Raw genomic sequence first — 1,153,433 nt, 5'->3', positions numbered from 1 at the left:
GTGGAGGAGATTCAATAGAGAACCCGGGAGAACAAAGAGGGCAGAGTTAGGGGAGAAAGCAACAATGAAACAGAAGAGGACAGGAAGCGTAACCTAATGCGAGAAGAAAGGATGTGTTACTTTTAGCACTATTGAGAATATAATTATCGTTTGGTATTTCGAGCTCAAAGGTTACTAAAACTCAAATTATTCCCATTGCGATTTCCAAGATATGTTTCTAACAACCTGTTTTTTTTTAGAATAATAAATAAGACTGCAGTTCACTTGGGAATCTTGATTTTCTTGGAAGCCAGTCGAGTGGCTAGAAAGAGACAAAAAAATGGTAGGAAAAGAGTAGTGGGGAAGATGTGTTGTGGTTGCCTGCTGTCCATATGGCGTCGCTGGTCTTTCCTGTGGAGCTTTGTGACAGCGACTTGTTAATTTATGTTAGGAGGAGTGCCCGAGTGGATTCCTTTGAAGTGTTTGAAGTCTGATGCTGGCTGCAAGCAAACCAGCATGAGTGCGGAGAGAGGCTCAGAGGCTGCAAATGGCGTGCGATGTGCACGAGCCCGCACACATGCACTGTAGGCAATCCGCCTTTGGGAGCATTTCTGAGAGCCCCTACTTAATATCTCGGCCAAAGCATTGCTAAAGCAATGCCTTAGACGAGACCTAAAGAGGAGCAACATTTGTGGAGCACAGAGGCAGATGCAACTCAAAATGCAGACGTGGACCTGGTCTGAGTACTCGTTTTTTATACTCTTTTATTATTTTGTGGTAGTAGTCCATGTCAAAGCATTTCAATTTATCATTCTAGACATATAACACTTAATAATTTCTTACATTTGAGTTCATATCCGTAATGTACATAACAAATCAATGTGTCTATATATATCCTTCCTAGGTCTTATAATCCACGTCCCAGTTCCTGAGGGACGCTCGGTAATGCAGCTCACAGATGGACATGCCCACAATGTCTTCTCCAGGGCCTCCAAACCATTTCAAACTTGTGGGGGCAGGCACGACTCTCATGCATGGATTTGTCTGCACCCATGCACCAATCCATATCCTCCGTCCACTTTCCAACTGCGGCAAATAGGGCACCCAGCACAGCTGTGCAATGGTTTGTCATGACACCATAAGCCCCATATTACTAAACAACATTAAGTACCTACCAAAAGTGTGATCGCCTCACAGTCCCAGGATACCGAGTCTGTTAGAAGAGGCAATTACATCCCAGTCCCTTCATAGATATGTTTGATAACCTCCCCCACCAAAGCTCCTAATTCTAGGACAGTCCCAAATGGGGTGTATGAACGATCCAGGTAGCTTACATCCCGAAGACAATCCTCAGTGGAAGCCCACCAAATTCCTAGCAAAATACACCCTGTGGATAATATATATCTGCACCATTCGAGACTTGGACTTGCTAGTGACCTTACTAGGACCGTGAAGGCTTCACTCTATCTCCATCCATTATTTCCCCAATTTTTTGCTCTCATTGTATCTGGCACCGACCCCCCAGGATATAGCGGCATGGATTAGCAAATTTAGCGGCACAAAAATCGAAATTTAGCGGCACAAATATGGAAATTTAGCGGCAATTTTGCGGTATTTTTTGTTTTGGCCATTTTACCTACAACAAACACAGATAGCTTAGCTTTTTTTGTTATTTAACAAAATGAAGCTATGTATATTTGGTTTATTTACAATGCAGACACTTTGTTTCCCTCGAAAAGCAAAAGACTGCCCGTCAGCAGCCCAGGGCAGCAAAACAGTGTTACACGCGTCCCGCGTTGCGTGGGGCAAGGCGGCGCTTTGTAGCGCGGTGTCAGCGCCTCCCCAATGCAGCAGCTGTGCCCAAAACCTTCAACCATTCTCTATCTAGTTTGCAGGTGTGTGACACGCTTAGTACATACAATAGATCATCCTGCAAAGCAAGTGCTGTAGGCTCGACCTAAAAATGAGGCCAGCACAAGACCTATGTCAGAGAAAGAGGTGGAATGGGAGGGGTTTGAAAAGGCAGCACACACAGTGGACGGCACCAGAGTCGGACTGTGGAACAATAAGCAGCACTGGCAAAAATACTCAAACCAGTCCGCTCCTTTTTCTCCTCTTGCAATCTCTTTCTATCTTCCCATCCATCATCTCCCTCTTTCTCGCTCTTCCTCCACTACAATTGCTTTACAAGGGCTTTAAATGGGCAGGTACTGTCCTGAGTACCTGCACTTCTTTAATTTGAAAGGGACCGTATCTGCACTTCTCAGCACTGCTGCATTACACTTAATGGAAGAGTACCAACACTTCTCAGGAGCAAGCCGGTACACTGTAGAGTGAGTACCAGCACTTCTATATTTCCATTGAAAGCACTGTCTACCTCCCACTCTCTTACTCTTGAAGCCTCTCCTTTCCTGTTGCAATTAACCTTGGGAGTTGGGGCAGTGGCAGAGGCACCAGGAGCTGCCCAGGACTTTCAAACCAGTCTCCAAGAGCTCTAGCCCACCGGGGAACTACCCAGTGAGATACAATGGTTATTACAACCCCCAGGAAGGGAATGGGAATGTAGAGTGGGCTGAGTTACAAACAGCGATTGTGAAACAGTTTACAGCCACAACGTGTTTTATTATAATCATTAACTAACCCACTGCAAGGAGTGAAACAAGAACAAAGTGGGGCAGAAGCGGCATTAAACCTCTGTGAGAAGGCTGTCCATGTATTAATGAAGAGGTCTTGGACCATTATGGCGTCAAAATTACTCTGAATACATCAAGACAAGACACCTGCCCCCATTACCCTACTTACAAACAGTACCAGGAGTATCAGAAGAGCCGTAGCTGCTAGTCGACACCCACATACCTTTTCTGAACAATAGAAGTAGTTTTCTTTAAAGAGACAGCAGCTGCTGTTCTTGTCTCTGCATCCCGGCAGCTATGTTGTACTCAAATAGACAGACGAGTTTGATCGAGAACTTGATGTACCTTCTCTGCATCCCGTAGCAAGGAAAAGTGTTTATAGTCTGAAGTCCATGGATTGAAGTTCTTCTCTAACTAATAACATTTTGTTCCGGTTTATATACTCTGTCTAAACATTGTTAAACAGTTTCAAAATAAACAATCAATAATAAAGCCCCTGCAACCTTTCATCTACTTATATTCTGTGAAACATTGCTTACTGTTTAAAAACAATAACTGAGAAATCAAGATGTCACTTTCTATGAAACCTCGTTTGTTATCCAATAACTTGAAAAGTAAACCAAACTATGCAAAAATAACCATTTCTATATTTGAGCAAGAGAACAAGTATTTTAGCCACATTAATAATTGTGAATTTATATTTGAGGCATACACATAAATAAATGAACAAATACAATTAAAAAAGGAGGGAAATTAAATCTCCAAACATATTAACATTAGATCATTGTCACATGCACAATATAGCACAGAGCTCAGAGTTGTTTTCTGGAGCATTTGGAACATCTTTGTTGTCAAATGGTGGAGTTCCTTACCACCTGCTGGTAAGAAAGAGAATAAATACAGAATCCATACTTGTTCCCCATCGGGACCAGATTGAGATAGAATACTATTGCCTCCTGTCTCGAACAAGCTTAAAAGTGTCCTGACCAGAGCTTTATGAATCTGTGCATTACTCACAGTTTCACTAACTTGCAAGTGCTCCTGTCAGCAGCTTGTTTCACATCTTAGCATCAACCTCTTCACTCAACTCTCTCACTCAAAGGGGCCTATTATAATGTCGGTCGGAGTTTCATCCGACCGACACCGTGGTGGAAACCGGACCAACCGACCTCAGGTCAGCCGTCCTGACTGCCTAATTATGATGTGACCGCACATGGTGGGGTCGCATTCTCACATTTACCTATGGGAGAACGTGTTTTGGCCATAAACTGGCAGTAGTGCATGCTCCCATAGGGAAAAGTGAGGTTGTGTTAATCCCTGTACCCCGAGGCAGGCACCTTATAGTTTAAGGTGCCTGCCAAGTGGTGCAGGGATTAACAGGGGGGTACCAGAGGTGCGCCTCTGCCCCCAACCAGAGTCCGCAAGGTAAAGGGGGCCCTGCTATGGCCTCTCAAACACGCTTTCCGACACGGTTTTAATGTTGGAAAGGTTTGCATAGAAACCCTTCCGGAAACCGTGCATCATAATCCGGATAGCAAAAACCACCATCCATTTGGGTTACGGGCCAGTTCCAACTGGCCAAGGGGCTCCTTGAGCCCGCCGGAAGCCAGCCAGAATGGCCAGACAGTTTCATTTCCGACTGCCTGAATCATAATCAGGTAAAGCTAGGGGGTTTACCCAAGAATAGTCACTGGGACCTGGGTTACAATGCTATTGAGAGGGAAGGGGTCCCAGCAAGGAAACATACATATTAACAAAAAAATTAATTAGAGATGATACACATAGTGAGTCTACGATGTTTTAATCACAAAGTAGAAAAAGCAGGGATATAGTATCCAACATTATTAATTTTATAAAGGTTGAACAGTGCCCCTGGGGAATACGGGAGGAGTGATATGGTGAGGATAGTGAAGGTGGGAATAGTGACAGTAAAAGCAAGCAACAGTCTCAAATAATTATCAGTAAATTGTATTATAAGGACAATGATAAATCCAGATAGTCCGTTTAAACAAACACATGCCCCATGAATTGCATAATTGACATAGTCTCAAATGTGGGGCTGGGGTGTAATGGAGGGTTGTCGACGTTTCGACCCACTGGATAGCAGGAATTACTAGAAACCTTGCAGCGGGGTCTTCATCAGGACTGGTGGGGGGGCTAGTAACCTCAATTAATCGGTGCTCGTCTGTGGAGTGGATTCCGCTGTCAATGAATCGTCTAGATGCGAGTGGCTGGAGCGGAATAGTGGCCCGGGAACGCTGGGCAGAAATTCATCAAACGAAGTATCCGGGGAAGGGGAATTAGGAGCGGTCGTTCCCAGATAGCAAGGCGCTGTATGATCATTCCAGAGTCGCCCGCAGTAAAGTAAACGCTACGGTGTGTAGGTCAAACTGGCGTGATCCCAGCCGAATTCGTGCTGGCTACACTGCTTCCTAGTAATTCACCAGTGACTATGGTCACTGGTGAATTACTAGGAAGCAGTGTAGCCAGAAGTAATTCACCAGTGACTATGGTCACTGGTGAAATACTAGGAAGCAGTGTAGCCAGCACAAATTCGGCTGGGATCACGCCGGTTAGACCTACACACCGTAACGTTTACTTTACTGCGGGCAACTCTGGAATGATCATACAGCGCCTTGTGATCTGGGAACGACCGCTCCTAATTCCCCTTCCCCGGATACTTTGTTTGATGAATTTCTGCCCAGCGTTCCCGGGCCACTATTCCGCTCCAGCCACTCGCATCTAGACGATTCATTGACAGCGGAATCCACTCCACAGACGAGCACCGATTAATTGAGGTTGCTAGCCCCCCCACCAGTCCTGATGAAGACCCCGCCGCAAGGTTTCTAGTAATTCCTGCTATCCAGTGGGTCGAAACGTCGACAACCCTCCATTACACCCCAGCCCCACGTTTGAGACTATGTCAATTATGCAATACATGGGGCATGTGTTTGTTTAAATGGACTATCTGGATTTATCATTGTCCTCATAATACAATTTACTGATAATTATTTGAGACTGTTGCATGCTTTTACTGTCACTATCCCCACCTTCACTATCCTCATCACCATATCACTCCTCCCGTATTCCCCAGGGGCACTGTTCAACCGTTATAAAATGAATAATGTTGGATACTATATCCCTGCTTTTTCTACTTTGTGATTAAAACATCGTAGACTCACTATGTGTATCATCTCTAATTAATTTTTTTGTTAATATGTATGTTTCCTTGCTGGGACCCCTTCCCTCTCAATTGAATCATAATCAGCCAATCAGAATTGAAACTGACGATGCCTCTTACCTAAGGTCGGTGGCTTTACAACCATGGGCGTAGGAAGTGTGGGGGAGGAAGTGAACATTCCACCAGATTCTGAAGTGGGGGGACACAGGGGACATGAGTGGGGGGGAAGAGAAGACAAAATTATTTCTAGTTTCTCTTCTTTGATTCACAGGGCCTTTAGCGCGTAAAAGCGCTACCTTTAATGGCACTGCAGGCAGAGCCAGCCTTTGCTAAGATAGAGCACTGGGTGTGGGCAGAGAGAAATCTGTTGCCCTTGCTGATGGTAGTGAATTGAAGGAGGCAGCAGGGGGTTCCTTTTGTGTCCACTGTTCAGTACCTAGATGAGCTTCGACTGGCGCCTGAACACAAACATCCCGGAAGTCCCCCAGCTCACCCAAATCAAATTTAGCTTAGCTGCCCAGGCAGATGATGGGTTTGATGATGTGTGCTAGCAGGGGTTAGAGGGTGAAGGGACGTTAAGGAAAGGAGCTAAAGGGGTGTGAAAAATATCACCTGCCCTATGATAATGATGTACTAAAACCACTTTAACCCCTTCCGTGCTCCCGTCGGCCGTTGGCCAACTGGAACACTACCTCGCTCCCCGCCCACTCTTTAGAACTCCCGCACCACGGCGGAAAACCGCTGCAGTTAAGAAGTTACATTTCAAATCATACAGAAACGAACAGTCAGAGACAAGGATAAAGCTGGCGCAAGAGGAGAAGGGGGTTGCTGTTCGCATAACCATAATGCACACAGTTCCACGCTCCCCTCAGAAAATTGGTGCCCAGCACCTGGGCCCAGCTCGCCAACACTAAAGGCCGGCTCGAATGCATATGATCTGTGTTACATCCTGGCTTTGATGTTATTCATGCAATCTCTTGCTCTGCCAGTGGAATGTTCATCCAATGATGTGTTACAAAATGTTGGGAGCCAGAGATGTCAGTTGAGAAGGGCTGAGCAGCATAACGGCTATTTACAATTGGTTATTTACAATTTTTGGCGACGATCTTCAAAAGAACCTACATCTTTCACCTCTTCAAGCTTCAATCCACTTCAACTCCAGACTTAACAGTAACTGAAGCTAAGTTTCTACCTTCAACTGGCAACTTTGACCCCACCAGTGACCTCCCACCGGTCGCCCTCAACGCAAAAGTGCCAGTTCCAGTCTACGCAGCACAGTCTGTTCATCTTAAAGAGCTGTTCATCTTCTAAAGGCTGTCTACTCTCCAGACTGAATCTCTATGTTTCAGACAAAGCCTACTTCTAGTGGTGCTAAGCCTTCTGTGAGGGTAAGCCTACGCCTGCATACTGTCTGGTGAAGAAGTGTGTCTGGTCAGGTGTGTGCCAGTTCCCACTGCTGGTGAAGTCTCTGCATGCTGTTCCTACTGCATTTCAAAATTTTCTTCAAGCTACAGTGGCAGAAGCATGTGAACTTATTTTATTGCATGGTCGAGGTTAGCGTTAGGAAAATGCTGTGATCAACGTCTGTTTATTTGGTCCCAGATGCATCGAGAGACTTCTTTGGACTCAGAAATGTTCTTCAAAGACACTGTCTAAATTCACTTATATATGCCTCTTTCTACACCTGACCCAGTTGGTGTTACAAGTAGCACCGTTTAATGATGTGCAAGATGGTATTACACTGTCAAGTTTTTAATGTGAGCTGATTTTGTGTCTTTGGTTGTTGGACTACTTTGAGACACCCTACCTTTCGGGCCTCCCAACCGTCTTGTTACTGTTTGAATCTCACAGCGCGAGAAGTCAATAGCACACGCAATCCTACCTGCTCTTCTCTCCTGCGATGCTCCTGAGGGATCCTTTGTGATGCGCTTCGCTTCGTGGGATTATCCATGATGCGTATTTCTTTCCTGGTATGTCTTTGGACCTCCTGCGTGCCGTGAACCATCCGGCAAATAACGAAAGAAATGCCAGTACTGATGATATTTATTCAATTATCACACTCAACATCCACACCAAGAAAACTAATTCAAAATGGGGTATTGCTCATTACTCGCAATTTTTTATTTTTTGAAATTTAACAGTTATTACAAAATATATCTATTTTATAAAAAGAGAAGCATATAAGAAATAAGGACACATCAAAAAACCACATTCAATGGAAACTTCATACATTCTAGAGCTTCAATCATATCACAATCAACTCAGCATTCACCACATTCATATCTCAATCAGTCATATCACATACTACCACTATAATAAAACAAAGAATATACTGGATCTGCACGAATTATACAATCATTTAGTACAATTTAAAGAAGTTACATTCCTGCCTGTTGATGAATTTAGAATCATTCATTAGAACTTAATACAGTAAAAGGTAATGTACATAGGATGGTGAGGAGCCTAGGAGTAATAATGCCTCCTAGATACTCAAGCAGACCAGTAGGAAAATGACCTACGCGTTTCAAATCCCCTATTATTCGTCAGGGATTCTCATCAGGGCCTCAGACACTATAAAGATAAGAAGAAAAAAGACATAACAGAGATTGTTTTAATAAAATGGTGAAAGAAAAAGTTTTGAATTGCACATCAGCAGTCTAACAGTATAGGCATGCACCTAGCAGAAACAATCATTATGTATAAGCCATTCTAAAGCCAGATGGTTTGAGGCGTAGGAACATGGGGGTGGCAACTTCTCTTACAGGTGAGATTTGAAACACGTGCAAGTGATACTAACTACCCAATAGCATGAATGAGCGGTCTAAAGAAGTCAAAGCAGGGGGGCTTCTCTAGAGTGAAATAACCTAAAAATCAGAAACAACTGTGTAAAGCTCCAGCGGGAGTAATTTTGGACAAGAAGCAGAGAACAAAGCTCTTTGCTTACCAATAAAGGGTTCTGCAAAATGAATGAAATACGCCGATGTCAAGAATTATTCTCTAGAGTGAACACAAGGACACTCGGACGTGGCGAAGGCCAAAGTTGTCCGGTAAAGGATGTTTTTACCTGGGGAAATTAATCCAGCGAAGTTACTCTGAAGTCTGTTAGTGAGTAGCCGAACGCTACTTTTTCGCGCAGGCGCGTTGCAGAACCCAGCGCGGTAGTGAAGGGGCAGCGTCAGCACGTCCCCGTATAGTCGGCGTGTACTGAAAGAATAAAAATTAATAAGAAAACCATCAGGAGGTTTCAGGACGTATTGAATAACGTGCACCCAAGGTGGCTACAGTAAGACAAGAGACGGAGTTGTCCAGTAACGGACGATTTACCTGGAGGAGTCAATCCCACACCATCTCTCCAGGATCTATCGGCGTATAACAGAGCGCTATTCTCTCGCGCAGGTGCGTTGTAGAAACCAGCGCAGGCCACCTTTATAAGGGGGAGTGTGCTGGTGTAGCCAATAGGAGGCGTTGACGTGTTTGCAAGGGGGCGGAGAATGAGTGAAGCGGATTGCAGCACAATAATTGATAGTGCTGCAGAGTAAAAAACGGGCAAGTTTGTATACTAACATGGAATGTAACCCTACATGTGCGTCCAAATAATAATAGAGACACACCGCGGGGAACTATTAGAGTGGCCACAGAGTCAATAGTTCCTAAAAAAGGTTCCTAAAACAAGGTGGAGGATGGCATTTAGATACACATTAGTCAAAGTTTGAAAATTTCTGATAGCTCATTCAAACCTGACACCGCGGTGTCAAATTTGACAATAACATTGCCTCCCGTTTGGATAGTTTGAGGCTTAAATCACCACCCCGTGGATCTTTTTCTATCCTTGAGATGACCGTCCATTTGAATTCATTAAGACCATGCTGCATCCTAATCCAGTGGTTTACCAAAGGAGCATTCTCTACGCTTCTTGAACCATCCGGGGCAACGACAGAAGCGTACCGCCATCTTAAGGTTCGTGGTTCAACACTGTGATTTTTTTGGTGCTCTCCTCGCAACCTACCATTTGCCAACCACGTTTTTTCGTGGGATTTCTTGAAAGTTCTTCACATCGTTCGGCGACGTCTTCGGTTTTCCTGGTGTCTTCATTTCGACGACATTAATGTTTTGGAGATTTTTTTTTTTGTTGCTACATCTCTATTTGTCTTTCTACAGTACAAAGGCATGGGTGCCATTTGTTACTCGATATTCATTATCCCTCCTGACTCGCCGCAACTTGGATTTTCTGTGTTTTGGTCCTGCTCCATCACTTCAGTCTTCAAAATACATTTACCCCACGTAAGGTGTTAATGATGGGTATTTCTATCTGTTTTTTTTTTCATTTTACTTGCCTGTTCCTACTACGGCGACAGGCACAACAATGACATTTTGTATTGATAAAATTTCACGGTGTAAATTACTGTTTATGCTCTACCATGCAGTCATGCAAAGGTTTTTAGTTGACGCCAGGTACATGTTACTTATTTTCGCTCATTTATGTATGCCAAGCGAGTTAGTTCAGTTTGCAATTTGTGTATAATGAACTTGGTTATGGTGAAGTACCTTATACGCTTATTTTTTCGTCCCTTGTTTCTTAGGTACGAAGTTGGGTTTTAGTCTCTTCTTCCTTGTTCACATTGTTACATTGTTAACCTTAAAAAATTGTGGGTGATGGGTTTTATTCCATTCATTTTGTGCACAACTCTAGTCTGCCTGCCTTCGGGGAGTTATGCAAGGGTTTCTGTCCCTTTTGCATTTATATGTGGGTTATCTGGGTTTCACTCCCACCTCTATGATGCACAACATGTTCCCTCTATGCGAGGTGTGTCTTGGGTAACAGTCCCATCTTCTACTAGTACACAACACTGACCTCTTCATGAGGTGTCTCATATGGGTTACATTCCCATCTCTACGGTGCACAACATGTTTGCCTCTTCATGTGGTGTCTCACATGGGTTACATTCCCATCTCTATGGTGCACAACATGTTTGCCTCTACATGAGGTATCTTACACGGGTTACATTCCCATCTCTACGGTGCACAACATGTTTGCCTCTACTTGAGGTTTCTCATTTGGACAAAGCTTTATTTCGGTATAAAATATCATAAAAAGCACATCACATATAAAAAGTACATGTCCTTTCAACAGTGAAAAGAGTTTAGGGCTAACAATCAATTATACAATACAATAATTAAAAGGGATATTAAACCATAAATCAGCTTTGAAGAGTTTTTCTGTACAACAGATATCATTAGACTACATTAGTTAAAAAGATAAAAAAAGTCTAAAACCAGTGACATCTTTACCGTGGAATATCGATACAGAATCATCATAAGGCTTTTGATCTTATCAGCCAGGCCCAGCTTAGGTATTTAGCCACCCCACAGGCTAGCGTAGTGTTTGGCTCCGTTTGAATTGTACTAAGGGCAGTTGAATGGTTCCTTGTACCTAGCAAACGACAGACAGGTCTTAACCATTTTTCCCTCGGTATGGAGTAAGCTTTGCATACAAAGAACAAGTGTGGAATGGTTTCAACTATCCCAGTGCAAAATGGGCAAGCGGCAGGGGTTTGGTTAGGAGGTTTCCACTTATGAGTACGCTCGTGGACCGGAAGAGTTCCCAAGGTATCTCACATGGGTTACGTTCCCATTTAGTGCACAACAGTTTTAGTTTTACCCTACTTAGGGCGTTCGTTTAACAGTGCATCCGTTGACCACCTCTTTATTACAATATTACCCTCACAGGGTATTTGCTCTAAATACCAATTGGTTATTTTCTCAAATTTAATGTGCTTTGTTTACAGCTTTCAATTGGTATTCAACGTCATCATTTATTATATTAAGATTTTAATTTATGGGAAGTATGAGTGATTAATTTTATTTGTCTCACTATTTCCTGTTACAGCCCAGTTTTCCTTTTGATATCTCTTATTGTTGTCATCTGTGAATTCTGGATCCTATTCTTCTTTGTTCTTCTCTGTTTTTCTCTTACTGTGGTGTTCTTTTGTTCATTGGAGGTTTTCTTCTCCTACTATTTGCTAGTGTCTGGTATTACTGGTCTCTTTTTATACATGCCTGGCCAGCAAGTATATTTTGGGGTAGTCATTGGTGTTTTCTCTTTTAGTTTCTGTTGTTGTGGTAGAAGGGAGGATGGCATTCTCACCTTTTGTCTTTCTTCTCTGTTGTCTTCCCTTTTATTTTCGCATCTTCTTTTGATTCCTCTTTTCACTCATGGTTTGCAATGTATCTGATTTACTCTTTGTCTTTCTTCTATCTTGGTTTTCTCTCTCCTCTTTCTTTATTGTTTTTATATGGAAGGCAAGGGTATATGTTATATCCTGGCTTTGATGTTATTTATGCAATCTCTTGCTCTGCCAGTGGAATGTTCATCCAATGATGCGTTACATAATGTTGGGATCCAGAGATGGCAGTTGAGAAGGGCTGAGCAGCATACTGGCTGCTCCTGGTGGGGTCTTGTATTGGATTTAACTGGTTGACTTATAACTATCTACAAATAAACGTCTATAGATCCTCTACATGTCTGGACTCAGTTACTACAACCTGTGACTTGCCTCCTGTTACCTGTGACCAATCTGATAGTGACAGAGGCCATCCGCCCCCTACACTTTCGGTGCACTGCAACTCTCCAGGAATTGTTTATAATCTCAGCCACAGCTGCCTGCAGTCTGCATTTCTGAGAACAAAGGGAGAGAGGTCCTTTGTTGATTGCTGTCTGATACTGCCCCTCCTCAGCCCTACCCTACCTGCCGTCTTGAAGATCCAGCCTTGAAGGTAGCAGTAAGATTAGAAGAAGTAAAGTGAGGAGATTTGGGAAAATACAGCATTTGCCTAGGTGCATCACCACTCTTGCAGCAAGCATTCTTAAAACACACACACATGCATTCATGTACACACACACACACACACACACACAGGCACACACCCACGCGCATGGTTGTCACTGCCCACCTATCAAAATGTTGTGTCTCCTACGCCCCTGTTTACGAACGACATCGTAATCGGCCCCACAGTCTCACTAGTACAAAAAATAACTACCTTGAGAACATACGGCCACTTGCATCATTGCACCCGTTTGCGATTCCTCAATTGCAAAAATTAAGGAATCGCAATTTAGAAATCGCTAACTGCAATGCATGAAAAATTCGCTTTTTTTTTGCGATTCGGTATTTTTCCTGAATTGCGATTCACAATTTGCAAATCGCAATTAAGGAAAACCCTTCCCATTGATTCTATGGGCCAAAAGTCCCATAGGAATGAATGGGAAGGCATTCACATTTTGCGAATTTCAAATTGCGATTAGTAAAATGTGTATGCAATTTCAAGGGTGCAGGGGGGGTCCAAAGAACCCCTCCCAGCACCCTTGAAATGTAACTTCAAATGCAATTTACACACACATGCCCCAAGGGCATGTGTGTGTGTTAATTAAAACTTTCAAAAATGCAATTTGTGCATATTTGAACGTTTTCGGTAAATTAGCATGAAGTTCACCTTCATGCTATTTTACCACTTCCAAATTGCGAATTCGCAATAAAAAAATGATCATGCATTGCATTTAAGAAATCTGAAATTGCGATTTCTTAAATGCAATTGCAATTTTAGAAATCGCAACATGGTTGTGATTCCTAAAATTGAGAAATGCATCATGCATTTCAAATTAGTCAATTGCTTTCGCAAACGGACGAAAATTGCGATTCGCACTTGACTTTGATGCATGTGGGTGTTAATTCCTGGAGCCCATCCAGTCAAAGGTGGATGCTTACATATTTACCACTCTTGTGCATTGAAAATAAAGCTTACTTAGCTGAATAAAATGTAATTGTGTGGCAAATCCTCCACACTGTAATTAATATTTTTTATAAAGCTTGGCAATATTCAAAAAGATACTTTAACAAGACATGCTATTGCTGTACTGTAATTGCAATCTCTGTTTACAATTGTGGACAGATTAGTGTGGTTGAAGACTTCAGCCATCTTGAAAATGTACAAAGTGCATAGGGTTGGCCTGGGAATCTGGGAACCTTTGCTCCATTAGTTAGTGGTCATTCTCACCCACAATCTTGTGTTAGGCAGAAATTTGGCATCTCCAGGCACTCACTTCAGAACACTCCTGGACCTTTCGAAGATTTGACTGAACCTGCTGTCTGAGACTTGAGAAGAGCCTAGATGACTGGACCTGCTCTTGCTCCAATATCCGGGACTAAGAAGTGGACTCGAAGGGTAATGCTGACCTCCTGTTAACTAGAAACAACTAGGGCTGGCTCTGATCAGTAAGGCTGAGCCTGGTAAACAAAACAACAGAAGAGAAATGCCAATACTGATACTGTAATTCATATACCAATGTGACATCCAAATAAAGATTGGAATCATCAAGTCTTAAGGTTTTGCACACATTACTCTAAGGCTCATCTCCTTCTTGCTTGTTGTTCAACATATACATGCATACATTGGCAGAGCTGTAAAATGAGTCCTAATTTACCCTATAAATGCTGATGACACTCAAATGCATTTTCAGCTTGTTAACAGGCCTGTGAATTAGGCAAACATCTCAACCTGATCGGTCCATAATTCATATGGATGAAAGATGTTTCCTGGCCACAAAGCAGAGGCACCAATCCTCACAATGGAGCTCTTGAATCGTCCTCTCTGCCCTTCGAGTTACCCATCAGTCATAATTAACTCTGATCTCTGATTCAGTCTCCTCGCAAACACAGTGTTCTCTGGTACAAACTTGTAGCTCTTCGTCCACCATAGTATTCTTCCTGTCTGGAAAACTGATCACTGGTAGGAGCTGACAAGAACACTTGTGGTGCCCTGCCTTGACTATTGCTTACACTGGGCTCCCCAAAAGCTCTTCTACTCAGTGGCGTAATTCAAAATCACAGGGCTCCCTTGCAATGTGATTAGGGGCTCCTAAGTCTCCCATATCTCACAGATATTCTTTTACCTTGGGCTGAATGGGGACTCCTTGAAGAGTTGGTGCCGCCTTGAGGGCTCGGATCCCCCTGTGCCTGCTCCTACTTGCTTGAAGTGCTTCAGAACGAAGTGGCCAGAATGTGGCTCAACTTATGGTTGTGCCACCACATAACACCAAGCTCCTCTCTTGTTCAAAGTATTTTTTGGAAACAAAGTTTTATTAGTATTTTTCCATGATATACAATACAAACACTATTATGCTTTAAACATGTGAGATGACACCCTCAGCCTTAGCATTTGTAACTTGTACAATAAAATTGGCGTGTCTCAGAAAATGGCATTATTAGCATCCCACCACCCGAACAATCTGTGGAGAAAGCGCTCCTTCAATGCAAAATACATGCATATCAGTGTCCGGGCAATCACGACTACCTAGCCGGGCATGTAGTACTCGTCACATAGTGTCACAGTCTGCAATAATAAAACCTAACAATCCCAACTAAAATTTCCCTCCCCCTCTGTACAGTCCTTTATTCACATTCAAATAACATCTTTTAGGGGGATCGTCCACACAAAGCCCAGCTGACAGTTTCACATTTTGAAACCAACATCAATATAGAAGCGACGCTTCACATTATTCAACCTCAGCCAGTGAGATATTATCACGTGGCTATTAGTAACATGTGCAATTCGGGTCCTTGGGATCTGCAGGCATTATTGCGAGTTGCTACGAGATTCCACAATTTCCACCTCCTGCATTTTGAGGCAATCTAACATTGTATCCCACTGCAGTGCTATTGGGGTTTTTCGTAACCCTCTGGCCTCCTCTCGCCTTAGGGCTGCACTTTCTGCACTACCCCACTTGATCACCTGGCTATGCCACATATGTATGGGGGGTGGTTTACTGGACTTCCACCGCATAGTGATGGCTCGTATTGCTAGGATTAATAACAAGTTTGCAAATCTGTATTGTAACTTATGTTTCGAGGGGGACTTATGGAGGCCCAGGATACATTCCTCCATAGTGTTGTCTACTTCCTTCTGTATGGCTGCAGAAATGAGCCATCTGACGGAGTCCCAGTATCTCCCTACGTGAGGGCAGGACCACAGCATGTGTGCCAGCTCAGCGCCACCTGCGTAGCATCTAGGGCAGTGGTGTTGTGTTTGTGGAAACATTTTGTCCAGTCTATGAGGGGTAAGGATGCCCTGTGAAGCTCCATGGTTTGGATAAATTTAAATTTGGCGTTTCTGGTAAGCTTTCTAGGGTGTTCTATCATTTTCCCCCACTCCTTCTCTTCTATGGCCCGCCCGATGTCTCCCGATCATGCATCCTGTAACTGGGTGAGGGCTATTCCCGCATGTGCACGGATCCCCACGTACAGCCATTTCACTAAGTGTCTGCCTTGTCCCATGTAATATAGCATCTTGACTAATTCATGTGTATCGGGTTCTTGACGGTGGGGGGCCCAATGTGTTTTTACATATTGCGACACAGCCGTATGCAGAATGTATAGATGATCCGGCACTCTAGTGCTCCTGACAAAGTTATCCTAATCTAACAATTGCCCCTCCTGGAACAGGGCCGATACCGTGCTAACTCCTGCTTCGGTCCAGGGGGCAATAGCCCGGTGCATAATGCGCCCCGGCGTCAATGGTATGCCCACCAGGGGGATGTTACCTGCATAGGCAGGGTGCGTGTTCGTGTAATGAAGTGCTGCTTTCCAGCACTGCAGTGCTATACGCAACAATGTAGGGAGCACTTGTGGGAGTTTACAGCCTGGTAGTAATAGTGTGTGTAAGGCTCCTGATGCCAGGTCACGCTCAATGTACCCTATTTCTGAAGATTACGTCCGGCCGTCCAGAAGGATAGCCACTGAGACTGACAGGCATACTAGTAGGCTCTAAGGTCTGGGACCCCGAGTCCCCCTTTGTCCGTACTGAGTTGGAGCTTTTTGAGACTAATCCTCTGCCTGCCAGACCCCCAGATGAGATTGACGAGCATGGTATTTAAGAGTCTAAAAGTACGCTGCGGGAACAGTACTGGCAAATTCGTAAAGTAGTAAACTAGCCTCGGGAAGACTACAATTTATTTAATAGCCACCCTACTTATGACCTACAGCAGCAACGTAATGCAAAAGGCAATACTAGCTCGAGAGCTTGAATTGCCCTGTGTAGGTTGCCGTCCAGCAGATCGGTGGGAGTACGGTAGATATGTATGCCCAAGTATTTAAATGTATGTGGCGCAACTTGTATCTCAATTTGCCTGAAAGGAACAGTCATCTGCAGTGCCTGTTCCCGGAAGAAAAAGGCGTGAGAATTAGTCGGATTAATGACAAGACCCGATATATTTTCAAAGAGAGTAAATATCTCCACCAGAGGTGTTTAATCGGACCCAAGGTCTTTGAGATAGAGGATAATGAAATCCGCCTATGACGAAAAAAGGTGTATGGTGGGCCCGATCGGAATACCCATCTCTCGTGCGTCCGTTCGCAATTTAATAGCCAGGGGCTCCAATGCCAATATAAAATATAAACAGGAGTGGTGATAGTGGGCACCCTTGCCTCGTCCCTCGGAATATCGGGTATGCAGCCGAGATATGTCCTCCAGTACGGACGCAAGCCATGGGGGCTTGGTATAACAGTCAGAGCCATTTAAGATAATCCTCCGGTAGCCCAAATGTACCCAGTGCCTTAAACAAGTATTCCCAGTTTAGTGTGTCAAACGCTTGGCGGAGGTCCAGCAACATGCAGCCAGTGTGAGTGTAGTGTGGTGGGGCAGCCAACAACAGGTAATGCAATCTCCTGGTGTTCAAAGACGTGCTATGGGCCGGCAAAAAACCTGTTTGATCTATCATCTATGTGTATTAATTTATGCAGGAAGGCTAGGAGCCTATTTGCCAGAATATTACTAAGGATTTTATATTCCGTTGTCAGTAACAACAATGGACGGTAGCCTGCCATGTCGGTGGGGTCCCTAACCGGTTTCGGGAGTGTGACCGTCAACGCTTGTGCTGTAGTGAGTGGCAATTCGCCTTTCTCCAATGCCGTGTTGTACAGGAGTTCCAAGTGGGGTAGGAGGGAATCCGCGAAAGTGTCGTAAAATTCTGCTGGCAACCCGTCCAGGCCAGGGGTTTTATTGCAGGGTAGCCCTTTGATCGCCAGTTTTATCTCCACTTTGGTGATCAGGACTCAAAGTTCCTTTAAGGCAGCTGGAGGTGGTTGTGGGCATGTCAGGGTGTGTAAGAAGTCATCAATTTGTGTTCTCCTACTATCTGTAGGCTTGCTATAAAGCGTGGCATAGTAACGGTAAAAGGCTGTGTTGATGGCATTTTTTGTATGTGCTGTACCACCCTCCAAGGTAGTGACCTCCCTAATCACGGTGGCCGGGGGGGTCATCCTTCAATATTTTCACCAACAGCACCCTGATTTGTCCGCTTCCGTATGTGTTCTCTGTGTGTATCACTGGTAATCTATAGTTCAAAGGGATTCTAACAGTTCTGCATGTTGTATGCAGACTTCTTGAAGGAGCCCCTGCTTCCCCCTATCTCGCTCTGCCTCCTGTTATAGGCGATCCATCTTGTGTTCAGTGTCATTGAGGGATTTATTAACCTCCTGCCTAGCCCCTACAGTCATGCTGCTGGCCCTTCTGAGTATTACCGCCTTAAAGGCATCCCATTCAATTAAACCACTAGAAGCTGTATTGCTATTTTCAGTAAAGTAATGGGAAATGGTGTTGGCCATAGCGGCACGGAACACTGTGTCCTCTGACAATTGTGGCCATAATCTCCAGGTTGGCACTGGGTAGGGTACTCTGCCCCATGTGATTGTTAGCTCCAGTGGATTGTGATCCGAAAAGGTTTTTGAAAGGTATGTAGTGCGTGTTACCTGCATTGCCATGTTGTTAGAGTAGTAAATTCTATCTATTCTGGTATGCAACATGTGAACCGGGGAGTAAAACGAGTATTCTCTGTGCGTCGGGTGTCGCATCCTCCACACATCACACTGGGCCCAACCAGTAGCCCAGCCACAAAGTGCCTTCGCCTGCTTAATTACTCCCGCACCGTTCAGGGAGGGTTGGGACCTATCTAAGGAAATGTCCATAATCGTGTTGCAGTCCCCTCCTATAATCCAGGGGCGTGCTTCCCTTCCTGCCAGTGCTAGGTTGGTAAAGAAACTTTCTTGGTCAGTATTTGGTGCATACATGCTACCCAGCACTACCATTTGGCCATCCAGGGATCCGCGTACAAATATATAGCGCCCTTGCTTGTCTATTCGGTGTTCCAGTGGCGTGAAGGGCAACCCGTGCCGAATCCAAATAGTGACTCCCCGTGCATACTCCGTGTAGCTAGAGGTGAAAACCTGTCCCCTCCATTTGTTCCGGAGCTTTACCGCCTCCTGATTCAGCATGTTGGATTCTTGCAAATATACTATTTGCGCCGTCCTCCTTAGTAATTGGGCATGTATCCTATGGCTTTTCTGTATGGAGCCCAGTCCACTAACGTTCCACGTTACAATGTTAAACTGACTAACTGTATGCATTGATAGATTTGATTGGTCCTGCAGTCAGACCAAGACGCATACCTTCGGAGTCTGATTTGTTCAGATCTTCTTTGGAAGAGGATGAGTCTTCTACAAGCGCAGGCTGTCGAAATGTAGCAGCCACCAGTAGTTGTAAGAAAGTGTCTCTTTATATACTGGACCGAAGTAAGGTACAGTGTGTATAGAGTCCCCAATCTCCAGAGGCATAACAGAGGTTAAAGTCAGATCTGACCTTACTCTCTAAAGTAGTAGCTTGGTCGAGCAGTAAGGCAGTATCAGAGGACAGTGTAAAGCATTTGTTGTACACACTCAGTTAGCTAAAGGTTTCACACACTCAAGAACTGAACTCTAGACCAATTGTTTTTATATCAAAATATATAGTTGTTTTATTTTAGAGCCACAGGTATCAAAATACACTTTTCTCAATATGAGTGACTTCAGGTAGTTACTTTGCAGAAAGTAAGCACAATAGTTACAGTGGTTGCATTAGGCAACACAATTCTAAACACAATTTAACATTGAGCTCAATGAGTTTTTCTACATAAAGGCAGTTGATTACTTTAAGGATTACTTTTCTAACCACAGGACTGGATCCTGGATTCAGTCCCCGGACCTAAGCTGTAAACAGTTAAGTAAAAGCGTTTTGGTTACAGTTGTGATTTTTAAAGAATATAAATGTATTTTCAAAGTTGACTCGGAAACTTTTCAGTGAAAAACTAGCAATGTTATCCTATGGAAGGAAATTCAAGTCACAGGTAAAGTAGGTTCTCGTTACTTTTGTAATCCAGTACTGGGCTCCTAGGTTCAGCACAGGGACCTCTACCTAAGACAGGTAAGTAATTACGTTTTAGTATTTAGTACGATTTTTAAAGAATATTTGCAGTTTGCAAAAATCACCACTTAGAAGAAATTTCACAGAATAACAGTCAATGGTTTCCTAAGGAAGAAAATGCCGGTTACTGGTAAGTATAGTTAAGATTACTTTTGCGTTTCAGGACTGGGATAAAAGGTTCAGTACTGGCTTCTCTCCTGATCACAGGTGGGTATTTTGGAATTCGTTATTCAACTGATTTTAGATGAATATTTAAAAGTTTCAAAACTCCACGCTTAGAAGAAATTTCAGAGAAAACCAGTCAATGTTAGCCTATGGAAGGAAAGTGAGTTATCGGCTTTCAGGTAAGTACTGAACTGGTGGAGTTAAGGTTCTGGGCATAGACTCCGGGCTGACAGGTGGCCAGAGATGCCAATTGGTTTTAGTTAGTTTCAACACAGTTTTAGGGAAGGAACACAGGCCGTGGGCGCCTGGTTGGCAGGAGCCCAGGACACACTCAGTCAAAGCACATCAGCAGTTCAGAAAAAAGTGGGGGCATACTATTGCAAGAAAGATGGCACTTTCTCACAGTAGTGCCTTCTCCTTGCCCTGTTGTTGTTGCTGCAACGTTGGATTGGGTCGTGAGAGCGCGAGACCCGTCGTGAGAGCTCCAAATTGTTGTTCAATGGCTCTCCTCGAATCCCTGACCTCCTGCAGAATAAGGTCTAGTTTGTCCACAGGCTCCGTCTCAGCTGTAGGCGGGATGCAGCTGGGCAACTGCGATACTCCACTAAGGTCCACATGCGCCATTGCAGGGTCGTGCTGGGCCCAGTGTCCTGCTGCTTCTCTCTATTTCAACCCATCACCATCGGGCAGACCGTGGGAGGCCACCAGTGCGTCCCCTCCTCGTGTAGCTGGAGCAGGCAGAGAGTCGGGCGTATTACAGCTCAGCAAAGTTGGTCTCACAACCCCCGGGGCCTACTCCATATGCAGGTCACAGCTAGTGCCTGGGACAACCTTGGTCCCGACGTTCCCCAGAACAGGACTCCGCAGAAACCCCACAGAAACCCCAGCATACTACTGCAGCGCAGCATGTGCAGGAGTAGGTGCCCCACCAGGGCGGTGATCAGGGCCATCCAGGAATCAATGCACACAAGTGTCCACTGCCCCACGTAGATCTGCGGGGGGCCCTGTTGCCGAGGACACAAGCTCTCCATAAATGGGGCCTTCAACACACCGATTCCTCCCTTCCAGCAGGGGCAGCCAGTTAGTCTACAGTGTCATCACTCTCCAGGTATTCCACAGTTCAATTGCTGGGCACTCAGGAGGGCAGGCACTCTATCCAGGGGGGTCCCACCACCAGCAAACCTGTCTCTCCACCTAGGGGGGCCGCCACAGTCCAGCACTATCGGAGCAGCTCTCCCTCTCTGTGCGCCCGACTTAGGCCGCAATTCATCCCTTGGACTTGCGTAGATCAGCCCCGGGGATTACTCACAATGCGCAGCTGCCGCCAGCAGTCACAGCCGGTCCGGTATGCCGCAGAGTGCAGGATTGACAAGGGAGCACTTCGCCCCCATCCAGACACCTTCCGCTAGCCCTCCGCTGCAGAGCAGCCACCGCCAGGGGCCGGCCTTGATCTTTACCGCCAGCGGGCGGGTTGCCGACAGTAGACCTGTGACAGCTCCTCACGCAGCTCAAAAGGCCCCGGGCATCATCGAGTCCCGATGCCAGGCAGTAGGCGGGCCAAGAGCCGGTCCGACTATCACCCCCACTCCGCTGGCCTTAGGGTGCACCGAAAAGGGCACTTTGGTGTAGCGCGGATTGGATATATACAGGATGTAGGAGCCCGGGTCCGGAGCTCCGCTAAAATGCAGCCACCATGTTCGGCTGTCGGCCACGCCCCCCCTTCTCTTGTTCTCAGTAGATGTAAGAATGATGTTCAGAGTCGTTTGCACCATGCACAAGAATTAAAAATTTGCAAACATTCGTGACAAGAATTTTCAATTGTATTAAGGACACGGAGGCGAGGATTATGCTTTCTCTATTTCTTTACTGACAAACAGCAGCCAATAGGAATACAGTAAAGAAAAGAAGAACTACAACACCCATGAATACCTGGACAACCATAGAGACTACATTACTATATAAGGAACCATAGAGGGTATTACTTCCTCTTTCTTTGTCCATAAACAGTCAAGAACAAAAGCAAAGTCTTAAGGAAAAACGCCAGAATCCATAAAGGAGAGCACCGCAGAACAGCCATCTGCAGGCGGGAACTTCCATCAGGCACCAAAGACCAGGAAACTGGAGAAGCAGGAGCCAATGTCGTAAGGATCTGAAGATAGTAGATCGATGAAGGAACGAACAGAATAAAGAACTAATTTCTGATCTGAGCCTGAAAGAAAAAACATAGTCGTAATACACAACCCTAATACCATGGAAAAACCAAAGCAATAAGGGAGGGTAACAATGCAATAAACATCATATAGAGATTGCAACAACTATAAATAGCAAATCGTACTTGAGAAATGCAGAGAAATAAACAATATGGGTGGGATAATCCTTAATAGAATTGAAAATTCTTGTCACGAATGTTTGTAAATTTTTAATTCTATGGCAGGACAGGAGGCTCTGATTATGCTTGTTCAAAGCTGATCCACCACTACAGAAGCAATATCAACAATAGGCTTGAAATAAAACTCCTTGAACACTGAGTCAGAAGACCAATCAGCGGACTTCATGATGTCATGTAGACTCACACCCACAGAATATGCCTTAGAAGCCATGCCCCCCCGAGCAGAATGCGCTCCAAAAATGGAAACATCAATGCCAGCCTCGGACATGAGCCAACGCGCCAACGTGGCATGGCGTCACAGGTTTAAAAGGCTTCTGCAAAGCAATCAACAACTGACCAGATAAGTTCTGTCGAAAAGGAGCAGTACTCACCTCATAATCCTTGATGCACTGGACAACACACAATTGCGGGTGTTGAGGAAAAGCAGGATAAGTGACGGAAGACAGATTACATTTAGTGCGTCTAGAAATGGAAAAAGTGACTCCGTCCGGAGAGAACGTCCGACCAGCAAGGTCCAAGGCCCGCACATCCGAAACGCGCTTGCAAGACACCAAACACAATAACATGGTCAACTTTTCCGAAAGCTGTTTACGCGACAACAAGAAATTGTGAGGCCAAGACTCCAGAAAACGCAAGACAATGGAAACATCCCATAGAGCAACATATTTCGGGCAAGGCGGATTTACCAGCTGAATGCCCCGAAGCAGTTTAGAAGCCAAGGAATGTTCCCCCACAGGTTTCCCATCAACCGAGTCATGACCCGCAGAGATTGCAGAACGGAAGGAATTGACCGTCCTATAAGCAGAATCAGAAGACGCTAAGGAAGCTAAGAAATTCACCACTAAAGCAACATCCGCTGTAGCGGGATCCAGTTCCCATTCCGAGCACCAACTACACCATCATCTCCAAGCCTAAGCATAACGTTTGTGTGTGTTGGGGGCCCAAGCTTCACCGTTAAATCGTGCAACGTCGCCAGATAAGCCTGGGATTTTCCAGCGTTCCCCGAAATCCGCCATGCCACTAATCGGAGCTGACCCGAGTGAATCAAGGGGTGTGGATTGAGCAGAGGATCCAGCAACAAGTTCCACTTCTGGGGAAGAAGGAGCGGCGTCGAACAACTCATCTCCAGAAGATCCGGGAACCAAGCCTGAGCCCTCCAAAGAGGAGCTATCAGAATGAGTTCCGACTGGAAGTGATTTGTCCGAGCCAAGACCCTGGGAATCATTGTGAACGGGGGAAACGCATAACAGAGATGTTGAGGCCACACCTGAAGGAATGCATCCGTGGCCAGAGCCTCTGGATCCGGACGCCAACTGTAAAACTGGGGCAATTGGGCGTTGAGGCGAGAACCGAACAGATCTATCCGACACTGACCCCAAATCCGAGAGAGGCTCCGAAACACCCTGGGGTGGAGCCTCCAATCGCTTAAATCCATCAGATGCCGAGAGTTCCAATCGGCAATCTGATTCTCGCGACCCGGGAGATACTCTGCAATTAGAGTGATCTTTCACCGAAGACAGAAATGCCAAAAATCCTTCTCAATTTCTGCCAACAGTCTCGACCTCGTCCCCCCGAGTTTGTTGACATATCGGACCGCAGATATGTTGTCCATGCGGAGGAGTATGCAACAATTGGTCGCTTGAGGTGTGAGGCAACGGATCGCGAAGGAGCCCGCAAGGAGCCCCTAGCAATTGATGATCAACTCCTCCAGGGACCAACGGCCGCCCGTCGTCACTGAGCCGCAGCGGGCTCCCCAACCCCGAAGACTGGCATCCGATTCCAACACCACATCTGGGGAAGAACCGAACAGGGCTTTCCCGTTCTAGGAATCCCTATGATCTAGCCACCAGACCATCTCTGACTTCGCCTCCTCTGACAGAGGGACTAGGTCGGAGTAGCGAAGACCCTTTTGAAGGTGTCTGATCTTCAGACGCGGAAGCGCTCGATAGTGTAAGGGACCCAGAAAGATCTCCTGAATGGAAGACGCCAACAGTCCGACAATCCGAGCTACCGTCCTCAACGTTACATTCTGTCTGGACAAAAGTAATCTCAATTCCCTCTTGATGGACCTGATCTTCTGAGACGGCAAGAGAAGTTGGCAAGAGACCGAATCCACTAGAAATCCTAGGAATTCCAGAGACTGAGAGGGGCGCAAGACAGACTTCAGATGATTCACTAGAAACCTGAGAGACTCCAACAGGTCTATTGTCCAATTTAAATGAGTCTGTAACAGGACTGGACATTGAGCCATAAGGAGAATGTCGTCGAGATACACAATCAGACGAACTCCGCGCGCTCTCAAAGACTCCATCACCGGTCTCAGAAGTTTTGTGAAGCACCAAGGTGCTGATGATAGACCGAACGGGAGGACCGCTTACTCAAACCAACTCCCCAGCCATTGAAATTAAAGGAAACAAGGATGCGGTTTGAAGATGGGGGCCGACAAGTAAGCGTCCTTCAGATCCAGGCGTACCATCCAGTCGCGAAGAAGATCCCTGAGCAGATGGATGCCCTCCATCTTGAAGTGGCGATACACTACCCCGTTGTTGAATTCCCTGAGATTGAGAACTAAGCGCGAGCATCCCCCCCTCTTCTCCACCAGGAAGACATTGCTGACGAACCCTTGAGGATGGAGGGAAGTCGGAACTATTGCTCCTTTGACCAGAAGCGACTCTATTTCCTCGGATATGACCTCCTGATCGAGTTGGGAAAAATCAAGGGTTGAAGGAATTCGACCCTGACGTGGAGGATTGTAAAACTCTATCCTGTAACCTTGAACAGTCTGTAGCACCCATGCATCGCTGGAGATTAGATGCCAATTCTGAAGAAAAAATTGCACCCTCCCCCCTAGGACAACATCTGTGTAAGGAATCAAGCTCAAGAGTTGGCGAAGTCCTGACGTCCTCCCTGGTTTCCGCCATAGCGTCCTTTGCCGGCTTGGCCACGACCTTTACGGGAGGGGTAGAAACTTGATTTTGAACCTGAATAGGAGGAATTTTGACCTCCTCCCTTTTGGGACTGATTGCCACGTTGTTGGCTAGATCCACGGCTGAACGAACGTCCCCTGGAACGCCTTCCAAAAACCGGGCGGAACGCCCGTCGGAGAGATGGCTGTGCCTTATCCAGGCCACTGAATGTTGCGACAAATTTGGTCAACTCCTTAAGAAAGGGTTGACCGAAAAGCAGACCCTGAGCAAGCGGCCCAGACTCAGACGAAGCTAACTCCGTCAGCCTGGGGTCCATCTTCAAAAGGATGGAACATCGAGGCTCAGTGGAAAAACCACAATTTGCGTTTCCCAACTGGCAGATAGCACGCTGGGCCCATCCAATCAACTCGTCCGGGTCGATGAAAGCAGCCGACCCCTTAGCCTGGAAACTCAAATCTAGAATCTTCCTGAGGGGTCCAAGGAGGTCTAACAACTTATCCTGGCAAATGCGCCAAGACCTATCTATACCCTTCCTGGGATCTTTAGTGTACTTTTTAAGATAGGTAAGGATTGTAGGATCCACCTCCGGAGTGTCCGACAGCTTGTCCGCCAAAGTCAGGGCGTGGACACTCCGAGCGAAGACGTGTACGCACCTCCTGATTGAAAGGCTCTTGAATGTGGGCCTGAACATACTCTGCGACCTCAGGTGAAGGAAGCCAGGACTTGGAGTTAGGATGGACTATGTCCGAAGGCTCAAAGGTAAGTACCTGAGGCTGAGAAGGGGCGTCAACAAAATGTTCCTTTTTAGACCTTTTAGCAGGGGGAGGGACAGACGGACTTGAAGACGATGATGAAGACGATGAATCATCAGTGTCAGTGGGAGTATGTGCAACTTTGGACGCCTTCTTCGCAGCACTGGACGATGACAGGGTTTTAGCCAGCTTAGCAAAATAAGATTTATGTGGATTTTTTGGGGACTTTGAAGAGTGTTTAGAAGGAACCCAACCCTGTTGCGTCGCATAGTCCGACCAATGACGCTTTAATGGTGCAATGGCGCGGACCAGCGCCTTATTCACGGAGTGCTGAACTTCTTGATCAAGTGCATCCACCAAATCATGTTTAAATGAATCTTCAGGTTCTTCCCCATAATAATAGTCCTCCTCATCACAATAGCCAGCCATGATTGAACAAAGTGGCAAAGTAGAAATCTGTAAATGCCCACAGAGGAAGAACACTAAGGTCAGACAGGTATGTTGACCAAGACAGGGGGAGTGACGACCCCAAAGCAAGCCTGACAGGCAGAGGTACACCCTACCTCAAAGCATTCAAGTGTGGAGGGAAAAAGGCTTGCTAGCTGGTGGCCACTCTAGGCAATGCCTCTAACAATTATTCAGCCCCAACCTGTAATAAGTAAGGAAAGGGCGTAAGTTGGGGACTCCCTGGCAGGCTGTGGGCTTAGGCTGACAAAAACGCTGCCTCTCGTGTGTAATTATCCGTGAGGAACACGGAACGTCAATAGAGGGCTTCTGCACATGCGCAGAAGCCCGCCTGCAGATTCAGGAAATGGAGCGACGCGCGACAACAGCGCACGTCCTCCTGAGTCCCCGCTCCCACTCCACAGTGTACGTGGGCACAAAGCGCCCGCGATAGAAGAGAGGCGACACACGCTCTCAGGGCAAAAATCGGCAACCAGAGCAGCCGCAATAACGGAAACGGGACAGAGACCGCGCCGGCACCTAAAGAGAGCAAAACGCTGAAAACGCTGAAAGGTAAGCGCCACTAAGGCGCGGCCGTAATTAACATGCAATGCCAAGCAATTTGAACAAGTTAAGCACAATATAAGCATACAGCACAACAATGCAGGTAAATAGGGAAAAAAGGACTTAACTGGCTGCGAAGCAGCAAAGAAAGAGGAAGTAATACCCTCTATGGTTCCTTATATAGTAATGTAGTCTCTATGGTTGCCCAGGTATTCATGGGTGTTGTAGTTCTTCTTTTCTTTACTGTATTCCTATTGGCTGCTGTTTGTCAGTAAAGAAATAGAGAAAGCATAATCAGAGCCTCCTGTCCTGCCATAGAATTGCGGAGGCAAAAACCCCGGACATTAACTGGATATGGCCATCTAATGCGTGCCTAACAGAAACTTTAATTCTTCTAAGTCAAACTTAATATTGCAAAGACTTTTCAAGCACTGGCTGTTGAGCCCTGACTATGAAACTCATTAAAACTATACCTCAAAGTGGAGCCAAACTTCCTCCATTTCAGGGAAGGCTTAAAAACAAACTGCACTCTTCCAGTGTGCCTTCGACTAAACAGCCAACCCTAAGAGCAGCACTTAAAGAAAATAAGAAAGGGACCCTTCCTTCATCAATAAGATTTAACCCAACTCATATCCTGCATTTCTTACTCTGTATTCTATCTAGCACTCTCAAGTAATCAGAAGAAAACACATCATACTCCATAAAAGCGAGAAAAATAAATATTCTGATCGTCTTCCACTTGTGTTAAATTAGACTCATTAAGGAATGACAAAAACAACAGTCAAAGGTAAGTTTGTCCAGTGTGGCAATAAACATATCTATGCTGTTAACAGCCAGCACTTCTCAACCAAAGAGAGATCCTCCTATACCATTCTATTCCATTATTTTAAGCTTGCCTGTGCCTTTTGAGTAAGGACGAATGTTGCCCTGGGCATTTAACAGTTGTCACGATCATCAAGTCAAGAATCTCTGTACATCACTGTTTTGCTGCCAAGATGATAGAGTAGTTTCAGTCAGAGGCACATTCAGAAGGGATTTCCAAAGTGAAATAGAAAAAAGGTAAAAAAAAGATAAAGACTGAGAGCCTCATTTACAATATTTTGCCACATGACAGCGCAGCATCCTTGCTGCTGCGCTGCTGGGTGTCAGAATAAAAGCACAAAAATGTGCCTTATCTACAAGGTATGGCGCATTCCTGATCTTCTCCCATGCTCCAGTGCACCAGCAGCAGCTGTGCGCAAGCAGAGGCACGCTTGCGTCATGTTGCAAGGGTGCCTGCGCTGCAGGGATGATTGTTTTCTTGCAGGAAAAGACAACTTCCTGCACAAAAACAATAACTAAAGGCATTTTCCTCTTTCTGTGAGTGCCGCAGAATGCAGCACGCATAGAAAGAGGAAAAAATAAGGAGATATAAAAATATTTCTCCTCGTTGCGCAACATTAAGCCTTCCCTGTGGAGGCGTAGGATTCTTACACATTCCTATGTTTCCAAAATGTAAATCTGGGAATGTATTGAGTTCCAGAGATGTTGCATGGGAAAACATACAGCAACAACCATAGAATGCACATTTCATGCAGAGTTATGCGTGAAAGGGAAACATTACAAGACCATGAAAAGTCATGCAGGGTGGCTTTACATGGCCATGTAAATATGGGAAAGCCCATAGCGCTGTCAGGGAGTCAAAAAAAAGTGATGCACCAGCGGCACAATGGGCTTGTAATTAAGCCCAGAGGTGCTTATTTATGATCCCCTTGTGCCACCAGTGTGTCACTTTCTCTGACACATGTGCAACGTTACATACGTGCCACACTGTGGCATGATTGCAAATTAACGCATTTAAGCAGATGCATCACTTTGTAAACCCATGCGCTACATTATACCTGCGTCAGGAATAATGTATGCAGGGTGGGCGTTCCCCCCCCCCAAAAAAGGCTCATAGACGGGTTTCAGTGAAATCTATGACATTTCACTGTGACCCTTCTAGGACTCCACTGTGTCAAATCCTTAAGCCTGCCTCACAGCAAGCATAAGACTGACGCAGGCCCAAAGGACACATTGCTGGAAATGCGTCTGTTTTCAGACACACCCCAGCAATGCACCACTTTTGCGCCTATAGATACGTCAGGAATACTGATGTATCTGTAAATCCTTGCGAGATGGAGCGCAGTACAGTAAATACGGCGCATCCATGGTGTCGCAAGGAGGGCGCCCTGAAAAATGTTGCATCCTCGTTTTCACACAGCGATGCAAAACTTTTCCTAAATGAGGCCCTTAGTTTCGTCAAAACTACCGTTTAACAGAAGAAGAAAAAAGAAAGTCTCTATATCAACCTCTTATTAACATAATAATCCTGCTTATTTCCAGTTTTATACTTATACATGACACTTATATGAATTCCTTTCCTTAGACGTTTGTAAAGTCGCTGCTGACGCTTTATGGGTTTCTGGAGCATCACTATTCGAAGGGTAAACACCGTGCGTTGTGTCTAAAACGGGCACGCTAAAGTAAACAAACAATAAGCCGTGGCTTCTGGGGGCCAATCCCGTTCATGCAGCTCTCAGAGCTGTCTGCTGAGATAACTTTGATTTTCTGGTGTCCCCTCCCATGTCTGGAGCCAGAATCCACAAAGGAGTTTGGGATCAAACGGAAAAGACGTCTCTTGTTTACGTGCGCTGGAAGGACAATCCGGTCTTCATAAGTTCGGTCTGCTCTCTCAGCCCACAAGGTTTGCTTGCTCACCCTACGAGCGATACATGCCGACATTAGTCTTAAACAACCCACAGGGAGCTACATCTGGCTGCTCACCAAGTCAGCTCTTGAAATGCTTTTCTTTGATATAAAGAATCCAGGCTGTTCTAAAAGTGCAGAAATAAGACACTTATTCGATATCAGTCTCTGGAGTTTATAGCATAATACTTTTTTTTAATTTCATCTTTGCGATGTTGTTTTTAATGAGGCTAGTGTATTAATGTATTGTGTTGTGGATAGCGCTTACATGCTCTCTGGGCTCTTCAGAGAGCTTGCTCATAAATGAATATCTGAAGTAGTTAATATTGCATGAGAATGTGAATGCTAAACATACCAATGCATGTGGATGGCGGAGTTCAATTTCTCATAGGCATCTTAGGAAGGGGAGGGAGGGTGGGTTTTGCGCCTAGTTTGGGGGTATCGAGGTGTTTATATAATAGTTGTAATGGCAGTTAGAGTTCCAATATGGAGGGAGGTGAGCTTCTTCAGTTGCTTCTGTTTTGGGTTGAATTCTGCATTCCATCTGCAGACATGGTATGTTTAGAATGTTTAGTTGATTCCTCCTACTGTTGCTTTCGTTTGCTAGGGTATGTGTCTGACAGTGGGCACTCCTCTGTACATGATAGCTAGAGAGGAGTTGCTGAGGAGGTCATGCCACAGACATTCTCTTTGTCTCTGACACAAAGCGATGAAGGGAATATATATCTGTTGGACCTCTCTGTTGCCCTCAACACTGTAGATCACAGCAGTAGCATCTATGGAGGGGCGTGGGCAAAACGGTGGGTGCACATATGTCACGGGTTTCACCCGGGAAGGTTCTATTCCGGAACGGGTATTCATAGGAGGCTCTATGGACCGTATTATTTTTTCTTCAGTTTTATTTGGGATACAAAATATACTTGGTAACACTTGTTTTTAGCTTGAAGTGGAGCCCTGGTTTAGGAGGTATCCCTATCTTCACCGAGAGTCCGGAGATACACGGACCACGGATCTCCATCGTTGTTCCTCAAAGTGAAAAACAAAACAGACCAAAAAAAACTCTGGACAGTATGAGGGACCAAAGCACTTCTCAGATTTAGGGTTGGGATTGTGAGGGAGTATCACCATTTGCCACCACCTTGTGCAGCCAAACTTAGGTTTCAGGTAGAGAGACAGTGTCCTCCCTTTATGATGTTCCCTTCCCCGTCCAGTGCCCTGAGAGCCCCCGTAGCTGGAATCATACCTTGTCCAGCCATGCTCCTCCTGGAGAATGGCAGGGTGACGTGTCGTCTCGTTGCCCCCCTGGCGTCTCCTTATCCTCCTGGACATTGGCTTGGGCTTCTTCTTCCTCAGACGTCCTGGGTCTCGTCCACAGGATCGGTGTGGGTCCCGTTTTCTCACGTCCTCCTGTATTGACGGTCGCTTCCTCCCTCCGAAGCGCAGTCTCCTCCTCCTTGATTACGCTGCTTCTTCTTAATAGGGCCGCATGAGAAGACGTCATCCGGTACGTTCGACGAGGCTCCTCCCCGAGGACGCTTAGTGAAGACTTAAAGGGACACTCCGTAGCCTGTATGTGGAGTAACAGTACTTCAGTCTCATTGCGTATCGGGGAGTAAGGCACCATCTCTCCCAGTCCATCCTCAGCCACCCGACACAGTACGAATAAAAAAAATAAAAAAAACGTACCTCAACCCAGACGATACAACGTCCTCCTCGCTCTGGACCTCTTCTAATGAGATCGCACTGCTGGTCCCAGCAAACTCCCTTGATCAATCCTGTCACTGCTCACATGCTGTTAACCAGCATGAGAGCAGCGCCCTCAGGGCCGGTCCTAGCCATGGGCGGTATGGGCAGCTGCCCAGGGCCTTGCGCTCAGAGGGTCCCGCCACGGTGCCGGCCCCGCAGTTGCGGGAATGAATGGGAAAAGTCAAGTGCTGCGCACAGCACTCTTGCGCTCGCGCAGGGCCGCAGGCAGTAAGAGGCATGGAAGAAGGGAACTAGTCCATCACTGTCTGCGCACATACCGTGACGCACGCACTCTACCACCTAGCTTAGTGGTGGTGGGGTGCCTTAGTGGTGGTGACGTGCGCAGTACGCGGGCGACCGGCCTTGCTAATTCATGATGCGGGTGATAGACAGTGGGTCCCAGGGCCGTCAATCTGGTAGCGCGTGAAAGCGCTCCCAATGACGGTCCTGGATATGATTTTATGGCCAGCCCCCGCTCTGCAGTGTGAGTGTGACGCAGCATGTTAACCAGAATGAGAGCAGCGCCCTCAGGGCCGGTCCTAGCCATGGGCGGTATGGGCAGCTGCCCAGGGTCTTGCGCTCAGAGGGTCCCGCCACGGCGCCGGCCCCGCAGTTGCGGGAATGAATGGGAAAAGTCAAGTGCTGCGCACAGCACTCTTGCGCTCGCGCAGGGCCGCAGGCAGTAAGAGGCAGGGAAGAAGGGAACTAGTCCATCACTGTCTGCGCACGCACCGTGACGCACGCACTCTACCACCTAGCTTAGTGGTGGTGGGGTGCCTTAGTGGTGGTGACGTGCGCAGTACGCGGGCGACCGGCCTTGCTAATTCATGATGCGGGTGATAGACAGTGGGTCCCAGGGCCGTCAATCTGGTAGCGCGTGAAAGCGCTCCCAATGACGGTCCTGGACATGATTTTATGGCCAGCCCCCGCTCTGCAGTGTGAGTGTGACGCAGCATGCACGCCATACGTGAGGAGCAGGGTGGAGTCACTACTCGGATCGAGCCGCGTGGGCAGGAGTTGGTTCGGGCCTCCTCGTTGGGTCGTTGTGACTGAGTACGTTAAGGTAAGAGACCTGCTCCGTTCCTGCTAGTATATATTATAATAAATACATCCAATATAAAATATGTATTACATCTGTATGTGTGTGTCTGTGTGTCCTCTGGAGAGTTGAGCTGTACGTCACTCATACACCCCCTTACTTGGTTCTCCCGCAGTTTTCAAAAGTTAACAAAACTAAGGGACTGTTTGTAATTATTCATTTAGCTATCTCACTATGCAGATGTGCCTATTAGGGTGGCTTCTTCCTTAATGATGTGCCCCATCACTGGTAGATATCTCTGTCTATGCAACGCTTGAGCTGATTACAGTTAGGCACTAGAGGTGTGCCTATCACTGTGGTTTCCTTTGGTTCGCTGACAAAGAGAATGAATATCGTAAGCTGCTGTGTTCAAAATGAAAATCATTCCAAAGCGTCAAAATGCCAGAATGACATTGAGTAAGCGGCGTCTGTTTCTTTAGAAGTTGGGGCTTGTTTCTGAGGCGTAGTGCGTTAGTTTCTTGAGCTGATAGAAGTCACCTTTTAGACAGGAGTAGTGTGTGTGAGTCGGGCTTTTTCACGGTGAAGAGGCGATTGTACAAGGAGTGTGTGAGTTTATGTGCATGGAGAACACGTGCCTCACAAAGTAAGTAAAAATCCAGCCACTAGGCAGGCCAAAACCAAAAATCACAGTGCGAGGCGGGTGCTCAGCAAATAACCACAAAAAATAAAACTTTTTGTGGTCAACGTTTCAACTGCAGCACGGGGTGAAACCTGATGAATAATACAGTTGCGATACTTACCATAGAGCGCGTTTTTGATACTGTCAATTATCATGTAAAAATTATAGTTTCTCTCTTTGAATAAATCTTCTGAAGTCACAGAGGTTTCCTTAATTTTTTTAATTTTAAGTAAGACCTTCAGGGACCATTACAGCCACCACCTACAAGCTGTTCCGTCTGTCTTTCAATTTCAAAACATCACATTCTTTATGGCCTTGAAATGGTGATTCACTAAACAGACTAAATGAAATTAAATAATATGAAATTGAGACTTATAGAGCGTACTAATACCCTGAGGTGTCTAGGCGCTGGACTCGGAGCAAATAGGTAACCATCTAAATTGGTAAGCAGTGAAGAAAGGAAGCTACTGATTGAAAATCCAAGTGTTAAGGCTTTTCTGAATGCTAACAGATTTGTTATCCATTCAGGTGAAAGTGGAAGGGAGTTCGAGAGTCGTGATGTTCTGCCTACAAAGTTTCTTACACCCCATTGAGACTTTTTAAATTCAGGGACTACCAGATTGTGTGCCGCAGCCGAGCGGAGTGATCTTGGCGGGAAATTGGGGGCATGTCCAACTAATCATTCATGGAGCCGGCACTCATGGATATTTGCTCACCTGTTTTCCATCCCCTCTACTTTTTGTCCATGTTACTGATATCCACATTAGTTTGCTTCAGTGATGCCAAATAACTAAGATCTAAAGTCCTGAGAAGTGACTTTCTGTGATGTCACTTCTTGCGACGCAATATGCAATTAGAGGGGCCTCACATCTTCCCTTTCGCCCGGGGCCTCAGAAGGCCTAGGGCCGTCTCTGATCGCCCTGATTGCAGGGAGTGGCCTCTCTCTGTGCTCCTGAGGGAACTGGAGGCCTGCACTTGCTCTCACCTGGAGGCCTGCACTTGCTCTCAACCCAGCTGTCTTAAGACAGCTTGGTTGAGAGGTTTAAAATGCACATGCTTGGCTGGCCATAGCAAGACGGACAGCCAAAGAGACATGCACATTTTAAACAGTGCACAGGCAGCCCTCTGCCCACCATTCCTCCCTGCTGCCACTCAGCAGGCCCCGCACCTTCCTGACACTCAGTTCAGGATGGGATGATAAAAAATGAAATGGTAATAAATTATCAATTTATTTTTCATCTCTAGGACTTTGGAGGTCATTTAAGTGGGTTGGCGCTCCTCCACTTCAATTGAGGAGCCACTCCTGGATCACAATATCTTATTACGTTGACTCCAAAAATAGGCCAGAGTCAGGCTCAACATGCTGACCTAATTTGAACCCTTTTTGAACAACATTATGAAAAAAGTCACAATTGGGCTTTTCTTACCTTATTTTATTACTATATCTGAGGTGTGCAGTGAAGCCTCCTCTTTACCCCCATCATCTCCTTCTATTGAGTAGGATTTCTGATATGACGGCCATAGGACAGTCTGATGCCTACAAACAAAGGTGACGGTCTCCCTAAGTAAGAAAGACTGCTGGTGTAGTGTCCAGGGAAGATCATGACCTGGACAGAAGACTCTTAGCTCAAACTCTATTCAGAGCAGAAGTGGTTCTACCCCTCTCCTTTGGGGCATGTGTGGCAAGTAGGCATGCCACCTGCCTGTGAGAGGCCAATGATCTTGAAGTAGAATGTAACTCATCTTGGGTTCTGGCTATAGGGCTTAAACATGATCTTGCTTCCGTAGTTGATCGAAGATCCCTTGCTTCAGGCATTGCCGGCTCCCGTGACATGTGATCCAGGTTAGAGTAAGAGGGTATGAGAGGGAGGGGGTAATTCATGACTTTTTGTATAGACGTATTCATTACAGCCTTATTTTTCTTTTAAAAAAGATATACAAGTTGTAATGTGTCTAAACTGCCTCTACTGTTACCTTTAAAGTAGCCCTCAATGATATTGAAAGAGTTTTGGGCATATGCAAGTTGTATAATTGCACAATATACCTTGAAGATATATAAAAAAAAGCCTTTGAATATGTATTGCAGGAAATATCTGCTCACTAAGGTAGAAGGGACACCTTTGCATAAAAAGAGACCCCACTATAGTAATGACAGGAGGAAAGCTATTGCAAATTGCTTAAAGTGCCAGGCTGGCACTAAATCAGCAGAATGGCTTGTTGGCTTTAGACTATAAAGCAAAAGTGTAACTGTAAATGTGGTAGTCCAAAGAAGTTTGATGATTACTACAGAAGGAAGAGCAGGGACAGGTAATTAGTGACCACAACTAACCTCTGTTTTATTGCAAGGAAATTGGAAACAGAAAAGGAGCTCGTTCAGTCGCAAAGTGATTGTGCAGGAGTGAGCTCTGGTAAGCAATGAGATGGATGTACTATGAAGTCCACTGGCTTAAAGAGCAGCAAGGTTTGACTAGCTACAGAATAAATGATTTTGGATCAATAGTTTTCATCCTCTTGTCGACTCCCAGTGTTACACTGTTTATCGAATATTTGTATGCTTATCTTCCAGGTGCCTCTTTTTCCTATTTAGATTCTGCTTTCATGTGCAAATGTTTCAAATATTTCGAGGCGAAGTTACTCCCACCATGGAGCAGGATGTCATTTCTTGCTAGAGTAATTATGAGAGGCATGTTCAGACTTAAGCAAGCCAAAACGTCAAAATAAAGCTCAAAGAGGAGCACGCGGGCTGTAACAGGAGCGAAACGCGTGTCCGTGAGCTGAAGAGTTCCTTGCTGTTGTGGGTGTTGTTTTCCAGTCGTTCTTTGAATGTTGTCCTTTTGGTGGTGCGGATCAGCTGGTGGTGTTTGCGGGTGGCGTTCTTGAGGGCAGTCATGTTTTCTGTGGTCTGGTCGTGGCGCCAGGCTTTCTCGAGGGTGCGGCAGTTCTTCTTGGAGTTTTTGAGTTCGTCGGTGAACCAAGAGGCTTTCTTGCTGTCGGGTCTGCTGGCAGGGTTCTTCAGTGGTGCGAGGTCATCTGCGCAGTCGGTGAGCCACTGTGTGAAGATGTGGGCTGCTTCGTTGGGGTCCGTTGTGCTGGTGGGAGGTTTCTGGCTGAGGGAGGTGGTGAGCTGGTCGGCGGTGATCTTGCTCCAGCTCCTGCGGGGAACTTCTTGCGGGTGGTGGTGGGTTGTGGTTCTCCTGCAAATCAATACAGGGGGATCAGATTACTAGGTCGTTCGGAGCCTCAGGACCAACCGACCTCCTGTCGGCTGTTCCGAACACTGTTCAGTCGAATACTCCCATTTCTCTATTGGAGCTTACGTTACAGCTGTAAATCAGCCGTAATACAGGCTCCCATAATGAAATGAGTGTGTGTGTAAAACTCAGCACCCTATGGCAGGCACACCATGGTGCCTGCCACACAGCACAAAGATTTACAAGGGGGCACCCTCAGTACCCCCTCGGCCACCAACCGTAGGCCACGGAGACGAGTGGGCCATGCTAGGGGGCCCCAAAGTCGCTTTCAACTGCGTTTGGAAAGCTTCCGACTAGCAGTCGGAGGCTTTCTGACCGACTTCAAAATGGCCCAGCGGAATCAACATAAGGCTCAATCAAATGCAGCAAAGTGAAAGACATGATGTCAATTCTGAAGGCAGAAAATATTCTAAAGTCTAAATCAAGAGACAGACTAATGTGGGTCCGCTCTTTGAGTTGGGGGCAAGCCAGACTCAGGCTCACCTCCAAAAGCAGTCCCTTATATAATGAAATTCACAGTGAAATCTCAATGTCAGCATGAGGTGATCATGTTGTTGCACGAAATTGACAAATCAAAATACAAACTGTAATGGAGCATCATTTAACCCCATCCAACCACCCCGCCTAAATGAATATTAAACCACTCCAATTGAAATAATGTCATCAGATATGCCAGTTAAAATCTGGCTACATCCAAAACAGTGTCAGTCTCATACTATGAATAGGCCACTGTAACAAAGGCAGGAAGAGCCTTGAAACGTAGCAAAGGCTTCCACCAAAGTTCTTCGAGAACAGCATGTCAACACAACGCATGACGCTGATGCACATTGTGTTAAATGCGACGAGAAGAAACATGAAAATACACATCATGGCGCCCTTAGAATTAAAAATGGAGATTAGGCCTAATTCAAGCCTAGCTCTGTGAAGCCAGAGGGAAGTGCAGTGTCTGCAGCGAGCAGCGTTTTTGCTTTAGGGAAAAGGAAATTCCTAACACTAGGCAAATTTAAGAACTCAAAATCTCCTCTAACACAATTATTGGACGAGATGAAATATAACATGTCCTGCAATTATTTTTCATCACTGACAGTAATTGAGTCGCCTATGAAACACATTTTGAATTTCTGGTTCATTTATTTCTGAGCCTACTGTCCAAGCTCGCGCTCTTTGAGAACGTTATCGTTGTAGCGGCAAGAAGCCGCAAGTTGGTGTGTCGCACTTTAAAAGTTAATTTACCACAGCAAGACACAACATAACATTTGAGGAGTAAAAAATTAAGGAGTAAAAACGATTTCAGTACTAATATAACTGTTCCTAAACAGTAAAAAGACATTCTAAAAAGACACATTTCGGACGAGAACACCTCCTACGAGAAGGAAGATTCCTGTGTTTTCCTGCCCATACTCCCTGAGAGTGAGTCAGCGTCGTGGCGACAGTGATCACATATTTCGGTCCGTTCCCATGACCCCGGGTATAAATATACCTGTCGCTCTTGCAGCACTTCCTGTTTTGTCTACTACCCATGCTGACAGGCTCCTGCTGAAAAGGGCACGCTTGTTTCCTTGCCATATTTTCTTTGACATGTTTGCACTTGTCTTGTGCTACTTCTGTATTTTTCCTGATCGGTGTAAACCTAGCCCACAGGCGGTGGAAATGTGTTTCATTAATTCCTGGGTTTGGCAGCCACACAGAACCCTCCCGATGTGTCAGTGTCAGCTGGGGTGCCCCGCATACATTGCTTGCACCTCCTTGCTCGGGGTACCAACAGGTAAACAGGCAAGTCAGAAGAGGACAGTTTAGGCAGGGAGAGGGCGAGTCGACTTGGTGCGACTCCAAGTTTGTTGATATTTACTAAATCAATGATGATGCATCTAGTAGAGGGCCTGTGCCAGAGTGAACACCTGCCCCCTCTCATTCTTTATGGGGTACCCCCAAATGACTGTTTCGTTAATTTTTGATCACGATTAGTAACATCCATCAAACCGGTCCCTTCACAACAGTGCCCGGAGCGCGAGTGGTTTCAATACCGTGCAGCGCCTCCAGCTGGCTTCAAGGTGTGTATATTGTTCACCGTTATGAGACGCTTCGTAAATAATTTCAAATTTTAGACCCCCGCAAGTCGGTGTGATTTTTTTTTAATCAACCCATGGTTGTGCAAACTTCTGCCGAAGCAATTGAGATGTTCATAATCAGGGGCTTAGCTTCCGCTGGTGCAGCAGGTGCAGTGCACCAGGGCCCAGAGGCTTGAGAGGCTCACCAGATCCTGATTAGTGCTGTATTTTACCATTCAGACAGCAGCCGGTGGGTCCATTGCCTTCCTTGCACTGGGACCCCAGACTCATGATAGAGCTGTCGCAGCAGATAAGTTAAGTGAACTATAACTATAAAAAACATATTTAGTTAAATCTCTGATGCCAGAGCTTGGCAAATGGTCATAGGTGATACACTGGTATCTCGCCAATAACTATTGTGAAAGCAACTCCCACTGCGGCCCTCCCACCTACACCTGAATCAACACGCATTCGGAATGCACCCCAGCTGCAAAAACTTTAAATACAGCATACAGTACTTTTGTGTAGCGACAGTCAGCAAAGATTACATCCTACATTTGTGTTATGTTATGAACGTACAGGTTCATATCAATGCAAATGACTCAAATGTTAACTGATATTGTAAATTGGCAAAACTTGGGGGTACATTCAGTCCCTCGCCCACTGGAATCAGGGAAAGCTGCCGATGAGAAGCATATATGAAACATTATTTTAATTCAAGAAGAAGTGAGAACATATTCCATTGGAACAAAACAAGTAGGCAAAAACCATCTGTCTTTCTATGCCCCGGCCTTTTAACTAGAGTGCTATCGCCAGAGAACCTACAACTTTATGGAAAGACTTTCAGCTACTGTTTGAAACCACTGGACATACCTCGGCCAGCACCTCCATAATGGTTTATGCCGGTTGGTCAATTGCAGGAGACTTACCTCCAGGCAAATCAGTCTACCCTGAGCAGAAAAATAGAGTATATCTCATGCGCTTGAGACAACCATACTCTCCCAAAGAACTGGACCTCACTGGGTCTTGCCAGAGAGGGCGGCTTGTGCCTCTAGACCTACATTGCAAGGGGACCTTGTCTGCACAACCCCCCTCCACATATGCAGACTGAAAATAGAACAAAAGTTCAGAAAAGAAAAGAGAACAAATAATGTTGTAATGCCAAATTCTCTCATGAACATGAAAGGGATGCACATGCAAGCTATAAATATATACTACATGAAGCTTGCAATATATGTTCAAAACTAGTTTCTAATTTGGATATTACAGTGACATCACTAATCCCCTGTAATAATCAAATTACGTATTGTCGCGTACTCTACTGCAATAAGGTATTACAATTGAGCTGTGATGTCACACTGCCTGCACTCAAAGCCAGCAGACAGTGTAAAGGCAGGTTACAGCTCGGATTTACAACTGCTGCTCAAGCAATGAGAGGGAGAACAGGCTTTTCAGCTCCTCTAAATTTGGTTTAAAAGAAGTGAACAATCATTAGCAGAAAAAAGATATTTATGTTCCTATGAATATTTTTTCACAGCTAGAGCTCGCTGCATGAAAGCATGTGTCTCTGAATGCTACCAGACATCTTCATAAATTAAACTGCTTATGGTATGTTTTTGCGACAAATCACTAGCTGCATAAACACATACTTTTTCAGCTCTAAGAGACCAAGACTTGGGCGAACAATTGCTTTGTAATTATAGGTGATGTGATATTCGGGTGTTTAATTTTGACTTGGAACACTGAACATCAGACCCAGAATATCAACATACAAGAATATTGTGAACAGAATATCAAGGGACAACATTTTGAAAGGTAAGTGTGCATGGGGAATATAGGTTTACTATTCACAACTCTGCTTCTATGTACCATATATATATATATATATATATATATATATATATATATATATATATATATATATTGATTGCACATGGTAACTCACTCGAGACGCACACAATTTTGCACAAGGTTACCAGCCTTTATTTAAGGTATGGACAAGCGTCAACAGCAGGCTGGATAGGCAGCTTTCCGAAACGCCGACACGTTTCGAGTTTCCTCTTTTTCACAGGCTGTTGGAAAGTTCGTGCAGCGGTGGGCAGCTCCCTTAATATGTACAAAGTCCCGCCCCAATGGGCTAAATGAAGACTCGTGGGAGTTGTAGTCCCGGTTATTCCATTCAAAATGTAGGCGCACTTATTACTGCCAGATGAAGCCCAATGTGGGCCCCCACATGTTTCGGTGTCCTAAATCCTTTGTGCAAAGCTCCACAGCATGAACGGTGCATCCCCTTCACATGGCGCCCTTGGGATCCTGGGCTGGTGCTATCTCAGCGGATTAGCCTCCGCTTTTAATGTTGATTGCACATGGTAACTCACTCGAGACGCACACAATTTTGCACAAGGTTACCAGCCTTTATTTAAGGTATGGACAAGCGTCAACAGCAGGCTGGATAGGCAGCTTTCCGAAACGCCGACACGTTTCGAGTTTCCTCTTTTTCACAGGCTGTTGGAAAGTTTGTGCAGCGGTGGGCAGCTCCCTTAATATGTACAAAGTCCCGCCCCAATGGGCTAAATGAAGACTCGTGGGAGTTGTAGTCCCGGTTATTCCATTCAAAATGTAGGCGCACTTATTACTGCCAGATGAAGCCCAACATGGGCCCCCACATGTTTCGGTGTCCTAAATCCTTTGTGCAAAGCTCCACAGCATGAACGGTGCATCCCCTTCACATGGCGCCCTTGGGATCCTGGGCTGGTGCTATCTCAGCGGATTAGCCTCCACTTTTAATGTTGATTGCACATGGTAACTCACTCGAGACGCACACAATTTTGCACAAGGTTACCAGCCTTTATTTAAGGTATGGACAAGCGTCAACAGCAGGCTGGATAGGCAGCTTTCCGAAACGCCGACGCGTTTCGAGTTTCCTCTTTTTCACAGGCTGTCGGAAAGTTCGTGCAGCGGTGGGCAGCTCCCTTAATATGTACAAAGTCCCGCCCCAGTGGGCTAAATGAAGACTAGTGGGAGTTGTAGTCCAGGTTATTCCATTCAAAATGTAGGTGCACTTATTACTGCCAGATGAAGCCCAACGTGGGCCCCCACATGTTTCGGTGTCCTAAATCCTTCGTGCAAAGCTCCACAGCATGAACGGTGCATCCCCTTCACGTGGCGCCCTTGGGATCCTGGGCTGGTGCTATCTCAGCGGATGAGCCTCCGCTTTTAATGTTGATTGCACATGGTAAGTCACTCGAGACGCACACAATTTTGCACAAGGTTAACAGCCTTTATTTAAGGTATGGACAAGCGTCAACAGCAGGCTCGATAGGCAGCTTTCCGAAACGCCGACGCGTCTCGAGTGAGTGCTTCATCTTGCAGTAATAAGTGCGCCTACATTTTGAATGGAATAACCGGGACTACAACTCCCACAAGTCTTCATTTAGCCCATTGGGGCGGGACTGCGTACATATTAAGGGAGCTGCCTACCGCTGCACGAACTTTCCGACAGCCTGTGAAAAAGAGGAAACTCAAAACGCGTCGGCGTTTCGGAAAGCTGCCTATCCAGCCTGCTGTTGACGCTTGTCCATACCTTAAATAAAGGCTGGTAACCTTGTGCAAAATTGTGTGCGTCTCGAGTGAGTTACCATGTGCAATCAATATATATATATACTTCATTTATTGGCTACAGTGTTTAAGTTATCTTCTGCAAAAGTAATCAAATACAATTTTGCACACTTTCTTTCGTAATAGTGTCGTGTAGTTCCTAGGAATCCCCCTGGACCTACGAGTTCTAGATGACCTAAACTGAGGGCTTGGTGTCCATACCGCTTTCAGACACCCCCACAGGATATGTCAGCCGTTAGACCAGCTAGCTCTACAGTGCCACTACCACCCCCCTGTATTCTACAGTGGTGTAGGTAGTTTTTGGCAGCCACTGAACATGACAACCCTGATTCTGCAGGGTTCAAAGAAAACAGTACAGTATGTTTCGCTCAGACACTCGTGCTTGCTTCATCTCAGAAAATACACAGAATGGCGATTAGGATGTTTCAATAAGTATTTACTGGTCCAGCAATAGTCTTGTGTAAAACATATGTGCTGTGACAATCAGAAGACAGAAGCATACAAAAGAGATTGATCATACCAATATAGTAAATAGTAGATACATTTCTACCATAGTGTTAATAAGATGAACATAAGCAGTTCATATAAAAACAGTAGCACTTGCATATTCCTAAAATGCACGCCCTAAGTAATTTGTCTAAATGTACCTAGCCTAGATCTGTATGTGTAGCATGTATATGCGTATATGTATGTAGCCAAGAAACCCCTAGGGATGAACCAGCCACCTCATCTGATGGTTGAGAATGAAAGACCCTGTCTCAGTCTTGTGGATGACACCCCGCAAGGGATGTCAGACCGCTGCATGTCGAAGATTCAGCATGCAGGAACCCGTCTCAGCTTAGAAGGAATTCTTGTTTAATTTGTAGGGGGGAGTGAGGATCTTTTATACTAAAGTGGTCACCAGGGCCGGACTGGGAACTGAAAGCAGCCCTGGCAAATTTTGTCAGACCAGCCCCCATCCGGCACGTAGCTATCCAGCCCCCGTCCGGCGCGTAGCGAGCGAGCGCAGCGAGCGAGCCCGACTATTACTAAATTTTTGGAAAACGACAGACCAAAATGGTGAATTTTACAGCACATTTTCATCACATATTCAAATTGGGTGATCAAATTACAAGGGGAATAGTTGACAGGCACTCCAGAAAAGTAGGGAGTTTCCCTTTGCTCTTGAAGCCAGGGAAAGTGCGATCATACTAATAATAGGCTAGTATAAATTGAGACCGAAGTAGCTGTGGGATTGTGCCTTATCAAATGTTTTTGACAAGGGTATTGGGGAAAGTGGTGGCGAAATTCGGAAAGGCCACAGTGAACAGAGCCTGTATTCCAAATATCTACCAATTTGAACATTCAGGAGGAGAATCAGCAGACAACCTGGGCACAGTCACCTCTCCTAATAAACTATAGGTGGCAGGTAAAGCCACCATGAGAGGTGTTGTGTAAGGGTACATCTGGCACCAAGAGAGCGACAGATTATACCACATTACCACCCACAAAATTCAAATATTACAGCTGAAACCTCAGTGTCAAGAGGGCGAAACAGAAAACCTTCACTGCTGGCTAGAACTTGCAAGAATCTCCCTGCGCCAAATCGCTAATAACTAGGCCCAGCAGTGTTAGAGATCCTCAAAAAATAAGGTATATGAAAACAGAGACAAGACTGGCAAACTATTATACAGACTGGTCACAAGGCATCAGACCTTCAGATTTATCCCTGCGATCTGAGACTTTGCGGGCGACACCACTAGTCACTCCACCGAAATAGTAGCAGTCCTTTTCTACTACTACTGTAACCTTTTTGCATACCACCCAAGGCCATCCTGTGAACACCACCAACCCTTGCTCTCAATGATCCCACTCCCTGTACTCTCCATAGAATCTAGATTTGACCTAGATGCACCCCTCGCTGTTGAAGACATAGAGCACACAGTCCTCTGGATGAACACAGTAAGACACCTGACCCAGTGGCTTCCTAATGGAGAATTACCATAGATTCCGTGATATCCTCTCCCTTCATTTACTTGCCCTTTATTAAGAAGCGTTCGTGACTGGAGCCTTACTGGTGGACCTGGATTTGGCCACAATTGCCGTCATCCCTAAGTCGCCACCATTGCGCGGCATGTCGCTCCATTTCCGTAATAAACACTGAGCTCAAAATCTTTGCAAAAAGGCTTAAATACATTCTGCCCGATCTTGTCCACCCGGATCAATGCAGCTTTATGCCTGGCCCTAGAATCTGCTACTGTCTTCAGCGGTGCATATAGCGCTGGCCGGACTACAGAAATGTCAAGACCCGTGTGCCCTTCTTCTAGTTGACTTTGAGAAGGAGTTTCATTGAATAGACTGCAGCTTTTTGGGTGGGGTTCTCGAACGCATGGGCTTAGGCCCATGTTTTCGTAGGTATGCTAAACTACTCTATTTCCAACCCTTGAACGGGTGCAAATAAATGGTGTGTTGTGGGCCTCTTTTCCTATTCGTTGTGGTACCTGACAAGGATGCCCGCTCTCCCCACTCCTTTTGGTGCAAGCCATCATCCCTGACCAGACTGGTAGGCTGTGATGCTCAAAATCACGACTGCCAATGGAAGGGTGGGGATGAGGACAGAATCGTGCTATACACAGATGGCGTCCAGACCCCACTGCCTTTCCCTCTTATAACTCTACAAGAAGGCCTCTCGCCTCAAAGTGAACAAAAGTAAATCCCTGCTGATCCCCACTCAGGGGAACAGCAAGATCTTGAATGGCATTCCTCGATTCCTATTAGGTGCATTATCTTCCAATACCTGGGCCTCGCTACAGGCCTTATATGGAGCCTCAACCTTATTCCCCTCCGGGCAAAAACGAAAAGAATTCTCCAGGAAAGGGCACTCCAGCTGCTAAACATACTTGGCTGAGTAGTCCTTATTAAAATGATGATACTCCTGCGATTCCTATATGTACTCCAAAACTTCCCACTGATGATACCCAGAACATGCTTTAAAAAAACCTAAAGTTTGGGATCCACTCCTTTCTCGGTGCAGGCCAACAGCCTCGCATTGGTATGGATAAATGTCGCCTCTCAGTGCACAATGGGGGTGATGGGTATGGCCGACATACAACTCTTTATCAACAATTTATAGAGAACCCCATTTTATAAAAGGCACAAGGGATAGGATTCAGCTAAACCAATACAAAAGTTTTTCTTGTTAAAATCTAGATTTTTGCTATGTGGATGCTTATCAACATAAGAAGAACAGAACTTCAAAGTAAAAAAATAACCAATAATTCTCCCAAAATACACATAAAATACTAGTGACAAATATAGTTCATCATGCATTGGACCAAATACATTATCAAAAATATGTGGTCCAAAAATAACTTAGAAAACAACTGTATACAATAAAAACACAAAAAAAGTTATTGTGTAGACGCAGTGTTTCAGTGGAACCTTGAGCTTTATCCCACATTCTTCAGAACAAATAAATGCATTAAAACAAGGAGAAAACATAAAATATATTTCGTCATAGAAACAGTTGTGAAACGGATTATCTGTACCCATACAGATGGACATACAATGTTGTTCTTACTAAAATTATTTTATACAAATTAGTGCGGTCCTGTCCAGTCCCCACTAGAAGCCCCATTCCCATCTAAGACAGCCATCCCCACCCCGTGTGTTCAAATACCAGCTCACACCATTCTAGCCCCATATGTATCGAGTATTATCACAGGGTTGCAACATGGCTGTGATTTTTTACCTGCCTGACCAGTACTTGAATACCCTGGTTGGCACACAAATAAAGGAAACTCACGTAAAGCTCCTCTAAATGCATACTTAAAACTAAAACACTCTGATGAGCGTTAATGGAGTTTTAGAATGGACTGGGGTTGTTAAGGCTAATTCCAACGTGTGTTAATGGGGCTAGAATGGACCATATATAGTCAGGCTAGTGCTTCTCATTGCAGAAAGGTTGGTAATGTCTGTATTTAGCACTTTATATGGACTTTGTTATTTCATTCTACTGGCGAGAAATGGTCACACAAATTGTCGGTTGTAGAATGCCTCTCATAGGTACACTGAAACCACGGAAATGTCACACATAAGCAACCTGAAAGCTTGTCAGCTATGTGTCCATGTCCAGTATTTGTAAAGCGCGAACCATTACTCGAAGGTGTCGAGGCGCTGGGGGCCGTTGGGAAGATTAAGCGACTGCTATTGCCCAGAGTCACATGGTGCGGGGCAGATCCCGACCGGAGCCGGGGATCGAACCGTGAACCCTAGCATCCAGTCGCCGTGGCGGCTGCACCACACCTCCTGTAAATGTTAATGCGCACCTTTAAGTTGCAACAGACAATAAATAGTCAAGTACATCATCACACAACTCTAACAAGTACCACACATCAGGAATTAGACAAATTGCATTTTGATGTTGGTGTCGGCATCACTGCATGAAAATGTATTGCCACGCATAGAGAGCACTCTGACATGCTTTGGGGCTAATGTGTCGCTCAGAAAAACAAAACTGGAGCACAGCGCTAAATCTATTCACACCGACTCGTTGTTATGGTGACGTGGATCAGCACAGTAGGATACATTATTTTACATTTCCCACAAAAACAAACTGTGCTCCCTCTGAGGCCCCAGCCAATTCCCCCTCTGACACGCACGTCTAGCTGCTTCCCATCTAGCACGGTCAGGCGGCTAAGTTGTGAGTTATGGAAGTTGGGGTCTTTTGCTGGCGTGGGCGGCATCTTGGCGAAAGGAACACATGAGCAGATTTCCACCCCAAGAAACCTCTGACATGCATGGGGAGCCTGTAAACACTGGAAGCGGGTTGGCTGGCAGCAGAGGTGCTAAAATATTTAAATAATGTATTTCAACAAGTCACATCACAATTTGAAATTGCGATGTGACTATCTCACATAGGAATTATTCAAATAATTAGTTTCCCTGCTGCCGACTGAGGAGCTCTGGTCGAGGAGCTGCCTGTGACTCATATCTGTCCAAATTATATTCAGACACTTGGGTCATCCTTAAACTGCCATTTGCTGCTGCAGTCCGTAGCCCCCCTCCCCATTCTAACCGAAGAGCTTCAGTCCCAACACTTCCCAGCTCATGAAAAAGCAAGCTGGTGGAGTACTCGTTCTTTTCCAGCCCTAAATGCACTGGCAGCAATCAGGTAATTCAAACACTGCTTTTCCACCCTATAGTGACTCTGCCATTATGAAAGTCTTTTAATGTCCAACCGGACATTTACCTTGCTGGTTTTCGGGCCTCTGGTCTTGGAGCGTTAGGTTTTCTACTGTGTTTGCCGTCTTGAAGCCTGCTGTTGGTGGGGTCACGGGACGGGGTGGCACTGGCACTATGGCAGACACAGAGGGGTGGGGGGGGGGGGGGGGTAGGCGGCGGCGCTACCCAGCCACTGCCAGTAACCACTGTAGGAATACAATTATGCAGGGGCCGGAAATGGAATTCTGCGCGCTGCGCACAGGCACCTCCTCCTCCTCGCTCCGTTTTTTTTTAGGTTGCACATACTTCCTGTACTGCTACAGTGCACACACCGGTCAATCAGGCTTTCTTGGCGGCGGCGCTACAGTACTAATTCGGTGGGCGGCAGTCCTGCATCGTAACTGACTTGGAAGTCTGACTGAGAGTCATGATTGATGTCATGATGTGGCTTCTTCTAAGTGAGTAGTGACGTGACGCTGCTGGGGGCCGATTTTCAGTCCGACCGTCACAGGCTGTGACGGGCGGACTGAAAATCGGCCCCCAGCACAAAAACCGGCCCCCCCCTTTTTGAAAACCGGCCCCCACCCCCTCCAGCCGACCGGGGGATTGCCCGGTGCCCGGCATTGCCAGTCCGGGCCTGGTGGTCACTCCAGGGTTTTTTATAGAATCAATCAGCTAGATTCATCAAAGAATAATGGGCTCGCAAAGGGCCAGAATCTGAGAATCTGGCCCTTTGCGAGCGCAATTTCTGCATTTGGGATTCATCATCCCAAATGCAGAAATCGCTAACTGCGAAATCGCTAAATTGCGAGGAATTGCATTTAAGGAATCTCTATTTGAGATTCCTTAAATGCAATTCATTAACCATTTTAAAATTGTGAATTTGCTATTTTTGGCCTCTATTTACCGCAAAGTCAGACTTCGTGGTAAATTGCGAAAACTTAGAAAAATGGACTTTAGTGCATTTTTCTAAGTTGGATGTTACACACACATGTCCTTTGGACATGTGTGTGCGCAACATCAGTCTACATTGACATGTCAGGGGTGCTACAGGGTGTCCTTTGGACACCTCTGGCACCCTTGAAATCGCATCCTTATTTGCGATTAGCAAATTGCTAATCGCAAATAAGGAATAACTCCCCATTCATTCCTATGGGCTAAAAGCCCATAGGAAAGTACAAGTTAGTGACTTATGTTTTTTTCTCAGTCTTTCAGTATCCTGATGCTTCTAAAAAGGTTTATTTGGGTGGAAATACATTTTTATTGTTAAAGTCAATGCTAACCACTGGGTTATGTTCTGGATCCTGAGTTTGTGCTTCTCCAGACCAGCACTCCATTAGTTTGTGCTTCTCCAGACAAGCCTCCTTGGCTTAACAACACACTCCACTACTTCAGAAACGCTAAAAGCCCATAGGAATGAATGGGGAGTTATTCCTTATTTGCGATTAGCAATTTGCTAATCGCAAATAAGGAAGCTGTAGGAATCGCAATTTATTTTGCGATTCCTACATGAAGTCCTTAATAGCGATTCCTTAATAATCGCTATTAAGGACTCGCAAAACGGAACAATGATGAATCTGGCTGAATATGTTTTTAAAACAATCATAAATGTTTTGAAAACAATCACCAATGCTTTTCTGAAGAAATGTGATCATGCACAGCTGGCTGTTGGTCAAGAATGAAAAAAAAGTGGTGACCCTTGTACAGGATAATTCTGCTGTGCCTGGGGACATGTTTATGTATGTCAGGTACAGGGATTATGATAGAATACTTAGAGCCTGCTGGCGAAGAGACAGGAGCAAGCTACTAGGTAAAAGGTCACCTGTTTTAGAATCGTTATTGTCGCGTGGATGGGACAAATGCATGTAATCGGGGTATACATGACAGGACTAGCCTAAAGGACAGGACAATAGATTCCTCGTGATATTAATGAAAACAAAGTTCTCGTTTAGCATTTTCAAATCTGTTACATTGCTTTAAGTCTATGCTGTATAGAACAGAAGCAACATGTGAATGCTAGTTGAACTGACCAATGGATGAAGAGGACTGAACAAAGCCCCTCTATGCATGTATATATTTATGTATTTTTAATTTACGATGTATTTGATTACAGAAGGTTGGATACCAGCTAAAGCTGTCCCCATGCCAGAATTAAAAACTTCACCATGTGAGAGTCCCTATTGCTCCACTGGTCCATTGTTTGTGAAATCTTTTGATTTCTGCTTCCGCAGTGGAACGAAGGTGAAATGTGCTGTCAGTGTGGTTTCACTCTCTCCCCGCCCCGTGTTTTCTGGTCTTGAAAGTTTGATGAGATTTCCCATCATGGCCGGCCTTGTTTGAAGATCCATAAAGAGGCCATGTACTTCCGTGGACCAGTATTCTTGGCACGGCCCGTTCCTGTGAAGTTTTTGTTCTCGCAGATCAAAGTCATCCTGGGGACTCTCAGCGTTTCGTGATGAGCCGAGCTCTGCCAGTTCCGTCCATCGGCAGGCCAGCAGATTTGAAGGAGGTTTCTAATATTTTATTTGATCCCTTTTAGGGAAGGAAAGAGAGGCACATTGAAGTGGGAGAGGCTTGAGCACGTCATCTTTGATGCAGTCATCGCTTTGTTAGGCAAAAATTTAACTCAAAATATCAAAATTAAAAACCTGGACATAGTACAGGAATGGTAGCTGTGCTTGTGTTGGTTGGTGCTGATTTTATTAAATAGAACGATGCGTGGCACAGAATATTTTCTTCGAGTCTTTGATCATTTTTTTGGAGTCTTTTGTTTGAAAACTTTTATGAATAATGTATTTATCAATGTACGCAATTAACAACTACCTGCTACTTTATAATTACTAGGAATCGCTTTGCGTTCAATTCAGTGACCACTGCTGGTGTCGGTTGTTTCAATTTTTGTCAGTGGAAATGTCTTGAGATTGAGAAACAAGTGCAGCTGTTTTGGTTCCCGTACAGCACTGATGTGGTCTAAGATTTCGAACTGAACAGCTTCTCTGCAATAGAATTTGCATATCGTTGTTCCTTCTCCGGAATAGCATAAGCTGGGGTATATTTACAAGCAGTGACGTAGCAAGGGGGGGAGGTGGTTCACCCCAAGCAGCATACGTTTTGGGGGCGGCAGTCTCCCACCGCTCTTACCTGCACTCTCATGCGGCCCCGCACTTCTATTGGCCAGGGAAGGGTGGCAAAAGAACCGGAGATGGAGATCTCGCAAGCACTCCCGCCGCCACAAGACCCCCGCTCCAGCCGCTGCGGGTGACAAAAGAACCTGAGATCTCGCCAGCACCCCCCGCTCTACACTCCGGCCGTGTAGGGCGGCAAAATCTCGGGCGGTCATAGGGCTACCTACGCCACTGTTTACAAGCCTCTATCGACACCACACATTACTGTTTCCAACGTTGTGGTGGCAATAGGGGTTTCACCTTATTTGCAAAGCAGCATTAAGCCACTTAACACCTCCCTCCACGCTACACTTAGAGTGAAAGGGGATGGCAATGGGTGTTGTGGTGGGCGCTCCACTGCAACACCCATTGATTTTGACGCTGCCCCTAATTTACAAGGGTGGCGTAAATAGGAGGCAGAGCCAAAATTAAGCCCAGGGAAAATCTGGTCTTAAACATGCAAAACAAGGAGAAAATCTTTATTTCTCCTCGTTGTTGCTGTTTCCACGTGTGCTGCATTGTGCAGCACACTTAGAAACAGCAAAACATCATTGATTGTTTATGTGCAGGAAGGTGTCCCTTCCTGCACATAAACAATCATTGAAAAAAATGACGTTTTGCAGCTTTTATGTGTGCCGCATTACCCAGTACACACAAAAGTTACAAAGCACCATTACTGATTGTTTATATGCAGGAAGGGACACCTTCATGCACATAAACAATTATTACCCTGCATCACAAACACCCTTGCACATTCTTTTCCTTGGTGGTGTCCTTCTTGAGGCTGCATTCTTAGGCAACGTGGATCTCAGAACAGTCAGATTCAGCACTGCTTGGACAAGTGGATCCGGGATGGTGTGGTCACTCGCAGGACAGTCTCGGTCAGTGGGCAAGGCCCAGTAAAGACGTCAATCCCTAGCAAATGTGGCTCAGCTCATGTTGTAGTTTTGTCTTTGGACTCAGCAGGTCAGTTCACACTGTGGCTTCTTTGTTGGGACAGTGGCTCAGATCATGCGAACACTTTTCTTCTGGCACAGTGGATCAGGTTACTTCACCAAGGATCTCATCCCCTGCTGGGCTCTGCCAATATTCCGTTGTACTGCACGGTTCTTGCCAGGAACCGCAGGGTGAGAGGCTGCTGCCTGCCAACCTTGGGGCATGCAGAACATTCTATGAAGTCTTCCTCTTCTGGTAGAGAGCACCCTGAAGAGGAAACATTGCACCTTCCTCTACTCACTCGGACAGCTGCTCCCACTGCCAGATTGCCAGGCTCTTCTTTCTCTCAGCAGATCGGCTGCCTTCTAGGAACTTCACGACAGGTAAGCGGCTCTTACAACAAGTGGCAGACGCAAGTGATGTCCCCCTTCCGTCTGCTGTCAGGCACACAAACGCTGGTTGCGCAGCAGTCCCCTAAGTACTCTGTGGAGCACTCCCTTTCTTGGTCATAGAGAATTTGAAAGTAGGTCGAAAAGTGGGTAAGTTGGTCCACCTTTTATGCAGTAAAAGCATGCAGGAGATGTGGATTCACTATCTGCACATTCACACCCAGTATGAGATGGTTCTCCTTTCAAGTGTTCTTTCCAGGCTGCTCTTAAGAGGCACCCGGTGTATTAAACTATGTTTTTCATAGCCGGGTTGCTGCCAAACTAGAGCACCCACAATACTGGCACAATGAGGTGTGAGATTTCTGCAGCTGGTTGTCATCAGCAAGACTGAAGAGTCTGATCATGAAAAGATTGAAGTCTGGGCTTCACCCAAGAGGCCCCATTCACCTTGCACTACAAAGTGTGTAGTAGCCCCTTCTTCCTCAACATCTGTCAAACCGCAGGGGCGGCTCCTCCATGTGGGCGGAAGAGCGTCGCCCCACTGCTTTCTCGCAGTGCAAGAAGCAGAAACATATAATGGTATTATAAATATTATTTTATGTTTCTACTTCTCGCACAGCGAGAAAGCAGAAGGGTTTGGTTGGGGGCAGGCGGGTGGGCGGTCCTGCTCTAGGGCGGGGAGGAGTGGCTTGCCCACTCTCAGAGCACTGACTGTTTGGCCAGCCCCAGGGCCGACCAAACCAGTCATACACACTCTGCCTTTTCTCCATGTAGGCTGCAAAAGTAAGATAACTTTTTTTGTTAAACTAAACCTCCCTGACCCCCCTCCCCCACCCCTCCAGGTCACAGGACTGGGCCAGGACCTCACTCATGTCAAGGGACAGCCATAGATTCTAGATTAGTGTGAGGCTAGGGCCAAAATAAAAAATCAAGATATCAAATACACAAAGACTGCCACTATGGTTGGGGGAACACAACAGTGTACTAAGCAGGTTACAATTCTTTCCCAACAGGGTCAAAGGAGTTAATCATTTTTAGGTTGAGCCTGGGCAGCGCATGCGCTGTTCTGCGAGGCATGCTGTAATCTGGACTGTAGCTTAAAGCACCTCCCATCTTTTCCATTTGTTCCTCTTCGTGCCCTTCATAAATGCATGCTTTTGGTTGGTCAGCATGCTTAATTAGTCCATCCTTTTTGTGTTTCAAACTCTCCCAGGAGACTCCCCCTGTTACATGTGGTCTTAAACGTTTTTTATATAGGTTCCATTGTGCGCACAATTTTTTTTCTTGTTTACATCACCTTGTGTATCAGCACAGCTTCTGGTTCAACGACGCTGTGCTTCATGTTTTGGTCAACATTTACATTACAGGCTTAATTATTGTTTTACTTTGGAGGCTGTGTGCCTTTTAAAGACGTGCCCACTTTCATTTTTACCATCACATCTTATTTACTGCTCGTGGCTTCCTGCTTGCCCTGTGCCGTCACTCCTGGTACTCTGCCCGCACCACCCCTCTAAGATTGCTGCTTGTATTTTAAGTGATATGCCAAAAATCACAGGTTGTTGAGCCGACACCAAGACTTGAACTCCAGAGTTGGCTCTGACTGCACGCCCTTCACAGCATGTTTGATGCTGTTTCATTGCTGGTTTTTATATGTTGCTAGATGGAGTCAGTTATAAGCTTGATTGCTGTTCCAGTCACATCGTGTGCCATCTCTCCACACCCCCTCACCGCTTTCATTTTCACCATCGAGTATTGTTTCCTGTTCACCCTGTGCCAACTCTCCTTACCCCTTAACCCTGCATCCACCACCCCTTCAAGATTGCCGGTTGTACTTGATGTGATTTGCCCAAAATCACAGGACACCACTTTCATTTCCACCATTGTGTCTTGTTTCCTGCTTGTGGCAGCTCGCTCGCCCAGTGCAATCTCTCCCTACCCCTTCACCCCTTCACCCCACCCCAACCACCCCTCCAAGATCGCTGTTTGTATTTTAAGTGATTTGCCTAAAAACACAGGACACTGCTTGCTCATCTGCAACTTGGCACCCTGAAAGCTCAAGGGCCTCACAATATGCTGCATCACTAAATCCGTATAAGGTCCTAAAGGTGAGACCTTTTTGCAATGCACATGCGTGTTTTATATCTGTTCATTTTCTTTGTAGTTCTGGACTCTTTTATATAATGTTCAGTTTCCGGTGTCAACATGTTTCAAGCGGTGCACAGACATAATATTGAGTCCAAAATATTGATTGGACATAATATCGAGTTTATAATATAGACTGGACAAAATATCGACAGGACAGAATATAGATATCAAAAATATCGTTTTTAAGGTAAGTGAAGTAATATCGACTGTTAAAAATATAGATAGTTAAAATATCGAAGTATATAATATAGATAGTTTAAAATATCGAATTTTTAATAATATATAATTTTTGATAGTGTATTTTTATGTTATAATATGTGTGAAAAGTGTGTATTTATGTTATAAATATTTTTATTTAATGAAATTTGTTTTTATAATTATTGCGTAATTTAATTCTGTAGAGGGTTGTGGGTTTATAGGGGAATAGGGTGGGAAGCAATTTAATTATAATTAATTAAATATGTAAATGTATTTATTGATAGTAATTTGTAATTAATTGTTAATTAATTTATATGTGTTAATTAATTTAATTGTAATTGGAAAATAATTATTATTAATTGATTAATTGGTAATTGTGTAAATGTTACAAATTTAATTCTGTAGCGGGTTGTGGGTTTATAGGGGAATAGGGTGGGAAGTAATTTAATTATAATTAATTAAATATGTAAATGTATTTATTGATAGTAATTAGTAATTAATTGTTAATTAATTAATATGTGTTAATTAATTTAATTATAAATGTAAAATAATTTTTATTAATTGAGTAATTGGTAATTATGTAAATTTTACTAATTTAATTTCTGTAGCGGGTTGTGGGTTTATAGGGGAATAGGGTGGAAAGTAATTTATTAAAAATTAATTAAATAATTACATTAATTAAAATGTATTTATTTGGAAATAATTGTAAATTAATTTTTAATTATTAAATAATTAATTGTTAATGTTTAATTAATTTGTATTTATAGGTGATTAATTGAAATAATTATTGTTAATTAGTAATTTTTAAATATTAATTATTATATACACCATTTATTTTTAATTAATTATTAATAGATATTCATTTTAATATTTTTGAATAATATATGAAATATTTACTTTCCCTAATGTTGTATTCTCTGGAGTGGGAATAGTAATTTTAACCCCTACGCTATCCAACGCTTTCCCTACTGTTGCATCCACTGGAGTGGGAATAGTAATTTTTACCTCTACGCTATCCAACGCTTTCCCTACTGTTGCACTCTTTGGAGTGGGAATAGTAATTGTAACCCCTACGCTATCCAACACTTTCCCTACTGTTGCACTCACTGGAGTGGGAATATTAATTTTAACCTCTACGCTAATCAACGCTTTCCCTACTGTTTCACCCATTGGAGTGGGAATAGTAATTTTAACCTCTACGCTATCTAACACTTTCCCTACTGTTGCACCCACTGGAGTAGGAATAGTAATTTTAACCCCTACGCTATCCAACGCTTTCCCTACTGTTGCACCCACTGGAGTGGGAATAGTAATTTTAACCCCTACGCTATCCAACGCTTTCCCTATTGTTGCACCCACTGGAGTGGGAATAGTAATTTTAACCCCTACGCTATCCAACACTTTCCCTACTGTTGCACCAACTGGAGTGGGAATAGTAATTTTAACCCCTACGCTATCCAACGCCTTCCCTACTGTTGCATTCTTTGGAGTGGGAATAGTAATTTTAACCCCTACGCTATCCAACGCTTTCCCTATTGTTGCACCTACTGGAGTGGGAATAGTAATTTTTACCCCTACGCTATCCAACCCTTTCCCTACTGCTGCACTCACTGGAGTGGGAATAGTAATTTTAACCCCTACGCTATCCAACGCTTTCACTACTGTTGCACTCTTTGGAGAGGGAATAGTAATTTTTACCCCTACGCTATTCAACGCTTTCCCTACTGTTGCACCCACTGAAGTGGGAATAGTAATTTTTACCCCTATGCTATCCAACGCTTACCCTATGCTTGCACTCTTTGGAGTGGGAATAGTAATTTTTACATTTTTGTTATTGTAAGTTAATAATATTGGCTATTATTTAATTATATTTTGTTACTATATATATATGTTTTAAGAAATATGAATTAAAAATTTTTTTTTACTTTCATTAATTATTTAATTATTATAAGTTAATGTAAGTATTTTTAAGTATATTTTAGTAATTAATTTTTAATATTAATTTAATTTAACATTGTTTTTAGTAAAGTCGATATTTTTTAGAACTATATTTTTGTAAACGATATTTTTAACTCAATATTTTTGTACTTACCTGTTTGTAGATAGAAACTCGATATTTTCTCAGTCTATATTTTGTCAACGATATTCTTGATAGTCGATATTCTGTCTCTCGATATTATTTCAGTGATCCGTTTCAAGCCTTTACTTTTTATACCACCATGACAAGAAAAAGTCATATAACAAGACGGAAGTGTTAGGAATTACCTTCTTTATCTATTTATGTCGGTGTTTCTTACTTATTCTTCGTTTTTACTGCATTCTGTTGGAGCACTGCAATTGCTGCAAAATAAGTGCAGATAATGTATTTCAGAAGTGTGATGGACAAATACTGGTATGCTACAATTCTAGGACCGAATTTACGGAAAGGTGGTTCATCTCATTCTCACCAAAATCTTGACTTGTGAATTACTTCCATAAGAAAGTGCCTCTAAAAAGGGGATCCATTCATGGAGGGGTCCGGCTGGCTACTATTGTTACTACAGGGGTTTAGAAGGCAGAAGACCCACATATGGGGCGAGGTGCACGATTTACTGTACACAAAATACTGTGCAATTTGCAACCAGTATTATTGCGACCAGTAAATAATCTTCCAAACCGACTTATGTACAAATATGTTGGATCAGAAAATATGTATTCTGAGTGGGTCTCAATCCAACCTACCTCATTAGTATTCATATTGTAGGTCTCAAATTAAGACCCACTCCAATTGGAGGCTATCATAAGGATGAGGGCCTGCTGGGGACCATAGAGCCTATATCTGTGATTACTTTTCAATAAAGTAAACCTTTTAAATGCAGTTTGTTTTCCATAAAGAAAATGAGGATTCATTTAAAAACAAAAGTTTACTTTTTTAAATGTTTGCTTGATAGCTGGCAGTGGTCCTGTGAACCAATGTCGACTCCACAACAACATTTTTTTAAACATTCACAGAAGGGAAGGCTTCCCACTCAAGGGTTCCTTTCCCTTTTGCGAATAGATTAGCTCCCCAACTTGGGGGTTGGTTACTCTTTATGGTTTACCACTGCTATTTCAATCTTAAACCGCTGATACATATGCATAGGAATCGCTATATGGAAGGAATGCCTACAGCAAGCCGTTTCCAAGTAGCAATTCTTTATCCATTTCTAAACCCATTTTAGCAACTAGAAAAAGGTTTCCGTCTGTTATGTGTGTAAGCCCTGGCAACACCCATGTGAAGACATGTTGATTGTAAGTGGTCTAGTGTATCAAAAGGTTTTAATGTTTATGAGCACAAAAATATCCTTTTTGTTTTCACATTTATGATATATGGAGATATTAATAGATCATGACACAAACTGCTAATCGGGTCACGTATAAAAAAGGTTAGTGATGCTTGTGAAGCATATTCACACATGTGGTAAACTCATCAAGGCAACCATGCTATATGCGTGGGGGCCCCAAAGAGCATGGATGACTTGCTCTTGCTTGTGCAACACTTTCTAGGGTTTCACCAGTGGAGGTTAATACCTAGCTTCCACTTTATGGCAGTATGCATTGGAGATGTCAACGATGTAAAAACATTTTGATCAAGAATACATGTAAGCATCTGTAGGCACCTTGGAAGTCCGGGCAGGACCCTGCTGACTATTGTAAAGTGTGGTAGTTGACATTAGAATGGGGTGAAATACCCCACATGGTGAGGTCTGCTCAAGACATCTCATAGACAATGTGGTATTAAATATGTCTTGTATCTGATAATGCTGCAATGCGTAATTGTGTTTGTTTTGTGTGTTTTTGATGGAAAATGCTAATAAAACAAGTTTTAAAAAAATATGTTGGCACTATGGGCCTGATTTAGAGTACAGGGAACTGGTTACTTTGTCACAAACGTGACGGATATCCCTTCCACCATACTACTGTGCCATAAGATATAATGCAATGCAATATGGCGGATGGGATATCCGTCTCATTTGCGATGGAGAATCCCATCCGCCGTATTCTAAATAAGGCCCCATATCCTTTGTGACAGGGAACACTGATGCCAGAGTTTTCCAATATCAGTTTCACTTGGAGCATGGACAGCAGCATTATTAACTAAGTGTGGTGTACTTTCAGGTTAGAAGCTTTTTCATGTTATAGGATTATGTCGTTCTTCTAACTCATTTAGCCTATTTGTGATTGTGTCAAAGGTGTGAATCTTTCCAGCTTCATTATGTGGGAGTCAGATTTCAATGCTCCTGCCTCTTGTTTCCTGGGTGATACTGACCAAGACAGTTGATTTAAAGCAGGGGTATTATAAGGTGTACAACGCAAAATCTAAAATGTCAGACAACGTTAAGGAGGCAGACTAGTCAGTGCGGTCTCTTTCCTAAAAAGTTAAAAAGCGATTTTCTCTACCCATGATTGCATCATCTTTTCTTATTTTTTTAAATTCTTTAACTGTCTTTGCATGTGGTTGTTACAGTTTAAAATTGCAGTTTTAACCTGCCCGTGATTGCATAATTTATCATCTGCTGTGTGCTTAAACTTGTGGTTTTTCCTTGCTCCTGACTGCTCCCATTTAACCTGTTGAATTGTGGGATTTGCAGTCCAAACTTCTGCAGTTTCTTTCCCTCTCATTCGCCGTAACTATCAGTTTTCCCTCCAATTTTCTCCCTTGCTCTGTTCTAAGACCTGTATGTTAAGCAGTCCACCCCAGCTCCCATTTTGTGTTAGCATTAGCAAGTGAGTGAAACCAGCCCCCCATTTATCCCCCATGCAACAGGGATATACTACATCACGTAGAAGAGAGAGTGCTCTGAGACAGCAGTAATCTGCTGTGAGCTGTTTAAGCTGTACTTAATAGGGACAGTGCACCTCGTTTTTTGGCTAGGAGAGTGAGTAAAGCTTTATACAAACAGTATTGTTAGAGGACAGTTTGTTAGGCCCTTACCTGCAGAAGTCCAAAGTGTGGATTGAGCCTGTCTGTCTCCTATGTGATTCTGAATAGAGGAGCAGCTTCCAACTCCCATGTGTGCACTGATTGGTGATTGCATCTGGTGTTTGTATTGGATTAGGGTTAGTGTTCTACTTGGTTAGGTACTTGAGGGTTCTGATTAGTTTCTGGGTCTGTGACTCAGTCAATGTAGTGTTGGGACTAAAGCTAGGGTTAGGATTTCAATTGGAAGTAGGGACTAGGGCTTCCTTTATGATTGGTTGCTGGGACTAGGGTTAGGACTAGGGCTAGGGTTATGCTTTCTATTGGAAGTAGCGATAAGGGCTTCTTCTGTGATTGGTTGCTGGATTAGGTGTGGGTCTAAGACTAGGGTTGGGCTTTTTATTGGAAGTAGGGACTAGGGCTTCCTGTGTCATTGGTTGCTGGGATTAGGGTTGGGACTACTGCTAGGGCCTCTATTGGACATTGAGATTAGGGTTTTTGAACTTGATTGAGTGCTTGGACTGGGGCTCAGATTGGCTGTAAGGTCCTGGCCTCCTATTGGTCCTGGATTGTAGGGCTGGTGTTGTGATTGCATAGTGTTAGGGCTAGGGTTCCCATTGGCTGAAGGGGTCACCTGACACCAGCACAACAAGATCTTCCAAGCACATCACCTCATAATACTTACCATCCTAAAATACAAACATACACCCACCTTGCAAACCACACAAAGGAACAAACTCCAATGCCAATCTTTCTCTCTTCCACCACACCTAACACAGATACAGCAATACAGCAACTCTCTTCCAAATGCCTCTCATCCATTGGACACTTTAGAACCTTACTACATGACCCACCTGCTGCACCACCACCCCTGACTCATACACCTTCCGCCTTAAACACACGCAAACAATATAAGCAACATGCCACACCTCCCAACTTCGCTTCCCCATGTCTACTGCACTACAATGTTACACTACGACAACAACACAGCACACCAACTCACTCTTAAACACCATCTCCACCACCTACACATGCAGACCCTTAAAATACCTTCTTAGCATACTGGATGAGGAACATGATACAGAGCAGCTACACAATTGCTATCCTAATGCAGCTAATACATGAGCTAAAAACACACCTGCTACAAATACTGATCAGTCTTCTACTAAACAAAGTCTCACTATCACCAAAGCCCATTCTCTAAACTGTCTGCTGATAAATGCTCGATCCCTCTCTAGAAACAAACATCTCATCTGCAACCTTCTCACTGATGCAAAACCAGACATACTATTCATAACTGAATCATGGTTGGGAGATGATATGGCTGCAGTCCTGCATGAAGCTGTTCCTCTAGGCTATCAAATGATCACCCAAAATCATATAGGCAAAAAAGGAGATGGTCTAGCTGTTGGGTTCAGGCAAACATTACATATCACTAAAGTTGACAACATCACCATAAAGAATTGTGAGGCTCTTTTCACCAGTCCTTCAATCCTACACCGACTTTCTCCTGTACTCTTTACAGACCTCCACCTAGCAAGGCGACATTGCCAGACGTACTTCTAGACACTGTTTCAAACCTGATAACAATACACTCCAACCTATGCGTTCGGGGTAACCTCAACATTTGGTTTGACAAACCCAATATGACCCACCCAAAAACAATATTCACTGGCCTAGACACACTGAACCTGCATCAGAATGTACACAACATCAAACACATCACTGGACATATCCTAGATGTCATTTTCGCTAATACTGAACTAGTTACCTTTCAAACTATAACTCCAGTCACATGTTCATACCATCACTTGCCTGCTTTCCAACATAAAACCACACTAAGTGACTCACCTAAAACTACCTTACAGCCTTCCACCTATCTGCCGTGGAACAAACTCAGTTTGGAACACTTAGAAACACAACTTACATCCAGTACAAATCTGGAAACAATCAAATCTGTTCAAAAACTATATAAGGGGCTACAGGAAGCTTTTGACATCCTGATACCACTCAAAACCACACAACCGAACAAAGAAAAAAAGCGCCTTGGAGAAACATAGAGATAAAAGACATAAAATAACAAATTAGAAAGCTGCAAAGTACCTGGCTCAAGACAAACACCAAACAAGACAAACTTCACCTACAGAAAATTAACAGATTATACAAGTCAGCTATCAAAAAAGCTAAGAAAAGGTACTATTCAGACAGAATTCAAAATGCTAAATGTGCAAATAAAGAATTCTATAAAATACTCAATAAATTTCGCAAACCAAATTGCCTAGAAGGAACTCATCCTGTTACTCAAGATTTCACAGATAAACTGGCAAATCATTACATGGACAAAGCAGACACATTGGACTCATACTTAAAACAGAGATAAAGTACCAGCACTTACCCTTGTACAAAAAAACAATCTAAGATAATCTAACCCAGCCTCTCTGTTCCTTCCAATACATCTTACATGATGGATTTATGGACCTGGTCAAAGCAAGCAGGCCTGCCGGCAGCCCTTCTTAGACAGACAATTATTTTAACAACCTCTGCTGCCACTCCAGTAGGAAGAATCATCAAAGATTCCGTACCTACTGGAATATTTCCAGAAGAACTCAAAAAGGCACACATATGCCCTTTACTGAAGAAAACAAACTTGGACCCGTTGAACCCTGACGACTACAGACCCATTACAAATGGGCCTTTCCTGGGCAAACTGAAAGGGCAGCGTTCGCCCAGATGTCACAGTTCATTGAAGAGAATGACATACTTTCAGACTTCCAAACAGGATTCCGTCGGGAAGAGGCACTGAATCTGCCCTCCTTGCCATCTGGGATGAACTGAAGAATACAGTAGACCGCAATAGGGTTGCTGCACTACTCCTCTTGTACCTCTCGGCTGCCTTTGACATGGTTGACCATGACATCGTGAAACAAAGACTCTATGAAGCCGGAATAGAGGGGACTGCTCTAGACTGGATTGCGATCTACCTTCGAAACAGAACTAATGTTATCCATACCCCACTTTTCTCATCCAAACCATACTCCACAAAAGCAGGGGTCCCTCAAAGCTCTATCATCTCACCCATGCTTTTCAACATCTACATGAAGTCATTACCGGTACTGATCAATCAATTTCACCTCACGTGCTGTAAAAGTGCAGATGACACGCAAATACTCCTTCAACTGGAATGCCCCAAAGACATTAAAAACTCCCCAATTTTCAGTTGTCTCAGAGCCGTGGATCAGCGGATGACTTAGAGCCATCTCAAATTGAATGCTTCCAAAATGGAAATACTCATGTGTGGTGATTAGAAACATTATGGCCCTAATGCTGCTTGGCCTGATGAACTGGGATCACCGCCTAAAATATCGAAGGAAGTAAGAAACCTCAGAATGGCCATGGACTCCAAGCTATCGGAGAATGCACAAGTGGACAAACTAGCAAGATCAAGCTTTGTTACTATAAAAAAGCTGCGACATATTTTCCCTCATTTGGGATTTACACACAGAGTCCAAGCGACCATCTCCCTTGTTGTGTCCAAACTCGATTACGCCAATAGCCTCTACCACCGATCAGCTTTAACGACCATGAAAAGACTACAACGGATTCAGAACTCAGCTGCCAGGCTACTCTTGCATATCAAACCGCAAGACCACATCTCACCTGCCTTGAAAGCCCTGCATTGGTTACCGGTTGTCAGAAGATCCACGTTCAAGCAGCTTTGTATCACCCAAAAAGCGATACATGGAATGAGACCGCTCTTCATCAGGAATAAAATCACCAAACACATTCAACAAAGGAAACTCCGTTCTAAAGTGGCACCTCGCCTCAGAATCCCAAGATACAAGAAAAAAACATGGGTGGCACACCCTTCTCTGTTCAAGCAGCCAAACTATGGAACTCTTTACCCCCCAACATAAGATCCACGGACAGCCACCATATCTTCAGAAAACTACTCAAGAATTGGTTCTTCCCCACATAAGTAACATAAGCAAACAGAAATTTACAGCATATCCCTCTGTATGGAAGCAAATATTTTCACTATAGAAATGTACCTATCTTTGTGTATTGCTTTGTATAAACATGTAGAATAATTATGTCGTTGAAAAAAGAAAATAAGTACAATAACACTTGAAAACCAGAGTTTATCTGGTGCATCCTTGGTCTACATGTACTTGCTTCCATTGTGCATCTATGTACCTTCCATGTACTTGGATCTGTGTGTTTGTTACTTTTCTCCCGAAAAAGCATATCCAATGCACTACCCAATTTCTCATCCTGTACCTCTATCAATATCTTTAATCTACATATGTGTACCTCCTTTATGCTTCTATATACTTTCAATGTACTTATGGATCTATATATTTATCACGTTCTTCTAATTTAGCATTTCCAATGCACTACCATATTTCTCATTCTATACTTCTTTCAATATATCTTCTAACCCAACGTTCTGACTCATCTCAAACTTCTTTCTTTCTAATACTCTTTCCAATGCACTACCCTATTTCTTACCCTATACATCTATCAATATATCCTCTACATCCACTCTCTCATTTATCCCAAACCCCATACCGCTACTATGATCACCAAAATAACCCTTTCTAGACTCTCCCCTACTCTGCCCCTCCTTGCATCATCTGACACCTCTTTTACTACACCAATCTCCAAAATAAACCTTTCTAAAGTCTTCCCTCTGACTCTTCCCTCCACAACCGCTTTTTACTCATCCAAAAGCCGCCTTCTACTGCTATGACCTAAAAAAATATATATCTAAAACAAATTAAAAGAAATATCTAAATCCTTCACTCTTCTATCCCTCCACTATCCTTTGCAAACAAAATAACATGTTCACTTCTCAAATTTCAGATTCCACATACTAATTCACCACTAATCCTTTATGGGTTCCAAAGTACCGTGCTCCTCGCCAATAAAGAGCCTCAACACCCCATCAGGGTTACAAGCGCTATATAAATGCAAACCCTTTTCCCTTTTCTACCCCTCCCCAACCCTTCTCAATCCAAATAACTGACTAACATATCCACCACTCAAATTACTTTCATATTTCACTATACTAATTCAACTCTAATCCTTATGGGTTTCAGAGTAGCGTGCTACTCGCCAAAAAAGCACTTCAAAACCCCATCAGGGGTAGCTATGTGCTATATAAATACAAACCTCTTTCCCTCTTCTATCCTGCAACCTACCTAACTAACTAATTAATACGCAGGGCATCACAACCACAAAGGTTCAATCGTGATCTACGATAGCTTAACTGCTAGGTCAACTTAGAAGATACCTTCGACAGGGAAAACCAGACCTATACCTCCGAAACCGTAGACCGGGAATAACCTCACAGCCTGGACTCTCCACTGACCTTACTATATAAGAATTATACCTTAGTAGGGAACTATTCAGAACAGATAGACAAAGAAGTCGGAAGACCTACAACGATAAGCTGACATGGATGGAAGATACCGAAGCATGACCAGACCCAATGCAAGGAGTATTGAATACCCAACTACCCTATCCAAAAATGCTGCAAAAAAACTCAAACATAGCACCTTAAGGAAAAATCCGGACACCTTATTCGTTGACCCTTATTTTGATAGAACTAAGGGAGCTATGATAAATGATCTGATATTCTACACTGACAAAACTGCTAAATGGCGTGATGCCTTGACAAAAACGTTATTCACGAAAGATATAAAAAACATACCACATGGCACTAAAATAACGATTTCACTAACTAAAAGAAGCAATACTGAACTTTACATCACGCTATATAAAACGGGAATAGTTCTGATACAAGCAGCTAACAAAGAACTTGAGAAATTTAAGGTAACTTTCAAAACCCTGAAGGAATCCATTGAAGGTACAAGCCATCAACAACCCCTGACCCCATCAGCTGTCACTCCCGACCCCAACGACCCTATCACCAGTAACTCGAACCAATCTGGCGACCAGGACAATCTAACCGCCAATCCTAGAGTTGTCACTGGATTTGAAAGTGCATCACCAGAGATTATGATAGAAGGGATCACGAAGTCTACTAACATTGGAAACAGAGGAAACAGAGTGAAGAATCTGGCCCAAAACGAAGAGCGGATGTTGCCAGCTCAAATCGCCCCCACGCCTGAAGCGACTACCTCAGCTCCAAGGAAAACTCCTGATGAAGATAACAACGACCTTCCTCAACAACCTGGGAATGTGAGTCTTGAATATCACAGTTCCATACCCATATATTCACCCCCTACACCACTCAACTTGGGGAATAATGAGCCCAACTGTAATAGAGCCAGCAATGCCAACGAAATGAAGGACAACAAAGAAAGATCTGTGGTAAGGAGAACAAACCAATCATGGAGAAAAACAAAAAATAGAACACAGGCAAGCAGAACTAATGCAAAAAAGATAACTTCACGAATTCAGAATGAAGTTAAGGAGCTCCAGAAACTAGTAGGGAAATTGGTACAAGCCTCGTCGAAATTCTCACAGACAATTGAAAAAATATGGGAGACGACGCTAGGAACCCACACCAAAGTTTCACACATCCAGAATGTTGTACTCAGGCTTAACAGACCTAACAGAACCGATCCGTTATCAAAAGAAGAAGTCTTGGTCTTACTCAGATCTTATGAACAACCAGTCCATGAAAGAGAGGAGAGCATCAAAATAGTACCCATTGACTCCAATAGACCGTCCAGAAAGAATGACAGGAAAGCTATCCACAACAACCTACGACACATCCAGGTGACGGCAACGGAATCTGACCATGGCAACGTCCCGAACTCACACGAACCCCTGAAATGCCTGTTATTAAACTGTCGTTCGGCAAAGAAACATGCATCTGACATAGCTGCTCTCATCATTAACAAGCAAATCGACCTGGCCTTCCTCACTGAAACTTGGCTCAGTGAATCATCTTCACCTAATTTAGATCTCCTAGTTCCTCCTCAATATAACATTGTCAGATTAGACAGACCCAAGAAAGTGGGAGGAGGTATAGCTTGCATCCACAGGTCTGAGATCGAGGTCAGCCAATTCCAATCTGACCCCCTAGAGTCTTGTGAATACCTTGGTCTCAACATAAAAGCAGCAAACAACCAAAGATGCAACATGCATGCGTTCTACCACCCTCCTGGAGATAACGCAAAGTTCTCAGAGCAACTCATGGAGATCATAACAACTAACTCTAATCCTGATGCCCACAATATATTCCTTGGTGACTTTAACCTCCACTGGGAGGACGACAATGACAAACTAGTTAACTCACTGAAAGACTTCCTCACCGAGCTAAACCTTACACAAGCTTGCACATATCCCACTCACTCACAAGGAGGGACCTTAGACTGGATCATTTCAAAGAATAAAGAGGCTTCAATTCTCGCTACTGACCCGTGTGATTGGTCCGACCATCACGCCATAACCTTTGCGATAACCACATTGAAAAAGGGCAGGACCATACAACCCCGCAAGGCCAAAAAACTGGTCCGAGACACAAAAGAGGCCAATATGGAACTATTGGTGGAAAGATGTGAGGAAGTCTTGAAGGCACCAAACAACAGACTGAATGTCAGCGAGTTAACGGAGCACTACTTAACTTCAATAGGAAATATCGTCAATGACACCATGCCTCAGACACTGAAAAGAGTATCCGAGAAACCTAAAAATCCTTGGTTCAATGAGTCACTAAATGAGGACAGGCGTAAATTGAGAATGGCCGAAAGGAAATGGAGGCAACATCCCTCCTCTCCCGAGCTCATAGCCCTCAGGAATACCAGAAGCCAGTATAACAAGAAGATAATTAAATCCAAAAAAGATTTTATAAAAGCTGAACTTGACAATGCCTCAAACAGACCCCGGAAACTCTTTGAGATCCTAAAACAACAATCGAACAAGCTAGCTAAAACAGTTCACGAGAATCCAAAAACTCCCTTAAGTTGTGAGGAATTCTCTACATTTTTCATGGAAAAAACGAAAATGCTTGAAGTGGAACTCACAACGGCCGCAATCAACATCTCGACCCCTACCTCACCTACAGAAGAGGCCAATGAGCCAGCAGAGAGTCCCCAAACAAAAAATAAGGCAAAATGGGACACATTCGAACTGTATGACCAAGATAAGATCACCAAAACGCTAATGGGAATCAGACCGAACAACCACTATCAGGACCCTCTACCGGCAAAGTGCGTTAGAGTAATTAGCCATACCCTAGTCCCGATCTGGACTGACATAATAAATGCCTCACTTACCCAAGGGACCCTGCCCGACTGCCTAAAAACAGGCCAGGTTGTGCCCATCATCAAAAAACCGACAGCGGATGCAACTGACCCGAACAACTATCGACCAGTGACCAACATACCTTTATTGGCCAAAACTATTGAGAAATGCGTACAAGTCCAACTGAGTCAACACATTGCTAAGTTCTCACTACTAGACGATTGCCAATCTGGATTTAGAGCTGGGCATAGTACTGAAACTGCGATCCTGCACATTGTGGATGACGCCCTACAAGCCCTAGACAGAAATCAAGCATGCCTACTGATTCTCCTAGACCTGTCATCTGCATTTGACACGGTAAATCATGAAATGTTGATGACCAGGCTACAAGAAAGGATGGGCTTGTCGGGAAATGTACTGAATTGGTTTAGATCTTTCCTGCAAAATAGGACCCAACGTTTCCTGGTCAATCAAGCGACCTCTTCCCCTTGTCCTACTGCCGTCGGGGTCCCACAAGGTTCAACACTATCCCCAGATCTATTCAACCTATATGTTGAACCTCTTACGGAGATCCTTCGGGGATCACAGATACCCTATCACATGTATGCAGATGACACGCAAATATACATAAAGATCGCCTCCCGAGATGACATTGACCTAATGAACAAGACACTAAAGAGAGCTCTACAGTGGTTAACTACGAACCATTTGAAACTAAATGCCCATAAAACTGAATTCCTGTTAATCTCACCGACAAAGAACCGTCCCGAGGTACAGGAACTGACGAAACTGGTGACAGCACTGAACTGCACCCCGACCCTAGTTAAGTCGGCTAAATCACTTGGAATTACCTTGGATGAGAACCTTGACATGAAAGACCACATAAACTCAATGGCCAAGGGTGCCCGCTTCCATCTGAACTATCTAAGAAAATTGAAACCATACATCTCAAAGACGGACCTAAAACTAGCTGTACAATCCCTAGTTATCTCAAGGATTGAATACGGTTGCACTACGTTAGCGGGTCTACCGAAATCATCCATAGCACCGCTAAAAGCCTGTCTCAATGCAGCGGCAAGACTGATCACGGGATCGAGGAAATTCGACCACATATCCCCTCACCTGAAGACGCTAAACTGGCTACCCTATGAAGCCAGAATTCAAATGAAGATTGCTTGTATTACCCACAGAGCAGTTCACTACAACATGCCGAGATACCTCGCCAAGAAAATTAAGCTATCAGGAAGCAACAGACTAACGAGAAGCGCTAAAGAACTGCTACTGAGGCCAGCCTTCTTCCGTAAGAAAAAGACCTACAACCGAGCGTTCTCAGGAGCCGCCCCCAGAGTCTGGAATTCACTACCTCCCAACATCAGGAAGATTAAAAACTTGGTATCATTCAAACGCGAACTGAAGAACTACATGATGAGCAAATACCTCTCTTAGGGAAGAATAATGGTTACTGATGAGAATATCTTCACCAAAGAGAGACAGCCTCGACTGGAACTTCCTGAAGATCAACTATCTGCTATCAGATTGATTCCATGTTATACATTGGACACACACGTTACTACTAACTTAAATCACAGGGATCTGATATCCATAACTCTCAGACAATACGATGTACCCTCTACCTCACTTTGTTTTATTGCCTAGGATCCCGGATACATGGCAATACTTTTTACTCCTTAATGCTATTTACACATGATATTTGCACTGCTATGCTATACAACCCTACCTCACTCACCCCCTAATACTAATTGGATAGGCCGAATAACTCTTACTTATAATCCCCCTTATAGCTGATCGCCTTAGACCTTATACCCATGTATATCTGTTGTTACTATTGCCTCCATAATTGTCTGTAACCTATCCTTACATGTGAAGCGCTCTGATACCCACGGGTCTTGTCCGCGCTATACAAAACTCTATAAATAAATAAATAAATACCTTTCGCTATCTAAATAATTGAGTAACATATCCACCACTCAAATTACTTCATATTTTACTGTACTAATTTTCAACACTAATCCTTTGTGGGTTCCGGAGTAGCTTGCTACTCGCCAGAAAAGCGCTTCAACACCCCATCAAGGGTAAAAGGTGCTATATGAATGCAACATTTCTTTCCCTTCTATCCTTCCGCTGTCCTTGTCACTCCAAATAACTGACTAATATCCATCACTCAAATTGTTTTAATATTTCACAATACTAATTCTCCACTAATCCTTTATGGGTTTTAGAAGTAGAGTGCTACTTGCCAAAAAAGTGCTTCAACCCCCCATCAGGTGTAACACACGCTATATAAAAACCTTTTTTCCTCTTCTATCCTCCCGCTATCCTTCGAATCCAAATAACTGACTAACCTATCCACTACTTAAATTACTTTCATGTTTCACTATACTAATTCAACACTAATCCTTTATGAGTCCTGTAGTAGCGTGCTACTCAGCGAAAAAGCGCTTCAACGCCTCGTCAGGGGTAGAAAGCGCTATATAAATGCAATTACAATACAATACAATACAACTTTAACCACCACCCCAGCCATACACTCTTAACAAACACCATCATAACTTCATACACGCAGTACTGTATTACACACTCTAGTAGATTACTAATTGCATCACTCATGATTACATATCAATGACATCACATTTTAAATCATACAGATGTATGACACAACATAAAATACTCTACATGTTTTATCAAACACTCCCCATAAGGCACATTTAATAATATAAGTGGTAACAAAAGCATGACCATGACCATAACAACACACCTGCTTACTACGTTCACAATTGGAAACTGTTTTGAGAAATAACAATATGTCCCAACAAAAGTTTTTAAAAATTGTGGCATTTCTGTCTTAATTCAGTTTGTCACTCCACCTACTATCCCAGGCAATCATTCAAGATCTTACACATTCAGCGATGTGTATATGTATGTACATGAATATATATATGTATGTATATATTCCACCAAATTTCACTGGGGACTTTGGTGGTAATATATATATATGCACGTAAATTCGCTACTCAAACTGAGACAACCGCCCCAGCCCAGAACTTCAATGACGAAAGAACAGGCCCATTAGTAAGTGCTCAATAAAGGTGTTTTATTTTCTCCAGCAAGCCAGCCGCCGCCATTACGCATTTCACTTTCCACAAAGCTTGATCACATGGTAAGTTGCTAAGAGCCAATGCCGATATTTAAAGTGCAAATGCGCAGGCAATTTTCAAATTGGTACAAACAACATAGAAAAAATACTTTGTGCACATGTTGTACATTAGAATATATGTTTGTAATACAATGTTCAGTACACAAACGACCAAAATATAAAATACATAAATAAGTATTTAAATATTTTAAAAATCCTGATATGCATCTCTGTATAAATACGGTTGAGACAATGAGTAAGGGTAATGAAATCAATTACCTACTTAATTCATATAAATTTTTAGTCTCACAAATAACCTCACATCTACGAATGTGCAGTGAACAATGGAAAAAATTGAGCCCAAGTGGGCTACGACCAATAGGAATTTGCTCTTTTTTAGTTTTTTTGTGTTACCGGCAGGTAAAGAAGTGCAAAAATTAATCGTACAAAAAGTGCTAGTGCAAGTGCTAACTTAAAAATAAAAACTGTTTTTCAGATATGGAGCTGATGGTAGTACCCCCAGATACACCTCTGGGGTTGCCCTCTTTAATTCATAGCTCAATTAATCAACATGTGAGGTGAAGCGGACACCTACATAATAGGAAAAGAATTCATCATATACAAAAAATTGCATTATTGGAAGTGCAAACAAGCTATAGAAAATCCCACTTTCTTAAGTTCAGAGACTTCTTTGAATGGTATTAGCTATTATGGCTGTTGGTTCAAAACATTCCTGACTAAGGTTTACCAAGATTATTAGTATACATTGTGTTTCTATGGAACCTTCAGGAACCCCCTAATGAGATGTAATATAGACGGGCTCTAAAATATAGTAAACCAACAAACGATTCACAAACAAGTATAGAGATCCTCCGTCGCATTCAGCCCGTGAGGTTGTTTGCTGTCTAACTCTAAGATGTACCTGGTTTCGAGAAGACGAAGCCTCGCATCTCGATCCCCACCCCTCTTTATTGGCCAGATTGAATCAATTGCAAAGTATGACAGATGCGTGGGATTAGAACTATGCTCACTTTCAAAGTGCCTTGCCACCGGGTAGGCTTGGTCTTTGTTGTTTATGGCTCTAATGTGCTGGAGCACACGCTTGTGGACCGGCAGGCGGGTACTACCCACATACCTGAGTCCACAAGTGCACTCCAGCACTTAGACCGCATAGTCTATTTTGCAATTCAGGCGTTTGGTAATTTCTCTTGGTGTTTGTGAGAATGGGACAACGTATTTGGTCTTGTTGACCCCATGTTTACACGCCTTACATTGTGTACATTTCTTAAAGCCTCTGCCTAAAGCCTTCCAAGTAGTCGAGATTTGGGGTTCCAAGGTATTCTTGACCAAAGATTTGGCCATCGATGTTGATTTTCTGAATGTGAGGAGTGGTTTGTCCATCACTTTGTTGCCGATAATAGGATCCCCCAATATGAGGTTCCAATTGTGATTGAATATTTTTCTAATGGCTGAGTGTTGTCTGCTCTATGTTACAATTATGCGGGGTTTTATCACATCCCCAGCCGGGGTTGTGTGAACATCCTTGTTTTTAGGAATAAGTGCAGTGTCACGGGATATAAGCTGCGTTCTTTTCTGGGCAGCCTCAATCGTGGCCTTGGAATATCCTCTAGCAAGGAATCTGCATTTGCTCGCATCCTGGGCAATTTTGCATTCTTCATCACTGCTGCAAATCCGCCTGATACGCAACATCTCCCCGTAGGGAATGCTCCATATATATATATATATATATATATATATTCACTTAAAAAAACATAGGTTTCAGCCACGTTATAGTTAGGAATTAGCATTTTAAAAACCTTGCAAATTCACTGAAAAAACCATAGGTTTCACACATTTTATAGTTAGCTGGACATTTCACTCATACAAAACCATTGAAATTCCCCCGTTATAGTTAGTTCTGCTAACTATAACTCGCGCGCCCGCAATGCACTGCTGTCACACCGAAAATTTAGAATGGCGAGGAGTATGAAGGCTGAGCGTTGTTTGTAGGAGAGTTACAACTGAAGGACAGATCTGGGAATAAGTAACCACGAAATGCGACTTAAAGCGCTGTGTCAGTACGGGAGAATATAGGCCGCCTTCCATTGTTGTACATTTGAAGTTACTTGGAAGTTTTTTTGAAGAATATACCAGATACATTACAGAGTCTTAGAACTCTTTGTGGCTGTTGCCAGAAAGTATAAAAAACGACCCTTAAAACAGACCGTCCCTAGTCATTTTAGGACATTTGACCACGACGGATCATTATTAGCCCTTGTCCTGATGAGGCCCGTATTCATTGGGCTGTAACGCGTCGACACCTCTGAGAAGACACCATTAAAATTGTTTACGTCATATAAATAGATAAATAAGGAGTTCTTTAAAACTAGATAGGTTTAAATAATATATACCACCTAGGCTCCTTTGTTGTGGTAGATCTTGATTCATAGGAATGCTTGTTTGTAATTAAGTAAAGCATCCTCTTTGTTAAACATTTTTGGGCTATAACACAAAAAAGTTCTGAAGATTGATGTCAGCGTGTTAATGTATATATTGTGAATATATGTATATATATCTTCTTTGTGATGGCTTTAAATGTGATGTGTATATATATATATGTGTTAGTTTTTGAATATATATATATGATTCGTTGAGAAACAAAAAATAATGAATTCTATGATAAAATAGAACAACATACAATAAAATGAATAATAAATAGGTATAAGTGAGATATTTAGTATTTTGCTTTTTTTCTTTTTCTTTTAGTTTGGGCTTGGATGAACACAAAGTTGAGATCAGGTTTGGTTGTGATTTAATTCATGTAGGAAGGGATAATGTATTCTTTCTCGTTCCTTGAAAATAGCTGGATGTTTATTATTTCCTATGCATCGCTTTTGCTTGTGTAATATGTTATTTACCCAGATGCTATAGGGTTAGTTTGGGTTGTCCCGATGTATAAATACTAGTTGTTCTTTAGAACACTCTGGAACATTCTGTCATTGGGCTATACTTGGGCCACATCTGGGTGATATTTGTGCTACATTTGGGCTCTTTTGTCTCTGGTGGCCATATTGAGTGACTTATTTGTTATGAAGTTTCCAAATTTCCTCTTTTACTACAGTCTCCTCAGTAGGAAATACTTTCAGTTGTTTTAATTTAGTTCCATCAAGAAGGCACTCAGATGTGTCACACATTTGCCATAAATTCTGAATGTTAGCACTCTAGTTGCTCATTAGATCACTGTAGTAAAGCTACTGCTCACCTGGGAAGTCTGCTGCTGGTATTCAAGGTGCATGTTTCAGTCTGCATGTTAGACTTTTTTAATGAAATAGAAGAGGATTCTAGAAGTCAATATGTGCCCTAATGTTTGTTTCTGCAGCACTAATCATAATTTCTATGGCAAAATGAAGCCCCTCATTTTGTTCCTTTGCAAATTAAATGTTTTAAGTGTTACCACTTTATTCCAATCAAGATGGCTTCAGGTGTTCCATACTTTTGTCATACGTAAGACTGTTTATGCTCTAGTTGTTCTTTAGAACACTCTGGGACATTCTGTCATTGGGCTATACTTGGGCTACATCTGGGTGATATTTGTGCTACATTTGGGCTCTTATGTCTCTGGTTGCCATCTTGGGAGTCTTATTTGTTATGAAGTTTCCAAATCTCCTCATTTACTACAGTCTCCTCAGTAGGAGATATTTTCAGTTTTTTTACTTTGGTTCCATCAAGAATGCATTCAGATGTGTCACACATTTGCCATAAATTCTGAATGTTAGCACTCTAGTTGCTCATTAGATCACTGTAGTAAAGCTACTGCTCACCAGGGAAGTCTGCTGCTGGTATTGAAAGTACATGTTTCAGTCTGCATGTCAGAATTTCTTTTAATGAAATAGAAGAGGGTTTGAGAAGTCGCTCAAAATGTGCCATCAGTTTTCTTTCTGCAGCACTAATCATACTTTCTATGGCAAAAAGAACCCCCTCATTTTGTTTCTTTTTAAATTAAATGTTTTAAGAGTTACCACTTTATTCCAATCAAGATGGATTCAGGTGTGCTATACTTTTGTCCCAAGTAAGGCTGTCAGCACTCTAGATGCTCTTTAGAACACTCTGGGAAGCTGCAGTAGAACACAAAGGAATCAACTGACAGTCTCTGCCCTTGTTGGATGTACATGTTTTACTGAGAATGTCAGACTTCATTCTCACATGACTGAGCAAGTTAATGTGAATTTACAGAAAATATGCTCTCAGTTTAGATTATAGATCACCTTCCAAACATGATTCATTATATCCCAGCAGAAGGCTTTTTTACATTGTAAAATCACCTTATAACACACCACAATTCCTAAAATGAGTATGTTACCATCAACAAATGATTTATAATGTAACTAAAGTCTTAAAACCTCCTATTAACTGCAATGCTTTTTAATGAGATGCTATCATGCATATTGGTCCCAAGATGGCTGCCAACACTTCTTGGATGAAGTGCTGACAGCCAATCAGATCTCACGATGAGATGTGTGGTTAGGCTCCACCCAGATATATATATATTTTTTTCCTTTAATATCTAAAAAACTACTGAACAGATTTACACCATTTAACAAGAAGGCACAAGTCTGAACCAAGGACTACCTCTTTGCCAAGTTTGGTGTAATTCCATTCAGCAGTTCGGGCTGTAGCTGCAACTAAAGGTTCCTATGGGAAATTGCATGGGTAAAACACGTTTTGGGACCCCCTTTTTTCTCAACCCTCGCTTGACGAATCACCCCAAACTTTCAGGATAGGAGCGGATCGGAGCACCCCACGAGTTTTGAAAAGTTTGCGAAGGTTCGTCAACCGGCGTCAAAGTTATTGCAAATAGAATGTTGCGGATTTCCTATGGAAAATAGGACTTGCTGTGTCCTTGCAATAATGTTCAAAATAAAACCCCGGTGGGTAGTTGTGCACAGGCTCAAGTCTCCACTTTCACTTAATCTCCAACAAACAGGCTCCTGACCCTTTAGAAATGGCGTCGGATGGCGCCTCTCAAGGAGCGTCAGAAACCAGCTCTGGGGCTCTCTCCGTGGCTAAGGCAAACCGCCTTCTACCAACCACCAAAGATTATCTACTGTAGAGAGACCCCAAGTCAATTAAGTCTATTGCCACAATCGTTTGTTGGAGCGCACAATGAGGAAAGACGCCTTGCATCACAGGAATATTGTCCGCACTGCTGACTCGTTTAATGTAAAAACACTTCTTCTTGGGCAACGGAATTTAAATGCACAGTCTAGCAGTATTTTGGCACCTTTTTTCAAATTCTTCACTCCACCTCAGTGGGTGTGGCCACCCTGTGGCTTGATGGTAGGGGTAGTGGCGGTTCCTACAACAGTGAGCTGCTGTGTCCTTGCAATAATGTTCAAAATAAAACCCCAGTGGGTAGAAGTGCACAGGCTCAAGTCTCCACTGGCACTAAATCTCCCAAAAACTGGCTCCTGAACCTTCAGAAACGGAGTCGGATAGCGCCACTCAAGGAGCGCCGGAAACCAGCACCGGGGCTCTCTCCGCGGCTCAGGCAAGCCACCATCTATCAACCACCAAAGAGTGCCTGCTGTAGAGAGACCCCACGCCAGGTAAGTCTATTGCCACAATAGTTTTGGAACGCACAATGAGGAAAGACGCCTTGCATCGCAGGAATATTGTCTGCACTGCTGACACGTTTAGTATAAAACACTTCTTCTTGGGCAACGGAATTTAAATGTACAGCACAGCAGTATTTTGGCACTTTTTTCAAATTCTTTCACTCCGCCTCAGTGGGCGTGGCCACCTTGTGGCCTGATGGTAATGGTAGTGCTGGTTCCTACTATAGTGAGTTGCAATAATGTTCAAAATAAAACCCTAGTGGGTAGTGGTGCACAGGCTTAAGTCTCCACTGGCACTCAATCACCAACAAACAGGCTCCTGACGCTTCAGAAATGGCGTCGGATGGTGCCGCTCAAGGAACGCCGGAAACCAGCGTGGGGGCTCACTCCGCGGCTCAGGCAAGCCGACTTCTATCAACCACCAAAGAGTGCCTACTGTAGAGAGACCCCATGCCAGGTACGTTTATTGCCACAATCGTTCGTTGGAGCGCACATTGAGGAAAGACGCCTTGCATCACAGGAATATTGTCTGCACTGCTGAATTGAATTGAGAAAGGCTAACGCCTTAAACTGGTGCACAGTAAAGTTATTGTGCAGTCCTCTGGTGTGCCGTATCTTGTTTTTTTGTCGATCAAGGGAAATTCACAGGGATCCCTTCATATTGTGAGCGGCTGCTGCTGCCACTGTCTGGCACCGACGCCGAAGGCAGGGAACCACTAAGTGCAGCGTTGGTGAAATCGTCATATATATTAAATGGGTTCCGGGTTTAGGTTAATTTAGGCAGTAAATAGCGTATTTGTATAGGCCATAAATCACTGATCCCTGGCTAGAGTGTAGACGTAAAGGGCAATAATGAAGATAGAGTTCAAATGTCTGCGTATACTTAGAAAGTTATTATTTCAAAGTAGTAGGATTGAAGTGCATTATAAAATAATTAAAGCCAAAAGAAAAAAAAATGGAAAAAAATCCAATCAAGAATAAAGTGAGTTTCTTACAAGTCTTGGAGATTCCAGTCCAGAAGTTCTTCAGCGGCTTGAGATGGGTAATGTTCCAAGAGGCTATTATTGCCATCGTCTGAGAAAAGCGAAGAGATCCAATTCATATCCTCGAAGGGACAGTAATGTTCCTCGAATGTTGGAGCGGCAATTTGAATTGGCAGGCAATCTGCGATGTTGTGAAAGTTCGCACGTTGCAGGAGATATTTCGCGGCTGCGTAGGAATCCTATTCTGCTGCGATTCCTTTTTGCATTGCATTCGCCATTTCTCCACTGCCAGAAGAATCACGTTCATGGTTTTCAAGATAATGCAGTACCTGCTGGATATCGGGAGCGATTGTTGGGATATTGGCAAGGTATACATCCATTCGCCAGTCAAATGGGCAAGTTTTGCAATCAAACAATTGTTGTAAGCATATTGCATAAGTGTAGATAAATGTTAAGTTGTAGCCAGCTCCGATAATAGATAGAGGCAGGTAGTCGAAAAGTTTTTTCATTTTTTTACAGTATTGAAGTAGCTTGGAGTAGAGGCGTATTCTGTCGGACATAGTTGTTACCACAGAGCGTGTAGGCATTTCTAGAAGTAGAATTAGTAGTTGGATGGCCGCAAAGAGAGCGAGAATTATGGGCACTGTTCCTGTTATTCCAATCAATAAATCAATCATCTCATTTGTAAAGCACGCTACATACCAGTGAGGGTCTCAAGGCGCTGGGGGGGAGGGGGAGGGAGGGGGCTGCTCCTGATCGAAAAGCCAGGTCTTGAAAAGTCTTCTGAAGGCCAGCAGGTCCTGGGTCTGTCGTAGGCTGGTAGGGAGAGTGTTCCTGGTCTTGGCGGCGAGGTAGGAGAAGGATCTGCCGCTGGCGGTGGTTTTCCGGACGCGCAGAACCGTGGCGAGGGCGAGGTTGGCAGAGCGGAGGCTGCGGGTGGGGGTGTAGAAGTTGAGTCGGTGTTGAGGTATGCTGGTCCGGCGTTGTGTAGGGCTTTGTGTGCGTGGATGAGGAGTTTGAAGGTGATCCTGTTGTTGACGGGGAGCCAATGCAGGTCTCTTAGGTGGGGTGTGATGTGGCTGCATCAGGGGACGTCGAGGATCAGTCGTGCCGATGCGTTATGGATGCACTGCAGCCATCTCAGGAGCTTGGTTGTTGTTCCTGCGTAGAGGGTGTTCCCGTAGTCCATCCTGTTGGTGACGAGGGCCTGGGTGACGGTTTTTCTCGTGTCGGAGGGGATCCATTTAAAGAGCCTACGGAGCATTCGGAGGGTGTTGAAGCAGGAAGCGGAGACAGCATTGACCTGCTTGGTCATGGAGAGGGCGGAGTCGAGGATGACCCCCAGGTTGTGTGCTTGGTCGGTGGGTTCTGGGGCTGTTTCTAACAATGTTGGCCACCAGGACTCGTCCCAGGCTGAGGGGGTGGGGCCGAGGATGAGGACCTCCGTCTTGTCTGAATTCAGCTTCAGCCTGCTGTTCTTCATCCATTCCAGAGGTGAACAAATGAATGTAGTCTGGTATTAAAAGAAGAACAGTTTGAAAGCCTGTTAGAAGGCTGTAGGAGACCGTGTTAAAAAAGTGTGCCAGACCTTGAGTGTGACATGTGTTGAAAATTGTGTAACAATTCACAGAGTGTAATTGATGGTTCTTATTTAAAAGGGAGTGTATTGTACTTGAAGTTCGTGGTATCTGCAGTGGATACATTTATTTTGCAGAAGTGAGGGAGACTTCTGTTCTGAACAAAAGCGCTTTTAGCTGGTTTGTTTCTTGAAATATGTTTTCAAACTAGGAATTGAAGGCCAAGTTGAAGTTTGGGAGTTAGTTTGTGTGGATGGGAATAGACATTGCCCCAGGAAGTTACTGTGTTTGAAACAGTAAGGACATGCGTTGTGCCAGCTCACATTCCGTAGGAGTGCATGTTATTGAGAAGCAGATAACTGCCGTTAGAAAGCTGTGTGAATGTTGGTCTGATTGTGGGAGTTGGCGTCCTTTTATGAAAGGACGCAAGATTGGGGGCTGTGAGCTTAGAAGCGCCGTGTAGTTGGACATTCTTGGATAGTAATGAATGACTGCCATTGTGGTCTCACTTTTCACCTGTGAGAAAAACTTCTGTATGCTCTTTAAGACAGTGATATGTAAATGGGAGAAACCACTGCTCGTGAATAAACTCGCTACTTTATATAATCACATACACCATGACAAACAACATGTATACCTAGCAGACACAAAGACACGACGTACTGTGGGAACCGTGGCTAGCCACGTACACAAACCAAACATGGCATGGCACCTCTGACACCCAATGCAGAATGCGGGGAGAGATAGGAGCAAAGTATGTGCGAAGGAGGTAAGTAATTATCGATTATAAAAGTATATAATGCAAAGTCTTGAGGGAATGTGCCAGACAGAGTTGAGTATGCAGAGCACAGACATGTACATGTCAACATACAATGATGTTCTATTGAGTGAAGTGGACAGTGGACGCTACCATGATAGTACAGTCAGTAGGGAAGATTACGGAATGGTAGCACGTACGTGCCTCCCCCCCCCCTCCGCTTAATGTTTAGGGTAGTGGGCTGGCTCGGCGTACGCAAGGCTAGCGTAGGGGTTTGAAGAAGAGGCACGTTTCTCTGGGTGTGGTTCTCTTCCGGATTGGCGAACGTATCTGCCAGATCTGCATAGCTTACACCGCCACGGGGCTGACGCCCTGGGCGAAGATGGCTGCGTGAATGATGCTTTCAGCGTGCTGGTATCTAGAAAGCGTAATGGCCGCTGAAACGCATATATGCTCCACAGTTCACCTTTTGACACAGCGGTATGTGAAAGAGGGCCCACCACGTGCCGGCGGAAGCTCCTGGGCCGAGGTCTGCGAGCTCAGAAGGCTCCTGAGATTCACGCTGGGTATCGCGACACAGGTGCACAGCACCATGGAGTGCTCTGTGTACTACTAACACAGTAGTCAGACAGGTACCAACAGTGGAAGAGTGTTTTTGATACCATAGTGGGCGATGGTAGAACGGTATCTAAGAGTGGAGATGAAGGTACTCCCTTCGACCAGGTGCAACCAACTCTAGGTCCCAACAGTGAAACGGTGTCTTGATCCCACAATAGACGATGTCTGATATTATCTGTTGCTTGGTTTTCACAGAACTCCTTCCGTTGAGGTGCATCAGACTCTGTGATTCCGTAGTTAACTGTTGCATATGATTATTGGGCTTGGTTGACGGCAGTCGCTGGACTACACCGCGGTACAGCAGGTCCGAACAGCGAAACGGGGTCTTAATTATATGAATGAGGATATCAGAAGTTAAAGTCTGTGATGATTTGTGTGTATCCCCTCCGATCAGGTGCAACCAATTCTAGGTTCCAACAGTGGAACTGTGTCTTGATTCCACCATGGACAATGTTAGAACTGTATCTGAGAGTGGAGATAAAGGTACTCCCTTGGACCAGGTGCAACCAACTCTAGGTCCCAATAGTGGAACGATGTCTTTATCCCCCAATGGACGTTGTCCAATATTATCTGCAGCTTGGTCTTGATACGACTCCCTCCGTTGAGGTGCATCACAGTCTGTGCTTCCGTGGCTAACTGCTGTACAGGATTATTGGGCTTTGTTGACTGTAGTCGGTGGACTACAGCACGGTACATCAGGTCCGAACAATGAAACAGGGTCTTGATTCTATGATTGAGGATGTCAGAAGTTGAAGTCTGTGATGATTTCGGTGTACCCCCTCCAATCAGGTGCAATCAGCTCTAGGTCCCAACAGTGGAACAGTGTATTGATCCCACAGTGGACGATGTTAGAACTGCATCTGAGAGTGGAGATGGAGGTACTCCCTTTGACCAGCTGCAACCAACTCTGGGTCCCAACAGTGGAATGGTGTCTTGATCTAACAATGGATGATGTTAGAACTGCATCTGAGAGTGGAGATGAAGGGGTTGTATGTTTCAACAACGAGTTCCCGAAGCACGACTTCCCTATCAACGAGGTCACAACCACAACCTTGTCTAAACCACAATTTTTTTTACCACGCATTCCTTTACCACGATTTTTCGTGGTAATGGAATGCGTTGTAAAAAAAGGCTTTTCAACTAGTACCCCGATCTTCCACCCCTTAAAAACGAATCACCCGTACCTAAAATACGATCTCAACTCCCTTAATTCTAATTCCCCTCTCCCTTTTAATAATCACAAAACCCCCACCTCCTGAATTCTATCTCAACCCCCATAAATCTAATTCCCCTCTCCCTTTAAATAATCACGAATGCCCCCACCTCCTAAATACGTTCTCAACCCCTATAAAACAAACTCTCCTCTTCCTGTAAATAATCACGAAAAACCCCCACTACCATAAATAAATACTAAATACTAATCCCAAACCCCTTTAAACTAACCCCTAATCCCTTCCCCATAAAAATTAACCCCTCTTACCTGTTTCTCCGTGACTGCGACGCTCCTCCTAACTCCGCCCTGTCCGAACACTAGACTAACTCTGTCTTAACCACGCACATGCATGGTTAAGACAGAGTCGTTGTTCGGGCCAGTCGTTGTTCTGCTTTCGTGACTCCGGAACTCGTTGTTCCGGAGTCGTTGTTCAGGATGTTTCCCGATGAAGGTACTCCCTTTGACCAGGTGCAACCAACTCTAGGTTCCAACAGTAGAACGGTGTCTTGATTCCACAATGGAAGATGATTTTGCTTGGTTGTTACAGAACTCCTTCCGTTGAGGTGCATTAGACTCTGCACTTCTGTAGTTAACTGCTGCACATGATTATTAGGCATGGTTTACTGCAGTTGCTGGAGTACACAGCGGTACAGCAGGTCCGAACAGTGAAATGAGGTTTTAATTCTATGATTGAGGATGTCAGAAGTTAAAGTGTGTGATGATTCTTGTGTACACCCTCTGATGAGGCGCAACCAACTCTAGGTACCAACAGTAGAATGGTGTCTTGATCCCTCAATGGACGATGTTAGAACTGGATCTGAGAGTGGAGATGAAGGTACTCCCTTCGACTAGGTGTAAGAAACTCTAGGTCCCAACAGTGGAACGGTGTGTTGATCACACAATGGACGATGTGCGATATTACCTGTTGCTGGTTTTTCACTGAACTCCCTCTGTTGAGGTGCATCAGACTCTGTGCTTCTGTAGTTAGCTCCTGTACATGGTTATTGGGCTTAGTTGACTGCTACCGCTGGAATACACTGCAGTACAGCAGGTCCAAACAGTGAAACAGGGTCTTAATTCTATGATTGAGGATGTCAGAAGTTAAAGTTAGGGATGATTTCTGTGTACCCCCTCCGATGAGGTGCAAGCAACTCTAGGTCCCAACAGTGGAACGGTGTCTTGATACCACAATGAACGATGTTAGAACTGTATCTGAGAGTAGAGATGGAGGTACTCCCTTCGACCAGATGCAACCAACTCTAGGTCCCAACAGTGGAACGGTGTGTTGATTCCACAATGGACGATGTTAGAATTGCTTTTGAGAGTGGAGATGAAGGTACTCTCTTCGATCAGGTGCAACCAACTTCTAGGTCCCAACAGTGGAACGGTGTCTTGATTCCACAATGGACGATGTCTAATATTACCTGCTGCTTGCTTTTCTCAGAAGTTTGTGTGTTGAGGTGCATCACACTCTGTGCTTCCATAGCTAACTGCTGCACATGATTATTAGGCTTGGTTGACACTAGTCGGTGGTGTATACTGTGGTACAGCAGGTGCGAACAGTGAAATGGGGTCTTGATTGTATGATTGAGGATGTCATAAGTTAAAGTCTGTGATGATTTCTGTGTACCCCCTCTGATCAGGTGCAACCAACTCCGTGCTTTCAAATCCAACGGTATGCGGCTGTGAGGTGCTAATGACCACTGCATCTGGTCTAGACTGCGGTACGCAGGGTTCACAATTTAGATTGAGTGGTGATTGTTTTATTACAGAATCCAGTAGTCAAGTAATTAGAACGTCTATTGAAACATACACAGTATTGTTTTATTAGAACATTGGAATGTTGGGAGCTCCATTAAAAACAATGGAATAGCTTTGTGCTTATAATGGCTTGTATAAGCCTGGATCTCCAACAGTGCAAAGTTTTTTTGTTCACAGCTCTGGCTTTGAACAAACGCTTCAGGGAGCCTGAAGGGATTCCAATCCCCTTGCGCTCCCTTAAGGCTTTGCTTTATTTGTTAGAACATTCTACCCTCTAGTGGCAGAATGTTCAAATAGCCTTATAGCCCTTCGTAGCTGGGCAATACTGGCTATTAAAGCCCATCTCCCTTGTTAAATGCCCTCGCCTTCAGCTTTGGCCTTTAATACTGGGGAGGGCCTTTAATAGCCAGTATAGCCTGCTATGGCGGGCTATAAGGCTATAGTATACTTGCTTGAAGTCGTTTTTTTAGATGAGTTATAGGTTAAGTAAAATGACCAAATTCATCTTGCAAGTCAAAAGGAACAGTGAATAGTGTAGACTGTGGACAGATGAAATCCCAACTCGAATTGTTTTGATTTATTTATTGTAGAGTTTTATTTAATTTATGTAGTTGTATTTTGTAAAGAGGGAGAGAGAAAAAGTATTGATGGTTGTGTGTGTGAGTATTGCCTTTAATTAACAATGCAGACAGTAGTGTTCACAATTCAGATCGAATCGCTATTGTAGATGATGCAGTCCTGTAAGAGAAGAGATTGCTGTAGTGCGCTCTGTCTGAACCACTTATACGCATCATTGTAGGCTCCGCACACGTTTTCTTTGCTTCGTGTATTGCAAACTGTCGAGGTCAAGTCAATGCCACGTGACTGCGGGCCCTTGCTGAACGCTCTCTATGGCCTATACTTCAGACTTCAGTGTTCACATTTGACATTGAGTCGGTATTGTAGATGATGCAGTCCTGTAGGAAAAGACATTGCTCCAGTGCGCTCTGTCTGCACCACTCATATGCATCATTGCAGGCTCTGCACACGTGTTTTTTTGCTTCACGTATTGCAAACTGTAGAGCTCAAGTGAATGCCACGTGGCTGTGGGCTCGTGCTGGCTGCTGTCTCTGGCCTACACTGCAGACAGCAGTGTTAACAATTGAGATTGAGTCGCTATTGTAGATGAGGTGGTCCTGTAGGAAAAGACATTGCATAATCAATTTGAGGGGAGAGAGAGAGAAATCGGATCCTTTCAGTCTCCGTTCAGTTATTTATAATCAATTTGGGGAAAGGATCACTTGTCCTGCATGAACCAAGGTCTGCAGGTAGGTAGGTAAGACATTGCTCCAGTGAGTCGCTATTGCAGATGATGCAGTGTTGATGGCAACAGATATTGCTCCTAATACGGCCTGTCTACTGCACGCATTATCGCTGGCTGTGCACATGCCGAATGCTTTTGATGTGGCTATGTGAGCACACTACAACTGTTGAAGAGTTTATGATATAATCTTTTTGTGTATTATTTCAGATCTATTGATTGTGTGTCAGTATACCACAAGTTATGGTTCTTTTCCGATAGAATTATTTCTGTATTATTTCACATCTACTGTCCCTACCTTACTGCAGCATAAATTATTGATTCTTTTAATAATGAATTTCTGTGTGTGATCCAATGATTACTGTTGTAGTTGATGCTAGCAGCAACCATTCCCTGAAGACTGGTCTACACTCACCCTACACGCATCCAGCAAAGACGTCACTGGATATGTCACCCTGGTAATAAAAAGTAGTCGCGCGCATGTGCCCGTACCCTCTTCCACTATCTATCTGTGTCCGTGTGTTCATTATCTATGCATGGTACTGTCTCTGGGCCGTACTATATTATGTTGTGCTGTGGACAACATGTGCAACCATGTTACCTCTGGTCAGGGGCGGTGGGTGACATTTGAAAGTGGTGGGGCGCAAAGTGATTTGCATACAGCAACGTAGCGAGCGTGTGCAGCGAGCTAGCCCGAACCCCTTAAGGGGGGTTTGGGGGGATAACCTCCCCCAAGAAAATTTTGAAAAAAAAGAAGAAAAATCTCAGCTCTAAGAGTAGAAGAAGTTGCACAGCAGTTGGGAGACAGCCTTTACAAAGCCCACTATCCCACTCGTTTTTTGTACCTTTCTGCCCCCTGTTCCACTCATTTTTGTGCCCTTCTGCCCTCTGTCCCACTCGTTTTTGTGCCTTTCTGCCCTCTGTCCCACTTGTTTTTTGTGCCTTTCTTCCCATAAGGGGGGTTCGGAAAATTTTGAAAAAAGAGAAGAAAAAACGTGCATTTTCAAGCAAATTTGAGAAAGCAGGAAGGTTAATAAAGCAATTGTGAAAGTGCAGTTATTACATTACAAACACACGCCCACACACAGAGACAGGCTTTCACATACAGACTCACACACACACCCACCCATCAATCCACACACACATTCACACAGACACCCCCCACACACACACACGCTCAAACACACATATCTAGATAGATTCCACTCTCCACAGTCACTACATGAGGTGCCAGCTCGCTACCACACATGCCTATTCTTTCGAAAAGGCAAATAAAGGATCTAGCATACACACACAGACACACACACTCACACACATACACACACACAGACACACACACTCATGCAGATTGTGTTCCTGCAGGAAGCTTGCTGTCAGGCTGTTTGAGGCCTAAGTACTTGCAGCCAGTTTTTACAGTCTGTCTTTGTTTACATCTTAGATGAACCCCAAAAGTGAGCACATTCCACCAGCAAAACCGCAAAACCATAAATATTGTAGCAAGGCCAACTCTGAAGCACTGTAGTCTTACAGGCTAAGGGAAAGATGGAAGCAGCGGGGCCCACAAAAATATGGTGGCACTGTGGCAGCCATTGTGTGCTCTTTAGTCACATTAAATTGAAGATGACCTGATTTTACTGCTTTGGCATCGGTTCTGTTTTTCTAACAACTTTCAACCTATTAACTTTTAATAAGCAGACTCTTTCACTCACACCCAAAGCACCACCTATTCATAGCACATTCACTGCACAGTGTGTACAGGTGACGTTTATCAATAATCTGAGCAGCCCAATAAAACAGGAGGAGCGTGAGCATTGCTCTCACTTACAAGCTGAGTATAGCATCCTCTGGCCCAACACAGTTGAAAGCTATAAAGAACGCTTGTGTTTGAAAGAAATGTGCAGCCCCTTTGCACACCAGGTGAGTCCTGATCCAGCTAAACTTGGCATATAAATGACCCAAGAGAAGCACACTTCCTGTTGGAAGAGAGCATGAACCCACTCATCCAAAATGATGGGGGCTCCCTGCAGTGTGTCATGAGGGGCCTCGAGTCTCCCAAATCTGGCTTTTGGCCAGGGCTGGAGTGTACGAGTGCAGTTGTGTACCTACAGTGGGTTCAGGGGCCTGCTCTACCCCCCTGCACTCCTGCACTCTTTCTGGAAGTCCGCACAAGTTTATCCGACACAGTAACCAGAGTACAAAACTGTGAAAGCAGCGACAAGCCCCCTAGCAATGAGCAAATAAGGCAAACCACGCCCCAATTTGCATGACCTAAATATTTTCTACATATATTGCTTCGAATGAGGCACGCATAACAGAAACCAAAACTCTCATTAGCAGTTGCACAGCCTTCTCCTGAAAGGAACAAAAAATAACTTTGAAAAAGATACAACGAATATAAAGTCTCAGATGCTGACCTAGTCATTTGTGAAACCTCACTCAGAGAGGCCAAACATGAGAAGGAGGCTGTAAACATCAGAAACCAGAAAGCTGAGCAGGCCTGTGTACAACATGGACACAATACAAGACAAGATGACAACTAATGATGAGGCATTTTGGAATTGGGGAGGAAGTTGTACATGTTATTAGGCACCAAGAATCAAACTAAATTCAAAAGCCAATACACCAGAGTGGCCATGGGCACAAACAGGTTATATACCATTGCGATTTACATTTTCCACTGTTCTTTCGAAAAGGCAAATAAAGGATCTAGCATACACACACAGAACTGCCTGATTCCAGTCCAGCCACATGTGGCCTCATGCAGATATCGTGCTCGGTCCCCTTGACCTTGTGATAAACAATGAGTCACTGTCCGCTCCAGGAGGCTCATGAACCTATGACGGGGAGTAACCAGCAATAGCAGCCCACTACTAACTGTATCTGCAGAGTATCTGTCTTTGAGGGATCCCATCAGCCCTGTAGCCATTAGGCACCTCCCTGGTAGGCCATGTGTAGGCAGCGGGCTCACCTCCAGTTCCATTCAGGCTGAAAACACGACGGTAATCGGGGCCTCACTCAGGCAGGTCACACCCCGTAACGGCCCTCTCAAAAACTGGGGACAGATTCGGTCCGAACTACAGTTTGTTTTTTAGACATTACTGTGCAAGCAAATAGTCATCACCGGGACCATAAAAAGTAAGCAGAAACACAGAATACAGACATTAATACAATGTGCCGCACCTTCTGTGGACTCAGGTTCACAACAGAAGAAACGCAGGGAAGCCCAGAAAAACACAAATCAATCAGGCCAGCTTAGTTCATTTTTGAGACAGGAGAAAATACAAACATATCCTCTTTACCAACATGCATACAGACTGATGTATTGCGAAAGGGTAACACCAGCCACATAAAAGCATTTAAAAACATCATCAAAAAGGTGCATAATATGTTTGTTGAATGCCTTGGTTCTTTGGTTTTCCAATTGGGGTCTCCATAGTGAGTGGCCCAGTAGCAGTGTTCCGCTGGGTCCTCGCAAAAAAAGAATAATAATAGTAATTAAGTCAGGGAAAGGGAAGTCAGCAAGGAAATCATGTGCTTCCATGGAGTGCTGAAAGGGAGTGAAAAAATAGTCCCCTCAGAGCAGTGAAAGGATACAAATCAACCTAAACATTATTAAAGAAGCTATGCTGCAGTGGGGAGACAACATCAAGAACATGGAAGAAAGCAATTAAGAAGGAGCAGGGAACTGAGACAGAGAAGAAAGCCATTCAATCATACACTAGGTTCTGGCTTACTGTATGTATTTTGTATTGGAGACAATGGATCATTGACAACACACAGCTAAAGCTGTTTGTACGCGAGGCCTAAGAATTGAAGATGTGAATTTAAAATAGCAAAGCTTTAATGTGTATATCAATGAAAGGTTAACTCTAGCAAATCGTATACCGTTTAGGAGAACACACATTACAAACAAAAATCAGGCAGCACCTAACAGCAATTTTACTAACCACAGCAGGACCCTAAATGTAAATAAGACGACTGATGCATAAGGGATGCTAGTTATTGTCTGAAGCTTCAGGGAATGCTACAGCATATTCTCCAGAATGCCTTGGCAAAATGAGTGGAATTAACCTTTAATCAATTATAATGATTAATGGCTTAATGCATATGGTTTTAAGCAGATATTTAGCATTTACACTGAAAAGAAAATATGTGCAGTGTTTTATTGCTAAAGTAATTTACAATGCACGAAAGTGGTGCAAATATATCCGTACGCAGTGAAGCATTTTATAAATGTACCCCATCACTGCAAAGCGTTCCTACATAAAAAAAATCTGTGCTGTTACTTGGTGGAAGTTTTATTTTTGAACTGGCCGGAGATGCATAGTCAATACAAAAGAAATGCGCAGGACAGTTTACAATCATCCAGCAAAAAGTAAAGTAAGAACAGAAATTCAAATTTGACATTTTCAGTGTTTTTACATTTCTTCCCTTCGGAATGTCTGTCTCATTGGTAGTCTTCTTTGATGGAATAAAGGAACTGTCATGGTGATTGGAGTGATAATGTGGAACCTGGTAGTCGAGTTTATTTTATGTGAGAAGCAGACAAAAGAAAACAAACAGGGAGAACCTGGCTGGTGACCTACTGACAGAAGCATTATGGGAGTTGAAGTCTATTTGCTTCAAGAGAATACATTGTACTGTACTTCTAGTTTACAGTGGTGAGTAAAAAGGAAGCCAGTGATTATAGATGGGGATTACCACCATCTGGCGATGCAGCAACAGGCGACCATGGGGAGTTGTCAATAACGTAGAAGGCCCAGTTACACTAGGCAGGGCACATGGGTGGTGTGAGGAGATCACTCCATCCCAATTAGTGCCTGTATTTTTTTGTACAGTAAATCTAGGGAATGTGCTCCCCTACAAAATGACACAGCCGGCTGCATACGTTTTTTCCTGTTTCTTAGCCCTGGTCCCCAACTTCAGGGATGTTACAATTTGTGAAGCCAACCGAGTCTAAAGGCAAGATCTATTGGCTTTTCCACTGATTGGTTTCTGGTGTGAGGTTTGGAGTTCAGCGGGTCCAAACAACTCCCCACTTAAAGTTGTATGCAGGATTTTTTCCATTCTCTGTGTTGCAGTGAGTCAATACGTGTGGAGGTGCATTGCAGGACCCATTTATTTCTGTAGTTTAAATGTCTTTGAAAGAGTCTCACAAGATAAACTTTACATGCCACACACCAATGACCCGTGCCCTCCAGGGTGAGGATGACATGTCAGTGGTCATGTTACAGGTAGCTGCTTAGAAATTACTTTCAATGAGAAAGCAGAAAAGGTCAGAGATTCAAATCACAGTAACCTAGTGCACTATGTCAGTGTGTTCACCACTGTTACTTGTCTGTAAAGTGCAGATCGCCTGATTCATCAAAAGGTTTAACATACCTGCTTGAGACACGTGTGATTGGAGGTTCTGTTTGAGGCTGAGGAGCGCTGACCAAGTACAGGTTTTTTGTGCATGCATCATTATCTGACCTTTAGGAGGACTCTTTTAAAAAAAAAATATTGCTTTCTACCATCTATTCGCACCGCCATCCCATCGGCTTTGTAATTGTTCATTTCCGCTTTTTATTTGCACTGTCACCCCATCTGCTTTGTAATTGTTAATTTCCGCCTTCTATTTGCACCGTGACCCCATCTGCGGCGTGCAAGAACACATAGCTTTATGTATGGGCGCCGTGCTTTGTTTCAGCACTGCACCCGATTTTCTGTTAAACCCCGTCTGTTTGTATCCTCTCAGGAAGTCAGTGTTTCTTGCCCTTGTCTGTTGGGGCACCAGGGCACTGTGGTGATGTGTGCACTAACACATCTCCACTGCTTTGTATACATATTAGGGTGGGTGCGTGTGCTGAAGGGCAGACACCCCCCGCCCCCTTCCACATGTTAAACCAGGAATGAAACATATTATGTGGACCAAATTTAATTGCTTCTTTCAGGGCCAACTACACCTTTATTACACCACGAATGTAGGTCACAGTCACACAATACCTTGACCGAAATTACTCCCGTACGCGTTAAATAAAGGACTGCATGGATGCACCGGCCACCAGACACAACAGTGCTCTGTCACACGGGAGGGGCCCAAGTCTCTAGCAAGCAGAAATCGCAGAGCTACATCATGCTTTACCCTCAGGGTTTTGTTTTTCTCTCTCGCAGATTCATATAGCGCAAACTCGACCCGAAGGTATTGGAGCGCTTTTGAGCACCAGTTACAGGGACACATTCATTTTCACAATGTTTGAAATAGCAGTCGCTAAAACACAACTTCGCCTAAAATTGTGCACCGTGACACAGTCAAACCACTCACGGTTCACAGGGAAGGAGTCCTTCATGCACACGGTCCACACGAGGCGAGAATGGTGGCGAGTAGATGATCTGACGTAAGCTCTGCATGCCGCAAAATGGCCAATTACTGCATGACTACATGAAGTCACACTCAGTGATTGGCCATTATGCAGTGTGTGTGTCACCACCCACGCGCGGCATCCAATAATGGATTGCCCTGCCCTGCTGCGCGGTGACTGGCCAATCCTGGCACTACAAGCAGCGCCAGGATTGACTGACTGCTCGCCCTGTGTCCCCTCTGTAAAGCCGGGGGCTGCGGCCAGGTTAAACGAGCACCCCCCCCTGGTCACTCTCTATGGGGGACCTTTCATGCGCATGCTCGGGCTAGTTTCTGCCCCAAGCATCACTTGCGCGCTAGATACCTTGGCTGGCCTGGCTGTCTGCTGCTGCAGCTGAGTGATTGCGTCATGTGGACTGTCACTCAAGCTGCCCAGCAGTCCAGACCAGCCCCCCTGCGCAGCGCTCTCCCAGATTACTCGGGTGCTTCCCGGATTACGGGCGGCGCACGCACGACTTTCACTAAATGTTTCATCAGTCAGTGTGTGTTCTTGCAGCAGCCGAGCAGCGTCGTCCATGGGCTTGTGGGGCTACGGCCCTACTCCCCAATGGACGCACCGCGGCTGCCTCTGGTATTGGAGAAAATGTTGATAATGTAACTTTTAGGTGTATGGCTATCACAGGTGGAAGGCTACTTTACAGAGCATGAATATTGATGAAAATGATGGTTGCATGTTGTGCTTAGTGTAAGATATGTGTATATTGCAAAACGTTTAGAACAAAGCTCTCTAAGCAGAAGGGGTGTGTCTCATGAAATGTAGTACAGATACTAACTGAAATGGGGGGCGTTTTTTTGAACAGTTACAATGGGAAATGTTATAAACTAATGAAATGCTTTTTTCTATGGTCACAAGGCAATCGTGCAGCCAGTGCGCAATGAGATCGCACCCAATGTGATTTTGAGAAAATATATTTACTATAATATAAGTTTATTACAGTTAGAAATAAATAACTGCTTAAAATATGTTTAATTATCGCTTGCTCTCATATACAATTTAAAGTTATTTAGATATCATTTTGAGACAAAAGAAAATGAGGGAATGGCATATGCCGCGTGACATCGTACGTCTATGACGTAACACAGGACGTGGTAGCGTGCATTCGTTGCATTCGTAACATGCTGCGGGTGCCAACCCCTACACACATGATGTAATGCGCCGCCTGGTAGTGCGTACTGATCGCATACCACAGTAGCAGCTGGCGCGACCTCCTATGTACATGTTGTTATGCGGGACGCAGTGTCACAAACCCCTCGGATACGAAATGCACATCCTTTAAATGCAGTGGATAGTATTTGCGTGCTAATCGAGGTTGGTAGACTACCGGTACGAGACTGTAGTTTTCTAAAAAAAAAAAACAAAGTTTGATATACATATTTTTGGGGGAAGATATAAAACATTACATAATTTTTAAAGTTAAAAAAAGGATAATAGGGTTGCAAAATATTTAAAAACAATTCGAAAAAATATAGGTTTTATAAATATTAAAATATAAAATTAACATTTAAAAAAACCTTAGAAATTTACTGAAAAAAACATAGGTTTTACAGATGTTATGGTTAAGAATTGGCATTTAAAAAACCTTAAATATTCACGAAAAACCATAGGTTTCATGGACGTTATAGTTAGTTGGACATTTGACTCATATAAAACACGAGAAATTCGCCAGTTATAGTTAGTTGGACGAACTATAACTCGCAAGCCCGCAATGCACTGCTGATGATGTCACATATTACATCACTCATGACATGGCCAGTGACATCACTGATGACATCATTGATGACATTTCAAATGACATCACTGATTACATCATCCACGTGATAATTTGATGCACATACTTATGCTCTAATATAAACTTTGATATGCCCACTCTAAAAAACAGACTACTATTTTTGAAACATACACACAAGAATGCCAGATACTACATTCCACCAACTATTTCCTAGGCCTATACACACATCCAGTGTCTTATACATACATCAATACAGAACTATAATATGTACTGACACACCTATACATATAGTCACACTCTACCACTCATCCATAGAGTTAGTCACACACCTAGTCAGTCATACAAAGAATGAATTACATACTCATTTACTCATGAATACAGTCATATACACCAACTGAGATATTTATACACATACCACATCACTTATTTATGCAGTACATAAGACAGTGTCTTATACAATCACTGATACAAACAGACCGTGATTTAGAACCCCACTCTTCAAATAGGTTACTCTCATGTATACTCATTTATATACTCCAACTCTGACATATACTGCCTTAAAACATATGTAGTTACTTACACATATTCCACTGAGACATTCAGTCATTCACCAACACACCCATACACACACTAAGTCACCCTTACAGCCCTTTACAGATGCACTTTTGAATCCATACAAATAGTAAATCACCCAGTCAGACATCTATGCACAGAGTCACACCCACCCCCACCCACCCATACAGATACTCGGACAACAAATCAATAACCTATATAGACACTCATGTAGCTGCTCACCAACCCATGCAGCCACTTACACACCAACTGAGAGACTAATACAGACTTTCACACAGTTTAGTCACTAACCCATGCATTCAGTAAGACATGTACAATCACTCACTTATACAGTCAGTCATGCACCTACTAAATAATCCATTCAGGCATTTGTAAATCCACTCATTCTTCAATACACCTTGGCATAGATATATATAACAAATGTTTAAACTTTATAGAAACACACATTCACTGGATGATGGCATCAGTGATGTCATTTGAGATGTCATCAGTGATGTCATCAGTGATGTCACTGACCAAGTCATGAGTGATGTAATATGTGACCTCATCAGCAGTGCATTGTGGGCGCGCGAGTTATAGTTAGCTTAACTAACTATAACTGGTGAAATTCTCTGGTTTTATATGAGTCAAATGTCCAACTAACTATAACGTCCCTGAAACCTATGTTTTTTTCAGTGAATTTCTAAGGTTTTTTAAATGCTAATTCCTAACTATAACGTCTGTAATAACCTATGGTTTTTTCAGTGAATATATTATATACATAAAGTCCCTCCACCAGGAACATAACAGGAACAGTCTTGTGGGTTCAATGTTCATTTTATTTGCACTGGGCATGACACGTTTAGGCATCAAGCCTTTCTCAAATGCCGCTTGTGAAACAATTCATTTACGTGCAGGTGGTTAAATACACTGATCGACTCCCTTGCAGTGGAAAAACTAAAAAAGGACCTTGTCATCACTGAGATGTAAAAACGGTACGATGACTGTAATATACTTGGATCAATGACAGGCTATGATGGCGGCGATTCAAGCTGGAAGGATGATTGTGTAACGGTGGTCCTTTCTTTCGTCATGCCCAGTGCAAATAAAATGAACATTGAGCCCAAAAGAGTGCTCCAGCATGTTCCTGGTGGAGGGACTTTGATGTATAATAAATAGGTGCAGGCCACATGCACTCTGGAGGCACCCATCAACAAAGAGTTTGGCAGGTGTGGTGACACTTTGTTGGAGTATTATATTTTAAATCTGCCAGAACCGCCGCAGCCGTGAAAATTAAATATGTACCTGCTCACAGCAAGTTGGATGCCAATACTGCACGGTGATTCTTTTACATTTGACAAGACAATGAACTAAACATTCATCTTGAGAAGACTACTATTTCAGTCTAGAGTTGATCATCCAAAATTTCTTTAATTTTTTGAATATTTCTTTTATACAGCAAATCTCAATTTTTTATTGGTAGAATGTTATACACAAATATTTACATAGGGAACCCCTATCTTTGAACTTATAATGATTATCTGCATGAAAGTGTTGAAAAAACAATAAAGACTTATGTGAGATAGAAAACATTTTTATTCACCAAATATCGAGCCATCAATCATTCTATGTGACATTCATACTCAGACTTTGCAACATGCAAACAAAAATAAGAAAAAATGGAAAAAGTAAGAATTAAATATTTGTGTGCCTCACCTAAATGATGTCGTTATAATTTTTTTACAAGGCGAGGGACTAAATTCTATTTAGTTTTTTTTTTAAAAAGAGAGATTTAATCAGTAACATAGGCCATCATGTTTTTTCTAACAAACTCTGTCACAATAATTGATTGGCCTATCCAAATCAAAGGGTTGACGCGTTTCAAATCCGCTGAATCATGGGGATTATCCTCAGGACCATATGACATTGTTTCTGAAAAACAAAAGGATATAACCATTCTTAGTAACTAGACCTAATAAACAACCTTCAACTGCTGTTTAGATTTGTACACAACACTCAGATTTTTACCTCAAAAGATTATTTTTCTTTCATGTCATGTTCTGTGAAGATCAATAGAGAGAAATGGCATTAGTCTCTTGGGACTCGAGAAATCACCTGAATACACTAGACTTCATGTCATGTCTAAAAATGATGGTTACTTGTTTGTAATATGTCCGTTCGGTGAAAACCGAAGTGGTCTCTTTTTGTTTTCTTTTTTGCAAAAGTGAGTCTACGTTGAGGCTGTAGGTTGGAACAAAAATGTGTGGGTCACAATACTTTGCTATGATCTGTCAGGTTTGAAACATAAAGCAGCTAATATATACAAAGTTACCTTTGTCGTCTCTTGTCCTCAATTCCTCTTTTTTATTAGCCCAAAGTCGTTCTTGTTTCGACCTGTGTGTGAGATATTTATTTAGTGGTCGCGGTTGGTTCTGAGCACAGCTCCAGATTTACTTTCAGTCTCAAAAACGTAACCGCAGTTAGCTCTGATCAACTATGTGGGCGCAGCTAGGGACTACTTTTAGTTAAAAAGGCGTTGGCGTACGAAGCTATTTACGTGGGCTAAACCAGTGAGTATCTAATACTCGTCCCTAACACCTCACTATTTGTAGTTTCATACCTGGATGTCTCGAAGGGGTTTCCAAAATCGGCGTCTCGGCTTAGATGTCCGATGCCTCTGTTTTTCTTTTTCTTCCGCAACGTGTTCCACCTTTTCCGGGGATAATTCTAATCTAAAAGAAAGCTTATTATTTAAGCTGAGCATGACTGTGTAAATCAAAACATTTGTGTTTATTCAAGGATCATGGGAAACGTAGTTTAACGGAGGCTCATGGGAGACGTAGTATCGACGGATGAATCTTTTAATGTTTGTGAACGTTCATCTCAAGTGTCATTCACAAAGGAAAAGTCTCTCTAAATAATTCTGTGCCGCCTAATGATGTCCTGACTAAATGTTATCGTAATCTCTGTGTGTGACCATATTATCGATGTCCTATGGCTTCTAAAACTCTTGTGTCCAAGCTGCAGTGGATGTTATTGGGAATAAAAAGCGTTGTTAAGCAAAATGTGTCCATGTCTGATGAAGAATTGTGTCTTTAAAGTTCATTGTGAGACCAAATATTCAGCCAGAGGAGACATTATATATTAGTGCGAGTCCATGACCTTTTTTGTTTGATAACTAAGTGACTTATCATTACAGGAAAAATAGTATTTTGGCTCAGTAAATCGCGACTTATATGCATCAATAGTACTTAAAAAATGATATGTAAGCACATGTCTTCTGCCTATCAGGCACTGCATTTATAGGTTAATCTGTATCTCTTTGTCATGTTCTCTCTCTCCTTACAGATGGTACAGTTCTGACATTTCATTCAGCCCGTTGACTGCTGTATTATATTTCAGAACTAATAGTGCCTCTCTTTTGGTTAATTTAACCTCCAGGTCACCTCCTCTAGGGTATGGCTCTATTTTGGAGATTACCGTCCATTTTATATCATTCTCTGTGTGTGTGCTTTCATTCCAATGTTGGACCAAGGGCGCTGTCAAGACATTTTTGCGGATCCTAGATTTATGCTGGGTAATCCGATGTCTAATTTCCGGATAAGTCTTCCCGATGTAAAGTTTTTTACAATGGCATAGAATGCCATAGACTACATATTTTGATTTACAATTTGCAAATTTTTCGTGTTTCCAAGAAACTCCATTATGCTGAAACAGATCGCCCTCGATGGTTAGTGAGCAGCAGATGCATGTCCCCCATTTTTGATGTCCCATAATTGGTGGCAAGTTGACATATTCTCTCAAAGATACGTTTTTTGTTTTAGGAAAAGCCGCTCTCACTATTTGGTTTGAAATGCTTTTGTCTTTTTTGAAAGCCAATAAAGGGCCTTCTGAAAGCTGGGTGTCCAGATCTTTAACTGAATGCCAATTTTGATGGATTCGTTTTTTTAGCCAATTTGATGTAGAGCAGAATGTAGAAACGCATACTATGCGATTTTGAGTCTTTTTTTCTCTTTTCGAGAGCAAAGATTTGCGTGGTGTCCACCACGCTCTCTTCATGGCATGTTTTAAAAGTTTGGAAGGATAGCCTCTTAGTAGTAGTCTCTCTTTGAGGGCATTGGCGTGGTCCAAATATTCATCTTTAAATGAACAATTTCTCCGTATTCTTAAGAATTGTCCCAACTGTAGGTTTTCTTTTAGGCTCCGCGGGTGGTTACTCGTGTAATGCAGAGCTTTGTTCCTGTCTGATTTCTTTTTGAAAAGTATAGTGGCCAGCTTTCCTTCTGCACAGTATACTTCTACATCCTCGTCGCCAGTGTTGAAAAGATGACACTCCGAAGCAATATAAGGTAAATGTGGACTTTATTCTGTCACCCAAATCTCCAGACTGCCTGGAAGATCTCAACGTTCTGAAGCAGACTCCAGTGGAACACACCAACAGGTAGCGGTCCAGAGGGGGGGGGGGGAATGTACCACTATAAAATACATAACAGCATAAGCAGATTGTAACACAAATCTTATGTTTAGAATGTTGTAGTCTGAACTTGATATCTTTAGTGCGGTGGTTGAGCCACTCGTGGAATAAAATTAGTTGTTCTTCTTCTCCTGTTCATGTAAAGAAGACGTTGTCTATATAACGGATCCATCCGCCGATCCACTGTTTGAATGGGTTATTCTCATATACAAATTTGTCTTCAAATTTACTCATAAATAGCACAGCTAATTCACGGGCAAAGGGCAGCCCATCGCGACTCCCTTTATTTGGTAAAAAAAAGTCATCTTTGAATTTGAAGTAATTCTTTTTCAGAGCCATCTTGGCTAGTTCTAGAATGAACTCAGTTGGAATTTTGACTGGCCTTTCTCTGGTATTGAGAAACAGTTGTAGAACTTCCAAAGCTTCATCCTGTGGGATCTGCGTATATAATGAGACCACGTCCATACTTACTAAGAGATCTTCATTTTCTGCAAATGGTAAATCGCTTAATTTATTAATGAAGTGAGTCGTATTTTGTAAAAAAGATTTCACCTCGATCATAAAAGGTTTCAGGAAGAAATCAACGAATTTAGATATTGGTTCGAATAATGATTCGCAACCTGAGACTATTGGTCTCCGAGGGGGTTGTTTTTCATCTTTATGTACTTTGGGAAGTACATAAAACATAGGTGTTCTCGCATGTTTATTTTGCAAATTTTGGAACTCTCTTTTGCCTAGAACGCCTTGTTAAAAGCCCTTATTGAGTATCGAGAATAATTCTTTTTTAAGATCCAAAGTAGGGTCTTTTTCAATTTTCTTGTAGCACTCATTGTCTGATGGTTGTCTGTTTGCTTCTGCTATGTATTGTGTTGTTCCCCAAATGATAATTGAACCAACTTTATCGGCTTGTTTTATTATCATATTGTCGTCCATTTTTAAAGCATGTAAAGCTTCTTTCTGTGCTTTCGATAAATTGGGTTTTGAGAAGCCAGATTTCTTCTTTTCTTGGGAAGCGATTGCAGACAAAACAGTTTTTTCAAAAGTTTTTCACCTCTTTAGGAACTTTATTGGCTTGCGGGCAGAAGTTTGATTTCTTATTTAATCCCGTTGTTACAGTACTTTTTTGTGATGTTTGATCTGAGAAAAAGGTGGTAAGTCGAACTTTTCTACAAAACTCCATAAACTCCGATTTCATTCTAACAAAGTCAGTGGGTTTTGTTGGAACGAATGATAGACCTTTTTCTAACACACTAATTTCTGCTTCTGTCAAAACTTTGTCTGATAGTTTGTATATTGGAGACTTTTCTAATTTTTGTAGTTGTTTCTCCTGGTTGACATTTCCCATGGTTGTTCTACGAACCGTGTTTTCGCTCGTGGTTTTTGCTGGCCTCATCCTAAAAAAGGCTGCTATTGTTGAGGCGCTCCTTGTTGGTAATTTTGTTGATAGTTTTGTTGATAATTTGGTTGGAACGCTCCTCACTTTCCAAAGTTTGGTCTATAGTTTGTACTAACTGTTTCGCTCCCACTTGATGATGATGTCTCAGAGAAAGTAATAAAATTATTACGTGACCGTCCCTGATTGTCTGGGAGGAAGCGGCGTGCCTCCGGTCTGGAATAAAAGTCTTGTTGAAGGTAGGGATATGCCTTTTCTAATGAAAAATTACCTTTGTCCTTTTCAAAATTATTTTCTTTCTGATTGATTGTGTCGTCTTTAAATTCGTTGATGTCTTTTTCGACTTTGTCCAGAAGTGCCTTTGAGTCAGTGATTAGTTGATTTGATTTTATTTCTGCTTCCAAAGCTTCTATTTCATCCAATTGTGATTTTGACAATCTATGTGCTGTTTCCACAGTTAGCACCATAAGGTCCTTGCTACATTTAGTTTCTATAAAACACTACCCGTTCTTGTAAACTGGATCTTCAGTGAAGATCACTGGTATATTCCTGATGATTAGCCACTAGGGATGGTACCGGCCATCAGATGTTGGATCAGGAAATGACCATGGAGGTCAGTGCGAATTTGCTTCTTTTTCAGGCAAATAAATTTTTCTGATTCGTTATTCCCTTTGGCAGAACTACTGAGTGCTGCCGAGCTAAATAAAGGAGGGTTGCTCCATAATTTTTTTATATGGTGTTCGCTGAATGCGAATGTCTCTTGTTCTGTCATATTATGTCAGGTCAAGCTTCTGTCTTCTGTCTTTCACACGCATGCACTCTGAACTAGCTAACACTTATCTCTAAAACTTAAATAGAACCCTAATACACACCAAATGCAAAGTAAGTCATATACCGCCTAGCAAGCGATTGAAAACAATAAAGAAAGATGGAAAAATCGAGACAGCAATGTGAAATTATTTGCACAATCTTAAGACACTGAAGTGTGTCTATTACAAAGTACCTCGCGAGCATGCGCCCGCTATGAAGACCAAGGAACAACAAGGGTTTGGCTGGAGCGCAGTAAGGCCTCGCCACTCGAATAAACAACAAAGCAAAATGCCAATACTGCACAGTGATTCTTTTACATTTGACAAGACAGTGAACTAAACATTCATCTTGAGAAGACAACTATTTCAGTCTAGAGTTGATCATCCAAAATTTCTTTAATTTCTTGAAAATTTCTTTTATACAGCAAATTTCAATTTTTTTTTAAAGATTTTTTATCGGAAGAATGTTATACATAACTATTTACATAGGGAACCCCTATCTTTGTACTTATAATGATTATCTACATGAAAGTGTTGGAAAAACAATAAAGACTTATGTGGGATAGAAAAATGTTTCATTCACCAAATATCGAGCCATCAATCATTCTATATGACATTCATACTCAGACTTTGCAACATGCAAACAAAAATAAGAAAAAATGGAAAAAGTAAGAATGAAATATGTGTGTGCCTCACCTAAATTATGTCGGTATAATTTTTTTACAAGGCGAGGGACTAAATTCTATTCAGTTTTTTTTTTTTAAACGAGCGATTTAATCAGTAACATAGGCCATCATGTTTTTTCTAACAAACTCTGTCAATTATGCTAATTACAATAATTGATTGGCCTATCCAAAACAAAGGGTCGACACGCTTCAAATCCCCTGAATCATGGGGATTATCCTCAGGACCATATGACATTGTTTCTGAAAAACAAAAGGATATAACCATTCTTACTAACTAGACCTAATGAACAACCTTCAACTGATGTTTAGACTTGTACACAACACCCAGATTTTTACCTCAAAAGATTCTTTTTCTTTCATGTCCTGTTCTGTGAAGATCAATAGAGAGAAATGGCATTAGTCTCTTGGGACTCGAGAAATCACCTGAATTCGCTAGACTTCATGTCATGTTTAAAAATGATGCTTACTCGTTTGTCCATTCGGTGAAAACCGAAGTGGTCTCTTTTTGTTTTCTTTTTTGCAAAAGTGAGTCTACGTTGAGGCTGTAGTTGGGACAAAAATGTGTGGGTCGCAATACTTTGCTATGATCTGCTAGGTTTGGAAAATAAAGCAGCTAAAGTATACGAAGTTACCTTTGTCGTCTCTTGTCCTCAATTCTTCTTTTTTATTAGCCCAAAGTCGTTCTTGTTTCGACCTGTGTGTGAGATATTTAATTAGTGGTCGCAGTTGGTTCTGAGCACAGCTCCAGATTTACTTTCAGTCTCAAAAACTTAACCGCAGTTAGCGCTGATCGACTATGCGGGCGCAGCTAGGGACTACTTTTAGTTTAAAAAGGCGTTGGCGTACAACGCTATTTACGTGGGGCTAAACCAGTGAGTATCTAATACTTTTCTCTAACACCTCGCTATTTGTAGTTTCATACCTGGATGTCTCGAAGGGGTTTCCAAAATTGGCGTGTCGGCTTAGATGTCCGATGCCTCTGTGTTTCTTTCTTTTCCACAACGTCTATTATGACGTATGTGAGTCTTCGAGCATCTCGGGAAACGTAGTTCAACGGACACACGAGTCCGTGTGAAAATGTATTATGAACGGCAGGGCACTACTCATTGAAGAATGTGTTCCACCTTTTCCGGGGATAATTCTAATCTAAAAGAAAGCTTATTATTTAAGCTGAGCATGACTGTGTAAATCAAAACATTTGTGTATATTCAAGGATCATGGGAAACGTAGTTTAACGGAGGCTCTTGGGAGACGTAGTATCGACGAATGAATCTTTTAATGTTTGTGAACGTTCATCTCAAGTGTCATTCACAAAGTAAAAGTCTCTCTAAATAATTCTGTGCCGCCTAATGATGTCCTGACTAAACTTTATCGTAATCTCTGTGTGTGACCATATTATCGATGTCCTATGGCTTCTAAAACTCTTGTGTCCAAGCTGCAGTGGATGTTCTTGGGAATAAAAAGCGTTGTTAAGCAAAATGTATCCGTGTCTGAGAAGAATTGTGTCTTTAAAGTTCATTGTGAGACCAAATATTCAGCCGGAGGAGACATAATATATTAGTGCGAGTCCATGACCTTTTTTGTTTGATAACGTAGGGCCAGATGTATCAAGAATCCGTTTTGCGAATCCTAAATAGCGATTTTTTGCGAATCGTTATTTAGAATTCGCAAAACGAAATGTATGTACAAAATTGCTATTTTTTAGCGATTCCTTATTATTCTTTATTTGCGAATTCGCATTTTGCGAATTCGCAAATAAAGAATAATTTCCAATGCATTCCTATAGGCCTCCTCTGGGCCAGGAGGCCTATAGGAATGATAGTGCAAGAATTCTTGCACTATCTAGTTAGTACGAATGGTTATATCTTTTTGTTTTTCCGAAACAACGTCATATGGTCCTGAGGATAATCCCCATGATTCAGGGGATTTGAAACAGGTCGACCCTTTGTTTTGGATAGGCCAATCAATTATTGTAATTAGCATAATTGGCAGAGTTTGTTAGAAAAAACATGATGGCCTATGTTACTGATTAAATCTCTCGTTTTAAAAAAAAAACTGAATAGAATTTAGTCACTCGCCTTGTAAAAAAATTATAACGACATCATTTAGGTGAGGCACACACATATTTCTTTCTTACTTTTTCCATTTTTTCTTATTTTTGTTTGCATGTTGCAAAGTCTGAGTATGAATGTCACATAGAATGATTGATGGCTCGATATTTGGTGAATGAAACATTTTTCTATCCCACATAAGTCTTTATTGTTTTTCCCAAACCTTCATGTAGATAATCATTATAAGTACAAAGATAGGGGTTCCCTATGTAAATAGTTGTGTATAACGTTCTACCGATAAAAAATCTTTTTTTTAAAATTGAAATTTGCTGTATAAAAGAAATATTCAAAAAAATAAAGACATTCTGGATGATCAAAGCTAGACTAAAATAGTAGTCTTCTCAAGATGAATATTTAGTTCATTGTCTTATCAAATGTAAAAGAATCACTGTGCAGTATTGGCATTTTGCTTTGTTGTTTATTTGAGTGGCGTGGCCTTACTGCGCTCAAGCCAAACCCTTGTTGTTCCTTGGACAGCAAGTTGGGGCATGACCACATGACAAGGTGGAGATCACGGAGACTGAGCACCTTCAGGTACAAAACGTTGATTGGGCAGTATGTGGCAGATGAATAGGTTATCGTGCAATGCTAATGCTTCCCAGAAAAAGGAACAGTGGAATGATATGCTATCAGCGCATGATTTAACAACAGTGAGGAATGTTTTCCTGGGATCGCTGGGATGTAAAAACGGTACGATATCTGTAATGTACTTGGATCAATGACATGCTATGATGGCGGCGAATCAATCTGGTAGGACGATTTTGTAATGGTGGTTCTTTCTTTCTTTCCACTGCAGGGGAGCCAATCAGGGTATTTAACCACCTGCACGTAAATTAATTGTTTCACAAGGGGCATTTGAAAAAGGCTTGATGCCTTGTTTTTGTTTGATTGAAAAGCATCCGATTTTGGTGAACTTGCAATTTCACTTTTGGTTCAATTCGTCAGACTATGGGGTATATTCACAACAACGTGTAATAACTACTGCAAGAGTAGCGAAAAGCAATTTTCAACATTGCAGTCTAACCCAGTGTCAACGTGGAATTCACAATAAGGCAGTAGCATGTGTTAGTTTACCTAATCCACGTACAATGTCTGCGATACAACCACCTTGATGGAGACAAAAGCACAAACCACAACACAGGATGGGCCAAAGCGCGATGAGTAAACCAGCGATAAGCAGCGCCAGGCCTGCAACACATACCTGGCAGGCGGGAAAAATCACCATAAAAGTAGAAAAACCACCCAAACACAAACTGACCAACACCCGAGCACCATGGAGGCAGCCGGAGCAGGCGCAGAGGATGAGCACAACCCCACAATCACCCCGGATGACCATCTCGGGATCTCTGGGACAGGGAAGGGCAAGGACAAGAGGAAGAGGAAGACGAAGTTTAGTCCGCAGGCGAACAGGATTACAGTCACGAAGGTGATGGAACACCATCAACAACTGTTCGTCACCTCCAATGTGTCATTGGGCACCAAAAAATGGAAAATGGCGGGACATTGTGGTCAAGGTGAGTGCTGTCGGGGAGCACAATGGACGAGGTCAAGAGGCGATGGAATGACATCAAGCGGCAGACCAAGGAGAAACTTTCCACTAACCAGAAGGCAGCAACGCAGACTGGAGGTGGGGGCTCATCGCCACAGCTCGTCCTGGATGACATGGAGGAGCTGGTGTCGACAGTCATCAGTGTGGAGATTGTGGCAAAGTCGGGGGATCGGACACTGCTCCACAGGACACAACACAACCGCAACAGGGTGAGTGACCATCAGGTACTGGGGGGACGGGTGGAGATGGGCAGTATGGCAGACATGCACAATCAAGCAGAGCACAGTGCACACCTACAAAGACTCTGGGTTCTTTCCCAGGTCTACAGACTGTCACAATGTACGATGCTAGGCTGTCTGAATGTCACCTGTACCATGTGGCTACATACATGTGGACACATTGTAATACAACATCTCCCCTTCACACCGCAGGGGCATCGTCAACACCTCCTGCAGAGCAGTCCCAGCCACTCTTCACTGATGACGAGGAGGACAACACCAGCATCGACACCCAAGCCATCCAAGACATCATTGACATCATCTGCCACTCACCTCCAGAATCAGGGCAGGCCAGCTACATCGAGGAGACCCGACCTACTACCCAAAGCACCCAGCAGGAGGCACCCACAGCCCCGGCACTCCTCCAAGACCCCCAGGAACAACACATGGCCTTTCAACGCTGTGTGCTGGAGTGCCAGAGGGAGACCGCAGATCAGGTGCGGTTGGGCTTCGGCAACATGGCAACCAAACTTGACGCCAACCTTGGATGTGTAGTCCCACTCCATGGTTTCCAACGAGCCCTGACTGACATCGCTGGAGTCATGACGCGGAGAGAACACATATCCGCTCAGAGTGGCTCCAGTGATACCAGCCGTGAGCTGGCACACATGCGGCGGAGGCTCATGGAGGACATGGTGTGGATGGAGGCGGAAAGAATGGCAGCCAAGGCTGCACAACAGCGGAATGTAGCTGGGATCTACCATGCCCTGCAGATCCTCATCATGGCATTGCTGCCACAAGGCGTGGTGATGTTGAATGCTGCTGCCCCCACACATCCACATCTCCGCCCCCTGGTGTGTCCATGCCTCCGTGTGCGGCAGGCCTAACCACTCAGGCACCTGATGTTACAGTGCCACCCAATGCGGCCGACAATCCACCTCCGGCACCTGAGGTGTCATTGGCACACAGTGCGGCCGACAATTCACCTCCGGCACCTGAGGTGTCATTGGCACACAGTGCGGCCGACAATCCACCTCCACCACCTGAGGTGTCATTGGCACACAGTGCCGCAGCCGGTACAGCAACACCCCCAGGTGGGGCAGGGCACAAATTCGGGGACAAGGACGTGGATGGGATTGTGATCAGAAGGGCTCAGTAGCATTCATTTCCACCACCTGACATGTTCCTGGTTGGTCCCGCATATTGCCTCATGACCTTCCACTGACCCCCGATTCACTCAAATGCACTCACCTTGGACAGAAACATGGACTGCCACATCCTGTTTGAAGACCAATGACACGGCGACCAGACTATGGACTGCACCCCTCCTCTTCCGCAGTACTTGTCTTTCATGGATGGACCCTGGCTCGCCCTCCACGGGCTAGTAAAAGAAAGTTATAGCTAGAAAATGTTCTAAACAATTTCTATCCCAAAGAATACCCTTCTGTGTCTAAGATATAGACATATGTATGACAAGCGCCCTAGAAAAACATGATAAGCATAAAACACTTATATTGATCAGTTTATTTATTTATTTTTTTAGCATTATTTTTATCTCCTGAATTATATAACGTTCATACTTGAATACATTAAACATTGATTCAATTGTGTATTTGAGAATCAAATTGATTATCACATTTGAATGAATTAATTAACAATCATAAGTATATACAAATCCATGTGATAGACGAAAATGTTGACTCAGGCAGTGCGGCAGATGTCTACTACTAATGTAGACGGGCCTAATGGTGTGGTATATTCGGCAGTGCCCCTTACCACTCCAGATGCGGAACTGCACTGGATCTTCAATAAACATCCAGTGACGCACAGCTGTGTCATGGCTTTCATCATTCATGTATGTATGTGTGGATGAATGTAGGGACAGTGATTCCCCTTGCGACAATGAAGCTCATCCTATGGGATGCCAGTCTGAGGGTGCTACATAGCGATGTGTGCACAGACCCCGTGGACACCACAACAGGGACACGCGCACCAGCCACTTTCTTGTCCAGAGATGGACTGAACCACGCCCAGTGCCCACGAGTCATTTTTGCAAGCCTTGTGCTGTTCCGGCATACGGCAGGCCAGACCACTCCGCTCACGCTCGGGGGGGGGGGGGGATCATTGCTACCCGTCGCAGGCGTACTCGCTGGTGTTTTGCAGGTCGCTGGTCTAGTTGTCAGCATGTCACAGCCACTCCCTGAGGGCAGGCTTGCATGCACACCACACCCACCCGGCACAAGTGTCACAGGCCATGAGACCCCGCAAAAATTAGGGGAAGAAGACGTCACATACCCCTCTGTGGGTGGTGACAGGATGACGGAACCAAGGCCTTGAGGCTGGCACGGGCCTACCACCACGTGGCGCTGACTGGGGTTGAACAGGGTTTGTTGCACATGCTGCATTGAGGCCTGCATGGGCCTACCACCCCAACATGTGGCGCCGACTGGGGTTGAACAGGGTTAGTGGCACACGCTGCATTGTGGCCGGCACAGGTACCCTGCCACCGGACGTTAACTTAGGGTGCACTGAGTCATTGACACATTGAGCTGCTTAGTGGGTGTGCAGCCTGCGATAATGGCCCGTCCCGGCGGTCTGGACTGCTCAAGATTAGTGTGCCTGGACCGCAGTGTGGGCGGTGTGGGCCAAGCCAGCGGGCTGCGCCGGCCTACCGCCACGTGGCCTTGCTTTCAGGATCACAGAGTTAGTGGCACCCATTGGGCTGAGCGGCTGTGCAGGCTGCGATGTTGCCGGGTGCCCTGGTATGTCCCATCCCATGGTGTAATCAAGACCCAGCACCAAACGGGGACCTGGTGGCCTGCGCAGTGTGGCTGCATGGTGTGGAGGGTGCCATGTCCGCGGGCCCCGGGCTTGTGGCTTGCTGCGGCACGTGGTGGGACCTGCAGTCTACACGCCGGTGGATGAAGGTGAGCAGTGAGGCCCGTGTGTGCATGGGCGGGCATGCGCCGATGGGCAGCGGGAGGGGCTGGGATGTCCCTGCCTGGGTGTGCATGGGCGGGCGGGTGATGTTATCTTGTGCAAATGTGTGTACTGTGCCAGTCATGTCTCTGGACTCTATTTCAGATGACGGCTCGGTCTCAGATGTCTGACCTGGTGTACTGTTATATGTACTGGCAAGTGGTTGGAGACACACCGGTGGCAGCCAGTGAGCAGTGTATCTTGGGTGCCTAGGGTCAGCTCTCTCTCTCTCCCCCTCTCCTCTCTCTCTCTCCCTCTCTCTCCCTCTCTTCTTCTCTCTCTCTCTCTCTCCCCCCCTCTCTTCTCTCTCTCTCTCTCTCTCTCTCTCTCTCTCCCTCTCTTCTTCTCTCTCTCTCTCCCCCTCTCTTCTTCTCTTTCCTACTTTCTTCTTCTTCGTCATCTCTCTCTCTCTCTCTCTCTCTCTCCCTCTCTTCTTCTCTCTCTCTCCCTCTCTTCTTCTCTCTCCCTCTCTTCTTCTCTCTCTCTCTCTCTCTCTCTCCCCCTCTCTTCTCTCTCTCTCTCTCCCCCTCTCTTCTTCTCTCTCTCTCTCCCCCTCTCTTCTTCTCTTTCCTCCTTTCTTCTTCTTCTTCTCTCTCTCTCTCTCTCTCTTCCTCTCTTCTTCTCTCTCTCTCCCTCTCTTCTTCTCTCTCCCTCTCTTCTTCTCTCTCTCTCTCTCTCTCTCCCCTCTCTTCTTCTTCTCTCTCTCTCCTTCTCTCTCTCTCTCTCTGTCCTTTGATGTGCGCAGGACACACCTTCTCATCATGTTTTTTGTCTTGCAGGCTGTGACCTACGGATTGTGTCGAGGGGAGCCGCGATGTGTCTTCATTTGGTTTCTGTGTTAATTTCAATAAAGTTTCATTGTTTGCTTCAAAAAGTGAATGTGTGATGCTCATTTCTGTGATGACACATGTATGTCACCAATTGTGATTGTGCGACATCGGGCAGATTATTTCGTACATGTTTCGGTGTAGCTGATGTGGCATGTCTTTGGTCGGGGGTGCCAGGGAGGGGTGGTCCTGGGTGTGGTGTCGGCGGGTGTTGTGGCCCTCTTGGTTGTCTGTGCTGCATGTTCAGTTGCTCTATGGCATCTGTTTGTCTTCAAGTGTAAATGTGGGCTGTGCTCCCTTTGGTGAATGCTGTGGTCTGACTTTACACCAGGTCAGGGCAGGTGTAAATTTCCTGCTGCTAACGCTTCTTATCGCGTGTTTTGTGTTCTTATCGCTGGTCTGGCTGGTCGTTGTGAATTTTTAGGTGTAGTACTGTTGTGGGTTTTGTCATGGGAACGCCTACTCTGCATCTCATTAGTGATAGTTGCGGGGGTCCTCTGTGGCGATGTTTTTTGCGGCTGCTATCGCTGGAAAACTGGTGCTGTGGGCTGTTAGCACCAGCTTGTGAATGGTGGGGTAAATTTATCACGACTTTGGCTGTGATAAAGTGCCGTTAATTCAGCGATAGCTCCTTGTGAATATACCCCTAAATTTTTCAAGCCTGTGTTTTTTTTTAGCAAAAAGTTGGGTATTCACCTAATGCCCCTTCTCATTTCCCAAATCTTGCCTTTGTTGCACAGTATTGTATCCTTTCTGCCATTCATGGCACTGCTTTTATGGCCTTTATTTACATTTATATGTACGGTGTGGCTGTTTGCGTTGTTTCTGATCAACTTTTTCGTGCTAATTGGTCTTCGGCATTTTCTGCCTTGTTTGTTATTTTTAGGTCTCGCCTGTCGATGCGCATGCGCATCGAGCAAGCGAGACTATGGGGGCTTATCGACTCTTTATCCACACTGCAAGGAATCGTGGCGATTCCTTGCAGTGCCCGTGACTTTTAAGCTCAATGCGCATGCGCATTGAGCTTAAAAGCGCATGCACATGGCCCCAGCCGCCTGCCTTGCCTACTCTCCCGCCCCCTCACTTCTTGATTGCACGGCCGCTAGGCCGTGCCTCCCCTACTCTCCTCCTACTCTCCTCCCCTCCCGTCTGTTCCCGCACTCCTCCCCTACTCTCCCGCCCCCTCACTTCTTGATTGCACGGCCGCTAGGCCGTGCCTCCCCTACTCCTCCTCCTACTCTCCTCCCCTCCCGTCTGTTCCCGCACTCCTCCCACACCCCCGCTCCGCCCCCTCACTCTCACAGGATCACAGGAAAACAAAACTACTACTAACCGCGAACAAGAACTCCGACAGGCCTGGAGGTTATGATAAAAGAGGAGTTTATTACAGATGGAATGAGGAAAGTTATTTACGTTGCGTTAAGCACCATGGCAACCTCGCTACGCCACTGACGCGCTGCCACTGTCCAGCAATACGCCCAGTCTAATCAAGTCACTGTTTACAAACATATCGGTTACAAAGAAATGTGAGAAAATATTCATCCGGCTATAAGGAATCTCGCTGCCAAAGTGTAAGGCGCTGCATTTTCTTCACAACCAAACTTCAAAAGAACACTGAGACCGTAACCATATTAACAACACCACGTCACAGAGGCGCCCATGACCTAGACAGCCAGCAGCCAGAGAGCAAGGGAGGAGAGTGGGTGGGGCCTGGCCACGCCTCGCTTATTACTTTTTACCCAATTGCCCATTTCGGCCTGACTCCTGCATGGCCGTCTCCACCAAGGCTCGGCTAGCTCAGGACTGTCATGTTCGCGGCGGCGCGTCGCTCTGACGTCAGCTACGAGGTTGACGTGTCGGCGGAGCAGGAACCGGAAAACGCTGGGAGTGAGAGGGTCTGTCATCGGGAGTAGCAGCAGGAGATACCGAGACCCACCGAGACACTTCCACCAGCCATGGCTGTGCGCACTTCCCTAGGTCCCCTTTGCCTGCTGATGACGATCAACCATTTGTCGGCTTTCTACCTACCCGGTTTGGCTCCGGTCAATTTTTGTGAGCCCAATGAGCGGAACGACGAATGCAAGGTGAGGATTTGTGCACTTCCATCGATAGGATTAAACAGATCGTTCTTGAGGCAGGGATCGGCGGCCTATACAAATTATTCGGTCAGTCGTTCCCCCCGAAAGCTGCACGATTGAGAGGGTCACGGGTTGATCCCTACACGTGACCGTTTATAGTTGACAGGTTCGGTCTTAACATAGTTCCCAAATTATAAAGCTCATTTCTCTTCACATATACCTTTTTTGGCTTGGACATCTCTTGGATTTTCAGAAAGGTGCTTTTTTAATCTCCCAATTTGTCATCCGGAGTGTATTGCTCAGTAAGCCTGAGGTTGGTGCTATTTTGAAGAATGACTGCACTTGTATGATTCGTTTAAGACCACCCTAAATGTATGTATGTAGCAGAGGCAACCTCGTTTGATGGGCATCATGTAATAGAAACTCAAAGTAAATTATTAAGTGGATAATCGGTCGTCAGTCTCTCGACAGGATAAAAACACAGATATTTGAGTGTTCATTGTAGTTCCCATTTAGCGTGGAAAACTTTGAAAAAATGGTCCCAAAGATTTTGGCACAAGTGAGAGGATTTCTCTTTCACAGCCTGGATAAACAAGATATAGAACAACTAACCTAAAATTATGAAGCTACAGTGTGTGCAATTTCAATGCATGAGTTAGAGTGGTGACTGTTTAAATCAATCGGTTCAACTACATAATAGGTCTCTATGGATATTTGTCTATGCATGCAGATTACCAGTTCTAGCCTTACGTATGCAGCTAGTAACAGGGATTTGTGCACTAGCTTTCAGTTTTATAAATATAGGAGCAACCTTTTTACAGCCTGTTACAAGTCGGTGCCTATTTGCATACTGTTTCACCGAGAACAGGACTAGTATAAACTCCTTTTAACATAATAAACATATTAATCTCCTCTTGGAAGCAAAACTGTTATGTACAGAGGAGATTCAAGCAATTCCAAGCTCAGTTTTGCAATTATTAAATCTTAATTTTCTGAATATTTCCAGACGTAGCTTGCTAGCATTTGAGTTACAGCTTTTAGAATTGTTTATGGCTTTTTTTATTTGTAATTCTTTAGCATTGGCTACAGGAAACAAAAATGCTAAAGATTTACAAAAAAAACCCATAAACAATTCTAAAAGCACTAACTCTAATGCTGCGAGACCTATTGCATTTCCAATGCTTGTTTAATGCTTGTACCACACACGGTTTAAATAACGCTCAAGTCTTTAACAGACCAAATGCATCCAGAATGTTCCTCAATTTCCCATTTCTGCAAGGGAGTTTGTGTTTGTTCCAAAGCTAGCAATGGTACAATATCTTGTTAATTCAAAATCAGAAACCCCATCACATAAGCGTAGTAAATTCCATAACACCAGTTGCAAATGGTTTGTTCTGAATCCTCTCACTCGCATACGGATTTAAACCTATATTAAATTGTAGTGAAAAACACTGCGTTTAAATCTAGTCCTCTTCGAACTGCTTCTTGGAGTCTAGCGATGGTAGTTGGCATTTTTTTTTTATCTGGCCTATTTTCTCGTGTGTTGCTATTCTCAGCACATACATACTCCAATGTGCAAAAAACCCATAAACTGGTACAAAATTAAGGAGAAACAATTTGTTTAAATTTCAGTTTCTACCAGGACTGCCGTCTATTACCATCAATGAATAAAATAAATAAAAAATAACAACAGCAAAAAAGAAAATTGTAAAATGTGCACTTGAGACCATAATAGTACTGTGTTTAGTACTAACCCAATTAGCATTTATTTCACGCCTCTCTGGCCGTTTTGTTTTCCTTATTTTGCCATTAAATAAACATTTTTTCTGTTTTCACGGGACATAGAGAATGCAGAACAAGGTCAAGACCTGCCATGAATTAAGTGTCAGACAGGGGTCAACCTAGGGTCAACCAGGCAGGTCTTCCTCGCGAGGTCCCAGGCATGGGTCAGTGTGTCTGTAAAGGTGACAAGAAAGAAGCTCGCCGGAGAATGGAAACACGGCCATTTTTAAACGACTCACTGTTCTATGCTGAAGCAATAGACTGACAAACAGCCGGGACTATGTAAAGGGCAGGCCCACCAGCCCCACAAAGGAAAGCACAGGCGAGGGAAGGCGCTGAGGAGGAGCTGTGTTTAGTTCTCTGCTCCATATGGCTCCCAGACACAGCGTGTCCCTCAGGGATGCTGGTTCCAACCTCTCTGGAGCTTTGCAACACCTGAGAACTAAACAGTTTGACTATCTTGTCTGAGTAAGTCTTCCCCTTATGCAGCAGCCTGTTAATTAATGTCTGTAATCAGTTACTGTCTATTGACACACATCTTCAACAGTAAATATAAGCTCATGAGGTTGCATTTAAATGACATTCTTATTTTTAGGGACAGCACACCTTATATTTATTTGTAAGTATTGATAAATACTAGGGCCTGAACTTAGCAAATTGAAGCTATTTACCAACTCAGTGGAAATGCCTGCATGCGGGTCACATTCTACTTCAAACTTTGGTGGTAATGTAGAATAAGAGGGGTGGTGGGGACGCATCTGTGGGAAAACTGTTAGCAACCTCAGCTGGTTGAGTGCCTGCTGCAGAGATCTTTGGGAAATGTGTAATTCAGAGGGTCAAGTCACTGCAGGGCCTTCCGCTCTAGGCGCCACATTTATGAGGTATTAAAGTAGGGCAAGATTTCTTGTTGGGCTACCCTATGCCAGTGTGTAAAGGCAGGAATGAACCGAGGGGCATATTATCAAGGGGGTTTATCTCTGTTTTTTTGGCTTTAAAAGCCAAAAAAGCGGAGATAAAATTATCTCCCTATTACCTAGCTGTCGCTAACACCAGTTAGCGACAGCTAGTAGGAGATAGCGACCATCTTGGGCCCCACTTTGCATGTCAGTGATATTTATCACTAATGACATGCAAAGTGGGCGTGCCAAGATGTTAGCGACTGGAAACAGTCGCTGACATCGCTATCTCCTATTACCAACTTTTGGAGATATTCACGCTTAGCGCGAATATCTCCAAAAGCTAACACCTGCCCTGAGCAGTTCTTATCCATGTTATCCAATGGGAGGTGGATAACATGGCTAAGAGCATTAGCTCGCTAATGCATGAATATCGCTGACTTTCAGCGATATTCATGCATTGCGGCCGATTTTTATCGCATTTGCGATATTATCTGCGATAAAAATCGCCGCAGGTCAGTGGTACATTTTTGTCTCTAACCAAGCAATAGCGATAATTATCGATATTGCTTGGTAATATGCCCCCGTATTTACAAAATATGGTGCATTCTTGTCCTTTCCCCCTGTGCTGGTGCACAATTTGCTGCCTAGTAACAATGCAGGTGCAAGGGTGTCTGTGTCGCATGCAGGATTGTTTTTGTGCAGGAAGGGGCAGGCTGCAGCACACATGGAAAGAGGAAAAAACGAGGAGAAATAAAAGTATTTCTCAACCTTACTCCTGCTCTGGGGATGCATAAGGGTTTGGTGCTGTCCCATGTTTACGTGCTTATGTAAATCTGTGGCGAGTCAAAGTGGATGGGTGCTTCGTTGGAAAGACCTCTGCAACACCCATGGAATGCCTCCCTGGCGCTGACTAAGGCAATGCAGCGGCTTGCGCTGCCTTACAATACTCTATATCTATGAGCTTACGCAAACTGGCTTTGCGTGGCCTCATAGACATGGTTGAGAGGTTTGCACTGCCAGAGCCCCTAGGTCTATATATTAGTGCCTACAAAACCTAAGCCCCCACATATACGTAATGCAATTTACCTGTTCTCTGGGTTTGAAAATTAAAAAGCAGATAGACCTGGCAAGCTCTCTTTTCTTAACGATAATCTACAAAGACATTGCAAATGGTTCCTCTTAGATAACGTAATTATTGCATGGTACAAGAACAGGATACATCGATTCAAAGGAAAACGGTTGTAGGTCAGAGCCATTTTTGCTAAACGTTTCCTTCTAGAATAATCGGTCGATATCGTCCCTCCATGGAAAAAGAAATCTGCGCTAACCTAAGTGTCGGTTGGCTCCGTATATATCCGTCGAGAGAGAAAGGATTCTCACTCCGGAAACAGGAAGCAATAAACCAGAGTTCAGAACCCCCTGCGCCCTCCCGTGCTCGCTGCTGACATCTGGCACGGAGGATAACACGGAGTGAAAAGGAAACAAAACACTGCGGAGGCCATTGTCCTTGCTGCCTTGCAAGAAGAATAGGGACAGCCCAGGGCGATTGTTAACTATACCCACGACTTCCCTGGTATACAAAACCTGACATGGAGTCTCTTGAGCACGGACCAGGAAGGCTGAGTCCAGAGCTCCACTGTCAAGGCACACTTTCAAAATCCAATGAAATAGGACACACCAGTGTAACACTTGTTATACCAGTGAGTAACCCAGTGGGTTGAGTGTCTGCCGCAGAGAAATGTGTTCATCCTGTAGATCACAAGTGCATATATCAGCAGGGCCAATTTAACATTTCAACATTGTAATGTCTCCCAAAGCAGGTTCAGACTCAGCAAGGTCTCTTGATAAAATATTTATTAAGAATATAGATCACTGCTGCTTGCCGCTTCTCACAACGACTAGTAACTATCAATTGTACATTCCAGTCCCCACACTGTATTCTAGTGTGGAATGCATCTATGGAATGACCAAACAACCCCCCCCCCCCCCTCATTGCAGATTCCCTCCCAACCCCAAAGTGAAAGAAAGAGAAAAACGCACAAAATAATTTTAAAGAACCAGAAGAAAAGAAAATAATATTCTAAATGACATCAGATCTAATTATTAGCAATGCTACTACAATCAATGTGGTTTCCTTGAAACTCTTACAGAATTTCTAAGCAAAGTCTCATGTTCTGGATGTGGATTATCCATTTGTATATTTTCTTGCTCACTAACTCTCACTTTTAATCTTTTGAAGAAAGTGTAATTCCTTGTTACTACTCTGCTTTCATCTCTTGCTGTAACTGCTCTTCCATGGCTCAATGAAGTCTTGTTGAAGCAATGAATGTATTTTTTTCTTCTACTTTTGTCTGCAAATGTATTGGAACCCTTTGGTGTATTTGAGCTTCCGGTTTCACTGCTTTATTAATACGCAATGTGATTGTGTGGAAGAGATGTGGCGAAGTGGCCAGTGTGCCTGACTCCAGACCACGGTGTTCACGGTTCGATCGCCGGCAGCATGTCAGCCCAGCACCAAATAACTCTGGGCAATAGCTCGCTTAATCTTCCAGAGGGCCCCCAGCGCTGGGAAACCACTTCGGAGGTAGTTTTGCACTTACAAATTCAAGGTTATTGTCTTGTCTTTCATTCTAATCCTTTAAATAATTCCGGATATTTCTTTAAACTAGAATGATCTGTAGTGAGATTAAAAGTCATTGCTAGTAAACCCTTGACTTAAGCAGTGACATTGCTTAATTGACATGGACCTGGAACTTCACTTTCCAACACATGTACTACTTCTTTGCTTGACATGTCTCCGTATTATACATTTTCTCCACATTTTCCAAGACAGGAAACAGGATGTCTGGCTACTCACTGAAAAACACTAATATTTGAAGGGCTTAAGAACAGCTGTTCCTTCATTTTCTGGTATTCAGTGACACATATAATATTGTATGTTGCCCTCTATCAAGGATAAAGGGACATTCTGAGAACCAACTATTATATCCTATCCTCGTCGCCAATTTGTACCGACTCCCAAAGCAAGTACAGACTCAGCAAGGTCAGCAACTGCTAATTGTACAATCCAAGCACCACATTTTATTCTAGTATGGAACGCATCTATGGAATGACATCACATCATTATAAACATTGGTCTTTAAATGAGTTGAGAATTATCACTTGTTATCTATTTTCTGATGAAAAAATGCACGCAATGTCACAGTAGGGATGTTGTAGCACTGCTTAGAAGTGCTCCTACTCGCTCTGTCATTAAGGAAGTGCAGCTACTCGGTGCTAGACAGCCCATGTCCACTTACAACACTGGCTGAGGGATGCACTGTTACTGAGCACTGCTCTCTTTTGGATAAAATTGGTGGACTTCGTGAAAAAATTAGTAGTGTATGCTGAAAAACAAATTTCCCGTTTGAATAGATGTGACAATGACTATTTTGGGCATTTCAACCAGGAGGGCCACCACTGCTCCTACGGACCAGTTATGAGGAAAAACGGAGAGCCAACACCTTACACCTGTGAATTTCTTTACTGACATTTTCTACAAACAAAAGTTTCTGGTTTGCACATCCTGCTTCGGCAGAGATGAGTTTGGTGAACTTAGTGTCGATCTGAACTCATGGGCTCTTGCGTCGAAAGGTGAAGCAACTGATTTGGCTTTGTCCATAAAACAAATTCCTATTTTTACCCAGTCAGACAGCTTTCGATAAACAATTGAAACAGTCCCTTCTTTTGTTTGCTCTACGTTCTCAAATATTTATGCAATGGGCCATAAAGTGCCTAGAAATGTATCTTGACAGCAGACCCTTTCAATGTGCATTTTAAATTCTTTCCATACTTTGAAAAGAGGATAGGATGCTTGGGATCAGTTGTTGGAGCGGGGAAGACTTGGTCAGCAATAGAAGGATGGGAAGACCCCACCTTCCATCTGTTTCTCACAGCTTTGTCTAATAGGGTTTGAATTCTGCAATCAAATGTATGTGACACTGGTGACCATTCTGAACATAGCGGGTGTTGAATTGGTGAAGGATCAAACAGAGGCTCACCTGAACCATCCAAAATTTCCATCTGACCATGCTGCTCCATATTCCCATCAATACCTTTAAATGGCCTTTTGACTTGTTTCTTGCTTGAGACAAATCAGTTCATAACATTGCTATCATCAGTATCGGTTACACAGTCAAGCGTGATCTTCATAACATCAGAATCATGAGCAGTATGACTCAACTATTATCATGTTGGACCTCCTGATTCCCAGTTTTCCTTCCAACTTGTAAGAGGGCTTCGTAGCCGCCTGGAAGGCTGACTCAGAGCAAGGGTAAATACAGTCTCCCATGTTACTGACAACATCGGAAGTCAAAATAACAGAGTCCTTTTCAGCTTCAAGAGACTGAAGAAACATATTGTCTTAATCTCAATGCTTTAGAAACACATTTTTTATGAAGAGTACCAGGCCCGGTTTTTGGGCAGTGCGTCTGGTGCAGTTGCACCTGGCAATGACGTTGGGGGAGGTGGGGGCGCTACGTTTAGAAATAATTTATGGATTTAAGCACCTGATGCATAGTTCCTTGCCTGACCAGCAGTTTTTGAGGCAACAATACAAAATTTCAAGATAAATGTTTCTGCGGGAGAGAGATCGATTTTGCTTAGTGGCAGTTTTGACTCCTCATAGGCTCACAGACCTGTATTTTATGTGGATAGCTCAGTGGGACACTGCTTTTGTCACAAATCTTCTTTTGTTGCTTGCATTTCATTATTTACGAACCTAATATAGCACAGTGGCCTATGAACTGTCATCAAAGAGCTGCATGCAAACTGCATGGTATAGGCTAGAACTTTATGTTTTTTCCGCTGTCTTACAGTTTCCTAATGTTGCTAAAAAATGGTTTGTTTGGGTAGAAATAAGTTCTTATTAGTAAAGGTAATCCCAGCCACTGTGTTACACGTTAAATCCTGTTTGTGCGTCTCCAGACTAAACACTCTTAACATATACTGCCTACTGGTTGGTACTTTTGATTCCTACCGCTTGTAATCCTCATTGTCATATAACATTTCTTATAGAATGACTTACACATGCATGATTTATTGGCTCTGTATTATGTGTGTGAGTTGTAAAGTGCTCTGACACCCTACACGGTTAGGAGTAGCACTTTAAAACGAATGAAATTCATGTGAGAGAAAAGAAAGGGGCTATGGGGAGATGAGGGGCACTGTTACAGGGTGGTTTCTCTTAAAAGAGAATAACGTTTTTTCAAAGTAGATGTTACCACTATTGAGAATGCTCCAATGCTTAGTAGCAATTCTTTCTATCTTATTAGAGACATTGCTTTATGTACTAACACATGTAAGTTGTGAACTAATGGGTATGTTTGTGTGTTCCAACAGAGGTTCTCTATTGTTGTTCCGAGCTCTCTTGTTGGCCTTTTCAAAGATCTTCATTGGATAATTACGCTCAGTGAGTCTAGAAGTCAATAGTCTGGCTTCTGTTTCAATTCTCGCTCAAATCAGAGCAATTGTTTTTGACGACTCCATGCACATACTAGAAATATTGATGGAGTTTCATTATGAATCTTGCATGACCTTGCTAATTATATACACCACTAACAGACATATTTGGCTACTACACATATGATGATTCCCGATTTAAAACTAGTTGCCACAAATGGTAGGGTAGGGCACTGATTTGAGACTATATTGCCCACAACTCCGTATAACATATTTTATGTCTAATCTTGCCTCATTCGCCATTTTTCAGTTCAATTTTTCATTGACAAATAATAACTAAAAGCAATACAATACGAATACACAAGGCTATCAAAAATACAACTATATAAATATATATTTTAAGGTGTTTGCCCCTCTTCTGCTGTTCATTTTTTCACACGCCCTGGGACTATTGTTGGCTGACCTCTACGGAGGGTGTTAGGTTAGTAGGACAAAAATGAAAGTTAAAAATAAAATAAAAATAATGACACTTACCTTCCTGGCGCAACATTCTCCTCGTTTGGGTCTTGTCCAGGCAGGCAGACAGGCTCCAACACAGGACCCAGGAAGCAGCAGTAACCAATCCTAGCGCTGCTTCCACGCAGCATTAAAGAAGCAGCAGCATTGAAGATAGCGGCCTCTTTTGGCGGCCTGAGGACACTGAAGCCCTATGTCACCAGACAGCTGGGTTAGAGAGGTTTAACATTCGCATGTCTGGCTGGCCATCCAAGACGGCCTGCCAAAGAGACATGCGCATTTTAAACTTAAAGTGGCCTCCCTAACACTGCTTTCAGGCAGCAGCAGAACACCCTACCCCCCCCCCCCCCCCCCCCCTCTCCTGAGTCTCGGCTCGGGATTTGGATAATATAAAATCGTAATAAATAAACGTTATTACCATTTTATTTTTCCAGCTCTGGGGGCAATTTAGTTAGTGGGGGATGCTCCTCTGCCTTAACGGAGGGAGGCGCCGCCCCTGTCTGGGACTACATGCCCCATAGGGCTAAGCACTCCAATAATATGATGCGATGATGCATTACATCGCCTCAAGGACCCCGAAAAAATAAAACACGCTGGTTTGCCAAACTGCTTTACCAGCGGGGAGGCCAGGAGGTCCAAATAGGTGCTAAAGATAACATGATACCCTTGATGATGCAAGTAGTGAGATATAAAATAACTACAAGACAACAAGGAAACCGAAGGTTTGCATATGCTGGTTCTGCTCCTTTCTTTTTTCCACCGTTACCTCATTTATTTTGGCTGACGCAATTCGCACAGTGTGTGAGTACAGGGACATGTCCCTCACACCCACCATGTAGTATATCATCCAGTAATTTCAGGATAGGTGCATTGCTGTGAATTTTTAGACTATTCATCCTCGCAGACTAGTGAATCCAGTTAAGAAGAGAAGATATCTCTGCATGTTGTTGCATGTCATCTCTTTCTCTATGTTTCAGGGATTGACTAAAACTTTCACAGGGTATTGAGTACAGATAATGAGATAACCCAAATTCACATTCTCGTTTGTGTGTCATGCCCATGTTGGCCTGTACTATACTGGTTCCTACCACAAACATGTATATATATTTTCAGCTAGAAATTATATCCATCCCAAATGCATCATATTGCTGATCCAATACAAGTTTGTTACTTTTCTTTTTATACAGGGCCAAAGATGAGCATGTAGTGTGAAAGGGCGACCCATCCCTTTGCATGCTATATGTGTTTGTATGTTATGTGTGTCCTGACTGAATTAAAGTTGCGTTGACAGATAACTCAATGTGACATTACACAGAGACACCCACATTTACTTAGTCCTGATGAAAGCCCTGGACCCTTTGGCGTAATTGTTTTAGGGTTCAAATATGGTGACTTCAAGATAGGTTGTTTGACCATAGTTTCCACAGACACTCCCATTTAATTTTTTAACCATACCAGGAACACCAATTATAAAAGGATACCTAGGTGTTCCCAGGTATTTTTATTTTAGAGACCCTGTCAGGAAATTATTCAAAGTGTTCCCTGGAATATGGTCTAGCCCGTCATGCTTTTTTGGGACCAGGGTGAGGTCTAATGACGAAGCATGACACCAATAGGGTGTGTGAGGATCTAACAGAGAAAACAAAATAGATTGTGTACTAGTGATATTAATCTCTGCCTTCCACTTAGGATAGCTGGCTGTATATTTGATTAAGATAGGAGGGCGTATCCTAGGTTTCCTCATTTCTCCTTTGTAGCACTCGAGTCACCCTTGGGGTCTACGTATTAGCATGGCATGTGTTATTATTGTTTTCACGGTTCCCCTAAAACAACCTTTATGTCGATTGTGTCATAGCAAGGTTCTTCCTGAAAGATTGTCTGCATCTTTTTTTCATCTTCGCAATTTCCTTACAGGCCATCAAAGCATCGCAGCAACGTGTGTGGCTATCATGAAATCATAACATGCTGATAACTAAAACCCTCACATGATTCTTGCTCTAGTGCATTATGCCACAGTGATGCCATTCAGAAGGCTGAGAAGCAAAGCAAACACTGGCATGTGTCAAGTCTGTGACTTGCAGGAGGCTCCCCCAGTCCTTCATCTGTTTTACCATCCGAGTTTATTTAACAAGATGCAACTATAAGTACTCAGAACAGTTCAGGTATCTGAAGAAAGAGGAAAATGGCTCACTTATTTGTTATACTTAATGTCACAGGCCTGAAGATCAGTAGAACTTTAAATAGTTTATGTTTTTAACTAGAATCGTTATCGCCTGGGAAAGATGAAAGAGTGGATCAGAGCTTCCAGCATCCGAATTTGTAATTTACCAGTAGGCTATCACACCAGCATTGCCACAGCCCCACTGGAGGTCCATTGATGTCGAGAATACTATGCAATAATAGATGTTTTACTGTCAATCATGGCAGTAAAATACGTTTTAAAAACCCTTTTATGTAATGCATATATAAGCATAGCATTGTCAGTGTTCTCAGCAAGAGGTTAAGACAGTAGCTAGGAGTAGTCTAGGCAGAGTTCAGCAAAATGTTGGATATGTCTGATTTTTTCATTAGCTTACAGATATCCATGAAACTGTTGGGAATTTCCAGTGACACTCAAGGTCAGTCCATTAGGTGTCATTTCAAGATGCTCATTTCTGTTGACCTTTCCCAAGACCGTAGAGGTATGTATGTATGTATGTGGTAATTATATAGTACAAATCTAGCTAAAAGGAAGCAGAGCGCTATAGATGTGGAAGGTAACAGTACAGTCTCTGGGTGATTGGAAGAGTAGGTAGGTTCTAAGAGAGTAAGTGAGCTGTTACTGCACTATTATGCAGAGTTCTTTAAAGAAAGGTGTTTTCAGCTAAATTGGAGCAAGTATTGGGATGTGGCCCCCCAAGGTCTATTATTTACAGTTCTGCTTTTCTAATAACAAATCCATAATTAAAGTAGCAGAAGGCAAAAATAAAACAATCTTGCAAGATATTTGAGATATCTGCTTGCCCTTCAACTGTAAAGAAATAAACATAGAAACGGGAAGTGCACTTGATTCAAGTGGTTCTTCTGTTCCTCGCTGAACAGTAAGACTCATTCACTAGCAGAAAGTCAATTTCACCAGTATTAGGGCTTGCACAGACATGTGCAAGGCTTACTTAAGAGTGATGAATCCCATGTCGTTATTCGTATGCCCGACAATGTATCGTCCTTCTTCCCTGATAGTTCATGATGGTGCATCACCCCACTGTTGTATTGCTGGTTCTGACTTATTTCACACTAAGTCATCCTCAACGTCTCTGTTCTGTCCGTCTACTGTGAGTAGCCGGGTCTGGTGGCTCAGTGACCTAATGCATCCACTGCAGGGGCCTGTGTTCGCCGCATGGTTACAGGTTCAAATCCCAACGGATCCCCTCAGCTTTTCATCCATCTGAGGTCGATAAAATGAGTACCATTGAGTTGGGTTTCAATAAACATCTGTTATTCAGCGCCAAGAGACCTATGGATGAACTTAGGCTTTACAAATACACTTGTTATGTTATGAGTACTCACACACATTCAACCTGTTCTACCACTCCAAACCTCTTCCCATGGGCAATGTTGTTAAAGCTACCAAGCTCACATGGCCTACTCATGGTAGTGGTGGTGGTGATCTTGAACAGGAGAGGTGTTGTTCTCTGTCTCAACCTCTCTCTATCTGAATAAACGTACTTCAGTGGGCTTAGGTATCAACCGTAAACCCGTTTAGCGAGGGAGAGGCAACAAACATATTGGAAGCAACAGATAACAAACTCAACGTTTTGTTGCTTGATGTTTAACAAAACAAGTATTGATTGATCCCTCTGTTCTCTCTCACATTCCTTCTCCCTTTGCATCCAAAGCGACCTTCTCACTATGATTGCCTGTGTAATGACTCGCCGCTATTGGCAATTCTGCACATAGACTTGACAACGTACACTCTCAAGCATTCTATAGCCGCACAAAGAGAAAAATAATTAGATTAAACATAAGCAAACACCATTGTTGACGTTGCTGAGCTTACTATGAAGAAAATGGTCTGTTGGTCTTCAGTGTATATATCACCTTTAAACCATGTATAAGGGTGTAGTTGTTAGGGTCATCTGTTTGGGTATTGCTGGAGAGCAATGTATTATCACTCTTGGAACTACACAGGTTTTTCCTTTGTGCCTTCTGACCTTTGATGTATATAGTGAGAGTTTTTTTATTCATTTACAGAGGATGAAAGGCATACTATGAATAATATTTAATGGGGCAGAACGGAAGATCACTAGTTATGCAAATAACATTGCTTTGTTTACATCTGAGCGGGTTACTGTAGTTTCAGCTGTAGAAAAAGTACTTGTAGATGTCTTCTGGGATTTGGTTATTTGTTACATTTGGAGAAAAAACAGATATTAGTAAATTAAACAACCTCAGTTTAGGATTCAGGGTACATTGATTCAGTTACATACTTGGGCATGATTATTTCTCCAAAGATCAATTGTATTGTGTTGGACATAGTCCTCTTTGAATGGTCATCCAAGACCTTTAGCCTTCACCCTCCTGTTTTCTTAAACCTTTCTTGATGGCCTTTAGGACTAGGCACATTTACCACTGCTCCAGTGCTAATGTGCTTGTGCTTTTTCCCCTAAATATGGTAAAGTTGCCTTATACCCAATTGGCACATTTAATATACTTGTAAGTCCCTATTAGAGAGGTACCATATGTACTCTGGGCCTGTCAATTAAATGCTGCTAGTGGGCCTAAAGCACTGATTGTGCAACCCACTTAAGTAGTTCTTTTGAACAGGTCTCAGGACTGCTATTGCAGCCTTTGTGTGTATTTCTTAAACTCAAGTTAGGCCTGGAAAAAATAAATCTTCTGCCAGGCCCAAGCCTTCCTTTTTAATACATATAAGTCAATCCTAGGGAAAGCCCTGAAAAGCCCAGAGGGCAGGGTGTTGGATGTATAAAAAGTCGGACACATACTTTTAAGTTTTAAATTTTCTTGAAATAAAAAAACTCCTAAAATTCATATTTAATTACTGCAAGGCCTACCTCTCCCATAGAATATTATTGGGGTTACCTTACTACATTTAATAAGCTGTAACTTCCAATTGGGAGCAGGTCGACAGGTCGAGTGATGTGTCTTAAGAATTGTAAATAAAAACCTTCTTTAATTGTGGTCAGATTTTTAATCACAATTCTGAAAATGCCACTTTTAGAAGAATTACTTTTTTTGTCCCAACCATTTGGCCCAGACACTGAGACAAAGGGAAGCTAACTGTTAGCAGGATGGGTCATTCTGATTTAACGAGGGGAAGGAGCTGTCACCTACCACACTTGCACATCACAAAGGTCCTGCCTGAGCACTCTTATAAAGGGAATTGACATTAGTCTATTGTGACCCAGACACACTGGGGTGAGGACAGGGAGACAAAAAACTCCAAGCACCTCTGGGGGTTGGAATCCTTTGGAAGCTTCTCCCACTTCAAAGTGGGCGCCAGGTATAAATATTGGACCTCAGACACCAACTCTTCAGTCCATTTCTGGACTTGTTGACTCTGCCAGGAAGAAGGACTGCGTACTGCCACTATGCTGGGCTGCTTCTCAGAAGAACTGTTGCCCTGCTGTGCTGACCTGCTGCCTTCTTACCTTGGTGAGAAGGATTGGCCCTGTATTTCTAAACGCTAAGTGGTGCCCCTCTAGTCCTGTACCATTGGATGTGGGCATGAAGGTGATCTCCCAGCCAATCTCTGGACCCAGCAGAACCAATTTATCTCCTGTGCTGTGTGGCCAACCCTGAGAGGAAACAACGCATTGTCTATGCTGTGTGAGCTTTCCCATTGCAAAGACTTTGCATCGCTCTTGCAATCTGCTGTACAACACAGCCCCAACATAGGCCCTCGCAACGCAAGCCTCTCATCGACGACAGTCTCAATGACGACGCAGGACTCCACATCGTAAGCTCTGCAGCTTCTTCAGAACCAGCTGGTGTGCGACGCATCCTCGACACAAGACTTTGTCATCGCAAGCCCCCTCATTGGCGGCCACTTTGACGACAAGTCAGGATCTCACACTGCAGCTCCCCAGAACTGATGCCGCATGACACATTTCTGACAAGGACCCTGCATCGCCTCTGCTGCACTACGCATCCTAGATGAGAGACCCCGCAACTCTTCACAACTAGGATTTAAGTTACCCTTTTAACTGGGTCCCTGTAGCCGACCCACACTCCATTGCGATTGGCAAGAACTCATGACTTTGTCTTAGTCTAGTGCGACCAGATATCCACAGTTGGCACTTTGTGCTTTACAATGCTGTTTTCACTCAAATCTTTAAATTGTATATCTCAGATTCTATTGATTGGATTTTTGACCTTTTTGCCTTAAATTATTTATTAAAGTGTAATCTATTTATTTTTAGTTTGTGTGGGATTTTGTTGTTTTGTGCTTCACTTTATTACTGTTAGAAGTGCTGCATAAATACTTTACACATCACGTCTAAGCTAAGCCTGACTGTTCTGTGCCAAGCTACTAGAGGGTTGAGCACAGGTTAATTTAGGGTTTGCTTGTGACTTCACCCTTACAAGTCACCCTTACAAGGATTGTGGTTTCTGCTTAAGTAGTGTTTATCCCTCCTCAACAAGTAACCCAATTTCTTAAGTATGATTAATCTTAATTATGAACCCCTTTTGCAGGACTCAGCTGGTCATATGCATTAGTGGATTAAACTCAGAATACATTTTATGGGCTGGTGCAATATCATGAAGATGGCCCTTCTTCCAAAATTGTCCATATCTGTTTCGAGTATCCCTTTATTGCTGTCCTCTGGTTACTGTCAAAAGTTAGAAACTACTTGGAGAAGAATTATCTGGCAATATAAAAAGCCACAGAGGGCTGTTAGATTCTCGCAATTTCCTTTAATCCGCAGATGAGCTCTGCCCAATTTGAAGTACTACTATTGGGCTTCATTTGGCAGTATCATCTTGCAGGCAATGCCCTGGATTCAGACTGCTAGGCCGTTGCAAGACTTATGCAGTAGCACCTCCTACAGTGATAATCGTATTGAACTATCCCATTAAGAAAGGATTTAAGGCATTTGAGGTTTCTGTGCATTTCTAGTAAAGATTGCCAGGCATTTAGAGATCTCTCTTATCATCAGGTACACCTTATAATGGTACAACCTTTCTCTTCCTGATGTTTTTAGAGACCGAAACTTCCAGACTTGAAAGATCAGACAGCAAGATCAGACAGCTAAATCTATGTGGGGTTTCGAAGATTTGGAGGATCAATATGGTATTCCTAGCACTGCATTTTATAGGCAATACACTTTTTTTTATTTACCATAAGAACTGCACGCCGGTAGAGAAGGAGCTCCTGCAGAGTTGCTCCAGGGGTAAGGGTTCGCAATCCGCGTAAATCCCCGGCAAACCTCCCCCATCGAGCACTAAAAAATCCAGCGGGGTAATCTGGCTATTTTGTGGGATTACCTTACCTTGACTACTGGAACCCACGGACTTGTGCGGCGAGTCTTGTCCCCTTTCGACCTCTTGAGCTCGAGCCGCGGGGATCGCCTGCTGCTTGCCGGGGGATCCGCTGCTGCCTCGTCTGGTCTTCACCGCCTGGAGCCTGATGCTGACTTTGAAACGGAGCGTCCGCCACCGCCAGCGCTTCTTCGCCCGACGAGTCTCGCCTGCGGAGGCCACCACCGGCCTCCGGTCGCCCTCCTGGCTGAAGTCCCCGAGGTTCCCGTGGACGTCTCGGCAAAAACTTTGAACGGAGCGACCGCCAGCGCTGTTTTCTGCCCGACCAGTCCACCAGCGGAAGTCGGCACAACCTACAGCCGCCGTCCCTGCCGAAGTCCAGAGGTGCCCCGTCGGAAGTCTCGGCACAGGAATCAAGGACGTCTCGGCACGAGGATCAAGGTAAGGGTGGCCCCCTGCACCCCCCTCCTGCTCCCGAAAGACTGTTGCCTCCTGACTGCCTTGCGGCGGCCCGCACAACCCTTCCACCTCTCCCAGCGCTCCCGTGGTCATTACCAGGAAAAGGGATTGAGGTGCAACATTCGGGTCAGCCTGATACTCTCTCTCCCTCACTGCACTGCCACCTGGCCTCAGTGTGCTCTCAGTGCTGTCTATCGGCATCTCCGCTTATCATTCACGTTCTGGGGCAGACGACAAGCTGGTTTTGGTACGAGGCGCACTCACACACTCTGACACTTCGAGTGCGTTTTTGCGCGCTTGACTCTTTTGTGACTATTGGCTTAAAGAAAACAAAGAGGAAAAATAAATGGGTTGATGGCTTCACTCTAACTTTCAGCCAAGTGAAATTGGGGATGAACATCTTCTGCTCGAATTCACCATATTGTTGTTGTTTGTAAGCCCAACTTGAGTCAAAATGGCTGCCCCAAATCAGTGCCCATAGAGAGAGGACTGTGCCCTTTTTATGTCAAACCCCCTCCACAGAAAAAAGCCTGCACAAACCCTAACGGCAGCAACAGCAACAGAAACAGAAAGAGGACTACTTATTCACCTCTCACTGCAACTGAAAGAGGACTACTCTTTCCTCTATCTCTGTGGTGGCCATCTTGCAGTGGCACTAACCCAACCTACAGCTTCAAATGACGACAGGCATCCTTACCTCTCACTACCCACCGCAACAGGAAAGATGACCGCTCTCTACCTTCTCAATCTGAAAGTGGTCTACTCACTCTTATTTAAACCTCGAAACTACTTTTATCACATAACAACTGTTTGATGATGACCCCAATGTCGGATCCTCACTGATCCAGTTCGCTTTGTGCATACCCATCCCTGGCCATCATAGTTGGCCCTGCTTTAACCTCCAAACCTCCCTAAAAATGCCTCAAAAGCCTTAAAACACCTCACCCTGAAAAACCATCCCGAGACACTGATTGCGGACCTACGTTGCTGTGCGGACTTAGGCACTGTTACCAATGACCTGTTTTTTTACTCCAGAAGACTCCCTGCTTGGCATAACACTTTCTCACTATTCCTTAATGTCCACTCATCCAGGATCATTCCCAACGGCACTAAGCTCACAATAGAGCCTTCAACAACTTTTCGAGCTGACCTCACCATCACCCTCTACAAAAGCGGCATTGTACTGACCCAAGCCTCAACTAAAAACCTTGACAAATTCTCAGAGCTTTTCATTACTCTCCGAAACTATGTGCAAGACACAGGGTCGCCGACCAACACCCGGCCAAACCGTACACCTACCCCCTTGCCCAATACAGAACACCCGAACCCCATCATTACGCCTACAATCTTCCCTAACGCTATGGACCTGAGTCTACCCCTCCTCATGAGTCCACCCCCCCACGCTTCCCACTCGGAATCCACGGCTCCCATCACACTGCACCTTAACCCCATCAGGCCGCCTTCAACCGCCCAGAGCGAACCTAACACTGAACCTTTGACCCGCTCCGTCCGTGCTCCCTCCTCGATCTCCAGGACCACTACCTCTACGTCACCAGTGACCTGGGCTACAGCAGGTCAAACCCGCTCCGCTAACACTCAAGCCACTCCCTCTATCACCCCACACACATTCCATCCTAGCCACCAAGCCCCACACCCCTCAACGACTCCTACTGTACCAGTTCAGGCCAACACTTTTAACACTCAAGCCACCTCTCCTACGACTCCCAGTTCAGTCCACCCGGGCCCTCCTACACCCCACTCCGCAGACATCATCTCCTTACACTCCAGAGCTTCCACAATAATTCAGAACCTCCATTCCTCCTTCCTCGAACTTACAAAACACCTCCACCTCGCTGAACTCTCCTTTGCAAAGCTCATGCCCCAGACTGCCTCCCTTCCTATTCCAGAGCTCCCCAAACAACCACTACCGATGACCTCAAGACATCTGCGCCCTCACAAGCACACTAGCTACCTGTCCGAGGAGGATACCCTTGACCTCGCCCTCTCCTACAAGCTCTCCCTCACCTCAACTAATCCACTAGATCTCACCGAAAAGGAAATCCAGGACCTCCTTCTGGACCTTAACACTGCCCCTATTTCTCCCTGTCTACCTGTTGTGAGTGACGTGAGTGCGGCACACCCCATCCACACGGTAGCCATCGACCCACACAGATCAGCCCCCCAGTAATAGAAGAATGCTCAGAAGCAACCTCACGCCAGTGCCCTTGTCCGTCCCGACCCTCGCCACCACTCCTCTCCCTGCCCTGACGGGTCTCTTAATCAACTCTCGCTCGGCAGTGAAGCATGCGGCTGATGTCGCCGGACTCATTCTGAACAACAACACCGACATAGCCATTCTTACAGAATCATGGCTTAATGAATCCTCATCCCCATGCCTCGACCTCTTAATCCCCCCTAAGTTCAACATTGTCAGGCTCGACAGACCACACAACAAAAAAGGAGGCGGAATTGCCTGCATCCATCGCGCTTATCTCCTTGTCACTGAGCTTTCAACGAATACTACTGACTCCTGCGAATATCTAGCCCTCTCAGTCTTCAGTAGCACCATCCACATATGTAACCTACACATCTTTTATCACCCCCCAGGCACAAACGAGCTCTTCACTGACTACCTCATGGAAGTTATTACGGCTAAGAACTCCCCTAACTCCAAGGACATTTTCCTCGGCGACTTCAACCTGCACTGGAATGATCTTAAGGATCCCCATGTCAACGCCATTAAAGACCTCCTGGCCGATCTACCCCTGACCCAAGCTTGCCCTCTCCCAACCCACCTGAAAGGAGCCACTCTTGACTGGATCATCTCCAAGGAAACCACCATCAAGCTCACCTCGATAGAGCCCTGCGACTGGTCTGACCACCATACCATCGCCTTTCTGTTACCTAGCACTCGCAAGACAAGGACACCACCAGGGCCGGACTGGGAACCAAAACCGGCCCTGGCAAAGTGCTCGGCCGGCCCTCCCTCCCCACTCGGGGGGGGGGGGGTTGTGGGTGCCGCCGAGCGCTTTGCTAGGGCCGGTTTTCTGCCGATTTTGTTGCAGGGCCGAGTTTGCAGCTATGCTGCAAAAACGGCCTTGTAACAAAATCGGCCCCCAGGGGCTCAAACTCGGCCCCACCCTTGCGGCGCACCGGGGGATTACCCGGTGCCCACTATGGCCAGTCCGGGCCTGGACACCACAACAGGTACTCCCAAAGCGCTGGGTCAGGGACACCAAAAACCTAGACTTCAACAAGCTTGAGATCCGCTGCAAAACAGACCTACCCCCCCACATAACCTTGGTCAGTGACCTCAATGATCATTACTCGGCTACTATGTCAAGCATCTTGGATGACCTAGCCCCTCTTAAACTAAAAATAACTCAAGTCAGAGATAAAAACCCATGGTTTACTGGTTCCCTCAACGACGAGAGAAGATCCCTCCGACATCATGAAAGAAACTGGAGACAGCACCCCTCAACAGACCACCTAAAACTCCTTCGCCAGGCCACAAATATCTACAACAAGAACATTGTTAACTCAAAAAAAGAATTCTTCAGAGCGGAACTAGGAAACGCTCAAAACAGACCTCGCAAACTCTTTGAGATGGTTAAACTACAATCGAACAAACTGTCCAAAACTGTGAAAGAAAACCCCAAGTCTCTCATCTCCTCTGAGGTTTTCTCCTCATTTTGCAAAAACAAAATCAAAACCTTAGATACTGAACTCAAGGCCGCCTCCTTCCCCCCTCCGGACTTTGTCCCTATGCCTCCTCCTTCCTTGCCGCCACGATCCTTACCAAAGAATTTAGCTCAATGGTCTGAATTTGCATCCTATGACGAAGTCACTGTCGCAAAAATCCTGGCCTCCCTGATCCCAACAACCACTTCAATGACCCGCTCCCCTCAAACTGTCGCGCAACCGTTACCAAATCCATCATTCCTAGCTGGACTGCAATCATTAATGCCTCTCTACGAAAGGGATCAATACCGACCTCGCTGAAAACAGACCAAGTCCTACCCATTCTGAAAAAAACGTCGCTGGACCCAGCCTCCCCAGACAACTTTAGACCAATTTCCAACATTCCGCTCTTGGCGAAAGTGCTGGAAAAGTGTGTACAATTACAGCTAAGTCACCACATCAACAACTACCATCTACTCTACGACTGTCAATCAGGTTTCCGACCCGGGCACAGCACCGAAACCACCATGCTCCACATCGTTGATGATGCTCTTCAAGCCCTTGAATAGACAAAACCTGTCTCCTGATCCTCCTTGATCTATCATCGGCCTTCGACACGGTCAACCATGCGATGCTACTCGAACGCCTTAAACTCAGGATGGGATTAGAAGGCACAGTCCTCGACTGGTTCAGATCCTACCTCCAGAACCGATCTCAGAGATTTCTAGTCAATGGCGAACTGTCCGCTCCCTCCGCGGTCACGGTGGGAGTCCCTCAGGGATCAACATTGTCCCCTACCCTCTTCAATCTCTATCTGGAACCCCTTGCCGAAGTCCTGCGCAATGCAAATATCTCCTTTCATATGTACGCTGATGACACTCATATCTACATAAAAATCTCATCTCTGGCAGAGATCCTCACCCTGAATGAAGCCCTGAAGCTGACCGTCAGATGGCTCTCCTCCAATCAACTAAAACTTAATGCCAAGAAAACTGAGTTCCTTCTAATCTCCCCACTCAAGAACAACCCCGACATCCAGACATGGATTAAAGCCATCACAGCCTTAAACTGTTCCCTGAGCATTGTGAACTCAGCCAAATCTCTGGGAATCACCTTGGATTATAACCTAAATATGCGAGACCACATCAACACAATGGCGAAATCGGCCAGATTCCACCTGAGCTACCTATGGAAATTGAAACCCTTTCTAGAAGCTTCGGACCTCAAACTCGCTGTCCAATCATTAGACATCTCTCGACTGGAACACGGTTGCTCCACCCTCTCTGTCTTACCTAAGATCTCGCTGGCACCCTTAAAAGCCTGCCTCAACGCAGCCGCCATACTACTTACAGGCTCAAAAAAATTCAATCACATCACTCCTCACTTGAAAGCGTTAAACTGGCTCCCCTTCGAGGCGAGGATTCACTTCAAGCTGGCATGCATCACGCACAAGGCCCTTCACTCTACCTTCACTCTAACTCCCCTGCGTATCTTGCTCAGAAGCTTGTGTTATCTGGAGGAAACAGAAACTCAAGATCGACCAAGGCCTTCCTACTCCGGCCTGCATGCTTTAGGAAAAGAACAACCTACAATCGGGCTTTCACTGGAGCTGTACCAAGAATATGGAACTTCCTCCCTCCCTTCCGACATTAGAAAAATCCCTTCCTTTGCTCGATTCAAAAAAGAGGCCAAGGCCTTTCTCATAGGTAAATTCCTTGGCTAATCTCATTCCCTCAGCCACCTGAGAGACTGGTGCTCTATCCTACGTCCTTGTACATCACCTTTCTTGTTCATTGTATTATATTTATCCTGCTGTATAGCCTATCATATCCCCCAGGTACAGTACCCGTCTGCTACCCTGTCCCACCTTCATCCCCCTGATTCTCTGTAAGCTCTCCTATGTACTAAGTTTTTATCGTTTTACCTGTTTTTTGTGTGCTATGACCCTGTGCTACTCTAGTGTATCTGTAAAGCGCTCTGATACCCTCACGGGTCATGTTTGCGCTCTATAAAACCTTAAAATAAATAAATAATAAATAAATAAAGATTGACTCTGTTCCCTGTACTTCGTATCCATATTAGGTGGTATAAGGCTGTGTACAGTATGTTGGAATTAAAAAATACTGGGCAAAGGGCACAGCAGAAGTACATGGTCTGCACCCAGCGGCTATGGCGTATTGCTAAACAAAGCATCTCTAGGTGGGCGAGGAGTGGGTGCAGGGCATGGGTGTTGGTCAAGGAAGACAGAGCTCAGGGTGTGGTCAAAGACCATACTCTGTCCTCCATTGGTGCTAAGCTCAGCTGAAGTTCTTATTCTGTGGGTTTAAGTTCATTAAGCCTAGGTTAAGGGTGTCACTGGATGCCATATCTATGTGGGTGCTGCATATAGCTAGCGGCTGTGTGCAGTCGGGTCAGAGGCTTGAGAACTGGGCATTTAGGGTCGCACTGCATTGCATAGCCATTGCACATAGCTAGATGTGGTATGCAATGAATCTAGAGACAAGAAGGGTTGGTGCAGGCTTTGGCTAGAGGCCTTGAGTGTCCACGGACAGCCTAGTGCAGTGCACAGAAGGACTGGGTGTAGCTGGCCAGCACGAAGGCCAAGGCCTTTCGCTTAGTGGGAGTTGTGCATGGGCTCTATCACTCTCTGTCCTTTATTTCTATTTCCTTCTGTTTGGGTCATCTCTCTCTCTCTCTGTCTCTCTCCCTCTCTCTCTCTCTCTCTCTCTCTCACTCTCTCTAACTCCCTACCTCTCTCACTCTTTCTCTCTTCATTACTCAATGGGGCAAACAGAGGATGTCTCTGTATATAGCAAAGCAAATACAAATCAATGGTAACGAGAGGATATCCTACCATCTCTTTTTTGTTCTCTCACCATCTTCCTCTCTACTTCGTTCCTACTCTTTTCTCTCTTTCCATGCTTCCCACTCTCCCCCATTTCTGTCATTCTCGAAATTTGTTACGGTTTGCAATTAGGGGAAGAGAATATACCAATATCTTTGCTGTATTTAACACAGTTTTCGAGATAAGATCTGAATCAGTATCAAATAACTGAAAAGCAAAATTTTGGGACAGTTAGAAGAAAACTATTGATAATTGCACAGGCTCCGCGTAGTCCTCTAAGTGACCGATAAAGCAGGAGTTTTATTCATAAACAATTCTTAAGTCCCAACTTTATAAGGCCGCATCCTGTGCCTATATCTGGCTCTTCTGCAGCATAAGGCTTTGTACTCAGCTTTTCAAACTTTTTATTTCCTTGGACAGAGGAAAGGAAATAAAATATTACAACTAAAGGTCGTGGAACAGAAGTACAAATATTAAGTCATTCAATCTATAAATAGATCGTCAAAAAGATAGTTAGGTAAAAAAACAATAGAAACTTGATTATTGGAACTGGGAGAAAGGTCGCCAGAACAAAACATAGAAAAAGGGCGAGAGGGTAATTAAAGCGCATTTTGGCTTTCAGAAAGTCACACAGGGAATGGGTCACATAATTATCAGTAGCCTTATGAAACACATTAATACGTGTGAGGGTGACAGTAAAGGGTTTGCAGTTGGTACCTTCCCGTGTGGTGTTTTTTTTTAACAAATACAGTGAACCACAGCAGGGGGACAGGAAGGCATAGTTGAAAAACATTGCAATGCAGAAAGGTCAGATTTGAGAACATAGACCTAGTAGAAGATACATTGTCAGGGTCAAGCTTGGAGACAAAAAGCATTGTAGATACATTGGTAATGGGAGAAAGTGAGTGATTAGATATGAAAAGATGAAGAAAGGAGACGAAAAGAGAGAGACGAAAATACATTTGAAGAAGAAATATTAACCAAACGGGTTTGCAAAGTATTCAAATTACAAACCAATTATATATGAATGTTAGAGGACAGAAGGAAGAGTCAGTAACCCATTAATTACCTCACCCAGTATCACGGGTCCAGGATCAGCAATAGATGAATGATCACCTGACTACCAAGATCAGTTGTTTGTTGCCTTATCACCGAACAAGAATCGTATGGCATTCCTACCTCAACTTATTGTCTACACGACTGACTCACTACATTAAATGGGGAGGAATGACCCTCCACATTCAAGGCCCATCAATGTTGAGCTCTCCGCCAGTGTCTTTCAGACTGGAAACTGACTTTCATGTTTGTGAATTAGTACCCATCCGCCAAACTCCAAATCAGACCCTATATTTTTAAATATACTGATGATCTCTTAACTCGAGTGATATCATCAATGATTATTGATATTTCTGCACAGTGCCTGGAAGTCTTTCTCTGAGGTAACAGCAGCCATTTTGTTACTCAGTTCTCAAATTTCCCCAAAGCATTTTGAATGACACCTGCGTATCTCCTATTGTTCTTGAGACAGTTAGTTTGTGTGTCCTTTTCATGGCGATTTGAAATTCATTTTGTTTTTGTATTTGCTGAATTAGTTGTTGCTTTTATTTTGAGTTAATTCCTTGCCTGTTAATATCAAGCTTTTGTTTTTGTCTGACATCTTACAGGAAGACAGAAGAAACTTTTATATAGTTCCTGCGAACACATTTGGTTCCATAAGGGCTAAAACCAGCTATCTTGACTGTCTCCTCTGGTTCAAGAGGTATTATGGGTCCATTTTGATCAACTATATCAAAAATTACTCTGGCAATTTCAGTATAGCAAAACCTCTAAATCTTTGTTGGGTTCCATTTTTACTTCAACTGTTGAAGATTTATCTATTAATGTCACATCAACAAACAAAGGTCTAGTAAGACTCCTCCATCTCCAGTTAAATAGTCATCTTCTCTCTCTGAAGGTCGTAGTTCAGGAAATTAGATCATTTTGTGCTTTCATGGAGGAACAACACATTGTAATAATAAAATTAGATCATAACTGCTCTGTTCCTGAAAAGAGTATGTTTAATACGGAGCAAAAAATCTACAATTTGAAAGATGAGATTTCTAAGGTGTCAAAAATGGAGAATGAGACTTTAAGTACAATGCATCTTTTGCTTAGGATCTATGTAGCCCTTGCAAATCCCAGGTTACAACTTTTATAGGCAGAGGGGCTTGTTTCACCATTGATTTTATACTTGTATCACAGGATCTGTGTAGCCTTTTTGTGAATTTCATGGTGATGTCAAAGTGTACTAGTGATCATAGATTGTATTACTGAATATCAAGACCAACAATATCGTTATACAAGAATATTGAGTACAGAATATCAAACGAAAAAATATTAAAAGGTGAGGTGCACATATGGATGTTTAGATTCACTATTCCTAACTGCCCATTCGACGTACCTTGAACATATATCAACCACGTAGGTACATATATGTGAAGTTGGGTATAGAAACTCTAGACTTATTTACCTGTCAATATTTTATGTTTTTGTATTATGTCCTGAATTTTTTGTCTCAGCTATATTGTTTTTCGATGTTCCAGGGGCACGCTATGATCATAATGCCCTTATAATGGTTTTACGACCTAATCTACATTTGATACTACACCCCCCGCCCCCGGGTCATTTCACTCGTGTGAACGTATATGAAATTAAAGGACTTCTTCTCAAATGGTCCAAATTAAACCCCCTTCAGGATATTACTAAATTGATTCAAGTTACTAATTCTGAGTGGTGGCAGTGCCTTGATAACCAAAATGATCGCTTAATGATTCGGCAGGTGTTCTAAGGTATTTTCATCAAAACCAATAAGATAACCACTGGGAGGGTGGGGTGCTCTAATGAAAGTACACAGATGGTTTGGTAGTGCATTAGCCTGACTCTTGGGATCCACTAATCACGAGCATTCTCAGGGCCGCTGCTAAAATATCTCCTGTGCATGTGTGATAACACATATACATTAACATCATCATGCTTTTTTTATACCGATGCCTAATAGCCTTAACCATCAGCCTTTTAACGAGCCAATTTGTCTACAAATTAAACAAAATCTCCACTATCCTAATTTACTTTGTCTTGGAAATGAACTTTCAGCACAGAGGTGTAGGATTGTATGAGGTAGTCTAGTGGTTGGGGTGGAGTTAAGAGGGAGGAGCAGGAACGGGAGGAGCCAGGGACAGGAACCGGGCAGTTAGAGTAGGGACAGGGACCCGATAAGAAGTGTAAAATAAAGCTTGTGAATAGCTACCCACGTGTCTATCATTATTAGCAAGCCAGACACGACAACTGGCGACGAGGGTGGGATGGTGGAGCCTGCCACCCACAGAACTCTAAGGAAGGCGTCCTGTCCCCCTGCAGCGTGCAAGAAGATACAGCTGCTGTGACTCGAGTGTCGGAAACGAGCCCAGCGCCCGGATCGAGAGGCCAGTAGTGATCGCACCTGCCCTGTGATCCTTCAGATGTGTAGAGCCCAGCAGAGGAGCACTGGTGAACGCTGAGAGCATTGGAAGCGGAGCACTCGCCAGCGCCAAAGTGACACTCAACCCCGATGTGTGCAAGTTGGCCCGTCGGTGAAGAGGAGAAGTCGGGAGCCCACCCCGATTCTGACTGATAGTGCTGGTGACCAGAATATGCCTTGACTGATAGTGCTGGTGACCAGAATATGCCTGGGGCCCTGCGGAAGCCCCGTGGACGTGCCCAGAAGCAGGAGTGCTGTTCGCGCCGAAAAGAAGGAAGAGCTCACCCCCGATGCGTGAGACATCGCAGGCGCACTGCGAAGTGAGATCGGGAGCTTGCCCTGAGCCCACCGGGAGAGGTGTGGTGACCAGGAGCCTGAGAGGCGCTGCTGAAGTCACCCTGCTGCCTAAGGAGTGGCTGCGAGTGAGTGCTGTGAAGAACGCAGCTAGCGCGATCGCGCGCCAAAAACAAAAAGAATTCAAACCTCACCCCTGAAGCGTGAGTCTTGGAGAAGACGGGGGACGCGACGTCGGGAGCTCACCCTGGTCGTGCCTGTGCCCTTCGCTGTTGTCGTGGAGGCGGCGACGGCCTCTGTGCCCAGGGAGAGGCCCCGGCACCCGGTGAGTGTGGTGAATGGGGCCGAGTGACTGAAACATTGAAGAGAAAGCCAAGTCTCGTGAGAACCGAGACTTCACAGCGGCGGCCATCTTTAGGTCAGGCAGCCACAGACATCCCCTATGTGAGGACTGTGAGCGGCCATTGCTGAGTCAGGCAGGCCAGGTTTGGAAGTAAGCTCTGGCAAAACCAAAAGGAAACAAGCATTGGCGCGCACAACAGCCAAGCATTGGCAAACGTAGCTGAGCAAGCATTGAGGAATGCAGAGGAACAACCTTGGCAAATACACCGGAACTCACATTAGAACATGCAAGACTTGAAATGAAACAAGCAAATGCAAGAATTGCAAATGAAACCAGCACGAGCAAACACAAATAACAAATATAGAAGACGTGAGCACAATCAGGCCCTGGTACAAGCAACAAAAGGTGCCATGAATCGAATTGACTTTAGCGACAAACATAAGCACGTGTTTCAAGTACAAACAAGCCCGAGCAAATGCAAGCCTCGACGTAAACAAGCACAAGCCCACACAAATCTCGAATGACGCTAACGCAAGCAAATACAGATTCTGAACGTAACAAACACGAACAAAGACAAGTACCGAAGTAAACGTCCAGCACCACGCAAAGATAAATAGTCAACAGTAGGAAGAACTAAGAAATCAAATAATACAGAAGCGTGAGCAAACGAACATCAAGGAAGGCTTTCATCCTTGAAACCACTGGATAACCGGGGCCAGGCCGCAAAGAAACGCAAGAACAAGATGTCAATGGCGTCGCATATCATCGTGGAAGAACTCCAAAGTACCTGCAGCTTGCAAGCCACCCTAACGAAAGTAGGAAGTTACTGAGCCACGCATCCCGCATGGAGCAGCTGAGTGGTGGCCATCTCGAAATCAGGAAATCCAACCCTAACTCACTGAAGTCTACAGAGACAGTTGTGCTAAGGGCGGACAGAATACAGTAGTCACCCAGGAGTGGCGAACCTTCCCAACATCGAAGGAGACAACAGGACCTCAGGCGAAGAAGGTCAGCAAATAAGACTGGAGGCAAAGTGAACAACCTTGCGACGGTAGTAGACAAAGCCTTTCCTCCCTCATGGCGGTGGTAAATACAACCCATCGGTCCAGTCCCTGCATTGAAGTACCACCCCCGGTGCAACAGACTGACAGTCGGACTTTGGGTCTCAAATGGAACCGGTGGCTGGAATCACTGGACGATTTTCTTGAGGCAATTGGTGAGCGAAGAGATAGAAAATGTCTGATACTACTCCTCCAGCTGGTCGGTCATGAGGGCCGACGCTTAATCAGAACATTTCCCAAAAGGGAAACAGAGAGCTATGAAAGACTCCAAGTGAAGCTACGTGCCCACTTCCATGCACAAGTAGAAGTGGATCATGCTCGCATTGCTTTCAATACAGCGCAGCAGGAACCAGGAGAACCACTGCAGAGATTCATCACCCGGTTACTAAGTCTGGTACCCTGCTGCTACTTCAATACATTTACAAATGAAGAAGCAGTTCGGCTCCGAATAATCGAAGGCTGTTCAAGCGCAGACACGAAGCGCAAGATTCTTCAGGAGCAGTGGTCGCTAAAGAGAATCATCAGAGGGGCCGAGGCTGGAGTGCGGGTAAAAGCAAAAGACTTATCGAAAGACGTGCACTCGAATGCAAGACACATGGATGTCTGGAAAGAGGCATCCCTTATGTCTAGGGGCAAGGCCCAGGAAACAAACAAAGCTGAAAAGAGGGAGGGTGAATCAGAGCCAAGACGAAACAAGAGACAGAGCGTCATGGAACACTTCAAGTCACCATCACAAAAGACCAGGATGAATCAGGATTGCGAAAGCGGCACTGATACAACCTCATGGAGTTGTTCAACCTCATGGAGTCAGTCAACAGATGATGACGCTGATACAACCTCACGGAGTTACTCAACCTCAAGGAGTCAGTCAACCGATGATGAAAATGATTATGAAGCAGATGAAGTGTCAAGTGGGACAGATCACACCCATGGACAAGATGGCAGATTGCTCAACAAGAAGGCAAGAAAGACGAACTACGGACGACGGGACCTATCCCGTCAACGCCGGAAATCGGCACACGAACAACCCCGGGCATCCTCCCGCTATGCACCAAAGTCTATAGATGAGTCTGAGGAAGCATCAAGCAGTGAGACATATCACCCCAATGGCACGGACGTCAACACACCCAACAAGCGAGAAGAAGAAACCAATCACATGAGGATTGGCAAGCCACTCAGACACCGAAAAGGGAGGGGCATGTGCACTCCAGACAGTTGTGTCAACGAGAAAACGGAGAAGGGACAATTGATGTCCCGTGAAAAGGGTAAAGACCAAATGCTCCGAGATCAAACTAAAGAAGTAAACGTGTGGTTAGCAAAAAATCCCTCCACCGCAACAGCACAGAAGACACATAAAGAGACATACCCAAAGAAATGCTCCGTAGATAGCTCCGACTCCAGGAGCATGTCATCCCGGACTACCAACTCAATAAACTTATCAGTCACGACGCCCTCAAAGGAACGTTCTCAAAGGAAATCGGCAACCGACTCCTCCGAGTCGGAAAACATGTCTGTCCGATCATTCGGGTCAACAAAATCATGGTCCCGACCACGGCCATGGCATCAATCACCCGAACGCACAACAGAACCAAAGGACAACAGGTCACATCAGTCATCGCCACTTCAAGACATGAATAATACACCGTCACCCCTGATGGGGTCAGCGAGGCTGACTCAAAGAACTGACGGAAGGAGAACAAAGAAATGGGACAGTATCTACCAAGTGGAAAAGGATTATCCCGTCACCCCGCAAGGAGGACCGAATGTGGTGACAGAGATGGACTGTCACCGAATGAGAGAGAAACAGACACATGACCGGGTGGTCAAGGGTTTCGCCAGTCTCAAACACGAGTGGGAAGGGAAGAGACAAACAGAGGCAGCAAACGAGTCCAAGAATCAAGACAGGACACCCATTTCAGATAATACACTAACGTCTGGCATGCCTGACGGTGAACAGAAGAACAGTGCTGTTCCCAACCTGACAAGACAAAGAGAAATAACCTTACAGGCGGGAGCTCGGAAGAAGACCAGCACATCGTCCGCTCCCGAAGGAGATCAACCGTCAATAGAACAAGAGTCACCAAGGAAGGCAGACTGCCACTGCCGAGCTGAGCCAGTAGCAGTCACACAACAAGAAAGAACCACGATAACTGCGGAACCGAATAATAAACAGCCCACACGCAATGGATTGCATTCTCAAAAGTGCATTCCCGCAGTTAAGGATGTCTTGGTTAAGACACCGGAAAGATTGATCAAAGTCAGGACCACCAAGGATTCGACACTACTGATGCTTGAAGAACAAGCTGTCCGCCAACCCGTGTGGTGGATTGAAGAATTACGAACACTGTGGAAATTAAGTTCATTTTGTTAAGAAGGGGGGAGATGTAGGATTGTATGAGGTAGTCTAGTGGTTGGGGTGGAGTTAAGAGGGAGGAGCAGGAACAGGAGGAGCCAGGGACAGGAACCGGGGCAGTTAGAGTAGGGACAGGGACCCGATAAGAAGTGTAAAATAAAGCTTGTGAATAGCTACCCACGTGTCTATCATTATTAGCAAGCCAGACACGACAAGAGGTTCATAGTTTCCGATTGAAAATATTACCAATCTTAGGGGGCCATTATGATGGTGGTGAACCCGCCACCTGCAACTTGCCGGTGCTGGGCTCACTGCCATCGTGCGGCCGTTCTCTGCCCGCCAGATAAGGATAGCGGGCGGTGTGCTGGCGTATTGGAAATCACGTCTGCCTTGGGTCCGACACAGAAAATCGTTAGGATTGCCTGTCGGACCCGGCCAGCATACTTAACACCTTCGGTGCTCATAACGAGCTCAGCTCGTCACGATGCACAGTGGCGCTGTGCTCATGATGAGCTGAGCTCGTCATAACCGCCGCGGCGCTCCCACGCGGGGATAATTCCCCTGCTGTGCTGAGCGTTCTACGAAAACGGGCGTGGTCATGACGAGCTCAGCTTGTCATGAGCACAGGGCCACCGTGCTGCATGACGAGCCAAGCTCGTCATGAGCACCGCCGCGCGCGGCCCCCCTCCCTCCGCACTGTGGGGGAATTAGCCTCACGGCAAAGGGGCTAAAATGCCAGATTATGATGCTGCATGAAGGCCAGCATGTGTATGGCCGTTCAACCGCTATTCAAAGGCTGGCAGGGATGCACTTTGGGGTCTGTTTTGGGCCCTCCTTGTGCAGGGGAATGGGAATAGTGCACCTGGGGGGCACCATAGTTCCCTGCACCAGGAGGCAGGCACCATGTGGTGTCTGCCACGTAGTGCAGGGAAATCCACAACATGCATTTTTGCCATTGCGGCGGGTGCTGCAGCCAGCAGTACCCGCCACAATGGTAAAAACGCACAATGCGACTGCCTCAGCAACAGTCGCATTGAAATTGCATTTGCGGGACCGCCGCCATATGGGCGGTCAGTCCCGATTGCCGGCATGATGACGGACGGATCTAAGTCCGTCCGCCATCATAATCACCCCCTTAGTGTTTAATTTTTTTAGACCAATGTTAGGGAGAATAAGCTTTGGTGAAGGATCAATTTCTTAGTGGACAAACAGTAGGGCATTATGTCAAGTCAAGACATACAGTATGAAGTATGCTACATCATTGTTTTTAATCAAAACCAAAAATAACCTTTAGAAAAGAAAAGTCCCAAGCAATATTTATTTTCCCATCTGTGAGGGTCTCCAGCTTATCAACTCTCATACTCTCTCATGACATACACCTTTACTCACAACACCTTATAACTGTTACCCCAACCCGAGTCTCAGATTTTCCATACCTTATTGGATAATGCATACATTCATGCCACCAGCTAGTTGTGAGATGTCGAACATGAACATCAACAATGTTGTTGTGGCTCCATTGACACTAATCGAGACACAATCACACAGTTAATCTCTGTCCAGACCACCTTTATATGCATATAACACGCTCCATGAACTAGTAGCCTTCCTCTATGTCTCTACACACTGTCTAATTGCATTACACAGAGAAAAAAAACTGTATATTACAGCATGGCCAACAGTAATAGCATCTTCCTTTGAAACACTATAGGTACAGCACGAGCAAAAGCAGAGAGGAGAGTGTTGAACTCAAAGAACAGGTACAGATGTGGCATCACATACCGAACTAGTACAAAATGGGCATCAGAGTGCAAGTTTCTTAGCACATACAGGGGGATATTTTTTATTGCCTTATTTACAAGGTGCCGCTAACCGGAGTTAGCAGCACTTTTCGGCAAAATGTGCATTTTAAAGATCTCCACTTCTGTTAGCGAGAGTTAAAGAAAATGAGATACAAGGTGGGCGTTCCTATAAAAAAAAGGCTCTTAACCACACTTTGCTATATTTACAAGGAATTCCTTGTATGGTGCAAAACCTAATAAACTGCTTCTAAGTTCAGTTATAGTCAGTTTTTTAAGATCAGAAAATAGCTGGTTTCAAAATTGGTGCAAACCGTTGGGGCTTAATTTCAGAGGTTTTGGTGCTGGACAGCGTAGCAAAGAATATTGCTGCGCTGCCCTGCACCAAAACAAAAGCTCAGGAATGTGCCCCCCACTAAGACAAGACGCAGTCTTGGGCCTCATTCATGAAAAGTGTTGCATTGATGCAACGAAATAGCGTTGGCACACTTTTCACTGCGCCCTCCATGCGACACCTTGGATGCGCTGTATTTACTGTACGTCGCTCCATGTTGCCAGAATTTACAGATATGTCAGTATTCCCGACATATCTGTTGGCGCTAAAGTCATGCATTGCTGCAATTTTGACACAAGCATGATGAGACTCCAGCAAGGGCAGGCATATCCCTATGGCACTGCGTCATCCTTATGCCCGCCATGAGGCAGGTGTAAGGTTTTGACCCAGTGGCGTCCTAGAATTGTCACAGTGAAAACTCATAGTTTTCACTGCGCCGCTCCGACAAGGCTTTGTTGCATGGGAACGCCCACCCGCATCCATCCTACTTGACGCAGGTATAATGTGGCATACAGGTTCACAAGGTTATGCATATTCCTAGATCCGTCCCTTTGTACAGAGTCTAGTTTGGCATCCAGGGTGTCTGCTGTAACCTTCCCTGGTGGCCAGCAACCTCCAGATGCTCAGTTCACTGACACAGAGGGGCTGCCAGGGCGTCGGCAGAGTTGGAGCTCCATCGGTGGAGTTTACGCGATGCAGTGTTGGCGTCTGTAAGCGTTGGCAGAGTGGTGGTGCTGAGGGAGTTGCCGCAAAGTTCTTAGATGGCCTTGATCCAGCTGCGGCTAGGGGGGTGATGATGGCAGTGGTGTACGGTGGGTGTGGTGAAGGCGTGATGTATACTATGATGGTCGGTCCAGGAGTGTTAGGTGGTGCAGCTGTAGTTGAAGTTCCCACTGGCGGAGAAGAAGAGGTCGAGCGTGTGTCTGGCTATGTGGGTTGGTGAGGTGACTAGCTGCTTGAGTCCGATGTTGGCGAGGTTCGCCAGGAGAGAGATGGTGTTCTGGTCCCGGGGGTTGTTCAGGTGGATGTTGAAGTGTCCAAGTAGGATGTAGTCAGTGGATGGGAGAGCTTGGGTTGCACTGAGGTCGACAATGGCATCGTTGAGTAGGGGTTCATGGGCCAGGAGGGCCAGTAAACGAGGGTGCCGCAGAGGGTGGGGTTGGGATTTGTCTGGATCTGGAAGTCGAGATGTTCCATGGTAGCCGTCAGGTCATTAGAGTGCGTGGTAAGTCAGAGTGTGCTTGTTTAGACAATGGCAATGCCTCCTCATGGTCACTCGTAGTCGTCCATGCAGGTGAATTTGTAGCCGTCGTGGATGTTGATGGCGATTTCTGGTCCGGAGCAGAGGTTAGTCCAAGTTTCAGGGAACAAGGTGATGTTGAAGATCTGGCATAGAGGAAGTCCCAGATTTATTTTGTGTGTTTGTGGAGGGAACGCACATCTTTGAGGAGGATGCAATTGAGCCGGTCAGCTGCGCTGTTGGGCAGCTGGGTGGCAGGAGGCACTGGTGTGCTGATGTGACAGAAGGCGCGTTTGCAGTTTCGGCAGTCGTAGGGTGCAAGGGAATTCGACAGTAATGCTAGATGGCAGGCGGTGTGACGTCCAGGGCTGATCGTGAGGAGGGTGCTGGTGTCGTAGCAGTGGAGTGGCTGAGAGGAAGAGTCCTTAGTGCTGGGCACGGTCCAGGGGTGGAAGGACGCAGAAGGCCTTGCCTTTGGTGCACCAGTGGTACACCCGCTGCACATGGCCGCCATTAAGTAGTGCTGCGGGGGGGACTGGACAGCTGGGAGGTGGAAAACGTGGGAAAGGACACTGGAGGGGAAGGGGAGGCGATGCGGCGGGGTTGTAAATATATATATTTTTTTAATCTTACCTCGAGGCTGGGTCCCGCTTCTTCTGTGCTCCTGCTCTCCTGAGTTTGCTTCCAGGAACAGGAAGCAGGCAGGTAAGCTCCCTCCTCTAAGCCAATCACAACGGTGCAATGCAGCGTTGTGATTGCTCTTGAGCGCCGTGACAAGGCATTCAGCCAAGGGCTGGAGGGGTGGGCATGTTCTCCATGCAGGCTGTAATGCAGCCTGCATTGCGAACAGGGAAGTGTGCATGACTGCTTTGGGTGGCCTGAGAGGGCTGAAAAAACAGTCGCTGTGCACTTGAGTGGGCATACCACTTTGCCCCTGCCCTGCTCCGTGATTAGAGCAGCTCCACCCACCCTACCGCAAAGGAAACATAGCATGAGAATATCAGAAAGTTATCATCATGTTATGATTCCTCTTCTTGCACTGATTGAAAGCAGTGGGGTGACGCTCTTCTGCCAAAGCGGAGGAGCTGCCACTGAGGGTGCGTCACCCACAGACACTAGGCCTGGGCCCGACACAACCTCCGGGACTCCTCCGCTAGGCGTCCCAGATTCTCCTCACCTGGATATTCACACTGTGGTGCAATCCCTTGCACGCTCTCCAAATCTGTGGCTCAGCCAGCAGGAGCCTCAGCCAGGTGGGATTTCACAAGCCGGGTACAGCAGTCGTCACCAAGTCTGCTGAGGAACCTCCTGGTGCAGGTGATTCACCAGGGTCCCCTTATGCGTGAAGTTGCAGTGTTCCCACCACACACGTTCGGCGCAGCTCAGGGGCCTCACCCTCCACAGTGTACGGCCAACGCAACATACCATTGGTAATCCCCTCCGTGCACCCCAGTGTAGTGGTGGCGCATGGTATGCAATCCAGACCTCCCTACGATGGTGTGCAGGACCGGCTCTACCGGTCACAGCTCCAAGGGGCACCAGGCAGCAACGTGTCTCCGTGAGACCTGGCAGACTTCACCACCCGGAAAGGGCGATCGCCGATATCTCAATGTCTACCGCCACGGCACAGCAACTCTACAGCACCACCGCATCCCACTCCGGGCCCCAGACGCAGGCACAGCGAGGCCTCCGGGCCCCATGGGTTGCCCGCTCTTTTAAGGTTTTGGCTCCCATGGTGTTGCAAGGAGGGCGCTATGAAAAGTGATGCATCACAGGTTTTCCCCAGCAATGCGCCTCTTTTCATATATGTAGCCCTGATACTGCTTACTCTTCCCCTGGGACTCTGGGTGGTCATCTTGGCCGTTGGGGGGTTTGGAGAGGTTATTGATCCATGCTGCATTTATCCCTGGCTGCTCCATTCTGCATTCCATTGTTTTTCTTTTCTTTTTTTTCATTAGAGGTGGACTTATTGGCTATTTTTGCCTCTAGAGTGGAAAAAGGTGATGTTCTGCTGACTAACGCAAGTTTTTTGCCAGCAAATTGGCCTTTGGGCAGTTTTCGCCCACTAATGTCAGAATTTGTATCGCCTTCATGCTAGTGTTAGCAGCTGTTTTCACCACAGCTACCTTAAACTATCGCCATGTAGAGATGTACTGTAAATACATCGCTAACATGGCGATGGTTTTCGGCGATAGGCCGCGTTAAGAAAACTGACTCTAACTAACGCTAATGCTAGTTAGCGGCAGTTCTTGTAAATATACCCCACAGTTCTAAGGCAGTACAGGAAGCAGCAGGGTACAATTCACTCATACACACTGAACAGGTACAGTACAGGCAGCAGCAATGTACAATTCCCTCATACACACTGAACGAGTACAGTACAGGCAGCAGCAGTGCTGTCTTCTCACACACAGACAGGTGAGTCAAAACACAGACCGCAGCAGTGCATGCTTCCTCACACACAGAGAACAGGCACAGCATCGACTGCAGCACTGAAAGCTTCCTCACTCAAAGTACAGCCACACTGTCTAACACACCGAGAACAAGCATATTGCGGGTAAAAGCAAGCCATGATTCCTGGAACACACAGAAGAGCTACAGCAGAGATAGGAGGTCTGCAAGCTTTCATCTCAAGTAGAACAGGAAGAACCAGAAAAGAAGTGGTGCAAACTTCTATCACTCACATAGCAGGTAGAGTACAGGCAACAGCAGTTTGAGATTCTCCTGCATACGTACCAGCTGCTCAAGATCAGCAGCAGTGAAAGTGTATCTTCCATAACAGATGCAGCATGGGAAGCTGCAGCGGAAGTTCTTTAGACACACAGCACAGATTTAGCATGGCAGCAGCAGTGCAGTTCTACCACAAGCAAATACATGCAGCTGGGTACCCAAAGACAACCGCAGGGCATTCTTACCAAACACACATGGAAGGCACACCATCCAGAGTGTTGCAGTGTAATCTTCCCTTTCCTCTCACAGGGGCACGGACAATTGGGAACGAAAGCAGGATTATGGCTGATGGCCAAGTGTTTCTACAACTTAGACAGCAATCACGACATCCCAAGCCCAGTAGGGGAGTTTCAGATAGTCACTGAAGTGGCAAGAGGCGGCTTTCCGCTACATCTGGACACAGGGTAAACAAACGCTGCAAGGATGGTGCAACAGGAGTAGGTTACTGGCAGGAGTCCTAGCATGGGAGTCCAGTAGGACAGGTCTGGTTGAAACCTTTGACATCATGGACTGATGCTGCTCACTTCTATGACCTGGCAAAGAGGGAATACAGGTTGCACAGGGCTGAAGGGAACATGTGTGCAGTCAAGCACCAGCCATATGCTCTGCAAAGGAACGAATCCAAGGGGAGGGAGCGGAGGTGGAACTGGAGCAGGTTCTTGACTGCTGGCTATTGGTCATTGTACTTTGGGTGACAGTCACAGCATCAAGAGCCCAGTTAGCAAAATCATAGGGAATCCAATATAACAAAGCACGAAAGAGGCGGCTTACTGTTCGAAGAGGAAACAGCTGGCAAACTGAAGGCAGGGGGTAAGTCCTCCACCAGGGAGGTGCTCTGCAGCAGCAGGCATGCTGTGCTCTCAGTCTGAAGCAGCCTAGCTCATTTCACTCTGCTGCCTGACACCATCAGGTTCTGGTCCCAGGCATGTCAGAAGATTTACAGTGGCCAAGTCATAAGCTTCATTCAAGCCCCACACAGCAAAAGCCCTTGTGTAAGTTAAAAAAATAGTCTAGCTGGAAAGCCATGTTAACTACTTTATCATTAATAAACCCAGCAGGCTTATCTCAAAATCAAGAATTACATTTTGGATCACGAGAGCAGGACACTGAAAAAGGGCAGGGCCTGGGAAACTCTGCACCCTCTGCAGGCCCCTTATGATGGCTCCTCCTGTTATATGTAAATGTAAATGGTAAATGTACATGTATTTATATAGCGCAAATCACCGACCCGGTATCTAAGCGCTTGCTTAGGGAACCCGTCCTGGTATTCCCCTGTGAGATAACCCCGGCAGGGTATCCACAAGGTGAAAGCCAGGCATCCCACCGTGAGGGGCCATTGTGGGGATTAAGCAAACTATTGCCCAGAGTCGCAGAGTATGAACCCGTGAATCGAGTAGGCACCGGAGCAAGAATTGTCGAGTCCATGGACGTTTTAGGACTCAAGACCCCGCCGAGCCGGGAATTGAATGCTGGTCCCGGGCTGACCTCTGCTTCTAGGTCTGCCTCCTCTAACCAGTGAGCCACACTTCTCCACATGCAGTCAGAAGAGTGGGAAGTCCCGGTGGTTTTCCAGGGACAGCACTTTACCATATAAAGAACCATCCATATTCCCAGTGCTTTTACTGCAGCCATTCTCCTCCCTCCATCTTCTTTCAAACCGAAACCAGCAGTTGAGCAATATTTGCCCCTTGTTTCGGTCAGAGAGACCGGTGACATATTAACTAACATTTCATGCAACGCAGAGCAGCAAGAAATGCTCAGCTTTGCCCGAAAGGAAGAGGGCAGAACTGCACCATATTTACAAATATATGGCACAGCTCTGCTCTCTCCTAGCTCGGGCGCACTTGTAGCTGTCTAGCACCAATGCAGGTACCCTTATGCCACACTGCAAGAGTGCCTACGTTGTGATCAGAATCGTTTTTGTCCAGGCAGGAATGCCCATGCTCCACCCATGCAATGCATTCCCAACGCAAGGCAATGCCACGCGCTTCTTCACATTACATATTTCTAGTTCCTTTTACAAAGCCATATGAATCGATACAAATCGGGCTTTGCATGACTTTTTAAATCTCAAAATTGATTTTGCATCAGGTCTGTCCCACGCAAAGCTTAGTAAATCTCGCCCTAATTGCAAATCTGTCTGTGCAAAATTAGTTGCTAGTTATAGGGAAAGTCCATTTCATTCAGGGGGGTTTAACCGTGGAGTCTGTGTACTTTGCCTGGCCTCCCTAAAGATTAAGAAATGTATTTACAAGCCCCTTTGCATTGCTCTTGTGCCACATGACGTGGTGCAAGAGCGACACACATTAAAAATGAAATTTATGAAGCCACCTACGGCCATCTTAGGTGGCCTTGAGCGTCTTCATAAGCTTGAGCAATGCAACACAAATCGCTGCATTGCATTACTCTGGGAGTCGATTCCATGGGAGTTGCGTGGATGTTCCCACGCCGCATCCATTGACACATTCCCAGATTCACCAGAAATGGTAGACCTGGAAATGTGCCAAAACCTGCACCTCCTAACGTGAGGTGTAACAAGGAGAAATATGTTTATTTCACCTTGCTATTTCCTCGTTCCAGGTTTGTGCAGCACACATAGAAAGAGGAAAAAGCCTCAGGGGATTGTTTTTATGCAGGAAGGTGCTCCTTCTGCTCTACAATAATACTCCTTACAACATAGAACCCTTGCATCATGGGTCAAGGGTGCCTGTGTTGACGCTTGGCTTTTAGAACGGCGCCATCGAAGGGAAAAAGAAAGGAATGCACCGTATTAATTAAAATACAGTGCATTCCTGCCCATTCTCTGTCACGCTGTGCAGCGCAGCGAGGAGTCTTGGTGCGCTGCGTGACATACCATAAATATGGCCCTCGTTGTTTGCCTTATTTATGGGTTTCTTGGGGAGATTTCTCATTTTCTTTCCTGACCCAGAGGTGACTGACTACTGGAGCAGTGCAGCAAGAGGATTGTAGTTGAGACAGAGGTCTGGTCACTTAGTCCAGAAGTTCAAAAGTAACTGAAAATCATTTTAACCTTCTTACATTTAGCTAAAGCAATCCTGAACAAAATACACATCCTTTTTGATTTCTAAATGATCAGTTTAAATGTAACTAGTCTTTTTAAAATGGGCCTCTGTGTTGTGTAGAGAGGGTTTGCATTGTTGATATTTTAAGCTAAACTATGATGCTAAGCATGTTCTAAAAGTGTATCTAAATTACTACAACTCGTTTGCATCAGGCATATTTTTCTGATTTACTTGCACTTAACTGCTCTAAAAATTAAACATGCTGACTCATGCTTTCGAACTGAGTACCCATAAACTAACAAAACATTTTTTAAATGCAGTTGTTTGTGTTACCACATACGGTATTTTGTCGAACTGAGGGGCATATTATCAAGGGGGTTTATCTCCGCTTTTTTGGTTTTAAAAGGCAAGAAAGCTGAGATAAAATTATCTCCCTATTACCTAGCTGTCGCTAACACCAGTTAGCGACAGCTAGTAGGAGATAGCGATCATCTTGAGCCCCACTTTGCATGTCAGTGATATTTATCACTAATGACATGCAAAGTGGGCGTGCCAAGATGTTAGCGACTGGAAACAGTCGCTAACATCGCTATCTCCTATTACCAACTTTTGGAGCTATTCGCGCTAAGCTCGAATATCTCCAAAAGCTAACACCTGCCCTGAGCAGTTTTTAGCCATGTTATCCAATGGGAGGTGGATAACATGGCTAAGAGCATTAGCTCGGTAATGCATGAATATCGCTGACTTTTCAGCGATATTCATGCATAGCGGACGATTTTTATCGCATTTGCGATAAACCTTGGTAATACCAAGGTTTATCTGCGATAAAAATCGCCGCAGCTCAGCGGTAAATTTTTGTCTCTAACCAAGCAATAGCGATAATTATCGCTATTGCTTGGTAATATGCCCCCTGAGTACCTGCACGTCTTAAACAGTGCCTGCTTTACCCCCCCTTGGGCACTCCGGTATTACAGAAAGGGCTGCAGATGCTTGTGCGGCACTTTTTGTAATACAGATAGCCCTGGGGCACATATTGCACCAGCGCCACCAGCAGAGGGCGTTCCTTCATATGCATGGGGCCTGACCCCATGCAAATGAGGGAATCCCTTTGCCTCTGAGCCATATCATAGATGGAGGCTCAGAGGCAAAGAAACTGTCAGGGGGCACACTGCTAGCGTGCCCCCGGGACAGTGTGCCCCCTGATAGCAGCCCTCTGGAGAGGAGAAAGGGGTTCTATGGACCCCTCAGTCACTCACTGCACCCGCTTGCAAGGGGATCTCTCTCTCCTCCTAAAAGTGCTGGAGGGTTGCCGCCTGCACAGTGAAACACGGAGCGGCAGCTTCAGTGCTGCTTCGTTCTGCACTTCATTGCGCTGCCCCTAGGACAGCGTGAGATCTCAGCAGCCCTAGGGAAAGCACATTCAATGTAATAGGGCACACTTTCTCTCTTTGGGCCCTGTTGTAAGTTGTGCTGTGGCGCAAGCAGAGAAAGTCTGCCCTATCTATAATAGGGCCCTGGTGCGCACACAGACACAGGATAAACTCAGCATGTAAAGAAGGGGTTAATGCGTGTGTATCTTGTTTTTTTTCCAATTCTGACACTGTTGTGGTGGTGGGTGCAAATTAGTCTTATCTCATACATGCGTCTTATAAGCACTTAATAATGCACTACAGTAATAGGTCTCTGGTATGCACAACTGCATCATTAGAAACTAGAAAAAGTAGTACATGCACCTCGATCATGGCACAGATATTTAAATTGCTTCAAAAAGAGCACAGTTTAAGTTGTTGCACTTAAATTGTGGGTTCTGAATGCAAAGTTTTTTTGCTGGGCCTGCAGATTTTCAGATTTATTGCAGCAGGTTTTAGAAAATGTTGCACTGAATGTTGTTATTAATTTAGATGGTCTCATGCGATAAACGCTCTCTTCAAATACCATAAGGATAATTTGAGTAATTACATCAATGTCCCATCAATCAAAGAAGTAGCAGTAGACTCCCACGAGTGCATATTCACGCGTCGTTGTTCACCATGGAAACAAATCATAGTCACGGTGCTTTTCTAATCATTTTCATGTTTTTGATAAATATAATTTGGCACTTTAGAATTTTACTACTCTTAAAGCTAATTGATGACTTTTACTCCACTGAGTATACATATTGGGATTGGCATTTGTGTAAAACATTTCGGTCACTGACGTGCCCTGTAGCACTAGTTATCGATTGTCAAAATTAGGAGCAAGCTTGTAAGAAATTGGGTTATTAATCTGGGAGGGGGTCAGCCCCTCCCAACATAATAAGCCAAATGTGGTTAAGCCAAAACACAGTTAGAAAATATCAGCAAACCTCTGGTAGTATGGCACAAGCAGCAAACAATCACCCGAAGATGGGTTACATTTAAGCAGAACCAACAATTTGAAGTAATAAAGCGCAATGGAATAAGATTCCCAAAGGAAAATAGAGGAGGTGCAATACATTTTTATTTAATGTGCAAAAAAGACACCCAGATCATCAAAATCAGATAAGGAGGACAGGAGCTATGACTTTACGCCCAAATGCTCCTGGCAAAAGTAAAACACAATTAAAATACACTTTGTGGTTAGGCAGGGCCTAGACTCAATTTCAGGCAGAGCATAGGTCAGGAAAACCAGCTGGTTATTCCCATCGAAATGTTTTGCGTTCTACCTCAGTCTCTGAAATGGAAATCAAAATCTCTTAGCGGTGCAAGATCCATGGCTGTGGGTGACGAGGGCCATGAAGTCTGATATGTTGTTGAGGTCACGCTGAAGCCATTCGTTTTGACGCCAAAAGTGGAATTTTATTTTTTAAAATCAAAAAAGCAATGCTCCCCTCACCATAAGAGTAAGCTCCCTTTGGGAGGGGAGCATTATTTGCATTTTACTGTCCCTCACCCCAGGGCTTGCCTGGCAGTGACAGGCAGTAAAACATGGCTAAATGTCCACCCATCCTGATTTGGGCAGGTGGATACTTAGCCGTTTTTCCCCAACTGCTCTTAATCAGTCGGCCGTCGGAGAGGTTTGACTATGGAAGTGACAGAGTAGGTCAGCACGGATTTAAATCAGGTGGGCGAGCCATCATGTTGGCGGTATGTATACTCTGCCACTATTGCGATGGAATATACATACTGCCAATATTTAAATCGGGCCCTTAGCTGCTCTTTTGGTTCTTAGAATCCTCTTCTGCTGGGTTCAGTCCTCTCTCAGGAGTCCTTTTGCTTTTTGTGTCTCTGAAGCAGGCAAGCAGTAGGCCAACCACTTGACCCTTGGAGAGCATTTAGAGTCCCGGGGCGGCAGCAAGAGCCAGGAGTCCTTCAGTGAGGCCTCTTTTTCGAGTAGGATTCGGGAGTCTTTTTTTTCCCAGCAGGGCCACCTTCTTCAGATGGATCTTCTAATCCACCAATGTTTTAAGGTCGAGGTGGCTGAGGTGAACACTTATCCTGTGCAGTAGCCAATGATTAGAGAAAATATACTTCATTTTGCAGCATGTTCTCTTCACCGTACTGTAAAATTACCCATCAGACCCTGTTTCAAGATAGAAGAACCATTCTGCCACCAGGTAGGCTGTCATATGGTTATTACGTTCCCATAGGTTGTGTTAAGTTAGCATGTGCTTGTTAAAAGTTTAAACGCCATCTTTTCTTTCTGCTTCGGTTTGCACACGACACCTACTTGTTATTACAGCTTTTAACCTAGAAGAAGGATTTGATTTACTTCAGAATAATATATTATTGCACTGATATCAGTCGTGCCTGGAACATTTGGAACAACTGTCTGCACACTGAGAGCTGCACACTCTAACACAAGGTTATTGTAGGCCTGATCCTCGCACTACGTTAGTCATAACACAAATAATGTTTGTGCCAACTTTGGGCTTTACGTGAGTTCAAGATAGAGTTACAGGAAATTCTAAACACACTTGATGCTGGACATGCTGAGAGCTGGTAGCTGTTGATGTGATCTCCTACTACTGAGAATTTGAGGTATGGGTTCGCCCAGCTAAAGCCCAAATGAGACCTTCTTAGATATAATATAATATGCTAATTAGGGTGCGCGAAATATAGGTGATACAGAATTCTATAGATTTTGCATCATAATATGTTATCACAGTTTGCTTATTATGGATTAGTGACTATGCTGCTGACTTTGATTTTTATAATATGTATGTTGGTATTATACAAGATACTGCGTTTGAGAATGTTGCATTGAAAAAATAAACATTTCAAACTTGCACGTGTTCTCATTGCCTCCCAGTTTCGGTTTGGAATGATAATATAACGAAAGAGTGTTCATGTGTTCCACGATACCTGAGGTATTCTAAGTTCATGTTCTGGATTGTCTAAGACATCGGGAAGTATTTACTGCCGATGAGATACTGTAGCTAGCCTGGTAAGGGGATTTCTGAAACATAGGTGAGTTTTGGGTCACCCTGACTCACCCAGGTTCTAGGTCTCTGAGCACAGTTCTGTGAGAGAACGGAAACCCTGCGACATGGCGCCCATACGTTGGTTGGCCCTATAACATGACACTCGAGTAGTATATCATTCAAACCTTAACGCCTACATTCCCGTTTCCGGAAAACGGCAGTGTCGGAAAAACCTACCTATTTTTGAAATAGGTCATTTTCGAGCTTGAATATATCTAAAACGGTTTCTTTGAATTACTACCCAGTTGTGCTACAAAGTATAATTTGTTTTTTCTTTTTCCTGTGCTGACATGGCTCAAGCCGTGGACATCCCGCAGCATAGTCGCATTGCGTTGCGTGACCATTTGCGGATGTATGATGTTCCTTTGGATGGCTTGGCTGTGGTTCTGGTGGTGAGCGCGGAACATGCTTACCCGTACGAACTGTTTTATTCGTGGGTGACATTTCCGGCGGTGGACGCTAATTCTGGTGTGTTCCACACATACACTGCTTCAGATGTACCGGCAGCGTACGCTCCGTACAGAGCACTGGAGGTTCCTATTGACGCTTGGCAGCATGGAGTTTGGTTTGGTGGCGCCCTACCGCACGCTATGACCGCTCCGAGGTTAGGTCCTTTGTCCATTGCGGGCACTAGTTGGCCTGCTTTGGGTGGATTTACTCCTCACCCTAGACGTAACGCTTGTAACGTGGGCGAACTGCGGCAGCTTCATGATGTCGCGGTGGGAGTGATTAGAGCGCTTGTTCATTACATTGGACGTAATGTTCAGGAAGCGGCCCCTAGAGGCGCACAGCTTCGAGCAGAACATGCTGGTCTGAAAATCAACCCGGTCATGGTTAATTCTGTGATGGGTAAAAAGCCCCTGGAAAAGGACGATTTTCCGTTCTGGCTTGCTGAGAAATTCGGCCAGCTGGAAGCTGTGTTTCCTAATACGAGTCCGGGTGATAAGCACCGGATTCTTACACTGAGTTTACCGAAGGATCTGGCTCCTGACCTTGCTGACTGTGAAACCTGGGGAAAAACTTTTGCAGCGGTCTATTCGAGGTGCTATGGCTCCCCGTCTGTGACCAACCTTGGTGGGGTCCTTAAACGTGTTCAGGATGAACATGGACCGGAGGCGGCTGTTGAATTGGGCATGCGCCTGTGTGGCTCCTTTGAAGTGGTTTGCGGTGTGATCCTTGCGAATGTGAAGGGTGATGCAGTGAACTTTCAAGTTGCTAACGCATTAGCGTTGGTTCCCGAGCCCGACCGGCCCCGACAGTTAGCAAAGATTATTGTGCATGCTTACGCAATGGTGGGCCCCAATGCAAAGGGGGTTAAAACTTTTTCTGAAAAGGAAAAGAAACAGCCCCAGAGTCAGACATCGGAAACTAGTGGTCAACAAAAGTCCAAGAAACAAAATTGGCCTAAAAAACAGAATCAGGGTAAGCAACAACAACAACAAACACAGGTTTCAACTCCTGCGTCTCCATTGCCTGCGCAGTCGGATCGTGTTTATGATTTGCGCGACCGCGCGATGATTAAATCGCCTGAGAGGTTTCAGGCTTCTGAACAACGCTCTCCTCGTTCCTTTCAGGACTCATCGGCTCCGTCAACCGGTGGTGGAGGGGGCGGCAGGGGCCGGGGTGGCCAGCAAGGACGTGGTCAGCCCCGCCCGCGTTCCAGTGGAGATCAGCAGGAAGGCTCTACGCCCAAGAGACCTCAGTTTGCCACGAAGAAAGTCGCTGCCCTGACCGCGCATCGTTATGCCCCAGATAGTGAGAACGCGGCTTCGGAATCTGACGTGGGCTCTGACCTTGCTGGACAGCGCTGCAGAGATTACCATAGTGAGAGAGGCCCTCCGTCCACTGTTGAAGGTGACAGCGACTGAAACTTTTGTTGTGATTGAAACTGCAGATACGCATGTTGCTCCCCCTGAAAGACTTTTTGAAATTGTCCTGTTAATTGAAGGTGACATGCAGCGAACTGTAAAAGGGGTGTTTTGGGAAAATCTCTCGTCTACGTATGACATTTTGCTTTCGGAGGCTGACTGGCCCCCACCTTTTGTTCTCGCAGCTCCGCGAGGGGAGGAGGTAATCCTGCCCAGCTTCGCGCACACGGTGCCGAGGGTGGAGGCGCTGCATTTTGCAGAAGAGTGGGCTCTGGCGCTTGCGCCGGCTGTGTACCGCAATCAGTGTGGCTGGGATAAATTGTCACCAAGCCATGAGATTCCTTTACGGTCACAGCCACAGCCTCAACCCCAATATCCCATACGGCGTGAAGCGAAAGCTTCAGTCGCAGCTATCCTTGAACAATTGGAATATCAAGGTGTAATTGAAATGTGTGTGTCACCGATGAATAACCCACTTTTTACTGTGAACAAACCGGACGGATCATATCGTTTGGTTTTGGATTATAGGCATTTGAACTCGCATTGCCGTAACTGTGCAGTACAGAATACGCACGGCTCTGCGTTAGTGAATAGTCTTGAGCGTAAACGGTTCAAAACCACGCTTGACATTTCCAATGGTTTTTATGCACATAGATTAGATGGTCTAAGTTCCCAATGGACCAGTTTTACGTGCAGCGGTGTGCAAAAAATGTTTAAACGACTCCCAATGGGCTACAAGAACAGTCCGGGAGTTTTTTCCGCGCGCATAGTCTCTCTTTTGGAGAGCTTCGACCCAGTTGCTTGTTCGTATGTGGATGACATTTATCTCACAGACGACGATCTTTGGGAGCATCTGTGTCGAGTAAATAGCATAATTTGTAACTTTGCTGATGTGGGTTACAAGTTTAACTTTGCAAAGTCACACATTGCAGAGTACACAGTGTTGTTTCTAGGTTACGAGCTTAACCATGAAGGGAAGGGTTTAGCACCCCATTTCCTGGAGAAATGTGCACAGTTGTGCTCTCCGACAACACTGAAAAAAATTACAATCTCTTCTGGGTTTTCTGAATTTCGGGAGGACTTACATTCCGGAATATGCCCGGCGTATCAAGCCTTTGTATGCTTTGATACAACCATCTTTTTCCAAATCATGCTGGCTGCCAGAGCATTCAGCAATTCTGCAGTCTTTGCAGGCTGATTTGCTCGCTTCTGAATACTTACAGACTCGTGATAACCAGACCAACCTGGTGATAAGAATTATCCCTGGGGCGGTGGGTTTCACGTACCTGACTTTTAATGAAGGAGATACAGTACCTATTGCTTACAAGTCACACTTGTACACTTCGGCTGAATTGCGTTTTTCCACTGTGGAGAAAGTTTTAACGGCTGTGCAGATGGCAATTCTTAAGGAATGTGCCCTGTCACAGGGAAAGCGCATGTTGGTTGTTACCCCGTGCCCTGCCTTAGAGGCGGTTACGAAAGCCAGTGTACCTAATTCCAAAGATTTGCACCCTCGTGGATTCAATGGGCTGCATCCTTGGCATCCCAGGATGTCACGTTTATTTTTGACGCCACTTTACGGTCGCAGGAGTATTTACAGTATGAATTTGTTCATCCTGCTCCTTTAGCGATGCGGCCGTTGGAGGATTTCCATTGCATCATTTACACTGATGGTTCGGCGCAGGTTGCGCATGGCTCTAAACATGCCTACGTTTCCGCTTGCGCCATTGTGGTCGGTGCCATGGTGAACGATGAGTTCAAGTCCAGTGTCGTGCACACGCAGACGCTTGGAGACTGCACCGCACAATTGGCAGAGCTTCGTGCTCTGATGCTTGCATTGGAGTACGCAGATCCAAGTGTGACGACTTTAATCGTAAGCGATTCTTACTACTGTGTCCAGTCTTACAATGAAAACTTGTTCTTTTGGATTCAGAATGATTTTCGTGATTCCAAAGGTAGCACAATAAAACATAAAACTATCTGGGTCCGAGTGGCGGAACTTAAAGAGAAACTGCCACTCGTGTTTGTGATTCATACTCTCGGTCATCAGCGCGTGGGGGTCCACGCTGTTGGCAACTCGCTTGCTGATGAAGCAGCGAAGTCAGCGGTATCAAAATACTTGGTTGCAGCAGTCACGAGGTCCAAAAGCAAAATCGATGATGACATCTTGGCAGCTGTAGCTGCAACGGAGAAGGGAAGTAAATATCCTGCGGGATTCCCTTCTAAATACACATACCACTTAAGTCCCGATAAGGTTCCTTATGTGAAAATCCCTGAAGTTGGCGAACGTCTAGTTCCCAACTCGGATCGCAGAGCTGCTTTGATTACAGCGGCGCATGAAGGTGTGGCGTCTGCGCATGCGGGCGTCTCGGCCACTGTAACTCAGCTACAACAGAGATTCTGGTGGCGGGGTCTGTACAAACAGACGCGTGAATATGTTCTTCAATGTGACATTTGCCAGCAGATTAAGCCTTCTACTGCTACGCGTCCGCCTCAGACACAGTTGTACATCTCTAATAAACCACTTGGTTGCGTTTATTTGGATCACTGCGGTCCTTTTTCTTCTGATACTGCGTTTAAGTACATCTTAGTAGCAGTTGATTCATGCACACGCTTTGTATGGGTATGGCCGCATCGAAGCGCTGATTCACGAACTGTCATTAAGGATTTGCGTGTCTTTGTGGGAATTTTTGCCTGTGGTACTTTCCATTCGGACCAGGGTCCGGCTTTCGCCTCTAAGGCATATAAGGCTGCTATGGTTTCGTTGGGAGTCCAAGTCAAGTTTTCAAGCCCCTACAGACCCGAGGGTAATAGTGTAGTAGAACGAATGAACCGCGACTTAAAGCAATCTTTGACAGCCCGAGTTATAGGTACTGGTAGAAACTGGCTAGCCCACCTCATAGGCGTGCAGCGTGCGCTTAATAATCTCCCTAGAAGGTCTCTGGGTGGGCGGACCCCATACGAAATGCTCTTTGGTATCAAGATGTATGTACCTGACCTTGATGGGCCGGACTACAAGGCCCAGGCCGGGGCCTTTGACGTAGATGAACATTGCAATGTTTTACAGAATCTACAAAAGACCAGAGACAGTCTTGCTAAGGAACATTTGCCCTCCACATCGGATGATGCGTTGCAGATCCCGGTAGTTGGCTGGCTACCCCAAGTTGGAGAACTGGTTCGAGAGAAGATCGATAACAAGAAAGAGTTTGGTCCCTCATATCGAGCACCAGTCCGAGTCCTTGGAGTGAAGGGCACAAGAACAGTCATTTTACCACCACTTCCAGGTCGTAAGGAAAACAGATTTATTTCTATTGACAATGTCAAGACACACAGGGTGGCCGATTCTTCATAGCATGACACCGGCTGCATCCTGTCCTTCCATGGTGAGGCACTCTGTGCTGGCTATTACATCTGGTGCAGAACAGGAGGTGTCCCTCGAGATGCCTGCCATATCCAGACCTTTATTAAATACTATTCCTGATACTAACATTGATGAGCTAACCTACACTTATCCTGCTGATTTATCGATGCCTGATTTGCAGACCCGTTTGGCAGGCCAGTCCAGATTCTCTTTTGACTCTGTTTCGGAAACATCAAAGAAACCCACAAACATTGCAAGATATGCCACGTTGTTCAAAAAACATTTTTTAATTCCGCCTTGGACATACATTTGGTTGATCCTATTTTCATTCTATCTTTTTATGTCAATTGGTTTTGTGTTTTATTTTTTCCGCCTGATCGATGGTCACTACGTTAAAGAAAGAACAGGAATTCGGTACCTTAATGGAACATTGAACCCTCTCTCCTCTTCACATTCTGCGCTCAGACAGAAACGAAACTTAAAGGCAGTTAACATTACAGCATGGCCTGTCCTTGACGGGATTGTGTGGGATGCGGTTAGGTTTCAGATACATGGGCCTACTGAAGTGATTAATGTTCCAAATGTGCTTAGAGTAAACATGGGAGATGTGATTAAACAAAATGTACGTTCTGATGATTGGGATATTCAGGCCGTAGAAGCATTATTCTCTGATTTAAAGTATTATGCTGCCTTCGATGCTGAGGATCTGTATACTGATTCTATTAATTATGGTGATTTGTTTTGTTTTCAACACTATGGTAATCATTTTTTACATAAGACAAATTCCAGGAGGGTTGCTGTGAATTATACACAATGGGAACATTGCCCTGCTCCATTCAGTGGCAGTTCCAATACATTTCTGAAAAAATATACATATTTTACAGACTTTGATCAGTCTAATCCCGAGTCATTTTATTTTAAAATGACACAAAAGCCCATTTCCAAAGTTAGACTTACCGATACAAAATTGCTGTATTCGAAGTCCTTTTTAGACAGGTTGGCTGTAGATGGCTACGAGTTCTGGAAAGGAACAATTGACCTTAAATCGGTTTGGGGTACCAAAGATTGGCAGGTACAAGGCACTGAGGCTTTGCACCGTGCATGTCTCATCCCGAATCACATGTTGTTTTTAAATTCTACCATTTTCCAGACAACATGCTTTGGATTGGCTACTTCTAAAAAATTAAATACACCGACCATCCCAGATTTAAATGAATATACTGGTTGGGGTAATTTCACTGATTCCTCCATTCAAGAGTTGCAAACTCTTTTACACAATTCATCCTTTGACATTTCCAGTTTGGATTCCAAGGGTTGGCTGGTATGGCAAAAAAGTGCTGATTCTTGCCAGCGCCGTTTTATGGGTTTGGCTGAGGGATTCACAAAACTCAGGCCTGATCCACGTTTTGAGGGAGACTATTCTGTCACGACTTATTCTGTGGGTAAGCTGTGTCAAAATTGGTTACAACATTCTACTTTAGCTGCAGTTAAACTACATTTGTCTCAATTACATGATAATGTGGATTTAAACGATTTTATAAAAGGCCCTGCTAAAGGTAGATCTAAGCGATTCCTGTATGCAATTTACAATGAAATTTGGAAAGTTAACCAGGTTGAGGCTGCTAAATGCCTAAGGGCTATTGATCAAGCTAATTTGGAAAAAGTGCTTGCAGTGGTTGATAACAGCATTAACACGCTTTCTTCCCGAATTTACACTTTAAATAATATTGTGTCTTCTGTTGTCGACATAGTACATGATGAAGTGTCCGTGTTGTATCATGGTCAAAATCAATTGCGTTCTGTGATGCAGTTTGCATGGACACTACAGACTCTTAAGTCTGGTCGAGTGCCATGGACTTTTTTGAACATCTCATCATTATTTGCCCCTTTTAATTTGACTGAAAAACAGCGCATGTTGTCAATGAGAGATGCTACATTTTCTATGTTACATATTGAAAAATTAGAATCCCTGCCATTTTCGGTGGCTGAAGTAACTGCAGCAACATGGCTTATTCATGGTGTTATAACGTTACCTTTTGCTTTGTATAAATTTACAAATTGTATGAAATATATTGCCATTGGGCGATATGAACCATTAGGCAGTGCTTTCCTCCATGAGACATGGTCTTTACCATACACTTACAGATGTCTTAAGGATGGGAATGAAGTGAATCTGAATGGTGAAGAATGTACACAGTCCCCAGACCGCTCACTTATTTGCAGACACATCCAGTTGCATGGTTCTTGCAATCAGGACAAACCGAATTTGGCCTGTGTTTTGAAAGGGACCCCAGTTCCAGCAATAGTTCCCACGTTCACGTTGTTGTCCAACGGTAGTTATTTACTTTTAAATAACGAGTTTTGTTGTGGGTTAGAGGCTGGAATCGGATATGTGGTTACAGTGTCTGAAAGAGTCGTTTGCTGTAAGAATGTATTGTATCCACCCACGCATGGGAATTCAGAAGTTTTAATTTGGCCGAGAATACCAACCTTGAGAGCTGAATTCAATGGTTTAGGCCGTATAAGAGCCCTTTTGTCTCAAAAACAGGTGGCCCTGAGCTCTGCCCGTGAAACTTATGTCCTTCACATAGCAAACACACGCACAGAAGTACAAGCTCTTTTAAGTACTGATTTGCCGTTTCATTTTTGCGAGCTGGTTCATCAGATCTTTAATGCCTCCTCCACATCCAACCTCGCTCATTTTTTTAAAATGGTTAGCAGTGGTCTTGTGACTACATTTGAAAAAGTATTTGGTATAATCCCTGCGTTCTTTCATTCTATATTCGCTAGTCTGTTTGGCGGATTTCCTGTTTTGCTGGCTTTGGCTGCAGGCGTTCTGGTGATATTTTATTTCATAAAACATGGATGCCCATCCTGCGCAAGGAAACGCACAGCACCTACTGATGCAGTTTCGCAACCGGATGCTTGATTATTATGGATCCCTGCCGCTTGCGACTTTAAGCACGGCTTTTGGATTATCTTTCAGATTTTCCTATTTCACCTGTGTCCAGCCTGTGTTTCATTGCCTGAGCTGTGGTTTCGACTGGGCCATTGATTTGTGTCTCTGTTTACCGACTTCTCCTGACGTCGACTTTGATCAGCTGATGTCCCCCGTAGTGGCTCATGAGTTGGTCTGTTCTGGCGAAAGGGTTATGGCTGTGGCAGCGATGCATGGACTAATGGGTCAGTGGGACATATTCGCAGCAGCGCATGACTTTCTGGCACAAAGCGTTCTCGAGAACCCACTGAGTTGTCCTCTGATGATGCTAGAGGATTCAGTACTGGAGGAGCACGTATGTTCTTTCCCATTGCTTAATTGGATGGCTGAACTGTTTTCGGATGATGACAGTGATTTCATGTTGGAAGCTGTTGCTACATATTTTGCATATTCATTCAACGAGGGATGACTTTGAATACTTCCATCTATATGGCACGTGACTTTTTAGTAATTCTGAATGGTGCCAATTTCAATACGAACATTCGAATTTTTTCATATGTTAAAGGCCTGTTTATAATATTTAGGCCTCAAGTTCGACTTTTTATATTTTGTGTGGCCACTATAGGCATTCATACATAGTTTTTGTAATTTTAAATTTTACATGCATTACATACATTTAGCTTGGCTCAATATCATTGAACTCTGCTTTCAAGTCTTGCCTCTCATAGTGTAATGGCTTATATATATATTTGTCTTTTGACCGTCCTCGGACCATTGGGGGGGTGTCATATGGTTATTACGTTCCCATAGGTTGTGTTAAGTTAGCATGTGCTTGTTAAAAGTTTAAACGCCATCTTTTCTTTCTGCTTCGGTTTGCACACGACACCTACTTGTTATTACAGCTTTTAACCTAGAAGAAGGATTTGATTTACTTCAGAATAATATATTATTGCACTGATATCAGTCGTGCCTGGAACATTTGGAACAACTGTCTGCACACTGAGAGCTGCACACTCTAACACAAGGTTATTGTAGGCCTGATCCTCGCACTACGTTAGTCATAACACAAATAATGTTTGTGCCAACTTTGGGCTTTACGTGAGTTCAAGATAGAGTTACAGGAAATTCTAAACACACTTGATGCTGGACATGCTGAGAGCTGGTAGCTGTTGATGTGATCTCCTACTACTGAGAATTTGAGGTATGGGTTCGCCCAGCTAAAGCCCAAATGAGACCTTCTTAGATATAATATAATATGCTAATTAGGGTGCGCGAAATATAGGTGATACAGAATTCTATAGATTTTGCATCATAATATGTTATCACAGTTTGCTTATTATGGATTAGTGACTATGCTGCTGACTTTGATTTTTATAATATGTATGTTGGTATTATACAAGATACTGCGTTTGAGAATGTTGCATTGAAAAAATAAACATTTCAAACTTGCACGTGTTCTCATTGCCTCCCAGTTTCGGTTTGGAATGATAATATAACGAAAGAGTGTTCATGTGTTCCACGATACCTGAGGTATTCTAAGTTCATGTTCTGGATTGTCTAAGACATCGGGAAGTATTTACTGCCGATGAGATACTGTAGCTAGCCTGGTAAGGGGATTTCTGAAACATAGGTGAGTTTTGGGTCACCCTGACTCACCCAGGTTCTAGGTCTCTGAGCACAGTTCTGTGAGAGAACGGAAACCCTGCGACAAGGCCTCTCTTCAGTTCCCTAGCTTTGTTCTCCCAGACGATCCTGTTCACTCCCTGATAGCTAGTCCATGCTATGGGGGCAACTGTTAAAACCACCCTGTCCTACCCAGACTCAGAAGCAAACCAGTCAATTGGAGGAATCTGTATCAATTATTGATTCATTGTATTATTTTGTGCCTTAATAGAGTTAGATTCACTGACTACACTGCCAAGCTCAGGCACATTGGTCAGATTCACTCTAAGTGGTTATCCTGGATTGTTTAAGGGGACACTTATTTGTATATATATATTTTTGTGAGTTATGTTATATGTTTATTTGCGTATTGATTTTTTATATATGTGTGAATAATTGTATTGAGTGGTCTGTTTTCACTGTTGATGAACACCACTGCCATTAAAAAAAATAAGATATATTCATGATGAATAATAGTCTTCCAAGAGAGAGTAATTAAAAGTACTCGACTCAAGTCATATTTGTCGCATTTGTTCCTTTGATACCATTTTGTTTTGTATTTTCACTTCCCAGACTCAGAGGCAGGTCATTTTCTTTTGAGGCAGAATCGTTAATTCTCCCAGCTGTTAGAGCTCTGGAGGTAAGGTGAGTGGCAAGACTGATTTTAAAGCCAATTTTGGCTCAAAAAGACAAAGCTGTTTTTTTTTTGATAATCAATTTTATTAGATTTATAACAACATATAAATTCATTGGTTGCAGATCAATAATCATTGGGATAAGCATGACAATGCACACAGTTAACAGGGAAAGGGGCGGTCCATCGGGGTGTAGCACAGCAGTCCATACGTTAAGTACAATTGTACATGAAATAAAATAAAGGCAGATCATCAGGGTGGTAGCATATTAAACCATATACCCCACACTTTACTTAATTATTCAGAGTACCCTCGGGCTTTGAATAGGGCTTCCTCCTGGATCCCACACCAGTCCACTCCTCTCCTCCAACCTTGTATAGTAGGCGCCTTAGCCTGGGACCAGTGCGCCGCTATGTCTCTCTTGGCCACCGCTGTCCCCAACAGGCGCTTGTCTGCCCTAGAGCCATCCAAGCCGTCTAACACCGCTAACAACATACGCATCGGATCATGGGGAACTTCCCATCCCAGGGCCTGCGTAAGTTCACGCTCCACCCCCCCCAAAACGGCTCAAGAGCCGGACAGCACCATACCATGTGATAAAAATCTGCTGGGGCGGAGGCACATCGTGTACATGCTGGAGGGGATTTAATCCGGGCCTGGATTAGACGTGTTGGGTGAGATATGCCGCGTGTAGGTAATAAAGTTGGACCAGGCGCAACTTGGAGGATGTGGTCAGGGTTTTGGGCACCATAAGGGCATCCCTCCAATACGCCTCTTCTAGGGGGCCCAGCCAACCCTCCCATTGAGCCCTTAGCCGATCTAGGGAAGTGGGACCATTGTTCACCAGGGACCGGTAAATACGGGACACTCCCCCCTCCCTAGATTTCCCATCATCACCTGAGCCTCCAGTGGGCTGTACTCTGGAAGGGAGACAGGGGGTGAGACATGTGTATGAAGGGCGTGTCTGAGTTGTTGGTACTTATAGAGTTGGGAGTGTGGAAGGGCATGGCGCTGCTGCAGGTCCGCAAAGGAGCGGATATGGTCCCCCACCCAGACATCTCCGAGCACTGAAACTCCGATGAGGTCCCACCATCGGAACCCCTGCAGGGACGAGACCTCCTGCATCCAGGACCCGTGCCAAAGTGGCAACTGCCGAGTGAGTTTCCAGTCCCACCTCACGTGGCGTAGGGCCATGCGCCAGGCCAGAAACACCGTCCTGGTGACCGAGGGCATGGCCTGTGGCACTGGGCTACAGAAACGCCTGGATCTGCGTGAAGTCCGACGTGCTGAGTTCCACGCGGTATGCAGGGTCGGACGAGCCGCCCGCATACCAATCGTGGATGACAATGAGTTTCGTGGCTAGGTAGTAGAGGTGGAGATTGGTTACCCCCATACCTCCATCAAAGGGGGGAATACGACAGTGTGCCAGAGATAAACGTGGTCTCCCCCCTCCCCAGAGAGAACCAACTACCCGGGAGGTGGATAGTAATGTTTTGCAGTTTGTAAAGAAAACGGGGGAGGACCATCATTTTGAAGAGTGCACTCCTGCCCAGGGGGTTAAGGGGGAGGGCCTGCCACCTCTTGAGATCCACCTTCATCCAGACGACCAAAGGCCCATTTGAGTTCTGGCAGAAGAGCTACCCAAACGCCAAGATATTTGACCGAGTCTCGAGTCTCTCCTAAGGGGGATGTCCGACTGCCAGTCGAGGCAGTCTCTGGAGGGATGTAGGGGGACCAAAGTTGACTTCGCCAGATTGAGGCGGAGTCCAGAGACCTCCTCAAAAGCGGAAAGAGCCGCCAGCACCTGGGGCCAGAGCTATACGGGTCCGCCAAATATAGCAGAACGTCATCCGCATATAGGGCTATCTTATCAACCCGGCTCGAGTCCCAGGCCCAACCCCGAATAAGTGGGTCCTGTCGGATGAGTGCCGCCAGGGGTTCCATCGCCAGTGCGAATAAGAGTGGTGAGAGCGGATACCCCTGATGCATACCCCTCCGGATCGGGAATGCCTCAGACAGCTGCCCATTAATGAGTACTCGGGCTCTGGGATTGGTGTATAGAACTCTGATCAGATGGCGGAACAAGGGACCGAAAGCCATCCTGCAGATAATCCCAATTCACTGTATTGAAGGCCTTCTCAAAGTCTATGAAAAGCAGTGCCAGTGGGCCAGAGCCAGGTGGAGACGACAAATGCAGTGGCGAGGGCCCCTGGCAGGCATGAACCCGCATTGGTTGGGGTGGACCAGGTCTTGCAGGAGGGGCTGGAATCTTCGAGCCAAGACAGTGGCGAAGATATTGATCTCTGTGTTGATCAGTGAGATCGGGCGGTAATCCGCACACTTCAGGGAGGGTGGTTGCGTCTTCAGAATAACCACTATTGTGGCGACATCAGACTCGGGCGGGAATATCCCTGTCTCCGCCACATGGCGGAAAAGGTCCACCAAATGGGGGGCCAAAATATCCCAAAAGGCTGCATAGTACTCTTGAGGGTACCCATCAGTACTAGGCGTTTTACCGGAGTGTAAGAGCGAGATAGCGTCCTGGATTTGCTCCAGGGTAAAGGGGCGGTCCAGAGCTTCTGCAGCCTCTTGAGATAGACACGGCAGTCGGGTACCAGTCCCATCCAGCAAGTCAGCCAGAGAAGCGCCCGGGGGACGAGGGGTGTAGAGGGTCGCGTAATAAGCAGCAAAGGTTTGTGTGATGGCTAAGGACGTCACTTGGAGGGCCCCGGTGTTCGAGCTGTCGTCAGGAATAATACAGTTGACTTTGGGATAGGACACAAGGTTGTGGAGGAGCTTGCCATTCTTGTCACCCCACCCATTTTATATTTATTTATTTATTTTATCAACTTATATGGCGCAACAGCTACCCAAAAAGGGTTTCCCGGCGCCTAACACACAGCCTGGTAGAAAGTGTAGACAGCATAAGTGATCAGATTACTTGTTAAACAACCAGGTTTTTATCTCCTTTCGAAACCTGAGAGGGTTTTGCTCTTTGCATATTTGAATTGGGAGTGTATTCCAAATGACGGGACCCAGGTAGGCAAAAGATTTGCCTCCCATCCTGGCCAGCTTAAATCTGGGGACACAGAATTTTTCAGCTGCTTTTGATCGTAAATTCCTATTAGGGATGTAGGGGGAAGCTAGTGCCTGCAAATATTTAGGAGCGGTACCTGCTTTGATTTTAAACATGTAGTTTAGTGCTTTAAACTTAATGCGATTCTCCACCCTCAACCAGTGCAGTTCACGCAGGTAAGGGGACACGCTGCTGTTTTTAGGTATGCCACAAAGAAGCCGAGCGGCCGCATTTTGTACAAGCTGCAGTCTTTTTGTGACTGCTTTATTTGCACCTAGATACAGGATGTTCCCGTAGTCAAGCCGAGATGTAATTAAGGCGTTGACCACCGTTTTCTGCATAGGGCTAGGCAGCATCCACAGGATCTTTCTGAGCCATCTCAAGATGGTAAAGCAGATGCTCACTACTTTGTTGACTTGCTGTTTCATGGACAGGGAATTGTCCAGGATTATCCCCAGATTTCTAGCCTGCGGCACTGGTGTCAGGAGATTTCCCATCTGGGCAGGCCAATGTAATGAATTCCAAAGCTCTGGTTGCCTGCCCAGAAGGAGAATCTCCGTCTTATCTCAATTTAATTTCAACTGGTTAGTTGACATCCAGTTAAAAATGGATAGCAGGCCAGCTTTAAGGAGAGATGGAGAAGAAGTTTGGGGTTCAGATAGTGAGAACACAATCTGAGAATCGTCTGCATACGACATGAAGGTTAGACCCGCTTTTTCCACTAGATCCGCTAGGGGTCTAAGATATAAATTGAAAAAAAGCGGGCTAAGGATGGAGCCCTGCGGTACTCCATGAGGGGACTTGAAAGTTTCCGAACATGCCGCTGACGACGATATTTGAAAGGTCCGATGTCTCAGGAATGATCTAATCCATTGGAGTGCGTTTCCACCTATTCCATTTTTTCCAGTAGAGCGATTAGCCTTTTATGCGATACGGTGTCAAAGGCTGCGCTTAAGTCAAGTAAAATAAGCGCAACCGTTTGACCATCATCGAGGAGTTTCCTCATGGTTTCAGAAACACCCAATAGGGCAGTTTCTGTAGAGAAACCCGCTCGGAAACCTGACTGGGTGGAGTGAAGTAAGGCATTTTCCTCTGAAAAAAGCGTCAGTGCTGAATGCACATGTCTTTCCAAGCATTTGGAAAAAGCGGGAAGGAGTGAAATAGGCCTATAATTGGTCAATTTATCCGGATCGGCTGTAGGTTTTTTCAACAGGGGTGTCACTATAGCATGTTTCCATATCTTTGGCACTGTGGAAAGCTCTAAAGATGAATTTAGGGTGTCCGCAAGGATTTTGAGGGCAGGCGTGTCAAGTAGTTTTATTATCTTGATAGGAATGGGATCCTGTGGAGAACCAGATTTTATCGTCTTCATAATTGAGATGAGAGCATCCGTTGTAATAGGGGGCCATTTTTGAAGTGTCTGATTTATGGTCGGAGTGTACTCCCAGTCTTCCTTAGGGGCGGTTGTCGAAGTGTTTTTATCTATCTCGACAATCAAATTGTCAATTTTATCAGAGAAAAATTGAGCTAAATCCTGGCATTTCTTCATGTTTAGGGGTCGCGTTGGAGCAGTAGTTTGAGCCCCTGCGAGGTCTTTAACTGTATTAAACAGCGTTTTTGATTTATTCGCAGCTTCCATTATGGTCGTGGCTACATATGTAGTGCGAGCTTTTCTACAAGCAGTATGGTAGAGATTTCTAGCTATATGATACCTGTTTTTTTTATCAGGATCGAAATCTCTGCGCCAATCTCTCTCAAGTGCCTTGCATTTAGTTTTTTTCTTCCTTAAGAGAGTCAGTAAACCAGGGGGCCGGGGGACGATGTAGGTTCCCCTTTGTCTTAGTCTGGGTTAAACAGGCATCTGCCGCATTGGTAAGCCATAGTTGAGTGGCCATGGCAATGCTTTCCATATTGTGATTTTTATTTGGGGGATGTGAGTTTAGGTTCGCGTTAAGATTGGAGATGTCTAAAGCTTTCCAGTTTTTCCTCAGAGAAGGCAGTGACCTGTTTTGGTCTGTTGAGGTACTGGGTATAGTAAGATAGACTTTAACTAGAAAATGGTCTGACCAGCATACAGGGATATTTTCTATCCAGTTAAGTGAGAGAAGGTTTGACAATATCGGGTCAAGTAGGTGTCCTGCCCTGTGGGTAGGCCCTGAATTAATAAGGTGAATGTTTGTAGCTAAAAGATCATCCAGCAAATTTATGCATGTTGTGTTCAATTTATCTTCTAAATGAAGATTCAAATCTCCGATGATAGAGAAGTTTTTGGATGTTAATATAAAAGGGGTAATATGATTTGCTAGTTCCATAGCCCATTTGGTGCCATTTCCGGGAGGTCGGTACACAAGAATACCGGACAGCGTGAAGTTTGGATTAAGACATAATTTAAAAGATGCAGCCTCACTGTCAGGTATAACTATCGATTCAAATGTGCAAGTAAATTGTTTATTGTAAACAATCGCGATTCCACCTCCGGTTTTAAGGGTTCTGTCCAATCTGGCGATCGCATAGTTGGGAGGAAGGGCCATAGCTATATCGGGCCCTGAACCTTCATGTAGCCAGGTCTCAGTGAGAAACAGGGCGCTAGGTTTGTCGTCCATTAGCAGGTCGAAAATCACAACCTTATGCATAGGTAGGGAACGACAATTTAAACTGTAGAACAGATGGTTTTCGTTAGTAGGGTGTGCTGGCTTCACCTGCTTACTACGTCTAGTTCTACGAGGGGGGTAGGGCTGATATGATGTAATTGTGTAGCTACAACATGGGCAGGAAGCAGTGCCCAGATGAGGGATTTCAAGCAACGTGCAATTGTCATGTTGGCCAGGGCGCAAAGATTTTAATAGGTCAGATGACATAACCTTTGAGGGCCTGGGTAGAGGAGTATAATCACTAGCCCCGTGTCCCGTACTGGCACGGACGGGCACAGACGGGCTCGTCTTTGGCGTGTCTTCGGCGTGCTGAGGGCTCGTCCGCTGCGCTCGTCCGCTGCGCCTCCGAGGAGTGATCATAGTTATGGGAGGAGGAGGGGGCGTGGCTAGTTCAGGGGGCGTGGCCTCGGGTCTCAAGGGTGGTAATGGCGGCTAAGAGAGCGTCCTTCTTACAGCAGCGCTGTGAAGGAAATTGTCATCAGAAGCATTTAAAAAACGAAACACACAGTGTTTGTAAAGTCAACAAGGTGTGGAGTTGTGCAGATTTTTAAAAAGTTTAAGAGCGAAACCCCCGGCTTCCGCCTCAAGGGTAGCTGTGATTCAACACCGGTTTGTGATTCAGCACGGCGTTTTATGCGACTGGGAGGGGGTGTGGCTAGTTCAGGGGGCGTGGCCTCGGGCCTCAAGGGTAGCTGTGATTCAACGGGCAACCGATGAACGGCAAAGCATCTTAGCGGATTCCAACGAGATCCGACGTATCTCCTCGCGTACTGCTGCTAGTTGTCGGGAGGAATCCCCTGGGTCGCTAGTGAGTTGAGCTGCTTCCAGCTGTGCCTCCTCTTCGTGGCAATGGTGGCCCTCGAGGCAACCTCAGTGGGCCCAAGACCCCAGGGCCCCTCCACAGACCTCAACCTTAAGATCCTGGGCCTCCAGGTAAGAAGAAGGGGGGCAGGCACACACATGCGCCACCCGACACAGCAGCCGATCTGCCACTCCCCAAGTTTCAGCGTGCCTCACAGCCTGCAGTCAATAGGTAGAAAAAAAAAGGGGGAACGTACAGTCCGCAGGTTCAAGGTAGGCCTGGGAACCCAACATGCCCCTGGAGTCGGGCACCCCACCTCTCCAGTATCCAGGTGGTAAAGAGGGTGGCTCACTTCACTGCAGGGCCTGCCACCCGCAGCTACCTGCCTCCATTGCAAGAGGAAAGAGTTCAAAATATTGCAGGTCAGCCTCCCTGCCGCCGCTGCGGGTCCCCCAGCACTTCTCTACACCTCGCACCCCAAAATGGCGGAGTGCGCGAACATTCACAGCAGGCCAGAGGGGGGAGGGGTGCCCCTGCCGGGGACCCATACAGGGGTTCAATGGGGCCTACGCAGATAGTGATGCAAGTCTAGGCCCCAGGGCCGGCCCGACCGGCCCGCCAGCACCGAAGCGCACACTCCCGCTTCCCACCTCAACCACAGTCTCGGCGTTTCTCGTCCACACGGCCCGACACGGCCGCCGAAGGGGGCAGGGGAAAGGAGGCCCACACAGCAAACACCCGCCTCCTCACCTCCTCCAGGCCGTAGTGCAGGCAGCCCCCAGCTCCAGGCGTATCTTCAGCCGCTTCGGCAATCACTTCTCCCAGGGCCCGGCATACAGCCAACCCAGCAAGGCGTCAAGGCCTGTCTTCTTGGGCTGGGGGTGCAGATGCGGCGCGGCGAGCGGGAAGCGCCGCACCCGGCACCACCCAGCAGCAACCTCCTCCGGTCCCCTCCACCGCCGGGAGAACTCAGGCCCCACTCCGCTCCCACGAGCTCCACCGATGCAACCACGAGCCACGGGCACCAGGCGGGAGGTCACTCCCCAGGTCCGGACCGCAGCCTGACCCTCCTCCACCGGTACAGGCCACCGCCGCCAGGCGGATCGCAGGTGAGCAGGGCGGGGAGGGAGCAGCCGGGGTGCCCAGCAGAGAGATCAGGCCCTAGGAGCAGGCAGCGCGGGGGCCACCATCATGAAGGAGGAAGGCCACCCAGAGCAGAGGGCCAGTGAAGGCAACGCGGGCACCAGGCAGGCCCCCCCGAGGGGTCAAGGCGATGCAGGCAGGATGTAGGAGTCGTCCCTGAGACTCTGGGACGTTGATGGACGATATTAGTGGGCCGATGCGAGGCGGATGACGGAGGGGGTCCGGAGCACTGTTAGAGTGTGACCGTCATCTTGACGCCTCAAGCCACGCCCCGACAAAGTAGCTTTTATAAAGTTATTTTCAACACCTGTTCTCAAAACGCCTATTTCACCGGTAAATCAGATTTTGAAAATTACGTGGGAAATAACTTTTTAATTATTTCCAAAGCCTTTCCCAGGGTCGAGAGGGAAAATAAATGTTTTATGCACATCTAGGCTTGCTCATGGAAATGACTTGCACAGTACGACTTATGGGGATTCACTTAACACACTCTTGCTTAAATTGGATTTGTTGATATTGTCACCAAGGAAAGATAACGAAGGCAATTCGATACCAACCTTTGTGGGAAGGAACTCCGCTACTATCATAGATTATCTTATAGCCTCTGCAAGCATAAACACCCTGTGTACTGTTCCGGAAGTACTAGATATGGCTCTTAGTGACCACAATTGTCTTATAACGCATCTGCTTATGTGGGGGGAGAAGGCTGTTGTATCCCATGGAACAGTGGTGGACTTAATCCTGCACAGACCAAACGGCCCTAGGATCAAATGGGGGAGACATAATGAGGAACAGCTACTGGTTAAAATTGTGTCTGCATGCCTCCAGGAGGTGGAATGTTGCCTCGAGCCCAATACAGGCCTGGCAGATATATTAACTGGGTTTGATTCAATTAACGTGACCACGAAACAGATCTTGACTAGGAATAAGGTAAAAGGACAAGGGGCTTCTAGAGGGTGGTTTAATAGGGCGTGTACAAAATCCCTGCAAAATCTAAAAAATGCCCTTGCTAGTAAACCTAGGGATAGGGATGCGGTTAGCTCCCTAAGGAGCACTTACAAAATGCACTTGAATTTGAGGAAGCAGGAATTAAGAGAGGAAGCGTGGGACAACATGTCCAAAGCAGTGGAACTTCGAGATACCAAGTTATTTTGGAATACTGTCAATAGCCCTTTCCTTCATGATGAGGTATACCCATTACTCTCTGCCCAAGTAAGTGAGGAAAACTGGGTTTGCCATTTTTCTAGTATATTTAACCCAGGAGGGACACCCACAGAGAGAGACACGGTTGCGGACCCTGGACCCCCTACACCGCTTAACATTACAATCGCTGAGGTGGATAATGCCATCCGGTGTAGCAAGGGAGGGAAGGCACCCGGCCCTGATGGGGTCCCCATCGATCTATACAAAACTGATGCATTATTATGAAGCCCCCTGCTGACTAAGGTCTTTAACACTGTTGCTTTGGTCTCTGCACCACAGTCCTGGGGAGAGTCGATCATTATCCCTATTTATAAAAAGGGAGATAGGAGCGAGGCCAAGAACTATCGCCCTATCTCACTCCTCAACTCCTCCATGAAAATAATGAGTAGGGTGTTATTGATCCGCCTGGAGGAATGGGTTGAAGAGAACGGCATCCTTGCGGACTCCCAGTTTGGCTTCCGCAAGGGGTTAGACACAATAGAACAGTGCATCAACCTAGACCTTATTATAGGCAAGTATACACGTGCAAAACAGGGTTCGCTGTTCCTCTGTTTTGCGGACCTTTCAAGTGCTTTCGACTTGGTTGACCATGGTTTACTATGGACAACCTTACTGAATATGGGGGCCCCATCCGAAATCATCTATTTCTTGGCACGATTGTATGGCAATCTGTCTGCTAAGATTCGTTTTGGGCAAATGGGCGAATGTACTTCAAGCATCCGTGTAGGGTCCAGTATCAGGCAAGGATGTGTTCTTGCCCCCCTGATTTTCTCTCTTTTTATTAATGCTATTGAATCAGAATTGCGTCTAGTTAGTGCCGATGCCCCGTCCGCGGAGGGTATGTCAATCCCGGTTCTGCTCTACGCGGATGACACGGTCCTTTTATCCAGAACCCCTGTTGGGCTGCAGAGACTAATGGATAAGTTCCAGGATTTTATTAAAGGGAGAAAACTCAAGATCAACAATTCAAAAACCTTTATTTTAGCTTGTGGGAAGAAAGTTAAAAAACTAAGACCATTTTCGTTTAAGGATCAATCGATCCAAGTGGTTGAAAATTTCTGCTATCTAGGTATTACTTTTAATAGTGGGGGCATTTGGTCCCATGAGATGACCAATGTCAGGGCAAAGATGGGCAAATGTGCATTTGGTATTTTTAAATTTGCTTCTAAATTGGGCTCAAGGCGAATATTTGATATGTTATACATATATCGCCATAGATGTGTAGCTTTGGCCCTTTATGGGTCAGGGGTATGGGGACACTGTAATCATTATATGCTCCAAGCTGAAGAAAACAAATTCATTAAGAAACTCCTCTGTTTACCACCCTCAGCCTCTACCAGTCTGATCCATCAGGAGGTTGGCCTGGAACATTTAACAGATCTTATTGGCCTTAGACCCCTACTGGTATGGAGGTCTATCTGGCTTAAAGAACAAACCAGTTTTACGAGGAAAATTATTAATGACTGTCTCCGCCTGGACAAGAGTAACTTGATTCCCTGGCTCAATTATATTCTCGCTTCATTTGAAGATGTTTTTAAGTTAAATGTCCGTAAAAATCCCTCCAGTGCATTGGACATCCCAAAAAAAGAGTTAAAGCAAGTGTATATGAGGGCTAAGGCACAAAAGCGTTGTTCTGCTACCAGCCAGTATTCTACACATCGTTTTTTTAATACGTATAACCTGGCTGAACTTGGTTTTGCAGAATATTTAAAAATGGTAACTATACGCTCACACCAATATGTCCTTACTAGACTACGCATGGGGTCTGTTCACTTGCTTGTTGCCCGTCCGCACATCAAGTTCGATACTGTAGCCCCATGTCCGTGTGATGGAACATCAAAGCAGAGCACTGAGCACTTTTTACTGATTTGCCCCTATTACCTACAACTTCGTATTATGTATTTGAAACCACTTTTTAAAAAATATAAGGTATTTTCGGTGAAATCAGCCATGAGCCTCTTATTCGCACTTGTTGAACCTGACGTGTGCTTTTTTTACTGCTGTATATATTTTAAAATCTGTATCTCTTAGGAAAAGTATGTCTTTTGTAACTGAATGTCCATAAAATGTAAGTTTTGTGATGTACTGTTTGCACTTTTATGATTATTTTAAAATGATCGAATAAAGTTTTTGAATTGAATTGAATTGAATTGACTTGCACAGTATACACAGTGAAAATAATATTTGAGTTTTATTTCAATGTGAAGACTCTCTAATACCAATATAAAGTGTGTCCTTTTTGATATATTAGCACCGAGCCCTGTGGGTTTATAAGGCACACTTTAGAGGTGACTTATGTATTTTGAAAAAATTGCCTTTCCTACGTGGCAAATGCACTTTCCCCGGCCATGAGTTGCTGCAGTGCATTTATGCTGTAAACCATGTCAAAGGAGAGTAGTGTTCCTCCAGACATATGCTTTATATATGTGGATGGTGTAACTACACACTGCAGCCAACATATGACATTTAACCTTCAATGCCATAGATGCATCTTACGAACTATTTACAATTGACCTCTAGGGCAGTTAAATGAGCGAAATAGGGGGATTCCAATGCACAACAATCATGGTAAAGTGCACAGAGTATTAAAGCCAGCAAAATCAAACAGGAAATAATAGGGTGAGTACATAATATTATGGCATTCCTCACAAAGCCCTAGCGTCTGTGAATAGTTCGCTTCTCTGATAAGGGTCAAGCAGCTTGCCTGCACAACTGTAGTAATAAATGTTGTGCAAGCCAGAACTTCAATTGTGCGGTAGCCTTGACTGCTTTTAGTGCCAGCCCAGGTAGCACTGCCTGCAAGAGAAGTGTGTTTAAGGTCTTGAGAGGTGCTCCCAACTTGCACTGCAAACTGATACGGATATGTACTATGTAATCACAGATCAGTTAAATAAGTTGTTATCATGCAGCTATTGATAAAAACGTTATTTTAATATCAAAGCTCTAAAAGACAAAATGTTAAGCAAAATAAAAAATCCTACTTCTATTAAAAGCCAAATTATCATAGTTTATGTTGGCAATCACAGGATATATTGTGCTGGTGAAATCTAGCACTCTGACCACTATTGTGTGCATGTTTCCAAACCAATACAGGACTTCCTTTGAGTGGTGAGGTTGATTGGCGGTAGTCGCCCAGGTTCCTTCTCAGAGGCAACAGGATGGGGTTATGTGTTATTTACTGCTCTTCCTTTGAAGAAGTGCAGAGACAGCATTGGGGCATTTACAAAGGCTTAGTGTCAGACCTCTCTATTAGGCCATTGTCCTTTACTAATTAGCCTGACGTTTTCTTACCACCCTACAGGTGGTTTTGCTGCTTTCACCTCCCTGAAGATGCCACACCCAGTGAATGCTGTGGTGAAGTGACACAGGTTGCTTGGCAGAAAACAAACAACTGTCAACCTGAGGTAAGGTCAGCTGCTCTACCCCGGTTTCGCTTTCCATTCAAGTCACCCTTATACCCACTGTTGTTCATGTTGTTGTAAAGCTGCCTTTAACAATGTCATAAATATATGACAAAGTCTCATGAAGAAGTATGCCTCTTGGAAATATGTAAAGGCTAAATATTAAAGTATTGTTATGAGCCTTTCCTGGAACAGCTGTGGTTTAGTTGCATATTTACCAGCTGGTAGAATGCCACAATCTCATGATTAAGGAACAGTAATAAGACAAGCAGTTTTTCATCTGAAGGTAGAACAACACCAAAGGGAATTTCCTATGGACCAAGGGCATCATATGTTAGTTTCAAATAGGTGTATTTTACTAACTATCTTGAAAAAAAAGCTATATATGTAATTGAGCTGAGTAGCATTCTATTCTAGGGATAGTAAATGATTTTCTTTCTGTAATGTATATTTTCTTTGTAGCTAAAACGGAACAAATATATACAGTAAGTCAGCAAGTTAGTTATGAGGGACATTTCCAAATGAATAAACACACCATGGTTATTACTCGACACATGTGTCAGTGAAACCCTGCTTAACCTCTGATAGCTACAGCACAGGCAGCAAGTTCTAGCAATACCAACAATTCTAAAGTTAAGAAAAAAACAATTTGTAAACATAGAGAAAGATTTAGTAGGCAAAAAGACACCAAAGAGCTCACAATCAGACAAGAGGGACCAGAGATATGAATCTTTGAATTTTTAAGACACAAAAGTCAAGAAACATTGAAAATAACAATTTGAGGTTGACCAGGACCTAGGTGAGATTTCAGGCTGACTGTGAAGGAGTGGTCGTCAGGTGCACCATGTTGGTCAATGCATCTGAAGTTTTCACCTTCTGACTTAGTCTGGGAAGTCAGACTCCTCCAGCGGGGCCAGGCTCAAGGCCGAGCTAGCAAGGATCCCTAAAAAATGATATATCAAAGACTCGAGCTGAAGGTGCTGGCTTTGGTGTCTGAAACTCTGAGCAACCATTAACCATCGACATAGACTATTATACTATAAATACTTGAGCTGGGGGCACTCTATTAAGAAAAACAAGCTACAATAGACCTGAACAGATCACATAAGTGTTCTTGAGGCTGTGAGGAGCATGCCGACTTTCTATACATGGTATCGTTGCGTGCACCCATGCAGGATTACTTGAGACACATTTTTTATTGCATATCACAAATGTCCGGCAGATAGCTTGATCCGAGCCCACTGATAGCACTACTCAGCTTTCTTAAATTGATCCCTAGTCCTGATAGGAGATTCATTGGGATGGCCTTGCTTTTCGCTCAATGTAGAGATGCTATGTGCTGGAGAGGCACACAGAACCCAAAGAAACAAGCATTTGCAATGCAATAGGTCTCGCATTTGCGAGAGTTTGAGCTATTGGCATTAAAGCAGAGACTCTAAGTACAAAGTAGGTGTTTGCGCACTGCTTGCAGGTTTTCAAAACACATAAATAAAAAGCATTGTCATTTACAATGCCAATAGCTCAAACTCTTGCAAATGCGAGACCTATTGCATTGTAAATGCTTGTTATTTATGTGTTTTCCTTCCCGACCCTAACAACAATGCCAATAGTCAAGTAATAGGCAATTCAGTTGTTATGTGAACCCCTCTGGATGTCCTGAATTGTTAATATACATAAACAACATTATAGCTTATGTAATCAAACTGTTAAGGTTTTATACAGTGAACTTTCTGCACTCAAGTATTTCAATGTTCTCTTATATGTCTTAATGAAGAAAATAGAGACAATGTGAGATCAAACAATTGTCTTGGATCACAGAATTTGGTTGAGAGAAGCTGGGATTGATTCCAGGTTTTCAGGTTTTGCATTGTGCAATTGTATTTTATTCTAGTTGATTAATCAAGTTACTATCTTTGTACACTTGACTCGACCAGGGTACTGATAGCAAGCAGAGAAGGCTTACCCCTAGGTGAGGTAAAGTGATAGTGACTCAGATGCAGGTTAACACAGTACTGCTAAATGTATGATTCTTATGGTGGAATGAAACCCAGAAAAACATCAATTCATCATTGGAGAGTTTGCCTGCATAAAAAACACGTTTTTTTGTAGCACCGCTTTTTTCATAGCACAGCTTTCTCTTTCACAGCTATTTTACCCCTCCCCCTTTCTGTACACTTTTACTTAAGGAGTCAGTTATACATTTGAAAGTCTGTGCCTGGTTACGGACAGTGACATGCAACAATAACATGTGGGCACATAGCAGAATATTTATCAGGGCTTTGTCATTATTGTGGCCACTGTGCAGGTCACAATTTCTAATTTAAAAAAAAAAAAGTGCTAGTGTATCTATTCCAGCCATTGCTTATATTGGGAGCGATCTCTTGACACCAGAGTTTCACAACCTAAATGGTGATCAGACAAGCTAGTCTTGTGCCCTTGTATTGCCCCTTGTTGGACCCTCAGTCCAGGCAGCTGTACCTGTGACAGGTGGGAACTGTATATATGCGTGTGCTGGTCTTTATATGGCACACACTACTGGGGAAGCAAAGGACATTTAGGTGAAAGAGTAGGAAGGGAATCAGACACCCGAGCAGAGTAACCTGTAAGGGGAGGTGTAGGGAAGGAATGTCTTTGGCCCAAGTGTTTAGGGGCTGTCACCGGAGGTCGCGTAGCCCTGGAAATGGAGTGGTGACATTCATGTAACCCCACGCCTGAATATGTTGCTCCTATTTGGCGCGCCTTACAGAACGGCCACAATAGAACTTAAAACTTAGGTTGCACTTAAGATTTCTAGTCATACAAAAACATTTCTTACCTGTTGACCATGCGCCCAAGAGTGATAGGTTGAGATTTGAAAGGATGAAGCGCAGAGAAACTGCCAGCGCTTCTTGTTTTGCTTCAGCCGCGACCTGTCTGTCTCACACGTGCCACACCAGCGTGATCTATCTTGTATGCAATTATATTTTTGTTAATAAATCATTACTAATTAAAAACGTGCCAATCAGCTGGTCGCCGCAACTTGTCTTGTAGTCTCATCAATATATTCGAGCCACCTAGAAAAGCATAGACAACCCCTACATACTTCTGTGTTCCTCCCACACAGCATGCATTACTCACTTTATGAAAGATTTTTTGAAGGAGGAAATGAATGGTCCTGAACCTGTTTATTCACTCGGAGCTGAAAAGCCATCCACGACCTAAGGGAACCGCTTCCTAAAATGTTCCTCTGATGCATTATTCAGCCAGCACATTACAAAGCAGCTGGGTCTTCAAAGGCCGTATGAAGGCTCGTGGAACTGTCAGGGCACCCTGTGCCTTTTAAAGGCAGACAGAGTTTGTTCGAGCTGGTTCAGTCTCTGAGAGATGCAGGTTCGCTGGGCAGCTCTTTGTCACCAGGAATCTAAGATGCACGCGATAATTATAACGCACAGCAAATGAACAGAGGGGCATATTATCAAGGGGGTTTATCTCCGCTTTTTTGGCTTTAAAGGCCAAGAAAGCGGAGATAAAATTATCTCCCTATTACCAAGCTGTCGCTAACACCAGTTAGTGACAGCTAATAGGAGATAGCGACCATCTTGGGCCCCGCTTTGCATGTCAGTGATATTTATCACTAATGACATGCAAAGTGGGCGTGCCAAGATGTTAGAGACTGAAAACAGTCGCTAACATCGCTATCTCCTATTACCAACTTTTGGAGATATTCACGCTAAGCGGGAATATCTCCAAAAGCTAACACCTGCCCTGAGCAGTTCTTAGCCATGTTATCCAATGGGAGGTGGATAACATGGCTAAGAGCATTTGCTCGATAATGCATGAATATCGCTGACTTTTCAGCGATATTCATGCATTGCGGCCGTTTTTTATCGCATTTGCGATAAACCTTGATAATAGCAAGGTTTATCTGCGATAAAAATCGCCGATGTGCGGCGATAATTTTTGTCTCTAAACAAGTTAGAGACAAAAATTATCGCTAGTTGTTGGTAATATGCCCCAGAGTTTTATCGTCACCACCACTGCAGAGCTTATACTGTCATACCATGCTCACTATTAAAGTAAAAAAAAAACAAGACTGTGTGGCGCTTGGGAACCTGGAAATGGGTTATAAGGGAGGGGAGACAACAGTGATATGCCGCATAAAATTAATTAAAGCAGAACAACATGGGTACTTTAAAGTAAGCATGGGCTGAAAATTCGTTACGCTCGCGGAATTTGCGGATTTTCCGTGATTTCGCGATCTGCGAATCTCGCGAAATTGAGGTAAAATCCGCAAATCAACGGGAACGAATTTTCAGTCAAGTACTTACAGGGTTACAGCAGCAGGTGCAAAAGTTGAAGCTAATTGTTTGTAACCTTTTACAAAAGGGTTACAAAGAAATTAACTTCAACTTGGGCACCTGCTGCTGTAAGCCTGTAAGTGCTTCCTGGCGCCTCGTTGCCTACTTGCAACTATTCTCTGACCCTGCTCTGACCCTTGAAGCAGGGTCAGAGAATAGTTACAAGTAGGCAATGAGGCGCCTGTCACGAAAATTAAGCCTCAACAGGAAGCACTGACAGATATAAAAACAAGCATTTGCAATGCAATAGGTCTCGCATTAGGAAAGTTTGAGCTATTGGTCTTGTAAATGACAATTATTTTTTATTTATATGTTGGTTTTGAAAATAGCTAAATTAATAGCTTTGTCATTTACAATGCCAATAGTTGTAACTTTCGCAAATGTGACACCTATAGCATTTGTAATGCAACATATTTGTATTTACGTGACTTAGATGTATTGATATTACAAATTACAATGGCTTTTAATTTTTATAAATAATTAATACTTAAATAAAAGTGATTTTAATTCATAATGGCAATAGCTTAAACTTTTGTAAATAACGTTTGTGAAGATTATGTTCAGTGTATTTTATTGTGATGAAAATCCAAGAACAGAAGGGAAATATTAACATCTTTTTGTGACATTTGTAATAAAGCTTGAAACATTGAGAGAACATATTTGAAACAGTTGTGTGGAATGGTTGCGCAGATTGATGCTGGGGTGGCGCTGAGTGGTGCTGTGGTGGTGCTGAGTGGCGCTCTGGTGATGCTGAGTGGTGCTGTGGTGGTGCTGAGTGATACTAGGATGGTGCTGAGTGATGCTGGGGTGGTGCTGAGTGGTGCTCTGGTGGTGCTGAGTGATGCTGTGGTGGTGCTGAGTGATGCTGTGGTGGTGCTGAGTGGTGCTGTGGTGGTACTGAGTGATAATGTGGTGGTGCTGAGTGATGCTGTGGTGGTGCTGAGTGATGCTGTAGTGGCGCTGAGTGGTGCGGAGTGGTGCTGTGATGGTGCTGAGTGATGCTGTGGTGGTGCTGAGTGATGCTGTGGTGGTGCTGAGTGGTGCTGTTGTGGTGCTGAGTGATAATGTGGTGGCGCTGAGTGATGCTGTGGTGGCGCTGAGTGATGCTGTGTTGGCGCTGAGTGGTGCTGTGGTGGTGCTGAGTGATAATGTGGTGGTGCTGAGTGATAATGTGGTGGTGCTGAGTGATGCTGGGGTAGCGCTGAGTGGTGATGTGGTGATGCCGAGGGCAGAAAGGCACAAAAACAGTCTAACAAAGGGCAGAAGGGCAGAAAAACAAGGGGAAAATGAGTCTAACTGAGGGCAGAAGGGCACAAAAAAACGAGTCTAAAAGGGGGCAGAAAGGCACAAAAACAAGTCTAACAGAGGGCAGAAGGGCACAAAAACGAGTCTAACAGAAGGCAGAAGGGCAGAAAAGCAAGGGAATAACAGGGGGCACAAGGGCACAAAAACCAGTCTAACAGAGGGCAGAAGGGCAGAAAAACAAGGGAAAAATGAGTCTAACAGGGCAGAAAGGCACAAAAACGAGTCTAACAGGGGGTAGAAGGGCAGAAAACAAGGGAAAAACGAGTCTAACAGAGGGCAGAAGGGCAGAAAAGCAAAGGAAAAACGAGTCTAACAGAGGGCAGAAGGGCACAAAAAACGAGTCTAACAGGGGGCAGAATGAATCCCGCCCTGCGTGTTTGTCCACGAAGATGCCACTGTTTTGTGCAATACCTCTACTCAACTGGAGTACTTTCTACTGTCTAATCAGTAAGTGCTCCCTCGTTGGCTAAATGTATAGGGGCAGATTTACAATAACTGGCACATCCCCAGGGATGCACCAGTTATTGTGTGCCGCAGCTCCGCCACCCATGGTCCGCCGCATTTACAATGCGGTGCACCATGTGGCAAAAACAAGCACGACGCAGCTCCAGCAATGCTCTGGGGGGCCCTATCTCCCCAATGCTGCGTCAAGCCGTGCGCCTGCTTCAAGCAGGGTTTTGACGCAGCATTGGCCTAAAAGTGACTGAGTGAAATCTTGTAGATTTCACTCAGCCACTTTTAGGAGGAGTTCCTGCGCAGGAATGCCCTCCCCTGCTTCGGAACGCCTCCTGATGGCGCAGGGATTTACAACGTGATGCATCTCTGAGATGCGTCACGTTGTTAATACCCAGCACCATTGCGCATCTTTTGTGCTGCCGCTGCGTCACAAAAGTGACGCAACTGCGGCGCAAAAGAGGCGTAAGCGGCTTGTAAATCTGCCCCATAGTGCTTTTACTACACTGTAGCTGCGTAAAGGACCAGAAGATGTGTCTCCAGTGACCATGTGTGCCTGTGCCTGTGTTACAGGCACACATGGTCACTGGAGACACATCTTCTGGCCCTTTACGCAGCTGCAGTATAGTTAAAGCACTATACATTTACCCAATGAGGGAACACTTACTGGATTAGCCAGTAGAAAGTACTCCAGGGCAAATCGTAAAAAAATCTGCGATTTTGCGGGAAAATTTGCGAATTTGTGGATTTTTTTGCGATTTGGCTGGGAAATACGCTTACTTTAAAGGTTTTGGTTAATTAGAGCCAAATGTACTTTACTCCCAGCCCAGAACTTCTCGCCTCTAACTTAATGCGCCGAACGAACTATTGCAGCGCCAACAGTCTCAAACAGTGGATTCACGATAAATAAGATGATGAGGACAGCTATGTTAGGAAGCGGGAGGGGGAAGTGCAACACACCATTGTCTGATCAGATGCAAATGGCGTGTGCGCCCTCGGAAGCCTCGGATTATTTAGGGGGGGGGAGCGAGGAGTGTGTAACTTAACTGTGCCTGCAGCCTAACAAACAAAGCTGCCGACTTTAACCTGGGGAACCGGGTTGTAGTCTCTGCGTGGACTGCTTTAAAAACAACATGTGAATGTTAAAAAATAAATGTAAACTTAGTCATGGGGCACTCCCAGACTGCATTGACATAGGGCAGGAGGCGGAGGGTGGGTCAGAGGGGAGAAGGCGGTGTGAACACATGAAATGAGAATAAACTCTTGGCATTGCTGTGGGGAGAGGGGGAGGAGAAATGCGAGACGCGGCCAGGCGGCCGTGAAGTGTGAAGCAGTGGGCGGGGGGAGGAGAAATGGGAGACACGGCCTGGCGGCCGTGAAGTGTGAAGCAGTGGGCGGGGGAGCCCTTTGAAGTGAAACTCTCCAAGGGAAAAATGCGTGCTTGTGTTCACGTGAACTGTCGGTAATCCTCCCGATGGTTTGAGAACTTATTTTGCACACTAAAATTCGATCCTATCCATTCCTTGTGGAATGGGATAGGCTCGACCTAAAAATGAGGGGCTGCGAGACATGATTTTATTTCCTGAATAATCAGAAATATACACAACATTACAGCAAGTCACCTCTAGGTGCAAGGATATCTGAGATCTCCTCTGAGCCCTCCTACTGCAGGAGCTTGCAGGTGACGCCTGAAAATACTCTTTCACAGGGGCTCAGATCCGAACATTCTCCCAGTGAGACGATTCTGGTGGAACTGGGAAATCTAGAGAGAGTAAGTTTGGCCTGGAACCAAGGACTATTAATAGAACACTGTATGCTGAAGTCCTGATAAAACCATGATATAGGACTAACCTGAGACGATGGATGGGCCAAGCAGATCGCTAGTCCAACAACTGGAATGTTCTTCTTTTATCAAATGTTTCTGTACCCCTCCTGGATGGCAAATACTTGTTAAAAGCTTCTGCCGTCATGAGTCCAAAGGCCAGCCAGGCTGTTGTCCTCTCGAGAGCTGTGTTGTTAACTTTAGCCAATAATGTACTCTGGCCTCTGGGGGTGAGATGATTGGCAAACTAGCTCTAAGCTAGTTTTGCCTCAGGCAGCACTAAGTATATTTTTTATTTTTCCAATAAAGTTATCAGAAATTTGATTTCTCCATTAAATGAGATGTTTAAAATTAAATGGAAATATCTTTGAAGTGTTTCGCTAAAATGTTCCACAGACAAAGCTAGACATATAGGGCCTTACGTTCAAAGCTATTGTGCACTCGCTAAGGCTCTGTTTAGCAAAATGTCCGTGGGACCACAGCTTACTGGTAAAAAAAAAAAAAATTAAACATCTTTTTTTAAACGCATCCCCTTTTCCTTAACGGAAAACTGGATGCATAAAAAAAGATTGCTTTATTTAAAAGCAATCACAGACATGGTTGTATGCTGACCCCAGCCGGCCACCATCCCTGTGATGGCAGCAATTCACAGTGGGTCGCAATTTACAACCTACCTCATGCATATTAATAAGGTAGGTCAAACTGCGACCCTCATGATTTGGAATTTTGCAAACCAGTAAGTTTGAAAATATGTTGGTTCGGAAATAAAACAATGCATTAGGTAAAAGGTGGTGCGCAAATTGCGTCTACTTTTACTAAATGCTTTGTATGAACATAAGGCCCTAAGACTTTTAATTTTACCCAGCCTAACCTACACAGTGAAAAGAGCTTTTGGAGGTCTGATCACGGTGAGGGCCCGCATGTCCCAATATGAAGATTGCCACATTTTGATATTTTAAGCGCTAGGCCAGGCACCTTTTAGGGTGACTTATTAATATGTAAAAATAGGATTTTTTATATGGCAGGAACCTGCTCCTTTCCATAACTCACAGCAGTGTGTTCAACTGCAGCACAGTGGTCCTCCTGGCATCCATATATTTTTTGCTGTATATGTGGAAGAGAAAAATACACACAACAGTCTACGTATGATGTTTAACATTATGCCATTGATACAAAATCTGGGCCATCAATCATAGCCTTACAGGAACGTTAAGTAGACTAATTGGGCGAAAACTATTTTGACAATCCTCCTTCAGGCTCAAAGCCCAAATGCTGTGGTACTAAACTGCAGTGCCACCATGCACAAAGTGCTAGTATCAGCAAAAATATTGTCCAGAAAAAGTAAAAAATCGAAGGAGACCATGCAGAAAAGGAGACTCTGCTGTACAGTACATTTGCACGTTTAAATTGAAACATTCGGGAGTATTTCGTTATTGTTTTCCTAAGAGAACTTCTTAATTTGTCCTAGTCTTCCTGGTCTCACACTCTGATAAACCCTGTGAGTTAAAGATGTTCACCTTGATGATTGTTGTTACACCCTCTTGAGAGGGGTTGTACATTGTTTTGCCAACTGTAATTCTGTACATTTTTCTAACTTTTTGAAGTGTAAGCAGGATGGATGGCAGTTTATGTGCACTTCAGTAACCCTGTATTGGTTATTATGTCAAACCAATGGTAAAGGCTACAGGACGTATCTGTTCACTGGGAAACGTTATGTCAGATTCCTTAGTGCTGATGTATTTAGATTGCAAAGTTATGTCCAAGTAAATAGACCTGCATTCTTATTTTGAAAAGCATGTGTTAAAGGCAATAGGTGCTTTGGAGTGAATTGTTACTACGACAAATCTTGCAGAAAACTGCAGTAGACAATGGTTTTGATGACTACCGTGAACAAACTATGGAGAAGGATTTGCACAATGTTTATCCTTAATAAACTCTATTAGAAGGAATTTTCTTTTCTTTTGACAACTGTCATTTTTTTTGCATATTTGTAATTTTATCATGGCATACCTGATGGATACCTTGTGGGAATGCTTATGACCAGCCCAGTAAGTCTGAGTTAGTAATAGTGGCAAGCCAATGAAAAAGGATATAGGCCTGATTGATTATAAAGAAAGGCTACGATAAAGGCAGTAGGCCTGACATATTGCTTGTGAAAAGCATTAGTTAAAGTTAGTAGGCATTTAAGGGTGGTTTCCTTATTACTCTAAATTAAATCCTACAGGTAGGTATTATGTTACATGAAATTTCAGATTACCTTTGTAGGGAAGGATTCTATTATCCATTACCCCCTCTGAAAGATCTTAGGGGTTGAAAATTTCCAATATAAAAATTCTTGCTAGAATTTCTTTTAAAGGCATGACAGTCTTACTGTCTGCCAGGATATTTTAATAAAAAAAATCATTAAATAATAAATACATTTTTATATATAAATATATATCCATATATATACCTGGAAGGCCTTTGGATCAGCCGCCTTCTTCCATTGGTCAGTTTGAGTGTCCTTTGTACTCTGCTTCCATCCATTACAGTGTTCTGCCTGGGATAATGGGTTAGTCCATATCAGTCATTGTCTCTTTTCCCCTGTCGCAGCCAATGTCGGATTACATGTGCACATCCACCTCGAAATGAATGCTTCAGTGTCAGGGCTGGTTGGCCAGTCCTATAGTTAGTTTTCAGTTTTCTCCATTTCCCATTTCATTTCTTTGCTATTTCTCTTTTTACTTTAATTTTGCTTAAGAGGATACTACAGCTCAGTAGGCAGTCCTAACGGGTTGCTTGCTTACCTCTCATTTCATATGCATTCTACGTGGCCGCTATTTCGAAACCAGGTGACTATTATGGAATGCTGTTGTCCATAAAGTATCAATATTTTATTCCAGGATGGTCAACACATTGGTTCCAAATGTGGCAGCCATACTGGAACTTTAAAACAATGATAGATTATGTTCAATACCTCTGCAAGACGGACACCTTGTGCTATGTTTAGTTTTGTAATTGCAGACATATGGTTGCAGTGTATAGACAGCCTGTTTTGTTCTTTCTACTTGTATTCTTTTCATGTACCTTTCATATGTTGTTAAATGAGTGTATTTTATTATTTTTGTCTCAGAGAGGAACGCAAGAATGAGTCGGTGAATGGATAAACGAATGCATGAGAGCAAAGATGCATGCATGTACGATGACGTATTGAGTGCCTAAACCCATAAATGGTAGAAAAGGCACTTTCATTCATAAGCCAGACCTATTGGTATTGCAAATGTTTGTACAGGGTGGAGGCACTTCAACAACATCATTTATGGCTCAGAACGCTAATATCTGTAGGGTCCCTGCACTATTGTTTGCAGATGACAGCCTACTAATATCCAAATCACCCATGGGGCTACAGAAGACCTTAAAGAGCTTCAATACGTTTTGCTTCAAGAGCGGTTTGGAAATCAACCTCTCTAAGACAAAATATATGGTCCTTATGCCCTGTTCCACAACCAGACCCAGGCTCAAGCTCAAGGGATCCATATTGGAAGGGAGGCACACCTTCGAGTGTCTAGGCTAACTCTTAATGAGAAATTAGACAGGTGACATCACATCGATAGAAGTAGATTAAAACTTGAACAACATACCAGAGGGTTGATAAAGGTGCAGAGCAGGTCAACATTTTATCCAATATCACTGGCACTGCAAATTTACAACCAAAAGGCTAGGGGGGCTGCCCTTTATGGGGTGGCGCTCTGGGAGCCCAAATATGCAATGGCCCTCACTATGGTCGAAAATAGATTTATTTGCCCTGCCAGTACCCCATTACTCCCTTTTAGGTTAGATATGGGCATTATGATAATATCAGAATGGATAGGATTAAGGCCAGTTCTCTACTCGTCAGGACATAGGGCAACCAAGGGCTTATAACATACTGTGAGGGGCTAGATGAAATACTGATGCTTCCAGTCTCTGTCAAAATCCAATGGGTCAGGTATATCAAAGATACATTGGAAAAGCAGGGTATAGGGTCCCTGTGGGAAGACCCATCGACAGCTGGGTCCTTAAGCAGGAATACCATAAAATTGCATTACGCTCAGCACAAATCGGATTCAATGCAGTCTGAAGCCACCTTTGGCCCCCTATCTGATGCTTTCCTAGCGGCGAAAGTCGAGTTTAAGAAGAAAGGGTTCCTTGACAAGATCGAACCACCGGGAGCCAGGAAATTATATCTGCAGTTTTGCTATGGAAATCCTCCTCTGCTCTCCTTTACCTCAGGCTGGGCTCGCCAGCATGAGCAAGGTAGATAGGATTGTCCCGCTTGTGGTGGCAGTAAGGAATCTGTAGAGCATGTCGTATTCTTCTTTCCTGCCTATGTTAAGAGGAGGAAAAAATTGATCCTTCCAGTATTCTGAATACTTGGGGTGAGATAGCATGTATAGGCCCTTTGTATTTTAAGACATGACACAAAACAATGTATTTTCTCTGCTATATCTCATTACCTTTTGGTGATGGAGTGAACCGGGGGTTTGATCCTTAAAGCAAACACGGGGCCCATTACATTGATAGCATCGGGGCTTTTAATGATTCTGTAATTCCACCTCCATGAGAAATCTGTGATGCTGAGGCTCAAGAATATAACTGCCCAAAAATCAGAAGAGAGTGGTCACAATTAATGCCGCACTTGCACTTATGATCAGGGTCTGTTCGAATTCTTGACCGTTCTCATATGCTTTGGCCCTTTATGTACGCACGGACCAAGTTTGCTTTGGCATACCCTTGTGATTTTATACATGGAGCCGGAAAATGTTTTGATAATATAGATAGTGTGATTCTGTTTTATGTTGGTTTTATGCATTTATGGTGTGCCATAGCACGATGTTTAATGTCTTATATGGATGAAATTGTCTTCTGTACTTTTATGGCTTGTAGCCGAAATAAAGTTTCTGGATGATGACTATTGCAAAAGTCAGGTTTGTAGCAGAAGAAGTAGGTCTATGCAAGCATGCAGTTAAAAAGCCTCTTCAAGCCAAAGCTGCAAGAAAGAGAACATAATAAAAATAAAAACAATGATATTCCATCTTCTTTTTAGATGCCATTCTTGTTATTACTGCAATTTGAATTCGACTGAAAAGGCCAAATTATTTTCAGCTGGCAACCTTAAGTCGCATTGTGCTGGTGAAGGCTATCACCCTGTTTGTCCCTCGGGCCCATTTAATCGCACTGGAATACTGAATACAAGTTTCCTGTGAAAGAGCCGACAGGTGAGGCCAGCCCAACCCGCAGCCTGTCAGTCATTCTGGTAAACAAGGTAGATTGGCGCTGCCAACCTGCTCAGTGGCAACAGCCTTGTTAATGCAGTACTGAGCCTAGATATATTTGAACTGTGCATTGGGAGCATTGGGACTCAACGACAAGCATGGTCACAGCACAGTGTTAGAACAATGGAATGTTGGGAGCTCCATTGAAAACAATGGAATGCTCCAGGCTTCCAAAGGCCGGTAGAAGCCCAGAGCATCAACATTCCAATGTTTGTTCACAGCAACAGCTGTGAACAAAGGCCTCGCGAGCCCGATAGCGTTTCAACCCTCTTGGGCTCCATGAGGCCTTTATTTTACAAATTAAAACATTTTGCCCTCTAGGGGCGGAATGTTCTAATAGCCTTAGAGCCCTCCATAGCAGGCTCTACCAGCCTTTAAAGCCCTGCTCACTTTGTTAAAGACCCTCGCCGAACGCTGGAGAGGGCCTTTAATGGCTGGTAGGGCTCGCTCCGACAGGTTCTAAGGCCATGTTAGGCCACTGTCCTTGAGTAAATTATCCTGACTCACTGCCCTGCACATGACTGGTCGCCACACCCAGAGGAGCCTGTGGGCGAAGGAAACCGGTTGCTTGGCAAAACAAATATCTGTCACATGAAATGTGGTCAGACACACAGCTTCGGTTTCGCTTTCTATTCCTATCGGCAGCCCTTATAGCCACTGCGTGTGTGGAGGTTGTAAAGTGTCATAATACATTACAAAGCCTCCTGGTATGGGGAAGTGCGCCTCGTAGAAATATGTACAGGCTAAATATGCAAGTATTATTCGTAAGCCTTTACTGGAACAGCTGTGCCACGTTGATTGTTGACCAATGGATGTACTGTCGGGGCCTATTGTCTCAGGGACTGGTATGTTGTGCAATTATTCAGAAACACGAGGAGGGTTTCAGCTGAAGGTAGACAAACAAGACGGGGGATTTCCTACACAGGGCTCCACTTGGGAGTTTCCAAGGTGCACGAAGGTCCATGCCTTTGCAAAACGCAGCAACATTTCTTTTCAAACACAGTAATATTCTATATCATGGTATAATGTATCATTTTTGTATCAGTATTAAATGACAGATATACAAATGTGTAAAATAATTAACTTGAAAAATTAGCAGCAATTTCCGCATTTGACATGATATGCCCCAAACACTTGTGCTCCCTCTTTTTGCCAGTAAATGTTTGAAGCCCCCTCCCTGGACCCTAGTAGGGGATTTTTCGAGATGTGATTTGTGTTCCTCTTGGAGGACAATCATGTTGCTTGAGTAAGTTCATGTCTCTGACCATCTTCTCCATCCCATGGCTGGACTTCCAAAAATGACTGTTTCATCTTTTTGAACTCACAGAACCTTTAATGGTAGATCAGGTCGAGGACAAAGGACCCACAATCTCAGCTGTTTGACAGAGAAGGGCACCTTCCACTCGTTGAGCGGTTTATGGCTGTGTATGGACCAAAAAATGATACACATGCACCTCTTTCTCAAAATAGTAACTGGTGATGTACAGTGGTTTATAAATTCTTGTATAATGCCTGCAGCCCTCAGGTCGGGACAGGCTACACACTGTAACTCTCCCTGAGAGGGTGTTTTATCTTCAGAATGAAGAGTCACATATGAAAAACAGGGGGCTTATTTATAAGCCCCTTGCTCTGCTGGTGCGGCACCTTTTTTGAGACTCCCGTGGCTCAGGAGCCTGCTCTATATTTACCACTTTTTTGGCTTAATGCTGCCTTGTAAATATTGTTCCCTTTAACACCGTTTTCTGCGTTAAATGGGTGTTGTTGGGGGCGTTCCCAGCAACATCCATGGCTTTTTGACACCGTCCCAGATTTACGAGAAATCGTAACTCTGATGCAGCGCCTAAAACGTACGCCTCCCCAGGGTAAGGGAGGTACAACAAGGAGAAATGTCTTTATTTCTCCTTGTTTTTCCTTTTTCTATGTGTGCTGCATTCTGCATCTTGTGATTGTTTTTGTGCAGGAAGGTTTCCCTTCCTACACAAAAATAATTATCCCGGCAATGCACGCACCATGGTGCAAAGGGTGCAAAGGGGCCTGCATTGGCGCTCGGCAGTCAATTGTACACCAGTGCATATCTGACAGAGTTGGCGCATTCCTGGCCTTTTCTTTTACTGTAGCGCAGGGCAGCAGGAAGTCCTGCAGCGCTGCCCTACGGCAAAAACTCAGAATTGAGGCCCCACATATGATGAGTCTCACCTTTTACGTCTCTTATGTCTTACTCATAGTAGAGTAGACGTATGCTCTTTGGTCTGGTAGCCTTAGCAGGTGTGAGAAGAATGTAATTAATTTATGTTTTGTGCATCTTTAATAATGTGCATTATGCATTTACATGCAAGATTTCACTTATGCAGACAGATTTATAAATTTGCTTTTGAAACGGATTTCCTATGATGTGTATATTCTGATGTATTTTAGTTAGGCCACATTTGTGTGCAAATCACCATTTTAATTAAGATGGAAACTGTCACTCATAGAGTGTTTCGACCCACACACATCCCCACAAGCACCACAGAACGAAGTCAAGCTGTCATGTACGGGAATATTTTTTATATTTGTTATTGAAGTTTATTTTTTAATGTGCTGTGATTTGACAAAGAAATGACACATTTGCTCACAAATTTCTTATGCAAGAATTATGTATAAACATCCCTTGACTTTGGGGGTGAGCCAGACGACATACCTATTCTATTAGGGATGCTGCCTGTTTATTTCAGATTTTGCTACGCCTTGGAGCTTAGAATATTGTCAGATTTTTACATAGTCTGCATAATGTTGCCTTTGACTGCCTTCCTGGCATTGACTCTGTATTTCTTTTTTTGAGTTTTGTAGTAAATCCTTTTTAACTTTTCGTTAATGTAGAACTTAGTTATTGAGTGAGTCCAAATTATTCTAAAATTGGAATGAGTTAATGAAATTGTATTTTATTGGTTCTGATTCTTTGGGAGGTGCCTAAAAGCGGGAACACGTTGCCTTATTAAATTGGAATTTAAAACCAGCTTTGATCCAGTCTAACGTGGGAGATATGACTAAGGTACATTTTGGGGTGTCCTGATTTTGGGGTACAGTGTTTTGCTCCCACAGTTGCATCTGCTGACATTTCTGAAAGAGAGTTGTTGCGTCACAGTTGTGATTTGATGGATTTGTGAGTGAAAAGTCTTATTTAGTAGGAGATGGAGGATTGCTGCTTACGTAAAGCTAGACGGTCAGCAGTCACATTTTCAATGAAACCCTTTACTAACTAGGCGATGTTTTGGGAGCCTCCGAAAGAAGCTTGCCAGGGTTGTAAGCGGTAGATCATTCATCAAACAGGTGTGCTCAGCTTGAATAGTCATCTGTTTTCACTTGTGTAGAGCTACTTTCTGAAAGGGCCTTTCCATGAGCTGCCTGACATATTTTTGCTCTTTTACTGACAGTTTTCAGGTTATTCGATAAACCTCTTTTTTTTTGGATAGGGCAGACCAAACATTGGTGAAAACGATGCACACCAGACTTGGAAGAACCCTCTTCAATATCACAGAAGTTATACCCTTTAGTGCCTTGCAGTATCCCTAGAGCAAGGTAGACCCATGTTGACAAGGGGAAAGTTCTCAAAAACATTAGCAGATCGTTCATGTAAGTGTATTGTTTTGGAACAAAAGGTGAAGAGGCCTCCTGCTGTTATACTTCACCACTGGATTCATTTATGCACAAGGGGGCATCTTAGCTTCCAGCAAATTGGAATATAACCACATCTCTGCAGTATCATTGTCTACTCTCCCATTCCCTCTTGTGTGGAGACTTTGCAGAGGTATTTCTCATGTACCTTTCACATTCTGGGAGGCATGTCACATGAAAAGGTATCAATAGCAACGTGTGTATCACAGCTTCACACCCTTTCTTGCTATTTCAGATGTCACTCTGGAACTTCTGTCGATCAAGGGTTAATTCTGGAACCTCGGAGGGACGTTCACCGCGGCCAGCTTACTCGCTGACTGAAATACTTATACACAACACTCATCAATCCTCTTACTCATTTATTTTGACACCGCATTCAGGATAACATACCCAATATAAGGACCGGCGTCCATCACTAGGACAACGTTAGAGAAGGTTTATATTTTAATTACCAGCCAGAACAGAATTACAACCTGCAGAGAGCCTTTCTATTCTACATGAACTGCCATAATCCCTGAAGAAGTCATGGGGTACAATCCCCGGACGAAACACGTGTTGGCTGGGCAACTATTTGAATAAATGAAGACAATACAATTTCGACCACACTGTGTTGATTTTATGAGTATAATACATGCACCTTTGAATTCTGTGAGGACTGTATATGACTGTCTTATTGAGTTTCGGGCGGAGACCACCACTCCGCCTGCGGACTGTGCTGAGATTTGCCTCCTCCTCATTCATCGGAGAGCGCGGAGAAGGCAAATCTCTGCACATTCTGCAGCGGAGCGGAGTTGGCCAGCCCCCGCTTCCACCCCCCCTATATTAACAAGTAATTCTACATTACTTAAAAGTAAATTAAAACCACTTACCTGTACTGCGGCGTCCCCGGGCTGCCCTCCTCCTCTTCCTCACCGTCTGGGTACACCTTGAGAAAACTGCGCATGCGCGCCAGCTACTGCACATTTTTGGTAAGAATTGCGCGGGCGCACACGTATGTGCAGTTTTCTCAAGGATTACCCAGATGGCGAGGAAGAGGAGTAGGGCAGCCCAGGGACTCCGCAGTACAGATAAGTGGTTTAAATGTACTTTTAAGTAATGTAGAATTACTTGTTAATATAGGGTGGTGGAGGCGGGTCGCGTAGCGGAGTTCCACTGAGTTTATTCGCAACTCCGTGGACCTCTGCGTAGCCCCGCTATGCCCACTACGCCCAGGGTTAGTTTTGAAATTTCAGCGCATGCATAGGCTTGCCATAGGACTTCAGCATGACAACGATGCTTTAGAGTGACAAAATAAATGACATACAGCCTGATTCATCAAGCATAATTGTGCTCGCAAAGGGCCAGATTCTGAGAATCTGGCCCTTTGGAAGTGCAATTTTTGCTTTTGGGATTCATCAATCCAAATGCAAAAGTCTCTATTTAAGAACTCGCAAATTTGCGAGGAATAGCATTTAAGGAATCTCTATTAGAGATTCCTTAAATGCTATTCTTGAAACATTTAAAAATTGCGAATTTGTAATTTTGGGCCGCTATTTACCGCGTGGTCAAACCTCGTGGTAAATAGCGAAAACTTAGAAAAATGCTTTTAAAAGCATTTTTCTAAGTTGCATGTTACACACACACATGTCCTTTGGACATGTGTGTGTGTGTAACATCTGTGTAATTTAACATTTCAGGGGTGTTACAGGGTGTCCTTTGGACACCCCTGCACCCTTGAAATCGCAATCTCATTTGCGATTAGCTAATTGCTAATTGCAAATAAGGAATGACTCCCCATGTATTCCAATGGGCCTTTAGGCCCATAGGAATGAATGGGGAGTTATTCCTTATTTGCGATTAGCAATTAGCTAATCGCAAATAAGGAATCAGTAGGACTCGCAAAAAATATTGCGAATCCTACATGAATCCCGTTTTGCAAGTATGGAATAGCGATTCCTTATGAATCGCTATTTCAGGCTCGCAAAACTTCACATTGATGAATCTGGCCGATAATGAATCTTGTCATACAAAATAATATTAAAGAAGATATTATATGGAAGAAGAGACAAAATCCTGATTGAAGAACTTACAAACGTAGGTTTCTTAACTTTCCATTAAAAACTACAAGGAAATACCATAGCAGTAAACTTCCAGTTTCACATAAACACTTGGTGTGAGCTACAGCATTTTAATTGGTGAAATCTGACGCTTCAGGCGGCTCCATCTAATAAAGGATATGATTCACTGAAACACCGACCTTTTATCACTCCCACGACACAGTACTGATAGCTCTGACACAGATAGCGGTATAAACAGTAATCAGAAATGTATACATCATACATAGATTTTTTTTTACATCAGACGTAGCCTTTTGGACTGTTCATGGCCCAGCTTGTTGAAAGTGTTGAATTGGGAAACATATCACACACCACTACTATTCATGTAATAAATGTATGGAAACACATAATAATCGTACTAGCCAGAAACCAAAATGTATATTAGAACATTGGAATGTTGGGAGCTCCATTGAAAACAATGCTCCTCACCTTCTGCTGTTTTGTGCTCACTTTGCAATTCCTAATCTCTTATACATACCAAAACACCATGCAGTCCCTAAGCATAATGTACTCTCCATATTGACCACCATGTTTTCTGATGGGCTAGTGGAGCACTTGGTATTACAAATGACATGCCACCCTGTTATTCTTAGACCAAGAAAAAAACCAATTAGCAACTGGCTGCTTTCTGTGGCACAGAGGTGTGAGTCTGTGCCCAAGGAAGGAGACAGAAGCTGTTTGAATTTTCTCAATAAAACTAACCTCTCTGGAGCACAGATACACTGGTCTATTTACCAGGAAGGAGCCATTGCTCATTATACTTTTCCTTAGCCTAATCAGGGAGGATTTTCCTTCACAAAAAGTGAAGAAGTCCTTTTCTGCGTTGGCAGTTAGAAGAAATGTCAAGGCTTTTCTTTAAAAATGTGACTACGTCCCTATCTGAAGCGGGACTTAAAAACATTTTCAAACTTTCTGACTTCCATACTTTTCACCCGAACAAATCCACTTGTTTAACGTGACTGGGGCTCCTTTGCTGTCAGCTTCAAATCTTGCCGAGGTCCTGGTCTGCCACTCTCATAGGCTATCATTGGTTCTTTGTGCTTTTTGGCACTATTTCTACTTAAAACATTAAAAAGTCATATTTCTGGTTTCCCTTTTTGGATTTTTATCTTGTTGGTGTCATTTTGTTTATTAAATTGAATTCTATTTTCCTAATTACGTTTGGGATTTTTATTATTTGGTGTTTTGACTTTGCAATTGTTTTGTTACTGCATAAATGAATTGATACTGTATCTGTGGTATGACATGTCAGATATTTGGTGGACTTGTGATCTCATCTGCTGCCTAATTTGCCGAGGGCATTTTTACCTTCTGACTGCACCATTAGACCTTGATACAGGTGAAATATTTGTCAAATTGGAAGAATGTAGTAGTTGAACTGAATTCCCATTGCTTACTGGATGTAGCATTATCATTTGGATCTTAGGGTCTTTATGTTGATTTATGAGGTGAGACGCGGGTTGCAATCACTCTGAATGCACAGCTCCTGCAGTTTTACAGGTGGTGCGGAAACTTGGTAGCATCAAGTTTGGATAATTTTCTCTTTGACTGGAGCCTGGCCCTGAGGTATGTGTTCACTTCATTTGTAATAATACCCAGGGGTCAGGAGGTAGTTGGTGATATTGACAGCGATCATCTCCAGTCCATCTACCCTTGCCCACGGGTCTTCTCAGTGCTACAAAGGATTCCCTTTGCATCCTGACATTGGGATGCCTCTTGCCACCTGTGGGCTCTCTGCTGAACCCTTGCCTTTCCCAAAGAATCCATAGCCAGTGTCAGGGAATCCTGGGCTCCGAGCATATCAAAGATACAAATCCGGTAGCCATCTCGCTGATCTCTGTGAATAAGGCCTTTCGGCTCTTCATAACTGCTCGATAATCATTTGCTGTCTCTCAAAGCAATTTTTGGGAATGCCTTTCTGTCCTCTGAATTTTTGGAAGGCGTCCGAAGTTAGGGTATTGGACATTTCAGGCAGGTCATTTGACCACGTGCCTTCTTCGTCATTTTACAGGGGATATAGACTACGTAGGGATCAGCGTCATGATTTTTTCACTGCAAATGCAGATCTAAGTAATCTGTTGCCCCCAGGCTTATGAAGAAAGGGCAAGTGGGTTGATGTTCAGAGGTCTGTTTAGTTACAGATTTCTATGAAGAAGTCCTCTGGATCTGTTCATTTCCCACATTGGCAAGAGCGGTATGACGGACAATGCAGCGGGTGGGATTGGATTATACCAATGTGAGGAGTCCACAAAATGTAATATTTCGACAGAAATTCGCTAATATTTAAGCGATCCAGGGGTTAGTATTATCCCACCTGATATTGATAATAGTGTCAGACCAATTGGAAGGTGGTATTGGATTTTTAGGAGTTATACTTAAAGATTGTGTCATACTACCATGTCCATAATATGCTTTCATATTATCGCTTCCTTGACTGACACAGATCTTGAATTGATTCACCTCTATTTTCTTAAGCAAACACAGTAAACAGAATGGATTGTAATGCATAAGATTACCCAGTTGCCTGTGGAATGGATGGTGCTCTGTGTTCGGCGTTCCTGGTTCTTTGTGTCATTGCATGGGCTTTGACCTGTCTGTTGGCTGCGGCTCAAAGAAAGATAGGTCACCTCACCAGTATGTGATAACCAGGGGGTGCAACTGGCCAGAGATCGGTTTCACTGACGATTATCTTTAAATGCCCGTTTTCGTTAGAAATGTCATTAGTAAAGTTTGTTTTGGCAGTGGTCTGTAAAGAAAAAAGAAGCAGAATACTCAACGTAGTGTCTTCAACACCTGTTTTGCACATAAAATGTGTATTATTTACCTTTTTTTTAACTACATGAATGCTTGTTTTTCTCTTTGTAAGAACAGGGGCTGCAATTCTTTTCAGTCACCGTTGCTCCTCCTGCATTTTGTGCATGGCAATTTATCTCAGCGGCTAACTTTTTGGGATGACATTCTCCTACGTTTGCAAATATTATGGAACGAGTAAGCATTTCTCACCCATCCCATCAAACAGTAAAAGCGCGGGGAGAGTGCTAAATGAACGAAAACACACTATATACGAATGGCGATGAGAAACTTCTATATAATCTCCACATTACTGCACTTGGACTTAATTTGGCCAACTCGAGGCTGTACGAAGATTTAGGATTGTACGTTAAGGCTCTTGTTTCATCGGGGGTGCAAATCCGCGGTCTGCGGGATGAGCGCTCAAAAGTGTGCAAGAGATCTTCTGTCAGAAATACTTTCAAATGTCCCGCGTCCTGTACTTCCTCTGACCATCTCTCTTCAACTCATTCCGACAATGACGTCATCTTTTCTTCCCTGCCTTTTCCATATACTCCACCAGTGACTGTCACCTTTCACCCTCTGGCATGTATTCGGTCACACCACGACACACCTCATGCATAGGTAATCAGGTCCTTGAATAATTTAACAATCTCGTTAATTATTTCTTTTTCATTTATTTTTAGTCGTAGTAAGCTCGCCCAGATGTTGTCCGGTTTTGGTGGCCTGATATTATGAGGGCATGGATAGCTGTGTTGGTTGAAATTACAACTTCTAGTCATTCAGTCTGACCTCAGAATCTCCATTTGTTTACAAGACAGAGTAGTTTATGAAGGAGCAGTGTATGGTGCCGTAGGGACAGTATCTTGATAAGGGACAGACAGAATGAATTTGATTGGTCTGGAGGTGTGTGATGTACGGTGGTTCCAGGGGATTCTGTGCCGAATCTTCCCTGGATGAATGAGTTTATTGCAATGCTTTAAATGGACCGGTACTATCCGCAACTGAGTCCCCCCACTTTTTATTGTGAGACGGAGAGTACCTGCACTTCTTAAGAGAGACGTAATACTTGTATTTGGAGAGTACCTGCACTTCTCAAAAACAAGAAGGTACTCTTTAGCATCTTCTACCCCTCATATTAGGTTTGCTGAAGTCCTTGCCAGTCGAGTCCAGTGCAGGTAAGCGCGGTCGGGTGGGGTGGAGCTACGGGGAGAGGAAGTGACAGAGGAAAGAATAGGCAGAATAAATAAATAAATAAAACCACTTACCTTTCGCTCACTGCATCGCTCAGTCGGTGATGCAGAGAGCGCAAGGCGTGGTTTTATTTATTTATATATTTTATTTTGCCTATTCCGTCGTCTGTGACTCCCCAACCCCCCGGCCCCGCCCCGCCCTGCCCCACCACACTTAACCGTACCGCCTGCCACTGGCGCTTGCCTACATGGGTAGAATGCTATTCTGTGTAGGGTGTATGGTTGAAAGGCTGTTGGGTTTGTTTTGATTGTATGTCAAAAGTGTTTCCACCTCATGCGTGATGATGACTGAAGTGTGCTGTTGGTTTATGCTGGAGTTATCTTGTAAATTCTCATGTTTTTACCTCTCTGCTGAATTGTAAATGCACCTGAATGCTTCAAAGCTTGGCTGATAGTGAGTTCCAGAGTGTGGAATCTTGAACTGAGAAAGCACTGCCTCTTTTCAGTTTCTTAAAGTAAGGTGGTATGATGATCCGTGGTGCGAGCCTGGAGCGCAGTGTCCTATTTTGTGTGTATAGCTTCAATGTAACTTGTCTGTATCGTGGTCCTTAACCTTGGATGGCAGTGTGGATGATGCGAAGTGCCTTGAACATTGCTGATCTAGTTACGGATAGCCAGTTGAGTGTTTACAGAACTGGAGCCATGTCCTCTCTTTTTGTAATGGCGGAGATGTACGCCTGCAGCAGCATTTTGAATTCGTTAAATTAGTTGTCTGATGAAACTGGAGACGCCAAAGTATATAATATTGGCATAAATCAATCTTGAAGATTACGAGTGTGAGGATAGCTTGCAGATTTTTTGGTCTCCAAGGGACGGGAAGATGTGTTGCTCTGTGTGTTGACTTGGTATCCAGAAGAAGTCTGAATCCACGGTACCCATAGATTTCACACCTCTCTTGATGTGACATCCGCCGTAGTGGGTGCCACGTTTTATAATGTGTCCGTTGTCATGTTCTCTATTTATATAGCTGAAATTGTTATTAAAATTGCAGTAATGTTAAAAGGGTTCAAAGACAACCAGTAACCAAAGACCCCTTTATGTTGCCCGGCGGTGTCGCCTCTATGACCCACCAATATTAATCAATGAAGAAGCAGGCGCTGGAGACTGGAAGGCAGGAAACGAGGATTTTATTCTCTCCGGAGGAGAACACATCAATTCAGACAGCAAGTATCGTCACGAGGTGCTCTAACCACATCTCTGAGGCCTGGCCTCTTATACTAGGGTTTATGACCTTTATTGCACGTAACACATTCTCGCAACACTTTGATATTTGAAAGAACATCCTCGGAATCTCCCCTTCAGGCCCGTTCCCACATACATTTACAGTTGAATTCCCCACCCCGGTCACAACAGGTGATGATTGTCGCGCAGCAGAGCATTCCGCCGGTTCACGGAATGCGTGGAGTTGATCGGATCTCATAGGGTGGGGGCTTTGATCAGCTCGAGGGTCTTTTGATGGGGAGGGGAAGCTTCCTACTGTACGGGGTAATAAACAGTATCCGCAGGGCCAGGTGGCGGCCTGGGAACAAGGAAGACAAACGGGGACACAGGGAAAGGGGGTTTGCATCAAAAGGATCTGAGACCATGAAAGGAATGAAGGGAGGTGTCGCGCTGGGAACAGGATGGGATTCTGTGGCGGAGCTGCGCTGAAGAGGGGTTTATGACCCAAGGCATGAGAGAGCGGGGGTTGTCAGCGTGCGGGGGATGCTTGCGAGGTTAGGAGAGAGAGAGAGAGACGCGCTGGCTATCAGCGAGGGGCAGGGAGGCCATGGTGCTCAAAATGGCTGCCGCTTACGCGCACGAATGGACTCGAAAGGGGCAAGATGGCGCCGATAATGTTGACGTTTGCAGTCTAATCTTTAACAGTCCTCCCTTTTCAACATATCTTAGCCAACTTGCTTACTCAATGTCAATCTTCATCAAATTCCTAACCTCGGCATCATATATTGCTCTCATATGTTAGTTTCCAAAGTCCACAGTCTTAGGGCAAATACAATTTACGCATAATGTACACAGAGGTGGCAGACATTGAATTCCTAAGCATAAACCGCATATTACAACTACAGGAATCAGGATAATGGTGAATAGTCTCCAGCCCCAGTTCTTAACGGTGCTCCAGAACCAACCACCAAGCGACCATTCTTCTTGTTCTTGGTGGACTTCTGAAGAGAGTCTATGAAGATGTTCGATGGCTTTGTACACTGAGGGTGAGTTGTCCGGTATGTACGTACAGCAGCTGGACCCAATAATGCGGCATGCTCCACCACGATCCGCAAGAACCACATCTAGGACAAGGCGGTTCTGGAGGGCCACCAAGCGGACCGCTTGAAGTTCAGCGGTGTTGTTAGCAAGGATACCAGCCGTGATGTTCATTGTTGTCTCAACTGCTTGAGTCAGATGTCGGATGGCACGGCTGTTTGCCATCGGGCCCCAGAGGGGGACAAGTCCCTTCATAGCATCAAGGAACTGCGCTCCTGTTGAGTCGGCTTGTTCAATGTCCTTGGCTCGTTTTTGTCTGTGATGATTTGCTGGTGCCACATAAGTCGGAGGAAGGATGAAGGAAATGAAACAAGTGCCCCCCCAGCCTTTGGGGAGCCAGGTGTAAGCCTTCGTGCCGCAGACGAAATACGTGTTTGGAGATGCCACAAAGGAAGGTGGGTCGGTGGAGTCCAGAGTTCTGGAAAACCGGCAAGCACTGTGGCCTACCAGCTGAGTCCCAAGCCCTTCCATGCACATGTGGCCGGTGACGTTGATGACTGACAGGGCCACAGTCAGAGTGGCAGCCGTTCGTTTTCGCAGGTAGGAGAAGGTGGTTCTGGTTGGATTATTGAACACTTGCATTTCAATTTGTTCTTTAGCAGGGATGTCCAAGTGGATTGCGTTGTTGGTGGTCTGCGGGCAGAAGTGTGTCTTTGTTCTGTTCCGCCAGACCCCGTGGTAGAAATGCGTTACGGTTTTGCTGGAGGTGGCATTGTCCTTAAAGCTTTCTTGCAGAAGCATCAGCCAAGCAAGACAGGAGCCGTGAACTGAGAAAGGTGAAGGGATGAATGGTATCGAGTGTCCAGTGGCGTGGGGTAGCAACCCACAGATCCAACAGTTGGTGGCATTGGTGGCAAGGTTGTGCTGGTGAAGTAGTTGTACGAAAGAGTTATTCCAAAATTCCTTTCGCCTCTCTCTGAGTTGGGGAGAGAGCGAGATCAGATAATGTTCCTTCATGGTGGTAGGCTGAGCAGTGGTCAGGAATGTTTCGTGAGCAGGTGCATTTTCTTCCACAATCCAGAGTGTGGTCATGAGGAGAAAGCAGAAAAGGATTGTGATGAAGAGCGCAATTGTCTTTGAGCTGTGGAGTCTGTCTGCTTTTGGGTTTCTGTGGTGGGTATTTCCTGTTGCCTCCATCATCTTCTTATTTGGCGCTTCCATCATCTTCTTATCTGGCGCTTCCATCATCTTCAAGGTGCTCGGTAGCGGGCAGAACCACAGACTTTGTTTTGCTTCTCTCCGGGTAACCCTTGGTAGTGTTTAGGTCACCGTTCTGAGATTTAACTCAGTCCGTGGTCTACTTAGCCGAAGCTCCCTCCTTTCGACGCAGGAAATACCCTTCTCTCGATGGCACAGTGGGATCAGAGAATTTTGAAAGTTCAAGTGTTTCGGTATCAGGATAGCAGGTTAGTGACGGTCGGTCCTTGTTCAGGAGCTCTTCTTGGTTGTCGATGTTTTCGGTCGAGGTCAGGGTCGAGGAGACCTTCTTACAGTGGTGTGCATGCAGCCAGTTGCGTTTTCCCTCCACTCGAAGTGCTGTTCGGGTGGTGATGAGGACTTGCCAGGGGCCCGTCCACCGGGGTTCCAGACTCTTGGCACGCTGGAAGTTCCGGATCAGGACGAAATCCCCAGGCTGGATGGTGTGTCCGGGACCCCTGGAAGTGTCAGGGATGGCATGCAGCACCTGTTGATGGATAACAGACAGTGTTTTAGTCAACTGGCATAAGTAATCAGACATTAGGACGTCCGGGACGTCATGAATGGAAGTTGGTTTCGGTGCAGACCAGACATTCATAGGCCGGCCGAATACAACCTCGTATGGTGTCAAGTGGTGTTTGGTAGGGGTGGAACGCATTGAGAGAAATGCCAGGGGAAGTGCGTCTGGCCATTTCAGTCCTGTGGTAGCCACTATTTTGGCCAATTTTAGTTTCAGTGTGGCGTTATGCCGTTCAACTAGTCCAGCAGATTGGGGGTGGAAGACTGCGTGGAACTTTTGTTTTACACCCAACCCCTTCAAAATGAGTTGGATAACTTCGGCTACGAAGTGGGGGCCATTGTCGCTCCACAAAATTCGACAAAGGCCGTAACGGGGGAAAAACTCCTTTAACAGTACTTTTGCTGTGGCCATAGCAGTGTTGTCACGGGTTGGGTATGCTTCCACCCATTTGCTAAATGCGCATACCACAACAAGTACATATTTCAGGCCTTGACATCTGTCTAGTTGGATGTAGTCCATCTGCAGGACTTCAAACGGGTGATTTGGGACCCCAAACCCTCCCCGGGGTACTACAGTTCCTTTCCCGGGGTTGTGTTGCAGGCATATCAAGCATTGTTGGACCAGACGCTTGGCGGACTCTGTGATCTTATCATTGTGCCAAACTCTGGAGACAAGTTCAATCATGGGGGCTGATCCTATGTGGGCAGGGGAGTGTGCCATAGTCAGTATGGGAATCAGATACGAGTCAGGTAGCAACCATTTGTTTGTGTCTTTTGTCCGCCAGCAGCCTTCGTCATCTTTCAATCCCACCCGTGTCCATTCAGTCAGTTCGTGTTGTGTGCTAGCCATTTGAATGTCTCTAATAGTGTCCCTAGCATCAGACCATTTTTCTGCTTGTGACCTGGTCACGTACATGCGTGTTGTCGTCCTATTTTCAGCTGTCGTTCGGGCAGTGATGTCGGCTAGTGCATTTCCCTGTCCAATAATGTCTGTCACCTTTTTGTGTGCCTGGCATTTGATGACTGCAAGCTTTTTGGGGAGAAGGACGGCTTCGATCAAGGCGGAGACTAGATCCCCGTGCAAAATGGGGGTGCCGTGTGAGGTCAAGAATCCCCTCTCCCTCCAAAGGAGCCCAAAATGGTGAACCACCCCGAAGGCATACTGGCTGTCGGTGTAAATGTTTGCTGTGGTTCCTGCTGCTAGAATACAGGCTCGTGTCAGGGCAATCAGTTCCGCTGCCTGGGCAGATCGTTGCGTTATGCAGGCTGTCTCGACTACAGTTCGAGCCGTGGTGACTGCATAGGCAGCTGAAGTGGTGCCATCGGGGAGTTTGATGCAAGAACCGTCCACCCACAGCTCTCCATCGGGGTCGGGAAAGGCCGTGTCTCTGAGGTCAACCCTACTTCTGGTCTGTTCGTCTGTGAGGGTCACACAGTCGTGTACGGGGTGCGCATTGGGATCGTTTTCTGGTAAGGGCAGCAGGGTTGCTGGGTTCAGTGTGGTGCATCTCTTCAGAGTGATGTGGGGTGCGAGCAGAGTCAGTTCGTATCCAGTCAGTCGTGCACTCGTCAGGTGTTGCGTTTTGGTTTGGTTTAGGAGGGTGTCAACTGCATGGGGTACCAGTACTGTGAGGGAATTCGAGAGCACGATCCCCTCACTCTGTCGGATAGAGATCGCAGCAGCAGCTACAGCTCGAAGGCAAGCAGGCAGGGCTCTGGCTACAGGATCAAGAGTGGCTGAGAAGTAAGCGCATGGTCGTTGCTTTGAGCCGATGGACTGGGTCAGGACAGATAAAGCGCACCCCTCCCTTTCGTGAGTGTAAAGGGAGAAGGGCTTTGTGTAATCGGGGGTACCCAACACAGGGGCCGAGCAAAGGGCATCTCGTAGTTGCATGAAGGAAGCCTGACACTCAGGGGTCCAAGGGAGTGGGAAAGGGATATCCTTAGCTAGCAGTGAAAGCAGTGGTTTTACTACGAGGCTAAAGTTGGGTAACCACTGTCGGCAGAAGGAAGTGAGGCCTAGTAGGGATCGGACCTGTTTCTGGGTCCTAGGGATGGGGGTGTCGAGAATGGTTTGGATCCGGTCAGGAGTCAGTTTCCTTCCGTCTTTGGACAAAAGGTGGCCTAGGTAAGTGACCTGGGGTTGGCAGAATTGCAACTTCTTCTTAGAGACCTTGTGGCCATTTTCTGCAAGGAAGTGTAGGAGTTGAATGGTGGCTGTGACAGCTAGTGGAGTGGTGTCGGCTGCCAAGAGGATGTCATCGACATATTGCACTAACACCACTCCATCGGGTAACTGGACTTGATCCAGTTGTCTCTTGAGGGCCTGGCTGTAGATGCTAGGGCTTTCTGTGTAGCCCTGGGGTGCTCGGCAGAACCTATATGAGCGGGCTTTTAGGGTGAAACCGAAGAGATATCGGCTGTCTGGGTGGATGGGGATGGAAAAGAATGCGTTTTTGAGGTCAATGACAGTGAAGGTGGTGGCAGTGGAGGGAATCAAAGTCAGGATGGTGGTAATGTCCGAGACCACAGGGTACTGGGGTACCACCACTTTGTTGATCTCTCGAAGGTCAATGATGAAGCGGTATGCTTTCTCATCTCCTTCTCCCTGTTTCTTAATGATGGGCAAGATTGGGCTGTTGCAAACGTTGCTAACCACTTCCTCTACCACTCCTGCGTCTATCAGTGATTGGATGATTTCTACCAATGCCTTCTCGCCCTCGGGCGATATCCGATATTGTGGAAGTTTTGGGAGTGTTGCATCTGGTCGAACAGTAATGTGCACTGGGTCGATCATCATGCGCCCTACATCCGAATCCGTTTTGGCCCACAGATACGGAGGCAGAGTGTCAAGCAGGGAAGTGTCAGCGTCGGTGATGGAAAACATGTGTCTGGGGGGGCAATGCCTAAGCAGAACGGGATTGTCGTAAAGGAAAACTCGGACTCCATCTTGGGAACATCTAATCGTTGCTCGGAAGTGTTTCAATAAGTCGAGTCCCATAATTGCGTCAGGGCTATTGGAGGAAAGCAAAAACGTGGTGTCAGTGGTGTTGTTTTCTAAGTCAAAGAGGATCGGGGCGGACAAAGGGTTAGTGGAGGGCGTTCCATCGAAACCTGTCGATGTTATTAGTGAGCCAGACAAGGGTGCCCTTGGAATCAGTCGTTTAGATAATGCACTACGTGTTGCGCCAGTGTCTACCAGGAATGGTGACTTTGTACCCAAGACCTTAGCAGTGACATAAGGGCCTTGCTGGTCAACATGGAGCTCGACTGGATCCCTCCCTTGCCCTAGGCAGTCCCATGCAAAGTCATGAACATCATCGTAGTCAGATTGCTGGCATTGGTTCTGTCGGGGTCGGTCAAATGTGTTTGGCCTACCTGATCTATCATTAGTTGCGTTGTTTGGGGGCCCTCGCTGTGGTCCCCTATTTCTTGGTTCACTTGCTGTATCCCTAGGATCTCTATTTCTGATGAGTTCCAAAAGGACTGGGCACTGAGATTTCCAGTGGCCCGTTCCTTTACAGAAAGCACACTGGTCCTCTCTAATGTCTGTACGTCCAATGTGGGGAGTCGAAGTACGGTCCTTGGGAGGTGCAGTTTTAGGGACGTTCATCTGATGGTTTCCCCGGTATTGGTCTCGTCCCATAGTCACCCCTTGCAGTTGAGCCATCATCACCCTCTCCTTTAAGTCTTTCTTCTTTCTCTCTGTTGTCCTATCGTTTTCGTTTTTCTGATGTTCATAATATTGGGCCATCTGGAGGATAGCCGTAGGTTTGGAGGCTGCCCAACTACTTTCGCTGGCCTGCAGTTTCTGCGAGACCTCCGGTGATAAACCCTTAACGTAATTCTGGACAAACAGATGGTGTCCGGTTGCAGTGGTCAAGTCCTGGCCGCTGTAATCGGAGAACACCGTTTCAAACCGGGAGAAGTATTCCGATACATCCTCCTGAGGTTTCTGGCGACAGGCCGTTACTATCGACCAGTCCACTTTCTTTTCTGGGATCAGGGTTTTTAATTTCTGTAAGATTTTATCCGGGAGGTCTAAAATGGCTTTCAAAGGCTTTTGTCCGGGTTCTCGTTGTCTGTCTATGCCATCGAGTTGTGACCAGTTATGTCCAAACAGCTCAGAGTGGTCGACTTTCCGGATTTGCTTCCACACATCAGCTGGTAGACATAACCCGAAAAACAAGTCGATGTCAGCCAGGGTCATAATCGTCGATCCTAGGGCTGTACCCAACTCAGTATAGAAGGCAGTGGGGTTTTTACGTAGGTCAGGCAGAGATTTCCGGAAGGTCAGAATCTCTTGCCGGCCCCATGGTTGGTAGACCCAATTGTACACTACCCTTCCCTTTGCATCTTTGTTGTTTGCGTCATCGTGAGTCCCTTCACCTCGTGGAGGAACCCAGTAAGGGGCAGCCTCTCGTATCGGCATCATGGTGTTAGATCGTTCAGTTTGTGGTTCGGTTGCTACGGATGTTGTGGATTCGATTTTCGGCTTTTGTTCAGTGAGGTGGCGGAAAACCTCAAGCGTACGCGTAAGGAGGTCCGTCACATCACTCTCACTCTCATCCCCGATATCAACCTTCCGGTACAGAGTCGTTAGGCTCTGGGGACCTTTTTCTTGATATCGGTCCTCGTATGCGTTTAAGACGTGATAACACAGTTGTACAGTAAAGTGTCGTCTGTGACTCCCTGTATAAGAATTAAACACATCCGTGACGGACTCTTCATCTTCCCTCTTCTCTACCAGTATCTTTGCTATCTTGTCGACCCCTGCTCGCTCATTTTTGCTTAGTCTGTATGTTTTTGCAGGACCAACCCTTCGGGCCTCTGGGTCGCCCAACGTTGTCGTTTGCGTAGCATCTAATACAAGGAGTTCAGCCGGCACAGAGGCCATGGGGGCTGAAGCCGTGGTGCTACTCTCGCTTGTACCTGGGGGTAGTGGGTGCTGTGCTAAGGGTTGGGAAGGGGCATATGGAGGGGGCATGTGGATGATCGGAGGACCTAGCAGCAGATCATCGTTGGTTCGCTGTTTCGAGTGTAATTCAGGGTAGAGCGTGGAGGGTGTTCTAACCAGACACTGGCTTGACGTTTCTATTTCTAGTTTCTGTTTGGTATCCTCTCTTTCTTTTATCTCTTTCTCTAGTTTCTGGGCCGCTAGGTGGGCTGCTTTCCGCAGCTCTTTTCCCAACCTACTCTCAGTTCTCTTTTTATGTTGTTCGGCTTCTTTTCGCCACATGCCGAAGCTGTCAAGCATAGTGGGCGTCGTCTTGCTTTTACCAAGGGCTGTTTCTAGTGTGTTTATTTTATCGTCTTCAAAGGATCCTATCAGTGGCCACTGACTTTCTCGATCCTTTTTCGTATATTTATGCCACAGCTGGCTATAGGCTATAGCGATTAATCCATGCTTCATGAACATGTCCTTATTAGGGGTGCCTTCCAGCGGAGCCGGATGGTTCATCTCTAATAAGCGGTCCGGGCTAAACAGGCTACTAACCAGTGGGGAGAAGACAGGCATGACGGATCACAATGGGGATAATAGTCAGCACTACCTATCTTATCACTGCGTGCAAAGACTAGACAGAATATTTCTATTCTACGTTGTTTGCAGGCAGTGAATACCTCATGAACCAATCTTGAGCAATCAATGTTAGGTCAAAAATAATAAATCAATATGGTCAATGGGGAGAATAAGTAGGCTCGCAAAGGTCCGCGTCACCTACCCTTTCACTATCTGCAAAGAGGGGACCTATTCTTCCCTGTTTGCAGACAGAGAATCTCCAGAAAACAATCTATAACAGTTAATCAATGGGGGAGGGGCAATTGTTCAGTGGGGGAGAAAGATAGGTCCGACGGATGCGTACCTATCCTTCACTGTTTATAAAGGGAGAGCCTGTTGTTTCTCCGTTTGCAGACAGTGAATCTCCAAATAAATTAACAAAAAGTAATACTAGTATTTTCTCATCAATTATCAATCCCTTTCGCAATTCGTCGTGTTTACACGACCTTACCCGGACCGCATGGACAGTTTCTTGTCTTCCGAATCCAGCGCCCGATCGTCCTCTTCTCTTCGTACTCCTTGTGGCACTCCTGATGGTTCCCAGTCAGGACCGCAGATCACTCGAGAGAGGTCTGTTCGGAACCAGTGAAGTTCGGATGATCGGCTGTCAGACGAGGGTCTATCGGACAGGGTACCTTCCGATCGTTGCAGTCGTTCACTCTGTCGTCAGGACCTCTCCCACTGGATCCACGAGTCGCTGATGGGCCCCACGCTTGGGACGCCAATTGTTAAAAGGGTTCAAAGACAACCAGTAACCAAAGACCCCTTTATGTTGCCCGGCGGTGTCGCCTCTATGACCCACCAATAATAATCAATGAAGAAGCAGGCGCTGGAGACTGGAAGGCAGGAAACGAGGATTTTATTCTCTCCGGAGGAGAACACATCAATTCAGACAGCAAGTATCGTCACGAGGTGCTCTAACCACATCTCTGAGGCCTGGCCTCTTATACTAGGGTTTATGACCTTTATTGCACGTAACACATTCTCGCAACACTTTGATATTTGAAAGAACATCCTCGGAATCTCCCCTTCAGGCCCGTTCCCACATACATTTACAGTTGAATTCCCCACCCCGGTCACAACAGGTGATGATTGTCGCGCAGCAGGGCATTCCGCCGGTTCACGGAATGCGTGGAGTTGATCGGATCTCATAGGGTGGGGGCTTTGATCAGCTCGAGGGTCTTTTGATGGGGAGGGGAAGCTTCCTACTGTACGGGGTAATAAACAGTATCCGCAGGGCCAGGTGGCGGCCTGGGAACAAGGAAGACAAACGGGGACACAGGGAAAGGGGGTTTGCATCAAAAGGATCTGAGACCATGAAAGGAATGAAGGGAGGTGTCGCGCTGGGAACAGGATGGGATTCTGTGGCGGAGCTGCGCTGAAGAGGGGTTTATGACCCAAGGCATGAGAGAGCGGGGGTTGTCAGCGTGCGGGGGATGCTTGCGAGGTTAGGAGAGAGAGAGAGAGACGCGCTGGCTATCAGCGAGGGGCAGGGAGGCCATGGTGCTCAAAATGGCTGCCGCTTACGCGCACGAATGGACTCGAAAGGGGCAAGATGGCGCCGATAATGTTGACGTTTGCAGTCTAATCTTTAACAGTAAGATTATTTCATATTAACCTTATATGAGTGATGTGCTTGTAGAGTGCTGAATTATTTCAATGTGCTCTCAAAGTGGATGGTCAAGGAAAATGATACATATTAAAGTACAGCGATGAGCCATGGGATCACACACTTTAGTTAAGTTCAGAAGCTGGGATTTGGGACCAGACTGCGTATTGTGCAGTTCAGAGACTGTAAGGGTACATCCTTCTCTTTTCTGTGCAACACCAATGGTCAGTGCTTTGTGTTCAGTTATTCAACTCCTGTTATTCAATAAGTGTTAGTATATGGATTCAATAAATACACGTAAGACACAGTAGCGGCCCATGGAGGGAGTGCTGCTGGGCCGGGGGGGGGGCAGGGGGGGAGGAGCAGGGTGGGGGTTAGTAAACTACGGAATACGGCAGAACGGAGGTAAGTAAACAAATAAATTAATAAAACAAATTTCGTTGCGCACGCTGCTCCCCTGCACCGTCCGCAGCACTCCCTCCGTGGGCCACCACTGATGATAAGACACCTTAAATTAAACTGACGCCGTACACACACACACACACACGCACGCAGACACGCACACACACACACACACACACACACACACACATACACGTGTTACGATCCTTGTGGGGACTATGTGTGAATACCAGCCTTGTGGGGACTAATCTTTCCCAATGTTTTTACAACACACTAATAACAGAAAAATGTTAAGAAAAAATTCAGGATACAGGATCCTGCTTCAAATTTGACACACACACACATGGTAGTCATATCATTTGAAGGAGAGCTTCTACGTTTGGAGTGTTTTCACTAACACCAGAGCCGTCTTCAGAGGAATGTGACCAGTGCGGCTGCACTGGGCGCTGACCTGTGGAGGGGGCGCTGTGACCTCATAGGGGGCGCTGTGTCCTCATAGGGGGCGCTGTGTTTGGCAATGGCCTATGTTTGGAGAGATGAGGGGCACTTTTCAGCTGGTAGTGAGAGAATCCGAGGAGGCGGTCCTGGCACGGAGGGGCACCAACAGTGATTATTGCACCAGGCGCCACCAGCGCTAAAGCTGGCCCTGACTAACACAGAAGGTCAAACACAGTGACAGAACATGTCTGTCTGAGGTCATGCTGCACCTCCCAAGCGTCTCCATAAAGAGCTTGATTGCCAAACAAACCGCTTTTAGGAGAGCCTCAACATCTAGCTGTTTGCAATTAAATAATAACCAAAACAAAGAAGTCATACAGCCCCCATAGAGATTGTTCCTCGGATCAGGGAACTTCAAGGCGATGTAGGAGACGTGCTGTATGGCTTCACAGAGACTATTCTGTCTGCCACTGTTTAATCTTCACTTTACACTTCAAAATCTGGGGAACATTGTCCCCTGTGACCCCCTCACATCAAACTCTGGCAGTGGGGATAAGCCCCTCACTGTTTCCCACAGTTTCTACACACAGGTGAGCCATCATAGTGATGTGTTGCATCTAAAGGGTTGGCTTTGTTAGCCATTTCAGATAAAGACAAGTCTGATGTTTTAGCCACGTGTCAACAAGAGTAACCTTTGTCATGTTCATTACTATATTTCTGTTTTTCAAAAGTACTGTCTGGCAAGATAAAAAAAACAGATTCCTTTGCAGAACCGAAGCGACTTCTCGTGCTCCTTTGTAGTGTATAACTATTAGAATATTGTATTGCACTTTAGCTATTGCATTTTGTTCTTTGGAAGAACTGCAAATTACACCTCGACACTACTGATTGAATCCACCTCAGAAGATTAAATAGCTTGATTGGCCATTTTGGGAGCTGAACCTCTGGTGTGCAGGTTGCACAGGAATCTCAACAGCACTCCCTGGCTAAATCACGTTTTTATGATATAGTATGGCACTGCTTGCAACACTTTCGAACCTGGGTAACTACGAATTCTCAAGTTTGTTCTGTCGAATCTTGCTCACTACCTTTCAGTCCCTTAGAAAGAGACTGTGTGGACTTTACGAAAAGGCTGCCTAAGACACATTCACTGGCCCACCCACAGACTGTTGGGGGAAATGTCAATTTTTACAAGTCGCCATGTTGGATTGGGATCACAATTAGGCCTGGGTACTCCCCAAAACAAATTGCTCACATTCCCGAACCGTTCATTTTTTGTAGTTTTATATAGTGTGAACTCGACCTCTGGCAGAAAAAGGAGAACAACAGACTAACTTATGCCCCCCTAACCACAAGGGAACAGTGACACAAATAATGTGTGGAGCTCCCTTGCAGGACCTAACCAGTCCCACACCACCCTACCTCTCCAGTTCTCCTCCCTGCCCCAGCCCTCGGCAAAGCGAGTGCTAATGGCTTCCCATTAGAAGCTACTTGAGGCCTCAGTCGCACCTGGAGGGAGCCAGGGGGCAGGGATACCACCTGCTGTGACAGAAGGAGCAGCCCATTGTCATTCTGCCTCTGACAATTCGGTGGCCTGAGGTGGGTCAGGCTCAGTATATATATGCAATGGTTGTAATAACAGCATTTTACATTGTGCACTTGCAGTGGTGACAGGGATGGCCCTGGCTGATTGGACTGCTTCGTCCACCCAAAAAACAGCCTGCCAACTGGCCTTGGCAACAGGCGCATCGGCCTATGTTCGATTGCCCGCCATGCAAATCCGAGCATGCTGCTAGGATTTAAACCTGTAGTTTACAGACTACACACTATAACCGTGGGCCAGCTGGACTGGATTCTAATCTTGGTGCTCTTATTTAGTCTCTGGGGCATTATTACAAAATAATATCAGAGTGCGGTGCTACGTCAAATTTGGCAACGCCGTGCTCCGCCATTTTAAAACTACAGGAATGCGCCATATTCACAAGAATATGGTGCATCCCTGTGTTTCCTCTAGCGCTAGCGCAGAAAGATCTGCCTAGCGCCAGCGAAGGCACCCTGCTGCCATGTTGCAACGGTGTAGGGGCGATTGTTCATGTGTAGGAACAGAACCTTGCTGCACATAAACAATCAATAATGGCGATTTGCTCTTTCTATGTGTGCTGTCCTTGTATCATCATTCTAAGACCAAGTATCCCTTAACATCTGTTTTTGGCTTTGCCTCAGCGTCTAGTGTAAAATGTGTATGTATGGGCTGTGAGCCATTAAACCGAGTCAGTTCCATTTTTAATATTTGTATGTTTTATATTTTTTATATTTTTATCAGAAATTGCATATTCAAAGTGGGAAGAATTTTCTGTCCTGAAGAAGGTGGGGAGCTATTCGGGTCAGACCCACTGAAACGCATCGACGCATTAGTTATAAGGAAACTATCACGGATAATTGATGAATGCCAACATCTGCTTTTTGATTATTGGGCAATGAATTTGTAAAAGCTGTGTTCATATATTGACATGTTCAACTACCGTGGTGTTTTCTGATTTGGAACTATTTGTTTTTGCTGTTTTTTTGTCCCACTTTTTTATATTTTGTTTTTAAACTTTATTGTTCTTTTGTATTATGTGTTTTTAAAAGGTGAAAAGTTGCTAGCTACAATGTTTATAATAAATTGTATGAAACGTTTTATAATTGTGTTTGCAATGATTAGTTTCCTTGGCTCATTGTGTGGTGATGAAATGCTAGTTTAGTATGACCTTAGTTTGGGTAGTGTGGTGCGTGTGATAACACAATCCTAACGGTTCCCAAGGGGATTTCTTCAGACATTTGTCTTTTGGTACCCTACCCCTGTGGTGTTTTGGGTCCTTCTCTCTTTTTTCTGAAGACCCTATCGCCACAGGAACATCCTAAAATGTGACTTTCCCGTGGCGATAGGGGCTTGTACATATACCCTAAAGAGTTGCTCTTCATAGAAGGAAATACATTGCTGAGAAGAGTGTGCTGGTGGAATAAGGCTACATCAACCCCCTCCCCCTATCCCCTTTCCCTCTCCCCACTCCTCTCCCCTCTCCCCCCTCGCCTCGGTCCATCCCAGGAGGATAAACAGCCACCTTTGGCTCGAGATGGAGCAAAGGTCACACTCAATGTGATCAAGTAAAGAAGCTAGTATGAGAACTCAGGCATTCGTGTTCCAATTACAACAATATAACTATAATGCGAGTGTTGATGGAAACTGTAATGCTGCATTAAAAATGCCAAAAGAAGACAGTGCTTCAAATCTAATGTGTGAGCCTTGCTCGTTTTCACTTGCTAACGCGATTCAACTTGACTGGAAAGAGAGATGTCAAACCACAAGGGTTTTGTCTCTGGTAGACATTTCACAGTTGAAACTATACTGGATACATTTTGGCTTGTAATTGAGCTAGGGCAGGTGGCCAAAACACTTTGCCAAAATGATTAGAAACCAGACTTTCTAGTTTCAGTGTCAACAACTTAACCACATAACTTTGTCTTTATAGGGAGATGGTCTTAATATGTCACTTTCTGTGATGTTCTGATTGGCAAATTTCTTTTGACATCACATCATGTGGTGTTCTCGCCTATCCGGTTTCCGTCTAAAGATTTTGTAATATGCTCCTCTCCCTCACTTGTAAAATTGTAATACACCTTCGGCATGCAGTGTACGTCACTCATGAAATGTTCAGTAATAACATCTGAAATGGCATAATTGATAAGAACACTGTGCATGGCAGAGGTGCGAGTTATACAGTAACGCCTTGTTGGCTGAAGGAGGGGTGACAACCTTAACAAAACTCCAGGTGATACAGAACACTGCCGCAAGGATGGTTCTCAACCCCCCCTCAGGTTCCCCATCCCTGCCCTTACTAAGACAGCTGCATTGGCTCCCGGTAAAAAAAAGATTGTTTTTTAAGATCTGTTGTCTTTCCTTCAAAGCACTCAAGGGTCAGGGTCCCCGCTACCTGCAAGATAAACTTTTCAAACAGGTATCTGAATGCAATTTAAGATCGAATGCCTTGGCCCTCTTGAAGGTCCCTCGTATCCGGCTAAGTCGCACAGGTGGCAGAGCCTTCTCTTATATCACTCCCAAATACTGGAATTCGCTTCCAGAGGCCCTTCGTAAATCTACTTCCTATCTGTCTTTTAGGAAACAATTAAAAACTTTTCTATTCTGAATCTGGTCTCTCCTATATAAACTTCTCCGGAACCCTTTCTGGCATCCCCTTGGTAAGCGCTGAGATGCCCCCGGGGGAGTCATGCGCTATACAAGAACGCATAACATAACATAACATAACATAACATAACATAACATAACATAACATAACATAACATAACATAACATAATACATAGTTACTTGAAATAACTATAACTGGTAAATGTCAGTAGTTTGTTAGTTTAAAACTTAATGTTTTAACTGATATTAGTCTATTCATCCTTTAGTTTTTCAGTGAATATATATATATATGTATAGATAAAGATATATATCACTACGTAGCGCAACAAGATTGAGTAAGGTTCCTTAAGAACTAATAGAAGTGTGTGAGGTGTGGCTATCACTGAGTGAAAACGATCGGCAAATTGGCACATCATTTTGAGAAAGGACGTGGGTTAAAATAGAAAGAAATGAGAGCATAAATATGTGTGAAACCATTAATATCATAAATGGAGATGTACATTCACTTGAAAAGTTGTACATGGGAAATACGTGCTGTGCTTGGCGAATGGGTTTACCAAATTAAGAAAATGGATGATGATTTTAGCCCAAACTGTGGTGTGAGGTTGTAGTTCTAGTTCTAATAAAACTGAGAAAGGGCAAGACAATACAATGATGTCCATTGTAATTGTTTGGGATGCCCAGTTGAAGGCGTGTAGCTGAAACACGTGAGCCATTTTATTTTTTTATTTGTTGATTTGCACTTTTGGTGAATATTGGTGTTCACTTAATAAATTGTAATATCCTTGCATCACCAATCTGGTTGCGGATGATACCGTGCTGTGCTATTGTGTCAGCAGTCTACAACAAGGAGAACTCTGTGTGTGTATACTGGCGATCGCCAGTAGGTAGTTATAGTTAGGGCTGAGCTACCATAGGAAATCCGCAACATTCTATTGAGAATAAGTTTGGCGCCGGTGGAGGAATTTGCGTGTAATTTTCCAAAATTTAGGCCAGCTCCGCTCCTCTCCTTCCCTGAAAGTTTCGGAGGGATTCGTGAAGTGGGGGCTGAGAAAAAAAGGGGATCCCAAAACGTGTTTTCCCCATGGTAATTTCCATAGGACGAATTGACAAGGCTACAGCCTGAACCGCTGAACGGAATTACGACAAACTTTGCAAAATTGTAGGGACTGGTATGCAGATGTGCCTTTGCTATATTTGGTGACATTTTCTCCAGTGTTTTTTGAAAATTAACTTCAAAAACACATATACATCTATAGGCGCGCTCCGAGCGCTCACCGGTACGCGTGCCGAGGAGCGCACCGGGCGCGCTACGGGAGTGCACGAGAGGAAAGCTGATTGACAGTCGACATTCTAAACAGTCCGGAGAGTCCGCCATCTTGTGTCTCGGTAGAATTGAGACACAAGAGGTGAAAATAAAAAGGGGGAAATGATTAAAAGGGGGCAGGGTACACACCCCATGACCCCCTAGGTTTTCTGAGGGGGGGCGTAGAAGAACCCTGAAGGGCAAAACATATTTTTTTTTTTGCAATTTTCATGGGGTAAGCGCTGGGTGCGTTCCCATGTACGCTCACCGGTACGCGCACCCTGAGCGCACCATTACACTCACTCCTTTACAATATATAAAAAATCTAGCTCTTTTTGGAGAATTGGAGGTAGTTCTAAAAAGAACTGGTTTTTTTCTTCTTTTTTAGTTTTATTGTTTTTTTTTTACTTTTTCCGAACGTTTTTAATTTTTTGGTTTTTTTTTTTCATAACAAAAAAAAACTAGGGAATGCCAAACTGCTCAACAGGAGCAAAATAAAAGGGGAAAAATTAGGGCTGGGGAGGGCAGCGATGTTCTTCTCTTTTTCGGACAATTAGTCGGATACTCTGTTCTCCATAACAAAGCAGTTCGTCACACTGCTTACACCTAATGGTAATGTTATTAAAAACAGGCTGAATATTTGGTATCAGCTCGGCTGCTCTTCCTCTCCCCGATGATGTTGCTCCTCCGGTGGAAGTCGAGGCGCCATCTCCAGGTGCATTCCGTGCCAGGTCCCTGACACTCTCCCGGGCATAGTTTTGGGGGTGCGTTCTTTGGACATGCCTGATCATTGTGGAGTTCCCAAAGCTGTATTTTTTCCTGGGGTCACAACGAGACAGAATAGTGTTGCAGATCTTAAGTTCCACTTTACCTTCTTCTCCCCTTCTGGAATGTTAAAAAACTTCCAGATGAAGTGCTGCTTCACTTTGGCTGAGGAGGTTCTTCCTGGAGAAAGTTATCAGAGTCATCACTGCTGCTTGGTGGTCTTGCAGCCATTCTTTGCAAATAATTGAAGAGAAGAAAGGAATAGGTCTTGTTCTCTCCAAAGTGAAAGAGGTAGTGAAGGAAATGGGTGGGGTTTTCATTAGTTGTAAAAAAAACTGTTAAGAACCAATGAAAAGAGTTATTTTAAGGTCACATGATTTGACGGTCTTACGCTACACGCTCCGGAGCGCTTCCGCGGCACGTACGTAGGCGCTTCCGGGGGCGCTTACGTGGCGAGCCTGAATGACTTTTTGTTAGATTTACGGAAATGCGTTTAAAGGTGAAATTCGGTTATTAAAAATGAAAATTAGTACTTTTATGAGTATGCCACTGAATGTCTTGCATTATTATTTACTTTAAATACATTTGCACGCGGGAATAGCGGTCTCGCTATGTGTACGGGTGCGTTTACCGGTGCGCGCACCCAGAGTGCTCCGAGGTAAAATGGTAAAAAAAACAAAAAAACATGAAAAATACATTGAAAAATGTATTTTAGAAAAAAAATAATTTTAGAAAAAAATATTATAATTAATAGTTATAAAAAACAACTATTAAAAAAAATTAATAAATCACTTTAAAAATCGTAGGTTACAAACTCGTTATAGTAAGGAATTAGCTTTTAAAAAACCTTTGAAATTCACTGAAAAAAACATAGGTTTAACATTCGTTATAGTTAGGAATTAGCATTTAAAAAACCTTTGAAATTCACTGAAAAAACCATAGGTTTCACACCAGTTGTAGTTAGCTGAACATTTTACTCATACAAAACCATTGAAATTTCCACGTTATAGTTAGTTGGACTCACTATAACCCACTGCTGATGATGTCAAATATTACATCATTCATGACATGGTCAGTGACATCACTGATGACATCACTGATGACATCTCAAATGACATCACTGATGAAATCATCCAGTGAATGTGTGTTTCTGTAAAGTTAAAATATGTTTTACATATTGAAGAATAAAAAAGCAGCGCAGCAGGGAAGGAGGAGAACAGTATTTAACTGTGCAGCTGGACGCTTAGGTAGGGAGTTCATGCGACCACAGTAGCTAACGAAATGAAGTGGCTAAATGAGAGAGAAAGTGCAGCAGAGCAACTATTTAGTGATGCTGATATATTATAGAAGGTGCAACTGCAACGAGGAAGGATGGTGAAATGGTTAATGCCAATGATTATAAAGAACTTTTAAGGGCATTAGAGAAACTGATAAAACTGGAAACGTCTAAATGGTGGGAAAGCAAGTCCCTAACCAGATACTTGGAAGTAGGGCGTGTCCCTAGAGGATTGCACATTCTTATTGCGCTTACATATAAACACCCTAATCCGGATATGCTGCGAAAATGGGCTGCAAACAATGCTGAGTCATCAAAACGCATGTTGGCAATTAAATATGCTGACATTGACTGGCAAGTCCTGATTCAAGAGATTGAAATACTCTCTGACAAATTGAGAAAATTGCCTGAACAGGATACCATCAAAAAACTACAAAAAGAAATGCAGGAGAGAGTTAAAAAATACAAGCAAACCATTTTAGATAGGAAGGCTGTAAAGTTCAGAAGAGATAAGATGGACTACCAGAGGGGCCAAATTTTCACGTTCTCCAAGCCTTTTGCAAACATTTGGCGCCAACAAATGACTGATGGTTTACATTGCAATACTTCACTAACATATGTGGAGTCAGTGTCAGAGTTAAGCTTGGAAGCAGACATGGACAATAAAGACACACACCAAACAACCAGTGTACCCTCTGTTGAGGATGAGTTGCGTTTTTTGCGATGGGACAGGAATACCAATTTAAGACCACTAAGAGGGCAAGCAAGAACCTTCCTGGCAGTAGGAAGAGGAAGAGGAAAAACCAGTGGTCTTGGAGATCAGGCAATAAAGAAAACGAACAACAAAAAGAACAAGTGACTGATAGCAATATCAGTATAATTAATTTGTCAGACTTATCACTAAATGCAGAAGAAACTAATATTTGATCATATGGTCTTTCCTATTGTGTCCCTGAAGATAAGAACTATGCCCAACTTTGAATCGATTGTTTTATATTTACCTGAAAGTTGAGATTGGCAAAATATTTTACAGTTGGCATGGCAACAGAGGGGCGGAACTCTGAGGCCATAGAAAATACCACTGCCCTGCAAGTTCCGGACATTGATTTACTAAGGGACTTGGACAGCTTAGAAAGGGGAGACATGCATGTAGTTGCAGATGATGTATTATTGAGAGAGCAGGGTCTGGGTGTGTATGGGAGATCAAGCACACCTTTCAAACCTGGTCTGTTTTTCTACCTATGGTCCCCAAAGATTCCGTTGATTGCTTTATGGAGCTAATTGTCCCAAGATTTGAAACAATTATATGTAGACCAGCAGGCCCGAAGAACAACATTGGCTAAGGACATGTGATACAAGAATTTGGTAAAGAAACTGCAGTCAAGACCTAATATAGTAGTGAGACAGTCAGACAAGGGTGGAAACATTGTCCTCTGGCCACTTGCTATGTAACAATTAGCAATTTTGCAACTAAAAGACAGAAAGTTTTATTGGAGGGTTGACAAAGATGTGTTATTATCCACCACTGGTAAATTTCGCTTAGAGTTGACTCAATGCAGATCCATAGCTCTCATTTCACAGGCAGAGTTAAAGTTTCTCAAAGTTGATGCGCCAATAACTCCAATACTATATCTCATACCGAAAGTGCACAAAAATGTAAATGTTCCACCTGGTCGTCCGATTATATCGGCAATAGGGAGTTTATTCGAGAACACCTTAAGGTTTTAAGATTTTTTCCTGCAGGACTTTGTAAAAAATCTATCATCATATACTAAGTTCACAGGAGATTTCTTGGAGAAGATTTGCAGCATCAACTGGGAGGAGAGTTTCATCAGGATGACTTTAGATTTCTCCTCCCTGTATACCAGCATTTCACATGCAAATGGTATAAGGGCGGTGCAATACCAGCTGAGCATAAGACCAGTTTCTTTATATCGGCACACAGAAATGTTGGTAGATATGTTGAGTTGGTGTTTGAAAAACAAAATTTTTCTCTTTGGTTAGGACCTATACCAACAGGTCAGGAGGACTGCGATGGGCACCTGCTTTGCCCCCAGCTATGCTAATTTGCATATGGGCTGGTGGGAGGACTGGGTGCTCGCAATGCAGTATGCCAAGGAAATGATGGAAAATGTGGTCCTATGGTCCCGCTATATTGACGATTTGTTGGTCATTTGGCGAGGAGACAATATATCTAGAGAGGCTTTCATCAAGAGGCTCAATCAAAACGAGTTGAATTTACATTTCACATACCATTTAAGTAATGAAATGGCTCAGTTTTTAGACCTCACCGTGTACGTTCACAAAGGTGAGAATAATAAAAAAACTTACCGGAAAGAAACTGCGGGCAGTACAATACTCCATACCCGCAGTTTTCACCCTCCCAAGTTAGTGAACAGCATCCTGTATGCTGAGAATCTGCGTATGAGGAGGAACTACAGTTGTCCAGACCAACTACATCAGGCACAGGAAAGGCTTAACAAGTGCTTTGAACGAAGAGGGTGTAGCAAGACTGTGCTTGGAGCAGCTAGAAGAAAAGCTAACACAAAGCAGAGGGAACAATTGATTTTTGCCTGTGCCTCTAACATAAGGGCGTCTGAAGATGGACTGAACCCAAATTTCGATTTATTACAGGTTACAGCAGGCAACATCGTAATATCAGAGCCATAATGCAGAGGCATTGGCATGTGTTAAGAGGTGATCGTATTTTGAAACAGAAATTAGGGAATGGGCCTCTAATCACTTTTCGCAGAGCCAGATAATTGCGACAGGCAGTGGTAACAAACAGTCCAGGGACTATGCAACAGGCAACTTGGCTGAGTGAGAGCAAGGGATTTAGAAGATGCCAAAAATGTAAGGCTTGCAAATTTGGAGAAAACACAACAGAGGTGCCACTACCTTTCACAGACAGGAAGTGGAAGATTATGAAACCACTGAATTGCAAAAGCCAATTTGTTGTTTATGCCCTCAGATGTAGCTGCCAGAAATTGTATATAGGAAGCAATATTTTACCAGTTCATCAACACATTTTACAGCACATTCGAGCCATTAATAACAGGGACCAATTGTATCGAATGGCCAGGCCCTTTGAGCAATGCAATAACAACAAGGTAGAAGGCTTGGTGTATTTTGTGCTGGACCAGGTACCACAAAGATTGGGAGGGGGTAATAGAGAAAGGTGCCTGAGGCAGCTGGAGTCAAGGTATATCCTACGCTTCAACAGCAAGATCCCCAATGGCCATAACACAGAGGAGGATTTACATGTCCATTTATGAATAGGGCAAGAGAGTAAATGGCTGCTGAACAAAATTGAACTGGTGATAAGTATCGATATATGGTGCACTGCAGAATGAATAGAAAGTAGAAATTGAGTATATGTTCAAATAATGTAATTTATTACACACTTCATTGAGTCTTTATGAATTATCATTCAAGTAGTTTTAAATTTTCACTGCACGTTATAATTTCATTTTTTCACCTTTATTTCCAAAATTTTTTTAAACTGTTTTTATTATTTTCGCTCATAGCATCGGCAAGACAATCAGCATGTATACAATCATAGGTTTCAGTAAGCTGGGATAAATAATGACACAAATCCTCATCGTGCTCCACCACCCACCAGCTGGTCGTTCTACGAGCCGAAAGCGGCCCCTCTAACATAACTCCCTTATCCCTCCCCAAGTTCTTCATCCGAACTACCCTCATCAGATTCCGGCATTGGTTCGCAGATATCCCCCCTATACGTGTTCCATGCTGCCCATAATTTGGTCCATTTCCGGGGGCATCTCCGGTTTATGTACACAGTTCTCTCAGTCATCATAGTGATGTCCATGTCCTTACACCAGGCCGCCAACGACGGCCGTTCAGAAGCCCCCCATTTTTGTGCTATGTTTCGTTTTGTGACCATTAGGCCCAATGTCACCCATGTCTACCTGTGTCGTGCTAGGTCATTGGGCTCCCACACATTCAGAAGGCATCTACTTGGTTTTGGCATCAGTGAGAAACTCATAGTCTGTGATATTGTTCGTAGTACCTTCCGCCAGTAGTCTGTTATCATTGGGCAATCCCATATCGTGTGGAAGAAGGATCCGTCGTCCCCACTACCCCTGAGGCAGTACTGATGTTGTGCCCTGCCTATTTTGTGTAGTGTGCTCCTGGGGAGGTATGTGCGGTGTAAAATCTTAAATTGTACAAGCCTGAGCCGCGCTGTGATATCCACCTCATTGGGTGATGCCAGGCTTCCTGCCATTCCGCTTCATCCATGTCTCCAATATCTGCCGCCCACCTGTCTCTTAGTGTCTTAGTGTGGTCCGGTAGGTTATTAACCAGTTTACGAAAGGTGAAAGATGTGGCGCTCTTTGGCATGTGGTCTGTGAGCAGTCTGTCCTCTAGGGGGGAGGCCTCAGGCACCTCTGTGTCTTGCGGTAGTACTGCTAGGAGTGCGTGGCGTATTTGTATGTAGCGGAAGGTCTCGGTAGGCGCAAGCTCGTACTGTTGTCTGAGCTGGTCAAATGGGATCACCGTCCCCTTGTCCCACAGGTCACCCACTGTGGAGATACCTATGGTGTTCCATTGCTCGAATCCCTTGCTATTCCTCAGTGTCCCTAATTGCTTAGTGTCCCGTAGTGGGGTACGTTTGGTAATGATCCCCCTCCACCCCAACGTGCTTGCGCTGTGTGCCATAGCATGACTTTGTGTTTTGTCGGTCCCTTCAACTTCATAGCTTGTCCTTTATTATATAAGACCACCAGCATATTTCCGGTGCCCAACTGTGCCCTATCCCCCATATTTGCTGGATCCGCCTGGGGGGCGTGTATCCATTGATTGATAATCTTGAGGTGTGCAGCCCAGTAATATAAGTGAACGTTGGGGAGCGCAATGCCTCCGTCATACCATCCTCGGTGCAATTTTGCTTGTGCTATTCACGCCGGTCTGTTGCCCCATAAGAGCGTGGACACCAGCGCTGCTATTTGTTTAAAGTACTTTAATGGTACCGGGAACGGCTTGTTTTCAAGAGCGTACAAAAACCTGGGCAGGGCCATCATTTTGAATAACGCCGCCTTTCCCAACAGCGACAGGGGGAGTGATTCCCAGTGTGCCACATCTCTCTGTAAGCACTCCAAGGGGGGCGCCAGGTTCTTGACAAAAAAGTCAGCTGGGTCCACCGTTATGTGAATCCCTAAGTATTTAACAGTCCTGGGACACCACCAGTGGGCAGCCCAGGGGGAGCCACTGTGCAGGTCCCCTCAGCACGTATAAGACCGATTTGGACCAATTTATAGTATACCCAGAGATTTTCCCAAAGGCATCGCACATCTCAAGAAGTACTGGTATGGAACTTTCAGGGTTCGTAAGGTACACCAGAATGTCGTCAGCATATAGGGAAATTAGATCCTCCCATCCCGCCGCCCATCTAACACCCCGTAGCAAAGGGGCCTCTCTAATCCATGCCGCGAGGGGCTCTAACACCAATGCAAAAAGAAGCGGCGACAGGGGGCATCTCTGACGCATCCCCCTCGCCAGCAGCACAGCGTCTGACAGCTGCCCATTCACCGCCACACGCGCCAGAGGCTCACCATATAGGAGGAGGATCCATGCGCCGAACTTTGGGCCAAAGCCCAAATGTGGTAGTGCTGCAAAAAGGTAGCTCCATTCCACCATGTCGAAGGCCATTCTCGCGTCCAGGGATATGACTACCGACGGTTCTGACAGGGTGTGTGTCCGCGCCAACGAGCCATGCAGTCACCTGAGGTTGAGCGCTGCGTTCCTATTTGGCATAAAGCCTGACTGATCCGAATGAATTAAGTGCAGAAGGTGCGCTAGCAGCCTATTTGCAAGCACCCTGGCCAGAACCTTCACCTCCGCATTGAGCAGCGAGATAGGGCGATAGGAGGTACACTCCAACGGTGGCTTCCCGGGCTTCGGGATAGCCACTATTGTGGCCATTCTCGGGTCCGGCGGCAGTTGACCTCTACCCAGGCTGTCGGTGAACATGTTATGCAAGTGTGGACAGATAGTTTCTGCCATGAGTTTGTACAATTCTATCGGGATCCCGTTGGGTCCCAGTGCTTTACCCCGCTGCAGTGATCTGATAGCAGCATGCAACTCCTCCTGTGTGAGATATGCCTCGAGCTCCAAGGATGCCTCCTGTGTGAGCCTAGGCATTGCTATGTCTTTTATAGAGTCTGCTGCCTCAGCTTCCGACGTGCTCGATGGCGATGTGTATACCTCCCGGAAATGTCCAGCCAGCGTGAGCACTATGCCCGCGGGTTGGAAGTGAGATGGCCCCCTGCAGTCCGCAGTTGCGCTGTAGTCCTGGTGCCTCGCTCTCGCCTATCCAGCCATGCCAACAGCTTCCCTGCTTTATCCCCAACATCGTAAATGTTATGCCTGTTCGCCGTAAGGGCCGACGTCGTCTCCTGCCTGAGATGTTCCCTGTATTGTTGTTGCTTTAGGTGTAAGGTGTATGCAGAGGCAGGTGTAGGGTCAGTCATATGATCAGTGTCAGCTGCATTTAATTCCAGCTCTAAGGCAGTGAGGTCCTTCTGTTTCTCTTGCTTGTGGCCCGTGATGGAGGCTATCGCCTGCCCCCTGAGGACTGCCTTGTAGGCCTCCCATAGAACAGACGGGGAGTCAACAGATGTTATGTTTTCCGCAAAGACATATTTGGTGGCTTTGCAGAGTTCCTTACATATCTGCGGGACTTGCAAATATCCTGGGTAAATAGGGTAGAGCCTCTTGCGGGATTTGTGATGGTAAGAATAGGTTAACACAACAGGTGAATGGTCCGATATACCCCTGTGTCTGATCTCAATGTCATCAACATGGTGTAGACAGGCCTTCGAGGTCATGAAATAATCTATCCTAGACAAACTGTTGTGCGCAGTGGAGTGAAATGTGTATTGTCGCACCGCGGGATGGGTATGCCTCCATACGTCAACTAGCCCCAACGCTTCCATGAAGCTCCGTAAGCGGGAGACACCTGGTGTCAGTGTCCTCACTGGATGCCTGGCTACGCTGGCGTCCATCGTGGCATTAAAATCCCCCCAATAAGAAGGTCACCTTCCGGCAAGGACAACAGAAATTCACTGAGGGCTGGGAGTGCCACTGTTTGGAGTGCAGGGGGAATGTATACTGATATCACATTAATGGGCCTACCTTCCCACTGACCCTGTAGTGCCGCAAACCTCCCTTGATCGTCCTTCCTGGTTTGCAATACTATAAAGGAAGAGTTTTTTCGCAGCAGGATACCGGTTCCTCTGGATCCTGTCGAGAATTCGAAGTGTACCACCATCTTGTACCCCCACCTATCTAACACCCTGCATGCCGCGCCTGTGAAATGCGTTTCTTGCAGGAGTGCTAATGTGGGAGCTTGACGCTTCAGGGCCCGTAGCACCAGCCCTCTTTTAATTTTGTCCACTAACCCATGTACATTCCAAGTAAGCAATGTGAGAGGGGTTACTGGAACTTCAGGGGTCGTGTCTTGGGCATCAGACAGTGGGGTGTTCGTCGCCATTGGTGTGGTAGAGAATGTATATGAGCTGTAACCCAGTCATGCCATGCGGAGATCCGCCAGTCTGAACACACCACGCTATTTTGCCATTGCCGATGTTAACTACAAGGGGTCTCCGAATCCCGCTAAAACCACTACTCTACAGCAACAGCTCAAAATTCGTTGACAGATGGTACGCCATCTTAAATAAATGCTCGCTCGATCTGATATTATTGATTGTGGATGAATTATCAAGGGATTTAGAGGAGCTCAATAAAGACATACAACAATGTAAACAAGAATTATCCGACATGCTATCCAAGGAAGAATGGTCTAAGATATTGGATGACATCACCGTTCAACTGGACAGACACACAAGAGAGATAAACTAGCGTAAGATACGCAAGTATCGGAGGGATACTATAGACTACAAGCTGGGGGAGGTGTACTCCTGGGCTGAGGTCAATGCCAGGAGACGCCAAAACAAACCACCGAGAACCAATGCCAACACGGAAACGGAAACTTCATCTTCTGAAGGAGAAACACACACAGACCTAAGACGTCCGAGCACACAAAAACCTTCCACCAGTACTGAATCCTCCACCCCTTCTGCGGTTCCTTTTTTAGAGGAAGGATCAGGAGAAAGAGACGACCCAGGAGGAGCCAAACAAAAAGAAAAAGAGAAGGAAAGGGAAACGGAAAGGGACGTCAGGAGCACAACACTCAACAAGAGGGTGAAGAAACTGAAGAAGAAACCAACTTAGTGATCAACATTTCATCATATACCCTTTCAGATCAGGAAAAATCGGTACTGCAGAAAGGCACCTCGTTCATTCCCACCAGTCACACAAACGAACTAGAGCTGGAGATCAGTCTATTTAAGTTTATGCGCAATTTGCGTTTGAGGCATTTCTTTGAAAATATTTCACCTCCACAAGACAGTGATCAAACTGACCAACTTAGAGGTTTACGTGGAAAAAGTACCTTCATGGCACCTGTCAGCCATAAATCCTTTGATATTTTTGAAAATTTGGTCAAGAACGACATCAGTGGTTTCAATTATACCAGAAAGAAAAAACACACCAACTTGTCCCATAAGGAATATTCGACATTAAACAACTTGGCAAGAAAAGTGGAAATCACATACCAAACTGCTGATAAGGGGGGTGCTTTAGTCCTCATGGATACAACTTTCTATCGAGAGCAAGTCCAAGAACACCTTTCAGATACGAACACCTACAGTCCTATCCATTTCAACCCAACCAGACAGTACAGTGAAATACTGCTCAACATATTGTCAGCTGCTGAAGACAATGGCATCATCAATCAAAAAACCAAAAGATTTTTGACTCCGAGCAATCCAAAAACGCCCAGCATATATATGCTGCCTAAAGTTCATAAGAGTCTGACACGACCACCTTTCAGACCCATTGTTTCAACCCGTGGTAGCATCCATGAAGGAACGGGAAAACTTATAGACAGATATCTGCAACTATTAATTCAACGATCCCGCACCTATGTCAAGGACACTACAGACTTCTTACATCAGATAGGTGAAATCACATTTGAGGACAATGAAACCATTTGGCTCTGCTCTATAGACATTAAATCACTCTACACCAGCATCCCACATGACCTTGGTATGGAAGCAATTGAAAACATTCTAGTGCATTCTGATTTAAGCAAAGACTTTCAAGTTTTTATCATGCAACTAATGCATTTCACGCTATATCAAAGTTATTTTTCTTGGGAGGATCAATGCTATGTACAGTTGTCCGGTACTTCCATGGGCAACTGTGCGGTACCAGTCTATGCCAACGCATTTATGAAATATTTTGAAGAGAATAATATCTTGAACCAAGCACCTTGGAACATGCATGCCAAGATTTTTCTGAGATACGTCGACGACATTTTTGTATTGTGGCAAGGGGACAAAGAGTCTCTAACCATAGCACTCATGCAACTCAGCAACATCAACGATCGAATTCAATTTACTTTTGAAATGAATCAACAGACGATTACGTTCTTGGATGTCAGTATAACAAGAGTCAGCGATCATCTGAAAACCAACTTATACCGAAAAGCAACGGATAAGAACAATACCCGTCATTACAGTTCCTTTCATCAGAGGTCATTGAAAAATCACCTTCCATTTTCTTAGCTCCTTCGAGTAAAACGAATTGTATCTGACACAACCAAATATGAGGAACAGGCAACAAACATGTTAAAACGTTTTGAACAGAGAGGTTACCCAAAAACCATCTTGACAAACGCCAAAGAACGTTGTGACAAACTGAAACGCCAGGATGTATTAATGACAAAGAGAAAAGACAGCGTCAAGAGAACGGTGGTCGTATCAAAATATTCAGAGGCTTCAAAAGCATACAAAGCTTCTATTTTAAGACACTGGCCAATCATTAGTAAGGAACAAGATTTCAATGACATCTTTCGTGATCAACCGCTATTTGCATACAAAAGAGGCAACAACTTGAAGGAAATCATAAAAAATCCTAAACACATTTCTTCAATCGCTTATAAGGGCAATCAACCTTGTCTTAACTGTAAAAACTGTAACAACCTCATTAAGGGGCCCATCATCAAACACCCAATGAAGGGCACAAACATTAAGTTGAGATTCAATGCAACATGTGACACTGAGAACGTAATTTATATCGTCAAATGCCCTTGTGGATTGGTATACACAGGAAAGACCTCTCGGAAATTGAAACTAAGAATAAATGAACATAAGAGTAACATAAGAACAGAGAACGTCAAATCTAATCTGGCAGTACATTTCAAAGACAATAGACATAACATCAGTCAATTTAGATTCGCTGCTGTGGAAGTTGTGGCCAAGCGAGAAGATCGAGACAATAATAACTTTTTGCTACAACGTGAAAACCATTGGATAAAATATTTACAAACCTTGAAACCCTCTGGTCTTAATGACCGGATGGAATTTACATGTTATTTGTAGAGAACTGTGTCAAGAATTCCATTCCTTGTTTTACATCACTCGTCATGCAATGTTTATGATTAGGAAGTTTCACAATTGCATAGCATGCTGTATTACATAGATTTATATTCATAATGTTATTTGTGTAGTTTTCATCACTCATTGTTTACACGCTCCTCTACTTCGGAAATCTACATTCTATCCGTCTATTGGGCACCTTTCTATGTCTTTATTCAACCCATCTCACTTCCGTATATACGGAACACGCCGGTCACTTTTGTTAGCGAAGAGCGCACGAGGGAGACGCGCGGTTTCATTCTCCTTTACCCGTAAGTCTATGCACCGATGCTTTCAACTTGCCTTTCACCGGTACACTTTTCTCTTTTGACACGAAAACGCACTCGCGGGTTTACTTTGCATGTTGGGACTTAGATGAGCAGTTACTGCTATAGTTACTAGAACGATGTTTTTCACTATGGATCTTTTAAACTCTTGGAGCACATTCACGTTTCTTCTTTTCTACCGTATACATCCACGGGATACCCAGTTAAGACCTTAGGGGTAATGTGCACTTGAGAACTATGTTTATGCATGAAACATTGTGTTGATTTAGCGCTTCTTTTTTCTCTTTTAATTGAACTTACAAGATGCAGTCTGATTATTGACATTACAACATGCATTTAAATGTATAGTTTTTTTCGGTGGATCATACTTAAATTGCTCATTATTGTTTTACAGAATACCCCTGATGAAGGACTTACAGTCCGAAATGCATTGGGACATGAAGCTATAATGCAAAACTATTTTGGATATCAAAATGCAAATATGGAATGTATAAATTCATTCTCTTGAAAAGAAACTCATATGAGAAGAACATGAAATAAATGAAGAAATTTCTCACAATTTTGGTTCAAATTTTATTGGTACTAAAAACATTTGATAAAACGGATCTCGTTTTCTTTAGGTTGTGCTCAGAGAGTTGGCGCTTACCTTAGGCGCCACAGACAGCATTTGAACTACAACAAAGAAATACAAAACCTTAACTACCCAGCCCCATAGTCCATCCCCCCCCTGCCTCCCTGCCCGACGGACTTCGAACTGCCCGCCACCCCAACTTAGCAGAGTGCTTCATCCCAACCCAAAACATGTACTTGCGTGAAGGGGGTAAGAAGTCCAAGGAGAGTGTGACCTCCCCTACCCATCAGGGACTGCATCAGCCTGGTGTCCAGAGTCGGTTCGTCGGCAATTCTATTTACACACAGGTGGTCATCTTCCCGCGGGTCTGTTTCATCCATTGCCGAGGTCGTCTGCTTCCACCCTCTGTTAATTGTCCTCGTCTGATTGATTGTGTTCTTGGCTGCTTGACTCTTTGTTGTCGGTCCGACGGCGTTGTCCTCTATTTCCGCGATAGGGTCCCTCCACCCGCCGTTAGCCCTCAAGCCAATCATGAGCCTCCTCTGGTGTCTCGAAAAACGACGTTTTCCCATCTGCTACTACTCTCAGTTTTGCTGGAAATAACATTGAGTAAGGTACTTCTCTGGCTCTCAATGCTTTTTTAACCTCTAGGAAACTACGACGGCGCAGTGAGACCGCCGCAGTATAGTCCGGGAAGAAGGAGATCGTTGAGTTTTGTAGACAAATCTGCAGGGATATTCTCACAGTTTGTAGGATTATATCTCTATCCCGGAAGTTGAATAAGCGTGCGAGCACTGGTCTGGGGGGCGCCAGGTTTAGGCCTTCCACCTGGCACTCTGTGGGCCGTTCCACGGAAAAAAAGGTTGAGAGTCCTTTTGGTTGCAGCCTGGTCTTTATTAGGTCCTCCACATATAGGGCCAGATGTAGGTAGGCATTTACCGGTCGGTAACGGCCGAATTCGGCCGTTACCGACCGGTAAATGCAATTTGAGATGTAGGGCCCTGTATTTTACAGAATCGGTAAATTTACCGATCGGTACATTTACCGATTCTGTAAAATACTGAATCGGTATTTTTACCGATTCGGTAAAATTGATATGTAGGTGGGACTCTTCTGAGTCCCAAAGGGCTTAACGAATCGGTATTTTACCATGAAATCCAACCTCATGGTAAAATACCGATTCCGGTGTGCATGCACATGTGTGCATGCACACCTATGCCATGTGACAGGCAGACCTGCCCCTAGGGCTTGTATGCCTGCCACATGGCACCCAATCCTGTTTAGAGGGTGCCAGGGGGTGTCAAAGTGACACCCCCTGCACCCTTGTGAAATTCGGTATTTACCGATTCGGTAAATACCGAATCGGTAAAGCCTATTGATTCCTATGGGCTTTGAAGCCCATAGGAATCAATAGGCTTTACCGATTCAGTAAATACCGAATTTTACCGATTCGGTAAAAGGGAACATCTGGATTCCCTACATACCAACCCCTCATATTTACCGAATCTTAATTACCGAATCGGTAAAATTCGGTAATTTTCGGTAATTAAGATTCGGTAAATGTTACTTACCCACATCTGGCCCCTGGATCCATCGCAGGAATGCCTTCACTTTCCGGAATTTCTAGAATACGTACGTTGGTAAAATTGATATGTAGGTGGGACTCTTCTGAGTCCCAAAGGGCTTAACGAATCGGTATTTTACCATGAAATCCAACCTCATGGTAAAATACCGATTCCGGTGTGCATGCACATGTGTGCATGCACACCTATGCCATGTGACAGGCAGACCTGCCCCTAGGGCTTGTATGCCTGCCACATGGCACCCAATCCTGTTTAGAGGGTGCCAGGGGGTGTCAAAGTGACACCCCCTGCACCCTTGTGAAATTCGGTATTTACCGATTCGGTAAATACCGAATCGGTAAAGCCTATTGATTCCTATGGGCTTTGAAGCCCATAGGAATCAATAGGCTTTACCGATTCAGTATTTACCGAATCGGTAAATACCGAATTTTACCGATTCGGTAAAAGGGAACATCTGGATTCCCTACATACCAACCCCTCATATTTACCGAATCTTAATTACAGAATCGGTAAAATTCGGTAATTTTCGGTAATTAAGATTCGGTAAATGTTACTTACCTACATCTGGCCCCTGGATCCATCGCAGGAATGCCTTCACTTTCCGGAATTTCTAGAATACGTACGTTGTTTCTGCGCGAGCGCCCTTCTTGGTCGTCCAGTTTTTCCGCCAATAGTTTATTCTCCGTTTTAAGCCGCAATACAGTTTTCTGCAGCGCAGCCGTGTCTATGACCAAGGTTTTCGTGACCTGTTCAACTTCCGTGACTCTCGTTTTGATTTTTTGAAAGTCTGCCCTTAACAGGAACACATCAGTAGAGATGGAACCCACTGTGGACTGAACGTTTGTAAGAGCCGCCATCATGTGCTCCAGAGTCACTTTTTTGGAAGCATTGTCTCCTGCGGCCTTCCCTGAGGAGTCCTTCCCTTCTGGCAGCGGCGGAGAGTCCTTCCCATAAGCGTATTTATCTAATCTGGCTTGCGTGTTCTGATTCCGTGGGCCTCTGCCTGCCATGGTGATGCTCAGGGTTGTCGGAGGACGTTGCTGTGAGATGCCGCCTGCAGCTGTGGGCTTTTTACAGTCCGTGGCTAACTGGTCAATAAAGGCCCCTCGCTCGATATGGCGTTCTTCCCTCAGGACCCTTGGTATAAACGACTGCGGGGGGGGGAGTGTTGGGAGCCCGTCATATGCCCCGGCCATCGTCTGCGCGGCCCGGGTATCAGCCGCCCTGGGGGTTGTAGCCCGCAGTCAGCCAAGATCTCCCCAGCCAGCAGTTATGGGGTGGGACTTATGGGCCGTTGAGCCCCCTTACACGTGTCGGGGGGTGAGTTGTTTACGCACTCACAGGGGGGGGGCTGGGGGAAGCACCACCCTCCGTTGCTGCCCACCGTGATACTCGCCCTGCCGGTATTCGGGGGGCTCCGAGGCATGCAGAAAATCCAGGCCCCGGCCCTCCTACAGCAAGTAGGCCTCACTGCTTCGATATGACCCTCGTGTCATGGGCCCCTAGTTTACAATCCATGCAGCTGCTCCAATAGTCAGGGGAGGTCGCTATGCCTGGGGGTATTTCTGCGCCACCGCCACAACACTGGCCGTTCTGTCGTCGCCTCACTCAGTCCTGGTGCACAGGAGAGCCCGGAGCTCCCAGGAAATCCAGGCCCTGGCTCCCCCCCGGGGGGTAGGCCTCACCTTTCCGATGCGGTCCCCCGGGCCTCGGATCACTGCGGCGTTATCTGTGCTGCAGCTTCAGCAGCTGCATGAGGCGTGCACCCCTCCACTGTGCCTGGATGCCTATCTGGCGTCTCCACCGCCGCGCAGGCCGTTCCGCTGCCGCCTCACTCTGCCCCTGGTTGTCGCTGAAATCAAGTCCCCGGCTGCCGCTTGGGGAATAGGCCGCCACAGTTCGTCTCCGGCGAACCTCAGCACCCGGTGTCGGATTTTAACCGGAGTTGCTTCTGCAGACGCCGCTCGGTCCCCAGCCTCCGCGAGAGCCTCTGATGCTCGTTGTCGTTCAGGATAAAAGATCGGATTGACCTAGAAGGTCACCTCTCCTCCGGAGCTCTCTCAGTCAGCAGCCATTCTTGCCGGGTGCTAGCCTCGCCCCTTTATTTCCAATTTATAATGAAATGACCTAACTTTGCTGAAATAGTGGCATGGCAATGGGCACTGGCCCGCTATAAGGAGCCTGTTAGAGTGAAAGACTGTGAAAGGCATTAGCCATTGAGATTACATGATACCGTCCGCTCCAAAAAGGATCACCAGAGTAATTGTAGTACTTTATAGCATGCTCTTTGTTATGAGGTAGATGTCATGTCAATATCAAGAATGGAGAATTCGCATGTCACTTTAATTAATAGGGTTTGATATATAATGTGGCTCTAGGAGCATACTGTGGCGTTGGGCATTGGCCCAGGATTAGTTATCTCAATAAGGATTAGGACATTTTAAATGCATTTTTTGTCGTCATATATCAGTCATTACAATATGAAATGATTGTATTGGCTATAATTAATATAGAGAGAATTTAACTAAATCACTTTAATAGTAATGCTCCTTTTGCACATGGCACAAGTTACTTTATCCAATAGTACGGAGAATACATAGGTCACTCTAATACAGAGTGACTTATTTGAGTTCGGATCTTGGGAGCCTAAAGTGGTGTAGGGTACTGGCCCATGATTAGTCCTGGCAATGATGACTAAGGAATTCTTTTAATGCATTTATTTATATATTCAATGTGTTTGAAATAACTGTTGCCATAGATAAAATGTTGGAGTGTTATATGCTTATTTTATTGCATTTTATGTGGAGAATTTAATTTTCGCACATTACAACAATGCTCCTTTTGCATATGGCATAGGTCAATTCACCTTATAGCAGGGAATGCACTTATCACTTTAACTGATTCATTACGAACTGTCACTTTAACGTTGTTGAAACTTTATTTGTCAATAAAAAACACAAGAAAATGGCTACAACCCCAGATTTGACAAAGACCACTTGGTGGTTGAAACGCGTTACCAGGCTTTGTGTGGTCGCAATAAATAACTCCTGAATGCGAGCCGAGCGTGCTGCTGGAGTCTGTTTTTAGGTCTCGCGACCTATCAATGCGCGCAAGCACATTGAGTGGAGCGAGAATTCAAGTGCTTGAAATCCTCGTCAAACCAAGGGCTTCTTGCGCTGCAGTTTTCTTAGAGTTCACGTGAATCACGTGACCAAACAAGCACGCGCATTCACGGCCGCACAGCACATCAAAGGGCTTCGCCCAGCGTGCGCTCTGCGGCTTCTCCTCCCCTAATTGAATCACGGCCGGCCACAGGCCAGCTGTACTTTCAGTTTCCCAGCCGGCCGCTCTTATTTCTCTTCATACCAATTGTCCTCTCTTTTGCCTCCTCTGCCCGTTTTTGTTCTTTTTGCTCCTCTCTCTCCCTTATCCATTCTTTTTGCCTTTTTCTCTCCTGTGGCCTCCCCCATGTCGTTGTGCCTTCGATGTTCTTGTCTCTCTCCTTGGTCTCCTCTAGGGTTTCCCCTGTCGTCCATTCTGCTTTCCCATTTATCCTTTCTCTCAGCTTCCCTTCGTGCGTCCTCTCTTTGCTTCCCGTAGTCCCATCTATCATTTACACACCGTTTCAAGTTTATAAATATACAGATATATACTCAAAATACGTTGATTCGTGTTTTTCCCCGTTCCCCTACGTGGCTTCGAGTTCTGCTCCAGCGAGTCCGTGATTTGTCACATTCATTTCCGAATGATGCAACCGTTTCAACACACGTTTGATCGATTGCCTACACTAAATGAAATTGTTCCAATAATCAAGCATATTAAGCAGACAAAAGGAATGGGTGAAACGCTTCTAAAATTAGGCAGAGTCGGGGAGAATACAACTAGGAATCTTGAAGTAAACAACATGCAATACCTCGAATCCAACACGAAGTGGCAGTGAAGTGTAGAGCACGTGATCTACAACTACAAAAACGCATGCTGTAAACCTGGAAATTCTCGGAGATTTAACCGGTAGACTGCTAAATAGACCCTCATTTAGATATTTTTTCTAAGAAAACATGCTTTGTTATCCTGCTCTATACCTGGTAACCAACTGCGTGCCTGTGCTAAAGCGATTGCTAAAGTGTGACACCCCCCAAATCGGCCATAAAATGGCACTCGTAGACACAAGGCTTATTGTGCATGCCAAAGAGTTAAAGCAACTCCTTTTACGAAACAAGACAAAAGGTGGGAAAGCATATAACTAACTGAACGTTATTGTTGGGAGCCCAGGGCAATTGGAGGCGGACAAAATACTTACCGCAAATCTACCACACCCACCCTAAAGTCATCTTCAAAGCATGTTCAAGTAATCCGTTTTAACCCATCTCACCATAAGAATTTTAAATATTGCCTGCAGGGACAGATCAGTACACTTGTACCAATGATCTTTTATATAACTTTTGCCAGATATCGTTTTACAAATGCACAATTTCAACAGAAAATGGAAAACTTTTTACATATACCCATAATCTGATTTAAGCTATACACCCATCATCTGATTTAGGCTCCAAGTAACAGGTTCACAGAAGGAGGAATACAATTTCAAGTTTAGTGGTCTTACTTAAATAAGCATTGACGTGCATCAAAAAGTATATTCTGTCACCTGCACAGAAAACACAAATATTTAAAATTTCTAACAACTTAAAAGCTCCTTTACTTCTACCCGGATCTGTTTAGCTAAAAATGTTGCCTGAACTATGGAGTGTTCTTCAGACAACAGCTGCTCCAATGTAAGCATGCAAGAGCACATCCAGAAACAGAGTGCCTGTCAGATATTAAAATGCTGTCCCTCCTTAGTACGGATTACTTAGCTCTGATTGTTTTATTTTCAATTTGTGAGCACTATTTTGTTACAGGCTTTGTTAGCTAGTGTTGCAGGCATGACCTCTACCAACCACCACAACTTCCCCGAACACAATGTATTTGTCGGCACGGTACCCAAGGACTTCACGGCATTTTTTTTATTATTATTAGCAGCTACTGTTGTGGCAGATCAGCTCAAAACTTTAGCGAGCGTATTTCCCCGAGCAAAAGTGTCAAAATAGCTACGGACCCCACAGCATTAAATAATCATAGTATTTTGCTACTGTTGCAGGCAGAACAGCTTTTATGGGAAGCGACATGCTAAATAAACAACATTGGTGCATTTTTAAAACGCAAGCAAACAAAAGTCACACTTCCAATAAAAACAAATGGAAACGTATGCTTTGCTGCAAGCTTCCTCTTTATAATTACATTAAGAATGTAGTTCCATATGTGGGTAATAGAGGTATGTTTTTAATTCCATAGGGACACCTAGGAACAGCCTGTGGTACTGCACCCTTTCTAAAATCAATGGTTATTCGTAATATCAATACATCCAAGTCACGTAAATACAACACATATTGCATTACAAATGCTATAGGTGTCACATTTGCGAAAGTTAAAAGTATTGTCTTTGTAAACGACAAAGCTATTAATTTGGCTATTTTCAAAACCAACACATAAATAAAAAATGTGTCATTTACAATACCAATAGCTCAAACTTTCCTAATGCGAGACCTATTGGCAACGCCAGTGCTTGTTATGGGAAGCAGGCCTTTGGAGTGATATATATATATATAACCCCCCCCCGACCAAAATGATGGAGAAAAAAACCTTGTTTTTTGCCACGATCCTGCGGTGCTCCCAGGAGATTGCGTAGAAAAACAATATAGCGTCTACACTTGTTTTTTTTAATAAAATGACCCTTGAGTTGGGTCAGGACCTAGAGGAAAAATATATTTTGTTAATTGGGAAGTGGGGCATGCGTGGGGCCCCTCTCCCTGAGCTGATTTCTGCCCCAGGGACTCCATGCTCTGGGGCCAGTAAACATTTGCAAAAGAGAAGGGGTGCTCGGCCCCATGCCCAAGCTTATTACCGCCCGGGGACTCTACTTGCACACTCCTGGTCAGGGAAGAGAACGTTGCTCCAGCTCAGTGGGAGCAGTTAAAAGGTGCCGTCTCCTGTAGCATTCAGTATGGTTGGGGCCGTGGGGGCCTTGGGCCTCCTCGCATGGTCCTCAACGGTAGCACCGTGAGTTTGGAAAAAGGACTGGCGTTTACCAATGATGCGGACTGTGGCCTAGGGCTCCCTCCACAACCCTCTCAAAAGTTTGAGCTGTGGAGGCCCTGGGTGGACACCGGGGCATCCACTTATGTAAAGAGTTGCTCACTCCTGCATATACCCACTATGGGTGTCTGCTTTGGCCGTGGGAGCCTGGGGGCTCAACCATGGTCCCCACACAAAATGAAAATTGTGAGTGTCCTTGATGGACACCAGAACATCCACAAAAATATATTTTTTAAAGTGAATATTAAATGAGCAGCCGGAGCCCCTCATCTATTATTTACTGCTCCTTGAAGGAGCTCCCTGTAACATCCTGCGAGCCCTGCAAGGGCTGTTTACACTTTTTTTGCAGTTGCAGATTGTTGATGTCCATAGAAAGGGCGGGGCTCCACCAGCCTTTTTATTAATGTAGTGGGGGGAAGCAGGGAGTGAAGAAACCCCCAGCATTTAAAAAATACAGTAAGGAGCAGATGTATCAAAAAACCATTTTGCGAGTCCCAAATAGCGATTTTTAGTGAATCGCTATATTGGAATCGCAAAATGGTATGTAAGAAGATTTCTGCAAAAAAAATGCGATTCCTTAAAAATCGCAGAATAATATGCGATTTTTTTTGCGAAATTCGCAAAATAGCAAAAATCGCTAAATCGGGAACCATGCAATGCAGGAACAGGCTGATGACATCACAACCAGGAAGTTCCAGTGATTGTTTGCACCTGCTACCCAGAGCCACACCCAGTGGCAGTTGTAAGAGTGTGCTGAGGCAGAGCAGAGCTGTTTGGTGAGCAATGGAGTCACAGAAGGCACAGGAGGAGCAGGCATTGGAAAAGAGGAAAAGAAAGCAGAAGTTTTCTGATAAGGAGCAAGAAGTGCTCATAGAAGAAATGGTGTGTAACCATGAGGGCCTGTTTGAGAAGAAAGCCTTGAAAGTACCTGACTCCAGGAAAAGAAAAATCTGGCTGGAGATCCAGGAGAAAGTTAACTCAGAAGGAGTCACCACACGCTCCATTGATGAAATCAAAAAACGCTGGTATGACATGAGGCTCAGATCAAAAGAAAGACTTGCTGAGAGGATCAAAGAGGCAAACAAAACAGGTGGTGGACCTTCTGTTGTGGACAAACCCACTCCCCATGAGGAACTGATTGAATCCACACTGTTACCTGAAAGTGTGAGTGGAGTGGCTACCATTGACAGCTCTGAACCCACAGGAAGTCCACAAGGTAAGAGGACTGCAAATTGCATGCATGTGTGTGTACAAAGAATGTGTGTGTGCACTGCATGTCAGAGGAATATTAGTCCAGTCACACTGTGAAACAAGAACTGAGCAATGCATTATGGGAGTGGTAGTCCTCTTGACATAGTAACACTCTCAATCATAGGCACTCATGTTATTTTCATTAGTAGTACTTTGGTATGCTGCAGCAATGCAGTACAAGTAGTAGTCTGGCATGAATTAATTTATTTTGTCATGAACACAAATTTATATTGTGCACTCTACATCCACAGGACATACAAGTGAGACCAGGACTGATAATGAATTAGAATTTTCACCTCCCCACGTGACGTCAGAAAATGAAGAGCAAGTCACTAATGCCCCTGTGCAACATGTCACCATTCAAAGGAAGCGCCGTCGTGTACCACCACTAGAACCAATGGTACAGGATGACAATTCAGATGTTGAAACTGTCCCCAATGCAACAGTCACAGTGTCCTCCCAAGCCGCACAACAGGAATCCCAAACACCAAGGAGGGCGCGCTCATTCCGTCTGGATGCATCTGCAAATAACACAGGACAAAGTGAAGGAGTCACAGTGTTTGCAGGGCTAGAGCAGAACATGCTTCAGGTTCAACGCCAACAACATAAGGCACTGAGATCCATTAATAGGCAGCTACTGAAGTCTAACAAAAAACAGGAATGCATGGCTGCTTCCATTGACAAACTCTGTGTGACACTTTTAAAAACAGAAAAGGCACGAAACAGGGCTGCACAGGCTACACAGGATAGGATGCACACATACACCAAGGCCATCAACAGGCTATGTGCACTGACCAGCAATTTCACACGCCGCAGCATCAACATGCAGCGTGAATTCTGTGACTGCACACGTGCAGTTGTAAAGAGTGTGGACAAAATGACATTGGTCCTGGAAACCATGCAAACCACGCAATCAGGTGCAAGCGCTCTCCTCTGCTCTGGAGAAAGCGATGACAACTCCAGTAGGAGTACTAACAACCCCACCCCAACCAACATCATGGTGCAACGCAGGAGTGGAAGGCGTTCCATTACCGGGGCAGAGCAAGAGGCCATTCCTCCACAGGAGCAACCTGCTTCCACCCGCCAGCGGAAAAAATGACTTTAAAGTGTTCCATGTACTATGCAGCAGTAATGCATAGAGACAATTGCTACTTTTCCTCTACACTTATGTCCCTTTAAAGTTCACAAACATTAGGAGTAATAAGTCAAACATATAGTACTTGTTACATGTTCAGAATTAAAATTACAATACCAAAGTGATATAGGTGTTCAGTATTTTTTTTTACCTAAAAATAGTTACGTGTTATCTCTGCCCTTCTTTGACGACCAGCCATGGCTCCTACTCCTGCCACTGCCATTCTTGGTGGAGCGTTGTCATCATCATCAGATGTGTCAGAGTCACTCACTTCGATTTCTGTGCCTTTGTGAATAGCCATATTATGCAGCATTGCACATGCTGTCACAATTTTGCAACATGTCACTGGATTGTATTGCAATGCACCTCCACTTTTGTGTATGCACCTGAAACGGCTTTTCAGGATTCCGAATGTACGTTCAATCACCCCAGGTGTAGACCGGTGTGCCCTGTTGTACCATCTTTCACTTGCATTTGCAGGATTCAAGTATGGGGTGAGTATGAAATCACGCACTGCGTAGGCACTATCACCTGTAAGTAATAGAGGAATTAGTAATTGTATGTTCCAGTCCATATTGATGGATGGATGGATGGATGTTTGCATGTGTTTTACTTAACTAGCAGGTATCCGTCTCCAAACTGACCAGCACTGAGACGTCGATGAATTGCGCTATGTCTGAAGATGTAAGAGTCATGTGTACTCCCTGGAAACTTTGCAACTATGTCATTGATGATGTATTTAGCATTGCATATGATCTGGATGTTCAGCAAGTGGTAGCTTTTTCTGTTCCGGAATACATATTCTATGGCTGCAGGTGGAGTGATGGCAATATGGGTTCCGTCTATGCATCCAATGACAAGTGGAAATCTTGCAATTTAATAGAAGTCCAACTTTGTTTCCTGTATGGCTTGCTGTGTATTTGAGAAATATATATGATATTGGAGTCTATTTATCATTGCGCCCAGGAAGCGATGGAAAAAACGTGATAGGGCACTCTATGACACTCCACCAACCTCTGCTATTACAGTTTGAAAGGATCCAGATGCCAAAAGGTGCAGTGAGCACAATACCTGCACATGTGTTGGTATTGATTGTGTTCTGGCTGTTTGGTGTGTCAAAAAAGGTTCCAATTCAGTAATGAGGTCAAGAATGGTGTGAGGATGTAGCCTGTATTTTTCATATATCTCCTCCTGAGTCTGCTGAAACAGAGTAATGCGTAATCTGAATATTCTATCCTGCCTTTGTCTTCTCTGGGCAAGAGCTTGGATGTGCAGCCTCCTGGCAATCAGATACAGCCCCGCCATTTTATAGAGTAAGAAAATGCATTCTGGGAGCTATTTTATATATTTTTTTTTTACCACCTGCTTCTACTTGGTGTTATTAGCGATTTCTTAAAGTGCGATTTTTTGACAATCGCTATTTGCGATTTTTTCTTACATCTGGATGCGATTTCTTGCCTTGCGATTTCTTTTTTGAGATTTTCGCTAAAGTGCGAAAATGCAATATTGGAAATCGCAATTTATTCTGCAAATTTTCACTTCTCGCACATTAAGAATTTGCAAACATGCAAATTCTTATTATGCGATGCGATTTTTTTCATACATCCCAAATACACTTTTGCATGTCGCAAACGCTGCGAAACTGCGATTCGCAGCATTTGCGACATGCAAAACCATTGATACATCTGCCCCTTAGTCTCCTAGGTCATTAAATCCATGACCCAAGGAGAGTGTACCATATTTTGTAAGCATTACTCGCTGGAGCTTTATGCTCTTCAGCTGGAGTGCAGAGCCTCCTTGAGGTTGGTTCAATCGCTGCATTTTGTAACCTGCAGACATGTAGATTACTTTTTTTTAATTAAAACTAATTACAATTTTTTTACTGACAATCACTTTTATTGAACATTGAATTATATGAATTAATGAAATATACATTTCATTATAACTTGTGGTCAGTTTTTGTCAAGGACAATACATGTGCTTTATATATATCTTGATACTCTGACACCTTCGTGAAGCCAATAGGCCCACTTCTTGCATTTTTTTGTATTCTGACTCTTTGACAAAGTCAGTAGCTCTGCCTTACATGAACTAACACCCCTGGTATTCAGAAATGTGCTCCTGTGGGAGTTTGGGCACCGGGCCCTACACCTAACCCGGTGCTTTACACCACCCATGTGCAGGGGGTTGAGCGCACGGCCCTGCCCACAGACAACTCCACGCAGGTGAAATAAAAGTATAGCTGACGGTAATGTCATTGAAGTAGTGGTGGGTAAAAATAATTTACTTGAAGAAATGACTTATTCGCTCAGCATCATGAATGTTTAGTAAAAGCAGTTTCTGTCACGAGGTTGGGCATTGCAAAGCCTTTAATTTATCAAATAGATTGCTTTATGGGATTTCATTCTCTTTGTTGTAGACAAAGTACATAAAATAAGTTGCATGTGAACAAGTTAAGCAACTGATCATAAACTCTTTTTTCTTTGACTTTCAGTATGGCTAGAGTAAATGTTTTATACTTTAATATCTTTCCAACCACTTTGTTAATCAGTATCAGAATATTTGCCTAGTAACAGTACAATAAAAAGCAATGTTTGCTTCAGAATTCATTAAAGTAGGAGGGTAGTTCACTATCTTCCTATTACGTCTTTGGTACAGCATGTGATCAACGTCCGGGAAACAAGTGACACCGACATTTTTGATGCAATATGCTCAAAAGCTCCTTATGTGAAGGCTGCATAAATATCACTTTTGATGACCATTTGCTGTACGCAATGATTTTAAAATAAATGAAATAACCATCAACAATGTAGGAGAGATTATTAATCCTGGATGCTACTGATGCAAAAGAGTACCTTTCCCAATTCAATGTCAGGAATAGGAGCCGGGGGAGAGGGGGGCCATGTAGTGCACTAGGCCCCCCAGTTTCATGGCCAGGGGTGGTTGTTTAATGTGACGTTATACTTTTATATTGCCTGTATATTCTTTTTTAATAACCAGTACTGTGATATGTGAATGTAGGTCTTGGCAGTGTTTATGGTTTTTATTGACTAATTAACTATTTTCAAACTGAACAATGCAATGTCTGTGTTTTGGGAACAAGGATACATATTGTGAAACTCTGCAATAGAATTGCATTCCCCAAACTTATTTATTTATTTACTTATTTATTTATGTATTCATATTTTTATTGAGGTCTTTTTTGAAACTGTGATCTTATTCGGGGTCAGAATAGGGTTCAACTCTGGTCCCATAGCAATGTGACCCCTAGATCAGATCAGATCAGTACAAACAGTCACAGAGAGTCCAATAAGCCCATTCATCAGACACTCAACCTGACACCCCACAGGACAGGCTGTCTAGGTGTGTGTTCTATAATGGCTCTAAAGTGCCCTGGGGCTAGTTTGGTTTGAGAGAGGCCCTCTTATTTTTCATTTGTTTTCTGCACAGAGACATGATAAACCGGGTATAGCCCACCTCCGCTATGCGACTTTAATCATTGGGGCCTTTGCAGCATACAGGTTTTGCTGTTTCTTAGGTATATAACCATACCAGTTTTGCAAGAGGGACAAGTGTTTCATCCATACCCTTACAATTCCTCCAAGAAAAACAACTCCCAACAAAAAATAAAAGCTTTGGGGTGAGGATTTAAATGTTCCTTTTCAAATCCACAGTACAAGTAGATGTTCTCTGTAGGTCTTCAAAGGCTATGGTTACATCCCCCAATACGCTGGTCTGATCAATCTTTCACTTTTTGTGATTATAGTTTTGTAGGGAAACCACCCTTACAACACGTCTGCCGTTACAACACAAGCGTTACAACACATGCATCATTACAATGCATAGACTTTACAACGCATATGCTTTTACCACGCATGCCTTTACAACAAATTTTGTTGTAAAGGTTTGTATGGAAAAGGCATATGTGTAGTAAATAAATATAGGCATATGCAAGGAAACAGCCGTGCTGGCAGTCCACGTCATCATTAGTGGAAACAGAGAAACTCGTCCGCTTCTTCATAACGACGTGCACCCCCCCCCCTTCCTTAGACGAGCTGACTGCACAAACAACAAAGAGAAAGTTGAGGGGGATTGGGCCTGGGGGCTACTATTTTAGGGGCTGGGAGTCAGGGAAAGTCGCGCAGGGATAGTGTTTTAGTGTTTAGTGTAGGGAAAGGGCTGGGGGCTGTGGGGGGTCGCGCACGGGTAGTGCTTTAAGATTTGAGGTAGGGATAGGGCTAGGGCCAGGGGGGATCACACATTTGTAGTGTTTTTGGGCAGGGAAGCGCTATGGGCCAGGGGGTCGTGCAGAGGTATAGTTTTAGGGTTTAGGGTAGGGTAAGGGCTGGGGGCCTGAGGTGGTCACGCAGGGGCAATGTTTTAGGGTCTAGGGTAGGGAATGAGCTGGAAGCAAGGGGGAGTCGCATTGGGGTAGGGTTTTAGGGTTTAGGGCAGGGGAAGGGTATTTTGTTTTAGAAGTGTTGGGGCCAGGGCTAGGGTGCTCCAGGCACCGGGATTAGGGTTTAAGATAGGGGTCAGGGAAACCTTTACTACGCATATGCTTTTATCATGCATGCTTTTACAACACATTTCTTTGTAAAGGCATGTATGGGAAAGGCATATTCGTTGAAAAAATATGTGTGGTAAAGGTTTGCGTTGTATTGGCATTTGCGTTGTAACACATGCGTGGTACAGCAACTTTGAAGCCCTTGGGAGTGAGTACTCGTATCATGTGTCAAAGGCAGGTGCACGGCTGAAGTTTAGAGAAAGGTAGATGTCATGCAAATCAGCTGTGATGCTACCAAGAAGACGGTGATCAATGGGCAGTTAGTTTGAGCTTTTCATTTCTTTTGTGTGAAGGGCTAGACAATTATAGTAGTACGGCTGTGGTAAGATGAGGTACATCTCACATAGACTGCCAGCCACATTAGTCGACGTGTGGTGCAGAAAGATCTTAGGTATCTGATAAACCGACTGTATTGAAAAGGCAGGCTTATTAGTACCGACATACAACTTCAGTAGTTATTGACAATTCTCACAATGGGAGAATATAAAATAGTGAGTGCTGAATCCCCAGAGTATTCTTATGAAGGCCAACTCTAATCTCAAATGTGAAGGGAGAGCATTCCAGAGTGATAAGCACTGGATATGAAAGCATCTGCCCCTTAAATCATTTGCTTTATGGTGACCAGATGACAAGTTGGCTTGGCATGGCCAGCAGAAAGTATTTGGGAGGCTGATAATGCTGGAAGACTTTGGAGGTATGTCCAAATGTGTGTCAATGGAGCCCTCATGAGTGAGGCAAAATGTCATGGATTGTGATCTTTCTTTGATGAGATGTCGATCTATAGTTTGGAAGGCTTGTGTGGTGTGAAATCTGCAATGCCTACCAAATGTCGGTGACCTGAACACCCTTGTGACCTACGTGTCATTTCATGTAAATTGAAATACAAAGAACACATACAAGTTTGATTTTGGAGACTACAAATCCCAGCATTCTGAGCATGAGTCAGTGGCTTAGCACTCTTAGAGACCCATCCTAACCACAAGTTATCCTGGGGTGGCTCCTGCTATAAAAGGGAGCCAAGCCCAGGCTTGTGTGCTCAGTGTTGAGTTTCTCCTGTGCAAGGTGGTCCTTCAGTGCCTGTCCTGAGAAGCATCTCCAGGTAGAACAGAGACTGCAAGTCCAGACATCGCAGATATAGTCTTAGCAGTTGGATATAGTAGGTGAGTATTCCAATCCAGGCTGGCATTCCCACTACCTCTCTTCGGAAACTAGGTAGGAGCATGAAGATGCGTTTCCTTTCACCTCTTCCGAATGAAAAAGCATTGCTGTTTTAAGAAACTCTTTGGTAATTCGAGACTCTATAAAAGAAAAGGCACGGTCTGAGAGGCATAGGATTGAGTCAGCTGCTACCAACAATGTTAAGTCAAGCATCCATAAGAGAGGGAGAACGATTTTGAGAGAAATAACTTTAATTCCAATGGACACATTGAAAGGTTTATTGCTTTAAGAGATAGATAATTGCTTATCATTCTTCAGGTGGAATCTTGAGACTGTCTTATTCAGAGACTAATTGATCTAAGCAAAGGAAGCATTTGCAAGTTGTGACACAAAGGAACTTAGGGCTCCATTCACAAAGGTGTTTACCCTTTTTTGGTGCTCATAATCTATAACTGCGAAGGCTCAGCAGTCAGGGCAGAGAACGCTGCATATGAAAAGGTAGGTCTGTCCAGTTTACTCATGCTTTCTGTGATTCCCTACGTACACATGATGGAAGGATGCTCTTTCAGGTGTTTCGGTTATCCAGGATGGTCTAAGTCTTTAAGATATGGAGGGTGGGTGGAGAGAGGCCAAGGACTCCCATAGAACTGTGGAGCAGATAAAGGAGGACGTTTAGCTGCAGACACGTGTTATTATTATCAATAGAATGAGCCGTATGTCAGGCTGTGAATTTCCTTGCAGTTTATACATCTGCAAAAATGATGGATTCCCTACGACCCTCTCTCTCCTTGTTATCCTGTTCTTGCTCATTATCTGGTAGTTGTCAATCTGGAACCCGCCAGGAAGGGGGTCAAAACCATAGATCTCCATCAGAGCAACGTTTTCCACAATTCTGTTGTGGATATTGGGAACATGTTTGATAATAGACCTGGCATTTGGAGGGCGCCTGCAAATGTGATTCCTGGGCATTGATTTTGTTTGTTTCTTGCTGTACTGTAGTTTTCCTGATTTCTGTTCTGATTTGTTACCTTTGCCTCAAATTGTAAAGCGCTCTGACATCCTTCGGGAACAAGTTTGCGCTATATAAAACTTTATAAATAAAAAAAAATATATAGAGGCACTAGCAGGTTCCATGATGCTAAGAGGGATAGAAGGGGTTGATAGTTTGGTGTTCTGACAGGACACATCCATCTCAAGCAAAGTGATCACTGGCCCCCATGGACTCCTCAGGCCATAGGGGGGTTCCTTCGCCCGCCCCAACATGCACCAGGCGGCGAGCTTGTCGAGACAGCCCAGGAGGGGGTGGGCCCTTCTGCCAATGTGCTGAAAAGCACACTTAGCAGTACCGCATGGTGGGACAGATCCATCTCCAGCAAAAGGGTCATTGGCACCCATGGACACCTCAGGCCATATAGGTCTCCTTCCGCCACCTCAACACGCGCCAGGAGACGTGCTTGCAGAAACATTCCTGTCGTAGCCCGTAGGAGGCTGGCCTGAGCCCACTCCCGACGTTTGTAGATGTTATGTGCTGCTCTTAAAACTTTCTCGATCTTTTTTTGTTCCAGGTTGGCCTTATAACCCTTTTTAGGGTGTGTTTTCGCTGCAGTGAGGTTGTGGCACACCTAAATTGACTGTCCTGGGTGGTGGCCTCTCGCCAATTATCCGTATGCTCTGCCTCTATATATTTGAAATATTTGAAAACACTTCCACCTCGGGTACAATTAAGAGACTGTGGGCAAAAGGAAATTAATGGAAGGGGCCAAAAGTTCGAGCAGAGTAAAAAATCTCTGAAATCAGCCGGTGCCAACTGTGTTCTCTATAGAATTGACAAGATGATAGAGGAATTATTGCGAATAGCAGTAGAATCCCAGTCTAGCATTGATAGGAAGCCACATGTGCAGGCTGTGGAAAGAGCCTCAAAGCTGGAGCAGTCTGTCCTGGGCGTGGAATGCCACTATCGATTTGCAATCCACGGAGGTGATGAAGTAAGGTCTGAGGGGGGAGGTGTGGCGAGGTCAGGGGTGCTGAGGAGAGGGCATCTAAAACTATTGAGAGTCTTTTTTTTTAATTAGTAGCCTTAAGGAGGAAGTTTCAGCTCTCAAACACATGGTACAAGTACTGGATACAAGGGTAGGGGAGGTATTGGAGTTTAGGTGGGCTAATGTCTCCGAGAGTCAGGGGGGGTGGGAGGATTAGGAAGGCTCCTGGTTGCCCAGACCTCAGTTTCCCATCCCGCAATGGTAAATCTTACAACCAGCCCACCCTGCTGAAGTGTGCGCCACCCAACTCCATTCTTCCCGCAGCAATTTTATCTCCTGTGTACAGTGCCAAGACAGGAGCCAGCGCAAGACTCAACAGATGGAGGGAGCAGGACTGTTTTATCCTGGTGAGGGAGTAGAGGCTCAGAAGGAAAAAATAAAGCAACTTTCAATCAAGTTAGTTTGTCCTCCCCTAATGCCCAATGCGTTACGGCCTCGGTCTGGAGGGTAGGGTGATTGGTGGGGTTTACTCCAGATCCCAGCAGCCTGCCAGTCACTATGCTGTCTTTCTCAACCGGGTCCCCTAATTACCTGTGGATTCTAGAAAAGATCTACAGGGCTTTATAAATAAAGTAACTCATTGGTTCCGGGAAGACCGCTACTCTATCATTAGAAGTGACATTAGTAGCATTAAGAGGTTAAACATGGCAGGGCCTATGACAGATTATCTTAAAGTAGCATTCCACAGTAGAACCATGGTGCACGGTCTTATGGCAATAGACGCACGCCACATTTCCGATGCAAATACCAGCATTACAATTAGCTATATGATGCGAAATGATTCGCTTGTTTCTCCATCTACAAATAAGACCTTCTTTACTGACACGCCAGCTCCTACAGGTCACAACTGACTGGGAGATGTAGGTTCCCCTAGAGATTGAAGAAGGAAGCTGCAGGGGTAATAGTAGGGTGTTAGACCTAGACAATGCCCCTACTGGTGTAGGCTCTAGGGGGATCACACAAGTATCAAGTAGCACGGCTATCCCGCTCGCAGCAGGGCTCACTGAAGAATCTTGTCTTGGAATGTAGCAGGGATTAGAAGTAAGCTATCTGAGGGTGACTGGTGTCAGCTCGCAGAGGCTCACGACACATGTCTCTTCCAAGAGACCTGGAACACTGATCGCATTCACAGAAATGGTTCCTCGTGCGTTTGCAAAAATGTAGTTCAAGCAATAAGGGGGGCTCCCTTTGGGGGCCTAGCAATTTGGGGCAAGGTTACTCTCCAATGGGTAATTACCCCTATCCTGACAAATCTTTTAGGTCTAATGGCAGTTAAATTGAAATTTTCGCCAGATGGGACCCTGTCCATATTTAATGTATATAACCGGGTGGTATGTCAGTCAGGCGACACAGGTACAATAATGAAGTTGGAATCCCTTCTAGCTGATCTTCCAAGTGATTTCCATGAAATTGTAGCCGGGGATTTAAATACAACTTGGCCAACTGACTGAGTCCTTCAGTATAAATAGAGGGATCCGGGAAGGGTGCGTATTGGCACCCACCCTTTTTTCGTATACATAAACGGACTGAAGGAGTTTTTGAATAAGGATGGTTGTGACTCCCACAAGGTGAGTGGTAGGAGGGCTCTGGCACTTCTCTTTGCAGACGACACACTGTTGCTTTCCAAGTCTCCCCAGGGTCTTCAACAGATTCCAGATCATTTTATCATGTTTCGTTCTGAGAGGGGGTGGGAACTAAATAGCTCCAAGACAAGGTTTATGGTCTTTGGTTCAGTCACGCAAAGAGGTACGATGAGGAAAATGGGCAGCAACACAATCAACCAGGTACATCACTTTGATTATTTGGGTGTGAGACTCATACAAAACTTAAATTGGGGAATGCAGCTCCATAAACCACTTGCTACACTAACACACTATTCAGCCTCCATATAAAAAATTCACAAGAAACCATTATCTAGGAGTATGGCACCAAGCCCCAGACCTTTACAATATGAAAGCTGTGGGTGTGGCCCTAAATGGTTGCAAGCTTTGGGGTCTGCCAACATCCATTTACTTACTTCAGTAGAGAATAGGTTCCTCAGGTCATTGTCAGGCCTACCGAGAAGAACCTTGTTGATCCCTCTCTGTTTTGACTTAGCCTAAAGGCATATCCCACAGAAAATTGAGTGTAGTGCTTGTTTATTGGCATCCACGGTGAACTGCGACAGAGTTAACCTCCTACCAAGTGGGGCTGAAAAATCTGATGTCCCCAAATTGTGTGTGCAAAATTCCCTGGCTGAATTCTATATGCCCGCTTTTTGAAAAATTGGGGCTCCAAGGCTTTTGAGCTTCTCACGAAGACCAATTACAGTGACTAAGATCAGCCTAAATGAAATCTATTGGGAATTTGTAACTTACCAGATAAATCTCTCTAGCAGAGGATCCTTGGTAAGGGACTTCCTTGATGTCAAACCATTGTACTGCTATGAACAAACTAAAGATGAAATCACCCCTCCTTGGCACGCAAACTGTATATTCAGTTTAGGCATAGGACTCTTCGACCAAGCAATTTTGGGGTAAATGGTCTAGAGATGTTATTGGGATGACCTATGCCCAGTATGCAGAGAGGTTACAGTATCATTGGCGCACATATTGCTCTTTTGCCCTGGGTACTGCCCCAAAGGATTGAGGGGTTAGTTCCCTTGTGTACGAATTTGGTCACTGGCAGTTATTAGGCGACTTTAAGAATCCTCTCTATATCCTAAGCAGATTGATGGTCTTCTCAATATCCAGATTCCTATTGTTTGTCTGACTGACAAAGTTTATCAAAACAGCAGAGGATAGAACAGAGCTCCGGTAAAACCCAGAATAGTGTGTGGCTGGATGAGACAAGCTAGACTGTGCCTGGCACAGTTTCCTATTGCAAATAGGCACATTTTGCAATCTAGCCCTTTGGCTCGAATCAGTCAATGCCAGTAGAGAAATAGGGCCTTCCCCCGTTTGCTTTTTAAATGTTTAAAATGTTTTCAGCTCCAGAAATCCTTCAGCTTTTGTTGTTTTTGTTCTTGCTCTTCATTCTTTATTGTTCTATGGGGCATATTCTCAAGGATTTATCGCTGTATCGCCGATTTAACCGCACTTTATCGCAGCCAAAGTGGTGATAAATGTATCTCCCCATTCACAAGCTGGTGCTAATATCGCCACAGATGACCCCCGCAACTATCGCTAATGAGATGCAGAGTAGGCGTTCCGGTGCAAAAAGCCGCAACAACACCACTCTGCAGCATTCTCAACGATCAGCCAGATCGGCGATAAGATCACAAAACATGTGATAAGGTGCGTTAGCAGCAGGAAATTAACACCTGCTCTGACCTGGTGTAAAGTCAGATGACAGCCTGCACCAGAAAAGGGAGCCCAGCCCAGAGCCACACCTGAAGGGCAACAGATGCCATGGAGCCACTGATCATGCGGGCCGGACATCCAAGAGGGCCACAACACCCAATACCACCACCCCTGGGACCCCACCCCCGGTAAAGACATGTAACATAAACTCCACGTAATCGTGTACAAAAAATTCGACTGATGTCGCACAACACAACAGGTATCATGCATGTGTCGGCACAAAAATGAGCATCACACATTCAGCTTCGAATTACCAATCGAAAATGTATTAAAAAAACCTCAAAAGAACATTAAAGAGGACTCAGGACAATCTGTTGGTCACATCCTGCAATACAAAAATCCAGATGAAAAGGTGTGTCATGCTCCCATCAAAGGACAGAGAGAGAGTGAAGGAGAGAGATACAGAGAGAGAGAGAAAGGGAGAGAGAGAGAGAAAGATGGAAAGAGAGGGAGAGAGGGTGGAAGACGGAAAGAGAGGGAAGGAGAGAGGAAGACGGAAAGAGAGGGAGAGAAAGGAAGACGAAAAGAGAGGGAGGGAGAGAGGAAGATGGAAAGAGAGGGAGGGAGAGGAAGACGGAAAGAGAGGGAGGGAGAGAGGAAGACAGAAAGAGAGGGAGAGACACAAAGAAAAGAAGAGAGGGACAGGGAGAGAAAGTGCCGACACTGCGCACCCAGGCCTCACTGCTCACCTACTGCCACCGGTGTTTCTCCAACCACGTGCCAGTAGGTACTGCAGTTCACCAGGTCCCTCATCTGAAACAGATCTCTCATCTGAAACAAAGCCCAGATACATGAATGGCAAAGTACATACAATTGCACGCGCCATCATCGCCTGTCCGCCCCTGCGCACCCAAGCAGCTGCACCCTAGCCCCCTAGCCCCCCCTCTGCCTCAGCAATGCATTCCCGCCCCTGCGCACCCAGGCAGCTGCACCCGAGCCCCTCCCACCACCCAGCAGTGCATGCCCACCCCTACGCACCCAGGCAGCTGCACCCCAGCCCCTCCCACCGCCCAGCGGTGAATGCCCACCCCTGCGCACCCAGGCAGCTGCATCCCAGCCTCACCTGCCACCAAGCAGTGCATGCCCGCCCCTGCGCACCCAGGCAGCTGAACCCCAGCTGCATGCACCACCCAGTGGTGCATGCTCACCCCTGCGCACCCAGGCAGCTGCACCCCAGCCTCTCCCTCCGCCCAGCGGTATATGCCTACCCCTGCTCACCCAGGCAGCTGCACCCCAGCCCCTCCCGCCCCCCAGCGGTGCATGCCCACCCCTGCGCACCCAGCCCCTCCCGCCGCACAGTAGTGCATGGCCGCCCCTGAGCACCTATGCCTCACTGCTCACCTTCTGCCATCGGCATGTCGCAAAGAGGGCCCACCACGTGCCGGTGCAAGCCCTAAGCCCGGGGCCTGCGAACATGGCACCCTCATCATCACACAGCCCCCAGGTCTCACAATTGATTCTGGGTCTTGATTTCTCTATGGCAGAGTACATGTCAGTGCACACGGCATCATCGCAGGCTGCACACCCGCTCAGCCCTTGAGGTGCCACTAACTCTGTGATCCGCGAAGGCAACGCTACGTGGTGGTAGGCATGCACTACCTGCTGGCTCAGGCCTACACTGTGGTCTAGCAGGGCTCACAATGATCCTCAACAGTCCGGACCGCCAGGATGGGACATCATCGCAGGCTTCACACCCGCTCAGTACTTAAGGTGTATTTACAACAAGGGGTGGTGAGGAACAGAGTCTCTGAATTAAGCAGAAAGCTCTCACCCAGTCAAGAGATCAGGGCTAGATCCAACACCGTTTTTTAGCTCACTGCACCATCCCAGTTTCAGAACCTGGCTGTATGCAAATTAGTCTGTTCCTGTCCCAGTGCATGATGGGAACAGGGCAAACCAAACTACAAAAGCCAATTCTTACACTGGGAAGGAAACAAGCTCCCGGGGACCGGTTTCTGGCATTAAGGTGCACCTACCTCAGTGCACCGAAAGTCACAGTGCCGTGGCGGTGTGCCTGTGCCGGCCGCAGTGAATCCGGTGCCACCAAGTCTGAGCCCCGCAAGTCATGGACCCTCTATGATTGAGTACTGTGGTGCGGACAACATCATGTCAACTCCGGCCCTGGGTAATGTGATGTTGCAGGGCCCTAGTCCGTCATGCCTACATTTCCACCACACTGATACACCCTGATAGAGAGTGGAAATGGCGCTGAGCACGTGCTCTGGCCCTTTTTATTGGCAGGATCACATGTCCTGTGACACATGTGCTGGATGAGTCTGGTGTGGGTGTAAACCGGCCGTGAGGGAGTGGCATGCTGACAACTAGATCTGTGATCTGCAGATCACTACAGAGAAGACCAGGCACATGTAACGTTGCCCCTCCCCCCTCCTGTGAGCGTGAGCAGAGTGGGCTGACCTGGCGTATGCCAGTCCAGCATAAGGGTTTGAACAATGACCTGGGCCTCTGGGCGTGGTTCCGTACTGGGCTGGACAAGGAAGTAACTAATGCGTGTGTCCCTGTTGTAGTGCCGGCGCCACCCGGACTGCATTCAGCAATGTGTCACCTTGTGACCCAAGTCCAATGGCATGAGCAACATGGACGTAAGAGGGAATCACTGACCCTACATTCATCCATACTTCCATACTTGAAAGATCATAGACATGACACATCTGTGTGATTATGAAAGTTGAATGCACATTCAGTGTAGTGTTGCAGCTGTAGCAGTAGAGGGCCATGCAAACCCCACTTTACAATGTTGGTCCGTGGAGGGCCAGGCAGAGTCCTTCAGTAAATGACAAGTCCAACGGAAGAGGAAGAGTTCAGTCCGCAGTCTGATTGCTGTGTCATTGGCGATCAAACAGAATATGGCAGTCCATTTCGAGGGCCAAGTTGAGTGTCGCGGAGTGTATCGGGGGACAGTGGAAGGTGCTGATGCAGAGGGCAGAACCAAGCAGAAACCGGCCATATGGCGGAGATGAATGCTACAGTTTTCTTCTTACCAGTAAGCCAGATTCATCCGCATCTTAGTCCACTTCTGTTTCATGTGCCTCACGTGTGGGTGGTGGTGGCCTGTCTCCAGCACTGTGTGGCAGTGATGCCTCAGGGGCCGGAGGTGGAATGTCTGCCACACTGTGTGGCACTGACACTTCAGGGGGCAGAGATGTGGATGTAGTGGTAGCAGCAGCATTCATCTGCCCCAGGCCCTGGTGCAGCAATGCCATGAGGATGGTCTTTAGGTCATTGAGGAACCCAGCTACCTCTCGCTGGTGTACAGCTGTGGCAGCCACTCTTTCCGCCTGTGTCCGCTCCATGGTCTCCATTAACCTCCGCATGTGTCCCAACTCATGGGTGACATCGCTGGAGTCACTCCGACTGGTCAGTTGTTCTAGTCTCCGAGTCAGGGCTCCAGCGATGTCAGCCATGGTCGGTTGGAGAGCATGGAGTGGACTGTGGGTTTCCGTTAGGAAGTGTGAGTGGTCCCTGATGTGTCTTTTCGTCATCAGAGAGGAAAGGTTCGTGCTGCTCTACAGGAGGTGTTGATTCTCCCTATGCAATGTGAAGGGGAGATGCAGTTTAACAATGTGTTCACATGTATGTTGTCGCATTGTACATGTTTTCATACAGACTGCATGACTGTGTACACTGTGGCTATTTGGGAGGACCTGCCTATTTGATGGGGGACAGTGGACATTTTGACATCATAACGGATGTGTGTTTGTACTTGTATATTATCAACTCAGATTTCCCTGTAATGCCAAATGTCATTGGCCAGTTTCTACACACAAGCGGCACCAGTTGTGTCCTGTGTTCTGTTGTGGATGCGTTGCAGTTTGTACCACATTGTTGTCAATGTTGATATGCTCTGCATGTTATGTGTGTGTGCTGCATTTCGGGAGAGTTGCCCCTGCAGCTCTGATGTTCCTGCCCCTTATTTCTTTCACGTGGTGTGCCTTTGACTTCTGTGCTCATGCAGTGCTGAGATGGTGCATACTTGGGTACATTGGTGGAGTTGAGGGCTGGGGCATGGTCTGTCAGCAGATGTGCTCCACTCAATTGTACATGTGTGCCATTGCGCGCATCTTCCCCCGCCCCCCAAGTCCCTGGTCGTTGCTCACCCTGGTGCTGTTGTGTCCAGTCATGTTGAGCAGTGTCCAGTCTCCCAACTCCTGCCACCGTCTCATCACTGATGACTGCGGACACCATTTCCGCCATATCGTCCAGCTCCTCCTGTGGCGCAGGACTCCCACCTTCAGTCTGCATTGCTGCCTTTCGGTTGTTGGCGAGCTTCAGCTTGGTTTTGTGCTTGACATCATTCCAGCGCCTCCTGACCTCTTCCATTGTCCTGTTCAGCACTCCGACTGCATTCCCCTTGTCCACAATGGACTGCCATAGTCCATTTTTTGTTGCCAATGACACAGTGGAGGTGACGAACAGTTGTTGATGGTGTTCTGCCAGCTCCGTTATCAGGATCCTGGTTTCCTGTGGCCTGAACTGCTTCTTCCTACTCTGCTTATCCATGGCCTTCCATGACCCCGAGGTCCCAGGCTGGTCTTCCGGGGGGCTTGTGGGGTTCTGGTTGTTCTCCGTACTTGCTCCGGTAACATCCATTGTGCTTCGCTGTTGTTTGGCATTTGTTTGTCTGTTTTTTTTCTACTTTTATGGTGATTTTTCCTGCCTGACGTGTGTGAATTGCAGACCTGTCGCTTGTTTTCACTGATTTTTGTGTCGCGATTGGCTGCATCTCGTTGACTTTATCGCGGAAATTTGATGCATTATCGTGAGTCTATCGCTTGGTATTGCCGTGTTGAGAATAGCATGTTAACACGACCTTATATTCCCGCGATGGACTGCGATGGTTAAAGTTGTGTTAAGCTACTTTTGCAATAGTTATCACACGTTCTTGAGAGTATCCCTCTAAATGTGCTCACCCGTCACATTGTATGAATTGCTTATTTGATCTATGATGACATTGTTGGTATGTTGCTGCAAGGTAGGTTTTATTTTTATGTTCTAAGTCATACTTTTATGATCCTGATGATCGAAATAAAGTAGTTAATGAATGATATGCTGGTGATGAAGGATGCCTCCTTGTGTCAAAGTCTTTCAGTCCCAACAGAAATGGTAGCCAAAGCTGGAAATCCTTGATATGCTGGCCGTAGGTTCGGTACTCAGCTGAATGGTAGTGGGAGGACTCTGGAAGGGGCTCATCTAATTTCATCCAGCCTTTACTGCTGAAGGTTCTATGGAGGCCTGCTCTATAATTATGGGGATACAGTGGTTTCATTCGAAGACTGCATGCTGGGCTATGGATTTAGTCAAGCTAGTACTTAAGAGGACATTCAGTGGAGTAGGAGGAAGATTTGTTTCTCAGTTGAGGTTTTGGAGATGGGTTAGGAATATCTACACAAATGTGTGGATGTCTGACTTGAATACATGGAAATCGGTATTGATTGTGCATTTGAGTGGGCATCAAAATATTTCTCTATTAGGGCTAATATTAGGATTGAGAGTTTCCTTCAGAAATTGAGCACTTTTAGTTCCCTCCAAAATGTAAATGAGGTCATTATTAGCCTATTGCCTACTCCTTCGACTAGCGAAAATGCATCCTAGTCCTGATGTGATACTATGACACCTGGCGGCAAGGTTCACTAAGCGTGATGTCAGCAAATGTTTTGGTCATAGGAAAGGTCACGGCTGCACCCCGTGTTCTAAAGTTATTCGCTGTTACTGTAAGTGGCGGGCCTGCCTCCTGCAGCTTGCAATGCGTGATGCAATGAGAGATAAGTGACTCTGTATCTTCTGGGGCATGGGGTTTGTTCTACATCTACTGCATGCATCTGTAGTAAAGGGCCTTAAAGATACTGACACAGGCCATGTCAGCTCATAATTACAAGTGCACAATTTCGGTCATTCCAGTTGTTAAATGGAATTTCCTCCGGGCAGAGGTCGTGAGACACATAGGGGCATATTTACAATAAAGTTGCGAAGCGTGTCACTAAGCCAAGAAGGATAACGACATGCTTCGGCACTTTAGAAATGCAGGACTGCACCATATTTACTAAAAATATGTTCCAGCCCTGCCTTTCTCCTGCGCTGGCGCTAACTTTAGCTGCCTAGCATGCCCCCTTGCACAATAGTGCAAGGGTGCCTATGTTGAGGGGAAGATTGTTTACGTTGCACGTAAACAATCTTTAAATGCCGTTTTGTAACTTCTACGTGAGCCGCATAATGTACGCACATATAAGTTGCAAAACATTTTTTTAAATGATTGTTTATATGCAGGAAGGGGGACATTCCTGCACATAAACAATCATAGGCAATTTGCTGTTTCTATATGTGCTGCACAAAGCAGCAAACATGGAAACAGCAAAAACAAGGTGGTATAAAGCATTTCTCCTCATTTCGCATGTTTAAGAGCAGGTTTTCCCTGCTTCCTCTAATTTACGCTGCCCTTGTAAATAGAAGGCAGCATCAAAATCAATGGCAGTTGCGGTGGAACGTCACTACAACTCCCATTGCCCTCCCCTTTCAAGGTGAATACAGTGTGAAAGGATCCCTTATTTACAAGGCAGAGTTAAGCCACATTAAGTGGCTTAATGCTGCCTTGTAAATAGGGCGAGGCCCCTATTGCCATCACAATGTCAGTGAAAGTGATGTTGTGGTGGTGATAGGGGGTTGTAAGCAGGCCCGGACTGGCCACTGCGGGCACCGGTGCGCCACAAGGGTGGGGGCCGGTTTTGGACCCCTGGGGGCGGGTTTTGTTACAGGGCCGTTTATGCAGCATAGCTGCAAAATCGACCCTGAAACAAAATTGGCCGAAAACCGGGCTAAAAAAAGAGCTCAGACCTTCCCCCCGGGGGCCGGCCGAGCACTTTGCCGGGGCCGGTTTTGGTTCCCAGTCCGGCCCTGCTTGTAAATATGCCCCATAGAGAAAAAAACAACAGAAGTGAGAAAGAAGCGTGAAGCTGAAGATGAAGTAGAGCCTGTCCTCCAGGGAATAGGTGTGGAATAGGCAGACTGAGCCAGTAGAATAACTCCCTCTTATGCAAACACCTTGCCTGGACGGCATAAGCACAGAAGAGCTGCGAAAGTTACATCTGACCCGCGCTGCGCTGTCTCAGAGGGAAGAACAGGTCACATCAGCTGACAGCTCTCACGAGCACCTTGTGAAATGTGTGAGCCCAACACCACCCCATTGAACGTTCACTGCAAGCACAGCACATTAAAAAACCTGCGAGAACAATTCTCCTATTCCTTAGACATTTCATGGAAATAGCTTGCTTCATTTAGAATGTACTCACACCAACAGGATCATTTTCATCACACTGATTAAAGATGTGAGTGCTTTAAAACAGAAACAAAGCTGTCATAAAGCCCCTAATGGCAGTATGGTGCAGTGTGCTGGGACCATCTGCCCTGACTTCCATCCTAAACAAGTTTCATCCTAATTCATGTTCATCCCTTACAACCCGAAGTAGGATTTAGACAGTCAACGAAGTTGTAGTCCCTGACTAAGTCTGTCCGATTGTTAAAGCAGCGGCATGGGTCGGGTGGGCCTATGCTTTTTTAAACTGTGGAGAGCCTGTTCCTCTACTGCGCAGAAGGCGTGCCGGTGGTCTGCAAAATGTGCCTCAGAGAACTTCTTTATGTCTGGGGTTTGACATCTCGGTGTCAAACAGGCCTCTTACTTACAATGTACTTAAAGTGCAGGGGCGTAACCTGGGAACATAATATCAAGAACGGTGTTAAAGAATATTGCCTGTTTAGCGTCAGAAGCTGCGATACTGGGAGTGATAATGGGGCACATGCATCAACTATTTAGGAAGTGCAAACGGTGCGAATCAGTAAATTCGGCCATTTGAGCTTCCTAAATACGTTTTTGGGATGCATGAAACAATTTTTCAAAATTCGCTTTTTTTTGCATTTCCTAAAAATGCGAATGCATTTAAGGAATCGCATTTGTGCGATTCCTTAAATGCAATGCATCAATTTTTTTAAAAATGCAAATTTTGAAATAGGAAGTACAAATTACCACGAGGTTGACCCTCGTGTTAATTTGCGAAATTCTTTAAAAAAGCACAAAAATGCATTTTGGAAAGTGTCATGTTACAGACACATGTCCTTAGGACATGTGTGTGTGAAACATGCACTTTAAAATACATTTCAGGGGTGCAGGGGGGGGGGGTCCTTTTGACCCCCCCTGCACCCTTGCAATGCATCAACAAATTGCGAATTCCAAAAAATAGAAATGCAGAACGGCATTGATTTCTATGGGCCTCTAGGCCCATAGGAATCAATGTAATGCCATTCCTTTAATGCAATTCGCATTTAAGGAATCGCAAATTCCGAAAATTAAGACATCCTAAAAAAATTTAGGATTTCTTGATGCATAGGATTTTGCAATTCCGAAATTGCGATTCCTTAATTTTCGCAATTTAGGAAATGCAAATTCCTACAATGATGCATGTGCCCCAAAATGCCCTTGTGAATTCCCATAGAAGCCCAGGTTCTGGTGTGAACCTGGGCTTCTATGGGAAATCTCTAGGGCATATTATCAATCCAATTATCGCCGCTTTAGCTGCAGTTTTCTGCCGCTAAACCGGCGATAATTTTAACGCCGTTCTTGATAATATGCCCCTTAGTGAGATATCGGAGCAGGTGAATCTCAAATTTCCCATCAAAAAAAGTTGTAGGCTGCAGGGTAGAGGGGTGATGTTACCAAGGTTTGGGATGGAGTGTTTCCATGAGGAACAGGGTCAGTAATGGTTGTCATTATGTGGGCCTCTGTCTAGAGCGGCACAATGGGTGAAAAACAAAGGGTTGGAATGATACCCAATCAATTGCCGCTGATTAGGCTATTTGCCAGCATTTATCCTATCACCTTTTGGGTGTTCAATTGCCTGTAGTATACCTGAAAACTTGAGAAGGGTGCGGCTTTCCAAGCTGTTCATAGAGGGAAAGAGTACCCTGAGGACGTAGCAATAAATATATAATCTAAGGTAAAATCTACGCCAACCCCCTCAGTCCTATTAGGTCGTCCAGTCGTGTGACTCATTCTAGCCCAGAGTGCACTGAAACCCTGGAGGAATTCAAGCTCAAGATTCAGGAGTTGGTACTGGAAGTAGTGAAGGTGCAAATAGCTCAGAGACTCCAATGTAGTTTGAGAGGGATAGGCTGCATGCAGGGAAAGAGAAGAAAGAGGGAGCTGAGTGGCCTCTGTCATTGGACATCCCAGGGAACCCAGCCTGACAGCAATAGAAATGTGACTGAATAAGACAAACGTTTTCTGTGTGAGAACCTAGTACATTACAGGGGAGGTCCTTTCATCAGTTTTCCGCAATTCAAAGTATTATGCTACTTGGTCCTCATGAAGATAGATGTGCTGGGTGGGAATGGAAACCACCTGTTCATTTGTCAGGGGGCAGGGGTTTCCTGAGGATCCTCCAGGGCTGGGTTGGCTATGCAGGTGATGTCCAGGAGAGGGGTGGTAAGTGCACTTGATATACTTTGAGCTCTGGAATGTAACCCCTTTGTCATGTGCACTGAGTTGGTGCTGATGCAAGAGCATAGGCAGCTAATTCAAGATAGCCGCCTCACACAGGGGAACGTTGCACCAGAACCGCAGTGGTGCCACCTCAGAGGACAGAATAATCAGAGCAGAAACAGCACTGCAGAGAGGCAGCCATGGAGATCGGTGAGGCGGAGGTGACAGAATTTGTTAAAGTGAGGAGGGAAGGAGTCAGGAATATGCATGACACTTTTATATGGAAAGTAGGTCCGTGGGAGACAGGGCGACTAAATGTGATCGGAGAGGCAGGGGGCATGTACATCAGTGGGTCATGGAAGGCAATGTAAAGAAAATGGAAATTTAGGGACAGTCCTTGGCAAGAAATATTTTAAACACATCCATTTCTAAAGGACTGCATCTTAGTTATTACACCAGTGTCGTAGCTGATGCATTGAAGTTCCTGTGCGTCATCTAGAACGCGTGAGGGGAGAGCTGGGGGAGACATTGGGAGCAATAGCCAGGAGAGACCAGCCGAGCTTCCTCTGTATTTTAGGCAGTACGTTTGAAACTGTTCAATAGAACTTTGGGAATCCATTGACATTTATAAGACATTTAACTGATTTCGTGTTATGGATCTTTTTACTGGTACATGATTCCCTATAAGTTAAACTGAAGTTTTTCATATTGAGAGCCCAAGCTGTCTAGGGTAGGTTTGTCCCTACCATAGATTAGGTAAGCTATCGACTGTAAACAGGTCACTTTCACAATATTCTTCCTGTTTCTTTCAACTGGCCCTATTCTACAAGGCAGTACTAGTGGAAAATAGTACAACTGTGGCCCTGATTATGAAGTTAGGTGTTATTTATCAAACATGAAAGATAACGATAGCACATACCATGTGCGATAAATAACCTATATCACAAGTTTGTGGGGAATAACTTGCGGATTTTGGCATTTAACGCATCAAAATCCGCATGGTACAGTAAATACCGTACAATTTCCACTGTTAAATTTCAGCAGGTTTAAGCTGTGGAAATGTAATGACAGCTGAGGTATTTAACGCATCCGCTAATTATCAGAAGATTTAAATACAGGCAAACTCATAATTCCGACCCGTGCCTAAACAAGGGACGGGATTTACCAGCCCACTCCTAATTAAGGCCTTGATGGGCATTGCAGGGTAAAGAGAAAACAGTTCTCTTTACAAGTCCTGCATCTCCTTCAATCACCAACAATAAGCATAGTACCATCATGGCGACAACACTCCCCACCCCCAAGCACTTAGCATGCATGCAAATACATACACACCACACAAATTTTGTTATGAGAAAAACTGCTGCAGGTTTATTACATACAAGTTATGTAATATGGTGGGTTATAAAGGGCAGGCAGCCTTCTTGCCACCTGCCCACCTGATGAGCCAAGCAGCACTGGGGTGAACCCCGTCTGTGCTGCCCCTTCTGGTGATCCTCCTCCCAGATCACTTGACACTTCTTACTCATGCCCCTTTCAGGGCGGAGCGTAGCAAGGCAAGCCCCCGGTTGTTCAGACCCACAACCACCAGAAGGACAAACGGGGCGCCGACACGGTTTCCAGGAACCTGCTATGAGGCTCCTGGGTTCTGGCACCCCTATGTGCCGTGCAGAGGTACCCTTCTGTACCCATTTGCTTCCAGATTGCCCTGTATCTCCGCCTGCAACGAAAAAAGTACAAGATTACAACATTCTCACCATGCTTCCTACCACTGACCACACCGGGTAAGCAGTAGGGTGGGTGACGGCGTGTCCCGCGAGGCAGCGGCCGTGCGTGTCCGGTGCGATGACAAAGAGGTCGTCAGTGTGGTGAGGGGGATATATATACCCCTCACCCCACCTCGCGCACCGGACATCACACGGCGCTGCCCGCGCCCAGGCGGGGACTCCCTGAGAGTCCCTGCCCCTTTGGGAAGAAAGGGGGGGTGTAGAATGCCCGATGGCACTAAAGGGCCGCCCTCTTGAGTGGCCTCCTGCGGTGGCCTCGGGCAGCCACATAGTACCATCATGGCGACAACACTCCCCACCCCCAAGTACTTAGCATGCACACAAATAAATACACACCACACAAATTTTGTTATAGGAAAAACTGCTGCAGGTTTATTACATACAACATTATGCAATATGGTGGGTTACCATACGGGTGATCCAAGGGCAGGCAGCCTTCTTGCCGCCTGCCCGCCTGATGAGCCAAGCAGCACTGGGGCGAACCCCGTCTGTGCTGCCCCTTCTGGTGATCCTCCTTCAAGATCACGTGACACTTCTTACTCACGCCCCTTTCAGAGCGGAGAGTAGCAAGGCAAGCCCCTGGTTGTTCCGGCCCACAACCGCCCGAAGGACAAACGGGGCGCCGAGACGGTTTCCAGGAACCTGCCATGAGGCTCCTGGGCTCTGGCTTCGGCTCCCCCATGTGCCGTGCAGAGGTACCCTTCTGTACCCATTTGCTTCCAGATCGCCCTGTAACTCTGTCACATCTCTGGCGGCGGCGACCATCGCCGACAGAGCCCCCCACCAAAACAGCTCCGTTATCCCCGCAACTTCTCGTATACGGGCCGCCTGCCAACATGGGCAGGAGACGCCATCTATATCCCAGTGACCCTTGACGTTAGACCGCCAGCGGCTCATGACGAAGGCCTTTCTGACAAGTGAACTTGTGCCAAGAACTAATTCTCCCATGGGAAAGTTCCATCGCCTAAACTGACTCTGCCCCGTGCCACACGAGCGGGCGGATTCATGCACTATGGTTCACATGGCCCCCTGATTTTGCTGGTCACACCAGGCTGCACCGAGTGTCTTGCCCACCTGTGCCCCACATCTTAAGGGGCAGCAGCCCGCTTGTTAGCTGACCACTCCCACATCCGCCTGCCCACTTAGGCTGTTAGGGTGAAAAGGAATATACTTTAGCATTTGCAGTCATTCTGCTTTCTAAATCATGCCGCACCTGGTTGTCCATAACTATAAGTATGTGACAAGGAGCAAGAGATCGCCAACTCAGCTCCCTCTGTGGAGAATCCCCCTGGGCCTACCGACTAACTCAATGTCAGGATAATACCGTGCCCCCTGCCGGTCATATGGTGCCTACCTTTAAGGACCGACTAAGTCCTGCTTACACCCTCCCTAGCATATTCACGAATAGGGAGTCGGGGCGTCACCTGTCCCCACTGAGCAACCCCAGGGGTGGAATATAGCCTGCCCTGCTGATATAAATTCTTATAGCACGCTGAACGTGCCACATGCTCTATTACATAGTCTTTCGTGCTTGTCACCTTGTAATCCCCATATCTTGGGATGGCAGCATAGGCGACCTTGTACCGTCCGCTTGGTGTTCCGCAATAAACCACAATGGTCATGAGGACCTAACAAGCACCCAATTCCCACCTGGGCGTACCTCAAACTTGAGGATGACTTCCCACAGCTGTAAGGCCATAGAGCTACATCTTACCTCTTCACTGGTTGTTGCCACTTGGCACTTTTCCGGTTGCAGCACTATGTTTAGTGAAACGCGCAAGCCCCCGGGCCCTATGTCGCTGAATAGACAGTATATGTTACCCATTTCCTGAATAACCATACAACACCGCCTGCCTTAATGTGCTACGTTGTAAGCGATTGGGTGCCTCACTTCTCTTCACCCTGCAAGGATATCAACCGCAAGGCCAAAGGCACCCACAGATTAACCTATTTACTGGGTCTTGATCCCAGGCACCCTTCACGATGGTGAAGCAGAACTTCCCACCCAGTCTAGCGTTGCCAACACCCCATATGTGTCCCCTGAATCACCCTCCATCTTCCTGCGCAATAGTCCTGCTGCTGGGGGGGGGGGGGGGGGGGCACTCACTTCGACATCCATCTTATCCTGCCATCCGGTTGCCTGTTCAGTTCAATCTGTGGTGACCGCACCCAGCATTCCCAGGCAGCTTGCTGGCAATGTGATCTGTTGCTGGCATTGATGGTATCTCATGCGTGCGGCTCGTGCCACCGCGATTTTTAAATTAACATGAAACTGGGTATCGGAAATGACTCTGCACAGGTAATAAAAACTCTCACATGTGCGGATGTTGTAAACAACAAGGGGATGAACAGGATGAGTTGGGGGGAGGGGCCTCCCCCTACCAGTCTTTGCTGTAGTTTGAGGTGTAGGCTGGAAATGTTCCTATGGAGCCTCAAGCGTAGAGCGTAAAGAGCAATGGCGCTTAGCGGGGATCCGGAAGGTCCGTCACATGGAGGACCCTTAGTGCCGGAACTATGCCCCTACCGAACCAGTATGTGTGTACTATCAGGTACTTAAAGCTTTCTTCTATCTCAAGCAAGGAATGGCCACCCACAGCACTAAATCGCTCCAGGTTAGCATTGTCTTCCTGGCAAGTTTAGCCAGGCTAACTTATTACTTGATGTCGAGTATGAGTGCAGCACAACACTTGATAGACCTGCTTGCTTCCTTGGTGTAGGTGATGCAGCCGGCGTATACTACGCTAAGGGATCCTGCTCTGAGGACCCATGGCTGCTTACCTTGCCTTCTTATACGCCCAAGGATACTCAGGCAACGCTTTAATTCCGAATTGGCCCTGACTAACCTTGTGTTCTGGTGCCAGATTTGGGAACTGTTCCCATGTTCTGTGAACTACTATGCTGTTGGAATGCTAAATGTAAGGAGGGGATGCTAAACTGCCCAGAACTCAGCGGCCATGACAGCCTGCGCAATCTTGCGGAAACATCGAGAAGCTTGACAACAATCAAACCGCCCACGAAACCCAGGGGCCATGCCACCATTCTTTGGCCTGTAACTCTGCACGGATAATAGAAAACTCCTACACATTCATTAATTGTGACATATTTGGACCTGTCCCTTCAACGTTATGCCAAGCACCTCCAGGTGAGGTCTGGGACACCCAAACTCCTGCTAATGTGTACCATTCTTGGATAGCTTCTTAGGTGAGGTGGTGTTGCCTGGCATATACTATGCTACGCGCCGAGCGCACCTGCCCTGTAACCCCCTGGCTGCTTGTCTGACCTTCCTATATGCCAACGGAAAGCTACGGCAATGCTTCAAATCTGAACTGGTGCGATTGCATGGGGAGTGTAGTGAGCTTTCACCTGCATGAGTCCCCAGCAGACAAGTTGACCCTACCTAACCTTGTGTTCTGTTGCCAGGTTTGTTAAGGTGTTACCCGTGTTCTATTACTATTGCGATGTTGGGGTGCTGAATGCAAGGTGGGATGCTAATATGCCCCAATCTCTGCTGACACCACAGCTTGTTCAAGCTTAGGAGATATTAATCATTTATAGACATTCATTAACTGTGACAGATTGGACTTGTCCCTCAAACTAAAATCAAGCACCTCAAGTTGAGGTCTGGCTCACCCAAGCTTCTGCTGCTCTCTAGCAGGGGGGCCTACCAGTCTGTGGGAACAGGGGGGGACAGCCCATCCAGCTTTGTGCCCTTTCTAGGGTCTGGGAAGGATACGTGTTCCTTACTACGTTATTGCCCTTTGTGTTACCACCGCTTTCTAAAGACCCTGCGCACTTGAGAGGTGCCAACTCCCCACCCGGCTGCTGTGGCTGCAGGGGAGGGTGGCTATGGCTAAACTTAAGCAACCTGCCCATCATTACTTGCAACGAACAGACATCAGCGCAGGCAGATATGGAGCTAAACTAAGGCGCCAATTGGATGATGACACCCTGGCTTGCGAATGTATGTATAATGTGTATCAGACCGAGAGTCCAGATCCTTAGACCAGCATACATCTAGCCCCTTACAAGGTGACCACACCATCACAGCCGAATTTTGCCCTTATGACCCTTACAGCAGGCCCTTACTATTGACTCCAAATGGTTGGTAGTTGCAAAAGGTAAATAAGCAGCAACTTGTGGCTTTGTTGTAAGAATATGGACCGTGCCCTCTGCGAGGGTCCCTAGCCAACACATCGCCCCCTCCCCTGCTAAAACTGGCTGAGTGGGCGCCCGAGCTCACAAGAGAGGCCCTTATGTGAAACCAGGATGCAGCCAAACCTGGCCAGTTTTAACAAACCAGCAGCGCAAAGGAAATGGTGGACTCCCTGGCACAATGACAACAAAAGGGGGGAATGTTGCTCTGTATATATTTGTAGCTGCTGCTGTGCATGAGTACAGTGTTCTGTTCCGTTTCCTAAAGCACTATTACTGTGGGCTGGATCTCGTATATACCCGTAACCCTCGGTGTCACTGTACTTAATGTCTAGGTAAAGGCCTAAGCCACGTATCCCTAACCTGGCACGTGCCATATGGGAACGCAACCCAAGAACTGCCCACACGTGCATCATGCTTAAACCACTGGGAGTCACTGGGCTACAGGTGCTGCTAAATTTAACTGAAGATTAAATAATGTGTATCACATAAGCATTCTATATAAAAGCATTCTAACCGGATGCATGCCTTCTTCTCCGCCAGTGGTAAGTTGAGGATGTGGCATGACTTAAGTCATGGCTGGAGAAGGCTGTGCATTGCCACTCAATGTGCGCCCCGGCCACATCAGGCACGTTTTTGTTTCCCCAGCCGACCAGCGACATTTTCTGCAAAAAGGATAACTAAACTTCACACACTTCTTCATACAATTTTTTCTTACAATGTGTACTCTGTCATTTTAGAATCTCTACTACTTTATTGGCCAGCTTTCTTGTCTACGTTATTGCGTCGCATCAAGATCTACCAACATCTTTGGTGAGAACGGTATCATACATATTTTTAACTTCTGGGCTCGGTCACCTGTGCGTGGGTGTATGTGTGTATCTTTCACATTGGGTGGCCATTCCGTATAGGTCTACCTAAGTGCCACCACACCCCCCTCCTTTCCATCACCCCCCCCCCCTTTTTTTCCTCACTCCCTACCTGGGCTTCACTCTACTGCCCTCCCCTGTCTTCTTCTCACCATTCTATCCATTTGTTTTACCTTAAAAACTTTATATTTGGTTGCATTCTGCTCCGTATATCAATGTGTTTTTCTGAAGTCACCTTGTTGCATCATCTTTGTGTATGCATATTCAGATTTAAGGTAAAATGTTTCTTAAAACATAGGTTTTGATATTATGGCCCTCTCAGGTTTTGCCATCTCGTCTCTTAAAAGCTTGACTCAATGTATTTTAATATTGTTTGTCTTTTTGTCGTAATTTTAATGTGAGTATGTGTTATTAATATTGGTGTATCACTTTTATGTTGTTTTCAGCCCTGACGAAGCTCCCAAGGTTGGGGAGCAAAACGCGTTGGCTGTCTGAAAAAATGAAAAAATAAAGGAAAACATATTTTTTTGATACAACGTGGTCCTGTTTTACTTCACCCTTGGTGCTGCCTCCATTCTTTCTTTAAAGTCTTCATCTGGATTTCCAGTGGGACCAAACCGCAGCAGGTCCTGGAGGTTGTCAGCACAACAAAAACTGAACAATTTGAGGGATGTTGGAAAATAGAGGTGCTGGTGGCTTGATCCGCTGTGGAACTTTCTTTTCTGGATTTAAATTGGATCATATAGCACTCTTTCCGCCCGTGACACTTGTTGATATTATATCATGTCTAGATACAATGATGGACGTGAAGAGATGGCACTTAATCTGTTTGGACCCATCAATCCTACTATAACACCTGCTCCGGAACAACCTGGCAAAAAAAGTCTAAAGAGCCTTTTTTTAAACTAGAGAGATTACGTAAAATGGAGTTAAGTAGATGGTGGGATGGGGTAACCCTGACACAATATCTTGAGAATGGGAAAGTCCCTAGAGGACTTAGGATACTTATTTTCCCTACCTTTGAGGACTTAAGCGAAAATCTACTCAAGGAATGGGAGGGTAATTTAGAGGGAGCATCATCTATTATGATGAAAATCTTGGTCAAGCACTCGTTAGAAAAGGGTGAAAAGTTACAGGCCGAGATTGAACAAGTAGAGAAAGAGATTGGTGAGTTGGGAGAGAAGGATCTAATTGAAAAAAAATTTGCCATTTTGAAGAAAGTAATGGATAATCACCAAATCTACCTTAAGGATAAAAAACTACGTAAAATAAAGAGGGATGACCGTGATTACAGGGACGGTCGAATCTATACTTTTGCTAAAAAAATCGACAATCTCCCAGTGGCTGAGGATAAAAAAAGATCTAGGGAAGACAGGGATGATGGTGAGGATAATCAGTCAGTCAGCAACATCTCTATTTCATCAACCAGCAGTGTTGCCTCTTCCATCACTACACCTGAGGTCCCTTTAGGCGAGGGCGCCTCGTCGTTCCAGAAGGAACTGGCAAAGTTGAGAATGTCAAGCCGCCTCCAACAAAAAAGGGAACAGCCAAAACCAGGAGGGGCGGTAGGAGGTGGAAAGGAAGTAGGAAAAACCGACAAATTTGTAAAAACAAAGAAATAGCTAATACTGCTGATTTGTCAAATGTCATTGATGGTATACAAGATTTGAAAGTTGTGAATTTATCGAATAAAACTCTTGATATTACTGATATGCAAGTTCTGAGTAAAGGATTGAATTTTTGCACGACGCAAATGGGTGATCTTGCTGATGTACATGTTGATCTGTTTAAATTCACTAGGCTTCTGAAACTGAAGGATTTCTTTTCTAATAGAGCTGTGTGCAGTACTGTTCCCACAAACCGGATGAATGAGAGCGAACACACTGTTGCCTCTATCCGTGCTGTTCATTGCCTCATGACCTTAGACGAGGAGGAACAGACTAACATACCAGCCCTAATGACAGAATTAGGTATCGACCAAGAAATCACCGATGACAGTGGTCTTCATCCCAGATCTAAATGTATTCCCACATTTGGTTACCATTCCAATATAGACGCTTTTCACAAAAAGTCACTGAAGACTTATACAAACTTGACACTTCCAATCAGCGATATACTGGAACCAGGTCTAATATAACTGACTCTGAAAGAAAAGCACTTAAAAACCTTAAAGATGACCCCACTATCGTCATACGAGAGGCCGATAAGGGCGGAAGTGTGGTGATCATGAATCGGGTAGACTACTTTGGTGAAATCAAACGGCAACTAGCAGATGGTAAGAACTATAGGGAGATAAAGAGCAACCCGATACCACTCGTAGTGAATGCCATCAATGAGAGACTGTGTGAATGGAAGGATTCATGTCTACTGACGGAGGATGAATTTAGATTTCTACACGTATCTAACCCCTCCTACCCTTGTATATACATCCTCCCTAAAATTCATAAGGGGGGTGAAGGGTTTCCACCTGGTAGACCTATTATCTCGGGGGTGGGTTCACCCACTGAAGGCCTCTCTCACTATGTGGACCTTAAGTTGCAGAAATATGTGTTGAGCCTTCCCTCCTATGTTCAGGACAGTAAGGACGTCCTGATCAAACTCAATGACTTTGAGTGGTCGGATGACCTAAGCTTTGTGACATTAGATGTCACCAGTCTCTACACGTGTATTGACAAAGTGTATGGGAAAACAGCAGTTCAATCTTTTCTAGATAGAGAAGATGCCCAGCTCTATTCTCAGAACGAAATGATCCTGCAGATGATAGACCTCATTCTGCTCAACAACTACTTCCTCTTCGATGATCGCTGGTACCAGCAGACCAGTGGTACCGCGATGGGTTCCAGGTTTGCTCCTTCGTACGCCTGCCTCTTTATGGGGTGGTACGAGAAGGAGCATGCCTGGGCCCGATGTGCCTCCCCCTGGACCAACCACATCGTGTTCTGGGGAGGTACATCGATGATGTGATATGTCTATGGTCTGGGACTGATGAGGAACTTACCAACTATCTTGTGTATCTTAATGACAACCCCTACAATGTGAAGTTCACCATGTCACATAACAGGAGCAGTATCAACTTCTTGGACATCACGTTCTATGTACAGAACGGTCGGGCCCAAAGTAAACTATACCGGAAGGAAACTTCCTGTAATTCTGTACTACACGCTTCCAGTGCACATGCCAGTTCGGTAATTAGAAACATTCCGTTTGGCGAACTCGTTAGAGTTCGTAGAACTTGCAGTGAAGAAGACACATTTAAGGACAATGTAAATGTGACCAAACAGAGATTCTTAAAACGAGGTTATGACCAACAAATTGTGGATAGAGCGGTATGTAGAATTGAGACTGTTGACAGGGAATCTACCTTTGGCCAGTAAAAATGAAAGAGCTAAACTTGACAAGGGAGCCAGCAGAGTGAGATTTGTCACCCAATATACATCCCACAGAGACAAAATCTTCAATATATTCAGGAAGAATTGGCACTTGCTAACTGAAATTGAGGGCTTGAAAAATCATGTAGGTGAAAAACCTTCGATCACCTATAGGAGAGGTACCTCCCTACGAAAAGAACTATGCCCGAGTTATGTGACTACACCTCCCAATAACAAAAATTGGCTAGCTCCTAAACCTTCAGGCTTCTTTATATGTGGAACCTGTAATGTCTGTGAGAGGGGTAGAAATAAGACCATCACCTTCTCATATAACAATGATCGTCAATTCAGGATTACCCACTTCTGTAACTGCAATACCCCTTATACAGTTTATGTCCTAGGATGTCCCTGCGGTCGCATATATGTAGGTAGTAGTATACGACCACTAAAACTAAGAATCCAAGAGCATCGCAGTGCAATCATCAATAGGGACATCAGGCATCCGATAATGGAACACTATAACTTGTAACATGCCCATGACAACACCTTTTTGGTTCCATGCAATTCAACATATTCCACCCAATAAAAGAGGTGGCAACAGGGAGCTTACCTTAAGGAGAGAGGAAGCGAAATGGATATGTCGTCTTCGAGCCATCAATCAGGGACATAATTCCGACAACGAAATGCATTATTTTTTATAATGTATGAGTTAGCCAACTCTCTAGTGACATACCTTTGATCCTATGCCCCCATGATTGTCAACTCTTAAATTCTATACCAACTATCTGTATTGCTTTGCCTTGACCTCGGCTTGGGTATAAATGTGATAATTGCACCCTAATGTAACCCAAAATGGCCCTATGACATCTGTCCTAATGATTTGTGACATGTTATTTTTATCTCCTTTTATGGTGTCTCCTTTGCTGACTTTACCCTTGTGGTTTTACCTGGAAATGTTTGTGTTGACCAACTTGGTCTGTCCGTCAATTGGTCTAGTACTGTGCTTGTTGCAAAACAATATTTATTTGTGATTGGCGTAGATATTATTTTTTCTTGTTACCAATTTGTTGAAGTTCTTTCTATAATTAGTCATCTCCATGATTTCTGGAGCTTGACCTGCTATTGTATATTTTTTTTATTGCATATATGTGTATTTACGTTTTCTTTTCACTCTTTCACCCTTTACCTTTAAATTTATATTACTGGTGATTTGGCTTTCTTGTTGGGTGTCGGTTTTAATTTATATTAATTCTTTTTATTCGTTTGTGATAAGTTGTTTGTTTAATTGTGACCATTTCAATATGGCCGCAACTTTGGTTTGCAATTCCGTTTTCCTCTTACTTATTATTTAGGGCTCCGATTGTATTTCTTTGTTTGCTGTATCTCTATATGGCCGCCCCACTCGGAGGTGCTGTTGTCCTTTCTCCAGCTTCTATCCGGCGCTAGGTCGAGTCAGTTTTTTCTTTCGTTTGGCAACACACATGTGTTTGTAATTAAGTATCATGTGACTGGCGCGCGGGGTTTTTAAAAACACACCCGACCGGATCCAATCTGTTCGACTAAATCCGTCACGTGCCACTGTTGGAAAACGAAACATGGAGGTAAGCGTATACCGCGATAAAACGCCTTAGATCTACTCGGCTTTGTGGAGTTGCTCTTTATTGTTTACATTGCGGGCGGCGGGCTAGATGCGTGCCCGTTTCCTTAACCCTCCGTAGGTCTAGTCAAAACTTATCGTTTGCCTATTGCTGGAATGTCAACTCTTTGTATATATTTATTTTTATAAATCTGTTTCTTCTTTTGTTTCGCATGTTTCCAAGACGGCACTATAATAGGAATGCGCCCGTCTCTGCAAAGGGAACCTTCCTTATTTTGGTATGCATTGTTCTGGGAAAGCATGAGAAAATACGTTATATATAGTTATGCTACACTGGCCGAAATTTGATACCAGACTGCCAGGGATTATATCTTAAGCATGCCCAATTCGTAATGGCAGGCATGAATCTTTCATTAATCTTATTTAATTCACATGCCTGTTGATATATATTGTTTCTTTCTTTAGCATCTGTGATAGCATTTCGCTAAAGGATTGTACACATGGCAATTTGTTCTATATACGGTCCTTCTCCCCGAGTTGAGTGGTCGCTCCCCTGTGTCCCTCGAGGATATTGGTATCGTTGTGCTTCGCATTACTGCATAATCATTTGCTGCCTGCTGCTCGCCTGATCGCCTCCTAGTTGTACTTGCACGTTAATAGATATAATTGCCGATTACAGCCTGTTTGCGCACTGTGCCGCTCTGCATTAATTTCTGCATTGTAGTTTCTGCCTGCTGCCTGCCTGATCGCCGCTCAGCTTTGCCTGAAATTCTGGGTGCCATTTCCCCTGTTTTGACTCTGTTTGCTGCGCGTTTACTGTACTCCCCCCTCCGCCTCCATTTTGTTTGTTGTGGTCGTAGTATCTAGCCCGCCCCGCCTCCCAGCTGAGACGCCCTCCCACTGACTATAACCAGCGCTCCCTTCCTGAAAGGCTCCGTGACTCGCTCCTCTCCCCGAGTTGAGTGGTCGCTCCCCTGTGTCCCTCGAGGATATTGGTATCGTTGTGCTTCGCATTACTGCATAATCATTTGCTGCCTGCTGCTCGCCTGATCGCCTCCTAGTTATACTTGCACGTTAATAGATATAATTGCCGATTACAGCCTGTTTGCGCACTGTGCCGCTCTGCATTCATTTCTGCATTGTAGTTTCTGCCTGCTGCCTGCCTGATCGCCGCTCAGCTTTGCCTGAAATTCTGGGTGCCATTTCCCCTGTTTTGACTCTGTTTGCTGCGCGTTTACTGTACTCCCCCCTCCGCCTCCATTTTGTTTGTTGTGGTCGTAGTATCTAGCCCGCCCCGCCTCCCAGCTGAGACGCCCTCGCCCCTCCCCCCCCACCATCCATATATGACAGTTCTTCCCGCGCGCAGCGTTCACGCGCAGCGACCGCGCCCAATTCGCGCCGAAGGTGCGCCAAAGGTAAGCCCGTCTACGCCCGTCCGCGCCTGGACCGCGCCCAGCGCCAGACCCCCTGCTCCTCGCGCTTCCCAGCCCTCCCGCATTACCTACGATGCCGCCACCCTCCTAGCCCTTAACCCCGGTCGCGCCCCCACCTGCGTCCAAGCCACTCCTGGCCACACCCATGGACCTTTCTCTTGCTACTCCTGCAAATTCATCGGCACCGACAACATCTCCGCTGCGACCACACCACAGATTCCCGACCCCACCCACCTACAATGCATCCTGCTCAACACCCGATCGGTCCACAGGCACGCCATTGACCTATGGAATCTACTAGACACCACCTCTCCGGACGTCGCCTTCCTAACGGAAACATGGATGATTGCTTCCTCCGCCCCAGACATCACCATTGCCATCCCTGAAGACTATAAGATCATTCGCAAGGACCGTACCGGCCACACAGGAGGAGGAATCGCTATAGTCCATAAAAAATCAATCCGCATCTCAACCAGCTCCGACGCCAACCTCGCCAACTCCGAACACCTTCACTTCCAGATCCACATCGACCCCAAGACCACACTCAGAGGCACCCTCCTCTACAGACCACCAGGACCCCGCGCAAAATTCAGCGAAGACATCACGGACTTCATCACTCCACACACACTCCCCTCCAAAGACTACATCCTTCTGGGAGATCTCAACTTTCACCTTGAAAAGATCAACGACCGCAACACCTCCACCCTCTTGGACAACCTCGCCAACCTCGGACTCAAACAACTGGTCACTTCCCCCACCCACATCGCAGGTCACACACTCGACCCCATCTTCACCTCCAGCAATCATGTCTCCTTCAGCCACACTACGGATCTCCTCTGGACTGACCACAGCTGCGTTCACTTCACCTACAACAAACCAAAACCCATCAACCACCTCCAACCAACTCTGCAAAGAAACTGGAACAAAATCACCATCGACCAGATCTCCTCATCGCTCCTTCTAAACACCCCAGCCCACTCTTCTAACCCAGACCAAGCCGCCGCCAACTTCACCCTATGGTTATCCAACACCGCCGACACCTTAGCACCACTGAAAAAACGTCCAAGAAACTCTGCCGCTCCCTTGAAAAGGCCTGGAAAAAAGACCCAACCACTAGCACCAAGGACGCCTTCAAAAACGCCACCCGCACACACCACCAACTAATCCGAAAGGCCAAGAAAACAGCATTCAAGGATCGACTTGACAACAACGCCCACAACAGCAAGGAACTTTTCAACATCGTCAAGGAATTTACCAATCCCTCGGCCAACTCCAACGACATCACCCCCTCTCAAGCCCTCTGCGACTCCCTAGCCTCATTCTTCCACAACAAAATTGCAGACATCCACAACAGCTTCGACAACCGACCCGAAGACCAACCCACCCAACCATCTGCTGGACCTTCACCCCCCTCGAACATCCTTAATGACTGGAACCCAATCTCCACTGAAGACACCATCCGCCTGATGAACTCCATCCACTCAGGATCCCCAACTGACCCATGCCCTCACCACATCTTCAACAAAGCAGACTCCATCATAGCACCGCACCTCCGAGAGGTCATCAACTGCTCCTTCAACTCCGCCACCTTCCCGGAAAGCTGGAAAGACGCTGAACTCACCGCCCTTCTGAAAAAACCCACAGCGGACCCCACCGAACTCAAAAATTACCGCCCCATCTCGCTCCTTCCATTCCCGGCCAAAGTCATCGAGAAAGCTGTCAACAACCAGCTCGCCGCTTTCCTCGAAGCCAACAAATCTCTCGACTCCTCACAATCTGGCTTCCGAGCAAAACACAGCACTGAGACCGCCCTCATCGCAGCAACAGACGACATTCGAACTCTACTGGACAATGGAGACACAGTCGCCCTCATCCTCCTCGACCTCTCTGCAGCCTTCGACACAGTCTGCCACAGCACCCTTTTACAACGCCTCAGAAACATCGGAATACAAGGAAAAGCACTTGAATGGATCACCTCGTTCCTCTCCGGAAGAACCCAGAGAGTCCGCCTTCCACCATTCAAGTCCGAGGCCACTGAAGTCATCTGTGGCGTACCACAAGGATCCTCACTCAGTCCCACCCTCTTCAACGTATACATGAGCCCCCTCGCGGCCATCGCACGCCAACACAACCTCAACATCATCTCATACGCGGATGACACTCAACTGATTCTATCACTCACCAATGACCCTAGCACCGCCAAAACTAACCTACACGAAGGAATGAAAGAAGTAGCCGAATGGATGAAACACAGCCGTTTGAAACTGAACTCAGATAAAACAGAAGTCCTCATCTTAGGTACATCCCCCTCTGCATGGGACGACTCCTAGTGGCCGGAAGCCCTTGGAAAGGCACCCATCCCGACAGACCACGCACGGAACCTAGGCGTTATCCTGGACTCTTCACTCTCAATGAACAGACAAGTCAGCGCCGTATCCTCATCCTGCTTCAACATTCTCCGCATGCTCAAAAAAACATTTCGTTGGATCCCCACCGAAACCAGAAAAACAGTCACCCATTCCCTGGTCACGAGCCGACTGGACTACGGAAACACCCTCTACGCAGGTACTACCGCTAAACTCCAGAAGAAACTCCAACGAATCCAAAACGCCTCAGCCAGGATCATATTAGACATCCCGCGCAACGAACACATCTCTGGCCACTTGAAAGACCTCCACTGGCTACCCGTCAATAAGAGGATCACTTTCCGACTGCTAACCCACGCACACAAATCACTCTACGACATCGGACCAGAATGCCTCAACTCACGACTGTCCTTCTACACCCCCTCCCGCCAACTACGTTCTTCCAACCAAGCCCTCGCCACTATACCTCGCATCAACAAGACCACCATGGGTGGCAGATCCTTCTCATACCTAGCTGCTAAAACATGGAACTCACTCCCCACCTACCTTCGCCTTACCCAGAACCACCTAGCATTCAGAAAGCAACTTAAAACGTGGATATTTGACAAGTAATCCCTCCTCCCCTCCCTAAGCGCCTTGAGACCCTCTGGGTATGTAGTGCGCTATATAAATTCCCTGACTTGACTTGACTTGACTTCCATAACATCATTTTGAGGTTTCTTTGGACTCTTTGTACTCAAAATTACACCTTGTCACTATGTACTTTTTACAGGATAAGCATTTCAGCAGAATCTCTTTGGATTGTTAGTGACTAATGATTTTGTTTGTCTGAAAAAAAAATTCTTAAAAGACAGACACGCACTTTTGATCAACTAATAATTATTGTATGTGGGCGTGATTTATATGCCTGTTGATATTATTATTTTTTTACTTTTTGTTGCAGCACTTGTGGTAGCAGCTTACCAAGGCCTGCACACATGCTCATCACTCTCCATAAAGTCGACAATACTGTTGTGAGTCATTTTGGATCATCTTTTGCATTTGAGATCTGTGACTAATCAGACCCCCTTCTTTACTATGTGCATATAATAGGATTTTCTTTGTGATCAACTGCTTTCTTGTGACTGCTTGTACATAATAGGACCAGTACGCATTTAGTTGGTGACAATCCGGACTGGAGCTATACTCTCTACAAGTTGTGATTTCTTTGACAACTCTCTGAAATCTATTTCTTCTTTAGATGCAATTGAAATATTACCTCCTTGGCTATTGAGGCTATTTACCCAAAGGCCTGTGACGTGTGTCTACATCTTTATCCTGATATCGGTATCTTGATATTGGGTAAGGAATCTGGATACTTATTAGGGTTTGACCTTCACACACTTCTTCATACAATTTTTTCTTACAATGTGTACTCTGTCATTTTAGAATCTCTACTACTTTATTGGCCAGCTTTCTTGTCTTTGTTATTGCGTCGCATCAAGATCTACCAACATCTTTGGTGAGAACGGTATCATACATATTTTTAACTTCTGGGCTCGGTCACCTGTGCGTGGGTGTATGTGTGTATCTTTCACATTGGGTGACCATTCCGTATAGGTCTACCTAAGTGCCACCACACCCCCCTCCTTTCCATCACCCCCCCCCCTTTTTTTCCTCACTCCCTACCTGGGCTTCACTCTACATCCCTCCCCTGTCTTCTTCTCACCATTCTATCCATTTGTTTTACCTTAAACACTTTATATTTGGTTGCATTCTGCTCCGTATATCAATGTGTTTTTCTGAAGTCACCTTGTTGCATCATCTTTGTGTATGCATATTCAGATTTAAGGTAAAATGTTTCTTAAAACATAGGTTTTGATATTATGGCCCTCTCAGGTTTTGCCATCTTGTCTCTTAAAAGCTTGACTCAATGTATTTTAATATTGTTTGTCTTTTTGTCGTAATTTTAATGTGAGTATGTGTTATTAATATTGGTGTATCACTTTTATGTTGTTTTCAGCCCTGACGAAGCTCCCAAGGTTGGGGAGCGAAACGCGTTGGCTGTCTGAAAAAATGAAAAAATAAAGGAAAACATATTTTTTTGATACAACGTGGTCCTGTTTTACTTCACCCTTGGTGCTGCCTCCATTCTTTCTTTAAAGTCTTCATCTGGATTTCCAGTGGGACCAAACCGCAGCAGGTCCTGGAGGTTGTCAGCACAACAAAAACTGAACAATTTGAGGGATGTTGGAAAATAGAGGTGCTGGTGGCTTGATCCGCTGTGGAACTTTCTTTTCTAAACTTTAAAAGCCCCCTTGAGGCAATATTTCTCTTCTCTGTTGCGCGGATGAAAGGGGGTGGCTCAACCCGCGCAAGCAAAATTATAGGCATAGCATGTTGTGTCGCCCGACTGGTATGATGCTGGTACTGCCCTTGCATTCCAGGTATATGACAGAGCAAGAGCAACATACCTGCAACAAGTCAGGGGTCTAGAAGTGCCTTCGTTTGATGACCTCTGCCGGGGTTTTGAAATCTATTGTAACATCATTCACTGCATGGCCCCCTTTAAATACGTTGAGACAGAGTGTAAACTTTGGAGGAGGGAGTGCTGAAAAAAATTGTGACATGCTGTAAATCAGGTTATCTCTTAGGGCCATATGTATCATAGTTCCGTTTCTAAATAGCGATTTTTAAGGAATCGCTATTTAGAAATCGCAAAACGGTATGTATGAAAAAAATCGCATTTTTTTTGCGATTCCTTAGTCTTCCTTATTTGCGAATTCGCAAGTTGCGAATTCGCAAATAAGGAATAACTTCCCCGAATGATTGTGAAATGCATTTCATTTTTCGATTCGCAATTTGCTAATCGCAAAATGAGATTGATTTCAAGGGTGCAGGGGTGTCTCAAGGACACCCTGCTGCACCCCTGAAATCAGCATTTGTGTGCATGTGGCGCACATACATGCCCTATGGGCATGTATGTGCGTCATATGCCACATTAAAAAATGCCAATTTGTGCTTTTTTACAAGAAATCGCAATTTACCACCAATTGAAAGTTGGTGGTAAATTGCAATTTCTTAAGCATAATTCGCTATAGAAAAATGCTTCATACATAGCATTTAAGGAATCGCAAATTTGCGATTCCTTAAATGCCACAGCAAAATAAGGAATCGCAAATGTATGTGATTCCTTATGATGCGATTTTTTCATACTTATCAAAAAATGCAAAACAGCCTTTTGCGATTCGCAAAAGCCGGAATTCGCCGAATTTCGGCCTTTGCTAATCGAAAAAGGCTTGATACATATGGCCCGTACTCTTATCGTCCTGCGTTTTCAGCTCCGCACATTCACACATCTTGGAATGGCGGCCAGTGGTGTTAAATCATTACCAGCCTGCAAGGGAAACAGCATTTTAGTCAACTGTCTCCAGGTCAAAGTCAGTTCATCAAGTGATCACTTTTGCTGCTTCTTGCTTGCATGGACATTTTTAGAAGAAATAAGAAAACACCCGTACCTGACTGAAATGGAAGTAAAAGACCTATCACCGTTTGTTCGGGGTGAGCTTAACTGACTCGTTTACCGTGAGGTGATGGTGACCAATTATATATAATGAGAAGAAGCCCGCTACCGCAGTCACAAGTGGGGGAGCCCAATTTACACGGAGGCTGCTGAGGTGGCAACAGATGGGAAGGTGGGGCAGGTGCAAGGGGCGGCCTGAGGCAGCAGAATGCTCCCACCTCGGGGGAGAAAGACAAAGTGGTGTTTTTAACCCACACATCTGGCTAGTTTGGCTGCAAGAGAGACGTTGAGCATCACATGGCCAATGGGAAGAAGCTAAAAACACGCAGGCACTGAGGCCTGGGTTAAAAAACCACGAGACCACATACACTTGGGATAATAGTCAATGCAATTAATAAAAGGCGTGGTTAAGAACCTGGTTGCAGAGACTTAGGTTAACAGCCTTACGAGTTGTTGAGAAACGTGTTAAGCTCCTGCGTCCCCCAGTCACTGTGTGCAGTGGGAGCACATAGTGGTGTCCTGATTGAAAAAGCTACAATGGACGGTGTTGGTGGATAGCGCGCACGACTTGTAAAGAAACTCTATTTCGGGTAAATCGGCATGTGTGCTATGTTAGAAACTATGCGTGCACAGCATATATGTAAACCTTAGAAAATGGCCTAGTCCCTGGGCGGCGACTAAGACTCTAACATGCACTACAAATTGATGTGTAATACCCAATGTGAAAACAAATTGTTTATTGAAAAATGATACTGTGATACTTTTCACATTACCACATTAATGCTTCATGTATTTTTGCATATATAATGCTTACATCGATAATATGTACAATTACAATAAATGTCAATAGTATAAACTTTGTTTAAAAAAAATAAAATGACAGAACACCAGGTCCCTTCGTGTCCCGAAATGCATTGGGTTCTGTCATTTTGTTTTGCTTAAACAAAGTTTGTACTATTGACATTTTTTGTAATTGTACATATTATCCATGTAAGCATTAGTATGTTTATAAATCCCAGGAACTGCAGAACACTGGTATCAAACGCCCCAAAGAAATAAGCCTTACAGATCATGTGCCCCCACTTGTGTGCGGTGATGCCGATTTGGGAGTGTGGACAGCACTTCAAGTACTGAGGTTCCTGAGAAGATCCCTCACAGTGGTAGAGAGACGGCTAAAAGCAGCCCTTGAAAATGTGTCAATATGGGCCCTGGCTGTGCCGGGTGGGAGTAGAGTGGGTCCATCCATCACCTGGAAGACTGCCAGTGGCAACATTATGGGAAAATTTGAGTCTTCCCTCAGACAGTTTGCCAGGCTGGATGTACTTGTAAAGTGCACTATCACCTGCGAGGGTATCACTTACTCTCCTAGCTGATGACCGCTTCGTCCATCCACCGGTTTCTGGCTATCAGCCATCATCAGCCAGGATAGCTTAACTCCAGTGGTGTGTAGAGCACGGAACTCACGTCTGAGCATACCCGTCCCACTCGGGGTGACAAATGCAAAACCACCAGTTGATGGACAGAATGCAGAACAATGTCATACATTCACCCCAGTACTGATATCTGGGCCTATATCCATTGTTTTTTTGCACTCCACACCACCCCAATTCAGACAAGGCCTTATGCTAATCAGCCTTGACCCTGTGACTCATGGGAACAGTCCAGCCCGAACTGCCAAGCCATGTCTTCCCTGGACCGGAATCAAGTATCCTAGGACAGGTTTCTGGTTATCAGCCGTCATCAGCCAGGATAGCTTGACTCCAATAGTGTGAAGAGCACAGGACTTACGTCTAAGCATACCCTTCCCACTCGGGGTGACAAATGCAAAAACAACAGGACTCAGGGACACCATTACATCACTCAGGGACACCACTACATCACTCAGGGACACCACCACATCCCTCAGGGGCACCATCACATGACTCAGGGGTACCACCACATCACTCAGGGACACCACCACATCACTCAGGGGTACCACCACATCACTCAGGGACACCACCACATCACTCGGGGACACCACCACATCACTTGGGGACACCACCACATCACTCTGGGACACCACCACATCACTCTGGGACACCCACATCACTCGGGGACACCACCACATCACTCTGGGACACCACCACATCACTCCGGGACACCACCATCACTCAGGGGCACCACCTCATCACTCTGGGACACCACCACATCACTCTGGGACACCACCACTTCACTCAGGGGCACCACTTAGGGGCACCACCACATCACTCTGGGACACCACCACAGCACTCCGGGACACCCACATCACTCAGAGGCACCACCTCATCACTCTGGGACACCACCACATCACTCAGGGGCACCACCACATCACTCGGGGACACCACCACATCCCTCGGGGACACCACCACATCACTCTGGGACACCACCACATCACTCTGGGACACCCACATCACTCGGGGACACCACCACATCACTCTGGGACATCACTCCGGGACACCACCATCACTCAGGGGCACCACCTCATCACTCTGGGACACCACCACATCACTCTGGGACACCACCACTTCACTCAGGGGCACCACTTAGGGGCACCACCACATCACTCTGGGACACCTCCACATCACTCCGGGACACCCACATCACTCAGAGGCACCACCTCATCACTCTGGGACACCACCACATCACTCAGGGGCACCACCACATCACTCGGGGACACCACCACATCACTCGGGGACACCACCATATCACTCGGGGACACCACCACATCACTCAGGGGCAACACCACATCACTCAGGGACACCTCCAAATCACTCGGGGACACCACCACATCACTCAGGGGCACCAACTCAGGGACACCACCACATCACTCAGGAACACCACCAGACTCTCAGGGGCAACGCCACATCACTCAGGGATACCACCACATCACTCAGGGACACCCGCACATCACTCAGGGACACCACCACATCACTCAAGGACACCACCACATCACTCAGGAGCACCACCACATCACTCGGGGACACCACCACATCACTCAGGGGCACCACCACATCACTCTGGGGCACCACCACATCACTCGGGGGACACCACCACATCACTCGGGGACACCACCGCATCACTCGGGGACACCACCGCATCACTCAGGGGCACCACCACATCACTCAGGGACACCTCCAAATCACTCGGGGGCACCACCACATCACTCAGGGACACCTCCACATCACTCAGGGCCCCCCCACATCACTCATGGACACCACCACATCACTCAGGGACACCACTACATCACTCAGGAACACCACCACATCACTCAGGGGCACCACCACATCACTCAGGGGTACCACCACATCACTCAGGGACACCACCACATCACTCGGGGACACCACCACATCACTCTGGGACACCCACATCACTCGGGGACACCACCACATCACTCTGGGACACCACCACATCACTCGGGGACACCCACATTACTCAGGGGCACCACCACATCACTCAGGGACACCCACATCACTCAGGGGCACCACCTCATCACTCTGGGACACCACCACATCACTCTGGGACACCGCCACATCACTCTGGGACACCACAACATCACTCTGGGACACCACCACATCCCTCAGGGACACCACCACATCACTCGGGGACACCACCACATCACTTGGGGACGCCACCACATCACTCTTATACGCCACCACATCACTCTTATACACCACCACATCACCCAGCCCAACCACATCATCACTCAGAGACACCACCACATCACTCTTATGCACCACCACATCACTCAGCCCAACCACATCATCAATCAGCACCACAACAGCATCACTCAACACTACAACAGCACTGTTCTTGCTTGCTACCATCAAGCATTGCCATAGCCAATAGGACTCGCATTAGGAAAGTGTAAGCTATTGGCTTTGTGAATAACAATGCTATTAATTTATATATTTTCAAAGCCAACATATAATAAAACAATTGTCCTTTACTATACCAATAGCTCACACTTTCCTAATGCGAGACCTATTGCATTCCAAATGCTTGTTGCATTTGTCACCCCGAGTGGGACGGGTATGCTCAGACGTGGGTCCCGTGCTCTCCACACCACTGGAGTTAAGCTATCCTGGCTGATGATGGCTGATAGCTAGAAACCGGTCCTAGGATGCTTAATTCCGGTCCAGGGAAGATATGGCTTGGCAGTTCGAGCTGGACTGTTCCCATGAGGCAGAGGGTCAAGGCTGATTTGCATATGGCAATGTCTGAACTGGGGTGGTGTGCAGTGCAAAAAAACAATGGATTTAACCCAGGTCTCTGTACTGGGGTGAATGTATGACATTGTTCTGCATTCTGTCCATCAACTGGTGTTTTTGCATTTGTCATCCCGAGTGGGACGGGTATGCTCAGGCGTGAGTCCCGTGCTCTCCACACCACTGGAGTTAAGCTATCCTGGCTGATAGCAGCTGATAGCCAGAATCCGGTCCTAGGATGCTTAATTCCAGTCCAGGGAAGACATGGCTTGGCAGTTTGGGCTGGACTGTTCCCATGAGGCACAGGTTCAAGGCTGATTTGCATATGGCCATGTCTGAACTGGGGTGGTGTGGAGTGCAAAAAACTATGGATTTAGGCCCAGATCTCTGTACTGGGGTGAATGTATGACATTGTTCTGCATTCTGTCCATCAACTGGTGTTCTGCATTTGCCCCGAGTGGGACGAGTATTCTCAGACGTGAGTCCCGTGTTCTCCACACCACTGGAGTTAAGCTATCCTGGCTGATGGCGGCTCATAGCCAGAAACCGGTCCTAGGATGCTTAATTCCGGTCCAGGGAAGATATGGTTTGGCAGTTCAGGCTGGACTGTTCCCATGAGGCACAGGGTCAAGGCTGATTTGCATATGACCATGTCTGAACTGGGGTGGTGTGGAGTGCAAAAAAACGATGGATTTAGGCCCAGATCTCAGTACTGGGGTGAATGTATGACATTGTTCTGCATTCTGTCCGTCAAATGGTGTTTTTGCATTTGTCACCCCAGGTGGGACGGGTATGCTCAGACGTAAGTCCTGTGCTCTCCACACCACTGGAGTTAAGCTATCCTGGCTGATGACGGCTGATAGCCAGAAACCGGTCCTAGGATGCTTAATTCCGGTCCAGGGAAGATATGGCTTGGCAGTTCGAGCTGGACTGTTCCCATGAGGCAGAGGGTCAAGGCTGATTTGCATATGGCCATGTCTGAACTGGGGTGGTGTGGAGTGCAAAAAAACAATGGATTTAACCCAGATCTCTGTACTGGGGTGAATGTATGACATTGTTCTGCATTCTGTCCATCAACTGTTTTTTTTGCATTTGTCATCCCGAGTGGGACGGGTATGCTCAGACGTGAGTCCCGTGCTCTCCACACCACTGGAGTTAAGCTATCCTGGCTGATAGCAGCTGATAGCCAGAATCCGGTCCTAGGATGCTTAATTCCGGTCCAGGGAAGACATGGCTTGGCAGTTCGGGCTGGACTGTTCCCATGAGGCACAGGTTCAAGGCTGATTTTCATATGTTAAAGAAAAGGGGTTTCTTCCCTTGGTGGACAACTAAAGTTACATGCACAAAGGAATTATCTCGGTCAGCTAAACACAAAAATTGGGTTCTGTACACTGTAATACACTCACACAATAGCAGTATAGTTTTGTTATTTATTTAAAAGATTTTTTTCTCTTTCTGTGTGTTGTGCTACTTAAAAACAAATTATTACACACCTTTTAAAAAACAATTTACAATTTCATTAACGTCATTTTGAACACATACTAATAAAAAACACATTAAATCACATTACATCACATTTAATTTACATCAATTAAAAAAGAGAAGACAAAAAATCACATTTGGGGGAGAGACAAACAGACACTTCTTATTGGTCTTTCTATTTTGCACATCTGAAACCTAATATTCTCAAAATCTAAACCTGGACCCGTTATATGTCTTGTTTACAGGATAGATTTGGTTTCTTTGGTTGTGTAGTAGTGGCGTTGACGCGTTTCGATGGCTTTTATTGATACTCTGCCATCTTTTTCAAGACTAAATGATCAGTCTCTCCTGCTTCTAGGCACTGGTTGGTTGCCACTTTTACACATTTTTCCTGTAGATAAACATATTTTTATGAGTATCTTGCGTGAGTGTCATCTTACTCTTATATACATATTTTGGACATCGTTGCTGTCAAAATCAACACATTTGTTTTGTCACAGGTAGCTTTATCTCGCTCCAATTTTGTTCACAATACTATCTGATAACATCATGATCATTTTACTGCGTCTATATGAAGCGCACCAAGGCGTGAACTACACAAGAAAGGGTAGACGGCACGTCCGTGAGCGAAAACGAGGCATGAATCTTGACGCCCGTGTTAAGCATCTCGAGGCACGAACCGCACGCAATGCGGAAGGACAACGTGGGTAGATTTAATGAGGCTCACCCGGTGACAATTAAGGGCAGCCAATAAACAATAGACTTGGATAAATTCAAATAGCAACGGAACTGAGAAAACGGCCTTTGCGATTTGTGAAGTGAGGAGTACGGAAGGCTACCGAGAGTGGGAGACCTTGGACGATCCACTATTAGGTAGGGAAGACCCGGCAATCGAAAGGCTTTAATGCGGTAGGGGAATAGAATAGAACCAAATAATAACATCCGTCTTTCTGCATATTTACACCTACAGAGACACGTGATCTTTACTACAAGAACAAACCACCCCGAGCAAGCTTTTACCCCTGCAAAATCACGGTAAGACGTGTGCCAATGCCCCTTGTAAAGCGAGTGGTAAAACCATTTAGTTAAAATCGAGGCACTAAGCCGCTTTACTCTCTAATTTCAGAAACTGCTATCTAGAAAACAACATTTTGGAACACAAGGAAACCCGTGAAGGGGCCTTCGGACCATGGGTTAATTCAGTTATTATAGACAACAGGGGTCCTAGGGATTTAGGATGTAACAAGAGATGCTAATATAGACCACAATCAGTACTATATTTCTTTATCGCCCAGCCGGGCGTAGAATAATTTATTGAGAATAACATAAAATTACATTGACCAGGAGATGGTCAAAATATGAACAACAAGATAGGGTACAGTCCTGTACCTATCCCGCAAAGTAGGAAAACCAATAGAATCAAGCAAGGTAGAAGAAAGGAAAGAGGTTTTTCAGGCAAGAAAAGATTTTTGGAGCCAAAGGATGGCTTGCGATTTCAATAGATAGTCTCGCAAAATACATCTAACAGTGTCAACAGTAAATTATACACATTAGATCATATGTAACACTGTTCAGAGCGTCGACGTTTCGATCCCTAAGGGCTCTTAATAAAATGGGATCATCATCAGGACAATTTTAATCATAGCCTGAATTACAATGCGAACGCCTGTAAGGAAAAAAGTGGGGGAAAAAATAGAAACATAAAGTAAGGCATCCGCCTGAATCAATAAGAATTTAAAAACAATTCGACAGGGCACAAGTGCTATTTGTAAGGCCATTGCCGTGTTGCTACTCGCGGACACTTGAATAATGTGAAGGTGAGTAGTGATATTCAGGACGTTTAAAACGGGTGAAAAACGACGCAGTGGCATGGTGATAGAACTATATCAGCGAAGGTGGTAGATTCTTCAATGTGCTCAATTCGTGAAGCAGTGGTTCCAAGTGTCGGTTTTTGAGCATGGTTGGGTTCAGTTAACATGCGGTGGCAGTGAAAGTGGGTGAGGGATAAAAGTGGGCAAACTGACTGTCTGTAGGCAGTCATCTAGGCATGGTCAAGAAAAATACCTTCACAAGTCCAAGATCAAGGTCGTGATGGCATGATTGTTGCTTAGTTGGAGAGTATTTCTCTTTCCGGCTCTGGGAGCTGATTGCTGTATGGTAAAAGAACATTACCATGAGAGGGTTGATGACGGCAATAGTGCCGTGATTGAGGGGGAAGGATTGAGGCTTACCTGGCCGCACTTTGGGCAGCCGTGGTGTGGAAGTAGAACACAATGGTTTCTTCCCGTTTTAAGAGTAGGGTTGACTCCTTTGTTTGGATCCGCAGACTCAATACTAAATGACAAGGATTAAAATTACGACAGACCCCTTTAAAGGCAATATGGTGGTGGTTGAGCTGCGTTTTGCAGTGGGCTTACCTGACTTTGCGGTGGAAGTGGCGGCGGGGTGGTGGGAGAAACTCGATGGTCTTCTCCCCCTTCAATGGCAGCGCGAATCCGCTGTGCAGGGGTGCCTCTGGGCTGTTCTATTTAAGGCCGGAAATTGGTAAAGGAAGGACTAGGTACCACTTCCTGTATTGGTGGCCATCTTGGAGTGGCAAGGTCGGGATGACCAGAGTGCAACTTGGTTGTGTTTACAGTGGCCATTTTGGAGGGGCGTGGGTGATAACGAACAATTAGAGTGAGTGAATTGTGCAGTTTTGTGCTCTTTACCGCAAGTAGTGAAGGACGTCTGTGCTCCTCATTCATACACATTAGAATTGGCAGCAGTTTAAGAACACATAGTTTGCGTCTTCACATTTCAAACTCTCAAAGTCTTTTCAATTTGTAGTGATACAGGAAAGTCAATTATGTACATCCATTTGAGCATTCATAGTAAGGATGTCCAGTCCTCTGTTCTATTCAGTCCTTTGCGAATAGAGTCTAGCAATATAATACATTTCAGCTCTTCTTTGTTCAGGAGACTAGTCATGCTCCCACCTCTCTGGGGAAGTTTCAGTGCCTTTAGTACCGTCCAACAGATGTCATCCTCATCATGGTTGGTCTCCAGGAAGTGTTCCACCAGAGGGGCATTTGGCATGCGGCACCTGATGCGGCTCCTATGTTGGCAAATCCGGGTCTTGATTTTTTGAGATGTTTGCCCAACATAATTTTTGTTGCACGGACATTGGATCAAATAAATAACATTGCTAGTGTTACAATTTTTTAAGTGTGTTGCATTTAAAGGTGACATTATCAAATACAAAGCTTTTCCCTTCAATTGTTAAGTCACACACTGTACAATTTCCGCATTTAATGTGTCCGACAATGGGGGACAGACCCCATGCTGACTCAAGAGTGGAAGAGTTGGTAGGACTGGGTAGTGCTGCACGAACCAGATGGTCCTTTAAGTTCTTGCTCTTTTTAAATGCGAACAAGGGACGTTCGATCTCTAGAATTCCAGCGTTGATTACTGGCCAGTGTCTTAGGATCATTTTCCTCAGGTTATTGGAAATGGGGGAGAATGTTGTCACGCAGGCTATCCTGTCCATACTTTTCTTTGGGTTTGGGACAAGGAGTGTTTCACGTGGACGGTACCAAGCTCTTTTAAGGGCGTTTTTGACTATTTTCCTTGGGTAGCCCCTATTCTTTAGTTTGTTGGCCAGGGTAGAGCTTTCTCGAAAGTAATCCTCCTTATGGGAACAATTTCGCCTGATTCGCAAGAATTGGGAAAATGGTAAGGAGTCCCTCAGGGCCCTGGGGTGATTACTAGAGTACTCTAACAGGGTATTTCTCTCCGTGGGCTTCCTATAAAGCTTTGTCAGTAGTTCGCCTTCCTGGTGGAAAATAGTCAAGTTCAGGAAGTTTATGGAATTTTTGTCAGATGTTGAGGTGAATTGGAGTCCCAAACAATTATTATTCATCCAGTGTAAAAAGTGGCGCAGTACATTGACGTCTAATCTCCATATCATGAAGATGTCATCAATGTATCTGCGCCACATGATGATACCGGAGAAGAAAGGATTTGAGGGAACAAGAATTGCCTGTCTTTCTATTTCATCCATAAACAATATGGCCAGGTTTGGGGCAAAAATAGCGCACTTGGAGGTCCCCTTGATTTGTTGGTAAAAGGAACCTTGAAATGTGAAGAAGTTCTTTGCTAAGCAGAGTTCCAATAACTTGCAAATAAAGGATGTTGGAATAGCATGTGGGCGGGGACGGCTGTCTAGAGTTCTCTGTATAACAAGTAAAGCCGCTGTTTGTGGGATATTCGTATACAGAGACTCCACGTCCATGGTGCACAGGGTATCGGTCAGGGGATTGAAGGGATGGTGCTCGATCAGGTTAATCATGGACATGGAGTTGCGTACATAGCAGAGTGTTGGAGGGACAAATTCTTTTATGAAAAAGTCAACAAAGGCCCCTAATGGTTCTAAGACTGAACCACAAGCCGAAACAATTGGACGGCCGGGGGGAGTACTGAGATTTTTGTGAATCTTTGGTAAAGTGTAAATTACCGGGGTTCTTGGACTTTTCACGTTTAAGTAGTTAAACTCTTTTTTAGTCAAGAAGCCTTCAGATACTGCCTCGGTTGTTATTTGCCGTATTAGTTCTTGGATGGGTTTGGTCGGGTTGGATGCGAGCCTGAGGTAGTGGTCTGTGTTGTTAAGTTGTCGTTGGATTTCACTTGTATAAGAGTCAAGCTCCTGTATAACAATTCCACCCCCTTTATCTGCACTTTTGATCACTATTGAATCATTACGTTTTAGAGAGCTAATGGCCTCTTTCTCTTTTAGTGTGATATTATATGGTATGAACTTTCTTTGTTGTTTCATATTTAAGTGGTCCTTAAGTACTAGTTTTTCGAATGTAGTGACCTCTGGTGGAATCATACTAGCCGATGGTAAAAAGGTCAAAGGGGGGCGGAAGGTAGTCTGAGCATTTATTTCAGGGGATGGGTGGATTTGAAAAAATGCTTTTAAGCGTACTCGTCTGAAGAATCTCAAGAGTTCGGTGTGTAGTTCCATAAAGTTAGGTGCCACAGTTGGAACAAAAGTGAGGCCTTTTTTCAAGAGAGAGAGTTCGTCTTGTGCCAGCAAGTGAGTTGACAGATTAAAGATTGGGATGGTGTCTACTGAGGAGGTGGTCCGTGTCCTCCGTTCGCCTGGTGGATTGACCCATCTCTGGGGTTTTTTGACGCGCCCTCGTTGAGGTGGTTCTTGCTGGCCTCTCGGTAAAAAAGTACTCGAGTTCTGATGTGCTCCACCACGTCTCGATGTACTAGATCCTTCACCGGCGTCTGAATTGTCAGACTACTCAGACGAAGTGTCGGAGAAACCTACCAGGTTTTGTCTCCTATTGAATCTGCCCCACAGTCTATTTTGTTGGGGGTTGTTGTAAGCTTTAGTCGTATAGAAGTCCTTTTGCAAGTAAGGATAAGTTGTTTCAATATTATAGGATTTTATGTCCTTTTTCACTTTATTTGATTTTTTATTCTGCTCTATTCTGTAGAATTCTGCAACAGTTTTGTCTACTTGTTCGATGAGTTTTTTGCTGTCAGCGATAGTATCAGGAGCCTCAAGCTGTTTTAGGATTTCGGCAATCTCTGTCTCTAATGATTTTAGGGTTTCAGACGCTGTATCGATGCCTAGTGCCAACCAATGGCGGGAGCAAGTTGTCCCTATGTAGCTATACCCTGATATATATTTTGGGTTGTCCGTAAAGATGCCCGGGATATTTCGCACTTGGAGGCCTAAGGGGATTATGTTAAAAGGACTGTCAGACACCAGTTAGATAGTAGGTCAGGTTTATTACTCAAAACATCACCAACAGCTCTTCAAGGCACATCCAACTGCTCCAGACTCCAAAGCTCCAATGCTCATGGAATGGCAAGCAGTGGAACCAAATGAGGTGGAAGAGAACACGACCATGTCATAACAATGAGGAAGAGAAACAAGCATATGTACATTACAACACATCCCCATTACTATAGAAAGAACAAGGAAAAACAAAAATGAAAGAATAAAACAACTTGTAGTAGCATGAAGAAGGCACCTGAAAAGGAACACAAGAGCAAGACAAATTAGACATAGTCACTGAAACGAGCAGGAGCATGATGAGTTCTCTGTGGAAACCTTCTAGGAGAAACAGCATCATGGACATTGGGAGGGGTACAGGGACTGGAAGGATCCACTAGGGAAGATGAGGGAGAAACTCCAGGGGAAAACTTAAAGTGGGTTCAGGGTTGAGTGGTGATGTGGCTTGTCCCTTCCAAGCAGCCAACGTCGCCAGTGTTAAAAGGACTGTCAGACACCAGTTAGATAGTAGGTCAGGTTTATTACTCAAAACATCACCAACAGCTCTTCAAGGCACATCCAACTGCTCCAGACTCCAAAGCTCCAATGCTCATGGAATGGCAAGCAGTGGAACCAAATGAGGTGGAAGAGAACACGACCATGTCATAACAATGAGGAAGAGAAACAAGCATATGTACATTACAACAGATTACCTCAGCTTTGAGATAGTCAGTTAACATCAACACCATTAACTGTAGGCGGACTTGCTTTTTCCTCAATTTTTCTAGCTGTTCAGGGAGTAAGCATGGACGGAAAATACGTTTCGCTCGCGGATTTTGCGGATTTTCGGTAAATTCGCAATCCGCGAGATTCGCGAATCTCCCGCAAAATCCGCAAATCCGCGAGCAGCGGATTTTATGGCTTGCTCGCACTGTTCGCGTGAGTTCGCGGCTTCCCAGTACAACTTCGCGCCCCGCGAATAAGCGCTAAATTGCAGAAATACGATCTTAGCAAAACTAAAACTACTTACCAGGTTCAAAAGTTCAGGCTCATCATTAGTAGCCATTTCCTGTAGTGCTTCCTGAGGGGCCCCTCCATAGTTCAGTTGCCAGTTGCAACTATTATGTGACCCTGCTCTGAACCTCAGAATAGTTACACATATGCCACAAAGGTCCTGAATTACAGCTAAGGGAGACAAGCAGGAGCCAGGCTGGAAGTTCAAATCCATTAATCAGCCCCTAATTCATTATTGTCAGTTGGGGCAGGGCAGGTGTTGTAACTAATTTTGCAACAATGAAAGCACTTAACAAGTGCAAAAGATCACTAATCAGGAAGCACTAAGGAAGCAGGTGCCAGCTAAAAAAATATTCTGTGACACATTAATCAGCCCCAAATTAATTCAGGTCACTTGAGGCAGGGAAGGTGTGCTTTGCTTTGCCACAATAATGTACACTGACTGGACAACCAGAGGGTGCTGTGATGAAACAGAGGGTGGCATGGGTGGGCCAGAGGGTGGCATGAGTAGTCAGAGAGTGGCAGTGGTGACAGAGAGTGGCAAACACAAAAAAAAAAATCCGCAAATTCGTGAGAATTCGCGGATTTTGCGGATTGCGAGTTTGCAAATCCGCAAAATTCGCGTTTGCGAGATTCGCAAATTAGCCCATGCTTATCAGGGAGTGAGGTATTTACTTGGTTAGAGATATCTGCATTTTCCGAGAGCAGCGAGGGTCCTGAACATAGATGTTTTAAATAGTCGTCTGTGTAGAGTGGAGCCAGATTTGAGACTAACCATGGACGGTACTAAAGGCACTGAAACTTCCCCAGAGAGGTGGGAGCATGACCAGTCTCCTGAACAAAGAAGAGCTGAAATGTATTATATTGCTAGACTCTATTCGCAAAGGACTGAATAGAACAGAGGACTGGACATCCTTACTATGAATGCTCAAATGGATGTACATAATTGACTTTCCTGTATCACTACAAATTGAAAAGACTTTGAGAGTTTGAAATGTGAAGACGCAAACTATGTGTTCTTAAACTGCTGCCAATTCTAATGTGTATGAATGAGGAGCACAGACGGCCTTCACTACTTGCGGTAAAGAGCACAAAACTGCACAATTCACTCACTCTAATTGTTCGTTATCACCCACGCCCCTCCAAAATGGCCACTGTAAACACAACCAAGTTGCACTCTGGTCATCCCGACCTTGCCACTCCAAGATGGCCGCCAATACAGGAAGTGGTACCTAGTCCTTCCTTTACCAATTTCCGGCCTTAAATAGAACAGCCCAGAGGCACCCCTGCACAGCGGATTCGCGCTGCCATTGAAGGGGGAGAAGACCATTGAGTTTCTCCCACCACCCCGCCGCCACTTCCACTGCGAAGTCAGGTAAGCCCACTGCAAAACGCAGCTCAACCACCACCCTATTGCCTTTAAAGGGGTCTGTCGTAATTTTAATCCTTGTCATTTAGTATTGAGTCTGCGGATCCAAACAAAGGAGTCAACCCTACTCTTAAAACGGGAAGAAACCATCGTTTTCTACTTCCACACCACGGCTGCCCAAAGTGCGGCCAGGTAAGCCTCAATCCTTCCCCCTCAATCACGGCACTATTGCCCTCATCAACCCTCTCATGGTAATGTTCTTTTACCATACAGCAATCAGCTCCCAGAGCCGGAAAGAGAAATCCTCTCCAACTAAGCAACAATCATGCCATCACGACCTTGATCTTGGACTTGTGAAGGTATTTTTCTTGACCATGCCTAGATGACTGCCTACAGACAGTCAGTTTGCCCACTTTTATCCCTTACCCACTTTCACTGCCACCGCATGTTAACTGAACCCAACCATGCTCAAAAACCGACACTTGGAACCACTGCTTCACGAATTGAGCACACTGAAGAATCTACCACCTTCGCTGATATAGTTCTATCACCATGCCACTGCGTCGTTTTTCACCCGTTTTAAACGTCCTGAATATCACTACTCACCTTCACATTATTCAAATGTCCGCGAGTAGCAAAACGGCAATGGCCTTACAAATAGCACTTGTGCCCTGTCGAATTGTTTTTAAATTCTTATTGATTCAGGCGGATGCCTTACTTTATGTTTCTATTTTTTCACCCACTTTTTTCCTTACAGGCGTTCGCATTGTAATTCAGGCTATGATTAAAATTGTCCTGATGATGATCCCATTTTATTAAGAGCCCTTAGGGATCGAAACGTCGACGCTCTGAACAGTGTTACATATGATCTAATGTGTATAATTTACTGTTGACACTGTTGGATGTATTTTGCGAGACTATCTATTGAAATCGCAAGCCATCCTTTGGCTCCAAAAATCTTTTCTTGCCTGAAAAACCTCTTTCCTTTCTTCTACCTTGCTTGATTCTTTTGGTTTTCCTACTTTGCGGGATAGGTACAGGACTGTACCCTATCTTGTTGTTCATATTTTGACCTTCTCCTGGTCAATGTAATTTTATGTTATTCTCAATAAATTATTCTACGCCCGGCTGGGCGATAAAGAAATATAGTACTGATTGTGGTCTATATTAGCATCTCTTGTTACATCCTAAATCCCTAGGACCCCTGTTGTCTATAATATCTAGAAAACAACAGCATTTCGGTTAAATCAAAAGGATTAACGACAGATAGTCAAACTCAAAGGAAGAACCGCCAGGGACAGTGCCAGTTACAAAAACAAGTAGGTACCAGTCTCCTTATGCAGGAATCTCGTTATCTAATGCTATAAGAGTGATAAGTGGCACCAAATATCCCTTACACACGAGGATAGCATGTTCTCTTCTTCCATAGGTCATAAGGTGATAAACAGGAAGAGCGGTCCCTAGGAAAAGTACTTTACAATATCCAGGTAAAGTTAATTAGATTGGGCTAATACAATATGTCTTAAAGTAAATGAGACAGATAAAATAGAACACTGAAGGCATTCTTCTCTGTCATAGAAGGAACGTATTAAGAATCAAAAAGATGATGCGAGAGAAACCGTACAGATAAGACTAAGGGTGATGTAACCAGGTAAAAAATATGAGTGAAACTTTTGTAAAAATAACATAGTCAGTTTTCATCAGTTATGATAGTACATATGAATGGGAAAACCATTGCCAGGCAGAAGAACAGGATATAAAGGCCAGGGATAATATATAGCTTTATCCCCAGGTAGTAATGATGTGCGGCATATTACAAAGATGATGGCTGTAACAATTCACAATATAATAATACCAGGATAGGTTGTGATAAGTTATGTTTATATAAACTGCAAAAGCTGTAGAACATGGTTGAAGAGGCAGTCTCCAGAAACGTGTGAATATGACTGTGTGGAGAGGGGTCTTGTAATCAAATTGCAGTAAAATGATCATGATGTTATCAGATAGTATTGTGAACAAAATTGGAGCGAGATACAGCTACCTGTGACAAAACAAATGTGTTGATTTTGACAGCACCGATGTCCAAAATATGTATATAAAAGTAAGATGACAGTCACGCAAGATACTCAAAATAATATGTTTATCTACAAGAATTTTTTTTTAAAGTGGCAACCAACCAGTGCCTAAAAGCAGGAGAGACTGCTCATTTAGTCTTGAAAAAGATGGCAGAGTATCAATATAAGCCATCGAAACGCGTCGACGCCACTACTGCACAACCAAAGAAACCAAATCTATCCTGTAGACAAGACATATAACGGGTCCAGGTTTAGATTTTGAGAATATTAGGTTTCAGATGTGCAAAATAGAAAGACCAATAAGAAGTGTCTGTTTGTCTCTCCCCAAATGTGATTTTTTGTCTTCTCTTTTTTAATTGATGTAAATTAACTGTGATGTAATGTGATTTAATGTGTTTTTTATTAGTATGTGTACAAAATGATGTTAATGAAATTGTAAATTGTTTTTTAAAAGGTGTGTAATAATTTGTTTTTAAGTAGCACAACACACAGAAACAGAAAAAAATCTTTTAAATAAATAACAAAACTATACTGCTATTGTGTGAGTGTATTACAGTGTACAGAACCCAATTTTTGTGTTTAGCTGACCGAGATTATTATTATGTGCATGTAACTTTAGTTGTCCACCAAGGGAAGACCTTTTCTTTACTGTTTAAAGTACCCTATTCCCCTGGTGTGCTAAGGGGTCACTCTCAAAGCATAAAACTAAAATGATTTGCATATGCCCATGTCTGAACTGGAGAGGTGTGGAGTGCAAAAAAACGATGGATTTAGGCCCAGATCTCTGTACTGGGGTGAATGTATGACATTGTTCTGCATTCTGTCCATCAACTGGTGTTTTTGCATTTGTCACCCAGAGTGGGACGGGTATGCTCAGACGTGAGTCCCGTGCTCTCCACACCACTGGAGTTAAGCTATCCTGGCTGATGACGGCTGATAGCCAGGAACCGGTCCTAGGATTCTTAATTCCGGTCCAGGGAAGACATGGCTTGGCAGTACGTGCTGGACTGTTCCCATGAGGCACAGGGTCAAGGCTGATTTCCCTATGGCCATGTCAAAACTGGGGTGGTGAGGAGTGCAAAAAAACGATGGATTTAGGCCCAGATCTTTGTACTGGGGTGAATGAATGTCATTGTTCTGCTTTCTGTGCATCAACTGGTGTTTTCGCTAAATAGCTTGCTGCGCCATGCTGTGTCATGTCTTTGTAAATATGCCCCATAGAAGGAGCACGCCATTAATTATTGTTTTTGTGCAGGAAGGTGTTCCTTCCTGCACACACACAATCATTACTGCAGCGCTAGTATTCTTGCAGCATGCTGCAAAGGTGCCTGCGTTGGCGCCAGGCAGCTTTTTTAGCACCGGCGCACGAATGAGCACATGGTTGCGCCGTATTATTGTTAATAAGGTGCATCCCTGTGTTTTGTAAATGACGCAGCTCAGCACAGCAAAATTGCTTGTGGCACTGCGCTGTGCCATTTTCATGTAAATATGCCCCCAGCGGTCCACAGATGCACCCTGGTCATATCACCCCTTCATAAGAAGTAATACGGACCCATGCATGGCCACTTCATTCCCAGTTCACCCACGCTGCAGAGGGCCACTCCTCCCCATGGGTTAGGGGTTTATGTGCTTGCAAACACTTGGGATAACATAACAGCCCATGTGGTTAATTAAAAAAACAGACAAAGGTAGCTAGTGACAGCTTGACGGACACTGATGCAAAAACAACATCCATGTAATTCCTAAAATCGATTCCAAACGGATTTATCAAATTAGCAGTAACCCCCCCCCCCTCCCCCCCCCCCCCCGTCTTCCACCCACCGATAAACCCTCTCCCTCCTCGCCCTCAGTAAAAGTGATTTGAGTGAGGTCAGGAAGGGTCGGGTGTTTTCGGGCGCCCCCGTTTCACCCCGAGGAATGCTTGAGCTCGAGCAGCGCTGTCCATCACTGTCCTCCCTCTCAGAGTGCTGACACCGGTGAACGCGCCCTGTGCCCGCGTCAGACGCCCTCGTGCTTCCGACAGATAAGGGCGCGGTGCCGGTGGCGCGGTAAATCTCAACAATGGCTTTGATGCGGATTAGACAGGTAATGGCTGGATCGCTTGTCGCCGTTGAACAATCGGGTTAAAATATGCGACATCCTCAAAGTTATCTTCTCCGCGCCAGATGGGGGCCTGGATCTAAACCTGCTGCTATAATAAAATAATTGTGAAAAATCAAGCAGTGAGGGCTAAAGAATGAGAGGGGCGCTCCTGAAAGGTAATGAGGGGATGATGGCGCGCGCACAAAGGGCTGCAGGCCAATATCGACGTTTGCCTTGAGTACCTGGTGAAGAAACACGCGCGACTTCAGTAAAGACCCACGCGGCCGGATCATGAAGGAGCTCCTCATTTGTAAGTCAGTCTTTCTCCTGCAAAAATCCATACACTTACATCCTCAGAACTTACACCTGATTCACAAATGTGAAATCAGTGTCAACGCTGGCAATTTATGAATGCGTCATCTTCTAACTCACACACTATGGCTGGTATACCACTCCATGCCAAAGGACACCATGGCCCGCCCTCATTAGAAGTTACCCCTTATCTTTGCGGGGACATAACGGGCCCGGCAATACCAACATCAGGCGGTATCTCCCAATGAGATAAGGGCATTGCAAGTCATTTCCCCCAGAATGGGGAATAACACGTAAAACCTGGAAAACAGGGTCCCATTTCTGCATGGGGTTCTCTCTTCCTGTGGAAATAACAGGTCCATATCTGCAAACATTACCACCTGCATGAGCAGGGGGTAAATGGTGTGGGGCTTTTTCTTTTGCTCATAGGTGGATGTAAGAGGACAGGTTATTTTTTACTTCATTTGAAGGGAGCTTCTTTCGCTCCCCCTAGTTGAAAGACGAGCGCAGGACGGTGCTGGGCACAACCAAGGAAATTGCAACGTGCAGGAAATTCTGGGCCTGATGTTTCCGGCTCCAGAATTATTGGGTCTGGAGTTTGAGGACCTGGCAATTCCAGGCCCAGAAACACATAGTCAGGGCCAGCTTTAGTGCAGTGAGACTGGTGCGCCACACTGGGTACTGCCCAGGAAGGGGGGGGGGGGGTGGTGCTGTGTTCAGTAATAACTTGATTTAAAAGCAGCTGATGCAGAGTTCCTTGTGTGTCCACGTATCAGGCATCAATAAAAATGTCAAGATAACTCTTGTGATTAATATTCCTGCTAGAGAGAGAGGTCGGAGTTGTGTCTAGTGTCAGTTTTGACTCGCCATAAGGTAGTGCAGAGAGTTAATGTGCCTGCTGCAAAGTATTTAAAGTGGATAGCTGAGTGGATTAGTAAAGCCAGCCTTTAAGAACGCCTTAAAACAGATGAGATTGTGGCGTGAGAGGGGCTATGGAGAGATGATGGGCTCTTTTGCCAGGTGGTAGTGAGGAAATCTGAGGAGGAGGTCATGGGAGGGCCGGGGGAAAGGAGGGGAACTAAAATAGAGTGTTGCACTGTGCACCACCAGAGCTAAAGCCGACCCTGCATGTAATTTCCTGGCGTGGTATTCCCCCCCGAAACCCACATCACCTTCCCACCCCCCCAACTGCTGCGGGCAACCCGTAATGGGGTCCAGTGTGTCCAGTTCCCTTTATAACCAGGTGCATTCTGGGACTTGTTTCTTTGCTTCACTTGAACCAAATGCAGTAACACCGTTGATATTTGCAAAGGAAAGGCAGTGCATGTGTCAGTTCAACTAGAATGCGGAACTGTCTCGAGTTTCGAGACCAAAGTAACAATTACAATCAACAAAAATAAACTCACTCATGCCTGATATTAGCCCGCAAAAAGTATAATCTTATTGAGGAATAAATCATCTCTCAGGGAAAGGAAGTAGGCAGTCCAACGCAGAGATGCATTTGAAAGTTTGCAAAGCCCCTACCGTGAGTTTGTAGTTCCTCAGAAACTTCTCTGTGACCAACTCGCACCCGGACAACAGCCAACAGTTACTACTTATAAAGGCAGGAGTAAATCAGTTTCCTTGATCGCCATATTCGATGGAAGGTGTCTAAGGCAGGGGGTTTCCAAGCATGACAAAATACATTTTCCCCCTTGAAAAAAAGCACTCACGCAACGGTATTTTGGTATAAACAACTATACATTATGTAGAATTATGCTTAAGGAACTGCCTTCGCAAGCTTGTAAAAGGGAATGTCTATACGTGAGGATTTTAGAAGTGGAATTACAAATGCTATACCAATTTATTCGAAAGGGAGCTCTAGAGAAGGCTAAAATCTCTTCAATAACACTTGGTGATTGATAAGAAACAAGAGATATGAGACTCTTCATGGCATGCATGATCATCTAAGCCTGGTCCGTATACTGGCGCAATCCTCAAGGATGCATATTTCTTTGGGGAGCAGCCTACCCACCTGCCTTTATGGTCCTGTTCCATTCGGCTTCTTATGTTTGGTGGTACAGGATGTTATTCAGTGGGTCAGGGGTTGTATGCCACCGGATGTGGGAGTGGCCTGGAGGGAGTTTTTTTGCTTGGGCTATTTGTGGGGAGGAGCTATCTCTCGCCTGTTGAGGACTGTGATGGGGAGGGTTACGACTCAGAGTAATTAATATTACTGGTAAGTAACCAGTCATTTCCCAATACTGGTTGCCACTGGTCCTCTTTGGGTTCCGGAGTGGTGTGCTACTTGTTGGGGGCGCTTCAGCACCTCGTAGGGGGTGGTGGGTGCTATGTGGATGCGGGTCTTTTCCCTCTTCTGTCCCTCCACTGTCCTTCTCGATCCAGGTGGCTGACTGGTATGTCCACCACTCGAGTTGCTTTCGGTTTTGACGTGCTGGTTCGCCGCTGGTCCCTTGTGGGTACCGGGGTGGCGTGCTGCTTATTGAAGGTTGGCTTCAGCACCTCATCAGAGGTGGTGAGTTATGTGTAAATGCAAATGTTTTCCCTATTCTATCCCTCCATTATCCTTCTTCATCCAAATACCTGACTAACATATCCACCACTCAAATTACTTTCATATTTCACTTTATTAATTCACCACTAATCCTTTATGGGTTCCGGAGTAGTGTGCTACTCACCGAAAAAGCAATTGAATACCGCGTCAGGGGTAGTAAGCGCTATATAAATAAAATTACAATACAATACAATATTGCTAGTGGCCAGCCGCCTCTCCTTGTTAATCAGCATTGTGTATCTTGGAGAGAGAAGAAATCAACCTCAAAGCATCTATAATTCAACCATTTACCTCCTTCGGATTAGTGAGGGTTGTCTTTAGCAGCAAATTTATTTTCATGCTGCTTGTGCTAAAATATTACATATAAATCATTCAATTTTCCAACTATATCGTTGAGGTACATGGCGCACACCACTAGATATGTCCACTCTTGAATATATCTGGAAAATATGGCTGCATTGTCGGCTTTCTCTTAATTTTCGTATATATGCTTCATACCCCGTGTTCTTATTGTCAGACTGTTGTTTTTATTTACATTATTGTTAGGATATTTACAACAATTATGTTGAGCCTTATTCCTTTCACCCCTTTCCTTGAAGATCCCCGACAACACCTTTCTTTATCCAGTTGTAGCTATTCCTGTCGTTCAAGGTTAAACTACATTCAAAACCAGATTGTGTTTCCTGACTACCAGATCATTCTGGCTGCCTCAGTATAGCCATTCCGCTTTTCTTTTGTTTTTCCCTTATCTTTTATCTTTTTTAGTTTTCTAAATAACTCTTGCCCCTCTTAGAGGTTTTACAAAACGCAGCTGCCCCATTTACCACTACTTTTAGCTTGGCTGGGTCCTAGAGGAACACAATCCCTCCCAACGTTTGCATATTCTTGAAGCACTTTTTCATCCTTCCGGCTCACATCTAATACCTCCTTTCTGTCGTGTGTTTTTTTTTTTTATTCCTGGTTTGATTTTTTAGTCTGGAGTACAGGATACCTCTACAGTACGGATCCAAGCCCTTGCCTCTCCGTGCATTGTTCACCTTTCTGTCTCCATACACTGCATTATTTCTTCTGTCTTCTTTATATTGTCTTACAAATAATAACAAATAATGTAAGTAGATGTATCGTCTTGCCTTGTTCTACCTTATATTTCTTTGATGTATTCAGCCTTGTAGCTCTTGGATCTACACAAACTCATATTCATTGATCTATTGATTGATTCACTGAGTAAGAAGAAGGTTTTGCAAATACACTGTTACCTTTTGAGGGGATGAGGTTCCTGCAGCTGTGCGCTTAGAGAAGAGATGAAGACTAGAAAAGCGATCCAAACAAAATAAAAGCATTATGCCTTTTCATCATACAACCTTGTATCTTGCATCTCCTTGCATTATGTAACCTTGCATCTCTTTGCATTATTCTGCCACAGATCTCCCTGTCTTATTTAGCCTCATATTTTGTTACGTTGATTGACATTGTGTCTTCTTGACTCACTCTGCCTCATATGTCCATGCATTGCTCAGCCTCACATCTCCAGTTGCGTCCATTTTATATGTTGCCAGGTTTGTCTCTTGGGCTGTCCCTGTTCATGCCTGTCCTTTCATCCAGTGGCTTTAGTCTCTCATGCACAGCCCTAGTACATCAGTGATAACTCACATTACTGGAAGAAAAGACTTGCTGAAGGCAGCACACATAGAAAGAGGAAGTAACGAGGAGGAATAAAGACATTTCACCTGTGAAGGCGTAGCATTTTGGCACATTCCCAGATCTATCAGTAACGGTAAATCTGGGAATGCATCAAAATCCATGGGTGCAGCACGGGAACACTCACGTAATGCCCATGGAATGCCTCCTGGGGCGGAGTAACCTAACACAGCAATTTGTGTTAACCTAGATTTATAAAGCCACTCACGGCTGCGCAAAGTGATCTTGCCTCGCTTTGATAAATTGCATTTTAGGGTTGTGTCGCACATGCAACCCATTGCATGGTGCAAAGGGATGCAACCCATACATAAATATGCCCTCATGTCTCTAGTGCCTACATCTGGAGCTTTACAGTCCAGGAACACAATCACCATCCTCCTTACCCTGGGGTTGCGGGAGGGGGCAGAGACAATGCCTCTGTCTGCCAATCTTATTTCTTTGGGGAAATGCATACATGAGTATTTGTTCACTCCCAAAGTATGTATGAGGGGCTCCAGGGGCCTGCTTGATCAGGGTTATGTCTCTGAATATGACCCTGCTGTCCTTCCTGCCACCCCTCATCTCACCTGAAAGAACACCTGCATGTTGAAGTGGGTGGGATCTATGGGGATCGATGTGCCCATGCTTTTTTAATTTTACAAAAACAGTTCCCATATTTCTTGTTCAGAAAACAACCATCCCTGAATAGTTATTGTGGACTTTGAAGTGCCTTTGTGGTAACTGAGGGGGGAGTGGGCTCTCGTTCTGTGAAGTACGAGGGTGGGACAATCTGTGCAATTGGTTGATCACCAAATGTAAAGGGTGTTTGGGACCCACTCTTGACTTTAATTGATGGAGTCACTTGACGTTTCATGATGACAAATACATTTTTGTTTTAAAGACTACATAAGGGTGTTGAGTCCCGGATAGTGTCCTCATAATTGATACTTGTAAAAGTGCTTGCAATAGGTATAACCCGATTACCTATTACTAAATATATAATTTTAAAGAACGTATTTCATCTTAAACACAAAGCCTAATTATGACCTCGGTCGGCCGTCCCGATTAGGATGCAACCTAACACTGTTGGGCCGCATTCCGCATTCCTACATTTCCCTATGGGAGCATGCCTTACGGACATAAACCTGCCTTAAGACATGCTTCATAGGGAAATGGGAGGTACTGTTAATCCCTCCACCAACGGGAGGCCGCGTACACAAGGGGGCCCTGCTGGGGCCCTCAAACATGCTTACCAACAGGGCTTCCATGTTGGAAACGCCAGCATGGAATCCCTGCCGGAAACTGTGCATTGTAAACCCTTTGGGATTACGGGCCGGGGTTCCGACTGGCCGACGTGCTCCTTGAGCCTGTCAGAAGCCAGCTGCAATGACCGGCTGGTTTTACTTCTGACCGGCTGATACGTAATCAGCCGGCCGGAAGTAAGGGGTACCCTTCATCAGAGTTTATGTGGAAAACACTCCTCCTCTTTGGCCAGGCTGAGACCACTGACTAAGCAATGGTACATCTCTCAGAACATGAGGTGGAAATCATAACTCTGAACCTGTGAACTCTCCAAACAGGCTGGTGTCAGGTCTTTGGATGGTTAACCCTTTGCGGTCAAGGGACCTATTCCAGTTTCAAAACTATAGTGAACAAGGCAATCAAACGGACTTCCTAATTAATAGACTAAACAGTCTTCTAAAAAAAAAAAAACACTTCTGGCCCGTGCTCCAAGGCTATCAGCTGCTGAAACCCCAACCATACCTGCTAGACCACTTTTGCCAGGAGAAAAAGCACTGCCTAACGTTACTCCAGCTGGGGTCATTTCCATCAAAAGACTTGACACCAAAATGGAAATATTCCTGGCAATCCAAGGAGTGCTGATATGTGGAGGAGGGGATGAGACTTTTCTACATTTACTATGCATCTGCCCCTCTCTGGCAGAGACCCGAAGAACGGTCCTCAGGGAAGCCTTTAGGAAAGAACAAATAAGGTCATGTAGAGTAGCCGTCATTCAATGCCTTGGAGGACTATCAATCCAACTGTCTTGAAGAGCCATAAAATTCCTGAAAACCGCAGCAACAGAACTGGAAAAAAAGGAAAAATGAACTTAATAAGTTTTAGTAGTACCCATCCAAAAATGCACTTATGGTAACGTCTGTATGTTTTATACTCATCTGTTTTTATTCCAAAATGTATATTTCATGTATGATGGTTTTCCACCCTTTTATGATTTTTTTATGAAATCAAATAAAAGTATTTATTCATTTCAAGGGACGTGTGCCAGTTTTGGAAAGATGACCCCTTTAAAGTCATTAAAGGGGAACTGTTTTTGAAGAAGGAAAACTGATTCTAAGGAAGCCGAAATGAGGATGAGTTAAGGTGACACACTCTCACTAAGCAGGAGCTAAGGTGACACACTCTCACTGAGCAGGAATTAAGATGGTACGCTCTCACTAAGCAGGAGTTAAGGTAACACACTCTCACTAAGCAGGAGTTAAGGTGGAACGTTATCACTAAGCAGGACTTAAGGTGACACACTCTCAATTAGCAGGAGTTAAAGTGCAACGTTATCACTGAGCAGGACTTAAGGTGACACACTCTCACTTAGCCGGAGTTAAAGTAACACTCTCACTAAGCAGGAGGTAAGGTGGCACATTCACACTAAGCAGGAGTTAAGCTGGCACGCTCTCACTAAGCAGGACTATAGGTGACACACTCTCACTAACAAGTAGTTAAAGTGACACTCTCATTAAGCAGGAGCTAAGGTGACACATTCTTACTAAGCAGGAGTTTAGGTAGTATTCTCTCACTAAGCAGGAGGTAAGGCGGCACGCTCTCACTAAGCAGGAGTTAAGGTGGCACACTCGTACTAAGCAGGAGTTAAGGTGGAACGCTATCACTAAGCAAGACTTAAGGTAGATCGCTCTCACTAACAAGGACTTAAGGTGACACACTCTCACTTTGCAGGAGTTACAGTGACACTCTCACTAAGCAGGAGTTAAGGTGGTACGCTCTCGCTAAGCAGGATTTAGGGTGGAACGCTCTCACTCAGCAGGACTTAAGATGACACACTCACTTAGCAGGAGTTAACGTAGCACACTCTCACTAAGCAGGACTTGAGGTCAGTAGCGGCTCTTGGGGGGAGTGCTGCGGGGCGGTGAGGTGCGGGGGAGGAGCAGGGTGGGGGTAGTAAACTTCAGAATACAGTCCAACAGATGTAAGTAGACAAATAAATAAAACAAATTTTGTTGCACGCTGCATTGTATTTGGCAATGTAGCACGCCTAATGAAATTCATTGTATTTGTTTATTTGTTTACTTTCCTCTGTTCGGCCCTATGCTGTAGTTTACTACCAGTCACCCTGCTTCTCCCCCTCCCCGCCTCACCGCCCGCAGCACTCCCACCACGAGTCGCTACTGCTTAAGGTGACACACTCTCACTAAGCAGGAGTTAAGGTGGAACACTCTCACTAAGCAGGAGTTAAGGTGACACGCTCTCACTACATAGTACTTAAGGTGGCACGCTCTCACTAAGCAGGAGTTAAGGTAGCACACTCTCACTAAGCAGGAGTTAAGGTGGCACGCTCTCACAAAGCAGGAGTTATGGTGGCACGTTCTCACTAAGCAGGAGTTTAGTTGCATGCTCTCACTAAGCAGGACCTAAGGTGGAACGCCCTCACTAAGCAGGACTTAAGGTGAGACACTGTCACTAAGCAGTCGTTAAAGTGACACTCTCACGAAGCAGGAGCTAAGCAGCCACACTCTCACTAAGCAGGAGTTAAAGCGGTATGCTCTCACTAAGCAGGAGGTAAGGCGGCATGCTCTCACTAAACAGGAGTTAAGGTGGCATTGTCTCACAAAGCAGGAATTAAGGTGGCACACTCGTACTAAGCCGGAGTTAAGGTGGAATGCTATCACTAAGCAGGACATAAGGTGACGTACTCTCACTAAGCAGGGCTTAAGGTGGATCGCTCTCACTAAGCAGGACTTAAGGTGACACACTCTCAGCAGGAGTTAAAGTGACACCCTCACTAAGCAGGAGTTAAGGTGGAACGCTCTCACTAAACAGGAGTTAAAGTGGAACGCTATCACTAAGCAGGACTTAAGGTGACACACCCTCACTTAGAAGGAGGTAACGTGACACATTCTCACGAAGCAGGAGTTAATGTAGCATGCTCTCACTAAGCAGGACTTAAGGTGACACACTCTTTTAGAAGAAGTTAACGTGACACACTCTCACTAAGCAGGAGTTACTGTAGCATGCTCTCACTAAGCAGGACTTAAGGTGACACACTCTCACTAAGCAGGACTTAAGGTGACACACTCTCACTTAGCAGGAGTTAAAGTGACACTCTCACTAAGCAGGAGTTATGGTGGCACGTTCTCACTAAGCAGGACATAAGGTGGAATGCTCTCCCTAAGCAGGACTTAAGGTGACACACCCTCACTTAGAAGGAGGTAACGTGACACATTCTCACGAAGCAGGAGTTAATGTAGCATGCTCTCACTAAGCAGGACTTAAGGTGACACACTCTCACTAAGCAGGAGTTAAGGTGGAACACTCTCACTAATTAGCAGTTAAGGTGACACGCTTTCACTGAGCAGAAGTTAAAATGACACACTCTCACTAAGCAGGAGTTAATGTAGCATGCTCTCACTAAGCTGGACTTAAGTTGACACACTCTCATTTAGAAGAAGTTAACGTGACACACTCTCACTAAGCAGGAGTTAATGTAGCATGCTCTCACTAAGCAGGACTTAAGGTGACACACTCTCACTAAGCAGGAGTTAAGGTGGAACACTCTCACTAGCAGGAGTTAAGGTGACACACTCTCACTTAGCAGAAGTTAAAGTGACACACTCTCACTAAGCAGGAGTTAAAGTAGCATGCTCTCACTAAGCAGGGCTTAAGGTGTCACATTCTCACCTAGCAGGAGTTAAAGTGGCACTCTCACTAAGCAGGAGGTAAGGTGGCACATTCACACTAAGCAGGAGTTAAGCTGGCACGCTCTCACTAAGCAGGACTATAGGTGACACACTCTCACTAACAAGTAGTTAAAGTGACACTCTCATTAAGCAGGAGCTAAGGTGACACATTCTTACTAAGCAGGAGTTTAGGTAGTATTCTCTCACTAAGCAGGAGGTAAGGCGGCACGCTCTCACTAAGCAGGAGTTAAGGTGGCACACTCGTACTAAGCAGGAGTTAAGGTGGAACGCTATCACTAAGCAAGACTTAAGGTAGATCGCTCTCACTAACAAGGACTTAAGGTGACACACTCTCACTTTGCAGGAGTTACAGTGACACTCTCACTAAGCAGGAGTTAAGGTGGTACGCTCTCGCTAAGCAGGATTTAGGGTGGAACGCTCTCACTCAGCAGGACTTAAGATGACACACTCACTTAGCAGGAGTTAACGTAGCACACTCTCACTAAGCAGGACTTGAGGTCAGTAGCGGCTCTTGGGGGGAGTGCTGCGGGGCGGTGAGGTGCGGGGGAGGAGCAGGGTGGGGGTAGTAAACTTCAGAATACAGTCCAACAGATGTAAGTAGACAAATAAATAAAACAAATTTTGTTGCACGCTGCATTGTATTTGGCAATGTAGCACGCCTAATGAAATTCATTGTATTTGTTTATTTGTTTACTTTCCTCTGTTCGGCCCTATGCTGTAGTTTACTACCAGTCACCCTGCTTCTCCCCCTCCCCGCCTCACCGCCCGCAGCACTCCCACCACGAGTCGCTACTGCTTAAGGTGACACACTCTCACTAAGCAGGAGTTAAGGTGGAACACTCTCACTAAGCAGGAGTTAAGGTGACACGCTCTCACTACATAGTACTTAAGGTGGCACGCTCTCACTAAGCAGGAGTTAAGGTAGCACACTCTCACTAAGCAGGAGTTAAGGTGGCACGCTCTCACAAAGCAGGAGTTATGGTGGCACGTTCTCACTAAGCAGGAGTTTAGTTGCATGCTCTCACTAAGCAGGACCTAAGGTGGAACGCCCTCACTAAGCAGGGCTTAAGGTGAGACACTGTCACTAAGCAGTCGTTAAAGTGACACTCTCACGAAGCAGGAGCTAAGCAGCCACACTCTCACTAAGCAGGAGTTAAAGCGGTATGCTCTCACTAAGCAGGAGGTAAGGCGGCATGCTCTCACTAAACAGGAGTTAAGGTGGCATTGTCTCACAAAGCAGGAATTAAGGTGGCACACTCGTACTAAGCCGGAGTTAAGGTGGAATGCTATCACTAAGCAGGACATAAGGTGACGTACTCTCACTAAGCAGGGCTTAAGGTGGATCGCTCTCACTAAGCAGGACTTAAGGTGACACACTCTCAGCAGGAGTTAAAGTGACACCCTCACTAAGCAGGAGTTAAGGTGGAACGCTCTCACTAAACAGGAGTTAAAGTGGAACGCTATCACTAAGCAGGACTTAAGGTGACACACCCTCACTTAGAAGGAGGTAACGTGACACATTCTCACGAAGCAGGAGTTAATGTAGCATGCTCTCACTAAGCAGGACTTAAGGTGACACACTCTTTTAGAAGAAGTTAACGTGACACACTCTCACTAAGCAGGAGTTACTGTAGCATGCTCTCACTAAGCAGGACTTAAGGTGACACACTCTCACTAAGCAGGACTTAAGGTGACACACTCTCACTTAGCAGGAGTTAAAGTGACACTCTCACTAAGCAGGAGTTATGGTGGCACGTTCTCACTAAGCAGGACATAAGGTGGAATGCTCTCCCTAAGCAGGACTTAAGGTGACACACCCTCACTTAGAAGGAGGTAACGTGACACATTCTCACGAAGCAGGAGTTAATGTAGCATGCTCTCACTAAGCAGGACTTAAGGTGACACACTCTCACTAAGCAGGAGTTAAGGTGGAACACTCTCACTAATTAGCAGTTAAGGTGACACGCTTTCACTGAGCAGAAGTTAAAATGACACACTCTCACTAAGCAGGAGTTAATGTAGCATGCTCTCACTAAGCTGGACTTAAGTTGACACACTCTCATTTAGAAGAAGTTAACGTGACACACTCTCACTAAGCAGGAGTTAATGTAGCATGCTCTCACTAAGCAGGACTTAAGGTGACACACTCTCACTAAGCAGGAGTTAAGGTGGAACACTCTCACTAGCAGGAGTTAAGGTGGCAGACTCTCACTTAGCAGGAGTTTAAAGTGACACACTCTCGCTAAGCAGAAGTTAAGGTGACACACTCTCACTTAGCAGAAGTTAAAGTGACACACTCTCACTAAGCAGGAGTTAATGTGGCATGCTCTCACTAGGCTGGACTTAAGGTGACAGACGCTCACTAATCAGGAGTTAAAGTGACACACTCTCACTAAGCAGGAGTTAAGGTGACACACTCTCACTTAGCAGAAGTTAAAATGACACACTCTCACTAAGCAGGAGTTAATGTAGCATGCTCTCACTAAGCAGGACTTAAGGTGACACTCTCTTTTAGAAGAAGTTAACGTGACACACTCTCACTAAGCAGGAGTTACTGTAGCATGCTCTCACTAAGCAGGACTTAAGGTGACACACTCTCACTAAGCAGGAGTTAAGGTGGAACACTCTCACTAGCAGGAGTTAAGGTGACACACTCTCACTTAGCAGAAGTTAAAGTGACACACTCTCACTAAGCAGGAGTTAAAGTAGCATGCTCTCACTAAGCAGGGCTTAAGGTGTCACATTCTCACCTAGCAGGAGTTAAAGTGGCACACTCTCCCTAAGCAGGAGTTAAGGTGGCACACTCGTACTAAGCAGGAGTAAGGTGGCATGCTCTCACTAAGCAGGAGTTAATGTGGCACACTCTCACTAAGCAGGAGTTAAGGTGGAACACTTAATCAGGAGTTAAGGTGGCACACTCATACTAAGCAGGAGTTAAGGTGGAACGCTCTCACTGAGCATGAGTTAAAGTGACACACTCTCACTAAGCAGAAGTTAAAGTGGCACACTCTCACTAAGCAGGAGTAAAGGTGGCACGCTCTCACTAAGCAGGACTTAAGGTGACACACTCTCACCTAGCAGGAGTTAAAGTGGCACACTCTCCCTAAGCAGGAGTTAAGGTGGCACACTCGTACTAAGCAGGAGTAAGGTGGCATGCTCTCACTAAGCAGGAGTTAATGTGGCACACTCTCACTAAGCAGGAGTTAAGGTGGAACACTTAATCAGGAGTTAAGGTGGCACACTCATACTAAGCAGGAGTTAAGGTGGAACGCTCTCACTGAGCATGAGTTAAAGTGACACACTCTCACTAAGCAGAAGTTAAAGTGGCACACTCTCACTAAGCAGGAGGTAAGGTGGAATGCTCTCACTAAGCAGGAGTTAAAGTGACACACTCTCACTAAGCAGGAGGTAAGGTGTCACACTGTCACTAAGCAGGAGTTAAAGTGACACACTCTCACTAAGCAGAAGTTAAGGTGGCACACTCTCACTAAGCATGAGGTAAGCTGGCACACTCTCACTAAGCAGGAGGTAACGTGGCACACTCACTAAGCAGGAGGTAAGGTGGCACACTCTCACTAAGCATGAGTTAAGGTGGCACGCTCTCACTAAGCAGGAGTTAAGATTGGCACGCTCTCACTAAGCAGGAGTTAAGATGACACTCTTCAAGTGAGAATGAGTTAAGACATAATCTTGGGCCATGTGAATAGCCTGTGGCAAGTGACAGCTGTGACTCTAACACAGCTCCACGGTTGTCTCCCAAAATTACACCTCAGGTTGTTGGCATTTGCTCCTGCCTCTTATGTGTTTATGTGCAGGATAATGGACAACCTGTACGAGACCATTAACATCTCTCTGCAGTCCTTTTCTGTGTATATCCAGGCTCCTCGAGCATTCTGTTTAAGGTACCCAAATACGGGCTACTTCGAATCGGTAATCTGATGTGGTAGAATTAACTAGGAATGCTCTTCCTGTTTCCTTTGGCTTTGTGAACCTGTGGAAAAAACACAAAACACACTCGGAAAAAGTCTACTGAGAAGAAATGTGTTACTATATCCAGAATAGTAGTCAGGGCCAATGGAAATGTTGTTTACGCTTCTGCCGCTTTCTTATGTAAATATGAATTTTTTGCACTTGTAACGCACAATTTATAGATTTAATAAAACTGTGTTTCTAACTCAAACAGATCAAAGGTTACAATGAAGAGCTTATTCACCGAGGCTACCCAACCCCACCTTGATACAATTTGAGATGAGGGGCAATGACCCTGCAAATGTAGTTCATCCTCCACTGAACATCATATCTGAGGAGACAAGGATGTCCCTCCTGCCAATCTATCTGGAGCTCACTGGAAAGGAATCTGAAAGAAGGACTGAATGTCTTTCGACACACTAACGCTTCGAAGGGGCTTGGGAGCACAAGTCGGCACTACAGAATGCCAATAAACAAATAAAGTCAGAAGTGGTGGAGCAGCACGCCAGACATTCAGTTAACAGATCAGCTTCCATCTGTGTATTAGGTGTATTCAGCCATTGGAGTGGGTCACGATTTTGTAATTATAGCTTACACCTGTGAAATAGATGGACTGGATGAAAGGATTTTGTCTGCAGCAGAAAAAAAACATTAAAACTTAAATCTAATAAAAACATGGTGGAAAGAACATTCCTTCTTTCTCATGAAACTGTTTTGTTTTGCTCTTCAGCAGGGCATTCACACTTAATGAGAATCCCAAATATGGTGTATTGCTTTTTAAAGTCCCGTATACTAGCTACTTATGCACATCATAGTGAGCGAGGTAAATATATTTATTTGTAGATTATTAAATATATTCATAATAACAAACTCTATCTTAATGGAAAGAGGTTCTTGCAGCAATATTAAAGTATGAATAAGGTATAAACCTGAAACTGAAGACCAGTGGCGGCTCCTCCGCTAAGGTGGAGGAGCGTCGCCCCACTGCTTCAACTGCAAACTGAAAATAAAAAAGAAAATGATAATAACATTCATTATTATCAGTTTGTTTTCTGTATTCAGCTTGCAGCTATAGCCAGGTGGGTGGAGCTGGGCTCCTCGCTTCACAGGGGGAGGACTGGTGGCAACACCTAAATTGCGCATGATGGTTTGGCCGGCCGTCTTCGGGTGACCAAAGCATCATGCGCACTTTGCATGTTCTCCACCCAGGCTGTATCACCGCCTGGGTGGAAAACACACCCCACCTGCCTGTCCCTGTCTGAGAGCCGAACCACAGCACTCAGACCAATCACAATGCTGCTGCAAGGCAGCGTTGTGATTGGTCAGGGATTCCGGGAGGCTGTGTGCTTCCTGCCGAGTGCAGACAGGAGGACGGAGGAAGAAAAGGCTTCTGTCAGCAGTCGGCGGTACAGGTAAGTGCTACTTTTTTATTTTATTATTCCCCCTCTCTCTGCCCCCCTTTCTTTTATTTTATTATTCCCCCTCTCTCTGCCCCCCTTTCCTCCCCATCCCATCACTCCTGTTCGGAAAATAGCCGCTACTGCTGAAGATAGGCTTTGGAACATGACAATCAAGTAAACGAGCCGGCCCACTTCTTATCACAATATGTGCTTACTTGAGAGGTTTTCTACTTAGGACAACACTGTGCATGTTTTACACGATTTACTGTACTGCCCCAGATAAAAGGGAAGGTCTTAATAAAATGGCGTTCCGTACTTTTGTGCCAGACTAAATTATTTAGGCAATGCCATGTCTTTGTTTATTAGAGTCCTTCTTCTTTCTTCATGAAAACGAACACAGGTCAGGGTAATGACCAGGTAAAAGAGGACGCAACAGAGCTGGGCTCTGTCCTGAAGGAAACTCTTGCATTTCTTCAGCTCAAAACGGAACCCAAAGAGGCTTATTCAAACTTTCAAACATTTGAATGCAAAAAGTGTGGGACAAACAGAATTCTACAACACATACCAGGTTCCCACAGAGCTGTAGCGCTCATTCACAGGCAGATGTGGTACAAATATATGTAAAAGTGTTCTTAACATCTTTGGCCAAGGGTCTTTGTTGTATCCTGACCAATGCTGACCGATGGAATCTCGTGCCAGAACCTTGTGATGTCCCAGATCCCAGTTTAGGTCAGTTGGCCCAGGCTTTTCTTGAAACAGGCTACTTGCTACTTCTGCTCAATTAAACATCTTTATTTGATATTTTGATATTTGATATTTATTTATTTTTATAAAGCGCAACTATCGCTCCAGAAGGAGCATCCTGGCGCTGACAATCAGAAGGGCCATAGCTAGGTGAGGTCAGGAATCATATGGAATCATATGGCTGCGAGGACTGACGGGTCGGGTTGAAGGAAAATCCAGGTCTTCAGGAGTTTCCTAAAGAGGCTTTCTGAGGGGGCATGCCTAAGGTTAGAGGGAAGGCTGTTCCAAGCCTTGGCCGCCAGAAAAGAAAAGGTTTTTCCACCTTTGGTTTTGAGCTTAAACCTGGGTATGATCACCAGATTGGCTTCTAATGACCTCAGGCAGCGCGAAGGAATGTACTGGGGGAAGCGCTTAGCAAGATAGGAGGGACCGGTGTTCTTAGTGGCCTTGAAGACAGTAACAAGGAGTTTAAAAAGGATCCTTTTATGGAGGGGCAGCCAATGGAGGGTGTTGAGGGCCGCTTTACTTTACACACCTCGTCCTCATCTTTAAGAAGAAACATTATACTGGCGGCGACCGGGGCAAACCATCAAAAAGGCTGGAGGGCTGCCGACGAGAATACATCGTGGCAGATCACGAGGTTCATTACACGCACTCCAAATCAGACGTGTACGAAGAAACGGGTCTCTGTTTAAGAATGGGTCCTGGGGGGGGGGGCCGACCGAAGGGAGGCCTTCCCCGCCCGGGGAAATTTGGGGGCCGGGGGAAAGGGGGGGAAAGGGGGTAGAAATGGCGCCGCCCGGGGACAGCTCCAGGTTTGGTAGCTTTTGGGCTGGGGGGCGGGGCTTGGTGGGGCTTCCTCTGGGCTGGGCGGTGGTTTCCGCCCGGCCCGCGGCAGAGACACCATTTTAAGGTGAGGTGTCTCGGCCGCCGGGCGGGGGGTGGCGTTTGGGACAATTTTTTGGCTAAAACGGCACGGTAGAGAGCCTGCGCAAGAATGGACTTCCTGCATGTGTGTAGCGCAAGGGGACAGTGGGGGCTTGGTTGGAGCCAGAATTTCCCGGCAGGCTGGACACTCGCTGACGAGCACATCGCTGGAGATCTGAAGTGCTCGGGAGAGCAGCATGCGGCTCCAAGCGGCCGAGCGGATGGGCCTGTTCTGCCTGGTGCGGGCGGTCAGGCTCCCACGTGGGACTAGGTGAGTCCCAGCTGCCCCTACCCGAAGGGTCCTACGGCCGCCGGGGTTTCTGTGGGGCAGAGGAGTAAAGACTGATGTGCTTCTGGGGGGTGGTAATGTGTAGTGGTGCACACTGGGATTCACCGTTGAACGATTATTTTGCTCAAGTAGGGGATGTCCACAAGAGTTACTTGGGGGTGTAGGGGGTTGGGGGGGGGGGCGGGAAGAGACGGGGGGAGGGGCGCTACGATACCTGTGACCGCTATTAATTGAATTCCGGCGGTACTTCGTTCAGGGGGAGTTTCTTCGCGTAGGGGTTTGGCTCACGTCTAGAGTATCTTTTATCGTGGCAGGGGGGTGGATTTCAGCCGGATATCGGTCAAATGTTGAGTATGGTTTGCTGGAGTATGCCTGCACCATCGCTCGTGTGCAATACATGCTGGCGGCGTGTGGTACTAATACACCTACAGTGATACAGTGCAGGCGAGTTTATTGCGATCACCCTAAGAGTCGGGGGTTTTTGAGGCAATGTAGGTGCGCAGCCTTGCATGACAGACATATTGGAAATATTAGGGTCGGCCGCTCCCCCCAGGACCCCATTATTGTTCGGATCGCGCTGTCCTTGTGAATCTAACACTGCGGCGAGGCGACCCGGGTTCCCGCCTTAATTAACCTTCTGACGATCCCGATCCTGTTACTTATGAGCTGGCATGGCCCTGGTTGCTGTTACTGCTCGGAGGGTTTTTGCCGCCGAGCCGAGCCCCGGAGGCACGGATTGGGTGCTTGTTACACTGAACGAAGGTGGTGGGGTTTTTTATATAGCTCCCCTAAGCGCCAAAAAATGCTTATATTCACCTCACCCGACATGGAGGTGCGCCGGTCGCGGGCACGCTACCTGTAACCTCTGGTTGTTGTCCTGGTGGCGGAGGTTGCGAGGCCAGCAAAGACGCACGTGTGTCGTTTGCTAAAAGGCACTCTGTGTTGGAAGGGTCGATGGGCCGATGTTACTTTGTGCAGTCGTTGCTGGCCTCCGCTATTTCCGGAAATCTGCTGTTGGGCCGATTGGAGGCATCCAGGCTGATTCTAGGGGCGCCTCGAGAGCCGCTCTGTACGTCCGGCCCCTTTTTCTTTTTGTGCATTTTGGTGCATTTTGGTCGCTTTGCTTGTGTTTCTCTTGATTTAGACAAAGAGAGACTGAAACGAACGAGAAAGTCTTGTGGGTACAGAATGGGTGGGGAATGCCAAGACTGAATAGGGCCGGCAGTCCCCATTCGATACCCTGTTCCTATGTTGCTACGGTATCACTATGTGTTTAGCCTGGAGTTCCCTTGTGGTATTGTCTGCTATGTATACGGCCTCAGTTATTACCGGCGATTTGCTAAAAGGCACACACATGATGTATTTTCCTGTGGCGTCTTCGCCTAATTAAATGCCGCGTAATGCCATTTGCTGGATTGTCAATATTATGCTGATTAGCTTATTTCAAAGGTAGAAAAGCCTGCTTCAGTTGGTCTTTGAATGTTGGGAAAATATGCAAACTGGCAGATTTTCAACAAGTGTAAGCTCCATCTGGGGAAATAGATGAACGTGGACCTGATCTGACAATTGAGGCGGCAGAATAGTGTGCAAAGTATGAAGCAAGCCGTAAAGACCTCCAGTTTATTAACAGCACATATTGTTTTATATTAACATTTCCAAATACCCCACGTCAGGGTAAAATACGTCACTCGGCTCATTACTTGTCCTGTTTATGTGCTACCTGTCATTCACGATTTGCAATTGGGAAACCTGAAGGCAGGAAATACAACGTGATTTTCATTAGCGTGAGCGATGTAATGGCACTGCCAGGACTAATAAATTACTTTATTGAAGTGGGGGGTCCACATGTTTCTGCAGTTGCGAAAGATTGGGTAGGTGGAGAACAGAGCAGGATCACGTGCTTGGCTACCCGGGTATGGCGTTGTACGTAATTTTAAATGCCGCCTTTTCCCCCTGTCGAGGGGCCGGAGCGCTTTTCAGGGGGTGCCTTGCTACTCCGGCACCTTTGAAGGATTTGGTATAGTGAAATGTGAAGGTGATTTGATTGGTGGATAGGTGAGTGACTTTCTTTGGTTTCAAGGGGATTGTGAGAGGCTAGTAGAGGGACAGAAGTTTTTGCGTTTATGTAGCGCACGTACAGTCGGTTAACGCAAGGGCCATCAAAGACCTGATTGTAAGGCAACGCTTGGTGCAGTTGGTGCTACACGCCTTTTCGGTGGGAGCAATACGGAGTTGCACTTTGCGCCTCCGTTCAGGTAATCTACTTAATTCGGGGCCCGGGTTCCTGTTCTTGCATTTTGGGTTAGAATCCCCAGCTATAGAAGGTACACATACTTTCCTTTACGGTTTGTATAGGGCTGATCTTTTCTATGCAAAGGTGCTTTGCGGAGTACCACGCTGATATCTTCTGTAGGACCATTGTATGAGTGTGAAACGAGGGGCGAGCGCATAGAGTTTATGACGGTGACAATTTTCACAGTTGAAGGCCTACAGTGAACATCATAACAAATATCTGCGGTTGCGCTTGTGGATACGGCAGACGGAATTAACGTTTCAATGGGCCGCGGGCATTTCGGTTCACGCGTGGGTGGTACGTTTTTCCCTTTTCTTGGTATGGAACAGGGGCAAGCTCAGGAAATTTATAGGAGTGTCACTTTTCACAGTTGAAGTCCTGGAGTGCACAACCTTACCGAATAATTGCACAGGCGCTTGTGGATACGGCAAACAAACTTGACGTTACATGGGCCGCGGGTACTTCGAGTCGCGCGGGATAGGGGTACGTTCTTTGCAGTGGGCTTTTCCCTGGCGGACAGGCTCTGGGGGTGACGCACTGTGTGGAGGACTTCTTTCTGGGCGCCAGAGAGGAAGCACGGTCCCAGGGCAGTGTGGTCATTCTACGTAGTGAGCTCGACTCCGTGGCCAGGGAGCACGCCCGCCGGGGGCAGGGGGGGTCACAACGCGCAGTGGGGTCTGACGCCGAACGGTGCCGCGGCTAGGTCGGGGGCTGCGGGGTATGGTCGTTGATTGGGGGGGTTGGGGGGCACTGGGCAGGGGTTTCTTCCTGGCGGACGGGCGCAGGTGTGGGACACGCATCCGGAGGGCTTCTCTCTGGTGGGACGGCCGGCTTCGGCGGACTGCCTGCGGGCGCGGAGCGGCTTCTCAGGCCTGGTGTGGACCGGGGGGCCCTGGGCGCCAGAGAGGGGGCACGGCCCCGTTTAGTGCGGCATACCTGTAGGGAGCTCGATTCCGTGGACAGGAAGCACGCCCCCTTGACGTCGACTGAGGGCATGGCCCTATACGGTTAGTGACGGGGGGCATGGCCCTATACACTGGTGACGAAGGGCATGGCCCTATACATGAGTGACGGAGGGCATGGCCCTATACATTGGTGACGGGGGCATGGCCCTATGCTTTGGTGACGAAGGGCATGGCCCTAGACAGTGGGGACGGAGGGCATGGCCCTATACTTTGGTGACGGAGGGCATGGCCCTATACAGTGGGGACGGAGGGCATGGCCCTATACATTGGTGACGGAGGGCATGGCCCTACACATTGGTGACGGAGGGCATGGCCCTGCACATTGGTGACGGAGGGCATGGCCCTATACATTGGTGACGAAGGGCATGGCCCTTTACCTTGGTGACGGAGGGCATGGCCCTATACATTGGTGACGGAGGGCATGGCCCTACACATTGGTGACGGAGGGCATGGCCCTGTACATTGGTGACGGAGGGCATGGCCCTATACATTGGTGACGAAGGGCATGGCCCTTTACCTTGGTGACGAAGGGCATGGCCCTATACATTGGTGACGGAGGGCATGGCCCTATACATTGGTGACGGAGGGCATGGCCCTATACATTGGTGACGGAGGGCATGGCCCTATACGTGGTGACGGAGAATATGACCCTATGCAGTGGGACGGAGGGCATGGCCCTGTGGGGAGGGGGAGGACCTGCCGCGGGTAGGAGGCAGGGACTGGACAGCACGAGGCTTGAGGGGGGTCCGCGACACTCCAGATCGTTAGGGGGTGGTTCTGCCCACGGGGTCATACGGCACGTACCGGTTTAGGGGGGGGGGTGCTAGGGGGGGGTCGAGGACCGTTAGCACGTCCCTCGAGTGGCGGTTCTTTCTAATATATGGGGGAAGAGCACGAGAACTGTTTGGATTATCGGGGGGTAGGTCAAGCACAATAAAGTATTTAGCCAGGTAGAGAGGCAAATTGACGTTATGCCAATTGTTACTGTTGTGGATTGTGGTAAGCAGTTAGGGGAGGGGGTGGGGGTGAGGCAGGAAATTACATATTCATGAGGTGTAGATTGTGCGGCGCAGGCCAAGGATGTTATTGTGTAGAATGCACCTGCTTCCAATAAAGCGGCCTTTATCACACTTACATGGAGCCTCGGGTCGGTGCTTTCTTCCCCCCCCCCCTTTCCCCAATGGGCCCCAATGGGTCCTGGGGGGGGGGGGCCGACCGAAGGGAGGCCTTCCCCGCCCGGGGAAATTTGGGGGCCGGGGGAAAGGGGGGGAAAGGGGGTAGAAATGGCGCCGCCCGGGGACAGCTCCAGGTTTGGTAGCTTTTGGGCTGGGGGGCGGGGCTTGGTGGGGCTTCCTCTGGGCTGGGCGGTGGTTTCCGCCCGGCCCGCGGCAGAGACACCATTTTAAGGTGAGGTGTCTCGGCCGCCGGGCGGGGGGTGGCGTTTGGGACAATTTTTTCCCTCCCACCCTCCCTGGGCATGATTCGGGGGGGGGGGGGGTCCAAGGTCTGGCATCTCTTCTTACGGTGGAGCTCCCTTTGCGGGAGATTTTGGGGGTGACGGGGATTTTGGGCCGTGTTTTGTTGGAGGCTGGTGCATACAGGGGGTTTGGTGGATTGGGTAGGGGGTGTTTTCGCATGTCGCTGGAGCAGGTGTGGGGGTGCTTTCTGTATGTAGGGGCGGTTCTTTCTAATATATGGGGGAAGAGCACGAGAACTGTTTGGATTATCGGGGGGTAGGTCAAGCACAATAAAGTATTTAGCCAGGTAGAGAGGCAAATTGACGTTATGCCAATTGTTACTGTTGTGGATTGTGGTAAGCAGTTAGGGGAGGGGGTGGGGGTGAGGCAGGAAATTACATATTCATGAGGTGTAGATTGTGCGGCGCAGGCCAAGGATGTTATTGTGTAGAATGCACCTGCTTCCAATAAAGCGGCCTTTATCACACTTACATGGAGCCTCGGGTCGGTGCTTTCTTCCCCCCCCCCCTTTCCCCAATGGGCCCCAAAATGAAAAGACGAGAACTTCAAAAACTGATCTACGCTGTGTTTGTGAGGAAAGCCAGCGTTTACAAAACAAGTCTGCATTGTTATTACGTCAAATGGCTAAACTCGGCGCTTAATTTGGAGGCAGCAAGTGTAGGCTGTTGCGAGAGGGAAATCCAGCAATTGGTTCCGGTCATGAGTACCTGCGAACCATTTGTTTTATTCAGTTTAGAAGGTGATTTGATGAGCGCGCGCTGTGAATATATGAGCGCGTGCTGGCTCGAGTGCTTACCGACATCTGAGTGCGTGCGCTGAGACTCGAGCACTCGAACTCCTAGGACATTTGTGTGCGTGCACTGTGACTCGAGCGTTTACCTGCTACTGTTTTGTGCCATTCTCTGAAACCTCACAGTGTGAGTCTGCTCCATTGTTCCACGTGTATACCACTGTCAACATGCGCATACTAAGGGGCAGATTTACAAGCCACTTGCGCCACTTTTGCGTCACTTTTAACATGGGAAAAGTGACGCAAAAGTGGCGCAAGCGGCTTGTAAATCTGTCCCTAAGTGTGCAGTCAGACGATTGGCTCAAGCGTTTCTTGATCTCTTTTTGCTGAACAAGTTCAACCTGAAACAGAAACAAGCCCTAAGGATATCGGAGGCAATTTATGAATAAATGAAAAGCATGTGCTGATGTTTAAAATAGTATTCACAACGTAGCCTACCATCTGTATACATTCTCTACTGGAAATTGATCAATTTTGCGGTGATCTGCACACCAACTTCTATTTAACCAAGCATTATTATATATATATATCTATATATATATAGATATATATATATATATATATATATATATATATATATATATATATATATATATATATATATATATATATATATAATTTTTTTTTTTTTTGCTTGCAGACACCCAACATTGTATTTCTTTAAATAAGCGAACACAATATTGTGATTCACACACCCTGGACAACATACTATACTGTATAAGCATTTACTATGGATTGTTGCACCGTTATCTTTCTTATCTAATCTAGTTGATCCTTTATTAGAATGGAAACAGTGGAAAGATGGTTTTGAAGCATATTTAGAGGCTATAGGAGGAGAAGTCTATACTGATAAATGCAAACTGGCTATACTTAAACATTGTTTAGGTGCACAAGGGAGACATGTTTTAAGTCTTCTGCTTCCTGTTCTCCTTCAGGAAGATGATGATGTTGATATATATATGCTATGGCAATTACACAATTAGATACATTGTATATAAAAAAAGTTAATGAAGTAGTTGCTAGACATATATTTTTAAGTAGAGCCGAATTACCCAATGATTCTGTGGATTCATTCGTCAAGTGTCTAAGAATTCTTGCTGCAAAATGTAAGTATGGAGAGTTTCATGATCAAATGTTGCGTGATCAATTGGTACACAAAATTGGAGCCACAAATTTACAAGAGAAAATACTAGCTGCGAAGGACCTTACTTTAGAGAAAGCTATTGACATTAGTCATAGATTCGAAGATATGAAATTAGGTATGAAAGAATTAGCCGCAAAACCTACTTCTGAAGTTCAAGTTGTAAAGAAAAAGCTGAGTGATGATGAATTAGATGACAAATCATCAGAAGACAGTGGCAAGGAAAAAACAAAGTTTAGTACTCAAAATGCAAAAAGAAACAATTATATTTCTTTCAAATTGTGAATACCTGGTCATTTAGCGAATGACAAATCTTGTTCAGCTATTGGACAGATGTGTAGGTATTGTAAAAATAAAGGCCATTACTCCAGAATGTGTCGGAATAAAAACATTTTTATAAATAAACCTGCTCATATCAAGGAAATATGCCAAGAACCAGATGATTTAGACGAAGAATTTATGCTTTGCATTCATGAAGTAAACGATAAGAAAAAAGATTCTCCATTCTGTGTTGTTAACATTGATGGTATAGATATTGAAGTGATGGCTGACTCTGGAGCTCACCATACTTTAATTGGTGATCAATTTCTAAAGAAATTTCCCAATACACAACTGTTGCCATCTGACATAAAATCGGTTGGTTCTGGTAATAGACCTACTGATGTTTAGGGATATTTTGTTGCAAAAATCAGTTTTAAAGGTACGACCATTTCAGCTAATGTGTATGTAGCTAAAGAAGGATCGTGCTTATTAGGATGGCCACAACAAAGTGATTTTCTCATCACTCTAAATCCCAATCATCCTGAACAGGTACTAGGATCCAGTGATTTGATAGCTCAGGTTGATGAAGATAAAATTACTGAATAGGAGAAATTATTTCCGAATGTCTTCTCATCAAAGCTGGGATTGTTAAAGAATTTTGTTCATAAAATAATTTTAAAACACAATACAATTCCTAAAGTTCATAAAGTTAGGAATGTTCCCTTATCTATGAGACAAGCTCTAAAAGAAGAATTAGACAGATTATGTAAGCAAGACATAATTGAAGAAATTGAATCGTCTGAGTGGTTGTCTCCTGTTGTAGTGGTCCACAAGCCTAATTGAAAAATTAGACTGTGTCTTGATTTAAGAGATTCAAAGCAGTGTGTGGGTGGATCGACACTCATTGCCGAATATAAATTAACTGTTTTCAGCTTTAAATCTTGCCGCTGTATTTTCAACATTGGATCTATCCAATTTTTATCCCCAAATTGCTTTGCATGAGGATAGCAAACCTTACACCTCCTTCATACCTTCTGAAGAGGCTTTTAGGTAAAAGAGGATGCCTTTTGGTTTGATATCAGCCTCTGCGGTATTTCAGAAAGTTATGCATAAACTATTTAAAGATATTAAAAATACTTTATATTTTCAGGATGATTAGTGTTCGGGAACATTAAGCAAGAACATGCAGAGACTTTGTGTAAGGTTCTTAATATTTTGCAAAACTATGGAATGACATTGACCAAAGAAAAATATAAATTTAAAATGAATTCTGTGGACTATTTAGGGCATAATATCAGTTGTAAAGGAATATCACCAAAACAGAATTTGGTAAAGGCAATTGAGGAAGCTCCAGAACCCGGATCTAAAGATCAGCTTAGGTCTTTTATGGGTCTGGCTGAATATTATATCAAGTTTATTCCTTTGTTTTCTGATAAGACCAACCACAAGAGAAACTTAATGAAAAAAATCAACAATTTGTTTGGTGTAAGGAATGTGCCACAGAGTGTACAAACCTTAAAAAGGAATTATCCTCCACTTCTGTTTTAGCAACGTTTGACACACGTTATAGTTATTTCATTGTGACTGCTGCTAGTAACGTTGGTATTGGTGCAGTTTTGATGCAGAATCAGAATGAAAAACTTGTCACCATTGCTTTTGCATCAAGACCACTTAGGGATGCTGAAGTTAAATACTCAACTTTGGAAAAAGAAACACTTGCATGCTGGTAGGGCATAGAAGACTTTCGTAAATATGTATATGATACCCCATTTAAAGTTAGATCAGATCATCGTCCATTTGAGGAAATATAAATTCTGGTCAAGTTGTGTTCCCTAGCGTGTACCCCACCGTCTCCATGTACGAGTTAAAGTGCATGTAACTTCCCTCCTGTACCAGCTATGAAGACGCAAATACATTTGCGTCCAACGTTAACATGTCCTCTTTCAGACCCACCCTGAATGGGTTGAATGGTCCGTTCCTAAGTATGCTATGCCAACGTCTTTTTGTAGTGTACCATACATGTTTTTCAGCTCTAGCTGAGTAGGCCCTGAATTTCTGCCACCGAGCCTCTTTTCTGGCTTCTGACTCCAAGGGCCTCTGCCCAGGCTGCCTCTGTACCCGTGAACTCTGACTTACTTTCAGCGCGGCCCCTCGCGCTCAGCTCAGCCTGCTGCCTGCCAAGATTGACTATAACCTTCGAGTTATCTGTTCCGCTCCCCGAAAATACATTCCTGCCTGCTAGCTTCAGTAAACATCCCCCTCAGCTGCAGAGCCAAAGGGCCGGCCTGTCTCTGTGCAAGTAATTCAAGTAATTCATAGCCTCTGTTACCATGCTCCCATGGAAGGCCCATGCCCCCACGCTTCTCATGCAGACACTTAGGCGCTTATACACGCATCCACAGTTAGTATAGAATAGCTTCTGCCCTAGAGACCTTTCCGTCCAGATAATATGGTTCCTAAACATCAGATATCAGATATGATAGAAGTACAAGTTGATCTGACATGCCAGACTTCTGTCTCTTTCCGTCAGTGTAAATGTCAAGTCCCCTGCACCCTCCGGTTTCACGTCAATCACACGTCATGCAGCTGCGCGCGCATCCAAGCTTCCGATTTCTGCTGACATTGCAACATTTCTGTTAGTGCCGCCCCTTTGTGACACCTACCTGTGACGTTTCTAGCACACACCTCCAGTTCACGCCTTCTGATTACGTACTAGTAACACGTGTATACTGTTATCTTGTCTTCTCTCAGCTGTTACGCCTACTATAACTGTTTCCTATGACATGAATTAAGTATATAAGCTATGTACTGTCAATAAAATGTAGCGCTCTATCCCTTCTGACACCCCTGTGGTGGTCAGAACATGATATCCTGGTCTTGACCATTCCTTTTTAAGGAATAAAACCCCTAAGAACTCTAACACCACGGACTCTGTTTCTTTCTTTCCGATTGAGTTATTATTGATTAAGTACTTACCTGCATAGAAATTAAGAGAGTAAATTAATTATTTACGTCATTTTGGCGCCCGAACAGGGACCCCTCCCCCACCTCACGCGCCAGTTGGTGCGTTGCAAGCTATGTCCCCTGCCATCCGTTAGATGGAAACTACGCGTACCGGCAGGATTTCCTGCATCTCCCTCTGACCCACGGAGGTGACGAAGACTGCGATCAGTACCCAGGCGAGGCGGTGAGGAGTGCGGAGGATCCCGACCAGAGCCTAGCCGAAAGAAGCAAGGTCCGAGGTGTCAAGAGGCCCACCAGGTTTCCGAAGTTTTTCCGAAGTTTTCCGAAGTTTTCCGAAGTGTCGAGTCGAGTCCAGTCGAGTTTTCCGAGGCCTTCTGTTTCCGTGCTTCCCAGTGAGTACCATTGCTGGGACGTATCTAGACGGGTTTGGGTACACAAGTCCGGTCTGCACTGTTTTTAGGCAGTGTATCTGTACTGTTTAGCAGTATATCTAGTATTCTGAATTTCTGAATTTCTGCACTGTTACACCAGTGTATCTGTACTGTTTAGCAGTACATCCAGTATAGGGGGTAGTCATCTATGTCTCAAATGTCTTTTCATGTGATTAATGTCGTGGTATGAATGTGACCGTTTTTAATGTGCATTATTGTGTTTCTTGTATAATTAGCTGTACCCAGTATCAAGTAAACCAAGGATTGAGCATTCAGTACTAAGTAAGCAAAATGCCGTTTTTCAACAAGTTAAAGCAGATAGGAACTAGGAAAGGGATACTAGAGGAAGAAATTCCTATTCCCCCTAGGGACACTCCAGGTAACTTTATGTACCATAAGCATGGCATAGATGCCATATTATATCTCGATTTATGGGCCGACTATACCAAACATCTAGACGAAAGACACAGATGGCCCGTTAACGGAACATGGGATGCCGAGTGCATCATGAAGGTAGAGGAAGCACTATGGAAAAAGAAAGCCAGACAATCTCAGAAAGACGCCATAGAATTTTGGCATAAGGAATCACATAAACGTGTTGAAAGAGCATTACGTAGAGAAGATAGACTTAAAGAATCAGAGAAAGCCCAAGAAAACGAATTAGTTACTGAAGGGATCCGAGTAAAAACAGAACAAATAGACCGTGCACGAAACAATCTCGTAAACGGTATGTATCTCGCGGCCGAGGGTACACCTGAGGCCCTATCAGAAATACCGAAAAACTTACCACCGCCATTAGTTCCAACTAAAGTAATGCATAAGACTACTAAAGATATATTCCTAAATTCTTATCTAGAGGATGTAGCACCGGCTTACACCAATCTGCCTGTTCGTGCCCTGCCTACTGACAGGGACGGGGGTGGCACCCCGCCCCCAGATCATGTTCCGCCGGTACCGCGACAGACCTCCCCCGTTCCGCCAGCCCCGCCACTTCCCGCACCCAAAATTGACCTACCGAAACAACGTTTACCTGATCTAACTAAACGACAAATTCAAGTTCAGATACAGACTCCACAGGGAGATAATGCACAAGCCTCCGCTTCAGGAGGTGCGACCGCGGGTCTTCGGACCCCGCCATTAACACACAGATTCAATCTCAGGGATATGCAGAGTCCTCTCACGTTCAGGTCACCCCGCCTTGACGCATTAAAAGAAAACCTTTCAGTTTGCAGATATGATCCAGTACCCGGAAAAGACGATCTAATGATATTGGCATCACTACGGTTAAGATCTGCTACTGATATCTTGCTATGCTATGTAGGAATGAAGGACCGTCTGGATAGAATATATGAGTTTGTTCAGACAGGGAAAGACCCTGACAGTATTAAGGAGGCCATGGAGAAACAGAAAGTTGACGTTCAAGCACAGATACTACGTTTTTTTATAAATTGCCTAATAAGAGAACGAGATAGGCCTGGAACAGATCAGAGTGAATTAGATGCACTGAACAAGTGGGGTCAAAATATAGCTGAAGGAAAACATGACAAGGGGACTTGCATAGCCAGTATGTGTAGAAAAATAAGAAAAGCAGTGATAGCAGTACACCAAAAAGAGAAAGAAAAAGCTTCCTCCGAGGAGGAAGAAGAACAGGAAGAACCAGTAAAGACTACAGATATTATAGCGTATGTAGGTAAGGGAACTTACCTTAGGAAGGGTATCCGTCCGGAAAACAAGCGAGTTTTTCTCACTGCCTTAACAAATCCGAATTCTTCTGAACATCAGTTTCAGGAGACTGATAAAAGACTACGAGAAAGAATGGGGTACCATGTACTCAATTCTATGGATGAACAAGAACTAGCCTGGTCAGCCATATTATGGGCCGAAAATGCAGACATATATAATGATGATACCTTAGCACAGACGTTTCTGAACCTTTCTCCAGACGAACAGAAATTAGCAGGTGTATACATGATTCAGCACCTCCTCACGAAATACAGAAACCAACATTCTGATCCAGGTCCCTTACACGAAACATTAGAAGCACTACTTATGGATAGATGGAGAGGTTTCAGTACCAAGTTAATACAAATAATTCTAGAACAACGACATAAATATAACACTTTCATAAGCTCTGAATATGTTCCCGCCCCGCCTCCAGAAAGGAAAATGTACCACATGCAATGCGGGAGTGGCATTGAAAGCCAGAACCCTTTACGAGAAGTACACCCAGTTATGGGTGAGGATCATCGTTTGAAACGCGTGTATGTTCACACTCCACTGACTAAGTTAGAACTGTTAGAAATGAAGAAACTAGTCCCGTGTCATGATAAAGACCCTGCAGGTTTTCACAGAGAGCTTAAAGACATGTTACTAATGGGGGATTACACGTATGAGGATATCATGAAAATGTTGAAGGTACTGTTGCCCACGGGCATCTACGAGAAATTAAAAGAAAAAGACTGGGAGGTGGGAGACACAAAGATTGCATGGGCAGAAATAGAAGACAAAGAAAATAAACGTGTCCCAGGGGTAGGCCTTGGGGACAAAACTAAAGCATTACCAGGTTTAATAGTACAGGTTCTGCCAAGATTATTGACAACTAGAAAGGAAGATTGGGACGCGATCTCGTCCTGTAAACAGAAACATGATGAAGATACTAGTGACTTCTATTCAAGATTCGAGAAATGTTTCATTATTAATAGTGGCCTCAAACCAAGTAGCGAGTCATATCCGCATCTTTTTGTATCAAAACTAGTCGAGAATTCCCTACCATTAGTTAAAAACCGAGTGTACAAAGTCGAAAGTACTTGGCAGGCAAATACGCCATCCCAGATGTTACAGATGCTCCAATATCATCAGAACAGAATTAGAGAAGAACAAGATCAGGAACAAAAACGCATGAAAGACACGAAGATGAAAATGTTAGTAGCTCAGACGGTCCCAGCCGACGGTCAGAGAAAGGGTGGGACCCAGACAAGTCACACTACAGCTCCCGTTAAAGGGACATGCAATTACTGTAAGCAGCCAGGTCACTACGTACATGAATGCCCCGTTTTGAAACATAACATAGCAACAGGTAAAACTAAAGAAAGACCGCATCCGCCTAGACAAGATCATAACCAGCATCAGTCTTCACAGAATACACAGAATACACAGCCTATGCATGCTTCTTCACCCCCAGCACAGACAGTAGCGGTATCACAGCCACAGCCCATTGCCGCGTCTCAGCAAGTTTCGCAACAGATGTACCAGTATGCCCAGTCCGCATACCCAGATTACCCCCGATATACATGAAACAGCCTAGAGAGGGAATTTGGCTTGCCCCTTATTGAAATTCCTGTAGATCAAGAGGGTCCTTATGTACACAGTCAAGTATTGGGAAAAGACAGAAAGTTTTTAATTGACACAGGGGCAAGCCGCACCACAATAAGTCATAATGAAGTCCCAGGGGCACCCCTCTCAGGCTCACAGAATGTTTCCCTTGGCTTTTCAGGACAGCCCATTGTAAATGAAGTATCAGAACCAGTCCCCCTGGCTGTGGGTCCATTATCACGTGTTACAGACTTGTTACTTACAAAATCATGTCCAGAAAATCTGTTAGGAATTAAAACATTGAAGGCTCTAGGAGCTATAATCTGCTGTTCCCCGGAGGGAGTTAGACTCTTTCTACGGGATTTCAAGGGACATTATGTTTTGCGAGAATTCGATGTCAGATTGAAAAATGTACCAGATCACTTGTGGGCAAAAGGCCAACTGATGTAGGTTGTATGCATATCACACCATACCGTGTTACACTCAAAACAGGAGTTGTACTACCCCGAATCAGACAATACAAGTTACCACCGATGCTGTAGTGGCTTTACTGGAAATTATTGAAGAGCTTATAGCACAAGGAGTGGTCGTAGAGACCGACTCCAATATCTGTAATTCACCCATTATTCCGATTCTTAAACGTACTGATCCCAATGCACCGCCAGTATATCGGCTGGTGATTGATCTTCGAGAACTGAATAAATGCATTATTCCACAGTACCCTGTGGTTCCCGATATCTCATCCCTATTGACCGCTATTGATTCAGAAGCAACGTTCTTTACTGTAATTGACCTCAAGAACGCCTTCTTCAGCGTGCCTATTGATCCAGAGAGCCAATATCTCTTCGGATTCAGTTTAAATGGACGCAGTTTCAAATTTTCACGCGCACCTCAAGGATTCACAGAAAGCCCCAGCATCTATAGCCAAGCACTGAAGAGACAACTTGACTGTATCACAATGCCAGTTAACACCGCTTTACTGCAATACGTCGATGATCTACTGATCACCGCACGAAGTGAGCCCGAATGTGAACAAGCATCACTGAGTTTTACATTTTCTGGCAGACAAGGGACACAAGGTGTCTCCTTCGAAGCTACAATTCTGTGTTCAGCAAGTTGTGTACTTGGGTCACTTGCTGTCCAAAGTGGGGAGACAGCTCACTCCCGATCGCATTCAGTTAATTGCAAATATGCCACAACCCCAGACACAAAAGGAAGTGCGGGCCTTCATAGGCCTCACCTCGTACTGCAGACAATGGATTCCTCAATATGCATTTCTGGCCAAACCACTCATCCAGTTAACGACACAGGAGGCAGCGACTTCGACTGCCCTTCCTTGGACTCAGGAGCATACACAAGCTTTTGAAGAATTAAAGAAAGCATTATGCCAAGCACCAGTTTTAGCGACACCATGTTACAGCAAACCGTTTACACTTTTTGTTACAGAACGTGATGGTACAGCGTTGTCTGTCCTCACTCAAGATCAAGCAGGTTCACATAAGCCTTGCGCTTATTTCTCAAGTACATTGGATTCAGTAGCCCAGGCACTCCCTGCGTGCTTGAAGTCAGTAGCAGCAACAGCGTTAGCCATCAGACAGAGCGATTCAATTGTTTTAGGCCATCAATTAACAGTACAAGTTCCACACTCTGTAGAGGTTCTGTTAAACAGAACCCAGACTCAGCACCTGACTATAGCACGACTGACAGGTTATGAATTAACGTTATTCCAGCCACACATAGAAATCAGGCGCTGCAGCATTCTGAACCCCGCAACATTGTTACCTACAATTATGACAGATCCAGCCCCGCATGATTGTATAGAAATCATTAATGCAGTAACAAAACCCAGACGAGATTTAACAGATGTCCCACTGACAAATCCAGACCTGACACTTTATGTGGACGGTTCATGCATGAGAACAAGTACAGGAGAATTAGTGGCCGCGTATGCAGTGACCACTGAAACTGAAGTTAAAGAAACACATCGTATTGACACACTGTCCGCTCAAGCGGCAGAGCTTATTGCTCTGACTCGAGCTTGTATTCTAGCCAAGAACAGAAATGTTAACATATACACTGATTCCCGTTATGCGTTCGGAGTCGTACACGACTTCGGCATGTTATGGCAAGAACGAGGTTTCCTGACCTCTCATGGTGCCAAGATACAACACGGTCCCCTCATTCAAGCACTGTTAGAAGCAATACATTTGCCCTCGGGCATATCAGCCATGAAGTGTAAAGCACATACTAAGGTCACAGATTCTGTCTCCCAGGGTAATGACCTGGCAGATCAGACAGCGAAACCTACAGCACTGACTCACACCCAGACAACTGATGTGACAAAGACAATAGTACCGACAAAGTGTATGGCAGTCAAGGATCCCGCTCTAGATGTTATCGATATTCAGACACATGCTACCCCAGATGAAATAAAGAAATGGATTGAACTAGGAGGGATCCAGACAGATCAAGGTTGGATGACGAAGGGAAAATCTACATGGTTTCTCCCTGACTCTATGGTTCAAGTCATAATCAATACAGCACATAGCCCAGCACATCTAGGAGAAAAAGCAATGTTAGACAGTTTGCAGAATCTCTGGAGCAATAAACACTTACGAGCAGCAGCAAAACAGAAAGTGCGTACTTGCATGATCTGTTGTCAGTTCAATCCAGGTAAAAGCGTCCCTGTAGAGCAAGGTGGATTTCATCCTCCCGATCACCCTTTTGAAGTCCTCCAGATGGATTATATCCAGATGAACAGTTGTCGAGGATTCAAGTATGTCCTTGTAGTTGTTTGTGCACTTTCCCGTTGGACCGAAGCATACCCAGTCTCAGACTATACTGCTCCGACCACTGCCCGGCAGTTGGTTCGTGAATTCTTCCCACAATACGGTTTGCCTCGTGTCGTGTACTCAGATAACGGACAACCCTTCTCGTCCGAGCTAATGAAACAAGTTTCTTTACTGCTAGGATATCAGTGGAAATTTCATTGTGTCCGACATCCTGAAGCCGCAGGCCTTGTAGAAAGGCATAACCAGACACTAAAGATACGCCTTGCAAAAATATGTCAGGAGAAAGGGGTCGACTGGATAGTCGCCCTGCCCGTGGCACTATTCTACATGAGAATGGTCGCCCACTCGAGATCAGGGCTATCCCCGTACGAAGTAGTTTTTGGCAGACCACCGAATATGTGGGGGACGCCCATTCCTAAAAAGATCACTGATGTTGATTGTAATATGTTGACAGATTACCTTGCCTCCTTGATGTCTGCACTCCAATCATGTCGTTCACAGGTTGCCGCAGCCTTCCCTGACAACACTGATGTAAAGCCGCACGATGTCCGTCCTGGGGACCTAGTATTGGTGCGAAATTTCGATAGGAAGAGTCCGCTGGAGCCCCGCTGGAAATCACCGAAGACCGTCCTTCTCACCACGAGGACCGCCGTGAAGATCGAAGGGAGAAAGGGGTGGGTCCATACGAGTCATGTGAAAAAATTCCATGAACTGAAACCAGACCGAGACTCGTCCACCCCCACCAAAGACTGTGTTGAGCCAAAAGACTTTACAGTTACCGAACGAGAAAAAACTCCCCAAGAGGAGTACCGGTTGAAACTCCGATCTAGCAAGTCAGACAGTTTAATTGTTTAAGTCCTCCCCTAGGTGAATCGGTTAAATAGTTTCTGACATGTATCCCCTAGATCGAGATAGAGAGAGAGAGAGACAAATTAAGAAAAGTGCATATTGCAAATCACTTCGTAGTCACTGTATAGTGACACTATTAATCATGTTTATTCTGAGTGTTTTAATTATTGTTGCTAGCATCCTTCTACCTATCTACTACCCTATTTTCAGGCGTGAACAATCTGTTTACAATGTCTCTGCTGAACACACTTTTAGTGAGTTACCTCCACATGAACTGTCATACAGACTTGCGCTGCGCAACAACACATTCATTAGTATGTTACACCACTCCCATCAGACTAACAATGCTACAGACTGCTGGATATGTGGCCGACTCCCTCCCTACCAGAATTACAAGGGAGCCCTTCCCCTCTTTCCGTACCCGTTCACTCACAATGGCTCCTGTGGTGCATGGTTTAAAATAATTAATTCCCTAGATCCTGATATTGCTGTTTTCGACGGGGGCTGGGTTTGGGGAAACCTGAACTTGGTCCTGCTCGATGTCTGTTACCCTGACAAAGAGGGACTCCCCACTCGAATAGGAACTGATCTAGAAAATGAAGTGTATGGATTAGGTAACTACACAATTAGCCTTATGATCCTTACTGTTGAATCCGAGGCTGCACCAGTCCTGCCCCATATGCTAGTATTACCAGTCACTGGTGAATTATGTGTCCGAAAGAAAGGTTCAGTACACTTAGGTCATAGTAAATGCACCACTGTGGTCGAATTCAGTGATCATGGTAAATCGTCCTTTAAAGCTATCAGTCATTCCTATTTTGTTTGTGGTCATACCGCATACATACGCCTACCTCCAGATTGGGATGGTACCTGTTACATTGCATTCCTTCTGCCACCTGTTTTCCTAGCTCCCCCTGATTACCATAGAAATACAAATCTAGTAAAGAATAGACCCAGAAGAGATATCCCACTTGTCGACTATACAGAAACGGCATGGGAACAGTACACCGATTTTAATAAAGGATTCTTTTTCTTTTTAGGACCTGTTCAAAATAGTAAACTAATACGCAGATTAACTAGAACACTTGAAGCTGTAGTACATGAAACTGCCTCCGCCTTAGGTAACTTAACAGAGGAGCAATCTGCTATGCGGGTTGTTGTCCTTCAAAATCGTCTTGTTATTGACGTCATCTTGGCAGATAGAGGTGGAGCCTGTAAGGTCATCGGGTCAAGTTGCTGCGTTTTCATCCCACAAAACGCGCCATCTGTATATCAAGCTATTACCCGTCTGCATAAAATTGCAAATCAGATACATCAGAATCCAGGCACCTGGACTTGGTCCGGTTGGTTCTGGACAACGTTAACTGCTTGGGGATGGAAGATCCTATCCTTCCTAGGTTTTGGCCTTGTCATAGTATTCAGCTGCTGCCTGTGCCTACAGTGTGGGCCGGCGATATGTGGACTGTGTGCCACATCGTGCATTGAACATTCCAGTTTTCTCTCAAATAGACAACGGAAGAGAGATGAACAAATTATGTTACAAGAACAAACTGATCAATTCATGATGATCGATATATCATGAAGGGTCCGTAGGGAACAAGGAGGGAATGAGGAAATATAAATTCTGGTCAAGTTGTGTTCCCTAGCGTGTACCCCACCGTCTCCATGTACGAGTTAAAGTGCATGTAACTTCCCTCCTGTACCAGCTATGAAGACGCAAATACATTTGCGTCCAACGTTAACATGTCCTCTTTCAGACCCACCCTGAATGGGTTGAATGGTCCGTTCCTAAGTATGCTATGCCAACGTCTTTTTGTAGTGTACCATACATGTTTTTCAGCTCTAGCTGAGTAGGCCCTGAATTTCTGCCACCGAGCCTCTTTTCTGGCTTCTGACTCCAAGGGCCTCTGCCCAGGCTGCCTCTGTACCCGTGAACTCTGACTTACTTTCAGCGCGGCCCCTCGCGCTCAGCTCAGCCTGCTGCCTGCCAAGATTGACTATAACCTTCGAGTTATCTGTTCCGCTCCCCGAAAATACATTCCTGCCTGCTAGCTTCAGTAAACATCCCCCTCAGCTGCAGAGCCAAAGGGCCGGCCTGTCTCTGTGCAAGTAATTCAAGTAATTCATAGCCTCTGTTACCATGCTCCCATGGAAGGCCCATGCCCCCACGCTTCTCATGCAGACACTTAGGCGCTTATACACGCATCCACAGTTAGTATAGAATAGCTTCTGCCCTAGAGACCTTTCCGTCCAGATAATATGGTTCCTAAACATCAGATATCAGATATGATAGAAGTACAAGTTGATCTGACATGCCAGACTTCTGTCTCTTTCCGTCAGTGTAAATGTCAAGTCCCCTGCACCCTCCGGTTTCACGTCAATCACACGTCATGCAGCTGCGCGCGCATCCAAGCTTCCGATTTCTGCTGACATTGCAACATTTCTGTTAGTGCCGCCCCTTTGTGACACCTACCTGTGACGTTTCTAGCACACACCTCCAGTTCACGCCTTCTGATTACGTACTAGTAACACGTGTATACTGTTATCTTGTCTTCTCTCAGCTGTTACGCCTACTATAACTGTTTCCTATGACATGAATTAAGTATATAAGCTATGTACTGTCAATAAAATGTAGCGCTCTATCCCTTCTGACACCCCTGTGGTGGTCAGAACATGATATCCTGGTCTTGACCATTCCTTTTTAAGGAATAAAACCCCTAAGAACTCTAACACCACGGACTCTGTTTCTTTCTTTCCGATTGAGTTATTATTGATTAAGTACTTACCTGCATAGAAATTAAGAGAATAAATTAATTATTTACGTCACATTGGTGGAGCTATTTACTACCAAAGGTTGTGGAAAAGCAACAACAAGGATGGCCAGATGGCAGTATAAATTGCAAGATTTTCATTTCAGTGTGGAATGCATTCCAGGTGCCAGGAACATTTTAGTAGATTGCCTATCTCGTTTACCAATTAAGGAGGATTGTAAGGAGTTTGTGACTGATGAGGCCATGGAGAGTGTTGTATCCATTTGTGTAGTGTCAAATGGATGCATTAAACAAGTTGAATGGAAGAATGCCTGCAATAATGATGTGGAAATCCAAGAAGTCATCAAATATAACCTTTATTCAATGGCCGATTAAGAAAGATTTGGATAAGGAATTGTTATCCTATTTCTATGTTGCTAATGAATTATCTCTCATAGATGACATGTTATTTCGTGGTGTACAGTTGGTGGTACCTAAAGATTTGGGGTAATAAGTGTTAGACATGGCTCATGTAGGTCACCTTGGCATGTCTAGTATGAAAAACAGATTACGGTCTGAGTTTTGGTGGCCAGCCATTGACAGGTGTATTGAGACTAATGTTAGATCTTGTGTTGAGTGTGCCATCAGTGATAAATCACAAAAGGTTATCAGCTATGTGAAAGCTCCTGTCTCTAGAGCAGAAAAGGTATGGGAGAGAATCTCTCTTGACATTGCCGTTCCAATGTGTTTATCCAAAAGTCAGGTGTATGTTATTGTTCTTATTGATCAGTTATCCCAGTGCCCAGAAATTAAATTGGTCCATCAAGTTGATTCACATACAGTAATTACATTTTTAAATAAAGTATTCGAAATGGAAGGATTTCCAAAATGTTTGGTTACTGATAATGGTGTGCAGTTACGGTCAACTGAGTATGAAAGGTTTATTTGGATAGACATGGCATTAGCCATTTACGAATATTATCCACAAAGTAACGGAATTGTAGAAAGATGGATAGGAGTTCTGAAGGAAGGTATACTATTGGCTTTAGCTAGTGGGAAGAATTGTTATCAAGCACTCAAGGATCTAATGTGGAATTATAGAGTTACTCCTAGAACGGCAGGTGATATATTTCTGTTTGAGAAAATGAGGGGTAGGAAGGCTGTATGTTACTTGAACCAGATGTGGATGATGAAAATGAGAACAAAGTTGATTGTTCCAAACTGTCTGGTGGTTCCAATAGTGATTGTAGATGGTTATAAAATGATAAACAAGTGTCTTCTCAAATGCATAGGAGTTCCATGCTTGAATTTCATGTTGATGAATGGGTCTGTGTGAAGAAGGGAAGATTAATTAAATCTGGAAAAAACTAATTTTCTGTTCCCATGAAAATAGTCAGAGTTGGGCACCAAGTCGTAGAATTGTCTGATGGTAATGTGTGGAGCATGAGCAAAGTGGTTAAAGTGCCTAAGTATTTATGGCCTAATGTAGATACATTTTCTGGACCAAGAGATGTTGTGATTAGACAACGAAACAGTGATGAAAAAAATAAGATATCTGCTTCAAAGTTGAAATCCAAACCTGCTTGGTGTAAAGATTATGTCATGTCATAGTCTATAAATGTAAACTAAGTGTTCTCGTCTCATGTTGAACACACCGTTCCTGATGGTATTACTTAACTCTGACATTGTACATATGTTATTATTTGCATATCATTTCACTTATGCCATTTCATTGTTTCTGGAAATGCTGTTAACTTCTTAATTGTAGCTCATTTGTGTAATCTTTTTATAATTTTGTTTAATTGTAAATGTGTTAACGATAGGGGATGTGTTGTATCCTGACCAATGCTGACCGATGGAATCTCGGGCCAGAACCTAGTGATGGCCCAGGATTTTCTTGAAACAAGCTACTTTCTTCTTCTGTTCAATTAAACATCTTTATTTACTTTATAAACCTTGTCGTCATCCTTAAGAAGAAACATATTACTCTTCAAACTGGGGGGTGGGCCTTCAGGCTGTGGCCAAAAAAGGATTATGCTCTATAATGGGCCATCACTAACATCTTTTGTTATTTATATCCTAGCTGAGAATATGTGCCAGAAGGGAAGGGCCTCCAAATTTTCTTCAAAACCCCTAACCACACACTGTAGATCCTTTTAATAGATACAATTTAATAGAATCATTGTGAAACATTCTGAGGGGGGGGAGCTGAATAATTGTTTTTTTCTATTGGGGGGAGGAGGTGTGGCATTAAAAAGTTTGAAGATCACTGTTTTAGGGGTTCAGTCCACAAATAATAAGATTTAGTGGTGTACACTATGGCTAGGTAGGCAGATTTATAAATGTACTATTGATGTAAACTACAGCTAAGCTGACATTTATAATTTTTTTAAATGTGCTATTGATGTAAATTATGGGGTAAATGGGAAAATGCATAAATGCTATAAATGTGCTTTAATGTGAACTACGGCTAGGTAGGCAGATTTGTAAATGCTATAAATATACTATTGATGTAAATTACGGCTAAGTGGACACATTTAAAAAAATGTGCTATTAATGTAAACTACAGCTAAGTTGGCAAATTTATGAATGCTATAAATCAGCTATTGATATAAATTACGGCTAAGTGGGAACATTTATAAATGCTAAAAATGTACTATTGATGTAAACCACGGCAATGTGGGCGGATTTATAAATGATATAAATGTGCTATTGATCTACACTATGGCTAGGTTGACAGATTTATAAATGCTATAAATGTGCCGTTGATGAAAACTACAGATACTTAGGCAAATCCATAAAATCTAAAAATGTGCAATTGATGTAAACCACAGCTCAGTGGGCAGATTTATAAATGCTATAAATGTGTTATTGATGTAAACTATGGCCAGGTAGGCAAATCGATAAATGCTAAAAATGGGCAATTGATGTAAACAACAGCTAGGTAGGCAGATTTATATATGCCATAAATGTAGAATTGATGTAAACTACAACTAGGTAGGTAGATTTATAAATGCTATAAATGTACAATTGATCCCAACTAAGGCTAAGTCGGCAAATTTATAAATGCAATAAATGTACTGTGGGTGTAAAGTACTGCTAAGTGGGCAGATTTATAACTGTGCTATTGATCTAAACAGCACCTAGGTTGGCAGATTTATAAATGCTATAAATGTGCTATTTATGTAAACTCCTGCTAGGTAGCCAGATGTATAAATGTTATAGATGTACTACTGATTTAAACTATGGCTAGGTAGGCAGATTTCTAAATGCTATAAATGTATTATTGTTGTAAACTATGGCTAAGTGAGCAGATTTATAAATGCTATAAATGTGCAATTAATCTAAACTACAGCTAGGTAGCCCAATTTATAAATGTTATAGATGTACTGTTGATCTAAATTATGGCTAGGTAGGCAGATTTCTAAATGCAATAAATATGCTATTGATCTAAACTATGGCTTAGTGGGAAAATGTACAAATGCTACAAATGTACTGTTGAAGTGCACTACGGCTGAGTGGGTAGATTTATAAATCTGCTTTTGATCTACTACGACAGGTAGGCAGATTCATAAATGCTATAAATGTGCTATTGATGTAAACTTTGGCTAAGTGGAAAAATGTATAAATGGCAAAAATGTGCTTTTGATGTAAACTACGGCTACGTAGGCAGATTTATAAATGCTATAAATGTGCAAATAATGTAAACTATGGCTAAGTGGGCACATTTATGAATGCTATAAATGTGCTATTGATGTAATCTACACAGAGTTGCTGATGCAGCGCGCGCAAGGTAAATAGTTTCATTTATTTAATTACTTACCTTACTCCTGTCTGTCGTATGTCGGACTCCACTAACTCCCCTGCCCCTCCCCCGCCCCTCCTCACTGCCCGCAGCACTCCCTCGGCGAGCCGGCACTCAGTGAGGGGAATGCAACTGCAAATCTGTATAACTTTTCTGTTTCATCTCTCATCTCTTGAGCTGTGCCTCAGGGGCCCATCCTTGAACCCACAATCTTCAACATATATGTTGAATGCAAGTGTGAACTCAGTCAGGAACTTGGCATCTCCCTCCATCAATACACGGATGACATTCAAGTCTTCCGGAAGCTGAATTCCCCTCAATCTAGTGTCAAAATAAAATTCACTCATCAGCACACCCACAACTGTAGGAAGCCAAAGGATCTAAAATATAATGCACTAAAGACTACAGGGCTTATTTCTGCTCCCCTTGCGCCGCCAAGACGTCACTTTTTTGTGACGCACCGGAGGTGCAGTTTGCTGCCCCATATTTACAAGGGCATGTAAATCCACCATGCATGGCTTTATGTGTCCTTGTAAATATGGCCCCTTTTCACGCAGCACTTTGCACGAGAGGGGCATTCCATGGGTGTTGCTGTGGGTGTTCCCACACAACACTCATGGAACCTGACAAATTCCCAGATTTATGAGAAATCTTAAACCTGGGAATGAGTCAGAATGCTACACCTCCACGAGGAGAAATGTTTTAATTTCTCCTTGTTTTCACCCCGTTCTATATGGGTGCTGCATTCTGTAGCACACACATAAAGAGGAAAACACCTCTTGTGATTGTTTTTGTGCAGGAAGGTGTCCAGTCCTTCCCAAAAACAATCTCCCTGCAACGCAGGAATGGTGCATGGGTGTCTGCATCGGCGTATGGCAGCCAATTGGGCGCCAATGCAGGAGGAGCACAGGGATCCATCATATTGTTGTAGATATGATGGATCCCTGTGCTTTTAATGTGACTCAGTGCGGCACAGCAAAATGGCTTGCTGCACCGAGCTGAGTCACTTTCTCGTAAATAAGGCCCTACACTTCTAACCCCTCACACTGAAACATGGTCTTATCTCTGACCTGATCTGGCTTGAATCTCTAAAATCGGGAGATGCCACCCTACACTGGCAATTTCCGCCCATCTTTGAGATTCGCTCTTGACTTCAACTCCAACCTTAACAAGCACTGGTGGAACCAAAAGATCTTGCTTTGTTGACCTACTGCCTTTGCCAGTGCTTTTTGCCGGTGTTGTGCTGTCTGGCAGGTGAGACCAAAAACAAAAGCTGTGTCTAAATCTGCCTGTTTCCACCATCACAAACTCAAGAAATTCAAACATATTCTTTCCTCCCAGGATCTGAAGCAGGCATTGGAAGGTCTTGTAAACTTGCCGGTATCTACCTCCTCACTGGCCTTCCATAAATTATATTATCCCCTTAAAGGACTGCTAATTCTTCAGCCAGATTACTCACCAATACAAAAAAATGGGATCAATTACCCCTGCACTTGTCTACTTTCAGTGGCTCCTATCTGAAGCATGCTGCACCTTGAGAACCGCCTGCCTTGCCTTTGAAGCTCTGAGCCATCACACTACAAAATAACTCACCCAGAAACTTCCCTTTTTTGAAGACTCTCGTTCACTCTGCAGGAACAACCAAAGATCACCGCTCCACTCTCCATTTCAGAAAATAATCCAAACTGTGCGATCCTTTCCCAGCAACACCCAGGGAGTATGGAATGCACTCCCTCTCACTAAAAAACACCTCCTCCTTTTTTAAAACTTCCAATCCCTCCTTAAGGACCTGCTATTTGAGGATCACTTTCCCTGTATAATAAAATCACACCTTCTACTGGAACCCTATGCTTTCCTAGATGCCTACTATGTTTTGTCCATTTATCAAAGCATTCCCCTGCATACCTTACCTTTGGTGGTGCGCGACATCCTTAAGCCTCCTCGACCTCTAGGTACAATGACCTCCCACTACCAGTCTCTTACCATTTTGCACCTTTATTATCACTGCACTGAATCTCTATGTGTTCCTAGAACACTCTGTGGATTTATCATTGAGTTGCATCACTATTGCACAACGCAAGGGGGCACAAGGGCGACGGAACTACTAAGTCTGATTTATCAAGGCATGCAAGGCCACTTTGGCCCTGCTTGGCTTGATAAATCTAAAGAAACGCAAGGCAGCACAAATCACTGGGTTGCGTTGCTCTGTCCCCGGGAGGCGTTCCATGCGTGTTCCCACGCATACACCCATGGATTTTGGCGTATTCCCACATTTACCATTACTGTTGGACCTGGGACTGCATCAAAATACTACGCCTTCCCAGGTGAGGCGTAACGAGGAGCAATATCTTTATTTCTCTTTGTTTTTCCTCTTTCTATATGTGCTGCTTTCTGCTGATTGTTTTTGGGCAGGAAGGTGTTCCTTCCTGAACAAAAACAATCCTGTCTGCAACGCAGGCACCCTTGCACCGCAGCACAAGGCTGCCTGAGATGGCCCTAGGCAGCCGATTGTGCCCCAGCACAAGCAACTGACAGGAATGCGCCGTATGATGTAAAATACAGCGCACCTGCCCTTCTTTTCCTTTCACGCATCTGCCTGTTGTTTTCACACCCACCTATGTACAGCGCTAAATCATGTGAAAGCTGCACTATATAAATAACACATGTAAAAAAAAGTATGGACACCAAAAAAAAAAAAAAACTGCTTTGTGGATGTTGACCACATCTCCATTACACCATTCTTTGTCACAGCTCTGACACTCCTTCTATTAGGCAGCCGCATTTGAAAATTATGTATATGTCGTGTGCTCATGATATACATTTGAGCTGCACACGTAGGGACAGTTTCTGGGTAGCATGACTGTAGGCAGGTGTCACGTGGATTACAACTGTTTTTACATGCTAGTCCCCCATAGCATGGGCGTAGGAGACACTAAATTTCTGGGGGGGACAGGGACAACCTTGTGGACTTTCCAGTGACCCTATACAAATCGCCCATTGTGCGAGACCGTACGCGTGTTAAACGTATACAATCGCATAGTTATGAAGAGAAATATTGAGAAAGGCAGGCAAGTAGTCACAGTTTGCAAGTATGCTTTATTTTTATTTACATTCACAATAAAGGCCAAATGGGAAAAAAATATGTATCTGAATCTTGCATCTTCATGCACCAAGAAAACAAAGGCGGGACAAAAAAAGGAATAATAAACTAAACGCTCTTAGCGACATTCCTACATCTCAAAATGCAATCGGACAAATTAGAAATATTTTTTCTTGCTACAGGAATCTGTTTTAAAATTATGAACTTTATTTTGAAAAGCCAAATCATTTCTTGCGCCGTTCATTGCAGAGGCTAAATTATTTTGCTATTCTATGCAGGTCAACTGAGTCCATCATCGTTTAAAAAAAAAAAAGCTTTTTTTCTGGGGAAACATTTTTTGAGTGCAACTTGCTTCAAACAAATAATAGAAAGCCGCCTATTGGATAACTTGTGTTATTCTCCAATGAAGCGGCCTTGGGGTTCCGGTGACATTTACACCCCTCCACCTGGCCTCGATGCAACTGTAATGTTGATCACACTCGGCAACTCTGGGCATTAGCTTGCCTCATCTTCACTAACGGCCCCACCAGACCGCCGGGGATGCCTGGTCTCACCCTGGAGATACCCATTAAGGGACCATCTCTCAGGGAAGCCAGGAAGGGTTTCGCAGCGGTCGAAGCGCCTTGGGACCCTCCGGGTAAGTAGTGTGCTATATAAATGCCTATACATTACATTATACATTACATTAACCTATGGGATTGGAGGGAGCGGGGAGAGGTTATGCTTGTGCATGTCAGTGTGTGGATAGAGTCTATTAATCTCTTAAATCAATAGACCAAGGGCCATATGTATCAAGCAAATTCGCATTCACAAAGTTTCGGCCTTTGCGAATGCGAATTTGCTAAATGGAATGTATTAAGCATAATGTGGTGCAAAATAAGGAATCGCAAAATTGGCGATTCCTTAAATGCAATATATGATGCAAAAAAAGCATTGCTAATTGTCCCTAAGGAATCGCAAATTACCACCAACTTCAAGTTGGTGGTAATTTGCGAATTTCTTGAAAAATGCCAATTTTCGCATTTTTCAAAGTGCCATGTGATGCACATACATGCCCTTAGGCCATGTATGTGCACCACATGTGCACCCATGCTTATTTTACGGGTGCAACAGGGTGTCATTTGGACACCCCTGCACCCTTGAAATTATTCTCATTTTGCGATTAGCAAATTGCGATTCGCAAATTGAGAATAATTTCACATTCATTCCTATGGGTCTCCTGGCCCATAGAAATGAATGGTAAATAATTCCTTACTTGCGATTAGCAATTTGCTAATCGCAATTAAGGAATTTTAAAAAATCGCAAAAAAAAGCGAATTTCTACATACATACCATTTTGCGATTTCTAAATGACGATTCCTTAAAAATCGCTATTAGGAAATCGCAAAAGGGTATGTTGATACATATGGCCCTATATTATATCTAAATGGCACCAGAAACTATTAATCGAATTTTATTGCACAACATCCACCGCCTGGTGTTCAGTATAGCGACTTCAGAAGGATGAAATGCTGAGTCAGCAGTGATATGTACATCAGCACATATATAACTTAGATGGCAGCAGTAAGTGTTTTGTCGTTTATTTTAAGCCCATAATACATGAGTGCGCACTCAGTTAAACAGCACTGAGATTGTGACATGATGAGAACATCTAAGCCGACACAGCTCCTCTTTTCAGCAGCGCACTGGTTGCATTGCATCATTGTGTTATGTTGTGTAATGTCATTGCTGGACAACTCACTGGAGCCCCCCCATACACCCGCAAAGACCCCATTTCCACCTCTCCCCCCCACCCGCCTGCAACAGTAATGCCGGCCGTGACTGCATATTTTTCTAAACTGCATCCCAAGGTCTGATTTAACAAGGCTAAAGATATCCTGAACTCTGAAGGTATTGTCTGCACTGAATATTTTGAAAGCAGGAATACTTAAACGGGCTCGGAGTGATTATTGTGAAAATAATGGTGCTGCTGAACCGGAGGAGAGAGTTGAGGCGGCCGCTGCGCGCCTACAATATTTCACCAACCCAGGCACGTGACCACAAAGCCTGCACCAGCCTCAGTGCCCCAATGAGAGGTGGCAAGCGGACGGTACTGCAATGTCTGGAATTACCTTACTTTATTATGGTTGTCATTATTACTAGTGATAACTGGTAATTCCCCAATCCCCACCCTTTCCTGCTACCCCTCGTCCCACCCAACCCCATCCCTTGCTAAACGTGTGTTGGAGAGGTGCTTGTAATGTGTGGAATAATTTATTGGCCAGTGATGATTACGGGACTTTTTACGATTATCACAACTTTGTGTTAACTAATAATTTACACTTGTCGGACCACTGATTAATAAAATGCAATCAGGCCTAGAATGAATAATACATATTCAAACAAATGCTATTGACGTTCGTTTCTGCGTGTATAATCATGTATCTGTGTGCATTTATATTTTTCGAAAGGGCTGTCATGGCTGCCCTGAAATTTGGCAGATGGCAAAGGTTTTCGTGAGGTCTATTTGGAATGGGGGGGATCTGATGCAAACAGAGCACTTGCCCCTTTTCTGCTGTTAGCAAAATGATTGTAAGGATATTTACAATCATTGACCCTCTGTGAAATCCAAGGTCACAGCTTTTGACCCGTAGGTTGGGCACAGATGTGTGCAGACGGATAGGTACTTTTGAGCTACAGAAGGGCCCGAGGGAAGCGAGGCAGATATGAATAGAGAGATGTAGAGGATCAAGAGAAGGATCTTTGTAGATCAAAGGGCAAGCAAAGTTTGGAGACAGAATTCAAGAGAATGGAAAGGAGTGTGGGGTAGCTGCGTTCAGAAAGAGAAATCACAAGGAGGTGTGAAGAGAACACAACTGGGCTCTGAGGAGGTGAAAAAAGGACCAGCGTGCTGGTGAGGGATCAGGCTTGTGGTACTTCGAAGAGAGTGCCATAAATCAATAGTGCGCTTTCCCTCCCAAAACTCTGTTTCGCCTACTCTATATGTAAAGGCAGGCCTCGTGGATGCGTACTGAAAAGCATTTCTGTGCATCCTACCAAATTATTGCACTCCGGTTATTACATGAAGATAATTGTGTTTTGACTCAATCCAGCATTAAGCAGCCCGTGGGGAAAAGGAGCAGTTATTTTTGCACGGTAATGTCATCTGCACATTTTGTTATTCCCTTCAGCCATTAGCAGGGCAAGTAAGGTTTGCTTGCTGTGCTTGCTCGCCATAATGCACTCAGTCACAAGTTGTACACCCCACACCCCCACCACTTTCAAATGACACCAGGCGCCCCTGGCAATGCAGTGTAACAGCCCTTGCCCCTACGTCAGTCACTTCAATTGGATGGGTACTCACAGGAGGGACCTCACACTTGGTGGGAGCCTGCTGCTGCTGCAGCCCTTCATCCAGCAACAGACACGGGGCGAGGAGTCTGAGGCCAGCTGAGGTGAGAACCAAAGAATTCAGGACTGCTGCGCCACACAAAGAGTTCAAAAGGGCAGAGTCAGGGGGGGCGAGTGGCCTCTGACGTCACCTGTGACTATGGCTCACAGACAGCTAACTGGAGAGGCGCCAGGTCAAGTGCAGGGCCATTAGGTCACACAATGGCCTGCCAATCTCCCTCTCAGGAGGTAGATGGGAAATTTGTTTGACCTCTCATCCCCCCCACCCTTGTCCCCTGTGTCCCCCCAACTCCAAAATCTGGGGGGGATATGTCCCCCGCGTCCCCCACAGTTCCTACGCCCATGCCCCATAGTAAGCAAAGCTGACCTGCAACAATAGTCCAAAGCTCCTACGATGGTGGCAAATCTAATAAAGTTAGCCCTTATGGGAGGGTTGCTACTTCCGGGTTCTGGGTCTGTGGGGCTTTCAAGGCGGAGAAGTCTAGAAGAGGCTGATTTCTGTTCAGCGCCTCCATGTTTATCCTTGAAAGTCCCTAGCCCGGCTCGGATTACCAGCGTGCAGTCTCACGGGGTCTCCGGATGCACCTTTCCAAACACTTGCAGCTGCAAAACAGAACCTTTCCCCAGCAGGATTGGTTTTACATAGAAAAGGCAATTAACCTGCAATAAATTAAAACTCACTGATATGCACTTAGAGGGGCTCTCCGGTTATCCAGCGGAGAGATTATGTGCAATTACATTAGCCTCGTGATGGCTTGAAGTCAGTCCCGTGAGCAGATCAGCGCACTGTGCCGTGCTGGAGTCCGCAGAGATTTACAGGACTATTTATGAAAGAATGGACGGCCCTAGATGTCAATCCCAGAGTGAAACAAGGTGCCTCGTAAGCGCAGGCATCCATCCTTTAACCATGTCCCACTTACCTGTTTCCCACAGTCGTCCTTGTTGGCAAATAGAGCATAACATGTTAAAGTGTATTCAAATTGCATGACTAAATTCTGCGCAGGCATTGTCAGTGACATGTTTACTAGTCTGTCAGTGGCGGCTGGTGACATTTGAAAGTGGTGGGGCAGAAACTCGGCAGCATACTGCACCGAGAAAATTTTGAAAAAATAGTGAAAAAATGGTGCCACCTTAATACCACTGGTACAGCACCTTTTGCAAATCCACACTTGTAGTTCAGTCCCTTCTGCAGAAACATGCTGCTACGAGCCAACTAACCCCACTTGTATGACTGTCGCCTAATGTGGCCATTTTCAAAACTTGCCAGCGACTGTGAAATCTCCCCACTTGACCAAATTCTGGGATCCTATCCAAAGCATTTTAATACACTGAGCATTATTTTGATTGATTGTTAGATTAAAGTGCACCTTGGATAAATTCAGTTTGGGATGTGCTCTAAATAGAAAAAACACTCTTGCGTATCAATTACTAAACAACAAGGTTGCTCCACTTAGCACAACATTGGCTTGTGTATACTGTACATGAAGAGCTGACATATCTAGGCTCACTCAAAGCATAATGTCAGGGCATGGGGGCCCATGTTTAAAAGCTTAATTTTAATATTTGTTAATGCCGGGAGGACAAACGAATGTAAAACAGAAGCATTCAAAAATAAAAAAAACAATTTGAAATAGTATATTTTTACATGATATTTGCTGTCATTTACATGCTAAAACCTTTGATGGCGAGACTCGTTGTTTTAGCTCTTAGAAGTCAGGCCACACTAATGGCTAGGCTCGACCCCATGAATTGCTGGCTAGCCCAGTTCTAATAGCCCCCAACACACTAATATTGGACTGTTCCAATTTGCCAACATGGGGCTAAATCCCCAAACATTTCATGTTACAGGATACACAGGTGTGTACATCCACCTTTGGCATCTAATAGTTCTGGAGATAGACAGGATCATTCAGACAGTCTTCTGGTTGAGAAGGACTCCTCTAGTAGCTGTGCAAATGGCATCAGACCCGTACTATACACATGAATGCTCGATGGGCCCATCCCAGAATACTAGTATTAGTCTTTAATCCATGAATACCCCTCACCCACTGATGTGCGGCCCACCTCTCCCTTCCATCTCAGCCTCATGTACTGTTTGTACGTTTATATGCATGCCTAGTTATGCGTTTGCCCTCTGTTAAAAAGTAACTGATCACATGTCTTCTGCTGCAGCAACTTTGTTTTTGGAACCCCCAAATGCACATTACAATGAAATCCAACTGATCACAGCTTCAAAAAAACAAGCCTTTATTGCTATCAAAATTATTTCATGTACAATGCTCAAATTATCAAATTATCAAATTGCGGCTGGCAAAATTCTAGTGCTAATATGCGGCATTATACAGATGACTTTCCGAAAGAAAAAAGCAGCCGGTAGTTTGCACGCACGTTGCCTTCAACCTTTACTTAACACTGTCGGCAGAAGACAGGCACATTCATTCTGAGAATCTGACACCTTCGGGTAAAGTTCGCGCTATATAAAATCGAATAAATAAATAAATAAATGTAGGCCTCGCTTTGCTTTGGTGCACTGAGAATGTGTATGTAGCCCGCAGTGTGTTCCACTGACAATGTTCTTCACAGCCCTCAGAGAGCACGACATTCAGTGCACTGATCCTTCGTGCGGCCATCAGACAGTGCACGGCGCAAACGTTTTGAGAGCACGGTGGCCGGGGCCTATTTTCTAGTGTTTTTTTTAATAGTGCTTTGGATACCCACACACATGCTATGCCTGAGGCCTGCTGCACTAAATGGGCCTGCACTGCAGGGCGACAGGTCGGACAGGAGAGAGGTTTCTTTTATGCATCCCCCCTTTTGTTACATTGCACAGCCCAGCAAAGCCCACGCAGCCTCCCTGAAACCCTGAGCGCGTGACAGCAAGTAGTTTATCTGTGTACATTTTGACCATTTGGTATTAAATTGGTCCGCTCTGTTTTACCCGGGCACTCCTCGCCAGTGCTTAGATAGTAATTACGCAGAAAAAGTAATTGAAAAGTTGGGTATTAGCACACACAAAACGGGCGCGCAAACATGTGTGCCTATGACGCCCCCACCCCCTTATTTCCGGCAGCCTGTACATTGGATTCCAAAGACACCCTCAGTGACGGAGGCTGCCATCTGCGCCAAGGTGCTCTGTGCCCGAATGTACACCTAGAGAATGAATCCATGTAAGGATGTCTGAAGGGTAGAGGCCTGGCTGGGTGGTCCTTGACAGGATGTGCAGGTCACAGCTGATGTCAGCAGCGAACACTTAGCCTGCCGCCGTCGTGCAGGACATATAGAACATTGTTTTTTTCACAAATTAGTCCCAGGACTACAAACGTGGGAGAAAAGTGCGAAAAGGGGGGAGACATTGAGACAAGTGCAACTAGAGTGTAAAATGTGAATTCTGGGGTGGTTGTACAGTGTACATACAAGTAGTACTGTAATAAGATAATAATGTTGCACTTACATTAATTTGCCATACGATACGACGAGTGAGTCAGGACAGGAGTCAGTCACCGTCACGCACTTGGATCAACTGGTCTGTCTCAGTGGTCACCTAGTCTGGAGTTCAACGTCGTCTTCTAGAACCTTCCTTCGACTTTCAGTTGCTCACGCGCGGTCACGTCACTGTAGCTTATGGCCAATCACCTCAACTTGGCTTGATATAGCCATATGTGATTGGCCATTACTGAACTAGCAGCAAACACCCAGGCGCGGCACCCCATGATCCTGACCCCTGCTCTACTCAGCCAATCCTGGCGCAGGCTTAACAGCGCCACTGCGCCAGGATTGGACTACGAGCAGGAGAAAAACTGCCCATATTGAAACCGGGGCCCCGGGTCCCTGCCATGTCTCTCAGTGCTACAGGGGGGGGGGGGCGAGGTTTATTCGGTACTACGCATGCGCAGGCCAGTCTCAATTATGAGCACTCCTGGCTGTTACATGCGTAGCTAGTCACCCTGACCCCGCTGCAGGTGCTTACGCTCTGGCTGCCTGCCTGTGTGCGCTGTCAATCACAATCACTCTCTGCCGCAGCCCCGCCCCCCACGGCCCACTTCCATACGCAATGCCCGATTCTGCTCGTCCCGGCCCTGTAGCGCTGTGCGCTCTGATTTATTGTAAACACAAAAGGAACTTTAAATAAAAATACTCATACTGTAAATATGTTGCTGGCACCAGCGGCGGGCGTCCATGGCTAGTGGGGCAACGCCCCAACGCCCCCAATGGACGCACCGCCACTGTAGTCTGTTTTTTCAGACCTATTATAGAAATAATTTGTTTATTTGGTCATTTCCACTGTTTCGCATTGGAAGAAATGCTTCACTATGATTCACAAAGAATCACTGCTCTGGCAACACCTGGAAAAATATTAATTTGTAGGTGTTGTTTACACCGGAATTTATTGCTTGGTAATATGCCCCTTAGTTTGCCTTTGTTTGCCAATATCCATAGTAAATGTCAACAGAGTTTATTTCGCTTAAAAGGGAATTGTGGGGCAGGCTTCTAATAGAACGGGCCTCTTATAGAGAAAGCAACATATGGGATAGATATATCAGATGCGTCCATAAAGGCTAAAACAACTCACTTGTTCAAGCAGGAGGTTAATGGGACCATCAGGACAATGTGGCAAGCACAGGGCACATCCCTGGGGCATGAAACAGAATCTGGAGTATGCAGCCTCAGAAATAACTTCTTAGTTGAGGTGCCCCTCTCCTCCTGCCCTGCCTTCACCGATGCCCAATATGTTTACAGTGAGAGCCAAACTCTTAGAAAGGAGGACGTCACGTGACTGTGTTTCAGGGCCCACAGAAGCCCTACAAGCTGAAATGTCTGCGGCCGAAGTGGATTAGTCTGTAAGGGATAATAAGGTGCTATAAATACTGGGAGCTTAGTGGAGGCAGCCCCAGCTAAAAAAGCTTTATTTAGAGGCAAACATCTACCTAACTAAACATTTCTTAGGTCTGTAATGTTTTTTTACATGAGAGGTACCTTTGCATCTACACTGACGTTTTGAAAAGGCGATGGCCTTTTGTTTGACACCGTTGTATGCATGTTTACATTTGTGAATGCCTTAAAATGGAGGCTGCTGTTTAAAATGGAGGCCTGTCATTTGGCATTGTGCCCCACAATGGCGGTTTTACTCCGCCCTATCTTTAGGGGTGGTGGTCCAGGAATCTGCACTAAAAGGTGAACAGTGAGGATGCAGTCACCACAGAGAAAGGGAGTGCTGTCACTGTCGAGGTAGCAGCTGCTCATTGTAGGCCACTTCATGGCTGATTCTGTTTGGATTAGCAAGAAGCTGTGACAGGTGACTTTACACGCAGCACCATTGGAAAAGCCAAAGTGTGCAATCAGGGCATTGATGAGAACAGTCCTACCATCATAGGATTTCTACAATTAGATGATATATGTATGGTCTTGTCATTTTTTTGATCAAGAGTCCACCAATGAAAGTACCCTCTGCAGTGGTGTTAGGGCAAAATATTGATTAAAAAATATAAAGGAGACAAGAATATTGTGACATGAATATCATGATGTCCAAAATATTGTGGCTAGAAATATTGAAGGTAAGATTATCTTTTTAAGTGTTGTTTTATTATATTGTTGCTAAGAATATAATTTTCGAAATTATCGAAGTATAAAATATAGTTTTTATGGTTGTTTCAATAGATTTTTTTGTAGTATTTACTTGTTTTTGTGTGTTCATTTTTGTATTAATTTTTAGTTTCTAATTTATTTAATGTAATATGTAAATATTTTTATTTAAAAAATAAATCGACCCTTTAACATAAGTGAACCTATAAAAAACTATTCTGATTAATATTTAAAAATAATAATATTTATATATTACATTAAATACATTAGAAACAAAACATTTACCATAGCCACAAACATCCTTCCAGCCAGCATTTCCACAACTCTCCGAATAAAAATGTTACCTCATGTGTATGGGTAGGCCTAATGCAGGTGTCAGGACAGGGGCCAAAACGCAAAATGGATAGATAGCATTTTCCACTCAAAACTGACCCTTTTTTTGCAAAGTGGTAGCTGTGGGTTTTGGGTCCTAGTTTAGCCTGCATCTAGGGAAACCTAGCAAACCTCCACATTTTTGAAAACTAGACAACCAGGGGATCCCTAGGGTGAATAACTTGCACGGCTCTTAATCAGTAATTATACCCAGAGGTCCTTGAAAACATCAAACTTTGGTAAAAACACACATTTTCCTCCTCACATTTCTGTGACAGAAAGTTCTAGAAACTGCTGGTAGCCACAAATTTCCTCCCACTCTGAGTTCCTGCATATCCTCCGATAAGGACAAAACCTCACATGTGTGGGTGGGCCAGGAGACCATGACACAAAAGGCTCTAGAGCACTACATGGAAAGATCAGCGATATAGGTACTTGTGGGACGGAGCGGTTATCTTCACCCCCATCCCTGGAATCCTACCAGGCATAGACATTTTTTAAACTAGACAACAAGAGGATTCCAGGGTGGTATGCCTTGCGTGGAACCCACAATGCCAACCGAACTGCAAACATTGCCTGAAATCATACTTTTTCCGTACATTTGTGTGTTGGAATCACGTGATTCCACAGGAATCCACAAAATTCCTACCACTCAGCGTTACCCCACATATGCCAATAAAAACGTTGCTAAAAGAACAATTGATGAACAGAATGCAGAACAATGTCATACATTCACCCCAGTTCAGAGATCTGGGCCTAAATCAAAAAGGTTGCGACACTTGTGTGGCTGGGCCTAGTGCCCCATGACAAGAAACAGATAAAACCAAGGTCAAGGGCTATCCCATGGAGATGGCTCACATTGGGCAAATTGGGGGGCAACCCTTCTAACTGCCTCTGTTTGGGGGGGGGGGAGACTGGTTTGTACCTTTTGGGGTAGGGTGTGGCCAATGCTAGAGTGCAACTCCTGCACCACTTTGTTTTGCTACAAAGGCAAACCCCCTGGTGTCAGGTGGACTTTCAAACCCCCCAAGGGGTTTGAAAGTCAAACCAATTTAGAAAAACAGAGTACATCTTAATAAATAAAATTATACCAAAACAACAAAAATCTAGATTTGCAGTTTTCAATTTTAGGTAAGTATAGCACCTAAAAGCATTAAGCTCCACCCGCGGTCATCTGGTTGTGCTAGATCTAGGGAAAGTTCCAAGTTGAGGATGACCGTGAGAGCTTGGGCCGGATATAGGGGCCAGGTTAGTCTCACTGAAAAGTTGCCTTCTCAAAGTCTGGCGTGAAGAGTTCCTTTTTCGCGGTGAAGGAGGCAACGAGGAGCAGGGAAAGCATTGCAAATGGTTTTCGCTGTAGCACGAAGATCCAGTCAGGTATCACAGACAGTCACTGCTGAAGCTTCAGGTTGGTGGTTATTGTGGGCTGTCGATGCTATAGCGTGAAGGGCTGTTCTTGCATTTCCTATCATCGCTGGCGGTTGCTGTAGCACGAAGGTTGAGGTCACAGGAGCTTCAAGTTGGTGGCCTTCCGGTGTTAGATTCTCTGAGTGAACAGGCCTGTTTGAAGTTGTGAAGAGCAAAAAACCTCAGGATTTCACCTGTCGTCACAGGAGAAGCTCAGCTGATGTCAGTAAAGGGGCCAGGACCTGTGGAGGCACCTCTTGGGGATCAGTAACTCACTCCAGCAGAGGCAGGTCCAGTTGCAGGTTTGGTGCAGCAGGTCAGCTGGGCAGTTGCAGGGATGCCTCTAGAGTTTGCTGTGTCTCTGTAGCTCAGAAAGGAGGTCCGTCAACTGACCCTTGGAGTCACTCATGTAGCCCTCAAGATGCAAGACAGCCCTCTGGAGGTCAAAACCGTCCTCACTCGGCAGGCAGTGTTCTGGTAACAGCAGGGTAGCCTTCTGGGGACCAAGGCAGGCCTCAAGCAGCAGGGCAGTCCTCTGGAGAACAGGGCTGTCCTTCTACTGTGATATCCACATGCCAGGAGTGTACTGCTGAGTGGCTCTGGTGGTCGAATATTTATACATGGTGCAAGGCTTTGATGTGGGGAAATCCCTACCCCCCACATCCGGTTCTGGAAAGTTCTTCCCTTCTCTTGTCACGGCTCCAAGAATTCTGTGGTGACAAAAGACTAGTGTCAGGTTGCTTTTTGTGTGCTGGAGGCAAAACCCTTGGAAATGTAAGTGAGGATGGGTACAGCTCCGCCTCCAACTTCCCTGACAGGATGGCCCATCCTGTCCATTCCTTATCCCTTTTTTGTCACTGAAAGGAAATCACAAATCCCAACAGCAGAGCCATTCACAGTCATGTGACCCAGAACACTAGCATTAGGCACAAACAGAACAAGAAAATGCCAACATTCTAAAAGTCGTAATACTGGTTTTGGGATTGATGCACAGCTGTGTTATTTAATCAATTTCTTTTATGTTTTATAGGTTAAGGTGCTGCTGTTGGGTGACGCTCTCCGTGCCGTGGCGTCTTTGAATAACACGCTGAATGTTTAGGCAATGGGTCATTGGTTAGATCCCCTCCAGCCACACTAGTATTGGTTCCTCTTAAGTGAAGACTCCAACCATTTCTTGATTCTATGTTTTTATTGATTATTCCTTTGATTTTTTGCGATTATTTTGATCATAATCCTTCTTTCATCATGTTCACATATTCATTTATGGATACATTTTACTTTTAGAGCTCCAATGCATTTCGGGCATTTTTGCCCTTCCTCAGGGAACAAAATCTTTTGAGAATGTAAAATATAGCTATAATCACACTGTGCATTCATAATATACATTTGTCACAAATAATATCAAATGGTAAGGTTTAAACCATGCGAAATATCAGTATAGTGCTCGTGTTGATTAGTGTGCAATGTATTATGACCCGTGCCTGCAATCATGCCGGTGAAATAATAATATTAGGGTAATGCTCTTCCGAATAAGCCGCTGGCTATGAAAGCTTCAAAGGCTGTAAAAAACGACAAGGAATATTCGTTATTCTGACCGCTCGTAATCTTGTTAATAAAACTTTACGTCCCAACGGAGGGTCCATGTTACTAACCTGGGTTCTAGTATTCCCGGTTCATGAAATGTATCCATAAATGAATATGTGAACATGATGAAAGAAGGATTATGATCAAAATAATCGCAAAAAATCAAAGGAATAATCAATAAAAACATAGAATCAAGAAATAGTTGGAGTCTTCACTTAAGAGGAACCTATACTAGTGTGGCTGGAGGGGATCTAACCAATGACCCATTGCCTACACATTCAACATTCTAAAAGTGGCATTTCAGAATTGTGACCTGAAATCTATTTTGCCATTAAAAAGGATTTTAAATTACAATTCAATTGAGTGTAAACATCATATTTCTGTCTGCTTGTAATGAAGCAATATCACTTATTAAATGTGAAAAACGACTTTTGGAATTTTCCACTGCTAGAACATGTCAAATGTAAACCAACATGCCCTACTTTATAAATACAATGCAAAATGCCCTCTGAGCATTTAAGGCATACTTTAGAGGTGAGGTATGTGTATTAAAAAGCAAGGTTCAGGCCTGGCAAAAGTTTTATTTTTAACTTATGAATTTATGATTCCCGGAGCACTCAAATCTGGCAGTGTGTTATGATGTTTTCTTTGAGATATCAGGTGTTCGCGTGCTGGGGAGGTATATTCTTGACCCTGGGTATTCAGCCAATTAATGTTATATCACTTTCCCTCTTTGGGATAGTGCTGACCTACAAAAGCACTGCTGTTTGGGTGCCAAATGGCCTTCCGACACTATACCACTTTTCAATGGTAATCATGGTTATTCACAAAAAACGCTCTTTTTGTGATTTTCTCGAAGAAGCATTCTTTTTTATTTATTTTGAAGTTTCAAACTTCAATTCAGGGAAGTGATAAGCCTATCAACTGGCCCCAGTGAATTTCAGGCCAATCTGGCCCACTGACCAAAAACAAAGCTGAACACTTGCATCAGTTACAGTGAAAATCTTAACTGGTTCTTAAATAAAAAATCAATAATGAACCCTACAAATAAAACCAATGTGTAGCAATTATAATGCCCTTAACCATGATGGTAATAAAATTAACCAAGCTAGCTCAATGAACGTGTGTCATCAGATTTAGTGAAAAATGTGTAAATAATCCATGAGAGCAATGTGGGAATCAGAAGAGTTGAAACATGCATGAACATCTAACTGGTTTAAAAAGTAACATGGTGATTCTTCAATAAACAATCTTTTTCACTTCCCTACCTAATTTTATATTGCACTTTTCACTTTTGCACACAGCACTTCACTAGTTCTAGCACTGCTTTTAGTCACCATACAACTCTCTTTGAGTTTTTTTCCCCCTCATCATAGTACTATGCAGGTGTGATTAGGTCATTAACAACCGACCGGTCCACTGTGAGTACCTCTTGTTTCTGAGGGTGACAGTTCCCAGATGATGAAGGGCGGAATCGGATGGTGACTGATGGGAATTTTTCTCCTGAAGATCTGAGTGGTCCCATTGTTGTTTTTCCATACACCAGTAATTTATGTTGGTTGTTCTTTTGAGGCATACAATAGGTTGATACTTAGTTCATTTTTGACTCCCTGCTACTCTTTTGTTGGTATGGTGCGTGGAACACCCATGCTCCACCCATGGAGTGCCTCCCTGGGGCAGAGTAATGTAACACAACAATTTGCACTGCATTGCATTACTCTAGATTTATCAAGCCATGAAGTTAGACGCAAGGTGGACTAGCGTGTCTTGATAAATCTAACTTAAAAGTTGCATCACTCTTTTGCTCCATTCCATGGTGCAAAGGCGATGCAGCTCTTCAATAAACATGGCCCTTGGTTTGTTCTGTTCCACATACTGGAGCCCTTGCTATTCACGAAAATGACCAATATATACCCTGGAATATTCAGCACATTTGCAGAGCTGATGACTTTTGAAATGGTTGGGTTCTAAATGAACAATTTTACTCCATTTTGTTTCAGACCTATCTAGGGTATAACCCTACTGAACCCTGCTATGAGGAAGGTGGACTTGCTTGCTACACTTCGACCTAGTGAAATAACAAACTAGGTGCATACATTACAGCTTATGTCTGACAAGTTTCTGTATTATTGTGAGACCACCAATATAGTAGTGAGCGATTGGGATAACTTCCAAGGGGCGTCTAAATTGTCAAGGTGACCCTTAGCCATTGAGCTAATGTTATTTTCAGCCTTTAATTATTTTAATGCCCCCTTAATTACGGGCATATGGATGGAAATCTGTGTGTTTGCTGTTCTTTTTAATGTGTGTGATGGGGACTAAATTTACGTGTGTTGAGTAGAACTATATGTAAATTACATTTTGGCATCCTATTTGCTGAAGAGTGTTTCATGATCAGTTTGAAGAGAGTTTTGTTGTAGTGATCTACTAAAGTGTCTATTATATCAGATGATGTGAATTAGAATATTGTGCTAAGTTTATTCCGTTTTTATTTTCATTTTGTGTCTGTGATCAAACTGGCTTTGATACTGTTTGCCTTTTAACTTACTGTTATCTTGATCTTCTTCCTTTTTTATTTATGCCTTCCTCATTCCATCTTTGTTTACATTTTCTGTTCATGTCAGTTGTCTCTTGGTTTCAGAACTGTCAGCATTGGCCAGCTGCCGCTGGGGACTTTTATTCACTAAATCTTATTGTAACGCATCTTGGCTGTTGGATGCCCTCCATTCAATTGTGCAATGCATTTGCAGTCTCATGTCAGTAGGACTGCCTGTAAGTTTTAATCTTCAGCACATGGCATCTTTCCTGGCTTCTGCCTGACTGCAGCACGACCTAGACACCTGCAGAAAGTGGCTGTAACAGAGTTAGCCAAGAGGATCTCAGAAGAGATGCCCAAAGAGATCCCCCTTTTTTGGTGATAGGGTAAAATGTTCCTAGCCCCCCGCAATGTAGCTATAGCGACGGCTCTCTTTAATTAGGGAAAACAAACCGGTATCGCAAATCCCTCCCATTGAAAAAGTTTGATTTCTATTAGGGACCTACCCTATTTCGAACTCCCAAGTTAATACAATCAACAATAGAAAGTTATCATCCTGGGAATCATATCCCAAGCATATTTGAATTATGATCACCATGATAAAGATACATATACTAGCAGGGGCAAATAGTAATAGGGATAAAAGTATGAACATACCAAACATTACATAGCATACATTAATACAAATCCTACCTTGCATAAGTATCAGATCTGATGAGATATGTAAAACCACCTGCATAACTTTTTGTGGCCTGTGTTATAGGCCTCTGGCTTATTGGTAAGAATGTCCTTGGACTGACAGATCCTAGAGAGGTAGACAGTCCTTTCCCTTGTGTGCCTGAATATTGTGGTTGCCTAGTAAGGACAGCACAGCAAGCCTTTTCGAAGTGAGGGTGCTTGGAAACCTGTTGCTGGAGGAGGGCACTTAGTTATCTAGTGCTGTGTTGGTCGCTTAGTAGCCTATTGTTGGGCAGGGTGACATGGAAACCATGATAGCCAAGAGAGTTTGTTCAGGACCCCAGCATAGGGGCCTTTAGAGTGAATATCTCAAGTGATTACTGAGAGAATGCAACTTGTGTTAACCGTTCTGTTACAAAACAACATATTGTCTTGTGATGTGCTCCGCGCATGCTGGTCGTGGGCTTCCACCAAGACAAGCCGCAATATGTGTACATTCATACTTGTTACATTTAAACTGTGTGTTGTTTCGCATGGCCCGTGCTGGCAGGGATCGGTTGGCAAAGATTCCAGCTGACAATGTCAGTTTGCGCTGGGATCTGAGCCGGACGGTCGCTGCCTGCAGTGGGTGAAGTTGTTTAGAAAAAAAGGTCATTCATCTCACTTCTCTCGCCTCCTTCTTGCTACATTTGGCGACAATTGCAGTACTTCGCCCACCGATACACCTGGATTCCACATTGGAGGATTGTGACGTGTTTTACAGCTTCATCGTGTTCGCACACCCGCAGCTTTCCAAGACCGGTGCCTCTTCGGTTTGTGTTTCAGCTTTACCAGAGTGCCCCCAACAGCCCCCACAGCAAATACCGGAGCAACCCAGCAGCCCCTGCAGCAGAGGAGTGCTCCAGTAGCCCATGTGGCAGAGATGAGGCCCAGCGGCCCATGTGGCCAATTTTCTGCAAAAGCTTACTGTTACCAGGCAACTGCTTCCCTGAATGAAGTCCACATCATACTCGGCAGCCATCTTGCATTGGCCTTACTAATGTTTTCAACGCGATTCATGATGCTGATCACACGCTTGGGCGAAAATTACGCTTCACACATTTTCAACGATTGGTGCAGTTCATACTTGACTATATCGTTTGGCCATTGCAGGTACTGTAAAGTTCTGTCTTTATCTTTCCTTATCTCTTTCTTCTATTGGAATTATTCCGGCCTGAGCTTTGATACGACTTGCTTCCGAGCAGTGAGCAGGAGCCACTGAGCCGCTGCGCCGCTGCAGCTGTGCACCCCCTGAGACGTGAGCCCCGAGACGTGAGCCGCCGCGAGCAGAGCGAGGAGTAAAGTGAGGTGCAAGGCTGCGACCTGCGGAGACGCTGAGCCGCGGCAGCTGAGCAGCTGCAGCCCCCTCCCGGGATCGGCGGAGTTACCGAAGGTGCCGAAGCTACCGTGTATTCTTCAACCACCAACCCTAGCGCCAACATTAGCGCTAACTCTAGCGGCGGCGGTGGTCCACGGGGACTGCTCTACTGCCGCGGAAGAGCTAGAGATGCCAGAGACTTCATCACGGAGCTGGTGCAGGCTGGAGCGGGAGCGGGGGAGAAAATCCACGGCTGCAGGTGAGCATAGGCATCAGAGGAGGGGGAGGAAGAAATTGAGTAGCCGCTTTTAGAAATCTACTGACACTCCCTGGTCTCAGCCTTGCCTCAGCCTTGCTTTGCCTCAGCCATACCGCCCCACACCGCCCCAAACTTTCAGCCATAGTCCCACTTAACTCCTGAATGACCTAGTAACCAGTGCCGTAAAAACCGCCTAAAAATCACCTAAAAACCCGCCGAAAAGCACATACAAGAGCTGCTACGCCCGGTTGAACTTTTGCTCAGTACAGGTGGTGCAGAAGGTACAGGTGGTACAGGAGGGAGCAGCATTGCTGAGGAGCAGCGAGCGTGACTGCCATTAGCGGCAGCCGCAAAGTAAGAGCCGGGGGTGGTTCGCTGAGGCAACCTGTCTAGGTCAGGTGTAGCCAGCGACCCCCCGAGAGCTCCGCTCGCGAGGAAGAGAAAAAACAACATTAGCCACTGCTGAAGGGTAGGGCTGGGAAATTACCGGATTACCGGACTGAGAAGGGAGGAGTCACCATTTCCTGGCCTGGCCTGGCCTGGGTACTCCAAGTTGGATTCCTGCCTTTTTGATTCCCTACTTATTCCCTTCTTATTCTTGATACTATACATCTCTGGAATCTGGCCTCAGAAACTGGATCGACCTGTACGGCAGATTTATAACTAGAAATACTGACTCAGCAAAACCCCCCCTGGGCCAGCGGCTCAACTATTCATTTCAGGATCCCGACCCACGTGGCGTCCCTGCCTACTAGACGACCGTGCTTTACTGATGAGATGTATTGAACGGTATATATCCAACACCTCTAATTGCTGCTTAATCTGCGACATTTCATCTCCAATTTACTGCCCCTCATACGTCTCTGTCCTGATGAAGACCCTCTAGGAAGGTTCCACTGTACGCCTGCACCAATTTGGGTCGAAACGTCGAAACTTTTTCCCATCTTCAGCCTTCTTTCCGATTTATCATTTGTGATTTTGTTCTGAGAGGCATGAGTTTGTTAGACTAATTTATGAATTGTGATCTTTAGCCTGTGTTAATCAATTATTAGCAATTTCTTTTGAGGTCATAGTTACCACTGTTTTGTTATTTGTATAGTTCCTTCACCTTCCAACCACTACCTTTCCTTCTCCATTCTATTAGGGGCACTAATTATGATTTAATATTGATGTATTTTATGAATAGTGTTTTATTGAATATCATTGTACATGTTGTGATTAAAAACAATGTTGTGATATCCTTTTTGAATCCATTTGAGATATTATTTAATTTTGGCTCATACCCAGGAGGGCAGATAGGGCGCAACATATAGATACCTCATAAATACAGCCAAGTTGCATATGTGGAAAATTGGTGGACAAATTGACAAACCTACCTGACATACTAAAAGATATCCTATGGGCAGTACAGTCATCGATAAAGTACAACAAAAATATGAGCCCCAACGGGGTCAAGGAGGCTAAAGAGGAAAACGGGCGATCCAATGAATTCAAAGAACTAAGTACAAACGATGACCCAGAACAAGTGGTAAAAGAGGCAAAGGAGGAATGTTTAGATCAGAGAGTTCGCCAAACTGATGTCACACAAAGCACAAGCGATATTTTAAAAAGTACAAAGCTAACAAAAAGACAAAGAAAACGCGCAAGAAACGGTAGGGTCCAGCGCAACGAGAAACCTTCTACAAAGGAATATACTTATCCTATTTTTAATAATCAAACCACAACAAAGAAAGAGAATCGACCGCTGGGAAAAAATCCATCAAACCTTTAAAATCAGGCTCTAGAGCATTCAAACCAATCAGGAGTGGCTAATGGATGTAATTCGCAGAACGAATCCTTGAACTCTCCAATCTTGCTAAAACAAGAACATAAACAAGAAAAAATAAGTCAAGACTTACAAAAACGCAAAAATATACAGCAATCTTGTAAAGACCGGACCCCTGTAAAAGGGGATATAAAGCAACCATGCCAAGTCGAACTTGAAGAACAGCCAGGAACGACACAGCGGGCAGATAAAATCCTAATACCTAAGGACAGAGGAGCAAAAAAAAAAATGGGAGCCCAAAACTCTCCCAGACACGAGGAAAAACAAACTATTGAGAGTTCCAAAGGAGGCATAATCACCTCACAGCAAAAAGAAAAAGAAAAAATAAATAATGAAGAGCTTAGTGCAAGGACCCCCATAAAAATAAGGATAAATGTAAATGGGAGAACATGTAAGCTGCCTCAATAAAAACATCATTTAGAGCCCATACAAGTATCAAAGCATACAAAGAGTGACAAACTTGAAGAAGACAAAATAGAAGGGAACAAGTTGAATACAGTAAGGACCAATGGCCCCATTGCACAACCGAATAGAGCGAATAATGCAGATGGAGGAACAGTACAAAACAATCGAGGGCAAAAAGTAAAAAAAGATATTCCAGCTACTCCATCACAAGGAGAAACCCCCGAAAAACTGTCATTTGTACCAGAATATCGTATGAATGGCGGACAAAATTTCTTGAATCGAGGGAACTTAATGCGGCTCTTCAAAGAAATTCCAGAATTAGAAGAAATATCATCACAAGACCTGCTATCTGTAGAGTTTAAAACCAATGAAAACAACCCAGATGTAGAGGAGTCCTTGATCACCTGGTCCTCAAAGGCCTTAGTAGATAGAATATATGCCATGAGCCTAACTTTTGATGCATGGGGCATTGTGTTGAGATGTCACAAACGGCAAAAATATCCATTTCCCCTTCTAAAAACCACCATAAATCAAAAACAGGAAAATTAAGTTGGGAATAACCAGAAGTCATGAGTGAGTACTAAAGCTTTATTCGATTTTTGTAGAATTAAAAAATCATAAAAGCAACATCAACAGAAAATCGATACATAATGTACATAAATATAACATTACAATTAAGGAAAAGTGGCTGAGGATACAAAAGTCTTTAAGAACACATTAAACTGCATGGAGACCCCTTCCCAGCAAATGGGTATAATCCGCCTTTGACCTTATTGACCGGATATATAGTGTACTTTGGGTAAAAGTCATGTAAGTCCCAGACGGATATGGGGCCGTCTCCTTTTTGGGGCGGGTAGGATCGTAGAAGGGGGACAATGTTCCTATTTCTAAATTTCACTAGGACCAGATCCCCACTAGTGTCTTTGGTTAGAGACTCTAGCCAGCCCACCCTTCTAACACACAGGATTCCACCGTCATGATTGGGTGCGAGTGGTCTGTTTTTGGAAAGCCAGAATATGACCTTGTTTAAAAGTTCCTGACGGCTTTCAAGTTTCCCATGGGAGGGTGCCGGTATTCCTGATAGAACAAGAACAAATGGGGCGGCTTCAGAGGGCAAGTGTATGGATGCTACTCTTTTTGGATCCGCTCTGGCAGCAGTATACTTATCAAACCCAGATATAGGAGCGACTTTGGTTGTAGCAGATTTTTTGGGAAGCTGTGGAGAAGTTTGGGCGTGTTTGCTTAAATTAATAGGCAAGGGAACATTTGTGGCAGTAAATAAGTCAGAACCATTGGGTATTGCCTTCTTGGAGGTGGACGGAGAATTAATTGTAGTATTTGTCTCTTTTGTTATGGGAGTAGCCGAAAGGGCTCTTCCCCCGTTTGATGGATCATTAATATGTGGTGGGGAGTTGGCTAGAATGATTCTCTCGATACCCGTTAATCTATCACCCAGGGCATTGATTTTTTCTACCAGTGGTGATACGATAGAATTAAGCAATAACTCTATCTGAGACAGTAAAAGTACTTGGTCTACATAAGTTCCAGTCTCCGCCGTAGTTAAGGTGGGGTTGGTGACTGTCGATGTAGTACCAGCGCACTGTTTTGGTGTTTTCGGTTGATTCCCGCTTTCAATTGTCTCGTCATGCTTCCTTTTATCATTTGGGCCCTGAAACAAGGCAACACTTTGGGTATTGTCTATTAGAGATGGTGGGAATGAGTCACATGGTTTCCTGATTGGGGTAAAAGTGCTAATGCTTTTTATGGGGGATGGGGATGCCACTAGGGCATACTTAGTGCCGCATAGAGAATCCCCTGGCCTGGGTCGAGTATTAAAGAAGATTTCTTATTGGTCCCCTTGCGTGACATAGTGCAGTGTAGTGATATAATAAAGATAGAGATCTCTATCAGGAAAAAAATACACTGACCAAGAAGTGATATGAATATAGTTCAAACAATGTACTTTCTCTTATCGCGGTACCAAGGGGGTGGCCCGTCCCGTCCTCCTCGGTCCTATGAGGGCCTTAGAGGGCCCGCCCTTTGCCCGGGCTTCGCCCCGGGCTATGTCCAACGCGCGTCCCGCGTCGCGGGAATAGGGGCGAGATTAAATCACTACTGGCGTGGGGGGCGGGAACGCCGACGGAAGAGGCAGCAGCTGGGTAGCAGAGAGCCTGCTGGACCTCGCAGTCCCTCGGCGTCTGAGGCAAACCAGGTCCTTTCCCCTTCACACAGCCCACACAGAGTGACAAGCGCTAGCAAAGTGCAGGAATCCCATGACGACTTTCCCTCGCTGCCGGGAACAGCAACACTCCGTGAGCGGCACCCAGAAGTCATGTCTAAAGAGCGCGTGCTCCGTAACTCCTCAAAAAAAATCGCAAGGAGTGAAGAGATTGGCAAGCTCAGAGGAACAAGATAGTAGGCTGGATAAAAGTACTAATTGGTCCTGGGTTCCTAAGTCCTTAAGCAATAAGTGTTCCTAACATGCATGCAAGGTTAAACGAGGAAAAAAATACCCAGCATCAGATACCACACTGTAATGGGCAGAATACAGGAATAGTTCAAAGAATTAGGGATGAACCCAGTGTGGAGAATTCATATAAAATCTGCATCTGTTCATGGAATGTCCATGGCTTTAATAATATGGGGCAAGACCACGAAACAGCGAAATTTCTGGAACAACACGAATTAATATTACTCCAAGAAACCTGGAATGTGAGCCCAGTTTCAATCCCCGGCGACATAGAACTTCATACCCTAGCTGAAAAGTTCTCACATTTCGGGCACCAAAGAGGAGGTCTAACAACATACGTTACACAAAAGTATGGATGGCAAGTGGAAGAAACAGACACTGGGGTAAATTGGCTGCAAGCAACAAAACTCACAGGGAAAACCCGATTCAAATCTACTTAATCACAATTTATTAGTGCTTAACGTTTACGTTCACCCGGATAAAAATCTGAAGAAGAAAAAAGTCACAACATTAATGACCTTGATCCAAGTGTTACAAAAGACAAGGGAATTGTATTCCTTGATCATCTCTGGTGATTTTAACAGCAATTTAGTAAAGGATAATCATATAATCCAAGAATTTGGAGATTTGGGTCTGACAATCTTGAATGGAAACGTAAACGGGGAAGACCTGTGGCAGTAACTTTTTTAAGTGGCAAAAGGCAATCAACAATAAACTTCACGATAATCAGCAGCAACCTGGTTCCGAAAGAAATCGCATTTGAGGTCGAACAACTTATAGAAAGTGACCATTTCCCATTAATTACAAAAATCAAGATTTCTGTTGACAAAACCCAAAAAATTAACACCTTGATTCAACATACCGAAAAGTTTAACTTACGGAAATTGAAATGGGTGGGAAAGGATCTAAAACCAATAATGGCTACATTTAAAGAACACTTGTATTTAATAAAAACCCAATACAAAGAAGATCCCGTAATAATTTGGGAACATCTATGTGATGTTTTAATGCATAATTTCCCTGTCACTAATTCGAACAAAGGAAGAATGGATACTGGGAAGAAGCCATGGTTCACGCTTAGCCTATGGGAGGTAAAAAGGAAGATCTCACGTGAAGTCCGAAGGCAAGCGATAGTGGCGAAAAAAGGAAAGAAAGTGGATGAGGTGAAACTAAAGGGCCTACGAAAAAATTATAAGAAGATGCTGGGTAAAGCAAAAAAATCATACCAAGAAGGAATTTGGAAAAAACTACTACTTGCCAGCAAAAACCAAAATGGTCTGTCATTTTTGGGGTATCATCAATAAATTGACAAATGGTAATCAACTTAGACAAGAGGCAGGAATTGGAGAAAGCAAGTGGATTCAGCATGTTCAAAATATGTTTATCGGCAGGAAGTATGAACAAAAAAGGCACAGTAAAAAAGAGTGCGAAATATGTGCAAAAAACAGGGAGTTCGCAAAAATAATTTGTGAAACAGAAGAAAATCTGCAGGAAGACATTAACATGACACAACAGGGTAACAAGGTCTCGCCTGAAGAAGACATTTGTAATTATTATGCCACATCGCCAGAACCTAAATATCCGGAAGAAACAACAAAACACACAGTATCAGCTTCAGACACCCTGATAAACATTAAACAGCTGAAGGGAATAATAAAAAAACTAAAAACAGAGGGTGCGGCAGGCCCACATGCTCTTTTCAAATACTCACCTGAGTTTTGGGCAGAATATTTAACACCACTTTTCAATCAGATCTATAGCCAAAATAAAATGCCCAAGTCCTGGAAAGGGAATATCATCCATCCGATTTCTAAGCAGGGCGACCATAATGAGCATGGAAATTACAGGCTGATATCGCTGATCGACGTGGAGGAGAAATTATACGGATCATGCTTGCTGATGCACCTCCAAGATTGGATGGAGGAAACAAACATAATTCCGATGTTTCCCAGCATGGATTCAGGAGGGAACATAGCACCGAGTCTGCCCTCACCATAGTGCTGGACAATATCCGCACGCGCGTAGATGGGGGACAGACCTCCCTCCTGATCCTATTAGACCTTACGGCGGCCTTTGACACCCTTTCTCCATCAGTCTTAACATCTCGCCTGAGGGAGATCGGGGTTCAGGGGGCGGCCCTGAGGCTACTCACCTCTTTCCTCGATCAAAGAGAGCAAAGGGTGATGCTGGGTAAATTTCTATCCCCATCCCTGTCTGTGCAATGTGGGGTCCCCCAGGGGTCGGCGCTAAGTCCGACCCTCTTCAACATCTATGTGACCCCCCTTGCCAGACTAATTAGATCTTTCGGGATGGAGGTAGTCTCATACGCGGATGACACCCAGATCCTCATCTCCCTCTCCCAGTCAGTTACTTCAACTGCCTCCAACTTTAGATCTTGTATGGAGGCAGTCGGTCAATGGATGATCTACAACTTGTTGAAACTGAATGGGGAGAAGACAGAGGTGATGGTGTTCGGAGGAAAGGAGGAGATATGGTCAGCCGATTGGTGGCCAGATTCATTGGGAGCTTGCCCTGTTCCTGCCTCTTCCGCCAAAAACATTGGGGTTGTGATAGATCCCACCCTCAGTATGTGCCAACAGGTTAACAGAACTGTATCTACCTGTTGGGGTATCATTCGCATACTGAGGAAGATTAGGCACTACCTTTCACAGCAGGCAAGGAAACAACTTGCTGTTGCCTTTGTTGGTTCGCGACTGGACTGCTGCAATGCGCTGTATGCGGGACTGAATAAAAGCCTGCTGCAGCGCTTGCAGGTGGTCCAGAATGCAGCGGCCAGGTTTGTCCTTGACCTACCCCGGCGCACTTCGGCTACCTCTGCCAGAAAATTGCTTCACTGGCTTCCCATAGAGGATTGTATACTGTTCAAGACCATGTGTATGATCTACAGAGCCTTAGCAAAAAGCAGCCCCACTGGAATCGGATCCATTCTGTCTCGCTTCAGTCCTGACAGGAACCTTCGTTCCTCTAACAGACTCCTTCTTTCAGTCCCTCGCATTCGGAGAACCAGATGGGGTGGTAGAGCCTTCTCCAATCTGGCACCAAAGTGGTGGAACGCCCTCCCACTGGAACTAAGATCCCTTCCCACCCTTCAGCTTTTTAGAAATGCCTTGAAAACCCATCTCTTTGTGCGGGCATACTTGTAGTTGTGCTCTGCCTTTTTTTTAATCTGTTTTGGTAGGCGCCTTGACACCTTTGGGTTTTAGTCGCGCAATATAAATTGCTTTTCAATTAAATTCAATTAAATTCAAACAGGTTTCAGGCCTAGGAAAGGTACATTAACAAATGTTCAGAATGATTATAGCACGTGAGATTGAGGGCAGTTGTAAGTGGTTGTATGGAAAGACCAATTTCAAGAAAAAATGCAAGATTTTTTCAGGAAACCCTCACTCACCCTAGTGGTGACATGCTTCATCATCGGGTCCACCGGGAGAGATCCAGTGAGGGAGCAGCTAGGTACCGAGAGGACGCAGAGCGTTGCGGGCGGTGTGCCATTTTCACTCCCACCCCCTCCTGAGTTCTATGGGGCGTGGTTCATTTGTTTACAAACTTCTAGGTTCCTCGTAATAGAGGTCAAACCCCATACTTACAAGTTTGTATGATTTTATTTTCATGCACCTTTTCACACATAGTGCTATTTTTAACTTTCACTGCCTTTGGCAGGGTGGGCCTTAGAGTGCCCAGACCTGTCAAGGTGACACTCGCAAACTGGTCCTGAAGAAAGCCCTGTAAAGTCACACATAACACGGGCAGAAACATGTTGACCTCTCTTTAAAAGGGAAACACCAGTATACTTTATTTGGTTAGTTTTCCCCACACATAGAAAGCTTTTAATATGTCAGGTTGACCAACCAATAAATGATTTTTTGGTACAACCTTGGACATTTTTAAATTCACTACTTTTTTCACTCCCTACCCTCACGAAAACCTGCTCCGCAGTCTCCTGGCGTCGCAGCACACCGGGGAGGTATTCGATCTCTCCCGGTGGACCCGATGATGAAGCATGTCACCACTAGGGTGAGTGAGGGTTTCCTGAAAAAATCTTGCATTTTTTCTTGAAATTGGTCTTTCCATACGACCACTTACAACTGGCCTCAATCTCACGTGCTATAATCATTCTGAACGCTTATTCTACGGACACTCTTCCTTTGTTTATTTACTAATTGACTGGGGACCAAGAGTGCCCGAATCCCTTTCTCTCTTTTTGTTGACTGACATTAACAAATGTAACAACGTTGGAGCTCCTAAAGGAAAAAGCAGAAAAAAAGAAATCTAGACTGTTTGCATGCTTTATAGATCTGAAAACAGCTTTCGACAGGGTTAACCGAAACCAATTATGGGAAAAACTAAGATCATGGGGACTGCCTAGGAAATTACTGGAGGCAATAATAGGCTTGTACAGTGACACCTGGGCAAGAGTAAAACTGGGAGATGGTCGCAGCATTACTGCCGAAATCAGCAAGCAACAGGGTTTAAAACAAGGCTGCGTCCTGGCTCCTAGTTTATTTAATCTATACATGGCAGATATTGTCAAACATATGCAGGTAGGGAAAGGACACCCACCGAACCTGACAAATAGTCTGATTCCTTTTTTACAATATGCTGACGATATTGTGGTGCTGAGCTAAACCCCAATAGGGCTTCAAAGAATGATCAACAACCTCGTTATTTATCTAGAGCACGAAAGCTTGGAATTGAACAAGGAGAAGACTAAGGTGGTACGCTTAGTAGACCCCAAAAAATCGAATTTTAAGTGGTACGCAAATGGAACACCAATAAAAGAGGAATCATCTTACAAATATTTAGGTCTAAAATTGGGGCGAGGATTGACCCATAAAGAAAATAAAATAGACCTAAAGGCGAAAACACACTCCTTGATCTATGCCCACAGGTTACTGTAGAAAAAATTGGATTGCCCAAACTACATGCGCCTCCTAAAGGTGATGGAATCAGTGACTTTACCCACTTTGTCATACGCTCTGGTTACCTGGTGTGGCAAAGAGGATGGGTTGTTAAACAACATTCAAACAAAGGTATACAAAGCGGTGTTAAACCTCCCCAAATCAGCCTCACCAGCACAGGTACGACTGGAATTTGGACTGCTGAACCAGAAGTTTCGGGGCATGAGTAGTTTTGTGAAACTGTGCCACAAACTACGTCTGTCAGCACAAGGTTCACTAGACAGCCTGTGTTGGAAAGAAATTGAAAACCAGCTGAATCAAACCAGCTTAAGCGGTTGGGGAGATTATTTGAGCAAATCATTGAGGGAGTTAGAAATCCAATCGACATGGGATACTATTCCAGACAGAGCTAGCTTTGATAAAATAATAAATAATGCTGCCAAATGGAAATCCTTTCTGGAAGATAAAGCAGTAACCTCCAAACGACTACATGGGTGGACAGCGATTAATTCATATTGCTTGACAAAACCCAGCCATATCTAGAAAGCCACTTTAACATGAGGCTAAAGAAAGAGATACATAGAATATCGGCTGGGCCTACACCTCTCAAAGGATTTACAACCCTCTTGGAAAGGCATTTATGCGGATCCTCATTTTCGTCTACGTGGTTACCAAAAAGAATCGCTACCCCACCTGTTCTGCGAATGTCCGGCTCTCATGGACCCAAGGAGACGGCTTTTGGAGGACATTTTTAACAAATCGAATATTCGCACGTGCAGGCAAGCTGTAATTCGATGGCTGGAGGGATCATCACCCATGTTGGCTTGATGGAGGGTTAAATACATGAGAAAAGTACAATCTCTTCTACGACAAGCGGAACTTGGGGAAACAAGTAAAGTAGGAAACAGCACCCTAAATGCTTGACAGATACATTTTAGCAAGGGTGATAAAAATGTCAATAAGGCGTTAGAAAGTAGGACTGAATTGAGACGACCAGTTAAAAAAACTTTTTACCGACCTTCCGCCCATTCACTCAATGTTGTAAGGGTGATATACACCTTAATAAAGGGTTAAAAAGAAGGACAGAATTGAGATGACCAGTTAAAAACTTTTATGGACCATTCATCCCCTTGCTTAATGTTGTATAAAATAAGCCTTCCAAATGAATTCTATGATTTTAAGCACATGGTAATGGGTAAAGTAACAAGACGAAAAGTTTTATGCAATATGTTTTACAAATCGCTTGAAAATTTTAAGGATCATTTTTCTACTGTGTTTGTAATGATTTTAAATAATCAAAAACAATAAAAAAAATGGACTTGACTTTCTTCTATTTCTATTCTTATTCGATCTCTCCTTTCATTCTAGAATCCTGATTGGATTCATTCTCTCTGTCTCCTTTAACAGTGCTAGGCTGCTCTACTGTGGGTCTGTTAATCTCTCTACTTTTAAGACTAATAAAGTCTTATTTACTTTGAAGAGAACTTGACTTCTAGCATTCCTTCCTCTGTACATAATTTGGTACCAGGAGTGGGGTAAGAGATAACGCGTCTCTTCTCACTCGTCTTCATCTTTGTACTTCGAGGATTTCTGCCCAGCCGACGTCTTGAAGCTCCCTATCTGGATCTTCTCTTCAGATGTGTTTCTTTCGGAAAAGTTGGCGATACATTCCTGAGCTTCTGACTAGCTGCCCTGATACTTTCTTTCGTCGGACCCACAGTACAAGATTCTGCTTGCTGACAGTTTCCTTAGAAGCAGGTCTGTTTTGAACCTTTGTGTTACGGCGCTTACAGTTCATTTGTCATTTGCGCATTAATCTTCAGGAATTCGTTGTATCTTCATTTTAACTTAAAAAAGGGTAAAACTGTGAAAACAAGCCAACGCTAACAGCGTAATCAGCGTGAGCCTTTCAAGTGCGTCTTTTTAATGCTTCTTCAGTGCGTGGGATTGCCTTCTTGGTCATGTATCCTAGCGACTCCAGCGCCCTCTACTGTTGTTGACACGTGCATCATTTCTCAGCGCGTTATTTACATTCTGTGCAAGTTCTTTTACTTGTCCTTAAGATTCTACTAGCTTAACAGCTTGATGGACAGCTTGTGTTCTTTTGGAACCTTTCACACATGATTGTTAGAAAAGACTCCATTGTAGAATTGTATTTCTTTCTTTTTAACAAAGGGGATTATTTCCTACATTCTACATTTCTGCCTGACTGTCAACATTCTTCATATTATTTCCACATTCCATCCATTTCATGAATTTCATGAACACTCTTTGTAACATCATAATTTGTCTCTAGTCGCACTACAATTTTTTTTTCTTTTCTTCTTTGGTTTATTATGTCCTCTTCAGAAAGTGCTTTACATCCTCCACCGTTTCTTCAGAAACCAGGCAAACCTGAAATTGTTTGGAAACAATGGATTAACATTTTTGAAAACTACCTCGTTGCTTTCGATGGAGTTGATTATTCATCAGAAAGGAAAAATGCTCTGCTTTACAACCACTTGGGTATAGCTGCACAGAAAAATTTCAATAACTTACCTCCTTTTCCTAGACCTTCTGGTGATGCTGCATGGAACAAATATATTGAAACGAAGGCTTAACTCAAAAAACTATTTTCTGATGAGCCAAATGTAATGTTGGAAAGACATAGCTTCTGCAAAAGAAAACAAGGCAGTGACAAATCTGTTGAAGAGTATATTGCTGCTCTTCGAGTTCTTGCTTCAACTTGCGTATTTGACAACGACACTGATACTTCTATAGGAGATCAATTTGTTTTTAGTTGCTTTTCCAAAAAGATGCAGGAACAACTGTTGACATGCCGCAATCCCTCTCTTTCGGAGGTTATTGACATTGGGAAAAGCATTGAACGCTAAATAATTTCATCTCAAGCCTTAGCTGGACAGGAAGGTCATTCACCTATTTCTTATGTCTCTGAAAATGCTGAATTTGCTTCTATTTCTGCTATCAAAGTTAACAAGGATATCAAACGTACCTTTTGTTTTAGGTGTGGTTCTAAAAATCACATTGCCAATTTTCCTTCATGTCCTGCCTTAGGTAGAAAATGTAGCAAATGTAAAAGGTCAGGACATTTTCAAGAATATTGCAAATCTTGTTGCTCTTTTCAAAATGCTAATCAAAATGTTAGAATACATAATGTTGAATTACAGTCTCCATCACAGTCTTCTTCCAACCCAGTTTCTGCTCACTTTGTTCCTGAGTGCACTAATATGTTTTCTAATATGCTTTTGTCCATTGATGAACCATCTGATTATGAACGACCATTATGTCAAGCTTTCATCAATGACAAATCCTTACAGGTTATGGCTGATTCGGGTACTCCCATTACTGTACTAGCTGATACCACGTTTTTCAGTATTTGGGGTCATTCCATGCCCTTGCAAGCCCCTGATATTTCTCCAAAAGCCTTTGGGGAAAAAGACATTGATCTTCTTGGTTTCTTCATTGGGTCCCTGAAAATTCTTGGTAGATCTACTGAAACTAAGATTTATGTTGCACTCAGAGGCAGAGATTTGGTTGGTTGGAAAGATTTGGCCAGACTAGGTATTATTTTAAAACCTGGCCACAAAAATCCAATTGTTTTAGGAGATCTTCCCATTCTAAATATTGATAATGATTCTTCTCCCATTGATTTACTTAAAAAAGAATTTCCGTCTGTATTTGGTAAAGAAATTGGCACTGTTAAACGTTTTGAACATGTGATCATACTAAAATCTAATGCTACACCAGTTACTCACAAAGTCAGACATGTTCCTATCAGTGTCAGGAATGATTTAAAAGAACAATTAGAGAAACTCATTCAAGATGGTATTATTACTCCCACTGATTCTTCTCAATGGGTATCTTCTATTGTTCTTGCTAAAAAAAGAATGGAGATCTTCGTTTATGTGTGGATCTCAGGTCCCTTAATCGCAACATCATTGTTGACTGTCAACCTCTTCCACATATACAACAAATGCTTGCTAACATTGGTCATGCTAAATATTTTTCTAGCATCGACCTCCGTTCTGCATATCACCATATATCTCTTAATAACGATTCTCAAGAACTTACCACATTCGTTACTCGTTTTGGAGCCTACATATTTTTGAGGTTGCCGTTTGGCTTAGCCTCGGCAGCCTCAGTTTTTCAAAAAGTCATGGATGTCCTTTTTAGAGATATTGGAAATGTTCAAGCATATCGAGATGACATCCTTGTTTTTACTGAGACGAAAGAGGCACATTTGGACACTTTACATAAGGTCTTTTCTATTTTAAATTCAAGAGGTGTTACGGTTCAACCTGAAAAATGTAAATTTTTAGTTGAACAAATTGATTATCTAGGTCATACTATTACACCAGAAGGTATTAAACCTAAATTTTGCAATGTTGAGGCTATTCTTAAAGCTCCGCCTCCTAATGATAAAGATACTCTCAGATCTTTTTTAGGTCTCTGTGAGTACTATGCTAGTTTTATACATGAGTATTCTACTTGTGTCCAACCCTTGAGAACTGTTCTCAAAAAAGGTACTAGCTTTGTTTGGTCCAATGATTCTAATGCTGATTTTGAAAACATCAAAAAGTTAGTGGTCAATGCCCCTGCACTCAGTCCATTTGTTCATGGTCATCATTGTACAGTCACTGTTGATGCTAGTTTAAATGGTCTGGGTGCAGTTTACGGCCAACAAAATTTGGGTAAAGATCGCACAATTTCTTTTGCATCAAGATCCTTGTCTGATGCGGAGCCCAAATACTCAACTATTGAAAGGGAGGCTTTAGCCTGTGTTTGGGCTGTCTCAAAGTTCAAAACTTATCTTCGGGGTAATTATTTTACTTTATACACTGATCATAAACCTCTTGTTGATCTGGCTTAGGTAAAGCTTCTGCTCGCCTTGTACGTATTTTATCAAAATTACAAGAATACAATTTTACTATCAAATATATACAAGGTGGTAAAAAATTTAAGGGCGGGTTGCCTTTCTCTGCTTCCCTTGCCTTCAACTGCTGATGTTATTGATGAATTTGACTATGTTGTGGCTTCTATTGATGCTTCTGCTTCATCTAATGGTGGTATATCTGAAAAAGATTGGCTTGAAGCTACTTCCACAGATCAAGAGTTACAGAAAATTTCAAGTTTAATTGTCAAAGGTTGGGCTCCCATTCGTAATGTTCCTCAAAATTTAAGACCTTATGCTCAAATATCTTCAGAGGTATCCCTGGAAAATGTCATTTGTACTAGGAATGGTTGTGTTATTCCTCCAGTTTCTCTTAGGAATAAACTCATATTGATTGCACACACGGGGCATTTAGGAGTCACTGCTACTTGTAAAAAACTCAGGGAAAATTACTGGTGGCCTTCCTTGAATGCTCAAGTTTCTTCTTTTATTGACTTATGTCCCCAATGTATTGTCTCTGATAAACATTGAAAGACCACACAAAATCCCCTATGTCCAGTTCCTTTACCTGAAGGTCCATGGACAAAAATTGCCTTGGAGTTTGCTGGACCTTTCAATCTCTTACCCACTTCGTCGAATTTTTTATTGGTCTTGATTGATTATTTTTCCAAATGGATATATTTTTCTTTTGTTGAATCAGCCTCGACCAATTCTGTTTTGCATTTCCTTAAAAAAAAATTCTTTTGAAGGTCCTCCAAGAGAACGTGTTACCGACAATGGTACTCATTTTGTGTCAAATGCCATACAAGATTTTTTTTAAATCCATGGACATCAAACATGTTCAAGTAGCTTTATACAGTCCTGCTGCCAATGGACTTGTTGAAAGAGCGAACCGTTTTCTTAAAGAAGGGGTTCAGACTGCTCTATCCTCTGGTTTAGATTTTAACCTTTTTCTTGAAAACAAAGTCAATGCTTATCACAACTCACCTCATTCTGCGACTAATTTAACTCTTTTTGAGTTGTTAAGAGGCAGGAAATGTCGCTCTTTACTTCTTCCTTCTTGGTTAGAGCGTCATTGTTCTAATTCCTCTTAAAGATATGTCGTCAATTCTAATAAAGATGCTATTTTATGGCAATCTGTTGCTTTAGCACAAAGTAAACAAAAATATCATTTTGATAATCGCAAACATGTTCAATCAACCAAAATTAATTCTGGTTCATATGTTCTTATCAAAAAACCCTTTTTTGTCAAAAAAGGAGAATCTTCTTTTTCTTCTTCTTACAAGATTTCTAAAGTTGGACTCAGTTCTTGTTTACTTCATGATGGGAAATGGTGGAACAAAAATAGACTTGTTCCTATTACTGATGAACAAGCTGCAATTTATGTCAAAACTGCTATTACTCATGATTTGGATGATTATGTTTTGTTTGAAGGTTCTTGTTCATTCTCAGACGCTGCATCATCTACTTCGCATAATAATGTTGTCACTTCTAGACCTTCTATGTCACAAGAAAATGTTGTTATCACTACATCTTCTGATAAGATTATCAATTCTTCTTGTATTGTTTCTAATTTACCTTCAAAAAGAATTTGTAGGTTACCTGTGCATTTTAAGGATTTTGTTTATCCTAATTTAATGTACTTTTCATATTTTTTTTAAATGGTATTATTATTGTGTCATGTAGTTTAATATAACTTTGAAATGTTTATTTCTTGTTTCTCTGTAAAAGGGGATGATGTGTAATGTTCTGTCTTTATCTTTCCTTATCTCTTTCTTCTATTTCTATTCTTATTCTATCTCTCCTTTCATTCTAGAATCCTGATTGGATTCATTCTCTCTGGCTCTTTTGACAGCGCTAGGTTGCTCTGCTGTGGGTCCGTTAATCTCTCTACTTTTAAGACTAATAAAGTCTTATTTACTTTGAAAATAACTTGATTTCTGGCATTCCTTCCTCAGTACAGGTACCGTTAATTAATATGTATTTTGTCTTGCTTTACAAGTTCCTACCTTGGAGTATCTTGCTGGTTGTGTCTTTGCAGTTTTTTCTGTTCCCCTATTTTACAATATGGCCACATCTCATCTAATCATTCAGCCTCCTCCCTTCTTGGCTTTACCTAGAAAACCAAACATAAATTGGACACATTGGTTTCACTTATTTGAAAATCACTCGGTAGCCTAGCCACAGACGCAGGCAGTTACCTCCCTGAACGAAAATGTGCACTTTTATATAGTAGTTTAGGCTTAACAGCTCAGAAATGTTTTGACAACTTACAACCTGCAGTGAGACCCCGTGGCCAATCTGGGGATGATCCGTTGGGCATTTACTTAGAAGCTATAGAAGGATTACGCAAACAATTTGCTGAGGACCCAAGCCTCATTTTGGATAGACATAATTTTGTAAAACTCAAGCAACTTCCTGAAGAAGGGATTGAGGAGTATAAAGCTACACTCAGGATTTTAGCGGTCACTTATGAATTCGGTTCCAATGTAGATACATATATTCGTGACCAGTTTATTTTTAATTGCGCTTTCAGGAACGTCTTTTTAGTTGGCGCAACTCCACCCTCAATTAGGTGTTAGTCTTGGCCAAAAGCATAGAAATATCTAAAATGTCCTCAAAAGTTCTAAATCCAGCATCTACTGTCAACTTGGTGTGGAGTGCAACTCCTGAATTTGAAAGTGATACTTTATCCGCAGTTCACAATAGAGGGAAACCTTTTGTTAAGAAAGGAATTACTAAAAAGGCTCAGACATATTATTACCATTGTGGATCCAAGAAACATGTTAGCAACTACGCTGGTTATCCTGCAGTGGGCAAACATTCTATGTTTTGCAAAAAATGTGTAATTGTTGATGCACACAATATTTAGTCTTATCAGTCAGTATGAACTGACTTACATCATTTTAGTGCATCTTGGTGATGCCTACACCATTCATTAAGTACTAATTTAACATTTATTGCCAGATACAAAACTACACAACTAACAAATTAAATAAAAAAAGACTACATTGTGATGAGCAAAATAACGATTAATAAATATTCTCATAGAAAGAAAATATACATTGTTACAATTATGATGAGCAAATTAACAATTATTAAATATACACACAGGAAGAAAATGTACATTGTAACAACTTACAACAGAACCTAACAGCATATAAACTACCACATTCCACTACACAAAGATAAGCTTTTATTTTCTGCAATAATCCTTCAACCACACAGAAGTCTTTACTATTCTTTACGGTCGATCAGCCCCACCTACCCGTGGACTGTTGATCACCCTTTGTTCAAGAGGGTCAGCTAGAATCCCTTGATTTTTACACCTCTTCACATCATTTGCCATATATCTTACACTCATCCCACCAGTCTGGACATGCTCCACCATTCTCCATTCTCCTGTGCGCATTTGCTCAACCTCAGATTTCACTCCAATAAATCTGAAAGATCTGAAAAATTCATGCTCACCTTTAGCATGGAACCATGTTTATTTGATCCACACTTCATTCCCAACAGCCCATGCTCTCTTCATCATACAATGTTTATAATCAAAACTGGCCTTAGATCGCTCTTGATACTCAGCAACTCTTCCTTTTACCTTGTCACCCCACACTCTGTTTTCTAACTCTCCCCCTTTTCACCACTTAAGATTCATCTAGGTGTCGGCGCTTCTGCTCCTCATTACACTGAAAGGGGCAAAACCTGTGATAGCACTAGGCATGATTCTGTGTGCCCACAGTTTTCTGTGGAACACACAACTCATGGTAACACCCCCACACACTGCCTGTTGGCTGCAAGATTGAACCAAATGGTTCATATTCTCCACCAGTCTATTTTCTTGTGAGCACAGCACAGTTCAGAAATGTCTCGCATCCATATCGTTTAAAAACTCGACCATCTGGGCAGAGACTAACTGTGCACCATTGTTGGAGATAGTGCATTCTGGCACACCTTCTCTAACAAATTAATTCTTCAAACATTCAATAACAGTCTGAGCACTGACTTCCTTTACACACTCAACTGAAATCCACTTAGAGATGTATCCACTAATATTATAACAAATCTCTCCACCTGAGATAGTGCATAGAACTGCCCCACAATGTCCACTGCTACCTTGCTCCATGGTTTCTCGAGAACCTCCACTGGTGACAAAGGAACAGTTCTGGTCACTTTACTTTTGTCACAGTACGCACACTCATTGACAACTCTCTCCACCATGTGGTCCACATGTGGCCATCAATAACATTCTCTCACCCAGGCCTTTGTTTTGTTTTGTTCCTCCCCAAGTAAACTTCATGTGTCAAATTTCTTATTTTGCCATGCAACCCCTCAGGAGACACCAATATCTCACCTCTACACTTGAAAACTCTCCACAATCGTCAATTCCTCTCGCACCATACAATAATCCTCAACATCAGGTCTCAAGTGCTTTTTCTCTGGCCATCCCTTCACAACAAATTATTTGATAGAAACTACAGTATCATCCTCCTCAGCTGCCTTGCACCCCTCTGCCTTCGGTACAGCCTGCTCTTGCACCCATGACACCATGACTTCCTCACACTCCCCACTGTCATCCTTCATGGGCAGGTGCGATAAGCAATCTGCAGTTTTGTTACAAGACCCACTCAAATACTCCACATGGAAATTAAAATCCCTTGCTCCCTATATCCATCTATGGATACAAGGTGTGACTCTTTCACTTCCTTTGCAAGTGTACAACATCACTAAAGGTTTATGGTCTAAACTAGCAACAAAAGGTAGACCCCACAAGTAGAACTTGAAATGTGAGATGCCCCATGTACACACTAGAGCCTCCCTCTCCATGACTGAATAATTCTCATTGGACCCCTTCAAGGCTCTAGAGGCAACCGTACCCACTCTTTCTTCCCCATCAAGAACTTGGGACAGTATCGCTCACAGACCCTTTAAACTGGCATCCGTAGTAAAGATTGTATGTTTTCTTAGCAACATCAAAGTGCCCAAGAATGGACAATCCACCAATACTCCTTTTAACAATGTCAAATGCTGCCCTACACTCCTCAGACCATACAAATCTTTCTCCTTTTTCCAGAAGTAGCCTTGTATGATGGACCACACATGCAAAGGTCCAGATAAACGTGTGGTAACACTCTGCCAATTCAAGGAACAAGCGTGCCACATCCTTGTTGGAAGGTTCTCGGGCATCCACTATGGACATAGCCAAATTGGGTTTGGGGCCAATACCATCCCTGGAAATGGTACGCCCAAGATAAGACACAGTTGTTACTCTAAACTTGCATTTTGTCTCTCTTCACAGTTGATCCATAATCAAGTAACCTACGTAGCACCTCACACAATGTCCTCTCTTGTTCCTTCTCATTTTTACCATACACTAGTATGTCATCTTGAAGGATCTTAACTCGATCAATGCCTTCCAAAACTTTAATCTTCACCCTCTGGAAACATGCTACCGCAGATGTGAGCCCAAATGGCATGCAGAGAAACCTGTAAGCCCCAGAGGGGTAACAAAGGAGGTAAAGGGTCAGGATTCTTCACTCAATGGCACTTAATGGTACACTGCTGATAAATCCCTTACACTGAACAAACATACCTCCTTAAAAAGAGATAATTATTGCCCAATATTCTGCAAAGGCTGCCTGTCCACCCAGATGTTTCTGTTGAGGTCCCTTAAATCAACACACATCCTTAAACTTCTTAGGTACCAAAACAACCAGAGCCAGCCATTTAGAGGACTCAATCTCCTCAATTATCTTTAACTCCAACAACTTGATTAAGAATCAAATGTGGCTCTTTCTTCACTTTATGCAACACTGGCTTTGCTCCCTCCTACAACTTAAAATCATGTTTAAATCCTACCAATTTCCCCAACCTTTCCTCAACCACCTCAGGGAATTCCTTCAAAATGTCATCATTATCCTGGGCACCATCTACTAATGTAACTTGCTCACACGCATTGGGATTAACCCAACCCCAACAGACAATCTCCTCTCGTCACCACACTATTCCCCATGTTTTCCTACCTTTGAAATCAATCAGCATGCGAACATATCCCAAAATGTCAATGGTCATTTCGCCGTACCCAACAGGTTTGATATCCGGCTAGATAAGTTCAACACCATCTCTGCCATACACCTTCTCCCAGATTAATTCACCGACAAGAGTATAAGGAGACCCAGAGTCAGCCAACACTGTCAACTGCTTCCCATCCATCATCACCTCGCAATCAGGTAGGTTCACCCTGTCTTTGTCACACGTCACGTCCGTAGAAATAACCTCCTCAGTGATTCTTCCTGGGGCTCATAACCTCAGAAACCACCCCCTCCTCGCGATCTTCCTTCCGCATTTCCTTCCCCCAACATGCAGCATACTCAATCCCCTTGATAATGGCAATAGCTTATTTTAGGTTGGAATTCTTTGATAACAGTCTCTCCTGCACCTTAACATTATTCGCACAACGCACCAGTTGATCACAAATCAATGAATCAGTTAGATCACCAAATTCACACGTTCTAGTTACATTTCTTAAGCATGCAACATAACCCCCAAAGCGATCATCTTTGCCTTGCTGTCATGTAAAAAATGTATGCCAGGTCTGGCTTCTTACTCAGCCATTTTCCAACCTCCAGCTCCTTCCCTCAGCATTCCACATATAACTAAGGGCCAGATGTAGGACGACTATTACCGGTCGGTAACGGACGAAATTAACTAATTTCGTCCGTTACCGACCGGTAATAGGCTTTTGTTATGTAGGGGGCCAATTTACAGATTCGTTATTTACTGAATCTGTAAATGACATGTAGGAAGCATTTTAAAGAGTGCTTCTGTGCGTTAAGGATTCGTTATTTACCACCAACTATTAGTTGGTGATAAATAACGAATACCTCTGCAAATGCAAATCTGTGCATTTACACCTGTGCCATGTGACAGACATACAAGCCCTTAGGGCATGTAGGTGTGCCACATGTGCACACAAGCCCTATTCAGGGGTGCATCAGGGTGTCGAAGTGACTCCCTGCCACCCTTGACTCTTTCCTTATTTTACCGAATCGGTAATTACCGATTTGGTAATTGACATTCATTCCTATGGGCCTCCAGGCCCATAGGAATGAATGGCAATTACCGAATCGGTAAATACCGATTCGGTAAATGCTGAATCTTAACGATTCGGTAATTTTTACCGAATTATTAGCTACATAGGATTTACCGATTCTAAAATACCAAATCGGTAAAATATGGTATTTTAGAATAGGTAAATCCTATTTACCTACATCTAGCCCTAAGTGACATCAAGGCCCACTGTTACATCACTGTAAAGTTCAAAACACAATATAATACAATAAAAACTACTTTCAATTAAAAAACTGTCACGTCTGAAGCCATTTAGCAGCTACTGTTGTAGTATCATCACAGGAAGAAATTAAAATAATAATAAGAATTCTGACATACCCATTTGTTGAATCAAAAGTATATCCTCAGCAAACAAAATTGACCCAACTGATTATCTTATGTTACCTTTATCATTTAAGGGAGAGAGAGAGTAAATTATGTCTTCAGTTTTGGGCCTTCCAACTGCTGATATGGGGTTGGTAAGAAGTCCCTTCCATCATTGAGGGTTGCACGGTTTGAAGACTGGTCAGTGTCTTAACAACTGTGGGGCTTATTTATGAGAGGCTTGTGCCACCAGACCGTCACTTTTTCTAAAGCTCCGGCAGTGCAAACCTTTTAACCATATCTAGGGGGTCATGCAAAGCCACTTTGCATGGCCTCATAGATATGGAGTATGGCAAAGCAGTGCAAGTCGCTGCATTGCCTTACTCTGCGCCTGGGAGGAATCCCATGGGCTTTGCTGTGAGTTTTCCCATGCAAAACCCATGGATTTCAACGCTACCCCAGATTGACTAAATACCATAAACCTATGGCAGCCCGAAACCTTACGCCTCCCCCGAGAAAGTGTAATGAGGAGAAATATTCTTGTTTCTCCTAATTTTTTCCTCTTTCCATGAGTGCTGCATCCTGCAGCACACATGGAAAGAGGAAACGCTTCTCTGGATTGTTTTTGTACAGCAAGGTGCCCCTTTCTGCACAAAAACAATCCTGCATGCAAAGCAGACACCCTTGCACCATGGTGCAATGGTGTCTGAGTTGGCGCTATTGATTTACAAAAGGGGGTGGTGATGAACAGAGTGTCTGAATTGAGCAGACCACTCTTACCCAGTCCAAAGATCAGGGCTTGATCCATCACCGTTATTTATCTCACTGCCCCATCCCAGCTCAGAACCTGGCTATATGCAAATCAGTCTGTCCCTGGCCCAGTGCATCATGGGAACAGGGCAGACTAAACTACCAAGCCAATTCTTTACCAGAAAGGAGACAAGCTACCGGGGACCGGTTTCTGGCATTTCAGCCTCTTCGGCCCGGCTTGCTTGAATCCTGATGGAGCAGTGAGAAAGGGACTCATGTCTGAGTATACCCTGCCACACCTAAAGTGGCCAAAATCGATTTACAAAAGGGGGTGGTGATGAACAGAGTGTCTGAATTGAGCAGACCACTCTTACCCAGTCCAAAGATCAGGGCTTGATCCATCACCGTTATTTATCTCACTGCCCCATCCCAGCTCAGAACCTGGCTATATGCAAATCAGTCTGTCCCTGGCCCAGTGCATCATGGGAACAGGGCAGACTAAACTACCAAGCCAATTCTTTACCAGAAAGGAGACAAGCTACCGGGGACCGGTTTCTGGCATTTCAGCCTCTTCGGCCCGGCTTGCTTGAATCCTGATGGAGCAGTGAGAAAGGGACTCATGTCTGAGTATACCCTGCCACACCTAAAGTGGCCAAAATCGATTTACAAAAGGGGGTGGTGATGAACAGAGTGTCTGAATTGAGCAGACCACTCTTACCCAGTCCAAAGATCAGGGCTTGATCCATCACCGTTATTTATCTCACTGCCCCATCCCAGCTCAGAACCTGGCTATATGCAAATCAGTCTGTCCCTGGCCCAGTGCATCATGGGAACAGGGCAGACTAAACTACCAAGCCAATTCTTTACCAGAAAGGAGACAAGCTACCGGGGACCGGTTTCTGGCATTTCAGCCTCTTCGGCCCGGCTTGCTTGAATCCTGATGGAGCAGTGAGAAAGGGACTCATGTCTGAGTATACCCTGCCACACCTAAAGTGGCCAAAATCGATTTACAAAAGGGGGTGGTGATGAACAGAGTGTCTGAATTGAGCAGACCACTCTTACCCAGTCCAAAGATCAGGGCTTGATCCATCACCGTTATTTATCTCACTGCCCGATCCCAGCTCAGAACCTGGCTATATGCAAATCAGTCTGTCCCTGGCCCAGTGCATCATGGGAACAGGGCAGACTAAACTACCAAGCCAATTCTTTACCAGAAAGGAGACAAGCTACCGGGGACCGGTTTCTGGCATTTCAGCCTCTTCGGCCCGGCTTGCTTGAATCCTGATGGAGCAGTGAGAAAGGGACTCATGTCTGAGTATACCCTGCCACACCTAAAGTGGCCAAAATCGATTTACAAAAGGGGGTGGTGATGAACAGAGTGTCTGAATTGAGCAGACCACTCTTACCCAGTCCAAAGATCAGGGCTTGATCCATCACCGTTATTTATCTCACTGCCCCATCCCAGCTCAGAACCTGGCTATATGCAAATCAGTCTGTCCCTGGCCCAGTGCATCATGGGAACAGGGCAGACTAAACTACCAAGCCAATTCTTTACCAGAAAGGAGAATTGGCGCTAGGCACAAAGGACAAGAATGCACCATATTTCAAAAATACGGAGAATTTCTGCCCTACGCCAATTCCCCATAAATGAGGCCCTGAGTGTATAAAGATATGATAAATATGTTTTCTTTTTATATTATTCAACATTAAATTGTATTTATTTAAAGTTTGAACTATTTTAAATAATGTAATTTCATTTAGTGTTCTTTCCTGTGGGATTTTATTTTAAGTCCCTACCTCTATTATTTTCTATTGGAGAGTGTTGCAGTACAAGTGGTTGGTCATACATAGTGCTGGGCTTACTCCAGCTCTGAGCTAGAGTAGTTTGCTACTGTTTAAGGTCTCATATGGCTTTAGAATTAGAGTTTATGTTCAGCAATGAGCTTACTTTTTGTGGGTTTGTGGGTGGGTACATGTCCACCCCAAACCCTCGTTAGCATTCACTAACCCCTTCCTTAACCCTCCCGAAACCAGTCTCATGTACTAATAAGAAAGTCCCTTTTTTGAGCCACTCCTCCAGTCCCCCCGACATTTACTACTAAGTAGTAACCTTACATGTGTGAGGATCTTACCAGCTAAAAGATAGGAGAGGTGGAGGTGGATCTCTACACTCCTAGCTTTATGAATAGCAGTTTGCAGTACTTTAGTAGTACTAGTTTAATACTACTATGGTAGTACAATAACACAGATTGGGAATAGGCTGCTAATTCTTGAGTTTATCTATGTATAAGATTTTCCTTCAATACAGCATTTTGCTCAGAAGCCTGCATCCAGCACTGATGAATGTCAGGAATGCCGAGTACCAAGGCTGCATAGTCTTGATTCCAACTTAACGAAAGTAAAAGGAGGCCCCCTTCTCTGTCAGTTTTGGGACAGGGGAGATATACAGTAAGTAAAAATTGTCCCACAGATTCACCATTAAATTGGTAAGGAGTGGAGTAATGATACCAAGTAAGTTTTTGGTGTTTTGCAATACCAATCACACAATCGTATAAGATGCAAGGGGCTGAGTCACATAACATAGGCCAACTACTATAATCATTAGACCACCAAGAGTTACAAATTTGAACCACAATAGCACAAATTACATAGTGTCAAAAACAAAAAAATGAAGAACCAAAGAGTAGTTTTTTGGAAAAATATATATATACTTTGTATTTATTCAAAAGTAAACATTTTATCACAGTGATAACCAATCTTTAAAAACATTATACACATAGTACAATAAACATTTCATTAAAAAACATTAAAAATCACATGGAATAGACATGGGTTAAAAGTTCAAAAGAACATGGGTCGACGCGGCGTTTCGGTTACAGGCTAACAATAGACAACCTTCTTCAGGACCAAGTTCTAAAAGGAAACAGAAAATTACTTTTTTTGCATTTCACTTTTTAAACAAAGCATTTTTCCAAAACAACACTATTGGTTGGCTAAGATATTTGGTGATTGTCACTAGGCAAGAATGGGTGGTGGTTAACATTATTGGTATTGCTAAAGCACACAACTCTTTATGAATGGTACCCTTTAGTAAGTTCCAGAATAATTTATCAGGAACTATTTCCTTAATGTGGACATATTAGTAGTGTTATTTGTCCTTGACGTTACCTGTATAGTATTATTGGATTCCAGCTAGATCCTGGAATGCCGTGAGCCGGTACTAGGATCCGGTCAAGAACTGTTATGAGTTCACACCTTTTCAACATACGCTGTAACGTTATCTATGAATAATAATAAAGTTTAGATCAATATCTTGTGTGCGTTGTTTTTACTTTAAGGGTGATAGAATAATATAGCACGTCACTACCTTATGCTTGTATAATGATAGATCTCACTCAGGTAGTAGGAGCCACCGATATTGTACTTCAGAGATGCTGCAAATAAATACACCTATCACTGTATTGTAATCAAAGGAGTGATTGACAAGTGTCAAATCGGTTTTGTCATTAATTGTACTCACCCAGGTTTAAATGACTGGCAATTAAATAAAATCACGAGCTTTTCAATTGGCTTGTGAATCTGGTTTGTCGTTCATACCATGGTGGGGATTATCCTGCCACTGTATAATTCAAAAAACGGAATGTTTGTTAAGAACCTAGCTTTGAATACTAGTGCATTTGAAGTTTTTAACATATGGTCCATATGTCTATTGGTTTGAAATTTACAAACATGCTAAAAAGAATGTGTCCTTTATACAAATAGTCTCGCTGGCAGGATTGATATTAGGCTTAATTTCTGTTGTTGCTATGGTTAATATTTCTCTGCTTTATTTTTAATGGCACATGCTTAATAAAAAAATTTTGTAACATCGATATTGTTATGCCAGAAAAGTTTGGACCTCGCATCAGAGTTGTATTAATACCCCTAATGCGGGTGGAGTGTGATCTATACTGGGGCGCCATGGAGTCACCTATGTTGTCATGCAATGCTTCAGCATGTTATGATTACTCCATGTCAATTATTACTATGGCTCAGGTCAAGAACCTTGCTGGTCGCTTTATGCGAAGGTTTTGCTGGGAATACAGCTTGAAAAAGCGCCCGGGCATCGACATAACCAGCGACTTACACTATGTACCGGAGCTGGGATCGGGTTACAAGTTGATAAAAGCGCAGAAACGCAGGCATGGCGAGTGGATTAGGTATAGCGTCAAGGCATATATATCGGAGTCTAGAATCGCATTCGCTTACCTTGGGCTTTAAATTCGGCCTCCCTGCTCCTACTCCGTCAGCACGTTCACGGGTCTGATAGAAGTGAAAGTATCGGCAGGGCGATGGATTTGCTGTATTTATGGTACAAGACGGCTGATTGAGCGCTTAGTCTGACCCTCCCTTATTGGTTAACTGCATGTCACCTGACCTTCCGTGTAGTGTCTATGGACACTGAGGGCGATTATTATTTATCGCGGTGATATCATTAAAGTATAGATAATATACACCAATAATGTGAAGGATCTTAGTACCTGGAGATATATTAACTCAGCGTTACCTGGAGTTTTCTACGTGGTATAACGCAGTTCTCTACGGACACTGGCTGGGGAATCCCTTGTTATTATTGGTCGATGCTGTATCACCTGACTAGTCGTGTTTGTATACAGACATTTGTCGGTGATGTTGTATCTAATGCAAATCTCGCAATATAATTCACTGAGTGTCAAAGAATAATTTCAAATCGATGAGGGGCGTTTTTATTTATTTAAAGGTAAATTCGATGTTTTATCAGATCGCCCATAATTACAAAGTAGTATGGTGCTATATTAGTTAATTGACATTCTATGTTTGTAAGGACCACTGCTAAATCTAATCTATAGAGAATGAAGTCTCCATGTTAAATATGCATCCAATTATTTGGATGAGTTGACAAATGCGAATTTCATATACACTCAGACTGTAGGTGTATTATTTTGTGCCTGGGTATGTACCATGACTATTTTTGTTATCTAGTATGCATATCTTAGCTTCATACATCGACCTTATTTTTATACCGCTTGGCACATATATATTAGGAGATTGTTAGATACGGTAATACAGCCCAACATTGTATCTCTGAGTAGGTGAGAGTTTGTGATGTTGAACCCTCAGTCTGGCTGTAGGGAATGTTTCCTGCCTGGTTTTGTGTTGGTCGCATGATTCTCCTGTTAGATTATCCTTTCCCAATCTTCTCTGCTATTGAGACCTGTACGGACACTGTTGCATTTAGACATAAAAAACTGCTCTCGTCTTTTTCTCTTCTGAGTCAAGACTGAGGGTTCAACATCACAAACTCTCACCTACTCATAGATACAATGTTGGTCTGTATTACTGTATCTAACACCCCCAAACAATCTCCTAATATATATGTGCCAAGCGGTATAAAAATAAGGTCGATGTATGAAGCTAAGATATGCACACTAGATAACAAAAATAGTCATGGTACATACCCAGGCACAAAATAATACACCTACAGTCTGAGTGTATATGAAATTCGCATTTGTCAACTCATCCAAATAATTGGATGCATATTTAACATGGAGACTTCATTCTCTATAGATTAGATTTAGCAGTGGTCCTTACAAACATAGAATGTCAATTAACTAATATAGCACCATACTACTTTGTAATTATGGGCGATCTGATAAAACATCGAATTTACCTTTAAATAAATAAAAACGCCCCTCATCGATTTGAAATTATTCTTTGACACTCAGTGAATTATATTGCGAGATTTGCATTAGATACAACATCACCGACAAATGTCTGTATACAAACACGACTAGTCAGGTGATACAGCATCGACCAATAATAACAAGGGATTCCCCAGCCAGTGTCCGTAGAGAACTGCGTTATACCACGTAGAAAACTCCAGGTAACGCTGAGTTAATATATCTCCAGGTACTAAGATCCTTCACATTATTGGTGTATATTATCCATACTTTAATGATATCACCGCGATAAATAACAATCGCCCTCAGTGTCCATAGACACTACACGGAAGGTCAGGTGACATGCAGTTAACCAATAAGGGAGGGTGAGACTAAGCGCCCAATCAGCCGTCTTGTACCATAAATACAGCAAATCCATCGCCCTGCCGATACTTTCACTTCTATCAGACCCGTGAACGCGCTGACGGAGTAGTAGCAGGGAGGCCGAATTTAAAGCCCAAGGTAAGCAAATGCGATTCTAGACTCCAATATATATGCCTTGACGCTATACCTAATCCACTCGCCATGCCTGCGTTTCTGCGCTTTTATCAACTTGTAACCCGATCCCAGCTCCGGTACATAGTTTAAGTCGCTGGTTATGTCGATGCCCGGGCGCTTTTTCAAGCTGTATTCCCAGCAAAACCTTCGCATAAAGCGACCAGCAAGGTTCTTGACCTGAGCCATAGTAATAATTGACATGGAGTAATCATAACATGCTGAAGCATTGCATGACAACATAGGTGACTCCATGGCGCCCCAGTATAGATCACTCTCCACCCGCGTTAGGGGTATTAATACAACTCTGATGCGAGGTCCAAACTTTTCTGGCATAACAATATCGATGTTACTAAAAAAATTTATTAAGCATGTGCCATTAAAAATAAAGCAGAGAAATATTAACCATAGCAACAACAGAAATTAAGCCTAATATCAATCCTGCCAGCGAGACTATTTGTATAAAGGACACATTCTTTTTAGCATGTTTGTAAATTTCAAACCAATAGACATATGGACCATATGTTAAAAACTTCAAATGCACTAGTATTCAAAGCTAGGTTCTTAACAAACATTCCGTTTTTTGAATTATACAGTGGCAGGATAATCCCCACCATGGTATGAACGACAAACCAGATTCACAAGCCAATTGAAAAGCTCGTGATTTTATTTAATTGCCAGTCATTTAAACCTGGGTGAGTACAATTAATGACAAAACCGATTTGACACTTGTCAATCACTCCTTTGATTACAATACAGTGATAGGTGTATTTATTTGCAGCATCTCTGAAGTACAATATCGGTGGCTCCTACTACCTGAGTGAGATCTATCATTATACAAGCATAAGGTAGTGACGTGCTATATTATTCTATCACCCTTAAAGTAAAAACAACGCACACAAGATATTGATCTAAACTTTATTATTATTCATAGATAACGTTACAGCGTATGTTGAAAAGGTGTGAACTCATAACAGTTCTTGACCGGATCCTAGTACCGGCTCACGGCATTCCAGGATCTAGCTGGAATCCAATAATACTATACAGGTAACGTCAAGGACAAATAACACTACTAATATGTCCACATTAAGGAAATAGTTCCTGATAAATTATTCTGGAACTTACTAAAGGGTACCATTCATAAAGAGTTGTGTGCTTTAGCAATACCAATAATGTTAACCACCACCCATTCTTGCCTAGTGACAATCACCAAATATCTTAGCCAACCAATAGTGTTGTTTTGGAAAAATGCTTTGTTTAAAAAGTGAAATGCAAAAAAAGTAATTTTCTGTTTCCTTTTAGAACTTGGTCCTGAAGAAGGTTGTCTATTGTTAGCCTGTAACCGAAACGCCGCGTCGACCCATGTTCTTTTGAACTTTTAACCCATGTCTATTCCATGTGATTTTTAATGTTTTTTAATGAAATGTTTATTGTACTATGTGTATAATTTTTTTAAAGATTGGTTATCACTGTGATAAAATGTTTACTTTTGAATAAATACAAAGTATATATATATTTTTCCAAAAAACTACTCTTTGGTTCTTCATTTTTTTGTTTTTGACACTATGTAATTTGTGCTATTGTGGTTCAAATTTGTAACTCTTGGTGGTCTAATGATTATAGTAGTTGGCCTATGTTATGTGACTCAGCCCCTTGCATCTTATACGATTGTGTGATTGGTATTGCAAAACACCAAAAACTTACTTGGTATCATTACTCCACTCCTTACCAATTTAATGGTGAATCTGTGGGACAATTTTTACTTACTGTTGATTCCAACTTATGCATCTTTGTTTCACATATATTTCACTTTTGTAGGATCTTTTGTATCCCTCTTTTCTCTCTTTATCCCTATTTTTCCTTTTTTTTCTCTTCTTCCACATTTTGTGTTTTTCTCTTTTCCTGTGTTAAAGTCTGATGAAGGAAAGTTTGGGGGCAAAAGAGTGCCTCCAAAAATGAGTATATGTGAGCGCCACCTGCAACCACCAGTATCGCATTCACTCTTGATTTACAATTAGTTGTCTATCATCCACTGGGCTCTGAAGAAAAATGCTTAGGATTCATACTAAGGAGCATGTGTACAAGCTCCTATAGCCACCACATATCGCATTGCCTCATTTACAGGGTAGCGTTAAGCCATTTAACATGGCTTAACGTTGCCTTGTAAATAAGGCCACCTTTCACGCTATGCTTAGCGTGAAAGGGGTGGGCAGTGGGTGTTGCAGTGGGCGTTCCACCGCAACACCCATTGATTTTGGTGCTGCCCCTATTTACAAGGGCAGCATAAATAGGAGGCAGGGCCAAAATTAAGACCAGGGAAAACGTGGTCTTAAGTTGGCGAAAAGAGGAAAAATGCATTGTTTCTCCTCGTTTTAGCTAAATGCCTTGGATTGTTTATGTACAGGAAGGTCCCCCTTTGTGTACATAAAAAATCTTTTTAATAAATGACATTTTGTGACTTCCATGTGTGTTGCATTAAGCAGCACACATATAAGTGACAAAATGGCATTTAAACATTGTTTATGTACAGGAAGGGGGATCTTCCTGTACATAAACAATATTTCCCCTGCACGCAGACACCCTTGCACTATGGGTCAAGGGTGCCTGTGTTGGCACTACACTGGTAAGTGTAGCGTCAGTGCAGGGGGAAACGCAAGGCTGCACCATATCGTTGTAAATATGGGGCAGCCTTGCATTTCTGAAGTGGAGGAGTGAGGCGTTAAGCCTTGATGGCTAAGACTCAATCCACCACTTCATTGAACAAATGCCCCTAAATATTAAGCCATCCCTACCATGTAAACTGTTTTTTCAGAGGGCACATTTGCTTTGTTGGAGAACAATAAGCTGTCCAGGCCTCCAGCCAGAACCACTGGAAAACAGAAAATAGATAAAGTCGAGTGAGCCTGTCTGTCATTGCAGGCTGGGGTCGCCTGGTGCTGTCATGATTGACAGGTTAACAGATTGTGGGGAGGCCATTTATATCTCTCAGCAAAACTGCCCGGCCAAAGCTCCTTTTCCTGGTTTCCTGACAACTCCCAGCTGGATTCGGATTTGCACACAGAAGCTTCTGGATCATGGTTCTTTCACAATAAAAGCCCCTGTTGTCCTTAACACCTTGGATAATTCCTAAGTCTTTCAATTAGTGACAGTATCAGTCAGTGGCAGATAGGCAAAGGGACACAATGATAGAATTATCAGTGTCTGGGCACTTCAGGACCAAAACTGTGTTATCAACAGACACTAGATGAGCGGGCTCATGTAGAGATGGGAAAAGTCTGCCAATTCACTCACCAAAAAAATCACAAAAGGCTTTAGTCACAAAAGGCAGAGTAGAAAAGTTGAAATGTTCTCTTGTCCTACGTTTTCCGCCAATAACTAACTTTTATGGGATTCTCATAAAACTTTAGGAGTATTCTTTCAATAGTTGCTATGTTCGGGGATTGCCCAAATGCATACAATGTACACATGTGGGATAACCACCATCTAAAGATTTTCATTTACAGAAATTTCACGCAAAACTGCATTAGCACAGTTAACTTCGTTAATTTCTCAGAGGAGAATATTTTTCTCTGTGCACGTGTTCTTTCCTTACAAACCTATTTCATAGAGTTGTGTCCTCTCACAAGTCACATCCCGAAATAGCATTCAACTTCGGAGGGAGCAAATTGTGTTTAAAGAGGGAAAACGATCTCGTAAGGAGTACTTGAACACCCGCAAACCCATGAGCTTGTGAGCGTTCACGCTTCTATTTCCAGGTAACCGTCCTGGAATGCTCACAATCCTCTTCCTTTTTTACAACTTTGCAAAGGTGGAAACTCCAGCATAGTGGTGGAATTTGTGTATTTGAAAATCCTGTTTGGGAAGGTAAATCTCAGCCAATCTATATTCTATAACTCAAAATTAGGAGGTTGTCTCCTCAAATACATTCATCTAAAAAACGTATGTGCGCAAGGAGCTTTGTGTGTCGCACCCATGATTTCTTGTCTCTTATGATCAGTATTAGAATGACGCCCAATGAGGTTCAGGTGTATGTATCTGTATTCGACAAACCGGGTGAAATTTTGAATCTACTATACATGTTTTGTCCAAAATCTCTTACTTTTTTTTCACTGTCATTTTAGAATCCCTACCATTCCCTCTGGACTCTTTATCTAAATAATACGTCTGATGAACAGGTATGATTGATCGCGTCTCACTGAATGTATATACGACTTTGTGAGACAATGGCCCATGGGCCAGCCGCGGCCCGTGCAGGTAAGAGCGGTGAGGCAGTGGGGCCCGGTGGGAGGGGATTTAGACTGACGATGACGAGGGAAAATGTATTACTTATTTAATTTCCCTTTGTCATCGTCCGTCGAAATACCCCCTCACCGGGCCTCACCGCCCTTACCTGCAGGGACTGCGGCTGCCCATGGCTCCCAGCGTGTTTACAGTGTCTTGATGCATGCAAAGCACTATCGTTGTGGGAGCATGGTGGTGTTTGAGAGTGCTGAGAGGGATCTACAAAAAAGCTCTATTGTTCAAAAAGGGAGGAGCAGTTTGTGTTCGGATGAGGGAGCTGATGTGTTGGAAAACTGACAGATGGAATGGATAAGTGGCAGAAATGTTAAACAGCCCAACACTGAAATAGAATGACTTGCTGCTCCCACCCACTTCACCTCCAGACTCAAAAGAAGTTAATCACTTTAACTACATGAAATTATGACTCATCGTATTATGCAGTTTTTGCTTGTGCTCTGGGATGCGCATTGATTCAGCACACATCTGCCTCAAGTGGCCTGTTGGCTTTGCGTCTGAAGTGCTGAAGCGTTATGGGAAGTAGAATGGCAGCTCTCACTGTGGGAGTATGTCATCTGGGCAGTGTGTGGGTTGAAATGAGATTTGTATTTATACTAGTTCTGAGTTTCATGGCTGGTGTCCTGTTGCGGATCAAGGTGCCATAACAGGTACTTACTACCAGCCAGAAGTTCAGCAGCTGCCAGATTAGCCCCACCCGATGTGGGCTAGAAATGTAGCTATTTTGGTGCCAGGTTCATTAGCCAGACTATGAGCCTAGCCCAAATAATTGATAAAAATACCTACATGGGAGAGGGTGTTTCCTTTTGATGGTTGCAGTGAACTTGACAGTATATGCAAGTAATATGTTTTGTGTGCATGAAACAGGGCTGCATTAATGATGTCGGCTCCCACAGGAATGGTGAGATGTATCAGAAGTGTACGCGACTGCCTTGCAAGATGTTAGAGACATACCTGGGACACCATCTGTTCTATGTGGATGTCTGTAAGTCAGGTATGTCCAGCATGGATCGTCATTGGCCAGATCCATGCCAGATTATCTGAATATTCTCATAGGATATATTCCCAGTCAGTCTGAATGGAATCCATTGACATATCTTTGGTTCTCCCGAAAAAATCTAGCCTAGATCCAGACGTTTGTTGAACACACCTACATTAAATAAACTGAGTCTGCCATCACACTCTCTGGCAGGCAAAAGGCTGCCCAATGGGGTTGTAAATAACCATGTGTGTGATGCCATTGTCTACTCTTTCCTGGTGTGAATTTCCGAAGCAAGACCTTGGCAGCCCTTCGCTGCTCTTCGAATGAATAAAAAGGGGTGACTGTGCCCCTTGGAAAAGTTGGGCTCTGGGTTGAAACAAGCATTGATATGATTAGTACAGGAAGTGCAGAGGCACTGGGCCCAAGACTCTGAGTCGCCCATTACAAATGACATTTGGCCATCATTTACTTCACAACTGGGGTCTGAAGGTTGCCATTTTCATCACTTGTCAAAGGGCCCCTTAAGCCCTTGCTACGTCACTGCTTGTAGAATTTGTAGCTCTTTAGAACCACAGCCTGGTGTTCAAGGTGGGATTCCTTGACATTTAAAGAGAGAGAGAGTTGTAATCATGAGGAGACCCTTTCAGAATGAATACACTTTGCAGATGCATCATAGTGTTCACTCTTTCTCCTACCTTGCTGTCAAGTCCTCAAACCACTTCCCGCTCCACATCCAAACCTCCCCCTCACTTGCCGACTTCCGGAAGGGATTCAAGGCCTGGCTCTTCGACTAAAGACTCTCAGTGCCAGGATACCCCCCTGATGATAAGCTGCGCTTTACAAATACTGATTGATTCTTAAAGACTTAAAGATATACAGCTACATTAACAAACATTTTAAGCTACATTTTTTGTGCAAATCTGACCCAAAATATTGAGGTGGGGTTTGAAATCTAACACAAAGCTCCATTTACGTTGGATAGTAAGCCAAAGTAACACAAAGTGGCGTAATGTGCTGCCTTCTGTTACTTTGAGGCAAGGGGGCATTCAACAGGTGGTGCATGGACTTTCCCATGTAACCACCCACAGGTTTTGATGCAAATCTCGAGGCTGGTGTTTTCCCCACTTTGCATGTGTGCCTGCATTGTACAGCACACAAACATGGTTGGAAATGCCTTAAAGCATAGTTTTAGTACTGGAAGGGGCCCTTTTCAGCACAAAACCCATGCTTCCCACAATACAGACAGCCTTCCGTTATGGTGCAAAGATGTCTGCATTGACGCATAGGAGCCAAAGGGCAGTAGCGCTGAAAGAGAGAGGCGAACACCATCACATCTTGGTAGATATGACTGTTCTGCTCTCTCTCGTGCAATGCAGCAACTTTTTTTTTGTTTGTTGTTGAAGTTTTATACAGCACAAACTCAATCCAAAGGTATTGGAGCGCTTTACATGAGCCCCAGTTCCATTACACAAGGCCACAATCATATTTTTAGGCACGTGTGCATCAAGGGATTTGCCCAAAATCACAGGATGTTGAGCCAACGCCGCGACTAGAACTTGATGTGAGCTGCTGTGGCAAATCCATAATCTGTGGGGCATTGCATGGCTGCTATAAACCTGGGCCATAATCTCTATGCTTGATAGAGGGGTACAGTTAAACAATCCTTTCCTGGGGCAGTAGCGTAACTAAACTTGAGAGGGACCCCTCCCTGCAAGTTCCGAGGAGGGGCCCCCTCTGGACCCGCACGGGAGCTCTCCGGCCAGGGCACTGTGCTGAGGGTCCCCTGGAGCTTGCCCCCAATCACCTTCACTTCCCCTCACCAACCCCCCCACACACACACCTCTACTCGCACCGCAGTCCTGCGGGGGTATTTGTAACGCCACTGTCCTGGGGATAAGTCCTGTATCTCTTTTTTTTAGCCAAAGGGAACGTGAAGCGGATTTCGTTCCATCCCATACTATAAAATGCCATCCTTGCTGCTATGGACAGGTGACTGTGTCGAGGGCTGGTGTCACCGAGTACCTTAAGTCCTGTAGTAGGACGGCCCTGTTGCACAGCAGTGTTGTTTCAGCACTGACATGAGAAGCAGTGCAGTGGAACGCCCAGCTCCTTGGAGAGGGTCTTCCTAGTCAGCCTCTGCCTGCTTGGCTGAATGGCCTCTGTGATCGATTTATTTCTAAAAGTAATAGATCAATGTTAAGCCTTCAGCCGGCTGCACGAGCCGCCCTGGCATCAGCATTCTTCTCAAAAGGTGCGCGCGCGGAGGCGGTTTGTCCCGCCTTTCTTTCCGTAGGCCTCGCGCGCGTCGGCCATTGAGCAGCGCTGCAGCAGAGAGTGGCAGGTTGTTAGCTCAGCCATGCATGCCAGGGGAGGTCAGGGCGAGACAAAGGGCGCAGATGGCGGGGCTGCAGATGTGCCCCGGCGCACAAGCGGACTGCAGCTTGCTGTGTCTGGGCCTCCCCTGACACACATGCACGCATTCTCAGCGAGGTCAGGGCGGGCGCAGACCACAGCATTGTCATGCAGATTCAAAGGTGTTGATCCCCCCACTGAGCACGAGGCTGGTTTCTTTCACACATCCCTCTGTCCTGTGTCAGCCTGCCCTCCATTGTGTCCCCTGGAGGGATTTACCAATGCCTTATGGCACCCAAGTGAACCTCGCACTTATGGCATGCACAGTTCAAGAGCAGGTGTTTAGGAATTTAACGCCCTCTCCCCGCACCTAACGCCCTCTCCCCGCACCCCTCTCAAGAAAAGCGGCCATGAAAAAGTGGCTACTCTCACGCTCAGAAACACAAACCGTCTCAAAAATCCATTCCTGAAAATAATTCAAACTTGTTTTTTTTAATTAACTAAACGAAGTAGCTGACATATAAAAGTGCTGTAAAAGCAAGTCAATATTATGTTATGGGGTATTTCTCTAGTGCAGCATTCGCCAATTTCCTGGTCTTAATACGATTAAAAAAATGTATTCGGTTCAATATCAATGGACCATAAAATGTACAAGCTTAAAATTAGTTTACAATCAACTTGTAATGTAACTGTATTCATATCGTGCTTACTACCCCTGATGAGGCGTCAAAGTGCTTTTCGGCAAGTAGTACGCTACTCCGGAATCCAAAAAGGATTAGTGTTGAATTAGTTTAGGGAAATAGTATTTAATTTGAGGTGTGGACATGTGAGTCTGTTAGTTGGATTGAAAAGAATAATGGAGGGATGGAAGAGGGAAGAGTCTAGAAAGTGTTTTTGGAAGATCATAGTAGTAAGAGGAGATTTGGGATGGATAAAATGGCACGTCATCAACAATTATCATCAAAAGTGTAGTACATATCTCTGCCCACTACATTTCTAAATATATTTCAGTATGAGGGAAACAACCACACTTGATAAAATATTTTTTGAAACAGGATGAAAATATTCATAAAATGCAAATAAGCTATATAATGACTAAGAAACTTAGGCTTTCCTAATTCAGACAGTCCCTCTATAAATAAGAAAGTATTAAAAAAAAGTAACTGGTCCAATGATAAGCAGGAATCCTCCACAATCTCTATGACTAAGTTTTCAATAGCAGACACTCGATTTAAAAAGGCATACATTTATCTCATCAGATCCTTCTAAAATACAATGCAATAAAACATAAAATGCATATGACCTTATGAAAGCTTACAGAACAATACTTGCCCTAATTTGAACTGTGCCCCATATAAATAAGGCAATACAGAAATATAACAGTGTATCAGTCAAAGTACACACAAATTTTAAGGCAGTCTTATGATCCATAATATTATTTGCAACAAAAAAAGGCTTCAATTAATATCCCCGCAGTCCATCATAAAACATGCAAGAACTGATAAAGGTCTCAGTACTTTGCTTTGACGTGCCATCGCATGGAAATGGGATCTTTTCACTGGGTTTCTGTTTCATAACTGGAAAAGAGACTAAAAAGAGACTAAAAAGAGCAATATACCTAGCCGGAGCCTTGTTAAAACAAATCAATGCTGGGGCCGAGAGACCATGGACAAGAGTGGCTGAAAACCTTCCTCAGAGGGGTTTTAGATGTATAGAACAACCATAGGTTTTGTACCTTCGCTAAGCATCCTATTTTCTGCCCTTGTGCCTAAAAGTAAAGTTTTGATTTCATTCTTATGCAGAGGCCCGCACACTGTGTGGTGATGTAATTTACAGACGAGAAATATAGCCGCATACATATTTTATTTATGTGGGCAAGCCAGGGTATGTTAAAAGCATGATCAAGTGCTAAGCAGTCCATGATAATACATCTCGTGATGGACGTTTCAGATTTGGCCCAGAATGACCGCCAGAGCAAAATTGGCTTATGTATAAGTAAATCTTCCAGATAGGTTAGTCCAACCTCTTTGTGGGTGATATATGTTGAGGTAGAGTTGGCGATACTTAGCAACCATTTTATGAAGATGTTCTTTTCGGTCTGCAAAGGGCAGCTCAATGTGTGCCCCCAAATTCCATGGCGTCTGATAATGCTTTGGCTTTGTATACATTACCCATTTCTCTTATAGGCCGACTGCCCAGCTTACTAGAGAATTTAAATACACCCTTGCAAATCCTACTAATTTTTGAACTTGTGTCTTGTAAATGGCTTTCCCATGAACCATTGGTGGCAAATAATATACCCGATAGTTAAAAGTGTCAACCCTGACAATCGGGAAGCCTTTAATGAAATTATTTCTACATTTCTGTTTTTGTTTTCCACAAATCATAATGAACATCTTAGTGGTGTTATTCTTTAGTATCCTCTCTTCCATATAGTCAACAAATGCGTCCATCAGCCTCTGCAGACCGACCGGAGTTCTTCACATCAATACCACGTCGTCGGCATAGAGTAAAGCAAGGACGGAACGACTTGCCATTATTGGCATCATCAACCCAACTAACATAGAGAGAAAATAAAACATGGCTAAAACACAGCCTTGCCTAATTCCTTTCTTGACTCTAAAGGGTTGGGTACACTCCACGTTTCAACAAAAGCGTACCCTTGCAGTCAAATTCTCAATCAGTTTGGCAAGAAAGCTAATAATATTTCCCAGTGCCCCAGTGAGAGTAGTGTATGCCACAGGGTTTTATGAGCCACCAAATCACAGGCACTACTAAGATCAGCAAAACATAAGTACAATGAGCCAGGCTTAGCCTTAGTGTATATCCCAAAAATCTGGTCTAGGTTAACGCAGTATTCTACTGTTCCCAAACCTTTTTTAAAACCATATTGGAACAGTGAGAGGATAGAGTTATCTATGGCCCACTGCTCCAATCTTTGTAAGAGAACCCTGCCCATGAATTAAGCAGAGGAGTCCAAAAGAGAAATTGGGTGATAACATTAAGGGTCACATCTATCGCCTTTCTTAAACACTATATTAGGACCGTCCCGGCTAGGAGGGATCTTAAACTGCGGGCTGTATTGAGCATGCGAATCCGAATAGGTCCCCAAAGTTACCCCATGGCCTTAAAGGCATCGAATGGGACACTATCTGGTTCAGGCACTTTGCCCTCTGCACTATGATCTAGGGCGAGAAGTACCTCCTCCAAGGGCACTTCCAAGGGCCTACCATAAATTGTGATGCCAATCATACATGTATCACCCTCTTGTGTGCAAAAAATATCTGAATAATGTCCAACCCGTGCATAAGAGGGCACATGCAAAATAAGTTCAGAAAATTAATTGTCTCTTAGAAAAGGAGTATTGACTGTTTTCCAAAACAAAGTGGCGTCATTGGTCCCGGCTGCCTGTACCAACTTAGCCCATGCCTCTTCCCTAAGAACCCCTTGCCTGTTTGCTAATGCCAATTTGTAACCCCACCTAAGTCACTTGATGGTAGTTATGTCCTTGGTAGAGCTATGTAAGGCAATCTGCAATCATTTGGCAGCTTGAGAACATGAGTGGTCAAACCAACCTTGTTTCAGTGAGCTCCGGGGTCTAGATCTGTGTGTCAGGAGAACATTAATTGACCCAGCAAAAGCCTCAAATGCCCCTACTAGCCGCTTATTATCCACCTTGTCGCCAAGGCAGTATCAAAACTTTGCTGCATTAATATATTAAAATCAAACAGCCTTTGCAGTAGCATTGAGGGATCACCCTCCATCCACTTAATCTGTACCCCATTGGGCCTAAAGGTTTCTATACTGGTAACTATTATGCTTACCTCCAACCTCTCAACGTGCATTAACAGAGATACAGTCTGATGGTTATGATCACTTACAGCTGTTGTTATTATTCCATAGTCAGTGACAAGGGTCCTTGCTGAATAGGAAACTAATGTATGGTCAATGATATTATTAGCAACTCTACCAAAAAATGTGGACTATTCTCCACTTCATTACCTGTCTCTAATAATATTAGGTCATACTTGGAAATTAAAGAGTTGAGGGCATGTCCATAGGAATTGTATATGAAATGTGAGGCCCCCTCAGCAGCTGATTCAGTAATGCCACACACAGGTTGTGCTAGAAGGGTACATTTCTGGATGTTAAATTCTCCAACCCAGAAACTGAAACAGTTTTGGGAACAGGCTCGCAAAAAAGTATCTAGGTCAGCCTCTAACGTGGTGACAACCGAATTGCGGGTGGAGTCAAAGATATTATTATAAAAATTATTTATAACCAACTATAGCACACTCTTAAAGGACATCAGCAGAAACTGATAATAGGGCAAGGCAGTAAAAGACCTCCTAATTACCTCAGGTAATGTGCCAGAAATAAAAGTTTGGAGACCACCCTTTGGGCGGCCTGCTGATGAAGGTATCGCAAGGGTAAAGATGCTATACAACCCTTCCACAAGGGCAGAGATTCACACTCCATGTTTCCTGAAGGCAAATCATATGGGTCACCGCGATAAGATGCATCCAATCCGGGGCAAGAAATTTGTTTTTAAAGCCGGCTATGTTCCATGAAGTGAATAAACATTTTCCTTTGTAACCTTCTAAAAGTGACAAAGGACACATGATGATTCAACTAGAGTCACAACTAAGGGCCTATGGAACAGCTAACCAGATAGCAGAGAAGGACAACAAGGGGAAAGAGCAGTAGGCCCAGCAGTGGGACTGTAACTAGGGCTTGTAAAGTTGGTTTGATCTCCTACTTCCTCATGATGGAGTGTATCTCCTGAGATGTCATATCAGTCTATCTCGTGTAGATTGCTTAAAGCCTCAAATATGTTATTTGTGCTTGAATCCAGTGGCACAGTGAGCCCGGGACCCACGCCTGGGCATAGCCGTTGCACTTAGGGCAAGGAAGCAAAAGACACACAATTGATGGACGGAATGCATAACAAATCAAAACATTCAACTCCAGTCAAGAGATCTGGGTTAAATCCATCATTCTTTTGCTCACCATACCACCCCAGTTTATACCTGGCCATATGCAAATCAGGCTCGCCCCTGCGACCAATGGGAACAGTCCGGCCCGAACTGCCAGGCCAGGTCCTTCCTGGACTGGAAACAAGCATCCTAGGACTGGTTTTGGGGTTTCATCCTCTTCAGCTAGGATAGCTTGAATCCAGTGGCACAGTGAGCCTGGGACCCACGTCTGGGTATACCCGGCGCACTCGGGTGACAAATGCAAAAAGAACAATTGATGGACAGAATGCAGAACAATGTCATACATTCACCATGGTCTAAACTGGGGTGGCATGGTGAGCAAAAGAATGATGGATTTAACCCAGATATCTTGGCTGGGGGTGAATGTTTTGATTTGTTCTGCATTCCGTCCATCAATAGTGTGTCTTTTGCTTCCTCGCCCTAAATGCGCCAGGTATGCCCAGACGTGGTTCCCGAGTTCACTGTTCCACTGGATTCAAGCTATCAAGCTATGGCTGGGTCCAAACTGGAATGGCATGGTGAGCAAAAAAACGATGCATTCAGTCCCGGATCTCTATACTGGGGTGAATGAATGACATTGTTCTGCATTCTTTCCATCAATTGTTCTTTTTGCATCTGTGTTCGGTAGAGCCTCTGGGGCTGCAGTTATAGTGGTTGATAATTGGTGCTCCACGTGTTTAATTTCTAAATTTAAAGCCTGCATTGCTCGTTTAATATACCCATCCAATGATGCAATGTTTTGGCCAGATTTGGCAGAGGTGTGGGCTCTGTGTTTAGTTATTGTGGACCCACAACCAAAGTGTAATATCACCACGTAGATGTAAGTTCTCAGGCAAACAGTTATTCAATAGTTCTACAATCCCCTATGCATAAGGAGAAACCTACGCCAGTAATTAAAAAAAGGTATCACCAAGCTTATTCAGATGATGAAACATACAAAGTTACTTGAACAGTGTGCCCAGCGGGGTACATGCCACGCTTATATCAGTACCTGCTGGTGTCATAAAGTTGGCACTTTCATGAGCAAATTCTCCTGTAGCCCTAAGATCCAGTATATAAAAAGTGTCCCCCACGTGAGGAAACATAGCCAACAAGTTTTACAAGGGATGATTTAATTGAAGACCCACATAAGTTTCCCTGGATTTCAAGCTGGGGGGGAGGGCGCGTGCGGCCCTGCCTCTTCTGGCTAATGACGGGCGCAAGACGGGGCCTGCCATTGGGACACGCACTGGGGCTGGTAAATGCACCATATAGCGCTATCTTGGATGGGTGGGTGTAATCACATGGACCGCCTCCTGGGGCCCTGTGAATGCTTGAGCATGTAGTTTTGGCACGGCCTCAAATCACATGGTAATCTTGTGCAGTGGGGCTGGTAAATGCGCTAAATAGCGCTATGTTGGACAGGTGGGGTAATCACAGGGACTGTCTCCTGGGACCATTTGAATGCTGGAGCATGAAGTTCTCCCCCTAGCATGGCCTCCAAACACACGGTTCTAGTTCATACAGAGGAGATTCTGCATTGGAGGATTTCCTTCCTCAAACAAATTTTGGTCTGGATTTACAAAGGTTTTGCATCAGGTTTGCGTTCCTTTTTTAATGCAGACCCTACGTAAAATCCGTTAATTGGACAAAATATCGAAAAAATATATAGAATGGACAAAATATCGAATTCAAAATATAGAATGGACATAGTATCGAATGGACATAATATAGTGGTTAATAATATCGAAATGCAGGTAAGTAATATCGATTGTCAAAATATCAAAGTACATAAAATAGGCATTAAAATATATCGAATTTTTTACAATATCGAATTTTTTAAAAGTGTTGTGTATGTTAGTATATGTGTTAAAAGTGTATAATATTTTTGTAATGTATGTTTAATTTTTTTAAAGTAATGAATTTAATGTTATTTAATTTTTGAGTAATTTAAATCCGTAGCGGGTTGTGGATTTATAGGGAAATAGGGTGGGAAGTCATTTACTTATAGAAATGTAATATTCATTTTTAGGAATTATTCAACTATTATTAATATAATTTTATGTTTTAGTTTTGTAGCAGGTTAATTTATAGGGTAATAGGGTGGGAAGTAATTTCATTGTTATTAAGTTAATATTTATTTTTATTTATTTGTATTGATAATTAATTTATTGTTAATTAATTATTAATTGGTAATTATTTTTTTATTAATTGGTAATTGATTTTTATTAATTGATTAATTGATAATCATGTTAATTGTATTAATTTATTATTCGGAGCGGGTTGTGGGTTTATAGGGGAATAGGGTGAGAAGTAATTTAATTGTAATGAAGTAAATATTTATTTTCATTTATTTGTATTTTTAATTCATTGTTCATTAATTATTAATTGGTAATTTATTTTTATTATTGGTAATTCATTTTTATGAATTGATTAATTTATAATTATGTTAATTGTATTAATTTAGTATTCTGAGTGGGCTGTGGGTTTATAGGGTAATATGGTGGGAAGTAATTTAATTGTAACTAAGTAATTATTGAAATTATTTTTGTGTAGTGATAATTAATTTATTGTTAATTAATTATTAATAGTCTTTTTCATTATTTATGACATTTTTGGTATTGAAAACTTAATTGGCTGTTAATTATTAATAACAGGTAATTAATTTGTATTAACTAATATTTATTGGTATTTATAATTAATTCATTATTAACTATTTTGTAATTGTTAACTACTTTTAATTAAGCTTTTTATTGGTATTGATAACTGATTCTTGTATTCAAATATTAAATCCTCACTTTCCCTACTGTTGCACTCACTGGGGTGGGAATAGTAATTTTTACCCCTAAGCTATCCAGCCTTTTACCTACTGTTGCACTCTCTGCAGTGGGAATAGTAATTTTGACCCCTACGCTATCCAAAGCTTTCCCTACTATTGCACTCTCTGGAGTGGGAATAGTAATTGTATTTCCCCTACGCTATCCAACGCTTTCCCTACTGTTGCACTCACGGGAGTGGGAATAGTAATTTGTACCCCTACGCTATCCAACGCTTTCCCTACTGTTGCACTCTCTGGAGTGGGAATAGTAATTTTTACCCCTACGCTATCCAATGCTTTCCCTACTGTTGCACTCTCTGCAGTGAGAATAGTAATTTTTACCCTCCCGCTATCCAACGCTTTCCCTACTGTTGCACTCTCTGGAGTGGGAATAGTAATATTTACCCCTACGCTATCCAACGCTTTCCCTACTATTGCACTCTCTGGAGTGGGAATTCTAATGTTTACCCCTACGCTATCCAACGCTTTCCCTACTGTTGCACTCACTGGAGTGGGAATACTAATTTGTACCCCTACGCTATCCAACGCTTTCCCTACTGTTGCACTCTCTGGAGTGGGAATAGTAATTTTTACCCCTACGCAATCCAACGCTTTCCCTATTGTTGCACTCATTGGAGTGGGAATAGTAATTTGTACCCTTCCGCTATCCAACGCTTTCCCTACTGATGCACTCACTGGATTGGGAATAGTAAATTTTACCCTCTCGCTATCCTACGCTAAAAATATTGAATATTTTTTTATATTAAGTTAATAGATATATGTATTAAAACATAAAAATACATGTTTATTTTTCTAACTTTCATTAATTATTTATAAATGTTAAGGTTAGTTAAATATTTTTAAGTATGTTTTAGTTAATTATATTTATTATTTTATTAATTTTACATGACCTTTAAGACATTAAAAAAATTTGATATTTTAACAAACTACATTATTTACAATGATATTTTGGATTCAATATTTTTGTACTCACCTGTTTATAGATAGAAAATCGATATTTTGGCATTTTAGATTTTATCCACCATATTGTGGCAGGCCGATATTTTGATCCTCGATTCTGTCAGTGATCCGTTAAATCCATTGCTTTACCAATAAAAAAGGTAGCACAAGGCCTTGATTTGCGCTGTGTTGTGGTACTTTGCGCTAGTGAAGTGTTCTGTGGGTAGTACAAACATTTTCCTGTGTCTTCCCTCTTACAAAGGCTTCCAGGCATGGATTTACACCATAATCCAGCGCCTCCTCAAGGTTGGTGCAACGAAGAGAAATATCTTTATTTTTCCTCATTATTTCCAGTGACATGAAGCCTGCCTTTGTATTTCTGTTCAAAATGATGCAATTATATACTGTTAACAGAGTCTGTGGCTCACGGGCCACATGCAATTTGTATTGGGTCAATCGAAATTCACCAAGACTATCTCTGTTCCCACACACACAGATAATTAGAGGCCCATTAGGATGTAAGGCGGATCGCCACCGCCCGCATGGCGGTAGCGATCCGCCCTACATCCTTCCCCGCCCGCCACCCATTTCCCCCGCCATATTAGTATGGCGGGGCACCGCAGCCGATGGTAAGACTGTCCGTCGCTTTTCTGCCCAGTCGACAAGTCGACCAGGTGGAAAAGGGTTTAATATGGTGGCGGTGTCTGCTAGATACCGCCATCCATATTAGCATGGGTGCGGAAACATGCCTTTCCGTGACGGCAACGCATGCGGAAATCTCTTACGGGGGCCCATTGCGGGCCCCCAGGGTATTGGTGGGGTTGCACATGGGGGGTACCTATGGTACCCCCCTGCATTGTCAAGGACATGATGGTAGGCACCTCGCGGTGCCTGTCACCTTGTGCATGACAATGCACGCAGTGCATTCCCAGCATTGTGATGGGCGGTGCTGTGAGCACCGCTCGCCAAAATGCTGGGAATGGAGAATGCACCCGCCACGGTGGCGGTGGCATCCTAATCGCTACTGCGGGACCGCCGCACCACTGGCGGCCGGTCCCAGCACAGCTAGAGTGGTCCGCCCGCCATCCTAATGGGCCCCTTAGTGTCTCCTACAGCCCTGCTAGCCGGGGCACTTTTAGTTTAGTATCCAGACTGATTTTTTTGCCCCAGTCTGACCCTTTTGAAGTATTGTGTGATAGTGTAGTACTTTGCTTTCCTGTGTTGCTGATCAAGGATATGTGTCTCTTTAAAGGGATCACTGACAGAACATCGACAGTCAAAATATCGAGAGGACAAAATATCGAGGTAAAAATCGTGATGAAATAAACACTCGCTTGGAAAAACATCAAGAAACCATCAGCCTGCGCAAACAGTATAAATTGCCCGTGATAAACAGGATTATGAAACTGGGAGAATTTTTACGTTTGCGAGGAAATATGACACCATGAAAAGACAGGCAATGACACCTAAAGCTACACCACCTATAATCAATGAAGGTGGGGAAACAACCGTATCAGAGCCAGAATTGAGTTCTAATGCTAGCAGTTTTGGTTCAGATGATGAACAAATAGCGGGTGGTTCTTCTGTTGTACCAACTCATTATGCGCCATCTGAGGAATTGGGTTTTTTAATCGAGGACAGGTTGAAAACTCTGCGACCGAAAACCCAACAGCAGCGGAACAAAAACGCAAACGCAAAAACCACAAAAGCCACTAGATGAGGAAATGCCGCAGGGAGAGGTTTCGCAAAAAGAGGCAGGGCAAGAAGTGGTAGAATTGATGGAAGCAGACAACGCCTCCGCCATGACCACTGACCGTGAAGCTAGTAACACGGTTACCACGAACATGAATTCCACCACTGACATGGATAACACTGTCATTAACTTATCTGAAGCAGACCTCTCCAAAGCAGAAATTCAACTGGTGTCTTTAGGTCTTTCCTTCTGTCCGAAAAATGGTTACAATTATGTGCAAACTAGGATTGACGTCTTCAAGTTTATTCGTAAGTTGAAGTTAAAAAAACATTTTAAACTTGCTAATGCACAAGAGAAAGCAACCTCTATCAGTAGTTCTTTACATCCTTCTTCTGTGTTTCAAGTGGCAGACATGGGGGCATTGCAAACAGCCCATGAATTGGCGTTAGAGGAGAGTTTCACCAGCATCTGCACTCAAGCAAAATGTGACTGAATGGGGATGAGCATCAATGCACCAAGTGAAACCCCATTTAAACCAAAATCCACATTCATGCCTTTAATGCCAAAAGATGCAATCAACACTTTCAATGATATGATCACGGAGGATCTCAAGGCTTTGCAGGTAAAAACTTCTAGAAAGAACAAAAGCCATAAGTACTTAGAAAAACAATACTTCAACCTAATGAAAAAACTGAGGAGCAATTCCAACCTGATTATAAATAAGGCTGATAAAGGAGGTAATATCGTCATCTGGCCCAAAGACCTTTATATGGATGAAGCTAATCGCCATCTTTCTGACACCACATGTTACAGGAAGGGTAATTTTTGTGAAATCCGTAACCTTAAAGACAGCATTCACAAAGAACTGCACCAATGGAAGAGGGAAGGTCTTTTAACCAAGCAAGAATTGGGGTATTTGAAAATTGACCATCCACTGACCCCTACCTTGTACCTTATACCCAAAATCCACAAACAGGTGTCTCCAGTCCCAGGCCGGCCAATTATTTCGGCCCAAGGGAGCCTTATGGAACCAATGTCAAAATATGTCGATTTCTTTTTGCAGAACTTTGTTGTGAGTCTACCTTCCTACATTAAGGACACAGGGCATTTCTTGTCTAAATTGAGAGAGGTGGAATGGAGAGATGGGTACATTCTGGTGGCCCTTGACATTTGCTCCCTGTACACCAGTATTGAACATACGGATGGTCTTAACGCTGTAAAGTATTATTTAAATCAACGCAACCTCATGTACAAAAATCATAATGACATGCTTGTTTCTATGATCAGGTTATGTTTAATGAACAATTACTTCTTATTTAATAAAGAGATCTACCAGCAGTTAAGAGGGGTTGCCATGGGGGCATGTTTCTCTCCCACCTATGCGTGTCTTCATGTAGGGTGGTGGGAGGAACATGTCCTCAGGCATATCCCGGGTTTCGTCAATAATATCGTCCATTATTGGAGATTTATTGATGACATCTGTATGATTTGGAAGGGAGATGAAAGTTCTGCCACAGACTTTGTTAAGACCATAAACACCAACAGCCTTAACCTCTCATTTACCAGTCAGATCAGCAAAACCAACATCCAATTCTTGGACGTTGATATTTATGTCCAACACAATGCCTTAGCCACCAGACTCCATAGAAAAAACACAGCTGGAAATTCTATCCTGCACGCCTCCAGTGCGCACCCTAAACATCTTATAAAAAGTATCCCCTATGGGGAATATATACGGAGGCGCAGAATTTGCAGTTCTGAGTCAGATCTCAACGTCTGCCAAAATGAGGCCATTCAAAGATTTTTAAAGCGTGGTTATCTTATGGATGATCTTTTGGCAGCTAAAGATAAGGCCAATAGTACCAACCGAGAGGCATTTTTGGGAGAATCCATTGCAAATGTGAGCGTTGAGGCAGAAAGTCCCCCTAAACATGACATCAATACTGTTAGTTTAATCACTACCTTCAACACTGAGGAGAAAAAAATAAGGGGGATTCTTAAAAAACATTGGCCCATACTCCACACTGACATCAATTTGTCACCTTTACTACCTACAGAACCCTCTATCATTTTCAGGAGAGGACCCTCAATGAGAGATTGTTTAGTGAGAATTGGTCCAGAGGTGAATGAGAGTAAGGTGTGGGTTTCCAATAAAAGAGGCTTTCACAAATGTATTTCATGCAGAGCGTGCAGGTTCGGGGTGAACACGGTGGAATTTCAGTCTCCATTTAATCCCATGCCTACACCGATCAGAGAACTGTATACCTGTCGCACAGATCACGCTGTCTATGTATTAGAGTGCTCGTGTAAGCTTAAGTATGTGGGCAGTACTAAGTTACAGGTATTCAATCGCATATTACAGCACCTCAGGGCAATAGTTAACTCTGACACAAATTACCCTGTTGCCCGGCACTTTGAACTTGTACATGCCAAAAACTTGAATCACCTCACCTACTTTGTCATTGACTCCGTCCCCAAGAACATCCGGGGTGGGGATCGTGAGAAAATATTGAGACAACTTGTGAGCAAATACATACACACCAGAATACCAAATGGGCTAAACAGGGGGGAAGATTTACAAGTTTTCTTGTAAACTTGATAACATCACCCTGTCATGCAATTATCTGAGAAGGACCGTATTATATGCCTCCCTTTCCCCTGACCTGTGTAACTCTTTCTTTTGGAGTGTTTCTCCCTTTTCTAAATGCATATCATACCAAGTTTCAGTTCATTTGTATATATATTTTCTGTCTGAGTCTTGTTGAAAAAAATGTTTTCCCTATTGAAACATTAATTGTTGTTACTTAGTCACTATGGCTATAGTGTACTCACAGCATCAGCGGCAGTGCCTTATAAATGTTTTTAACTGTGTTTGGTTGATAGCACTAGCGCAGGTACATTATGATACATGACATCTTTTGTTGTGATTTGAACCAAATCATGACATATATGTACAAACTGCGAGTATTTCATGCACTTTAGGGCACTTGAGCACTGTTTTTCAATAACATCCTATGGGTTTTTTTCATCACTCAAGGACATGATATCAGTAATTCGCACATACGTCATGACTTGTATAATTCCTATTTTAGTATAAATAATTAGTCTATATTTTTTTGCACTCCGTTGTACATACTCCTAAACCCTTACACAGTTCACATTGAGCTCAATTATGCACTTGCACTTTATTTCTCCGATATGCAAATTCGATCGGATTTACAATGTTTATCTAAGATGATATATTTTTATAATATGAATTTACATTGTTTAGAAGGAGCTCATGTGTGTACATATTATAATTTGTTTGATTGAGCTTGTACTCAGTGCATATGTGCAGACAAGTATTTTTTCTATGTCCCTTACCCATGTGACCTGATGTTATTGTTTCTACTTTTATGAGCACAGTATATAAACACCCCCATTGGTCATTTGAAGCCATGTGATCAAGGCCGTGGTTTGACGGCCGAAACGCGTCATGCCGATGGCGAGGGAAGAATAAAGCCACTTTTGAATTAACTTCTGGGTGTTTTGGAGATCTGTACCTGATGGATGTGTGAGGAGTCACATTGCAGGACCTTGTTTCTATATATATATATATATACATATTATTTACAAAACATATACAATATTTTTACCGTAGGATAGCGAAAGGGTTGAATTTACTGTAACAATTCCAGTGAGTGCAACAGTAGGGAAAGCATTGGATAGAGTAGGGGTAAAAAGTACTATTCCCACTCCAGCGAGTGGAACAGTAGGTAAAGCGTAGGGTAGCGTAGGGGTAAACATTACTATTCCCACTCCAGAGAGTGCAACAGTAGGGAAAGCGTTGGATAGCGTAGGGGTAAAAATTACTATTTCTACTCCGAATAGTGCAACAGTAGGGAAAGCGTTGGATAGCGTAGGGATAAAAATTACTATTCCCACTCCAGTTAGTGCAACAATAGGGAAAGCGTTGGATAGCGTAGGGGTTAAAATTACTATTCCAACTACAGTGAGTGCAACAGTAGGGAAAGCGTTGGGTAGCGTAGGGGTTAAAATTAGTATTCCAACTCCAGAGAGTGCAACAGTAGGGAAAAAGTTGGATAGCGTAGGGGTAAAAATGACTATTATCACTCCAGAGAGTGCAACAGTAGGGAAAGCGTTGGATAGCGTAGAGGTAAAAATGACTATTCCCACTCCAGAGAGTGCAAAAGTAGGGAAAGCGTTGGATAGCATAGGGGTAAAAATTACTATTCCCACACCAGCGAGTGCAACAGTAGGGAAAACATTGGATAGCGTAGGGGTAAAAATTACTATTACCACTCAAGAGAGTGCAATAGTAGGGAAAGCGTTGGATAGCGTAGGGGTAAAAATTACTATTCCGATTCCAGTGAGTGCAACAGTAGGGAAAGCGTTGGATAGCTTATGGGTAAAATTACTATTCCAACTACAGTGAGTGCAATAGTAGGCCAAGTAAATACTTCTTATTTAAATATAAATAATATAAATAGTAACACCAATTACAAATTAATTAAAATATTTTACAATTGTGTTAAATATATTAAATAATCAATTTAAAATACTAATAAAAATTATTTAATAATAAAAATTACATACTAATACTAATTATGTACCTATTAATAATAAAACCATTAACAATTTAAAAGTATTTTGAAAAATTAATTCAATACATTTTTTATTCAAAAATGTAATTACTTACAATTAAATTACTTCACAAGCTATTCCCCTAAAAACACACAACCCACTACAGAAATGAATTTAATAAAAGTAACGTAATTATCAATTAATCAATTACAATAAATTACAAAATATATTTTAATTAATTACAAATTAATAATTAATTTATAATTAATTCTAAATAAATACCAATAATTAAATAACATATTTAAATAATTATAATGAAATTACTTCCCACCCTATTCCCCTATAATCAATTAAAATAATAACCAATTATATTTTAATCAATTGCCAATTTTTAATTAATTAATAAATTCTAAATAAATACCAATAACTAAAATAACATATTTAATTTATTATAATTAAATTACTTCCCACCCTATTCCCCTATAAAACCCACAACCCGCTACAAAAACATTTACTCAAAATAATATATTTATCAATTAATCAATTAAAATTAATTACCAATTATATTTTAATTAATTACCAATTAATAATAATTTAACAATAAATTCTAAATAAATACCAATAAATAAAATAACATATGTAATTAATTATAATTAAATTACTTCCCACCCTATTCCCCTATAAACCCACAACCCGCTACAGAATTATATTACACAAAAATTTAATATTAATATTAACTTACCTTAAATTCGATATTTTTGTTGTCTATATTTTGTCTAGTCGATCTTATGTCCATTCTATATTTTTGGTTCGATATTATTGCTATTCTAGTCGATATACATTTTTTCTAGTCTATATTTTTGTAGTCTATATTATGTCTAGTCGATATTATGTCTATTCTATATTTTTTACTCAATATTATATCTAGTCAAAATTAAAAACTCGATATTTTGACTAGTTACCTCTTTAAAGGCAAGGGATTGGAATGTCGTGCTTCCGATATCTGGCAATCCATGTATTATTGGACATGCAACCTAGCTTAAACAAATTTCGAAGGGCAGCAGGCGCCACTGCAAATCTCTACAACCAGTAAAAGCTTACCTTGTTAAAACTCCATTGTCTACTAAATTGGGCCTTGCATGGCAGCTCAAAGTGCCATCTTCATGTTTGGATGGATGCCTGTGAGCAACAATTGTGTCTTGCATAATATAATATAAGCTTGGCCCTGCACTTACATCCCTGGGGTGCATAATATTTCTAAATCAACTCAAGGGGGAGTAACAAACTTGTTAGGATCCCAGAAGAAGTTAAAAGGCTTTAGAATTTTTTCTGAAATTTTACATTTTTCAGTACCGTAATTAATTGTTGATTCTTTTGATTTTATGTGGGAGCACATGAAAGTGTTATAGAGTTAATGCCTTTATTGAGCTTTCCAATTGAAACTCTTTATTTCATAACTTATTGTTACATGAGTTGCTGCTATTCACCTTTACATCTCTGAATGAATAAGCCACCAGTTGGCCAAACCACCAAAAGGTGAGCCAAGGGGTACGGCTGGGAGACTGTTGGCTTGCCTCTGTGTGGGTTGTGCCTGAGGACGCATTAAAGTTTTGGTCAGTCTCTCTTTCAGTCTGCTAGGTGGATTTCATACAATAATACAATGCCATTTCATGATATGTTATGACGAAGTATGCAGGTCTTTTGCTGCACAGACCACCCTGGTGGCCATTTCACCTCCTTCACTGCATTGCAGAGTTACACACTGTGGTAGGTGCTGGTAGTTAAAGAAAAAATTGCATAAGCAGCTAGGTCTTGGGAGTGAGAGCATATCTGCCTTCTCCCCACCCCCCTTTAAAAAGAAAAAGAGAAGGAGAAGGAACCCACCATTTAAAGCAAAAGTGCACTGCTATATGGAGGCGGGCATGGAAAATAGTCACATCCGACTTACAGCCTATTCCCTTTAACCAAATCCAGGGAGCCAGAGCTGCTGTCCTCCTTCCACTTTTATCTCAAAAACCTAAAGAGAGGAAAGAAGAAGAGCATCTCAGATCAAAATATTTAAAAGAGAGGGGAACTGTGAAATTGTGTAGGCTGGGGAAATCAGCACTGAGCAGATACCGGCACAAAGCATGCATCGATGAATAGCCCACGGTGAAATGTCCTATAACCCTATTCTGTGTTACCTTAAGCTTTTCTATTGTATTGCATTGAATTGCATTTATGTAGTGCTTACTACCCCTGATTGGGCATGGGCGGAGAACTCCGTTCCGCCCGCGGAGTGTGCGGAGATTTGCCTACTCCGCGTTTTCCGTGGAACGTGATGTAGGCAAATCTCTGCACACTCCGCAGCGGAGCGGAGTTGGCCAGCCCCCGCCTCAACTCCCCCATTAAAAATGAATTTGAAATTAATTAACCAAAAACCACTTACCTGTACTGCGGCGCCCCCTGGCATTTCTCAAAGAAATGCGCATGGGCGGGTGCGCGCACATGCAACGTTTTCGCAATGATCACCAGAGACGGCGAGGAAGAGTAGGAGAGCAGCCCGGGAATGCCGCAGTACAGGTAAGTGGTTTTTGTTTTAATTCATTTCTAATTCTTTTTTTTTATATTTCCTTTATTTTCAAATATAAAACAAAATAAAACAAAGACGTATCTGGGACATCACATTCAGTTACAATAATAAGCAAACATTTTCATATATCAGGATTTCTGTAAAAAACAGTGGGCGGGGTCATTGAAACATCGACGCGTAGATCGTTCAATAATGGTTGACTGCACAAAATTAAGTTACATTTGATGCGCTACGGTACTCAGTCCCCGCCACCCAACAGAACAGGATAAAGAAAGACGTAGTGCCCCCAGATACGAAAAACCTAAATCAGGATAAATGACAAAAATATTCATGCCACAGCCAAAACTAACTACACTAACACCCATTCCCCCACCCTGCACCCCTGCATATGGCTTTCGTCAAACCCCAACTAGCAGTGTGCCTGTCGCCCCACCTAACTAAATACTAAAAATAGAAAATGGAGGAGGGCACCTTCGTACGTGCCCCTGGTCCCCCCACCCTCCCTCCCGCCAGAACCAAGAATCCCCCAGAGTAAATTCACAAATCTGTTAAGAAGCTAATTCAGTACGCAACAGGGGAAACTGTAAACACCGCCCAACCTCCCGCAAGCATCATGGTAGCAAATCCCACATCCATCAAGACCACGATGTCAAACCCAGTCAATCAGTCTCATCCTTGACCCTTCCGATCGGACGTGCGAACCTCTTCCGGATGAACTGCCGCCTCCACAGAATAGTCAAAATACGAGAAAAGTGCAGCAAAGTTCAAACTGAGATCAAGCAAAGATGTTAAGTCACTGAGAACTCCATCAGGTCCAAAGACTCTCCTCACCGTCATGAACTCCCAACGTTGTTTCCTCCGCCATCATAATGGAACTGGCGGATAGGGGAGAGACGCGGTTTCAAGCCCAAAACAGTTCTCATCAAAAGTCTCCGGAAAGGGAGCACCGATTAGTCCTTCCACAGTCAGCGTTGATAGTAGGCTTGACGATCCATTCGAAGCACCGATCTCGCTCCTATCGGCCATCACACCAGCCGGAGGCTCCGACACCTCTCGTTGCACGGGGCCCGCTTCCTCTATCAAAATGGCCATCGTGGGTATCTCGAGCTGCTTCATTCTTTGTAATGGAGCAGGGTCCGGTCCAATCTGCCCAATTTCAAACGAACGCGCTATCATTTTATGAATAAGGGCTTCCACATTAGTATGAAGAGCTCCAATGGCCGCCAGCACAGTTCGCAACGACGGTTCATTCTCAGTCCGCTCCACTGCTCCTCGCTCGATATCGACCATTTTCACGTCCCCCATAGAGCCCGGTCTCCCCGGGGGAACAGTCAAAAGTGAAACGGACAACAGCAGAGGGGGACTCAATGTTAGCAGCGGCATTAATCTGCGCTTCGCCACTGCAAGCGAAGATCCCAACCCAGTGAACGCCGGGGGGTGGCTAACCGGGCCACCGGGTCAGGGGCCTCTGCCCACAGCCTCAGTCGTGCATCGTCACCCCTTTTTCGATGTTTACCAACTCAGCAGACCGCCATCAAAATCGGGCCAAGAAAACCTCCACAGCAATAGACCGGACCCTGCCACATGCTCACGGCCAATGTTGTTCAACTGGAACCCGACTGGGCCAGTACTAGAGACCCCGGCTTCCAAGCTGGGCTAGGCCGCAAACTTTAACACGATATAACTCTGTCTACCAAACCGGTAGAAATCTCGGGATCGCACCATCGAGCTGTAGTCTGGTTCATACACACGGAGGCCGGGCGTAAAGACAGGATAAATGATAGGATCATCTGGCAGGAGACGGAGGTCGGCAGAGCCGGGAGCCTAAGCAGCCATCTTGTTCGCTCTCTAATTCATTTTTAATAGGGGGGTGGAGGCAGGTGGTGGAGCGGAGTTCCACTGAGTTTGTTCCCAACTAGGTGGACCTACGCGAAGTCCCGCTCTGCCCAGGGTCACCCCTGATGAGATATTAAAGCACTTCATGTTAGGCAGCACGCTACTTCGTAGCCGAAAGTTAGTGTTTAATCCAGTTGCTATAAATGATTGTAGATTTGTATTTAATAAGAGCTAGGTGTAATTTGAGTGAGTTGATGTAAGTGGAAAAAGAGGTGAAGGACTAGTGTTGAGGAGGTTAAATATTGTGAGATAGCAAAGAGAGGGTAAAATGAATGAGACATCCTTAGCTGTGGGACGAGAAGATAGTTTAGAAAATGGTTAGGTAATGGAGGAATGGTTATTCAGAAGGTAGTTTATGTTTTGTAAGAAGGAGTATGGTTGGTTTACTGAAGTTTAGTAGAGAGTAACGCAGCAGGTATATGAAAGAGTAGGGTAAACTCAGAGGCACTGGGGCACGCAGAGGATGGAGTGTGAGGAGTCTGCCATTCAAACAGAAATGCAGGAGACAGAATAATCCGTACCTATAAATCAGGCTATTTTCATGCAGGGATTTTGGAATGGCGAGGTAGGACAGTCTGTTCTTTTTACATAGATATTAAAGATTATTGAAATTGTTTGACTTTGTACTTGTTTTTAATCTGGTGTCCTGAGTTATGTGATGTGTCTGGAAAGTGGTTTGCTAGGTATGTCTTTTGAGATTACAGACAATGAGGTTTGCATTGATTTGTCCAGCGTAAAATGGTATTATCCAATGCTATTACCATGCTACGTGTGGATGTGTAAACCTGCTGTGGTAGACTTTGCCGTGACACACTAGCCTTGTGTGTTAAGGTGTCCAGTGCTGCGCCATGTTAAGCTACACTATGGCGTGGATTGTTGTCTTATTCTGTGTACTTTTCTCTTAGGATTTCATGTTGTGCTACACATGGGTTTTTCAATTCCTTGTTAATCTGTGCTGTGTAGTGCTTTGTTATGGAATGTCATGCTATATTTTTATCCTATTGTATGATTTCCATATTATGCAATGCTACTTAATTGACATAATGCTATGCTACAATAATAGCTGTAAATAACCTATGTTATGCAATGCTGATATTTACGCTATGCTATTTTTAGGTATTTCTTTATCATAGCGTATATTGGCTGACAAGCCATTATGACGTTTGCTATGATATATAAACATCGGCATGGTACAAGCCGGCTTTGGGGGGGATGAAGCCTCCATGTTGTTCACCTGCACCTGCTTGTTGCAGAGGAGCTGTGAGACGCCTCTGCCCCCTCTCACGTGCCCCGCCTTTGTCTGGGCCTAAACCGGGGCCCTTACTGCAGGGTTTAATCATCCGGCTCCAAGCCGCCCTGCACTCGTGCACAAGCCTGGCAGGCTGCCATCTGCCGCTCCCATGCAGGCCCGCCGCTCTCCACACGAGCCCGACTGTCCCTTTAAAGAGCTCTACACACACACACACACGTGAAAACAGCCCACCAGCCCGTCCGCCGTCTACAGCCACCAAAACACAAAATGCAAAAGAGGAAACAAACTCCGAAAAAGAATCGAGAAAACTAAACAGTCCCCCAAGTCAGCTCTCTGTCGGTCTTGAAACCCGAGTCATGGCCGGGCTCGGCTGAAAAGCGCGCGCAGACCGCGTGCAGCCTGCTTCTTTTCCTAGAGACAGACAACCTGTACATATTTTATGAAAGAGCCCTTTGTTCCTTTGACGTGTTGCTGCCACGGGATGCCGCATCTCTGGCCCGAGCAGTCCCCAGGGAAGGCAGGCATCTATTCACCTGGTGCAGACAGGCACACAGGAATAGCAGCTTCTGGGCTGGCATGGCCTCGCGGTGAGCTCACCGAAAAAGGCTCCCCCATGTGAAATAAAAGCCTGTTTAGGGGCTGCTCTGCTATGCTACTGCAGAGCTGTGCCTGACAGCTCATCGAGACATGGGCATTTTTTCTAATGCAGCAAATATGGCATGGCTCGCTCTCCAGTTTGACATTCCAGCTGACCAATTACAAATGGCTTCTGCTGGATCCAACTTCGGAGTATGGGGTTTTCGACACAGGTCTCATTGTGTCTAGTGGGAAAAATAAGGTACATTTCACACATTCATTAAAAAGTCGTAATGTCCCCATCATATGGCAATAACCAGCTGCAACTTGAATTTTCTCCATGGTAGTCCGTTAAGCTGCAACCATTAATAAGTGGCCCACTGGGATTTCCTCACGGAGAACCCTTGTTCTTGAGATGTGGCCCAGCCACCTATGCTAGGTAACCTATGCATGGGCATGTGCAAACCTGAACTGCACCTGGTTGCCATGTTTGGCACTGTGCAAAAAATGCATAAGTATATAATATTAATCGATTAACGGCGGGAGGGGGGCAAAATACAAGGAAGAGAAGATGAGCCCATTGCTTCAGACCATTCAAACAGAAACCTCACAATGATACCATAGTGAATGGCTGCATCCTGCCTTTTATGTGCAGACTTTGCGCTTAGTCTACATATAAGCAACTGCAATCTTTATTAGCGTGAGAGCAGCATCCAAGGAATGGCATCTGGTAAATGCAACCAACTTCCCAGAGCTGATATGACGTGACCACATTGCCAAAGTAGCAAGCGGGCACTTCCCACCTCCATATTACTAAGGGGGATGTCCATGACTCTTGCAAGGCCACCCTGGTGCACTATATGACCTATTCACCAGAGAGTGAATACTGAGTTGTAACCTATTAACTTATAACAGCACCCACCAACACGGGGTCCCCCTAGTGGCCACCAGCTGTCGGCCCACTTTCTCCAGGAGCCAGTGGCTAATTTCGGCCGGTACCACATGAAAATACCTGTTCGAAAGGGGCCAGTTATATTATTCCAAGTCGTAAAGAGCAATAGGTAAGGAATAGCTGCAAAGATTTTAAATTCAACCTGCCTGGGCTCATATTTTGGATGTGGCCCACCATTGGCTCCCCTTGCTCACAGGTGATAATGTAGCATTCAATCTCCTGCACATACACTTACCGCAAGGCTGCTGTCACTGAGACATGCTACATTCTAGCACCAGTGCTTTAAATGGGCCGATTCTGGGCGGTACTAAGTATCACCGTTCTCAGTTTCCTCCCTTTCAGTACCCGCACTTTTCCCTGCAAACGGAAAGTACCGATTGCCATAAAAATGGAACAGAATCAGGTGCAGGGATTGTGGGTAGGGGATTATAGTAAATAGGCTGTCAGAGCTAAGCCTGTCTGTGCTTCCTCTGACAGCTGAATCCGTGTTCTAGACCCCGACTGAGCCTCGCCCGAAATGTACATCAGAAGCTCGTTTTCACAGTGACAGGGCAGCTCACTGATTAGGGCATTGTAGGCTGTGCATCACACGTAGAGCATAAGGACCAACCAACCCCTGCGCTGCTAATCATACTGTATGTATGATGTGGGGTGTGCTGTTCAATGTCATTCAACAGGCAACCTATCCTCATACTGAGTGCTTTAAAAGGGCAGGTACTGTCCAGGACTGAGTACCTGCACTTCTTTAACTTAGAAGGGATATTACCTGCACTTCTTTATCTTGGAAGGGTTAGTACCTGCACTTCTTAGCACTTCTGCAATACATTTAATGGGAGAGTACCCACACTTCTCAGCAGCAAACGCTTACACTAGTTAGTGAGTGCCTGCACTTCTGTTTTTTCATTAAAGCAGTGTCTAGCTCTAACCACTGACTATAACTTTGCTCTGAGGAGAAGATTCAGACATCTGACCCTGCTTACAGTGACTTAAACTACTTCCCCGGCCATGTCACTATTGCCTCACAGGTCTCATGTGAACATTATCGATTTTGAGAAGGCCTAAGAGGAGAATGTAACATACCTTTGGTAATGCCGGTTCTAATGAGTGCCTTATGTACTCTGCAGAATCTTTGTCTTAGCCGCAGGGCCAGGGTGAAATATGACACTTTCATTATGCTGTCAGACTAGCATCACATAGAAGTACTGTCCACCCGCCATTGCCATGCCATGTTTCTAGTGCTTTCAGAGCATCGCAATATCCGGCAGACAGAAATACTGGGTAGAGCGTTATGCAGTTAACCAGACCGTCCTATCAGCAGTGGACCAAAATTGATATTTCACCATAATAATTTCGTATTATTTAGAACATTTTTTTACAGAGTTTGATATAGTGGAAACTTGACCCGAACCGGGTCTCAGAGCTTTTTACATAGCACAGTTGCATTACATTAGGACACATTCATTTTTGTTAGGCATGGGGAGATTAAGTGATTTGTCCTGAATCACAGGATGTTCAGCTGTCATTGCTGAGACTCGAACCCAGTACCCCAGATTCGAGGGGACAGCCCTAGCCGTTTGGCCAGCTCCTCTCCCCAATTATTTATAATACATAGGAGCCAAAATCCTTGTATAAAATCCTACCTCTAACGTCCTTATTACAGTCTCTTGTCACCTGTAATAACTAAATGGCCTCGCTGCTCAAATAAAATATCTTATTACAGTTGAGTTCTGATGTCACAATGCCTGCTGCTAGAGCTAGCAGCCAAGGTGAAAAGCAGTTTACAGAGATCACTACGTCTTTGGTTTAAATAACCAAAAACAAAAACTGTTTTTTCCTTCTTCTGATCTACTTTTTAAATGAACAGTGATCAGTAGAAAGGAGATATTCATGTCAACTTGTTTATTTTTTACATGTTGTGGGTCATTACAGGAAAGACAGATCGTCTATGAAAGTTTCTACACATTCTGAGTGACCCTATTTTAAAATCTGATTTACATTATACAGAATCTAAAATGTTTTTGCAACAAATTACTAACTACTTTTTGGTGTGCTTAACATTACCACGGATGTTGCTTTTTATTTTTCATGCCTTTAACCATACTATCTCTTTTACATGAAAGAGAAAACACCTAGGGGCAGATTTACAAGCCCCTTGCGCCGCTTTTAAGCCGCCGTTGCGTCACTTTTGTGATGCAGCAGCGGCGCAAAAGATGCGCCATGGTGCGGGGTATTTACAACGTGACGCATCTCCCAGATGCGTCACATTGTAAAGCCCTGCGCCAGAAGAGGCGTACCATCGCAGGGGGAGGCGTTCCGGCGCAGACACGCCTCCCAAAAGTGGCTGAGTGAAATCTACAAGATTTCACTGAGTCACTTTTGGGCCCATGATGCGTCAAAACCCTGCGCCTGCTTGAAGCAGTCGTAAGGATTGACGCAGCATTGTGCACATAGGGCCCCCCTGATCATTGCTGGAGCTGCATACCGCTTGCGACGCAACTCCAGCAATGCGCCGCTTTTATGGCACAGATGCGTGACGCATCTGTGCCGTTTTTGCCCCATGGTGTGCCGCATTGTAAATGCGGCACATCAAGGGTGGCATAGCTGCGGCGCACAATTACTGGTGCATCCCTGCCGATATGCAGGGATGCGCCAGTAATTGTAAATCTGTCCCCCTAGGATTTAAACGTTTGTGGGAAGGGTAAAGGGGTCACTGTGTATTATGAGCGATATTTCCTCTGTATTTTAAAAGGATATTTCAAGCTGTGGCATGGCGTGGCTTGGCTGGCCAAGATGGCGGTCGCTCTCTGCTAGAGCTCAGCTTCTATCTCCCTAAATCCACCAGCTGAGCATAGCCAACTTGGCAATCTGGCCCTTAGTATTTTTCTGGAAGGAGGGGGCTCTCAGGCTCAGCTCCAAAAGCAGTCAAAGTGCTTCTCCGGGATCTGTGGGGGCGAACGCGGCCACTGCCTTACCCTGAACCTGCCTCGGGAGGTGTCGGACATCGGACCTGCCTGTTTCCTGGGGGCCACCAGAGAAGTGAGGACAGACCGTAGAGCAGCGGGGCTGCCATACCCAACAGCAACCAGCCCGAGGCAGGGTAAGACAACCACTGAAGGGCCAACAATAGGCAGCAGGTACTGCCAATCCCTGTGGGAATGCAGCATGTTGGTGTCTGTGGAGTGGTGACGTCTCCTCACCTTCTCCCACAGGGATATTGAGGGAGACACAGTGCCAGGGGCCAGCAGGACTCTCCTCCACTCATCGTCTCCTTGGCACCCCAGACTCAATGGCTGGCGAAATCCGTATTTGTAAAGCGCAAACTACTCACCCTTGCGGGCCTCAAGGCGCTGGGGGCCATCGTAAAAATTAAGTGAGCTATTGCCCAGAGTCACATGCTGCTGAGCTGAACTTCCGCCCAAGCTGGGGATCGAACCGTGAACCCTGTGCTCCAAAGTCAGCTGCCCTGGCCGATGCACCACACCACTCCACCTCTCCAGTGACCAAAAGACTGAGGTTAGCTGTGCCGGCAGAGGAGCACAAGGCCGGGACCAGCAGGCCTAGACTATGGCGAACCGTAGGCAACTCCAAGGCAGAAACTAGTGTGTGTTGACCGAAAAGAGGGTGCAGAGGCTGGGAGCAGTGTCTGGAAGTACACCTCTGCGGTGGGTTTGAAACCTTCGGCCCGGTGATTGCAAGTGGTGCGCCCCCCACAAAGGACACTCCAAACTTGCTATAATACGAACTAGGGGGTTCCCACGGTCAGCCCCCCATCCACCAGACAGTCACCTAGTGGTCACTGTTGTTAATAGATAAGGGCAGTTCATACTGGTAAAAGGCTGGCTAGATGGCTCCCGTATTATTTTGGGGAACATCTATGCCCCAAACACCAATCAATGGTCTTCTTGTCTGCTGTTTCCAGCGTTCTAGCACATAGAACCCACGCATCGTGGGTGTTGGGTGAGGATTATAACTGCATACTCAATCTGCACCTTGACCACTCCCACCTACCACTCCCTCGATTCCCCCACATACACAGTTGGAACACTTCATGGGGAGGGTTTGTCAGTGGGTTCTTGCGCATCCTTAGCAGGCCAAGCACCCGAACTCCAGAGTCTATTCATTCTACTCAGCACACCAAGATCTATCTGTGCTCTTAGATCCTATTCTCTGCTCTCTCTCCGTGATAGATGTTGCAGGCAGATTCTTATCTAGATTTTCCTCTTACCAATCTTAAGAATCTTTGGTCGACTGGACTGTCTGGTCTGCTAAGAAGTGCGAAGGGAAGAACAACAGGTTCATCATAACTTTGTAAACGATCAAATAAATCCAACTCAAGAACCACTGACTACAGGGTAAAAATGTAGGGGTTTATTACAAAGCCAAAAATAACTGAACATACAGGCACCTCAGCAAGAGGTTGAGAAAATAAATGGGCACTAATACAAACATAATCCTACGCATGAGTCTCACACGACTTAAGATAATGACTAAAGTTATCTCTAAAAGCATCAGGCAAATGATGACAGTCCCTGCTTGAAGCTTTGACTGCATTCGTTCAAAAGGAAGAAAAGAAAGTTAGTCTGTCCCTACACTAACACTAAAGTGGCATCCCTACTTAGCATCCCTCCCAGGCACGAGAAAACGGTGTCAGCAGTGAAGACTTCCTCAGAAGTACACTAACTTACCATAGGTAAGTAGCTTAAGCTACTGAGCTCGTTCTAAGATGCTCCTTCTATTCTCCTGCCCTCCTTCTCTCCTACTCTGCTCCCGCTAATTCTAAGACTGACTCTCCTCCCTCGGGCACTGTCCCTAATACAAAATCCCTAAAACGTTAAACACGCCCTAAACACACCCCTTCGGCAGGTGTTCAGGCTTGTAATTTTCCAACGAAACTTCAACTTTGTCCAGAAACCGTTGGTGTGTCCTTTGGTCCCAGGCACCTTTTCCGCCAAAAGTATTCTCTTTGCATTCCAATACCTTCCCACATTGCTCGCCTCTACCATCCTAGCTCCTAAAACAAAGAGGTATTCTTCCTAACTAAACGTGTGTCCTTGCACTTACAACAGAAAGCCTGAGAACAAATTGGCCTTGTACACACACAGATCTGCAATTCAAAATTCGACTAACAAAAGAAGCCTTCCCAAAGAAAAATACATTTTCAGGCCGACAGTCTCTCGACAAGCTAAGAACCCACAGTTAGGCCTCTTATTAATGCTTTCATACAGTTAAGCCTTTACACATTTTAAACACATTTCTAAACTACATTATAAACGTTAGATTCAAAGTCATGTTAATGTATTACATTTTACTTGTGAATAAGCAAACCTGCATGTGCAACTTTTAACATGGTGCACGTTTAAATCTAATGCAACATCTTATACGTGAAGCAATAATTTCTACATTACGTAAGGCACTTTCTCGTGTTAACACTACATTAGTTTCCAAACTATATTAATACTCCTAAACATTCTAACATAATTTGATTATTCACTACATTGCTAATGATCACACATTAGTACAGTCCTCTAAATATGTGGGTGCTGACTACCCGTGATTATGACGCAACCCTACAATTTTCAGAATAACATGGCGCTCTATCATAGACTTGGTCCGTCTTTTGGACTACCTTGGGCGCATAACTATAAGTGCGGTTCTGGAAGCATCTTCTATAGGTTGCAGTGGGGAAAATAACCCTGTGGAAAATAGTAAACCTACCCCTGCTTCTTTACTACTTCGCTCACTTACACATTATGCCCCCCCGGTCCTCTTTTCATAACCTGAATGCCCTCCTGGGGAGACAAATGCCACTAAATTATACTGAAAAAAGTTGAAGCTGCCAGTGCCATGGGTGACCTCGAAGCCCCTTCTTTTGAGGCATATTTTTGGGAGGCCCAGCTGTAGTGGATATCACGCTGGCTGGCGGGTGAAACTTAGGAGAGACCTGCCTTGGGACCAGTCCCCTCACACTGGTCACAATCACTGGCTTCCACTCCCCAAGATAATGCCCCTGTCTATATGGATACCTGCGGGTATCAGTGGATTGTAAATGTATTGCCAGGGTTCTCCTCCCTACACATTAAATCCCCTCATATGTCCCAGCATTCCCCTTGCAGGGCCTTCCACATTTCCACTACTCCTACTCCTCTACAGACCTGAGGTGCCGGCACAAGTGTTCTTGGAACGTGGTCAGCGACCTCTTTGCTGACCGTCACCTCCTCACCTTTGACCAACTTTATTTTGATCACGCTATGCAGCCAGGGCAGAATGACTTTGGAAGGGCATTACACATCAAGTAATGAGAGCAAGCCCGGGAGTTAACCCAGCGGGTATCTTGGAATACCTGATTCAAAAACATTCCATTTTCCCCATGGATCCTCACTCAGCCCCACCCTCTTCAATATCTACATGGCCCGCTCACAACCATTGCCAGAAACCATGGGCTTAACATTATTTTCTACGCTGATGACACCCAGCTCATCCTCTCCCTCACCAAGGAACCCAACATCACCAGGCACAACTTCCAAGAAGGGATGAAAGCTGTCACCAACTGGATGAAGGACAGCTGCCTGAAACTCAACTCAGAGAAAACAGATGTCCTCATTCTTGCCTCCACCCCCTCAGCATGGAATGACACCTGGTGGCCTCCCGCTCTCAGAACCCCCCCCCCCCACCCTGACAGACCATGCGCAAAACTCTGCATCATACTGGACTCATGACTCACCATGAACCGCCAGATCAACGCTGTATCCTCGGCCTGCTTCAACACTCTCTGCATACTCTGGAAAACGATCATATCGATCCCCTCCGAATCCAGAAAAACGGTCACACACGCCCTCATCACTAGCAGATTGGACTACGGCAATGCTCTATACGCCAGAATGAACAAAAAACGAATTTGCAAGTTCCAAACCGTCCCGAACGCAGCAGCGACCTGATCCTGCTGCAGCCACATCACCTGACACCTCCGCGACCTCCACTGGCTACCCATAAAAAGAAGAATAACCTTCAAGCTCCTCATGCATGCATACAAGGCCCTCCACAACATCGGACCAGCATACCTAAATAACCGCCTCTCCTTCCACGCACCCTAGAGAAACCTCCAAGCAGCCAACCTCTGTCTGGCCAGTGGCCACCATTAGACGCATCTACAAGACCTGAATGGGTGGAAAGTCCTTCTCCTAACTTGCAACCAGGACCTGTACAACCTCCTCTTCCACCTCCGGCAAAGTCCTACACTGCTACAGTTCAGGAAGGACCTCAAGACTTGGCTTTTCAGATGACCACAACACCCTACGGAGCCACGCCCCCCAACCCCCAGCGCCTTGAGACCCTCAGTGTTGAGTAGCTGCACCATACAAAACCCTGATTGAATGAAAGGTTGATTGATTGCTGTTATGGTCATGTCCAGCCCTCTCCACATATTGGTGTTCAGTACACTATTTCCTGTGGGAAGTCAAGGAACTAACCAAAATTTACTCATCTCCCATGTTCATTGAGCATAGTCGAACGCAGAAAACGCCACAGGTTAAGGACACACTTCGACGGCATGGCCCTCTTACTAGTTAAGAGAACCCTGGCCTTGCACTGGAGGGCAGCATCTCCGCTGCCGGTGGTGGCTTAGCATGCGGCAATGTGTAGGTTGGGGAGAGCCGAAGGGGAGGCAATCCGCTACACACTTCTTTCTATGGCAGGGGTTGATTTCTGTGACCAATTTTGACAGATTACACAGAATGACAATCCAAACCTGTGACCTTGTTTGGGACCCCCGATAACCCTGGCCAGAACTCATAAACCCCTAATCTGGGCATGGCCCGACTCTCTTCGATTCGGCCTCATTTCTCTGCCTCCCTCTCCACCGCACTGTCACTTGATCTTCTGGTCTGCAACATCCCCACACGAACCCAGCCTATAACCATCCCCACAGCATTGGCGAAGCTACGGCTGGAGCTCTGCTCCAGCAAAACATTGATTATGTTTCTCGCCATGGACCCACCCTCCCCCAATAGAGGGGATAACACCCCACTTAAGCAGTCACTCTATTGTTACGCAAACATTTCACAATTGCATATTTATCTCCTTTCATGGCAAAACAACTGCGACTGACTGATCGAGGCCTTGTACGCTTGTTACTGTGTTTTTTGCGGATTGTTTCATGTTAAAGTGCAGCAATAGAATCCCCTCTACCGGGCTATGTCTCTTTGTTTCTGTAAAGTCCCCTCAGAGTTTCTTGACATTATAAAGGTAGTTGGCATTAATCTGTGTTTCTCAATAGGATCACGGAACCCCTAGGTGCAGTGGCGGTGCGTCCATTGGGGGCGTTGCCCCACTAGCCATGGACGACCGCCGCTGGTGCCACAACATGCATAAAACAAAGTTTAAAGTCAAACACATTTTATAAATCCGAGCGCACTGACTCAGCGCTACAGGGCCGGGACGAGCCCGACAGAATCGGGCATTACCTATGGAAGTGGGCCGTGGGGGGCGGGGCTGCGGCAGAGAGTGAGTCCAATGGCTCCAACCCCCACGGAACCCCCTCCCCTCGGCGCAAGAAAATGCCCAATAGAATAAATAGGCAATCATGCTCAGCCCATGGGGCTATTGAAAAAGTCCAGTGCTGAGGAGAAAACCTCAAAGGAAACTCAGGGTTTACACACACAAGTGTGGGCAGTCAAGAGAACAAAACACGTATCAGTCAACTTACATCTTTTCTGATTTTCTTTCAAGAGTCCCTCTTGTATGAAAATGCAGTTTTGTTAGATTTTTGAAAAAATATTTTCTGAAAACGCTGACTAGAAGTAAAGTAAATCTCAGACATAAAACATGTTTGCTTTCATTCACATGCCTCTTTTTCATCTTGTTGCACAATGCTACCTTAACCTGACACCACCACAACCTGGCCTTGCCCATGCTTCATCTAATCTTCACCTGCCGGGCCCTACAATGTTCTCTCCTCCATCTTCTCAACATTGCCCCTCAAATGCCTCCTAAACAAGTTTCTGAGGCAGGTCACTGTGAGGCAAAGAAGTGAAAACAGTAGCACATCCATCCTCCTGTTTTCCCCCATCCTCATTATTCCCCAGCCCCACCCCCACCTTCATCTTTTCAATCACCTCTGAAGTGGGTGCCCATAATCCCAAGCTCTCCCAGTGTCCTATAGTCCAGCCTGTCCCTGAGATTAGTGTTTCATCCTCAGTAAAAGCTGGTTTTACTTTCTACAGCTTCTGTAAGGTAGTGGTGGCTGGTGCGGGAGAAGCCTGTGAGTCTATTATACACCGAAGAACTCTGTTTGTCCCTTGGATGGACGGGACTTCTACCAATCAAAAGTCAACAGTTCGGTGATCCTTGTCTCAGCACTGTTATAGGATGCTCAGCTGTGTTTACATACTAACAGCTCCTCACTTCAACACAACTAGAGCAAGCTCAGCTTGGTCCAGAAATAGACGGTTCGTCACCTCAACCCAAAATCCATCCCTGTTTAGTAACATACCTACTCTTGCTTCTCTATATCCCTTTCAAGGTTTGAGAGGGGCTTGACTCCAAAATGGTTTTGCTCTTGGGGGCCAAGTGTAACAAAGTTTGAAAACCATTGACTTAAAGTGATAGGAAAGGATTGAATTGAACACTGTCATTTCACTGGGAGAGGCGAACACTTCTGAAAAATAGTCGAATTCAAGACTAGGTAGATGGCCAAGGGCTGAGGCAGTCAACGTTCTAACTGTCAAAAGCTTTTTTGAAGATTATTCACCTCAACTATTCCTACTCTTAAACTACTGATGCACCTGTGTGACTATGCACCCTGTACTCACCTACCTCAACTATGCCTACCTTTATGCTATCTCCAAAAGCATTTTAAGCACGCTTAAACAAGTATATGCTCCTTCGTTTTGTGCCTTTATACTATTGGCGCACCTGTTTGACTATGCACCTTGTACCTACACTACCTCAACTTTGACCTACCTCTTGTATTTTGACCTATCTATGTAACTATGCACCTTGTAACCTACCTACCTCAACTATTACATACTATTATTCTATCACCCCCTTGTCCTTGTAAAGTGCTCTGATATCTGCAAAGATCTTGTTCGCGCTATATAAAACTTTCAAATACATAAAATACTGTGAGTGACAGCGCACAGGCAGGCCAGAGAGCGTAAGCAGCTGCAGCGGGGTCGGGGTGACTAGTACTACGCATGCAACAGCCAGGAGTACTCATAATTGAGACTGGCCTGCGCATGCGTAGTACCTATTAGACCTCGCCCCCCCCCCCCTGTAGCACTGAGACACAATGGCAGGGACCCGGGCCCCGGTCTCAATATGGGCAGATTTTCTCCTGCTCGTAGCCCAATCCTGGCGCAGTGGCGCTGTTAAGCCTGCGGCAGGATTGGCTGAGACAGAGCAGGATCATGGTGCCGCGCGTGGGTGATTGCTGCTCTTCAGTATGGCCAATCACATATGGCTATATCAAGCCATGTTGAGGTGATTGGCCATTTCTGAAAGCTGCAGACAGTGACGTGACCGCGCGTGAAGTCGAAGGTTCTAGAACTGAACTGATTTCCAGACAAGAGACCAGTAGTCGTCGTCGATCCAAGCGTGTGACTGACTCCTCCAGTCCTGACTCGTCGTCGTGTAAATGTAAGTAACGAGTCTGTGTTGTTAATGTTAATGCAGTTTTGAGTTTATTCTAATGATCTTTTTTACACCCTCCTCCTGTCCGACCTGTCGCACTGCAGTGCAGGCCCATTTCTCATACCATTTGCTGCCCTGAACTGAAGCTGTGCTGCCCATTTATGCTCAAATGCTCATTTCCTCTTTGGCGATTGATATCTTTGGTGGTGTTCAAGCAAAATATCTTTGTCAGGCGGCAGGCCAGAATTCAGCAGCATTTCAAGTGACTTGACTTCTTCGGTGCAAAAATCTTTGCCATCACTATGTTCCCACTGAAAGAAACATTGCCTCCCATCATTTAATTAGTAACCTTAGAGGAGATAGTGGGCCTATAGTAGGTATATACGACGTTACGTTACCCAAACACTCCACTGCCCTAGTGTCGGATTATTAGCCCACGTCACGTCACACTCATACTTTCATAATTCATATACCGTATATGAATTATGAAAGTATGAGTGTGACGTGACGTGGGCTAATAATCCGACACTAGGGCAGTGGAGTGTTTGGGTAACGTAACGTTGCCTTGGGCCGTGGTCCGTCGTCCGTGGAATAGCAAGTTTGCCATGGTGAGGTGAGGTCACGCTGCTTTGTTTTATGTTTGCTGGCTAAGGCTTCCTTGCTTTTTCAGGATAGTGTGTATTTGTAATTAAATAATCATGCATAGTTGGGAATGTTCGCAATGTGGTGAATCGGGAGGCATGGATAAAAACGGGTTCAGTCCATGGCTGTAGTAACATCATGCCTATATAATGCTGCAATGTAAAACAAAACTTTCCAAGCCACATTCTACAAAGGGCGCGGAGAAGGTAGTTTCAGTGGGTACTTCTGTTCTGGTGAAGTTGACCCACATTGGGCTCTGCCTCTGCAGCTGCTGCTACGTTGCCTCTAAATCCCTCAGCAGTTCAGGATAAGGCTCTGAGCAGGGTAACTCTGAAGCGGAGGGAGAAGGCAGCCGGGCCCTCGGCATCTGGTTGAGGCAGAGTATTCCTCGAGGGAGCTGCCGCATTACTCTCTTGTTTCATACTGGCCTGCTGCTCCATGAGCTGACGTCCGAGTGTGTGTGTGTGTCTGTTGTGGTCCCTGTGGCTAGTGTTCGAGACGAGTGCTGCCTGCACGCACCAGTTATCAGCTTTCGAGTGCTGCACCTTGGCTTGTCGGCGCAGTAGGTAGGGTGCCTGAGAATGAATGTATGAGTGTGGTATGCTTCCTGGCTCAGGTCTTTTGAAGTTCTCTGCATGTGGCATAATCCTGCTTATATGTTGTTGTCAGTGTGTACAAGTGGCTACACGTATGCAGGGCTGGCCCCGTGTCTTTATACAAAGGTTGAGCTGGGGCCGGGCACTGCCTGGCTTCTGACTCTACAGTAGAGCTGTGTGCTCTGGTGTTGTGCTTTGTGCCTGCTGGTTGGAGCTGTATGCTTCTAACCCTATACCTGAAGTACACAGTGCACTTGTGTTCGAGGTATCTATAAATATTGCTGCACTGTGCATGAGTGAAGATGCGCAGTATATTGCCTGCAAATGTATGCAAGGGAGAAGCAACTAAAATGAAATGCCCCCCACTTGGAACCAAATCGCACCACATAAATGAGCGACATATGCATTCCCGACCCTTTTAAGAATGATCCAGTGAATTTGTTCTACCAATTCGTCCTTTCTTCCCTTTGCTTCTTTCCATGTTTATTTCATTCTTTGCATTCTTTCAATCCTTTTTCCGCATTGGAAATCCATATGGCTCTTGGTTATTTTTTCTGTGCTCTTTGGCTTCTTTCTCTTTCTTTAACTATCTTTATATTCTTTGCCATCCTTCGACCCACACCCCACAGCTGTGCCATATCTTCTTCATTGTAGTGTTATTAGCATTGGTTTCTTTGTTTCTTTCAAAGACAAATATTAAGAAGAACTATTTAACCTGTCTACTGGTAACCCCAGCTGAAGGGTGGTTGCCTTGCTAAACCCTTGACTGTATGTAAGGTATTCATTGGCTTTGCAGATTTATCTCGGTTTTCCTAATCCTACACATGCATAATGGGAGCATTACATGCCGTAACCATGCTTATGGTTATACGTTATAAAAGTAAGAAATATCTTTCTGTGCTCTTTTCAATCAAAGTAAAAATGCCCTCATTAAGCGTCCCCTGCATTCTCACACCCAGCATAATATTTCTTTCAGCTTTTTGGTGCATTTTCCCATAGTTTCATCAACATTTTTGCTTGTGCTATTAACCGGCAAGTTAGGCATACAAATAATTGTAGGAACGTTGGAAATCTGACCAAGAGTAATTAATAGTGCTATAGGACTCGAGCTGTGCCTCACTGATGAGACCCAACAAGGTTAAAATCAGTCTTGGTTTGCTTGAGTTCTTGATCAGAGAGGATGTTGCCTGGTAGTTTGGTCTAGACAGTTCCTAATGGAACAGGACCAACGCTAATTTGTACATGGTTGGTTCCTGTTTGTAGTGGCAGAGCGAACAAAATTCATTTTGGGCTGAAATGTGGGACAGATTATTGACATTGGTTGAGATTAATACTAGAATTCCATCCAGCACATTTTTTCTCAGCGAGATGCTCAAAATGTATTTGACAGGTATGTTTAGAAGTAGGTCTTTTAACTCACTGCATCATAAGAATTGAGCTGCTCTTCCCTGATGAAGCCTAAGAATGCTGTAAGTGTCTGGGGTTGCTTGTGTTTCAGTTAATATGGGACAAGGCACAGTCGTTCTGGCTGGAGTATTCATAATTGAGATGGACCAAAGCTGAGTTGTATATGTCTAATCCATATCTGTAGTGACACAGAGGTTTAGATTAACTGAAGCATTTCCTTTCCATAACTTTTTTTTCTCAGTGAGACATCCTTTGTGGGTCTGTGGATAGCTCACTGTGCTATAAGTCTTAAGCTTCACGCCACTGATGAGGCCCAACAATGCTGAAGGCTGTGAGTGTTGACTTTTTAGGGGGTCTGGCCTAACAATTTAGGCTAGACTATTTCTGTTGGAGCAAGACCAAACCTGAAATGCATAAGATCTGATCCTGTCGTGTCGGTAGTGGCACGTTGAACAAAAAAATTATGGACTGAAAAAGGGGCTGAGTAATTTGCCCAAAGAAATTACCAATGACTGAGATTCATTTAAGTATTCCATCCATTACTTTTTTCTCAGTGAGGTGGTGTAAGTGTGATTTAGTATGTCCAATCCTGGTCCCTGTACCTCTCTGCACTATAAGACTCGAGGAGCATCTTAATAATGAGGTCTATCAAGGCAGAAAGCAATTTCACTGCTCCATAGAACTCAAGATGTTCCTCACTGATGTAGCCTAACAAGTCTGAAAGTGGTCTGGGGTTCCTTTTCTTCCTGTTGAGAGTGGATGTGGCGTAGCTATCTTGGTTGGGCTTTTTTCAATTAAGCAGTGCTAACGTTGATTAAGCTCTGCTTAACACACTGACTATAATTGCACAGTGAAAAAAAGCTGAGGCCTTGAATGTGGCCCAGAGTAATTACTAGCACCAGTTTTGAGTGTGCCCAATGGAACAGGTCTAAAGCTGATTTGTATGTGTTTATTCCCTGTCTGTAGTGGTAGTCAGCAGCAAAGGCAGACTGTAATATGGGTGATAGTAATTGCCAGCAGAGATTGATGCAAGCATTCCACAGATAACCTTTTGCTTACTACAGTGAGATGCTCTTAAGTGCCATAGGTATACTGATATTTGTCTGGAAACACATTTGGATTTGCAATATTCGCCTGCAGTGTTAATTGTTATAGTTATTTTTATATGTCAGTAGTAATTGTGTGGTCCATTGTTAGGGCAAGGCCACATCCTATAAACAATGTTTTCGCCCACCGTCTAAAGCATTTGAATTTTCCAGCACTATTACCCGTGGCTTGTAAATAGATTTGGGCAGCCGCTATTCGAATTTGTCAGCCAGTATTTTCATTGGCATAGCCTACAGGGCGCGCCTTTGGGACCTTATAAATGTTTAGCCATGCAACACTTGCTGTTGCACCAAGGATATTGTTAATGTTTTTCCTAGAGAGAGATCAGAGTTTTGTGTAATGAAAGTTTTGAGTCATGGAAAGGTAGAGGATAAGGTTAATGCGCCTGCTGCAAAGAACATGTACCTGATGCAGATCACAAAATGCTGTAAATAGGTCAGTGAGTCACTGCATTTCTCAGTTAAATCATTTTGTCACTTGCAGTTCGTAAGTAAAAATCCTAACATACAACAGTGAACTATTGAAAACTGCAAGGTTCAAATTGTACTGTTATGTCCCCCCCCCCAGTCTTTGTTTGATTACCCTAATGTCTCAAAAATAATTTGTTATCTTTTTATTTCCAGCACCTGGTAAAGCCTGACAACCTGAACCTTTACCTAACTTTTTGGGCAATTTTTGGAGAAAGAACAAGAGGCCCAACCTCCTTGCTGCTCTTTCATCCCGGCTACGACCCAGCAAACAACCGTGTTCAAGGTAAGGAAACTGATGATACTTTTTTGTAGCTTGGAGATAGGGCTATGTTTGTGGTCACTCACTCTACATGGTGGTTGGGGTGGGTGCACATTCTGAACATTGTACCCTGACTGGATGGAATTTAGTAATACTGAGCCTGCCCTTAGCCCTGTGCTTTGGGCAATAACTGTTGTTAAAGGCACTATCTATCCTTGCCTTGTTAAAGGCCCTCAAACTGTGTCTGTTTCAGTGCCACTATGGCACACAGAGGAAGCAGGCAGTCAGGCTGTATTTTTTGTTCCCTATCCTGTTGTCCAAAGGGGAGCGTTATGTAGGAGAGTAGGGTCTGCTTTCCTATGGTCACCCCATTTCTTCGCTTTTTGCTTTACTGGTTTATGACTTAGAAAGGCTGTAGGCCTGCTAATCAGACCCACAGCACAGCTGTTCTCTCTCTAAATTCACACAATGTACTTTAGGTGCATTACCAATTGGGTATTGGGTCACTCTTGTGAGTCCCTGTATAGTGTGCCATAGGTACCTAGGGCATAGGTGCACCCAAGGCCTACCAGGGGCTGGAGCATGTATTATGCCACCCCTGGCTGGCCATTCAAATGAGCTGTTGGAGCTATATCACTTGCTGTCATGCACAAGATATATGTATTTGTACTGAAATTTGATATTATTGCACCAAATCTTATACGTTGTACTTTGACTATTGACAGGCTTCTTTCATATTGGTACGGACAGCATCGGCAAGATGAATACGGTACAACAGTTAATTACACGGTCATTCCATGCACGCCCACTAGAAGATAAACTACAGATAAAGAGGTTAGGACCTCATCGGCCTGACCTTCAACTCCAACAAGTTACCAAGGACAGAGGAAAATGTTACAATCGTACATTCTCAAAAACCTGGTACACAAAAGCTGATTGGCTTACAGGGTGCCCTTCAAAAAACAGACTGTTCTGCTTCCCCTGCTTGCTGTTTAATGGTGACTTTACTTGGACAAAAGAAGGCGTGCTGGAATTGAAGCATCTGTCTGAAAAAATAAAGAAGCATGCACACTCAAAAAAGCATATGGAAAACGTGACGAGACTGGGAATGTTAGGAGACGCACCGATTGAGCAGCACATCAGCGATGCATATCGACAAACAATACAGAAACACAATCAAACAGTTGATAGAAATAGACACATACTATCAAAAATAATTGATTGCATCCGTTTCTGTGGTGCTTTCGAACTGGCATTGCGAGGCCATGATGAATCGGAAGGGTCCACAAATCCTGGAATATTCATGGGTCTTGTAGATTTAGTAGCAAGCATAGACAAGGAAATGGAATCACATTTAGCAAGTGCTACAGTCTTTAAGGGCACCTCTAAAACGTTGCAAAATGAACTCCTGGAGTGTATGCTAGAAATTATGAGAAGCCATATTGTCCAAGAGTTGCAAAACACAGACTTTGTGGCTATTCAGGCTGATGACACCACTGATGTGGCCACACAAACGCAGTCCGTATTAGTCTTTCGGTACCTGGACAAAGGCTATAATGTTGTGGAGCGGTTCTATGGTTTCACTCATTTAAAAAACTCCACTGCAGAAACCATTACTGCTGCTATACTGAATCAACTCAACTTTATTTTTCCAGAGGTGCATCAAAGAAAAAAACTTATTGCACAAAGCTATGATGGTGCGTCCGTAATGAGTGGAAGCCATGGTGGCGTACAGAAAAGAATTAGAGATGTCTACCCGTATGCTCATTATGTGCACTGTCATGCCCACCAACTTAATCTTATCATGCAACAGGCAGTATCGAAGATCTCAGAGACACGAATTTTCTTTCAGGATATAGGAGGCATGGCAGCATTCTTCTCACGTTCCCCAAAAAGAATGGAAGCACTTCAGGAGATTGTAGACAAAAGGGTTCCGAGGGGAGCCTCAACTCATTGGAACTATAACATACGTACAGTCCAACTAATATTTCAATATAGGGAGGACCTTGTGAAATGTTTTCAAGCCATAGAAACCAATGAAACCTTTGATTTCAAAAGTCACAGTGAAGCCCGTGGCTTTGCTAGAACACTAAAAGATAGAGAGTTTCAGTTCTTTCTATTTTTATTTGATAAGATAATGTTAAATGTCGAGAGTTTATACAATCAGTTATAAGGACGAGACATAGATACTGTCTTTGTGAAAAGATGTACCACGGACTTTGTCGCAAGCATAAACAAAGTGAGAGATGAGGTTGACAATTTAGACAGCCAACTGCCAGCCGGTTCAATTTTTTCAAACCACAGGACAAACATCACCACTCTGGTACGAAGGGCAAAAGAGATATGTGACATTGTAATTGTACATGCACAAGAGCGTTTTAGCTTTCACAAAACATTTGGAGAGTGCCGCATTATTGGAAAGTACATACTTTGCAAAATATAATGAATCCTTCCCTGAGCATGCTCTGCATGCGGCTGTGAAAGCTTATCCGATGCTCAACCAAGAGGACCTGAAAAGTGAGTTGACAGTAATGTACTCAATGCCTGTGTACCAGAAGGCCACAAATGCCAGGTCTTTGCTGTCTTTAATTCATGAACTTCATATGGAAAAGACATTTACAGAGACAGTAGCTTTACTAAAAATAGTAATTACCACTCCTATGACCACCTCAGAGGCAGAACGATCTTTTTCCACCTTAAATAGGATTAAGACATTCCTGAGGAACACCATGCTTCAGGAAAGACTCAATGCATTAGCAATGCTCTCTATAGAGAGCGAGCTTGTTCAAAATATTGCTGACTTTAACATTCAAGTAATTGAAAAATTTGCTGCGCTTAAAGACAGACGTGCTGAATTTAGATACAAAAAGTAAATATGTTGAATGGTGATAGTTTGTGACCTGTTTAGTTGGTTCTTTTGTTTGCAGTTTAAATAAAAACAATCTGTGAGGTTCTCTGCATTGTATCTTGAAGTCTGTTATAAAGCTCTGTGGTTATACTGAATAAGCAGCTACCTATGTTATATGACAGCTCTTTAATAATGTAATACCTGCACTTTCCCAATTGCTTTATTAACCTTCCTGCTTCCTCAAATTTTCTTGAAAATGCACCATTTTTCCACTATTTTTTCAAAATTTTCTCGGGGGGAATTCCCCCCCGAACCCTCCTTAGGGGGTTCGGGCTCGCTGGCTACGCTCGCTCGCTACGCTGCAGTATGCTGACGAGTTTCTGCCCCACCACTTTCAAATGTCACCAGCCACCACTGCCTAGGTGACTTGTAATATCCTAAGACTATCAGCCTGATTCATTAAGCGAAAGAGCGCCCGCAATGGCTGCGATAACGCAATTGCGGGTGCAAAAGACGGAATCGGCATTCAAGTACGAAATAGCGAAATCGCTAAAAAATAATTGCGAATGGAATAGCGATTACGCAGTAATAGTCGCAGACTCCGGGAAGTCGAGCATTAGCGATACGGAAATAGCGACCAACCACGGAATCTGCGAAATGATTAGCGAAACGCAATATTGTCGCAATCGGCATTCATGCAAGATATACATTAGCGAAAAAGCGCAAAATCGCACGTTTGCGCGGCGCAATTTAAGGACAGCTCAAAGCAGGTGGTAACCATACAAGCCATGATGAAGGCAAATTTGAAAAACTGTTAGCCAATCACCAACAGGTCCAGGCCTGACCAATCACACATAAGGACATTCAGCAGCAGCATTAGGCGTTCCACAATGCCTGGGATGTACATGGTGGTGAGGCGGCGAAGGCTACAGCGAGCAGCACGGAGGAGACGCATGAGGCAGGCAAGGATTTACCGGCAGCGGGTCACCTTGCTGGGCCAAACCAGAGAACAGATATATGCAAAATACAGGCTGAATGGGGAAATGATCACCTGGCTGATACAAGAACTCGACCCCATCATGCAGCACCCAACAAGGCGAAACAATTCTGTGCCCACACATGTGCAGGTATTGTGCAGCCTGCACCTCCTGGCCTCCGGCAGTTTCCAGGGCATAGTAGCCGCTGCTGGGGGGATATCCCAGCCCACCATGTCACGCTGCCTCCACACTTTTGTTGACGCCATGCTCAGCCAGCTCCACCGGCACATCACATTTCCCACGAGCCAACAGGAATTGGACCTCACTAAACTACAATTTTATAATGTTGCCCATTTTCCCCATGTCCTCGGCTGCATAGACTGTACCCACGTCGCCATCTGCCCACCAGCTGGCACGGAGTATATGTACCGCAACAGAAAGTCCTACCACTCCCTCAACATACAGATGGTCTGCAATGCCAAGAGCATCATCACTGACATTGTGGCCCAGTACCCAGGGAGTACCCATGACTCCTTCATCTTCAGGCACAGCGGACTCCACACACGACTGATCAGGGGAGAGTTTGGGGAAGGACACCTACTTGGTAAGTACACTTTGTCCGACAATGTCACATTGCTATGAAGTAACTGCGCTGCACAGGCAATCAACATCTGCTCCTCTCATTCAGGTGACAGTGGCTACGCCCTACGGGAATACCTCCTGACCCCTTACCTCAACCCTGCCACACCTCAGCAACGGCGCTACAATGTTGCGCACATCCGGACAAGGAACTGTATTGAAAGGAAATTTGGCCTGCTCAAGAGCAGGTTCCGTATACTGCACAAGACAGGTGGGGCCATGTATTACAGTCCTGCAGCGTGCTGCCGCATTGTGGCTGTCTGTGCAATGCTTCATAACATTGCAACCAAGCGCCGGATACCAGTTGACATCTCAGGCAGTGAATCTGAGGGGGACGACCGGCCACCAGCAAATGCACACCATGCACGCGGGGAGAACCCAGCTGAAGGCCACAGACGTCGCAACCACATCACAGCTAACAATTTCTAGCCCACCCCCTTCCCCCACCCCACATATCACAATTGCATGCAAAATGTAATGATAACACAAGGCGAATGTGTGCTGCAAAAGAAATGTATTTGTTTGAATCACAACAGAAAAGGGTCATGGTAAGAACTATTTACAAAAAAATACAGTATTCCAGCATACTGCATGTAAATGTTCATGGCAGGCTTAGCTTCAGCCTGCGCCTGTGTCCCTGACACAATGTCATTGGTGCTTCCTGCGCACATTTCCCAGGCGCCTTTGAGGCTCATCCTCATCCTGGGCAGATAGACCAGGCGTAGCCCTGGTGCTGCGCCTAGGTGGGGGGGCCTGCGTGGCAGAGTTGCTGCTCACGCTGGAGGCAGCCTCACTCGCATCATCTCCCCCTACGATGGCCGGTAGCACAGGTGTGAGCAGTGGGATCACGGCGGTGGTCAAGTGCTCCAGCACCCGGGTAATCTCCTCGCAGCACTGGACCAGCTGGTGCTGCTGGGTCATAGAGCGCCGCGACAGCTGGGTGGCGGCATTTGCTGCCACATAATTGGAGCGACTATAGGTCGACATCTGGCTCAGCAGCTGGTGGTGGCGCCTGCGTGCAACACTGCGCTGCTTCCCCAGCGCAGCAGTATTGGCCTCCATTGCCGCCGTCATGCGCTCAATGGCCGCCGTCATGCGGTCCACCCGCTGGCCGACTCCCGCCACATTGCGGCCGATCTTCTGCAGCTGGAGCTGGATGGCTCCTTGCTGCTGCGACTGCCTCTGGTGTAGACGGAGCATTCGCCGCTCCACGCTCATGCAGGCATGGAGATGCCCTTTGCCCCTCCTGCTGTTCTGCCGCTGTGTAGCGGATGTGGCTGGCCCAGATCGTGGTGGACGAGCTGCAAGTGTTGTAGCAGCTGGTGTCGCAGGTGCGGCAGGCACTGGAGGCACATTGGTGGGGGGCCTGGCCTTGGCAGCCGGTGGGCCTGCAGATGTTGCAGCAGGTAAGGTGGGGGGCCTGGCCTTGGTAACCGGTGGGCCTGCAGATGTTGCAGCAGGTAAGGTGGGGGGCCTGGCTGCTGGTGTTGGCGCAGCGGCAGGGGATGGTGGCTGGGTAGCGGGTAGGGATTCCTCCTCCTGGGCCTCCTCGACGATCACCAGCCTCTCACTGTCACTGCTATCATCCGCACCTGTGAGGGTAAGTGGATACTCATTAGGTGCATGTGACTGTCAGACGTGCAGATGTTACATGCATGCTGGGTGACATTCCCTGGATGGCTGTGGATTTGTGCGCTTAGGAACCTTTCTGGCCGCATTGTGGTACTACTACATTGTGGACATACTACGTCTCCCACAATGCCTCAGGGCATTTCCTGATGCACAACATAGGCATGATTAAGGGCCAATGAGTGAGCCTATTCGGGCAGGGACGGTCATAGGGGACAGGGTCGCAGTCGCATGCCACTTACCTTGGGTGTTTTGGGTGGGGCGGGAGGAGTCCAGAGTGGTCATGCCAACACACGCCTCCCTCTCCAAGGTGTCCTCTACCTGGTCCTCCAGGGGGGTATTGGGTGGGACAGTCGGTCCACCACCTCCAGTGCCTGATGACTCACCGAGGTGCGCCGCCACCCTCTCCTTGGCACGCCCTCGGAGGTCGTACCAGCGCTTTTTAAGCTCCTCCACCGACCTGTCCGCAACGCCAACAGAGTTCACGCTGGAGGCAATCCCCACCCAGATCCTCCGCTTCTCCTGTTCTGGGACCATCCTGGAGTTGGCACCAAAGAGCTGGTCATGTTTGGCCACCACCCCTTCTATGAGGTTCTCCAGCTCCTGCTCGGAGAACTTCAGTTTGCGCTTGCGGCTAGCGCTGTTGCTGGGGCCAGGCAGAGGTTCTTCAGACATGGCGGTCGCTATTTCGGCCGGGTCGGGAGTCGCTAACGGCGGTTTAGCGGCAGCTTTCCGTCGTGTACAGTCGGATGATTGCGTCACTGTGGTGTTTGGGGGTGGGATTTGGCTGCTTCCTGGTTGTGATGTCATCACGGTGCTCGGAATGCGTCTTCCCGTATTTCCGGATCCCGCGAGAATGCGACTCGCAATCCCGATCGCACGGGATTGCGAGTCGCAATCCCGTGCGATCGGGATTGCGAGTCGCTATCCCGTGCGATCGGGATTGCGAGTCGCAATCCCGATCTCTGGTGCCCGGAAATAGCGATTATTCTGCGTTTTTTGTAGGTCGCTAACGGCTTTAGCGCCCGCGTGCGAGTCGCTATTTTTTCCCCGAAAAGTACATGAATGCCGTTTTGCGTTTTCTCAATAGCGAGTCGCTATTATTCGCTATTAGGGACACGCAAAACGGCATGTACATGAATCAGGCTGCTAATGTCATGGGGCACTGTATGCCTTATATTTTTATAATCTGCAATACTTTATCCGCTTTATAGATTCCAACAAACGAAAAGCCTAGAAATTAGTATACCAAACTGCAGTGTATCACAATGTTAGGTAGTTGCTTGCAAATTATAATTTCGTGCTGTTTCAAAACCATCTAATGGGAAAATGATGTAACTGGAAACACGTTGTAGTAATTTATCATGGTAAAAGACCTGTGCAATGGCATTATTTGACCATGATATGCAGATACCTGTTCTTTATATCCTGTATATACAGGCACATTCAGATTAATGAGGGACAGTAGCACCACAACTGTTAAGGTAACATAATGCTTTCCATGAAGAATCCAAATTGTATTTTTGGTTGCAAATGTTGAAAATCATAACTAAATATGACTAAATTTCAGACCACTTCATAGGATGCACATGTGCTGGAACATGAGAAGTTTGGTAACTTTAATAATTTAAAAGATTATTTAAAAGATTATGGAGCATATTATCAAGCGTGGGGTTAAAATTATCGCAGGTTTAGTGGCAGAAAACTGCCGTCTATTTGTCGTGACCGGGGGGAGACTATTTTGTTTTCCGCGCTTATGTCGTGGATGTTTTTTGGTATTTTTGGAGCCTTTAGAGTTTCGGGATTGGTAGGATTTAAGGGTGGACTAGGAGTGCTTTGGGAGAGGTGGACATGAGAGATCAGGAGGTTGCGGTGCGGCACCGTCGTTCCAAGACCAACCAGCGGGGTGAGGGCACTTGGGTGGTGTTGGGACCTGTTGAAAATACGGCGCAGGTGGGCTGAGTGCCATATGATCTGGTCAGAGTTCGTTCCTAGGTGGGTTTAGAGGGGGGCAGAGAGGCCGGCGGCCATAGATAAGACTCGGAGGAAAATTAACAGGGAGATGAAGGTCTTTTGTGAGAAGGAGGGATTGGGTAGGATGGAGCACTCGGAGCTCAGGTATGGGGCAGTGTATTTCTTTCGGGAGGATGGTGTCCACCTGTCCCAGTATGGGATGGAGCTCTATATCCAGGCACTGGATCAGGCTATTGGGGTGCGCAGTTATCCGAAGGTTCAGGCGTCCTGGGGGGGGTCGAAAGTCGTTAGTACGTCTTTCGAGTGGTGGTTCTTTCTAAGTTCTGGGGGAATTTTAGGAGGTCTGGATTGGTTATCGGGGGGGGGTTAAGTACAACAAGTTATTTAGCTAGGTAGAGAGGCAAGTTGAAGTTTGCAAATTGAATTCATGTTTGTTCTTTGGGGGAACCGTTTTAGGGGAGGGGGTGGGGGGGTTGTTAGGAAAATGATATATTTAGCGAGGTTTCGTTTTGTACAGCATAGGCCAAGGGTTTTTTGTACGTGTAAGTTGCATCTGCTTCCAATAAAGCGGCCTTTGACACACCATAAAACGAGTCTGTGGTCGGTGCTGCCCCCCCCCCCCCCCCTCCCCGTTGGGCCCCAAAAGAATACATATTCTTTCAGGAAAAATACAACATTGCAGACAAATGAATTCCAGTAAAATAGCATGGAAGGAATACATATTCATACCTCACAGTCAATTCAAAGTTTTAAATGTGATTTAACTGTATAATTGCTGCTGACTGAAAAACGTCAACAATATCTCTAGGGCACTTAAATACACCAGCTATCATTCTCTTCAAAAAGAATACACAGGACAGTGAGATGCAAATAATACATGAATTATGTTTAGTTGCTATTAAATTTGGGATGTTATTTAAGGGAAAAGAATCCTTATGTGTGCCTTATACGAGTATTTCAAATCAACTGTACTGTTTACTTTATTATCTTTATTCAAAATAATAAAATCGGGTTATAAAAAAGAGTATTTCAAGTCACCAAAGAATTCTGTACCAGTGTAGAAGTGTGATGCCACAGGCGTTGTGTCTTTTAAAGACTTGGATTCCAAGTAAATTTACAGTATACGTTTGGACTTAATGGTGTTGTGTAATGTCATGTTATATGTAGGTGTTTAAACGCACTAGCACCTGTGATGTTATCCACATGCTCCGATTACAAACACCCTGCGGTGGTTCACAAGCCCAGGGTAAAGGCAATAACTGATCCAGCTGTGGCCATGGGAAAACGTAATGAGAAAGCTAAGTGTGGAACATCTCGCTGCCATTATTGTGGACCACACATGTGGTGTTTCTGTCTGCTGCGTCCTGGTGCTTCAATGAAACTCACTATGTTTGTCTGAGGCAGTGGGCACCTGCCCAGTCAGCACCACCCCCCAGATGCCATCCCCGGTCTCTCACCCAGTCCAACATTGTCCCCCCCATCTTCCCACCCAAGATTGAAATTGTTGTCGCAAGCCAATGGTCTGTAGGGGTATACAAACGTTAGTGGACTTTCCCTTTCTCAAACTTCAACACCAAGGACATCTGTTAAAAAGAATTACCATTCCTTGCAGCCCAACATTCCACTCCATGTAATATTGTAATTCAGTCTCCTTCCTGTAACATCAATGTCTTTGCAACATTCTGTTGTGTAAAATCTTTGTACAAGGAATCAGATTATTAAATATTCCTCTAAAAGTAACATTAAATTCTGTCCAACATTCAACTCCATACTATAGCCTCCTCCATGTGATATCATTGTACATGTAACTATTTTACTATGCAATATTTAACTCCATTGAATATTTCTCTCCATGCAGCACTCCACTCCTTGTAATCAATATTCCTCTCTAGGTGTCATTCCATGCTTTCCAATAATCCACTAAATGCACCATTCCATTAAAATCCACACCATGCAGTGTTCCTTTCCATGCAACATTCCTCTCAGTGCAGCATTCCAATCCATGCAATGTTCCACCCTGTGCAATATTTCTCTCCATAAACCCTTCCACCCATCCAACATTGGTACACCATGTGGCACCCAACCCCATGCAACATTCAATCCAGGGGCGTAACAAGCTCCAGGGGGGGCCCTCGGCACTGCACTCTGGCCGGAGAGCTCCTGATTGAGCCCAGAGGAGGCCCCTCTACATACCTTGCAGGGAGGCCCCCTCAGGGCCGGACTGGCCATAAGGGGCACCGGGCAATCTCCCGGTGCGCCGCACGGGTGAGGGCGGTTTTTGTTACAAGGACGTTTTTGCAGCATAGCTGCAAAATCGGCCGGTACCAAAATCGGCCGAAAACCGGCCCGGCAAAGAGCTCGGCGGCACCTCCAACCCCCCCAAATGGGGAGGGGGGGGGGGGCGGTCGAGCACTTTGCCAGGGCCGGTTGTGATTCCCAGTCCGGCCCTGGGCTCCCTCAATTTTCGTTACACCAGTGATTCAACCCCATGTAAAATCCCACTCCAATGAACCTTTCTCTGTAGGTAGCTTTCTACTCAGCTACATTTATTGTTCAACTTCACAATTATGGAGTGGAGTGGAGTATAAATGCAGTATGGAGCGCTAATGTAATTCACCTACCATCCACTGGTCCACTTCATGTATCATTACTCTATGTAACAATTCTCTCCATATAACACTTCATGCTATATAGCAGATAACAAGCAACATTCCACTCCATGAAACATTTGTCCACATAACATTCCTCTGCAGCAGCATTCCATACTGTGCAACATTCGATTTCATGCCATTTCATGGAGTCCTCCCCATGCAGCATTATACTGTGTGTAACATTCTACTCCATGTGGTATTTCACTCCATGGAACAATCCTCCCTATCCAATATTTATCTCCAAAAAACATTTTTTCTACATTTAATTCTGCTCTTGATACAGGAGTCATCTTAATTCAGCATTTCTCTCCATACAACACTAAGCCTTCTGTATAGTCCGTTTTGATGTATTGCTCTCCTTGTGCCATTGCTCTCTATGCAACATTCCACAATGTTCAACATTCCACTCTATGAAATATCCCTCTCCATGTATCCTTCAGCTCTGTGCAAAATATACTCAGTATAATAGTTCACTCCATGGAGTATTCCCCTCCATGAACAGTCTTCTCCATGCAATGTCTCAGTGTATTCAAAAGCTCCATCCATATAACATTCAACAGTATTTACTCCAAGTTACATTCCTCTTTGCCAACGTTCCTCTTAATATAACCTTCCTCTCCAAGGAGCATTCTGCCCCATCCATTATTCTAGTCCTTGTAACATTCAACTCAACATAACAATCACCTCAATGATATACTCTAAGTTTCACGGTCTAATATCCCACATTAGGTTACATTCCTTATCATGCAACATTCAATTTCGTGCATTATTACACTGTGAGCAAAGTTCTGCTCTTTCTAAAATTCCACTGTTTGCAACATTAGATCCTGAGACCTGTTGGATGCAAACACACCTTTGACTGAGCCACTGAAAATTGTCATCAGCTGATACACTTGGCCATCATACATATATAGCCATTAAGAAAGATCAGCAAGGTAATGTTCCTACTGTTGCAGTCTGGGTGTAACTTTAAGGTTACAAGTTCTAATTTTGTTCTAGCTACCTTTGTTTTTTCCCTAATACAGCTGATACAATGGGACCCATGGAGTTGGTGAATGATAGTGCGTATCATTTACAATGTTAGACTGAGAAAGAAAACTACACAACACTCTAAAGAAGTAGACTTTTACAAGCCAAATTTATAGCATTTTAAATGCTTGGAAAGTACATTTGAGGGAATGTTAGTCCTTATAATACTTGGAAATGGGCTCTGTGTTTAGAACTGTAATTCAGAACATATTCATATCCCTTCTTTGTAAAGTTGAAAAACTAAAATATGGTACAAAAATATTTTGTTTGGAAATTCCATGTATTTATAGCCATGTTATTAGATAGGAACACTTTCTTTTTATCTATATGAAAAATTATAGATGGGTAATAGTGAATATTGGCGATGTGTTTCCCCAAGGATTCTGAGATAGACACAAGAGGGAAGCAGGAGTTGCCTGTGAAGTCACCCAGAGCCCCAAGAGGAAAAACATATATTGATTTTATTTACCTTTTAATCCACCCATAATTTTATGTTAAAACTGGTCCCTGAGCTCATCTGCCCCCGCTTTCAGCTGCTACGCGGAGGCAGAAGAGGAATGGGATAGCCATATATAACATGACCTCTCTTCCCTGCCTGAATGTAAACAATATTGCGTCCCGCTATCTATCCCACCACATAATGTGCCTCCCGACTACCCTAGAAGCTTTGCTCTTAGCTCTCCACTGGAGCAGAGATGCGGTGCTACACTGATAAACACTCTGGGCCTCATTTATGAGAAATGACGCATCGCTGCGTGAAAGCAGCGATGCGTCACTTCTCAGTGCGCACTCCTTGCGACATTCCTGATGCGTCATATTTAATGTATGACGCATCATGTCGCAAGGAGTTACAGATACGTCAGTATTTCTGACGTATCTGTAAGCGCAAAAGTGACGCATTGCTGGAGTGTGTCACAAAAGTGACGCAACTCCAGCAATGCGTCCTTTCACATGGGGCAAGCCCATTGTGAAAGGGCCTGCGTCAGTCTTACGCCTGCTGTGAGACAGGCGCAAGATTTTGACCCAACAGTGTCCTAAAAGTGACACAGTGAAATCTCATAGATTTCACTGCGTCACTTCTACGACCCTTTCTTGCGTCAATACACCCCCCTTGCATACATTATACCTGGCACAGGTATAATGTGGCGCAGGGGTTTACAAAGTGAGGCATCTACCTAGATGCGTCACTTTGTAAATATGGCACAACAAGGCGTATTTTTTACACCACTGGTGCGTCACAAAAAGTGACGCACTGATGGCGTAAAAGTGACGCACAGCCTCATAAATGAGGCCCTCTGAGCGCCCAGTCAGAGCAGCGTAGAATTCTTTCAAGGCATAGGAATAGTGGGAAACAACTTTTCTTTCCCACTACTAGTCATTGCAGTGACTAACCACAAATAGAATGTGCTATTCATGCTAGTGGCGCTCAGTGAGAGCCATACACAAAATATGTACATGTTACACTTTTTATCATTGGTAAATGTTCATCATCCCTCCACATAGTCCCAAATCATCATTGCCTATTGTCTTATTTACTGTGATCCACCCTATTCACAGACATAAATAACTTTGATCTACAGAAGAGAATGTTCCTTAGCCAGACCCTCTCTTCGCTGGATACTCTTATTGTTGAAGCCACATTTTGGTTGTAACCAAATATACTCTAAAGCCTGCTTTAGGACCTTCTGTTTGGACATGCAGCTATGATGTAGGGGTGTAAAACGTTCTGCTGTATCTGGCTTAGGGTGTTTATTCGTGAAGGTCTAATTGCCTTGTTTCACTTTCAAATCATTCAAGTCAAAATACGCTTCTCGTGTCTGAGAAGAGATACTTATTTTGTGAACCAGGTGGGGAAGGGGGAGGTACCCATCTTGTACAAATGGACTGGCAGGATCAATATTATGTATCAGGAATTTATTCTGCCACGAATAATTGAGCGTGCGCCTTCTTATTTTATTACTTAAAATGTGTTTGTTCCGAATCTTTATCCCTGCACTGATACCATACTTTCTGATACATTTGTTATCTTTACTATAGAGCCCCCCATAATGACCTCTTTGACTGAACTCCGAAACTCTAATTCAAACCTGTGAACAATACATTACAAATAGATCTATGCATTAGGTTCATTAAACCACTTTGATATCCATCAACACATGTATTCATTCATTTATATTGTACTTATGGCAGGCTTGATTTTTTCAAATATTTTTTTTTGTTTTTTGTGTAAACAAACAAATGAATGCAATTTAAATCAGATATATCTGTACACTCATCATCATATTATGAAAAAGAACCATGTTCTGGAGGAAATCACCCGCTTCCGACTACATTGGATGTTATAGAAATTGAAATTGAAAGAAATGTATTGAGCGCACGGGGACCAAGCGGTTTCTTGGCGCTGAAGGACGGAGGTAAAAGGAGAACTGCTCACTCAGCGAAGGCTTGTAAAAACAACCAGGTTTTCAACAGTTTACGGAACTCCATGGAATAAACCGTAGTTCTAATAATGAACGGTAAGGAGTTCCAAAAAGCAGGGGCCAGATAGGAAAAACACCGGCCACCATGTTTCTTCCTTTTAAAGTGGGGGACATGCAGTAAATTTTTAGTGGAGGAACGAAGATCGCGAGTGGGAATGTAAGGCTTGAGTTTAGTAGACACAAATAAAGGAGCAGATCCAGCTAATGCCTTAAAAATCAGGCAACCCAGCTTAAACAAAGAGCGTTCAGCGAGGGGTAACCAGTGAAGGGATTTAAGAAAGGGAGTGATGTGATGGGATTTAGGAAGTTTAAAAACTAGTCTTGCGGCTTGATTTTGAATAAGTTGAAGACGGCGAAGCTCGTAGGCGGGTATACCGACATACAGAGCATTCACGTAATCAAGCCGCGAGATAACCATAGCTAAAAAATAGGTTTGAGCGCCTCAATGGAAAAGAAATGAGAAACCTTGCGTATAATGCACAAATTAAGAAAACATGAGGACACCACGGCACTGACTTGGTGATGCACAGAGAGGTCACTGCTAACTTTAATGCCTAAACTTTTAACAGTGTGAGAAGGGGAAGGGGGAGAACCAAGGGAAGAGGGCCAGAAGGAGGGAGACCAGGGACTTAGGACACAAGCAGTAAGGACCAGCTCGGTCTTATCTGGATTGAGCTTAAGATTCTGTTCTGGGACACCCCCGCGCCGCACGGCCACCAGCTGCTGCGTGTGCCTTCCCGCCCTGTGCCTCGCCTGCCCCGTCTCCGCCGCGAGACCACGCCCCCTGACACCGAGCCGCGTGGTCTGCACTCGGTTCCTGCCCTGTGACCCTGTAATTGTATTTGCCTTGTTGTTGGTGTCCCTGTATTTGTTATTGCCTTGTAATTTGTCCGTTTAAACTGTAATTGTATTGCTGTTGTTGTGCATATAGTTTCTCTCCTCCTTCGTTTCCCTGGTTGCCTCCCTCGGCCACCCCCGTCTCATCCCTCCCCGCTTCCCGCCACCACCGCTAACCCCGCCCCTTTTCTTTCTGTACCCTCCCCGCTCCCGCCTCCCAGCTGCTCCGCCAACCCGCGCACTTCGCCATATATGGCGACCGTGCGAACGCGCAGTGGTCACGCGCAGCGGGCGCGCCGATTGTGCGCCGAAGGCGCGCCAAAGGTAAGCCCGTCTACGCCCGTCCGCGCCTGGACCGCGCCCAGTGCCAGGACCCCTGGCCCACGAGGACCCCGACCGACCCGCCTGACGTACACCGCCGCCACCCTCATCGCACTCAACACCGACAGAGTCCCGGGATGCTACCGAGCCACCCCACGACGCGTCCACGGACCCTTCAGCTGCAACACCTGCAAGTTCACCTGCATCCGGACCTGCCCGACACCAGCACCTGCCAAGCCGAACACCAGCAGCAACCACCTCAAGTGCATCCTGCTCAACACCCGCTCCGTCCACAGACACGCCATCGAACTCTGGAACCTCCTAGACGACACAGCCCCTGACGTTGCCTTCATCACGGAGACCTGGATGAACGCCTCCTCAGCGCCCGACATCGCCATCCCAGAGGGCTACAAGATCACCCGGAGGGACCGCAACGCCAACCAGGTGGGAGGAGGCATCGCCATCATCCACAGGAACACCATCCGCATCACGACCAGCACCGACAACACCCCACCCTCCGCCGAACACCTGCCTTTCCAGATCCACACCGACCCGAAGACCACCCTCAGAGGCACCCCTGATCTACCGACCTCCGGGACCACGCACTCAATTCAGCGAGGACATCGCCGACTTCGTCAGCCTGCATGCCCTCCCCTCCGCTGACTACATCCTCCTGGGGGACTTCAACTTCCACCTGGAGAACAACAACGACTGCAACACCAGCACCCTGCTCGACAACCTCGCCAACCTTGGACTCAAGCAACTGGTGAGCACCCCCACCCACCTCGCCGGACACACACTCTACGCCATCTTCTCTTCCAGCAAAGACATCGATTTCAGCCACGCCACAGAACTCCACTGGACGGACCACAGATGCATCCACTTCACCTTCAGAAGAACGACGATTCACCACCACCAGCAACAGGTTGCCCGAAGAAGCTGGAACAAGATCACAGCCGACCAGCTCGCCGCTTCCCTGAGCCAGCACCCTCCGGCCAGCTCAGCGAACCCCAGCCAGGCCGCCGACAACCTCACGAAGTGGATCAGCAAATGCGCAGACGAACTCGCCCCTCTGAGGACCCCGCCCAGCAGACCCGGCAGTAAGAAAGCCCCATGGTTCACCGACGAACTCAAGAGCTCCAAGAAGAACTGCCGAGCCCTCGAGAAAGTCTGGAGAAAGAAACCCACACCGGACAACAGGACCACCCTCAAGCTCGCCACCCGGAAACACCACCAACTGATCCGCACCGCCAAGAAAACGGCTTTCAAGAACCGACTGGACAACAACGCACACAACTGCAAGGAACTCTTCAACATCGTGAAAGAGCTCTCCAACCCCAACACCGGAAACAACGACATCACCCCATCGCAAGACCTCTGCAACTCCCTCGCCTCCTACTTCCACAACAAGATCGCGGACATACACAACAGCTTCAGCACCCATCCGGCCCACGCCGCGACCACAGCAACGCCGCCCACCACCACCCTCCTAGCCTGGACCCCGATCAGCACCGAAGACACCGTCCGCATGATGAACTCCGTCCACTCCGGATCTCCGACCGACCCCTGCCCTCACCACGTCTTCAACAAAGCCAACGCTGTCATCGCACCCCACCTGCGGGACATTATCAACACCTCATTCGACACCGCCAACTTCCCCGAGAGCTGGAAGCACGCCGAACTCAGCGCTCTACTCAAGAAACCTACGGCAGACCCCACCGAACTCAAGAACTACCACCCCATCTCTCTACTCCCGTTTCCAGCCAAAGTCATCGAGAAGACCGTCAACAAACAGCTGCCCGCCTTCCTCGAGACGAATGGATCCCTCGACCCATCGCAGTCCGGATTCCGTGCCAACCACAGCACCGAGACCGCCCTCATCGCCGCCACCGACGACATCTGAGCCCTGATGGACAACGGAGAAACAGCGGCCCTCATCCTCCTAGACCTCTCCGCGGCTTTCGACACGGTCTGCCACGGCACCCTAGTGCAGCGCCTCAGCAACGTCGGAATCCAGGAGAAGGCGCTGGAATGGATCGTCTCCTTCCTCGACGGAAGAACACAGAGAGTCCGCCTACCACCGTACAAGTCAGAGGCCACCGAAGTCATCTGCGGCGTCCCGCAAGGATCCTCGCTGAGCCCTACACTCTTCAACGTCTACATGAGTCCCCTCGCGGCCATCGCACGCCAACACAACCTCAACATAATCTCCTACGCCGACGACACCCAGCTGATCCTCTCCCTGACCAACGACCCCGCCGCCGCCAGAGCCAACCTGCACGAAGGGATGAAAGAGGTAGCCGAGTGGATGACGACGAGCAGCCTGAAACTGAACTCAGACAAGACGGAGGTCCTCATCCTGGGCTCCTCGCCCTCCGCCTGGGACGACTCCTGGTGGCCCCCCGCCCTGGGCACCGCACCCAAACCGACGAACCACGCACGCAACCTGGGCTTCATCCTGGACTCCTCCCTCTCCATGACCAGGCAAGTCAACGCCGTCTCCTCGTCGTGCTTCAACATCCTGCGCATGCTTCGGAAGATCTTCTGGTGTATCCCCACGGAGACCAGGAAGACCGTCACCCAGGCCCTCGTCACCAGCCGACTAGACTACGGCAACGCACTATACGCCGGAAGCACCGCCAAGCTCCAGAAGAGACTCCAGCGGATCCAGAACGCCTCAGCCAGACTCATCCTCGACATCCCACGGAACAGCCACATCTCCGGACACCTGAGAGACCTGGACTGGCTCCCGTCAACAAAAGAATCACCTTCCGGCTCCTCACCCGCGCACACAAAGCCCTACACGATCAAGGCCCGAGCTACCTCAACAACCGAATCAACTTCTACGCTCCCAAACGCCACCTCCGATCTGCCAGCCACGCCCTCGCCGCCGTCCCACGCATCCGTAGAGCCACAACAGGAGGAAGGTCCTTCTCCTACCTGGCCGCCAAGACCTGGAACTCCCTCCCGGCCGACCTGCGCCTGACCCAAGACCACCTCTCCTTCAGGAAGAAGCTCAAGACCTGGCTGTTCGAGCAGTGACGGCACCCCCTCTCCCCCCCCCCCCCCCAAGCGCCTTGAGACCCTACGGGTAGGTAGTGCGCTCTATAAATGTCTTTGATTGATTGATTGATTGATTAAGATGGTTCGTGCTCATCTAGTCGCAGATAAAGGTCATGATAGATTGATAATTGAGTATGGAAGAGGGGGAAGAAGAGATATTAAAAATAAGCTGGAGATCGTCAGAGAAAGACATTGTTCATAGTATACTGTCAACCCCCAAGTCGTCATAATATCAATCAGTTTCCAGAAATATCGTCTGCATCTCCATCAAATTGTTGTAGTTACCCATTTCTCAGTGTATCAAATAACTCGAAATGCAAACCCAATCCCTTCCACTTATCCCTTCCCCTCCCTGATGGCGTAACAATGATTTGGAAACAAAGTTTAACGACAAGTCATAGTTATGTCAATAGTAAGTGTGCCCACCACAGTAATCCAGAAAGCCAATCTATGTTGTCAGAGGAAGTGCCATGAGAGCAAGCATTGTATCCGTCCCGTTAAGGAGGGGTAATTCCTCGAGGAGAAGCCCCCAAACCTGGCATGCTCGAGTCTTCGTCAGTGTCAGTATGTGGTACATGCAATAATTGTTCTAGTGCCTCCCAGGCCCACGCCAGCTCTATCGCTGTATCACTTTTAGTGCCGGCTGCCAGTTGCAGTCGTGCGGTACCCTTGCATTCAGCCCATTTAGGAAATTCAGTAGGCCACCTCTGAAAATTAGGGCCCTTCATGGCCTTCCAGTGGGCTTTTATTTCCCTTTTTGCCAGTAAAAGCCCCAGGTCTATAAATGTACTGGTTATCTTATTCTTAGAGGTATGGCGGAACCAATGCAACAAACAGAGGCCAATGGGGGTTCCATGTCCCTGTCTGTAACAGCATGTAGAAGAGCAACCACTTCCTCCCAGAATGTACCAAGTTGAGGACAATTCCACAGCATGTGGCAGAAATCCGCCCATATTACACTGCAGTGCGGGCACAATTGCTGAGGTCACATTAAAATATTTATTAATTTTTTCAGGTGTAAGATATGCCTGATGAAGAATAAAGAAATGTACTAGCTGAAAAAGTGTGTTACGAGTGCTTTTCCATGCGCGTTCCATGAGTCCCGCCCACACCGTCTCAGAAATTTATCGCCAAAGTCCACTTCCCACCAAGCGCTGCGAGGCCTCCGGGTAGTTATGCGCTATATAAGTGTAATTTTTCATTTCATTTCATTTCATTTCACCACCGCCGAAGCGTTACCAGAGTGGTCAGTCGCTCATTTGTCATTCGGCGATATAAACAAGTAACTGCCTTGATGGTGCCAGCAGCTAGGACCTCATATTGACAAACCATGGAGGTGGGCGGTTCCCTGAGTCCAATTTTCCAATGTGCCTGGATGGCCTCTACAAGCGCTAGGTGTAGTAAGTAATCCCTCCGAGCCAGTTCATATCTGTCTTGTAATACCTAATATGGTATCACGGAGCCATCATCATACAGATCTCCTATGGTGACCAACCCTCTTTCTGCCCAGTCCTCCAGCACCGCCCAATTACCCCCATGTGGTAGAGCACCACATACCGCCAGCGGGATTTCAGGGGAATACGGACACACTATCTGTGCTTGCCTATGACTCCTATTCCAGCAGAGCTTAAACGTCCCCATCTCTCGAGTCAGCGAAGAGACTGGGAGTGGCAGTTGCAGAAGCAATTTGGAAAGCATCTGCCTATGTCGTTGAGACCTCTCCCCATCCTCATCACTGCGGAACAATCATGCCACTGCCTGAGCAAGCCACTGTAGTTGTGCTGCCAAGTAATATGATTAAAAATCAGGGACTTCCAGCCCCCCTCTGACCACGGACTCATTAGTGTATTGAGAGCTACTCTCCGTCGTCCCCCAGCCCAAAGAAACCCAACCACCATCAACTGGAGTTGCTTAAAAACGATGCCGGGATCCAAACCTGCAGTGTTCTGAAATAATACAACAGCCTGGGCAGCGCTACCATCTTGAGAATGGCCACTCGCCCAGCTACAGAGACTGGGAGCGTACCCCAAAACTCAATACAACTCTTAAGCGTTACCCTCCAATAGGTCAGTTTGGGTATGAAAAATGCGAGTGCCAAGGTACGTCAGACACTGTCGCTCCCATCGTACCTCCTGCGTATACTCTCGGCCCACAGACTGCATCGCCGCTGGGAACAGACAAGTCTTTGTCCAATTTACCTTCAGACCGGCAACCTTGCCAATGTCTTTCAATAGAACCTTCGTGCCACAAAGGGCACCCTCTACGTCCGCCAAAAATAGAAGAAGATCGTCAGCATATAATGCGATATAATGAATTCACTCTTGTACTCTCAATCCTGAATAATGCAAGCCCGTCCTAGCCCTTGCCCCCAGCGGCTCCAGGGCAAACAACAGAGGAGAAAGGGGACAACCCTGTCTCGTCCCTCGACCCACTGAACAAGTATCCGATATCATCACTCCGGTCTTTACCCTCACTGTAGCCTGTCTATACAACAGAGATGTCCAATCTACAAAACCATCCCCCAAACCAAGTTACCTCATGACTTGGAACAAACACGGCCATTCTAAGCTATCAAAGGCCTTTTCAATATCTATTGCCCATATGGCAGCATATTCTTTGCAGTAGGTGTCTACCTCTAGGATATTAATGAGGCGCCGAACATTCTGAGCCGTATACCGTGTGGGTATAAATCCCGCTTGATCCGTGTGGATTAAGTGGACAATAAAGGGGAGTAGCCGGGGCGCCAGAATTAGACTCAAGATCTTATAATCCGTGGTCAGCATTGAAATTAGGCGATACGGTCCTGTCATGGGGAGGTTTACCCAGTTTTAGCAACGGTATAATTAACGCCTCTCGAGTGATGGCAGGCAAAAGGCTCTCTTTCCTGGCAGTATTATATACTGTCACCAACCTAGGGGCCAACAGGTCAACATACGCGCTATAGAATTCCACCAGTAGAGCATCCACACCAGGGTTTTTATTCCGGGCCATATGCTTGTTATGGCAGACTTGAGCCCACAAACTGGAACAGGACAGGGATAAGAGACAATTAATTTTATGTAGAATTGTCCTGGGATTGAGTATTTTGGATATAACAGCTCCCTACTTCAACCCTCAGTTTCCCTCTAGTGGGCCAGTTTTCTATATGAGAGCACATACTAAGACCAATTCCTGCTGTGATTTATGCTTGAACTCCTTTTTTGTGTGATGGAGTGTTTTAAAAAGAGTACATTAACCAGTCATAACTAGTGAGACTGGTTTTTGTATAAGATCTCCATTGTTAGGTTGTAAAAACAACATAAATAAAAGGCATTGTCATTTACAATGTCAATAGCTCAAATTCTTGTAAATAGTAGACCTACTAAATTGCAAATGCTTCTTTGTTTAGAAACTGCACAGGCCAGTGTCTGCACTCAGTCTAGCCCATTGAGACTCCAAAGTCATGCCATCAATGGGTTGAGGTATTTCTATCTTTAACGGGCAGTTGACTTGTGATGCCATGGCCTCCAAGATCTTTTGCCTTAGTCCCCGACTAGAATATAGTCTTCATGTAGCAGGCAGTTCCGTGCATCAAACTTCATGACCTTCAACCTTAAATCAGGAGGTCATATGGTCTATAGGGTCATGGAATAGCTTTAAACATGCTTATAATATGCTCGTCTTTGCCTTGCCTTAAAGGTTTGAACTTTCTAAGCTCATGTACAGAGGAAATGTAAGATTTCAATTAAGGAATTGGGAATATTTTACTTGCTCGCATCTACAAAAATGTACCTTATTCTTCAGATAGTATTTTTCTCTATCTTTGACCATGCTCCTTTATTGTATGATATCACAATGTTAGTAATTAAGTTGTTGCCTTTTTGTATTCCTCTTTGATGCATGTTTAATATTTATCTTTCAGTCTTGTTACCCAATCTTTTTTTCAACCCTTGAACCTTCTTCTGCTATCCCTGGTTATCATTGTTTGCTTCGTTTGCGGAGTTAAATTGGCTGAAATCCTCAGGTGGCAGTTTTTTTTTGAAAGACTTAAATGTGGCTTCCCATTTTCAGGTCTCTGTTGTTGAAGTCCTGTTGTGTACAATACCAACACTTAGGCCCAGATTCTCAAAAGAATCATGTAACGCAGTGCAGCTGCCATAAATGCTGTGATTTGTTGCATGACGGAGGGAGCAGGAGTGCGCCATATCTACAGAGATATGGATCTCTCCTCCTCTCTCCCTTGCATCAGCGCTGATTTTAGCTACCTTGCGCCAGGTACACACCTTGGCGCTATAGTGCTAGGGTGCATGCCTGAGTAGCATAGGTTCTGACCTGGAAGGGTACCCTTCCAGGTCAAAATACTATGCTTAGACAAACTTAGTATGTATGTAATTTGTATGTGTGCTGCACAGTGAAGCATGCCTGCAAAGTCAAATAAGCAAGGAGAAATGAAAACATTTCTCCTTTTAACGCCTGCTTTCCAGCAGTGTTAATTTTGGGCGCTAAACCCTATCTACTAATATTAGTAGATAAGGTTTTGTGTCAAAAAGCATGGGTGGTTGGATGGGACCGCCCATGTACCAACCATGTAATGCCCCATTGACGTAAAGTAATGCAAAACCTCATTTCGCGCTGCTTTGCATTGCTTTTTTATTCAAACCAACGCAAATACCAATTTGGGTTGGCTTGTTAATCCCCAAACACGTTGAGCATCTAATGTGTGTTAAAAAAGTAACACTAAGCCAACGCTAAACCTTTGTAAATCTTGGTCCTTAAGCAGGATCTTGTGCAGCCCATTGACTATCATTTGTTGGCTTTCTTGTCAAACATGCTTGCTCCTTCTTCATTTTTTTCCTTCCACTTCTGCTGTATAACTTCTATAGAGAATAATGTTTACCATACTTCTGATTGGATCCCTTGTTTACTGTTTGCACAGCTCACAGCAGAGAACTACTATATTCTTTTTCTTTCAGCAGTCTGTGGGGGTGTCTTTGTTATCTTGTTCTTGTCTCCATGTGCTGCTTCTTCCTCACAGCTTCAACACCTCTGCTCTCAATGCTTCTTCCTACTTCTCTTAGCCCGTAAACAAAACAACAGCAGAGGGTCTATTTCTACTGAAATATGATTATATTAGATTGGTTTTGTTTTTATCTCTTTTGTTGTATATGATGCACGAAAGCCTAGGCATAGGCAGACAAAGGCAGCATTTAAACTGGGGAGGGGTGGGCTGCTGCACTCACTCAGCCTGCGATTGAAGCACATGGGTACTTAGCCCCAGCGCTGCTGCACAGCACCAAATGGCAGAGGCATTTATTCCAGTTCCGAGTTGGCCTGTGAAAGAAAACATGTTCTTTTACATTCTGCCACTTCCTTATTCACAGACTGGAAACAAGCATCCTAGGATGGGTTTTGGGGTCTCACCCCTCATCAGCTGGTATAGATTGACTCCGGTGGCATGGTGAGCACGGGACCCATGTCTGGGCATACCTGTCCAACTTAGGGCAATAAATGCAAAAAGATCAAATGTTGGATGGAATGCTGAACAATGTCAACCACTCACCCCAGTACAGAGATCTGGTCAAAATCTATCGTTTTTTGCTCACCACGCCATTCCAATTTGGACTCAGCTATATGCAAATCAGTCTTGACCCTGCTCACCATGGGAACAGTCCAGCCCGAACTGCCAGGCCAGGTCCTCCATGACCGTAAACAAGCATCCTAGGACTGGATTCATAGTATCACCCCTCCTCAGCCATGATAGCTTGACTCTGGTGGCATGGTGAACACGGGACCCACGTCTGGGCATACCCATCCCACTTAGGGTGACAAATGCACCATGGTACCTCTGGTACTAATAAATAATAATACCCACTTGCCAATACCAATGTGTCTGTATCTGTAGTATACTACCATACCCCCATTTTTTATGTTTAGGACACACAGCCCACCTATGCATTTTGTAGTGACTGGCCCTGTTCAATGTAGTCCTAAAAAGCTTCCAAGGGTCACCTGCGCTGCAAGGATGGTAGACAACGAATCCCTGAAGCAATATTTTTAAAAAACACACTTGAATTTGTTGTCCAGAAAGAATTAAGATCTTAAACATACTCATAGGATGCATGATCATATAGTCAACATAGCATATATAAACATACTCAAAGTACTATGAGTAAAATTGCACTCCATCAGCGCAAATTAACATTTTATCATGATGTGAGCGAATGGAATTCAAGCACAAGTTCATAGGAGCCAGGTCAAGTCAAGTCAAGTCAAAGATAGCTTTATTCGATTCCATTTAAAAATCATACAAGCACATAAAAATACATACATACAATAAGATTCAGTGATGAATTAATCAATCAACAAAGCAATCCTCTATGCGGTTCAATTAAATTCAAATTATTGAAGATCTGCATCTGATGATACATTTTAAAAACATGGAGACCTTAGGTATGGACATTTCATCTTGTAATAGTTGAATCTTATAAAAGGCAGGTCTACATTGTCGCAGTCCCCAAACTTTTAACAAGGGTAACAAGTATCTCTTTCTAATGTGCGAGTAAAAATTACAAAATAGGATACAGTGTATGGATGATTGCAAAGAGGAATCATCGCAGGGGCATGGTATTACATTTTTCGACCAGTCATTTATGGCTGGAAAAGTAACCAGCCTAAAGAAAGTACCAGTTCTCAAACGTGCTAACAACATTCTACTATAACTGGACTGATTGGGTGACAAATACATCTGCATACCTGGACCCTGCAATAGATATTGGTGTTGGATGACAGACACCTTCTTCCCCTCTACCTGCCAGCGTTGATCCTCTAAATACTCAAGACAAGCCACCTTCAGTGCTTTTCTGGAGATAGAGGCTACTGTGGATGGATCATTGTAAAGCTCAGGGTGGCCTATGTCTGTTAAAAAAGCCTTTACATATCTAAGCCAATGTATATGTTTTGCCCCGTGATGTTTGACACAGTCCTGTATAATGGCCCTGTTAAACTCGGTAGATGACCACACTTTGTGCCATAACAAAACTGGAGACGCCTTAACTAAATCTGATATATAGGGCAAGGCAAGCTCCTTGTGACATACGTAAGTGGAGGTGGATTTTGGGACGGCTAACAGATATCTCAGAAAAGCATTTTCGCATGTTTGAATTTCTGAGCAATCTGCAACCCCCCAGATACCCGCCCCATATATGGCGGTCGACACGCATTTAGCCTTATATATATCCAGCAGAATGCGTGCCGGCCTGCCCGCCAGTTTATTTGCGAACTGTTTTACAGCTCCAATAGCACGAGAAAAAGCCAATTTCCTTGTAGTTACAGCTGTAGTCCATGTGCCTTTTTTTATTAAAAACGATCCCTAAATATGAAAAGGTATTGGTAAGTCCTATCGTTGACTGTTTTAAGAAAGTGTTACAAGGTACGTTCGTTTTTGGTGAGCAGCTCATGGCAAAGGTTTTCCCAATATTAATCTTTAAACCTCTTGCGCCTGGGAAGGCGGGATTTTTGATCTCCTATCTGATCACTCTAGATCTAAATCCCCAATCAGGTCGACTGAATCTTTGTTGCCTGTCATTGAGTAAAAGCAATCTACTACCAAGTTAATCAAACCAATAATTTGGCACGACTCTGAAGAACCACTCACCACCATTCAGTTTTAAAGATTTTATTATAAAGCCAAAGTTAACTGGATGTACAAACATCTCAATAAAAGATTCATCAGGTATACTGGCACTAAAACAAACATAAATTCTCTGAATGATCTTAAGCGACATAAAAATAATACTAGAACCAGCTCAAGAATCAGCAAATTCACAAGAATGGACACTAGTTGTAACTTAAGTGTCATTTACAGAAAAGAAAAGAATCAGGTTAGACTGTCCCTACACTAGACTAAGTGACATCCCTACTTAACAGAATCTTTAAGTTAAAAAGGTGTCAGCCGTGGTGACTTCCAAAGAAGTTCACTCACTCTTCTTAGTCTTGGTGAAAATCTGTGCATTGCAGTCATGCCCTCTCTGCCTACCCATCTGCTCTCTAAGGGTCCAAAGGCCATCTGATCTGACTCCACCCCAGGGTGCTGTCCCTAATACAAAATCACAAGCATTGTCGAAACGCCCCTCAGAGACGCCCCTCACGTACACATTTCACGTGGTTTCGATTCTGGTTTCTTCCATGCGGCTACTCCTCTGGGCCTCTTCGTTAGCGTTGACCTTGCTTCCCAGGCTTCTTCTCCGCTCGCCGGTACCCCCCATTACATTCTTGGAACCTCCTCCAGGCCTGTGCCTGTCTCCCCGGACAGAGCTCTATTCATCACTCTCTTGATTGGAACCCCCTCACACCTGCAAACAGATACCCATGAATAGGGCCCCAAATTCCAACCTCCAGTTATCTGTTTTGGGCCATAAAACTTCTACCAAGAATGACAATTTATGCTTAACGAGACTCAATTCTAGCTAACACGTGCAGATCAAAGAAGCAACTTTATCTTTCCAGGCCTACTGAATTACTTTGCAAGAGGCCTGCACTCTGTGAACCTTTATTTCTAAAAACTAGAACAATTCTATTTAATACACTCTGGTTATATGAAACACTTCTACAAACATGATTTCTAACGCATGATTAATAATATTCCAAAATAACAATGAAAGTAATAATCTGTTATGTGTGAACTGCAAAGCATGTTTTCGTTTTCATACATTGCCATGAGGCCTGCGTTTCTACGTTTAGCAGCATTACATTTTCTTCTGTAACAGTCACATAACATGGAGTCTTTACAGCACTCTAACATTTCCAAACATTACTATATTAGCTTCACACTCTATAATATGCACTCTACATTGATCAAACATTCATTAATATATGTGCTTCTATGTAATTTTCAACACTTCTACGTGCTTTAACTATTTCATGCATCTAACTAGTAAAAATGGTGCACTTATACATTTTTCTCAGTTTTGCGCTCTCTCAGTTCCCCCCTTTGATGACCTTCAGGGGTCATCACCATCACAACACCATCAGTAAATCGTGTCAAACAGAGCTCGTTGCAAGGTTCCCTCGCTTTATCATTTCTAGAGCCCTCAGACTCCTGTACTGGTTGTCCTGCATTGCAGCTAGTCTCTGTTCCTGTTCTCTCATGGATCTTTGCAACCTATTTGCTCTGTACCATTTGTACAGCCTCACTAATCCCCACAATATGATCACACAGATCACTATTATGATGATAGGTTTTAGAATGTACCATACAAAGCTCTTCCCTAGGTTGGCGAACCAACCCCCAACTTTACCCATTCCATGACCCACTTTTTCCCACACGTTTACTTTGGACAGATCCTCTATTTCTTGGTGTATCTCAGTTATATTTCGTATGTACTTCTCAAGAGGTTTTGAATTGTCTGGAATGTAAGTGCAGCATTCCTGGACCTTCAAAGCCTTACAGACTCCGCCCTCTTTGGCTAACAGAACGTCTAGAGCAAGTCGGTTCTGAAGAACCATTGCCCTTATCGATTGCATCTCTCCTTCTACCAGCATTAAAGATCTAGCAGTACTGGCAGATAATCTGTCTACAACTGTTGCCAATCTTCTGATCTTAACATCATTTAGTATCAATCCCAGAAGAGGGAACATAGCACCGAATACATCTCCAACTACTTCGGCATTGCCTACATTCCTTTTCCCTCAATGATCTCTAAATCCTTAGCATGGTAAATTTTTGGGAAGACAATTGCCAAATAGCATGAACCGTACCAATTGTCTGGTAGCTTCACATAGGCATTTCTTCCACAGACAAAATACACATTAGGAATCACTTGCATTTCCTTTAAGAAATCTTTTGTGTAGTATTCTAATTGGAAGGCATGTTCACAACTGACTTCTCCCACAAAAACATTTTCATAATAGGTTTTACCTCTATGTATACATAACTTCCCTTTCTGTGTTCGATCTAACGCTATTGGACCGTTACTACCCTTCCTCTTGTGTGCCTTCTCCTCCTCGGTCCAATCTGTTTTCCATTGTCCTGACATTTTCAGAATCTTTTGCCTTCTATAACGGTCATCAACTTGCCCTATAAATTTCTTTTCAATTTCTGACACTTTGCAAGTCAGATTATTTCTACGAGCATGTGAGGTATCTAGGGTATTCCAAGGAATGAAGAATTTCGTCAGTCTATCTTCACTCTTGTAATAGTCCCATTTGTTCATGTGCTTGTAGTTCGGAACTTCTGGTAATACTGAATCATAATTTGAAAAATAATATTCAAAGCTATCTCGTCCATAAAATATACTAAGCAGTAAACTACATGTAATCCCATAAGTCAATCGGAGATGATGGTACCTAATACCCTCGTCTACAGAGGCTGGCAACTGCATACACACGTAGCAGTCCTTCGCCTCCATAGCGTCAATATATTCGTACAGTAGTTTGGCATAAGCGTTTGATTTAAAGTTGCCCTGTGACTCGTCCACATGTAACCTACGGGCTTCTGCTGCTAGTAAAGCTTTCTCCTGTATTGCATTGTCCTCCTTTTTACTAGCAATAGTAGGTTTTGATGTTACCACAACCTTTGCTTCTGTGGCTTTCGTCTCGTTCTCATGTCCCACTATATAGGATACAGTGACTACTAAAACTATAAGAAAAATAACCCCTGCTAAAAGTGTACCTATTATACATTTCGCTTTGCGGTTCGAGTTACCGGCCTCCATGTTTCTCAGACAGTGTGGCTCCTTATTCTTCTTTTCAAAGCAAGGTTCTTTCTCTTTATTTTCCTCTACAGTCTCTTTTTGTTCATTCAGTCTTTTGAACCACACATTAGGAAGCTGGCAATCTCTTTTTGCAATCAGTCTTTTGAACCGTAACAACAGACAACCCTAGCCCTTCTCCGTCAACCAAATGGAAAAGTCCCTACATTTTCTCTTCTTCCACTTGGCTCTAGGTTATCTTCTCAATCTTGTGTATTTACAAAGTCTTTAAGTGTCTACAATGGTGCGGGTTCCAGCGGCTCTAATAGCATATTCAAGGATTTCTAGGCGAAGAATGGTCTCCTCGAGTGCTGATACTGATGTACCAAAAGTTGGAAATTCTACTCTGTTTAAAACTAACTCTCTAATTCGACTCAGGTAAGGAGGATTGGGAATAGTGAGAGTTAGTAGCCCTTCTGCTTCAACTCCAGGCACCAACAACGCTACTTCCACCTTGATGATGGGGTCAGTGCTGATCACTGTCACCTCCCTCACCCTCCCGGATTTCTGTGCACACGACATCTGCCGCTAGGTAGGTCCACTCAGGAGTGGCGTATCTTCTGCAGGGTACACGCACTCTCCTTGATCTTCTTGGACCTTCTGCTTCTGAGTTCTGTGCACCTTTGTCGGGATCTGAGTCTTCGGATATGGGAGCAAGAGTTCTCTCTGGAGTCGACTTTGGGCTCGGCCTCCTTCTTCTTTCAGGCCAACTAGTCTCTCCACGCCTTGATCTCCGGCTCCTTGTCCTTACTCTCGACTCTTGATCACTTGCAGCTTGATCAGTGTCTGTTTCGTATTCACAGCTATTTTCTCCCTCCGTGGCAATGTCAGTTTCACTGTCGTCTTGCCTTTCTTCCACTTGGTCTGACACGCTCCCAGCTTCTTCCGACACCCCCGCAGCTTGACTGGTCCCCTCTATGGCTTCTTCGTCCACAGCTGGATTCTCATCCGAGAGAGGAGCTGTTTCTTCCAGGGGTACTGGAACTCTCTGCGTATGGGAGGCGTGAATCCAGTTGGGCAGCCCTCCGACCTTAACAGCAGTATTCGATGTTAGGATAATTTGATAGGGCTCTCGCCAGCGCACGTCTAAACAATTCTTTCTGACGTGTTTCTTCACCACGACCGAGTCCCCAGGGCACAGGTCGTGGCACAGGTCTTGAGATGTCGGGATTTCAGCAGCCTGCACCTGAAGAGACACAGAATGAATGGCGTCAGAGAGTCCCTTGCAATAATCCAGAATCAGATCATCTGTGATATTCAACAAAGCTGCTGTAGGAACTGATGGCAGTCTCATAGCCCTCCCCATTAACACTTCATGAGGGGAGAGACCGGTTCTCCTGTCTGGTGTGCTACGTATGCTCATGAGCACCAGTGGCAGTGCATCGGGCCAACTCAGAGATGTCGATGAGCACACTTTAGCAATTCGGGACTTTATCGTCCCATTGATCTGCTCCACAATTCCTGAAGCCTCTGGTCGGTAACTACAGTGCAGTTTCTGATCGATGTTCAATGCTGAGCAAAGCATCTTCACAATTTCGCTGTTGAAATGTGTTCCCCTATCTGATTCCAAAGAGGCCGGCACCCCGAAGCGCGGTATTAACTCCCTAAGCAATAACTTTGCTACTGTGAGTGTGTTGCACCTGCGTGTATGGTAAGCCTCGACCCATCTGGAAAATATGCAGACAACCACTAGAACGTATCGGAGGCGGTTGCATCTTGGCATTTCAATGAAGTCTAGTTGCATCCGATTGAACGGACCCTCAGACCTCCCTATGTGACTCAACGTGACTGGTGTTCTTTTTCCTACGTTCAGCTGTTGGCAGGTCACACAGCGCTGACACACTGCTTCTGCGGCTACCCTAAACTTGGGGTTATACCATGTCTGTCTAAATACCCGAAGCATAGCATCTCTGCCTAGATGTACCGGGCCATGAATCTGTTCCGCCATTGGACTCACTAACTCATTTGATAACACTGCCCTTCCATCTGCTGAAACCCAAAAATCCATTTCACTCTTTACACAACCTGCGGTTTCCCATGTCTTTTTCTCAAAATCGGTTGCGTTCTCTTGTCTGCATTTTAACTCATCCCAGGTGTCTACAGTTTCCAACATCATTGCTAACTCTGTCCTTTGCTGTGTTCCTCCTACTTCTACTTCTGTAAAAGAGTATCCCTGCTCTGCACAATAGCGTGCAACTTCGTCTGCATACCTATTTCCCTGGGACACAAAATCAGTTCCTTTAGTATGAGCTGAACATTTAACAACGGCAATAGCTGCCGGACCTTGTAATGCTTCTAACAACAATCGTACAAATTCCCCATTTCGAATAGGTGATCCTGATGAAGTCATATAACCTCTTTGAGACCATAATTGCCCATAGTCATGAACTACCCCGAAACCGTATTGGCTATCGGTGTAAATGGTGACTCGAATTTTGCTACCTGCTAAACAGGCACGTGTCAATGCAATGATTTCAGCTACCTGAGCGGAATGTACTCCTTCCAGGCAAGCGGCTTCCACAACTCCAGTAATGGTACAAACAGCATACGCTGCTCTCAACTGACCGATATTGTCTCTTACACACGAGCCATCAACAAAGAAAATTTCATCAGGGTCAGTCAACGGCTCATCTACAATATCTGGTCTTGGTTTGGTGCATAGTTCAGTCACATCAAGGCAATCGTGATCTTCACATTCGTCATCTTCTATATCATTTGGAAGTGGCATCAAAGTGGCAGGATTCAAAACAGAGCATCTCTTAAGGGTCACGTTCTCTGCAGCAAGAATGACTTGCTCGTAGCGCGTGAGCCTGCTATTTGTCAGATGCTGTGTCTTGGTCCTGGTCATTAACAGTTCCACAGAATGAGGTACATACACCACTAACTGGTGTCCCATTACTATATTCTCACACCTCTCAATGCTGACACCCGTTGCAGCAACGGATTTGAGACATCCGGGCAACGCTGCGGCTACTGGGTCTAAAGTAGCCGAGAAATATGCAACTGGTCTACGGGCATTTCCATGGATTTGGACCAACACTGACAAAGCACAACCTTCACTTTCACAGCAGTAAAACAAGAATGGTTTATCGTAGTCCGGCATTCCCAGAGCAGGAGCACGACACAAGTCCTCTCTCAGTTGCAGAAATGCCATCAAACAATCCTTGTCCCATGGCACCGGATCACTCACCTCCTTGTGCGTCAGTCTTTGTAAGGGTTTTGCTTTCAGGGAAAAGTTAGCTATCCACTGTCGGCAATACCCAACCATTCCTAGAAACATCCTGACTTCTCTTTGTGTCGTTGGCGAGTTCATTTTCATGATCGCCTCTATCCTGTCTGGTGACACTTTCCGTTTTCCTTTTTCAATCCTGTGACCCAAGTACTGTACCTCCGTCAAACAGTACTGCAATTTGCTCGGAGACACCTTGTGTCCGTTTTCAGCTAAGTGATTCAACAAGGTGATGGTGTCTATCTTACAAGCTTCCTCTGTTTCTGACGCCACAAGTAGGTCGTCTATGTACTGGACCAGAACCGAGTTCTGTGGCAGTACTAGACTTTCAAGATTTTTCTTCAGCAGCTGGTTAAAAATCAATGGGCTTTCTGTATACCCCTGTGGGATGCGACACCATGTTAATACGCGATTTTCCAGCTTAAAAGCGAAAAGAAATTGGCTCTCCTCGTCTAATGGGATTGAAAAGAAAGCCGGGCAAAGGTCTATCACTGTGAACCACTCAGCTTGGAATGGTATCTGAAACAATATCACTGATGGATTCGGTACCACTGGACAACATGAAACAACTATGTTATTAATCTTTCGGAGGTCCTGCACTATCCTGAATTTCCCACTAGGTTTCTGTAAACCCATAATCGGGGAGTTACATGGACTACCAACGATTTCTTTCAGTATTCCCTGCTTAATCATGGAGTCAATCACGGGCTTTATTCCTGCAATCGTCTCCGGGGTCAATTTGTATTGTGGCGTTCTTGGATATTCAACATTTGGTTTTACCATGATTTTCACTGGTTCCACTCCTTTGATCAGCCCTGTCTCTTCCCCAGTGAAATCCCACACTTCAGATGACACCGTATCTCTTAGGTCCCATGGAAGCTCTTCCACTGTCAAGGTAGGATACAGCTCCACACACACCCTTGAATTCGCAACCTTAAAATCGGCATCATCATCGTTAGTCTGTACCTCCACTCCCTGAGGTGTGCAATATATCGTACAATTTAGCTTGCACAATAAGTCTCTTCCCAACAGACACACTGGGCTGGAGTCGCAGACCACAAACTGGTGTTCATCACTGTATTTCCCTATTTTCACCAATACTGGCTCCGTCAAAGGACTAGTTATTCTTCTATTTGCTACTCCTACCACTTGAATGGTTTCCCCTGGCATTGGCAGGTTCGGAACCACTGCTGATCTTATAGTGGATCGAGTGGCTCCCGTGTCCACCAAGAAGGTCGTAGGACACCCTGCTACTTCAGCCTCTACATATGGTCCCCTTTGGTCCACCTCTAGAGCTGCCCCAAGGGTACAGTCCTCTAGGTTACTCACACGCTGTCCAGTCAACGGATCAACATAATAGCATTCCTCTCCTCCCACGAAAAGTGGCATCTGTCTATAGGTCTTTCCCCCTGTCGCTATCCTGGGTGGTTGAGGGAACTGGGCTCGAGGAGCTGAGGTCCCCCCTTTGACCACCTTTCCCTTGGGTATTATTATCCCTTTCACTATGCTACTCTGTGTTTCCTCTTCCTCTATTTCTAATTCTCCATTTTCAGGGTTATAGGGGCACTCGCGTTTCCAATGTCCCACCTGGTGACACTGGTGACACTTTGTCGTCTTTTTCAAGGTAGCCAGGTCTACTCTAGGTCTCGAATTTTCCTCATTGTCCCTATTCTGATTATTCGACCTCCTTCCCAGGGTCCCTGTTCCCTGTTGTTGTTGTCCACCCTTTCCAACCGACTGCATCTGAACCAACATCAACTTCTCCTTAAGCTTTTTTGCTTTGGAATCAATTTCATCACTACAGTATCTTGCATATCTCAGAATTTCATCCAGCGGTTTATTTTGCCAACAAATCAAATGTTGCTGTATCATTAAGCAAATATCAGGTCTCAATCCCAACACAAACTTAGACACGAACTGTCCTATATCCTTGGGATCCATTCCATCTAGTCCGCTGTATTGTTTGAATGTTTTCAGCAATCTCTCATAATATTCATGGACTGTCTCCTTGGGTTCCTGCCTAGTTCGGTCTATCTTTACCCAATCTATGTCCTGCGGTGGCACCTTGTCTTTCAACCATGTTATCACCCTTTCGTACTTCTCCATGACTCTTTCAGACGGACCATTGGTCTGGGCATCCCTCTCTGGTTCAGATGTGGGTCACTCTACACTAACCTTGCATGCAGTCCATAAGTCCCCCGGGACTACGATGTCAAATAGGGTGTTCAAATCAATCCACAGTACTTTAGAGATTTTCACAAACCTCTCTACCTGCTTATACCACTCCACGGGGTTCTCTCTCAATTTAGGAAAGGAATTGGTAAATGTAGCTAAATCTCCCCTACTCCATGGCACATGCACATAGCTCCCATTCGCTATTTCTCGCAAAGGGAAAGCTTCCATCCTCTGTAGCCCTCCCTCTGGGGACATCCCAATCGTGCTCCGCCTAACGGTTCCTTTCTTGGACCACCTTTCTTCCCACTTATCCATATCCCTCCATGTCCTTATCCCCGTAATCAGTTCTCTGATGTGTGTTTTCAGTCCGATTGTTCTCCTTTCTTCGAGGTCCTGATCTGAATAATGCAACCTATGGTTACCCTGTAATGCCTTTGTTCTCGACAAGTCTACCATGTACTTGTCTGCTAATTCAGATAATTTCTCATGTACTGCTCTCGCCTTTCGGGTAATATCCTTTGCTATAAACAGTACCTCATCTTGCTCGTACATGTCAATCCTCTCCAAAGGCAACGTACCATCTATGATTTCATCCAGAACTAATTTTAAACTGGTTACGTCTAACCTTTTTGCCTTTATCTCAGCCCTCAGTGTCTCATTCTTAAAGAGTCCATTTGTGTCTCTCCCATCCCAGCTCCGAGCCCTACGCCTGGGTTCGGGCGAATTATGGGGAGTCCTCCCGTGTTCCCATCTTTCGAGGTCCCAGGCAGTTCCATCCCCTCTTGGCATGTGATGAAATGATACTCTAGTTCCCACAGTCCCACTTTGCCTGTTCTGTTCAGTCTCCCTGAATGCACGATAGGACCTTCCATTGTCCTCCCTACTTTCACAATTCTCTTGCTGCCTAGTATCACTCAACACATGGTAAGACCCTTCACAACTCCCCATGTTCCCGCGATCCCAGTGTTGTCTATTATCGCCAGGTGCATGGTGAGTGCACTTAAAGTTATCCCGATACTCTTGTGTCCTTCGGTCTCCCTCGCTGTGAATGAGACGAGACACCCTTCCACATTCTGCACTTCTATGCTCTTGATCCTGTCCATTTCCATTAAGGGAATGACATGTAACCCCTCTATTCTCCTGACTTCTGCAGTCGCACTCCTGACCACTTTCACTAGCCCCACAGTGAGACAATGTTCCGTCCCCTCGACTTCCCCATTCAGCTTCCGCTCCTGACCTATTACTCTGATTTCCTACACGAGTGTTCCACTCTCTCAAGTCAGCCCTCAATTCCTTAAAGGACTTCGGTTGTGGTCCCCTTAGATCCATCGGTCCTCTCTGACCCCCTTGATCTATTATGGGATCCCCTGCTTGATTTAACGGAGTGCTCCAATCTCTTGGGCCTGACAACTGCCTTTGAGAATTAATCATGTTGTTCCTATTCTCCATTTCTGCTCTCTCCCTGTCCCACCGTGCCTGTTCCTCTTCTCGTGCTTCTCTGGGTCATAAATCGACACTATAGAACCTATAGTAACAGGTACTTGGAGAGCGTCTGGCAATTGGTAGGACTTAGCATCCTCCATTTCTGGCACCTTTTGTACCACGAACCTTCCGACTACCCTCTGTACTGGACTAGGCTGAGATCTCTCCTCACCTTTGGCGTATTCTCTGTCTGCTATAGGAGGTGGTCTGTCTTCCCTTGTACCAGCCCCGTCCCCTCTTTGGAGCTCGGCACTTTCCATCTCTCTATTGTACGGAGGTGGTCTGTCCATCAATAACCTATTTATCAGACTATCCTCTGTCTCGCTCTCATCATCCTCCACTGGCGGTTTCTTTTCTCCTGTGACTTCTATCACTGGGTACAGTTTGTCTACTTTGATTCTCTGCACTCTCCACTTTTTAGCTTCCTCATCCCATTTGGCATCCAGCACTGCTCTTACCGATCGTCTCACTCTTTCTTGACGCCTGTTCAGGCTCCGGCCGTACGCCGCCCTAAACCACGCATTAAGGGCTTCAAACTGTGTTGGTCTGGGTAGAGGTCTCGTTGCGAGCATTACTGCTTTCAACTGGTTCAATGCTTCTAACCTAAACGTTCCGTATTTCGGGAACGTCAATTCCTCGTTCCCTTCTGTCTCTGTCATCTTACTCCACTCTGAAATCCATAGTATAGTGTGTAGCCCAACATTCGTAGCCATATAATGAGCTGGTGTACCCTCCGGCGGGGTCTCTTCCCCGTCCACCGATTCTCTATTTTCTCTCTTAAAGACCGCTCTCAAGCGCCTAAAGCACTTCATGGTCAAATTCACAATTTTCTACTTCGTTACGTTTATTTACTTCCTGATGACAATCCACCAATCCTAGCGCGGTTCTTGCTAGCTGACCTATCACAGCGCGGCTCTTGACAACCGGCCTATCCCAGCGCGGTCTTACACCAACCGGCCTATCACAGCGCGGCTCTCTCTGACGTCACTCGTCTCCCCTTCGCAGCAGTTCCCCTCCTTTCTCAGCTCGTATCCCGGTCATGCATGCGTCCCATTCATACTCTGAAAAATGATTACTTCCGACCAAGCGATCATTTTTCTTGACTGTACGCCCACAGTCTAACTGTAATTGTCACCTTAACTGACGAAATGTCTTTCCGTAGACGTCCAGACAATCGCCTTAACTGATAGGTTACTTACACACACAGTAACTTCCGACCAGCGTCCGTTACTCATACACACACTCTTGCATTCCCCCTATCACGGTCCTGCGGGCGATCAATGGTACCTCATGACCCCCTTCACAACGGTTGACAATTACTCTGGATGTCCGATACACCCGAACCACTTAAGCTCTCCTCTGAACTTAAGATTTTCACCAGGTTGCGCACGCTCACAACCCTGCCTCAATCACACTACAGGCATTCAACTCCGCATGACATTACAACACAAATACAACACAAAATACCGCAATCTGACAATGCATGACCCTTTATACTCACTCTCGACCGACTCTGCTGCTTTTCTCTCACGCCGTCAGCACCTTCTTCGGCAGGTGATTCTTCTGCAGGTCATCTCTCGATCTCTAGGGGCCTCGGGGTAATCTTAACCTAGTCTAGATCACCTTCCTCAAGAAGGCAACCATCCGATATTGCTACCAACTGGGAAGGCGGGATTTTTGATCTCCTATCTGATCACTCTAGATCTAAATCCCCAATCAGGTCGACTGAATCTTTGTTGCCTGTCATTGAGTAAAAGCAATCTACTACCAAGTTAATCAAACCAATAATTTGGCACGACTCTGAAGAACCACTCACCACCATTCAGTTTTAAAGATTTTATTATAAAGCCAAAGTTAACTGGATGTACAAACATCTCAATAAAAGATTCATCAGGTATACTGGCACTAAAACAAACATATATTCTCTGAATGATCTTAAGCGACAGAAAAATAATACTAGAACCAGCTCAAGAATCAGCAAATTCACAAGAATGGACACTAGTTGTAACTTAAGTGTCATTTACAGAAAAGAAAAGAATCAGGTTAGACTGTCCCTACACTAGACTAAGTGACATCCCTACTTAACAGAATCTTTAAGTTAAAAAGGTGTCAGCCGTGGTGACTTCCAAAGAAGTTCACTCACTCTTCTTAGTCTTGGTGAAAATCTGTGCATTGCAGTCATGCCCTCTCTGCCTACCCATCCGCTCTCTAAGGGTCCTCAGGCCATCTAATCTGACTCCACCCCAGGGTGCTGTCCCTAATACAAAATCACAAGCATTGTCGAAACGCCCCTCAGAGACGCCCCTCACGTACACATTTCACGTGGTTTCGATTCTGGTTTCTTCCATGCGGCTACTCCTCTGGGCCTCTTCGTTAGCGTTGACCTTGCTTCCCAGGCTTCTTCTCCGCTCGCCGGTACCCCCCATTACATTCTTGGAACCTCCTCCAGGCCTGTGCCTGTCTCCCCGGACAGAGCTCTATTCATCACTCTCTTGATTGGAACCCCCTCACACCTGCAAACAGATACCCATGAATAGGGCCCCAAATTCCAACCTCCAGTTATCTGTTTTGGGCCATAAAACTTCTACCAAGAATGACAATTTATGCTTAACGAGACTCAATTCTAACTAACACGTGCAGATCAAAGAAGCAACTTTATCTTTCCAGGCCTACTGAATTACTTTGCAAGAGGCCTGCACTCTGTGAACCTTTCTTTCTAAAAACTAGAACAATTCTATTTAATACACTCTGGTTATATGAAACACTTCTACAAACATGGGGGCATATTACCAAGCAATAGCGATAATTATCGCTATTGCTTGGTTTGCGGGAAAAAAATATCGCCGAGCACCGAGGATCTTTACCGCTGAGATACCTTGATATTATTAAGGTTTATCTCAAAAGCGGTAAAAATCCTGTGAAATGCATGAATATCGCTGACAAATCAGCGATATTCATGCATTATCGTGACAATGCTCTTAGCCATGTTATCCACCTTCCATTGGATAACATGGCTAAGAACTGCTTTTAGCAGGCGTTAGCTTTTGGAGATATTCGCGCTTAGCGCGAATATTTACAAAAGTTGTTAATAGGAGTTAGAGATGTTAGCGACTGTTTTCAGTCTCTAACATCTTGGCACGCCCACTTTGCATGTCATTAGCGATAATTATCGCTGACATGCAAAGTGGGCCCCTAAATGCCCGCTATCGCATACCAGCTGTCGCTAACTGGTGTTAGCGACAGCTTGGTAATAGGGCGGTAAAATTATCGCCGCATTAGCGGGAAAGTCCCGCTAATGCGGCGATAATGCCCTTGTTAATATGCCCCATGATTTCTAACGCATGATTAATAATATTCCAAAATTACAATGAAAGTAATAATCTGTTATGTGTGAACTGCAAAGCATGTTTTCGTTTTCATACATTGCCATGAGGCCTGCGTTTCTACGTTTAGCAGCATTACATTTTCTTCTGTAACAGTCACATAACATGGAGTCTTTACAGCACTCAACATTTCTAAACATTACTATATTAGCTTCACACTCTATAATATGCACTCTACATTGATCAAACATTCATTAATATATGTGCTTCTATGTAATTTTCAACACTTCTACGTGCTTTAACTATTTCATGCATCTAACTAGTAAATATGGTGCACTTATACATTTTTCTCAGTTTTGCGCTCTCTCACGCCCATGTATTCTGCGAAACTGGTCAACGCCTTCTGGAGGCTTACTTGGGTCCTCGCCATTATAACCGCATCATCTGCGTACAAGAGTATTGGTACTGCAACACCTTCAATTCGAGGGTAATCCAAATCTTGGTTGATTAGGAAAGATGCCACACTATTTATGTACAGATTAAATAAAAAGGGTGCCAAGATGCAACCCTGCCGTGCACCTTTCATTATTGGAAATTTAGCTGTGCATTCACCATTTTTACCGAAACGCACCTTTTTCCCCTGCCCCTCTATACAATTCTTTTATAAAATTAAGGATATTAGGGTCGATACCAATGTCTTTTAGAGTATCCCACATCACTTCATGACTCAAGCAGTCAAACGCTGAGCTCAGCTTTTTGGCCACTACATACTTTCCCAAGATCATGGCCAAATTAAGTCCTTGTTCGACAGTGCCTAGGCCAGACGTAAAAGCATACTGAAATTTGAAAAGGGCATTAACTTCTTTGGCCCATATATGTAATCTATTTAGTACGATTCCACCGGCCACTTTCATCAGGGAGTCTAATAGTGATATTGGCCTATAGCACTTAGGATCACTTCGATCTCCCTTTTTAAAAATTGGCACCACAATCGCCTCCTGCTAAGTCGGTGGAAATCCATTTTTATTACAGCTGTTTAACACATTGGTCAGGAGGGGTGCCCAGTAGGAGGTGTTGCCTTATAGGTGTCTATCGGGACTCCATCTGGTCCTGGGGCTTTATTTGAGGAGCTTTCTGCAATAGCTAATTCTACTTCCGCTAAGAAAAAAAGTTATTTCCAGAGGAAATAGTACCTTGGTATAATGCTCCTCAGTTATCTGGTAGCCAAGACGTTCGGAGCTAACTAATTCATCTTTCTTATATAGCTCGGAAAAGTGGTTTGCCCATACAGCCTCCTCTATAGCTATCTCAATTGTATCCGTTTTCCTTTCTGCAAAAAAGGGGGCATTTACAGCCCTCCAGAAGGCAGTGTTGTCTCTCAATGCACACGCCTTATGGAGGGCTTCCCAGGCATCTTCCTTCAATTCTAATGTCCTCTTTTTTACTGCAGCTTTATAAAGTAATCTAGCTGACCTTATATCCAAAATGTTTTTAGGAACTTTTTTAAGAGATGACTTTAAAAGGGCGTGTGCTTTGCTACACTCTGAGTCAAACCAGCCTTCGGTCTTAAGTCTCTCGCCTTCCCTTGACCTATGTGTCAGTTGATTACAAATTTGACCTGTTATATTTAGAAAAGCAGGTACAACCAATGTTGGCTTACATCCTCCGCGAGACAGGTCATAAAGTCATTTAAATGACCTGATATTATAGTATGGAGGAAAGTAGCTGGGTCCACCTTATTCCATTTTATGTAATATCCGTTAGCTCTAGACAGTGCTATCCCATGGCGGTATATATTTTCAGCCACATCTATGTTCTGGGGATTATCTATCCCAAAGCTAAAAGATGAGTTAATCGGAAAGTGATCGCTCATTGCGTTATCCTCGGTTCTGAAACTCAGAACACAGCAATGGTAACTTGTTGTTACTAATGTAAAGTCGATCACTGACCTGTGGCCCCGTCCGTTAAAAGTAGGTTGAAAAGCAACCTGAGGGTTACAAAGCTCATTGGTGAATTCTAAATCCCATTCATAAATCAAATTATTAAATATATTCCCAATCTTAGAGTGCTCAAAGTGGGTACAGGGGTCTCCCTTAAGATCAACAAACCCACATGTGCCAAATTCACTAGGAGGACAAAGGTGACAATTAAAGTCACCCGTCAGAATGACACATGTCTCTGATTGCCCAGAGTCCTGCTGAATATGGGGAATGTTATTTAAATCCATCATGGCCTCATCAACATCATCCTTTGGGATGTTATTATAGAAGTTAATCAAGAGGACCTGTTGTTTTCCTCCCACCTTCAGTAGGAATAGCTGGTAATAGTCTCCTCCTGTACTTAGTGTTTTTACCGCCATATTCAACATATTTGATATAAAAATGAAAAGACCACCTGAGCTCCTGCCCCTACTAGTCTGTTTTGCTGCTGTAAAGAATGCGCGATATCCATTTATGTGTATCTCCTGTTGTTCCCAACATTTCTGTAGACAAATGACATTAAAGTTATCTACAAATGTCAGGAATGTGGGGTCCTTAACTTTACTTGATAGTCCCGCTATATTCCAAGACAGGAGAGTTAAATTCCCCCGTGATTCAGCCTGTATGGGACTACCATTATCCTGCGATTTAAGTTCTAAGGGTTCTCCAGGATCCCCCAACAGGTCACTTAAGTCCGTTGGATGATGGGCCTTACTGTCCGCATCTCCATGGGCAGAAGTAATTCCACTACTATCATTGTGGGCCTTCTCCTTTACTGATGGGCAACCGATCTTGAGGTTATCCACCCCCTCATCCAACCTTTGCTCAAATGATAAGTTAATTGTAGGATGGGCAGCCCTACTCTCAATCGTATTTTGCTTGATCAACCTCCTCCAACACTCATCTAAGCTCCCTGACGTCGTTTCCAGTCAGTCCACCATCTCAAGGCAGCTGTACCTATTAGCGGTGGGAATTCCCTTCCAATTTTCCATATATGGTTGGATCCTATTTGTATATCCTCCACACTCTTGGTGTCCTACGTTGCCCCAATTCCCTCCATATACGTAACCTGGATAATTACTGGGTTGGTAGAAGTATGAGAGCCGTTTAGTTTCTATCCCTGCATCGCTAGTTTGTGTTTACCATGTGCAAATATAGTCAACCATACGTCGATCCTCGAAGTTAACCGGCACACGGTCCCCTTTTAATGACTTCCTGTCATGCCTTACCCATGGAACTCTAGTACCATTAAAATCTTGCTTGACATATGGGGTGGTAGGGGACGATTACTGTTGAGCCAATGGGAAACTTTGTTCTTTAGGGACCAACTTGGTTCCTCTACAAACTCTTCCAATTCAGGTACCCCTGTCATAACTACTACATATGGACTCGCCTCTGGGGGCAAGTTCACAGCAAGTCTGCCCTCTACAGCCCTCCTTCCCCATTGTTTTTTAAGGTGAACAATAGGGGTATTAGATAAATTCTCCTCCCTCCTAGATTGCTGAGTTGCGCCAGGGGGTCTATCGGCTGTTTTCTTCTCCATTACGGGTGCAGGGTTGGAAATTACTTTTTGTGCTGGTGCTAGGGGTTTTTTGGTTGGTAAACCTGCTTGACCAGCATTAGGGGGTTTATTCGCTATCTTTTTTGTCTCGGGGTTCACTGGGTTCTTGGTAAGGTTATGCAATTCATTATGGTGCTTTTCAATGTGCGCTAATCTAGTTTCTAGTGGTGCGAGGAGGGTTTTAAATAATTTCCCCATTTTTGCTAAAAATTGACCATCGGAATCGTCCTTGAATTCCACGTCCGTGCTTCTAAAGCCTCTGCACCACTAGAATACGAAACCACTTTTACAGCTTCTGTTGGTGATAGTTCACTCCCTTTCTTACTAAGCTGTACTTGGCCCATCCCCTGCTTGTTGGGTAAATTACAAAAGCCCTTAGGTTTAGCTGCCTTAGACTTTTTTGCCCCTGGGATAGTCGTGTTGATACTTTTCTTTTTAGGTATTGCACCCTCCCTCCTCTCCCTAGATAAACTGGTACTCATTTCCTCTTGTGAGCAATCCAAAATGAGTACCGGGGTCTTTTCCAAATCTAAATCTGAATTTAACAGTGAGTCTAATAGGGAAAGGAAGGATGACTGATCTCCCCCAGGCGGCATACTATGCATCTCTGAGTGAATCTCTAACAGGTCAATTCTTTTTGCAGGTTCAGGGGAGCGGGCCGCCGCAAGGTGCCCCATTGATGATCTTTTTGCAAATGCTAAGTCTTGGGACACCCTGCATTCCATAAGGGTAATGCCCTGATCAATGACTGAATTTGCCCATATTAAAAAATGATCTAAGGTGCCAGTTAATTTAGCCCCCTCCGCAGCAGTTTTGCTCCTGCTACCACGAGTAGACATACTTGTATGCAAACACAATATGTATACACAATTCAGATATATTAAAATATATGTAAATACATTGGCACACGAGCATGCATACAATTTACTCAACTATAAACAAAAGAGGGGGGGCCCGGTCCGGTCTTACCCGGTCTTTAACGGGCTTAAACAGGCCCGCCCTTGGCCCGGGCTTTGCCCGGCGCACGCCCCCGCGCGCGTCCTGTGTTGCGTATAAGGGGCGTGAATATATTACACCAATGGGAGGGCGGGCTGTGGGAAGAGGCACCAGGTGTGCAGCCACTAAGATTCCTGGTCCTCCCAGTCCCGCAGCCGCCGAGCTGGTCCACGCCTTTGCAAGCCTCAGCACACCTTTCACGGTCAGAGCAGGAGAAAAAGCGTCCGTTCCTTAAAGCACCAAAGTTCCACCTCTACGAGCGGCTCCCGCGGAGCGGGGGCCCGCGAGAAGTTTTAAGCACTGCAGGTAGGCGGGCGGGCGGGCTGCGGGAAGAGGCACCAGGTGTGCAGCCGCTAAGATTCCTGGTCCTCGCAGTCCTGCAGTCGCCGAGCAGGTCCACGCCTGTTCAAGCCTCATTACACCTTCCACGGTCAGAGCAGGGGAAAGAGCGTCCGTTCCTTAAAGCACCAAAGTTCCACCTCTACGAGCAGCACCCGTGGAGTGGGGCCCGCGAGAGGTTTTAGGCACTGCAGGTAGGCAGGCGGGCTGCGGGAAGAGGCACCAGGTGTGCAGCCGCTAAGATTCCTGGTCCTCGCAGTCCCACAGTCGCCGAGCTGGTCCACGCCTGTGCAAGCCTCAGCACACCTTCCACGGTCAGAGCAGGGGAAAGAGCGTCCGTTCCTTAAAGCACCAAAGTTCCACCTCTACGAGCGGAGCCATGAAGACAGTGAAATAATTACAGGGCTAGGAAGAAGATGGAAAGGTTGAAGTCTCAGCTGTATTGTTAAGCCTGTCTGTGGTCCCCACCCACTGTCCCTCCACTTCTCAGCTTCCTCTGTGCCACGGCAGGGCAACACTGCTCAAAAGCAAAGGCAGAAAGAGAGTAGTTAGTATGACATGCCAAATAAAACCATGATAAAGTGATTTAACTAGTTTTATACCTGTTACTTTTCACACTGTGTTTAAGTCCCTGCAGTATTTCCTATGTCATTAAAGCGTTGAGTATTGCGAAGGTAGTCTCCCCATCATGTGCGATGCCTTCGCCTGGTACTGCTTTTGTTTTGATAACATCACATTTCATTCTGGAGTTGCAGTTTTTGTTTCCAGCATATTCAAAGAAGTAATATTGAGAAAAGCAGCTCATCTCATGTCTAGTAGGCAGGTACTCAAACTATTGAAACATCTGTGTATCACCACCACAAAGCAGCATTTATGACTTAAGCAGGCATCATCTTCTCACAAGTAAGAATTTTTTTAAACTTTCTATTGTACATTCATCTAACAAATACTTTTCTAGAACATTTATTGTATGAGCACAAAACAAGAGCTTGGACAATTAATAGGTTTTAATGGCATGGTAGCTTGTAACATTAACCACAGCCTCGGGACACAGTCAACTGTTTAGTTTGATTTGCTTGCTGCTCAAGCAGCCTGGGGTTAGAGACAGCAGCAATGACAATATCTGTAGATGACAGCTCTTTGTGTATCTGGTTGTAGCAGGTAAAATACAACCTAAGCAGAGGAGCAACAGCATATGCATGGTGCTCGGTTTATGATGCTCACAGTGTCACCTCAGAATACTATAGCAGTTTAAAGAGAGCCTGGGCACAGGAGGTTTACTGGACCCTGGAGTATCTGGACACCTCATGTTGCCATGTGAGCTGCCTGGTAGAGCAAGATAATATCCCAGGGAGTGGGACACACCAAGGGTGTGGCTGGTATTTTAAGTCCAATCATCAATTTAGTAAAAATAATGAGAAGGTCTGCAAAAGTCTCATAATTCTTATTCTTTTTCACGCGTAATGTAAGGGTGTGTTACCAACCGGGTTCGGCAGTGCCTCATTTTAATAGACACTTATCAAAAAGGTTTGCACCAGTTGCAGTCTGATTGTGCATTACTGAAAATATATATCTTCTTAGCACTTGTTTTATATTAAACCCAATCTCTGCTCCTTTTGTGGCTGCGTATCTTATACTGTGCATTATACAATTTTATGGTTCAAATCTCTCTAAAAAAGAGCATAGCTGTGCATAGGGAGCAATACGTCACTCCAGAATGAAGCCACATATGTGTCTATAAATGTATATATATATATATATAAAAGTATACAGTGCATTAAACCATAGGAATCAAAGTGATGTGACCAACAAGAGCATACAGGGGGGACCATCAAGGCAAATATATCTGTGAAATAGCCAAGTTTTCACATTCTTGCGAAATGCAGGGTATGAGGTAATACTAGCAATATGTACCGGGAGAGTGTTCCATAACCTAGCGGCTGCCACTGAAAAGACATGCTCACCCAATCTCGCCTTCCTAAAGCGAGGGACAGTCACTTTCCTATGACCACAAATCTCAACTGTCTACTGGGAAGATACCAGTTAAAGACGGTTCTTAGATAATAAGAGTACTGCGGATTAAGGGCCTTAAATACCAGACATATTACAACAAAGATCCCAACAAACCCCCCCCTGCCCACGCTCCACCCACACCCTCCCACTGGAGTACTCCCAGCTAATGCCCTCTACATAGTAAGGCACTTTGCATCACTGGTGGGTTCATCCTGGTCGGCGTTTTAAGTCGGTGTAGGGGTATCGGCATCTGTCAAGCGCAGCAGGCAGAGATATCTAGGGCACGTTAATTCTCTGAATTTTGCGGATAGAAGAGCAATGTATGGGTGCCAGAGTTCCCTATAAGAGTAACTCTGGGCAGTGAGTGTAAGGGTAAGTTTCTCCATTCCCAGGATGAACCATATTCAGTGGAGCCATTCCAGATGCGTCTGGAGTTTAGCAGTGCCCCAGTGTACTAGGATGTTCTGAAGGGCTGCCCCTAATGCAAGATCAATATGTCGCCCTCTGCAGGATTTAAGCAGAAAGGTGAGAGCATTTGGAAGCCCTAGGATTATATATGCAGGGAATCGAGGCAGTTGTGTGTTCAAGTGGGTGTTTATGTCAGTTAGGATCATGTCCCAATACCTTGTATGTTCGGGGTAGTTCCAAAGGAAGTGGAGTAAAGTCCTGGGTGACCCACCGCCTCTCCAGCAGTCAGCACTCTGCCTAGGGTTTCCCCTGTGTACATAATACCATTTTTAAATAATGACTTCTTGTTCAAAGCACATTCAGTTGTAGGCTGGGGCTTTGTAGCACTATAAATACATAAGCCACTCTCCCTCTTGAGCCAACCTGGATTCAATCCATTTTCTCTCTGGTTACACATACAGATATCTGATTCACAGCATCAACCAATGTGGTTTCAGATTGCGTTTACTCACCAACCCTTAAACGCATTGAGGAAGCAGCCCTACTTCCCGAAAGAATGTGCCTGGTGAAGATCACAAGTCCTGTTTTCTTTTTTAACTAGATGTACTTTGCATACTGGGATTTGTATTCCATACCGTAATATAGGAAAAGAGAAAGCTCCCAACATGCAAAGGGCTAAAAAGTCAGGACTCACAATGTTACAAACCACATGGAGCACACACAGGCTGCAGCTGGGAATAACCCCAAGTACAGTCCTGGGTGCTTTCTGACACTCAGAGCCTCCTATGCCACAAATATCACCTCATGAGTAAGGCCTTCTCCCCACCACAACAATAAAAAGCTCGAGGGCTGGGCTGGACTGGCCACTTACCAACTGTGCTAGCCAAATACTGCAGAATGCTGGGTCTGCACTTATCACGCTTGTCCCCACCATACAATTAAGAGCTGAGATCCTGCTGGACTGGTCACTTTGGATAGCCTTTACTGCACCACATTTCATTATAACAGGGTGACTCCAGGACTGGCCACTTACTAACTGGGAAATGCCGCTGCACCGATCAGGCTCCTCCGGGGCTGGGCTGGTCACTTTGCTACACCACTTATCTGTAAAAAGCTAGCTCCTGATCTCCACCAACTCAATGACTCCCTCTGAAATGTTTCATGCAACATGCGTCTTACCTCCTCAACCACTGCCAACAGAATCCTCCGCAACAGGTGCCAACAATACCCCACCCTTATTCAGCATCCCCCGTGCACATACTCATTCAAAACTTCAAGGGTCGTATTTATTAGTAAATCACGCAGCGTAGCAAGTCACCTTGGTAGAGAAAGGGGCAAGAATGCGCTGTACTTAACATTATGTGATGCATTCCCGCCTTTTCCCTCTGCTAGCCTAGGGCACGATATTCTGCCTAGCGCCAATAAAGGCACCCTTGCACCTGTGTTGTAAGCAAGATTGTTTCACAAAACCATTACTTAGAGGCATTCTCCTCAGAATGCAGCCCAAGTAGAATGCACCCAGAATGCAGCACACATAGAAAGAGGAAGTAACAAGGAGAACGTAAGATATTTTTCCCGTTATGCCTCCACTAGGCAGACGTAGCATTTAGATGCCTTCCCAGGCTCACCAGAGTTGGTAGATTTGGGAATGCGCCAAAATCCATTGGTGGATGTGTGGGAACACCCCTGCTCCACCCATGAGACGCCTTGCTGGGCAGAGTAACGCACCCCTGTGATTTGCGCTGCGTTGCATTACTTTGGATTGATCAAGCCATGCAGGGCCAGGCTTCATCCATCTGACTTAGGTTTTGCATTGCCCTTGCGCCCCCTTGCAAGGGAGACACAAAAACTTGATAAACAGGCCCCCAACTCTCTTCTCCACAACTCTGCCATACGCTTGCCCAACTCCTCACACCCTATTTTTTTACACCTTCTTGCACTGCAGTAGCGCAGACAAATCACATTGCTGTCTCTACTGTAAAAGTGCTGGGCCATGTTTTGCAACAACATAATCCACGTGAGGGCCCTGCCAGGTCCTCTGGGTTGTTATTTACAGTACCACAGGGCACTGACAGACAACGTGGTACACTGAAGAGAGAGGCTCGGGCTTCGCTTGATTAATGGCCCTGTCACGCTGTGCGTGAAGTTAACTGTACCGTCGAACCAGTCAGATATCATATGATCGTGAGTCTGAACAAGTTCAAGAGAGGACACCGTGCATGTGTGAGACAGCAGGAGGCTCAGGCAGCTAAGCCGCCACCGGGCTCGATTCAAAATGCAGCTCCTCATTGAGAGCCCTCACAGGTGGCCCTTGGGCGCTAGAAATGCTTGACTAGAGCATTTTAGGGCGGTAATGCAGACACCACATTAAAATGTATTAGTCTTACCCATGATGTGTGGTACTTGGCAGGGAATAGGTGTAAGGTGATAGGTGTAAGACGTGAGTCTGTCTTGTCCTCTCTGTCCGTGGTTTGGGTGGGCAGAAGTGGACCATCTCCAGTAGCGCCCCTCCAGCCAACCAACCCGGGGCACAAAGAAAGCGTCTGACCAAGCACAGATACACAGAGTGGCTGATGCTGCCTGATAGCACGCAAAGTTGAGATGAGAAATGCAACATCTTGGTCTGAAGAGTGTCTATCAGAGAAGGACTGAAGCGGGCAGTTATTGTCCCAGGGCTTCTTGTTGACCGCTGGAGGCGCCGCCGAGAGGGAAGTGGATGGATCGCGAGGATCCGCGCTGGTGTCCCTGACAGGATTCTCTTCGGTTAGGTGAAGCTTCTGGAGAAACGGAGGTGCCTCCTGGGATGAGGCATCGCCTTGAGGTGAGAGAGGGCACTGGGGTACTCCCTGCCCACAGGGCCACCCAGCTGTTGCCCTGGTGGAGGAGCGGTCCGGAATAAAACACGTTGAATTACACCACATTCAGAACTTTGCTTTTGAAATAGAAACTTATTTCATGGCACATCACATTATTCACGACACGGGATTACTTCTTTTGCCTCATTTTTTGCATGAATATGAGTTTTCATGTCGTCTTAATTATGATGTGTGCATATTTTCGATGTTATTGTACCAGTCAAAAACATTAGCTAATAAACAGACAGCAGAGACCTCCGCCCTTCTGTTTTTACTCCCTGTTTCTATAAAAGATTTCACATGCCCTTCAGGAGAGAACTTCTCAACAGAGTTGTGACCGAGTAAATAAAATTCTCCAGACACTTTTGATTTGTTTCATCCACGGACAGCTGTGGGACATCCTCTCGCCGTCTTCTGAGTAAAGATTTTTTTACAGCAAATGAGAAAAAAAAACTGACCCTTGAACAGAGACAAGAGGCTGAGCTGTATAAAATGTGCACCGGCAATGCCACAGCCTTGTACCTCGTGTGAACTCAGACAGGGTCAGAGAGGGTGGTATGAGTTACAAGCAGGCAAATCGCAAACTATGCTGTAACTAAGCTTCACTCCAGTGAGGCTCAAAATACCGCCTGTCACTCAGACCTGTCTCCCAGCTCACCTCCAGTCAGGCTGAAAACAGACAGAGCCCTTCTTCAAACCTTGAGTGCTCTTGGGTGAGTGTGCTGCTTTCGTCAGCATGGAACCGAAGAGGCCTCTTGAGTGGTACGCTCTGATTAATGCTAGTACCCTTTGTGCCTGCAAGCAAGCTCTGGTGCAACCTACTGAATATTCATCACATCTGGTCCATAACCTTGAGCTGTTGTTCTCTTCCGCTCAAAGAAGTAATCAAGGACGCAGCTTGGTCAGTAGGATTGGGGGGTGGGGCTTCAGATTTTCCAACAATCATATAATGCTAAGATACATTTTTCCACAGGCAGGGCGCATGAGAGGGGGTTAACGGGCAGTTGAAAGGGAGGGGAATGTGGATTGGCATGGGTCCTAACTGATCGAAACCACATTATTTGAAAAATAAAAGTTTTTAAAGACTTTCAAAACAGATAGCGTGTGAGCATTTTTTTTGTGTGTATATAAACATTCTTGGCAAAATCCAACAGGAACCTCACCAAACCCGACTGAAAGCAGTGGCGTAGCAAGTGGGGGGGCCATCCACCCCGGGCTGCATCAGTTTTGGGCCGGCACCCCCCACTCATACCTGCAGCCATTGCGGGGCGACAGATGTAGGAATTGCCAGGAACCCCCCTTACATGCAGATGCCAGAGGGCGGCAAAAGCAAGGGCAGCCACAGGCATCCAAAGGTCTAGCTACGCCACTGACTGAATCCACAAGTACCCGACTACTTACTACAAAATACATTTATTAGGGGGATGCACCATCCCAAACACCCCCCGAAGCTATGCTCCTGGGAGTAAAATTCCCTGGTTCCTGAAGGTTTCAGAAGACTCTGCAATACCACATGCAGTGAAGGTAGGTTTCACCACTCAACATCAATAGAGGTAGGCTCCTCTCATATCTGGAATACCTGTAGAGAGTGCAAGCAATCCTGGCCCAGACTGGGAATGACAGCGCGTACTGCCTGCATGCTCTACAAAGATTACAAGATGTCTCTGAGTGGATACTGACAAAGGCACTTCACAGGGAGCATCTATCTCACAATACCCACATTGGTAACTACGTTCCCAGAGACCGCTTAGGACCATGGACCTAACTCACAAGGCCTGAAACAAAACATGACCCCTATCCAAGTATAAAAGTTCAACCCCATGTGTTCTCTGACATTAGTTACACTTTGGCCTATTAACCGTACTTGTTTCATAGGCATTGTGTTTGCAGTAGGGTAATCTCACTACACATTCCCACAACTCTCTCTGCTTTTGATTTAGCAGCAGCATATGCAATTTCATAATAAATTAACATCTTGGCTGTTCACTGAGTAAGGGCATTAAACATCTAAATCGCAGGTCAGCAGCACATATGATACCAAAAACAAAATAAATACCTGGGAAACCAAAGGCCTCAGGCAATAGCACCACACTAGGAGCCAGGAGCCCACCGGGCTGTAAACTAAGACAAGACTAGAGGGCAAGCCGTGTCCATGCAGGAACACAAGCTCTGGAACAACATCCCCATCCATTTCAGAACTACTCATGCAATTTAGAAAATAAATGAAGTTGTGTATCTGCATGAACTCACATAACCCCATTAATGACCGAAACTAACTCCTACTAATTTAATCCACCACAAAGATAATGGAGTAAAAGCATGGAATGGAATTTGGGATCACAAGACTAATCCCAATAACCAACAGTAAACACTGGATTAACCACTACCCTTGGGCTCCGGAGCAGCAGCATGCTGCCCATTATAAAGTGCTTCAACGTCTCATGAGGGGTAGTAAGCGCTATAGAAATTTAATAACAGTTCAGTACAGAACTACTGCTCTAAGGGTAGGAATCTATCACCCCTGAACATTTGGCTTCATTGTGAGCAATCACGAACCGTACATAAGGACGTATGCGCCCTGCACAGTAGTACTCCGGTGACCTCTAGAGGTTTACAGTCTTCTCACCCCAGATTTACCTATGCTGACCGCAACGCACAGAGGTGTCAAGTCGCTCACGACTCCGTCAGAAAAAGATTTAAAAATATTCTTGTTTCGTGATTTTCTGTTAAAATATCAATTAAAGAGAGTAACCACACAGTCTGGGGGGGGGGGGGGCGCAGACAGCGGGGGCAATAGAGAGAGATGCGCATAGTGGCTGGACTAAGGCGGCCCGAGGTTGAGTTTTATGGCCACACACATTTATTTTAATAGCAGATGCCGAGTTAGCAGTTTCTACAGTTTAGGCCCCAGGTGCGAGAATCCAGGACCTGTGATGGGGAGTTTATTGATCTGGGAGTGAGTGAAGGATCACAATATCTATGGTGAATTATATTTTATATAGCTATTTCAGAGCATAACCAATTTTGATCATATGCCTCAAAACGATGATTTAAAAAAAATATTTTTGTCCTCGCTGGAAACTTGAGTAATTTCCTTAGAGCTGGAGTAACGAAGTCAGTGCTCTTCCGGTGCCTGCCAAACTTCCAACGGTAGAATTTTGAATTTTCTGCCGCCTCTGAACACGGCAGGTGCGCAGATGGAACGTCCATCGCCGTAATCCAGTTTCGCTCCCACTGAAGCTCAGGAAATGGATGCCAGATGTTGTTCTTGTAGGTGCGGCTGCATTTTATGAAAGAGCCTGGCCTGGAAGTGGAGGGACCGGATGCCCTGACCGCTCGGCGCTCTCCTTCCTAATGTGCCGCCAAAAAGAAGCGTCGCTCTGTTAGCCTCGTCCTGCTTTCCCAGGTGCGGGCCTTTGAGGCGGGCGCGTGCGCTGATGGATACCTACGTAGGCTGCAGCTGCGAGGGCAGCTCCGTGGGCTGGGCGCTGACCCCACCCAGGGCACTCACCTCGACAGAAGCTGCGCCAACCCAACCTTACCACACTGATGCCATGGTTCCCGCTGAAAGGGGCACCGCCCAAACCCAACATCAGACTCTTTAGAAAGCTGAGACTCTCTGAGCCGGTCATAAGACATATGTAGGCAATAACTACTCACATTTGCCTACATTTTGATACTTCTGACGTGAATGAAAGAGTGGCACAGATAGTAGGGATGACTTTGTAGAGGCCCATTTGCTACTAGGTCATTAATGTCTGCTTATTACCTTCACCGCTTATCTTGCTCCCCGGGTTTTGGTTCAAATGAGCATCAATGTGGGACAGGCTATTATCAGCCATTCATGCGGAATTCAAAGTGCAATTACGCTTAATTCTTTGAGCACAGAGAAATAATTCAGTATTGTTTCGTAACTGCATTTGGATAATGATTACTAACTCTGACAAGCCCTTAAGGCACTCTATGGTAGGTAGCACACCCCTTGGAATATACAGGTTAGAGGGTAATCTGGCTTGTGCTGTGACTGTTACTATTATTTAGAGCCTAATAGCAAACTCTCATGTTTAATGAACTGTTGCTACTCCTCCGATTGTTTGCCATCCACGTTTTCACTGTACCAGAGGGATGGTTCAAATAATTGGTGTGATAGTCAAAAAATGCCCCAGAAGGCAATTGGAGACCAAGTTTCATTGTGTAAAACTCCGTGATCGTTTTTTTGCACACCCTGCCACCTCAGCTTGGACACAGCCATATGCAAATCAGTCTTGAACCTGCTCCAATAGGAACAGTGCAGCCCGAACTGCCAAGCCATGTTCTCCCTGAACTGGAACACAAGCAATCTAAGACTGCTTCAGCCCTAGTTATGGGCTCATCCGTACAGCCTGGTTCCAGTGACACAGGGTGCACAGGATCCACGTCTGGGCATATCCGTCCCACTTAGGGCGACAGAACAAGTATACAAAACAGTGATGGATGGAATGCTTGAATTCATCTTTGAGGGGGGGGGGGTTCGCACTCCGACTCACCCACCAGCAGGTGTGCCCCAGGAGCATCATGGTAGATGCAGTCTCTTGATAGCGTGTGCGCTATTGCGATGAAAGTGTGTCGTAGCAAGGTTGCAGCACCAACTCTGGACACAGGTGTTTCGGAATTCTTGTTCCTCGTCAGCAGAGTGTAGGTTTTTCGGGGGTTAGCTGTGCAGGCTGCCAAGTGTTCTCAGGTATGTACCTCTCTGGCGCGGGTGCGAGATCAGAGCTCGTCAGATCTAGCTCGAGGGAGCCAATCAACTTTGAGGGGGGGGGTTCGCACTCCGACTCACCCACCAGCAGGTGTGCCCCAGGAGTATCATGGTAGATGCAGTTTCTTGATAGCGTGTGCGCTATTGTGATGAAAGTGTGTCGTAGCAAGGTTGCAGCACCAACTCTGGACCCCGGTGTTTCGGAATTCTTGTTCCTCGTCAGCAGAGTGTAGGTTTTTCGGGGGTTAGCTGTGCAGGCTGCCAAGTGTTCTCAGGTATGTACCTCTCTGGCGCGGGTGCGAGATCCGAGCTCGTCAGCTCTAGCTCGAGGGAGCCCATCAACTTTGAGGGGGGGGGGGGGTTTCGCACTCCGACTCACCCACCAGCAGGTGTGCCCCAGGAGCATCATGGTAGATGCAGTCTCTTGATAGCGTGTGCGCTATTGCGATGAAAGTGTGTCGTAGCAAGGTTGCAGCACCAACTCTGGACACCGGTGTTTCGGGAATTCTTGTTCCTCGTCAGCAGAGTGTAGGTTTTTCGGGGGTTAGCTGTGCAGGCTGCCAAGTGTTCTCAGGTATGTACCTCTCTGGTGCGGGTGCGAGATCCAAGCTCGTCAGCTCTAGCTCGAGGGAGCCAATCAACTTTGAGGGGGGGGAGGGGGTCGCACTCCGACTCACCCACCAGCAGGTGTGCCCCAGGAGCATCATGGTAGATGCAGTCTCTTGATAGCGTGTGCGCTATTGCGATGAAAGTGTGTCGTAGCAAGGTTGCAGCACCAACTCTGGACACCGGTGTTTCGGAATTCTTGTTCCTCGTCAGCAGAGTGTAGGTTTTTCGGGGGTTAGCTGTGCAGGCTGCCAAGTGTTCTCAGGTATGTACCTCTCTGGCGCGGGTGCGAGATCCGAGCTCGTCAGCTCTAGCTCGAGGGAGCCAATCAACTTTGAGGGGGGGGGTTTCACACTCCGACTCACCCACCAGCAGGTGTGCCCCAGGAGCATCATGGTAGATGCAGTCTCTTGATAGCGTGTGCGCTATTGCGATGAAAGTGTGTCGTAGCAAGGTTGCAGCACCAACTCTGGACACCGGTGTTTCGGAATTCTTGTTCCTCGTCAGCAGAGTGTAGGTTTTTCGGGGGTTAGCTGTGCAGGCTGGCAAGTGTTCTCAGGTATGTACCTCTCTGGCACGGGTGCGAGATCCGAGCTCGTCAGCTCTAGCTCGAGGGAGCCAATCAACTTTGAGGGGGGGGGGGGTTTCGCACTCCGACTCACCCACCAGCAGGTGTGCCCCAGGAGCATCATGGTAGATGCAGTCTCTTGATAGCGTGTGCGCTATTGCGATGAAAGTGTGTCGTAGCAAGGTTGCAGCACCAACTCTGGACACCGGTGTTTCGGAATTCTTGTTCCTCGTCAGCAGAGTGTAGGTTTTTCGGGGGTTAGCTGTGCAGGCTGCCAAGTGTTCTCAGGTATGTACCTCTCTGGCGCGGGTGCGAGATCCGAGCTCGTCAGCTCTAGCTAGAGGGAGCCAATCAACTTTGAGGGGGGGGGTTTCGCACTCCGACTCACCCACCAGCAGGTGTGCCCCAGGAGCATCATGGTAGATGCAGTCTCTTGATAGCGTGTGTGCTATTGCGATGAACGTGTGTCGTAGCAAGGTTGCAGCACCAACTCTGGACACCGGTGTTTCGGAATTCTTGTTCCTCGTCAGCAGAGTGTAGGTTTTTCGGGGGTTAGCTGTGCAGGCTGCCAAGTGTTCTCAGGTATGTACCTCTCTGGCGCGGGTGCGAGATCCGAGCTCGTCAGCTCTAGCTCGAGGGAGCCAATCAACTTTGAGGGGAGGGGGGGGGGGGGGGGGTTCGCACTCCGACTCACCCACCAGCAGGTGTGCCCCAGGAGCATCATGGTAGATGCAGTCTCTTGATAGCGTGTGCGCTATTGCGATGAAAGTGTGTCGTAGCAAGGTTGCAGCACCAACTCTGGACACCGGTGTTTCGGAATTCTTGTTCCTCGTCAGCAGAGTGTAGGTTTTTCGGGGGTTAGCTGTGCAGGCTGCCAAGTGTTCTCAGGTATGTACCTCTCTGGCGCGGGTGCGAGATCCGAGCTCATCAGCTCTAGCTCGAGGGAGCCAATCAACTTTGAGGGGGGGGGGGTTTCGCACTCCGACTCACCCACCAGCAGGTGTGCCCCAGGAGCTTGAATTCATCTCAGCCACTGGTAATCACTCAGGCTGCATTCCAATCCATTGTTATTTTGCTCCCTATGCCACCTCAGTTTGGCCCAAGCTATTTGCAAATCAGTCTTGACCCTGCTCCAATAGGAACAGTCCAGCACGAACTGCGAAGCCAGGTGCTTCCTGGACTGGAACACAAGCTACCCAGGACCGGTATCGCCCCAGCTATGGACTCATCAGCCGAGAACAGCTTTTTTTCAATGACAGTGTGCACAGGACCCACGTCTGGGTTTTGTATATTTACTGGGCCAATATACACAGCATACACAAACAGGCAGGTGTTTAAAAGTTGTATAGGAACAGTACATTCTCTCTCTCATATAGTGATTAGGGTCCAAATGAATACACCGCTAGCAGAGAGACACCCCAGTGCAATGCAGGAACTCTTTCAAAGATTTAAGGGTTGCTTCCATCGTGTGATGCCAGCAGTGGGCTCACCACATTCTGCCCAGGCTGCTGGTGGCTCTCTGTGCTCTGTGGGCACATCTGTACAGTACACACCACCACAAGGCAGAGAGTGATCCACCCACGTCAGGCTTATTTGTTACGTGCTTTGGTCAGCTTTTGGCATGTTTACCCATAGGTTTGCTACCCTTGCTCGTGAAAGCGAAGGGGATAAACTACCACAGCCTTGGAAGAGGTCCGCGGCCATTTGTACCACTTGAGAAAAAAACCTGTAACTGTTCTGATGGAATTTTCACCAATGCAGCGCTATGCTAAGAACACCAGGGCTAGTGAACAAGTTAAATAAGGAAACACTCCTCACAAACATGTCAAAATGTAGACGACCCCAAGAGGTATTACTGATACATTATTGCCCATTGACTTTAGCTGGAACAGGCCTTATTTCGGAAGGAAATAAGGGAGAAACATAGGAGCACTTTTAGCTTTAAAGCGGTCGCGCCTCTGCTCTGTGGAACAGGGTTTGCATGTAGGTTTTCCTCCTTCCAGCTTTATTCCCGTGGCAGGCTCTTGAGCGCGAGGTAAACAATAACACTGCCTGTTGCCTCCTCGGCGGGGCCGCGTTTGCTGAGCTCAGCACATTTCTCTGATCTCGGGGGTCGGGGCGGGGCCCTCTCGGCTCTTATTTATCAAAGCCTTCTTTGCCCCCAGACACAACACGGGCAAAGACTTTGATAAATCAGAGGCACACTGACTTCATTCACTTGACATTCTACGCTGTCCAAGACCACATGAGAGGGAGAGAAAAAAAACCTGGGTCCCCGCCAAGAAAAATGCACGCTGCGTTCAGAGCAGAAAAGGGAAACCAGCCGGTGGAAATTGTGCAGTGCCAACTTTAGCTGCACCATGCGTGTGTACCGGGGTTATCCCGGGACAAGGAAGCTACAGTGACTCGGAGCAGACCCTGGGCCAGAGCAGGCGTTTAAAAGAAGTGGTGGGAGAAACACTCGGCCTGCTCTCTTGATTTATGGCTCCGGCTAAAACCAATCTGTGTCTCTATGACGGACGGTTTCTCATATGCTAAAGAAATGTACGTTCATGTCCAGGTTCTTTATGGAGTGTCTGCATGCCCCGCCAGGACTTGTTGCCCTGGCTGTCAGGGTGTAGAATGAGAACCTGCTTCCCAGCTGTGCGTTCACATGACCAGAGGCGCCACAGAGACAGAACATTATGTGCTATAGATCTCCCACAAACAAACATTGTGGATTCTTGGTTGTGGACCAGAACAATTCAGGCCCCACCCCTACACGTACAAAAGGCAAACTATGGAGTACTGTATAATGTGGCACATTATTTGCTAGTATTACTTAATTATTTATTTATTTTGTCACATGGTAGTACTGTTTGGGCAAAGATTTCACCTCATTAGTACCAATTTAACAGCCAAATATAGAAATCTGCTACTGAAAGATGACTAGTTATCCTTTGGGATGGGCTTCCACTGCGCGCAATCACATCACCATGGTTTTAGTAACTTTTGTTCTGTTTGAGGTAGAAACACAATTGTTTTCTGTAATCATCTGCATATTACACTGCAGGTGGTGGATTACGTGGCAAATGTGGCAAATCCATAACTATGCGAAAAATGCTGCAGTAGCAGATTCGCATAATTCCAGTGGCCCTGTATAAAATAAAACTAGGGCTTTCAAAGAATACACATAGTAATAGGCTAACCAGACGGTACCTAATGTAATCATTTATTTATACGTCCATTAAAAGGACACTTTGCAAAACCCAGCATCCTTACATTACCTCTAAAAAAGAATACATTTTTGTTATCATGATGCTTCAAGTGACTCCATAAATTAAATCACTTTTGACCCTCTCCTTTAACTCTCATGCAGAGGTACTTCCAGGTCCTCATTAACAAATCTGGAATGATTGTTTTTAAGAAAAAATAAGACAATTGGACATACAAATACCTCAAGATGAGGGTATAGAAATACTTTGGTCTAATACAAAGCCAAACCTACGTGCGAAGTTCAGTCTGTGAACAATACACAGAATAACCAGTTTCAGAATCAAGACGCAGACAATAACTGCGCTGACATCAAGAGTCCTATTCATTGGAAGTTCGTAAGTAAAAAGAATTAGTCTTTCCCACACTATCACTAGCGTGAAAACACTACTTAGCATTTTCCCAGGCAAGTTCAGGAAAAAGTGTCAGTGTGTGAAGGCTTCCTAAGAAGTACACTCACATTCAATGGGTAAAATAGCATAAAGCTACAGAGCTCGTTCTAAGATGCTCCTTCTTCTCCTCCGATCAGATCTCCTCTCTAACACAATACCCGGGACACTGCCCCTAACCCCAACACCAAAATCTTATGACACACCCATCATCACATCACTCAATCGTCACATCCAGCTAGACACCCTCAAGTAGCTAACTTTCCATGCGGCTTCAATCCTCCCAGCCTTTGTCTCGATGGCCTTGATTCCCAGGCCTTCTCCAGTGAGAAACAATACCGTCTCACATTTTCAGCACTCCTTGTTCAAATGTATCCTCTCCTCCTTAAGCCTAACTCCTAAAATAAAAGCATTATTCTAACTAACAAGGATGAATTTCTCCACCTGCGAAAGAAACGTGAGAAAAAAAAGATTAAGTGCTGTGTCTACATACCTAATAGAGTGAGGAGGTGAGGAAATGCATTAAGGAAATTACAGATTTGAAGGGAGATTTGCAGGAGTTGAAAGTTCTGGTGCCTGAGCAGCGATTGGAAATTTATTTACTGTAATAGTCAAGTGGTTTGGAAACTATGGAAGTGGGATATTTTGTTGCATTTTGAAACCTCTTTTAATAATTGCAATTTGTGCAATCTGTCTGTTTCTAATCTTCAAGAGGTACAAGTTCATGAAAACTGAAGTGTAGTTATGTTATGTTAATTTATTTCTTCTATAGCGCTCGGCTACTCCGAGGAGCATCCCGGCGCTTTGATGAAGAATATCGGCAGGCAAAACAAGACATAACAGCTAAAAAGCAGCCAGAAGAGAAGGATCACGTTTATTTAGTAAAAAGACACGTTTTAAGCTTTTTTCTAAAAGCAAGGAGACTGGGAGCCTGTCTGAGAGAAAGTGGTAGTTCATTCCACTCCTTCGGGGCTAGGTAGCGGAAAGATCGACCTCCCATCCTTGCACGCCTGATAGCCGGGACAGTCATTTTGGATAGACAAGATGATCTCAAAGACCTGCTGGGTACATATCGGGAGAGACGTTTCCTTATGTACTTAGGGCCAGATCCTTGTAAAGCTTTGAAGGCAAAAGTCAGGCACTTAAAAAGAATTCTTTTAGCGATCGGTAGCCAGGTAAAGGTAGTAAAGGAGGGGAATACGAAGAAAGAGAGGATGTTGAAGTAGAGGAGAGTCAGTTGAGAATTTATGATGAGATGAAACACTTGGAAAACTGCAGCCGTAAAATGTTGAAAACATCAGGGTTTTGAGCTGGTCTCATCTAAAAAGATTCATATGTTGATTGTGAATGCCAGTATTGCCATCAGAGGGGGGATTGGAGCAGTGTAATTTTGACTCCAACTTTACATGCCATGATTTTGCAATTCTATACACAACTGACATATCCACTGTGTGCTTTAACTTCATCAATATGTGTGAAGAATTCAAACGTATTGATGAAATGTGATCCCTGTAGAGCATAGAGATTTACTTATGTGGGCACTAATGTTTAGTGGAAGCACAAGTTACTACTTGTGTAACAATATATCCGTAAGAGACATTAGTTAGTGATAGATTCCTTACCTTAGAATATCCCCAGGCGTCAGACTGGATCTGGAAAGTTTTTCCTTAGCAGTACCCCTGCGCGTCAGTAGGTGGCGTCCTGCAGCTCCGCATCCGACACTGGAGTCGCCAGTGTGGAGATGACATCACGGAGTGCAGTTAGGCACCATCCATGCGTACTGAGATTCCTTACCTTAGAATATCCCCAGGCGTCAGACTGGATCCGGAATGTTTTTGTTTAGCAGTACCCCTGTGCGTCAGTAGGTGGCGTCCTGCGGCTCCGCGCCCTTCACTGGCGTCTCCAGCGCTCAGATGACATCACGGAGAGTACTTAGGCACCACCCATGTGCGCTGACGTCAGTTCTGTACACGACTTTCCGCGCCAGGAACGCATAGCCATGCAAGATACTGACCATTGGTGCATGAAACTAGGGCCCTGAAAGGGATGACCTTAACCCTAGTAATCAGTCCGCAGAACGGGGAGGATGGGTGGGGCGGTAAGAAATATATCACTAACTAATGTCTCCTACAGATATATTGTTACACAAGTAGTAACTTGTGCATCTGAAAGAGACACTTTAGTGATAGATTTCTTACCTTATTTATTTTGAATAGATACCCCAGCAATACCAACCCCGGAGGTGGGTCTGTGAACAGGGTTACACCAGAAAGTCATGTAGCACAGAACGGCCAAAGAAGCCATCTCTCCAGACCTGACTGTCAAGGCAGTAGTGCTTTGTAAACGTGTGTAGCGAGGCCCACGTAGCTGCCTGACAAATGTCCTGCAAGGGAACTCTGCGTCCAAAGGCAGTAGGGGCTGCAGTTGCCCCGGTCGAATGGACAAGCAGCCCCACAGGAGGCTCCTTCTGGGCCAAGGAGTAACATGCTTTGATGCACAGAACGACCCACCGTGAAATGGTCCATTTGTGCACAGCCCATCCTTTTTTGGAGCCCACGTATGTGGAAAATTAATACAGTTTTGGTGAACATTATCTACGCCATCTTGCCTTTCTCCGATGCCACACTTTCCGTCATGCACATCTGCCATATTTTAGCCGTCACGATCAGAATCACCCTCACGTAAGACCCCCCCACACCGGTCATTCCCACTCTCACATGCCTTGCGCATAGGCAGCAGCCATTTTGAGCATCATGGTCTCCCGGCCCCTCGCTGATAGCCAGCGCATCTCTCTCTCTCTCTCCTAACCTCGCAAACATCCTCCGCACGTTGACAACCCCCGCTCTCTCATGCCTTGGGTCATAAACCCCTCTTCAGCGCAGCTCCGCCACAGAATCCCATCCTGTTCCCAGCACGACACCTCCCTTTATTCCTTTCATGGTCTCAGATCCTTTTGATGCAAACCCCCTTTTCCTGTGTCCCCGTTTGTCTTCCTTATTCCCAGGCCGCCACCTGGCCCTGCGGATACTGTTTATTACCCCGTACAGTAGGAAGCTTCCCCTCCCCATCAAAAGACCCTCGAGCCGATCAAAGCCCCCACCCTATGAGATCCGATCAACCCCATGCATTCCGTGAATCGGCGGAATGCCCTGCTGCGTGACAATCATCACCTGTTGTGACCGGGGTGGGGAATTCAACTGTAAATGTATGTGGGAACGGGCCTGTAGGGGAGATTCCGAGGATGTTCTTTCAAATATCAAAGTGTTGCGAGAATGTGTTACGTGCAATAAAGGTCATAAACCCTAGTATAAGAGGCCAGGCCTCAGAAATGTGGATAGAGCACCTCGTGACGATACTTGCTGTCTGAATTGATGTGTTCTCCTCCGGAGAGAATAAAATCCTCGTTTCCTGCCTTCCAGTCTCCAGCGCCTGCTTCTTCATTGATTAATATTGGTGGGTCATAGAGGCGACACCGCCGGGCAACAGAAAAGGGTCTTTGGTTACTGGTTGTCTTTGAACCCCTTTTTTACAATTGGCGTCCCAAACGTGGGGCCCATCAGCGACTCGTGGATCCAGTGGGAGAGGTCCTGACGACAGAGTGAACGACTGCAACGATCGGAAGGTACCCTGTCCGATAGACCCTCGTCTGACAGCCGATCATCCGAACTTCACTGGTTCCGAACAGACCTCTCCCGAGTGATCTGCGGTCCTGACTGGGAACCATCAGGAGTGCCACGTGGATTACGAAGAGAAGAGGACGATCGGGCGCTGGATTCGGAAGACAAGAAACTGTCCATGCGGTCCGGGTAAGGTCGTGTAAACACGACGAATTGCGAAAGTGATTGATAATTGAAAGTGATTGATAATTGATGAGAAAATACTAGTATTACTTTTTGTTAATTTATTTGGAGATTCGCTGTCTGCAAACGGAGAAACAACAGGCTCTCCCTTTATAAACAGCGAAGGATAGGTACGCATCCGTCGGACCTATCTTTCTCCCCCACTGAACAATTGCCCCTCCCCCATTGATTAACTGTTATAGATTGTTTTCTGGAGATTCTCTGTCTGCAAACAGGGAAGAATAGGTCCCCTCTTTGCAGATAGTGAAAGGGTAGGTGACGCGGACCTTTGCGAGCCTACTTATTCTCCCCATTGACCATATTGATTTTTTATTTTTGACCTAACATTGATTGCTCAAGATTGGGTCATGAGGTATTCACTACCTGCAAACAACGTAGAATAGAAATATTCTGTCTAGTCTTTGCAAGCAGTGATAAGATAGGTAGTGCTGACTATTATCCCATTGTGATCCGTCATGCCTGTCTTCTCCCCACTGGTTAGTAGCCTGTTTAGCCCGGACCGCTTATTAGAGATGAACCATCCGGCTCCGCTGGAAGGCACCCCTAATAAGGACATGTTCATGAAGCATGGATTGATCGCTATAGCCTATAGTGAGCTGTGGCATAATTATACGAAAAGGGATCGAGAAAGTCAGTGGCCACTGAGAGGATCCTTCGATCTTGACAAAATAGAAACGGTAGAAATAGCCCTTCGTAGGAATGAAACAACACCTATTATGCTCGATAGTCTCGGTATGTGGCGCAAAGAAGCCACACGACGAAGGGAAAGCGACGAATTCAGAAAAGGTGAAGGGACACGGCGGACAACCCTCCAAACGTCTAGTAGGCAAAGGGAAGGGCCAGCGATGGCACAGCTCCGAGGAGTAGACATGAAAAGGGAACGGTATAAAGGGATGTGTCGACAGGACAACCCCGGGACGCGACGACCCGAAAGTAATCCCCCGACACTATGCACAGGACGAACAGATTTAAAACAAAACCAATGTGCTTTCTGTAGACGTCTCGGGCACTGGAAAGCCCAATGCCCGACTCTGCAGAGCATAGGTAAGAACGAAGGGTCGACAGAAAGAACAGGCCGACAGAAAGGGAAAAGGCGCGAGATAAAAACCAATCAGACTAGTGCAGACGGAACAGATAGAACCACCCCGTTTGATTATGCTCGATGGCATAGGTTTCGTCAGACCAATTTTAACGACATGTTAGAGTTCTGGGACTGATTGCTCTCTGTTGCTCCCCCCACTCTGAAAAACAAACACAATTACAGGCCAGTGTAAACAACCCCCGTTAGAGAAAGGACTCAAGGAAGCCAAACGTCTATTATATAACTTAGGATTTAATTACGGTAAAGAAAACACACAACCAACGGTAAATAGAATAACTAGTAGAACTCTCTCTAAAACAAACTGTACTAATAGGAGAAATACAAAACATATTATGCTCACTCCGGAAGTCCTCGAAATGTAACAGTTCGATGGTCCCGCCCACCTGAAACACATAGCACGTGTGGGGCGGGGCCTGCCAGCAGCCATGGACCAAAAGAGATCACCGGCGAGAAGGTACCGGAGGCTCCACAAAGCAGGCAATGAAATGGTCTTCCCATACTACCCTTCCAGGGATGGCGTCCCCCGGGCCGCGAGTAGGGAGGGGGCGGATGCAAATGACCCCCTCCCTCGTATCTCCTGGTCCGGCCATCACGAATTCCTCCATCGAACGGATGCAGGGTGGGCGGGGAGGGAGAGGCGACACGGACGAGCCCTCTCCCGCCTCCGCAGGTAGGAGGCCTCCCTGCCCTGGTCCGGCGCCGATGTCCTCCAGCCGGGCGACGGCCATATACCTGCGCTGCACAGAACTTACAATGTCCGACTGGTATATTTGCGCAGCACAGGACATACAATGTCCGATGGGCATACCTGAATAGCACCGGACGTACAATGGTCCCCCAAGAGTCGGAATCAGGGGTGTAGGGTGGTCATCATGTGCACCCCTGATTCGAAGGGACGGCGTAGGATGCGCCGGGAGAGGGAGGCGGCACGGACGAGCCTCCCTCACCTCCCCAGATGAAGGCTCCACTGCTGCACCCTGGCGCCCCGAACCAAAATGTCCTGCTCCAACAGCATGATGTTCTGTCATTTTCGCCACAAGAAGTTTCTTCCACTCCTGAAAGATACGACGGAGGGCGGCTGCCGCAGGGTCTCAAAATGGCGTCTGGGCCCTCGGAAGGCGGGTCTAGGCCTCTGGAGTAACTTTGTCCGAAATTGCAACTCGGGCATTTGCCCACCTGGGCGCAAGCCCCCACCATCGACAAACATCCCCTCGACTTTGAAGATTCTACCAAAGTCCCAAGAGCCCTCAGCCCCTTCAGACTTCCGGTGGGGAACAGCTGCATTGATCACAAATGAAATAACCACGGCACAGCAACAAGATGGCGGTGCTCTCGTGTCTGCATCAGCTTCCGTCTGAACCACCCAGGAACATTATGGGCTAACGAACTCGAGTAAGTTCCGGCTGAACATCAACATGACCCGGTAAGAAAGACTCTACCCCCCTCCCTCTCTTGATTGACGGTCCACACCACCAGCCCCTCTGTTAGCACAGGTTTTTTTGAACTGCCGAAAGGGACCCTGGTCCAACCGCCAAATCGTCGGAGACATTTTTTGCCCCTGATGCTACTTCCGGACTAAACCGGCTTCGCCCAAAAATGGCACCGGTATCAATAGGAACTAACAGATGCCTCGTGGTTTTCCTTAGCCACTGAAACTTGATGTACTAAGATTTATATACGAACCTTTGCGCACTTGATGAAAAAGGGAGGAGGGTTCACTTGACGAACATTTGAAAGGGGTCCCGTAAAAATGTTGATTTCAATGAACGATTTATTTTGATATTTATTTTAACTGGTACATAACGTCGCTTATGATGCACACCCATGGTATACATCTAGGAAATGTGATTACAATGAGCTTGACTGTGTTTCCATTTTTGGACTGAAATGCCCCTGATCCCTCATCACGCAATGAAACGTTTTTAGTTACTTGCAAATAATTAATTAGGCCTTTTTAACATGTTCTTGTTCCGCAAAATGACCCCCCACTGTATGTGCTTCCATCGTCGACATGTCCGACCAGAATATGATTGCGCTCTCACATTTTACGTACTGAACGATTATGCAAATAAAGGTTTTCCAAACTATGAATAGGCATCACATGCTTTTGTAAATGTGGGGATTGGTGGGAGGGCTTTTTCTGTGCACAACCGTTCTGCTCTTTTTTTTATCTGAGAAATGGTTGTTCGACCCTGAATTGATGATCGAATCAAAAGGTATGATACGCTGCCTCCAAAATATGCAACTAAGATGTGTGAACTAACGTATGAAGAAGGACCTCGACTTCTGAGAATGGGTAAAGTAATGCGGTGTGATTGTTAAAATGTTATAAAGGTATGGTGGTCGAAAATACTAAGGGACAGGGTTGACCGAAGAACTGATATGCCTTAGAACATCACAGCTTTGGGAATGATTTAAGGATCCCGATGGCCAGATACATCTACAAAACCGGGTACCTCGCGCTAGGCACCTCTGATTCCTCTTTTTAGCGTTTCCCTACACACGATCCATAATGCCATCCTCGAACCCCCCCATGAACCACCTATCACACTGTCCGCCCCCTCGACTTCAGAAACCAAGACCCTAGGGATTATATCCCGAGGAGATAAGTACGAGTATGCGGTAAGTAAAGGACTTTCGTGCCCGTACATTTGATGTGCTCGAATGTTGTCCCCCTCCCTTTTCCTCCTTTTTTCCCTCTGCAGGTTACATTGGAGTCCCGATTAGGGTATCGTAAGGGATCTGGAGCCGCGTCACGTCCGATGCATGAAAACGGACTAACGCTGCAAGATGACACAAAAAGACGCCCTACCCAATGCGCGACCTTTTTGTACCTGACCTAATGCTCTTCCGTCCCAAAACTGCATGCTTTCTACATCCTAACACAGACCCGAAACGACTAACGTTGGGTAACGCACTGAATAGCCCAAACAATACACGGTCATTCTCCATGTCACACGTGTACTGTTTGGCCTATTGTTACTCTCTCTCTCTCTCTCTCTCTCTCTCTCTCTCTCTCTCTCTCTCTCTCTCTCTCTTTCACCCCTCCACACTTTCCCTCTTCCTAGCGACTGGCACCTAATTGGCGAACCTGGTGCACCTCCTGATTGGCCCCAAATACCACAAGTATTTGCACAAATTCGTCCTAAATAAAACTGTATCGATACCACGTTACTACCTCTCCTTTTCTGCTAAATATGGATGAAATTTAAATTGGCCAAAAGGAAAGGGACAGGTAAGACGACTAAGGTTCCCTAAATTTGACCCACAGTCAGGGAACTATTTGTCAGTGGCTTCTATGATAAAAATGTGTCTGTGGTAATGCGACCTTCCCCATTCCAAATTGTCTCCATACCCCAAGCAGTAAGAAATGATCGAGACACCCCCGTCTTCCCAAAATGCCCCCAGTTTGGTATCAGCTGCCCTGAACGAGAATCTGAAAAACGCCCCTTGCTCCAATTCGCTGTGTTCCTATCGTTTTCCATAAGATCCCACCCGCCCCAAGGATAAGTTTAATAATGATCGCAAGCCCCCCCCCGAGTTTTTGTAGTAACCAGGTTGCGAGAATTTATATAGAAAGTTAGAAAGATGTGTGCAAAGTTAAAATTAGATCGAAAACCGAAAGAACTTGTTGCAGTAAACCTTGTTGAAAATAGGATGTTTTGATGTAATGGAGAGTCGTTTAGCCTATGTTCATCCCTCAGAAGGATGCCTATCAGACTATGGTGAATAGCACGTTGCACTTTTTCGTAAGATACAAAGCCCTGAAGACCGGCCTAGCCTTGCAAGACTCGTACTAGGGAAATGGGTCTCTACCAGAAGAACTGACATCTACTGTAATAGACGAATGCAATGAATGGGTACCAGACCTCATACCACGACAAATGAATGTGATAACCAACAAAACGCCAAAGAATTAGCCACAAAGGGAAGTTGTAGGAAATCCAGCAAACCCATCATCAATTGTTTATACGTTGACTGCAAATCTCAAATGTAGCGGGTGTTTACCCCAGTTGCTTGGTGTTGGGAGAGAAATAGATTTATGTAATTACCTTCTTCTGCAAAATCTCTAAAGACTGTCTTTTCAAACTCATTTAAGGGTACCACTGTCGGAGGAGAAAAGAGACCGGATGTGGGAGCAAGCGGCCTGACTGCGGATCGTGGAACCTCAGCGACGGAGGCCAAGGCGAGAACACAGCAGTAAAGAGTCGCAGGATGAGGCACTGTTTCAGACAAAGCTAAGGAAAGGGCTGACCTGAAGCCCCTGCCCTATGATCGACGTGTGCCAAAAAGTCCCCGCTCTCTGAACCTGGTTATGGACCCGCCTGTCTCAAATTCTCCGCCCCCCTGATCTGTTCCCGACTTGGCCCTGCTCCATCCCCTCCTCCTCCGACCTACCATAAGGACTGTTCACACACACACCTCTCCACCTGAACTTCCAAGTTCCTCCAAATCCTACTGAGCTATCCAGAGAAGGGTATTCCCTGCGTCAAAAGGGAGGGAGCTCCGACTAAGTAGACCACAAACTATGTTAATCTCAGAACGGTGACCTAGAACTCCACCAAGGGTCGCCCCTAAAGAGAAGATGAACGAAGTATGTGGTTCTACCCGCTGCTGAACGCCTCGATGATGATGGAAGCAACAGGAAATACCCACCACAGAGACTCAAGAAACAAACAGACCCCACAACTCAAAGACAATTGCACTTTTCATCACAATCCTTCCTCTGCCTCCTAATAACTATGCTCTGGGTCACGGAAGAAAATGCACCTGCTCCAAAACCGTAACGCATTTCTCCTATGAGGTCTGGCGAAACAAAACAAAATGTACCCCTGCCCGCAGACCTCCAACGGCTCAATCCACGTGAACATTCCTGTTGGCAGAACGAATTGTAATCCGGGTGCTTAACAGTGCCAACAGAAGACGACAAAGACACTGTGAACTCTGATTTTTATTTTTATTATATCTCATTTCTCTCCCAACCACCATTGGACTGACTATGCTCTCGCCGAGTACAAAAAGGACTTACTTATATGATAACTTACCAGTTCCTATTCCAAATGACTATAAGTATCTATGCCTCAAACAACAAGAGAGTGTTAAAACAGACAAAATTTACTCACAAGGTTAGTACTGGATACCACTAGTTTTTTTAAACAAGGCTGTTATTGTCAGTTAGAAAGGATAGAGTGCACGTGTTCAAAGTACTAGCTCAAGGGACCCTCAGGCCCCAGTGAAACACTGGTAGCCAGTTGTCTTCATTGGGTCCCTTTTGTCGCTAGGGAAGTGAAAGTGAGTCTAAAAAGAGTACGCACTACTCCTCAAAATTATTTAATAAGAGGGTAGCTCCAACTCTATTAAAAACAGTGATCGAAAAACATTATTTTTCTGGACTACACCGGGTTGTGCAAGTTTGAACCACAAAGTCCCGTTTGAAAAGTGTAAAGGAAATTAGTATAAAAACACGGTCAACATGTTTCTGCCAACTAAGCCAAATTCGCTCGGCATTCGTCAGGACCAATAAGAAAAGGAAAATCAGCTCACTGTTCTGGGCACCCTAAAATGCACAGATACAGGGAGTCATTTGTTGATACGACCTGTAATTTGTCGGAGCATATTGTAGGAAAGTCTTCCCCAAGTTGCTAGTGGCCCCCTCATTAGAGGAGGTAACGTTCGATCTGTAAGGGTAGATGGGAAAGTGAGAGAAATTACAAATATGCAGTCTGTGCCTTCTAAACCATACATATAAGCTACTACCCTATTACCACTCCGAAAATGTGCACCTAATTATTTATATCAAAGGTGTCTACGTTCAGAAAGAAGGAAAAATGAACCTTCAGAACACCAGGGAGGGCCCATTTATTTTAATAGGTCCACCATTCGGTCTATAGTCAAAGACCCTACTTTGTCTTGACCTGCTTTAGATACCAACGAGAGGTAGCTTTATTGAAAAAACAGTGCTTAGCTAAAACCGGGTGAGATTTCAACTTCGACTAAAAAACACACAAACACACTTTTGCAAAAGGCACCAAGAGCACAGAGTACTCCACAAGAGGTGCGCCGAGGCGTCCACTTACATATTGTTTACTGAAGGAGTGCCCCATGGGCAATGCGGCAGGAGGAATCTTCACGTTTGGGTCACTAGGAAAATAGTTACAAAAACGCAAAATCGCGTGTTAACCCCAAATGGTGTTGATTATCCGTTAAGTTTAGTATCCTAAATGGGTGAGTAGGGAACTTACTTTACACCAAACGGCTTGGGTTAATACTTGTGACCCCCACTTAAGATTCACCCACCAGTACGACTCTAGATCTATCACCTTTCTAGATGTCACTTTAACAAAATCTGGCAACCGGTTAATGAGCAAGACATACTATAAACCAACAAGTAAGAATAATCTGCTCCAATTCTCCAGTTTCCATCCGCGATCTCTACGCGAGAACCTTCCCTTTGGTCAATACCTACGCTTACGTAGAAATTGTAGCAATCTTGCTGACTTTAATCAACAAGCGGATGACCTGACACTAAAATTGGAACAGAGAGGTTATCCTAAGAAAATCCTACAAAAGAGTAGAAAAAGAGCAAGAAATAACAACAGGGAAGCGCTCCTGGAGGACAATACCAAAGAAAATGAATCAGAGGTTCCTTTGACCTGTGTAACTACCTACAGTAATATTTCCAACTCTGTGAGCCGTTGCATAGGCAAACATTGGCAAATCCTCACGAGTAATGGTAGAAGTTGGCAGAAGCCATTATTTTCTTACAAAAAAGAAAGGAGTTTGCAGGATGCCCTAGTACATACCCGTCCAAGAGTCAACCAACCCAAACAGGGTGCCACTATTCTGAATGCCTGGGGTCTACCTTCGGTAAGTGGCCACTTCCCCTGCGGTGGCTGTAGCGTCTGCCACTTAACATCTCCTAAAAAAACACTTCAATTGGAGGAAGGAAAAACCTGGTACCTTAGAAACCACACAAACTGTAACTCATGTAATGTCATCTACATGATTACATGTCCTTGTGGTCTTAGGTATATAGGGATGACCACGCGAAAAATCAAAACAAGAATAGGAGAGCACCGCAGCAACATCCGATGTGGTAGAGCCACCACAAAAATGACCTCCCATTTCCTGGAGCAAGGCCATTGTGCCAATGACGTCAAGTGGGTGGTAATTGAACAGCTGAATAACACTAATGACAATATCCTGTTCGAGAAAGAGCAGCGTTGGATATATCGTCTTTCCACGCATACACGGGGCCTTAATGATGACATCCCCTGGGGTTCGATAAGGCGCAGGTAGAAGGATCACAAGCCGTGACCTTTAGCTTACTGTGTCTGACACTCACTGATCAATTTTTTATACCTCAATTTTTTACACTTCATGGTACTTTTTTGATCTTCCCGAGTCTCTGTGGAAATCTGACAATACTCCACTTACTGACATGACACACACAGTAACCATGTTATATTCGGTTCCACTGACAAAGAAAATAGGAATATGACACATTCATTTGAATTGAAACTATTTATGTGGGTTGTACAGCGTAATTGCGCTGCTTGTCTAGCTGTCTTGAGGTCCCCTTTTTCATGGCTCCATTTATGTGCAATGATCGCTCTATTCGGTGCACAAAAATAAACCGACCCCTTTAAAAATACGTGATCGCGTGGACCACGTGATCGGCGTTCTTAATGTTTATTTAAAATACGAAGCCCTTACCGCGCTGATAGTTTCGGGCGGCGGATGTGGCTGTTTGTAGGTGACCAAGCAGGGAGCCGTTTGGTGTAAAGTAAGTTCCCTACTCACCCATTTAGGATACTAAACTTAACGGATAATCAACACCATTTGGGGTTAACACGCGATTTTGCGTTTTTGTAACTATTTTCCTAGTGACCCAAACGTGAAGATTCCTCCTGCCGCATTGCCCATGGGGCACTCCTTCAGTAAACAATATGTAAGTGGACGCCTCGGCGCACCTCTTGTGGAGTACTCTGTGCTCTTGGTGCCTTTTGCAAAAGTGTGTTTGTGTGTTTTTTAGTCGAAGTTGAAATCTCACCCGGTTTTAGCTAAGCACTGTTTTTTCAATAAAGCTACCTCTCGTTGGTATCTAAAGCAGGTCAAGACAAAGTAGGGTCTTTGACTATAGACCGAATGGTGGACCTATTAAAATAAATGGGCCCTCCCTGGTGTTCTGAAGGTTCATTTTTCCTTCTTTCTGAACGTAGACACCTTTGATATAAATAATTAGGTGCACATTTTCGGAGTGGTAATAGGGTAGTAGCTTATATGTATGGTTTAGAAGGCACAGACTGCATATTTGTAATTTCTCTCACTTTCCCATCTACCCTTACAGATCGAACGTTACCTCCTCTAATGAGGGGGCCACTAGCAACTTGGGGAAGACTTTCCTACAATATGCTCCGACAAATTACAGGTCGTATCAACAAATGACTCCCTGTATCTGTGCATTTTAGGGTGCCCAGAACAGTGAGCTGATTTTCCTTTTCTTATTGGTCCTGACGAATGCCGAGCGAATTTGGCTTAGTTGGCAGAAACATGTTGACCGTGTTTTTATACTAATTTCCTTTACACTTTTCAAACGGGACTTTGTGGTTCAAACTTGCACAACCCGGTGTAGTCCAGAAAAATAATGTTTTTCGATCACTGTTTTTAATAGAGTTGGAGCTACCCTCTTATTAAATAATTTTGAGGAGTAGTGCGTACTCTTTTTAGACTCACTTTCACTTCCCTAGCGACAAAAGGGACCCAATGAAGACAACTGGCTACCAGTGTTTCACTGGGGCCTGAGGGTCCCTTGAGCTAGTACTTTGAACACGTGCACTCTATCCTTTCTAACTGACAATAACAGCCTTGTTTAAAAAAACTAGTGGTATCCAGTACTAACCTTGTGAGTAAATTTTGTCTGTTTTAACACTCTCTTGTTGTTTGAGGTATGAATCTATAGGGGTATGAGAGTGTTTTCTTATGACCCTTACTCTCTTATTGATGTAACTATAAGTATCTATGATCTGTACCCAACGCCCTCGCTACATAATTCTAGTCTGATATTGCATTACGATGACTTTTTCTGCAACCAACTTAACGATGAACCCACCTACTAGACGATGTGATGGTTATAATGTGATGTTTATGTACAGTTCATTTGCCTAAGTCCCCTCTCCCTTATTTATGACCGCTGCAATAGGTATAGATAGGAAATAGGCCAGCAAGATGTCTTGGAAATGTTAAAGGGAGGACTGTGGAAAATTAATACAGTTTTGGTGAACATTATCTACGCCATCTTGCCTTTCTCCGATGCCACACTTTCCGTCATGCACATCTGCCATATTTTAGCCGTCACGATCAGAATCACCCTCACGTAAGACCCCCCCACACCGGTCATTCCCACTCTCACATGCCTTGCGCATAGGCAGCAGCCATTTTGAGCATCATGGTCTCCCGGCCCCTCGCTGATAGCCAGCGCATCTCTCTCTCTCTCTCTCCTAACCTCGCAAACATCCTCCGCACGTTGACAACCCCCGCTCTCTCATGCCTTGGGTCATAAACCCCTCTTCAGCGCAGCTCCGCCACAGAATCCCATCCTGTTCCCAGCACGACACCTCCCTTTATTCCTTTCATGGTCTCAGATCCTTTTGATGCAAACCCCCTTTTCCTGTGTCCCCGTTTGTCTTCCTTATTCCCAGGCCGCCACCTGGCCCTGCGGATACTGTTTATTACCCCGTACAGTAGGAAGCTTCCCCTCCCCATCAAAAGACCCTCGAGCCGATCAAAGCCCCCACCCTATGAGATCCGATCAACCCCATGCATTCCGTGAATCGGCGGAATGCCCTGCTGCGTGACAATCATCACCTGTTGTGACCGGGGTGGGGAATTCAACTGTAAATGTATGTGGGAACGGGCCTGTAGGGGAGATTCCGAGGATGTTCTTTCAAATATCAAAGTGTTGCGAGAATGTGTTACGTGCAATAAAGGTCATAAACCCTAGTATAAGAGGCCAGGCCTCAGAAATGTGGATAGAGCACCTCGTGACGATACTTGCTGTCTGAATTGATGTGTTCTCCTCCGGAGAGAATAAAATCCTCGTTTCCTGCCTTCCAGTCTCCAGCGCCTGCTTCTTCATTTATTAATATTGGTGAGTCATAGAGGCGACACCGCCGGGCAACAGAAAAGGGTCTTTGGTTACTGGTTGTCTTTGAACCCCTTTTTTACACGTAGCCAACAAAGAGTTGATCATCCACCTGGAATTGTTGTATACGCTGCCGATAGAAAGCAAGCGAACGTTTTGGGTCCAGACAGCGGAGCTTCTCTTCTTCCCTGGAAGGATGCGGAGGCGGAACAAAGGTGGGCAAAGTGATGGTCTGCCCGATGTGGAAGGGCGTAACAACCTTTGGCAAGAAAGAAGGACGGGTCCTTAAAACCACTTTGTCCGGATGAACAGAGAGGAAAGGAGGTTTAGAAGAAAGAGCCTGGAGCTCACTCACTCTTCTGGCAAAGGTGATAGCTACCAAGAAAGCCGTCTTTAAGGTGAGAAGACATTAGGGACAGTTATGAAGGGGCTCAAAGGGAGCGCACATCAGGTAAGTCAAGACAAGATTCAAGTCCCACTGAGGCATTATGAAAGGCAGGGGAGGAAATGTGTGTGCAATGCCTTTGAGGAAATGGTTAACCACCCAGGTACTTAAAAAGAGAAGGCTGATCAGGAAGCCTCAGAAAGGCGAAGATGGCAGAAAGATAGCCTTTGATAGTACCCAGAGCAGAGCCCTGCTGGGCCAAAGATAGAAGAAACAGAAGAACCTCAGAAAGAGGGGCTGAAGGGGGTCCACAGCCTTTGCTGTGCACCATGCCACAAATTTGTTCCACCTGCAGGCGTATACCTTTTTAGTGGAGGGACGCCTGGCTGCCAGAATGACATTACAGACTTCAGGAGGAAGGTCGAAAGCGGTCAACTGTCGCCGCTCAATCTACATGCATGGAGGTGGAGGCTGGACAGGTTTGAGTGAAGGCCCGTCCCCTACTGCTGCGACAGTAGATCCTCCAGAAGAGGCAGTCGGATCGGGGGATCGATGCTCATACTGAGTAGCTCGGGATACCATACTCTTTGAGTCCAGTCCGGAGCTACAAGAATAATTTGGGCCCAGTCACGCCTGATCTTCTTCAGCACTCTGGGCAGAAGTGGTATAGGCGGAAAGGCATACAACTGACCGCAACTCCACTCGCGACGAAAAGCGTCGCCGAGCGAGTGCCGCCTTGGAAATCCCAACGCACAGAACTGATGACATTGCGCGTTCCCTTCGGTGGCGAATAGATCTAACCAAGGCTCTCCCCACTGCTGAAAGAGACCTTGCGCCACATCAAAGTTCAGATGCCATTTGTGATTCATCAAGCACCAGCGGCTGAGTTCGTCCTCCCTGGTGTTCAGAGAACCTGCCAGCTGTTGAACCACCAAGGTAATGCCTTGATGTTCCAGCCATGTCCGGAGGCGCCGAGCCTCCTGACATAAGATCCAGGACACCACCCCGCCCTGTTTGTTCCAATACCACATGGCAGTGGTGTTGTCCGTGAACACCTGCACTACACTTCCCCGGACAGAGGGAAGGAATGCCTTCAGTGCAAGTCGGATCGCCCGCAGCTCCAGAAGGTTAATATGGAGCCGGGACTCCACCAGAGACCAGAGGCCTCTGATCTACGACTCTCCCTAGTGGCCTCCCCATCCCAGGAGGGATGCATCCGTCACTACTGTGTTCTCCGGTTGGGGAAGGGAGAGGGATCTGCCATTGACCCAATCGCGATTCGTGAGCCACCACTGCAAGTATCGTGCAGTGCCCTCCGAGATCTAGACATGATCGGACAGATTGCCCTGATGATGTGCCCACTGGAACTTCAGGTCCCACTGCAGAGCCCGCATATGCCATCTAGCATGTTGCACTACCAAGATGTAGGAGGCCATCAGGCCCCAGTAGCCGGAGGGTCATCCTGACTAAAACCTGGGATAGAGGCTGAAAGATCTGAATCATAGCCTGAATATCCCGGACTCGCTGCTCAGGAGGATAAACCCGAAACTGTGTCGAATCCAGAACCGCTCCGATGAAGGGGAGCTTCTGAGAGGGACTCATGTGCGACTTTGGCACGTTGATGGAGAACCCTAGCAAATGCAGGAGGTCAGCCCTATTCTGAAGGTGGGTGACGACTGCCTGGGGCGAACTCGCCTTCAACAACCGTCGTCGCGGTAGGGGAAGACTGATACCCATGGCCTGGGCAGATGAGCTGCAACCACCACCATCACTTTCGTGAACACCCGAGGGACACTGGTAAGGCCGAAGGGGAGCACAGCAAACTGAAAATGCTACTGGCCTACTGTGAACTGCAGGTAACGCCGGAGGGCCGGCAGGACGGGGATGTGAAAATATGCGTACCGCAAGTCCAAAGCCACCATCCAGTCTCTAAGGTCGGGGGCAGCCAAGACCTGAGCCAGAGTTAGGATCTTGAACTTCTCCTTCCGGAGGAAGCGATTTACATCCCGGAGGTCCCAGATAGGACGCAGACCCCCTTTGTCCAGAAAGTAGTGGGAATAACAACCACTCCCTACTTCTGGCCCAGGAACGCACTCAATGGCCCCCTTGGGCAAAAGGGCCGCGACTACCTGTCGGAGAAGAACCAAATGATCCCCCGACATGCGGTGGCACCGAGGTGGCATGGCTGGGGGTGAAGAAACTGAAAGGGAAGGGAGTAACTTAGGCAGATTATCTGCAGCACCCATTTGTCTGATGTAATCTCGCACCAGCGGGGGAGGTGGTAGTGGATCCTGCCACCCACCGGCGTGTGGTGCTCCCTGAAGCTCAGATTGGGGGGCTGGAGGCGAAAGCAGCGGGGTGGAGGTGGACGGACCCGCATGCTTGTTCCCCGACCCGCCCCTATGGAAACCGCAGCCTCACTGGGGCTGGTTCTACACAGGCCTGGTGGAGGGGCATGCCTGTGTGCCTCGACCCTGGCCACGAAAGGAACGAAAACCAGGAGTGGCTGGGTTCTTAGTAGAAATACCCAAGGACTTGGCCGTAGCCTGCGAGTCCTTAAAGGGCTCCAGTACGCTGTCAGCCTTGTCACCAAACAGGTGGGTGCCATCAAAAGGCATGTCCATGATTGAGTTCTGGACATCGGGCGAGGACCCAGTCGAACGCAACCAGGTGTGGCGCCACAACGCCACAGTCGTAGAAATTGCCCTGCCCAATGAGTCGGTGGTGTCCAACCCACACTGAATGGTGTACTTAGCCACATCCTTGCCTTCAGCAATCACCTGAGAAAGGACAGCCTGCACCTCCTCAGGACACTGAGGCAACACCTGAGCAACGGCATCCCACACCGTGTGGGAGTAGCGGCCCAACAAGCAGGCGGTGTTCACCGACCGCAGCCCGAGGCTGGCTGAAGAGAACAACGGCTTCCCAAACTGGTCCAGCCTTTTAGAGTCCTTATCTGGCGGGCCGTGGGAAAGGCACTCTGCAACATCGAGGCCTGAATGACCATGCTCTCAGGCGTAGGGTGAGTGGTCAAGGCGGCGTGGTCACCGGGCGCCGGACGGTGGCGTCTGGTAACGTTTTTATCCACGGGGCCTCCGTGGCTGGCCTCGACCAAGTGCACAAGAGGACCTCAGTAAGGGCGTCATTAAAGGGAAGCAGCGGCTCCGACGAAGTAGACGCTGTCTGGAGCACCTCGGTGAGGAGGTTGGTCTTGAGGGCCACTGTGGGGAGGTCAAGGTTGAGGGCCTCAGCAGCCCGACAGAGCACCATCATGTAGGAGGCACCCTCCTCCATTGTAGGCGGGGGAGAGGCGAACCTCGTGTCAGAGGAGACATCGAGGTCACCTGCATCCTCCAAGTCGTCCACCCAATCTTGTTCGGAGTCACATTGCCGATCAAGGGGGTCCTTGGACCCTGCCAAGTCGTCATCCGCCTCTGGCGTAGAGGGGGCCGGTCGCGGCGGCAGAGCCGTAGAAGGCACATGCAGCATCGGAAACGGCACTGAGAACGGTGCCGGCTGGGGCCGGACTGGCGCTGGTTCCCAATGTGGAAACCAGGTCGGAACAAAATGGTCTGTGAACCGGGGCAAAGGTGGGATAAACGGCACCCAATGTGGCGCCGGGGGTGGAACCGAGGGTGGCGCCGGGGCTGGAGCAGAGGGTGGTGCCGGGGCCCGAAATGCCGCACCTCGTGGCACCGTGGCCAGAGCCAGCGGCGCAGGATCCTGTGGTGCCAGGGCTGGAGCCAGTGGCGCAGCCGCCGGGCCAGCCGGATCTGGACACTGGCCCGAAGGCGCGCCGGAGGGAGCCCGAGGCCTGTAAAGGCGGTTCATAGCAGCAAGGAACTCTTGCATATGTTCGGTAGTCGCAGACGTACCCGGGTATGGCGGGTAGGCTGCGGGACTTCCATGCTCCAGAGGAGCCACAGGGTCGAGGCCCCTGTCCCACTCGTCCGCCTCCGAGGAGCGACGGGGGGACTTCGGAGAACGAACACGCTCCTTCGACTTCTTTTTATGGCGAAGCTTACCAGAATCTGACGGTGAAGACCTGGAGTCCAAGGAGCGATGGCTCTGGTCCCGCGAACGGTCCCAGGAACGGCCCCTAGTCCCGGAACGGGGACGTGACGAATGCTGGACCTCCAGCAACTTCCAGCGCCACTCCTGCAAGGCCTTGGGGGCCATGGCACGACAGTCAGGGCAGTCCTGGGAGTCGTGGTCGGTCTCCAGGCAGTAGAGGCAAACATCGTGGGGGTCCGTTACCAACATATTTTGGCGACAGGCCCCACAAGGCTAAAAGCCGGGCTTCCCTACGTGCACCAGAAGAAAAAGTGGGGAGACAAAAGTCTCAAATTAGCGGTCAAAAACTGACCAAGGTACGTGCTCAATCCGGATCTGCGCTTACTGGCGTGGAAAAAGAAAGAACTGATGTCAGCGCACATGGGTGGCGCCTAAGTACTCTCCGTGACGTCATCTCAGCGCTGACGACGCCAGTGACGGACGCGGAGCCGCAGGATGCCACCTACTGACGCACAGGGGTACTACTTACCAAAAACTTTCCGGATCAAGTCTGACGCCTGGGGATATTCTAAGGTAAGGAATCTATCACCAACGTGTCTCTTTCAGATACATGTAATCATGCATTCTTTATTCACACTTTACACTTATCATCATCAAAAAATCTTTATTTCGGCTAGATTGCCATAAAAGATAACACATAATGGTGATACAAATAAAACAAGCAATTGCGTCCCGGACAATTAATCAGAGCTAAAATATCATTGAAGCATTTAAAAATAGTAAGGGATAGTTAAAAAAGGATGATGTTTTAAATTGTGTAGCTAGTCTGGGTTCAAATAAGCACACAACTGTGTTAAGTCCATTAGGGGATAAAAATAGTTAAGAGAGGAATAGTTACATTGTGATGTTAATAAAATTGTACAGTTAATCTAAAACCCTGCATAGCAAGCGTCTTCTCTTATACCAGAAGGTTTCCAGATATTTTGCTACCGCAAACACAACCATACTAGAAAGGTCAGATTTGAAGACCCTATATGCCTGCAGGCAATGAGTAAAGCCTAGATTTCTGCAGGCAGGAACTAACCACTTCCTTCTCGCCTGCCCATATGTTTGACAAAAAAACAGTATGTGCAGCTCGGTTTCCTGATCATGATTGCACCCAGGGCACTGACTCGGGGGGGGGGGGGTCAGTCCACTTGCTTGTAAAGGCTCGAATTGGCAGACTTCCATACCTCCACTGCAAGTACAGTTTCCTAGTATTGGATGGAAATATAACATCTAGGATTACCTCCAACTTGTAAATGTCCTTAATCCTTAAGAAAGAGTCAGTCACGGTACCAGACTGTGTGCCCTGTCTCTGTGCCACAATTTTGTTTTCTCGGTAAAGTGCGAGTAACTGTTTTCTTGAAATCGTGGCACAGGCAATCGCAGGGGCAAACCATAGATCGGGTAATCCAAGACGCATGAACTCATTTTTTATGTGTTGGAACCAGAGAATGTTCCGTACGATTGGGTAGTTTACGATTTCCTGGAGCTCAGACCTGTAACTTGCCAACTCTGGAGTGGTACAGACTCTACGCCAGAAGGTTAGGGGCCTAACTCCAAGATCTTCATCAAGAGGCCTTAGTCCCAAGTCTAGCCTCATTGCTAAAAGGGGGGTACTAGGGGGGAGAGATAACAGGTTCCTGATGAATTTGTTCTCCGTTACCACTAGCTCGCGGTTACACATGTGGCCCCAAAGTTCACTGCTATACATGACTGCTCCCCTAGCCAGCACTCTATATATTTCTAGCGGGGGTCCAATAGCCTTAATGGTAGATTTTTTTTTTTTTTACAAGGGCGATTACACCTCCCACCATTTGGGCCAATTTGAGTTGCGTTTTAGTTTGGTGATGGCGCCAGGTCATGTACTCATTAAGAGTCACCCCTAGATATTCAAAGGTGCGGACTCTCTCCAGCCTGTTTCCACCAATAGAAGGGTTGGGGCGAGTTTTTGAGGGAGGATTAAAAATAATTTATTTGGTCTTGAGAGCATTAATCTCAAGACCATGGGTTCCACAAAATTCCTCAAAGCCCTTGAGGATATGTTGAATCCCCATAGGTGTTTTAGACAGAAGTAGGGTGTCGTCAGCGAACATAATCGCCGGCACCTTGCTTTCGGCCAATCTGGGGGCGTCACCGTCCTCTACCCTGTTTAAATGAGAGATTACCCCGTTGACATAAAGGCAGAACAGGGTTGGTGGAAGCACACAACCCTGTCTTACCCCCCTGTCAACGGGGAATCTGTGGGATAGAGAACCGTTCCGGCCACATTTAACCTGCGCAAAGTTGTTTGTGTGCAGGCGGAGGAGCGACGGGGAGACTTCGGAGAACGAACACGCTCCTTCGACTTCTTTTTATGGCGAAGCTTACCAGAATCTGACGGTGAAGACCTGGAGTCCGAGGAGCGACGGCTCTGGTCTCGCAAACGGTCCCAGGAACGGCCCCTAGACCCGGAACGGCGACGTGACGAATGCTGGACCTCCAGCAACTTCCGGCGCCACTCCTGCTAGGCCTTGGGGGCCATGGCACGACAGTCACGGCTGTCCTGGGAGTCGTGGTCGAACTCCAGGCAGTAGAGGCAAACATAGTGGGGGTCCGTTACCGACATATTTTGGCGACAGGCCCCACAAGGCTAAAAGCCGGGCTTCCCTACGTGCACCAGGAGAAAAAGTGGGGAGACAAAAGTCTCAAATTAGCGGTCAAAAACTGACCAAGGTACGTGCTCAATCCGGATTTGCGCTTACTGGAGTGGAAAAAGAAAGAACTGACGTCAGCGCACATGGGTGGCGCCTAAGTACTCTCCGTGACGTCATCTCGGCACTGACGACGCCAGTGACGGACGCGGAGCCGCAGGATGCCACCTACTGACGGACAGGGGTACTACTAAGCAAAAACTTTCCGGATCAAGTCTGACGCCTGGGGATATTCTAAGGAAAGGAATCTATCATTAACGTGTCTCTTTCAGATACATGTAATCATGCATTCTTTTTTTTTTTTTTTTTAAATTTTTGTAAACCTTTATTGTGCAGTAAAATTAGACAAATACGGGCCCACAACCTTCAGGCCGGCCGCGATACTCATGAGCACAAAAGCAAACAATACTGACTTCCAGTGGCACCAGGATAGATAGTAACAATCAAATAATAATTCCGTAAGCGTTTACGTGTCACCAGGAGAACAGGAGCAGTGAAGGTTAATTTTAAAAGTTTTTTAAAGTATAAAATATAAACAGTGAAGAATAGAGTTCAAGGAGTACTGAGTCCGCATCATCGCTTCACATCAGGAGTAGGCAACAGCATAGTATAATACCAATCGTGTAGGCTAGCATCTCTGTCAACATGGCAAAGCAATAAGGAAGTAAACTGGCAAGTACGCGCCATGTACCGCTCCACCCACTCCCCACCAACCCTTGCATCGGACCCAGGACAGAAATAGGAAGAGAAAGCGCAGAAAATAGAGAAAATAAGGCCCATAGAAATAAGCTATATAAAATTAAAATACCCCCCCCACCCTGCATCAATGCGGAGGCTACGGCCTACCCCCCCCCCAGCAAGTGCCTGTCGCCCACTAAAGAACCCGAAATATAGAAAAAGAAAAGGAGGAATAGAAAAAGAAGTTCCCTAGAACTGGAGGAGGGCCAAACTCCGAAATCACCCGCACTCCCCGACCAAATCACTCTCCACTCTAGCTACAACATTATAATCAGAGCGTCCACTCATAAGGAAGGATGGAGAGACATCAGTTATCACTGCAGCACGCGTCGAGGAAGCGTCCCATCTCGGTCCCCCACCCGACCCTCAAGCACAGTTCACACGAAGATGGTCAGGTCTAACCCTGGCCAGATTTCAAGCGTTCCCTCAGAAATGGCTCCGAGAAAGGCACCGCCCCAGATGAAACAAAGAGGTAAAATGGCCGCTCTCGCCAAGGAGAATGTCCCTCTGCACAAAATGGACACCTCCAGACACAAACAATGGCATCGACACAGAAGGTGACTGCATCCAGGTTTTCGCAAAACAGCAAACAGCAATTGAAAATCACAAAATCCCCAGCCCGAGCAGTGTAGAAACATAGTTGCATCGCCCCCCACCCCATGAACGAGAATAACGATGCGTCATCCGACAGTGAAAGCTGATGAGGGATAAGAAACATTGTAGCGTCAATAACAGGGGCTGGCGACAGTACTGTAGGAGATACAGTTTCAGGATGTTGCCCCAGCTGACAGTCACGCAGCAACATTATACCCAGTTTAGCGTCAGGAGAGTCTCGGTCGAGATCACAAGAGGGTCCAGCTGGCGAGGCACTCTCCGATCCAAGAATGGCAGCGTCTAGCTTCGCGCTGAGTGCACAGAAACAATCATGCAGGTCTGCCCGGAGATCGGCTAGCGCTGCGAGAATGGTGCCAGGGGTGATTTCAGGCGAGTTAACCAGGAAGTCGGCATTGCGGAGGGCAACGGAGTATTTCGGTCGCCTCTCAAGGTCATGTAGGGCGGCCCCTGCAGGGGACGAGATGGAGCCCTTCCGTAGTATAGTGGAGACGACCGCCATGTTGCGCCCACACTTGGGGGTCTCAACTCGTTTGGATGGACTCTACGACGATAGCAAGGATGTGATCTCACCAAAGTCCAGTGTTCCCCTTTCCCGCGTATAACGGAGCTCACAAGTCTCATCAAGGAGACCCATCACGGCGTGAAGCAAGGGCGAGCTGCAGCGGCCATTTTCGCCCCAGCAAAGAACAAAGCAGCGCAGCTCACCTCAGTGCCGTTCTGGAGGGGGGAAACAATGGAGACCCACAGCCAGTCGAATAGCGTTGCCGCAGAGGGGAGCAATGTAGGCACCGTGACGGGAAAGCAATCACAACGGGGAACAGCAGGCACGCCACCCGTCAGTAGAGTCCAAGGCACTCCGGTCGTCTCCGGCCGTGCACGCCGATCCAGGGCAATGATCCGGGGCTCAGCAACGGCCGTCGGGGGAATACGCCGTTACAACCGGCAATCGGGCAGGTGGGGACTCCGGAGAAACGCCGCCGGCATCAGCGCGCTTCACTCGTCCCTTCTCGGCAAATCTGCTGCAGGATAGATGTCAGGATGGGATAGTTACAGGAACAGGCTCGGGGAGCCGGGCGACTACACGTCCGTCTCCGCCGCCATCTTGGCTCCTCCCCTCTGTAATCATGCATTCTTAATTCACACTTTACACTTATACTTCAAGTTGTATTGCCATTTATTACGAAAGTTATATGTGCACATGAATACTCATGTAATTGAATTCATATTAACTGCTCAACTTAATTTAGCCTGACTGAAGGCTTCAATTGAAATGCATTTTGCTTTGTCAGCATGTTCTCTTTTCTCTGTTTCCTTGCAGGTGCATTATCATGATTCTCATTAGTTAGAAAAATAGTCTCATTGTTTGTATTAGACTGATGATAGTGGGGCCAGGAGGGAAAAACATGGCAATGCACGTGGAGAATTAATTGTCAAAAGAGGCCTTCTATTCATCATGTACCATGACGGAGAAATGTTTGAGGCTGAGAACTACAATCCCAGTTCGATACAATGGGAAACTCAAAGGATATTGCAGAAGCATATGAGCAACTATTTGGTTGGCTACTGGTGGTGTGAAAGGAGATAAGGATGTTTCAGAGTCTAATGTTACTTTCAAATTGGTGTTCTCACAGTTGGAGAGGACGCAGATCACTGTTAGACTATGAGAGGTACAACCGTATCTGCTTGCCTTATTCTTGCGAGTGTGTAGCATTTTGTTAAACACTCCTTTCCTTTTTTTCAATACTTCTACTGAAGTCTGATCAGGGTGACACTGCCTATGCTCCCTAAATAGCAACCCTTGGTAAACATTCCTATATCAGACTTATGCTTAGAAGAGAGAAGGGAAGTTTCTTTATGGAATACCCATTTTCTTTACTCTGCTTCTTTATTGTTGTGGCTATCACATTTCTGTTTCTATTGTGACTTAACTTACTCAGATATTTCAGCATATCTGCTTTATTGTTGTACCCATTGAACTTATTAATGGTTTGCACATATACTGGATTGCTTGATAATCCAAAATAAACCTTTAACAGTATTTGGGGATTCCATGGAGTCACATTGGCTTCACAAGTTGGAAATGTATTGTTGATGTTTACTCCCTTTCAATGCATCATGGCAACCAACAAAGGTTTTTACGACCAATGGGGAAAAATCTTTGATGATCTGACTAAGAGAATATTTTGTAAAGCCGAGCATGTCTTCAGATGCTATGGGTGCTACAGACATGGTCGCAGGGCTTGCAGCCAGGCTACTGTGGTCAGCTTGAGGTCACACCAATTCACTTGTTTTGGCGCAACATTGCAAAGGGATGTCCTTTATGCTGTTGGCTGCCACAGGCAAAAATGTCCAAGAGTGCTTCATGCCACCACCCCTTCCCTGTGATCACACATGCAAGCACACTCACACACCATCACATGAATTAATCTGGTAATTTGTCTAACATACAGTTTTCACGCTTAACTAGGACCGTTAGGGATAATATATTTGGTAAAATAGACTGCCAAATGAGCCAGCTTGAAAGGGCGAGAGTGTAGTTCAGTTTTTTGGTCTCGTGAGGCATGGAGGAATGAAAAAAACACTGGCTGAGATCATCTTGGCGATTTGTGAGAGTGCACAACAGGCTTGTCCAAAACTGGTACTTCAACACCACCAGCACTGCAGCAGGCCAACAAACCATGTGCATGCTATGACACCACCCCTCAACACCAATTGCTGCTAAGCTCTCAGCCTCTGAAGGTGTATTGAGGGTCTTCTATTTGAAAGCAGATCCTTCTTGACCATACCTTTGAAATGCTTTGGACTTGCATCACCAGCCGACACCCATGGACCCTTCAGCTGTCACCGCTGGCGGCACACCTGCAGCACCGCCAAGAACACGGATCCAGCACAACCCGTCCACAAGAACACAACCGAACCGAAGACCCTGCAATGCATCCTCCTCAACGTCCGATCCCTCCACAAACACGCCACAGAAATCTGGGACCTCCTCAACAGCACTACCCCAGATGTAGCATTCTTCACCGAAACCTGGACCAACACCACCTCGGGACCGGACATCGCCATCGCCATCCCCCAAGGATACAAGATCTCCAGGAAGGACCGCCCCACCCACCCAGGAGGAGGAATCGCCATCGTCCACAAATCCAGCCTCCGCCTGAGCACACTCCCTGACGAGTCCACAAAACTGATGGAACACCTTCACTTCAAGATACTAGCCAGCCCCACCGCCGCCCTCCGAGGAACCCTCATCTACCGACCCCCTGGACCCCGCGGACCCTTCGCCAACTCGATCAGGACATTATCTCCCCGCAGGCCATCGCATCCACCAACTACACCCTGCTGGGAGACCTCAACTTCCACCTCGACAATCAACTGGACCCCAACACCACATGCCTCCTGGACAACCTCCACAACATTGGACTCCGCCAGATCGTGACCGAGCCCACGCACTCAGCAGGACACACCCTCGACCCCCTCTTCACTACAGGAAACTCCATCACCTTCAGCCACACCACCGAACTCCCATGGACCGACCATCGTTGCGTCCACTTCACCTTCAGAACGCCCACCATCCACAGACACCAGCACCTGCTTCCACAAAGAAACTGGACCAAAATCACCGATGACCAGCTCACCTCATCACTCAACAACTCCACCCCAACCATTGCGGAAAACGACGACCCCAACACCGCAGCCCGAACCCTGCATAGATGGATCTCGGACAGCACCAACACCATAGCCCCCCTCAAGAAAAACAACAATACCCATGCCAAGAAAGCCAGATGGTTTACCACCGAACTTCGAGAGTCCAGGCGTACATGCCGCCGCCTTGAAAAGACCTGGAGAAACACCAAATTCATAGAAGCCCACAACAACTTCAGAGCCGCCACCAACGCCCACCATCAACTCATCAGAGAAACGAGGAAAAAAGCGATTGAAGACAGAATCTCCACCCACGCACACAACAGCAAGGAACTCTTCAGCATCATCAAGGAGTTCGCCCAACCCACAAGCGAGTCTACCGACATCCCTCCCTCACAAGACCTCTGCGACAAACTCAGCATCTTTTTTCACCACAAAATCAAGAGCATCTACGACAACTTCGACGAAGACAACCAACACACTGAACCCTCACCAACCACCCCCGACACCCGGAAACCAGCGATTGATGACTGGACAGCCCTCACCACCGAAGACACACTGAAGACAATGAAGTCAATCCACTCAGGGGCCCCCAAAGACCCCTGCCCTCACCACATCTTCAACAGAGCCGCCAACACCATCGCACCCATGCTCTGCCACACCATCAACCGCTCCCTGGCGACCGCCTCGTTCCCCGACGACTGGAAACACGCCGAGGTCGACCCCCTCCTGAAGAAACCCTCAGCGGACCCCACCGACATCAAAAACTACAGACCCATCTCCCTGCTCCCGTTCCCAGCGAAAGTCATCGAGAAAGCCATCAACAGCCAACTCGCCACATTCATTGAAGAACACAACATCCTCGACTCCTCCCAATCCGGCTTCAGAAAAAACCACAGTACGGAAACCGCCCTCCTCGCCGCAACAGACGACATCCACACCTTACTGGACAAAGGAGAAACAGTAGCCCTCATCCTCCTCGACCTATCAGCAGCGTTCGACACAGTCTCCCACTGCACCCTAATACGCAGACTCTACGATGCAGGAATCCAGGACAAGGCCCTCGACTGGATCTGCTCCTTCCTCTCTGACAGGACGCAGCGGGTCAGACTCCCCCCTTTCCTCTCGGACCCCACACCTACAACCTGCGGAGTCCCCCAGGGCTCCTCCCTCAGCCCGACGCTCTTCAACGTCTACATGGCTCCACTTGCCCCCATCGTCAGGACCTACGGACTCAACATCGTGTCATACGCAGACGACACCCAGCTCATCCTCTCCCTATCCAATGAGCCCAACACCGCCAGACGCAACTTTCGAGAAGGCATGGAAGCCGTCGCCAAATTGACTGAAAAACAGCTGCCTACAACTAAACACCAACAAAACAGAAGTACTCATCATGGGCCCAAACCCCGACGCCTGGAGCGACACCTGGTGGCCCACCGCCCTCGGAAACCCGCCAACCCCCACAGACCACGCACGCAACCTGGGAATCATCCTGGACTCTGAGCTCAAAATGGACCGCCAGATCAACTCTGTCTCATCTTCCTGCTTCCACACCCTCCGCCTCCTTCATAAGACCTTCAAATGGATCCCCCTCGAACACCGAAAGACAGTCACTCACGCCCTGGTCACCAGCAGACTCAACTACAGCAACGCACTCTACGCCGGAATAAACAAAAACCTCATCCGCAAGCTACAGAACATCCAGAACGCCGCCGCAAGACTGGTCCTCAACCTGCCAAAACACTGCCACATCTCCCAGCACCTGCGCACACTCCACTGGCTCCCCGTCGAGGCGAGAATCACCTTTAAGATGCTCACCCACGCACACAAGGCCCTCCACGGCACCGGACCAGCATACCTGAACAGCCGACTCAAATTCCACGCACCCCAAAGGACCCTACGATCAGCCCAGCTTTCCTACGCCGTGGTCCCTCGCACCAGAAAGACCAGATCGGGAGGCCGCTCCTTCTCCTTCCTCGCGGCCAAAGCATGGAACGCCCTTCCGCTCCACATCAGACAGACAACATCGCTCCCCATCTTCGCAAGAAAGCTCAAAACCTGGCTCTTCGACAGACCCCCTCCTAGATGGAATGGAACCTGCACCCCCCCCCCCCCCCCCTTCCCCCCAACCCACCCCTAGCGCCTTGAGACCCTCACGGGTGAGTAGTTGCGCTTTAACAAACTCCTGATTAATTGATTGAATCGTTTGGAGGTCCACAGCAGGAAATTATCAAAGCAGCGGTACACATTTTATCCATGTAATTATGCATACAATTTATGCATCCATACTCATGTATATATTCAAGTATAACTGTTTATTTAAATAGTTCATAAATATCATGCATCAGGCCACATTCATACTTATGTACATGCTTAAAAAATGTTTGAGGCCACAAAGGAGTCTATATTTAAAGAATACTCCGTGTATTTTTAAAGAATAATATACATTGCATAAAATAATGTATATCTGCCATTCCATGATAAATCAGAAATGGAAGGAATTACAAGACTGCTTGAAGAAGCTAGGCACTGTTATGTTGTTCTTGTTTATGGTTTATGCTAACATGGTACATGTAATTTGTGACTGTATAATGTTTGTATTAGTGCTCTGAAGCAGAGTCCTGACTGTTCAAGTGCTGAATAAAGGCAATAAAGGCAATACATTTTATCCACACACAGAAATTAAGAACACATACCGCCCATATATAATGGGGCCAGTACTCCTGTTTCAATCATAATCTGTCTGCTTCTGAAACAGGATTACAAGTAGGGTGTACCCTTACACTCCTTCCGATTTGCCGCAGGTAAACTTTGTATCAAATAGGGTGGGGCAAAAACCGTAAACCAATTTTGTGTACCCTTTTAAATGAGGGAAAACACACATTTTGTGTGCTATGACCCATTACGAGTTCAGCAAATCTGAATGAAATGTAAATTGTGTAGTCCTAACTACCACATCCTGCGTTAAAGGTCTTTAGTGGGAACACATTTCGCATCTACATTTAATGGTCTATGTAATCATTACATCTATGTCCCTTGTAGTGGTGGCTGCTCTCCATGCCAAAGGGCAGGGAGAAATAAAAAAAAATATGGATTAAATAATGAAAACAAATATAAAATAGTACTTATTTGCTGCTGCAAGCCACCGACTTGCTCCTCTGCTCCTGTCCCGATACCGACGTCCATGGGCAGATGCACCTTGCCTAGGTTCCCAGAAGCCATTTGAGATGCTGCTCTCATGCTAGCAATACTATTACCCAGCATGAGTGAAGTGCTGGGATTGGCTTTTGTGGGCTGGGAGCCTGTGTCTGTTCTCCCTCCAGCTGTGTAACACAGCTCGGGTTGGAAAAATTACAATGCCCACCACGCCTCCTCGCTGAAGCGGAGGATAGCCCAGCCCTAAGACATGGCCGGCACAGTGAAAAATAAAATTATAAGAGAATTGTTTAATCAACATTTTATTTTTTAAGTTTGCCTCTGCTGGCTATCAACAGTGGGGCAACGCTGTTATGTTATGTTATGTTAGTAGTGTTTTATAAAGCGCTCAATCACCGGTTGGTGTCTTGGCGCTGGATCTAGGATATGCCGTAAAATTTGATAGTTCAATTGTAAGCCTGAATATACAGTCAAGTTTTAAGCAATTTTCTGAATTTCAGCAGATCAGTAGTGGACCTGATTTCCAGAGGGATCGAGTTCCATAACTTAGGGGCCAGGGTTGCAAACCTGGCTCCTCCTTGTCGCTTTAACTTGAAGGTAGGGATAGCCAATAGCTGGAGGTGGGCCGAGTGAAGGTTTCGTGGTGGGGAGTATCTTGGGACGAGGCTGTCTATAAATCCAGGACCCTGACCGTGCAGTGACTTGAATACCAGGCAACTAATCTTAAATGCACATCGTTGGGGCATAGGGAGCCAATGCAATTCCCTCAAAAGGGGGGAAACATGATGCCACCTAGGTTGCTGGTAGATCAATCTAGCCGCCTGGATTTGGACTATCTACAACAGTTTCATAGAACCAGCTGGTAATCCAAGGTAGATTGCATTGTAATAGTCTAGGCACAATAAAACCATAGCCATTACAACCTGTACCAGCGCGGCTTGGGTCAACAATCTGCTTATCTTTCTGATTTTACGCAGCTGGTAGGTGCATGAAGATATAAGAGATCCCACATGCATTTTTAAGGACAGGTGATTGGATATTATAACTCCAAGACTCTTGACAGATGAGGAGGGAGTGGGAGGGGGTCCCAGTTCTCCTGGCCTATAATGGGAGACCCAGAATTTTTGGCTGCCACCTGTCAAGATTAATTCAGTCTTTCCTGAGTTTAGTTTTGATTGATTTCTGTCCCTCCAATAACTGATGAACCTCATGGTTGATTGAAAAACCGAGACTGAATGGGGTGAATTATCGATGGTAAAAAGCAGCTGCAGGTCATCAGCATAATTGAAAGTAACCATATTCCTTTCCTTCAGTGACCTGATCAATGGAAGAACATATAAGTTAAATAGAAGTGGAGAGAGCGAAGATCCCTGTGGCACCCGCACGTGGTGCTTTGCTTGGGAGCCATATACTCAGCCAGGCGAACAGCCTGGGAGCGATCCTTCAAAAAGGAACATATCCATCTTAAAGCTTAAAGCTGGCCCCTGGATGCCTGCATCCTTGACACGGTCCACCAGGATACCATGGTCGACCGTGTCAAAAGCAGGGATAAATCTAGCAGCACCAGGGCCTGCAGAATACTCTTATCAGCTTTCTCCCGTAGGGCGTCCATTACTGCCATAATGACTGTCTCCGTGGAATGGGCAGGGCGAAAGCCCACTTGGTGTGGATCAAGAAAGTTAGATTGTTCCAGAAAATTAGACAAACACTTTGCCACATGGGGCAGATATGGAAGCAAGGAAATAGGTCGGTAGTTGGACAGTATCTGGGGGTCAGCTCCCGGTTTGTTCAGAAGAGAGATCACTGTAGCTTCTTTAAAGGACTAGGGTACACAGCCCTGAGATAAAGAATCATTTAGCAGGGCAAGGACAGGGCCAGGTTAGGCAGTAAAAACCTCCTTTAAAACATGTGGGTGGCAACAGTCCACAGGAGAGCCAGAGCTGACTTTAAGCAGAAGGCTGTGCAAGATCTTAACAACGATGGGGAGAAAGCATCCAGGGAGCATGAATTTTTATATGTGGAGGGGAAAACTTCCTGAGTAGGAATGCCAGCCTTAATAAGAGAGATTTTCTCAATAAAAAAATTGTTCAGTTTGTCACATAACGTTTGTGAGGGAGTGGGCTTGCTTAATACTCTGTCTGGATTAGACAGTTCCTCTACGATGTTAAACATTTCTTTAGGTTGATTGGTAGAGGTATGAATTCTACATGAGAAGTGAGCAGGTTTAGCATTTAAAATGCATTTTTTATATTCCCTCTGCCATAACAGACGTGCCGCTGAGCTGGTCCCTCACCCTCATTCCAGACTCACAAAGCCTCTCCATCTTCATGCTCCAAGAGGCTGCATTCCCAGAATCCTCCTGTTTGTTTTTTCTGTCTTCGGGATCAGGGACGGCTCTAGGCTCATGGCGGCCCTGGGCAGGGAGCATAGGTAGGGGGCCCCAGAAGGGGGTCTGGGCGGGGCAGAGCCCCCCGGAGCTCAGGACGGTACCAGCGGGCCAGCTTTGGGTAGGGAAAAAAAAGAAGCCAATCAGGAACCCGGAGGAATGCAGGTGCGGAGGCCAGTGAAGGGGGGGGGGGGGCGGGGGGTCAGGGTGTTTGGAAGTGGAACAGAGCCGGAGGCCGCCACGCAAATATGTATCCATCCTGAGAAGATTATTATATTAAGGATATGTATTGGCATGGTGGTCCCTGGGGTTTGATGGCCCTGTGCAGGTGCACAGCTTGCACATGCTTAAGGCCGCCCCTGTCGGGATGCAGGACATCGAAGTAGCGGAATTACGGGGAGGGAATTCCCTGTCTGGTCAGCTTACAGGTTATCTGTCACTACAATGTGGCAGCAACTCTGGGAGGGACCATTTGATGTACTAAATGGACTTACCATGCAGTGCTGCTGTATTTTAAGTACTGCAATCCGTTTCAGCTTTTTCTTTTGATGGGAGTCACATAAGGATGGAGCATCCAGCTCACGCATGCTCAGTGTGTTGCCCCTGGTCAGCACATGCGAAACACTTCATTTCCAGCATGGGGAAAGAACCCCACCCTTTTTGTCAATATGTAAACATGGGACGTGTTTTGGTAATTGAAATGGTAAGGAGGCTGGAGGATTTGTTTGAGACATTTTGTTTTGAAACATTTTGCTGCACTTTTTGGGCCAGTTAATCATGAGTAAACACGGCATGAGTCGAGGGTAAACGTGGCTAGATGTCTACCTACTATTTTTACAGGGTTGATGCCGTCTACCCTGCCAAGAAGCTGGTCCCCACTGAAATATGCAGAACGTATCCAAATCTAATTTTCAAACACCGTGACACATTCAGCAGCGCATGCACGTTGTCTCCTTTCCGTAACCAGCAACAACGTGCAGGGAGGGGGCTTTTTTATTTTCACCTCCAGCTGGGCCAAATATAAAGGCCAAAGTTAATAGGCAATCAGACCTCCTTTTGTTCCAATATGATCCCGGCGGGCGTGGTCTGTAGCCTCACACTTAGATGCAAATGGAAAGGAGGGGAAAGAAAGGCTTGCAGCTTATCACTTCACAGGTACTTCAGAGCGGCATGCTTTTGACTTTTTTCAGTCCCTCTACATGTAAAAGACATGCACTGTAAGAATGTCAGATGTGTTGGCCTGTCCAAGTATTTACTCAAATAACAATTTAAATACCACTATTTTATTTATTTTATAGCGCTGTTCATACTAATGCAGAGTGTCAGAGCACTTTATGGAATATACACATTATACATTGACAATAAATCATGTAAGTATGTAAATCAACGTACATAATGTGTTACATAAGACAGTGAGGGTTACAAGATGTAGGAGTCACATGTCCTTGATAGCTCACTGTGCTATATTAGAAGCATTACAGTTTATGAACTGCAAGTAACAAAAGGATCTCTATGTTAAAAGACAGTGCTTTAAATGATTAGATAACAACTGGTTCTGAGGACTTACACGTCTTTCATTTGAAGGGAAGAGTACCTGCCACCTCTCAACACTGCTTCAATACATTACAATGGATGAGTACCGGCTCTCTAAGGAGTAAACACGTGCTCTAAATAGAAAGTACCTGCACTTCTATATTTGTATTTAAAACACTGTTAGAAGCAGTAACCCACTTACATATCTAAATAAAATAAAAATCTTTCATCTGCGTGCTACATAATGGACTTCGCAAGACACACATTAGCCTTCTATACTACTTTGTTTCAAATCTGGGACTAGAGAAATCACACGTATCTCCAGCAAAAGTGATAATCTCCAGAATTATTTTACCATTGTTATTATTCCCTGAGATTTACTGGGCAAACGAAGGTCTCTGTAGCAGGTGCCCTACCCCATTAGATATTTTAAAATGCAGACTTTGCAAGCAATTAAGCAAAACAGATCTACTTCCATGTTTCTCCTTGTTGCTGGTATCTTTGTGGCAGAGTTTAAAAATAAATAAATGTTAGTTAAGGCTCAGATCTACTTTTTAGGCGCAACCCTGATACAAAATCTCATTTGTTAAATTTTGTAATGCGCTTAAATGTTCACATGCCTGCTAAACATATGTTTGGGGTCCTAATATCTGATGTTGCTTCATGTGATGTCACTTCCTATGACATCACTTCATGTGATGCTACGTGCGATGTCACACGCCATGGTGCTGTCACGTCAGGAGCCATGTCACTTGCATACTGCCTAACTTGGTTAGTCCCCCCACTTTTATTTTTAGGGCTTATGCCCTGGGTAAACAAGGTCAGAAACAATGACATGTTTCTCTTTCAAGTTCAAGGTCTCCATTTTACTCCCATTCATCTGAAGATTTCTCACCCTCGGCAAAAAAGCAGAGAAGAGGAAAGGAGAAGAAGGATGAAAGATTAAGAAAGACTGTTCTAGAGGCTTCAGTTACATTTAAAGACAATCCTAAGACAGAAGGGGGTAGAAAATCACCAGATGCTGTCCATATCGGACAATTCTTCTGACAATGAGGATTCCTTTAATGCACCAGAGCTTAAGGGAAAGTATATCTCAAAGATAAATGTTACAGGTGGTTCTTGTCCATGTGCGGGAGAACATGGGTCTTATAAAAACCATCCACCTCTTAAGACTCTGAATTACAGAAGTTTCAAAGAATGTTGAATTCGGGACATGCCTATTCATAAGTATCTTTTAGAGGCAAGCAAGAATGAAAAGACCCGAAAAAGATTGCCCTTCTGAGATTTATATTGAAAAAGTATTCTTTGGAAGAGATGAAGTCTATTTTACCTGAAAATATTCCTGCAGACTCAGTAGTGGTTAGCCTGGTTGCAAAGCCCTTTTTGCCAGAGGATAACATTTTAAAAGATCCAGAGGACAAGAAAGTTGATCCTTGCCTCAAGAAAGTCTTTGCACTGTCCAATTTTGTCACAAGAGCTGGAGCGTATGGGGCTTATACAGCACAAGAACAACAAAGAGAGAGCAAGGAAAGACCAGGGGTAAGTATTTTCCCCCAAATACTATAGATAAACAACAAAGAGGACGGACCCGATAAGGAATCCAAATGTAGGGATGACTCAATGTCATGCACAGGAATGAAGGGAAAAAAACAATGGGATTTTAAAGAAGAACTCTCACCCACCAACCTAGTTGGTGGCATATTTAATCACTGGGTTCCCAGCTGTGCTCGACACCTGAGTTACAGCAGAGCAGGTTGATTTTTTTGTGTGAAATGGGTGCTAGAAGTGAGATTTAAAAGTACCTCTTGGATCCTGAATGGCTATTTGTATTCCTGAGGTCCTTGGGCACGGTTAAAACAAAGTGGGGTTATTGGGAAGTTGGTATTGGTCTTCATTATCCCCATTAGATGGTTGACATGTTTCAGCCTCGACAGAGGTACTGAGGTTTCTTCATGACCAAGACAGGTGAAAAGTGGTGAGAAAATAAGTGACCACATGAATTTTTCAAAGAACCAAAGTGGAGTGCCAGTACTGATATAAATGATTTAAATAAACAACTAACCAATCAGAACTTGAAAAAACATTCAAGAACGGGAATTGCTATTTAATAGCTTTTTATTTTAGCATTTTTTGAAAAAAACTCATATTTTTTCATTCATCATACAAAAGAACATATTCAAAAAGGACACATCATACATAAAAGAGGGGGAATTAACTATTCATCGGTCATTCAGTTATTACATACATATCACAAGCATACAAACGCATTCAACCACTCAGACGGAAAGACTACAAAGACATACAATACAATCTATACAATATATATACAATCTAATACTAAAAAAGAAAAAAGAAAAACAAGGCCACAGTCTGCAGAACAGTTTTACAATAGTGTTAGAGAAAAATGATTTCTACTAAGTACATTCCTTTATATTGAATCAAATGATCAAAGAAGTCTTTTTAGAAATGGTATTTCTAGGTAATGTACAACAGCGAGCGGCAAGGGAAAGTTCATTGGATAGCCTGTCGCTCTCGCAGACAAGATGTGGCAAGAGCCTACGTGTTTCGAATCCCACCGAGTCTTTTGGGATTCTCTTCAGGGCCTCATGTAGTATCTAAACAAGGAGAAAATAAAGTGAAACCAGAAAAACAAGTAAGAGACTGAGGTTAAGTAATTAATCAAAGGAGAATAACTGGACTGAACATCAAGGAGCCTGCCACAGGACCCAAACCAACCCCCTGGCATGCGTGTTGCAGGCCAGGGCGGTGGCCTGCAACACGCATGCGTCCAGGTGTAGTGCCGATTAGAACGCCATCGGTCCGACAGTCCGCGTAAGCTACAAGTAAGTGTACTGTTTCCCACCCTCCTCACGTCTTTGCAATTTATTTAACCTGTGACGATAAGTATAATGACAAGTATTGTTCACCCTTTTTTCATTTAGTTGACTGCACGACCGCCTCCATTTCAAAACCCTATACCTTAAACTCTTCTTCCGCACTAGTGGCGGTAAGTCTTGATTGTAGCATTATAAACATAGTTCCAATACTCTTATGTTCTAATTAGCTAATGCCTCCGTATAAATTCACTTTTTAGGTATTTTGAATAATGCTTCCCCCTCGGCCCGTTTCCATTGTCTAGTCGTGTATAAATGCGGTAAGCTGACGAAAACTTTCTTGGGCGCTTTAGCTCGTTTTCACCGACGCCTGTTATTACTATCTAATCGTTGCCTGCTCATATGTATATTCTTTATCCTTGCTATTTTCAGAATAGAAAAGTATTCCAATTCTTGAAATTAACTACACTCCAGACAACTGGAAACGTTCAACATGGGTAAGATATCCATAAGCCGCCCTGTTTATTTATAAGATGTGTTTCTTTCCGTACTCTAGTAACCCACCCCTTCCATTTGTTTAGATGGCAGACTTTGAAATAACTGTTTCACTTTGCCCCGTGCACCGAAACCCGTGGTTGCGCGCCTAGGGTGAGAACCGATTTTGATTTTCCCTTGGTTCTTTGAATAGGTGACAGGTCAATTCCAGTCTAATTAGACTTCTTTATTTCCATAACAGGCACGTGTTCGCACTGCCCCTGCCTTTTGGTTCATCGAATCTTTACGGACACCCCATAAAAAGAGACACTTCCATTCATTACATACGAGGTAAGTAATAAGAGGTACTCTTTCTCCTTCAAACCACCATTTTGACTTGAAATCCATCTTGATTTACACCGCTTTATGCTTTTTAACTTCAGATTCAAGATACCAGCCCTTTTACATTGACTCCGACGCTTCCTTGATTATCTGGCATTCTTACTCATTGGTAAGCTGTTGGGGGTTGGTTTGGGTCCTGTGGCAGGCTCCTTGATGTTCAGTCCAGTTATTCTCTTTTGATTATTTACTTAACCTCAGTCTCTTACTTGTTTTTCTGGTTTCACTTTATTTTCTCCTTGTTTAGATACTACATGAGGCCCTGAAGAGAATCCCAAAAGACTCGGTGGGATTCGAAACGCGTAGGCTCTTGCCACATCTTGTCTGCGAGAGCGACAGGCTATCCAATTAACTTTCCCTTGCCGCTCGCTGTTGTACATTACCTAGAAATACCATTTCTAAAAAGATTTCTTTGATCATTTGATTCAATATAAAGGAATGTACTTAGTAGAAATCATTTTTCTCTAACACTATTGTAAAACTGTTCTGCAGACTGTGGCCTTGTTTTTCTTTTTTCTTTTTTAGTATTAGATTGTATATATATTGTATAGATTGTATTGTATGTCTTTGTAGTCTTTCCCTCTGAGTGGTTGAATGCGTTTGTATGCTTGTGATATGTATGTAATAACTGAATGACCGATGAATAGTTAATTCCCCCTCTTTTATGTATGATGTGTCCTTTTTGAATATGTTCTTTTGTATGATGAATTAAAAAATATGAGTTTTTTCAAAAAATGCTAAAATAAAAAGCTATTAAATAGCAATTCCCGTTCTTGAATGTTTTTTCAAGTTCTGATTGGTTAGTTGTTTATTTAAATCATTTATATCAGTACTGGCACTCCACTTTTGATCTTTGATATTTAGGCTCAGCCTTGCTGATTAGAGCCAACCCCTAGTTGTTTCTTCACATGAATTTTTCAGCACACTCGCTAAGGTGTGCTTTGAGTGCAGTTGTGTAGCTGTACTACGGTTCCCACCATCAGGAAACAAATCTGGAAGAATTAAGCACAACATAAAAGACAAATACATTTAAAGTGGAAATTACTGCAATTGTGCAACCACCACGTCCGATTTGTGAAAAAGTGCTTGCATTTATACTAGTGTGCAGCCTTTGAGTTGGACTATGGATTCTCTAGAAAAACCACTTCACACATGGGCATGCAAATTACACATTAGGTTTGCAAAATCAGGCATAGTGAATAGTGCACGCAAACACGCCTCATAGTGAAGGGAACAAACGTGATGGCGTCTGATCCAAGTGTGCAGGTGAGGCCAAAATACCATTAAACTGCCTGTTGCTAAATGTAAATGCTGTGTAGGTGTAATTGGTCAAATTATAATAACCTAATAAACCTAGATGTGGAGGTAGAGGCGATCAGAGCCTTATCTCATTCAGACATAGTGGCTCAAACCAAAGATGGTTTATGCAAATACAATGGCAGGAAAGAAAGAAAGAAAAGAAGTCTTACAAAAGCTACATCGATTAAGCAGCTAATAATGATCCCAGAGGGGGCGGATTCCTGTAGTCACACACAACAGAGATAGGGAGAAAGTAAGTCCATTGAGTACCAAAGAGCCATAAATGGATCCGAGGTGCCGAATCAGCCTGTCCAGCCCACAGAAAAACTTACTTCAACAAGGAGGTCCGTCTGCCTAGGATACCTACGGCAGTCCTGCACGGGATCCCGACGGTATCTAAGTGTGGTGGCATCCTCGTTTATCAGCAGCTCGGAAGAGGCTTAGGGTGTGGCGACGCAAAGTGCCCCTTCAAATGGCGCTGCTGCATCAGGGACGTGGTACCGTCTTAGACCACTAGAATGTACAGCACAGTCATTAATTTTCGATTTTAAATCACTCTTCAAAGAAATTCAAGATGGCTTGGATTGTTCAGATCTTTAGGAAACAATAGAATGACAAGTGGAATTGTTATCTAATATTTATTTTGTTGTGGTCAGATTAACGGCCCTAGCAATTGAAGATGTGATTGTGGCAAGGCACAACATTTATTTAAAGGATTGAAATACAGATGCAGCACAAATATTAGCTGCTTTGAAAATGCGCCACTTGAGGTGCCTAGATTATTTGGCACAGATTTAAAGGCTAAACGTCATCGTTTATTCAAAGAGTGCAAGCATTCACCATCCTTTAGAAGACAACACTAGAAGGCATCAAATGGATATCTTTTAGGCAATCTTCCAGAAAGCATGACTATGAGCAGCCATCTAAATTTCAGGGAAAATATGTTTCCTTTCCATCCTTCAAGAAACAAAAACAAAATTCAAGACTTAAAATCAATGCTTGTGACTTTGGATTTGGTAAAGAGTGGTCAACAGTTAAGGTTGGCGGTTAGATGAAGCAATTTTTCTCAGAATGGGAAAAGATTACAATGGACAAATGGGTCCTCAGCATAGTAAAAAAAGAGTAACAGTTCACATTCCAGTGTTAAGATCAATATAGGACCATTTGTATGCCTGTTTGCAGGAACCCCCTCAGGAAACAGCCTCTTGTGGAAGGGATAGCATCCTTAATCCAGAAGGGTGCAATTTGTCAAGTTCCTTAAAAGGAAGCTGTCTGGGTGTTTACTCTATCGTCATCTTAGTCAAGAAGGCAACATAAGATGATCATCAGGCGATTGACCTAGAAAGACTGAACTATTTCATCCAGACATTAAGGGGTCGATTCCGATTCAGGAAAAACCACTCCGAATAGCTGTTCGGAGCGTTTTTCCCATACGAATCGTACCCTGCAACGTCCCCCGTACGTACGATGTAGTATGATTCCCTCCCAATGCAGCTCCCCGTACGAATCGTACCAGGAACCGTACGACTCATATTCCCGTATGAATCTCCGCCGGAACAAGCAGCAAGCGACGTTTGTACGTTTCGACGCAGGTTTTCCCGACCCAGCAAGTACGATCCATGTCGGGTATGCACTGTATGACTCTTTTTCTACGGGAGCTGACAACTGCCATAAAAGCAGAGTTTGCCTCAAGACAGGTACGTAACGGCCCTCCCGGGGTACGGTGCGTACACCCCATGATCGCAGGGGTACAGTGCATACCCCTGCGATCATGGGGGTATGCATCGTACCCCATGATCATGGGGTGTACGCACAGTACCCCATGTTCGCTGGGTGTACGGCGCGTACACCCTGCGATCGCAGGGGTACGGGCGTACACCCCATGATCGCGGGGGTACGCACCGAACCCCTGCGATCATGGGGTGTACGCACCGTACGGTGTGTATGTGATTGTGTGCTTTTCCTTACAAATTGTCCTTACCTGACGTGGACCATACGAATCGCGTCCTCATCCCCCGGTCCGGATCGTACTCGTCGGGTCGTACGGCATGTTTACGGATCGTATGGTTCACTGTGCAGATCCGTGTCGTACGGTTTCAGCCTTGCAATTCGTACGGTTCACGACGATTCGGATGGATTGACTGGAAACATATCGTACTACGTAATTCGGACGGACGTGTACGATTCGTACGGCGAGCGCTCCGGATATGATTCGGACGGACGCTTTTTTTCCTGAATCGGAATCGACCCATAAGTGTAAAATGGAGACCCTCCAGAGAATTATTTATTTAATCCCAATGGGGCATTTCATTATTACTCTAGACCTCATAATTGCATATCTACACACTCTGATTGCAAAGAAGGATTTAAAATTATTGAGGTTTGATGTGGGGAGACAACACTGGCAATTCATGGTACACCCATTGGGGATCAAGACAGCCCTACATCTCCAGAGAGTTCCGGTGTGCCTTAACCTGGTCGATGGTCACTCCATGCTCAACCGAACTGGAAACACTTTGGCTTCTACACAAAACAGAGACAGCGATCAGCAATTTGGGACTCCTCCTGAATACTCCCTTCACTCCAAAGATCTTGAGTTAATTGGGGAAAAATTGTATACAGATGTGGGGAAAGTCTTTCCCCTAGATGAAACAATTATTCATCTTCAGGATTATATCAAGGTTCTCCTTACCCAAACAGACATTCCCAACATATTTTGAACAGAGGTCCAGGGGCATATGTCTACATGTGTGTTCACTGTTCAATGAGCACATTTTCATGTTCATCCATTTCTGTGACACCTTCACATATTCTTTTCTCTGAATAGTCACTCCTTGGAAATTTTGATTTTTTTCCCAGTGTAAATCAAAAAGAAATGTATGTGGTGGCTGAATTCAGGCAACCAATCCAAGAGGGTACCAATGCATCCTCATCCACCCTTTATCTCAACAAAAGATGCCAGCAATATAGGTTGGGGGGGACAATATCAATCAGCACTCATGACCGTTCAGATGATGGTTGATTGAAAGGAGGAAATCATCGAACTGGAGGGAACTGACTGCAATTTACAGAGAGCTCAGGAATTTAAAACCTTGATTCATCAGGAAAATATATGAACCAGAGCGGACAACAAAGTCTCAGTATCCTACATAAATCACCTGGGAAGTACCAGATCCACATCCCTCAATCAGGTGGCACCTGCCTCAAATTGCGGGCAGAGGAGAATCTTTTAATTCTCTCAGCAATTCCTACTAGAGACAAAAAACAACAAACAACTGGACTGGGTCAGCAGAAGCTTCTATAATCTATGAATTGGCCATTATCGTGAACAATTTTGATGAGAACCTGCAGGAGATGCCGGACCCATATACCACAACATCTTGCCTTCAAAGAACAATGCCTTGGTGCACAGATTTAGCTCAATATTTCAGGAGAAGGTGGCATGGGGAACAGATGCAGATATAATAAAGAGGCCACGGAGGTTCCTCTATGCTTCGACTCCTTTTTCTGTTCTCCTAAATGCCCAATCCAGGATTCAGCAAGTCATTCTGGTGGTGCCCTTTTGGTCAAAACAGTCAGGTTTTCTTATGCTGAAGTCTTTGGTGATGTACCCTCCTTGTGTTCTTCCTCTCTCTCCTTCTCCACTCCACATATCTTCCCACCCTATTCCTCTAAATCTACATCTCTCGGTTTGAAAGTTGAATGTATTAAGGAAGGGTGGTTCCAGCTATCCAGGTGGTTAGAATCCAATATTCTAAAAGGCTGTTTACTTTGGAAGCCTATACGAAACACTGGACATCATATGAAAAGGGCTGTTCCATGCATTATTTGTTAGCACCATCTTGCCCTTTTTCATCAGCGTTACAATTTGTGATGTAGGAGTTTCAACACAATCTCTCTCTTTCTACTTTAAAATCACAATGGTTTGCTCTTGAGTCATTCAAGAGTTTACTGAACCTCAGAAAGAGATTGATGCCTCAGGGCCAGATGTAGGAGCCCAAATACCGGTCGGTAACGGACGAATTCGGCCGTTACTGACCGGTATTTGGTGATTGGGATCTAGGGGCATCATTTTACAGATTCGGTAAATTTACCGAATCAGTAAATTTACCGATTCTGTAAAATACTGAATCGGTAATTTTACTGAATCGGTAAAACCCAGATGTAGGTGGGACTCTTCTGAGTCCCAAAGGCCTTTCAGATTCGGTATTTTACCACCCAATCCAATTGGGTGGTAAAATACCGAATTCTGGTGTGCATGGACATGTGTGCATGCACACCTATGCCATGTGACAGACATGGGCATGTCTGTGTGCCACATGGCACATATGCCTGTATTTGGGGTGCTAGAGGGTGTCAAAGTGACACCCCCTGCACCCTTGCTGGAATCGGTATTTACCGAATCGGTAAATACCGATTTGGTAATGCCCATTGATTCCTATGGGCTTCAATGCCCATAGGAATCAATGGGCATTACCGAATTGGTATTTACAGAATCGGTAAATACCGAATCTTAACGATTCGGTATTTACAGAATCTGTAATACCTACATCCCCCCCCCTCTATTTTACCACTTCTTAAATACCGAATCGATAAAATTCTGTATTTAAGAAATGGTAAAACAGAATTACCTACATCTAGGACTTAGTGTCTAAAATTTTCAAAATATTCTCTAGCACAAAACCTATTTTGTTTTCCTCTTCTACCTCTTGGGATTTTCCGGCAGTTCTAAAAAAAAATCAGGTCCTCCTTTCGAACCTTTAGACGACGTAGACCTAAAGTTTCTTTCTTATCAGGTAGCTTTTTTGTGACAATTACCTCAGCACATAGGGTTGAGGAGCTTACTACTTTATTATGCGGTCCTCCTTTCTTGAGATGTTTTCATCATGGAGTAATCTTAAAGCTAGATCCTTCCTTTATTCCAAAAGTCATTTCCTCTTTGCATTTATCGCAATACATGAGTCTTCCTTCCTTCCTTTCTCCTCTATCTTCAGACGAAGAATGTGTATTCCATACATTGGCTGCTAAAAGACTCCTTTCTATTTATCTTGACAGGTTACAAGGTTTCAGGAAATCTGATCCTCTGTGACTTATGGTCAATCAGGAAGGAGGCAGAAAGTGGATACAATGACATTAAGCAGATAGAGACTAGCAACAATCTTGCAAGTTAGCCAGATGGCCACTGAGCAGGATCCGATTTAAGGTAGATCCACCAGAAGCTTGGCTACATTGAGGGCTGAATTACAAAGGGTTTTAATTCAGGAAATCTGTAGCGCAGTAACTTGTCTTCGGTCAATACTTTGTGAGACAAAATCGACTGAATAATGAATTTGGTGTTCTTAAATAAGCAATATATTAGAAGTTGATCAATTACTTTCTTTATTTCATGGTAATGGGGTATCATGTTTGATTGTGCATAAAACAAAAGTGCATACAAACTTAGAGGGTAAGCATACTTAAGGTTTCAATTTATATCTTTTCTAGGTCAAATGCTTATTATTAGGTATACCTCAACAGTAATGACTGGGACAAAGGACTGGTGATGACTATGAAAAGGAGGACTAAGAGTCATGAGAATTACTGGTCCATATTGGAGCATGTTCACCTACTGTGTATGATGTGCATCTTTTTAATTTGTAAGTTTAGGCACTAAACAATTAGAAAGAAACAGGAACCAGCCCTAATTGTTTAAAGCAGAAATAATTTAATGGAGGATGCGGAGATCTGTGGGTAAGATGATGCAAGAACCAGCGTGATCAACTATAGAGAGGGTGTCGGGAAGTCAGTTATTTAGTTATGAAAATGCAACAGAGTTAGAAGATGAGGTGAAATGCACACAAGTATAAGTTTTGTGGGAAACAAGGGACCTTTGACAAACCACCAAAAATGGTTTGGTGGTTTGCCAAAGGTCCCTTGTTTCCCACAAGACTAGGCAACAAAAACAACAAGCAGCTGCGGTGAAGGCAGGAAGTGTCGCAATACACTGTTTGGGTTACTTAGATGTGGTTTTTAAGGGACGCAGCTTGCAAGCATGCAAATTGAGGCCACGCCACATGAGGAAGGTGGAGAGAACATCTCTTATGCATCAACACCAGGCTGGGCCTTCTGGAGTGCAAAATTTGGCAGTCTGGATGGCATAGCACACCATAGTGTGTCCTCCTGTGACCACCTGTGGTAGGACGCTTGCCTTCAGGACGAGCTATGCCCGCAGGAGCACTCTGGGTCTTGCTCCCAGTTGTGGACATGGAAGTTCGGGTAGGTAATGAGAGCCTGATGTAAAGGGATAGCTGAGTTTAGAAATGATATTCTTTTTTGACTTACAATGAGTAAACAAAGCCCAGCAAGTTGAAAGGCTTTCCTAGCATGAATGAGCCGGGCTGTCCTTTATTTCCTGCCACCAAAGGCAAATGTCTGAGTGTCACAAGTTAATGGTCTTGCTCTGGGTGTCCACTTGGTGAGTGGATGACAATACCTCTAGAAATGCATTTGTTTTAAATGGTTTGAGGCATTTCGTAGTTTCATTTTTATTAAAAAATGGTTAACCTCAACTGAGATCAGCAATATGAAACAACATATACATACCGCAAATTCCATAAATTCCCCAAATTATACATAGTATTAAAACATCTTCGAGAAACACTTAAAACTGTTAAAGCACACATAGTCATGCTGTGGATAATTATGAATTGATCTAAATTATATTTTAAATATAATGGAATTAAAAAGAGATTTTGTGGCTCTACTAGGGCCGAACAGGAGGACATTACATGCATCAGATCTTGCTTTCCGTCCCAGCATAAAGGACACGGGCAGAGTCCTGCTTTTGTCTATCCATCTACCTGTGTAAGTCTTCAAGGGGAGGATACCTAATCTTAACTGCAGTATAAATCTATGCACACTGTGTTCTAAAGACTGGTAAATGTGGACTGCTTAAAGCTTACGTCCAATAGGAGGAGAAGGAACTGGGAGCACATCTAAGGTCCAGCATACATGCTCCCTAAATATATGTATAGAGATTAGCATGTCTCTACATGGCACATTTTGAAAAAGAACATATTCTCTCTATTGACAATCTTTACACTGTCAACAAACTGTTGTGGCGTTATTATAGTGCTATCACAAGACTGATTTGCATGTGGCTGAGTCCAAACTGGGGTGACGTGGTGAGCTAAATAACGATGGATTAAACCCAGATCTGTGACTGGGCTGAGTATTTTAAAAGTTTCAACACTCCGTCCATTTTTTTATTTTGTGATGTTGCTATGTGCGACCTAAGTGGCTAAGTGTATGCCCAAATGTGGGTCCCTTGCTCTCTGCACCACTGTATTCAAGCTAACCTGGCTGATGAGGGGTGATACCCCGAAATTGGTCCGGATGCTAGTTTCCTTTCCAGGGAGGACCTGGATTGGCACTTTAGGCTGCACTCTTACCATGAGTTGCAGTGTCATGGCTGATTTGCATATGGCTTGGTCTAAACTAGGGTGATGTGGTGAACTAAATAATGATGGATTAAATGCAGATCTGTGACTGGGGGTGAGTGTTTGAAAAGTTTCAACACTCCGTTCATCATTTTATTTTGTGATGTCGTTATATTGGTGATATCCTCATCTTTTGGCAGGTAGATATGGAAAGTTGCCAGAGTGTTACCACATGGATTAATTTTCTTAATCCATACTTATGATTCACCAAGAGCATCTCAAATAAGGAACGTCCCTTCCTTGACCTCTGAATTACTATCAATGATGGCAGACTTTCCACTACTACAAACAAAAAAGCCGCTTATTGTAAAAGCCTCCTACTATATGACAGCCACCACCCTAAGGCCTTGAGGGACAATCTCCCCTATGGCCAGTTTTTAAGGCTTTGTCACAACTGCAGCAACACAACTGGCCGACTAACAAGCCTTGGAATTTACTGATAATCTGTGAAAAAGTGACAATATTAATCAAATACTGTAAACCTAGCATGGGAAAGGAACAATGATTGGACAGCACTTTTGGAATCACAGCCTAGAACACACAATAATAAGATCACATGTGTAACCACTTTCATACCTAATTCTAATGAGGTACAAAAGATCATATGCAAGTGGTGGTCTGTCCTACAAACATGCTCTTTGATATTCCCACACCTCGGTTTGCATTCAGTCGGACCATTATCCTCTGAGATAGGTTAGTAAACATGAGACCACGGAGGTCCCTCAGAATTGATTAGCACCACCTCTTGAACCTTTCCTTCATCACTGTTAATTACCCCTGTGGTTCATATGGGGTTTGTTATTTTACAGATATTGCAAAAGAAATCATGTCAGATTCAACCCACATCTGGACACTCAAAGGCCACACCAACTGCTATACCAAAAATTGTGTGTAGATGATAACATGTCCTTGTGCCAAGAGATACATTGACATGAAGACTAGGCAAGTCACGGACAGAAGCACCGAACATCGGAGCAGTATCCGATGCAAAAAGGCCACCACCAAGATGGATCCCCATTTCTTAGACAAAAACCACACCCCAGATGATGTTAACTGGACTGTCTTAGAAACACATCATAACATGAACAAAAAAAGTAATCTTTCGGAGGGAACAATATTTGATTCTTCGCCTTGGCACACACATCACTGGCCTAAACGATTACATACCCTGGAGCGAATTTGATTATTAATTCATACCACACACAAGATATTCCACACACACCTTTGTGGATTCCTGATCTGAGCTTTATGTTACCCTATTCTTACATACATCTTTCATGGTAACTTTGACACCTTATAATCTTACTGCTATCCCCTTGGACTTTATATCCCTTTTACACATCCTGCACCTACCAGTGGGTTTCAGGTTTAGGGACATTCTTGACTTATCTGATTGATTCCTGTCCTAATCTTTGAAGCACCCATTGCTTGAAGCTCCTTTTATACACCCATACTCATCAGATGCTGGTCACTCCTAGTGGGAGGACCCATTATGACATTTTCCACCTTTGAGGTTATTGTTTCTGTTCTCTATTGAGAAGTGCGCCCCTTTTCACGCATTGGGATGCCTTTAATGTATCCCGCATTTTCCATTATACGGGTCTACCCAAGGTGGAGGACCCGCAGGACCTATCAGTACCCGTGACGTGATTTTATCATCCTGTGTGTTGTTTGTGTGAACACTTATTGTTTAAGGCGCACTCACAACTCTCTTTTTGCATATGCGATCCACTCTAAGATGGTGGATTGCTTGGGTTATTTACTCCTCATGACGTCTGCCGACATAAATGCTCACATGGAGGCTTGCTTAGATCACATTGTCAATTGCCACAATTGTTTTAGGCACACTCCCTACTCCCTTTTTGCATATGCGGTCCACTCTAAGTTGGCGGGTCACTTGGGCCACTTCCTCCTCACGACTTGTGGCTGATGCGTGTGCTCCTTTGGAGGCTTAGTTAGACCACACCCCGTCCTTGACGAGGCATCTTTCTGACACATGTGTTTCTCTGTAGGCCCCCCACACCGGCTTACTTTCACCAAGCCAGTTTTTTGAACCGGTATTTAAACCTTTGCTCCGGCGACCCTATCATCTTCAGAGTTGCAAAGTTGAATAAGTCACCAGAGTTTTCCCATGCAGTACGTGGTGAGTAACTGACTCTGGTTTCCAGCTATAGACCTTTTTGATTGAGGTAAGCCTCGTTACTAATGCTATGATTTGAACCTGTCTCCAACATTAGTTTTATACCGCAGTTTGTGCGGTCCTCTGCCAAGACCTAAGGGGCATGTCTTTTACTCCATGAGGGTAAGAACGGTTGCCATGGCTTTATGTTACTTCATATATTTACTAATGCATAACAACTAGATACTGGTTTTGTGCCACGTGCATTCACACGCGGATTGTTGGATTTGTGAATGGTTTGACACGTGTGTACCACCTCTTTGTGTATTTGTCTCTATTAGTTTGTATGTTTGCTGAAGGCAACAATTCGCTAATGTCCTGATCATAGACAATGCTGCCCGATGTACATATACATCACTAATGGGTGCCACTACTAAGTCACCTACAGTAGTGATGCTGTAGATTAGGTTACTTTTTGGTCCTGATGAATTGCCTAGATCTTGCACAACTTATTACCGGCAAGAAACGTGTTGACCCTCTTTTTTCAATATATTTGAGCTGTGAAGGATCATTACCTCGTACACCGTCGTATACTGTTTTCACTCATGACAAGAGACAACTGCTTAATAAAGAATGTATAGGTTCCCCTTAGTCACTTTAACCCACTCTATTGCCAATCTACACACACACTGCATGCACCTCCATGCATGCTTTGTCACAGTTTTGACATTTTTAAAAGCATCTCCGGCAAAGTGCCGCCTCGAGGAGCCCATTGGTCACTGCATCATCGGGCTAATTGAGGAGCTGCCCGATGATGAAGCATGACACACATCTGGGTGTATGAGGGCTCTTGCTTCTGATTATTCAGATCCCGCTGGCCTGATTGATCAGTTCCAGCCCGCCTGTTTTTTCCATCTCCTCTGTATCTATTATAGGAACTGCATACCTTTTGCTCATACTGTTTAAAGCTTACCATAGCTGGAAAAGTCTTGTACATTTATAAATTGGCGCAATCCATACTGTCCTAGGTGTAACTTCATCTTGGGACAGTATTTTTCAAAATTTGTCTTAATTGCCTGAGAGACTATTCCTGAAGATATTCCAACTTACAATTAAATATTTCAAGCACCAGTTGATGGTTCATCGTAAAGGTATAATACTTTTAAGGTACTACCAAGGTTTCAATTTTTAGAAGGTCTCTCAGAGAACCACTGTAGTTATACTGTCTGCCGAGCAAATTATTTTTGCAAAGGATTGCACAAAAGTAGTTGCTAAATTCAACTCCAGCCTCAAGGCTTACTGGCCACAAAAGGCGCGGAGCAAAGTATCAATTTATAACAATAACATTTACAAATCAAAACTCTATATATTTTTTTTTTTTTTACTTACCAAAACATTTTTGGGGAGACTTAGTACAAAAATGTCAATGCATACATTTCTTCTAAACGTGACCTTGCCCTTGCTACCTCTTGGTGGATAATGAGCCTTTGAAGATAATTTATAGACACCGCCTATGTTTTTCAAATGTGTGGTTGGGACACAAAAGATGACCACCGAATAAGTATATTCAGTTTGAGTTAATGTGCCAATTCATGTGTAAATGTTTGTCTTGTTTATCTGTGTATCATTTCTTTTTGATAAACCTTTTTATTGGATTTTGTAACTTTCATTTAGGGTATACATCTTACAACATCAGTGATCGTGGAAATACAGCATCAACAGAATCATTACATCTGTGTGTAACATAATATCTTTTATAAACTGTATTATAATGCACTCCCGAATGCACAATGATTATGAAAAAACACACACAAGGTTGTGTGCAAAGATATATGGTTATTTGCATTGAAATTTTTTAACTAAGCCTCGATAAAAGAAATGTGGGTGAATTGCAAACAAGTTAGTTTTGCTTTGATTATTGCTCTTCCCGTGTTTTGTGGTCATTGTATTAGTCCAGGAGCAGAAGTTGGCATATGGCTTTTTTCAAAGGCTTACTGAAACAGGGAGTGCAGGGCATTTTGATAATACATGGGCACCTTTTCGCAGTTTTTGCCCGAATGTATCTGCAATCTTTTGAGAAGTGTGATGCAAGTTTGGTCTTAAACTGTGTTATACCTTCTTTTCAGCCTGTGTGGAATGTTGGTGAGAGAGGGCATGATAGAATGTTGGGTGTGTGACAGAGAGTCAGTTGGAGTAGGGCTGAGCAGCAGGGAGGCTGCTCCTGGGGGGGTTCTCCTCTACAGGTCTTCTTTACTTAAATAAATACTTGAAATGTCCACCTTTCAACTTGGAATGGATCCTCTTCCTTTACAACATTTTTGGCGACGATTTAAGAAACAAAATTCTACGCGTGCCACTTCAAAATGAAAAGAAACAAGAAGAAAAATTAACTCAAGGGAAAATTCAAGGTACCTGTTCAAACGGCACTAGTGACCACTCCACTGGTCGCCGTACAAGTAAGTGCCAGTTTTCGACATTACTTTGTTCCCTTCCTATCACCATGGAGTAGGGTCCAATCCCTGCAATGTTGGGACAGTTCCTACCCTTGATGCAGTTTCCCAGAAGTACTTTCCTACCTACTTTTATTTACTACTTGCGTACAGAGGGTCTGCCAGTTCCTTTTTGCCTGCCGCCGCCTGCTCTTGGTGGGGTTCTCCTCTACATGTCTTCTTTACTTAAATAAATACTTGAAATGTCTACCTTACAACTTGGAATGGATCCTCTTCCTATACAACAAACTGCCTTTTCCGCTGTGGTCTAGTGGGACATCCCCTTCACACAATTACACAAAGAGCCACAGCGTGGACAACCACTACCACCGGAAATCTCAAAAATAAAATGGCCACGAGTGTTGACAAGGTGAGAAAAGTCACAACTGCAAGTAACCTGCGATATTCTTATAGGAGCTTATGAAATAACATTCATAGTCCCAATCACATCTCATCATTCACCCAATCAAAATACCACAGCTCAATTACGCCACTACATGCTACATTTTTCCACACCCTTTCCCTCAAAAATCCCTACCATTCATTCCACTTTGGCCACACTGCTCAAAATACCTCTGCCAGTTCTTCTACTATGTAGTTGTTCATGCCATGGCGTGACCCCTGTCTACGGCTTGCTGTGGTCCACCTCTATATATAACCATTGTCCACATCTACACAGTAAAGACTCACTTTAAGTTTCTTATTCCTTTACACTGTATCGCACGTGTGATGTATCCCTGATATCAGCTGTATGTAGCTTTGTTGCACCTCTGGCTCTAACTCTAATCCCAGCATGAGACACACATCCCATTCTTGTCTATGCCACACAATCCCACATTGATGGTCATGAGAATGAGTGCTCTTCTTTTCCCTTTGTCCCCATCAAGGCCCGGCCCTTCCCACCAGACTCCCTTCCTTTTCCCCAAGCCCTTGTAAAACGTTTGCGTTGCTTTCAGGATGCAACATTCTGGCCACAGAACCTACACAGTCAGATGTATGTCGGCGTCCCTAGTGCACTCCAGCCTAGATAGTGTCACATGACCAACTCTCACCCATTTCCCAAACTGCCCTAGAAGAGTTTATCCAATAATTAAGTTGGCCAACCCGCCCTGTGCACAGTGAAACACTGTCAGGACCATAAGTCAGTTTCTATTACTGCTGAAGATCTCACCTCTTCCAATCAATCAATCAATCAATCAGTGACACTTATAAAGCGCGCTACATACCCGTAGGGTCTCAAGGCGCTGGGGGGGGGGGTGCCGCTACTGCTCGAACAGCCAGGTCTTCAGCTTCTTTCTGAAGGAGAGGTGGTCTTGGGTCAGGCGCAGGTCGGACGGGAGGGTGTTCCAGGTCTTGGCGGCCAGGTAGGAGAAGGACCTTCCTCCTGTAGTCGCTCTTCGGATGCGGGGGACGGCGGCGAGGGCGTGGTTGGCTGATCGGAGGTGGCGTCTGGGAGCGTAGAAGTTGACTCGGCTGTTGAGGTAGCTCGGGCCTTGGTCGTGCAGGGCTTTGTGTGCGTGGGTGAGGAGGCGGAAGGTGATTCTCTTGTTGACGGGAAGCCAGTGAAGGTCTCTCAGATGTCCGGAGATGTGGCTGGATCGTGGGATGTCGAGGATGAGTCTGGCTGAGGCGTTTTGGATCCGCTGGAGTCTCTTCTGGAGCTTGGCGGTGGTACCGGCGTAGAGGGCGTTGCCGTAGTCCAGTCGGCTGGTGACGAGGGCCTGGGTGACGGTCTTCCTGGTCTCTGTGGGGATCCACCAGAAGATCTTCCGTAGCATGCGTAGGATGTTGAAGCACGCCGAGGAGACGGTGTTGACTTGCCTGGTCATGGAGAGGGAGGAGTCCAGGATGAAGCCCAGGTTTCGTGCATGGTCTGTCGGTTTGGGTGCGGTGCCCAGGGCGGGGGGCCACCAGGAGTCGTCCCAGGCGGAGGGTGAGGAGCCCAGGATGAGGACCTCCATCTTGTCCGAGTTCAGTTTCAGGCGGCTGGTCGTCATCCACTCGGCTACCTCTTTCATCCCTTCGTGCAGGTTGGCTCTGGCGGTGGTGGGATCGTTGGTCAGGGAGAGGATCAGCTGGGTGTCGTCGGCGTAGGAGATTATGCTGAGGTGGTGTTTGCGTACGATGGCCGCGAGGGGGCTCATGTAGACGTTGAAGAGGGTGGGGCTCAGGGATGATCCTTGGGGGACGCCGCAGATGACTTCGGAGGCCTCTGACTTGTACGGTGGTAGGCGGACTCTCTGTGTTCTTCCGTCGAGGAAGGAGATGATCCATTCCAGCGCCTTGTCCTGGATTCCGATGTTGCTGAGGCGCCGTACTAGGGTGCGGTGGCAGACCGTGTCGAAAGCCGCGGAGAGGTCTAGGAGGATGAGGGCCGCTGTTTCTCCATTGTCCATCAGGGCTCGGATGTCATCGGTGGCGGCGATGAGGGCGGTCTCGGTGCTGTGTTTGGCTCGGAAGCCGGACTGTGAGGGGTCGAGGGATCCGTTTGTCTCGAGGAAGGCGGCCATCTGCTTGTTGACGGTCTTCTCGATGACTTTGGCTGGAAACGGGAGAAGCGAGATGGGGCGGTAATTCTTGAGGTCGGTGGGGTCCGCTGTTGGTTTCTTGAGTAGAGCGCTGAGTTCGGCGTGTTTCCAGCTCTCAGGGAAGATGGCGGTGTCGAAGGAGGTGTTGATGATGTCTTGCAGGTGGGGTGCGATGACAGCGTCGGCCCTGTTGAAGACGTGGTGAGGGCAGGGGTCGGTCGGTGATCCGGAGTGGATGGAGTTCATCGTGCGGATGGTGTCTTCGGTGCTGATCGGGGTCCAGGCGTGGAGGGTGGTGGTGGGGGGGGGTGGTTGGTCGGTCATGGTGTGCGTTGGTTGGTTGTTGAAACTGCTGTGTATGTCCGTGATCTTGTTGTGGAAGTATGAGGCGAGGGAGTTGCAGAGGGAGTTGCGAGGGAGTTCCACTTGGTCTCTCCCTGCTCACTAACCTTTACCCTGCATGTTTCAATACAGCTCTCATCCTGCCATGACTGAAGAAACCCACCACCCCACGAATGGCGCATTCCTCTTTTTGCCCTTTTCGGTAAGAGCTTTGAGCCTGGAGCGTTCAACAGTGTCACATCTCATCACCTGGTGCACAGCTTATCTAACCCACTTCAGATTGGTTTCTAAACTCTGAATTCCACTCAGTTTGCCCTTTGCGCATTTAATTTAATCACATAGGCTCATCATTAGTGCCTCTCATCGATGAACAAGTTATTTACCTTCTGTAACAGCCTTTGAGGTTGATACTCTATCCAACTACAGATTCGTCACCTTTAGAATATCCCCAGTCACCAAACGCGTTCTGGAACACTTAAACTGCATTTTTCCAATGCACCAATAGGTGACACCGTGTGGCTCCATGTTGACTTAATTCAGCCCTACAAGTGACACCACTGCACATCAACGTCAGTTTGTTTCTTGACAGTTCATGCCCTTGGATGCGGAGTACATCAATAATCCGAAGTACTAGTATGGAGATCTTAATTTTGGCACTTTTTAGATAAAAAAAAAGACCATTCCATAACGTGAGAGAGGGCAGCGAGAAATCTGGAGTTAGATAGGATATCCACCAAAAACAGCATTACCAAAGGTAATTAACTTGTTCTTCTGATGGATACTAATTGCAGCTTCCTGTCCTTTTGAACATACACCAAAGCAGTCTCTCCCAAGGTGGTGCGTCTGTGGAATGGCACAGACCTAACATACTGTCAAGTCAGCCCTGGCTGCCAGGATGTCCTGTGGGTAAAGCAGCTGCTGCCTTTAGCAAAAAGGCCGCCCTAGTCCTCAAAACTACATTATCTGAAAAAAAGGTCATGTAAGGTGGGAGCACCAAAAGAGCATGGAGTTCATTCAGGGCACAATCCAAAGTTACCTTGACCAGGGACACAGAGTTCGGAGAACTGTGCATTTGTTCAATGGGTGTGTACATGAGGAAAATAAGAACAAAATTCAGATTCAGGCATTAAAAAGGGATTAGGTGGAAACGTGTCAGACCTTTGAGAAACGTCATTACAACTGCTGATTTTAACAAGGACGGCTGGTATGGCAAATGTAAATAGGCCGACAGGGCTGACTTTTAATGGTGCCCACTTCAAGCCCTTACTTGGTCAGAGATAAAAGAATTAACAAGATATCTAACCGTTTTGCCAGTAACTGGTCCATATTTCGGGTGTGCCAACAAAGCTACAAACTTGTCCCAGTTCCCAGCATAAATAGACTTTGTGGAGGGACTGCAAGTGGCAAGGATAACATTTGCAACTTTGGGAGCACAATCAAACGCAGTCGAATGCCGACACTCAATCTCCATACATGGAGGTGCAGATTGTGCAGGTTCGGGTGAAGGACTCTGCCCTGCTGCTGCTACAGGAGATCCTCCCAAAGCAGTAGCCTGATAAGAGGACAGGTGCTCATGCCCAGACGTTCTAGGCTCTCAAAAATAAGGGGCAACCCAGTAACTCAGGGAACTTTTTCACCAGTGCCATTGCAGACACTAACTATTCTGAAGTGGGGCTAGAGGACTCTGATTTTAGAGTTGCTGTATGAAGTAGCATTTCAGGGCCTTGATCAAGAACTAATAAATGACTGTGGGCCCTTGTTTAAAGGTGAAGAGATTGCAAAATATCTTCTGTTCATGAATATCAAGCACATCACAGTCATGCAGCATTGGCCCTTAGGTATTGTGGAAGCCGAGAGCGTCAAAGGTACTGTATGCTGAACTCAAACTGCATGCGCCTCAGGCATCAGCACTGAGTGGGTACATCTCTTCACTCCTACATGAATATCAAAACATGCCACACATGATCACAGTTTGTACCCCTGCTCAAGTGCGCTTGGAAAGACAGGTAGCTTACATCAACCCGCATCAGTACTCATGGCGTCCCAGCACCCTAAACAATATGCCATGTTAATCCGCAGGAAGAACAACAACAAGTCTGATCAAAGCAGACAACATTGATGTGTTTGAAACCCTGGGTGGTCTCTGTTATAATTTACCTTGTTGGTCCTATTTCCCCCTCCTGTCCTGACCCAGTTGGAATGTTCGCCTTTGAACTGCTACCTGAAGGTTCTACAGCCGGCTGGAACAGGTTATGGTGTATGACGTGAATAAACACCCTTACAACTTCTTCTCAGTGTCATAACTTTATAGCAGTTTCATACATAAAATAAACTCTCGGCAATGCTCGTCGCAGAGATGACCACATCAAAAAGAAAGCGTCCTTTTAAAGAAGATTTTCAGGCCTATGGTCAATTTCTCAACTATGATAACCCCCAATGCATCAGATGCTTTGGGACAATCTCCACAATGTGGTTCAGATGCTGCCCCCTCAGCGACTTGTTATAAAAGATTGATTCTCCTAATAGTTGTGGGATCAGGAGTCCTTGCTCAGAGGAACATTAGCATGTGTTGTGCCTTCTTGATCTATTCCCTCATTTGTTTGAGAATTTTGCCCCTGCTAGACAATATGGACACTAAAGCATTTATGAGTATGGGAAGTAGTAATAATGGAGTACACTTTTAAGTAGGCTTACTTGCCTTTTTGATTCTGATTTCTACCCCGGAGCGTAGGATTCCATATTAGTGAAAGTGAAAAGGGTAAAGTTGTTTTATTTGCATATGAAAATTCTTCTAATATTTCCATTTCAGAGCTCTCGGGGCCAATTCACAAAGGCGGCTTCAATACTATTATACGTAAGTTGCTTAATGAATAGGTCCCTATATGTGCAAGGTTACTCAATTAACCCTATTTCGTCCAAATAATGTTTTTTGCGCTCTTACTTTATTGCTCCCTTGCTAATTTTGGCAAGGGGTGAAGTACTACTGCACGCCCACAACATTTTTGTGATAACCTTCATAGCTGAGATTTCGAGCCTGGCGTGTTTTTTTTTTTGTTTGTTTTTGATTTAAATACAGGTTGGCGCTCAGCCCGCGCACACAATGTCCTGAGAAGGCAGCACGTGTAACTTGACGCCCTGTGCTCTCTCTAGCATCCTCCATCATCTGCGCGCGCCACCTGGTGATCTCTGCCAGAAGAAGAGGCGCATCCGTTACGTCATCAAAGCTTAGAAAAGAAGCTCATGTATGGAGTGACTGGGAAACTAATTTTTATATGCTACTAGCTTCTCCTTTTTTTTAAATTCGAAAATAATTATCCACATTTTCGTGTAGCTCACGACGAAGTGTCGACTGCAGTACGTAGAACTCTAACAGAGACAACAAAGGGGAATATCCTTCTGTTCGTTGGGTTCTCCCCTGGCAAAGAACACCTTTGCATTACATTTTGCCGTGTGATCGGCTCAAAAGAAAGACTCCTAGCAGGCCGGATATAGACAAAAGCGATCTGAAGTGGACTTATAGTTTGCAGTCCTAGCAAACAGTCAGTCAATAAATAAAGCCTTCTATCAGCATTATCTCACAATCGTTAAACCTGCAAGAATTTATTTAAATAATAAAAATTTATTCTCTGCGTCATAAGAATGTGCTTTAGGTTACAGGTTGAACTTTAGTCAACCCTGCCCTCTAGTGGTCAGTTCCATTGTTGTTTTTTTGCAACCTAGTCTCTTACTGAAGAAACCACAGCCCGTGAAATGCAACTGTACATGGTAATAATGCACGTGCAGAAATCATACCTGCCAACTCACAGGGTGTGACAGTGACACACGATATCGGTTCCCATCTCACGGTCACCCGGTAAAGAGCCGCTATCACACTGTGGCAGAGAAAACGAACTGAAAACAACTGTAAATAGTGGTTTTCTCGAGGCTTTAAACTGCCGACATCCATTAAGGGGTGTGCAAGCACCCCAGGACATGCACCAGCCTCGGAAAGTTTGTTTTATTGGGGGGGGGGGCCGAGGGGTGAGGGGTAGGGAGCTTGGGGGCAGGTTGGGATTAAAAAGTGCCTCCTAGACACTTCTTGGCACCAGGCACCGCCCCTTCAAGGCCCCCAACCCTCCCTCACTCTGCGAGATTGTTCTTCAAGTTGGCAGTGCCTGATGGAAAGACAGGCGGTTTGGTGATGGCCGTGTGGCAAGATACGCAGCCGGATGGGGCTTGGGGCCAGAACCTCTGCCCAATTTCACCATGGCCCTCTCAAATACCCCCGAGAAGCCCTCCTGTCCCTCCGGTCGACTCACTGCACACACGATGCTCCCCTTAGTTGTGACCTAAGCCCTTTACACTGCTCTAGATGTGGTTTCTCTCTTTCACCTTCCTCATCTAAACTGAATACTAGCGTTCTTGGTCTTGCACAGGCCTCTCATACCTAGAAAACTTCGACCAAATTCTCGGATTTCACCTTTTTCAGCCTAAACTGCAGATTACTCCCTAGACATCAAAGAGACATCTATGACCTGCTCTCTGTCTCTCAACCAGATGCTATCTTCCTCACAGAGACATGGTTAAGCGATAGCTCTGGTCCGGATATCGCGACTGCACTTCCTCCTAACTATATGTGAAGCCAGTCTTTTTAAACTTTTGCTCTCACCTAACTTCACTCTCTCAGGAACACTAATCTATCACCCCCCGGGACGAGCCAGTGCTTGGGCCGCCTCACTCCCTGATCGCATTGCCTCCCTATTACTTCAAGCCACTAATTTCTTGATTGTGGACGATCTTAATATACATCTTAACGAGACTTCCTGCCCCACTAGCGCCAATCTCATTGCTGACCAGTCTGCTTTGAACGTTACTCTCCACAACTCCGGCCCCACGCATAAAGCAGGAAACTTACTAGATCCTATCTTCTCTAACCTCACCACCGTCTTATGTTAACCTGCCATCCCCATCCTTTGGTCCAATCATTTTTTGGTTGAATTCCAAATTAAAATTGAGCAACATTCAAAGAACCCCTTATACACTCCAGGGTCGAGGAACAGCAGAAACTGGAATGATCTGGACTTAAACAAATGTAACCTTTTTTTTAGAAAACTCCAGGCCGGTAGCCTCCATTACCAATCTGGATGATGATGCGGTCATTCATCAATGGCTATTGACGCATGTCTACCCCCGACCAATAAGAAATATAACCACCACTACCCACCAGCCCCTTGGTTCTCTGAAAAACTCAAACAAGAAAAAACAAAATGCAAAAACTTAGAGAGACGTTGGCGCAAATACTACGATCCTAGAACTAAATCACTATACAAATCAGCCCTAAGCAAATATCATTCACTATGTAATATTGCTCGGGCAGCGCACGCCAATCTAACAGTTTTACGCGCACAAAACTGCCCCAAAATACTTTTCAAAGTTGTCAAGGAACTCTCGGGTGCCACCTGTCAGCCCAAACCCCCATGCCTGGACTCTAAGCAATGCGATGTTTTAGCTGATTTCTTTGTCGACAAAATTGATAATATCTAGGCTGACTTTGATAAACAGACACCTACTCTAATAAACTCACAATCTGATAATTTACCAAAACAACATCTCCCTCAAGAAATCACCCCAGACAACAGCGACACTTGTTTAGATAAATGGATCCTACTCGACACATCCACTTTCCGCGATATTCTTAGCAGTATTAAATCGGCGTCCCCCAAGGATCCACTTCCCCCCTCGGTCCCCCAAACACTGGACCATCCTATACTTAATCTAATCATGGAACTACTTAATACTTCCTTACTTGAAGCTAGGGTCCCTGCAGCTTGGAAGCATGCCATGATTGTGCCCCTGTTGAAAAAAGCTAACTCCGATCCAGAGGTACCATCTAACTTTCGCCCCATCTCATTTCTCCCAGTCTTTTCCAAAATTCCGGAGAAACATATCAATGTCCAGCTCACAAATTTCACGGAGATACAAAATTTCCTTCACACATCCCAGTCCGGTTTCAGGGCAGGCTTCTCGACGGAATCAACTCTGTTGGGTGTCACTGAAAATATCCGTCAACAGGTCGACAAAGGAGAACCCGTGGCACTTATTTTACTGGATCTAAGTGCCGCGTTCGACACTGTTTCCCACACTATCCTCCTTAACACCCTCCATTCCTGTGGTATCACTGGCCTAGCACTCAAGTGGCTATCCAGCTTCTTATCAAACAGGACCTTCAAGTTTATTCCCCCACTGCCAATTCCAAAACTCATGTATCACAGTATGGAGTCCCCCAAGGCTCCATACTGAACCCCTTGCTCTTTAACATATACATTAGCCTTCTGGCTACGATAGCTGAGCAAGCTGGGCTCACTATATACTCCTATGCAGATGACACTCAGCTCATCTTTTCACTTTCTTCTAAAGACACTTCCAATACATCAGTGCTCCAATCTGGACTAATAAACATTGCTGACTGGATGCATGCCAATAAATTAAAACTTAATGGTGGAAAAACTGAACTCTTCCTTTTTGGTAACAATAAAACCCTCTGGGGCCCCCACCATTGGCCGTCGCAGATGGGTTCCCCCCACTCCCATCCCAATCTGCCTGCAATCTTGGTGTCATTATTGATGACCAACTGACAATGAAGCAACAAGTGGTCAAAGTAGCCTCCACCTGCTTTGCCATTCTTAAATGGCTTAGGAAAATTCCCTGGATGCTTCCTTTGTCCACCCAAAAACAGTAATCCAAACCCTCATAACATTCAGATTGGATTATGGTAATGTTCTGTACCTGGGAGCAAGCAAGGAAGTGCTACTCAAGCTACAGGTCATACAGAACTCTGCTGCTAGATTACTCTGCAAACTTCCCAATAAAACCTCTATCTCAGCCTCACTACGTGACCTTCATTGGCTCCGAATTGACAGTTGTGCCAAATTTAAAGCCCTATGCTACATGCATGAAATCCACTCCGGTGTAGCACCCCAGTATCTAAAGGTCTTAGTGCACCATTATCGCCCCGCCTTCTTCGATCCTCCAACCAATACAAATTCCAAGTCCCTAGGATCAGACGAGCCAGAATGGGTGGACGCTCCTTTTCCTATCTAGCTCCCTCACTCTGGAACTCTCTCCCCACTCACTTACGCACTGAACAACACTATCTTAAATTCCGTAAAGACTTAAAAACCTGGCTTTTCAATCAGTAGTTTCCCTACCACTTTGTTTCCTAGCCTTTCATCCTTCTGTGTTCTCTAGCGCAGGGAAACCTCCGGGTAGCTGCGCGCTGTACAAATGTAATAAATAAATAATAATAATAATAATAATAATAATCAGACATTCCTGTCCTTACAGCTAGGAGAAACAACCGCATGGCTAGTTGGGTTGAATAATAATAGCTGGAGAGTCACGCATTTCGAAATGCTGCTGGTGAAGGATAAATTCCTGTTAATAATGCTTTGCCTCCGCCCGTCTAAGTAGGAGGTGGAGTTGGAGGACTGTGGGCGGAGCATCAGGGGCGGAAATAATCAGAGGATTGGGTCAGTGGCCGAAGTCCAAGGTTTGGCTAGAAAGAGCAAAACATACCAATTTAGAGTATGTTTGGCATTTCACTGACCAGTTACAGCTTATAGTGTTATTTAATATGACCAATGCATACACGTTTATTTGAGGTTTAGTATAGGAGTTATTTACATTAAAATGCATCCACAATGTGGGATATGTTTTCAATCACAGAATGTCCCAAATACGCTTATAAGTGGAATCATAAGCCATTAGGATTAAAAACATAACAATGGTTGGATTTACTAATAAGAATGTATTTCTACCCAAACAGGCCCACTTTGGCAATATTAGGATAATGAAAGACTAGAGGGAAAAACATAACTTCCAAACCTTCACCATGCATGCAGCTCTTTGATGGCTGTTCATAGCTCACTGTACTCGATTTATTATGATTCTAAGTTATGAATTGCAAGTAACTAAAGGGTCTCTGTGACAAAAGCAGTATCCCACTGAGTTATGCACATTAAATACAGTTCTGGGAACTGTATGGTACACGTCCTTTGCAGCAGGCATATTAACCCTCTGCGCTACAAAAGATGAGTCCAAACTGCCAATAAACAAAACTCTGAACTCTCTCCAACATGAAGGTAAACCATATCAAAACTGACTCTTATTGTTGCACGAAAACTACTGGGTTTACAAGGAATTCTGTAGTGATTTATGCGTTTTAGAGAGTGAGAAGTGAGTCATTGTGCTGGACAGTCTTGCAGCCACCCGCCCAATGCGAAAACGCCAGCCCAACCTTAGTCCCTGTGCCTATTTGTTTTCACAGTCCTACCCTGGATGGGATCCTCCAAGGGCCCTTGTGGTCAGGTGTCGCCGAAGTACACACCTCGGGCTGCTTTTATATTATATCCTTAAAAAAAGGTAAACAGTATGTTCTAAAAAACCACATCGCTGAACACAGAGATAGCAGCAGTACACATTTTATAGCATAAAATAAGGAAAACAGCTGATGACATTAAACGTTTTCCACAGTTATTATATATAAAAAAAAATGCTAAGGTTTGAGCACAGTCTGCCACAAATTCTACATTGGAGTCCTCTTCCTTTCCTGGTGGTGTTGTCGGTCTGGGTGAGCCCGAAAATAAAGGGCAGATGAGGTCAAGGGAAGGGTCACCAATGATTCCTGATGTGACCATTATATTGGTCACAGTGGGGGCAGTCAGGTAGCGTCCTCACTAAATGAGGTGTATATCACACTGCAGCAGATGAGCCATCATAGGTAGCTGTTTTCATGTGCTGATAGCTCCTACCATGTTGCTGGGCAGGCCACTGCCCCCAGATACAGAGAGTAAGGGTAGGAGGTCCTGGGCACTGCAGTGGCCTTCCTCAACGTGCACCACACAGGGCTAGATAATCATCTAATAATTTTTCAGTTTGAACCTGTCCTGGGACGCAGCAGGCATGGCATGTAATGTAATGTGACTGCTCCTACTCGGACCCACTCAGACCTGCAGAGGCAATTTTCTTTTTGAGCCACTTTTCAAGTATGCTCTAATGAGACGGTTACCTTTTAAATTGCTCCTGACATCAATCTTTGTGGGCGAAAATGCTCATGCTAAATTTTATGATTTTATAATTCACTCTGTGCATTGCTTACTTGCAAACTTTACTCCAGGGTGCAAGGTGAGCCTTCCCTGCCCCGTTCCACCGCGGCTTGCTGTTCCGATTGTGTGGAGGGCGGGTGGCCATCTTGGGTGTAGTCCCGGACCCCGGCCAGGCTAGTGGCAGCGCTCTAGCTGGGGGAGGGAGGTCCACAAATAAATTACACATGCCTTTTCATACGTGCAGCGGACGCGTGCAGCAGGACGCGCCCAGCGGGCGTGCTACTGGCGTGCCAAAGGTAAGCCAAAGGTTAGCCCATCTGCGCCCGTCCGCGCCTTGGGCGGCGCCTAGCGCCGGCCCTGCTGCCCTTCTTTCGTCCCCTTCTGTGGGTGGTCTAAAGGGGTATTCCCAGAGGGAGCTCATGGCTCTTAATCATACTGTTTGCAAAGGCACTCAACCTTGGGCGGTCTCTGACTGCGCCCATAAAATCTGTCCCCTCTGCAACTTTACCCTACCTCCAATTCCAACTACGCCAGTCTCTAGTATTAATACCAAAGATATGATATCGGCCTCATTAATCAACCCTCGCTCTGTGGTAAAACATGCAGCGGACATATTTGAGCGGTTGTCCGAGGGCAGTCTTGACGTTCTGTTCATCACAGAGACGTGGTTTAATAGCTCCTGCGCCCCTGTGGTTGAATTTTCTATTCCAGGGGGCTATAAAATTATGAGAGCTGACCGTGTCGCTGGGAGAGGCGGAGGGGTGGCGGTCGTTTTTAGAGACTCCTGGTCCTTTCTTAGTGAGTCCTCTAGTGAACTGGGAGATGGGGAGTTTCTTCACTTCTCCCTTGTTCTTTTGCCTCATTTCACACTGGGCGGCACACTGATTTATCGCCCTCCAGGTCCTTGTGGTTTTTTCCTTAAGGCATTGGAAGAGGTGATTGTACCCCAGGCTCTGAGGTTCACCAAGTTTCTGCTCCTGGGCGACTTCAACATTCAGGTTGATACGAAGGAGTCACCTGATTCATTAAGCCTGTTAGAATCTCTTAATTTGGCCCAGTTGACCCAGTGGTAAAACTACCTACATACTCGGGTGGCCATCTTTTGGACCCGATTTGTTCTAATTTTGCTCTGACCACTTCCGACCCCCAAATTCTTCCGCGGTCGGACCATAGGCTCATTAGGTTTTCCTGGACTTTAATTAAATCCTCTTCCTCGACCCTGCCTATTACTACCATCAGAAGGTTAATGTGTTAGCCCTGCCCAACGATCTTCAGCAGAGCCGTCCAGTGCTCGGCCCTGGGCTTACAGCTGCTATGCAGCAATATGACACCTGGATTTGTTCGGGGGTACAGGCCTCTGTCCAACAGGGCTTTGGCTCTAACAAGCGCGCCACACCTTCCAAGCCCTGGTTTTCACATGCTCTGAAAGCACTGAAGCTCAAATGTAAAAAGCTGGAGAGATGTTGGAGACATGCTTACTTTCCCTCTGATAAGGGGGCTCTACGTGCCGCTCAGAGGGTTTATTATGACGCCATAAAGACAGCAAAGGGGGAATTCTATGCAAGCAGGATTTCTAGGGCAAATAACAGCAAGGAAATCTCAATTGTAGAAAGTTTTCTTTCCCCCCATGCTGAACAATCTTTGGTTCCTTCTTCCGCCCAATGTTGTGAGGCTCTGTCCTCTTTTTTTAGTGAAAAAATTATGGGGATCCTGGATAGCCTGTGCGCCATTTGCCAGGATCAGAGTAACCAGGATATTTATCCATCTGACCCCTGCCCCCCATTCCCCCTGTTTTAATGCTTTTTCTCCTCCCACTGAGGCAACCACTCTAGCTGTCCTCAAATCTTTGAAAATATGGCTCCCCCACTGACCCCGGCCCGTATCTTAGGGGGTGTGGCGGAGGTGGTCTGCTCCGAGGTCGTAGAGATTATTGGCCTTTCGTTTATGACAGCTACGGTCCCCGACAGCTGGAAACAGGCCAAACTCCTGCCGCTTCTCAAAAAATCAGGACTAAACTCTGATATTCTAGCCAACTACCGCGCCATCTCTTTGTTACCAGCATTGGCTAAAGTCACTGAAAAAATAGCATTTCGCCAGCTCGATGCCTTTGTGGAAGATTCTCATGCACTCCATCCTGCTCAGTCTGGGTTTCGTGCCACCTATAGTACTGAGTCTGCTTTGGTGGAAATCTCTGAGGCTCTAAGGGAGTGCCTGGACGGAGGCGGCAGAGCGGCTCTGATCATGTTAGACCTCTTTTCCTTTTTCGACACAGTGCCCCATCAGCAGCTGATCTCGCGGCTGGCATCCATTGGCATTGCTGGTTCTGCATTAGAATGGCTGACGTCATTCCTGACCAACCGAACTCAGCAGGTGTGGATGCCACCCTTTGTTTCTTCGGCCAAGCTGCTTTCCACCGGGGTACCACAGGGATCTACATTAAGCCCACTGTTGTGTAACATCTATTTAAACCCCCTGATCTTCTTGGCCGAGAAACTTGGGGCAAAAATAATAGCTTATGCCGACGGCACGCAGCTGCTGTTTACCTGGCCTGGCGGGGATCTGGATACCTCTGCGGTCCAGCGATGCCTCTCCTCAGTTTTTTTCCTGGCTTGCTCTGGCCCAGTTAAAAAGTAATGAAAATAAGTCAGAAAAACGTCTATATGGGCAGTTCCCCCCCTAATTTTAGAGAATCTTTATGGCCACCTGATGTCCCCTTCCCGAGTGCGGCTGGCAAATCAGCTAAGAACCTAGGAGTTTGGTTTGGGGAAGACCTCAAATTTGAGGAGCACATTAAAAAGCTCACTTGTGGGTGCTTCTGCACTCTGAAAGCCCTCCATAGGCATTTTCCTCTGCTGCCAAGGACAGCCAAAGAAACAGTGGCAAGGGCTCTTATACTCTCTCGCCTTGACTATGCTAATGCCCTGTTCTCTGGTATGCCTGCCTATCTCACCAATCGTATTCAAGCCATACAAAACACAGCGGCCAGACTTCTTTTTAATATCTCAAGGCAATCTAGTGTCCGTCAACACCTGCTCAGTCTACATTGGCTCCCTGTTAAACAAAGGGTTGTGTTTAAATCTCTCACCCTGGCGCATAGAGCCATTCACGATCAAGGACCTGCTTACCTGAGGACTCGCTTTGCGTGGTATTTGCTGAGTCGCCCATTACGGTCTACCACCCAACACCTGCTGACGGTTCCCCGTTTTAAGCGTTCCTGCCTTGGTGGCCAGTCCATTACTGTTAAGGCAGCCACTGCCTGGAATACTCTCCCTCTGTCGCTTCGCAACATTCCGGATTTTAATCTTTTTAAAAAAGCACTTAAAACTCACCTTTTTAAACTAATTGTAATTTCCAGATATCTCTGCCTCCTCTGCATCTCCATGCGCCAGGATACTCATGAGTAATTGAGCGCGCTATAAAACCTCCAATACAATACAATACTTTATAATAACAAGCACTGGCGTTGCCAATAGGTCTCGCAGTAGGAAAGTTGGAGCTATTGGTTTTGTAAATGACAAAGCCCTTTAAGTTTTTAAAATGAAAACAAAAATAAAAGGCATTGTTATTTTCAATTGTAATAGCTCCAACTTTCCTACTGCGAGACCTATTGGCAACGCCAGTGCTTGTTATATAAGGATCTGCAGATGTATGGCAACTTTAGCTGCGAATTCTAGAGTTCTGCGATTAGGCTGCACTTTTGACGTAGAGCCAAGATTCGCCCAGAGTTAGCACTGCACTCCAAAAGTATTAAATAAACTTATAATGACGTTTTAGGTTTCGTTTTTTCCGTTGCTGCCATAGGCTACTCGGTTAGCCGGTTTTAACAGTTAAGCCAACGGCGGTTTGCATGCTCAGATTTTGAGCTCACGTTTACGTTGTTAAAAACGGAACTGTAAGTTAAAGGGTACAAGGTGCCGTAAGCTAAAACGCAGGCATGACAGAGCTCACCGCCATGCCCGTATCTGCCAATGCTTCGACAGCTCACATACGGTCGAGTCTTCGATATTAAGCACAATGCGAGAACTGGTCGTGTCACATTTTAGAGTAGTTCGATTCTGGAGCACAGTTCTATGAAATAGGGTTAACGTTTTGTAACTGCGTGCAAACATACATTCTCACAATGGGTCACGTTAAAATGTCAACTTTCGAAAGTTACTTTGATGCCATTTAGAAGCACGTTAAGTTCATATATGCACATATCTGGGAGACAGAAGCATTACATTGCTTGACATTCCACTAGAGGGCATAAACATGGTTTCTGTTTTTCAGAGTGCGGGCAGAATCATGGCGAAACGAGCGGGCCTAGTTCCACAGTAGCCCGCCACATTGGCATTTTGCCAGTTTCAACCAGTTTCTTCTAGTACGGCTACTCGGCAACTTAACGTAAACGTGCCTCAGTAAAACAAATCTAAGACATCCATCCAACCACCTTATATGGATTTGTATCTAAAAAAATGTTTAAAGCGGTAACAGAACAAAAAATACAAAACTCTTATTTACAATTACTGGAGTTCAATAACTTTCAACGTTTTACACAGGAGAACACAGAAATGTTTAACTCTTACGCAACACAAAGGTGTGCATACGGCAGAAATACGTATGTCACGTGGGAAATAGGCAATTATAAACACTTAATTCGCAGAGGACAGATAACAAGGGAGGAGGATGGCAACTTTCCAAAAATGTCAATGAGTGGCATTTTATGTCAAAATATTTACAATATGTGACTCGCTCTAACATGCTAACGTATAGGGTGAGCTTAAAAGGCAATGTGCAAGGAAAGTGCTGAAAAAGGTGACGTTGCCGCGTTAGGTACATAAAGCTGTGTAGCAGAATGGAGGGCGGGCAGCAACCCTTGGATGCCACTGTTACCCCTCACCAAGATATAGGAGGCCTCAACATCCCCTAGAATGACATACATTTTCATCCACTCACTGGCCAAAAAGAAGGAGTCTTTTTTACAGCTTAAAGAACAAACACGGTGGTACCATGATGTTGGGGCGCACTTAAGTCATTTCTTCCAATAGGGGTAAATAGCTCTAGGGCTGTCGCTTTAACAATCAAACCCCAGAAATGCATCACGCTTGAAATTATATAAATGAGTTAACGAGTGGGGACTGTGTTTAAATCAAAGAAAGACACACGAAAGAAAGAGAAAAGGAACGACGGAACAGTGGGATAGAAAACATTACCTATGAAAAAGGGAGACACAAAGGAAAATAAAGGAATGTAACGAAAAAGAAGAAAAACTATACGTGAGAAAAAATGAATTGCAGCGGAAAGAGGATAAAAGAGAAAATACAGCGATAAAGGAATAAATAAAGACAAGTACGGGAAATGCAAGCGGCGGGGGGGGGGGGTGGGTGGGGGGGGTTGGGTTCACAAGGGAGAGAACAACACGAGTGGTGGGGGAAAACCACGAGGGAGACAGCAACACAGGAAGAAGTACACGAAGGAGGCAGCATCGAGAGAAGCACACAAGGGAGACATGGGGGAAGCTGGTAATTAGGGGAGGAGAAGCCACACAGCACACGCTGGGAGAAGCCCTTTGATGTGCTGTGCGGCCGTGAAAAAATGCAATTAGGAGGGAGGGAGGGAGGCTGATGCGCGTGCTTGTTTGGTCACGTGATTCATGTGAACCTAAAGAAAACCGCACGAACGAAACCATTGGTTTCACGAGCATTTTGAGGACATGAATTCTCGCTCCGCTCGATGCGCTTGCGCGCATTGATAGGTCGCAAGACCTAAAAAGGTAGGGTAACAAACTATTTAAAATAAAAAAAGTAGGGGCACACCATGCCCTTCTGATTCCGCCCACTTCCATCATTGGGCCCCCTAGAAAACAGTTGACGTTAGTCCCAATCAATAATGTCAATATGGTTCAGAAATCATAAATTGAGAATAAAATACAAGAGGTATTGTGTTAAATCATGAGGGGCCTTTTTTTTTTAAACTTGGAACTTAACAATTTTGTGATTAAATAAAAACTAAATCACCAGAGAGAATATATAAATTCAATGTGGAGGGAGAAAAAACATTGTTGAGAAGTTAGGAGGTAACATAAAAACGTCCCGGGATCAATGCAGCGGGTGTAGTGAAGTTTGGATAAAATCACAAATGCTGCACATGTCACTCCAGACCATATGGTTGTCTCAATCTGAAAGCGCATTAAGTTGCAGCAAAGCAGCAAAAGAAAGCATCCATGCAACACTGAGAAAAACAAAAAATTCCCTGTTCAATGCTGCGGTGTGAACAGCCTCATGGTACTTCTCACCCAACTAATTTTGTGCGTCATGTCAGCTGATTGACACTTCTCAGCCCCAAGGAACTAAATTGTTTTGTTCAGGATCCCGCAGTGGTGGCATCAAGTGTTAAACAGATTGAAAGCTGTGTGTAATTCAAACATATCCTCACTCAATGCGCAGCCAGATGCGCCCAACACATCCAAACGCTAGATTTCATTACAAAATAAGAAATCAGCAATGCTTTATTATCTGTAATTTAATTCACTAGTGTTTTCTTTTTCAATGCTATCTTTTCAAAGTACAACCCACTTCTGTTACATCTTTCATCTTCATGACTTACATATTATTTTTCTCAGGCCCCATTGCGAGAGAGGGGCACAGCACATTCCACTGACCATTTGTATAGTGTGAAGGCCGCTGTATTGAAACAGGTGCGCATTATAACTTATTCCTGGTCAAACCGCCTTACAAAACTAAAGCCTCTCTAAACATCAAATAAACGAAACTAACCAATCTCCTACCCCCACCCTTACCGTCCCACCCACATATGCCACCTGCAAGTATCTCCTTGCTATTGAAGCATATTATAACATTTTCAACCTTAACTTTCCCCTACAGCCTTTGACTGCAAGTATTAACCTCTAAGCAACTAAACCTCCTATCCTAAACCTTTAACATTCCGCCTACCTTTCCCCATGTTTCCCAATAACAATAACACTCAAACCTCTGCAACCTCCTGCAAAACCCTCCAGGTCACTGTCATCCAGAAAAAGGCAGCATGCTGACTTTTTTTGCCCCCACTTTATCTGATTCCTTGTGCCCACTTTTCTACCGACAGATGTTCTGAGTCCATGCCAACACTTCCGTCAACTACAAAAGGTACAATTATTCCATTTCTACCTGCATAAGATGAACACCATCATTCCTGAAAAACTCAATATAGTCAAACTTAATATCCATGTGATGTTGCCAAAACCAATCTCCCTGCATAACCAACACATCTCCCTTTTTACCTTCCTGCGTGCCTTGTACACTGCAGACAGTTTATGCGTCCCCCTTTCTGTCTGCAGGGCATAAACTCTGTCCAAAAGAATAAAGTAACCAGACCACTGATCCTTCATCTGCCTTAGGTCTTGTTTCATAGTTCTCATCAAAACCGCACCTTTCTCAAGATCATTTCCCCGAAAGGCAGAACTAACACACCTGATATCTTCCTCCATCCATCATACCATTCAAACACTGAATCAACTCGAGCCATTTCATGCCACTCTACCCTGTCATGTAACGGGGAACAAACGCTGACGAAATCCCAAATTAGCCCCTCTGAGACACTTGCCACTCCACTCATTTGATGAACGAATGTCCTACTACCCAAATGGCCACTTCATCTCCAGCCACTAACCCTGAAACAAAAACAACAGTAAATATTGCCTCAGAAATCCCTGCCACTCTCCCCTCCACTCCAGCAATATCTCTGAAAGAGTCAGATAACCAGGACCCCAACTGCATGATGTCCTCCCACACCCTGCCACAAATACTAGCTTCAGTCGCAGCGCCAATGCAGAAATAAGGGATTCCATAATCAGCTGAAGAGAACCCCAGTGCCGAAAGCGCTTTGTGCAAAACCGACAAAAGTTTATATGCTGTGGCCTTCGCCCATGACTGGTGCCGGAATACTTCACGGTTGACCGTCCTCTGCGCGCAGTCCACCCATCACCCCACATCACTGGGCATTGGCATTGGCTGGGCGCCGGTAAAGCTTATGTTCCTCCCCTAAGCTCTCTGGTCAGTCTTAGCGATGCGTAGTCATACCACCAACCTGCTAACTCTTCTTGTGACCATTTACCACAGCACTCCTTCACTGCCACTCCAGGCCAGCAACTCCGACATGCGAAAAGCGCTAAAGAACATCCTGGACATCAGGGTCGAAACAAGCAAACCAGCATCATCAGCTCCCCTGGAAACCTAATGCACTTGCTGTACCACCCTACAAAACAACCTCCATGTTAACGGCATCCGCATTCTCCCCACATTACCTTGCTCTCTTGGTCAACCCTCAAGTATATTTGGTCCTAGTTCCCCAGCTGACGTGGCATAGCCCTCAACAATTTTCCCATAAAAGCGATACTGCAAACTTTCCTGCAATTGTTACGTGTGACAGGCCCCTCTCCGTCAATTCCAGAATGAATTGAACCAAGTCCTCTATTCTACACCACCCTGCACCCGGATGCCAGAAATTCTGACCATGCCTAAGCATAAGCTCTCCGCGTCGACTTGGATAGGACCCTACCAGTAGTTGCAACATCCTGTGTTGCATACTGACCACAACTCCGATGGTATGGGAATCCAGCATCTGTCTGCTTCCTTGGCCAGCACACTGAATTTCCCTACTGCGAACGAGACAAAGCATTCTCAGTGTCATTGTCTACACCCGGAACATGAAGCGCCTTCAAACAGAAACCATGCTGCAGGCAGGGGGGCGTGGCTACGAGCCGAACATGGCGGAAGTGTAGTGTTTGAGCTCCATCCATAGCCGGTAATACAAGCTACTTATCCTGCTTCCCAGCAAAGCAACCCACCTGAATCCAACACCCGGAGCTCCAGCAAGTGTACGAGGAGCGGCGACGGCGAACTACCACCCTCCGACGCCGTCTAGAACCTGGATAGACCGCGGTGGTTGCCGGGGCCTGCTGACACGAGGGAAGCCGCGACCTCGATTTGAGCGGAGATCGGCTTACTGCTTGCAGACGGCGGAGCGAGGAGAGGACGCCGGAGGTGAGCGAGAGCACTGGGCTCTCCCGCGCGCCCGAATCCTTGCACCTGTTCCTTCGGTGCGGACCTGTCCCCCTCTGGGAGGCCCCGGGAAGTCCGCCCTGCCCTTCCAGTTCCGACCTCAGCCGGCAACTCACCCGGACCGGTCCAACGCCCGATGCTCCAGCGCGGCGGTGCCCGCATTCGCCTGTGAGCCTGTGTGGTACGTGAGAGCTGCGGTGGCGGAGGCGGGATCCGGGGTGCCCGGGAGACCGCTGCACAACTGGGGACAAACAACGGCCACACTACACGGACCAGCGCCGCGGCGGTGCAGGCGGACGCCATCTTGCCTCCTCTCCGGGGCCTCCAGGATTCCCAGGCCGGCGGCGCTGGGGGCTGCCATCTCCGGAGCTCGGAGACGCGGCCACGGTGCCACGACCCCAGGAGCACTGCACAACGCCTGTGAAATCCCTGCATTTACCTTCCCAGTGGCAGTTCCACGCAGTAACAGTGGTCCACCTGAGTCACGACCCACGAGACAAGCCGCCGCATCCAGGACCGCTTATACCGGGGCAAGTACACGGCGCTTCTGGCCTACCTCTAGCGGACCCCTCCTACCACGCAAAAGACAATACCTGCCGCCCTCACCGAAGACCACACTATAGCTGTATACAGGGTCTTCTATATAGCGCCGTTACACCTGTCAGAGGCGCTACAGCTACCACAGAGCCAGCATCTCTCCTCAAACCACGCGGGATAGAGCTAACGTCGCCTCCTCTCCTATCGCATTGACTGCTACAGGGGCGCCCCGGACCCAGGACATTGTGTGCCGATACACTGTGAGGGCTGTGTAAAGGGTGTGTGCTCGACCCAGCGTCAACCTGCATACTAGATCAATGGGGAGGCACAGGGGCAAGGCCCAGGACCACGGCACGTCGACGGATATGCAGTCCACTGGCTCGGAGGACCCACTAGCCTCCTCCAATATAGACATTGTCCCGCCGACAGGGAAGGGAACACAGGATGCCAAACTGGACCTCATCCTAAATGAAATACGGGGCACAAGAGAGGCGCTAGAATCACGTATGGATAACATGGCGACGGGCCTATCATTACTCCGGGCAGATCACAACAAACTGGCGGAGAGGGTCTCGGAACAAAAACTTGCGCTGAACGATCTAATACCACAGCAAACGGAACACTCCACGAAACTGGAAGGCATGGAAAAACAACTCAAACAGCTGTGGGACAGGGTGGACGATGCAGAAGGACGAGCCCGCCGCAACAACGTCTGCATTTTGGGCATTCCGGAACGCAGCGAGGGGAGGAATCCTACTCAATTTGTGGAAGACTGGCTCAGAAAGATGGTAGGCCCGGAAGATCTGACTGCCCTGTACAGCGTGGAACGAGCACATAGAATGCCTTCAAGACCGCCGCAGCAAGGGGTACCGCCGCGTCCCTTAATCGCGCGCCTCCTTCACTATAAAGACTGCAACACAGTGCTGCGCGTAGCCCGAGAGAAAGCGCCGCTTCGCTACGAAGACATGACTATATCCATATATCCGGACTTCACTCCAACGGTGCAGCGAGCCAGGTCCACCTTCTTGGGAGTGAAACGCAAGTTACGTGAGAGGGAACTGAAATATGCCCTCCTATTCCCCGCCCGCCTCAAGATCCTACATGGCAACTGATCACACTTTTTTGATTCACCAGAGGAAGCAGAGGAGTGGATGGAGGTGACGCTAACGCCACCAGCCTCACAGGACCCATTTGCAGACAATGGAAGCGACGGACGTCGGAACCGAACAGGCCGGCGACGCACTGCCTCCGATACTGGCAGAGCCCCCTCAACACGGTCCTCGCCCAAGGGACAAACCACAAAGAGACGCTCAGAGGACCGAACGACAGTGGCGCAGCTGACAGAGGAGGCGCTCGCCGCTCACGACGCGGACACAGCAAGAGACCTAGCCAGCAATTCCGAAACACACACAGAAGTATCGGGGTCGGCGGACAGCTTACAGCTCAACCCCAAGATCACGGCACAAATGGCTGAGGAATTTTAACATCAGCGCCTTGAACGATGTCCGGGTGGTAATGTATGAACCATATAACTAGCCGCACACAGGTGGGTTGCCTGAGGGATGGGTTTACTAAGGGCTTGCTATGTCACCGCAGGCCAGAACAAATCAGGCCAGAGTAGACTGCACCCCCCATCACATGAACACGGATATGTTTGACGTTTACCCATGTTGGGTATCATGGTTGGGACCCCGAGCCCGTTGGCCTGGGGACCTCAATGTTCGGGGGTTAACTGTTAACATGGCACTCCTCTCATACCGCAAGATGTACTTGGCATGTTCGCCCACGAGCTCGGCATTTCCATATTACACGATCAGTCATGGGGTCACTTCATGTTTACAACTTGTGCACCTGGAATGTGCGGGGCATGGGCTCGATTCACAAGAGACACAGGATACTGGCTCAGCTTAACCGTAGGGGGGTAATGATAGCTTGCCTCCAAGAGACACACTTGAACAGTGCTGTTGGCTCGAAACTGCTGAAGAAATGGAAGGGACAACTTTTTGCTACGTCCTACTCTGCATTCTCCAGGGGAGCCGCTATCTGGCTTCGTAATTCAGTCCCCTTCAAGCCAATAGAGCAGAGAATTGACAATGAGGGTAGATATGTGTTTGTAAGGGGCCTGCTAGATGGTGCCACTGTTGTGCTGGGATGTGTATATGCACCAAATTCGGACCAATCGGATTTTCTGATCAGAATCAATGGAATCTTAGCGGATTGGGCAGATTATCAATGGGTTGTTGGAGGGGATTTCAATGCTGATCCACCCTGACCAGTGCGGGTTTGTACCTGGTAGAAGCACAGCCATGAACCTCCGGAGACTAGCCCAACTGATGCTACGAGACCCGGCAGACATAGGCACTGAGGGCTGCATTTCATTAGATCTGAAACAGGCCTTTGACTTCCTCAGATGGGATTTTATGTTTGCAACGTTTGCAAAATTCGGGATACCCCACGAATATATTGCGTGGGTCAAGCTGCTGTTCACCTGCCCCACGGCACGGGTGCGCACGTCCAAATGCATCTCAGAGCCCTTGGCCATAGCAAAAGGTACCAGACAAGGATACCCACTCTCCCCGCTCCTCTTTATCCTGGCGCTTGAACCGCTGTTCTGTAAACTCCGGACAGAGGCTTCCCACCGTGGCATTCAGAGAGGCGAGAAGACACATATAGTGTCCGCCTATGCTGACGATATCATCCTATACCTCAACGATCTGAGGGGTGACCTAGACCCTATACCTCAACTCTTTGAGGACTACCGGTTGTTATCGGGCCTCACAATCAGCGAATCCAAGTCATATGGGTACTGCTTTACTGCCAATGGCTCATCTACACCGCTGCCTTTCACGCCGCACACCTTTCAAATGGCGGACACAACTTTCCACTGCCTTGGGATCCAAATATATAGGGGTGCTGAGGAAATGATAGACGGCAATCTTGGGAGAGCAATGAGGGCACTCAAATCACAGATACAATTTTGGCTGCCGTTACCTTTATCGGTGGCCGGCAGAGTGGCAGTCTCCAAGATGGTAGTGCTTCCCCACCTTATTTACTATTTCACTAATTTACCATTCCTGATTCCAGCTACAACGTTCAAGGCGCTGGATACCCTACTAACAGAGCTCATATAGGGTTCGGGGCGGAGACGCATAGGACTTGCAAAGTTGCAACTCACCTCTGGGACTGGGGGTATGGGAGCACCAGACTTTCGAGCCTATAATTTCGCCTGCCAGCTGCAGTGGCTGGCCTACTGGCTGGCGGGTCGGAACCTACATGAGATTGACATGACGGAAGAGGACCGCTCAAAGGGGAAAATACATGTCTTACTATTACCCCGTTCGGAATTGCCAAGGGACACCCCACCACTTTTCCGGCTCGCCATGCAATATTGGCGGAAAGCTGTAAAATACACGACCCCGACAACCTCATACGCCCCTACAATTCCACTACTATGCATTCCGCTGGAGTCGGGAATGCTCTCGACCCACAAACTCATGACATGGCACGACGCAGGGGTAATGCACATAGGAGACCTCTTTACGGACGGACAAATGTTGTCCTTTGAGGACTTCAGGACCGAACATAACATCCCGGGGGGATCGTTCCTCCTACATGCTGGTTTACATCACTACGTGACAAGAATGTGGGCGCAAGATGGAGTAGAGCCGACCACAAACCCTTTGCTAACGATGCAGTACCTCATGGGAACGGGAAGTCACCTGACTAAATGGCTTACTGCTGGTATCAGAACAGGGAGGGCGGTCTCATTATCACCCCTCAAGGCTAAATGGGAGGGTGACATAGGAAGGCCACTCAGGGATAAAGAATGGGAGTGTATCCTTCAATTCCCCAAAAAAGTGGCTAGGAACCCAAAGTTCAAATTTATTCAGCTGATGGTCTTACACCGGGCGTATTTAACGCCACACCGTATACACACTATGTTCCCTGACGCTGATGGCACCTGCCCCCGATGCAATGCGGATGATGCATCACTGATACACATGTTATGGGACTGCGCAAAGCTGGGCTATTACTGGACCACTATACACGAATCACTTGCCGGAGCGGGTGCTCCACTACAGACACACACCTTAGAATATGCAATACTGGGCCTGGGACCAGCGACGCGTAAAAGGAGTGTAGCAACACGTTTCACTGACATGGCCATGCTACTTGCAAAACGTGCAATAACTATGAGGTGGAAATCGCCCAAACCGCCTGATCCTGACTTGCCGAAAACGGAAGTTGTACGGTGGGGTAAGGCGGAGGGAGAAGTGCTGCAGCGCGAAGAACGCAGGGGTCTCAGGAGAACGCCGATCTCACTAGACTGGTTTGCCATACTAGGGATATTTGAAACGGGGGGAGATGATGAGTCTACTATCTCGTCACCCTCGTACTGACACATGACTTGACCTCAGTGGGCCTCAACGTACCGCAAGAATGCCTGGTGCACTAGAGCACAGCAATGGGAATACCCACAATGTTATTGTCTATGTCACTGACTGGTTGTATAGAATATCATATTAGAAGAGAGCTGTTTTATGGGCATTGGCCGAGTACCAACTGATATATGCATATTCGATGTATGGGTGCCTAGGGTGGGCTTCAATGGGGTGGCGAGTGGGGTTTTTTCTTGAGGGTTTTGTTCAGTTAAACCGAAACACAACAAAATAGAAAATGTATATTATATTTGATGCTATTGTGCCTAACAGAGCGTACCAATGTTCGATTTATTTGTATGACAACTGTTCCATACTGATGCTCTAATCACTATGCCAATAAACAAATTTTCAAAAAAAAAATCATGCTGCAGGCAGCCCAGCACAAAAACACGCAGAAATGTCAAAACCTGCACATTTGTGGCTGAATGCCTATTCACCACCTGTACAACTGCCATATTTTTCTCCCAGAATAGCACCCTCAGTTGCACTAACTCTGCATTCCACAATGTGACCACCACTACTAAGGTAAAACTTATTAAACTCCCTACAAAAAGCAAGTATTGCGTCAATAGCTATAATCCCGGAAGTTTACAATTTAAGGAAACTCAAATGGAGAGGCACCATAACAAACATGATAATGGAAACAGTGTATATGCAAGTAGAAAATACACCGACTCCGGAACTTCACTTGCTTGCAAAAAATTGGGACAATCTACATACACTTTTGCTAGAAAAATTTCCGGCAAAGCCAACAGCGAAACATGCATATGACGCCCACAAACTGCCATGGTATACCACAAAGCTAAGAGACAAAAAAAAGGAAATTGCAAAAAAATTAAGACATAAGGCCGCAATAAACAGGCAGGGAGTGGTTATAGACAATAGCAAGTTACAGAAAATGCAGAAAGAATATAAAAAAGATTGTGGAAATGCGAAAAGGCTATACACGGGGAAAATATGGGTAGACCTGCTTAGGACAAGTAAACTCCCAAATACCAGTGAATTCTGGGGCCTAATCAACAAATTATCAAAATGACCTGGTGTGCAGCAAAACATAGGAATAAGTGAAACCTCATGGCTGAAACACATAGACACCCTATACAACAACCATACGTTGCATCCTCCGTGCACAGAATCAAGGTAGGAAACAAACAAGGGAAAGGACGTGGGAAATGAAGTAACAACATACGGAAAAGACAAATGGGAAAATGAAACACCAAGCGGGACACCGATGGATCCATCCCCATTGACAACAGTGAAACAAACGAATCTATTGATAAAAAAATTGAAAGCCGAAGGCGCAGCTGGCCCCAATGGGCTACCAAACTCCCTATTTCAACAAGACCCTGACTTCTGGGCTAATTATCTTACCCCACTCTTCAACCAACTCTTTACTGATAAAAAGATACCACGGTCCTGGTATGGTAACATCTTCCACCCAATTTATAAAAACGGGAGCAGATTGAAACCCGGGAACTACAGGCTGATAGCCCTCATCGACGTAGAGGCAAAACTTTTTTCCTCATGTATATTACGCCATCTACAGGAATGGATAAATAAAAACAAAATAGTCCCGAAGTTCCAAACGGGTTTTAGAGAAGGCATGGGATGCACTACAAACCTCACCGTCCTATCTTTGTTAATAGAAAGAGCAGAAAAAAAGAAGGCAGGTCTTCTAGCATGCTATATCGATCTAAAATCTGCGTTCGACAGAGTGCCAGGAGACCGGCTGTGGAAAAAGCTAGAATCTTGGGGGCTCCCTCAGAAACTAATAGACATAATAATCGCCTTATACAGCGAAACATGGGCCAAAGTAAAACTTGGAGATGGGAGAAGGATATCACAACAAACAAATATAAGAAACAGACTTAAACAGGGCTGTGTGCTCTCACCAAGTTTATTTAATGTGTATCTAGCAGACCTAAACAGTTACCTGCTACAGGCAAATGGTCACCCCCCGAAACTGGCAAATGAATCATTCAGTTTCTGCAATATGCAGATGATATTGTGGTTTTAAGTCACACACCGATAGGTCTACAAAGGGTCATAAACAAACTAACAGAGTACTTCGACCTAGTAGGTTTGGGACTCAACAATAAAAAAACAAAGGTCGTGAGACTGGCGGGCCCGAGCAAAGAATCTTTTAGATGGTATGCAAAGAACATTCAAATTGAGCAGACAACCACATATAAATATTTGGGTATCAAACTGTGCAGAAACATGTCCATGGTGGAACAAAAACGAGATATCACAGCTAAAGCACAATCGTTGACCTTCGTCTATAAACTACTCCAAAAGAAAATTCAATGCCCCTCATACAGTCATCTTCTAAAGGTCATGGCAGCCCAACTGTTACCTACCTTGTCTTATGGGTTGGAAATATGGCACGGGAAAGAAATCGACATCCTAAATAAATTACAGATTAGTGTATATAAATCTGTATTTAATCTTTTTAAAGGATCGTCCCCAGCACAAATACGCCTGGAATTTGGATTACAAAATCAAGTCTACCAGAGGAAAGCAATCTTTGCAAAATGGTGTTGGAAACTTAGAGCATCAGAAACAGGATCACTAAACAACCTTTGTTGGCTGGAAATTAAAAAACAATATGAAGAAAAAGAACCAAACACTTGGGGCACTTATTTGGGAACCGCCCTGGAGTCACTAAAAATCGAGGAGGTTTGGAACAGCCAACTGGAACGAACATCGTTCAACAAAGTTTGCAAACTAAATGCAAAGTCACTATCCTTGATAGAAGACAAAAGAATTTAAGCCAAACGCCGTCACGCTTGGTCCGTAATCAACTCACACAAAAGATTAAAACCACAACTTTACCTTGAAGCGCACTTTCGGCTATCGCTAAAAATAAAATTCATGGCATATAGACTGGGTGATCATTGCTCAAAAGATTTAAATCCAACATGGAAAAGCAAACAGCAAGAAAAGACATGCCGCCTTTGTGGGTACCACACAGAAAGTTTGTACCATCTAATGTGCACGTGCGAAACAGTAAAAATCAAAAGAAGATATTTATTGAAATCAATCCTAAACGTTTTAAGAATTCGCACCTGCAGGCAGGCGGTCACTAGCTGGTTGGGCGTGTCATCGAACATCCTCATATGCCGTGGAGTAAAATTCATGACTCTGGTAGAGACTTTACTCTTGAAATGTGAAACAGAATAAACGTGGGCGATCTTTTTAGGATTTGTAAATTTAAAAAAAAATACAAATTTTATCTTGTTTTTATACTGATGGTCATTTTTATACATGTATACTTTAAGGTTGTGACAAACCAAATAAAGTTAATTTTTGAATGAATACTAAGGTAAAGTGTTCCAAAAACACAATGCTGCTGCCCCCTCCCTTTCACCATGCTGGCCATTCTTCCACGCACCAACGACGCTGCTAGTGGAAATCAAGCCCAACTCCTCCAGCCGTATTTGAGAATACATGCACATCCCATTCTAGACCCTCTACCTGGCCAACAGCATTCTATTGAACAAATCCAAAAAGAACCTCCACATCCTGAGATACTCCTAGATACCTGCACATGATCATGTGATAATGATACACCTGAAAGAGCCAAACCTAGCCTGCTACAGAATGTCCTCCCCACCCTTCTACAAGCCCCTTCAATTTCACTCTGGCCAACATGCTCACAAACAATGTCTGCATTGTTTCCTTTTTGTCCTGCAGCAAACTCGCCTCCATTTTTATCGAATCAATTAGATCCCCAAAAAAGACAACACCGAGCTTGGTTCCACTGTTTTCTCAGGCACCAACGGAACACCCAGGTTACGCATGAGCTCCTGGAATCTTACCAGCACTCGGTGGCAGTGAGACCAGGCATGAAAATGAAGTCATCCAGGTAGTGTGTTTCCAGCGTATGGCTGATGTGCCATGTAAAGAAAAGACACTGCAGGAAGGAACCGAAAAACTCTAAAATTGCGCATGATATTGAACAACCCATCTGCAGTGCCTTGTACATATACCACCTCCCTTCAAATTACATGCCCAAGAGTTGAAAATCACTTGTATGTACTGGAAGCAGTCAAGAAGCTGACTTCACATTACACTTTGCCATCTGTGCTCCTTGCCCCGCTGACACGACCAGCGACATGGCCATGTCCACTGAGTAATAGTACACCGATTTCATGTCTTCCGAAATTAAATCATTTACTGACCCACCATCAGGCCATGACAAATGAACCGGAATTGCCATGCTCCTTCTTGGGCACCACTCCAATAGGTGACAATCTATTCTTCCATTTGCCATTTCTCAAAGGGGTCTGCCATTCTCCCCTCTGAAACTTTCTTGTGCAGCCTAGTCTGCACTACATTCTTGAATTCCCTTGCCGATCGCAAATTGTCTGCCCATCTTTTAACCTGTGGCCCTCTTAACCCAATCACAAACTCCATCTGACCCCTTCCTGCAAGACCACTGCCTTCTCTGGCCAATGGTAAAACCCCAGACTGTACTCCAACCGGTCCACTTTAACCGAAGTACGAGCCTTTTCACCAAATCCCTATGCCCCTTCTGTTGCCATAATGCTGTTCCTGCTGGTGTGGTCCATGTACGCTTGTAGATGGCTGCCATGTTCCTGCATTCCTGCTGCCCCAAAACAATGGATGAGTGCATGCCTGCCTGCACACTTGGAGAACTCATGTTAAAACATGCATCACTCTTGTGTACACCAGCCCTTGTTGTAATCCCAACATGACCCCGCTCAGACCCTTTTAAGCGGTTGCCACCCCTCCCCTTGTAGGGCGCCCCGGATGGGCTTATACATGATCGGCAATCTGCTGGCAGTGAAAATAGTCTTCCCAAAAGTAGCTAGGCTTATGGTATTTTGAAACTATATTAAATCTTAGTGTTTAGTTTTGTTCCTTAATGTTCTTGTGCTGTTTTCCTGCAAAGGTTTGCATTTTGTTCTGGTCATATATCTAAAAGATGTACCTTTTGTCACAGATAGCGAGAATACTTCTGAGTACACTACTAAGATTGGTGCAATTCGTGTATTGATAAACTCTCTCCTTATTCCACATAGCTTTCTTCAACTGATCTAGAGTTTTCAGTGTTTGATTTTAATGTGGAACACCTTGTGGCATATGCTTCTTCCGTGGATTACAATTAATCAAATATATAGGGTAATTGTCTCTTGAACGTATAGAATTTTAATGTTCTTATTCTATCTTTTTTCTCCAAATCACAGTAGAAAATATTCAACTGTTAACTACAAAGAATAATTGGAAGCATTCATTTAAAATTAAAAAAGTCACTCTCCAACAAATTTGTTGTTCTGTTTGCAGAAGGTTGGTTTGAGAGTTTTGCATGGTGTCCTAGGAATTCTTCCAGCCTTAAGAAATTGGATACAAATAGAAATCTCTAATCATTGACTAGCCTCTCTTTTTCCCGGTTACTCCAATTGCCCGATACTTATTTCTGATGAACCAACTGCAGTGATTTTCTCCTTCATTTGTTTTATCAGGATGTATGTTTTGAATACTTCATCTCAATTGCATCCCAAAATTCGAGCTGTAGCTTGTGTGATGGGATGAATAGATTTATTCAAATGACATGGTTAAATCCAAACGGCAGTAGTAGCAGCGAAAAGGGAGCTTATCCTGCTCCATCAAGCGCATTTATTCACATAGTATGCAGTAAAAAAAAATACGCAGCTCTTCTCTTTTTATGTCAAGCTTGCTAGGAGTTCTTAGAATATTGTAGGTTGAAAGCATTATGTAATTAGAACACTCAACACATTATCAGATGTTCCTATGTTTGAATTAATTTTAAAATAAACATTTCAGCATTTATAGGGCCTACAATATCTGCTGAGATTGGAGTATTTAACTTTGCAACAAACCTGTTTCTAAAAAACCCAAGAGAACCACACAATCACGAAGGCCAATCCAGAGAATTTAGCCATGGAAATACAAGAACTCTAGCACAAAATGGTAAAACTGCTGGGTTTCATTTGCAAGTATTCACTTAATGGTTTTTTAAACAGATGAGCTTTCCAAAAGGTGCATATATGCCATAAACATAAACCTAAGAGATATTTGCTCTGTTAGGTGCCTGTTTCTGAAGAGTTCCCTGAAATGTGAACAATATCAATTAGTGGAAGCACAGACCTGAAAGTGGAGCTAACTTGTTTAGAGACAAGTTTTTCTTTACTTTCATATAGTAGTCATAGTCATATTTCGCTTTATTCGGTGTCATGACAAAAACAATCCATAAAAGCAGTCACACAAATTATAACATCTCTCGAGTACATTTCATTTCAAACATTAAGAACGTGATCCAATACATTTAAAACCATCACTTCAAGTTCTAAACAATTATCTGCCAGCAAGATGTTCCTATTTGTTGAGTGTGCATTATGGTCCATAATCTAAACTACAGGTCTACGTCTCAGTTAAAATCATACTTTTTCTAACGTAGAATGCGGCCCAAATAAATGAAGACATTCTACAGCAAATTTCAAGGGAGGGCAAAGATTGTAAATACAAATAAGCAGGACAGCATTGTGTGAAGCCTAATTGTTTTATGATAGGTCAAATATACCGCTTCCTTTGTAGTGAATACATTTACATAAAAGAACCAAGTGCATGGTATTTTGGGGCATCCTACTGTCACAAGGACAATTTGACAATTTTGTGGTCCAATCAGTCACAATGGGAAAAGTGCATAGTTGATGGACTAGATCTAATCTTAGGCGTGTAAGGACAAATCTATGGTGCAAATTTAAAACAGCTTTAAGATATGGCTGCATGTTAAAAGTAGTTAAAATCATTTGTTATGTAAAACGGAAGGTTTTGGGAGTTCGGATATCAAATTAAGGTTCTACAAATGTGTCATTGCTCCCCTTTCAACCGTTTTCTGCTGATTGTCGCCAGTGACTCTGGGTTCTCAAAATATTCTAGGTGATCCATGCCACTGAGAAACAGTTGTACATACGCCATCCAGGGAATGGACAAATATGAGGTTAATTTAAGACAATCCGCTATCTGCGATCTGTTAAGGGCTGTATATTCTGATGTCCAAATTTTGTGCCAGAGTAAAATAGATTCAACCTTGATTGTGTTTGTAAGTAGGGGAACGTCAAGCTCATAGTGTAATACATGTACTGGAGTACTTTGTGGAGTTGCCAGTAGGTATCTAAGGAATTCATTTTCTACTGCTTGCAGCTCTGCACATGTCTGGTGTCCCCATATGCCGGCCCCATAAAGTGCTGTACTAGTGCATTTTGCTTTATAGATCTTTATCATCATGTCAGGAGAGTTTGTTCCTAAACATCATGCAAAACATCGCAGGGCCCAGCAGGCCTTAGTAAATAGGCTCCTTCTATTTTCAATGGCCTTCCTCCACAGCCCCCCTTATCAAACAGGACTCCAAGATAAGAGAAGGTCTCCATGAACCTTATTTTAGATCCATTTATAACTACGGATCTGCATTTATTACTGTGTTTTCCACACATCATAATAAATGTCTTGGCTTGGTTGACTGAGTCCCAGATTCTTCTTATAATCCACAAAGTTGTTGATCAATGACTGCAAGGCAAGTGGTGTACGGGCCATAAGGACAGCGCCGTCATGGTGCATGCAGGGGAAAATGTAAGGTTTTATCTCTTTTAGATTAATAGTATGAATTATTTGTGATCGTTTTATACTTACAATTCCTGATGTATTTGAATGTTTTCATAATTTTTTGTACAATATTTGAAGTTGCTTAATAAAAAAAAAAAAGGACGGTGCCGTCAGCGTAGAGGAGGGTCGGGACTGGGCGTGAACCAATTTGCGGAAGATCTTTTACTACTGCCACTAGTTCCTCCCCCACACAGTTTTTATATAAGGAGAACAGGAAGGGGGCCAGGACGCACCCCTGTCTCACCCCTCTCTATACGCTGAAGGTTTCTGTACATTCTCCGTTTGCACCAAATCTAACCTTCGCTCTGTACCCATGTATAGGTCTCGTAAAAAGCAGATAATTGACATTTCCACCCCCATATCTCCCAGTTTTGGCCATAGTTTGTTGTGTATTACGCGATGAAAGGTCGACAAAGGCTAAATACATCTTCCTCTTTTTGATCTTAACATATTTGCCGATAAGCAAGCTTAAATTGAGACTCTGTTCTAATGTTCCAATCCCGGTGCGTAAGCCATATTGTAAGTCTGAAAGTTGCCACGCAGTTCTGCCCACTGTTGTAATCTGTCCAAGATTATCCGTCCCACTACCTTTACTATGGAGTCTATTAAGCAGATTGGCCTGTATCATGCTGGATTTAAGCGATCTCCATTTTTATATATGGGGACAGATGGTAAGAATCACACTTTACAACTAGCTCTTAACACTTGGGTTAACAATGGGGCTCACAGATTGATGTTGTCTTTGTAAAGGTCAATGTGTATGGCATCAGGACCGGGGGCTCTATTTGCTAGGATTGCTGTGGTGACTTCCTCCAAAGAGAAGGGGGGGGGATAGTGGAGGTTTGGGGTAAAACGACCATCTTGTTAATGGTTTGTCCCTGATCTTGTGCATTAGTTGCAGGAGGTGCAGAATAGATATTAGCAAAATTGTTAATCCACTCTTCCTCCAGTATTGCTCCCTCGATCTCGGGCTGCCCCTCTGCACTCCATGGTGAGGAATTAATTATCCTCCAGAAAGATCCATCATCTTTGCTAACAATAGCCGCCTGTAAAGAATCCCCAGCGGACTCCCTTAAATGTTGTTTCCTCACCTTAACTGGCTTTTAGTACTCTGCTCTGCATTGTTGAACCTCGCTCGTTTCTTAGAGGTTTATGCAGGGCCACCTTAAGGCGCTTATGGACTTTACTACATACAGTTTCGAACCAACCCTTGTCCATCTTATTTCTCTTTCCTCTCTTGGCCACTAGGCTCTCTTTTATACCCTGAGTAATGGGTAAGAAGGCTGTGATTTCTTTAGGAGGTGTATTTTCACTTCAACATAGATTAAATTTGCTTTTCCTTTTTGGATATTAACAGATTAAGATCTATTGGATTTATTTGAGACCAGCGCAATGTGCATCCATTATAACGGCTAAGTTTGATCCTCTCTACCAGTGGAATCACTCTAGCCTTTGCTTTTGTAAAAAACGGCACCGGCGATAGTTGCACGCTTAAAGGGTAGTGTGTCGCTTAAAGATATTGAGTGAGTATGGAAATAAAAAATCTACCCCATGCAGTTGTAAGACAATAGAACATGGTCAATAATACTATTATTCATTGTTCCGTTAAAAATCTTCGTATGGTTCACAAAGGTTTTGAGATTTTGTTAGCGAAGGAAAGGTCATGTTTACATATTACTTCGTTTAACTTATTGCTATGTTTGTCACTCCGCATGTGTTGCCCATAGAGACTTTACACAGGCGTTTGTTGAAGTCCCCGCTATAGGGTTGTCACATATTTTTCGTCACCCACCACAATATGCTCTAGGTCATCATTTATCTTTTGTACAACCTCCATTATCCCAGTCATAGTGTTGTTGTTATAGAAATTAATTATAAGTAGGTCAGCATTTCCTTTTGAGTTACATACCAAAAATTGTTAGTATGGGTTATTGATAAAGAAGGTAATATTGGTAAATTGTAACGTGTTGGCTACATAAGTACACAGACCCCCCCTTTCGCTCTCCCATGGTTTGATGGAATTGCTGAGGTAAAATATGACCTATAGCCATTTATATGGGTATTCTCTGTGAGCCATGTCTCCTGGAGACATATAATTGAATATCTATCCACGAACACCAGCCATTCTGTATTTTATCACTTAAACCTGACACATTCCAGAATAGGCATCCAAATGAACTAGTTTCTTGTTGAATGTCTACGTGGGAGGCTCACATTGCTATTTGCCAAAACAGAGTTTGCCTGTGGTTTCAGTATAAGCTTCGCATAGGGAGTTTTAGCGCTAGTGCTCGTATCATCCATCAGTGTTCTCAGTGCCAAATATTTTCTGCCCATTCTCCTGTCCTGTCGCGTATGACCCTACATCAAGTCAGTCTAAACCGTCCAACGACGATAAGCATTGGAACCTGTTAGAGGTTGGAACTGGCAAGTTTGAAGTTTGGTCTCTGCTGGAAACTAGGGAGTGGGTGCGTCAGGTATCCCGCGGGTGGAGGGTAATAAAAATAACCCAAAGGTTCAGTAGTGATGCTACTGCCATAGCTAGCTGGGTTCCATGACCTACTCAAAATGTCATTTACCAACTAGGGGTTTCTAAAGGTCAGGACCACACAATCCCCGCTCTGATATTGGTTTCCTTTCCCTACCCACCTTACTCTTCTGGCCATTTTAAAGTCATAAAACAGGTGCTCAGTAAGCCCTGTACTGCCACTGTCACAAACCATCCCCATTGTTGTATTTCGTGGTTCGTTTATGGCTGCCTGGGCTGTCGCTAATACGGCCACTTCCTCCCCTCCCCCACCCAGTAGGCCGCCTGCTGACAAAGATTCCTCGACATTAGTGATCTGTTTTTCTATGGCTCCCATTGCTCCAGTGATGTACTTTAGTAGGGATGTTTGGGACTTGACTGGAGTGAGCTTTGTGCCTGTAATGATCATGTGATTTATTTTGCCCATGTTAGCCGATGATTGGATCAGGTGCGTTTGTTTATAAAATTTACATGTGTGGGTTTGAGAATAATAGGCCCAATTAATACTGGCACTATAGGTGGGACAGGTCAAACAGTTATCAGTCAAGTCACAATATTGTGCTGAAATCACCCCCCATGCAAAAGTTGATGATAAACCCACAAGTGCCGCGCCCTATCTCCCCTTCCCTTCTTTCACGTGCTGCTTATGAACAGTCTCTCTTGGTCGAATGAGTTCATTAATAACCCAGACCATACAATGATGTTCCAGGGCTCTTTGCTAGAGTACCACAACAGTAGCGCACAGCCCGCCAGAGCTGCAAGGTCAAACATTCTAGAAAAATCACTTACGCCGAGGATAGCGGGACCCGCACAGTCCTGTTTACACGAACAAGTGGGGGGGGGGGGGGGGGGGGGGGGGGTCGGACTTCACGCTGCATGCAATTAATTGGCATAGATAGACATACCTCGACGGGGAGTCCAGTCACTTAAACGGAACAAAAAGGGGGGTTTCCCTGATGCAGCGCTACTCCTGCAATAATTTCTAGAACTTTATTACCTTTCCTTGTAGTACCAAATCATGCATTTATTCATCAGTGGGGCCCATAACACTGTGGATCATTCATGCACCCTTTCTCCCTACTACATGGATCGGTATGAATCAAAGAAGCGGAGTGTTTAAGTCATACTAACTATTTATATTATATACAGCTGCAGTTTTATTTCATTTACCATGGTTTTATATTCAACAAAAATTTATTTAAACACACCACAATTGCCGGCAACGGATCTGCTAGTAAAAAATTAGGCTAAGGATGAACAAGACCAGCTTAATTCTTCATTTATCTAATTTTTATTTAAAGAAGATTCTCCTAGCATAATCAGTTTTATTCACTTTTAATTCATTTATTGCAATTAGTTATAAGGAAAATTAAAGGATTTCAACTCACATTTATTTCATTTCAATTTTTAAGTTTCAGAGAAAAATGAATGCAGTAATTAGACATTTATAAGACATAAGTATTGGAAAAGACAAAATAGTTCCTATATTCTATCTCTCTATTCCCTCAAGCTATTTAACCTCATCTAAAGACTCCGTACTCATTCGAAGAAAGCTTAAAGTTGAAAAGTTTAAAGTTCTTACGCTCCAAGGAAATTCAGCATTCCGGCAGCATGTCAGGATACGCTGATAGAAATCGAAAAGAGAGCTTTTTTCTAAACTTCGGACCTATTCTTTTATACCCTTTTCCACTAGCTGAACTATCCAAATTCTGAAACATTTAGGGTCTCCGACGAATCTAATTGGTTAATCCAAGGGGTGGATGAGCATAACCACATCATCTTATTACTTGACTTCCGCAGAGTCAGCTAAATGAATTCGACCATTGTCCTTAAGGTTACTAATTCCATCGTGTCCTTTAAATTGTAATTTCAAACTATTTTCCCAGGGTTTACAATAGGGATGTCCATTTTATTGGCAGTAAGTCAGGGTTTCAGAGCACATCGTCCTTAACCTGCTCCGTTCAGCAGTCAGCTCACACGCGTCTGCAGCTCCACTCAGCTAGCGCATGCGTGCTTGCTTCATATTAATCTCGGAGTCATGAAAATCGTCCATCTTGGACTAGGCCTTACAGGCCACAACGGGAACTATTATAGAAACCAACATAATTTAAACGTTACTCATTGAATTGTAACCCTTCTGTTTACCTCCGACCCCACTAAGGTATCCTTGTTAGTTATTACCTAGCAAATAACGCCACATTTATGCATAGTTTGCTCACCTGTCTTCATGTTTTTGCCACAAATAGACAAACAGTAAGCACATATATGCCACTTTTGGTTAACTTATAGCTTTTGCATTCATTTCAAACATCACATTATCACTCAGTTAATAGATTATGGTTGCAACACGAGCAATTTAGTATCTCGCCGTGTATTTTGTGTGTGCATTCTTATTCTATGTTGGTTAGTTTTTTCCCAAACCACACGATTAGTTCATATTACTGTTTTGAGAAAGTGACTTCACGAGGGGTATACCAAATGTTGTTTTTCACCTCGCTCCATCAGCCCTGCCTTGCCTCCTCCTGTCACCGAACGGCGCAGGACGGGACCGGACTTGGCCCGGGCCAGCGCCCATCCCGTGCCGCGGGGGGAGAGGCAGAGTTTTATGCGCAGGCTAACTTCTAGCGTCTCCCACTCATTTGCAACTGCGGATCATGGCGTGTCGCACCCCAGGCTTGGTAGTCCCCCACCAGGGTGGTGCGTAAAGTGGCTGGAGCGGGATGCAGGAAACAGTAGGTAGCCACAGACCCTGGGACTAGGTTCACACCAGGGAATACAAAAAGCGTTAATGGCCCTAAATGTCAGCAGGGCCAAAAATCAAGGCAGCAGAAACGAACATATAGTAAATGAAACCATTCTTTGTGTGGAAGATATTATCTCCGAACAAAAAAAAAAGCTGCAAATTAATTGCTCTAATGATGTGTGTTATGTGATTTCAGTTCCCATTTATCTGTTTCACAGGACTTGATAGGAACTCTTCTTTCCATTGTGGAGTCCCCTGCATACCTTCCCTGTGAATGTTCTTCTGATGAGTAAAATGTTTACAGTCAGCATATAATGTGAATGATCTCTGCAGCTGCAAAGAACAATTTAGTTACTATCGGTAATGCTCTTACTGGTGGATACACTTATCTAACTTCAGATTCCTCACCTTAGAATACTCCCTAGGCACCAGACTGTATCAGAAATATTTCTCTCTAGCAATTCTCCAGCGTACCTCTAAGTGGCACTGTGCAGCTTCGGACTGACTTAGTGCTGCCCCAGAAGTGAAGAAGCAGTATCGTAAATAAGCACCACCCCTGCACACTGATGTTGGTTTCTTGCTTGCCTAGGCAGGATGATAGATTACCCAATGTAGAAAGGAGTCACAACTTTGGCAAGAAGACCATCCGAGTTTCCAGCACCAGTTTGTCTGTACAAAAAAATGTGCTGTAGAGCTGAAGCAGTGACAATTCTATAAGGTCTTTCATGAGACGATCTGAATTAATCGCAATAACGAAGATAGCCTTCTGTCAAGAGTTTGAGTTAGCAGCTATGCAGCAGCTTGAATGGAGTGCATGTGAGATTGTTAACCAAATTAAGGTCTTACTGTTGCGTCACAGTTTATGTGATAACATGTATGTCAAGCCTTTCATAAACCTCATCACAACAGGTGATATAAAATAAAGGACGGTTCGTCCGCCAAGCATGAAAAGGCCAAAAGGGCAGATAATTAACCTATAATCATGCCCATTGCAAGGCATTAGTGGGCTTAAGACAAAACATTCCATAAAAGTTCTGACAGCTTGAAATGTACAGAGTCAATCTTGCAGTTACCACACCAAGTCAAAACTTATCCCATCGCCTTCCATAAATAGACTTAATGGAAGGGCAACTGGTGACATCCATCTGGCAGCAGATCAAAAGCAGCCAACAGCTGCCACTTAATCTCCACACAGAGAGGTCGTTTGCATAGATTTTGGTGAAGCACCACCTTTATTGCTGAGACAGGAGGTTTTCCAGTAGGGTCAGCCTGATGCACAAGTTACATTAGTTAGTGATAGATTCCTTACCTTAGAATATCCCCAGGCGTCAGACTGGATCCGGAAAGTTTTGTGTAGCAATACCCCTGCGCGTCGGAAGGCGTCATCTGCGGCTCCGCGTCCGCCGTCGGCGTCGTTAGCGCCGGAATGACATCGTCGGAGTACTTAGACGCCGCCCATGCGCGCTGACGTCAGTTCTGATACACAGCTTTTCCGCTCCAGATACGCAGAGCCATGATAGAACCAACACAGGTGCCATGAAACTAGGACCCTGAAAGGGGATGACCTTAACCCTAGAAATCGGTTCGCAGAACGGGGAAGATGGGTGAGTTGGTAAGGAATCTATCACTAACTAATGTCTCTTACAGATATATCGTTACACAAGTAGTAACTTGTGCATCTGAAAGAGACACGCTAGTGATAGATTTCTTGCCTTAGAATAGATACCCCAGCAATACCAACCCCGGTGGTGGGTCTGCAAACCAATATCACACCAGAAAGTCCTGGAGGACGGAACGGCCAAAGAAGCCATCCCTCCGGACTTGACAGTCCAGGCAGCAGTGTCTTGCGAATGTGTACAGCAATGCCCACGTAGCTGCCTGGCAAATGTCCTGTAAGGGGACTCCCCGGCCTAAGGCAGTTGTTGCCATGGCTCGAGTGGAATGAGCCCGCGATCCAGCAGGGGGCTCCTTTTTGGCCATGGAGTAACATGCCTGGATACACAAGATGATCCACTGCGAAATGGTCCTCTTGTGTACAGCCTTTCCCTTCTTCGCGCCCACATAACCAACAAAGAGTTGGTCATCCACCCGGAACTGGCGTGTGCGATCTAGGTAATAAGAGAGCGCACATTTTGGGTCCAGACGGTGGAGCCTCTCTTCCTCTTTCGAGGGATGCGGAGGCAGAAAGAAGGTGGGCAAGGTAATGGACTGCCCGATGTGTGTGAATGTGAATGTGAATAGGCTTTTATAGAGCGCACTTACACTCCAGGGAGCATCTTGGCGCTAGACATCACTGTCCCGAAAAAAAGAAGGGGGGATGCTGCTTAAGGTTGATCATATTCATAGATCCTGGTCTATGAATAAAGTGTAGGTTAGATTAACGCTAAGCAGAGTGAGTCTTCAGCTTTAAAGATCCATGTTTTAAGCGTTTTACGAAACAGTTTTTCGGAATGGATCAAGCGCATTTGTGGTGGGAGCTTGTTCCAGGCTTTGGCTCCAAGTACTCCAATGGATTTTCCACCTTTTGTGGTTAGTCTGAACTTGGGAACTGCGAGTAGGTTTAGGTTGGATGATCTGAGTGACCGTGAGGGAGTGTATCTTCCAAACCTTTGGGACAGATATGTCGGTCCCGACTGGTGGTAGGCTCTGAACGTGATGAGCAGGATTTTAAATAGCACTCTTTTGTGGATGGGTAACCAGTGCAGGGTTTTGAGTGCTTTTGAGGCAGATGATTTCCTGGGTAGTCTTAGCACCAGGCGGGCGGCGGCGTTTTGAACCATCTGCAGCTTGTGCAGAACAGCTCTGTTTGAGCCTGCATAGATGCTGTTGCAGTAGTCTAAGCGGGATGTGATGAGGGCTACTGCCACAGTCTTTCTGGCTGTTAGGGGAAGGAGGTCGAAGAACCTTCTAAGACCTTTGATGATGTTGAAACAGGACCCTGCCACTGTACCTGCTTGTTGCTTAAAGGATAAGGCTTCATCAAACCTTATCCCAAGGTTGCGGGCCGACGTGATGGTGTTTGGTGGGATTTCGGCATCTTGGGGCCACCAATTGGTGGGGGAAAAAAGGTTGTTTTGGCCAAAAGGGAGGATTTCAGTTTTACCTGAATTACATTTTAGATGGTGCATTCGCATCCATTCAAAGGTTGCCGTCAAACAGTTTCTTAAATTTTCCTCCGCTTTAGAAGAGTTGTTATCCAGTACTAGGATGATCTGGGTGTCGTCAGCGTAAGATATCGTGCTGATGTTAAAGGATGTGATGAGTTCAATCAGGGGGGTCATATAAAGGTTGAACAAAACCGGGCTCAGGCTTGAGCCTTGAGGTACCCCAGTTTTTAAGGTTTTTTCATCCGAGCAGTAGTTTCCTAGCATGGTGACTTGCCTCCTATGGCTTAGGAAGTTTTTCAGCCATTCGAGGGCGGTTCCTGCTAGCCCTGACTCTGTCAGGCGGCCTATCAACACGGGGTGTGAGACCGTGTCAAAGGCCGCCGACAGGTCGAGCAGGATCAGGACGGCCTTTTTCCCTTGGTCCAGTGCCATCTTGAGGGTCTCTACAGTATGTAGGAGGGCTGACTCCGTGGAGTGTTTGGCCCTGAAACCAGCCTGGTTAGGATGAAATAGGTGGTTTTCCTCTAGATGTTTGGTCAACTGTTTATTTACTGCAGCTTCGGTCAGTTTGAACAGTAGTGGAAGCAACGAGATGGGGGCGAAGGTTGGAGAGCGTAGTGGGGTCAGGAAGGGGTTTTTTCTGCAGAGGTTTGACTGCAGCGAGCTTCCATTCAGCCGGAATGGATGCAGTGGCCAAGGAGGAGTTTATGATGGAGTTTATGGCTGGATTTACCGTGTCCACTAGAGTGTGGAGCAGCAATGGGGGGCATGGGTCAAACGGGGAGCCTGATTTACTGGAGAGAATTGCTTGTCGGGATTCGTCGAGACTGATGTAAGTAAAATTTTTCAGCTGGGGTTTGTTGTCGATTGGTCGCGTTGCGTCGTAGGGGGGGGGTCAGGAGGGTCAGGGAAGTCTGTGGTAAGTTTAAGTATTTTCTGTTCGAAATAGTCAGCTATGTCGTTACAGAGAGCCAGCGAGGGTGGTATTTCTTGCCTGAGGATTCTGGGGTTCATGAACTCGTCAACAATTTTAAAGATCTGTTTCTGGTTATTGTTGGACCGATTGATTCTTTGAAGAAAATGGTCTTTTTTGCCGTTTTTTATCATAGAGTGATATAGTTTCCTAGCGATTTTATAGGCAAGAGCTTCCTTTGGATCATAGTTTTGGCGCCATTTCTTTTCGAGAGCTCTGATCTCTGTACGTTTGACTTTTAGCTCGGGGGAGAACCAGGGTGCAGATTTTCTATTCTGTTTTTTTCTTACTTTCTCTGAGTTGGCCGGACCACAGCACTCTGAGATCCAATTGCAAAATATTTTGTAGTCGGATTCTGTGTCTCCAGATAGCGACGGTTTGGATTTCTCTGCGGTGAGCAGGAGATTTGGTGAGCTGGCAAGCTTTTTCCAGTCTTTTTGCATCGGGACTTCGATTTTTTGGTTGGCGGCATTAGACATTTTCTTGTTGGTGGTTAGATAGAAAGGAATTAGCCAGTGGTCAGTCCAGGTTTGGATCAGCGGGTTTTCGACAGTTAGGGTTTTGGTATTGGTGCAAATGCAGTCTAGTATATGGCCTGCTTTGTGCGTTGGCATTTTGGTTAGTATTTCCAGTCCTAGGATATTGGTTAAGTCGTTGAGCCATATGGTATTGTGGAAGGCAGTGACGACCTTGGGCAGAAAGGAAGGTCGTGTACGCAACACCACCTTGTCCGGATGAACAGAGAGGAAAGGTGGAGTAGAAGAAAGAGCCTGGAGCTCACTCACTCTCCTGGCACAGGTGATGGCCACCAGGAAAGCAATCTTCAGGGTAAGAAGACGGAGAGGACAGTTATGGAGCGGCTCAAAGGGAGCCCACATTAGATAAGTGAGTACAAGATTCAAGTCCCACTGGGGCATCACGAAGGGAACAGGAGGGAACACAAGTGTGATGCCCTTCAGAAATCTATTTACAATGGGGGACTTGAATTAGGAAGGCTGATCAGGTAGCCGTAAGAAGGCGGAAAGAGCAGAAAGGTACCCCTTACGAGTGCCCAGACCAGAGCCCTGCTGGGCAAGGGAAAGAAGGAAGAGTAGAACTTCAGAAAGGGGTGCAGAGAGAGGGTCCACAGCCTTTGCTGTGCACCATGCCACAAATCTGTTCCACCTGCAGGCGTATACCGACTTTGTGGAGGGACGCCTGGCTGCCAGAATGATGTCACAGACTTCGGGAGGCAAGTCAAATGGCCTCAACTGCCGCCGCTCAATCTCCAAGCTTGTAGGTGGAGACTGGATAGGACAGTTTCGGGTGCAGGACCGTCCCCTGCTGCTGCGACAGAAGGTCCTCCCGAAGAGGCAGACGAATCGGGGGATCGACTGACATGCTGAGTAGCTTGGGATACCAGTATCTTCGTGCACAGTCCGGAGCCACAAGGATAACCTGGGCCCGGTCGCGCCTGATCTTCAGCACTCTTGGCAGAAGTGGTATAGGCGGAAAGGCGTACAATAGACCGCAACTCCACTCGCGGCGAAAAGCGTCTCCGAGCTAGTGCCGCCTTGGAAATTCCAACGCGCAGAACTGATGACATTGCGGGTTCTCTTCTGTGGCGAATAGATCTAACCAAGGTTCTCCCCATTGCTGAAAGAGGTCTTGCGCCACGTCCGAGTTCAGACGCCATTCGTGATCCATCATGCACCGACGGCTGAGTTTGTCCGCCCTGGCATTCAGAGAGCCTGCCAGGTGTTGAACCACCAGAGTCACGCCCTGATGCTCCAGCCACTGCCAGAGGCGCAGAGCCTCCTGGCATAGGGTCCACGACCCCACCCCGCCTTGTTTGTTGCAGTACCACATGGCGGTGGTGTGGTCCGTGAACACCTGCACTACACTCCCCCGGACAGAAGGGAGGAATGCCTTCAGTGCTAGACGAATCGCCCGCAGCTCCAAAAGGTTGATATGGAGCCGGGACTCCGCCGGAGACCAGAGGCCTCTGATCTCCGCCTCTCCCATGTGGCCTCCCCAGCCCTGGAGGGACGCGTCCGTCACAACCATATGCTCCGGGTGGGGTAGGGAGAGGGATCTGCCACTGACCCAGTCGCGGTCCGTGAGCCACCACTGCAGTTGTCTCGCAGTGCCCTCCGAGATCAAGATATGATCGGACAGGTTGCCCTGATGCTGGGCCCACTGAAACTTCAGGTCCCACTGCAGAGCCCGCATCCGCCACCGGGTGTGATGTACCAGAAGGATGCAGGAGGCCATCAGCCCCAGAAGCCGCAGAAGACTCGGGATAACGGCTGAAAGATGGGAATCAGAGCCTGTATATCCCGAACTCGCTGGTCGGGAGGGTAAACCCGAAACTGCGCTGAGTCGAGAACCGCTCCGATGAAGAGGAGCTTCTGAGAGGGACACAGGTGCGACTTCGGCACATTGATGGAGAACCCCAGCAAATGCAGGAGGTCGGCCATAGTCTGGAGGTGGCTGACGACTGTCAGGGGCGAGCCCGCCTTCAACAACCAGTCGTCTAGGTAGGGGAAGACTGACACCCCTAACCTGCGCAGATGAGCTGCGACCACCGCCATCGCCTTTGTGACCTGTGGGGCGCTGGTAAGATTGAAGGGGAGCACGGTAAACTGAAAGTGCTCTTGGCCTACTGTGAACCGCAGGTAACGCCGGTGGGCCGGCAGGACGGGGATGTGGAAATAAGCATCCTGCAAGTCCAACGCTACCAGCCAGTCTTCTGGGTCCAGGGCAGCTAGGACCTGAGCCAAAGTCAGCATCTTGAACTTCTCCTTCCGGAGGAAGCTGTTGACGTTCCGCAGGTCCAAGATAGGGCGTAGGCCCCCTTTGCCCTTCGTGGGTACCAGAAAGTAGTGGGGGTAACATCCACACCCTACTTCTGGCCCAGGAACGCGCTCGATGGCCCCCTTGGCCAAGAGGGCCGTGACTTCCTCTTGCAGAAGTTGCAAGTGATCCCCCGACACGCATTGGCATGGATGGAGGGGTCAACAAATCACTAAGGGTGGAGGGTCCTAGGGGAGGTTTAACGACCTGATCTGCTATAGCCCCTAATTACACAATTAAACCAACAAAAAATAGCAGTAGGTCAAAGAGCTAACTAAATTATTTATTTATTTATTTCTTTATTAATACAATTTATAAAGTGCATACGTTTGCCCGTGGGCGTCTTGGCGCTAAAATTATATATCTGTAAGGAAAAACATAGTTTGTTCAAAAGCAAAAGTGAAATCTTGCCTAGGGCACCCCCTCAATGTGAAAGAGTTCCCATCAGTAATCGATCAAGACCGCCCTTCATCATCTGCGGACCTTCAAACTCCGAAGGTAAAGTACCCTCAACAGATTGGCAGATGCTATGAACCTAATCTGAAGTGAGTATGTCAGTGATGGATGGTAAAGTATGGGAATGTGTCTCTAAAGAACTGAATAGTGCCAAGTAAAGTGAACGTGAATCAGTGAAAAGTGAAATACATAAAAATTGGGTAGTGACAGGGGAAAAAATTATTATTCTGCACCCCTTCAATCCCAAATCAATAAAAATAGTGCAAATAGTAGTGTAACAAATGACTACCAATGAGTATCTTAGGTCGACATGTTTCTGCAGATACACGGGGCCAGGTGGTCTCCTGCTGCTTCCTCAAGACCATTAGTGCTACTGCTATAAATATAAAACAAAAAAACGGAATAATATCACCTGAAAGTGTGATATGTTTTCCTCTTCCTGACTTCATGATGCATTATTCCACAGGAGAAATCCAGATACATAAAAAAGGAACACAAACAAACAAAGCACATTCAGTATCAACGATCGTGTGCTTGGGAGACCTATTTCCCGAAGTTCACATGGCATTTTCTCTATTTTTCCTTCCGCTAGAGCGGTGCTCCTAGTACCTGAGCTGAAGCCAGGTGAGGTGGGGCTGTTCCCTTCTGCCACAAAGGTGAGTCAGCATGGGATAAATAATCACACTGGGCAGATTCGATTGCCCAAATGTGGCTGGCAAGTATTAGCTAGCGTAAGAATCAGATTAATTGCTCCTAAGATTCAAGCACAAGATTATTGATACTGAATGGCACCGGCGATTGGGGTCCATGACCGACATCAGTCGGTCGCACTTCGAGCAGGGTTTGAACCCAGGCATCCCTACCGGCACCGATAGAGTCGAAGACTCGAAGAAACAGAATGATCAAAAAGATCAAAAAGTTCAGTCAAAAAATGACTAGGGGTAGAGCTTCTCCGGAGCTGCGCTAGCTGGCGTGGAAAAAAGAAGAACTGACGTCAGCGCGCATGGGCGGCGTCTAAGTACTCCGACGACGTCATTCCGGCGCTAACGACGCCGATGACTGAGGCGGAGCCGTGGACGACGCCTACTGACGCGCAGGGGTATTGCTACGCAAAAATTTCCGGATCCAGTCTGACGCGTGGGGATATTCTAAGGTAAGGAATCTATCTCTACACATCAGAGGACATGTGCTCATGTCCAGAAGCTGTGGATACTGCCTTCTCCTGGCCCAATCCGAAGCCACAGCATGACATGTGCCTGATCGTTTCTGATCTTTTTTCAGAAGCCGGGGCAAAAAGAGGCAGAGTTTGGAAGATGTACAGGAGATCTGAGGTCCATTCTAACCAGAATGCATCTCCTAGCGAGTGTTCCTGTGCAAACAACAACATGCAAAACATTTGACACTGTTCTCAACGATGGTAGAAAGATCTAGCCAGGCTTCTCGACAGTTAGAAAATGCACAGAGCCACCTCAGGTACAGGGACTGATACCATACTTCACCCTGTTTGCTACAGTACCAGAGATTAAGGTGTTGACTGTGACAACCTACATGGATCTACCTTTGATGGAGGGTAGCAATGGTTGCAAGACCTAGAGAATAGCTCATAACTCCACAAAGTTAATATGGAGTTGGTCTTCATTTGGAGACCAGAGTTTTCGGATCACCACTTCCCCAGATGACCTGCCCAACCCAGGAGAGGGGTAAAGAAGGTTACTTTTAGTTGGGTTGCAGTTGATTAGCCACCACTGCAGATCGTGTGCAGTCTCCTTCAACATTTGAATGGTATCCAATAGGTGTCCTGGACTTGTTTCAATGAAGAAAAGTCTCTGAACTGTACTGCATTCAGGACTACTCCAATGAAAGGAAACCTCAACAAATTAGGTAGATGCACCTTCAACCTATTTGATCCCTAGCCCGAATGATCTCAGGAGGTTCGCCCTAGTCTGGGGATGACTGTGTAGAGCCTGCCCTTAATAGCCAGTTGTTGAGGTAGTGGAAACTGATAACCATGACCTCTGAAAATGAGGAGCGACCACCCCACTCTCTGTCAAGGACTCCAGAGGGGCACTGGAGAAACTGAAGGGAAGCACAACTATTTGAAAATGCTCAAGGCCTACCTTGACCACAGATAGCTTCTCTGGGACTGCAGGACAGGTTTATGAAAATGCATATCCTGCTGGTCCAAGGAAACCATTTAGATCTTTGCGTCCTGGGCAGAGAGGTCCCAGGCCAGCATAAGCATTTTGAATTTGTGCTTCAGCAGGAAGGCATTCAAAGGTTTAAAGTATAAAACGGGCCGAAGCCCCAATCCTCCTTCGGCACAAGGAATTATCAAGAGTAGCAATTCTCTCCTATTTCTGAGTTCTTAACTGTCTTGATAGCTCCTGTGGAAAGTAAAACTTGCACCTCTTGCAACAGAATATACAAGCATTTCTTGGATTCACTCTGATGGGGGACATTTGGCAAAGCAAAACAAAAGCTAGAGCATAGCCATGCTGACTGAATTGAAGGATTAATCAGTCCACTGATATTATTTTATTTTGCTTGATTAGTTAAAATCTTTGTAAATAACAAAAAAAGATTCCCATTGTACACAAATAAATACAATTAAAAACAATTAAAAGCTGCATAATGTAAAAAAGATCATCAATTACATATTCCTAATTTGTACAATAGGCTGTTTTAAGAGAGATTCTCAGACTCTTGCGTCTCATATAATGCTATCTGCCAATGACTACAACAACTTCTCGGGTCGGATGGCACAGCTTAACCAAGTCCATTGTCCAAGTTAGAGGTTTGGTGATTAAAGTACAACTAAAACAAGATATTGAGTTAATAATGTACTTATGAAGCATATTAGCTTACTTCGGATAACAACAGGGTTTTAAGTCTTTTAGTTACCGTCTCGAAAAATGTTGTTAGCCGACAGTTAAGCCAAACGTCAATGGGATTGAAGCAAAGCTTCACTGCCTGCCTATGGGTTCGGATGTTGTAATACCTAAAAAAAGGGACGCAACAAGGTGCATCTTATGTCCTTTAAGTTGGGGCAGTTGCATATGACGTGAGTGATTTCTTCCTTCCCACTTCTGCATAGACGACAGGTCGGAGTGCCCCCTTTCCTTTCCCACGGTGGAAGATGGGGTTTGATCGCAATTAACCCCAAACGCAACCTTAGAAAGTTTTCCTTCCTGCTTATATTGATTCCGGCACTCGGGTAGGCTTGGGGTTTCAGCCTTACATAGTCACTGAGCACTATTTAGCCGTGTACCTTTTTAGTGAGAATTGCTTAGTCTTCTAAAACAGATAGCATAGATGTTGTTTTTCTCACTGCTTTTTTGAAAGAAAGATGATCCGCTGGAACGGCCCAGAGTTCAGACAGGCCCAGTAACTCAAAAGAGTCAAACAGATAATCCCTGGCTGGGCATTTTTCTTGGTTGCGCAAGGCTTTCCAGAGGTGGGAGTTTAAAGATCCTGCCTCAGCGCTTCAGATTTTATGCCAACTTTTAACGTAGGTGCTCCTCCTTTCCACCGTTTGCCTTTGAATCCCAAATTCTAACAGTCGGACGTAATGGATCATCACCCTGGAAGAAAGTGATAGATTCTGCCTCCCACAGGACCAGACCTTTAAAGTAGATCAGTGAGGGCCTCATTGAAAAGGAGCAAAAACTCAGATGTGGCAGGCCAGGCTGTAATATTTCCATGAGGGCATGAGTCTCCTCAGTTGGTGGTCCAAGTGTTAAATTCAACCCTGTAGTATGGAAAGTATTGAGCTCCCAGGCCTCTTGCGAGTCCACATAAAAATGTCATCATGATAATGAGAAGAAAGATCATCCCCATCATCATCATGTCTGGGTGGTGGTAAACGTAGGTCAGAAACGGAGCCTAAAAGATAGAGGAGCTTCTGATAGCGCATTCGTCCTAGTAGAGGTACTGGATCACAGTCAGCCTGTATGGCGACTGGTTGCACTTTAGTCATTTTATTGTGCAACATTGGGTGGGATTGGCCTGAATTCAATTCGAGCTCAGAAATTGGAATCAGCACTGGCTTCTCCTCCAACGATGGTGGTGTTGGCACCAGAGTAGACAATTGAGGGACTGGTGTAGGTCGTGGACTGGCGTGAATCCCTGTGGGATGGTCCCTGCTGGGAGTCCCCAAGGGGCCATTGTGGAGATTAGGCAAGCTAATGCCCAGAGTTGCCGAGTGGGACCCCTGGTTAGAGTAGGCACCGAGGCGAGAATTATCGAGTCGCTGACCATGGTCCACCACCCTGCCGCGTCGGGAATTGAACCCTGGTCCCGGGCCGACTTCTGCTTCCGGGTCTGCTGCCTCTAACCAGTGAGCCACACCACTCCTCGCTATTTTACTGTTCACAACTTTACTATACCTCACTCCAGCCTACGCCACTCCACTGTACACCATGACACTGTACATTATTACACAGGATTCAACTCCACTATGACACTCTACACCCCTCCCCTCTAAGCTAATCTACTATACGTTATACCACTTATGTCACTCCAAGCGACTCCATCCGACACCACTCCATTGTAGGTACTCCACTCTGTTATTCTACTGTACACACCTCCACTCTATGCTATGCCACTCCACAGTATGACATTCCATTCTATGCGTTTCCACTGTACGCCACTCCATGGCATTCCACTGTATGCAACTGCATTGCTGCTACTCCACTCTGCACTACTCCACTCCACTGTACACTATTCCACTCTACGCTATTTCCCTGTATGCACTTCACTATCTCACTCCACTGTATGCCAGTGCACTCTATGCTACTCCACTGTATGCTATTACATGCTACCACGCTCCATGCCACTTTACCCCACTCCACTGCACACCACTCTATTCCACTTTATGCCTTTCAACTTTACAAAACTCCAGTCTAAGCCAATCCACTCTACACTTTGACTGTAGTCACTATATGCCACTGCACTCTACGCTATTCTACTGCACACTTCTCCAGTCCATGCCACTCTACCCACGTCCCTATACAACTCCACTCTCGCCACACAATTCCACTGTATGCCACTACATTGTACCTCACCCCAAGCTGCTCTACTCTACTCTACCTTACTACACGGTACCACACTCTACACAACTATACACTATTCCACTCTATGCCACACCACTCCACTCTATTCCACTGTAGGCAACTACACTATATGCCACTTATCTCTACGCTATTCGACTCAGACACTCCACTGTACTATACCCCACACCCCTGTAAACCTCTCCACTGAATGCTTCTCCACTGTACCCCATAAAGGTCTATGCTTCTCCAGTGTACCCTACAAAGGTCTATGCTTCTCCACTGTACCCTACAAAGGTCTTTGCCACTCCACTGTGCGCTATTCCACTTTGTGCCTCTTCAGCTTACTTCATTCCACGTCACTCCAATGTACACTATTCCATTGTATAACAACTTCACTATCCCACTGGAGACCACTCCCATGTACGCTATCCACTGTACCTCACTCCACGCTTCTCCACTCTACTCCACTGTATGCTATTACACGCACCACACTCCACTATTTGCTACTTCACTGTATGCTATTCCACTCCCCTATATGCTATTCAGTATACCTTACTCCACTCCACTGTGTGCTATTACACACACCACACTCCACTCTTTTATACTTCACTATATGTTATTACACTCTACGCCACCCCACTGTAAGCTATTTCACTGTACGCAACTACACCATTCAATCCACACTATTCGACTATGGCACTCCACGCTATGCTATTCTCCAAAGTATGCCACTCTATGCTATTCCAACCTCCTCATTCACTGTATGCCTCTCCAGTCCACGCCACTCCAATGCACATTACTCCGCTGTATGCCACTCCAATGTACGTTATTCCGCTGTATGCCACTCCACTGTACTCTCCGATATTAAACTGTATGGAACGCCACTCCAACTAAACTCCATTCAAGTCTACACCACTCCACTCTATGCTATTGCACTGTATGCCAGTCCACTGTACGCCACACCACTATAACCACCTCCACTCCAATGTGCTCCGCTCAACAGGATACTCCACTCAACAGTCTATGTCCCTCCACTGTATAACACTATAATTCACTGTATAGCACTACACTGTACAACATTGTACTCTTATCAATCCCAGTTTACAGCACTCCACTTCATAGCACTTTAAAAAAAACTCTACAGCACTTTACAGAACTCGCTCTACACCGCTCCAGCCCAGCTAATATATTCTACTCTATGAGACAGTACTCCGCTAATGCACTCTAAGCTATTCCATTGCATGCTACTCTATGCCACTGAACCATACGACACTCTACCACTCTACCATGCACAGTGTTCTCACAAAAGATGAGATTTGCCGTGTCATAACTATTATTGCAAACACTATTCGTTTAAATAGTAGAAGTGAAATCATATAAAAGGGTACAAGCAGTGCATGGAGAAGGTGCGAGTTATAGTTAATGTAGTGTGACTACCGAGTTGAATACATTGTATATGGAAGTGTGTGAATTATAATTTGAAGGTGTTGCATAAACGATTAATTAATGGTATAAGTTTATAATTCAAAATTTCTGTATACTTTTTTTGGTTTGTGTTAAATAATAAACTCAATTTAAGGTGGTGCATCATATATAAATTTAAGTTATAACTATAACTTTGTGCATTTAATGTTTGTGTATTTTATCTTTTGTTTATATAGCAAGAGTAAGTAAAGTTCTCTTATAACAAAGGTTTAAAAATTGTAATATATGTAGGTATACATAAACACACATGCTGGTGGTCGCCATTGTGTAGGTCTAGTTTGGTCAGAAGAAATACCTTTGGTGCAATTGGACAAAACTACACGAAACTCAAAAAATAGAAAAAGGTCACCCACCTTAGCTCCTTTCTGGAAAGTTACCCCTCTCCTTTTTTCATTTACATTACTACCTACCACACTTGTTAACCATTATCCGTTCATTATTTGCTCATTTCTCTTTAACTTAGTTATCTCCTTTACATTCTTTCTTTTCTCATCTCCCCTTTTGCTTTCTCTCCTTACTTTCACCAAGAGTACTTAACTTCCTAAAATAATCTCTTCATTCAGTTTAGTTCAGTTCAAAAATCTTTATTCGAAATCCAAGAATTCATAAAAGCACACACACAAATTGACAATGTTATCATAAAATAAAGCCATACAGAACTTAAATCAGTTGGACATCAGACAAAATTACTGGTTATTAGACAGAGAAAAGTCAGGGATTATCCATCATTTTTCGTGCCCGAACTGCCATTCCTCAAAAAAGTGCTAGTGCGACAAATTGTTTCTTCATTGTTCAGGGAAAGCAGCAATTGATAAGATTCCCCCATTGTAATTGGTCTATGTTTTTTAAAAAGAGGAATTAAAAGCCATTTTATGTATTTAAGATAGTATTTACAAATAAAAAGGAAATGCATATCGGTTTGTGCACTCACCCAGTCACAGGGGCACCTTATATTGTCAGCAGTTGGCCGATAGCCCAAGGGAAAGTTTAACAAAAATCTTACAGCCCCAGACCTCAATCGAAACAGGAGACTTCTTTCCCAGTTTAACATAGGCCGCGTGAGGTATAATGATAAAGGGTGTCTGTGTGTTTCCCTGCCCATATAGGTGTGGACTGTGGTTTTCTTAAATTCTTCCCTGGTCCTGTCCATATTGTAAAGTGCGTAGAGTGCTTTCTTCAAATCATTCTTGTGTACAGAATTAGATGTTCCCGGGTCTAAGAAAATGCCGCCTTTGTCAATACTGCACACGCTTTTATAGACCCCTGAAAGCCAGGGAATCTCCATTCCTCTTTCGCACTAAGGCAATCAAATATAATTTCTTGGGTCAGGGTAGCAGAATCGTTCCTCCAAACTGAGTGCCAAAATAACATAGGCCGAGCCCTACTAAAATCACAAATAAAAAGGTAAACTTAGTTCCTTATGGCAGATATATTGGGAAGTGCAAATCGGTGCTCCCAGCAGCTTTCTACAAAACTTCATTCATTAATTTGTGGTTCATCTTGACCTCAGAGGTCCATTGCTGGATATGGGGATGGCTGCAGAGAAATGTTTACTTGTAGAGGTCTATGAGTTCTGAATATACCTAGTTCTAAATTTGAACAATTAAGGAAGCGAAGACAATGAAGTCTTTCTGGTCTTAGAGCCCTCATAATTTATTGCAATGACCAAGCGAACATGAACCCCACTATGACGCTCTGCTCTCTCATATGATTCATAAAAAAGAGTATCTGGATGTAAAATTCAATAATGAAGATCCGCTTTGGATCCAGGGCTGGGAGGACATATTAGGTAGTGCTTCAGGGCTGATTCTTGTGAAAATTAATACTTGCAAGATTGCCATCCTCGACCTGCAACCTATGGGGCATTCCCCAGCCTATATTAAGGGTGTAGGCAAAAAATGTCAGTAAAGAATATCTGTAAGTAAATGTACTTACTCTAACACTTGAACATCGTTGGAAGGGATTGTCTTTTACACCGAAGAAGGGATCTTATAAGGTCTTTTTGAAAGCCAACTGACTCAACAGAGCACCAATGGCTCAAACATGTAGATCATGGTTGTGAGATGAGAAGGATTAGTAGTGCGTCCTGATAACATCTACATTTTTTAACCTTACCCCTAATCCAATTCATATTAAAGTTAAAAGCACTGGTATAGAAGGAAATGTTTATGTTCTGCACAGATCCCACCTTAATTCTACATCCAGATACTCTCCCTCTTGGTGGAGGTGTTACTTACCTGGACTACCCCATGCCTAGGTAGGGGACCCGAAGATGAAGATGTTCCACTATACTAGCGCAGTGGAAATTATATACTCCACTGGCTGGAACTAGTGTGTGAGGGTCTCCAAGACACTCCCAGTGAGACTCTGGAATTTGAATGGTGAGACTTCACTCTCCTTTGATCTACTCTACTACACATTGAGTTGGAGTGAACCCAGGCTGCTTCTACTCCCCCCATTCTGACTATTAAGTATAATCGGTCTTAATCATATAACCAAAGTGACCATGTCCCACCTGGACACTGTGAGACGCCCCAATCAGTCTAAACAGCAAGGGTGATTTGGTAGATCGGTATCACTCCCATCATGCCTGTTGACTCCCAGCTTGTGCCTCAGTTGAGATTTGTGGCTGTTTTGGAACATTGTTGTTGCTGTTGGCATCGGTGCAGTAGGGACTGAAGATACATCTGCTGGTAATGAGTGGCCGCAAATTCCTGAGATTAAATAAAACTGCTGCAGGAGCTTCAAACATTAGGTATCGGTCTACTTCAGGCAGGTGTAACCCCAGGCTCTTCCGGTTTGTCATAATGGAGAAAAAGAATGAGTCTTGTGAGTCAGAAGAGCTCTTGCCTGGACAGTTGGGATGGTGAAGAATGCATTTGCAGATCACTTTCACCCACAACTTCTAACCTGCAGCATGCAATCTTTGTGGGACTGAAAATGCAGATATCACATCAGGTGATCGCCAAATCACATGTAACTACGGATATAGGGATTTTGTATGCGATGTCTGGCGCTGTGCACTTCCAGTCCCAACAGAGGAATTACATGGATGAGTGCATGCGTCATTCTGGGTCCTCTCCTGTGTGCACAACAAGCCCAAATTTAAAGTACACTGTGCCCAGGAGCGCCAGGTATAACAATGCATCAGTTAGATAGAGAAGAAGCTTGAGGCAAATGAATTGTAATGACTTTAGGGGACTTTTACTTGCGGCAGGGCCTTTGCTTGTAGTTGCCTTTGGCCCGATACTGGACATCTTCACCAGCATTATATCCTTAGCCGGGAAAATAATAATCCCCCTATTCTTGCTCCTAGTCAAGTTGCTGCAGTGAAAAGCGAATACTTAGCCTGGAAACTCTCTAAAGATTTTGGTCATGATTATATGCATGCAAATGTAGGCTATGTTCAAGCTAATTTAGAATCCTTTTGTGGGAGGCAATATATTTCTCTAAGTCACAGAAGAGCCCCCTTCCTGCCCTTTTCTCCATCTGAAAGGTTTGCCATTTTTAGGTCTCGCCAAGCGATGCAGTGCATGCGCTGTCGCCTTGGCGAGATCTATTGTTGTGGGTTTAGCTTCAAAGGGGGACAGGAGATGTGCACGTGCCCGGACAGGTGATGTCGATGTGCACGTGTCTCTCACCACGAAAGCTTGTTTTCATTTACTGCTTGCTTACCCTCCTTGCCTACAGCTGCTTGGGACATTGCGATTTATGGGCTGATTTATATAAAGCGAACTGCGATGCTGCACTTTAACTTAAAATGTGGTGGAAGCACCTTTTGTGTGGCCGTTTTATATTTACAAAAAGCGCTCGCCACGACGTCGTGCTTTAAATAATATAATTTGTTTACAATGAAACAACCGGGATTCATATTTAACCAAGGTGGCGCACACCTTTCTTTTGTGCTGTACGGCTCGCCTACATAAACATATAAAACTTTTTTTTCCCAACAGCGTGCCATGCCGACCTTTAACTTTTATAATGGCAAGTTCCCTTCCCGATTTCCTTAATTTGCGAAAACATGAAGCGCTCAGGGGCAGACATCCAGCATAAAGCACTAACTTAAAGTTGCAAACCTGAACACAATGACTGGATTAGCTCAAAAGTGAAGACCGATTTCCAAAAAGCTAAACTTTTAGAATTGAGCCACTTGAAATGAAGCACCCCGCCCTCGCCCGAGTCTAAAGGAGTGACAAAATGGGATTATAGGATTTACGCTACAGGGCAAACAGAGTCCAACCCCACAAAGGGCTTCCGGCCAACGTCGAAGCCTGTGGCTCTTTCCCGCCACCCCCCTTCCCACACACACTCCTGATGGTAGTCCGCGCTGAATCCATACTTTTCGTTGGGCCTGCACATCTTAGCCCAATAGGAGGTGTTTTTTAAGTTTGTTTTCCAAGTCTCCTGCGCTTTCAGACAGGAAAATGAAGGGGCTACACGAGTGGGTCCCCAAAATGGGACTCCCCCAGTATTTTTCTGGCGGGTCGCTTAAACAGGGCGCAGTGAATTAAAGATCGCATGTAGCGCTTTCTGTGTCTAGAGCCCTTCTTGTTGTGTCAAACTCTGGTGCAGGGGTGGATGCGTAGAAAGTGCTATAGAAGCTTGGAATCGCTTCTGTGACGGTTTAGTGCCCAATGCACAAGGTACTTACCTTCGGTAACGATATATCTGTAAGAAACAGTAGTTAGTATTAGATTCCTTACCTTAGAATATCCACAGGCGTCAGACTGGATCCGGAAACTTTTGCGTAGCAGTACCCCTGCGCGTAGGTAGGCGTCGTCTGCGGCTCCGCATCAGTCGTCTGCGTCGGCGCAGGATTGACGTCGCCGGAGTACTTAGACACCGCCCTCGCGCGCTGACGTCAGTTCTTATACACAACTTTTCTGCGCCAGAAACGCAGAGCAATGATAAAAACCAACACTGGTGCCATGAAACTAGGGCCCTGAAAGGGGATGACCTTAACCCTAGATATCGGTTTGCAGAACGGGGAGGATGGGTGGGGTGGTAAGGAATCTAATACCAACTACTGTTTCTTATAGATATATCGTTACCGAAGGTAAGTAACATGTGCATCTGAAAGAAACAGGTTAATATTGGATTCCTTACCTTAGAATAGATACCCCAGCAATACCAACCCCGGTGGTGGGTCTGCGAACCAATAATCACACCAGAAAGTCCTGGAGGACGGAACGGCCAAAGAAGCCATTCCTCCTAACTTGGCTGTCCAGGCAGTAGTGTCTTGTGAACGTGTGCAGCGAGGCCCACGTAGCTGCCTGACAGATGTCCTGCAAGGGGACTCCCCGGCCCAGGGCAGTAGTAGCCGCCGTGGCCCAAGTGGAATGGGCCCTCAGCCCAAAAGGAGGCTCCTTTTTAGCCAAAGAGTAGCATACCTTGATGCACAACACAACCCACCGAGAGATGGTCCGCTTGTGCACCGCCCGACCTTTCTTAGCGCCCACGTAACCAACAAAGAGTTGGTCATCCACCCAGAACTGGCGTGTGCGATCCAAATAGAATGAGAGCGCACGTTTTGGGTCCAGACGGTGGAGCTGCTATTCCTCTTTAGAGGGATACGGAGGCGGAAAGAAGGTGGGCAAGGTGATGGACTACCCGATGTGGAAGGCTGCGACTACTTTGGGCAGGAAAGAGGGTCTTGTTCGCAACACAACCTTGTCCGGATGGACAGAAAGGAAGGGAGGCTTGGATGAAAGAGCCTGGAGCTCACCCACTCTCCTGGCAGAGGTGATGGCAACTAGGAAAGCAGTCTTAAGGGTAAGAAGACGGAGAGGGCAGTTATGAAGTTGCTCGAAGGGAGTGCACATCAGAAAAGTAAGTACAAGGTTCAAGTCCCACTGAGGCATCACGAAAGGAACAGGGGGAAACATATGAGTGATGCCCTTTAAGAATCTGTTAACCGGGTACTTGAACAAAGAAGGCTGATCAGGTAGCCTTGAGAAGGCGGAAAGTGCAGAAAGGTAGCCCTTGATAGTGCCCAGAGCAGACCCTGCCGGGCAAGAGAAAGAAGGAAGAGGAGAACCTGAAAGAGGGGCAGAAAGGGGATCCACAGCCTTTGCTGTGCACCATGCCACAAACTTGTTCCACCTGCAGGCGTATACCGACTTTGTGGAGGGACGCCTGGCTGCCAGAATTACATCACAAACTTCAGGAGGCAATTCAAATGGCCTCAACTGTCACTGCTCAATCTCCAAGCATGGAGGTGGAGACTGGACAGGTTGGGGTGGAGGACCGTCCCCTGCTGCTGCGACAGAAGGTCCTCCTGAAGAGGCAGGCGAATCGGGGGATCGACAGACATACTGAGTAGCTCTTGATACCAGTATCTTCGTGCCCAGTCCGGAGTCACAAGGATAACTTGGGTCCGGTCTCGCCTGATCTTCTTCAGCACTCTGGGCAGAAGTGGTATACACCGTACAACAGACCGCAGCTCCACTCACGACGAAAAGAGTCTCCGAGCGAGTGCCGCCTTGGAAATTCCAACGCTCAGAGCTGATGACATTGCGCGTTCTCTTCTGTGGCGAATAGATCTAACCAAGGCTTTCCCCATTGCTGAAAGAGGCCTTGCGCCACGTCCGAGTTCAGACGCCATTCGTGATCCATCATGCACCGACGGCTGAGTTCGTCCGCCCTGGCGTTCAGGGAACCTACCAGGTGTTGAACCACCAGGGTCACGCCCTGATGTTCCAGCCACTGCCAGAGGCGCAGAGCCTCCTGGCATAGGCAAACCAACCCCACCCTGTTTGTTGCAGTACCACATGGCAGTGGTGTTGTCCGTGAACACCTGCACTACACTCCCCCAGACAGAGGGGAGGAATGCCTTCAGTGCAAGCCGGATCGCCCGCAGCTCCAGAAGGACGTGCTGCTGCGGCTGAGTGGTGATGTGTTTTTAAAACTGCGCATTGTACTTTTACTTTATTCTGACCACAGCTGACGTAGAGCGCTCTTGTTATTTTTAAAATTTGCTCGCATTGCTCCCTTGCCTTTCCTGTGTGTGGCTGTGCCGCTGGACTCCCTGTTCCACCACGAGCGGACTACTAGCTCGATTGATGTGGAGGGAGCCCATTGGCCGCGACACTTGCTAGGGGTTACTCACTTCCGGTTGAAGGAGGTGAGCGGTCTAGCGCTCAGAACTCCTCCCCCTCAAAAGCAGGCTTGAACAGACACGCGCCGGACGTGCTGCTGCTGCGTGGTGATGTGTTTTTAAAACTGCGCATTGTACTTTTACTTTATTCTGACCACAGCTGACTTAGAGCTGTCTTGTTATTTTTAAAATTTGCTCGCATTGCTCCCTTGCCTTTCCTGTGAATAGCTGTGCCACTGGACTCCCCGTTCCACCGCGAGCTGACTACTAGCTCGATTGATGTGGATGGAGCCCATTGGCCGCGATACTTGCTAGGGGTTACTCACTTCTGGTTGAAGGAGGTGAGCAGTCCAGCGCTCCGACCTCCTCCCCCTCCTTATAACCCGGTGCAGTACACGACTCGCAGCGGACATGCGCAGCGGACGTGCGCAGCGGGCGCGCCTAAGGCAAGCCCGTCTGCGCCCGTCCGGACCCAGGAGCCAGTCCCCCCTGCCGGGCGGACCTCCACCTGGGTATATTCGGCAGAGGAACTGCTCTCACTACATTGTATAGTACCCCCTTCAACATCTATGTCGGCTATAGACAATTATGCATGCCTCAGATAAGAACAACACTCCCCTCATCTCCCGACTACTGCCACACCACTTCCCGGGGATTCGGACTTGGATCCCTCACCAATCACTCTTCTCCCAGACAGGTCGGGTGTTAGACGTGACTGTTTATCCATCTGGTATCTTAACACCAGATCGCTGGTTAAACACCAGGTCGAGATATTCTATCTCCTCGACACAGTCAGGCCTGACATACTCCTACTGTCTGAGACTTGGCTCACTGCAGAGTCCCCGCCTGATATCTTGGCAGCCGTCCCTAATGTCTACTATGTTCTTCAGGCTAACCACCCCCAAGGGAAGATTGGAGAGGGGGTGGCTGCCATTATCTCCCACTCCCTTAAATCCAAATCGCTCATTATGCTCCCTATACCCTCCGCCGACTATGTTCTTTTCAAGCTAGAGCTGGAAACCCTCCCCCTTACTTTTGCCCTATTCTACCGTCCCCTGGCCAGGCGCCCAGTTTCTTGCACCACTTTGGTACCATGATAGCTGAATTAGCAATAAATCATGCCAGCATCCTAGTAATTGGGGATTTTAATTTCTGGCCTAATGACCTGCACGAAAGTGCCCTCTCTAGGGAGTTTACTGACCTGCTAGCTGGTCTCAATTTTTCTCAGTTTATTCATGCTCCCACCCATGTCAAGGGACATATCCTGGACCAGGTCTGGACACTGAATCAGGACATCTTTGATGTACTGATCTCCCCATGTGCCTGGTCGGACCACTTTTCCATTTCCTTTTTGGTCCCCAAGTCCTCAACCACGACAGCACGCCCCTGTAACCCCCCACTTAGTCGCAATTGGGGCAGAGTCAACCTTCCTTCACTCTGTCTCTCACTTGCCACTACGACTCCCCCTCTGACTGGGGAGGCTGGTCTTCCCCTGCCCGTCAACGTTCAGGCAGAGAAAATTCATAACTGGCTGGCAGATGCTCGACACGCTTGCCCCACTAAGGAAACTCAGGACTAAACGCCCCCATGACGCTCAGCGTTGGTTCACTGTTGACCTCTCCAACATGAAGCTTGCTCTTCGACAAGCTGAGCGTAAGTGGAAGGCTCATTATTGTCCTGACAAGAAGCTGACCTTCATTGCCGCACTGAAAGAATATAAAGCCGCCATTCTCGTTGCCAAAACAGAATATTTCTCGTAGAAAATTCTCAGCTCCTCTAACAAATCAAGGGAGATTTTCACAATAGTCAACGAGCTAGCTAAACCTGACCGGGTTACAATGTCCCCTCTACTCTCCCAGACTCTTTGTGACTCTCTCAACAACTACTTTTTGATAAGATAGATCTTATCAAAGCAAGTATCCCCAGCCCTGATCCGGGATTTGACACAGGTTGTTCCCCAATTAACCTCGCTTCTCTGTTGAATTTTCCCCCAGTCACTACCGACACTTCCCCCTGCACCTCTGTAGAGTCCGTTCTGGCTCTCCCTCCAACATCTGCCCAGCTCATGTTGCTCGGAAGGTTTTCCTTGACCTTCCCGAGGTTCCCCTCTCTCTGCTCAACAATTCCCTCAGCCAGGGTACGGTTCCCAGTCCCTTTAAATCAGCCATTGTCACACCTATTTTGAAAAAAACAGGGGCGGACCTGGCCACCCTCAGCAACTTATGACCAATATCCCTGCTCACATTTCTGGGGAAACTGCTGGAGGCCCATGTCTCCAGCTGTCTTGGCTCTTTCATTGAGAGTTCCAAGTTTCTGGACCAACGCCAGGCAGGATTCAGACCTCCGCACACTACGGAGGCTGTCATGGTGGCTGTCCATGATGAACTCAGAAAGGGAGCGGATCGGAACATCTCCCAGGCCCTGATGCTCCTTGATTTGTCGGCGGCTTTCGATACCGTTGACCACTCCATTCTTATTCAGCAGATCGAGAACGCCGGCATTAGGGGTAACCCGCTCAGGTGGCTCACCTCATTCCTGAAAGACCGCAAGCAAGCAGTTCGCCTCAGCTCCTTCATGTCCGAGACGAAGGACCTTGCTTGCGGGGTCCCCCAAGGCCCTTCCCTTTCTCCCCTATTATTTAATCTTTACATCCTCCCGCTGATTGCCAAACTCAGAGAGAAACCAGTGCTCATTTTCAATTATGCAGATGACATGCAGCTCATCTTCGATATTGACACCTCCCCCTCCTCAATAGAGAACTTTCAAAGCACTATGTTGTTCATCAGCAGCTGGATGAGTGCGAACCAGCTTAAGCTCAACCCAGACAAGACTGAGCTGGTGCTTACTGGACCCTCGAACAACCCATGGAATCCCAGCTTCTGGCCACTCTCGCTGGGTGGAGCCCCTTGCCCAGCAAGCTCGGTTAAGAGTCTTGGAGTTACCATGAGTAAGGATCTGTCCATGAAACATCAAATTAAATCTGTTATGTCGGCTTGCTTTTTCCATCTGCGCCGCATCAGGAAGATTAGCAGATTCCTTACCCACAATGCCCTGGTTCACATCGTACTGGGCTTAGTAGTGTCCCGCATTGATTATGCGAATTCCCTCTACATCGGGATTCCTCTTTACCAGTCCCACCAACTCCAACTCGCCCAAAACCAGGCTGCCAGATTGATATTTCGGCAGCCGAAGTCTTGCTATGTGAAACCGCTCCTGAAAAGTCTACACTGGCTTTCGGTAGTCAAGCGCAGTCTTTTCAAGGTGGCCTGCACCACCTACCTTGCCCTCACTAATGAAGGCCCCTCCTTCATTGGCGCTCTACTCCATCGATACACCCCCTCCCGAACACTTCGGTCGGCTGGCCTTAATCTCCTTTCCACCTGCACGTTCAAGCGTAAAAGGCTTGGGGGCCTCAGATTTGCCTCACAAGCTTGTGAGGCAAGTGGAACTCCCTCCCGCCTGACGTTCGCCACATTTCCTCCTACCAGGTGTTCAGGAGAGCCCTGAAGACGTGACTGTTTGCACAGGCATTTGATTAAAATCCTCCTGCTTAGCTGGCACTGTCGGACAGTCCCAAAGCGCCAAGAAGCCGCTGGTGAATGTGCGCTGTATAAGGAATATGCTACTTACCAGTATGCATCTGTTCTTGGCATAGAGGGCTGCAGAGTGGTACATTATGAATAGATCGCCATCTGGTGTTGGGCTCGGATGATTGCCTTGTTTTTCTCTTGGAGTCTTTTGTATCTTGGTGACTCCTCCTTTGGTTGCTAGTGCGCATGGGCATCGGCTCCATCCTTAGATTGTTTTGCCATAGTAGGGTTAGATGGAGTAGTATGATAGAATACAGATAGAAATGCCCATGTAAGTGTATCTAAATAAGATATTGTTGGAACAGACACAGGTTTCCGGGGAGGCTGGGAGGGCATGTACCACTCTGCAGCCCTCTATGCCAAGAACAGATGCATACTGGTAAGTAGCATATTCCGTTCGAGGCATATGGGCTGCAGATGGTACATTATGAATAGACTATACAGCAGTTCTCTCCCTAGCGGTGGTCGCCTGTGTCTGTTGCAACAGTCTGAAATAAAGTCTTTAGTACAGCTTGTCCCACTCTAGCTTGTTGTGTTGTGTGCACATCTACACAATAGTGCTTTGTGAAGGTATGCGGTGTAACCCAGGTAGCTGCTTTGCATATGTCATCTAGTGGAATGTTTCCCAAAAATGCCATAGATGCTCCTAGTTTCTCGGATTCGACATGGTGTGAGATCAAGAGTTTCGGTTTCAGTTTCTGTTTCGTTGCCGGGCCCGAAGGCAGGGCGTCGGAAACTTTTTTCTGCGGTTTGACTGGGCTCGAAGGCGGGGTCGTTACCACAAGGGGTCGGTTTTTTGGTAAGGGGATGTCGTCACTCACGGTTTGTTGTACGTCGAGTTCCTCGACATCCGACTCGTCCCCTTCCGACCCCGACTGATCTTCATGATCCTCTTCATCGAGGTGCTGGTCTTCGAACAGCTCCGGGATCGCCTCCGACTGCATTCTGGAAACCTCGTGTCTTCGAGCTCGACGGTTTCTAATCGTCGACTTGGAGGAGAATGCTGCGCAGGCTTCGCAGTCCCTGGATTCATGTTCAGGCGATAGGCAGAGGTTGCACACCTCGTGTAGGTCCTTGTGTGGGAACTTAGCACCACACGTTGGACATTTCTTAAATGGAGTCCTTTCCATGGACTCAGGGCTTGACCACGTCGAGAAAGGCCTCCTGTTCGTCGACATAGATCAAAGTTTTTCTTCGATGTTGGAGTTGAAACGTGTCGGAATGGAAATGAAGTCGCGTTCGATAACAGTACCGTCGAATTGGAAAGGTAATACTCGCCGAAAAGTCACTTCTTTCTGAAGTCGACCTGGAGCGCTTCAATCCTCATCCGAACCCGATGGCGGAAAAAAACAATCTAAGGATGGAGCCGATGCCCATGCGCACTAGCAACCAAAGGAGGAGTCACCAAGATACAAAAGACTCTCCAAGAGAAAAACAATTGCAATCATCCAAGCCCAACACCAGATGGCGATCTATTCATAATGTACCATCTGCAGCCCATATGCCTCGAACATTTCTTTCTTCATTCATTCATTCATTCATTCAAGTTGATGTGGAGCCGGGACTCCACCGGAGACCAGAAGCCTCTGATCTCCGCCTCTCCCATGTGGCCTCCCCAGCCCTGGAGGGAGGCGTCCGTCACAACTACGTGCTCCAGTTTGGGTAGGGAGAGGGATCTGCGGCTGACCCAATCGCGGTCCGCGAGCCACCACTGCAACTGTCTTGCAGTGCCCTCCGAGATCAAGACATGGTCGGACAGGTTGCCCTGATGCTGGGCCAACTGAAACTTCAGGTCCCACTGCAGAGCCCACATCCGCCATCTGGCGTGATGCACCAGAAGGATGGAGTAGTTTCTGTCCTGTAACTCCAGGTCTGTAGTAGGGTTATCTCTGTTATAGTCATAATCTAGTGAATAGTCCCGCTCATGAGCGTGGACCCCGGAGCAATCAAAAATAATCTCTTAAGCGGTCTAAAAATGCAGTCCTGCATAGACACTTAAGAGAGAATTTAAAGACAGATAATGCAGCCTATATCTACAGGCTACACTGTCCAGTACTTCAACTAGACATTCCACCAAAACCACAAACAGCACAGCCTGCCAAGTTTTCCTCATAGAGAAAAACTTCTCCTTTTACCAACAAAGCCTCAGGAATGATAGAGAGGAAGGGGAGGACAGACAAGCCCCATAGGCTGCCATTAAGCGGCTCAAACAGGGATACCGTGCCTTTAAGAAAACTTTCTAGAACTTTCAGTATCCCAGAATGCCCAGCAGGTCCCATTTACTTTCAGTTCTTTTTGAAGGAGTATAACGCTAGACCTGTAGCATTCCGAACAGGAACATCTTTCTCCACCGGGGAGGAGGGCGGGCGCTTAGGACTATAACAGAGATACCCCTACTACAGAACTGGAGTTACAGGACAGAAATTACTCCTTCTGTATTAGGGGATCTCTGTGTATAGTCAATCTAGTGAATAGAATAGCAAGCCCATCCCCACACCAAAGCGGCGGTGGAGAAAAAGAAGTACAACACCACTACTGTGCGAACTGATTTTGCAGCGAAGCCTGCCCAACCTGAGTGTCTGCCCTGGCATCAGTGTCCAGACAGTAATGCTTAGCAAAGGTATGGAGCGACTTCCAAGTGGCCGCCCTGCAGATTTCTGCAATGGGAACATTACGTAACAAAGCAGTCGTGGCAGCTTTGCCCCTGGTGGAATGAGCCTTAGGTTTACCCCATAAGGCCTTATTAGCCTTTTGATAACACAATTGTATACATGACACAATCCACCTTGAAATGTACTGTTTTGAGGTAGCAAGACCTGTCCTGACTGACCCATAATTGATAAACAATCGGTCTGACCTACGAATATGCTTAGTTTTATCCAGATAAAATTTCAACACCCTCCTGACATCCAGGGAATGTAGAAACCTTTCCGCTGGAGAGGAAGGATTCTGAAAAAACGTAGGTAAAGTTATGGTCTGGTTAACATGGAAATCAGAAATAACCTTAGGAAGAAATTTAGGGTGAGTATGCATAACAACCTTAGCAGCATGAAATACAGTATAAGGTTCTTGGCAACACAACGCCTGAATTTCACTCACCCTGCGGGCCGATGTAATGGCCACGAGGAACGCCGCCTTCCAGGACAGGCGCTGCAACGAAGCCTTATGAATAGGTTCAAAAGGTTCCTTCATCAATCTGGACAGCACCACATTCAATTCCCATGAAGGCGAAGGAAGCCGGACAGGAGGAAACTCTTTCTTCAAGCCTTCCAAAAAATCTTTGATCACAGGGATCTGGAAAAAGGAGGTCTGTGAAGGGCATTTCCTGTAGGCAGTCAGCGCAGCGAGATGAACCTTAATGGAATGAAAATTAAGGCCAGACTGCGCCAAATGCAAAAAGGTACGGAAGGATGACTTCTTCTATTCAAGAACCGGGTTTTAGAACCCAGCGGCGCCAGGGGCACACCCAATGTCTTCGGGTTCACCTGTCTTAGAATACAGAGACACGGGATACTTCTCGGTGACGTCAAAGACCAAATTTATTGGCTGCAACCAGGAACAGAGGTATACGAAGCACAACACGGGTGGTTCGTCAGAGACTGCACAATTTTCGTATTGCGAGACATCGTCTTTTATGCCAAAAATGACATTCCTGACTAGCATCAATTATTTACGAACTGTCCAATCACACAGTGACATTTCAAAAGATATCGCATAACGACAAGCCCACTTTCAGTTGTCCAGCCCACCATAAATGACCAGGCAAAATTCAACATTCTTGCTCGGACAGGCCGGACAAAACCCATAATAAAAGGACCTCAACCCAAACCATAAATAGGCCATAAAAGAAGGAACAGAAACAGATGAGAAGCAAGATAGAAGGGCGTGTGCATGTAACATAAACTCAGCAATGTCCTGCTCTTTGATCTCTATCTGACCAGCTGCCTAGCAAGGAACTGGCTCAACAAGGTCAGCTTCGGGCAATGGAGCCAGTTCGTTCAGGTCACACAGAAGTCAGCTAAAGGTGTACGTGTCCCAAAGACTTGTTCGGCCGCAGTCATCGGCCTATGTGAGGGCAACCACAAAATGGCTGCCGCGCACAAAATGGAACCCGAAGGTTCGAGCAAAATCCCTGAATATACAGTGTATCCATCAATCGAACATGACTAAAACACTCGTACATACCGCACTCGTTATTTGCGGTCCACTATTACAAAAATCGTCTTGATACGACGACCTTTATTGAACGGGTTCAGAATCACTGAACCTCAGATCCTCCTTTTGCCCTTACAAAGGCAGTAAACCCAAACTCATGTCAGTCTGAATCCAGGTCTATATTCATCAGATCATCAAGATGTTGCTGTAGCATCATTCTATTACTTAGCAGCTATCTCTGGACAGGTCTCCTCGCACATGAAGTAGCACAAAGGCCACATATAGCAGGAGCACACTGTTCGCAAGGACAGAACAGGAAAAGGATAGCTAAGATTATCCCAATAACCATCAGAATCTTCCATCCCCAGGTGGATAACAATCCCCAAAACCATCCCATTAACGACCAACCTCCTTCGTCCAAATGCACAGACTCGGAGATCTTATGTAGTTTGGAAATGGCTTGGTAGACTGTCGGAGCGTTGTCTGTAATGAAAACGCAGCAGCTCGATTGAATCAATTTGCATACCCCTCCTCTATCTGCAAGTATGACATCTAACTCTGTTCTGAAGAGTCATAAGGCGATCCGACTGGAGCTCAGCAGTCAAGTTACTAAGGGCACCGGCAGTCTCAACTATGGTGGACTCAACCACTCTCGTCAGCTGTTGAATGTTCCTGCTGTTAGCCATAGGTCCCCAAAACGGCAGAAAACCCTTCAAGAAATCTCCTAATTCTTGTCCTGCAGTATCTTCCTTACTGAAGACACCTCTAACAACTCTAGTCTTGTGGTAATCTGCCGCAGCTGTATACGTAGGAGGCAACAAGAACTAAACAAAACAGGTGCCCGAGAAATCAGGGGGTAACCATGTGTACGCTCTATCATAGCAAACAAAATAGGTACCCTTAGCTGCTAAAAACGATGGGGAAGTCTGGGACGCAAAAACATATGTCTCAGTGCAAACACTCTTCCCTAACTGAGCTCTCGGATTCTTACCATTACCTTGCAGACAGTAATGACCCTGATGGGGTACAATCCAAATCGGAGAGGATCTTTTCGCTCGCTGGTTCTCACTCAGACTAACTCCATATCCAGTAATGTTCCATCCAATATAAGCTAGTGTCTCCTCTCTTGGGATAGTCTCATAGGAACTAATTCCTCTAATCATATCGACTATACCCTTGACTAGAGCACTATTCTTTGGACTATCCTTCACAGAACGTAGGGGGTAAACTTCACGAGCATAGATGAACATCGTTCTGTATGCCCACACAGAACCACTATAACTAAATGGCAGGACCAGGTAAGGAATACCTTTATCAGTAGTATGAGGCATAAGACTACACACCCAACAATTAGTCGTGTTCACTACTAGCTGGTGTTGGTGCAGAAGCTGAACAAAGGAGTTATTAAACAATTCCAATCTCCTAATGGACTCCTTTTCAGGCAGAGGGTGAAAAGAATGCGAAGAAACAGTAGGGGGAGGTATAGGTCGTGCAGTGGGTGCAAACGTCACTTGAAAAGAGAATATTATATATCCCATCAAAAACCTAATTAAACTAAACAGCATCAACAAACATAATATTAAAAAACATTTTCTGCTCATCACTGTACATATTTTGCTCTTGAAGCTCATTCTTTCAACAGGTCTCTCCATCCCGAAAAACTTCATCCTCTAACCGTGCTGTTCGCGGCGGTTGAGTCTTCAGTGCTAAGGAATGAGTCTGTCAGTCCAGGGAACACCCTAAGACCAACCAGAACCGTCGACCTTGTGTCTTCGGCTTGCACTCCCAAGTCTTTACACCGCGACCTTACAGCTGAACCAGGATGGCGGTTCGAAAAACAAAAATCAATCAAAACAGATCGGAGGAGAGAACACAAATTCAAAAATAGCAAAGAAAGAATTTCATTTTATTTGTCCCACGACTCTTGGTCGCAAATTATAACAGCCTTTGCCAGGCAATGTCTGATCGCGGAACAAAAGTTCAGGTTCGGAAGTGTCCAAACGATTTGACGGAGGCACAACTTCTTGCAGAAAATCGTCGCTTTCTCGTTCAGAGCTTGTCCCAACTAAACGTGCATCGCTAAAAGGCAGAAAACGAGGCATGGTTTCAGTTTCAGAGTCAGGAATAACATTCTGGACCCACTGGTCGTACGGCAGAGGCAAAGGGGCCCTCATACAATGTACGCCGTGGATCCAGTTCTTTTTACCTCGCACTCGCACTGCTGATCGCGTGGACAGTAGCACCAAGTAGGGTCCAATCCAGCGGGGCTGATCGTTCTTAGTCCGTTGGAAGTTCTTTATCAAAACCCAGGAACCAGGTTCGATAACGTCCTGGATCTTCAGATGCTTGTGGCAGTGTATCATGAACCTGTTGATGCAAAACACGCAATTTAGCCGTCAATTCATAAAGGTAATCAAGCAATACAGGGTGCTCTATTTCACTAAATTTGGTCGGCCGCGGCACTCCCCATATATTTGCTGAGCGACCGAAAACTACTTCATAGGGACTAAGTCCCATTCGTGAATGTACAGTCATTCTTGTTGACAGAAGTGCTAATGGCAAGGCATCGGGCCATTGTAGACCGGAGCTCGCCTGAATCTTGGCCAGTTTTAGCTTAAGGGTGCCATTATAGCATTCTACCAAACCAGCTGATTGGGGGTGATTTAAAGCATGAAATTTCTGGCGGATTCCTAAACCATCACACACTCTTCATCACTTGACCCACAAATTCACTCCCATTGTCACTCCAGACCATTCTCGGCAAACCGAACCTAGGGAAGAATTCCTTAACAAGGGCTTTAGCTGTGGACAAGGCAGTGTTATCTTTCAGGGGATATGCTTCTACCCATCTCGAAAAGGTACAAACAACCACGAGCACATATTTTAAGTTGTTGCACCTCTCCATGTGGATGAAATCTAGCTGCAAAACCTCGAACGGATACGTCCGAGGTGCAAAATGACCAGCTGGAGTTCCCTTACCAGGATTGTACATCAGACAAATCATACCAGGTTCTCTGCACACTTAGGAATTCCAGCATTTTGCCACACTGGAGCCAACAACTTACAAATCCATTTCACACTGATATGAGCCATTCCATGCGCCGTTGTAACCACTGGAAGCACATACGCATCAGGTAACAACCATCGCTGATGCTCTGACAACTCAACCCAACAACCATTCGAATCCAATCTACCCTTACTTTCTCTCCATTCATTCAACTCTTTCTCTGTAGCTTCTGCTTGAATTGACTTCACACTCTCTATCGTAACTTCACACATACTTCTATCTGGAACCCATCTCGCTGGGCCCGCAACATACATTCGACTCATCACATCTCTCGCCGTTTCTTTCGCAACTTCATCTGCAAACGCATTACCACGACCAACGTCTTCAGTAACTTTCTTATGCGCACTGCATTTCACAATCGCAACTTGCAACGGCAAAGTAAGTGACTCAAGAAGTTCATTCACCAACTGACCATGCTGAATCTTAGTTCCATGCGAAGTCAGGAACCCACGCTCTTTCCACAAACGTCCAAAACTATGAGCCACACCAAATGCATACTGGCTGTCAGTGTACACAGTCACTCGTTTCCCTTTCGACAACACACACGCTCTTGTCAATGCAATCAACTCTGCTGCTTGCGCTGAATTATGTGGGATACGTGCAGCTTCAACAATCATATGCAAAGTCGTAACAGCATATGCCGCAGTCGTATCACCATTCGGAAGCTTGAAGCACGAACCATCAACCCATAAAGTACCATCACACTTTGGAAGAGTTGTGTCCCTAAGGTCTATTCTACCTTTCGTTTCCTTCTCTGTCCTAAGAAAGCAATCATGCTGTTCAGAAACATCTGCCTCTACTGAAATCGGCAATAACGTAGCTGGATTCAACGTATTGCATCTCTTTATATGCACATGACTTGCTAAAAGTGTCAACTCGTAACCTGACAACCGAGCACTAGTTAAGTGCTGTGTCTTTGTCCTATTCAACAAGGTATCCACTGCATGTGGAACCATCACAATCAACGTATTATCCATCACCAAGCCAGCAGACTTTCGAATAGAGACAGCCGCTGCTGCTGTAGCTCTCAAACAACTCGGCAACGCTCTAGCTACCGGATCCAAAGTCGACGAGAAATACGTACATGGACGTTGCTTATCACCAAACTGCTGTGTCGAAACGGACAATGCACATCCCTCTCTCTCGTGAACATAGAGTGTAAAAGCCTTACTGTAGTCGGGAGTACCCAACACAGGAGCCGAACACAACGCATCACACAATTCTGAAAAACTCTGACATTCATCAGTCCAAGGAATAGGATTCGGAGTATCCTTAACAGTAAGGGCTAACAAAGGCTTCGTGAGAAGCGACAAATTTGGAATACACGGTCTACAATATGATACCCAAGAAAGCACGCACTTCTCTCTGTGTTGTTGGCACACTCATTTTCGCAATCACTTGAATTCTTTCTGGAGTCAACCTTTTTCCCTCCTTCGATAAGAGGTGACCTAAGTAGGTCACTTCTTGTCGACAATACTGCAACTTCGAAAGAGACACCTTATGATGGAAATCAGACAAATGACGCAACAACGACAAAGAAGCCTCTTTTCAAATCTCTTCATTGTCAGCAGCAACTAACAAGTCATCAACATACTGAATAAGAGCAGCACCATCAGGTTAAACAAACGTATCAAGCTGTATTTTCAAAGCCTGACTATAGATCGATGGACTCACAATAGCCTTGAGGAGCGTGTTTGAACCGTAAACTTCGGCCTCCTAAAGAGAAGCCAAAAATATCCCTACTCTCCTCGGCAATCGGGATACTGAAGAAAGCATTCTTCAAGTCAATCACCGAAAACCACGTAGCAGAAGCTGGAATCAGAGTCAGTAAAGCAGTGATATCTGGCACAACAGGAAATTGCAGAGCTACGATCTTATTCACATCGCGAATATCGATCACAAACATATACACAGGCGGTTGAGAAGAATCAGTACGTTTCAGAACAGGCAAAACCGGACTATTGCACACATTACCTCTTGTTTCTTCAATCACACCTTTCTCAATCAGATCATAGATAATCGCTAGAAGCGCTCTCTCACCATCACTAGAGATCCGATATTGGGGAATACGTGGCAATCTAGCATTCGCTTTCAGCGTCACAACGTATGGCGGGATCTCCAACAGACCCATATCATTAGGACCAGTAGCCCAAAGAGAATCCGGAAGAGAAGACAATTCAGTTGGAAGTCGATCTTTAGATACATACATCGGAGAGACCACTCTCTTACCCAATGTAAGCTGTACTCCTGAAGGAGAGCAATGTAATGTTGCATACAATCTTTTCACAAATCCAATCCCAACAAGTTCTCGCCACAACCTGTCGTTAAAATAAGGTGTGCTTCGAATTCACAAGGTCCAACAGAAAGAGACAAAGGACTAGAAATCGGATTACTAACTGGGGCACCAGAAAAACATACTGAAACATTTGTCAAGCCAGACAAAGGTGTGCCAGGGAGTTTAGAGTGCATAATAGAACTCTTCGCAGCACCAGTATCCAACAGAAAAGGCTCTGACACACCTGATGTAATCACTTCTACATAAGGTCCACTCTGATCTACTGGAACTTAAACAACTCCCTCTCTTTGTCTATGGCTGTCCTAACAATCATTACCATCCATATTCTCACCTTCGGCATAATAGTCGTCCGCATAGTACTGAGCCGTCCTACCAGACACACCATTCTGCTGATCAAAACTATTCATCGAATTCTGTGGAGGCAAGGAACGCGCATTCTGAGGAAACACACCACGTCCTCTACCTCTAGGAGCTTGCTGAATACCTCGACCTCTCACACCAGAAGCACCATTCGTGCACTGTAACAGAACCGGACAACTTCTCTTGAAATGACCCTCTTCTTTACAATATGCACACTGATTAGGGCCTACAGGAAAACGCAGCTGAGAAGACTCGAACCCTTGCGAGTTTCTCTGATACTGCTGAGGTTGCTGATAATCGCGCTGATTATTACGAGGTGGATATGCTTGCTGCAAAAGAAACTTCGTCTTCAACTCTTTAGTCTTCTTGTCAGCTCTATCTTTCTCATCCTTATCCCTATTCTCGTAGTACTGTGCAGTAGCCAATATCTGTGCTGACGAAGCAACAGCCCAAGAACTCTCAGAATCCTTCAACTTAGTGCACAAATCTGGAAGCAAATTATGCACAAATTTATCGACAAACAACCGTTGACCACCTTCCGTACTCATGTCCTGACCACTATGGTCGATAAACGTCTCTTCAAACCTAGTGAAGAAATCGGACACACTTTCGTCTTTCTTCTGCTTACATGACAATTTGTCCCAGTTTACTCGCATAGCAGGCATCAACGTCTTCATGTAGTTAATAATCCTACCAGGGAGTTCTGCAACTAAAGGCTCAGGTTTAGCACCACCAACTTGTCGGCCATCCGTGGCACCAATGTTATTCCATGCATCACCTAACTCTTGCACATGATCCGTATGACGAATCAGTCCCCATAAAGGGTGTGGAACTACATTTCCAAACAACATGTCTATATCGGCTAGATTCATAACACATGAATCTGCAGTCTGTGATAATTCCTTATAGTACCCTGCAGAATTTTTACGTGGATCAGGCAAAGTCTGCTTAAGGGCCAAAACATCAGCTCGCTTCCATGGAACATGTACCCAAACACGCTGAAAATGTGGCAGAATAGGTGGATTAGCAGCTACATCTCCCGCTCTCCAAACTGGGGGAACCTCTCTCATCGGATATTGAAGCACTGTCCCCCTAACAGAAGAATCAGGCTCAAACAACGGCTGAGAAGGAGACTCACTCCTAAACGACAACAAAGTCGCAACTGCTCTTTCAACATCGAGACCCACTATAGTTCCCTTCGCAAACTCGGGCTGTACGTGGAACAACTCAGACGGAGTCCCAAATAACCATCTTCCCATTCTTCACGAAGGAAAGTACACATCTTCTCGAAAACATATCTCTGCTTCGGTGCTCCCCATTGACGGAAGACATCCATAACAGACTCTAAACTATATCTTAAAGAATTTGTCACCCATTTACGCGCTAAATGATCCAATACTTCCAGCTCATCGGAACCAGGCAGCTGGCTACGCAACTGTGTACGCGCCGAACAGGGGTCATACCCAATGACCCAAAGAGAGGAGAAAAGAGACCAGTAACAGTATCAGTCATTCTCTGTCGAATAGAAGGAGAAGTTGACATAAGAACAGGAGACAAAGCAGACTGAGAGCAAACCAACCTAGGAAGTAGCAAGTACAGGAGACAAAGTCGTAGGAGTTGGAGACGGAGCAGGTAGCAAAGTCGGCGGCCCTTGAGAAGGCTGCACCAGAGGAATAGGAGCCAACTGAAGAGAAGCTGGCAGTTGTACAATAGCAGGAAGCAAAGCAACCGGAGGTTGCGCAACTAAAGGTTGCGGAGGTGCTGTAGCACTCTGCACATAAGGGGGTGGCGAACTCAAGAAATGTGACATCAAAGGATCTTTCTCAAGGTCCTTCGTTGCACCTTGCTGTTGAGGTGGCAAAGCTGGATAACACTTATCAATCGCCATTTTACGTTGCCTGTGCAACTGCTCACTCGCTTGTTCTTCTACGTTATCTTTAAACTGTATAGCAGCTTGCATTATCGAAATACCTTTCTCTCTTTTATTTCTCTTCGCTAACTTAATTTCTTTCTGTTTGGCTTCCTTTCACCAGAGGCGGAAAGAGTCAAACATGGCGGCTGGGCTTTCTTCTTGAAAAGTTTAACTTCTAAATTATCTAAAATCTCCGTGTCATAACTACCATATTGGGGCCACTTTAGGACACCACCCTTCCTAGTATATCTAATCCATACGTCATTATACGTGATAGGGCCCATGCCATGTTTTAAATAGAGCTCATAGGTCGGAGTTCCAATCGGAGGCACCGGACACGAGTCCTCCAATCGGGAATCCCTATTACAACTACAACAAAATATCTTTCCAAGTCTGCTAAGACCAGGCATCTTCGCTCACTATTCTAGCTTCAAACTTCAAGGGATTAGCGAATACAATAGCCTCGCGAATACACAAGTCCCTCGGCTTTGGAGCTTGCAAGTCCCAAATCAAAGATCCCAAGGGGATACCCGAAACAAAACTAAGGACTGGGAGACGCTCCACTCATACTTAACTGAAATATTGATGACGTAGCCAGACGACCCGTCTAATGTCTTGCTCTACAAATCGTCAAAAAGGCTCCAAGACAGGGCGACAGTCAGGGCAGCAGTCCTTCGTATCCGTCGGAAAGCGGGGAACCTCGCAGCAAAGACTGTCGGACCACGACGACAATCAGGGGTCGATGAAGTGGCAGGCCTTCCTCCAGAATTTTCACATGAAGCTCCTCACGATCCTCAGGCTTGGACCAGTACCACTGAAGTCGCCCTACGTTGGGCGCCAACTGAAGAACCGGGTTTTAGAACCCAGTGGCGCCTGGGGCACGCCCAATGTCTTCGGGTTCACCTGTCTTAGAATACAGAGACACAGGATACTTCTCGGTGACGTCAAAGACCAAATTTATGGGCTGCAACCAGGAACAGAGGTCTACGAAGCACAACACGGGTGGTTCGTCAGAGACTGCACAATTTTCGTATTGCGAGACATTGTCTTTTATGCCAAAAATCACATTCCCGACTAGCATCAATTATTTACGAACTGTCCAATCACACAGCGACATTTCAAAAGATATCGCATAACAACAAGCCCACTTTCAGTTGTCCAGCCCACCATAAATGACAAGGCGAAATCCACCATTCTTGCTCGGACAGGCCGGACAAAATCCATAATAAAAGGACCTCAACCCAAACCATAAATAGGCCATAAAAGAAGGAACAGAAACAGATGAGAAGCAAGATAGAAGGGTGTGTACATGTACCATAAAGTCAGCAATGTCCTGCTCTTTGATCTCTATCTGACCAGCTGCCTAACAAAGAACTGGCTCAACAAGATCAGCTTCGGTCAATGGAGTCAGTTCGTTCAGGTCACACAGAAGTCAGCTAAAGGTGTACGTGTCCCAAAGACTCGTTGGGCCGCAGTCATCGGCCTATGTGAGGGCAACCACAAAATGGCTGCAGCGCACAAAATGGAACCCGGAGGTTCGAACGAAATCCCTCAATATGCAGTGTATCCATCAATTGAACATGACGAAAACACTCGTACATACCGCACTTGTTATTTGCGGTCCATTGATACCAAAATCGTCTTGATAAGACGACCTTTATTGAACGGGTTCAGAATCACGGAACCTCACCTTACATGTCATCAGATCATAGTTCTTGGACTTTCACCAGATGCAAAATCTCTTCCACTTGTACGCATAAAAAGTCCTAGGGGAAGGTCTCTTGGCTTCCTTCAGTATGTCCATACAATCTGCAGGGAGATTCAAATGGCCATATTGCACTCTCTCAGGAGCCATGCCGCCAAACTCAAAGACGAGAGATTGGGGTGCACCATCTGCCCCCCAAACTTTGTGAGAAGGTCCTGCCAGCACGGCAGCCGGATGCGAGGAAGGAGAGACCGGTGAAGAAGGTCCGTGAACCACCACTGCCTGGGCCATTCCGTGGGAAATCAGGATCATCCGCGCCCTGGACTGGGACAGCTTAATGAGCACCGCAGGAATCAGGGGAATAGGTGGAAACGCACACAGAAAGCTGTTCGACCAGTTGGTTCGTAACGCATTCCCCAGCGTTCCCTGCTGGTAGTACCTGGATGCCAAGTCTCTGCATTTGCTGTTTTCGGCGGTGGCGAACAGATCCATGTCTGGAGTGCCCCACCTGACGAAGATGTCTCCGAGCACCTCGTCGTTTATGACCCATTTGTGGTTTTCCTGGATCAGTCTGCTCAGTGCGTTCGCCTGAATATTCTGCACACCTGGTAAATGAGTAGCCGTTATCGTCAGACCTCTACCAAGAAGCCAGTGCCAGATCGCCTGCGCCTCCTGCGACAAGGTGCGCGATTTCGAGCCCCCCTGCTTGTTGAGGTAATCGTGGTCATATTGTCTGTCTGTACCAGCAGAGAGTTGGTCTGGAAGGACGGATGAAAGGCCTTCAGCGCCAAGTTAACAGCTCCGAGTTCCAGAAAATTGAGGTGATACGTGGACTCCGTCTGGGACCACGTTCCCTGGATCTGTAACTCCCCGGAATGCGCTCCCCAGCCGTGGAGAGAAGCATCCGTCACGATAGTGGGAATGTCCTTGTGGAAGGGAACCCCCTTGAGGAGATTCTCCGCTGAACACCACCACTTCAGAGACTGTAGAGCATGCAGACAGTCGTATCTTGTCGTCCCAGTTTCATCTCCTCTGGTCCCACTGATACTCCAGACACTCCTGCAGCGGTCTCATGTGTAGCCGTGCGTGTGGCGTGAGGAAAGTACAAGAGGCCATCAACCCCAGTAGAGAAGACACCGTCCTCACTGTCGTAGATGGAGCGGTCATAAGAGCCTGAGCCTTCCGAAGGAGTGATAAACGTCTTTCCTCCGAAGGAGACACGCTTGCTGACAGAGTATTGATGGAGGCTCCCAAGTACTGTAGGCATTGGACTGGAGTTGGGACAGACTTGGACATGTTGATGTGCAATCCCAGCTTGTTCAAGAGAACGGACGTCTTCTGGAAGTGCGCTTGAGCTTCCGAGAAGGAGGATGCCTTGATCAACCAATCGTCCAGGTACGGGTAGACAAACACCTTGTCTTTCACAGGTGTGCCGCTACCACTGCCATGCATTTCGAAAAGGTCCTGGGCGAAGACTTCAGCCCGAACATTAACACTGTGTATTGATAGTGATTGGCGCGGACTTGGAATCGCAGGAACTTCTGGTGTTTCTGTGCAATGGGCACATGGAAGTATGCATCCTTTAGGTCTATCGCGCACAGCCAGTCCCCCTTTTGCAGTTGAGGGTAAATCTGGTGCAAAGAAAGCATGCAAAACTTTTCTCTGCGAATCCACTTGTTTGCTTGTCGCAAATCCAGAATAGGCCTGAACTCCTTCTTGCCCTTTTTGCGGACCAGAAAGAACTGCGAGTACAGACCTCTTCCCCTTTGAGACAGAGGGAAGTCTATCTCCCTTTTCCTTAACAGGGTACTGGCCCCCGCCTGGAGCTCGCGCAGCTGAAACAACGAGCAAACCGGTGGAATTGCTGGAGGCGGGCTGGTGAACCGAAGACTGTATACATTGCAAAAAATATTCAGCACCCACTTGTCCCGAGTAATTTTTCCCAACTCTGCCAGAAAATATTGAACGCTTCCCCCCACGGATGATGGGGAAGTAATCGGTCAGGGCCTAGACCAGGCCAGGCCTTTGGTCGCGGCGGCAGATTGCTGACCACCCCTGCCCCTCTGACGTTTCTGAAAGGGCTTCCTCTGGAACTACTGCTGCTGCTGTTACTGTCCAGACTGTTGACCTCGTCCTCTGCCCTGTGCCCCGTACCGTCTCAGGAGCAGGCTGTAGTTCTTTTTCTGGCCCTTTGGCTTCTCCAAGCCCACAGGCGTCAGAGTCTCAGCCTGGGACTTCATGCGGGCCATCTCATCGTCTGCGTGTTTACCGAATTGGGTCTCGCCTGAGAAGGGCAGGTTGGCCACCCTCTGTTGGGCTTCAGGCTTCAGTGACATCAATCTGAGCTAAGCGTGGCGCCTCTGATTAACTCCCTGGCAGTACCCGTGAGCTGCCAGGAGAGATAAGTCTGCAGCTGCGTTCGACACCAGCAATCCCTCATTCAGCATCTCCATGAAATCCTCCTTTTCCTGTGGAAGGAGGTCGGCGAACTGTCGGAGGGGCTCCCACAGCACCCGATCATAGCGCCCCAACAGCGCAGATGCACTGGCAGCCTTCATAAAGGTATCGGCCGTCCCGCACACCTTCCTGCCCGCTGAATACAACCAGCGACTCTCCTTGTCCGGAGGGCACAGTTGAGTACAGGTTGGTGGCGTGTTGCTTCCTTTCCGCCGTCACAATTACGGAATCCGGAGCTGGATCCAATCGGAGGAAAGCCGGGTCCGTATCAGGAGCCTTGTATTTCTTTTGCAGCCTGGAGGGGGCTGCTTTCGCCACCGCCGGAGTGAGGATGAGCTCCATGGCTGGTTCCACTAATCCAGGCACCAAGGGCAACAGAGGCCTAGATAGGTGCTTCTTGTGGAGAGTCTCAAATATTACGGAGGTCGTAGGCGTGGGCACAGTCAGTTGGATACCCAGCTTGCTCGCACCCTCAACAAGATTGACTGAAAGGAGACCACGTCATCCACAGGGGATACCCTCGTCTGCGGTGGTGGCCTGACCAGGGACCTCGGCCGAGGTGCCCACTTAGGCGGCGTAGGGAGGTGCGTCAGTGAGACCGACCTCGGAGCCCGTTGCGGTCCATGTGGAGGAACAGGAGGAGGTGGGGGCGAAGGAGTGCGCGGCGGCTTCTTAGGCAGTGGAGGAGGAGGAGTAGGTGACTTCGGCTTGGGGGGCGAGTACACCACAGAGTACACCGAGCCCGGTGACTCCCTCATCTTCTTTCTTGGCGTAGGCGAGAGGCAGCGCCCCCGGTCGGTGACCGACGTCGCCGTCGTGCCCCGGAGGATCCGGAAGGACTCATGACTCCAGAACGCCTCCTGGAGGATGATCTCTTCTTTTTAGGCGCAGAGTGCCTCTTCTGCGTCGAACGTCGTCTCGACGTCGACGACCTATGCCTTGACGACTGACTTTGCCGCCTCGACGCTGATGATCTGCGCCTTGACGTCGAATGTGACTTCGGTAACCTTCTCGACGCCGATCGGCGAGTCGACGTCGAGGGCGAACGGCGGTGTCGCCTCGACGGCGAGCGCCAACGCCGACTGGAATCCTCACGACGTCAAAGATGCCGACGACGAAGATGATGTCGCCAGCGGTGACCTCGACGGCGGTCTCGTCAGTCCCCTCAACGTCGACATCACCTCGACCCAGAGCCCTGGGGAGACGGGGAGCATATCGCAGTCATGCCTCTCGACGCTGTAGTCGATGCCATCGACGTCGACGGAGAACGGTGACGCTTTTTGGCCTTCTTGACGCTGGGGAGCCCCCCAGAGGCCTCAGCATGGGCAGAGGAAGCAGATCCAGCATGCACAGACCCACCTTGACTCTGCAGCCTTCTTTCCTCCAGTCTGATCTTATTTCTGTCTCTCAGGTTCCTGGTGGAGAAGGTCTGGCAAATCTCACACTTCTCAGGTAAATGAGTAGAAGGGAGGCACAGGATACACACAGGGTGTGGGTCCGACTTGGCCTTCTTCCTGGAGCACTCCGGGCATTTATCAAACAATGCTGGTATTTTTGACAAGCTAAAAAAGAGGGCTCAGAATACTAGAAAAGGAAGAGGGCACCAAAACACGTTGAGTGTAAACACTCACACACTTTAAAAGTGCAAAATTCTTACAATAAACCCAAAAAAGGGAGAGCTCAATGCTCCAGGGTCCTGCAAGCAGGAGCCGGAAACAAGAACTGAAAGTAAATGGGACCTGCTGGGCATTCTGGGATACTGAAAGTTCTAGAAAGTTTTCTTAAAGGCACGGTATCCCTTTTTGAGCTACATAATAGCAGCCTATGGGGCTTGTCTGTCCTCCCCTTCCTCTCTATCATTCCTGAGGCTTTGTTGGTAAAAGGGGAAGTTTTTCTCTATGAGGAAAACTTGGCAGGCTGTGCTGTTTGTGGTTTTGGTGGAATGTCTAGTTGAAGTACTGGACAGTGTAGCCTGTGGATATAGGTTGCATTATCTGTCTTTAAATTCTCTTAAGTGTCTATGCAGGACTGCATTTTTAGACAGCTTAAGAGATTATTTTTGATTGCTCCGGGGTCCATGCGCATGAGCGGGACTATTCACTAGATTATGACTACACACAGACATGCCCTACTACAGAAGCAGGAGGCCATCAGCCCCAGAAGCTGCAGCGTCAACCTGACCGAGAATCAGGAGAACGGCTGAAAGATCAGAATCAGAGCCTGAACATCCCGAACCCGCTGCTCGGGAGGATAAACCCGAAACAGCTCAGAGTCCAGAACCGCTCAGATGAATAGGAGCTTCTGAGAGGGACACAGGTGTGACTTCTGCACATTGATGGAGAACCCCAGCAGGTGCAGGAGTCGGCGGTAGTCTGGAGGTGGCTGATGACTGTCTGGGGCGAGCCCGCCTTCAACAACCAGTCGTCGAGGTAGGGGAAGACTAAAACCCCTAACCTTCGCAGATGAGCTGCGACCACCGCCATCAATTTCGTGAACACCCGTGGGGCGCTGTTAAGGCCGAAGGGGAGCACGGTAAACTGAAAGTGCTCGTGGCCTACTGTGAACCGCAGGTAATGCCGGTGGGCCGGCAGGACGGGGATATGAAAATAAGCGTCCTGCAAGTCCAATGCTACCATCCAGTCTCCTGGGTAGCTAGGACCTGAGCTAGTGTCAGCATCTTGAACTTCTCCTGCCGGAGGAATCCGTTGACGTTCCGAAGGTCCAAGATAAGACATAGGTCCCCTCTGCCCTTCTTGGGTACCAGAAAGTAGTGGGAGTAACAGCCACACCCTACTTCTGGCCCAGGAACACGCTCGATGGCCCCCTTGGCCAAGAGGGCCATAACTTCCTCTCGTAGAAGTGTCAAGTGATCCCCCGACACGCGGTGGTACTGCGGTGGCATGGCTGGAGGGGTCGCCTCGAAGGGGAGGGAGTAGCCCCTTCGGAAGATTTACAGCACCTTCCTGTCCAATGTGACAGTGCGCCAGTGGAAGTGGTGATGGCGAACCCTGCCCCCCACTGGCGTCACATGGGCCTGAAAGCTCGGACTAGGAAGATTTTGAGGTGGATGCTGCTGGGGCAGGTGTGGACTGGCCTCTCCTTTGTCCCCGACCGCCACCACGGCGGTTTCTACGTCCGCCACCGCGCTGGACGGTAGTCTGTGGCACATGGCTGGCAGGACGTGTGGGGGGGCCCCTTCCCTGGCCACGAAAGGTGCAAAAAGCAGCCGTTTGCTGACGCGGGCCGAGAGGCCCAAGGACTTTGCCGTAGCCCGGGAGTCCTTAAAGCGCTCAAGCGCATGGTCTGCCTTGTCGCCAAAGAGGCGACGGCCATCAAACGGCATGTCCATAAGGGTGTTCTGGACATCAGTCGAAAAGTTGGCGGACCTCAACCAGGCGTGGCGACGAATCGCCACCGTCGTCGCCATTGCTCTGCCCAGTGAGTCAGTGGTATCCAGTCCTCACCGGATAGAGTACCGTGCTGAATCTCGACCATCCGCAAGGGCTTGGGTGAGTTTAGTCTGGACCTCTGCCGGACATTGTGGCAGCACGTCCGTGACCGTGTCCCACAGACAGTGGGTGTAACGGCCCAAGAGGCACGCGGTGTTGACTGACCGCAGCCCTAAACTCAGGGAGGAGAATACCTTTTTCCCGTATTGCTCATACCTCTTGGATTCCCGATCGGGGGGAGCAGTCGGGAATGTGGTCTGGGAGTTAGAGGCCTGGATGACCAGGCTCTCGGGGGTGGGGTGGGGTGGGTGGACAGGAAGCAAGGGTCACCCGGAGCCGGGCGGTGGCGTCTGGCCACGTTCCTATCAACAGGCTGACCTGTAGCAGGCTTGGACCAAGTGCCTAGAAGAACGTCAGACAAGGCCTCATTAAACGGCAGCAGAGGCTCGGTCGAGCTTGCCTGCCGTTTAAGGACCTCAGTGAGGTGGTTAGTCCTCATGGCCGCGACGGGGAGCTCCGGGCCCAAGGCCTTGGCCGCCAGCGTCAGTACCACACTATAGGCAGCCCCCTCCTCCGTAGCCACGGTAGGAGGGGAGACAAAACCAGTGTCAGGCGAGGTGTCCAGATCACTGGCCTCCCCTAGCTCACCTGTCCAGTCCTGATAAGACTGGTACTCCTCTGCCAGAGGGTCCTCAGACCCCTCCCAATCCCCCTCGCCACCCATCTCCTGAGACTCATGACCAAAGGATGGGGCCGGGTCATAGAAGTAGAAATCTCCCATCGGCGTCAAGAGCGGCGTCAAGAGCGGCGTCGTTCCGGCGCCGGACCCGAATCGAGGGAGGGATCGGGGACGGCGCCGCCCAGAGGCGGCGCCGGGGGAGACATCCTGGGGGGCGGCGCCGGTGAGGTCGTGAGGTCGACAGGCGACTACCTGGATCCGGACTAAGCATGGGCGGAAAATCCGTTACGCTCACAGATTTTGCAGATTTTCGGTAAATTCGCAATCTGCGAGATCCAAGAATTTCCAGCAAAATCCGCAAATTCCCACGCAGCGGATTTTTTGCTGCGTGCGGTGTAAGTTCGCAATTGCGAACTGGTACAAAACCCTTGCGAACTGGCAGAAATCCTTGCGAACTGGCAGAAATCCTTGCGAACACAAAAAAAGCATTCAGCAGGTTCAAAAGTTCAAACTCATCATTAGTAACCATTCCCTGTAGTGCTTCCTGACAAGGGCCCCTCCAGAGTTCAGTTGCTAGTTGCAACAATTATATGACCCTGCTCTGACCCTCACAGCAGGCTCATAGAATAGCTACAAGCAGGCCACAAAGGTTCTGGAGAAAAAAAATTGCACTGCAACAGAAAGCAAATTACAGATAAGGAAGCAGGTGCCAGACTGGAATTTTAAAACAGTGACACATTAATAAATCAAGCCCAAATTAATTCATGTCAGTTGAAGCAGGCAGGTGTGCTTGCTTTCCCCCCCCATAATCTAAAGTGATGATGAACCAGAGGGTGGCATTGATGCACCAGAGGATGGCATGGGTAAAACAGAGGGTGGCAGGGGTGAAACAGAGGGTTCTGGGAACCTGTGATGATGAACCAGACGTAGAAAAACATAATCGTGACCGTTGCGAGCCGACATGTAAGTTCGCAATTGCGAACTGGTACAAAACCCTCGCGAACTGGCAGAAATCCTTGCGAACTGATAGAAATCCTTGCAAACACAAAAAAAAAAATCCGCAAATTTTTGTGGATTGCGAGTTCGCAAATTCGCAAAATTCGCAAACGCCAGATTCGCAAAATTCGCCCATGCTTAATCCGGACCCGGATCCAGGTCGACTGGCGACGACCTGGATCCGGACGCGGATCCGGCGGGGGCCTGCGGCGCCGAAGTCACCGGCGGCGTTGGGACCGAAGCACCCAACGGTGTTGGGACCGAAGCGCCTAACCCGCTGGGACACCCAGTCGGGGCCCCTGGGCCCAAAGGCACCGCGGAGCGAGACGTTCTGTCCAGGGACCGATGGGTATAAAGCAGGACGCAACACCCACGGCTCCGGCTGAGTTGTCCGAACCCCCGGCCGCATCACGCGAGCGTCGGGGGGGGAAGTCGGAAGAGCGATGATGTCTCTGACTTCTTGTGCTTACCGAAGGACTTCGAGCCCGAAGACGACCGGGACCTTGAGCGGCTCGAGGCCGACTGCCGGAGCTCGAGTCGCTTGCGGGACTGCTTCCGCCTAGCTTTAGACGTCAGGGCCCGACAGTCGGAGCATGCCTTGTCGTCGTGGTCGAGGCCCAGGCAATGAAGACACCGGCGGTGGGGGTCGGTAACCGTCATGAGTCGGTCGGATTCGGCAGAGGGTTGAAACCCAGGCATCCCTACCGGCACCGGAGTCATAAGACTTTGAAAAGGATAAAAAATGATCGAAAAAGTTTAGTCAAAAAATTGACTAAGAGGTACCACTTTTTCCGGATCAGCGCTTGCTGGCGCAGAAAAAAGAACGGACGTCAGCGTGCGAGGGCGGCGTCCAGGTACTCCGGCAACGTCATCCCAGCACCAACGACGCATGCGGAGCCGCAGACAACGCCTACCGACGCGCAGGGGTACTGCTACGCAAAAGTTTCAGGATCCAGTCTGACGCCTGGGATATTCTAAGGTAAGGAATCTAATTCGAACCGGTTTCTTTCAGATATTTACTGCTAATCAGACCCACAGCCTAGCTGTTCTCTCCCTAAATTGACAAGCATGTACCTTAGGTGCATTTACCAATTGGTAACTGGGCCACCTTATCAGTCCCTGTACAGTGTACCATAGGTACCTAGGGCATAGGTGTACCCAGGGCCTACCAGGGGCTGCAGCATGTATTATGCCACCCCTAGCTGGCCATCCAAATCTGACAACTGGCTGCACGACAGCTGGGGCAAGGTGGTGTAATCACCCTTTGCTTTAGATATAGTATTCCTATATCTAACCCTAAAATGGACACATATATTCCTATCAGTCACTCCTATGGCAGGCCTTATCAATCCTGAAGGCAGAGTGCTTGGAATTATGTGAGATGGTGCTCTGGCATGAGCTGAGCCCGTTTGCAGCTTGCGGAACCAAGTCCTAATAGCTGTTCCATGATAACGCTATACCATATACTCTTAAGTGCATTATGAACCTCGCGGTCAAATGCTAACTTTGGTATAGCATTATCAAAACATGTCGAGTAAGGTGTCATACGAATTGGAATACTACCCCCTCGCCAATTCTGGCGACGGGGGTAGCATTCCACCCTTCTAGAGGGACACGACATATATGTAACTGTGAACCCCGGTTAAAGTTAACTCGAGCCTCAGCATCACAAAATGGATGCTGCCACCACAGACACAAGTCTGACCTCCTGCTGCTGGGAGTCCTTCCAGCGAGGGAGGCTTGGACAAAGGGTTTCCTGACTTGGGAGGTGCTCGCACCACCCCAGACAGGATTTTGTGTATTAGGTAGGACAGGGCTGAAAGGAATGAGACATGCCTGGGGCACACAAGGTGTCCCTGTGCATACACCGGTCAAAACCAGTTCTGGGGCACTCCAGCCCCAGAGCTGGCGCAAGACCGGACAAAGGAAAGGGGGTGTAACCACCCGCCTTCCTGGTCCCACCCAGAGGAGGGACGTAGTCGTAGTGCAGCCCCCTTTAGCTGAATAAAGGTAGGAGCTGGTCCCATTCCCCTTTAGATTAATCTTGACAACTTCCACGAAGAAACTCTTGACCTTCGACCTCCTGATTTCCAGAAGACTGAAGAATCTCCCCTATGGTCAGGGAGTGACCATCCTGCTTCGCAGGCACCATCAAGCTCCTGTGCGGTTTGCTGCAAGTCCTTCCATCCCGGAATCCGACGACTCAGCTCCACAAGACCCGGACGTCCAGACTCCTCTGACCTCGACCCACATCCACAGCACAGCTGGGACCCGTGGGTGCGACGAGCAACGTGGAGACGGCCATCTTGAGAAACCTGCACAGCGCTTCCAGCACGACCGCCGAGGGATCCTCGAGTGAGTGCATTGGGGTCTGAGAAGCCCCACACCGACGCAGCTCCTGCACCAAAGACCAGCCCCCCAGCATCCACGAGATCTGCGTGGGGCCCTTTTGCCTGGTTGCTGCTTGTCCGGTTGTCTGGTCACTTGCCGGCTGGCTCGTGACCTCTGAGACGACGACCCGAAGAATCCAACACTGCTGGTCTGGTCCCCCAGACTGGCCCTTGCTTCCTTGTGACAGAGATGCACCCCGGACCCTCCTGGTCCGCACCAGACGCCAGTTTTGTTCCACCGCGTGGCTTGCATTAGCCAAGGCCTGTTGACCAGATCGACGATCCAACACCGCCAACAGCAGCAGACTACGTGGGACAGCTCGTGCCTCCAGCCTGGTCGTGAAGAGCAGCTCCTGGTCCGCGCAGCTACAGAGAGAAGTGACCCTTCCTTCACCTGACTGCGGCGACAGCATCTGGTTCCCTCCTGGTTCCAGCACCGTCACAGGCTAGTGACCGAGACTCTGTCCCCTTCCCTTTCAGGACTCCTTCTTCTAAGTTCCATCCTTGGAACCACCGGACTCCTCCATCTGGCTGCCTGCAACTCCTTGTTTCAGGCATCACCGGGATCAACGCAGCAAACCCGACGCAACTTCAGCCCTATGCACCCGCAGCCTGTGGGTTAGGTAACTAAAGCTTCTAGGTGCTGAAGTCTGTGTTCACTCTCCTAGTGTCCAGGTCCACTGTTGTTTTCCCTCCATCCAGCTGGGTTCATCCGGAATCCGTAACTTTCTAACACTGTAGCATCCATAGACGTTGGTACGCATCCCGCGTGAGAGTTCCCACTCTGCACGTGAGTCCCGTGGGCCTCCTGCTCCTTACTTACCTAGTTTGTAGCGTAGTCCCAGCGATCCTCCAGCCTCTGGATCTCCTTACAGTATTTTATTTCCTCGCATTCCGTTGTTTAGTATATGGTTTGTCGTGCCCCTAAGGCGCACTTGTAAATATTGTGAGAACTCTTATTTCCTTTTGAGTATTGTCATGTGCTTAGCTCTCTGACCTCAAAGAGTTCAGAGGTGTATGTTAGTTAATAAATATCTGTTTATTTTCATAACAACCTGTGCGGTGTCCTTTCACTTGGTATTCAAGGGGTTATATGTGGTAAAACAGCTGGCTTCACATGCCATTCAGAGTTTAGCCTAAAAACTGCTTTTGTCCACGCTACTAGAATAGCTGGTCTATAAGGTTGACTTACAACCAATCACCATAAGGGTTGTTTGGACTGATACAAGGTGATCACTAGAAATAGTGAGCATCATATATCAGGCCAACTTCTCACAGACGGGAGAATGTTAAAGTACACGAAAACCATCACAAAGGGCCCATTTCCAACATAATGCGTTAAAAGGGCAGGGTGGTGCAGTCGGGTTCCTGCTGATCCTCAATGGGATCCCCGGATCGGGCGTCTGGATTCCCGTCCGGTGTAGCATAATAGCTGGATCGGGACTGCACCACCCTGCAGCCGCCCCTTGCTTCAAGTCATCCAGGCTCGCAATATTAAAAATCGCACCTGGCCCTCTGCCACTGTGCACAGGCTGCCCAAACCCGGTCAGGAACGCTACCCAGACGTCCTGCCACGCCGCCCACTTCTTCACGGAAGCCCCCTCAGGCTCCTTCTTCGTAGATTCAGGTATATCACACCACCCACGAGGCTCCACAAGGAGACGCCGTTGTTTCACTACCACTTGGTGAACAGGCTTTTATACAAAACAATCAGGCAATAGTACATTCAGTAGTCCTGAAGATGAACCCAGTTAATTTTTGGAGATAGGGATCGAAACGTCACGTCAACTGTTTTAACAGTACTGCATCTTTCATTTGAGTAATATGTGTTGCAGTCACTGTTGGTTTGTGCTTACACAAGATTGCATTGTATTGCAAGCCACCTCTTGTTCCAATCTGTTTGCCTGTCATTTCCCCCATGTATTGTTTTCTCCTTTTCTCAATTGGTACAGGCTTGTGCCCAGTTTTCGATTTGTGTTGGTTCTCACCTAATCTTCAATCTTCGTTTCATTTTTTAAAATAAATATTCCTCTGTCCGGCTGGACATTGGAGAAAAAGAGACGGTCCTTATCTAAGTCTGTGCTTATTGTTTAAAATTGCATAAAAAAGTTTAGGACCTTTGTCTTTCTAAAAAAATCATTAACTACCCGAGGTCCTCAACTACCTAGATGGGTTCCCTTGTTCCTTATACTGCCCTTGTTATCCAGTGTTTCCTGGCAAAAAGTGTGAGATTTGTATTTCTTTGTCAGTTTCTGACAAGGTGCATCCATCCTTCACAGGACCCCTGCCTGAACTGATATTTATCTGTCTTTAAAACCCCACAACCTGCTCCCTGCAGAAAGTGCTGGCGGTGTTTAATGAGAAGCCAAGGGTCTGGCTGGCCCCAATTATCACCCTGTGATTAGCCAGCATTCCTCCGCAGCACATCAGACAAGGAAAAGAGAATAAATTGCATTTAATTAATGCTTATCGATGACACTGATCGAGGCTGGGTTTAAGGACAGTGAGGGAGGTGACGCCCTCTCCCTAGTGTTTGTTTTTCCCATCTTCGGTGGCTGGGCTGCCGTGATGGGAATGCAACAGAGGTAGGGAAGAGGTGCGGCTCGGTGAGGGAATGGCTGTGCCCCTAATGTTTAATTCATCACCAGAAACTTTAATTTCCAGTGAGCAGTCATGTAACGCAATTAAACAATAATATCAAATGTGGCACAGGTACGGAAGCATATACCAGAGCTTGTTTAATTTGTAGATTTATATAGCGCTGATCATCCCCGTTGAGGGCATCCAGGCGCTGGACACGGGCAAGAGATGAGTAAGTGATTTGCCTAGACTCTCAGGATGTAGCAAGATTCGAACCTGGGTCTCCGGCTCCCGAGTCGGCAGCTCTGGCCGCTGCGCCCCACACTCTTCAGCTCTACCTCTTGAAATAATTTCTTTTTAAAATAAGTTGAGAAAAGTGCCCAATCGTAAATGGTGTGTGTGTCGTTCCCGGCTTTAGAAAAACCACTGCGCATAAAATAGCGATTAAAAAAAAAAAATACAATAGGTCTGGCATTTACGCAAATTTAGGCTATTGGCATTGTAAATGACAAAGCCTTTTTATTCATGTTTTAGAAACATAAATAAAAGGCATTGTCATTTATAACGTCAATAGCTCAAACTCGTGTAAATGCGAGACCTATTGCATTGCAAATGCTTGTTTAGGGTGGTCTTTACCTTCCACAACCAGTACTGCTTCTATCTCTTGCTGGGAATTATTTTTTTACTTCTCAGATTTCTTCTTCTGTTTACACTTTTAGCGTCATACCGGTCTCTTCCGTTGTTTTAGCTGTTGCTGACATAGGCACAGATCTTTAAATCAACATCTGGCTGACCGTCATCAAAGTCAGCTTCAAGTTAAACGATGTGGAGACCGACATTGGAGTCTTTGATGTTGAGCCCAAGAGAGCAGCACCACAGAGTCCTGAAGTCTAGATCTTGAGTGGGAGGAAAAACGTGAGTATCTTCTGCAGTCGGAGGAGTATTAAACTAACAATCAACTCAGGACCGACCTAGGATGAAGAGGCTCACCTGCTTGTTATCTCAGTAACTTTTTCCTGCTGGGGCTTAGGGTCTGGATATTAAGGGGTGCATGAGTGACATTTAGGGGCCGTTTTAGGTGGTTTTCCAGGGGCAATTAAATGTGTGCTCTCACTCAAAGTAAATTATCCTACTGTCTTTTTTCATCCTTAAAGAAACGGGACAGACAAATGTTGCAGCGGTCCGCATTATAACCAGGATATAGGAAATGCACAAACAGAGTCAGGATCCTGTTCTGAAATATTCCTCTTATCACAACCAACAAGGTTTTGAAGAGAACTCTTTTCCTATCATCTACTTTTTCCCTGGTATAAGGGCACTGGAAATTTCCAACTCACTGGAAAACTCCAACAAAAGACTTGATTTTCACTAGGAAAGGAACAGCGCAGATCTCTAGGAGGACTGCAATGCACTAGCGGCTCTGGTAATAACTGTACAGTAAAAGTTTCCCCAGTGAAGAGTAAATGCAAGGCGTAAATGCAAGGCAGGGTGGTATGGGTAAAACAAGCTGAACAGTCTTTAGGAAAGAGCCCTGTTGTGCCTTTGTTTAAAGACAGAATGTTAAGTGTTCATTTTTAAAGGATGCCCTCTGATGTCTGGAATATTCAAATAGTATCTGAAACAATTTAGATCGGAGGAAACAAAAATTAATGATCACTCTTTCACTTTAAAGGAAAATGCTACTTACCAGTATGCATCTGTTCTTGGCATGTAGAGCTTCAGAGTTCTACAAGAAGCATAGATCGCCACCTAGTGTTGGGCCCGGATGTTTGCAGTTTGTTGTTGTCCTGAAAAGTTCTTTGGAAGTTACGAGTTAGGTGACTCCTCCTCTGGACCACATTGGGCATGGGCATCGGCTCCATCCCCAGATAGTTTTTCGCCATTAGGGAAATGATGGAGCTTTGCAAGTACAGGAAGGATGCCCGTGTAATTTGTATCTAATTAAGATAATACTGAAACAGACCAGGGTAGCCGGGGAGGCGGGTGGGAGTGTACAACCCTGCAGCTCTACATGCCAAGAACAGATGCATACTGGTAAGTAGCATTTTCCGTTCGAGGCATATGAGCTGCAGATTGTACAGTGTGCATAGATTATAAAGCAGTACTCCCTCTTAGTGGCGACCACCCCTATCTGTTGCAGTAGTTTGGAATAATGTTTTGAGAACAGCCTGGCCAACATTAGCTTGTTGTTTTGTTTGCACATCTACACAATAGTGTTTTGTGAATGTGTGCGGTGTAGACCATGTAGCTGCTCTGCAGTTGTCATCTAGGGGAATGTTCCCTAAAAATGCCATTGAAGCCCCTATCTTTCTGGTAGAGTGGGCTTTAGGAGGAACAGATAGCGTACGTTTAGCTTTGTGGAAGCAAATCTGTATGCATTTGACAATCCATCTAGCTATCCCAGATTTTGAAATGGGATTACCCTTTTGTGGTGGTGAGAAAGACACAAAAAGCTTCTTTGTCTTAAGAAAGGGTTGTGTTCTTTCTATGTATTATAGCAACGCTCTTTTGACATCTAATGTGTGAAGAGCTCTTTCTGCTACGGACTGTGGTTGCGAGAAGAAAACGTGCAGTTCCACAGATTGATTGGGATGGAATGGAGAAATGACTTTAGGTAGGAATTTTGAATTAGTACGCAGAACAACCTTATTTTGATGCATCTGCAAAAAGGGTTCTTGAATTGTTCGTGCTTGTAGTTCACTAAGCCTGCGCAGAGAAGTAACAGCTACTAGGAATGCAACTTTTTCATGTTAAAAATTGTAATTCACATTTGTGAAGGGCTTCGAAGGGAGGCCCCATTAGCCGTGTGAGAACGTTTAAATTCCATACAGGTGAAGGTGGTACTCTGGGAGGAATTATTCTTTTAAGACCTTCCAAAAAGGCTTTAATGGCAGGCACTCTGAACAGAGATAGATGTTGTCTGTTTTGCTGATATGCTGCTATTGCAGGAAGATGTAGTCTAATAGACGTAAAGGCTAAGTTACATCTTTGAAGATGCAGTAAGTAACCTATGATGTGTTGAATAGCCACATCTAAAGGATTAATATTGTTATGACAATATATTACAAATAGTTTCCACTTGGCTGCATAACATGCCCTAGTGGTAGGGCGTCTAGCTTCTTTAATGACATTCATGCAGTCTGGAGATAGGTTCAAATATCCAAATTCTAGGCCTTCAGGAGCCAGATCGCAAGGTTGAGCTGAGCTGGGACCGGGTGTCTCAGCTCTCCACGATTCGGTGTGGTACCACAGACAGTTGTATCAGTGTGGTGTACCACGGTTGTCTGGCCCACGTTGGAGCAACTAAGATGAGGGTCAGAGAATGCTGCTGTAGTTTACGTACTACTAGTGGCATGAGTGGTAGAGGTGGAAAAGCGTACGCAAATTTGTTTGACCAATTCATCCATATCGCATTGCCTTTGGACAGTGGGTGTGGATATCTGGCGGCGAAGCTTGGGCATTTTGCGTTTTCATGGGTGGCAAATAGGTCTATCTGAGGTTGTCCCCTCATCTGAAAGAATGGCTGAAGAACAGATCTGCTATAGTATTATGTACTCCTGGGACATGTTGGGCTTGAAGGAATATGTTCTGAGGTATGGCCCACCTCCATATATCCTGTGCTAGTTGATAGTTGCAGGGAGTGCGTGCCTCCTTGCTTCTGTATGTAATACATTGCTGTCATGTTGTCTGTGCGGACTAACACAGCTTTGTTTGCTACTTGCTTCTGGAAAGCCTTTAGTGCCAGGAATATTGCTAGTAACTCCAGATGATTGATGTGGAGTAACTTTTGTTGCGGTGTCCACCTGCCTTGCATGGTGTGTTGCAGTAGGTGGGCTCCCCAGCCGGAGAGCGATGCGTCCACAGTCAAGATTATCTGAGGAACTGGCTCTAGGAACGGTCATCCCTTGGAAAGGTTTTTGGTGTTCCACCACTGCAGAGAGCGACGAGTCTGACCGTCTACCAACACTAGGTCTGTCAAGTGACCTTGAGCCTGGTTCCACTGACGTGATAAGCTTTCTTGTAGCGGACGCATTTGAAGTCGTGCATGGGGTACTATGAAGATGCAAGAGGCCATCATCCCTATGAGTTGCATGAACACTCGTGCTGGGAGGGAGTGTTGTAGCTGAAACTTTGTTAGGAGATTTTGCATGCTGGTTATCCTGGCTGGAGTGGGATAAGCTAGCGCTGTTGAGGTGTTTATTGTGGCACTAAGGTATTGTTGTACTTTGGATGGTTGTAGATGGGACTTGGTGTGGTTTATTGTGAACCCCAAAATGTGGAGCAGCTGGATGGTGGCATGAGTGTGTTTTATGCATTGATTGTGTGAGCTGGCTTTTATGAGCCAGTCGAGGTACGGGAAGACATGGATGTGCTGTCTTCGTAGATGCGCTGCCACCACTGCCAAGCACTTGGGGAACACCCTAGGTGCTGTTGCGACTCCGAATGGGAGTACTTTGAATTGGTAGTGCTGCCCGTCTATTACAAACCTGAGATACTTCCTGTGAGCCTTGTGAATGGGAATGTGGAAGTATGCGTCCTTGAGGTCTAGAGTAGCCAGGAAGTCGTCTTGTGATGAGAGGAAGGACTTGCTGGAGTGTGACCATGTGAAAATGGTCTGACTGTATGTATATGTTCAGCGGTCTGAGGTCTAAAATAGGCCTTAGAGAGCCGTCCTTCTTTGGAATTATGAAGTATAGAGAGTAAACCCCCTTGTTTTGCTGGTGCAGAGGAACTAGTTCTATTGCACTTTTTTCTAGCAGAGATACTACGTCCTGCTTTAACAGTGATAGATGTTCTTGTGACATTGGGCGCTGTTTGGGGGGTATGTTTGGGGGGGTAGATGTTAGTTCTAGACAGTAACCTGACTGAATAATTTGATGCACCCACCTGTCTGATGTGATGTTGATCCAGGCAGGCAGGAATTGTTGGAGTCTTTCCCCCCACAGGAGTGAAATGTTGGGGGGTGGGGGAGGGGGGGGGGGGGGGGGGGGGAGGAAAGTCATTGGGTAGGGGTAGAGGCAGAGCGGGAGGTGTTGTTTTTGCCTCTGCCTTTGTTGTTGTTACCCCTGTAACCCACTCTCTGGTAGCCCTTTGTGAATGTGGATTGGCCAGGTGTTTTGTAGGAAGAGAAGGGACTTTCTGCGGAGTAGCCTCTCGTGTTGCCGTTGTATGATGAGCGACAAAAGGAACATCTGGGAGCTTGCTGATGCAAGCTCCCATAGATTTTGGTGTGTCAGTGTCTTTTTTCATTTTTTCTAAAGACACGTCAACATTTGGGCCAAATAAGTGTCTCGTCATATGGTTGATTAAGTATGGAGTTTTGCACCTGAAATACGTAGCCAGGCATGTCTGCGTAGTAGGGTGCTAGTATTGATTGCCCTTGATCCTGGGCACAACAAATGGAGGTATTGGTGATATTTTTCCCTTCTTGTATGAGTTCGCTAGCTCTGTTTTTATATTTATCAGGTAGGTGCTGCATGATGGACTCTAGTTTGTCGTAATGTGCCCTGTCATATCTTGCCAGCAACGCTTGGGTGTTGGCAATGCGCCAGATGTTAGCTGCTTGTACCGCAGTTCTTTTGCCAGAGGCGTCAAGGAGCTTAGATTATTTGTCTGGTGGTGAGGCTTCACCTGTTCGGGAATTAGTACGTTTATGTGCATTGGACACTAATAAAGAATCCAATTGTGCTGGGCCTTTATTATAAACTGAGTCTGCAGGGGGCGCTTTATATTTCTTTTCAATGCGAGGATTGAGGACCCTAGCTCCGACGGGGTCTTTAAAAACCTCTGTTGCGTGCTTGATGACGCCCTTGAGCATTGGTAAAATGGCAGTAGAACTTTGTGTGTTGTCAAAAGTGTCCAATAGGAAGTCTTCCTCTACTGCATCGGTGTGAAAGTCCACCCCATGATATTGTGCAGCCCTTTGGACTAATAGGTTAAAACCTATGGTGTCTTCTGGTGGGGAAGGTCTGGAAGGGTATACATCATCTTGTGGGACGTTAGGCACATCAGGAGTGTTATAATCATCCCATGGATTACGTGACTGAGGGGGACCCTTAGTCTGTGCTGGGTAATATGCCCCCACCTTCATAATCAGAATCTGTGTGTACATCATTGTCTGGATTATGAGCTGGTGTAGGAGAATGATGAGGTGGAGGTGGTGTAGGAGGAGGAACAATATGGGGAGGTGGTGGAGAAGGGACCCTTAAGGGAGAGGTTGCAATGTCTCTTCTTTGCAGGGGGAGGAGGTGCTGGCGCCTCAAGTGGTCTCTTCTTGGAGCTTAGAGTCAATTGTCCAGTTTTAGGATCCTTTACAAGAGTTTTTTGCTGTGGATCCGGTGTAAAAAGTTCCTGTGAGCAGGGCAAATCCTTTGGCGTCTAAATTGTCGGCTCCGTAGATTTTTTAGACACCAAGTCGGTAGCTGGCTTAGGAGTGTGCCCCTTTGAAGTGTCTTTCCCGGGAACCTGTTTTTTCAATTCCCAAGGTTTTTTTTCGGCTCCGATGCATGTGAATCTGGAGCTTTGGTTGATTTTTTACTCGGCTCAGAGTGCAATGTCGGCATCGATTAACTGCTGCCAGTCTTCGGCGCCGTATGCTTGGGTGTCTAAGTAGAAGAGGAAGATGGCTTTTTCTTTGGTGTCGGTACTGGGTCGGCACCGGAAGTAGGCTGGCTCGAGCCCGAGCCGCCTGAAGGCTTGATGGGCTTCTTTGCTGGGCCCGAAGGCGGGGCGTTAGAAGCAGTCTCTCGGTGTGCACCCAAGCCCGAAGGTGAGGGTGTGACCGAAGCCTTTTTACAGGGTGTCGAGGAAGTGGGGGGGGGAAATCGACAGTCTTACTTACGACCCGTTGAGCTGGAGTGACTTCCTCGACGGAGTCTTCGGCATCCGAGGATCCGATGCTCTACTCGGCGTGCTGGTGTTCTGACACGTCGACGCCCTCGTCGAAGATGTCGTCGGGGATCGAAGCGGACTAGCGAGCCATAGTTCTTAGAGGTAGTCTGGCCTGAATGGTCTTCTTGGAGCGGAATGAGGCACACACCGAACAGTCTTTGGCCTCGTGCTCCGGTGAGAGGCAAAGGTTGCACACCGGAGTGGGGAAACTTCAACCCACATTCAGGGCACTTTTTGAATGGTGTCCTTTCCATGAGCCAGAAAGTGAGGCCTAGGTAGGCCCGAAGGCCTTCGTAGACAACCGGAATCGAAGACTTCGAAGTGCTAGAGAATCGCGTCTATGTAGCGCGATCAAAACAATACCGTTGAACTGGGTGAGGATTGCACGCCGAAGGAAATTCGGTTCCAAACCAGAGCGCAGGAAACACATCCGAGCCCGATGGTGGAAAAAAACAATCTGGGGATGGAGCCGATGCCCATGCGCAATGTGGTCCAGAGGAGGAGTCACCTAACTCGTGACTTCCAAAGAACTTTTCCGGACAACAACAAACTACAAACATCCGGCCCAACACTCGGTGGCGATCTATGCACAGTGTACAATCTGCAGCTCATATGCCTCGAACATGTTGTTTCCCCACACAGGCATGTATACACACACTATTTGTTGTAAAAAGTAAAACAGCAATTTGGAAAACATTTTTTGGTGGATTTGTTCATTATAAATGCATTTATAGGTTTATACCAGGGACTGTCGAATAAATAAATGTACAATATATTTTTTTCTTCTAAAAAGGCAAGACAACAAAATCTATCTATTTAAAATACTGTTTATTTGTGATTTAACATTAATTAGCATTACATCTATGAGCAATTTGAGATAACATTTTCCACAGGACACAGAACAGAGTCAGTTGGCTCATTCGTTATGCCAAAGCAAGTAAACAGAGGCATTAGCAAAAGGTGCAAATAGTTCATGGCTGCATTGAAAAAATATTTCTGCACATTGCATCCATTTAGATATAGATATTTATATATACTTTAGAAAAGTTATGAAAAGCATAGTTCACAGGTTAAGTGTTCCTACATATGTTGTAATACAACATACATTATATGTAGTACATTAATAAACACAAAAAAAAACAAGCAACTCAAAGTATCGACTAAGATTAAAACACTGATTCCAGTAAGTAGAGATTGAGACGATTCCATTCTAGGATCCATTCAATCAATCCATTAAACACAATCTGCTAAACTTAGCCCACCTTTTGACAACATGCGACAGTCCATATTTTTTTTTTATTTCTGCATGCCAAACCACTCTTTAATGCTACTGAACATCCCGCAGTTTTTCAGCTTTTACTTGGGTGCACAGATGTTTGGCATTGGTTTTTATCATTGTAGCAGCTACAGATAGGAAAAACCAATCTTATTCCTCCATTTAGTTTTTAGTTTACAATGAGAGTAAAGAATGAGCAACTCAAGTTGGTTTAATGAATAACAGAGTACGTTAGTTCTATTTTTTAAATTCATATACAAGAAAGATGAGCTTCAAAAATAATCATCTGCTGCTGTAACTCAACAGTTGAAATGCTATACCACAGAATTTAAAACAGTATCTTAAACTATACCACATGCTATGCTTTTAAGCACCATGTAGTTCAAAAGCTATGAAAAACAGGAAGGATGAGAACACCTCAAACCCCCTACATATTATCTATATTCACTGTTAGTGATTTGACCAGGAGCAGCATTCACCTTTGAGGTTCATAGAGCAACGAGGAGGCAGGACATATTTTTTGTTTACAAACTAGTTTTACAAATCTGTATATTTGTTCAAATACTTTGCCACTATAACTTTTACTGTGCTATCCACCAAGCAACTTTCTGCTTGGTATGTGCTTAAAACACTTACATGAACAACTGTATGAAGAAAACCAGCCCACATGCCAAAAGGTACTACTTCCAACACAAACAAGTCACAAAACAAGTCTTTTGTGAGTTTCTCATGCTTTTCTTACTGTGCAGATTCCCTTTTGATAATGTCCTCCTTCATTTGGTTATGCTATAGGAATATTAGTCCTCATTTTCTTTAGCAAGACCATTAGAAAGTGCAGTAAAATTAAAAATTGTATCCAGTTAAATATATACTTTTACCTTTAAAATCTGAGCCCAGGAATACCTGAATTATATTTTAACATATTCAGAGCCACGCATCTGTAAATACACTACAGTTAAATGCTTGGTTTACATGCGTATCATATTTTATACTGATTGGTATACAAATATTTAAACATACAAATGGTTTATTTTTGCAATGGTTAAAACCAAATAGTTTCTTATGTCTATAAAACCCCCTTAATGAAAATTAAGGGACTTTCTCCAAACAAACAGAATAAAGCTCAACATTCTATTGAATGAAATGAAGTATTTGGCAAAAAAATCATACTGCGAGTGGAAAAGTTAAACATTGTGTAAATAGTGCTAATAATAAAATATCTCTCATATAGAATTTTGATGTTTTATGTGCCAGTGTACAACTTTGATCATGAATTAAGAGATTTGAAAGGTGGTATGTTAACATGCACCCACTAAAGCAATTGGGTACAAAAATATAATATATATATTTATATATATGGATACAAAAAATGAATAACCACAAATACAAAAAGTATAATTCGGTTACCACAAGGCAGCAGTTTAAAACCTAGAAAGTGTTCCGCAACTCAAACAGTATACATTAGAGGCTTAAAATATGCTGAAGATTTAGAGGTTTGCAAAAATAGACTCAAATAGATTTTGCTATTTTCAAAATCTACCTAAAACTACTGAATGATTAAAACTCACAAAGGCATTGCAGGATGTAGAATGCAAGAGATGAATTAAGTTTCAAATGTATTTTGTAATAACCTTTTCCAGTTGCTGCATTTCCCCTAATGCCGATCTACAATTAATAGTCACCTTAAGTATGCGTGTATTTTTTCCCAAATGTACAATACCAACCAATACTGAGCACTTATACTTCTGCCTTTTCTTTCTTTTTATTCTTTTTCAGAAAAGAAGGCGTGCGGAATTTCTTCTTCTTTTTGGACGGAGATTTGGATGGTGACCCATCTGGCGAAAGAGCTTCTTCAATTTTCTCAGAGGATTTAATTGTTATTTCAACACTCTCAACAGTACTTGTGGTTAGCTGACTAACCCGCTTGGCAAGGTCATCTTCCAAATCATGCATATCATCCTTCCCATTCACTACCACGGCTGGAATTTCCTTGGATATTATATGTGCATTTGTGAAAGACAGTTCATGGTTTTCTTCATAATTATCTGGTAAAAAAACACAAAGGTAGGAATTTGTTAATAACCTGGCTTTCGGCTGTCCATCTTGGTGCAGCACTAATGAAATCCTATACAATAAAGGGCGGTGGAGGGGTGGGGGTGTAAGTGAGTTTTCTCACGGCAAAAATAGGTTCAAAGTAATCAAGAAGAACAATTTACTTACCTTTGATATCACTCTTTTCCTTACCTTGTTCTTCTGATGGAAACTTCCAACTGCAGATTCCTTAGCTCTAGAATGGTGTGAATCAAGTCAGAAAGTCTGTAGAACCGAATGGGAAAAGTGATCTTTCCACCAAAACGGTCTGTCAAGGCAGGAATGCTTTGCGAAAATTGTACTTACACCCAGGGGGGTTGGGCGCACACTTCTTCACACTCCAGGACTCAGTTTGCCACGATGCATCATAATAAATGCATTGCATGATAACACTTTCTTCGGTGTCAGGCTTTAGTTTTTCACCCTTGTTGGTGCAGACAGTGCTGTGTATCTCATTTATTATTATGCATCTGGGCAAACTGAGTGCTGGAGTGTGAGGCAGTGTGCGCCCACCCACCACCTATTTGAAAAGGCTCCCTTGAGCTAACGAGCCAACGAGCTCTGGTTGATGCGCCTGTGCCCAGCGAGTGGTACTGAGACCAGAGAAGACTTTAAGCATCATCTACAGCACCCCCAAAAAAAGTGTTGCTCTCTACTGAAGAAGGACCATTATCCTGAAACACGTGTCTAGAGATACACAGTACTGGCTGCACCCAGAAGGGTGGAAAACTAAAGCCCGACACCGAAAAATGTGTTATCATGAACAGCATTTATTATGATACATCAGGGAAAACTGAGTGCTCGAGTGTGAGGCAGTGTGCGTCCACCCCCCTCCTATTTGAAAAGGCTCCCTTGAGCTAACAAGCTCTGGTTGATGCACCTGCGCCCAGCGAGTGGTACTGAGACCTGAGGAGACTTTGGGAAGCTTCTCCAGCACCCCCCAAAAAAGTGTTGCTCTTTACTGAAGGACAATTATCCTGAAACGCGTGTTTAGAGATGCACAGCACTGGCTACACCCACAAGAGTGAAAAACGAAAGCCTTACACCGAAGAAAGTGTTAACACGCACTGCATTTATTATGATGCATCGGGGCAAACGGATTACTGGAGTGTGAGGAAGTGTGCGCCCACCCCCCTCCTATTGTACTTACACCCATGCGACTTCCTGGTAAAGGTTGGGGATAGGCACCACTTTCACCATCGCCACTGTAGCAGCCTTGGCCATGGTGGAATGAGCTCTGACACTTATTTGGCTGTTTTGTGGCCAGTGCATAACAGATTTTGATGCAAATGACTAGCCACTTAAACAAAGGCCACAGTTTTACCTTTCTTCACTCCAGAAAACCCCACAAAGTTGATCATTCACATTATGGGCCTTGGTGCAATTGCTAAATAAAAACTTGAAGCCTTTTTGGGGCCCAGCTGATGATCTTCTCTTCTTTCGAGAGACAGAAAGGAAAATGCCACTTACCAGTATGCATCTGTTCTTGGCATGTAGGGCTGTAGATCCACACACTAGTGCATAGATCGCCATCTGGTGGTGGGCCCGCATGATTACACTTTGTTGTTGTCTTGGAAGAGTCTTTGTTTGGTAGGTGACTCCTCCTGTACAGCGTAGTGCGCATGGATATCGACTCCATCTTCAGATTGTTTTTCGCCATTGGGAAAATGATGGAGTTGTGCGAGTACAGAAAAAGATGTCCATGTATAGTGCATCTAATTAAGATATTACTGGAACAGATTTAGGTAGCCGGGTGGGCGTATGTGGATCTGCAGCCCTACATGCCAAGAACAGATACATACTGGTAAGTAGCATTTTTCGTTCGAGGCATATGGGCTGCAGATCACACACAAGTGCATTCATTACACAGCAGTTCTCTCCCTTAGCGGCGACCACCAGTATCTGTTGCAGTAGTTTGAAATAGTGTTTAGAGTACACCCTGGCCCACACTAGCTTGTTGTTTTGCTTCACATCTACACTATAATGCTTTGTGAATGTGTGCGGTGTAGACCATGTAGCTGCTTTGCAGATATTATCTAAGGAAATATTTCCTAAAAATGCCATAGATGCCCCTAGTTTACGGGTGGAATGAGCCCTAGGTGGAATGGATAGAGTGCGTTTTGCTTTATGGTAACAAATTTGAATACATTTGACAATCCACCTTGCAATCCCAATTGTTGAAATGGAATTACCTTTATGTGGAGGAGAAAAGTACACAAACAACTGTTTTGTTTTACGAAATGGATTTGTCCTATGAATATAGAAGAGTAGAGCTCTTTTGACATCCAATGTATGGAGAGCTCTTTCAGCAACTGTCTGGGATTGAGAGAAGAATACTGGCAACTCAATAGACTGACTGAGATGGAACCGTGAAATGACTTTTGGAAGGAATTGGTCTTTGGAACCACTTTGTTGTGATGGAGATGTAAAAATGGTTCCTGAATTGTTAATGCCTAGATCTCACCTACTCTTCTGAGTGAGGTGATAGCAATTGAAAAGACAACTTTCCATGAAAGGAACTGTAATTCACACTTCTGCAAGAGTTCAAATGGAGGACCCATAAGTCTAGTGGAACAATGTTTAGATTCCATACAGGGGCTGGTGTTACCCTGGGAGGAATTATTCTTTTGAGTTCTTCCAGGAATGCTTTGATGGCAGGTACTCTGAAAAATGACAGATGCTGTCTGTTTTGGAGGTAAGCTGCTCTAGCAGCAAGATGTAATCTGATTGAGGAGTATGCTAAACTACATCTTTGTAGATGGAGCAGGTAACATATGTTTTGGATTGAAACATCTAGTGGGTTATTGTTATTTGTGCAATACACAAGAAACCTTTTCCACTTGGCTGCATAGCATGCCCTAGTGGTGGACGCCTTGCTTTTTTTTGATAACATTCATGCAATCAGGCAGAAGATTGAGATATCCAAATTCTAAGACCTCAGGAGCCAAATCGCTAGGCTGAGCTGCATGGGGTCGGAATGCATGATCTCTCCATGGTTCTGTGTTAGTAGGTGTGGAGAGTTTTAATTTTTGATGTGGTACTCCAGTAGCGTGGTGTACCGCGGTTGTCTTGCCCACGTTGGTGCAATGAGAATCAATGTGCGGGAATGTTGCTGTAGCTTGTGCACCACTAACGGAATCAGTGGGAGAGGCGGAAAAGCGTACGCAAATCTGTTTGACCAACTCATCCATATCGCATTGCCTTTGGCCATGGGTGTGGATACCTGGCGGCGAAGCTTGGGCATTTGGAGTTGAGGTGTGTGGCGAACAGATCTATGTCTGGTTGGCCCCATTTGTGAAAGAAAGGTACAAGAACTTGAGGATTAAGTTCCCACTCGTGAATCTTTTGTCTTTGACGACTTAACAGATCTGCAACTTTAATGTGAACTCCTGGTGACCCTTGACCCAGTCACTCTACTACCGCACGGCCCCCCGTGTGCCCGGATTCTGCTGCCGCTGCCTGCTTGGCCCTCTTGCTGCTGCCTCTCCTTAGGGCCCCTGCTCTCCAGGCTTGCCCTCGCTCTCCAGGCTTGCCCTCGCTCTCCCCGGCTCCACTTACCCGTTCTTTCCAACCCCCCCTCGGCTCCCAGCCGCTGCTCTCCTGCGGCCCGCCCCTTCTCCTGTTCCCCATTAGCCGCCCGCTCCCGCCTCCCAGCTGCTCCTCCCTCCCACTTCGCCATAAATGGCGGGGACCACGCGTACGCGCAGCAGGCGCGGATTGCATGCCGAAGGCGCTACAAAGGCAAGCCCGTCTACGCCCGTCCGCGCCTGGACCGCGCCCAGCGCCAGAACCCCGCCAGAGCCAGCCAACCCGACTGACCTACGACGCCGCCACCCTCCACGCACTCAACACCGTCCGACATCCAGCCTGCTACCAAGCCACCCCGAAAAGCACCCACGGAGCCTTCACCTGCCACGCCTGCTACTTCACCTGCACCGCGCCAGCCAAAACAGCCGCCAACAACAACCACCTCAAGTGCATCCTGCTCAACACACGCTCCATCCACAGGCACGCCGTCGAACTATGGAACCTCCTGGACAAAACGGCACCAGACGTCGCCTTCTTCACGGAAACCTGGATGAACGCCTCCTCAGCGCCCGACATCGCCATTGCCATCCCGGACGGCTACAAGATCATCCGGAGGGACCGCGTCAACCAGACCGGAGGAGGCATCGCCATCGCCCACAGAAACACTATCCGCATCAGGACCAACATCGACGACACCCTCGCCACCGCAGAGCACCTGCACTTCCAGATTCACACCGACCCCAAGACCACCCTCAGAGGAACCATCATCTACAGACCCCCGGGACCACGCTCACACTTCAGCCAGGCCATCGCAGACTTCATCAGCCCACTCGCCCTCGCCTCCCCTGACTACATCCTCCTAGGAGACCTCAATTTCCACCTGGAGAACGACCAGGACAACACCACCTCCGCCCTACTAGACAACCTCGGATTCAAGCAACTGGTCAACACCCCCACCCATTACGCTGGACCCTGTCTTCTACTCCAGCAACCACATCTCCTTCAGCCACACCACCGAGCTCCACTGGACCGACCACAGCTACATACACTTCAACTTCAGGAAAACATCGACCCACCGCCGACCTCAACAAACCCCCCGAAGATGCTGGAGCAAGATCACCACCGACCAAATCACCACCTCCTTGCGCCTAAACCCTCCCACCAACACCACGGACCCCTACGAAGGAGCCCGCAACCTCACACAGTGGATCACCGACTGCGCCGACACCCTTGCTCCACTGAAAAACCCTCCCAGCAACCTCAACAGCAAGAAAGCCGCGTGGTTCACCAACGATCTCAAAGACTCCAAGAAATCCTGCCGTGACCTCGAGATAGCCCGGTGCCACAACCAGTCAACGGACAACATGACAGCCCTCAAGAACGCCACCCGCATATACCACCAGCTGATCCGCACCACCAAAAGGTCATCCTTCAAAGAACGACTGGACAACAACACCCACAACAGCAAGGAACTCTTCAACGTCATGAAAGAGCTCTCCAACCCCAACGCCAGCAACAACGACGACATCTCACCTTCTCAAGACCTCTGCAACTCTCTGGCCACCTTTTTTCACATTAAGATCGTCGACATACACGACAGCTTCGGCGCTCAGAACACGTACCCCACCACCGAACCTACACCCCCCACCACCACCATGTGCGCCTGGACTCAGGTCAGCACGGAAGATACCACCCACACGATGAACACCATCCACTGGGGCTTCCCAGCCGATCCCTGCCCACACCACATTTTCAACAAAGCCGACTCCATCATCGCACCCAAACTTCGGGACATCATCAACAACTCCTTCATATCTGCCACCTTCCCGGAGAGCTGGAAGCACGCAGAGATCAGCGCCCTCCTGAAGAAACCCACCGCAGACCCCTCAGACCTCATGAACTACCGCCCCATCTCGCTCCTCCCCTTCCCTGCAAAAGTCATTGAGAAAACCGTCAACAAACAGCTGACAGCCTTCCTGGAGACGAACGGCTCCCTCGACCCATCGCAGTCCGGATTCCGAGCGAACCACAGCACCGAGGCCGCCCTCATCCCGGCCACCGACGACATCCGGACCCTGCTGGACAACGGAGAAACAACCGCCCTCATCCCGCTCGACCTTTCGGCTGCGTTCGACACGGTCTCCCACCGCACCCTGACAACCCGCCTCCGCCACGCCGGGATCCAAGGAAAGGCCCTGGAATGGATCACCTCCTTCCTCTCCGACAGAACCCAAAGAGTTCGTCTCCCGCCCTTCCTCGCAGAAGCCACCAAGATCATCTGCGGCGTACCTCAAGGCACCTCGCTCAGCCCCATCCTCTTCAACGTCTACATGAGCCCCCTCGCAGCCATCGCACGCAAGCACAACCTCAACATCATCTCCTACGCCGTCGATCCCCAACTGATCCTCTCCCTCACCAATGACCCCACCTCCGCCAGAGCCAGCTTCCAGGACGGAATGAAAGACATCGCAGACTGGTTGAAGCTCAGCCGCCTGAAACTGAACTCAGACAAGACGGAAGTCCTCATCCTCGGCCCATCCATTTCCACCTGGGACGACTCCTGGTGGCCCCCTGCTCTGGGCCCCCCCACCCAAGCCAACGGACCACGCACGCAACCTGGGCTTCATCCTTGACTCATCCCTCGCGATGGCCAAGCAAGTTAACGCCGTTACCTACCTTCTCCTGCTTCAACACTCTCTGCATGCTCCGTAAGATCTTCCGCTGGATCCCCACTGGAACCAGGAAAACGGTCACCCAGGCCCTCGTCACCAGCCGTCTGGAGTACGGGAACGCCCTCTACGCTGGGACCACCGCCAAACTACAGAAAAGACTCCAACGCATCCAGAACGCCTCAGCACGACTCGTCTTGGACATCCCCTGACACAGCCACATCTCCGCCCACCTGAGGGACCTGCACTGGCTCCTCGTCAGCAAAAGGATCACGTTCAGACTCCTCACCCACGCACACAAGGCTCTCCACGACTTGGGCCCCCAATACCTCAACAACCGCCTCACGTTCTACACGCCAACCCGCCAGCTCCGCTCCGCCAGCCTCGCCCCACGTATTAGCAGAACCACCACCGGAGGAAGATCCTTCACCTACCTGGCGGCCAAGTCCTGGAACACCCTCCCCTCCCACCTACAACTCACCCAGGACCATCTCTCCTTCAGGAAGCAACTCAAGACCTGGCTTTTTGAGCAGTAGCAGCCCCGCCCAGCACCTTGTGACCCTAGCGGGTGAGTAGCGTGCTTTACAAATACTCTTGATTGATTGATTGGTAGATGCTCGGCTAAGAGAAAGCTTTTTTGAGGAATGACCCACCTCCATATGCTCTGAGTCAGCCGGGAGAGCTATAAGGAGTGTGTTCCTCCCCGTTTCTGGATGTAGCACATGGCTGTCATATTGTCTGTGCGGACTAATACAGCCGTCCCTGACAGGTAATGTTGGAATGATTTTAGAGCTAGAAAAATGGCTAGCAACTGCAGAGAGCGGTGTGTCCGGTCGTCCACCACCACAGATCTGTTAATTGTTGTTGAGCTTGGTTCCACTGGCTTGCTAAGCACTATTGTAGGGGGCGCATTTGGAGTCTTGCGTGAGGCACTATGAAGATGCAAGATGCCATCATTCCAATTAATTGCATGAACACTTGAGCTGGCAGTGAGTGTTGTGGTTGAAATTTTTGTATAAGGGCTTGCATACTTTGTATCCCTACTGGATTGGGGGATGCAAGTGCTTTGGAGGTATCTACTGTGGCACCCAGATACTGCTGAGACAGGGCTGGTTGGAGATGTGATTTTGTATGATTTATTGTGAAGCTTAGCTTGTGCAGCAGGTGGATGGTTTGCTGCATGTGCTGCACGCACTGGTGGTATGACTTGGCTTTTATTAGCCAGTCGTCGAGGTACGGGAAGACATGTATGTTGTCCCTTCTCAAGTGTGCTGCTACTACAGCGAGACACTTTGTGAAAACTCGAGGTGCTGTAGTCACCCCGAAAGGAAGCACCTTGAACTGGTAATGTTGACGGTCCAGTACAAACCGAAGGTACTTTCTGTGAGCTTGGTGGATGGGAATGTGGAAGTAGGTGTCCTTGAGATCTAGGGTGGCAAGGAAGTTGCCTTGTTTTAACAGAGGAAGAACCTGCTGTAATGTGACCATATGGAAGTGGTCGGATTGTATGTAAAGATTTAGAGGTCTCCGGTCTAGTATAGGTCTGAGGGAGCCGTCCTTTTTGGAGACAAGAAAATATAGGGAGTAAACTCCTGAGTTTTGACGGTGTACTGGAACTAGTTCTATTGCATTCTTTTGGAGTAGAGATGCAACTTCTTGTTTTAGGAGTGTGAGATGCTCCTGTGACATGGGACGCTGTCTGGGTGGTATTGTTGGAGGAGTGGAAGTGAGCTCCAGGCAATAACCTGACTGAAATATTTGTCTCACCCACATGTCTGTGGTGATGGAGTTCCAGACAGGTAGGAACTGTTGTAATCTCCCCCCGACAGGAGTGGCATGGTCAGGGGGGAGGGAAGTTACTGCTTGGGGGTGGAGGCATTGCGGTTGTTGTTATCTCTGCCTTTACCTTTAGTGTTTCCTCTATATCCTCCTCTGTAAAAACCTCTATTGGGCAAGGATTGGGTGGGTGCCTTTGTGGCATGGTCAGGGGGGAGGGAAGTTACTGCTTGGGGGTGGAGGCATTGCGGTTGTTGTTATCTCTGCCTTTACCTTTAGTGTTTCCTCTATATCCTCCTCTGTAAAAACCTCTATTGGGCAAGGATTGGGTGGGTGCCTTGTAAGAAGAGGAGGCGTGGTCTGTTTGAACATTTTTCGAGGCATCCCTGTAAGAGGAGAGACAAAATTATGCTCTGGGAGTTTGAGTTGGCAAAGCTCCCATGGATTTTGCTGGATCCGTATCTTTTTTCATTTTTTCGAGTGCATTATCAACTGTAAAACCAAAAAGATGTTGCTGGTCAAAGGGTTGATTAAGGATGCTGGTTTGTACCTCTGGTTTGAAACCAGAGATGCCCAACCAGGCATGCCTACGTAACCGTATGACTGTATTTACTGCTCTTGAGGGTGTGACAGCAGTATCTAAAGCACAACGGATTGAGGTATTAGTAATGACCTTACCTTCCTGTATTAAGTCAGAAGCCCTGGTCTTATATTTGTCTGGCAAATGTTGCATAAGGGTTTCAAGCTCATCGTAGTGAGCTCGGTCATATCTTGCTATTAAGGCTTGAGTGTTAGCAATTCTCCAAACGTTGGCTGCTTGCGAGATGGTGCGTTTGCCTGAAGCATCTAAAAGTTTGGACTCCTTATCAGGGGGTGGAGCATCCCCTGTTGTCTGTGAATTAGCTCTTTTCCTGGAGTTTGAGACTACTGCTGAGTCTAAAGGCAACTGGCCTTTGATGTATGCTGGGTCAGTTGGAGCTCCTTTATACTTTTTATCTAATCTGGGATTAATTACCCTGGCTCTGACGGGGTCTTTGAATACCTCTGGTGCATTTTTTACCACTCCCTTAAGCATTGGTAATGTGGTTGTGGTTTTATGTGATGGTAATAGGGTATCTATAAACCAGTCTTCTTCTACTGGATCAGTGTGTAGATCTACCCCATGAAAGGTGGCTGCCCTATAAATGAGTTGCATAAACCCTATAGTCATCTGGAGGAGATGGCCTGTAAGGGTATGCGTCATCTTGTGGCAGATCTGGCGCATTATAATCTTCCCAGGGATCATCTGATGGACCAGGAATGTCGTCTGGGTCATCTATGGGTTGCTCATCTTCTACCCCCCCCTGAATAGTCCTCCTCATCATCATCTGCTGGTGCAGCACTGTGTGTGGTGGATGGTGAATGTGCAGTGGAAATCTCTACATCTGGTAGTTCTAGCAGTGGTTAAGGTATTCTTTTAGGAGAAATTTTAGCATGTTTTAGAGGAACTGGAGGTGTTTTAGGAGGGGCCAGCTTCCTTTTTTCAGGCACTGTAATGATATGTCCAGTCTTTGGATGAATAAGAAGAGTTTTTTTGTTTTGGATCTGGCCGAAAAAGCTCTTCTGATGAAGTATCCTTCTTCGGCACCGACTTGTTTTGTGGTTTAGCGGTGTTTATTACAGTCTTTGGAGCAGATTTTGGTTTTGGTTACGAAGACTTGCGGTCGTAATCCTTCTCGGTGCCGTGTCTTTTGTTCGGATGTTATCGGATACAGAATTTCTGGTTCCGAAGCACATTTGGGGTCAATAACTTTAGCTGCCGAAGTGTGTTTCGGTGCCGAAGTGGACTTTGGGTCGACTTTTTTGGTACCGGAGTTGGCTTCGGTTCGATATTTTTCGGTGCTGAGCTTGTTTTTGGCTCAACTGGTTTCGGTACCGAAGGTTGCCTCAGTGCCAGAGGTAGTTTTGGTTTAAGGACTTTTTGTTTGTCAGGACTGACAGACTGACTCGAGCCCGAGTCGCCTAGAGGCTTTTAGGTATTCTTCGTTGCCGAGCCGGAAGGTGGGGCGTCAAGACGTTTTTGGTCGGCGTGCACCTGGACCCGAAGGTGGAGGTGGAACCGAAGCCTGGCCCGGTATGGGGGTGTGAACAGGGTCAACATCTTGTACTCCCGGCCTGCTGACCAGCTGTAAGAAGATCATCGTCGGATTGTCCTTCGTCTCTGGAAGCTGAATCCTCTGCTTCGGTAGCGACGTCATCCTGCTGCTGTTATTCGGACTCTAGATCGACTGGAGCTTCGTCTATGACGAGATCTGGTGTCGATGAAGAGGACTGCGCCATTACTCTTCGAGCTCGACGATCTCTGATAGTTTTCTTGGACTGGAACGAAGCGCAGGCCTGGCAATCTCGGCTCTCGTGCTCTTGGGACAAGCACAGATTGCACACCTCATGTAGATCAGTGTGGGGACATTTGTGTCCACACCGAGGGCACTTCTTGAAGGGTGTTCTTTCCATGAGACAAGGGCTCAATGGAGCAGTTGGACCCAATGGCCCCGATGAATGCTGGAATCGAGAAAAGCAACGTTTTTTGACGCGAGTAACAAGGAAATCGCGATCGAAGACGATACTGACGGTATGATGAGGAATGGAAGACGAAAGGAGATCGGTAACGGGACCAAACCATAAGCACATCCGAGCCCGATGGCAGAAAAAAACAATCTGAAGATGGAGTCAATGCCCATGCGCACTACAAGAGGAGTCACCCACCAAACAAAGACTCTTCCAAGACAACAACAAAGTGTAATCATCCGGGCCCACCACCAGATGGCGATATATGCACTGGTGTGTGATGTGCAGCCCATATGCCTCGAAGAGAATGGTGACACAGATCGATTCCCAAATACGGAAGGGAGTCAATCTTTTGTAAAAGACTGCCCAAACCCTCAGCAACTATTTGCCCGGAAAGAAGGTGGTGTAGGACGGTTGCATTGAAAGTCTGTGCACTTTATTCATGTGGTAGTGTTTATGGCACCAAACCAGGCAATTAACTTGTCCCAGGACCCAGCATAGATGGATTTCGAGGAAGGGTGCCTAGCAGGAAGAACATCTACCACCACAGGCTTCAACTCAAAAGAAGTCAATAACTACCACTCAATCTCTATGCATGGAGGTGTAAGTCGAGGAGTTCGGGATAAAGGACCCTTTGCTGTTGTTGAGGTAGGAGATCCCCAAGCAGGGCTAACCTATCAGTCTACAAAAGCTCATGTTCAGGAGTTATGGGTACCATTCTCTCCTAGCACAGTTAGGATGACTTTGGCCAAGTGTAAACTTCGGGCTGCAGATGCCACTTGTGAACAGCCAAGTAACATTTGCTCTGACATTCAGGGACCCTCACCAGATGGTTGGGTATTAGAAAGAAGTTCTGGTGCTTAAGCCTCCTCCAGAGATGTAAATCTACTTAGCAGAGGATTTAAGAATCCACTCCACCCTGCTTCTTGCAGTACAACCCTCCTTGTGATGGGTACACTTCGACATCTAAGAACGGCATTCTGTTTCTCGAATAGATTAGGCTGAATTGTATTTCTTGTGTCCGATTATTTAGCCATTCGTGGAAATTTTTCAAATCCTCCTCACTACCCGTCCAGACGAAAAAAAATTCATCAATGTAACGACTCCAGTTGTCAATCAATCCAGCAAAAGGATTGTTTTGGTAGATAACTACAGTTCCCATGAGCACCATCCACTGACTATCGGCAGCAGCAATACCGTCCTTGGACCACTACTGAAAGTATCATTTTTCTAATTTCGTGTATGGGCATCAATTTGAAACACGATTTGTAATCCGTGTTCTTTTGGAAGAAATTACAGTCCCCATGAGCATTACATACCAACTATCGGCAGCGGCACGACCAGTCTTTTACCACCACTGAAAGAATTATTATTTTCTAATTGTTTTCAACCTCTTGTTTTGGCATTAATTTTAAACAAGATCTGCAAACCGTTTTCTGTTTTTCAATATTGTCGAAGTAAATAAGCCACCCGAAACGCACAGTAAAGTACCACTCCCATGATCCTCCATACCAGGAAGGATTCAACATAAACCGTCAATGGCGGCCTGGAGGTATTCTGTATGCCATTGAATGATTACGCCGTCAGAACTGATTAACTCATCACAGTGCTACTCAGAGGTGAGGTGAGGTGAGGTGAGGATCCCCCCCCCCCCCCCCCCCCCCCCCGGGCGCTCGTGCTGTTTTGCGCTATCAGTGCCAAGCTTTTCCTGTTTCTTAAAGATTGTTTCTAAAAGATGCCTCCGCCCTTCCCTCAGGTCTTCCCGAGTGCCTTCATCTACAAGTATGTTTAGATGTGACGACTCTAAAAAATAAGAAAGTCTCCCTGGGCAAACGTTTTTTTGAAAAGCATGGCTGGATGTAGGCAATTCGTCCTTATGCCACTCTTTTCTTTCAGGTCCCTGACATGAATTAGGGAGTCAGAGGTGTATGGATGTTGCCGGCTTGATGTAAGAATTTGTCGCTAATGGGTCATTTATTGTGGCCACTGATCGGTACTGTCTGAAAGTAGTGACTGGAGGGCACGTGTTTCTTTCATTGCAGGGATGAGCGTTGGGTCTAACGGAGCCAGGTTTTCTTCAGTAATGGTAAGCGGCAGATACAAGGAGTTGGAGCACTCAGCATTATTCAGATTAAATAAGAGCCATGGTGATTAATACCTTCGCTGCTCATGACGAGCTCAGCTTGTCATGAGGCACGGTTGAGCTGTGCTTATGACGAGCTGAGCTCGTCATGAACAATGGAGTTCACCAAGGATCAGCACAGGAGTGGAAAACCCCTAGCAGCCAAGGTGTTAAGAATGTTTTTTGTTCTTCTCCACAGCCATTTGGGTCCTGATGAGAATTCCCTACCAAGTAGGACTTCAAAACGCGTAGACCGTTCTTTGTTCAGTCATAAGATCTTCAAATTACATACATAGCTGTAACTTGATGTGATTTGGCAAAATTATTGTCTATGGCTATTGTATACTATTGTATTTAGGATTTAATTGTAAATAGTGTGTGCTGGTTGTGTTTGTTAGTGTGAAGTGGTGTAATGTTTGATATGGTGAGTGACTGAGTATTGAATGATTATGAATATGTACAGTCTAATGTTTTATCAAAAGTGAAAATTGTTTTGTTTGTGTATTGTAGAGGTCTAAAATTTAAATTTGGTGAAATTTAACCAACGAATGTATTCAAAGAAAAAATAAATATATTGATAAATTCAGACAGAACTGGAAGTCTCGCACCCACATTGTGTTTAAATCTAATGTGCCGTAGTTAAAAGAGAAGGATTGATTTTAACAGTACTGGCAATTGTTTCGCTTTCTATTTGGTCAGTGGCTTGGCCTTAATGTTGGGAGCCCACACCCAGTGGTGTTAGTTATTTAGTTATGTGAGCATGCCTTCAGCAGCCAGACACATTTTTTTAGTCATGGAAATTCGGAAACTCGGAATCTCTGCACATGAGTTACTACCATCAATTTATTTCGTAAACACTGATGCGCCGAGTACAGACTCAAAGGGAGCATAGCAATTTGAAAGCAATCCTGTATAACCTTGAACTGCAGGTGATGCCTATTGGGATGCAGGATAGATATATAAAATTGTACTTATTGAACGTCCAAGGAGGAGATGGTCCAGAGCAGATAGGATCAGAGTCAACAAGTATTCTGAATTTGTCAGTCTGCAGGAATCCAAGTCCATAACTGGCCTGAGAGCCGCTGTCCTTTATTGAGGCACACAAGTAGCGTGTCTAACAGTTGGTGCCTTTTTTCAGATCTAGTACTGGTACTATATCACCCTTGAAGATTAAGATGTTCCTTTTACAACAGGATCCTCTGAAATTCGTTCTTGTGCGGGAAGAAGGTGGGGTGAAGAAATAAAAGGAAGGGCATAGCCCCCTTGAACAATTTTTAAGACCTATCTGTCATACGTGATGGATTGGCAACCTGGGAGGAAACAATGAATCCTGCATCCCACCAGTAAAACATGTCATCAAGGGCAAACTAAAGCAGCTTGGAAGCCATAGTAGCGCAGGACGACAAGTTAGAGGACTGCTGCCCCCGATGTCCTTTGTGATGTCTGCCAATGCCACGTCTGATGTCCTGAAAGGGCAGAGTGGTCTGCTACACAACTGGCTGAGAAGACTGCCGTTGTCTGAAAGCTAATTTGTATAATTCTCGAAATCTGTGGAACGGATGAAGGAAATGGTTTCGCTAGAGTCAGTAGCCCCAAGGAGCACGCTGTGGCCCTAATGTCTTTAAACCTTTCCAGCATGAATCCACCTTCTTTAATGGTCAAGAACCCTCGAAGGGCATATTCATCAACGAAGCTTGACAATCGCCGGAAAACCAAGTTGATGTCTCCCAGATGTGCCTTCGAAGCACAGCCCTGGTGGCAACTTCCCTGCCAATTCAGTCTGCAATGCCTAGGTTTGTGGGGATAATATATCTCCTGCACATCATGTATTGAGCAAGGGTGCCTCAAAGGTCTTCCAGTACCACTGGTAAGGACTCACTGGCCATGTACGATAAGGCGTGAGAATATTGACCCAATAGGCGTAGTGCGTTAATGGTGCACAGTGACAAGGTGGCAGAGGAAAAAACCTGCTTTCCAAAAGTATCACTCCATTTGGATTCTCTTTCTGGGGGATTGGTTGGGGAGGAGTTCGGATTAACCTTACTGATCGAGCGTGCAAACAATAAGGCTTTGTGGGGAAGGATGCTTTGTCAAAAAACATGGTTCCCAAGGTGCAGGTCTGTGTTGCTTGGCTACTTGTCAACTAATGGGTAGTCATGAACATGATTTTGACCACATAACCATCAAAGTATCTGTAAGGGGGTCACAGAATGGTAGTATGGACTAGATCACCCGCTGAGGTTGAAGATTCTCAACTCAGAACATTGGTCTTCAGTTCAATAGAGCGCACCTGTAATTCTAGCACCTCAGCTGCCCTTCCAACTACCACAGAAAACTACGGTAGGCACTTTCCACCACTGGTGGCCAATGTGGGGAGTCGAGCTGAATCAGGGGAATATCAAGCCCACTGGCATTTTGTAAGCCCTCACCATCACCATAATCATCATCCTGGGTGCTTACAGTTCTAGGCTTGCTTGCCCCTTTAAATGATTTCCAGACCTCTGCCCATCCCTGCACAAACTCCATCCTACCGATGCCCCTACAATTATCTCATATAAGGGGATCCTTTCCATTCCCAACAGACACTGAGACAATCTGCTCTGATGGTTTGACAAAGAAGGGATTACGATTACTTAGCAGGGAAATGAGGCCAAGACAAAACTTTTGTGCATTGGCATCATCATGTGTAATATCTGGCATTTTGTGTTATGTGTCTTATATGAAACTTCCAAAATTCCACCTGGTCATGTAATGAAAGGCCACTTGCACAAAAATCTTATCACAGAAGCATGCGAACAGCCAATATGCGAGCGGCTGCTGTTCGCTGCACTTATATTTTTTGAGCTAATATTTGTGGGGAGTACGTCCTCATGCCCCACATTAAAATATAGCACGAAATGGAAAATTTCCATTTCACATAATATTTCTGAAATTTCTTAGAATTACACAAATGGCAATTACATGAATTTCACACACCCCTAAGAATCTTTCTTTACTCTAATTTTTTTTTTTTTTAAGTTAGAGGCACTTACATTTCAGTCATGTATTAATCCCTGCTTTACATTCCTCAAGTGCATCTTCTAATTACTCAAATAAAGGGAATATATATTTAAATGTAGTTGTTATTTTTTAATGGCATGCGCTATGTGTTTTTTCTCGGCTATAGGCCTTGGGAGTTTCTTAGTATCTTAAGCATCTACTCCAACTGTTGGGGTTGATTTGCGAACTTTTCAGCTGTCATACACCGGAAAGCCCTCACCAATATTCCCCAGATAGGCAGTATATAGGAAGCTCAGTATTAAGTGCAAGCAAGGGGGGTCCCCAACTAAATCAAAGTCCCCAGCCATCTGGGTTGAACGGGATATTACTCTGGTCTTGGATGAATATTCTTCAACTCTGCGATATATGCCCCATCATCACTCCCTCATACAATCTTAAATTGTGAAGTGTGCGTCTCAGGGATCAGCAGCCTTTTTTCTATGGACAGAACATATCAACTCCATCAGCATAGTGTCTCCTTTTGTTATCTCTTGCTCGGAAAGTTGACTCAACCGGTCATGACCGATTACTGCAAAACTACAAAAAACGAGAAAGGGTGCGAAGAGGTAGTGTCCATGAAGGGCACTGGAGGTGGTTAGGTCCTCCTCCAGATTTGTACAAAACACAGGGATCCACCTTTTAATGGGTGTCTTTGAGGAAAAAAAAGGGTTCTTGCAGGTTTTTATGCGTCTTTCCACGTTGGTTGAAAGGTGGATCCTTGTGTTTTGTACAAATCTTGAGAGGACGTATCCACCTCCAGTGCCCTTCATGGACACTACCTCTTCACTCCCTTTCTTGTTTTTTGTAGCTATTTAGACAGCGTGCAGCTGTGGGAGAATACCAGTATTTCTGGAAAGAGTGGGATATCAGATAATATACCAATAGTCTAGATCATGGACCACCCATATTCTTATAAAAACACATACACCTACAAGGAACATACACAAACAAACACACTCCCAGGGTCTCTACTCTAAGGAACTCAAACTACCAAGCATGGCCGAAGGAACAGGCTTCACCTTCGGTGAGGAAGAAATCGATAGGATACTAGCAGCCATCAACCCCTTTGAGGGACTAAGCAGTACAGATACAGGCCCCAGGAATACAGACTGGGACGAGCTGGCTAACTTAAGGAGGACACAGATCAAGGCAGCCCTCCATGGACTACTAATGAGAGTATCTGAGGGCAAATGCGGCACCACAGGGCCTGATAGTCCGCAACGAGCCGTTCATATTTCAACACAATATTTCAACACAACAAATCATTCAAAAAGGATTGGTCACTTATATCGTGGCACTGTACTCGGGACTGACTGGCCCCGATTATAAAAACAGTAACTAGACTAGCCCAAGAATTAAAGATCGACATCCAAAAATTGGAAGTACAACTAAAGAGCTACCAGTCCACTACTGTCTTGAAGAAACGGCTGGAAGAACTCAACCAACAAATGAGTGAGTTCGAAATCACCTTGAAGCAGAGCAAATACAACAAATTAAACAAGCATTTGCAAAGCAATAGGTCTTGCATTTACGCAAGTTTAAGCTACTGGAATTTCGAATGACACTGCCTTTTATTTATGTTTTAAAAACAAACAAAAATAAAAGGCATTGTTATTTGCAACGTCAATAGCTCAAAATTGCGTAAATGAGAGACCTATTGCATTGCAAATGCTTGTTCTGAATGTTCCAGTGATTTATCAATACATTTCGATCTTTGAATTATACATACACTAGGCTTCAGTGACAAAAAAAAGAGTGTGATGTTATCAGGGTTAAGGGTATGTGGTGTCACTTCCTGAAATTCGGTTTAAAAAAATCCTATGATGTCACTTTCTGCTACCCTTGGCATTTCAGAGAGCCAGCGCCCATGGGCACACGCTCAAATCCATGGATACAGTGCAGTCTCAAGACTTGGGCAATGCTGCATAGTTTCCATGTTGGTGGTGTGCTGCACACTGCAGGGACCCTGGCAGTACTGCACTATTAGCGCCCTGTGCTCCAACCGCTGGCCAGAGGTCTCTGGTCCTGCTGAACTCTCGGGGTCTGTGCAGCACATCCATAGGTGACTGTCATGCGCAGTACAGCTGCACGCACATGGACTAAGTGTGACGTTGTCTCCCTGGCACCGCTGTACCCCACACCTCAACTGGCTTGCCACGTGACCGTCCTCTCGGTTGACAGCGGTGCCAGGGTCTAAGCACAGCTCAATGCAGAACCCTCTCCCTCAGAGTTCACCCCGAAACTTTTTACTTTTTCCTAGCCTGTTTCTGTGACCTGGTGTTGGTGATTTTAGGCCTCTGCACACTTTTTCATGTGGTACAGTGTAAAGTGCTTGAGCTCTCTGTGTATGTGTGGTGAGGGACCTGCCCTCCCATAGGAATGAATGGGGAATATGTATGCCCACGGTAGTTCCTGATGTGTGGGGAGTGCAGGGGCGAGTTTGGTATGAGAGAACTCGTGAGATTGAATGCTGCTTAATGGTATATGCAGCATGATTGTGTCTAGTCCAGAAGTGCCACTTTTAGAAGTTGGCATATTTGTGTAATTTGTGTCTGGCGTGTGATTGGCTGGTGAGCCTGGTCCAGGAGTGCCTGGGCCTGCTTGTGGATTGACTGTCTGGTTTGAGGGTGACAGGAGCTAGAATGCCCCAGGAGGTTGTCTGAGTCAGCCCGTGGATGAAAGGCTGCATCTGCTGCCAGGGAAGTGGGAGGAGATAGCACCTGATAGTGAAGGGCTGTGCCTGCCTGACCACAATGCTGGCTCCACCTCCCGCTGGGCGACTGTCACCTCTGTCCCTGATACTGAAGCGAGTTCCCTATAACCAGTTCTAGCTGGTTCTCACACTGCCTGCACAAAGACTTCAAAGACTTTTCCCTGTATAAGAAGGGGCTGTGTCCCCTTCCAATTTGTTCTTGTTTCTGACTTGAATCCTGCCAGGGGCGTGCTGCTGCTTGGGCCCAGGGGAACCCCTGGGCCCTGCTCAGCCCCTGGACACCTGATGGACTTTCCTGGATGACTGGACTGCTGAAGGACTTCCTGGGACCCTCTGCCTTGCCTGGGGTGATGGGAGACTTTCTTTTGGCCCTGGAAGCCTGGTCCTGTAACGCCCTGCAGCTGCAGGGACCCTCCTTGCTGTGGGGGTCCTTTCTGCGGCGTATTTGGTGATTGCTGGGCTCTCCAGCACCTCGTGGGCGCCTTTCATCCTGATTTCTGGCAGAGCGCTGTGGTTATCCCGTGGGGGAAGCGCTCCTGCCCTTTGGGTGGCCAGAGTGCTTCGTGTGCACTTTATTTTTATTGTTACGGTATTCTCCTGTTTATTGGTCCCCTTTGCGAGTGCCCACCTCGCTTGTAGGTTTTATTGTAATCTCGAGGGTGCCCACTCCTCGGTTTGCCCCTGAGAATCACTGCCAGCCGCCGGGCACGGATTGGGTGCCCGTCCGATGAGAGGAGGAAGCGTGGACTGCCGCGGGGCTCCTGTGTGCTGAGGGAGCCCCGGGAAGAGAAGAGGCCGGCAGAGAGGAGAAAGCGTGGCTGTTGCGGGGCTCCCGTGTGCTGAGGGAGCCCCGGGAAGAGAAGAGGCCGGCAGAGAGGAGGAAGCGTGGCTGTTGCGGGGCTCCCCGTGTGCTGAGGGAGCCCCGGGAAAAGGTGGTGCTGTGTGGGGAGGTCGGGAGGTCACCCCGCCTCCCCGGGTGGCCGAAGGAAAGTGCTGCCGTCCCCCAGCGAGGAGGGGACGAGAAGGAGAGCCCCGCAGAGGAAGCCTGCGAGCCGGTGAGTGGGGCCGGGACTGTTTGGGCAGCAGGGGGCGTCGGGGCACATGTCCGGTGCCCGCTCCCCTCCAGTGTGAAGCACCGGTGGTGGCTCAGGGGCATAGCATCGTGTCAGAGCCTGAGAGGGTCCGGGGGCCACGATGATTTAAGGAGCCTGTGCGCTCCACGATGGTGGTGCAGTTAAGGATGGCCCCGGTTGGCAGCGGGTCGCCCCAACGTTACTGAGAGCCTGAGAGAGGCTCTGGGGGCATGCTTTGTTTAGAGCCCCGTGGCTCCAACGTTGGACACCCTTGTTTAGAGAAGGGCCAGTGAGTTTGTGGCCAGAGCCTGAGAGCTCCAACATTTGGGGCATATGTTTTTAGAGCCTGTGTGGCTCCCACAGCGGGTGCAGTTTGCGCCCAAGGGTCAGTGAGGACCCTGTCGCAGTTTCTCTGATGATTCCCAACTGCCCAGCAATTAGTGGGCAGCTGCGCCGTTTAGGTCTTGGGATTGCCCAGGTGCCCAGCAAGTAGTGGGCACCTGCTACGTTTAGGCTTGTGCTTGGACTGGCGCTGCGTGGCAGCGCGCCCTGACTTTTGGACACAGGGCGTCTGAGCCCCAACAAGGCCAGTTGGCCTAGGGACTGCCACAGGTGGTGGCTTATGTCGTTTTTGCGCAATCGTATGGTTATTGCACCTCTGAATGTGTTTCCTTGCATCATGTGTTATTCCTGCACCTCTGAATGTTTTCAGGCATCATGTGATTTTTGCGCTATTGTATTGTTCTGGCACCTCTGAATGTTTTTAGGCATCATGTGTCTTCCTTTTCCCTGCGCTGCACCTCTGAATGTTTTAGGCATCATGTGTCTTCTTGTGCTGCACCTGTGAATGTATTTTATTGCATCATGTGCTTTGTTCTTAACACCGCTGAATGTGTAGGTTTATGCATCATGTGTTTCCCTTTACTACTCCTCTGAATGTATATGTATGCATCATGGGTAATGTGTTCTTTCCTAGACCCCTAAACGCTGTGTGATACTTAGGTGGTTGTCCTTACACCTCTGAATGTTTTAGGCATCATGTGTTTTCCTTTATAACTCCTCTGAATGTGTTTCATGCATCATGGGTAATGTGTTCTTTTTTATACCCCTAAATGTATTTTATTCTTAGGTGGTTCTTTTCAGTACAGGTGGTCCTAGTGAGGTCCTGGTACCCGTTCCCAGTAGTTCCTGGATGTATTTTATAACTGTTATCTTGTGCTATACTTATTCTATTTCTAAAAGTGTTGATTCTGACAGTGGCCCATGTGGCCCTGTCCTGTAAATAATCCCTTGTTAATATTGCCCGTGCCAGTTGCCACCAGGTATATTGTGTGATACTATCTGATGTGTTTTTACAATACAAAAGTTATTTTATAAATAACCTTGTGTGGAGTTCCTTTTGTGGTGTGCCTAGTATGTTGTTGCTGTTGTGTGCTGGCGCAAATGCTTTACACATTGCCTCCGAGTTTAGCCTTACTGCTTGTGACAAGCTACCAAGGGGGTGAGCAGGGGTTATCTTGGCGTGTGACTTCCTTGCCCTGACTAGAATGGTGGTTTCTGCCTGGCTTTGGCGTCAGCCTTAGCCTACCAGAAATAGCCAGTTCTAACACTGAGGTAACCTCATTCCCCAACCGTGTTGCAACAAGCCTTTTGCAATTTCTACCCTACAGCTCTCCTGCGCTCGGCCCGGAGCACGCCCATTCTCAAAACCCTCATTACAAACAAAGCGGCAGGTCTCGATCCCTGCCACTGACTTCAGAATCGAGGCCATGTGACTCCGAAGGAGCACCAGCAGCGCAGGCGGGGATGGAGGGGGAGAGTGCGCTCACCTAATATGCGCACACTGACCAGCACAGACACGCAGTGACAGAGGGGCGCACTGATTCAGTGACAAGTGCACACGCACCGAGGCAGGCATGTAAAGACGTGAAACTAACTAGGAGGATGGGGGAGGGAGGGAAAGTGAAAGCGTGCCATGCGCGCGCTGTGTTCAAACGCCAGCTCTATGCCTAGCTGTATGCGTGCACATCTCCTGAGAGAAACCGACAACAATAGGTCTCTCCAAGGCGAGCAGCACATGCGCTGCATCGCTAGGCGAGACCTAAAAAGGGCAGTTTGCTTTAGCCATTAAAGAGTGTACCCTTACACATGTGACTACTACGTAGCCAGGAATACCAATAGTGATCTGATACTGGATCCAACAATTCGGGCTCGAGTAGAGGGAGCAACCCCAGGAACTACAGAAGGGGATCCCAATATGAAAGACCTTACAACACAAGACGAAGGGGATGGGACAGCTATCAAGGCCAACACACCTACGCACCATACCCCTTTGGACTGCAACCAATGGGAGGAACATTTCAACACTATGCCCCAACACCACAGGAATTCAATTACTATGGACCACCACCTTTTTTAGGGGCATGCCCGGGACCACCAAGAGGATGAAATCGGAGGGGCAATCAGGTCCACTGGGGAACCGAAGTAGAAGAGACACCACGAGTCTCGATGAGGAGCATGAGGAGAACATCGAACAACCAACCGTCAACCAGCAAGAGGGGCAATTAGTAGTCAATTTGACTAATTACGACATGACAGAGGCACAAACACGGATCCTGGAGAAGGGCCTAGGATTCGTACCTACTAACAGAACTGACAAATTTAAGTTATGTGAGGTAATGAAGGAGTTCATTCGCAGACTAAAGTTATGAGCCTTCTTTGACGGGAAAGGAACAACAGAGAGGGTCATCTCAGACACAGGACTACGACCAAACTCAACCTTCACCCACCCAGATTCAGCCTTGCCAGTGGTACTACTAGCCTTTGAGAAATCTGTAATGGAGGAACTGGGAAAAATGCAGAGACAAGACAATACCACTTTTCAGAACACATCAAGGGATGAGAAAGAAGCGATACAATAGCTGTCCACAAACAGCGACAGTCATTAAACCGGCGGATAAAAGGCGGAGCAATAGTTATTCAGACAAGTAACAACTAGGACTACAAATGCATGAAACTCTTAGAAGACCGCAGGAATTATGAAGTCCTATGGAATGACCCAACAGAGTCCATACGGACTCAAATAGTCGGGATGATCAAGGAGGCCACGGCACATGATTGGGTGTCCAAGAAGGAGGCCGAATTCCTAGTCAAGAAATCCCCAAGAACACCATATTTCTACATCATACCAAAGATCCATAAGAATCTGGAACACCCACCTGGACGTCCGATTGTGTCTGGTATTGGTTCTATCCTAGAACCAATATCTTAATTCACTGACGCATTCCTCCGCCCTTTGGTCCAGAAAACTGGGACCTACCTTAGAGACACAAGGGCTGTCCTACAACTTCTTTGAGATATCAACTTCGATATGGATCAACATCTTGTACTGGGGCTCGATGTGGAGAGTCTATATACAATTCTACCACATGACAAGACTCTGCACATAATTGAAGAAGTCCTATTCACAACACCGTGGGAGTACCACACACACCTCGGAATGTGGTTTTGGAGTGTGCATCCCTGGCCCTCAAAAGGAATTTTTTCCTAAATGAAGGGACCCTGTATTTACAGAAACATGGGACTAGCATGGGGAGCACCTTCGCTCCCAGTGTAGCTGGTCTCTGTGTACACCATCTTGAGACCAACCAGGTACCCAAGATAGTGAACAAACATTGGGGAATTTTGAATTGTGGGAACCTCAATCTACCAAAACCAATGTTTTCACATAAGAGGGGAAGGAATCTGAAAGATATGCTCGTCCACACCAGATCACGCACAGCACCTACTGAGAGCATTATGAACCCTCTCCTACCCCTAGTCTAGGGCCACCACCCATGTGGTAGTTGCAGCACGTATATGTGAGATAACAATCCCAGGCATACAATTAAGGTAAAGGCACACTAGATTGAGGCAAACACACAACTAATTCAATATGAAAAAATAAATTTTTAATATGATAGAGACATAATAAAAATCAATACATTGATCCAAATTGATAAAATAACATTGTGCTAATACATATGTTGTCACAGTAAAAAGTTGTATTATAAGAAGAACAGATGGTTTCCTACCGACGCGTTTCGACATACACACTATGCCTTCATCAGGACTTTTACCATCATATTTCTTTTTAAAATTGTAGGGTAGTTTTAGACTGGTGTAAAGTTAGATATTCAAATTTCAAAATTCCAAAGTTAGCTTTTAGAACATCATTATTTTCAAGTTGATTCTAACTTCACAGGAAACGAAACAGCGATATCTTCAAGTTTAACATTTTGTGGGAGTTTATTCTAAAGTGATGGTCCAAATTCAAACTAGTTATTTTGTCTAAACGTTTCGGGAAACAGCGTAGGGTTGTACTACTTATTCGGCCATTCTCAAAACACGTATGCACGATATATCGATAGTTGCACGTTAGTTCGATGATTTAAAGTGGAAGGATGCTGATTTTTTTATTTCAGTGATTCCAGCCCATACATGCGATACATCGGTAGATGCACAACGGTGCGATGTGTCTTCATACAACCTCTTACGCTTCCGTTTTGGTTATTTGTTTGGAAAACGGAAGCGTAAGAGGTTGTATGAAGACACGTCGCACCTACGCTGTTTCCCGAAACGTTTAGACAAAATAACTAGTTTGAATTTGGACCATCACTTTAGAATAAACTCCCACAAAATTTTAAACTTGAAGATATCGCTGTTTCGTTTCCCGTGAAGTTAGAATCAACTTGAAAATAATGATGTTCTACAAGCTAACTTTGGAATTTTGAAATTTGAATATCTAACTTTACACCAGTCTAAAACTACCCTACAATTTTAAAAAGAAATATGATGGTAAAAGTCCTGATGAAGGCATAGTGTGTATGTCGAAACGCGTCGGCAGGAAACCATCTGTTCTTCTTATAATACAACTTTTTACTGTGACAACATATGTATTAGCACAATGTTATTTTATCAATTTGGATCAATGTATTGATTTTTATTATATGTCTATCATATTAAAAATGTATTTTTTCATATTGAATTAGTTGTGTGTTTGCCTCAATCTAGTGTGCCTTTACCTTAATTGTATGCCTGGGATTGTTATCTCACATATATTGTTTGCCCTGTCCCAGGATATTTATCCATAACAGGGGGTCCTTGTTTTTTGTCAAAAGTAGTTGCAGCGCGTGTCACCTCACCAAGAGGAGCAGATACATCAAATTCAGGAACTGCACGGAGTGGGAACAAAGAAGGTTCACCAACTGCAACAGTGAAGTGTGGCTCAATGGTTAGAGCGGCAGACCTTGATGCAGAGTGCTGGCCAGGGACCAGGGTTCGATTCCCGCCTCGGCGGGATCGGGCTTAAAATTCCTCTGACTGGATATTCTCGCCTCAGTGCTGAATCTAAGCATGGGCCCCACGCTGCAACTCTGGGCAATAGCTTGCTTAGTCTCCACAACGGCCCCCGATACACAAGGGATGCCTGGTTTCACCATGGGATGCCCAGGAGTGGACACCTCACAAGGAAAAGCCAGGAGGGGTTCCCTTGTGGTAGGAGTACAAGCGCCGGGATACTTACGGGTGACTGTTCGCGCTATACAAATACAACACATTTACATTTACAAATACGTGGGGTATATGATCACATGTCATTGCGGTTTGGAATACATCGGTATGACATCCAGACTTGTAATGACCCGCATTGTCGAACATAAAAGCAATGTTCGCTGCAAAAAGACCACCACTAAAATGGCTACATACTACCTGACCACAGCTCATAGCATGGAAGATCTACAATGGACAATCAATGAACAATTGAATAGCGAAAGTGGCCTGTTCAATGGGTGTTCGGCTGAACACCCACATAATCGGTCTCAATGACGACATACCCTGGGGCCAGTTGTCATGAACCCAGTGATGACACTAACTGAACTACCATCTGGGAGGTTTACCAGGGGCTGCTTTATGAGACAACCTACTGAATCTCTGTGCACTTCAGCCCAGTGATTACACCTCCATGATCAACATCACAATGGCACCCGTATGGGCGCTCCACGTGCTGACAGGAACCCTCAAATTGGTCCCAATTAGCTTTGTCATCCCCTACTTTATAACACCTAAAGACTCACCCGAGATTAACCATAATTGCCTCCACCATGTTTTGCCTACCATCCTGGGTTGTAGCATGCCCTGTCCCGCAGTGGGACAAGAAGACCCCTATGATGAAGCATGACACCAAGGGCCCTTTTGGTGTGTGAGGGGTATTTAAGCGAACACTGAGTGCTTTTAACCAACATAGGAAAGACACATAAAAACCTGTGAGAACGCTTTTTTCCTCAAAGACACCGATTAAAAGGTAGATCCTTGTGTTTTGTACAGATAACTGCAAAACTCATCTAGAGCACAAGACTGATCCAGAACTACGTGCCCTAGACAGTGGCTTTGCCAGATTGTCAGTTGTCATTTGGTGATTAATTTCTTGCTTGATGGGAAACAATGGGTAAGAAATTCTCCTTCACGTTCAAACCCCACTGCACCCAGGTAGCTTTCTGTACTGGTATCTGCACCAGCTGAAATGGCCCAAGTGCAGATACTGCATCTCTGGTGCTGATCATCACAACAGACTTGAACCAATGGTCTGGCAGTAATCCACAGATCTTGGCAAGCCCTGGAGTTTGGTTAATAGTTTTATTAAGTCTACATTTAAATAAAGGATGGTAGCAGGACACTATTGATTCACGTGGGATTCGGGTTCAACACCCACAAGGGATGAGACAGTTCTTATTAGCGACAGTCACTCAGTTATCTGGAAATAAATATTTTCATTGAGCACCATACCTTAAACGTAATGTTTGAACTGGTGTTGCAAATTCCATTTTTAAAAACCAACTCCCAAGCACCAGGGGTATTATGAGAATCCTGTCAAAGCACTTAATGCTTAGAAAAAATGGGTTAACTTTAAAGAGTCGAAACCCACAAAAACAATCAAAGTTCAAACTAATAGAATGATGTCAGCTGATCAAGCATTCAGGAGCACCAAAACATGTGATTGGAAATGAGAAATACAGCGCATAGGATTCAACTAGTGTGTCATTTGGCCTGGTAAGTGGATACAGCCCCAGCTCAACTCTAGGATTATTTTCCTTTGAAGTAGATTGGATTCAGCACTGGTATACCAGACATTTTTCATGCTGTTTTGAGGCACATAGGAGTAATGCATGTCTCAAGGTGTTGGACTCACTTCACGTCGCACCATCCTGACATGAGGACACCTGGCTGGGTTCTGATGTGCCACCATTTACCAGATATTTGCAGCCAGAGAAAAAGACTGTTGAAGAAACAGAGAATTCACCAGAACTAACATTACTGAAGGTGCAAACTTTTCTACCAATGAACACTATTTCCTCGGTATATAGACTTCGCTGAAATGTCTGACATTTTGGCTGTATTGAAGTCCAAATGCAGACGTTTACACGGTCATGAAATATGCTGCTCTACATATCACTCAAAGAAAACTCCTGGACTAATATCCGATTTGACAAAATAATGTTAAGCAACTGCATACAGTTTCGATGGTGTGGCCACCTTCAAGATCACAGCAAAGCATAGGCCTTAGAAAAGCAGTAGTTACTGCTCTCACTCTGAAGGAGTGTGCAACAATTCATTCAGGCAGTATTTGCACCTGACAAAATATGGTGTGTTTAATCACTGTAACAACTCCTAAAGATCCTACCTCCCCAGGCAATTAACAGTTGTTTGTCCATCTTCTATTCACCAGCGATATAAATGTAAAGAATCCTTTTTGGGTGCAACATATACAGCCAGTCAATCTTCAAAGGATACTGTGATGGAAGGACAACATCTGTACACTGGTTAAAATTAAAATCTAACAAAAAACTACAAACTTATTGTGTTGTTGCACCAACATATGCTTAAGGTGGTAGAGAAAGTGGCTGGGATCAACTCTAACTGGATGCAACTGAGTATCATCTTGGCACCCTCCTGAACTTACTGACAGCAAGTGGTCATAAGCAAAAATACCAGAACAAGACAGCTGTATTGGAGCTCATGACTTCCAGAACACTAAGGCAGACTCAACCTTACATTCTATTCTTCTGAGGCTTGTAAATTTTGTTCCAACATTTAGTAATATTAACCTCTGCTACATATCGCACATAGAAACTGTAGAAGGGTGTTATTTAGTGCTATACATTTAAAAGTTTAATCAATGCAAAGCGGTGTGTAGGGCAGCTCAGCGAAGACTAGCATTATCAAAGTCCTGGAAAGGATTCAGTGACTGGTTCTTAGCGTATGCTTGATGGAATATGTGGTCTGTTAGCGCTCTGTGAATGTACGAACATAGCAGAAGTCCCATCAATGCCTTAAGAATAAACTATTAGTGCTTGGTGCTGATCAATACAGATTACTGAACTATATGAATTAATGTAAAATGAAGGCATGATGTAAGAATCCACAAACGAAAAGTTCTAAAGGACTAAAGTGACTGATTTTGAGGTCTACGTGTAACCTTGGGACTTAACAAGAGAGCAGAGTGGCTTAAACATATCTTGCAGATACCTTTGTGTAACCTTCTACTCATAAGTACCTAACTTGCTGTCCTCAAGTTCCTAACCTTGGAAAGAAGTTAAACGGGCTATGTGCCTGCTACAAATATTGGCATGTGACCATCAAGGCATAGTTATGTAACCTATCAAGTTAGCTGAAATGATCTTAGAAGGTTTTTTATAAAGATTTGCATGCATTGTACATTTGCTTTATCTGAATGTGTCACTAAATATTTATGTAACAGTTTGTATGCTTGTGCACAAACCACATACAACTAATGTTTGAACTGAATTCTTGCAGGGATAATGGATTATTTTACAGGTAACAAAATCAGTATAATACACACAGATGTTCCGCAGGCTGGTCTGGGGTGTGATAGTGCGACTCACATGCCAAATATTGACTAGCCTCGTGTATAACCAGGTAATACATGCAGCACAAGGATTAACAGTTTGAGGTACCCTGAAGGGTTGAAATTCCCACACTAGGTAGAGAGATTATAGCCTAGGGTTATTAAAATGGTAAAACCTCAGACAATAGCTCAGGATTCTCTCAGAGTGCTGCAGAAAGAGCAAAATCCCTTGAATGAAGTCGATAAATATTTTATCATAGAGTAAAATACATTTTCAATTTGTAGTAAATATTGAAAGGATGAGCTCATTCAGTTTGCGTTCAACAAATCTGTAAATAGGCTACAAGGTTTGTGATTAGGCCTTGTTAACTCACTAGAAAGCTCAAAAGATTTGAATTGTATCACTGGGCTACTTACTGTACCAAGGATCTGTTAAAGCGTTGAACTTTTGAAATCAGTACGTGCATAAAATAACCAAAGTTGAAGAATAAGCAAAACATTCTCTGTATATTATCAAAGTAAAATTCAGAGCATTTTGTATTCCATAAATAATTATTAAAATGAAAAGCTTTTTTACCGCCACCAGTGAAGTATAAAGTAAAAGTGAAAATGCCAGAAATCCAAGTACCTTTTGATTTCTCTGGAATATTTTGGGACGACTGGCTTTCAGATTTTATTACAGAGACAGATAAACCTTCATCTGAGATTAATTCTTGCTCAGCATCTGCAGAACAATGGTACTGTTAGAAGCCAAGCGTACACACACACACTGGAGAAATCATGCAGGAAGATTAGGGGTTTTGCATGTGTAAACAGGTATTGTAACTTTAATATTCAAGTAAATGGCAAAGCGGACGGAAACATACAGTGAACTGAATTGTTAGCAGCTAGGACTTTAACAGGAGCCATGAATACTTTTTAAGAAACATTTCATCCTATACTATGTGCAGAGATCACGTAGGGAGAGTGGCAAATGTGCTATACAAAAAGTTAGTCAGCTCAACATGCAGCATTATTGTGAATTAATAACATTCCAAGCATATTTAGAAAATAAGTCTCCATCAAGAAACACTTGTTTCCACTGCTCCTGAATACACACTTTTACTTTCAAACCAGCCTGTATAACATAAGTTCAACAAAGTACACGAAGTAGTCCCAACTGCACAGGAAAGTTTAGCAGAACTTCAATCTCTTGTTACGATAGGTACTCAAGGATAACCTTTTTCGAAGTAAGGATCCTTCCCAATAAGTTTGTTTTCTTGTAAAGCACACAGATGCCTGTCAATTATGTCTCAGAAAAGGGGGTGGTGATGGACAGAGTATCTGAATTAAACAGAACACTCATACCCAGTCAAGAGATCAGGGCTTGATCCATCACCGTTATTTAGCTCACTGCACCATTTTTCTGGCATTCCAGACACGTGTCTTTGTGGGCAGCACTGGCATCACTACAGCAGATGCCAAATCCCTCATACCAGTAATGAAGCAGACAGCAGCAGATTCCTTAATGTAACTAAGATTCATATTATTTCCCTCAACTTCAAGATGTTAAAACCGAAAGAGGATACAGAATAACTGTGTTAAACAACACTATTATCAATTGCAAAACGTGGCTACTTCAATAGAGAAAGGAACAAACATGTTTTTCCAAGATGCGTCATGGCGGATTCGGCTGAAACACGTTACACAGTTGTAACTACAGTTCTTCAGCTTTGGTACGGGGTGCTTTCCAATGATGTTGGTGTTCTCCTTGATTGTACTTACTGTCGATGTCCCCAAGAACGGTGTGTGGAGTTTACTTCCACTTTGAGACTCAATTCCTGCATAATGACTCAGCTGTTGAAATCTCATTACTTACGTCTAACAGACCACCCCAACTTCATTTACAGCCTTCCAAACAACAAATAAACTCTAGTAATGACCTGCAGGAATAAAAGTTTCCTCATAGCACACTTATAACTTCACACATAAACATACCTCTCCCCCGGTTAGTGGACAGATTTAGGTTATGTACATCATGCCCATATCTATCATATAATATGGTCCAACCTCTGAAACCTCCATACTAAAGCTTAATTTCTACGCAACTAGTCACCCAACTGACTAATTGTACATATATTTTTTGAGGGTATCAAAAACACTTCTTATAGAAGGGCTTCAGATTATCAAGTTGAAGCTATGAAGGGGAGTAGTTGTAGACCAGGAAAAAGCCAATGATTGAGCCTTGGCTCTGGCCAAGTGTGCACACATTTAACCTGGAAGAGGGAAAACAGACTGCATCAGAACTAGCCTGACTGGAATACATGACGCAGAAGACGACTCCATATGACAAGATTAGTATTTCTGATGCAGATCTTTCTACCAAATGTGGAACCCACTAATGGATATCTGTTCAACCTCAAAAGGAATATTTAAAAAAACAGAAAAACAGAAAATGTGGTACATGCATGCCTGTGGCGGCACAAATACTCCCAATGTCTGTACAACTTCTTTCTTCTACAATTATACAAACTTATAAATAGAGGAGCTGGTGCAAAGTTTGCCTCAACGAAGAGGAGCAAAGAATGCAATGATTTAGGCGCTACAAAGGATCCTCTACTGTATATTATTTCAAAACCATATAAATGTCCAAGGTTCTGCAAATTAAGCAGGTTGTAAAGAAAACGAAGAGTGATTTGAATAAGGTAGAAATCTAACTGTTTTTGGCACAAAAAGTGATAGAGTCCAAGCATTACTGCAAGCCATTTGACAGCAATATACTGTCTGCAGAAAAAGACCGCAATACAGCCTCCCATTTGAAAAAAGTACCTAAGCTAAAGAGCACAAGCCTGCCAGCTGCTTAAGGTCACTTGGTGAGCATGCACTCAATATGCTTCAGAGAGAGTACTTCCCAAAAGGAATTGCTGTATTCCTATGCTCCAACTGATGGACACCGGGTTCTCTCTGCAGAGTAATTATTTCTGAAATTCCCAAATCTGTCACCAACTAGTTCTTTCAGTTATTAGAGCTTTCCAAGCTCGGTGGATTTAAAATATCAGAGAACCAGAGCAGGCAACAAAGAATTCTGCAGACTAAACTTTATATCCACCCGAATCAACATACCTCAGGGAACCTTACTTTTTGTTCTTGTAGGTAATGATGCCTCTGCAGATTCTTCAGTTTTGAAAGATTCCCCAGTAATATCTAACAATTTGCAAGTAGGTTCTCATGTATCACAGATGATTTACCCAAACTACGCTTAACCACCGATCTTTAAAAAAAGTTTCTGCTGTAGTATTTGAGCTTAGGCAATGTAATTGAAACTTTATATATGACGATCAAGTGGTTGTCTTGCAAATGTCTTCGGTGCCCCTTCTCAAAAATGCAGCTGTGACCACTGAGTCCACAGTAGAGCACACTTTAATTAAGGCAGATTTCTTTTAAGCTGCCTCATAGCACTCCACAATGGATAGCACTGTCATATAATTGTGTGCTTTGTTACAGATGCAAACTTACAACTTCCACAAACAACAAAAAGTAGACAGTCAGACTTGAAAATAGGTCATTGTGATTTTCAGATGCAGTTTATACAGTTGTAGTAGCTGAGAAAATGCTGGACAATCTCTGAACATGAGTAGTCAACATTCACAAGCCATTTTCCCCACAGCAATAGCCCTCCAGTTTTGCCACGCAACTCCAGTTGTAGCTCTGTCCGAACAGGATGTGATGACATAAGGCTTTGTGGAGCGTGCCACGGTCAGTTTCTTGCTTTTTTGTTGTGCCCAACACAGAGGAATGTGGTGAAAAACAGAGAGCATAATAAAGGAGGCCATAATGGCACATGTAGCATAGCACAAATTGGGACCTTAATGCTCAACCTCCACCCGATATGCGTTAGCAGAATCAATATTGGTTTACCTTAGAACAGGAAATCTTCTCAGGGCATTTACTATTTCCAAAAAGACAAGATCTGCGGAGCCAAGCCATGACACTCTAGATCCTGGTCCTATTGTAGATCTCCAGAAGTATTTGAAAAGCAAATTTTAACAAATGATGAAGACAAACTTTGGCAAGAATATGTCCTTCTCCAAGACGCCCCAACTTCAGCAGCGGACCATTACAAGGTGAAACTCTGTGTGGTATAGGAAGAGGAGGACTTTCTCACTGAAACACCATCTAAAACCAAATGATCTATACAGTAATTGCAATGCTAAAAGCATGCTTAAGTGATGAGCTGAAAACGTTTAAGGCCCAATCAAAACTGGGGGTGTTGCACCTATAATTGAATAAAAGTTTAAACTGGCCACAGAGTACCCCACATATATCAGGGGACATGTATCACCAGATTTGCTTCTGGGCCATACTACTCCCAAGAGTACTCGGGTATAGACCATGCCCTTCTGGCTCACAAGGAATGCAAGGAGATTAATGCTGCGGGCAGAATTTCAGCTGTGAGGACGTCTGCATTGTTGCACATAGTCAACTCAGTTGGACTACTATCAAGATAATAGATACATCTGGGAGGAGATGAAGCCTTAGTAAAAACATATTCCACAGCCTGCAGGAAGCAGGTAAGGGAGCTTTTCAAGGAAGGAAAAATCATCTCTAATGCAAGTATCAGGTGCTCCTTAGACACAGCTGTCACAGAGTCCAGAGGAACCAACAACACGTTTCTCCTCCAACTGCTTGCCTGCTTCTGAGTCTCTTTATTCTAACCTGAAGTCCAGCAGCCCCTCCTTAGTGTATTGGTTAATGGACTACACCTTTTTCGGTCCTCAAGTGGACGCTATGTTGGGAAGAATAAAGGAGGACACAGAAAAAGACAAACCTGTGAGGCACACAAACTCTTGCCATTCTGCTGGAGTCACCAATGGACCCAGGAAAGGTGGGTAAACCAACGGTAACTGCTCAAGCTCCATCTGAGCCGCAGGTGCGGTGCCACCTGCCCCCTCAGCAGCGTGACGCGACCGGCGATGGGAGGACGAAGAGCAGCAACGCTTCTTTGACTTTTTGTGCTTTGCCTTACCCGACTCCTAGTGTGAAGACTTTGAATGATGGTGCTTGCTCCGGGACCAGGCGGATGAGAATGCAACTTAAACACTGGATCGAGCATATGGAGAGTGCCCCAGACATCTATCAGGCAGTGATCAGACATTAGATGGTATAATGCCTTAAAAATCCTAGGTTTCCTACCTTTATAGTTTTGAATACCAGATTGGAGTTCTCTACCACCCAAATTAATATTAATTCCCCACGCAGCTCAAGTGGGGTAGGCCATAGTGAGAGTTCCAAATTTAACTGCTCAAGAACGAGGGCCTCATTGAAGTTGGAGCCATATAATGTGCACCGCATGAACTTCACTCCCCCAAAATACATTCCATAAAAGCCCAACGTCCATGATTATCAGCTAGAACACGCCCTGTTTGTATGGTTGGTTAAGCTAACACTGCCACTCCTCCTCCCCCCGCCCCCGGAATCATTGTTGATTGCTTTGAGGTTGCTAAGACCACATAACCCAATTCTGACCGGAGTTTCTGCTTTCCCCATTCGCTACCTTCAAACACACTACAATTATTCTCAGATTATTCCTGCGAGACAGATTTTCTAGGTCAACTAGTGTCCACTGAGTGTCATCTTTTAGGGATCGCAGGGTCTCAGTCATAGACTTCTGTGCTGCCAGTTCATCCTCTGGGCACCAGATAAGAGCTTCCGCTTCATTAAACTTAATAGTAAATTCCGTACAGGTCTTGGCTACGCGACAAACTGAATTCTGCAATTTGCGGCATGAGCTTTGTGCCCTACGACTCTCTACACGTGTCTCCTTCATATGTGTCATGATGGTTTGACAGATCAGAGCCAATGAGACCTCTTCTGATGAACCTGGCGCTTTTTCTTTGACAGTCTCTGAATTACACCCATTGACAGTACCTATCTCTATTGAAAAGGAGTAGTCCCACTATGCAACAAAGGCGACCTGAATTTAGAGCGTTAATTGAGAAGTCACATGAAGGCGAAGAGTGCAGCAAAATATGCTTTCCCTTTGGCATCTGCCAAGCCTTGTTCAGCAAGTTAAAGTGCAGAACATCAGAAAGATGAGGCTGGAATTAATCCCAGTGAACCACACCAAGATACTAATTTAGGTCAGAGGCACAAATGAACCCACATGGTAGTAGGTTGCCAGGTAAATGGGATAAAAACCACAGCTTCTTGTGGCAAGTAAAATATCTCTAATGGATAACATTTAATATCAACACATACATGTAAACCATCTGGGGACTGGGCTGGAAGACCTGACCATCCTACTGTGAAAGCAGAACTTTTCTGTGTGGGAGGTAGAAAAGCGAATGAAAGCGGAGTTTCAACAGATCAGCATAACAAACCAGATTTGTCCAACATGGAGCGATAAGAATTCGTTGTGCCTGGTCTTCCTGCACCTTCTGTAGGGAATGGGGAAAAGACAGCAGACCCCGTGAGTAGCAGCTGAACCTGAAGGTGTCCTCCAGGGAACCTTTCAGAGGAAAGTGCAGGGCACAGAATAGGTGAAACTTGCTGTTCAGAGCCATAGCATGGTGGTCTATGCAGGAACTTCCCCAATCTGAGAAGATCATGTCCTTCGCTTTGCAAGAAGGACCCATCTGTGGTGTTCCTGTGTAAGGCGAATTAAGGCATCTTAAACACACAGAAGGTGATTGGAGGAATGCTTGCAATGCAACTAACCAGTGGCAACTGCTCAGGTTAGCATTCCAAACTATTGTTCTTTTGTCCACCATGCCACCTCAGTTTGGACTCAGCCATATGCAAATCAGTCTTGACCCTAAGTATCATATAATCTGAGGAAGATAGAACCACGACTGAAATTGCCTGGCGCTACCTGGCAGAGTTTGAGAGCTACTGCTGGGGAAAAAGATTCCGGATCCAGTCTAGTACCTGGAGGATATTCATAAGGTGAGGGATTTGTGGAATGAAGTATCAATCAGAAATGACCAATGTTCAGGTGGAGCCGATCTGCACCAAGAGGCTATAGCATTGGCAGAGACTGCCCTTTAAACCATCATATCAACAAACAAAACATACAGAGGCACATTCTATCACAATTTAGTGCAAGCTCATCTACGCATACCTACACAAGAAATAAACAAAAATACATTCAAACTTCAAATGCAACTTGATTCCCTGCCCCCTTTCAACACAAAAAAAGTTCTCATTTAATTAACATTTTCTTTATATTTTTATAAAGGAGGCAATTTGCAAATTTCCTTGAGAATAATGCTAAGTGAACGCATGGTAACTGGTCGTTATAACAGGACACTGTCAGACTGACCTTCTAAACCCTGCTGCCGGCGTTCAATTTCTTTCTTATACTTTTCCATTTCATTCTCCGTGAGATCACTGAAAGGGTTGGGTGGTGCCGGAGGGGAAAGTTCATCTTCTTCAAACAGCATTGGCTGCAAAGTAAAGTAAACAATTAGCAAGAAGTGTTTGTTGAGAAAATATCTGTGATTCGTCATGTGGGTGGTAAAGGTGAAGCAAGCATTTAACAGCATTCAGAAACGTTTTTAAATATTCAAAACATGAAAAGGAGGTGTGCATGTAATCAATAATGAAAGATGTTTTAACCAGTTCCAAGAACTGTAACAAGCTAAAATGTGCACTGAAACTGTATAAGGAAAATGCTACTTACCAGTATGCATCTGTTCTTGGCATGTAGAGCTGCTGATTTCTACACTTTGCATTAGATCGCCACCTGGTGTTGGGCTCGGATGATTGCATGTTGTTGTCGTCTTGGAAGAAGTCTTTGTAGTCACGAGATGGGTGACTCCCCCCTTGGACAATAGTGCGAATGGGCATCGGCTCCATCCTTAGATTGTTTTTTTCCGTCACTGGGTTCGGATGTAACTTTTCCGCTCTGGTTCGAAATCTACCTTTAATAGTAGTTCGACGCGAAAAAACTTTATAAAACAACTTCCAATATCAACAGACATCGACTCGACTTCATCAGCTCGGTTCTGGTCGTCGCAGCGGGCCGTTGGGCCTATCCACGCCGTGAGGCCTACAACTCATGAAAAGGACGCCATTCAAAAAATGCCCCAAGTGTGGAGCAAAGTTTCCACACAGTGACCATCACGAGGTCTGTAACCTGCGCAGATTTTTTATAAGGCTGCTCGCCTTGTTCTTGTGGTATTTGGTCACTAAGCACTGAGGCCAAAGGCGGACCAACAGCGGACCCCACCGAACTCAAGAATTACCGCCCCATCTCGCTCCTCCCGTTCCCAGCCAAAGTCATTGAGAAGACCGTCAACAAGCAGCTGGCCGCCTTCCTTGAGACGAATGGATCCCTCGACCCCTCACAGTCTGGCTTCCGAGCCAACCACAGCACCGAGACCGCCCTCATCGCTGCCACCGATGACAACCGAGCCCTGCTGGACAACAGTGAAACAGCGGCCCTCATCCTCCTAGACCTCTCCGCGGCTTTCGACACGGTCTGCCACCGCACCCTAGTGCAGCGCCTCAGCAACATCGGAATCCAGGAGAAGGCACTGGAGTGGATCATCTCCTTCCTCGCTGGAAGGACACAGAGTCCGCCTACCACCGTTCAGATCTGCAGCCACGCACGCCAACACAACCTCAACATCATCTCCTACGCCGACGACACCCAGCTGATCCTCTCCCTGACCAACGACCCCGCCGCCGCCAGAAACAACCTCCACGAAGGGATGAAAGACGTAGCCGAGTGGATGACGACCAGCCGCCTGAAACTGAACTCAGACAAGACGGAAGTCCTCATCCTGGGCTCCTCGCCCTCCGCCTGGGACGACTCCTGGTGGCCCCCCGCCCTGGGCACCGCACCCAAACCGACAGACCACGCACGCAACCTGGGCTTCATCCTGGACTCCTCCCTCTCCATGACCAGACAAGTCAACGCCATCTCCGCGTCCTGTTTTAACATCCTGCGCATGCTACGGAAGATCTTCCGGTGGATCCCCACCGAGACCAGGAAGACGGGGGAAACACCAATGACATCGATGGGAATACATCGCGGTGCTATTGCACCGCGACGTTTACATCGCATTGTCGTTGGCATCGCAGCATTTTACTGCGCATGCTAGAACGGACCGAAGGCATTAACATCGCATGCAATTACAACGCATGCGATGTTAAAATGCCATTACTGCGTACTGCGCAGACACGAAAAATGTAATAAAACGGAGTAGTAATAATGGATTTGATTAATGAGCTAAAAACGGAATTAGTCGGAAATTAAATGACCAACAGGAATAACAAATATAGCTTAAATGAACAACGGAAAATGGGAAAATGAAATGAACTTTATAAAAAGGATCTTTGGAAAAATGCGGACGAAATAAAAGATCATTTTACTTAGAATGGCTGCATCGATGACAGTGAGAGAATGTGGCATAGCGGGTTGGTGTGCCGACTTAGGTGTGGTCAATAAAGGTTCGATACTCCGAGAAATTTAATTAAATTTTTATTACATTACATTTTTAATAATGTATTTGGGATGGATGTGGTAATTTTTATTAGGGATGCATTAAATGGGCAGTTTTAAATTAAATTTTTATTCAATTACATTTTTAGTAATGTATTTGGGATGGATGCAGGAATTTGTATTAGGGATGGCTGCGATGCAGGACTGTATTACTGGGTGGATGCATGGATGGGTGTATGGAAGGATGCATGGATGGGCAGATACATGGATTGGTGTGTGGATGGATGCATGGGTGTATGGGTGTATGGAAGGATGCATGGATGGGTGGATACATGGATTGGTGTGTATGGATGGATGGGTGTATCGAAGGATGCATGGATGGGTGGATACATGGATTGGTGTATGGGTGGATGGGCGCATGGATGGGTGTGTATGGGTGGATGGATGGGTGGATACATGGATTGGTGTATGGGTGGATGGATGGGTGGATGGGTGGATACATGGATTGGTGTATGGGTGTATGGGTGGGTGGATGGATGCATGGATGGGTGTATGGATGGGTGCATGGGTGCTACATTAGTTCGGACAGGCGTCTGTGCTGTCGTATGGAAACCCATATGGGAAGTGCTGGCGCTGCTCAATGGAAGTGCTACATTAGTTATGAGAGGCGTTGGTGCTCTCCATTGGAAGTATTGGGAAGTAACAGTGCAATCTCATTAGAAGTGCAGGAACACAGATGAGAAATACTGACACTGCTCTTTTAAAGTGCTGCATTATTTATGAAAGGCGTCAGTGCTGTCCATTGGAGGTACTTGGTAGTAACAATGCCATTTCATTACAAGTACAGGAACCCGTATGAGAAGTGCTGGCGCTGCCATTAAATACAACTGGCCCGATCAGAAGTGCCAGCGCCGCCTCATTGCATACATAGAATCGGTGCTGTGAACCCTCGGAGACCTCTCACTAACATATAGTAAGGCTCGTGGCATGAAAGCCATTTGTTTTTGCCTGTATTTGGTTCCTGTCTCCTGCAGGGTCGCCACGAGCAGCGCTGACCTTCAGGGGGGCTGGAGGCGAGGGGTCTGCGCACAATGTAGGATTGTAATAGCTGCAAAAAAGATAAATGGATTAGTCACATTTACATGACATTGAATTTTTGTGTTGCAAGTAATGCACACAATAAATGATCATTTAATGTGTTTAGAAGGAAGTGAATAGTCGTGAAGGACAATATTAAGAAGAAACAGGTGCGTTAACGAAAGCAGGCCGTGTGGGCTGACTGCTAGCTATGCCGACTTTAGTGCTGTTAACCAGGGTTAGAGCCTCCTATCAAGTCGCCAGTGCTTTATTTACTTTTTAGGTATTTACAGTGATATTACAAGATATGTTATAATGGCGCAGATGTAAATATTTATAAGACACAGGGTGAATGCATGGCGGATGGATGTGTAATAATGGATGCATGGATGGGTGCATGGATGGATGCATGGATGCACGGATGGGTGTATGGGTGCATGGGTGCATGGATGGATGCACGGATGGGTGTATGGGTGTATGGATGGATGCATAGATGGATGGATGCATGGATGGATGGGTGTATGGATGGGTGCATGGATGGGTGGGTGCATGGATGGGTGGGTGCATGGATGGGTGGGTGCATGGATGGGTGTATGGATGGGTGCATGGGTGGATGGATGCATGGATGGGTGTATGGATGGATGCATGGATGTGACTAATCCATTTATCTTTTTGGCAGCTACAATCACATTAACATTGAATTGATAGTATTTCCAGATTTCATGTAGGCGACGGTCAAATTAATGAAAAAAGAAGGGTCTGTGAAAGTTCGAGCATCACATTTATGTGTAGCACTTCCGACTTACTCACGGGGCCTTCGTAGAAGAGTGCAAAAGTTTAAAATTTATAAGCAGTTAAGCAAATCTCTCCGTTTTCAGTTGCATATATTGGTGTACCTATTTAACCGAATGGCACTGTTTACTGTTTCCGATGCCATTTTTTATGTACAAGAATAAGTACTGGTATTCAACCATAGTTCATGCAGACCGAGCACCAACAATTCATACACTACACCTCTGTCAGAAAGCAATCCAAGTCACCAATCTTCGTGAATACTTCCTTTGAGGTTCAGCAACATAATTCAATGCAAGACCGCATTTGTGCTAACGTTCTTACCAACGTTTAGCCCACAACTTCGGGCGAAGAAGAAACTTTCAAGCATATCAAGCATAGAACTAGGTTCCCCTAAAATATGCTTATGGAAATTGTTCTCCAAGCTTCAGGCCTCGATGTTTCCACATGGCCAGCTTATAACTCCATAGCTGGCACACATCGGTGGTTTACATATATTGCAGGGTTTTGTTTTTTGTGCAACAAAGTAGAGTCAATAAGAATTCTACAAAGGCTATATCGCACATTTCAAGAGGCATTACAAAATGAAGCTATGACAAACCAGTCACTTATTAGCTCACCGTCCAATTTATCAAAGGATTCTGAAATTCTTGTACTAATTTTGGAGAGACAATGGTTAACCGATTATTATGTATGAAACTCCCCCCCCACAAACCCATTGTCCGAAACTTTTTTGAACTGTAGGCTCACACATCGCGTTGTCATGTCGCGCGATGTTAAATCGCCAATGTGACACGCGATCCAATGAAATTGCCACATTTGCGGTGCAAATGCTTGCGACGAAATAATGGCCGGTGTAACGGCCGATGCGATGTCGTGGCCGCGATTTAAAGTGCCGCGATGCGATTGCGCTCGATGGTTCGTCATACAACCGGAAGACGGTCACCCAGGCCCTCGTCACCAGCCGACTGGACTACGGCAACGCCCTCTACGCCGGAACCACCGCCAAGCTCCAGAAGAGACTCCAGCGGATCCAGAACGCCTCAGCCAGACTCATCCTCGACATCCCCCGACGCAGCCACATCTCCGGACATCTGAGAGACCTGCACTGGCTCCCCGTCAACAAGAGAATCACCTTCCGTCTCCTCACCCACGCACACAAAGCCCTACACGACCAAGGCCCGAGCTACCTCAACAACCGCCTCAACTTCTACGCTCCCAAACGCCACCTCCGATCGACCAACCACGCCCTCGCAGCCGTCCCCCGCATCCGAAGAGCGACAACAGGAGGAAGGTCCTTCTCCTACCTGGCCGCCAAGACCTGGAACACCCTCCCGACCGACCTTCGCCTGACCCAAGACCACCTCTCCTTCAGGAAGAAACTCAAGACCTGGCTGTTCGAGCAGGAGCGGCACCCCCCCACCCCCCAAGCGCCTTGAGACCCTCCGGGTGAGTAGTGCGCTCTATAAATGCCTTAATTGATTGATTGATTGATTGATTCCAGGTTGACTTCTGTGCCAATCTCTGTTCTGAGGCACATTGGTTATGATATCGAGGCCGAGGTGGAGTCTGTTGGAATGAGGTTCAAGCCCTTTGGCATTTTGAGGCCAAGATCATTGTGGAGCAGTGTTCAGCACAGACTCCAGAGGCTTTCTGAAGGTGGTTCAGGACTTGAGGTATGGCCTATAGTACTATAGGATCTTAAACCTGAAGGCAGATTTTCAGATTGGGAGACAGAGGTTGCAAACCCGATGTTGCTCAGGCAACTTACTGTCGCACTTAGGATAGAATTGAAAGGGGTACTGTCCAACTTCAACCTCCTATGACCCATTCACATTTGCCTGTCCACAAAAAGGTCATTTTAATTTAATTCAGAAGTGGTCAGCAATCTCTTACTTTTTTTGCGTGTTAAGGGTGTAAGTTTCAGTCAAGCGATGCAAGGTTTTGACTTTCCGAGCACGCAACCTCCAACCTAAACCAACTTGCAAGGTCTGTGCCAAAAACCAGATGACAGGGGTATCCAAAGCATGTAATCAACCTGACGCAAAGGCTCATTTTCTTTTTCACACATATAATGTCAAGTGACTGCTGTACTATCAACTCACACCTAAAATGAAGGAAACTGAATGTGACATTCTAGGCAACACAACTTTCAGTCAATCTATCAAGAGAGATTCTTTCTCAGGAAATAAGAAAACAAAAAGCACCCCAAGAGTGCACATGGATGGAAGGATAGGGCTGCACAAACCGCCTCACTCTGGAAGAGGTATTTTTTATGAAGGCTTATACAGTTAATAATGGAAATTTCCGCTAGGAGACACACAAATAAATATGGTGGGCAGTCACAGTACCACTTAATTTAATGAAGCAAGCGGAAAATAAATCTCCTTAAAATAACATGAGACATAATAAAAATTATTAAACAGGATGAAACACTCGGAAACAGGTGGAGTTATGGAAGAATGTGAAAAAAAATAAGCATTACTCTGTACACTCGAATAGTACAGAATGTACAGATGAAAAAGAAGAATGAGCTTGCAACATACTTGTGTATTTTATGTTTAGAGTAGCAAGCCTGGCCACACCTAAATCAGCAGTTACGCCTTCAAGCCAGGAACTCTGTGAGAATTTAGCTCAGTTTTTTTCAAGCAAGGTGGAAAAGATTTTTGCATCTTTGGAAGCCTCGGTGGCACAGAGCCTGCAGGCGTCTAGATCTAGGAGCCGGACGGCAGCCACCCATGGCATTAAATTGCTGGGCTTTGTCCCAGTGGAAGGGGACGAGATCAAGAGACACTTGCGGAGCTTAAAATCTGGCTCACCCTATGACCCCTGCCCAGTAACAGTCGCAAAGCTGGCAGTAACCCCCAAAGCCAATGCCCTAGCAGGATTATCTAATCAGTTATTTGAGATGGGGGACTTCCCATCGAGCTGGAACCGGGCGTCCATCAAGCCGCTATTAAAAAAGCCTAACTTGGACATCTCGGACCCCAACAATTATCGGCCAATTGCAAGACTTCCTTTGCTGGCCAAGATCATAGAAAGGATTATGAACATCCAGCTTAGCGCACACCTAGGAACCACTCAGGGGCTAGACATCTCACAGCATGGGTTTAGACCAGGCCACAGTACGGAGTCCGCCCTGATCAAGTCAACGGAAGAGGTCAGGAAGGTGATGGACTCGGAGGTCGTGCGGCCCTGGTTATGCTGGATCTGTCGGCGGCCTTTGATACGGTCCACCATACCATCCTGGTGGACCGGCTGGAGGAATGTGGGGTTCAGGGGAAGGCCTTAGACATTTTGAGATCTTTTTTGACCAATAGGCTCCAGGTAGTCGCGCTGGGGGACTTTGAGTCGAAACCCTTTCAACCACCGTGTGGGGTTCCTCAGGGTTCCTCACTTAGCCCTACCTTGTTTAATGTTTACGTCTCCTCCCTGGCCCCAGTCATCCGCTCCCATGGGTTTGAACTTACACCTTACGCAGAGGACACACAGATTGTGGTGTCACTGCTACCAGGGAGGGAGAATGACGAGGCCAGTAAGTTCCAGGAATGCATGAAGGCTGTGAGCAAATGGATGGCCGGAAATTGTCTAAAACTCAATTGGGCTAAAACCGAAGTGATACTGTTTGGCTCCACAGCCAATTTCTGGGGCCCGAGTCGGTGGCCAGAAGTGATGGGGACTCTTCCCACCCCGGTTAACAAGGTTAAGAACCTGGGGGTCATTATAGGGGACAGACTATCCTATAGACCTCAGGTAAATGCCTTGGCCTCATCCATCCACTGGACACTGAAAATCCTTCGGAAGGTTCTTCCGTTTCTCCCAGGGGAATGTAAAAAAAACAGAGGTGACTGCCTTGGTGCTCTCACTATTGGACTACTGTAACAGTTTGCTCCTTGAAGCCCAGGAAGGAGTACTCGACAAGTTACAGATACTGCAGAATGCACCAGCGCGCCTTCTTACAGGCTTGCCCAAGTTTGCGTCTATCTCTCACGAACTTATGAAGTTGCATTGGTTGCCAGTAAGGAAGCGGATCCTATTTAAAAGCATGTGTATTGTCTTTAAGGCGGTCCATGGTATAGGTCCAGCATTCCTGGGGCAATACTTTCACTGGTACAAACCAGGTAGACTATTGAGGTCAGCTACTCTGGGACTGATCAAAACCCCACGTATCAGGAAAGTGTGTTGGGGAGGCAGGAGTTTTAGCCGAGGGGCGACGGTGGCCTGGAATGCCCTTCCAGTGGCACTCTGACTGTCCCCATAGCTGATGACCTTTCGGAGAAAGCTAAAAACATGGCTTTTTGTAAATTAACCCGGTGATTAGTTTCAGGAGTTATCAAGACAGCGCCAGGACACCGTACGATAACAGTGCGCTTTACAAGTGTTAAAAATAAATAAATAAGAAATAAGAAAGTACAGAAGACCTACACGTGATGATCACAGAAGAACCATAGGAAAGAATCAGTGTGTGGGCAAACTGATCACTGCATACTGAAAGGTTATTGGTGTAGGTAATTAAAAAACATTGTGTCCAGTAAATTCTTCATATAATAAGGGGTGTCACAATATCCAAAATGAAATGTTGAGGTGCTAAAAGACCCAGCCAGACTGCGGTAAAAATATAAGCATCACTGAAAAGGCACTTTTCCCAGAAAGGTAAAAAACAAAGAATGGAGCACACAGGACAGCCTATAGACTAGAAGCGAGGTTGGAGAACAGAGGAGCCGTTCCAAAACCATGGGCGAAAAATCACGAATAAAGTCAGCTCTTATGGGTAATGTGATAGGCTCTCCTATTCACGTACTAGCTGAAGGATATCTTGGAGGACCAGTCCTGGCTATCTGCCAAGCAGCAAGGTGGGCCTCATTGCACACGTTCACCAAGCACTGCTGCCTGGACAGATTGATCCGTCCGGATGGGCATTTTGCCTGTTCAGTCCTGCAGGACCTATTAGTCTAAATGAAGTTCACAGACTATTTCTAGAGAGGTACTGCTTGGGTATATATTCTAAGGTAAGGAATCGGCGGCTAGAAGTCTATCAGATGAAAGTTACCTACCTTTGGTAACGCCTGTTCTGTTAGATACTCTCTCTTGCAGCAGATTCCTTACTGACCCACTCTTCCTCCCTGCTCTGCTTTCAGATGTATAGGTACAGGACTGCTCCCTGCGCAGGGCCCTAGTTCAACACAAACCAGTGATCAGTGTTCTTCAAGGCTTCACTCACCTCGTGTGGAAAGTCGCTAAAAGAAACTGATGTCAGCGCGCTGGGGTGGTGCCTATGTAGGTACTGTGCTTGTCACTTCTAGCGAAGATGACGCTGCCGACACAACGTGGAGCCAAACGATACCATCTACAGCCCACAGGTGACCGCTCACAAAAAACAAATCCAGATTCAGTCTGATGCCTGGGGGGGTAATTCAAAGGTAAGGAATCTGTGGCTAGAAGTCCCAATCAGCTATGCTTTTTTGTACAGTTTTTCTGTTGGTAAAGCTATGGCTGAGAAATAAACAAATTTATGTTTTACAAGAATCACTTGAATCCACTGAAAGGCGTGGTCAAACCACTGTATCTCCTTTTCCCGCCATACTTATCACTTCTGTTGAACAGAATGAGGTTCCAGCTGGATTTAAGTCCTCAGTTATTAGTACTTTTCTCGAAAACACCACATCAAATGCAGCAACTCTTTACAAAAAAGATATACCATTCTATATAGTTCTGCCTTCTTCCTGTATGGAGGTGGCAGAAGTCTTGAAAAAGAATTTTTTCGAGAGTTAGCCCATTCTGCAGAAGGCACCAAGCTTTTGATCCAGGTCAAGTGGGGTTTTCTCTAAACCAGGGAACTGAATCAGTACTCCGGATGTAGATCTATCACCATCTGCTTCTGGACAGCCTCCATCATGTTCAATCTCTTGGCTACATTAGATACTGAAGTCCACATTTCCTTGGCTACAACACTGCAGAACATTGCATTAGAGGCCTAACACTAAATGGCTTACGACATTTGTTACATAAACGCTCAAGTGGACTCCATGTCCTTACCAATCAACTTTCCGAATTACAGAACGGAAGCACTGTCTTTCTGTTATCTGGCTTTCATACCACAGATCAACCTGACTACATTAATCAGCCTTCTCAGTTCTAAAAGTCTGAGGAAAATTATTTCTGGTTACAGGACAATTGTGATTTATGATGTTACCACAATTATACTAAAGGAAGGTTTTATGTATTGGCTTGGCAAAACACTCCAAGTGATTACAAATATGGCAGTCTGATTCCTTCTGGGTTTTAATAAATATTCATCGATTTCTAGTTGCCTTGTTAGTATTCACTAGTGGAAAGGCATGTGTTGATTGAATTCTTACATACATCATAACTCTCTAACAAAGCCCAATATTTTTGCCCCACAGACAGAGAAGTTCAGTTCATGCTAGAGTTCTTAGGTCAGGGGGTCTCCAAACCGGTCCTGGAGGGCCGGATCCATTCCAGATTTTTTGGATATCCCCATTGAGATACATGTAGTAATTTTAAAAATCTGGCATGGATCCGGCCTTCCAGGACCGGTTTGGAGACCCCGGTCTTAGGTCTTCCACAAAGGCCCAAATGATAATCCCGTCTGTCAGGTGTTTTCAAATAGAAAGTGGTTAGTTTTCTGTGTTTTCAGCAAAGATTTGAACACTCACCCCCATTCTAAATAGATGACCACAGCTCACCTCCCATTTACAAGTCAAGCAAACACATACATAGCTGTAGATTACCTTTCTTCCCCACCTGGCTGATTTCATGTTTTCTTAACACCAAACACTGTTTGTGAGAACAAGTGCACATGATAAATCCAATATTTAAAAAAATAAAATTGCTTTCTTAAGAAGCAACGTCTTGCTTTTGTGAAACATTGCTGATATGTCCTTATGGAAATGAAATGATTACTTACCAGTAGTAGTTTTGCAGCTTGAAGAATTTTCTGGATTCACATGCTGTGCATTATTCCGCCATCTAGTGGTTGTGTACGGAATTGTCTTCGTCTTTTCTTTTGGTCACTTTCGACCACCATTTGGTGCCAGGTACGTCCCCTGAGTGACGTCAGACGGTGTCCTACAGTTTCGACGTGCGTGTTGGCCATCTACAGATTCTTTTTTCTGTTTCTTTCTTTAGCTTGTAATCCATGAGATGGTTTTATTAAACAGTGATGTAGTGCTTTACTTCCCCACCTGTTTGTTGACATTGTAGGGGAGGCCGGGTGGGTTGCATGTGAATCCAGAAAATGCTTCAAGCTGCAAAACTACTCCTACTGGTAAGTAACCATTTCGTTTTGCAGCGTGAACCTTTTTCTGGATTCACATGCTGTGCAATAGATTAAGTAATGGTTTCTCCCATCGTGGGGAGGCTGTGGTGAAAGGAAGACTTTGCAAACAGGTGTTGAAGCAACCTCTGTCCAATTTGAGCTTACTTATTCATATGTATGTCCATACAGTAAAGCTTTGTGAAGGTGTGTGGTGATGACCATGTTGCTGCTGCGCAGATAGATTCAATGGGTACATTGGCCATAAATGCTAGTGTTGCTCCCTTCTTTCTAGTGGAGTGCGCTGTTGGTTGCATTGTTAGTTTCTTTTTTTCCTTGTTATAACATACCTGGATAGCTTTTACTATCCATCTTTCAATGGTTGCTTTTGTGTCCGCAGATCCTGTGTTGGTATGAGAGTGTGCAACAAACAATTGTTTTGTTTTTATCTTTTCTGTTTTTGGCAAGTAGTACAGTGAAGCTCTCCTAACATCCAGGGTATGGAGGCTTCGTTCGGCTTTAGTTTCTGGGTTTTGAAAGAAAACTGGTAGCAGGAGGTTTATATTTAAGTGATACTTCAATACCACCTTTGGCAAGAATTGTGTGTTAGTTTTCAATATCACTCTATCCTTGTGAATCTGTACATAGGGTTCTTGTATTGTTAAAGCCTGTAATTCACTTACTCTGCGTAGTGATGTTATAGCAATGAGAAAGGCTGTCCTTAGGGAAATATGTTTGATGTCTGCTGCATGCATGGGCTCAAATAGTTTCTTCATCATTTGTGAGAGTACTGTATTTAAGCTCCATGTTGGTACAGGTTCAGCTCTTGGTGGAGCTATTCTTTTGGCTCCTTCTAGGAATCTTTTTATGCCTGGTCTAGTAAAAAAGCTTTTGCATGATTTTCCTCTTGTGTATGCCACTATGGCAGCAAGGTGCACCTTGAGGCTTAAACAATTGATGTTACTGTCCAAGATGTAAGTAAGATATGCGCCTTTATGGTACTGGTCCTGTTTGCGATGCACCATGTAGTATACAGTTTCCATTTTGCTGTATAGCATTTCCTTGTGGGTTTTTTTCTTGCCTCTCTGAGTATTTCCATGGCTCTTCACGGTAGATTGAGATGTATTCAGGCGCCAAGCTGCTAGTTGCAGTGTTGCTGGTTCTGGGTGAAAGATTTGGCCCGGTTGCATTGTCAGCAGGTCTTTATCTGTTTTGATCCTGATCATTTCTCCCTTGGATAGTTCTAGGAGAGTGGAGTACCAGGTTTGCCTTGACCAAAGAGGGGCAATGAGAATCATATTTGTTCCTGGCTCCTTTGCCTTTTGTAGCTCCCTTTGCATCAGGGGTATTAGTGGAAAGGCGTAAACAAATGTCTGAGACCAATTTAGTGAAAGTGCATTTCCCCATGACAGGTGGTGTGGAAACCTGAAGGCAAAGTATTGGCATTTCTTGTTCTGTATTTCGCAAACAGGTCCAACACGGATGTTGAATAGCTACTGAATTATTGTCTGTTTCAGCTCCCATTCGTGAAAGAAATTATTCTATCTGCTCAGTTGGTCTGCTGTCATGTTGTCTACTCCTTGTAGATGTACTGTCTGTAGATGGATCTTTTGGGCTACTGCCAAAATACCTTGTTCCACTTTGCTTGTTTAGGTAAAACATTGTGGTTTTATTGTCTGTTTGTATTAGAACGGTCTTCCTCTGAATATGTTTCAGGAATGCCTTAAGTGCCAGAAAAGGAAAATGCTACTTACCAGTATGCATCTGTTCTTGGCATGTAGAGCTGCAGAGTTACACACTATGCATAGATGTCCAGATAAAGGCAGCCGGGGAGGCGGGTGGGCATGTGCTCTGCAGCTCTACATGCCAAGAACAGATGCATACTGGTAAGTAGCATTTTGCGTTCGAGGCATATGAGCTGCAGATTACACCCTATGCATAGATTGTATAGCAGTACCCCCACCTAGCGGCGACCACCCGTGTCTGTTGCAGTTGTTTTAGTACAGCCTGGCCCACAGTGGCTTATTGTTTAGTTTGCACATCTACACAATACTGCTTTGTGAATGTGTGCGGTGTAAGCCATGTAGCTGCTCTGCATATGTGATCTAAGGGGATGTTGCCTAAGAATGCCATTGAAGACCCCTATCTTGTTGAATGGGCTTTTGGAGGAATTGTTAACGTGCGTTTTGCTTTTTGGTAACATTTGCATGCATTTGACAATCCATCTGGCGATCCCTGATTTTGATATAGGGTTGCCTTTATGTGGGGGCGAAAAAGACACAAAAAGTTGTTTTGTTTTACGATTGTGTCCTTTCGATATAGTACAGTAGTGCTCTTTTGACGTCTTAGGTGTGTAGAGCTCTTTCTGCGACTATTTGAGGCTGCGAGAAAAATACGGGCAGCTCAACAGATTGATTTAGATGGAATTGTGAAATGACTTTAGGATTAGTACGAAGAACCACTTTGTTATGATGCATTTGCAAAAAAGGTTCTTGAATGGTAATGCTTGTAGTTCTCGAACCCTTCTAAGAGAAGTAATTGCTACCAGGAAAACTACTTTCCAAGTTAGGAATTGCAATTCACATTTATGTAATGGTTCAAAGGGAGGACCCATTAACCTTGTAAGAACAATGTTCAGGTTCCACACTGGTGCTGGTGGCGTTCTGGGAGGAATTATTCTTTTGAGTCCTTCCATGAAAGCTTTAATAGCTGGTACTCTAAAAAGAGATAGATGCTTACTATTTTGTAAGTATGCTGCAATGGCAGCGAGGTGTAGCCTGATAGATGTATAGGCTAGGTTACACTTTTGAAGGTATAATAGATATCCTATGATGTGTTGGATAGACGCGTCTAAGGGATCAATTTGGTTGTTGTGACAGTATATGACAAAGCGTTTCCATTTAGCAGCATAACATGCTCTGGTAGTGGGACGTCTAGCTTCTTTAATGATGTTCATGCATTCTGGAGGAAGGTGGAGGTAACCAAACTATGACCTCAGGAGCCAGATCGCTAGGTTGAGCTGAGCTGGGTCCGGGTGTCTGATCTCTCCATGGTTCTGTGTTATTAGGCGTGGAGATCGATTTAATCTTTGATGTGGTACTACAAACATTTGCAGCAGCGTGGTGTACCACGGTTGTCTGGCCCAAGTTGGAGCAACAAGAATGAGCGTCAGGGAATTTTGTTGTAGTTTGCGCACCACTAACGGAAGTAGTGGGAGAGGAGGAAAAGCGTACGCAAATAGTTTTGACCAGTTCATCCATATCGCATTGCCTTTGGACAATGGGTGTGGGTATCTGGCGGCAAAGTTTGGGCATTTTGCGTTTTCGTGCGTGGCAAAGAGGTCTATCTGAGGTTGTCCCGACATTTGGAAGAACGGATGAAGAACTTGCGGGTGAAGTTCCCACTCGTGAATCTGCTGTGTTTGTCGACTTAGAAGATCTGCGATAGTACTCCTGGGACGTGTTGGGGTAAGAGGAAGATTTTTAGCGGTATAGCCCATTTCCATATTTGCTGTGCTTACAGAGAGCTGCAGAGAGTGTGTCCCCCCTTGTTTGTTTATGTAGTACATAGCTATCATATTGTTTGTGCGGACTAAGACAGCCTTGCCTGACACTGGAGTTTGAAATGCTTTCAGAGCTAGAAATACAGCTAGCAACTCCAAATGATTGATGTGGACTAACTTTTGCTGCGGTGTCCACCTGCCTTGCATGGTGTGATGCAGTAGATGGGCTCCCCATCCGGAAAGCGATGCGTCCGCTGTCATGACTATTTGAGGAACTGGCTCTAGAAACGGTTGCCCTTTGGAAAGGTTTTTGGTGTTCCACCATTGCAGAGAACGAGGAGTCCGACCGTCTACCAACACTAGGTCTGTTAATTGACCTTGAGCCCGGTTCCATTGGCGTGCTAGGCACTCTTGAAGTGGACGCATTTGCAATCTTGCGTGAGGTACTCCTGATATGCAAGATGCCATCATTCCTATGAGCTGCATGAACACTCGAGCTGGTAGCGAGTGTTGGGGTTTGAATTTTGTTAGGAGAGTTTGTACACTTGCTATCCAGGCTGGAGAGGGATAAGCTAGTGTTAGTTGGATGTTTATTGTAGTGCAGAGATACTGTTGTATGTGCGAGGGTTGCAGATGAGATTTGACATGATTTACTGTGAATCCCAAATCGTGAAGCAGTTTAATAGTAGCCCGAGTGTGTTGCACACACTGTCTGTATGAGCTGGCTTTTATGAGCCAGTCGTCCAGATATGGGAAGACATGAATGTGCGGTCTTCTAAGGTGTGCTGCTACTACTGCTAGATTATAGACAAGTGGGTTACCCAACTATAGTCACTGGGACCTGGGTACAATAGTTACTAGGAGGAAAGGGTCCCAGTGTGAACACAAAGTAATTTAAACCTTTTAATGAGCAAATCAAAATGCAATTGTTATATCCACAGAGTTTTTTATTCACCAAGGGATCAAATGTATCGAATACATATCACGAACAATCAACTGCATTAATGGTCATACAGTGCCCCAGGAGGGAGAAGGGAATCGATGGTGAAAAAGATGAGAGTGATAGGGTTTAAGTGACAATAAAATCAGACAATCGAAAAAAAAAACCTTTAGCTATAATTTAGATAGCAGCGTTGCCATGGAAAATGGCGACAATAATTTGAGAGAGGCATACGTCACAATGTACACTGTATCTTCATAATATTGGCGTGAGGTTGCCAAACAAAGAACAACAGTCGACGTTTCGACCCTCTTAACAATGCAGGTAATATAATCCTTGCTGCGGGGTCTTCATCAGGACCAGGGGTAGGGGGCAGGTGGACCTGAATTTAGTACAAAAGTTGCCTTCAAATCAGGCAACAATTTTGATGGAAGAGCCACAAGGTTGGAGGTTCTCCAGATAGTCACTAGTAAGTAGAGGCCTCATGTGTGGAGGGGGCCGCACCATGAAGGTTGAGGTCCTCCCTGTAATTAATGGATTCGAGTCAGGTGACGTCTATATGAAGACCAGACCAAGGGATCAATGTCACATATACTGTTTCGTCAGGGTAAATGGACAATCAAGGAGCGTGTCAGCGTAAATGATATAACACGGGGGTAATGAGTCCTCCAAATAATCAATATTGTTTTAGAAAGACAAGCGTTAGGAGACAGCACCCGACGATGCTTGAGGTATTCACATGGTGCTAAGCAAAATGTCAGCAGTTTCAGGAATGAATCCGCAGTCCATTATATCAATTGGGGACCAGGAGCTCCGTACGTGAGCAAACAATGTCAGGCTTTTTACTGCTAGGCATTTGGTAAACAACCTTGGCGCTGTTGTGACTCAGAATGGGAGCACTTTGAACTGGTAGGGTAGTCCGTCTAGCACAAATCGGAGATATTTTCTGTGTGCTGATGAAGCAGGGTGGATGAACGGGGACCTAAGGGACCTCCTACCCTGAACTGGTGGACTGTAGATCCTGATGTTGCCCCCGTTCTCCCCCCTCACCAAAACGAATGGAGAGTCGACAAGCAATGTCTATGGCAGACACCAGAGGAAGATTTAGGACACCGCTCCTTCAATTGGGCATACAGTGCTGAAGAGGAAGGTCCGCCCCCGAATGACGCGGCCTTGGTTAGATTGGCCAAAAAGAAGGAAGAAGAAGGATCGGCGTGTGACATCACCCAGGAGGAGTTTGGCGTGACGAGTGGAGTAGGAAGAGAGTCGTAAGAACATCGGAGCTGGGAGGCGAGCGGAATCCAGAAGGCGCAAGAAGGGTTGCCTAACCGCGAGACGAGCTGCCTGGGCGAGAGTGTTGAGAGCGCCAGGAGGCCAACGTCCCCACGAGCCGCCGAGCCACGCTCTAGGAGGAGTGTAGCTTCAGCAGGTACGGCAGCGGGTTTCAGGTTGGGTGGGGAGGCGGGGAAACTTGTCTCGCTAGTCTAAACCCGACTTCGCTAACCACTGACTACCGAGTACATACCGTGCAAATACCTTTCCCATCCTACCGCTATTCCTTCCTCCCCCAACCACGCTTCCCCTCACTATTGTTCCTCGCACCACTCGTGTATATAAGCCTTGTATATATCACTTGATCAGCGGTGTTCCTCTCACTCACTGGGATCCCACGGGTATAGAAACATAGAGGACTGTGTCCTGACATCCTGATTGTTTTCTCTCTGCATGCTCCGTCGGACGAGGTGGAAGAAGACATCACCGCGATCCGAGCAAAGAAAAAAAAGACGCCCAGCAGGGGGGAAACTTGTCACCACAGATCCCACAGCCTTTCCCGAGAAAGACTCACCTCCAGGAGTAAAAGGACATTTACTAAAATAAAACCTTATCTAGCAAGAACCAGTCTCTGTGCCCTCACTGCAAACCCGCCACAGCTGCGTGGATGGGAATATGGAAGTAGGCGTCCTTGAGATCTAGAGTGACAAGGAAGTTGTTTAATACCAGTAATGGGAGGACCTGTTGTAGTGTGCCCATATGAAAATGATCCGACTGTATGTAAATGTTTAGAGGTCTGAGGTCTAGGATGGGTCTTAGAGATCTGTCCTTCTTTGGTATTAGGAAATATAGGGAATATACTCCTTTGTTTTTCTGATGCTCTGGAACTATTTCTATTGCATTTTTCTTAAGGAGGGATATTACCTCCTGTCTGAGCAATGTTAAATGTTCCTGTGACATTGGACGCTGCTTGTGGTGGTATGTTGGGGGGGGGGGGGGGGGGGGGGGGGGGTAGATGTTAGTTCCAGACAATAACCTGATTTAATTATTTGGAGCACCCATCTGTCTGATGTGATGTTTTAACAAAAAGGGGGTTGCTGAACTGTTCCTATGGAAAGTGAGAAATTAAATAAGACTGGAGTGACCGGAGGTGTGTATGTGACACCTTTGGGCATCCATTTTGTTGGACGAATTTGCCTCACACACCCAAAAGGGTGTCATGCTTCATCATAGGCGTTGCTCCTCGTCGGGGAGGCGGTGCAATCCCAGACGGGCTCACCTCGGAGAGGGGCTCTTTGGCGGAGATCTTTTGTGTCCAACAGCCTATTGGTGAAGTGCGGGTGTGTGGGTAGGGCAGTAAGTTTCCTGGAGAAAGTGATTTAAAATGTAGCAGGGGGTGCCGGAAAAAACACTTTATTCTGGGGGTCCCCCTACTGCAGTTAAAAACGTGAATCAATTTGATGTGATGTTTTCCCAGGCTGGCAGGTACTGTTGGAGTCTTCCCCTGACAGGAGTGGAATGGGGCGGGGGAAGGGAGTCATTGGGCAAGGGTAGAGGCAGAGCGTGAGTTGTTATTTTTGCCGCTGCCTTTGTTATTGTTACCCCTGAACCCACCCCTTTGGTATCCTTTACTGTAGGGCTTTGTACGAGGTAGAAGCTGTGTCTGAAGTATATCCCCTGGTGGCACCTCGATAGGATGAGCGACGAAATGAACGTCTAGGAGCCTGCGACTGCAGGACGCCCATAGATTTGGCGGTGTCTGTACCTTTTTTCATTTTCTCTAATGACACATCTACCTCGGGTCCAAATAGGTGTTGTTCGTCAAAGGGTTGGTTAAGAATGGCGCTTTGAACCTCAGGTTTGAACCCTGATATGCTTAGCCAGGCGTGTCTGCGTAGCAAAACGCTGGTGTTAACTGCCCTAGAGGCCGTGTCTTCTGCATCGAGGGCACACCTAATAGAGGTGTTTGTGGTATTTTTCCCTCTTGAATGAGCTTGTTTGCTCTATATATGTACTTGCCAGGGAGGTACCTCATCAGTGACTCTAGCTCATCGTAATGTGCCCTGTCATATCTGGCTAGCAGTGCCTGTGTATTGGCGATACGCCACATGTTTGCTGCTTGAGACGCTGTTCTTTTGCCTGATGCGTCAAGAAGCTTGGACTCCTTATCTGGTGGTGCAGCCTCACCCGATGTTTGTGAGTTTTTTCTCTTGCGTGCTTTGGAAACTACAAGTGAGTCTAGTGGTACTGAGCCTTTAATATATGCTGGGTCTGAAGGTGCATCTTTATATTTTTTCTCTATCCGAGGGTTAATGACCCGCGTTCTGACTGTCTCTGAAGACTTCAGGGGCATGCTTGATCACTCCTTTAAGCATGGGTAAAATGGATGAAGACCTTTGTGCATTATCGAATGTATCCATCAGGAAGTCTTCCTCAACAGGGCCTGTATAAATGTCTACCCCATGATAATGTGCAGCCCTGTGAATTAAGTCATTAAACCCTATAGTGTCTTCTGGTGGGAAAGGCCTTAACGGGTATTATGTCATCCTGAGGGACATTTGGGACATCTGGGGTGGTATAATTGTCCCACGGGTCTGGGGATCCTGTGGGCGTGGTTGGATCCGGTATGTTACCCCCCCATATCATCAGAGCTATCATCCCCGTGTGGTGTGATAGGGGATGCTGGAGAATGCTGTGGTATAACAGGTGGTGGTGAAGGTACAGGTGAAAAAGAAGGGGAAGGCAGCCTTAAGGGAGAGGTAGCCATGCCCTTCTTTGAATGCGGAGCTGGAGTGTCCAGTGGTCGCTTTTTTGGAGCCAAAACTAGGTGTCCAGTGATTGGGTCTGTTGTATATTTATCTTTCCTCTATTTCCATGCTCTACCATAGTTCTTACCTTTGTCACTCATTCCAGAATGTACATGGCTCTGTCTCCTCCTAGTGTTCTAGCTGGCGACAGTTTGTGCCTGGCCAGCTTGTGTTGAGGTTGCTTTACTCTGCTTTCCTCCAATAAACCTCTTGTGGTACACCGTTTCGCCCGTCGTGATTTCTAAAACATCAGACGGAAAATTGAGATTCTGTGTGGACCTCAGGTCCCTAAACAAGTGTGTCGTTGCGGACACCTTTCCCTTACCCAACATTACGGAGATGGTTTCCACTCTTCAGGGGGCGAGATATTTCTCCAAACTCGACCTGAAGAGTGCCTACCATCAGGTTAAGCTCCATGAATCCTCGAAGCATCTTACGGCCTTTATCACCCCGGAGGGGATTTTCCAATTTACTCGTCTCCCCTTTGGGTTGATTTCGGCAGCGAGTGTCTTCCAAAGGTTGGTCAGCGAAATCTTTAAGGGACTCAAAAACGTGGTATTCTTTCAAGATGACATCTTGGTCTTTGGAGACTCTGTGGCAGATCACAACCTTGTTCTTAGGAATGTTTTACACAGAATCTGGGATACTGGCCTTACATTACGTAAGGAGAAGTGTTCTTTTCTTGTGGAGAACATTGAGTACTTGGGACATGAAATCTCAGTCAATGGAGTCAGACCAAAGAAGAATCTTCTTGATGCAATACGCCTAGCCACTTGCCCGTCTGACAAGGACCAGTTGCGGTCATTCATGGGCTTAATCGAATACTACTCCAAGTTTGTGGAGAAATTCTCAGAGAAGACCTTGCCTCTGAGGGCTTTGTTGAAGAAGGGTTGCAAATTTTCCTGGGGTCCTGAACTGGAAGTGTGCTTCAATGAGATCAAGGAAGCTATCTGCAATGCTAAGGTTCTGGCACCCTTTGATACTGCCAAGTCCTCCACTTTGTTGGTAGATGCCAGTGCCCATGGTCTTGGTGCGGTTTTGCTTCAGTCCCACAAGGACGGCGACAGGCCGGTTGCTTTTGCCTCACGCACTCTTTCCAAATGTGAACAGAATTATTCTGTTATCGAGAAAGAGGCTTTGGCCGCTGCGTGGGGTGTTCACCATTTTCGACCCTTTCTATGGGGCATTCGATTCAACCTTAAGACTGACCACAAACCCCTCATCCGCATTCTTTCTCCCGGGGGAGGGGCATTTGGTTCTCCAAGGTTGGCAAGGTTGGCCTCCAAACTCCAGGAATACCATTTTGACATTTCCCACATTTCTGGGTGGAGGAATTTCCAGGCTGACTGTCTGTCTAGGTTGGCTGTTCCGTCTGGTGCTGATGTTGGATTCAGTCTAGAGGGTTTTGATGAGAATGTTGCCTGGATTGATGATGTTCTTCTGCTAACTGAGAGCTCCTTTTCTCGGTCTGAGTGGGTGGATGCTATGTCCAGGGACAGTGTTTTACAGGAAGTCATCCAGTTGATCAAGTTGGGTTCCCGCAGGGAGAGTTGTCTCCATGTTTCTGTCCGCCCTTTTCTTAAGGTCATTGACGATCTGTCTGTTTGCAATGACAACGTTATAATGCGTGGCGACAAATTTGTGCCTCCCTTTGATTTGAGACCCAAACTAATTTCTTTAGCCCATGAGGGTCACCTTGGCCAAACCCTGACGCAACAGCGTCTCAAGTTGAACTTCTGGTGGCCCGGTATGGACTCCATGGTTTCCTCTTGGGTTGAGGACTGTTATACTTGCAAGGTGGGTGAGAAGAGACTTAAGGTCTCTGTGGGATCTGAGATGGGTGTGCTGCAGTTCCCTGAAATTCCGTGGCACACCATCTGTTTAGATTTCATAGGTCCCATGGCTGAGCTACCTCTTTCTCAGAGGTTTGCTGTCGTCATTGTGGATTGCCATTCCAAGTGGTTGTCTGTGGAGTTTCTCAAGGATATCACTACGGTCACTACTATTAAACATCTTAAGTCTGTGTTTTTTAGGGAAGGTTTTCCTAGCGTTCTTATAACTGACAATGGCACACAGTTGGTCTCGCATGACATGCAAGCCTTTTTGTCTGATTGTGGTATTTCCCACCATAGGACTTCCCTCTACAACCCCCAGGGGAATGGTCTTTGTGAACGCCTTAATAGATTGGTGAAAGGTACTGTTCAAATGGCCCTCTCCAGTGGTTCTTCTGTCTCTTCCCTTGTTAGTGAAATGGTCTATGCGTATTGTACCACCCTTCATGGATCTCATCTCAGATCCCCTTTTGAGATGATGAGGGGTAGGGTTCCCAGCACCAAACTCATTCCCTCTTGGCTCAAGGACTTGGTCTGTCAGTCTCTTTTGGGTGATGTGTCGAGAGTGGTCCCTAAGTCTTCTTGTAAGAGTCCTGTGGCTCTGCCTGCTAAGTGTGCTTCAAGTAAGAGTCCTGTGGGCCTGCCCTCTAAGGGTCCTTCACGCAAACCTCTTGTAGGCGATAAGTTCCCTGCTAAAGTTGTTTCTGGTAAACTTGCAAAAGGTGACCTTGTCAAGGTAAAGTCTGGTCGTGTTTCAGGTGGTTTGTCCAAATTCCGTGGTCCATTTCTTGTAAAGATGGTCTATCCTCACTATGTTGTCCTCTCTAATGGGGAAAAATGGAATTTAAGGAGGGTTGCCCTATATCAGAAAGCAGGTGTTTGTCCTGGTCCTGCTCCTTCTCCCTCCGTCCCTGCCCAGGATCTCTCCTCTTCAGGGTTCATGTTTATTCCCTCTCAGGATCCGGCTCATGTGGTGCCTGCTCCTGTAAATGCCTTGGTGAGGGGCGATGGTGGAGGGGATGCTCCTGATCCCGTTGTTACTGATCCCAACCCAATTGCTGATCCCAGTTCCTCTTTGCCTGTCACCAGACCTCAAAGGTGCCATAGACCCCTTGCTTATTTGAATGATTTCTGTTGCGATTAGGTGTTTTAGAGGGGTGACGTGTGTCCCTTTCAACGCTTAATTCTATTGATCACAACTGATGTTTGCAACTTTTATCATTGTTTTCGCTAATCTTCTTTAGTCTTGTGTTAAGTTTCCTTTCCATGACATGTTTACCTTTTGTGTTAAGTTTTCTTTCACCTTTTGTTTCTTTTTATTCTACGAGAGGAGATGTGTTGTATATTTATCTTTCCTCTATTTCCATGCTCTACCATAGTTCTTACCTGTGTCACTCATTCCAGAATGTACATGGCTCTGTCTCCTCCTAGTGTTCTAGCTGGCGACAGTTTGTGCCTGGCCAGCTTGTGTTGAGGTTGCTTTACTCTGCTTTCCTCCAATAAACCTCTTGTGGTACACCTGTGGTCTCCAGCTATTTACTACAGGGTCCTTAGCCAGAGTCTTTTGAGCGGGGTCTGGATAGGATAAATCCACTGTAGGGGATTGCTCTTTTGGTGCCGAGGAAGTCTTGTGCACCGAGATGGCTTGTTTTGGATTCTTGCAATGTCTTTCACCGGGGAGGCAGCCGTCTTTTTCGGCTCCGAATCTTTTTTCGGTTCCGGTATGGTTTTTGGATCGGACGACTTTTTCGGATCCGATTATTTTTTCGGTTCCGGTGGTGTTTTGTAATCAGAAGCGGCTTTGCTTGGTTCCGGCCTGGGTTTCAGTGCCGAAGGAGTAGTGGTGTGCTTCGGTGCCGATGGTTTGGATGTCTGGCCGTTGTCTTTTTCGGTGCCGGTATGTGTGCGCCGGCACCGTGTGAAGGTCGACTCGAGCTCGAGTCGCCTGAAGGCTTGGTTAGCTTCTTAGCCGGGCCCGAAGGTGGGGCAGTAGAAGCAGTTTGACGGTGTGCACCCGAGCTGGAGGGCGAGGGTGTGACGGGGCGTTCTGTGTCGAGGAGGGGTCGGGGTCGACTGTCTTACTTACGACCCGCTGCGCTGGAGTGATGTCCTCAACTTCAGAATCTTCTACTTCGGAGCTGCTGTCGACGTCGCTGTTCTGGGACGTTGACTCCTTCCTCGAAGATTTCGTCCGGAATCGGAGCTGAAGATCTTTGAGCCATTGTTCTCCTCGCTCTTCGGTCCCGGATAGTCTCTTTGGAGCGGAAAGAGGCACAAGCTGAGCAGTCTTTCGCCTCATGCTCCGGAGAGAGACAGAGGTTACACACCTCATGAAGGTCGGTGTGGGGAAACTTCGCCCTACATTGAGGACACTTCTTAAATGGCGTCCTTTCCATGAGCTGGAGTCGAGGCCTAGGTAGGCCCGAAGGCCGTCGACGACTACCGGAATCGAGATCCATGATGTTTGAAGAATAGCGTTGACTGTAAAGAGTTCGAAACGAAGTTTTGTAGTTTGGTGAGGATTGCACGTCGAAGGAAATCGGTTCCAACACGGAGCGCTGGAAACTCATCCGAGCCCGGTGGCGGAAAAAAACAATCTGGGGATGGAGCCGATGCCCATGCGCAGTATCATCCTAAGGAGGAGTCACCTATCCCGTGACTCCCAAAGACTTTTCTACAACAAAACTAACTGCAAACATCTGGGCCCAACACTAGGTGGCCATCTATGCATAGTGTGTAATCTGCAGCTCATTTGCCTCGAACACAGTTTTCATCTCTAGGAAATTGATGTGTTTGGTGGAGTCCTGTTCGCTCCATTGGCCTTGGACTTTTAGCTGGTTGAGATATGCTCCCCATCCGTTGCGGGATGCAGCTATAGTGACTGTCACAGATGGAGTTGGGTCCCTGAAAGGTCTCCCCTATGCTATGTTGTTGGATCCCCACCATTGTGTCTCTGCTTACACCCTTTGTGCAAAAACCACTAAATCCTCCCAACTTCCTGTGGTCGGTGACCAGCTGTTGCTAAACCATTCCTGAAACGGGCGCATGTGTAGACGAGCGTGAGGGATAAGTGGGATACATGATGCCATCATGCCCATTAGTTTCATAACCCTCCTCACTGTCAGAAACTGTCCCCTGTGGTAGAGGGCTGTTTCGTGATGGATAGCTTGTATCCTGGCTTGTGTGGAATAATCCTTGGCGTTCCATGTGTTTAGTCTCTATTCTCTTTTTAGTGTTGTTGACAATTTTTTGTGGTTTATTGAAAACCCCAGTCTTTGTAGGGTTTGAATTGTCTTTCGCACATGATTGAGACATGTGTCTGGTGCGTCCCCTTATAAGCCAATCATCTAGGTAGGGGTAGACTTGGATCTTGCTTCTTCTCATATGTGCCGCCACTGCAGCTACACACTTTGTTGTGAACACCTGTGGGGTTGATTTTATGCTGAAAGGAAGTACCTTGAATTGGTAGTGTGTCTTGTTGTGCAAGAACCGCAGGTATTTTCTGTGCTTTTTATTCATAGAGATATGTAAATAGGCATCCTTTATATCTATTGCTGCCAAATAATCCCCCTACTGGATTTGCGGGAGTATTTCTTGAAGTGTACACATTTTGAAGTGTTACGTTAGTATGAATGAGTTTATGAATCTTAAGTCCAAGATTGGCCTTAGAGTTAGATCCGGTTTTGGAACTAGAAAGTAACAGGAGTAGTTTCCTTTGTAACACTGATGTTTTGGTACCTTTTCTATTGCCTGTTTGAGGTATAGATCCTTGATTTCTGCGTTTAGTAGCCTTTGTTTTGATTTGGTTAATTTTCTATTTTTTGGTGGATTTGCAGATGGAGTTCTTGTGAGTTCTATGCAATATCCGTATTTTACTAAATTTAAAATGCAATTGTCTGTTGTAATCCTTTCCCATTCTCTGTGGAAAAAGTATATTCTCAAGACTGGTGTCTTGTGTGGGTCTTTTCCTGGGATTACGTCAGTTTGTGCCATTTCCTCTGCCTGTAGAGGAGTGGCATCTTCCTCTGCCATTCCATCTCCCTCTCAAAACGGCTGCTTCTTCTGTTGCTGCCACCCTTGGTAGCTAGACTGTTGTCCCAACTGCTGGTTTTGGTTTTTGTCCTTGCGGTTGTTGTGGCATTTGTTGCCCTTGAACTAAGCCCCCTCTACCTGTGGCTTTCCTGTTAGAGAATCCTTTTCTTTTAAAAGAACCTTTTTGTTGAAGGGCCCCCAATGCCCTTGCTGTTTCATTGTCCTTTTTAATTTGTTGAAGGGATTCGCCTAATTACTTCCCAAACAGAGCTTCTCCGTTAAAAGGCCTGTTGATGATTGACGTTTGGACCTCTTGTTTAAAGCCAGATATTCTGAGCCAGGCATGCAGTCTGAGTATTGTTCCAGTGCACATTTGCCTGCTTGCAGTGTCTGCTGCATCTAGGGTTGACTTTAGGCAGTGTTAGCCACATTTTTTCCTTCCTCGACAATAGATTTTGCTCTCTTTCTGTCCTCTTCTGGGAGTTTGTTTAAGAGCTCTTCAATTTTATCCCACTGTTGGTGGCCATATCTGTTTAACAGGGCGTTGGAGTTAGCAATGCGCCACTGAGTTGCCGCTTCTTTTTCCATCCTTCTCCCCACCATATCCATCCTTTTACTTTCCTTCTCTGGTGGAGGCCCTGTGTTGGAGAATGCCTTTGCTCTCCTTCTGGCCGTGGTTACAATGATGGAGTCAGGTATAGTACCTTCTTGTATGTATTTTGGGTCCTTTGAAGAGGGCTTATATTTTTTCTCCACTCTTGGAGTTACTCCCTTGTTTGAGGCTGGGTCTTTAAAGGAGCCTTTGCCCTGATCCAGGATACTTGGTAACATGGGTAGGTACTGTGTCCCTATAGTGGGTTGTTGCACCTATAATTGAATAAAAGTTTAAACTGGCCACAGAGTACCCCACATATATCAGGGGACATGTATCACCAGATTTGCTTGTGGGCCATACTACTCCCAAAAGTACTCAGGTATAGACCATGCCCTTCTGGCTCACAAGGAACACAATGCAGATTAGTGCTGCTGTCAGAAGGTCAGCTGTGTGGACTTCTGCATTGTTGCACATACCCAACTCAGTTGGACTACTATCAAGATAATAGATACATCTGGGAGGAGATGAAGCCGTAGTAAAACATATTCCACAGCCTGCAGGAAGCAGGTAAGGGAGCTTTTCAATGAAGGAAAAATAGTCTCTAATGCAACGATCAGGTGCTCCTTAAACACATCAGTCACAGAGTCCAGAGGAACCAACAACACGTTTCTCCTCCAATTGCTTGCCTGCTTTTGAGTCTCTTGATTCTAACCTAATGTCCAGCAGCCCCTCCTTAGTGTATTGGTTAATGGACTACACCTTTTTCGGTCCTCAAGTGGATGCTTTGTTGGGGAAAATAAAGGAGGACACAGAAAAAGACAAACCTGTGAGGCACTCCAAACCCAGCCTATAGGATCAGGGTTTTGGGGACAAAAAATGCAAGCTGGAGCCACCTCAAAATATCCTCTATACTAACCAGAGCGTTTTCAAGAAGGTCACTAAGGAAAGTCCTAATTTGTGCAAGGCTTTCAGAGAAATATCTGTGGGAAGGCCGGAGATATCCACCACTTTCCCCTCAGCAAAGGTGAATACTGTTGTGGACGAATCTAGGACTCTAGTTTAATATTCCAGATTTATGCCCTGATATAGTTATATCAAAACATATCCTTATATAGTCATAATAATCATACCCATATTAAGACATGGCCAATGCAGTCCAAATACGGCAAGGCTACTTCCACAGACTCCTAGAAAGCACAACGTGTTCTTAGAGAAACCAAATCTCCAGCAGCCGGGACTTCCCCCTGCTTCTGTATTTGATTTGTCCTAGAACTCCTGAAGTCCTGAAAGAACTGCGAGTTCTTAGTGACGTCTTATGTCCAACCTTACATCAAACTCTGCCCCCTCCAGGTATAAATATACCAGCATCTGCCCTAGCAAAACACACAGTGGTTTGGAGCAGATCGACTATCTACTTGCCCGATGCCCTGCTGTAGCAAGTGCCGAAGGAAGCCGACCCTCCCTATGACGCACTGAAAGAGACGCCGTCTTTTCTCCTGCCGAGAAATCCAGCTCCAGTGTTTCCCTGCTACCCTTGCGTGTTGCTGGGAGATCGAGTCCTGAGAGAGAGATACAAGACCTCCTACATTCTATAACAAGGTAGGGAACTGATTAGACCCTTAGAGAATTCTTGGTTTAGATTCTTGGCAGAAACTATTTAACTTAAAAACTACTTCTCACTTACTTCTTCCCATGTACTAGGCTTGGGGTAGGCGTATCTTAGAAGCACCAGTTGAGTAAGTTTAGTCAATATTTATCGTTGTATGTATTTTATCCATTTTAAATACCATATGGCTTAGAAACCATACCATTATTTTATAATACTCTTTTTACTGTACGCACTTTACTTTATGACAAGTATTGCAATTGTAGCAATTCCCTTCTCTTACATGAGAAAGAAGACTGCTCAATAAATAACCTCTTTTATTGAAAACGCCTGTCTCTCTATTTCTCTACACTTCTGGTGAAACGAAGCATGCACGATTGACTGAGTGAAATAGCTATCTATTGTTTCCGCGATTCTGGAGATATCCTCCTTATTCTTGGGGAGCAAAGTTGCCATGTTTATGCGGTTGTCAGAAACTAATCCCTTCTTGTGAATTCGAGAAAGTTTCTAGTGACCTCTGAGCTAGCTGGCATTCATAATTAAGTCTAACATATTCAACAGAGACATAGTCTACTTCAGTCCTACGTCTAAACTATCGTTTATGTTATTCCAATGCGCAGAGCCTATTGGGAATATAGGAACTACACTACAATGCCTGCTGTGTGACATTTAAGGTTATATATTCGATCTGAAGAGATTAACTCACAGAAGTGGGTATTTTCCATTATCATGTATGGATATTGCCTGCAGTTTTATACCACACAACGCCATCTCAGCCAGGACCGCCAAAGCTGCTACAGGAAGTGCAGGCATTGCCCCAAATGGATCAGGTTGGCTTGTTTCACCAGACCAGTGGTACAATGCATTTATTCCGTATACTTCCTCATTCCCTAAAAGGAGGGTTCCTGCTGCCAGTACTCAACCTCCAGCCGTTCAGTTCATTAGGTCAGAGATTTTGCCAATTTTTCTTTGCCACACCTCAGTTGGTTGTAAAAAGGCCCGTACACCCTTTAGATGTCATAAGAGCGCCTATGTTCTTAATTGACTGTACAATACCCTTAGAAATACTAAATAACTCTTTGTAGCAGCCCCAATTAGGGAAACTGGGCCTTACTGGATGGATTGTTAAATGTATTAAAGTTTGCTATACCACAGCAAAATGCACACTACTCTCTACCTAGAGAGTATTCCACTCCGAACTGGCAGCACTGTGGCTTTCCTATAGGCAACCCCTCACCTGCAGATCTATTTAAAGCTGCAACATGATCTACTATCAACACTTTGACCAAATGTTGGTGTGTGGACATTGATGCCTGATATGAAGCAGAAAATGGGCAAACTCCTTTGAGTACTTCATTTGATTGGACAGAACAGTGCTTGTAGTTCACTTTTTGCCCTGTGCTCAGTACAGCGGGACTGAGTGGTTTATGGTTCTAATCCAATGATCAAGGCCATAATTGTGATCTGCTTATTTACATTTACGACAATGGCAGTAGACCCGGAGTATTTATTGAAAAGAGCATATATTAAAGCCAATAGGCCTTCAAGGGGGAATGGTTATTATATTGTTGTTGAAGATTGTAAAGAAGCATTTTTTTCATGGAATACAAGTACTAACTAGGGCTAGGCAGGTGTGTTTGAGTTGGTTGCCCACTCTGATAAACTTCCAGGCTAGAATATTTGCACTCTTTGTTATTATCAACTATTATTTGGATAAAAGTTTGTAATTTTATGACTGGATACCCAATAGGTGCCTTGTGGGAAAGGCTATACTCTATACCAGTAGTTCTTATTATGAGGACCCCTACTGAATCACTTTTGGAAGCTCAGGACCCATGCCTAAGCAAGTTCTAAGATTTGAACCACGAAAAATACACAAAAAACACAAGTATACATTAAACTAATACAGACATTTTTAAATACTTTATTTTATTCAGATACAAAAACTAAGAAACACTATATTTTAGTTTTAATGGACAGGTTAGAGCTTTTCAAGATGTAGTATTAATTCTAAAAGACACAGCAATAGGTTAGGCTCCTCCATATCACTTTGTACTTTTTTGTTCCTAATGCATGATTTCTTTCAGACAGTGCATAACAGTGCTTCAGTTGTAGCCACCAATCCCATACACTAGACTATGTTTGATGTCCTTGCGCTGCTCCTAGGAATCAAGATAAGGATACTGACCTAATTGCAAGATGGCCGCCTGCTGTTCCTAGGAATCAAGATAAGGATACGGACCTAATCGCAAGATGGCCGCCTGCTGTTATGTTTCATTAACATTTTTATTTCCCAGTCTACGATTTAGGCCAAGGCATTTTTTCTTTGCTGTACTTTAGTCTAACTTATCTTGCATAAGCATGTTGAACTTTAATGTCCTTTATTGTGGATGGGTAAGTGGGTGAATGTCAGAATGAGTCAGTGGGTGGAATAATGCAAGAGTGCCCTGATGACTATCGGAGTGCATTTATGATGAGGCATTGAGTGCCTAAAGTCACCAGTGACTGAAGCGGCACTTTCAGTTATGAGCCATACTTCTTGGCTTTGCCGCCACTGGTTCTGTCCTACTACTTATGTTTTTGTTCATTTTTTGCCTACCAAACTTTGTTTGAACCACTTATATTATTGAGTTCTTAAGCATGTTTCTTGTTTGACTAGTAATAGTGGCACATGTAGCGCATGCAATTTCAATGAAGAAAGCATTGCTACTTGTGCTAAGATTCCAAAGGTTTGCAAGAGAATCTTAAAAGAAACCTTTAGGTCTTCTGGAAGTGCACATGGCATCTCACCCGCAGATTTACAATCTGGTTTCCTACACTAAGCAGCTGGGAGATTGCTTTGCAAATTGATCCTACCCTCATGTTGACAGTGGATGCAAGTCATTTGGTTGTTTTTTGCCGCCAAATGCATTTATTCTCTCATGGCGTTGCCAATTGTAGTTGCATTCATATAGCACTTAATATGTCTGAGTGGGCACTGAAGTGCTTTATGGGGTGTGGCACACTGCTCTTCAACTCAAGGTTAGTAATACTTAATCCAGTGTTTTTTGGTAACTGTTGGTTATTGGGATACGTCTTGAGCTTTCAGGGAAACCAGTATATGGATTTACTCCAGTTTCTTTATGGTAGATTAAATTGATGGGCATTATATGTGATCAATAGTGTGGCAAAGTGTGCTCATGCAATTAATTGGTGCATTGAGGAGGCTAGAGGAGAATAGTTTTGTTGGGTTGCAACGATAAAGTTTCAAAGAAGGAACTGTGATCTATGAAATAAGGTGTGAGCAGTTTGCACAAATCTGATAATCGAGATTAGGGCAGAGACATGCAACATGAAGTTGGTAGTGCTCTAAGATGGTAGGAGGCATGCAGAGGATGGAAGGTCAGGAGGGAGTCCATCAACCTAGAAAGGAGAGAAAACACCTGACCGTTTCAAGTCGAGGCATGCAGGGGATGGAAGGAAGAGAGGAGAGGAAACCGTTTAAAGTCTTAACATTAGACTTTTAGCAGTGTTTTAAGAATATATGGGGAAGAGGCTTTTTGAGGTAGCATCTAATCTGGAGGAAAATTGGAGGAAACCACATTATTTGCGTGAGAGAAATCCCTGTATTAGGTACTTCTGATAGGCACAAGAATGAGTAGGGATCGGTCCGAAGCAAGCACACTGCTACAGCAAGGCCAGCTGATCAGCCAACGGGTTGGAAGTGTAAATAAAGCAATGGCTGGAAGCATATGCAGGAACAATTCAGTGTGCTAAGCTGTGTGCGAAAGAAGCATCAACTTCTTAATCATAGCAACGTGAGAGAATATACAGGGCAAAATAAATCAAAATATTTAGTGTGTCAATCGACAAGACTTTTATTCAGTCTACCAACTTGAATATCTAAATCTGAAGAAAACCCATGTCTGACTTTTTGACCCTCCTGCACCACAGGACCTGGTCAGCAGTCTCACCGGGCCAATTCAGATATCCATGGCTCCTCAACTACCCTGGATTACTGGATCGTGAAAAAAGCTGCTCACTACAACCATGCCAATATCTATGGCCCCTCACCTTTCAGAATCTGGCCAGCACTGTCTCACGCTGCTTATTCTATTATCTGTGGATTTTCAACTCTCCTAGACTACTGGATCCGGTCAGGCGTCTCTCACCTTGCTCTGGGGTTATCCTGGGTGCAAGCTACCACCTGGTCCTGGCTACTCTATTTACTATGATCTGCAAACACAGTGCAGCCCTAAAACCTACTTCTCTTATGACTTCACACATGCTTCAAAGCACAGTTACTATTTTACTTATTCATGTGCAGTTTTATTCCTCTTCCTCGGGGACATCGCCGTATTCCTCGGGGTCTTCGTCTCGAGGTTCTGGCATAGGAGGTGAGTCGAAGATCCCTTCTTCCTCACCCTCGGCGTCTTCCGCTTCTTCGGCGTTGACGTTCTCCGGCTCTGGTTCGACGGCATGTGCTTTAGGGATTCGAAAATCCTTTAACGAGGAGTCAATTTTTTTTTCTTTTGTAGGAGCAGAGCCATTTCCTCCTCGAGTCTTCTCCTTCTTTTTGACCTCGAGGGTCCTCCCGGCGTCGGAGGCCGGGGACTTTCTCTTCGGCATGGACGTTACTTTTCAGCGATGTTGAGCTTTTTTTTGTGGGTTTAGTGTCGACCCGTGGCTTCAATGCCTTTTACGAGCTTTCCTCTTCAATAACCTTTGCATGGGTTCCGTGGGATTCCTTTGATCGCAGCTGACCCTCTATTGCCTTCTTGCTCGGCGTCGGGGCTGCCTTGGGCGTTTTAGGTTTGTGGCCTTTTGGTTCCGACGGATCTTAGATGTCTAATCCTCTCTGTCTTCTTTTTCCAACTCCTTCGCCTTCTTTTCGACTGGCATTTTTTCTGAGATCTTTTCTAGTATTTCGATGTCCGATCCTTCATGTGTCGATTCTGCTGGAGCCCCATGCTCCTCTTCATCGCTGGAGAAACCCATGTCCCTCATGGAAGGTTTCTTCGACGTCTGAGACATTGTGGCGTAGTGGACCTGTCTTTGGTTTCGACATGTCCTGAGCGTTTTCGGCTGGAACGCTTCGCAGTCCTTGCAATCCTTGTCTTGATGGTCCTTCGGCAGGCACAGATTGCACACGTCATGTTCGTCGCGCTGTGCGTACTTGTTGTGGCACTTGGGGCAGAATTTGAAAGGGGTATTCTCCATGACCCCTACCTCGCCATTTGTGGCCCGGATTAGTACTTTGTTGTTTAAACGGACAGCCTGCTCCTGTCTTCGGGTGCGCATTTATTGTTTGGTTTCTCTTCAATGATCCTTCGATGCTAGTCTTGTTTTAAGTCTTTTCCGCAAAAAACTTTCTTCGGAGCTTCTCGTCTTGCTCCCAGACCCAACGGCGGAAAAAAAGTATCTGAAGATGGCCACCACGCACGTCGACCTCCAGGTCACCGTCTGACGTCACTCAGGGGACGTACCTGGCACCAAATGGTGGTCGACAGCGACCCAAAAAAACACAAGAAATAATTCTGGACCCAACCACTAGATGGCGGAATAATGCACAGCATGTGGATCTTGAAAACCTCATGTTCCATCAGGACCTATCATATAATTATATGGGTAGGAAAGCTATACGGAAAAACTAATGCTGTGTATTCGCCCTCATTAATACAAGATGCCTCACTGCTCTATTTAGATAGATATTTAGATATGGGGAAAAACACAAGCCACTGACTAATGCACTTGCTGGATAAAGAGGTCATTTTCATATCCCATTTTGCAGTGCATACCATCCAATATAGTGCATTTTGCCATTATTAGCTTCTTATGTGCCACCACTCATCAGCACATGCCTTAAGCTTAACTTTCACAATTCTGCAGCATAAACAGAATGACATGAGCCTGTAGGTAGAGATTGAAGCATGGCATGCCAGTTTGAACTTGGGAATCCACAATACTGTACCATTAGTTCTGCAGCACGTGTTCAAAATAATGTTGATATTTATTTATTTAGAAAGTTGTATATAGCGCGGACAAGATCTTTGCAGATATCAGAGCGCTTTACATAGAGGGGTATATGAGGGAGCAAAGTCAGACATACAAATCAGTAAATCAAACAGTACAAATAGGTGGCTGCAAAGCCAGTCATGTGAATAATAAGACAACTCATACAAATAAGCAGAGGGGTCAAACATGTAGTACAGATTGGAGCAGAGTATTAAGAGTTCGAGATAATAGTTCAAGTGTATTTAGCCATGAGGATAGCTTTTACTTCTTTTTTAAAGAGTGTAGTGGAGGAGATGAGCCTGGTTTCGGGAGGGAGTGAGTTCCAGATCCTAGGCGTCATTCCTGAGAAGGAGAGCTTATATGTTTTTTCCTTCCGGAATCTTCGAGGTTTCAGCAGAAGATTGTTTGCGCCTCTAGTGTTTCTCGCTCCGCCCGAGATTGTCAGTTTCTGAGCGAGGTAGCAGGGTGAGTTTAGGTGTACCGCCTTGTGTGTCATGCAGGCGATTTTCAGATGTATTCTGGCTTCAAAAGGCAGCCAGTTCAGGGATTTCAAGTCAGGGGTAATATGGGAGTGCTTTTTTGACCCAGTGATGAGTCTCGCTGCAGCGTTTAGAGAAGCTCTCAGTGGTGCGGTTGTAGTTAGGGGGAGTCCGCAGAGGGCGGTGCTGCCGTATTCAATTCGAGGGATGACTAGAGCTTGCACTGCGGTTTGGAAGTCTTTGGCTGGGAGGAAGGGTTTAAGTTTCCTCAGGGTATTGATCTGGAAGTTCGCTCCCTTTGTTGCCTTGCTGATATGTTGCTGCATGTTGAGATTGGTGTCGAGTGTTATGCCTAAAGATTTTGCTGAGTCCACGATGGTGGGTTGTACATTGAGTGCAGTTAGGTGTTTAAGCCAAATTTGCGTAGTGGAGATCTTCGCTGGTGGTGAGATCAGAAGGAACTCTGTTTTCAGGGCATTTAGTTTGAGATGATTGTCGGCAAGCCAGGATTGGGTGTCTCTGATCGTTGAGTTCAGTAGCAAGATGTCTTTGGGGGATTGTAATTTGAGATAAAGTTAAGTGTCATCGGCGTACACGTGAAAGTGTACATTGGATGCTTGTAGCAGGGTGGTGAGAGGTTCCATGACTAGGTTGAACAAAGTTGGGGATAGAGAGGATCCTTGGGGGACGCCTAGCGTTACAGGTATTGGCGAGGACATCAGGTTGTTGCTCTTGAATTTCTGCGTCCTGTTGTTAAGAAAGGAAGTGAACCACTTGAGAACAGTTCCAGATAAACCCATTCTTGTCTTTAGTAGATCTAGTAAATTCTCATGTTTAACAGTGTCGAATGCTGAAGAGAGATCCAGAAGGATGAGGAGGCAGGTGTCGTTTTGGTCCAGCATTTGAAGTGCGTCGTCAATTATGTGAGTCATAGCAGTTTCTGTACTGTGTCCTGCTCGGAAGCCTGACTGGTGAGGGTTGAGGAGATCAAATTGTTCAATGTGTTTAGTCAATTGTAGTTGTGCGCATTTTTCCAGCAGTTTGGCGAGAGGGGGAATATTGGTAATGGGCCGGTAATTGTTGAGATCAGAGGGGTCGGCTGTAGGTTTCTTTAGTAGAGGTGTGACTTGACCAACTTTGAGGGAGTCCGGTATGCTTCCTTGTTGGAGAGAGCTGTTGATAATTTTAGTCCAGAGAGGGAGAAGCAAAGGGGTAAAGTCTTTTACTGCGGTAGCAGGAAGGGGGTCTGTGAGGTGATTGGATGGTTTCAGGGTGCTGAGCAGTTTGCCAATTTCTTCTTCCGAGTATGTGCCAAAAGTTGACCATGTAGCATTGTTTTTTGGTTCAATTGGTGCTAGGCACTGGGGTTTGGAGTAGAGGCTTGCGTCAGTGAGGAGATCGCTCTTTATGTTGTCAGTTTTCTGGATGAAGAAAGCAGCGAAGTCTTCACAGGAGGGAGCCTCACGCACCGTGTTGAGTGGTTGGGGTTGATCCTTGGATTGTGATCTGATTAGCTCAACCAGTTTTCTCGGGCGGTTTTTCGCTTGGTCGAGCTGGAGGCTGAAGAAGTCTGATTTTGAGCGTTTTATTTTCCTGAAGTAGGCGTTTCTCTTTTTCTTCAGATCTTCTAGGTGCATTGCAGAGGGAGCTGATCTCCAGGTGCGCTCTGCCATTCGCACATCTCGTCTATCCTCATTGAGACTCCCGTCGTACCATGGATTGGAGCTTTTTGTAGAGACTCTTTTTAGCTGCATAGGTGCAGCCTCATTAATTATCGTGGTCATAGCGTTGAGATAGTGGTCAGTCAAGGTTTGAACGTCCGTATCGCCTGTCGGTGGAAGTAGGAGATTGCAACTGTTAGGGGGTAGGGAGTTTGGGTTGAGTTTCTTCATGTCTCTTTTCCAGACTTTGGGCTTGGAGAATTGAGCCGGGTTAACTTTAACTTTTTCATTGATGAAGAATGTAATAATATGATGATCTGACCAGTCACAGGGTTGGATGGACTCGAGTTGGATAGATTCCTCTTTGGAGATGATCAGGTCAAGGATAGAACCTTTCTCGTGGGTCGGGCTGTTGCATATTTGGGTAAGGTTAAGGGCATCGAGGAAGTTTTTAAGACTATTTACTACTGCGTCATTGCGGTCGTTCCAGTGGAGGTTGAAGTCACCAAGGTATATTTGGGTGAGCTGCCGTCCGGAATTGGTTGAGATCATATCCATGATTTGTAGGGAAAAGGTGAAGTTGTCCCTGGGTGGGTGGTAGATGCTGTGAAGAGAGCATATCGGTTTGCCCTCACTGATAATGTCAAGGCAGATGTATTCCCAGGATGTTGGGGATGGTAGGGTGGTGGAATTGACTTTCAGAACAGAGAGGTTGTTCCTGTAGATGCATGCGATTCCACCACCAATTTTGCCTGATCTGTCGAGCCTGATAATGTGATAGTTTGGAGGAACTAGAATGTCCATTATAGGTGTCGAGGATTCAGTTAGCCAGGTTTCAGTCAGGATGATTAAGTCAAGGTCCAGCGACAATAGGAGCTCAGCAATGGCGGCGGAATGTTTCGAGGCCGATCTGCAGTTGAGGAGAGTGCATTTGAGACGGGGTGTGTTGAGGGTGGTAGGTGGTTCTAGAGAGAGAGGGATTTTTCTAAGGTTATTGGGGATGGAGGATCTGCTGTTTAGTGTGGGGGGTCTAAGGGGATTTGAGTGTATCGTGGGAATGGTGAGGTGTGGGGTGGATGTGTGATTTTGGGGGGCTGGGTCATAGGAGCGGAGAATGGTGAGTGTGTCGAGGTCAGAAGTAGGGTTGTGGGTGCGACGAGGGCGGTTGTTGCGATTGCGATCTGGGATTGAGCTCCGGTTGGGGGAGAGTTGAGTGAAAGAGTTAATCGGAAGGGCGGAGGACAAGTTGGGCGGGGAGGTGTAGTTATGTGAGGGGTTGCAGGGGCGACGGGGGGGACGAGGGCAGTTGCTGCGACTATGAGCAGTGATTGGCGCCCGATGTAGGGCGTGTTGTGTGAGGGAGTCAGCCGGAGGGGTAGGGGACACTTTGGGAAGGGAGGTGGAGGTGGGTGAAGGGTGTTTGGGTTGTGTGGAGTGTATTTCTTTGATGATGTGCAGTTCTTCTTTGATCTGCATGAGGGTGGCCATGATGCTGCCCATCGAGGGGTAGGAGGTGGAGGTGGGTGTGGCAGTCAGAGGTGAATGAGCCGGGCTGCGTTGTGTTAGCGTAAGGGATGGTGTTTGGGAGGAGAGAAGTTTTGGGCGGTAGGGGTGTGGATGAGGTAGGGAGGAGGTTGGTGGTATGAGTGAGGGCATTGATGGTAGGCGGGGGGGTCGAGGTGTAGAATGGGATACTGATAGTAGTGGTGGGGGTGCAGGAAGGGTAGTGGGGGCTGAGAGTAGGAGGGGAAATGGGATTGGAGATGGTCCTGTTGTGGGGAGGGGGAGTTAAATTAAGTGAGGGGGTGTGTTCTGCATAGGTGGTTAGAGGATAATGGGGACTGAGAATGGGGGGGATAAAGGGGGGGATTTGTCGATATGCGTGTTGTTCTGGTGCTGGACTAGGTTAGGTGTGTTGTGGGTGGGAGCTGTGCTGTCAGGGGTGAGCGGAGTGTGAGTGCCAGCTGTAGGTGTGAGAGGAGCGTTGATGATATGTGTGGAGGTCCGAGGGTTGGTAGAAGGGGTGGAGGTGTGCGTGGTGTGTGAGGGGGAGCGATCTGTGTCTGTGGTTGAGGCGTGTGTGGCAGCTGTCTGGTGTTGAGCTGGGAAAGAGGGGTTGTGGGAGGGAGATGTGAGGTCAGGGGTGGTAGGTTTGTCCCTGATTGAGGAGTATGTAGTAGTTAACTGGCGCTGAAGTAGGTTAGAAGGGTTGTGGGTGGTGGGAGCTGTGAGGTCATGATTGGTGGGACTGGAGGAGATATGAGTGTTGGTCCGCAAATTGGAGAGGTGCTCTTTGAAAGTGGGGAACAAGTTGTCTAGTAGTTCCAGGTTCCTTTCTGTGGATTGAGATAGGATAATCCCGTTATTGTAAATAGTGATGGTGGCTCTGCCTGGAAAGAGTTGGGATGGTGTGACGGAGAGAGTTAGGCTGTGCGCGGATTTCCTGGTGGAGGAGATGGTGAGTAAGGCGAGGAACACTTTTCTCCATTGAGCTCTGCGTGTGGTGTGGAAGATGAAATCAATGTTCAAGGGACCATTGACCGGTGAGAAGTAGGTGTCTGCAAAGGGGGTTTCAGGGTGGGACCTTAGGAAGTTGTGTTTAAAGCGTTTAGCTGCTTTTTTGGTGAGTGAGGGTGGGTAATTGATTCTATATGTGTTCTTACCAATGGGCTCCATGTTGGGATGACGGTGTAGGTAGGTGCGGGAGGGTGTGCAATAATAACAAGTTGCATGGAACAGAGTGCCCCTAGTGAGCAGCCAAAGTATATGAGGTAGCAATCAGAGTATGCAGGACTAGCGATTGAACAAAAGTGTAGGGAGCACAATAATGATATACAGGAGCAGCATACAAATGCAGAACACAAGTTACATGGAACAAGAGTGACACCAATGAGCAACAAAAATATAAGAGGTAGTAAGCAGTGCAAGATATATGAGGTAGTAATCAGTGCATATGGGAATGAAAAGTGAAATGGGTGCAAGTTTCAAAAATTTGGCAGATCTATATGCAGTGGAGAATGAAAAACAGATGTAAACAGAGATGCAAACAAAATGTGGGGTGCACAATATTGGTATACCGGAGCAAAATACAAATGCAAACCACAAATTACATGGAACAAGATTGACACTAATGAGCAGCAAAAGTGACTGAGGTAGTAATCAGTGCACGATATATGAGGTAGTAATCATTGCATATGGGAATGAAAAGTGTAATGGGTGCAGGTTACAAAAATGCGACACATCTATATGCAGTCGTGAACGAAATACAGATGCAAACTGGAGATACATGAATCAAAAGTGACAGTAGTGTGCAACCAAAATATAAGAGGTAGCAATCAAAACATACCAAGTGAAAAATAACAATAATAATAATAAAAAGTGCAAGATACATGAATCAACAGTGACAATACACGATATATGAATTAAAAGTGACAATAGTGAGCAACCAAAATATATGAGGTAGCAATCAAAACATATCAAGTGAAAAATAACAGTAATAATAATAAAAAGTGCAATGATTAAGAATGTACAAAAAACGACTAGAAGTGTAATACTGTAATAGAAGGCAGACACTATCACAGGAAAGTGTGTGGATGACTAGTCCATGATCGCAGCCAGGGAGAGAGAGACCAGTCTAAAATGGCCTCCATGTAAGGGCGATAGAGACAGTAGTCCTCTGTCTGTTGTTCCTTTGAGAGCAGGGCCGGGCAGTTTCAGTTTCTATTTGAGCAATCCCTGGGAGTCTTATCTCTATTTTGGAGGTCCTATGCGGAGGAGTTATGAAGAGGAGCCTCGTGGGCATCTGGCTCGAGGTACAGGAGGGGATTTATTGCTTCTGTTAGTGGACTCAGCCATTTTGAATAAAGGATAATTTAAAAGTGTGATGCAGTAAATACCTTTAGAGAAGTCTGTTTAGTAGGTAAACCGATGTCGACAGCAAAGTTATGCACACATCGAGTTTTGTAGATCTCCAATTCCAAGAGGGTCTAACAGAAATGCGAGATGAAAATATCATGCTCCATCAAACCTCCATGCACGCCTGGGGAGCCTCGATCCCCGCCAGCGTCTGTAGGTCACCCGGTCCGCTGCCGCCCGCAGGGCGGTCAGAGCTCTTGATCCATGGCCCTTCCCGCCTCGGCAGGCGAAGACGCTTGTTTCCAACTTGCTTTCCTCGCTCCACCCCGGCAGCTCCCTGGGCAACGAGGCAACACTCGCACTCGGCTCCCGCTCCCTGAGCCAGACCGCAGATGGGGGCGAAGACACCCGTTTCCCGCTTACCTCGCTCCACCACGGCAGCTCCCAGGTCAGCGGGGCAACACTCCTACTCGCCTCCTGCTCCCGCCGCCAGCTGCAGGTGGGGGCAGGCTCTTCGATCGATCCTCCGGAGCCAGGTAGCCCCCATCCGATGAGTGCTGCAGCTAACCCTCCAGGGTCCGCAGGTCTTCTCTCCAGGTCCCGGAAGCAGCAGGGGGGACCGCCGGGATTCACAGCCGCAGGGGGATTCCTGCTGCTGTCCGCAGGGCAGACAGAAACTCCCGAGCCGCAGCCCCTCCCGCCTCAGTAGGCGACAATGCTTGCCTCCAGCTTGCCTCGCCGTGTTCCTCGGGGGTCCACTCCGGCCGCCAACGCTCCCCCTCGGCTCAACTTCCGCTGGCTCCAGTATATACGGAATCCGTCCCGGGCACCGCCGATGGCAAGGGCAGCCCTGGGCCGTACATAGAGGCGAGGGGGGGTGTCTCGACTCTCTCCAGCGAACGTCCCTGGGGGGCGACCAGGTGTCTCCAGCGACGGTCCGGGGGGGGGGGGGGGGGGGGGGGCGGGGGCGGGGGGGAGACCAGGGACCCCCAGCAGGCTTCAGACCGAGCCACAGCAGACTCCAGGCAGCCAGACGGTCGACCCAGGCACCGCCGATGGCCGGGGCAGCCGAGTGTCCGGTGAAGGCGGGGGCGAATCGGTCCTCTCCCTCGACGATCCCAGCCTCCGAGGGCTGACAATATTAATCCAATAATCCTGTTACTTGCGATAGTAACGTTGCCGTTACTTGCTTGCGATGTCCAAGGGTGCTAACAGGGATTAAATCCAAAATTGGAATCCCAAGCACTCGGAGCTCTAGCGTAGAGCTCCTACCCGGTGGCCATCTTGGGACAAACAACAGTAGTAGTGAGAATGGCATTTTAAAACAATAATTCAACTGACTTTCCTATGAAGGAACCCAAAGGAAAAACAAGATATTTTTGCAGAGTAATGCACTAATGCAATTATATAGAATATATCATGTCGATTGCTAGGAGCATACCTAGAGACCTTTGGTACCTCATTTAAATATGCCCATTTCAAATATTTTTTTTTTTTACTTACTGAACTTGGCTTCTTATCTATCACAATGCCTGCAAGCAGCTGAGACTGGGGTCCTGCTGTCTTCAAATCATATCTGTTCTGCTCCCGAATCTGTGGTTCAAGAAAACATTTTACTTTAATTTCCCTTACGTTTTTAATTTACACATTCACTTTTAATATATTACAACTGGAAAGGACGCCTGTTTCATATCCAACCTCTCACATTCATTTTATATTTCACGATAAAATACCAAAAACATGGTTAAAAACTAAGTAAGAGAAATAGTTTATTACAACCATATTAATGAAACTAAACAAAATCCAAAAGGAACAAATTGCTTGTTTTCATTCGTACATATAAATTAAGTAATCAAAAAATAAAGAAGGAAAACAAAGTTACACAGTAAGTTAAAAGGAAAAGAAACCTCCTCACTAAAACCACAACCTGACAACTAGAGAACTAAGCAAATGCAACTTCTGTGGGAATAATATAATCAGTGAAGGTAGAAACAGAGAAAGAAAAATCAGACTGCAGGCAGTTGAAATTCGAAACTCAAAAGAACAGGGCATCAAAAGACGAACAAAGGGCAGTTTAATTAGAAAAAAAAGATAGACGGTAGTAATTATTTAGACCAGACAAATGACTATTAGGCAACAGAAAGTAGCTCATGGTTAATCTTACGAAGCTCATCAAAATACCATGAAGAAGTGGTAATTGACAACTATGATTTCCTTTTCACATGCCAGCCACCCACAATCCATAATGGGAATAACAAACAGAGCTTAAGAGACTAACAACTAGTCAATGAAAAACAACTACACCCAAAAGGGACAAAAAAGATGAAAACAAGACAAGCTAGAAAACTGCCCAAAAGCTCTTAGAGAACCGCAAGAGCATCAAGATATATACACAAAACTCAAAAAAATGTCCCGAGATCAAGTTTTGAGAATTCAACCCAGAACAACTTCTGTCAGTCTTGGAAAAGGGCGAAATACAGTGGAAGCAGAATTGACATGCAGGCGCCTGAGCCAACCACAAGAAATGCAATCATGATTCAGAAAAGTATCAAAAACTTAATAGGCATTTACAAAACTCTAAAACTGAAAAACTAAATGAAACTAGAAAACCAATGAAATTTTCTGATAGACCGGATACAGTTCCTCCTGTGCAGAATATGGTAAAGTTGAGAGCAACATTTAGGATGCAACAACCCCCCCCCCCTATCCCTCCACCCCACCCAATAAAAACTTGCCACACGACAAGCTAACAAACTCTTTTAATCAATTACCCAGAGCCTGCTGTGGGCCTACCAGAAGCAAGATACTACTGAAAGTTAAACAAAGAAAACAACTTGAAGCATTAGAGTTGTATACACCAAGAAGAAGAACAACCACAGCCACCCAAGAAGGATTTACTGTCATAACCCAACAGATGACCCTCCAAAGCGAACAAACTAGCACATCAGTCAGACAGATCATCTTTAGAAGCAACCTTTAATAATAGACAGTATATCCTATCAACAAACAAGTTGAAAGATCACCTAGTACACAGGGGCTAAAGCTAGTTTCATAACCGACCATTATCCTAGCAAAATAAGCTCAACCAGCTATACTGAGAGCTAAAACCAAAACCACACCAGCTACTACAGAGCCCAAGAATAATACCGTTAGTGATACCAAGATCAGTTATTTACAGCACTTGGAAGCTGTGAAAGTGTAGACTGAAGAGCAAAATAAACCTAATTAAATGTTGGATCACCAAATATACACCATCTCCACAACTTTCTTCATCAAACTGAACCCTCCTGTAATCTCTCAGTTTAAAAAATGTCCACCATCTACATGTTCAAATAACTACCTGTTTTCCTGCCCGTGTCACGCTCCTTTCCATCCAGATTTGACACCCACAACCTAATGGTGACAAGCAAATGCCACATCACATATTTCTTAAACATATGTGATGACACACTCCCTCCAGAGATGAAACATTGTCCCTAAAAGAAAAGCAACAAGAAGAGATGGTGGAGCTGCAATAGTGTAGCCATTTGGATGATAAAATGCAAAAAACAAACACTTGGGTGCTTTACTGTATGCTGGGCAGTCGAGTCAGAAGCTCCCAATCAAAGCAGTGGTCTACTACATACCAAACTAAGACCCTCAATCCTAGAAAGAGCCGTAATCAGACTTTGCGCAAGCTATAGTACGGTTTGAAAATATACACAGTATATTATTCGAACTCATGGGCGAAGATCCCATGGTACAAAGATAATAGCCATTTTTGAAAATGTGGAAGCCATGGGGCTCTAACAACTTGTGAAAGACCCTTCAGATGTAGCTAGTGCTTGAAATGGAAAAATAGAAGTGAACATACTCGGTACCAGAGTACCTGTTTTTTTCTGAGTAGTGCTGGTACTCTCTAATTAAAAGTATTGCATTTCTCTTGAGAAGTGCCGGTACGCACTCTCTCAAAATAAACAGGTGCAAGTACTCTGTACCGGCCCATTTAAAGCACTGGATGTAGCAAGTTACACATCAGACATATTTTTCACATCATTTTAAAGAAACTATTTTCACTGCACACTTAAATGTAACCACAGGTTTGCAGCTTCTTTATTTTATCTTGCACATGCTGTTCCATCTTGTGGGTACCTCAAGTGTAGGACAAATTCCACTAATCCATATAAAAAAACGATCACTATCAAAAACAGCAAAAAGAAAAAGGAATACAAAAAAGTATATTGATCTACAGAATAACCACCTGGGAAAAGTATATTGAGCCTATACTCCCCTCTGTTAACTACTCTTGTACGGAGATCAAGGAAAACAGGTAAAAACAAAATGAAAAAAAACAAATGGATTCATAGGCGATGTGTAAGAATGGGTTGAAAGAGGGAGTAGAACAGAGGGCTTCTAATAAGGGCATGGCAATCAATTTCAGATACTAGAACACCAATTTAAGAAACAAAACGTTATGTACAAAAAAAAGTTAATTAGCCAAGGATGCTTTTCACAAAATAACTCATATTAGGTGCTCCTCTTAGTAATAATACGAGACAGTCAAATCGCCAGAACTTGCCTTGTTTCGTTTCTCCAAAACATCTGTTGGGTTCGTATTTAGTGGCACAAATTGGTTTGGATCCTCAATTTTGATTGGTGTGCCACTGCAGGTTTTGGCGGCGTCCTCTGTTTTCATCCACTAATAAAAACATTTGATATGTGAGTGAGTTTCTTTAAACTGAAAGACCCATTTAATAAATTAATAAGTTACGTACCTTTTGTAATGCTCTTTCTAGTAGAGACTAGCGAGCCGCTAATTTCTCATCTTTTGAATATACCCCAGTCGTGAGACTGGATCTGGAAACATTTCAGCAGTACCTTTGCCAGCTGCTAGATGGCTCTGTGCGGCTCCACACCAATGCCGTTCTGCTCTGGAAATGAATAAGCATGGGCGGAAAATCCGTTCCGCTCGCGGATTTTCGGTAAATTCGCAATCCGCGAGATTCGCAAATTTCCCGCAAAATCCGCGAACGGAACGGATTGGGTCAAAAGTTCAAGCTGACTTTTGTAACTCTTTTAGAATGGCGCCGGCAAGCTGCCAGAGCCATTCTAAAATAGTTACAAAAGTCAGCTTCAACAGGAAGCTCTAATAGATAAAGTAAAGCAGGTGCTGCTCAAATTCAGTTACACTATCATTAATCACCCCAAACTTGGGGTGATTAATGATTGTGTAACTTAATTTGACCTTCAACTGGAGCACCTGCTTTACTTTTATCTATTAGTGCTTCCTGTTGAAGCTATTTCTAGCTATTTTAGAATGGCGCTGGCAGCTTGCAGGCGCAATTGTATTGTATTGTATTATATTGTATATTGGATTTATATAGCGATCACCCAGGGGTCTCTAAGCGCTTGCCTTGGGAAACCGTCCTGGCTTTTCCCTGTGAGATAGCCCCTACAGGCATCCCCAAAGTGAAAGCCAGGCATCCCGCCGCGGGGGGCCGTTGTGGAGATTAAGCAAGCTTAATGCCCAGAGTTGCAGAGTGTGAACCCATGATTAGGTCAGGCACCGAAGCGAGAATTATCGAGTCCGTGGACATTTGAGCTCAAGACCCTGCCGCGTCGGGAATTGAACCCTGGTCCCGGGTCTGACCTCTGCTTCAGGGTCTGCCTGCTCTAAACAGTGAGCCACACTTCTCCACATTCTAAGTGGGGCTGAGGGCAGAAGGGCACAAAAGTGGGACAGTGGGACAGAGGGCAGAAGGGCACAGAAACGAGTGGTACAGAGGGAAGATGGGCATAGAAAACGAGAGGGTGGCAGTGATTAAGCAGGCAAAAAAACACCCGCGAACACGCAAAAACAAAAAAATCTGCGAATTCGCGAATTTTGCGGATTGCCAATTCGCAAATCCGCAAATTTGCGAATTCGCAAAATTCGCCCATGCTTAGAAATGAAGTGCAGAGGCTATATAGACACCACTCCCTTGCGCTGACGTCCGTTGCTTTCGAGACTGTGCCCCCAGGCGCGGTGCCCTAAAGGCAAATTGGTATCACCAGTCTGCAGATTCCTAGACTTGGGATCATAATAATGGAAAGAATCCAACCATAAAATGGGGAGGATCGGTGAGGAATCTGCAGCTAGCTAGAGCCTCTATCGGAAAGAGAGATACCAAAATAAGTAACATGTTCTTCCGATAGAGACTTTTAGCTGCAGATTCCTCACCTTTTGAATAGATACCACAGAAGTACCTATTAGAAGGTGGGTCTGTGAATTGACGCAAACCAGAAGGTCCTGCAGAATTGAACAGGCAAAATGCACCTCTCGATGGACAGGACTGTCTAGACAATAGTGCTTTATGAACGTATGGAGGAACACCCACGTAGACACCTGGCAAATGTCTAGGACAGGGACTCCAAGTGCTAACACAGTGGTAGCAGCTTTGATCCTGACAGAATGAGCAAGCAGTCCTGGAGGCAGCTTTTTAGCCAATGCATATCAGATCTTAATGGGGAGTACAATCCAGAGGGAGGATGACCCTCTTCTGCACAGCCTTGCCTTTCTTCGCTCCAGAGAACCCCCACAAAGAGCCAATTGTCCACCAGGTGCTCTTTGGTACGATCTACATAGAAGCTTTGCGGTCTCTTGCGGTTCAAGTGATGGAGTCTCTCCTACTTGGAAGGGTGAGGTGGAGCATGAAACACCGGCTATGTGTAGGTTTGACCAATGGAGTAGGGCATCACAACTTCTGTTAAGGATGTTTGTGTCCGCAGAACGAGTTTATCTGGAAAGAAGGTGGTGTACGGTGGGTTGGCTGCGGCGATGTAATGGCAACGAGGAACACAGCCTTGAGGGTAGCCGGGAAGCAGCTCAATTGAGGTACACATTAGAAACACAAGTACTAAGTTCAGGTCCCATTGTGGCATGACCGAGAGCGGGAGAAAACAAATGTAAACCTTTCAAAAAGCACATAACTAAAGACCTAAACAAAGAAGGATGATCTCCCCTGGATGCAACTACGAGGCACAAGACCTCCTGGCACAGGAATTCCTTAGTGGTCCAACCATTTCCAGAGTCACAATACCTCCTGGCACAGGATCCCTGACCCCATCCCACCATGGTTTGTTGCAATGCCACATGGTGGTGGTGTGGTCTGAGAACCTGTACAAGCCTCCACTTGATAGGTGGGAGGAAGGCTTACAGCACCAAGCAGACAGCCCTCAGCTCCTAAAGATGGGTATGGAGCTGGGACTCCACCAGAGACCAGGGGCCTCATATCTCTACATCTACCAGGTTAAAGTCCAAACCCAGAAGTGATGCAGACTCATCACTGTGAGCTCTGGGTGAGGTAGGTAGAGAGAGCTGTCTGCCTCTGGCCCAATCACTCCAGCTATCACCACTGTAGGTCTTTTGCAGTCTCCTTCGAGATCTGGACGTGGTTGGTGAGATTCCTTCGATTTTGGGCCCACAGACTTTAGGTCTCACATATGCCACCTGGTGTGCTCGACCAGCAGGATGCCAAGAATCCCAGCAGCCTCAGATTCGACCTCACTGAAATCGAGGACTGAAGCTGAAAGCTAGGGATCATTGCCAGAATATCTCAGACTCTCTCTAGGAAAGGCACAAAATCACATCCTGTCCAGAATGGCTACGATGAAGGGGAGCATCTGAGGAGGAGTCAGGAGTGGCTTAGGCATGCTGCAAGTGAACCCAAAAGATGAAAAGAGTTTAGCTGTAGTCTGGAGGTGGCCTACAACTATCTGGGGAGAGCCTGCCTTCAACAGCCAGCAATAGCAGTATGGTTGGGAACGGTTTGGCGCCAACTCCGAGTCAAACAGGACTATGGGAACGTTGTCATCCAGTGTCGGTGGATTTGGTACTGCGTTAAAGCTCAAGGGACCGTCGTGAACTGTGACACCAGCGGCAGGGTCAAAATCAGAGGCGTCGTGATGGGCTCAGAGGGTCCAACTGACACCAATGATGAACCTGCTGGTGCTACTTTAAATGGAACGTCTCTCCGCCCCTCGGGCCCGTAGGCACACCTGAGGGACTTCACAAGGATCCGAGGAGCCAGAGCATGGCTACGCTGAACTCTTCAATCATTGTGAAGTGGGGGACCGTCCCAGTAATTCGGGTGTGCCGCAACCAGATGCATGATTGGCTTCAAAGTTAGGTGACTCTGGGAGTGAGATCGAAAGCCATGGCGCCACTCCATGCCGGCTCAGGCAAATGAGTGGCAGGAGGAGGCAGAGTCCAGCTTCAATTTCTTGACTTTCTTTTTGGACTTATCAACTGATTTGAAACACGAAGACCGGCATCTGGAATAGCTTGGGTGCCTCCTAGAGCATGGAACAGGATTATACTTTGGAGTGCAACTAACAGCAGTCTCGGCAAAGAGTCTTCCTATGCTTGGCGATGTAGACTTTCGCATCCGGATCCAGGATGACCTTTGGGTTCATCGACATGCAGTCACTGCAGGCCTTGGAGTCATGACAAATCCAGACACCTCAAGAAAACCTGAGGGGGGATCTATCACAGACACTTTTGTTTTGCAACAGTCCCTACAGGGCTTAAGAACTGTTATTTTAGGGGATGACATCCCTTGCAAGTGTTTGGGAAATATTCAAATGTCTCAAATATGAGAGAGAGAGCTCCAGATCAGTGTCTGGTGGCGTTCGAAAGAAAGGAATAGACAGGAAAGTGTGGCACTTACATAGGTTCTGCAAGTCATTTCCAGATCAGATTGACATTGGTGTAGAACTGCATGGCGCCACCTGCTAAAGCACAAACATACTTCTAAAAAGTTTCCAGATTTAGTTTGAAGCCTGGGGAATATTCAATGGGTGAGAAATCTGCAGCAAGAATTCTCTATCAGAATCATGCCATTTTCTGTATAGTTTAATAAAGCACTCTATAAATAATAACACAATCAAAAAGTCAGTTAAATATAAAAGTATACACTACATACAAGTACTTGTATAACCCTGGGCCTGGTAGTGTGTGCATGACACCCTTTTTTTTCGACCGCTCGTGACACCTGGTGGAACGCCTGTACAAAGTACTGCTGCTTCCAAGCTTTGAATGTGCAACCAGCCCTGCTCCAGTCTAACCAACAGACACGGATGTGTTGACTGGTAAGTCCTCAGAATGGAAGAGTACAATCAGTTAATTTTTTAATCTCACAAATGAAGCACAGGTATCACAAATGGTTTAAGAACATAATAGATATGTTCCTCCAGTGGCTTTAAATGGACATTTTGAAGTACTGTGGAGCGTCCAATGAACAATAGAATTTGAAGACTCCAGGCAAAATAGTTGTTTAATAGGGAGACGCTGAATCTGAGTGGTGTTTATGTATGTCACTGCATAAGTATGTTGAAAAGAATACAAGGAAATGCATGGGCTTGCAACACCAGATGGATGACTAGCTTCAGAGAGCGCCCATTTGCTTCATTCAGGGTAGATGTTTTGCTCTGTATGCCGGTGTGCACTGAGACTGGAGTCCTGATTTGTGTATCCTGGCAAAGCTGATTGCAGATGACAATAAAATACACTAAACTAATAATTTATATACCCTGCATTAAATGTAAAACTAAAGGATGTTCTATGTTTTTGCTAAGATGAATGCAAACATGACATTTTCTGAAAGTGATAATTGGAGCACAGGTTTCTTATGTATTTGTTGACGGGTTAGAGACTGAGAATGGATCAGATGATCCTTGTTTTGTTATTCTTTATTCTAAAGTATCTGTTGTAGCACTCCATGACTCCTTTCCTTTTCAGATGGCCTACCGTCTCAGCTTCCCCAATGAGAAGCAGCTGATTTATTCTTTCATTTGTACACTGGACGCGTGGGGGTAGGAGAAACAACTAGGAAACAACTGAAGTGAATGCCCAGCTATACTGTTTCTAGCTCTCATATGTATGATGTCTAAAATCATAACTGTGCGTATTAATCTGAGCAGCTATCTTTACTTCTGAGTAGAGAGGTAGGCGTCCCACCTCCTTTTCCTATGAGTTTGCTTTCTTGGTCTCCATGCTCAAAAGTATGCCTGCTGATATTTGCCAACAAAGGCACTGGTTGACCTTAGCAGATACTGCTAGACTTGAGTTTAATTGGTAGGTGCACCTAGCAAGTTCTGCACCTTCAGCCTTGGAACCTAAAACCCATATGGTTTCCTTTGAACCAAGAAAACTATAGCCCTGGCACCACCACACCGAACAGCCTAAAGGTCTTTACTGACATCTTTGCCAAACAGTCTTTTCCCACAACCAAGTTGTTGGATTGAAAAATGTGTCTGAAGCTCTAAGATATGCTTGCTGTCAGACCAGATGTTCAATTACCATAAGCCACCACCTGGTGTTTGCTACATTCAATATCACGGTTTATGTCATTGTTGGTGGGTAGAGACAGACCTCCAGCCAGGTCTCTTTAAACTTCATATGCTCATCTTCTGGTAGAAATATTGAATATTCTGCCATGTTTACACACATCTTGCAATTGGAGTTAGTAGGGATGACAAGTTAACAGCATTAAAAGCAATAGGGAGTATTGTTGGGTGGTCTTTACATCTCACATCTGCCAATTACTTGGCCCATTGTGCTTTTCCTTGCAGACATAGGTGTCTATGACTGTGATGCTAATGGAAGTCATACCAGAGTAGACACAAATGCCAATACGGTGAGAGTGGTGGTATGCTGAATGTCTGTTCTTTGCCTACAGTTGTGCTCCAAAGGGGAGGTTGATCACGGAATCCTTTTGGCCAAACCCATGTTTTCAGGGTTATCTTTGAAGGACAATCACAGTGGGGATTAAGGCAACATCACCCATCACCTAACCTGTGTAAGCTGCGCCTACTTATGCTCTTTGTAAACATCATGCTGTAATCGGCCGTAACTTAACTTTCTTTTGTGTGTGGTGTGTTTGTTAATGTGGGTGTTAGTTACTATAGTGGTGACTGCATTGATCTTAGTGTAAGTCGATTCTAAGGTCAGGTTTGTGATTTTATCCTCAAGAAAGGGTTTTCATTTGGTGCATAGGTTGGAGTAGATTTGTTTACTACAGTTGTGAGCAGCTCAGGCCTCCACTATCCTGGTACTCTACCTTGCCTAGTGTTACCTGTGCCTTTGTCTCCCTATTCCTGTGTCCATTTTGTTTTACTTTAACACTTGGTGTAATCAAAAGTAATCACTGCTGAACTGAACTTGACAATATCCAAATAAAATGTATAGCATATTTGTGCAAGACTTCACGATAAGGAATTCAAACAGAAATATATTTGCCTACTGTAATTTTAGTCCGTGGACTGGTCTCTCCATTAAAGGATTCCTCAGGTACGTTAACTTTCATGTAGGTATTAGGAGAGTTCAGCCACCGTGTCTTCTCCCGCTGCTGTTTTTGGGCCAGGAACTTAAGTGGTGAACGAGGCATACCATCGTCTTCAAAAGAAAAGGCAGTCACTGTGGCTGGAATCTCCACATCGCTTTTATGACGAGGCTTCTCTTTGGTTAGCTGTTGTCTGTATGCATACCCAGTTCTATAGCCCTGCAAAGTGAAAATACAATTTATAATGCATTTCAAAATAACAGCAAAGAGAAACAAATCCACTCTCTCGAATTCAAAGCAACCAGGAAAGAAAGGTTAGTCTCCTGCATTTAATCTACTGTTGCTCAATAGGCTCTACTTGATTCTAATCTCGAAAAAACCTTGTAGCAACACTGGAATATATAACCACTTAACTTAATCTTACTTAAACAACAAAAAAAAGAAAAGTACAAGCCTTACCAGGGCATAGCTGCGGAGCTGCTGAGCTGTCTACCTATTGGGTGCCATTCTATCCTCATTCTTTCCAGAAACAAGTTTATCTGAAATACTTCTGCAGTTTGGCATATGTTTGGCAACGTAATAATTTCCTGTGCAACATCTTGCCACCTAGTGTTTGCATTTGGAATGTAAGCAATTTCTCAACATAAAGTAGGTGTCAATCATGGGAAGGATTTTAATGAACGTTTGTAACAACTAGATGCAAGCAGGGTGCCCCACATTTCCACTAGTTTCAGTATAAACGGTACACAAAATATTTAGAAAGGAATGTCAGTACTGTAACCTTTTCACTGCAGATGTGATTTGTGCACCAATGTCTCCCAGAGGCTTTTTTTTAAGTGTTTGCTTTTTGAGCATGTTATAATCTGGTCTTGTTGTGCACCCATGCAAACTGCAGCTTTTTTTTCTCAGATATTTAGGCTTAATAATGGTGAGACCTCCATATCAGCATACTTGCTCACGGGTGACCGTGAGCAAGTTAACAGGAGTTAACGAAACGCGTCGGTTTGTTGGTTGAGATCTGGAAGTTGCTATACTGAAAGAATAAAGAAGCAGAGATGACGGATATTCCTGCGAGTGCGCGTTTCATTACCTTCTTCGTGAAAGAAGGTGTGGATGCATATATATATATATATATATATATATATATATATATATATATATATATATATATATATATATATATATATATATATATATATATATATTCGTTCCAGTTCCAATTCTTATGATGGAAATTGGATCCCAACACCAGAGTATGACTGATAAATGATTTTCTTTTTGCACTTTTATTTCATCCGCGGTAACGTGTTTGGGCATTACTAACTTGGTCACACACGGAATGTTATCGGATCATGGTTTTTAAAATCCCGGAACCTCCGGTAACGTGATCAACAATACCAGCGCCAAGTGAAAACAGACTTCCACTTGATATTTCACCTGGTGATTTTTTACAATTCATCAAACACCCTAATGTAAAGAAGTCACAAAATTAAATAGATTTTGTTTACAGAACGGAAAGATTACAATCATGATTTCTGAGAAATTAAATATCTCCTGAAGTATTTGGGCATCAAATATTTTCAATTTTGATGAGGATTTTGGTTATCCAACAACAAAGTGAAAATGCAAAATGGGATTTAAACAGGTTATAATCCCTACTTGCGGTCTTTCTAAAGTATAAATCACATCTCTGAATATATTCACTCCTTTCATTTCAAATCAGAGGTCATGTGCAAAAATGGATTCTGAACAGGCAGAGTAAAAAGTGTAAGTGCATTATTTTTCCTTTTATCTAATCTTCAAGAGAATAAATATTAGCCAAGTGGCTTGTATGAAAAGTGCAGGTGGATATTCCACTTCAACAATTATTTATGCAATTAGATTGCGGTTCTAAATACAATTCATTCTGTGACATGAAGCTTCATTATTCATCCAAATTTTCTCTCAGAGAATAGTTAAACTTGCTTTTGTACTGGACTAAGTCATAGATTTATAAATTTCAAACTACTGTCAAAACCATTTCATTACGTCTTTACTAATAACACGAGGTTCCTTAATCAAATTAAAACTCATCTAAAAATGGAGAGCATATCATATGGATGTCTAAGTTCCTAAGTGCACAAATAAGTCTTCTTCTGAGTTGAGACCAAATGGGATTTTGGTATTAAACAGTAAGATATATTTTGACTAACTGTTGCAGCCTTAGTTCCCGGTTCCCACCTCTTCTACTCTTGGCTACCTGTCAATTGCAAACTATACGGGGTCATCCAAATTACCCCCATGTACTCAATGTACATGCCTTGCTACAGGGGAGCTTTTGTAATTGTTTTTCACTGCTCTCATATGTTGCAATATCCGCACATGTACCATATGAATTGTACAGCCCACATAGGCCTTAGGACATGTACATTGCAACATGTAAACAACATAATCACTTCTGCAGATAAGGAAAATTCTTATATTCCATAGGCTTCTTAATAGGGGGGATGTAATCTGCTTAATATTTCACCCTATCTTGCATGCCCTACATTTAGCAGACTAAAAAAAGCCAGTGCTGGTCCTCGAACATCCTTCCGCGCCACCTATTTCAGGAATTCTTTTAACATGACCCTGCCTCAGGGACCTAGTTTTTCTGTAAGTGATTAATGGCTTGCGGGAGATAAGACCCCTCAATGTTGGGTCCCTCTTCACCCGGTGCCAATGCCTAATCAAGCACTCTCTCTCCCTGCTGTGGTAGGCATTGTAGGTAGTGATCATACGTGTATCATTCTTAGTTCTCTTCACCTCCCATTTCCTTTTTCACTTGGATGCAGTAAGGTTGTTCTCTTGATTTTATTCACTTTGGTTAGTGCCCGGTTGAGTACCTGTGTGTTATAGCCTCTCTGCTTGACAGAATGCTATTTTTGAGTTTCGTGGGTGGGCACTCCTAGCATGTAAAATGGAGTTCCCAGCCGTGGGCTTCCTGTAAGTGCGTGTATGTAGTGAGCTGTCCTTAACATGGTCCACTAAATCTAGAAAACGTACCTGCAATTCGCTAATGGTGACAGTAAAGGCCGAATTCAAAGAATTGCTGTTTAGTATTAAATCAGTTTTGTTGACAGAATAAAGACAGTGAACAAATTGAGTCGCCTACAACCCAGCAGGCTGCAGATAAAATTTCAGTTGTACAAGGAAGTCGAAGCGGAGTTTAGTACTGTCAAATATTACACACAGCTAGCCGCCTACAACCCAGCAGGCCGGGCGCGTCTTAAGAGACGGTAACTGGTAGACAATGCTGTGGGCAATCGCCCAAGGAAATTGTAGGGCAAAAGATCACAGGCACCATAGGGCAACCCTCGAGGCAATAGACTCATTGAGGAATGTCAAATTTCAGCATGGAATGGAACCAAAATGATGTAGAACAGTAAAGGTATCATAACAAAACCCTCACCCTGCCCCACCAAGTCTCCTCAGTGAGCCACTCAAAAAAAGGAAGAAAAGAAAAGGGGAAAAGAAAAAGAAGCAATATTAAGTCCAGGCACTCGGTATGCTGCGGCAAAGTCACTAGGGGAGGGGGCGATGTCATATATACTTATGGGATATTAGATGCGACTTCAGGAATCAATTTGAGGATGCGGAGATATTGTGGGCAAGTCAGTACCCGAAATTCTGTGGAAAGAATAGTCGAGAAAGGAGCCCTATTTGGAGTAATCTGCAGTCATCCCCTCGGTTGCCATTGAGAGTTTCTACATTGCTAAAAGGTTCCATAGCCGATGTACCCAATGTATGTGTTCCAGAGTCGTGTCTGACTTCCACCGCGCTAGTATAACTGTGTGCAGCGTTTAATGCAAGAGCCATTTGCCTCCCCTTAAGCGAGCGCAGAGGCAAAGATATTGCGTTAGGAAGGCCTAGAAGAGTGTACGCAGGGTGCTAAGGTATGAAGGTGTTGAATGCCCTGTCGATCTCATTGAGCATCTGGTCCCAATAGCAGGTTGGTTTGCGGCAATGCCAGAGTAGGTGGAGGAGAGTCCCTGGGTTACCACATCCTCTCAAACAGAGGCCATCACACGGACTTTGCCATTTGAAGACCCTATCAGGAGTATAGTACCAGTATGTTGCGATCTTGAAGGCCATTTCCGTGTGACTTGAGTGGTAAGTAGTGTGGTGAACCTAATAAAAAACATATTCCCACTCCTTGTCCGATAGAGTGCGGCCTAGTTCTGTCTCCCAGCGTTTCTGTCCAGCGGTGCGCAGCTTGGGAAGGGCAGTAGTGAGGAAGGTAGAAATTTCCGATACAAGGCGTTTATAATCTTTTTTGCTAATGACCCATTTCTCAAACGGCAGCATCGGGCGGAATGCCTGGGCGTCTCGGGCCCAGATATCCAGTGTATCATCTGGGAGCGCAGATAAAAATCGGTGGCAGGCAGATTATAGTCTGATCGGAGTTCCTTCAAAGAGATCAGGCTCCGAAGGTCGAAGAGATGGCCTAGGCGTTTACAACCTCTCTCAATACAGCGCGCGGCCACCCAGTTATTATAAAAGCGGGGTTCATGAAAAGCAGGGTGAAAGGGGAGGGAAAGGTGGACAGATTAGCCCCTCTGGGAAACCCTGTCCCAGGCGAGCATCGTGGGACACGTAACAGGAGAGGAGTATAAGCCCCATGCTCAAGCAGGTCAGGGCATCCAGGCATCTCGCCAAATGTGATGGCCCTCTACGGACTGGTCCATGCACCCAGTATTTCTAAGTCATGGGGCGATTCCACTCCACCAAATAACGCAGATGGGAGGCGTAGAAATATCGAGTAGTATCAGGGATGGCCAGGCCTCCGGTTTACTTAGGTTGTTGAAGCTGTGTTTTCCGTAACCGGGGTGCAGTCTTGCCTTGGACGAACCCTCCAATTGCGGATTGTATCTGCTGAAGGGCATGCAATGAGGGTTTAAGTGGCAGGGTTTTAAATAGATAAAGTGCAAAGGAATTGGCGCCTCCAAGGAGTCTGCTTTGCCTGAAGGCAGGGGCGTTACTGCTGTCTCTCCGAGATAGGGATCTGGGTGAAAAGAGGGATCTGGCGAGTAAAGTGAGCTATAAAAAGAAAGAAAGGCCGATACTATATGGGGGTCACCAGATAGAGATTGACCAGCTTCATCTTGGAGCGTTGAGACAGAGTGTGCTTCTTGCTGGATGCGCAGGCAGTGCGCCAACATGCGGCCTCCTTTGTTGGAGCCCAGAAAGTATTTATGTTTCAGATGCACCGCGGCATGTTCGGCGCGGTCAAGATCGAGGCGACGGAGTTGGAGGCGTTCTCTCTCCAGGTGTCGCCATATGCGGGGTGCGCCCGTATGCTTATGTATGGCCTCCAGTTCTTTGACCGTAGCTTCCAGATATGCGCGCTTCGTTTGCCTGGTCTTTTTGTCATAGGCTGCTTTAGCTATGAGAGCCACACGTGTAACTAATTTGAGCACCTCCCATACCGAGGAGAGTGGTGTGTGTCCCCCTGTTATTAATTGCAATATAATCAGTAATGCAGCACTTAATGTCCGCAACTACATCTGGAGACCTAAGCAAGGAGTCTCGCAGGCGCCATCGCAAAGCAGAGGAAAACGCTCAGAAGGGAAGCGCAAAGACAGGGTTACGAGTGCATGATCAGGGAGGGCCCTCGCCTCGATAGTAGCTCATGTGACTAAGGTCCAGGCAGTTGAGGTGACTAGAAAGTGTCAAGCCGGGCATATGTTTTGTGTGCGGCCAAATAGTAAGAATAGTCCCGATCAGTCGTGTGCAGACAGAGTCAGGCATCCCTAATCCCATCATCGTGCAGCCAGTCCTCACCTATTGCTGAGAGGGCGTCAGCGCCCCCAGTACGAGAACCAGAACGATCTAGACCCCTCTTCATCACTTGATTGAGGTCACCTTCCACCACCACCACAGGGTCAGGAGAGTGCAGCACTTGCTCTTTCCCCTGTTTATAGCGGACCTACCCCGGAATTTAAGAGAGGTCACAGGGGCTAGTCCAAAGCTAGGAGGAAATCACATATCTTGTCTGCTATACGCAGACGATCTGGTGATTATGTACCAGACAGAGAGGTCTGAAGAGGAAATTAAACCTGTTCTATAAATACTGTTTACTGTTTACTGAAAAACGAGTAACTGGATTGACCACAAAAGTAACTGGATCGAACAGCAACATCGATATAACACACTTACCTGTGGCACTGGCGGCTGGGACCCCTGCTACTGACGCCGGAGCATCGGCGGAGCACGGGACGGCGGGGGAGAGCCTGCTGTGGATGCTGCGTTCGCCGAGACGGCTGCTGGCGGCGGGTGTCCGGGTGGCTGCGGGTGTCAGAGACGCACTGCCGTCTGGGGCCCCAACGCTGCCGTGGCTGTCTGCTGCGATCGCCGGTCACTGGCGGTCATCGGATCTCCTCCGGTTTCCCCTGTCAGCGGTCTGGAAACTGCCTGGACTGCCTGCCGGTGTTGCTGTCACTGCCGTGCTGCCTGTGGGCACTGTGGAGGCGCTGTAGTCGAAGCGCTATAGCCGGGGCTGCCGACACTGCCATGCAGCATATGGGCACTGAGGAGGCGCTGTAGTCGAAGCGCTGTAGCCGGGGCTGCGGTCACTGCCATGGAGCATATGGACACTGAGGAAGCGCTATAGTCGGGGGCCCTGACAGCAGTACGGAGCAAAGCGACGGGCCGACCCTCCTGTGGAGAGAGCCGACGTGGGAGAGTGAGCGCTGCAGAGGCACCGGAGGTTTGGTCGCAGCACTGGAGCACCGTACCCCGGTCTGCGCGACTCACAACGGAGGTGCATCTGGTGCACGTTGTGGGTGCCTGCGACCTGGTGAGCCAAGGGGGAGCACTGGTGACCTGCTGCCGAGATGGGCTCTGCGTCCCCCCCCCCCCCCATAACATCGTTGGAGAGGCCGGGCGGAAGCCGAATCAAGCAGAGGAGAGTAAGCGCGGATCGAATCGACACAGCGCAGGCTTCGAGGGCGACCCCAAACCGCCCCCCCCCCCCCCCCCCCCGGGGAGACTCTCCTGAATCGCGGGGCATACGTTTCTGCCGGATGCCGCCCCCCCCCCAAGGATCAGCGAGAACTGAGACTGCCCCCCCAGCTGCCCACCTCTACACTGGCGAGCTGGACATTACAGGGCGCCCCCAGTGTGCCCTGCCTGCGTGATCGAGTGTTTGAACAGCCTCAGTGCAGCCTGACAACCATGATGCCCTGAAGGTATTTCCAAGCATACTTTTTAATTTTTATCTCTAACATACTGGCTGTGCATTCTCTGCTCTGAATCCTATAGAGTTAGCTGCTTGCAAATTATCCTCGTGGCATGGTGGTCTTTTTCACTCTTCTCACTCTCCATTACCTAAAATGGCGGGGGCCATATACCGGAGCCATAAATCGCCTCCACTGCCCACCAGATGACCATGAGGCTACATACCAACGTGGTCACAGGTCACCAAAACAGAGATAAGTCTCTCCTCGCCTCCAAGCAGCATAGAAGCTAATCTCTCTCCTCCCCACCAAACAACACAGAAGACGGACTAACTCGACCCGCCCCAGAGCAGAAAGGGAAACTATCTCTCTAAGGCACATCAACAACAGAGAAAGGACTACTACTCTTGGCTCCCTATATGCTAGTTTGGTGGCCATCTTTGACTAGTCCTCCACTGGGGCGGCCATCTTAGACTAGTCATCACCACCAACTGCCTATACCGTAGACTACTTAGACTTACAGCCCTGCAACCTCACACACTCACCCACGTACACCCCCCGTCTTCTTCCCATGCCTCTTCCACCATGGAACGCATAGGCGAGCACACGTACAAAATCAACTACCCACCCGAGCTCTCCAAAAAAAACGCCAAACGCTACAAACACAACCTCCTGAAGGCACACCCTGAAACCCCGTTTGTGGACACCTACTTTTCACTGATCAATGGAGCCACAAGCACCGATATCATCTTCTACACTCTGCGTAGAGCACAGTGGAGGAAAGCGCTCCTCTCCATTCTCACGATCTCCACCACTAGTAAATCCGCTCATGGCCTAACGCTTTCTATCACACCATCCCAAGTTTTCCCAGGCAGAGCCACCATCACCATCTACAACAATGGGACCATACTATTCCAAGCCACTGATAGGAACCTCGCCCGACTAGACAACCTGTTCCCCACCTTCTTAGAACACATCGCCAAACTGCGAACCTCCACTCCGAACACATCAAGCTACACAACACCCCCCAATCCCCAATCTAACTTACCTTACCCATCACAACAGCAGATTGTCACACAGCTCCCCAATCCCCCCAGCGCTATAGTCAGTCACACACCCGACGTAGCCCTCCTCACCCCTCATTCACTGACGAAGATCTCTCCCCCTCATACCTCCTCCATACCCCCACCCTCCCTTCCCCCCACCTCACACCTCCTACGAGTCTCGCTGAACCCACCACCGCCCGGAGCTTATCTCCCCCCCCCGCGGCAGATCCATCTCCCGCCCTATCGCCTCCCCCACCCTCACTCCCCATTTCCCCACCCTCCCAACTAGACCCACAGAACGCACCACCTCCCTTACCTTAACTTCCCCCCCCTCTCTCCCCCCAATTCTCAGCCCCCACTACCCTCCTGCCACCCCTATCGTCTTCAGCCGTCACTCATCCCTCAACTCACCGGCGCAGCCTCCCACCGACGTCCCCACCTATGCCTCCCACCATCCCCCTACATCACCAACACCCCTCGCCCACAAACTCTCTCACCCAACGAATGCCACCCCACTCTCCATTACCGCAGAGCCCCCCACGAATGCTTGCATATCCCCCCCGTATCCAGTTCGCTCTCCAGCACCGACGTCCCCACCTATGCCTCCCACCCTCCCCCTACATCACCCACACCCCTCGCCCACAAACTCTCCCACAAACTCGCCCAACGAATGCCACCCCACTCTCTATTACCACAGAGCCCCCCACGAACACTCGCATGTCCCCCCCTCTCCGTATCCAGTTCGCTCTCCAGCTCCCGACTCAACCACTCACCCACGGCTCTCATCACCAACACCATCCCCAATCCACCTCTGGACATGATACTATCCACCCTCCTACAAGTCAAAGAAGATCTCCATACCATCAAAGAACTTCTTTACACACACCCCAGACATCCCCGACCTACCACCGCCACCTCCTTACCCAACAAACCCCCCACCCTCCCCACAGACCCTCGCATCCAACTCTCCCCGCGTTGGCCCACTATCCCCGCTCGCAATCACACCCTCTGCCCCCGTCGCGCCCTCAACTCCCTGACGGACCACGACTTATGCACCCTCCTTCGCTCTTTTGGCCCAGGTCCTGTAAAACACACAACCATCACACACCTTCCCATACCCACAATTCTTTCTAATCCCCTTAGGCCCCCAACTCTTAGCAACAGAAGCTCCGTCCCCAACAATCTCAGAAAAGTCCCCCTCTCTCTAGAACACTCGACCACCCCTCTCACCCCCAGACTCAAATGCATCCTTCTCAACTGCAGATCGGTCCAGAGACACTCCTCTGACATCGCGGATCTCGTCACAACAATGGATCTTGACCTAGCCATCCTGACTGAAACGTGGCTAACTGAAGCTTCTACACCTATAATGGACATACTAGTCCCCCCCCCCCCCCAATTACCACATCATTAAACACGACAGGGCCGGCAAGACAGGCGGGGGGAATCGCATGCATTTTTAGGAGCAACCTCTCCGTGACTAAAGTCACCTCCCCCTCCCTCACTTCCTGTGAACTCTTTTGCCTCGATATCTCCAGTGAGGGCAAACCAGTATGTGCTTTACATCTCATCTACCATCCGCCTGGGGACAACCTCACCTTCACCCAACAACTCATGGACACGATCACATCCAACGCCGTTCGGCAGATCACTCAAATCTACCTGGGTGACTTTAATCTCCACTGGAACGAGCAGAAAGACGCAGTGGTGAATAGTCTCAAAACTTTCCTTAATGCGCTTGACCTCACCCAAATATGGAACAGCCCAACACATGACAAAGGCTCGATACTCGATCTCATCATCGCTAAAGAGGACACTACCCAACTGGGAGCGATCCAACCCTGTGACTGGTCAGACCACCACATTATCACCTTCTTTATCAACGAAAAAGTTAAACCTAACCCGGCTCAACCCACCAAATCCAAGATCTGGAAAAGGGACATGAAGAATCTTAACCCCAACTTCCTGCCTCCCCACACCCGGAGTCTCCTCCTTCCCCCCTCGGGCGCCTCTGACGTTCAATCCCTGACCGACCTCTACCTCGACTCTATGAACTCAATAATCAACGAAGCCGCCCCACTGCAACTGAAGAGAGTCTCCACCAAGAACTCGAACCCCTGGTATGACGGCAGACTCAATGAAGACAGGCGTGCTATGCGAATGGCAGAGCGCACCTGGAGATCTGACCCCTCATCACTGCATCCCATAACGCTTAAGAACAAGAGAAATGCATACTTTAGGAAAATCAAGCGCGCAAAATCTGACTTCTTTAGCCTCCAGCTGGACCAAGCAAAAAACCGACCAAGAAAACTGTTCGAACTAGTCAAAACTCAAACCAAGACTCAACCCCTACAATCAAGCAGCACAACAAGCGACATCCCACACTGTGAAGACTTTTCTGCCTTCTTTAAGCTAAAGACCGACAGCATAAGAGGTGACCTCCTCGATGTAAGCCGATATCCAAGCCACATCAGAATATCTAACACTCAACCCAAAAATAACGCATCATGGACGTCCTTCGACACCTACTCTGAAGAAGCAATACACAAACTGCTCGGCGCCTTGAAGCCCTCTAATCACCTCACAGACCCCCTACCTGCTTCATCCCCCTGCTCCTCCCACTCTGGACTAAAATCATTAACAGCTCCCTTCAACAAGGTCTCATCCCAGACTTCCTCAAAGTGGGGCAAGTCACGCCTATACTCAAGAAACCTACAGCTGACCCGTCTGACCTAAACAATTACCACCCTATCACCAATATCCCCACCTTGGCCAAACTGCTGGAGAAATGTGTACAACTCCAACTAACAAAACACATTGACCAGTTTGACCTCCTCAACCCTCATCAATCAGGCTTCCGAGCGAAACAGCACGGAAACGGCTATGACGCACATAATTGATGACGCACTCCAAATCCTCGATCGCAATGATTCCTGCCTCCTCATCCTTCTTGATCTCTCCTCAGCATTTGACACGGTCAAACATGAGAACCTACTGGAGCTGCTAAACACTAGAATGGGTTTATCCGGGACTGTTCTCAAATGGTTCACTTCATTCCTACATAACAGGTCTCAAAAGTTCAAGATCAACAATGTGCTGTCCTCACCTGTGCCAGTAGATTTAGGCGTCCCACAAGGATCTTCCCTCTCCCCCACATTGTTCAACCTAGTCCTGGAATCACTCGCTACCTTGCTCCAAGCATCCAATATATACTTCCATATGTACGCCGATGACACTCAACTGTACCTAAAGCTACAATCCCCGGAAGATTTCAAACTTTCGAACTCCACACTTAGAAACACCCAATCGTGGCTGGCCGATAATCACCTCAAATTAAATGCTCTGAAAACTGAGTTCCTTCTGATCTCACCTCCTGCCAAAAAAAACACCACCCAAACCTGGCTCAATCACCTAACAGCACTCAATGTCCAACCCACCATCGTGGATTCTGCGAAATCCTTAGGCATCACAATTGACGCCAAGCTCAACATGCAACAGCACATAGGCAAAGGAGCTAATTTCCAAATCAACACATTGAGGAAACTTAAACCCTTCTTCCCAGCCAAGGACTTCCAAACTGCTGTACAAGCCCTAGTCATCCCCCGCATAGACTATGTCATTGTGGCCCTCAGCGGACTCCCTCTATCAACAACCGCACCCCTAAGAGCCTCCTTGAACGCTGCCGCGAGACTCATTACTGGCTCAAGAAAACACTCGCATATATCCCCTGACTTAAAATCCCTGAAATGGCTGCCTTTTGAAGCCAGAATACAGCTGAAAATTGCAGTTATGACACACTCGGCCTTACACCACAAGGCACCCAACTACCTCACTCAAAAGTTGACTATATCAGGAGGCGCGAGATCCAATAGAAGCTCAAAAAGTCTACTCCTGAAACCTCGTAGATTCCGGAAGGAAAAAACATACAAACGCTTCTTCTCAGGAATGGCACCCAGGATTTGGAATGCACTCCCTACGGAAAGCAGGCTTATCTCCTCCACTGCATTCTTCAAGAAAGAGGTGAAAGCCATCCTTATGGCCAAGTTCACCTGAACTTTATTGTTGTTGGATCAGAGGCTTTGCACCGCCTTTATATCTTTGGATGCCTGATTGTCCATTGGTATTATATTTGTACATGATTGCGATCCTATTATGCTACCGCATACTACCGACTACTATATTGTACCCATTAGTTTGTTGAATCACCCTCCCGATGCCCCTACCCCTTGTTCCCTGTAATTCTAAGAAAGTGGTATAAGCCATCCCTATAGCCAAAGTTCACCTGAACTCTACTGTAGTTGGACCAAAGACTTTGCGCCGTCTTATACTACTGGTTACTTGATTGTTTATTGTACGTTTATTGGTATCTTATTGGTATTTTATCTGTACATGACTGTTTATTGGTATTTTATCTGTACACAACTGCTATTCTATTATGCTACTGACTATTATACTGTACCTAATAGTCTGTTTAGTCACCCTCCTGTTGCCCCTGCCCCCTATTTCTGTTAAGCGCTCTGATATCTACAAAGATCTTGTTCGCGCTATATAAAACTTTAAATAAATAAATAAATAAATAAAAATTTGTAGTGAACATGGGGAAGACCAAAATATTATGCTTCAGTAAAAGTAAGACCCGGTTCCCTTGGCATCTAGGCACAGAATTACTCGAGAAGGTAACAGAATATAGATATTTGGGAATATGGTTCACGAGTAATCTGAATTGGACCACCCATCTGGAAGCATTAAAAATGAGGGCAACGGCTTCTATGAAGGGCTTAAAGAGAATTAATAGCTTCTATGGAGAAATGTCAGACGGGCCGGTTATAAAGGCCTACCTAGCAATGATCCCTCGCAATTTCAATATGAATCAGAGGTTCTCTTCTTAAGCGGGAAAAAATGTTGGGATAAAGAGGAGGGTATGATCCTGAAAAGCTTGTTTTCGCTGCCAAAATCATCAATGGTACAAGCAGCAAGATTAGAGTTGGGATTTACCTCTTGGGCAATTACCACTAGGATGGCCCTAATACGTTTTTGGCAGCGTCTAGGGACTGGGGAGCTCCCACAAAAAATCTCACAATGGTGTGGAGAAGAAATTGCCTCTAGTGAGTTATCCTGGGCAAAAGAAACAAGAGCCTCATTAAAATCAGAATATGGAGTGCTGGGAGTTAGGACACGCCATAATAGGCAAAAAAGAACTACGGTCATTTGGAGCCGACGTGTCCCATATATGCTATCAAGAGTATCTCCGGCAGAAAACATTGATGTCCCATATGACCCAAGCATGGGCTTCAGAAGACCAACCGTATCCTTATTTAGACAGGTTACCGAATCATCGTCTAAGACGAGAGGTATTAAAAATGAGAATGGGAATAAATCCCTGTTACGTAAATAATAGGGTCAAAAACCTCATGATAAATAGTGATGGTAACTGCACTTGTATGCTAGGTACCTCCTGTGACATTATACATATTTTATTAGACTGTAGGATGGTTCTTGATACGAAAGGAGATTTTTTGCCCGATATTTTAAAAATACAGGATTATGAATAGGAAGCAAGCTGCTAACCTCCTAGTGGGAATGACAATTTTGGATATAGCCTGTGCTTTGGGGAAATACATGTATTTACAACAAGGGGTGGTGAGGGACAGAGTCTCTGAATAAAGCAGAAAGCTCTCACCCAGTCAAGAGATCAGGGCTAGATCCAACACCGTTTTTTAGCTCACTGCACCATCCCAGTTTCAGAACCTGGCTGTATGCAAATTAGTCTGTTCCTGTCCCAGTGCATGATGGGAACAGGGCAAACCAAACTACAAAAGCCAATTCTTACACTGGGAAGGAAACAAGCTCCCGGGGACCGGTTTCTGGCATTACAGCCGTCTTCGGCCCGGTTTGCTTGAATCCTGATGGTGCAATGAGCAAGGGTCTCACATCTGAGAATACCCTTCCACGCTTAGGGTGGACAAAAATATTTACAACAAGGGGTGGTGAGGGACAGAGTCTCTGAATAAAGCAGAAAGCTCTCACCCAGTCAAGAGATCAGGGCTAGATCCAACACCGTTTTTTAGCTCACTGCACCATCCCAGTTTCAGAACCTGGCTGTATGCAAATTAGTCTGTTCCTGTCCCAGTGCATGATGGGAACAGGGCAAACCAAACTACAAAAGCCAATTCTTACACTGGGAAGGAAACAAGCTCCCGGGGACCGGTTTCTGGCATTACAGCCGTCTTCGGCCCGGTTTGCTTGAATCCTGATGGTGCAATGAGCAAGGGTCTCACATCTGAGAATACCCTTCCACGCTTAGGGTGGACAAAAATATTTACAACAAGGGGTGGTGAGGGACAGAGTCTCTGAATAAAGCAGAAAGCCGGGCCGAAGAGGCTGAAATGCCAGAAACCGGTCCCCGGTAGCTTGTCTCCTTTCTGGTAAAGAATTGGCTTGGTAGTTTAGTCTGCCCTGTTCCCATGATGCACTGGGCCAGGGACAGACTGATTTGCATATAGCCAGGTTCTGAGCTGGGATGGGGCAGTGAGATAAATAACGGTGATGGATCAAGCCCTGATCTTTGGACTGGGTAAGAGTGGTCTGCTCAATTCAGACACTCTGTTCATCACCACCCCCTTTTGTAAATCGATTGGGGAAATACATGAGCAGAGTTAGGATGTTTCTCCACTGTACAGAGTTATAGGTGCAAGTAACCCCCCTAATATAAAACGAGATTGCATTTTAATAGTAATGTATGTATTGTGTTTGGAAGGTTTGGTTATATATGTCTAATTCAGTGTGATTTTATAACTCAGGAGGATATTGATTAATAACAAAAGGAGTCGTGTTATCCTCCAGGAAATGACTATGCGTTGCATTTTTATAATTGTTTTATATTATGTGTTTTTATAAAATGTAAAGTGTATACTTTTATGGTTGTAACAAACCAAATAAAGTTTTAATGACTAATGACTAATGAGTGCAGCACTTCGGCGAAGGCCTCTATTAAGAATTTCTCTGGGCGTTCATTAGGGGAGTAAATGGAAGCAATAGTGCAGAAGGAGGAGCCGAGTTGGAGGCGCAAGGCAAAAAGACGTCCTTTAATCTCCACGATGAGCCCGATTACTGAACCCCTAAAGTGCTACTAGAAAGGCCATTCCTCCCGCTTGCGGGTCATAGAGGACCAATACTGATGATGGAAGTGCCTGTGTCGTATGCAGTGGGTGTCTGATAATGCAAATGCTACTTACCAGTATGCATCTGTTCTTGGCATGTAGGGCTGCTGACATTCATATCTGTGCATAGATCGCCGCCTAGTGTTGGGTCCGGATGATTGCACATTGTTGTCCTGGAAGAGTCTTCGAAGTATCACGAGATAGGTGGCTCCTCCCCTGGACTACAGTGCGCATGGGCATCGACTCCATCCCCAGATTGTTTTTAGCCATTGTGGCCAAGATGGAGTGAAACTTAGTGAGTGATGACCATGCTATGAGTATATATGTGAATACTGCAGCTGCTACAGGCGCCGGGGAGGAGGGCGGGCGATATGAATGTCAGCAGCCCTACATGCCAAGAACAGATGCATACTGGTAAGTAGCATTTGCAGTTCGAGGCATGTGGGCTGCTGAATTCATATCTGTGCATAGAATACATAGCAGTCCCTCCATTAGCGGCGGCCGCCCGTGCCAGCTGCAGCAGTTTGGAAAAGTGTCTTGAGAACAGCCTGCCCTACAGCTGCCTGCTGTTTGGAGTGCACGTCTACGCAGTAATGCTTAGTGAATGTGTGTGTATGTGGCTGCTCTACATATGTCCTCTAAGGGAATGTTTCCAAGGAAAGCCATAGAGGCCCCCAACTTTCTGGTGGAGTGGGCTCTGGGTGGAATGGTAAGCGTGCGTTTTGCCTTTGCATAGCAGATTTGAATACATTTCACGATCCACCAAGCAAGGCCAGCCTTGGAAATAGGGTTACCTTTGTGATGTGGCGCAAAGGCGACAAAAAGCTGCTTAGTCTTTCTAAAATCCTTGGTCCTATCAATGTAATACATGAGGGCCCGTTTAACATCAAGGGTGTGGAGTATCCGCTCCGCCAGTGACTCGGGATTTTGAAAGAAAACCGGCAACTCAATGGTTTGGTTGATGTGGAACTGAGACACAACCTTGGGTAGAAATTTAGGGTTAGTGCGGAGCACTACCCTGTTTGAATGAATTTGGAAGAAAGGCTCTTGTATTGTGAGGGCTTGCAGTTCACTAACCCTCCTTAGCGACGTAATTGCTACAAGGAAAGCCACTTTCCACGTCAAGAACTGAATCTCGCAGGAATGTAGTGGCTCAAATGGAGGACCCATCAGTCTTGTAAGAACCACATTCAGGTTCCATTCAGGAGCTGGTGGAGTCCGTGGCGGAATGACTCTTTTGAGGCCTTCCAGAAATGCTTTGATGGCAGGCACCTTGAAAAGTGAAAGGTGCTGTCTATTTTGGAGGTATGCGGCCATCGCAGACAGGTGAATGCGAATGGAAGTATAGGCCAGATTACACTTGTATAGATGGAACAGGTAACAGATGATGTTCTGAATAGAAGCATCCAGCGGATCAATGTTGTGGTTTGCACAATAGATGACAAACCGCTTCCATTTTGCCGCATAGCAGGCTCTAGTAGTGGGCTTCCTAGCCTCCCGAATGATGTCCATGCAATTGGGAGGAAGATTGAGGTAGCCAAACTCTAGGACTTCAGGAGCCAGATCGCCAGGTTGAGCTGTTGCGGATCTGGGTGCTGAATGTTGCCATGGCTCTGCGTCAGAAGGCTGGGTGTGAGATGTAGCCTTTGATGCGGTACCACGGACAGTTCCAGAAACGTGGTGTACCATGGTGGGCGAGCCCACGTTGGAGCAACTAGGATGAGAGTCATGGAGTGTTGCCTGAGTTTGCGTGCCACCAGCGGAATCAGAGGTGCTGGGGGAAAAGCGTACGTAAATTTGCCTGACCAGTTCATCCATATCGCATTGCCCTGCGACTGTGGGTGTGGGAACCTGGCGGCGAAGCTTTGGCATTTTGCGTTCTCCCTTGTGGCGAACAGGTCTATTTCCGGATGACCCTACCTTTGGAAGTACGGTTGGAGTACAGATGGATGTATCGCCCACTCGTGCATTTGGTGGCTGTGCCTGCTGAGCAGGTCCGCCATCTGGTTGTCCTTGCCTGGGAGATGCTCTGCCATGAGGAAGATGTTCCTCTGAATGGCCCACTTCCACATGCTCTGAGCCAGATGAGACAGCTGCGGAGAGTGTGTGCCTCCCTGCTTTTGAATGTAGTACATCGCCGTCATGTTGTCCGTCCAAATCAACACGACCTTGTTGCACAGATGTACTTTGAAGGCTTTTAGTGCCATGAAGATCGCCATCAGTTCTAGAACATTGATGTGCATCTTCTTCTGTTGCTGCGTCCATAGTCCTTGCACAGTGTATAGGAGTACATGCGCTCCCCATCCCTGGAGAGAAGCTTCCGTTGTCAGGATAATCTGTGGCACAGGCTCTTGAAACGGTCGGCCCTTGCAAAGGTTTTGTCGATTCCACCAATGCAGAGAGTTGTATGCCCGACCGCTCACCAACACTAGGTCTTTCAACTGGTTGTGAGCCTGCGTCCACTGACGTGCTAAGCACTCCTGAAGCGGACGCATATGTAGTCTCGCGTGCGGGACAATGGAGAGGCAGGAGGCCATCATGCCTATCAACTGCATGAACACTCTTGCTGGAAGCGAGAGTTGAGGTCTGAATTTTTGGATCAGCGATTGAATGCTGTTGATCCTCACTGAATTCGGCTGTGCTGTAGCCGCCAGAGTGTTTATGGTCGCACCCAGATACTGCTGTATGTGAGCGGGCTGGAGATGGGACTTTGGGTAATTCAGTGAAAACCCCAGATTGTGCAGAAGTTGAATTGTTTGGGACACGTGGTCGGCGCACTGCTGGGCCGACTTCGCTTGAATGAGCCAGTCGTCCAGATAGGGGTAGACGTGAATGTTCTGACGTCTGAGATGCGCCGCCACCGTCGCTAGGCACTTTGTGAAAACCCTGGGTGCCGTGGTGACCCCAAAAGGCAAAACCTTGAACTGGTAGTGTTGGTTTTGTATGGTGAACCTGAGGTATTTTCGGTGTGAAGGATGTAGTGGAATGTGGAAGTACGCATCCTTCAGATCCAGAGTTGCTAGGTAGTCCCCCTGTTGGAGCAGTGGAAGCACCTGCTGCAGCGTGAGCATGTGGAAATGCTCCGATAGGATGTAAAAATTGAGTGGCCTGAGGGATCCGTCCTTCTTTGGAATCAGAAAGTACAGGGAGTAAACTCCCGCACCTCTTTCCTGCAAGGGCACGAGCTCTATTGCCCCTTTTTGCAGCATGACGTTGACTTCGTGCTGCAATAAGTGCAAGTGCTCGCCGGACATAGGACGGCTTTTTGGGGGTATGTTGGGTGGAGTGGATGTGAGCTCCAGACAATAACCGTATTGGATAAGTGTTCTGACCCACCTGTCCGTGGTGATGGACTTCCACATGGGCAGGAACTGCTGGAGTCTCCCCCCGACTGGTGTTGCGTGGTCGGGGGGCAGTGACAAGGCGTCACTGTTTGTTGGTGGCGGAGGACCTGGAGCTGTTGTTCCCACGTCCTCTGCCTTTGACGTTGTTGCCACGGTATCCACCCCGACCTTTGTTGGTATAAGAAGTTTGGGTGTTGCTTTTGTAGAATTGCGTTGACTGTGCTAGTTGACCCCTTGAGGTGCCTCTAGTATTGGAGCGACGAATGGACCCACCCCGAAACTGCTGGGATTGCAAGGCACCCATAGACTTTGCAGTGTCGGTGTCCTTCTTCATCTTCTCGAGGGTGGTATCAACCTCGGGGCCAAACAGGTGGTCTGGGTTGACCGTCTGGTTCAAGATGGTAGTTTGAATGTCCGGCTTGAACCCAGATATCCTCAGCCATGCATGTCTAAGAAGCATAACGCTAGTGTTAATTGCTCGCGAGGCGGTGTCAGCCACGTCTAGAGCACACTTAATGGAAGCATTGGTGATAAGCTTCCCCTCTTGTATCAACATCTCGGCCGCTTCCTTATATTGATCGGGTAAGTGCTGTAAAAGGGTCTCTAGAGTATCATAGTGTACCCTGTCATAACGCGCTAGTAGCGCCTGTGTGTTGGATATGTGCCATATGTTGGCTGCCTGCGCCGCCACCCTCTTTCCAGAAGCCTCAAAGACCTTTGATTCCTTGTCTGGGGGAGGAGCATCACCAGTAGTCTGCGAGTTGGCTCGTTTGCGTGCATTGGAGACAACCAGAGAATCCAGAGGCAACTGTCCTTTAATATAAGTAGGATCAGTGGGCGCTGCCTTGTACTTCTTGTCGATTCGTGGGTTGATGACCCTTGCCCGGGTGGGCTCCTTGAACACCTCAGCCACATGTTTCAACACCCCTTTGAGCATTGGCAGAGTTTTTACAGTCTTTTCAGAGACTGAAAAGGTGTCAAAGAGGAAGTCGACGTCCACTGGGTCAGCATGGAGCTCGACGTCGTGATTGGCTGCTGCTCTCTCGATGAGTGCATTAAAAGCCGCAGAGTCCTCTGTTGGGGAAGTTTTGGCTGAGAAAAGCTGAGGCTCCTGCCCCGAATGCGGGTCCCCAGGATCGCCACCTGCGGACCATGGTTCAGTCACATCCTCAGGGTCAGTGTAGACGGGATAGGTATACTCATCCTCGTCGTCGCCGTCACCTGCCTCGACATGGGAATGAGTGGGTGAAAGTTCGGGAGCCTGTGGTGAAACGGGCTCTATCAAGGAAGAGGCACCAGCAGAGTCCATCTTTCTTTTGAGTGGAATCTTGTAAGGCTCCAATTGTGGTTCAGGGGTGATCTTCCTTTTGAGGAGGGAGAGCCTGCCTGTGTCGGCGTCGATGAAAACTTCTTGACGCTCCTCTTCTGTCAGTTGTCGTTGCCGTGGGCCTGGGACCACCAACGACGGTTTCGGCGTCGAAGACACCTTCCCGGGCACTCCGGTTCCCGATTATGCTGCGAAAGCCTTCGGCGCCGTCTTTGGCGCCGTCTTTGGCGGCAAGGTGAAAAGTATCGGCGTCGGCGCCTTCACCGGTTTCTCCAGGGGCTTTGGCGGCACAGGGTCCTTTGGCTCGACTGCTGCAGCCCCCTCCCTAATACGTTGAAGGGACTCCGTGACCTTTTTAGTGAACGAGGCGAAGGGACGCACCGGCTCGAGAGAGTCTTTTGCAGCTGGTTTCGGGGTGGCGATCGACGATGCGCTCTTCGGAGTCGACGCCGTTGCCCCCTTGGCTTTGTCGAGTGGAAGCGAGGCAGTGAGGGACTTGGGGTCGTCCTGCCACTTCTTCGGGTCGAGAGTGGGCTTCTTATGGTCGTCGACCTGCTTCTTGTGATCGAGTCGACCCTTACTTGCGTCGACCGTCTTCGGCGTCGATGCAGCTGCGTCGGTCCCCTTAACCTTTGGCTTCGATGCAGTAGCCTTCGGGTCGGCCATTTTGGCCTGGCTCTTGAGCTCGACGGCCATTTTAGATTTCTTCGGCGCCGAGGCCTCCGAAGTCTTCGACCCGACCAGCGGGATCCGCGCTTTCGGTTTCGATACGTCTGGCGTTGAGACCGTGGGTTTCACTTTCGGTTTTGGCTGTACCGGGAGTGGCGCTGTATCAATGTCCGTGGCCGGGCCGGAAGGCGGAGACGTGGGACGGTCATCAAGGTTTTGGGTAAGGCCCGAAGGCGATCCCTCGACCTGGGCCTCATAATGGGGGATGGCCCCGGAGTCAGTCCGAGGAAGCTCCTCGTCCGAGCTATCCTCTACGGTGGCAAGGTCCCCGTCGTCGTCCCCTACCTCCTAGACGACTTCATCGAAATCCTCTTCCTCCGCGTCGTAGTCGTCCTCGACCTCCGACGCTGGATTAGATTCCGTGATGTCCTGGATAGCGTCGTCCCCGACATCCCCAGCGTCGAAGATGTCCGTAGGAGGTGGTGCAGAACGCTGGCCCTCCAGGCGCGCAGCTCGGCGGAGCTTGAGTGTTTTCTTGGACCGGAACTTGGAACAGGCCATACATTTGGCCTCGTCGTGGTCCGGCGACAAGCACTTGTTGCACACCGGGTGTACATCGATATGCGGGTACTTCGAGGCACACACCGGGCACCATTTAAATGGACTTCAATCCATGATGGAAGAGGTTGGAGCGTCGAGTAGGCCCGTCCGCGCCGAAAGCACGCGGAAGGACAATGTTGGTTCGGAGCCGAGGAAATTACGAACCCGAACGAGAGACAATACTGACGCAAGTCCTAAAGACCTTTTGGTCTTAAGCAAAGTAAAGTTAACAACTAATGATTCCGACAGAGGGAACCGAACACATCCGAACCCAATGGCGGAAAAAAAACAATCTGGGGATGGAGTCGATGCCCATGCGCACTGTAGTCCAGGGGAGGAGCCACCTATCTCGTGATACTTCGAAGACTCTTCCAGGACAACAATGTGCAATCATCCGGACCCAACACTAGGCGGCGATCTATGCACAGATATGAATTCAGCAGCCCACATGCCTCGAACTAGGAGATACGTTTCTTGGAGGAGGCATAGGATCCCCCCCCTCAAATCTCTCACCACTATGTCCCGAAATACATCAAATGACTCTTTAGGTATACAGGGGACAAAGGTGGATTTTGGTATCAATGGAGTTTTGGTGCTATTTTAAAGGTCTAGGCCGAACATTTCAGCAGTTTCTCTTACAGAGTCAGGTAGTCCAATTTTTTCACATTCCCTCTCTAATTGATGTAGTTCATGTAAGAGGTTTGGATCTTCAGCTTCAAGGAAACTGGCTTCTCTCCAGTCTGGTTCTTTGTCTATTGGATTCGCTGTCCGGTTATGGAAAAACTTCCTCAATTTCAAATTCCTCATAAATTTGTACAAATTTATGCGGGTCTGGGTGTAATTGAAATTCTTTCATGTGCAGAAAGACAGTCCTAATGATAGTATGTTCTTTTCATCATCCATGAGATCTAGATTTGAGAAATTAGTTGGCTGGATCATTCTCTACTTCCGTTGGTATGAGTCCATGAACTTGGCACCTGAGCGTAATTCCATGCCCTCCCCTTCGCTTTTTGCATTTCCTTGTCACTTATTTCCTTTCCACTGGGGCCTCTGCTGAGTATTGAGAGTCCTGGCCAAGCGTAAAAAGGAAAATGCTACTTACCAGTTTGCATCTGTTCTTGGCATGTAGAGCTGCAGAATTGCACACTGTGCATAGATCGCCACCTAGTGTTGGGCCCGGATGTTTGCAGTTTGTTGTTGTCCTGAAAAGTTATTTGGAAGTCACAAGATAGGGTACTCCTCCTTTGGACCACATTGCGCATGGGCATCGGCTCCAGATTGTTTTTCACCATTAGGGAAATGATGGCGCTTTGCAAGAAGGAAGGATGCCCATGTAATTTGTATCTAATTAAGATAATACTGGAACAGACCAGGGTAGCCGGGTGGGCGTGTGCAACTCTGCAGCTCTACATGCCAAGAACAGATGCATACTGGTAAGCAGCATTTTCCGTTCCGAGGCATATGAGCTGCAGATTGCACACTGTGCATAGATTTTATAGTAGTACCCACTCTTAGCGGCGACCACCCCTATCTGTTGCAGTAGTTTAGAATAACGTTTTGAGAACAGCCTGGCCCACATTAGCTTGTTGCTTGGTTTGCACATCTACACAATAGTGTTTTGTGAATGTGTGCGGTGCAGACCATGTAGCTGGTCTGCAGATGTCATCTAGGGGAATGTTCCCTAAAAATGCCATTGAAGCCCCTATTTTTCTTGTAGAGTGGGCTTTAGGAGGAACAGATAACGTACGTTTAGTTTTGTGGAAACAAATCTGGATGCATTTGACAATCCATCTAGCTATCCCAGATTTTGAAATGAGATTACCTTTGTGTAGTGGGGAGAAAGACACAAAAAGTGGTTTTGTCTTACGAAAGGGTTGTGTCCTCTATGTAGTATAGCAATGCTCTTTTGACATCTAATGTGTGAAGAGCTCTTTCTGCTACTGTCTGTGGTTGCGAGAAGAAAACGGACAGTTCCACAGATTGATTGAGATGGAAGGGAGAAATGACTTTGGGCAAGAATTTTGAATTAGTACGCAGAACTACCTTATTGTGATGCAATTGCAAGAAGGGTTCTTGAATGGTTAGTGCTTGTAGTTCACTAACTCTCCGCAGAGAAGTAATAGCTACTAGGAACGCAACCTTCCACGTTAAAAATTGTAGTTCACATTTGTGTAAGGGTTTGAAGGGAGGTCCCATTAACCGTGTGAGAACAACGTTTAAATTCCAGACAGGTGAAGTTGGTACTCTGGGAGGAAATATTCTTTTAAGGCCTTCCATAAAGGCTTTAATGGCAGGCACTCTGAATAGAGATAGATGTCTGTTTTGCAGATATGCTGCTATTACAGCAAGATGTAGTCTAATAGATGTATAGGCTAAGTCACATCTTTGGAGATGCAGTAAGTATCCAATGATGTGTTGAATAGAAACATCTAGAGGATTAATATTGTTGTTGTGACACTATTTTACAAATCGTTTCCACTTGGCTGCATAGCATGCCCTAGTGGTTGGGCGTCTAGCTTCTTTTATGACATTCATGCATTCTGGAGGAAGGTACAGATATCCAAATTCTAGGATTTCAGGAGCCAGATCGCAAGGTTGAGCTCAGCTGGGTCAGGGTGTCTGATCTCTCCACGGTTCTGTGTTAAGAGGTGTGTAGAGAGGTGCAATTTTTGGTGCCATACTACAGACAGTTGCAGCAGTGTGGTGTACCACGGCTGTCTGGCCCACTTTGGAGCAACTAGGATTTGGGTGAGAGAATGCTGCTGTAGTTTGGGTACTACTAGTGGCATGAGTGGTAGAGGTGGAAAAGCGTACGCAAATCTGTTTGCCAAGTTCATCCATATCGCATTGCCTTTGGACAGTGGGTGTGGATATCTGGCGGCGAAGCTTGGTCATTTGGCGTTTTTGTGGGTGGCAAATCGATCTATCTGAGGTTGTCCCCACATTTGAAAAAATGGCTGAAGAACTTGCATATGAAGTTACCACTCATGGGTCTGTTGTGTTTGACGACTCAACAGATCTGCCATGGTATTTTGTACTCCTGGAACATGCTGGGCAAGAAGGAATATGTTTTGAGGTATAGCCCACCGCCATATGTCCTCTGCTAGTTGGGAGAGCAGCAGGGAGTGTGTGCCTCCCTGCTTCTGTATGTAATACATGGTTGTCATGTTGTCTGTGCGGACTAATACAGTTTTATTTGATACTTGCTTTGGGAAAGCTTTTAGTGCTAGGAATATTGCTAGTAACTCCAGATGATTGATGTGGAGTAACTTTTGTTGCTGTGTCCACCTGCCTTGCATGGTGTGTTGCAGTAGGTGGGCTCCCCAGCTGGAGAGCGATACGTCCGCAGTCAAGATTATCTGAGGAATTGGCTCTAGGAACGGTCGTACTTTGGAAAGGTTTTTGGTGTTCCACCACTGCAGAGAGCGATGAGTCCGACCGTCTACTAACACTAGGTCTGTCAATTGACCTTGAGCCTGGTTCCATTGACGTGATAAGCATTCTTGTAGCGGACACATTTGAAGTCTTGCATGGGGCACTATGAAAATGCAAGAGGCCATCATGCCTATGAGTTGCATGAACAATCGTGCGGGAAAGGAGTGTTGTAGCTGAAACTTTGTTAGAAGAGTTTGTATGCTGACTATCCTTGCTGGAGTGGGATAAGCTAGCGCTTTTGAGGTGTTTATTGTGGCACCGAGGTACTGTTGTACTTTGGATGGGTGTAGATGGGACATGGCGTGGTTTATTGTGAACCCCAAGACGTGAAGCAGTTGTATCGTGGCAGGAGTGTGTTCCACGCATTGGTTGTATGAGCTGGCTTTTATGAGCCAGTCGTCGAGGTACGGGAAGACATGGATGTGCTGTCTTCGTAAATGCGCTGCCACTACTGCTAAGCACTTGGTGAATACTCTTGGCGCTGTAGTGACTCCGAATGGGAGTACTTTGAATTGATATTGTTGCCAGTCTATTACATATCTGAGATTCTTCCTGTGAGCCCCGTGAATGGGAATGTTGAAGTATGCGTCCTTGAGATCTAAAGTAGCAAGGAAGTCGTTTTGTGGCAGAAGCGGAAGGACTTGTTGGAGTGTGACCATATGAAAATGGTCTGACTGTATGTATATGTTTAGCGGTCTGAGGTCTAGAATAGGCCTTAGAGAGCCGTCCTTTTCTGGAATTAGAAAATATAGAGTAAACGCCCTTGTTTTGTTGGTACAGAGGAACTGGTTCTATTGCACTTTTTTGTAGAAGAGATACTAGTACTTGCTTTAATAGGGATAGATGTTTTTGTGACATTGGGCGCTGTTTGGGTGGTATGTTTGGGGGGTAGATGTTAGTTCTAGACTGTAAACTGACTGAATAATGTGTCACACCCACCTGTCTGATGTGATGTTGGTCCAGGCAGGAAGAAATTGTTGCAGTCTTAACCCCACAGGAGTGGAATGTTGGGGGGGAAGAAGAGGAAAGTCATTTAGTAGGGGTAGAGGCAGAGCGGGAGTTGTTGGTTTTGCCTCTGCCTTTGTTGTTGTTACCCCTGTAACCCCCTCTCTGGTAGCCCTTAGTGAATGTGGATTGGCTAGGTGTTTTGTAAGAAGTGGAGGGACTTTCCGAGGAGTAGCCTCTAGTGTTGCCTCTGTATGATGAGCGACGAAAAGAACCTCTGGGAGCTTGCAGCTGCAAGGCTCCCATATATTCTGTTGTATGAGTGTCTTTTTTCATCTTTTCTAAAGACACGTCAACATTTGGGCCAGATAAATGTGTCATCAAATGGCTGATTAAGGATGGAGTTTTGTACCTCAGGTTTAAAACCTGAGATACGTAGCCAAGCAGGTCTACGTAGAAGGGTGCTGGTATTGATTGCCCTTGAGACGGTATCTGCAGCATCTAGGGGACAACAAATGGAAGTATTAGTAATATTTTTACCTTCCTGCCTGTATAAGTTCATTGGCCCTATTTTTTATTTCTCTGGTAGATGCTGCATTATGGACTCTAGTTCATCATAATGTGCCCAGTCATATCTGGCCAGGAACGCTTGGGTGTTGGCAATGAGCCAGATATTAGCTGCTTGTGACGCTAATCTTTTACCGGAGGTGTCAAGTAGCTTGGATTCTTTGTCTGATGGTAAACCTCACCTGATTTCTGAGAATAAGCACGTTTACGTGAATTAGACACTACTGGACACTACTAAAGAGTCTAATGGTGCTGGACCTTTAATATAGACTGGATCTGTAGTGGAGCTTTATATTTTTTCTCAATGCGAGGATTTAGGACCCTAGCCCTGACATGGTCATTAAAAACCTCTGTTGCGTGTTCGATGTAACACTTAAGCATTGGCAAATTGGCAGTAGACCTTTGTGTGTTATCAAAAGTGTCTAGTAGGAAATCTTCCTCCACCGCATCGGTGTGTAAGTCCACCCCATGATATTGGCAGGTCTTTGGACTAGTATCCTCTGGTGAGGAAGGCCTAGAAGGGTATATATCGTCTTGTGGGACATAAGGCACATCAGGGGTGTTGTAATCATCCCATGACTTAGGTGACTGAGGGAGACTATTGGTCCCTGCTGGGTCATGTGCACCCACACCTGTGTCATCAGAGTCTGTGTCTACATCATCGTCTGGATTAGGGGGTGGTGTAGGTGAATGGTGAGGTGTAGGAGGAGGAACAGTATGGGGAGGTGTTGGAGAAGGGACCCTTAATGGAGAGGTTGCAATGTCTCTCTTCTTTGGAGGAGGAGGAGGTGCTGGGTCATCAAGTGGTCTCTTCTTGGAACAGAGTCAATTGACCAGTCTTAGGATCCTTTACAAAACTTTTTTGGTTAGGATCAGGTGTGAAAAGTTCCTCTAAATAGGGCAGATCCTTCGGCGTCGAGCTTTTCGGCTCCGTAGGTTTTTTCGGCACCGAGTCAGTAGCTGGTTTAGAAGTGTGCCCTTTTGAAATGTCCTTTACCTGAACCCGTTTCTTCGGTTCCGGGTGTTTTTTCGGTTCCGAAGCGTGTTCTTGAGCTTTAGGCGGTTTTTTAGTCGGCTCCGAATGCGGTTTCGGCATTGAAGGGCCGCTGCCAGTCTTTGGCGCCGTGTGCTTAGGTGTCAGAGCAATGGTCGGTGTGGTTAAGGAAGATGGCTTTTTCTTCGGTGTCGGTATAGGATCAGCACTGGGGATAGGCTGGCTCGAGCCAGAGCCGCCTAAAGGCTTAATGGGCTTCTTTGCCTGATCCGAAGGCGGGGCGTGGGAAGCAGTCTCTCGGTGTGCACCCGGGCCTGAAGGTGAGGGTGTGCCCGAAGACTTTTTAGAGGGTGTCGTGGAAGGGCTGGGGTAGACGATCTTACTTACCACCCGTTGAGCTGGAGTGACTTCCTCGAAGTCTGAGTCTTCGGCGTCTGAGGAGCTGCTACTCTCTTCAGCCTGCTGGTGTTCTGGCACGTCGACGCCCTCTTCGAAGAAGTCCTCAGCGATCGGAGCTAACAAGCGAGCCATTGTTCTTAGAGATCGTCGGGCCCGGATCGCCTTCTTGGAGTGGAAGGAGGCACAAGCGGAACAGTCTTTGGCCTCGTGCTCCGGTGAGAGGCAAAGGTTGCACACTTCATGTAGGTCGGTGTGGGGAAACTTCGACCCACATCCAGGACATTTTTTAAATGGCGTCCTTTCCATGAGCCAGAAAGTAAGGCCTAGGTAGGCCCGAAGGCCTTCGTCGATGACCGGAATCGAAGACTTTGAAGTGGTAAAGAATCACGTCGATGTGGAGCGCGATCGAAACTATACCATCGAACTGGGTGAGGATTGCGCTCCAAAGGAGATTTGGTTCCAAACCGGAGCGCAGGAAACACATCCGAGCCCGATGGCGGGAAAAAAACAATCTGGGGATGGAGCCGATACCCATTCGCAATGTGGTCCAAAGGAGGAGTCACCTATCTCGTGACTTCCAAAGAACTTTTCAGGACAACAACAAACTGCAAACATCCGGACCCAACACTAGGTGGCGATCTATGCACAGTGTGCAATCTGCAACTCATATGCCTCTAACATGCAATTCCTCAACAACTGGAGGGTAGGGGGGGCGCAGTGGGGGTATTGTGGTTCTATATTCTTGCTTGTACTCCTACCTCCATTCTCTGGTTCTGTGTCAAGCTATGAACTTACATTGGAGCTTGCTTCCGAGCTATATTCCAAAAATTAACACTGTTCACATGCTCTTTTGTCCTGTCCTGTGCTGCCTGATAGCATGGCTTGGCAGTTCAGGCTGGACTGTTCCCATGAGGCACAGGGTCAGACTGATTTGCATATGGCCATGTCTGAACTGGGGTGGCAGTGTGGGCTAAAGAACAGTGATGGATTAAACCCAGATCTGTTGACTGGGTGCGAGTGTTTGATTGGTTCAGATGCTCCGTCCATCACCACCCCCTTTTGTACCGATTTGTTTGCCATAAGTTGGCAGGGTATGCTCAGACGTGAGTCCCTTGCTCACTTTGCCACTGGATTCAAGCAAGCCTGGCTGAAGACGGCTGGAATGCCAGAAACCGGTCCTAGGAAGCTTGAATCCGGTCCAGGGAAGGCATGGCTTGGCAGTTCGGGCTGGACTGTTCCCATGAGGCACAGGGTCAGACTGATTTGCATCTGGCCATGTCTGAACTGGGGTGGCAGAGTGGGCTAAAGAACGGTGATGGATTAAACCCAGATCTGTTGACTGGGTGTGAGTGTTTGATTGGTTCAGATGCTCCGTCCATCACCACCCCCTTTTGTACCGCCTTATAGTCTCTGGCGCCGTAAGTTGTCAAATAGACGTGCAAAGGTGTATATCTGGCCTCTCCCATAGTCCAGTCTATCCCTGATGAATTTGGTGGCATTTCGGTCTCTGATGGTCTGTTCATGCTTTTTTAATATTACATTCAGTTCCTTTTCAAATTTACTGAGATCTTCTGGTCTCGCCATTTTGCCTATTTCCTTTTCCACAATTTAAATTTCATCCAAGATTCTCTCATGGTCCCGTTTGGCGTACTTCACCAAAACTCTCATCATGTTGTGCAATGATTCTGCACTGTTTACTGCCCACTGCTGGAGCATTTCAGGGTAGGGGTTTTCAAAGGTTGGGCAATTAATACTCTCAGGCCCCTCAGGACTCTTCCTACTGCCAAGTACTTTTCTAGAGCTTTTACTTCCCACCATTTAGATACTTCAGTTTGCTTCAGTTTCTCCAATCCGCGCATCTGTGTTTATACAGTTAATTCCGGAGCTGATATTACCGGTCTTCTATTACGACCGCTCGTGTTGACAGCATTCTCATCAAACACGGCATTTGCTGCTTCCTCCCTCTCCTTAAACCAGTTATCCATTTTGCTCCCCCTACTCAATACTAGAAACGCTTACTGAAAGTTTTCAGCTTTTGTCAGCGCATAAGCCGTTCCCCGCCGGATTAGCCTTTCCGGTACCTCTCCCTGCAGTTTCTTAATAAAGGTCCTGCCTTTCTCGGCGAAGGGCTTACCCTTTCACAGGCGTCCTCCTCCTGTATATATATTTTTTCTGCTCCTTCTTTTGAGTAGGAGTGACAATGGGCATAGTGGAGAAAAACATAATATGGCAATTCAACATGCAACACAGAGCTGTTTTATCTGTCCAGCATTGGCCAATACCATTTCCCAGTCCTTACAAGAGTCTTCCCTCCTTTCCGCTTGTCCAAGCCTGTCTCTTCATCACGATGTTGGCAGTGGAGAAAGGTGAAGCAGTACTGGCTTTCTTCCGGCTCATGTTGTATACCTCAAGAATGGTGAGGGCAGGTAATGGGCAAATAATAGCTATCGAGAGTGGGGACTTGGAGGGTGGGGAAGGTAGAGGAGTCATGTGCAGAGGAGTCGCAAATGCTATAATAAAAAGGTGTTCAGGAGCTTTCATTCGTCACCCGCCATGTAACAGCATAAGACACCTGCTGGCCTGCCTACTTTCAAGCAAAATCAACAGCTAATACTGACAAAATACCAACAATTACTGATTTTACCTTTGTACACTTACAAGGTTATCCAGCATACGCATGAGTGCCTCAAACTCCAGCTCACCCACTTTCCATTTCTGCTGAGACGCCATATTAACGCCTCCTCCTCCAGTTGCTGCTAGATTGTGTGTGAGTGACTTGTACTTCTCAAAGTCAAGCATGAGAAGATTGTCAATGCCACCAGCACCGGACAAGGCATGAACCTGAAATATACGAAAACAACAATAAGTTTTAACATTTCTATGGAAAACAAGAATAATAAAATAAGGATTAAAAACTGTTTAACATCATATCCCTCTAGACTACTAGGTGCAAAGAACTGATCAAGAGCATCCCTGTGTGTAGAAAATAAGAGCAATACACATTTTCTAGAAACTGACAGTCACAAACCCTAACCAATGAAATGTACATTCCAATTATAATGTGATCATTCCAAATATTTTAACTCAGCAAATATTTTGGGTAAGTAATATTACTTTAAGGTGTAGTATAATAACATTTTCTGGTATTCTACATGAACCAACATATTCAAACAAAGCATTTAATTAATCAGCCTGTGATTTCTTTATATCGTTGATATTGTATTTCATAGTTTTTATTTTATGCTAAACGCTCACAATAACCAGATAAACATTGGGTCAAAACTGTGTGAAATGCTATGATGCACTGACGAAAACTTCAGTCTTGTATTCAACAGCACAGACATTTTACATAGTCTGGTATCAGGGTGCTCACAATAGCACTATCCACTTACAAACACACCAAACATCGAAATCACATAAGACAGAACATTGTAAAAACATCAAATACAGCAGAAGACATGTCACACTTTGATATCTTTTCACCACACTATCCACACCAGGACAGCATTAGCAATTTGAAAATAGCAAAGCATACTAAACTACTTATGGTACCTATGCCTAGGAGTTTGAGTGAAGTGCCTAAAATAAACAGTCAATATAGGTGGATCTTTACTAAATCAGTCCAATTAAAGACTGGAAAATCATGCAAGAGGTTGTATTGTGATGGCAACTAAAGAGTGGTCCAAGTTCCAGAATAGGGGAAAACGAAAGCCCTGGCCTGTAAGCACCGGAGTATCACTTCGAAGAAGGCAATCTTGTGACTGAATGGACTTCCTTCCCAAATCATAGAGATTGATGGGATTGTTGGGTAACAGGGTTGTGCTTAGTATGGTTATCACCACACCCACCCTTAGCTGTATTCTTAGGCATGTCACTTATGGCTAATATGTCCTTTACAAACCTTAAACCTATAGAGACCTTGCACACAAACTGAAGTGCATTTCAATACCCCGGAACCACCGTGAATAGGGCCAAAGAACAAGTTACTCACCTTTGGTAACACTATATCTGTAACAGACTTTATTAGTTATAGATTCCTTACCTTCGAATTACCCCCAGGCGTCAGACTGGATCCGGAGAATTTTTTCTCATCAGTACCCCTGCGCGGCGGAAGGTGGCGTCAGTCGCCTTTGCGTTCTTCATCGGCTCATGATCGCTGGGATGACGTTGAGGTATCTACTTAGACACTGCCCATGCACGTTGTTGTCAGTTCTTTAAACGACATCCCACGTCAGAAGGCCAGATCCATGCAAGACACGGACCACTGGTGCATAAAACTAGGGACCTGAAAGGGAGTCCCTTACTCTTGAAGTCAGTTCACAGAACTGGGAGGATGGGTAGGGCGGTCATCTATAACTAATATATGTCTCTAACATATATATTGTTATCAAAGGTAAGTAACTTGTTCATCTGAAATAGACTATTAGTTATAGATTTCTTACCTTAGAATAGATACCCCAGCAACAACAAACCCCGGAGGTGGGTCTGTGAACTAAGTTCACACTACAAAATCCTGGATGGAGAGTTCACACTAGAAAATCATGGAGGACAAAACGGCCAATGAAGCCGTCTCTCCGGACTGGACTATCCAGGCAGTAATGCTTAGTGAACGTGTGCAGTGATGCCCACGTTGCTGCCTGATTATGTCACCAAGGGGGACTCCACGTCACAAAGCAGTAGTGGCTGCCGTTGCCCTGGTGGATTGGACGCCCAGTCCTACCGGAGGCTCCTGTTTCGCCTAGGAGTAGCAGATCTTAATGCAAAGGACGACCCATCGAGAGATGGGTCTGTTTTTGTACAGCCTGACCTTTGTTGGCACCCACATAGCCAACAAAGAGTTGATCTTCCACCCGGAATTGTTTAGGCGATCCAAATAAAAGGATAATGCACGTTTTCGATCCAGACGGTGGAGTCTCTCCTCCTCCTTTGAAGGGTGCGGGGGCGAGAAGCAGGTGGGCAAAGTGATGGTCTGTCCTGTATAGAAAGAGGTAACCCCTTTGATAAGAAAAGAAGGTCTAGTTTGAAGGACAACCTTGTAAGGATGAACAGCAAGGAAAGGAGGTTTAGAAGAAAGAGCCTTAAGCTCACTCACGCTGCAAGCAGAGGTGATGGCAACCAGAAAAGCAGTCTTTAAGGTCATGAGTCTGAGAAGACAATTATTTAGTGGCTCGAAAGGAGCACGCATAAGGTAAGTTAAGACCTGGTTCAAGTCCCACTGGGGCATTATGAAAGGGATAGAAGTGGAGTAATGCCCTTAAGAAATCTATTTTCAATAGAGACCTTGAAAGAGAAGGCTGGTCAGAAAGGCGAGGAAAGGTCGAAATGGCTGAAAGGCAGCCTTTAAGGGTGCCCAGAGTAGAGTCCTGCTGGGCCAAAGAAAGAAAGAAGAGGAGAACCTCTGAAAGAGGGACAGAAAGGGTATCCACAGCCTTTGCTGTGCACCATGCCACAAATCTGTTCATCTACAGGTGTATACCGTTTGAGTGGAGGGATGCCTGACTGGCAAGATGACATTACAGACTTCGGGAGGAAGGTCAAAAACGCTCAACTGTCACCGCTCAATCTCCAGGCAAGGAGGTGGAGGCTGGACAGGTTCAGGTGGAGGACTGTCCCCTGTTGCTGTGACAGAAGATCCTCCCGAAGATGCAGTCTGATCGGAGGATCAATGGCCATGTTCAAGAGCTTGGGACACCAGACTTTTTGTGCCCAATCCGTTAGTCACACAAATGACTGCTGGTCACGCTTGATCTTCTTCAGCACTGGGCAGAAGTGGTATAGGTGAAAAGGCGTATAGAAGACCGCAATTCCACTTGTGACGTAAAGCGTCGCTGAGCGAATGCCACCCTGGAAATTCCAATGCACAGAATTGCTGACAATGCACGTTCTCTTCGGTGGCGAACAGATATAACCTAGGCTCTCCCCACTCCTGAAAGAGACCTTGCACCACCTTTGAGTGAAGACGCCATTTGTGATCCATCATGCACCGGCGGCTGAGTTTGTCTGCCCTGGTGTTCAGGGAACCTGCCAGGTGTTGAACCCCCCCAGGGACATGCCCTGATATTCCAGCCATGTCCAGAGGCAAAGAGCCTCTTGACATAGAGCCACGACCCCACCCCGCCCTGTTTGTTGCAGTACCACATGGCTGTGGTGTTGTCCATTAACACCTGCACTATTCTTCCTCTGACAGAAGGAAGGTTTTCACTGCAAGATGAATCATCTGGAACTCCAGAAGTTTAATGTGGAGCCCGGACTCCGCCGGCGACCAGAGGCCTCTAATCTCTGCCTCTCCCATGTAGCTGCCCCATCCCAGAAGTTGGGGATGGGAGAGGGATCTGTGGTTGACCCAATCCTGGTTCGTTAACCACCATTGCAATAGGTGTGCAGGGCCCTCCGAGATCTGGACGACATCGGAAAGATTCCCCTGATGCTGCACCCACTGGAACTTCAGGTCCCACTGCACAGCCCGCATATGCCACCTGGCATGGTCCACCAGCAGGATGCAGGAGGCTATGACGCATAGCAGCCTCAAGGTCAATCTCATCAAAACCCGGGATGGAGGCTGAAACATTGGAATCATAGCCTGAATATCCCAGACTCGCTGATCAGGAGGATAAGCCCAAAACTGTGCTGTATCCAGAACTGCTCAGATGAAAAGGAGCTTCTGAGAGGGAATCAGGTGCAACTTTGACACAATGATAGTGAACCCCAGCGAATGCAGGAGGTCCGCCGTTGTTTGGAGGTGGGAGACGACCGCCTGGGGCGAGCCCGCCTTTAACAGCCAGTCATCGAGATAGGGGAAGACTGGAACCCCCCCGATCTGCGCAGATGAGCTGCGACTACCATCATCACTTTTGTGAACGCCTGAGGGGCGTTGGTAAGGCCAAAGGGGAGCAGGGTAAACTGAAAATGCTCGTGGCCTACTGTGAACCGTAGGTATTGCCTGTAGGGTGGCAGGATGGGAATGTGGAAGTAAGCATCCTGCAAGTCCAACGCTACCATCCAGTCTCCGTGGTCATGGGCAGACAGGACCTGAGCTAATGTCAACATTTTGAACTTCTCCTTCCGGTGGAAGCGGTTGACGTCGCTGAGATCCAAGATAGGACACAGGCCTTTGTCCTTCTTGGGCACCAGAAGTAGTGGGAATAACAACCACGACCTACCTCTGGTAGAGGGACTTCCTCAATAGCTCCCTTGGCCAAGAGAGCCGTAAGTTCCTGATGGAAAAGGGCCAAGTGATCCTCCAACATGCGATGGGGTGTTGGTGGCATGGAGGGAGGGTAGTCGCGAAGGAGAGGAAGTAGCCTCTTCGGACTATCTGCAAAACCCTCCTGTCTGACGTGATGTTGTGCCAGTGGGGGAGGGGGAGGGGATGGCAGATCCTGACCCCCTCTAGAAGCTTTTGGGACTGCTCCAGCAAAAACTTCGAGTTTATGGCCCGACAGACGGAGCACAACTTTGAGTCGTGGTTGCGCTCCAGGCACCAAAGGCACGCCAGGTGCGGGTCCGTGACTGACATCAACTTGTGACAAGAGTCACAAGGCTTGAAGCCGGTCCGTCGATGGGACATCCTCGAAAAAGAGGTCTATAAAAGTCGAAAAATCACTAGTGAAAAATTGACTACGCGTTCCACTCTCTCCGGATCTGCGCTAGCTGGCGCGGAAAAAGAAAGAACTGACATGCTGCACCACGACGCCGAACTCTGAGTCGACTAACGCCACCTACTGACGCACAGGGGTGCTGCTGAGAAATAATTCTCCAAATTCAGTCAGACGCCTGAAGGTAATTCTAAGGTAAGGAATCTATACCTAATAGTCACTTTTAGATACTGCAGCCAAAGCGTGTGGTATACATCAAGTTGGCCACCTTGTCTGCATGTGTCAGGATCAGCTCTGCAACAGGAGAACTTGGACCACCAAAATTACTTTTCCCTTGCTTATTAAATGCACTGTGGACCCACCACCTCAAAGGAGCAATTCTCTCAAAATTCATAATTATAATACAACTTTTCCTATAACTAATATCAATGTGGAACAAGGTTTTCGTAAATTGATAAGAAGCAAGAACCTTCTATGTCTCAGGCAGCGATCAATAGATTCAACTAAAGTGACACACCGCCAATCAGAGAGGGCCAGTGATCCAAGTAAGCAGCAAGAATTAGTCATTTGGCCTCGCGGGGCAATGCACTGTTGACCTCACAAGTGAAGGCTGACCCATTCACCATCAATGCCTGGGAAAGAAGAACAGTATTCTACTTAACTGACAAATCAGATCAAGACAGTTACTCTGAAACCTGCGTAGAGAGTAAAGAGGACGAACCATCAGGCAACATGACTCACTCCACATTACCACATATCTGCAATGTAGAAAGATCGGCAGAAAGATCTCAACGTAGTAATAATCCTGGCAGCTAATTCTAGCACAAATGAAATAGGAAACACAAGTATGTAACCGTCTCAGGGCAAATCGCCTTCTCTTCCTAATATAATTATACGTAACATTCTTCATCGAGAAGAAACAAAAGCTAGTTTTGAACTCTCGTCTCAGTCAAGCAACCCCAGGCAGCACTTCAAAATAACAAACATCTGAGAGATTGGCTGTCAGGCACCTATGGTTGAGGAATGAGTCATGGAAGTAGACCGTTCACCTGCAGCCAGCCCATCAGGACAGAGCAGTGATCAGATGCTTGGAATCCAAAGCATGCTCGACAATCTCACAATACAGCAAAGGGTCTCTAATTTGAGCTATTTTACTTAAATTGGTAAATGCAGTGCATGCATTCATTTGGGATATTCTTAAAACTAGAATTTGGTCATTGAATCATCTCTAGATCTTAAAATCTCACCTGCACTTCACACGCTAGCTGGGCATTGAAAATGTAATGAAAAGCTTCCTCTAGTGTTTCTCCGAGCGCTACCACTCCATGGTTCCGCAACACCAGCACCTACCAAACGCAAGAATGGGGTTATTTAAGATATACAAAAGTACAAATTAATCTGATTAGATGTACAGTACAACAAATTAACCAAATCTACATGAGTTTTCGCAACTATGAACCCGAAATAGGAAAGATAAGGTACCTTGCAACTTGGTCCCAAAACCTTTTGTAGTTGACCTCTCTCTTCTTGTTCATCAAGACATCCCTGGTAATTGTAGTAGGCAATATCTCCCAAGATCATGGCTTCTTGGGATATGGGTAGAATACCACACTTCATCGAGGAAACCTGTTGCAACAAAAAGCAGATAACATTTAAAATATTGAATATTTGAGAACATAAAAATGAGTACCAACCTAACATCTATTTAGATTCTCTCCTTAACCACTTTGGAGATTCTCATCAGGTTCTCACCTGCTCTCAGCCACCCCAATCCTTCCAGAAGTTATTCCTCTGAACCAGAAACGTAATTTTGTTTAATGCAAATATATAATAAGAAACACAAATCCAGCACACCATAAATCCCACCACTAAATCATTATTTCTTGAAGCAAATATGAAACAATTTAATAATTCAATATCTCATGAAATTGAATTCTCCAGTCCACATTGGCTATAATTTCTTTTGTTTAAGGTTAAATCAAAGATCGAGGGATGTAGGAGAAAAGCAATTAGTCTAGTGATGCCATAAAAAATTATTAACATATCTTAATTACATAATATTAAACTATAAAATTGAAAATTAAAGATTCCTCTGTAGGATTATAATTTAGTATGGAGTTTTAAGTTGTGGTTAGTTGAATCTTTCGGCATTTCATTAGCTTCATTCCCAAACCTGCTGCTCCAGAACAAGGCGGCCGTTGCATGAGATATCATGAGATATCAAAGCACTTACCAAAAGACCACAAGGTTTATCCGGTTCACTAATGTTTGCAGTCTGTAACAGAACACGTCACGGTGGCTGACACTGTGGAACAAACCGTGCACTTGGCAGCAACCACACAAATAGTATCAAAGTGAATCTGCGTGTAAGGCGAAGTAGCACAGGCTGAGCAGACCGGCAATGGACATCTACGCATGCACACCTTCCAGATGCCCTCCTGGTGCATCACAATAAATGCCGAGCAATACATCCCCATGCAGTGTCAGTGAGTCTAAGCTTATTTAATGCAGTGGCGTTTGGCCTTGTAACAAAGTGGCACAGTGGAGCTGATGCCACAACTTCTTTTGCAACATCCAATGACAAAAGCTTTGTTCTGCCACAAGGTGGTATTTGGCATGAGATCTATATGCAGCAAGCACCCACACCAAAACCAAGCCCCAGACCTAAGTGTAGAAAATAAGACATTAAGGCTTACCACGGGGAGCTTTTGCAATTCTTCTCAGTTATGTCTGAATATTCCACTATGGCGACAAAGATGATGGCCCTGATAGGGCAAATCAAACTTTAATGCAGCACAATTTTAACACCCGAGTGGAATACCTCAACAGTATATGAATCCAAACTCTAAACTCAGCATTATTGTTCAAACAATCATGGCTCTCTAAAACTGTGATCTTTACCACTTTAAGAAAACAGGAAACAGGAAAACCAAAATTATGGGAGCCGCCAAATGACGTTCACATGAAACTGATAGTTAATAATGCTGGAGCAAGTGGTATGTGGGGTGGTTTCCTTTAACTGGAATTAATTTGGCCGGTCAGCAGAGAAGGGTACACTCAATGTTCACCAATGTAAGGCAATACTGCCAGCCCTCAATGGTACAGAACTCTGGGGTGCAGGATTCGGACAGCAACTGGTGACCCTAGAAAATATAGGAGGGCAGAAATTGTCCACAACCAACTGAGCCAAAAGATGCTGACTTTTGAAGTCACGCACTGGATAAAACCGCAGTGCTGATCTCTACCAGGAAGCATAAATGGAGAAAACAGATGGGGCAATTGATCAGGGCTGGTTGGATCACAGAAAGGTGGGGCCACAGAAAGGAAGGACCAAGGTGAGGCTGATCTTGGGCAACGAAATGGCAAAAGTCTCTAGAACAATGCAGGGCACCAGTCGGGCAGCCACAATCACTTTCGCATGTTCTACAGTCATCTACTCACTGAAGAAGAAACTGCCACCAAATTATATCCCCAGGTACCAGATTACTTTACACTACATTTTAGAAGGGGAACCTCTCACTCGCTTCATTACTGCTCAAACCAGGCACTGCACCACACACCGCTTTGATGTAAGAGCTTAGGCCAGAGTATTTGATGGCTGAACTAGGGGCAGTAGCGATAGTAATGAATTATGACACCTCAACACCTATTTTCCTCTATCAATGGACGTATTATAATCATGGAAAAAAGGAGGCAGTGGAGCATCCCAGGACGAAAAAAAGAGCTTAATCGAAGATGTACATTGAACAGTTTGCTTAGGTTCCTGGCCTGTGAGCATGGCATCCGCAGGGACTGAACATATTGGCAGTGACTGCCAGCTTATAATTAAAGGGGTACTGTACCATTTCTATGACAGTACATTCACTTAATTCTGATTGGGATAGTTACAAAATAAAACAATACAACTTTTTTTTTCTCCAAACAAAAGTAGAGGTAGAGTTCGGCCCAACACCAAAGTATTATTCTAAACAGTTCACAATATGCTGCCCATTCTGCTAGAATTACCTGTGATTGTACGTATCTGTTTCAAGATGACCAAGATTGACCCTAAAGTTTTGAAAAATATTAGGAACTGTTGCTTACAGACTCTCCTGGTCTCAATAAGACATATTGTTTGGGGTCAAGGGCAACAAGTTTTCATGTGCATTTTGTCCTTGGGACAAGTAGGCCCAACACCCTGCAGCACTAATCCTTTGGCTGTCAGTTTGCAGTACCCTATTATGGATCAGGGAAGGGCAATGTCTGCAGTTGAGGTAATAGGTTTGCCCATATGTTAATGCTGATCAAACTTGCATTAATGGTTGATTAATTAAAAGCCTTTATTAGGGTGAGCGCTCCAAGTGAATGTTGTAAGCTGTTACTGCACTACTGACAGTGGTTCCAGTATAAAACTGTGTACACACGTTTTCAAAGTTTAGCAATAAGAGGCTTCGTATAATGCTCCCACAATGCTCTCTGATTTGATGTAAATATTTGCAGAAGCTTGTGAGCAAGATTGAAATTATTTATTGCGTGATTTATAAAAAATCTTTGCAACTGAGGTAAGAATACAGAAGAAAACACCTTTACAAAGCACATAAAACAACTCATTTCATTACAATGAGGTTAGTTTGAAAACCGTTTAAAAATTAACAATGTGTTTATACTTTTATGTTAGTACTATTTACTACAAGTGAAAATTGTAAAATCTCTTTAAGCAAACGTAGATTAAAAATTGAAAGCCAGGGGTTTCCATTTAAAAAACATTAATTTATACTTTCTCTACTTACTATACCCTAAAAGTTCACAAGAAATCTGACAAGAAGACTGCTTAACAGATAAGGATTACGATTCTGGGGTTGAACTTTGGATTTGGCGTTTTTAGTCAGTGTACTAGCAGGAGGATTTAGCACGGTTTTTGCTATTTTCATGAAACGTACCAATCTGCAAGCTAATTAAATGTCTCCTCCTGCAAAGCAGGCTTTTACTGCTTGTCGGCAAGTTCGCAGGCGTCTTTAGTTCCAGGGTTGTTTTAGTAATAGCCTTCGCTCTTTCTCTAGACCTTTGCAGCAGCACAGTATATGCAAAACATCCTCTTTTTGGTTACCGCAAAGTCTACAGTTCGTTGTAATTTCCAAGTGTGTACATGGAGGGAGATGTTCTTTTGCTGGTATAACTCCCATCTTCAACTGCAAGAAAGATTCCTTCACAGCCCGTGAAAACCCTGTTCCCAGGCACACTTGTGGTAGAGACCTGGTATAGCTCTGGATGACAAACCACCCATGGGCCCTCCTGGTAAGTGTGGTTTTATCTTCTTCCAGTGATAGTGTCCTCACTGTTTTGTTTACGAGCTGCTTGAAACATTTGTGAGTCCCATTGCTTCCCAGAGTTCTTTTAGTGCGAGAGAGCTTAATGCTGCCTGGAGATAGACCATTGCTGGGCAGTCTTTATTCCTTCCCAGCTCTTTCCATAGATACGAGTTCAAAGTACCTGTCTCAGCTCCCTTTATTTTGAGCCAACATTCGGAGTAGTCACCCTTGCGTACTATGTGTCGTTTGTGGAGGCCGAACTAAAGTCTTAGTTGCGCTGGCGAGTGTACTGTGGGAGGTTGAATAATATTTGCCACACCACCTTATCGAAGGTGGTCTTGTCTCTCCCGCTCATACATTCACTGCCATAAGTTATCGACGGTAGTAATCTTGCTTGTAATACTTCTAGCAAAGGGATTAAGTTTGGGCCAGTTATTTTATGCTTGATGCTCTTTAATGCGACGGCAAGAGATATCCCTCTGTTTCTGATCGCCGTTTTTTGTTGTCCTTTCCTGTCGAAAATTATACCCAAATATTTATATTCTTTAACGACCTCCTTCCTCTGGTCTCGTTGAGACCACCGAGGTTGTTGTTTTTTGCATTTTTGATTCAATATCATCACCTTTGATTTTTCTAGGTTTATACTTAGCCTGTCCCTTTTGGAAAAGTTGCTTGTGGTGTTTATAAGGTGTTGGAGGCCTACTGAGGTTTAGCTAACCAGTATTAAATTGTCCGCGTACAGAAGATTAGACAGTGTAAGGCCCCCTAGGATTTTTTGGTGTGATGGCTGCAGTTATCAAGCTCTGCAGAGAGGTCTGACATGAAGAGGTTGAACAGGGTCGGGGCAAGGACGCAACCCTGCTTCAGCTCCTTTCTAGTTGGGATTTCCCTTGATAAACAATTGCCTGTCCCCAGCTTTATTTGGATCCATGTCTCTGAGTGGAGTAAAATTAATAGATTCAAAATGTTTGGGTCTATTTCTCAGCCTAATAAATTTGCCTAGAGTTTCTCTCGGTCTATACTGTCAAATGCGGGTGAGTAATCAATAAAAACCGACAAATAGTGTTTGTGGCATCTATTAACCCCTTGCATGCGGCCACGATTCAGCGCCTGTGCGGCAAAATCGCGAGTGGGTCGGTTTATGACTGCCCCCAGCCGTCATCAGCACACGAGCGCCGTAGTGCATGACGGCTGGGGGCAGTCATCAGCATGCAAGGGGGGTTAAAAGAGAGAGCGCAAGATTATTTGTCATTGTCCCTGTGCATTTTTGAAAGCCTGTCTGGTTAACCCCTTCCACGCTGATGACGAGCTGTGCTCGTCATGGCGTAGCCTCCTCGCACGCTGATGACGAGCCCAGCTTGTCACGTAACATGCGTTTTTAAAAATCTCAGCGCAGGAGCGGAATTCCGCTAGCGCGCATGCGGTTAATGGGGATTAAACTTTCCATTGATGCCCATTAGATGAGCTCTTCCAATAAAAGGCCCGCAAAATATTTGGCATCTATATCTATTAGAGCGATGAGCCTGTAGTTCTTTGCTAGGCTCTTGTTGACTTTTTTGTAAATCAGGGCGATGATTGATACCTTCCAAGAGTTGGGAATTCGTTCTGCCACCCAGATATTCTTGAAGAGAGGGTGCAGTTGCTCTGCCCAATAATTTGGGTCCTGCTTGTAAAGAATTGGGGGTATTCCGTTAGGCCCAGGGCCCCCCTCTTTCCTTTCGCGATTCTTATCTTGATCTGTTTTATTGTGCCTGGGAAGTTGGTCTCTTCGACTGGATGTTTTAGGGCCTCCGGGTGTAGCTGCCAGACCACAGGAATGGGAAGTCCCAAAAAGGTGAGTATTCATTCTCCTGAATGCTAATCACTGAGGCCCACTGCATTCACTGTGTACATGGACTTTCATAAATCTGAAACTGGATGAAGGTGATCCATTGCTCTAAAACTTAAGACGAACGTGGTTACTCATTATTTTGTATTTTTGCAAAACGTACTTTTCGATGCTTTTATAAAATATTATTTGAATATGCTGTGTGCATTGGATAATAATCTGCGAGAGAAGGCATACTTATTGGGTGTGGGATTATTTTTCACTTAAAGAAAATGTGTTTGCAATGATCATCAAACCTCTGAAGGCAGTAACAGCAGGCGTCAACCCTGGATACAAACGACTACTGTCCGTCCTTTAAAAAAAAAAAAAAAATGAAGGGGCATCATAGTTACTTTGTAAGGTGGAACCTTCAAGTCGAAGTCCACCTCCAGCCGTTCTGTACTTTCTTGTGATATTATCACCTGAAAGGAGTGGGGGACAACCACAATAGTACTTGCAATTTGTGAAACAGAGCTTCCCGCAGGCTATGAAATTTGTCTTGATCTGCTTCCTGGGCGTGCACATCATGGAGAACCAAGTTGGTATGTAGGGAGCATCTATCTTAAGACAGGTGCAGGTTGGTGGGATCAGTGTGGAAGCGGTACTCCTAGCTCTGGCTGTTAGACAATAGTCAAGTACACCAAGTCTGTGGATAACCGAAGCTAACCGAAGGGAAAGTAAAAGGAATAATCTAAGAAATATCCATAAAAAAACCCTTTTATTTGTAGGGAAGCAGGTGGGAGATTGTAATAAGAGTTTTAAGGTACCTGTACAGTCAAAGACTGGTATGCCTACAATACAAATACAAACTCCTGTAAAAGGCAAAAGGGTGATAATTGCAAACAACCTTACAACCGTTTATAAGGCCCCAGAACCGCTGCCCGGTACATCCAAAATGGCAAAGGGGGTTCCCCCCTGGGTAGCACCTCACCCAATCTTTCATCGGAGTTATACAACAGGGGGAGAAAGGTAACCAAAGGGGATCTCCAAAGCTTACAAAGGAAAAGATGACTAAATTTTAAGATGAGTCCTTCTCAAAAGATGGTTAAGTTTATTGAGGGTTCAAAATTGCAGGATGATTCATTAATACTATATTTCGATATACTAAAAGGAGGGAAAAGGGAGGAAGATGAAACTACTACATAGATTCTAAATGTTGGGGAAATTCAAACTGTCCCTCCCTAAAAGCTACATACAGCAAATAGCATTTATGGAAGGGAAATTGGCTAGTGAAATAACTATGGTCATACTGTTCTCTCATGTGATTAGGAGAATTATCCTAGTCGGGTAAAAAGAACGGTCTTCTCACGGGATCAGAATAGTGCTAACGTCTGAAGTTCAACCCCTGTATACAAGTCTTTTTTGAACTTTAACGCAGGGCTTGAGTGAAGACAAATAATTTCCCCTCAAAAGCACTAAGTAGGAATCACTCACATCGGTTAGTAGATCAGGAAATGGATAATATGCACACTTTTATTAAGTGAGTGTCAGACTCAAATATATAAGTTAAGAGGGTCTTGCATGGTCAGAGCTCATTAAACTAAGTGATCTTGATTAGGATAATTCACCCCCCAACCTAACACCCCATTTTATTCAAATCTGTAATGACCCAGTTCCAAACAATTCAGGACTCAACTCTGTGGGCTAATTACCTTAGTATCAACCCAGAATGCTTAAGAGGTCTCTCAGACATTCCTGAAAAGATTGATGTGTTTCTTATTAAGGCAGCATTAGAGAGTAAGCTATTTATAAATGTGTACAGGCATTCCAAGGAAATTCCTGAACAATTTTCACCAGATTTGTTCACTATTTGCCAATGCGATGATTACAATGTTGAGACTGAAATTCTTTCAGGAAAAAGTCAATTTTGCTGAACTGTTAAAACGCTTAATCAATCCTGCAGGCAAATTTTCCCAAGTGCAAATGTTCGAAGATAGAAAAGTCAATGCAAAAATATCTGGAGAGCTGGAATTTCCAATCTGGATGTACGCTTCTAACTTGACTCCCCAGCAACTCAGACATTCAAACTTGGAAATCTAAAGGGTCTGATAGGCTATATATTTGTTAAAGTGTGACAGCTACCTTTAATTTGGGATTTTCAACCACTTGCACTGATAGAAAGTAATCATCTTGCCTTAAGCGCCTGAATTAAGCTTGAAATGCTAACTAGAGAGAGATTCAATATATACTTTATGGTTCAAATAAGCGCCCATCATATTCAAACCTTGTTAGATCCGCAAAAATGCATTGTCTAAACATCAAGGTCTACTCAACCAGTAACCCTATTAATTATGAAGCGACAATAAAAGACTTGGTCATTTGTTTAAAAGAAAGTTGGGATATCACCTCCATAAAGCCTTCTGCTTTGTGTTGCTCAATGTCAGGAGTTGTAAAAGAAGTTAAAGAAAATGACATGGGCTAGCATCTCATATGTTGATGGTAGTCATTAAGGCATTTTTAGGAATTACAAAGCAAGTATAAAGCAGAATAAAGTGTTATTACTTGAAAGGAATTGGGATGAAATGTGGTGGTAATCTCCATTTATTATGCACAGAAATTCTGGAGACTTGTGTGATTAGATGTTCATGGTGGGGCTATAAGAACAGGAAGTAAGACATCTGAAGAGGGTTGGGTGGAGCATTTATTGTCAATGTATATGGGAAGAGGATGATGTAACTTCTGCAGTTAAAGAGACCATTGCACAGACTAAGCCATGGAACTGTCCGTTTCGACATCTTTAACGGTCACGTAGAAGCTGCTGGCCTGAAAACCAACTATAAGTGGATAAATTCATTTTCAAGCATGGCTGCTGTGAAATGTAAATGTACCAGTTAGCCAGCTAGCTGCCTTTACTAGTACTAAACGAACGTTCTTTTATGTTTCATCCTGGCAAGGTAATCAGAAGCACAAGTTACTTACCTTCGGTAACGATATATCTGTAAGAAACAGTAGTTCGTGTTAGATTCCTTACCTTAGAATATCCCCAGGCGTCAGACTGGATCCGGAAAATTTTGTGTAGCAGTACCCTTGCGCGTTGGTAGGCGTCGGCTGCGGCTTCGCGTCCGTCGTCGTGGTCGCCGGGATGTCGTCCGAGTACTTAGACGCTGCCTTCGCGCGCTGACGTCAGTTCTTGTACATAGCTTTGGGCGCCAGGAACGCAGAGTCATGCCAGAGACCGACACTGTTGCCATCAAAACTTGGGCCCTCAAAGGGAAATACCTCACCCTAGATATCGGTTTGCAGAACAGGGAGGATGGGTGGGGCGGTAAGGAATCTAACACTAACTACTGTTTCTTACAGATATATCGTTACCGAAGGTAGGTACCTTGTGCATCTGAAAGAAACAGGTTAGTATTAGATTCCTTACCTTAGAATAGATACCCCAGCAATACCAACCCCGGTGGTGGGTCTGCAAACCAAGATCCCACCAGAAAGTCCTGAAGAACGGAACGGCAGAAAAAGCCATCTCTCCGGACTTGGCTGTCCAGGCTGTAGTGTCTAGCAAACGTGTGCAGCGAGGCCCACGTAGCTGCCCAACAGATGTTCTGCAAGGGGACTCCCCGACCCTGGGCAGTAGAAGCCGCCGTGGCCAGAGTGGAATGGGCCCTCAGCCCAACAGGGGGCTCCTTTCTAGCCAAGGAGTAACAGACCTTGATGCACAACACGGCCCACCGAGAGATGGTCCGTTTGTGCACCGCCCGTCCCTTCTTTGCGCCCACGTAACCAACAAAGAGCTGGTCGTCCACCCGGAACTGGCATGCGAGATCAAGGTAGAAGGAGAGCGCACGTTTTGGGTCCAGACAGTTGAGCCTCTCTTCCTCTTTCGAGGGATGCAGAGGCGGAAAGAAGGTGGGCATGGTGATGGACTGCCCGATGTCAAAGGCCGTAACCACCTTGGGCAGGAAAGAAGGAGGCGTTCTTTAAACAACTTTGTCCGGATGGACAGAAAGGAAAGGAGGTTTAGAAGATAGAGCCTGGAGCTCACTCACTCTCTTGGCAGAGGTGATGGCAACCAGGAATGCGGTCTTAAGAGTCAGAAGACAGAGAGGGCAATTGTGAAGTGGCTGGAAAGGAACGCACATCAGGTAGGTTAGAACAAGGTTCAAGTCCCACTGAGGCATCACGAAAGGAATAGGAAGAAGCATGTGTGTGATGCCCTTCAAGAATGTATTTACAACAGGGGACTTGAAAAGAGAAGGCTGATCAGGAAGCCTCAAAAAGGCAGAAATGGCAGAGAGTTATCCCTTGATAGTGCCCAGAGCAGAGCCCTGCTGGGCAAGAGAAAGAAGGAAGAGGAGAACCTCTGAAAGGGGGCAGAGAGAGGATCCACAGCCTTTGCTGTGCACCATGCCACAAATTTGTTCCACCTGCAGGCGTATACCGAGTTTGTGGAGAGACGCCTGGCTGCCAGAATTACATCACAGACTTCAGGAGGCAAGTCAAATGGTCTCAACTGTCGCCACTCAATCTCAACGCATGGAGGTGGAGGCTGGACAGGTTCGGGTGGAGGACCGTCCCCTGCTGCTGCGACAGAAGGTCCTCCTGAAGAGGCAGACGAATCGCGGGATCGACTGACATGCTGAGTAGCTCGGGATACCAAACCTTCGAACCCAGTTCGGAACCACAAGGATGACTTGGGCCCGGTCACGCCTGATCTTCATCAGCACTCTGGGCAGAAGTGGTATAGGCGGAAAGGCGTACAACAGACCGCAGCCCCACTCGCGACGAAAAGCGCCTCCGAGCGAGTGCCGCCTTGGAAATTCCAACGCGCAGAACTGATGACATTGAGCGTTCTCTTCGGTGGCGAATAGATCTAACCAAGGCTCTCTCCACTTCGTGATCCATCATGCACCGGCGGATGAGTTTGTTCGCCCTGGCGTTCAGGGAACCTGCCAGGCGTTGAACCATCAGGGTGATGCCCTGATGTTCCAGCCATGTCCAGAGGAGCAGAGCCTCCTAAAGGGTCCACACCACCACCCCGCCTTGTTTGTTGCAGTACCACATGGCGCTGGTGTTGTCCGTGAATACCTGCACTACACTTCCCCTGACAGAGGGAAGGAATGCCTTCAGTGCAAGCCGGATCGCCCGCAGCTCCAGAAGGTTGATGTGGAGCCGGGACTCCGCCGGAAACCAGAGACCTCTGACCTCCCTCTCCCCCATCCCAGGAGGGACGCATCAGTCACCACTACGTGCTCCGGTTGAGGTAGGGAGAGAGAGATCTGCCGCTGACCCAATCGCGGTTCGTGAGCCACCACTGCAACTGTCTAGCAGTGCCCTCTGAGATCCGGACGTGGTCGGACAGATTGCCCTGATGCTGTGCCCACTGAAACTTCAGGTCCCACTGCAGAGCCTGCATCCGCCACCTGGCATGATGCACCGGAAGGATGCAGGAGGCCATCAGCCCCAGGAGCTGCAGCGTCAATCTGACCGAGACTCGGGATAAAGGCTGAAAGATCGGAATCAGAGCCTGAATATCCAGAACCCTCTGTTTGGGGGGATAAACCCGAAACTGCGCTGAGTCCTGAACCGCTCCGATGAAAAGGAGCTTTTGAGAGGGGCACAGGTGTGACTTCGGCACGTTGATGGAGAACCCCAGCGAGTGCAGGAGGTCGGCCGTAGTCTGGAGGTGGGAGACTACTGTCTGGGGCGAGTCCCCCTTCAACAACCAATCGTCGAGATAAGGGGTTTCAGTCTTCCCTATCTGCGCAGATGAGCTGCGACCATCGCCATCACTTTTGGGAACACCCGTGGAGCACTGGTAAGTCCGAAGGGGAGCCCGGTAAACTGAAAGTGCTCATGACCTACCGTGAACTGCAGGTAACGCCGGTGGGCCTGCAGGACGGGGATGTGGAAATGAGCGTCCTGCAAGTCCAACACTCCCATCCAGTCTTCGGGGTCCAGGGTAGCTAGGACCTGAGCCAAAGCCAGCATCTTGAACTTTTCCTTCCGGAGGAAGCAGTTGACGCTCCGTAGGTCCAAGATAGGGCGTAGGCCTCCTTTGCCATTCTTGGGTACCAGAAAGTAGTGGGAATAGCAACCACAACCTACTTCTGGCCCAGGAACGCGCTAGCCACCCCCCTTGGCCAAGAGGGCCGTACCTTCCTCCTGGAGAAGTCGCAAGTGATCCCCCGACATGCGGTGGTACTGCGGTGGCATGGCTGGAGGGGTCGCCTCGAAGGGGAGGGAGTAGCCCATTCGGACGATTTGCAGCAGCCGCCTGGCCGATGTGATAGAGCGCCAGTGAAGGAGGTAATGGCGAACCCTGCGGGGGCGGTGTGGACTGACCTTGCCGGTGTCCCCCGGCACTGCCACAGCGGTTACCACGTCCGTGACCGCGTTGACGTTGGTTCTGCAGCCTGTGGCGAGCTGGACGCAAGGGGGCGCCCCTTCCTTGGCCATAAAAGCGGCGGAAGTTTGCCGGCGTTGGCCGTAGCCCTGGAGTCCTTGAAGCGCTTCAGCGCACTGTCCGCCTAGTCGCCAAAGAGGTGACGGCCATCAAAGGGCATGTCCATAAGGGAGGCTTGGACATCGCCCGAAAAGTTGGCGAACCTCAACCAGGCGTGGCAGCGAACTGCCACCGTCTTTGCAATCGCCCTGCCTAGCGAGTCCGTGGTATCCAGTCCACACCAAATGGAATATCGTGCTGCGTCCCTTCCCTCTGCAAGGGCTTGGGTAAGCTTTGTCTGGACCTCCGCCGGGCACTGCGGCGGCACTTCTGCAACCGTATCCCACAGAGAGTGGGAGTAACGACCCAAAAGCCAGGTGGTGTTGACAGACCGCAACCCCAAACTCAGTGAGGAGAACAGTTTCTTGCCAAACTGATCGTACCTTTTGGATTCCCGATCCAAAGGGGCGTTCGGGAATGCGGTCTGGGAGGTTGAGGTCTGGATCACCAGGCTCTCAGGGGTGAGGTGAACGCACAAGAAACTGGGGTCACTCAGTGCCGGTCGGTGTCGTTGGGCCCCGTTCCGATCTACAGGGAGGCCCGTAGAGGGCTTGGACCAGGTGCCCAACAGAACTTCAGTGAGGGCTTTGTTGAACGGCAGGAGGGGCTCCGAGAAGCTTGCCTGCGGTTTGAGCACCTCAGTGAGGAGGTTAGTCCTCACTGAGGTATACAAAGAGGAATACAAAGCCTCTCTAGGCATCGACAAAAAATTAATACTGGCTGAGAAAAGCAAATATTTTACGCAAAAAATTGAAGAGGCAAAAAACTCCAGTAAAGAACTCTTCTCGACAGTTAGAAAACTAACAAACACAAACACCAATATGCCCACTGAAATGAGCTCAGATTTCTGTAACATACTGGGCCAGTTCTTTGTCGAAATAGTATCCGCAGTCTACGAATCCTTTAGAGGATCGGAGGCAGATATGCATAAGCAGACTAAAATACAGACACAAGAAGAGAGTTGATGCCATTCACATGGTCAGTTTTCATTTTCTGCCCCCCTCGATTGAGCAGATTCTTCAGGTGGTCAGGTCAACAAAATCGGGTGGTACATCTGATCCCTGTCCACCGAAGGTGATGCACCTCTTTGACTACCTCTTGAGTGAGCAATTATACTTACTTTTTAATAAAATAATCAAATCTAACCAGTTCCCCACACTTTGGAAAACAGCTTCGGTACTACCCCTTCTCAAGAAATCCTATTTAGATCCCCAAGAACAAGGACCAATTGCTAGGATACCGTTTGCCTCGAAAGTATTAGAGAAGCTTCTGAACAGACAGCTGTCGCAATTTCTGGCAGAAGCAAATGCATTGGATTACTCGCAATTCGGCTTCCGTGAAGGGCACGGCACAGAGACCGCATTGCTGATGGCTACCGAGGTGCTCAGGAGTGTCCTGGATGCCGGGGGGGAAGGCCGCCTTGATTTTGTTGGATCTCTCTGCGGCCTTTGACACGGTAAACCACGACACTCTACTCAACCGGCTCAATGAGGCTGGATTACACAGGTCGGCCCAGGCCCTGCTAGCATCCTTCTTATCCAACAGGTCCTTTACAGTGGAACTGGGAGAAGCCAAATCCAAAGCCTTTCGATCTCCTTGCGGGGTGCCCCAGGGGTCATCATTAAGCCCCACCCTTTTCAACCTTATGTGGCGCCCCTGGCAGCTATTATTAGGAATTGTGGCTTTCTCCCAGTTTCATACGCAGATGACACGCAAATAGTGGTCTCCATCTCTGACACTAGAGACAGCGACCAGATTTAAATACTGCATGGAACAGATCACTTGCTGGATGCAGACTAACTGCCTCAAGCTAAATGGTGACAAAAGCGAAGTGATGCTGTTAGGTTCAGACTCGCAATCTTGGTCCCAGGACTGGTGGCCAGATAATCTAGGGCAATGCCCGTCGCCAGTACATAAGGTAAAAAACTTAGGCATACTCCTTGATAACAAACTGTCCGATGAAGCACAAATTAACAAGCTATCATCATCGATATGGTTCATCCTGAAGATCATCAGGAAGCTGCTACCTTTCATCCCCGTGACATCATGCAAAACAGTAGAAACAATGCTGGCGTTAGCAAGACTAGACTACTGCAATGCGCTTTATGTGGGGTTACAGTACCAACATCTCATGAAACTCCAACGCTTACAAAATGCAGCAGCACGACTGGTGCTGAACATACCCAAACACTAGTCCGTAGCCCACGGTTTGAGAGCTCTACCCATGAAAAACAGAATAAAATATAAATCCTTGTGTCTGGCATATATAGCCCTACATGGTGCAGGCTCACAGTCTCTAAAAACCCACCTGATTAGGTACCAGCCCAACAGGACCTTGAGGTCCAGTGACCTCAACCTGCTCCAGGTTCCCAGATGTAAACAACTCAGATGGGGAGGGAGAAGCTTCCTGCTGTATGCAGCGAAGGCGTGGAACCAGCTACCAATTTAAATTAAGAACTGCCCCTCTCTACTCTCCTTTCGGAAAGAGATAAAAACATGGTTATTCAGTCTGGGATAGTTGTGCTCCAATTAAGCAGCTTGGTCAAGTATTCTATCTAGCGCCAAGACGCCTATGGGTATTCGTTGAGCTTTACAAATCCATAATCAAATCAAATCACGGCCGCGACTGGGAACTCAAGAGCCAAGACCTTGGCTGCCCTAGTCAACACCACACTGTAAGCAGCCCCCTCCTCCGTAGCCACGGTAGGAGGGGAGACAAATCCAGTGTCTGGTGAAGTGTCCAGACCACTGGCCTCCCCCAGTTTGTCTGCCCAGTCCTGGCTCAACTGGCATTGCAGTGCCAGAGGGTCCTCAGACCCCTCCCAGTCCCTCTCGTCATCCATCTCCTGATAGTCAGGAACAAATGATGGAGCCGGGTCGTCAGCGTCGAAGACGCCGCTGGGCGGTGCTGGTCCGATGCCAGATCCAGACCGGGGCTGGGACTGGGGACGATGTCATCCGGGGACGGCGTCGTCGCAACACCCATGGTGATGGCGCCAGTGGAGGGGTCATAAGGTTGACCAGCGGCGTCATGGATCCAGGCCTAGATCCTGAGGAACCCTGCGGCGGACCGGAGTCGTAGACGGCGCCGGGACCTGAAGCCGCTGACCCGCTTGGGCTCCCAGGCGGACCTGCGAGGCCCGAATGCGCCTCGGCGGGACCCGACGGAGTGAAGTGTGAGCTCATGGCCGTGAGGAAGGCGCTGATCTCCGGCGTCGCGTGCAGCCCAGGGACCGGCGGGTATGGAGCTGGACGCGGCGCTTGCGGCTTTGGCGGAGCCGCATGGGCGGTCACCCGAACCCCCGGCCGTGTCGCGTGAGCGTCGGCGGGAGTCAAGGAGCGATGTTGCTTCTTCGACTTCTTGTCCCCCGATTTAACTGAGGGCTTGAAGCCCGACGAGTGGTGTCGACTCGCCGAGCTGTGATGACTGTGGCCCCGCGACCACCTCCTGGACCGGGACCTCGAGCGGCACGGGGCCGACTGCCGGATCTCGAGGCGCTTACAGGACCGCTCCCGCCTAGCCTTCGACGTCAAGGCCCGGCAGTCGGGGCATGACTTTGTCATCGTGGTCGGCCCCAAGGCAGTAAAGGCACCAACGGTGGTTGTCGGTAACCGACATCATGCGGTTACAGTCGTCGCAGGGTTTGAACCCAGGCACCCCTATGGGCACCGGAGTCTAGAACAGACTCTAGAAGATCCAAAAGAGATCGAAAAAGTTAGTCAAAAGTTGACTAGGAGTACTGCTCTTCCCAGATCTGCGCTTGCTGGCGCGGAAAAAAGAAGAAGCGGCATCAGCGCGCTAGGGCAGCGTCTAAGTACTCCGCCGACGTCATCCCGGCGACTACGACACAGACGCGGAGCCGCAGACGACGCCTACCAACGCGCAGGGGTACTGCTACGCAAAACTTTCCAGATCCAGTCTGACGCCTGGGGATATTCTAAGGTAAGGAATCTAACACACACCGGTTTCTTTCAGATACTTCTGTCTGATCACTTACTTTATATCTCTACCAGTACTGTAGGCGTCTCCTAAAATTACCATCAAATCTCGCCGTAAACCTTGGATGCAAAAGCAACTGAAATCTCTGTCTTGACCGATCAACGGTCAGTGGAGAATTGAGAGAATTTTTTGCTTTATACCCACTGTGTGGACAAAGCAGCATTGAAATGAAGTCTGCTTCACTGGATAGAAACATGCATCTAATGATTAGCAAACAGCAAATTCTTGTAGAGTCTCTAGGGAGAGGCCGCAGCTGTGGGAAAAGATCTGCTTAAATGAAATCTGCAGAGCAGCCACATGGTTTGAAGTGCACACCTTCCTGATGAACCAGCGTAAGGATTCCGAACATCAGCAGAAAGTGCTGGTAACTCAAGTGGTGCTTCAAAACCTCTCCTGAAAAGGCAACATTACTTCCACCACAAACTTCTGTAGACTCAATGCCTTGCTTGAGAGTTTACAAAATATCCATTCTTCAAAGTAAGCAGTTATGCACCCGTAACAGTGTTTTTACAGATTGGTATCTGTTATAGTTCAAGATGATGCTGAGCCAACCTACCCATGAACAAGGATGGAAGAATCAATTACCTTTTAGAGATCAGTTGAGAGTTACGGTTCTTGTTATAGGGCTAACACTAGTGACCTTACCACCTGACTGCTAGATGTAGTGTGTTTTGAAATGTATTAGAGCTATACCCTATCCAACCATCAGATGGCAGGAGTATGCAAAGCAGTGAACTATTGATTCATATTAAACTGAAAAAACAATGTTTCAGGTGAGTAACTTTTTTTTCACCCCAAGCCAGAATTGATGGACACATTGCCTACTGAAACCAGGTTTCTACTGGTTTCATTACTCTCCCAGTCTTTCTTTTATGTTTTGTGTCGGCCCGGGTGATTTGCTGGCAATCATAATAGAGTCTAACTCAAACTGGTGGGCAAAATGTATCTCTGGTGTGTTCAAGCAGTTTAACATATGCCCGGGAATTGAAAGGTGCCTCATAAAACCTTTTTACAAAAAGTGAGATCCAGCGGAACGCAAAAACTATTTATTTGTCTAATTGATGTGGGTTCAAAAGTCTATGCAAGAATATCACTTCAAGCTCTTAACCAATGGAGTGAAGAGATTAATCTGATCCTACTGGAACAGGGTGGCTTCAAAGCTGGGCATTCGACTTTCGACCATTGCTTCAGCCGTTGGGGAATACCACAAAAATCCATAGAGGAAGCTCTCTATATACCCATTTTGTGGTTTTAGGTTTCGCCTATAATTTGGTGGAACAGGAAATTATGTGGGCCAAATTGGAATTTATAGAGATTCAATCACTTAATTAATCAATCAATCAGGGGAATTGTAAGGCTACTCACACGTAAGAGTTCCAAAGCGCGGGGGACGCAGCTCCGTTCAGTCAAAGAGCCAGGTCTTGAGCTTCTTTCTGAAGATGTTCAGGGAGGGGGCACGTCTGATGTTGATTGGGATCTCGTTCCGGGTCTTGGCTGCGATGTAGGCAAGACTCTCCCCAAAACCGCAAAAGAACTCCACAGCAGCAATTTTGTCTGTGTGGAATTGGATGCTAGTGGTAGCTATTCTCAAAAAGAGAAGCGTTCAGAACGGGTGCACCAAGGATATTGTTGGCAATACTCTCTTCGCCCTTTATTTAGCTGACCTTGCAAAACCCCTCTTAGGTACCAACCTTTTACCTCCTAAAACTGGGACTTTTTATGTACCTTTGTCTGCTTCAAGTGGATGACCTGGTAATCATGGGATGGACCCCAGTTGGTTTACAAAGAAAATTGACAGAATTGGAGAAGTGCTGCCTAAAGAATAAGTTAGCCATCCATTTTGATGAAAATAAAATTAGGAGCTTTGGTAATACTGCACATAATTTTGTCTGGTTTATTGGTCAGACCAGAATTGAGGAAACCACAGGATATAGGTAACAAGGTATGGTCTTCAATAAATCACTGCTGGGGTCTTACCATATTGATTAATTAATGGCAAAAGCTCTACCCACTGCCTGTAGTTTAAGAACATTTAAACAAGATTACGATGGGCATTCGCTCCATCCAGTTCTAGCAGCTTTAATAGCACTGATCCTAACTTAAGTCCTATATGAATTAGAATTGCTGGATCTATATATAATGTTTAAGATTGGGATAAGGTGGAAGACTGCGGAATAAAACAAAATGTTATCCCTCCAAAATGAACAATGGCTCCGATGGAGTTCGGGCTTGAATCCTGGTCCGTTACTACATTGATACGTACACAGAGGTCCTGGAGCAAACTAGTAACATCAGAAAACCCCAAAATAGCAACAATGTGAGGATGAGATTATCACAAGTGATCTCAAGTGGGCCGATAAGATTAGGAAGCAGCTATAGGTGATTGCAGACCCACTGAAGATCAACAATTACAAAATTGTACATCTCTTAATTTATTCTAAAAAAGAAATGTACGAATTACGTGGGACAGAGTCAAGAGAAAGGGATCTCCGGTACTTAAGGGTCAAACCATCAGTTAAAGAACTTTATAAAATTTTAAAAGCTAAAATTTCCTTTCCAGATCTTCACAGCAAACCGAACAATGTGTAGCACTATTTCTAATTACACCCACTCCACGCACACCCTCTAGGGATGCTCTCTTTCAAGAACGAAGAAGAGTTGTGGTGTTGTTGTGGCGCAGACGCATGGCACAAAAGTGGATATACTTTTGGATTGTCGACACTTTTTAACTTTGTGCAGAATTATTTTTTTTTAAAGCGTTAAAAAAAATATATAATATCAGGTCCAGATTGTTAGCACGGTGATTTCTATTTCAAAATCAAATTATGGATGTAATGTGTGCCTTGGCTAGATTTTGAATGTCCTTAAAAGATGGAGTACTCTGATTAGGTTTTAATCGATTGCTCTGCTTAATTCTTTTTTACCAGTGTGTGCCATTTTAATGGATTTTTATTTATTTATATTGTTTAAGAGACATTGTCGAAAAGACATTTCTGTACTGAAATGAATAGTAGGGGTAATACAGCCCAGTCGCAGTCTGGAGACCACTGTCCCCATTCATTCTGGACATCCATCGCCAGTCGTGGGTGGACATGAGGAATGAAATAATAACGACAGGATATTTACATTTCGTTGGTACGCTCTTTTTGCACACACTATATATAGTGACAGCAACGAAAGGGGTTTGCCCAGGAGCTCATTTAGTCTTGCGTACATTTAAGTGCACCATATACTCGAGAGACCGTGGTAAAAAGTGAGTCTGCAACCCATGTCACGTTTCAACAGGCACCACAAGGAGGCAATACATCAGCCGGCCACACGGTGGCATTGGGTAACCAGGTATCCGTAATGGAACGTAGAGCAAAACACAAGGCACTATCTAAACCTACAGGCAACGAAGCCCTGCTTTTCCACTGTTAAGTCACTAAGGGCACGATTTAGTGACTAGAGTTTTACCAAAACGTGTCCTGGTGAGAACGCGCTCTACAAAATGGTCATGAGCGTGCACGGCCCCCGTAAGTCGCTTAGGAAGATGCATGACAATAGTTTAAATATGTTTATTCGCTGCTATCCAGGTAAGCGCCAAAGTTTTCTTCAGCCTGGGCCGTGCTGCAGGAGAGGGGGAGCAGGGGGCACCCTCTTTATAACACCACTGTGCGGTGATAAAGATGCGAATGCCTCAAACGACTCACTGTTCCACTGAATGGACGGGACAGAGGAGAAAACCGACGGTCATATGGGGAGCTGGGCTCTATCTGTTTACCATACTGAAGGATTTGTGCACATTGACACCTAGATGGAAGCCAGAGACGGGGCCACTAGGAGCTACACACGAGGTCGGGCAGAAGAGTATCATCAAGGTCGCCCACAGGTCAGAGGACTTGTCTGAAGGACGCACTGCCATGTTCATACACGATCAGAAGGAAACAAGGAAGAAGCGTAAACCTTCGGGTTTAGAGGGTCTCTGTGTAGTCGCAGTGAATGAGGTTTCAGCTGAATGTATTTTAAAGAAGTAAATAATTGTCTTTTTTTTACTGTAGGTGATTCTCTGATGCACTCTCTCTAGAGAAGCAATGTAGGAACCAGGAAAGTACACAGACTTGGAAGTCTCAGCAGAAGTTTATTTGTCCTTGATTAAGGGCAGACAGCTGGCAAGGAACAGTATTGAGAAATTCTGGAACAGACGAGAAGAACTATTAGTTTGTATTTATAATTGGAGCAATTTAACATAAATGGCAAAGTCAACACTAACAGTGTGTATTGGAAAACAAAGCGTGGTACTTGGCTTTACTCAATGAATGTGGCAGGGGAATTGCTTGGCACCTGAGAATACAGCGAGGTGGGGCTGGGCGGAGGTAACAGAGGGGCATGGAGTAAAACAACAGGCAACAAGGAGAATTAGAGAAGCAGAAGGAAGAGTAGTCTATTGGCTACACTATGAATCCTGCCGCTGCCTGTTTGGAAAACGTGCGAGTCTGAGCAAATCCCAACTCACTGTGTTAAAGTTCCACACACACCTGACGGAGCGGGAGGGCTGGAAAACCGAGCCCTTCCGATCGATCTGTCACTTGAAGGGGCCTTAGAAGAAACAGAAAGAAGGAACCATTTCTGTAATACAGTATCAAAGTACTATCGTCTAAGGAGCAATTTAAGTTCAATGCAAGCTGAAGATTAGCAGAACAGGAAACTTGAAAGCTTTCTCTGTCCAGAAGAAAAGCTCCCGAAAAACTAATAGAAACTGTGGCAAAATCCAACACGTGGATCATCAGTGAGCCCTGGTAAAATGAGAAGAGTGCGCACACACGGGTGTTTGATCATTTATATCCGGTAGCCCGGATGGCTATATGGAATTTTATGATAAAGGCAGAAATCTCTAAAGAAAATTGTGATTTCTGCTGGCAGACAGAGCAGATACCCCAAACTTTCCAATAACTGCACAGCTGCAGTTTGAGCAAGATGGATTTTCTTTTTTTAAATGTATTGAACAGACTAGAAAACCACAATCCACCACGAAAAGTTTGTGCCACATCATTCTATCGTGGTAAAGCTGACAAGATAGCTTATTTACCAGTAACTCTGGTTTAACTACAGCGACGAGAAAGGCTTCAAGGACTCTCCACTGTCGTCAGGAGGGTTTCCTTGGTTTGTGCAGCATAGGAGCATTAAAGCTGAACATTCGATTCCGCAGCCTATAACCGCATCATCTGTGCCTTTCATTTGCCTGCAGAGGTAGTAAGCCTCTTCAGATTGTGGCTCACACGAGTGTGCAGTTGTAAAATGTCTCGCAGGCAAGGAGAGATGCTTGTGGGTTCCTCAATAACACAGGCTCCCATGTTCGAGAACTTGAGTATTGGAGAAATCACTTGCATATACAGCGGTTTCATAGATTGACTTACTTTTCAATTGTAATGATGAGCGCAAGAGGAAGGTGTGGAGTTATGGAAGCTTTACTAAAGGCTTTACATTTTATTTCCTTACCATTCTGGCTTCACCCATCCTGGGCATTTAAGTAGTAGTTAGCTTGGCACATGGTGTAGGCGACACATGTTTGCTTAGGCCTTGTGCAGAATCTCTCTCTCCCATAACTTCACCTACACCGGGCTCCTAATTTATCACCCTCCCAGTTCAGCCAGGGCCTTTTAAGAGGCTCTAGCACACACTGCCTCCATCCTGGTCTTAGATTCAGCGAAACTAAATATTGTAGGGGATCTCAATCTCCATTTGCACTGCCGCGACTCCCATGAGATCTCTCATTTCCAGGAGGATTTGGAAGCCTGTCAATTGGTTCAACTGGTAGTGGGCCCTTCAGATCAAGCTGGACATCTACTTGACCCAGTCTTCTCGAATCTACAAATTCTGTCAGTATCCCCTCCCTTTGACATGGACTGACTACCATATTTCTATGTACTTGGATTTAGAAGAGACCACCCTGAGGGCCCCCCCCCGCCAATCCCTGTGGAAACGTCCCTGGCACAAACTGGACGAAACCACCTTTCAATCTACTCTAAATGCTTCCGGCCCAGTCTGGCCTCCTGATCCAGAGGCAGCTGACAGAACGTTTAGGGGCTGGATCAATAATTCACTCGACCAGTGCATCCAGAAGAAACTGTTAGAGTCTAGGCATTCTCAAACACACACGTGGTACAATGAGACCCTTCGGGGCGAAAGGAAAAAATGTAAAATCTTGGAGCGGACCTGGAGGCGGTCATACGACAACACTGCTAAACACACATACAGAAAGGCTATAAAAACTTACCATAATTTAGTTCAAAAAACGAAAGCCTCCTTCTATGCAGCATCAATCGCCTCCAGCTCCAACTCCTCTAAAACCATTTTTTCCCTCGTGAAAGATATGCTGCAACCTCCAACAGGTTCCAGTGACACCATCACTTCCAATACCCAATGTGATTCACTGGCAAACTTCTTTATTAATAAAGTTGATCTCCTCTATAGCGCCCTTGTTACGAGGCAACGCCCGTCCGAACCAGTGGCAATCCCCACTTCTTGTGCAGCCCCTTACTACCTAGAAACTCTGCCGCCTGTGTCCTCTGAAGACTTCGCTACCTTAACAGGTAAAGTAAAATCTGATTCCCCAGACGACCCAGTAAAACCTGACCTCTTTATAAAATTCTACAACTTTGATGATGGAGGGTAGGACATTAATCAACAACTCCCTCCAATCAGCAGTGATTCCTAAATCCTGGAAACACGCTAAAGTTGTACCGCTACCTAAAAAGCCCACTCTTGATTCACCCTTCCCAGAGAATATTAGACCTTTATCTCTGCTTCTATATCTGGCCAAGGTTATGGAATCCCATGCCAACTCCATCCTGACCAACTACCTAGAATCCAATCTGATTCTGGACAGTTCTTAGAATGGATTCCGTTCCAGACATAGCACGGAATCAGCACTCTTGGCAGCACTAGAAGAGGGTAGCACGTCAGCACTATTTTTACTCTATCTTAGTGCCGCCTTTGACACGGTCTCCCATAAAATTCTTCTCCAACGACTTGAGGAAATCGGAGTCAAAGGTGGGGACCTGGCCTGGTTTACGTCATTTCCATCAGAACGTTCCTTCCAGGTTCACGCCCCCCCATATCCATCAAGTGTCTACACTCTAAAGTGTGGTATTCCCCAGGGCTCTGCTCTGAGCCCTACGCTGTTCAAAGTATACGTCCGCCCTCTGGCTCTTCTAGCCAAAGAACTTATCAAAATGATATCTTACGCTGGCGATACCCAGCTGGTGTTCACCTTTACTAACAGCCTGATCACTGACCAATTGAAATTTCGTGCGGATGTCCTGGCCATCTCCGATTGGATGACTAACAACTACCTGCAGCTGAACTTTGCTAAAACAGAGTTGCTCTTGGTAGGTCGCAACACCCACAAATGGGACTTACAGTGGTGGCCTGCGGCCTTTGGCTCCCGCCCCTCCCCCCCACCTCCCCCCCAACCCAAAAACACTGTTAAAGATCTGGGGGTCCTGATTGACACTGCCCTTACCTTCGAGCCTCATGCAAAGTAGGTGGTTGGCACATGCTTTGGCATCCTGTGTAGAGCCTTAAACCCATTCTGGGTTTCTTTGACGCCTCTATCCGCCAATTGATATTGCAAGTTGGTGGTTCTATCGCGCCTAGATTACTGCAATGGTCTACTGCTGGGCACTAATCAAACAGTTATGGCCAGACTTCAGCGAGTACAAAATGCAGCAGCACGCACTCTTTTTGTCGTACCCAGGCTATGCCGCACCTCCAGCCTACTGCGCCACCTTCATTGGCTGCCCATAAGGCAAAGAAATCAATTTAAAACCTTATGTACCACTCACAAGATTCAATGGTCCCCAATTTCTGCAGGAGCTATGCACAGCCTATGTTCCTAGGTGCGCTCCACGCTCCGTCGATCAACATTTGCTGTGCACCCCACAAGTTCGCCGCTGCAGAGCTGGGGGCCGCTCCTTCAAAGCTCAGGCCCCCGCACTGTGGAACTCCATCCCTCTGTCTGCTCGCAACACCTGCGATCAATGGACATTTAGGAGGCTGATTAAAACCTGGCTCTTCACGACCATCTAGCTACACTCCTTCCTGCCTCCTGCTCTGCAAGCGCTGGGACGCCCTGTTGCTGGGGCAGCCATGCGCCATATAAGTTCCTATAACATAACATAGGTCTTCCACAGGTCCAGAACTGGCCCTGCCATATGTAGTGTAGTTGTATCCTCTGTGAGGATACACTCTAACCCGCCCTATCAATCTTCTGTTGAAAGTGTTCTAACAAAAGGCAAAAAAACCAACTAAATCCACCTGTCAGTTCAATGTTTTATTGTTACCTAGCCATCTGAAGGTGGATCAAATGAGACCAATTACTCTGTTCTCTTCAGTTATTTGTGACCGTGCTAGTTCTGAGTGAAAGTCCTGCGGTACGAACCATCATTAAGAACTTGGCTTCACACAAGTTGGTAAAGGGATTAGCAATTTTTGTTGTTATTTTCTTTTTTAGTCCTAGTTTAAGTGAGAAACAACTTTTTTTGTAGCAGAAGAATACAAGATTAAAAATGTTTTCAACTAGGAAGAAAATTTAGTGTTACCACTTTAAGCTGCCTTTTTATGGTTGAATCAGTTTTGCCAAGACTAGTCTTTTCTAAAGGGAATAAGGTATTACTAAGAGGGGTGGGGGGAGGGGGGGGGGGGGGGTGGGACCCGGACCAGGAGCCGCACCAGGAGCCTGTTCAGTGTCATGCTTCATCATCGGGCTTTTGCTCCTCGTTGGGCTGGTGCTGCAATGCGTGACGGGTCCCCTGAAGGGTCACTTTCGCAGAGATCTTTTAAGAGAAAAGCAGGTAGGTGAGTGCGGGTATGTGAAGTGGATCCAATGGGAACAGTGGTGAAGTGCGTGCAGGAGTGGGTAAATAAAACTACCTAGGGGTATCCATAGGAAAACCCTTTAATAGTGTGGTGCCCCTGGCAGATTAAAAAACCAAAAGGTTGGTGAGTTACTGTAGGGCTTAATGTACCCGTGTAACTAAAAAAAGGTCGACCCGACGAGGAGCAAAAGCCCAATGATAAAGCATGACACTATGACTTAACAACAACGTATTACTCACACATCAAGGAACAATAAAGACTAGCCAGGACAGCGGCAAGGAAGATGTAGCTACAGCAAGGGCTGGAATTTGCAGCCATGCACGGATTACCAGCTCTCTTTATACTATCCCTTATGTCGTGACTGTTAGAGCTGAATAAAGATTTTCAAAACAGGGAACCAACAGAATGCTGCATTTGTCAAGACCGGATTGCTGACAGTAGACAATAGAGTTATTCAGATGTACAATTATCTGTAATTAAATAATATCTAAACAAACTTGTGAACTAAACAAGTGTCCTAACAGTTGACCACCCTTGAAGTGCAAAACACATAAGTAGAGTTGCTCTCCCACAGTAGCAAAGGAACCATCCAATAGACTAGCAATAAAGAAAAACAACATGATAGTAACACCAGCATAGGTCGGTGCAGGGAAATGGTACCTGAGAATCAAGGAACACGGAAGCCCTTGGTATAAAGGTTTGGAGGCAGCACGTAAGAGACCAGGACATGTTTAGAAACATATGCTGGCCATTGAAGGGCTGCATAATTGACCAATATGCTCAGGAAAAAAGAATCCTAGCAGGTCTGCAGGTGTGAAAGCCACAAGTTGGCAAAGCAATGGCAGGTAGTGTTAACAATAGAAGAAACAAAGCAAAGGTTAAACTGGACACCTTTCTCAGGTGCACAGTTGTTCGCAATACTGCTTTCTGAGGTAGTGACTCGGTCTACAAAGGACTAAACCACCAGTTATAGTGGCCTATGATGCACTGTGCTTGGGAAATCCAAGGAAACTTCGGCTAGAGGGTTGTAGGCGCATGTCATTACTGAACAAAATTACATTTACTGGACGCAGTTTATGTGCAAGATATATTTATTATGGTTAAAAGCAAACTTATAATGCGCTACAAAGAGTACATTTAAAAACATTTACTTAAGGTACCAAAAAAGATAACTTACCGCTGCTGTTGCAGGAGTGTGAATGTGTATGGCACATCTCACATCCGGACGCATGGAGTAGATCGCTGCATGAGGACTGAAACCGGATTGGTCTATTCTTAGATTGGTGATCCCCTGCTCAACCACCTCGCCGATAATATTTACTTTTACCTGCAAAGAAAAATCCAAAGGAAATCATTTATTCCGGTGCAAAAAAAATGCAGGTTACTGTTGTGAGAAGTTGGCCCGATATGCAACGTTCGCTATTCTAGCGACCGCTATGTATCGTTCCAACGACCCTTATGGTGTTTGGTTGTAAGTCAACCTATAGACCAGCTATCCTAGTAGCGTGGATACGAGCAGTCTAAGGCTAAAGACTCGAGAGGGCGTGTTAAGCCAGCTGTTTACCACACATGTACCCCTTGAATACCCAGTGAAAGGACACCACACAAGTGTTATGAAAATAAACAGGATATTTATTAAGAATCACAACAGCCCTGTACTCTTTATGAGGACAGGGTACTAAGCACAAACCAAATCTCTTTAGCAAATACTTCAAGTGCACAATTAAAACAAGTGTCCGAGGACACGGAAAGGTTAAGGTCTCGGGCGGACCCGATAAGGCAAGTCGGAAGCGAGGGACTCGGGACCCTAGAGTAAGGAGGCTATGCAGGCACCGAAATGCCGAGTTACCTAGCCACGAGGGCTGCGGCTGCACAAGTCTTACAGGCGTCGGGGTCTTCGCTGACGAGCCAGGAGCCGGAAGAAAGGAGTTGCTGGCCGGCGACCAGTGCTGAATAGTTCGTAGAGATCCAAGCCTGGATCGGAGATTGATGAAACCTGAAAGCAGAGGGGACCAAGTTCGTACTACTAGCCAGTAGTCAGAGGGTACCAGGAAGGCACCGGTTGGCCGTCACCTCGACTAGGTGAGTGGGCGACGCTAGGCTCTGCAGTCTCACGGACCAGGAGGCGTTGTCGGCGACCACGGTGGAGGTGCGAGCTGTCCCACGAAGGATGATGCTGTCGGCGTCGCTGGGCCCAGGATGGGGCAACAAGCCTTGGCAGATCTCAGGGCCACGTGGTGGGCCTAAGATGGCGTCTTGAGTGGACCAGGAGGGTCCGGGGTGCTTCTCGCAAAGATGGAAGCAAGGGCCAGTCTGGAGCAACCAGACCAGCAGTGATGATTCTCGGATGTCGTCACAGAAGGGCACAAGCCAGCGGCGAGTGACCAGACAACGTGCTGAGCAGCGAGCAGAAGGGCCCCACGCAGATCGTGGAGATGCTGGGAGACTGCACTTCGGTGCTAGAGCGGCTCAGGGTCGGGGCTTCTCGGACCCCAGAGCACTCACCAGAGAGTTACCTCGATGGTCGTGCTGGTTTTTAAGAGCGTGCAGGTTCTGATGATGGCCGGTCCCTCGAGGTCTCGTCGCACCCACAGATCACAGCTGAGCTGATGACGTGGGTAGAGGTCAGAGGTGCCAGGGAAGCCGGTTCTCGTCGAGCTGGGCCGTCGGATCCTTGAGGAAGGACTTGCAGCAAACCGCAGAGTTCTTAGATGGTGCCCGCTGATGCAGGGTGACTACTCCTTAGTCACAAGGGAGAAATCTTGAGAAGAGTCTTGAGTGTCCTTTCGTAGAAAGTCGTTCTTGATTCAAAGATGATCTAATTTGGAAGGGTCCCCGCTCCGGCCTTTATCCTAAAGAAAGGGGTGGGTACATGACTAGGTCCTGCCCTAAGGGTGGGACCAGGAAGGGGGGTAGTTACACCCCTCTCCCCTGCCGGACTTTCCCCAGGCCAGGGCTGTCGCCCCTGGAACTGGTTCTAACCGGCAGATGCGTAGTGAGCACCGGGGTGCCACTCCGCAGTCACCTTCTCGCAAAAGCCCTACCTACCCAGAATACACAAACCCTGTCTGGGACGGTGCGAACACCGCCCTCGACAGGAAACCCTTTGTCCAAGCGCTCCTCGCTGGAAGGACTCCCAGCAGCAGGAGGTCAGACTCGTGTCTGTGGTGGCAGCATCCATTTTGTGGAGCTGAGGCTTTCGTTAACGTTAACCGGGGTTCACAGTTACGTACATGTCGTGTCCCTCTAGAAGGGCGGAATGCTAACCTCGTCGCCAGAGTTGGTGAGAGGGCAGCATCCCGATTCGTATGACACCTTACTCGACATGTCTTGATAACGCGACACCGAAGTTACCGATGTGGTACGCGTTATCATGGAACAGCCATTGGGTCTTGATTCCGCAAGCTGCAACCGGGCTCGGCTCGGGCCTGAACCTAGCTCACACGAGCCCACGCACTCTGCCTTCAGGATTGTTAAGGCCTGCCATAGGAGTGACTGATAGGAACTCGGGTGTCCATTGTATGGTTAGATATAGAGCTACTATACCTAAAGCAAAGTGTGATTACACGACTTCGCCCCAGCTGTCATGCAGCCAGTTGTGTCAAATTTAGGAGGCCAGCCAGGGGTGGCATAATACATGCTGCAGCCCCTGGCGGCCCTGGGTACACCTATGCCCTACGTTACGGGGTCTGATAAGGTGGCCCAGTACCAATTGGAAATGCACCTAGGGTACATGGAATCCATTTTAAAGAGAGAGCAGTAGGCCTGGGGTCCTGGTTGGCAGGGTCCCAGGTCGACTATGTCCAAAACCAGCTAGAACACAGGGCAAAAAGTTGGGGGCAACCATAGTCAGGATGTACCTTCCTACAACTGTCTTTTCCAAACGGAGAGAACTTTCAGTATATACTAAAAAAAACAGTGACAAATATGCTTTCATCGTTTTTTTAAGCAGCAAAGTTTGACTTAAAGTATCAGACACGCCTCCTACAAATAAGATTGCGAATGTAGTATTGTAATCTTTGTTCCAAATAAAAGAAACAGCCTGAATAAAGACATTCTAGAAAGCACAATCAGCCAAGAAAGGGATAACCAGTAAAGGTGAAACAGGGCGGGCTGTGAAAGGTCTAGCAGTGTAAATCTCGCCATGATGTTTGATGGCAATCAACACTATACTCTCTGGAAAGAACATCTGCAGTGTTTACAGGACCAGAGCTCCTAGTGACACCTGTTGAAACCAGGATAAGAACAAGAACGGAAGCACTATCAATGGATAAGCACTAACTGGACACTCCAAACATTGTGAACTTTCAAAGGCCCTCCAACCTCTCACCAACTTCATCCGAAGCCTGGCAGGCAATTCTCCAAAGTATCCTTTATTTATTTTAATTCGTACAGTACTTTTAAGCGAATGGATAATACAGTACAATTATGCAGTAGAAAAAGCAGATGTACAGAGGGTGCAGAATTAAGAATTTACCATAGAGAAATCGAATAAAACACCAATAGCAATGGTAAGCGAGGAATCTACAAGTTTTTTGTTTTTTTAACACTGTGGAGGTGGGCGACAGAGGACATAGAGACGAAGGGAATTCTATGGATTAGGGAACACATTTATCACAAAACAAAACCTAGAAGCACAAGGAGGGAACAAACATGACAGAAAATTATGATGGAAGACTCCAAAGAGGATGGTATTGGGCAAGTTAACCGGAGCGCGAAGGTGGGGCAAGAGAAAGCAAACAGAAAAGGGAACTGAAAGTGCCTGAAGAGAGGGAGCTAGGAAATACTAAACGGAAAAGGAGCAACAAAAGAACAGTAAGCACATCCTAAGAATATATAAACAGAGGAATGGACAGGAAATGATGGAGAGCACATCTGAGGTGACAAACACAAAAAGATTAAAACAATTCAAGCAGAACCAACCAAGAGTTTCAAATAAAGGTAAGGCGACGGTAAAAGGAATATGGTTGCATCTTTTTGATTTAGAAATTAAAACAGCTACTTTCATCAGGATCCGAGTGGAGAATAAAAAAAAACGTTAACAGAAAATCGAATTAATGAAGTGAATGTCGGAAAGGAAAGAGAAGGAGACTAAGACAAAATACATTCTATTTCTGACAGGCTGACAAAACAGGAGTGATTGCTCTTTCAGGATTCAATTCCAGTTAGAAAATAAGACAGGGGGGTGGATAAGGTTTGGGGAAGGGAAGGCAGAACACAGAATCACCAGCAGGAGCATGTCTGCTAAAGCAAAAAGAGGATTTCAGAGAGGCTGGAGGAAATGCGGAGAAAGAAGTAAACAATGGTAGAACAATGTGGACATAGAATTAGGATGGGTTAGTAGATAACCTTTTCACGAGATAGAAAAAAGCAAGCCTACAGATGCGAGTTAAACCAATCCAGAACAGAGTCTGCCTTACCTAAAGACAGGGAAGAAATACACTAGATCATGGTGTAATATTGAACTGGAATAACTGAAGAAAGTGTCACAAACTATTAGGACAATGTTGGTTTGAACTAGACAAAACAGGATTCAGATTACATCGAAGGAGACACCACAAGGTAATTAAGTTTTTTCCTCCTCAAAATCGTGAAAGTAAACCAATCTTTGAAGTGTTCCAACAGATTATCAATACTAACATCCTTAACTGCCATCAAATTGCAATCCAGCAGCCGTGAGGATCTTGTATAAACTTTCAAATTGAAAATCACGGAGATAATCTGGAAATCACTGGAATCAAGACAGGCCCATTCCTCCCTACGTAATAACAAAACTGGCAACCAAGGAAGTTGTCGACATCATGAAAAGAAAACAAAAACATACTTTTTCTAATATGTTGGAGGAGTCCTGCATGAAGTTTGTAATGAAGCAGTTCTTTCCAAATGAAGCAGCCGATATCACAAAACAGGTCAGCGCATCTCTGATACAGGGGATAGTCCAGAGTACACCAGACATCGTCATATCCCTATTGAAGCCAACAGAAGATCCAAAAATCCCGACCAGCACCCATCCAATCTCAAACATACTATAGCCAAATAAAGCATATGGCACAAAATCGCATTTTTCATGTATTGTTCTGTGGTGAGTGACAAACTATTTAAGTCATTAGGAGCTCCTTATGACCTGGGATTAAGGAAAAATAAGCCACCCTCATATTACTGATTTCTCTGCAGCACAATCTACCATGTGTTTGTTCATGTATGCATGTAATGGTATTTGTAAAGAAGTAGTCTAGCTATAGAGCAGTGAATTGCTGAACAGTCGGTACCGTGCAACAAATACTGTGAAAATTTCCAAGAACACAGACTATGGAGGGGTGGTTGGTTTCTATCATGCACTGAGGCACTGCTCCCTGACTACAGTATCTGTTGGAAAAAAAATTGCAACTCTAAAAGAAGCAGCAGAAATTACTGACTATACCATGAAATGAATCTACTCTTTTCTCACAAGACAAAGCCAGCAGCATATGACTGGATTCAAAGCATGAACCGACCGGAGAGTCATTTGAGGAGTACCAGAGGGCTCCGCTCCGTCACTGCCATTGCTCAAAACATACAAGTTCCAGCAGACAAGTACTCGAGAAATGCCAAAAGAAACAAGACCTCAGAAGAACTAACTACATAGTCAATCAAACATTACCAAACGTCTCAACCACATTTTCCTTTGGATGAAAGAAAGCATCTGTTTAAACGAACATGAAACTGCAAGTTAACAGCTGGAAACCTACGCCCAAAGCACACCAGTGTGAATGACTCAAGTCTAAGAAGACTTCCAACCATTTCCAAAACAAAAAGAAAAACAATCTGGTGGTCATCTTTGACGGAGATCCCACTTTTATCTCCAGACAAAGGCACTGGCAAAGGACAGCGATTTTCAGCTTTCCTATACCTTGCAAAAATCTTTGTGCACCTTCAAACCGAATACAAAGAGAAGCAAACAGCAGCATTTGTTGAGGGCTCACGCATGAGAAATAGAATATTCTGTACGGCAAACTTCCCAAGACAATTGTCAGATTGCAGAATCAAGCAGCTTTAATATTCCTTCAACTCAGCATGCCAGCCCGGGTGCAACTTGCACTGAAGTCCCCCACCTGCCTATCATGGGAATCAAGGTGATGATGTTATGCATTAGACACGAGGGATGGTGGTGTAAGCGCTCTGGGTACCTAATGTCTGATCAGATTCTTCCTTATGGGCTCAACCAGGTTTTAAAAAAAAAATTTGATCTGTCGCTGGGTTGAGCCGAATCCCTATACGGAGAGACGAACTCAAGTGTATTTCAGGAAACTTCTAAAACTATGGTTTTCTTTATAGCACACCGAGGATATCACAGGGCATTAACAGTTCACAAACCAGCTACCAAGACTATTGGTCGCTGGCTTCAAGTTTGCCTTTGACAGTGTAAAGAGCCTTGTGGCTAGAGTCACGCTATAGAAACAGCACATGCATACATACATACGGAGGACATGATGTGAGAAGTGTAGCAAATGAAGAATAGTGGATCCTTCCTCACATTTGGATTTTAAGTAATCCTGCTGCAGAGCCAGCAATAAGAAAGTCATTCTGTAGAGCGTTACAAAACATTAACCGTGGTAAAGACAACAAATGGAAACAAAAATAATAAGATACAAGACTGATGGGAATAAATTCAAAAGCAGAGTGTGAGGTTTCTTAATAGTAAGCACTAGACCACTGCATTGAAAAAGCTTGCCTTAAGTTAGTTTATTTTTCCTTCGCAAGTCAATTTGGCTGAAAACTTGGAGCGAGGTTGTTCTTACCCAGCAGCAGGTTCTTTGTACGTAGCGGAAAAAAGTTAACTAAATGATTGCTCCAGTCTAGTGTTAGTCAGAAACTGGTTCCTTTCATTGCTTCGAAAGTAAAGGTACCTGACCATATCCACTCCCTGCTAACTATCTCATGGGTGTCCCTGGCAGAGTTTCAGATTTGACACTAAGGGAGAATGGGCAGCATATTGGGCTTGGATGTACTGCACTCCCTTGAGCTGGGAGCCAAAACAAGCTGGAATGCTGAGCCAATCTATAACCTTGCGACATCTATAGCTGTAAGATTTCATGTAGATATAACTTGGTTGCTAGAGCTCCCTTATATGGTTCTGTGTATATGTTAGGAGCTTCCCCTGCAACCAAGAAAAGTCAATGGTCTCTCTTATAAGATGGCATTGATTGGTTCCACTGCTTTCCTTTTGATCATTTGCAAAAGATGGCCCACATTTGTGCCACTGAAAAGCACATCTAGAAGACATGTCTAAACATCAAGTTTGAAACTGAAGTACTTCAGCCAGGTTGGAGTGCTCATAAACTGCACCCTGAGCAAATAGCCAAAACAGTGTGAATCTGATAGATCTCTGCACGCTTAGATGCGCAGCTCTGCTCGGTTGTCACTTTCCAAGACACCTGTTGCTTATCTCTGGTAAATACAGAACTTGCTCATCTAATTTTCCCAAGCCTGTCTGCGAAAATGAGAAAAGGGAACTGCTACATTTGCTGAATCGACTGGAAAGGGGGGAAAAAAAAGCTGTTCTGAGCACATTTTCACTATGCGGCTCCACTTTCAACAGTCCTTCAAAAACAGCAACAGATAAGGGTTGTCTGAAAGCCTTCTTTCTATTGCTGATGCTGCATAGTGCAGCTTAGTTATACCACTGAGTCCAGTAGAGTGAGGATTTTAAAAGTGATGCAGGAACTTTAAAACTTTGAACCACTGAAGGTTGGGAAGGGTTGCGTTTTTAGGTCGAGGTACTATCCAGTTCGTCAGAACCGGAAGTAGCGAGATCTTATGTTTCATAGAGGGGCTCTTCATCCCGCCTCCAATTTTGGCTCTCTCCCATTGGCTGGCTTCCTAAATGGAGGCCAGCCATTGGAGGAGAGAGCCTTCACTCCAAATAGGCTCCGTCCTTTTCGGATTTGGAGGTGTGTTCGGTGTTCTTCTTTCCACTTTTTAGGCACGCCTACTTCTGAACACCGAACACGCCCCCAAATCCGAAAAATTCCTGAAGCTTGAGGCCACCATTTTGTTCCCTTCGCAGTGAAGGTGAGCCGTTCCTCGCTGTCCTCTTGTATTCTTCCCCCTGCCTTCTGCTGTCCTCTTGCCTTCTTCCCCCTGCCCGTGTATGTTTCCCGCCCCCCTCCCGCCCCGCTGTCCGTGTATGTTTCCCGCCCCCCTCCCGCCCCGCTGTCCTTGTATGTTTCCCGCCCCCCTCCCGCCCCGCTGTCCGTGTATGTTTCCCGCCCCCTTCCCGCTGTCCGTGTCCGCAGCTCTCCTCTGTCCCGGTCCCCCCCTCCGCAGCTCTCCTCTGTCCCGTTCTCCCCCCTCAGCTCTCCTCTGACCCGCTCCCCCCCCTCCGCAGCTCTCCTCTGTCCGGTTCTCCCCCCTCCCACCGCCCGCTGCTCTCCTCTGTCCCGCTCCCCCCTCCCTCCGCCCGCAGCTCTCCTCCGTCCCGAAACGTGAATAACATTTGTGCAACCCTCAGATAAACAATGAGCCTGAGCAACAGAGGCGTGAGTCAAGATGTACAAGGGCGATACGAGTGGCATGTTTTCCGGTCAATGGGGCAATTGCAAGCACCAGACCAGGAAATGCGGCTCTCGTGCGAAAAACAAGCTTTAGCAGAAATCTTTATGCAACTTCTTGGATGGAATGCACGTTCTAGGCATTACATGATTTTCTCCTCGCACAAACACACAGTGAGTCACAGGTGTAGTACAGGTTTGCAGACAGGCTCTGAGTGGCGGGTTGTTGTAGTCTGACTGCGTGTTTGTATGTTTCCAGTGAGACTTTGCCGCAGGCCAAGCTCAGGGAAGCATATCCTATTGTTACGAGGCTGCCATCCCGTTGTGTATGTCTCCCTCCGATTGCAGTAGTGGCAGTACCGCTTTTTTTTGCTTACATTTTTTGTTTGTCCTGTGTTTTTGGTCACCATCCCGTCGTGTATGTTCCCCTTTTCCCGGTGTGTCCGAGTCCTGTGCGCTCCGATTGCAGTAGTGGCTGTCCCGCTTTGTTATCGTCACCATCCCGTTTTGTATGTCTCCCTCCGATTGCTGTAGTGGCTGTCCTGCTTTTTTTTTATCATGAAGCTGAACTTGTAAACGGATTTAACCATGCTTCAATGTGCACATTACGGTGCCATTGTAGTGTGCAAGATGATTATGTCCAGAATGTACTAAAGATATTCAAGCGGTGAAAAACGTTTTTTAATGCAGATTTACCGATATGCTGCATTTACACACACGACGTGCTATATTTCTGTATGCATAAATATTTACTCATGGAAGTACTCATGGGACTCTTGACAGTTGTAGCACCTTCGAAGAATATATTATTCTTTATGCATTTCAAGAAAGATGAAAGTGTCTGTAAAACTTGGGCATAAATCGGCAAATGTCGTACTTTGCTTGTGAAACTAGACAAAAAGAGGGAAGGGCCGATTAGTAGCTTATAAATCATTTATTTAATTAACTTACTTTATGAGGTGTTTGACAACTTACACCAGAACGTTTAATTGGCATTTCGCGTTGTAGATGGCACACTTGGATGGTATTAATTGTATCGACTCTGGACAGATGACAGGCTGAGGCGGCTCTGTTGGATTCGAATCTGTAACCTAAGGGTCCAAGACAGATTCCCCTGGCAGGCTCCCAGCTTCCAGAGCGGTCTACCCGATATATGGGAAGAATGCAATAGGTCACAGCATAAGAATGTAGAAAAGGGAAGGGGCCTATAATTAATTAATTAATTGCAGGTTTATATAGCGCTAGGATCGACTCCTGGAGGAGTATCTCTGCGCTTCGACCGCTGCGAAACCCTTCCTGGCTTCCCTGAGAGATGGTCCCTTAATGGGTATCTCCAGGGTCAGACCAGGCATCCCCGGCGGTCTGGTGGGGCCGTTAGTGAAGATGAGGCAAGCTAATGCCCAGAGTTGCCGAGTGTGATCGCTGATCAGAGTGGGCACCGAGGCGAGAGAATTATCGAGTCCGCTGACCCTGGTCCAGAAACCTGCCGGGTCGGGAATCGAACCCTGGTCCCAGGCCGTCCTCTGCTCTCGGGTTTGCCGCCTCTAACCAGTGAGCCACACTACTTCCTCCAATAAAATCGGACAGCTATCTGTGAAGGAGAAACCTTGCTTTGATAAGGCTTTCTGCCCTGAAGGCCAGAGCCTCCCTTCATCTTCTCAGAGGGATGTCTCTGTTCACTGACATTTTCCAGATAAGCTAAGTTCTCTGGATGCAAGGGCATCCTTATATCAGGAATGAGGTCCTTGTACAACGATTTGAATTATGCCCTATGCTTGCTCAGTGGGCTGATGCACCTGCTTTAGAGTTTTAGGTGCAACTTGCAGTTCACACGTTAAAATACCGCCAGGAAAGACTTAGTCTTTCATACTTCTTAAGAGCATTAAACGAGTCCCATTGAATTGTTTAAAAAAGAATATACATAAATAGCACTGCAAACAAGCTGGGTTTAGGCTACTAGAATGTACATCTCACACGGATGCTCCTTGTGCATGCTCCCCGTGGTTTCTGTGCGCCCATGGAGGCTGTGTGTTCCACTGAGAATCTGTGCTCTTCCCAGACTGCCCTGGTGACAATACTATTGTGGCCTTAGGCTGCTAATTTGTAGCTCACAGAGTTCAGTACGATCCCCTAGAGTGGTGTGAGCTAGACTCCGGATACCACACAGACACTTTGGAAATAGGCTGTGACTGAGTTTGTAGCGCCCAGAGGGTGTGGTGTGTGTGTGTGCTAGAGAGAGAAATAAGGAACGAAGAATGTCGAGTCTATGTGCACAGGAGGAGGTCTGGTGGTTACCAAATAGCCCCAGATGATAGGTTATGACAGAGTGTGTAACTCTCAGAATGTCTATGTGCGGGAAGAAATGGGGCCGGACAGGTCTCTTATTCCTCCATGCATTGCATTAGGTGTAGGTGTGTTTTTATAAAATGTTACTATTAAATACAGTATACTTTAACATGGTTTAAATTCTTTGTACTTCCACCGCGCCACTCTCTTCCCCCCACACCACTCTCTTCCCCCCACACCACTCTCTTCCCCCCACACCACTCTCTTCCCCCCACACCACTCTCTTCCCCCCACACCACTCTCTTCCCCCCACACCACTCTCTTCCCCCCCCCCACACCACTCTCTTCCCACACCACTCTCTTCCCCCCCACACCACTCTCTTCCCCCCCACACCACTCCCTTCTCCCCACACCACTCTTTCCCCCCACACCACTCTTTCCCCCCACACCACTCTCTTCCCCCACACCACTCTCTTCCCCCACACCACTCTCTTCCCCCACACCACTCTCTTCCCCCACACCACTCTCTTCCCCCACACCACTCTCTTCCCCCACACCACTCTCTTCCCCCACACCACTCTCTTCCCCCACACCACTCTCTTCCCCCACACCACTCTCTTCCCCCACACCACTCTCTTCCCCCACACCACTCTCTTCCCCCACACCACTCTCTTCCCCCACACCACTCTCTTCCCCCACACCACTCTCTTCCCCCACACCACTCTCTTCCCCCACACCACCAAAAGGACCACAGGCAACAATTCCTAATTCAATTGAGCCACTGCTGGAGGGATTAAGCTGACTGCTCAGGTTGCAGGGCTGGACAGCGCTGACTAAGCCTGGAGAAACTTTTACAACTCTTCCTCTGGGTAACAGCGGGGGAAGCGTTCTAAAAGGCTGAAAGCACAAATTAAACTCTGGCAGCCGTGTTCAGCCCGGACTCACGTGGTGTGACCTATCCTGCAGCAGGCACCACCAAGCTGAGAAATGGAGCCGGACAGGTCTCTTATTCCCCCATGCATTGCATTAGGTGTAGGTGTGTTTTTATAAAATGTTACTATTAAATACAGTATACTTTAACATTGTTTAAATTCTTTGTACTTCCACCGCGCCACTCTCTTCCCCAACACCACTCTCTTCACACACACACCACTATCTACACCACTCTCTTCCCCCCACACCACTCTCTTCCCCCCACACCACTCTCTTCCCCCCACACCACTCTCTTCCCCCCACACCACCAAAAGGACCACAGGCAACAATTCCTAATTCAATTGAGCCACTGCTGGAGGGATTAAGCTGACTGCTCAGGTTGCAGGGCTGGACAGCGCTGACTAAGCCTGGAGAAACTTTTACAACTCTTCCTCTGGGTAACAGCGGGGGAAGCGTTCTAAAAGGCTGAAGGCACAAATTAAACTCTGGCAGCCGTGTTCAGCCCGGACTCACGTGGTGTGACCTATCCTGCAGCAGGCACCACCAAGCTGAGACTGTCCCGCAGCTGCATCGTGTTATATTCAAATTGATGACATCGTCCCTTCATTGCTGCACTCTCTGCTCAGCCCCGCCTCCCATCCAGCCTGCAGCCCTCACTCCTCCACTGCACCATCACTCACTGCTGCACTCTCTCCTCAGCCTCTTACGGTACCGTCCTTCACTGATGCACTCTCCTCAGCCTCTCACTGCACCATCCCTTCACTCTCACCTCAGCTCCACTATACTGTCCCTTCGAACTCTCTCACTACCTCACTCTCTCACTACCTCACTATCTCTCTCACTACCTCACACACTACTACACTATCTCTCATTCACTCTCTCTCTACCTCAATCTCTACCTCACTACTCAACTCTCTCTCACAGCATCACAATATCACTACCACAGTAACTATCTCTCTAACACACTACTTCACAACTTCACTCTCTCTATCTCACTACCTCACTCTCTCTACAGCACTACCTCACTCTATCTATTACTATCTCACTGCCTCACTATATCACGACACGCTCTCTCAAAAATTCACTACAACACTCTCACTACCTCACAACTTCACTCTCTCTCACTACCTCACACTCTCTCTATATACTACCTCACTCCATTTCTATTTCACTGTCTCTCTCTCACTATATCACGACACACTCTCTCTAAAGTTCACTACATCACTCTCTCACTACCCCACAACTTCACTCTCTCTCGATCTCACTACCGCTCTCTCTCTCTCTCTCTCTCAAATACACTAACTCACTTTCACACTCATACACTACCTCACTCTCTCTCTAGCTCACTCCTTCACAACATCGCTCTGTTTCTATCTCAATACAGCACAACAACTCTCACCCTCACTACCTCCTTCTTTCACTACCTCACTCTCTCCATCTCTCACTACCTCACTCTATATCTACTTCACTCTTCCACAAAACAAAAATAACTACATCACTACTCAAATTATATCTATAAAACTATCTCACTCTCTCTCTCACTAACTCTCTCCATAACATCACTCTATTTCAATATCACTCTCACTACCTAACTATAACACAGGTCACTCACTCAAAAAATAACTACAACACTCTCTCGCTGACTCACTCTCTATCTCACTAGCTCACAAGTTCACTCTCTCTCTCTCCAACTTACTACATCACTCCATCTCACTAACTCTCTCTTTCTAGCTCACTAAGTCACTTTCACTCTCTCTTACACTACCTTAATCCTTCTCTATCTCACTACGTCACAACATCACTCATTATTTCTATCTCACAACCACCAAAAAACACTCTCCATCCCTAACTCACTCTTTCACTACCTCACTCTCTCTGTCTCACTACCTCACTCTATCTACCTCACTCTCTCTCACTACCTCACTCTCTCTCTTTCTATCTCACTAAGTCACTTTCACTCACTACCTCACTCTCTCTCGATCTCACTACCTCACAAACTCACTCACTGTTTCTATCTCACTACCTCAGAACATCCCTATACCTCACTCTTTCAGTACCTCACTTTCAGTCTCTCACTACCTCACTCTCTATCTACCTATCTCTCACTACATAACTCTCTACTCCACTCTATCTCACTACCTCACTATCTCACAACTTCTCTCTCTCAAAACATCACTACCTCACTCTCACTACCTCACTCTCTAGCTCACAACCTCTCAACGTCACTCTCTTTCTCTAACTCACTACCTCAATCACTCTCTATCTCACTACCTCACTTCTATCTCACTAACTCACTTTCACTCTCTTTCACTATCTCTTTCTCCATCTCACTACATCACAACATCACTCTATGCTTATATCTCACGACCTCACAACATCACTCTCCCTCACTCTTTACTACCTCACTCTCTCTCACTACCTCACTCTCTCTCTATTTCAATACCTCACTCGCTCTCTCTATCTCGCTACCTCACTCTCTCTCTGCTAATGCAATAGGTATCACATATGCAAAAAATAAAGCTAATGCCAATACAAATAACAATGCAATTTATTTAGGGATACAAAAAAGATAAAAAAATAATGAGCAATTCCAATAGCTCTACCTATAATATTGCCGAGACCATTGCATTGTAAATGCTTGTTCATTATTTACGGCTGCAAATAGGAAATTGTCTTCCCCCTGATTCTTCATGAACAAGACGACTACATTTTACTGTATTTTTCTGCTAAAGGTTGAAAAAAATCTTCAGATGTCGAAGACCCTGAAATACACTTGGCCTTCAGCTCTACATAGCCTTCCCATGAATTCATCCCCAGAGCCTCTGTTGGTCTTCTATGTCTGCAGCTTACAGACAGTCCTGCTGCTTCACTCTTTGATAGCATTCCTCCTCACACTGTCTCTTTATGAAAATGGTGATCTTCCCACTAATGTAGGAGGGCGTACATCCAATTAGCATTCAGGCTGTACCATGGGTGCTACACATGTAGTAGCAAAGATGTTCTAAGGCACCTAATCATATATGACCAGGATGACAAGAATTTATGTACTCCTCGGACAGACTGGCTGAGGTGATGCTAAAGGCCGAGATATATAAAAACAGCAATTTCAAACTGTTCCTTATCCTCACTACTATTTCACACTCATCTTCTCCCTTCAGCCTTTTTTCCCTTTACTACTATAGTCCTTTTTTGCTGCGTTTTCTTGGTAGGGCAGTTGAACTCCTTCAAAAATTACCACTGTTATTATCAGTTGGCTACCCATCAGTAGCTTTTACATCTAAGTCTTCAGAACACATTTTAGAAAGCGGCAAACGTCGACAGTGGAATCTTGTTTCTTGATGCCAGGATCAGCACTAGAACTTTCAGCATCGGAGAGAGAGTGTATAACCACTCACTGTCAACAACAATCTAGATTTCCAAGCATTTTCTTGTTCAATGTCAAAAGTAATTATTGCCGGGAAAAAAGATTTTCTCGAGCATGAGCGAAACTACAGGAAGAGAAATGGGGGAAGCGCAATTGAAATAATTTCAACATTTAAAATTCTTTTTACTCTGCATTTCATAGTTTAATATACCTTAGTAAAATACTGTGAATTAAGACAAATGGAACTAGTAGAACTGACAGAGGTACTTCCGTTATGATGTTAGATGCTCCCTGTGAATAGGACTCTTTACTATGCGAGCCATTACACCGCGTGCCTTTACAACGCGGTTGTTACAACGACCACATTGTTCCAACGCAGGACTATTACAACGCAAGTCATTACAATGACTTGCTCTAGTTGGCGCTCTGGACTTAGGAATAGTATGACTTACTATTCCAACTCAAGTGTGTGAAATAGTAGGGAAGCACCATCTAGAGCAAGTTGTTGTAACGACATGTGTTATAATGGCACTGTGTTGTAACAACACGGTTGTTGTAACAACCGCATTGTGAAGGTATCGCGGTGTAATGTCCGCGTTGTAAAGGTTTTTTTACCGCTCCCTGTGCTTAACAACATCAAAAATGAATGAGTCCATGTGTAATGCAACTGGTGTTCATGTAAAGCGCTCTGATACCCGATACCTTTGGATCAAGGTAATGCTATATAAAATAAAAAATAGAATGCATAAAAAATAGAATGCATATCTCATGGCACGCATAAAACCAATCACAGTGTTGCCCACTGAATCTAGGGTCACCTAGAAGTTAAAAACTGTTACATTATTGGAGCAAACTATGGACAGTTAGTCTTCAAGATAAGGAAAAATGTGAATCCACTGTGTACCACTATCACAGTCAACACAAGAAACGCATATTACGATTAACCTGTCAACTTTGCAAGCAACACTATAAGGATACACAGAAACTGGTAGCAGCCGAAAGTCAAAGCGAGCATTTGAAGCATTGTGTGGTTAGTTCTTGAAAGTGATCTAAAGGTACGAATCTTAAATTCAGTACACACAACTTAACTGCTAAGCAACCAAGGCTTTCTAATAATTTGTGAATCTCTTGCATTCAAAATGTGTTTATTTTTTTTATAAACTAAACCCAAGCTAATTTTACATCCCTTTAGGTATAAATGGTAACTGAAATGTTAGCAGTGTTAGTAGATGTCTGTTCATACATTTCCAAAACCTCTGTTAAAATAATGACTATTTATAAAAGCTATTCACATAATACTATATACAAAAGCCATGTTGTTTCCTGGGGATAGACACACCATTGTTGGAAGGTTTAAGTAAGCAGGAGCTGTTTTAGTGGCATGCAGGAACTGACAAAACAAATTCGGACTAGAATTCTGAATCAAGGAACAGTAGAGAAGATTATGTGCACAAAGCAAATATATATAGACACATATAGTAAACAAAATGGGGGCACCTAGCATTATTTAATTGAAAATACAATTGGAATTACTAAATGTGCAGGGTGCTCCACCTTTCCATTGAAACAAAACCATTTTCACAGTCAATGATGCATACATTTCCATAGGGATTAGAATCAAGGTAGGCTCACATTGCTTTACATTTATGTAATTACAATGTTTCAACACATTTGAAAACATGAATACCCACAAACCCAAAGTAATTGAAATGCGAGCAAGTGAGATTTGCACATTTTACAATCCTACCCATTAAGACCATGGATCAAGTTGAGATCTGGTTGGACTGCCCATTTCTTTGCAAGGGCGATTGAGTAAATTACTCAGTCGTCCCGATAGAGATGCCGTCATTTCTAAAGCATTGGCCGTCACTGAAGTTCCTGTCAATGCTTTTTGCAGATTGGTGCAGGGCTCTGTCAACATGAGGGGTATTTAGCAGTTTTCACTCCCCTATATTGCCAGGGTTTTCCTGGCAGTGAAAAACGGCCTAATTCCGCCCATCTAAATTAGGTGGACAGTATTGCAGGTCTGCCTCTGACGGCCGTTACTCCACTGGGCCATCAGACAGGTGTAACCATGGTGGAGAAGGAGTAGTTATCACCGTGATTAAACCAAGGTCCGCAGGCATCTAAATTGGGCATCTAAATTCTTGTCTGGCAGTATATTCTAACCACCAAGAATTAAATCAATTCAAAGTCACATGTGTGAATTCACAGGAATTACGAGGTTGAACAAACACAGAGCTATTGCCATTTAAACTGTCTTTTTTGGGGCCAAAATCTTCATTGCCGAATTAGAAGACTGAAATGACCGTCTTTGTGACTTTCTATTCTGGGACTTAACAGATGCCCCTGGGAGCAACCATGGGTCCGTAGGATGGCATTACAATAGAGTTATGAGTCAAATGTAGCGGTACTTCTGCTGGAATGAGAAATAGCATAGTATCACAAAATTATTAACAGATTTTCTCAGTTTAACAAGAAAAATAGATAAATACCAGATTTGAGGCTGTAGCTTCAGAAAAGGAGAGTCCTCTAGGAATAATCAGAATGTGGTCCTGTTCTTTGCTTACTCGAACCTAAAAATGTTGTTGAAGGATAAGTTGGTTAAACAGGCATACATGGAAAAAGTGCCAAAAATTCAGCTCTTTTTTTCAGTTTCTACATTCAAAATGAAGCATGAAAATATCAACAGCGTCCAGCTCCGCCATCGGCTTACGCCATTCCACTATTTTTCTGGTCTATGACTTTCCATGCTGCATGACCATTCTAAACCAAAATTTCATTCCTTGTTATTCCCCACTTCCATTTTCTCTTTGCCTTCTCACAAATTCAAGCATAACACCATTTTATTGTGGGAATGTTCGCCCAAACCTTTCTGGTAGACTGTAGGGGAAGGCTTTAAGGAAAGACCGAAAACGACTCAGTCAGTCACACCCGTACAGCATCTTGCCCACTAGCACAACGTGCACTTGGAATTTGATGAGGACCCATTTTTAGGACCGTCCAAGGTCAACAGCCATTTCTACAACACACTCCTTGAGCCACACACTCAAAAGTACACGGCCCTGCAACTTTAATCACTTGTACAATGTCTACCGACCCATACGAGATGCAGCCTAAACAAAGGAGGAGATGGCCATAAATCAAATCATAAACGCAGAAGGCTCCTCTATTTTAAAGGCCTCTGTGCTAATAAACCATGCATGCATGGTAGAAGGCCAAGTAAATGTATTCATGGCTTTACTATCTTAAAAGACTAGTGGGATATTCACAGATTTTTTCGTTAGCACTGCTTCAATTAAATGTATATTGGTTCTGATGAAGAAGGAAGTGGTGAATTTCCAATTCTTTCTTTAAGGTAAGGCGGTTCGGATGGGTCCTAAATGCATATTTCAAAATCTACCTCCGGCCCTTTGTGCTAGGAAGACTGGCCAGCAAACTGTGAGGGAATGGGAGCATTTCTTAAAGCGAATGGAATTTTAAATCTTTATTAAATTATTATAACGGGTCATTGAGAATCTAATTTCTGACCACATTTTTTATACACAAGAAAAGTGTGTTCTGGAGCAGAGAGACAAAAAGGAATATAGAGATCTGCAGTATGAAACAAGCTTCTGTCAAATCAGATAGGCGAGCTTATCTTCAGACAGAGGCTGACAGTTATTAAAAGAGATGACAATCTCGAGAAGAGGATAGAAAAACCCCGCTAAGCAAACAGACCGCGTTAGGCACAGGTGGTGTAAAGGTCTCTTTTGAAATTAACTTGAAGTCTATTGCGATGCCTAGAAATGCAGAAGAGAAGAGTACAACTCTTACAAATTACTGTGGAGAAATGGGAAGAGCTATTTTTTTTTTTGTATTATTTTTCTCTGTATGTAAGGCATGTGGGGGAGCAGGGGGTCAGTGATCCTGAAACTAATTCCTGAATATGCTTGGTGTCTACCACCGTTTGCACTTAAAGAGATTAATCCAACTGCATCTTTCAAAAGACTACTTTAGTTCAATTTAATAGTTAGTACAAGTAGTGGTATACTGTTTGTTGAAATTTCACACCGTCTTTCACTAGTACATTTTATTTGTAAACATGGAACCACTATTTTCCAACTACCTGCTCTACTAAGAGAAAGAAAAGCTTTGTTCGAGCAATGTGTGAGCCAAGATGTCAAGTTCTCAAGGTGTGTTGTGTGAGGTTTACTACAGCAACATTCGAAAAACTAGGTATTTGCAGTGCTGCTTCTCTCAATTATAATAAGGATTGTTGGCGCAGATTTGTAATCTGTACTACAGTAGTTTCCTCAAGCCTGAAGCTTTCTTTCCCACTTTTGCCTGGGAATGAGAAAGCTGTGTCATCAGATAGGAGTGGATACAATGAATGAGCTCTGTCCCAACAGCAAATGCCTACATTCATGGGTTTGGTAAATTACAATCCTAGCCCCCCTCCCTACAAAGCCCCTTCAAACACACATAGAAAGAATGCGATTTCAGATATTCCAAGAAAATAGTTGAACGACCGCTAACACAGCCTCCCAAAGCAAACCCGCCAGTAACCCAAAGTCCTTTTACGAAAAGAGTTATGACATCCAATAGTGCCCTCATTAGGGTCAACATGTTCTTATATATAGTGTAAATGTGTAAATGTAAATGTATAGGCATTTATATAGCGCACTACTTACCCGTAGGGTCCCAAGGCGCTTCGACCGCTGCGAAACCCTTCCTGGCTTCCCTGAGAGATGGTCCCTTAATGGGTATCTCCAGGGTGAGACCAGGCATCCCCGGCGGTCTGGTGGGGCCGTTAGTGAAGATGAGGCAAGCTAATGCCCAGAGTTGCCGAGTGTGATCGCTGATCAGAGTGGGCACCGAGGCGAGAGAATTATCGAGTCCGCTGACCCTGGTCCAGAAACCTGCCGCGCCGGGAATCGAACCCTGGTCCCGGGCCGTCCTCTGCTCTCGGGTCTGCCGCCTCTAACCAGTGAGCCACACTACTTCACCTAGTGCCCTATACTGAATTCACAACTCGGTAAATCACTCCATGCCAGCTCACAAGAAACAAAACTAAGTGTGCAAGGCCATCCCGATACTTAAAATTAGCCAATAAAAGCAGAGGAGAATAACACTGGTGACACCCAGTCTGCTAACACCGCCATACTTGTAGTTCTAATTCATCACTTTGTGTTCTACAAATTTTTCAAATACTTCTAATTTATAAGGGGATCCTTTCACAAAAATAATTTATTTGGACGTTTATGAATCAATTTCAAACTGTCAAGGCACTATCTTCTTCAAGAGGAAGCGGACAATGCATGACGACATAAACAGAACACACAAACATCCCACAAATCAAAAAAAGGGGTACATTCATTTATATACTTATTCCATACCTAGATTACCTCTGTAATCATCAAAGCTAGTTCTCTAGTCATCTAGATAAACACCCAAAATGGGATGTCGATCCTCTGTTATCTGTTTCCTCTTGCCTATACCAGCTCTGTATTGCCAAACCTCTGCCCACTTACTGCTTGCTCCCCCCACCCTTTTTAACTCCGGTCTTTCTTTTTGATGATTGTCGTTCAAAGTTCATCCACAAATACATTAGAGTTCTTGAATAACCGCTAATCCTGAAGAACAAAGCAAGTCCTGTTTTTAGACCAGTTGCCTCAGGCTGTCCCGTGGCAAAACATTTTTTTGTTATCAATTTGGAAATCATTTTTTTTTAGTTTATGCCAGTATCCACAAAATGTCTCACTAGAGGTGATTTCTTAGATCTAGAAATAATTAAACTTTAGTGTTCGGATAACTTGATCTTGAGAACTCAATCTATCCAATTTTCACAAGGATTTTGATGGCCTTACCCATATGGGGATGGACGATTTCACCTGATTTGATTAAGTTATTAAAATGCATCCAGTGGAGGCAAGATAATGTCCCTAAAGTGGAAGATGAAAGCAGTGTAGTCTAGTAAGTATCACCAGGTTTCAACTTGCTCTTTATTTGGCGAACATTGGTTTCGCCTCAGAATCTTTACAAACAATACTTTGACTGTAATATTTTCTAACAGCTGTTCATCACTTGTTTTATATTCATGCTAGAAGCACAAATATTTGGAAACGAGAGACATTCATTTTTAGTCTGATATATTTTACTTTAGCAACCCGTGCCAAAAAAATGTATCTGCCTTTTTTGTGGCTTGAAAGAACACCTTCAGCAGGATAACACGTTTCTATATTTTAAAACCATTTCTTCTTGACTTGTATCATATTCTTTCTCTTCTATTAGCGCGTGCTTAGCTGGCAGCAGTTTTGAAAACTAGGTCTGTCATTTCCAAGATGGTAGATTGTTAGCTGCATTATTCCTAAAGGCTATTGCTGTCTGATGGTTTCTGAAACAATTAGGTTTGGATTCCCATCTGACTTCTCACCCCTTGCACAAGGAGGAAGGTAAATCAAGTTCGAGCTAATGCTCGATCTACACTTAATCCATCTCTTCTAGGCGTTTAGTATTGAAGTGTTCAGCTCCAAGTGTTCCCTTGCCCCTCAGTAAATGATCGAGATAAGCAATGTACTAGTGAACATACATAACAGATGTATTGCTCCATTCAGGATCATGCAGGATCTGATGAATTTCAAAATGAAACCAATATATTTGCATTTCTTGGTAGACTGCATTTGATCCAACATATTTGCCAGTTAATTGAAAATGCAATCTACTTTGCCAGTGAAAATAAGTGGAGCCAATGAAAGAAAACGGCCACATTTTCTGCAGGGTTCAAGGTCATGCTTTGGCATTAAAGACTCCCCCATTCGGGTTTTTAAAATGAAAGCACAGGAAAAAGTCACACTAAAACTGGATAAACACTGATGTGGTTCTAATGGAGTTAAAACCGAAGACAGTAGCATAGGTCTCAGTGCTGACTAGATTAATAAAAGGTAAGCTTGAGGGGTGCATCCCGAGCTAAGCACACTTTAAATTCGCAAAAGCACAGCCTGACCGCCTAGTCGCAGTTGGTACAACAAGATAGTGACACATGAGGATCTCCACCGTCTTGTTATTGAACAACCAGTGGTGAATTACTGAAACAGCTCATGTACCATCTTCGGAGTAATACAGAGGCATGTTATTACCATAGGTTAGGAAACTAAATGCAGGTTGACAAGTTTAGACAACAAGAGAGCAGGCCAATAGTGAAATGACGGTATTGATTATGGCAGATCAAGAAGTCATGGAGGTCTTAAACCTGCATGTAAAAAACTTCACTTTCATACAAGATGACCAAGGTTTCAAAGTTTGAACTACAAGTTCTGCACTGCGAGCACAAAATCAGATTGCTACCGAGCTAGATGTTTTCATTGCTGGAATGTCTTAAAGTACATTTGACCATGTGCCTATGGGTTGCCCAATAAAGCCAATTATAAATGTGTCTGAATAACATTAAAAAATAATTGATGCGTATCACAGTTTGAAGGTTGTTCTAGATAACTTCTACAGTGTGAGACATTTTGAGAACTTTTTTTTGTTCAATGTGCTGTGTGATTTCAAAGCTTAATTTTTGATAAATTAATGAAATCATATTTATAAGATACTATAAATTGCTATTATTGGATCTTCGATCAATTATCTTGTCTGGCTTAAAGCCCTTAAAATTCTCATCAAGATCTAAACACATTGGAACTCACTTTAACTTTTCACTAAGACTATTAAGGCATGATTACAGTACATGACTAACTATGAAAATTATTATTATTATAATATATAGAATATTGTCCCCATCATGCTGATTGAAGTGAAGGCATGTTCAAGTCACTGACACGGTGTTTACATTGCTAAACAGAGGAAATATGTAAATGAAATTGGTATAGTATACCAAATCAGAGCAAAGCACAATCTGACAAAACATTTCTCACTGTAATGTAGGAGTTTGGGATGTGTGCCCATCCAAAGAGGTCAGCCATTCGGTACATGCTAGCGAGCTTACAACGGGCTAGCTTTTCTCCTTTAACCAAGCAGGACTCTGGCAAGGCATGGAGGTCATTGATTGGTGTAACTACACCCAAGCCTAAAAAAAGACAAATAAAAAAGTAAGAGAAAAGTAATAAAAACAACTGGTGTAAATGTAAATGAAAAGAACACAATGTATTTAATACCTTTACACTCAGAGCTAAAACACACACTTCCACTAACTGAATATGGAAACAGAATGGCTGGGGAGTAAGGAGTATACCAAGAACAGGCAATCAGAGTTCTCCTGAATCCTCAACCAGCCTCTAAAAGAGCTCTTCTGGTCACACATCTCAGTTATCAGACAAGGTATCAGGTAAAAAAAGTACCTGGACTGCACAAGAAACATGAGCAATTAACAGTGGCTTGGGGCTATGGATATATAGTCTTGTTTCATTCATTCATGGTTTTGTAAAGAGAGGACATTGTCTACAGACATCACAGCACTTTGCCTGAGGTAAGGATAAATGATGTTCCATATACAAGCTATTAAGCATTTCAAATTGCATATAATATACACAATATATAGGCACATATATAAATTTCAGTTTATATTTTACATCCTTATGTCAAAAATAGACATAATACCCAAAATTGATATATACAATTTACAATTATGTAGTCTTTGCATAATCATGTCATTTCACTTTTATAAGATAGGATCCAGTTAAATAGCATTTTATCAGTGTTAAGAGAAGTCTGGAATGTCCTAGTGTGGCCTCAACTTCAGGTAAATGTATGGACTAAATAAATGTTTGATGCCAGCTATATTACTAGAGGAATGATTATTTTGCAGGTATGTTTCTAATGTCACATTACTGAACATAAACTGTTTAATTTTTGAAGGCATGGTCCCACCTAACTGTGCACCCAGCGGCAGAAAATACTCCATAGCAACAAACTGGAAGACAGATGTGATCGACCCATGAGGTTGTACCTGGAACGCCAACACGCAGACATGCACTCAACAAAAGTGCGACTTTGCTAAGGTGCCTCAACAAAACAATTGCACTCTTTTCCTGCAGAGTAAGCACTTCATCATCAGAATAGTTTAGTACTCCCTCACAGATCATATTAATGCACCTAAAGTTGCCTGAATTTGCATTTAGAAAAGTCAGTTCGCTTGCATCATATGTGCTGAAAGTAACACTGCAAGACTAAAAAAGATTTCACTAAGCATTTGAACGTTTGCGTATGAACAAGTCTTGTACTTTTGTATACAAGTTGTAACACCAACTGGAGTTTCTACTGTGCACCATCACTCACAAATCAGCCTTGGCTGCTGACCTTTCACTCCCCAACGTTTAAGGCCAAGAAGTAGGTTTGTTGGCTTTCAGTGACTTTTCACTAGAATCCAGACCCCTTCGAGTCCTGGGACAACATGCAGATCTGGATAAAAGTATTGCATTTGGACACCCGAAACCATTGAACTCTAGAGAACTAGCTTGACATATGTTTTCTATGTTCATACTTGGAAGAGGGCCAATTTGAAGCTGCCTCCGATGCCGGTCTCTATATCGATTTCACTGTTGAAGAATTGCTATCTACTTCCATTAAAAAAGCACTTTGTGTGCATCGCAAATAGGTGCAGATTCTTTCTGGGATTTTATTGCAGCCACATGGATCCAGGTAGCACTTGTATATATTATTTAGTGCCCGGACATGGAGTCTGAGTGTGCGAATCCCAAGTGAAAGGGTATGTACAACGGAATATAGAACTTATTTATAAAATTTGTTTTGCAATAATTTGATGCCCTTGATGCATGCCATTTCAGCAAGAAATCAACATACTGGATTTGTTTTTGTTTTTTAACCAAATGAACTGAAAAAGAAAACGCATGTTCCAGAAACTGAGGTAATCCGAGAGTAAGCCACCACTGAAAAGTAAGGTATGCTAGGAGGAGATCTTTGTGTCAGGCCAATAAACAAAAATACAGGTGATGCACAAGAGGGGGCAAAGCCTAGGGGTGCAAACACGTGCACTAGGGCACTGCTGAATCTTTAAAATGACAGTTTATGAGACGTTTTCAGGTCCAGCACGTGGCTGAAGACACATTCCAACCACTTTTGAAGAAAACAGTGAAAGAAACAAATATTTTAACTCAGAATCCAATAAGAAAGTTATCTCCTTTATAACTCTCAAAGGGAGCAACGTGTATTTGGTATGTCCGTGGAAACAGGGCTCTATGGCACGCAGACGTGTCACGCCCTACTCCTAGTAAAAGCATCCTTTTTGTAACACCAGCAATAGTAACAACATTTTAAAAGTTGGATGACAGCATTCACATCAGTTATATAGTGAATATATTTTTTATTCTAGTGAGAAAAGTTGGTGAAGGAATTAATTACATTACAAGGGGAAGAGTCAAGAATATACAGTACCATCTTAAAATCCAATACTGGTTATTTTGTACAAGAAAAAAAACTTTGGCTACAGTCCAGATTGTTTCACCTCATTTCTAGGGTCTGCAAATGTATGTCTTATTTAGTCAAATGTGGCTACATGAGATTGTACACAGGTGAAGCACTTTATTTTGGGAAGCAAGTTCATTTAAAAATAAACAAATAACTCACCAACATTTACAGTATAGAGCCTAACTAATTTACAACATGTAAATACAATACGTGTGGGAGAAACGGGAAATAGAAAAGTAAGTTCATCTTCCTTTTCATTGCCTTCAACTATATTTATCAGGCCTTCCAAAAAAACCTTTAGAATTTTGAACAGTAGTCTACAAAAGAATATATGAAACATGTGGCCTGGAACAGACCCCAGAGACTCAGTCATTCAGGATGCAGGAACTTTCTGTATACCGCTCAAAAATGGGGCTGCAAACATACCTAGCCTCAATTTCCAACATAGCTTTCTCCTTTCTGAAGCAGGTCTCTTGAATATAAGGGTAAGTCCAGTACAACAAAATACTGCCAAATGAAAGTTAAAGATTTAAAATGACTAGATATTTAACCATTGGTTTGAAGAAGTTGCAAGAAGGAGTTCAAAAAACCCAAAGGGGCAGAAGGGGGTTTTAATTCAGCTTAATTTTCCCACCAAAGGGGTGAACGCCCCAGTTCAGAGCTGGAGGGGCGGCGGGTGAAGGGCGAGAGGACAGCCAAATCCCAAACGTAACACACATTTTTTCCTGTATTGGCTACTCACAAAGTTAGTAGAGGCAGGAGCTTGTACCAAGCCTATTTCACTACATGGCATTTTCCTACTCCTCTGGTCTGCAACATCAAGCCTCACTGATCAAAGGGAGGATCTCAATAGAAAAATAAGCAGCACTTACTTGCTATTATTCCAAGAAAGGAGTATTTCCCTGGCCTGAAAGAAAAATAAAAGATGGCCCAATATATAGGTTTTAATTTTCCTCTCCCAATCCACTGCCCTGGAAGTGCTGAGAAGACATGCTCCCATCCACACATCACAGGCCAGCCCTTAGAGTAAAGCGTCATGCTGTCATTGTATAGAGCAAACCACAGCTACTATTCAGTAGCATTTCTGTCTCCGGCTATCCTATAGAATGGTGAGAATGTGCATTAAATAAACTCTTGAGAGCATGGTTGAGGGCACCAGAGGACATCATTATCACTGACCATTGCTAGTTCCACAGTGGATCAAAACACATTATAAACTATAAAAAGTGTTACCTTACAATACAAAGGTACAAATAAACACACTTCTTGAAAAGATAAAAAATTTGGAAACCGTCACATACAGTGTTCTTGCTTACTGAGGGGCGAAGAAGCGAATCCAGCAAAGGAACTTGCAATCACATAATCGGCTATCTGCTGCAACGCCAGCAGCCCCGTTGGGTTGTTGCCCTTCTTCATCTGATCCTGAATGAGACTTTCAAGGTCTTCACGAAAAGCCTGTGGGGACATTCAAATAGCACCATGAAGTAGCACAATGGAATGTGGATTTTGCCATGCTGTAAACCTCTCCCGGCATATCTATTTTTCATAAATCTTTTGCAGACTAAAAGAAAAATATAATCACTTAAAATAAATAAAATATTCTGTGCGTGGACTACTTGAGAAACCAACCCTGGCTGTTTGCAGGACACGCAAGGAACCTGGGAATGCTCCATGAGCTACAGAAAATGCTTTGAACTCTCCCACTCGACTAGCTGACGGCGGAGCGAAAGACAACATTTCTCACCAGTGACGGAAGCTGAACTAAGAAAAAAGTGGGGCACGCACAGCTACCTGGAATTGCACGGAATGAGTTAACCAGGCACACCTACATTCTCCAAGAGATCTTTGGGTGGCAGTTGCATTGCCCCCTTCTATAATTCTTCAGAAATTTCTTTAAGCAATGGGTCAAAGGTGCATTTTACAAAGCAATTTTTAAATAAAATTACTAACCAGCAACAGTTTTATAGGCAGGTCTGAAGATTAATGACTACTATTTTATTGATGTGAATAGTGTGCCAATTGAATTCTACACTCCACAGAAGTGTAGGGACAGAGGTGTTACACAACCAAAAATCCTTGAAACCATCACGGCAAACCAAGTGGATTTTTCAGAACAATCCTACACATTGTTTACATAGCCAAATGTTTTGAGGCACTTCACATGTTCTGGGTGTGGAATTTAGGATTAAAGTTATTGTTACAAGATGTGAATAGAATATTTGTTCAATATTCTATACCTTTCGTACTACCAAGCTCCCCAATCTTAATCATATATTACGAACGTAAATGTATTTGGTACAAGCTGTGAAAACGAATAGCTACATATCACTCACAATTTTAGACCATAAACAGGGCTGTCGGTCACTTGAGGCCTGTCTGAGATGGAAGTTACAGATTAGATGACAGAGATTGCAAGTCTGGACAGAATACACATGCCTTAGGGTACATTTATCATACAGGCTCTGGTGTCACACGGTAGTAGATATGACTGTTAAACTATATCAATATATGGTTAAATACTTCCACAGGAGCTGTGAAATAATAGCATTAAGAGCTCTCTAGCACAAAGGAAATAAAATCCTCAATAAACGTTTCTAAATGAGAATGAGACCTCAAAATCCACTTTAAATATAACGAAAAGGCCAACATCAGATCTGCAGTCCCTTGACAAAAAACCCACATGCCATACACATCGATCAGAAACCACCAAATGCCAAGGCCAACACTATACAATAGAAAGTCACCGTTACACGTTATACCCACCATTATGTCAACAATACCCACAATATATCAAGGAGGGTCGCCATGTGCCAGGGTTACCATTATAGCCCTGGGATAATCACAACTATGGTGAGACAGCTATCACTATGTCAAGGACACTCAGTATATTCAAAGTATGGCCATATATGTGCCATGGTTTATCACTACTATGGGTGCAATGCCATGATTATGCCAGGAACTGACATGATAACACAAATGTTGCCCACAATATGCAATGGCATTTACTATGCCAGTGGGTGCTACTATTCAACAACAAACAGCAACAATAGCGAGAAAGTCACAATTAAGCACAGGGCTGCAATATATACTATGCATGCCCATGCAAAGACTCATTACACCAGAGCTGAGCACCATCATGCCACGAAAGGCCTAAACATGCCAAGGATGGGCAAAGTAGGCCAGTGGTGGTCATCATAAAAGATGCATTATGCAAACGTTGCCAAAATATCCAACGGGAAGGGAGAACAACAATTATTTGTGCTTTCTATAGCGTAGTTCGTCAGGAGAGAGCTTTTGACAGGTTTAAGCAAGCACATAATCACAAGCTGCATCTTGCGTAATTACAATCAACTACGCAGTTATACAGTTTGGTGAAGAAGTTTAAATAGGATTTCTCAGTAAACACTGTAGAAAAAAATCAAAATACATGACAAAAGAGTGACAGCTGCACATTTTTCTAAATGTATCTTTCATTCGAGTCTTACATTCGTGAATATTATAACATTCTGAGGATATAATTGGAAGTGGGGTGGAAAAAGGTAAACATCTAAATTCTTTTTTTTAAATATTACAGGGGACAATTGTCGCACCTGTAATATCTTTTAAAAAAATGTGCTACACAAACTAAATGATGTTAATACCGTGCACTCCTTAAAGGCTGCCTTAAAGTTCTAGGTTTTCTGAAGAATGGAGTTTCTAATCAAGGCCTGTCAGAACATCAAAGTGAGTAAGAGCCAACAGGTATGACCATATTCCAGCCAAAGTATTTTTTAATACTCCAAGCAAATCATTTTATGAACAATACAGGCTAGTTTACATAGACTCATAGTTTAAAGGGTCGCCAACCAAGAACGATTTGCCCACGGGTTATGTGTTCCAGTCTTTTGGATCTTGATACTTGCCAAGCAGTGGCATATGAATTTGCATGCAAAAGGAAAAGGCATTAGTGTAATCAAGCCCAAAAAGGAATAGGGACTGAACCATTCATTCGAAGCCCTCTGCTGGGATAAGAGGATTAGTTTCACAAAGGAGTCCAATTTTGTATTGACCTTTTGAGAATAAAGCTTTCTATGGACTGTTCTATTCAGACAATGAAGATGGGCTGCATAGTCAAGCATGTTTTGTGAATCTAGATAAGGCTGTACTGGTGTTGAATATGTGGGATTGAAGGGAGGGGGGGCGGGGGAGAGAGAACCTTATGTTGTATGCGTTTATGATGCTGACATCCAGGACTGAAGGTGCTTGACTTCTTACATAAGGAATAGAATGTCCTACAGGGAATAGGCTTTCTTACAATACTGGGAGTCAGTAGCATAGAGACGCCAGTCAATCAAGCAGTGCCTCGGGAGAGAAGCATATATACTTAACCGTGAGAGAGTTGAGACAGAATCGTAGGAACACACTGTTGAAAAGGAAAAGAACTGGAGAGAGAGTTGGATAATTCTATTTGCCGAGAGCGAATTTCCAGAAACTTCCTTGTACTCATCCATTTTTCGGTGATATTTAGGAGGGAGGAGTGAATAACTGTACCCACAACTGATAAAGATAGTTAAAAAAGGAAATAAATATTATTTCAAAGGTATGACATGCTTCCAGCCAAGTAGTTGCCCAATTCTCAATGCAGAAATCAGAGCCTCCCAGACTGGCTAATTGTTGTGACAAACCTGTTTTTGAGGGAAGGAAATGAATTGTGAATGACAGGATTTTATAAGATAGATAGGGGAGAAAGCTCCTTAAATAAGGTACTCGCAAACCTGTTAGGATGCCTTCCTTTGTAGTATGAAAGTGAAGATGTGCTTAAAAAGAATGTCAGACCAATTTAGAGAGCTACAAATAAATGCAGATTATTCTGTAACCCACCCCACCTCTTTTTAGCTCTGGCAAATTGATTTCCTTAGGAGATGTTACTAATGAGGGTATTATAATAAAATGGGTAGAGGAGTTTAGTAGTGATGGGAATGAACAGCTTCCGAAGCAAGAAAGGAGTATAAGCATGGCATTTACACTACTTATAATCATTCGAAACCACTATTATTTTTGTATTTCACTTATATTACACACCCGTAAAAATTAATTCAATAAAAATTACCAGAATAAAAATGCTTATCTACACAGATGAGTGAAGGCTTGACATATGAGCAACTTTTAACCTATTGCATCGATACTCGAAATGTATTTTGCTCTAGGGTTTAACAAATGTTGGAAGAAAGTACAGAATCAATATATAGGCTAATGCTTGGAAGAGAAGTTGAGAAATTTGATTTGGAAATATATTTAGTCTATTGAGTCGCTATCTTTGCTAAAATGCAAATACAATGGAGGAAGGAGCATAAACAAGTACAGCACATAGCAATGGTATCATAAAGCAATATTTTAACGCTGTTTGGAAAGAAGTTGCTAGCAGGCTTTATTTTATATTCACTCTTCCAGATTTAATGGAAGGCAAACTGGCTGGCAGCCTTGACTTTTAGGCATTTTCTGTAGTCTTGCTCTGCGCTTCGAAATCTTTTTCTTCTTCTCTTATTGTTTTAATTTTACTTCATGTTTTTGATGAGACTTAAAATCCTTCATAGACAAAAATAAACACATTTTTTTTTAAATGGCATGTAATTGGCATTTTATAAAGATTATTTGCATGATGTTCTTTCCCACTTATCTGGCTATCATCCCTCTGACTTGGATGAATTAAATGCAATCAATTTCCTGAGGGACATAACTGAAGCTAATATCTTAGTAATGGGTGGTTCCATGAAGTTCAGGTTTGAACTGGAAGAAACAAATCACTGGAAGCATCACAAAACCATCCATAGTCAAATGTACTTGTTCTGTTCAAAGTGAGGTTTAAAATTTAAGACACAAAGGTAAACTATTTTAAAACCTTGCTCAAGTTACCAACGAACACTACAGACAATACTAGGAATTTTTCAATCAATTAACTTTTTGCCTCATGGACCCACATCATATGACAATCCATAATGACTGAACTGTAGAAATACTTCAACTGTCTGACAAACCGAAACATGAGAATTGGAACCTACTGTAATGCCTTTTGCTTCTCATATGTCCTATTAATTTGTTTTTGTATATTTTGTTTTATTGAAATGCCTAATAAAATGTTTCTTTAAAAAAAACGTTGCTCAAGTTCTCTCGCATACCTTGTTTCGCACAGTTCCTAACTTACCCACCTACTGTTGGACGTCCTTACTCCAACAAAATTACTATGGGACCCTTCTAATTAGTAGCCAAGCTAACATGGATGTGCGTTTTCCATCCTGCTTTTACCTTCAAGACTACACGGTTAATGCTTTTAATCTGTAAGGATAACAATTTCTAATGGAAAGTAGCTGTGCAATATCATGTTACAGCTGTCGTTTTATGTCCTTGATCAGCCTGCTGTCCAATATACATTACAACAATAAACAGTGTTAAGTAGAAGCATCAAAGAAGTTAGAAATGGAGGCAATCTGTGGTTTGGCCTTGGCGGCCGACAGTGTACGAAGCTCACTCATGCACCCAGCTCTTAGAGGCACAGACGAGGATGACCTGTTCTTGAGAAACGGGATACAAAAGGTTCTACATCCCTTTCCTATACTCCTAATCAACAAAAGTCTGGAAAATCAGATGCAATCACATCGACGAAATTGTCCTTACAGTTCCAACATCGCATGGCATTTTTTAAAACCCCTTCGTTGCTCATGACGAGCTGAGCTCGTCATGAAGCAATGGGATTTCAGAAAGTGCAGCACAGGAGGGGAATTGCTGCAGCAATGATGTGGTTAAAGATCTTATCTTCATCACATTAGCTTATTATGCGAAGAAATGAAAATCTTAATTTAAATCTATCATTTTACCATGTGCAATTTGCAATAAAGCAGAGAAGAACAAGCAATAAACTTGGGCTTTGAGACTCATTGATCAGCAAATAAGTGAGTTCACAAGAGTGACTCCAAAATATAACGTTTCGTTGTCATGCATGAGGACCTCCGATGTTCTCTTATGGGGTTTTGAAGCTGTGTCCAGGCATACAGCTGATATAACAAGCATTGGCATAGCCAATAGGTCTCGCCTTTGGGACCTTAAAAGTGTTTAGTTATCCAGCACAATATCCTTGGTGCAACAACATCAACTGTTGCATGGCTAAACACTTATAAGGTCCCAAAGGCGAGACCTATTGGCTATGCCAATGCTTGTTTTTCTTCATGTTTTCTCTGAGGTTACCTACTGTGTGGCCACTGAAGTGAAGGTGTCAGTGACATTATTTCCTGGGGCTAGTGTTGCCTCCTGGCTTTTCTTTTTAACAGGATTGACCAGTATTTTACTCTTCAGGACAGTAATTAGGGTGATGACCTAAAGCCAGCATTTATTTTTCCCGCATCAATACATAGCTAAAACAGCAAATGCAAGAAGAAAATACTTTTAAACGTTTTCTGTAGCTATCTAAATTATCTCTGGTTGATACGTAACTCGTGAACAAGCAGACTGCAGGGGACAGTGTGGGAGCTAACACGTTGACAGGAAAGTGGAAAGAGTATGGAGAACGAGTGCTGCAGTAAACTGGAGTGAGGAGGCAGAGCATGGAGACAGAATGAGCACAACACTGAGAACGAGTGAAGGAGCAGACTACAATGACCTTTCTAGCATAGCTGATTTCTTTTTTTGCGAGTTTATCTCCCTTAAATCCTGCCTACTTGGGTTTTTTTACATTGCGTTTTTCGTACATTTAGTGTGCAAGTTTAGCTTGCGGAAGACTGGCTCGAGCACTAACTGTCTTGCAGGGTGTGTGAAACTTGGATGTGTGCTGTGGCGTCATGCGCTGAGCTAGCAAAGTTCACTGTGCGACTTTAGAAACTCTATGGAGAGTACAACATGCGAGTACCTCACGTCATTTAAAGCACAAGATTATTCCTCACACAGAGTTTTCATGCATAAGACTGTCAAACATGTTTCACACAATTTGCATGTTTTTGAAAAAATTAGACATGCGTGGAAACAATTGCACTACTTCACCCATCGCTAAATTCCACCTACAAACGTGGCGAGTCCTTCTCCCCTCTCCATCTTTAATGCACTTCCTTCACGTCTAAGGTAGGCACAGAGGACTGCAGCAAGACAAGCGAAGAGAGCGATAGAAAGAGAGCAAGAGAGAGAGTACAGTGCAGAGGCCAGAGAAGACTGCACAGACAGCGGGGGGCAGGGGGGGGGGGGGGGGGGGAAGAGTAGACTTCAGGGGCAAGAGAGTGGGCCGCAGAGACAGGATACAGCAATGAGACATGCATAGATGTACTGCAGGCAAGCGGAATGGGAGTTCGGTACTTGCAGAGAGACACGTGATCTAGTAGAAGTCACCAAAAATTATGCGCTAACCGAGGACTACAGAGAGCCTGGCGGGCCAAATGGATATGTACGACCAGGGCACAAGTCCTAAAAAAAAACGCGCCATTGTCGAATATGGCATCTGCATGTGCTGTGAAAATGCAGATAATATTAAAGTTAAAGCGCGTACAGCATGCTGAAAATACTACAACAAGCATTGGCCGTGAAAGTGACGCGCCCGTAAGAGTGAAAGTGTTTGTGCGCTGTAAGGGTGCCCACGAACGATACAAGGGAAGCCAGATGCAGCTGTGAGCTTGACAGCACGCTCTAGGCCACAAAAAAAGCATATGGTCGGATTTTTGAAGCCAACTAACTAAAAGTCTCGCCAGAGCAACGCATGTGCTGGCTCAGGCGAGACCTAAACATTAGTGCGGGCTAAGGCACTTTAACATTAGAACTACTGCATGGATACGCAGAGCGTGTGGGAGAAAACGGTCTGGCCTTGGAGTAGTGTTTGTATTGTGTGTGTACATGACAGAGTGCTCAGTGTTGCTGCAAATATGAATCTATGCATAGACAAGTGTTTGAAAAAATTGCATCATTATGTGCAGTCATCCAAGCATGCAAATACCGGTCATCTGTACATTAAGTAGTCTGCACCAGACGGTTTAAATCTTATATTAAATGCATGAAGAGCTAGTGAAAATGGGCTGCTGTAGTATGTATTGTATTTCTTACATTTACTCTGTGTTACTTTAAGGAACGTTTTACATGTATTCTACTTTGTGTTCTTAGAATACTGCTGTAAGAATGTTAGTTCATTACGAGCCTGCTTCCCTTGATTCCTGGTCGTGGGTTTTACTTACTGGAAATAAATCATTAAATAATTTAACAAAGACTTGGCTACCTTGAATCATTGCCTACAAGAACCTTACTACATATATTGGCGACGCTTTACTAAGGTTCTTCAACTTTAAAAAACTGAGACCCACCGACAATAAACCCTTGACGGCTTTTGACGCTTTCAAATACCGCTGTGACTACGGAGAAACAACGCGGAAACAACATGGACTAAAGGAAAATCAAATTTATTTTTCTCTTCTCACGTTCAACATCCGGAACTGTAAGTTTTATTTTTATTCATTTTCTTCGGATACTTTTACTGCAACCGTCAGTCACTTACCGGTTGTTGTTTGAACTGAGGCTGCATTCCATGCTCGCGACTCTATCTTTCAGCTCGCGTCAGCTCAGTCTTTCTTCAACAACGTCATAACACGCAATTGCGTGTGTCTTCATCACGTACCAAGTGGTGCGTGCAACGTCATCAGGTCACGTCTGCAGCCATTTTGCGCATCCGAAAAATTGCGCTTTGTTTTTATTTCATATAATTTCACGAAGGTTTCTTTCAACTCGTTATTTATTTAACGCCAACTTAAATATTCAATTTCTTTGGATTTAAAGGCTGATTCGTCATACAAGTAAGATATTTATTTTTTCTTAATGGCTTCAGCTAACAACAATAATAACAACGGAATTGTTGCTCCACCATCATTTTTAGTTGTTCCTGGCAAACCTCCTACGCCCTGGCACAAATGGTTACGTGTATTTACAAATTACTTGGAGGCAATAGATGCTTTAGAATATCCTGCTTCAAGAAAAAGGGCTATTCTTTTTAATCACCTGGGTGATGCAGGACAACAATTATTCGACAATTTGACTGTTGTTCAAGCCCCAGCTGATGATGACACTTGGAATGTATATACTGAAGCCTTAACTCGCCTTGGTAAACAATTCAAAGATGATCCATCTGTCATGGTAGAACGTCATGTTTTTTTTAAAAGGAAACAATCTCAAGAAGAGTCAATAGAAGATTACTTAGCAACTTTGCGTGTTCTTGCCTCTAAATGTGATTTTGGTACTTACATTGAAACTGCTTTGCGTGACCAATTAGTTTTTAATTGCTTCAACAAAAAGATTCAGGAGCGAATCTTAACATGCAAAAATCCTACATTGGATGAGGTTATTGTTATCGCAAAAAGTATCGAATATTCTGTTGTTTCATCCAAAATTTTAGCTGAAAATAGTGCTTCTTCTTCAACAGTTTGCAATGTCTCACAAGCATCTAATGATAGTTGCAATGTTAATGTTGTTTCTAATCGTCCTGGTGGTAAAAAAAATTTTGAACAAAAATCTAACACATATTGTTACAGGTGCGGTTCGAAATTTCATATTGGAAACAACCCTAAGTGTCCAGCACAAGGTAAAAGGTGCTCAAATTGTAAACGTATTGGTCATTTCTTTGCATTATGTCGTTTACTCAAAGACAAGACAAAAGTTAATATGGTGTATTCTGAAGAAGAAATTTGTGATGCTTTAAATGTTTCTTCCTTATCGTATATTCAAATTAATGCTTTGGTTAACTTGAATGTTAAAGGTCCCATTTGTAAAATTTCAATTGGTGTGCAAACCATACAAGTTATGGCAGATTCGGGATCACTGATTACTATCTTAGATGAACATACTTTTCAGTGTTCCTGGGATAACACAAAGCTATTTCCCACTGATGTAAATCCCAAAGCTTTTGGGGGGTTTGATATAACCATGCGTGGTTATTTTTCTGACAACATTGACTTCAAAGGAAGAATAATTTTTACTAAAATCTATGTTGCTCTTAACGGAAGAGACATTTTAGGTTGGCAGGATCAAGCCAGGCTTGGCATTATTTTAAAACCCGGTCACCCTGAACCAGTGGATTTGGGTGATATTCCTATTTTTGCAATTCTTGATAATTGTAATGATCCTATTTTGTGCAATGTTTTAGAAAGATACAAAGGGGTTTTCGAGGACAAGATTGGTTTGGTAAAAGATTTTGAACAAACCATAAAATTGAAAGAGAGAGTTTGTCCTGTTGTTCAAAAGGTGCGTCCTGTGCCCCTATCAGTCAAACATGACTTGAGGAAACATATTGAATCTTTAGTAGCTCAAGACATTATCTGTCCTGTTGATTCCTCAGAATGGGTTTCTGCTGCCGTGGTCGCACGAAAACCTAATGGTGATATTCGTTTGTGTGCAGACCTTCAGGTTCTTAACCGCAATATTGTTGTTGATGTGCATCCCCTGCCTAAAATTCATGATATGCTTGCGAATATTGGTAATAGCAAGTATTTTTCTACTATTGATTTGCGCTCAGCGTATCACCAGATTCCCCTTTCTAAAGAGTCTCAACCTTTGACAACTTTTGTAACACCTTTTGGTGTTTACATGTATAAAAGACTTCCCTTTGGGCTTGCTTCCGCAGCTAGTATTTTTCAAAGGTTAATGGATACCATTTTTAATAATTGTCCTGGAATTCAAGCGTTCCAGGATGACATCCTGGTTCATTCTGAATCTCTTGATCAACACTACATTCTAATGGAATATGTCCTAAAAACTTTACTTAATTATGGTCTCACAGTTAACAAAAAGAAATGCCGGTTTCTAGCAGATGAAGTTGACTATTTAGGCCACAATCTTTCTAAGGATGGTATTAAACCTAAGTCTTCCCTGTTAGAAGCCATTAAGAATGCTCCTTGTCCTTTAGATAAAGATTCTCTGCGAGCGTTCCTAGGATTAAGCGAGTATTACGCTCGTTTTGTCCGAGGTTATGCTCTAGTCGTTCAGCCTCTCAGAGACCTTTTGAAAAAACATGCTAAATATGTTTGGTCTACTGATTCACAAATGGCTTTTGATTCAATTAAAAATATGATTCTCTCTGCTCCAGCCATCAAACCCTTCTCTCATGGGGTACAGAGTATCATTACTGTTGATGCCAGTTCCCGTGGTTTGGGAGCAGTCCTGAGTCAAATGATTAAAGGTGAAGAATGTACCATTGCCTTCGCTTCACGTTCTTTAACTTCTGCTGAGGCCAACTATAGTACCATTGAGCGGGAGGCATTAGCTTGTTCATGGTCCGTAGAGAAATTTTGTATGTATATTTGGGGAACAAGATTTCAATTGTACACGGACCATAAACCCTTAATTTACATGCTTGGGGAAAGCTCGTCCAATAGAGCCTCCTCTCGTTTAGTTAGATTATTGGCACGTCTACAGGAATTCAATTTTGAAATTAAATATTTGCCTGGTGGAAAAAACATCCGGGCAGATTGTTTGTCACGCATTCCTTTACCTACTCAAGAATCTGTCAGTCCTGATCTGGAGTGTGTCTTTTCAATTGATGATGCCCTTCAAGATTTCAAAATTACTAAACATGATTGGTTGCAGGGTATGGAGAATGATTCTTGCCTACAAAATGTTAAACGTTTTTTAATTAAGGGTTGGCCTATGGATAGGAGTATGTCTATGGAGGAGAAACATTATGCACAAGTTGCTTCTGAGTTGTCTGTGTCTGGTGATATTTTATTCAGACAGGACAAGTTTGTCCCTCCTTCCGGCATCAGACAATCTATTATTTCCTTAGCTCATGAGGGTCATCCAGGCATAACAGGTACTACTAGTAAAATTAAATCGATTTATTGGTGGCCTGGTATCGATAACCAAGTTAAGTTGTTCGTTAATCAATGCCCTCAGTGTTTATGCTCTGACAAGCATTGGAAATTGTCCAATTCTCCTCTCATTCCCACAGAATGGCCGGAAGGTCCTTGGGAAAAAATTGCCTTGGATTTCTCTGGTCCATTTTCTGTTTTCAATTCTGAAAAAAAAAATTTAATAGTTGCTATTGATTATTTTTCAAAATGGATTTATTTTTCTTTTGTTAAAAATCCAGATTCCTTTTCGGTTATTTCTTTCTTGAAATCTTTATTTGTCATTGATGGTACTCCTCTTGAAATTGTCTCTGACAATGGTTCACACTTTGTTTCAAATGAATTTAATGCATTTTTAAACAAATTGGATGTAAAGCATACTCTTGTTCCACTGTATAGTCCTTCATCAAATGGTTTGGTTGAGAGAGCAAACTGTCTATTGAAGGATGCTGTTCAAACTGCTTGCGCCAACAGATTAGATATCTCTGATTTTCTTTGTGAAAAAATCTGGAACTATAATTGTAGCCCTCACAGTACCACTGGAGTTTCTCCTTTCGTTTTACTTCGAGGTCGTGTTCCGACTTCTAAGTTAAATCCTTCTTGGTTAATGAGAAATTCTCAGGTGAACATTGATTTACCCAAAATTCGTGAACATGTTAAAGAGAAACAAAAACGGTACAAAGATCATTATGACAAACGTCTGAATGTGGCAGAAAAGTCTCTGGTTACTGGAGATTGGGTAATCATAAAAAAACCTGTGAAAATTTCTAAAGGTCAATCTAAATTTTCTGCTCCTGTGAAGGTTATTAAGGTTTCTCGTACTGCTGCTCTATTATTTGAAAGAGGTTGGTGGAACAAAAATGCCCTTATTAAAATCTCTGACCAACAGGCAAAAATTATTTCTGCTAACAAACAGTGTTCGGATTCTTCTTACAGTTCGAATTCTGATTGGTTTGGGGTTGGGGATAATTCCACTTCCTCTCCCGTTGCTTTGAATCCCCCTGTAATCATTTCTCCTGATCCTTCCCCTTTAGCTCATGGCGATTCCTCAAATGTCACTTCTCGCCCTCAACCTGTTTTGGTTGCTGATGGTACGGGGGATGGTATGGGTGTTGGTCGTAGGATCAGATCTGTTCCTGTTAGACTTCATGATTATGTTTTGAATTAATCATTTTTTCTTCTTTTGTAATTTCTCTTCTCTGACTTTTGTTTTATTGGAGGGAGGATGTGTAGTATGTATTGTATTTCTTACATTTACTCTGTGTTACTTTAAGGAACGTTTTACATGTATTCTACTTTGTGTTCTTAGAATACTGCTGTAAGAATGTTAGTTCATTACGAGCCTGCTTCCCTTGATTCCTGGTCGTGGGTTTTACTTACTGGAAATAAATCTTTAAATAATTTAACAAAGACTTGGCTACCTTGAATCATTGCCTACAAGAACCTTACTACAGCTACCCAGGTGGTATATGATTCCAATGACAATATAACAACCCCAGGAGTGAACATGGAAGCGGTCAAAGAGCAACACGTAGAATGCCCATTATGGAGCAATCCACAAAATATTCTTACGTTTAGGTACGATTAGCAGAAGAGCAACCCAATCGAATGGGCATCATGCAACCATATATATAATGTGCTTTTTTGGAGGCTACCAAGAAGGTGTCAGCAATGAGCAGAAACTCAATGCGCATCCTCACGATCCTACAGAGGTTATAACCTTAACTGCAAATATTTTCTGGCAAACATAGCAAGAGATATAGAAGACCTACATGATCCTGTTCTGCCAATTTGCATGGCTGGAGGTGGGCTGAATCAAATGCAGGACGTCTGATGGCTCTCTAGGACTTCAAAGGCAGAGGAGATGCAGCTGGCGCCTCAGCCGAAGACCAGCAAAGTAGGTTCCCTGGCTCACTGGGGGCACGAGCAAGGAAGAAGATGGATGATGAGAAGGCCAGGGAGAAGGTGCCAGAGTTTGAAGTGTTCTGGCCCTCTCACGAGAGGCGCACTGGAGAGCCATTGGCATGGTTGGACCTCACGGCCTCAGAGTGCAGCAGATGAGGCATGCCGGCAGGGCCGGTGCAATGGATTCCCGATTCCACACAGTGACACTTGTAAGGTGAGATGGGGGCACCTCAGAAAGCACCTACTCACCGGGCCACATGACCAGGTAGTAAATTTAAGGTGGGTATCCTGCTTGAACAGAATATTAGTGAGACCTAGAGACTGTGTGCCCAGAGACCGGCGATGCCCCCAGGATAAGGGGCTGCAGAGAGAGAATGGGCATTTGTGAATGCGACAACATCACAGAAATTGGGGCCCACCCCCCAAATATGATCAGTGAGAGCCCATGAAATTACATGCAGTATATTAGCACCCCTGAGGGGGGGGGAATACCTAGGACCCCGCAAAGACATACTGTGCCACAACCGCAGGCATATCATAACACCGGGATGGGCTGGGCCCCAGTGAAGCATTTAAACGCAAGAGAGGTAATATACAAACCGGCACCTAAAAGTGGTAGGAAGAGTAAAGGAAGAAGTGGAAAGGATAAATGAACTATAGTGCACCGGGTATACAGACAGAACTTCAGAAAATAACAAACAACTAAAACATTACTGGCAAAAGTAGAGGATGCGTAATTTCAACTGCGTTGGAATAAACTTTACCTGACTGGGTTTTCGGAAGTAGCAGATGGTATCCAACCGGAAATTTTCATACACAGCGGTCTCATATCTTGGGGGCCAGTGGATTAATTATCAAACTGCTTTGTGTTAGAAAGAGCTCACGGAGTCCTGATGCAGCGACAACAGCCAGGAGCCCCTCTCCGACCACTCATAGTTAAGATGCTACATTTTAAAGACAGGGGCGCTATATTTTAGGAGCAACCTGTGCAAAGAGAGCACTTCAGTGTGGATCTTCATGAATATTAATCTTTCCAGTCTAAACCAAAAACGTCTAGCAAAAACGGAATACATTTGAGTGTCAAACAAAATCGGTGGGCTCTGACGCTTGACTGTAGGCAGATACACCCTGCTAAACTAAAGGTGATCTTCCACCGCAAAAGGGTCCTTTTTGACAATCCTAAGCCTACTTGGGAATGGTTGGCAAAAGGAAAAAAACTGAACAGAGGCCAGAGAGGGAACAGTAGACTGAGACAACAAGCACTAGGAAAGGAAGTGGTGTGCTTGCTGGGAGCTAGGTGCTTACCAACGACTGATTAGTTCCCAGTCCAGAGAGAAAACAGGTGATGGTGGCTTGCGTGAATGATCCTCATCCCTGGAAGCACCGATCACAAGAAGTAACATGGGGCCCATGTCCCCACAGCGTAAAGGCAGGAACTGAGCTGACCAGATTTAAAACAGACCACCGGAAAGACCTGAGCGAAAAGACACACAGGTCTTCTATCTTGGGTCACTGCGGAACACAGGTGACATAAGGTTTGACTATGGCAGGAACTGCTAACGGAGATTCATTGGAGAATATACTGGGCCATACAATGAAATTTTGATGACAAAGAGTCCAGGACCATATATGGGGGCAATGAGGGTCATGAGAGAATTGATGCGACACTTGAAACTCCTCCTATTAGTTCCTAGCCCTTTGTTAATGTATTTCCTTGTGGCTGTATAAAGCATTATGCGTCCTATTTATATAGAACCAGAACAGACTGGAGTTAAATGTTAATGTTAGGGCAAAATATGTACCATACATTCGGGAGCTGGTCAGTTTTACAACCATCGAATGGTGGTGGAGGGCTGAGAAGTTGCTTCAATGTTCATTGGTTTTAACATTACTCCTACACCCAATTAATTTATCCGGAGATACTGACAAGACCATACAAAAGACTGAGTGACAACCACAATGTTACTTTCACTAACATGGAACGTTAATGTTTTGGGAACGAAAATTAAATAAGGGTTGGTCTCCAGGGCACAGATGCACCACAAAGCTGATCTAGTGTTCCTAAAGGAAATACACCAGAGAGGTACAAATTGCCAGATTATACAACAATGGAAATTTCTGATAACACCAGATTTCTCACCTTCTGAATATTCCTCAGGAGTCAGACTGGATCTAGAAACTTTTCAGCAGTACCCCTGCACTGCTGTTGTACTGCTCCGGAACTCATGCGAGGTGCCGATATAAGCACCACTCTGGCATGCTGATGTCAGCTCCTTTTTTTCTGCACCAGAAGCAGGTCTGGAACCATCTCTAGGCTCTGCGACAATTTTCCATGCAAATTTTACAGTTTGCAAGGAAAATGTCACCTCCCTGACATTTTTTACATTTAAACTCTGCAAGGACTGTCGCAAGCAAATGTCTGTGACAGGTCTCATATAGGTTTCCCTATATAGGAAACCCAAAGAGAGGAACTCACTGCTGCACTGCTCTAGCAGTCACCCACGGAGCCTCCAGGATAAGCTGCTCTTAGGACAGTTCCTGGGCATACAACGTAGCTGCATAAAGAGGTTTGATTATTTCAGTCAGATTCATTGATTCAAAAACTGATTGAGAGTGGGTACGCCAGACGCCTGGCAAGGAAAAGAGCCTGGATCAACCCCTGAGAAGTAATTCTTGAACCACGAAAGAGGGATAACAAATGTGAGTGCATAATTTGCGCAAGCACCTTTAACGCAGCAAGCATTGAAGTCATCTGCGTAAGCACCTTTAACCCAGAAGGCAATAAACTCAAGAGTTATTTTTTTTTTTAAACACTGGAAATTGGTTGAGGATGATTTTACCACCAGAGAAGAACTCATGTTCTCGTTCAAAAGAGACAATCTCAGCAATGCCCTGGTTAGGGCTGCCCTTCCACCGCCCCCCAGAGTTACATTAGATTCACAATGGGGCCTTGCACCACTCATAGGTCTCTCCAATTGCGGTCATTGTGTGACATGAAAATACTGCATGAATACTAAGGTTTCTGTGCATCTTAACATGAATTTTACTTCTTTCACTAGTTGCAATAGCCATGATGTAATGTATGATTGATTGATTAATTGGCTTTATTTCGGTATACAAATACCATAAATGCAGTACAAAAATATAATTTACAATAAATGTCATATACAATCTATTACACACAATTGGTAAAAATAGGTACAAGAATTGATTAAAAGAGTTAAAACAAGGATTAAATTGATACGGAAAGCCTTCTATTACGAATCAACCAAGCCCATTTCAGGAATTTTGCCACAGCACATACAATCACAGGGGATGTGTCAGTCATTAAAATACGCATTACCACTATACACTGACGAATGCCCAGGAGTCTACAAAGTGGTTTAAGCCCACGAGACCGCGGGGCACAGTAGTCCGGGCATTCAAAGAAGATGTGGGCTACCGACTACACGAGTGGAACAGGATGCACAAAAAGGTGAAAGTTGGTGAGGGCGCTTCCAGCGCGCAACTACCTCCCCTATTGCATGCAATAATGTGCCCGTGTGACCTTATATGCATCGGTCAAACCACGCAAAAAATCAAATGACAGATTCTACAACACCGCAGCAGGATCAAGTGTACATTCGCAGGTGCACCACTGGTGGAACATTTCAAACTTCTAAAGCATACAGCGGACGACCCTCGCTGGCAAGGTACTCAACATTTGAAGCTGGTCCCGCGCGGAGGTGACCTCTCTAACGCCCCATCCTACCAGGAATTGCATTGGATTGATAAAGTGAACCCCTTTGCACTCGGTCTGAACACCGTTGAAGACTGGAGGCAAGCAGCCTTTTTCTAACCACAATGTCAGTAGTTTCCTTCATTGCACAAACGACAATTGTAGCCTTGTTTTGCAAAATACAACAGTCCATTTGTTCTATAGACACACGTTTAACAATCACATGCATATAAGTGTCACTGTACATCTACAACTCTCTTTTACCAAGCTTTGTTTTCTGCTCCTGTCTTGATCTAGCGGTCCATACAAAATACAATAAAGCTCGGTTACCCGAACATGTTCATTCACATGAGTATCCCAGACCAGTCAGAACCAGGCCTGGGCATTCTTGCCTGACCTACCATTTTCACTTACGGCTGACATTCACTAGTTGCACTCCTCTGCAGTTTAGAACATACTTGAGCAATATGTGCCTTCTTTTTTGCCAAGATCTGGGTCCTTATACACGAATTTGTTTTATACTCCCCAGGATAGTGTTTTTTGTTTCGATAGTACTACGAGGTGTTTAATTTCTACTTTCATGTCTTATTTTGCCCAATGCATCGCTTCAGCGCTCCCGCACTACTGTTTACTGGCTTAGAATGCTTGGAAATCCCCCGGGAGATTTCCAATTCAGCTACACCACGTGCAGCGCTCCCGATCACAACTTCCGCACATATGGCAGCCCGAACACACACGCGCCCGCAGCCTGCACAAGAGACGCGTTTCCAGCGCTGGGTAAACTTCATTGTTTTCAGGGACCTGCAGCCTCACCACCGCAGGATGGCAGTCTGCCACCAGGTGAAATCATTAGGTGATATTTTTCTTTCATTTATATTTTCCAGTATACACTGAGCCTCGGCGGTGTCCGAAAGGCACGAGGGTAAGTTCTGTACCCTTGTTGTTTTCGAACAAAGCTTCTCAGGTCCCGCGGGGGGAGGTTGTATGGGGGTTCTATACCAATAGTTGTCTTATTGACCCAATTTTTCTTGCTTTTGTTATATTCACCCATTGCTTGGGTCGTCCTCCCCAGAGACACAGAGCCTCACCACACACACACACTGATCCTGTATGGTGTTACTTTTGTAGTGGGTGAGTTCCCCCACCCATATGCCTGCTTCAGTATGAGGTTTATTGAATCGTGCCCCAATTATGTATTCATGCACCTTCATTCCAGAGCCATCACTATGAACCATAATGTTCTGTGAACCAACAGATTTCAGCCTAGATTTCACCCGCCATCAGGCAACCCTTGTAAACTGCAACTCTTTATGGAGGCTCTCATTAGTCATTACGCCTAGGCGAGCCCCCTGCAGGGCCTCATATGGAGCTGGCTACGTTTCTGTGCACCATTTTCAAGCCTCAAATACGTGTACTTTTAACATTTAGATTTGAGAATTGCCTCATCTAAGTGTATTCAACCATTGTGGCGGATCCCGTCCACTTAGTACTTGCAGATATCCACCTCAGAAGTAACACCTTTTAGCCAGGTTACAGCATTCATCTTCCACCACATGCAACAACCTGAATATTCTACGAGCCAACTGAACTGTGGTTTCTTCTTCCTAGGTGTTTCCCATCCTATCTCGGTGATGATGGCCCTCTAGTAATAACTATTTGGGGTCGAAACATTGGCAAAATAATATTGGTTTTATGTGATTTGGGGCCCTTCTCTCTGTCCAAGAGTGTATCGACAACCCTGCATCCTTATCATTCACTATTCATGTACATATACTGTACAGCACATGGCAAATCTATATACTCACCTATTTTATTTTCACTGCACTCCTGCGTCGTTGGAAGCACCACTGTATCTTCCAATCAAATAAATCAGCATTTCTAAAGCGCAACTGTCACCTCTAGGGGTATCTGGGGGCTGTGTCTCCCTCGAAAAGCCAGATCTTGAGTCTCTTTCTGAAGTCTGCCAGCGAGGGGGTCGTAGGGAGCTTTAGGCTCATTATTGATCTGGGAAGGGGACTGTCTGCAGTTAATGTAATATTTTTTTCCATGTTAATGCTGTTCAAACTTGTGTTTATGGTTCATTAGTTGAAAGCCTTTATTATTAGGGTGAGCACACTAAGTAAATGTTGCAAGCTCGGACAGTGGGTACAGGATAACAAATGTGTACATACGTTTTCAAAGTTTAGTAATATGAGGCTACGTATAATGCTTCCAGAATGCTCCGATTTGATGCAAATATTTGCAGAAGCTTGAAAGCAAGACTGATGATTCTTTGCTTTAAAAATAAAATGTTGATAAAAAAAATGATAGCTGGGGAAAAAAAATATTTCGCTCAACTACTTCAAAATTTCAGGTATCATTTCTTTGCAGCATCATTTAGTAATGTGTTGATGCATGCTAGTTTTTCCCAAAAATATTAATTATGGAAAATGAGTGTAACCAGTTTCAATAAGATTATGGCAAACAAAAATAAACCAGCAGTGGTAAAGTCAGTAGGTATGAAATTGGTGGTCAACTTTTCAGTTTGTCAATGTGTGACTTGTTTTTGTAAAACCTTATTGGTGTGGAAGATGCCAGGCCATCACCATTATACCAAACTTTGGCAAAATCAAAAATTGTTTTTGGTATCAAAAAACATTCACTGCCACAGTAGTTACTGGCCCTGAACAAATCTACTTTGTGTACCAATATGCCAAACATCGACAAACAATGTGGACTAATTTTATATTCGGATTGAGGTTTTCTGTTGAGGTTTTCTGTCACCACACTTTGAGCACCTATATTGGCTCTGCATGCCATTTACGGAGTGGAACGGCATCAGTGTAGAGCCATGTACAGGCATGCAGAGGTACTGCTGAAAAGTTTACTGATCCGGTCTGGCGCCTGGCGAATAAAGAGTGTTACTGAAGGTAAGTAACTTCTACATTTGATACTGAACCACTGTGTATTTACAAGTCAATCGACAAGAGGTTGCCATCATACTAAAAAGAAAGAAAAAAAAACAGTGGCCTTCCATCCCTACCAAACATGATCTGATTCAAATGGAAGCTATACATCCGTACTGGGAGATTGGGATGTAGAAATCATAATGCTGGTGAGTATGTATCTCCCCACCTGGCTTACAAACTTATACACTGCAAGTTTTTACCCGATTGCTAACCAACTTAGCAGCAAGCACAAACAATCCAGGGGGTGACATGGTCCTACATCCACATTTAGATAGACTTGCCCACAAACAAACTGTCCGTCCAAACTGAAGACTGGCAAGCTTTATTCAGGCGATGCATAAAAAAAAATTTTAATTGCAAGAATTGTCATTATACCGTTACATGATATGTACACGCAGGCATACCACACAAGTTAATTTTCGGCAGACATAAGAATCAAACATTTGTAATGATGCACAAAGGAGGAAAACCAAGGAATCTATGCTCATCATATTGACTAATATCACTGCCAAACAAGGACATTAAGATATTGGCCAAAGTAATAGCAAACAAACTGTGGGGTATAATAACGGAGATGCTTCATCCGGATCAAATGGGATTTATCCCCTGGAGATCCACCAAACTCAATCTCAGGCTGCTATATAATAACTTGGTTAAAGCGGGAGGTGTTAAAGAACTAAGAAATACAAATAAACCTTTTGAATCTTTGGAACATCATTCCTGTCTGACATCCTAGGTAAAATAGGATTGTGTCCGGAGTTTATCAAATGGATCACATTACAGCACTGTGAACCTATGGCAAACGTTAGTGTAAATGGAACTCTGTCCCAAAGATTCTGGACGGGCACGAGACATGAGTATTGAACTCCTAGCAGAGTGGATCCACGATGATGTGCAAGTTCGGGTATGAAAAGAGGGTTACGATGAAAGAGTAGCCCTTTACGCTTATGATATCCTGTTCTACCTAGCTGACCCAGACGATTCTCTTTGTAGATTAAAGGATATATTTGGCATTTATCTGGAATATACCGGAATATGTATCAGTTTGAAAAAATCCCTGATTTACCCATTAGGAGTGTGGATACCGGGAGAGGCCATGCCCTGACCATAAAGACCTGTCATGTAAGTACTTAGAGGTGTGGCTTTCCCAAAGAGATCAAAAACACAACTCACAAATTACTAATTGGGATGATAATCTGACACCCGTGCACTGGTGTACTCTACTGATTTCCCTGATGGGGCGAGCTGCTGTGGATAAATGGATTGCGTTGCCCAGGTTTACGTATATCTTACAAAACGGCCCATATAAGATACAAACATCTGCCTTAAAAAAAATTTAAAAAAAGGAAGCTGCTGTTGGCGGACCTCCCCTTGCAAATAGCATACAAAACTTTATAAAGCTCAATGTATCAAGGGGGAACAGCACAGCCAAACATTTTTTTTATTATTATATAGTGCTCCAGATTTGTAACAAAACCAATGGGCCTATGACCAACCAGATAACCCGGAATACAGAATGGACAGACTAACAATAGTCTACAAAACATACATGGCGGTATTTTAGGAGGGCTGAATCCCTCGGGGGGCACGCTCTCCCCCTGCCATAAAGACAGTGATCAAAACACGGCATGCTCCAAATCGAGAGAAGGGGTGGAAATAAAGTAAGACTTCCGAAAAGTCCTTGTGGTTGGGCACCGTACTTAAAAATGTTTCAGAAATGTGGGGATTTAAACAGTGGAATAAAATTGGTATATCAGCGCAGGTAGTTTTATGGGATACGAAAAGGGAAAGTGCTATTCACCTAGAGACTGGATATGTATTTGCAGCATCACAGATATTTAAATACCTAGTTATGACACTGTGATCATGAATACAGACAGAAGACGAAACGGACGAGGACTCCCCACCAGAGAGATGACTATTAGGCCAACTAATGACCGCCAAAGCTACATAACTCACCGAAAACACGGTAATGTTAAACACACAAAAGTCTTACAAGGACTAAGAGGGAAATGGGAAAAGGAAATTGGCAAACTTTAAGACTATGTGCGCTAAGGTGTTTTCAGATTCACAAAAGCAGTTACAATAAAATCCAGGTTCAGACTTATCCAATTGAAAATATTACACATAATATACTAAAGTAGAACGTTAGCACACAAATTAAACAGCTATAGACAAAAGATGTATATGAGTAAGTAGACGGACGTTTGCAATCATGCATATTACATGGGACTGTCACAAAATTCACAACTATTGGAGGGCAGCGGCAAAAAGACTGGAAGATGCCACGGACATTGCGTTTAAGATGGAAGCCTCTTTTGTATTAGGGTCTGTGTGTGGGGAATACACATGCAACGAGTTATAAAAAGATACTGATAAACTTGGGATTTGTGGTTGCAAACTGGAATATTGCCAGATGTGGCAGAGTGTGGAGGTGTCCCAGGTGCTGGAATGAGAGAAGAAAATAGACAAATGCATGATAATGGAAAAGAGAATATGTAGGGGCAGAGGAACCCCCAAAAACTTCGTCAAAACATGGGAAGGCTGGGCGCTTGACAGGGCTGAAGAGGAGTGAAGGATAGATTGTCTCTGAGGATGTTATGTCCACATGGAACTGTATAAGGATTACACTGCCATCCCCTTGCTCCTCCCCTCACCATCCCACCATCTATTTTACTGTAATAATGTATGGATATAATAAAGAATTGTATAACTTTTCACCTGATTGGAGACATGTGTTCAGAGTGTGGAGTTTTGGCATGAATTGATGTGATGGGGCATCAGGCCAAGTTATGTACTTCTCAGTTTAATTTGCTTGGCTCTTAAACTGAACCAATATAATATTATTGCTAAGTAATGTGCTCTTTCTGGTCAAGCCATGAGAGGCGGAAGAGCAGCCCATGGGAATGTTTTCTCCAGGGTCTGCGGGAGGTTGGGGCGGAAGGGGTAGTTTGTGGTGGTTAAGGGTGCTAGCAGCATGGCGGTGGGAGGGGATTACCGACCCACTCCCCACCCACCTCCACAACACAGGAAACTTATAAAGCAAATAAGAAACATAAGGATAAATGAAAGGTATAAACGCACACAAGGAGTATGCAACACTGTCAGCGCAAGCATACAGTCAAATCAAGCTGGGTTGTCTGTTTATATTAGAATGCTTCAGGCCAGTCAGTAGGGTCACTATTGAAGATAGTTCTGATAACCCAAACACCAACTGCTCGGCAATTACTAAGGAAAGCTGCCTGGTAATAATTACAAGTACATTAGATTGATTTTACTAAAAGACATGTTTGTCGGCATATATTCGCAGATGAAGGTATCTATATACTCCAGAGAAAGGAATACACCATTCACCTTGGACTACGTGACCGAAGACAACAAAGTAACTGGGAAATGCGTTCAAAATAAACATCATGAACACTGGTGCAGCCCACTACTCTGAGAAAAGAGGGACCTTATACCGTTATTGCCAAGGTCAGGCAAGAGGCTCCATACATTCACATTGGCAGTCCCAAGATCCCCGTGCCGGACCTTACGGCAAGAGTCTACTAATCGCAGCAATTTTCGGCAGGGATAATATATGTCAAAGTTAAACTGCTGTTCATATACAGCCATTTTTGTACAGCGAAATATTAAAATAAATATTCAGATAGCAATTTTCGACTGTCTGCAAATCGTAGCTTCATTTTCCATTTAAAAAGAGCAAGATTAGCAAGTGACGAGTCAAATTGTGAATTGAGAATATTCTACGCCTGCAGCCATCGAAGCAGCCATTTCATGCTTTGCACACAACAGATACAGCTCACAACTCGTACACACCGAGATACCGCTTACCCCTCACTGCGACCTCTGTGCTTTTGCCAGAACTTCCCTTCAGAAACCAGTATCTTTATACTTGGACATAAACAGTCTGACAGCCGTGCACGAGTTTCGCGTACTCCACCCTTCCTGTGGTTAACTCTCCGCGTGCACTGACGGCAGTAAGGCAGTGAAGCATTCAGCACGAGCACGGCGACCGTTTATGGCTCATATTTGTCACAATAATAGCCCGGTCTGCTGCTCTCAGCGAATAGCAGAGCACAAAGCAAGGCGTTGCTGCTTCTCTCCTTCAGGAAATGCTCGCTGCCCTCTTGCATACATTGAAAGTCTACGCTCTCCATTCATCCCACTTCTAGTTCAGTTACTGCTTACCTTCAAAAGGCGCGTCTTTGCATCGAACAGAAATGCCACAAGCCCTGCGGGCTGTCCCCTTCAGATAAGACTCCACCTCGGGGAGGAGGGACTCCTGGGAGGAAGATACAACTACACACCAGATCCCTCAGCACGCGTTTCATGCGACAAGCGGCTCGAGTCATTCAGAGCGACCTCAACACAAACCAAACAAACATGGAAGAGGGAGAAACACACACACACACCAGCAAAGAGCAGGTGCTGACACCGGGGGTGCATGGGACAGACAGCAGCGGCCTATCTGTACTCACTCCAAAGTGAAGTCTACTGTTATTCTACCGTTCTTTCATCCACAGGGTGACCAGGTGGCTCCCTCACTGGAACTCCACTTATCCATTCCTGGAATTTGCTTTTGCTGGTCAGTGCATTCTGGGAATTGTATTCTTGGTTCATATATTAAATGAGTCAGTTTCATCTACACACCTGATAACAATGATATGTAAAAGCAGAGTCCAGGAGTAGAAAAATGGTGTCCCAATTACGACTGGGTGTAATTCGGTAATTCTGTGTTACTCTTTAGCAGAAATACCGATAACGCCAGCTAATTCGTGAGGAAAAAGTCCAACCTAGAGCGCACATTTAGGAAGGGCAAGGAGAGGTCGCTCTCGCTATTCATGTGTTATTGCATTTAGTGCTATTTTTTGTTAGCACAAAACGCACCAGTGCATCCATTTAGGGTGTAAGAGTGCATTTTGCGCTAAGAATCTAGCTTTAAATGCTGGGAGTAATTTGTGTGGAAATCCACCCCAAATGCACATTTAGTGAGAGCAAGCGGCTGCTTACTCGCAATAATCATTTCTGTTAAATGTAGTGCTATTTCTTAGAGCAAAATGCATACTCGCACCAAAGTTGGGAAGTGAGGGGGCATTATTGCACTAAGAAAATAGTACTAAAGAACAAGATGCTTACCTGTGGTAACGCTTTATGAGGTAGAGACAACTTAGCCGTAGAATCTTTACCATAGAATCTTCCCCAAGGGTCAGACTGAAGTCTGATATTTTCAACCAGTAAGTACCCCTGTGTGTCGATAGGTTGCGTCATTTGGCTCCACATCAGCATAGTCCGTGCCAGAAGGGACGTGCATGGTACCTATATAGGCACCACTGCCGCATGCGGACCAGTTTCTTGTCTCGTTAAAGTCACTTGCCTTCGGCTAGGGCCTTTAACGATTCAGCGAGCCTTTAATAGCCGTATAGCCCGCTACGGCAGACTATAAGGCTATAATATAGCACTCAAGGGGCTGTGCTTTTTGGCCAATGCATTGCAGATCTTTATGCAGAACACTATCCATTGTGAGATGGTCTGTTTTTGAACGGCCTTCCCTTTCTTGGTTCCTACATATCCTATGAAGAGTTGATCGTCCACCCTGAACTCTTTTGCGCAGTCGAAGCATGATGACAACGCTCTTTTTGGGTCCAGGAGAGGAGTCTCTACTCTTCATGAGAAGGATGAGGTGGAGTAAAAAAGGTAGGAAAGGTGATATTTTGGCCTACAAGGAAGGGAGTCACAACTTTCAGAAGGAAAGAGGCACAAGTTTGACGAACCAGCTTGTCTGGGTATAAGATAGTATAAGGAGGGCGCACAGAGAGCCTACAGTTCGCTGACCCTCCTGGCCAATATTATAGCAGCTAAAAAAGCTATTTGGATGGTTAGCAAAAGGAATGTACAGTTGTAAAGCGGCTCGAAAGGAGAGTACATCAAAAAAGTCAGAATCAGATTTAGTCTCATGATGAATTGCCTGGGACGAAACATACATTAAAGAACTTTAAGAAACCTAGGCAAAAAAGTTGACTTGAACGCAGGAGGTTGGTCCAGTAACTGCAAAAAAAGTTAATAAACAGCCCTAAACTGTGCCCAGAGACGAGCCCTGCTGGGCCAAATATAGAACAAATAGTAAAACCCGACAAAGGGGTGCAGAGAGGGTCGATGTTCTTGGATGCCCACCGTGCCAGAAATTTGTTCCAACTGCAGACGTATACCATATTGTTGGAAAGACTCCTCGATGCCCGAATAACATTGCAGACATTGGGAGGAAGATCAAAAGCCACCAACTGTCGCCACTAAATCTCGGTACAGGACCCTCCCTTGTTGCAGTGACAGAGGATCCTCCCAAAGATGCAGCCTGACCGGAGGACCAATGGCAATGCTCAATAGCTAAGAATACTAGACCCTCTGTGCCTAATCCAGAGTCATAAAAATGCCTTGGACAAGGTTGTTTCTGATCTTCTTGAGAACTGTAGGCTGGAGTGGTATTGGCAGAAAGGCGCAACAACAAGCCGGAGATGTACTCGAGGTGAAAAGGGTCTCAGAGTCAGAACTGCTGATATTGTGTTCTTGGTGGTGGTGAACAAATCTAACAAAGGATCTCCCCACTCTAGAAATTGACCCTGCACCACCTCTGGATGGAGGTGAAATTTGTGATCCGCTAGGCATCGGCAGCTGAGTTAGTCTTACCTGGTGTTCAGAGAGCTCGCCAGATATTAAACCACCAGGGAAATGCCCTGACGTTCCAACCATGTCCAGAGATACAGGGCCTCTTGACAAAGGGTCCAAGACCACAGCCCGCTCTGTTTTTGTTGCAGTATCACATGGTGGTGGTGTTGTCAGTGAACACCAGCTTTCCTTTGAGTCAGTTGAGCTCCACATCTCCCAGATGGTTGCCTCAGCCCAGAAGTGAGGGGTCCATCACTACAGCCAACTCTAGTTGGGGAGGGGTCTACCACTGACTCAATCGCAGTTCGTCAGCCATCACAGCAGGTCTTTTGTAGTTCCCTCTGAGATCTGGATGATATCTGAGTGATTCCCTGATGATGTGCCCACTGAAAAGTCAGGTACCACTGCACAGCCTGCATATGCCAATGGACATGTGTCACTAATGGGATGCAGGTGCCCATGAGGCCAAACAGCTCAGTCTTGGAGAAATCCAGAAGGCTGAAACATCTGAATCAGAACTTGAATACCCAGGAGTTGCTGCTCGGGCAGATAGATCTGAACCTGCAGTATCCAGACCAACCATGATGAAAGGGAGCATCTGAGACAGATTCCAGTGTGACATTGGCATGCTGATCGTGAAACCCAGCGAGTGCAGGAGGTCTGCCGTGGTCTGGAGGTGGGCAGACGACCTACTGGGGCGAGCCCGCCTTACACAGCCAATCGTTGAGGAAGGTGAAGATTGGAACCCTTTACCTCTGCACGTATGCTGCAACCACCGCCATCAACTTGATGGACACCTGAGCTGCACCGGTGAGGCCAAAGGAGAGCACAACAAACTAAAAGTGATCTTGGTTCACTGTGAGCTGCAGGTAACGCCTGTGGTCATGTGGAAGTAGGAGTCCTGGAAGACCAACACTACCATCCAGTCTCCAGGGTAGACAGGTCTTGAGCTAATGTGAGCATTTTGAACTTTTTCAGGAAGAAGCTGAAAAGGCACAAGTTTAGGATAGGAACAAACAAGTTCTCTGTCCTTCTGGAGCATCAGAAAGTAGTGGAATAGAAATCATGACCTAATTCTGATGCCGGCACCCTCTTGATGGATCTCTTGGCTAAGAGAGCCAACACTTCCTGATGGAGTAGGGAGAGACTATCCTCCGTCAGGCGGTCGCAAGAGCATGGGTAATGGGGTGTCCAGAAAGGGGATAGAGTAGCCCCTTTGGACTATCTGTAAAACCCACTTGACGGATGTGATCGACTGCCAGTGGTGCAGGTGAAAGTGTATCTTGCCCCCCTTCCTCCCCCAACTGGATGACTGTGGAGGTATGAAGGCAAAATAAAAGGGTTTGGAGGCTGTGGCTGTCAGATGAGTGGTGGACTGGCTGGCTGACCTCTGGCTGGTGGCCTCCTTTGGTCTGTGGAAACCACGCACTCTACCACAAAAAGTTTGGGAAGCCTGTTGGCCTTGGTGGCTGGGAGGGAATGAACTTGGTTGGAAACACTTTCTGTAGTCACAAAAGGGGCGAAGGCTGACTGGGGCTGGCGAGGGGTCAAGGATAGGCCCATGGACCAGGCCGTAGCTCTATCCTTTAACACTCCAGCACGAAGTCTATCTTCTTACAAAAAATGCGAGCGCTATCAATGAGCATGTCCATGAGTAAGGCTTGGACATCCTCTGAATAGTCAGCGGTACTCACTAGACGTGGTGCTTAAGGGTGATGATGATGAAATCGCTCTGTCCAGCAAGTCTTTTGTGTCCATATCACATCTGATGGTGAACTTTGCCAAATCTCTCCTGTCAGCAATAGCTTGGGAGAGTTTCGCTTGAGCCACCTCCAAGAACATGGGCAGCACTTGCACAGCCAAATACCAGATCATAAGGGTCTATTGGTCCAAGAGGCATGCAGTTTTCACTGACCGCAGAGCTACACTGGTGGAAGAGACCATCCTCTTCCCAAATGTGTTCAGCCCCTTGGATTCCCAATCTGGTGGAGTGGTAGGGAACGTGCCAGGATGGGCTTGGGAAGTGGAGGCTTGGACCACCAAGCTCCCCAGAGTGGGATGCACGGAGAAGAAACGAATTCCCAGGAAGGGTGCAATGGCGGCGGGCAATTGTCCTTTGCACAGGAGCCCCCGTGCACGGGTTGGGCCAGACCCTAAGGAGGAATGTCTGCAAGGGCTTCATTGAATGAGAATAAGGGTTTGTTGGGGGAAAACTCCCAGCTAAGCACCTCCATAAACACTTTCCTCTTGCCAGCCACAGAGGGCAGCGTAAGGTCCAAGACCTCAGCCGCCCTCTGCACAACCACAGCAAATGAGGCACCCTCCTCAAGCCAGCATCTGGTGAGGTGTCCAAATCGCTGGCATCTCTGTTCCTTATACCGTTTGTCCTCAGTGTCATCTAGGGGATGCTGAAATCCATAAGCGTCATCTGACCTCTCCCATTCATCATCCTCTCCAGGACGGTCAAAAGAAAAAGCCATTGGCTCCTAATCGGACAGGCCCCGGTCGGTGCTGGAGATCCTGTTGGACCCTCATAGAACTCTTAGTTGGGTGGGGGTTGCTTCGGCTCCGTAAAATTCAGGAATGTGCGAGGCAAACCCTTGCATGGGCTCCACAGAAGAGCTAGGCCTAGAGTGCCAATATCCTGCACCTCGTCCATGGACTTGGACAGATACGGTGAAGTCGAAGTCCTCTTTGACTTCTTTCGGTAAGACTGACTAGCCGACGGTCCGTAGCGGATCCAGGAATAGTCCTGGGACCTTTCAAATGACCGGGATTGGGAGAACCACAGGGTCGTCTGAAGTCCGGCAGTGAGGAGCTTGAGGGAACGCTCGATTAACGTCTTCAAGTGCATAGCGAGGCAGTCCTCGCAGATCTTGGAGTCGTGGTCCACCTTCAAGCACCAAAGACAAACCAAGTGTGGGTTGTTATAGACGTTGTCCTGTGACTGGCACCACATGGCTTGAAACCAGCTGGTTTATTTCGGGACATCCCTAGCATACCATTCTTAAAAAGGTGTTGACCCAAGTCAAAAAAGGTCAGTTAAAAATTGACTAGGGGTAGCTCTTCACAGATCTGCACTGTCTGGCGCGGAAAGAAAAGAACTGAAGTGAGCGCGATGGGGTGACTCTCAAAGGCATCATGCACAACACTTCCGCCGTGGATGACACGGCACCGAACGCCACCTACCGGTCTACAGGGGTACTGCTAAAAAATGTACAGATCCAGTCTGATACCTGGGAAATACTATAAGGTACTGAATCTGCAACTAGACGCCTCTATCAGATCATAAAATTACTCTTCTTGCATAATTTTGTGGAATTTTTCAGTAATTTCATGCGATTCCGCTACATGTAATTACGCAAATTAGACCCACCCCTTGTCCCAACGACACGCAGCTATCAGGTCACCCTATTAACCCACCCTTATACTTTGGCTAGCAGTACCAAAACCACAGTTCAAGAGCCCAATACAAGTTTAATGTGCCAGGTAGCCATATACTAACTACGTGTCTGTGCTGCTATATTGGTCACAAGAATGCAACAGGTATTTGTTTACAATTAACAGCTAAGACTCCTTAGAGCTAGGGTACGTGTTAAAGTACACTTTTACTGCTGTGTTAGTTTACAATGCACTAAGACGGTGCATTTAAAATACCCACAACACTGAACATATAAAGGGTCATTAACCAGGACAGGAATATTGCATGCATCAGTTTCATTTACATCCTGGCTTCTTTAACCCCTTCACTGCGGCGGCTATTCCGCCGCAGTGCTAAGGGGGCGGGGCGGCCACGCGGCGGCCGCATGCTGGTGACGGAACCGCTCCGTCACCAGCGTCGGTGGCGCTGTGCTTATGACGGAGCGGTTCCGTCACGGCCCGCCCCGCTCAATAGGACGCTCAGCGCAGGCGCGGAATTCGCGCCGCGCATGAGCAGCGAGCGGACCATGACGGAACCGCTCCGTCATCAGCACAGCGCCACCGCAGCTGATGACGGAGCGGTTCAGTCATCAGCATACAAGGGGTTAATGCCTTTATGCTTTCTATTATTATTGCAGTCTCAAACATCCTTGGAGAGGAGACTACTTGGTGCTTTTACAAATTATGCCCCGCAAATACCCTTTATGTATATATTATGAATCTCCAAATACAGTGTTTACATCCAACTAAAAAGATTCAATTACTGAGCCTGAGTTTTGGATAAATCATTTGATGGGCAATGTCTGAATTATGTTAAATTCAAAACTTAGGTTAGAGCCGCAAGCCCTGAATCCGTTGACACAAATTTCACTTGGACACAATGTTCTTATCAATAATATACTAAGTTTACATTCAAATAAAACATATGCTCAATGCAAAATGTGCAGCCTTAATCATACTTAAATATTATAGGCTAGCAAATAAATAAAAGTGCTGCTTTAAGTTAGCTTGTAAATGCCAAGTTAACTAAAAAAATAATGTATTAACACTAAATAGCCTGTTTTCCACATCGAATAGTTGTTTGCGCACAATGTTTTTCTTACATAGGTTATATTTTACCAGAAGCCTGCTAGCTAGTGACTAAACTTTTGTTTTGTATTAGACAACCTTTAGTGAGTTCACCTGGGAGGGGAGGAGGCGACCGAAAGGGTGATTCATGGGAAGAAAAGGTTGGAACGCAAAATATCAACAATGTAACTTTTCATGGTTTAATGTCCGATAACCTATTGTGCCCTTATAAGAAAATGGGGAAATTACTTATTCCCATGAATTTGCTGAAATTCTATTGGAGGATTCAGAAGAAAAGAGAAAATAATATTGCAACATAGATTAGTGTGTTTATATTTGTGTGTGTTCCTACAGTAGCTAGCGGAGATTACGGATTCATTTCCGACACCTTGACTAGAGGCTCATCTCAGTTTCTTAGCGTTCTCTACATGAGAGGCTATTTAAGCCTATTTCCTTTATGTCAGTGGATTTATGACTGAGAAATTTTCCAGTTTGATATGCAAAGGTTTTATGCTTGTGCATTGGTTCTCTCATCAGAATTATTTATTGGGTATCTTTCACTCATTACTCCAACTAACTCTAGATTAGAGAATTTCCTTTATGAAACATGCTTATTGCATTATAACTAGAACTACTATTACTCTGCCTAATCTATAATTTTATCTACTACTGAAATATCAATTATTGGACTATGTTCATTTCTAATCTTAATGCCTAAAAGATGAATCCTTACAGAACAACACTGAGATACTTGAGAATTTGAAAAAAATACAACTTTTAAAGTCACACCTGTCTCCCTCACAACGCAGACACATCTATAATGTATATGGGATGCTGCTGCGTTTGTTACGCAGAGCAGCAGCCTTCTTTGTTTTCAGCATTTGTTAGGCAGAGCAGCAGTTACACTGGTTTGCAAGCTTCCCTGGATTGCTTGAACAATCATACGTGGCGTGACTCTCATGGACGTCATTTAAGGGTCGCCAGGGGCCACAGCTGTGACTCCTGGCTTGTCCCTTGCTAACCCTGGCACTGCTCTTGCAACCCCTTGCCTCAGAGTGGCAAAATCAATGCCTTGAACACAGGGGCAGCTCTTCCTAATGGACGCTTGTTTATTTAATTATACAAATAGTGAATATTATTCATTGTTTTTAATAAAAAATGGGAGTACATTAGCTGAAAAATGACCCTATCTGGAAGCTATGATAAGTAAAAAAAGAAAATGCTGTTAAATGTCTGTTGTATGCATGCTTGTGGGTGAGCATGCGTTTATGTGCATGAGTGGGTGGGAATGTGTTAGTATATGTAAGCATTTGTGTGCATGTCAAAGTAAAGGTCAAACGGAGTGCAATGTCACTTCTGCTACCCCTGGCATTTTAGTGAATTAATGTCCATAGTGACACTGGGAGTGGATTGCAGTTACGTAGCCCCGTTCGAATAATTTTGATGAAGTGCCACTATTTTGTGTACATTTTAAGACTGCATGCGTAACAAGCGCTCTTTAGAAACAGGTAGTATAGTCGGCAAGTGTGCCTTTATCTGGTACTGCAGATCAAGTTCAGTCGTTTCTGTGAGAGAGGAGGAAGAGAAAGAAGTGGGTGGAATATGGATCACTTTCAATCGGAGCTGCCACTTTACTCCGTGTGTCTTCACATATGCAAACTGCAACCTTGCATTAGCTCTGCTATTGGTAGACGTCCATGGTGATGCAGAGTCCATCTATAGTTTGCAGTGCTGAGAGCAAGTGTTAATACCATTGCATGTATAAAGTGCTCACCACTAGGGTGTACATAGAAATCACACATGCCATTGCTTTTTTTAGGTCTCGCCTACGCTGTGCGCATGCACTGCATAGGAGACCTTTAGCCGTCGTGCAGCTCCTTTTACAATGCACATACTTGTGCTTGTGGCGGCATACGCCTTGCGGGAGTGTGCAGCGGCGCGCCACGAGTATGTTCTTTCAAAAAGAGCAGACGGCTCTCCCAAGCGCGCACGCCCTCGCACAACTCGCGGGCTAATTAACTTTCGGGGCTGCGCTTGTGTTTCAGTGCTTGTTTTCTCAGCAGTAGAATGTTGTTTATTTTCTTTGCAGTGCACGCCTCACCTGAGTTATATGTAAAACATTTGCAAACAGCCAAATGAGATCTAAATCAGTAATCTTTCAACCCTTACGTAAAATTGTTTTTCTCTTATATTTCCTAATATTTGCAATGTTCACAAACCAGTTTGCAGTGCCTGTGTTTGAAGTTTGGTATAACTTCTAGTTTTGTTGCTTTAAAAATGTAACAGCAGACAACAAAACGTATTTTGTAATGGACGTGTGAATGTTGCATTTATATTACAATTGTCGCCTTACTCCTCTGCTAAGGTACTGCGTTGGAGATTTTTTAAGAAATCTTTTTTTCCTGTGGTACCTTTTCTCCATCAGGAGCGCAGGGAGTGACGCCTTGTGTGCTGACCATTTGCACTTTAAGCACAATAGATGACCCCTCGCCCCTCCCCTCCGCCCGCTCCCTCAATTAAGAGTGATTTGTCTCAGTGTGTTGTGTCAAGAAGGGGGAGGGGGCGGGTGCACATTACCTGTTTAGGTACACAGAGAGCATGCTTACACCCCGCTTTGTGTCAGCCCAGGCTCAGAGCCCATCCAGAGGTAGCTGGGAATCCAGCTACAGGCTGCTCCAGTGACACAGGTTGCCCCACACGCCCTTCTTAATTCACGTGACCTCTGAGCTCGGGGGGTCGTGGTCTGGGATTTCATCAATGTATTCAATGGAGCCATTCAAGTGCGAGTCCTTTATTAAATGATCTCATCGAGATAAAAGTGGGGTCGTCCCCCTTACCACTACTATTTGTGTTTGGACCAATACGGAACTTTCCTGTGACAATGCACCGTTGCACATAATGGATGCCAGGTGATAGTAACTGGTTGAAAAAATTAGGCAAGAGGGGGTGGGTACTGAAATTGAAAAAAGGCACCATTTATTGTATTCGTGTGCCCACCAACGAGGTTCGAAAACATGCGCATGCACGCGCAAACTCAGAGCCACAAACATTGATTGGCATATAGTAATAAAAACAAGTTTATCAGCTGATTGCAGTATTACTCCACCCAATCTCTTTCGCTCTTTATTCTCGTCTCTCAGCTCCCTCGGCTTTCTTCCTTTTAACAAAAACAGAATCTAGTCATCTAAACTGCCAGAGACTCTGCTAGTCTCTCCTCTCTGTCTCATCTACTTGTCCTCTCTGTAGCCCCATTTGTCTGTGCCTAGCCTCACTCTTTCCCTGCTTCCCCAATCGCGCCACCCATTCTCCCTTTCTCGCCCCGGACAAGCTTCTTGACATCACCAACGTTTATGCTGCAACTAAATCAGTCTGCTCGCAAAAAAAACAATTATAACAACTATATAGGCTATCATGAGATTTCTGTGCACATGAATGTTTGTTATTCCAGACGGTTTTTGGTAGGGTGCAAGTCAAATAAAGAATACCCCAACCCGCCAGGCTTTCCATTGGTAATGACCAATGTTTCTAGTTGGCCCACCCCTCCTTTTTCTCTAAATATGCTTCATTCGAGCCATTTACGCACCTCTGTAGGGGAAGGGACATCAGCTCACCCAGACATTTTCACAACATCCCTGTGGTGTGAGCCCGAGTGAAAAGATAATGCCACATTACCAACTATTTTCTCTCCTTTTCCCAGAACTTCTAGTCGTTCCAAGGTGCTCGCCAGCGTCGGATTGGTAACATGGGCATTCGGGCAATGCCCGAGGGGCCGGGCTCCGAGTTCCACCTGAGGGCTGCTTTTGAGTCGCCTGGGGGCCGATTTGGGCGGTGTCTGTTGTTCGACTATACCGCCAACGGTCCAGTGGGTGTCTAAGTGGCCTTTCTGGAGGGAGATGGGCACTCATGACCTCCCGTATAGCAGCAACAGGTAGAGGTGTCACCCCTTTTCTTTCGCTGGGCCTCCCATTAATGTAGGCATACTGAGCAGGGCAGGGGGCCTGAGCAGAAGTGGCCTCACTTGTTTTCAGGTGTTTTTCACTAGTGTAAACTGTTGCGTGCATATTTATTTTTTTTAGCCCCGCCCCCTTTTTTATGTAAAATTACGCTGAAGCAGTGATTTGAGGGAAGGCATTATGCAAATGTGGGCCGATTTTTTTTATGCGTGCCCGGGCCGATTTTTAATCCCAATCCAACCCTGGTGCTCGCCACACACTGGCTCGGCCCATCCGGACACCGTTTTTGGGTGTGAGAAATGTGGTACCCAAAGTCGGCAGCCTAAGCATTCAACCTACGTGAACCGGAACATTGTATATTTCAAAGAAAAACAACGAAGTAAAACAAACGCTTACAACGAGGCCCTGGCACAGTAAACTAACAGTGAAAAGGGAAGAAAATCCATAATAAGGGACACTCACTCCCCGCTAACTCAAAATCAGCACTGATGCTTTAAAGACGGTGCTTTAAATGGGCTGGTACTGTACGGTACTGTGCACCTGCACTTTGTTTTATTTTGAGAGGGAGAGTACCTGCACTTCGAGAGAAACGTAATACTTTTAATTGGAGAGTAGCGGCACTTCTCAGGAACAAGCACTTCTATTTTTCCTGCACTTTTATTTTTTCATTTAAAGCGCAGAGGAAAATCCTTTATTGGTCAGTCATATGGACCTGGAGAACACATTTAGTTAATGTAGGAAGACACATTGCCATGAACATGGTCTTTGCCAATGAGGGTGTGTATTTTTATGTCCACGTGTTGTATGCTTTGGGTGGGGAATTACCCAGAATGCCTCTCTTGAACAAGGACCATGCACTCGTCTTTTCATTTGGATTCTCTGCAGCCTGTATTGTTTACTGCACATATAATTACATCTTAATATCTATAAGGCGCAAACAGCCAGTTCTACAGTCCACCAGGAGTGTATTCCCAGTGTATTCTTGGCAAAGCCGATAGGTCTCGCCTTTGGGACCTTTTAAGTATTAAGTTATGCAGCACAATATCCTTACTGCAACACTGACTGTTGCAGGGCTAAACACTTATAAGGTCCCAAAGGCGAGACCTATTGGCTATGCCAAGGCTTGTTTTTAATTGAGTTTGTCTATAGCTACTTAGTGTTTAAAGTGTGCCTCATCATAAAATCCACTTTAGAAAGGTATTGCAGTATGTACTGGAACACAAATTGGCAACAGGTTGCTCTGGATACATTATTAAGGTTTGGAATTCAGAAATAAGAATTCTGTACAATGTAATAGTAAACTTTCAATCATCAATAAAGCCGTAATGTTCTTCAGACTTCAATTCTCTTTTAAACAATGCTAATGTTTCCTGCACATCACCCGTTTTGGTCACTAGGAGGGAGGCGTGCAAGAAGGGTCTACACCTGTCGTAAACGGGCCTTACTCACCGGGCTCTGCAGGATCTGCGTGACCCTCTTCTTTTGCTCCATCATGTTGAAGTCTTGCCGGAGGTCTGGGGACATATTTCTCTCACGGACGTACTCGGGATCATTCTCGTCGATGCGGTCGAAGTACCGCTCTTTGTGGGGCATGCTGGGAGGGGGAGGGGTGGTGATCACCCCCTGGCTGCCATTGGCGCTCATGCTGCTCAACTCCCGCTTGGTCTCCTGCAACACAGAAAATGAAACAAACGTGAGAAACAGTATCCGAAAGGGCTGCGTTTGCACACGGAGCATCAGGAATGTGTTTACCAACTGACCAGGATTAACAACACTGCCAGAAAAACAACACACAAGGAAATTGAGTGATGCATATTTTCAGCAAATTCCGTCAAATAGAGAGTTCTAGCAATTATGACAAACGACAACATGACTCCTGAAGCTTAAAACAAACAGCAATATAAAAAATAAAAATATGAAATATCCACTTGGTACAGGTGTTTTATGGACTTCGTAATCTTACAGACTACTAAATTCCAAACACGGTACTTGCATTGAAACGAGCAGCTGTCCTTTTAGCACTAATGCTGCAGTCACTGACAATCTGCTAAATAAGGTGTAAGAACCATCTTGCATGTATTCTCTCCACGAACTCGTCTCAGTGCTTTCAAGCAGACGGGACCAAGCATTTCCACGGAGGTCTGGAAAAGATTATGGAGTCCCTGGCTCTGCTCGACAGTGGAAGGACAGAAGGTCAAATGGCGGGACCCCATCCCCAGTCTCCTTGGGGTGGGGGAGCAATGGTGTAACACAATATAACACTCTCAACACAGAACTGTGCCCCACCTCCAATTCTGTTCACCCTTTTCCACCCTAATGACATTTTTACGCCACCCCAGTTACATTCTTCACAAGCATAGGTAACCAGGGACTACAAGAGCACCTCTTGCACTCGGACAGCTCTACTGAAGAGATGGTACTCTCCCAGGGCATCCACAACCTTCCAGAATCAAGCTGAGATACCAAAGATCTCAATGAAAATAGACACCACCACCACCTCCCCCCCCCCCTCGAACAAAAAAAAAATGAATCCTAAAAACCTAATTTCTATCCAGGTCCAAACAAACTCCTTCACCAAAACTGAGACCTCCTATCTCTGGTGCGTTCTCCACAATTGCAGGTCAGCGTCCAAATGCAATCTCGAAATTATGAATGTGATTGAATTACATAACCAGGACCTAATGTTTTCAAATTAAATTAGTAGATTTATATAGAGTGGCTTCTCACCCATGAGGGTATCCAGGCGCTGTCAATGGACCCTGGGAGATGAAGTGATTTGCCCAGAATCACAGGTTGCTGAGCAGAGACTCCAACCCAGATCACCAGCTCCTGAGTCGGCATCTCTCTCCAATGGGCCACATCCTTACTGAAACGTGATGTGGGTTACTGCTACGCTAGTAATAGGCTCAATTGTATTGAGGGTTTATCTCATTTTTCTGGTTGTGTTTAAATTCACGCAAGATATACCTAATTCTTTCCTGAAAACATATCAAATTATATAAATGAGGTCCTTGTGAACATTGTTCTTTTGCTTAATTAGCAATACCCAGTTCGCAAGGATATATGGGTCACTATCGTTTTTTGTGATTAAAGCGTGCTTCTAGGCGTCCGGAACTGGGGTCAAGGAGATGGATTTGTTACACAGGGCCTTGATGAGCAGTGCCTTGAGGAATGGGAGACAAGAACACCGGATAAGTGGTGGGCAAGGATCCAATGATGAGCCAAATAAGGCAGAACACACAATTTTGGACATCTCAGATAGGCTCGAGAGGCAAACTCTGGTGGAGCTATGCAATTGTACCCGAAAGCATCCTCACCAGAAAACATCACCACGATTCAAAATATGATGAGGAAGATACAATCCTGGATAACCCTACATCAGCTCAAACATAACCCTCAGACACTGAATTCCTTTTGATTTCCCCTCAACATGTTCATTCCCATACAATCATGGCTAGAGAAACAAATTTGAGAAAAGGTCAAGGTGCACCACTTAAACGTTCTTAGAATCTGTTATCTCTATTAAGGTAAAACAGTAATGATCACAGCAACTAATTCTTATATTCTTGAGGTTTCTTTATTCAATTCAGTTGAAACCGTATACACAGGGTCTACAGCCGACGCGTTTCGTCCTCAAGGGACTTCTTCAGGGCAAGGTGGCAGTTAGTGATGACGTCCCTGGATCTTCTCCCGTTATCAAGGGGTGTATATCTTTGTCCGCGATGTTGCACTATGGTGCAATGGGCATCTATTTACTTTGGTTCTTTTCCAGAGGATCAATTTCTCAAAGTGACAGTGTTGGTCTATTCAAATTTGATAAGAGCCAAATTACATCAGTAGTATGAAAAGTTTCAATATTCTACATTCAAGCATCATCCCAATGAGGATAATTATTCCAAAAATAATGAACCAGGGTAGAGGGGTCACCCTCCGTCTAGTTGCTGCAGCAACTTGACGGAGGGTGACGTCTCTCTTCCTTTTCCTCACCGAGCCACGGACGAACCAGGGGATGCGATAATTCATTTGACTAAGATTGTCTTGAGAATAAAACTACTATTCACTCTTCGACTAAAAAGAGGAATGAAGTAGAAAAAGCTCTAGAAGACGACAGACGGAGCTTCTCTTACCCCTCTACCCTGGTTCATTATTTTTGGAATAATTATCCTCATTGGGATGTGGCTTGAATGTAGAATATTGAAACTTATCATACTACTGGTGTAATTTGGCTCTTATCAAATTCGAATAGACCAACACTGTCACTTTGATAAATTGATCCTCTGGAAAAGAACCAAAGTAAATAGATGCCCATTGCACCATAGTGCAACATCGCGGACAAAGATATACACCCCTTGATAACGGGAGAAGATCCAGGGACGTCATCACTAACTGCCACCTTGCCCTGAAGAAGTCCCTTGAGGACGAAACGCGTCGGCTGTAGACCCTGTGTATACTGTTTCAACTGAATATGAATAAAGAAACCTCAAGAATATAAGAATTAGTTGCTGTGATCATTACTGTTTTACCTTAATAGAGATAACAGATTCTAAGAACGTTTAAGTGGTGCACCTTGACCTTTTCTCAAATTCTCTCATAGTTCATGTTTTGAACCTACACTGTAACAGTGGGTGTTGTGGAGTGTGCACACAGACCGCCCCGGGTACTAGGGGGTGGGCCCGAAAGACAATAATTTTCTGGAGAATCCTTGACTAGGTGCTGTCAAATTGGGAACCTTCCACTGTTGTTTCTTCCTCTTAATAAACTAGAGAAATAAATTATTGAAAGCAAAACCACCATTTTTGAAGCATCGAAATCACGGAGCTTCACCCTAGCTAAGAATTAAAATCTTAACGCACACACTAGTCTTAACAAAACATACTCGCCACCAAATTGGACTCCTCCATAAAATAACACCCCTTATTCGAAACAAAGCACAATGGCATCTCTCTCAAGACTGGACTACTGAAACAAGCCAGGAATCGATGTAGCCCCTTTAAGAGCAGCTCTTAATCTGCAGCCCCAGAATACATGAGGATATCTCCTCCATTCGGATTACTCAACTGGCTGGATAAGAAGCCAGAGGTCAATTCAAACTAGCCTGTGTTATGCACAAGGCACTACACAATTCACACCAAACTACCTGACAAACAAATTCCCTATCTAGGTGGATGCTGAGAACTCCAAAGTGCAGACTCTCTCAGACTTGAAAGTCCACATTATTAAAAAAACACGGAATCAATGCTTGTCAGGAAGTGCACCTAAGATCTGGAATTCTATCCCACCAGCTTGAAGAACTAAAGCCTCATACTCTGTGCTACTGGAATTATGTGATTCTGTGGCCACAGCTTTTCTCTTTGCATAATTGTTGATCTGCTACATAATATATCATTTGCTGCATAATCTGCAGATTTAGTATTAATACTATGAAAAAAAAGTCCATTATGTTGCATAATTTGCCTTTTATTGCCACATAAGAACATAAGTTACTTACCTGTAAACTGTGGTTCTCCAGTATTGGTGTCTTTCATAGATTCACATGCTTGAATATTCCCCGTCGTCGAAGTGGGAGTCCCACGGTACATAAATAGCAGTAATAAATATGCATGTATACATGAGAAATATCATAAATAAAAAATACATACATATTGCGTAATAAAAATGTAAGCTTGAAAAAGTACCATAGAACAGAATAGGCCCATAGAAAAGCCCAAGGGAGAATTCACTTTAGTAACTTATAGGAGTCATTATGTGTTGGTCCACATTCCAGCCAATCAGGCTGTAGCCTCCTCTAGAACCTTCTCCTCAGAAGCCCAAGTCCTCAGATTTTCGTAGCACAAGTAAGTATAAATGCTTGAGGAGAAGAGAGCCCCTGAGGGGAGGATGGGAGGGTCGCATGTGAATCTATGAAAGACACCAATACTGGAGAACCACAGTTTACAGGTAAGTAACTTATGTTCTTCTCCAGTATTAGGGGTGTCTTTCATAGATTCACATGCTTGAATAAGAATAGAAAGCAGTAAACCGTACATTAGTCATAAAGGAAGATACAAATTAAGTTTAGGCATAACATATCACTTAATAAGCAATAAAAAACCAAAACATGACAATACCTTTATGACTGGTGGCGGGTAGCAACAGAGGCTCACCTTTATCGGAAAAGATTCCGCAGCACCGCTTGACCTACTGCCGCATCCGCGGTATCTGTTGATTGCAGGCAGTAGTGCTTCGTAAAAGTATGGCTGCTTGACCAAGTAGCAGCTCTGCAGATTTGTCTTAGAGGTACCCCCACAAAGAGGGCAGCAGAAGTCGATACAGCTCTCGTGGAATGAGCTCGAACAGAAGCAGGAAGGGGCTTGCCAGCCCGTTGATGACAATAGGATATGGCAGACGATATCCATCTGGTGATAGTCTGTTTAGTTACGGATTGTCCTTTGCACACTGGGCCATATGCCACAAACAATTGATCAGTCTTTCTAAAGGCAGCTGTGCGTTGAATGTAAAATTTAAGGCAGCGTTTCACATCCAGAGTGTGCAAGGAGCGCTCCGCTGCAGATTGAGGTGCAGGGAAGAAAGTCTTAAGAACAATAGGTTCATTGAGATGGAAGTCACTGGGAACCTTAGGAATAAAACTGGGATTTGTTCTCAAGGTAACCGCTTCGTTGGAGAATTGTAAAAACGGTGGCTGTATAGTAAAGGCTTGAATGTCGCTGACGCGTCTGGAAGAGGTCAGAGCAAGCAACAGAGCCACTTTCCAAGTGAGGAATTTCAGATTGGAAGAATGGATGGGCTCGAATGGAGGCAAAAGCAGCTGAGACAAAACCAGGTTGAGTCGCCATGAAGGTGGGGGCCGACGGATTGGAGGGAACATCCGAAAAAGGCCCTTGAAGAACTGTTTTATGATCCTGGAGGAGTACAAAGATGTTACGCCATCATGGCGGAAACGAGAGATAGCAGCTAGAAAAACCTTAAGAGTGGAGTGTGATAGTCCTGATTTTGCTAGCGACAAAAAGAATGGCAAGATTTGTTCTGGCTGAGCACACATGGGATTTAGTGATCTAGTGGAGCACCAAGCGCAGAAACGCTTCCACTTCAACTGGTAAGTTTTGACAGTAGATTGTGCTCGAGCATTTGCTAGCACTGTCCTACAATCTTTGTCGATATTCATGTGTGCAAATTCATTGTACTCAGGTTCCAGGCATGAAGTTGAAGGTATGCTGGATCCGGATGGCATATTTGACCTTGATGCATTGTGAGAAGATGTGGCAGAGGATGCAACTGTATCGGTTGTGTCAGAGAGAATAGAAGGAGATCTGAGAACCAAGGACGTCTCGGCCATTTGGGTGCGATCAGGATTATCCGACATGGTTGGGTTCTCATTTTGTGTAACAGACGAGGAATGAGCGGCAGTGGAGGGAATGCATAGCTGAAGGCGTTCGACCAGTCTATTGAAAAGGCATTCCCGCTCGACTCCTTGTGTGGATGCCGGCTCGCAAACCCTTGACATTTTCTGTTGAGAGCAGTTGCAAAGAGATCCAATTGTGGTCGGCCCCACTGTCGGAAGATGTAATCCAACGTTGGTTGGTTGAGTTCCCATTCGTGGTTGTCCGAAAGGGCTCTGCTGAGCGAGTCCGCCAGCACATTGGCCACACCTGGGACATGGACAGCTTGAAGATGTATTTGATGTTGGAGAGCCCAGTCCCATATCTCCTGTGCCAGTTGTGATAACACGAGAGATCTTGTGCCGCCCTGTTTGTTGATGTAGTGCATGCTGGTGGTATTGTCTGTCCTCACCAGCAATGTCTGTCCCTGCACTACTCTTTGAAAGGACTTCAAGGCCAAGAAAATCGCCAGAAGTTCTAAGCGATTTATGTGCCACGTGCGCTGAGACACCGTCCACTTGCCTCTCACGGACATCCCGTCGAGATGGGCCCCCCAACCCTCTAGGGAGGCGTCTGTCGTCCATGTCAGTGTTGGTTGTTCGTCCTTGAATGAGCGACCTGTTGCTATGTTTGGAGGATGAGCCCACCACTCCAAAGCTCTTTGTAAGCGGGGCGTTAGATGGATTTTGTCTTCGTACGACCCTGATACCTGCTTCCACTGGTTGTCTAGTTCTTCTTGAAGGACTCTCATGTGCAGTCTGCAGTTGGGAATCAGTTGAATGCACGAGGAAGCCATGCCGAGGAATGATTTGTACATCCGGACAGAAACGTACTGCCTTGATTGCAGGAACTGAACTTTCTGTAACATTCGGCTCTGACGTTCCTGTGAAACGAACACTTGCCCTAGTCGAGAATCGAGCGAGGCTCCTAGAAAATCTCGTTGTTGAGAAGGGTGAAAGTGTGACTTTAGGCAATTGATGAAGAAACCTAACGTTTCGAACAGGGATATGCAGACTTGTGTGTGTTCTTGTGTCAGTTGGAAAGTTCTGGCTTTTATCAGGCAGTCGTCCAGATACGGATAAAACTGGATGCTCTGTAAGCGCAGGTAGGCGGCCACCGGGGCTAGAATCTTTGTAAACACTCTTGGTGCCGATCGAAGGCCGAATGGAAGGACCATGAATTGATAATGAAATTGGCCGACTGTAAAACAAAGGTATTTCCTGTGCCTGGGGTGAATAGGCACATGAAAATATGCATCTTGAAGGTCTATAGTCGAAAAGAACTCTCCTGGAATGAGGAAATTCAAGATTTGAAGCAGGGTAAGCATCTGAAAAGTCTTTGATGCGATGAACTTGTTCAGAGCCCTCAGATCTAAGATGGGGCGCCACTCTTCTGATTTTTTTCTTTACTAGAAAGAAACGGGAGTAAAACCCCATGCCGCGTTGACATTGCGGTACCATTTCTATGGCTCCTTTTCTGATCAGAAGCTGCACCTGGGCCAACAGTTCCTTGAAATGGGGAGAAGGTGGGCCCGAAGGCGGGCGAGCGGGTGGAAATTTCGTCAATTCCAGGGTGTGTTTTTTTGAAACAACGTCCAAGACCCATTGGTCGTTGGTAATGTTCGACCAATTGGAGAAGAATTTCGAGATTCGACCTCCAAGATGCAGTCCTCTCACTGTTTTTTGCTGGTGTTCGCACCACCTCTGTAGTTGGACTTCCGCTGGTAAGGTCTGGAGGTGGATGAACGATTTTGGGACTGATAGGATCCTCTTTGTCTGTTGTCGTAAGAGTATCCTCGATATTGGCCTGTGCCTCGAAAAGTAGAGGTTCCTCCTCCTCCTCTACCTCGTGCCCCACGAAATGGCCTCTTTCTATATTGAAGAGTTGTTAAGGACTTCGCTGTATCCGTGTCCTTTTTTATAAGTTCCAAAGCATCATCAACGTGCTTACCGAACAAAGACTCGCCATCGTAGGGTAAATCTAGCACTCTGGATTGAACTTCCGGACGGAAGGTTGTTGACTTCAGCCAGCCTTGGCGTCGCAAAACTGCAGCACCCGCCAGTTGTCGGAAACCAGTAGAGGCTATATCGATGGCACAGTCGATTATTTCCGTTGAAATCTTTTCTCCCTCGAGAATGATGGCCTGCGCTTCATCCCGGATGGAGTCAGGCATTTGAGGGAGTAGACCAGCGATCTCGGACCACATTTGACGCTCGTATCGACCCAGTATGGCTAAAGCGTTGGAAGCTCTTACCATTGTCGCTGCCATTGTGGTAAATTTCTTTCCAATTGAGTTCAATTTACGGCCATCTTGATCCGGCGGGGATGTCAGGGGTATGGCTGGATTTCGAGACCTTTTTTGTGCCGCCTGAGTGATAACTGAGTCTGCCTTAGGTTGTGAAACTAAGCAGGCGAAGTAGGCGGAGCTTTATATTTTTTGTCTAGTCTAGGTAGAACGGCTGGAATGGAATTAGGACGTTCCATTAACTTTAGACCCTCATCCCATATGTGGTCCATGATAGGAATGGTATGAGTTTGGCGTTGCGGTAAGTCCTTAAAATCATACAAAAAACATTCCGTTTGTTGTGTTTCCAACGTTAAGTGGAACCTCTTCGCTGAACGAACCATAAGGTTATGGAAACTCGCGATATCCACTGGTGGCGAAGTTCTTGGAGATGTTGGTGGAGTAGAGGGCGTCTGTGCCCTATAATTGTCCCATTCCTGCATTTCCTCATCATCAGTGTCATTATCTCCAGTGTTATGAGGAGTTTGAGTCTCATTATCTGCATCATGAGCAGCACCCAAAGGAGACGTTGGTGCAACAGTCGCCTGAGCTTGAAGCCTAGGTGCTGGAGACTGTGGTCGAGGCACTGGAGACGGAGGGTGAGGAGCTGAAGGCTGAGGTCGCTGCACTTGAGGTGCTGGGGAAGGAGGCAGCGATGGTGGAAACCTACGATTGTAGTCATCCAGCATATGTTGCAGGTTTTTCACCATAGACAGAGGAATCTGTGTAAAGTGTTCGTAATTTGGTTGTTGCGAGTTATCTATTGGAAAAAGGACATTCCCATCTTCGACGGTATTATCCGCATCCTCATCCTCGTCACTGTAGTCCTGACACTTAATGTGTAATTCCGATGGACTGGTTGCTGGTTGATAAATGTGATCCACTTCAGAATCATTACCAGATTCCTCTGCTTCAGATTGAAACAATTTTTCTGGAGGTTGAGATCCACTCCTAATAGGACTTAACTGTATAAGTGGTACAGTCTTGAGAGATGAAGTAGAAACCACTTTGAAGGTGGTAGTAGATTGTAGCGGTTGTTGCGTCGTCAACGAGCCCGTCGACGACAGTTGTACAGCTTTAGCTCCCTCTAGATGTTTTTTGGTTGGCGCCGCTGAATCCGGCGTAAGAACCTTAGGCTTGGTAGACGATGACTTTTTGGTCGTCGACGAGGCCGTCGACGAAGTTGCAGTCTTTGCCGTCGACAAGGAGGTCGTCAGCGGAGCAGCCGTCGACGGGGGGTTCATCGTCGGCGTAGATGTTATTGTCGTCGACGAGGAAGATCCGGTCGTCGACGACGATGCCTTGGTCTTCGTCGACGGAGGAGCCATCGACGATGGATGCGTCGTCGACGGTTTGATCGACGAGATCATAATAATGGACGAGATGGGTCTCACCTCTTGGCTGCTCGTCGACGCGATGATAGTCGTCGTGGCAGAGCTGGTCGACATGGAGGAAGTAGTCGTCGACGTCGAAATTGCCAAAACGGACTTCGTAGACGCTGAAGACGTCGACGGACGCGTCGACGAGCCAATGCCCGTTTTAGATACAGAGGGCATGGTCTTGGCTCGAGACGCCAGAGAGCCAGGTCCCGTAGGCGCGCCCTGAAGCAAGTCTTGTGAGGAGACATCCTTGAAAGATCCCAACTTCTTGCTCTTCTTAAGAAAAGGAGAGGGAACTTCAGTCTCAGCACGCTTCTGAGAGGTTTTCGAAAAACCAGAAGACATACTCTCAACATCGGAAATCACATTATCAGATGATTTCAACTTCTGTAGCCACAGAAGGAGACGAGCCTCTCTGTCCCCCAAAGTCTTAGGTGGAAATTTGCGACAGAGCCTGCAGGTAGAGGCAACATGGTCCGGATAAAGACAGTAAATACACTTACTGTGTGGATCCTCATGAAAAAGGCGCAGTTTTCCACAGGATGGACAAGCCTTGAACAAAGTTTTCCCTGAAGAAGACATTTTTGAAGAAAAAATAGGAAGAAACTGGAAAAAACTGAGCAGAGCTCAGGGAGACTCCCTTCACACGATGTGCGGTAGAAAATCTGAGGACTTGGGCTTCTGACGAGAAGGTTCTAGAGGAGGCTACAGCCTGATTGGCTGGAATGTGGACCAACACATAATGACTCCTATAAGTTACTAAAGTGAATTCTCCCTTGGGCTTTTCTATGGGCCTATTCTGTTCTATGGTACTTTTTCAAGCTTACATTTTTATTACGCAATATGTATGTATTTTTTATTTATGATATTTCTCATGTATACATGCATATTTATTACTGCTATTTATGTACCGTGGGACTCCCACTTCGACGACGGGGAATATTCAAGCATGTGAATCTATGAAAGACACCCCTAATACTGGAGAATTTAGTGCTCCCTGCTGCATAATTATGGTGGCTCTATCAAGAAAGAACATAAAACCCTACTCTCCCACCAACACGTTCAATCATGACTCGACTCTACTCTGCAGCTATTTGTGATGTAGACTTCAGAATCCGAACAAGGACTATGACGAAAATCTGTCTTTTATGAGGCACTGCTCTCTTGATAAGATCACACATGAAGTGATCTTTGCTTCTTCTGCTTTAAAATCGTATCAGCGGCATTTTAAGTTATTACAATGAGATGTTGTGGCCATTATCCACCCCATTCCCAATGACTGCTCGGAACAAAAACACCAAAAATATGAATGATATTTTACAGGTAGAAATGGAGATATGAATCCAACTCAAAAAAGGAAAAACACTGAAATGTGCCAGTTATACTACACCCAGGCTGTAAATGGCTTTAGGCCATGTGCAGCCTGGGTTGGTTGACTGCCAACTCCACTTGGAAATAGAGGTCAATGAATGTAGCATCGTTTACTGGTTTGTGTACATGTTTTTATTTAATTACATTTTGCTTTTAGGAGTTATTTATTGGAATAAATGTTGTCATGTCATAAGAACTGCATTTAGTGTGCGAGTTATAGGTTCTGGTCCCAACTACCGCTTGCGAATTTCAGTAGCTTTTTGGTTTTAATTTATAACTAAAACTGCACTTCAACTGATGTTTTATTAGTGGATATCCGAGGTTTTTTTATTTTTTTTTTTTTTATTTTATTTAAAATGTTTTACAGCATTTGTTCCCCTAAATCCTCCCCCCCCCCCCCCCCTGCACAGGACATGACGAAAGCAAAAAAAATGCAATCAAGTTTCGATTTTCTAGGACATTTCTGCATCTCAAGTTACAATATTTCAACCTAGCAAATTATAATAGGTAACCAAGAGCATCAATCAAAACAGCTGGAAAAGAAAAAACGTGGAAAGAGGATCAAATAATAAACATAACCCCATGAATGCAGCGTAGTTAATATTCCTGATTTACATTGCACGCCCGCCTGAAAACCCTATAGAAGTTCCGTGTTTCCTGCCACCCTATTCTTCCAGTCTGTTATTGGTTTCCAAATCTGAAGACCAAGGGATCTGCCCTTCTTCCCTTTTCTAGCATATAGCGCTTTTTCCATGTTGTATATATACAAAAGCCTGGCCAACCATTGCTGCATAGTGGGGGCGAGCTTATCTCGCCATGCCGAAGCTATACATAGACGAAATACGGCCATAGCTACAAACAGAAAGTTCTCCAGCTGTGGTTGCTCTCCAGTACCATCCAATCCCATTAATATTACTTCGGGTGTCATCGTTAACTTACAATTCAGAGATCTATCTAAAAACCCTTCAGTTTGTTTTATCAGGGGAGCCAGGTTGGGGCATTCGCAAAACATGTGCACTATGTCTCCCTCCTGGCTATCGCATCTTGGACATGTTATCCCTTGTGTACCCCCCCACTGTGCAATTCTGGCTGGAGTATAGTATAACTTGTACAAGGTCTTATAGTGCTGGGCTTGCAATGAAGAAGAGCGGAGAACCTCATGTCCCATCTGTAATGACTTTTCAAAGATCCCCTCCGTAATCCCTAACGCATCCATCCATTTTGCTTCAAATTTACCCAAGTCGTCTCCCCTATGTGCTATAAGTTCGGCATAAAGTCTTTTTATCGTGCAGCCATGCCCCCCTTCTATTAATTGTAGTATTATATTATCTCCAAATCCTAAAGGGCCTCCTCTCTTTCCAGCCAATAAGCTTCTTATCTGTAGATACTTAAAAAACATTCTTGTACTGATCCCAAATTTTCTCTGTATCTCTGAGAATTGGCGAACTCCTAATGGGCCTATCAAATCCCCCATTCTTTTTACTCCTAACCGTCCCCATTCCTTGAAAACAGTATCAGCAAAGATCTCTGGGGGTAATGTGGGGTCATTCCCTAACCTAGTATATGCATGATATCTGCCCAGCCCAAAACTCTTTTTAAACGCCTTCCACACCTTATAAGCTGCCTCCAGAGTCTTGAATCTTGTCCTCTTAAAGTAGCTCGGTTCAGTGTATCTCAAGAACACATTCTGTGCCTCCTCGCCTAAAATCAAGCTGAAAATCTCTAATGAGCCGGTGTAGAATTCTACTTCCATCTCCGCCCCACCGGTGAGGCCCGTTATTTGCTGCAGCACTGCAGCCCAATAATAGAGTCTCAGATCCGGTAGTGCCCACCCCCCCTCTCTCTTGGTAATGCCATAAATTTTAGTGCCCTTCTTGTTTTACCCTGTGACCAGATAAACCGGTTTATTATGAGCTCTATTCTGCTAAACAGAAGTGGACTAAAAAATAGAGGGATAGTTCTAAATAAATATAGAAATTTCGGGAGGAGATTCATTTTGATAAAATTTACCCTGCCAACTATGGACATGTGCAAATTATGTACCCTATTCAAATCCTTCTTCGCTTTCGAAATGATAGGAGCGATATTTAAGTCCACCAAATTTCCCAGATCAGCGGTGATAGTTATTCCCAAGTAAACCCCCTCAGCCACCACCCGTGGATCTGTGCATGTTGCGTATGTATTCTTTATAATTTGTGTCTTAGTTTTATTTAGTGCATACCCCGCGACCCGCCCAAATTGCTCCGCCTCCTGCTCTATTTTGCTGATAGCCTCTGCCGGTGAGGGTGTGATGATCGCGATATCATCCGCATATGCTAGTACCTTAATCGGTCCCATTTTAGTATCTAACGGCCTAATTCGATCATTTAGTTCCAATTTCTTAATTAATGGGTCTATGTAAAGTGCAAAGAGCAGGGGTGAGCACGGGCACCCCTGCCGTGTGCCCCGTGTAATTCTAAATGGGATAGTGCGGCCTGTATTCACCCTTACACACGCCGTTGGTCCTGCATATAAAGATTGTATCGATTTTATAAATCCTTCCCCGATTCTCCCTTTCCTTAGCACTGCCCACAGAAATTCCCACGCCACATGGTCGAAGGCCTTTTCGGCGTCTAATAACATGGCTGCCATTGGTTTCTCCTCCGCCCCTTGTACGTCAAATAGTGTGATCATCTTTCTAACATGCAATGCCGTTCCTCTATGTGGGATAAATCCATGCTGGTTAATGCTTACTAGTTGCACTATTACCCTAGCAAGTCTATTTGCTAATGTTTTGGAGAAGATTTTTAGGTCAGCATTAATCAATGTAATCGGGCGGTATGACCCGGGCTCTACGGGGGATTTCCCTTTTTTAAGGATTACGACAATATCTGCCCCTGCCCAGCTGGCTGGAATGGAATGCCCTGCCTGTGCCTCCCTAAGTGTCCTGAGTTATAGGTTCTGGTCCCAACTACCGCTTGCGAATTTCAGTAGCTTTTTGGTTTTAATTTATAACTAAAACTGCACTTCAACTGATGTTTTATTAGTGGATATCCGAGGTTTTTTTTAACTGTATATTGACATGTTATTACCAAAGCTAACCATAACTTCACTACCCTTTGGGTTTTTTCATCGCATATATAAAAAAATGAAATCGAAGTGTATATGTAGTCAGATGTGCATGTTATGGTGTAGAATGAAAAAACTGGCTAGGTCATTTGCACTACTTTCTGAAATCCATTTCGTGCTCTTCTGTCTCTCGTGCACAGACTGAGGAGACGATGATTAAAGCGCTCTTCTACTGCAAGGGATAGCAGGACAGTAAGGAAGGCCAAAGTGCTGGTCACCACAACATCATCTTTAAGTGGCCTTTAACCGTGCACGGAAAGAGAGCATGGAAAACACTAGGCCCAGTAAATGCTAAGAGGGCGACAGCCAATTGTTGCTGTTGCGCTGAGAAATGATGGGACAGAGGGAAGACTCCTGCTCGCCTCTTTACTCAATCTAAGTTGTAGAGCGTGACTAACTAACTATATGCTCATTTTTAAAATTGCGTTTTTTAATGTATTTTCTGTATTTTTTTGTAGGCGTCTATTAATATTGTACAAGACTAAGAATGCACACAAGTGAATATTACATGAAAATTCATGGGAAATACATTTTAGTTTATTTGTCCATTAGATAAATAAACACTAGTGACTTGTTTATTAGCCCAAAGTTCAATATCAATATAAACTTTCTTTAATTTTAAGAATAAAGACCATAAAAGCAGTACAAACCATGAAATAACACATCCAATAAAATCCAGCCTCAATAGAGTGAGATCAAAAAAGAAAGAAGACATACAATATAAATAAATACAAAAGCTTTTGTCTAAAGTTACGAACCAATGCTGTAATTCAGTGTCATCCATTTTAAGACTGCTATTGCACGTCGGGCGTGCAGCATTGTCTCGGTCCTTCCTGGTTTATTTTTGTATCTTTCAGGGATTGCCTATGAACTTACAACATGCCGAAGCACTAGCAGCATCTTTGCTTGTCTAGAGCCCCACGGGGCCCCGACTAGCGCGCGGCCCTGGAGCCCGGCCAGCGCTGGCTCTGATGATAGTATTCAGGATAAGGCCAATGTTGGCTTAGCGTATGACGCTTGTTGTTCTAATACTGTAATACACTATTGTTCACTCGTGGTCGCCTCAGTGAGATAATACACTGACAAACAGCGTTTCCTGACAGGAAGTAAATTCCCACTGTGTGTCACCGGATTACAGACAAGATTACTGCTGCAGCGAGGGAAGGGTCCATCCGCGGCTGAACAGTTCTTTCTCATCTCCTTGTTACCGCTATTTTGGACACTTTATGCCGAAGAAGTGTCCATGTATTTTTACTCTGTTATTCTTGAGATGGCTTTAAGTTTCTGCTGTTTCCCGCCAGGTTAATGGTGAAACTGGGACAAATGCGAGATTAGTACACACAAATCAGTCACCGAGCCGGCTCATATTTTTACCGCGGTGTTAGCTCAGAATAGCAGTTGAGTCTTGTAGTCTTAGCGATTAATGCGGCCCACTCAACCCCCGACGCCCGCCAGGTGTTAAAAAAAAAAAAGATAATTAGGTTTAATAAAATCCACCAGCAGCAAAAAAAAAACCTCAAACTACAAGTATCTAAATGTAAATTTAACTTATCACCTCACAGTCGTAAATTTCGCAAGTTTTGCTTTTATAATAAAACTGGAGGCTATCTGAAGTCGTTTACAGTGCAGTAACACAAAATGAACCCTCCAGGGGTAATGAGTGCCGGTGAGTATACCCTTCTCACTGGTATTCACTAGCGTTGGGTTGAATGAGGGCCCCTGACGGATTATGCCCCTTCAAACCCTTGAAGGATGTGGGGCCCCTCCTTGGCCGCAGGGACTGCATTATGCTTCTAATGTCTAATCAAATAATTGAGAACGTGTCAACAAAAGCTCTAGGTTTTAAAATGACGGCTTGAGGCAGCCGCAGCTATTCTCTGCCAAGTAGGTTAGCAACACAACACACTTCAGAATATTAGGTTGTTGGGCAATCAAGTGATCAAAACAGCATCTAAGAAGATTGCAAAAGCACTACAAGTCACAGCATGGAATGTCACAGAGGTGCCGATTTGAGCACGATGTATTTGCATAACATGTGCATTAGTACTCTGGAAGCAGGCGGGATTGCATAGCACAATAAAATAATGCACTCCAGTAAATCCGTGTTTATATATGCACATCACTCAACCATTAGCTAAACAGCCAAGAGAAAATCCTCCAAGTAGCACGTAAAAAGAAACCTGTTCTACCCTTTTCAAACAAAGTTAGTGTAAAAATAAAAAGCACGTCACACCAAACCATGGCACCCTAGAAATTAATAAAAACTGTGCGTTTAAATAGCAATAATTCGCTTGGGTAACATCTGAAGTCCTACCTTCTGTTAATGTGCATCACGGACAGCTGAATGGCGTCCCCCTTTTTACAATACAGAAAAAAGCATTAGGAGTTACCTCCCTTACGGTATCCGGTTTTGGTGCCTTCGATTTTGGCACAACTGTGAAGTGACAATTACAAATAAGAGTCGCGTCCAAAAGCCCTCTTCTTGTGAATGAAATCCCGCTTCTTTGACCACGCTACTTGCTGGCAGGATGTAAGGTGAAAGTTCATCTCCCAGACTGCTTCCTCAGCTCCAATCGCAGGCCACTGGCGAAGCCCGCTTGTGTCAGTGTCAGGACACAATGAAGACCAGGAAACGGCTGACTGCATCAGAATTATAACAATACTAAACTTTAAAGCCAAGTGTCCACTTCCGAGAACAATTAATAATCGCGTGGGCCGGGGGAGGCCCAGAGATAAACAGTGTGCTTGCCCTGAATGCTTTTCCCACAAGATGGAAACTGGGATTAACAAAAGGTCACTCACTGCACTACACAAACTGTTCACAACCAGTGTTGAGATCGGCCTGTATGAGAGGGATTCACAAATGCTGCAATGCCAACCATGGAGACCTCACAGTCCTGCCAAGCATCACGCATCAGGTGTGACACACACATTTCAGTGCGGTGTTCCGCATCACCGCACTGAAATGCATTGTCACGCATTTTGCCGACTCGCCAGCTGGTGCCACCGGCGGCGCCTGTGTACGGCTCTGCTGCTCTGAGAGACGTGCTGCCAGTGCCAGGGGCTCTAGTTAATAAATAGTTAATCAATATGACTGCTCTGAGTCCCCCACAGGCGTCGGAGCTTTGCCTTCCACTGTTAGCTAAGGCTACAGTGCTGGCAGGCTCATGTTAATGGTAGGTATGTTTTATATAGCGCGTGGCTACTCCGAGGAGTGCCACAGTCTGCTGTGCTACAATGTATTCTGATCACCGGGACCACCAGTCAGGTAGGTTGCTTATCTGCTGGCAGCGGCGCCACGTACGTCACATCCTGGTGCCCTGAGATTTGATCAAGGCTGCCCTGGGCTGTATGGTTTGCTTGCAGCGTGGCAATTTCAATGATGGCGCTGCCACCAGCAGCTCTCCTCTGCAGGCACTTCGCACCGGGCCAGTCCCCGCCGTGCTAGTTTACAACTTTTTCATTTATCCCTTCAAATGCAGTAGATTCAGAAACAGGTGACCCGGCGGGATTGGAGCGCTGGACGGCCGCCGGCCAGGACAATATTACTAGCCGCCCGACCCCCGACGCCCATTTAACTCACGAGGAGTCAGGAGAGCTGCAGCCCGATCACTGAAGAGGCCGCAGGCAGGGCAGAAAACGTTCTGAATAGCAGCCAGCCTTTGCAGGCCAGAGCGAGTCCCCGCGGGTCTACGGGCGCCACCCACCAGCAACACCACAGTCCTATTCCTCCAGGGCAGGCACACACACTCGAATCATCTGCGGACGGGCCCAAGTACGTACCAGCCAGAGCCTGTGCAGGCCGTGGCCGAGGGCAATTAAAGCGCACTTTTAATTAGAAAAAGATTAGCGCTAAGGGCAAGCGCGCGGGAGTGTTGAAACGAAAGGAAGTGTAACAAGCTTTTCCTAGACTTCCAAAAATAGGCGCACGTGGGCCGACAATAGAGACGTTTATAGCAATAATAGTTAATTGGCGGGGTGTGAAGCCCTTCTCATTTGACATCTGCACGGTGCCAGGGAGTCCTGGCTCCTGGGGCACCCCAGCCACATTTCATCTTCACCTCGAAAATCTCTCTGGGGCCCCTCAGCTTTAGGATCAACCCTTCTACGTCATCTGGGTCAATGGGTGTGTGACATCATTCTTCAACCCTAGGCATTTTTGTGAATCTATGTCCGCGATTATACGTGTATCAAGCAGCCACGTCCACCAGGTGATCTGACAGACAGCAGAGAGAAGCTCTGCACCCTCCCCTCCAAGGTGTGTATCACCTGCGTATACCCCATTCCACTAGCAGGAGAACACAGCAATTACGATCCTCGTGGAACTTCTGTCCGGCGCTCAGGAGGCCTCTATTACACAGACGCTTGCCCCATGTCGGATGAGAGTTGCCCTGTTCTTCACCTTTAGCTGTAGTTTATTAGACAATGTTATTTCTGGTCCTGATGCTCCATTATTTCCCTCTATTATAGTGTGACTGGTACCAGGTTATTGCCCAGTGTAGTTAGTGCAGCAAATATAGGTCGCATCAGTGTAACTGCACATTAGAGCAGGGAAGCCAACGTAACCTGTCACCTCAGCAGCTGCTGTGAGGAAGAGTCTGCAGGCTACATGACAATTGCCTGAGAGAGTGAGCGCAGGTAAAGTGTATTTATCTCAATTAAACTAAGTAAACATTATTTGTGCCACAAATTATGTGTTAATTGCTTGTAAGGCTAGTAGACTGTGCAACTTACTCTTTTAATATACAGTTCAGTTACTCAGTGTGTGTGTTTTTTTTAAAGAAATTACAGCCAGCGGCTGGGCTGTGACCCCTAGGCTTTGAGTGTGCCTCTCCGGTCCTTCGATTTCTGGTGCTTTGCTGAAGTTCTAAGATCTTCTTAGTGTTTGTTGTTGTTCAAATGGATGTAATGTCTAATATTGATGCGTTTCCCTGGTCTTCATTGTTTAATTTTGCTTCTGACAAAGTGTAATTCGTAGTGGTTGAAATGTCACTCATAATGACACTGAAATTTTGAAAATGGCACACAGCGATTTGAAACCTTGGCAGCTATGACCTCATGTACAACATATACATTTCTCACACTCGCAAATTGAGGGCCTTCTACTGAGAGCAGGGTTTCTTACAAGAAGGTTTAGCTAACCTACAATCAAAAGTTTTTAACATTCCAAAAGAATGACAATATAGCTGAATGAATGACTACATCACAACAAAAATAAAGGAATATCACAAATATCGTCCAATTCGTCAACTAGTTCTTTTGTGAAAACTGACAGCCAGCAAAGCCCATCACCAAGCACCTCGAAGAATGAGTTACTTACCTTCGGTAATTCTCTTTCTAGTAAAGACTTGATATAGCCGCAATTTCCTCTTTGTTTGAATATACCCCAGGCATCAGACAGGATCTGGAGACTTGTTTTGTAGTACCCCTGCGTGCCAGAAGGTGGCACCGTCTGGCTCTTCACGGACATGCTCCAGAAGTGGCGTGCTGGGCCTATAAGGGAGATACCCCCACATGCGGACAGTTGCTTTCAAGACTGTCGGTGCCTCCCGACATGGAACCCCGAAACCAAACTGGTATGTCAGTGTGCAGATTCATAGACTTAGGATTTATTAATAAGTAGAGTCCAATCAAAGAATAGGCAGGATTGGAGGTTCCGTGAGACAATCTATACCAGAAAGAGCATTACTTGCTCTTCTGATAAAGCCTTCTAGCTGCAGATTCCACAACCCTTGGATCCATACCAAAGCTGAATCTATGGCAGGTGGTCGGTGAATGGACTCAAACCAGAACATCCTGCAGAGCATAGTGAGCAAAGTGCTTATCCCGGCAGACTTGGCTGTCAAGACAATAATGTAGCGATTTCCCTCTAGGGCCCACTTTGACTCTCTTTTAGTTGCATGTATTAGCTGTTTTAGGCTAGTTCTGCTTTAAACAGCCACACAATACATTTGTTTTTGTGGGATGATATTTTAGAAATACAGTGCGCATATTTGTTATTCAGGGACTCTTCCAGGGATTCAGTCTTAACATCTTGTACAAGGTCGAACAGCATGGTGTACATTTTTCTTGGGCCCAGTCAGCAACATCTAACGTTTTTAGGCATAGCACAGATGCGGTTTTCTAACACAGTAGTTCTTATCCAATAAACTGTCTCGACTCTTTGGGAGGCAGAGACGAGAATTCCAGCAAAGACCGGTCCTTGAATGGAGGCAGCAGCCTTCCATAAACTGAGTTTATACCCATAATGTGTACTACCCAACTACACACACCAAGTATGGGGTCCGGTGCTAATCCCAAATATTACCAATAGATCTATCTAGGCCTATCCTCATATATATATATATATATATATATATATATTAAATTGCCATGGTTGGGTTGTTCATTGTTTACAGCATGCTAGTAAGGAATATGCTACTTACCAGTATGCATCTGTTCTTGGCATAGAGGGCTGCAGAGTGGTACATTATGAATAGATCGCCATCTGGTGTTGGGCTCGGATGATTGCACTTTGTTTTTCTCTTGGAGAGTCTTTTGTATCTTGGTGACTCCTCCCTTGGTTGGTAGTGCGCATGGGCATCGGCTCCATCCTTAGATTGTTTTGCCATAGTAGGGTTAGATGGAGTAGTATAGTAGAATACAGATAAGAGTGCCCATGTAAGTGTATCTAAATAAGATAATGTTGGAACAGACACAGGTTTCCGGGGAGGCTGGGAGGGCATGTACCACTCTGCAGCCCTCTATGCCAAGAACAGATGCATACTGGTAAGTAGCATATTCCGTTCGAGGCATATGGGCTGCAGATGGTACATTATGAATAGACTATACAGCAGTTCTCTCCCTAGCGGTGGTCGCCCGTGTCTGTTGCAACTGTCTGAAACAATGTTTTTAATACTGCTTGTCCCACTCTAGCTTGTTGTGTTGTGTGCACATCTACACAATAGTGTTTTGTGAAGGTGTGCGGTGTAACCCAGGTAGCTGCTCTGCATATGTCATCTAGTGGAATGTTTCCCAGAAATGCCATAGATGCCCCTAGTTTACGTGTAGAGTGAGCTCTAGGAGGAACAGTTAATGTTCTCTTTGCCTTTAAGTAGCATATTTGAATGCATTTTACAATCCATCTGGCAATGCCCGCTTTGGAGATGGGATTGCCTTTATGTGTAGGAGAAAACGCAACAAATAGCTGTTTTGTCTTTCTGAAAGTTTGTGTTCTTTCTATATAGTACAATATGGCCCTTCTAACGTCTAGTGTATGTAGGGCTCTTTCAGCTACTGTTTGTGGTTTTGGAAAGAAAACCGGTAATTCCACTGACTGATTGATGTGGAATGCTGAAATAACCTTCGGTAAGAATTTTGGGTTTGTTCTAAGAACCACTTTATTTTGGTGTAGCTGCATAAATGGTTCTTGAATCGTAAAAGCCTGCAGCTCACTTACTCTTCTAAGTGACGTGATAGCTATGAGGAAGGCTACCTTCCATGTGAGGAATTGTATTTCACACCTATGCATAGGTTCAAAGGGTGGCCCCATTAGTCTGGTAAGCACTATGTTGAGATTCCAGACTGGGGAAGGTGGTCTTCTTGGTGGAATGACTCTTTTGAGTCCTTCCATGAAAGCTTTAATTGCTGGTACTTTAAACAGTGACAGATGTTGCCTGTTTTGTAGGTACGCCGCTATGGCTGCGAGATGAACTCTGATAGAGGTATATGCTAGGTTACATTGCTGTAGGTGTAATAAATAGCAAATGATTTGTTTAGTGGATGCGTCCAGAGGGTTGATGTGCTTACTGTTACAGTGTATAGCAAACCTCTTCCATTTTGCTGCATAGCATGCTCTGGTGGTAGGACGTCTTGCTTGCTTAATGATTTCCATGCATTCTGGTGGTAAATCTAAATACCCAAACTCTATGACCTCAGGAGCCAGATCGCTAGGTTCAGTTGTTTGGGATCTGGGTGCATTATTTCTCCATGGTTCTGTGTAAGATGCATGGGTAATAACCTTAGCTTTTGATGTGGTACTTGTGAGAGTTGTAGCAGCGTGGTGAACCACGGCTGTCTTGCCCACGTGGGTGCCACTAGTATCATTGTCATTGAGTGTTGCTGTAGTTTCCGAACCAGTAATGGAATTAGTGGTAGAGGAGGGAACGCGTAAGCAAATTTGTTGGACCAATTTATCCACAGTGCATTGCCCTGTGACCTTTGGTGTGGGTACCTGGATGCGAATTCTTTGCATTTTGCGTTCTGATGATTGGCAAACAGATCTATCTCTGGTTGCCCCCATTTTTGGAAGAATGGCTGTAGTATTTGGTCGTGCAGCTCCCATTCGTGTACTTGTTCTGACTGTCTGCTTAGGATGTCTGCTATTTGATTTTGAACTCCTGGTAGGTGTTCCGCTAACAGGTAGATCTTTTGAGGAATGGCCCATCTCCATATGTCTTGTGCTAGTCTGGACAGTTGGAGAGAGTGTGTCCCCCCCTGTTTTTGAATATAATACATTGCAGTCATGTTGTCTGTTCTGATCAGGACTGCTTTTCCTGCTATTTGTATTAGGAAAGCTTTTAGTGCTAGAAATATTGCTAATAGTTCTAGGTAGTTGATGTGCAGTTTCTTTTGCTGCACACTCCACTTTCCCTGTACTGTGTATCTGTCCATATGCGCTCCCCATCCGGAGAGCGATGCGTCCGCTGTTATCGTCACTTGTGGAATTGGCTCTAGGAACGACCGTCCCTTGGAAATGTTTTCTGTGTTCCACCACTTCAGAGAGCGATGCGTCCGGTCGTTTACCAACACCAGATCTGTAATCTGACCTTGAGCCTGATTCCACTGTGTCGCTAGACACTCTTGTAGTGGACGCATTTGTAGTCTGGCATGTGGTATTAGCTGTATGCAGGAGGACATCATGCCTAATAGTTGCATAAACACTCGTGCTGGTAGTAAGTGTTGTGGTTGAAATCTTTGTATTAACCCGACCATTGTCTGTACTCTGATTGGGTTGGGGTATGCTATTGCCTTCTCTGTGTCTACTGTAGCCCCCAGGTATTGCTGAATCTGGTTTGGTTGCAGGTGTGATTTTTTGTAGTTCACCGTGAACCCTAGGTGGTGCAGCAATTGGATTGTCTTCTGTGTGTTGTGAAGACATTCTTCCTTTGACTTGGCCTTTATTAGCCAATCGTCCAAGTATGGGAAGACATGTATTTGTTGTCTTCTTAGGTGTGCTGCCACCACAGCTAGACATTTTGTGAACACTCTTGGTGCTGTTGTGACACCAAACGGAAGGACCTTGAACTGATAGTGTTGTCCTTCTAACACAAATCTTAGGTATTTCCTGTGGGCTTTGTGAATTGGGATATGAAAGTAAGCGTCTTTTAGATCCAGTGTAGAAAGAAAGTCCCCTTTCTTCAGTAAAGGGAGTACTTGTTGGAGCGTGACCACGTGGAAATGCTCCGAATTTATGTAAGCATTGAGAGGTCTGAGGTCTAATATCGGTCTTAGGGACCCGTCCTTTTTGGGGATCAGGAAGTATAGAGAGTATACTCCCGTTCCTTGTTGATCCTTTGGGACCTTCTCTATTGCATGCTTTTGTAGAAGTGCTAAAACTTCTTCTCTTAACAATGTTAGATGATCTTGACTCATTGGACGCTGTTTGGGGGGGATGTTTGGTGGGGTAGCTGTGAGTTCTAGGCAATAACCATGTTGGATAATTTGTCTCACCCACTTGTCTGACGTGATGTTTTCCCAGACAGGTAGGAACTGTGATAGACGTCCCCCGACCGGTGTTATGTGGTCTGGGGGGAGTTCTATGAAGTCACTGTTTTGGTGTTGAGGCGTTGCGGTTGTTATTATTTCCGCGGCCTCTACCCTTATTGTTGTTACCTCTGTAACTGCCTCTTGAATTACCTCTGGGTGATGTTGGTGTGAAAGATGTGGATTGCTGATTTGTTCCTGTGTTCTTTGAGCCCCCTCTATAGGTGGATCTACGAAAGGAACCTCTGTGTGTTGGCTGTTGCAATGCTCCCATTGACTTAGCCGTTTCCGTATCTTTCTTCATTTTTTCTAATGCCTCGTCTGTGCTTGAACCAAACAATGTTTTCTGATCGAATGGTTTGTTCAATAGGGCTGTTTGCACTTCTTGTTTGAATCCAGAGATTCTAAGCCATGCATGCCTTCTTAGCATGACACTGGTATTAATAGACCTTGCTGCCGTGTCTGCTGCGTCTAATGCACACTTAATGGAAGTATTGGTTATTATTTTACCTTCCTGTATTAATTGATCTGCTTTTTTCTGGTGTTCCTTTGGGAGATGTATGAGAAGTTTTTCTAACTCATCATAATGTGCCCTGTCGTAACGTGCGAGTAGTGCTTGTGTATTTGCTATACGCCAGCTATTCGCTGCCTGTGATGCTACTCTTTTGCCTGATGCATCTATTAACTTCGACTCTTTATCTGGTGGAGGTGCCTCTCCTGTAGATAGTGAGTTTGCTCTTTTGCGAGCGTTTGAGACCACCAGCGAGTCTAGGGGTACATGTCCTTTAATAAAGATTGGGTCCTTTGGAGCCGCTTTGTATTTTTTATCAATTCTGGGGTTTAACACCCTGGCTCTCACTGGGTTTTCGAAAATTTCCTCTGTGTGACTAAGAAGACCCTTTAACATAGGAAGAGTACCTGATGTTCTCTGTGCATTAGGTAGAGTCTCTAACAAGAAATCTTCTATTTGAGGTTCTGTGTGCATATCTAGCTTGTGATATTTTGCTGCCCTATTAATGAGCTGCACAAATCCTGTGTTATCATCAGGTGGTGAAGGCTTTGAGGGATATAGCTGTGGGTCGTTGTCCTCATCTGACCCTACATCATAGTTTTCCCATGGGTCCTCCTCATCTGGGATAGTTTTGTCATCCCCTTGAGGTTCTCCCTCCCCTAGATCACTGTCTATATCTGACTGAGGTGTAGCTGGTCTTGGTGTGGAAGGTGTAGGAACATTTGGCTTATTGTGAGGAATAGGAGAAGAGGGTGTGACTCTTGGACGAGGAGAAGCAGGAGGAGTTATATTTGTCCCCATTGTTCTCTTTTTTGGAGGAAGAGGTTTATCTTCTGACTGTTCACTCTTTCTCTTCTTTGTGACCACTTTCCCAGTTTGTGGATCAATAAACAAGATCTTTTGTTTGGGATCTGTCTGTTGCTCCTGAATCGGTACCGAAGGTCCTGGTTCCGAGAGGTGCTTTTGTTTTCGATCGTCAGATCTTGTTGTTTTCGGCACCGAATGTTTGCTCGATTCCGACTTTCTCGGTATCGAGTGTCTCTTGGGCGATAAGTCATATTTGTGTTTCGACATGGAATGTCTCGATACCGAGCTTTCCTTTGCATGTAGCCTCGGTGTCGAAGTCGATGTCGCCCTTTTGTCGGATCCGACATGGTGGGAGTCCGAGTGTTTCGGTTTCAGTTTCGGTTTCGTTGCCGGGCCCGAAGGCGGGGCGTCGGAAACTTTTTACAGCGGTTTGACCGGGCCCGAGGGCGGGGTCGTTACCGCACGGGGTCGGTTTTTCGGTAAGGGGACGTCGTCACTCACGGTTTGTTGATCGATGAGTTCCTCGGTCTCCGACTGGTCCCCTTCCGACCCCGACTGTTCTTCTTCTTCTTCCTCGATTTGGTCTTCTCCGAACAACTCCGGGATCGCTTCCGCCTGCATTCTGGAAACCTCGTGTCTTCTAGCTCGACGATTCCTAATCGTTAGCTTGGAGGAGAATGCTGCGCAGGCTTCGCAGTCCCTGGATTTGTGCTCGGGCGATAGACAGAGGTTGCACACCTCGTGTAGGTCCTTGTGTGGGAACTTAGCACCACACTTTCCATGGACCCCGGGCTTGACTGCGTCGAAAAAGGCCTCCTGTTCTTCGACGTAGATCCAAGTTTTTCTCTTCGATTTTTTATTTGCAACGCGTCGGAATGGAAAATGAACGCGTTCGATAACAATACCGTCGAATTGGAAAGGGAATACGCGTCGATAAATCACTTTCTTCTGAAGTTGATCTGGAGCGTCTCGATCCTCATCCGAACCCGATGGCGGAAAAAAACAATCTAAGGATGGAGCCGATGCCCATGCGCACTACCAACCAAGGGAGGAGTCACCAAGATACAAAAGACTCTCCAAGAGAAAAACAAAGTGCAATCATCCGAGCCCAACACCAGATGGCGATCTATTCATAATGTACCATCTGCAGCCCATATGCCTCGAACTGTTGATTACATTGCTAAATTGTATTTGTTTACTCATTGCAGCACACTTGCTCAAAATAGACTACAGTAGTTTCAATAAATATATTGTAAACTTCCTTCGTGCCTTTCTTTTGTTTACTGTGGACAAGCATGAGTTACTTGGGTTACATGAGTTACTTGGGGATTAGAGGTTGATGTTCTAGGTTTGCCGAACTCACCTGCTACTCACCTGCTACTCTGGAAAGGTTAGGAGTTCAGGCGAGGCACTGTCAGCTAGTCTGATTTACGCCTACAAGTACTGACGCGGCACAGAGACTCAGTCCCTACATTCGGACGTCTTGTTCTCACAAGGCATTGATCTGCTTTCAAGCAGAATCGCTGTGCTACTTGAGCGTATTGTGGAAAGCTCACTGCCTGGCAGATGTCTAGAACAGGGACATGGGGTGCTAGTGTAGTGGTAGAAGCTTTGGCCCTGGTGGAGTGGGCTTACAAGCCTTCCTGAGGCTGCTTCTTTGCCAATGCATAGCAGATCTTAATGCCAAGCACAACCAAACACAAGAGATGCTTATGCACAACCTTGCATTTTTTTGCTCCAGGAAGCCCTAGAAAGAGCCCATCGTCCACCTGGTGGTCTTCGGTACGATCGATGTAGAAACGGACTGCTCTTTTGGGGTCTGAGCAATAGAGTATCTCCTCCTACTTAGAGGGGTGAAGTGGAGCATAGAACGCCAGCAGGGTGAATGTTTGACGGCTGTGGAACGGCATCATTATTTTTAGTATAAAGGAGGCTCTACTTACCCGAACCAGCTTAGAGGGGAATAAGTTGGTGTATGGCAGATGAACACCGTTCCAGAAGCTCACTCAGAGGTGATGGAAATTAGGAGCACAGTTTTAATGGTAAGAAGCCGCAAAGGACAGCTATGGAGCGGCTCAAATGGAGTACATATTAAATAAGTAAGGAAAAGACTCAGTGCCCATTGGGGCATCAAAAACGAATAAGATGGAAACGTATTTTAGCTCTCAAAAATTGCACCGCAACTGCGGACTTAAAACAAGGAGAGCTGATCATGCAACTGTTAAGAAGGCCAAGAGGGGCAAAAAACCTTAACTGTGCCCAGAGGAAGGCCTTGCAGGGCGAGAGAGAGAAAAAATCATAAAACATCAGGCACATTGATAATGCTCTTGGCCCACAGTGAAAAGCAGGTAACGCCTGTGGGCACGCAGAACAGTAATGTGGAAGTAGGCGTCCTGCAAGTCCAACGCTACTATCCAGTCTCCAGGGTTGAGGGCAGACAGAACCTGAGCCAACATCAGCATTTTGAACTTCTTTCCGCAGGAATAAATTGAGAGGCGCAAGTCTAAAACAGTCCCAAAACCTTCATCCTACTTGGGAACCAGAAAGCAGCGTGAACAACAACAATGGCCTACTTTGGACGCCAGAACCCTCTCAACAGCCCCTTTCGCCTAAAGTGCTTGCACTTCCTATTGCAAAATGAAGAAATGGTCTTTAAGTCAGTTGCTGGGGTGATCGTGGGAGGTACGGCGGTGAAGAAAGGAAGGGTAAGGCATAACGTTTGTGGACAATTTACAGAATCTACATGCCCGATGAGCTAGCTTGCCAACGTGGGCAGAATCACTGGATTCTATCTCCAACTGAGTGGCTATGACACTGTAAGTGTACATTAAAGAGGTGTAGCGTGGACCTTGGCCGCGGGGGGGCAATAGGGCCTCTCATAAAACTGTTGTGTTCCCTGCTGGGGAAGGATAGGCTGGCGGTAAGGAATGCCACGTCTGAGCCATGAAAGAAATGCTGAAAGAGTTGCTGGCGAGGCTGGGTAGAGCAAACCGTAGCCATACTCTCACTGAATCATTCAAGGGCAGAATCAGCTTTGTTAATGAACAAGCGAGTCCCATTGAACAGCATAGCTATCGGGGAAGACGATAATTTAGTTGATCATAGCCACGCATGGAGACGAACAGCAACACTGGTCCCAACAGTCCATCTGATGTGGTTGGTGAGGGTTGGGGGGAGGTGCAAGCCACAATGAATTGTGAACTTGGCCACATCATGAACATTCTAAATCACCTGTGACAGAACAGGGTGAAGGATTTTAGAAACATATGGGATGCATCCTGACACAGGGTGCCAGAGAATATGAGTGTAGCACCCTGGCAAACATTAGGAGTCAACTGATTGCAGGGCAAAACATTGCTGAAGAGGAATTTTCTGAATGTCTACAAGGTTTTCAATAGAAGGATGCTGCGAGAAAGGATAGGTCAATTCGAGAAGGGCGATGGTGTCTGTCAATTTGAAGGTTATCCGAAGGTCCGGTACAAATTTAAGCCCAAGCCCCTAGCAGGATATCTGTCAAGGCCAAATTAAAAGGTGGGAGAAGCTCAGAAGTAGTCTGTCCAGGCCGCAGGACAGACGTCAGGACGTTTGCGTTCACATTTATAATGGGTAGGTGGAGATCAAGGACGTCAGCTGCCCTACGCATAACCATGGTTTGGGAAATGTAAGGTGGATATCTGTGATAATTTTTAAGAAGAAACTTGCAAGAGCAGTACAGCGTCCTGCAGCTGGATCAAAGGCGGCATTGTAGGATGCGAGTTACATCAGTGTTTTTACAATCTGGAACATTTCGCAGGGGGCATTGGAGGTGCGGTTAATCCTTGCTTCGTAATAAGCTGCTTGGGCCTTTTACATTTTGGAGTGATAGCTCCTCATGACTGCTCTATAATCGGATTTGCTCGATTCTTCATAGTCTCTTCTCCATTTCCTTTCAGCCTTTCAACATACTTTTTTAATATCAGGAGGTGAGGTGTATACCAAGGAGCAGATTTGTCCCTGGTGTGCAGTGTGAGCATTTTTAAAAGGATGATAAGGTCCAGTGAGTTTTTTTTATCCAATCGGTAACGTTTTCATTCACAATCAGAGGGTCCTCACCTAGGTCACGTCTCGGTCCCCTAAGGGTATGCCTCCACTTTTCGCAGTTAAGTTTAGACCAGATGCGGGCTCTCCAAATGATTGGACTGGGAGGTGGACTGCCACTTGGGGTGTTCACCATGAAGGAGAACACACCACTGGTTGGAGAGTTCAGGATATGTAGGCGAGGTCGCTGGAAAAAATTGGGTAAAGTAAAAGCCCCTTCTCATGGGTGGCCCAAGGCACTTTTTGAGGCATTTGTTAGGATGATAGATTACTCAGAAGCCCTGCATCTTGTGGGCCAGCTGTGTCCTCCAAATGAGTGTTGACATTGCCCAGTACTGACCAATTTAGCTTACTGAGTGCCTGGCACGCAATTATGACCGGGAGGGCCTGGGTTAAGTGGCTACATGAGCCAGGGGACCTATAGGGGAGCATCCCGGTGTAGGTGGGGGTCAGGGCAATGGCAAATGCCATACTTTCACAAACAGCGAGCGGTATAGGTTTGTAAAAGCATTTAAAGACATCTTTAAAAAGAATAGCAATCCCCTCAAAGCCCCACCTTTTCCTTCTGGTCTGTCTATTCTGCATATGTGATCGCCTGAAGGCAGAGCTTGTATGATATGCCTAGATTAGCTTGCGCACAGAGCCAGGTTTCCCTTATGAAAACTATATCGGGTTTATATTCCTCCACGAAGAAAAAGAGTTGGAGTTTGTGAGCGAGTAGGGTTCTGCCGTGGATCATGTGCATGTGGATGCACCAGCTGGTCATGGCACTACTGGCGATTTTACTATGAGAGGTATAAAGGGAGGAGAGGGAGCAGCTCCTACAATGCAATTCCTGGTCATTGCGATCGATCAGAGTGAAGGCACTCTTCCTTGATAGTTCCCCTAAGAGCACACAGTTGTAGAGATGAATACTACAACTTACTTAAGGTTTGAGGGGATAAGGTTCCTGGCCCCATTCAGGTGGGGACGGATGCAGATGGGCTTACCTCTGGCGCTCCAGGGGACACACCCACTGCACAACCGCCCTCCATCCTCGATTATATAGAGTGGAGTGATCGGGAGCCTTTGAGCAACTAAAGCGCAGACCAAGATGGCGTCACAAAAAACACTACCAACGAGAGAGGGCTTTCTCAAATGCAAACTCCACTAATATAGGACTCCTCCCCAATTATAGATTGGAATTCACCCAAATTGGCCTCCCACACCAGGCAGCCAAACACACCACAATCTTGAGAGATGTGCTTTACAAAGCTGCTAAGTAATATTTAAGGAGCCCGATCTATCCAAGGATTTAACCAACTCTGTGTCTAAAAGGAAGTGTGTTGATAAAGAAGGATCAATCAAAAATAGAGAACCAATTTTATTAAAACTCAGAGTGGCTCTGGCCGCTTTACACAGGCTTAGAGTTTCCTTTCACTCATACAGGTGTATGAAGTGTCAGCACTGATAAGGCACATGCCATCAATTATATAGCAAAGCAAACACAAACAACAAAAACAACTTTTTGCACAATATCGAGTGTAGGACCGCCTTTGTATTAGGTATCAACAATGGTAAAGAGAGGAGTCTGCTCAGTAAATGCAGCTGATAAACACGGTAATGAGAACACAGCTTGGACACAGTCATACAACATCCGGTCAGGGACGATGCAAGGGGAGTACTGGGAGAGGAACTAAAAATAATAAATCATGCACTTATGAAACACATAAAGCATTCTGTGGAATCCACGTCAACGGCACAAAGCACGCTGGTGACTGAACAAAAGCCCAGTTTACTTTCACTGAATGAACCTAGTCTTGCACAAAGCTCACGTCACGAGGTCATGGACACTGTAGTGCTTGATCGCACTGGTTCTAGTTTTTTAATTGTAGAAAAGAAAACTTGAACACTAGTAATATTTCATAGCTGAAGTAAGCAACAAAAAAATACAAGTGGGGGGCGTGGCCAAGATGGCGGCGGAGTAGGACGCCTTTTCGTGCCGCTCCGGCGCTGATCCAACAAAGCATCTAACAGCACGATTTTGGGGGTGCCCACGAGCCCCTACGGTGGCGGAGACGTTCGCCTAGCAGAGCGGCGGACGTTGGTGGGGTCCCCGAGGCGGTGTGACCCCGGTAGCACCTGCGAGAGCGTCCGCAACCCACGGCCTGTGCGACCCCGGGCTTTCCAGCCATCGCGGCCCGGAGTGGTCGAAGGGCGGGGCCCTAGATCCGCCTGCAGGCACTGGAGCAGACGGAAGGCTGTTCGGACCAGAACTTGGACGAGGGAGGTCCTGACGACGAGACCCGGCTCATACCCCACCACGCCTGGGAGAGGTGGGGCACTGACCCCTGGCCAAGCAGTGACATTTGAGCGACCGGTGGACCGGTGGCCCCTTACTACCGCCATCGACCGGCCCTCCCCTAGCGGGTGGCGCCAGCGGCCTGCTTGAACTTTCGAGGCCCCGGGACGGGTCGCTGCACGGAGCCGGACGGCGACGGGGCACAGGATTTACTCTATCGCTTATTGGTGGCGGAGGCTCGGAGGACCGAAGCGGCTTCCTGGGACTCCCGCCTGGGATACTGGAGTCGCACACGGGTCGAGTGCCTGATTGCGGGGAGCCTGGGAACGCCTGGAGGCGACGGAGGAGACCGAGTGCTTGGACCGCCGGCAGGCCTGCTACTTTCCTTGGCCACGTGGGGCCGACACAGGGCGCGGTGAGCCGCCATGTCTACAGTGCAGCGCAAACGAAACCAGGGGAAGGACAAGGCCTCCCAACAACCGGCCTCCCCTGGAGCGAGTGGGTCGTCAAGGCACACTGATGATGACGCCCCAGCGACGAAGGCCTTCATGTCGGAGCTGTTTGCCTCCATCAAGGAGGACATTTCGGAACTCCGGACGCAACTCGCCTCCGACCTACGGGAAGTGCGGAGGGACGTGGACGGCATAGGTGAGAGGGTGGCGACCCTGGAGGACAGGGACCTGAGCGTGGCCACCGACGTCCATATGCTCCAGCAAGATATAATCCGCCTCACCGAGCAGAATTTGGACCTCCAACTGCACACGGAAGACCTTGAAAACCGCTCCCGTAGGAATAACATCCGTATACGGGCGGTGCCTTGGGACGGTGAGGCGGGAGACCTCCGGGGGTACGTGCAGGAGCTGTTTCTCAAGGTCCTAGACGAGGCGGACACGACGGAAATACGGATGGACAGAGTGCACCGGGTGGGCTTGCCACGGCGAGGGGGGGGCCCTCCCCCCGACATATTGGTGTGCGTCCACGATTTTCAACTTAAGGAGAGGATACTTCGGAAGGCCAGGGCCATCGACTCATTGCAATTTCGGGGCCATCGGCCACAGCTATTCCAGGACTTGGCCGCATCCACCCTGCAAAAACGAAGGGACTTCCGACCTATCACAGCGTTCCTGAAAGAGAGGGGGATCGCCTACTCCTGGGGGCACCCTTTCAGAATAATCTTCAGATGGCAGAATCGTCTGGCCCAAGTACGCACACTTCAGGCGGCAAAAGAGCTGTTGGGATTGGCAGATGTGCCGTCCTCGCAGGCCACGGCGGCCTCTCCGTCTCGACGGCGCCGCCGTTCGAACTCATGGCACAGGGTGGGGCGCTCCCCCGCCGGATCCCCTACGAGACAGCGTCCGGACCTTTCTACCAGCCTGCAGGAACGGGGGGCAGCAGTAGCTTCGGTGGCCTCGGCCACGTTGGCCGACTCACAGCTTGGCTCGGGGGCGGCGTAATCCCCCAAAGAATGGCGGATCGGCGCCGGGAAGGCTCGGGCCTTCTGATCGAGGGTTTTGCAAGTACTCTGGTGGGAGACGACCTCGATTACGGCCAAGGGGAATAGTGGTTTCATTCCTCTAGCCTGTCACTTGATTGGGGGCTTCCTACGGACTTCGGCCTGCTGATCTCGTCGAGTATGGTTTTTGCACTTTTTTTTCCATTTCTGTACAATGTTCTGTGTTGGTTCGGGGGGGTTTTGGTTGGGGGACTGTTTGGTTGGGGGGGGGGGGCCCCGTGACGGCAGGCCTTTGGGGGTGAATGCAGAGTGTGAGTGGTGGAATGCGCGCCATGCTGTAGAGGGGCTGATCCTACGATTGTTCTGGAAACGTTTCGGAGCACGTGGTTGGGGGGAGGGGAGGAATGAGGGCCGGGCGCCATTTGTGTTTCTGATAGCAAGCTCTATGTGTGGTGTCTATTATGCCGATTAGTATAGGCACTTGAAATGTCAAGGGCTTGAACTCCCCCCAGAAGAGACAGAAGGTCCTGAAGTATCTGGTAGACCATCATCTCGATGTTGTGGGGCTGCAGGAAACCCATTTAGCTCGAAAGGATGAACTGCGGCTCCGCCACAGGGCGTACCCCATTGTATACAGGTCCTCCGCTGTCACGAAGCACCGGGGGGTGGCTTTATTGTTTAAGGCGGCGTTGCATTTTCAGCCTGTGGGGGTCCGCAACGATAGAGAAGGGCGGTGGTTGATGGTCAAGGGGCACGTCCAGGGCAGGCTGTGTACATTTGTGGTGCTCTACATGCCTAATTCGGGCCAGAACAAGTATTTGCAGGAGCTGCTGGAGAAGGTGGGGGACTTTGCGGAAGGGCTGGTGTTCATGATGGGTGATTATAACTTGGTTTGGGATGGGGAAATGGATAGTTCGGGGGGGCGGAGAGCGGACACAGGGGTCTTCTCGGGGGCTGTGCAGCGTGGGGTGGAAGAGTTGGGTCTGGTTGATGGCTGGAGGTTTTTTCACCCTGATGTAAAGGACTATACGTTCTTTTCCCATGTACACCACTCCTACTCCCGTTTGGACTACGTCTTCCTTAGTCAATCACTTAGAGGGAACATTTTAGATGCCGCCATTCTCCCGATTTCTGTGTCGGACCACAGTCTCCTGGTGCTCACGCTTCGGTGGTCGCCTCCGGACACCGCGAATCGGAAGTGGTACTTCCCGGCCTCGGTGGTTAGGGATGAGGTGTCCCATCAGGCCTTGCGTCAGGCCACCCGGGACTTTTTTGACAGCAACCCCCCCTCGGACACGTCCCTAGTGACCACCTGGGACGCCTTCAAGGCGACGATCAGGGGGACGTGCCTGGGCCTCAACTCACAATTGAACGCCTTACGTAGGAAGGAGAGAGAAGCGCTAGAGGCAGAGGTGCTCACGCTTGAGAAGGAACACAAAGCTAATCCCTCGAGGGTGACCCTACGTCCCCTGACGGCAGTGAGGGGCAAGTTGAAGGCGCACTATACGAATAGGGCTGAACTCACCCTATTGCGGCTGGGTCGGCTCTCCTACTCTGGGGGTAACAAGATTGGCAGACACCTGGCCCGGCAATTGAAAGATAAGAGGGAGCGCGAATACGTAGGTGGGATTAGAGACACGGCGGGAGTGCTCCATCACAATGACGGGGCGAAGGCTGATGTCTTTGGCCGCTTCTACGCTGCGTTGTACAAGGGGGAAGAGCTGGACACGGCCGAACAGCGTGCATTCCTACAGCGCTTATCGCTTCCGCAGGTATCAGGGGCCTGGAACGATTTACTAGATGCTCCGATCACAAGGGAGGAGGTTCTCTCTGCTATCAAAAACCTGAAACTACACAAAGCCCCCGGCCCCGATGGGTTCACCGCTGTCTTTTATCAGACCTATGCGATTGAGATGTGTGACTTCCTGGTCGCCCTCTTTAACGACATGGCTGGATCAGGGATGAATTCTGGGACCCTTGCGGAGGCGGTGATCACAGTCCTGCCGAACCGGGGAAGGACCCAGAGCAGTGTGCCTCTTACCGCCCCATAGCCTTGCTCAACATCGACGCAAAGCTCTACTCGGCTATATTGGCGAGCCGCCTGCAGGACCTGCTGCCGTCGATTATCCATGCGGACCAATCGGGCTTCATCAAAGGCCGCCAGACGCATGATAACACCAGGAGGGTCATCCACCTTATAGAGAAGGCGGACAGGTTCCGCATCCCGGCGGTCTTGGTGGGGCTGGATGCGGAGAAGGCCTTCGACCGAGTGGACTGGGGCTTTCTGTTCCACGCGCTGCGGGCGTTTGGCTTTTCCGATCGCTTCATCGCGATGGTGAGGGCTAACTTTTGCAGTCCGCGATCACGGGTGGCGGTGAACGGCCACTTGTCGGCCTTCTTCCAACACTCGCGGGGCACTAGGCAGGGATGTCCCCTCTCGCCCTTGCTGTTTGCACTCAGCATTGAACCTCTGGCGTTGGCAGTCCGGGAGCATGAAGGGGTGAAGGGCATCCCGTTCACTGGGGAACAGCACAAGATCACCCTGTTTGCGGACGATGTCCTCTTGTCGGTGGCCGACCCCGCTAACTCCCTCCCGTGTGTACGTGACATATTGCTGGAATTCGAGGCGGTAGCCGGCTTCAAGGTTAACTATGGCAAGTCGCACGTCCTGAACCTGACCCTATCTCAGGCCGAGGTGGCTCGGGTGAAGGCGACGACACCGTTGGCCTGGGCCTCGGGCTCGCTGCTATACCTGGGGGTTCACCTCACTCCTACGGTGGGCAGCCTCTTCGCGGCCAACTTCCCGCCCCTCATGGCCAAATCGCGCGCGGATCTGGAGAAATGGAAGCCTAAATTCCTATCCTGGTTAGGACGGGTACATGCTGTCAAGATGGTCCTCCTCCCCAAGTATCTATACCTGTTCCAGTCCTTGCCAATCACGCTAGCCTCTACCTTTTTTAGCCACCTCAAATCGATGATGTTGAAGTTTGTCTGGCAGGGTGGTCGGGCGCGGCTTTCGTTTACACTCCTGCGACGCCTGCGGAATGAAGGGGGGGTCGGCCTTCCGGACTTCAACCTCTATTACAAGGCGGCCCAACTTAGAGTTATGGTGGAGTGGTCACAGCAGGTCTCGGACAAACACTGGCTCCACATGGACCGGAGTGTGGCAGGCCGGTCCATCTGGGACCTTGCATGGAAGCCGAAGCGGGACCGCCCGGTAAACGCGTACATTAGTACCCCCACAGGGACTACGCTGAAAGTTTGGGACACTCTGGCTGGCGACGAGAGGTGGACGACCTTTCCATCCCCATTTACCCCATTGCATTTTAATCCAGAGTTCCCTCCGGCGCTCGCCGAGGGCCCCTTTGACGGTTGGAGGGAGGGGGGATGCCGGGCATTACTTCACTTGTTCCATGGCCCCGACCCCTTGACGTTTGAGAACTGCATGCGGGACTACCAAGTGCCGCCAGGGGAGAGGTATCGGCATTTGCAACTGCTGCATTGGGCCACCTCGCCCGCGGTGCGGGAGGCGGCGACGAGACCGTTGTCCGATTTTGAGGCCTTTCTCCTGAAGGCCTCTGCCATGAAGGGGGCCATCTCCTTTCTATATCGGCTGCTGCTCCGCTCGGTCCTTTCCCCTAGACCGCGCTACATGGAGCAATGGGAGGAGATGGTGGGGAGAGATATCACTGAAGGAGAATGGTCGGCGCTCTGGAAGGACATGACGCAGTTTAATCACTCCATACTCCTGAGGGAGGCGCATTTCAAAACTCTTACGCAATGGTACTTGGTCCCGGCTCGACTGCATCGCATTTTTCCTGCGGCCACGGACAGATGTTGGAGGGGTTGTGGCCTTCTGGCGGACTTCCGCCACATTTGGTGGGATTGCCCGATCATCAAGCCCTTCTGGGCCGAGATCTTGTCCCATATTAAGGACATTCTGCAGTACCCTATCGATGACTCCCCCGAATTTGTGCTGCTGGGTTTGAGAGACCCCGGCCTGGAACACCAATCGTGAGCCGACAAAAAGATCTTGTGGCTGTGCCTCGGCGCGGCCAAGCTCACGCTGGCCTCGGCCTGGAAACGGAGGGAGGCCCCGGCGGTTTCCCTCTGGCACTCCAGACTGTGGAGACTTTTGAGTCTCGAGAGAATGGCGGATATATTTATCGGCAAATACAAAAACTTCAAGCACGAGTGGGGCCCTTTGGTGACCTTTCTCTCTGCAGGCTTGCCCTCGGCTGTGTGCCCGGCATCTTTACGGCACTTACACTTATTTCAGCTTTAGAGTATGCTTGTTGGGTGAATGTGGTTTGCGAGCGGCGCCGTCACGGGGGGGGGGGGGGGGGTTCTTGGGGGGAAGGGTGGGGTGTTACATTGGGACAGTTACATCGCCGGGATGAGGCTTAAGTGACCACTGGAGCGCTCTGGGACTATTTGCTGGCTGCACTATTTGAGCTACCCCTTGGCTGGGGGATTGCTACGGGACTACCGACATTACCAGCACTGAAGACTTTTTGGGTTACTGCTTGCCTCATCTTCCTTCTTAAGCTTTCCCACTGTGTGGGACCTTCCACGCGCCCAATGTGATGTCTTTTGTTAATTGTTATTTTTTCTCTGTATGCAAAATAAAAATTTTACAAAAAAAAAAAAAAAAAAAAAAATACAAGTGAAATCGGTAGGAAAATCTAAATGGTCAAACACTGTGTAAGGGAGTCTTCCCACTTTCAACAGCGGTTCAACCCAGATCTGTAAACAAATCAAACCCACCTTGTATCTTTTGCTCATATGACCCATTCCAAAATCTAGCACATGGTTTATGACAGGTTGATGTTCAGTCACAGAAGCCAGGTCTAAAACAATCTGTAGGTGGGAAGTACGAATTTCATTCAAGAAGCTTTAAAGAGGTTATCTGAACATATAAGGAACAAGCACTGGCAATGCCAACAGGTCTGGTTTTAACATGCCTCTTCAGCCACTCATGGGTATGGGCACTCAATAAGTCATCCCATCTAAACTTTGTCACTCGCCCTTGCAACTGTGCATCCATTCATCCATCTATCCATCCATGAACTATTCATTCAGCCATTTACATAGCCACATTAAAAAACACACACTCAAACTCAACATCATATGCAAGATACATTAAAAGAATACAAGTAGAAAAAGAAAACATGCCGTAGGCTAAATATGGTGGGCACGAGCTTGCACTAACAAAACTAAACATAGCAGCTGGTACCGATCTACAATGATGTTGTCCATAAGGGCTTATTCTCAGGCTTCTAAAAATTAAAAAAAAAATATTACCAGACATGCGGGTCCAGGGATTTGAATAATCTACTTGACCCAAATGTTATGAGCTTGACCAATGAACTGTTCTTTAATTGTATGATCCTAGGCAAATATTTTATTTCACAGTCAAATTTTTCTTCATTATCAAAGCACCTTCAAATATGTGAGTGCAGCAAGTCTACTGTACTAAAACCGTTTTGTTTGATTTAATAGGCTAAAACTTTGCTCCATGTATAAGAAGAATCTAGCCCAAGTATGGGGTATACATAACCTCATAATTGACTCTTAGTTCACCAATGGGATTGCCATCAGGGTGGCTGCAAAATGTTTCTCAATTCATTTTGAAAAGCTTTGACTTTGAATAAATATAATACTAAACTAGGATGTGGTAGGCACTCATTTAGAGATAGTATATTTTCCAGTGAAATGGCCACTGACTGGCACTTCAACTGATAAAACTATATAGTGTGCAAACGATAATCTGTAGAAATCCCGTTTCAGCAAATAATTATAATTTTTACATCACCAAGTAAAGCATCCCGTTTTGTTTATTTTTATTTGTTTAATTTATTTGATTTGAAAAGTGTTATGTAGCGCTGGCTAGAGGTATCAGAGCGCTTTACATGAGTTACAGCAAGTTACTGGTTACATAGTTACATCAATTAAATCCAAGAGTCACAGGGGGAGGGGGAGGGAAAGGAATACATAATGGGGAAAACGAGGCAAACAATGTCAGATGTCCGGCTGGGTAGGTGACGGCCGATGTGGTGAAACCAGAGTCAGACTCCTCTTTAGCTGCATATGACGGCGCCACCGGGCATCAGCCAAGGTAGCTCGTGCATCGAGGCGAGTACAAACAGTTTTGGTATCTGCCCAGGGGGCGTCGTCAAAGGTCCATCAGAAGTTCAATCAAAGTTCCATCAGGTAAGGGCCATGTTGATTCCGGCTCCGTGGAACCCTGCCACACTTTCCCTTTCTCCGAGGATACCGGTGGGGAAGACTCAAGATCACCAACTCTATATGAAGGATGTGAAGTTGCCTGGATGGAGCGATGTCGTCCGCCATTTTGAGTGACCCAGCAAAGTGATCTCCACTGGTCTCGGTGGCCGCCTGACGCTCGGGCAAGAACTGGCAGCGAGCTGGGCGACCGACCGAGCCAGCACTCCACTTCAATAGGTGTTCCTGGTAGACCTCAACTCTAGCCTGGAATTCGGGCTCCTCAGTGTAGCTGCTGGCATCAATCTTCTCAGGATCTGGACTTCTGTTTACCACTGTGCAGGCTGCCAGCCACTAGGCCCCCAGCGCAGGGGATGAGGTGAGCTGTGGGTAGTTGATGTCGCAGTGATTTGACAGCAGCGCTCGCAAACACGTCTCACCAGTGGAAGAGGGCAGCGGAGCCCACCGAGTGGAGGGTCCCTCTTGTGGCAGGTAGACCCTTCGCGTCGGGCCCACCATGCTCGGATCTGGCAAGGCTTAGTCTATAAGGGTGCATACTGGCCTGTTGTCCTGATGGAGCTGGGATTCGCGTGCAAGCGCCCTGCTCTCATACAAAACCCTTGCTTAAACCGTATAATCATATTAACACCCTTGTTCGCCATTTATAAAGTGTTTTTCCTAACACGCGGGTGTCCCCAGGATGCTTGCTTGTATGTCTTTTTTCGTACTAACGAAGCTTGCACTAAAAACGGCTGCTTCGCTGAAATTCAGTCTGCGCATGCGTCGGTCATACCCATGTGATGTGACGCACTCGCATTCTTGAGGGAGTTTGTGCTCATGCGCACTGTTGCAAATATGGCTGCTTGACTCTCACCACGCTCTCTGCTTGCTACTGCTGCTTTAGCCTATCTATCTTTTCGCACTAAACCTTAATGCTATAGTCATTATAAAGTAAGGGTTGGATAAGATCTTTCATGGTATACAGTGTGATCATTTTATATATGATTTTAATTTGTTTTCGCTTACTTTTCATGTACCGCGTCTTTGTGGGCTGGGGCATACATGAGCGACGCCATGCTGAGGCTCCTCTGAACCCTGTCACGTGACTGGGAAAAATCCAAACTGCGCAGAAGCTGAACCAAGCCAGCTGGCTCCTGAAGCACAATGCGCCTGAGAAGCTCTCTGGGAAAGCAGAGTCTTACCTTGGACGATGCAACTCTGTTGCTACCTAATGTGAACTCTTGTCGTGCTGATGTATTCTATGCATGGGAACGTGAACCCGGGGGGCGGGTGTACAAAATTGCATATTAAGTATGAGAAAATGGAATTCTAGGAGGTGGTAATGACCGCACCACCTCTCCTGACCAATCATAATATGGGAAACTGTCACTTGCAACATTAGTGGGTGGTCTGAGGGTCCCCAAAACAGTATAATTGCCCTAGTTTAGCTTAGGAAAATTGTCCGACTTGTCCGAGTAGCAGACCTGTCACTGACCCTACGATCTCAATAGGTGCTCAATCTGAAAGTGCTGCGGAGCACTCTGTCCATACTTTCCACAAACTCCTAAGGGGTGGAAAAATCCTAAGTGCTGGCGAAGCACTTTGCTGGGAAATTCGAAACCCAAATCGGGGTTACTGGCGGATTACTTGCAGAGAGGGGTAACGCAGGCGTTGCTGTCCGAAGCTGTGGGTGTTGGTCGTACCTTGGTGAGCCCAGTCCTGATCCCAAAGCCTGAGGGGTATCCTGTCCTTACTGTCCGTGAGCTGTACCTGCTCGCATTCTGGCATTCCTTCCTGTGGGTCCTTGTCCCCGTCTTCCCATCTGACCCGTGGCCAGGGTTAGACTTCAATCTGAACTTAGGTAATTATTAGACCGAGGGTTTGCATCTCTCTCTCTCTCTCACTCTCTCTCTCTCTTAAATTCTTTCGGTAAAGCATTACTTGCCAATGATATTGCTCTATTCTCTTTTTATGCGAACTATATGTGATTTGTTTAATAGGCTTGTTCCACTTCTCTCCCCACCCTTAGCAAATTGTCAATCCGTTATATAAATAGTATGTTCCCGTTTTTCCCTTACCTTTAGTTGGTTGCAGTGAATTTAGTAAGAATAGTTTGAGGATAAGTACATGTTTAGGTCCCAACCTTAAACTCGTGTCCTAGTATAAAGCTGCAGTGATTAATTCTGTTCTAAAAATTCCTACCCTTAGTCTTCCCATATACTCTAATGGTTATAATTCTAATACAAAGTTACATATTGGTGTTGATATTGATGTTTGATATATTATTCTGCATATCGCTTATTGTCTTGGCATCTTCTCTTTGAAACTTTATATAAAGTTTAAAACTTCATCAGGTGTCTGTGGTCATTTTACAGAAATTGTGGATAAGTATGGAAATAATAGTAGAAAGTATTTGATCTAGACCTGTCTGCCCTTTTCCCTGCTAAGCTCCAGATCTGTCGTAGGAATTGTGCCTGTGGTAAGTCAGGTACATGGTAAGCAGAGGTGAAACCAACCTTAATTACTCATAAGAGCGTGTAGCAGAAGCCAAATCACCAAGTTCATCCCGAAAGTAAATGGTGTATAGATCTTGTGCACGCCGTGGGCCCAGTGCGTGTAAGAAATAGGTGAACTCGGTGACCCGGGTGAACTGCGCGCTCTATCAGTAATTTTCTGGCAGCCAGAGGATGGTTTGGACTAGTTAGATTAGGTAGACAGGAAAGGTAATAAACAAACCGTGAATATAAAATGTGCTGCTGATTTCTACTGTATGAGCTCACATTTTGAAATGTTTTAAAAATTTTATATATAAATGTACATGATTTTTACATTGCTGCTATAGATATTGCATGTTGAATTAACCCAGAATTGTTTGTAAGTGTTCAGTGTAGTCCGAATCCCCGGGGAAGTATTTAGCTAACGGTGAGTAGAATCCGGTTAGCTGTTGAAGTCACTAGGGTTTGAATCATTAGTGCAGGGTTAGGAATAACTGGAAGCACTAATTAGGACCTTTGTTGCATCTGAATAAATGATAGCTACGAGTCCGGTATAAAACTTTCATTGCGATATCACCTAGTAAGGGTCGCATACGGAAGGAGTAGTAGGGTCTCCGAGGCTTGACTGGTAAGTAAGGTAGTTCGCTGGTGAAATCCTGGCTCAGTACATATCCCCGACTAAGGTGGATGAGTCAGAAGAATAACGGGTTCTATGTTACTAGTGTGAAGGGACAGGCAAAGAAGTCTATCCAGAGTGAATGAAAAGTAGACAGAAGTGGTTTACTTGTACCGAGAGAAAGTTTTTCTATCTTTTTAGAACACTCAGACATAGTGGCTAACGTTGCGTGTTGGTAAATAAACTCTGTATTTGCACTTTAGGGAGAGTAAAAAGTTTCCGTTACCTTGTAAAGGAGGGAGTCAGTCGGAGAGCTGCTCTGACGTCACTCCGTGCCGCGCTGGTATTGGTCAAAACAGCGGGTGTGTAGCGGAGCTGAAATTGTGAAGGAGGGGTGAGTGCCGAAGAGTGAGACTCTGTCTTGCGAAAAGGCCGCGCACCCATTGGACAAGGGAATTTGTAATCACTGACCTGATTGGGTATTGTGAAATAAAAGTCGCGCTAGCATTGGAAGCACAAAGGTAGACAAAATTAATCAAGCCGAGTTAGAAGAGAGTCTGGAAAATTATATGTGGTATCCAGATTTTATACCGAATCCAAAGCACCTAGGATTTTACAAGGATCAGCTTATACGAGGTAGACCGCACATGATGTATGGAGTAAAGAGGAAAATGTCTCTTTCCGATAAAATCAAGAATTTTTTCAAGTCCGACAAGCCCATTAGAACAAGGGAAGGCGTGCTCATTCCCCCGCCGAATACCCCTGCTTCTTTTATGTTGTTTGATAAAGGGTATCACACTTGTGTCTGGTTAGAAAATTGGGCAAAGTATACTGTAGATGACGGAGTCCTAGCATTCCCTGTTGAAGGTACATTTAATGGTCGGATCCTGTTTAACCTAAGGACCCGCATGAATGAATTACACCCCAGACCTAGGTTGACCCAGTACGAAGCTCTGGAAGAATGGGAGATTGAGGCTGCAGAGCGAGATAAACCCAGGATGGATAAGGGAGTGAGTAAATGGTATCCCAGGCTTCCTACACCAACCAAAGAGCAGAAAATGAAACAGTGGAGGCAATCCATGTTGACGGAAGGATTGTTTCCCATGATGGGAGTATTAGAAGAAAAAGGAGGTAAATGTAAAGAAAAGACCCATCACCTAATGACTGTAGGGGACTCAGAAGATGAGCACCTGGAAGAGTTATTAATGAAAAATCCACCTCCCTATGTTGCAGAGTCAGAGCCTGTACATTCCCCAAATCCCTTTTCAAAGTATCCCAGATGTAGGAGGGACAGTGATACAGATGGAACGGGTACAGACAGTAAAACCAGTAACGGGGATGGGTTTTGCAGACCTAAATCCACAGTCCCAAATTATCAGCCGTTCGGAGAAGGTCCACCTCGAGTGATCACTCCGACTGCCCCGAGTATTTATCCGTCCTTGGTACCACAGGTATTGCATGACAATTCTGCCGAAAATGCATTACGGGAAAAAGAGAAAGAACCCCTGGCTAGACAGCGGGAAGATCTAGTTCGAACCATTGCCCAGATACACCCCCATCCCGATTCTCTGACTATTCCAGTAACTATTGGCCCAGCTATTCCACTGTATAGAAATGACCTGACTAGTCCCCATCCTCCTGTTATCCCCCCCATACCGCCTACTCCTAGTGTCCCTTCCTCGAAGAAAGAAGTATTCATAGATGAGGATCAGGAAAGTGAATGTGAGTCTGTGGTGCTGATGGATTTGCCCATTAGAGAACCTAGAACTAGCACAATAGGGACAAGAAGCCAGCCTAGAATAAGAGAGGTGTCGATTGAAGGCGCAACTGGGATTAGGAGTGCTACTGTAGTAACCCCAGAAGAATTAGACAGATGGTCAAAGGAGCTGGAAAAGGAGACTACTCCCCAACCCAAAGCGTTAGAGATATATAAATTAAGAATAGAAATAGAAGAAATGATGGCTGGAAATGTAGGAGTTGAGCGCCTAAGCTCGTACAATGAAGACGAATTACTGTTTATCAGCAAAAATCTCACCCGGAGTGCTAGGTTGCTCCATGAAAGGATAATGGATACAGCCACAGAAATGGGAATTGATGTTAGTCGTTCCAAAATTCTTCAGAAACCCTACAGAGTAGATTTTTCAGACAAGGATTTAGAAAGCCTGAATGTGATGGGGAAGCAGATCCAAGTAAAAGAGTTGTTGAAGCTCCTGCAAAAGTGGGGAGAGGTGGGAAAATGGAGAACCCGGTGGGCAAAGAAAAGGGAAGACAGTAGGGCGAAGTCTCAGGCTTCAGAATTCATGTTAAAGGAAGTAACACCAACAGAAAAATTGTGCCCCATGAGAGAGGTCCCGGGAGGGAAATATGTCCATGTCCCCTGGTCCCGACAGGATATTGTGTCATTTACAAATGACTTCCCGAAATTACGAGAGAAGCCAGTTGACTGGTACAGGCAGGTAGAACGCTTCATAAAAGTTCAGAAGTGTCTGTTGAAAGACCTGGATGGGTTTTTCGACATTGTGGTCCCTGTAGATTTATGGACCGACTGTAAAATCGAAATTGATTGGCCCAGTGAAGAGTTCCCTAGAGATGAGAAAACAGGAGCTCCTGCACCTGAAGTAATGAGGAAGTATGAACAAGTCATACAATATCTCAAGAAAAAGGTTCCCGCAAAAGAAACAGATTGGACCCGAATAGATAGAACTACCCAGGAACGTGATGAAACGGTGCATTCTTTTTATGAAAGGTTACTGCAGGTATTTAAAACTTACAGTGGTATTGATAACGTAGACATGAAAGACATGACCCATTTCAGCTACAGATTCGTGCTAGGATTAAGGCCTGAAATATCACAATGGATTCGAGATAATAAAATCAGTTGGCAGGGAAAGCCCATAGATGATGTCCTGAAATATGCAAAATACTGCGAAGATGAAATCGAAAATAAAAAGAAAGCCCTCAAGGAAAAGGTCATGTGGGCACAGGTAAAATTAGCTGAACAACAAGAAAAACAGTTAAGTCAATTGACCTCTGGTAATAATGCTCAGAATGCCACTGCTGGGGGAGGAGGGAAGCCCCGCACTAAAATGAGTAGGGAAGAGGCCATGAAAAAATTTCCGTGCCATGGGTGCGGCCAGATGGGGCATTGGCGAGACGAGTGTCCACACCTGCAGGCCGGTAATGCCCCTGTAAATGGTTTAAATCCACAGGTGCCGAAAGAGGGGACGAGAAAGAACCAGCAACAGGTAAAATTACCTCCAGTACCTCGCGCTCCCAGACAGAATTTTAAGAATCAGGGTCAGCAGAATGAGAGGGCGGAAGTATGGGAAGTCGAAAGTGAAAGAAACGCAGTCATTCCACAGTATTTGTTAAATGATACCTTCCTCTGTGAAGATCAAGATTGACGGGGCCTGAGAGGGGAGGATGAGGAGTGCGTGCTTGGCGCCTCCTTACCGGTAGACCAGACTGGACCATACATTGAAGGAAAGGTTGAAGGGAAGGATGTCACCTTTCTGTTGGACACTGGTGCTACCAGATCTACTGTAAGAACAGTGGATGTTCCTAACCTACCCCTCTCGGGAGAAGCGATCCAAGTAGTGGGCGTCTCGAATCAAATAATAAGTACCCCAGTAACGGAACCAATGGAAATTTCTATAGGGAATTTCAAGGAAATGCACAGATTTGTGGTCTGTGATTCCAGTCCTGTAAACCTGCTAGGACGAGATTTGTTGTGCAAAATGCGTTGTACCATTTACTGCACACCAAATGGCGTCGAAATTCAGACCCCCGATGAAGATGGCCTGTACAAACTGATGTTAGTCAGACAAGATGCTGATATCAAACCTTTGACAATTGAGGATTTACCTGAAGAGCTCCAGTTAAGAGTGTACCAGAAGTGTGGGATTTCACAGGAAAGGATGTAGGCCTGATGGCAAATGTGGACCCAGTTAAAATAGCGATAAAAACGAATGCTGTATACCCCAAAACCAGACAGTACAAAATGAGTGCAGAAGTGAAAGCAGGAGTAGCGACTGAAATTACCAGGCTGCTCGAAGCAGAAATAATAGAAGAAGTGATGAGCAGCCCCTGTAATTCGCCTATCATTGGGATCAAAAAGCCTAGTGGAAAGTACCGGGTAGTGCAAGATTTGCGCAAGGTAAACCAAATTGTTGTGCCTTGCTGCCCTATTGTACCCAACCCTGCAGTGATTCTATATCAGATTCCCTGGAATGCAGAATGGTTCACTGTCATCGACCTGTGCCATGCATTCTTTTCCATCCCGTTGCATCCAGAAAGCAAGTTCCTTTTTAGTTTTGAATTTGACAGTCATATCTATGTCTGGAATCGTGTCCCCCAGGGGTACACCGAAAGTCCATCGATTTTCAATCAGATACTAAAAAAGTGCCTTGAATCTCTAGTGCTGCCAAGAGAGTCTGTTTTGGTGCAGTACATAGATGACCTGTTGGTGGCGTCTAAGACCCAGACTGACTGTGTCACTGACACAATTGCCTTGCTGAATCACTTAGGAAAGGGAGGACATAAAGTGTCGCCTGACAAGTTACAATTCTGTAAAAACTCAGTGAAGTATCTGGGGCACCAGATAGAAAAAGGAATCAGGAAAGTCACTACCGAAAGAATTAAAATAATTAAGGCAATGGAACTGCCCAGAACTCAGAAAGAGGTGAGAATGTTCTTGGGAGTCGTGGGTTACTGCAGACAATGGATTGTAGGATTTGCGGCTCTAGCAAGACCCCTGATAAAATTGACAAAGAAAGGAGTAGAAGACCCCGTCAGTTGGGACAACGAAAGCATGAACGCTTGGGTGACTTTGAGAAACTGTCTATGTACCGCTCCTGCATTGGGTATGCCTGACTACACCAAGCCTTTTGAACTCTTCTGTGACACAAGAGAGAATTGTGCTCTATCAGTCCTGACCCAGGAGCACGGACTGATTAGAAGGCCAGTGGCCTATTTTTCAGCCACTCTAGATCCGGTGGCTGCTGGATTACCTGGATGCTTGAAGGCAGTTGCTGCTACTTGCGTCAGCCTGGAACAGAGTGAGAACATTGTCATGGGACATCACGTCACTGTATACGTTCCTCATTCTGTTGTAATCCTACTGACCAGAACGAAGACCCAGTACCTCACGCCTAGTCGGCTGACTAAGTATGAGAGAATTTTAATTGGCGCCGAAAATATAACTATTTCTCGGTGCAACGTCCTAAACCCTGCAACCCTGTTACCGGTCCCTCTGGATGTAGAAATCAAAGAGGGAGGGGAACATAATTGCATCGATCTAACTGAGTACAGCACAAAGCCCCGTCCGGATATTCGTGAAATAGCATTACTTGATGGGGATAAGACAATGTTCGTGGATGGCTCGTGTTTAAGACATGAGAGTGGGAGTCTGAGTGCTGCCTATGCTGTGGTTACATTGACAAAAACAATAGAAGCGTCCTACCTACGTGAGGTGAAATCTGCACAAGTGGCGGAGCTCATCGCGTTAACTAGAGCCTGTAAGAGGGGTAAGAACAAAAGAATTACTGTTTATACAGACAGTCAGTACTGTTTCGGGGTTGTTCATGACTTCGGCCAATTATGGCTGCAAAGAGAGTTCATGACTTCCTCAGGCACTCCTATCAGAAACGGAAAGGTGGTGCATAACTTGCTGGAAGCTATCCAATTGCCCAAAGAATTGGCTGTGGTCAAGTGTGCGGCACACAGATCTGGAAATGATGATGTGACTGCCGGTAATAGGTACGCTGACCAAATTGCGCAGTTTTGTGCCCGACATCACATGTCCCTCCAAATTGCATTGTGGGGTGGAACCAGCTGCCAACTTATGTTGTTTGAGAATGTGTCAACATGGGAAGAATTGAAAGAGTTGCAACAGGCTACAGACAGGCAAGAAAAAGGAAAATGGGCAGCAGAAGGATGCAAATTGAGAGATGATGGTGTGGTGGTAAACTCGACTGGGGTGCCTGTACTGCCTGATAGCTTGATTGACCCCATGATTCGAATGATACATGAACCAACACATATGGGAAGAGACGCAATGTGCAGAGTGTTTGACAAAGTGTTCTGTAACTCAAAATTCAGGAACCAGGCGGAAAGGCTGTGCCAGAGGTGCCTAGTGTGTCAGCAATTCAATGCAGGAAAGAGGACTGTAGTAGAACAAAGTACTGTTGGAAAGGCAGTAGGTCCCTTTGTCAGAATGCAGGCAGACTTTGTAACCATGCCTAGGTGCAAAGGGTATAGATACATCCTGGTCGTAGTCTGTCTGTTTCCCCGGTGGGTGGAGGCTTACCCTGCAAAGAAAAATGATGCCCTAACTACAGCCAAGCTATTGCTCAGGGAGTTGATACCTAGGTATGGAATCCCAGAGACTATCGAAACGGACCAAGGTGGGCATTTTGCCAACGATGTTCTAGAAGAACTCTGTAAAGCATTCAAAATGAAGCAAAGACTGCATTGTGCCTACCGTCCAGAGGCTTCTGGGGTAGTGGAACAAATAAACGGCACCCTGAAGTCCAGGTTGGGAAAAATGTGCGATTCCACAAAAATGAACTGGATAGAGGCCTTACCCCTTGTACTGATGAGTTTGAGAAGTATCCCGAACAGAAAAACTGGCCTGAGCCCCCATGAAGTGTTGATGGGAAGAGTGATGCGGCAGGCATGGGTACCCGGACATAAACTGCTAAGCATTTCTGATGATATGGTGCTAGAATACTGCAAGCAGCTGGGTGACCAAGTGCGTTCTCTCTCTCAGCAGATTGGAGAGACAGAAGACGAGTGGCCAAAGACTCCAGCACATAAACTGCAACCCGGAGATTGGGTGGCGTTAAAGAAACACACCCGGAGCAGTTGCCTGAAACCCAGGTGGGGAAAGCCACGACAAGTGATCCTCGTCACTACAACTGCTGTAAAGTGCGCTGGTGTACCGAAGTGGATCCACGCCAGCCACACCAAGCGGGTATCTGGAGAAAACGCGACTGGAGCTGAAGGCAGCGCAGCTGAAGAGGCTTCCGAAGAGGAGAGTCCGGAACTAGCTGACATCGAACTGCCGAGCACAAGTCGAGACGTTGAATGGTATCCCGCCGACGACCAGGTTCATGATCCAATACGAACCAGGAAATATTCCTACTTAGACAGTGAGTGGGATAGTCCAGGTGAGCTAGAAATAGAAGAAGAAGGTCAGGTCAACGAGAATCACATCACACCTGATCAGGAAGTAGGCCAAGTAGGGTCAGATCAAGGCATCGAGACTCCTCCTGAAACTCCGGAGTCTGGAGAGGGACAGATAGTAATTAGAGCTGACGTTCATGCAGAAGAAAACGAAGAGATCGAAGAGCATGAACAGGAACAGATAGAAATAGATCAATGTGCTCAGACACCCGAAATAAAAGCAACCAAACGGAAAAAGCAAGTACGATTTGAATCTGAGCAGGGACAGATTAGGGACCAGGCAGAAGAGATAGATGAAAGACCTGGAACTAGTCAGTCAGGTAGAGAAACAGAAGTGCCACAACAAAAAGTAAAACGAGTGCACGAAGAAGGGCAAGTTTCCTCAACTACTGGGAGGAAAGGAGGCAGAAGTGCTCCCCGATACGTAAAAAGACTAAGGCTCAGACTAAAGACAGTCGATGAGAAACTAAAAGACCGGAAAAGGGCTGAAAGTGAAAAAAGGGCAGCCCAGGGAAAATCGCTGAGAAAAAGCGACAGACTAAAGAAACAGAACCGGCTGTATCGGAGCCCTGAGTGGACTTACTTTGTGTTGGAAGAAATAGACGAACCACATCACAGTGGCAACAGTGACGACGAGTCCATCGCTGATCGGAGTTCGGACGAAGACCCTCCTTGAGAGAGCCCAGAAGTGAGCCTCTGGTACAAAGAAACGAAGAGGGGTAGCAAAAGCCACCTGTAAGCTAAAATGTCTGATCCGAATGTCTCTGGGAGATCCCGGTGTGGGTGTCTCAAAACCTGTTGTAAGATATGCTTGTGTAGTATAGCCATGCTAATAGTAATGTGGATAGGACTAACCGTTTTTCTACCGTTTATGATAAGTAAAAATCCTAACTTGTCCCCCACTGAACCCGAAGCAGTAGACGTAGGAGATATACAGACTGCAGAAACACCACGAAGCTTAGAAAGACGTGACAAACAAGTGAGTCTGACACACACACGACCTAACTTTGAAGCATCAGATGAGGATGGACTACATTTTCACAAAATGAAGAACAGGACACATTTAAATGTTTTTGCTAACTTGTTAGTGCATTACGTAGAAGCTATGGAAATAGAGGACTGTTATGTCTGCATGAAGTTACCAACTTCAGTGGCTGAAGGCGTGACATATCACCATCTACCTTTAACCTATGGAATCTCCTGTAGTATATTAGCTAGCTTGTTCTATAGAAGCACCTTGCAGTATTACTATTCTAATAATGACGTAGTATTTTCTGAACTTCCTATTAGAGGACACTTGAACCGTGTACATACTACAAGTGACGTGACCCGTTATATGGGAGAATATTTTCTGACTATAGGTAACATTGATTTAGACGAAGCAAGACAATCTAATCTGACCTGTTCTCTGCAAGAGCAGGAAAAGATGTTTATAAAGATGGCAGACAGAAGGAGAGAAAAGTTTCAAAAGAAAGCAAATGACGAAAAGGATAGAGTCCCTAGGTGGGCTGAACACATGGATAACACCTCGCAAAGCGAAGCTAGTCCTGCCTTGTTGCTGGATTTTGAACGAAAGGGGAAACTTTGTATCCATAGGGAAAAGACAGAGTACTATAACAATGTATTCATCGGTTCCAGCGAGTGTGAACATAATTACAAGGTAATTGGAGGTTGGGGTTTCAAAAATGGGTCAGAACCTGTGTTTCCCGGAATATATTATATATGTGGGAACAAGGCTTATTTCAAATTGCCGGATCACTGGTATGGAAGCTGCTACTTTGGCATTGTTTTCCCGAAAATATACCATGTGAATAATGCAGCTGGAAGCGATGAAGAAACTAATGGCTTAGTGCGTAGTAGACGTGAAAGTGTAGGTGAAATTATAGGTGATATTTTTAGTGCACTGATACCTGGAATGGGGGTAGTTCTGAACACCCATAGAATCTGCAAATTGTCTACAGTAGTGGACCGGTTATCAACGGACACTGCTGCCGGATTCCTGATGGTCAATACTGAAATGGTTGCGATCAGATCAATGGTTTTACAAAACCGTCTTGCCCTTGACACCCTATTAGCAAAAGAGGGCGGAGTCTGTAGAATGCTGAAAGCGCAACATTGTTGCACTTACATTCCAGATAAAAGTATCGAATTAAAACAATATGTGAAGAACATAACTAATTTGGAAAAAGAACTCAAACCATTGGAGGTTGACAGTGCCTGGACGAGACTGACTGGAGGTCTCTCCTCTATAGGTAGTTGGTTTACTAACCTAGGTAGAAGTCTTCTATGGAAAATACTGATGCCAATAGTTATAATAGGTGTGATTGTATTGATCATTTTTATCTGTTGCAAATGCCAAAAAAAATGCAAAAAGAAATATACAGTGAATCAGAGGGGGGTGAAAAGAAACATAGATGAACTAGAATTAGAAGAGCTAAAGAGTGCTATCTACAAAAAGGCGAAAAACCACCACTCTCATAGAGAAGCTGAAAGAAAACTAAACAACAAATTTGTTGAAATTGAAATGGGTGATGTGGATGAATGAGAAAAGTTGGCATCTGTTTCCTTCTATGTAGTGATGATAGTAAATATCATCAAAGAGGGGATTGATGGAGCTGGGATTCGCGTGCAAGCGCCCTGCTCTCATACAAAACCCTTGCTTAAACCGTATAATCATATTAACACCCTTGTTCGCCATTTATAAAGTGTTTTTCCTAACACGCGGGTGTCCCCAGGATGCTTGCTTGTATGTCTTTTTTCGTACTAACGAAGCTTGCACTAAAAACGGCTGCTTCGCTGAAATTCAGTCTGCGCATGCGTCGGTCATACCCATGTGATGTGACGCACTCGCATTCTGGAGGGAGTTTGTGCTCATGCGCACTGTTGCAAATATGGCTGCTTGACTCTCACCACGCTCTCTGCTTGCTACTGCTGCTTTAGCCTATCTATCTTTTCGCACTAAACCTTAATGCTATAGTCATTATAAAGTAAGGGTTGGATAAGATCTTTCATGGTATACAGTGTGATCATTTTATATATGATTTTAATTTGTTTTCGCTTACTTTTCATGTACCGCGTCTTTGTGGGCTGGGGCATACATGAGCGACGCCATGCTGAGGCTCCTCTGAACCCTGTCACGTGACTGGGAAAAATCCAAACTGCGCAGAAGCTGAACCAAGCCAGCTGGCTCCTGAAGCACAATGCGCCTGAGAAGCTCTCTGGGAAAGCAGAGTCTTACCTTGGACGATGCAACTCTGTTGCTACCTAATGTGAACTCTTGTCGTGCTGATGTATTCTATGCATGGGAACGTGAACCCGGGGGGCGGGTGTACAAAATTGCATATTAAGTATGAGAAAATGGAATTCTAGGAGGTGGTAATGACCGCACCACCTCTCCTGACCAATCATAATATGGGAAACTGTCACTTGCAACATTAGCGGGTGGTCTGAGGGTCCCCAAAACAGTATAATTGCCCTAGTTTAGCTTAGGAAAATTGTCCGACTTGTCCGAGTAGCAGACCTGTCACTGACCCTACGATCTCAATAGGTGCTCAATCTGAAAGTGCTGCGGAGCACTCTGTCCATACTTTCCACAAACTCCTAAGGGGTGGAAAAATCCTAAGTGCTGGCGAAGCACTTTGCTGGGAAATTCGAAACCCAAATCGGGGTTACTGGCGGATTACTTGCAGAGAGGGGTAACGCAGGCGTTGCTGTCCGAAGCTGTGGGTGTTGGTCGTACCTTGGTGAGCCCAGTCCTGATCCCAAAGCCTGAGGGGTATCCTGTCCTTACTGTCCGTGAGCTGTACCTGCTCGCATTCTGGCATTCCTTCCTGTGGGTCCTTGTCCCCGTCTTCCCATCTGACCCGTGGCCAGGGTTAGACTTCAATCTGAACTTAGGTAATTATTAGACCGAGGGTTTGCATCTCTCTCTCTCTCACTCTCTCTCTCTTAAATTCTTTCGGTAAAGCATTACTTGCCAATGATATTGCTCTATTCTCTTTTTATGCGAACTATATGTGATTTGTTTAATAGGCTTATTCCACTTCTCTCCCCACCCTTAGCAAATTGTCAATCCGTTATATAAATAGTATGTTCCCGTTTTTCCCTTACCTTTAGTTGGTTGCAGTGAATTTAGTAAGAATAGTTTGAGGATAAGTACATGTTTAGGTCCCAACCTTAAACTCGTGTCCTAGTATAAAGTTGCAGTGATTAATTCTGTTCTAAAAATTCCTACCCTTAGTCTTCCCATATACTCTAATGGTTATAATTCTAATACAAAGTTACATATTGGTGTTGATATTGATGTTGGATATATTATTCTGCATATCGCTTATTGTCTTGGCATCTTCTCTTTGAAACTTTATATAAAGTTTAAAACTTCATCAGGTGTCTGTGGTCATTTTACAGAAATTGTGGATAAGTATGGAAATAATAGTAGAAAGTATTTGATCTAGACCTGTCTGCCCTTTTCCCTGCTAAGCTCCAGATCTGTCGTAGGAATTGTGCCTGTGGTAAGTCAGGTACATGGTAAGCAGAGGTGAAACCAACCTTAATTACTCATAAGAGCGTGTAGCAGAAGCCAAATCACCCAGTTCATCCCGAAAGTAAATGGTGTATAGATCTTGTGCACGCCGTGGGCCCAGTGCGTGTAAGAAATAGGTGAACTCGGTGACCCGGGTGAACTGCGCGCTCTATCAGTCCTGCCACTCGTGGTAGGGCCTCCTGGGTGTTGCCAGCTGTGATCAGTGGTGTAGAACACGAAGTAAGGGTTTCCAAGTCTCCCCTCTGCATTCACCCAGATAGGCACCGGCGAGGATAGGTCGCGGGAGCAGTCCGAGTCAGCCTGAAGTTAGCGCTGGTCCGCCATGTTAGGGTCAGGCATGGCAGGAGAGCAGGCGTCCGGTGGTTTCTCACAGGCACTGATCCTATTAAAATCTTTGTTCTCATCACACTTCAGAATTACAAAAAAATTTGCTTTCCTAATTGCTATTACATTGTGAAATATTTGTACTGCTTATTTTCTGACTTTTTAAATGCTGTGCATTATACAAAAAAAAAAGCTGACATCCTACAGCTTTTCATTTCACACTCCCTGCGGTCCAACACAGACCCAGACAATTCACTTAACAAAATCCTCCAACTTTGCAGACAGAGAAATAAATGTAAACAATTGTGCCAACATAAAAACAAGATTAAAGGCATCTTTATTTCTCATTTATTTATAAAATCGGACTCTCGATGGAGAGTAAATTTTTAGAGACCGGATTGTTTCATTGTTTTAAAGTCCAGCATTATTGCCACGTTTAGAACCGACGTTTGCCATCTTGGAATGGTAAAATAAAAATACACTATGGACAATATGTTTCCATAATGGTCACCTGGATTAGTGGCAGTGGCCACGAGGCACGTGGAGCGCTGCAGATGAAATAAGAAGCCTGTTGGCACTGTGAGGTGCATAACTAGTTCATGAGCATTACTATGCTCTAAAATTGAAGAAAAAAAAAAAAAAGAGAAGGAAGAAATGAAAGGGGCCCTATAAAAGGAGAACATGAAAAACTAATGGACTGGCCCGCCAACTTTGGCAACGAAACACTCATTTCAGTCAGCTGTACACGTGATCAGGGAAATGTAATCACTCAATAGACAAAAGAGCCAGTGGCTTGACCCCCACTGCTCCATGCAGTATTGGATGAATGTAGTGTAAATGACACCGATACAAAGCAATGGCTAGACCAAAGCACCTCTGTGTGAAATTATACATACATACATACATACATACATATATATATATATATATATATATATATATTTAGCGCACTATGCGGTAATATTATCTTATAGGTAAAAATGGACAAGCATTGTCTTTTTAACATTGGATACATTTTATTGGTGTTATTGAATATTTATAAATGTATGGCTGCTAAATGTTTTAATTATAATGACAATTACGTTTGTAACTTAAAGGTTGCAAGCAAAAACACCGTAAGTCTGTTTTCTAGCTTGACTACTACTGAATAGATCATGTGATTTGGGCGGGATGCAAATCAGCATTAAAAAATGGCAATCATTCAGTCAGTCTTTATGTGATCAAGGGCTCTCGGGCCCGAAACGCGTCATCTGCCAATGCTGCACTGGATGGGAAAAGTTGAAAATAAATCATCTTGCCTACAGAAGTGGGCGTTTCTCTGATATATATATATATATATATATATTCCAGTTTAAACGTGTTTTATTCCTTCAAAATGACAAACAAGCGCCCGGAACAGCCGTTCCTTTCTCACGGGTCAATTAGACATTTGATTTCATCCATAACATAAAGTGCACCAAACATGTGGACATAGACATAGGACTACTCGTTAACTTTCACGTTCGTGGTTAAAACAGCATCCATTTTGAAATGGACTTTTTCATGCATACATATGCATATTTTTCAATTGACCAGCTTAGTATTGAAAACTAGAACAAGCAGAACATGAATAATACCATAGTTCGCTATTACAATACATGCTGAAATCATCCATGTGGAATTGTCAAATTAAATATTGATGTTATACGGTCAGCCAATAACGCCCCAGTGGGCTAAAAAAAACTTATGGTACAATTCTGTCCAAGTGGGCCATGGTTGAAATTCATATACAATTACATGATTTACAAACTAAATTTGTATTTCGTACAATGCTGCCCAAGAGCGCCCGAAAATATCACAATTTGGCCTCCAAAGAGATATAACTCAGAAAATATAGATACAACTCATATTTACATGAATATAACAAAAACCACAGTTCATGTCACGTGTCATCCTCCATAAATAGCATGTTATGTCTTTCTTCCTTGCAAGAAGTTATCGTTGTCTCCTAAACAATAAAATGAATGCACTGATCAATACCGATCCTACTCTTTTCTTTACAAACAAACATCATAACTGAGAGACAGTCTAGACAGGTAACAGGTATATATATATTTAATGTATGTATGTAGGTATTTTGTAATTATTCTTTTATTACATGCTACTAGCAGTCAACTATAGTTGTCAGGCATTTCAAAGTGTTTCGAGCAAGAATTATTACATAACAAGTGTTCAAACCCCAGGGTTTGTCAAAGGGCGTAATCGACATCAAAGTCCTTGCCTAGAAAGGTAATCTGAGATTCCTTATAACAAAATACTTGCCTACATGCTTTAGCATGGTGCAACAATTCACCCTTAAAAGGCTATTACCTTAATACAAGTTTTTCGCAATAATTAAGTCAGGCCTACTAGGTTCTCATAACTTTTCATAAAAGATAAGAACCTTTGACAATAAACCTATCAGGCCCATAATCTTCATCATTGGCTTGTTACTATGGCTTGTTACTATGACAAACCTGGGGCTACTGTGGTGTGTTTAAGCTTTACCACAAGGCAACCATCCAGCATACCACCGAAGAATTGTGAATGTGTACAAAGATAGAGCTGGCAAATACTATACAGTACCAACCAGTCTTATAAGAAGGGATATGAAGGATTTTCAAAGTGTACATTTTCTAATCCCTGGGTTGGTCAGAAAGGGTAACCAATACATCACTGACATCAGGATTCCCGGAGACTCAATGTAACAACACAACTCACAATAAATGAGTACTGCTTTTTTATTAACTTTTCATAATAAACAGATTAGACCTATTGCATCTGACATAACTTTTCCCAATGAATCAATCAGGTTTGTAGCCTTACCACTGGCTTGCCACCACAATATTTGCTTACTAAAATAATCTGAGATTCTATGCAACCCTAACTTATCTATAGGCTTTAAAAATAAGGCATAACACTTTACACAATAAATAAGGCATACTGCATTTGTCATAGCTTTTCATAATAAGCAAATCAGGCCTACAGAATCTCCCAATGAACCATTCAGACCAATATCTTTTATCACTGTTCAGTGTGAATGATAAATAGTCGGGTGACAAAAGCGACCACCTTTGTGCCTCTTTGAGAAGTATCATTGTACACAAAGGCTGTGTCTACAAAGCAGCCTGGAAAGGACACTTGAAAGGAGAAGCACCCAAACTGGTTCTGAAAGTGCAGACAGTGAATCCACATTCACTCTCTGATTCGACTGTAAAAAAGTAGTGGGAACCGCTGACCAACTTCTTGTTCCTTTTCCAAATTTTCTTTGCCCAAGGAAGGAAGTGCTGCATGGAGTACTCAGAGGAGCGCTGTGCAACCAGAGCTGGTATCTGCCTCACAGCTAGCTTTCCAGAGGTGAGAGGACATACCCTGAATTCTGCCATGATGGAAGAAGCTGCTCCTCTTACCCGAAGGGCCTAGAAATGTTCTTTCTGAAGAGGGAAAGAGTGCCACAAGCAGCAACGCCCTGATTTGGAGAGGGTCTGCCAGGAGAAGCAAGACTCTCAGATCAATCTGTGAGCCTTTAAAGTGGTGAGAACTGCAGTCTCAAGTGGAAATTGCATATTGGCGTCCCACCTCCCCATTGTGCAAGAACAGTGCCCACAGCGGACCATGCCTTTGGTGCCAAGTACTGTGCTTGTTGGGGGTCACTGCCACCACATTCTGTAAAAGCGCCCATAGCGGCCTTCTTACCTCCGTGATGCCTGGACACGTGGCAGTCCACCTGCTCAGCATTGCTGTGCAAACTTGAAAAGGGTCCAATGCCTGCTGTGGACCCCAAGAGTACTTGTGTTCACTGAATGACACCAGGCGGCGCCTCCTGCTGCCAAACCCTGACATTGGATAATGGGACTGAGGGCTGTTCCTGCAACCATCACATCCCTCCCAGAGGTAGGAGCGAGCCGAGATGCATGGTGGCTGTATCCTACCAGCTGCAAAAACAACAAGGAGACTTGATTTGTGGTGTATATAGAGGGGACGGTACTGAACTGAGCACAATCCTCACTGATCTGGGGCAACCTATCTGCACTTGATCCTTGAATGTGTCACTGGCACACTAACCCTAGGGCAGCCCTTCCTATGCTCATGAGGGGGAGACACCCGGGAAAATCCAAGGCACGGTAACTCAAGCTCTGGAACGTATTAGTGCGCCTGCTAATATTACCTGTATGTTATTCAGTTTTAAGTGTGTATTTCAGTAATTTCCTTTTCCAAGTAATGCACAGGGTTAGACAATAAGTTACTGTGCTGCTTGGTGGTTATCGAGAGGGGTGGTACTTGGTACTGTCTGCAGAGTTTAAGGAGGGTCGACCACGGCACAAAAGGAGGCAAACGACTGCAGCCTCCACGGGCGAGGCTCGTAGCCCCATGCTCGCCCCACCTCCCTCCCTCGTACGGTGTCAGACAGCAGTTATGATTACTGTCACAGAACTCCTTTTAAGCCACTATTATGTAATTGAGTCCACGTTTCATACAATATGTGAACGGTCTAAGCAATTATATATGTAAATAATTCTTAGATTTTGCTAAACCTCAACCAAGATTATATGCTCGTTCGCCATGTCTTCTTTATGACACTGAGTATGGTGCTCCAAAACCAAATTAGGTTAAATGTGTAGTATATAAAACTCTTATAAAGAAATAAAACAATTTCACAGGCTCAACTACAAGATAAAAAGAGTATTCGTTCCCATCAGGTAGTGGCAAGGTTAAGTAATACAAAATTAAGAGGATATTGGATAGAGTAAAATGTTAAAAGACAATTTTTAGTAAAACAAATTCTAGCTTCAACGCCGCTGGTTGCAGCCCATGTGCAATTCTGAATACGTACTTAGACTAACAAACCACGAGTATAACAATGTAGTATCAGTGACAAAGTGGATTGTGAGCAAATCTGTATTCTCATCTCCGCTTACTGACCATTGGTGCTTTCGGTGTCAGAAATTTGACATCTGCAGCTGCAAAGGAAATGACAACAGAACAAAAACAAAAACACAGCCAGTGTTTCGCTGCAAAATATTCCACCCACAACTGCCCAGATGTTTGTCCATGGAATAAACCGCAGATTTCCTTTTGTGGGGGTAGGGAGTGTGGAAAGAGATACTATCCACTGACACAAGCTGTTTGTAACAGATGAGGAATGCGGGCTGCACTGCACAGCAGTCGAGGGCAGATAATTATTATGGAACTATAAAACAAACACTGTAACGAACACGCAGAAGAAAACATTTTGCACTGAAACCAACATAAAACATTTTAAGTAAGACAGATTTCATATCCTGCTCAGGGCTAACTACTATGAATTGGGACAAGCAGAGTGAAATGTCCACCTAGCCTGTTGTACAGTGTCAAGCCAATGGTTTGAAAATTACTAGGGTGTGTTTGTGTTGGGGGGTGGGGGGGGGGGTACAGTTAAATAAGGAGGGTGTAGTCCTAATTGCCACCAGTTCACGAGCAAACACTCTCGCACAAATTGTTTTTATTTTTAAGTGCAGAAATGTATTTATTAGGAAATAAGCAAGTCTCAATATAACAAGGAAAATAACAATGTCACATGAAGTATCCGTTGAATAGAAAGAAACAAAGGGTATGTATATAATCATAATTAGTCTAAGCATACAAATAAGATAACAAGATCACAGTATAGATAGTAAAATCACACAATATACAACTGTAATGCATATAAAAATCACAGAGCATATAAAACAAGAAAAAAGAAAAGAAAAAATCCAATAATAAAAAATCAAAGAGGTTTGGGAACTACTTTGTTGCATAGGGGTTGGAGAAGATCAACGCTTAGCACTAGCTTCAATGAATGTGGTAACAGGTAACCACAGTGTTGTAACTTGCCCTTTGGCATGGTCCTTCACCTTGGTGTCCTATCCCCCCTCCCTCACAGCTGCACTTGGTACACCCCATGTGTCAACAGGCGCTCGCTCTAGAATGTTGACAGAGCAGCGCCACTGACAGATGACAGCTGACGACATCCTTGTGTTTAACTTAAGAATAAAGAACCTTTTCATCTATTTATGTAGTGCCGTTAATTACTACATTCTTTGGCGACGAGGACGAGGAAGGCTGTGCCAGGGACAGCGGATGTCGTCCCCCTGGTGAAGTTATTGCTGTCAAGAAAAATTGTGGACGTCTTCATGAGGCGAGTCTGAAGTGAAACGATAAGAGGGAAAAAACGGAGTCAAGCGTCGGAGCGGAAGAAAAATGCAGCGCGAGCGAGAAAGGAGCTGACTCTAATGGACTGCAAGTAAGAGGTCGTAACCTTACAGCCTCAATTCCCCTGTGATTCAGCCCACTATGTTATAAGGGTGGTGGGGACCATCAGCGGGTGTCGGGCCGGGCACCGGGACTTCCTTTCACCTAGCCTGAGTGTGGCTTCGGTCATCAGCGCCTGGGGGAAAAGTCGTGTGTCATTCCGGGCACAGGGAAGCGCGTTGGCTGAGCGCGAAGGATTGAACGACTTCAGAGCGTAATCGCTCACTTTCAGCAGGCGGCGTGAGGAAAAAAATATACAGAAAACAAAGCGACGCGCTGCGTTCTACGCTTCACTGGATCAGTTTAATTGTGGCGTGAAGCGGAAAGTGAAAGCTAAACTTTCCGTCTGGTCTACGATGTGAGGCGGCGTGTATGCCTCGAGATCGTCTCACACTGTGCTGCACTGTCTGATTTAATTCTCGCCCCAGAGCTTGTGCAAGAGAGAGCAACGGACACATTTTGAGGAGAAGCTCACCTGTCTTCACTTCGATATCCCTCGAGCTTTTCTGATGTTACTGGAGGAGAATTGTGTGAGGGGAAGTCACCTCCACAGGAAGGTCCCGCCAGTGGGAGGGGGCCAGTAGCCCCATTGGTCTGTAGTGTGGCATTTTGTGGAAGTAGAAAGGGGACTTCCACAACTTCCTCAAATATTGTTCTCTCATATACTTTTGTTGATTTCAAGGGAGAGTGATATTAATAATTATTGGGGTCACACAGAGAATAATTACAGCGCCCCATATATATATAGTGAAAGTAAAGGTTTCTCCTGCACCTTAGCTATTTCTTGGTTCTGCCCTGCAGGCAAGGTCTTTTTCAGGTAGTTTAGCATCTGCATGGCAATGGCGGGGGCGGGCATGAGTCAACCTCCCCCCTTTCTAAATGAATTAGGTGAACCGGACATTCCATGGAGGAGGTGGGAAGGAATTTTCAAATCGTATCTGATTGCCATAGGCGGTAGTAATTATACCAATGTACGCAAGCAACACATACTACTCCACAACTTGGGTACTCATGGGAGGAAGATCTATGAGGACATAACAGGGAGGTTAGTGGAAGACGACCAAGAGGAAGTGGAGGAAGGTGTCAATGTATATGAAAGCACACTCAGGGAACTGGGAGCTCATTTTAAGGAGAAGATAAATGTGGTAATGGAAAGGCACAAGTTTTTTAAGAGAGTGCAGAAGAGGGAAGAAAAAGTGAGCAATTACATAGCGGTACTGAGAGGGTTGTCTGCCACATGCGAATTTGGGCAACTCACCGACTCATTGATCAGAGATCAACTGGTGCGGTGCACTAATGACACTACGACTCAGGAGGAGTTACTCACCAAGAATCCTAACCTAGAAGAAGCAATTAACATAGCCAAGGGTCTAGAACATACCGCGAGATGCATTAGGGAAATGAAATCACCAGAGGGGACAAGTAAAGAGAGGACCGAAAATAAGTCTAGTACTGAGGGAGAAACCGTCTGTAAAGTAGGGGACAAAAACAAAGAAGGGGTACGTAGTAAGTCAGGCCCCATGGTGTGTTTCAAATGTGGTAGTCCCAACCATTTGGCAAGTAACTGGAAGTGTCCTGCTAGGAATGTACAGTGTAGGAAGTGCAACAGGTGGGGACACTTCTCTAAAGTGTGTAAAACGCCAGGCAAAACTGTGAATGTCATTGAAGAAACCACTCAAGGGGAGGAAGGGGAAAGATCATATGTTTTTCAAGTGAGTGGGGATGAGGAAGATGACGTCATTTTGTATCCAAAATGTGATGTTCTCCTAGATGGAGTTAAATTTAGTATGTATGCTGATTCCTGTTCCCCCTACACCCTGGTGGATAAAAATGTTTGAGGAAAAGTTTGCTAACCACTCTGTAAAGTTGTTGCAACCTGACATTAATCCCAAGGGGTACAATGAAGGGAGAATACCACTGGAGGGCATGGTGACGATGAGGATTTCCTTTAAGGATAGACATACTGTGGGAAAGGTGTATGTATCCTCCAGGGGCTCAACACTGCTGGGCTGGAAGCATCAGAAACAGCTAGGTATCACCTTAGACCCAAATAACAAAGAACAAGTGTTGTTAATTGACCCATTGGGCATAGCAGGAAACCTTACGGAAGAGTTTAAAGAAGTGTTCAGTGACAATTTAGGGGTGTTTAAGAATTATATGCACAAGATCATCCTCAAGGAGGGGGCAGAACCTGTAGTGCACAAGACTAGATCCATACCCTTGCGCATGAGAGAACCACTTGAGCAGGAACTTCAGAGACTGATTAGTCAGGGAGTTATCGAAGAAATAGAAAGTTCTGCTTGGTTGGCCCCGATTGTGATCAAGGCAAAAGATGGAGGGAATACTATTAGGCTCTGTGTGGACCTGAGAGGCCTCAACGCCAACATCCTGGTGGACAGATATCCCCTTCCCAGAATAGGCGAAATGTTGAGCACGATTAAAGGAGCAAAGTATTTCAGTGTGCTGGACTTATCATCAGCCTATTATCAAATTAGGCTTCACCCGGATTCTCAACTGCTCACTGCATTCACAACCCCGTTTGGAAACTTTAAGTTCTTGCGCATGCCATTTGGTTTGGCGTCTGCGGCTGCGGCCTTCCAAAGAGTTATGCAACACGTATTAAAGGACTGCATGAACACCCTTTGCTTCCAAGATGACATACTAATCTACGGGGGCAATGAAGCGGAGCACAATGAAATGGCAAAAGAGGTATTGAGAAAATTGAGAGATGTGGGATTCACCACTAAACCTTCAAAATGTAAGTTAGGAGTGTGCGCTGTGGACTACCTAGGACACACCCTCTCGGAAGAAGGGATCAAGCCGAAGAGTGATCTGATCAGGGCGGTGAGAGACGCTCCTACTCCAAAGTCTAAAGAGGACATTCTGTCATTTCTGGGTCTTGCTGAATACATGGCCAAGTTCATTAAAGATTTCGCTATGGTGTCACAGCCTCTAAGAGACTTGATCAAAAAAGACAGTGTTTTCAATTGGGGCAAGGAACAAGAGATGGCAATGAAAGACATCAAGAAGGCCATCATTGAAGCCCCATTCATTGGGAAGTTTGACCCTAATGGAGAGACCATCATCTCAACGGATGCCAGCAACCGTGGGTTAGGGGCCACCCTTGCACAAAGGGAGCAAAATCAAGGTGGTGGCCTTTGCATCCAGGACTCTCACGGCATCAGAAAAAAACTACTCTACTATAGAGAAAGAAGCACTAGCGGTCTACTGGGCAGTCTGCCACTACAAATTTTTCATCTGGGGAACTCCTTTTGAAGTGCAGACTGACCATAAACCATTGGTCTCTTTGTTCACAAAAAAAGATATGGAAAGCATGACGCCACGCATAGCCAAATGGGCAGTCTGATTACAAGCCTACAATTTCAGAGTGTCTTACATTCCTGGACAGCAGAATAGGGTAGCTGATTTCCTGTCGAGAGCGCCGGCGGAGGAAGAGGTGGAAGAGGAGATGAGAGGTGACCCAATTCTGGAGTTGCGCCTAGCAGCTATAGAAAAGGATACATGGGAAATTCAAATGGGACAGGATGAGACACTGAAGAAAGTGAGGAGGTATATACTGACGGGATGGCCGAAGAAGTGTAAAGACACGGAGACAGAGATCCAGCCATATTGGAACGTGAGAGAGGATCTATCAGTGGAGGGAGATTTAATATTGAAATCCGGAAAACTGGTCCCTCCAGAAGCATTGAGAAACCAAATAGTGGAGCTAGCACACGATGGTCACTTGGGAAGAAGCCTGAGCAAGGCTAGACTTCGTGAGGACTACTGGTTCCCAACGATGGACAGTGAGATGGAGGACAAAGTGCGTGATTGCTACGCGTGCAGCTTGAGCGACAAGTCCAAGACCGTGAGAAGAGCACCCTCGTCACCTGTGGAGGTACCTGAAGCCCCGTGGAACAAGCTTGGCTTGGACATAACCGGGCCAATACATGGTAGGGGGCCTCAAGACTGGTACCTTATAGTCATGGTGGACTACTATTCTAGTTGGGTGACCTACAAGGTAGTCCACAACGTGAACACCCGAACGATCATTGAGTTCATGAGTGAGGTGTTCTCAAGAGAAGGAGTGCCTGAGACTCTGGTAACAGATAATGGCGTACAGCTTATATCTGAAGAAATGAAGGAATTCCTCAAGGACTGTTCCATTGCACATGTCCGCACGCCACTGTACTGCCCCAAAGCCAACGGCAAGGTGGAAAGAGTAAACCGCATGGTGAAAGGGTGCATACAGCTGGCAAAACAAGCGGGACGGAACATCGAAGAAGCGTTAAGGGACATGCTGTGGGCCTACCATACCACGCCAAAGTCTACCACAGGATGCACACCTTTCGAGCTACTGAGAGGAAGAAAAGCGGGCACTAAACTCACACCCAGTTGGATGGGAAGAAGTCAAATTGTGGAAGCCGACCCCCAGGAGATCAAGAGGAAAATTGAAGCCAATCAACGCAAATACAAAGAGTGGTATGACAAGAAGTGGGGAGCTAAGGAGAGAGGATTCCAGCAAGGACAAAGAGTTTATGTAAAGAAACCGGAGAGACTGAGAATAGGAGGAGACAAATTCTATGCCCCCAGCACGATCAAGACACTCAACAAGAATTCCGTAGTCATGGAAGATGGAAGAATGTGGAGCCAGGACAGGGTAGTGCCAGCAGGAAGGGAAGTTTCCAGGTCACACACCACTAGGTCTGAGGGTGGAGACGTCAGGGGGGAGGCAAGACTGGACAGGAGAAGTGGTAGGCCAAGGTACGCTCCCCAATGGCATAAACAGTTTCAAATGAGATAGCTCTTTTAGGATTACCTTCTTACTCTGCATATGTTCTCTTCTTCTGTTATCTGTTTCTATAGGGAGGATGATGTGTTGTAACTTGCCCTTTGGCATGGTCCTTCACCTTGGTGTCCTATCCCCCCTCCCTCACAGCTGCACTTGGTACACCCCATGTGTCAACAGGCGCTCGCTCTAGAATGTTGACAGAGCAGCGCCACTGACAGATGACAGCTGACGACATCCTTGTGTTTAACTTAAGAATAAAGAACCTTTTCATCTATTTATGTAGTGCCGTTAATTACTACACACAGACAAAGACGTTTCGTGGCCATGGTAATAGGGTATACGAAAGTTGTATCTAGTCTATGATTGTAACAGATAGCATACCACCAAGCTTGATAGGATAATTTGGTACGGTCTTTCAATTTCTAGTGATCTGTTGAAAGGCAACTGCCAGTAGAAGGTCACTAATTCTTGTATTAGGTGTGTGATCTAACCATATCTGGGACAAACTGCCCAAAAATACATTCATTGGGAACAGAAAAAGGAAGTTGGGAATTAAAAAATAAGGTGATTTGAGTTCAGACCTTTCTCCAGAAAGCCTGAACGGGTGGGCATGTAAAGAGTAAATGGTGAAGGTCTGCCTGGGGGGAAGAGCATGTCCAAAATGCATCTAAAAACACAAGCGTGTTGTCTGTGCAGAGCAACTGATGTGTTTATGTGCATGGTAAACTACTTGTTAGATCTGGCTTCAGACAACTTTATCTAAGGGGCAAACCCAATAAGAACACCTAACATGTAGAATACATACAGGGACTTTGGATCAACCCTCTTCAACCATGATTGGCTTGCATGGTTGAGGCCCATTTAGGTTATGGCTTCCAATATTGTCCATTGTGTTTTGGCATCACAGCACCCTCCATTTTTTGCATGTGTACATTTTATTCTGGCATTTTATGGTGGTATTATCCTTAATGCGCCTGAGAGCTCTTCTGCTGCTCCCACTCCTCTGTACATGAGAGCACCAGGAATGTGTTGTCTTGGACCAGCACCTGAAAAACCTTGTTACAACTCACTGTGACCCAGCAAACAGACATGCTAGCATGCCATTATCAGCGCATGGATGTAGTGACATCATAGTACACCTTCATCCACATATTTGTCCCACCATTTTCTCCTACGAGTAAACTAAGTTTCAGTCTCAAATGTTTAGGAATTTGCCATGTACCGGTAAATGAATGTGGACATAGTATGTGTCACTCTATCACACAGCCAAGAAGTCTTGGTAGTGTAGCACGATAATAGACTTATGAGTTAATACCAGATATAATCCTGGCACATAATATACTGTGTATGATTCTTTCATTGCCTACAATAACAGGGTGCTCATTGTAGGTTGTCACATTACGTGTTATTTATTACATAGTGTTATGAACCTCAATGAATCCCAATATAGGCCAAGGTAGTTGCACAACTTTTTCCTACATTTATCCTACCATTGTCCTATATAACTGGTCTGGAGCTGGCCTTTTACCTAGTTAGGTGCCAAACAAATGTGGTGTGGTTTTCTCCCAAAACTAGACTCCTTTATTATGCATGAGGATTCTCAGTATCTCAGCAGGATTATCATCTTCTGCATAATAACTCTGTATAAGGGTCACCACTATTGTCATCCTTAGCCAACATGCCCATAGTACCATGAAACATCTAAGTAGAAACCCAGAGTGTACCTGTCTGGTAGATAAGCACCACATCTTTGCTGGGGAGAGGAGAAAAAGCTTCCAAGCTGACAAGACGCTAAAGTCCTTGCCCGTAGACACTCCAGCACGCAGTGGTCCGACATCCCTCGCGGGGTGTCCAATTAGAGACCAATATGGGATCCTTCGCTCTCTAACATCAGGTAATGGGGTTGGCTCTTTCCTAGGGGGATTCTTGGCTATACACCTACATATATGCTAGGTACACTTGGGTACATCTAGTTAGGGTTGCTTCGTAGGAGTACACATTATTGTTATGTATTTATATGCCGGCATATATTCATTGTTTTAGCACTACTGTAGAATGTTACCTTCTATTTACTTTATTGGTGCTTATAGTCGTATACATCTATTCCTGTCTAAAGATTGTTGCAGCACACACATTTTATACTAGAATGAAGCTGGTTCAATAAATGCTTATTAAAAACGTCCCCATTGTTTATTCTGAGAACAAGTGAGTACAAGTGACTGAGAGAAAAGTACTGTAGGTTTCCACGAATTCTGGGGGGTCAGGGTTGTCATGTTCATTAGTTGCCGGAAACTATTTGCTCCTAGGTAAGGTTGTGGGGGCTAACATTGGCACTGTGAGCTAGCTGGTCTACAGAATACCATTCTTCGGGGGTGGTCTGGAATCAGTCTGGACACCAACCCCTTAGTTTATGTTGTGTAAACATGCAGATCCTATATAGATTTGTAGGAACTACACAACAATAGTTAAGTCCCATCAGACATTAACACCACCCACAGGTTAACTGACATCTGTGCATCATCATGAGAATTCTGCTGTGTATGCAATCAAATGTATACTGTTGTTGATGCGACACCTTCACATGATGACTGTATGTAAGCTATGTATGTTTGTATGTTACATTCTGATGGATACTTCTAACCACAGATTCCTCACCCCTTAAATACCCCAGACTGGATCCGGAGGTTATTTCCTTCGCAATTTCCTTGTGCATGGTAGGTGGCGCTGTGCGGCACCATGCTGGGTCCGTCTCACCCCAGAAGTGATGTCAGTGTCACAACAGAAGTGCATACCTCCGCACGTTGACGTCAGTTCTTTAAAGGCAGATCTGGAGCTCCCTCCCTCGATTACGGTCACTCAGCAGAAAATTCTCTTAGAAATCCTTCAAGTGCACAAGGGACTGGGTTCAGTCGCTGTAAAGATTGCCACAAACAGATGCAGTGACAGACCCGCAAGAGGTCTGTCTCCGATGTCTCAGCTACTGGCAGGACTCAAAGTTACATGAAAAATACACTCAAATGGACCGGAACCATGCGGGACCGGAAGACCAAGCTCTACCTCGGAGAGCAATATCGAAGTGTTAACCCTTATGCTGCTAGGCGCCCCCCCCCCCCCCTGCTGCCTATTATGGGCCATTTGGGGTAGTTTGCGCTTAGCCCCTGTAACGATTTGACCACATGAGATATCCACACCAAATTTGCAACCTTTTCTTCCAACATCATAGGGATATTGAATGTACCCAGGGTTTGTTGATTCGCCAGGAGGGGACCCAGAAATGTGCCAAAATACAGCAAAATTGTGGGGGGGTTTTGGAAAATGTGGAAAAAGTGCTCAGAAGAAAGAGTCTGGGTTTTCCCCCGCAAATAGTATAAAAAAAGGGTTTGTGGTGCTGAAATAATCTTGCCAGCTTTCAGGGACAATTAGACTTTTGTCAGAAAACCAGAGCTTTTTACACAGTTTTGCCATTTTACTGGGACATAGCCTGTTTTTGCTACTTTTTGTACTTTCAACCTCCTTCCAGTTAGTGGTAGAAATGGGTGTGAAAGCAATAATGGATCCTGTAAAGCTATACATTTCTGAAAAGTAGATACAATTCTGAATTCAGCAAGGGGTCATTTGTGTAGATCGGTGGTTCCCAAACTGTGCGCCGCGGCTCCCTGGTGCGCCGTTAGGAGTTGCCAGGGGCGCCGCGCACGATTTGGGAAAGAGCTTGTGCCGAGGAAGCAGCTAATCATGTGAGAATGTAGCAATTAAAAAATGATGTGTCTTTTGACGCCCTCTGACGGATTCCGCCACCAACTGCAGTACTGCTCTCTAATTAGGGCTCCACTCTAGTCTGTATTTGTTTCTGTCTGAATTATATTTTTTCCTCATTTTATCTGCATTTATCCGTATGTAGTGTTTTCTGAGACATGAACTGGTATTTTTCCTACTTTCTTTCACCGGAAAAGGTACACTTGAAATTAGATGGCTGATGGGTTTTACAGATGCTACAAGAGGCCATATATATTGCATCACTCATAGTTAAAATATAGATATATGACATTAGTGTTTTCGTACAAGTACACCTGCAACTGTTTAAAGCTTCATTGGAAAAAAATGTCCCTTTTTTATTAATTTTTCTCGTCTCTTCGTTGGTCTGCACAGCTATTGGCATTGTGATGGGCAGCACAAAAGATCTGAATGCCTCGTTTCTGTGTTTGTTTTCATATGCAACAATAAATGTAGACAGAGAAATTGTGTTCTTTCTGTATTTTCCATTAAAGGGCGGTAAGGTACTTCGAAGTGAATGACAGAATCACAGCCTCCTTTTCTATTTTGGAACAGATTATTAAATTTGCGGCAGTGCTTGAAGGTGGGGCCCACGGGCACACATGTTTTTGGGGACTGGTGCCTGTTTTTCCTCAAACTTTTATCCGGGGCAAGAGACCGAGAGAAAAACGCAAAAGGGAGAAGAAAGAGAAATATGGAAAAGCCATAGCAAAGGGAGAAAGTAGGGATGAAAAAGAACCCGCGAGTGTGAGCAAAAGGAGCAGGGAGTGTCAGATGTGGATGAAAGTTGAAGTGAGTTGGAACTATGGGCACAGAAAAACTTAAACCTCCCATAGTTTAACAATAAAAATATCCAGTCCTGGGTATATAATCCGCTTTTTTACATATCAGAATCTTAAACCGGAAGAACCGGTGTCCTGTGAAATGTTCCACTTTGCTGTGAGCAATAAGCATTGGCAAAGGCATTAGGTCTCACCTATGCAAGATCTATTGACTTTGTCAATTATTTTTGAGGCATGCTGTACAGCAGCACAGCTTCTGTGCTCCATTGCTAAAAGCAATGAGGGCGGCAGGATACTGAATGGGATGGGGAAGTAGGATGTGGCGCTAAGGCAGAGCTGCCATCCTCAGAACTGGGGTACCTGGTTTGAGTCTCTGCATCAGCTCAAAATTCTCTGGATCTGGGCCAATCACTCAATCACCTTTTCTTTCCAAAAATAAAAAATGTGAAGTTGTTCGATGTAATTAGTGCTCATTTGAAGCACTAAAAAAAGAAAAAATATGAATTTGTGGAATGTAACTGGTGCTCCTGTAAAGCGCTGATACCTTCAAGTCGAGCTCGCGCTATAAAATAAAATGCCAAAAAAAGAAGAAATGGTACATTAATCACAGCACGAGCAGCCAATGGACAATAATTAACATTAATTAATACATACTTTGGTCATGCGCTCGCAAAGAAAACGAAGTGACGCCTCAAATATTCTGCCGAATTAGAAGGCAGCAAAAAAGAGTGATAAGGATGCCAAAAAATGTTAAGTAATGGGTGGACTAAACTCCCCATTTTAGAGTTATTTTTTTTTTTTTTTTACACACAAGCGATCATCACCATAGCGCGCTGCCTGCAAGCAAGATCTAAAAACGGGCTTACATCCCCCCCACCGGTAAAAAAAAGTGACATGATGGGGAGCCACTGCCAACTGCCAATTAGGTCGAGGGAGCCACAGGTCGAAAAAGTTTGGGAACCACTGGTGTAGATCCTTTAAGGTTTTATAGAAACTAACAGTTGAAAATAAGAAAATTTGAAAACAAGTTAAAAAAAACTGCCATTTGTGCCAATGTTTTCACCTGTAACTTCTTCTAAGTATGACAGATGTTTGAAAGCAATATACCGTTACATTCGCTGGCTGGACCCTTCTGGTTGTGGGGATATATAGGACTTGTAGGTTCACCAAGAACACGAGGAACCCAGAGCCAATAACTGAGCGGCGTCTTGGAGTGGTTTTTCATTGTGTACCTGGTGTATAGCAACTAATTTGGTAAAATATAGAGTGAAAAATGGGTATCAAAGGCACCTCTATATTTCCGTAATGGAACAAAAGATATAGTTTAGAAACAGTAGCTATTTGCCCATCTCTGAAATTGTGGTTACCAACACTAGCCTGTGAATTGTAGGGCATTTTTCAAAGTGACTTCTTTTTTACACATTGTCTTACATTAGGAAGCCAGAAATGCATAGAAAGCCAACAGGTAACAGTTGCTCTACAATTCTAAATTCCCCTAAGTCTCCCGATAAAAATGGTACCCCACTTGTGTGGGTAGGCCTAGTGCCTGCAACAGAAAACGGCCCAAAACGCAACGTAGACACACCACATTTTTACAGTGAAAACTGACTTTTTTCGCAAAGTGCATAGCTGTGTATTTTGAACCCTACCTCTGCCGGCACCCAGGTAAACCTAGCAAACCTATACATTCTTAAAAACTAGACACCCTGGGGAATCCAGGAGCGGTTGACTTGTGTGGCTCTACCCAGGTTCTGTTACCCAGAATCCCTTGCAAACCTCAAACTTTGCAAAATAAAAAAAACATTTGCCTCACATTTCTGTGATGGAAAGTTCAGGAATCTACGTGGACACATAAAATTCCACCCTCCCCGCATTCCTCCAGGTCGCTCGATAAAAATGGTACCTCATTCGCGTGGGCCCAAAATGTATTGAGGAAACATCAAAATTACCTATCACAAAACAACCTGGTTTTGCAAGGGGAGTCAGTGGGTTTTTGGCCTCGGGCTCGTGGCCATCTTGGGAAACTACCAAACCCACACATTTCTGATCCCCCAACGTTTTCCTACCCGGAATCCCCTGCAAACCTCAAATTTAGCTGAAAAAAACAAATTTCCACATATGGCACAAATGTCCCACCCCACAGTGTTCTCCTCATTCTCCTGAGTAAAACGATACCTCACTTGTGTGGGTGTCCAATGCAGAATTGGCTAAACATTTATATTTTTAAAAACTAAGCGCGTACTATACCCTTAATCCCTATGTTTTTGGCTCTTCCCAGTCATAGGCCCTTGCCCCACCCACAAAATGAGGTATCATTTTTCTCGGGAGACCAAGGGGAATGCTGGCTAGTAGGAAATTTGTGCCTGCAAGGTGATCCTACAACTTACCCACACAGAAATATGAGGAAAATGTTGCAATTTTTTTTGGGGGGTTGAGGCATTGGCTTTTTGGGCACCCTCCACCTCCAAGTATAAATTTTTTTTTAAAAATCACTGGGGCCTAGTGGGCTTTCTGCACCCTCAGGGGACAGATATACTAAGATTTTTTTTTGGGGGGGGGGGGGGGGGGGGGGGGGGTTTGCATGTCCATTTTGGGCATGCCCCCACCCCTAAATTCAATGGAATAAAAATCCCTGGTGTATAGTGGGTTTTCTAACCCCCCCACCCCATCAAGGGGCAGAAAGACCAATTTGGGGGCGGGGGGTGAATTTGGCATGCCCATCTTGGGCAGCCCCACCCCTAGTTTCAGTGAAATCTGGGGGGGAGGGTTGGGGGGGCGGGGGCGCATCAGCATGCCCATCTTGGGCCCTAAATTTAATGGGGGGAAAAAAACCCTGACCTCTAGTGGGCTTTCTGGGGGGCGGATGGGGGCATACAAATATTTTTGCGGGAGTGGGGACAGTCCCATGCCTGTTTTGGGTAGCCCTACCCCTAATTCAAATTGCCCCAAAAAAACCCTGGTATCTAGTGGGCTTTCTGCCCACCGGGTGGGGGGGGGCCAGACTGGGGGCCACTGCCCGGGCAGAAAGACTGAATGTACCCATTTTTGGGGAGAGCAAAGGCCCTTGCCCAAGGTGCCGCTCCCCCCTCCCTGGTGGCTAGTGGGTGGACCCCCTGATACCTCTCCTGTCTTTCTACGTGCCCAGGGGGCTGAGATAGCCCCCTGAGCACGTAGAAGCCTCTTGGCTCATTTCAGTTTCGGTTTAACTGAAATGACGTCAGCGCAACTTGCGTGCTAATCGTCATTTCAGGGAAACCAAAGCTGCAGCCTCGGGAGCTGGGGAAGCCCTTCCCCAGCTCCCGAGGTTGTTAAGGGTGAAAGGGAATTCCTTCTGGTGCCTGCACAAGAGGGAATCCCTGTGCCATGTGTGAGGACGGTCGAGGGCCATCCGATGCACATGCACTGGTGCGGACGCCCCCCGGCCGTTAGATGCACCGAAGGGGTTAAGAAAAAATGACCGATTGAATTCAAGGATGTGGATCGTTCCCGAGAGAGATCTTCATCCCAATCCAAATCTTCGAGCAAGTAAAAAAGAAAAACATGAGTCCAAATACAGCTTCCCTTCTTCCTACCCCTCAACAGGAGACGTCTCATTGATGTCAGGGTAATTTGAGATATCATTCAACCATCACAGATAAGACACTGGTCCTAATCCAGGCCAAGTTCAGGGGGTCCATCGGCAACGCTGCAGCAGAGTGAGGCCAACAAAAAATCAAAGTTGTTAATTTTTGGGTACTCTTCGCGAACATTCTGGTGCCCCTTTCGGCCACATGGATCCAAGGCGGCCTCGAGTTGGGTTACGGCCTGCATATCTATCCCAGACTGCATTTCTCAAATTCGCTCTTAAATCTGCCTCAACTCCAGGGCTGATGCCCTGCTCCAACTCCTTCTCTGGCACTGAATAGCACCCAGAGTCTTCAAGCATCGCCGCCGGAAGCAACACCGCCAATGCCAGAACAACTCAGGATTGAATCGGACACTATCTTGATCCAAGTTGCGCCCTACTCTACCTCTTCAATAGACACCTTGTGATTCAGATACACTTGTGCTGCCAAACGGATACTCAGACACAGAGCCATATTACAATGGCAGTAACAAATCACAAAAATACAATGGAGAAAATATTTTATGTACCTCCGTGAGGCAGTGTCCTCGATACCTCTATGGATACTGGATTCTTCTCTTGGCCCCGCCCCCTCACCCCCAAAGAGAAGTCTGCCTCTTTTATCATGGTATTTAGAAGAGGGGTAGAAGTTCTTGATGTCCAGCTTTCATCAGTGGAGGCTAAAACAAATGTACTGACTGAGGTTCTGCAGTAGGGGCAGACCTCCTTGGAACCGCTGCTTCGGTTTAATGAGGCCATCACAGATACTTTCTTGGGCACCTGGGTAAAGTCAGGATCTTGCCCCCCGTCAATAGACAAATAGGCTGACTTGCACAGACCAACTCAACGGGACCCACTTTTTCTCCTACAGCACCAAACACTGGAGAGCCTTGTGGTTCAAGATGCCACCAGTTGACTAAACCTGAATATGTTTCAAACTACCTAGCCAGACAGAGTCGAAACTTATGTAAGTATTCAGGAAACTGATATTTTTCTGTGCCGGCCTTGCCCTTAGATCTGTCCATTCAAATTGCCTCCTAGGGCATTTCTCACATGCGTAAGGGGACATGGGGAGCGATATCTTGCCCAAAAGTTCTACACTAACTTTGTGCTCATCTGCGACAAATAATTCAGGATTGTCAAGGCAAAGCAAAGTCCCTGATCGGGTTAGGACTGGACACTACAGGTTAAGGCTGTTGGTACCAGTGTGGTGCTACGGTGCCATGCATTGATGAAACCAACAGGCTTCTCCAGTGTTGTTCAACAGTTCCTCATGGACATGCCGTATGATTGCACCTGTTTATTTTGAGACAAGGAAGACTCCGCATTATAGCACTTTAAGGAAAGCAAAGCAACAGCATGCTCTTGGCCTTGCTCCGCCCTTATGGGAGTGTCTCCTACAATATCAGCCCTTGGGAGGCTTCAGAAGCAGGATGCAGCATGGGCCACAACAACTTTGCCTAAGTAACAACAGACCTCAAGACCTTACGGGGTAGAGATTGGGGATCCAGCCGACAGCATCCAGGGTCCCAGGGACAACAAACTGCCTATTCTTTCACACACCTAACCGCTGCTGCAAATCTTCTTTAGTTTGCCCTCAGCGGTACACTGTTAGACAGCTGGAGGCCGGATATGCTTTTGCATACACAGGTAGCAACGCATCACATCAGCCAAATTTGTGCTTTAACCTCTTCGCCGCTAATGACAAGGGTAACTCGTCATGGACTTTCCATTGATTTCAATGGAAATCTCATTATAGCTCCAGAATACCCTTAGCAGCCAAGTGGTTAAATTATCCAATGCAGTTATGCCCTGCATTTCCTGCCCACCCCCCTCAGACAGACAAACAAGTTACTTTCCTTTGGCAGCTCTCTTTCTAGTATGGGCTCTAAATTCAGATTCCTCACCTTTTGACTATTTCACAGGCATCAGACCGGATCCGAAAACAGTTTTTACCAATACCTCTGCGTACCGGTAAGTGTTGCGATGCAGTTCTGTATTAACGCTGTCCCGCTACATAAACGACGTGCAGGCAGATATAGGCGCCACTACTGCATTCTGATGTCAGTTGCTTTCGAGGCTGTTCGTGCCCCCAGATGAAGAGCCCCAACAGCAAATTAGCTTTGACCAGTGAGCAGATTGTTAGACTTGGGATCTTACTAATTGAGAGAATCTAATTCACAGACCATCGAGGATGAGAGGTTCAGAGGCGACCAGAAAAAGCGATACTGAAAGTAAGTAACTTTTTCTAATAGAGACTTCTAACTGCAGATTATTCACCTTTTTTAATAGATACCAACGCAGTACAGATTAGGTGGTGGGTTTGTGAATGGATTCCCACCAAAAAGTTCTGTAGGACCAAGAGGGATGAATACCCCTCTTGGCAAACATTGCTGTTAAGACAGTAATGCCTCGTGAACGTACAGGGTGGCACCCACGTAGCTGCCTGGTAGATGTCCAGGAGAATAACTTTGTTTGCCAATGCTAGCTGCCTTGGTCCTGGTGAAATGTACTCGCAGACCTTCTGAAGGCTGCTTTTTGGTCAATGAGTAGCAGGTCTTGATGCTGAGCACGATCAAACGGGAGATGGTCCTCTACTGCACACCCTTGCCTTTATTTGCCCCAGTGAACCTCACAAAGAACTGATCACCCACCTGGTGTTCTTTGGTACAACCTATGTAGAAGCTAGTCAATCTTTTGGGATTCAAGGAACAGTCTCTCCTCCTACTTAGGAGAAGATGGAGCACAGAATGCCAGCAGCAGGGTGATGGTTTAGCTGACAAGGGACCGCTTCCTAGCTTTAGGTAATAAGAATGCTCTTGTCTGCAGAATTCCTTTGTCAGGGAAGAAGGTGGTAAACAGAGGATTGATACCGTCTGCAACTAGTCTAATCGGTGGTGACTAGGATGAATTTGACTTGGTCGGCCCTGAGCCCCTGTTGGGCTCGAGGCACAAGGGGTATCGATAGAGGAGTCCAGAGATTAGTTCTAGCAGGAACATGTCTCCTAGCAAGGGAAACCTTGGAAACTTCAATAAACAAGTGCTGACAGTGCGCGTTCTGAGCATAGGCGAAGAGATCAAGCCAAGGTTTCCCTTCATTTGCGGAAGAGACCATAAAACACCTCCAGGTATAACTGCTGATTATGCTCCACAAGGCACTGACAGCTGAGATTGTCCTGGCATTCAAAATGCGTTACATATGGTTTACCATCAGGAAGATCCCACGGCGGTTCAGCCACTTCCAGAGGCATAGTACCTCCTGGCACAGAGCCCTGGAATCACTGTCCACCCTGTTTGTTTCATTACCACATGGTGGTGGTGTTGTCCGTAGGCACTTGTACTAGTCTCCCTCTGATGGATGGATGTGTGGAAGGAAAGAAGGCTTTCAACTGTAAGTGGATGGCCTGCATTTCTAGGAGGTTGATATGGAGAAGATCACCTGCCGTAGATCAGAGGCCTCTGATCACCACCTCTCCTAATCTGCCGACAAGACCACTGTCAGCTCTTGTTTGCGTAGGGAGACGGGTCGGTCGTCGACCCAACTGCAGTCCAGTAACCACCACTGCAGATCTTTTGCAATCTCTTCCAAAGTATGGATGTGATCGGAGAGGTCTCCATGTTGTTGGGCCCAATGAGGTTAATGGCTAGGGCGGTCGATCTCAAATCTGGGGAACCGGGTTCAAGTGTCGGCAATGACGCTCAACATCCTGTGATTCTGGGCAAATCCCTTAATTTCCCAGTGCCTACAAAAATGTATATGCTCTTGTGTAACGCAATTGGTGCTCATTTATAGTGCTGATACCCAGTACCTTCAGGTCAAGCTCGCACTATATAAAACGACAAAAAAAGATGTAAAAGAGGGGATCGATTCGATTTTTTACTTATCAACAATGACACTATAAATTGTCACTCGACATCTGTCTTTTTAAAAAGTTTGAGAATTATTGACACATTATATACAGAGTCTGTATTGTTCCAACTCATCACCATGAGAATACCAAACAGATATGCCAAGCAGACAAATAAATCATGATATATTACATTAATTTACTTTTGGCTTCCTGTGTTTTTCGGCAAGGGTAAGGAGATTGTCCCAAACCTTTCCATATACAATCCATCTGAAGGAAGCATTAGTCCTTATCCAGACAAGGAAGCAAGGCCAAAAAACTGCTGGTCCTTCTAACTCTTCCCTAGTCTTTTGCCAATAACTACTATCTGACTCCTTCAACAAGTGTTGACTTTTTCCGCCTAGAGTGAATCCAGTCCTCCTCAGAACCAGGGAAGTCTAGGAAACTACACTGGGGCTCTTAATGCACAACTCTACAGTTACAATGGTGTTAATCAAGCAATCCCACTATACGCAAATGTGGGGCACCTGGAGTCGCTCAACAGGGTTTAAACTATCCTCAGTCACCCTCTGTAATGCCACCTCACAAAAAACTGAAATCCGCTGGTACTCTTAGATTGTGCAACAGTTGTGGTGCACCTGGGGCTGCTGGAAAGGGTCGAAGTGATCCGCCATCAAGACACGTTGTGTATGGTTGTGAGGCCGCTCTGGGTCAGAATGCTTGATGAAAGATATCCAAGCTCACAGGAGGATTGTATTACAATAAGTCTTGGACAAATCACCCTAACCTTGCGGAAAAATACAGAAAGCCAAAAGGAAATTAATGTAATATATCATGATTTGTTTGTTTTGTATATCTGTTTTGTATTTTTACGGTGACGAGTTGGAACATACAGACTCTGTATATAATGCGCGTCAAGTCACATACGTTTTTAACCCCTTGACCGCGGCCCTGCGCCTGTGCGGCACATTCCAATTGCAGGTGCGGTCATAACGGCCGGGAGCAGTCATCAGCACACGGGCACTGTGTGCCATGACGGCTCCCGCCATCATCAGCATGGAAGGGGTTAAAAAACCGATGAACAGTGACAATTCATAGTGTCGCTGTTGAAAGGTAAAATTCAAAGCGATCCTCTCTTTTTCCACTATTTGTCAAGTATTGACGCCCAGAAACTGAGAGGTTATGTGGGCAAATCCTCTATGTTCTGCAGTAAAACAGACAGATGGTCCTCCATCAGTCGCTCTGGGAATGGTGGCGTTGCGCTGGAGTGGCAATAAAGGGTAGAGCCTACCCCTTCGGACAATCTGCAGGTCTACCTGTAATGAGTAATAGACTGCCAACCCGGCAAGAATCATCAGATCAGGCCTCCAAAAGGATACCTGTGCTCCATAAAGTGCATGACAAAGGGGTTTAGCAGGTGCGGTAGTGAACAGAGTTGCTCGCGGGTGATTAGCAGAACAGCCGTGGCCAGGAAACTGCTGGGAACTTTGCTGGGGTTGAATCTGCTGAAGGTATGAAGTACCTTTGCAGAAGGAATGATAGGGCAGATGCGGTAGGCGAGGCGGGCAAATAAGCCCAGGGAGAGTGCAGTCTTCCTGCACTCCTTGAATGGCTCTAGAGCAAAATCTGCCCTGTCCCCAAACAGATGATGCCCATTAAAGGGCACATCTATGAGGGAAGACTGGACATCACTCAGCAAAAAAAAAAAAAAAAAAAAAAAGGAGGACTGCAGCTGCGCAAGATGGAGAATGGCAACACTGGTGTCAATTGCCTGCCCGATGGAATTGGCGCTGATAAGTCCACAAGGAATCATGAACTTGCTTGCTTCAAGATTGTACTGCATGGCTTGAGTGAGGACTGGCAGCAGGTCTTCTGGGATACCTGGGAGGACCTGAGTCACCAAATCACAAAGCGCACAAAAGTAGCAGCCCAAGAGGCAGCTGGCATTCAAAGATCAGAAGGCCAAACTGGGGGAAGAAAGTACCCTCTTCCCAAAGGTTTAGACTACTTCTCGGGGGGGGATGGGGGGGGGGGGAGTAGTACAAAAGTTATTTGGGTAACTCTCACTTGAGGACGCCTGCACCACCAAGCTTTCAGGGGAGAGGTGCTGAAACAAAAAACGCAGAGTAGCCCGGGGCAGGGCGGTGGTGTGTCACAATTTGGTGTTTGACTGGGGGGGCCAGAGCAAGGTTAGCCTACTTCCCTAATGGAGTGTCTGTTACGGCAAGTGGGGCTCCGCAGAGGTTTGCCTCTGCTGCGTACTTCCGTCAAGACTTTGGTTATAACCTCCAAGTTGGGGAGCTGGAGGTCATATACTTTGGCAGCTCTACGCATGACCATTGCCTAAGAAGCACTCTTCCCCTAAGTGGCAGGATCAGAGGTTAAGAGAAGGCCCAACTCGGGGGATGTATCAAGGCAACTGGCTTCCTGAAGGTCATCATACCTTTCCTCATGGTATGGTTGTCCTATTTCAACACCTGCATTGTATTTGTTGTCTGAAACTGTACAAAATAAGTAATGCAACACTTCTGGAAGTGGCAAGTCAAGAGGGGAAAACAGCACTTCGACAAAAGTCAAGCATGGCCTAGTCATAACGGTGCCGGCTCAGAGTCAGAGAGCACAATGGGCACTCACTATCCAGCATCTGTTAAGTTGGCATTGGCGTCAAGGCTCCAGGAACCATGGAGGTGGATTCACAGCCAGAGCTAGTTCCATGGTGGATTCAGAGGGTCCAACTTGCACCAACAGGGAACCCACTGGAGGTATCCCAGACTTCTTCCCTACAAACTAAGTCGGCATTCCGTCTGATAGTTATCATACCTTCCACATCGGGCAATCACCCTGCCAGAGTTCTTAGCTCAAATTCATCCATTCAAGGAGCAGGGGAAGACTCCAGAGCTTAGACCCTAAGAGCACCCTGCACTTCTACAGTGATTGCACTTTAGACTATCAGGTGGAAGAGCAACTTTTATTGGAGTCTCTGGAACAAATACAGAAACGGACCATCTCCAGATGGACTGTCCTTTGTATTAAGATCTGGTATGGATATGCTAAGAAACAGCCTTTGGAAAGCCTAAAGGATCATTCAACTAGGGCCAAGAAGACCACTACAGTGCTCGCACATGGAGCCTGTCTTAGACATCCGCCAAGATGCTAAGTGGGCATCTGTCCACATGTTTACGAGCTGTTATTGCTTGGATAGCCACGTCCGGCAGGGGTAGCATTTTACCCATTTGGTCCAGCAGGATTTTCTGGTCTGAGCCATTCCACAAACCCAGCACCTGCTGCTGCTTTGGTATCTATTCACAAAGTGAAAAATCTGGGGTTAGCAGTATGCATAAGGAGAACAAGTTACTTACCTTCAGTAACCATCCTTCTGGTGGCTACTCTAATTGCAGTTTCCTCACCAACCCACGACCCTTTCTGTGGAATGGACGCCCTAGGTCCAAATAAAAAAAATTCCAGCTAGAGATCTGCACAATTCAATTATTGAAGGCTCCACATCCGACGGCTCTGAAAGAAACAGACGTCAACGCGCTGAGGTGGAGCTTATATTGTGGGCCTTAAAGTTATATTGTGGCCCCCAACGTCATTTCCAGGGTGGGATAAACCTGATCTGCAGTCACACAATGCCACCTGCCAGGGGATGGGGGAATTGCCGAGGTTAACAATTCTACAGATCCAGTCTGGCACCTGGGGATATTCACAAGGTGACGATTCGGTGCTTAGGTGGAGTATCCACTAGAAAAAGCTTTGCAAAAGTAACTTGTTCAACCAGAACAGACAAAGCAATATTCTATGTTAAAAGTACTTTCGGTAGGGGGGCGTGGCTAGGCGCAGATCATAATTGCGGCATAGCTCCGGAGCTCCGACAGGGCCCGTAGTGAAAAGTCTGAAATCCGGCATAATCCGTACACCCCGGCAGAGATCTGCGCAGCTGGACCCCTGTGGCTGAGGAAAGACGGTGGGTGAAATCCCGCAGCTCCAGGCGCCAATATACCGCCGCAAACCGAGCCACTGAAAATCCCATCAGCGCGGCTCTGGCACAGACGGCGGGGGCGGAGCCTCGGAACGGGCAGCAGAGTGCTGCGGCTGAGGGCCGCGATACACTAGACTCGCGGCTTTGGGCCTGACGCGGAGGAACTCCTCTGAGCCCCAGATACAGCTCCACATCACACAGTAACAGAATACAATTGCCCCTCGAGGAACCATTTAAATCTCCTTACTATTCACGTTTATGTCACATTCGTGATCAATAATTCAATACCTGCAGGAGAGAAGTATATAAACAAATGCATATACCCAACTATCAAAAAATTATATTTATTATTTTCATGTATCTTCTTTTAAATGTATCTTTTCATAAAGTTCTGGACAATTGAAATACCATTTTGGATGAAAAATCAAAATCATACATAGCATTTTATCTGATGCTGTTGAAATTGTGGGGTGACTATTACACGGTTTATCACAAAATAAGAGATGGTGGCATGTTTTTAAGGTTATTTGGTGTGACACTTAAGTGTTCTAGTCTGTCTGGGTGGTTTTGGTGTCTTTCTGTGTGAAGCAATATTGATACCTTTTTATGCAGGGATTATTAACTATTAAGTGAAAGTTTGTTCTTTTATATTAGATGTATATATGTGCAACTACATTGTCCTGATGATGGTCCTGTGGATCTTTTAGACCAACGGGGGACCGAAACGTCGACGCCCAGCACAGTTTTGCTAATTTGTTTATTTCTGACTGTGCATCAGATAAAATGCTATGTATGATTTTGATTTTTCATCCAATATGGTATTTCAATTGTCCAGAACTTTAGCAAAAGGTGGCTTTACACTACTGTAAACAAGTGTATATTTCTCAGTTTTGTGTTTGTTGCCAATTATGAAAAGATACATTTAAAAGAAGATACATGAAAATAATAAATATAATTTTTTGATAGAGTTGGGTATATGCATTTGTTTATATAGTTCTCTCCTGCAGGTATTTAATTATTGATCACGAATGTGACATAAAGGTGAATAGTAAGGAGATTTAAATGGATCCTTGAGCAATTGTATTCTGTTATTGATTATACCCAGTCCCTGGGGGATTATTGGGTGGCTCTCTGTGATTTAGATTGTAACCACATCACACAGAGCACCAAGGTGAGATCGAAGACGGGGAGATTTATAGCGAGTACTCCATTAACCTCCCCCCCCCCTCTCGCTCCAGCATATGCAGTGTGCACAGCGCCAGAGACAGTAAAACACCCATACAGTGCCCAGAAAAGCGGCAGACAGGCGGGAAACTGCACTGTATATATGGCCCATCCTTGAAGGTGTGAGGAGTGCTGGCAAAACATTGAAATCTGCTACAGACTGGGATAAATTGCAAAGGGTGCCAATGTGAGCGCCAACCACTGCAGAGGAGGCAGAGATTTGCACAGTGGATGGGGGAGTAGAAGCCAAGCGGGGGATTCTAGCGCATATATGGCCCATCCCTGAAGGTGCAAGGGGTGCGAGCAAGACTCTGCAGTACACATTGGCAAACATGAAACAGATAAGGAAGACCGGGTGTATCAGGTGTGCAATACGCCACGTTACAAAGGGCGCAAAACTAAGCACCAGCCACTGTAAACTCCATTATCGCCTGTAGGCAGAGTAATCCTGACGGAAGTGCGCCGGAAGAATTGGTGCTGCAGAGGTCCAGATGACTCCTCCGCATCACCATGACGAAACCGAAGACTGGAACAACTGCCGTCCAGGTCAACAAAATGGACAAATAAGCAGTGCCATGACAGCTTGCGACGGACTCTGGAGTTAATGAAGAAGCCACACCAGCGGAAGAACCTTCGCTGGGCTCAATAATGGCAGCAATACAAGCAGTTGGAACTAACCTAGAGACAAAAATCGACAAGGTCACCATCGAAATGAATCTTATGCGGGCTGATAAGGGGAAGACATCGGAAAGGGTTACAGCCACGGATGAAAATATAGGCGACCTGCAAAACGCCACACATTAATTGGAGAAAAAGGTACAAAAACGGATACACCAACATAAGGCAATGACACTGCACCTGGATGATCAGGAAGGACGAGCCCGTCGTAACAACATACGAGTGGTGGGGGTGCCTAAAGGGGCGGAAGGGCCCAGCAAGGACCTCTTCCTAGAAGATCTTATCCTTAATCAACTCAAACCCAAGAGAGTTTCCATTATTCTCCATCGAGAGGGCGCACAGGGCTCCAATCCTGAAACCACGGCCTGGTGCACCGCCCGCACAATTTTTGCTCCTATCCTGAACTTCCGTTACCAGGATGCAATCCTTCAAGCGGCTAGAGTGAAAAGAGATCTTCCCTACGATAACGAGACAGAGGTATAAAGTACATGATGTTCTTCCCAGCTAAATTGAAGGTACTAGATGGAGAAAAATCATGGTTCTTCACGACACCGGACGACGCCCAGCACTGGCTTGATGAGGGGCCGGCCACATCCCAACGCTGCAGAGAAGGCACAGCCAACAGAAGTGCTAATTCATATAACAAAGAGGCAGATCACAGGCCCGAAGATAGGTGGCGCTCACCGTCAAAATCCAGACGTTCCAGATCCGGGAGCCCTGGCAGTGACATTACACGCTCCGGGAAGTGAAAAACTGCACTGACGACAATGGTCGGTAGATATTTTACTTATTGACTTGTCTGTAGTGGGGGGTGGAGGAGCTCTTCCTTGAAGCCTCAGCGGCGCATATGACTGAACTGGAGGTGCTCGGTCTCAGTTGGGGACTAAAGACACTCTTGTACGTCATCGGGGAATGTATAATGTGATTGGGATTGCTGCGGGCCCGAGAGGGAGAGACTCACAAGCACCACTCCATGCAACCCTACGTTCATGATTTCTTCATGGTTGTGGATCATAGGCACTCTGCTATTGGGGAGGTGGGTAGTTTTTAACCTACTAGGCCGGGATGCAGGGAGGGGGGGTAGATATGGGGAAGTTACTATTGCTATCACTGTATCTTCTTAGTAGATATGCATATAATGTTGAAGTTCTACTGGTTCTTGATCTGCAGTTGTCACTGTATATACACTTGGAAACTGTACACGTCATGACTATCGCACCTCAACTCAATACGGAGACTACCGTGCCCAATGGAGTCACATGACCTACCAACACAGTGTTCCACACGGCCGAAGCGGTCCTTTCTTTCCTGGAACGTCAATGGCCTCCGGGATAAGATAAAACTGGGCTTGGTACTACAATACCTGAAGCGTAGGTCTCTGGCCGTTACACTGCTACAAGAGACACACTGACGGCTCCACGTGCCGGGCCCTGGATAGATAGGGGTTCCAATTAGTGTCGCACTCTGAGTTCTCGACCGGCTCCCGGGGGGTGGGGATACTGATACGGAAACAGTTCCCCCTCATTCTCCACCGTGCATTTAAAGAGGACCAAGGTAGCTTCGCGGCGGTGTCTATGCAGTGGGAAAGACGCCCGATTAATTTCGTATCTGTCTACATACCGCCTACACAACAAACTCCCGCCCTACGGGATTTGGGAACATTTCTCTTAACACTACCAGAAAAAGACTTAGTGATAGGAGGACATTTCAATATGACCGCAAACGACACGCTAGATCGCACGCCACCCCGCCCACAACATAGGGTCAGCTCACCTCTAACGGACTTCTTAGATGCCCACAGCCTGTTAGACATATGGAGTTCCAAAACCCCAATGAGAACTACACATTCCATTCAGCCGTACACAATAGCCTCTCTCGTATACACTACGTGTTAATGGCAGTAGACAGCCTGGAGAAGAACAATAGTTACTTACCTGTAATCTGTGGTTCTCCAGTATTGGTGTCTTTCATAGATTCACATGCCTGAATCATTCCCCGTCGTCGGAGTGGGAGTCCCACGGTACATAAAAATAGCAATAATATGCCATAATTATACAGTAAATACCACTAGAATAAACCAGGAAGTAAAGTAGCCCAACTACAGTAGGAAAAAACTTCCACATCTATGACTATCACAGTCATTTTGTATAGTCCAAACTACAGCCAATCAGGCGCCAGCACCCACCAGAATGTTCTCCCCAGAGGCTCAGGCTCTCAGATTTTCTCGCAAGGAGTGAAGGTAACCCAAAATAGCCTAAAAAGCCTCTGAGGGGAGGTGGGCGGGTTGCATGTGAATCTATGAAAGACACCAATACTGGAGAACCACAGATTACAGGTAAGTAACTATTGTTCTTCTCCAGTATTAGGGGTGTCTTTCATAGATTCACATGCCTGAATCAGAGTAGCTAGCAGTACATCCTTGTCAGGCAGATGAGCATGTTTGTCAGCTTGCCAGTGAATAGTATGTAAAACAGTATAATTGAAAATAAACATCATGTCAACGTATAGTAGAATACAGTTCTGCAAGCAAAATAAACAAACATGGCATAAAAGAGCCTGACAGCTAAAAGGAGGTGGGAAACAGAGGCTCACCTTATTTGAAAAGGTTCCGCAGGACTGCTCGACCCACAGACGTATCTGCTTCGCTGGCTGTCTCCAGACAGTAATGCTTGGTGAATGTATGGCGACTAGCCCAAGTAGACGCTCTGCAAATTTGCTGAATTGGGACTCCAGCAAATAAAGCCGTTGATGAAGCCATTGCTCTTGTGGAATGAGCTCTAGGAACTGTCTGCAGCGGTCGTCCCGCTTGCGTATGGCAAAAGGCAATGGCAGACGAAATCCATCTTGCAATTGTCTGTTTAGAGACTGCCTGCCCTTTACGAATAGTCCCGTAAGTGATGAACAGCTGATTGGAAGAGCGCAAGGAGGATGTTCTCTGTAGATAGAATTTAAGACACCTCTTGACATCCAAGGTATGCAATGCTTTTTCTGCTTGTGATTGCGGATTAGGAAAATATGTTTTCAGAATTATAGGCTCATTGAGGTGGAATTCCAAGGGTACCTTGGGAATGTATTTTGGATTAGTGCGGAGCACTACAGAGTCGCTCGTAAATTGCAGAAAAGGCTGCTGGATTGTAAAGGCCTGGAGGTCACTGACTCTTCTGGCGGATGTCAACGCCAGTAACAATGCCACTTTCCACGAGAGATATTTGAGGTCAGCCTTGTGAATGGGTTCGAAAGGATGACGCATAAGTTGTGCCAAGACTACATTGAGATGCCACATCGGTGGAGGTCGGCGTATTGGAGGAAACATCCTAAAGAGTCCCTTGAAGAATTGTTGTACAACCCTAGTCGAGTACAAGGAAGTAGTACCGTCTTGCCGATATCTGGATATCGCTGCCAGGAACACCTTTAAAGTTGCGTGAGATAGACCTAATTTTGCCAAATGTAGGAAGAACGGTAGAATCTCTTCCGGTGTTGCTGAAAACGGGTGAAGCCCATTTGCCTGACACCAAATGCAGAAGCGTCTCCATTTCAGACTAAGTTCGTATTGTGGACGGTGCCCTCGCCCTGGCCAATACCTCTTTGCATTCTTCTGGGATGTTCAAGTGGGCGAACTCCCGGTATTCAGGCGCCAGGCTGCTAATTTCAGAGATGCTGGATCTGGGTGACAGACCTGACCGTCCTGCATACTGAGTAGATTCGGGACTGGATCCAATTGAATTGGTTTGCAGTCTGATAGCAGGAGGAGTTCCGTGAACCAATATTGGCGCGGCCATCTGGGTGCAATTAGGATTAGTCTGCACGGTTCTTTCTTTACTTTCCGCAGAACTCTGGGTACAAGAGGGATTGGAGGAAATGCATACGCATAACGTAGGGACCAGTCCAGAGAAAACGCATTCCCTTGAGAGTCCTTTTGGGGATGCCAGCTTGCGAAGAGCTTGCATTTGCTGTTGGTCTTTGTAGCGAATAGATCTATGTCTGGGCGACCCCATAGTCGAAAGATGCGCTCCACCGTCTGTTGGTGAAGCTCCCACTCGTGAGTGGAGACCTTCGTTCTGCTGAGCGTGTCTGCCAAGACATTCTCTATCCCTGGAACGTGTACCGCTTGAAGATGTACATCGTGTTCCAAAGCCCACGTCCACAACTCCTGGGCTTCCTGGGAGAGGAGGAGAGATCGAGTTCCCCCTTGCTTGTTGACATAGTGCATGCTTGTTGTGTTGTCCGTCTTTATCAACACATTGGAGCCTTGAATGACTGCATGAAACGCCTTGAGCGCCAGAAAAATGGCTCTGAGCTCCAAGCGGTTTATGTGCCAACGCTGTTGCAGGGCAGTCCACTTGCCACTGATAGTGAGGCCTTGAAGGTGCGCTCCCCAACCCTCGAGAGAGGCATCTGTCGTGATGGTGAGGCTTGGTGGCTCTTGGAGAAACGCACACCCCTCTTGAAGATGTTGTTTTTGCATCCACCATCTGAAAGATTTTTGCATTGTCGTTGTGATCCTGATCATATCCTCGAACGTTCCTGAGACCTGCAGCCATTGCTGGGTCAGTTCTTCCTGTAGAGGCCTCATTCTGAGGCGACAGTTCGGTAGCAATGGGATGCAAGAAGAGGCCATCCCCAGAAAGGATTTGAATATCCGAACAGAAACTAACTTTTTTGACAACAGTTTCTGTGCCATGTCCCTTATCCTGAGTTGTCTTTCTTCCGAGACAAAGGCTCGAAGTTCCTGAGTGTCCAAAGTTGCTCCCAAGAAGGTTTGTCTTTGTGACGGTTGCAATTTGGATTTTTCGTGGTTGATGGAAAGGCCCAGGGACTTGAACAGGTGTAGACATAGTTGCAGATGCGAATGAACGACTGCTCGAGAACTGGCCTTTATAAGGCAGTCGTCTAAGTATGGGAATATTTGGATTCCCTGTAGCCGGAGATGCGCCGCCACTGGAGCCAGAACCTTGGTGAAAACTCTTGGCGCCGACCGCAGTCCAAAAGGTAGAACCTTGAATTGGTAATCCCTGCCAGCCACCCTGAAGCGCAGGAACTTTCTGTGACGTGGTAGAATTGGAATATGGAAATACGCATCTTGGAGATCTAAAGTGACCATGTGATCCCCTGCTGCCAAAAGATGCAATATTTCCTGTAGCGATAACATCCTGAATGTCAATTTTCTCAAGTATTTGTTCAGAGCGCGAAGATCTAGAATCGGGCGCCACTCTCCATTCTTCTTCTTTATCAGAAAGAATCTGGAGTAAAACCCCATTCCTTTCATCTTTTGAGGCACGCTCTCGATCGCTCCCTTCTGCATCATTATTCTGATTTGGGCAAATAATTCCTTCAGGTGAGCTGGGGGGGGTCCTTTTGGAGCAACGTTTGGGGGAAATCTCTCGAATTCTAGGGCATGACCCCTGGATACTATGTCCAGGACCCATTTGTCTGATGTTATTGACTGCCAACTTGAGTAAAATTTGGATATTCGCCCTCCAATTTTTTCTTTTGAATAGGGCAGCGATGGCGGCAGGTGAAAAATTTCATTGTCTTTTATCCTTTCCTCAGTAACTTGATCTACCCTTGTTTTGGGGATAGGAAGGCTTTCTTTGGTTGTAAGACTGATAGCGTTGAGTCTGGTACCTTTGGTTATTTTGCCTGTAAGAGGATTGCTGGCCATATCCACCCCTGGTAGAGGACGCTCCCCGTCCTCTCGCTCCTCGAAAGGGCGGCTTTCGGAACTGAAGAGACACTAAGGATTTCGCAGTTTCAGAATCCTTCTTTATAGTTTGCAAGGCTTCTTCTACCTGAGGTCCAAACAGATATTCACCATCATATGGTAGATCTAGTACCTTATGTTGAACTTCTTGCCTAAAAGAAGTAGATCGCAGCCACCCCTGTCGGCGAAGAACTGCAGCTCCTGCCAGCTGCCGAAAACCTGTTGAGGCCACATCCACAGCTGAATCAATAATCTCCTCCGAGATTCTTTGGCCTTCATGGAGTATCTTGAGCGCCTCCGTCTTTGAAGTTTCAGGTATAAGATCAAGATATGGTGCGATATCAGACCACATTTGCCGGTCATATCTTCCTAATATGGCCAATGAATTTGCCGCTCTAACTGTCGTAGCCGCCATTGTAGAGACACGTTTTCCAATAGAATCCAAGCGTTTGCCATCCCTGTCAGGAGGGGCCGTTAGCTGGGACGAAGGATTTCTAGCCCTCTTCTGTGCCGCCTGAATTATTACAGAATCCAGTTTAGGCTGTCCTATAAGGCACGCTGGAGATTTGTCTGGAGCCCTGTACTTCTTCTCCAAACGTGGTAGGACTGGAGGAATGGATGCTGGTGTTGCCATGACCTTAATCCCCTCCTGCCAGATGAAATCAATAATGGGAATCGACTTAACCTGTCGCTTTGGTTGGTCTTTAAAGTCATAAAGAAAACAATCTTGCTCCTTATGCTCCACATCGATATGAAAACGTTTAGTGGCGCGTTCCATCAAGAGATGGAAGCCAACCACATCCACTGGTGGAGAAATCGAAACTGCTTGGCGCGAAGGGGAAGGTGTGTGCTCATGATATTCATCCCACTCCGACTCATCTTGAACCTCACCTTCCTCCCTTTGTTCCTCCTCCTCCGAAGACAAAGGGTCGGCTCCTTCCGCATGTACCTGTGAAGCAGGCGATGCAGGAAGTACTGGTTGCAAAATTGGTGTCGGCACCTCAGTATTAGGAGTAGTCGGTTCTGAGCCCGCTGGTTCTGAAGGTGGGAACCTCCTGTAGTAATCGTCCAACATGTATTGGAGATTGGACAGTAAAGCTATAGGCACTTGAGTGAGTGGTATGGAATCCACCTGGGATGGCATCTGTACTTCTGGATGATCTTCCTCCTGTTCATCCTCCTTCAACTGAATATTTAATTCAGAAGGACTTGTAGCCACTCCAAACCTCTGATCTGTCTCCTCCTCACTATCCGAGTCCAAAAGACGGTCAGGAACTTGCGTCGTCGGTTTTGGTGTAACGAAAACCGTAGACGGAGACCATACTTGCAACGCGGTACAGGATGAAAATTGCGGCGTCGACGGTGCGTTTTCCAATTCAGTGGTCGATATTGTAGGTGCCTTTGAAATTGCCGTCGACTGGATGGACTTCGTCGACGGTACATCCTTCGAGGACGGTACGCCCTTCGTGGACGGTACTCCTTTTACCGACGATACACCCTTCGTCGACGGTACGTCCCCCGTCGACGGTACACCCTTCGTCGACGGTGCGCCCTTCGTCGACGGTGCGCCCTTCGTCGACGGGACGCCCTTCGTCGACGGTATGCCCTTCGTCGACGGTCTCGTCTCCGTCGACGGTATGCTCTTCGTCGACGGTATGCTCTTAGTCGACGGTATGATCGTCGACGACTGGGTGGCCGTCGTCGACGGTTTGATCTTCGTCAACGGGATTTTAATCGTCGACGTGGAGGCCTTCGTCGACGGAACGACCTTCGTCGGCGGCAGCGCCGTCGACGATATTGTCGCTGACGATCTTCTCGATGACGGCAAGGCTTTCAGACTCGATGTCGACGAGGAATCGCCGACGGCCGTCGTCGACGAGATAGGCCTTACCGTCACGTAAACCATAGTTGGGGAAGACGCAGCCGTCGTCATAATCATTGACGATTTAGGAGAAGAGAAGGTCATCGTCGACGTGGATGACGCATCGGCGGAGGTCTTCGTCGACGAGCTGACAGAGGAAGGCGTCTGAAAGGATGAGTCCTGAGAAGAACTCTTGACAGTTTTTTGAGGCAAGTTCTTGGCGGGCTTTTTATGAGACGAACTCTCCATGTCTTTGCCTGAAGAGGCAGCCCTTGAACATGAAGGTTTGTCAGAACCTTTTGGTTGTTGATTTTTCTTAGCAACCTTAGCCTCAGAAGATGGTTGATGTTCAGATGCAGGCCTCTTCCTAGACACCGAAGTGGAACCTGAGGCAATACTGTCAACATCAGACACAGCTTTATCAGAATTCTTTAGCTTTTGTAGCCACAAAAGCAATCGACCTTCTCTGTCTCTCTGGGTCTTTGGAGGAAATTTCCTGCAGATCTTACAGTCTTTGACTAGATGATCTGGGTAGAGACAATATATACATTTCTCATGAGGATCCTCTTTAAAAAGCCGGAGCTTACCACAGGATCCGCAGGCTCTGAAAAGAGACTTCCTTGAAGACATTTCAACTGGAAAGTAGAGATATATCAAAAGAAACTGAGCAGAGCTCAGGGAGACTCCCTTCACACGACGTGCGGTAGAAAATCTGAGAGCCTGAGCCTCTGGGGAGAACATTCTGGTGGGTGCTGGCGCCTGATTGGCTGTAGTTTGGACTATACAAAATGACTGTGATAGTCATAGATGTGGAAGTTTTTTCCTACTGTAGTTGGGCTACTTTACTTCCTGGTTTATTCTAGTGGTATTTACTGTATAATTATGGCATATTATTGCTATTTTTATGTACCGTGGGACTCCCACTCCGACGACGGGGAATGATTCAGGCATGTGAATCTATGAAAGACACCCCTAATACTGGAGAAGCTAGGTAGGGCCACACACCTGCCATGGGGAATCTCCGACCATTCACCGGTCACGGCAGAATGAATTGCGCATCGCACTACTCAAAGACGTATTTATCCTATATACCCGGGGTATCTCCTGAACTCTAAGATCAAGAAAACTTTAATCAGGGCAACCACGCACTACTTTCAAGATAACGAAGCCTCAGTCTCTTCCCTAGTTACCTTATGGGAAGCATACAAACCAGTAATAAGAGGTCCGGCGATATCACAAATTGAGGGGCATCAGAAAAAGGAGAAACAAGATTTAGAAAAAATGGAGCCGGAGATAAACGATTGGAGTCCCAGCAGGTCATAAACCCTACAGATGGGATTGATCGCACTGCGCATTCAAAGACAGGAATACTGTGAACGTATTCGAAACGCCGCATGAAAGCCACTCAACACCGGATCTACGAATCCGGAGATAAAGCTGGCAAGCTCCTCGCGTGGCTTGATAAAAAAAGGAAAGATCACGTAAATGGATAGTGCAGATTTAAACAGAAGAGGGCGTAACCACAACAGACCCACAACTCATAGTGGACACACTAGCACGGCACTATGAGCGAGTTTACACATCCACAAATACCACCACACAGGAAGCCCTAGCTTTTCTCAAAGATATTCATATGCCTCGGCTCACACCCCAGGAAGCGGACAAGCTAGAAGCTAATATCACACTAGATGAACTCAAAGTGACTATCACCAAAATACAATCCGGGAAGGCCACCGGCCCAAATGGCGTTCCGATAGAACTATATAAGTGCACAGCAGAAAAAGTAACCCCGTACCTATTGCGTATGTATGAGGCAGGTCGATAAAGTGGGATACTTCCTAAAGACCAACAGCTAGCCACTATCGTAGCCATCCATAAACCAGGTAAACCAGTAGAGGAATGTTCATTGTACCGTCTGATCTCTTTAATCCAGTATCTAAGTAAGTATTTTTATTTGCATAATTAATTAAAATCATTGCAATTTGTACAGACAGTAATTGCGATTAAAAAAAAGAAAACTGTAAGCAACACATAAAAGAAAAGGGAGATAATTTTAGGGAATAAAGTTAATTCTTGGGGTAGTAAATTTTTGATTCCTAACATAAATTTTACAAAGCGGGTGGCCATCTGAGGTGAGTCGCCCCTTATACACAGTTCTAATGCTTCATGACATGCCCTAATGTTGAAAGAAAGCCAGATCGGACGAAGCCAGAAGACTCGTAGGGCAATCAAAGATCGACAAATGCATAGAATGTGAATTAGATTTTCTTCAGCTAGTTTGCAAAAACGACAATTTGTAGAAATTCCTTTTTTATATCCTTGTCCATATTTGTACGCCGTTAGTGGGATTAGGCCAAACCGGAACCGCAGTAATTGGTGCTTAATGTATGGTTTCATTGATGATGAAAGGTAGAGCGGTAGTGTTTTTGGAGCGTAGAGTTTAGAGGCTCCACTGCCGTGGAAGAGCTTTGATACTGATAGGGCATCGTTTTCATAGGACAACATTTTTGCTTGCTTAGTCAGAAGTTTTAATGTCGTCTCTATGGGTAGCGATGCGGACCATATGTCTTGGGCTTTTAGCGACTTCAAGCAGTATGACAGATATTTGTTCCAAGATGTATCCGGATTGCTAAATAATGACCATATAGTGCTCTTTAAAGTATGGTGGCGAGCTAGTTTTGTCTTTAGGCTATATGCAATAAACCTTGCACTCATGACCCACTGTTGGAAGGACAAAGAAAATTCCATTCGGATCTGAGCATGAGAGGTTGAATTTGGTAATAAAAACACTCTGCTGTAGCATGCTGATTGAGCTCTATCTAGCCAGCAGGACATTTTGTCTTTATAGGTTATAGCACCGAAAGCTATCGTCGGCAGAAGATTTGCGCCCATCAGTCTTATTAGTGGGGCGAGATCTGGAGAGTGGAGCGCGCTCTTTGTTCTAATGAAGGCTCCCTCCAAACTTCGAATGACACTCTGCATTGCGGTAATGTGAGCGGTCGATCCCCCCTTATGGTCTATCCAGACACCCAAATATTTGTATGTAGAGACTGATTCCAGTGCCTTGCCCTCTATGAACCAAGTGCTTTTTTCTTGTTTTCAAGGATAAGACTGTCATAACTTTCGTTTTGGCAATGTTAATCTCCAGGGAATTGATGTTACAGTACTGCACAAGGGAGTTGAATAATCTTTGGAGTCCCACCTGGGTCTGATCGAGTAAGATGGTATCATCAGCATACTGCAAGGTTTTTAATCAATGTGGAGGGGAAAATATTAGCAAAAACAATGACAGTTCGACTCGCACCATACCTCTCCAAACTGATCCATCCGGCTCAGTCCGATTTCATGCCCGGTAGGAACACCGCACTACATCTAAGACGCCTACACGGAGTATTGGGCAGAAAACACACTATACTGGAGGATGCAGCAGTCCTATCACTGGATGCAAAGATGGCCTTGATTCGGTGGAATGGGCCTACCTATTTGCGGTGCTCCAACACCTGGGATTTGGGCCAAAATTTTGCTTGTGGGTACACTTACTATACACAGACCCCATTGCGCACGTAGTAGTGAATGGTCATATATCAAAGGAAATCGCGTTGGGCAGAGGGACGAGGTAGGGCTGTCGACTGTCACCTCTATTATTTGCATTAGCCTTAGAGCCGCTTGCGGCCTGGGTACAGTGGGACCCTATGATACGTGGATTAAAGTGGCAGGAGGAATGGGAAGACCGTATATTTCTCTATGCCGATGACGTATTACTATATATCACCTCACCTACACGTTCTCTACATGCCATTCTTAACATCTGTGCGGTGTTAGGTTCCGTCTTAGGATGTGCTATTAACTGGGATAAATCTGTATTATATGTTTTGCATAGGGACCCTCCACGGCTGCCGAGAGGTTGTAAAGTCCAGAAAGTCACAAATAGTTTTAAGTACTTGGGTATCCATGTTACCTCAGATCAAGATTCCTTCTTTACCCTCAACTTACAGCCCCCCCTCCGGCAAAGATTGAAACGAGACACCAAACACTGGAGGGCACTACCACTTACATTGCTGGGCAGGGTGGCCCTCTTCAAGATGATGGCCCTGCCCAGATTCCTATACGTCCTGCACAACACGCAAAACCCAGTCCCAGACACATACTTCAAAGCAGTAAACTCAGAGGTAACGGCCCTTTTATGGGATGGCAAACCGGCTAGGATAGCTGCGCACAAGCTGGCGCGGAGCGGGTATGATGGCGGGATAGCCCTACCGGACATAAAGGCGTACTACTGGGCCTTGCAACTCACGGTAATTAACCAATGGTTACAGGTACCAGACACAGATCCCACATATCACTTAGACAGGATGACTCTGGGGGTTGGAGGAGTTAACAGAGCGCTTTATGGCCTACGCAGAACCAGTAACCTCATAGGCCCTGCTAAACATACTGTTAACATTTGGCATACAGTCAACAGACATCTAAGGTGGAAGGGTAGATTTACACAGCACATACCCTTATGGGACACAGGCAGACTAGGAACATTGGGCAATAGCAAAGGGTTCCGAAATTGGGACATGATTGGAATCTCCCGGCTGGGAGACCTGTGGCGTAATGGGGAGGTGGTAAGTTTCACCTACCTGCAAGATCAGTACCAGATGGCCCAGAGGGAACAGTTTAAATATATGCAAATCAAACATGTCATAGAGGCGGTCCTTCCCCCAGCCGAGAGTCTCCCGGAGTCGTCACCCCTAGAAGACCCATTGCTCACAGACAACTTATACAAACAAGCAACGTCACTGACATAAAAAAATAAATAACCGGGCGGACCCACTTGACCGTCTCAGGGAAGCATGGCAGATAGAGGTGGGAGAAATGGATGACCCTGATTGGCGAGATGCGGTAGCGTCACCTAAGGAGGTGGCGATCCACTCCAAATTACGGCTGGTACAGTTCATTTACAACACAGCAAAGCATCACAGTGATTTTTTCACACTGGTCTACACTTCTTTTTAATCTGGCGTCCTGGTGAATATCTTTAAAAAAAACATTTTTCTTTGCCTCGACCGCCATTTTAGATCACCTATTCTTTATCCCTTGTTTTGCACTGCACTTTTTCAGCACCACTCTGTGGCACGGACACTTACACAAGATGAACCAGTAGTGTGTGCTGTCTGGCCAATTCATCTGGGCTTGGACTCACCACCCTGGTTAGAGGTCCTACATGACGAGGCTCCGCCGGATGGGTGGGCTGATAGGATTTCTAATACATATTTGTGTCAAGTGACCACTGGGCCTGGTTCAGTGCAATCCAAAAGGGTCACTTCATTAGGACCTCATAGACTCAGCTACGTTGTCTAACAGACCTTCCGACTCTCTTTGTTTATTACAGTTCAAAACACTACATAGGTCCTATTATACTAGGGTGGTTCTACACAAGATGGGAAGGTCCACTGACCCAAATTGCCTGCGACGGTGTGGGGAGGAAGGCACCTTCTATCACACACTGTGGGACTGTTCAAAACTGGGACCGTACTTGGAAGCAGTGGTGCGGACCATTGCAGAGGTAACGGAGAAACAAGTCCCGCTGGAGTGTTGTCTTTTAAATATATGGGGAGCTACGGATCTTACACACGCCGAACTACAATGGGCTACGACGGGCATGATACTAGCCAAGAGAAACGTTGCGCAAAAATGGGGTAGCTGAAAACATACCATCTGTGGTGCAATGGGCCAAGGATATGGATGTGGCAATGGTGGCGGAGAAGGCCACGTTTGTGAATAGGAAATGTCTCAAAAAATAGGGTAGAGTATGGGGAAGGTGTAATACGTATAGAGGAGATATATGTACCCCCCCCCCCTCCACCCCGAGGAAGAAAGTGACTCAGATGATGACATGTAAGAATGAGAAGAGGAATTGTGAAGTCGAACGTGGTGAAATGTAATGGAATCGCTGTAATGTAATGAAGTGTTTGCAGAGGATTACTTGTATAAGCAGATCTTAATGTTTACAATAAAAGTTTTTATTAAATTTGTTTTTTTTAAATGTAGTTTCGGCAGATGCATTTCAATGTCTTCACAGATGAATGGTTGCACAGCTTGTTTAACTAAAATATAATCATGGTACCGAGAACTATTATCATTAAGTTGCTGCCATAACAGCAAATACACTTTCCATGTAGTTCAAATGGATGCATCCAAGCAATGTTACCATGCACTTGCTAAGCTAAATCGTGTAGCTAAGCAAACATAAAGGGCATGCCCTGACTGAGTCGTGTCTTGTTTATAAATTGCACATTTGCACATTCCAACTGGCTTTATTCCAACATGCCTCAGGTCACTCTGTACTATTCTCTTTACTTTAGCCATTTATTGTGGTTACATGTCATATTTCGTAGAGAAGCTGAACTCAGACTCAGCACATGGTAACACAAAGCCTGTCTGCCACTATAGCAGGCAAATTAAACGGGAATTTAGGATAGATATGTGTTTTTTTTCCCGAGCAGGTGCTTATACAAAACTGATCAGTAAGTAAATTAACTGTGCAGCGGCCATTATATATTTGACTATCACTTTTTCAAGCAAGCAATCTAGTGATCAAGATTTAGTAGCTGAACAACCGGACCATAATACACAAGTACATATGCAAGGCTTTTGTAGCATGGCCAGAGCCCTCTCCGATGTTCAACTAACAACTCATCCTGAGTAGCTAGGTCAAGCAGTCAAGGTTTAGTAGAAGACTATTCGGCCAGGAACTCATAACCAGTAAAATTGGGCTATTTACACAAACGGCACATCACATTTAAAATGATTTGCACCAAAGCAAGTCAGAATGTACAAATATATTTTGGAGGCGTGACATGACCCCAAAATGTGCGGAAGCAAGTAGGTGTCACATTTCAAACAACATAGCCTCGCAAACATCTATTCTCAGTTCACGCAATGATTTTGATGACATTTGACAGTCAATGGAACACGTCTTAATGTTACTGTACAACTTTACGATCGTTTTTATTATGATGTGTATTTTGTAATGATTTTAATTACTTGAACAATAAAGGACTTAAGTTTGAATCTTCTCCTAGTTTCGTAGTGACCCTCCTGTAAAGGGGTTGGTAAGGACAACCCAGTTGTTTGAACCCTGGTATCCAATATTCAGTAAAGAAAGATTTGGGATTCAAAAGATTTAAACACTCAAAAACTCACCACCCAAAAGTGAATGGGTATTGATGCAAACTGCAAAATTATGGTTTAAAAGGTATCATTTAATGCACTCAAATTCAAAGTTCATGGGAAGTGATGGGAGAACGAGGTCATTCAGTACGTCAAATTAAAGCAGCATGGCACACAATGCATGTACTTCCAACTCTGCAAGTGCAAGGCAGTTCACAGCACCTCTCCGAAGAACTACATTTCATATTGTTTTAGGTATATACCTGCAAGACTTCTGTGCTGTACCGCTTTCTATCAGACTTCTGTTCTAAAGCACCATAACTAAAGTCTTGGTGGGTGTTTTTTTCATGTTGTTTACTGCTAAAGTGTAGAATATTCCTGCTCTAGACATCCACTCGGAACCACATTTGCTTGGGTTCTGGAAAAACCCTCTAAACATATTCGGTTGATTCATTTTTAAGTTAGCCCTTTCGCTCTATTGTATTGTATTGTAATTGCATTTATATAGCGCTTACTACCCCTGACGAGGCGTCGAAGCGCTTTTTCGGCGGGTAGCACGCTACTCTGGGACCCATAGAGGATTGGTGTTGAATTAATATAGTGAAACTTGCATGTACATTTTAAGTGGTGGATAGGTTAGTCAGTTATTTCGAATGATAGCAGAAGGATAGAGGAGGAAAAAAAAGGTTTGTATTTATATAGCGCTTGTTACCCCTGATGGAGTGTTGAAACATGCTATTCAGGAAGCCCATAAAGGATTAGTGGTGATTTAATATGGTGACATATGAAAGTAATTTCAGTGGTGGATATTAGTGAGTTATTTGGAGTGAGAAGGATAGCAGAGGGATAAAAGGGAAAGAAAGGTTTGCATTCATATAGCACTTGTTCCCCTGATGGGTGTTGAAGCGCTTTTATGGCGAGTAGCACACCACTCCGGAACTCATAAAGGATTAGTGTTGAAAATTAGTATAGTAAAATATGAAGTAATTTGAGTAGTGGATATGTTATTCAGTTATTTGGGTAGAGAAGGGTAAGTAGCGGGATAGTGAAGGGAAAGAGGTTTGTATTTATATAGCGCTTGCTACCCCTGATGGGGTTTTGAAGCGCAAGTAGCACGCTACTCTGGCAGGATTAGTGTTGATTTAGTATGGTGAAACATGAAAGTAATTTTAGTGGTGGATATGTTAGTCAGTTATTTGGATTGAGAAGGGTAGGGGAGGCAGGGGGGCTGGTGTCACTGGCTCGTGAAGACAAAATGGTGGCTGGGGGTGTACTGTTTTAACATACAGTTCTTAGCACAAAGCAAAGGAGAAATTTGGAGGGAAAACTGAAAGTCATCAGCAATGAGAGGGAAAAACTACAGAGTTTGGACTGCAAATCCCACAATTCAACACGTTAAATGGAAGCAATCTTGGGCAGGAAAAAACACAAGTTTTAAACACAAAACAGGTGATAAAATATCCAATCACAGGCAGGTTAAAACTATAATTTTTAAACTGCAACAACCACAGGCAAAGACAGAAATCAAAGAAAGGGAAAATCGTTTTTTTTTAAAAGATAGATTTAACATACTTGATTGCTACTTGTTTTTATAACATCAGTTTATTATGGTTTTTTCCACCCCGTAACCTTTTTCTCTCGTCCAATATCATCTCAAATTGCAGAATTAACGAGTCCTCAATGTTAGATGTGTTGCCCGTGTATTCCAGTCCGGCCCATTGTGTGTGGTACATATTTGTTCTCGGCTGCGTGTGGATGCCCGGTGTACCGGCACGGTTTGCCATATTATCCAATGCTATGCAACAGGGGGAGGGGGGTTTGCAGGGAGGAGTTCTTGGGGTGGATGCTGCTTATGGGGACAAATAAGGCCGGAGTAATTTCACGCCGGATTTGTGGCTAAATTTGCATTTGTTGGTATTCATGGCGACATTTCATCATCTTCCCCATGGTCTTTAAATGTTGCAGGAGGGCTTCCCAATGTTCAGCGACGGGGTATGTGCGGAAGCCTCGTGTTTCCTCCCTAGGCAGCTCTCCCTCCTCTCCCTCAGGCCAGTGCTCCAGGTCATTCCTCCACGATTACAGCAGGGGGGGTGTGGAGACTTCTACCATCGGGCTATGGCCCTCAGGTCTCGAAATATCACCTTGTGATGGCAAGTCGGACTTTATCCGATCGAGCTATTTTAAGCACCTACTCCTCTGTTTGGGTGCGTGAACTTAATCTGGAAGGAACAGGTGTTCTGCTCATTCAGAAAGTGAATGAGAAATACAGAGGCCTGCAAAGCTGATTTGTAACTTGACGCATTTGCTGTTTGTTCAAGGACAGAGGTCAAAAGTCAGTTTGTTGTTTTTACTAATTGATTGTCATCTAAAACACAACATTTAAACAGCTTGTAAATGAATAGTACAAGTATTTCAAAAGAGATCAGAAATTAAGAGAACTTTTTTGCAATACAGAAATGTGATGCAAACAAAGGTTTAAATAGGAGCAAAACAAATCAGAAAACTTTCCCTGCTGATGTGCAAATGACAAATATTTGCAGAATCTCCATTTTCAAACATTATACACGATATAGTTTAATCAGCAAAACCACATCAGTGGGATATATTGTGGCAATTTCAATGGAAAACCTGCCCATTGCAAAGAAGTGTGGGCTACCACTTCATGCTTCAAGAATGTATTTTTATTAAAAATGATAGTTTTTAAACATGGTTTAAGAAACATTGCTGCCCCCGCCTTGTTGACAAGGAGGTTAAACTAAGAGGCAAGTCAGTGGTATGTGTATCCTATATGTGTCTATATTTCTATTATATATGAAGCAAAGGTTTAGACTATTATATCAGGCAAAAGTGTTTTTTGTACAGCAGACTTGGTGAACTTGCTTATTTGAAGGTGTCCTCATATGTGATCGAGGCAAAAACGGCCGCTAAGTGAATTAAAATATTTGTCCAGGACCACATAATTTGAAACCAGTTTGTTGGTCAAGAGCATTATTATAATTAGGTTGAGCAGATTATTTAAGTCACTAGTCCTGCAGGTATAGCAATTTTTTAGGATTTTGAGGCTTGGCCCTTTTTGCCAATAATAGGGCCAAGTTGGTAAATTTTGTAGGGACCTTGGCAGTGCTCTGTTGTGGGTACATACCAATAAGGCAGGCCTCAGGAGCAGTGAGGCACGGCCGATCAGTTACTTAAGCTAACATCTGTGTAATTGTTCCCCAGAACCGATTTAGCCTATCACACTTACAACACATATGCTCTAAATCATCTGGGTCTGCGTGGAACGTAGGGCAGGCAGAGGAGATCCCAGGAAAGATACGATGCAATCCACTAGGAGTGAGACAAGTCCCATATAGTATACTAGCTTACCCGTCGCAAGTTGCTGCGATCGCAGAAGAAAGGAAATTCAAGGAAACTGTTGTATTCGAACAGCTTCTAATCTTGCTTCCCGTTGCTAGTCTGTTCCTGAAGCTCGTAATGCCTTTTTCTTTCGTGCTTCTGATGTAGATTGACCAATCGATTTCCATTTGGGGGTCATAACTGTCGACGATGCTCGCAAATTCGCTGTCTATTTCAGTATTCGTAGGATTATGAGAGCCCGGGGGGGGGCGATATTTAAAAAAAAATTATGCCAGAAACCTTCGCGGGAGTGTACTCAACAACTTCCCAGAGTTTCATGGCGATCGGATGAATGGTGTAGTAATGCATAAAGGACAAACAGACAGACAACCATTTGTTTTTATATATATATATATATATAGATTTAATTGGATATATCTTAAATGTGCATTTCGAGACACTTTGCCGGGATATTCCAGGTCGTTCTGCCATTCTGAATCTTTAAATTGACTTTGTACTGTGTCCTGCCATTGGGCCCTTCGGGCTGAAGGAAAACTCCTGCAGGCTCCTGAATAGGTGTGTACAGCCAGGTGATCAGTCTAAGAATAAATTCCCTCAGAGTATAGTTTGCCCAACGTAGTCATCCCTATCTAATCCCATCTTGTTAACGCGGTTGCATGCAATGTGCTGCTGCCTATGTGTATGCCCCTTAAGGGGAGCGCTGGTGCATACAGAGGCATCTGGTGGGTGTACCGGAGGCAGCACAGGAGAACCAGCCCTCAGGAGTGCAGGAAAGTACTGCCTAAAAAAAGGTATGCCATGGAGTTCAACTGTCTTAAAAACGCCCCTCTGATCAGCTAAATGATGCCATTCCAACAAATATGTTGCCCATTGCAGTTTGGCCCCAAAGTAGTATCCGGAGAGGTTTGGGGCACCCAGACCTCCCTTTGTGGGAGGGAGTCTCAACAATGCTGGACTAATCCTACGGCGCACGTTCCCTCATATTAGATAGGGAGTACATTTGGTGAAACACTGCCGCTGGCAGGAGCACTGGAAGATTTACAAAGTGGTAGAGGAGGCAAGGTAGCACCACCATCTTAGATATCGCCACCTGCCCGAGACAGCTAATATGGGAGAACAGTCCAGAAAGCCACTTGGGATATCAAGGCCCTCATAGTTCGGCCTAGGTTTCCCTCTAACAGATCCTGTAAGTATGATAAATGGGCATACCTAGGTATCAAAATGTGTGCAATGCGCATGGAATGATGGCATACTTGAATGCTACTTAAAAGTTATATCAATATTATTTTCTCGTTTAGCACTCTTCGAAGTAAGGTTCCAAACTCGCAGCTCCCTTGAAAATGCACCTGCATGGGGGGCACTTTATTGAGCATAAAGTAGAGGCGGAGTTGGAGACTAACAGCGCTGTGCAGCTATAGAGGGGAGCTCAGATTAGCTGCAGGTGAAGACGTACTGCCAGATGCATTAGAATGAAACAAGAATTGAAGTAATTAACTGTGTGCTGGAATGGTGGCCATAACTGAAAGGCTATACAGTAGAATAGAATGAGGGAAGTAGCAATAAGTGGGAGGTGATACAATAAACGGGGAGTTCCCATGGCCCTTAGCCCAAGGATCTTTAAATCGGCACATACAGGATGAAATATTAACAAGCAGTGACCAGTTAGGAGCAACTTGTTAAAAGGAATCTGCATTTTGTAATGAAGACGGTAATTGTGGGGACAGTCCTATTAATGGGCCACGGTGTTGAATAAACTCTATACTCTTGTGCAGAGGACCCCTGGATCATCATTAAACTAAGCGTTACGACAAATGATTCTGCATTAAAGCGTGGTCACTCTAATATAAAGAATTGTATGGGCACCAATGGGTTCACATTACAAATGTTTCTAAACACATGGGGTTAGAGGGTAAATAATCCACGTGCTCCCCTCTTCCCAAATTTAAAAAAAATGAATTTGCAGCGATCGATTAAACAAAAGTTAATGTCACAATGTCGACACACATCCTACTAGTAACTTTAAGGTAAGACAGGCGTTAACATTTGAAAATTCCTCTCAAATTGTCCACAGCAAAGTCTAATTTCTGTGTAACTAAACACAGAAAAATAGAGATGTTGGTAACATAAGGAAAGCATCAGAGTCCCAGAAGTTACCTGTCCAACTGACGTTTGTATTGGTCCTCTGCCACAGACAAAGCAAGAAGAGATGGCCTAGTACCTTTTAATTAAAAGGGTTATTGTGTCCAAGATTCTGTCTAGAAGGTAGCCAGTAACCGATATGGGCTAAGAGAAACAGCTATTACTCACACCCTTGTATGACATTCCACGCATGGCAAACACCATCGTTTTGGCGAAGGAGCACTTGGACCAGGGTAACAAGGTGCTGAGGAGAACGGTGGTCAATAAAATGCGGCGACCATTTATGTTGCTGAACCATTTCACTACGAAGTGATGTCGGTTTGTCTTGATGAGAAATAAGATAATAGGAAATAAAGTTCAGTCAAACTGGACGATGCCTCAAGAGGGAAGGGCAACTACGTAAAGTGGGCGGATGCGACAGCTCATGGATAGCAGAATGGTAAAGAAATAACCAAAATTGCCTCAAACCAATAGTGGGTGATGTAATGGGGTGTGAGCAGGGAAGGGATGTTAAGCTGGAAAGAGATCTAAGAGCACAAACTATTTGTCTTGGTATCTTAAAGATATGAAAGATCGTGAACTGCTGCTCACATTTTAAAATTATTATGTTCAATTTGTAGGGGAAGAAGACGAGTTCCAACTGAAGACAGGAGTCAGTAAACATTTTTTTTGCAGACTGTAGGCATAAGCTTTCAGAGTGCGGTAGTGTGGGTGCGATGATGGTGCTAGCAATTAAGGACAGGGATAATTCTGGAATAAAAAAGCATTTTTTCCTTTGCACATTCTTCAGCCACCATTTGCAACCCATAACTTCTAGCGCATGGTTGAAATACCTCTAGTTATTGTGGCCTCTTAGAAAGGAACCTCAGAGGACCACATGGCTCCTGCCTTTCATGCGGCATCTAAAGAATGCATCTGTTTTTGTTGACGGGATTGTCATCGCATCCCTTGCTTTTGGCAGGCTGGCTGGGCTATAGTCTTCGAGATCCCTGGGAGTACTACTCCCTGCCATTACAAGGCTCAAAGGGCCGGTCCACTGTACTGGTGTAGTACACATGCCCACCACCAACTCCTAACCATCTTCAGACAATTTCGCGTCAGCTGGTCTAGTGACCGAACAGAATTCTTCCAGAACAGAAGTTAATCATCACAACCTGTAGCCAAATGATATACTGATTAATCTTTCCAAAGAACTTTGCTGCCTAGAGGAGGAGCGCGTTGGACCAGCTGCCCAGAGGATCTGCGCCTCCTGTTATCACCCCAACGACTCGCCGGACCCGCTTCGCGGGTCCCGCAGCGCGTCGTCTGCTAGAAGGACTGCTTAGAGGATCCAAGGAGGAGCGCGGGGGTAGGCAAGAGAACCAGCGGGGCTGCGAGCAAAGCAGGGGACTCCAGCGACCAGGAGCCCCTGCGCGCCCAACCAGCAACACCTGGGCTGCTCTCCCCGCTGGCCACGCCCCCCCGCCAACGGAGCCAAAAGCTGCTGCTATCCCTGTGTTTGTGGGACACCTTTCCAAAGAACTTTGCTGCCTAAAGGAGGAGCGCGTTGGACCAGCTGCCCAGAGGATCTGCGCCTCCTGTTATCACCCCAACGACTCGCCGGACCCGCTTCGCGGGTCCCGCAGCGCGTCGTCTGCTAGAAGGACTGCTTAGAGGATCCAAGGAGGAGCGCGGGGGTAGGCAAGAGAACCAGCGGGGCTGCGAGCAAAGCAGGGGACTCCAGCGACCAGGAGCCCCTGCGCGCCCAACCAGCAACACCTGGGCTGCTCTCCCCGCTGGCCACGCCTCCCCGCCTATCACAAAACTGCAGTATCTAAAGGAGAGCAGGATCTCCGCTTCGCGGGAGCGAGCGGGAGAAGCCCGGGACAAGGGCGGGACCGTCTTAGGCCGTCAGTGGCCGAAGGAGGCCGGGCTGGGCCCTCTCTCTTGATTCCTTCCCGTGCCATAACCAAGGCAATGCCCTCGCCCACACACCGGGAAAACCCCTCAAGGGATGGAGCCTCTAGCTCCGGGACTCTGGATAACTATTTCAAACCCAATAAAGGCGAGGCGGACATGGACGGTTCACTTGAGAAACGCAGGGCGGAGCGCAGGCGCTCCATCGAATCTATGAAAAATAGGCCCTTGATTGACATCAGCCCATGCCCTACCACTCAAGAGGGAGGCGTGCTACCCAGCAGTCTAAATATTTCGACTCTAGAGGATTCCCCTGTTCTACTAAGGGAAATCCCCCCCACTTCAGGGATAGCGCTTGTACAAAACATAGAGCCAGTCCCCCTAGAGATCTCCCATTCTCCTGTCAACCTGGTAACCCAAATTCCACCTATTCAATTGGCCAATAAGAGCAAGCCCAAAATAAATGTAGTGGTGGAGTTACATAGGCCCCCACCCAGCAAACGTGCTCGGAAAACAACGGGGGGCGGGGGAAACCCAAAATATCTCATCTGGATTTTGGCAAGAAACGGCCAAATATTGTTGTACCGGGGAAGCATACGGAGATAGTGCCTCCTTCTAAGCTCTCAAATACCGGTAACATTGCCACCACCAAAGAACAAGAGGGTACTACGCCAAATCCAAATAATCCACTCTCTGATAAGGGGAACATTGAATTCCTACTCCGCTCCCTTCTACAGCCCATTACCGACAGCTTAAAAAAAGTCGAGATTAGGCTCACCTTACTAGAAACTTCTCTCACCACCTTGAGTACTCTAGTAAGTAAGCAGACAAAGCTAGTGGAAATCCCTCCCCCGGCTGAGGAACCTTCCAAAGAAGATGTTGCAATTAATGCCAATAGAGCCCCCCCCAGAAGCATGCCATCTGCTCCCCCTCTGCAACCCCTTATGGCCATTCAAATCCAGGCACGGCACAACAATCAAAGTACCAGACCCACTCATCCAGTGGATTTAACCCCACATAGCTCACAAATAGAGTCCTCTGGAATGCATCAAGGCCAGGTCAATGTTCCCCCACTCACGCCCGTTTGTCCAACTCCCAGACCACGGAGGCCAGACCTTCCACCTGAGGCCAATAGATTAATGGTGGTTCTAGCGGGTGCCCCTCACTTAAGATCAGGGGAAAATGAGGATTACCAGTCCCTCAAGAAAAAGGTAATCAAATGGCTTAACTGGAACCGACCCTTGCCTCCCCAATATAATAACGAAATCATCATGGTGAGAAGGGTTCCATGGCTAGGGAAGACCAGGAAAACTATAGTGGGGGACTGTATCATGGTAACCTTTAAGGATCCAGGCACGGTTCGACACATTTGCAGAGGAATGAACCGATCCCTAGATTCCACCATTCAGACACTCCCAGTATCTTATTTCTTTCCCCCGATCCCTAAGCGCCAGGCCCCAATATACGATGACTGGACAAGGGTGGAACATAGACGCAATCACAAAGGCTCTGTACAACGCCCGTATTTTCAACCACCGGATACACCTTTTTGTGATTTCAATCGCTTTAACTGCCTGGACGGCTTGGATGGGGTCGACTGACTTACTGCCTGTAAGACAGCGCCAGGGGTCTTGGGTTCCCGTGGGTCGCTGGAGCATTTCACTGTCCTCCAGCCCAAGTTCTGGCCCATTGAATGATCCACCTGCCATAGATCACGGCAGAATCGAATTCTCTCACCTAGACACTGAGGGAGTAGTTGCTGCCGAGGGGATAACTTTGGCTCCCCCCCCTGCGGGCGAGGGGGAGAGGGGATCTATGGTGCCACATGTAACCTATCTTGCCCTCGCTCCAGGCCTTGCTACACAAGAGGAGCCAGGTCCTACCTCTTCCAACCCTTGCGTTTTGACATCTCCCACTTCTGAACATCTGAGGATAATCTCCTGGAACATCGCGGGACTAGCAAACAAATTGGAAGAGCTGACCTGGGAAAATTATATAGAAACTGGCGACATATGCATGTTCCAGGAAACCTGGGCTAGAGAGGACTACGGACACCAAGGCTACACATCATTCTTTATTCCAGCTAGGTGGGAAGGTAAAGGCCGCCCTTCAGGGGGCCTTGCGACATGGGTTGCTGCTCACCTGGGCTGTGTGGCATCACGGCTCCCATGCAACTCTGATGACATCCTGGTGGTCTCATTAACATGGCCAAACAAAGCAAACCTCTTGTTGGTTAACATCTATTCCAGGCCGATGGGAAAGGCAAAAGAATCACCGACTTTTAATGAACTCTCGAACTTTTTATCTGAACTGTCGACTGATTCATACTATGTGGTGGGTGGGGATTTTAATTCTCACTTTGAGCCACTCCCCGGCCTCCAGGAAGGGTTCTTATCAGATGAAGAAGCTAGGTGGGCAGTACCAGGGGTTGATGTCCCATCTCCGAAGGCTTGGACCCCATTGGCGCTGCAAATCACTGCCCTTACCTTAAGGTATGGACTTAGAGCGTGTAATGGGAGAGTTAACTCGGACACACCAGGTAAAAATACCTACAACCGCCGGGGAAGAGAGTCACACTTGGACTATGTTCTGGTCCAACTAGCGAGGTGGTCAACTATACAGGATTTCAGGGTAATAGACAGGCTGGATAGTGACCACAATGCCCTTGAGTTAGACCTTGTTCATCCAGCACCTCAGGGCTTAGTGACCCAGGTAGAAGGGAACCATCCCACGCTCCTCATAGATAACAGTAGGAGAAGAATTAGGTGGGAGCATCTGGTCACAAAAAAGGACAAACTCCCACTGCTCTATGCAGAGATTACCCCTATCCTGGAAATTGTTGGGGACCTTGATAGAGTGGCAAGTAAAATAGATATAAGGAGCAAATTGTCTGATGCCCACAAGGAGCTTATAAAAGTTGCGGCACCCCACTTCACATGTAAGGTACGGAAGCCAAGAGAGGTGCCAAGGCAAAACTCAATGGTACAATGTGGCCTGTAGACGGGCCAAAACAGAACTCCTCGGAGTAATAAAGGAGGGCAAAGGAGGGGAACGCCTTAAGCAATGTAGGCAAGCCTACAAGAAACTTCTCGCCCAGGCTAAAATAGAATGGGAGGAAAGCCAGTGGGAAGAACTCACTAAGGCCCTAGCAGTGCAAGATCAACGCCTCTTCTGGAGAATGGTGAACGGGGGATCAGGGAGTTTACATTCGGCAGTGGAGCCTAACATAGCTCCTGGAGTGTGGCAGGCCCACTTACAGTCCTTATACAGCGCTGAGTCCGGAGAACTTCCTGTGTCAATTGAACCAGAGAGGCAGGGCTCTCAGGTGGATCAAATAACACTGAGCGAGGTCACTGCTGCCATTTCAGGCCTGGCTTCGAGGAAGGCCCCTGGGCTGGATGGGCTACCAGGAGACCTGTACAAGCAGGAGCCCACCGTCTGGGCGCCCTACCTTGCTGCTCTTTTTAATGGTATCCTCGGTGGGATGGAAATCCCTAGTACTTGGCTGGGGGCTGAGGTGGTCCCGATTTACAAAAAGGGATCCCCCCTCCTCCCAGCCAACTACAGACCAATTAGCCTGATAGATGTAGCGCAGAAGCTGTTCGGCAGGGTTCTCCTGAACAGGCTTCAGGAATGGATTGAGGAGGCAGGCGCCCTCAGTCCATACCAGGCAGGTTTTAGGAAAGGGGTGTCGACTGTGGACCAGGTCTTTAGATTGAATCTGGTCTACTGGAAGACAGTGAGGTTCGAGGGTGGCAGTTTGTACACGATTTTCGTGGACCTACGAGCCGCCTTCGATCTCGTGCCCAGGGGAAAACTCTGGGTCATTCTGGCAGGGATGGGCGTACCACCAGACATCTTATTGACCTTGCAGAGGCTGCACCATAACAATTATGCCCAGGTGAGGTGTGGGAGGTCGGGGGAGCTGACTGATAGATTCCCCGTGGGCAGAGGGGTAAGACAGGGCTGTGTGCTGGCGCCGACCCTGTTTTGCCTCTTTGTCAACGGGGTAATCGCTCATCTGAACGCCACCGACTACACAGATGCCCCCAAACTAAATGGCAACAGTGTGCCCGCAATAATGTTTGCGGACGACACGCTGTTGGTATCTAAAACTCCCATGGGCATCCAAAGGATCCTTGATGCCTTTGTGGCCTTCTGCCAGGACAGAGGACTGGAAATCAATGCCACAAAAACCAAATATATGGTATTGAATCCAAGCCCCAAACAGCGCCCGAATCCCCTGCTGGGAGCAGCACGGCTGGAAAGAGTAGCCACGTTTGAATATCTCGGCGTGACACTCAACGAAAATATGACCTGGGGGACCCATCAAACCAGGGCTAACCTTAAACTAGTACAAATCACCGGGGGTATCTCCCGGATGATGACCGGCTCGACCTATCGCCCATTGGGGGCCCTAATTCAGATATATAAGGCACAGGCCAGGGGGGCGATCCTGTATGGGGCTGAACTCTGGGGCCATACTCCATGTCGGAATCTGTCATCCACGGAAAACAGATTCATAAGACAAATTACCGCACTTCCTTCTAGCACCCCACTTCTCCCTTTGAGGCTTGATCTAGGGCTACGGCCCCTCGCCGACGAGATAAGTCTAAGACCCATTGCCTTCTGGCGCAGGCTTTGGAGCAGCGACGATCTCGCCGACTATAGGGCGGAACTGGTCGAACTATTAAAACACCCCAAGGCGCTCAGTATCCCCTGGGTCCAAAATATCCAGTCAACTTGCACAGACCTGGGGCTCCCCGAATTGTGGACTAAACCAGCAGATACAGCACCTAGAATCTCTAAGAGATCTCTGGCGAATCTGTATCATGAACACAAAAGGGTAAGGGCTTTAGCTACCCAGACAGAGGGGTCCCTTTCTTCCAAATTCCTGCAAAATAAGGATCTTTACGCACTTGAAAAGGCTTTTGATCCCATATATCCCGTACTCACTAGAAAGTTATTTCTCCAGTGGAGATACGGTACATTGCCTTTGCGCTCCTTTTCTAGCACTTGGTCGCAAGTCCCTTCCACCAAGTACTGCCCCCTTTGCGTTGACAAAGAGGAAAATGACTTACATGTGATCTTTTTCTGCCCAGCATATAAGGCAGCCAGAAAGTACTGGCTGCTGCCTTTGATTAAGAACTTGGGTGGCAGGGAATATATACCTATGTACAAGATTTTAAAATGCGATGTTTCCGGACCAATTGTTTTTGCGCTTGCCAAATTTCTTACAAATGTGTGGTATACGCGTAATCGTCTTTTAAAAAATGCTGGGTAGTCTGTAGAATTGCTTTATTTTTAACATTGTTAATAATGTTTGATGTGGATCTTTAAATCATGCACTGACGTTTTATCAAATGTGACAGAATTTATGTGATTTTAATGTATGTGTATCTTTTATGACCAAATGGTCGAAATAAAGATTGAAAATGAAATGAAATGATTAATCTTGTGGATTGATGACTGGCTTGATGCCAGTGGCTAGCTCTTCTCCAGCTTCAGCCCTAGTTAGCCAAGTTGTGCTTGTGGGACAAGGAACCCCTCAGGGCGGGACATTTGTCTATGTACCTGCAGACCCACAGTACTGATTAAGTAAGGCCTATATGCTTTTCTGACTTGCAATCAGGGAAGCCCTGGTGGAATCCTACAACTGCATATCTTAGCCCACATGTATTGACTGCCCACTTAGTTTAAGTTCCCATATAACTAACTTTCCAGGGTCTTTCCATAGGACTCAGCCTCCGCTTATGACCCAGCAGCACCTGTAACCATTCATGACAGGCCGCATCTCCTGCACTGACTGGTTATGTCAATACAGTCTTGACTGGAATAGTCTCACTTGCTTCCATCTACTTTCACGCTTACCAGGCTGGTCAGCTGCAGAGGGCCAACGAACCCAGGGACATGTATTCAGGGAGACTTGCCTGGCATACCCTCTGCAACATCACTGGCTTGGAGGTTCACCCAGGGTGCTCCCCTCACAGCCTTCCATAGCTGAGCCACTGAGCCTGATGCCAAATAGTGCAAAGTATCTAGGAATTAATGCACATCTAAGGAACACTTTGCTTTTTATAACGGTATACCTCAAAAATGGGGAAAGGAGTGCACTCTTAAGTAGGGAAAGATGCACTGGGGGCTCAAGTGGTGGGCTTGGATACAGTTTATTGCACGAGCCATGGATAGAGGCAATATGCCCCGTTTGTCCTACATATAGTTTATCCATTTCTTTTTGTCTATACGTCTTCCTGTTGGCGCAGTTTTCCTTCAAGTGTGTGCTGATCCATTTGGCCTAAGCTAGTCCATGCCTTGAATGAGCATTTTCTTTAGTAGTGAGGCACACTCTCATAACAAAAGTAGTAAAGTAACTTGTTCCAGATTACGTCAATTATTAAGATGGCACCCAGCCACAAATCCAGCTCACATACCAGTATTGAGAATGTGTCACTAAAATAAATGGCCGTAAATAAAAAAATCTCCCTCATCCTTAATGCATTGCCCTCACAAGCCATAAACAGGTCCAGATTGTCAAGCAAGTACGGGCCCCCAAAGCACTGTTTACTGCTACATACTTAATTTTAATCAATGCAAAAGTAGGCAAAATTGTTACTCTTGGGATGTATAGTTAAAAACAAAACAATTACATCTCTCATCCTGTACATTAAACTGTGACTAACCTTGCATGCAAGGTTTGTAAAGTGAGCAACTTCAATGCATACATATTGATATTTTTGTTTGAAGATGAAAACAAAGTAAAATATGTATTTATAATTTGAAAAATAGAAGTCGAAGTCCAGATAAAATTAAGATTTTCATTAAATCCGGTGAAGGCTCACTTACTCGTGTATAGTCAACTAAAAACACACGCAAACCTCGTTGACCCCGTTCATCTCCCCGTGCATTACGTGCTTTATCTCAGAGTCCAGGAATCCGACGGGAACGTGATATGGAAACTTATCTGGGCACAGAAAGCAGCCTGCAGGAATGGCTATTGAAGGGGGGAAGCGAGAGCAGGGGAGAGCAGCGAGGAAACCTGTCTTACACTCCTCAACACTCGCCTGGCACGAGGAGACACGGCCGGGGGGGAACCACGTCACCCATTATTAAAGAATACAGCCCTGCAAAACTAAAAGCAGGGGGCGAAATGAAGGGATAAATAGCTGCTGTCTCCAAATGCACTGTAATTTACCACGTACATTAACGGCACCTGCCTAGTAGCACTTCTTGGTCATTAACTGCGTTGTGTGCATTTTAATCAAAGACAAAGTAACGGGATGTTGCTGGGATGTGGCCCAGACGCAGAAAAATGGCACCTAAGGAAGTGATGCAGCAGCTCCATGGCTCTGGTGAAAGGCATGGTGCTGGTGTATATAGTCTTTCTATTTTTAGAACAAACTGTAGCTCTGTCCATCATTTCGACCTCTGCATCACGACCGAAAGGCATAGCTGCTACGGTTTCAGATTGCTATGTGTGACACTTTCATAATTTCAGTGTAATTATGAGTGCCATTTCAAAAACTAGGAGAGACACAGGTCAGTCATAGTCGGTCAAGTGGGACAATAAGAGTGGCTTCTTCCTGCCCAGCCACAGTGGCACCAGTGATCATACCAGCTAACTTTGGGACTATGAACAAGGATACAGGGGACAAGAACGTTGTTGATGTCTCAATTAATAACAATAAAAACAATACTGTTTCAGACCACAAGGGCTCGAGTAAGAACCCTGTTACTCCCCAGGAATATATGTCTAGTAATTCAGCCCAAATGCAGAGCTACCTGGATCAACTATCAGTTTCAATATTAGCACTCCCACTTGAAGCATGGTAACGTCAAAGGCATAAGAAGAAGCCTCTGCTTAGTATAGAGAAGAGCCATCTTCGACAAGCAAACTTGCAGACTTTTTTCTTAGAAAATATAATTCCAATGTGATTAATTTTGCAACTGAAAATCTGGGCTCAGATAAGTCCTGGGTAACTCTGGCCTCTCTAAATCACCTGGCCCATTCCACTCAACATTCATCGTTTGAAAACATTGCAGGCAGATAATTTATTAATGTTGCTTGCCTCAATCATTCTGGGTCTCCGTTCCCACAGTTATCCCAGGGTCATCTGGGAAGTATCAAGAAAGTTATCAATTTCATAATGAAAGATTCCGTAGTTTTTACAGAAGCCAGCCATCTGCTGGTTTCTCCTTCAGCCTTCTCCCCCTAAGCACTGCTAGAGCAGAGATACGAAATAAACGTGACGCGTAATGATGACACTACATATTACAGCCACTTGGAAGCATCTCCATGATGGCAACAGGCCAATTCATATTAGTTCTCTTAGCAGTAAGATAAATGTTGTCCCGAGTAAAGTTGTGACCGAACAGAGCCAGCTGCAATAAGCATGTGTCAGGAAACACCAGAAACGAGCCTCCTGCCCATCCGATTCTCGCAACCATGAGATATATGTCCAGTGTGGATGTCCTGTCCAAAATAGACATCTACACTGCGGTGGTACAAAAAATAGAGTCGGACGGAGCAGGGTTCAAGCCTGTCAGAGCTAGTTCAGCCAGAGCCGGCTCTGCTGAAGTGTCGGCAGACGCTTGGGCCGGCACTGTAAACAAGAAAGTAGTAACGCTCGGTGATCAGCAGTGGGCGGCGTCTCACCTACGCAAAAACAAGTTAGTGCCATGCAACTCTGGACTCTGCCAAATGTGCTGAAAACTGTATGCAGAGGTGTGGTGGCAGCATGAATGAGCGTGATAGCGTGCAAATAAGTGTGTCAGTACAAACATCACTCCAGCACTTACTTCTTGCCGCGAGCCATGGGAAATGCGCCTGCTGGTAGCTAGCTTCTGCCCACAAGTTCGGACTCTGCACGGCAGGGCCGGACCGTGGCCTGGGCACAATTGATTTTGAGTGCTGCTGATGTACTCTGGGTAGGCTGAAGCTCAGCGGAGGAACCACTTCTGCAGCCAGGTTCTCTCAGCTGCTGGTGTGGGGTTACTTGGGGGAACCGTTGCGGGATTCCTTATTAGATTTAACAGTGCGAGCTGCACTCATTCATTGCCAGCATCCAAAACTTCCTCGTGAACTGCCGCCGGCGCACGGCCCACAGCGCTCTTAAAGACGTCACTCAACTGCAGCGGTGCGCTGAGCCACGTGAATGTGTTACATTGTGTTACACCAGCCAAAGCTGCAAGCAGCTGAGCCAGCCCCCAAGCCTGGAGCACTCCGCAGCACGCACTGTGACTGCGTGCTTTCACTCCAGCGCAAATTCAGTAAGAAATGCAGCATTACAGCAGCGCTCCCACTTTGACAGCTGATGAGGCGCTATAATGTGTGACTTTCCATTTCAGTGCGGTGATGCAAACCATTGCACTGTAATGCGTTAGTCGAACGCCTTATGCGTGGCACACGGCAAGGCTGGAAAGACAACAGGAGATTAAATAAAGTTCCATAAAATAAAAGTAACTGTTTGTTGATTAGGTGAAAAACATTAATTGTTCAGCGTTGGTCACGGGGCTTGATTGGCTGGACACTTGGCGATATAAACACGGCGCGCGACGGGATTTTACATACTTCTCGGCGGTGCGAGACTCGTTCTCTCGACTAGACTATATTTTTGTCCCAAGGGTGAGTGCCTCTTGCATTGTTTCGGCGGAGATTTTGCCGCGGGCCCTGTCGGACCACTCTCCGGTGCTCGGCTCGTCTCGCTTCGCGTAGGCCCAGCCAGGCAGCCATTCCGGTGGCGGATGTCGGCCTGGCACTTAACCTCGGACAACTATAAAGCGCACCCGACGGTTGAAATGGACCACTACCTGTCTGTGAAAGTGGGGTCGGTGGACTCCCAGTCTGTTCTCTGGGAGGCCCTGAAGCCCACGCTACATGGTGTGGATATATCCTGGTGCGCGGCGGCCCGGAGAGAGAGAGACGCGGCAACCTAGTGCGACGGGAGGCAGAACTAGAGACGCTGGAGCGCAGGGCTCAGGACGTCGATGGTGGGTCAGCAAGGAGTCAGTTGGTACTAGCGCAACAACAATATGCGTCGGTCCTAATGGACGAGGCACGGCAGGCCTGGTTGGCAACTCGCAGCTGGGTATACCAGTGGGACGATAAGTCATGTAAAATGTTCTATCGTCTATGCCAGGGTATTATGCATGGCCAGCCGCTGCCTCGGATCGTGACCCCGGAGGGGCAGCCTATGTTGGATCCAGCGGAGATAGAGAGCTTTGCTGGGTATTATGAGGCGCTATATTCCCCCCTGGAGTGCTTAGAGGCTGGTACCGTCCAGCGCTTTATCGACGACCTACCGCCAAAGCAAGTCTCGGATGAGGTGAGGGACCTGCTGGACAGGCCCCTGACAGATGATGAGTTGAGCGCCGCGCTGGGAGAATTGAACCCGGGCAAGGCACCGGGTCCTAACTGGTTTCCCAGTGAATTTTTCCGGAGATTCTCGGTCCAGTTGGGCCCGCTCTTTCGGCCGGTAATTGAAGAGTCATGCGAGAGCGGGTCGCTCCCGCCAGATTGGCGTCACGCAGAGGTTGTAGTATTTCTGAAGCCCGGGCGGCCCCCCCGAGGGCCACGCGTCCTATCATCCGATATCGCTCCTTAACACCGACGCCAAGATCTTAGCGAAGGCCCTGGCTACTAGACTCAAACCACATATCTCAGCTCTGATTCACCCGGATCAGGCTGGGTTTATGCCACAACGGGCCACCCGCCATAACATCAGACGGGCTCAGGTTGCAGTGTCTGCTTGGAGAGGGTTGGGGTAGCCAGCCGCACTGTTCCTGGCGGATATGGATAGGGCCTTTGATTCCCTCAGCTGGACATACCTCTTTGCCCTACTGAGCCGACTGAATTTCGGCCCTCGCTTCCTGGCGTATGTCCAATTGTTATACACTGGTCTCACCGCATCGGTGCGTGTCGGAGGCGCGATATCTTGCTCGTTCCCGGTCCAGAGAGGGATGCGGCAGGGCTGTCCCCTCTCCCGGTATTTATTTGCGCTCGCCATGGAGCCCCTCGCGGCATGGGTACGCATCGATGCTCAACTCAGGGGTTTTCGATGGGCGCCTGGCCTATCTGACCGAATAGCGTTGTACGCTGATGATGTCCTGTTCTTTCTCACTGCCCTGGACCGTTCCAGACCGCGATTGCTGCGCATTCTACAAATCTTTGGTGAGACCTCGGGCCTCTACATGAACCCAGGCAAATACACGCTGTGGCTGCTGGGAGACCAGCGGACATTGTGAGACTGGGCGTCGGGCCTCCGGGTAGTGACGGGCAGGGTGAAATACCTGGGAGTCTTTATCTGAAGATGCCGCTGTATCCCGGGAGCCCAACATCGCTCCGGTGTGGGACCGGGTGCGCGAGGATATGAAGATGTGGGCGCGGATGCCGCTATCTATTCTTGGCCGGTCTGCCATTTTCAAAATGGTGGCACTCCCACGCCTCGTGTATCAATTACAGAATCATCCATTCGTAATTTCCCCTTGCTGGTTTCGGTAGCTCAATTCGGCGCTGAGCGGCTTTCTATGGGAGGGGGGGGGGGGGGGGGAGTGGCCCGGGTGGCCCTACGGACATGTTACCTATCGACCTATTCCGGTGGTCTCGCCACATCGGACGTGCTGTCATACTACCAGGCGGCGCACCTCCTGGTGCTAAATGACTGGTGGTATGGCGATCGGGGGGATCCGGCTTACGCCGTCCAGAGACACTTGATGGGCTCGGCGTCCTTGCACACATTGTTGTACGCGGCCCCCCTTCGGAGGTCCCTCCCATCGGCCGCACAGGTGGTATTTCTGGTGTGGAGGCAGGCACTAAGGTGGACTGGATGGTGGAATGTCCTTACGCAGGAGACCCCACACTGGCACAATGGAAGGCTCCCGCAGTTGGACGCCCTGACGGGCTTCAGGGGCTGGGACACCATAGGCATCTCGACCCCGGGCGACGTTCTGTCTGGAGATACCCTTAAATCCTTCACGGACCTGCAGGAGGACTTCGGGATTCCCCGCACCCAATTCTATCGATACCTCCAACTTCGTCATGCCCTGGCGCCCTTCCTAGTCGGTCTGGAACACATCCCCGAATTCAGTCCCATTGAAGCGAAAGTTTTCATGGGAGAACTGCCAGACAAGAAGTTATCACGTATTTATCAGATGCTGGTGCGACATTGCTCCTCGGACTTGAGTGGCCTTAAAGCCCACTGGGAGCGAGACATTGGGGAGCTAGACGAAGAGGACTGGGTCGAGGCCCTTGGGAGTCCCAGGGGGGCGGCCATATCCACGAGCCTGCGACTAATTCAGTTCCGTTACTTGCATCGCACCTATTACACCAGACAGCGGTTATAGAGGGCAGGTTTAGTAGCGTCCCCGGACTTCCTCCGTTGCGTGCAGGAGGTGGGCACATTGATACACACAGTCTGGGGCTGTGCATCACTGCGAAGGTTTTGGGATGGGATTCATCGTTGCTTAGCCGAGGTTCTGGCCTGGGAGGTACAGAGGGACCCTAAACTAGCGTTGCTACATGTCATGGCTGGGGTTGGAGGAAACAGATATAAGCGTCACCTAATGCTGTTAGGATTTACCCTGGCGAAACGAGATATAGTGAAAGCATGGAAGGCCCCCCCAGGCCCCGTCACTCACGGCGTGAAAGAATGGCATGGACTTTTGTATGGGCATAGAACAACCTGTGTTTCTAGCAAGGGGCTGTCCCCGGAAGCAATTCAAAATTTGGAAATGGTGGGAGGACTACAGGTGCCTGGAGCTAGACCCGCCACCAGAGGAGGATACCCTCCCGACGATATGAGGACATGCTATATGGATGATTTCAGCTGGTTCGATCTGTACAAGGCATAGTACTGTACTGTTATCTTATGCGTTAGGTTGGGAGCAGGCACGCAGGGAGGGCATGGGAGGGGGGAGGGAGGGAGGTTTACATATTGACTATATTCTGTGTTCGACATTTTTCCTGAAGGGACTTAATTGTTTCATATGTTTTAAATGTACCCAATGACTTTTTGCAGATACATTGATGGTGGCATTAGCCTCCGGGTAACAGAGCTGTGCACGATATGTGACCTCCATTTACAAAAATGTAATTTGTTAAAAAAAAAAAACATTAATTGTTACACCTCTGAAATCAATCGAAACAGGAGAGAGTAAAACGCAAGAGTAACTCCTGGTGGCTGGGGTTAATTCAAGCACTCCACCTTTCATGTTTTTTGTATTCCTCAGTGCAACAGGTATGCCCTGACGTGGCCTCGATCTCACTGCTCGGCTGGAAGCAAGCTGCCCTCTACAGGTGAGGCAATAACAGACTGAAAGCTCTATGGGGTTACTTGTGTTCTGGATCAAGTGGGGCCTTCCAGTCTGTGCTGAGCTGTTCCTGTGCAGCTGGACCAAGGGTCACTTGCAAGTGACAGGTCCCTGTCTCGGGTGCCACGGGGGCAAACAAATAATTGACTCTGATTTGACCCAGAGTGAACACCAGTGGCTGCGATTAATTCAAGTAATCCCCCTCTCCCCCCCATCACTGTATTCCCGAGTAACAAAGGTGACAAAATACCAATGCAGCATTTGACCCCCGGCCTATCTCCTGTAACACCTGCATAATCTGTAATGGGGGCTTCAGTTACCGCAGACTTACACCAGGGGTTTAACCAGGTTTGGGTAATAAATAAATCCATCTTGAGCTACATCAAAAGATCAGAGCTCGGTAGATTGTTTAGCCAGCAAGTGCACATTTATCAGAATAACATTTACTTAGGAAGGGTTTAGATTATGACCCAGTTTTCTGCCAGGAGCCAAGGCAGGAAGATATTGAAATATAACAGTCTATTGTCCATTGAATTAAATAGGGGCAAATGTCATGGCGCACCAAGATGACGTCATTTTCAGCTGCATGGTTGCTCTCTAGTCATGCCCATGCGCAGACAGGCTTGTCCACTGCCCAGGATCTGCACGGCTGCTTCACTGACCCAAACTTGATGCAGTTTATGTCCTCCAGGGTCTCAGCACATGATCAGATGGTCTGCAAATAACCAGACCGGCAAATGCCAAGACTGAAGAGAGCCGGAAGGAATGCAATCCACAAGTGAAAAAAAAACCCAGTAGGCGCTCCAAAATGAAGTAAACTATGCCTAGATAAAATCAGCTTTCAGAGTTCAACACAAATACATTAGCACAAAAGAATGAGCAAATATTAAACTCAACAAAGAGGTTCAACAAGAACTCTACGCTTCCCAGCCGAGTGGTCGCTCCCTTTGGCCCGGTATCGTTTTCATAACGCTTTGTGCTGATATCTGTGCTCATTGAACTGCCTGCTGTGCGCTGTATATGCCGCTTTGCGGATTGTTTAATTATCGTGTCATTTCACTTTGCCAGCGCGACTTTGCTGCTCTTCGACTTTTCCCCCAAGCGCCCTCATTGAATTGCCTGCTGTGCATGCCGCTTTGCATATTATTTAATTATTGTGTCATTCCGCATTGCCAGCGCGACTTTGCTGCTATTTTCGACTTTTCCCCCAAGCGCCCTCCATTTTGTTGTTGTTGTCCTGTTACCTAGCCCGCCCCGCCTCCCAGCTGAGACGCCCTCCCACAAAGTTAAAGAGCGCTCCGTTACCTAGAAGCACCGTGACTCACTCTACGCTTCCCAGCCGAGTGGTCGCTCCCTTTGGCCCGGTATCGTTTTCATAACGCTTTGTGCTGATATCTGTGCTCATTGAACTGCCTGCTGTGCGCTGTATATGCCGCTTTGCGCATTGTTTAATTATCGTGTCATTTCACTTTGCCAGCGCGACTTTGCTGCTCTTCGACTTTTCCCCCAAGCGCCCTCATTGAATTGCCTGCTGTGCATGCCGCTTTGCATATTATTTAATTATTGTGTCATTCCGCATTGCCAGCGCGACTTTGCTGCTATTTTCGACTTTTCCCCCAAGCGCCCTCCATTTTGTTGTTGTTGTCCTGTTACCTAGCCCGCCCCGCCTCCCAGCTGAGACGCCCTCGCCCCTCCCCCTCCGCTATCCATATATGACAGGAGTTCCCGCGCGCAGCGTTTACGCGCAGCGACCGCGCCCAACCCGCGCCGAAGGTGCGCCAAAGGTAAGCCCGTCTACGCCCGTCCGCGCCTGGACCGCGCCCAGCGCCAGTCCCCCTGCCCCTCGCGCTGCCCAGCCCCCCCGCGTTACCTACGATGCTGCCACCCTCCTAGCCCTTAACCCCGGTCGCGCCCCCAACTGCGTCCAAGCCGCTCCTGGACGGACACATGGACCCTTCTCTTGCTACTCCTGCAAATTCAGCGGCACCGACAACATCTCCGCTACGACCACTCCACAGACTCCCGACCCCAACCACCTAGAATGCATCCTTCTCAACACCCGCTCGGTCCACAGGCACGCCATTGACCTTTGGAACCTACTAGACACCATCTCTCCTGACGTCGCCTTCCTAACGGAAACATGGATGAACGCTTCCTCCGCCCCTGACATCGCCATCGCTATCCCTGATGACTATAAGATCACACGCAAGGACCGCACCGACCATACAGGAGGTGGGATCGCTATCGTCCATAAGAAATCAATCCACATCTCAACCAGCTCTGACGCCAACCTCGCTAACTCCGAACACCTTCACTTCCAGATCCACATCGACCCCAAGACCACTCTCAGAGGCACCCTTCTCTACAGACCACCAGGACCCCGCGCAAAATTCAGTGAAGACATCACAGACTTCATCACCCCACACGCGCTCCCCTCCAAAGACTACATCCTTCTGGGAGACCTCAACTTCCACCTTGAAAAAATCAACGACCGCAACACCGCCACCCTCTTGGACAACCTAGCCAACCTCGGACTTAAACAACTGGTCACTTCCCCCACCCACATCGCAGGTCACACACTCGACCCCATCTTCACCTCCAGCAACCATGTCTCCTTCAGCCACACTACAGATCTCCTCTGGACTGACCACAGCTGCGTTCACTTCACCTACAACAAGCCGAAACCCATCATCCACCTCCAACCAACTCTACAAAGAAACTGGAACAAAATCACCACGGAGCAGATCTCCACATCGCTCCTTCAAACCTCCCCACCCCTCTCTTCTAACGCCAACGAAGCCGCCTCCAACCTCACCCTTTGGCTATCCAACACCGCCGACACCTTAGCACCACTTAAAAGACGTCAACACAAACTTGGCATCAAGAAGGCCTCATGGTTCAACGATGACCTCAAGAAGTCCAAGAAACTGTGCCGCTCCCTTGAAAAGGCCTGGAAAAAAGACCCAACCACCAGCACCAAGGACGCCTTCAAAAGCGCCACCCGCACCCACCACCAACTGATCCGAAAAGCCAAGAAAACAGCATTCAAGGATCGACTTGACAACAACGCCCACAACAGCAAGGAACTTTTCAACATCGTCAAGGAATTTTCCAACCCCTCGGCCAACTCCAACGACATCACCCCCTCTCAAACCCTCTGCGATTCCCTAGCCTCTTTTTTCCACAACAAGATTGCTGACATCCACAACAGCTTTGACATCCAACCCGGAAGCCAACCCACCTTACCATCAGCTGACCATCTTCCCCCCGTTAACACCCTTAACGCCTGGAACCCAATCTCCACTGAGGACACCATCCGCCTGATGAATTCCATCCACTCTGGATCCCCCACAGACCCATGCCCTCACCACATCTTCAACAAAGCAGACTCCGTCATAGCCCCGCACCTCCGAGACGTCATCAACTGCTCCTTCATCTCCGCTACCTTCCCAGAAGACTGGAAACACGCTGAACTCACCGCCCTTCTGAAAAAACCAACAGCAGACCCCACCGAACTCAAAAACTACCGCCCCATCTCGCTTCTTCCATTCCCGGCCAAAGTCATCGAGAAAGCTGTCAACAACCAGCTCGCCGCCTTCCTCGAAGCCAACAAATCACTCGACCCCTCACAATCTGGATTCCGAGCCAAACACAGCACTGAGACCGCCCTCATCGCAGCAACAGACGACATTCGAACTCTACTGGACAATGGAGACACAGTCGCCCTCATCCTCCTCGACCTCTCTGCAGCCTTCGACACAGTCTGCCACAGCACCCTTTTACAACGCCTCAGAAACATCGGAATCCAAGGAAAGGCACTGGAATGGATCACCTCGTTCCTCACCGGAAGAACCCAGAGAGTCCGCCTCCCACCATTCAAGTCCGAGGCCTATGAAATCATCTGCGGCGTACCACAAGGATCCTCACTCAGTCCCACCCTCTTCAACGTATACATGAGCCCCCTCGCGGCCATCGCCCGCCAACACAACCTCAACATCATCTCTTACGCGGATGACACTCAACTGATCCTATCTCTCACCAAGGACCCCAGCACCGCCAAAACTAACCTACACGAAGGAATGAAAGAAGTCGCCGATTGGATGAAACAAAGCCGTCTGAAACTGAACTCAGACAAAACAGAAGTCCTCATCTTAGGTAATTCCCCCTCTGTATGGGACGACTCCTGGTGGCCGGAAGCCCTCGGAAATGCACCCATCCCGACAGACCACGCACGGAACCTTGGCGTCATCCTGGATTCTTCACTCTCAATGAACAGACAAGTCAGCGCCGTATCCTCTTCCTGCTTTAACATTCTTCGCATGCTCAGAAAAACATTTCGCTGGATCCCCACCGAAACAAGGAAAACAGTCACCCACGCTCTAGTCACGAGCCGACTGGACTACGGAAACACCCTCTACGCAGGTACCACCGCTAAACTCCAGAAGAAACTACAACGAATCCAAAACGCCTCAGCCAGGCTCATATTAGACATCCCACGCAACGAACACATCTCTGGTCACCTTAAAGACCTCCACTGGCTACCCGTCAATAAGAGGATTACTTTCCGACTGCTCACCCACGCACGCAAATCACTCTACGACATCGGACCAGATTGCCTCAACTCTCGACTGTCCTTCTACACCCCCTCCCGCCAACTTCGCTCTTCCAGCCAAGCCTTCGCCACTGTACCTCGCATCAACAAGACCACCATGGGAGGCAGATCCTTCTCATACCTGGCTGCCAAAACATGGAACTCACTCCCCGCTTACCTTCGCCTCACCCAGAATCACCTAGCGTTCAGAAAGCAGCTTAAAACGTGGATATTTGACAAATAATCCTCCTCCCCTTCCTAAGCGCCTTGAAACCCTCTGGGTATGTAGTGCGCTATATAAATTTCATGACTTGACTTGACTTGACATAAAAACTGAAAAATGTGAGAAGGGCTACCAAAGAACACCACAGATCAGAAGAGGCTAAGCATAACACGGAAGATTAAATTCAAGGCATCAAACAGCAACGCCAGAGTTGAACAGATTGCTTTCCGACATTTGCAGGACAAACTTTTTTTTTGTTTTACACATTATTAATGGTTATGTTGACAAGAAACATGGAGGACTACCTCACTGCTATGGCGACCTTTGTCCAAAAAATTAAAAACGAAAGTTTCCTTTCAAGAGGTGTCAGAAACCAAATTCAAAGACCTGGTTAAGATTAGAAGGACAATTCAAGCCCCATCAGACCTATAACCAGCTTAAATCTTTTCCCAGGAAAACAAATTAAAAGGTCTGCCTTCTCACAAGTCTAACTTAATAGAAAAGATCAATCTCCTCTCTGACCACCAAAAGAACTCCCACCCAAGTAGAGGCACTGACTCCGCTATTATCTGCATTTGGGATGATCTTAAAATGATGGGGGATATATTACAATTTCGAGCCATATTTTTGGACATTGGGCTCTGCTGAATTCACAACCTACATCAGTTATTGCGAAACGCAACCAAAAGGAGGTTGTGAGGCATGCTTTTTCCGTAAAGAGGTTGTGAGGTATGATGTTCAGTAAACCTTCATACTTAGGTACCAATGAGCTCTCAAGAACTGCCATAGTCCATGACGCAAGCTACAAGTCTCCTTCAGAGACATTCCTTTTTCAGTTTTACACCACTGAATCCCACATCCCTCGTGTAACTGCTAACTTGTTTACCAAGTAGGGTTTAACTAGAAGACAAAATGCTGTGCTTAGACTGGTAGTGATTCTTGTAGAATGCGCCGGATACTGAATGCACAACAACATTTCTACACAAGTCGGAAAACAGGACTAGATGGATAATGTTTCCTCCTTCTTTTAACGGTTTGATTGAGGAACTGGTGGAAACTTGTTTTTATCCCACTAACACACAATTTAAATCGTACACGTCTTATAAATTAAAACAAAGAAACTCAATAAGGCGGATTGTAAAGGTGTCCCTATACACTGTGGAGTAGGTGTCAACACCATTGAGGGCTGGTGTGATCACTAGTATGGGCCCCTACAGCAACATCTTTGTGTTTCCTGGCCTCCAAGCCAGTGTCCCGCTATTCACATTAGCAAGGACTGAGTATTTATTTTTCTTGAGAGGAGGTACAACCCACCTAGACCAGACGTGATAAAACATACCACACACTGTGGATGACATACAGTTGTCCTTTCACCAGACAGCGTTCTACACAAGGAACCATCTCTCAGTAAGACGGGCACCGGTGTAATAGAGGTTGCATTCTGCTACATATCGGGCCATACTACTTGTAGCTTCATAGCAGTTGACGATTTGGAGGATTGTAGTAATGACCATTTAAATTCCCACCCACCCCTCTTGGTGCTATCAAACTATATTTGGAACTTGAAAACTCATCTTCTTATGAAATTGGTAATTACGTTTGTTGCAGAACTGAGCAACACACCACCATACGGAAGAGATGATAGTTCTTAAAAGGAAATCAAAGACACTTCTGTCTCATTTCTCTGTCTTACGCGGTGTTCAGGTGTACACATACACTCTCTACAAAAATATATATTGAAATCATTTAAATTGAGCATTAAGTGCTACCTCTTTAAAATTAAAACCATCCCTGTTCCACTTACTCTTTGCAAGTTGGTATCCTACATTCAAATCCCAAGTTTGTTCACTGTTATATCGCTTACTGTAGTATTTCAGCTTTCACTTCCCAACACCCGCAGTGTGGTCAAGAAGGAATGCGCGGTCTGTTGTGGTTTGGTCATATTATCCCTACAATTGTTGCTATTCTAAACTACATTAGATTGATCCCTCCTTCCACTTCCCACACATTACTTGCTAAGGAATATCCCAAAAACCTTTGTATATTTCTATACAATCTAAAATGTTATACTCGCCTTCCTGGTCTAATACAACTAAACTGCTATCTTGTGCTTCTTTCAACAAACACATTTGTCAATATAACCAAACGTACTCATGTTGACCATCCTTGTATGACTTACCCAACAGTTTCATTGGTAACTGGAAACAAACCCTGGTTTTGTTGAGCGAGAATTGCCAAACCATCAAAAATAGTAGACCTTTGAAATTGAACAGCTTGCACTACCTTCAGATGCAAGTCAAATTATTATTGCATCATAGTCATTGAGTGATGATTTCTCCATTTCTTTTACACTAGAGTTTAACACAAAAACTCCAGATGAAAAAAGCGTAGCTGATTTTCTTAGAATAGTGGTGCCAGAACTATCTCCTTTTCAGGAACTGGCTATATTTTGACCAACAGCTTGTAATCGCTTGCTTTGACTTACCAGAAAGTCATGTCTAGTTTACGGACGGCTCAGAGTTCAATAGGGACTCAAACTTATCTTGTGATCTCATGTATGCATGCTTGACATGGTGAATAACCCTCTTGTATGGAAAAGTTCCTGATTAGCTAAAATGTGCATCTATTTATCGATTGCAGACATCACAGAAACCAAGTTACTTGGCCATCTACTGCTCTGGCTTTCTTATTAGCTGACTGCAAATTCCTGGAAAGGATTATGATGCCGCAGATAAGGATCATTATACCGCAGATTCAACATGCCAGAGTCAACAGAATGGTTGGGTCAACTGGAGATTTGTCAAACTAGATTACAGATATGCTCGAGATTGCAGCAGGCACTTCCACTTGCATGTTCTCAGGGGGAACTTACATATTGAAGTTTGAGCCACAGAATTGTGTGGCCCGGTCAGTACTACCTATTCCTCAGGCGCATATGTAGACTGGTATCATTCACATTTCCAACTACATGAAAATAAGCATCTAAACTCATGACACAAATGAATCTCCTCCATCACTTATTCTAGTGAAAATCTCAGCAAGATGCACTCCAGTTTTTCTGGGTGGTACTAATCGGGTCTAGTTTTTGCGTATGAGGCGGTTTATTTTTTGGCCCAGCTTAACAACAACTACTACTAATTGGAGGTACACATTAAGGGGCCTATTACGATTGCGGTTTTTCCGCATCCTCCGGGCCGGCGGAAGCCACCGTCGGCCCGGAGGATGCGGGCAAAACCGCTGCGGACCCACCAAAGACCCACCGCCACATTAGGATGGCTGGTGGTTCCTGGTTTCCGTCCGCAGCTTTTCCGCCGCGGTTGGCTTACAACCGCGGCGGAAAAGCTCTAATATGGTGACGGTGTCTCTCAGACACAGTCAGCCATATTAGGATGGGCTGTTAAAAAGGCTTTTCCGCGGCGGGTTTTCCGCAGCGGGTTTTCCGCCGTGGAAAAGCATGTGTAACTTCACTGCGGGGGCCCGTTGCGGGCCCCCTGGGTGAAGGGGGGTGGGGGGTACCTATGGTACCCCCTGCATTTGTATGCAAAAATCGGCAGGCACCGCACAGTGCCTGCCGCTTTCTGCATACAAATGCAAAGTATGCATTTTTACCATTGCGGCGGATGCAGCTTGAAGCCGCACCCGCCGCAATGGTAAAAATAGAGGATGTGACCGCCAGGGTGGCGGTCACATCCTAATTGCACAGGAGGGAACTCCGCAGGCCATGCGGAGGTTCCCTACTACTCTATGGTGGCGGACGGACTCAGGTCCGTCCGCCATCATAATCGGCCCCTATGTACTGATGACAGCCCTAATGAGACAGAGCATTCAGAGTTCTTTTTTGAAAGTAAGAACATTCTCTTTGTGTGTGCATCATACGAATTTTAATACAGATCCAGGATTTAACGGATACTTGTAGCAAAGTATTGCCATAAAAGTTATAGAATTTCACCATATTCCAAACAACTATGGAATGTTTCCACTTCGTACAGTTTGAATCAACCATTTAATGTCCGCTTTCTTCATGCATTGTTCTAGCACTTCATACACCTCATCAGAGAGGGTGCAGACCTCTTCCTCTTTCAGGAGACAACCCATCTGTGTGTATTGGGCACCTTAAAAGTACAATGACCATGCTCTTATCCAATATTGACTGTTATAAACACGGAGTTACCACGATCTAGAGTTAGAAAACATGCAAGGGTTCTGTCCAAACCACCCCCATACAGACTTTGCAGATAATCAAACATCCACTTTGCCCAGCCTACAACAATACTTTTCCTGCACTTCAATCAGTTCTTTCTCAGGGCTCACACTTAAGGTGGGTCCTCTAACACCTACAAAATTATTTCTAACAATGTATTAAATCCCTCCCACAGACATACAAGACCCCTATTGGTCACCGTAAACAATTCCCAAAGGGCAAGAGGGGACCCAACTGACCCATCATTGCTTTCAAAGATATCGTAAGCCGATAAGCTGTATACTGCAACAATAGTCTGACATCACCCTCACCCAAAAAGATGAACGGTCTAAATACAAAATATCTATACACCTTGACATGATGGAACAGAAATGATTCCTCATCTGAGCTTGACAATGAATTGAGAATATGAATCATAGGCAATCTACTGAAAGAAAAGAGCAATTCTCAGTATTCAAATGTCATTAATGACATATCTCCTTCCGATAGCGGCATTAGATCAACATGCCAGTCATCCATTCCCTGCCTTTCTCACACCAAATGGGATCTTACATGCAATTAACCCCGGCTTAATAAGTAACCCAGAACATCAACTTTATTTTTCAACTGTTTCTTCTTTCGAGGGTATAAGTAGTTATTAAACATATATCCATCTATGTGAATGACGCCGTAATGCAAGAGTCATCAGTGATGCTCTCAACATGCAATGCAATCTAGGATCCAGTCATAAGAATCTTCCTGTATTTGATATGGTAGTTCTCAGTACAAATCCCATATGTGACCTCTGCCCAGCTGTACAAAATCAAGATATTTTAGTCTTTTGGCTTGATCCTAAAAAAGTGGGCATAGCCAAGAACTCGACATCACTCGCTTATCAATACAATGTGACAGCTTAGTCACATTGGTTCCTGTAAAACTACCCACCTTATGGGTCTAATTGTTTATCGGCATCCCGGTCAGAAAACTTTTTCTAGTATAATTTTCGATTGTACCTCCCAGCACTGGCGTCTGCTTTTTGAGGGGTTCAGTTTATGTACATCTTATCTGGCAGGGGCGTTTTTTGGGTGGTTAACATATAAAACTTATCAATAGCTTGCTTAAAAAGAACTTCTTACTCCAAGAGAAGCCTTCCAAGATATTGCAAAAGTCGCTAATTTTTTCAATGCTGAACTTGCTTCTTCTTATGGCTATTTCTTTGAATATTTTATCCTTCGGGTCTCTAATCTGGCCTATCTTTCACATGGGCTCCTTAACAGACCGTGCAGTTAATCTCTACCATCTTGTGCGTTTTTCTCACTTGCCAGTCACTCTGACTGGTTATGCCTACCTGCTTATATGCCACTCTTCACTGTGAGGGTGCATAATCCAATTACTCACTGAGCAGGCTGGAGGCATATATGAGAGAGACCAGGCTGATTTGTGGAATCTTGTTGCTGGACGGGCCTGGGCATATTAGGGCCGCTAATGCTTTAGTCTGCTCTGCCAACAGCTCATTTCCCTTCGGTATTCCCCGACAGGTCTAGGTTTTCTGCAACTACATATCTGTTCTTGCAGTTTACAGTCATAGTGGAACACTGCCTCAGTCTGCAACTGAAGCCAACTGCTCCAGCAAAGCTAAAGGCGTATTGCGTCTGCTTGCTCCTGTGGCAGCCTGACGGTGCAGCTCTTATTTATTTATTTATTTGTAGGTTTAGAACGCGCTGGAATCACACCCGAAGGAGTATCTTCACGCCAGACAGCTGTAAAAAAAATGTTAAGCAAAAGACAGAAGCACTAATGTTGAAACACTGTTTTTAGACTTTTCCTAAACGTAAGGCGATTGGTGCACTGTCTAAGGGAGAATGGAAGATTGTTCCACAATACAGGGCCCATTACAGAGAGGGCACCTCCTCCTTGTCTGGCCCTCTTGACTATCAGCAACAAACACAAATCCAGGCTCACTCCTCACATTCTCAAAGCTTCCCTCGCTCCACTGTTGGGAGCCATGAGCTACTGTTCCCCCATGAGCACCTAGCTGCCATATTCCTTCATTGACGGAGTGCTACCTCAGAGGTATGTTGTTTAGAGGTACAATTCTTGTAAATCTTAATCCCTCAAACAGGCAGTAGTTTGATCATGAAACACCACTTTATAGAAACTATTTGCAGAATATTACAGCATGGTATGCCCAATCTCCCTCAAAGACAGACTTTATAAGTGCTTTCCACACTTGAAAGTATTTCTTTAAAACATGAGTTTTTACGAGAACTATATCAAAGCAATGAAGGTGGGATTTGTTCAGTAATAAAGAGGTACACAAACGTCAGTAAATGTTTCCATGTTTATAGAGCTAAGAGCAAAACACCCTTTGATGCCAACTTTATATCCTAGGTTGGAGCTTTTAAACAGTGTCTGCATTCCAAGGATTACTTTGGAAAATGGGGTCATTGTGATCCTGTAAATCAGAAGTTGATGTATTGTACATCAAAATGAAATTGGATTAAAAACACCAGAAATAAGAAATGTTATAGTGTGCGGGCTTTCAGTATGGATGGAATCGCTTAACACTATGGCTGCTAAGGCAATTCCCCTCCTGTGCTGGGAATTGCCATTTTGCTGGTGTCATGACGAGCTCAGCTCGTCATGAGCACAGCTCCAGGCTACCTCATGACGAGCTGAGCTCGTCATGAGCATGGAAGGGGTTAAGCCCAAACCCCAACTGGTCTTCCTCTTGTCAAAATTCATCGTGATATGAGATATCTTTCAAATAAAAGGCCTAGTTTTAAAATAAAATTTAAAAAAGGCGCAATTTCTCCTAAAATTTACTTCAAAATTGAAACTACCATTGAAGGGAAAAAGTGACAATGTGTAATGAGGCTAAAGACATTTTGGTTCTCTGGACAACAAATGCGCAGGTATGACTCTTCAAGGTAAAAATCACAGCAAAAAATATCAGACTAAAATAAACATCAGGTAGGAGCAAATAAACAAACACCTCGCGAATTTTGTAAGTATAAATTTATATTTGTGGTGAGAGAGAAATATATATATATATATATATATATATATATATATATATATATATATATATATATATATATACACACACACATACACACACACATACACACATATATATTTGTGTGTGTGTTGATTAAAAAAAAAATGGGTCAATTGAATATACCCAAGTTTATCAAAGAGAAACAGGTCAAAAAGAAATCACTCAAAATGTTTCGGTCATGCTGCTAGTTTTTATGAGTCGGGTGAAACAATACAGTATTTCAGGTCTACTTAAATGAAGCGACCTGTTCTTTCTGGTTAAATCTGAACTTTTGTGTCCATCGTGTAAGTATTCATGAAGTAAAGTCTTTGATTACGGATGGAAACATCTTAAGGTCTACTTCACAAGATGATCCAGAAATCGTAATAAAAAATTCTTAGATGTGTTACTGCATGCTCGTTTTGCTGCTCCTATGTACACGGCTTGCTTTTTGAGTCTTCACTATTACTAAGAACTGGCTAGACAACATACTAGGCCTGCCCTTAGTACCAGATATACCCAAGGGCTATTTCCTCAACAAAGCTGATAGATGATGTAACAATGGCATGGGATTAGCTCTAGCATTTAAATATCTCAACTAACAGTTGCAGTGTTTTATCCCAGGACTCTTTTCAACACCTGCCTTTAAAAATCTAGGATTCCCACACAAGGTCCTTCATAGTGGTAGTGGGTTATCACCCAACTAAGAAGCAGAATAGTTTTAAACTTGTTCAGTCATACTCATTTGTGGCCACTCATACTCACTCGTGGTCAAAGAAGGCAAAATTATTATTGAACTATAATTTAGTGATGAGAAAGCTCATTCAACTGCACATTCTTTAGAACCAATTACAGTCTCGAGATTAAACAGCTCTCATACAGACCTTTCCATAGGAAGGGACACATTTTACATTGGAATGCTAATCCATAAAATTATTGGTGATGTTAGTGGTTTTGTGGCAACTAAGTTACCCAAGAACAAAACTCATCCTACAAAAAAAACACAATGAAAAAGATTATAGTATTTACGGACTGTACTTACAAGTACTAAAATAGCTTCTAAATAGCATTTACAGATGAAGTTGCACTTGTTAAAGTGCAAAAAATGAAATCCGTTAAGCGGCATAGCAAATATTTTACCCCAGAGCGTACATTAATGAAAACAAAGCCAAGAATAATACTACAAGTCACGTGTTTGAAAACCACAGCGCCTTAGTGGCAATTACACGATCACGTTTCGTAACAGCATGCACGTTTGGTAGCCACAGTTGCTCATCTAACATTCCTGAACTATCAAATGTTGTTATTATTGCTATGGTTGGTAACCCAGCTTCCTTTTGTGCTTCGTTTTCACAGAAATTGAACAGTTCCCCTCATGAAGGGCTAAACCAACCCGAAATGCATTCAGTTTGATTCACTGGGATTCCAGAATAGATGGATTATATGTTTTTCTGTATGGAACTGAATTACTAAGGCACTTGTATACAAAAAGAATTTATAAGGATGATGAAATAAATCCTTACTTATGACAACACTAAAACTGATTTTCGTTTGAATCTATTGAAGTGACAACTCCATTCATTTGGACTACACAAGTTGTGCATTAAGGGGACGCCTCCCTGGATGGGGGGGGGGGGAGGGGGGATGCTTTATTTCATTTGATTTTCACGCTCGTGGACCAGAGAGCGATACCCTTTATTGCACGCAAACATTTGGTTACTGTATGAAATAGGAGTATCTAGGAGTGCAAATACCACTCTCTTCATTCAATACTACATGTCAGACAATGCTATAAATGAAACAATAAAACGTGATAAGGAGTGCCAGGCTGACATCTGGAATAACATTTTTATTTCTTATAGCAAATTACTGAATCGGGAAACTCCTTTAAGGAATTTTTAAGGACCCTCCAACATCTGATGTAGGAGCCACTTGGCAACACTTCTGCTAACAAATGCAAAGTACTTAAAAACAATTTTCCGTCCAATTTGAATAATCTTTTTCACATAAGTTTTATTCCTAAACTACAACACACTCCACCAGCCACGAGTGACACTGATCACATGCCCAGAGGGACAGAGCATTCTTTTAAATTTTCATAACCTCTCACAAGAAGATTCGCAGATAGATCAGCGATTTTAACCTACCTCCGTGCCCCCAGCACTATTACCCATATAGTTTTATTATGTGGAGCCCCTGAGCCCCTGCTTCCAACCACCGCATCATGTTCTCTGCCTGTTTAGTACGGTCTCTTTTCTGACCTTTAAAAACAGGGCTAGGTCAAGCCACAAATAAACTGTTCTTCTATTGATTTCAATCATTTCTGCTCAACCATCAATATCCTTTTGAAGAAGACTTCCACGGACTTTTATTTATTAACATCTACAGCATTTTGGGAGACTGACTTAGGTTTTTTTTTTTTAAAGTGACTGGGAAGGCTTCTTGGAATTCCAAGATCACTATCTTGGATATTCTGGACAATGATGATACCACTACGCTTATTCGGATTGGTCTTTTGGCTGCTTGTGAGACCCTTGACACACTCCATATCGGTGAGAGAGTCAAGCAGAAGCTTACCATTCACTACAAAGACTACAGATAAGGCATTGGAAACAAAAACTCTGTAGAATGCAAGAGCTGAAACACGGATATCTGTCTCCAGGGTTGCAGACAGCAAGCAGAAATTCTGTCCTTAGACGGTTAAGATTCCAACAGTGATGTGCCATTATACTTCTGGACCTTGCTTAACCCCTTCGACGCTGATGACGAGCTGGGCTCGTCATGGCGTAGCCTCCTCCACGCTGATGACGAGCCCAGCTCGTCACGTAAAGTGCGTTTCCGCAAAACCCAGCGTGCGAGCGGAATTCCGCTAGCGAGCATGGTGTTAATCAGAAAGGTGAACAGTGGCATGTTCTGCAGTTTACCCTAAGGCAGACGGGAGTATCGTCCATATATTTATCTATCAGCTTTTACATCTTATGGGATTGCCTACTACCTCTAGGTATATGTAAATCAGTAGTTAAGATGATTGACCTCTGACATCGCTACATGCCGTAGCTGTGACCCTTCTTTCCATCTCCTCTTCAATGTTCACTCACCCGCACCCAGCACTGCACCCTGTGCGCTCAGCAGTATGTCATGATGGGCGCTGGATGACAACCACCCTCTGATTCCCCGCATACAACCCTGCACTCCCGAAATGCACATCAACCAGTGTGTCCTTGATACACCCTATGACAGTGTAATCTTAAGGATTTGGGTGGCCCTGGGCAAAACCTATTTTGGAAGCACCTGTATGAAACAACATTTACATTTTATTACCCATTTACTGCTAACTCAAGCATGCATGATGCTAAACAATATTAAATTATACGTTAAACTAGCAGGGTCACAAATAGAGATTCAATAGGTCTCTCCCGGGACGCCAAAAATCATTAAAATGACGACGGGGTACGACAACAGATACAAAAGCAGAGGTAGGCAGAGAGGAAGCATGGCTAAGATAGGGAAATAGAATAGACCGTGGTTTAAGAGAAAAAAACATTTTCCCAGTGGCCTCTTAGAAGGAGGGGGCTGCAACGTAGAAAAGTTATGCAGAAAATGAAGATACACAGGTCTGGGTGAAATCCAAGTTAAGATTTATTCCAAGTTTTCCAGCATCAACACGGGAGTGCAACCGGCTCTTCAATATACCAACAGCTCAATCAATAAAATAACAGCTAAGGCTTAAACTGCAAGAACATCCTCGAGAGACGCATCTTCAAACATAAACATGTTTGAAGATACACTCTCCTCGAGGATGCAAGAAGCGGAACGTCTAAACATACAGAATGTCATTACATCAGAATAACATCATGAACACATTGAAATGGAAGAAAGACTATACCTTACATCATCTCCCTTCCTATAGAAACAAAAACGTTAAACAATAAAATAAAACAAGACATATAAAAATCCTTAAACTTTGTGAGCATAGAACTTTTCCAATGTGGCCTAATAGATTCATACATTTCACTATACTGCAACCTAGCAGAAGGAGTGATGAAAGGAGCAACACAGAAAAAAAGACTAAGGATAATCAGAGAGTGTACCTAAAGAAAAATGTTAACATACATCATAGGGAGAATCAGATTTGTAACAAAGAATTCTTTTAGCTATAACCATGAAAATGCTTGAACCATGAAAATTTCACAAAAACCCTTTTACATCACCACCCCTTCTTTTAAAAAAACCCAGACATTTTGAAGTCTTCATAGTCCTTCATAAAAAACGAATAAAAAAAAAAAAAAGAATCAGAAGAAACATCAAAATACTTATTTTGCAAGTTTCTACGATAATGCACTTAAAGCCTACCAAAGCCCAAGTAAACTTCATGCACACATTCCACAGATGCCATGCTGAAAGAAAAAGGTAGGATCCCTTAATCTCCATACATCAAAATATTACTTACAATGAAAAGTTCTTGCCAAACCTTTGCATAAATTTTGTGGACACCCAATAAGACAAAGTGTGTGCTCCAACTAAAACCCTTAGGTTTCTCAAACGCCCCCAAACTAAAGTTTCTATAGTTGAACAATTCCTCCCTGCAGAGACTCATTTGAAACTGAAGGTAATTCAAAGGTGTTAATATTAACATGTTGCATATCAGATTTTAAGGGAACCACATCAAAGCCTGAAAAAACATCATGTTGATCATGTTGATCAACATCCTCAAGTGTTGACACAGATCTAACGTGTACAGTAGGCTTGGCCCTGCACAAACTATTAAAATGACCAAACTTCTGACAGTTCGTACACTTCTTCCCTAGAGCATTACACATGGGACTGTTACCGAGATGTGTTCTTGATCCACACCTGAAACAAAATGTGTTATTACCTCTCTGCTAAGGTTTACTAAAACTATTGTTAAATGACACTGCATTAACAGAAACATCATTCTGCACAAAGTTAACAGGAGAAACATTTTCAACCATAATACTTTTTGAAGAAACAATGCTCCTTTCGATACTTTTAGCCATATCAACCACCTCAGCCAATGTTGGATCCGAGCAACTTAAGATTCGTTCTTGAATTTTTTTATGGCAACAACCATAAACAAATTGATCCCGGATATAAATGTCTATATCAGCCCCAAAGTTGCAATCAGATGACATGTTCCTCAAAACTGAAATTAAATCTTCTACGCTTTCCTCCAGGTTTTGCTTTCTCTTTCTAAAATTAAAACGCTCCAGAATGACATTCGGAAGTTCCAAAAATTTCCTATTAAGTCTTTGAACTGCATCTCTGTAAACATTCCAGCCTTCGCCTCTTCCTGAAGGTGGAATTGAAAGGGGTAAGTTATCGTAAACTTCTCTACCAGCTCTCCCCAAGTGACTATAAAGAATAGCAAGCTTCCTGTTAGGAGTATATTCCTCTGCATCAATTGCCACTAAATAATTCTCGAAGCTTCTAAACCAAGTTTTCCACGGTTCCACAGGTTTTCCATTAACAGGTAAGAATTTGTTCAGAATAATCACCTGTTGATTATTAGCCATTTTTTTTAAAAATAAATAAATTCCCCTGAAAATAATATAGTTTGTAAATATGCAACTTTTGTACTCTTCCTTTCTTTTAGCTTTTAACTAAGTTTTGTAGTCTTTAAAAATGTTCAATGTCTTTAAAATGCTGAATGTGTAGTCTTTAAAAATGTTAAACGTCTTTAAAATGTTAAACGTCTTTAAAATGTTAAACGTCTTTAAAATGTTAAACGTCTTTAAAATGTTAAACGTCTTTAAAATGTTACACGTCTTTAAAATGTTAAACGTCTTTAAAATGCTGAAAGCCTATAAAATGCCCCAGAAGATATTTCTGTCAAATGTCTTTAAGTAGCCGTTTCTTAAAATTCAAATAAAAGCAGTCTTTTAAAACTCCTAAGTCTTTAAAATGCTGAAAACAATATTCCAAAATCACTCGTGAAATGTCAATTACAAACTTGCACATACCATTGTGAAGATCTTTCAAAGAAATGAAGCTCTTAAAAGATTTCCGTTTAACTCTTTCAAATCTCCAAAGTCTTTAAAATGTGCCAAGAAATACTGTCAAACAGCTTACCATGAATGACCATCACTCGATAAATGTAAATGAAAACTTGCACATGCCATTCACAAGTTTCTTCTGGAATCTTTAAACGACCCCCTATCAATTGAGTGCAAACACAACGACTTTCAAGTGAAGTATTGACTCCTGCTTACATAAGTCGTGCGCATTGCGTTAAACTCATGAAATTTGCATTAGAAAATGACTTCCTCCGTTTTGCGATGACGTCATCGTGTGCTCCTCTCGCGTTATTTAAAGGCTCCTTAGTTCCGTCTGAAATCACAGATTAACTTTTAAATGTGTATCCAGCTGAAAACTCCTCGTATGAGATCCGAAGTAGCAGGAAGGTGAAAAGCTCACGTTTCACTTTAAAATCAGCACAGTGCAACAAATATATTCTCAGAAGAAGATGGTTACGAAGCAGCGTAATCCTTCTGAGAAATTAGTGAAGATGCCAGAAATGATTAATTTTAAACAAAATCCCGTCGCCAAAATTTATGCAGAAAATGAAGATACACAGGTCCGGGTGAAATCCAAGTTAAGATTTATTTCAAGTTTTCCAGCATCAACACGGGAGTGCAACCGGCTCTTCAATATACCAACAGCTCAATCAATAAAATAACAGCTAAGGCTTAAACTGCAAGAACATCCTCGAGAGACGCATCTTCAAACATAAACATGTTTGAAGATACCCTCTCCTCGAGGATGCAAGAAGTGGAACGTCTAAACATACAGAATGTCATTACATCAGAATAACATCATGAACACATTGAAATGGAAGAAAGACTATACCTTACATGGGCCCTGCGCAACTGCCCACTTAGCCTATGCCTTGAAACGTCTCTCCCCAGTTATCAAACTGGGTTTGGGTTTTTTCCCCACATTTCTTCATTTCATACATTTTTTTTCTTCACAAAACCCCATTTGCAACTCCATGCACATGTTAATCAATGTATTGGTAGTGGTTACGTTTTTAAACCACTCTACAGATTGGCATTAATGATTGGCGTCGAAAAATAGAACTATAAACTGCAAGGAGACAAAAAAGGTTTCTGGTAAAATATAGTGAATATAGGTATGCTAAGAACTGAAATGTTGAAATGTATTCTTACAGAAACGTTAAACTCCATCCTAACTAAGAACCCAGGTGTCAAAGTAGATACCTTATCCTTTGAACTTCATAGCAATGCCTTGCCTGCAACCTGCTTTTCGCTTTTAAAATCCATCAGAAAAATCTTCGACGTCCCCCCATGGACAAGAGCAAGAAAATTGTCCACACCATAATAACTACCGTTGGAAATAAGGCAGTGCCTTATAGATCGGTCTCCCACAACATCTCATTCAAGGCTTGCAAATTATTTTTAAAAATTGCCAGCGAGACGGATCCTTTGCATCCCCAGAAACCACTCCATTTCTAGAGGCCTAAAAGAACTGCCTTGCCTTCTCATTACTAGAGAAGTCAAATTTAAAGTGTGATACATTACTTTTAGAGTACTGGGCCACAAAGGCCCTTCCTATCTACAATGCCTAGTCTACCGGTACACTCCCAACTGCTCACTCAGTTCAGCGGAGACAACCATTCCTTCCATGCTATGTATCAAACGAGTCAGTCAGGGAGAATGCTCCCTGGTCGCCAAAGAACGGAATGCGTTCTATAGAGAGCTGTTCTCCATCAACTCCGAGACACTTTCCTGCAACAAATTAAAAAACTGTTTTTTTTTAGCTCCAACTAGCCATTCTCTGTGCCACCTGCAATCCATTAGGGCTTGTACACCCCACCTACAGGAATTGTTTTCGCTCTAACTATTGATGGAGTCATTCATCCAAGAGACACTACAATACGGATCAGTCTGGACATTAAATAAATGCTTTGCTGTAAAAAAAAAAAAAACAACTAAAATACCATACACCTCATTTACCTTGTATTGCGTTCAACTGTGTAGGATTGCAAAAAAGGTGCTAGAAATGGTAGTCACCCCAGTGGACCCTCAAGGCTGGGGAAGATCGTGAAGCAATGTATAGTCAGACAGTGGGCCTGCCTTGATCCAGTAACTGAGATTTTGCCAGGATGGGGTTATTTACCAAGACTGCCCATGGTGCACGGCCTAGTTTTGGTAGAACCAAGGTGAACTTTGTACTGGAGAGCCACAGCGGTGGGAGAAGTCGCCTAGCAGTCATCTCTGCCTCACTACTCAGAGGAAAAACAAACTCCATTAACATACTGCTGCTGATTAAACAGTTGGTGGTCAAAGCGTCTCACCAAGTGTGCACAGGAGGCCAGAATACTAAATTTCAATGATCCTAGCATGTGGTAGAATGACCGAACATGCTGTAAATGTATTATAGTTCAAATTAGAAGATGGTATGTTGAGTACTGGTGGATCACATTTAACATTCATAACTGTTAAACACTGATGAATTGTAAAGCGGTAGTAGTCAAAACCATAGTTGGAACTATGGTATGAAACGTTCATAATCTGGGCAACTCTAATAACTTTATGTTCAATCAGGAAACCTTTAAATAAAACAGTATTGCAACTCTCAATTTAGTACCAATGTTGGTATGTGGAAGGAATTAATATGGTAAATGGATCTCACATCACCATTTACTTCTATTGCTGCGGTCTAATGGCGGCAAAAGCACCAAACCCAACAAGAACCAGGGTTCGTTCCAGAGGAGATAAAATCTGCATCCTCAAGAACTCCCCTTGAAAGAGAACATACTAATCTAACAGTGCACGGGTTTACAATAGGAAGGATTAACGCAATAGCCATACATTTCCATTCAGACAGTGAATCAGTCCTTCCAAAACTCACCTTAGAGAATTAGATTACATTTCCATGTGAAGGAACAGATACAGGCATGCTTCTGGTGAATGGCTGATCAGCAGATATCAACAGGAGAGCCATACTTGAGCAACCATTCATTGCTAAGTTGGTGGAGCACAACCACCCTACTGACGCTCTTTGGAGACATCAGGTATACCAGACCACTGTCAGGATTACTGAGTGCCTCTGAACATTCTCAATAAATAGGAGGGAGAAGAACATTGGGCACATTTTTATTTAAAAAAGTGCAAAGAGTATGCTCTGGAATTGGACACGGACTTCTCCAAGCATGGCTGTCAGCTCACAACCTCATCTCTCAGACAGGGAAAAAGGAGGTAGGGAGAAATAGAAACCGAGGAAACGGACACTCTGCTCCCTGAACTACAGATATAGGCAAAGGAAAGGAACAAGAAAGAAAGATGTCCCATTCTTGAAGATTCATCTTTAATGATTTTGAGGCACTCCCAATATTACAGCGGAATGCTCTCCTCAGTTTGAATTTCTTTGTAAACCTAGGATTTATAGAGGTCATATCCTGGTAAACATAGGATGCAATTAAATAACCAACTGTTGCTTTGCAACACTCGCAGCTGGGCAGAGATCCAGAGTTTGATCAATACAAGATGCACTTTAGTAAAACAGAACAAACAAAACCAAAAGGTGCCTGTTTACAGACGGTAGGCAATTATTTCAGCAATCATTACAGGATATTGATGTTAGCATGAAGGTATGCAAAGGGTCTGGATATGATCAGGCCATTCCAGAAAAACAGGAAAGTATACAATGCAACATAAATATTAGTTCTCCCAACCGTTCTCAATAATGCCATAGTACAAATAATGATTACAGCACTGGTTATGGTCACGAACAATAGTACAGACCAGGGTTGGACAGGCCTGCAGGGCAATCAAGCAGTGCCCAATGGGCTGGCCAGACAGTTCAGTGTGTGGGCCAGTTGTTTAGCTTTTTGTCTGCCTGCTTTATGGTCTACTGGGTCAGTCTGTATGGTTGATTTCCCAGATATTAAAACAAACACTGCCTGCGGCAAGTTCAAACCTATGCAGTCTTCCATACTGGCAAAGCACTACAACAGTGTGTCTTTACAAGTTTAAAACTGTCCAAAATTGCAAGCATGGTCCACTTTTTAGGTATTTTAATCACTAATTGGGCTACTTTTATTTTGGTGCCTGGGCACTATTGTCTGTCCCAGTTGGGACAGATATATGCCACTGAATGCAGTTTACAAGCCACATATGTTAAGATGTGTGTGGGGGGGGCGGGGGGGGCACAGTCTCCCACACGGCACTCTGCAACAGAACAAAAAACTTTAATGTTCTTGAAAAACCTGTCATAACGTTATTGGTTTCTGAATGCAATTCAAACGTGCAGAGCATTACAGAATTAAGCATTCTATGACCAGGAGAGATGATTCATGACTCACACACCAACACACAACGTATGTACCTCTCGCACTCACCAAGAATAAAATGTGAATATGTGCACATCTCACCCAAAGCTTATTAATAGGTCTGATGCAGTCCTCATCCCATTTCAGAAACAGTGGAATCAAACAACGTATCTGGATTAAGGTGCTGGAAGGCTCCCCTCCTTTATACTATGCCACTCCAGGGGGAACAGCAGAAATTAGAAAACTGCTTTATCCAACAGCGATGCCCATATCTTTCTTGAGCTGAATTCTGTAGGGTGACAGGCGTATGTATTCACGAGTTAGCAGAAAGTACACCAGAATTACAAGACAAAGGTAAAGAGTTTGTCTACATGGTCCAGATAACAAGAATATAAGAATACTGTGTCCCCCGCGCACGCGTACATATGAAGAAACCTCAGAAATGCAGCTCCAAACTAGTGGTGCGATGGAGTGCGCAAGAGGCTTTGAAGGCGGGTCACCCGGAAGCTGAGTCACCGTGTCGAGCAGCTTTCGCCAAAGTCACAATGCAAATGCAAAGCAGTAGTAAACACTCCGCAGCTGTGTGTGCACGCGCGTGCAGCGCCGCCTCAAAGGTACAATCACGTGTAAACATGGCAGGCTGCTAATGCGTGCTGACCCCAACAAGCTCTCAAAGCCCTGCATGGATCAGAGCAAACGAAGGAATACAGCAAGGACAGCCAGCCTCGGGAGAGAAACCCGAAGCAACGTGGACGAATAACCGCCTCAAATGGCTTTCAACTCACGAGGTTTGAGAACGCAGAGACCTCCTTTAACCCTATAGGTTGAAGCTTCCACGTTACCCCACATTCTCTCAGCTCCTGATAATGAGGGGTTGAACGTGGACATTCGAAATATCCGAGGGCGGTGTGCGGTCTTCCCTATTCATGGTCATGTGTATAGTCCACGTTGTAACGTTCAAACCCCAAACACGTATTTGTATTAAAGGCACACTATTAATCCATTGTGGAATAGGCTAGGGAAAACTGGAGAATGTTAGTAATTTAGCTACGTGTTTGTTCTATAGAGTAAATAAATGTCACAGTAATACAAATGGGTAAAAAATAGGCTGACTGGTATGTTGTCCCGTGTATTTAATACCAAGTTAGATCTTTCGAATGTAAATTTTGTGGGAAATGCAGGAGTGCCTGCTAGCAAATGCTTGAAAAGTTAGCACTGTGCGTGGATAAACAGAATTTGCTTTGCATGTTCATGGTCATTTTTGTTCCACTAAACTTCACATGTGCATCAGTGTTTGAAAGCAAGCAATGTGAGCACAGCAACAGCACAATCTTACCCAGAAGACCCCACTTTACTGAATACCGTGCAACAATTCATTCCGCATGTGATCCATTTTCCCAGGCATGTTTTTCCCAGAAAAAAGTATTGTGAAACGTCGCCATGCAGTAAAAATTGCACCAAACAACAAGGAGAATCTCAACATATAGACACGTCTAGTCATGTTTTTTTTTTTAAATAAATGCTTTTGTGGTGCTAAAAGCCGAGGCCGCTTGGCATCAAAGCCTGCAAGTGCTGAAACCTTCAAATGCCACCACTGATTAAATTAACAATCACGCAGTTGCCCAAGCTTAGGGTAGAAGGATTTAGGTAGAGGACTTGACATGTTCTCTTAAGGGGAATGCAAAAGGTGAGTGGGGGGAGATGGGTCTCAGCAACAATCACCCTTCAAACCTTTGGGAAAAAGAGATTTGGGTGGGGATGGGAGAAGAAGTATCTTAAAGTTCATGTTGTCAAGCAATGTATTGACTGTGCTGAAGTGATCACATGGTTTCTACCAGTGACTTCGGGACCACTGAACCCGTGCTCTGTAGGATGAAAGACGTCTCTGTAGAGGATCAGTACCTCCAGTCAGAAATACAGGCATGAGATACAAAGATCAGAAAAATAATGAGAAGTTCTACAGTAAACAGCCTCAGGAAAAACACAAATTTTATCTATCAGTAACAGGATCTAGACTAAAGAACACTTGCATAGGAATAGCGTGAATACCAAGTCCGAATCAACATGTGCCCTCAGGACAGCTGAGCCAGGGGCAACCTTGGCCCTCAGAAACATTGCGATTGTGAAATAGCTTACTACTTTATTATTGCACCTTAAAATAACAGCGCTTAGATTATCGTGCCACGGGTGAACTGCTTTATTTAGTATAAAACTCTTGGGTATGCATGCAAAACCTGGAGCCTCCAGACACTTTTTAACGAGGTTGTCTAAAAAACATTAACAAACTTTGTCCCCACCCTACACCCATTTCCTTTGCTCATCAGGAAGCTTTTTGTGTACTTTCACCAAGGTACTGTTTCACAATGTGTGGTTTGTTTTCATGGGTAGGAAAAGGAGTGCACTTTCTTTCTCTTACAGACTCGCACTAGTCTCTCTTCCGAAGTATGTTATTCCACCATCTATGGTATGTCTGGTGGCAGGTATTATGCACAGATCTTTTTTGCTCCAAAAGGCAGCACAGACAGATTAAAAGACTTTAAAAAGTACACTACCCAAGATGGCTGCCAGTTAGAATAAAAAACAATTACATATAACCCAAATGTAACTAATTCAGTCAAGGAGGCATCTTCGTTCCAGTCACAAAAACTCTCCCTGCTCAATCTTTACTAATCATTTGACTCTGGCAACAACATACAAAGGAGGTCTTCGGTGCCTGGGAACGCACAGGAATCAGCCTACTTAGCAATGCAAACTGCCGATTCGTCAAAAAGCATGAAGGACTTCTTGTGAGGACTGTAAAAAATAAAATATGGGTCATTTAAGTCACCAATGATGAAAAACGTGAGCCAACTACCAGCAGATCCCTTGGTGATGCTTACGTAAGGTACTTTCTGACCTTTCACAAATTTTTTCTTGTATACACCGACTAGTGGGGTACAAGTCTGGTGGATTGACAAACACTGAAATTTGGATACCCAGGTCCGGCTGCCATTGGCATTCTTTACAATGGCAGCTTTTGAGCAGAGATATTACTACCCTGCCTTTAGGATCCTTGGAAAATGTTTGTGTCCGAGCACAATCAGGTCTTTTTTGATATATTGGTACATGAATTATGGTAATAGGCTTCAAGAGACAAATTTTCCCAGTCACTACCCTTGCTTGGGTAGATAAGTACGGTCATGCAGAATGCAGCGCAGTTTGGTACACATTTCACACAGGAAGTCACGGTAATAAGCGAGAGAATTACATTTAAATCTGTGCATTATGCATAAATCTTTACAGGGCAGAGCCCCCCCCCCCCATCTTGAGGAGTTTGGTGAGCCCCTATAAAGCCAACAGGGCACTCCGATCTGACCATCTGTACCTTGCTAATGTACCCAAAATAAAGAAGGCACGAACAGGAGGACGTTGTTTCTCCGTCAATGCCGCAACACTGTGGAATTCCCTTCCACTTAAGATCCGAACTGAACCTAGTCTTCAGAAGTTTCGTAAGCTTCTCAAAACTTTTCTCTTCCCTAAAGTTCCATAAAATATTGCTTTCCCCACAGTAATCTCTACTCTTTAGCGCTGGGATGCCTACGGGTAACCATGCGCTTTATAAATCCTCTTCCATCCCATTCCATATTGAGTATTACTTCCTGGAAACCAACTGGTAAACATTAAGAGGACAGTGGACTTGTCTGAGGGGTCCACTTTTAGGGACAATTTTAAACCCACTGGGCAGACAACCTGAATGCTGATGCTGGCTTTGAACAAGCATAATGGTTGCATACATTCCTGTCATTGAAAGGAGATTTTCCCAGCTGTAGTGAAGGGAAGTTGTAATCCTGTTTATGACAGAGGCAATCACTATTCATCCTACGTTTACACGTTTGAAGCTTGTTAACGGAAATTAAGTTTGATGGCCCAATATTTATGATGCAAGATTTAGAATATATTCGCCCAGATACAGGGTTTCCTTTTGACTCTGTGACAGATCACAAAGCAGAAAAAGACTGACAATGGATGGTGAAGGAAATTTTGGAGTCTGAGAGGACATTTCTTGCACAGATAAGAAAAGGGAGTTGTGGTGGTTTTCCAAAGAATGCAGAAATATCAACTGGAATGATGAGGGAAGCACCGCAGAGGATGTCCAGAGTATTTAGACGAATCACAAATTGCCGACTTTTTCATCCGTCAACCCTTTCCACTGAGATTCTTGGTACCTTAGGTTTGACCATTTTGAATTGCTTTTCCGTGATACTTGTTATCATCAGGAGAAATGAAAGAGTTGGAAGCATAACAATAGTCTCTGTAGCTATATCAGAATCTGGACTTTCCTTCGTGCAAGTTGGAAAATCTACATTACAGCTGAGAATCATGGCTTTTCTTGGGATTGCAAAAGACACACAAATGATGGACGGAATGCAGAACACATGTCAAAACATTTACCCCCAGTCAAGAGATCTGGGTTAAATCCATTGTTCTTTTGCTCACCATGCCAACTCAGCTTAGCCCCAACCATATGCACATCAGTCTTCACCCTGTGCCTCATGGGAACAGTCTAGACCGAACTGCCAACCCAGGTCCTCCCTGGACCAGTAACAAGCATCCTAGTACCGGTTTCGGAGTATCACCCCTCATCAACCAGGCTAGCTTGAATCTAGTGGCACAGTGAGCCCAGGACCTACTCTGGACATACCAAGCACACTTTGGGCAAGAAAGCAAAAAAACACAAATGGACTGAATGCAGAACAAATCAAAATATTAACCCCCAGTCAAGAGACCTGGGTTAAATCCATGTTCTTTTGCTCATCATGCCTCCCCAGACTGGAATGGCAAGGGGAGCAAACAAATGATGGATTTAGGCCCAGATCTCTGTTCTGGGGTAAATGTATGACATTGTTTTGCATTCTGTCTATCAATTGCTCTTTTTGTATTTGCCACCCTGAGTGGAACAGTTATGCCCAGATGTGGACACTGGGCTCTCCATGCCATTGGGGTCAAGCTATCCTGGCTGACTAGGGGTGAAACCCCCGAAACCGGTCCTAGGATGCTTGTTTCCAGTCCTGGGAGAACCCGACCTGGCAATTCGGGCTGGACTGTTCCCATTGGGCGCAGGGTGAAGACTGATTTGCATATGGCTGAGTTTAAACTGGAATGGCATGGTGAGCAAAAAAACGATGGACTTAGGCCCAGATCTCTGTATTGGGGTGAATGTATGAAATTGTTCTGCATTCTGTCCATCAATTATTCTTTTTGCATTTTTCTTAAAATCAGCCTCACTGTTTTTCCTTAGTGTTTGAATAATATCTGGCCCGATGAAGAACACAGAGCTCAAGGACAGACCTATTATTCTGCCCCTTTAAGATGACGCCCCTTGTAGCCGGACCATCAATTCAATACTTTGAGATCCGGTTCCAATGCCTAGTTCTTGGGGACCTTCACTAATGTGTAAGAATCGCCTAAATTCTCTTGATCAAGATTAATTAGCACTAACTCATCAGGCATGAACTAAAGCTCTGTGTCAAGACTGTTACATGGGCAACTACTGGTCTTCAGCCTCAAAATTTACAACATTCAGTTTGAACTCAGTTTATGCTAAGCTCTGTCATGCTTAGTATAAGTATGGTAATTTACTAAAGGACCCCTAAAATATGAACAAGTACCCTAGAATATATTTGTGAGAAAATCTAGGAGCAGTGATTAGAACCCAAAATGTCAATTTTTCACACTTTTTGGATATGAACATTAACTGCTATCGTCAACCATAACACTAATATGGAACAAAAAGTTAAGTCCTTTACTTCTCTTAAACTTTACTTCAAAACCACTACCTGATTATATAAAATAATCAGATAGTGTGTGCAGCTAAAAGGGACAGTTACCCATCCTGATAATCATATTGACATTTTTTCACCCACTTATATTGACATTTTTTCACATGCAGAAGGTTGCATGGATAGTCAGCTATGAGATCATATTGCATTCACTGTTGATGACCCAATGTATTAACTCAGCCATACCAACTGAAGTAGGCGGGGGGCCTGCTTGTAAACCAATCAAATTGTGATGTTGCTTCTTGAGTCATACGGGAGAAAACAGATTAGGACCAAAAATAAGGCTTCACTTTCAGTGGCAAAATTTGAACAGTCTCCTCTAGATAAATAAAAATTTCAGACCCTAGGGTATGTTATTAACCTTAAAATGGTTCACAAAAAAGTAAAGGAGTCCAAAGAAAAGTTGGAATGAGTAGACCTCCTCTCAGTGGAATCACAACATAAACTAATCGACCCAAGCACAATCCTTACACTACGGCTGATGCTAAAGACAACACAAGTCCATCCTAACAGCTCAGATACAGTATTAAACTGATAAACATATTTATAATAATAAAAAATACAAAACAAAAATTGAGTCAATTTCTCGCTCGTAAGGAAACAAATAAGCAAAACAAAATAATATAACAATTGTTTTGATGTGGATTAAGAGACATATGGCCTGATGTACAAAGCCTTTTTGAGGTCGCAAAGCCTGCCATTTGCTAAACTCCCGGGTCCGCAATCACAATATTACTTTTTGTTATGTACGGAATCCATTTTTCATTTCTGTAACACGTTAAAGAATCACAAAATGGGTTTAAACCCCCATAACGAATTGCTATTTGAAAGGGCGTCTTTAGAGCATCCCTTCCAAATAGTAATTTGTTAAAGTATGTATCAACGTTTTCTGACTGAAATAGGGTTGCAAATCATAGAAATTTTGCTGACACTTCCAAGTGGTGTTAACATATTGCGCAAATAGGATGGAGCCCCTTGAACCACTTTCCCTTTCTGAAAGTTTAAAAAATAAAACGTTTATTAGGATGTAGGAAGTAGTCCACAGGACTACTGCCAACTCGCAAGCAAACAAACAAATGTATTTTTGTTTTTAAATGCAGCCCGGCTTCCTCTAAGGACAGCAGACTGCATTTAAAAAAGTTGAGTTTATTTAAAAATGCACACCTATGGTCTGCACACCCCAGCCGGCCACCATCCCTTTGATGGCATCCAGTCATAGTGGCTCACAATTTCCGACCTACCCTATGAACATTGAATACTGAGGTAGGTCCGAATGCGACCCAATACGATTTAAAATTTAAGTCACAGGTCAGTCTGCAAAATTACGTTTCCTCAGCAAATAGTCGGTGAAAATTTGTGATCAATTTTTGTGAAGGGAAATTTCATACATCAAGACCGTAGTTCGGGCATATTTAAGTTACTTGCAGGTACTTCTTGCTATGTCAGAATGATTGAGCGAGTGAGTGAGTCCATGTTCCAAGCCTGAATTCCATCTGTAATAGGAGGCTGATCAGCAATTTTCACTGGCCTAAAGTCTCCTTATTTGAGTGCTTTGGTGACAATAGCTACCCCAAAATAATGATTGGCAAAACACAGTTTCACACCTTCGGGCGATTAACTTCAAATGACGGATATTATAAGCAATTAACAAAATAAACATGATTAAGATCCTTAAACAGAATTTAGCCACTGACCACCACCATGAAGCTTTAGACAAGGTAGATCTAAATGTCCATTATTCAGATTTTAAGTGATTTGGTACGGCTATAAACTAAACAAGTAACCAACAGTGATGTAAGCATGGTTACAAAGGAATTACTGCGAATTCACTGTATGCCTTTCTAATATATTTATCCAATTACTTAACGCTACAAATTTTCTGTGCCTTGTTTAAAATTAAACTAGTCATTACAGTGTTCTCGGACCAGTTTAGTGCGCAAAATATTCTGACAGATGTGAATATAACGGGCAAAGTAACTGGCTTTTGAAAATTCAGCTGCCTACATATAACAATTTACACAGAATGAACATCGAGTACGTCACATTTCAAGCAGTAGTTTGTTAGACTAGCCCATGGAGGTAAATTGCTTGAGGCTTTGCCAATCATATCAGGGTTCAGCCCAGCTAATGCTACAACCTCTTTGGATGTATCCTTCCACTACTCGAGAGCGGCATACGGGACTACTTTAGCCCTGTTTGTTGTCTACTACTGCTGACTCCCTCCCATTTGTCTTGCTTTAATATGCTAATGCTCCCTGCGTTAACATACAATCCTAGATCTATTGGCTTTGCCAAGGTTTGCTTTACTTTGTGATCTTGCAATTACTTAGTTGTTAAACATGGCAAGGGAACTGCAAATCAACTCCTTACCTTTTCTTTCAAAATGTGCCACTTTCTAGATGTGCTGTTCTCCTACACCTAAACAAAAGGATAAATATATCAGTGTTTATGGACACAACATATTTTGTAAACAGTCAAATAAATGTTAAGTTGCAGTATACAATCAGGCGCAAATTTCAGCTCGGTAACACAGATTGAGGTGCAAACATAGTAAATTTCCTGTGAAAGCAAAAAAGTTATTTGCTGCCATAAGTCCTACATTGTGAGTTAATGTGGATCCTTCACATTATCAGTGCAAAAAACGTTATTTAAGGTTCATTATGCTAGGCAATAATGCTTGCACGTCCGTCCATGAGCAGTCTAGGTAGAAGGAAAATCAAACTCACAGCCGTGCAGCTGTAATTTTAAGCCCAATGGTCATCCTTTACAGCAATGTTTTTATCATGCAGTGCCTTTACCACGCATGCAGTTCTTGGTGCCTTTTTGACGGATGGTAGGTAAAGTTAAGCTAACTATACATGTATGATATATATATATATATATATATATATATACATATATACATACACACATAGTTATATAGGGAGGGGGGGTCCCTAAACTCGTTTTCCCATGAAATTTCACATAAGAACTTCAGACATGACTATAACCCGAATCGCTGAACAAAATGACACCAAATTTGGCAGAAAGCTAGATCTTAGTCAGGGCCGGACTGGGAACCAAAACCGGCCCTGGCAAAATTCACGGCCGCCCCTCCTAATGAATTATTGCACAGATTGATGCTGTGATGGTGCAGAGTGATGCTGCGGAGGCCGTGAGTGATGCTGCGGAGGCCGTGAGTGATGCTGCGGAGGCCGTGAGTGATGCTGCGGAGGCCGTGAGTGATGCTGCGGAGGCCGTGAGTGATGCTGCGGAGGCCGTGAGTGATGCTGCGGAGGCCGTGAGTGATGCTGCGGAGGCCGTGAGTGATGCTGCGGAGGCCGTGAGTGATGCTGCGGAGGCCGTGAGTGATGCTGCGGAGGCCGTGAGTGATGCTGCGGAGGCCGTGAGTGATGCTGCGGAGGCCGTGAGTGATGCTGCGGAGGCCGTGAGTGATGCTGCGGAGGCCGTGAGTGATGCTGCGGAGGCCGTGAGTGATGCTGCGGAGGCCGTGAGTGATGCTGCGGAGGCCGTGAGTGATGCCGTGAGTGAGGCCGTGAGTGAGGCCGTGAGTGAGGCCGTGAGTGAGGCCGTGAGTGAGGCCGTGAGTGAGGCCGTGAGTGAGGCCGTGAGTGAGGCCGTGAGTGAGGCCGTGAGTGAGGCCGTGAGTGAGGCCGTGAGTGAGGCCGTGAGTGAGGCCGTGAGTGAGGCCGTGGAGGTGCTGAGTGAGGCTGTGGAGGTGCTGAGTGAGGCTGTGGAGGTGCTGAGTGAGGCTGTGGAGGTGCTGAGTGAGGCTGTGGAGGTGCTGAGTGATGCTGTGGAGGTGCTGAGTGATGCTGTGGAGGTGCTGAGTGATGCTGTGGAGGTGCTGAGTGATGCTGTGGAGGTGCTGAGTGATGCTGTGGAGGTGCTGAGTGATGCTGTGGAGGTGCTGAGTGATGCTGTGGAGGTGCTGAGTGATGCTGTGGAGGTGCTGAGTGATGCTGTGGAGGTGCTGAGTGATGCTGTGGAGGTGCTGAGTGATGCTGTGGAGGTGCTGAGTGATGCTGTGGAGGTGCTGAGTGGTGGTGTGGAGCTGTGCTGGTGCTGAGTGGAGCTGTGCTGGTGCTGAGTGGAGCTGTGCTGGTGCTGAGTGGAGCTGTGCTGGTGCTGAGTGGAGCTGTGCTGGTGCTGAGTGGAGCTGTGCTGGTGCTGAGTGGAGCTGTGCTGGTGCTGAGTGGAGCTGTGCTGGTGCTGAGTGGAGCTGTGCTGGTGCTGAGTGGAGCTGTGCTGGTGCTGAGTGGAGCTGTGGTGGTGCTGAGTGGAGCTGTGCTGGTGCTGAGTGGAGCTGTGCTGGTGCCGAGTGGAGCTGTGGTGGTGCTGAGTGGAGCTGTGGTGGTGCTGAGTGGAGCTGTGGTGGTGCTGAGTGGAGCTGTGGTGGTGCTGAGTGGAGCTGTGGTGGTGCTGAGTGGAGCTGTGGTGGTGCTGAGTGGAGCTGTGGTGGTGCTGAGTGGAGCTGTGGTGGTGCTGAGTGGTGGTGCTGAGTGATAATGTGGTGGTGCTGAGTGGTGCTGTGGTGGTGCTGAGTGGTGCTGCTGAGTGATACTGGGGTGGTGCTGAGTGATACTGGGGTGGTGCTGAGTGATACTGGGGTGGTGCTGAGTGATACTGGGGTGGTGCTGAGTGATACTGGGGTGGTGCTGAGTGATACTGGGGTGGTACTGAGTGATGAGGGTGAGGGTGTGTGGGGGGTGAGGGTGAGTGAGGGTTGTGAGGGTGAGTGAGGGTGAGGGGTGTGAGAGGGTATGAGGGAGGGTGAGGGGGTGTGTGAGGGTGAGGGGTGTGGGGGTGTGAGGGGGTGGGGGAGTGTGGGGGTGTGAGGGGGTGGGGGAGTGTGGGGGCGTGAGGGGGTGGGGGTGTGAGGGTGAAGGGGTGTGAGGAAGGGTGAGGAGATGTGAGGGGATATGAGGGTGAGGGGTTGTGAGGATGAGGGGTTGTGAGGATGAGGGGTTGTGAGGGTAAGAGGGTGTGTGAGGGTGAGAGAGTGTATGAGGGTGAGAGAGTGTATGAGTGTGAGAGGGTGTGTGAGGGTGAGAGGGTGTGTGAGGGTGAGAGGGTGTGTGAGGGTGAGAGGGTGTGTGAGGGTGAGAGGGTGTGTGAGGGTGAGAGGGTGTGTGAGGGTGAGAGGGTGTGTGAGGGTGAGAGGGTGTGTGAGGGTGAGAGGGTGTGTGAGGGTGAGAGGGTGTGTGAGGGTGAGAGGGTGTGTGAGGGTGAGAGGGTGTGTGAGGGTGAGAGGGTGTGTGCGAGGACGAGGGTGTGTGCGAGGACGAGGGTGTGGGAGGGTGAGAGGGTGTGTGCGAGGACGAGGGTGTGTGCGAGGACGAGGGTGTGTGCGAGGACGAGGGTGTGTGCGAGGACGAGGGTGTGTGCGAGGACGAGGGTGTGTGCGAGGACGAGGGTGTGTGCGAGGACGAGGGTGTGTGCGAGGACGAGGGTGTGTGCGAGGACGAGGGTGTGTGCGAGGACGAGGGTGTGTGCGAGGACGAGGGTGTGTGCGAGGACGAGGGGGTGTGCGAGGAGGAGGGGGTGTGCGAGGAGGAGGGGGTGTGCGAGGAGGAGGGGGTGTGCGAGGAGGAGGGGGTGTGCGAGGAGGAGGGGGTGTGCGAGGAGGAGGGGGTGTGTGAGGAGGAGGGGGTGTGTGAGGAGGAGGGGGTGTGTGAGGAGGAGGGGGTGTGTGAGGAGGAGGGGGTGTGTGAGGAGGAGGGGGTGTGTGAGGGTGAAGGGGTGTGTGAGGGTGAGGGTGTGTGTGAGGGTGAGGGGGTGTGTGAGGGTGACGGGGTGTGTGAGGGTGAGGGGGTATGAGGGTGAGGGGGTATGAGGGGGTAGGAGGGTGAGGGGGTAGGAGGGTGAGGGGGTAGGAGGGTGAGGGGGTAGGAGGGTGAGGGGGTAGGAGGGTGAGAGTTGTAGGGGGTAAGGGTGAGAGCGTTCTAAGGGTGTGAGGGTGAGGGTGGGGAGGTGGGTGAGGGGATGAGGTGGAGGGGGTGTGAGGGTGAGGGTGTGTGAGGGGGTGAGGGTGAGTGAGAGTGAGAGGGCTGTGAGGGGGGAAAGTGAGGGTGTGAGGGTGAGTGAGTGTCTAGAGGCAAAGCATAGTGGATGTAGCATTGCAGCTAGCAAGTCAAGTGTTTTCAAGCTGAGTGCCCTGTGCAGGGAGCATCGCTGGAGTACAATGTCTTGCAACTTAGTTAACATGGTACGTCCTGGGATCGACTTGACTGGTCATACTGATTCATTATAATAAAAAACACACTCGGGAGAAAAACTTAAAAGTGATGTTGGCTTCCGTACATGGTGTAGTACGCTCGGCTGGGTGAGAGCTTGCTTAGCTCGGTTGTAAAATAAATAAACCCTGGTTGTGCTCGATGCAATGCTGTAGAACTAGGAGGCATGGAGAAAATGTTATCGGCTTGACTGTGCATTAGTGAAAACAAAATGCTCAAGGGCATGCTACATAACTGGGAGGCTTAAGGAAAGTATCATTGTGATCATATTGTTATAACTAGGAGTGAGGGAAACAAAATCAACTTGAAACGTAGAAGGACAAGCTCTCGGCATTGCGTGGTGGGAGGGCGGGGGTGCGGGGGAGCAGGGTAGCGGCGTTCCTTTGAAGTCGGTAGGATGGGAGGGAATGAGCATATGGGGTGTGAGCGATAACGCAAGTAAGAGATGTACAGTCTCTGTGTTACAGAGAAGAAGTGGCAATGTATGTCCTCAGTAAACTAAGTTTTGGCAAGGAGACTCACTGGGGTGGACGTTAAAGATGTGGGGCAGCGCATGACCAGTCAAGCCGATCCCAGGACGTACCATGTTAACTAAGTTGCAGGACATTGTACGCCATCGATGCTCCCTGAACGGATTTAAGATCTAATCACCCGCCTTGTTACTGCATGCTCACGAGATACTGACTACCAACTGAGCCCATGCCAGCATACCCATGCGGCCTACAGTCTCCTTTGACTACAAAGGACTATAGTGCAGAGGTCCACCAAGAGTAGCCGTCGCCACGCAATTTTTCAACAACAACATTTTTTAAATACTACGTTTTTGGACGCACACCGCGACCTGCCAGCTAGTGCAAGAAAACCCCTTTTCCTGAACGAACCCACTTGTTGTTTTATTCACAGACTCTTTTTGTTGCCTTTCTAGCAACACACATCGGGACAGTAGTGACCCCGTTTCCGTAGTGATTTTAGACTCTGCCAGGTTGACTCCATAAGCAACACGTCCTGGGAAATACAGATTCATTATAATAATAAAAAACACACTTGGAGAAAAACTTAAAAGTGATGTTGGCTTCCGTACATGGTGTAGTACGCTCGGCTGGGTGAGAGCTTGCTTAGCTCGGTTGTAAAAGAAATAAACCCTGGTTGCACTCGATGGAATGCTGTAAAACTAGGAGGCATGGGGAAAATGTTATCGGCTTGACTGTGCATAAGTGAAAACGAAATGCTCGAGGGCATGCTACATAACTGGGAGGCTTAAGGAAAGTATCATCGTGATCGTATCGTTATAACTAGGAGTGAGGGAAACAAACTCAACCTGAAACTTAGAAGGACAAGCTCTTGGCATTGCTGTGGCGGGGGTGGGCGGAAAGCGGGGATTAAAAACAAGAATAAGAGAGGCACGCAATAAAGAATCACATAGCAAACAAGCACAGTATCGCTACAAGTACAGCAGCCATCCACTTATACAAACAGAACACCAGTAGGCAGTTAGCCAGAAGGGTCACAAGTTTAAATAGGAAAAGCTCAAGCAGCAATATCGAGAGGTGGTGGGGGCAGGGTTAAGTGGTAGGGAGAGACGGCTGGGCAGGCTGCGATGGGCTGGTGGGAGGAGAAATGCGAGTAAGTCACGGCCTGGCGGCCAAAGTGAAGTGAATAATTAGGGGAGGAGAAATACCAGAGGCCGGCCGAGCGCACGCTGGGGAAGCCTTTGATGTGGCCTGGCGGCCGTGGAGAAATGCTGCTGGCTGTGGGAGGGTGATTGATGGGCGGGGCAGTGCTGGGGAAGCCTTTGATGTGGCCTGGTGGCTGTGGAGAAATGCTGCTGGCAGTGGGAGGGCTGGGCATGCTCGTCCACAAGGAGTCACGTGACTCTCGTGCACTGTCCAAAATCCTCTAGAAAGGAATTTTTTGGGTTGACAACATTAGGTTCGAGTAAACTCGACCTAAAAAGGATGTATATCTAAAGACGCAGAGGATGGCAACCATCTTGGGACTAAGTACCAGGATGGGCGCGCAAAAAAACCCACAAGGGGTCAGGGTAGGAATACCCCCAGCCCTTTTTGCCAGGTGGTGGAGCCCCACAGGGACCCAGCCTGGAGCCCAAAACCTTATGTTTGTTTTTTAATTTGCAGTGAATTCACGGAGCATTTGCAGCAAAATAAAAAATAAAATATTTAATAAGCAAGCGCGGTCTACCAACCTTCCTTAATTTAGCCCACAGATGGGCCAGGTCTTTCTTCTTTATATAAATATAGGGGATGGGGGGATCCCAGCCTTATAAAAACGTGGGAGGGGGACACGCCCCCCCCCTCATCCCTGGCCAATTTCGGGCCTGTGGACCCCATCTCCCGGACATAGGTAAAAAGAGGGAGGGCGCATGTAGCCCTCCGCCCGGGCCATTTTCGGCCCGAGGACCCAAACATCCAGGGTCAAGACACATTAATAGGGAGGAGGCAGTGCATCCCCCCCCCATCCCACAAGGCCTGTCCGCAATAACAAAGGGCAGGGGGGCTGAGGAGTCCACCCCTGGGACATAGTAGTTTCCCTGCCTGCACTGGCTCAGGCAGGAAAACTGCTATTTCATGTGGTGCCCACCCCTGGGACACAGCAGGTTCCCTGCCTGCACTGGTGCAGGCCGGAAAACTTGTATGCTCTTGCTTGGTGGGAGCAATTTAAAAACCCAAGCAAGAGCAAACAAGAAGTCTGCTCCCAGCTGGCGGGAGCTTTTAAAATGCTCCAGCCAGCTGGAAGGGGATTTCAGATCTGTTTCCCTGCCCACAGTGATGCATGCAGGGAAACCGATCTGAATATTGCTCCTGCCCACAAGTTGCAGCATTTTTTAGCTGCTCCCTTTGGGTGGGAGCAATGCCGGCTCATGCTGGATGTGACTGGGTGTGAGTGTTTGATTGGTTCAGATGCTCCGTCCATCACCACCCCCTTTTGTACAGGATGAGAGGAGCCAGCAGGGGCGTTGGCGCTCCCCTACGGCCCCCAATCAGGATATGGTGGATGCCTGGGTGGGCTCCAGGGTACACACCCTATGTTGGCCAGGCCCCAAGGAATGGGGTCCTGTGGGCTAAAATTGGCCATGCGAAAGCGCATAAGTGCAAACAGGAAATTGCGAAGACAGTGATAATCAGAGGGAACAAAATAGAACAAGGGGATTATATTGTAAAGAAGGAATATATGGACATGTATTTTAAAGTAGTACTATACATTGTGAGTTTGTCAAATAAAAAGAATTTTTAAAAAATTGGCCGTGGGAGAGTGAACACTACCCCCTCCCCCCCACACACAAAATGTTCCAGGTCTAAGGATGGGGGCCACGTACCTCCCCTAAAAAAAAAATGCACAAGGCCCCGGGAGATGTGGTCCCCAGGGCCAAAATTGGTCCAGGGAAGGGAAACAACTAACCCCTCCCCCGCAAAATGTGCAAAGCCCGAAATCTCCCAGGGGAGGGGGGTGGTTGCCTGCCCTTCTCTCTTGGACAGGCTGCCTTTGGTGGGTGAGACAGCCCCAGACTAGGCCTTTTGGCCAACGTCCCACTGTGCACGGCTAAAGGGCATGGCCGCAACTCCCTGCCTTGCATGGTGGCTGGATTAACATATAGTAAATATTACTTTATGTAAATAAAAAAATCACTGAAAATAAGACGAAAGTAACAGGGACGTTCTGGTAAGGAAATAAGAATTTTAGAAATTCATACAAAAAAACACAGGTTATAGGGACGTTATAGTTAGGTTCAGATTTTACACACAAAACCACAGAAATACAACAGTCAGAGTTATCGCAAGTAACTATAACTTGTGCCTTAATGTAACAATATCTCGCGACCTCACTATGCACTGCTAATTACCCAACATATTACATCAATCATGACATCATTGAGAATATCCCTGCAACATTTGCTGTAAAATCATTGATGAGAAGAGTAGGTTTAGGGCAGACGTTGAGCGCTGGAGGTCCCTCCCTCTCTCTTTGCTCGGGAGGGCCGTTTTGTTCAAGATGATGGCGCTCCCTCTGTTCTTGTATGTATTACAAAACTCGATGGACCCGGTGCCGGGAGCCTACTTCAAGGAGATAGAGGCCGTCCAGAGGCAGCTCCTCTGGGGGGGTAGTGCGCGTATAGCTTACAGCAAGTTGACCCTCCCTTGGTAGGATGGTGGGATTGGGCTTCCGGATATTCGTAAGTACTACTGATCCTCTCAGTTGGTGGCAGTAAACAATATAGTCTATGGGATTCCGGGGGACCCAGGTTACGCTATGGACCGGGGTCAAGCCCCCGGAGGGATGATAGATAGAGCTTTATACTTTAGACCTGGCAAGTTCCCCCTGACTGGTCCAACTGCACATGTGATACGGGTGTGGCACGCACTAATAAATGTTTAAGATGGGACGGTAGACTTACATTGGCCACCCCTCTGTTCAATTCTGAGAAGTTGGGTTGTATGTGGAAGACCAAGGGCTTCGATAAGTGGGGCCTCTGTGGCATTTCTAGGATTAAGGATGTCTAGGGGAACGGAGCTGTTCACACGTTTGAGTCCCTGGTAAAACAATATAACTTGCATCAAAACGAATATTTCCGCTATCTACAGGTGAGGCATGCCCTGACTACGCTTGTCCCAAGGGGTGCGGTTCTCCCGGAGGCGTCCCCCCTGGAGGACCGGGTTCTAGACTGGCATATCCCAGAGAAGACAATATCGTTGATCTATCGTAAACTGGTAAATCATTCCGAAGACCCAATGCTGAAGATTCGAGCTCAGTGGTGTACAGATGGGCTAGAGTTGAACGATAAAGACTGGACTGAGGCAGTGGCATCTCCCAAGGTAGTTGCTATTCAGATGCGGCTCCGGTTAGTGCAGCTGAAGATCCTGCATAGATCTTACATTACAAGGCCGCGCCTGGTACGAATGGGGCGAGCCGAGAGTGGTGCCTGTAAGCGGGAGTGTGGAGGGGAAGGCATCCTGATGCATACACTGTGGCATTGTGATATGGTACAGACATACTGGGCCGGAATACATGCTGAGTTGGGGGAAGTGTTGGGAGTGGAGGCGAGGCCAGAGGCTCGGAGAGGTCTGTTGAACGTGTGGGAACCATCTGATTTGAGTGTCTACCAAAAGCAGTGGGTTACGTTGACATACATGGTGGCTAAATGCAATATAGCACAACTCTGGGGAGCTAGCCAGCCGCCCCAGGTCACCAAGCGGGCAGATGACCTTGATTGGTGTATGTTTAGGGAAAAGTCAGTATATGTGGCCCAGGGGTGCCTGCGGAAATGGAATAAGATTTGGGGAGAGTGGAATAGTCACCGAGGTGACATTTGTGATCCTCCTACGTCAGGCCTCGATACAGCACTGCAAGAATCAGATAGACCCTAACAATTAATTGCGGAATGTTTCATTCTGTAAGGTATTGTAACCTGTGCATTTGCATTGCCGACGTTTACCCGAGTTATTTTATGTAATTTTGTATTATTGTTTAATAAAAAGATTTATTTAAAAAAAATTATTGATGAGAACACTGTGCCTGGCGGGGGCGCAAGTTATAGTTACTTCAAGGCACAAGTTAGAGTACTAAAATTTAGGATATCACACACTGTTAAAGTTAAATGGTGTTTGGAATGATCCTGCAAATAGTAAACTAGTCCTACTCAGTAAAATAAGCTAACAAAAGCACACACCTCACAAAATGCAACGTGGTGAAAAACATCTGCACTGAAATATCTAGGTCTACTATCCGTTGCTCCGACCACATGTACACGAATCACCCGCGCTAATGGAATGATTACCTCGAGATACAATTGCTAAGCTGAAAACTTGAGAAGCGTTAAGCGAAATCAGCTGACATTTGGAGTTGGCAGACACCCAAGCAACTGAAGAGAGGTCTTCTGTTTCCACAGCAGCCTCCAACCTCACGGCCTCTCTATGTCCCACTGAACAAGCAGTCTTCGGGTACACCTTTTGTTGGTGTTATCCAAAACGAACGGGCAGAGCAAACAAAGAAACAAGGACAGGCTTTGTGCGTCAGTGCGTAGGACACAATTTAAAGCTGTACCACAACGTATCTCATACAATTTGGAAACACCTGTCAAAGCAACAGCAGTTGTTGAAGTTCCAGCTTCAATGTAGAAGACCTATCTGGTTACAGAGAGAGTTCTGCCTCGAACGCTGTTCTACAGGTCCCACCACAGGAACTGTTCCCCTGGAGATCAGGTTAACCTGCAGTACAAAGGTTCAGACTAACACACAGGTGGCATTTCTTCTGTGCCGAGGCAAGTCAGACACGCAGTTACTGCCCGTGTAGCAGATGCAGTACTACCAGGGCCTGGTGTTGGGGTCTCTTTCACCTCATTTATGCTGGTCTCTTACTACCCATCCAGAGGCAAGGAGGGCCCATTTTGCTTGCCAGCACTAGGGCCCAAGGCACCCTTGCTCTGGCACGGATTTGTGTTATATTAAGATACACCTGCGTGCACACACACACACTTTCATTCATGTATTCACACGCATATTTAATGCTCTTTTATTACTTAATGACTAGGAACACGCAAAAGAAGGTATCCAAGCCTACCAAGAAGGGGAGGGGGGCAGGTGTTGAGCTTAACTTGATCATCATGGGACAATTTAAAATACCAAAAAATAATATTACATGAGGCCAGACCTTATACTGCAATCGGAGCCTGTCCCCAAAAACAGTAAAAAAAAAAAAAAATTACACAAATCATGTAGGTGTTTTAAGCTGAAATCCCTGCTCTGTCTGCACGTGGGACTAACTTCGGTGGAGTAGTGTTTATATGATGGACCACACCCCGAAGCAGGCACCAGGACACTGGACATAGTTAAAAGCTGGAATGCAACAGAAGTGCCAAACGTAACACAGTATCCATACGAAACACAGCGGAAAGCTGGTGTTCCCTTCAGTTACAATGTGCAGTAAAATATTCCATAAACACAGAGCAATGCAAAATACGGAATCGTGGGGATCAGTTTATGCTTCAAGATACTTTTAATTGGGCTTTGAATAAACAAGATTACATCAGGCCAGCTCACTGTGAAATGGATACACATCAGTTTTTATAAACTGTTTACTTTGACCAGGCTGTTCATCTTTGACACATAAAAGTACACAAAGTGCTTGAAAACCAAACCACACTTGTTTACAATACGACTCTGTATATATATTTACAGGTTCAGAGCAACGCAGCTGATCGTAGAAATCGATCCGTCAGAAATATTAAATACATCGGGGGTGGGGAGGCGGGGGGGGGGACTTTGGGGGGAGGCGAGTCATACTTGGTGGGACTGCAGCTCAGGCTACATCCTGCCTTCCATGTCGCCTGTGTAGTCTCAGTCATACATCCTGAACTTGTGCACAACAAAGCGGTACCTGTGGCCTTATCTAGCTGCTAATCCCAAAACTACTCCAACTAGTTGTCCAGCTGCCTCCACTTCACCTAATACCAATGAAACATCCTTCCCGTACTGCTCATGCACAAGGGCATCCGCTTCCACGCTCCGTGTCCTAGCACCACAATCCCAAGACCTCAGACCTACTTCTCCAATGGTCACAAGCCTACAGGCAGAGCGGAGAAGTCAAAAGGGTCTTCCCTGTGATGTGGTCACCGCCCTTACCTTACCATGTCTAGCACCCGAAGGGGTCGCTGTGACTCACCTGTTTCTTATATAGGGCGGGATGGTAATTAGTTTATTGGGGGTGGGGCTTCACTTTGAAATAAAAGGGTCCTGGTGTGGCCAGGACAACGAATAATCTTGCCAACTTGTGGGTGTGCTTACTTCAGACTTCCGTTTCGACATCACATTACTGGCGACAAAGGTGGGATCCTGTGGCTGTTCTCCCGCCTGTATCCGGTGACTTTGTGGAGCTGCGGCGCTCCTCTGGAGCCGTCTGTGTGCCGTCTTATCATCTTGCCGTGCTGCTGTGTCCTGGGACTCCGGCGGTGCCTTTTGGACGGGTTACTGTGTCCGAGGAAGATTCTCCGGGTCTCGCTTGCTGCCTGCCCGCTCCGGCTGTGTTTGGGGGCGCGGCCTTCATGGTGCAGTGTGCTGCTGTGGGTCGGCTGGCTAGTGACCGCGCGTCTGCTATTCCACATAGCGCTGTCATTTCGGAGCTGCAGGACGGCTCTGAGTGCGGAGAGTGGTTGTCGAGCGTCTCGTGGCAGGACCATGGACGGATCAAGATCATTGAAGTCGCTGTGAACCAGGGTCGGATTGGGATCACAATTCGGCCCGGGCACTGACGAAAAAAGTGGCCCACATTCAAGAGGCGTGGCCCATATTTAAGGGGCGTGGCCCACATTCAAGGGGCGTGCCCTTTCATGAAACACCATTTGCACAGACAAAGAATGAAAGTGGGAGGATACTGTTCTTGCACATGACACAAGGCCAAGGTGACAATGGCCTACATGCTGAGCAACTAAAAAAAAGAAATGCGTTACTTACCTGTAACAGCAGTTATCCAGTATTGGTGTCTTTCATAGATTCACATGCCTGAATCATTCCCCGTCGTCGAGACGGGAGCCTCCGGTAAATAAAAAAGTAATGTCCATAGACATACATGGAGAGAAAGGGTCCAAGGGTCTCCCCTTAGTAGCCTTTCCTTGTCCTTATGTAAAAAGGACCAAATTGACATAGTCAGCCAATCAGCTCCGACCTCCCTCTAGAACCTTCCTGGGAGGAGCCTCAGTCCCTCAGATTTTCGTACGCACCCAGCTAGGTTTGGCGTAGTATAGTTCCGAGAGGGAAGTGAGTCCTTCCAGGGGAGGCGGGAGGGTTGCATGTGAATCTATGAAAGACACCAATACTGGATAACTGCTGTTACAGGTAAGTAACGCATTTCTTATCCAGTATTAGGGGTGTCTTTCATAGATTCACATGCCTGAATCAGAGTAGCTAGCAATCACAGTAGCACATTTGTAAAACAGAGTTGCTCTGCCGTCATAGTAGATAATACATATAATATCATACAATAAAGAGACAGCTTAGACATAATCTCATCAGAGCAATAATGTGCATACCTGGAAGGCGGGATGTAGGAAGGCTCACCTTACTGAAAGAGATGGCGAAGCACCGCTTGGCCCACTGCCGCATCCTTCTGGAGTTCGATATCCAGGCAGTAGTGTCTGGAGAAAGTGTGCGGCGATTTCCAAGTCGCCGCTCTACAGATGTCCAGGATCGGCACTCCAGCAAACAGTGCTGCCGACGTAGACATCGCTCTGGTTGAGTGAGCCAGAACACGGTCATTCAAAGGCCGGCCGGCCTTTCCATGGCAGAAGGAAATCGCCGAGGAGATCCATCTGGAGATGCTTTGCTTCGTGAGGGGTAGGCCCCTTCGTGGCCTGCTGTATGCCACGAACAGCTGTGAGGATTTCCTGAGATCCTTAGTCTTGTCCAGGTAGAACTTCAGGCACCTCATAAGGTCCAAAGAATGCAGCGACCTTTCCGCTGCTGTGGAAGGGTTGGCGAAGAATGACCTAAGGACCAATGGTTCGTTGAGATGGAAGTCCGAAGGTACCTTTGGAATGAACTTAGGGTTTGGTCGCAGTATCACCCTATCATGTCTGAATTGCAGATATGGTTCTTGAATGGACAAGGCCTGCAGCTCGCTAACCCTTCTGGCCGAAGTTAGAGCTAGCAAGAGCGCTGTTTTCCATGAGAGGTGTTGAAGCGATGCCCTGTGAATGGGTTCAAACGGGTGACGCATGAGCTGGTTGAGTACCAGGTTAAGCTGCCATGTGGGAGGTACTTTTCGAGGCCTCGGGAAGGATCTGTATAGTCCTTTGAGGAATTGCTTGACTAGCCGACTAGACCACAGAGAAGGTCCCGTGACCGATCTGGTGAACCTCGAGATTGCTGCCAGGTGAACTTTGATGGACGCATGCGCCAGTCCCGACTGGGCCAAATGCAGGAGGTATGGTAATATTTGTTCTGGTGTGATGGTGAGTGGCCGTAAGTTCTGTTCTGAGCACCATATGCAGAACCTCTTCCATTTGAGACAGTAGGTCTTGTTCGTACTGTCTGCTCTTGCTTTGGCTAGCACATCCTTGCAGTCTTGTGGGATATTCAGGCCACCGAACTCTCTGTGCTCAGGAGCCATGCTGATAATTTGAGCGATTGGAGGTTCGGGTGTTGCACTTGCCCGTCGGACATTGTCAGTAGGGCTGGGTGTTGGTTCAGGCGGATCGGTGATTTGATGGATAGTCGAAGCAGATCCGAGAACCAGTGTTGCCTCGGCCAGGACGGGGCAATCAGGATCAGGGTGCATGGCTCCGCTTTCATCTTTCTGAGGAGCCGTGGAATCATCGGGAATGGAGGAAAGGCGTATGCAAAGACGCTGTACCATCCGATGGAGAACGCATTTCCTAGTGATCCTGGTTGGGGATGCCAACTTGCGTAGCACGGGCATTTGGCGTTCCTCTTGGTGGCAAAGAGGTCGATGTTTGGGACTCCCCAAAGAGAGAAGATGTGCGTGAGGGCGCTGTCCGATAGTTCCCACTCGTGGGAGAGGGACTTTTGCCTGCTCAGGGCGTCCGCGATGGTATTGTCCTTCCCCGGGACATATTCCGCTTTGAGTTGGATTTCGTGTAGCACCAGCCAGTTCCAGATCGTCTGTGATTCGCGAAAGTGAACGCGTTCCCCCTTGTTTGTTTAGATAGTGCATCGTCGTGGTGTTGTCCGTCCTGACGAGCACTGGGGATTTCTGGATGCGGGGTAGGAAGGCTTGTAGAGCCAGAAACACTGCTCTCAGCTCCAAGAGGTTTATATGGAGTAATTGCTCTTGAGAGTCCCATTTGCCGCTGATCTGTAGGTCCTGGAGCACAGCGCCCCATCCCTCTAGGGAGGCGTCTGTTGTTATCACCAGCGGTGATGCTGGGAGGAGAAACGGTAAGCCCACTGTCAGATTGTGGCGACGTGTCCACCATTGTAGACCTTTTGAAATTTTCGGTGTGATCCGAAGGATGTCCTCGAATGAGCCGGTGCTTTGGGTCCATTGGCTCGCGAGTGCCTCCTGCAAGGGCCGCATCCTGAGCCTGCAGTGCGGGATGAGGAGTATGCAGGAGGACATCATCCCCAGGAGGGAGGTGTAAGTCCGAACTTTCAGGTGCTTTTTCTTTGCCACAGCCGTGGCCAGAGATAAGATCTTGTCTGCCCTTTCTTTGGAAGGGAAGGCCTTTGTGCACCCTGTGTCCAACATGGCCCCTAGGAAGGTAATTTTTGTTGCGGGGACCATGCATGATTTCTTGATATTGAGCGTCAATCCCAGATTTTGAAAGAGATTGGTGCAGGCGTTGGAGGACGTGACCGCGTCCCCAGGTGAGGGTGCTTTCACCAGCCAGTCGTCTAATTAGGGGAATATCTGGTGGCCCAGTTGGCGCAGGAAGGCTGCCACAGGCGCAAGGCATTTCGTGAATATGCGCGGCGCGGACTTGAGGCCGAACGGCAGGACTTTGAACTGATAGTGACGGCCCGCCACCTCGAATCTTAGGAATTTCCGGTGATTTTTGAGGATAGGGATGTGGTAGTATGCATCCTGGAGATCCAGTGACACCATGAAATCTCCTTTCTCTAGAATGCCCAGGATTTCCTGAATCGTCACCATCCTGAACGATTGGCTCCGTAGGAAGGTGTTGAGTCCCCGGAGATCCAGGATGGGTCTCCACTTGCTTTCTTTTTGTTGTACAAGAAAGAAGTGGGAGTAAAATCCTTTCCCCTTCGAGGATGCCGGAACCCTTTCGATTGCTCCTTTTTGTAGCATTGTCGAAAGTTCCTTCAGAAGCAGGCGTGGATGTTTGTTTGTCCGTCTGCGTGGAGGGGTATTGGGAGGGATGGAGGTGAACTCGAGGGAGTGGCCAAATCGAATAATTTGAAGAACCCACCGGTCCGTGGTGATGTACTGCCAATTGCGAAGGAAATGGGTCAGCTTTCCTCCAATTTGAAAGGATGGAGATGGTGTTTGGACTGGCCGGAGTAGGAGGTCACTGGCGGCCGCCAGCGCCCCTCTTGGTATTTTTACCTCTGTAGGACGATCTTCCGAATGAAGATTGTCGGCCCTGCTGTTGCTTGTTTTGGTACTGGCCTTTGTGATTGTACGAGAATGAGGACGAGGACCTGTTTTGATATGAGCCTCGATAGGAGGACTGACCTCTGGGCCTGTTGCCCCGAAAGGACTGGTTTCTAGACTGTAGAGAGCCCAGTGCCCTTGCCGGGTCTGTGTCCTTCTTAATGGCCTGTAGAGCCTCGTCGACCTGTACTCCAAACAGGTGTTGGCCGTCGAAGGGCATGTCTAGAACCTTTGCCTGAACTTCTTGGCGGAATGAAGTCGCTTTGAGCCATCCCTGGCGTCTCAGTACGGCAGCTCCCGCAAGTTGACGGAAGCCTGTCATGGCTGCGTCGATAGCACAGTCTATGAGTTCCGCTGCAGAAGATTGACCCTCAACGAGGAGCGCTTTCACCTCCCCCTGGACGTTATCAGGTAGTTCCTTTATGTAAGGGGCAATGTCCTCCCACAGCTGGCGATTGTAACGCCCCAGCAAGGCAATGGAGTTGGCCACCTTGATGGACATGGCCGATGTGGATGTGAAGCGCTTGCCAATCGTGTCCAGTTTCCTGCCCTCCTTGTCCGGGGGAGCTGACAGGGGTGAGGAAGGGTTGCGGGAGTTTTTCTGGGCCGCCTGCGTCACTACCGAGTCCGGTTTGGGGTGACCATTAAGGCAAGCCGCTGCAGTGAGTGGTGCCCTGTATTTTTTATCAAGGCGTGGGACCACCGCTGGCACAGAAGCAGGAGTGAGCATTAGCTTCTTTCCCTGTTCCCATAAAAAGTCTATGATTGGAACAGCTTTTGCAGATTTTTGAGGCTGTTCCTTAAAGTCGTGGAGGAAACAGTCCGTTTCCGTGGATTCCACCGCCATGTGGAATCTCTTCGCCGCTCTCTCCACCAGCTTGTGGAAGCCCGCAATGTCCACCGGTGGGGAGTCCGCTTGGCGTGGTTGTGGTGAAGCTGGGGATGATGCAATATATTCGTCCTCATCATCCTGGTCCGAGTGGTCTGAGTGAACCTCCTGGACCTCCCCTTCCTCCAGTTCTTCCTCTTCCTCTTCTTCGTCCGAAGAAACCACCACTTGAGGTTGGACTTCTTGGTGGGGTTGATGGTGAGGATGAGGGCGTTCCGGTGCGGACACCTGTACATGAGCTGGAGGTGTCTGATCTCCCTTGTCCCCTGGTGCGGGACTCTCAGGCGCTTGACCGCCTCTGCTAGGCTCCGGAAAGCGCCGCTTGTAGTCTTGCACAAGAAGTTTTAAGTCATCCACCAGGGCCGCTGGTAAGCATATCATGGGGGTGACTTCGGTGCGGACACTGGCTTGGACGGAGTGTTCCTGATAGGTGAATTCCTCCTGTTCCTCATCAGTGCTTTGGCATTTTATGTGAAGGTCTGAGACTGAAGTAGCGGGATCCAGATGGTCATCCTCTTCGGATTCCTCGCTTTGGAAAATTTCTTGAGGTGGTTGCTTTTCCACCTTGCTAGGAGACGTTGTTTCCGGGGTAATTATTGGCTTGCCCTGTTTGCCAGTCTGAATGGTAGAGCTTGCAGTTGTCGAGGGGACCGTCGACGGTGGTAGCATCATGGACGGCGTCTCCACCAGTCTTGATTTTTTCCATGGTTCATTCGACGACGAATCGCCCGTCGACGGTGTCGTCGTCGAGTCCGTCGACGGAGCCTTTGGTGTCGTCGTCGACGGGGTCGTCGTCGACGGTGTCTTCGTCGACGATGTCTTCGTCGACGATGTCTTCGTCGACGGGGTCTTCGTCGACGGGGTCTTCATCGACGGGCTCGTCGCCGACGAGCCTCTCGTCGACGGGGTCGTCGACGAGGTCTTCGTCGACGGAGGGGTGGACGTAGGGATCTTGGTCGTCGACGACTGCGAAGTCGTCTTCTTCATCGACGGTGCCTTCGTCGACGATGGTCTCGTCGACGAGTCTCTCGTCGACACTCTCGTCGTCGCCGGTTTTGACGACGATGGGCTCGTCGCTGTTGACGGCGTCGTCGACGGTGCAGTCTTCGTTGTCGACATGGTCTTTGTCGTCGACGACGATGACGTCAGGAGAATAATTGAAGAAACAGGCCTACCTGACGATGAGGAGGAAGTAGTCATCGTCGTCGAAGCTGAGGGCGACGATGCTGATGTGGTAGACACTGTGGTTTTGACTGAAGTAGTCCTCTGGCTTTGTCTGGAGGACGGAGCAGGCATTTTGAAGGTTTTATCCTCCTTAACAGACACCGAGGATGACGCAGATCTCGCCTCTGAAGACTTTTTGTGGGTCTTCGCAGGAGGAGTGTCTGAGGGGCCCGGGGAAGCGTCCCTTGGCCTCTTGTTTGAGACAGCAGAAGTTCTGGAAACGCTGCTCACAGAGGACTCCAGATTGTCTCTGTTCTTAAGCCTGTCCAACCAGATCAGAAGGCGACCTTCTCTGTCTCTCACAGTCTTTTTGGGAAAAGACCGACAGATTGTGCATTTCTCCTAATTATGATCCGGGTAAAGGCAATACAGGCACAGGTCGTGTCTATCATCCACATGAATCCTTTTCTTGCTGCAGGAAGAGCAGGCCCTGAACAGGGCTTTCTTCCCCGAGTCAGACATGGAAAAGGCAGTATAAACACACACACTTACTTCAGGGATAGTGTGTTGAAGAAGTCCTTGAAGAGTTTTTAGGTTCAGAGAACACTTCCAAGAGAGTTTGTTGAATTTAGAATAATCCTGAGGAGAGCTCAGGCTGGAGACTCCCTAGCACAACGTGCGGTAGAAAATCTGAGGGACTGAGGCTCCTCCCAGGAAGGTTCTAGAGGGAGGTCGGAGCTGATTGGCTGACTATGTCAGTTTGGTCCTTCTTACATAAGGACAAGGAAAGGCTACTAAGGGGAGACCCTTGGACCCTTTCTCTCCATGTATGTCTATGGACATTACTTTTTTATTTACCGGAGGCTCCCGTCTCGACGACGGGGAATGATTCAGGCATGTGAATCTATGAAAGACACCCCTAATACTGGATAATAGCAAGGCCCCTTTTTGTCACAAAATTATTCCAGCCCTCCAGCACAGGAGCACCTGGAAAGCAGCAAAGCCCCTGCTATTACTAACCTACTCAGCCCTCCCCAGACCTTCAGCTCAGGAGTACATGAACAGAGGTAAGGCCCCTGCAATTAGTAAATTAATCAACCCTCCAGGCCTTGGGAAAATGTCCTGGCAGGGGAGCACAAAACACAGCTTTCTGGGTCATCCAAGGTAGCCAGGGGGGAGGCTGAGGTGAAGCTGGTGCATGGGAAGTGCCTTTCCAGTGTGTTCTGGCAGTTTGAGTATTTACCATTTACTGTAGTATTACCCTTGTACCTGTGTATGGTACCCTTTTGTAACTTGCACAAGTCACTTTTCTCTTGTAACACAGTTTGCTACCTTTCACTTTTGTTTGCTTTAGATACTTGCACAAGTGCCACCATTGCCTACGTAACGTTTGTTCTTGTGCTGGAGTGTCTGCCATTAATTGCAGTATTATACCTCTACTTGAATTTTGTACGCTTTTGTAACCTGCACACATCTCTTTTTCCTCCTGTAATGTATCGTTTGCTCCTCTTGTATTTTGGTTGCACCCTATTGTCACTTTTGATTCATGTAACTTAACGTTTGCTTTTGTAATTTGTCCACTTATAATTTTTTCCTCATGTATTATTACTGTTCCTAGTGTGAAGCGCTCTGACACCTTCGGGTAAAGTCCGCTCTATATAAAATCGCATAAATCTATACTACTATTATAAAGAGAGAACTTGCACCTTTTGGCCAGGTAAACTCGGGAACCACAGCACCAATCACAACACCCAATACAGCGTTGGAAAGGGCAGTTGCAGCAGAAGGACATAGGCTATGCAGACGCCCACCATATACATTTAAAAGGTAAAAGAACCGTGCCAGCAAAGTAGTCCCTTGTGGGCGTGTCTGCATTGTGCTGTGGGTGTGTGCTGGGGGCGTGACAATCGCTAGGGGCATTCCGTCACAAGTGTTGTTTTTTCTTCCCAGGTTCTATACATTCCTGCTCCCTTTAAATAGTAATTCAGTGGAGGTCCCATTCTCTTAGAACCACCCCAAGCACAGTTATGGGCAAAAATACAATTAAAAGGCCATGCAAAGCATTATGGGATAAGCTTAGCATAATTTTTAGTATTCATGAAAGAGTTTCAATGTTTTGGAATTTGACTCATCAGGGACATCTTGGGACGACGAGGTGAACTGCAGCTTGATGTATAATATTTTAAATGCTATTGCATTTGCATCATCAGGGACATCTAAGGACGGCGAGGTGAACTGCAGCTTGATATATAATATTTTAAATGCTATTGCATTTGCATCATCAGGGACATCTAGGGACATGAGGTGAACTGCAGCTTGATGTGTAATATTTTAAATGCTATTGCATTTGCCTCATCAGGGACATCTAGGGACCATGAGGTGAACTGCAGCTTGATGTATAATATTTTAAATGCTATTGCATTTGCCTCTTGGGGACAACTGGGGAGAACGAGGTGAACTGCAGCTCTTTGTAGAATTATTTGGATACGATGATATTCACTTCCCACTGCTAATCTCGTCCCATAATGGTTTGCAGGGGCTTGATCTCAAAATCATCACCTCTCTCACTGCTTGCTGGAAGCTAATTTCACTTTTGTGAAATTACTATATGCATTTTAGCATGTAGAAATACTTGTTATTTTACCTTGAATATATGAGGCTTCTGTTTTAATAATTGGAAATCTGACGGAACGAAATATTGCGGATTTATTGTACCAAGTTCGCGCCAATTCCGCCCACCCCTACTTTAAATACCCATGCACCCCATAATCATAACCCACCCTTACTCTATAAAATACCCCAACACCCTTAAACACTAACCCATCCTAACCCTATAAATATACCCTGTACCCCAAAACCCAAACCTATCCCTAAACCCTATAAATACCCCTGTACCTCAAAACCCAAACCTACCCCTGAACCCTTAAAATACCCCTGTACCCCAAAACTACCCCTGAACCCTAAAAATACCCCTATACCCCAAAACCCAAACCTAGCTCTGAACCCTAAAAATACCCCTGTACCCCATAACCTAAAACTATATCTGAACCATTAAAATACCCAAACACCCCAAAACATATACCTCAGTACCCCAAAACATATACCCCTATACCCATACTTGCCTTATCCACACATTTTTAAAAAACATGCCTTTACCATTCATGCATTTACAACGAATTTCGTTGTACATGTATGCGTGGTAAAAGCATATAAAATGTAATGCCATGCGTTATAATGGCATTGCGGAGTCATGGTACTTTCGTAATGAAAGTATGCAGAGTGATGGTATGCGGAAAGAAATTTGCGGAATAATGGGTGTTTACCCTCCCCCGTAAGTACATTGGTGGCACAACAGCCCACATCTCCAGCAACATACTCATATTTTTTCACCACCAATTGGAAAAATGCACAGGTCTCTCTCATTGATGGCCAGCACCGACATACACTTTTAGACACACCTTCCACCACAAGTTTTAGAATTGCGACGTTAGAATCTCGGCATCAGCTCAACATCCTGTGATTACAGGCAAATCGCTTTGTCTCCCCGTACCTACCATAAATCAATGTGTTCTTCTGTAATGTAAATTGTGCTCATGCCATGTTGTCGAGTTCGCGCTATATAATATTGCAAGGAAAATAAAGTAGGGAAACTCGAGTTCACACACTACTGAACATGCACTTTTAAGTGCATCAGCAGTGCACTGTGAATCGGAGCGTTTCACAGGCCTGTCACAGATGAGAAATGCTATCAAAATGAAATCCTACGAATGAATATACTACTGGCCGGCAGCAATTCATACCCGGACAACGTCGGGACGGGCTGCTAGTAAATAAATAAAACAAAAAAGTTCCAAACATCACCAGGCCCCCACAGCAAGACCCATTCTTCCTCGCCCACTATGCCCTGAATGTGAAGGGCTGTGGGCGAGGTGTTAAGACTAACACCGTTTCTGGGCTGCATGGGCGCCAGGGGGCCGAGGTGCAAATGGCTCAAAGGCCTGAGACACACCTGGCCCCCAGGGAGGCCGATTCTTGCAAACAATCACCCCTCCCCAGCCCAGCGTCAGCTTGATTGCTTGGCAGGGTAGGGGTGAAGGAGAGAGAGGCCACAGCTGACAATCGCTGTCTGGCCGCACAGATGAGCCTGCTTTCATTTTCTCTGTCTCCGTGCACTCTGTGGGCCGTTTTTTTTCCTCCCCTTTCCTAGTCCACTCTCTGTGGACTGGGACAGGGGAGAAAAAAAACGGCCCACAGAGGGCACTGAGGCACCGGCCCTTCGGCCCATTCCCGAATGCCCGCCTTGCCAATCCGACCCTGCTGTGAACACCATCAGTTGACCTGCTAAAGTGTTGTTGGGTCAAGAGAATTGACACAGTGATATATCTTTAAGGGGTTCATTATGGCAACCATACCCCCAGTAGAACACTTTTTGTTGGATGGTCCACCATCTGCCCAGGCGGCCCGCTGGAAAGAGTGGGTGGACCGTTTGGAGAACTATTTTGAGGCTATTGATCTGGTGGAGGAACCGAGGCACCCGATGTTGCTGCATCTGGGAGGGGCGGCAATTCATCGCTTGGGACGGTCAGTAGTGGAAGGTACTCCACATACTTATGACACCTTGAAGCAAGCTCTGACTGCCCATTTTGAGCCCCTAGCAAATCCAGATTATGAACGGTTCCTGTTATGTCAGGCTAGGCAGTTGCCTGATGAGTCTGTGGACATTTTCTATGCTCGTCTACGTACGTTGGCCAGTACCTGTCGGTTGTCTGATGCTGCAGACGAAATTAGGGCCCAATTTATACAAGGTTGTTATTCTAGTAAAGTCCGTGAAGAAATATTGCAGGTACCAAATATGCCTATGGCTGACATGTTGACTCGTGGCAGATCCAAGGAGATTTCAAAGGTTAGGGCGGCTCATATAGATGCTGCCCTTCAACATGCCGTAAAGGCTGTTTCAGCCAGGGTCCATGACAAGCAAAAGAAGCTGCACCGAGGTAAAGTGGAGCGACCCCAGACTGGTTATGGCTGTGGGGGCTTTTTTCCCTCATAAGGGGACATGTCCTGCGGTTGAGAAGCGGTGCTCTAATTGCAATAAAGTGAACCATTTTGCGAAGGTGTGCCGTTCTGCCCCTGCCCGAGGTTCTGTTCCTTTGTCATCCGCCCAGGTGTACTCGGCTGCTCCGTTGTTGGCGGAGGGAGATATGGATGACTATGAGGAGACTGTACACGTTCTATATGCCTTGCAACCTGGGGGTGCTGTACGGAGAGGTCTACCCAAATGTTGTGTACTGGTGAACGGTCATTCGGTGCCTGCTTTGATTGATACAGGGGCTTCTATTAATGTGATGGCCGAGTCCATGATGATGAGACTGCCAAATATTCCTGTTCTGAGTGGGACCTCTACTAAAGTATTTGCTTTTGGAGCCTCTGAACCCTTTCCGTTGGCTGCTGTTTTTACTGCTGAAGTGGCACATGGTTCTAATGTTGTGAAGACGCTGGTTTATGTTACAAAGAGTGGACAAGGAATGTTGCTGAGTTGCCAGACTGCCGAGAGATTGCAGTTGGTTGTCTTTGCCTTGGCCATACATCAATGGACTGTCTGACTTGCTGGTTCAGTTTTCTCCATTTCATGGCATCGGCTGTTTAAAAGATCGGATGATCAAGCTGCATATTGACGATTTTGTCCAACCAGTGGCGTTATGTCACAGGAGGGTGGCTTTTCATCTTCGGCCGAAGGTGGAGGTAGAACTGGCAAAGCTGGAAGAGGCTGATATCACCGAAAAGGTGGATGGCCCGACTCCTTGGGTGTCACCTATATGGATTGCTCGTAAACCTAAGCAACCTGGGGAGGTCCGTATTTGCGTGGACATGCGTTTGCCTAATTTGGCAATTAAACGCGAACTGCGCCTTACCCCTACTGTTGATGATATCGTGGTGGAAGTAAGCGGGTCTAGGTGGTTTTCCAAAATGGACCTCCGTGCTGGTTACCACCAGTTAATGCTTGACCCTGCTTCCCGTGCGATCACCACGTTTTCTATGCATGTGGGTTTACGACGATATAAACGCTTGAGTTTTGGCATTTCGAGTGCTGCGGAGGTTTTCCAGGATACGATTCGTGGGGTTTTGTCTGGACTGGATGGCGTAATTAATGTCAGTGATGACATTCTGGTGCATGCCCCTACTTTGGATGGACATCTTAGCCGTCTTAAAGGTGTGTTTCAGAGGCTATTAGATCTTGGACTAACCCTACATAAAGAGAAATGCGAGTTTTTGAAAATGGACATTTCGTTCTTTGGTTATCATTTTTCACAAGGTGTGTCCCCTGATCCTCTGAGGGTATGTGACATTCAGACCGCCTCTGCTCCTGTTAACATGTCTGGTGAGAGGAGCTTCATGGGAATGGTCAACTATGGTGGCCGTTTCACTCACAATTTGTCTGATTTAACGGCTCCTTTGCGAAAACTCACCAAGTCTAATGTTACCTGGGACTGGGGTCCGGAGCAGGAATCTGCTTTTCAAGCCACCAAGCAGGCCCTCTCCGCTGATACCACTCTAGTGTATTTTAATCCGTTGCTGGACTCTGAGCTTTCCGTAGATGCAAGTCCAGGCGGCCTGTACTCTCTCAGAGGCAGACTAATGGAGGGTTAGCTCCAGTGGCGTATGCTAGCCGTGCTTTGACGGCCACTGAACAGCGATATTCCCATATCGAGAAGGAGGACAATGCTATACATTGGGGGTTTCTTCATTTTCATTTGTATTTATATGGTCAGCCTTTTGTTGTGCATACTGACCATAAGCCACTAATTCCTTTGTTTATGGGTTCGTCTTCTAAGCCCCCTCCCCGCATTGTAATGTGGTTTCTACAGCTGCAAGATTACGGTGGTCTTTCGCCCTGGGGTTTTGAATCCTGCTGATTACCTTTCCGGCATTTTCGTCCTGCTACTGTTAGTGAGAAAAATGATGCAGAGGACATTGAGGAGTATGTGCGCCTGGTGGTGGAGCGTTCTAGGCCTCTCCCCATTTCTATGGAAGAGATTGTGGATTCCACGGCTCAGGATGGGTGTCTTCAACTGTGCCTGTCTGCTGTAGGTACTGGGAGGTGGAACAAGATCATGAATTCTGCCAAATGTCATACTGAGGATGCTAGATCCACCTTGGCATCTCTCTTTCAGGTGGGGGATGAACTGGCTCGTTCCCCGGAGGGGTGTCTGATGAGAGGTCCACGGTTGGTAATTCCTGCCCGTCTTCAATAGCGAGTGGTGGATTTGGCTCACTTGGTTCATCAAGGGGTTGTAAAGATTAAATCCGGTTTGAGATCTAAGGTATGGTTTCCCGGATTGGACGCTCTGGTGGAGAATACAGTGTTGGGCTGTGCGCTGTGTCAGGCTGCTGGGGTTGGGGATGCTCCAGCTCCCATCATTACAGCACATCGCCTCGTTCCTTTGGCAGAGGGCAAGTGCTGAGAGGGCAAGTGCTGAGTTTGGGTGTTTACCTGATGGGCGGCACATGCTAGTGATGATTGATGACTTTTCTAAGTACCCTGAGGTGGAAATTATGGATACTACCACAGCATGTCGCACTATACCGCTGTTTGATAAGATCATGGCGACACATGGTTTGATTTCTGAATTGCAGACTGACAATGGACCTCCTTTTTCCAGCCAAGAATTTGACTTATCTGCAAGCTAGAGGTATTATCCATCGTAAAGTCACCGCTTCATGGCCACAGGCCAATGGAGAGGCAGAACGTTTTATGCGTACCCTTAACAAAGCTACCAGGATTGCAGTCACTGACCGTCAGGATCTGGACTGTGCTATATTTCTGTTTCTGAAGGAATATCGGATGATTCCTCATTCAAACACAAAAGTCAGTCCGATGTCCCTATGCATTAATCGTCCTATGGGTGATTTTGTGCCTCAGATGGAGGCAGTTCCTGCGAATTATGCTATTGTGGCTGGGGAGCTGCGTTATCGGCAAGTGAAGAATGCTAAAGTGGCGTTCAGGCATGGGGCTAAGCCCAGGACTTGGTCTATTGGTGAGGTTGTAATGGTGAAGAATCAGCACCGTAGAGGGAAGTTTAGTTTACCTTTTGAGCCTGAGCCTTGGGTTGTGCAGTCCGTTCATGGGACAAAAATTACTGCTGTGAGGGATGGGTTGGTCATTTCTCTGAATAGGTCTTTCTTTAAATTGTACCAGGCTCCTGTTGATGTGCAAGAGTATGGACATGTGGTACCATCCGATGCTGAATCTATGGGTTCAGATGACAAACTTACTGACATGGATTCGATGTCTACTTTTGTTCCACTGACTGAGAACGTGGCGCCTGGACAGTACGGTGTATCTCCATCTATTTCACCGTCAGGTGTGGATTCTGAGTCCGCTCTTAAGTCTCCCTCTAGTGAATGTTTGGTACCCGAGTCAGATTCCCAACGAAGGGGTGTAGGGAAGATATCAGTTACGGCCATGTTGTGCTCGATCCACACGTTTGAGAAATTATGTAACATGTCTGAAATGAATGTATGCTTGTTTTTTCACTTTTTGTTGAATTTGTAGAGGAATGTGATGTGGTCACCGCCCTTACCTTACCATGTCTGGCACCCGAACGGGTAGCGGTGACTCACCTGTTTCTTATATAAGGCGGGATGTTAATTAGTTTATTGGGGGTGGGGTTTCACTTTGAAATAAAAGAGTCATGGTGTGGCCAGGACGACGAACAGTCTTACCTACGTCTGGGTGTGCTTACTTCAGACATAACATTCCCTAGGAAGCCAGACAGAAGGTCAGGAAGTACAAGAGCCACTTACTAAAGGTTAGAGTTTAAAATATTTCAGAAACCCAATGTGTGTGTAAGGCCGGTGAGCCTGATTCCATATGCTCGGAGCACAACATCACCAATTCTAGCATATTTGCAAGAGGGTCATGTAACCTAGGGGGCTTGCAAAATGTCATCACACTGCCACTTTGCAGAACAGGTCTGGAAATCTCCACATGCTGCCCAGGCAGTGACTGCAAGAGTATACATAAAGTTGAGTAGAGAAGTCAGTAACAGTGAAGCCTTCAAACAGATTACATAACTGTATGGAAAAAGTGAATCCAAAAACGATCAGACGGTCTACAACGTCTGAGCCAAGGAGAAAACACAATGTATAAATAGAAAAAAAAATCCAGAGTAATAAAAAATACAAAATAAAATAGATCCCCTTTTAACTGGGAAGGCAAAATGTATGCAAAAAAAGCCGGTATTTAATGTTAAAATAAAAAATACATTTTAAAATTACACTCAGCAGCTGCTTTGTAACTGAAAAATAATTTTTAAAGGAGAGGAGATACACGTGTGTAGGCTTTAGGCAGTCACGCAAGGTAAAGGGAGCAAATGAGTGAAGTGGGTTGAAAGATGGCCCCATGTTGTGTGCCGTAGTGGGTGGAAGTAAATGTAATGGGACTGTTTAACCAACCAATAGATAAATCCTGCTGATGACCAAATGCCTCTGTGTATGGATGTATATTATGCACTCATTTTGGAAGACAATAGCCCGGCCAAACAACAACAAGCATTGGAAATGCAATAGGTCTCGCATTAGGAAAGTTTGAGCTATTGGTATTGTAAATGACACTTTTTTTATTTATGTGTTGGTTTTGAAAGTAGCAAAATTAATAGCTTTGTCAGTTACAATGTCAATAGTTTTGACTTTTGCAAATGTGACACCTATAGCATTTGTAATGCAATGTGTGTTGTATTTACGTGACTTAGATGTATTGATATTACAAATAACAATGGCTTTTAATTTTGTAAATAATTAATACTTAAATAAAAAAAATTGTAATTTATAATGGCAATAGCTTAAACGTTTGTAAATAACTTTTGTGAAGATTATGTTCAGTGTATTTTATTGTGACGAAAATCCAAGAACATTGCATTTGCGCCTACACACACACAGAGCCACACACATATAGATGTGGTGGTGGTGGATCTGGGGGATATGGTTGTGGTGGTGGTGGTGGATGTGGTGGTGGTGGATGTGGTGGTGGTGGATGTGGGGGTGGATGTGGGGGTGGATGTGGGGGTGGATGTGGGGGTGGATGTGGGGGTGGATGTGGGGGTGGATGTGGGGGTGGATGTGGGGGTGGTGGTGGTGGATGTGGTGGAGGTGGTGGGTGTGGTGGTGATGTGGTGGATGTGGTGGTGGTGGATGTGGTGGTTGTGGATGTGGTGGTCCTGTGGGTTCCATAAGGGTTTGTGACCAGATGATCTTATTTCAATAACATTTAAATTCGAGTCTGTATTTGTGTGTAAGACAGATCCAATTCTCCGGAATTTCGAACAAAGAGTACATTACACAACCAACGGTCGAAGCCATCCCGAAAAAAACCAAGCATCCTGCTGTGAGTTAGAGGCCATTGAGGACCGTGCTGCAGGGGTGGCCTGGACGTCGCGCTCCATGGAAGGCTGAGAAGGCAGGCCAAGCACCCAACGGGGCATTGGTGCTGTAGCCTGCAGAGCATTGAGAGGGGCCATAAAAAGAAAGGGTACAGAGAGAGAGGGGGGGGGGGTAGGGAGAAGGTCTGAGGGGTGAGAGAGAGGCATGGGAGAAGGGAAGAGAGATGGCAGTGACAACGCGATGGAAAGGAGAGATGTCGCCATAGCACCCATCAGCCTGTGCCACCTATAGAGACCCACACACCCATATGTAAAACTGCGCCGCATTACTTAGGAACCTGCAGTAATAAACATGTATGCCTATAATGCTTGCACATATAGAGAGAGCGTTTCATACGAGACCTGGTGTTTGAAAGCACCCTAATAATTTATCAATAAAATAAGCATTGTAAAATAACAGATGTTGCTTTTACCACTCACTTTACCAACCTCAGAAGGATGACAGGCTCGGTTACTGGCTTTGCGAATGCTCGCTTTTTTTCTCTCTCATTCATGCCATGTTCATGGAGTGAAGCTAGGTAAGTGTGATGTTTGAACAGTAATTCAGGTTTAGCCATTGCAAAAAAGTTCGCTGAAGTTTGGCAAAAAATGTGCGGAAGAAAACAATCGAGTATTGGACATCATGTCCGTGATACATAGGATAGACTTCGAGGGAAAGAGAAGGTTTAGTGAATCGGGGAATCACGGCAACTCATGCTTAAGCGTTGGTCGGCTCATGGGGGGGGGGGGTGTGACAGGTGGGATAAAGGCTGCTAGGTGAAGGGAATTTATAGAAGAGGGAACATATTGTGTAAAAAACACAAAAAGGGAGACATTACACAAACAGAAGAAGGAATACAATTGTGGATCCGGGTAGAGTTGGCGCTAAGTAAAACTGCAATAAGTAAATAACGAAAATGGTGAGACAATGGGGTTGTGTTTAGGTAATTGACCAATCAGTTACCATAGCAGCCGCGATAAGACGCTTCTCAGGTGGCTAATCACGCTGCCCCATTTGGCGCGGGGCCGCAGGTGATAAGGCCGTGTTTGCTAGCTCTATGGAAGCCAATCTCAAGAACCCAGGGCGGAGCCTCAAAGGAGCTCGACATGCGTCAGCATATGGGATAGGCGTGATTGTATTGGACGAGTGTACTTTTTATCACTTAAATCTGGCCTGCAAACCAAGGATGTTAATTCACCATAACGCTAGTTGTGATGGAAGTGACATCATGGTTTAGATTTTTTTTGCTCCGTTTTATGCGCCTGAACTAGACTCCAAGGCATCGGAGCGCCTAACATAGCAACAGTAGTCAAGACAGAAGAGAATGCCAGATACTGCTGACGAGGGAGAGGAGGTAGAGCAAGGCAAAAAAATATGAAAAAGTCCAGAAATTGATAAGGGTGACGAGGAAGACTAAGGGAAAAACAGATAGAAATAATTCCAACTTAGTGTGATTCTGACAAGGAACATTTATCTCTGGAGAACAGCTGCCCAGCAATAGAACAGGTTTGTCTGAAATGTAAAATGAAGGGGCCGAGGTAAAACATGACGGATTTAAGGCAGAGAAGGGGGGGTGGGAGGGGGAGAGGTGCGACACGGCAGGCAGGGGAGGAGAGTAGGAGGCGGAGGGGGGAGGAGAGTAGGAGGAGGAGGGGGAGGAGAGTAGGGGAGGCACGGCCTAGCGGCCGTGCAACCAAGAAGTGAGGGGGCGGAGCTGGGGGAGGCTAGAGAGAGAGGGTGGGCAAGGCAGGCGGCTGGGGGCATGTGCACGTGCTTTTAAGCTCAATGCGCATGCGCATTGAGCTTAAATTTCACGGGCACTGCAAGGAATCGCCACGATTCCTTACAAGTTGGTTAAAGAGTGTTTAAGCCCCCATAGTCTCGCAAGCTCGATGCGCATGCGCATCGACAGGCGAGACCTAAAAACTACACCAAGGAGAGACCAAATAAAATTAAAAAAACAACAAGAAAACAGTGTGCCTGGTGCTAAAATAAAGTATCAAACAATGCAAACGTTTAGTGCTTTCTAGCAAAGTCGCTCTGTGCAGCATGCGATATTCAACATGCCATTGACATTTTATGTGAGGAAATAAAACCAGGGATGTGGAATTCCTGTAGCCCGATGCCCGGGACATATTGTTTGGGGTCAAGGGCAACAAGTTTTCATGTGGATATTGTCCTTGGGACAAGTAGGTCCAAACCTCTACAACATAAACCGTTTGGCTGCCAGTTTACAGTAACACATTATAAATCAGGGAAAGGCATTGCCTGCAGTTAAGGTCATATTTATATCTAAGTGTTAATACTGTTCAAACTTGTATGTATGGTTCATTAATGCAAAGGCTTTATTATTAGAGCGAGCGCTCTAAGTAAATGTTGTAAGCTCAGACTGCACTACTGACAGTGGTTAGAGTATAAAAATGTGTGCACACATTTTCAATTTTTAGCAATATGAGGCTATGTATACTGTTCCCAGAATGCTCTCTGATTACATGCTAATATTTGCAGAAGCTTGAAAGCAAGATTGATGATTCTTTGCTTTCAAAATAAAATGTTCACAAAACATAAATGCAAAAACATTTTGCTAAACTGCTGAAAATATTTAGGTACCAATTCTTTGCAGCATCATTTAGTAAATTGAGTTAATGTACGCTAGTATTTCCCAAAAATACTCATAATGGAAAAATCAGTGTAAACAATTTTAATAAGATTATGGGAAACATAAAAATATATAAGCATTGGTAAAGCCAGTTGGTCTGAAATTGTTGGTCAGTCTTGATTTTGTCAATGATTCACTGGCATGGTTTTGTAAAACCTTAATGGTTATGTAAAACCGTATTGTGTGGGAGATGCTGGGCCCTCACAATCATAAACACTGGCAAAAGCAAAAATAGTTTTGGTCTCAAAAAGCACATATTGCACAGTAGTTCCTGGCACTGAACAAAACAACTGTGTGTTGATATGCTCCTTGTGAAAGAACAGAATGCTGTCCCTCACAGTGAAAGAGAGGGAGCGGTAGAGGGGGGGGGGGGGGGGAGGGGGGAGAGGGAGCGATAGAAAACATTTTGATAAACACAAAAGGTCATGGTTAACACCAGACCTAATTAGGGGCCCAATTATTATATAAAGTGCACCCATGTCCTTGGATCAAGTACAGATATAAGACTTTCATTAATTCCCAAGACTTTACAGAAGTGGGCCAAGAAACAGTTCTCCTAGAAAGTATTTGTGAACTGCATTTTAGCATGAGCAAATAAGTAGCTGTAGATTTGCTCATGCGAAAATCTGAGTGTTCGTGTTTGCAAATTTATTCCTCTCCAACCACTTTTTCTCTAAACCAGGAAGACGTTTTATGTCTGCCATTGTCCGGAGTAAATATCCAACCTTTCTCAGTATGGATAAAGATTAGAGAAGATTTGGTGAAAACCCTTAAAACGTGCAAGTTATTAGGTTTGCACAGACTAAAAAGGGCATTCCAGCTCTGAAACTGTGGTTTACCATTACCTTCAGCCCCAGTATGTAGATCTGTGGAAACATGGCAACATAAGGGAATTGCTAGTATTCAAACCCTACTATGGAAGGAGCCTTGGCATAATCAGAGAGGCTATTTCAGAGCTCGTATATAATGAGATTTCTGCCCTAATTTGTCGCTGCATTACATGGCACAAATAGACAAGTGGATTTTGTTACAAAACAAGAAGATTTATGAAGCAACATGCCCAAATGGACAAGTAGATATTTTATTAAATTCCACACCCCTTTAAAACCAATGTATTTATATTCGGGCTGCCAAGTCTTTCAATGGAATCTAAGTATCATTCCCTTTCCACACAATGAGATTCTGTTGCCTATGAAGCTACTTAAGCTTGGGCGCTGTAAGGTTCAATAGAGTCAAGAAAAAGCTATCAAGACGTAGGTACTATAAAAACAAATGTAATAGCTGGTTCTGAATTTGTGCAAGAAATGGCGTTTATAAGATTTAATGGAAAGGAATAGAAGGGCTTTCACAAAACTATTAGAAAGGTTTCTATTCGAGAATTCGGACCTTTTGCTCTCCACAAGACTTAAAGTAGGTCCTGGTGGAGGGGAGTAGACCCCTTTGAGGAGATGGCCAAATTTCAAGCAACTCTTCTATACCAGACAATTAAACCCCCCACATAAAAGAGGCAGAAAGTCTGCTGCCTCAGCCCAGTTCTTCAGTGTCGATCCTCCAATGGCAAAACATTTTGACGAAGATGTACATTTCCAAAGTCATCTCTGAAGGACCATCCTACACAGGAAATTAGACCATGCTTCACAAGATTTATTTAGACAAAACATGGTTGCTGTATTTTGCTATTCAATCTAGAGGATTTCACCATAGAACAGCGAATACAAAGTTCAGCTTCAGAAGATGAATATGATTGCTTGCCATCCAGTGCCCTTAGGTCTGAAGAGAACTTTAACAAGCTCCACTACTGTACTCTAAGCCCCTGGCATAACCGAGACAAGAGCAAGATATTCCTGAAAAGCAAAACCCTGACATACCTTCTACTGAGATCCAACACTAGGTCCCACTGAACAAAACGATCATTGAATTTTGAGGTGAGTAGGTGAACAATAAGTTACAAAAATGCAAGTTACCCTAAACCCTAGGAAATTCGGATATAAATGGTCTTTGCTAAATTCTTAGAAAAATTGCACAAACATTGCAGAACATGACAAAGCATGAGGGGAAGAGAGGCACAGGTATAGTTGTGGACAACTCCACTGTAAACAAAGAGAAACTGTAGATGAACCCTGAGGATGTGGGATGTGGTCCAAGAAGAGAAAACACGATGAGGAGATGGGGCTCAGGGCATTGTGGGAACAGAAAATCAATGGGGGCTTTCACGGTTCTTAAACTTTCAGCATACCTAGTAAGAAAAACAAGTTCCAACTTGGCCACCTGTAAAGCGGGTTCCAACCGGTTGAGATGGATGGAGAGAATGGACAAATGACTACTGGAATGAACGGAGCACCAAATGGGGATAAACGTGAAAAAGCAGGCGAAAAAAGTTACAATTACACTTTGTAGAGAGAAGGACTCTGCCGTCCTATGGTTAATACTAAATGCTTCACGTGGTTTTACTGGTCAAAGGGGCAAACCGATATTACGACCAGTTAACTCACTATCCCTGCCCCCCAGCTGGAAAAGAAGAGGTAGTAACTAGAAGCCGTGTAAAAGAATAGAGCGTGACTGAAGGAAAGACTATGACCCTGGAAAAAATACACATTATCTGTCCGAACTTGTATCTTATCATAGAGCCATCTGGAAGACGCGGGCAGCCTACTACACCAAGATTAAGCTAAGCCCTAATCCTGCTAAATGCATTTTTAAAATCTTAAAAGGTCTGTGCCAAGAAAACTTTGGTGCCTATAACCACCTCCGAACTTCATTGTGAAGAACTGGCCTCCTTCTTTGTGGAGAAAGTACGTGCGATCTACAGATCTTTTCCTTCCATGACCACTTCCCGTACTTACACCCCTTCCAGACCAGGGCCGATCTGTAGTCTTATGGTTATCCCGGAGATTTCTTATGAGGAACTTAGTAGGCTGAGTGTGAAAATTAAGTCTGGTTCTCCTGCCGACCCTCTAAAGCCTGTTCAGTTTAGGAAATCCTCCTTGCTTTTTCTGACGCCTCTTCGTCAGATAATTAACTCCTCTTTCTCGTCCGCCATGGTGCCGGCGCAGTGGAAACAGGCTTGGGTGTCCCCCATTCTTAAAAAACAACCTTAGATTCAACTAAACCTGTGAATTTTAGGCCTATTTCTCTTCTTCCCTGGGTGGCGAAGGTTGCCGAGGCACATGTCAACATCGCACTCACCAACTTTTTGTTCTCCAATAACATTCTGGATGCAACGCAACACTGCTTCCGCTCCGGCCATAGTACAGAGACAGCGCTCCTGGCCAGGACTGAACACCTGCGGACCATTCTCGATTCTGGTCAAACGGCGGCACTGATCCTGCTGGATGTTAGTGCCGCCTTTGACACGGTCTTGCATGGTGTTCTGCTCCAACGTTTGGAGGAGGCAGGAATTTAGGGCCTGGCTCTGGAATGGTTTAGATCCTTTCTGACCGGAAGATCCTTCCATGTCTCCACTCCCCCATTTCTATCCCAGGTATCGTATCGTATCGTAAGGGGTGCTTGTATAGCGCACTGACACCATGGGTTTCCTGGCGCTGGTTGGAAGTAGAGGGGACAGAAAGACTAACCAGATTGAGGGAAAAGCCAAGTTTTTAGAGACTTACGAAAGAGGGTCAAAGAGTTAGAAATTTTAAGAGAAAGGGGGAAAGAGTTCCAGAGCTTGGGGGCCAGGTATGCAAATCTCTGGCCTCCAGATCTGCAGAGCTTGTAGGAAGGAACAGTGAGGAGATGAAGGTGAGAGGATCTCAAGTTGCGGGACGGGCAGTAGGGTCTGATGAGGGATTTCACGAAGATGGGACAGGGGCCAGCCAAAGACTTGAAGATAAGGCAGCCGATCTTGAAGGCTGCCCTAGAGATGACGGGGAGCCAGTGGAGTTTGACGAGGAGGGGCCTAGCGGATTGCCACTTCGGAATCCCTAAGGCCAGTCTCGCCGCCTGATTTTGGACCGCCTGCAGTCTAGCCATCGATGTTTTAGGCAGGCCATGGTAGATCGAGTTGGAAAAATCTAGGCGGGAGAGGACGAGGGCCATGATAACCTGCAGGAGGGCATCAGGTGTAAGGAGGAGTGCCACTTTCCTGATCCTGCGCAGTTGGTAAATACAGGACGAGACCACGGTCCCCACCTGCGGCCCTAGGGATAGGGCGGAGTCAATAGTGACCCCCAGGCTCTTCACCGAAGCCACGGGAGTGGGAGAGGGGCCCAGTTCCACCGGCCAGAATTGAGGCCCCCAGAAGGTGGCGCTCCTTCCGGGGAGGAGGAGCTCCGTCTTACCGGGGTTCAGCTTTAACTGGTTGTGGCCCATCCACTGGAGAATATGGGACATGACTGCCTGAAAATTAGGGATAGCAGAGGGGGAATTGAGAGAAAAGATGAGCTGCAGGTCGTCCGCGTAGTTGAACACGGTAACGTCCCACTGCCTCAAAGAAAATAGAAGGGGGCGAAGATAGCGATTGAAAAGAAGAGGGGACAGGGAAGAACCCTGGGGGACCCCACAGAGCGAGTGCTCTCTGGGAGCCCTAAAAGCGCCCAGGCTAAGGGTCTGAGACCTGCCAGTCAGGAAGGATCTGACCCAGGCCAGCGCCAGGCCCTGGATACGTTCCATTGAGCAGAGGGTCCCTCAGGGTTCGGCTCGGAGCCCCACATTGTTTAACCTTTATGTTCAGCCACTGGCGGCGGTCGCCAGACAGTGGGACCTTTCAATGGTCTCATATGGGGACGACACGCAGCTAGTGGTTGCACTGGCGAAAGGTTCTACCCTGAATGCCTCTAGGTTCAGAAGCGGCCTGACGGCCGTGGCGGATTGAATGACTTCTAATTATTTACAATTAAATGCAAATAAAACTGAAGTTTTTCTTGTCGGCAAGAATGCTAGCCTGTGGGGTGAGCACTGGTGGCCGAATGCTTTGGGTAAGGCCCCGGAACCTAAGAAGGAAATCAAGAACCTGGGGGTGTGGATGGACTCCTCTCTTAGTTTTTGTATTCACACTAAAAAAGTGGCAGGTACATGTTTCGGCCTTTTACGAGGTCTTAAACCCATCCTGAAATTCTTTGACCCGTCAACTCGCCAGCTGATAGTCCAGTCTACTATTCTTTATCGTCTGGACTATGCTAGTTCCTGGCTGAAGACGGCTGATAGCCAGAAACCGGTCCTAGGATTCTTGATTCCGGTCCTGGAAAGACATGGCTTGGCAGTTCGGGCTGGACTGTTCCCATGAGGCACAGGGTCAAGACTGATTTGCATATGGCCATGTCTGAACTGGGGTGGCTTGGTGAGCAAAATAACGATGGATTAAACCCAGATCTGTGACTGGGGGTGTATGTTTTGCCATTGTGCAACATTCCGTCCATCATCTGGTGTGTTTTGTATGTATACAGCGAGGCACGTTTGAAGGCCTTCTGCATATTCTATAGCCGTTTGTGACAGATATTTGCACTCTGCTTCCGTAAACATCCATTTTACGTGGGACATTAGAGCTCCAGCCACACTGGACCCGTTGCGTGAGACAGAATGCTTCCAGCTGCACCTATTTTTGGGAGTGAGGACTTCACAGTCGCTTTCTCTGCCGTATGTTTTGAGACGGATATCTCTACAGCTCATTGCTATGGGGCACTCTTCACACCGACCTCCACAATAAGGGAGCGACCTCCATAATAAGATAACGGGCCATAAATAACCGGAGTTAAAAAACGACCAAACATGGCTGACAGATCAGGGGCAGAAGGGAGGACAGTATCCAAAATAAAGGCAAGCACTGGCAAAATCAGTAGACCTACTAGCTTTGCATTTTTTTCACCATGCTGTACAGCATGAGCCTACCATAACACTTTATATGTGCATGCATGCATTCAATACACAGTCAGTGACTACAAAAGGACACAGGTAGTTTTTTCCCCTTTTTCATTTGTATTTACTGACAAGATGAATCTGTAAATAAAAAATAAACAGTGTGAATGTTTTTCGTATGTATATATTAAACTGGATGAGCAGGTAACTGGATCAGGTTGGTAGAACTGTTAAGGTGAAGCAACGTTGCAGGCAGGGGGAGAAGCAACACAAGGGAGAGAGCACAGTGACAAAGGGATCAACTAGCAAAAACGAGAAACGCTAATTAAGGGGGAGAGAACACGGCAAGAGCTTTCATGCATTAGACACTTGGAATCCGTAAATAAAATAAACAAAGCAAATGGCGCCTATCTCATTCCGCTGGTGCGCACAGGCCGGTAGAATGACCCCACTGCAATTGTATTTGATCTTACGGTGCTGCAGAGTCCTGAAGCTGTACAGCACCGCCAAAAGCAATTGCCATAGCCAATAGGTCCTATAGGCCAGACCTATTGACCTTGCCAATGCTAATTATCTTTTGCACTGGATTTTTTAGGTCTCGCCTGCACAGCTCTTGTGAAATCTCTTATTTAATATATCTTAAAAGGGGGCTCCGATCAGTTCGAAAGGCCGAATTACTGTGTTCATTCACTTTTGTGTGAAACTTTTTTTTTGTTAACATTCCCTTGACTGCATGCCTTTACAGAACTTCTACTACAACTGTTCACACTGTTTAAGCCAGAATCACTGTCAAGATAAGATCTCTTCCCAATGAAAAGGCTTTTAGGTTTCAACTGTATGCTGGAATGCTGGCTTTTTATTACTCAGTTGTGCAAAGCAGATGCTTTAGCCTGAGAATGTTTGTGGCAATTTCCTACTCATGCCCTCAGAACCTTTCTTTGCGCTTTGTAGGTATTATCAAATTGATTTTTCAACGTAATCTATTTGGTCATTATGATCAAATTCTAAAAGTAATAAACAGTGCACGTTAAAAATAAAATTAATAGGCAAGAACAATGCTATATTTTACTACTAACAGGCAGCCACAAGTGCAGTTACCTTGCAGACAACAGGGTCATGATTTGAATGGTGCAGCAGTTCAGTAGCACGGGCCCGAAAGTTGTCAGAACTCTTCTAGAGATATAATATTGCTATATTTGACTACTAAAGAGGCAGTCATAATTGCAGTTAAAAAGTACTTAATTTGAATGGTGAAGCAGGTGCAGTGACAGTGGGGCCAAAAGCTCTAGGAGACCCACTAAACCCAGATTATCGCAAAATTGTATTACTAAACAAGAAACTCAAAAGTGCATTTATCTAGCAGGCAATAGGATCATGATTTGAATGATGCAGCAGGTGCAGTAGCACCAGGACCAAAAGCTCTAGGCACCCCTTTAAACACCTAATATAGTGATATTTTACTACTGAACAGGCAGTCACAAGTGCAGTTACCCTGCAGACAACCAGGTCGTAATTTGAAAGATTCAGTGGCATGGGGCCAAATGCTCTAAGGACCGCACTAAACGTAGAATATTGCTACATTTTACTCCACAAGTGCAGGTATCTAGCAGGCACTAGTTATGATTTCAATGGTGCTGGAGGTGCAGTGGCACCAGGTCCAAATGTGGTTAGAACTCCTCTAAACACCAAAAATGTATATAACTACTAACTAATGACTCACAAGTGTAGTTACCTTGCTGACACTTGGGTGATGATTTCAATGGAGCAGCAGGTGCAGTGACACCAGCGAGCAAAGCTCTAAGCACCTCTCTAAACATCAAATATTGCAATATTTTGCTACTAAACATACAATCACAAGTGCAGTTACCTTACAGGCAATAGAGTCATGATTTGAATGCTGCAGCAGGTGCAGTGGTACGGGGCAAAAAGTTATCAGAACTCCTCTAAACAACAAATATTGCTTTATTTTACTACTATACTGGCAGTCACAAATGCAGTTATCTTGCAGGCACTTAGGGTATGATTTAAAAGGTGCAGCAGGTGCAGTGGCACCGGGCACAAACGTGGTCAGAACTCCTCTAAACATAGTATTGCTATTACAGCAATTAATTTTATTAGTTCCCTCTTGCCTTTCATTTTTCAAAATGTTGCAATTACTTACCCGCACTATACCACTAGTAACCCCAAAATATTGCCTTTTTGTACTTCAACAAGCCATAACACTTTAATAGTCTTTCTGTAACTTATATTGTAAAACTACTCAGCAACCTACAACTTACAACAAAAAACGGCGTATTATTAATTACATAGGTGAAACCGAGTGCATTTACCAATGCTTGTTCTTCTTGAGACCCCAACATAGAGGTCGGGAACCAGTAAATAGCACAGCTTTGTGGTGACCCTGCAGTCGTGTTCCACAGGCACTTCAGGTGATGTTTCCTTCTCCCAAAGACCTCTAGAATTACAACCACTTGCCCGACGGTGGTCTGCTAGGGGCGAAGGGTCAGAGTGAATTTTACCATCTACCAAAATAACCCTAAAATATGTTCTCACATTAAGAGGGATTCCCTGTTTGCTTTCAGAAACCATTTTTAGTAAGAAAAGTATTCAATGCTACCCAATAAGAAAGAAACACCGTTCAATGTGCCAAAATGAAATTAGTGAAGTAATCAAACTTTAAAGTGCACCTGAACTTGTCCTTTGCAATGCCAATTTTTATTATGGTTAAATATCTTTGGGAACAGACCTCTAGAAAGTGTCTGTAGGAGGACATAGAGCGTCTGAAGCAGCATTCAGTCAATGTTACATTTTCCACAGGTGCTTCTAAGCGCATTATTTCTACAAGCGTATAAACTCTTAACACCTGCTCGGCTCTGCGGAACAGTGTTACGCGCATTCAGGGTGCTAGTAAAGCTTGGCCACCAGTATTTCTAGGAACCCACACTTCAAAGTGTAGGACAAGGCAGGATGGAGTTTAACTGGTTGCTTTAAAGTGGGAAAACATGCACTTTAACATTACCACATAGCTCTGAATTATGCCCTAAACATTGGGCGGCTCCCAATTTTTCACGCACACCAATCCCTGTGAAGATAATTGGTTGCAGTCAGAATTCAACTTGCGCTGGCAACATTTTACTAGACCTTGGGCTATTGGGAGGAGTTTTATTTCCAGGTCTGCTTTCAAGGAACATGAATAGACTGTTTTATACTGCATAAAAATACATGCGCAAGAACAATTTTATATGACAGATGTGGAAATGGTCGCTTTTAAGTGTGAGATCATTGGTTTCTAAGAGTATTTGTGCCCTTCTTCAACAGGTAGCCTAAGCATAGCGTGAAGGTTACAGCGAGTCCATTATACTAGGATTGTGTCACCAAAGAAGCATTGGCAAAGCCTGTAGGTCTGGTCAATGAGACCTATTGGACTTGCCAATTATTTTTAGTCAACCTGTACAGCACTGCAGATACTGCGCAGCATGGCTAAAAAAAAATAAATAAAAAAAAAGAAGGTTCTGCTATTACACCACCTGATAGACACCCAGCAATCGATATATATTTGCATGGCTACAAAACGAAGCAAGCATTTTTTTTTTTTTTATTTACCAATCTGAGACGGATTGGTAAATAATATGTACCAAAAAGCGTTTTTTTCTTTTTTATTTGCGCAAAAGCACTTTAAAACAAGCATTTGCAATGCAATTGGTCGCGCATTCGCAGGAGTTTTGAGTTATTGGCATTGTAAATGACAACGCATTTTATTTCTGTGTTTTGAAAACATAGAAGCTGTGTGTAAACACGCACCTTAAACTTATAGTCCTTGCTTATGAGAAGCAAGAGAGGCAGTAAAATAGGTGCAGTTACTGTCAGCCTAGCTTCTCCTAAGCAAGGACTATATGTACAAAGAGTGTGTTTACGCATCTCTTGCAGGTTTGCAAAACACAAATAAAAAAGGCATTGTCATTAAAATGCCAATAGTTACAAATCTTGCAAATGCGAGACGTATTGCATTGCAAATGCTTGCTATATATGTCAAAAGCAAGACACTTTTCTATAGCATTAGAAAACATCTATGTAGCTTCTTAGTGGGCATGGTGTAAAAAACATGATCGACATTTTTTGTATACTGACAGCTAGGTCATTTCTTTCCTACCGCATCTCACCCCATGCTAGTTTAGAAGCAACCATTATGCACCCGGGATAAGGGTTTCTCTCCTCATTAAAAAAGGCACACTGCCTTTCAGTAATGTAGTGACAGGTACAGCAGATTGATGTTTGTGCCTCCTAAGTGATTTATACATGTAAACAACAAAACTACCTTTAGGTTAAGGCAAAATTATTTAACCCCTCCCACGCTGGTGACGGAACGGTTCCGTCACGCCCCTCGGGTGGGCTGTGCTGGTGACGGAACGGTTCCGTCACGGCCCGCTCGCCGAACCTGCGCGGCGCTGATTTCGCACCTGCGCAGCGCGTTCTATTGAGCGGGCGGGGCCGTGACGGAACCGTTCCGTCACAAGCACAGCTCACCCGAGGGGCGTGACGGAACGGTTCCATCACCAGCGTGGGAGCGCCGCGCGTCCCCCCCCGCCCCTTTGCACTGCGGCGGAATAGCCGCCGCAGTGAAAGGGTTCACATGTGCTTTGTTGTTTACTTTTCCTTTCCTTCATTTTATATTTTAAATGGGAAACCAGCGACAATTTTGCTGGGTGCGAAAGTATAACAAGTGTTTGTTAAGAGGGCAGGGGTAACTATTTTATGGCAGCTCAATGGGGAAGTGAACTCCACTGCTGCTAGAGAAAGCCCAACTGCATTTCATGAATTTAAGGCAGCCATGCTGGTTGAAGTGCGGGAGCTGAATATGTGTGAAACGTTACAAATGACTCAAAAGCCTTTTTTGTTATAATTTACTGATCCGGAAAGGTTCGATAGATTAAAACAAATATTAGCGCGGAAGAGCTTTTTTAAGTGTATATAAAAAAAAAGCTCTGTGGGTTTGGGACGCAACGGGGAACCGCGTGGGGGAGAAGCACGCAATGGAGAGCAAAGAGCAAAACTGGATGGGGTGAAGCACAGAAGCCAGATACACCGATGTTTGGGGGTCGGAGGGGGTGAAGAAGCAGACTGCCAAAAGGCAGACTGCCGAAAGAGCAGCATGGGGCTCCTGAAGAGAGAACAACATGGAGGGGAGTGGGGAGGAGCAAGAGGGAAGCACACAAGATAAACAACGACTGGAAATCACATGAACTCATGGAGTACTTTAGCAACAATTGGTAGCACTAACTTCACATAAGCAGCTTCTTGAAGCCTATGCCCGCAACTGTTTCTCACCTTGCCGATTTAAGGCTCTTTTCCCCGGCTCTGCTACACAACAGGGCGCACACTTCCTATGCCTGCTATCGACGGCGCAGGACGGCAGGAGCAATTAAAATAAAGGAGGTGGGCGGCGGCTGCCTGGTCTGTGAAAGTGCTACCAGCTGCATGGAGCAGACGTAGGCAGCATGAGGGGCGGAGAACAGCGATGGCTCACCTGTACATACTACAATGTACCGGGTTATGTTGCAAGTGACCTTTGCTACTTTAGGATGTTCTATGGGGGCAAAATGGCAGCTACCTAGAATGCCTTCCTAATCACTCCAGGCAAGTCCGGTGAATGCTGAGACAGGAGATGGCTTTCTAAAAGTTAATTAAATCAATATTTACATGAGAATATTGTGGTATGCGGCGGATTCCACTCAGCCACCTTTATCTGCTGCTGGGCTTCAACGCCGAATCGAGGAGAGTTCGGCAGGCTGTTACTTTAGTGCTGGCAAGACTGACCGGCATGGCTTTTTCAACGAGGTGCAGCCACCAGGACCATAAAAAGCTGCACGGCCAAATATGGTTCAGAAAGGGATTGGTGAGACCTACTACCGGTGCGGACTGAGTCACCTCCCTCCGATGCGCGAACTATAGAAGGCGGCATAAAAAACAAGAAGCATGCGCGGCCCGCACCTGAGGAACTGAAATATCTTCATTCTCAGGGGTCTTACTAATATCAATAAAGAAATTGGCACAGAAGCTGAAATATGAAAAGACATCTTTATTAAACTTTCAATAAGTGAGGCTACGTCACCCAGCTGCCTTAGCAACTGAATGAGGCAGTCTGAGGAATACAGAGAACAGAGGTTACAAAACTCAGCATAAAAGTAAGGGGCAGTCCTAGCTTTGGCAAGCATGCAAAAAGCCCAACATTCCTTCTCACACAAGCCGGACAAAAACATAATAAAAGACCACAACCCATATCGTAAACAAGCCATAAAAGAAGGAACAGAAACAGATGAGAAGTAGGATAAGGGGAGTGTATGTGCATACCAAACTTTACAATCTCCTGTGCTCTGATACTTAATCTTGATCAGCTACTGGGCAAGGACCTGGTCTAACAAGGTCAGCATCAGGCAACAGGGTCAGTTCACTCAGGTCATCCAGAAGTCAGCTAAAGTTATCGGCCTATGTGAGGGCAACCACAAAATGGCTGCCATATCCAAAATGGAACCCAAGGATTCAGAACGAAATCTTCAAATATACAGTGAATCCATTGGTGTAACATGATGAAAACACTCATACTTGCTGAGCTCACTGTTTACGGTTCGCTGTCACCAAAATCTTAACAGAACCACGACCTTTATGACCCAGGTTCAGAATTCACGGAACCTCACACCACGCGCACACCGGCTCCTGCTGCAGCCTTGCGCATTTGCCGCTGCCACATTTACGTCAGGCAGAGATGCGCGACAAAAAATAAAAAGTGCGATCTGACAGACGAAAACTGTACTTAGTGGCCGCTGCTTCCGGACTACACGTAAGTCAGTTTGAAATCAACAGCTAGTAAAAAGCCAGCAAACAGGAGCTGTGCCAACAATCACCAAATGGCAAGCGGCAGGAGAAACTACCGGCTGCTTGCCAACACATACAGATAACTGGATGCCTTGTAGATGCAGCGCATGCGCTACCTATGCGAGACCTAAAATTCAAGGCGCGGGTTGCGATGGCAAGCGGGTGGGGAGCAAAGCAACATGGAGAGAAGACGGCTGTGGGAGAATGTATTTGCAAGCAGCAAGCTCTTCTCGGGAGATGAGATGGTGCATACTTACTAAATTCTAGGAAAGTAGCACCACTATTAATCTCTAATTGAGGTGTAAAATTATCAGTGTTTTAAAGCAAATATTGCAGGAGTGCTTTAAACAAGAAAGAAGGGAAAAAAATTACACATCAGCGAGGAGCAGGGTGTGGTGGGTGCAATGGACATGGAGGGTGGGGCCATAAGCACAATGAGCACAGAGACAGAGGGTGAGAAGGTGGCAGAAAGCACAATGTCAAAGAAGATCAGGGGAAAGCAAATGGCAACAAGCAGGTGGGAGAGATAATAACAAGGGAGAGAAAACAAACTGGTGCACTGAGGTTGGGCAGAGAAGCACATGAACAAGACAGCTGGACAACACAAGCACTCGAATGAAGTGCTTTACGAAAAATAACAACATAGTTCCCGAGAAGCGAGCACCCATGCAAGAATGGAAAGAGCCAATCAGAGCTGTGGTAAAGAGTCTATGCTCAAAGACAAGGCAAACAAGTTAAAATAAATATAGCCAGCAAACAGAAAACCAGCACGTGAGTGAAATAATACAAAGCAATAGGCGGAAAGCGTTCCTACGAAAGTACTAGCCATGTCCGCAAGATGTTTTTGAATCAGACAGCTGGGCTGCCTGGTAGATTTCGACCTAAAAACTAAGGGCAAACTCACAGCGAACATCATACTAGAACAAGGCAAAATACACAAAATGCAACAATCCACGGCATTATACATTTGAGAGAAAAATATTTCTCACCAGGCACAGAGATGGTAGGTCAGAGCAACGTTTACCACTACAGATACAACTTCCCCTTGGCCAAAGGCTGGGAGAAATCCATCCATGTACACTGCTACAAACCCACAGAGGTAAGTAACCATTATTCTCTTCTTACTTCTGCCAGGAGCAGATAAATCATATTATCAGAGTAGTAACAGAGTGTTTCACTGAGCTTACTAACAACTTTGTTTCTGTTCTGCTCTAAATGTTCTGGTCTGCCAAGGCATCTGGAAGACATTGAACATGTGAGGAGCTCGAACACTAACAGTAAAAGCAGAAAAACAAGAGTTCTCTACGCTGACGCAGTTTTGTTTTTCATACTCTTCTTCTGCCAACCATAGACTTTGTTTTTAGGTATGGCTTTTGAGAGTGAAGCTGCCAAACAGTCCCACTGATAACAATTCACACAGCGTGGGCTTTGGGGCTCCCCTTTCAACTGTTGGCTATCTTCGACAAGCTTTCTTCAGCCATTGGCTTGAGACTGTTATTCAAGTCTTGATTCGTCCCAGTGGAGTCTTTATCTCTCACCCAATGCCATTGGCTTTTGGGTGTGTCTTTCTGCTTCCATTCGAGTTCCCCAACTGAACTGCATGAGGGGCTGCTTTACAACTAACGCCATTCTCCTGCGGTCTGTCTCCCTCTAACGTGCTAACCCAGTCTGCGTTAGCACTTTAAACCGACACCTATTGGCTTTACCAATGCGCATGAAACATGCAGATTACTGTTGTGACTTAATTCTCCCTAGTGCATCCTCTTCTTAGTTGCTCAGCCAGTATGAATGTGATGTCTGCGTGGAATGTTGGAATGCCTGATGACAGTGTGATTGGAATGTGAGTGTGCTTGTTGGACTTCACAAGACTTACAACTTCTATCTACTGGAGCAACTAATAAACCTTTACATGATAATACTTCATGGCTACCTCTGGTCATCCTTGGAATTACTTATAACAATTACACACACTGAAACAAGTAGGAAACAACTTCCTCCCCCACGGGATTTTGAAAAAGTCTTAATCACCACACTTTAGCTTGCTGTTCAGCAAATAGAACTATCACTAAGTCGCCAGCTTTTGATCATAGCTAAAAACATGTATTGGGGCACAACGAATTACTGCAAACGCTGCGGCCAGGGACTAAAGCAACTAAAAACCAGTAGACCTGAAAACAGGATTAAAGAAAAGCATGTGAATTCCTCACAGACAGCGAGAAAGAGCTTGGATTTTGTTTTTAATTGAAGACCGAGCGTCCAGGAAGGCAGGACACATGACAAAAGGCAAGACAGTCAAAGGTACAACTTTCAGATGAACCACAAGCAGATCATGGTAGCGAACAGAATACAAAACCGTTTTCAAAATATATATACAATCCTAGACAAACATCAGGGGGGAAAACAAAATAATAGTGGAGGTTCGTATTTGAAATGCTAACAAAGGGAGTGGGCGTGTTCAGAGAAATCGGTCACTGCAAGGTCAGCGGGCAAAGGCTCCCGTAGATTTAGTAGAAACAGGAACATTGCAGAATGTGAAGCAGCAGTTAAATGCCTCAAAATTACCAATTACCCCAAGAACAATGAGGTCCACCAAGACGGACACGTGTGCACTTTGGAGCATAGCCAATGTATGAAATAGGAGTAGAGTTTAATTTGTGCAGGTGGTTGGCTCCAGCTCTTGCCCAGGGCAAAAAGTATAGCGGGACACACAAAGTGAAGAAAAACATAAGGACAAAGGGACAAAGCAGGCATGAAAAGAACCTGCAAAAAATATACTGTCAGGAAGTGTAGGTGCTGGAAGACGGAGGCATGACATGGAATCAAGACTAGAAAGCGTTGGTATTAGTCACCTGTGCGTCCTAAGAAAACCATTAGTCTATTCATTGTATTTTTTCAAGTAGTTAAGCACAGAACGGGAGCCTTTCATATACACAACTACAGTAGTCAGTGGGGGAAGCGAGAAAGACACTACAATGCCAAATGTGCAGAGAACAACTCTCTGGAGAAAAAAGATGAAAAACACATTTAGCCCATCATTTTTTATTAGCCCACCCTTCCAGGATCTTGCTAGAGTAGGGGGGGGTATACATGTTATTTAAGTAGAAAGGTAGTGACCATACAGACTCTTGAGGGTGCTAAGAGGGAAATGCTCCCTGATTGAAGGGGACACTGCAGGCCTCTGATGTCCGCCAGCTAAGTTATGATATGGAACTTTATAAAAAAAAAGTTGGGAATTGATCAATAAAAGTTTCTTTTTTTATCTTCTAGCTGCCTAGGAAACTTATGTTTAGCTCACGGATGTAAAGGCAGCGTGGAGTGATGTAAGGGGAGTAACTATATAATAGAACGGACTATGTACAGAAATCAAGAAAGACCAGCATTCTTAGACATTGTATTTTACCACTGACAATTCCATTTCTGTCTATAAATCACAAAGGACAGAAACACCATTGCAACCGGCTATGTACAGACTTGGGACCTGTAACTATGCATAACATATGACGTAATCAGCACCTTGATGATCAAGCCCAACAGAGCTGCAACTGGTTTCAAGCTGCTAGTGTTACTGAAGAGAAGTCGTCAGTTTTTTGGGCGGTACTGTTCTTATTGAAGCAGGATCAACGATTATTTGCGCACCTTTCTGTGGCCGGTGTGGAGGACTTTGAAAAAACCGATGGATTGAAATCAAGCCCAGATAATTACTAGTGTCTAAGATGGAGTAAAGCATTCAAACCATCATTTTTTGCTCTTTCAGGATAGTAGTAGAGCGACATTATGTTGTAAATAAATAAAAAAATTAAAAAAGACTAGGACGTGCGGGTGTAAAATACCACCCAAAAAGGCTCTAATCATGAGAAAAAACAGCACTGGTTAACATTCAGTTCAGTACATATATTCATTTATGTGCAATAACATGGTAGCATCGGTTTTATTTTGTATTCTTCCGCAACCCAATTGAAAATGTATTAATTATATTTCATCCCCTATGTTTGGGGCTTTTTTTTATTATAATATGGAACATGTAATTGAATGCATAGCATAGCTACACTACTTTATAATGAAGTATTTCGGGTGTTTAGGATACGTTCTCTAGTTGCCCATACATTTATACATATAGGCAAGGGAACAGGTTCGCCAAAAGAAGGAAATATTGTTTATTGACACTCACAGCCACAACTCAAGTGTTTGGCTACATGAGGCAAAGGCTACAGCTGTATAGCACCTCTAAGTGGACACAGCAGACTTTTGTGGCAGAAACACCACCCAAAAAGCCGCTTTATCGGTAGCTCTAACTGGAAGCTACAAGATAAAAGAAAATCTTTCATGAGTACTGGGAAACACAACTGATGGGCCAAGTGGTTCAAATCCTTAGTGGACTGCTCAGTCACAAAAACTGACATTTGTAAGGCCTTCTATTTGTTATGAAACTGGTCCCAAGATACTTGTTTCCGGTCCAGGGAGGACCTGGTCCGGCAGTTTGGTCTGGACTGTTCCCATGAGGCACAGGGTAAATCAAGACTGATCTGCATATGGCTGGGTCCAAACTGGGGTGGCATAGTGGGCAAAAGAACGATGGATTTAACCCAGATCTTTTGACTGGGGGAGAATGGTTGCATTGTCAGCATTCCGTCAATCATGTGTTTGCTGTAACACTTCGTGTTAACGCAACACTCCACTGCACATTAAAATCTAAGCAGAAAGAATCACCCTACCAAGGACAGGTAGTTGCTTAGATGTAAGAAAGGTACACAAACTCAAATGCACTTGAATTTTATAATGTTTCTAGTGCTGAGCAATATGGTGTCACTAATGCGTTTCATACAAGGATGAGAAAAGACAGTCTAAAATTCTAGGCAACTAAATCAGCCGCAAGTTCAAGAATGAAGAAAAATTCCACTATAAGGTTCAGTAGACCCTGGCAAACTGACTGCGGGAATAAAATACTCCTACACGATCACCTACGGGCACACATACACCCGTCATGCAAAATTCATAGCTACCGGTAGATCCATACTGTCTCAATGCCGCGGATTACCTTCTCCAAGTTGAATATTTACCAGCGTCTAATTAGTCTCGCTCATCCTAAATGTATACGGTTCGCTTCTTTTCGGCCTGGTGACTGGGGTCTACCTCTAGGAACCAATTATTAACAAAATACTCTTAAGGAAGCTTTCTTAAGCACGGCATATCTAACAGGAAGGTGCAAAAGGATCGAGTTCATTAAGAAAAAAAACTTACAGGGAAAAAACCAAATGTTCCCGACCAAAACCTCAGGCCAGTAAAAAAACACCACTTCATAGCTAGCTGTGTTTTGGCACGCCAACCTGAAGCCTGCCAACAGTGAATATCTCATCTGCACCACCTGGAAGTTGGGTAGCCTTGTGAAGGTCCTCGCTCCCACCAGTGTGGAGATGCACTAAACGATGTAGAAGTTGTCAGGGTCGAGAGAGTGGGGCAGAAGTGTGTTGCAGTGTGTCACTTGCACACAGTATCTGTAAATGGTTATGATACAAGGCAGCATAAATATTCAATAGTCAGGATTGAAATAGGCATTAGTAAAAGTTATGTATTCTATGTCCTACTCAGTTAAAGCTACAAGAGAAATCAGTTGAATTTAAATATATTAAGGTGCCTTAAATAAACTCCTAAAAAAAAGAGGGATAAAGGATGCTCAGTCTGTTGTTGTAGTCATTTCTGTGCATAAATGTATCCAGAGATCGATTTTTTCCTCAAAACTGCCCTGAAAATCACATACAATTAAATGCAATGCAAATGTATTCGGCGATGTTCTCAGAAGTGAAATGGACACCTAGGCAAAAAAAAAACGATATACCACAGCAGTTTTTTCCGAGTGGTTGAATCACAAATTTCATTTTGACAAAAAAAAAATGATGAGCTGAAATGCGTCCCAGAGTAATTACAGTGGTGGAGATAAATTCCAGCATTCAAAACACCACTTTTTATTTTCACAGTGGGACTTGGATGCTACACCTAAGCAACTGACTAGTCAGTCAGCCAAAAATCCTTCATTGGCTAATTAAATAAAATAATTTGCAATTCATGTAGGGAAACGTAAATGTAGATAGAATAAATGATATACAAGAACTTAAAAATGTTGATCAATTTCACACTAAGCTTCATAAAAATTGCTAATTCATAAGCAAGATGGAAAGTAAAACCATATCATTAATGTCCAGAATGTGCTAGACTGTGAAGGTGTGTGATATCATCTGTTCAGGATGAATAGGGTTAAAACTAAATTGCCTCCGAGGGGACTGAAAATAGCAGATGATATCTAAGTGTGAATTTTTACTCAGAGCCCTATGGACTAAATGTATATAGCTGTGCTCGCAGACATGCAGATCTGATGTGTTGCATCTCGTTTTTACAGGACGCAGTTAAAGTCTGGGTATTCCACAGTGATGGTTAGGGTGTTAGTACAATTTATCAGAGTCTTTAAAAGCTGCTTGCAAGTTTGTGGCCTTATTGCAAGTTTGTATCCCGTATTTAAGGAACAGAGGTTTTAGCAAGGCACAACGAGCATTCAAACAGACAGAACAGCAAGTAGTTAAAAGTTTCCATTTGATATCCACATAGTCTGCACTTAGTGATCAAGGAAACGGTGAGCCATTTAGGATTCAGCTCTTGTTTGTAGGCACATCCACCGTGCAGTCATGATTTGTTGTAAGCATGTCCTTCTGGGTGTGTGCTGGAGATGTAGCTGTGGTCCAAGTTGTAACCGGTGGGCAGTATTATATGAGGCACCACTGATGCGAATGCCGGCAAGTTCTTGAATTTTAGTTTTACCAAATCGAAGAGTATTGTCTGTACTTTTGTTTGTCGCTTGAGAATTTTTCTTAAGAGCCAAGTGTGGCAAACGTTTGGTGTTTAGCACAGACAAATCTAATTGAAGTGTATCTGCTGCTTTGGTTAGATAGTTCGACCACAGATTAGGCTTTATAGATCTGTTGAAGAATTAATTTCAGGGTGTTTCGAAGGAGGCTTAATGATCCTGTAATAGTATTTTAAGAATGCTCCCATGTTTGACCACATTTGTGCCTCTGACCACCATCAATTCATCTCAGTGGCGTATGCAACCAAGATACTAATCCCGAAACTGTATTCGAGTCTTGAGTAACGCTACCACCAACACTTCACACATTTGGGTTCACCTCAACATTTAGGAGCGTTGCAATCTTCCCTACCATTCAAGCTTCAAACTTATTTAAGACAGCAGTCTGTGGGCCATGGGCTGGATGTTCAGAGGTGGAATTTACAGTCGCAACAAACAAGCCTCTGGCAATGGAGCAGGCAGGAAAAAGGTGCTTATTCCAGCAAGGCCCTCTCCGGATCACTAACAATTAGGAGCATGTGCGGATGGCTGCTCTGAGACACTAGTGCAACAAAAACTTTAAATAAGCAGCATAAAACCTTAAAGGAAGCAGTGTACTCCAATTAGAGTAGCGTAAAAACACTTCCCTCCAAATGATATACACATTTAGCCCAGGATCGTTGCAAATGATTGTCTAATAGCTTATGCTGCTTTACACTGGCACTCTTCAGAGGAACGCTGCTTGAGAATTAAATGCAGAATTCAGAGATGAATGAGGATAAACCACAATGCATGCTCTTAAAAGATTTAAAGAATGCACAGTCACTGTACTGTCCTGAGCTGCACTGTACCACAAATACCACTGAGAACCGCTCTTTGAAGGAGCCGGGCTTACAATGCTCAAAGGCAAAAAATAATATTTAGCAGAAATTCTTCTGAGAGCAGCTTAGGGCAAGACCGTTTTTAACTGTGAAAATATGTTAAAATTCAGAGCACTTTTTGAGAAATGTCAACATAAGGGGTGTGCGAAGCTAATGGGACCAAGCGAGTGCTATCAGCTTGAGAATATTAAAATATGCACAAAGAACTTTATAAAAACAATAAAACAATACAATGCTTTGTTCATCTGCTACAATAGTGACCGAGCTCAAAGAATATACTGTACACGAGAAACTCGAGCCTTTTTTTATCCGCAGATAAGCGTAAAAGTCAAATATCGATGCCCTTACATAAAGAGGAAGGTGGTAGTTTCTAACTAAATAAAGCCTCAAACTACAAATTGGTTACAACTTCAATGGAGCCATTTTTCCACTCTCAGGGTTCCCTAGTTAAAATATGCAAAAAACAGAAAGAGGTATTTTTAAAAGTAGCATACTACAACTCAAAACAAGTACTGGAAGCTTAATTTCAACAACAACAAAAATATTTTTGATGACAAGAATTACGACAAAATGTGAGCAAATACAGTGTGTTAAACTTCTCCGGTACTTGTTGCCTTATTAGCATTCCAACAGCTGTGCAGATTTTATGCTGAATGTTTTACTTTAAGGGCTCGATTTAACTTCATGTGCTTCATCTTATATTTGCTGAAAAGTGAAAGCATTTTCCTTCCCAGCTGTATATTTTCAGCTGCGATCCTCGAACTAGTGCTTATATTTTAAATAGAATCATTATGCGAAGTGTATAAAAAAATATTTACGGAGAAACACTGTTTGCGTATGGCATTCGGGTTATTTTTTGCTGCAGAATGCATGTTCTTCACAGTACTACAGAAAAGAACACCGACTGGATGAGGAACAGCCGTCTGACGCTGAGCTCGGTGAAGACGGAGGTACTCATCCTTGGACCCACCCCCTCAGCCTGGGGCGACTCCTGGTGGCCGACCACACTGGGAGCAGCACCAACATCCACCTACCATGCACGCAACCTAGGATTCATCCTAGACTCCTCCCTCTCCATGGCTATACAGGTAAACGTCATCTCCTCCTCCTGCTACAACACCCTCCGCAGGATCTGCAAGTGGATCCTGACCGAAACAAGAAGAACGGTGACACAGGCCCTCGTCAGCAGCAGAATGGGCTATGGCAACGTACTCTACATAGGAATCCCAGCCAAACACCTACGACGACTACGACGCATCCAAAATGCCTCCGCCCGACTGATTGTCAACGTCCCCCCCGCAGCCACATCACCCCCACGAGAGACCTACGCTTGCTCCCCGTCGATAATAGGATCACCTTCAAGCTCCTCACCCACGCACACAAAGCACTCCACAATGCCGGACCAGCCTACCTGAACAGCAGACTTCGCTTCTGTAGGAAGGTACATCCTGACTATGGTTGCCCCCAACTTTTTGCCCTGTGTTTTAGCTGGTTTTGGACATAGTCGACCTGGGACCCTGCCAATCAGGACCCCAGGCCTACTGCTCTCTCTTTAAAATGGATTCCATGTACCCTAGGTGCATTTCCAATTGGTACTGGGCCACCTTATCAGACCCTGTAACTCAGGGCATAGGGGTACCCAGGGCTGCCAGGGGCTGCAGCATGTATTATGCCACCCCTGGCTGGCCTCCTAAATTTGACACAACTGGCTGCATGACAGCTGGGGCAAAGTCGTGTAATCACCCTTTGCTGTAGGTGTAGTATACCTATGCCTAACCCTAAAATGGACACACAGATTCCTATCAGTCACTCCTATGGCAGGCCTTGACAATCCTGAAGGCAGAGTGCTTGGAATCGTGTGAGATGGTGCTCTGGCATGAGCTGAGCCTGTCTGCAGCTTGTTGAACCAAGTCCTAATAGCTGTTCCATGATAACGCATACCATATACTCTTAAGTGCATTATAATCCTCGCGGTTAAATGCTATCTTTGGTATTGCTTTATCAAAACATGTCGAGTAAGGTGTCATACGAATTGGAATACTAACCCCTCGCCCATTCTGGCGACGGGGTTAGCATTCCACCCTTCTAGAGGGACACGACATGTATGTAACTGTGAACCCCGGTTAAAGTTAACTGAAGCCTCAGCTCCACAAAATGGATGCTGCCACCACAGACACGAGTCTGACCTCCTGCTGCTGGGAGTCCTTCCAGCGAGGGAGGCCAGGACAAGGTTTCCTGTCCGGGGCGGTGCTAGCACCGTCCCAGACATGGTTTTGTGTATCCTGGGTAGGCAGGGCTTTTCAGGAAGGTGACTGCTGAGTGGCACCCCGGTGCTCACTACGCATAGGCCAGTCAGAACCAGTTCCAGGGGCACACCAGCCCCTGGCCTGGGGAAGTCCGGCAGGGGAGAGGGGTGTAACCACCCCCCTCCTGGTCCCACCCATAGGCAGGACCTAGTCACCGGGTCAGCCCCCTTTTTTAGTATAAAGATAGGAGTGGACCCCCTGTTCAAATTAGATCATCTTTGGAATCAAGATACGACTTTCTTCGAAAGGACTTCACGATTTCTTCATCAAGATTCTCCCTTGTGGCTAAGGAGTAGTCACCCTGCATCAAGCGGGCACCATCCTAAGAAACACTGCGGTCTGCTGCAAGTCCTTCTTCACGAATCCGACGACCCAGCTCGACGAGACCCGGCTTCCCTGGCACCTCTGACCTCTACTCACCTCTACAGCAAAGCTGAGAACCGTGAGTGCGACGAGACCTCGAGGGACCGACGATCGCCAAGACTGCACGACATCTTTACTGCAAGCCCACCGTGTCCTCCACTGGTGAGTGCTTTGGGGTCCGAGAAGCCCCGACCCTGCGCAGCTCCAGCACCCAAGGTCAGCCTCCCTGCATCTCCACGATCTGCGTGGGGCCCTTCTGCTGTTTGCTGTGCACCGCGTTGTTTGGCTACTAGCCGGCTGGCTTGTGGCCTTCTGAACGACGCCCGACGACATCACTGCTGCTGGTCTGGTTGCTCCAGACTGGCCCTTGTTTCCTTCTTGAAGAGAGGCACCCCGGACCCTCCTGGTCCACTCCAGACGCCATTTTGAGTCCACCGCGTGGGCTTGAATTTGCCAAGGCTTTGTTGCCCAATCCTGGGTCCAGCGACGCCGACAGCTTCTATCTTCGTGGGACAGCTCGATCCTCCATCCTAGTCGCCGACAACACCTCCTGGTCCGTGAGATCTTCGAGTACAGCGTCACCCACTCACCTAGTCGAGGTGGCTACCATCCGGTGCCCTCCTGGTGCCCACTGACTACTGGCTAGTAGTCTCGAACTTGGTCCCCTCTGCTTTCAGGTGTCATCTTCCATCGATCCAGGCTTGGATCCACCGAACTTTCTTCACTGGTCGCCTGCCAGCAACTTCTTTCTTCCAGGCTCCTGGTCCGTCAACGAGGATTCCCGACGTCTTTTGAGTCCTATGCAGCTGCAGCCCCTGGGCTAGGTAACTTCGGCATTTCGGTGCCCCAGCATAGCCTCACTATCCAAGGGTCAGAATCTACTTTCATTTTTCCTCCTACCAGGTCGGGTTCGCCCGAGAACACTAACTTTTCAATTCCTAGCTACCATAGACTTTTGTCCGCATCTCGCGTGAGAGTGCACACACTGCACCCGAGTCCCCTAGGCCTCCTAGAAGTAATCCAACGATTCCCTAGTCAAGTCCTAGCGATTCCAAAAGCTATTAGTACTGTACTTACCTGCTAGTAATTTCGCATTCCACTTTTGAAGTATATGGTTTTCCGTGCCCCTCGGGCATTTGTATATACTGTGCTAACTTAAGTATTTTTGTAAGAGTTTTGGTTTGTGCTTAGTACCCTGTCCTCATAAAGAGTACAGGGCTGTTGTGATTCTTAATAAATAACTGTTTATTTTCATAACACTTGTGTGGTGTCCTTTCACTTGGTGTTCAAGGGGTATATGTGGTATAACAGCTGGCTTAACACGCCCTCTCGAGTCTTTAGCCTTAGACTGCTCGTATCCACGCTACTAGGATAGCTGGTCTATAAGGTTGACTTACAACCAATCATCAATAAGGGTTGCTGGACTGATACATAGTGTTCACTAGAATAGTGACCACTGCATATCAGGCCACCTTCTCACAGCTTCTACACCCCCACCAGCCAGCTCCGCCAGCTTCGCCCTCGCCGCTGTCCCCCGCATCCAACGAACGGCAGCAGATCCTTCTACCTCGCCGCCAAGACCTGGAACATCCTCCCAACCCACATACGGCAGACCCAAGACCTACTCGCCTTCAGAAGACTCCTCAAGACCTGGCTCTTCGTGCAGTAGCAGCACCCACCTCCCCTACGCGCCTCGATTTGGATATTGGAATGGCTGTATCTCCACGATATCCCGGATTAATTTACAATTCTCCAGTTAGGCCAGAAATAAGTGCAACTTGCATCAAAGCAATGATTATGAAAGCAGACTCGAGAACTATAAAGGAGGCATTCACGGTGCTTAAATTTGAGCTGGTGGTTGCAGGTGGGGCCCATCGGCATTCAACTTTTGGGGCACTTTTTTTTCTCATCACTTTGACCCAGTGATTGGAAAACAAAACAGACAAAGGGGTGGAAAGGGGGAGGGAGAACAAGACGGAAACCCCCGGACAATAGAGAAAGCAGGGATGAAATAGAACCTGCAGGAGAGTTAAAGGGACAGGGGAATATGGTGGTGGATTAATGAGGCATGAGCTGGAATAGAGACTACACAGCCTGGGTATTCGACAATCCCAACATTTGGCATTGCCGGTTGGTTGAGAAAACGTTCGGCCTGACACTTGTTGTACAAATTATGCGCTGGGCCGTCAGTTTTTCCTTTACTGATGCGCGCCATATGTGTCCTCCTTATAAAGGCACGTTAGCATCACGTCGCTTGAGGCAACGTGAAGGACACGGATGTGCATAACATGGTCGTTGGCGTCTCATGATGCGACATGTTGTGCACACAGGAGCGCAGATGTATCTGGAAATAAAGCCCCAGGCAAGCGGCATGGCACGCACGGTTTCACTCGCAGGCAGGGATCATTTTCACAAACAAGATCTCCGAGTGAATGGGTCTTTAAATAGACTCTTAAACACGCGCTGTTAAACTACGCGGGATTGTGCGTGCCGGAGAAATAATCTTTATACTGTCGCTTCGTCAGCTGGTGGCAAGCTGGGCACAATGGGTTCTGCTCCAGATTACCTGGGGCTGGCACGTCACACCCCAGAAGTCCAATACTGTAAGCATGCACAGCGAGTGAGGGGTGCCTTGATCCTACGAGTATGAGAGATATCTCTAACTCCCGGGGCGACAACCCTTCAGACACAGCCTCGAACTGACCATAAATCACGTTGATGACAGATTGCGTCAACCGCCCACTGTCAACAAATGACGCCCCTCCACCTCTCCCCTGAATGGAAGGCTGGATGACGTAATTACAGGTGGTAAAATCAGGGATTCTTTTCAGTCACCTCCCCCCCCCCCCCCCCCCCTCGCTTAACTCTAAACACTGTGAGCCACAGATGCCTGTTAACCAGACACCCTAAAAGGAGAGCTGGACCAGCCCCTCAGCCAAAGTCATTTGACGGCCGTACAGAGGCTACAGCTGAAAGGGAATGCCTGAGAAATTCTCCTCTCTAAATGTAGATTTTATAGCACATGCAGAGTTGCTCAGCACAGCCCTATCATCAAGTAATTCTTGACAACATATCACATCCATTAGTAAAAGGACTTTGAAGGCCAGAGGCTAGCAGGGGAAAGAGGGGCATTGCTAGAGGCTGTCCGCGTGCTCTCCGTTTTTATTCCCGGTCCACCAGCTGCGGATGCTATTTTCTAAAAAACATTAAGAAATGCTCTTTTCTCGTATGGCTTGAATAACGCATTCGATGTACATTTGACAAATGGGTTGTTTGCTTATAAAGTTTGTAGTGCAAGCTTTTGTAACAGTAAAGGAACTGTTCCGCGCTGCCGCGGCCATCTTTACCAGGAACTCAAAATCAAGGGGCCTGGGAGGGCGGTTTGGTGAATAGGTTCTGCCCTCCACCGAATGCTGGTGGTAAGAGTTAGGTGTACTGTGTGCCCTCCCCTCTGTAATGAAGAGGCTGGGCGCAGCTTGAGGTAGATACAAGATTGATGTATTCTGTAGTGACCCAGAGTCACAGTCAGCAGTATAGTGTTTTGTATGCCCTACACTAAACACCCACCCACCACTGATGTCACTGGTCAGGTGACACAGCTTAAATAAAAGTGGCCGAGCGCACGTGCTCTGGGCCAGTTGGGCCCAGGGCCCCCATCATTACATATTCCAATAAGTAAACGCCTACAACCGGGAGCCACACGCGAGCGTACCCTGCCACTGAATAACGCTGCCGAGAGCCTCGCACGACGCCGACGGCGTCCACTCCACGAACACAGCACACCACTCAAATGACAACAATGTGTACCACTGGCATGCGCGGCCTCGAAAAACCAGACCACAGAGCCGTATGTCTCGTGGCTACACAAGACCCATCACTGCACCTTTCCGTAACACACTAACACACAAGCACCAACAACAACCCCCCCTTCAAACCAGTGCGCACAACTGCAGTTCACGCCACATAATTCATCATTGTGCTCCACGGTCAACCCTTGGTGCTTTCCCTCTCCTACATGTTAGTACAGTAAATGGCGTAAAACAAAGCCTTAAAAAAGCACATGTTAAAGGGCAATAACAAAGCAGCCTCAAAGAGTCCAATACATCGCGAGACTTACGTTGGCATGGACGCCTCACCCTCACACGCACGTATCTTACAATGCACCGATGTGTTGGCTATCAAGTAACAGAGGCGAATACAGCTATGTCGGCCAGTCCGAAAAACACCGACTTTTATCTACCATCTGCTTCTGGTTGCTTAGCAGTGTAGGAAATATTTATCTGCTCCATCAGAGCTACAAAACTTGCTATAAATATGCATACCCGTTAACTGTTACCCAGATATCGTGCTGCGGTGTTTCATAGCATAATAAAAACATGCGCGGATAAGAAAATGATCTATAACTAAGGGAGAAATCTGGAACGGAATTACAGATTACACACTCCTCAATTCTAGGGAGACACTCAGGGACCCACTTGTAATCTACCAGCTACCACAGTTACTAGTACCACTGATCTTGTTCACTCTGTGGCACCTTTCACGGATTGATACCCAGGACATCCTGAATGGAGCCCAGAATAGTAATGCTAATCTTGAAAAGGTGCATAGCTGTTCTGCCCAGCTGTGATTTAAAACTGCACCTGAGAAACCTGCACACACGCGTGCAGGCAGGTTTTGGGTCACTTCCTCAAAGCTGGCAGCTTCCATGTGTTTTTCATAGTTTCCCACTGCTTGGGTGGACAGTCCATCAAGGCAATTGTTAGGTTAAGCCTAGAGGCAGCACGCATGTGCTGCTCTGCGAGGCATACTGTAATGTCTCTGGGAAGTTAGAAGACACCCACCACACGCCCACCGCTTGTGATTGGTTACTCAGTCCGCCTTTCTAAATCCCGTAGTTTTGGTTCATGGATAGAGTAAATTTGTCCCGCCTTGTGGCTGTTTTGTTTCCGCCCTGGCGTTTTTACTACTGCATGGATCCTTTTGATTGGGGCCATATGTTTTGGTACCCGCACTACTTTTTCTTTTGCCTACGCTTGTTTTTTAAATTTCCTGTTGTGTTTTACTTTGCTCCCACCCCCTCCTGTTGTCCGCATTCCCTTTGATCCCGCCCCCTCCCGTTGTCCATGTTCAATATTCTCCCACCCCTATCCTGCTGTCCACATTCCCTTTGCTCCCACCCCCTCCCTTTGTCCATGTTCATCAAGCTCTCACCTCTCCCATTGTTCCTGCCCCTTCCGTTGTCCAGGTTGTCCATCTTCCCACCCCCCTCTCGCCGTACTTGTGGTTGTACATTTTCAGTGGGTCTCCTCACTGTGTTGTCGATCACAGGCCCCAGAGGGCCGGTCGCAAGCAGGTGGTCCACGGGTGACGGGCACTGCTCAGAGGAGGTGCAGCGCACTGCTCAGAGGAGGTGCAGCGCACTGCTCAGAGGTGGCGCCAAGTCTGCTGCTCTCACCCTCTCCCCTTAACTTGCGGCAGCCTGTGAGGTACCCCCTTGTGCGGCACGCCACTGTTTAAATGCTGAACAGAATCAGTAAAAAGCATTGCAAAGCCAAAAGGAGAGACCTATTGGCTTTGCCAAAGCTTGTTTTTCACGTTTGGCTACAATGCCCCATGTCCGTTCCCATTATGTTTTAGTGATGGGCTAGCAAGTACTACTTTGGTTAGACAGTAGATGCGACAAAATGCGTAATTTGTAATTGAGAGCCCGTTTGTATTATCGGATGTATTTACTTTACTGACACAACAGCATTTAATGGCGCTTTTTATGTAGAAAAACGTTGCTATTGTATGTCATAGCCTGTCGTAAAATGCAGTGCTATTCACTAATCACCTTTGCACATTCAGCTGATGCCAGACTAGTGTAAGCGTTAGTTTTTTCAAGAAGGAGGCGGTGGGTGGCAAAATCTTGTAGGCAAAGTCTCATGAACAAATTATCATCTTAAACCTTTAACTCTTTGAAGCCTACTTGCCACCGCTTTTAATCAAATAGCAATGTCTACCTCATTTGTATTATATGCGAATCCCGATTGTATGTATAACTTGTGATAATTATGTACTGTAAAGCTCTCAGATACCCCCCGTGGGTCATGTCCGCGCTATATAAAACTTTATAAATAAATCTTAAAGAAAGGATAAGTAGACAGAGTGACGACTTAGTGCTCATTTGACTCTTGAACACATTGCTGGACTGCTTATTTAGCCTGTCAGGCTTTCCTCCACTTACATCATATTCAATGACCCTCCAACCCCATACCGTTTGCCTTATAAACAAAAAAAGTTATTTTTTCTACATTAAAACAAGCATCAGTCAAGCCAATAGATCTGACTTCTTATAACGGGAGTGCTTGATTATAGCTCGCTTGATTATAGCTTGAAGGCCTTACATGTGTTGCGCCCCCACCACCCGCCGTCCCAGAAATCCCATAATGCAGCAACATCAAGCTACAACACTATTGAAGATTGGAACATGACCCCTTTGCTAAACAGAGTGCATTAGCATAGTTAAGAGCAACCCATGTGACAACTCCTTCCAATTAATGATTGGCAGCACCGGGGTGTGGGATGATCCCGCCTGTAGGGAAGAATTGGCCATGCTTTGGATGAAGTGGACGGGAGAGAGGCATGCATGGCTCCCCGAGTCTTGGCGATATCGCCTAGACTCCGCCTGGTACAGTTCAAGTACCTACACCAAGCATACTTTCTACCCCTTTGCATGTGTAAAGATGGCATTCGAGATTCCCCAGCCTGTAGCAGGAGCCGGGATCCCATGGGGGACCTCTTTCTTGAAATATGGAAAATCCTGGCGATACATGCCTATTGGATTACCATTTTAAATGTTCTCGCTGCTGTAGTAGGGAATACATAAATAAATCAGCAGTTAAAATGTTGTGGTGTTTACTTACTCCAGACACATTCCAAGCTCTCAGATGTGCACAGAAGGGAGACGCTGAAACACTCACGGCTGAGGCATGGCAAATCGCCAAACTGGCACACCAAAAGAAACCTCCATAACCAACCAAGTCTGCATGAGCCAACATAAAAACCTACATTGGGAAAATCTCACAATGTGGAATTCCTATAGCCCGACACCCGGGACATATTGTTTGGGGTCAAGGGCAACAAGTTTTAATGTGCATTTTGTCCTTGGGACAAGTAGGCCCAACCCTTGCAGCACAAACTCTTTGGCTGCCAGTTCACAGTACCACATTGTGGCTCGGGGAAGGGCATTCTCTACAATTAAGGTAAAGTGTGTGTTATATGTAATACGTGTGTGAATGCTGTTCAAACTTGTATAAATGGTTCATTAACGCAAAGCCTTTATTATTAGGGTGAGCACTAAAAGTAAGTGTTTTAAGCTCAGCCTGCACTACTGACGGTGGATCCAGTATAAAAGTGTACACACATTTTCAAAGTTTAATATTATGAGGCTCTGTATAATGCACCCAGAATGCGCTCTGATTATATGCAAATATTTGCAGAAGCTTGAAATCAAGAGTGATGATTCTTTGCCGGAACCACCGCCAAACTCCAGAAGAGACTCCAGCGGATCCAGAACGCCTCAGCACGACTCATTCTGGACATCCCCCATCGCAGCCACATCTCCGGACACCTGAGAGATCTGCATTGGCTCCCAGTCAACAAGAGAATCACCTTCCGTCTCCTCACCCACGCACACAAAGCCCTACACAGCCAAGGCCCAGGATACCTCAACAGCCGCCTCAACTTCTACGCTCCCAAACGCCAGCTTCGATCGACCAGCCACGCCCTCGCCGCCGTCCCCCGCATCCGTAGAGCCACCACAGGGGGACGGTCCTTCTCCTACCTCGCCGCCAAGACATGGAACTCCCTCCCCACCCACCTCCGCCTGACCCAGGACCACCTCGCCTTCAGGAAGCAACTCAGGACCTGGTTGTTCGAGCAGTAGCAGATCCCCCCCAGCGCCTTGAGACCCTCTGGGTAAGTAGTGCGCTATATAAATGCAATGATTGATTGATTGATTGCTTTCAAAATAAAACGTTCACAAATAAATGCATGTAAGAAAAGCAAACATTTAGCTAAACTACTGTAAGATTTTGGGTATCTTTGCAGCATTATTTAGTAGCATGTTGATGTATGTTTGTATTTCCCAAAAGTATTCAGAATGGAATATCAGTGTAACCAGTTTAAATACGAATATGGAAAACGAGAACAAACAAGCACTGGCAAAGCTAGTGGGTCTGAAATTGGTGTTGAGCCTTTTGGTTTTGTCAAGACGTTACTTGTTTAGGCATGGTTTTTGTAAAACCTTAACAGTGTGGGAGCTGCTGGGTACTCACCATTCTAACAGGCATTGGCAAAAGCAAAACAAAAAAATGTTGGTCTCGGCACACATTGCCACAGTGGTTCTGGGCACTGAGCAAAACTACTTTGTGTGCCAATATGCTTCTTCTAAAAGAGCAAAATACTGTCACTTTCTGGGACGCGAGCTGATAGACGGAGAGAGGCAGAATAAAAAAATAATACAAAAAGGTCATGGTTAACGCCAGGCATAATTATAGGCCCAATTAATAAAGAAAGTCTCAAAAGTGCATCCATGGTATATATCCTTGCATTAAGTGCATATGTACAGTTTCCAAGAATTCATAAAAGTAGGCCAAGAAATAGTACTCCCAGAAAATATTTGTGAACTGCATTTTAGCATGAGCAAATATGCAGGTGTAGATTTGCTTACGTGAAAATCTGAATGTTTTCAAGTTCACTTTTCCTCCAACCACTTTTTCCCCAACCCTGGAAGAAGTTTTAAGTCTGCCATTGTCAGTCGTAAATTTCCAACCGTTCTCAGTATGGGAAATTATTAGAGAAGAATTGGTGAAAAGCCTTAAAACATGCACGTTAGTAGTTTTGCACAGACTAAAAAGGGCATTCCAACCCTGGAACTATTGCTTACCACTACCTTCAGCCCCAGTATGTAGACCTGCAGAAACATAGCAGCATTCAAACACTACTATGGTATGAACCCTGGCATAATCAGAGAGGCTATATCAGAACTATTATATAATGAGATTGCTGCGTAATTTGTTGCCGCATTCCATGGCACAATCCGGACAAGTGGATTTTGTTACAGGGCAAGTAGATTTATTAAGCAGCCTGCCCCATGGACAAGTAGATATTTTATTAAATTCCACACCCCTGTCACATGCTAGTTTATGTTGCCTCAGGAGGATCAAGCCACCGATTGGCTAAGGTGTGGACCACAAGGAGATTTTAGCCACACCATGGTGATGCCCAAGGATTAGATCCTGCTGGAAGGGGGTGGGTTGCACAAAGCGACAAAGTAGCTACTGAGCAAGGATATATGGACTCTTTTCCACATTCTCTCGGACTCAAATACACCAATTACAAATCTGCTCAGACACATTATGGTCAGTAATTGAAAATTAGAAATCACACAGAACTTGTGAAGGAGCAACCCACCTAACTTTTGGGGAGGGGCATGAGACACAGGTCACTGTATGCCACTAGTCTCTCCTCATATACATCAGATCTCGGATGTCTAGATATATATCGCCTCAGATACAGATAAATCACAGGGCTGGCCACAAAAATATGGGATGACTGGATACACTGCTGCAGCATCCCGAGGGAGCTGGTGGGCAACAACTAAGTGGCATTATAAACCTGAAATGATCGTGGGCCTAGGTGAAGTTGTAGCTACCCAATATACTTACCACAGTGCCTGGCTTGCACGGTATCAGTAACTTGCATGTGATCGATAAAAGATGAAGTGGCTCTGTCATATCAATATAACTATTTAGTAACTAAATGCCAATAAATGGGATATCAATTGCAAGCCACAGGTCTTCTACAGTCTAACAAAGTGAAGTCTAGCTGCTTCATCACCAAAGCCTAATGGGAGCACAAATGGGGCCGTCAGTGAAATGCCATGGCCTTCATGGACAGTCCACTGAAGCCATGGCAAATCTAAACACTTGAAAGGCAGCAAAGCAAAAGCCTATGCTCACTGCACTTTTTAATTGTACTTTTCTCAAAAAGTGATGACACGAGAGCTCCAGACAGCTACAGGAGTCTTTAACCAGACCTAAATATGGCCAGAAATCTAGAGGGGAATGCGGCTGCAAGCCTGCTCTAGACTATCCATAACTGGTCATTTCTTATAGCAGAGGAAGAGGTCGACACAATTTTTTCCCCGAATTTCTGTTTTTCGACAATTCTCGATTTTCAGGAGCCTAAAACGTTTGTACTAAAGGCAGCTACTGATCCTGGTAGCATAGGCATCGATGGTACTCTCCAACACCAAATAGAAGACATCTCTAAGGATAACATTCAGGTTTTTGTTCACAACACAGCCACTTAGAAAGACCGAATAGGATTAGGAGGATTGTGATTACCATTATCAACAATCGAAAATGTATTGATGCCGACAAGCGTAATCAAAATTTATATAATAGCCACTTCCTGGTTGGAGCCAGAAATGCTGTATTCATCAGTGCCGGGAAATCATTTCTATGGCAACCCGTGAAACTTCAATAGAGCTCATACACAAGCATGTAGAGGTTTCAGTAGTACTCGTGGATTTTCAATAAAATGATGCACTCATGTTTTAGGTCTAGGACGTCGTAGCAATATGAAAAAAAGAGCTGTGAACTAACATCTGAAGAAAGATCAAAATGTAATCGGCCTTCATACAATATTTTGGAAAAAATATGTCAATGCAAGGGGCAGTGCAACACAACACACTGCTGAAATGCAGAACCGTTTTTCTGGGTAACAAGGAAAATAATTCCTAAGAATCTTTTTGAAATACTGACAGAATTTTACCTTCATGAACTTAGCAGCAATCAGGCAGCGCGAGTACACCCGTGACAATTTAACAGGATTTATTTGTTTTAGCCCCCCACAGTGAGAATCGGATCTCCCCCCTCAGTACATTTCAGTCGTTCAAAGGTGGCTATCGTATGGATGTTGGCACAACCTAGTTCTAGTAAATTAATGGAGGAGGAAGTCTGGGAAAGATTCTTGGAACTGTGAAAGCAAGTTTGTACAAATAAGTTTAAGCAAGCATTGACGAAATAAATGTGCGTGGCTATGTGCTCTGCATGCACAGATTCGGTTACCACACGACCGTGTCACCAAGGAAACAATGCTCCAGTTCTGGGTTTTGTTCAACAGCTGATGCATCCTGGGAGGCATGGATTCTTTTTGCAGATCAAACTTAACATTCGGATCCAGCTGAAGTCTTTGTGGCATGGATCTATCTAGTAACCGAATGCACAGTGGTGCACAAAAGAAGGACACGGTCATTATATACATAAACCAAAATACTTAGAGACACCCGTTTTCACAGTCCAATAGCAAAAAAGTGCCAATGCACACAGAACAACAGTCATACTTAATCGTATGCATTGGTGGTCTACCCAAGCTGGGCACCATACAGGTCTGAGGCACAGGGCCGAGCGCATAATGGAAGTACAGGTGATGTGCACAAGAGTTAACAAGCAGATGTTCAAAGGGACTGAATGGTGATGTACAATAAGGGGACCCCATATGGAACAGGTGACTACAGCGTAAGGTACTGAAGGGTTCAATGGGCCCACTGCAGGGGCTAAGCAACTCATCTTATCCCGATTTCTTACTTTGCGTGTTTGGGAGTTGCTGTTACCCTCCCATTAAACTATAGAGCCGGAAGTACCAGAAAACAAAGAGAACAAGCATTGGCTCAGACGATTGGTCCGACAAAGGTCACCAACATTTTGGCTTTATCAATGTTGCTTTTGTTTCGTAATGATTTTTGCAAACCTTTAACGTTGAGGAAACAGCTGGGCCAAAATGGCAAAACACAACTTTGAGGTCTTAAAAAGCACACATGCCACAGTGGAATTACTTTGGTGAGAACGTTATCCTTGTGAAAGAGCAGATTTAGGCTTCTCATAGTAAAGTTAGCCAATGGCGGAGGTGAAATTACCCACTATCACATGCTGTAGGCGATGGAACAAAAGTGTCAATAACAAACACACCAATGGATTTAAAGGGCTGTCTGAAAGGCTCAATACATAGATTATACATACAAATTCAGTAAAAACAAAAAAATCTTGAGCAACACCAGACCTAAAAAAATTGGGCATTGATAAGCTACCCACACCTGGCATTTCAGTAGTCAGTGATGGACATTTCAAACTTTGTTCTAATGCATTTTAGCAATTCAAGTGGCAGAAAGCTATTTGCAGGTAGGTGCCATATTAAAAAAAACTCCCTTTTACAGGCATCCATGTAGCTGGATGACAGAAGTGAATAGATAAACGCTCACACAGCAAACTACTGACAAGGAGCTATGGGAGCGGACTTGGCTACAAGAGCTTCTATACCATGGGCAACACCATCACCACTCCTGGGTTTTTGAACAGCAGCATTTTGACTGCTGGGATTTTTAAACTAGTCAGTAAAATGGAAAGAGCAAAAACTACAGGTCCAAAACAGAACGTTCAGTTCTGTTGGCTGAAAAGTAGGAAATTACCGACACCGTCACATCACATGGCAGCTATGAACAAATATGACTACAGAGATGAAACTGAAAAAGCAAAACACATATATGCCTTTCCCCTTAAGAGAGTTGAAAATGTGAATTCTTTTTTATTTGTTTCTTCAAAGAGTTCTGATGTCTTTGTGAAGTTTTCTGAACAAAAGAATAGCTGTCAAGTAAAAATGAAGCGGATTTACATAACTTCTCATTTTTTGACAGCCAGAGTTTGCATTTCAGTGCAGGAACAAAGTGTCCAAAGTGGTAAATAGTTAAGGGATATTTGAAATTCAGAATTTCAGGGACCCAATAAAAGCGAAAATATTAGCACAAAAGAGCTGAGCTCCAGTCTTTAAGCAAGATGCTTGCATATCCCTATGCAAATCTAATAGCAAAACCAGCAAATACACAAAGCACCACAAACAGTCTGAGGGAAAGGTTTATAAAACTGAAGATTGTGTTGTAATTGGCCGTATTGTACAAAATCAGCGGTTGCCTGTTGTGGATCAACCCACTTTTTTTTGGTCTTTATGGATTCACTGTCAAACGTTAATGAACCGGTTTGTTTTATGGGTCTCTCTCTATATATGCACTTACACGAGCTGAATGGGAGTTAAGTGCATGGCAAGTAAGATGAGGCCCAAGTTATTTTTAAAAGGGAGCCTTTGATATATATTTTTTTCTATGTCCAACTGCACAAGTAAAACAATTCCCCTGGATTTTGCTGTGCAGAAAGGACGCAGAATTTGCAAGAGTCATTGTACGAGGTGCCACCTAAGCATGCCTGAATGATGGGCAGTCTGAATGTTTAAAATGAAAATAATTCAGGGGCTTTTTCTGGGAGAGAAAAAGGCAGTCTCTCCAGGCTAGAGGTTTCTAATATTTGTGCACACTGAGATGGACAGCGACAGACAATTGGCAATTCTTATGGACTTTGCTCAGGAACTTTGATTTCATTAGAATAATACCAGCTAGATGGGTACGAGCTTCTCAGAGAATAGTCGCGAGGAGGCTGAACCCTTTGCTTTTCAAGAGGTCACGCCTGACAGAAAGTTTGTGAGATTAGGTACACTTGATTGAATGTGAGAAATGGTGCACCACAGAGCGCTTAGCCCACCCGTTCCCAGACACAGATGAAAACGTAAGGCTTCCCTTGTCTTCCAGGAAATGGGAGTCACCAAGAGGGAGTATTATTTAGGATACCGACACTGCAGACAGTCCTTCGCCTAACTGGCAACCAAAGCCTGGAACACCCTCCCTCTCCATCTCCGGCAATCTCCCACAATGCCCCAGTACAAGCAGGACCTCAAGACCTGTCTCTTCTGATGAACCCAGCACTCAAAGAAGCCCCCCACCGCTCCCCCAGCGGCTTGAAACCCGAGTGAGTAGTTGCGCCTTACCAACCCCGATTGATTGATTGATTGTAGCGAGGAGACTGCCAGGCAACAGGCATTTGGAAGGTTGGGCAGGTTGATTACCAGGATGCAGTCAAGTCTTGTTATCTAGTCAGAGGTTGCACTGATAATGCAATGGGTTATACATTTTAAGAGTTAACTACAGGTAACATAGTCCTTACGATGAAAAGAGAAAGTAGAAGTATGCGCCCAACTAGGATGATGGATGGATTGAAAAAAATAAGACACTTAGCATGCCATTGAGTTTGTAAACACAAGCATGAATTTCATGAGAACTCATGGCTAGTTCTGCACTTCTGCTGATCTTTGTGCGCTTACGAAAATCATCATTAAATGTAAGTGACATTTCTCTAGAGTGTGCAGATCTTTTTTTAATAGTCTATGTAACTCTTGCATCTTGTACTACTTCTGTATTTGGATTCTGTGCACAGACAGAGCATGGAAGCTGCTTTCCTAATCTAGATACCCAGAGAATCCACAAAGAAAAACTTATGTTTAGGGGGCTCGGGTAAAGCGTGCTAGAGCTTAGATCTCTGCCTGGACCCCATGCTTTCATTTTGCTCAAAGAGCACTAGACTCCAGAATAGAGGAAAAGCAGATTGGTAGGTCTTGTCCACGGAAAACTCAATGAGCTACACATTATATTATAGAATTACACATTATATTGTGGAATTCGTACAGCACCTTCCTATCACAAAACATGGGCTCAAAGAGCTTTCTGTGGGGTCTACTAAGCAGCTTCTGCTTGCTGTGCATGCTTGGTACAGGATGCGTCTCATAGATTGATCCATTTATGAAGTATTGTAATATTGTGCACGAGGTTCAGGAGGTGTGTTACTATGTTGCTGCAGCAAACTTGTGACCACGCATAACCATGTCACGGCACAGAAAGACGGGAGACAGTACTGCTTTTAAATATACATGCCATCATGTTTAGGTCGAGAATGCTCTTACTTGCGAGACGTATTGTTTCTATAAAGGGTGTGGAGCCTTCCCACTGCCTACCTTTTATTGGCCTCAATGTCACTCCTCTTTGCTGTCTAATTGTCCAGCACATACCAAGCGTCACTTCATTCTTTTTTGTAAAGCATGGACCAAGAACACATTGGTTCAACTTAATTAGTGCCCATATGCTGCTCCTGCCATGACCAAGATACTATTTCTTCTCCCCTCTTCCCACTCCCCTTGTGTGTGGTGCTTCTTTCCTCTCCCACCCATCCCATCTCCATGTGGATACCCCACCTCTGGTGCTCACTCTATCCTCCCACAACACCCTCGTTTAGTTTGCCCCATACACCTCTCCTCCCACTGTGTTAATTCTGCCCCCTGCGGTCTGTTACTCACAACCCCGTGCTTCCCCCAGGTTACTCCACCCCTCCCATTTTCTTTTTAACATACTACACCGAAGTGCGGCCCATTTTTCAGCATGGCTTAAAAGAAGTTTTATGATGTGGTCAACGCTGACCATGATGTAGCACTTTTTTTTTCTTGACTAAGTCATGTTGCACAGCTGCTCACCCTGCTGTACAACATCTAAAAACATTGACAAAGCCAACAGATCTCGCATAGGAGACATATTTGCTTTGCCAATGCTTTTTTTGTGTGAAAATGTCCAAGTTTTCTAAACCAATGGTAGATACAGACATCAAGACCTCAAAACAGTTACAACAAGTGTGCACATCATCCTTACATCAATTAAAATCAGGTAAATAAAGCCGGACTTCCCCTCTCTCCTCCACACATGCGAGTGTAATACATTGTGAACAAGAATTCAGCCAGAGTGATCTGTGAAACAGTACAGCTACTGTCCATGAGAAGCACAACAGGCATCACAATATATTTGGAAAATCGCTCCCACCCAATATCTGCTGGCGACTACCTGGGCACCATCCATGCAGCGCTGAGGAGAGCACACCACATATCTTGTTATGTATCCATCTGGCACCCATAAGATAAGGCGAACCCTCCGTATTTGGCCGAGGGGGGAGGTAATCTGCAGAACTTGTTTGGACAAGGGGATAATCCTGTAGGAGTTTCCAAATATCCCTCAGTCTAGAGCTAAAAGGTAATATTTCAGCATAAGTGGTCAGTTGGTCTTTGCAATATATTAAGTCTTGGAGCCAGTCAAACTTTGGAGCTTGTCCCCTTCCCCATCTGCATGCAATCCGGTGCTTAGCCAACAAGAGGCCAAGCGTCACATAATTCCTAAAAGTAGCCTCCACTTCTACTGAGTGCCCTGGTGAAGCCAGCAGTGGAGTCAGTGTGACACTCTGGCCTATCGTAAGGGAGAGTGCATTGAAGATTGCCCTCCAATAATCTTGTATTGGGCCGTATGTCCAGGCGAGGTGAAGGAAGTTTGCCCTGCCTCACCACATCTAGTACACTGCAATCTTGCCGGTGTATAGTATAATCTGTGTAAAGATTTGCAAACAATAATGCATAGGCGGCTACTCAAGACGATGCAGCCTGTCTGCTGACAACAATAAGTCAACTGTCCGTCTGCGAGTGGCGCCCACAGCTCCAGTTCTGAACCTGCATGTGCCTGCCCCACCAGACAGGGTGCATCTAGTTGAGCAGTGCAGTCTAGATGGGAGACCGAGTGTCTGGGATGGCTTTGCCAATGCCCGTTTTAATCTGTTGACTTTGTTGCGAGTTATTCTTGCCATTGTGATTGACAAGAAAGAAGGGAGATTTCATCCAACTCTGAGAAGGTGACTGGCCCAGGAAATCAACAGTACCCATTCGGGTCTAGGGGTTCATCTAGCAGCAGGGTTTCTTAAAATATTTAACCCAGGTGACACCGTTCATGTATAGGTCTATGAGGAAAGAGTGCAGAGACACTAAGAAACAAGCAGACACTATTATACTGGTCTTTCTAAAGCCCACAGAGGAGCGAAATGCAGCCAACCTAAGCTGCTGGTATTCACAAGTAGTATACAGGGCTATAGATCCACTCTGGTGCTGCGATGTGGACTCCCACTTCCTCTATCCACTTCTGATCTGGAGGATATGGTAGGATGGTCTATATGACCACACCAATAGTTTGGACAGGTCTTTAATAATTTAATTTGGTCTGCCCTTTTTTGTTTCACTTTGCATATATTGTCTGAGTGTACCTTTGCAGTAGCAACATCTTTTTGTAGTTGGCCCTGAAGAATGCCGGTGCAGTTTCACCTTCGGCAGAAACATGTTGGCCTTAATTCATAATACAGCAAAGCATCACAGTGATTTTTTCACACTGTTATACACTTCTTTTTAATCTGACGTCTTGGTGAATATCTTCATTAAAAATATTTTTCTTTGCCTCGACCGTCATTTTAGATCACTCACTCTTCATTCCCTGTTTTGCACTGCACTTTTTCAGCACCACTCAGTGGCACGGACACTTTTACGAGAAGAACCAGTAGTGTGTGTTGTCTGGCCAATTCACTGGGCTTTGACTCACCACCCTGGTTAGACGTCCTACATGACGAGGCTCCGCCAGATGGGTGGGCTGATAGGATATCTAACACTTATCTGTGTCTTGTGACCATTTGGCCTGGTTCAGTGCAATCTAAAAGGGTCACTTCATTAGGACCTCATAGACTCAGCTACGTCGTTTAACAGACCTTCCGACTCTTTTTGTTTGTTGTAGTTCGATTAGGGGTATAGAGTTCGTTAGGTCTATAAATATAGTCCCCTTGACCCTCCTCAACCTTTGTTTTCCCGACTCCCATGAAGATCCAGGGAGAAAATGTATAGAAGAACCTTCCTGGATGGGTCTTCAAGCTCCGGCAATAGGCTGAGGTGTTTCTATAAAGGAAGCAAGGAGCAGCGTTCTTTCGGTAATATTTCAACTTTGAGATGGTCAGAGCGCACATTTTAAAGGGTAAATAACTCCAATCACCAACACCACCGTTCCCAAGGAGAAAATGCTGAGGGAGTGGAGTTTACCTTTAGGGAAAAGGAATGAGAGGGCAATGGTGTAGCAGGGACTAGCGGGTATGGTTTCAGGGGCGGCTCTAGGCTCATGGTGGCCCTAGGCAGGGAGTGTAGGAAGGGGGCCCCGGAAGAGGGAGTCCGGGCGGGGCGGAGCACTGAGGCCAGTGAAGAGGGGGGATCAGGGTGTTTGGAAGTGGAACAGAGCCGGAGGCCGCCAAATCCCTGTCAGGGGCCGCCACACAACTATGTATCCATCCTCAGAGGATTATTATATTAAGGATATATATTGGCGTGGTGGCCCCTGGGGTTTGGTGGCCCTGTGCAGGTGCACAGCTTGCACATGCCTAAGGCCCCCTGATGGTTTAGGCAGAAGTTCAAGCCCTAGTCCCTCTCTAGGTCCAAAAAGGTGAGATGACAAAGAAAAGGAAGACATCCATAAGCTCTAAGTTTTACCTGGACGCCCAGGCTTGGTACCCCTGGAGGAGAAGTTACTAAGATAGTGCAGCCAAAGATGGAAAGAAAGAGGGACAAGGAGCAGGCCTCAGGACACAAGGGCATGCCGAAAGGCACAGGGGAGAGCTGACAGGGACATGACATAATTTAAAAATAAATATATATCTGAAATTACATTCCAAAAAGGCAAACCAACATCAACTGTCCTCACTGAAGTATCTAGCATTAGTGTGGCAGCAGTCATTTTCCTACTGTCTATTCCTATTCCATTGCATGCTCCCAACCCCAAGAGGCACATTCAAACAGCTGTCTTTATGTGAAAAGTTACAACATGGAGCCTTTGCAGGTTAAGCCTGGTATGCTTCTGTTGAAGCAGGTCCATGCCCCCAATGATGGTTATAGTAAACCAGGGGCTCAGTGTTACAAAAAAAAGCAGTGCAGAAATACACCCCTTCTTGCAACTGGGCATTAGGATGGAGAGGGATTTGCAAGAAGTCTATTATAATTAGAAATACAGCCGGTACAAAGATGGAGTCCGAATGCAAAAGGATGTGCAGAGAGCTGCTTAACGTTATGCAGCTAATTCCATAGCAAAACCTTTCTGGAATTACTCTAATAAATCCCGGTGAAAGATCAATATTTTAGTAAATCGGTCAGAGGAACTCGGTAAGAAAGGCGATAGACTCTTCAAGAAATGTGACGCTGTCACTGTACAGAGTTGCTATAACTGATCTTCCTGTAGTTCTGGATTTTAGTTTTTTGACAGAATTTGTAGGACACAATCCCCAAGTGATCTTGAAACTGCAGACCAGGAGCCTTTCATGGACACCTTTTGTGTAGCCTGAGAAATGGGATAACCTCCGTTGGTTCAACCCACAAGCAGACTCAGATGGTTAACCCTGGGAGCCGATTATAGTTTTTAGTTGCACCAAAGGGAATTTAAAACTTGCCTCTCTGTGAAAACGGAAGCGTAGAGGCTTGGACAGATGGTTTATTTATTTATTTATAAAGATTTATATAGCGCAAACTTGATCCCGAAGGATATCAGAGCGCTTTACAACTTGAGGCAATTAAATAACTTCCCACCCTATTCCCCTATAAACCCACATCCCACTATGGAACTAAAAATACAAAATTAGAACAAACAAATGTAATAACTACTAACATTTTTACACAGATAATAAAAACAAAAACAAATCTTATAACAAAAATACATGCATCACACACATTCAAAATAAATACAAACATAATTACATTAATACAAAATTGATATTTTTAACATCTATATTTGCTTGAGCCTTGAATTTTTAAATGAATGTAAAAACTTTACAGGCAGCGGTAGAAACCAGATCCATTTGCAAAATTAGAATGAACGAGTTATAGTAAAACAATTTATGAACATTACTGGTGCACTTCATTACCTTAGGTTTACTCTGAACGCTAAACAAAAAAAAAAAAAAAAAAAAAAAAAAAAACTTAATTTAGAGTAAAAATGTAGTTTAAAAGACGTGAGCTGCTCACAGAGGACAACCGTTTGCACACTTCTTACTTGTTCTCTTTCACTTGGAGACGGCAGTGTTCTGCCTGAAACAGACTTCCCCCTTTTAACATGGTCGAATTAGCAAATTCCTAATTGGCATATTTAACTTAAATTCAAGTCGCTACTATATAGTACAAAATGTACTCTGGGCATGCAAGTTAAAAGTCACTAGTGTACTGCACCACCTATTGTGCCACCCACTAACTAAAGTGACAGTGCAAAACGTGGCTCCAGGCTAACCATTGTAGCTGGCTGCTACAGTGTAAACACTAATGCTCAACCTGCCCAAAAAAAAACAAGCACTGAAAATGCAATAAGTCTCGCCTTTGATTAAGTTACAGCCATTTGCTTTGCTAATGGTATTGTATAGCAAAGCAAATGGCTTTAACTTAATCAAAGGCGAGACCTATTGCATTTTTAATGCATTAAGTATGGCTAGATGGAAAGCTCTATTCCTCAGCAGATTGGTTTGTTACACTATCTGGTGATTAATGTGCGACCTGACCTCATTGTTTTTGGCCGTCATACTTTCCGGTTGTATGGACTGCTGATAGTAGAGTCAATGTTGAGCTGTGGACATGAGCCACTCAGGGAAACCAAGAGCCTACTTTTCTTCAAGTCGGTAACCCAGGAGACCGAAATATCTAACCGACAGATGAAGCCTGATATTGAGAAGGTATGTTCGTTCCACCCTACACCCCAAATTGTCTGGTATAGTGGCTCCCTCGAAAGGTGCTCCAGACACTTTCCCGGCTTATGAGGCCCAAGACTATAGTGTCCAGCTCTCCTGGAGTCCTATGTGCTCCCTTCGTCGCATCTGAAACTATGTGACCGAAATCACACCCAAATAAAGACTGAATCCCTGCCCACAAGCTGCACCCAGGCCACCAGCAACCAGCCACGACAAGACGGAGCCCCTGATCCCCGCCCACATAGGTGTAATGCCCACCCCTGTCGCCCACTCCCACTACAAGAACAACCCTCAACTCCCATCGCCTGCACGATGAGAGTAGGGTGGCACCAGCGAACTCGCAAGTGGCCGGAGCACAGTATAGGGCTGCACCCACGACGAGGGCACAGAAATAAAAAAAGGCCACACACACACGTGTGTGACATCAACGGAGACAACACGAGCCCTAAAAACACGAGGAGGGCTCAGAAATAACAAGGTGGGCCCTACTGTCAAACTGCATATTCTAAGCTCTACTGCACAACACATGTGCTGCTGCCCTCGGCTCTGCAGTAAAGCTGGAAACCTCCACCCTTCTCATAGCCATTCCATGAGAGAGGGGACCTGACAAACTTCGATTATCTCATTAATCCTGCGGGCCTTTCTTGTCCTTCCAACAGGTTGTAAAGAGGGCATGGGGGCTGTCCAGAGCTAAGCAAAACCTAAAACAAAAGGAAAGAGACACACAGAAACACAGGACATACAGACATTCACATGGAGAAACTTACAGAAACCGAGTAGCACAGTGACAGAATCACATGCGCGAGCACATACAAACACACACAAACATATGCACATTAAACACAGACAAACAGAAACATAGCACACACATACAGACATTCGTATAGTGAAACTCACAGAAACAGTGCGGAACCGTGACAGGCTTTCATGCGCACACACCACACACATAGGCACTCACAGACAAGCACATACAGGCATTCAGAGTTACACACACACATATGCAGATATACTCACACAGATACACACGGACACACATACAGGAAAGAACACACAGTCACAATACTGAGGTGAAAAGCTAAGAAACTGCAAAACTCCAACATCTTGATCACAACCGGACATAACCGTGACAAAAATTTATCACAAGTACAGTAGCCTTACAATAGACTTTATAAAGTGTTTGTGACTGTGCCCCAGCCCACCTGACATCTCCTAACACCAGCCCATGTAAGAACCTTACAGAATTCGTCTGAAATACCCTGCATAGGAGGTACCTTCACACCAAACATTGGCCAGGGGTGCGGGGGAAGGCGAAGGAGGGGGCATGCAGATTTACTTCTGGCTAATTACGCATTTTTCTTAATTTCCTCCCTTTTCATCTGTCGGTCCTTCTGGCAACATACGATTTTCGCTCAGAGGCAGAAGGCGTTGTGAAGCTTGCATACCTTTTGGGTGTGAAATGTATAAAGCTCCATGGAAATGCGGCATGGACGCTGGAACAGGAAGCCATGGACGGGGAGATAGGGACACTGGGAAGGGTTGATAGGGACACTGGGGCGGGAAGACACAAGACACGGACACTGGGGCAGGAAGACACAAGACACGGACACGGACACTGGGGCAGGAAGACACGGACACTGGGGCAGGAAGACACGGACACTGGGGCAGGAAGACACGGACACTGGGGTAGGACCGGCAACGCTCGAACAAGGAAATAAAAGTGCTCACATGGTTTTTATGGAGCAATGTCTGCCTAAAGAGGGAGGCGTGCAGGAGCAAACTGCAAGCAGCACTAGAGGGAAAAGTAGTTTTATTTAGGGGGCAGGGTCCAAGGGTTATTTTTACGGTTATATTTTTTTGGACTGTGTCATGGAACCCCGATCAGAGACACATTTTGTGTAGAGTTCACAGGTGAACTTTACTCTGACTTCCATAGCGCGAAAGCACTGCGGGACTAGACCTTGTTGTAGATAGTTGGTGAGTTTAGTACGTGGGGTAGTCTTTGAAACCCAAGAAAAAGATACCCCAGTAGTGAAGAGCAGTCCCTAACTTTTAGCATAAGAGGCGAGACCCGGTACTCCTTACAAAGCTCTCTCCCTCTGCATCCTTTAGCCACCAACGGTTGCGTTCCCTTGTCCTGAACACATCCAGATAGCCCCAGCCCGCCTTCCCCTCCTGGGGGCACCGCATGAGTACCCCAGCGAGAGTCCTGGGCTTGCAAAGTTCGTCTCCTCGGAGAGCAGATCTTGAGCATGGCACTATGCCAGAGGCAAAGAGCAGGGGAGAAAGAGGATAGCGCCGCCCGCTGCCTTGTTCCACCACACCATGGGGGTGGGGGGAGCTGCGCTTAACTCCTCCCTGTAGACAACAAGGGGAGACATTAAAACAAGTGTGGCTGAGATCTGAAGATTGCAAAGAAATAGTGTGATATCCCTGAAGCGGGCACCGCACTCCGCTTATTTACTTATTTTTACTTTCATTTAGAGCACGGTGACCGCTTCAGGGACACCGCTCTCCAAATCAAAGTAAGTAAATAAATGGAGTGCGGTGTCCCTGAAGCGGGCGCCGTGCCCCGAAACAAAGTGAACAAGCCCTCTAAAAATAATAAAAAACGCAAGGCACATTAAAACAAGCGGGCGAGGCGGCCACACTCAAAATAACAAAAAAAAGTGCTTCCAGACATATAAAGTAGAGCATATAACTCCGCGAGTGAGGAATCCAATCCCGGTGGGTGGGGCCAAAAGGAGACAAGGCGGCAACAAGGAGGGACTAAGAAGCCTCCTTTACAATGAGATGTCAGCGTTTTGCATGCCCAATGATGCAAACCAATCAAAAAGATGGGCGGAGCTTCAACTCCGCCTCCGAGAGCTTAGGAATCTGTATCGATTCCAAGAAGCTCTCGGATGCCGAGAGCAGCGCATGCTTTCTCCAGCCGAGACCTAAAAAACTGATTGCCATGGCAAAACCTCTCTTTTAAATATTAAGTCACCCATATGTAGGCCTGTATCCCACAAGGCAGCATGCATAATATTTAAAAGATGACAAGTACAAATTTAATGTTAACCTGTCTTTACGATGATTAGCACCTAAAATCTATTTTTTTGTTGTGGCAGGGCAATGGTGAAGTTGGATTTTTAATAAATATTTAGAAAGTTATTCTTTACCTTCCTGACTGTCAGGAGGCTAGTTAGCATATTCCTTTACTAGCTCCTAGCCAGTGATTACACTTTGAATAAGTATGAAAAGGTTCTTATTACTGTTTTGTTTCTGCATAAATACTTTACACATTGACCTAGGTTAAGCCTATCTGCTCTGTGCAAAGCTACCACGGGTTTGAGCTCGGTTTAATTTAGTGACTTTGAGGGTTCACTCGGACCTGGTTAGTGAATACTCCAAAATGAATTGTCCCCCACCACAAATAATAATCCAATGTCTTACAGGCGCCATTGCCACCTGTTTATTAGGCAAGGGATAAAGTACACTCTGCTGTACAGGAATTTGCATGGCACCAAGGAGTTCCATGGACTTATGGAGGAATGAAGTCGAAGGCCACGTTTCTTTATAAAGTCATGGAACTCAGAGATAACTGGCAATATCCTTTCTAACATACAGCAGAGCACAAGTTATTCCTTATGATACATGGTCACATCACTAACCTTCCCACAAACCGCTTATATCCTTGGTATCTAGCTCTTTCATATAAAAACGTCATTAGGCTGGCAGACATAAAGAGAATAAAAGTAGAATCTTTAGTGTAAAATCAAACACACCCAAAATCAGTCACCATTGTGTTGCAAAAAGAAAACAATATCAATTTTATGTAAGATTTTAAAAAGTGTGCTCCTCAGAATCTGTGGAAACATGAAAAGATTCTCTTGTACCTTAAGATGACATACAGCCTGAAAAAAGATAATGTTTGCCATAAATATCTCCTTTCTACTGGTCTCTTTTCCCAATTTTTTTTTTACATGATCAGCATAAGGCCTAGTCAGATCTTGTTTTGCTGTTCAAATTACAGCTCAATTATGCTCCCTGACCCGGCTTTCACCTGGATTGCTGCATCTGGCAGCAGCCATGATAACAACTCATATGTAATAACTTTGATTCAACGTGTATGCAAATAAAAAAAAAAGCATCTTGCATGCATATAGCCCTTTTGTTCAAATGTTTAACACTGATATACACCAAACGTCCAGGAGCAATGGGCAACGCCATTCCTAACTTAAGCCTTAAAAGTGAGCAGCCAATTTAGCTTGGTTTATTTTAGCCTAAGTTACTTTATTCAAACCAAAACCAATTAGATTATCAAAACATTTTTAAATATTAAGTTTAAAGCTAAAAACATACATCTTGCTTGCTGAAGTGGGATTCTGATGATACCATGGAGCTAATACGTTAAGTAGCAAGATCATACATTACTTTTATGTGAAGTAAGTGAAAATAACTTCCAATAAAATTAAAACAATATATTTAGCAATTGTGAAATTTGGAAAATGTATCACAGGATTATGTATGGTTAAATGGGAAATTATACCTAATCTGTATATTTTCATTAATAACGATAATGTTATGCATTTTTTAACAAACTGTACTCTCACTGATTTAAAATGAACTCGGAATATACTTTTCTTTTGACATTTTCAAAATATTTGCATAAAGTCTTGGCAGTGGGAATAATCGTCAACCAGAACCATTGAAACCTACCATGCCTTGTAGCACTTACATAAAGCTTATTTCCAAGTTACTTAAAAAGACCTCCTAGCAACGGTAGCAGGTGCCAAGGAGCACTTAGTTAAGGTTCAGATGAAGTCTCAATTGACTAAAGCGTCACAATGGATTTCCACAACACACCTACTAACATCAGTTAGATATAGAAAATCTTCCACTTTCTATTTCTGTACTTCTCACTGTTGTACATCAAGTTGTGTTTTCCAAATCCTAGATTCATGAACACAGACCTGGGCCTCAGCATGGTAGCGTTCTACACCAACATCCCCTTCTGTTCATAACAGGCATCAGACAATAATAACCAACCCCCTACTTTGCAACGTAACCTTGTAGTACCATGAGGTTGTACATTAACTCAAATAAATGTGTCTCACATGTTAAACGAGTTAAGTTGGTGAGCCCAAGATTGGATTTGCAGAAAGCATGGTAGGCACTACCACATCCCAAGAAACTCTTTCAATATTTCTGATGTACAGTTGCACTTCGGTTAACCTAGATTCATATCTCCAACAGATCAAGCTTGAAACCATGTATCTTATGACGATCATCGAACTCCAGTTCGCAATGAACAAACATTGTTGACATTGCATTGAATAGCTTCTAACACAAGTTAATAAAAAATAATCTGACATAAGATTATCCTGCAATTTTGAATATCTACAGGATTCACAATTGTACAGGGTAACAGATACCGATTTTGCCTAGCGCACTCAAGGTGGGTGTGGGTCCAAGTGATGTGAGGAGTTACTGGGCTAAAACTGTAACAATCAGTGCATTTCACTACTGATGTCCTGGTGTTTTACCCTACTATTGATCACAAAACTGAGCTCAAAGTATATCACTTTAGGACTTGACCCTCAGAGGAAAGAAGTCTAGCAGTGCAAGGCTTCTCCGGGAAGATGTTGTTATACAGACACTCTGAGCTCGGTAAACTGAATACCTAGGCAATAAATCACAGTCCAACCAGTGCCTTTTCTTTAAAAGAAAAAGCACTTTAATTCGACACACCCAACTCCATACCGTACACAAAAGTTCAGAAGACCATCAGAATGGGCACAGTTAAATCAGAGAATACGCACTGTGTTTTGGAACCCACTGATACTGCCTAGGTGGTTCATGTAGATACTACACAGCTCATGCAAAGTAAGTTGCCCTTTGGGTACTGAAAAGTGAAAAATACTCAGTCCACCACACCCTTTTGAAATTGTACATTTTTGTGGTAGATTATGTGTCCCACATGCGGGGTGTCCTGGTACTACACCAGTTGCCTTCTTCCTCATTCACAATCTGTGCCCATACCAGTTTTTAAGTTCCTGCAGCCTGGGCTACTCTTGCCGGCTGAAATGGGGGCCACACTGCTCCTTTCCACTTGAGTCAGGTTGCAGGGAAAGATGAGGTGACTTCTCACCAGATCAGCCAACATCGCTACATGACATGAATGAGGCACTACTGTGATCCATTCCCTTTGATGGAAAAAGATGGGTTCCCCCTTAGCGGTGCTTCGACAGGCCAATCTCAAACCTAACTCCCACAAAAAGCAGAGTGCACCCTAGGTTGCAGTGTGATCCTGGTAGAGATTGTAGGGTCTTCTGATTGAGGATGTGTTCCTCGGACTTTGTGGAGCCTGTCAGAAGCATTCGTTGATTTTCATGACGACTGTGGACCATGGTCATAAATCTTTTTTCCGCACCTACTGGTTGAGGTTCTTGAAGGAGTCTTAATACACCATTGATTATAGTAGAAAACCTTATTGGCATCAAGTAGGGGCTTTCGAAATATCTTCATGAAACGGTTGATCACAGATGAGATATTTCAGAGTAACCTGCTATAGAGTGTCAAACAGGTCCTGGTTTTTGTGTGTTCCTCCCAGGCTGGTCCCCCAACAGTATTTCGAAATTTGTGTCAGCAAGAAGGAGAGGTGTGCAAAAAGTATGACGTCAGAAGAGCCCAAAACAACATCACAAAAGATGGAGATGATTCCCAGCTCATCGAGTTGGGCATAGCACTTCGAAGGGAAAATATAGAGCAGGCATGGGCAGTCACTTCCATTCTAGGGGGCACCCGCGTAGCTAGGGGGGGGCGAGGGGGGCGGTCCGCCCCAGGCGGCACTATTGTCCGGGCGGCGGCCTCGTGGCACTGGTGGCCCGTGGCGGCGGCCTTTATCATTTATTTGGAGACTCAGTCCTCCTCAGTAGTGTCCGTGTCCCCATATAAATGATAACAGCCGCCGCCACAGGCCGCCAGTGACGCGCTGCCCCCGTGTGAACACAAAGCCCTCGCACTGCTTGTTAAGCAGCGACCTACCCAGTTTGTGGTTCAAGTCCCAGGGCCGTCAATCATGTAGCGCGCGAAAGCGCTACCAATGACGGCCCTGGGTTTGGCCAGCCCTCGCGCTGAAACGTAGCACAGCACCACGGAAGGAGTAACGCATCACACGTGACGCTAGCCTCTCCTGATCGGCCGCCAGCATGACCATCAGTAAGTAGGTGGTGTTATTTTAATGCATAACCTGTTCATTTTAAATTGAATTCTCGATCACATTAAAAATAGGATGTGGAGCTGTAGATCGGAATTTGTTTAACCTGAATTATTTCGCTCTAAACGGTGAATAGAAGGGTGTGCTGCATTGTCTGATTGAAGTGCATTAGCTTAAATGTGCATGGCTAAGCAATAGTTAGGACTTCTACGGGTCAAGGCTGAGCTTCATTGGGCTAACCATTTCTACTGTAATAATAGCAAGTTGATGGAGGAGAGGGCAGGATGGCAGTTTACAAAATGAAATTAATGGATTGAAATGCGCGCTGCCGAGGGATAGGGATGAGGCGCATTGTTAAGTGTATGTGGGTACCAGTCCCAGTAAATTAGGTGTGATCGACGGGATAAACGTACTTTCACATCCCCATGCTTTCCAATACTTTGTTTTACGTGAGCACTGAAGATAATGCCTAATACCGGAATAGCGTGTGATGCTGCAGAACGAGGATGAGACATGGTTAAAACTTTATTTTTAGCAAACTGGTGTTGGTCTTTCTTTTTTTTTTTTTTCATACGCCTATCGTTCAGTTGGTTGTGTTTTATTCAAAGCGTGTGATGGAAATTAACCACCAGCGCCTCAGTCGATAACCCTCCCCCCCCCCCCCCTCATTGCCTCTTGCAGATTCCAGTGGGCCACATCACACAGGAACTGGGAAGGGTTTAAAGGGAAACGAAAGATAAGCAGTGCAGCAGCTGCACTGTCTCATGTGTACACAGACAGGGTTGTATCACAAGGTTTCCTTCGTTGGACTTTACTTTCACTTTTAGGCATTGTAAACTCCTCACTTGTGTGGTAGTGGTGGGGTTTATATTCCGAGTGGGAGGGGGTGAACAGCTGCAAGGCGCGATGAAAAGGCTTATAACACATCGTTGGGAGGGAAGAGTTCTGGAGAGGGCAGGTCAGAGAATAAGGGGAGACAGTGAGAAATTATTGCAGAGATGGGCGTGATTAAGACACAGGGGCTGAGGGAAGGGGGCGTCATGGGCCACAATGTTCCCACACCCTTTCTTCAAAGTCCCCCACTCTCTCAGTGAGACCCTATGACGACCAACGTCTTTGTACGCACATAATAAAAGAACACAGGTGACCACAGCCTCCCTCTGCCACCACAGCCAAGATTCAAAGCGCCGAGATACACATTTGGGTGTGAGTCGCTGCGCTGTAAGTGTCCCAACATAAGATAACATAACATAGGCTGTCAAACATATGCCTGATTAAGGAGCCGAGATGGGTGGCCAGAGCAGACCCGGGAGCTTGAGGGGTGTGGAGAGAGGGAGGAAGGAAAGTGAACATGAAAGGCATGATGCCATTGTTTAGGGTGTAAAAGTGTTTTTTCTGCTCTGGTGGTGTACAGGGTGGGTGTAGAATGTGACCTATGTGGGGTTTTGGTGTTGTGCTTGATGTCGAGTAGGTGGTTTTACTGCTGTGGTCTTGTAGCAGCAGTTAAGTATGGAGTGGTGTAAAGAGGAGGTAGGGATACATTTACTTATGCGTTTAGCTACCATTTTTGTGCTGGTGGGCCTTCATCAACTGAGACTTGACCTTTGTGGTTTGCTCTATGCTTACGCAGCAGTTTCACACCCTTTCTTAATGCAGTGGAGTAGAGACTGGCGTAACTTAAACCCTGCCAATCCACCCCGGTTGCTTGCGGTCATTTTTACCCAGATCCCCTCCCCTCCCCGCCACTACCTGCCATGGGCGGCAATCTGGGGGGTAGCCCCGGGCGCCAGAAGCTCTAGCTACGCCTCTGCTAGGGGGCCCTTTCTCTCCTATCCTCCACACCGTAGAGTTTAATCCACAACAAAGAACCCTAGGGCTATATTAGAGGACCACTTGGGTCTACATGGCTGTCTGGCATGCTCTCTCCAACCTCCATCTTGTGTACCACTATTGTTCAGGCAATTCAAAATATATTCCAGGTTGCCATAAATATAGACATCACAAGCACTCCATACTTACTCTGCCACATGTGGACATATTAAACAATCATAGAACATCCATACCTCATATGAATGATGCGAAGGGCCCAGTTTCAGGAAACTGATAGACCAAATTCAGCAGAAAACTACCAGTAGACCCTGAGCATTTGACATATAAATAGGCCAGATCTCCTGCCTCTGCTGTCATTCCTTCCTAGCCAATGAGCTGATGGTAATCATACTCCGTAAAGGAGGGCACATATGGTGTTAGCCTCAAAACCACAGAGCCCAGCTCTGAATCCAATCCAATATCACAATGAGCCGGTCGCACACATGCATAATTCTTGTGCTGATGAGGTCTAAACCCAAAAACAAACACCCAGACTATGCTATGGAAAACTCGGTCAGATGTACGTGCTCTTCTGAGTCACACAGTAGACCTCTGCTGTCCCAACAGTGGGGCAGTGACTCAAGACTCGTCTGCTTCCAAAAGACCTTCAGCATACCAGACTGTCACTTGATGTGGCTTGGTACAAGCTCTGGTCTTTTTGGTGTCCACAACTGGTGATGGAAGAAAAACAGTACAGTGCTCTGGATGTTGGCATGTTTTGCATATCTCATGCTTCAGGGTCCACCTACCATTTCAGGGTCCTCCCTTCTGTCTGTGCTGTTTCAAGGCTTTTCTTTTAATCCTCTCTCGCTGTTAACTGCTCTCAGACAGACCTAATGTTAACCCCAGCCAGTGCTCAAACAAATACTCCTCAGGATTTCAATTCTCCCTACCCTTTATCAAACAGCCCAATAGTCAAGTTCACTTCCTTATGAAAGACAAGCATGTCTATAAAAAGTACACGCTTCACTTGTACTTTTTCTCCTCATCAATGATGGAAAATGGCTCCACTGGCATACCTCAGAGGCACTATTTGAAAAGTAAACCAGTACTGCTGCCTCCAAGAGAGGCAGTGTTCACTCTGGCTTCAAATGCTCTTTCCCCGAGTCACTGGCTCCTAGTTGCAGCCAAACAAGCTCCTGACGGAACTCTGAATATAGGCTAAATCACGTCACACCAGCTACTATGCCACACACACACTTCATGCCACAGCACCAATCACACAAAGCAGCTCCACGCTTTGCCTCAGCCGCTTATTGGCCATGGCGAAATTGGCACACTTACACATGAATCAACTATAAAGAAAAAATACACAACACACAGCTCTTGCTTTCCCCCTATCAACTCCAGCTCTTCACCTAGCTGGCCAGGTTTTAAGAGTACGTGTGCTTCAAGTGACATGCCATAAGATTTTTATGTCCTGGAAGTACCAGCTGCGCCCTCAAAGAAAGGGCATGCCAGGGGGGGGGGTTGCCTGCTTATTGTCAAATAAATTTCAATGGAGATTCTCCCATTATATCGATCCCAGTAGACTTTTCCACACAATAACTCTAGAAAATCTGTTCCATAACGGTAAAAAATACCCTATGGTAATTTTTAATGTGTATATACCCCCTGAGGAGTGTTTTAATGATAATTTGCAGCAGGTTCTCCAATATATGGAACAGATAAAAAATTCCCCACCTTTCCCTGTAATTTTGCTTGTAGGTGATCTAAATTGCAAAATTTCAAATGCTAGTCTGAAACTCTTCAGGAACAAAGTCAAGGAAGAGGTACATTTTATTCCCCAGACGCTTTTTCCGGAGAATCTGATGACAAATAAAAGAGGGAAGATTTTGTTAAAAGAACTAGCGATTGGGGATGGTATTATCTTAAATGGAAGATTTCCTTCTGATGTACCCGCTAATTATACTCACAAATCCCCCTTTGGCTCGTCAATTTTGGACTATGCCATTGCAGACTATGGCCTGTTTCCCCATATTCTGGACCTAAAGATTATACCTACGCCACTCAGCGATCATAATATATTGTTTTTAACAGTGTCTTTAGATTCTTTGAATACGGCGTCTTGGTCGCTTAATGGCAATGAGGCTACCTTCCATGCCTCTTCTGGAAGGTGCTTCTGGAACTGTGCCGCCATTAATGGGGTGCAGGACCTATTGGCCGATACCCTTACGGTAATAAACGAGTGGAATGGCAGCGAATTAGTCTATTTTGAAGAATTTATGCGAAAGATTTTATTGTACGCAAAAAAAACTGTCCCCCCTAGGAAAGGAGAGGTAGTCCCCAATACATTGCGTACTCTGAATAGGGAATTAAATAAACTAATTCGCTAACAGTATGTTGAAAGGGTCCCGGAACGTGGGAAAGAAATCGCCAGGTTAAAAAGAAAGAGAAGCAGACTCAAGCAAAAAATTAAAAAGGATAGGGAGGATGAAGTATGGATTAAACTGAGGGAATCTGCTGCACATGGTAACATTAAAGACTTTTGGGCAATAATTGGGAAAGGATGTGGTACACGCCACTCCCCTACTCCCATTCCTATACCAGAAGAGGTATGGTCCTCTCATATCCGTGAGCTCTATGCAGGGAATGGGACCACGGATATGGATAATTTCATGTATGCTGCCCCTGAAGACCTGGTTTTCCAGCCCTCAGAGAAAGAAATTGAGACGGCTATAAAAAATATGCGACCCTCTGGGGCCATGGGACCGGATGAGCTCCCGATGACGGTCCTTAAACAAGATCCCTTAAGTTGGAGTAAAATTTTGTATCCCTTGTTTAAGGCGTGCCACCTCTCCAAATTTGTTCCTGCTTCCTGGAGAGGAAGTATCTTGGTCCCAATCTTTAAAAAGGGTACAAGGGATAGCCCTAGTAATTACCGCCTGATTGCACTCCTCGACTCCATCGGAAAGGTCTTTGCGAAATGTCTCCTTAGTTCTCTTTCTGATTGGGTCGAGGACGGCAATATTCTGCCGTTTGAACAGACTGGTTTCCGAAGGGAACATGGCACGCTAGACAACATGACTGCCCTTCAGGTGATCACAGACAAATATGTTCAGGTGAGAGGAGGAGTGGTATACGCCGCCTTCATAGATTTCTCCACAGCGTTCGACAAAGTAGATCGTGGAACGCTGTGGAGAAAACTGGCGACTCTGGGTGTCCCTACCCCCCTGTTGGAACTGGTGCGGGCTCTGCACACCAAGACCTGGTGCAGGGTCTTAATGGGGGGCGAAAGGGGGCTTTCGGACAAAATACCATCTCGGAATGGCCTTAAACAAGGCTGCTTATTGGCACCCCTTTTGTTCTCCTTATATACGGCTGATCTTCCTGCTGCCGTGTCTGCCAGTGAGGGGATTGCACCGATGATAGGAGGAACTCCAATAGCCTGCCTGATGTATGCCGACGATGTTCTGATTCTTGACCTGACTCCAACTGGTCTTGCAAATCGGCTACAGGCTCTCCAGTCCTTCGCTGGTGAGCACTACATGAAGATTAATATTACTAAAAGTAAAGTGATGTGTATAGCTGGTAGGAAGAAGTGCCGCTCGACAAACTATGGTTGGGCTATTGGAGGGCATAGATTGGAGGTCGTAACTTCCTATACCTTTTTGGGAAAAATATTCTCGGCCAACATGAGTGAGAAACTCCATATAGAGCACTGCTCTCGCAAAGCTCTTGCCCATGGAAATGGGTTAAAGTCCCTATACCAGGCAACGGGGAAAAGACATTTTTCTAGTCTTCTAGAAGTTTTTAGAGCAAAAATCCCCGCAACCATCTTATATGGTATTGAATTAATAGAAATGAAAAACTGGGACTTCTGCAATAAGATTGAGGGGAAACTCTTAAGATCCCTCTCGACTCTTAACAATGCTTGCCCACTGGCCGCCTGTAGGCTGGACTTTGGACTCAGGAGTTCCTGGGTTCAGGGTCTATGTGCCCTAATAAGATGGGTGGCCAGTTTGGCTAGAGCGGGAGATGGCACCCTGCGAGTTCTCCTCAAAAACGAACTATTGGGCAATTTTAAGGAGTTTTCTAAACTCGTAAGCAACTTTAGAAGGGCTGTGAAGATACTTAAACTTGATGAAAGTGCTCTTTTCTCCTACTCCCCCACGCAGTTAAAACATGTCCTTAAGGAGGCCTCGTGGGAGTTTTGTTTCCTTTCCGATAAAAAATCAGTTGGTGATAAAAGGAATGTGGAGCCTCTCATCTCCTCCTATAGGTTGAAACAGCCACAACCCTATGCCCTATGGAATCTACCACATGGGATACGTAGGTTTTGGTTTTTATTACGCTATGATTTAATTCCACTTAATCTACTGTTATCCAAATGGTATGGCACTTCCGCTTTGTGCAATTTATGTAAAACTGAACAACCAGGACCGTATGCATGTATTATTGATTTGTCCAATGTTACGTAATTTGCGCAATCGATGGCTAAAAGTAATCTGCCTCCGCCTTAGCATTGTCACTTTAAAGGATTTTCTTCATGCACTTTATTGCCCCCCGAACGAAATGTTCTGTTCTTATATTTTTAACTTTTTTAAAGGATTTTTAGCTATTTATTAATATCACTGGAGAAACTGTGTCTGTCCGGCCTTGTTAGATTGATTGTCTGTGGTATGGCTATTGCGGATCGAATCTTGTGTTTTTTAAACTCTTGTATTTTTTGTGTTTGTGTTGCTATGTATTGTATATGTTTATGTGGCCCTCTTTGATAGCCAAAACATAATAAATAAATTTGAAATTTGAAGTGACATGCCAAAATAGTAGTTACAACAACAAAAAATACCATACAAAATATTAGCGTCCTTTAAATCGTAATTTCTTCTGAAAGGGGACATAAAATCACTTAAATAACTTGCATGACAGCAAAAGATCACCAGTCAGGGGAAAGACAGTTAATAAATGTGCGAAGTGTGGGTATCTTTAGAAGGTCGTTTGATAGCTGTCTGCCTTGCCACATATCAGCACCATAGCGTTTTGGTGAAATGTGTTTTCAAATTCTTATTTACAGACATGGTCTATCCTTTTCCTACATTCTGTAACCAGCTCTTCTGGAGACAGGCTGACATATTCTTGTTATATGGAAACTAAATCGTAAGGAGCTTGAAGGCGAAGACTGTAGGCTTTTATTTGAACAAACGTGGTACTTCTCACTGTGATCCTCGTCAATAGTTACATTTCACATCCTCCCTTACACTGGCTATTCCTATACCAATCAGCAGTAAGTGCTGACCTACAAAAGAATAATGTATAAACACTAGACTTGACAATGTATTATCTGAAAGACCAACAGATCCAAGCTAATCACCAAATAATGCATACTATCTGGAGTGTCCTGCTGCCAGAGCATACGAATAGTCCAAATAACTAGTGGTTACATGTGCTGTGCTAGACTTACATCCATTTTAGCTTTTCGCTATGTTTCCATTTTAAGTATGTGTGTATTCAGCCTCTATTAAACTATACCAACATGCATATTGAGTTATACTTCATTGGGATATGCAAGCAAAGAAGTTACAAAGACAACACTAGGTTAGGCTACAATTGAAATAATCTTAGATAAAATCTACAATGTATATCAAAGTTACACAAAGGTTAAGCCACGTGTGACTGCAACAGATGGAGCATAGGCTGAGTTCTACCGAATGCTTAAAAGAGTACGTGTTGGGGACAATTTTGTGCAGGCTGATAGATAAAAATACAGATAGTGCAAGGGAAGGCGGAGGATCAACTTTGGTCTTAAGAGAGTGGAGCCATGTATCCTTTTTAAAATATTGTTATGAAATAAAAAGGCACATACATTGAATTTAATTTGAAATTCTTTACAGTCAGTGGGTATGCCTGAGCACTGCGTCAGACACGGCTGTGCAAAGTCTTTCCACAAATGAATTTAACTTCCTGGAAGTTTAATATTTCAACTGGTTTCTTGATTTTAGGATTCCGAAAAAGCAGCAATATTGGTTAAAGCAGCACGTGGAAAAATACTTCAAGATAATTTGTTGGTCTATAGGCACACATTTTCAAGATTGACGCATCAAATCTTGGTTTGAAGATAAAAGAAACTATGCCGCAAATAGAAAAGCTAATAAAAGACTATACTGCCTTCGGATTTTAATCAAAATTCTTAATCTCAACTACGGAATACCTGTATTAGATTCAACTATTTAAAAGCTCAGTATGTACTTTGTATTATTGAGGTCACGCCGGTCTTTGAAAAGTATTTCCATAAAGTTAATTGAGATAATTGCCTTCCCGGTTTGTAACTGGTCTCATACTAGCCTCGCTAAATGAGAGGTAATAATGATTTTATACATAAATACTTTAACCTTTCAGAAAAATCTGACAGCAGCTTAAGTAGTCAGTGACTCAATACAATAATCCTTGATGATCAAATAAGAACAGCTTTTCGTAAAATGTATGCATTATACATGTCTAGAAAAACCTAAAACTTGCTCTTTACAAGCTGTTTACGGTTGAGAAATATCAGAGAAGCAAATTAAATAAGCTTGCATTCGACAGTAACCTGTATAATTATTCCTACTAAAAACTTTATTGCGATTAATATGCCTGTGTGCCATCTCCCAAGTAAATAAATAATTATTACAGCCATTTCTAAAAGTATTGCACAGGCAAAATGATGCACGTTTTCTTTTGATCATCGAAGCTCGGTTTGCATGTACAAATGTGGAGAATGCCCAGAACAACGCGGGCAGAGCCACGCGTTCCGGAACTGAGCAAGCGTAACCCCGCTTGCCTGAACAACGCATCTGCCTTAACCATGCACGTGCGTTGTTAAGCCCGAAAGCACTCTAGTGTTCAGAATGGGCGGGGAAGCGTTGAACAGCTCCAGACGCGGAACAGGTAAGTGGAGCTGGGGACGGTATTATTTAGAGGTGGAGGTCACTTTTAGGGGCGCGGGAATCGGGGTACTTTTGGAAAGAAGGATGGTTTTTAGGGCTCAGGGCATGTGGGAAGGCGGTTGCGGTAGTTTTAAGGGCTGGATTTTGGGGGAAGTTTTGTAGGAGTGGGGGCGCATTATAGGGCTATGGGCGGGGGGGGGGGAAATCGTGATAGTTTTTTTTATTGGGTGACATGGGTTTAGGCCTCAGGGCACTGGAAGGGACTGGGGTAGTTTTGGTATGAGGGAGGTTTTTAAGGCTCAGGAGGGGAGGGGGTCAGGGGAGTATATGGTAAGAGGGAAGCTTTTAGGCCTCGGGGAAGGGGTAGTTTTAATGGCATGTCTGGTTTAGCCCTCAGGGCGGGGAGTAGGGGTTATAGTGGCGAGCCTTAACCATGCATACCCCCTTACCAATCAATCAGCACTTGTTAAGTGCAGCTACTCACCCGTGAGGGTCTCAAGGCGCTGGGGGTTGAGAGGTGTGGCGGGGGAGGCGGGATTATGCAGGTCCGACCGGGTTCTGTGGATCATTCAAAGAGCCAGGTCTTGAGATCCTTCCTGAACTGTGTCAAAGATGGGGAGAGCCAGAGGTGGAGAGAACTGACGTTCCAGGATTTGGCGGGGAGGCAAAAGGAACTTCACCCGGTCCTGGTTTTGCGGACCCATGGGACGGTGGCAAGGGTCAGTTGGGTGGAGCATAGGTGTCTGGTGGGTACGTGGAAAGAGGCGGTGGTCCAGGTGTGCTTGTCAGGCATTGGGGAGGGCTTTGTAGGCGTGTGTGAGGAGCTTGAACGCGACTCTTGTTCATGGGAGTCCGTGGAGTTCTCACAGGGGTTCTGAGATGTGGGTGCGGCAGGAATGTTTAGTACCATTCTGGCTGTGGCATACTGCACGTCCTGCAGTTTCCTGAGGAGTTTCTCAGTGGCGCCTGCTTAGAATGCATTGCCGTAGTAGAGTCTGCTGCGGATGAGTGCGTGGATGACAAGCTCCCTGGCTTCAGTGGGGATCCACCCAAGCGCCATCAAAGCATGATGGGGTGAAGGCGTTAATCTGGTGGTTCATGGAAAGCGAGGAGTCCAGCATGATGCCGAGGTTTTGTGTGTGGTCAGTGAGTGTGTCTGGGGGTTAGGGGGGGGGAGAGGCAGGCCTAGCTCGTCGGGCCTCCAGGTGTCTTCCCAGGCGGTGGTGTTGGGCCCCAGGATGAGGGCTTCGGTGTTGTCAGAGATGAGCTTGAGGCAGCAGTCTCTCATCCAGGTGGCGACAGCCTTCATCCTGTTAAAAGTTGTTTCCGGTGGCAGCAGGCTCATTGGTGAGGGAGAGAATCAGATGGGTGTCATCAGCGTAGGAAACCATGTTGCGTCTTTGGCTCCAGGCGATGGCTGCCATAGGGGCCATGTTGATGTTGAACAGCATGGGGCTCAAGGAGGAGCCCTGAGGCACCCCACAGCTGATCTGAGGGTTCCGAGATGAGCGGTGGAAGTCTGACTCGCTGTGTTCTACATCAGTGAGGAAGAGACGGATCCTGTCCAGGGCTTGGTCACTGATGCCGGCGTCATGGAGTCTCATGATTAGGGTGTGGTGGGAGACGGTGTAGAAGGCGGCCGAGAGGTCGAGGAGGATGAGGACTGCCGTTTTCCTGCAGTCAAGGAGGGAGCGGATGTCGTCGGTATCGGAGAGGGGGCGGTATCGTGTTGTGGTTGCTTCAGAAGTCGGACTGAGAGGAGTCCAGAACGTGGTTTGCTTCAATGAATTCAGAGAGTTGGGCGTTCATGGCCTTCTCAAGGACCTTGGCTGGGAAAGGGAGCAGGGAGATGGGTGTGAAGTTCTTGAAGTATGAAGGGTCGGCTGATGGATTCTTCTGCAGAGGGTTGATCTTGGCATGTTTCCAGTCGTCAGGGAAGGTGGCAGACTCAAAGTGGTTGATGGTGCAGTGTAGCTCCGGGTTAATGGTGGTGAAGGCTCTGTGGAATATGTGGTGTGGGCAGGAGTCCTAGGGGTCTCCGGAGCGGATGCTCTTCATGGTATTGTGGGTGTTGTCTGTGGTGAGTGGGTTCCACTTGAGCAGGACATGATGTGGGGCCCAAGTCTCGTGAGGTGGTTGCGGGAGTTAAGGGCGGGTCTTGGATGTCGAAGCAGTCGTAGATCTGTTTGATCTTGTGGTGGAAGTAGGTGCAGAGTTTGTTGCAGAGGTCTTGGGATGGTGGGACTACTGTGGTGTCGCTGTGGGGTTTTGCGAACTCCTAGACGATGGCGAAGAATTCTTTGCTGTTGTGTGCGTTGGCGTTGATTCTGGCTTGAAGGCCCATTTTCTTTGCGGTTGTGAGGATGGTGTGGTGTGCGGAGGCGGCGGCTTCAAGGCTGTTTGAGATTCTGGGATTTTGTTGTTCCTCCATCTCTTCTTGAGCGGTCTACAGTTGTATTTGGACTCATGGAGGGCGGGAGTGAAACAGCTGGCTTTCTTGAAGGCATTCGTGCCTTTACAAAGAAAATGTGTGGTAAAGGCATATGTTGTCAAGACTAGGGGTGGGCAGAATTTGTGTAGTCGCGCTAAGCAAAGCTCCTAGAAACGGTAAAAAATCTCCACGAGCATGCAGAGTTCCGCGAACACACGGAATTGCTTGTTCCGCCCATTTGCGATGCTTTTTTCCTGTTTGCGTGCTCGGGGGGCGGGGGAGGGGGGGGGGAATATCTTGCAAATACGCATTTTGAAAGCGCGAACAAGGAAAAAAATTTCACGAAGCCACGGAATTTTTGGCAATTCCGCGTTCTCCGCAGAACGCAGAATTACCCAAATTCCGCGAGCGAAACGGAATTTACGACCCAGGCCTAGTTAAGTCACATTCATGGTTGAGCTGCATGGTAGAGGCACGCTTGGTTTAACCATGTGTGCCTCTGTCCTACAACCCACAAATGTAAGTTCAAAAGACAAGAGGTTGACTATTCAAAACTCTGGCGCGTGTCAGAAGTACTTTCGGAATAACAATGCAAACTCAAATAACTGCTAGTTGAACAAAAGTAAGGTGACCGAGATGAGAGCTGGCCAACAGTACAGAAGACAACTCCAACCAAAAGTCAACTTAAAAAAAAAGAAAGGGCTGCTCTTGAAGATGAAATTTTGTTTGTTTTTTAGGCAATGCTATAGATGAAGCACTACAAATAAATCAGGTGCGACTAGCCTTAAAGTCAACGCAAAGTGCATCACAATTACAACAGTAAAAGCACAAGATTCTGCAATTTAATGTAACTACTTTCACATAAACCTCAAACAGAAGCGCAATGGTAACCACAAAAGAGGCGTTTTTGTAACTTTCACTTCTTCCGCTTTTCCTCCTAACGCGGCCCCTGGTGCTCGAATAATAGTTTAAATTCTGAAATCTGCTTTCCAGCAAAGGGCGTTTCACTTTCTGATAGGAAATTCAGAGGGCAGTGTTTCCAGATGTGAAAACAATACGCATGGCCAGTGTGGTGCAGAAAGTACCAAACGGCACGTTCATAGAAACCACGTCAATACGTTTCCACGAACACAGGTGTGGTGATTGAAACCAGAGGTTTGCAAGGACGGACCTGGAGGCCTACCAAAGGCTGCTGAAGATATCACTTGTCAACTGCAAACATTCCAACGGCCTGTCGTGAACAGTAGAAGCTTGCACACTGTCAAAAGTACGAAGCGTCCCCTCAGGAGTTAAAGCTGGACCCCATTCAAAGATTAGATTGTGCATTACTAATCTCACTAAAAACATGCAAAGCGTTACACTAAAAAGCTCCGAGGGCAGGGTCAGCAAAGATAGTGCAGACAGAAATAGAAAGCATATGGGTTATGAAAGAAAAAAAACTTACAGTAATCAAAGTAATGGTATTATGCCCGATCTGCTGGTAGGAGTGATGTACATTAAACAGAACCCGAGGCACCACAAATTATATATATATATTTTTTTAATGAACGGGTTGGTGTTGAATATAAAATAATATAGACATTTACAAACAGTAGTATGTAATTATTCCACTTGGTGGCACTAACTTTTGTTAAACTATCACAGGGTGTGTACGACTCTTAGGTCAAACTGCCCAAGCACTAAGTTATCAAATGCGACCCTTGCATGGAAAAGGCTATGAAAGACTGGCTAGCTTTAGAAAAAAAAAACAACTCGGCATTTTCCTTTTAACCCTTCAGGTGGCCACAAAGCACATCTGAACCACGTTTCACCACTGTGCATTTTATTTAATATCCTTTTGAAGATAGATGAAAGGTAAACAGGACGGCTTAGATAGGACTTCAAAACGTGCCTATGCCGCATGGCCAGTCAGGGATGTGGGGGTGGCCGATCTAACGCTGCAGCAGACATCTAAGCAGCAGCGACACCGACGCAATGGTGAGATTTTTCTCTGCCTTACAAGAAGAGGCGTTTATTGCAGCTGTCAAAACTGATCAAGGGGTGGGGTGGGGAGCGGGATTAGTTAAATACAAAACACAGCTTGCAGGATCCACGTATTGCAGCCCTTGTCCAGGTCTGAGCTCCCACTCCGTGAGTGCATCCATCGGGGGGGGGGGGGGGGGGCAGAGTTCCATTAGGTTTGATATCCAATTAAATGCTCGACAACTCCAGCCTCCCCACCAACATTACACCATTAAGTCAAGCATAATAAAAACAGAATTTTTAAAGCGCTAACCAATAAGTCTTATGATATCTGGTAACAATTGTAAAGCAGTTAAACAAAAAAAATGTAAATCAACTATTGAGCGGTAATGATCACTGTAAGCAAATCAACAGCAAGGTAATATTCTAGAGTACTTTCCCTTGAAAAATAAATGTGTATTTTATTTAGACGTTATATGGATGCAGAACTTACAACTCAATTGCCTGATCGCCTAGGTGAAAAACGGTATAACTAGAATTAAATAAGCCATTACTCATAGAGCATAGTCAAAGGGGGAAACAGAGGCCAACAGCAGAAAAAGTTACTCAAGAAAGGTAAACCTCTTTAGCTTCTGCTATGGTCAACAATTCAAGGATCACCCTGAGGTGTATTCCAGAGTCTAAAAGCAGGACACAACAGCTCTAATCCCATCCAATTTTGCACCTAGTTTTTGAGATCACCAAGAGTTAATTATTCCGAGCTCGACAAGGAGCGCACATTGATGCTTTAATCCCAGACGGTATGATCGCAGGACGTTATAAACGAATTTAAGTGCAAGACAAAGGATCTTAAAAGTAATTCTCTGTCAGTGGGAGCCCATGAATCTAGTGGAACTTTTGAGAAGAATTCTCTCTTTTATGCCCACAGTCTATTTGACTGCTTCATGCTGTACATGTTGACCGGAGGACAACTGGAAAAAAGTGACATTGTTTGTGCCACCCAATTTTGCATAACTCCAGTTTCCTTATGACCACCCTGTGAAAATCACTCAAAATAAGAGGTGGCACTTGTTAGAGAAACAAAAAAAGATGCTTTGCACAAAAAATGGGTTGGGTCCCAGAGCTAAAACTTCAGCATCTCTGATCAAGCCTATATTGCATTATTTTGTGTCTAATTAAATAACTGAACCCAACAGAGAAGATAACTTCTTCCAAGGTAGTGAAGCAAAGGCCAAGAAGAAGTTATGGATTTACTTAATTCACGTCAACTGGGTCTAGTCATTTACATCTGGCAGCATTCACTCATATTCATAACAAAAGAACTCTTGCTCACGAGGTTACTACTCGGCTACATGGATGACGTTGTCTTTACTTCTCTCAAGTGCATGCTGCACTTTGACGAAAAGCAAAAACTATATATAAATCTAAAAAGGAAAACAAATTCCAACATTTATTCTCACGAGTGATTTACGCTTGGTCATCTATTCTAGCGCTTTGAGAGTAAGAGAGCAGGTAAGGTTCATTAAATGTGTGGTAGATCTGCATGGCGCTTAATTCCGATCTTCTAAGTAGAGTATTTTCCATTTATGCCCTTTTGTTAACTGAGTATATTTTCCAAAGCAGTTGTCCCAAAAAAGTCAGGTTAGGGGCTTCAGCACCATTCCTTACTCAAAACCAGGGCAGATGAATGTATAAGGAGCCAAGTGGCTAACAATGAAGATTCAAGTCTTCCACATTGGTGTAAACCTTCCATAAACCTCTAACAGCACATAGTGCATCGAACCTGCTTAGGGGGATGGAAGAAGGTAGTACGAGCTCCATGATCATTCAGTGTCTGGCCTAATAATATAGGTGCCAAGGCGTGGCAACTAAATGTAGAGAATAGATTTGACCACTGAGCTGTATTCACGACTTAAGACACCGAAAAAAAAAAATCAGAAGATCGCATTAAACTGATAAAGTCTGACCTGCATCAAATACTTATCTGAAAGTTACAAGCGCCATGGTACATAGCCAAACCGTGTAATCCCTTATTTTAGGTTCACAGCAAGAACAATTTTTGTCTGACTGGTCGTTTTTACAGCTCGGATGCAAACAGACCGCATAAGAACGTAAATCACACTGATGAAAAAGATTTGTGCATAACACACGGTGCGGGTATGTGGCATGTACACAACCCTTTAACGTTGATGATAGAGAGCCGCCCATGTCCAAGTACTCCTCTCACAGCATCCAAACATGACCTCAGCCCGCCACCGAGCACAGACTCCCTCCACCCCGCCCTCACATACATGTGCGGGATGGGGGGCGAAGATAGAGAAGAATACACATCCCGATGCAGCTCATCCCAAGGAAAACACCCCTGCCCTTCGAGACTCTCAAACTGCATGGATTAAAGGGGCTGAGTACAGATAAAACAGAAATACGAGTTCTCTGGGTGGGGGCGTTCACGTCTCACGCACAGGAACCATGGGTTAAAGAACGGCGAACATTGATAGAGCAAAGCCAGCAGCACCACCCACCCACCCACTCGAAGTCTGGAACCCTAAATCACGTGTATGCGAACCCGTGAATCCCAAGTTCACAGCATCCCTCGGTCAGAAGGGCTGCAGACAGAGTGCAGCCCACTGCAGAGCCCCTCCTCCCGCGATCATGCGTTGCACGGCAGCAGCATGAGCAGAGTGCTGCAGAGAAAGCACACGAGAACAACAGCACAGCACTCCTCATGCCTGTGATCCCGTCCCTCCACAAACCGCGCCCAGGACAGAGGCATGCACACAGACTGCAGATACCACACGCATGCACTCTGCACCCCACCGTGGCTTTAGCGCACAGTTCGAGCAGAGGCGTAGCTCCCTCTCCGCCCCCTCCTATCCCCGCCCCTCCTATCCTCGCCCCTACCCCGGTATACCGCCCCAGCAGTGACCAGAGAGCGCAGGTACCTTGCAGACACCATGGGAGGTCCTCGCGCCCCCAGCCCGCTCCGTTCCCCCGCCGCCGACCGTGCAGCAGCTCCCTCTCTCCACCAAGCTGCTGCTCCTCCTCTACGTGTTGTTCTCCTGGTCTCTGTCCAGGCGCTGAGGAGGGCGTCACTCACAGCTGAGGCGAGCGGCGACGTAGTCCACCTCTTAGCCCTGTAGGAACGAGGGGGAGAAGAGCTGTGGGGATTGTAGTTTTTTACTGACGCCATAACACGTGCAGTTTTCGGAGGCGTGGCCCGAAAACACTACATTTCCCAGCAGACCTTTTCTGCGCGAGGAGTTCGGATGGGTGATTTGAGAGTCAGGCGCGAAGAGGTTGTTTGGCGGGCGGTTGTTTGAACAGGGTATTTTGGACTATCTAAGAAATAGTCAGTGTGGGATGGGTAGCATTGTGTGTTACATACCAAGTATTCCTAAAGCACTCGTGAGTTGAGCATTCAGCAAGACTACCTCTTTTCGTGGGTCAGGGGAATTCAGTGTCCTGCGTGATTTAATGGTGCTGGCTTTGGTCTGCAAAATGTGAGTTCGTTAGGGATTTGCTTACACTGGTGCGTGCCAACAAATTAACCGGCAGAGCCAAGTGTCTGTCTCGTATCTTCGTGAACTTGCCAAGCCCCGGAACATTTTTGCTTTGTAAATCGTAAAACAAACACCACTTAAATATGATGTTTCTTCACAATTAAAAAAAGTGTATTTCTTTAGCAGGTGAAAGCTTTAATATTATTAGGGCACATAATCACACTGCAGTAAAAATAATTATTGAATGATAGCTTTGTGCAGATTTGAAAGTGTTTTCGCGATCAGGAAGGTTGAAATAAAATATTTGCCTATTATCATACAATTTAATCGGGAAAGCTGCAAATTATTCATGGTTTGCGGTTTCATTTTGTACAAATCAACCAGTAAAAGGGTATCTCTCATGTTAAGGCTTTGTTTGACCTTTTAGGGCATTTTACTGCAATGTTTTAAAAGATAGCTCAAATGTGACCCGAAGGTATTGTGCTTTACATGAACACCAGTTACATTACACAAGGTAACATGCATTTCTGACAGGCATGGGAAGTGTAAGTGATTTGCCCAAGATCAAAGGATGTTGATCTGATGCTGAGGCTCTACTCTGGTTCTACTGTCTCCAGCTCTGGCCGTAATGCCACTTCCTTGGAAGAGGGAAGAAGGCAGACAGATCCAACATTAAAGCTAGGCTAGTTATGGGCTTGGACTTCCAACAGAACCTTGAGCTAAGCCAGAGCCAGGCTTCAGTTCGACTCGAGCTTCCAGTGGCTCGCCCACCTCTAGTGAAGTGGCCCCTTCATGGCGCTTTCAGGCTTTAGCATGTATTGTGATCAAAAATTGCAGCATACATAATGGCTAAAAAGCAATAAATAGCTGCAGAGCAACAGTTGTCACCTGGCTGTGGTTTTTACAGAACTGGTCTGTACTGTAAGTCCAAGTTGGTAGAAATATTGGGAAATATCTTACGCATGTGTGACACCAATGGCAGAATCCATTGTCTATGTCTCCTCCTCCCTGGTCATAAAAACTCAATGTTCATAGCTCATAACATCAGTTTATGAATAAAAGGGCTGTCTCAGGGGCTTACTGGATGTTCCCTGTCATGCTAAGCCGTAGTACAAGTCTCTGTGTGCATCATTGCTGGCATAGATCTTGTACACAGCCCAAGGTAAACACTGAGGGTGTCATAACAATTGTGATCAGGGGGCTCTGAACTAACCATATGTACACAGTAAGTGCTTCAGAGCCCTGTGTTGTGTGCAAGATTGAATGCATAGCCTAGCATCTACCCAGCATACCTGCTGCGCTCAGCCTGTGTGACGCAGGTGGTGTACAGCATCACAGTTCTGCCTATGAGCCATGTGCCTGACCCATGCTTGACCTCTTGCCTTGCTAAATAACTGTTTCTCGCACACAACTGTACAGGTGAAACTCTTGCCGCAGTGGCAGTTGGCTGCAATAAAAGGGCGGTGCTTCACTGAACAGTAAATGAAGAATCAGTCCTATTCTGATCTTCCTCAGGTTCAGAAGTGTTCTGATGGTTGTACCTAGAGATGACACATTTATGCCTGGCATGGGTTAGTGGGTGGGAATGAATTCTGGGCATGCCATAACCAATGGAATAAAAGATCCTGGGGACCACCCTATCCACGTTGGGCATATTCAAGATGGCAAAGTCTTCCGCCACCCCCACTGCGTATTCTGTCTGTTTCAGAGGAGTATCTCTGCCCATTCAGGTCAGCTTATTGTTTGCTTTCTGGAAAGCATTTCACAACCATTCACATATATTCTAATGCTAATTACTTGGCCAGAAGAAGTGGGAGGACAAATGCAAATGGGCCTCCAGAGGCTTTGGGCAGGTGAAAATGTAAGGATAGAATATATATTTATAAAGCGCGCGAATGCAAACAGCGTCTTGGCGCTAGTGTAAGTGGGGGAAAGTCACATGGTTAACAGGCTATATTGGTGGGAACAGCAGAGTTTTAAAATCCTTCCTAAAAGCTAGATGATTAGGCTGCAGTCGCATAGCAAGTGGCAGTTTGTTCCACAGCTTAGCTGCACAATGGGAGAATGTTCTTCCACCCAATCTCACTCTCCTAATTTTGTCTACCTGCATAAGGCAGGCATTGCTAGACCTTAATGTCCTGGCTGGGATATAAGGTTAAATAATCTCTGCATATCCTTGGCCCCTCCCCCATAATAAACTTTATGGACAGTACATAAGGCCTTAGACTCCACCCTTTGCTATACACGGAGCAAGTGAAGAGCTCTAATTCCCTTCGACGTTGAACTGCCTTTAGGAATGTTTAACAGCAGCCTAGCAGCTGCATTTTGCAGGGACTGTAATTTGTTACTCTGGGCTTTATCAATTCCCAGAAGCAGCGCATTACAGTAGTCCAATTTAGAAAGCAGGAGACCCACTACCACTTTCTTTTGTAGAGCCTGGTCAATGAAAGGGAAGATTGTTGTCAGCTTTTTTTATAAAGTAGAAGCAGGAGGAAGTAAGGCTGTTTACATGAGCTGAAAAATTGAGCTGACTGTCAAAAATCACCCCCAGATTTCTGACTTTGGGCACCGGCTTGGGACATTCCCCTGCACTTGTTGGCCACCACGAGGGATTCCACAAGAGTTGTCCTTGCCCAAATTACATGACTTCCGTTTTATCTGTATTGATTTTTAGATAGCATTGGTTCATCCAGGTCAGGATCTCCAGAAGGCACCCATGGAACCTGGCAGCGGTATCCTCAGGTTGTTTGAAAGTTTGGTTGGGGGTGCACGTAAGAAGAAAAGAGTCCAAGAAAAGTAATGTTTATGTGCAAAAAGTGTCTTGTTTATTCAAAAACATTTTTGGGGTTTTTTCAAAGAGTTCCACATTAGTTAACATGCAGCGGTATCCTTAGGTTGCTTTGCCAACGAGATGATTAACTGAGAATCGTCTGCCTAGGATACCATTACAAAACTGTGCTTCCTGACAAGTCTAGCTAAGGGGGTGACATAGATATTGAACAGTGTCGGCGAAAGCGCTGAACCCTGCTGAACGCCACAAGGAAGACCGAGACCATCTGATTGCAATCCCTCCCAATGCAGACTTTGTTCTCTTCCTTCCAGGAATGATGTAAGGAGAGCCAAGGCAGAACCTCCTTTGCCAATATCCTGCAAACGTTGGACTAGCACCGAATGATTTACGGTGTCGAAAGCTGCTGACAGATCTAACAAGATGAGGATCGCCTTGTCCCCTCTTTCGACAGTCTTCCGGATCTCCTCAGTTGCTACCATGAGGGCAGTTTCTGAAGAATGATGAGATCTAAAACCATGTTGGGTAGGGTCCAGCAGATTGTTAGTATCAAGATACTCTGTTAGAGTCTTGTTCAATGCTTTCTCCAAGACTTTAGCTGCTATGGGAAGGCAGGCTATTGGTCGAAAGTTTTTAGGTTCTGAGGGGTCCAAAGTGGCTTTCTTGAGAATAGGTCTAATTATCGCTTTCTTCCAAGCGGTGGGGTACTTCCCTGACTCCAGCACCTGATTAATCAGAGGTCTTAATTGGCCTCCGATTTGGCTCGCTCCTAAATGCATGATAGTAGGGGGACAAGGGTCAGTGGGGGAACCTGATTTTATCGAAACTAATAAGTCACAAATCTCCTCATTAGTAACTGCAGGAAAGCTAACTAGGCTAGAATGGATTGGTTTTGCCTCAGTTTGTAGTTCGTTATCCATATCTAAACGACTCTTCAAGAGGTCATCATAGATAAGGTGAACTTTATTTTGAAAGAATGTGGCCAGGCTGTTACACATATCTTGGTTAGGCTGCAACCTATCAGCTTGCTGGGGTTTAGATAGAAGTGTGATCGTCTTAAACAGTTCTTTGGCCGAATTACCAGCTTTCTCAATCTTCTGAGTATAAAATACAGGCTAGGCCCTCAGCAAATACAAGGAGCAGCAAGAGGTGATGGAGGTGAGTGGCAGAAACAATAAAAATTAAAGGGATAATAATAAAGTTACCAAAGTATCCGATAATTTAAAACGAACACATTTTAAAATGTGCAGTTTCGGTGGCCAAGATGGCGGGCTGAGAGGACGCACTTGCCGAGAGCTCCCGAGCCCCTGGAAACCCCGCACCGCTCACCGCCGCTGATCTCCCCCAGATCGGGCGGCTACCACACCTGATGATCCCCGTGGTGGTGCAGAACAGTCGGTAAGCCCCAGTTGCCCCGCCGCGGCGGTGATTCTGCTCGGGTGCCGGCCAAGGCGGTGCCCGCCGAGAGACCTACGGGAGGCCCGAGAGCCGCGAGACATTCAGGCTTGGTGTTCTGGCGAGGTGATCCAGCGACTGCGGGTGGCCTGCCGGCGTGCCCGCGAAACGGCGCCTGGGTGGGTGCCGAAACGGCCTTCGTCGACGGAGCGGAGCTGAATAGACGGTGGCCGCGGAGGCGTAGCCGACCTACGGCAACTACGCAAGGCCGGGGCTCGAGAAGGCCTGCCCCACGTGGCTGCTCCGGTCCCCTCCTGGCCGCAACGGAGTGAGGTCGTGCTTCCAGCGTACTTGCACATCTTGGCGCGCCGGCCCTGGTTGCCTCGCGCCCTGCGAGCCTGCCCTTTGACTGTACGCCCTGCATGTGGACCCGTGACGGGGGTCGGCCTCGATTCCTGGGCGTTGGCCCCATTGCCTGATACGGGCGGCCATTTTGAAGAACACGGAGCAGCCGCCTGGCCTCGAGCGGGGCCTCTAGCCTGCAGTGCTCCCATACTAGCGACTGTGGGACCGGCCAGCTTCTGCTGCTCAACTGCCCCGGCCTGTGGCGCCTACTCGCCGAGCTGTGGACGTCGGCGATCCCCACCTCTCCGAGATGTCGAATGCCAGGGGGCAGAGAAGAGGCGATCGGACTTTGCCGGACATGTTGGGACGCGGTGCCCCGCGCAACGACAGGGCCCCACCCGCCCCGAGCCCCCCGGCCAACTCAAGGGGCGCCGACGGCAGAGAGCCCCCAGTGACCCGGTCGTTCCTGGAGTCCCTGTTTAGCTCCTTGAGGGAGGATTTTCAGACTTTGAAGCAGGAGGTGGCTGGAGAAGTCCGGGAAGTCCGAAGAGAAGTGGACTCCCTGGGGGAGCGAGTTAACACCGTGGAGGCGGCTGGTCATTCTAGGGACGAGGAGATCACCCACTTGCAGCAAGAGGTCCTGCGGCTGCGGGAACAACAGATCGAGTTACAGGCCCACGCCGAGGACCTTGAAAACCGGTCCAGGCGGAACAACATCAGGGTCCGGGGTGTTCCGTCCAACGAAGAGGGTGAGGACGTGGCCGCCTACTTGGGAGCCCTGTTCCGCGAAATCCTGGGAGAGTCTGAGGACTTCCAAATACGAATTGACAGGGCGCACAGGGTTGGCTGACCTCGCAGGGCCTCGGCGCCCCCCCGGACATATTGGCCTTCTTGCCGGACTTCCCCTTGAAGGAGCGGATTCTCCGCGAGGCGCGGCGACAGCAGCCTTTCCGCTTCAGAGATCACCCGGTGGCTCTATATCAGGACTTATCCACGATCACGTTACAGAAGAGGAAAACATTTAAGATTGCCACGGACTTCCTTAGGGAGCACGAAACACAGTATTCGTGGGGGCACCCCTTCCAATTGATTTTCCGGTGGAATGGAACATTGCATCAGCTTCGGTCCCTCCAGGATGTCTGCGGAGTATTGGGGATCACGGCTTCGGACACGGACACCCCGGCGCCTCGCCGCAGGCGCAGCACTCGAGACGGCTGGCAACAGATCGGAGAGAGGCGATCCCCGCCGCCTGCGAGGCCTGACTCGCCCACGATTCGAGCAGATATGTCGAGCGCCATCCAGGAGGCCTCCAGGGCGATGACGAACGGCGATGTGGCCATGACGGCCTGAACTTACTCCGGGGGGAGTCTACATTAGCTTTTCATCATTGCAGGTGCGGGGGTTCTAGGGGTAGGGGGAGGCGGGGGTGCTGGTGGTGGTGGCTGGACGACCACTTGATCGACTTTCCACGGCCTTGTCCGCTAAGGACCGGACTGGGACAATGACACTTTTGAATGGCTTGGGGGGCGGGGGGGAGGAAAGGGAGTTGGTGGGGGAGGTTTCGAGTTTGGGGGTTTGCTGGGGGGGGGTTGGGGGGTGTGTGGAGCTGGGAGTGCGGGGGTCTGGGGGTAGGGGGGGGTTCACACAGTTGGGAAGTTTTGGGGTTCGGGGACTGTACTGTGCCGTTGGGAGGTTTGCTTTCTCTGTGCGATGGTGCTTCTTGCTGTGGCCTTTGAGTTTTGCCCGGTGGGCCTTGCCTGCCTTCATGTGCGTTTCTAGTGTTCCCCTCCGTGATGGCCCTTTAAGTTGTTACTCTGAATGTGAAGGGGCTGAATAATCTGGTTAAACTTCGGGCTGTCCTGTCCCTGTTAGAGAACTCCCAGGCCGACATCTGCCTACTGCAGGAGACCCACCTGCTGGCCAAGGACTGTTCCAGGATGCGCACCCCTAAGTTCCCCATGCAACTCTTTTCTTCCAGTGCCTCTAAAACAGCAGGCGTGGCGCTTCTGTTATCAAGAGGGTTCAGGGGGGAGGTTTTGCAGAAAGTAGCGGCGCAGAAGGGGAGACTCCTGGCATATAGGATCAAGGTGGGGGGCTTGGTGTTTACTGTAGGCTCCATATACGGCCCCAATGACCATCAGGACCAATTTCTGCACAGGGCACTGGAAGATGTGGCAACCACTCCTGACAGGCACATTGTACTTGGGGGGGACTTGAATGTGGTTTTTGATGCGTCTCTGGACAGGTCGGTGCAGCGGCGCCACCAGTCGGGGGAGCTTTCGGGCTCGGTTCGTACCCGACTGGAGGAGCTTGATATGCACGACATGTGGCGACGCCTCCACCCCGCGACTCGCGCATACTCCTATTTCTCCCACGCCCACAAGTCCTACGCGAGGCTGGATCATCTTCTAGTGACGGGCCCGATGTTCGAACTGGCCTCGACCGCCGACATGGGGGTCCTCTCTCTCTCCGACCATGCACCGGTGGAGGGCACCTTCCGTCTACCTCAAGTGGCTCGTTCGAGGGGGTCTGGCGTCTTAGGGACACGTTACTGCACAGGCGATCGACGGTGCAACAGATCCGTGCAGCCATAGCGGACTTTCGGCGTGTAAACGACAACGACGACACTACCCGCGCGACGCAATGGGCTGCCCTGAAAGCTGTGCTCCGTGGCGAATTTATCGCTATCTCCTCGGCGGAGAACAAAGATCGCCAGCTCAAAAGGGACGAGCTTACTCGACAGGTGCGCGAGCTGGAACAGGTACATCACAGAACAGGTGCCCCCGGGTCTGGAGGCAATTGAAGGCCGCCAGGAAACTCCTGTCCGCTCTTGACACAGACAGAGCGGAGTACGCGGTGCTTCGCCTGAAGCACAAGTATTACACCGGTGGGGACAGGTGCGGCCGGCTCCTGGCGCACAAGCTCAGGGTGCAACACCAACAGCACCGGGTGAAGGAGTTAGTTACCCCCGCCGGGGGGTCGGTCACGGAGGACGGGCAGATCGCGGAAGTTTTCCGTAACTACTACGCCGACCTCTACGCTGGCGAGACCCCCTCCGCACGAGCTGAAACAGACTATTTAGACTCGGTGTCGCTCCCGTTGCTGACGCCGGATCAGGCCCAATATCTGGAGCGGGAGATCCGGATTGAAGAGGTGGTTACGGCGATCTCCCGGCTCAAGACTGGTAAGGCCCCGGGACCTGATGGTTTTATTCCTCTCTTCTACAAGACCTTCTGCCAGGAGCTCGCGCCTCTTTTGACGCGTCTTTTTAATACATTCACGGAGCCGGGTGCCATTCCCCCTGAATTTCTTCAGGCTACGGTCTCTGTGATTCCGAAACCGGGCAAGGACCGGACTGCTTGCGGGTCCTACCGCCCAATCTCACTTTTGAACACAGACCTGAAGGTTTTCACTAGTATTCTGGCGGCACGTCTGGCGCTCCATCTCCCGGGCATGGTCGACCCGGATCAGGCCGGCTTTTTACCAGGCAGGCAGACTGTAGACAATACGAAGAGAGTGACACATATCCTTGAGAAGGCCTCGAGGATTCCCGGGGAACGCATGCTCCTCTCCATTGACGCGGAAAAGGCGTTTGACAGGGTGCACTGGCCTTATTTGGAGAAGGTCCTGGGCAAGTTTGGGGTCGGCGAGAAGTTCCGGCACCTGGTTTTTAATTGCTACCGTCTCCCATCTGCGGTAGTCCGGGTGAACGGGTGCAGCTCTCGGCACTTTCCAATAGAGCGTGGTACCAGACAGGGGTGCCCACTGTCCCCTCTGCTTTTCGCTCTTTATATAGAGCCGTTCGCGCAAAGGGTCTGTGGTAAATAAAATTACCGAACTATTTTTCCATACATTAAATATCAATAAAGGACAGCTCAATCAAATGAGAGGCAGAGTCCGTGGTATCTGAGTCATACGGGCTTTAATTATGCTCCTCGAGAAGCAGGACATCATGTTCCATCACCACTAAGGTTCAGGAAGGGATATTCAACGTTTTATTAGCATCACACATTATATATAGTAAAACAGTATAATTGAAATGAATACAGTAGGCGTAACAGGTGAAAAGAGAGAGATAAGAACACATGTACGTAACAGGAGGCGTGTAAAAAGGCGTACACATGGGCGTGCACTGGACATGTCAGAGGAACGTCACAAGAAACGTCACAAGTGGGTGGATGCATAGAAAAAGTTTGCAGGATCAGCAGAAACCTATGACCTAGATGCGCGCGCAACTGAGCATGACGTGTAACTGGGGAGAACTGGGGGCTTTGACTTTAGCACTAGTAGAGGAGACTGGTGTCTGGGATGTCAGAACGACCTGTACCTATAGCATATCTGGTACCTCATGTTTGGAGGATGTAGTGTCTGAAGTAAAAGGTCTCTCGGGCGGAGGCCGTTCAATACTGAATGCTAGTGCGTGCATACGTGTCTTGGTGCAATGCGCGGAGCCATGGGCCTACCATGGTAACGGGTTCAGTAAATCACTTGCAAGGAGGACAGGAAGGCCGGGCCCTTTGCTCTGCAGCCGGGAATATGTTTACCTATTTCACTAGACTGGAATGTGTTTTCGAGGAGGCTGAGCAGATAACTGTAGGCAAAATACGATTTTGGCAGGCAGACCAGGCTGAGCCGGGCACCGCTTCGCTGAGCAGGAAGTAAGGCAGAGGTCAGGGATGCATACAGTTTTCAGAGACAGAAGAGACTTGGAGCCTCAATTAAGGGCCTAGCTCGACTGGGCCAGGAAACATGGAGAAAACGTGTGCGAGATTCAAAAGTGTACCATGTAAAGACGTTGGCACCATAGGCCTAGAAGCCTAATTAACAGGATTTTCTTGCAGGACTGGATAGCTGACATGTTAAGGTTGGACGCAAATACATATGCGTCTTTCTAGCAGGTACGGGAGGGAAGTTACACGACATACAAGGAACATGGGAGCATGGATAGGGTGCGAGTGGGGGACACATTGGCTACCTGAAAATTTCTATTACCTCATTCCCTCCTTGGACCCTACTACACCCTTTAGGATATATCTATCTTCATGAGACTATCTATATGTTCATATAGCATCATTTGTTCATCTTTCTTTATTCGGGAACGTGTACTTGGACGGGGAATACAAGCTGTGGCGCAAAAGCCGCAAATCGCTGGCCCACATTGCAGACAGAGACAACAACTGAATACTATGACCAATATTATTCCTAGGAATGATAACAATTTCCATCCCCAGGCGGATATCACACTCCAGAGCCAACCGGACCAAGTCCAAGTGTCTGGATTCTGGTGCATCTGATGAGCTATGTTATGGAGCCTTGCTATGGCTTTATACACGGATGGCGCGTTATTAGGAATAAACACGCAACAACTGGATCCGATGACTCTACAAGCCCCGCCCCTATCGGCCAGGATGACGTCAAGGACAAGGCGATTTTGAAGAACAACAAGTGTCATAGCAGACTGCTCCTCGGTCAGGTTACCTAAAGCAAAAGTAGTCTCATTCACTACTGCTTCCAAAGTTCTGGTTAATCTTCGAATTATCTTACTATTTTGGACAGGACCTATGAACCAAAAACATCCTTTGATATAATCCTTATACTGATCCCATGCTGATTCAGAATAATCGATAACGGGAGGAAGGTCTCTCTTATGTCTCACATGTACCAGATGTGGATTTCGATGATAATCAGGCGGGGCTAGGAAAACAGGTGGCAATAGGAACGCAATATAACACGTCCCATCCCAATCTAATGGCAAACGTACATAGGCTGTCTGACCACATATAAAATAAGAATGGCGGGAGGCTTTGAAAGTAGATTTTCCTTTATCACTGAATTCGACCACAGTATTACAATCACTGTGTCCTAGATGTACTGAACCATTCTTTCTGACGCATAATTCACCTTTCACTGGCAAAACTGTAATAAACGGCAAGTCCGAATTAGTCTCAGACTGCACATTCAGAATCATGAGGTTAAGTGTAAAATTACCTAATCCATACACTTCATTTTCTAGATCGGTCCCTGTCCTTTGGGGAAGACATTCCTTGTCTGGGAAACATATGTTATTCATGACTGTATACAAGTTCCCCCATATCCAATCGCCTTGGGAAACTGTGGACTTACTATCTAGGGAATACATTAAAGTAAACCATGCACCACACGAACCATTATGTGTGAACGGATAAGGAAAGAGGGGCAGAGCTCCCTTGTATTTCTTATAGGGAGGGAGTCGGCCACATACCCAGCAATTGGTGGCATTGCTGGTCTGGTGAGAATGATGTAACATACGGATGAATGTATTATTGCGCATTGCTAGACGATAGGACAGTTCGTGGGGAGGCAGGTCGCTGAAAGTGTGCTCTACAGTGTCATTAGAGGAAGCATGTACATGAGAATCAAGAGGAAAGAAAACATGTAGCATTAAACTTATGCATATGATCGTAAGACTCAGAAGAAACATGAAAATTAATGCGATAACGCATCGACTGTGCAAATTTTTACAATATTGTTCTCTCTTTTCAATTCGCCTATCTCTCTGACTACTTGGGTCTATCTTATACATGTCAGAAACCTGTCTAACCGCTTCACCCGAGGGGGACTTAAACAATTAAACGCTGTCTGACTTACTAGACCTCAACTTAGCTCGATATTCTTGTTGCGGAGTTTTCTCTAAAGGGGGAGTTTAGAGTCAGTGTCTGAAAGGGAGCAGTCCTTTAGTTCAGTCTCTGGACACAATCCATGAAAGCGCTTCACGTGGCTGGAGTGTAGCCACCCCTTCCGGCCTTCTAGCTTTACTGCGGTCCTCGTCGTCAATAACACCAACTTTGGCTGCTTCCACCTCGGCTCCAGAGGGCTCGATCTGTCGAAGTTCCGAACGTAGACGTGATCACCTGGAACGATTTCATGCGGTTTTACTTGGGTGTTGTCCGGGAAGGCAGCCGCGACCTGTGAACGACAAGATTGTAGTGCAGACATCAAGGAAGCCAAGTAATCTGTCAGCATAGTACTTTCAACATCGGTTATTTTTCGGGGCATAGGCGTACCCCACATGTTCGGGGGACGTCCAAAAATTATTTCATACGGGGACAATCCAGTTCTAGAATGAGCTACCATTCGCATGTAAAAGAGGGCAACTGGCAGGGCTACTATCCAATCTACACCTTTTTCTGCACAGACCTTCGCTAATCGTGTTTTCAGGGTTTGATTATGTCTCTCAACGAGACCAGCGGCTTCAGGATGTCGTACACAGTGGAACTTCCACTGGTAACCTAACAGGAGTGATACCTGTTTCATAAGCTCGGACGAGAATGGCTGACCATTATCAGAGTACACAACACGGGGCAAGCCGTATCGCGGGAAAAATTCACAGACCAGCTGTTTGGCAGTGGTTACAGCAGTGTAATCTGGGACTGGATATGCTTCTGTCCATCGGGAAAGAGCACATACGACTACGAGAACATACTTGAATCCTCGGCATCTGTCCATCTGGAAATAATCCATCTGGAGGACTTCAAAAGGATGGTCAGGAGGATGAAATCCACCTTGTTCCACGGGAATACCTTTGCCTGGATTGAACTGACAACAGATCATGCAAGTACGCACTTTCTGTTTCGCTGCTGTTCGTAAATGTTTGTTGAACCAAAGATTCTGTAAACTGTCTAACATGGCTGTCTCTCCTAAGTGTGCTGGACTATGTGCTGTGTTAATGATAACTTGAACCATAGAGTCGGGGAGGAACCATGTGGCTCTTCCCTTCGTCATCCATCCCTGATCTGTCTGGATCCCTCCTTGTTCAGTCCATTTCTTGATTTCTTCTGGGGTTGCATGTGTCTGTATGTCGAGTACATCTAGCGTGGGATCCTTAACTGTCATACAATGTGTCAGTGAAGTTACTTCAGTCTTTGTCATGTCAGTCGGTATGTCTGTCTGAGTCTGAGCTGTGAGTTTAGCTGTTCGATCTGCTAGGTCGTTACCCTGGGAAATAGTGTCGGTGACTTTAGTATGTGCTTTGCACTTCATGATGGCTTTGGCTGTAGGCAAGTGTATTGCTTCTAACAGGGCTTGAATGAGGGGACCGTGTTGTATCTTGGCACAGTGAGAAGTTAAAAAACCTCTTTCTTCCCAAAGAACACCGAAGTCGTGAACGGCTCCGAATGCATACTGTGAATCTGTGTATATGTTTACTTTCTTGTTCTTGGCTAGTATACAGGCTTGGGTCAGAGCGATGAGCTCTGCTGCTTGGGCAGATAATGTGTCAATACGATGTGTTTCTATGACTTCTGTTTCAGTGGTCACGGCATATGCGGCCACTAACTCTCCTGTGCTTGTTCTCATACATGAACCATCCACGTAAAGTGTCAGGTCTGGGTCGGGCAATGCAATGTCTGTCAAGTCTTGTCGGGGCTTTGTCACGGTATTAATGACTTCTACACAGTCATGTGGTGCTGGATCAGTGGTACTCGAGGGTAACAATGTGGCAGGGTTAAGTATGTTGCAACGTCTGATTTCTATGTGTGGCTGGAACAGTGTCAGTTCATAACCTGTCAGTCGTGCTATGGTCAAGTGTTGAGTCTGGGTTCGGTTTAGAAGAACTTCCACGGAGTGTGGAACCTGTACTGTCAAGGGATGCCCTAACACTATTGAGTCGCTTTGTCTGATAGCTAGAGCTGTTGCTGCAACTGATTTTAAGCACGCAGGCAGAGCCTGGGCTACTGGATCCAATGTACTAGAAAAATAAGCACAAGGCTTATGGTGTCCTGCTTGATCTTGTGTGAGAACAGATAACGCTGTGCCATCGCGTTCTGTGACAAAAAGCGTAAAAGGTTTGCTGTAACATGGTGTCGCTAAAACAGGTGCTTGACATAGAGCTTTCTTCAAGTCATTAAAAGCTTGTGTATGTTCCTGAGTCCAAGGGAGGACAGTCGAAGTCGCTGCCTCCTATGTTGTCAACTGTATGAGTGGCTTGGCTAGATATGCATATTGAGGAATCCATTGTCTGCAGTAAGAAGTGAGGCCAATGAAGGCCCGTACCTCCTTTTGTGTCTTGGGCTGTGGCAGATGTGCAATTAACTGGATGCGGTCAGGTGTCAACTGTCTACCCCTCTTGGACAGTAAGTGTCCAAGGTATACCACTTGCTGGGCACAGAATTGTAGCTTCGAAGGGGACACTTTATGCCCCTTTTCGGCCAGAAAATACAAGACTGTCAGTGATGCGCGTTCGCAGTCACGTTCGGTCTGTGCTGTAATTAACAAGTCATCAACATATTGCAACAGAGCAGTGTCAGTAGGCATGTGAATACTGTCTAGTTGTCGTTTCAGTGCTTGGCTGTAAATACTAGGACTTTCTGTGAACCCTTGAGGTGCACGTGCAAATTTGAAGCTTCGGCCATTTAAACAGAACCCGAAAAGGTACTGGCTTTCGGGATGAATGGGGACACTAAAGAAGGCGTTTTTAAGATCTATTACAGTGAAAAACGCAGCTTCGGAATCAATGGCAGTCAATAGTGATGAAATATCTGGGACTACTGGGTACTGTGGTATAATACATTTATTTAGTTCTCGAAGGTCAATCACCAGTCTGTAGACTGGAGGTGAATTTGGATCAGTTCGTTTAAGAATCGGAATGATTGGAGAATTACATACATTGGAGTCAGTTTCTACAACTACTCCTTGGGCAATGAGCTTGTCAATAATTTTCAGTAAGGCTGCTACAGCCTCGGGGGGGCAATTTGTATTGTCGGATTCGGGGCAGTACAACACCTTGCTTGAGTGTGACACGATAGGGAGTAATGTGCATACAACCTACATCAGTTGGACCTTGCGCCCACAAATGCTGTGGTACATTTTGCAATCATGGATCAAAATCTCTCAACACATAATGACCTTTAAAGTCACGTAAAAACAATCTCACTCCTTCTGGAGAACAACATATTACTGCTCCTAGAGCTTTCAACGTTTTAATACCAAGCAAGTTTTCAGGACATGATTTCGTAAGTAACAAATCTGTAGTACAAGACAATGGACCAACTGCAAGGGGAACTGGCTTTGACACTTCGTTAACAATAGGCTTTCCTGAAAATCCAAGGGAAACATTCTGTGAGCCTGAGAGGGGAGCCCCTGGAACCTCGTCATGACTAATGGTAGTTCTGCTCGCCCCTGTGTCAATCAAAAATTTTCTGTCTTTCCCTAATACCTGACTATGTACATAGGGACCATCTTGATCTACAGGAACCTCGATTAGGGGCAAGCCAACCTCCCTCTCTAGGCTGTTTCATGTATACTGCTGATAATCGGGGTAATCTGACTGTGCATACTGGTACATTTGCTGTGTGACATGTTGCGTGGCGGCAATGGGTTGAGGCTGGGGTACAGCTACTGTCTGTTGTGCATTCTGGGGAGTTTGCGTATTCTGTGGAATATTCTGTGGGACGTGTTCTGGTCTAGGCGGACGCGGTTTTTCTTTCGTTTTGCCTGTGGCTATATTGTGTCTTAGAACGGCACATTCATTTATGAAGTGACCTGGCTGTTTACAGTAGTTGCAATTCCCTTTAACAGGAGCTGCAGGATGACTAGTCTGTGTCGTACCCCTCTTCTGACCATCTGCTGGGACGGACTGGGCAACTAGTACTTTCATTTTCGTATCTTTCATACGTCTCTGTTCATGTTCGTGTTCCTCTCTGATTCGGTTCTGGTGGTACTGTAACATTTGTAACATTTGGGAAGGAGTATTTGCTTGCCATGTGCTTTCGACTTTCAGTACTCTATTTTTAACCTGTGGTAAGGAATTCTCGACTAATTTGGTCACAAAAAGATGTGGATATGATTCACTACTTGTTTTCAGGCCGCTATTAATAATGAAACATTTCTCGAATCTAGAATAAAAATCACTAGTGTCTTCGTCTTGTTTCTGTTTGCAGGCTGAGATTGCATCCCAGTCTTCCTTTTTAACTGTCAATAATCTAGGCAAGACTTGTACTAATAATCCTGGTAATGCTTTGGTTTTGTCCCCAAGACCTATACCTTGGGTTCGTCCCTTTTCTTCGTCTTCTAATTCTGTCCAAATAATCTTTTTATCTCCCACCTCCCATTCTTTCTCCTTCAGTTTTTCGTAAATACCAGCCGGCAACAATACCTTTAACATTTTAAGAATGTCGGGATACGTATAGTCTCCCATGAGTAACATGTCTTTTAATTCACGGTGGAATCCTGCTGGATCTTTATCATGACTGGGCACTATTTTCTTCATTTCCAATAATTCCATTTTGGTCAAGGGAGTGTACTCGTTGGAGCTCACCCCCTGGGATCTGGACGGGATGAACTTCTCGTAAGGGATTCTGTCTGTCTATGTAAAATGGTTGTCTTACTGGAGGTGCAGGAACAGGAACGAAATGTGGAGTCAGGAAAGTTCTGTATTTGTGGCGTTGTTCTAGAATGGTATTAATTAAATCGGTACCAAGGCCTCTCCATCTTTTTAGGAGTAATTCTTCCAATATATTATATAGGGGACCTGGATCAGAATGCTGACTTTCATATAGTGTAATGAGATGCTGGATCATGTACATACCAGCTAATCGCTGTTCGTCTGGGGTAAGACTCAAAAACGTTTGCGCTACTGAATCATCTTTATATATACTATCATTTCCAGCCCATTGGATTGCTGACCGTGCTAGTTCCTGATCACGCATGGTACTAAGTTCACTGTAACCCATTCTTTCTTTCAGTATTTTATCGGTGTCTTGAAATACATGTTCAAGAGAACATTGTTCTGGTATGGGAGAAAGGAAACGTTTCTTGCTTTCTAGACGAATGGGTCTGTCAAAAGGTCTGTCAAAAGAATACTATTTAGGAAGTCTTGCTCTACCTACGTACGCTATTCTATCTTGGTCTTCTACAGCATTATCTATATCTTCCTCCTCTTCGGTGTCATTCTTAACTGTCTCGGCTTCTCTAGCCACATCTTCTTTTTCGTGTATTATTACGATTTCTTTACGGATCTTTCTGTACATGGCTTCTATGCAATTTTGTTTATCATGTTTACCATCAGCTATATTGTTACTCCAATTTATCAGTATGTTCATTTCTTCCTTGCTTGTACCTGGCCGATCTCGTTCCCTTATCAAACAATTAATCAGAAATCGTAAGATCATTCTTTGTGTCTCAACCTTTTGATGTGCCATGGCCTCGCGAATGCATTCTGGTCTCTCCCCTGTTCTAATAAAATGATATATATTGTCTAGATGGTTAGTCATTTCTGGTAAAAGAATCAAATAATTCGTAACACGTCGTAAACGTAACGAAAATAACATCATGTCTTCTTCGCCAGGTACTGAGTCATATCTACAATCTGTAATGTACTGTCTAAGGGTTTGGAAAGTCGCTGCTTTGGGCGTACGCTGTAATGCTATTTCTCTGAGTGTCATAAGTTTTACTTGAGGCGGGGTGATAGGCTGACCTCCTACGGCGCCTCCTGAAGCGGAAGCGTAACCATCAATTAGCTGTGTTGATATTGCTGGTGTCGTAATTTGGAAAACAGGTGCAGGTAATGCAGGCAGACTCTGGGTTGTCGGTATAGCGAAAGGATTGTAAGGACTGACAGTAGGAGGAACAGTAGTAGTAGTAGTGACAGGAATAGTTGTGACAGGGACAGTGGTGACAGGATGGGAAATGACAACGGATGGGGAAGTCGAGTCTTGAGGGGGTGGAGGTAACGCGTCTTGAACAGACTGAACGGGCTGAGTAGGCTGCTGTATGTTTTGAGCAGGCGGAATAGGTTGCTGTACATTATTAGCTGGTGGTACGCGTACATTAGTATATGCTGGAGCTACATCATCTAAATAGGAAGAAAGGAAAATGTCCGCTGCGGTTTGTTTGTGACGGAGTTTAGTCGGGACCAATGGTGGTGGCAAGTTACGGGGTACTTCCGGGGTCGCCTTGGGCAGGCCCTCGGCAAGAACAGGATACATGCCTGTAATGAGTGCGTTTCTTTGACGGTCTAATTGTTCTATTCTGGCTCGTTCTCCTTCTTCTAGTAACTCTTTTTCTTTAGCTTTTTCAGATTCTTCTCTACTTTTCTCTGCTTTTCTGATTGCTTTCTCTGTTCTTCTATGCGATTCTTTACGCCACAATTCTATGGCATCTTTCTGGGATTGTCTGGCTTTCTTTTTCCACAATGCTTCTTCTACTCTCATGATGCATTCAGCATCCCATGTCCCTGAGACAGGCCATCTATACTTCTCTTCCAGATCCCTAGTGTAATCCACCCACAAATCTAGGTACAGTACGGCATCTAAGCCGTGCTTATGGTACATAGAATATCCGGGAGTGTCCCTAGGCGGGACGGGAACTGCTTCTTTGAGTATCCCTTTCCTAGTTCCTATCTGACGTAATTTTGAGAACAGCGGCATTTTTGGACTGACTTGAACGTGAACACAATAAACACAGTAATGAATAGCAAACAATCATTCATACCACGACATTAAAACACATTGAAACATGTCAGACTGATATTACCTGGTACATAGAAAACATAAATCCTGAAAGTCTCGAGATACAATACTAGAATACTGGATTACTAGATGCACTGCTAAAACAGTACAGACAATACCGGTCCCATAAAGAGACACGTCATACCGCATTCACCTAAGTGAACACGTCTGGACCAGGTCTGTGTACCCAGACCTGTCTTGACCGGGCACAAATTAATGAACCCGTCTAGATGCGTTCCCAACAACGGTACTCACCGGGAAGCAAGAACTGAAGGCCTCGGAAACTGGACTGGACTGGACTGGACTGCTACGGCGACTGGCTGCTACGCATCACGCTACCACGCATGCGCTTCGGAACAGGTGGGCCTCCGGATACCTCGGACCTTGCTCTCTCGTCTTGGGGCTCTGGTCGGGATCCTCCGCATTCCTCACCGCCTCGTCTGGATGCCGGACCGCAGTCTCCGTCTCCTCCGTGGGCCCGAGGGAGATAGCAGGAAAACCCGCAGGCGTGCACGGATTCCGTCGCGGCTGTAGAAGGGGTCAAGGCCTGCGTAACATCGCCGGCGAGTGGGGAAGGGGGGGGTGCCTGTTCGGGCGCCAGATTATGTGCTAAATAAAATTACCGAACTATTTTTCCATACATTAAATATCAATAAAGGACAGCTCAATCAAATGAGAGGCAGAGTCCTTGGTATCTGAGTCATACGGACTTTAATTATGCTCCTCGAGAAGCAGGACATCATGTTCCATCACCACTAAGGTTCAGGAAGGGATATTCAACGTTTTATTAGCATCACACATTATATATAGTAAAACAGTATAATTGAAATGAATACAGTAGGCGTAACAGGTGAAAAGAGAGAGATAAGAACACATGTACGTAACAGGAGGCGTGTAAAAAGGCGTACACATGGGCGTGCACTGGACATGTCAGAGGAACGTCACAAGAAACGTCACAAGTGGGTGGATGCATAGAAAAAGTTTGCAGGATCAGCAGAAACCTATGACCTAGATGCGCGCGCAACTGAGCATGACATGTAACTGGGGAGAACTGGGGCTTTGACTTTAGCACTAGTAGAGGAGACTGGTGTCTGGGATGTCAGAACGACCTGTACCTATAGCATATCTGGTACCTCATGTTTGGAGGATGTAGTGTCTGAAGTAAAAGGTCTCTCGGGCAGAGGCCGTTCAATACTGAATGCTAGTGCGTGCATACATGTCTTGGTGCAATGCGCGGAGCCATGGGCCTACCATGGTAACGGGTTCAGTAAATCACTTGCAAGGAGGACAGGAAGGCCGGGCCCTTTGCTCTGCAGCCGGGAATATGTTTACCTATTTCACTAGACTGGAATGTGTTTTCGAGGAGGCTGAGCAGATAACTGTAGGCAAAATACGATTTTGGCAGGCAGACCAGGCTGAGCCGGGCACCGCTTCGCTGAGCAGGAAGTAAGGCAGAGGTCAGGGATGCATACAGTTTTCAGAGACAGAAGAGACTTGGAGCCTCAATTAAGGGCCTAGCTCGACTGGGCCAGGAAACATGGAGAAAACGTGTGCGAGATTCAAAAGTGTACCATGTAAAGACGTTGGCACCATAGGCCTAGAAGCCTAATTAACAGGATTTTCTTGCAGGACTGGATAGCTGACATGTTAAGGTTGGACGCAAATACATATGCGTCTTTCTAGCAGGTACGGGAGGGAAGTTACACGACATACAAGGAACATGGGTGCATGGATAGGGTGCGAGTGGGGGACACATTCGCTACCTGAAAATTTCTATTACCTCAGGTCCGCCAGAACCCCGACGTCATAGGAGTCCGGATGGGAGAATTCCATCATGCTCTCAGCCTCTATGCGGACGATGTGATACTGCCACTCGACGACCCGCGGAGGTCCCTGCCTGCATGTATCGCAGAACTGGACCTCTTTGCTATGGTGGCGGGCTTCAAGGTGAACCTTGGAAAGTCTGCAGCCCTTGATGTTTCGCTGACTAGCGCCACCAGAGCTGACCTGCAGAGGCTATTCCCCTTGAGCTGGTCTGGGGACCGGATTCCGTACTTAGGGATCCTTTTGGTACCCTCTCTCCCCGCGATGGTCACAGCCAATTACACAGCTTTGAGTGCAAAGATCAAGGAGGAATTGGCCGTTGGGATAGGGGCACGTTGTCGCTGCTGGGCAGGGTGGCCGCAGTGAAGATGACCCTCCTGCCACAGGTCCTGTACCTGTTCAGGGCGCTCCCGCTACAGCCCCCCAAAGGATGGCTTGCGGAGACTCAGTCGGCCATCGCACGTTTTGTGTGGCAGGGCCGTAGACCTAGGATCAAACGAACCATAGCTACACTGGCGCCGGAGTCTGGTGGACTTGGGATACCGGACCTACAGAAGTATTTTCAGGCCGCTCAATTGCGCTACTTGGTGGAGTGGAGCCGGTGGGAATCGGATAAACACTGGCTGTTTCAGGACCAGGCGGTAGCAGGCAGAACGCTACAAGAGGTGCCTTTCCTGAGGAGGGCCCATCGGCCCCCTAACCTTTATGTCTCCTTCGTGACGCGGGTTCCGCTTCGTGTGTGGGACTCTGTGGCTACCAAGCACGACCTCACTACCTTTCCCTCTCCCTTCACGCCACTGATTGGTAACCCGGACTTTGGCCCGGGTATGGAGCCTGGAGCCTATGATCACTGGCGGGCGGCCCGATGCTTCACTTTATTTCATCTATATGGCCCAGAGGGTGTCGTTCCCTTCCAGGACTTGCGTCGGGATTATGGCCTCCCCGAGACGGAACGCATGCGGTATATGCAGGCACGTCACTGGGCGCTACAGCCTCAGGTGCGCGCGACGGCAGACCGGACGATCACGGCGTATGAGCGCTGGCTAGTGACTCGCTCGTCGGACGCCAAGCTCATCTCTGACTTGTATAAGATGTTGCAACCCCCCCCCTTTCACATCTACAACCCGGGTAGGGAGCGGTGGGAACGGGAGCTTGGTCGAGTGCTGAGCCATACTGAATGGGACCACATCTCCTACCGAGCGCGTCACTCCGCCTATCACACCGGGCTCACAGAGACCTTCACCAAAATCACAACCTATTGGTATCGCACTCCTGAGAAATTACATGACATGGACCGCTCGATACCTGGGACATGCTGGCGCAACTGTGGTCAGACTGGCACACTTACTCATATATTGTGGGACTGTCCCCTTCTGGCTCCTTACTGGGAAGAGGTCCTTAATGAGGTTGACAAATGCTTTGGAATAGAACTACCCCGCCTCCCTGCCTATATCCTACTGGGTTTGCCGAATGGATTAATGTACCCTCTAAGATCTAAGAGGGGTAGACAGACAGCGATAGCTTTGGGGTCAGCAGTACAGAACATACTCATTCACTGGCACTCCACCACGCTTCCCACTGTTGTCGGCTGGCTACACAGATTGTGGCATGTCCTTGGCATGGAGAAGCTGTCCCTAGTGGTGGCGGGGGACGTGAACACTTTTGAGGAGCTGTGGGCACCTTTCCATACTTTGTTAAGTTCAGAATTCAAAGAAATCACTTGCCCTAGGTATCTTAGACTGTTGCGGCTGACACCGCCGCCAGATCCGCCTGATTAATCGGCCCAAGCCGGCACATGGTGGTGGGGGTAGACAATAGGTTGCCACAGGGGAAGAGCGAGTGGTTGACGGCACAGTACAGAGGGTGGGGGAGGGGGCTTGGGGGTTGGGGGGGCAGTTGGGTGGGTGGGGGGAGGGGAAGGGTTGTTCCCCCTTTTTCCTTTTTCCCTTTTTTCCCCTTTTGTTTTCACCCACAGGTGCGCGAGCTGTGAGATCCAGGCACGACTGTGCCCACCGTGCTGATGGGACTGCCTTTATGCATCTATTGTACCAGGCGCACTGATTCTGAGGGGCACCTGTGGTTATATGTTTGTTATGTTGTTTCCTTCCTTACCCTGCCTCAATAAAATACTTTAAACCTAAAATGTGCAGTTTCAACCAAACAAGTACACATATACCGCTGTGAGTGAAAGTGTTGCAGGTGACAAAGCAACAGCCCCACAACTTACAGGCTGCGCGGTCGGCCCATCCCGCTTTTTATACTTCCTGGAAAAGAACTAGCGTGTCAACCCAGGTGCAGCGCGGCCCAGATTAGCATCCGTGTTCCGCCAGGGTCAAACAGACTAGGCCCTCAGAAAATACAAGGAGCAGCAAGAGGTGATGGCGGTGAGTGGCAGAAACAATAAAAAGTAAAGGGATAATATTAAAGTTACCAAAGTATCCCGTAATTTAAAACGAACACATTTTAAAATGTGCAGTTTCAACTAAACAAGTACGCATATACCGCTGTGAGTGAAAATGTTGCAGGTAATTGCACATTGCTCATTGCACCATCAGGATTCAGGCAAGCCGGGCCGAAGACGGCTGAAATGCCAGAAACCGGTCCCCGGAAGCTTGTTTCCTTCCCAGTATAAGAATTGGCTTTGTAGTTTGGTCTGCCCTGTTCCCATGATGCACTGGGCCAGGGTCAGACTAATTTGCATGTAGCCAGGTTCTGAGCTGGGATGGTGCAGTGAGCTAAAAAACGGTGATGGATCAAGCCCTGATCTTTGGACTGGGTAAGAGTGGTCTGCTTAATTCAGACACTCTGTTCATCACCACCCCCTTTTCTGAATCGTTTTTGTCCACCATGAGCGTGGAAGGGTATACTCAGATGTGAGTCCCTTGCTCATTGCACCATCAGGATTCAGGCAAGCCAGGCCGAAGACGGCTGAAATGCCAGAAACCGGTCCCCGGAAGCTTGTTTCCTTCCCAGTATAAGAATTGGCTTGTTAGTTTGGTCTGCCCTGTTCCCATGATGCACTGGGCCAGGGTCAGACTAATTTGCATGTAACCAGGTTCTGAGCTGGGATGGTGCAGTGAGCTAAAAAACGGTGATGGATCAAGCCCTGATCTTTGGACTGGGCAAGAGTGGTCTGCTTAATTCAGACACTCTGTTCATCACCACCCCCTTTTCTGAATCGTTTTTGTCCACCATCAGCGTGGAAGGGTATACTCAGATGTGAGTCCCTTGCTCATTGCACCATCAGGATTCAGGCAAGCCTGGCCGAAGACGGCTGAAATGCCAGAAACCGGTCCCCGGAAGCTTGTTTCCTTCCCAGTATAAGAATTGGCTTGGTAGTTTGGTCTGCCCTGTTCCCATGATGCACTGGGCCAGGGTCAGACTAATTTGCATGTAGCCAGGTTCTGAGCTGGGATGGTGCAGTGAGCTAAAAAACGGTGATGGATCAAGCCCTGATCTTTGGACTGGGTAAGAGTGGTCTGCTTAATTCAGACACTCTGTTCATCACCACCCCCTTTTCTGAATCATTTTTGTCCACCATAAGCGTGGAAGGGTATACTAAGATGTGAGTCCCTTGCTCATTGCACCATCAGGATTCAGGCAAGCCGGGCCGAAGACGGCTGATATGCCAGAAACCGGTCCCCGGAAGCTTGTTTCCTTCCCAGTATAAGAATTGGCTTGGTAGTTTGGTCTGCCCTGTTCCCATGATGCACTGGGCCAGGGTCAGACTAATTTGCATGTAGCCAGGTTCTGAGCTGGGATGGTACAGTGAGCTAAAAAACGGTGATGGATCAAGCCCTGATCTTTGGACTGGGTAAGAGTGGTCTGCTTAATTCAGACACTCTGTTCATCACCACCCCCTTTTCTGAATCGTTTTTGTCCACCATAAGCGTGGAAGGGTATACTCAGATGTGAGTCCCTCGCTCATTGCACCATCAGGATTCAGGCAAGCCGGGCCGAAGACAGCTGAAATGCCAGAAACCGGTCCCCGGAAGCTTGTTTCCTTCCCAGTATAAGAATTGGCTTGGTAGTTTGGTCTGCCCTGTTCCCATGATGCACTGGGCCAGGGTCAGACTAATTTGCATGTAGCTAGGTTCTGAGCTGGGATGGTGCAGTGAGCTAAAAAACGGTGATGGATCAAGCCCTGATCTTTGGACTGGGTAAGAGTGGTCTGCTTAATTCAGACACTCTGTTCATCACCACCCCCTTTTCTGAATCGTTTTTGTCCACCATAAGCGTGGAAGGGTATACTCAGATGTGAGTCCCTTGCTCATTGCACCATCAGGATTCAGGCAAGCCAGGCCGAAGACGGCTGAAATGCCAGAAACCGGTCCCCGGAAGCTTGCTTCCTTCCCAGTATAAGAATTGGCTTGTTAGTTTGGTCTGCCCTGTTCCCATGATGCACTGGGCCAGGGTCAGACTAATTTGCATGTAGCCAGGTTCTGAGCTGGGATGGTGCAGTGAGCTAAAAAACGGTGATGGATCAAGCCCTGATCTTTGGACTGGGTAAGAGTGGTCTGCTTAATTCAGACACTCTGTTCATCACCACCCGCTTTTCTGAATCGTTTTTGTCCACCATAAGCGTGGAAGGGTATACTCAGATGTGGGTCCCTTGCTCATTGCACCATCAGGATTCAGGCAAGCCGGGCCGAAGACGGCTGAAATGCCAGAAACCGGTCCCCGGAAGCTTGTTTCCTTCCCAGTATAAGAATTGGCTTGGTAGTTTGGTCTGCCCTGTTCCCATGATGCACTGGGCCAGGGTCAGACTAATTTGCATGTAGCCAGGTTCTGAGCTGGGATGGTGCAGTGAGCTAAAAAACGGTGATGGATCAAGCCCTGATCTTTGGACTGGGTAAGAGTGGTCTGCTTAATTCAGACACTCTGTTCATCACCACCCCCTTTTCTGAATCGTTTTTGTCCACCATCAGCGTGGAAGGGTATACTCAGATGTGAGTCCCTTGCTCATTGCACCATCAGGATTCAGGCAAGCCTGGCCGAAGACGGCTGAAATGCCAGAAACCGGTACCCGGCAGCTTGTTTCCTTCCCAGTATAAGAATTGGCTTGGTAGTTTGGTCTGCCCTGTTCCCATGATACACTGGGCCAGGGTCAGACTAATTTGCATGTAGCCAGGTTCTGAGCTGGGATGGTGCAGTGAGCTAAAAAACGGTGATGGATCAAGCCCTGATCTTTGGACTGGGTAAGAGTGGTCTGCTTAATTCAGACACTCTGTTCATCACCACCCCCTTTTCTGAATCATTTTTGTCCACCATAAGCGTGGAAGGGTATACTCAGATGTAAGTCCCTTGCTCATTGCACCATCAGGATTCAGGCAAGCCGGGCCGAAGACGGCTGATATGCCAGAAACCGGTCCCCGGAAGCTTGTTTCCTTCCCAGTATAAGAATTGGCTTGGTAGTTTGGTCTGCCCTGTTCCCATGATGCACTGGGCCAGGGTCAGACTAATTTGCATGTAGCCAGGTTCTGAGCTGGGATGGTGCAGTGAGCTAAAAAACGGTGATGGATCAAGCCCTGATCTTTGGACTGGGTAAGAGTGGTCTGCTTAATTCAGACACTCTGTTCATCACCACCCCCTTTTCTGAATCGTTTTTGTCCACCATAAGCGTGGAAGGGTATACTCAGATGTGAGTCCCTTGCTCATTGCACCATCAGGATTCAGGCAAGCCGGGCCGAAGACGGCTGAAATGCCAGAAACCGGTCCCCGGAAGCTTGTTTCCTTCCCAGTATAAGAATTGGCTTGGTAGTTTGGTCTGCCCTGTTCCCATGATGCACTGGGCCAGGGTCAGACTAATTTGCATGTAGCCAGGTTCTGAGCTGGGATGGTGCAGTGAGCTAAAAAACGGTGATGGATCAAGCCCTGATCTTTGGACTGGGTAAGAGTGGTCTGCTAAATTCAGACACTCTGTTCATCACCACTGAAGGACTGGGTTATTTAAGACCCAGCGGTGCCAGGGGACAACACCTGAAACCTTCGTGGGTAACCTGCTCCGGCGTACGAATCACAGAGACACGGGACACTTCCTTCGGCGTCAAAGATTCAAGGTTTATTTACTGCAGGGAAACACAGAAGTCACAGGAAGTACAACGAGTGTAGTTCGGGGAGACTGCTTCAAATTGGTTCTGTGGATCGCTCCTTTTATACAAAATTCTCCCATAGGTTTACATGGTACACAAAGGTTTACGACTCGGTTCCCATGATTATCCCCCAGAGGGGTCGCTTTGGTCACTTTGATACATTCAAGGTCCGGAACATAAGTGCAGAACATTTGGCGGTTCCCAACTGTAAAAACCCATCTTCCCACCATTAGTACATTCCAATCAGCAATAAAACAGATCGAAGAAGGAACAAGGACAGGTGCAGTGGAAGATGGAAACAGTGGGGAGATTGGAAAGGGTGTAAAAGGAGAGGTATCGGGAAACACGAGCTACAGGCATCAAAGGGACGTGCCTAATGAGATGCACGGCTGAGACAATAAACCGGCACGGCGAGATGAGCCTCGAGCGGGGCCATCTGCCTTACAGTATCATCCCCCTCGTCATAAAGACACTTTCAAAGGACATGTGTCTTCCGCAGATATCTTGGGAGTCCCAGGGTCGCGAAGCGGACAACGTCCGTTCGCTGGCTACTTGAGGGCAAGAGACAAAATGGATGCCGTATCTAAGATGGAACCTGTGGGTACAGATAGAAAAACCCACGTAACAGACGAACGGTTTAGGTTAGTACAGCGAAACTGCGTACACCCACTAAACTTGTCATTTGCGGTTCACAGCTACCAGACTCGACCATATTCGTGCGAGTCGAAAACACCACTTACAATTGTCACGGAACCTCAGACGCTCCTTTTGCCCTCATGTAGGCAAGCACTAGTCGGAATCATACTCGATATTCATCAGACCATCTAGATGTTGCTGTAGCATAGCTCTGTCCAACCGAGCTCCTTTGGTAACAGGCGGCTGTCTTATACACGTTGTAGCACAGAGGCCCCATAAGGCAGGACCACACTGCGCACAAAGGCAACACGTGAACAGGAACGCCACAACAACTCCGATAATCATCAGAATCTTCCAACCCCAAGTCGACATCAGGCCCCAAAACCACCCAAGTAGCGTCCAATCCCCTACATCCACGTGTATGGATTCAGAGATCTTATGCAACTTTGAGATGGCTTGATAGACAGTCGGAGCGTTATCTGGAATGAAAATACAGCAGCTCGAATGGATCACCTTACATACCCCACCTCGATCTGCTAAGATCACGTCTAAAACCATACGGTTTTGTAACGTCATAAGTCTATCCGCCTGAAGTTCTGTGGTGATATTACCAAGGGCACTGGCAGTAATATTAGCTGTCGATTCTACCACTCGAGTCAACTGTCTCAGGTTCCTACTATTAACCATAGGTCCCCAAAACGGGAGGAAACCCTTGAAAAAGTCTCCTGCCTCTTGACCGGCAGTGTCCTCTTCGCTAATTACGCCTCTCACAACTCTAGTCTTGTGATAGTCTGCGTCTACAGTGAACGTCGGAGGCAACAGATTTGCGATAAAACATGAGCCCACAAAGTCGGAGGGCAACCATGCATACGCACGATCATGGCAGACAAAGTATGTACCCTTGGCAGCCAGAAACACAGGGGACGAGACCATCGGCAGAATGTAATTTTCAGTGCAAGCACTCTCTCCAAGTCGGGCTTTCGATCTTCGGCCACGACCCATTAGACAAAAATTACCAATGTGGGGTACGACCCATATCGGAGGCGAGCTTTTAAGCTGTTTATCACTCGTGAGCGCACTATACTCAACCCTACTCAGGACCCTATAGGCTTGTACCTCTTCCTCCGGGATGAGCGACGGCTCATAGATATCTCTATCTAAGTCTTCTATCGCTATAGACAAAGGCTTGTGATACGAACCAGGGCCAAAGTAGGGAGAACGTGGCTCTCGACTGGGGTAAGAATCTAGTGCGCTTCGAAACATTGTTTGAAATGCTCGAGCGGACCCCTGGGAACTATACGGTAATACCAGATATGGAATTCCCTTATCCGTGGTATGTGGCATCAACCCACACACCCAACAATTAGTAGTGTTAACCACTAACTGGTGCTGGTGAAGGAGCTGAATAAAGGAATTATTGCGGAATTCTGCACGTCTAGCCTGCTCGTGTTCGGGTAAGATATGGAAAGAATGAGGAGATGCAGTGGAGGTAAGTTTAGGGTCAGAAGTAGGGGTAGGTATGGCAGGAGGTAAGAAGTAAGACATCGTGTAATACACCCCACCCGCCAATAGTGCAGAGACAGTCAAAAGCAGTACGAATATTTGAAACATAAAACATTTGGTACGACTAAGTTGTTGTAACTTGAACCTTTGCGCCTGAGCTTCTTCCAAGTCCATCAGCTTTGAAAACGCCATCCCCTATGACCGTCCGCAACGTTTCTTGACGCACTTCGTTCTGTGTAGCAGTAGTCAATCCCTAGGAGTTCCCAGGAACCGACGGTCTTTAACCTAGTGTCAAGACCTACTAACCAGAAGGAAGTACACGCGCGGCCCTACGGCCTTTATTTACAATTATGTATATGCAAAATGTCTCTCAGCTGTGGAAGCAAAAATATATGAGGAACGAAACTCAATATATATATATATATACAAAATAATTACAATGATACGGGTGTTCAAACTGATCGTGTAAAAACGGGATAATGCAATTGTCAAGGGACAGAACGAAATCTTTTATTAGTCCTTAGTGCTGGATCGCAAAAAGTATCGAGTTTTCCCAGGACGTGTCTGTTCGTCAAACAAAGGATCCGTTGAAGAGACAGCGTTCTGGTGATCAGTCGAATGTTCTGGTCTTGAGTCTTTTGATGACAAACGTTCAACAGTGTCTTTCTGCTGCACTGAGGATTCTCCGACAGGTTGCGCGTCGCTGAAAGGTACAAACGCCGGCAATCCTTCGGATTCAGTTGAAGCAATGCCTCTCCTCACCCACGAGTCTGCCGGCAACGGAATAGGGACTTTCTTCGTATGGGTGGCATGCACCCAGTTTTTCCGACCCTCTAGACGAACAGCAGTCCTCGTGGCAAGGAGGACCTGGTAGGGTCCAGTGAATCTGGGCTCCAAATTCTTCTTACGCGTAAAGTTACGCGTCACCACCCAGTCTCCGGGCTGGAGCTGGTGGCCTGGACCCTCCGTCTGCGTCGGCAATGCTTCGTAAACCTGTTGGTGAATTAACCTCAGTTTAGCAGTCAGATCATGAAGGTAATCAATCAACATTGGATACTCAAGATCACAGAACACACCCGGTCTAGGGACCCCCCAAACATTCGCAGGACGACCAAACACTATTTCATAGGGACTGAGCCCTACTCGGGAGTGTACGGTCGCCCTTGTTGACAGTAAAGCTAAGGGTAAAGCGTCAGGCCACTAGAGACCAGTCGTAGCCTGAATCTTCGCTAGCTTCAGTTTAAGGGTGCCATTATACCCTTCAACCAAACCAGCTGACTGGGGATGATTGGCGCTATGGAATTTCTGATTAATTCCAAGGCCCTTACACACACTCTTCATCACACTCCCCACAAACTCACTTCCGTTATCCGACCATACAATCCGAGGCATTCCGTACCGAGGAAAGTATTCCTTCAGTAGGATTTTCGCAGTTGACAAAGCAGTGTTGTCTTTGAGAGGATAGGCTTCGATCCATCGGGAGAATGCGCAAACCACAACTAAAACGTATTTCAAGTTATTGCATCGCTCCATATGGATGAAGTCTAATTGGATCACCTCAAAGGGGCGTGAAGGGGGAGCAAAACTACCAGGAGGAGTTGGGGTTCCCTTACCAGGATTGTACAACATACATACCATACAATTCTTAACCAAGCGTTCAGCACATTTCGTGATACCATCATTCTTCCACACAGGAGACAACAACTTACAGATACCTTTCACACTAATATGTGCTAACCCATGTGCCATTGTCACAACAGCCAGCACATACGCATCCGGCAACATCCATCTCTTCTGTTCTGACAAATCAATCCAACAACCATTCGCATCCAACTTTCCCGTACTTTCTCTCCACTTTGTCTTTTCAGTCTCGGTGGCCTCCTTTTGAATTGCTTTCACACTCTCGATAGTGTCTTCACACATACTCGACTCTGTAGGCCACCTAACCGAACTCGTCACATACATTCGAGTGCTAAGGTTCCGGGCAGTCTCCTTAGCAGTCTCATCCGCAAACGCATTACCACGTCCAACATCATCCGTCACCTTACGATGAGCACTACATTTAACAATCGCTACCTGTTTAGGCAACGTAAGTGCATCCAAAAGATCATTCACAAGCTGACCATGCTGAATCTTCGTACCATGCGATGTCAAAAAACCTCTCTCTCTCCACAACCGTCCAAAGCTATGGGCGACGCCAAACGCATATTGGCTGTCTGTAAACACATTCACACGTTTCCCTTTTGCTAACACACACGCTCTAGTGAGAGCCATCAGTTCTGCAGCTTGGGCAGAATTCTGATTTAATCTTGCAGCCTCAACAACAGTATTTAACGTCACAACAGCATATGCAGTAGTCACATCGCCATTCGGCAATTTAAAACATGAACCATCCACATACAGCGTTCCATCTGGATCTTCCAAAGGAGTGTTTTTAAGGTCCACTCGACCTTTTGTTTCCTCTTCGGTTCTCAAATAACAGTCGTGTTCTGCTATTTCATCTGACTCTGAACCAATTGGTAACAAAGTCGCCGGATTCAGAACATTGCAACGTTTTATCTGAATATGACTTGCCAGTAACGTCAACTCGTACCCAGACAATCTCGCACTCGTCAAGTGCTGAGTTTTCGTACGATTCAAAAGAGTATCGACTGCATGTGGAACCATCACCGTAAGCATATTATCCATGACCAATCCTGCTGATTGTCGGATGGACACCGTGGCTGCCGCTGTTGCTCTCAAACAACTCGGCAATGCTCTAGCTACCGGGTCCAAGGTCGAGGAAAAATATGCACATGGACGTTGCTTACCACCAAAAGGTTGCGTTAAGACACTCAAAGCACAACCTTCCCTCTCGTGAACATATAATGTGAACGGCTTACTGTAATCAGGAGTACCTAACACAGGGGCCGAACACAATGAATCACGCAATTCAGAAAAACTTTTCTGACATTCTTCCGTCCATGGTAAAGGAGTTGAAACATCCTTGCACGTAAGAGCCACCAATGGTTTCGCTAGCAATGAAAAATTTGGAATCCATTGCCTGCAGTACGACGTGATACCTAGAAAGGCACGCACATCTCTTTGGGTTGCTGGCACAGCCATTCGCGCAATTGCTGCAATTCTCTCTGGGGTCAACCGCCTTCCCTCCTTTGACAATAAGTGACCTAAATAGGTTACTTCTTGACAACAATATTGGAGTTTAGAGGGTGACACCTTGTGATGTAAATCGCAGAGATGTTGCAGCAACGACACCGTAGCAATTTTGCAAATGTCCTGAGTATCCGCAGCTACCAATAAGTTATCGACGTATTGGATTAAGGCCGCACCAGCCAGCAACATAAACGCATCCAGTTGACCCTTCAAGGCTTGACTGTAAATCGATGGACTCTCACAGTAGCCCTGAGGAGCGCGTTTAAACCGGAAGCTGCGTCCACCAAGAGAGAAACCGAAAAGGTCTCTGCTCTCTTCTGCGATCGGGATGCTGAAGAACGCATTCTTCAAATCAATCACCGAAAACCAAGATGCAGAAGCTGGAATCAGAGTCAGTAGTGCCGTGATGTCAGGCACAACGGGGAACTGAGGAATCACAATTTTATTTACCTCCCGTAAATCGATAACAAAACGATAAACAGGTGGTTTCGAAGGATCAGCACGTTTGAGAATGGGCAGTACAGGGCTGTTGCACACGTTTCCCCGTGTTTCTTCAATAACGTCTTTCTCGATCAGATCATAGATGATCGCTAACAGTGCTCGTTCACCATCAAGAGAAATACGATACTGGGGAATACGTGGCAACCGCACATTAGATTTCAGCTGAACAACATGGGGGGAGATATCAAGCAGGCCCACATCATTGGGACCTGTTGCCCACAAAGATGCAGGAAGAGAACTCAATTCCGGTGGAAGCTTATCGAGAGACAAGTACATAGGAGAGACAACCCTCTCTCCCAACGTAAGCTTTACACCCGCAGGAGAACAATACAAAGTTGCATACAAACGTTTAAGCAAATCCAGACCCAAAAGATTTTCACCACAGCCCGTAGTCAAAATCAACAGAGCTTGCAGCTCACGAGGCCCAATTGTAAGGGGCAAAGGGCGCGAAACTGGATTGCTAACGGGGGCGCCAGAGAATCCAACGGAAACATTTGTTAAGCCAGACAAAGGTGCGCCAGGGAGTTTCGAATGCATTATGGAACTTTTCGCTGCACCAGTGTCCAACAGAAAAGGCTCAACGACGCCCGATGTAGCAACTGCGACGTAAGGCCCTCTCTGATCAACCGGAACTGATACCACTCCCTCTCCTTGTCTATGGCTGTCCTAGTAATTACTGTCGTCAGTTCCCTGATCGACGTAATAATCATCTACATTGTACTGCGCAGATCGTCCTTGCGATGATCCACGTTGATCGAAACAGTTATTGGAATTTGATGAGTTATCTGAACGGTCATTTTGAGCACCACGACCCCTACCGCGTGATGTCTGCTGAGAACCACCACGACCCCCTCTAGATGAGTTACCACCATTACGATCGTTTAGAACAGGACAATTGAATTTTAAATGACCCTCTTGTCTACAATAGGCACATTGATTGTACCCTAACGAAGATCTTTGGGAAGAGGAGTCATTTCGAGATTGTGACCGATTAGATTGCGACTGTGATCTATTTTGCTGCGAAGCATTCTGATTCGAACGCGGAGGATACGCTTGCTGTAACAACACTTTAGTTTTAAGTTCTTTCGTCTTTTTATCAGCGCGGTCGTTCTCCTCTTTCTCTCTATTTTCGTAATACTGTGCTGTGGCCAATATTTGAGCCGAGGTAGAAACGGCCCACGCACTTTCAGAATTTTTCAATTTATTGCTCAAATCGGGCAATAAGTTAGAGACAAATTTGTCCACGACCAACCGTTGACCACCCTCAGTGCCCATATCCTGACCACTATGGTCGATGAATGCCTCCTCAAATCTCGTAAAGAAGTCGGAGACACTCTCGTCCTTCTTTTGCCGACAAGCTGACAATTTGTCCCAATTTACCCTCATAGCTGGCATAAGAGTTTTCATTAGCGTAATTATCCTTTGAGGGAGAGCAGCAATCATCTGCTCGGGTTTAGCATCACCAGTTTGCAACCCATCCGCCGCTACAATGGCAGCCCAATCACCACCTAGTTCATTTGGATGATTTTCCTGACGAATCTTAGCCCATACCGGTTGCGGCACGACATTGCCAAACAGCATATCAATATCGGCAAGATTCATTATCGTAGCGTCTACGAGCTGCGACAATTCCTTGTAATACCCTGCAGGATTTTTGCGAGGGTCAGGCAAAGATTGCTTCACCTGCAACACTTCTGAACGTTTCCATGGGAGATGTATCCATACTCTCTGGAAATGCGGCAGGATCGGTGGAGCAGCAGTGGCATCACCTGCCATCCACACTGGTGGAACTTCACGCATAGGAAACTGACCAGACGCATCTAACTGCCTCTCAACATCCTCAACAAACAGGGCTTGAGGTATAGGAGTGGGACGAAAAGATAGCAACCGCTCAACAGCACGTCGAACGTTGGTATCCACTATCAGTCCATTCGAGAACTGAAGCTGTAGATCAGACAAAGCGGTCAGCACCTCGTCAGGTGCATCGGCCGATATCTGATCGCGCAGAACCTTACACATTTCTTCGAACACGTATCTTTGTGTCGGCACGTTGAATTGACAAAACGTCTCAAGTACAGCGCGTGGAGGATTTCTAAGAGGATGCGACATCCAACCCATCGCCATATTATATAGCGCAGCACGTTCCCTGTTACCGGGAAGCTGACTACGTCTCTGAGGACCATCTGAACCAGCGGACCCAAAAACAGGTCCGAGAGAATGAAAGAAGCTAGCCGCAATAGGAGAGGTACGACTACGAGCAGATGGAGAAGTATAGCACAAGGGACTAACAAGAGAAGGAGTAGAGACAGAAGCGACAACAGGAGTTAACAGAGCAGGGGCAGTAGCGGGAACAGGAGTATGTGGAAGTGGAGGAGCAGTAGGAATAGCGATAGGCAAGGGGGCAGGAACAGTCGGAAGAACGGGTGCAGGTTGAGGAACAGGTTGAGGAATAGGTGGAGGAGCAGGTACAGGGGGAACCACAGGGGCTGCGGCACCCTGTACATACGGAGGTGGCGGCTTCATAAGATAGGACATTAAAGGATCCTCAACTAATTCTTCCTTCTTATCCGATTCCGTAGGCAATGCAGGATAGCATTTATCTATAGACATACGCTGTAGCCTATCAAACACTTCCTTTTCCTTAACCTCCTTATCACGCTGAAACTGCTCTGCTTTCTTTACAATGGCAGCAACACCATCTCTCTGATTACGTTTAGTCTGTCTGATCTCTTTCTGTCGGGCTTCTTTACGCCACAACCAAAAGGCATCAAACATGGCCGGCCTTGACTTTTTCTCAAACAATTTAGCCTCTAGATTATCTAAGATCGGGGTCTCAAAGCTACCATGAGGTGGCCAACTAAGGACACCGTCTTTTTTAGTGTAACGAATCCAATAGTCATTAAAAGTAATCGGGCCTAGCCCGTGTTTGCTGTACAGCTCATAAGTTGGAGTTCCAACCGGAGGTATCGGACACGAGTCCTCCAGTCGGGAATCCGTACCACAACGTCTGAAACAACTAAACAGAGTACTACGACCAGGCATCTTGCACACTAGCCGAGTTTCACAAACGTCAAGGGTTACGGGATTTACCAAGTCCCTGCAAAGAACAAAAACCCTCGGTTTTTGGCGGCTGCAGTCGTCAAATATCACAACAAAGTACCAAGAACCACAAATGCAATGGAACCATGCAACAACTAAGCAACCACAACCAAGACTCTGGGAGCGACCCACAAATACTTAACTCAAAGATCGATGGCGTCACCAGGAAGGCCCGTCAATCGTCTCGCTATACCAAGGTCTACGCCAGGCGCCAAAACAGGTCTACAGTCAGGGCAGCAGTCCGTCGCAGCCGTCAGGAGGCGGGAATCTTCGCGGGAAAAGTCTTCGGGCCACTTGTTTCGACAACAGGATCGATGAAGCAGAGTGCACCTTCCCTCGGAGATTTCACACGAAGTTCCTCACGATCGTCGGGCTTGGACCGGTACCACTGATGCAGCCCCTCGTTGGGCGCCAACTGAAGGACTGGGGTATTTAAGACCCAGCGGTGCCAGGGGACAACACCTGAAACCTTCGTGGGTAACCTGCTCCGGCATACGAATCACAGAGACACGGGACACTTCCTTCGGCGTCAAAGATTCAAGGTTTATTTACTGCAGGGAAACACAGAAGTCACAGGAAGTACAACGAGTGTAGTTCGGGGAGACTGCTTCAAATTGGTTCTGTGGATCGCTCCTTTTATACAAAATTCTCCCATAGGTTTACATGGTACACAAAGGTTTACGACTCGGTTCCCATGATTATCCCCCAGAGGGGTCGCTTTGGTCACTTTGATACATTCAAGGTCCGGAACATAAGTGCGGAAACATTTGGCGGTTCCCAACTGTAAAAACCCATCTTCCCACCATTAGTACATTCCAATCAGCAATAAAACAGATCGAAGAAGGAACAAGGACAGGTGCAGTGGAAGATGGAAACAGTGGGGAGATTGGAAAGGGTGTAAAAGGGGAGGTATCGGGAAACACGAGCTACAGGCATCAAAGGGACGTGCCTAATGAGATGCACGGCTGAGACAATAAACCGGCACGGCGAGATGAGCCTCGAGCGGGGCCATCTGCCTTACAGTATCATCCCCCTCGTCATAAAGACACTTTCAAAGGACATGTGTCTTCCGCAGATATCTTGGGAGTCCCAGGGTCGCGAAGCGGACAACGTCCGTTCGCTGGCTACTTGAGGGCAAGAGACAAAATGGATGCCGTATCTAAGATGGAACCCGTGGGTACAGATAGAAAAACCCACGTAACAGACAAACGGTTTAGGTTAGTACAGCGAAACTGCGTACACCCACTAAACTCGTCATTTGCGGTTCACAGATACCAGACTCGACCATATTCGTGCGAGTCGAAAACACCACTTACAATTGTCACGGAACCTCAACCACCCCCTTTTCTGAATCGTTTTTGTCCACCATAAGCGTGAAGGGTATACTCAGATGTGAGTCCCTTGCTCATTGCACCATCAGGATTCAGGCAAGCCGGGCCGAAGACGGCTGAAATGCCAGAAACCGGTCCCCGGAAGCTTGTTTCCTTCCCAGTATAAGAATTGGCTTGGTAGTTTGGTCTGCTCTGTTCCCATGATTCACTGGGCCAGGGTCAGACTAATTTGCATGTAGCCAGGTTCTGAGCTGGGATGGTGCAGTGAGCTAAAAAACGGTGATGGATCAAGCCCTGATCTTTGGACTGGGTAAGAGTGGTCTGCTTAATTCAGACACTCTGTTCATCACCACCCCCTTTTCTGAATCGTTTTTGTCCACCATAAGCGTGAAGGGTATACTCAGATGTGAGTCCCTTGCTCATTGCACCATCAGGATTCAGGCAAGCCGGGCCGAAGACGGCTGAAATGCCAGAAACCGGTCCCCGGAAGCTTGTTTCCTTCCCAGTATAAGAATTGGCTTGGTAGTTTGGTCTGCCCTGTTCCCATGATGCACTGGGCCAGGGTCAGACTAATTTGCATGTAGCCATTTTCTGAGCTGGGATGGTGCAGTGAGCTAAAAAACGGTGATGGATCAAGCCCTGATCTTTGGACTGGGTAAGAGTGGTCTGCTTAATTCAGACACTCTGTTCATCACCACCCCCTTTTCTGAATCGTTTTTGTCCACCATAAGCGTGAAGGGTATACTCAGATGTGAGTCCCTTGCTCATTGCACCATCAGGATTCAGGCAAGCCGGGCCGAAGACGGATGAAATGCCAGAAACCGGTCCCCGGAATCTTGTTTCCTTCCCAGTATAAGAATTGGCTTGGTAGTTTGGTCTGCCCTGTTCCCATGATGCACTGGGCCAGGGTCAGACTAATTTGCATGTAGCCAGGTTCTGAGCTGGGATGGTGCAGTGAGCTAAAAAACGGTGATGGATCAAGCCCTGATCTTTGGACTGGGTAAGAGTGGTCTGCTTAATTCAGACACTCTGTTTATCACCACCCCCTTTTCTGAATCGTGCAGGTAACAAAGCAACAGCCCCACAAATTACAGGCTGCGCGGTCGCCCCATCACGCTTTTTATACTTCCTGGAAAAGAACTAGCGCGTCAACCCTTTCCTTAATATTTGTCATAAATCAGACATCCTCATTAAATTAGATTTGTAATAACTATCAAAATAGTTCTTTAATTACTTTTCTAGCTGTTCCCTAACCATAATAAGCATTATTAAATGTAATAATGTAAGCCAGTATTTTCCCGTAGAACAGCCAGTCTTGCTATAGTGAAAATAACTATTGGGACTCTTTTACTCTAAGGGCATGTTTAACTTTAAATTCCGAACCCTGCCTTAACTGCTATAAGGTGTTTAAAAGGAAGGTGTTGCGCTGTTAAAAGGCGTTATTTTTACAGGTCGTATTTTCCGTTTAAAACTGCAACAGCTAGCTACAAATAGTAGATCTAGAGTCTTGTTTGCGCTGTCACTGTATTGGGTGTCACAATGAGGGCTGTTTTTGCCCCCAACCTAGCGATACTTTTTATGGACCACTTAGAGATGTACACCATTCTCTCACCAACCAACCCATTCTTTAGTGGCATCACTATGTGGCGACGTTACATAGGTGATGTTTTTCTGCTATGGCATCACAACGAAGAAACACTCTCACAATTTTGCCATTGGCTTAACAATAATTGCTCAGGTCTCAGCTTCACCATCAACACAACCGTTCAGAGATCCTATCCTTGACCTTACGATCTACCACTCTGATGATCAATTGCTGACTAGACTATATAGAAAAAACACTGAACAAAACACCCTTCTGAGGTATGAGAGCAACCATCCCCGGGCACTCAGGGACTCCTTACCTTACTCGCAATTTTTGTGCATCAGGCGCAATTGTTTCTCAAAGGAAGACTATTTCTTTGAAGCATCTACCCTATCTGGTAAACTCAGGGCACAAGGCTATCCCAAAACATGGATATGCAATGCACTTAAACGTGCCTGGTATTGCCCTAGGCAGGTCCTTTTGTCTCCTAAAGGAAAAAACAACACAAACCGTATAGTGTGTGTCACAACTTTCTCTCCTGTTTCCAATTCAGTTCGCAAATCCATCCTGAAACACTGTCCTGTCGTGAATGCTGGTAATCTCACGATAGAGCGGCCGCTTTTTGCCTTCCGCAAAAGCCGCAATCTTAAGGATAACTTGGTGCGGGCAGCTGTATCCGCCAACAACCCGCAACCACCATAGATGCACTGTGGGGATTGGGACCATTAGTGAGACAACCATGGAAGGCAAAGAGTTCACATTTAACAATGTATCTATCAAACTGAACTCATTCTTAATTGCAACACATGTAATGTTATTTATTTGATTGAATGTCCTTGCCACAAAATATATATCAGACAAACAACACAGAAAGTGAAACTACGGATTGGACAACACAGAAGCAAAGTGCGTTGCAGAACAGCCAATGCCCCTTTAGTGCAACATTTCACTGAAGCTGGACACAATGAGGATGAGATCAAATGGCAGTTGTCAAAGTGATAAAGCAACCACCTCGTGGTGGCGACCTCTCAAAGATCCTCAACAGAGAAGAACTGAGGATGATCATTTGCACTGACAGTATCAAATCTGGCCTCAACCGCAATGAAGTTTGGGCTACCTTAATATGAAACCCTGTCCTACTATACTTCACTGGTCCAGTTGTCACCCCACTTCCCTGACCAGAAACTATTTTAATTTATTTCTGTTTTGTCCTGCACAATTTTCACGTAACCAGTGTTTTCTAATTCCTTCCATGTCACCCCTTAACTATGCGAGTATTTTTTCCTCCTTGGTAATCCATACTAATATAATAAAGAGAGAGTCCAAACCTTTGAGGCGGGTAATCTCAGGGGGGGTAAAACAAAATGTATACTATCTTTTCCCAAGCACTATCACTGTGAAGGTTGACTTAGAAGTAAAACTGATAAACTTTAATAATGAAGTGCTGACAGTAAGCATGTTGAGTGTGTGTTGGATATATATATATATATATATATATCTTTGAGTTTTTTGAATTTCCGCAGGAAAGAATCCCTTACAAAATTCTGGAAATACCGACGCAGAAAGTAGTTCGCGGACGGTACAGTATCCAGTATCTTTTTGTAACATTAATTTAGATTAGATTGCTTGTACGTAATTGCAGTAGTGTATATCCAAGGTCCTGATGAAAGCCTGGTAGGGGAGACGCCCCTGCATGGCAGAAACATGTTGACCACTTCACCATCCAGTTTGGGCAGCCATTATTTCAGACTGTCATACACTTCTTTTAATCTTGACACCATAATTCATCCCCAATAAAGTCACTGCTAGTGCTACCTGTAATTAGTAGGTCCAGAGATGGCGACGGCATCGACATCCACTGCTCAGCTTGCAGTGACCCTGCCTGCTACAGCACAGGCATTGTCCCCAGCAGTAATGCTGCCAATGGCGGTAAGAATTGATGTAAATAATTAATTTACTCTCTTAATTTCTATGCAGGTAAGTACTTAATCAATAATAACTCAATCGAAATGAAGAAAAACAGAGTCCGTGGTGTAAGAGTTTCTAAGGGTTTTATTCCTCATAAAGGAATCAGGATATCATGTTCTGACCACCACACAGGGTGTCAGAAGGGATAGATGAGCGCGCTATCGTTTATTGACAATACATAGCTTATATACTTGATTTACATCATAGTGTTCAATGTAAGAGGCGTAACAGCTGAGAGAAGACAAGATAACAGTATACACGTGGTGCTAGTACATCATCAAGAGGCGTAAACTAGGCGTGAACGAGGGTGTGTGCTAGAAACGTCACTGATAGGTGACGCAAGTGGGTGGCATCAAGGAGTGGTGCCAACAGAATGTTGCAATGTCAGCAGAAATCGGGAGCTTGGATGCGCGCGCAGCTGCATGACGTGTGATAGACGGGGTGCAGGGGACTTGACATTTACACTGACGGAAAGAGACAGGAGTCTGGCATGTCAGATCAACTTGTGCTTCTATCATATCTGATATCTGATGTTTAGGAACTAAGCTATCTGGGCAGAAAGGTCTCTAGAGCAGAAGCTATTCTATACTTGCTGTGAGTGCGTGTATAAGCGCCTGAATGTCTGTATGAGAAGCGTGGGGGCATGGGGCCTTCCATGGAAGCATGGCAACAGAGGCTATGAATTACTTGCATAAAGACAGGTCGGCCCTTTAGCCCTGTAGCTGGGGAGGGATGTTTACTGAAGCTAGCAGGCTGGAATGTGTCTTCGGGGAGGAAAACAGATAACTCGAAGGTTATAGTCAATCTTGGCAGGCAGCAGGCTGAGCTGAGCACGGAGGGCCGCGCTAGAAGTAAGTCAGAGTTCACGGGTACGGGGGCTGCTTGGGCAGAGGCCCTCGCAGTCAGAAGCCAGAAAAAGAGGCTCGATGGCAGAGATTCAGGGCCTACTTTCAGCCAGGCTGAAAAACGTAGGAGTACACTTCAAAAAGACGTTGGCATCGCATACTTAGGAACGGACCATCAAACCCATTCATGGTGGGTCTGATAGAGGACAAGTTAACGTTGGACGCAAATGTATTTGCGTCTTCATAGCTGATACAGGAGGGAAGTTACATGCACCTTTAACTCGTACATGGAGTCGGTGGGGTACTTGCTAGGGAACACAACATGACCATAAAATTTATATTACCTCATTCCCTCCTTGTTCCCTACGGACCCTTCATGATATATCGATCCTCATAAATCGATCGGTTTGTTCTTGTAACATCATATGTTCGTCTTTCTTTCTTTGACTGTTTGAGAGGCAACTGGAATGCTCAATGCAGGATGTGGCACACAGTCCACATATCGCTGGCCCACACTGCAGGCATAGACAACAACTGAATACTATAACAAGGCCAATGCCTAGGAAGGATAAGATCTTCCATCCCCAAGCTGTTAACGTAGTCCAGAACCAACCGGACCAAGTCCAGGTGCCTGGATTCTGATGTATCTGATTTGCAATTTTATGTAAACGGGTGATAGCTTGATAGACAGATGGTGCGTTTTGTGGAATGAAAACACAGCAACTTGACCCGATGACCTTACAAGCTCCACCTCTATCTGCCAAGATGACGTCAATCACAAGACGGTTTTGAAGGACAACAGTCCGTATAGCAGACTGCTCCTCTGTTAAGTTACCTAGAGCGGAGGCAGTTTCGTTCACTACTGCTTCAAGTGTTCTCGTTAATCTGCGTATTAATTTACTGTTTTGGACAGGCCCTAGGAAGAAAAAGAATCCTTTATTGAAATCAGTGTACTGTTCCCATGCCGTTTCTGTGTAGTCGACAAGGGGAATATCTCTTTTGGGTCTATTCGGTGCTAGATTCGTATTTCTATGGTAATCAGGAGGAGCTAGAAAAACAGGTGGCAGAAGGAATGCAATGTAACAGGTACCATCCCAATCTGGAGGCAAACGTATGTATGCGGTATGACCACAAACAAAGTAAGAATGACTGGTAGCTTTAAAGGACGATTTACCATGGTCACTGAACTCGACCACAGTAGTGCATTTACTATGACCTACGTGTATTGAACCTTTCTTGCTAACACATAATTCACCTGTAACTGGTAGTACTAACATATGGGGCAAAACTGGAGCAGTTTCAGATTCAACAGTGAGGATCATAAGGCTAATTGTGTAATTACCTAATCCATATACTTCATTTTCTAGATCAGTTCCTATTCGAGTGGGAAGTCCCTCTTTATCAGGATAACAGACGTCGAGCAGGACTAAGTTCAGGTTTCCCCAAACCCAGCCCCCATCGAAAACAGCAATATCAGGATCTAAAGAATTAATTATTTTAAACCATGCTCCACAGGAGCCATTGTGAGTGAATGGGTACGGAAAGAGAGGCAGAGCTCCCTTGTAATTCTGGTAGGGAGGGAGTCGGCCACATATCCAACAGTCTGTAGCATTATTTGTCTGATGGGAATGGTGTAACATACTAATGAATGTATTGTTGCGCAGCGCAAGTCTGTAAGAGAGTTCATGTGCAGGAAGTTCACTAAAAGTGTGTTCAGCAGAGACATTGTAAGCAGATTGTTCACGCCTGAAAATAGGCCAGTACATAGGAAGCAGAATGCTGGCAATAATAATTAGAATACTCAGAATAAACATGATTATTAGTGTCACTATGCAGTGACTACGAAGTGATTTGCAATATGTTCTTCTCTTTTCCTCTCTCTCTCTAACTCGATCTAGGGACATGTCAGAAACTATTTAACCGATTCACCTAGGGGAGGACTTAAACAATTAAACTGTCTGACTTGCTAGATCGAAGCTTCATTCGGTAAAGTTCTTGAGGAGTCTTTTCTCTTTTAGGCACAGTAACGTCTTGTGCTTCAACACAGTCTTTGGTGGGGGTGGACGAGTCAGAGTCCTGTTTCAGTCCGTTTTTTAGTTCATTGCATAGCTTGATGTGACTCGTGTGGACCCACCCCTTTCTCCCCTCGATTTTCACGGCGGTCCTGGTGGTAAGCAGAACGGTCTTTGGAGACTTCCAGCGGGGCTCCAGCGGACTTTTCCGGTCGAAATTCCGGACGACTACCAGGTCACCTGGACGGACCTCATGCGCCTTTACATCGGTGTTGTCAGGGAAGGCTGCGGCAACCTGTGAACGACATGATTGGAGTGCAGACATCAAGGAGGCAAGGTAATCTGTCAACATGTTACAATCAATATCAGTGATCTTTTTCGGAACGGGCGTCCCCCACATATTCGGTGGTCTGCCAAAGACCACTTCGTACGGGGATAGCCCTGATCTCGAGTGGGCGACCATTCTCATGTAGAATAGTGCCACGGGCAGGGCGACTATCCAGTCGACCCCTTTTTCCCGACAGATCTTGGCAAGACGGATCTTCAGTGTCTGATTATGCCTTTCTACAAGGCCAGCTGCTTCGGGATGTCGGACACAGTGGAACCTCCACTGATATCCTAGCAAGAGGGAAACTTGTTTCATCAACTCGGACGAGAACGGCTGTCCGTTATCTGAGTACACGACACGGGGCAAACCGTACCGTGGGAAGAATTCACGAACCAACTGTCTGGCAGTGGTCGGAGCAGTGTAGTCTGGGACTGGGTATGCTTCGGTCCAGCGGGACAGAGCACAAACAATTACAAGGACATACTTAAATCCTCTACAGCTATTCATCTGGATATAATCCATCTGGAGGACTTCAAAAGGGTGATCGGGAGGATGGAATCCACCTTGCTCAACAGGGACGCTTTTACCTGGATTGAACTGACAACAGATCATGCAAGTACGCACTTTCTGTTTTGCTGCTGCTCGTAAGTGTTTGTTGTACCAGAGATTCTGTAAACTGTCTAACATGGCTTTCTCTCCAAGATGGGCAGGACTATGTGCTGTATTTATCATGACTTGAACCATTGAGTCGGGGAGAAACCATATAGATTTTCCCTTCGTCACCCAACCTTGATCTGTCTGAATCCCTCCTAGTTCAGTCCATTTCTTTATTTCCTCTGGAGTAGCATGTGTCTGGATGTCAATTACATCTAGGGCGGGATCTCTAACTGTCATACACTGTGTTTGTACTATTGTCTTTGTCACATCAGTAGTCTGGGTGTAAGTCAATGCTGTATGTTTTGCTGTCTGGTCTGCCAGGTCGTTACCCTGGGAAACAGAATCTGTGACTTTAGTATGTGCCTTACACTTCATGACTGATATGCCCGAGGGCAAATGTATTGCTTCTAACAGTGCTTGAATGAGGGGGCCATGTTGTATCTTGGCCCCATGAGAAGTCAGAAAACCTCGTTCTTGCCAGAGGACTCCGAAGTCGTGTACAACTCCGAAGGCATAGCGGGAATCTGTGTATATGTTAACATTTCTGTTCTTGGCTAGAATACAAGCTCGGGTCAGAGCGATGAGCTCTGCTGCTTGAGCAGACAGGGTGTCAATACGATGTGTTTCTTTAATTTCAGTTTCAGTGGTCACGGCGTACGCGGCCACTAATTCTCCTGTACTTGTTCTCATGCATGAACCGTCCACATAAAGCGTCAGGTCTGGATTTGTCAATGGGACATCTGTTAAGTCTCGTCTTGGCTTAGTTACTGCATTAATTATTTCTATACAATCATGCGGAGCTGGATCTGTCATAACTGTAGGTAACAGTGTTGCGGGGTTCAGGATGCTGCAACGTCTGATTTCTATGTGTGGCTGGAATAGTGTTAATTCATAACCTGTCAGTCGTGCTATAGTTAAGTGTTGAGTCTGGGTTCTGTTTAACAAAACCTCTACAGAATGTGGTACTTGAACTGTTAACTGATGACCTAAAACAATTGAATCACTTTGTCTTATTGCTAACGCTGTTGCTGCTACTGACTTTAAGCACGCAGGGAGTGCTTGAGCTACTGAATCCAATGTACTAGAAAAATAAGCACACGGCTTATGTGAACCTGCTTGGTCTTGAGTGAGGACAGACAACGCTGTGCCATCACGTTCTGTAACAAAAAGTGTAAACGGTTTGCTGTAACATGGTGTCGCTAAAACTGGTGCTTGGCATAAAACTTTCTTTAATTCTTCAAAAGCTTGTGTGTGTTCCTGAGTCCAAGGGAGGACAGTCGAAGTCGCTGCCTCCTGTGTCGTTAACTGGATGAGTGGTTTAGCTAAGAATGCATACTGGGGAATCCATTGTCTGCAGTACGAGGTGAGGCCTATGAAGGCCCGCACTTCCTTTTGTGTCTTGGGTTGCGGCATGTTCACAATTAACTGAATGCGATCGGGAGTGAGCTGTCTCCCCACTTTGGACAGTAAGTGACCCAAGTACACAACTTGCTGAGCACAGAATTGTAGCTTCGAAGGAGACACCTTGTGTCCCTTGTCAGCCAGGAAATGTAAAACTGTCAGTGATGCTTTTTCACATTCGGGCTCACTTCGTGCGGTGATCAGCAGATCATCGACGTATTGTAGTAAAGCGGTGTTAACTGGCATTTGAATACAATCTAGTTGTCTTTTCAGTGCTTGACTATAGATGCTGGGGCTTTCTGTAAATCCTTGAGGTGCGCGCGAAAATTTGAAACTGCGTCCATTTAAACAGAATCCGAAGAGATATTGGCTCTCGGGATCAATAGGCACGCTGAAGAAGGCGTTCTTGAGATCAATTACAGTAAAGAACGTTGCTTCTGAATCAATAGCAGTCAAGAGAGATGATATATCGGGGACCACAGGATACTGTGGGATAATGCATTTATTCAATTCTCGAAGATCAATCACCAGCCGATATACTGGCGGTGCATTGGGATCAGTACGTTTAAGAATCGGAATGATGGGTGAATTACAGATATTGGAGTCGGTCTCGACGACCACTCCTTGGGCAATGAGCTCTTCAACGATTTTCAGTAAAGCCGCTACAGCATCGGGTGGTAACTTGTATTGTCTGATTCTGGGTAATACAACACCTGCCTTGAGAGTAACGCGGTATGGTGTAATGTGCATACATCCTACATCAGTTGGGCCTTTTGCCCACAAGTAATCAGGTACATTTTTCAATCTGACGTCAAACTCACGAAGGACGTAATGACCCTTGAAATCCCGCAGAAAGAGTCTAACTCCCTCCGGGGAGCAGCATATTATAGCTCCTAGAGCCTTCAGTGTTTTAATTCCTAACAGATTTTCCGGACATGATTTTGTTAGTAACAGGTCTGTAACGCGTGATAATGGACCCACAGCCAGGGGAACTGGTTCTGATACTTCATTTACAATAGGTTGTCCTGAAAAACCAAGGGAAACATTTTGTGAGCCTGAGAGGGGTGCCCCTGGAACTTCGTCATGACTTATTGTAGTGCGACTTGCCCCTGTGTCAATTAAAAACTTTCTATCTTTCCCCAATACCTGACTGTGTACATAAGGACCTTCTTGATCTACAGGAATCTCGATAAGAGGCAAGCCACCTTCCCTCTCTAGGCTGTTTCATGTATATCGGGAATATTCGGGGTAAGCAGACTGGGCATACTGGTACATCTGTTGTGAGACTTGCTGAGTTGCAGCAATGGGCTGTGGCTGTGGTACTGCTACGGTCTGTGCCGTCTGTGCGGATGCATGCATGGGCTGTGTATTCGGGGTAGACTGATGCTGGTTATGGTCTTGTCTAGGCGGATGCGGTCTCTCTTTAGTTTTACCTGTCGCTATGTTATGTTTCAGAACTGCACATTCGTGAACGTAGTGACCTGGCTGCTTGCAATAATTGCATGTCCCTTTAACAGGAGCTGCAGCGTGACTTGTCTGGGTCGTACCTTTCCTGTGACTGTCGGATGGGACCGTCTGGGCTACTAACATTTTCATTTTCGTGTCTTTCATGCGCTTCTGTTCCTGATCTTGTTCTTCCCTAATTCTATTCTGGTGATATTGTAACATTTGTAACATCTGGGATGGCGTATTTGCTTGCCATGTACTCTCGACTTTATACACTCTATTTTTAACTAACGGTAGGGAATTCTCGACTAACTTTGATACAAAAAGATGTGGGTACGACTCGCTACTTGGCTGGAGGCCACTATTGATAATAAAACATTTCTCGAATCTTGAATAAAAGTCGCTAGTATCTTCATCATGTTTCTGTTTACAGGACGAGATTGCATCCCAATCCTCCTTTCTAGTTGTCAATAATCTGGGCAGGACCTGTACTATTAAACCTGGTAATGCTTTAGTTTTGTCCCCAAGGCCTAACCCTGGAACCCGTTTCTTTTCTTCATCCTCTATTTCTGCCCAGGCAATCTTTGCGTCTCCCACCTCCCAGTCCTTTTCCTTTAATTTCTCGAATATACCCGTAGGCAATAATACTTTCAACATTTTCATGATATCATCATATGTGTAGTCCCCCATCAGTAACATGTCTTTGAGCTCTCTATGAAAACCTGCAGGGTCTTTATCATGGCACGGTACTAGTTTCTTCATTTCTAACAGTTCTAATTTAGTTAGAGGCGTGTGTACATACACGCGTTTCAATGTTTTATCCTCACCCATAACAGGGTGCACTTCTCGTAAGGGGTTCTGACTTTCAATACCCCTGCACTGCATATGGTACATTTTCCTTTCTGGAGGTGGGGCGGGAACATATTCAGGACTTACAAAGGTGTCATATCTGCGTCGTTGTTCTAGAATTATTTGAACTAATTTAGTGCTTAGGCCTCTCCATCTATCCATCAGTAGTGCTTCTAGTGTCTCATGTAAGGGACCTGGATCGGAATAATGTTTTCTGTACTTAATGAGAAGATGCTGAATCATATATACCCCTGCTAATTTCTGTTCGTCGGGGGAGAGGTTCAGAAATGTCTGTGCTACGGTGTCATCATTATATATGTCTGCATTTTCGGCCCATGATACCGCTGATCGGGCTAATTCTTGTTCATCCATAGAATTGAGTACATGGTACCCAACTCGATCTCGAAGCCGTTTATCAGTTTCCTGGAACTGATGTTCAGCAGAATTCGGATTCGTTAAGGCAGAGAAGAAAACTCTCTTGCTTTCCGGACGGACACCTTTCCTAAGGTAGTTTCCCCTACCTACATATGCTATAGTGCTTGTAGTTGGTTCTGGTTCTTCAGATTCTTCTTCCTCCTCGGAGGGAGCCTTTTCTTTCTCTTTCTCGTGTACTGCTATCACTGCTTTCTTAATCTTTTTATACATGGCCTCTATGCAATTTTGTCTGTCATGTTTTCCATCGGCTATATTTTGACCCCACTTGTTCAATGCATCTAATTCACTCTGCTCTGTTCCGGGCCTGTCTCGTTCTCTTATTAGACAATTTATGAAAAATCGTAGTATCAGTGCTTGCATAGTAACTTTCTGTTTCTCCAGGGCATCCTTAATACTGTCGGGGTCCTTTCCCGTTTGAACGAACTCATATATTCTATCTAGGTGCTCCTTCATTCCTGCATAACATAACAAACTATCAGTAGCAGATCTTAACCGTAAAGACGCTAATACCATTAAGTCGTCCTGTCCAGGTTCTGGATCATATCTACAAACTGACATATTTTCTTTTAGTGCATCAAGACGGGATGAATTAGAAGAACGGGGGGATCTGTGCGTAAGAGGACTCTGCAGACCTCTGAGATTTAATCTGTGAGTCGGTGGCGGGGTCTGTAGACCCGCGGTCGCACCTCCTGAAGCGGAAGCTTGGGCATTATCTCTGTGTGTAGTCAGTATCTGAATTTGTCTTTTAGTAGGATCTGATTGAAGTGGTTTCGGCAGATCAGTTTTAGGTGAGGGAAGTGGCGGAGCTGGCGGAACGGGACTAGTCTTTTTC

The 1,153,433-nt window shown here is 45.5% G+C and overlaps 1 protein-coding gene and 1 long non-coding RNA gene across 11 annotated transcripts; one reads left to right on the top strand and one right to left on the bottom strand.

Annotated features, from left to right (window-relative positions):
* Positions 1–641,602: 641,602 nt before the first annotated feature.
* On the bottom strand, positions 641,603–1,104,532 carry ADD3 (adducin 3). 10 transcript variants are annotated; one of them, XM_086922758.1, is made up of 16 exons: positions 1,104,367–1,104,532; positions 1,006,436–1,006,483; positions 857,188–857,406; positions 820,532–820,685; positions 816,722–816,873; positions 811,319–811,399; positions 793,888–794,037; positions 767,734–767,877; positions 767,499–767,597; positions 761,315–761,497; positions 730,936–731,193; positions 724,233–724,352; positions 721,178–721,267; positions 679,828–679,951; positions 673,156–673,251; positions 641,603–644,112 (listed from the first exon to the last, which is right to left on the bottom strand). In XM_086922758.1, the coding sequence occupies exons 3-16, from the start codon at positions 857,380–857,382 to the stop codon at positions 643,805–643,807; spliced, it is 2,154 nt and encodes a 717-aa protein (XP_086778884.1). In that variant the 5' UTR covers positions 857,383–857,406; positions 1,006,436–1,006,483; positions 1,104,367–1,104,532; the 3' UTR covers positions 641,603–643,804. The 10 variants fall into 10 exon arrangements, with proteins under 10 accessions (XP_086778884.1, XP_086778886.1, XP_086778887.1 ...); XM_086922760.1 differs by having other exon boundaries at positions 820,547–820,685; positions 1,104,367–1,104,519; XM_086922761.1 differs by lacking the exon at positions 673,156–673,251 and having other exon boundaries at positions 1,104,367–1,104,530.
* LOC147712048 (uncharacterized) lies at positions 971,175–989,347 on the top strand. The gene is made up of 3 exons (XR_015295734.1): positions 971,175–971,262; positions 975,820–975,886; positions 989,291–989,347. It is a non-coding gene; the product is annotated as an uncharacterized LOC147712048 (long non-coding RNA).
* Positions 1,104,533–1,153,433: the final 48,901 nt, after the last annotated feature.

Source organism: Lissotriton vulgaris, chromosome 5, assembly GCF_964263255.1.
Source record: "Lissotriton vulgaris chromosome 5, aLisVul1.2, whole genome shotgun sequence".
Taxonomy (NCBI): domain Eukaryota; kingdom Metazoa; phylum Chordata; class Amphibia; order Caudata; family Salamandridae; genus Lissotriton; species Lissotriton vulgaris.
Note: the sequence above shows the minus strand (reverse complement) of the source record. Positions and strands in the feature narration are given on the sequence as shown.

Bases quoted from the DNA above. Each gene is read 5' to 3' on its own strand.
- ADD3 (XM_086922758.1), bottom strand. From the start codon at position 857,382: ATGAGCGCCAATGGCAGCCAGGGGGTGATCACCACCCCTCCCCCTCCC. The intron at 731,194-761,314 runs GTAAGTGTACAA...TTCACTTTGCAG, and splicing joins TGCGTATGCTGGATAACCTT to GGCTATAGAACTGGGTATGC. The intron at 644,113-673,155 runs GTACTTGGATTT...TTTTTTTACCAG, and splicing joins TATTCCAGAGAAATCAAAAG to ATAATTATGAAGAAAACCAT.